We start from the raw sequence: 1153433 nt of genomic DNA on the forward strand, positions 1-1153433 counted from the left end.
TTTTGTTTTCATGGACTATTTATTTTCTTGGTTTCCCCAGCAGAGGAAAGCCTTAGACTGAGCTGGGGGGAAGTTGCCCTCTCTAGAAAGTGGCCTAGAGACAGCAGCCTTGGTTGTCAGGCTACCCTGGGTCAGAGCCTAGTGGAGTGGGAGGGCCTGCACTCCCCTAACAACAATCACCTGCCCCTGGTCATGGGGGTTGCGGCCCTGACTGTTTGGCCATGCTTCCTGACCAACCGCTGAGTGAGGATGAAGAAAAGGAGTACTTGTGGCACCTTAGAGACTAACCAATTTATTTGAGCATAATCTTTTGTGAGCTACAGCTCACTTCATCAGATGCATGTAGTAGAAAATATAGTAAGATTTTACATATTCAGAGAATATGAAACAATGGGTGTTACCATACACACTATAATGAGTGGTCAGTTAAGGTGAGCTATTACCAGCAGGAGAGAAAAAACACCTTTTGTAGTGATAATCAAGATGGCCCATTTCCAGCAGTTGACAAGAATGTGTGAGGAACAGTAGTGGGGTGGGCGGGGGGGGAATAAACATGGGGAAATAGTTTTACTTTGTGTAATGACACATCCACTCCTAGTCTTTATTCAAGCCTAATTTAATGGTGTCCAGTTTGCAAATTAATTCCAATTCAGCAGTCTCTTGTGGGAGTCTGTTTTTGAAGTTTTTTTTTGTTGTAATATTGCGACTTTTAGGTCTGTAAGCGAGTGATCAGAGAGATTGAAGTGTTTATTCCCCCTCCCCTCCCCCCCGACTGTTCATCACAGGTTGTCAACTGCTGGAAATGGCCCATCTTGATTATCACTACAAAAGGTGTTCGTGGTTGGTTTTTTTTTTTTTTTTTTTTCTCTCTCCTGCTGGTAATAGCTCACCTTACCATACACACTATAACAAGAGTGATAAGTTAACACCCATTGTTTCATGTTCTCTGTGTAGATACAATCTTCCCACTATATTTTCCACTGCATGCATTCAGTGAAGTGGGCTGTAGCCCATGAAAGCTTATGCTCTAATAAATTTGTTAGTCGCGAAGGTGCCACAAGTACTCCTGTTCTTTTTTGTGGATACAGACTAACACGGCTGCTACTCTGAAACCTGTCCTTATCTAAAGGATCTTTTCCATTTCTAAATTTGTCAATTAGTTGCCATAGAAAATTCTTTGTGAAATTAAGGAAAACAATTTCAGTAGGAAAGGAACACTATCATTCTGCATCATTTCAGACAACATATTGCTATAGCTGCTCTGGTTAGTTCCTACTATTAGCAAAATATTCTTGTTTAAGAACAAATCTAATATATTATTCTGTAATAACCGGAAAGCACTGACTCCAAATATTTTTAAAAGCACAGTATTTTGCTATTATCTTGTTTCAGTGACAGTAGCAATATATATATATTTCCCTACAAACTGTTTTTCCTGTCCATGTGCTTCCTTTGCGCTTCAATTAGGAAAGAATCTAAACGCACCCTAGGGAAACAAGTTGAAAGAGAACCCTTTTCACAGTCTGTTTGTGAAATAAAACACTCCAGAAGAGGGGCAACTGTTGGTAATATTAACTGGACTAGCTTGGGTACCTGCCCAGTGTGGACCAAACGACCAGGGAAAATGCCAGAATTATTTGGCCTAGTCACTGCATTGAGATGGGGGGGGAGGGAAGGTGACTAGAAAAACAGTGGGTCCCCTTTGGTCCTCATCTCTTGCTGGTTCATGATTCCCTCTTCTCGGCCGTGACCCCCCCCCCCCCCCCCCCAAAAAAAAAAAAAAAAAAGGCACAGGCAAAGCAGTGACTACTTGAGTTCACATTTTGTTCTGGGGTTCAGCTTTCTCCCCCATACAGTCTGCAAAGCAGCAACACCGTCCCCCACAGCCCCTCTCTGCCCTCCACGGCACTGACTCCGGCATGTGTCACTATCTACCTGCCCCAATGCAAAGCAGTTTCCCCTCCCCCTCAGCTCTCCTCTGCCCCAATGCAATGCTCCCCTCCCCCTCGGTCCCTCTCCGCCGCCGTACAGCCTCCCCGAATACAAAGCCGTGGTCCCCCGGCCCTGGCCGCTCCCAGCACAGGCAGCCTCGCGCCCTCCCGGGTTCTCAGATCCAGCAGGCGCCTGCCCAGGCTTCGCTCAGGCCGTTGTCACTGCGCATGCCTAGTGACAGCAAGGGAGGAGGCTCCAGGCTCCCTAGCGGCTGGGCTGCTCGGCGTGCGCGCCCCGCCCGCCCTGGCTCGTGCGGGCCGCCGGGGGAGCAGCATGGAGGCCGCGCTGAAGCGGGAGCTGGGCACCTCGGTGCTGCGGCCCACGGGCCACTCGGGCGGCGGCTGTATCAGCCAGGGCCAGAGCTACGACACCGACGGGGGCCGGGTCTATGTGAAGAGCAACTCCAAGGCGGGGGTTAGCGGCGGGCCCGGGGCTCCCCTGGGGGACGGGGGGCTGGGTTAGCGGCGGGCCCGGGGCTCCCCTGGGGGGGCGGGGGGCTGGGTTAGCGGCGGGCCCGGGGCTCCCCTGGGGGCTGGGTTAGCGGCGAGCAATTGGGCAGAGTGGCAGGGGGTTTCACTCGGGGGCTTGCCTCCTCACTGGAGGGGGACTAATTGGAGGGCTGTTCGTGCTAAAAATGAGCTGGCTTCACCTCTCAGGATTGGATGGGGAGAGCATTGCATAGGCTCGGGTGTAAGAGTGAGTAGTTGTAGAGCTGTCTGTACCATCTAGGGCTGAGTGTAGGTAGGGGGTTGCTTAGGGTCAGCAAAATGCCTAGTAACTCCTGTTTGTAGAAATATTTCATCTGGAAGCCAATTACTGTAGATCTGAGACATTCCTCTTGATGGCAACGCTTTGCTTATACTGCATTTGGCTAGAGTTTGTCTGGGTACTTCTATAATAACACGTATGTATGTGTCTTATAAGAAAGGCAAATAAATTCACTTATAAATGTAAAAAAACCTTCCTGTTTGAAGGACCATGCTGGGTGGATGTTTGCTAACCTAACTAAGAGCTGGTTTGGGGCATAGTTAGTTTTATGCCACATGCTTGGAGATACAGACTCCATCTTCTGGGTGGGATGGAATTAAGTATTTATCTTCATTGATCGCTAGGGTGGGTGACAAGGTCTGGTGGTCCTTGGGGTGAGCAGCTATATTTGCATCAGGCACCTCGCAATATCAGCTAGCCACAGACTGCAGCACAATGGTATATTTAATGTCCTACAGGATAACATGGCAATGCTCGCTACAGATATTATTGTGCCCCATCACCTTACTACAAAGATTTGAAATAGACTGTTTTATCCTTTCTAATGTATTGGGGATGTAATAATAGAATTATAGAATGGGAAGGGACCTCAAGAGGTCATCTAGTCCAGTCCCCTGCACTCAAGGCAGGACTAAGTATTATCTAGACCATCCCTGACAGGTGTTTGTCCAACCTGCTCTTAAAAATCCCCAGTGATGGAGATTCCACAACCTCCCTAGGCAATTTATTCCACTGCTGAACCAGGAAGTTTTTCCTAATGTTCCTAATGTCCAACCTAAACCGCACTTGCTGCAATTTAAGCCCATCGCTTCTTGTCCTATCCTCAGAGGTTAAGAAGAACGTTTTTTCTCCCTCTTCCTTGTAACAACCTTTTATGTACTTGAAAATATGTCCCCTCTCAGCCTTCTCTTTTCCAGACTAAACAATCCCAATTTTTTCAGTCTTCCCTCATAGGTCATGTTTTCTAGACCTTTAATCATTTTTGTTGCTCTTCTCTGGACTTTCTCCAGTTTGTCCACAACTTTCCTGAAATGTGGCGCCCAGAACTGGACACAATACTCCAGTTGAGGCTTAATCAGCACGGAGTAGAGTGGAAGAATTACTTCTCGTGACTTGCTTACAATAATCCTGGGTCCTGTACTATTCAGTATTTTTGGATAATGGAGCAAGAGTATGCTTATAACATTTGCAGATGACACCGAGCTGGGAGGGGTTGCAGGCACTTTTGAGGACAGGATTAGAATTAAAAACAACCATGACAAATTAGAGAACTGTTCTGAAATCAACAAGATGAAATTCAGTACTTCACTTAGGAAGTAAAAATCAAATGCACAACGACAAAATGGGGAATAATTGGCTAGTACTGATGAAAAGGATCTGGGGGTTATAGTGGATCTCAAATTGAATAAGAGTCAACAATGATGCATTTGCAAAAAAGTCTAATATTCTTCTGGGCTGTATTAACAGGAGTGTCCTATGTAAGACAGCTGCACTTGGCATTGGTGAGACCTAAGCTGGAGTATCATTTCCAGTTCTGGGTGCCACACTTTAGGGAAGATGTGGACAATTTGGACAGAGTCCAGGGGAGAACAAAAAAATTATAAAACCTTTAGAAAACCTGATGTATGAGGAAAGGTTTAACAAAAAACAACCCACTTAGTCTTGAGAAAAGGCCGAGGGGAACCTGATAACAATCTTCAAATATGTTAATGGCTGTTATTAAGCAGATAGATGGTGATTGATTGTTCTCCATGTCTGTTGAAGGTTGGACAAGGAGTAATCAGCTTAATCTGCAGCAAAGGAGATTTAGGTTCAATATGAGGAAAAACTTTCTAACTTCAAGGATAGTTTAGCTCTGGAATAGGCTTCCAAGGGAGGTTGTGGAATCCCAGTCTTTGGAAGCTTTTAAGAACAGGCTAAACACCTGTCATGGATGGTTTGGTCCTGCCTCAGCGCAAGGGGCTGGACTCGATGACTTTTCTAGATCCCTTCCAGTCCTACATTTCTATGTTTCTGTGATTCTTTAGGATGTAAGTCAGTCTGCAACTGCCTGGACTTAGGAAGAAACTTCCCTTATGGAGCAGAGTTTTCCATAATTGTGTTTGATGGGGTTTCTTGCGTACTCCTTTTCAGTATCTGGTACAAGCCATTGTGTGAGACAGGATAGTGCATTAGATGGAACATTGGTCTTATACAGAATGGTAGTTCTGTGTTTCTGCTGGAAGTGAGGAAAATTATAACAGGAAGATATTCTAAGGGTACATTTCATTTAGGACCTAGGTGGAAGGAGAACAGTGGACACATGCAAGAAAGCAAGAAAGAACTATCTACCTGTAGTACAACAGCTTTAGGGGGAAAATTTGAAAGAAAGTTTCCACTATGTCTGTTCCCAGTCTTCCTACCCTTTCCTGCTTGGTGGTATGAGCAGCAGGGTAACAATGTCATTCATAAAAAGAAAAGGAGTACTTGTGGCACCTTAGAGACTAACCAATTTATTTGAGCATGCTTATGCTCAAATAAATTGGTTAGTCTCTAAGGTGCCACAAGTACTCCTTTTCTTTTTGCGAATACAGACTAACACAGCTGTTACTCTGAAATGTCACTCATGTTGAGGTCCGAGGTGGAAAGGTGATGAAAGGGCTTGTTGTCTAGTTGTAGACTTAGAGCACCTAGTTGTGATGGCAACCTAGTACTTCCACTTGGGCCTCAGTTAATACATACAACACTCTGGCAATAATTTTTTCAGCACATTTGGGAGTGCTTGAAAGAACTAGGAGCAGGATGGTGCTGAGTAATAAAGGAGAGATGTTGCTTTAAACAAAAAAGTCAGAAGACCTGGATTAATTTGCTATTCAGTCGGCCACTGTTTTCTATGCTTTTGCATGTCTATAAATGCCGAGTGCTGATGAAAGCAAACGTCACCTGACTGTATTATAATGCTGTGCTGTGTATGCAGCAATGCACTATATCAGCAGTTCTATTATCAAGGTTTGTTTTTAGTTATTTACGCTATCAAAATTTGCAACTGGCTTAAGCCTGGCATAGTGTTTCAGGCAGAGATACAATTTTATTTAACCAATTTAGGCATTTGTAAGTCATAAAGTATCAAACTCCTTAATAGATAATTCAAGAATTCTTGCTTGCCTCCAGTCTGGGGAGTTTGTACTCTATGCCCACTGCAGTTTGTCCTGTGACTTTAATTCCTGTATCTGGCCCCAAACTGTTCTGTTGCTATTTTATTCACTAGGCAGTTATATTTTATTAGTTTCATTAATGCTTATAGCATAGACTGCAGCTTCGCTGATGTCTACACTACGAAATTAGGTCGATTTTATAGAAGTCGATTTTTAGAAATCGATTTTATACAGTTGATTGCATATGTCCACACTAAGCGCATTAAGTCAGCGGCGTGCGTCCTCACTACTGTGGCTAGCATCGACTTATGGAGCGGTGCACTGTGGGTAGCTATCCCGCAGTCTCTGCCGCCCATTGGAATTCTGGGTTAAGCTCCCAGTGCCTGATGGGGCCAAAATATTGTCGAGAGTGATTTTGGGTACATGTCGTCAGTCGCCCCTCCCTCCGTGAAAGCAACAGCAGACAATCGTTTCGCGCCTTTTTTCCGTGCAGACGCCATCCCACAGCAAGCATTGAGTCCGCTCAGCTCAGCTCACCGTCACTGCGGCTGTTGTGTCCTGGGTGCTGCTGTCAGCAGACGTTGCAGTAGGTCTGGTAACTGTCGTCATCCACCGCTTCCACTGCAACTCTGCTCTCCTGCAGCTCGGGGGATCTGTTCTGGTCCACCTGGGTGCTGCTAACTGTCGTCATCCACCGCTTCTGCTGTAACTCTGCGCTCCTGCAGACGCCATACCACGGCAAGCATGGAGCCTGCTCAGCTTACAGTCACAGCTGCTGTTGTGAGCATTGTAAACACCTTGTGCATTATGCTGGAGTATATGCAGAACCCGGCTAAGAGACACCAGCACAAGGAGGATTTTGATGAGGACATGGACACAGATGTTCCTGAAAGCACGGGCTGTGGAAATTGGGACATCATGGAGGCAGTGGGACTGGTTGATACAGTGGAATGCCGATTCTGGGCCAGGCAAACAAGCACAGACTGGTGGGACCGCATAGTGTTGCAGGTCTGGGATGATTCACAGTGGCTGCGAAACTTTTGCATGCGTAAGGCCACTTTCCTGGAACTCTGTGAGTTGCTTTCCCCCACCCTGAAGCGGAGGAATACCAAGATGAGAGCTGCCCTGACAGGTGAGAAGCGAGTGGCGATAGCCCTGTGGAAGCTGGCAATACCTGAATGCTACTGGTCAGTCAGGAATCAATTTGGAGTGGGCAAGTCTACTGTGGGGGCTGCTGTGATCCAAGTAGCCAATGCAATCACTGAGCTGCTGCTATCAAGGGTAGTGACTCTGGGAAATGTGCAGGTCATAGTGGATGGCTTCGCTGCAATGGGGTTCCCTAACTGTGGTGGGGCGACAGACGGAACGCATATCCCCATCTTGGCACCAGACCACCTTGCCAACCAGTACGTAAACCGCAAGGGGTACTTTTCAATGTTGCTGCAAGCACTGGTGGATCACAAGGGACGTTTCACCAACATCAACGTGGGATGGCCGGGAAAGGTACATGACGCTCGCATATTTAGGAACTCTGGGCTGTTCGAGCAGCTGCAAGAAGGGACTTACTTCCCAGACGACAAAATTACTGTTGGGGATGTTGAAATGCCAATAGTTATCCTTGGGGACCCAGCCTACTCCTTGCTTCCATGGCTCATGAAGCCTTACACAGACAGCCTGGACAGTAGTAAGGAGCAGTTCAACTATAGGCTGAGCAAGTGCAGAATTGTGGAAGAATGTACTGTTTGACATTTAAAAGCTCGCTGGCGCTGTTTGCTGTCTAGGTCAGACCTCAGCACAACCAACATTCCCATTGTTATTGCTGCTTGCTGTGTGCTCCATAATATCTGTGAGAGTAAGGGGGAGACATTTATGGCGGGGTGGGAGGTTGAGACAAATCGCCTGGCATCCGATTTTGAGCAGCCATACATTCTTCTGTGATTAGAAGAGCACAGCTACGTGCACTGCGCATCAGAGAGGCTTTGAAAACCAGTTTCCTGACTGGCCAGGCTACGGTGTGACCATTGTGTGTGTTTCTCTTTGCTTCAAACCCACTCCCCTTGGTTGATTTTAATTTCCTGTAACCAAACCACCCTTCCTCCCCTCTTCGAAATAAAGTAACTATTGTTTTGAAACCATGCATTCATTCTTTATTAATTTTTTTTAAAAAGTGAGTTAACTGACAAGGTAGCCCAGGTGGGGTTGGGGAGGAGGGAAGGACAAGGCTACATTGCTTTTTGTAGCCACACTACAAATCAGACTGTTTGAATGACAGCCTTCTGTTGCTTGGGCCATCCTCTGGAGTGCAGTGGCTGGGTGCCTGGAGCCTCCCCCCCAGCATTCTTGGGCGTCTGGGTGAGGAGGATATGGAACTTGGGGAGGAGGTCAGGTGGTTATACAATGGATGCAGCGGGGATCTGTGCTTCTGTGGGCTTTCCTGCAGCTCCACCAGATGCTTCATCATGTTCGTTTTCTCCCCCATTAGCTTCCGCTCTTCGCGCTCCTGCCTCCGCTCTTCACGCTAACTTAATGCTTTCCTGGCCTCTAACACTGAATGCCTCCATGCATTAAGCTGTGCCCTATCACTGCGGGAGGACTGCATGAGCTCGGAAAACATGTCATCGCGAGTGTGGTTTTTTTCACCTTCTAATCTGCGATAACCTCAGGGATGGAGATGATCAGGGGAGCGTAGAAACATTTGCACCTGGGGGGGAGATAAAAAGGGAGAATAAAATTTAAGATGATACATGTCTGAGAACGAAAGGGATACTCTTTCACAGTGAATCAAGCAGTTCACAGCAGACAGAACATGTGTTTTTTAGGTACAAGGTTGCATTTTGCCTTTTATATTGAGTGCCTGCTGGTATGGTGACACATCACACGCTACTGGGCAACAGAATTCGGTTTCCAGGCAGCCATGGTAAGGCACAGGGTACGTGGGGTTGGCTTCTTACACATAACATGTGAGAATGGTTTCAAACTGCAGCACCATCCTTTCCCATAGCAAGCAATGGGTTGGGTTTCATATTTAAAAGGAGGGGCTGCGGTTTTTGGGTAGATATGCAGCACCCACCTCCCCTCACCGCGTGGCTGTTCTCTGGGTTGATCCCTTTACCCCTCTCCCCACCACGTGGCTATTCTCCAGGATGATCCCTTTTAGCCAAGCGAAAACAGACCAGTATGAACGGGCTGTTCCCTTACAAAAATTTACTGTTTTACTGTTCCCTTACAAAAATTCCCCTATTTCAACCAGGTGACCATGAATGATATCCCTCTTCTGAGGCTAACACAGAAAGATATAGACCGAATGTTGCTTGAATGCAACCAAAACCCAGGACCATTCGCTGCCATGCTTTGTGCTGCATTGATTCCAGAATACTTGCTACTGGCTTGCCGTGGTAAAGTGTTCTACTGTGGAGGACGAAATAAGGCAGTCCTCCCCAGAAATCTTCTGCAAAGGCTTTCAGAGTACCTCCAGGAGAGCTTCATGGAGATGTCCCTGGAGGATTCCCACTCCATCCTCAGACATGTGAACAGACTTTTCCAGTAGCTGTACTGGCTGCAAATGCATCCCAGTTCTTCAGGGCAAATCAAACATTAAACGCTATTGCTTTTAAACCCTGTACTGTAGTTACAAATATTCACTCACCAGAGCTGCCTTCTCTGGCTTCAGGGTCGGGGATCCCGCCTTTGGAGGGTATTGGGTCCAGGGTGATGAAAAGGTCCTGGCTGCCGGGGAGAATGGATTCACTGCTTGTCTGCTGCGCATTCTTCTCCTCCTCCTCCTCATCCACAAAATCCTTCTCCCTGTTGCGTGAGACTCCCCCTTTGCAGGTGTCCACAGACAGTGGTGGGGTAGTGGTAGGGTCCCCCCCAGAATGCCATGCAGCTGATCATAGAAGCGGCATGTATGGGGGTCTGACCCGGAGTGCCTCCTTTGTCTTTTGGTAGGCTTGCCTGAGCTCCTTAACTTTCACGCGGCACTGCTGTGTGTCCCTGTTGTAGCCTCTCTCCATCATGCCCTGTGAGATTTTGGCAAATATATTCGCATTTCTTCTTTTTGCTCGGAGTTCTTCCTGCACAGATGCTTCTCCCCATACAGCAATCAGATCCAGTGTCTCCCTTTCAGTCCATGCTGGAACTCGTTTGCGATCCTGGGGGGACTGCATGTCACTTGTGCTGCTGAGCTCGCCACGCTGACCAAACAGGAAATGAAATTCAAAAGTTCCCGGAGTTTTTCCTGTGTACCTGGCTAGTGCATCGGAGTTCAAAGTGCTGTCCAGAACGGTCACATTGGAGCACTCTGGGATAGCTCCCGGAGGCCAATACCATCGATTTGCGTCCGCACTACCCCAAATTTGACCCCACAAGGTCAATTTTAGCACTACTCCCCTTGCCAGGGAGGAGTACAGAAGTTGATTTTAAGAGCCCTTTAAGTCGACGGAACAGGATTGGTTGTGTGGACGCATCCATTTTAAAATCGACCTAATACGGCTAAATTCGACGTAACCCGTAGTGTAGAACAGGGCTAAGAGACCTTTTGTCCAATCCTTTCTCTCCTTGATAGTATTTACTTATGTGATTAGTCCCATTGAAATCAGTGGAGAGTAAGTACTACTCAACATGTATGGCATTGGAAGAATCAGGCCCTAAAGTTGTAACTTGAATAGATTCTCATTTGAAAGAACATCACAGCTGCAGGTTAGCCACAAAGTCATTCATTATATTTTGCTGAGAACATAAACTTAAGGGATGGCAGCAGTTATTTTGATATTTGTAGCTAGACTTTTAGGTAGACTATTGATTTTATGCAAAACTACACAGAATACCAACATGTAACACTGTCCTTTTAATGTATCTATTGATGATGTTTGTATCCATTTTTCTACTCAGATGCTGCACATCACGTTAATACAGTATTTTTGTCAGCAGTATGCATGTGAACTCTGTTCCATGAATGGAGATGGAGCCTGTTACCCAGGCCTTGATTGTTGAGTTATCTGCCTGACCCTACAAAATGCTAGAAGCTACGCTGCTTCTATAGGGGCAGGTTTATGGATAGGAACTTCTGTAATTCTGAAATTTATTGTCAGGTCTATAGGTCAGACTTAGCAGTGTAGGTATCACAACTCTGGACCACTGGTATCTTGTACCCGCTCTAGCAAAAAACACGCTACTGTCTGTTTAAAATGTTTACTTGGGGAAAGACCTTCATTTAGCCATAAGAGCATTCAAGGGGAGTGACTTTTTCCTTTGTATTTGACAGGCCAGAAGAATGTTTGAGGGAGAAATGGAAAGTTTATCAGCCATCCTGGAAACACAGACAGTAAAGGTGCCCAAACCCATCAAAGTTATAGACGTGCCAGGAGGCAGCACTCTATTTGTGATGGAGCATTTGGAAATGAGGAGTCTTAACAGGTAAATTCTAATTGTGTCATTGCTTCTTGCTGTGACCAGAAATTTAGATTTAAGGGAAACCATTTAAATTACTTGTTTTGGGGATGAAAATTCATTTTGATATGTTGGGTTTTTTTTGCTAGATCTGGAAAGGAGGGGAAGCTGCACGCTGTATACGGTGCCCTTTAGTATCTCCCAATACTTTTAAACCATGAATCAATCATAAACTGAAGAGAAGCTCCAGTTATTGGGAAGAGACAGATGATAGTTACGAGAGGTTCAACTATTAGAAACATAGGTAGCTGGGTTTGCGAGAGAAACATATGGTGACTTGCCTGCCTTGTGCAAAGGTTACGGATCTCTCAAGACATCTAGATAGACTTATGTGTAGGGCTGGGGAGAAGCCGGTGGTCGTGGTTCATGTAGGTACCAGTGATATAGGGAAAGATAGGAGAGAGGTCCTGGAGGCCAAATTTAGGCTGCTAAGTAAGAGATTGAAGTCCAGGACCTCCAAGGTAGCATTCTCTGAAATGCTTCCAGTTCCACGTGCAGGGCCAGTTAGACAGGCAGAACTGCAGGGTCTCAATGTGTGGATGAGACGATGGTGTAGGGAGGAGGGGTTTAGATTTATTAGGACCTGGGGAAACTTTTGGGAAAGGGGGAGCCTATACAGAAAGAAAGGGTTCCACCTTAACCAAAATGGAACCAGATTGCTGGCACTTATAATTAAAAAGGTCATAGAGCATTTTTAAAACTAAGGGGTGGGGGAAAGCCGACAGATGCGGAAGAGCACATGGTTCGGACAGATACATCCCTTAGGGGAGGATCTATTAATGGAAATTCTCTACCTCCTAGTAAGGAGGAGAGGATGGAAGATGATAAAATTCGGGTAGGATCTGATGAGAAACAGTCTAACGAAAAAGAGTCCCATTCAATTACATCATGTAATGGCAGACAGCTAAAAAGTGGCAAGTTTTTTAAATGCATATATGCAAATGCTAGAAGTCTAAATAATAAGATGGGTGAACTAGAGTGCCTCATATTAAATGAGAATATTGATATAATAGGCATCACAGAAACTTGGTGGAATGAGGATAATCAATGGGATACAGTAATACCAGGGTACAAAATATATCGGAAGGACAGAACAGGTTGTGCTGGTGGGGGAGTGGCACTATATGTGAAAGAAAGCGTAGAATCAAATGAAGTAAAAATCTTAAGTGAACTAAACTGTACCATAGAATCTCTATGGATAGTAATTCCATGTTCTAATAATAAGAATTTAGCAGTAGGGATATATTACTGACCACCTGACCAGGATGGTGATAGTGACTGTGAAATGCTCAGGGAGATTAGAGAGGCTATAAAAATAAAAAAAAAAAAAAATAATGGGGGATTTCAACTATCCCCATATTGACTGGGTACATGTCACCTCAGGATGGGATGCAGAGATAAAGTTTCTTGACACCTTAATTGACTGCTTCTTGGAGCAGCTAGTCCTGGAACCCACAAGAGGAGAGGCAATTCTTGATTTAGTCCTAAATGCAGCAGAGGATCTTGTCCAAGAGTTTTAAATAGCTGGACCGCTTGGTAATAGTAACCATAATATAATTAAATTTAATATCCCTGTGGCAGGGAAAACACTATAATGGCCCAACACTGTAGCATTTAATTTCAGAAAGGTGACTACACAAGGAAGTTATGAAACAGAAATTAAAAGGTACTGTGCCAAAAGTGAAATCCCTGCAAGCTGCATGGAAACTTTTTAAAGACTCCATAATAGAGGCTCAACTTAAATGTATACCCCAAATTAAAAAACATAGTAAGAGAACCAAAAAAGTGCCACCCCATGGCTAAACAACAAAGTAAAAGAAGCAGTGAGAGACAAAAAGGCATCCTTTAAAAAGTAGAAGTTAAATTCCTAGTGAGGAAAAGAGAAAGGAGCATAAACTCTGGCAAATGAAGTGTAAAAATATAATTAGGAAGGCCAAAAAAGAATTTGAAGAACAACTAGCCAAAGACTCAAAAAGTAATAGCAAATTTTTTTTTAAGTACATCAGAAGCAGGAAGTCTGCTTAACAATCAGTGGGGCCACTGGACGATTGAGTGGCTAAAGGAGAACTCAAGGAAGATAAGGCCACTGTGGAGAAAGTAATTGAATTCTTTACATCACTCTTTGTGGCTGAGGATATGAGGGCGATTCCCAAACCTGAGCCATTCTTTTTAGGGGACAAATCTGAGGAAATGTCCCAGATTGAGGTGTCATTAGAGGAGGCTTTGGAACAAATTGATAAACTAAAAATAAATCACCAGGATTAGATTGTATTCACCCAAGAGTTCTGAAGGAACTCAAATGTGAAATTGCAGAACTACTAACAGTAGTTTGTAACCTATCATTTAAATCAGCTTCTATACCAAATGACTGGAGGATAGGTAATGTGACTCCAATTTTTAAAAAGGGCTCCAGAGGTGATCCTGGCAATTACAGACCAGTAAGCCTGACTTCAGTACTGGGCAAACTGGTTGAAACTATAGTAAAGAACAAAATTGTCAGACATATAGATGAACATAATTTGTTGGGGGAAAGTCAACATGGTTTTTGTAGAGGAAAATCATGGCTCAGCAATCTACTAGAATTTGAGGGGGTCAAGAAGCATGTGGACACGGGGGATCCAGTGGATATAGTGTACTTAGATTTTCAGAAAGTCTTTGACAAGGTCCCTCACCAAAGGCTCTTAAGCAAAGAAAGCGATCATGGGATAAGAGGAAAGGTCCTCTCATGGATTGGTAGGTGGTTAAAAGATAGGAAACAAAGGGTAGGAATAAATGGTCAGTTTTCAGAATGGAGAGAGGTAAATAGTGGTGTCTTCCAGGGGTCTGTACTGGGACCAGGCCTATTCAACGTATTCATAAATGATGTGGAAAAAGGGGTGAACAGTGAGGTGGCAAAATTTGAAGATGATACAAAACTACTCAATATAGTTAGGTCCCAAGCAGACTGCAAAGAGCTACAAAAGGATCTCACAAAACTGGGTGACTGGGCAATTAAAATGGCAGATGAATGCAAAGTAGTGCACATTGGAAAACATAATCCCCACTATACATATAAAATGATGGGGTCTAAACTAGCTGTTTCCACTTACAAAAGAGATCTTGGTGTCATTGTGGATAGTTCTCTGAAAACATCCACTCAATGTGCAGCAGCAGTAAAAAAAAAACGAACAGAATGTTGGGAATCATTAGGAAAGGGATTGATAATAAGACAGAAAATATCATATTGCCTCTATATAAATCCATGGTATGCCCACATCTTGAATATTGCGTGCAGATGTGGTCGCCCTATCTCAAAAAAATATATATTGGAATTGGAAAAGGTTCAGAAAAGGGCAACAAAAATTATTAGATGTATGGAACGGTTGCCATAGGAGGAGAGATTAATAAGACTGGGACTTTTCAGCTTGGAAAAGAGACGACTAAGGGGGGATATGATTGAGGTCTATAAAATCATGACTGGTTTGGAGAAAGTAAATAAGGAAGTGTTATTTACTCCTTCTCATAACAGAAGAACTAGGGGTCACCCAGTGAAATTAATAGGCAGCAGGTTTAAAACTAACAGGAAGCATTTCTTCACACAATACACAGTCAACCTGTGGAACTCTTTGCCGGAGGATGTTGTGAAGGCAAGGACTATAACAGAGTTAAAAAAAGAACTAGATAAGTTCATGGAGGATAGGTCCATCAGGGGCTATTAGCCAGGATGGGCAGGGATGGTGTCCCTAGCCTATGTTTGGCAGAAGCTGGGAATGGGCAATAGAGAGTAGATCACTTGATGATTACCTGTTCTGTTCATTCCCTCTGGGGCACCTGGCATTGGCCACTGTCGGAAGACGGGATACTGAGCTAGATGGACCTTTGGCCTGACCCAGTATGGCTGTTCTTATGAAGACTTCGCAGTAAGAATTGTGGGAGTTAGGGAAAAAAACTCCGAGATCATCTTACCACGTGATGCTTACCTTTGTGGGAAATGAAGCTCTATTTATTGTTTCTTATATAGCACAGGAGTGGTGTACATTGCACTTCCAAATAGATAAAGATGAAGTTTGTGTCCTGAATATTGATAGCTTAAAATCTGAGGGCCTGATTGTCCCCTTTCCTGGAAGAAAACCCACTATGGAGGTTGTTCCTCAGTTGTTCCATCAGGGAGCTGAGTTGCCCCCTCCTCACCTCTCTGGGCTTCTGCAGCTGGCTTAGAGAGCCTATCAAGTAGCAGGGCTGCAGAAATATAATCGTGTTTGATTGCGCTACGGGTCCTCCTTGATCTGTGCTGGGCTCAGGAGATAGACATGCATGTCTGCTCAGTTTGCTCACTCCTCCTCTTGCCCCCTCCTATCTTGCGGATGCTCAGATTGATGAGGAGCCCACCGTGAGGTCCAGGGAATAAAAGGGATCCTGCTGCAAAGGTGGCTGAACTCCCTTTCTGTGAAAGTTGGGCAGAGATGAGCATGAATATGACCTTGATGTACTAATTTCAGAGGTGTGATCACGCCCCATGTTAGAATAGGAACAACAGGAAGAGATGACAGTGCACTGAATTCAGGGAGATGTTGTGGCAGGTGAAGACTAAGAGTGAGCATAAGGTAATGTGGGAGGCTAGTATCTTGAGTATTACATGGTAGGCTTCTATCTTGTGGGAGGAGTTGCAAAATTTTCAGGAGAATAAGAGCTTGTACTTGGAAAAAGTCTAAGCATGGAGGGTTAGAATGAGAGGGCAGAGGAGACGGATATGAGCTCAGAAGTCAAGAGGAGCAAATTCACATGGAGTTTTAAGTGGAGGGATAACTTCTAATTCTGATTGGAGATGGATAGGAAGCTAGTGATGGTGCTACAGGAGTTTTGGTCTTGTTTCCTTGAGGGTGAGAGCAGCCTAGCTTTTGCGTTCTGGTCTCTGACTTTGAGAGAGTAGAGGTCTCAGAGAGCCATAAAATTGCAATAGATGAGGTATGAAATGATTAAAAGAATAGACACTTTAGCAGAGGTAGAGCCCAGGAAAGGGTGAATCCAACTTATCCTCTGCCTCTAGAATGTAGCTGGAGGTGCAAAAACTAATAGGCTGTATGATGCATGATCTTCTCAGGCTGATTATTAAATGTACAGGCCTCATGTAGAGCTAATACATAGCAGAAATGTTGTATTGCAGTAATTACTTTGTATTAGGGTTTCTCTCACTTTCATTTCAATGTCACATTGTAAGAAATAGCCATTGTGTCCTAATAAATGCAATTTTCAGAACATTTTGCTCTTAAGCTTTTTTTCCCTCCTCAAAAAGATGTCTTTGTAGAGCAGGGGTCTCAAACACATGGCCCGCCAGGTTATTTTCTGCAGCCCGCGAGCTCCCCATGGCACCCCCACCCCTCCCAGCATTTACCTAGAGCGGCTCCAGCCTGGGGCGCACTGGGGGCAGGGCGGGCTCCCTGCCTGCCTGCCCTGCCCCCGCGCGGCTCCGGGAAGCAGCTGGGACCTGAGAGAGGGGGGAAACAAGGGTCTGTGTGTTGCCCTGGCCGCTCCTCCAGGTACCTCCCCTGAAGCTCCCATTGGCTGCGGTTCCCCATTCCTGGCCAATGGGAGCTTCGGGGGAGGTACCTGGAGGAGCGGCCAGGGCAACACACAGACCCCTGTTCCCCCTTCCCCCAGGTCCCAGCCACTTCCCAGAGTGGCACGGGGCAGGGCAGGCAGGCTGGGAGCCCGCCCTGCCTTCAGTGCGCACCGGGCCGGACCCGTGCCCCGAATCCTTCCTGCAGCCGAACCCTCTGCCCTGAGCCCCCTGCTGCACCCCACACCCCTCCTGCACCCCGACCCCCTGCCCTGAGCCGTCTGCCCCATCCTGCACCCCGACCCCCTGCACCTGAGCCCCCTGACGCACCCTGCACCGCTCCTACATCCCCTGGGGGCAAGAAGGGGGCGGAGTTGGTGTGGGGATTTCAGGGAAGGGGTTGGAATGGGGGAAGGGGCAGGGTGAGAAGAGGTGGGGGAGGGGTGGGGCCTCACAGAAGGGGTGGAGTGGGGGTGGAAGTGGGGCAGCCCTTGGACTAAGGTACTAGTCCTCATGGGGCCCTCGTGGTCATTTGAGTTTGAGACCCCTGTCGTAAAGCATGTGGAAAAGTTCTCAGCAAAGTACGTGAGTAAGTCCCTGCATATCAGGATGAGAATTCACTGCTTACTATATGCTTCAGTGATGCTAAAAGAACTTATTTTGGTTTCTTAGGCATTCAGCAAAGCTTGGGACACAGTTGGCTGATCTCCACCTTCACAACCAGAAACTTGGAGAGAAGTTGAAGAAAGAGGGGAATACTGTTGGTACAGTACATAGTTGTCTGTAAATTTAATGACCTTAAGCTAGTTAACAGATAACCTGTAAAACAGGCAGTTGCTAAAATGATTTTGTTATTTCAGGAACATCTATTTGGCTCCAATAACACTGTCATGCAAATAAACTTGGAACAAATTTTTTTTAGTATTTGAAACAAGATTCAAAAATAGCAAAAAGCTCTTTATCTCTTTCGTGGGCAAAATATTTCTTAGACTTGCTGTCCCCACTATTTATTCCAGATCGTTACCTACAAAAGCTTTGTTTCAAAGGAGAGATATCATCAGATGATGTAATTAAGATTAAAATTTAAACATTTTCAATCATGTCCTAAAGTTAACTGAAGGCAGTTTAATAAAGATACCGCAGTGTAAGCTGTCTGCTACCAGCAAACTACTGTATCTCCATCTGATCTAAAGCCTACGTACACTGAACATGCTTACAATCTTTGTAATCAATCTTTTTATTTTTTTTGGTTTGCAAGGTAAAAGTGAGGGGCAAACAGACATCCAGTTTGTGGATCGATTTGGCTTCCATACAGTCACCTGTTGTGGCTATCTCCCACAAGTAGGTTCTGCTTAAGTCTTGGAACTTATTTAACCTATTGACGCTTCTGTTGTTTTACGTTCTTAGGAATTTAAATGTAACACTTTAAGACTTTGCTGCACGTTTTTCTAATTGTGGAAGAGCAAATGCTTCGATTGTAGGAGATGAGTTTTTGCTTTGGTTTGGAAAACATAAAGGGCCAAGATTATTTTGGATGTAGCTCCATTGATTTCAGTGGAGTTACAGGAGGAATTAATATGTTCTAGATAGCTTGAAAAGCAACAGCCCAAGACAGGGTTTGGAGCTACATTGGGTAACTGTGACCTCTCTGCTGTTGCTTTTATTCAGTGAAATGAGATTTTAAAGAAGACTTGAACCTTTCCTGAACACTGGCTAAAATAGACAACTGAAATAGTAACACCTTGCACTAGACAGACATCAAGACACAAATTGTTTTATTTCCTAAAAGACTATATTTAAAAAATGCTGCCCTGTGTTATGCTATGTGTCCAATGCCTAACCTCTGATCCTGCTTTTCCAGGTGAATGACTGGCAGAATGACTGGGTGAGTTTCTATGCCAGGCAGCGAATCCAGCCCCAGATGGATATGATTGAAAAGAATTCAGGAGACAGGGAGGCAAGAGAACTTTGGGCACAGCTTCAGGTAGAAGAGCTCCCTGTGACTCTTAATTTATTGATAGCTAGGTGGGGTTAGTTGGTTTTTCTTTTAATAAAGAAATTAGGTCCAACCTTGTGTTGGCATGTTCTAGGATTTTGTGAGAAAGGAACATATATACCCAAAGACTCTACAACACCCTTTATGTGGAGGTAGAATGGCTTCATGCAGTGCTCCCCAATGCTATACTCTAAAGCAAATCCTTATAGGCTAGTCCTTTGGGTAGTGCTTTGCATTGCCAGTCCAGAGATCTTAGTTCAAGTTCATATCTCCTGTTCTCTGGAATGGGAGTGGTACATGCTCACTACCTGAAACACATGTAGGGGAATGCCATGGGTTACTCAACAGCATCACCATTTCAGATATGGGTTGCATTCATCTTTTTGAGTGGATGTTCTTTTAGTTATTTTCTCACTATTTTGTGGAACATGACATAAGAACAGCCATACTGGGTCAGTTCAAAGGTCCATCTAATCCAGTATCCCGTCTTCCGACAGTAGGCAATGCCAGGTGCCCCAGAGGGAATGAACAGAAAAGGGAATCGTCAAGTGATCCATCCCCTGTCACCCATTCCCAGCTTCTGGCAAACAGAGGGTAGGGACACCATCCTCTACTCATGGATAATAGGTTTCTTACCCCTTCTTCCAGTGGAACAGTATCTTTGAATTTGTTTGCAAATGGCTAAATTTGGAGTACTAAGTGAATGTTTAACTTTGGACTTTTTATAACACTGAAAAGTGATTACGACACATACTGAAGTTAGGAAGAAGTGACAAAAATGCAAGATGAAATCTCTAACAGAGACATTCCCCTGTATTGCAGGCTTGGGGATGGGATATACGATTGGATGACTATGGTCTTCAACCACTAATATCTATGATTCAGTAAAAGTAGAATCCATGTTGATCCCCCTCTGAAGTTTTTTATTTTAAATGTCAAAAGGTGCCAGTCTGTTTTGACTGGCAGTTAACCAGCTAATTTTTAAGAATGTTGAATTCATATTTCATAACCTTTATGTGTGTGCATGCTACTCTGATGATTTCAACATCTGCTGTCTGAAGTAACACTCACCCTAGCATTCCTCATCTTGAGGCATCTCACTGGTAACTCTTGCTTTCTTTTCCCTCCCCAGCTGAAGATACCCAGTTTGTTCTGTGACATGGAGATCGTTCCTGCTCTCCTTCATGGGGATCTGTGGGGAGGAAATGTAGCTGAGGATGACTCTGGCCCCATTATTTTTGACCCTGCTTCCTTCTATGGTCATTCAGAATATGAACTTGCGATAGCTGGGATGTTTGGTGGCTTCAGCAACTCTTTTTACTCTGCTTACCACAGTAAAATTCCCAAAGCTCCAGGGTTTGAGAAACGACTCAAACTCTACCAGCTTTTCCACTATATGAACCACTGGAACCATTTTGGATCAGGGTACAGAGGGTCTTCTCTAAACATCATGAGAAACCTGGTAAAATGACTTCACCCTCAAGCAGAGTATCTCCCCCCCCCACTTAGGAAAACTTCTTGGTGAGGCAACTACAATAATATTAAAACAGATATTTGACCCTCTCCCTCTTTGCACGCTAAAGATATAGAATCGGAGAGTCCTGCTGAATCCCAACTGTGGCATTTTCCATCCCTTTAAGATATAATCACTTGTTGCAGGAATAATTTGTTAGTTTGCTATCCAAGGAGATGCTAATTCCAGAGTTACATGAAAGAACTTGCAGGGTCAGGGTAGTGTTGAACAATTCTGTTTTGGTAGATTGAATCAGAGAAGAAAACTTGAGTGTAAATGACTTGGAAGAGGTCCTCTGATAGAGACCAACTGTGCCACATATTGCTAAATGTTTGCACTTGAACATTGACTCAAAAATCAACACAAAAAGCTTGGTGAAATGGAAGGATGGCCTTTCCTTACATACCAATGCAAATGGCTGAAGGAGTTGCTCATTGGGACTTTTCCTTCTGGTTGCTTGTTCGGCCAAATTCTTTTCAGCCATGCATTTCTAGGTACAGGTACTAAAGCAATAGCATGTTAACATGAAATCCTGAAAGGAATAAAAAATGATCAGAACAATTTTAATATGGTTCAAATGGGTGGAGTCCTCTGCCCATCCTGTTACATAGCACTGTGTCCAGACTTCTCAAATGTTTCATGTTTTGTGTGACACCATGTGTTTGGGCTTTGTTGGCACATTCCCAGGCAGTCCCGTATCTGCTAGTCAACCAGCTTCTGGCTAGAGCCTATTCAGAGCTGATACCTTCCTGCTTTTTGAATGGAGCTGTTGTCTGATAGGGTTTCCTTTCCTGCTGGATGTCTTCAGGCAGGGCTGGCTGCATGTACACTTCCTCGGGGGAGATACTGCTGACTGGCACACACAACTGACGATCATTTTTGTGGTTGCCACATAATTTGGCCATTAGTTCAGTACCATCAGATCAGTGGGTGGTTTCCACATAAGTTGTCCAGAATTCACACTGCAGGAGCCAGGATGTGTCTTTTTGTATTTCCGGGAGCCCCACAAGCTGCACTACTTAGCTGTTGGCATTAGGCATTCAAGACCAAAGGAAGTCAAAATTGGACTGTGTATGCATGTAAGAGCACCTCACCACTTAATACCTGTGTCACTAAAATTTCTTCAAAGAATTAATGCACGAAAACATTAGGTTGCAGGATAGTAAAACTGTTCCCTGTGTGCTTGCAGGACAGTAAAACTAAAACAATAGCTCTGCTGTCTAGCTGTGGGCTTCTAGTGATGTTTCGACAAAAGGACACCAGGTAGGTGAGAGAGATGCATGATTCCGTACATGCATGTTAAGCATATGGGAGTGATTTTTATTTAACTAAAATGTTTTTCACTGGATTTAAGTTGGTACTCTGATCTGCTGAATTTCTCTGACCGCTGGTTTTGCAGTGAGTACTGATATGAATTTTGGTGACTACTATTAGAATATTTCGCCTCCGCCTAATCCTAGTAGTAGTTTCACTGGCTATTAATTGTTGGCTGAAAAAAAACGCCAAACCTTGCTTGGCAGCAAAGGTTTTTCCTCATCTCCTGCTGTTTAAATAAAATATTAGTTTCCTAATTGATTATTGTTGTCTGTCTCTTGTCTGTATGAATAGCTTTCGGCTTACTTTCACAACTTGGAAGCTGCTCTAAACTGCTGGAGAATAGGAAGGTCCTATATCCTTCCCAATAAAAACCTGGTGTGACGGTTCTTGGGGCACCCAGGACAGTGACTTATCGTGTTACCTCCTTCCACCAGCATTGAGGTAGTCTTGCATTTGCCAAGGTGGGTGTCAGCTTCCTAACACCACCAGCTCTATCATTCAGGCCCTTTCCTGTGGGCCTTGCGTTGCAGGCTGGCACACCCCAGTCTCTGAGTTTCTTTGAAGTGTTCCCCTGTGCTATGCAGTCCCTGACACTGGTTACTCACAAAATTCACAGATCCCATGCTCCCAAAGGTGCAGTGTACCCCAGCTTTACCTTATACACTGTTCCTGTATAGCGCATCACACTTGTAATGACACAGAAAGAGGTTTATTTACGATAGAGATTCTGCTAGAAACAAGAGGGAATGATGGAAACACATTGTTACAATACAAAACAAAAGAATAAAACATGAACCTGGGTCTATACTTACTAACTATTAAACCCCCTATCCTATCGAATAAAGTAGATTCTGTCCCCCTACTCCCAGTTCAGTCTGTTACAGAACTGACTGGCTTCATGGCAGCCAGGATCCAATTTTTCACATGAACATCCCTGCTTCTCAAGATGTGTCTCCTCAATAAAAGGATCAAGAGTGCCCCCCCCCCCCCATGTACTGAAAGAGGCTTTTGTCTTTATTCATAGGCAGGGTGATTGTTGGTTATAATTTTTCTTTTTTTACCCCCAAGTAGTTTTGATTGTTTGCGGTTGTCTCTGAGGGTTTTCCATTTAAAATCTTGGGATGGAGCAAAGCTAGAAAGTTGGTTCTGGCTACCCAGGGTAGGGTGACAACTCCTTCCTGCTTGAATGGGCCATCACAGAGACATTATTCCCTGGTGACTAACCTTTATTTCAAGTCCATAAAGCATACTTTCAGTATATTATTACTCCATTATTACCTGTACATAGATTTCACAACGATTATGAATCTTGACACGCTGTGAGCTTTCTGTAGATATCTTACACATTACTCTTTGTGGATAAATATCCTGCAAGATGTGGTTGGTGTAGTGAGTTTGTCAGGTCTGAGGTGGTATTTTCACAGAATGGGACCCTTTGCCAAGGATTCTGTGTCACACCCAGATCCTGCTTTCTTACTCAAGGACAAAACTCCCATTGACTTCAGTTGGAGCTGAAGTAAGCTCAAAGACAGCATATTTGTGGAGTCTGTCACTGAATAAATTAACCTAGATACAGTGTAGCTGCGGGAGTGCCTGTCCATGTTGCCAGACGGTGCAAGTGACATTGCCCGGTTTGTTTCTAAGGGGGTAATGTTGTCAATCTATTACTCCAGCTGGCTTACAACATCCACGCAAACTTAATGGTTGCTTCCTGGGTAGTGGTGGGGGCAGTAATGATGATTGTTAGGCAGTGGCCAATGTGGCTGGAGCCCTCACTGTTCACTTCCAGACTCATGTTGAGGGTCATATTATTTCTGGGTGTTGTCTGGACTCCACTGCAATGCATGTCTAACCTGAGCACTCTTTAACTGTTCATTTTGTTTACAAATCTCTTCAGTAAATTGGAACTTTAAAAAAAAAAAAGTGTCTCAAACTGATAGCCTGCAACCAGAAGGTCAACTCTGATCTGAAAACAATGACAGATTTTGGATCAGTCACTTTCCAGAGCAATAAATCTCTCCAGAGATGGTAGCCCTCCCACACGCAGCAGAATTTTAGAAAAAATGATTATACTGTGTGCGGGCACTGAACAAAGATTGCAAATATAAATGGAGATTGAGCAAATAGGAATAACCATGTTGAAAGCAATAACAATTTCCTAGCATTTGGTTAATTTTTTTAATCTACATTCTGCTATAATTAAGGACCACAGTCTGTTATACAAGAATATATATGACATGCAAAGTGGCATCAGGCTCTGCTGTACCACCAATCTTTGGGTGCAGTGCTTTCTTCACCCAATAAGTGACCGCAGAGTCTCAAAGGGTGGCTAGGGTCTCTTCTGGAGAGGGGCAGCCAGTGAATTTTCTTAGGAATTGCTATATCCTATAAGGTGAAAAAATGTTAAGCGTTATCAGATATTTTCTTCCCCAATGTGTAATTCTACATTACTGTTTTATGACTGTCCTCTCTCTTGCCCTCTCTTACTACCCCACCCCCTGTGTGCCTAAGTTCTCCTATCTCCCTCCCACATGCCTGATCAATGTCCTGCTCCCTGTATGCTCCACCCATGTTTCCCTCAGCCTTTCTGTACTCTGACACTTGGGAGCCTGGCTCATTTTGCCTGTACCCTCACTCTGGTAAAGGCAAAATGGTTCTACACCCCGACTTCTGGGGCTCCTGTTTCTAATCAGTTCCCTTGCCTACTTTGCTGAGCAGCTGGAGGCAGAAAATCAGTTGAGATGTATGAGTGTTGCTCTTTATACTGGTACACTTTAAAATAACTCTTATCTTTTTGCATCCACTCTGCATCATTTTTATTTATTTATTTATTTTTAAAGTAGAAGTCGCTTCTTAGCAAGGTCACCACCCCCACAGAATCAGCATTTCTAGGACAAGTCATCTTGGAAATTCAATAAGAAAAGTTTTTATTTTTTTAAAAAGAACTCCAAGTAAATTTTCAAAAAAACAAAATTTAAAATGAACTTTTTGAATTAAACTTCCTAGAACAATTCCACCCTGGGGTGAGATGCAATCTGCACAATTGCAGAAAGATTAGCTTCTCTAGGAGGAAATTATGGTGGAGGAATGAAGACTGGGCTTATAAAGGGGAGCTGGTTTCAACCATTAATGTGAACCAGTTATTGAACCTTCATAGTAAGACCAAGAGCCTGAATATCAAGTAAAACATTTCCTGTCTGGAAACAAATTTCAAAGAAGGGTGTGTTAGGCAGGAACAGACTGAAAAAATGAATAATGAGGGGTTTTATTATTTATTTATAATGGGGTAACATGTAAGACCCCCAGTCAAGAACAGGACCCCAGTTTGCTAGATGCTGTACAAAGACACAAAACAAATCCCCCAAAGAGTTTATAATGTAAGTACATGATGAGACACCAGATGGATACAGATAAACTGATGGTGGAGTGCAAGAAATAAATGAGATGCTAATTTAAAAAGTTATCATGAATCTGTGGTTAATGCATTGTCTGACTGCTTTTAATGCTGTTTAATACCCAATTCCCATGTGCATAATGATTAGTGTAGCAAAAAGTATACAGCTGCTGTAAATGAGCATGCACCCTATCTTCAGTTTAACATAGTTACTAAAAAAAGAGAAAACACTTCCAGGACCTGCCAAGTCTGCCTAACAAACAATCATCTGGGCCTCCAGGATTACATGCTCCTCAGGTTACAGACTGCTATCCCTTCGTGTTAATAACTGCAAAAAGGGTGAAATGTGTTCTGCGGACTACAGCTGTGATGGTGGAGTATATATATATCTATACATAAGGTGTCTTAAAAATAGGCCTATGGTTTTGAATGTCAGGCTGAGATGCCCCATTACTGACGTGTCCACGTTGTGGAGTCATGCAGGGACCCTGGCAAACAGGTGCATGAAAAGCTTGTGGGCAGTGGGATGGCTTTTAACTGTATATATTAGTGACAGAATCATAGAAATATAAGGCTAGAAGAGACTTCAAGAGGTGATCAAGTCCAGCCTCTGTGCTGAGGTAGGATCAAGTAAACCTAGACCATCCCTGACAGGTGTTTTTTTCCAACCTACTCTTAAAAACTTCCAATGATGGGGATTTCACAGCCTCCTTGGGAAGTCTATTCCAGAATATAACTACCGTTAGAGTTAGAATGTTTTTTATAGTTTCTGTTTTAGGGTGGGATTTTCAAGAACAGCATTGGCCTCACTCTATTCCAATCAAAGTCAAAAGTAGAGAAAAGTCAGTGTTGAGTGTGTTTGAAAGTCCTGCCTACAATATCATGACTCCCTAAGTCCAGGACTACACCTCTCTTGGTCACTGACCTGTGGACTCATCTTTATCCCTGGTTTTCAGTTTGATCTTTTCACTCATACAGACCTCACCCACCATCACAGTTGCAAAATCTGCCTGGGGAGGTAGATTTTTGCAGTTCCATGCTACTTTTCTTCATGTCCTTCATCTCTACTATTCTGGTTTCAGAATGGATCTCAGTGATCTTGTTGGACACTGGTTGTTCTCACAGAAATAAGCAAGACTGGTTAAATCCAATCTTCATGAGCTGGTCTGCCAGATGCTTTTCATGAGAGGAGGTAAAAAAACCCTTTTCTTCATGACACCAGTCTGCCTGTATCCTGCCACCAGAATAACTTCTCTTTATTCTTTTACAAAGCAAAAATATAGTCTCTTACACTCAAGAGAGTTACCATGTTCTTGGTTTAAATCTTCCATCTCTGAGCAGGTCCCAAATTATATGCTGAGCTGTAGCCTGCACATCATCAGTGAAGTCCAGGGGGTTTACAGGATTAAAGGAGTGCTGATTTATTTGGCCCCTGAAAACTTAGATGAATAATTGTAAAGGCTTTCCAGGACGAGCCTGGATTTTATAATGAGAAATTGTTGTCCCATGGCTCACACTGTTCTTAGTAGTGTGTTGATGGCTAGTCCGCTTTCTTGTGGTTCTAGAGATCTTTGTTATTCCCAGGAAGAAAAATGCATCCCTCTCAAATAGAAAGTAGAGGGGCCTCTGCATTCTTTCGGAGTGGCCTTGAGACTTCTGTGAAGATAAAATCTTTTTGCAAACATTTCTAGAGCTGTCATTGCAATTAGAGCTGGCTAGTGGACAACAGTTCTGTTTTGTGACTACTTGCAAGGCTTTGAAATTTGTTGTTGTTTTGCATTGCAATGCAAATAAAACCTTTCAACAGTTTTTGCAAAACAATTGTTGAAAGATCAAAAAGTTCAGGTTTTTTATTTGGGTCTCTCTGTGGAGTCAGAGCGCCCTGGACCTCAAAAACTGTCCCATCAAAATTTATATTTCTCCATGAAAATTTCAGCTTTGATGAAATTACATATTTTGATGAAAACCTGTTTAGTTGGAAATTTTCTGTCCAGCCCTAATTGTAACTAAGTAGAGGTTGCTAGAGGTCAAAACCAGATTTCTAAATATGCTCTCACACACCTACCCAATCTTCTGCTCCTTGATAGGGCAAAAATGTCTTCAAATCAAACTGGCAGGTTTTTTATTTACTTCAACTAGGCAAATGTTGCAATGAAAATGGCTCTGCTGGATGCAGATGAAAATAATGAACATGAAAGACAGCTGGAAGAGTTTATTTTGGGCCTGTCATTTGAGCTTTGTTTTGGGAATAGAGCAAATTAGACAAACCCTGGATACCACAGTGAAAAAGGATCTGTGCAAACTCCAGCTGGTGGGGAGAGTATCAGTTCTTGAAACATATCAACTTGTAGCAGTACTTTGCACATAGAAGTGGCTGAAAATAGAGAACAAAATATGCTTTCCTCCATGCCACACATTCTTGCATAAAATCTATTCTCCATTCCCAGAGACACCAAATCATCAGAGGAAAGTATCTGTTGCTCATCCTGCTGAAATACATTACTTGGTAGTGTGACATTTAATTTCTTGCAATTCAAACAGTAGCCATTCCTCTCCAGTCAAGTGATTAATTTTCTTTTATTGTCCTAGTTTATGCAGGTGACTGGAAGATACTGTAGACTTGAAGACTGGGTTGTTTTCCTGGCTTCTCTGACCTACAAAGCAAATGGAAATCAGAAACCCTTTCTTGGCACGGGCTCCTTTTTAAATATAAACACAGACTATACATCCAGAGCAGTAGAGGTTTCAAGTTTTGATGGCCTAGAATTTTTTTTTTTTTTAATGACAAGCATGGAGGATTTGGGGCAAATCTATTTATATTACAACTACCCCTGATCAGAGACCTGGCTACAATACAAGTTCATAATGATAGGGCATATCAGACCTGAAATGTGTTTTGTAAGTGGTTTAATGACTTGGATGTGTCCTGAGTTTCCTCTTACTCTTGCATCTACAGACTTGAATGGAATTACACCTGACTTTCACTGGTGTGAGATCAGAATCAGGCCCTATATCACTACCCATCACAACCATGATAATATTCTTTATTTGTTTCTTACAGTGGATTGTGTTCTGCCACCCTTACACTGAGTAGTGCCTTACTCCCCAGTGGGATTGCCTGACAATTAAAGTATTACTCAACCTGAGTAAGGGCAGCAGAATTTGGCCCTGAATTTGCTGCTTATTAGTGATAAATTAGTGTAGTAATTTTCCTTACCAGAGAGGAGAAATAACATGGTGAAAATCTACAGTATATATATCTAAATGCAAAGCAACACTTATGAGTTTCAAAAGCAGCCTTTAAGGAAAATATACTTTCTATATAAACAAGTTATATTTTATGTTTTAAAGGGTCATTCAGCAAACTTCAAATCATTATTAATATTCAGTGCAGCCATTTGCTTGCTAACATTAAGTGATAGCCACTAGAGGGTGTTACTACAGTTGCTGTTTGCTGTTTTGTCGAGAGGTGGCCTATTCTGCTCTCATTTATTCCGGTGCAACTCCATTTGCAGCAGCTTCAGCTGGGCCCAGAGTTTGCAGTTTGATCTTGAGAAGTGCTGTGCCTCTGTTTTATCTCATAATTGTAATTATATTTTAATTAATTAATCAGACATCTTAATAAAAGAAAAAAAGTCACCCGTGCATTTAGAGGTATAAGTGAACAATATGGTATTCATCTATAATGTACAGTGCAGAAAATACTTCCCACATCCACTCAGCAACCTTAAGAATATATCTCATGTATATCTTAGCTATACGTAAAATAAAATCGCCTTGTTCTGTGACCTTGTAAGCCATATCAAAATCACCCTAACCCGCAAGGTTACTTTGTGTTTGTTTTTCCAGCAACTCTGAGGAGACACTATATATCACAGTATATGAGATTATGACATATGAAAAATTAATTACATTGACCTGGTTTAGCTCTTTGGAAAATGTATTTTCATATTTCTACTGAGCTTTTATTCCATTGCAACATTGCTGCTGTTACAGGCACTTACTCCTTGTTGTCAGAATTAATCCATTGGCAGAAATGGTCACCAGCACAAACCAATATTTCTCTCAATATGATAAGAAACGTAGTTCAGTGAAATCATCCCCAAGAGTGCTGATTCAGCTTCAGCTTGAATGGTTGTAGCCAATACCACTGAAAATAAGTGTACTTTTGGACAGCAGCCCATGTCCCTGGGCTTTGCAGTCACTGAAACTGCTCCCTTTTGTGAGGGGTCTTTGCCCCTTTGCCAAAGCATGCCAATTTTGGCTTTATGCATCTAGCCATATGCCTCGTTCCTCTAACCTGATTACCATATGCTTATGAGGCATAATACTTACTTGTAAGCTTCAAAATGTTTGTTTGAGGGTGGGGGGGGGGAACTAAACTACTTAAGTTGAAGGCATTACATCTGAGCTGAGCCAAATACAAGAGACAAAGCGTTTTAAGTTCTATTCAAGTTCTTATATTGCCCTCACTACCACACTCAGCACATATATATACCACATGCCTATATAGCAAATTAAAACCTACAGCACTGTGGCCTCTCCAGATCTCAAACAAGCTAGTGTGTTTGAGTCTGTCATTGTATGTGTATACTATACAATAATAACCCCTCTTACCTGGCCTTTGTTTATAAATGCCAAGCAAAATGAAAATGTAAATACATGTTGGGAGGGAGGGGTGGTTTGCTTGCTTGCTTGCTTGGGTTTTTTGAAGTAAAAGGGGTCTGTATCACTGTAATGAATGTCATTCTTACGGTAGAAAGGCCTTTTTAAAGAGGAAGGTTCTGGAGTGTTTTCCTAAAGCTGGTCTGACTCTGGATTCACATAATCTCTTCAGGGAGTTTGTTCCATAGCCAGATCCTCTGAGTGAGACTGCCTTTCCCCAGGTCTCATGCACTTAGTCCTGGACTTTGTGAACTGCTGATGCTTTGCTATTTCAGTGTCTCTAACTTCCAGGTACATGAACAAGGTGCATCCTGGTGCAGCCACTGGAATGTCCCTTCTACATCCCTGTTGAACTCCCAATATGTCGAAGAATATTGCCATGTTCCACTGTACTACAAACAACAATAAAGGGGTTAAAGGAATGTGCTGTAATATACCTTGAGACTTTTCCCCTTCTCCACATTGTCTGTCTCAGTTCTTTGTCCTGGAATAATGAACAGCTGGTATACATAGCTCCTGGCTGCTCTGACTGATGGATGCATGGCCCTTCTGGATCACTTCTCAGGGAATTGCTGGCAAGCCTTTTTCCTCCGCTTGCTCAATACAAGCAGGTTGCTTGGTGATTGATCATGAAGCATCATACTTTGCAGAGCAATCTTTAGATTTCTGTCTCTCTCAGGTAAGCTGAATGATATGATGTAACATCACATGTGTGTATCATAAACTGACCTTCAAGCTACTGAATAGAGCCAAGGCTCACCACCCTCCTTACTGCTCAGTTTTCTGTTCACTGCCAGTTAGAACATCATAGGTAACAGCAATAGGAGACAAACAGAACTACAGAACTTGCAGGGGGAAAAAACAGCTTGTACCTACCTGCAGCTAACTCCACTCCAATCTATGGTAGCATAATCCAGAGGATAGACTCTGAGCGTGGGAGTCTATAAATGCTCCAATAAATAACCCCTTCTCCCAGCTCCTCACTGCTCTCCTTTAATTCCCCCCTCATATTTCATTGTTTATATTTTAGCCTTTGTGATCTGACCATGGTGCTGAACTGCTGATGGGACAGGGCTGGGTTTACTCCAAGGTGGTTATTTTCAGGCACTTTTGTTATTAAAAACCCATCTGGGACATTTCTGAGTTGGTTTGTTTCCAGTGTATTAAATCAGGATGATTTAAACATGTTGATTTAAAAAAACAACACAACTTGATAATAGGTTGTGAAGCCTTTTACCTCTAGGTCATCCATTCAATTCCAGCCCAGGTCAATAGTAAATACCATCTCAGGGATGTTCTATAACCTATGTGAAATAATTGGATTATCTCAGTCAAGTTCTGAGTGGATAGAGGTCCACAGCACAAAAAGACACCACAATTGGCAGCAATTGGCAACCTTGTTAGAAATCTCACCAAAGAAGCCAAGGACTATTTGGACTGTGGAAATGGAAAGTGAAGTCCAGGGCAGGATTCAGGAACGGTCATTGCAGTGTGGGTGAAATGTGCCCTGCTGCATCCTTTGCTATGTCTGTTCAGTGGGTAGAGGGAGGATTTAAGTCTCCAGGCTTGACAATCTGGCACTTTTCACTGGCACCGTTCGACCAGTGTCCTCAACTGGTTCCCTTATTTTCCCCTATAACCACTCCTATTCCTGCCATTTTTTTAGTGATCCCAAAATACTCACTTGGTTTCCATATCATTGTGGTCCCTCTCCTCTTGTAAGGGAAAGGCCATAGTTGTTCCAGTGGTGGAGCCTTCTTCAGGGTCTCCACACACTCCTGGTAGTCAAATAGACTGGCCCTCCACTAGCCACACATCACAGCCATGTGATTTTTTAAATGCCCAAAAGGAACAGTCCAGGATCCAGGGGAATGGAAAACAAACTGTTAAATTTTATTGGTCTGAAAGTACCAACATCTTTTAGAATAAAACTACTGATGTGATCTCAGTACTAGCATCCTGCACTGAACAATTTCATTCTAGTAAACAGGAATTGTTGACCCTGTTGGATGTTGGTCAGCATCATAAAACCACTCCATAATTTGGAACAATTAATTTCTACTGTCCGTTTCTGCTCAGGTGAGGCCCAGTACTGAAATATCAGGGATTGCTGTCCCTCAAGATGGAAATGTGTTGTCAGAGCTTTGTGGGGACCCAGGATCTGGAATAGCTACAGAGGTTGCAACTTTTAACATTGAGATTCATTAGCAGAGCTATGTTGAGGTCCAGCACTGGCATAGCAGAGGATAACATCTCTCACTCAGTATTGAAAGTTCAATTCTCACCTTGATGCCAACCTCCATCACCCCCTTGTTACATTTTCAAAAGAACCTTTGCGTTTTCTCCCATGGTGCCCCTCGTGATTGGGAGGAGCTCCCTGTAAACGTCCATAAAGTTACCTCATTATCCTCCTTCAAATCACTCCTTAACATTCTCCTTTGCTGTAATGCTTAAAAAAACCAACTAGCAATGGTTAGGCTCCTGGTATGCTGAGACCACTGCTTATCATACTATCCAATATTGTCTTATTGTTCACATGTACTGTCCTGTCAACCTGTCTGTATCCATCTTTTGTCTCTTGTCTTATACTTAGATTGTAAGCTTTTTTGGGGTAGGGACTTTTTGTTCTTTCTTTGTACAACACATACCACAATAGGCCATGGGCCATGACTTGGGGCTCCTAGGTGCTATGATAATACTAATTAAATACATAAAATAATAATACCAATAATAAAAAATAATAAATGATGCAGGTCAGAATTTAGGTGATCTAGGGACACAGAGGGGAGCAACAGCCCTTGCCTAGTACCTCCCTGAACCATTCTGGCTTAACTCAGTATTTTCAGATCCTCACTTTAATGGGTACCAGCTTTATCTCATTTAAACAATTATAGAAAAAGAAAAGAACTTGTGGCAGGTGTGTGTATGAGAGAGAGAGAGACAGTAAGTGCCATTGCGCTTTTCTGTGCTTTTTGTAGATGAAGATTCTGTACATAGTCCATGACATGGAAAGCATTCCAGCTCATCTTCCTGGCAGTTTACAGGGAGGAACCATTGAAAGGGACAAATCTTGCTCTATTCTGTTGACTAAGCTGCTTTCTATGGCTATACAGAAAAGAGCTCACAAAAGGTGGAAAGCTTGAGCTTATCACAGTTCTTTATTCTCGACCTACCACAGGAAACTGCTCAAGATCTCAGAGCTTGAGCAATAATAATAAATTAATAATAAATTGTTAATACCCAGCTCTTATATGGTGCTTTTCATTATTTGAACTATGTCCACTTTTCCATTCCTTGGAGAACTAGAACCATTTTGGGACAGAGGTCAAAGGGGTTAACTCTGAACATAAAAAGTAGTCTACATTGATGAAATCAGTGTTTTTCTAGTAGAGCTAATCATTCCTTAACCTTTAGTGATTCATACAAGCTGCTTATTATTATCCATGTAAACAAACAAAGTTGTAAAGAAAGATAAACTCATGATAACAGAACCAGGTGCTGAGGATGAGGGGAGTGGCATCAGAATCCAGAGAATCATTAGCAGGATGGATGGCAGCACACATCTACTCCACGTGGAGACAATAGTTAGGGCCTTTTGTATAGATTGTAACATTACAGAATCCAGTCCTAACTCATATGACTGGTCCTGTTGACCCCAGTGGGGCTTACCATTTGGATCAAGGCTGTGGGATCAGGGCTATGATAATACTTCACACTTTCTATCTGAGGATGCCAATGAACTTTACAAGTGAAAATTAATTAAAACTCACAACACCCCTATGAAGTAAGTAATTTGTGACACCCCCCTCCCATGTTATAGATGGAGGAGTGAGATACAGATAGGTAAAGTGACTTACTCAGAGTCATATGCTAAATCGGTGAGGGATCCAGAAATAGGATCCAGATCTCCTGAATTTATGTGCTTGTGACTACAACACAATCCTTCTGTAATCAAGCCTGATCCTGAGCATTTCCTGAAAAATGCTCAGTTCCATCAACCTCCATTGTCTATAAAAGGCTTTGGTGGCACTTGGCTCCTACTGAGGGCAATGGGAATCTTTCCATTGACTTTAATGGGAGCAGGGCCAGGCCCTGAAGAAGGCATGTGGTCTAATGTGTCAATGGAGACACAATGGTTCCTAGTCTATACAAAGCAGGTATGAACAGGAAAGATCATTGCTTTTCCCATATCCCAATTTGCTGATTTGTGGTTATATTGAGGCCTTTGAGTTGCCTGATCTTAAACATTTACAATAGGATGACCAGACAGCAAGTGTGAAAAATTGGGATGGGGGGGAATAGGTGGCTGTATAAGACAAAGCCCCAAATATCAGGACTGTCCCTATAAAATTGGGACATCTGGTCACCCTAATTTAGAACACCACCACCACAAAACTCTGCCTCTTGCACAGTCTTCCATAAAATACAACCAGTTTATGTTATTGTGTATAGTTTTCATTGCTGAGCTCCCTCTGGTGGTTGATGATTTAAACTTTATCTCTTTGGTACTCATGTGAGCAGTGCTGTAGAGGGGTGGGGGAAGGTGAACAAGAGGACAGTCCATACTGATTACCCAGTGAGAGGAACTACAAATACCAGAAGCTCTCAGGACAGCCATCGAAGGACCCCAGGAGATTCCAACAAATTCAATATTTCCTAAATATCTATTTTTTTAAAAAAAGTAAAGCTCTAATTTCCAGAAATAAATATTTCTGGGAATTATTGACTGATTTGATTTTTCTCTCAGCTGTTATTTTTCTCTTTGGTGTGTGTCAATTTCTACCTCATAGCAAAGACACAGCAAAAAAGGAAGGACCCAGACCTTTAATCCTGTTTTGCAGTGGATTTACGAAGAAACAATTGCAACAGGGGAACCAATGGAAAAACTCCTGAAAACTGAATTGAAGACCTCCATTCTGAAGGCGTTTGGGAGCTCAGGAGGAGGGTATATTAGCCGAGGGCAGAGCTATGAAACTGACAGCGGGCAAGTGTTTGTGAAAATCAATCACAAGCCTCAGGTTAATGCTGATAATATTGCTGCATGTTCACTGCAATGTGCTTAATTGTCTGGAGATGTTTGTTGATGATTGTAAATTGTGTGTTTTCAAGCTTAATGTATTTTTCTCCTTTTAAGAACTGAAATCTTTTTAAAGCACATTTTAGACAGTAGGCTCAGTTAATGTTTATTTGTAATGCTGTTGTAAAGCAACTTGACGTTCCTTTGCAATACTAGGTGCAAAATAATTTACATTGCTGCATAAAAAAGCATAGAGCAGAGCAATTGCCCTCATGCTTAGAATTTGTTATTGGGCCAAATACTATCCCTGAAATGGCTATTCCCACACAGGTCTAGGGAACAGCATGACCTTCCAAAGCAGAGTACATTCTTTTATTGGGGAAAGGGTTTTGGTCCACAAAACCCAGGATCTCTTGAGATCAGCAGAAGCATTGAGCATCTGCAGTGCTTCCTGGCACGATGGCAACATAACTCCTACAGGAGATATGCTCCCATCAGCTTCCGTATTCATCCTTGCTCCTCAATCCTCCTTAAGAAAATGGTTTCACTTGATGCAGTGGAAACTGAAATATGTTAATACTGACAGTATCAGGAATCCTTGAATGGTTGTGGGAGAAGGAGGGATTACTTCCGAAACCCCACTTCCACCTATCCTGATCGTACCCTAAGTGTCTGTTCCCCATGGCATAGGGAGGAGGAAGGGAGTGTGCTGTGGTGCTGGTGAGCCACCATCCTGGATCTTCTCATTTTTCCTACCCTCTGTTCACAGAAGCAAGGGAGCATGTGGGCCACTGTTATGTTGTATTATTATTTAAATTGTGTGATACGAAAGGAGAGAAGGTTAGCACTCACCTTGATAAGGGTGGGAGAGTTGTAGTGGCCTTTTCAACACACATATGGTTAAGGCATTGCCACTTACTCACGGCACCTAATCACTTTTGGGAAGGATGCCTAGAGCCCTGCGTATGTACCCCTTCTTATGTTTTGTACAATTCTAAAATAATAAATAATTGGTTAGTATTAAGGCAAAACTAGAAAAAATACTTGAACTAAACCATCAGCTCCAAGCACCCTATTACTTTGGGAATATTGGCATTCAAATGTGATGTTTGTGGATTGGGACATTCTCTAGTCAGAACAAGGCTATCAGTCAATTTACAGTTGAGAAATAGGAGTTTAGGAGGAAACGTGTGGCTTGGTGGAATCCAGATGCACAGAGGAACTGAGGGAGATCCAGCCTAGGGGCAACTGCTTGACCACTGTCTGATTTTTAACACAGAGTTGCCATCGACTCCCCTGGGACCCGCTTTCAGGTAAGTGGTATTGGTGCCACATTTGTGGAATCTGCCTTAGAAAAATAGAAAGACTGACTCAGCCGGGAGAAGAGAAAGAAATCAGTTTAAATGTGCATGTTGAGATTTTTGTTTCTATCGCATTTAGGAGCTTTTTAAGTGGTTGGTAACATTTTGCTGAGTTAGAATGTTTTAGCCAGCAGTCTGAGAGGGCTAAGTCATCAGATCCCCATTGTTTACGTTTACCGGATGGTTCTGTGTGTGCATGCAATAATTAAATTAGCTATCAGTTGATTGTTGTAAAAACCTTGATTAACACAGTACAACCAAGTAAGAGTTTAAAAATTATTTAAAAGATCATTGAAATATAATTGGAAAAAAGTCTCCAGGCTATCTATAAACTTGTTTTATTCTTCCTCTTCCTTTTTAGGTAAAGATTAATCTTTCTGCAACCCAAGGAATTTATGCAGAGATTGCATGTGCAATATAATTTTGGATTTCTTGTTTTTCTTACTAATACCTGTACCTGCAGCTTGTTGCATGTAAATGGGTTCCTCCTTCTGTGTGGAGCCCCACTGACCTCAATAAGGCAATCACAATAAGTAGTAGGATTGGGGGCTAAAGGCCTGATCCTGTCGATAATCCTTACTGAAGCAAAGTGTCCATTGACCCTAATGGGGTTTATCTGTGCGAGGAGTGTAAGGTTGGGCACATAGTCAGTCTCTTCCTTATTGTAAAAAGCCTTTCTCTGCTGTTATTAAGGATAGTCCAGTGCCTCAGGAACTAGTTTAGGGTTTATGGGACTTGGGTTCAAGTTTCTATTTTGCTACAGACTTCTTGTATAACCATAGGCAAGTCACTTAATCTTTCAGTTCCTATCTGTAAAATGGGGATAACAGCACATCCTTACCTCCCAGGAGTGTTGTGTGGATAAAGATTGGGAAGTGTTTAGCTACTATGATAATAAGAGACATGTGAGCACCTAAGATAGACAAACCTTTCCTTATCCTCCTAAGAGAGAATAAAATAACATAAAAGTACTCAAATTTCTATTGCTGAACCCAGAAATCAGGTATGCAAGAAGCATCTAGCAGAAAGGTAACATTTCCTTACAAAAGAAAATGTGGGAGCTGCAGTCTTCGCTCAGTGGGAAGTTGGAAAGAAAAGGCTTTAATTTTCCAGGAAATACTCTTAGCTATTCTGTTACTAAATAAAGGCAGAACAAAAAATTCAGCCATAAATTTGTAGTTCAGTACATGGGAAACTGATAAGTCTGGGTTATTTCATTCTAAAACATACAATTAAAAATGGGCAGAAGGAGTAATACTGTCACTTAGAAGGTCAAACGGTTCAGCAGTACACTGGCTTAATTAATGTGATCAATCTCCCACTTGGGACCTGCTGCTTAGTCACAGTCTAAGGATTTACTCCTTTATTTCAAGTGGCAGGTTTTTATGCTTTTCTTGTTGAAAGGTTTGGGTTCTAGCCCCACTGGTAACCCTGCTGTACCTAGATTTGAGGCCAGAGATTAACTACACATAGATGTTTTGAGTATTTACACTGGTAAGTTGTGTAATGTGTTGTACTGTGCTGAACTTGCAAGAAAAGCAATAACAATACTATCAAACCAATCTATCCTGGCTGGGACAGAAGCCTTGCTAATTTGCTGCTACATTTTATTATGAAGGATTAATAGATTCACAGATTTATAAACAACAAAAATTTTCCAGTACACCTAGTGCAGAAATCACATCATTTAGCCCAAGGATATTTGCCCCAGTGAAATTCTTGTTTCTGAATAGGCTAGAAAAATGTTTGAAGGTGAAATGGCAAGTTTAGAGGCTATCCAGAAAACCAACACCCTGAGAGTGCCCCAGCCCATTAAAGTGATTGACCTTCCAGGAGAGGGTGCAATGTTTGTCATGGAGTACCTGAAGATGAAAAATCTCAACAAGTATGTCTGAACTTCATACTTTCTTTGTTACTATGATTTTGAGAGTCTCTGCTTATAATTCTGTTGTGTTGGTGGGAATCTCTGAAAGAGTCTATTCGCTATCTTCGGCAAATGATATCACTCGTGTGTCTGATAACTGTAAAAATAAAAAGTAAAAGTGAAATTCAAATCAACAATCAAGCTTCTAGGCCAAATTCTCTCCTGAATTTGGCCCTTTATCTCTTTCAGGAATATGTGGTCTATACCTGACTGTTCACATTTGTCAGAGCAGCTTTACTCACAGGTAGCAGCCATGTGATATATCTGTACATTTCTCAGACAATTAATGTGTCTTTCTGAGGTTCTGTTTAGCTTCTGTTGAGTTAAAATATTCCATTGCTTTCTCTTTCTCCTGATTTTTAAATTGCCTCCTGCTTTACAGAGTTGCTCCCTGCTTTCTCTGGTCTTTAATTCTCTCTTGTTTAATAAATGGTGTTTAAAGGCATATTTTAAATGAACAGATAAAGAATGTATGGTTTTGTTTCTCTGATCTTACAGACACTCTGCAAAGCTTGGAGAGCAGATAGCAGATCTTCACCTTCACAACCAGAAACTTGGAGAGAAATTAAAGAAGGAGGGAAACACTGTTGGTAGAGTATAGATTTAAAGTACTAGTGCAATACTGCGATAATCACTTCTGGATATGACACAGTATTTAATACATGTAGCATTATAATCCTTATGAATGGAGAAAACCAATTTAAAGGGCCCCTGTCTGCTAAAATACCAAATATATATACAAAGTATCTTTTGATCCATAGAACACTAAACTTAAATAATTTGAAATGTTTACTTTGCCTTTACTAAATAAAAAAAAACTGCTAACAATAAAAAGATTTCTATTGGTTTTAGTTTTTGTGATTTTTTAAAAACAAAAAATTTGGGTCAGATTTACCTTTCAGTATCCCTGTAAGCCTTTCATCATCATGTACTATCAAGATAATCCCCTGAAGGTTTTTGAACCAACCAAGTAAAAAACAACAACTATTAAACATGTCTATAGGTCAGGTACAGTTAACTTGTTATTATAACATGTAATACCATTTAATACAAAATATACAGAAATTCACATTTACTTACACTAGAAATATTTTACAACTCACACTTGCAGTAAAATACATAGCACTTTCTATTAAAATAATAAAGGAATGTATCTTTAGGTTAATAAAAAGACAAGTTAGTTCTACTGAGTATAACTGTTCATCTTGAAGGCAAAGTTAATTCAGTAGGGTTCTGATCCAGTTTCCACTTAAGTCAATGGGAGTCTTTTCAGTGACTTTTTCTACAGCTTGATCCAACTCCCACTGAACAGCACATGAAGCACAGCAAGATCATTTGCTATGTCAGGGTTAGTAGTGTTCAAATCTAATGCCCAGATTTTGCACCTAGTTGTGTATGCATGGTTCCCACTGATTTCTGGGGGGGACAGAATGTGCTCTATAGTGGTATGCCTATTACCAAGTAATTACATTATTTGTGAGTGAGGTGGAAGATTGCTGATCTGTCTGAAATAATGTACAGTATGAGACACACAGTTAAAAGTTTTGGTTAGGAGGCAGCAGGGTAAAGTGCTTAGAAAAGGGTGAGTGCAAATCAGGAGACCTGGGTTCTGTTCCTGATTCTGCCACTGACTTGCTCTGTGCCCTTCAGCAAGTCAATGAACCTAACTGTACCTCAGTTTTCCTTGCTGAAAAACAGCCCAGGTTTTTTACTTCCATCTTTAATAGGTCTGTGATTCTCCAAAGGAAAAAAGCTACATATACATGCACAGAATTATTACTGGCACCTTAGAGACTGACTAATTTATTTGAGCATAAGCTTTCGTGAGCTACAACTCACTTCATGCTTATGCTCAAATAAATTGGTTAGTCTCTAAGGTGCCACAAGTACTCCTTTTCTTTTTGCGAATACAGACTAACACGGCTGTTACTCTGAAACCTAGAATTATTACTCTTTGTGTTTTAAAGTATTTAGTTGACCTATTGTTTAATTACCTATTTTCCCCAATTTTTTTTCTGCCTAGTCATATCAGAACTGGATTCATAAACCTATTGCTCTTGCAAAGTTGAGGATTGGAGAAAAAAAAGCTGGTTTGCCCTTTGGACATGATCAGTCTTTTTGTTTGCTAGGTAAAGGTGCAGGACATTCTGAACCTCAGTATGTGGATAAATATGGATTCCATACAGTCACATGCTGTGGCTTTATACAGCAGGTAAGTCCCAGCTCTGTGAAAGTTATTATTACATGTTAAAATCAAACACTAATTCTATATTCAATGGCTTGTTTTAACCACCAGTTTGTTCTCGCTGTTTCATTTTCATCTTAAAAGTTTTTAAAGTATAAACAAAACGTAAATTTTACCTCCAACTTGGGAAAAGATGGGGTTTGTTTTCCTGCACAGGACTGCTACTTTCTTGGACTGATAAGGTTTTGTTCCTAATTCAAAACTGTAAGAGTTCTGATAGACAAAAACCTTATTAACTACATAACCCTGTCTCATTCACTGAGCAGTGCCTATTTTGTGCAATGAAAAAATAGGTATATAATTTTTTACATGATCCTAATGCACACGCATGAGGAAGAAGAATTAAAGTTTTGTTTGAGCTTCCTAATATTTTTCAGTGCTTAATTTTGCAACTGTAATAATACTCTTTTAATGTAGTTTATTTGTGTCTGTATAAAAAAAACTGGAATAATTTAACCACTCCTGAGATACAGCCACTTCTGAGGTGAAACCTGGCAGCACACAGCAAGCCTACACAGCAGTTTTGGACAGGAAATGAAGACTACTCAGTGATTCTCCAATGTTCAGACCTCTTGCTAAGAAAAGGATCCCCTCACAAATTACTTCCATCCTCTCCCAAAACTCACTTACATAGTTCTCAAAAGGTGAAATTCCCCCCCGTCCGAAGGACCGGTGGCAAAGTCTATGCAACACTTAAATTCAACTTAAAACCCTCAGAGCAGGCTTCATATGGTGCATGGGCCTTCTGCTGGCTCTCTGCCCAGGGGTGAATTTCAACCAAAATATTTAACTGTGCAGACCATTGAGAAGGATTTTGCAGACTACTAGTTGTCCCTGAACCACAAATTGAGAACCATTATCTAATTGAAATGTCAGGGGGAATTTTCGCTATCCAGAGCTAATAAAAGGTTAAGCAATGTTTAATATCTGCAAGTGCCCAGAGCCTTAGGTTTATTTCTCATATGAAAGATAGCCCCTCCTTAACATGGACTCAAAAGGAAGAATAGCCTTAAATGAATGATCAACAAAACATTTAACAGCATCCTAAATTTTTCTTGGTGGTCACCCATCCCAGAACTGAGTAGGCCTTGACCGTGTTTAGTTTACAAGCACCCTGGTAGTAAGGCAACAGGCCATAGTATCAGTAATATACAGTTTAATTTTACAGATATATCAGCAGAAAATCTTTACAGTGCTGTTTCCTCTTCAACTGATCATGATTACTTGAATCTTGATATCTTATTTTCCAGGTGAATGAATGGCAACGTGATTGGCCTACTTTCTTTATATGTCACCGACTCCAAGCTCAAATGGATTTGATTGAGAAAGATTATGGAGACAGAGAAGCAAGAGAACTGTGGTCACAGCTTAAGGTTGGTAAATAAATACATGAATGTGTCTCATAGAGATAAAAGGTCCATTGTACTTATAAAAAATATACAAGATGAATACTTCAGTGGAATTTTACACAATTTTTATGGCAAACTTTATATGGCTTTTAGTAAACAGGTCTAATTTTACTTAAGGTCCAGATGCCAGAGTTAAGAAAAAAGGGTGCATGTTACTGTAGTAGCCTTTTAAAATGGGTGCAGAAGTTAGCATTGCATCCTGGCATTGAAATGTACATCTTAGAGCCCCCACCTACTATTGACCAGACTCTACATTATTGCTAAAAAGCCAGAGCATCTGTGAATAAATATAAGTTACTTTTAATAGATCAGCTACACTTTTATTCCCGGAACTTATTGTAGGATTAGATTGCTGTCTAATGGTTGTAAGCAAGACACAAGAAGTAATTCTTCTGCTCTACTGTGTGCTGATTAGGCCTCAACTGGAGTATTGTGTCTAGTTCTGGGTGCCACATTTCAGGAAATTTGTGGACAAATTGGAGAAAGTCCAGAGAAGAGCAACAAAAATGATTAAAGGTCTAGAAAACATGACCTATGAGGGAAGACTGAAAAAATTGGGATTGTTTAGTCTGGAAAAGAGAAGGCTGAGAGGGGACATGATAACAGTTTTCAAGTACATAAAAGGTTGTTACAAGGAGGAGGGAGAAAAATTGTTCTTAACTGCTGAGGATAGGACAAGAAGCAATGGACTTAAATTGTAGCAAGGGTGGTTTAGATTGGACATTAGGAAAAACTTCCTAACTGTCAGGGTGGTTAAGCAGTGGAATAAATTGCCTAGGGAGGTTGTGGAATCTCCATCACTGAGGATTTTTAAGAGCAGATTAGTCAAACATCTGTCTAGGGTTGCCAATTTTCTACTTGCACAAGACTGAACAACCTTGCCCTGCCCTGCCCCTCCTCTGAGGCCCCGCCCCCACTAACTCCATCACCCTGCTATCTCATTCTGTTGCTTGCTCTCCCCACCCTCACTCGCTCACTCCGGTTGTGGGTGCGGGCTCCAAGGTGGGGCCAGAAATGAGGAGTTCAGGTGCAGAAGGGGGCTCTGGGCTGAGGCAGTGGGTTGGGATGCAGGAGTGGTTGAGGGCTCTGGCTGGGGGTGCAGGCTCTGGGGTGGGGCCAGAAATAAGGAGTTCAGGGTGCGGGAGGGGGCTCTGGACTGGGGGGTGTGTGGAACCAAGGGGTTTGGAATATGGGAGGGGACTCTGGGCTGAGGTAGGGGGTTGGGGTGTGGGAGAGGAGTCTAGGCTCTGGTCTGGAGGTGCAGGCTCTGGGGTGGGGCCAGGGATGAGGGATTTGGGGTGTAGGAGGGGCTCTGGGCTGAGGCTGAGAGGTTCGGAGTGTGGGATGGGACTCTGGGCTGGAGCATGGGGTTGGGGTTCAGGGGGGGTGGGGTTGGGCTCTGGCGATAGGTGCCAACTCCCTGGGTGGTCTGGGGCTGGAGCACCCACAGGGAAAAATTAGTGGGTGCTCCTCACCCACCAGCAGCCAAGCTCCCCCCTCACCTTCTTCTCCCCCCCCGCAGTGCGCCGCGTCCCTCTCCCTCCCAGCACTTCCCGCCACCTAACAGCTCTGTGGCGGCACTTAGGACTTTCCAGGAAGGACGAGGAGGAGCGGGAACACAGCGTGCTCAGAGGAGGAAGCGGAGAAGAGGCGGGGCAGCGACGGGGACTTGGGGGAAGGGGGTGGAATGGGGGTGGGCCTGGGGTGGGGAAAGACGGGGTGGGGCAGGGACTTTGGGGAAGGAGTGGAATGGAGATGGGGCGAGAGCGGTGCAGAGGCAGGGCCAGGGGTGTCGAGCACCCACTGGGCAGAGGGGAAGTCGGTGCCTATGGCTCCAGCTGGGGGTGCGGGTTCCAGGGTGGGACCAGAAATGAGGGGTTCATGGTGTGAGAGGGGGCTCCAGCCTGGGGCAGGGGATTGGGGTGTGGGGAGGTAAGGGCTCCAGCTGGGGGTGCAGGCTCTGGTGTGGAGCCATGGATGAGGGATTTGGGGGGCAGAAGGGGGCTCTGGGCTGGGGCTGAGGGGTTCGAAGTATGGGAGGAGGATCAGGGCTGGGACAGAGGGTTGGGGCATGGGGGCTCTGGCTGGTGGTGCAGGCTCTGGGGTGGGGCTGGGGATGAGGGGTTTGGGTGTAGGAGGGGGCTCCGGGCTGAAGTAGGAGGTGGGGAGAGGGTACAGGCTCTCGGCTGTGGGTGTGGGTTCTGGAGTGGGACCAGAAATAAGGGGTTCAGGGTGCAGGAGGGGCTCCAGGTTGGGGCTGAGGGGTTCGGAAGGTGGGAGGGGGATCAGGGCTGGGGCAGAGGGTTGGGGCCCAGGGTGGGTTCCAGCTGGGGTGGGGCTGCGGATGAGGGGTTTGGGGTGCAGGAGGATGCTCTGGGCTGGGACTGAGGGGTTCGGAGGGTTGGAGGGGGATCAGGGCTGGGGCAGGAGGTTGGGACATGGGAGGGAGTCAGAGATGCAGACTCTGGGTGGCACTTACCTCAAGCAGCTCCCGGAAGCAGCTCCTATATGGAGGCCCTCATCCCCAGCACCATTCCAGAGCCCGGACCCCAGCTCAGAGCCCATACTCCCTCCTTCACCTCAACCCTCTGCTCCAGCCCTGAGCCCCCTCTTGCACTCCAAACCACTCATCCCTGGGCTCACCCCAGAACCTGCACCCCAAGCTCAGAGCCCGTACTCCCTCCTTCACCCCAACCTTCTGCCCCAGCCCTAAGCCCCCTCCTGCACCCCAAACCCCTCATCTCTGGCCTCACCCCAGAGCCTGCACCCCCAGCCCAGAGCCCTCACCCCCCCTACACCCCAACCCCTGCCCCAGCCCAGAGCCCCCTCCCACACCCTGAACAACTCATGCCCAGCCTCACCCCACCCCAGAGCCCTCACCCCCTCCTGCACCCCAACCCCCTGCCTCAACCCACAGTCCCCTCCCACACTCCAAATCCCTCTGCCCCACCCCCCAGCCTGAAGCCCCCTCGTGCACCCCAAGCCCCTCATCCCCAGAGCCCACACCCTCAGCTAGAGCCCACAACCCAGCCCAGTGAGGGAGAGTGAGCCACTGATGGAGGGGGAATGTAGTGAGCAGGGGTGGGACCTCAGGAAAGGGGTGGAACAGGGGATGGAGCCTAGGGGAAGGGGCAGGGCTAGAGTGTTCAGTTTGGTGCAATTAGAAAGTTGCCAACCCTAGCTTCCGGGAGCTGCGTGGAGCCATGGCAGGCAGGGAGCCTGCCTTAGCCCCACTGCGCCGCTGATCGGACACCTGGCAACCCTACACCTGTCAGGGATGTCTAGATAATACTTAGTCCTGCCATGAGTGCAGGGGACTGGACTCGATGACCTCTTGAGGTCCCTTCCCATTCTATGATGGTTAGAATAGGGTCAAGAGAAGGTCAGGATTCCTGTGTTCTAGTCCCATCTTTGCCACTGTCACTACATGACCTTTGCCAAGATACTTAACCCCTCTCTTATTTTCCCCATCTATGCAATTGGTATTATGAAGTTTAATTAATGAGTATTTGTAAAGAGCTTTGGGATCTAGGGATGAAAGGTGTAACAGAAGAGCTTCTCATTATAATAAAAGAAGCATTCCATAATATGTCCTGTGAATCCTGTGCTTCCATGGTTTTACAGTGCTATAGGTAGGGATATAATTCCCCAGGTTCAGAGGAGTTAAACATTTTGTGGCTTTAGCACAATGGATAATTCCAAGTGTGAATTGTTAAATGAGTCTAAAATGCTCTGAAACTATCTGCGGAACCCTGCACTCAATGAATACAACTGAACAGTATAAACAGGCTCAAAATAATATTGTACAGAGAATCAGTTGTATGGAGGACTTACTTTGATGGCGCACAATAAGAGGAAATGTTGCCTCTTCCTATGCTTTGCTCCTTGATAGGATTCAGTAGCTCAGGAAGGGAAAGCAAGAGAGAAAGTGAGTGTAATCAAGTGGCTGCTTGCTTGGTTTTCAGAATTACTGTTCTGTTCTGACACTAAAGCACCAAGTTTATAGCTCTTTGTTCCATAATGGCACTTCAGTGAGCACAGGAGACTCAGGATTTTGGTGCTAAAAGTTGTTTACTTCTTAGAACTGTTCCAATGAAAGGAAGCTGTTCTTTATTTATGGTGATAACCTGTATTGTCCATGCCTGTAAGCATTATGACAATAGTGAATGTGAGTACTAGTGAATGATACATTAAACTCTGCCTGAAATGAATCAGAATTATTCTTGTTGATTAACACTTTTGACCTGTTTCTGCATCCATTGACTGTAGTTTGAATAAGGCTTCATAATGACTGAAAAGAGACAGTGACTTTTATTTATTCTGTTATTTGTATTGTATTGCCTTTTAGTTTTTTCCTTGGTCAAATTATAGTTTTTCTTGATTGTTCATGCTTTTTCCAGCTGAAGATTCCTGACATGTTCTGCGACATGGAGATTGTTCCCGCTCTTCTTCATGGGGATTTGTGGGCAGGAAATGTGGCAGAGGACAATTTTGGCCCAATTGTCTTTGATCCTGCTTCCTTCTATGGCCATTCTGAATTTGACTTAGCGATTGCTGGGATGTTTGGTGGTTTTAGCAGCTCTTTCTTCTCTGTCTACCACAGTAAAATCCCCAAAGCTCCAGGTTTTGAAAAACGAAACAAGTTGTACAAGCTCTTTAATTATATAAACCACTGGAACCATTTTGGGACAGAGTACAGAGGATCTACTCTAAATATAATGAGAGAGCTCTTAAAATAACCATTTAGAGGGTGTTTCTCAAAGAGAATCTATCTATCACAGCCTCTTACTAATTCACATTGCCTACTTGTTGATAGCAACACAAGCTAGAAAGAGTGACACATTGATGAGAAACCCACATGGCAGATGTAAAAGATGAGGGATCCTTTGTACGCATTTAAACCCAATAAATGCTTGCGGTGGTTGTATAATTTCTGCATCATGTTCTCGTTTACTAGCACATATCCACACTGGTGAGTTAGGAGATTGTGTACAGTCTGTTATCCAGTTGGTAAAACTACATGTTTGAAAAGCAGTCTGTTTGACAGCCTCATCTCATTCTCCATAGGATAACCCAGTTTTCCCCACTCTGTCATCACTCTTTGCCCTTCCTGACCTATAAGGATCTTATTGTGGGATTGGAAATAATCACTACATTTATCACTTCCTCCTCCTCCTCCACTTTTCCATTTGACTTTTCTCCTCTGTTCCCCTCTACTTACCTCCTAAAGGATCAACTCCAACATCTGTTGAAGTCAGTGGGAGACTTTTTCGGCTTTGAGGGTAGTTGAACTGTGTCCTAATTCAGTTGCATAGTGCAGTCTATGAGTTAGTATTTCTTACATTTATTTTAAATTAAAAATTTTGTTCTAAACATTTTTATGACTCTCCTTTCTAAAGGAAAAATGCAGTTCAACGGATATCCCCTAAGAGTAGGTCTCCGCGCCTACTGGAGAATTAAATATATAGGCAGAAAATGGATTGTCTACATAAGACGTAGATAAAAATATATTTTATTTAAAACAGCCTTTTGAAAAACATACTAAAAAACTCCCTGCAATGTAACAGACTTAGCTGTTTGAGAAGAAGAAATCAGCAATTCCAGATACTATATTGATTGGTACTCACTCAATACATATAAGTTATACAGAATTAATCTTAATAGAGAATTGGGGAAACTAACCTATTCCATCATTGCTGATTTACTAAAGTAAAGGCACGCTGTCAAAATGGTGAGGTCCAAAATTTAATTGTTTTATGCCTGTTTTCAGAGTCCCTGTAATTGTTTATGACAGGGCTGCATTCTCCACCACAAACAGGCTGGCTGCTTTTCAGATTTATAAGCCCCAGAGTGTTATTTATTAAGTCCCCTCCAACAGTTCATCAGTATATGCTTGTGCCGTCAACGTACATGTGAACATAAACTTCCCCCTTAGCCTGCTTTCCAGGGAGGAAGGGGGAAAGACCTCTTAATTCTGTATCCTGTCCCTACCTGTCTCCTCCCCTTGTACTTCCTTCCTCTTCTTCCGCTATTCTCTGATGATGGGTTGATTGTTCTCAGTAGCTCAGCAGCCTCCTGCCTAATTAACAACTGTCTCCCAATTAAATCCACTCCAGGGGGAATAGCTAGCACCATAGTGACGGGTTAGCGCTAGGTTCCTAGCACTCTTTCAAGTTGTTGAGTAGCTTTTCTTTTGAAACATATTCTGCTTGCTCTCTTTATCTTTAAAAAAACAAAATAGATGTGTAATATTAGCAGCACAGAATTGTGAGCAACCGTACAATAACAAACCTAATTACCCTTTAATGGAAGAAAAGAAGTGGTAAGTAAACAAAATAGTTATAATTAAAATCCCACAAACACATACATGAATAGGAATATGTATATGGGAGGGATAATGCCTGTAATTGTAGGGCTTCCAAAGATTTATAATGACCAATGAGTAAACCAGAGTTAAAATGATTAAATATGCTTTGCCACTTTTCTTTTAGTGTTAGCACTGCTATTATGAATCACAACTTGAAAAACACCATCCTTCCAATGAAGTAAATCACAGCAGCTATTGAAACAATGTAGATTATTTTATCTATTTTTGTTTGTTTTTCATTTTGTTTAATGTATATAGTCTCATTTTAAACTCTCAGAAACTTTGGACAGTAATCAAGTGGATTTTCTTTCATTGTTCAAATATATAATGGCAGAATCAGAGGGTTAGATTGAAAACCATACTGCTTCTGAATTCAGTTAAAATTAGTCCAAATTATCACAAGTAATTAAAGTGATTATGCTTCTGTGATTGAAATGGAAAGGTGGAATAATCTTGTTTATAACTAAATTGATAGTGTAGTTATTAGGTGGAGAATCCAGGTCTGAGCTAACAAAGTCCATGAGAGCTAATATGTATTACCTAAAATGTGAACTAAAATACATGTACTGCTTTGTAAAATGTGAAATTAAGATATGTGCACATCAAATAAAATCTAGATACTTGCACTGCAGTAACAAGATCCTGATGTTTCTATGTCTTGTGATTACAGCTTTTCTGTGTTAGTGAAATTGAAACTAAAGATGGGACTGTTATTTGGGAGGGGGTGGAATTGTTGGGTAATGGAACTCTCAACACCAGGAAGCATGACAGGAAGGAGCAAGTGGAAGATTGGATGCTGGGGTCTAGGAGAGAACACAGCAGTGGATAGGAATAAGGTCCTGGAATAGAGCTGAAATGTGGCTAGAGGGTGAGCTGTTGAGCTGGAATTAACTGAGGTGGAGAGTTTCTGGGGATAGGTAATAGCCAGTAGGAAGGAAATGTTCCTAATGTAAGTGATCACTGTCATGTGGTAGCAGCAGTTTTTAGTATCAGCACAATGACATTTCTTCCCCCCAAGCATGACTGTATGAAAACGGTTCATTTTATTTCCAGAACTGAATATGATTTGGCTCAGGATTGGGCATTGTCTTATTCTGTGCTAAAATATATAATGCATGTTTCTGTATGGACTAAACATCTATGTAGATAACACACAACTGCTCATGAAATAGGATCATAAATGGAGCGATCTGATTGTCTGCTAGCCATTCTGCTTACAACCTATGCAGAGTGACTTCTGAGACAAATTCTGTGCAGCTCTTACTGGCATGAGCAGGGTTCTGCATTTGCTGAGCTGGACAAAGCTGCTATCTTGGGACCACAGACATCCTAGTGTGAATTTTGGATAGTCTAATAATGCATAGCAAACAGGTCACATGCATCCAGAGCAAATCCAAGGCTTGATAGGGAAGTTCTACAAGTAGGTTGTCTACCAGCTGACTACTAGGCTGGCAGACACCACACTCTTTTAATTGGAGTGTAACAGTATTAGTTATAACTGATTAGCTCAATCACCTCATATAGCATGTGTACCCGTTTCCAAAGGCTGTCAAAGAAGGGTTCTGACTGATGGGTCTGCTTTCTAACACCTGGCATAACTGCTAAACTAGAGGCGGATGTCCCCCAGAGCTAGGGGCCAGGAACACCTGAATTTTAATGCCTGCTTTGACAATTTCAGAGTTGCAGCTGTATTAGTCTGTATCCGCAAAAAGAAAAGGAGTACTTGTGGCACCTTAGAGACGAACAAATTTATTTGAGCATAAGCTTTGGTGAGCTACAGCTCACTTCATCAGATGCATCCAATGAAGTGAGCTGAGCTTATGCTCAAATAAATTTGTTCGTCTCTAAGGTGCTACAAGTACTCCTTTTCTTTTTGCTTTGACAAAGTGATATGGCAAGTGATATGGGCCAACATTTTCATAAGGGTCAGTGAGTGTTGGTGCCTCAGTTGTGGAGCACCCAGCTTTGAAATACGTAGGTCCTGATTTTCTGAGGTGCTCAGCGCTGGCCGCTCCCACTGACTTCAAATGGAGTTGGGGATGCGTGGTGTTTCTGAGAACAGGGCCCAAGGCATCTCAAACCGGGCATCTAGAACTATCAAATGCTGGATGAAGGGGCCTGACCTTGCATGGGCGGAGGGGGGAGAACACCTGCCTGGCACACAGAGCCAGTGTGAGGATTACATAGCTAAGGGGGGACAGTGGAGTGGCTGCTAGCTCCCCCAAAGTCACCAACGTTTCAGGCTCTGGAACTGTGATACAAAGGAAAGTTCACAGCGTGAGGAGACATCTAATGCCTCCCCACACTGCTTTTGTCTGGCAAGCCCCAGTTGGTTTGAGACAGGCTGTTCCCACAACTCCACCCCCTCCATGCTTGTGAGTGGAGCTCATGGAGCTGGGTCTCTGCAAGGCCCGCCTACTCCCCGCCCTCTCAGCTGCCGCAGCACGGAGAGGAGTGGCCGCGTTCAGGAACTGAGCCGTGGCTGCGTTCTTCTGTTCCGCGCGGCTCCCCGTAGCCGGGAGGCAGGTCGGCCAGGGCTGAGCACGGGACAGGAGGGCTCTGTCCGCTGAGAGGCCCCCGGTAGCGGAGCAGCGGTTGCCAGGGTAACGCGGCAGCTCCTGGGCCCCTGGCTCTGGACTGCCCCAGCCAATGGGGACGGGAAGCCCCGCCCGTGGCTCCGGGGGCAGCAGCTCCGCGTATGGAGGGCGTGAGGGGTCCCCGGGGAATGGGGTAGCGGGAGATGGAGCTCCCGCTCCGGTAGTGATTCCCAGCCCTGGGGGGCGAGCCGTGGGAGTTCGGGACACGGCGGGATGGGGTAGGGCAGCGGAGCAGCCGCATCCCGCGTGTTGGGGCTGCGGGGGCAGGAGGAGCCCACGAGAGAGTGACCTGCAGCGTGGGCGTGGCTCCTGGTGTAAGATGGAGCGGGAGTCAGCTAGGGGAAGAACGGCCCCCGGGGAGGACGGCGGCTCTTTCAAACCTCCTTCCCCAGCTGTGGGATGCTGGTCTCGGGGTGCTGCCACACCCCTGGCTTGAAGTACATTCCGTTATATCCAGTGTTTACAATTTGGTTCAGTGGTTCTCTGCACCAGATTGTTCCAGCACCCCTGAGTGGTGGCTCTTCTTTCAGTCCCACGCACCCCTTGGCATGGGATGTTGGGTCTCAGGGGATGTTGACTCCTCTTTCAGTCCTGCCCACTCCCCCCTGTGGGATGTTGGGTCTGACGTGGTGGCAGCCCCTCTTTTATCTCACCCTGCCTGATGTGAGTTTAATTAAATTGTAAATGATTGTTTGCTCTTATGTTACCAGGGAAGAATTGGCTGCTCTCTTTGGAAATGGCTTTGAGTGAGATGAACGGGGATGGCTCTGAACAAGAGGAAGGTGGATGCCAGGAGCCAGATGTCATTGCCAGGGGAAATATATTGGAGAGTTTCGCAGAGAGTCAGGAAATCAGAGGGTTAATTAACAGCCTGAAAGGAATATATGGGGACCTGGGAACACGAGAGGTGACAATTGAAAAATTCATAGGTAAGTTTTCTTGGTTTGAAGATGTACAACCTATAGGGAGTATATTTTCATGTTGGTTGAAATAACCTCATAGGACAGTGTAAACAAATGTTTTTACACCAATTCTTGCTCTTACAATTATTCAGAGGAAGATTAGTTTTATTATTTATTCACTTTACCTTCCAGATAGATGTACCAAGCTTATTAGTCATGATAATGGGAGTCAGTGCTCTCTTGGCTGTCTGAACAGTCATATAGCACAAGATCCTCTCAGTGTATCAAGGAAAGCATTCCAGAATGAACAAGCAGATATATATTTTTAGATATATATTTTTAATAATTGACTTTAATGGTGAATTATCTATCCTTGGATTTGGTCCTAGTCCCACTGAAGTCAACGCAAGCAGGAAGGGGACCTTTTTAGTTAGTTCCTCTCCTTGTAATACTGCTGTTTGATTATTGGTTTCATGAAATGAAGCGTTGCCATCTAGCTGTTAAAGCACAGGTCTTGGAGTTGGAAGATATGAGTTCTGATCCCAGTTTAGCCACTTGTCTGACTGAGTTGTATCATGATTGGATTATTCTTGTTTCCAAGTACTGACAGCATGCTTGTGACTGTACAAGACAATTGACAACCTGTGCTATGAAAAGCTTAGTCTACGAGGGGCGTAGAAAGTAGATAGTGTGAGGCCCTGAGGAAGGAGTTGGTTAGATAACTTTCCTCAAACTTTAAATTCTGTTCATTTGTTTTGGGGTCTGATTCCTAACAAAAGTAGGTCTCTTGGAGGGATTTGAGGAAAGGGTTGCCCTGGTATCAGGGGTGTGGGAGGGAATTCAGTGCATAGAGGATATAAAGATGGATAAAACGATGAGCAAGGAATAGAACATCAGGGTGGAAAGAACATGGAAGTAAGAGTTCATCGTTGTGTTAAGCAGAAGGAAAAATATGCTTTAGAAAAGAGCCTTTAGAAATATCATATTGCCTCTATATAAATCCATGGTACTCCCAAATCTTGAATACTGCGTGCAGATGTGATCACGCCATCTCAAAAAAGATATATTGGAGTTGGAAAAGGTTTAGAAAAGGGGAACAAAAATGATTAGGGATATGGAATGGCTTCCATATGAGGAGAGATTAATAAGACTGGAACTTTTCAGCTTGGAAAAGAGATGACTAAGGGAGGATATGATTGAGGTCTATAAAGTCATGAAAGATGTGGAGAAAGTAAATAAGAGTTGCTGATCATTTGCAACTTCCATTGAAGTTAACAGGAATTGTAGGTGCTCAGCAATTCTGAAAATAAGAACTGTGTCTCAAATTGGACACCCCAGAATTAGTGGATGCTTTCTGAAAACTTGGGCCTTAGGTCTTCTGTGTGTATTTCCCTGTGTGTAAAATATGACTAATATTTAAGTATGTCACAAGGTATTGTGAAAATTAAATCACTGTTATATGTGAGATGGTTTGAGATCCTTGTATAGAAGGTCATGTAGGTGTATACAGTATATTAGGCAGCTACTGTGATGAAATTAAGAGAAGTATCACAGAGAAGTGACAGTTACTAAAGGTGATACCTGCAGTAAAGATACGTGAGGGAGATATCAATTGGTTGGGCCAGATTGTCATGACACACATTCAGCTCTGTACAAATATTGAAATAGTGAAGAAGTGACTTATTTTCTCCAGCAATTATTTAGATAATGTCAAGAAAACATTATATTTTTGGCTTTTTAAAATATTATTCCAGAGGTTATATGTTGTCAGGGCCGTCCTTAGGATTTATGGGGTCCTATGCAGTATTATTAAACTGGTGCCCCCATGCCCGATGGCAGCCCAGGCTCACAGCGTGAGGGGGTGCGGGGAGGGATGAAGCAGCAAAGGATAGCAAGATGCCCGTCCCGCCTCACGGTGGCGGTGAGTCACAGTTCCCCACAGAGACCCCCGTACCCTCTCCGTCACGCAGAATGGACATGCAGAAGATACCTAATTAAAAGCACTAAACTTGGGAATAAAAAATCAGTCACAGGTTTTTTGATATGCCCTGAAGTTTGTCAGTTTTATTTGCAAAAACTTTGTAGTAAGGGTGAGTCAGCTGTCTTGCTGAATACAACATTAAATATTATGGAATACATGATGCAGCTCTTCTCTGTTTTACATTTTCTGAATCAGTATTTCTAAGCTGATTTTATATTTTAAATGTACTCTTAAGTCTTTATAAAGTAATCATTCCAGATTTCTACATATTTAACTCACTGAAACAAAGACGTTATTTTAAATCAGTCACAGAAGTTTAGTGTGTTCATAACAATGTTCATTGCTTTTAGAAAAAGGGAGCACTAAATTAGTTTGTGTGATCTCCATAACAATAGACATGTTTATGAAATTTCACCAACTTTAAAAAATGTTTCCAAAGATTTTAGGCATAACAAAGGATTTTATATCTTACTAAGGTACTGATTTTGCTGGAGGGTTCTCTTAAAACTAGTTCATCAGATAGTCAGAAGTAAAGAAAGGGAAACTCTTTGTCCAGCTATCTGGAAGGAAAGGGGTGTTTTCCCTTTAAGAAGAAAAGGAGTACCTGTGGCATCTTAGAGACTAACCAATTTATTTGAGCATAAGCTTTCGAGAGCTACAGCTCACTTCATCGGGTGCATACTGTGGAAACTGCAGAAGACATTATATACACAGAGACCATGAAGGGCTCTCTTCAGTGGGGGGTGGAGGGAGAGGGGGTGAAGGGAGAAAGGGATGGACAGGAAGACTTTAGAAGCAAGTTTTTTTTTTTTTTTTTTTTTTTTTTTTTTAACTATAGTAATTAAACTGTGTATTTTAGATAAGGGTGGTCTTTTGAAGGATTTATTTAAAAAACGATATGTCTGAAGATTCAAGCATTTAAGGCTGAAGATGATTGTGCATCTAAAAATCTATGCAAGGATTTTTTAGATATGTGATTTTATAATCTTCACCAACTCACTAATGAAATATTTTTAAAGCAAATTTTAAACTAAGGTCCTGTAGACTAACAGGTTCTGAGTAAATGTTACAGTAATGCCCAACTGTTTTTGTCAGAAACTGACAGTGTATATACCTGGGGTTTGGCAAGTGCCTGGTAAATGGCTTCATTACCCTTTGAGTGGCTCTTTAACAGTTTCAATGTTGTGCTAATAGGTCTGGCAGGCTGGAAGGCTTTTTCACTTTTAACTTCTAGATCCCCTCCGGAGGAAGACTCACCAAGCTGCAGCAGCCAGCTGTGGGAGCCTGCAGGAAGGGTCAGAACAGGGATAGGAAAGCCGAGAGGGTGGACACTAAGACCCAGTGATACCCCAAATTTTCAGGTGCCCTATGCAGCTGCGTATGTTGCATATGCCTGAGGGCCCTATATGTTGTTTTGACATAATTACTATTGAACATAAGGTTTCAGAGTAGCAGCCGTGTTAGTCTGTATTCGCAAAAAGAAAAGGAGTACTTGTGGCACCTTAGAGACTAACCAATTTATTTGAGCATAAGCTTTCGTGAACTACAGTTCACTTCATCGGATGCATTCAGTGGAAAATACAGTGGGGAGATTTATATACACAGAGAACATGAAACAATCGGTGTTATCATATACACTGTAAGGAGAGTGATCACTTAAGATGAGCTAATACCAGCGGGGGGGGGGGGAGAACCTTTTGTAGTGATAATCAAGGTGGGCCATTTCCAGCAGGTGACAAGAACATCTGAGGAACAGTGGTGGGGGGGAATAAACATGGGGAAATAGTTTTACTTTGTGTAATGACCCATCCACTCCTAGTCTCTATTCAAGCCTAAGTTAATTGTATCCAGTTTGCAAATTAATTCCAATTCAGCAGTCTCTCGTTGGAGTCTGTTTTTGAAGTCTTTTTGTTGTAATATTGCGACTTTTAGGTCTGTAATCGAGTGACCAGAGAGATTGAAGTGTTCTCCGACTGGTTTATGAATGTTATAATTCTTGACATCTGATTTTGTGTCCATTTATTCTTTTACTTAGAGACTGTCCAGTTTGACCAATGTACATGGCAGAGGGGCATTGCTGGCACATAATGGCATATATCACATTGGTAGATGTGCAGGTGAACGAGCCTCTGATAGTGTGGCTGATGTGATTAGGCCCTATGATGGTGTCCCCTGAATAGATATGTGGACACAGTTGGCAACGGGCTTTGTTGCAAGGATAGGTTCCTGGGTTAGTGGTTCTGTTGTGTGGTGTGTGGTTGCTGGTGAGTATTTGCTTCAGGTTGGGGTGCTGTCTGTAAGCAAGGACTGGCCTGTCTCCCAAGATCTGTGGGAGTGATGGGTCGTCCTTCAGGATAGGTTGTAGATCCTTGATGATGTGCTGGAGAGGTTTTAGTTGGGGGCTGAAGGTGATGGCTAGTGGCGTTCTGTTATTTTCTTCGTTGGGCCTGTCCTGTAGTAGGTGACTTCTGGGTACTCTTCTGGCTCTGTCAATCTGTTTCTTCACTTCAGCAGGTGGGTATTGTAGTTGTTAAGAATGCTTGATAGAGATCTTGTAGGTGTTTGTCTCTGTCTGAGGGGTTGGAGCAAATGCGGTTGTATCGTAGAGCTTGGCTGTAGACAGTGGATCGTGTGGTGTGGTCAGGGTGAAAGCTGGAGGCATGTAGGTAGGAATAGCAGTCAGTAGGTTTCTGGTATAGGCTGGTGTTTATATGACGGTCGCTTATTAGCACCGTAGTGTCTGGTTTGAAGGTATACGTTGTCCCCAAATGTGAAATAGTTATGGGTGAGGACAAAGTCACAAAGTTCAGCCACCAGGTTTGCTGTGACATTATTGGGGATACTGTTCCTGACGGCTTGTAGTCCATCTTTGTGTGGAATGTTGGTGTAGATGGCTTCTACATCCATAGTGGCCAGGATGGTGTTTTCAGGAAGATTACCGATGGATTGTAGTTTCCTCAGGAAGTCAGTGGTGTCTCGAAGATAGCTGGGAGTGCTGGTAATGTAGGGCCTGAGGAGGGAGTCTACATAGCCAGACAATCCTGCTGTCAGGGTGCCAGTGCCTGAGACGATGGAGCATCCAGGATTTCCAGGTTTATGGATCTTGGGTAACAGATAGAATACCCCAGGTCGGGGTTCCAGGGGTGTGTCTGTGCGGATTTGTTCTTGTGCTTTTTCAGGGAGATTCTTGAGCAAATGGTGTAGTTTCTTTTGGTAACCCTCCCTGGGATCAGAGGGTAATGGCTTGTAGAAAGTGGTGTTGGAGAGCTGCCTAGCAGCCTCTTGTTCATATTCCGACCTATTTATGATGACGACAGCACCTCCTTTGTCAGCCTTTTTGATTATGATGTCAGAGTTGTTTCTGAGGCAGTGGATGGCATTGTGTTCTGCGTGGCTGAGGTTATGGGGCAAGTGATGCTGCTTTTCCACAATTTCAGGCCGTGCACGTCGGTGGAAGCATTCTATGTAGAAGTCCAGTCTGTTGTCCTTGAGTCCAGTCTGTTGTTTCGACCTTCAGGAGTAGTCCACCCAGAATCCTTCTTTTTGTAGCGTTGGTAGGAAGGTCTCTGTGGATTAGTATGTTGTTCAGAGGTGTGTTGGAAATATTCCTTGAGTCAGAGACGTCGAAAATAGGATTCTAGGTCACTGGAGTCTGGATTTGAAGTCAATCTCTCTGGTCACGCGATTACAGACATGAAAGTTGCGATATTACAACAGAAAAACTTCAAATCCAGACTCCAGCGAGAGACTGCTGAATTGGAATTCATTTGTAAATTGGATACATTAACTTAGGCTTGAATAGAGACTGGGAGTGGCTAAGTCATTATGCAAGGTAACCTATTTCCCCTTGTTTTCCTAACCCCCCCCCCCCCCCCAAGACGTTCTTGTTAAACCCTGGATTTGTGCTGGAAATGGCCCACCTTGATTATCATACACATTGTACGGAGAGTGATCACTTTAGATAAGCTATTACCAACAGGAGAGTGGGTTTTTTTTGGGAGGGTGTGTGTGTGTGGTGGGGGAGAAAACCTGGATTTGTGCTGGAAATGGCCCACCTTGATTATCATACGCATTGTAAGGAGAGTGATCGCTTTACATAAGGTATTACCAGCAGGAGAGTGGGGTGGGGGGAGAGAGAACTTTTTGTAGTGATAAACACCCATTTTTTCATGATTTGTGTGTATAAAAACAAACATCTTCTGTATTTTCCACAGTATGCATCCGATGAAGTGAGCTGTAGCTCACGAAAGCTTATGTTCAAATAAATTGGTTAGTCTCTAAAGTGCCACAAGTACTACTCCTTTTCTTTTATTGAAATATTACTTAGCTGTGTATTTCAAGAGTTTACAAAAAGTCTACCATGCGTGTTTAATTTGTGATATTCAAAGACTGATAACTATATCAAACTAAAGCCAGTTTTTCATCCATTAAAAGGGATAAAGTAACACTAAACTTTAGAAAGGGAGACTTCAGTAAAATGCAGACTAGTCAAAAAGGCCCTGAAGTTAAAAGTAAAAGAAGTAAAATCTTTGAGATGACATGGATGCTACTTAAAAAAACAAAACAAAACCAAGAAGAGCCTCAGAAGGTATGCATACTGCTGAACAAAACAGGAACCAGGCAGGCAAGTAGTAAATCAGTGTGGCTAAATGGCAAGGTCTGAGAAGCTATTCAAGCCAAACAAATCCTTTAAAACTTGGAAATCTGATCCAGGTGAAGCCCACAAGTAGGAACATACAGTACAGCATGCGGTATATGAAGGAAATTAAAGGACCAAAATGGATTTTGAAGAGCCAATAGCTAAAGCTGTAAAAAAACCCAGAAGATTCCCGAAGTATTTCAGAAGCAGGAAGCCTGCAAAAGAATCGGTGGGTCTACTTGATAAAATTCAGCACTGACAAATAAAAGGTAATGCACTTTGGAAGGAATTACTAGAACAACTCATGGATGCTTGCTGGGTTCTAAATTAACTGTAGCTGCTCAGGAAAAAGACTTGGTCATCATTGTGTACAGCACACTGAAAATCTCTCTTCAGTGTCCTTTGGCAGTCAGAAAACATACCACAAGAACAAGTGGTTGTCCTGTGAATCTGAAAGGTAACACATGTAAGACTGATAAAAGGAAATATCTTTTTTACACAATGCATAACCTGTGGAACTTCCTGTCAAAAGGTATCGCTGAATCCAAGAATTCAGCAGGTTTAAAAAACTGATTAGACACCTTGTGTGTAAAATGAGAATTTTCTGCAGTTACATTAGGTAGGAAGAACATTATGCGGGATCTAAACCTTCGTGCTTCGGGGCATAAACCAACCAATAACTGCCTAATGATAGGAAGAAACTTAATCTGTGGGCAGAATATTCCATAATTGTCCATTATAGGGCTTTTTGACACTGTCCTCAACAGCAGGGGCTCTCAACCTTTCCAGACTACTGTACCCCTTTCAGGAATCTGGTTTGTCTTGCATACCCGCAAGTTTCACCTCACTTAAAAAGTACTTGCTTACAAAATCAGGCATAAAAATACAAAAGTGTCATAGCATACTATTGCTGAAAAATTGCTTATTTCCTCATTTTTACCATAACTATAAAATAAATTAATTGAAGTATTAATTTTGTACTTAAATTTCAGTGTATAGTATATTGAGCAGTATAAACAAGTCATTGTCTGTATGATGTTTTAGTTTGTACTGACTTCACTAGTGGTTTTTATGTAGCCTGTAGTCAGACTAGGCAAATATCTAGATTAGTTGATGTAGCCCCTGGAAGACCTCTTTGTACACCCAGAAGTACGTGTGCCCCTGGTTGAGAACCACTGCTCTAAAGTATCTGGTATTGGGCATTGTCAGAAGCGGGGTACTGGACTGCATGGGCTACTAGTCTAATCTGGTGTGGGAATTCCTATGAAGATCTATCCAGTGGTACCAGTTTAATTTGTTGAACACTAAAGTGTGAAATTATAGCATGGAAAAAAACTATTTTTCCAGTTCACTCTTTCTAACATTATGATTTTAGGGCTTGTTTCAAGTTGCTGGATAGCATCATGGGCATGCAATTTGTCAGGGTACTGAGACTATGTACACGCTACCACTGTCTATAGTATAACTTATGTTGCTCATGGGTGTGAATAAGTCGTGTCTCCCCCCACCCCTCCAAGCGATGCAAGTTACGCTGACCTAAGTGCTGGTGTGGACTGTGCTATGTCGGCAGGAGAGCTTCTCCCATTGACATAGCGACTGCTGCTCATGGAGGCTGGAGTAATTAAGTTGACGGGAGATCTCAAGCTACCTTTGACTTCAATAGGATATTGGCCTTTGTAAGAACTGCAGAATTGTGATTGTTGCTAATAGATAAGCATTGTGTTATCATATCACTGGAGTTATAGGTGTGAAAATAACAATATTAGTGGATTGGTTTAAGTTGGTTCCACAGTGCCATCTAGTGGTATTTTTAGTACAATGTTGTTAAACTTGCATTGCATCTAGGTCCTAACAATTGGTATGGTGAAGAGAGGAGAAAACACAAGGGGAGGAGCAAATGAATAAAGAGCAGAATGGTTTGCAGAAAAAAGGAGGGGTTAGAAGGATGTTATTTTGGTTTTAAAGGACAAAAGAGTACATTTTTCCTAAGAGAGATAGAAGAATAACCCTATGGGGTGAGAAGGAAACAGCCAAAAGAAGAAACGATATGTTAGAGTGTAGTGAGGGGGGAAAAACAACATCATTTAGGCCAGTGCTACTCAAAGTGGTGGTCTGCAGACCGGTGCCGGTCTGAGTCATCGGCTGCCGGTCTGCGCTCACATTGGGGGAAAAAGAAATTGCTGGTCCCACATATCAGATAGCTTGAGCAGCACTGATTTAGGCTATAACTTGATTTCCCTGGCAGCCATGTCCTATAGCAATATGTATATGTTACACATCTCCGTCTCAGCATGGTTCATTATTGCTGAGATGATCCAGTGTTGCTTGGACTTGCTTTTCTGGGACTTTCTGTTGTTTAATTGATTTTCTTGTCATTTTGGGCCAAGACCATTACTACTACTTCTTGATTTTTTTGGTCCTTTGTTGATAGGACATTTTCCTACTTGAGCAAATTTCTAAAATGACGCAGGTTATTGTTGATGCAACACTTTTTTGCTGCATGATCTTTTCTGAAATCTAATTCTTATTGCTCTAAATTCTTTAGATTGGCTTTGACTTTAAATTAAAGGTGCTTTATTTGTAGAGGTTGTGACGGGTTGCATTCCTGGCATTACAAATACTAAAGTGCATAGTACAGGTTGTTTGGAGTCAGAATTTCCCTGGATAAAAAATACATTGCTGTGACCATGATATAGCAGGTGACGTGGAAATCTCTTGCAGGTGTACAGTATTTTACTGTAGAAAGGAGTTCTTTAGAGGTTTTTTACACTGGCTTCAGTTTGTAGCTGTTCAGGCAGGGCATGAGAAATCCACTTGCCAACAGTGAGTAGGAAACTTCCCTGGCAAGTCGGGGTAGGGGCTTTACCTACCTGTAAAAAAGTTACACTTTTGTTTTATCAAAAAAAAAAATGCTAGCCCTTATACTGGTGAAGAATACCTTCCAAATGTGAAACAATGCAGTATTGTCTTCTGAAGTCTGCCGTCAGGCAGGCAGCTTGAAATAGTAGAGATGTGAACTGCACAAAGCCCACATCCTGGCTTGAACACATAGCCAGAGTAGCTGAGCTGTATGCTGAAGGGTTTCTCCAGCCTGGAGAGAAGAAATGATGGAGCTGCTCCATGGCTGCTTTCCTGTGTCCACTTCCCCAACACTGGAGTAGCCTCTCGTATGTGATCCATTGGTTGCTGTTGGATCTGCATGATAGTGGCTCCAGCAGCCTTTTTCCTACCCTGCTTGGACTCTAGAAGTCTGTGTATGAGGATTTTCAGCTGGAATCAGCAGCTGTTGATGGTGAAGGACCGAGTAGAATGCAATAGCCTTGAAGATAAGTGGGAAAAGGAGTATGTCAAGGGGACAAGCAATGGGAGGGGTGAAAGGGGAATAAGTCTGAGCTATTGGGGTGCAGGATAGGGCTGGTCTACTTGCAGCAGCTACAGTCCACACTCAGTATAATGGTGTCCTTCATTTGCAGTGGTCTATTAGAAATATATGGCTGACTGCTTGATCTTGGGAATGGAGAACTATAGTGAGATCAGCAAGTTGAGGACAGCCCCACACGGGGGGGGGAGGTATAATAGTGACCTCACTCACATCTCTTCATCTCTATGCTTATAGGTTTTTCCTTTAGCAATGTGGAAGAGGCCTAGAGGGAACTGCATGGGTCTGTGGGTGTCTTTACTACGAACCTCATACTACATTAATGGACAGGATGCATGATACTGGTAACCTCTCTGAGAATTTTGTACTCTTTGGTACTCTGATATGCAGTAGAGGGCAGTGTCAGCATTTAGCCATTAAGGTGGAAACACTTTAGTATAAAGTTTTGTAGCAGGGAGTATATTTAAATAAAATTAACACTTTCTGCACTCTAAAGATATGTCTACACTACAAGCTAAGGATATGACTCCCAGCTCACATACACATAGTAGCACAGGCAGGCGCTGAGTACGTATCCCAGGGGTTCAGCCTGGTTTGTGCTCTGCACAACTAAGCTGTGCCTCCACTATCCATGCTATTGCGGCTACATTGGTATTTATATCGGTGTTTTCGTGAGGTGGACATCACACCCCTACCTCATAGTGTAGATTTAGCCTAATTAAGGACATCTCACTTGAATAATTTAAATCTCTTTTTTTCAGTTATAATGGACAAGTACCAGGAACAACCTCACTTGTTGGATTCACACCTAGGTAGGAACATCATCTCTATGTTTTTTTGTGAATATTTTTTGACACAAGCTGCTAAACTGAAATGATCCATGTTTGCCTTGTAAGCCTGCTGTGGCTGGTGTTAAACAGTGTGCAAAGTACTGTTATACACCCACTGCCTAACTTTTCGTGATTAGAAACATGTAAGCTAATTCGAATGCTTCCTGTGTTTTGTTTTCTCCCCCACCCTTCCTTCTTCTCTAGAGTGGATGATGCATTTATTGCTGGATGTGGTGCGGGATAACAAGTCTCCTTCTCCACTAGTACATCTGGCTTTTAAATTTCTTTACATCATTACAAAGGTATAAATGAGTTTTTTTTAATAATGTAGAAACTTTCATCAACTTATTTGTTGGTTAAGAATTACTTACTTTCTTAGAATATTTGGAGGGACTTTATATTTCAAAATATTGCAATTGAGTTTTGAATGAAAAATAACACAATGTAGTTTTGACTTACACTGTTGTATTTTAGAACATGTTAAAATAGATTTTAAAAGATCGTAAAAGGTATTCACCCATATATATATATATATATTTGCTCATGCTTTTTGCTGCATTCCCCTCCTCTTCTTTCTCTGCATATGTTTCTCTGCTTCTTGGGGCCCTTCTCTCACAGACATTCTAGTCACATTGGTGGCTCTGATCCCAGCATGTGAACTTTGTTTCCTCTCTTCCTCCTCTTACATAGCTGTGGTCCCTAGTGCAGGGAAGTAAGTAGACTCTTCCTTCCCATTTCCTGCTGCTTTGCCTGTTTTTACAGGCCCTTCTTTGCACTGATGACGCTGGACAACTGTAGAAGCAGTTGGAAACAACAAGTTGGTACCATGTGACCTATCACCTCTCAGTGTTGAACCATTGCAGTACAAGATCTTAAAATCAGAGAAGACAAAATATAAAACCTTTGTGCAGCAAAAGTGTTAGTTGCTCATGAGGCTCAAAGTAGTAATTCATATGATTTTCCCACTAGTAGGGTTGCATACTAAGTTAATGCTGAAGTAGTCGGGGCCAAATCCTGGTCATTTGGAGTTCACCTTTGACTTCAGTGGGGCTAGAATTTGGAGACTCTAGAATGGTGTCCATTTTGTATGGTAGTGGCATGTCTCTCCATTACTTGAATTTAAGAGCGACCTTGAGACACCCACTCAGTGGATGGTGTCATGTAGGTAGTGTTCTGACTGCTCATCTCTTTGGTTTGCTTGCTGTCTTATTAGCAGAGGGGCGGTAATGGTATGGCCATAGTTCTGGTTGGGAGGGGTGGGGTGGAGAAGAAATTTTGCCATAAAAGTCGAGCAAAAGAAGGGATGATGGAAAAATGTCGTGGATCTCACAATTACATGGTTTTGTTAAATTCTGCCACTGACTAAGTTACTTGGTGATAAATCAAAAGACAAGATATCCCAACTTGTCACCCAGTAACAGCTTTAGTTAGTAGAGTTTGTGATATGTAGTATTTTAAGATATTACCAGTTTATTTGAAAGTTAATTCATATCACTACTGTACCTACTGAACATCATATGTAAGATGCTTCCAAAAGTCGTCTTTGTATTATTTTCCTTGGACATGTTTTATTAAGTTGTTTCTTTGGTAGGTACGAGGGTATAAAATTTTCCTCCGACTGTTTCCTCATGAAGTAGCTGATCTACAGCCTGTCTTGGATATGTTTGCAGATCAGAATCCTAAGGACTATGAGGTGAGATTCCCCCCACCCCCCCTTTTGTTTGTTTTAAAAGAAAAAAAGCCAAAGAAGGTATTGTGCAGAAATGAAAATGGAGCAACCTAGCTTGATGCAATTATTCTTTCTCAAACTGGATATAAAAGTATATATTTATATGTCACTATGTATCATGAAACACTTAGAAATGTCAAACTGGATAGCTAGATTTAACATTCTGAAGTATCCTTTTCAGAGGAAAAATGTGGTCTTACTAAAAGATGCTCTGTTGGATTTTTCCATTTTTATTTTTGGGAGTAGGGAGGTGTGTAGGGAGTTTTGAGTGTTAGTAAAATTGGTGTAAACACCAACAAAAGAAGATGCAAGGGCTAAAATAAACTATAATGGACAAGGGTTAAACTAAATTTAAAGGGAAAATAGGAAAGGGTTAAATACTGAAAAAAAATTAAGTAGGGGGCAGAGAGAAAATAGGGAAGGGATTAAGGAACAATTAAAAAAAAATTTCTATCCCGGATAAAGGGGGTTTATAGTTATAGTTTGTTACATCGAAATGATGGAAAATTGTGAAAATAAAATCACAGAAGACAGGATAGTTCAGTCCTGTCAGATTGTAAGCTCTTAATTCCTGTCCAGACAACTCGGCATCAACTGAGTATGTTTTAAGCCCTGTGCAGATACAAAATGTATATCCGCGGATATAAAGTGGATATCCACAGAGCTGCAGGGCTCTACCTGGAACTGCAGCGGCGAAAGCAGCAGCATGTCGGAGGCCGCTGCTGCTTGTAGGAGCCAGTGTCTCGGGCAGGCAGCTCTTCCGGTGTGGCTGTACTGCCCCCAACCCCACCCCTGTAGTGGGCACCAGGCTCACCGGCAGCTGTCCCTGTTTGCATGTGTGTGCAAGTGGCTTGCATGCTCTTGGACAGGAGATGCAGACTTCTCTGTGGAAAGGACTCTTGTCCGGGAGTGTGTGAGCCCCCCCGGCAGAAAACAAATGATATTTTGGGGACATTGAGGAAAATCATAATGTATCTGGGCGAAACAGATCAGTTACATTTTTTGACTATTGAGTGCCCAGTCCTGGAAAAAACCCAAAACGTTAAACTATTTATTTGCTGGCATCTTTTGTCTTGTCACAGAGGAGTAAATCCAGGAGACTGAGTTCTGAAACTGTGTTATGAAAAGGCAAAAAATGATTTTGCCGTGTAGCCAGCTGATGCTATGTTTGAGATTGCTGAGAATGTTCTAGGCAGGAGAGTCTGTTTGCTTATTTTTTTTTTCTTTCTGTCCAACAAAATGACATGGTATGAACTGTAGTTCTTGAATTCCTGTCAAAGGTGGTGATTGAGTTCAGATTTGTGCTGTTTGACCTATAAATGAGGAAAACTATACAAATGTCTTATTGAGATTGAATTTTTTTAAAAAATACTTCCTTTATACTGCTCAAGCAACAAGGCTCATCAGTATGAAACAGTGAATTGGATTGCATTGGTGCTCAAAATTTATATGAGCGAGTTGCTAATTATTAATACCATTTATTGTTCCTGCCTGTGCTATAATATGGTATGCCATTGTTGTTGTTGACCAACACACACATGGTAAAACGGTCAAACATAGATGTGGGATTTTTATTATATCAATGTTTTGTTTAAAATACAAGAAAATATTTTCTCTCAAAATTGGCAATTTCTACTAAATTATTCAAAGATACTTCTTAACACTTTAATCTGTGAATAAGTATCTTTCCAGATCATAGAAATACGTATATAAAGGATGAATTTGGTTGCACAGTAAAACCTTGATTTCTCAAGTAATTATATTGGGGAAGCAGAGACATGAGAAGTTATGAAAAGGTTGCAGATGTTTTCTCTTCTTGTTACTCATTTTCAGTTATGTAGGAATTGCCGTTCTGTGTTTAAAGAGACATACCAATTTAAACCACACTCTTGTCTGAAAATGTTTTGTCTACTGTTCTTACAAGTAACATCTAAAAATACTGTAAGAGATTAAAGTAGAACACATTTCTCTTCAGTTTTGTGGCACATGACAATGTCTACATTAAATTTCATTTTTACTCCTGTTTAATCAGTTCCCCTACTGTTTGTGTTGATCTTTCACACAACAAGAATAGAGAGAGATGATTTTTTAAAAAGACCCAAACAAACAGGAAAATGGCGATAGCTAATTCATGTGATTTTTACAGGGACACTCAAGACAGGTGTGGTACCTGACACTACTTTTAAACTAATTTTTACAAATTTGCTAGATTTCAACTTGATAACAGCTGTGACAGGGATCCCAGAGGGGCCACCCTGAGATTGCTTAATCAGGGCAAACTGCAAAGAATGGGGCAGATGATCCCGAAAACTGGTGGTTATTCTAATACTTAGATTCACCAAACCAGCAACAAAACAGCTTCTACAATACCTTACTAGTTACTGAGAAGCTAGAAATACAGTTCCGTTAAAGCAATCCAGTCTTGGCTCCCACCCAGACAGCCAAGTCAAATATGAGGATTACTGACAATCTTATTCATCATATGAAAAGTTCTGTCAGTCCCAAAGGATCAGATACTTTACCCACCACGTTAATGAATATTTCAGATCTTACCCAAATACACGCTTACAGCCAATTCGTATTAATGAAACTACAATTAAAAAAGAAAAGAGAGCGTATAGGTTAAAAGATCATTATACATACAGACATGAATAAAATTCTTAGGTCAGTTTCATTCTGAGGTCAAAGCTTAGGTGAGCTTTAGAGTTGCGAAGAGTTCTTTCAGAATTAGTCCCATAGGTTGTAGTCCAGTATCAGGGTGATCCAGACTGGAGCCGGAGACCTCAGTCTTGTGACTGAAACTTCCCTTGATAATGCTTAAGCAGATTTGAGATAACAGGATCAGGGCCCTAGAGTTTGTTTTATAGTTCTCTGGCAGCCTCTTGATAGCCGGTATTCCTTGGGTGAAGCATTGTGGCTTTGAAGTAAGACTTCCTATTTCCTCTTCACTGGTAATTAGCTGCATTGATTAGCATACGACAACTGCCCGTCTCCAGCCATTTACAGGTAGTTTACTACAGACTTCAAAGAGAAATAAAGACAATGATAATGTTACACCCAAACTTCATCAAAATGTTAATATTCCCTTTTGATTTTTTAATCAATAGAACATAGTGACAGACAGAAACTGTCTGGTTACGTTGTCAACATCTAACAATATGTATGTAAACACACACAAAATTATAATCATTATCTACTAATATGACAGGTTTCAGAGTAGCAGCCGTGTTAGTCTGTATTCGCAAAAAGAAAAGGAGTACTTGTGGCACCTTAGAGACTAAATAAATTGGTTAGTCTCTAAGGTGCCACAAGTATTCCTTTTCTATCTACTAATATGTCTCTAAAGGTTGAATTTGGGTCATTTTATCCTGTTAGTTGCTTAACCCCTTCTGGCTCAGTGTCACAGTAGCTCTTAGAATTGGGGTGCTGCCACACTCCTCTCTCCTTCGGTATTCTAGGGCATCTCACGTCTGAATGGCTTTCCCTGTATACTTAGGTTGCACGCTCCTGAGAGCATGGGTTGTGTCTTTGCTCCAACAGCGTACTTGGAGCAAACAAATGAAGTTTGTTTTATTATATTTTTTTCCTAGACATGGGAGACTCGCTACATGCTCTTGTTGTGGCTCTCCATGACGTGTCTGATACCTTTTGATTTGGCTCGTCTTGATGGAAATATCCTTTCTGAAGAAGGACACCCTCGAATGCCAATAATGGATCGCATACTCAAAGTAGCAAAAGTAAGTGCTGCTTGGTTTTGTACACAAAGATGTCACTGTATTTTATTATATATGATACATTTTGACCTCTTAATTTTGAGGCCTCATTTTGCTTATGTAATACGAAAGGGTTTAGCCCACAGTTGCAAATCCTGCATACAGTTTTTTCCATTCTTTAATGTAAGAAGGAAATTAAGTTTTTCATTCTTCTAAACTGGTAGACAATTTAATTTTAAGACTATGTAGTATAAATGCATATTTTGTTAGATTAGTTGATTTCAGAAGTAAATGGCTAGTGTTTTCATGCTATAAACCCAGGTTAGTCAATTTACAGTCCCAAGGGAAATGAGTTTATGACTAGAGCAAACAATGATATATGAAATAGACGTGAAAAAGTGCTCAACAGGCTGCAGCCAGCTTGATTGAAAAGTAGCATCTGTGTAGATAAACTTTCACACAAAGTTTAACCTGATGTAAATTGAAATGGTTAAGTTACAAATCCCTTCAGGATGGTTTTATAATAGCATCAAAAAATGAATAGCTGATGTTATTGACATTAGTCTGTATTGCTTTAATGCAACAGTACAGAAAAGATGATCCCACTTTCAAAGACATTGACATGGAAACTTTGATTTCTGGCATGTGGCTTGCTAAATGGAAAGTTGTTTAAACTTCTTTCTTTCATTGGCTCAGTCTAATGTTCATAAGAGTAAACATTAAGAAATACGTATTTTCAAACCTGTTGTGTAGTTTTATTACTAACTCTGTCTCTGCAAACTCTTTGACAATTAATTTTCTTTTTACCTTCAGTCTTACCTGGTTGTCAGTGATAAGGCTCGAGATGCAGCTGCTGTACTGGTTTCCAGGTGAGTCTTGTGCTGATCTTGGCAAAATGGAAAGTGTTTTAATTTCTTAGCTTGAAAAGATTTCTATTGGCAGTACTGGGTGGACTTACAGTATTGGTAGTAGTACATGGAATACTTGTATGAATGTAGCCACAATATATGGTGACGAAAAGTCATTGCCATAAGGCAGCTGTTTGGCCTATCTGAAATAAGCATATTCCTTTCTGTTTGAGAGGAGAGGTGTCTATCACAGTTGATGCTTTTAGCAGTCTTCATCAGTACTGCCAACAAAATGAAATTTGAATTACATTCTCTTGCCTGTAAGGAGTGGTCTTTAGTATAGGATTCGGAAAGGGTGGAAAATCATTCCCTACGGCTGCTGGTTACATAGTATATTATGTGGATTATGAGACGATTTCTCTCTTCTGTTCTTTTAATCTGGCACCTTCTTGGAACACTAAATTCATGCAGATGGACTAGTAACATTAAATTTTGTTCTGTGTAACAGTACTTTTCTCATCTTTCTTCTCCCCTCCCCCAAAAAGTAGTGCTGCTGTTTTCTTTGTTTTTTTTTTTTTTTTTACTGTCAAAGAAGCCTTAAGGTGAATTAGACATAGGATGTTGGAACATCCTAACCACTTATCCTACATAACACGTGTTCAAGCACCAAATAAGCCGGCCTGTAAGGAAGGTACGATAATTCTCTGTCACAGAGCTATAAGATCGAAAGTTTGTCTCTCTCATCAACAGAAGTTGGTCCAATAAAAGATATTACCTCACCTACCTTGTCTTTCTAATAGGCCAGTGGATGTATATTGGCTACTGACAGTAGCCTGTCATGTTTTCTTGTTCTAGTCCAGGGATTGGCAACCTTTCAGTGAAGAAGAGCCATTTTTTTGTTTTTGTCTTTGACCAAAATATTTCGAGAGCCGTATCACACGCAAAGCTACTTGTAGAGTTAGAATTTATCAACTAATTATAATTAAACAAATTAAAGTTATTACTACTCACCAATACTTGTAATGCGACTTCTGCCATTTGAATTTGAATATAAACAGGAGGGGGCTGGAGTGCAGGAGGGGGTGCGGGCTCTGGGAGGGAGTTTGGGTGCAGGAAGGGGTTCTCACCTGGGACAGGGGGTTGGGGTGTAGGTGAGGGTGTGGGTGAGGGTGCGGGGTGCAGGCTCTGGCCGGGAGGCATTTGCCACAGACGGCTCTCCGTCGGCAGCACAGCAAGGCTCTGGCCTCACGCCGCTCCTGGAAACGGCTGGCTGCTGGCACGTCTCTGCATGATGTGTGGGGGAGGTGGCTCCGCGCGTTGCCCTCAACACCATCCTCACAGCTCCCATTGGCCAGGAATTGGCCAATAGGAGCTGTGTGGGCAGTGCTTGCGGGTGCGGGCAGCGCACGGAGACCTGCTGCCCCCCCCCCCCCCGCACCCCTTCCCCCCCCCGAAGGGGCGCGCAGAGATGTGCCAGCAGTCAGCCGCTTCTGGGAGCAGCATGGGGCCAGAGCCTTGCTGTGCCGCCGACTGGGAGCTGCCTGTGGTAAGCGCCTTCCGGCCAGAGCCTGCACCTTGTACCCCCTCAGAAAACGGCTGCCCACCAGGGGGCAGCCAAAGATCCGCATCTGGCTCCGGAGCCACAGGTTGCCGACTCCTGTTCTAGTCAGTTTTGAATGTGCACTCCCACCCTGCCACTTCCCAAAAAAACAAACCTAGCTCTTCAAAAGAGCTAATCTGCATCTTTTTTAATCCCCCCTCCCATTTTTTTTTTAAATTCCATCCACCCCTTTGGACTATAAGGCATTCATAAAGATGAGTTATTCATGAAAAGAGAGTAGTTTAATAGTTGGACTGAATCTAATGTCCAATATGACTTGCCAGTAATACAGTACATTAATGTAAGTTTCAAGCACCTGCTAACAGGATGACACCACAAAGAAGCCCTGTGTTTCTGTGTAGGGTTCTATTCTGCCCCCTTGTTGTCAGTCCCACACCACCTTTTCAGTTAAAACCTAATTTGCATATGGGTATGCACTCATAACAAATACCAGATAATTGAACTGGAGAACATTCTGAATATATTTTGATACACAGTTGGATCTATTGATTCTTAATGTAAGGTTGTATCATTAGCAAAATTATCCTTTGGAGATAAATTCCAGTGACTCTTTGCCTTACATTTTACTTGGGAGGGAATTTGATCACATGGTTAGTGTACAGATCAGGGAACCAGGACCCCTGGAATCCATCTGTCTGTGGGACTGTGGATACTTTGCTTTGTGGCCTTAGGGAAGTTGTTGTGACTTTTCTGAGTCTGTCTGTTTCTCTGTAAAATGGGTATATTACTATATCTCTCAGGATGTGGTGAGGATTAAATCATAAAAGGTTTTTTAGATGCTCAAATAAAGGTGCTACAAATACAGATATATTGCTTGCAATATCTAAGACTAACATGACTAAACTGCTGGTGATTAACACTGAGAATTCTAACATCTTAGAATTTTTGATCAAATTCTTCAAATTTGCAGAGGTTGATCATTTTGTTTTGTTTGAGTGCAGTGGCTTCCCATAAAATTGAAACGAAAAATAATGGAAAGCATCTTTTTGGGGATTCCTGAAAAATCTAACAATTTGTAGTTCCCGACAGTTAAATTGATACATTTCTTAATTTCAGTTACAGGACGGTACATTGAAATGAAATACTATAGGTTAGGACTTCATTTGGAAATGGTAGGGTTAAACATCTGACATTTAGAATGTTCATACCAAAAATGTCTTGGAAAATGTCCATTTGACTGTTGCCTTTAGGAACTGAAATCAGTTTGGGTAGCAAGGAAAAATAGTTACTAATTGGATTGCTCTGAATGGGTAACTTGCAGTGTGTTTTTCTGTGACAGGTTTATTACCCGCCCTGATGTCAAACAAAAAAGAATGGCAGACTTCCTGGACTGGGCCCTTTCAACATTATCTAAGTCCTCCTTCCAGACCATGGAGGGGACTATTGTAATGGATGGCATGCTTCAGGCCCTGGTAAACACTGTTGATACTATAAAAGATCGTCCGAGTAAATTAATGCATTTATAGTGTTTTGTTCCACAATGTGCTATTGCTGGTACTAAAATACATTCCTGTTAAATTTTTAAGACTTCCAGAATTTTGTTTGTATATGTCATTTGGGTTTCTATTAGAACACTTCTAAATACATGACTTCCTTAGTGCAGGTTCTATCATTGGGGAATTACTTTTTTTTTTTTTTGCCATTGGCAGATAAAATAGAATATAAAAGTTGGTACCCATCCTAATTTTTAAAATATGCATTTGAATACAAAGTGGTCATTTCCTAATTCACCATTTATTTCTGGTTTGGTACAAAAAGCTAAAAAAGTGGCGTAATAGTGATATTAACTGACAATGTCCAAAACGGAAAGGCCAGGATTTTCAAAAGTCTGTGTCCCCTGTAAGATCATTCAGATTGGATATCTAAAATTGCTAGTGATTTGTGACAGTCTTTGCCCAATGTTCTGTTGAACTGGAATAATGATCTAACTATTTTTAACAGGCTATTTTATTTAGACTGTCTTTGAATAATCCAAAAAAGAAAACACATGTTATGTAGTATTTTTGCATTAGCCTGTTTTTCAGCTGTTGCTTCCTCCAGTGACATTGCTTGCATTAAATAGTATTTACAGAGCCCATAAATTGAAGGGGTTTATTCCAAGATTGATATTAAAGACTAAAATATTTTTTTCTCCTATGAATCGTATATTAATTTCATATCGTGTCTAACTGTAACCACGCTCTTTGTCAATGATCTTTTGGGTGATTGCACACTCCTTTCATATGTACAAATGTCCAAGATGTCCTATGTAAATAAGATCGTGTTTGTGGTTTATCCTTATTACATATAGATAACTTTAAGGGTGACATACATGCTCGATGCAACATTTTACAATATACAATGTATTGTGTCTGGAGTTTTTGATGCCCAAATATATTGGAGTGTGTTTTTTGTTTTGGGTGGCTGTTTTTCGTCAGAGCTGAAGTAACATAAGTGCCATTAAATAAAGTGTGGTGTTGCATAGTCTTCTTGGATTCAGGATTTGCTAACATGCAGTGAGACTTTACATAACTTGCATAAATTTGCCACTCCCAAATAACAGCGCTGTATGTTTGTTGTGGTGCATTACTAAATATTGAAGCAAGTTTGTGGGGCTGTAGTTGACTTTTTTTGGTCTTCGCTTGCATCCCCAATTCAGAAAAAATGACCCTGAGCTACATTTAGAATAATTTGTGTTAAGCCTTGTTGTTCAAGAAAGGGGAAGTATTGCTCCGTATGCATTGCAGTGCTTTTTCAAAAGAGTTAGAGAACAGTGTTTCATCATCTCCTTGTCAGACCTGGAAAAGCAGACTGTAGACTGTTCTGAGGTGCATGATGAAACTTGCAGGGTGTATATTACATTAGTGTTTTGTCATTCCTTTGAGTTTGGGTTTGGCTTTGGCTTTATCCACCTGTTCATTAATGCGTGTTAAGCGAAACAGGTGAACACTTAACAAGTAGAATCGAAACCAGAGTATGATTTAATCCCTGGAAGCAACAGGTTTGATATGATTTATTTTCTTCCCCTTCTGGGAAGGGAGCAAGTGTTTGGCAAATTTATGTCGTGTGTGTTCTACTGTTGGTAATTTACATTCAAATCATTATTGGCATTAATTGTTTAAAATGCCCTTAAACCCTTCAGGATTGAAGGCAAGAAAAGGTTTAATATCAATTATAGAAATGAGAAACAAACGGACTCAAAAGGAAGAGAGGTTTTGTGAAAAAATATTAATATCTTAAAAGTAGAGTAGAATATGAGTAAATGAGTATTTCTTTCAGGAAATTCATTTTAGGAAGCTTTACTTTGTTTATACTGCACACCTGTGAAAGTAAAATCATGAGTCAAAATATAGGTTTTCCTTCTCCCTTGGAGAGGCTATATAGATTTCTTCGTACTATTCACCCTAGTTAGAATTTTGTATAACTGATATTCAATAAATCATTACTGGGTGGCGTGGAACAAAATGTAGCCTTGGCATGTGAGCACTGAGATTGCTTAATAATCTCCAGAAATCTTTATGCTATCCTTTTTGACTCTTATTTTGTGATGATAGCCCCACCTGCACAGTTTCTCTTGACTGTGAGTCTGTCCCATCCCAAATAAATGAGCAAAGACCACTCCCCAGTCATGCTGAATTAGCATGATAGTAATTGATTCTGGTAAGGGATGGTCAGAAATTTATTACCCTTCTGGAGCAAGGGTGAGAGAAGGACAATTCCTTCCCTGGGCTGCTTCTGGGGTAGGGCAGCTGTGTGGTGTCCCAAACATAGAGCGTGTGTGTGTGTGTGTGTGTGTATATGTATGTATATATAGAGAGAGAGAGAGAGAGAGACACACACAAACTAGTCTTAAATATTTCTTCTACATAGAAGTCATAGGTTTTTGCATATTCTCTGGAGAAGAGTAATCTAGCATTACATCTAGGCTCTTGTTGTCAAGTGAGACAAACTACCCTCCTGGTTTATGATATCACTGGGAAGATGATGAAAATGCTTTTGGAGGTTGGTATTCAAAGAATGTACTTTGGAACATGCTTTTAGTGGGCTTGGATATGGCAAGACTGTTTTGAATTAGAATGAAACTCACAAGTTGTTTCAGTGCATTGCAGTGTGCAAGTTTCAATTCTAGTTATAGTGAATCCTCCACCTACTGCAAAAACTTTCTCTTTGTGTGTGGGAAAACTTTGGCTATAAGAATATTCCACTGATCACACACAAATGGGGGAGTTTTACATTGCTTCTGTTTAGTCTGCCTCTTCATGGGTTTAAATTTCGGTGACTGGTTATGTTACTGTTTAATCTAACTCAGCATTTTAAATGGAGCAGGTACTATTGTGTCATGATTCTTGTTGAAACATGCACTCTGCATTACACATCTAAATTCCATTGAGGGGCTTGGTTTTTTTTACACCTGCTGACAGTAATACATCATTTCACAACAGGTGTGCCCTAGCAGGAAGCACTGCTTGCAGTATGTCACACTTAGTTTTTAAAAACGTTTTTTAAATTTTCCTGTAGATTAAAATGTACTGTGTATGTATATATGATTTTCTATTTATATAGAATAGGCAAGGTCACAAAAGCTGAATTATGAGGAAATGATTTTTAAAATCTTAATTTATGGAAACATCTAACGTATTTCAAGGTTCTGCATTCTAGATTATCTTGGTCTGAAAGTTTTGCTTTTAAACCTGCCATTATATCAAGTAGCCTTTTAGTTATTGCTGCAGGGTGTAGCACTCCCAGTTCTTGCGTGACAAAGATGACATAATGTTAAGTAGCTTAGGGCATTGAAACTTATTAAACCTTATTTAATTTGATTTATCAGTGACTCAAGATGCAAACGTGAATAATAATTAAAAATAAAACACCCTACACAGTGATTTGATGAAACTTGGGAACCTTAAGAACTACATTTATTTGTATCTAAGAACAGGGCATTTCCCTGAGCTGCCTCTAGTGTAAGGATTGCTTGGTAATAGTTTCACACGTATATGAATTATGCCTCAGGGAAGAGACAGCTCTGCTACACTGTCCTTTCTGACCCAGAGGCACAAAAATAAATATTTGGTGTAAACATTGCCCAAGTCTTTTTATATTTTTGTTTCAGAGTTTTGGTGTTAAGAGATAATTAGTGATTTTGGGACTGTCTATTGCTCTTAGGGATTTTATCTTTTAAAATAAAATTGCTTAGTTCAGGGCTATAAAAAAAAAAAAAAAGCTGCACAAGTATAAGGAGAATGAAGTGGGGGGGGAAGAGAGAAGGGCATATCTTTCCAAACCCTGTAGATAGGGAGGCCACTGGCCTCTTCACTGCAGTAATATCCCTGTCCCCTTCTTGATGGGGTTAAGTGTTCCAGTTTCCCATTGTGTCACCTTTGCAACTTTTCCCCTTTCTCTTTCTCAAATAAACAACTTGTTTAATTAATGGCAGTTTTCAGAGTGATTAGTTTGAAGTTCAAAATTTTAAGTATTGGATGCCTGCTTCGTTTCTTGCCAAGCCTTTATGCTGCCTTGGGGTGCTGATACTAAAGTTGTAGTCGTTAAAATCTGTATGTGCTCATTTACTCTCATCCCTTGACCTCTGTCGTTAACATGGACATGAGTTAGGCAGATAAATTCCCTCTGCCCCCAATGGTTTTAAAACGTTGCTTGTACCTTCAAACTTCTTGTAGGGGACAGCACACTATAACTTCTGCTTTTCCCTGGATCTGTTTCCTGTGTTCCTATTAATGTATGAAAAGCAGGTCATTGCACACTTTATTGTTACCCTTTGAATTAGTTGTTGTGCAGAGTTTCACACAAGAATAATTTGAATGCCATGTCGAGTGTGGTGTAGAGCCAGACTGTAGCAATTCCTGGTGGTAAAGTTTTGCTATTAAAATATTCTTATACTTCAAACCAAGAACTTTTAATATAATATATTGCATGAGGACATGATTTTAAGGATTGTCTATTGCAAAAGGTTCAATTATTCTCTTGCTTTACTGTCTGATTATAGTTATGCTATTCGGAGGTAATGAGACCGCTCTAGTTCTTTCTTATGTACTTACGGAGTCTTTGTACAGGGCCACTGAACTCAAAGATTTTAAAAATCACCAAGTCTGAAGTTTGAAAGTAGATGAATACAAACTTAGCTTTCAGTTGATCAAAATTTAGAGAACTTGTAAAATCTGTACTGTTTCCATCACTCTGCATAAAATTGCTACATATTGAAGTTTGCATGACAATGTACTAAACAGCAAGTTCAAATGTGCTACATATAGCTATATAGAGGTAAATGTGAATGCTCTACTGAAGGAACACATTTCTGAAATATGCTAGTTTCCCATCTGATGGAAACAGAGATTATATGAGGAATAAAATAAGGGTCATAATTGAGTTACTTTACCATAAATTACAAGTATAGTACATTAAATAATCTTTTCGTTTTGGTGAGGACCATTATTCTGACTGTTTTTCATCTTAATGTTTTGTCTACGTTACTGTACCTAGCCCAGAGGCTGACATAGCTGATAGTTTTCTGGATATTATTCGTTTGACCTCTAGGGGTTGCTCCAGAGTGATAGAATATGCTGTTTTCTCACCTCCCTCTGAACGTTGGGATTATCCTTGTTCATCTTGGTTTATTAGAGCTGGAGGATAGCTTCAAACTTGTGTCTCCTGTTTGACAGCAGGACGTGCTTGTTGCCAAGCAGTCAGGCCACCCTTAATAGTGATGATTTGTATAGCTTGGGGTGTATGTCCCAGAGGTAGTACTGATTCATAATCTCATAAAGGCCAGGCCTAAATGGGATATGTAGACAATTGGAAGGTGAGGTGCGTTTGTGTATGGTGGTTTTTTTTCCCCCCCTTCATGATTACTAAAACTAGTTTTTGTTTGTACCATACACCATGTTGTTTCTAAAATAACAAAACCAGACTTGACAGTCAGATCATTAGTTATATGGCAGTGCTTTTCTCTAATTTGTAGGTGGCATAATTACTTAAGGGAGAGGGAGTTACATACCTTTCAACAAGTTGGTTAAGTTGGCATATATTTTATGTTCTTATTAAAGTGGAAGGAACATGGCGTAACTTTATGATTACCTGGTGCATCCAATAGGCAGCTTCCTTACGTTCAATATTATTTGTTGCTGACCTTAAAATTTTCTAAATAGAAGGAAAACGAAGCATATTAATTGTTTCCTTTGTATCATATTTTTCTAAGAATGATGTGCCGTGATGTTTTTCCTGCTTAAAGGCAAGAAAACTGAATCTAAATAATCTTATTTGCTCTCTGTTTACTCTCTGACTTTTCTCCTTCTCTTTTCTTTTCCATTCTCCTTTCATTGGAGTGAAATTTAATTTTTCACTTTTAATCTTTTTTTAATTTTTAAAACCATCCAATGTGTGCTCTAGGATTTCAGAGTTGTTCTGAGTCCATCACTTTACCTTATACATATAAACAACCGATGCTATATGCCAGGAGAAAATATGCATGCTACTTTTTTGAGACCACCATGCAATTAAAATGCCTTTTATTTTCCCTGGAAAATAAATCTTGTACATTTTAAGTTATTTAATGGTGATACAAAAAGGATTTCTTTAAAAATTGGGCCTGTGCTTGGTTTTTGTTTTTGTTTATGATGTATAAAGAAAGCTGGAAAGTTTTTCTTTTCTTGTTTTGTTTTTTATGTCAGAAATATCTGGAATATCAAGTCAGGTTTTCCCTAGCTCTGCTGGAAGATCTCTTGGGCATCTAAGAACACGTTTATTTGGACTACCTGGCATCTTAAAGCATAATTTGCTGGGAGAAAGTGATATGGGTGTTTGTTTATTTTGAGGAGAAAAATGTATCTAGAACATCTTTTACGGGAGCATAATAATTTAGTGGAAGGTTTTATTGGTCCCTGTATTGTATTTTTTGTTTGTGCAAAAGAAATCTTTTGATCTTTCTGACTTACTGCATCTCTACAACCATGACCATTTTATCTCCTGCTGAAAACATGCTAGCTGTTAAGTTGCGGTTTCTTTAGGTGGACAGAGATTTTAAAAATGAATTGTCTGGTTGAACATTAACATTTATATAACACCTGCTCTAGTGTTAACTAGTTGTCTTGTAGTTATATTAAAAACAACAAATGTTTGTCAGCCTTGTGTCACTGCTGCCTACCTGTGTTGGTGCAGTTAAGGGATGGGAAGGAAGCCTTTCCTTGTGTCCAGAGCTTGCTAAACTCGGAGCTGCTGTGGACCTCAAGGAAAGCTGATTCTCTAGGTACAGCACCCAATTTGAGTGCCCTACCACTGGTCCTAAAGACTTCAGGAACTGATAGCAGTAGTGATCTAGCCAGTATCAATAAATGAAACAAGATATGGAGAGATAATCTCATCTATAACTGGTCCCAGACCATTAGGTCTTCAAAGACAATACCTAGTTCCTTTTAGACTGTTCCGTGAAGTGAGTGGGTCACCAATGCAAAGCATGGAGCTTGGTGTTATGTGCTCAGAGCCTCCAACCCTATTAAGCAGGTGAGTCACTGCATTATGTACCAGCAGGAACTTTTGGATGCTTTTCAAAAGGAGCTCTAAGTACAGCACATAATTATGTGCAGTGTATATTGGAATATACATCTATATTAGAACATAGAAAGATCCATTCATAGGAGTAGACAAGAAAAATATGTTCTTTATGTAGCGCATCGTGCTGTAGACCCACTACAATGACTATTTCATTCTATTAATTGCTGGTAATTATAGTGAATTAACCTCCTATTACTGAATAATCCAATAACTCAAGACTTAAAGTAGATGCAGGGTTATTCTTTTGAACATTCACAGTAATATTTGTGTAAGGGTATGTCTACACTGCAAATAAAAACCAGCGGCTGGCCCGTGCCAGCTGACTCGGGCTTGTGGGGCTTGGGCTAAGGGGTTGTTTAATTATGGTGTAGCTTGAGCCTTGGGACCCTGCAAGGTGGGAAGGTCCCAGAGCTCAGGCTCCAGCCTGAGCCTGAACGCCTGCACCGCAGTTAAACAGCCCCTTAGCCCAAGCCCCATGAGCCCAAATCAGCTGGCATGGGCCAGCTACAGGTGTCTAATTGCAGTGTAGACCTACCTTTAGTGTAATTTGCCTTTTGAAAAGAGACAGCAGCCATCAGGTTTTCTAGTATAACTTACAGCAGAGCTGTCTCAATGATTTTATTAACACTTGCATATATACTGTAAGTGGTAGCCTTCCTTCACTGTTGCAACTAGTGCTGGAGTGATTCTCTACTGGAAAGTAGGGAATAAAGTAGTTCAGCACTTATTTATTTAGCAAAATCTTTGTAGGAAAATTGGTGCATGTTTTATTCCACTGTTCACCTTTCAGAGAATGTGACATGAAGGAAAGCATTACAGAGAAACTGTCAACTTGAATTTTTTAAATTGGCTATAGGAAAATAAAAGTTTCCTTTAAATGGTATGTGCTGAACAGTTTTAAAAAATCCTCTAAAATATTTTGAGTTTCCCTGCTCTCCTTTCTATGTCTAGAAGGGTCTCTCTCTCTTTCTCTCTCTCTCTCTTTCGGCTCTGAGAGCAATATCCCCCAATATTATATAACTTAAAATTGCTCACCTATTAATTACTTGCTGCTGCTTGTGTATATATAAGGGGAGGTACCTTCTAGTTGCATTTCCTGAGGGGACAGGATAAAACTTTCACAGTGGCCATTGAGGATGTGAAACTTAAAGGCTGGTTCACTTTCTCTCATGGAGAAGCCTGTGGTGTGAGGCCAGAATGGAGGGACTACAAAATCCAAGTTTCATCTCAAGGACTTTTCAGAAAATTGTTCTAAATTGGAGGATTTAGGGGTGCTGTGGAGAAGATGAGGGTGAAAGTAGACCTCCAAAATCCAGACATCAAGGAAATCCATGGAAAAGGGCAACCGCAGAGTTTCATGAACAGCTATCCATCTGTACTCCTGCAGGAATTGTACTGCCCTTGGCTTGAGTCCCCTTTGCCCATTATAACTCTGCAGGAGTTTGTTGCTTGAAACAGCATTTGCTCTTGCCTGTATTTCTGCACAGAAATAATGTATTTCTCTTATGGTAGTGTCCAGAAGCTGTAATCAGAATATAATTACATTGTGCTAAGATCATACAAAGATGGAAGCGTTGAGTATTTTGATGAGTAGAAGATGGTGCTGTGGCTAATGGTTGGGTCTAGTAATCTGCCCCAAATTCTGCAGAATGGCTTCCTCATGGTCTTGGGGACTTGGTGGTAGATGGCAGATGATGTAGCAGAAGTGTCCACGCAGCCGGGGTTGTGATGAAATGGGCCTAAGTAGCTTGCTGCAATGATCTTTCTTTAGTAAACATAGAGACAATCTAGACTAGTTTGTCGTGATAGCCGTTTGAGCAGAACTGGGTATATTTGAAAATTAATGATTTTTTTATACAGATTTAGTACCTTTATAAAATGATGTTTATGATGGTAACTATATTGCTACTGACTACCTTTTTGAGGTCCAGAGTTGACTCTGTAGTGTTTGCACTTCATAAGTTATTTAGGGCTCAATCATGTGCTTGAAAATTTCCCTACTACTAATGTAAGCTGTCTGGGACAGGATACTGGGCAAGATGGACCACACTCTGACTCAGTATGGCAGCTCTTCTGTTCAAATATGAAATAAACTGATATAAATCTTCAAAGCCCACTGTGTAGCTTGTAATACAGTGATCAGAAATACTAATTTAGGATCCTGAAATGCAATTTAATAACAAACTAAAAACAGGTGCATAGCCTCAGGGTATTTTTGTTGCTTTTAAACTATACTTGAAATGACATAGGCATGTAAATAGTTGGTGCGTGTGGGGAAATATTTCTAGGGTAGGGCTGTGTTCCTATTACTTTAACTCCTGGCCACATTTACCTTGGAGATTTCTTTCCTTGTGAATAACAAAGCAAAAAGGAAAAATAAAGTTCTCGATACAGTAGCTTTGTTGCGTATTTAGAGAATGTTTACAGATTGTGCAGAGAGAGTCTTTGGGTACCTTTGGTCATTTTTGTTTGGCTTAAGTAGTTTTCTCTTGATTGTAATGCTAAGTGAAGCCTAATCCTGTTGAGATTTTTAACAGTAGCTCTAAATATGCCTCAGCAAATTCTGTTTCCAGAATAGATTTCATTTTTATGTGGGTCAGTATTGTGTTCTGATTTTCAAAAAGGTTTATTTACATTATTGACTGGGTGGGCAAAAGGATAAGATAGGAAAGTAAATTATATATATTTGTGAGGTGACACAAGTTTTTGGTTACTCCATCGTTTTCTGTTTTCTAGAATTGACATCTATATAAGAGTTATAGATTATTAAAACCTTAACTAAATCCTTAATTTATGGGAAATGCTATTTTCCTTCATTTTGGGTCCTTGATTATTGTTATGTAGTGTTTCTGTAAGCTGCTAATAGCTGCTTCATATCACTGTAGATCAGAGGTGGGCAAACTACGGCCTGCAGGCCACATTTGGCCTGCAGGATCGTCCTGCCCAGCCCCTGAGCTCCTGGCCTGGGAGGCTAGCCCCCAGCCGCTCCCCGGCTGTTCCCCCTCCCCTGCAGTCATGCCGCAGTGTGGCTGCCAGTCCTGCCACTCTGAGTGGCATGGTAAGGGAGTGAGGGGGTTGGATAAGGGGCAGGGGGTTCTGCGGGGCAGTCAGGGGACATGGAGCGGGGGGGTTGGATGGGGCGGAGGTTCTCGGGGGCAGTCGGGGATGGGGAACGGGGTGGGTTGGATGGGGCAGAGGTTCTGGGGATGGGGAACGGGGGAGTTGGATAGACGTGGGAGTCCCGGGGGCCTGTCGGCGGGTGGGGGGCGGTGGATAGGGGTCGGGGACATGGAGCTGGGGGGTTGGATGGGGGTGGTGTCCTGGGGGGGGCAGTTACGGGCGGGGACAGGTAGCAGGGAGTGTTAGCTGGGTTGGGGGTTCTGAGCGGTGCAGTCGGGGTGGGAAGTGGGAGGGGACGGATAGGGGGCAGGGGCCAGACTGTTTGGGGAGGCACAGCCTTCCCTACCCAGCCCTCCATACAATTTCAGAACCACGATGTGGCCCTCTGGCCAAAAAGTTTGCCCACCACTGCTCGAGATGTACAGTAGCTGCATTTCAGTAGTGGGTAGAATGTTTCCTATAACTTGTTACATTATAGAGGCTCGCAAAATAAAGCAATGAAGCTGAATAAATACAAGGTTGTTATATTCTTTTTTTTTTTTCTGTGCTACTATCCTAAAGGCCCCGGGACACAGCCGCAGTTCTTGTAGCTGAAGCTGTGTGTGTGTGTGTGTGTGTAATATATATTTTCTTGTAGCTGTATATTGCACAACACCATGGGTGTAGCTACACATTTGAAATTTGTGTGTGTACTGGCCAGCTTTTCAGTTGTAATTTTCTCAAGCAGGTCTGCTGTTCATCCAAAATGATCTGTAACACAGTGGAGGTTGTTACATAGAGATGCCTGTTGCATGTGATAAATGGCTTAAACAGCCCCCTTCCCCCCCAGCCACCCACAACTCTTGCCATTCACTAGAAAATAATCTTCCCCATAGAAATTGAAACTGAAACAAAGCATGTAGCATTTATTGTGTGAGAGACTCATGAATTTCAGTTGCTGAGCTTTAATATAGCAACAGTTTAAAACAGTAAGTGAAGGAAACTGTAGCCAATTGAAACTAGTGGGGTGCTGTTCTCCTGCGTTAGTTTTGATTTCTGACAAAAAATTATCTCCTGATTTAAAAAAAAAAAAAAAAAAAGGTTGGAGAGGTTCAGTATTCTGACAAAAAAAATACTGTAGTTTGAATATACATGTGGCTTTTGTTGTCCGAATAAATTTGTTATGAATTTAGATACTAAAGCTGGACATACTGAAATCATATAGAATTGATTAATATTGGTTTTAGTGAAAGTGTAAACGGAACACATTGTAATAACTTACTTTTTTACTAGGAAAAGAAGATGAAGAGCAAGAATGTTTTTTAAAAAAATGAGTGATGTAGGAGTTTGTGCTGGTATCTCTTCGTAAGCTATTAAATGTACAACGTTGAGAAATGTAATTAGGCAATGACCTTATGCCCTCCAGACACGTAGACTTTGCTCATTATTTGACATAGCACCTTGTTTTGAGAGGACTTTATTCTACTTGCCAGACCATAAGTGAGCATCCCGTGCCAAATTCTGCCTTCTGATACCCATAACTTTAATGGGAGCCCCACATGCATATCAGATGGCATAATGTGGATTGCAATATATTTTTATGGTGTCTTGGCTTATAACAGATTTTGTTTTCCTTTGTAGATTGTCCTCTGCCCCCAGCTCACATTTCACCATTTCAGCTCATAGTATATGTCCAGGGAAAGAAGGTTCTATGATTGTCAAATTAAGTCTTGAAAAAATGCATTTTGAGTGTGTGGGGATATATAGGCTGTGTTGCCTTTTATGCAGAAAGATAAAGTATTTTTATAAACTACTTCAATAATGTATAATGTGCTTTGAATATATAGATGATGTGCTGCCAGAACTAGATGGCAGTCTACATGGAACTTTTAATCTCCTAGGCATTCAGTATTACTGATATCTTTCTTTTTGTTGATGCTAGGAAAGGGATCGTGATTGAAATCCTTGCCCTGGCTCTGGCCCATTTATGCTGGGGAAAAGGGCCAGAGCGGTGTAAAGGGGCTCTAAAAACCTTGGTTATGGTTGGAGAAAAATTCCTCTGATGCAGGCAGTGTGAAAGCTAGTTGTAAGATTGCTTGTGAGAAAGTGCCTTCAAGTCCTGACATAGGGGCTGGTAAGGGAAGGCTTGGAGTGGGGCTGTAATACACAGACAGACATAGATTCACTCCAGCACTGTGTCACATTGAGTGACCTGGGGTGACTGGTGTCATTTAGACAGGCCCCCAGGGCTGTCTAGGGGTATGTCTGCACTGCAATAAAATACCTGCAGTTGGCCTGTCAACTCAGTTGGATGTGCGGGGCTCTAAAATTGCAGTGTAGATGCGGCCCATGCCTGAATATTCAAATATATTCATTTGATTACAAGATTGTCTAGTTTAAATGTTCAGTTAGATATCCTGCATCTGTGTTACTTAATACAGTAGGTTTTTTGTTTGTTGCACTCTGAATAACTTCTTGTCAGTGCCTGGAGTTAATGTGTTCCATATTTAACTTAGCAATTATATAGCAAATTTCAGTGTAAATTAAAGTCCTGTGACATGCCCTTTTTTTTGTTACATATAGTATAAGCATAAACATATTCATATACAGTGGAGAACTTTTCTAACATGTTCCAAAGATGGAAATGTAGTGACCTCATCACTAAGGTTGATTTAGTTCAGTGTACTATAAAAGTTGTGCCCAATACTGCAATTTTATAGCCCCTCAGCCTGAGCCCCATGAGTCTGAGTCCGCTCCGATGGGCCAGCCACAGGTGTTTTACTGCAGTGTAGACATACCCTAAGTTAGGTCATGGGCCTCTCCAGCCCCCGTACTAGCCCAGTGTCAGAAGTGCACAGATGTGGCTTAAAGCTACATTGAGACTCCCCCGTGTCTGCAAGATGTGTGCTTTGCCTCTTAGGGTACATCTACACTGCAATCTGGGTGTGTGATTACAGCACATATAGCAGTGAAGCCATGGCATCACTGGCTTCAGTATGGGCTATACAAAGCCCATCTGGGACTTTGGTTATATACTTAGGAAGCTAGCCCACTCTGAAGTCTGTGCTGCTGCAGCTTCACTACTATTTGTATCCAAGATGGTTAAATTAAAACTAAGTCAGGTATGTCTATATGTGCTGCAGTCACACCTCCGATTGCAGTATAGAGATACCCTTTGAGGTGCATCACAGTATCTCATATTGTATGTTTATATATTATGGTGAGAATTATGTATTACTGCAGGAACACTGAAGAATGCTTTAGATCTTTGGGTTTGGTAAATTGTGCTTTATAAGTTGTAATTACCATGTTTCACAAACATTTTTCTTTTTTTCCCCTTAGGCGCAGTTATTTAAACATGGCAAGAGAGACGACTGTTTACCATATGGTAAGAATCATAGAATATCAGGGTTGGAAGGGACCTCAGGAGGTCATCTGGTCCAACCGCCTGCTCAAAGCAGGACTAATCCCCAACTAAATCATCCCAGCCAGGGCATTGTGAAGGCTTACCTTAAAAACCTCTAAGGATGGAGATGCCACCACCTCCCTAGGTAATGCATTCCAGTGCTTCACCACCCTCCTAGTGAAAAAGTTTTTCCTAATATCCAACCTAAACCTCCCCCACTGCAACTTGAGACCATTACTCCTTGTTCTGTCATCTGCTACCACTGAGAACAGTCTAGAGCCATCCTCTTTGGAACCCCCTTTCAGGTAGTTTAAAGCAGCTATCAAATCCCCCCTCATTCTTCTCTTCTGCAGACTAAACAATGCCAGTTCCCTCAGCCTCTCCTCATAAGTCATGTGTTCCAGTCCCCTAATCATTTTTGTTGCCCTCTGCTGTACGCTGTCCAATTTTTCCACATCCTTCTTGTAATGTGGGGCCCAAAACTGGGCACAGTACTCCAGATGAGGCTTCACCAATGTCAAGGCTCATATGCTCTGTGATATTTATTCTTAAGGGGAACTATTATCAGTTCATATAGTTAAGAGAACTTGTTTTAAAAAAAGAAATATGTTATATAGTCCACTTTCAGTGCTTTTTAGTGTGACACCTTGAATCTGCTTTTGGGCTCCTGTATTATGCAGGCCTACAGCAGCCTGGCTAAGAGACGTTCCTCTTAATTCAATATTAAACACTCTTCTTTTTGATCACTAATCCTGGACCAGTGGTTGGGAAAATTTTCCTGGTCTTGAAAACATTTGTGTCGGGCTACTAAAGACTTGGCAGCTTCATCCTTAAAATTGTCATTATGAATTTCCCAACTTGAATTTTGACATGACTTCAGTATTCTCTCTCTAGAACTGTTAGAGATGAATTGTTAATGCAGTAGTAAAGCTGGAATGGTCCCAGGCTTTCAGAAGGCATAAAGCATTAATTTGTATAACTTGAAACAGTAACCACTAAAACCATAACAGAATTAAAGAGAGTGATCGGAAAGATGTGTTTTTTAAGACAAACTATTTTGAAATTTGCCAGGGCTAGAAAGAGATGCTTTATATCATTTGAAAGTTAGGAACTTGTAGATGGCTTGCAAATTGGATTTTGAAACTGTTACTGTTAGGTCAAGGGATTATTTTTTTTGAAGATACTAATTAATCACTTTTATACAGGACTAGTATAACAAGTTGCAGAACACTTAGGCCAGTGTAATGTTTAAATCTTTACACTTGTAGCACATTCTGTAAGAATTAGGGCTGTCAATTAATCACAGTTAATGCAAGCGATTAACTCTAAACTAATTAACATGTTGTTTTTTTAGCAAGCGTTAATTGCACACCAGGGCGTCATGCTCGGGGGGGACATCTGTGTGCCTCTGGTTCAGGAGTGCCCCTCTTCCTGCTGCCTTGCTCCACTGCTGCACCCACCACCCCCACATGGAGCTGCCCCGGTCAAGCTGTTCTGGACTGGGAGTCTGTCTGCTGTGCAGAGTGGGGTGGGGGGCAGGATGTCAAGGTGTCCTCCTCCCCCGTCCATGGTCGCTGCTCTGCTGGGGTCCGGGAGCAGGGAAAGCCTGTCTGTTGTTGCTGTTGGCTCAGGAGTGAGTGCTGCCCAGCTCAAAAATGTTCAGACTCCTGAGTGTTCTGCTTAAGGAGAGAGCTCACCCCCAACACCCAAAATATTTCAGTAAATGGCATTCTATTATTAACTGTGTGATTAATCACGACTATTTTTTTAATCTCGTGATTTTTTTAATCGTTTGACAGCCCTGCTAAGAATGATAGCTACATGACAGAGAGTTACTTGTCCATATTAATTGCTTCTTAGGGTCATACATCAAAGCATTCAGGAATCATTTTAGGTTGCAAATATAAAAGGCTTTGTTTTTATTTGTAATCAAAAACGAAGTATCCATCTTGAGTACCTTTAACACTACAACTTTATACTGAGAGAGTTTGGAGTTACTCATTTATGGCAAGAGCCTCCCTCAGCTCTCACTTTCCACCAGATTTTGAAACTTGTGATGCATGAATGTACTGTATGTCAGTGATTAAAGATAAACCTTGTAACAATACTTTAGGTCAGTTATATATATATAATAGCACTTTTCATGTTCAAAGTGCTTTACAAACATTAATCCCCACAAAACTCTCTTGGAGGAGAGGTAGGGAGGTATTATCTCCAATTTATATATGGGGAAAATAGATGACTTGCTCAAGGACACAGAGGAAGGCTGTGTTGGAGCCAGGATTAGAATTCCTGCCTCTGTCCTGTTCTCAGAACACTCATAATAATATTTAGCGCTTTTCATGTTCAAGGCTCTTAACATACATTTTTCTAATGAATCCTTCATGACATCCCTGTGAGGTATGTAAGTAACGTTACCCCCATTTTATCAATGGGGAAACTGTTGCAGTGTGGTTAAATAGTAATAATAAGTTATTTGCACTTAAATAACACTGTAAGATGAGGACCTCAAAGCACAAATATTAATGAATTTTGCTACCTAACTCTCCTGGGAGGTGAGCGTTATCCTTTTCTTTTGCAAATGAGGAACCTGAGCCACAGAGAGGTTAAGTGACCTGCTTAAAGTCAAATAGGAAATCGGTGGTGCAGCCAGGCATATAACCTAGATCTTGTAAGTGCAGTCCTGGCCCTTAACCAAAATTTTTTTTCCTCCTCTAAATCCAAAGTGAGTTAGTGATGGAACCAGGTTTTAGAACTTGGAGTGCCTGGTTCACAGTCTGTTGCTCAAACCGTTAGACCACCTTCTCTTAATTATAATTATGCTTATGTATTAAACATTTGTTGTTTCATGATATTGATGGGCAGCAAGAAGCATTTTTGTTCAGCACATTTCCTTTCTCTTTTACAGCTTCTACTGTACTTGAATGCCTTGATAATTGCAAGCTGTCAGAAAGTAACCAGACACTTCTTCGTAAACTAGGGGTGAAACTTGTTCAACGACTTGGATTGACATTTCTAAAACCAAAGGTGGCAAAGTGGAGGTTAGTTTAAAAGAAATAGAGCAAACTTACATGCATTAGTCCTTTAAACAACAGTATTGGATTTTGAAATTCAGATTTACTTATACAGTGGATGAGTAATAAAACTGGTACATATTCATTTGGTTACAAGATTGTCTAGTTTAAATGTTCAGTTAGATATCCTTCATCTATGTTACTTGAATACAGGAGGTTTTTTTTCTTTGTTGCACTCTGAATAACTTCTTGTCAGTGCCTGGAGTTAGTGTTCCATATTTAACTTAGCAATTGTGTAGCAGATTTCAGTGTAAATTAAAGTTCTGTGACATGCCCTTTTTTTGTTACATGTAGTCGGGGTGAAAGTAAGTCGAGTGACTTACCGGTATGCTAGGGCCAGCTCTGGCACCCAGAAGGGGCGGGGCCTAGGGCAGAAGAGGTGGGGCTGAGGGGATCAGAGTCATCCCCAGCCCACCCTGTAAGGTAAATGCCCCCCCACTCCTTCTCCTCCCCTCCCCCACCGGGGTAGTAGCAGCAGCCTGGGGCTACGGGGGCTATTTAAAGGTCCCAGGGCTCCCCTGCTTCTACCGCCCCGGTCCTTTAAATAGCCCCCGGAGCCCTGGAGTAGTGGCGGCGGGGCTCCGGCGGCTATTTAAAGGGCCGGGGCGGTAGAAGTAGGGGAGCCCTGGGCCCTTTAAATAGCCGACAGAGCCCTGCAGCTGCTACCCCAGGGCTCCAGCATCAGGGCTCTGGAGGCAATTTAAAGGGCTTGGGGCTCCAGCCACTGCTGGGAGCCCCGGATGCTTTAAATTGCCCCCTGGGGAAGCCGGGCTGCCCTGGTACGGTGCACTGGCTTACTTTCACCTCTGCATATAGTAAGTACAAGCATAAACATATTCATATACAGTGGAAAACTTTTCTAACGTTGCAAAGTTGGAAATGTAGTGACCTCATCACCAAGGTATTTAGTTCAGTGTACTATAAAAGTTACACCCAATACTGTATTACAGAATTCTTACTCCCTGATCAAACGTAATGCCCATTTGGGAAAAAAACCTATTCATAAACCTAGATTATTTAGTTTAGTCAAATTCTATTGTCACCTTTCCTCTGCTGCCTGGTTTTATTTATTGCCACAGGGCATACCCTTTTTCAGATTTCTCGCACTGATATTTTAAAATTGCAGGCTCCCTTGTCAGCTATTTTTATCATTTGGATTGTATCTTTCACCTTTGAGAAAGTCCCTAGGCTTAGGAAATTCTTTCTAGTTGTAGAATGTTCCCCTCCTGACTGCCAGAAACATCTACTTGTTTAGCAAGCTGAATACTTTCACTTTATTGCATATTGTGTTTTCTCTAAGTTGCACAAATGGTGATGGTAGTGGCTTTGAGTAAATTGTCTTTTATTAAAGTATTTTTAGAATTGAACCTTTTCAGTTTCAGGAGTAGTGGAAAACTGTTTATATTTTCAGCTTTATTTTAATCTCTAATCTATTTTTTTAATCTTTCAGTTAATCAAATTCCCTTTCTTATGTCTTTCCCTTTTACCATCTTAAGAGTTTGCTTTCAGTGGTAAGGGTCAAAAATTGTCTGCTCACCACACCCTTTGAGGTTGATGGGAGCAGGGAATTTTCATGTAAGTGCAGAATTTATCCCTAATTTTTTTCATTTTAAACATGGACATGTCAGATGTTGTAGCATTATTTGCTTCATTTTGTGTACATAAATGACAAACTTAGCTCTCATGTGAAGAATGATGATATCTGTAATTGTTGTGTATGTCTGAGTGTACAAAAAGTTAAATTATCAGTCATGTAGTGTATGTAATCATATTGGCCTTTGATAACTTCATTATTTAATATTACAGTTTAGCTCTTACCATGGCTAATTTCTATCTAATTAACCTCTAATGGTAATAAAATGTAGTGACTGAAATGGAAAAGTTCTAATATACATTTCCACAGTTCTGTACCTTTTTCTCACATTTGGCATGATTTTCAAGCACCATGGAATACAAAACGAGCCAAGTTTTGAAGCTTCAGTTATCTGAGATATTGGAGTATAAAATTTCTGATTTTAAAAAAAAAATAAGAAAAGGGTGTGTAAATGCTTGAATAAGTGAAGTTGCATTACAGCGAAGACCAAGCATGGAAAATTACTGCTCAAAAGAAACCTGTTTCAGAGCGTTGTGAGCAACTGACAGAAGATTAGAATTGAATTTGGAATTCAACTTTATACTGAGTCTCTCTAGGTCTTTTATAATAATGATTTGCATTTGTTGAGTGGCTTTCTTACCAAAGAAACTTGGATCACTTAATAAATGTAAACTGATGGACAAAACTCATATAGGAATCAATTCACTTGCCGCTGAGTTAGACCTATCTCTGAGGTAGAATCTGGCAGTTTTTTTACAGTGCACAGCAATTTAGTGTGGGAAGTGCTGATAAACACTATGTCCACGTGAAATTGAGATGGGGAATTTGAGGCAGAAAGTAGTCATTCAGCTTATAATTTTTCCAGGACGCTGGAGTTAACTAACTGTCCTGCTCCTGCTATAGGTGACTTGGGATCTTAATCTTAATTATTGTTTGTTCTCTCTGTGTCTCAATTATCCTACACTATGGGTGTACAAAGTAGTTTACAGGCAACAAAAAATATATGGTCCGTTTTCTCCAAGAGACTCGTCGTCTAGTTGAGATAAATATCTGAGTTAAAAGGTAAATGGAGGGGAAAAGGAGAGAAATTATAAGCTCTCAAATTCTCTAGTTTTTGCATGTTCAATTTAAAAAAAAAATATCTAAGTTGGCATGGAAGTGGAAAGAGGTGAAGGAGGTTGTATAGCATATAGTTTCATTTTGGGGATTTGGAGAAGTATAGAGAGGTTGGCTGATGACAGTTGTGAAGGAAAGGAGGCCTGGAGGAGTACAGGGTCCAAATGGGCAATAGTATATGCTGAGAGAGAAGCAGGGACTTGAGGAGTAGTTAAAATTTGAAGATGGAAAATAATTACCACATTTAACCTGATACTTACATCGTGTCCAAAAGATGATGCCTTCAGTTGCACAGTGCTTCCTGGTACTGTGCTGGAATATTGACTTCTTGTTGTCTTAGGTTATGTCTACGCTTTGAGCTAGCGGTGTGATTCCCAGGTAGCATACATGTACTTAAGCTATTGTTGGTATAAATAGTAGTATAGCTGTGGTAGCATGGGCAGCAGCGACATGGCTTAGCTGTGCTGAATACAAACCCTTCCCAACCTGTGGATATGTACTCAGCAATCGGCATTGCTAAGCTTTTCTGCTACCGCCTATGGTACTGTGGCTACGCTGCTATTTATACTGGTGCTAGCTCTCACTGGGCTATCGCAAGTACATGTAAGCAAATTGGGAATCATACTCCAAGCTCATAGTGAATACATAGCCATAGAAGGAAGGATGCTACCTACTGAATCTCCAGCATATTTTCTGAGGCAATTAGGTGTTTAAGGAGGTGTTTCAAAGTGCATCTCTTTTGCTTGTGAAATTTGATAGCTCACAGCATAAGGTGCTGTGAGAACACAAGTGCTATTGTATGAACATATATATGGTGTTCTTTGAGTACTAGAAAAGTGTTTTTCTACAGTAGATTAAAAAATACTACCGTGAAAATGTACTACACTGAGAGAAGGTTTTGAGGATGGCATATGGTGTGTTCCAGGATCAACTTGGTAGGCACAAACTTAAACAAAAAATTGCAAATAAACTTTGTTTTCTGTACAGGTATCAACGTGGTTGCAGATCTTTGGCTGCCAATCTGCAGTTTTCTGCCCAGGTTCCAGTTGCACAGAACGTAGTAATTGCTGCTGTTGATGCTGCTGATGATGAAGAGGAATATGACATTCCAGGAGAGGTTGAGAATGTTATAGGTGTGTTGGATCCAAATAGAAATATTTTGTTTAGCCAGCAGGCATTACGACTGGCAACAACCTGGGATGGGCTTAAGAAAGAATTATGGTTACACAAACTGCTGGTAAAGTAATGGAGAAAATTATAATATGATGTATCTGTATATAATTGGACAGGGTTTACCATATTTTGTAAAACTATGCCATGGTTTTCAGCATGTCACTTTTCCCACAAACAAAAATGAATAACTCCCATGGGGGGGAACTATTTTACTTTGAAACACATTTGCCCAATCTTATCCAGTAACATGATTCAGATCTTTCTGCTTTTGGAGTGGGGCAGGATGAATTATATTATGATTTTAAAAAAGGTCCAGATTGTGTTCAAATAAAGTTTAAAGGCCTGCGGTAGGTCTGATTGAAATTTTAAGCTGTGGTAGAATCAATGGGACAGCTTTTTGTACCTAGGAATCCTAACATATAGTGTATGGTCATAAACGTAGTGCTCAGCTAGTTCATTGATTGGTATGTTATAAATATGTAGGCATTAACAGCAATAGAGGGCTCACAGCACTGGGCAATGTAACAAGCCACTCAAAATACCAAATTTTGTGTAAAAATGTATTTTGTTTAAAAAATACCAGTACTGCTGCTTTGAGTATGTGTCAGGGTAGATCTGATTTGAGGTGCTTATAAGCCTCACACACACACAATTGGAGTCTTTCGAATAGCCATGTCTGAGCTTGTGCATGCTCTTGTATCACCTTGTGCTCCTGTACAAGGGCGTAAAAGGTGGGACAAGGCAGCTCAACCACTCCTGGTGGACTCAAAGCCTTGAGGCTTCAAACCTTGCGCTTCCTCCGATGGGCTAATCCTGCAAACATGAGCATAGCACATGCCTGTTCTGCTTGGGTGAGACTCGTATACCAGAAAGATGCCTAGGATGCTGATCGTTTTCTTCTAGGACCTGAAAGTCACAGAATGCCCAGCTGAAGCTCCACTTATTGGAGCAGTCAGTGAAGGTTTCTTTGGACTGAAGGAGTCTGGTACTGGAGAAAACAATGTCTGGAAACCTTTCCCCCTCCCCCCTAGCAGATGAATGACACCCAAGGCCAGCACAGAGAAAATCCTGGAAATGAAAAAAGACCTGGTGCCAGTACTGAAGTCCAACATGGAGAGAAATCTCTCTGAGCATAAGGACAGAAACTCTAGGTGGAACTCAGTGCCTTCCAATAGAGACAGGTTTCAGAGTAAGAGCCGTGTTAGTCTGTATTCGCAAAAAGAAAAGGAGTACTTATGGCACCTTAGAGACTAACCAATTTATTTGAGCATAAGCTTTCGTGAGCTACAGCTCACTTCATCGGATGCATACTGTGACATCATCATCATCTGGACCCATGGAAAAGAAGCCCTTGAGGAATTCCACCATGATTTCAACAATTTCCATCCCACCATCAACCTCAGCCTGGTCCAGTCCACACAAGAGATCCACTTCCTGGACACTACAGTGCTAATAAACGATGGTCACATAAACACCACCCTATACCGGAAACCTGCTGACTGCTATTACTACCTACATGTCTCCAGCTTTCACCCTGACCACACCACACGATCCATCGTCAACAGCCAAGCTCTGCGATACAACCGCATTTGCTCCAACCCCTCAGACAGAGACAAACACCTACAAGATCTCTATCAAGCATTCTTACAACTACAATACCCACCTGTGGAAGTGAAGAAACAGATTGATAGAGCCAGAAGAGTTCCGAGAAGTCACTTACTACTGGACAGGCCTAACAAAGAAAATAACAGAACGCCACTAGCCGTCACCTTCAGCCCCCAACTAAAACCCCTCCAACACATTATTAAGGATCTACAACCTATCCTGAAGGACGACCCAACACTCTCACAAATCTTGGGAGACAGGCCAGTCCTTGCCTACAGACAGCCCCCCAACCTGAAGCAAATACTCACCAGCAACCACATACCACACAACAGAACCACTAACCCAGGAACCTATCCTTGCAACAAAGCCCGTTGCCAACTGTGCCCACATATCTATTCAGGGGACACCATCACAGGGCCTAATAACATCAGCCAGACTATCAGAGGCTCGTTCACCTGCACATCCACCAATGTGATATATGCCATCATGTGCCAGCAATGCCCCTCTGCCATGTACATTGGTCAAACTGGACAGTCTCTACATAAAAGAATAAATGGGCACAAATCAGATGTCAAGAATTATAACATTCATAAACCAGTCGGAGAACACTTCAATCTCTCTGGTCACGCGATTACAGACATGAAGGTTGCGATATTACAACAAAAAAACTTCAAATCCAGACTCCAGCGAGAGACTGCTGAATTGGAATTCATTTGCAAATTGGATACTATTAATTTGGGCTTGAATAGAGACTGGGAGTGGCTAAGTCATTATGCAAGGTAGCCTGTCTCCCCTTGTTTTTTTCCTGCAAAACCCCCCCCCAAGACGTTCTGGTTAAACTTGGATTATTGCTGTGCACATTGTAAGATGAGCTGTTGCCAGCAGGAGAATGAGTTTGTGTGTGTGGTTTTTGGAAGGGGGGGGTGTTTGGGCGGGGGGGTGAGAAAACCTGGATTAGTGCTGGAGGTGACCCACCTTGATTATCATGCGCATTATAAAGAGGGGTTTCAAAGGGGGATGGGCTGTTGCCAGATCACTTTAGATAAGCTGTTGCCAGCGGGGGAGTGGGGTGGGAGGAAGTTTTGTTTCATGGTCTCTGTGTGTATATAATGTCTTCTGCAGTTTCCACGATATGCTATGCATCCGATGAAGTGAGCTGTAGCTCACGAAAGCTCATGCTCAAATAAACTGGTTAGTCTCTAAGGTGCCACAAGTACTCCTTTTCTTTTTACGAATACAGACTAACACGGCTGTTACTCTGAAACCTGTCAAAATGGAAAAGGTTCTCTATATGGGCAGTCCAACATGATCTAGATGCAACAGAGCCTGAATACTGAAAATAATTGACTGCTTGCTGCTATTGAAGCTTTTAGGAGTCCTCAGCAACTACGGTCTTTGAATTGCAAGGCAACTGAGAGGGTTGCAGCCAGCCCGCCCTTTTTGCTTTCACTGGGAGCACAGGAATATTGCGTGTGTGATCCAGAGGTCCCAGCTATTAAAATGTTTCTGAACTTGCATGATTGAGGTGCATGTGTGCCTATAGTGGGGTCCATGTTGACTACAACATCATCTCAGAGAACCACAGTTACTGTAGGATAAGTAACAGTTCTGTAAACATTGCCCCAACCTTGTCCCCTGCATCCCAGGGACAATTAATTGCGTAAGAAAACAGGTGGCAGTACCGCTGATTTCCCCGCTTTGGGAGTTTGCACAGTGGGAGCTGCTTTAATAGTGCAGACAGTATAGGCAAGAGAGATGTGCGGATTCATTGTATTCCCTGACTCATTTGGCCATATTCTTCTCTGGCTAGTGCTGGAGACTGTCTGTCCGTGTGTCCCTCCCTCCCTCCCTCCCTCTGTCCTGTGCTGGCTGTTTTGTAGGCTCTCTAGCAGGACAGTGTAGCCTTCTATCTGAGTGCCTGTTACCCCTCTCTTTCACCTTTGCCTCAGGGCCTCAGCTAAGATATGCAAAAGCAGACATAGGGTTATGTGTGCACTGCAAGCAGAGGTCTGGCTGAAGCACCTGTAGACATTTCCCAAGCTATCTTTGAACTATCTAGCTTGGGTAGCAATACCAGTGAAACTGTGGTATCATGGGCTAGCTGTTTGGGCTATACCAGCCTTCCTGGGACCCCTTCCTGGGTATGTACTCAAGAGGCTAGCCTTTGCTGCTCTGGTTTCACTGGTATTGTTAGCTTTGATCTAGATAGCTTGGATATCTCGGGTTGGCTACGCATGCTGCAGTCACAACTTTGAGTGCAGTGTAGATGTATCCTTAATCTCCGTTCTAAATTACAGAGCTACCATCTATTCAGAAAGCACTAATACCCCTTGTTTGCTTTTGTGGCTTCAAATTTCATTTTTGTTACAATCACAACAAGTATGGGTACAAATGTTTTTGTTTAAATTAAGAGCTGGTTGTGATAATAAGGAAATGAGTTTTGAACATTTGTGGAGAATTGCTCTAAAGAACTTGGAGTAATCTGCTTTGCTTAAAATAATATTCTCTACAGAACAATTGCTGATTGGATTGAAAGACAAAGACACCATTGTGAGATGGTCTGCTGCAAAAGGGTAGGTTTCTTTTATTTAATTTAAAACTAATAGATTAGCATAACAGCTGAATGTTTCCCAGGGCTAAATAACTGCATGTTTTTTTCTCAGTGTTATCGGTTATTTATGATGGTTGCAACACAAGTGATGACATGGAGCCCGTGTCTGCTAGTGTTCTTGGATGGAGGTAGAAGTGGTGGGGCATCGAACTAGGAAATTTTAACTAGGGTTGAGATTGGAATGATGTGTGAGGATTTTACTTGGGGCTTTTTTGCAATAGTGTTTCTTCCCCAGTTGGCTGGTCCACGTTTTCGTCTTTTCCATTTGAAAATCTTATTTCTTTGTTAGGCACGTTATTTTGTAGCTTTTTAGCTTGTAGTCTGACATTTGTGTCCTAGTGTGACACTGTTGAAATAATGCATTGTGTCGTCTGTAGTTTGAATCCTGTTATCTTAGTGTAAACTTTTATCTTAAATTACTGTAATTATACAGCAAATCACTTTTCTTCTCTTTTTTGCAGGATTGGTAGAATAACTGGAAGGCTTCCAAAAGAGTTAGCTGATGATGTGGTTGGATCTCTGTTGGACTGCTTTAGGTAATACTATTTTGTATTTAAGCAATAGCTTGCATCCTTGGATCTCAAAATGCTCCTATGCTGTGTACATAATTTCACAGCTGCCATGTGGCCATTTCTGGAGTGGGAGGGCAACATTCAGGCAGGCAACTGGCCCATAGCACATATAAAACAATAAGGAGAATTGGAATTTTGGCCAAGAGCATGGGGCAAACACCTACAGGTGTGAAAAGTACTACTGGAACTTTAATGTCCATGCAAGTTTGGACCTCATTGTTAGGGTCTCATTGAAAGAATAAAACAGAATTTTGTGGTGGTAGGAGGTGGTTTGGATTAGTGCACTAACTTTTTCATGACAGATCTGTGTTCAAGTTCTGATATGCTCTATGTGAAATTGAACTTGATGGTTTTTCCTATCCTAGTATCCAGTGAATATTTCTTCACGCAGCAAATTATGTAGGCATAATTTGCTATGACTTGAATGTGGCATTTTTCAGGTCAGGGGTGAGGTGCATTGGCAGAGCAGTGTGGGAAAGTTTGAACAGTGTCCTCCTACACTGTTTGTGACTCTGGCTAGTACTGATGTATTATGTTCATGAACACCGCAAAATTGATTCAGAAGTATAAAAAGAAAGAGGGAATGTTTTCTTGTACATGTAAGAGCAGAATTGTTGCATATGTGAAAACTAAATTGCTATGAAACCCTTTTCTTCCCATCCAAAGTTGCCTATTGTGTTTAGAATCAGCAGAAAAGCTGAGGAGTACGTGTACGTTTGGTTTACAGGTTACTTGTCCTAGCGTTAAACATTCATAAGTAATGCTTGGCTTCCTGAGGTGGAAGTGTATGGTCATGGTTGTCTTGCTAAAAACTATATCAGCTTATTGCATTCAGGATCCATAAGTACCTTTTGTTACTCAGCGTAGGCAACTTTGCAAGCATCCAGTCTGTATTAAATGTTCCTCCTTAGATGTGTTTTTTTTCTTTTCTGTAGCCTCTAGCATGCCCAGGGACAATTTAAGGAGTGTAGTAACTGTGTCTGATATCAGGGGGTAGCCGTGTTAGTCTGTATCCACAAAAACAACAAGGAGTCCAGTGGCACCTTAAAGACTAACAGATTTATTTGAGCATAAGCTTTCGTGGGTAAAAACCCCACTTCTTCAGATGCATGGAGTCATGCTTATGCCCAAATAAATCTGGTAGTCTTTAAGATGCCACTGGACTCCTTGCTGTTTTTGTGTGTCAGATGTTGGCTTGCAGATTACCATTTGCAAACTAAATAAAACATGGTAAGAATTTCCTATAATGGGAATATTCAAATAAAGAAGTGTCTAAGAATGAAACAGCAGTAGGACAAAGGACACTATGGAACTTTTAGCACATGATCGGAGGGTATACCCAGCCAATTATTCTGCAACAGGCTAGAGCATTGTAGAGTTACACCCCAGTTTGCTGCATACTAACTCACCAAATAGACATGCCCTCTATGTAGCAGGAAACTCAGTCTTATCTGGTTTGTTTTTTGAATATTGGAGTAGATTTGGAAATACTTTATACTCAGATAATCTCACTCTGGGGACAAAGTACTAGATATACCTTTTAAAATCTCTGAGGATACTCAGAAACTGTTAGCAATAATGGTCTATTATGGTCTAAACAGAATGTCAATCAAAATATGTAGAAAATGTATTTTTGTCTGGGTCAAGAAGAGGGAAACCATATTATATATTACACTTCAGACCAGAGAGTAAGTGAGTAAGAAGAATAATAAAAAACACGAGGAATTAATTAATACATATGATGTTGCTTTTTGCTATGGGAGTCACAAATTCTGTGATTCTTCCTCCCCCCCCCCCCCCTACAATTTTTTTTTAAACCACCATGATAGTTGATATTCTGTGGGGCTTATTTTTATTTTTATTTTTTTTTTGGCCTGTGGATTAATGATATACTATGCATGTGAATGAGTTTCGCTTAGAATCTTGAGCTGCCTAATAAAAAATTGTCCAGCTTAGGTGGCTAAGCAACCACACTGTGTCAACAAAAAGAACCAGACCAGTGAGATGTTTCATTGCTCCAGGGTTAGAAAGCTTCACTTTCTCTCAAAGTTTTTTTTTTTTTTTTTTTTTTTTTTTAAGATACAAAACCCAACCTCAAAACATTTCAGAAATCAAATTCAGAGAGAGATGGGCTTGGGTAGTATAGCTATATAGCTGCCCGCTATTAACACAATATGAGCATGGCTAGTTAATTGTACTTAAGTATTCACAACACTTGACTTTTTTTTAGTTACTGATTTGCACTTTACTTAGACTTTTTTCACAATTATTCTCCCATGGCTTCTCCCAAAATACTAGAATAAAAATGCCTTATTTAGGGTGGTTGACACAATGCTGGAATATCGACTTCAGTCAGCAATGGCAATAATTCTAGCATTCCTTGGCATATCTCATCTGAGATTGGTGTAGAACGGACACATGGCAAACATTTCCTCTGTTTTGTATTGTAGCAAGGAAATTGCAATGGAGAAGCGTCCGGTAGGTACATATCCATTTTGTGCTGGAAGATATAACTAGACCTTATGCAGAGAGGCCAGGACTTGTAAATCAGCACTAAGTGTGGCAAACTGGTTAGCAAGTAGACCCAATAGAAAATTCTTCAGGCTTGTGTCCAACTTCAGGCTTGGTATGTATAAGTTACTATTTCAGCATAGCCTGTTTGTATGTTTTAGATGTCTGGATGAATTCTAATTAACAACTAGATTTCATAAAACTATCCAAGGTAATAAGTAGCTTCAGTTGCTTCCTTGGATTCTCCTTCACAGGATTGCCATCTTGGATTTTGTGATGAGCTGGCAATGGTGAATAAATTAAATTGGAGAAACATTTACTTGAATTGAAGAGTAAAGATGAGATACTCTAGTTTATGTACATAAAGAGAAGTGAGAATGGAACTGATCTACTTGAACAAGAGTCACTTGAGTCAATATGAAGAATTTCCATGACAAATGTGCAAATGTACAGATTCAAATGTGTATATTTGAGAGTCTCGCTATTTAATAGTTTAATAAACAACAAAATCCAAGTCAAAAACTGATTTCAAGATGTATGCTTAGCTGGAAAACAGATCAGAGAGATTATACTAGTGGTGCTGGTCTGGACTGAACTGGACTGCAGTCTGCCTTGGCATGGGCTAATGAGGAAGCATCATATCAACTGCAGTTCCAGACCTGGTACGGAGTACAGAGAAATTTTTGAATTGCCACTGGTGTGCTGTTCCATCTCGTGTTTCCAGTTGTCTTTGCTGGGATGCCACATGGTCCTGGACAAAGAGAAGCTTGCAGTGCTGTTGTGGGAATGAAGATGATGAACCTGGTGGCCAGGATTACTGTGAGATAGGACTGTGTAGAAGGGTGCTATGTAGAGACTGGACAGGCAGAGGGGACAGGTTTTGTAAGAGCTGCTCTTGAAAGGGACTGAAGCAAGACAGCCTGTTTAAAGACTTCTGCTGAAATCCTGGCCACTTTGTTCTCTAGTCTTTCATCAGCCTGAATGGAATTTCTGTGGAATCACTGAGTAGAAGCAAAAGCTCATACCAAGAGGATGGAGGGGGGAAGATTTAGTGACCAATTGCAGTGACCTGTCTGTGGCACAGGGTGGTATTGGAAGCAGTACCAGATGCTAATATGGTATTCCTCCCCCTCCCCAGGTTGTTCTGCAGGGAATGTCAAGTTACATACACTGGTTGTATTCTTGGCACTTGATCACCCTTCTGCTATATCTTATTAGTAAGGTTATGATTTTGGTGTGGAAACTTTCACATCAGAGGGACAGGAAAACAATAAGTCACAGGTTACTAAATAATGTAGTTTTTGCTTCATTAACATACACAAAAGTATAGTGTGCCTGCTGAAAGGTGCAGCCTGGTCGAGGGGTTGGAGAGTGAGCTCACTGTGCAGCGGTGGCTCCTGTGCCGCGGGGCTGGGGCTGCTCTTGTCCAGGTGTTGCAAACTGGATCATGTGGTCACAGCACCGCTCAGGTTTGGCCCATCCACCTCTCTGTAGGAGATGAAGCCCCTCAAACACCAGGTCCCAATGCCACTCTATAAATTATACTCGGCGCTTCACAGACCAGTAGTTAGTTGCTGTATTTTCATTTTTTTTTAAAAGATATGTTTTTCAAATCTGGGTGATTAATAATCTAATTAGTAAATAGGTGACTTCCTTTTTCTCAGACACTAATAAGATGTACTGTAGGCAAGGAAATCTGCTGTGAATTTTGCACAAAATTTCTCCTAAAAAAAACTGAATACCAATGGGGATTTTCATTTTGTATTTTGGTTGGCCCTACTCTTGTTTATAATTTAATGCCAGTTATTGCTGGATATAAGATGGGTCATTCTGAAATATGTTAATTTAATTATGTGAATAATAAGGAAAAAATAAACAAAACTAGGTCAAAATAAATGGTTAGATAATCTGTAGATATTTTCTGAAACTGCACAGATATATGATAAAATATATTTCAACACATGACTTTTGAAAGGGGCCTACCTTATAGTTTTACAGACATGTTTGTGATGAGTGATGGTGGGATTTTTGATAGGGATCCATAATCCACATTATTTATGCCTAATTTAAATATTTAAGTTGTTACTGATTAAAGATACTTTTAATGACTACTTTTATATCTATGTGAAAGCACTGAGTAATGCAGATTATTATTGTTGTTAATTAATATTATCTAATAGGAACTAACATTTAACTTGCTTAGATTGGCATCTAATTTTAGTTCAGCAACTTTGGTAATGATTTTCAATAATAAACTGAATATTTTGGCTTCATGTGTGGAAGCTAGTAAACCATTATAAGATGGGGAGGATTGCTTCTTTAGGGCTATTGTTTCTATCTGTGTGGTTGCAGAGCAAAAAAAAAAAAAAAAAGTTTGAGTATGAAGATTGCCTTCACAATAATGAGGGAGAAAAATCTCTTTCTCTTTAATATGAGATCTGAAGTCCAGCAGAACTTGATGGAATTAACCTAAGTTAATGATTTTTTTTTTTGCACTTAGATATCTGTTGTACTTTTGTCTCAGGAAGCTCAATTAATTCACCAAAGTATTTATTTTTCACCAGTTTAAAGCTCTTAGAAAATATTTTTATAAGGAAATGCTAGAAGAAAATTATTTCCTTCATACTCACTGCATAATGTACCTAGCGGCATAGACAGAAAACTATTCTCATTGAAAACTCTGATTAGACTTTAGTATGTGGTATTTACTTTGAATGACTTAGAAAGTGTGTGATACCTTAGCAAGTGAAGCAGCACAAACATATTTTTTTTAATATGCAAGCTTTTGGACTACAAAGGTTTGCAAACTTTTTTGCACATGTTGGTTGGTGTCCAAGATAAGAAAATATTCTGTTACTTTTTTCAGTTACTAATTTGTCTATTGTGGTTTTAATGTGCGGGATTTTCTATGTCTATATGTGCTTATATCACCACAGTATATGGGTTCCTCCAAAGTATTTACAAATTAAAATAATCATTTCTCCTCTTCTTGCCCAGCCTTTTAGAGAAACATCTTGGCTAGTTTATAGGAGTTATTTTATTTTGTTGTTTTGTTAGAATTTTTTTATTTTATTTTTGGTATGGGTTTTGCTATTGAAAGGTAAAAATCTAATGTGTTGTGTTTTGTATTTTAGAATGAACTAGATTTACCTGTACTGAGGTGCTGGGATTTGCAAAGGAGACCAAGGTGCCCAACTCCCTGGGTCACCTTTGACAATCCCAGCAAGAATGCATATTCTAATCGTGACTGTAACTATGCATTTTTCTGTTTTAAAAAATTAGATTTATGCTCTGATTAGTGTAGTTCAAAGAAACTACACTTTGTAAATATCGTGCTATTACTAAATATTAAAAGTGAATGTATTGAGGATCCTTGAGGATCTTAAATTTGTAGGATTTCCAGTGAAAATTTTAGAATTCTTACTGGTATCGTATTGTTTTTAGGTTTTCTTTCTTATTATTAACTTAATACAAAATAAAATGTTCATGTGAATATGATGTTGCATTCTGCAAGTCCCCCCCCCCCCCCCCCCTCATTTGTTTCTGCCATCTCTGCAAAAGTGTCTAAATCTTGAATTACTTTTGGTATTCTTGCTCTAGATCTTAATTATCAGCCACTGCAGGTCACGCCAGTTTGTTTGTTTGGTTTTTGTATTGTGGATAAAAATCCACTATGGCTTAGTGTGAAGTCTACTCTCTCTCATATTTTACTTCTGATGTAGACAAGCGCGTGTTTGTTCCGGAGATAGAATGCCATTATATTAATACACTGTACCACCTACCCATTTTATACTCCTGGTTTTTGTCATGCACCAGGTTACTGAAAATATTTTTTCTTTTTGATAATGAGATTTGATAATAATTGGCATACGAGTATCTGAAGTTGAACTTTTTATTTGTATTTGAGGGTGAGTATGTTTATATCAATAAATGGTTTAAGCACAGTGTTATTTATTCAGTCGAACAATTGCACCATTAACATGGTAGTTAAAGTAGGAAAGAACAAACATTTAAAAAAAATATTTATGCAGTGGTTCCTGTATTTAAAAAAAAAAAAAGTCTACTCTAATACTGTGAATACAAACTGCAGTAGACAAATAGTGATTTGGATTACACATGATAAAACCCAGAAAGCTCAAGTTAAACTTAACAGTGTTTCTGTGTTCTAAAATTAGTTTCCAGGAAACAGACAATTCTTGGCATGGAGGATGTCTGGCTCTGGCTGAATTAGGCAGGAGAGGATTGTTACTCCCTTCCCGAATCGCAGATGGTAAGTTTCTTGAACCTCAATAATATATACAGTAATATGATATAACCTGTGGACACTGTGACTGGCTCCCCCCCCGGATGCAGCCTGGGACTGTGCCCCCTGAACTCTCCCCAGCCTGGGCTGTCTCTCACAAAGACTTGTAGCAACCCCTCCAGGAGCTGTGATCATTCAGCACAACTGCATGTGGATTCCCACACCCAGCTAGATTGCATGAATGCTCCCAGAGCCACGCATGAATCACACAGAGAAAGGCACCAGCCAAATCCCCCCGGTTCCCAGCAGTGTACCCCAGGAATATACCATCTTGCACTGCTCAAGATGGGCAGTGCAAATTTATTAATTAGTTCACCACTTCAGCAATGGAAAGTGGACATACACCAGCCTTTGCGAAGCTGAGCAGATTTGCCCCACATTTCATACAAGCTCACTGGTAAAGATAACCAATTAAACAAATTTATTGACTATAAACGGTAGATTTTAAGTGATAGGCAGAAAGTCAGAGTGGTTACCGAAAGAAAAGAAAATATAAGCACGCAGTCTAAACTCTCAATTCTATTAGACTGGGCAACATCTAGATTAAGCAGTTTTTCTCACCGCACTGGATATTGCAGTCCTTAATATACAGGTTTGTTCCTTAAACCTGGGCCAATCTCCTCTGTTGGAGTCTTGTCTTCTTCTCCGTGTCTTAATTGCTTGCAGAGAAGGTGAGGGCAGGAGAAGGGCCTGGTATGTGTCCACTCTGTTTTATATCCTCAGTCCATGTGCTTGGGGAGCACAAGTCCAGGGATGTCTGGGGGGCATTGCTGAGTCTCTCCAAGCAAGGTTGAGCAATTCCCCTGGTGTGGCCTCATGCAGGTGAGTCATTGCATTGTAGCTCCCTTGCTGGACAATGGTTGTTTGACACCCCGCCCGGGCGTTGGTTATTTTCCTTGCTGTTGCCTCTGGGGAGCTAATATCTGGCTGATTCTCCAACTTATAGCATGTTTTAGTGACCACCATACAACACAATTCTCGTAATTTCATGTGCATTAATGATACACATATATGGATAGAGAAGTGACTTTCAGCAGTTCATAACCTTTCCTCTGATACCTTACAAGGCATGCTTTATATGTAAGATCATGATTATATGAAAATGAGGAATATGGGGGTTACAGTAGAATGTATCACACTGTCTTTTTGTTATGTGTATTTTAACTACTAAAAAGTGCCACATTTTTCTAATCTACCAAGTGGTGTTGTAAAGAACTTTGGCAGAGTTTATATATTGTAAAATACAAATTGAAACAAACTGCCGCCCCCACCCAACAACTGAACAAACGAAAATGATCACATAAGTCCCTTAATTTAAGATTATCAGATGTTGTTGAAGTGCTTGTACTGGAAGAAGATAAGGCTGGATAGAAAGGCTTGCCTAATTTTCTACGTTAACCAATTTTTGTGCACCAGACTTTGGTTTTAGGTGCCTAGAGAAGGGCACTGGCTTGAAATAATTGTCTTGCCTCACTACTAAAGTAATTTGCCATATTGTTGAAATGATTGAGACAGAGTGGACAAAGTGTTAATTTTCAAAGCCGTACATAGTATATGTATAGAAAAGCTCCAGGATCACATCAGTGAAAGCTTCATGGCCTCAAGCTTTTGTCCTGTTTTTGAAAATCTATTGATTCTTTATATTCTCTTTGTTTCAGTACTGCTCCTCTTCATTCTCTGTCTCCATAAAATGACAAAAGCCAAAACTGTATAGGTCAGGAATACAGGATGTCTTTTATCATTGCTTAAAATGGTTCACTTATAATTTGGCAGAGCCTCTTTTTTTTATTTCTGTATAATTTTAGAGGTTTTCCTCCTACACAGAAAATCTTGGTACCATGCAAATATCTTTCTGCTTATACCACTATCTAATTACTTCGGCCCCAGTCCTGCAAATTTATATATAATGGTTAACATTAAGTTGAATAGTGCCATTGAACTCAAAAAGTTAAGCATGTGTGTAAGTCCTTATAGAATTGGAGGCTTAGACCTTTATACCTGGAATCTGATAGCCTGATAATGCAACATTTTTCAGTAATAATATGGAGAATGTCAACTGTAAATTAAGGGGTGTCAGGAAGTTTGGAATCAAATGTGGCTGGTTGGAATCCTGGCTCTGCCAGTAATTTGCTGTATGCCACTGAGCCACATCACTTTACCTCTTAGCCTCAGCTTTCAACATGTATGAAGTGAGGATGACAGTGATACCTCCCCTTCCTCCCTCACGTAGATGTTAACAGTACAAACATCGGTAAATCTTATCTGAATATGCATGGGCTATATATGTAGTAATCTGTGGGTTTTTGACCATCAAATCGTTTCATGGACGTTCTGAGGGGTAAAGAAAGATGGAAATAAAAAAATTATGCTTTGCAGCAGCCTGTTTACTTTGATTGCACATCTACATTTTGTGATCTGAGGATGTAATGACTTTCCTGCAGGATTCCTGCTTATGATGTAATTGTCTTTATATCTTTGGCTACGATACTTTCATTTAAACAATTGAACACCTATATCCTCAAAATGAACCTTGATAAAATAATATAGGGGTAATCTTTAACAGGGCCCTGTAACAGGTTCACAACAACACCAATCCCCCTTTTTCCTCTCCTCCTTTTCATTTAGGGCTTTGTAGATCAAAACCCACATTTTCAAACTCCACCCTGAAGGCAGCCAGTGCTGGATATGAGCACAGAAGTCATGGTTTCTCACAAAAAAATCCTGCTTTATAAGTGGGCTGCTCTGTCTTGCCACTTTGATGTAAGGTGTATCCCCATATAAAAGTGCATTACAGTAATCCAGTCTTGAGGTGACAGAAGCATGGTTTATGGTAGCAAGGTCTACATCTGAAAGAAATGGTCATAATCTCTAGGTAGACACAGATTAGAGAAGAAAATATTCCTGCACTGCTGCTATTTGATCATCTAACAGCAACTAGGACCCCAGTCCTACCCTCTGCAAACATAAGTCACAAATGGAGGGTATGTATTCTCAATTAAAGGAGATGTTATCATTTCCATATCTTCCAGTTGCTCCTCCCAACTAATCAGTGTCACAATCTCAGTTTTTTCTGGATTAAGCTTCAGGCAGCTAGATCTCCTTGATGCCCCACTTTCCCTCAGACGTTGGGCCAGGAACTCAATAGCACTGGATGTTTATCAGCATACTGAAAATATCAGATTCCGTATCTCTTCAGTAACCCTGTAAGCAGCTCCCTGTGTGCACACTGCATGGGCAAGGGAGACAAGGTGAACTGTATGCAGTTCACCTTAGGAGGAAGAAGCATCTGTCCTTTCCCACCTTCTGTGAATACTCATTGAGTAAAGAATGGAATTCCCCAAGAGTATCATCATCCACTCCTACTGTGATCTGCTTGTGCAACCATACTTCGGAACCAACTCCTGAGTGACTCAGACTAAGTGCATGTGTACACGAGCACTTATTACATGGGATATAAATCTACATTGCTTCAGTGTGCTATGCAGTAACTCTCCGTATGGACTGTTCTGCTGCCATATAAAAAGTTCTCTAGTGTGCATTGACCTGCTGCAGTTTCAAACAGCAGGGTGCAAAGCACATTTCAGAGGTGGTTGAAATTTTTCCCATGAAAAATCACCAAGTGCGTTGTTTATATAAGGCCGAAGCACTTCATTTAGACTTTTTGTTTCGATATACTGTAAATGAAAAACTTTGATCTTGTCAAAACAGCTTTGTGGGAAATGTCAAAATTTTGACTTTTTATTCTGATTTAGGATGAAAGAAAACTTCAAAATGTCAGAATTTCCCCTGGACTGGAAATCTTGAATTTCAACCAGCTCTAGTCAAGAGTAACCTCTCTTTTTTTAGGGCCCAGAACAAACTGTTCCAAGAAGCAATTGCTGATAGTATGGAGACGTAACTTCTCTAAACCATGTCCTGATGTGACATTCAACAAGTTTGTACCAGTAATTGAATTGCCTGTTGTTATTGTTTAGTAGGTTGTTGTCTCTTTCTCAACATCCTGCAGTCACCATCACTTATCTGATACAGAGGTTAGTAGCATGCATAAAATGTTCCTGTTTCTCACCCCCTGTGTTTTATGCTACACCAGGCTGCCTTTAAAGAGGACTCCTTACAGGGACTGAAGATGAGGCACTATCTAGGGGGGTGGATATTAAAGATGTAGAATAACTTGAGAAAATAAATTACACCACTGTGAGCTGGAGGGCATTTCATACAAGAGTTTTAATGTTCTACAGAGCGCAGTATCTGTTCTACTTACAAAAAACATGTACCTTATTAGAAAAGAACGAATTTTCAGGAAGGCAGGTCAACATTGTACCTATCTATTGTTAACAAAAGGGTTCAGGGTGATTTGGGAAATTGTAGGTTGCTAAATCTTGCTTTAAATAACGGAAAAAATTAGAAAAGTCTAGCTAGCTAGTTGTAAAGCATCAGTCTGAATATAGTGGGCAAACTAGCATTTAACCTCTAAGTATGAACTATGCCTCTTTTAACTGTGTTAGAACACTATTGAAAATTGAAACAAGTAAAGGAGAACTGGTGGGTGTAGTTTAATATAGAGTTTAAAATGGCCTTTGATGAAGTTCCTCATAGAAGGCCATTGAGCAAAATGAGTAATAGGTGGGTGGAAGATGAAGCCCTGCAAAGGATTTTTTTTAAAAAAAGGCTTGGGATAAGGTATACAGAGTAAGAATAGACTGTTTTCAGTGTGGAAGGAGATCCTGAGAAGGGCAAAAGGAATTTTGGAGGCATGGTGGTAGGAGAACATATGGTAAAGAGGCATGAGAACATGGTTTTTATAAACTAAGATGATGAAGTTTGCCTATGAAAATATAAGAGAGTCAGTAATGAATGGGATGGAGGAGATCAGCCAGTTGCTCAGGTCTATGCTTTTCAATAGGTGAACATGTGAAGAAAGCTACAAGCAAGCTTGCACAAGCATGAAAATGGATACAAGGAATCTTAAAAAGTATCTATGGGTATGTCCACAGAGCAGTGTAAGCTGAAGGTTAGTGGGACTTGAGTCAGCTGGCCTATGTCAGGGAACAATGGGCTTGATTGTCTACATTGCATTTGAACCCTAGGTCTAGGGCTCTGGTGTCCACAGTGCAGTACACAGACCTGAGTCAAAGTAGTCCTATCCCAGAGTGCCTAGCAGCCACGCCCACACCCCCCATGGTGTCGACATTCTAGTCCTACGAATGTGTTGCACTGCGGGAAAACACTACTGCTGTTGATGGGACTCAGGTGCCCATAAGGAGCACATGAGTACATAAACTGCATAATTATCTTCTTTGGTGGCTGTCGCAGTAGAATGACTGCAGTTTGAGAACTCTTTAAACTGAACTCCCACGTAATCTGAGAATTGGCTCTCCACCTTTAGGTTGAGTAACGTTGGCAGTGCTGCTCCTCTTCCGCTGGGAACTCTGGGATACATCTGGAGAACTTCCAGGACCTGAGTCTAGCCGGGGCCACATGCACACAGGAAAGCAATAGGGCTCAGGACCCTAGGTCCCAGCTTAACATGGGCTTGGATCCTCAAGCCATGCATGGCCCCAGGACTCTAGGTCCAATCTCTAGATTAGCACAATTGGTGTGTGGATGGAAGGGTGGTTAGGCTTTAGTCTGAGCTCAAACCCGGGCTTGCATTGCTGTGTAGACATACCCAACGTGTAGCTAATCTATGGAACTCACTGCCTTGGTATATTATTGATGCAGTTGGCTTAGTCCTGCTCAAAAAAAAAAAAATAAAAAAAAATAAAAAAATTGGACTCTAGTAACAACTATATGTACAGTACTAAGGATAAAGTAACCCTTGTAATTTATAATCATACTTCAAGGCATTGAACTGAATACCAGCTAGGGTCAGGGAGAAATTCTTCCTACTCTCTCTGTCGCTTGGTATTATACAGTTGGTTGCTAATTTATATAATGTACCTAAGTTATTAGCGTTGGTTGTTAGAATTATCAAACATCTAATTCGTATAGTCTGCAGTTAATATTATATCTAGCAGAATCTTGCCTAGTCAAATCCATCTTATCCCAAGATACCATATTATTTGGAAATTAGATTATGCCCCCAAAGTGCATCAGTTGCATTGAAAAGCATCCGTTCTTTTTAAAATTCATTTTATGGCCATTGTTGTCTTTTGTATAAATGGGGCTCTCCTGTATCTGAGTAATTAGTTGATATGAAAGGTGTATATATGGTTTAAATTGGTTTATGATCTTCCTTTGTTTTACTCAAACTGATTGGGCAGTTTCAATTTTTTAATACCAGTTACATTAGCAGCTGCTGTACAAGTCTAAACATGATTACTTATGAATCATAAGTAGTACAGTTTTTTGTTAAACCTTTGGCAAAGCTTGTCTGGATAACATCTTTGTGGGATTTTCGGGAGTGCCTGTAGTTTCCCAAATGGCTGGGATGTACAGTATGCAGATTCATTCACCTGTAGCTTTCCAGTGAAGGAAACTCATCTTAATATCATAAGATAGGTGGCTGATATGCTAGGCCATGATTTACTTCAGTTGCTAGCTCTAAAGCAAATATTGGTGTAACCTGCTATTGATTATTTTTTGTGCAAAACACACTTTACCAACAATAACAACATAGACAATTTATTTGTTCCTTAATCATTAAAATATATGGAATTAATAAAGTAGAGTTCTTAGCTTTATTTGAAAAATGAGAAGTTCTTATACACAATTATAGAATTAGAAAATAGTTTGTCTGCAAAAGCACATTAAGTTCCAGAATTAGTGATACATATTTACTGAAATTGCAACCTTCACCAGCCGTGCTTTCCTCAAGTGAAATAAATTATTGGCATAGCTATCCTTTTAGGCTGGGATTTCCAAAGGAGCCTAGGAGTGGTGGGTGCCCAAATCCTGTTGAACTTCAATGGAATTTGGACACCTAACTCTTTGGAAAATCCCAGCCTTAGGACTTGTCTGCACACAGAGTTGTACTGGTTTAATTCAAGCTATAAATTTAAACTGATTCAGTTAAACTGGTGCAAACCCTGTGTGAGCATGAGCACTATTATTTCAACTTGAGAAGCTTATTTTGGTTTAAATTTAAACCTGTTCTTAGCTGACTGAGTTGGTTTGTGGGCCTTTGCTATGTCCGTGTTCTTCTGCAGGACTGATTTTATGAAGAACAGATTTAATTTAAACCAAAGTAAGCCTCTCAAGCTGGAATAAAAGTGCTTATGCAGGGATTTGCACTATTTTAACTGAATTGGTTTAATTAAACTGGTGCAAGCTTGTGTGTACCCAAGATCTTAAATTTAGCAGTGTTTCTTCAGTACAACCATTGCGGTGTATTCACATTCAAAACACAGTTTTTAAACTAAGGTCTAAATAACAAATTTAAATTTAAGCTGAATTTAAACTACTGCAGAATTAAAGAAAAATTATTTGCTAGGGAAAAAAATTAGATTCATTAAACGAAATTAAGTTAAATATGATATGAGAGCGCATGATGAACAGTATATTGTTTCTAAAGTTTATAAATCTTGTAATAAAAGCAGATGTAAAAGGTATTTTACCATATTGCAATTCCCAAAAACATTAAACATCCATCTCATGTACTTCGATTGGCTTAAGTTATGAATGCAAAAGGTTACTCATGAAAATCTGAGTTTACACATAGGAAATTTCAATTACTTAAAAATATTAGTACAAAATTATAAACACATTCTATTTACATGATAGTTTGTACATAGCTTCTTGTGGCCCAAACAAAAAAGTCAGCCGAAAAAATAAGTCAGTACAGAGAAACTGTGTAATCTAGCAGATAAGTTTAACAGTTGCTCCATGATGTAAAAAGATATACATTAGCAAGTGAAATAATATTATGCTACTCGTGTTCTCTTTCTTAGAGTAAACACTCTGCTGCAGTCATTGGGTCTTACTCTTTTAGACCCTTGCTGTGATTTTGCTGAATCTTTTTGATTTGTCCTTTTTTGTCCTTTTGCTTTGTGATTGCGGTGATTATCCTGAGTATCTGAAGAACTGAGGATGGGCTCTGTACATGGAATACTACAGTCTTGAGAACTTTGCTCTTCCTTGTCCATTCTTACTTTACTAGGACTATATGCAGCTAGCTGACAAAGAGCAACCGCTGCTGTTTGTTTTTGTTCATCAGAATTGTCAATTACTCTTAAATCTTGGACTTCAGTACTCTGTGCTGTGAAAGAAGGCTTGTCACAGGCACTGTCAGGGTTCATTGTGTTGTATGCATCTTCAGAATTTTCATTTTCATTGTTTGGAGTGGTGGCAGTCCCAGCATCATATGATGAACGCTGAAATGAAGTTTTCAGGCTGATGATGTTATAGGAATCTTTCACTGAGAGATTCAGAGGCATGTCTTGCAATTCAGTTAAAGTCTGAATTTCCATTTTGGAAGCATTTTTGTACAGGTGTTCATGAACAACTCCTGTGTGTGTGTCAGGCTTCTTTGAAAGATTAAGTGGAGTTATCCCTGTGTCGTCCTCTGTGTTGGATAGAGAGGCCTCATTCTTTGCTTGACTTTCAGACTGAATATGTGTATCTTCCCCAGTGATGTGAACACTGAAAGAAATGGAAACAAAAAATATAATTCATTAAGTTTTTTTATTTTCTAATGGGGAGGGGGAAGGAGAATTGTTTGACCAGAACTCTAACTACATTGGGCACCCTTTAAACGTGAAAATCACTGTAGCTAATATCAGATTTTGTAGTGTTCGGGATATTTCTTTAGAGTAGGTAGAGGGAAATGTGGATACTAATGGAACAATTGAGTTAAGTTATATATTTATGGACAGCTGGCAAGCTCTATTAAGTGACCACTGTACTTACAGGTTTTATGGGAACTGGTATTATACTTTGCATAGATATACATATACTTTTTAAAATTTTTTTTAAACATCTCAACGTTGTTGATAGTATTTCATATACTAGACATTTAAAATATGAATAGAGTTGTCTTTGTTTCCCCTAATAAATCTTGAAAAACAATTTGTCGAGGGTTTGTTTTTTTATTACCTGGTAGATGAATCTCTATATTGTTGGTTCTGCACATTCTGAAGTAGAGTTGATTGATCTGTGCTTTTCCTTGCAAGTCTGAAGGCTGAGAAATTTTCTTCCTGTTGGTCATACTTCCCAGTTACAGTGGAAGGTGATTTGCTAGAGAGGTCAAACAGGCCTTCACAGACATGGCTTGTCTGAGTGAAGTTAGTTGGGCTGGGTCTACCAGGTGAGCCTGTTGCTGCACTCCCTGCACGGGGGCTCATTTTGGCATTCTCTCTTTCATTTGGGTCTTCTTTTGAATGGTTTTTGGCATGCAGAAGTGGAATTTCTTTTTCATAATCAGTCTGCTTTTTATGGGAGCTTAATGAGTATTGTTGAGATGGACTTGAAGAAGTTGGATACAATAAGGTAGTTTCCTCCATTAGATGAGAACTTGGATCTCTGCTAATACCAGCTACATGTGGAAATCTATAAAATGGAGGATCTGTTGGTCTGCAAAATCCATATGGCACTGGGGGACTGGAATGATATTGTGGAAGTAATCGGTAGTGCTCATATGATGATGGATTTATTGGCTTTGGGAGTGGCCCAGGGTGGGGAAGAAAATGTCTTTGATCTTGGGTCCCATAGACAGACAGCACAGAGTTTTCACACTCTGGTGAGTTACTCGGAAGCAAGTAAGGTGCATAGATTGCCAGTCCATGCTCATAAAAAGGGGGTGAATACTCTGGAATCATTGGATGCATGTAAGGTGAAATGGGACCAAAACCTTTTGTGGGAGGAATTTTATGTGGAAACTCTGGTGGGATAAAAGTAGAACCTGTTTTCCATGGATGGTTTGGAGCATGAAATGCAGACTTTGCATGAAAAGGCAAGCTTTTGTTCGAATTAGACAGGGATATCATTTCAGCAACCTCATTAGTTTCTGGGCCTTTACTATGTCTGTGCTCTCCTACAGGAACAAAAGCTGAGGGCCTTACAATGCCATCCAAACCAGGCTGCATGTTGATTACACTTTCTGCTGTAGTACTGGCAGGAGTTAATTCCTTCTGTATTACAGACTTTTGTCCTTGAGCTGATTTATTTGTTGTCTGATTTTGTAATTCTACATTTTCCTTGGCATCATCTTTTGCAAAAGCATATTGAGACTTAGAATCAAGATTTGATAGACCGTTTGTGATAGATTTAGAAGAAGTTGGTTTAGCTGTAGGCTCTATCTGATTGAGCTGTTTGGGCTCCAAGGAACTGGACTTTGGGCACTTGATAACTCGATCCTGCTCTGATACTAAAGTAATTGAGTTTTTGCAGAGACCATACTTCATATGGTTAAAAAGGTGGGATTTCTCATTGCAGGTAAAGGGGCACTGAAAACACTTATATTTAAATGGTTTTCCTGGAGGCCTTGGGATATAATGAGGTTTCTTTGGTTTACGCTCTTTGAGGAGACTCATTTTTCTGCTTTAAAGCTTATATTTAATGTTCCTTTATAAAATAATTTTTTTGCAGATCTCTTCAGTTTCAAACTGTTGATGTTTTCAGTTTTTCAGGTTTCAAGAATCTCTTCTCCACATTAGAAAGGAAAATTTGATTTGAAGCCAGCTCTTCTGTTGCAAGATGTTAGGGAAAAAGCAACTCTCCAGTAATTTATAGTACAGGAACTGTAACAGAAAAATTTAAATCAAATATGCTGGCACACAATAATTAAATAAAAAATGAATGCATTCTTTTGACCATATCTGTCTGAAGTTTTTTTCCTTGTTGAAATGTGTCAAGCACATGTATTACCCATATGTAATATCAGGTGGGCGCATAGAAAGCTGAAGTGAACGTTTTCAGACTTGGATGCCCAAAGTTAGGTATCCATGTGCATATTTAGGCACCTAAAGAAGTGACTTTTTTTTGAGAGAGAGAGACACTCCGAAAAAAGGTCTTCTGAAAGCTGAGGGAACATTAATTCAGAAGGTTAATGGGACAAAAAAAAAGAGTATAGGTAGGTGGAGCTGTAGGGAGGGATGAAAGAAGAGGGGGAAGAAGGCAAGGGGTAGGTTCTGGCAGCAGCAGGTGGTATGGCGCAAGCCTGCCAGGCCAGCTGGAATCCCTCCTCCTCTTTCCCCTGGCTGAGATGTTAGGGTGGAGAGTGGGATTGGCTCCACTCTTGAGAGCTGACCCAGTCTTTCCAGAGACCAACCAGCACTCCCTCCTGCCTGGCATAGCATCTCTTGGCAGTCTAAGAAATGTCTGAAAGCTGGTCAGTCTGAATGGGTGTGTTAGGACTGGCTAGTGCAGGGGTGGGCAAACTTTTTGGCCCGAGGGCCACATATGGGTATGGAAATTGTATGGTGGGCCATGAATGCTCATGAAATTGGGGGTTGGGGTGCAGGATGGGGTGAGGGCTCCGGCTGGGGGTGCAGGCTCTGGGGTGGGGGTGGGGCTGGGGATGAGGAGTTGGGGGTGCAGGAGGGTGCTCTAGGCTGGAACCAAGGGGTCTGGAGGGCAGGAGGGGGACCAGGGCTGGGGCATGGGTTTGGGGCATGGAAGGGGGGCAGGGGTGCAGGCTCTAGGCAGTGCTTACCTCAAGCAGCTCCTGGAAGCAGCTGCATGTCCACCCTCTGGCTCCTATGCGGAGGCGTGGCCAGGCGGCTCTGTGCCCTGTCCCATCTGCTGGCATTGTCCTTGCAGCTCCCATTGGCCTTGGTTCCCAGCCAATGGGAGCTGCAGGGGCAGTATGCGGAGCCCCTTAGCTGCCCCTGTGTGTAGGAGCCAGCGTGGGGGTCATGCTGCTGCTTCCAGGAGCCATGCAGAGCCATAGCACACGTGGAGTGGGGCAAGCCCCGGACCCCACTCCCCGGTGAGAGCTTGAGGGCTGGATTAAAATGTCTGAAGGGCCAGATGCAGCCCCTGGGCCGTAGTTTGCCCACCCCTGGGCTAGTGTCTCGGTCTTAAAAGCAACTCCCATTTTGGGTCGGTCTTAAAAGCAACTCCCATTTTGGGTCGGTCTTAAAAGCAACTCCCATTTTGGGTCGGTCTTAAAAGCAACTCCCATTTTGGGTCGGTCTTAATTCAATTAAAAGACATGGGCATTAGAATAGGCTTAGAATCTCAAGCTAATAGATTCTAATGCCTTTTCTAATGCCCATGTCTTTTAATTGAATTAAGTAAGACCCAAAATGGGAGTTGGTTTTATCCCCAAGACACTAGCCCAGGGGTGGGCAAACTACGCCCCAGGGGCTGTATCTGGCCCTTCAGACATTTTAATCCAGCCCTCAAGCTCTCGCTGGGGAGTGGGGTCTGGGGCTTGCCCTGCTGCAGTCAGGGAGCGGGGTTGGGGGCTTGCCCCGCTGCACGCGTGCTATGCACAGCTCCTGGAAGCAGCAGCATGTCCCCCACGCTGGCTCCTACCTCCAAGGTTCCCTACACAGATGAAGAATGTTCAATGTTAGTCATCTGTGTAGTGGACCTTGGAGGTAAGGGGGTGGATTGAGTGTGTGTGTGTGTGTGTGTGTGTACACAATATGTAATATTCAGGTAGAAACGTGTCAGACAGCCACTGATTTATAGGGGTATGATCCACTTGCCTTTTTTCAGAAAACTAAAGAAGTGGATACTTTATATAGCCTGATGATTTTCGGGTAGATAAGTCAGGAGGGCTTGTATCAGCTTGTTCCAGTATGTTCACTGATTCTGAAGGCGTGAGAACCTCTCAGAGTCAAGTTCTCATGATTTTATAGGATGTGTTATGGCAGAGATCTAAAAACTGATGATTTCATCATGAACTATAAGCATCATTATCAAAATGATGACTGTTGCAAAACCACGTACTGTATCTATTGTGTTACCCGAAACTTCAGGAATACTAATTGTGAGTGACTAGTGTAGTTTGATATTTTTCTAAAAGCTTTACTTACATAAAAGTTTGAATTAGAAGTATTAAAATATTAAATTTAGGAAAATAACTACTGGTAACTACATGCTGTTGAGATTTTATTTAACGTATCAAGATGTCTTGCATTTCTCAAATCAGTCACTTTATTAATAGAAAATTATGTGCAAGACATTAATATTGAAACCTGAAGGCAAAGCTAGAAAATTGCTGCTTATTTGAACAGGTATAGTAATTTGAGAAAAATGTTCTTGTATTCAATATATTTTGTGTTTCTGCTATCATAGACATTTAAGTATTTACTGTTTTTAGTAGAATTGTAAACTTAAAGGCAGCTTGAATAAATTCAGCAGCACTTTATGGGGGAAAAAAAAAGCTTCATTTAGATTTGCCTATAAGAATGGTTTTGGTTCTTACAAACATTTAGTTAAGTATGTGATTTAAATATATAGATTTACAACAATTTAAATAACTAGAAACAAATAACTGCATGGTAATATTTAATGTATTTCTCTACATCAGGAAAAAAATTTAAAGCTCTTTGTTTTTTTTGTTAGACCTAGATCCTAGTTATCTCAGCATGATGTTAGTAAAATACATGCCAGCATGTTAAAATTTTGTCAGTATCAGTCACTTGTTAGAATTATGATTCAGTACACAGAAAATAAATTGCCAGACAAATGAAATTTAGCTAGAATCTCTCTGAAATATGTAAGCATTGCTCTTGCTAAAATAAGAAATGGAAAAAAAAGTTGGGTGATTTGCCATTGTTTTGACTGAAATAAAGTTTGCTGCATTTTTGACTAATGTATAACTAAAGTGGAGAGCTTATAATAACTTGGTCAACTCAGTTTGGACATGTTAGTCTTTGTGCTTTCTTGAAAGTACCAGAAATAATTATGCTTGAAGATAGTGTTGTCAAAACAAACTACTCTGGGCATGCATACTTGAGCAGTTTACATCAACAGTTTGAGTTTGTATTTGAATTTCAGATGACAATATTTATTATAAAGAGAATGTTAATTAGTTTTTCGTGTTTAATAATTAGTTTCTCCTTGATTAATAATGTAAATTCTCATACTTTCCTCCTTGTGTATGGTTTTTTCCCCTGTTGAACAGGAATAATTTGAATAATATTTTAACTATCCTTTCTTAACCATGTAAATGGATTGCTGTACCTTGCCAACTCCTACAGTATGAATTTTTAGTTTTGAAATGTCTTTGCAATGTGTGTATAAAAGGGCGAGAACTATAAAAGCTTTACGTGTGTGTGTGTGTGTGTGTGTATATATATATATATATATTTTAAAGTTTATTTTACTCTAGTGTGATTCTTACCTACCCAGCGTGATGCCAGCAGTGCTTATAGAGGAAGTTGCCCTGACACCTCAGACAACGAATAAGTACACTGAGGGTTATTTTGAGGTTTTCACCTCTCTTAATTTTAGGCCAGTGTCTGCCTGTTGTATCTATCCTCTCCTCCTTATTTGCAGTGCTTCCCTGAGGAGCACTAGCTAAAACTCTTCTGGTTGAAAATGCCAAGAATAAAATACTTCTGGTTCCAACAAAGACTGAGAAATCAAGTTCCATTCTCTAAGTAAAACCCAACAATATTTGCAGGGGAATATATTTCATAATTTAAAATAATTATTCACAAAATAATACAGCTAGGAAAAATATTAGATGGTCCAAAATAGCTGTACATGTTTAAAGTTGCTGTATGCACAGTACATAAAAAAAATGACCTCATAGATGTACTGTATGTAATTTGTGTGCTGAGGAAATTAAAAGTTAAACTGTTAATATTAGAATAGCATTGTCAATGTTTTCATGAGGAAAAAAATTAGTTCTTTCTTAGAATCTGAATAACACAAATATAATATCTAAAATTTATCATGATCTTCAGTAACAGTCATAATTTTAAAGTAACACTTTATTTCATTATTATTGTGGCTATCTGATTTTTAAAATTCACATTGGATAATTATGGAATTATTATAACAAAGCTCCTATCCCTAGTTTCCAACCTCGCTGGTATTTTTAATGGAAAATACATTCGGTTACTGCTTGGTGAAACTATAACAGAAGGGTTCATTGGCCTTTTATGAATTGCTTGTCTATGGTAGGTCTTTTAATGTAGACTGGGGTAATCAATTATTTTTTGTCATGGTCCAAATTTCTTGGTCAGGATCCAGACTCCAGAGAAACATTTTTCATACCACAATAACTAAGTAAATAAAAAGGTTTCGAGGTCTGTTCAAAAGTGTCTGGCGGTTCTGATTTGGCCCATGGTCTGCCTGTTGAATATCCCTGTACTAGACTGTGCTTTTGCATAACAGCCCCTCACTCCTACTCCTCAGCCTAGATGTGTGTCATTTTGGTTGGCCACAAGTTTTTTGTCCTGGTTTTTAAAGAGACAAAACTGTTACCAGCCTCTTATTTTCATACTATGCTAGCAAATCCTACAAGAAAGAATATTGTGATTTTGTCACTATACATATAAATAGTTGGTATGGAGGTTTTAAGTGGTAAAAGTTATTTAAAAAGTCTAATCTACCAAAGGGGTAGTTCCAGAATTGCTTTTATTGCAAACAGTGGTGGTAATTATAATCTTTCTTTGTAGGACATTGCTATGACAGGTTGCGTTACAGTTTGTCATACACATTAATATATGTGCTCAATTGTTGTTGCAGTATTCCTTTTGCTGATGTTACTGACCAGGAGTACTCATTGGGGTGGAACATTTTGAAGGGCATGCTATAATTAAAATATTGTGATGTGGCATTATTGCATAACTCAAGGACATGCCATTGTCACCTAACTTGTGTGTTGCAAGAACAAGATTTGTGAGTTTTATTCCAGTTGAGATTTTCCAGTGATTAACTGCCACTCCCTCCTACACTTTCAGTTCTTTTTCAACTGGAAAATAAATGTTAGCACAACTATTAGTTGATGGGGAGGAAACATAGGGAAGAGGGGTCGTTTCGTGGGTAAATAGGATGGTTGGGGAGAGAAGAGTTTAAGGCTGCATGAATAGCTCAGCTAGGAAGCACAAGATAGTACCCCAAATCTGTGGTGTAAATACAAGGTTAATAGCGTCAAACCTCAGTTAATCAAAGACAAAGCAAATTGAGTGCAGTCATTTTTTTAAAATCAGTGATGCACATTTAAATAATTTAAAACTGAAGTTGTTACATTGTATGTGCTTAATCATGATACATTTTAATTAACCAAAGAGACAGATGATTGTGACTAATAAAACAGCTGTATTTTCTCATACTGTGTAGAATATACCTCCTAGAAGCTTAAAAAAAGTTGAAACAAGTGCTCAAGATCTTATTTTGCACAAATTTATAGATTGGTCAAAATATTAATATTTTATAGTTAGAGAATAATCAAAAGAATATCTGGTAACTAAAATATTTTTGTTATAATTATACCACAGTTTAAATTGTTGTTAACGTGGTTGGTAAACAGGTGCTTAAAATATTTTTTTTGGAAAAATGTTGTAATTAATGTAAAAAGTCAATGGGAGCTAAAGTGAAAAAAAAATCCTTTCTCACAAAATAAAAGAACTATTTCACTTAAGTCATGTTAAAGTTTTATCAGAAGCTTCTATGCAATAAGTGCACCTGCTAGAAGAGGAGTTATTTTGCTTACAGAGGCAGTGAAATATAAATGCTAAAAGAATAAGGGAATACATTTTGATCCTTTCGTATTGGGTGTCAGTCTGATTACCATTACTCTTTAATTGATTTTACGTTTAAAAAAGTACTCACCAGATACGTAGATGGCTGAAGTGTTCAAGGTGATCACTGTTGCTAAGCTGTAGCTGTCAGTGCGGAGAGAGAAGTACCTGTTCTGTGCTTGATGGCTAAGTGAAACTGAAGGAGGCTGTTTCAGTGGGAGGGATTTAAAAAGTGTAGGAGTTGAGCCCTCAGGGTGTAGAGATGCACCTGATATTACTCCAGCCTGAAGCTACGATTCATGTATTTGTATCCACTGCTTTCGTTCAGCATTAGCTCAGCGTCTGAGCTATCAAACAAAACTCTTGTCACTTTTGTGCCCTCCAACAAGCACATTTCTCTGTTCCCACAGTCATGTTTGTGCCACTGCATAATGATCTACTGTAAGTGAGGTGAAACATGGTGTAGATATGTGCTTAGCTTATGATCTTTTAAATCCGTTTAGGTGGGACACAGATCATAATGATTAAGTGTTGGTAAACTGTAGAAAAAATTGCATGTAAAACACAGCAAGCTGCAACAAACAATATTTGGTTTTAGTTCTATAGAAACCATAGTTTTGTATGAATGCCTTTGTATGTTTGGCTTTTTAACACATTTGCTTATTATCTTTTTTTCTTTCCTTTTATTGAAATTGCTTTGTCCTTCATGAGTCTCTTCTCTGGTGAAGGCGGGACTCAGCTAACCCCAAGCTTGCTTGCCACAGGAACCTGCCAAAGCTTGCTTATAATTGACAGCCAAATGCACAGATACTGTAAATGGAAAGGAGACTCCTCAGTAGGAAATTGATTATCACATCCACGCATTCACTCCTTTTGCAGTTTAACTTTATGGCTGTTGAGCAAACCAAATTATAACCCTTGGTTAGCATTGACACTTGCTTTTAGTTAGATTTATAACTATGACAAATTTATTACTGCGTTCACCAGAACTAAATTAGATATCTAAAAGTTACCTTTGCAAAGCTATTAAATGAGAGAACATAGCTCATGTATTCTATCCCTTTAAAAATCTTTATGATGCTTCATACTTTCTCTGAAATAAATTCCTTAGTTTTTGAAAGTCAAAACTGGATGTAGGCAGAGTCAAAGTTCATGTAAAAGAGGGCTATGAAACTGCTCTCCACATTTAGTTTAACAAATTCCTTCATTTATTTCCCCTGTGAATTCATAGTGAATTCAGGCAGTCAGCTTCAGACTGGGCACAAATTATTTTGTCTGATTTTTTTTTTTTTTTCCCCAGCGTGAGAATCAGTTGTGGAATTTCGAAAGAGTTTCTGCTGATGTGAAAGGGAAGGGTGGGTTTTTCTCGCTGGGTGTGTTACTTCAAGAAAGGAAAAACCAGAGGGAATGTTTCTGAATGAACATGAGTTTGGTAATTTGCTATTGAGAGAGCTTTTTTGACAAGAGTGTTGTGTCAGACCTCTACAACAGGAATATGGAGACCGACAGAGAATTAGTTATGTAAATGCTGTTTCCTAGTGTGTAGACCATGTTCACTGCTGGTATAGACAGGCATGATTCTGGGAGTTCTCTGTGTACACCAACAGTGATTTTTGCCTTCCATAGTTGTTTAAAATCTGTGTGCTGAATCCTGTTATCCGTCTGCACTAATGTCTCCTGTGGACTAAAATTGGAATTGTGCATGTGCAACTTAATTTCATATTAGGCAGTAAGGTGTTTTGGTTCAGGTATGGTCTGTCTTTCTGTTTGCACAGCATTTCACGTGATAGGGTGCTGAGTCTCACTGAGGCACTCGGGTGCTACTGCAAAATAGATAAATAATAAATTTTAAGGCCCAGCAGACAATGTTACGTTTGTATTACAAACATCATACAAAGCTATACTTGTCTAAAAAGGTATGATTCCCTTGTGCAATTATTGCTAAGAAAATAAATGTTTTGGCTCGACATGGGATGTAGGACCTTGTCCGCAAAGTAAAGGTAATTAAAAAAAAAAAAAAAATTTAAAGCAGAAGCTTTCCAACTTTTTTTTTTATAGTGGAACCCAAAGTTTAATAGATGGATTGACTTGTGGACATCCCTGGTTCTATCCACAGTTGCACAGATCACGTCCCTTCCTTTTTTCAATTGCACAGCATCTCTGTGGCAGTTACAGTGGAGGAGTAACATTAGGAAGTGTATTTTTAGGTTCTTTTAATGCAATTTAGCAGTTTGAAAAGGAGTACCAGCATTGTGTTACCATCAAGCTCTGCCTGCACCATTTGTCTGTAAGGACTGTTACATCCCTTCTCTTCCCCCTTAGTTAGGAAGGAGAGGTCTTAGAAGATAGTCTATTTGTACTCTTAAGAAAAATTTTTCCCCAGGGGAGTTTGCCATGTTTGCTTATGTTTAGTACTTCTCTGAAAACACTGTTCCTGAAAGGAGAGGTCCTTTGTTTCCTCAAATATCTGGGAGGTTTTCCTTTAATATTCCTTTTCCCACTGTAGGAAGCCTTTCTCTTGTGCTTGTGAGACTGAAATGGAACATGAACGATATACTTAACTGTCTCCTTGTGTCTTCTCTAAAACTTGCAGCATGTATTTGTTTTTCCATTCCTTTTCCATGGAGTGAGAGGATACATTTTTTGTCTTTCTTTCATTCCCTTAAGAGTGATGGATTTGTTTGACTCTTGGGAAACTGTGGTATGTTTTCCTGGATAGATTCTGAGAAAATATTTTTAAGTACCTGAGAGAACTTTTCAGCTTCCGAAAGTTAAAGGAAAGTTAAAGGACAGAGAGGCAGTTAAGTTTTAGAAACTGTTGATTTGTTTTGTTTTTCTGGTCCTGCTCTGGCAAGTGTGAGGGAGGCAGTGAAGTGCTGTCCTGCTCCTGCCTTCATCCAGATATATCATGGAGCTATTAAACACTTAGCCACTCCCTAGAAATGGCTGTTGTTTGGCAGGCCAGCCCAACTCAGCTGTGGCTGAAGTACAGCTGCAGCAGGGAACAGCTAAAGAAATTGGAGGTACTATGTGTACGTTAAAAGGGTATAAAAGACATGAAATCCAAAGCCTTAGGAAAATTCCAAGTGGTAGAACCTAAGTGATAGGATAGCTGCTGTATAACCTCTGCTAGGAATAATAAATTCTGGTAACACAAAGACCTAGTAAAAGCTGATAACCAATATTTATTTTATTGTTTTTTGTTAATTCATTGCACTTGCAGCTTCTATCATTATTAGATAAACCTAACCATTCACCTGATGGGTGACACTGTTTAAATGAGGATGAGCACAACAGTCATATTAGATGGTATAAACTCCAGGACTGATGTAACACACTGGTGTTTATTACTGAGCTGTCCTTTTGTCATTGTTTTAAATGGCCTTTTATTTCTGCAGAGGTCTGTATCTATAGTTTAAGTCCTGCCCCCTCTGTAGGCTAGGAAATGATTCTTATGAATCTTAAATGGAATTTAGACCAGCCTTCCTGACAATCAAATAAGTGTTACCCAGTGGCCATAGTTGGTTTCTGCTGACAATTGTACTGTAGCAAATATCCTTTCTTTAGTATTTAAGCATCTTAAAGTATTGGTGCTCTCTATATAGTAAGGAAGGTAGCTGAAGATCTATGTTGTTTAATTTATCCCTTTATTTCGGAGACTCAAAAGTGTAGTTGACTTGGTCAGAGGAAAGCTGTAGGGAATTTTTGTAACAGCTTATGATCCCTCCTCCCCCCCCCCTTAGGTAAGGAATCTTTGGTCTGTCTTTTCTGTAAAGAGCTATTTTTAATACAGCAAATTGTTCACCTACATTTAATTTCCCTCACAAATTTTCTTATTTTATAATGCCACCATCCAGTTATTTTATAACTCCACAGACCTTCGAGGTCTGTGTAACAATAGCCACTACCCCACTGATAGTTATTTTTTTCCACAGTCATTCTACCTTTGCCATTGTTGGGGCTCCTCTGAAAGCAGGAATCTGAGTTCCCACCTCAGATGAAGCAGAGTCAAAAAGGGTGTAAATAGCTTAGGCATCTTGTCCAGGGTAAAGGGAGTTGTAAATTCCCTCGCCAAGCAGAGCTGCAAAAGAGATGGCAATCTCCAGTATTACATTTCTACATCCTACTAAAATTGTCTTAGAAGTATAAATATATTGAGCAGCTACTACAGATAATGCAGAGAATCATAAAAGATAACCTTAAGGTAACTCATCTGGTTGGATACTACGATGCTTTCATTTAAGAATGGAAATATTACCTAAAAACATAATCACATGTCCAGGAAGTCCCCTAGCTTTCTACTGCAGAACCTGTAGATGTAGTGAAGTGTTGACAGATCCAGTAAGAATTAGCATGTCTTGGATTACATTACCCTAGCCAATTCCAAAATAGCACAATCTTCTTTGAATCTATTTGGTATGACTCCAGTGTTATGGCTTCTGCTGTGCCTCAAAACATGCATGGATTTTACACAATATCTTCTTTAAGTATCCTCTTCCAGTTCTATATGGATAGTTATTAGTTTTAATGATTCTCCAGTAACACCTTTTGAAACATATCTTTATTCTTCCTAAAGACTTTGAGTTCCTGATTTTGGAGATATGTCTGGGCATGTTAGCTTGGCAATCTTTTTTAAGCCATTTGTCCAAGCTCACCAGTTCAACTTATTCGTACAGAAAATACATAAAAATTCAGAAGTTTAATACCAGATTACAAATGATATTTTCAGGTGTTTGTTGTGGCCTGTATTGTAACTGCCTTTTTGGCATTGGAAACTAAGATGATTCTTGTGCTGGCTCCTAACATCTCCCTGGGGTAGTGAACCAGCACAGGGGAAGCAGGTTACTTTGGAAGTAGATGCTCAGGGCAGTGTTATAGACTGTTTATAATAAGGGGTTTTAGTAGTCATTGTTGTCTTTGCATACCACTCCAGCAGAGAACCAAAATATGCCTTGCTTCTGTTTGTGGTTGGCACTTGTGTTTTTTATTTTGCTCCAATCTCCATGTTTGCTTAGGATTTCTGGCACAAATCCATTTGCTGATATACTATCTAGTGTTTCATTTAGAATTAATTTGTACGTACCTTAATTGTTTCATGTTCAGTCTAAACTTGAGGGGCTAGTTTTATTAGTTATATGTGATATATTCCAAGTACGATTCGGGGTATAACTTATTTTGGTTTTTTTTCCCCTCCTAGAAATTTGACTCCTGCTTCCTTGAAAGATGTCAATAGGTTAAAAATTTAGATAGAATTTTTAAAGACTTTCCACTGGACAGAGGAAATATCCCTTTATGGTGTATTTTCTTGTCTGCCTCAGAAATCTGTAATAATAAAGTGCATAAATCAGCAGCTTAAACATATTTAGTTGAATAAGATATTTGTCCTACTTCTGAAAAAGATTTTAAGAGTGAAATTCTATTTAAGAGTACTGTTTCTTACTAATTGATTATATCATGTTATCTATTCTAAATATTTAGGTATAGGTAAATGTTGCATGTTAGCAATTAGCCACATGACTTCCATTAACTTACTGTAGTTGTGAGGTTAAATTCTTGTACACTGAAAATGTACTCCTTCAAGCAAAATTACTAGAAGTCATTTAGACAGATGAGGTGGTTGAGGCAATGTCTTTTATTGGACCAACTTCTGTTGGTGAAAGAGACAAGCTTTTGAGCTCACACAGAGCTATTCAGGTCTGGGAAAGGTAATCAGAGTGGCACAGCTAAATAGAAGGTGGAACAGATTAAGACTTAACTTGTTATAAGAAACCATTTGAGGAGAAGTGGGCAGTTAAGACCTCTGCAGTCATAGGATGAAGGAGGGTTAGTGGTTTACAGATTGTTGTAATGAGCCATAAATCCAGTGTCTTTATTGAGTCTATGGTTTTTAATATTTAGCAAAATTATGAATTTAAGCTCCCTGGCTTGTCTTTTGAAGGTGTTATGCAGGTTTTCTTTGAGGATGAGGTCCGATAGGTCATATATGGTGTGATCATTTTGTGAAAAGTGTTGACCCAGAGATACTATGGTGTTTTTTGTCTTTTATCATTATCCTCTGAGAGTTCACTTGAGAGAACAGTGATTGTCTGGTTTCACTCACATAGTTGTTATTGGGGCAGTTAGTGCACTGGATGAGGTACACCCCATGTTGTGATAGGCACATGTAGAACCCATGGATCTGGAAAGGTGTGTTGTGGGAGGTATTGATCATCATAACAGTTGGATGTATGTCTGCAGGTTTTGCGTCTGTTCTGACAGGATTTGGTGTATCTGGTCTGTGGGGAGCTTGCTTCTGATGAGTGTAGTGAGATTGGGGGTTGTTTGAAGGCTAAAAGAGGGGGTTTAGGAATGGTTTCTTTCAGGATGTCATTTAAAATGTTAATACCAGGAAACACTATAGGAGAACTAGAGTGGACTACTACACTGAGGATTGTAGCTCTCTTAAATGAAAGGCTCCTTACCTTACAGCATTTGTAGGTGATGAAATCTTAATATGTGCACTTGGTTGCTGTATGATTTCACATCTCTTTGGTCTTGCTGCTGTATTTGTGGTTTTGTAGCCTTCAGCCTTTGTTTTGTTTTGTTAATTGGGTGGGGATAAATACTAAACCAACAAGAGAATCCTTGTTTACTTGAATTTCCGGTTTGCTTGTGAAAGGACCTTATTAAAATTTCTCTTGATGACATTACAGTATAAACTTTTTAATTAATAAGATGGAATATATAGGAACTTTAAAATGCCAAGGGTTTCCTAATATGCCAGCGGTGAGATTAAAAGTGTGCTTATACTGAAGTCTCCACAGCTTCTTGACCACTGCAAATAGTCACAGCTATATATAATTAGCAGCTGTAAAATTAGGGGGCTGATCTTGCTCCTATTAAAGTCAATGTTAGTTTTGTCAGTGATTTCAGTGGGAGCCTGATCAAGCCATGGATATTTCAGGTAACTTAATTTTTGCATAGTGCACTGTATGGTCCAGCACAGTCCTACTGTTTTTTTATTTAAACATACTAATTGTTAAAGTAAGATTGGAAGCAGTTGCTTCGTGGAGGTTAGAGGAAGGGAAGCAGAGGGGCGGTGAGAGGCGCAGCAGAATGATTTTGCATGGTTGAACATGAAACTGGATTGGTGTTAATTTGGCAGGATTCCAGTAAGGAAAACACTTTTGTTGTCAACTAGCCTACACATTCATACTTACTTATTCATTCACAGAGGATGAATTTCATCTCTCTTCCTGTACTGTGTCTAACAATGAAAGCTACTTTTTATACAGCATTTCATATGGAAAGCAGTCACTTTGATTATATACATAAAGAGTTGACTATGTAGTTGGCTCAGAGGCTACTGACTCAGTGTAGGTGATCCAAGTTCTAAACTTGGTTTCTCACTCCCACACTAATGGGATCTGGGAACATTATGGATGCACTAGAATCGGTTTCTGATGTAGAAGGTGGAAGAAAATGCTTTGCATACTACTTTAGCACTCAGTGCATGGTAGGAGGAGGGAAATAACTTACAAACTGAAGTAACTATTTTCTGGGGAGGGAGGGAGGGAGAGAAGAGGAGGTGGGGAGAAGGGATAGAGGCTAGAAGGAAGGAGGAGTGGAACATGGAGGTCTGAGAGGAGAGTCACTATGAGAGGTGGGGGTGGGAAGGAATCAGAATAAACAGATAGCACGTAAAAGATAAGTCCAGGGACTGAGAAGGACATTCAGCTGCTTCTGGGGAATGGCTTTACCTCCGACGGCTTGCTCTGCCCCTGGGAGTGCCTGCCTTTACCTTTTTGTAATTCCATGTAGCTAGGATCAGGGCTTGATGTCTCTCTTGATCTCATATAGGGGGACCTTGGCTGGCCTCATTTCTTGCCCTTGCTGTGGCTCAGGTTGCTGTTTGGAAGGATTCTCTATAGCTTTTAGGGCTTGCTCTATCCCTGGGGCTCCTTGCTTTACTGCCTCCAAACAAGAGTGTGGAATCTAATGCTGTCAGTACAGAAAAGACCAGTGTGCTGATTTAGTGGAATAAACTGACTGTGTACTGTTCCAGTGAATGACAATCATGGTGTATTGTTTCTGTAAGAGGCATAAAGGTATATACTATCTAGAAGTACACTAATAAATATTTCTGTAAGATATTGAAAAGAATGGTCCAGGTCCTCCGCCAGTATCAGTTGGCATAGCACCATTAATTACACCAATTTACGCCAACTGAAGATCTAGGGTAGAATTATCAAAAGCACCCAAGAGACTTAGCCTGAGTCCCATTTTCAAAACATTTGGACGCCTCAGTCTCACTGAAAGGCAATGGGACTTGTGCTTCTAAATTTCTTAGGTAGTCTTGAAAATTTTACCCTGGACCAATATTTCAGCAAAGATTTATGTAATTAAGCAGCTTTTCAGTCCTTGCAGCCACGTTTCAGTTGTCATTTCTATTCTATTCCTGAAATGTATGCATCCATCACCAATTAAATAGATATATGAAATGAGAGCTTTTATATGATTGTATAATTGTATAATAATGTATAATAATAATATATGATTGTATGATTCTACAGACTAGGGACCGAATGGCTAGGTAGCAGTTCTGCGGAAAAGGACCTAGGGGTGACAGTGGACGAGAAGCTGGATATGAGTCAGCAGTGTGCCCTTGTTGCCAAGAAGGCCAATGGCATTTTGGGATGTATAAGTAGGGGCATAGCGAGCAGATCGAGGGACGTGATCGTTCCCCTCTATTCGACACTGGTGAGGCCTCATCTGGAGTACTGTGTCCAGTTTTGGGCCCCACACTACAAGAAGGATGTGGATAAATTGGAGAGAGTCCAGCGAAGGGCAACAAAAATGATTAGGGGTCTAGAGCACATGACTTATGAGGAGAGGCTGAGGGAGCTGGGATTGTTTAGTCTGCAGAAGAGAAGAACGAGGGGGGATTTGATAGCTGCTTTCAACTACCTGAAAGGGGGTTCCAAAGAGGATGGCTCTAGACTGTCAATGGTAGCAGATGACAGAACGAGGAGTAATGGTCTCAAGTTGCAATGGGGGAGGTTTAGATTGGATATTAGGAAAAACTTTTTCACTAAGAGGGTGGTGAAACACTGGAATGCGTTACCTAGGGAGGTGGTAGAATCTCCTTCCTTAGAGGTTTTTAAGGTCAGGCTTGACAAAGCCCTGGCTGGGATGATTTAACTGGGAATTGGTCCTGCTTTGAGCAGGGGTTGGACTAGATGACCTTCTGGGGTCCCTTCCAACCCTGATATTCTATGATTCTATGATATGCTGCCATCATTGCTCTGCTGAAGTTTCACTAATCTCAATGGCAGACATTCTGGCTTTAAAGAAACAACCACCTATGTGTAACATGCTGTGTTTATATTATACAAAAGTTCCCAGCCACTGTGAAAGGTATTATTAATTTGATTAAAGTGGAAATGTCCTTTGTGACCTGTGATAACAGCAGAATCTTTGTTAGCATTCTTTGAGGCACAGAGAGAGATACCAGCATACTTGTTGATGTTTGTAACGTAACAAACCTCCATGTGTTTTGATCTGGTAGTATGCAGAATGGTGACCCTTGATGTTAGAAGCAAGCTTGATTCAGCAGTTGGTGTCAAGGTGTGCGTGTATATTTATGCAAGGTCACTATCAGACTTTGTAGCCTAGGAGAACAGGAGCCAAGAGTAAAATAATCCAAGAGAATTATAGTTTCTGTTGATAATGATATACTTGTCTTTATAGGTAATTGAGTTGAATTGATTTTCATGTCAGCCATGTTCTTTCTAAAGTAGGTAACAGGAAAATCTAGCTTCCATGTGGGTGCTCAAATCTTTGATGGTATTTTAAAGGATTGGTGACACCTTTATATTTGAAAGTTGTTAGCCACTTCTTGCTTATGAGGAAGAAGAATGTAAACTCAAAAGAACTTACTTTAAATCTTCAATTTAATATAGCTGCTTACTACAATAGACTTCAGATTTCAAAACAGTCCGTTTTGGGAACTAAAAATATTGTTTAGCTATCAGAATTACACAAAATAAATCCAAGATGTAATCAGTTGTAAAAGAGTGTATCTGAAGTGAAGCTAAAAAAGTAGAAATCTCTGTCAGAAGGAAATTTCCTTTAAAGGTGACTTGCAAAGGATTTTATAGAACTTGGGCTTTTTATTTTTTTTCTTTTTTCTGATGTATAAAAAAGAGCCTGACAACCTCACTATGTGTGAACATTGAAAAGAGAGGCTCCTTTTCCTGCCTCCTCTTTATAGGTCACTTTAAAGAATTTTGAAGCGCTGGCTTGTGGTTGTTTTGTATGAAAGATGCAATCTGTTGAATGATGTCTGCCTTTGTGAGAGAGCTCCATTTTCTTACATTATAGCTTCCCAAACTTCTGTTGTCAGGAGTATTTTGGAAAGAGCTTCAAGGACCTTTAGCGGTTTTCGTACTTAAAGTCAATACTTCAAAAAAAATTGTGGCTAATTTACAGTTGCTAGAAATGTGTGTAGGATTGAACATATATTGTCAGCAGAGTTGGTAATGCCCACTATAGTCAAGGTTGCCTAACACAGATGCTATTTTCAGCTGTTTAAAATTTTGCTAAATGTTGTTTGTTTAGGCTAAAGTTTTTCATGCTGGGTGGATGCCCCACGCTGAACTTTTTGGCAAGTTTCAGTGAAATTGGTTGAGGTGTTTCAGAAAATGGGATAAGGGAAAAATACGTTGTTTTGCCCATGTTAAAAAAAAAATTCTTAAAACTGTTTAATTGAGAAGGTCTGGCACCTCCATGCTTTGGAGCAAGATCTTGAAAACTTGGCAGGGGGATTGCCTTTGTGTCAAGAATGTGCCTTTTGTTGGTCCTATGTAAAAACTGCCAGAATTTGGCCAAGTTAGAAGTCTTAGAAAAATCAGTTTGCACATTCTCAGTAGAGGCTTGTTAGAGTTTGGCAGCTAAATTCCTCAAAGATTCCATCTATACTGAGCATGTTCCATCCTGAGTCTGCAGGGCTTGAGGAAGACTTTGCCTACCCGTGTTCCTCTAGGCAGCCAGGGGCAATGTGGTTCAGGATGCCAGAATTAAGAACAGAGTAGTGTCTCTGGTGCTCTCCATACTGCCCCCTGCTGGTGTCCATGCAGTGTGGAGGAAGAAACTAGCTGGGGAGTTCACTGGGACAAGGAACCTGGAGAGGTGGGTAGACTGGGACACAGTTAGCGGAAGTGGGTAAGTGCAGGAAGATCGATTCGACAAAGAGGTAGTGTGGAAATTGAGACTGGCAGGGCAGAGAGACTGGAACAAAGAGGCTGGGGAAAGGGAGGAAGACGACAGGGACTCAAGTGAGGATTGTGGAGTGGGAAATTGCTAGTGGTTTGGCAAGAAAACTAGAACTGGGAATGGGAAGCCAGGAGTGCTCGTGGTGTTATGGACTGGTATTCTGTTCTTATGGAAATTGATGATAGTTTCTATGTATGTCATTTTTACTCCATATATATCCTGATTCCTTTCTCTTTTCAGCCTCTAGAGCAGGTTGCTTATTAAAAGGGCCTTGGGTTTTTTGGAAAGAGAACCCATCAGGAAGTCAGGCTACTGAAGTGTATTATTTTGCTTTGTGGTGTTAGTTCATTGTGAGGCTTTTGGCAGGTATCCAGGTACTTTTAATCTTTTTCATCATTAGCAGGGTGGTGAAGCACTGGAATGGGTTACCTAGGGAGGTGGTGGAATCTCCATCCTTAGAGGTTTTTAAAGCCCGGCTTGGCAAAGCCCTGGCTGGGATAGTTTAGTTGGGATTGGTCCTGCTTTGAGCAGTGGGTTGGACTAGATGACCTCCTGAGGTCTCCTCTTCCAACCCTAATCTTCTATGATTCTATGATAAAAGAAGAAATGGAAGATAATTATTTTAATTATGTCCTTTAATTCTTGGAAGTATTTTAAAAATGATATAAGGTTTTAAAAATAATATATTGAGGAAAAGTTGTTGGGCATTGTGATGGGATGTACAAATCTCGCCCTGGAGAACAAGGGTTAAGGAACAGCTCTGGGTTTAGGTGGCCCTGCCCAGCCACACCTGCAAAGCCTGCATATGCTGGAGGCAGTGCTTTAAAAGGGAGCAGAGGAGCTCGCAGGCAGGCAGGCAGTGGAACAGAGCAGATGGCTGCTCTGAGCTCTTAGAAGAAAGTACTACCCAGGAGCTCATTGTGTGAGACCTGACAACACAGACCTGTACAAACCTGCAAAGGAAAGACAGGTGACTGAGGGCTTGTCTACACTACCACATGGGGTTGATCTAAGATACGCAATTTCAGCTATGTGAATAGCGTAGCTGAAGTCGATGTACTTAGATCTACTTACCGTGGTGTCTTCACTGTGTTAAGTCGACAGCTGATGCTCTCCCGTCGATACCACTTGTGCTTCTCATTCTGGTGGAGTACCGGAGTCAATGGGAGAGCTCTCAGCGGTCGATTTACTGCATCTACGATAAATGGACCCCTGCTGGATTGATTGCTGCCCGCTGATCCGGGGGGTAGTGTAGACAAGCCCTAAGTGTACAGGTCAGAGACTTCATTCGGTTTCTGTGATTTACTCTCTGATGGTAAAGGAGACTGGGGTAGGAAGTGGTCTGGGAGGGCTGCTGCTTTCATATCTGTAGTATTTTTAACCCTCTACCCCCAAGCCCTGTTTCAGGGCAGCACTTAAGCACATTCTTAAATGCTGTCCTGAGTAAGATGCTTTCCTAAATCTGGGCCTAAAACCCAAATATTCAAAAGTAACCACAGCACATAAATATTAAATGCATTCTTTTGCTGGAGACTAAAGTGAAAACTTCAAACCTCAGTCACTGAAATGAATATAAGTGGCCTGATTTTTACAGATGCTGACCATCCACAAATTCCGTCAAAGTCACTGAGAGCTGCATGCTCAGCACCTTTGAAAATCAGGCCTCTTACATTTAAATGTGTAAATATGTATTTAGGAGCCTAATTTTAGGTACCTAGGTTTCAAAATTTTGGTCTTAATCCTGAAACTGCTTGTGATTGCAAAATTAAAATTGCTTATGATCTAAAATGAGAGACTTTCTTTGATATTTGAGTAATGATGATGGATATGCTATGTAAAATGTGGCATGTTGACTTGCTGCACAGAGTGCATGATCTTTTCACTCCTCATTATTGTCTTAGGCTCTTTAACAAGTTAAACCCACCTAAGGATAAATCCACAATATGTTTGTTTTAGGGAGTAGTATTTTTGTGCTTCAAATGTATGAATTTAGTATGTTTCTTGAACAAAATTAATTCTACCTACCTATGTTTACAGCTTTGTTTTTATACTTTGTGATTCATTAATAATCCTGACAGTGGGTGGGTGAGATTCTGTGGTCTGCGTTGTGCAGGAGGTCAGACTAGATGATCATAATGGTCCCTTCTGACCTTGGTATCTATGAATCTATCTATGCTTAGTCTTTTAAAAAGTACGTTTTACAAAGTACTTTACTTGTAGTAGCCACCTACTTTTTGTTGGAAATAATTATATATCCGTTTAGTATTTCCGTCTTCTTTATGATCCTAAAATAGTAGGAACTTTGCTTATTATTCTTACACTAATTTAGGTTATCTGAATTACATAATCCCAAGTAAAGTAAGAGAAAAAGACCTGCCTAAGAAAGTTGCACCAGCTGAATTCAAATTTGTTTTTTAGAGAGTGGTTTATTTTAGGTTAGCTGAAACCAGTTCCTAACTGATTTAAGATAAACTGAAATAAACATGGTTTAAACCAAAATAGTGTCTGTCAACACAGGGGTTTGCAAGAGTTTATAATCAGTTAAACCTGTACAAGTTTATCATGTAGACAAGCCCTAAGGCTAAGGGAGATTTTTTTTAAAAAAAAAAATTGCCTTATCGATGTATCTTATATAATAAACATTGGAACGAATGGAAAGCACAGCAATGTGTGATAGTGAGGTCCTAAGTGCATTTGTGATTCTTGATGACACTTGCTATATTCCAGCTGCATGCAGAACACTTTTGGAAAAATCAGACTGAAGCTAGAGAGATTTTTGTTTATTTAGATTGAAATGTCTGACTTGACTAATATTGCTTGTTAGTTTCATTAATAGTAAAATGCTTTAAGATTTTCTGTGCAAGTTGTTATAAGGTGGTATTTGTCTAAAACCTGTGTTAAAAAGCAAAATATTTTTTATATTCTTGTTTCCCTCCAGTCTTTGAGAGAATCTTCTAATCTCTGTAAAGATGGGAGGACAGAAGTTGTTACTTTGTTTTTTCACAGGACCTGAACAAAATGCGGTGTTGCAACCTGCAGTTATGTTGTTAGGTTAGGTAGGGTGGAGTGTAACAGGTGCTTATTAATACCTCTAGGCTATAGCTAAAGGTGACTGTATTTTCTTGAATGTTCAGAGCTCAGCAGGTGGATACTATTTTAATAACTGGGTCGAGAATGGATTCTGTTTCCTATCTGAATAAGAAGATGTACATCCAGTACATAGCAATTTTACAAATTCAAAACTTGTTCGTTTCAACCACGTTTGTTTAGTTACTCAAAATAAATTATCCTGTTCCCAGTTTTCTCAAAGTATGATGAAACACACTAGCTCCTGCATTTCTAGTCCCTTTTTGTTTTTTTTTCTCTTGGAAGTTGATTTTAGCTACAGGTTAACGAAATTCTTTTGAATTTGTGAAAATTGGAAGTAATGTAGACATACATACACACAGCGATGTGAAAATAGAGAATATTTGACAGTTGGCTGCATAACGAATTAAAATGACATCACTGATCAAATACAAAAGCTGATTGTAAAGCACTAGAGTCTTTTACTGCTCAACATGCCAAACAAAGCTGTAGGAGAGAATGAACCTAATCTGTTTACTCTTAGAAAAAGCTTTGGCAAGATTTAATTAATTTAAAAAAGTGTGTGCGTGTGAGGAAGTGTGAATAATCTCTACGTAATCACATGATAAGCTGCACAATATCAAGAATTTTGGGGAACAGTATTATGAACAAAGGGCCAGATGCTGCAAATATTCTGCCCACACTACTCTCTGTTAACTTCATATGGAATCTCATGTATGTAGCATCTACGGCACCAGTCTTTGGTTTCTGTATTGCTAGAACCCTGGGTTAAAAGTACATCAGTATACTAGGAGTAGTTTTGGTGTGTTTTTATATTTATGGTACTTGAATACCAAGATAAAACACTCTTAATGGAAGCTTTAAAATTTATTCTAAAGTTTGATTGTGAACATGCAAATGCTTAAGGACCTGAATAATCCTGTTGAACTAAATCAGGTGGCATAGAACGTTACACACACAAATAGAAGAATTTGTAGCATTGGGTCCTAAGCACTTAAACTATCTAGTAATGTAATCCTGTGGGTATTTTTATGTTACGTTTCATTGTCAAAATTATACAATGTCAAAACTAGTACAACAAAAACATATTAAGCAGATGTAAAAGTATGGGGGTTTAAGAATATTTTAAAATGTTTACATTGCGTTTCCTACATGGTGAAAATATGCATTCTGTTCAAAAGCTGTTCTTTTTTCCATTATAATAAAGAATTAGCCTGATATCTTTTGCTCTTAATGTAAAATATGTTATCAGTACTTGGAAAAATACTGGAACAAATTATTAAACAATCAGTTTGCGAGAACCTATAGGATAATAGGGTGCTAAGTAATAGCCAGCATAGATTTGTCAAGAACAAATCATGCCAAACCAACCTAATTTCCTCCTTTAACAGAGTTACTGGCCTAGTGGATGGGGGAAGCACTAGATATGATATATCTTGATTTTCAGTGGGGCTTTTGACATCATCCTGCAAGACATTCTCATAAGCACACTAGGGAAACTTGGTGTAGATGAAATTACCATACTATCAGGTAGGTGCACAACTGGTGAAAAACTGTACTCAGAGCATAGTTATCAGTGGTTTGCTGTCTTTCTGGGAGAATGTATGTAGTGGGGTCCTGCGAGGGGTCATCCTGGGTCTGGAACTAGTCAATATTTTCATTAAGTACTTGGATAATGGAGTGAAGAGTATACTTATAAAATTTGTGGATGACCTCAAGCTTGGAGGGGTTACTAGCACTTCAGAGGACAAGGTTAGAATTCAAAATGACCTTGATAAATTGGAGTATTGGTCTGAAATCAACAAAATGAAATTCAATCAAGACAAGTGCAAAGTACTTCACAGCTACAAAATGGGGAATAACTGATAGTACTGATGCAAAGGATCTGGGGGTTATGGTGGATCACAAACTGAATACAAGTCAACAGTGTGATGCAGTTGCAAATAGATTAATATTCTGGGGTGTATTAATAGGGATGTTGTACATAAGACATGGGAGGTAATTTTTCTTTTCTACTTGGCACTGGTGATGCCTCAGCTGGAGTATTATGTTAGGGTTTGGGTGCCATGCTTTAGGAAAGATATCACTAAATTAGAGAGGGTCCAGAGGGAGCAACAAAAATGCAGGGCTGGATTAACTCTTTGTGGGCCTGGCGCCAAACATATTTGTGGACCCCCATGGGGAATGATTGTAAGAGATTATAAAATGAAAGGGTTGGGTGGGCAGAAGGCTCAGGGCTGGCAGGGCTGTGGCGGGAGTGAGGGGCACTGGCTGAGCGTGTGGGGAAGTCCAGGGCTTGGCCTGGCTGCAGGAGGCTGCCCGGGTCGGTCCCCGAAGCGAAGCAGAGGCCGGGGGTAGGAGCACAGCGGGGCATGGTGGGGAGGATTGGTCCCTGGCCAGAGCGAGGCAGGAGCTGGAGGCAAGCATAGGTGCTGGAACTAAGGGTGCTGCAGCACCTCCTGGCTTGAAATGGTTGAGACTAAATGTGGTTTCTTCTGTAACCGGACTTTTAGTTTCTGGTCAGCACTGCTAACCGGAGACTGCCAGGTCCCCTTTTCTACCGGAGCGGAGTTTCCAGTCAAAAACTGGATACCTGGCAACGGGCGCCAGAACAGCCTTTTAAAAGTGGGAAGGCTAAGCTTAAGGACAAGCAGAAAGGGAGTGGAGCAAGCAGTGGGAGAGGGGAGGAGTTGAGGGCGGAGAGAAGCCCTAGGTAGGCTGCCCAGAAGGAGCAAGTCATGGGATGGAGTCGGGGGTGGGTGGGTGGGGGGGAGCTAGCGGGCAGGGCCATGTCTGTGCTGCCCAGGTAGGTTGGAGACTGTGGGGATCAGCTGACAGACAGTGTGTCCCAGCCCACGTGGCAGCACAGAGCAGGGATCCCCGTTCCCAGCACATTGTTGCGCTTGGGGACCCCTGAAATCGGTACCCCTCACGACTTCACACCTGACCCACAAGTGCGAGTGGGTCGGGAAAGTTTGGGTGCACAGAGTGGCCCTGGACCCGCTGCCCCATTACTTCCCACCACGGCCACTGCCCGTGGCGGAGAAGGTGCTTCAAGGAAGAGCCCGGGGGTAAGGGGCCCTGCCTGCCCACCACTGTTCCGCTGCAGAGCTGAGTGGCAGGCAGGGGCTCCGCTCCGGGACGCCAGTGACGGTCCGTGGCTTTCGGGCTCCGCGGGGGAACCTGAAGCGGCAGACCATCTGTCACTGGCGGCCCAGAGGAGTGTCAGCTCCCTCCACACAGTCCCTCCACACAGCTCCCTCCACACAGTCACTGGCAGGCAGCCTGCGGCTGCTGTCTGCCAGTGACGAAGGGTAGAGAGAGGAGCCGTCAGCTGGCTGGCTGAGAGGAGCGAGTGGTTGGAGGGGGAGAGAAGCGCGGGGCTGGAGAGGAGAGGAGCCAGTGCTGTGGCCGCTGGGCTGCAGTGCAAGTGAAGTAGAGCGCCGGGCTGGGCTGGCAGGGCCCCTGCTGAGTGTGGGCCCGGTGCCATGGCACGGTACTGCAAAAATTATAAAAAGTTTAGAAAACTGCCCTATGAGAAAAAGTTAAAAAAAAAAAAAGGGGGGGGGGAAGACTGGGTGGGGAGAAACTGATAGTTTTCAAATATGTAAAAGATTGTTATAAAGAGGATAATGATCAGTTACTTTCCATGTCCACTGACGGTAGGACAGGAAATAATCAGCTTAATCTGCAGCAAGGGAAATTTATGTTAGATATTAGGAAAAACTTTCTAACTATGAGGATAGTAATGCACTGGAATAGGTTACCGAGGGAAGTTGTGGAATCCATGTATTTGGGGATGTTTACGAATGGGTTAGACAAACACCTGTCAGGGATGGACGAGGTTTACTTGGTCTTGTCTAGGCGCAGGGAGCTGGAGTTGATGACCTCTCGAGGGCTTTTTCAGTCCTACTTTTTTATTATTCTATAATCCTAATAACTAGGTACCACAGTGAATAGGTGTCTTAGAGACAGAATGTTGTGTATGGTGCATAAAAAGTCGCATTGAATTTTGAAGTTATCAGAATTTGCAGATATCGACATCTTGAATGATTAAGTACAAACTGTTGTGAACTAAATACTGTTTACAGAATAAAATAGATTAAAATTTGCTGTATTTTATACTTTCAACAAGTATAGGCCTGGGAATAATTAATTTTGTTAAAAATTATAGGGTTTTATCTAATAATGGAATTATGTTATGACTTTATTCCAGAATAATTACTTTCAAAAAGCCATGGTATATCTAGATGCTTTGAACAGAGGACAGAACCACTGTAGGCCCTCATACACGAGAATGTAGTACTTGGTTCATCTGCTTTGGAAAGATAACTGGCTGAATTCACCCTGCCAGGAATAGAAATAGTAACTGGTTTGTTTGATTTTAGAATAGCGACAAATGTGTCCTTAGCTGGCTTTAGGGAGTTTACATGATAATATCAGAAGATGACTCTCATTTTCTTTTAATATACTTGAGATGTATCTTTTATGTCTTTGTCTGCCAGGTTAAAGAGCTCCCTACTATTAGAAATGTTTTCTTCATGGAGATGCTTCTAGACTTGATCAGATCACCTTGTAACATTCCTTTTGACAAGTTTAAATAACGTTCCCTTTGATAAGTCACAATTCTTTTATTGTAAGGTGGGTTTTCCAGACCTCTGATCATTCATGTACCTCTTTTCTAAACACTTTCATGTTTTTCAGCATTCTTTTTGAATTGTAAACGCCAGAACTGAACACACTATTCCAGTGAAGGTTTCACCAGTGCATTATACAAAGATAATACCACCTCCTTATTCCTACTCAGTGTTTTCCTGCTTACTCATCCTAGGAATGCATTAGCCCTTTTAATCACAGCATGGCACTGGGAGCTCATGTTCAGATGGTTATCCGCCATGACTCCTAAATCCTTTTTTGAATCACTGCTTTCTAGGATATAGTCCCCCTGTAATTGGGACATGCGTTCTTGGTTCCTAGATATTTGACCTTGCCTTTGGCTGTATTAAAACACATGTTTGACTGAGATCCAGATAGCTTGTATAAATGAATTGTCATTATTTATCACTCCACCAATCTTTGTTTCATCTGCAGACTTACTCGGGATCTGGAAAAAGTTATAACATCATTGCTGGTAAATTTGAATGGCATTGAGCCAAGAACGGATCTTTGTAGGACCTCACTAGAAACATCCCCATTTGATGATGACTTATTTGATGAGACTTTCATCAGTCTAACTTACTGATATCTATCAGTTAGCAAGCTTGTAATATGTACTACATTGATTTTGTATGAGCTAATTTTTAACTGGAATGTCAAAGTATCAGCATAAGTCATCAGCCCCCTTCCTCATGTCCTGTCACTCAGCCTTTCTGTGGCTTTCAGTCCATTAGCACTGATAACTTTTACTCACCCCTTTACTCCCTGCCATCTCTTCCCTTTCTTTCATTGATATGACTGTTGAGTCTCTTCATGCTTCTCTCTATTCCACACTTGATCTCTTTGCTCCTCTCTCTCATCACAAGGTTTGCTCTGCCAACCCGCAGCCATGGTGCACCCTGAACACCTGCTTCCTCCATTCCTGCACTCTCACTGTGGAGCATCTCTGGCAGAAATCTCTTGACCAGGATGACTTCCTCCACTATAAATTCATTCTCTCCTCCTTCAATTCTTCCATCTTCCTTGCTAAACAACTCTGTTTCTTCAAAACAGTTGAATCCCACATATGAAATACCGGGGTGTCCTTTTTGCTACCTTTAACTCACTCTCCACACCCTTCCTCCACCTGCCTCCACTTCTCTTTGCACAAGAACTCACCAATTTCTTCCAAGAGAAAATTGACAAAATACTATGGGATCTTCTCCCTCACCTTGGCTTGCCTTCCCTTCTCCACCTGCAACTTTTTCTTTTCCTTCTCCACTGTCATAAGTGCAAAATTTCTTGCCTCTTCATTTGCCACATGGACCCATGCAATCTTCTAATCTCCTTCATGCTCACTCTCATCCCCTCCCTTACTCATATCCTTAACCTCTTCTCCTCTGGCTCTTTCCCTTCACAATATAAGCATGTTTTAGTCTCTCCCATCTTATTCACCCTTGACTCCAGTTGTCTTTTCAACTACCACTCCATTTCTTTTCTCCCTTTAATCCATAAGATCATTGCACATGCTTTTACAATCACTGTTTGGAATTCTTCTCTTCCAAGTCTATTCTAGCTCCTCATTAGTCTATTTTCTGTCCCTCGCACTCCAGGGAAACCACTCTCACCAGTGTCTCTAATGACCTCTTCCTAGCCAAATCTTAGAACCATACTCAATCCTCATCTTCCTTGATCTGTCAGCTGCCTTCGACACTGCTGACCATGTTGTTGTTCTTGAAATCTTAGCTTCCCTTGGCCTCTGTGGCTCCATCGTCTTCTGATTCTCCTCCTACCTCTCTAATCGCTTCTTCAACATATCCTTTGGGGGGATCATCCCCCCTCCAACTTTTGGTGCGGATTCTTCAAGGCTCTGTCCTTGGCCCTCTTCTTTTCTCTCTACACCTCATTTCTGGGTAGTGTCATCCGTGAACACAAGTTCAGCTACCATCTCTGTACTTATGACTTACAGACCTACCACAACATCAGGCCTGTCTCCTGTCCAACCTAAAATCTCAGCCTGTCTCTCTTTCTCCTTGTGGATGTCGAACCATCAGTTCAAGCTCAACATGGCTGAAACACAGCTCTTAATCTTTTCTCCCCAAAGCCTTCTATGATACCTTCATTCTCGATCAGTATGGACAGTGGCACCATCCTGTCTGTCACTCAGATGCTTAAGCTGGTCACCATCTTTTCATTCGGACCTTTCTCTAGGTCCTCATATCCATTTTGGCCAGGGATGATGTCAGGCTAACAGGCCTAGTTATCCTGGTTATTTTGTTTAGTCTTTTAAAATATTGGCACAATGTTAGCTTTTTTTCTAGTTCCATAGGACTTCTCCAGTATTCACAGAGCCATTAAAAATCAATATCAGTGGTTCAGAGAGCTTCTCTAAAACTCTGCATGGATACACTCCACCCCACCGCAGCTGCAATGGCTCTAACGCATGCAGCGCTTGGCTCACTGCAGAGGAGCTCACAGTTGCACTTCCTTCTGGGAGTTGTAGTTTTGTGTCCTACATCTGAGCAAGCTGGGGACTACAACACCCAGAATGCCCAGCGGGCTATTGCTACAAATTGCAGCCTGCTGCTGTGTGATTCAGAGAACTGAGCTGGAGTTTGAGTGCTGAGTGACAACTGGTCCATTTGGGTTAGTGCAGTGGTCCACAAACTGTGGGATGCGCCCCTCTAGGAGGCCGTGGAGGAATGTTCCGGGGGGAGGCTGCGGCGGGACCCAACGGCCAGACCCCATTGGGGGCGGGGAGGGAGCGCTGTCCTGCCCCACCCCCAGCTCTGCTCTTGGCTCCAGCTCCATCCCCAGCCTCAGCCCCCGGCCAGATCTCCGCTTCCGGCCCCATCCCTACCCCCAATCTTGGCCCGTGGCTGCGGCTTCGTTACTGGCTCCATCCCCACTTCTGGCCCGGCCAGGCAATATTCTTAGATTCCCAATTATCTTTCTCCTTTTTCTATTAAAATTATTCCTTCCAGTCAGAGTTGCTCATGATTGTTTTCAGCTTTGGGAAATTGGCCCCACGTATGTGTATTACTAGTTGCAATTGTATTGTTTTTGCACATAATTAATGTAAACAAGTCATAACTTGTACCTAGGCAAACACTGATTTTTAGGTTTCAGAGTAGCAGCCGTGTTAGTCTGTATTAGCAAAAAGAAAAGGAGTAAGTCTCTAAGGTGCCACAAGTACTCCTTTTCTTTTTACTGATTTTTTAGTTCAATGTCAATTCATATTTATCCATCAGAATGAGGTCTGATTATAGAATTTTCCCAAACTGGGGACACTTTTTGTGTTAGGAAGCAGTTTTGTATTAGAAAATTCTCATCTCTAATCTGTAGAAGCACTAGAAATGCTACTGGCATCATAAGATCTCCAGTATGTGTTCCCGATTTTGAAATTGCCCAGTTTTTCTTTCTACATATTCTAGATAGATGATTAAGGAGCCACTTGTTCCTTTCTCTAGTCTTGTTCAGTTAAAGGGGGAGGACAGGACAGCCATAAATGTTCAAAGTAGGGGGCCTAATCAGTCTTTGTTGAAGGAAATTTATAGTAATTTTGTAAAAGTGCCTTTGGGAGCTGTTTCAGCGTTCTTGTAGAACCAGCTAATTCCATTTTTCCATCAGTTAATACAGCATTTTTCAAATCGAGTTGGACTGCATTTTTGAAGATGGTGGTATTGCTGTTTATTTCAGAAATGGAAAAGAATACCAAAATATCAACTTTGCTGTTCCATTTTCCTTTGAAGAGGAGTTGTATGCCCTGTATTTCTTTTATGTAATATTTGTCATCCTATTGGACCTTGAATACTTTTCAGATTATTATTCTATTTTATTTATCAGGCTAAAATCCATTTTAAAAGTTGTTTTGAATACATCCCTTCCCATTTGTTCTGGCATTAGTGTTTTCCAACAGTTAGTGACTGAAGTAAAGGTCATAAACTGACCTTATGTATATTGACATTAAATTAATTACTATTCTATTTTTTTCTTCTTGTGATCAAGGGTAATTCACTAAGGGCAAGTCTACAGTACGAAATTAAGTCGACCTAGGTTACACTGACGTACAGTCACCACAGCAATCGGTTTTACATGTCCACACTATGCTCCTTGTGTTGGCAACAACAGTCAATGTAAACAATGCAGTGTTTACACTGACGCTGCATTGACCTAATGACATCAACTTCAGTGCTACGCGTCTCGCGAAGGTGGAGTTAAGTCGGAGTAGTGGGCGAGTTACATTCGTGGGAGTTACATTTTAGTATAGACACTTACAGAGTTAGGTCCATAAGGACCTTTGGACCCATGTATTATGAGAAACAATGTAGTCTGCAAATCTGATATCGAAAAGAGAGGATTAGGAATTAAATTACTTCTGTTTCCCCACAGGTTGTTGTTTCTGCAGGCGTTATTAGTTTATTAAATTACATGCTATCTAGAGAGAAATGTATTTAAACTATATTACTGGACTCACTGACAAAAGGAAGCCCTCCAGGAAACTTAGTAGATGTGACAAACTTTGACAGTATATTACAGGAACTATGAAAAACACTTAATTCAAAGGTATTCTGAAGCTTCCTCATTCTTGAAAGAGTGAAATTAGGACCTGAGAGCTGTAAATTTATTTTTAAAAACAGTTTTTTCCCCATTCATAATATAAAGGCAGTAAGGTTTAGGAAAAAGGATGCATCATCTCTTCCAGTTTTGTTTGTGACGGGGACCCCTACAGACATCGGAACTGAGGTTTTCACTTGCCCATTGTCTCAACCATATTCTCACCACTTGACTGCTGGTGACTGTAGGATCATTTGACCAGTCTAGTTAGGTTCTGGGGTTTTCATTTGACTTTCCCTTTGGTGATTTCTGTTTTACTCTGACTCAGTTGTTACCACTTTTCCCATGTGACTAAGAAAGCAAAGCACTTTTCCGTGGCTGTTAAGCATGAAGTATATGATTTGTTTTATTCAGACTGGGAATCAAGAATAGAAGCCAAAACACTTCAGCTACTTTATAGTAAGCTGACACTTCACTGTTCATAGTTTGTTTTATTTATTTTATATTTATAAAACAGACAAAAAGAGCACATATTATAAAATCTGGGTGAATATAACAATTATCTAAAGTCACAAATAACCATGAAGATAAGACCAGCAGCAGTTTTTACTATATCCAGGAATAGCTGATACAACCTAACAACAATATGCGTCTTCCTCAAAATTATGCCTTACGCAACATCCCCATTCACAAAGTCCTGCAAGAAGATGAACTTTTTAGTGTACCCTGAAGGTCAACAAATTCAGGCTGTCTTGGACCAAATGCTTTGGCTGTTGGGTGTGGGTAGGGTGGTGATCTGCAAAGCTTAGTTTGAGGGGGCTTATGGAGAATACTCTGGCTGTAGTGTCCCCATTTTTATATTGAGTGAGCTCTAGCTTGTGTGCCTTTGCAATATGGCAGAGTGGGAGAGGTGGTATAATAAATAGTCAGGTCCTAGGCCTTTTAAGGCTTTGTAGGTCAAAACAAATACTTTCTGTTCAACCTGAAAACTCACAGACAGCAGTAAAGCAGGAAGCCTTGGTTTAAATTCACAGTGAGCTGCTCCAGTTAACAAGCCCCTACAGGCAACCCCATCCCAATCTGCCCCCAGAGGTAAGCAAATAATGTTCTGCAGAATACTTTTGGACCATAAATAGCTTTCTGAACCCAGGTTACCTCCCTCCACCTCCAGAACACAACTCATGCTGTCAGGAATCCTGTTATTTCACAGAAACCATTGCCTGAAACAAGCATGGCCTTATAAATGAGACGAACAAGCTGAGAGCAGGAACAGAAACACAACAGGATCCTTTCAAGAATTTTGCCCAAAAACCAGTTGCAGAAACATTGATGGCAATAGGAGCCACTTACCTGTAACCCTGCCCTTCTTGGGTAGTAAAAGAAAGAAGAAAACACTTTGTACGCCTCCTTTGATGAGGGGACTGTACCATTCACTCTCTAAAGTGTGCGGTAGTATGACCATACTAAGAAAACAAAAACCCCATTGCTGAAACTCAGAGACTTTGCTAAATAATGCCTTGTGTCTAAATTCCATTTTCTAAGAAAGCCAACTGAGAAGTAGCAAAAGAATCTCCAAAAATGACAGTTAGCTGCTGGTGTCCTAAATTTCTCTGCCAGGCTTTATGCCTGAGGTCCTCCCTATGTGTTAGGATATAGAGGTAGTTGTGGATAACTACACTCCACCTCCACAAGACTTAATCTTCAATATTGAAGATTTCCGTGAAGCCATTCTTGGAGCTGGGGGGACAGGGACCAAAGTACTAACAATGACAGGCAACACCTGGCTCCACATTTTTATTATGTGAAACATAAACAGGATTGTCTTTCATCTTTCTCAGTATCTGGCTGAAATGAATATTTGGATGAAAAATAGGTATTTAAAGACTAAATGAGGCAAGATTGCTGTCAGGAAGAGAAAAATGCATTGAAGAATTTATCTCCTTTGTAACCTCTCTCTCTCTATCAAGGCCCCTGTCCTCACATTGTTACAGTGCAGCTTTGGGTGTTTTGTTAGATTCTGTAGTGCTCTTGGAAGCCCAAATAGCTATGGTAGCAAAAAAACCCACCTGCTTCTATCTGCATTCTATCCTGTCAGACATATTCTGGTCATGGTTTAGTCCAGGTGATCTGTGCTTTCATGACAATGCTGTTTGTTGCATCTTCTTATATCTTGGAATGAAGTCACACAATGAAAAAGCTCCAAATGGTACAAAATGCAACTACTCACCAGGCTTCTGTTGTATGCAGAGGCTATCCACTCAATACAGTGAGGGAGGATGAGAAGAGAGGGAAGGAGAAAATGCTAACTATGCTTCTTATCTAAAGTGCGATGAGAGAACTTGTGTGGGTAGATAGAGAATTTTATTTCTGTTTGGCAAATTAAATCCCAGAGTTAGTCGTAAAATTGTGTTTTGAACAACATGTCTGTCTGTGTCTTTGCTAATATTGTGTATTTTGTTTGAATGTTCATGGTACTGGCAGCTGAAGAAACAACTTAGGTGGATCTCAGTATGCGCCTGCTCAGTAGTCTCTCTCTCTCTCTCTCACTCATATCTGGCAGCTGCATAAATAACTTGGATGAAGATCTGTCAATTTCACGTCTGCTGTTGCCACAGAGAAATGTTATACAGGAATTACTTGCAGTGTTAATGTGTTCACTTGTGGAATGTTTAATACATAATTCCCATAACAAATGGTATCATGGTAATTATTGGTTAAAAAGATCTCATTAACCCACCCTGAAATTGTACGATGTAGTCCTCCAACAAAGGGTACGTGAGAGACACTTGACCTTGGCTAAAAGGCCAAAAAGCAGAGAGAAACTGATCCTTAGTTGCTGAATGGAACTCTCCATTACCCAGAGTTGTCATGCAAACTGTTCAGAATGTATTCTGTGGTTTTCCGTGGTATTGCACAATTTGTGGCGTTTGTGGGCAAACTAATTTTTCAGTGAATCTCCTTCCTCATTGTTGTAAGCTAGTCAGGGTTATTTAGAGAGATTTGGATCATCTTCAATAATTCTAAAAGTTTAGGGGAATTTGGGACAATTTTATACATATGGGTCTAACTTCATTTGGAAGGCATCTTGGAAATTGGGTGTTAATAGGCAGATGTATTTTTAAAACATCAACTCTTAAGTGTCACTCATCTCATAAAGATTACTTTGCACTTTACTAAACTCAGTGGTAAATTAGAGACACAAGGTGGGTGAAGTAATAGCTTTTGAGCTTACCCTGAGTTCTTCAGTGTTAAAAGTCAAGTCAATATTCTATGTACAATTTAGAGCACACTGTCAAATATGAAATGGCCAAAAAATATACCTACAAAACTATGAAAATAGTTCCATTTTAGGCACCTGAAGGCAAAATTTTAGACATGCCATTTTCACCACAGGCAGTGCCAGTTGTAGTTCACAGGTGGTGGTGGAATAGGTGCAGTTACATGACGTATAGTGCAACTCTGTCAAAGTGGAGCATGCATATTATTTTGTATTCCATAAGTAAATCTTTTACCTTTCACCACACCTGTCTTTACACTATGTTGTGTGTAGGTTGGGGGAAAAATGTACACATGGTACTTTGAATCTTCAAAGGAAAGTCTAGGAACTAAAGGTTATTGCCAAAACCATACAATGTATCAATTTTAGGCCTGAGTGTCCATTTTAATTAATAAAACAAATCTGTAAAAGTTTTATCAACTTTGTCTTTCAGCAGTGTAAAAAGACTAGAGAGTCAAGCTTTTTATCATTTGAAGCAGCTTTCTGCTGTACTTCCTTATTTTGTTATCCCCTTTCTAACAAGATACTTAGAACAGTGCAAGATATTCCTTATGTGGACTCATTAGTATTTTACCCATGTACCATCTTGTAAATCTTTGCTAATCTAGGGTGTTGCCTTCTATGTACTTTTGAGTATGAGAACAATGAAATACACTTGAAGGGGATGAGAAAAGAAACAGAGGTTATTAGTCAAGAAACAAAATGCCATGTAAAGTCAAAATCCTGCTTTTTTAAATTTAGTCCTAAAACCACAGCCTCTATCCCCTGAGAACAGCATTCAGTTTGTTCTAATGAACGCAGGCAAATATGTACCTTTCCTTATGTCTTTTCATTTAAAACTTATTTTATATTGAATGGCCTTGTGTTTTTGTTATTTACTGTATGTTCATATTCCTAACCGTTGTGAATTTCTTCACTCCACAGTTGTTCCTGTTATTTTAAAAGCATTGACATATGACGAGAAGCGGGGAGCCTGCAGTGTGGGTTCCAACGTAAGAGATGCAGCATGCTATGTTTGCTGGGCCTTTGCTCGTGCCTATGATCCCTTAGAAGTGAAGCCATTTGTTAATCAAATTTCAAGGTGGGTTGCTACAGTGAGAAACTGAGAGAATTCATTTTTTTTTCTTTAGGCTATTTACAGTACAGAGAATGGAAGACCGCTAAAAGAGATTTCAGAGACTTAAAACATAGGTTAATGTTACAGTTACTGCGCATCTAAAACTTTAAGACAATCATTTAAAAATGAAGTAAGGATAAATAATTTGTTAATGTTGTTCAAGAGGAAAACATCTGGTCAGGGGAAGTATTCTCTCCATTAAAAAATTGCTTTGTTGTCACAGGTGATGTCAAGGAGATTAGATGAGCTGTGAAAATTCTCACTTTTTTATCTTTGTATTCGGTGGAACAGATTTGTGGCTGTCCAGAATTTTTTTAAAAAAAAGGCATAAAAATTATTTGCTCTTGGTGGTAATAACAATTATACCAGACATCTTAATCAAGGTACAACAGCAGTGTAATGTTTTCCTTAGTTCTGGGAGGCCCTCCCTCCCTTTTTCCTTCAGATTTTCAGAGTTTAAGGATCATCATTGAAATCTAAATTTTATTTGATTTTTTTTCAAAGAACACTGTTAAATCAATTTTTAAGAGGCCGAAATATTTTCTTATTGTGTGTGGTGACTCATTTTCTTGTATTTCCCTGTCGCTACAAAACAAAGGTCAAGAAATCCACAAGCAAAAATTACTGAGGGACTGATGCTGCTTGGTGTGGAGGCTCCTTCCATCTCTCCTGCTTTTCTGCCCAGTCTTCAGCTCTAGGGCAGCGCCACTCCAAGGGACTGTGAAACCAGTACTGCTTCCTCTGCCTCAGATTAAAGTGAAGGAGAGGTGGAACTGATATTCTGTTCTAGAGTTGGGTTGCAGGTTTGCAGAGTGGTATGGGGTGGAAACAGTAGCAAGGGGAAAGGCTAAGGCGCAGAGCTGCTTTTTCCCCTTATTTTCTCAGACACTCACTAAATTCTAATGATGCAAGAATTTTTTGCTGCTTAGATGATGAGGTGCAACCCACTAAGCACTCCATCACAATCAACTTCTAGCTTGCAGCCTGCAGGTGGAGCAGCACTGGTCTAGAAGACCTGGACTCCCGCTCTTAGTCTAGTGAGCCATTTTTAGATCCTTTTGGCTTTTATATACCCATATTTCTTTTGATTCTCCTTTGACCGATCCAGTTAAAAAATTCCTGTGAAGAATAGCTGATGCAGGCTTCTTAAGTAGCCTTTGTGGGACAATTTTTTGCTTTAGATACTAGATGTGGCTTACTTTGGAAAAACTTATACTGGAAGATATTGTCAAAGTATCTGATTGAATTACATAATACGCTCCAGCAATATTTCACTCTTGTTTAATTGAAACTGGAGAAATGACAGTCTAGCCATAGTAAAAATATTTCTTTTGCAGAATATCCTGTAGAGTTTTCCTACTTGTAACAGGAAGCTTTATCATAAATAATTGAAACTAAATCAAAATTAACAAATAATGGGTCAAAGTATGTTGTGCCTTCCAGTTCTTTTGTTTTCATGGAATAGTCCTCTGCCAGTCCAGAGTCACTATAGGAGTGAACTCTGCTCTCTAAGGTTTGGATGGAGAAATGTGCCACCTCCTGTTCCTTTGGGAGGCTCACTCTTAGCTGCAGCACAGATATACCCTAAGTGTGGTGATAGACATGCCAGTGGGGCTTGAGCTGGCATGCTAAAAATAACTTCATGGAGATTGCAGCTCTGGCAGAGACTAGAACTAGTCAGCTGAGCTCAAGCCCACCCAGTCCCCTACGCTTGAGCTCAGGAGGCTAGTCTGAGTCTCTGCTGGAGCTGCAATAGCCACACAGATATTTTTAGCATCCTAGCTCCAAACCCTGCTAGTGTGAGTCTGTCTTTCTGGGCTGAGAGGCTCGCTCCCAGATGTAGTGTAGATGTATCCATAAAGACCCAGCCCTTGGTGCATAAAATAGACTAGAAACTTCCAGCAGTAGACTAGACACTAATGCAGCTTTCTTCTTCCACTGCTGGGATTGCTTTTCTGCTACAACTCTTACCCTTCCTTCTTTTGCTTTTATCTTCTTTCTGCCTGACTTGTGAGATTCTCTCCTCCGAGATACAGGTTTTTTCTCGCTGCTGCCCCCGACTGGCGGTTTAGGAGTTCTTTAATGGCTACTCTGAATCATAAGCTTGTAGCAGTAGCTCCTCTTGGCTTGTTGGCAAGTTTCCAGTGCTCCTCATCTATAGCAACAGCTCAAGTAGCTTTTTTTCTTGTCTCCACTGAAGTAACTTTTGACCAGCTGGCACTGGTCTCCAAAAGTACTGTCTGCTTCTTTAATTCTAGGCTTCCCTTCTTGGCCCTGGCCTGCTACTACTTGCCAGTCACATTAGTCCTTAGGGTTCTGAAGCAGTGGTGCCCAGTTGGGTTTCAGCTTGCCTTCCAGGATCCCGGTGGTTGCTATACTAATGTCCAGCTGAAATGAACTTTAGTTGTCATCTCCTCAAATTTATTTCCTTTGCTGAAACACAAGGCAAAGAAAAAAAGTACGTGAAAATTCAGAGATCATAGGGGTCACTGCCTTGTGGATAAGGAAGTTTCACCTTGTTCTGATCTTCTGCTCCTTTAATTTGTAGGATGCTTTTGATGAGGGAAGAGTCTTTGATGAGAGGAGTGCCTATGGGGAAGCCTGATAGTCCAGTTCTCATAGATGTTTTTCGGGAAGTGGTGAATAAAACAGTCATCTCCAGAAGGCACTCTTTCAAGCTAAGGAAATCTACAGAGGAGCTGGTCTTTCCCATACCAGGCTTCCAGAGGGAAACCTTGAGTCCAAGGGGGTCATATGCAGACCTATGAGGTCCAACTGGACCTGTCATAAATGGTATGTGGTCTAGAAAGACCAGTATGCCAAATTTGCCTCTTAATCTCAAGGCTAACTAAAAAGATGAGGATCCTGGTCAAAGGTGCTGCCTTCCTCAAAAATCTGGTCGTAAATCTTTTTTTAAATTTTTATTGTTTTTTATTCTGAGGCCTCTGTTTCCACCCCATGGCCTGGGTGATCACATCTAGGATCTCTCTTGAGTCCAACAAACTCATCCCTTGTCAAATCTAAAATCAGTTACAGCAAAATGTCTGAGCACTCCTCAGTCTTCCTTTTTATCATACTTTTCTTTTGTCTGGGATGTGACATGTACTTATGCCATTTTCTCCTTTGCTTTATCATGGAACAACAATATCTGGGTCTATATATGGGATGCAGATTCTCCATTAAGATTTTATCTAATTAATGCACTGTTTGATGGCATGAAACTGTTTGGCATGACCTTGGGTTGAGTAAGCTCTAGTTGACTAGACTGGGAAAAAAAAAATCTTTTTTGGCTTTCAGGTCTCTGGGAACAGTTTCAGAAGGGATTTAAAGGTATCCCTTTTAATAAAAGGCCAGACCCAAATAAGCCATCTTTTATGCCTACAATACTAACACCAAGTCACAATGCAATTATGCTAGCCCAGGCTAACCTCAGCTGAGTGGGAGGAAGCTGAGGAAATTCCAGAGGGTCTGGACTGGTTTGAATAGTGGTAGATTGCACACAAATAGCTATAGACAGAGTTTGCTAGCATAGCTGACAAGTATACTTTAGCTAGTGCTAGTTTCATAATAACGTTGTGATGAAAGGTTCTTGTAGTTAGATTTGTTAGTGTCTTTTCTGAATATAATAACTTAGTTTGAGCTCTCTTAGAAGTAAAGTTACCACTCTGAGTAGAAACAGGTAATAAAAAATATTCAAGTACAGCATGACACACAGTTTCACCGTGACACACAGTCAGCACACTTTGGTTAGGGGCCAATGCAATGATCACACACATTTTTTTCTTTTGTTGTTTTAAATCTAGCCTTAGGTGTGTCGCTGTTTCACTTTAAGAAGAGTCATACTTTTAGCCAGAAGCAAATTGTTGGCTAACTTGAAAATGTGAAACTCAGCATCTCAGAACAAAGAACTTGATGTTCATTATGGGTTCAGTTACACAGCAAAAACACATTCTTTCTCTGTCTCTAAAAATAAGTAGGTAAATTGTTACAGAAAAAGAACACTGACTTTTTTTTTTTAAAGCACACACTTTAAAATGCTGCACTTGAGTCTTTTCAAACATATGAGCCCTGCATCACAAATACTATCGTTCTGGGTAACAAAGGTTGAAAGGTTTCAGAGTAGCAGCCGTGTTAGGCTGTATCCGCAAAAAGAAAAGGAGTACTTGTGGCACCTTAGAGACTAACAAATGTATTTGAACATAAGCTTTCGTGAGCTACAGCTTACTTCATTGGATGCATGCCGTGGAAAATGCAGTGGGGAGATTTATATACACAGAGAACATGAAACAATGGGTGTTACCATACACACTGTAATGAGAGTGATCAGGTAAGGTGAGCTATTACCAGCAGGAGAGGAAAAAAAACCTTTTGTAGTGATAATCAAGGTGGGCCATTTCCAGCAGTTGACAAGAACGTGGGAGGAACAGTGCGGGGGGGTGGGGGAATAAACACTGGGCAATAGTTTTACTTTGTGTAATGACACATCCACTTCCAGTCTTTATTCAAGCCTAAGTTAATGGTGTCCAGTTTGCAAATTAATTCCAATTCAGCAGTCTCTCATTGGAGTCTGTTTTTGAAGTTTTGTTGTTGAAGAATTGCTACTTTTAGGTCTGTAATCGAGTGATCAGAGCGATTGAAGTGTTCTCCGACTGGTTTTTGAATGTTAGAATTCTTGATGTCTGATTTGTGTCCATTTATTCTTTTACGTAGAGGCTGCCCGGTTTGGCCAATGTACATGGTAGAGGGGCATTGCTGGCACAAGATGGCATATATCTCATTGGTAGATGTGCAGGTGAACAAGCCTCTGATAGTGTGGCTGATGTGATTATGCCCTATGACGTTGTCCCCTGAATAGATATGTGGACACAGTTGGCAACGGGCTTTGTTGCAAGGAGAGGTTCCTGGGTTAGTGGTTCTGTTGTGTGGTGTGTGGTTGCTGGTGAGTATTTGCTTCAGGTTGGGGTGCTGTCTGTAAGCAAGGACTGGCCTGTCTCCCAAGATCTGTGAGAGTGATGATCAGGATAGGTTGTAGATCCTTGATGATGCGCTGGAGAGGTTTTAGTTGGGGCTGAAGGTGATGGCTAATGGTGTTCTGTTATTTTCTTTTTTGGGCCTGTCCTCTAGTAGGTAACTTCTGGGTACTCTTCTGGCTCTGTCAGTCTGTTTCTTCACTTCAGCAGGTGGGTATTGTAATTGTAAGAATGCTTGATAGAGATCTTGTAGGTGTTTGTCTCTGTCTGAGGGGTTGGCGCAAATGCGGTTGTATTGTAGAGCTTGGCTGTAGACAACGGATCATGAGATGTGGTCTGGATGAAAGCTGGAGGCATGTAGGTAAGTCTAGTGGTCAGTAGGTTTGTGGTATAGGGTGGTGTTTATGTGACCATCGCTTATTAGCACTGTAGTGTCCAGGAAGTGGATCGGTCCAGGCTGAGGTTGATGGTGGGATGGAAATTGTTGAAATCATGGTGGAATTCCTCAAGGGCTTCTTTTCCATGGGTCCAGATGATGATGATGATGTCATCAATGTAGTGCAAGTAGAGTAGGGGGATTAGGGGATGAGAGCTGAGAAAGTATTGTTCTAAGTCAGCCATAAAAATGTTGGCATACTGTAGGGCCATGCAGGTACCCATAGCAGTGCTGCTGATTTGAAGGTATACATTGTCCCCAAATGTGAAATAGTTATGGTGAGGACAAAGTCACAAAGTTCAGCCACCAGGTTTGCCATGACATTATCGGGGATACTGTTCCTGACGGCTTGTAATCCATCTTTGTGTGGAATGTTGGTGTAGAGGGCTTCTACATCCATAGTGGCTAGGATGGTGTTTCCAGGAAGATCACCGATGGATTGTAGTTTCCTCAGGAAGTCAGTGGTCTCTCAAAGATAGCTGGGAGTGCTGGTAGTGTAGGGCCTGAGGAGAGAGTCTACTTAGCCAGACAATCCTGCTGTCAGGGTGCCAATGCCTGAGATGTTGGGGCGTCCAGGATTTCCAGGTTTGTGGATCTTGGGTAGCAGATAGAATACCCCTGCTCGTGGTTCTAGGATGTGTAGGGAGGAGTGTAGCAACATAGGTAGGTATCAGCCTTGAAGGACAAGGGGGTAATCATAGAGTAAGTGCATTGAAAGGTTGGTAATAACCAAAAGTTGGTACTGCTTGATGGATGTTGATTGGATATGTAAATTAAGTGATGATCCATTTCATGTCTACTTCAATTTTGATGTAAATTGATGTTCTTGTTGGGAGTCTCAGGAGAGAAGCAGCATGTGAACTGAACTACATTTTTGCCCCGTTACCAGTTCAGCTTGTGGTATTGAGATTACAGACCAAAAGTGTGGGGTTTTTGACCCTTCACTGAAACCTAAAGCGTTACTGGTGTGAACAAGCATTCCCTTTACTGCTAATGAAGAGCATTGATAGAACTGATAACATCTTACCAATTGACAAAAAGGGAAAACTTTTCAATTGAGCCACTCTACATTTGTGGGGGAAGCTTGCTCTGTCACTTCCAGTGCTGAACCTGGTCTGTAGTTAAATAGGGGACTTAGGTTTATCACCTTCCACAAGTGTTAATGTTTTAAACAAAAATATATAATAATCTTCTTTTATAACGAAGTATTCTGCTATACAGGAAAAATCCTTTGATTCACAAAATGGTGACTCGCCTCTGCCTTTTTGTGGGCATAAGTGCTGTGTTGTTAACAAGCGTTGTTCAGCATACTGATGTGACAAACTTGTTAAGGTGCCAGTAGGACCTAGACTATTTACTCCTACTCTGAGCTCAGTACTCTTCCTCCTAACTAATCAAATTGTAGATGAACAAAGTATTTGCCTCAGAATTATAGTACTTTTATCTGGATACTTATCTTGACTATTTTTATTTCTGTCCTTATTTTGGTATCTGAACCAACACAAATGCCCTTTTGGAGTGTTTATTTTTTTTAAGTCCGGTTCAACTGGTTTCTAAAGGAACAGTAGTTCTAACCCTTCCCTGCACTATCCAAACTACAAGCCCACATGCAATACAAAAAGAAAATTGTTGGGAGCATGGATAATTAAAAATTAAGTAACCTGCTGAATTAATTGCAGGACTGCCTTACCTTCTTCTGGAGTATTTGCATGTACCAAAAGTATCCTATTGGGAGTATTTTTTAGGGAATTTACCATTTGTTTATAATGCTTGATTCCCCCTCCCCCCACTGTTTTACTTAAAATGAGTGAATGTTTCTTCTGTACTAGGAGAGTGCAAATAATGTGTAGTTTAAGCACTGTGAGGCATTTGAAAATAATTCTATTCTCATTCCCCCCCAGAAAAAATCCAAAGAAATGCATTCTATACTAAGCAGCAGCTTTGCACTACGAAGTAGAGTTGTTCTGCCAGTTTGTCTAAAGCCATTTGTATAGAATTTTTTGAGTAACTTCTAAATTGTGCTTCAGTTGTAACCTTCTCGATTTATTTAATTACATTGAGCTGTTGGAATGCATTTTCATGTCCCTAAATAAAATGACACAATTGATCAATAAATTAATTGTTCTTAGCATTTGTACCTCTTTTATTAAGTTATAATTACTGACTACTCTTTCCCCCTCCTCCAATTCAGCATAGCACTGTACTATACAAATAGTGCATGCAGTGTAGGAGTGTAAGAAGTTTAGTCTTCCCTGCGGTAGAGCGTTGTTTGTGGTAAGAAGAAAAAGAGGGTGTGGCTATCGGATAAACTGAGGTAGCTTGCTCCAGGGCAAGATTGTCCTGTAGAATCAGGAAGTTTGAAGCATTGCTCTGAGCTACATCTTGTGCCCGGATGAAACAATGAGAATAATTTCCATGTAGAAAAATGTATTTGTTGATTGAATACTGTCTTCAGAAGAGGGCTGTTGGATAGAATTTGCAACGTTGATGGTTGGTCTTGCTTTTCTGTAGTGTAGAGCTGTTTGCTAAAAGTTAATCTTGAATTTAAATGCTGTTGTCTTTTTTATTCATTTAGTGTGTTGTGTTTAAGTCCCAGTGTTACAATCTCTACTAATAGTATTCTTTCAAAAGATTTATTTACTGAAATACACACAGTTTTCACACAATATAGCTGGCATTGCTATGGCCTCTTGAAATTTTTATTTAAGAAGTGATACATATCTCTTTACTTTTAATATTGAGGTATCTTTTAAAAGTTAGACATTACTAAATTCTGATTTCTAGTATGCTGCCACAACTGCTTGGGACTAAAGTATCATTAAAGATTCCAACACACTTCTTTCTAATAGTCAAATTAAGTTAAGCTGAAGATAGTATTGTAACAAAAAATTAAATATACTTGGAACTACAAAAGGTGTCTCCTGGAGACTCAAATGAGTGAGCCATTCTTTGCTCTACCTGTTAAAAATCAGGTGCGGTAAGTTCCAAACAAGTCAAGACAAGTTTCTTTACCTGCCTTAAAAAAAAAATCCCATTTTATTTGACATGAACTGTTTCTTTACATTGTTTACTTGTGGCACCTTAGAGACTAACCAATTTATTTGAGCATAAGCTTTCGTGAGCTACAGCTCACTTCATCGGATGAAACTTTACATTGTTTGTATCGCATAAACTCCCACAATGAAAGCAAACAGGAGAAGACGCCTTAAACATGTTTAATCTTAGAAAGACTGTTCTCATTGCTAGTTGTATTGCATATCACAGCAGTGTGTGTGCATGCACTTATTTGAAATATGAAATGAACTTGAACAATTCATTAACACAGTTTGATGGGTTTTAAATGTTCTTAGTAAAAGGATTAACACACAACTATGATCATAGAGAAAAGGCTTGATTTGTGAATGCAACAGTGAAGAAGGGGCAGTAAGCTCTGTTGTACTGTTGCTCAGTGTTCACTTCTATGCATGTAAAATAGTGTACAGTCTGCTTCATGGTTTCTCTTGTGTGGTCAGTAGGTCAATTTCCCCTTTTGTTTATGTGGGTCTTTCATACACTAACAGAGGAGAGGAAAAACGTGTAAGAAATGTGATTGGCAAAACTAAAAAAATTGGCTACAGGGCTTCTGTTAGGTTTAGTAATGTGAAATTATTTTGAATTCAATTTTTGGAATTGATTAGATTTCAAGTTTACATTTTCCCTTTTAATTACAAAGCAAAAAGAACAGGACTTGCACTTCAGCTGATAGCTGAAAACTTGTAATGTTTGATTCTAACCTTTAAGATCAGCATGTTAATTATGAAGTTATTGGGAGAGAATAAAATGACATCATATTTTTAATAGAAGCTGCTTTTTGCACCTTAATCTCACTAAAGGTACCATTGTTACAAGAGAAACTGAGGATAGTGTAGATAACTAAAAGCTAAAACTGATACTCGGTCTGTAACTGTTGTTTTAGCAAAACTATCTCACAGTTGAGTTCAGGACAGCATACATAATGCTGAACTGCGTGGCTTGGATGGTTCATGTCACAAAAAGACACTGTCAAAATGTTTCATAATTTACAATTCATGTTTTGACCTTATGATGGGTCACATTTAACCCTTTGGAAACTTGAAACAGAAATCTGCTTTTTTCTTTACCAGCATAATTTTTTCCTAATATTGTGCATACCCACTTTTGTGTTTTAAAGGGTTGCTGCACCAAAAAACACACATCCCTAAAATTCCCTTCCTTGTCCCCCAAATGGGGAAATGTTTATCTATTCCAGGAATTTTCACACTGTTTTGTAGTGACTTGTAGATTTGTAGACTACATTTTAATAGAGAGTATATTGTAGTCAACTAGTCTTCCACTCATTATTATACACATCATCACCCCTCCTAGTTTATAATCACATAAATCCTTGTGGGGATAGCAGTTGTGCACATGGAAAAGTAATATTAGGAAAGTATTTAATAGATTTCTTTAGCTGTTTTCAGTGCAATAAGAGTTATATCCTCTTTGAAGAAAAGATTAACTATGTATATTTTTGCAGATGAGTACTCTAAATACAGGGTGATTTGATGGCATCGTGTAATTAATACCTTTATGCTGAAGCAAAGCCATTGTGAATTTACCTTTCAGCTAATATTTATTTCCTGTATTGCCTAGAGTCAATAAATAACGTAATGAAGAATTTCAGAGTCAGAAAGGAATAATTTTCTGCTTAAATGATTCTGCTGAAATGGCTATTACTTGCCAAAGCAGTTGAATGCTGGAGGTAGGTTTATAGAGATGTAGACCTGATCTTCTGGGATATACTTTACACCTCTCTTGTTATATGGCACATTTAAACACCAGCTTCTGTTAACGTGAATGGGTACTGAACTGTGCAAAATCATGATGCGTTTTGCATAAAGATTCCTCTTTTGTTTTGTCAGTTAGTGCCATTGTAAATACTCTTCTTCGAGTGCTTGCTCATGTCCATTCCATATTAGGTGTGTGTGCTTGCCACGTGCACCGGTGCCGGAAGTTTTTCCCTCAGTAGTATCTGTAGGGGACCAGCTCTGGCGCCCCCAGGAAGGGCGCGCACATACTGCGGTACAAGGGGTGCCGCTGGTTCCCCTACCCTCAGTTCCTTCTTGCCACCAGTGATGGTGCTGAAATGTCTGCTGCTTTGGTTAGCATTGTGTTTGGTTCAGTGTTTCTTCCAAACGTTTACTGTAAAATAATTGTAAAATAGTTGACAGCTAATAGTTCCCTTAGTGTTCGTTCTAATATAGTCAGTCCTGGACGAGACTCAGCCTAGGGACGGAGCATACCCCAGGACCCAGGCTTTATGCCCTGTGATCGTTTTAAGTGGCCTATGCCCATCAGCAACCTGCACGCTAGAAGTTTTTGAGGTGTCTAGGCGAAGGACACATAAGCGACAAGTGTCGCAACTGTAAATCCTTCAAACCCCAAACGAAAAAGGAGAGAGAGATCGATATCAGGGCACTCCTGATGGAGTCGGAGCAGAGGTCTGACATGGCCCTGAGCACTGCAGCATTGGTGTAGAGCACCCCGCCGGCGCCATCTTCGCGTCGGCACTGATTCCACCTCCCTGGCTCTGCCCAAGAAGCCAAAGAGAACTATGAGGGGATGATCCCCCACTTCCCGTAAGGGAAAAGAACAGGGCTGGAGGAGAGCCAAGACCTGTGCCGGGTGGCTCAACGCCTCCATCAGGGAGTCAGATCCCAGCTCAAGTTGAGCAGTTCAGCCCATCTTGTAGAATGCCTGCAACCCTGGACAGTGATGTCCTGTTGACACAGGAGGCCTTGCAGGCAGTGCAGGAGATCCTGATGCTACTGGTGCCGCCCACACTGGCTCCAGTGGTACCCTGGTCTAAGGGTAAACCAGCCTTGGGACCTTACCGTGTGTCCCCACCTCAGCGGCACCACTCCCCTTCTCAGGGGACGGCCCGCCAGGGCTCACCCGTTCGGAGTCGTCACGCCTCAGAAGCAGGGAGGCAGGCTCAACGAAGCCCTCTTCGGTCTCCGGACCCTGGGCACTGAGAGCAGGATTCGCTGTGTGGCTTGCCGGCAACCTGGCGCAGACCTACTGAGGCCTACCTGGCAAAAACATTGAGACTGGCCTTTTGTGTCTCCAACGCCTCGGCACCAGTCATGTGAACCATTGTTTGAATGCGGCTACCAGTTACTGACCCACCGACACCCGTCACAGAGACCTCCTGACGACCGGCCCGCTTCAGCTCCCAGTCCTGTTCCAGGTACTGGTCAAGCAGCATAAGGCATAGATCGCCGGTTTACTGACACTGATCCGCCAAGCGCTGATAGTTCCCCAGGTTCCTGCATGAGGGACTCGTCTAGGTCGGTGAGGTCGATGTCGAGGTATTGCGGTTGGCACCGCATGGAGAAGGAACACCGGTCCGCTTGATCATGGTCGCCTGGCAGTGACCACTCCGGCTCCGGAACTGAGTAGGAGTCCTTGATGGCAGGACAAGCCCTGGCACCCGCAGTACCATCCACATCATCGACACCACAACCCACCCTGTTGCCCAAAGCCAGTGGCTGCTGGCGGCCTGGTACCCCTGGAATGTGTGGGGGTTTCCCCAGCCCTCGCAGACAGTCCACTCGTTGGTGGGGGCCTCAGGCCATCAGGCTCAGCATCCCGCCCTCCACCAGAGGCAGAGGCCCCTGAAGGCAGGACCCCCCAGGTCCATGAGCAGTCAAGGGAACAACCTGCTGGACCACCAGGGGACATGGTGGCTCTCCCACAGCAACGGCTTCGTCCTCATCGTCGCTGGACGAAGACATCACGGGTCCCCCTCAACCAGTTCCACAAGATGGTGCTAAGACTCATCAGGAACTATTTGAAGAGGGTTGCCTCCAACCTGGGGCTCCAGGCGGAGAAGCTAGAGGAGCCATTGGACTTCTTATTTGAAGTCCTCTGCTCCACGGCACCTGCTAGGGTGGCTTTGCCCCTACACAAAGGGGTATAGAAAATTATTAATGCACTGTGGCAAACCCCTCCTCCCTGTCCCCCATTTCAAAAAGGGCTGAACGTAAATACTTTGTGCCAGCTAAAGGCCACGAGCATTTCTACAGCCACCCAGCCCCAAACTTTATTGTAGTTGAGGCTGTTAATCAAAGGGAGAGGTAGGGGGAACCCAGGCCCATGCCCAAAAATAAAGACTCGAAGAGACTGGATCTATTTGGGCGAAAAATTTATTCGTCTTCTAGCCTTCAATTGAGAGGCCAACCACCAAGCCTTCCTCGGCCGCTACGATTACAACACGTGGCAGGCCATGGCCAGGTTCAAGGCTTCGCTTCCTGAAGGGCTCTGGAAGGAATTCCAGGTGATCCTCGAGGAGGGCACTGCTGTGGCCAGGGTGGCCCTCCAGACAGCTTCAGACGCGGCGAATTCCATGGCTTGCACCATGGCCTCGGCCATCTCCATGCAGCGGGTATCCTGGCTGCTCCTCTCTGGCCTGTCGACAGAGGCTCAGCAGTCAATGCAGGACCTTCCCTTTGATGGCCAGGCCCTGTTTGCAGAACAGATGGACTGTAAGATGCATGCACTCAAGGACTCCTGCGTTACCCTGAAAACTCTAGGCTGTATGTCCTTGGTCCAGCCTGTAAGTGGTTCAAACCGCAGCCAGCTCAGGGCCAAGGGAGGCAACCCCGGCAGGAGCTGCCCCACAAAAAGAGCAGGGGCTATAAACGCTGCCCAAACCACCTACCTTCTCCTTCCATCCAACTGGGCTTGACCTGCAATAAGCAGGGGAGCAAGCAGGAATTTGAGGGTGTGCCTGAGGGCAACCTACCAGACTATACCCCAGACTTTTCTTTCTTGCCTTTCTCCAAGCACCTTTCTTTTTTCCTGCCAGGATGGACCATCATAACTTTGGACCGCTGGGTCCTCCATACAATGGTGCAGGGCTATACTCTCCAGCTTATGTCTGCCCCCACCCCCCTCAGTCCCTATCCCTCTTCAGGGGCCCCTCTTATGAGAATCTTCTCGCGCAGGAGGTAGAAGGTTGCTGCAGCTGGGTGCGGTGAAAGAGGTTCCTCAGGAGTACAGGAACAAGGGGTTCTATTCCCGGTATTTCTTAATCCCAAAGGCCAAGGGCAGTCTACGGCCCATCCTGGGCCTACGAGACCTCAACAAATACATAAAGAAGTTGAAGTTCCGCATGGTCTCCCTGGCCTCCGTCATCCCCTCCCTGGATCCGGGAGACTGGTATGCCACCCATGACTTGAAGGATGCGTACTTTCATCTTCCAAGGACACAGGTGCTTCCTATGCTTCATGGTGGGATCTGACCACCACCAGTTTGCGGTCCTCCCTTTCAGCCTAGTGGCAGCACCGAGGGTATTTACCAAGGGCATATCAGTAGTAGCGGCTTAACTCAGGCATCAGGGTATCTAGATCTGCATGTATCTCTACGACTGGCTGGTCAAAGGTCGATCCAGGTCCCAAGTCAAAAGGGGTCACATGCTGATCCCTGGGCCTGCTGGTAAACGACAAAAAGTCTGTTAGTTCCTGTGCAGAGGATAGAGTTCATTGGAGTGCTGCTTGACTCCACCTACTATGGAATGGACATGAGTAACACCTCTTGAAGAACACCAGTTACGGAAAAGGTAACTGTCTTTTCAGATATTAAAAATTTGGTTTGCAGTTAATCCTTAGGAAGCATGGTTTACTCATGCTTTTTGTAGCAAAGTGTTTACATTGTATTGTGGTTCTGTAACTCCTTCTAAGCTTCAAGGTGTAGTGTATGTTATTGGAATATCTTGTATGGTTCTCATTACTTTGGTTTGTTTTAGATATATCTTACATAATACATTTGACATGCGGTGTTGACGTGTGGGGTAGTTTGTAACCTATTACTTTTTAATATTAGTTTAAAAAGCTGCTATGTTGATTCCAAACCCAGAAAAGTTTGGCAATTTTGTGCAAGCCTAATGTCCTGCTAAGTTAAAAAACCAAAAACTTGTCAGAGAATCAGGGCATAATTGTAAGTGTTTGCCATTGACAGCTTAATACATAGATTTACTTTTGTTTTAAATACAACACTTTATAAAAAGGTATATATTCATAGACTATTAATCAAATATTGTGATACAGTGTGACTTTATTCATTTGCATTGAGTGGGAGATCTATTGCATAATAGGGGAGTCAGTGAACCTGCACCCGGATAATGTAACAAAAGTTGTATTTTTGTCAACTGTAGTTCAGTTTTCAGTATTTGATACTACTAAATGGTATACTAGTAAGTGTATTGGCTCATACAGTACTTCATTTAAAAAAGTCAGCTTTAGTGACATGAGACGTCAGAGAGTTGTCTTCTATGAAATCACTACTGAAAGATGGGGAATAATCACCAATTGCTGAGCTCTATAATCTAAAAGATAGCATAGTAGAGCAGAGAGTAATTATTTTATGTTCCAGACTTGTAATCTTGCCTATCACCATGTCTCAGTAGAGATACTATACAGAGAATGGTATCTGATTCTTTGTTCTAGAGTTGATTGAGACACTATTGAACTGACACCAATGACAAGTAGAGCTTTGATTTTAATTGAATTTAAAAGTTAGTCTTCTTAAAATGTCTTGAAAATAAAACTAAATTAGGATTTCATGTATGTCTAAAACATTTTTGGCATACATATATTTAAAGACATATGTTTATATAATGTGAAGGTTATACATTAAAATACTGAAAAGTTTGGTATTGAAAAAGCAATGGGATAATATTAACAATGTTACAGTGCCGCTTGGTTGCTAGTCCATCATCCTTAAGCTACTCAATGGACGATGTCTAGTGTGGATGAGCATTAATCAGAATTGCCAGTGCAGGCCAGTTGCTGGGATTTTCAATTTGTGTTCCCCTTAACTTCCTGCTGTCGGTTGGCCAAGGTGGGAAGAGAACTTGATTATTTTTGAACTGTGAAATATTATATCCTATGCTGCATAGAGTTAAACTATGCCTAATCATGTCTCTGGATTGTTTTCCCCCCTAATGAGCTGTTTTAAAAAAAATCACTTGTGCATTTGTTCATATTCAGTGTATCAAAAGGGGCAAGGAAGTTTGCTCTTTAAAATATAGTCATGTCCATGTGTAACTTCCATTCATCTGAGAATCTCAAGACTCTGTTTGTTAATGAAGCCTCATGAAACTCCAGAGATTACACGCTGCCATCTGTCTAAAGTGTGTCTTTAATGCTCTAATCTTCTGGCTGTTGGTATGCAAATAGAAACAACTCCGTACTGTGAATTGACTAGCTATGCTATTGCCTTTAAGGTTTTCTGTTTATCAGATATTATTTTATGAATGTTTCCATTCTAGAAATAATAACAAAAGTTTGCAAGAGCGGTTTAATAATGTGTCCATATTGTGGATTGTCCCAGTACTCTCTTTTGCCAACCCACTACAAAGTAATGTGAACCGGGCTTGCTGCTTGCACATTTCCTTAATTTCCGAAGAGGTGGGAAACAATTCTATGAATACAGGGAAATATTTGGTTAGCAAGCCAGATCTGATTAAACTATAACTCTGATTTGCATTAAGAAATTGTAACTTCTTTCCAGGGAATACTGAGTATTCAAATGGAAGGTTAAACGTTGGTATGCTGTTTGTAAATTGTTAATTTTAATATTTTATTACTTATACACTGTATTTTTCTTTTTCAGTGCATTGGTAATAGCTGCGGTGTTTGACCGTGATATTAACTGCAGAAGAGCTGCCTCAGTAAGTTATTGGTTTTGTTTATGCCTTTCTTTTTTTAAAAATTCTTTTATAGTTTGCTTGCAATACAAGCTAATTATGTAGAGCTAGAGTATTTGAACAAAATATTGTATGTCATGAACAGTAAGTATTTTGTTAAACCTCTATAGTGCATATTAAAAATTCAAAAAACATGTCTTTACACTTCATATAATGGATCCATAGTTAAAATCTGAGCTATTGTTACCACAGTTCCATAGTGCAATATATTTCTCAGAAAGAGCTATTTAGTAATATACTGTGACTATGTAATAATACATAATGGTCACTGCTAACATATAAAACTCTACTGAATCTTAACTATACTATGTGGCATCTAGTGTGAAGTTGTTCTGTTCTCATTGTGTGTCCATTGTCATTTTCTAACTGCAGTAAATAAATTAAAAAAAAAATCATTTCTGTAGAAGGAAAGAGGTTGACTTGTAAAGATGAAGCTCTTTCTGTAGAGCTAGGACATTTAAGTTAGTCACCTATGTAAGTATCTAGGATAGGATAAGAAAGAAGGGCCAGGAACACCAAAGTGTGTCCTATAGAAACTCTATGCAGGACACTGTGATGGTGTCAAAAAGGTGAGAAGAAAGCTTGACTGTCGAGGAGGAGGAAGTGTATGGAGGGGAAGTTATGTTCAAGTGGGGTGGGAGGAAGGGTAGGAGAGGAGAAGCTTGTTATTTCTGGGGATGTAATTCCATATGATGTAATGTATATGTAACTTGATTAGATTGGATTTTTTTACTTCCTCATAAAGATCCTAGCCCTGAAGAAGGAGTCTCAACCTTACAACAACTAGAACAAACAATATCTCATCGAAAAATTAAAAACCTATAACATACTTAATGAATAGTCCATATAAATAATACAAAAGACATAAAAATATCCATCAACAAATCCACGTGTCCCTATCAAATTAACCATCTTTCCAAATGCCCAGAAGGAATGGTGGGCTCTGTATTGTACCCAGAAAGTTAAGAAATCTAGTCTCTTAATGGGTCTAATGTATTCCAAAGCCAAGAAAGATTCCTCACAGAAAATGCCCTAGTAACATCTCTGTGTCTTACAGTCCACCTCTGTTTAAAAGCTCAAACTGCTGGCTGAAGCTGCCACATTACCACTTGGAGAGGGAGTCAGTTGTCTGTGTGACCAGATCCCAAACCATTTGTAGCTTTATAGGTTAAAACCAAAACCTGTGTGTGGTAACTTCACCTAGAAGTTAATAGGAACAAGAGCAGAACATAGAGTACTGGTATAATATGATCCCTGCGTAATATGTCTCTCAACAAATGGGTGGCAGCTACGCTCACTGCCCTAGTTTCAGCTTCTGTATAATCAGAACATGTTGCCCCACGTAGAGTGCATTGTACTAGACTAATTTCAAAATCACAAATTATTACAGTAAGGTCTGTGTATGAAACTAAAGATTTACACCCTCTCTATTCCAGGCATAGATGAAGAAAAAGCACTTAGAATGAAATTGTCTAGAAACTAATTAGTTAATTTTCATTTTTCAAACTGAGAAATATAGGAAAAAAAACCTAGTAGTATAAATGGTGAAAAATCAATTAAATTTTAAAAATGTTGTTTTAATAATCCAAAGAATTAGTTGTTACATATGTAAAAAAAAATAATTTTCAATCTGACTGCCTCTTTGAGTGCACTGCTAAAAAGAATTTTGTATGAATGCTCCGTACTCATACTTTATTCATTGATGCCACTAATTAATTAATTTCAAGAACAAAGTGATTCTCAGCATTCTTTTCTGAAAGAACATTTTGTGCTGACTGATTGTAGATTGATTCCCAGAGCCATTTCTACATCTGAACTGGTCCACGTAAGCCTTGGGTAAAGTGAAGCTGTTTAAATAATTTTTTTCCAGAGTATGTACCCCGTCCTTGCAGATTATTTGCTTGGTACTCCAATGGGATTTTTTTTTGTCTCTTAAATTTTATGATTCTGTGTCTAAATAGTAAAACTGATACTTCGACTGTGAATTAAGGTGCCAAAATTAATACTGACTAGAACAATACTTACTAATTAGGCTCAGTGTGGATTACCTTTCTGTATTTCAAATGGATACAAATTAAAATACAATGATTTGGTTGTTTCTGCTATTACTGTACTTGTATACCTAGCAGACAGCTTGAAAACGTGATTTTAATGTGGTTCATCACTAAAAAGTTAGTGTATTATATAAGGCTTTGGCTAATAACATTTTTATTGTGTGCTGTTTATCTCCTTCCTTGGGTTAGGTGTGGTTTTTGTAGGTGGGTATGGAAAGCAGTGCTACTGTCTACTCATGGTAAAGTGTACCTTCTGTGAGCTGTGCTTTGGCTAGTTTCTGGATGGAAGATTACACTATTTGAAGGAATCAAAGGCTTTGGTAATTTAATCATACTGATCCTTCCCAGTTCAGATTGTGCTGTAATCATAGCTGCAGGGTAACGTTGCATACAGTATGTCTGTTAAGTCCCACCCTAACTGCACTCCTCATTGCACCAAAGAATTGCTTCTCATAGAGAACTGAAACTATTTTAAGAGGAAGTCTGTAGAAAATTTACCAGTGTGGTAAATGTCCTTATGAATATGCTCTAGTTGATATCAAGTAGATTCTTGAAGCTCTTGCATTTTTAAGCTTTTACAAAAAACAAACCAACAACAAAACAAATACATAAATAGAATTTGAATTTCTTTAATAAACTGAGTGCAGAACCACAGTTGCAATGGATTTGTTTAATATCTAAATCAGTGGGTTTAAGAAAGTATCCACATGTATCATTTTGAATGTGTATATAAGGTGGATTGTTTTGATTTGTATGTTACTAGTGTCAATTCAAATTGGAAACCCTATAAAGAATGTGGAAATATGGTGAAGCATATATCTCTCTCAAAACAAATTAAATTGTGTTCTGTAAATGTATTTCAATTTAAAAAATGGTATCTACTGAAAGTCATTAAGAATATTGTGTTGCGTTTATCATATGTGCTGAATTAATTTTTTTTAAAGTATGACCAATTCATAGCTTGTATATTTCCACTTCTGTTATTTTCTTGCCAATTTTAACTTGGTGTAATTAAAAGGCCATTTCTTTTGCTTAACTTGGTGGCTTGATAATACCACCTGGCGTCATGTTTTTTAAATTAGTCTCTCCTCCTCCTCTTGTATCAGTGGTTGGTTTAAGGGAGGACTGGTACCACTGATTTCACTGTTTGGATTGCTCTATTGCTTGAACTGGAAATGTATCGTTGTTATAGCTTTTTAGTATACTGTAGTTAGATGTTTGTTAGCATTTTCTGCTTTAAATTTGGAAGCAGGGCTGAGAAATATTTTCTTGAGACACAAGGTGGGTGAGGGTAATACCTTTTTATTAGATTAACTTCTGTTTGTGAGAAAGGTGTTTGGTGTATGTCAAAAAGTGAGGTCAACCAAGCTACGTTACTCAGGGGTGTGAAAAATCCACATCTCTGAGCGATGTAGTTAAGCTGACCTAACCCCCAACGTAGACCAGGCTAGATTGAAGGAAGAATTCTTCAGTTAGTGTAGCTATTGCCTCTCTACCCCCCACCCCACACAATGATTCTGGTGTCTCTGGATCCCTTGCCATGAGCTGGGCTGTGGCGGGGGTGCCCCCCTGTCCCCAGCTCAGTGACCTATTCTTCCAGTTTTTTTTCTAATAACTTCATGTCCATCCTTTAGAAGCACTTCAAAATTTAGATGTTTGAAGATACCTCTGTTTTTTATTTGAAGGATACCAAAGCCCTTAATTCATCCCCTTTTGTCTCCCTTGACATCAACACATTAAATCAAACTGTGTTCAAGAAGATTATGTGTGGAATGGTTGGCTGACTGTGTTGCCCACTGTTATTTCTTAGTGGAACCATTTCAAGGCCATGTTAAGGCTCATCATGCAGTTAGATTCATGACAACAATCCTTGCCAGCCTAAGGTCAGTACCTATGGAGAGTGGTCACTTGGAGCATTTAACTGTTGCTTAGAATCACTGTTGCATAAGAAATCCAATTTTTGTCTTAAATTGCTCTTCCCTCCCCCTCACCTTAGGAGGAGGATGCAACAGGAGCTGTTTTGAACTTAGAGGAGGTGGCCATATGGAGTCTGCTGCCTTCTAGGTTGACCTAAAGATTTCCCCACTGGATATTAGACATTTAGAGCTTTAAAGCATCTGTGTGGTTGATGGCAACTGGATTTCTTTTTCCCATTGTAGGGGGATAAGAAAGTTGGAGGGGAAGAGATGGTAAAGATACCCAAGTTAGTTATTGGGAATGGCTCAGCCGGAAATGGAAGAGTAGGTGAAAAAGCAAATGATAGATGAGTTATATTTAAAAGGAAACAAACAATAATTAGGTATGGAGACTGGGATAGTTTTAAAAAAATGAGGAACTGGATAACGTGTGTCCATTACCTTGATTATTTTACTTATATGTATCTCTGTGTACCCATACTATGTGTGTTTATCTCTTTTTAAGCCCTAGTCCTGCATGCTGATAAACATGTGTGGATCCTTGCTATAAGAATTCCATTGAGCAGTGGGAAGGTGTGATTGAGTTAGAACATAAAAAAGCATCTAAGAGAATCTGATTTTTTGAACCCCTTAATTTTAATATTGAGTAAAAACAAATGAAAAAATAATTCCCAAGGGAGTTGATTTATACCAAGTTTTAATTTTTAAGCCCAAATTTTGTAGAACTCCAGAAATAGGGCTATCTAATGGAAGTGCTGACACAATTTGACCTGAGTGATGTGAAAAATAAAGCTCATTTTATGAGATACATGCATTAATGTGTGTAGTAGCCAGGTGGTTTCTGAATATAAAGTTGAAATAAACTTCTGGAGACTATCGTTGTTTAACATGCCTTTCTTTCTTTTGGCTTTTTGTTTGAATTCTGTTGACAGTATTTTTCTCATTAAAATGAGTCACATTTCCCCAAGACTTAACAAAAGATAGTAGGCATGAACGTATCCATTGGCTTTTTTGGATACTTAACAACAGTTCAAGCTAAGACAGGTTCAACTTGACACAAATACAAAAATAATAAAAATAAAAATTAATCCTAAATAACCACTCCCTGCAAATGAAATTGGCTGTCATAGTTTTAACCAAATTTAGCTTAGAGTTATGGAAAGTTTCAAAGAGCTGTTGAATTGTGTGTGGCAAATAAAGCAAACATTCAGATATTTTACAAATTGTAATCTTTATAGAGTCTAATGCTTGTACAATATACTGAAACATACATTTTTCAAAGGCTGTTGGACTGAAATGTTAGATTGTTTCATTGTCCAATGAAGCAAATACTTAATGCCAACATCTAGACTAAGAAACATGAAAAGAAAACTTTTTGAAGTCAGTGGGAATTGTGCATGTTTACCTGAAGGCAGAACTCGTCCTTAGTAAGTCATTTATGAAGTTTACTAGTCTCTTGCTAAATTATCTTTTGTTGGGTGCTTTTCTTTTCAGTTTACCTAATTAATATATTTAATGAAACCAATTTATTCATTAGAGAAGGCATGCTTTACTTTGTTAGAGGAATGATGTTTCCACCATGTTTAATTTAGCGAATTCTGTTTAGATTTTCATCTGCATGATGTTTTTTAAATTGACATAGAAAATGCAAAAGGAAAACAATAGCAGAATGTAAAAACGTACAGTACATTAAGAATGGTTATTCTGCAAAGTCTTCACTTATAATAACTATCTGGCTAACATGTTATATTCAGTGTAAAATTCCTCTTTCCATTAATGACTAGTTTATGGTTATACTACAGTATATTACACTGAATGGAGACTTATTCAGTCAGGTGCAAGTGGTGTTCTCTGTGGTGAAGAGTGGTGTCCATCCTCCCTGTGGAAGGAAAGGGCCCAGGTAGAGACCGTCGAATTGTGGAAGTAAACGAATGGCTATGCAGGTGGTGTCGGACAGAAGGCTTTGGATTCTTTGACCATGGGATGGTGTTCCAAGAAGAAGGATGGCTAGGCAGAGATGGGCTCCACCTAACGAAGAGAGGGAAGAGCATCTTTGCAAGCAGGCTGGCTAACCTAGTGAGGAGGGCTTTAAATTAGGTTCACCAGGGGAAGGAGACCAAAGCCCTGAGGTAAGTGGGGAAGTGGGATAACAGGAGGAAGCATGATCAGCAGAGCGCAAGACGGGAGGACTCCTGCCTCATACTGAGAAAGCAGGACAATCAGCGATTTTTCTTAAGTGCCTTTACACAAATGCAAGAAGCCTGGGAAACAAGGAGGGAGAACTGGAAGTCCTGGCACAGTCAAGGAATTATGATGTGATTGGAATAACAGAGACTTGGTGGGATAACTCACATGACTGGAGTACTGTCATGGATGGATATAAACTGTTCAGGAAGGACAGGCAGGGCAGAAAAGCTGGGGGAGTTGCATTGTATGTAAGAGAGCAGTATGATTGCTCAGAGCTCTGGTATGAAACTGCAGAAAAACCAGAGAGTCTCTGGATTAAGTTTAGAAGTGTGAACAACAAGGGTGATATCGTGGTGGGAGTCTGCTCTAGACCACCAGCCCAGGGGGATGAGGTGGACGAGGCTTTCGTCCGGCAACTAACAGAAGTTACTAGATCGCAGGCCCTGGTTCTCATGGGGGACTTCAATCAATCCGATATCTGCTGGGAGAGCAATACAGCGGTGCACAGACAATCCAGGAAGTTTTTGGAAAGTGTAGGGGACAATTTCCTGGTGGAAGTGCTGGAGGAACCAACTAGGGTCAGAGCTCTTCTTGACCTGCTGCTCACAAACAGGGAAGAATTAGTAGGGGAAGCAAAAGTGGATAGGAACCTGGGAGGCAGTGACCATGAGATGGTTGAGTTCAGGATCCTGACACAAGGAAGAAAGGAGAGCAGCAGAATACGGACCCTGGACTTCGAAAAGCAGACTTTACCAACCTCCGGGAACTGATGGGTGGGATCCCCTGGGAGAATAACATGAAGGGAAAAGGAGTCCAGGAGAGCTGGCTGTATTTTAAAGGATCCTTTTTGAGGTTGCAGGAACAAACCATCCCGATGTGTAGAAAGAATAGTAAATATGGCAGGCGACCAGCTTGGCTTAACAGTGAAATCCTAGCGGATCTTAAACATAAAAAAGAAGCTTACAAGAAGTGGGAGATTGGACAAATGACCAGGGAAGAGTATAAAAATATTGCTCAGGCATGCAGGGGTGAAATCAAGAAGGCCAAATCACACTTGGAGTTGCAGCTAGCATGGGATGTTAAGAGTAACAAGAAGGGTTTCTTCAGGTATGTTAGTAACAAGAAGGTGGTCAAGGAAATTGTGGGCCCCTTACTGAAAGAGAGAGGCAACCTAGTGACAGAGGATGTGGAAAAAGCTAATGTACTCAATGCTTTTTTTTTTTGCCTGTGTCTTCACGAACAAGGTCAGCTCCCAGACTACTGCACTGGGCAGCACAGCATGGGGAGGAGGTGACCAGCCCTCTGTGGAGAAAGAAGTGGTTCAGGACTACTTAGAAAAGCTGGACGAGCACAAGTCCATGGGGCCAGATGCGCTGCATCTGAGGGTGCTAAAGGAGTTGGCTGATGTGATTGCAGAGCCATTGGCCATTATCTTTGAAAACTCATGGCGATCGAGGGAGGTCCCGGATGCCTGGAAAAAGGCTAATGTAGTGCCCATCTTTAAAAAAGGAAAGAAGGAGGATCCTGGGAACTACAGGCCAGTCAGCCTCACCTCAGTGCCTGGAAAAATCATCCCCTTAGTTGGGGATTGGCCCTGGTTTGAGGAGGGGGTTGGACTAGATGACCTCCTGATGTTCCTTCCAACCCTGATATTCTATGATTCTATGAATTGCAGATATTTTATAAATCAAAAAAATTTCAGGTAGTCTGAAGTCAATACTGTCGAGCTTAAAAATACAGGTGTCCCACTCAGCTGTTGTTGAATTTGGGCCTGTATTTTTATGAATAATCCGGCCACTTACTCAATTGAAACATTTCCTAAGGTAATCATAATGCAGTTGGTCAGTGATTGGATTGCTTAGTCACTTAGGGGTGTAGGCATTAAGGGTGAGAGCCATATCTCTGTTGCAGCCCCTTTATGCCAGGGAAAAGGGCCTGAGCAGTGTGTAAAGGAGCCCTATAAAAGCCCTTTATCTGACCAGGAAGAATTACCCTGATTTAGGCACTGAGAAAGGCCTCTGTATGTTGTCTTCTGAGGACCTCCTTGCAGGTCATGGCAAAAGGGTATGCTAGAGGATAGGGATGTAAAATGGTAAACGGTTTACAGGTTAACTGGTAAGAATTAGTCTTGCCAGTTAACCACCCTAACTGTTAACTCCAGCTGCGCCAGCTGGCGGCCAGCTGGTCAGAGGGATCCCAGCCCCGGGCTGACTGGAGCAGCCCCAGCCCCAGTGGTTAAATGCTTAAATGATAAATTTTAATAATTTAAACGGTTAACTTTTTAAAACAATATTTATTCCCTACTGGAGGAGAGGCTGAAGGTGGAAGAAGCTTGTCAGTATTAGGGCTACAACATGCAGTTGTGCAAAGATGTCAGGCAGCACTACAGCCCATGTTCCTGCCCTGAAAAGTCGCTGTAACCTAGACATGCTCTCAGGACTTTATAAGAAGCTACACTGGGGGCCTTTCCAGTACACTTAGATTGCTACCGCATCCCTGTGCTATGAGTTCTCACCTGTTGTATGGCTTACATTGATTCCTTGGAACCATAGTTTATTCCAGAGGGAATTCTGCACCACTGCACAGTGCAGAATTTGCACAGAATTAATGTTCTGTGCAGAATTTCATTTTTTTCCTGAAGAATTGGTGCTGAGGAGCTGCTGGTTGCCAGTAGGGGCCACTGGACCGGGCAGAGCCTGGCTTCCCAGTGCACAAATAAAGGACACTGGTGGGGGGGAGAGAGGGGTAGCTGGAGGGTTCCTGGCAGGTGTGGTTCCCTGCATGCCCTGAAGGAAGGAGCTGATGTGTGGGCTGTGGCCCCACAGTGAGCGGAGCACCCGGCCCAGCGGGAATGGAGTCCCTGCCCAGCATCAGCCCTGCACAGTCCAATACTGAAATCACCACAGGAAACTCCATACAAGCGTGGTTTGACCAGCATCAGGATATTTCTGCCTCTGGATCTCTGGGGGGAGGGGATGCAGGTATCTGGCCTTATGGCTGGGCTCTGCAGGGGTGTGCAGGGGTCTGGGCTGGGGGGGGCTTGCAGCTGGGTTTGGGGGGAGGTATGGGTGTCTGGGCTGAGGGGCTCTGTGCAGCCGCCTCCAGCACCCCCTTCAACACTCCCAATACCTCCTGAATACCCTATGCCAATACACACAGACCCCTTCAGGACCCCCCAACTGTACCCACCTCCAGCTCCCGCTCCCCCCCTGGCAGTGTCCTGTATTTGGGAACCTCTTGGTAACCTTATGGGGGCAGGGTAAAAAAATGAGAATGAACTAAAAGACCAGAGAGGCAGAATTTTCCCCCAAGATGCGCCCGGCTGGCATGTGTGACACACGCAGACGGAGGCACCCAACAAAAGCATAACAGAGAAACAGAAATTGCATTGTTGTGTGGGGTTCCTTTAACTTTCTGCTCCTGGGGGAATCTTTTTTTGTTCCAGAAATACTTGCTGCAAGATATTTTGAAGTAGATTACCAAAATAATTAAAACTGGCATGATTCTATTGCATTATTTTCACAAATTATATATGGAGATTTTTGCAGAATTTTAAAACATTGTGTGCATTTTAAAATTTTTTGACCCAGAATTCCCCCAGGAGTAACAGGTTCAAATCCAAGCAAGCGAACTCAAACTTTCATCTTTCCAGACTTCAGTATTTACTTTGTTTTTCTTTTGGAAGGAGTCTTACAAATAAGTGATGTCTGTCTATGTGGCAATCCAAAGATCCCATGGTATTTTTGATAAGAACAGGATTTTTGCCCCAGCGTTCTTGGCCAAAATTTCCCACTGTGTTGGACATCAGCTGTCAGCTGGCTGCTGCTGTCTTTTCCCAGAAATTGTTTGTAAACATAGTGTCATTACATAAATGAGTGAATAGTTATTAGTATCCAGATAATAGTGATACTTATTTTTTTGAACAATTTAGAAAACCTCTGCCAGTATTTGTACTTCTTGCTTTTAAAAAAAAATTGCCCCTTTAAAAAAAGAAATTTTAAAATTTGTATGTAGTATATATCAGGGACAGTTCTACTCCAGACTAGCTGGGTGCGGAGTGGGGGAAGATACTGGAAAAAGTAAATACTGTGTGGGGAACTACATTGATGCAGATTGATCAATGCATTGATGCAGATATATATGTAATGCTCTAATTACATATATTCTATTTTCTTTGTGATCTGTTTATTGCCAGACATAAGAAGTGTACGTCAATTAAGATGCCTTCAAGTTTTGCAAGCTCAGAGACTGATATTTTAACATGCTTTCACACCTGAATGTTTCAAATATCAGTGTTCAGTACTCAAGAATAAACAGCTAAAGCAGTACAGTCCCAATCACGCTGCTCTCAAGAGCCTCTAAGTATTGTATTTAACTAGGCTTGGCAGAATTAAATTTTTATTTTTTATAATTTTGATGGATAATATTGATGTTTATTTTTAAGCATTTTTTTGTGTGTGTATCTAGTTAAATGTTCACAATTGTGAAAAATTATGGGGTGTGTGTCAAGCAATGAGGGGGTAAGACAATTATTTAATGACAGTTGATGTTGTAGTTAAAAGAATTAAACCTTTATAACTGTTAAAACACAAATTGTCAAGATCACATGTAAAAATATGCAAAGTAAATATCCTTAAATCAAATTCTAAGTTTTCAAGCATCATTTTTCTTTTACTTTGTCGATCTGTAAAATTCAGTTATTATGGATGGAAATTTTTGTTGGTTTGTGTGTGTTTGGTGAAACTGATGTTTACCAATATATACTGATAAAAATGAATCCTTCCAAGCCTATACATCACATAAACAAGGCATTATAACCATGATATTTCTAAGGCTATGTCTACACGAGCGCTTTGTTGGTAAAACTGTTGTCAGTCAAGAATGTGGGAAAAACAAAAAAAAAACCCCACCTCCCTGACCAACATAAGTTTTACAGACAAAAAAGTTGGTGCGGACAGTGCTATGTTGGCAGGAGATGCTCTACCGCCGACATAGCTACGGCTGCTCGTTGGGGGTGGTCTAATTATGCCAACGAGAGAGCTCTCTACCATTGGCATAGAGGTGTGCCGCTGCAAGGTCTGTAGTGTAGACATAGCCTAAGAGTCTTTATGGAAGATATCTGAAACTTTCCCAAAGCAGATAAACAAGACAGAGCTGTCCTGATTCCTTTTGTCGCAGGCTACTGACTTTTGATTGTACTGTGAAGCCTTGTCTTAAGAATCAAAGACTACTCTTATGGGTGTGATTATTTTAGTCAACTTGCATTCTTAAACTGTTGTCATGCAACAGACAGATTTGAAAGCGCATTAGAACATAAAGCATCAGTGACCTTCCCTCCTCCCCCCCCCAAAAAAAAACCAAAAACCAAAAACAACCCTTGAGGGCCTATTCAACTAACAAAGCTGACTTTATTTTAAAAAGTAAAGCCATGGGTCATTTATATTGCTGCGTGTTTGTTTTGAATTCATCCTCTGGTGTTTATCAAAAAGAAAACTGACTCATTTTTGTATGTTTGTTCTCTCTGTTCTGTAGGCTGCCTTCCAGGAGAATGTTGGAAGACAGGTATAGTAACTTTTCTGATTCTTCATTAGACTTCTTGTAGATACATTGTAACATGTAACTCCTAAAACCAAATGAGTAAAAGAACAATCAAATTTGGGGAACACTGTTTTGAAACAATCATGTAACATATTTTCATCATTTGAACCACAGGTTCTTGTGTACTTTTTTCCCCTTTAAACTTAATTGAGAGTTTTTAGGACATTAGTTCCAGAAGCCTTTTACCAAGTTGCTTCTAAAAAGCAAAACCTTGATGTAAAGTCGCACAATATGCCTTAACTTGCATTAAGGTAAGTTAAGTGAACTACACAAGGCCTCACAGCAATTTGATCGCATAGCTAGCACTAGAACTCAGGAGTCCTCACTTCTGGTCCTGTGCTTTGTCCAGTAGGTCATGCAGTTTCTCAAACCATAATCTGAATTTTCCAAGAAATTTGTTAGTTTTGAAGTACGAGTTGTTCAAGTAGAAAAGTCCGCTTTATTTCCATGTCACTTGGCAGGCAGATATTTCATGGCATAAAAGACTTAGAACAGTGGTTTTCAACCTTTTCTCATTTGCGGACCACTAAAAAAGTTTGAATGGACAGACCCCGTTGGAAATCTTCGACCTAGTCTGTGGACCCCCCAGGGCTAAGTTCCCTCTAAACTGCGTGGCTGGGTGGCCGCCTAGCAGGCTGTCAAGTGCCGTGCACTTCAGGTGTCCCTCCCCCAACTGCCATGCTGCTTCTGCCCTCTGCCTTGGAGCTGCTCCTGGGAGCCTCCTGCTTGCTGTGCAGAGTGGGGATGTGGAAGGGGGCACTGATGTCAGGGTGTCCCCCTTCCCCCCTGTCCCTGTACCCCATCTCCACAGAGCGGGGTGGGGGACACAACAGGGCTCAGGACAGAGGGAGCTTGCTGGCAGTTGCTGCTGTGTCTGAACATGCTGATCTACTTAATAGGGCAGCGTGCTTAAAGTGGGGGCAGCATGCTTAAAGGGGCTATGCGTGTGTCTGTCTTTTTCACACACACTCACTCTGTCTTTCACAGTCACCTCCCAACATATACTTGTATTATTATTGTTGTTACTTCTTGATACTTGTTGCAAAGTGTGGTTTTTTTTAGTTGTTTGACTGGTCTGTGCATTTCATTATGCTTAAATTTAATTCTTTGAGTAGTGAGTTCTAAAATGCCCAACTTGTCCTGGCTGGAGTAATTATCCCTGTAGTAACTTCTTAAAAGTATATATTATATCTAGGTTTTTGGTTTCTACTGGTGGCGCACATCCACACATTATCTCGATATGGTGCACATAACAAAATTCATTCCACACATGAATGAAAAAAATTAGAGGGAACACTGCTCCAGGAGTCCATGGACCCCAGGTTGAAAACCACTAACTAAAAACCTCTTCATCTGTGTGCTGAATACATTAACTGCTAAGGTTTCTGCCTGAAGTCTAGAAGAAAGAGAAAAAATTAGCCATGCAATTATTTCCCATTTATAATGCTAAAATAGTGTAAATACATTAACAAAATCTTTGAGATTGCAAATCGTGTCTCACGTATAAAAGAAAAAACAAGCACATTTAAGGTGATCTGAGAAGCTTCTTATCTGCAGGAATCTGTGTTCAGGCCCTCATGATGTTTTTTTCCTCCTCTAAGAGCTGACATCACTGACATATACAGCAGAGCAGGGAGCTGTGTTCCATACACTAATATAGGTGTTAGTGATGTCATGTAGGTAAAGAAGCGCAGAAGCTTAAAAACCTGATTTTAAACTATTTTGTAGTGCCAATATACTCCTGGCACTATGCATTCTCACCATAGCACATTTCCAGTATCTTGTTAAAAGGTTGTCTGGGGTTGTTCATTGGTATGGTATTTCCTCATTGCATGGTGTTATCTTGATTCTCATTTTTACTAAGATTCTTTTATGCCACTTCGGCAGTGTAAAAAGGCCTTATAGTGTGTGTAAATGTGATACTGTACTGGGTATGTGTTAGCTGCTGTATTAAGGTCAAAGCAACATGGAGCTAATGATGGTCTCACTTGCCTTCATTGGATTTAATCAGAAGCAGGGATGAGGGGCAGGGGGCCATGGGCCCAGGACTTTTAAAAGTGGGAGGGGGCAAACAGTAATGTGATAAAGTTTGCAGGCGGTACAGAATTATTCAAAATAGTTAAGTCCAAAGCTGACTGCAAAAGGTTGCAAAAGGATCTTAAAATTCTGGGTGACTGGACAATGAAGTGGTAGATGCAATTCAGTGTTGATAAATACTAAGTAATGCACATTGGAAAACATAATCCCAACTCTACATAAAAAATGATAGATTCTAAAATTACTGCTACCACTCAAGAAAGAGATCTTGGAGTCATTTTAGATAGTTCCCTGAAAAGACTGGTCATTGTGCAGCGGTAATTAAAAAAAAACGGTGATGTTAGGAACCATTAGGAAAGGGATAGATGATAAGACAGAAAATGCCATAATGCCACTGCATAAAACCATATTACACCTATTCTACTGTGTGCAGTTCTGGTCACCCTATTTCAAAAAAGTTATATTAGAATTGAAAAAAGTAGAGAGTGGAGCAACAAAATAATTAGGGGTATGGAGCAGCTTCCATATGAGGAAAGATTTAAAAAGACTGAGACTGTTCAGCTTAGAAAAGAGATAATTAAAGGGGGATATGATAGAAGTCTGTAAAATCATGAATGGTGTGGAGAAAGTGAATAAGGAAGTCTTATTTCTCCTTCACATAACACAAGAACCAGGAGTCACCCAATTAAATTAATAGGCAGCAGCAGGTTTAAAACAAACATAAGGAAGTACTTCTTCACACAACTCATAGTCAACCTGTGGAACTCGTTGCCAAGGGATGTTGTGATATAAATATGTGTGTGTATAACTAGGTTCAATAAAGAAATAAATAATTTCATAAGTGATCTCTCTCCTGCCATCCATCTCCACCCTCTGACAAACAGCGGCTAGGGACACCATTCCTTACCCATCCTGGCTAATAGCCATTAATGGACTTAACCTCCATGCATTTATCTAGTTCTCTTTTAAACCCTGTTATAGTCCTGGCCTTCACACCCTCCTCAGACAAGGAGTTCCACAGGTTGACTGTGTGCTGTGTGAAGAAGAACCTCACATGGAGGATAGGTTCATCAGTGACTATTAGCCAAGATGGTCAGGGCTGCAAACCCATCTGACACGGGCTACTGTTATAGGACAGGATACTGGGCTAGATCAATTGCTGATCTAACCTAGTATGGCCATTCTTATGTTCTTATTCAAAAGGCCCCTATTCTAAGGTCAGTTTTCAGTGTTAAGGCTTTCTGTACTCCAGCTGCCCCAAATTCTCTGTCACACGAGCTGAGTGTTCACTCCCCTAGTGATGGGAGGTGGGCAATAAGGAATGTGTCCAGAACTGATGTGTGTTTCAAGATGAAGTTAGGATAATAGTGGAGGAAAGCTTCAAGGGAGGGCTTCTTCTGTGATGGTGGCCTAACTAGGGCTGAGGTAAAGAGGACATCATGATTTCCTTGATTCTCCAGAGTGTCTAGTCATTGCAGAGCAGTTCACACTGCCTCCACGTCATGTGGTACTGGATAAAGCAATAAAACACCTCCCCATGATTTCAGCTTATATCAGGTGGGATGCTGCCCAATGATGCGATAGTTTTTAAGCCAGCCCTGCTGAAAAGTACTGGATATACATTAATAGGTCAGATTTGTTTAAATGACTTCTCAAAAGTGTCGAGGCAATTCCAGTGAACTTTGGATGACTATGCAGCTTTAAAAAAAAAAAAAAAAAAAGCGTATGAACTGTCAACACCTGAAGCTAAGAAAATACTTGTCTTGGTGAGGAGATAGTTTTGATTATGCATACTTATTTGATAATGGAAGTGATTGTATAAATGGCTAAAATTATTTTTGTCTTATCCATAATATCAAGATTTCAGGATATTCTCTCTCAGATCTAGATGTTTTCAACACATTATAACAGACTTAGGCTGAACAGATAGAACCAGACATCCACGCAATTTGTTGTAGAATGGCCTGTGGGTTAAATATTCATTTATGCTCCTTTTTGAAAATTTTGACTTTATTCCACCCTTTTACTAGGGAAGTCAAGACAACTACACACAAGCTTACGCTATCTGACACTTTCATGTCCCCAGTACTAAATTTACTAAACCAGTTTCAATTTTCACTGTGAGAGTTTATGCATCTTACATGTATGCCACATCCAGAAAATAAGTTCCCGTTGCATCTTAGCATTGTTTCTTTGGTTTTTAAAGATGTGAGCAAATTCAATGAATATTTGGCTACACCTTTTCATTCAGTGATAGATTTGTAGAGTTGTTTATAGATCAGTCAAAAAGGTTCAATCCCAAATTAATCTACTGCCAAAAAATTTCATTGCCAGGCATATGTTGATACATATGGTCTGCATTTGAACTCATTACAGATTTAGCTAATGCACAGATAGACAACAGATACTGGATATGTTCTGGCATTTTCTGGAGGGATCTACGATGAAATAGTAAATTAGCAGGGCACAGAACCTGACAGTGGAATGGAACAATATCCATGACTCACCTTGTTCCTGTGGGAGGAGTAGTGAACCATTTCTTGCTGCCTAGGAGAATGACTACTTCAAACCATTAGATACACCCATTATATCTCTTTATAATATGATGCAACAGACATCCTTTTTCTGAGTAGATGGGAAGTAAAGTACTTTTTCTCCATCCAAAGCACTAATACTTTTAGTAATTAGATGAGGAGAAAAAAAAGTGCAGTTTTGTTGCTTTCTTGTTCCTGACTTCTTCAGCTCTGTAATGTGTCCTATCCTGGAGGTAAGAGAAGTGTATGTGTGTGTGCCACAGCAAATATGTTGCTGTTCACTGTTAGGGTGGATTTAAAGATTCCATGTAGGTGAAAGGTTTTTTTCTTTAAAAAGTCCCAGAATATATCTAAGAATAAATCAAAGTAGAGGCACTTTTTTAACAAAATTAATTTTAATATTGAAGTGCACTTTTAAAAAATCCTTTGACACAATGGACACTTTCTAGATTATTTTGCATTCCTGTAGCCCCAATGGAGAAGGGATGTAAAGCAAAGAAATTGTCCAGATTTCCCAGAACCTCTACTCCTGCACAGCACTCATTGTTTACATATCATGTGACCTATCCCTTTTGTAACTGGGTGTAGTGTGTTTGGTTATTGGCTAGTTTACGTTTGCCCTTAATTATAGGTTGAGTAGGCCATGCTGTCTCCTCCATCAGGAAATATAACTTTGTATCATACCATTATACTAAATGAAATCCCGGTCAGCCAATCAAAATTCTGAAAATCTGAGCTATGTATGAGTTATTAGACATGACTGGCAGTGAATTTACAGCTGATGACTGCATGCATAATCATATGTTATGAGTGTCTTCTGAAAAAAGCAATAATACATTTGCATAGCACAATCAGAAGTGTGATTGCTGCTATGGAATTAAATTTGTTGAAAAATTGCTGGGTTTTATGAAAACTTTCTTTAGTTAATGGATAAACACATCATGAAATATATATATAAATGGAGACTAGTAAATAACTTACTTTTTTTTTTTTATATGTGGTGATTTTCTTTCTACCTGTCCTCTCCTACACAGTCTCTACTGGGTGGTGTTCCTTTCATATGACCTGAAAACCTGATTCTGCTTATATGTCTGTATATACAAGATTTATACAACATTATTTTCTGTAATAGTCACAAAATTGCTAGTGTGGAACAAGTAATTGAAGGAAAAGCTCTTGTTTATAATGAAATTTGTCTTAAATGTAAATATCTACTCCCTCTAATAATGCTCACTGCCTCTGTGACCACTTCATTACAATGGAAAGTATAGTTAATTAGCTTTGTGGATTTAGGCATGACTCTGATAAGCAGTTCCCTCAATTCCAATTGATGACACAGGAATTGAGGGTGTTTAATTTGTTGTCAAGGCAATCAGTGCCTCTTAGCATTGAGCTCATTGTTCCTAATTTCTAATACCACCTTTGATTTTTTAAAAATAAATCCTTTTACAGAGATGAAGGTGTTTAAGAGACTTCCTGTGTTATTGGATATTCCAATCCTACTGTTTTTCTAAAAATAATTTCAGCACAAACACATTCTGATATGAATGTATTTACTGTGCACCCTGATTGATATAGATTATATTTAGTAAAACTATGGCATTTTCGGTTTGATAGAAATCCTAAGAAGTTATGCATTCATCTGTGTGATATCACTGCTCTGTGTCACTGTATGATATTTTCTCCACTGTGTTATCTTAGCCATGAGACCTAGATCACATCTCAAGTTAATAAATTTGCTGTAATAGAATCATTTTGGGTGGTATCTTAAGAATGATGTGTTGTCTTGTAAAAAGTTTATCACATTCTTGACACATGAAGTTTATACAATATGAAGATAGAGGGACTTTATTTCTTATAGCAGTGTTAATAGGTAGGTCCACAATAAGTAATGCTGTTAGCTTTTCCACTATAATTTACTATTTAAGACGTTTACTGTATCCTGAAAACAGAAACGGTCTCTGATGGACAGAAATAATCTGAAGAGGCTACCATGAGAGCAAATCATAATGAATGCAGGTGGCAAAGGTAGTGACTTTTGGGGCAAGGAAACTCCTCCAAGACCAAATGGAAGTGGTGTCTGAAATATTTGGTTGGTCAGTGATGGATAAATTGGATGCATTACAGGCCAAGATTAAGATGATAAACCTATTTCAGGGAAAGTAGATAAATGTGAGATATACGGTGTTGTTTAGGGGAGAAATTTTAAATTATAAAGTGGTGGGCATCTTGGTACAGTGTCTATATCGTTCTGAGTGTAGCTAGAGGTATAGGTCTAGATAGATACACATGGTGTGAAAAAGATGAGTAACAAAACAAAGAAAACAAACATTAAGAATCCAAATACTCATGCCGCCCCTTCACCTTCAAAGTGAATCTACAAACAATTAAGGCTCTATTCTGACTTCGGATACACACATGGCTTCCATTGAAATTGGCCACGTATCCTTAGTTGTATTATGGCACTTTTAAGGAACATGGCAATGAACTAGAAAAATGCAATTATGAAGCATCCAAACTTGAGGACCCACACCAAAATATATTTTAAAAACATTTTAAATTAATCATTTCAAATGATACTTTAATATTACTAAATTTACTGCCTGCTATTGTTTATTCTGTCTCTTGGCCATCCTCTTTTAAGTGGAGTCAACTGTTCAACACATCAGATATCTCTCTTGTGTAGATATACTTTCCACAAAATCAGGAGTTAGTGTGTATAGGTGGTGCCTGTTAGTATAGGTGATATTTTCAACTGTTGTTGACCATTAATACAAAATTTGATCAGTCGTCATTTTTTCTCTTCTCTTAATATTGATAGGGGACTTTTCCACATGGCATTGACATTTTGACTGCAGCTGATTATTTTGCTGTTGGTAACAGAGTTAATTGTTTCCTTAATATAAGGTAAGTTCCCATGCATTAGTTTCCCTACACTTAACAGAGCTTTATTACCTTATATTATGTTATATTACCTTATAATATTATCTTTTTTAATAAACAGGAAACTTATTATTATTGAAAATCTTAACTCAATGTGCAGCAGTAGTTGAAAAAGCAAACAAAATGTTGTAGAGTAGGCTGTTTAAAGAATTGGACGGCAAATAATATTTAAATAATTAGGAGCCCGGTGGCACCTTAAAGACTAACAAAGTTATTTGGGCATCAACTTTTGTGGGTAAAAAACCCAGCTCTTCAGATGCGTGGAGAGATATTTTTTACCCATGAAAGCCTATGTCCAAATAAATTTGTTCATCTTTAAGGTGCCACCGGACTCCTCATTGTTTTTGTGGATACAGGCTAACACGGCTATCCCGCTGATATTTAAATAATTAAAATGCTGTTGTAAATCAATGGTGTGGCTTTAGCTGAAATACTACGTTCAATTCTTTTAACCCATGTAAAAAACTGCTAGCATGGAAATAGAGAGGTTTCAAAGTCAGGTGATAAAAATGACTGGTACAACAGAGACTTCCTTGTGAAGTGAGATTGAAAGACCAGGACTGTTTAGTTTAGAGAGGAGATGGATTAGAGAGGGTCTCCTATTACTGTTCTAATACAAGAGTAAGGGAACATTCAGTGAAACAGAAAACACATTTAAAACTGATACAAGGAAATATTAATTTCCCAATACAAAGTTAATTTGTGGAACTCACTGCCAGAAGGTATCAAGACCAAGAGCTTAGCAAGATTCAGGGTATGTCTACACTGCAGTGTAAGGCCAGGGTTAGTGGACTTGAGTCAGCTGACTCATGTTAGGGAGCCCTGGGCTTGTGCGTCTACATTGTATTTTAACCCTACATTAAGACTTTTCTAACCTGTACTTGAACCTAGGGCTCTGGCGTCCATGCTGCAATACACAGACCTGAGTTATAGTAACCATATGCCAGATTCGCTAGCGCCTCATCCCCTTTTCCCCCAGTCCCCAAATCTGGCAGCTCTAGTCCTAGGACCGTGGTGCACTGTGGGAAAACTTTGCTGCCCATCCTGATGTTACAGGAAATTTGAAGCAACTTGCTTAGCAAAAGATTTGGTCAGTTCGCTCTCCATTTCAAACCCAGGAGGCTCTATGATAGTGTGCTTGTGGATTGGTGATCAGAAGAGAATGGGTTAATGCTGACCGGAGCTGCTGCCATTCGCAAAGTGAGCGTGTCTTTCATTTTCAGAAGAGTGGACAGCAGATTGTTGGGATAGAGAGGACTAAGGAACTTGTCCCATGGAATTGTGGGATTTTTCTGGCTGACTTCCGGGACTCGAGTCAAGTGGGGCTGCATCTACACTGCAAAGCAGTATGGCTTGGACCCTACATCCTGGCTTAACTCAAGTTTGGACCTTCTAGCCCTGCAAGGTCCTGGGACCCTGGGTCCAAGCCCTGGGTTAGTGCAGTTGCAGTGTAGATGCAAGGGGGACTGTGCTGGAGCCTGGGCTCAAGCACAGTCTTACGTTGCAGTGTAGACGATTAACTTCTTTATATTGAGCTTTTTTTTTTTTTTTGAGTTTGCTTCAGGATGTGGTGTTCTGCTATGTGCTCTATATCTTGACTTGAATCTACTTAGCTAGCAGTATAATGATTTAAATATTCCCTTATCTCTGTGACTACACTTCTCTTTACTGTTGCACTATGTGGAGTGCCATCTTAAAATCAGAAGCATGTTGCAGTTTTGGCCATCGTGTATTTCCCCCCTCTCTGTTTCAGTCTCCTGTTCCATCTCAGTAAGGAGAGGTGAAAAAGAATGGCTGTTGCACACATCATACAAGGAATTATGCATTTTAAAATATAACAGATATAACAATGTGGGGCGTTGTGCCCACTCAGACAGTATAGAGGTACAGACCAAATGCCAGGACAACAAATGGGGAAATGGCGAACACTGTACACATACCTGCTTTTTAATTCCCACAAAGCAGAACAACAGGTTTAATGTTTTCTAGTTATCTTATTATGATCCTGTTCCCTTTGCTTGAGCTATATAGTGTTTTGTTTTGTTTTCATTTAACTGATCCTTCTTTGTATTTGTCCATAATTCCCACCTTATCCCTTCTCTTTCCTTTCCCTACTCCACATCCTTTTTTTACACATAGGCTAGTTGGGGGATATAAGCAATCTTCAACCAAACCAAACTAGGGAAATGCAATTGGTCATATTCTCTGAAGTCTGTTTAACTGCGCCAATTTGCACCTGCAGAGCATATGGCCTACTACTTTAAAAATGTACACAGCCTTAAAAGAAGTAGTAGATTTTTCTGTCTTAGGGGTAGTGAGAAGTTTGTTTCTCTTCACTTTTTGCATTATTTTGTTGATGCCTGTGCTGTTGTCTTTTCTTCCGTGCTCTCTGGTTCAGCTCTCTTTTTCATTGTAACTTTCAGTGTGGTGTTAAGCATACATGATAAAAATGTTTCTTTTGCTTTAAGGGCAAAAATATTCTAAATTAAAAAGTCCTGCTTTATTTTGCCTGGTTACAAAGCTGATAACAAAGTATTTCCCAGCTCACTCTAGATCCTATGGCTGCTCTTTTCTTTCCTTAATTTCTGCTTCACTGATCACTTTAAGAGGAATTTCACCTAGTTACTAAAGTGTGATTCCTTGAAACCATATTCACTATTCTTAATCGAGATTTTGTTCCTGAAGCGTATGTGTCATCCTGAAGTGTGTGTGCCATCTGAGCTGTAATTAATTGGGTCAATACTTCATTACTTCCTTAATTCTTTGTGTGAATGGCATCAAAGCACAAGGGGATAGGTATATATTTAATTGTCTATACAGAAAATATGCACCATTACATTATGGATGGAAGAATGGACCTCTCTGACAGGGCCTCTCTCCTTGATTGCTTAGGTATAATTTCTTAGGTAGTTTTAAAAAGCAGTAACATGGTGTACAGAGTCCATAGTTCTGATTTAGAATCTCAGCCCTTCAGAGGTCTGTCACATGACTCTTATGCCTGCATAAATTCCCATTAACTATAAAGGGACTGTGTGTAGATGTAAAAGTCTGTACATTGCTTCCTTTGAGCAATCATAGCATTAATAAAGTTCTGACTCTGGATGTTTATTGTTCTATACCTTTGAACTGATAGAAATAATTTTCTGCATTTGACTATTTTCATTAATGAAGGCATATTTCAGAGGTACAATATTATATATAAAAAGTTGTATGGCTATTGCCACATTATTATGAGATGGACTGGTAGCCCTGCATATTATTAAAGTTGCCCAACACTTCCAATAAAGACCCAGTTTTCAGTTTCTTATAACTTTGCTAAACTTAACTATTTGGGCTAAAATTTTCTTTGCTGAATGTCTACCTCAGGCTGACTTTTTTCTTTCTTTCTTTCTTTCTTTTTTTTTTTAAATTTCAGTAGTAATGCTTCAGCCATTTCTGAGAACAATGAAAAACAGTGTTTTGTCCATATAAAAAAAATCTGGTGACCTTGTCTTTAAGAAGCTCTGATGTACCTATGTTTTAGAGCAGGCACTTAAAATTTGGCTGGGGGTGGGGTGGGGCGGGGCTTTGTATCAGAGATGTACCTTTTGCCATTCCAGTGAAAATCTGCCCAAATGTGGCCAAGTTAATAAGCCTTTACAAAATCACAGCTCATATGTACTCAGTAGATTTTAGCAGCTAATTCCCCAAACATTCTGTCAGCATTGGGTGTGTTCCAGCCCAGGAGTGAGCAATTGCAGCTGTGAAGTGCAGGTCATGCCGGATCTGGGTATCTGAACTGGGAGTTGGGATAGATGGGAGTCTGAGACTGGCTAGGCAAGGAGACTGAGATTTCCTAAACAAGGAGATGGGGCCTGGCTGGTCAGGGAGAGTGGGACTGGGCAATAGGAGGTTGGGAATGGCTGGGCCAGGAGACTGGTAGCCAGGTAGGGGAATAGGGATTGGAGAATGGGAGTCCGTAGGTAGGGTGGGGGGACTGAGATCAATCAGACGAGGAGCTTGGGGAACTGGAATTGACTGGGCAAAGGACTGGAACTGAAACCAGTGGAATGGGAATGTGGAGGTGGACAGACCTGAAGAGGTGTGGAGGTATGTGGATGTCAACATGATGCCACATGATGGAGTTCGTGTTTTCAGTTTGCTTTTTTAACACCTATGTGGATCAGCAGTAGAGTTAGGACCTTTATATCCACTGCACAGATCTGTCACTTGAGCTAATGGAGTAACTCATAGTAATAATAGTAATAGACTGTCCTCCATGTACACCAGCACTAGAGGGGGATGATGCACACACTGTGCCAATATAGTATAATAATACTGTACTTCAAAAAAAAAAAAAAGCACTTTTCCCCAATCTAATCTTGAAAATAATTATAAATGTAGAATGTATTAATCATTGGATTTAAACAGTAAAATCTATAAGCAGTTTATTTTTACTAGTATTTATTGATCATATAATTCTTTATATGTGTATACAATGGTTTTCACTCATCTCAAAATAGTTAACAAAAATATTGTAAATATTAACATAATGAATGTTACATAATATGGAATATAATGTTTTTATGTACCCCTTTTAATAGACAAACGAGTAGTACATTTTTGAAGGTTTTTTTGTTATTACATTAAAAGCAATGGGGGCAAAATCTTCAAAGCAGTACAGTAGAACCTCAGAGTTACGAACACCAGAGTTACCAACTGACCAGTCAACCACACACCTCATTTGGAACTGGAAATACGCCATGAGGTAGCACCAGTACCATACAGCACTGTGCTAAAAAAAATAAAAAGAATGTTTGTTTGTTTTTTTAATTGGCAAGGTGAGGAAACTGTTTCTGTGCTTGTTTAATTTAAATGAAGATGGTTAAAAGCAGCATTTAAGTCAATGTTCAAATTGTAAACTTCTGAAAGAACAACCATAGCATTTTGTTCAGTTATGAATATTTGAGTTACGAACAACCTCCATTCCTGAGGTGTTCATAACTCTGAGGTTCTACTGTATGTGCCAAAATTCAAACTGATATACATTCTGTACTCTTTTATATATATGGATGTACTTATTTCTTTTTCAGTGTGTACATTGCTAGTTTTCCTGAATATACACAATCAATGATTGACCACCTGGTTAACATGAAGATCAACCATTGGGATGGGTATGTTTCAAACATGTAACTTATGTTATTTGGAAGTCAAATATTCTGTAAATTTTACTTTTCGGAACTCTTCAGTTATCTTTCTTTAAAGGGAGAGGGTGGTAGTTGTCTATTTGTTCTTATCTGTACGATGATAGGAACTAGAAGCCTCGATCAGGATCAGATTCCATTGTGCTGGGGCTTACAAATGCTAGTTATATTTTCCTGAATCAGGGACTAAGGGACTGAATCATATTCCTTAGAACGTCTAAAAATCATATTATGGTAATTATTTTTTTAATAAAACAGGCCCCTTTGAAAACCGTTTTTAAAAGTATTAACAGATTTGTGCTCCTTTTTAATCTTGGAAATTTGTAATAACTTTTTTCCATGAATGATAACATTTAAAAAAAGAAATGTTAACATTTTAGAATTGCTAATGTATTTGATTGGGCAGGCAATGGCTTACATCAGTGGTTCTCAATGTGGGGAGGGGCCTCAAAACTTTCTAGCGTGGCATGAAGAGCACTCGCACTCACTCATGGAGTCACAACAGCACTGAAATTTGGCCCCTCTGTAATGACATCATGGATTGCATGGACATAATGAAATTATTCCAACACTTTTGATTTTTTTTCAATAGCAGAGAGGTGGATGTGGGTACCTCCCCACTGTTGGAAAGCTTCACTTAAAACATGTTTTTAGTTTTCGTGACATTTAAACCTAGTTTTAGGAGGTGAATAAAACATATCATTATTTAATACATTACGTAGTATATCTGAGTGTAAACATCATCGCCATATAATTATTGTTAATTAAGTAGACTTAATATGTGAAGATAAATGTAGTTATATTCGCTGTTGCATGAAGATTGAAATGTGTATGTATAACACAGATGTGATGAAACACTACTATAAACTATTTTTATTGCTCATGATGATGTTCCTGGCAGATATGGGATGAGCCCTGAGGTGCTACCATCCATATTTGTTTTGCTTTTCCTCTCCCTTTGTCTCTTTCAGCAGTAAGTTTTTATTCATGTAGCCAAGAGCTAACTGCAGGCTGCCTGGTTTGGGCCACTAGTGTTTGGGAAATGCCATATTCCATAACATTGAGTGGTGTCTTTATTTGTGGTGTGGAAATACAGTCATACACTGTAGCCGTGCTTTTTTACATGACAACTCTCAACTGGATTGGATATTTGAATTAACTATCAAAACATTTTTTAATGGTAATTTACCTTCAGGAATTCTAAACAGGGTTCTCCTTAAAATCTCTCATTTTGGCATGGAGAAATGAAGGGGAAAAACAAAGCACCCATTCATCTCTTTGTGAGACTTATTGTCTTAGTCACGGTTTTGTTTAAGTTCACATTGTTTAAATGTTCATACATGTGTCTGTGTAGGACTCTCAGAATTCAGAAGTTTGTCCTTTCTGTTGTAATTTCACTATGTTGTAAGTGTTGCAGAATCAAGAAATGTTAGAAGTAGACTAATAAGAAACTTCTGTTAGATAATTGTGAGGATGTATTTTAAGGCTTGAACTTTCAGAAAAACCTAAGGATTTTCAATTGGAGTTGGGCACGTTACTCTTCTTGGCTCCTTTTGAAATCCCAGTGTAAATCAATTCTGAGGAGTAAACTAATTGATTAATTTCCATGTAAAGTAATATTTTTAAAAGTAGGTTGCACAAAATATGTTGACTGTTATGGAACCTTTGATCTTGGAACCAATGGATGATTTTTTTAGTTAAGATTTCTGATATTTGACCTATTATGTTTAAAAAAAACAAACGTAGGTATTCATTCTTCTAGAATGATTGCACAAAATAGTCTGCTAAATGTTATTTTGCAAATAGAATGACACGCATAAGTGAAGCCATAATAGTTTGTACATGTCTGGTGTATGTTGGATTTCTTTTGACTTAAAGAAACTTCCCCCTTAGCATTCATCAACTTGTAATAATTATTGGTATTGCTCGATGTGGTGAAAATGTATATTTGATAATATACATGTTACACAGAGCTTTTGTGATTAATCTTATTGAGTTTGTGAGCTCTTAGATATATGTATTTTAAAATGAGTCTAAGCTTATTTACTAGGTTTTTCAGTATTCTTTCTTTTTTAAAAAAGAAATAAAAACCAACACCACTTGAAGTAAGAATGAGGTACCTGTAAACTTAAATTTAAAAAGCTGTAACTAAGGTCTAGCTGCTCTGGGACCACAATTATCTGTTTCTTTTGCTAGACCATGACAAAAAGCATCTGCAGCAACAAATTTTTTTCCTTTTTTCTTTCTGATTTCCTTACACTTAAGAAAAAAATAATTTAGCCAGTATTCTTTATAAAAGGTGGTTTGACTCTCCCTGAATTAAGAGTAGTAATCAGCAAGGGAGAATCACAATGTTAAAAATAAAAGGAGTACTTGTGGCACCTTAGAGACTAACCAGTTTATTTGAGCATGAGCTTTCGTGAGCTACAGCTCACTTCATCGGATGCATAGCATATCGTGGAATGTTAAAAATGAAGGTAAAACATTTCTCATTATCTGTGTAAGGCACCTGTGGATTTCCTTAACATGGTTTCTCAGAGCATGTTTGTGTCTTACATAATTGTGTAGCTTATAGTTTAGTCAACTTTTCTATCCTTTTGTGCCCTCTGAGGGTCTTTTAATGTGTGTGGGCTATCATGGGATACAGTATTTACTGAAGAGAGTCCTAATATATATAATTCAAACAATATATATGAAGCTGATTAATTTTTCATTCCTCCATTTAATAACAGAAATACATTTCTTCACTGGAAAAATGTTAAATGCTCTCACACACAAAAAGACAGAGGAAGCTTGAGGTACTGAAATAGCCCTGAAACAAGGGTGTACTACTAGGCCTGTATGGAGCCTGTTGAATTCAGCAGGATTCTGTGCTGTGCAGGGGTTGGTCTGTGCAGATATGATTGCAGGACAGGGTCATAATATGTAACTGCTTTTGTTATGGAGAGCAGCAGTCAATAACTGATACTACAGTGATTTATGGAAGCTGAACAAAAACTTTCTTTAATCTCCACAGTGTTATTCGAGAACTGTCAACCAAGGCTCTGCATAACCTCACTCCACAGGTCCCTGAGTATATGACAAATGTGGGTGAGTAGCAATAAATCTGTGTTTTAGGTAGCACCCCATATCAAGTGTTTCTGGGCACCTAGCAAAAACATACCAACAAACAAGACTTAAACAAAATACAAGTTAATATGGCTTAATAAGAGATTAAGCAAGATTTTTCCCACAGTGGTGCTGTAACTTTGATGGCGTTAAAACTTTCTTTTTATGAATTGCAGTGAGATTTGTGAATTTGGGGAGGGGAAAAGGCAGCAGAATTATCAAGTTCAGCTTTAAGCCACTCCAAAATGTAAAGTGACTAATGTTTTTAAAACAACATTCTAAAGCAACTGAAGAACCACTTTATGCATAAACTAAAAAAATCAAGAAATGTCTGAGAGCATCTTGAAACCCAAAGATATCTCGACTAGCACATGTAACAGCTAGCAAGCTACAGATTTGTGTAAATCTTTCCAACATGTGTGGTTAGGGTAGATAAAATGAAATACAATGCATTTAATATGTGGCTAATAGAGAACTAAAGGAAGTATTTGCTCATAGTGTGTCTTTGGGTGGGGAACCATTTTTGTTACACCAAACTGAAAAATCTAACTGTGGAAATGGAAATTCTTGGTATATTTTGATAACACAGGCAAATCTTATTCCCATTTTTAAAAATGATTTTCAGATTTAGGGATCTAAAAATGATTTTCAGATTTAGGGATTTGAAAATGTTCTTGCTCTGTATTTCTCTAAGATGACTTCTAGAAATGATTTTTCCACATTAATTTCTAGACAGAAGTGTTTACATGTAGTAATATAATATGTAATTGTTATTTTTTATTTCATTTCTTGCAGTTTTGCCAAGACTGCTACCATTAGCAGTGGGCACAGATTTACACACTCGGCATGGGGCCATTCTTGCCTGTGCTGAGATCACCCACGCACTGTACAAACTAGCAGCAGAGAATAATAGGTATAAAGACAACATTATCTAAACTATCATGTTTCTTTCTCATGTATAATCTTTCAGAAACCTCTCCAGTATAATTATGAAAATCTCCATCTTCGAGAACTTCTCTTCTGTTGTGATTTTTGTTTGTTTTCATCAGTGCTGCCAAGCCTTCATGCTTTACTTGGTGAGGTTATATACCTCCGATCTAAATCCACGAGTAATCATAAAAGTGAGACCACCTGTTGTCATTCTCAAGCAAGAATAGAGAAAAAAGAAAAGGAGTACTTGTGGCACCTTAGAGACTAACCAATTTATTTGAGCATAAGCTTTCGTGAGCTACAGCTCACTTCATTGGATGCATACTGTGGAAAGTGTAGAAGATCTTTTTATACACACAAAGCATGAAAAAATACCTCCCCCCACCCCACTCTCCTGCTGGTAATAGCTTATCTAAAGTGATCACTCTCCTTACAATGTGTATGATAATCAAGTTGGGCCATTTCCAGCACAAATCCAGGTTTTCTCCCCCTTACAATCTCCTTTAGATAAGCTGTTACCAGCAGGAGAGTGGGTTTGTGTGTGTGTGTGTGTGTGGGGAAACCTGGATTTGTGCTGGAAATGGCCCAACTTGATTATCATACACATTGTAAGGAGAGTGATCACTTTAGATAAGCTATTACCAGCAGGAGAGTGGGGTGGGGGGAGGTATTTTTTCATGCTTTGTGTGTATAAAAAGATCTTCTACACTTTCCACAGTATGCATCCAATGAAGTGAGCTGTAGCTCACGAAAGCTTATGCTCAAATAAATTGGTTAGTCTCTAAGGTGCCACAAGTACTCTTTTTCTTTTTGCGAATACAGACTAACACGGCTGTTACTCTGAAAAGAATAGAGAAGACATTGTCACAAGTGTGGGTTAACCACAACAGTTTGCTAGACTACTACTGAGTGAAGCATCTTTCCTTCTTTGCTGTGAGACAATCCCTCACATTGCTATTTGGGTTGGACTGATGTAATTTTTCACTTACTTAATTTTGGCCCAGAAATGCAGTTTATAGATATTAAATTTAGCATATGTATCCAGCATGATTGCCATAAATTAGTTGGTGGAGTTACTGACTCTCTCTTCAACCTTCACTGGAATGGGTGTTGTGTACACCTGTGCAAAATGATTGTAAAACACTACCAAATTGTAATTTGCCACTCACTCACACTAGTAGTAGCATTTTAAATTTACTCTGTTCTGATAGGTATAAATAATTATACAGGATTCAAGGTAGTGGATAGTGCAGCCTTTGAATATAAATCTGAATAAAAGTAAAGAAACAAAATTCTGTAAAATTCTTCAGATGTTTATTAATCAAATGCATTTACAGAATTTTGTTTAGTTTTAGTCTCATTTCTTCCAAAGCTCTGACATCCAACCTAACTCTTGTATCCCAGGGGAGCTGAACTTAGGCAGGGGAACAAGAGGTAAGTAGGTAGTAAATAGGTCTGCTTTTTTGACTCCTGAAGTTGTTCAGATGCACTGTTACGAAAAGTACTTGTGCATGTCAGCAGTATAACAATGACACTTAATGTAATTATTTTATTAAAGTAATGATTGTACATAGAAGCTAAGTATGTTTTGTAAAAAAAAAAATATTGGAAAAGTAGAAAATTGGAAACTTTTTGAGTTTTGGAAATTTGGAATTTTGGAAAAGTGTTAGAATTATGTCATTACGTATAGCCATATTCTGTTACAAAAATGTTATTGTATAATTCTGCAGAAATAATATATCTGAGTGCTTGTCAGAAAATAGGCTGTTTGTATGTTTCCTAAACCCGTTTAATGAATGTTACACATTTGTTCCGAGAATCACTTAGTCATAAACTTTTAAGTTTTTTCTGTCACTTTAAAAGTGCAACATATATCTGTTGATGCAGGGCTGTTTCTGAATGTAAATTCAAGAAATTGCCATGTTTGGACTTAAAATCTTTTTGTAACATTGCAGATCAGTTACGAATTATTTCAATGAAAAATCGTTGGAGGGACTTAAGCAGATCCATTGGGAGGTTTGTGCCAAGTATAAATAGCTGTTGGAATCTTAAATGTGTTGTTTCATTTTTATACAAAGGATGTTGAAAGGTGTTTTTTTCCTTTTTAAAAAATTCCCCCAAATCCTGCAAATGTTTGGCGTCCTCCCGACATCCTTTTCTTCCGCCTTTGCTCTCTCACTGCTGAGTGTGTCTGGTGGGAATCCTGTGATCATGCTGACTGACTTCACTACAAATTTTGTTCTCTCCACTTTGACATCTGCCGTCTTCCTAGTTAAGCAACTCTACTTCTTTACCCTAATTGAATCCCTTGAAATCTCAGTGGCCATTTCACCACGTTTGATTCCCTCCTTGCACCCTGGTGCCCTCCTGCCTCCACTTCTCTCTCTGCACAGATTCTCACTTCTTCAAGAAAAATATCTGCAAAATACCACATGAACTTCTCCCTTCCCTCTCACCTCTTGCCCTTCCTCTCCAACTCTTCTTCTTCTCTCTTGTTTCTCATTTGCTCTCCTCCTCAACCTCCTCCATTTACTCCAGTGATCCTATCCAATCTCCTCACCTCCCTTGCAAACCACTCTCATCCCCTTTCTTGCCCTTCTCTTTAATCTCTCACTCTCTAGTCATTCTTTTCCCTCACAACACAAGCATGCTTTAGTCTCTCCCATCTTATGGACAACCCACCTGTGACCCCATTTGACTCTGCAACTATTGCCCCATCTTCCTTTTTCCTTAAGTTCACTGAATGAGTTCTTTTCCTCCACTTCCTTCCTAGACCCTCTCCAAATCTGGTTTCTGTCCCTTGCATTTAATTAAAATGGCTATTACCAAAGTCTCTAATGACTTATTCTTCTTTAACCTGTCAGCTGCTTTGACATAATCAACCATGCTCTTCTTCTTGAAATCTTGTCCTTCCTTGCTTCTGGGACTCACTTTTTTCCTGGTTCTTCTCTTACCTCTCTAATTACTCCTCCAGCATCATCTTCAGAGGATCCTCCTCATCTTCTCTCCAACTTTCTGTGAGAGTTCCACAGGGCAGTGCCCTGTGGTCTATTTCTCTTCTCTTGCTACACCTTGTCTTTGGGTTATCTCCTTCGCAAATACATTATACAAATACAGCTATCATCCACAGGACAACTCACAGTTCTACATCTATTCTGGACCTGTCTTTCTATTTCAGACTAAAATCTTGGCCTGACTTTTTGACATCTCATGGATGTCCAGCCACTAGCTCAAGCTAAGCGTGGCTAAAACAGATCTCCTAATCTTCCCTGCAAGCTCTCCCCCGCCCTCCTTTTTTGATCTTCATCATAGGCCTCTCTCTAGATCCTCACATCCAAGCTGTGTCTAAATCTTGTAGATTCTTTCTGCGTAACATCTCTAGGATATGGCCTTTCCTGTCCATCCACACAGCTTTAATGTAATCCAGGCTCTCATCATTTTACAACATTCTCTTCCCTGGCCTTGACAAATGTAATTTGTCGCACTCATATCCATTCGAAATGCTCCTGCAAAAATCACTTTCCTAGATCATCGCTTTCACCCTCTCTTTTCATCACTCCTCTTGCTATCCTTTCTCCATTGCATCAAATGTAAGATGCTTGTTTTTACTTTAAGGACATTTCACAGCCTAATTACATGCTATTTATCATCTCTCATATGCTTTGAGGTGTCAACTCCTACCTCCGATCAGCTAATGCGACCAGCCTTCATTGACTGCATATTAAATTTTCAAACAAACACCTTTGTACTTCCTTGCATGCTGCCCCTCATGCATAGGAATTACTGCCCATAAACATCCATGAAGCCACCTCATTGTCCTCCTGATCCCTCCTTAAAACTCTCCTTTGCTGTGATGCCTACAAAAAACTTGGCAGTGGTTATGAGTGTGATGAGACCACAGCCTGTCATGCTGTTTAGTATTGTTTTCTTGTGCACTCCTGTCTGTTTCCACTTGTCCCTTGTAAGCTCTTTGGAGCAGAGTTTTTTTTTCTGTGTTCTTTCAAACTCTGCACTGTGAAGTCTTTATTTAAAAGGACCAAATTTTTGAAAGCAAATGTTTAAAAAAAGTGCACCTACCTGCCAGTATAAATGCAGAAGCAAACAGATTGTGGAATGATGGTAATAATGAACTATATTTGTTTGCCTTGAGTATGAATTCTGATGGGATTTTTAAAGTTTATATTTTTTTGAAAATTAGTTCTGTGAAAGAAGAATATTGTTTTTTTTTTTCCAAATGATGCCTTTGAATTCCCAAGTCCTAAAGAAACACTTTTGTTACATAATACGTATTACACAAGAATCACATTAGGCTGGGGGGAAAAGGCTTAATTTATAAATCAAATATTTTCATCTGTTTTATTACAGCTTTGCAGTCGTCAGTTGTACAGGTAAGAAATTTGAAACCAAAACCATTGTTTTCCATTGTGGCAATTAATATTGTTTAGACCCAATAAATATTTGAAATTCAGGTTTTTAAAGTTGGTTACATCTAATATACCTTAGAACCTCAATTCACTGGAGGGAAAACTCAAATTCTTTTTGACTCTGCCTGTACCTAGGACTTTGTTCTAAAACAGTGTTGTTGAACTGGAATTGGGATTGTTGATGCATGTTATGTGGTCAATCCTAATTAAAAGGTGGTGAGAACTGCATTTGATGCTATATTGTAGATAGGATTGGGGCAGACAGAGCCAAAGAGAGAGGGGAAAACACTGCAAATAAAGCAGCATATTTGCTAGTCCACAACTTCAGTAATTTGTAGTTTTCTTCCTCATTACTATGCCTGAGCTCTGCATTCCTGAACTTAGTCGAGAGAAGTGATTTGTAATCTCTCCTTATCCTACAAAGTGCTAAAATGGCCAGAAGGTTGCCTTGTAGTCAAAGGTATATTTTTACTTTCTGCATCCTTTTGTAATTGATTGTCAGCAGTGCTACAAGCAGTTTAATTCTGTTTTTCAATTCTTGGGCCAGATGGAGGCTTTTTTGATTTTTCTTCCTTTTCATTCACTTCTTATTCAGTAAAGCCTCTAGTAAGTAAAGGGTAATTTGCGTGAGAATTTGGGTAAAAAGTGAGTTAACACTGAAATCAGACTTCAAGTTTTGGCCCTTTGATCTAAGGGAATCAAGATCCAAATAAACAACCTGTGTTTCGTAAAACTGCAGTGTATGTTCTTGATATTTATCTAGTTGAGCTCTTTGGACATGGAGTATCTGACTTTGAGGTCTGGTCTACACTGTGGGGGGCGGGGGGGGGAATCAATCTCAGTTACGCAATTTCAGCTACATGAATAACGTAGCTGAAGTCTACGTACTTAGATGTCTGACGCTATCCCGTTGACTCCGCCTGCGCCTCTTGCCCTGGTGGAGTACCAGAGTCCACAGGAGAGCGCTCGGCGGTTGCGATAAATCAACACCCGCTGGATCAGTAGCTGCCCGTCGATCCAGCGGGTAAAGTAGACAAGCTCTGAGATGCTGTATTGTCTTTGTTGGTGCATTTGTAGCATAAAATTGAATGTCTATGACAGTAACATTACTTAAAATGTTTCCCATTCCATGAAAATGCATTAGGATTTGTCAAAGTTTCAAGATACTAAAATTTGCTTTTTAAAGGTTGTATTTGTTGATTTGAGCTAGCTTCTACTAGTTCATGGCTTAATGTGCCTTAGTTTATAACACTGATGCTACGTGTTAGCAGTGACTTTGTGGGTGGCTGTTTTGGCTGTTATAAATTCTTTAATGCCAGGGTGGAGCTGGGGTATAATTTTGTTTTTGTCACAAAGTGCACATCTTGCACTTACTGGTGTTATAAGATGCCTACTAGTGTTTTCATCACAGATAGGCTTCTAAAATTGATTCTCTGTCAAGTAGCATACTTGATTAACCATAATTTGCCCTAAGCAATAGTTGTATAAAAGACAAAAATGCATAATTTAAAGCACATTTTAAAAATATTATTGTTACGGGTAACAAAATTCTTTAAAATTGCCTAAGAAAAATAAACCTTTGGTTCAGGTTCCAGAAGCAAACCTGCAATTTGACTTAGGTATTACTAGGCAAGCACTTGGTGGAACAAGTTTAACTTGTTTGATGATGAGTAATTACTGCACATAATGCTTTCCATTTGAGAAATAACTCCCTGGAATCTTCAGGGTATAACAAGACCCAGTAAGAATATTGAAAATTAAATTGCTTCACCTGAGTGAATTTTATTTCCATCTTTCTGGTTCTTAAATTAAACTACCTCAAAAGATTTTTTTTAATGTATTCAGGAATGTCATAAATGTATATTTAATACTGGCCAAAAGTGAAACTATAATAAAGTGTTTAGTTTTTCTGATGCTGATGAATTTTAACATGTCGAATAAGCTAGTTTCACAATACAACTGCAAAGGCCTGACAGAAAATGAAGTTGAGGTAAAGTGTAAAGAGTTGCATGTTTAAAAAGTGGTAATTAACAAGTTTTAATAGCTGTAAAGTATATTATAAGAGGCTATGAGCTTACTAGTCAGCTATATCTCACGGTCTTTTCATACACCTAATATCTCCTATCTAGGATTTAGTAAAAGTCCCAATGCTGTAAATGGGGCATTGGTTTACCTAGTATTACATGTAAATTAGCCTTTTATTAATTTATTTGAGCATAAGCTTTCGTGAGCTACAGCTCACTTCATCGGATGCATACTGTGGAAAGTATAGAAGATCTTTTTATACATACAAAGCATGAAAAAATTGGTGTTTACCACTACAAAAGGTTTTCTCTCCCCCCACCCCACTCTCCTGCTGGTAATAGCTTATCTAAAGTGATCACTCTCCTTACAGTGTGTATGATAATCAAGTTGGGCCATTTCCAGCACAAATCCAGGTGTCCCCCCCCCCCCCCCCCCGACCCTTCCCCCCACACAAACCCACTCTCCTGTTGGTAAGTCTCTAAGGTGCCACAAGTACTCCTTTTCTTTTTGCGAATACAGACTAACACAGCTGTTATTCTGAAACCTTTTATTAATGATTACCATTAGTAAGACTGACCTAATTATGAACTGTGGACTTAGGTTATGCCTGAAAAAATTATAGGGCAGATCATGTTTTTTTTAATATGCAAACAAGATTTTGCATTGTCTCAGAAATTGAGATATTATGTAATACATTTGCTGTAATCAGATCTTTGTTTTTATATGCTGTTAAGCCAAATCTCCCTGCCCTCAGTTTCATTAATCATTTTTTTCATACGTTAGTTCCTCCCTTACCTCCTACTTAAATGCTTTTGTAGGTTTACATGAAAAAGTTAAAGTAAGTCTACACAAATTCAGTATTTGCCTACATTCTGCTTTCCTTTAGACATGGTATTGATTAATTCTGTCCAAAAGCTTTCTTAAGAATGCTGGTTGGCTGAAGAATTTTCATGTATGTTTTTAGTTAAGCATATGATACGGTGAGCTTGGTTTTGATTTCAATCTAATGTAAATCAGGAGTAATTCGAGGGAAAGCTAATGAAGTTACATCAGTGTGAGCTGATCATCAGGTCCAGTATACCTTTTTTGTGTGTGTATGATAATTTGTAGTTTTGGAAAAATTGACATACCCATACCTACTTTAAGCATTACCTAGTGCAAACAAAAGCTTCCAGCTTGACACATGTGGAGAGTTATGTCTTAAGATATCTCATGTGGGAAAAGAGGCCAATATCCCAGCCTAATTATATTTGAAGCATTTTAAATCCAATCTGTATGGTGTTCACCATGAAACAAGTATGGGTGATATCTTTTCTTGTTAGCTGGGACATTATCGTAATGCACTTGAGGCATTGTAGTAGCATTCATTATCAAAGAAGCTTTGAATAAAGTTACATTTTCAAAAGTGATCCTTTTCTTTAAATGGTGGCGTCTTACATATGATTGTTGAGACTCTTGAGGCGATATCAGGTTGAGGAGCGATTCTGAACATTATCTCATTTCTTGACTCCAGTTCTGAAGTTGATATAGGTCTTGCCATAAATACTGGGGTAACATGGTCATTTAGAGATGAGTAGAGCATTGATACAAGCTGAAATGCTGTGCCTCTTCCAGATACTTGTCTCTGGCTTTTATACTACTAACTGTGGATTTATTAGGCCTTCAGGGTTTCAGTCAGTGCTGAATATGCCATGATGCATAGTGTTAATCATAGAATTATAGAAATGTAGGGCTGGAAGGGACCTTGAGAGGTTACCATGTCCAGCCCCCTGCACTTAGGCAGGACCAAGTAAACGTAGACCATCTCTGACAGGTGTTTGTCCAACCTGTTCTTAAAAACCTCCAATGGTGGGGATTCCACAAGCTCCCTTGGAAGGGAGAATTTAACTACCTTTAGAGTTAAAAAGATTTTCCTAATAGCTAACCTAAATTTCCCATGCTGAAAATTAAGCCCATTACTATTTGTCCTACCTTCGGTGGACATATTTGAAGACTGTTACCAGGTTCTTCCTCAGTCTTTTTTTTCCAAGACTAGACATGCCCAGTTTTTTAATCTTTTCTCCTAGGTCAGGTTTTCTAAACCTTTCATAATTTTTGTTGTTCTCCTCTGGACTCTCTCCAGTTTGTCCACATCTTTCCTAAAGTGTGGCACCCAGAATTGTATATGGTACTCCAATGGAGACTTCATCAGTGCCGAATAGAACAGAAAAATTACTTCCCAGGCCTTACATATGACATTCTTGTTAATGCAGTCCAGAATACTAGCTTTTTTGCAACTGCATCATATTGTTGACACACATTCAGTATTTCATCCACTATAACCGCCAGATCCTTTTCAACAGTACTACCATCTAGCCAGTTATTCCCCATTTTGTATTTGTGCATTTGATTTTCCCTTCCTAAATTAAGTACTTTGCACTTATCGTTATTTAATTTCGTCTTGTTGATTTCAGACCAATTGTTTGATAGTCAAGGCCGTTTTGAATTCTAATCCTGTCCTCCAGAGTACTTGCAACTGCTCTCAGCTTGGTGTCCATATGTATATTTTACCAGCATATTCACCACTACATTATTCAAGTAATTGGGACCCCACTAGATATGGTCTCCCAGTTTGACAGCAAACCATTGATAATTATTCTTCAAGTACAGTCTTTCAACCACTTGTGCACCCACCTTATAGTAATTTCATCTAACACACATTTCCTTAGTTTTCTTATGAGAATGTCACATGGGTTGTGTCAAAAGTCTTACAGAAATCAAGATATATCATGTCTACTGCTTCCCCGTTTCTGCTAGGCCAGTATCTCTGTCAAAGAAGGAAATTAGGTTCGTTTGGCATGATTTGTTCTTGAGAAATCCATGTTGGTTATTCCTTACAACCCTGTTATCCTTTAGGGGCTTACAGATTCATTGTTGAATAATTTGTTCCAGTATCTTTCCGGGTATTGAAGTTAGGCCCACTGGTCTATAATTCTCTGGGTCCTCTTTGTTCCCTTTTTTAAAAGATAGGTACTATGTTTGACTTTTCTCCAGTCCTTTGGAGCCTTACCTGTCCTCCATAAGTTCTTGAAGATAATTGATAATGGTTCTGAGATTGCCTCAACTAGTTCCTTAAGTACCCTAGGATGAATTTCATCAGGCCTGTCTACTTGAATACATCTAACTTATCTATATATAATTTAACCTGTTCTTTCCCTATTTTGACTTTCATTTCTTCCCCCTTGTTTATATTAATTGTGTTGAGTATCTGGCCACCCTTAACCATTTTTGGTGAAGAGCAACTCCCAGATCCATGAGTCATTTGTTGCCACATACTGCATATTGTTTTGCTTTGATCTCATTGCTTTGAATTCAGAGACTGTCTGTGTGTTGTAGATGGCTATACACATAAGAAGGTATTCACATTTGTAATATGGTAATCGTGGAACTTTGAGTTTAGACTGTCGTGTTCTGTGTTGGGATTGTTCCTTATGTGTTAACTAATGTGTTCAGCTGCTGTTGCAGCATCCTTATGCAACAAAATGTGATGACTTGCCTAACTTTTAAGAACTGGCTGATCAAGCACAGCTGTTTTGCAATGAGTTGAAATATAAGTATGTATCATGGCCCTGATTACTGGTGTGACAAAATTTCCAAATAAAGTATTCCAAATCCCACCCTTTTTTCCCCTAACAAACCTCCTAGACATGGCTCAAGTGTTGGAAAAGCTTTGTGCTTGCAATGAAAAGTCTAGGATATTTCAACCTTTTTGAGAGGGTAAGACAGCCTGCAGGTATCAGCAAGTACCAGGCGAAGGATAATAGGCTTGCCTCATTGTTAACAGCCTCAAAGGTCTTTGAAATCTCAGTAGTTTCAGGGCAAGCATGTCTCTTGGCATGCATCCCAGTGAAAGACTCTGAGGCATATAAACTTAGTGGGAGACAAATTCCAGTCTTGTGAAAAGATTGCTCTTTCAATTCCCACAAATCCAAATAATTTTCAAATAATTTTACACCCAGCAACACTGGTTCTTCCAGGAATTCATGTTAACAACAGTATCTTGGGGAGGACATTCATAATACTGTGGTAACCTTTAGAAATTTGGTGTCCTACAATTGCCTTTTGTTTAAACTGATATTCAGATGGCGGTGATGTATTTTATATCAACAAGCAAAGTATTTTATATCAGCCTTCAAGTTTTGAAATAGGGTAATGTCTAATGAGACTTCAGTGGTTGCTAGAAGGAAGACTGATTGTAAATAGTTTTAGTAGCTATGAAAGATAAGTCCCCCTACTAGCATGTAGATCAGCTTGTGCTCAGCTTCTTTGTGTTCAGGGAACCTATTTTTTTGTCAGATGTCTGAAAAGGAGGCAAAAAGTGAGGACTCTACATCATTTTCAAAATTACCATTGACTTCAGTAGGGTCAGGATTTCACCCATAGCCTTGTGTCTACAGAAAAAAAAAAAGTTTTTTCTGTGATCCAAATTTAGGTCTATGATTTTGTGACCTTTGGTTGGTTCCATGTTGGTTGGTTGAAATTTAGTTTCCACATCACTTGAGGATGAGCATAACAAATCCCATCAGATTCTCAGCTATTCCATCTCTGACCACTGAAAACTATTTCCCTCCACCTCAGTTTGGAATCTTTTATACAGATGACATGATCACTGAAATATTATTGATCACACGGCTTTGTATTTCTGCAGCCCTATAATGTATAAACTAAACCTTAAAATATTCCTGTAATTCTATTTTGAGTGGACAAAGTCCCTTAAGAAGCTGAATGGATCTAATTTATTTTTGTGATGAACCTATGTTTTAAGGGATTCATATCAAAATAGTTACTGTCTGCATTTCTAATTGTCAGATTTGTTCTGCCTATTCTATAAATTACACTTCACAGCTAAAATGTCCAAACTTGATTCCAGTCTTAATCTGGCTTGATAAGTCTCTTAACGTTTTTCAGTATATAAAACATTTATGTTTATACTTGTATTTTTTAGGTAAGGGTGACCATCATATATATTGGTAGTGTTTTTCTACCACTTGAGGAATTTGTGCACGTGAGAATGCTACTAATATTTTAATTCTTATTATTTAAGTATGTTTAATTATCCTCAGTTGGCACTCTAGGTCTGTTAGCAAATAGGTGAGCTGTAAAATTCTCTGAAGAAATTCTAATATATGTAACATATGGGAAGAAAAGATTGTAAATTCTTTTCCACATAGAGGTTCGTTAACTATGTCGCCTAAAGTTAAAACAAAATCAACAAATAATATGAATATCAGTGAGCACTTGCTTTATATAACGAAAGTATGAAATGTTTTGGTATTGTGTATATGTGTACGTAAAGTTGGAAATCAGATAGCAGTTTTTTAAATTTTGGGAAGGGGGAAGCATTCTCGTTGGGATTCTTGTGTTGTGAAAGCACGGCAGGACATGTTTAATAGTTTCCATTAAACAAAGACCATGTACATCACCATTAATCCAAGACTAATGCTAATATGGAATAATGTATGTCAGCAGAGGTTCTTAGCTTTTTGGATAACTTCCAGATTTAATGTATTCAGACACCTGAATAATACTTACTGCTAATGATGCCATAGAAGCTGTTCAGTTCTAAAATACTCTTTGTAACGTTATCCTTGTAATTTGAAAAGGAGATTCCTAACTTCTTCCAAAATTGACTTTAAAAACAATTCTGTGAAAGTAATTTGAATTTGCATGTAAATTAAAAACAAAGTACTGTTGCTTGATTCTAATTGGGGTCTAAATAAAGTGGAAGTAAACATTCATGTTCAAATAAGATATTAGATCTGCGATCTGGGAGCTTTACCATTCCATCTCTGCTGCAAGGAATTTCCTACCCCAATGTGTGAATTTCACTGAATTACACTGAGCTCCTATTAAAAAGTCACTTTCTGTAGAACTGCGTTAGCATTTTAAGGCTCCAGAATTGTATGGAAAACAGTTGGTTAATGGAAACTGGTACTGCAGTAGTCAGTTTAAGGACTGAATTTGATCTATAAACCTTGAAGGAAGCACATTCAGGTAGGTCATGACATTTGGAGATAGTGTGTAGGTTTGGGTTTGGGGGGGGAAATAGGAAGTGCCAACACTACAGTAACACTTAGAATAAAAGTGGACTGATATCTTGTGTCAGTTTAGTGAAATGCTGAATAATGAATTGATTGCCCTTCCTTAGGAGGCAGGGTTTATAAGGAACAGCAGCCAAACACAGCAGATTTCCCTATAGAACGGTCTGCAAATCCATAACTTATGAGGAAAACCTGTAAGGTTGGCAGGTCTGCATTGCCTGGACCACCAGTGTAATTTTGCTGAGTGGTATATTGTAGGAGAGCTCTTCCAAAAATCCATGCTGTATAGAAGGCATGCATCTGTATTCTCAAGCTTTAAACTTTGTTTTTCTGTTACCAAATAATACTAAGCAAAGAGGATTTGAAGCTTTATGCTCTGATATAAAAGAATAAACTAGAGAATAAGTTCTAATATCTTTTGAAAAGATTTTCAAACAATTGCTTCTCAAGTGGAAAGACTCTAGGATGGTGACAGATTTTGTGACTGAAAAATCCTGTGGTAAATTCCACAGGGCCATAGTATTTCTAAAGTGAGGCTATGAGAAAAAAGCATGAACCTGAGTGCCTTTTATTTTTCAAATAGGATTAGAGAAATTAGGTCTTTGTTCTTTGGAAAAGAAAAGATGGAGTGTACAATAAAGTTTTGTATGGAGCATTTTGTAGTGAATTAAGGCACTAGATGGTACAGTGCTGTTTGAAAGTTGGTCAAATGTAAGATTGGAGGGTTTACAAGCTTAATCTTGGGAAGACTTGAGTGTTACTTGTTGTATTTCTGTGGCTACTTTTCATTTGAAAACTTATTGTGCTTTAGTAAGCAGCTTACCTAATTGTATGCAGTAATCGATCATCTGAAAATATTGCATTTTTGTTTCTATTTTCCAGGGGTTTAGGTGGAGAACTAATGAGACCAGCTGGTAGGTGTCCCTCTGCATGTTAGCTGGCTGGTGCTATTTTTGTTGAATTAAAATAGCAAATATATGTTAGTTAATTTACTCTATTTACGTCAACTTTTGCATCTCTTGGCATTTCACTGTTTTCTTGCAATATCAACACTGTATATATAAGATCTCTCTCTCTTTCTTTCTCTGTCTCTCTTGCTTGCACATCCCACCCACCCACCTACACAACCTACATTAAAAGAACAGTAAAGTTGCAAAGTCAAGTATTCAGAAGTTAAGAAATGCCAGTATTCAGGTTGTCGATGCAATCTTAAATTTGGCCCCGGTATCATATGCATTATGACAATGTCTAATTACATGATCACATACTATTTTTTTGCACAGGAACCCTTCTTCCTCATTCAGTGCACAGGATAGAACCGCTCTGGAGATGAATCAGGGTAGTGTAGTGAAGGAGACATCATTGGTATTGGGGTGGCGTCTGGCACCAGAGCTGGATCTGAGGCATTATCCTATGGCACTGCTATTCAAAGAGCTCCCAAACCACCTGGAACTGAGCTTATGCACTATGGCCAGATGCTTCATCCAGACTTGCAGTCACTGCATTTGAAGATGTGGCTGTTGGGTGTTTAGTACCATGGACCAGGACTGTTCCCTACAGATCCAGGAAATCTTGATACAGAGCTGGAAAACTTATTCTTTTAAATGAAAGAGGTTCTTGATATGGGAAGTCCAGCATGGTCTGGACTCTCTGTAGTCTGTTCTTTGACTACTGATTGCACTTATAGCAGGCTGGCCTTTTGTTCAACATGGATTAAAATCCATGTCACAGCAATTTCAGCTTAGCATGCACCTGTGCAATTATGTTTGGTCTTCTCTCACTCACTGTTACCAAATTTTTAGCCACCAGTCTGAGAACCCACCCCTGTCTGGGACCTCAGTAGTCCTCTAGAATTTAATGGAGCCTCAATTTGAACTTCTATCAGAATGCCCCTTGCATCACCTCGTTCTGAAAGATGATCTTCCTTGTGGCTATTACTTCAGTCAGAAGAGTGAGTGAGTGCCTTCAGGCACTTATGGCTGAACCTTGCTATATGACATTACATAGGGACAAGGTGTTGCTGAGACCTCACCTGAAGCTCATTCCTAAGGCCTGGGCTACACTGGGGGGGATTTGAACTAGACAAGACGTGATAAATCGATCCCCAATAGATTGATCACTACCCGGATCGGTGGGTAGTGAAGATGTACCCTAAGGTTATCTCGGAAGTTTACCTAAACTAGTTAATCAACCTACCTGTCTTCTTCTTGAACCTATGTTTGGCAATGCGGGGAAAAGAAATTACACACATTAGATTACACTGACAGGATAAAACCGTTCAGATTGTTTCCCTATCTACTTTTAGCCCTAGTCAGGTGTTCTAGAGATCTAGCCATCTCATCACAAAAGCTATGGAAATGGATAACACAGTACGTCTTGCCATGATATTAGCTGGCATGTGCTATCAGAAATCTACAAGATGGCTATGTAGAGTAATTCCCCTGGCCTTTGTCAAATATTGCTCCTTGGTTTTAGTGGATAGGTTGGATGCCAGTTTTGGGAGAGCAGTACTACAATCACTATTTGACTGGTACAAGTGAAACTCCTCATTCATTCCCACTGTCCCATAGGGATACTACTTGCCAGTCACCTACAATGAAGTCCACACTGACACATACTCGAAGAAGAAAGAATGGTTACTTACCCTACAATAACTGTACTTCTCTGAGATATTGTAGCCAGCATAGATCCCATTACCCATCCTCCACTCCCCACATTTTGGAGTCTTCAACCAAGATGGGCTTTGAGTTGTGAGGGAACTATGGGAGGTTCCTGGCCACTCCACCCTTTATATCTTCGCATGGGAACATGAGGAGGCACAGGGTGCATTTACGGCCTCAACAGACACAGCTATTAAAAACAAAATCTGATTTCACATGACTTACAGTGGGACTACCACATCTGGAAAGACCCCAGTTACTGTAGTGTAAGTTCTTTTCTGATGTTGGAACCACAAGCATAATTCCATTTCAGTTTCCTTGTTGCATGTTTATTTTTGAGCTATAATGTTAGAATATTTCTATTTGCAACATTTTCTGCTCTTCTGTTTTAAGTACACTCTTTTATAACCGTATATATTACATCAGTACTGGTATGACTGCATTTTGTCAACATTATTGCAAGTTACTATTTTCAGAAATGATATAATTGCCTTTTTTTCTCCCCCCCTCCCAGTCTGCACTTTAATTGAAAAGTTGTCACTTTCAAAAATGCCATTTAGAGAGGATCCCATAATCGGTATGTAATACTACTTTCAATGGTCTTATATTATGGCATCATTCTAATTATATTCTCTAAGTTACATAGTACTAGTCAGTGATGTTATTCAAGGAAACTAAGTTTTGATAACCTAGCCTAACTCACTAACATCTTGTTAACAAATCTCAAAAAGGTACACAAATCTGTGGTTGAAGATATTGCATATAGCAGTGTATGAAGAAAATTTTTGTTTGTGTCACCTCCAAGCAAGCCTCTTTCTCTTAAAGTTGTCAAAAAGTCTCTGAAAATCATATTTAGCAGTGGGAAGATAAGACTCTCCTTTTGAGCATTTCTGCTTGATTAAGGGTTGGTTAGTAACATTTATTATTTTTTCAACAAATAGAGGGTTCCTGTTGGAATGCCCTTTTTTGTACTCCCCACCTATGAAATCCTGCATCATGGTGACTATTTTTGACTGAGGGCTAGTCTACACTAGAAGTGCTTCATTGGCACAGCTGCTTTGATGTAGCATGTCTGATGAAGACACTCTATGCAAATGGGAGAGCGCGCTCTTGTCAGCATAATAAATCTACCTCTGCGAGAGGTGGTAGCTATTTTGGTGGGAGAAGCTCTCCTATCGACATAGTACTGTCCAGACCAGTGCTTAGGTGGTATAACTTATGCTGCTTGGGGGAAGGGGGGGCACTTATTCATACCCCTGAATGACCTAAGTTATACAAAAGTAAATTGTAGTGTAGACCTGGCCTGGACCTTTAGCAGCATCTGTCCTGAATAAGTTGTTACAAATTGTTTCTTCCTATCTGTTCATCACATTACAGGCTCAGGAGAAGAGCACTGAGCCCTATGGCTTGTGTATTTCATAGATGACACTTCATAGAATATCAGGGTTGGAAGGGACCTCAGAAGGTCATCTAGTCCAACCCCCTGCTCAAAGCAGGACCAATCCCCAATTTTTGGCCCAGATTCCAAATGGCCTGCTCAAGGACTGAACTCACAAACTCTGGGATTAGCAGGCCAATGCTCAAACCACTGAGCTATCCCTCCCCCCTTCAGTGAATGGAAACAAGATAACTACATTCATTGTAATTCACACCTTCAGTTATTTTAGAAAGAGCAAGAAAAAATAAGTAGTTTTAATTAATTGCTGATCGCTATAAATAGATGTCAATATACCTAAGACTATGTCATTAAAATTATACTGAATATCTTTTCTGCCACTCCAGATGGCTGGCAATGGTTGATAAATGACAGTTTAAGAAGTCTGCCTCTTGTTTCAAGCGCTGCAAGACAGCAAATAAAGGTACAGTAATTCTATCCTCTTTGGCTTTATTAAACAAATACCATGAAGGCAAACATTCCTGATGATATATTTTCCTTGTTGCTCTCAGCAGCATTATAGCCTTTGTTATACTAGAAGTTCTCGCTTCCTGGTGTGGGATAGGAAAACTAATGGTTTTAAAAAAACAGAAATTAACAGTGGAGCTGAAAGGACTAGTAAGACGAATGGTTTTGTCCTTTTTGGAATTCTGTCTCCTGCTGTTGTGGAATGGTGTAACCTGAGTGTGGAATTTATCAGAAATGCTTTCTCAAGTTTAAAACCAAGCGGTATCATCTTTGCTTTCGAAAAATTTCCCCCTTCATGATGATTTATTCTGTGGTTCTCCAGTCTCCTTTTCTCTTAATACCCTGTGTCTTGTATTTGTTTGCATGCTCACTTAAACAGACAACTCTTTTGTAGGCTCTTGAGTGGTCTGTGTGTTTTGCCTTGTGAAAGTTTCATTTTCTTTTCCCGAGGGATACGAGAGATTCCTGAATGTTCATCTCTTAAGTTGGCTAAAGGAGTTCCTTTCTTGTAACAATCCAGTCTCCAAAATTCCAAAAATCATCTTTTGAGTGTTACTTTCCACCTTCGACAGTTGATATTGTAAAGGCAGTTACTGACAGTAATGCTTCAAGCTGACGTCTTCTACCTGTCTGCCATTTGATGATAACTTCAAAGGCAATCTTGCTTTGCTGATTTTATTTTGTTTAAGGCTTCACTTTGGCTTTCCTGTTTTATTTTGTAGGTCTCAATTTTCATGATGGTAGTGACAGTATAATGCAATGTTGTTATGCATACAGATATAAATAGTATGAGTTGAACTTTCTGCCCTGCTTTCCCAATGTTTGGAGAAAGGATGACATTTCACTAGACTTGTCTTTCCCTCTTAGTACCAGGAGACTCTGGTTTGAGATTGCTTTATCTGTGCTATGTATAGTATAAAGTATGCTGACTGGGGAATTATGGGGATGGAAGGAGGGTACTCAGAGAATTCCTGTAAATGCTGCCACAATTATCCTCTCCTGATGACTTTTGCAAATCAGATTTAATGTGACTGTCCAATTTACCAGGACTACAGACTCAGAGGTGTAAAAATCCAGCTGTAGTCCTTCTACCTCTAACATCATTCTGACAATGTTACTGATGTGTGAAGCAGAATAGTATCCAGCTTGCTGGAACATAGTTTTGTTGACTCCATAGTGCTAACCTGAATTAAAAAAAAGTTTTTGTTGGTAAAGCAAGCAAATATAACTCAAAACACACAAGTTTCACTGAGTAGAAGGTAGCATTTTCACACGACTACTTTTCTCACAATAGACAAGCTTAAGAAAATTCCCTTCTATAGCCCCTTTTAATTACAAAAATGCATGAGTACTGGTGGCCCAGTTTTTTAAATACATACAAAGTCAGGAGAGGAGGAGAAGGCAGGAAGGTATCCAAATCATTGGAGAAGAATCTAAAATCAGAAATTTTGGAGTTCTTGATTTACCCATGAAAACTGTAGAGATGTAGCCAAGAAGTTTGACAGGTGATTTATTGTAGGAAATTGACACTGAGCTCATAGACAATTGATCATAGACTTAAGTCAAGAGAATTTGGACCAAAACTCTTGATTTTCAAGCTAACCTTAGTTGGATGTTGCCTACTGGGTGAGAATCCTTCCCCTGATTTAAAAAAAAAAATGTTTCAAGGACAGAGAGTTAATCTTTTTTCCTGGCATGGGAACATCTACTTTACTTATATAATGCAGTTTCATGCAAATAAACAGTGAATAGTGAAGGTTTTTACATCCAGGTATTTTATGTGAAGTTAAGATATGGCTCCACATTAGTGAGAAGATAATTTTTCATGTTTCTGGGTACCTGCCTAATACAGAGTTTTAGAGTAATCAGCAATATTAAAATAAATAAGATTTTTTCTTCAAAATCTCTGGCTCAGCATGGAGATAAAATCTGATGAATATTTTTGAGGTGTTTGTAGTGTTACAGCTGTTTTGGGTCTAGGATACTTGAAAAAGTGGAGGTGAGGTCATATCTTTTATTGGGCAAACTTCTATTGGTGGAAGGTACACACTTTCAGGATACATAGAGCTCTTCTTGACCTGAAGGTACAAGCTTTCAAGCTCAAAAGCTTGTACCTTCCACCAACAGAAGTTAGTCCAATTAAAAGATATTACCTGATCTGCTTCATCTCTTAAATATTTTTTGGGGTAGAATTGTGAGATGACAGAGAAAACTCTTGTTTTACCAGTCCTTCAGAGTAACAGCCGTGTTAGTCTGTATTCACAAAAAGAACAGGAGTACTTGTGGCACCTTAGAGACTAACCAATTTATTTGAGCATAAGCTTTCGAGAGCTACAGCTCACTTCATCGGATGCATTCAGTGGAAAATACATCTTTTATACCCCTCAGCATTTCTTAGATGTTGTTTCTGAGTTCATTTTACATTTTTTGAGGAAATACAATTGTTACATATGAATTTGGAAATAATGTAGATTGTAGAATAGAGAAAAAGATTTCTGTATCGTACACTTCTAGGTACAGCAGGAAAACTCTACGAAAGCTTATGCTCAAATAAATTGGTTAGTCTCTAAGGTGCCACCAAGTACTCCTTTTCTTTTTACCAGTCCTTATTATTCACAGTTGAGAACACCTATGTTATTATGAAAGTATCATTATTATTAATACGGAATGAAGAGTACATGTTTCTTTTCTTTTTATATGCTCTCAACTTTATTACTACATTGGTCATCACTGTTTTATTGCCTGAAAAATGTAGCTCTACTGTGAATTTCTCAAGCAATGTCTGTGATAGAATTGTTTGCTGCACCTGTCACAGAGATCAGTCATCTAAAGATATGGAAGTCCATGTGTACAGTGCTGCTCCCCATCCCCATTCTAAACTGAAATTATGTAACCATGTTGAGGGACTGTCAGACAAAAGCTGTGCTGTATATTCGGTTTCTATGATTTTAAGTTTCAGAGTAGCAGCCGTGTTAGTCTGTATTTGCAAAAAGAAAAGGAGTACTTGTGGCACCTTAGAGACTAACCAATTTATTTGAGCATAAGCTTTCGTGAGCTACAGCTCACTTCATCCAGTGCATTCAGTGGAAAATACATCTTTTATACCCCTCAGCATTTCTTAGATGTTGTTTGAGTTCATTTTACATTTTTTGAGGAAATATAATTGTTACGTATGAATTTGGAAATAATGTAGATTATAGAATAGAGAAAAAGATTTCTGTATCGTACACTTCTAGGTACAGCACGAAAACTCTAAAATGAACTGAGAATATGGTACACAGAAGTCAGTAATAATTTCTTAGATTTTAATCAGTATAATCTATTAGTACAGAATATATATAATCAGTATAATTCATAATGTCGTCTTAAGAAAACATGACAATTGTAAGGATACACTGGTTTAAAGATACTCCTAGAGGATAATGTATAAGAGGTTTAATCAAAATAAAAAAGTTGATTTCAGTAATTTTGGGGAATAGTATAAAGAATAATTATAAGTAGGATTAATATAAAGAATTCAGTTCTATTTTCTTATCCATTATCCTATCTCTGGACACAGTTATATTAGAGTAGACATTTTATTATTTTATTAAAGCTCACAATTTTATTTCAGGAAGCTGCAGTCTCTGCACTTGCTGTATTGTGTAATGAATATTACATCAATGAACAGAGAGAAGCCAATCCAGCTCTTCAGGGTAATGATGCATATTTATTGTGTATGTTTTCATTAACGAATGTCTTTTAATTATTCATGTTGGTTATGCAGGTAGAAGAGATTCAAAGGAGGCTAAATAGGTTGTTTAAAAAGCATCACAGTGGATTAGCAAATTCTGAAGGCCCAGCCCAGTTCTGTACCATTTTAAAGTACATTTAATTGGGTGTACACATTTATATAATTAATATACACCATCCTTATGTTCCATATGGAAAAATGCCTTGGAGGGATGAAAGAAAAAGATTGCATGTGTATAGGACAATGTTATTTATAATGTCTTGGGTATTTACTTTTTGAATTGCTGCTCTCAGTATACAAGCTCATTATTTGTGTGCACTCCTGAAAATACCCTTTCTTCTTTTTAATTCCATGTAGTTTGAACATTTTACCTTTAATAACCAAACCAAGGTGCTTAGAAATACCAATAATTTACAGATCAGGGAGAGATACATAGATACCCAAGAACTAGTTTACATCTCTTTTTTTTTTTTTTTTTTGGTCATAATCTTTCTAAAAAGAAATGATGGAATGTGACTATTTTTGATTCAAGGGACTTCAAAGGGGTTCAGAGAAGAGCAATGAAAGTGATTAAGGGCTTTGAAAAACTCCCTCATGAAGAGAGATTGAAAAGAGCGGAAATGTTTATTTTAGAAAGGAGGTGAATACAGGGGAACATAAATGTACAAAATAATGACTGGAACAGAGAAGGCAAATAGCTTTTGTTCTCTCTGTTGTAGACCTCAAGAATAAGGGGACATTCTGTGAAACTGAAAGGTGGCAAATTCAAAACTAATAAAAAGAAATATTTTTTCACATAATATTTAATTAGTCTTTTTGGAACTCATATTTCCACAAGATGTTGAGGCCAAAAATGTAGCAAGATTCAAAGACGGAATGGCGATTTGCAAGTTTATCAAGGTTAACCAGAGTTGTTATAGTTAATGCTTAATTTGTTTAATATAAAACCTCATTCTTTTAAGGTTTAAACCAATCACTTATTATCAGGGGTTTGGGTGAGACATTCATTGGGGGGCAAAGTATCCTGTACTTGCCTAATGTGAGGTTTCGTGCACCATCCTCTGAGGCATCTGGTGTTGACCATCATCAAAGACCGGCTGTTGGACTAGATCAGAGGTGGGCAAACTACAGCCCGCGGGCCACATCCAGCCTGCGAGATCCTCCTGCCCAGCCCCTGAGCTCCTGGCCCGGGAGGCTAGCCCCTGACCTCTCCCCTGCTGTTCCCCCTCCTCCGCAGCCTCAGCTCACTGTGCTGTTGGCGCAATGCTCTGGGCGGCAGGGCTGCGAGCTCTTGCCGGGCAGAGCAGGTGCAGAGTCGCAGCCTGACCTTGTGCTCTCTGCTCTGTGTGATGGCGTGGTTGACTCCAGCCGGGTGGCACGACTGCCTGTCCTGATGCTCTGTAGTGCCACCAGCCACTGGTGCTCCAGGCAGCACGGTAAGGGGGCAGTGAGCCGGGGGGGGGGGGGGGGGGGTTGGATAGAGGGCAGGGGAGTTTGGGGTGGGGAACAGGGGGGTTGGATGGTGCAGGGGGCAGTCAGGAATGAGAGGAGGGGTTGGATGGGGCGGTGTGGGGGCAGTCAGGGGTGGGAGGTCCAGTGGCGGACAGGGAGGGGTGGATGGGGCAGGAGTCCCAGGGGGGCCGTCAGGGGGCGAGAAGCAGGGAGGGTTGGATAGGGGGCAGGGGCCAGGCCACACCTGGCTTTTTGGGGAGGCACAGCCTCCCCTAACCGTCCCTCCATACAAGGAGAACTAATAGGTCAGACTGGACATAAACGTTGTTGTTGAAGTCTTGGTAGATGAGGGTAGGGGACTGTGTGCAGAAGAAGATAGGAAGGTGTCAAAATCAGAAAGGAGAGTGGACATGGTAAAGTAAGAGGGCAGCAGATGACTTAAGCCTGGTCTACCCTGAAAAGTTATATTGACTTAGTTGCATTGGTCAGGGATGTGAAAAAAACACCCCAGCCAACATAGTCAGGCCGACATAGCTGCATCTACACTGGGGTTTAGTCAGCAGAAGACTGCTTCCATAGATGTAGGTAACGTCATTTGGGGAAGAGGTGTTCCTACACTGGCTATGTCTACACTAACACTTTTATCAGTATAACTCTCCTGCTGACATAGCTACTGCTGCTCGTTATGGTCTAATTATGCTGACAGGAGAGCTCTCTCCCGTTGGCATAGAGTGGCTACATGGGAGATCTCACATCGGCACAGCTGCATCGGAATACCTGTAGTCTACCAAGGTTTTCTGGACATCCATACACATGGTGATAAAAATTACACCAAGAATGTAAACAATTTTAAAAAATAAATGTCAGTATGCCTAGTTTTGTATATTTCTGTGGAAATTATCATTTTCTCTGTACTACCCATAACATGTACATACTATATATCTATAATCTATTTCTAGGAACTTCCCTAGAATTCCTGAAAAAGTTATGTGGGCAGAGACTATATCATACTCCACTGATCAGCATAGGTACCATGATGATAGATATTCCTATTAGGGCAGGTCCAAGCAGCAGTGGAGGGGTTAAGCAAATGGGATTTTGGTAATATTGCACCAGTGTTACATGACTGCATGGTAGCTAAATAATACCATAAACTTTAGTGGATCAGAATCTGAATTTTTTCACAGCAAGCAAGTCCCAACTAGCCTGCAATGTTACTATCACATCACTTCTTTCATTTCTCTTTATTTTCTACTTTCTTTCCTTTGCACTCTCACTTCTCATCTGCTGTATCTATTTTCTTTCGTCTGCTTTTTTATTTTCACTGTTTCTCTTGTATGCCTGCAGCTCACTTTTGAAATTTTTCCCTTCTGATCTCCTCTCAGTAGCTGCAGGTCACGTTTAATGAAAATTGTAGAAACTTCACGGCCTGTGCTATTTTACCAAGCACACATCAGTAGGGGGCATGTAATGTCACATTGCTGGAGGTAGAATAATTACTACTGCTTAGCAGTTATCAGTTGCAGTTATCAGTAAATAGCTGCTGGTTTGCTTTCTGTCACTTCTGAATTTTCTGTGATTCGACTAAGACTGTCAGTTTGAAATTAACATCAATCATAGCAATGCTACTGCAACGCCATCATCTGAGATGTTGTCACTGAGTGCCTATGCAAGCATGGTATCTGCATATGGCCTCAGGGCTCTCTATTATGGGCCTGTGGTTAGGAAGGTTTTAAAATAATAAATATGTCTATATGAAAATGTGTTAGCTCTTGAATAGGTAGCTAGTTTCCTGTTTCCTGATGAGATACAGTAATTAAGACCTGCTGACTGTATGGGGATTTAAAAAAAACCAAACCAGAATGGAGTCATGAGTTGTGATTAAATGCATTGCCTTATGGCAAACTGTCTTCCCCTGGCAAATATTGCCTAATCATTTAACCCTTAGATGACAGGTAGCAACTTCACTGTTTCGATCTTCATAGCCATTCTGATTTCTATGTCCCTTGCAAACACTAAAAAGAAAGTACCTATCTAGTAAAGCTACTTATTTTTGAGACTTAACTCTTTTTTTTAAAGAGATTATGTAAATTGCAGCTCTCAGTCAGAAGTATTTTAGTTCTGCATAGTTACAAATTACACAGGTTTTACTTGATCATATATTTTGCTCTTCGTTTAAGAAAAAGTTTGGTACAGTAGCTGAAATCTGGTCAGTCAAGAACATCTCATTTGGTCCATGTCTACAGTAAGAAATACATTTCCTACACATACAGTTTATTGTGGCAGTAGGCTGTGTGCAGTACATTGTATTCTTTATGCATGGACAACATGCAATAAAAATACAGAGATGGAAGGTTCCACATACTTCTCTTCCCTATCTCTATTTTCTTCTCTCTCTCTCTCTCTTTTTTTTTTTTATTTTTATTTTTATTTTATATCCTCATTTTCAACTACATGTCACTTCCCCCTCTGGTTGGATCCTGTTTTTCTCCAAATCAGTTTTTTCTCTCCCTTTCCTAGAATCTAACCAGTTCCTTTTCTCAGTTTGCGGGTGCATCTTCTCATTCCTCTACCCTCACTAGGGCCACTTTCCCTGCCACTACAGACTGCAGTATAGAAATCCTGAGTTCTGGAGGATGAGGATTTCCATCCTGAATGTACTCTGTGCCTCAAGGAAGCCCTATGGATTTTTAAAGATTTGTGGATAGACAGTTATCATGATCAGAGCAGCAGTGGCAGAATCATGGAGAGGATTCAAAGAAGAGCCATGAAAATGAATAAAGGGTTAGGAAACTTGCCTTATAATGATAGGCTCAAGGAGCTTGATCTGTTTAGCTTAACAAAGGAAAGATTAAGGGGAGACCTGATTACAGTCTATAAATACCTACATGGGAAACAAATATTTGATAATGTGCTCTTCAGTCTACCAGAGAAAGGTATCATACAGTCCAGCAGCTGGAAGTTGAAGCTGGATAAATTCAAACTGGAAATTAGGCGTACATTTTTAAAAGTACGAGTCATTAAGCATTGGAACAACTTACCAAGGGTTGTGGTGGATTCTCCATCACTGGCAATTTGTAAATCAAGATTAGATGTTTTTTCTAAAAGATATGTTCTAGGAATTATTTTAGGGAAGTCCTTTGGCCTATATTGTATAGCAGGGGGTCTCAAACTCAAATGACCAAGAGGTTAAAAATCAGTCTAAACTGACTTTGTTACATGAATAGTATTCAGAGAACTATAACTGACGATTCTTAAAATTTTTATTAAATTAATATTCTGTTTTCTCAGAAAAAGTGTCTTCCATTTTAGGGTTATTGAATTGAAGAGAATCTTCATCTAGCCTCCCTGTTCTTCTACTGGTAGGCTAGCTAATGTAGTGATGCAGTAGCTGGGTTCCACTTTACAATTGTATTTTTCTAGGTGAACTGTTGCAGCAATATATTTCAGAACTTCAGAACACAGAGGAAATGATTCGTTGTGGGTTTTCGCTAGCCCTGGGGGCCCTTCCAAGATTTCTGTTAAAAGGCAAGCTCCAGCAGGTGAGATAAAGTGTGGCCCTTACCACAAAAAAGAAAAGAAAAAACATGGGGGGGGGGTACAAGTTTTAACTGAGTCAGGAAATAGTTTGAATGAAGTCTGAGTGCTTAATCAAATACATGATAGAAGATCATTGCCATGGGTGTTGATGTGGAGGGGTTAGTTTATAATACAGTAACCCAGTCAATCGTAATGACTTTGGCTTAACATATATTCAGATAATTAAAATCGAGACCTTTCTTCACATTCTTAGTGTAGAAGCGAAAGACTGACTGGACATGGAGAATGAGCTATGTCTTTGCTAAAGCCCTTTGTTTTCATTTTTTTAAACAATTGTCCATGCAAAATTCCTGGCTTAAAGAAAAAAAAAAGCCATTGTTCTTCAAGTGCTTATTCATGTCCATTCCATATTAGGGGTGTGTGCTCACCACATGCACTGGTGCCGGAAGTTTTTCCCTCAGCAATATCTGTAGGGGACTGGCTCTGGCATGGCACCCGCATGGTGCGGTATAAGGGGTGCTGCCGGCTCCACCCACCCTCAGTTGTTTCTTACTTCTTACTACCAGGGACGGTGCAGGAACATCTGCTGCTTCAGCTAGCATTGATCCCTTCTCTGTTCTTGCAACCTTTGAAATCCTGTAAAATAGTTACACATAGTTAGTAGTTTTCTTAGTTACCCTTAGTACTAGTTCTCAAACTCTCTGTTAGTCCCGAACGGGACCCAGCTGGGGGTCAGGGCATGCCCCAGTCCCCAGGCTTTAAGCCCTGTGATCACTGCGAACAGCCTATGCCCGTCAGCAATCCCCATACCAGCTGCCTAAGGTGCTTAGACGAAAGGGACATAAGTGACAAATGCCATATCTGCAAGTCCTTCAAACCTAGGACAAAGAAGGAGCGTGATATCCATCTAAGAGCGCTCCTAATGGAGTCGGCACTCACTCTGGCACTGGAGCAGCGGTCCAACTCTGCCTCGAGCACTGTCGCCTCTGTGTACAGTGCTGCCTCGGCGCTGCCATGAGCCGGCACTGATCTCCCTCCACGGCTCTGGGGAAGAAGCTGAAAAAGACTGTGAGGGCCCAGTACCAATCCCAGGACTGATCGGGCACCAGAGACCACCGATCTCTGGGCTGTCATTGTCCATCTCCAAAAGGAAGGTCACCCTACTCAGGATGATCCTCCCGGCAATCGGCTCTTGGTAGCCCCCGGTCCCGTTCAACATCCTGGTACCGGTCGAGTAGCGCAAGGCACGGATCACCGGGTATCTGACGCAGATCTGCTGAACGCCATCAGTCCCCGAGAGCCTGCCCAAGACAGTCTCGCTTGGACAGGTCAGTTTCGGGACACAGCAACCGGCACCGGTCAGACAAGAGCCACTGCTTAGCCCGATCCTGGTTGCCCTAGACCGACCGCTCCCCTGGTAGCTCCAGCTTGGAGCAAGATTCCCTGACTGCGGGACAAGCCCCGGTACTGATGGTGCCGATTACATCATCAGCACTGAAATCTGTCCCATGGCCTCAAGTGCAGTGGCTGGTGCCATGGCACCTGTGGAATACTTGGGGGTTCATGCAGCTTTCCTAGGTTGGCCGATTGGTGTTGGGAGCCTCGGGGAGGCTAGTGGCCTCGGTATCCTGTCCTCCTCCAGTGCTGGAAACTTCATGGGGTAAGACCCCGCAGGTCAAGGAGGACCCAGGGGAGCAACCTGCTGGACCACCAATGGACGTGGAGGTTCCCACAGCACTACTTTAGCCTCGTCTGGTGACAACAAGGACATCACGGGTCCCCCTCACCCAGTTCCTCAGGATGACACCAAGGCACGCCAGGAACTTTTGAAGAGGGTCGCTTCTAACCTGGGGCTTCAGGCAGAGGAATTGGAAGTGTCCTCGGACTCTGTTTGATGTCCTCTGCTACTCGGCTCCTGCCAGGGTGGCTCTACCACTTCATGAAGGGGTTTCTAAGATCACTAATGCCCTGTGGCAGACTTCCTCTTCCCGGCCCCTATGTCTAAAAGGGCCGAATGCAAGTGGCCCCAACCAAAGGGCACAATTACTTATACTGCCACCCAGCCCCCAATTCCCTTGTGGTCAAGGCAGTTAACCACAAGGAGAGGCGGGGACAACCCGGGGCCACCCCCAAAAAATAAAGACTCGAGGAGGCTGGATCTTTGCGGACGTAAGGGTTATTTGTCTTCCAGTCTTCAGCTGAGAAGTGGCCAACCACCCAAGCCCTCCTTAGCTGATATGACATCAATATGTGGCAAGCCATGACCAAGTTCGAAAGGTCATTCCTCGAGGCTTCCAAGAAGGAGTTCTGAGCGATCCTCGATGAGGGCACATCCACGGCCAAGGTGGCCCTCCAGGTGGCGTCAGATGCTGCTGCCCGCACCATGGCTTCTGCTATCTCCATGTGGTGAGCCTCCTGGCTGCTCCTCCCTGGGTTGTCCACCGAGGCTCAGCAGTCAATGCAGGACCTGCCCTTCGACGGCCAGGTCCTATTTGCGGAACAAACAGACAACGAATTGCATGGCCTCAAGGACTCCCACAGCACCCTAAAAACCCTGGGTGTCTACGTCCCAGTCCCTGTGCGTAAGCAGTTCAAACCTCACCAGCCGCAGGGCCAGGGGAGTCAGCCTTGGCAGGACCAGCCCCATAAATGAGCCAGGGGCTACAAGTGCCGCCAAGCCACCCGCCTCCACTCTCTGCCCCTTTGGGGTCAACCCGTAATAAGCAGGGGGCCAAACAGTTATTTTGAGGGTGCGACCGAGGGCGACCTACCGGACTATTCCCTGGATCCATCCTTCCCTGTGTTCTCTAACCACTTTCCCCTCTTCCTCCCTGCCTGGATGGCTATAACCTCGGACTGCTGGGTCCTCAGCACAGTGGAATGGGGTTATACCGTTCAATTCCTTTCTACCCCCCTGTCCCACTCGCCTTCCCCATCCCTGTTTCAGGGACCCCTCTCATGAGAGTCTCCTCGTGCAGGAGATAAAGGGGTTACTACAGCTGGGTGCGGTGGAAGAAGTTCCTCTCGGGTACAGGAACAAGGGGTTCTATTCCCAATACTTTTTAATCCAAAAGGCTAAGGGCAGCCTACGGCCCGTCGTGGACCATAGACCTCAACAAGTACCTAAAGAAGTTAAATCTCTGCATGGTTTCCTTGGCTTCTATTATCCCTTCCCTGGATCCCGGAGACTGGTATGCCTCCCTCGACTTGAAGGACGCATACTTCCACATAGCGATCTTTCAAGGACGCAGACGCTTTACGGTGGGGCCCCACCACTACCAGTTTGCAGTCCTTCCGTTCGGCCTGGCGACAGCACTGAGAATGTTTACCAAGTGCATGTCGGTGGTGGCGGGGACTTACCTCAGGTGCTGGGGTATTCAGATCTGCCCATACCTCAATGACTGGCTTGTCAAGGGCAGCTCCAGGTCTCAAGTCCGAAGGGATGTCGCGGTGTTTCAGGCCATGTTCTGCTCTCTGGGCCTATTGGTAAACAACAAAAAGTTGACCGCTCCGATGAACTCTATCCTCTGCACCAGCACGAACGTCATCGACTCGACCTGCGCCAGGGTGTCCCACACATTGATGAACCTCATCGCAGAAGTCTCAGTGTTTCTTCTGATTACAGCCAGGGTCTGTCTGCGCCTCCAGGGTTACATGGCAGCATGCACTTGCGTGGTCCACCTGGCCAGGCTCTGAATGTGGCCCCTGCGACAATGACTGGGGACAGTCTATTCCTGGTCCAGAGACCTCTTGGAAAAGATCATTACCATTCCCCAGGCGATACTTATCTCACTGCAATGCTGACAGGACAATTGACTGCAGGACAATTCTGGGGGAGGTTTGGTTCGACAATCCCCCTCACTCAAACGAGTTGGTGTCGGCACCTCGAACCTCAGCTGGGGTGTGCATCTCAACGACCTCCCAACACAGGTGATGTGGTCCCCGGAGGAGGCGAAGTTGCACATAAACGTCAAAGAGCTCCGAGTAGTCCAGCAGTCCATCTGGCATGCAGAGTCTTCCTGCCCCACCTGTCGGGCAAGGTGGTCCGAGTCCTGACACAGCCTCGATGTTCTACATCAACAGGCAAGGGGGAGCGTGCTCGTCGACTCTCTGTCAAGAGACGCTCCATCTATAGGACTTCTGCATCAGCCATGAAATCTACCTGGAAGCTTGTCACCTTCTCGGTGTCAAGAGTATGCTGGTGAACCAGCTCAGGAGGAATTTCTCCTCTCACCACGAGTAGTTGCTCCATTCAGAGGTAGCCTGCATGATCTTCCAAAGGTGGGGAACTCCCCAAGTGGACCTGTTCGCTACCAGACAGAACAGGAAATGCCGCTGGTTTTGCTCTCGGCAAGGTTTGAGCAGGGGCTCCCTCTCCGATGATTTCCTCCTGTTGTGGTCAGGGAACCTGATGTACGTGTTCCCTTCGATTCCACTCATCAGCAGGGTCCTGACAAACATCAAGAGAGACAAATCTCAGGTTGTCGTGATCGTCCTGGCATGGCCTGGTCAACATTGCTTCGCCACGCTCATGAGCTTGTCAGCGGCCCCTGCCTGGCCCCTGCACAACTTCCCGGACCTGCTATCACAGGACCACAGCTGGCTTCCACACCTGAACATCGAATCCCTCCTCCTCTCGGCGTGGATGCCCCGTGGCTGAACCCAGAAGAATGGACCTATTCGGAGGGAGTCCAACAGGTCCTCCTGGGGAGTAGGAAGCCCGCAACTAGACTGACTTATCATAGAATATCAGGGTTGGAAGGGACCTCAGGAGGTCATCTAGTCCAACCCCCTGCTCAAAGCCGGACCAATCCCCAATTTTTGCCCCACATCCCTAAATGGCCCCCTCAAGGATTGAGCTCACAACCTTGGGTTTAGCAGGCCAATGCTCAAACCACTGAGCTATCCCTCCCCACCGGCCAAGTGGATGAGGTTTTCCCGCTAGGTGTCTGAGCATGGCATCTCTCCCTCACGTTCTTCCATAGAGGCTGTCCTGGACTACTTGCTCCATTTGAGGAGCCAGGGCCTGGTACAGTCTTCCATTAGAGTGCATCTATTGGCCATCTCCGCTTTTCACCCACCGATCCATGGACACACAGTGTTTTCCTATGACATGATGGTCAGTTTCTTGAGAGGGCTCGAGAGACACTTTCCACAGGTATGGACCTCTGTCCTGCAGTGGGATCTTAACTTGGTTCTCTCTAGGCTCCCTGGCCCACCCTTTGAGCTGCTGGGTTCCTCTTCCTTTCCCACCTGTCACGGAAGGTCGCGTTTCTGGTGGAGGTGACGTTGGCAAGACGGGTCTCTGAAATTAAAGCTTTGACCTCAGAACCTCTGTACACGGTCTTCTACAAAGATAAGTTTCAGTTGCGGCCCCACCCGGCCTTCCTGCCAAAGGTTGTCTCCACCTTCCATATGAACCAGGACATCTTCCTCCCGGTTTTTCTGTCCCAAATTGCAACAAGACCAGTGAGGAGAGGCATCTGCACGTCCTGGATGTCTGGAGGGCCTTGGCTTTGTACTTAGAATGTACCAAGCCTTTCCGAAAATCGACTCAACTCTTCATCGCTACAGCTGATAGGATGAAAGGTCACCCGGTGTCCTCTCAAAGGATTTCTAATTGGATTACCTCGTGCATAAGGACCTGTTACTACCTGGCAGGGGTTCCGCTGCCGCTGATTGTCAGAGCCCTCTCGACGAGAGCACAGGCGTCTTCGGTGGCCTTTCTGGTGAACATCCCTATGCAGAACATCTGTAGAGCCGCAACGTGGTCCTCTGTTCGCACATTTACCGCACATTATGCCATCACTCAGCAGGCCAGAGATGATGCTGGGTTCGGCAGAGCTGTGTTGTAATCTACATGTCCGTGAACTGCTACCCAACTCCAGGGGTAGTGTTTTGGAGTCAGCTAATATTGCATGGACATGAGCAAGCACTCAAAGAAGAAAAGACAGTTACTTTTTCCGTAACTGGTGTTCTTCGAGATGTGTTGCTCATGTCCATTCCATAACCCGCCCTCCTTCCCCACTGTTGGAGTTTCCAGCAAGAAGGAATTGAGGGTGGGGGGAGCCGGCGGCACCCATTATACCGCATCATGCAGGCGCCACTCCACATGTCGCCAGAGCTGGTCCCCTACGGATACTGCTGAGGGAAAAACTTCCAGTACCAGTGCGCACACACCTGATGTGGAATGGACATAAGCAACACATCTTTAAGAATGCCAGTTATGGAAAAGGAACTGTCTTTTTGGTTTTATCGATTTCTTCCCCCTCACCGTCCTCCCAACACATCCAAAATTCGGGGGACGGGGGGAACTCCCTGGACTCCGTTCCTCCGGAAGGAGAGATGGTGGCTTGATCCCCCCTTGCAGAGTTCCCACTGAATGGTACAGTCCACCTGTGCAGAGTAGGGTAGCTACTGGTTGATGGCTGCTGTTCTGCAGTGTGGGGAGAGAGATGGGCAGGGAGCTGGGTCCTGGCAGCCAAGACTATCTGACTGCTGCTGTGACAGGCCTTCAGGAAGTGGAAGGCTTCTTCAACTACTACATCATGGTGAATACTGGGTACACCCCATCCTCAGCCTGCTGCACCCTTCCCCTCCCTATCTGCTGCACTCCATCAGTACTGGCCTCTGTGAATAGCCCTTGTGAGTAGCTTCACCTTCAGCTCAGTCCTGGGGACGTGTCACCACCCAGAGAGGAGCACCAGGGAACAGAGCCTTGTCAACTTCCCCTTCCGGAGAGTGCTCCCTCCTATTCCTGGCTCTTCTGCCCCAGGGCTGGGAACTGGGCACTAATCCTCCTGCAACTCAGGGGAATGGAGCTGAGGAGCAATGATGTCCCCCCTGTTGCTGGTGGGTCTGTGTGTCAGCGTGACTGGGATCTGCGGGAGCAATGCTGGGTGTCAGTGGCAGGATTATTTCCTGTCCATTTGTCCCCCTCCCAGTCACGGCTCCCAACCTCCTGCTCTTCCTCTCCCCTCTGCCCCATTTTCCCCTGCTCTTTCCTGGCTCCCACTCCTGCATCCCAGCTCTGTGACAGGCTAGATGGTGACTTGGGGAGAGGGGTTCTGTTCAAGTAATATTTCTTGTCACCAACAGTAAATGGTTTTAAAAAGATACTTTATTTTGTAATTGGGATTAGAGATAACGGCTTCACAAACCCTTACTTTTCTCTACTCGGTGCTTTATTCCCCCCCATCCTACCATCCCACAATATTAACTCCAATATTTACCTGGAAAACTGAAGCTAATCTTTTGCACTGATTTGCATGCAAATTTTAATTTATGTAATAAACACATAAATTCCTGGAAATGTTTTTTAAAAAAATGGAAATGAAGGGCTTTGGGCAAAGGGTAAAGAAGTTGTCTGTCCATGTGGGAGTAAAGTGCATTGAGGGGGTAACATGTAGAAGCTTGTGCTGCCTGCTGCTTGTGCAGCACTTGTCATATGGTTAACTTCATTCTCCAGCTTTTTTAAATCTAGTGTCCATCGTGAGCATGTATTTGTCTTTTTTCAGGTTTTGGAAGGTTTGAAAAAAGTTATCTGCATTTCCCACAAAGATGTGAGCTTTGCAGAATCAAGAAGAGATGGCCTGAAAGCAACTGCAAAGTATGTTTTGTCAGCTTTATTTTTATCTGACTTTAAATAACTCTACGTAAGATTTTCAGCGTTCATGTCATTTTCTATTCTAACCTGGTGATGGGTTAAATTCACTCCCAGAAGGGTGATTATACATTCTTGATGCGATCATATGGATCCCCACTATTTGTCTTACTTAAATCCATCCTTGATGCCACATGTCATCCTATTCTTCAGACTGAGAAGCAGTGTGTGGAACTATTTTTGGAGGTTGTCAGCATAGTTTCTTAATCAGCCAAATGCATGCCGGTTGCATGTTGGGAAGCTCTCTCTTTTCATGAACTGGAAGTTAGTGAGCTCAGTGGTACGAACCTGGGCTACTAGAAACTGGAATGAATTTGAGTTTCTTCATTTTACTTTCAATAACATACAAAGCCCCAAATAATACAAATATCCTGCATTTTCTTTCTTTCACAGGATATTTTCAAGATTGATGAGTCCAAAATGTTACCGGTTTTAAAAGTATCATTCACATATACAATTCAGATAACTCTATTACATCTTTCATCAGTATAAATTAGGTGTGCAGTGCATATAAAAACCAAGTTAGCTATTAATATCTATTACGTGGCCAGGGATTTCTTTGTGATCATGTGTACAGACATCACATTGGTCCTCTGCTCTTCCTGTTTGGTCCATTATAGTGAGTAGGATGATGAGATGTAAAATAATCCTGCTTCTTTTTGCATTTATCCTACAAATAAAAAACAATGTGTTAGTCGAGGTCTACGCTAGAAATTTACATCAGTATAACTGTGTCACTCAGGGGTGTTAAAAATCCACGCCCCTGAGAGCTGCAGTTATACCGACCTAACCCCCAGCGTAGACAACACTATGTCGATGGGAGAAGCTCTCCCGCTGACATAGCTACAGCCTCTTACGGTGGTGGATTAAGTATACCAACTGGAGAACCTTTCCCATTGGTGTAGTAGCATCTTCACTAAAGCACTACATCAGCACAGTTGCACCACTGCAGCACCATATGTGTGGACAAGCCCTTAGTTTTAGACCTACAAGCCTTGATACCATGTCACTTTAAGTCTTCCAAATATATTGTTTATGTAACTATTCCAGTGTTGAATCAGAAATTATAAAATCAGAATGCAACAGCCACACACAGAGGATCATGCTTGATGCTGTCTTTGTCCTTCTGTGATAGGTATTTTAGACATTTTCTGAATGTATATGGCAAGAAAGTTTGTATGCCCAAAATACTAGAACATAAGAATGGCTCTACTGGGTCACACGAAAGGTCCATCTAGCTCAGTATCCTGTCTTCCGACAGTGGCCAGTGCCAAGTGCCCCAGAGGAAATGCACAGAACAGGGAATCATCAAGTGATCCATCCCCTGTCGCTCATCCTCAGCTTCTGGCAAACAGAGGCTAGTGACACCATTCCTGCCCATCCTGGCTCATAGCCATTGATGGATCTATCCTCCATGAATTTATCTAGTTCTTTTTTGAACCCTGTTATGATCTTGGCCTTCACAACATCCTCTGGCAAGGAGTTCCACAGGTTGACAGCGCATTGTGTGAAGAAATACTTCCTTTTATTTTTTTAAACCTGCAGCCTATTAATTTCATTTGGTGACCCCTAGTTTTTGTGTTATGAGAAGTAGTAAACAACATTTCCTTATCTACTTTCTCTACACCAGTCATTATTTTATAGATCTCAATCATATCTCCCCTTAGCCGTATCTTTTCCAAGCTGAAAAGTCCCAGTCTTATTAATCTCTCCTCAGACAGAAGCCATTCCATACCCCTAATAATTTTTGTTGCCTTTTCTGAACCTTTTCCAATTCCAAAATATATTTTTTGAGATGGGGCAACCACATCTGCACACAGTATTCAAGAAGTGGGCATACCATGGATTTATACAGAGGCAACATGATATTTTCTGTCCTATTATCTATCCCTTTCTTAATTATTCCCAGCATTCTGTTCGCTTTTTTGACTGCTGCTGCACATTGAGCGGATGTTTTCAGTGAACAATCCACAATGACTCCAAGATCTCTTTCTTGAGTGGTAACAGCTAATTTAGACCCCCATCATTTTATATGTATAGTTAGGATTATGCTTTCCAACGTGCATTACTTTGCATTTATCAACATTAAATTTCATGTGCCATTTTGTTGCCCAGTCACCCAGTTTTGAGAGATCCTTTTGTAGCTCTTCGCATTCTGCCTGGGTCTTAACTATCTTTAGTAATTTTGTATCATCTGCAAATTTTGCCACCGCACTATTTACCCCTTTTTCTAGATCATTTATGAAGATGTTGAATAGGACTGGTCCCAGAACAGACCCCTGGGGGACACCGCTATTTGCCTCTTTCTGTTCTGAAAACTGGCCATTTATTCCTACCCTTTGTTTCCTGTCTTTTAACCAGTTACCAATACATGAGAGCACCTTCACTTTGCGTAAGAGCCTTTGGTGAGGGACCTTGTCAAAGGCTTTCTGAAAATCTAAATACACTATATCCACTGGATATCCTTGGTCCACATGCTTGTTGACCCCCTCAAAGAATTCTAGTGGATTGGTGAGGCATGATTTCCCTTTACTAAAACCATGTTGACTCTTTCTCAACAAATTATGTTTATCTATATGTCTGACAATATTGTTCTTTATTATAGTTTCAACCAGTTTGCCTGGTACTGAAGTCAGGCTTACAGGCCTGTAATTGCTGGGATCACCTCTGGAACCTTTTTGAAAAAGAGTGTGAAGAAAATAAAGCCTGGCATGATTTTGTCCTTTTTCTTTAGAATTTCTTCTGTATTTCTCTGTTACAGAGTTTGTCAGACAGTTGGTGTGAAGAAAGAAGGACCACAGGATGAATTTGTCTGCAAAGATAATGTTATTCAGATCTATATGATGTTACTTAATGGTATGAGTGACTATACCACAGACAGCCGAGGAGATGTTGGAGCATGGTAAGGCATCTCACATTTTGAGACAAGGAAATGAAGTTTCTTTCTGTTGGTTCTTGTTACCACTGATGTGGTCTACTCTAAGTCTGTAATTAGAAGTCATTCAGACTCAGTGGTTTTCCAAAAGCTATGAAGGGAAAAATTGGATATAGCTAGACACATGGAGATTCTAGTAAGGCTAGAAATAAATATTGTGTAGCAAATGAGGGCAGTAATTATTTCTCCTTTACCTCAGAAAAAAACTAACCCACACTGGGTCCTTCTCTAGCTTATACTGTCCTCTGTTTCCAGGTGATGAAATAAAGCATCAAGGTAAATGAGAATCACTTGTGAGGGTGTTTTACTCGGATGCAGGAACAAATAAAGTCATGACATCTATCCAGTGTTCATGTTATGCTTATAGTTAGTTTAAAATATCATATATGCTCTTAATCATGCCTCTGACTAAAAGAGTAGCCGAACAGGAACTCTTCCTATCACAGCTTCATATGTGGCCCACTGGCCAGAAGAGGGAGCCATTGTATAATTTGTTAGGTGCTCCTATTTCATTATTGAGTTTAAAACACCCGTTTTAAAAAAAATTAAATAGTATATTTCTTAAAGGCATAGTAGTCTTTTCTGGCTATACTGACTTTAGGTTTCAGTGGCTTCAGCTTTTGCATCTAAAAATAACTTTAAATGTATGTTTTGTGTTGATTGGGTGCTTTAGTCATCAAATCATATGTACAGAGTAACAACATGGTGAGAAATCATACGTACAGAGTAACATGGTGAGAAATTGTTCGGTACGTATATTTACATTAGTGAAAAGAGAAGATTTGGTGCTATTCCCTCAGTGAGATGGGACAGAAAGTGTGTTTTTTAAATTGACAAAAGCCAAAGACATTGTAAAAAGCTTTCTCCTTAATTGAACTTGAACTTAGACACTAAAGTGTACATAGAATTTGGGATATGAGATCAGTCACTGGTTGGAGATTCCTGCATTCCTTGAGTGCAATGGGCAATAAAAAGGGGTAGGGACTGCATGTTGTTTTCCTTCATATTGTGAAATCCAGAAGGAAGTATTGGGGGGAAAAACATGTAAAATGTGAGCCTTAAGGGATAGATACCCAATAAAGAAACAAGCAAGTCATCTTGCTAGGCCATGTATATGTAAGTCTGCAGGACCCAAAATAATTCTAATTTTTCAGGAATTAAACAGCTGTCCTCTGAATTGGGGGAAAAAATAGTATCTGCCAGTGCAAATTTACATGACTGCTTCTGCTTGCAGGGGGACCTGTCCCTTTGAATATGTGTCAGGATGGATCCCACTGTAAGTGTGCATGGTTCTCATGAGTAAGGCTGCGAGTCTGTCATGGAGGTCGTGGAAGTCACAGATTCTGTGACTTTCCGTGACCACCATAACATCCACAGCTGCAGAGGCTAGTGCAGCTGACCCCAGGGCCAGCCACACCGTCTGCTGCTGGGGCAGTCCCTGGGGTCAGTCGCTTGAGTGGGCCCTAGGGCCATGCGCATTGGCCACTGCTGTGGTGGCCCTGGAGCCAGTCACTCGGGCGCAGGGCCCAGCCGCACTGGCCGCTGCTGGGGCGGGCCCAAGGTGCGGTTGCGGGGACCGTCAGAGCAGTGGCCCCAGGGGTGGCCAGAGGCACTTAGCTCATGCCGCCAGAGCAGGGGCCAGCTGTTGGCCCCAGGGCCCCCTAGAACAAGGGCGTAACGGGGGCCCTGCAGCGGCACCCTAGGAGCAGCTAAGCTTAGTCAGGAGTATTTATAGTACAAGTCATGGACAGGTCAAGGGGTTGTGAAATTTTGTCTGTGACCTGTCCCTGACTTTTACTAAAAATACGTGTGACTAAATCTTAGCCTTTCTTATGGGAAGGGGTAAATGAACTTTCCTATTCACTTTTTACACATCATTCATGATTTTGTTGACCTTAGTTGTTGACCTTTGTCGTCCCTTAGTCACCTCTTTTTCAAGCTGAATAGTCCCAGTCTTTCATCTCTCTATATGGAAGCTGTTCCATACCCCAATCATTTTTGTTGCTCTTCTCTGTACCTTTTCCCACTCATATATCTTTTTTTGATGGGGTGACCAGAATTGCATGCAGTATTCAAAGTGTGGGCATACCATGGATTTATATAGTGGCAATATATTTTCTGTCTTACTATCTATCCCTTTCCTAATCATTCATAACATTGGGTTCAGCTATACTCCTCTCTTGAACCAGATCCTGTGCACTACATAGGACTAAATCAAGAATGGTCTCTCCTCTTGTGGGTTCCAGGACTAGGTGCTCCAAGAAGCAGTCATTTATGGTGTCTAGACATTTTATCACTGCACCCCTTCCTGAGGTTACATTTTCCCAGTCACCCCCATTATTATTGTTTTTTCTGTTTTTGTAGCCTCTCTAATCTCCCTGAGCATTTCACAATCATGTCACCGTCTTGGTCAGGTGATTGATAGTATATTCCTGCTGCTACACTCTTATTATTCACACATGGAATTTCTGTCCATAGAGATTCTGTGGTAGAATTTGATTCATTTAAGATTTTTACTATGCTTTCTTTCACATACAGAGCCATTTCCCCACCAACAACTTGAGCTAAAATAACACAAAATGCTTCAATTCAACCTATTCCTTTTTTTTTTTTTAACGTGAGCCAGCTATAAAACAGGACATTATAATTCTGAAATGCTTTTTCTTTTGCATTTTTGCATTTTATATACCTTCTGAAAAACAAAAAAGTACTTCAAAGGTTGTTTGAAAGCCCTACTTCTGACTGAGTGGGTGAGTGGCTCCCCCAAGACTGATCCTTGGATTTCTGCAACAACACTGATGATTGAGTTCTTGAAGACTAAGACGTCTGTGATGTAGTTGGTTTCTGCTGACCTTTAGCCCAGCAATGCCAGCCAATTTCTGAACTCAGTATTCATGTTGTTCAGTATTTGTGTAAACCTTTTCTAGCTGCAAGTTTAAAAGAGGGGAGAAGAAAACTTCTGTTGCTTTTCTGCTATAAAAGCTTATTTCCTTTCTGTTTAAGTAACAACGTTTTTATTAATAGGTTTCTTTGTGGTGTAGTAAAGTTTTATGCATGTCTGAAATAGTATGATACATTTATGGAAGAGTCTCCTGGCTTATTTTGAGTTGGAGGTATTTTTTAACACTGTTAATGCTGTATGCAGTGAGTTGTATTTTCACTGTGGGTCTTTCTAATACATTTTGGCTTATATGGATTCTTTATTATACACTCAAATTATGCATATCTAAATCAGGATTGTTAATGTAATTGTCTGCTGGAGTTCAGTTATACATGTCACTTCTTAAGCCATCTCTCCAGCTATTGCATCAAGGCGCCACTACTGTCTACCTAAATGTAACTAAAATAACCGAATTCTGTAGACAGGTAAGTGCTAAGCACTATCCTCAGAGGTCTGACAAGCTGTCTACAGAGTTCTGTTTCTTTGTTATTATTCAGATTTGAAATTTAGTGTCATTCTGGTCCTGAGCTTTTTCAGGGATCACCTTCCATTATCCCCACCTTTAAAAGGTCTTGGGTAAGGCTAACCTGCACTTCTAGCCAGGGAGCTGGGTGAGCTAGGGTAGGTTGTATGAAATATTATAAGTTGCTCACTCCTATTATGGATTGTTCATGATGCCTCCACAGTATTCAGTTCCAGGTAGGGTATTTCTTTCTATGTTGGCAATTTTCAGTTTATTCAGTTATGGATACATTCCATATACACAGAGTTAACTCACCCTAAATCTCCCTGTTAATTTAGTGAGTGTGGGTGGCAAGACTCTATATAGTCTGTGTCGAGATGCACCCAAATAAAGCGTCAAGAGATGATTATAGGGCCTGAGTGGCTCCAGGGAGAATGTTGTGACCATTAAACCTGAACCCCACCCAGGTAACGAGAGTTCCAATCCATCCCTGTGCAGAAATCTGAAATAAAAAAGGAGGCATGTTGCTCCAATCTGCTGTTTCATTGAGTGGGTATATTTCTAGTGGTGTTCTGCAGGGATATATTCCTGGCCCTATGCTAGTTAACAATTTTATCAATGACCTGGAAGAGAACACAGAATAATCACTGACAGAGTTTACAGATGACACAAAGCTTTGGGGAGTGTAAGTAATTAAGAGGCCATGTCACTGGTACTGACCTGAATCACGTGGTAAGCTAGATGCAAGCAAACAAATATGTATTTTAATGCAGCTTTATGTAAATCTGTACATCTAGGAACACAGAATGTAGGCCATATTTACAAAATAGGGGACTCTGACCCTGGAAGCAGTGACTCTGAAAAAGATTTAGCAGTCATGGTGGATAATCCGCTAACATGAGTTCCCAGAGCAATGCCATGGCCAAAAGGGCTAATGTGATCCTGGGATGCATAAACAAGGGCATCTCAAATAGGTGTAGAAATACTTTTGTATTTGGCACTGGTGTGATTGCTGTTGGAATAGTATGTCCAGGTGTGGTGTCCACAGTTCAAGGAGGACATTGATTATATTGGAGAGGGCTCAGAGAAGAGCTACAAGAATGATTAATTGATTAGTGCCTTATAGTGCTAGGCAATATTGATAATTAGATGTAAAAGTTAAGTGTTAATACTTCATTGAGATGATTGGGGCACTTCACATTTTCCTTTAAGTTACTGTTTTAGGCAGGTTACATTCTCACATAAATATCACTACATTAGTTACAATTAGTTCCCTTTGGAAAAGTTTTCTTATCAACCATGGGGGCTAGACACTTACATTTTTCAAATAGAAGCCTAGATTCTGGAGAACATTGCTTCAGTCAAGGTAGATTCTACAGCAAATTCTACAGCTGCAAAAACACGGAGTATACAGAATGCTGGTAAAAATGCATTGTTAAGAATGCATGTTCAGCATGCTTTCAAAAATATGCCAAAATTATGTAAATGTATATTGGCAATGATTAGGAATGGGGTGAAAGTACTTTGAACATTTCAAACTGTCTTTTTTTTCTCATCCATACTTCGCAACCTACAGTACTACATTATCTAAATAAACATTAGTCTGTCTCCCATACTTTGTCAAGCAGCCAAGAATCTGTTGTGATTTAATAAAAATCAAATTCATCCTTAAGAGCCTTAAACGTATTAGCTTGAACACAAAGGCAGATGCCTGAAGCTAAATATGTAATTGCCATCATGAATGGTAAAACAGTCTATAACCAACCACATAATCTAGATATGGAGAATTACAATCACATTTTATTTGTAAGATTATATATTATTATGATAGTGCTTTTCATCCCAGCAGATCACTATACAGTTTAAAACAAGAACAAACCCACTCTTTTCCTCCTTCCCCTGCCATATACAAGTAGTGTACGGGGATCATCCAATTTACCACTGAGATCTAGCCATCTCTGGGATGAACCTGTAGCAATTATTTAATAGTGTCCAATAACACTACACCTCTGTTTAGGACAAGAAGTGAAGAATATGTCATCTAGCCTAAACTACAAGTGGAATTTTAGACAGAATATTTCCTTGAGAGCCATGATAATATGGAATCAGTACGCTTCATTGTTAATTGACAGATCTGATTCTACAGGATGCTCTGTCACAATGCTTAGTAATGCCTTGGAAAAGCATACAGGGATAAAACAATCTGCAACAATCCCCCTTGTTGAAGTTCAGTTTTGTTTCCTTGTGTTTGTCAATACATGCTCTGAGGTGAGAGTGCCCAGCTCTCCTATATTCACTTTCAAAACTGTTGTAAAAGCTTACCATTGCAGGCACAGCATGTGCTCCTTATGATGATGGAAAGGAGAAGGAAAATAACTTGTGACCATCAAAAAAAAAAAAAAAAAAAAAAGTTAAAGGGCAAGTAGACAGTTGTAAGGCTGCCCTATATATGGTAAGGTTTGTAAATATTTTAGTTGTGATATTTCTGTGTCACAGTTAGAGACCTATGCTGGCCTATCGATAACCTGCATTTGATAGTTTTTCCTTGTGGCTGGTGGTCACTTTACTGTAGTGACCATCCCTAGAGCTTTTTAGTAATAACAGGTCTACACACTCCCATCCACCTTCCTGGCAAAGGTGGTGATGCATATTTGAACCTTTGGAGCAGAAAAGGAACTAACATACAGTAGAACCTCAGAATTATGAACACCTCGAGCATGGAGGTTGTTCGTAACTCTGAACAAAATGTTCTGGTTCTTTCAAAAGTTTACAAGTGAACATTGAGTTAATACAGCTTTGAAACGTCACTATGCAGAAGAAAAATGCTGCTTTCCCATTATTTTTTTTAGTAGTTTATGTTTAGCACAGTACTCCACTGTATTTACCTTTTTTTTTTTTTTTTTGGGGTCTCTGCTGCTGCCTGATTGCGTACTTCTGGTTCCAAATGAGGTGTGTGGTTGACTGGTCAGTTCTGCTGCATGCTGGTGATTATTACACTTTCTCACAGAGGTGAAATGTAGCACCTCCTGAGGGTATGGCATGATGCCTTTAGAACTCTCTCCGCTTCCTGCTACTTATGTGATGGGAGGTGATCCCAGAAACATGCATTTGCTAATGTTTCTTTTCTGAAGGCTTAAGAGTAAATACTTTTCTCATACACAATCCTCCCTTTTTCAGCATCTACCATTCAGCTGTTGATATGCTAGCCTTATGGCAAAAGTATTTGACATGCCTCCTAATGTGCTGAAATTTTCAGAAGCCATTTTAAGTACATTCAATAATAAATGCAGCTGCACAGACATTTTAATAGGAGTTTGACCAAACATTTAATTCAATGCCATAAGTTTAGGACATGAGTTCTCTCACCCAGAATGGAATACCTCTTCATAGCGATTGTCTTGTGAACCAGTTTATTTCTCATTCACAATCACATAACATCTGTGTGGCAACTACATTAATTGCTTATGTGGAAAAATTAATATTAGGGAATTATTTGATGATGATTTGTGCTGCATTAAGTAGGATACAGCAACTGGAAACAAACAAGAATCCTCCTTCCTACACCTCCTGAAGACTCACCATTGCTGTGATGTTACAAATCCCTGACTGGTAATCATACTTAGGTTGGTGGTAATCTGGGCCTGTCCCTTTTCCCTCCTACTTCCTCACTGTTAGGGCTTGTCTACATGGGGCAATTACTGGAATGGCTATTTCAGAATAAACTATTCCAGAATAGCTCTTTGTGTGTGCAGCCTCTTATTCCGGGATAAGAGTGGCCGTGTGGAGTAGCGTATTCTGCAGTAGCTGTTCTGGTCAATTAACCCATGTAGACTCGCCCTGATTAACTTTCCCATTCCTCTCATTCCTCCCTCTACTTTTGTCATTAATTAAAAATAAAAACTTCAATAGAGCCTGGGATTTTTCAAAGGATCCTAAGGGATGTAGCTGTCATTGAAATTCAAGTGAGATTTGGGTGCTAACCTCCCATAAAGCTCCTTTGACAATGCCAGCCAAAATCAACAATAACATGTAACTAAAGAAAGCAGTTCTCACTGGGGACTGTTAAAAGCTGTATACTTTTGAAAAACTGGCCCCTAAAGTGTGAATATTTCCAGTTTAGTTTCTTTCAAACAAATAGATTTAGGTGGAAGAACTGTAGAAAAAAAAATCTCAATTTCTGCGTGAAAGAGACCTTTTCTTTAGTGCGTGTTTTTTTTCTTAGAAGGATTTGTGGGAAAGTTAATCAACTTTACTTTTCATATGAGAACTTAACATTCCTTATGACAGATTGGACAAGTCCCAGCAAACAATCTGTCTACAGATGTTAAAAAAGAATATCTAATAGTAAGTTACTGTATGAACAAGAGAAAATACTCCGTGATGAAAGATTGCCAAGCTGTTATATTGAGTTTCATCATTTGTTTTCTAAGTAGTATAACTTTCTTACTAACACTTTATAAGTGGATCACCCATTTTTAGACTTCATACACAATCACCTTGTATTGCCCTTGGAAATTCTACAGAAGCACAAGGGTATGTTTTCTTCACAATATATAGGTGCAGTTCTCATAAAGTTTGAGGAATTATGATGAGTTTGTATTGAAAAGGGAGGATGCTGCCAGGAGGGTTGATGTGGCAAATTTGATGGGGCAGGTGGTCCTTGAGTGCTTTTAAAATTTATACCAGCTGAGGATCTACCCCTGTATTTCCCATATGCTGGAAAGAAGTTAACTTTCAGTACCTGTGAGTTTATAAGATGATATGACTTTTAGAGATGGGGACATTTTGTTCTTTAAAATGGTTACTTTATTCACCTTGTAGCCTTTATATTGAAATGATCATATTTAATCATTATGAAGGCAGAAAACTTTTGCACCATATTCAATATACTTAAGATATAGAAAAGATAAATATTACAAGCACCTCATAGTGTTATGTACATAATAATCTGTACAATTATTTTCTGGTATTTATAATTAAGCCACAAAACTACAGAACTGTGCTTATATGCAGTTAACATGTTTTGAATTATAGAATTTTTTTCTGGTTGAGAAGATTAAACTTAGAACTTTACACAAATATGACACTTCTTAGAATCCTTTAAATACAAATGATAGCCCTAAGTTTTGAAATGAGAATTGCATGTTAGTCTGTTTGCAGGAAGACGGTGAATTGAAACATCCAAAATATTTAGGTTTAAAACAATTTACTAGGCATATATACTCACTAATTTCCATGAAGGTTACACTGAGTATTAGGGATGTATAATACACAGTAAATGATAGTGCAGACAATATACTATATTTTAGTACTGATACACAAACTCCAGCTAAATCTTTAAATTCTTGCATGATAAATGGAATCACAGAGGCTCACTTCCCTTTGCCTATTAGCCAGGACTTCAATAAAACATACACGGTTAAGACAACCACCACAGAAAGATGATAAAAGGAAATGATGTTTCAAAAATCACTTTACATTTCCTTGAACTTTTTTTAAAAGAAAGATTCTAAACAATTAATAGTCAAGTTTAAAGCACTTTCCCCCCTTCCTTCTGAAGATGGGAAAGGTTTTATTTATAAATATTCCACAATACCTAGGCACTGTGTGTATGTCAAATACTTACCAAATAGTTTAAGACAATTAAGTGCTACTCATAGAAGTGACATAAACATATATGAAGCTTACTGTTATCAAACTAAACATTATAAATGGCCACAGTCTTTGACATTGGGTGCCTAAAGCTAGGTATTTAAATCCATATTTTGGCAGAAGTCAATGGGAGAGCTCATCCTTTTGAATTGAGGGGTACTCAGCCATTTTGAATATCATACCATTTTTTTAGGTGCCTACTTTCAGCAACCAAGCTTGAACTTTTTGCCAACATATCTGTTTGATTAGATCAGGGGTTGGCAACCTTTCAGAAGTGGTGTGCCGAGTCTTCATTTATTCACTCTAATTTAAGGTTTCGCGTGCCAGTAATACATTTTAATGCTTTTTAGAAGGTCTCTCTCTCTATAAGTCTATATATTATATAACTAAACTATTGCCGTATGTAAAGTAAACAAGGTTTTCAAAATGTTTAAGAAGCTTCATTTAAAATTTAATTAAAATGCTGATCTTATGCTGCCGTCCTGCTCAGCCTGCTGCTAGCCCGGGGTTCCGTTCACCTGGGCCGGCAGCAGGCTGAGCGGGGCCGGCGGCCGAGACCGCGGCTGGCAAGGGGCTGGCAACCACAACCACAGACCAGCAGTGGGCTGAGTGGGGCCGGCTGCCAGGACCCCGGGCCGGCGGCCAGGACCCCAGACCGGCAGTGGGCTGAGCGGCTCAGCCTGCTGCCGGTCTGGGATTCTGTCCGTCGGCCCCTCTCAGCCCGCTCCCGGTCTGAGATCCCGGCCCTGCCCACATAGAGTGGGTATCTACCTTCTCCCTGGTTCTAGCCCATTCTCGTCCTCTCTCTGCACTGAGCTGAGAGTGGGAGTGCACTGAGCACAGGGCTGGGGGTGAAGGTGCAGGCTGGGGGATGGGATGTACGGTCTGGCCAGGAGCTAGAATGAGGGAGGGGGGCTCAGGGTTGGGGCAGGAGGTTTGGGTGTGGAGTGCTTACCGGGCAGCTCCCATTTGGTGTGAGGGGTGCAGATGGGAATGTGGTGGTGGGGGTGCAGGAGCTCTCGTTTGGTGCTCAGGGTGGGGTGGGAATGTGGGGGGTGCAAGAGTCAGGGCATGGGGTGTGGGGGGGCCTGGGGGTGTGCAAGGAGGGTGCAGGAGTCAGGGCAGAGGGCTAGGGGCATGTGAGGGGAGTGCAGGAGTCAGGGAATGGGGTGTGGGGGGGTGCTGGAGTCAGGGCTGGGGTCGGGGGGGTGCAGGGGTCAGAGCAGGAGGCTGGGGTGTGTGTGAGGGGGGTGCAGGGGTCAGGGCAGAGGGCTGGGGGTGTGGGCTAGGGTCATGGGGGGTGCTCCCAGCCCCCTGCCCAGAGTGGCTCACGGCAGGGGGCTGGAGGGGATATGCCCTGATTCCACCTTCCTTCCCCACAGCCCCGTCCCCACCTCTTCTCCGCCTCCTCCCCGGAGCAGTGAGTGCGCTGCAACTCCGCTTTTCCCCCTCCTCTCAAGGGCCATCAGCTGATCGGTGGCAGGGAGGGAGAGGAGGAGGGGCAGGCACCCAGCATGCTGGGGGAAGAGGCTGGGGAGGGGGACCTTGCCTGCCCTGCAGCAGCTGCCAGGACCAAGCTTCTTCACCCTGCCCCCGTGGGGATGGGGGGTGGAGAAGAGCGGGCCGGGGCGGGCAGGATTTTTAATGGCACGCTGCTGCCTGCCGGTGTCCCAGCCTGGGTTCGGCAGCGGGCTGAGTGGGGCCGGCAGCCGGGACCTGGCAGGCAGCAGTGTGCCATTAAAAATCAGCTCTCGTGCCGTCTTTGGCATGCGTGCCATAGGTTGCCGAGCCCTGGATTAGATGAATTGTATCTGTGCATTTATTTTAAAATTGTTGTACTTCATTTCCACAGGGTACGAGAAGCTGCTATGACAAGTTTAATGGAGGTGACACTTTTTTTGGTACAGAATGAACCAGAGTTGCTGGATGCTAACATGTAAGTAGCTTGTACTTTTTGTATACTGTTCTGTGATTTCATGTTTAGTAATTTCCAGTCCCTGTAAGAGAGTATGTGACCATACGTATAATATTGCCTGCATACTGTATGTAATACCTCTTACCAAGTATTACAAAGCTTTTCACAAAAATCACAGCTAGGGTGACCAGGTATCCAGTTTTTGACCGAAACACCCGGTCCAAAAGGGTGGCTCCGGTGGCTGTTGATGGCTCCGGTCAGCACTGCTGACCAGGCTGTTGAAAGTCGATCGGTGGTGCTGCGGAGCTACGGCAGGCTAGTCCCTTCCTGTCCTGGCTCTGTGTTGCACCCCAAAAGTGGCTAGCAGCTCCAGCTCCTAGGCAGGGGGGCCACGGAGTTCCGTGCACTGCTCAAGCACCAGCTCTGCACTCCCACTCGCCAGGAACCGCAGCTAATGGGAGCTGTGGGGGCAGTGCCTGCAGGCAAGAACAGTGCATGGAGCCTCCTGGCCCCCCTGCTTAGGAGCCAGACCAGCTGCTGGCTGCTTCCGGGGCGCACTGCAGTCCGCGGTGCCAGGACAGACAGGAAGTCTGCCTTAGCCCCCCCTACTGTGCCACTGACTGGGAGCTGCCGGAGGTAAGCCTGCACCCCGAGCCCCAACTCCCTGCCCCAGCCCTGAGCCACCCCCAAACCCGGAATCCTATCCTGCATCCCAAACCTCTCATTGTCAGCCCACATTCCCAGATGGAGTCCTCCCCTCCCCTGCACCCCAACTCACTGCCTCAACCCGCAGCCTCTCCCACACCCTAAATCCCTCATCCCCAGCCCCACCCCAGAGCCCGCATCCCCAGCTGGAGCCCTCACCCCCTCTCGCACTCCAACCACCTGCCCCAGCCCGGAGTCCCCTCCCGCACCCGAATCCGTCATTTCTGGCCTCACCCAGGAGCCCTCACCCCCTCCTGCACCTAACTCCCTGCCCCAGCCCAGTGAAAGTGAGTGAGGGAGCTGGAGAGCAAGCCATCGAGGGAGGGAAAATGTAGTGAGCAGGGTACATGGCCTCGGGAATACTGGTCCCCCAATATTTCTTTGCAGAACCTTTCTGTTCCTGTCCCTAGCTCTCTTTTCCTCAGAGAGACTCTTACCCTTTTATATTTCTGGTTTGATGGCAATAAAACTCACCTGGTCTGACACTGGGATGAGTCAGAAGAACAGATTTGGATATCTGTGTAGGGTCTTGGAACTAACTTGGTAGAAAGTTGTTAGAAGAGTATTGCATCTCTAATCAGGGTCCTAGAACTTGACAGAGAGCATAGCTGACTTCGTATTGGCCTAATTCTTTTTTAATATAATGAAAAAGGAAACACAAGCCAGAAACACAATTTCTCCATATTTTGATTTATTTTGTGTTGTATTCTTAATAACCCACAGAATCCAGACATTAGAGCTGATATAGGTTCACCTGCAGCAGAACCTACATAAGAACTTTAGAAATCAATATGGGTCTACAGAATAGAGTGGATAAACCAGTCAGCTAACTATGTGCATGTCATAAATATAAAGGGAAGGGTAACCATCTTTCTGCATACAGTGCTATAAAATCCCTCCTGGCCAGAGGCAAAGTCCTTTTACCTGTAAAGGGTTAAGAAGTTAAGATAACCTCGCTGGCACCTGACCAAAATGACCAATGAGGAGACAAGATACTTTAAAATCTGGAGTGGGGGGAAACAAAGGGTCTGTCTGTTTGTGTGATGCTTTTGCTGGGAACAGAAAAGGAATGGAGTCTTAGAACTTAGTAAGTAATCTAGCTAGATATGCGTTAGATTTCTGTTTTGTTTAAATGGCTGGTAAATAAGTTGTGCTGAATGGGAAGTGTATTCCTGTTTTTGTGTCTTTTTGTAACTTAAAGTTTTGCCTAGAGGGATTCTCTATATTTTGAATCTAATTACCCTGTAAGGTATTCACCATCCTGATTACAGAGGTGATTCTTTTATCTTTTCTTTAATTAAAATTCTTCTGTTAAGAACCTGGTTGCTTTTTCATTGTTCTTAAGATTCATGGGTTTGGGTCTGTGTTCACCTATACAAATTGGTGAGGATTTTTTATGAAGCCTTCCCCAGGAAAGGGGGTGTAGGGCTTGGGGGGATATTATGGGGGGGAAGACGTTTCCAAGTGGGCTCTTTCCCTGTTCTTTGTGTAACACTTTGGTGGTGGCAGCACAAGGTCCAAGGACAAATGGTAAAAGTTTGTACATTGGGGAAGTTTTAACCTAAGCTGGTAAAAATAAGCTTAGGGGGTCTTTCATGCAGGTCCCCACATCTGTACCCTAGAGTTCAGAGTGGGGAAGGAACCTTGACAGTGCACCTTTTCCTTTTATTATGATTATTAGTTATTTATTGAGAGACCTGTACTGAAAATTCTTGGTGCTGTAGTAAGTGAACTCTTTGAAACGGTACTTATCCTATGCCTCAACTGATTCTGTGCAATAGTTCGTTGTCCCAGAAGTTAAATTTTAGATGATACTTAAAATAGTAAGCCTGATGGCTTGACAGAAGATGAAAAATCTTGTCATATTTGCTAAAATAGGTGCGTTAGCCCGGGTGTCCTGATTAAACTATAATGCGAGTAATTCTAGTTATATTTACTACTACTATTTGCAGTGGTGTTATACCCATATTGATCCTAGGATATGGGAAAGACAAGGTGGATGAGGGTAATATCTTCAATTGGACCAACTTCTTTTGGTGGAAGAGACAAGGTTTGAAGCTTCACAGAGCTCTTCTTCAGGTCTGGAAAAGGTAACCAGAGTGTCACAGCTATATACAGGGTGGGACAGATTGTTAAACATAAGGGGCTAACACATGTGGCAGGAGACCACTTAAAATGAAGTGAGCAATTAATACCTCTGCAGTCAGTGTCTTTTTTTGAGGTCATGATTTGCAGTGTTTAACGGAGTGATTCATTTATGTTCCGAGGCTCGTCTTTTGAAGGGGTTGTCCAGCTTTGCTTTGAGCATGAAAACTGAGAGGGCAGATATGTAGTGATTGCTTTATGAAAAGTGTTCACTAATGGGTGATGAGGTGTTTTTGTCTTTTATCATTTTTCTGTGTGAGTTCGTTAGAGAGTGGAATGATTGTCTGATTTCACCCACATAGTAGTTGTTGGGGCATTTGATGCCTTGGATGAGTTGTGCCACATGTTGTGATAGGCATTAGTAGGACCCATGGATCTTGAAAGGTCTTGTGGGGGATATTGATTAGGGTAGCAGTGGAGAAATGTCCACACATTTTGCATCTGTTGTTCTGGTAGGGTCTGGTGCTGCTTTGAGTGGTGTGTCCTGGTCTGTGGGGAGCTTGCTTCTGATGATGAGCATAGTGAGGTTGGGGGGTTGTTTGAAAGCTAACAGAGGTGGTTCATGAAAGATTTCTTTCAGGACCTGGTCCATATCAAGTATGGGCTTTAATTTTTTGTTAATACCCCATATGGGTTCCAGTGTGGGATGGCAGGGGACAACTAGGGTTGTGCAGTTGGTTGGGTTTTTTCCCAAGTTCTCTTGAAGCAGGTTCTCTCGGGGCATTTGGGTGGTCTATTCCATGAAGAAATCTACTTCTCTGGTGGAGTGTCCTTTTATGATGAAAGTGGTTTTAAGAGTGTTAAGCTGTTTATCCCAGGCTTTTTCCTGGGAGCATATTCTGTGACATCCGAGTGCCTGGCTGTAGATAACAGATTTCTTGGTGTGACAGGGGTTGTTACTGGATCTGTGGAGGTAAGTATAGTGATCCATGGGTTTCTTGTATGTAGTTGTCTGTAGGGTTCCACTGTTGAAGCTCATAGTGGCAGCCAGGAAGTCAGTGGTGGTGTGTGACTGTTCTAGAGAGAATTTGATGGATGGGTCAGTGGTGGTTGAAGTTGTGGTGGAAATCTGAGGGAGTTTAGGTCACCTGTCCAGAAAATGGAAATATCTTCAGTGTATCTCAGACATATAGTTGGTTTTGTGTGTATTTTTCAAGAAATTCTTCCTCGAGGTGGTCCATGAAGAGGTTGGCATATTGGAGAGCCACCCTAGTGTACCCATGGCTGTTCCCATAGTTTGGACAAAGTTTGTTATTTAAATGTAAAATTGTTGTAGGTGGGGATGAAATGGAAGTATGTGGTGATGTGTTTGGGATGGATATATAAGTGTTGTCTATTGCCTTGTAAATATTTGAGGCAATGCTGTCATGGTGAGGGATGGTGGTATATAGGGAGGTGACATCCATGGTGGCAAGGATGGTGTTCTGCGGGAGATGGTTAATGTTGTGGAGTTTCTGGAGATAGTAAGTTGTGTCATGGAGGAAACTGGCCCTTTGTGTGCTGAGTGGTTTGAGGATGGTTTCTGAGAGTCCTAATATTACTTCAGAAAGAGTGCCATGGACAGACATGAGCGGTTTGCCTGGGTTCTCTTGTTTGTGTATCTTGGGAAGCATGCAGAAGGTCCCTGGGTTGGGTTTTTGGGGGATGAGGTTGTAGAGTTTCTCTTGAAGTTTTGGGAAGGATTTGATATCCTCAAATTCCTGGGTGAATTGTGGTATGAGGTGGAGTTCTTTATAGTACGTGGTATCTGACAGTTGTCAGTTGACCTCACTGATGTCATAATTGAAGACTACGATGGGTTCCCCCCTTTTGTGTGCTGTTTGATCATTAGCTGATGTCTGGATTTCAGGGACTGTATTGCTGTCCCGTCTGCAGTGGAGAGATTGTGGTGGATGTGATGTTCTGTTAAGGATTTCACAGTCGATTTTCCCCCCCCAAGCAATTGATATAATGATCAGCTGTGTAGTTTTGTCCAGCAGGGGTGTCCAATGAGATTATTCATTCTTTCTTATGATTGTTGGTGGGCATTAGTTGTAATAGTTGTGGGTGGTGGTATCTTTGTTGTGGAAGAATTCTTCTAATTCTCCACATTCGTTATGGTATCGGGTTCTGTGGCTCATTACAGCAATTTGTAACCCACTAACGCTCCTTTGTCCTATGACTGCAGTGGTGTCAATTGCCCACTTTATTTGAAGTGGTCTCTTGCAACATGTTTTAACCCCTTGTGCTTAACAGTCTGACCCATCTTGTATTTAGCTGTAACACACTGGTTACTATTTCCAGATCTGAAGAAGAGCTCTGTAAAGCTTGAAAGCTTGTCTCTTCCACCAAACGAATCCGACCCAATAAAGGATATTACCCTCACCTGTCTTGTTTCTCTCATTTACTACTATTGTAATTTGTGCCATGCCCAAAGGTATGGTGGAGCCTCATAGAAGGGAGAGTTCTCTTTCCTGAAGGACTTACAATCTAGATACATGAGTTAGGGGAAGAAAAACAGGTTGGGTTGGACAGACACATTAAAAAGGTGAAGTAATGACTCAATTAAACAGTTACATCAGAGTTTTTGCTACATTCCAAACTTAATGGTGGCTGAATTTCACTGGTGATCCATATACAACATCCAGTCCATAAAAAGCATCTTGGTATCTTTCTGGATGGAAGGTGCTACGTGAGTGCAAGGTATAGTTAATATTACTATCATCTAGTTGTTTGGATCTGGAGGTGTTTTACAAATTAACTTGTGGCTGTTCTTAAAGATTCTTTACCGCAGTAGGTAATGTCATGCATTATCTAAATGTTCACTATAAAAAGTCAAATAGAATAAAACAGCAATCCCATTCCACAGTTCAATATTTTAGATAGTGCAATGGGTGCAAGAAATTATTTTTAACCATTTCAAGCAATTTCTGTTTAAAGTATGTACATTTATTTGTTTATTGTGATGTGATGGATTGAATTACTTTTTTGTCTCTTAATTTGTAGCTGTAAACAGCTTATGTGCTGTGTGGCCCAGCAATCGGCTGAAAAAATAGATAGATTTCGTGCTCATGCAGGATCTGTGTTCCTCACTCTTCTGTACTTTGACAACCCTCCGATTTCATACATACCCCACCGGGAAGAATTGGAGAGGATATTTCCAAGGTAATCTAGATCTTTATCACCTTCTAATTTATTAAGGAGGGCTTGTGGGTTGGAACCTGTCTGTGAAAATCCTTCCTGGTCTACGTCAATGTAATGAATAAATTAGTGTGTAAAAACGCCCAAGCAAACTAGGATTTCTTTCTACGGGCAATTCCATTGGAGGAGGTGCTCTATGCCAATGGAAATTTAAAATGTATATAGCAAAACTTACTTAATTTAGCTACTGTATGCAAATGCACAATGAGATTTTATAGAGTATTTAAGGAGGAGTTGGAAATTGCGGCATGTGGCTGAATATATGGTAAGGATTGAAAGAATGTATAAAAATTATGAAATATAGACAAAATAAAATAAAATGGGCATTTAACTCAAAAAGTGTTAGTTTTGTCATATGATGTAATTCGTTGCACCCTTAATGATATTGCAGTGATTGAAGTTCTTCTTTTAGTGCTGGTCCCAATGGGCATTCACTGTGGATGTGCATGAAGCCAGAAAATGTTTTTCTGTAGTAATGTCCATTGGTCTGTGTCTGCACCCTCTGCCTTCCTTATGCTTTGAAGTGAGGGCATCAGGGGAGACAAAGACTCTCCAGTTCCTTTCTACTGCTCATGGTTTGACACCGAACCCTCCAGTGTCCCAGGCTTCTGCTAGCTTTTCTACCTGAATTTCATCTATGTAATTTTTTTTTCTTAGTTAGCTGTTGGTGTTAGGTAGTTTTCTTTATTGGTGGGCGGAGGGGGATTCCACCCTTCTGTTACCCTCAGTACCAAATGAGACTTCACACCCAGGTACAGGTATGTCTAGAGCTCACGGAGAACATGTGCCAGCACTGACCATACCAAGAGCGGTGAACACTCCAAAACCATCTACACAAGGGGCAGGACCATTCCTTGCACCATCTAAGGACAGAAGGAACTGTTCAGCTTCTGTAGCAGCAGTACTGCATTGCAAGAAGACTGCCGGACCCAAGCCTGCAACAGCAGATCCACCTACATTACAAGCCCCTCTCACCCTCCGCCTGTTAAGTCTTGATATTCCCTGCTTGAGGACTTGGCAATCTACATGGATCCAGAATTGTTGAGCCTTTCAGATCCAGTTTTGTCCAGGGATACCTGTACACTGATGTCACGTCACTCACCAGCCCCAAGTTGTGGAGTAGAGGTGCTGACATTGGTATGCCACTTGCCAGTTCCTTCCTCTAGTCCAAGTGTTATAAGATGAGTAGTACCACTGGCTCCATTAGTAGACTCAGATGATTCTTATTCCTCCAATGATCACAATCGGCAATACCAGGAGCTCCCCTGTCAGGGCTTTCAGAGCCTTCCAGGTCCCATCTGATCCCCGTGGAGCACATTAGCCTAGGGACCAATGGTACCCCATGGGTCTGTCCGCCATACCCATACAATCCTACCCACTGGCCATATGGAATCTCTGGGACCCTTACAGTAGGCCCCTTGATGATGAGGACCCTGGACAATAAAATGGATAGAGGTCCCCTACCAGGGAGGAGCCTAAGCGAATCTCCTCATGCAGAGTACCTCAAGGAATCATAGACTTTGTCAGAAGGGACCATTATGATCGTCTAGTCTGACCTCCTGCACAATGCAGGCCACAGAATCTCACCCACCCACTCCTGTAACAAACCCCTGACCTATGTCTGAGCTATTGAAGTCCTCAAATCGTGGTTTAAAGACTTCAAGGTGCAGAGAATCCTCCAGCAAGTGACCCGTGCCCACGCTGCAGAGGAAGGCGAAAAACCCTCAGGGCCTCTGCCAGTCTGCCCTGGGGGAAAATTCCTTCCCAACTCCAAATATGGTGATCAGCTAAACCCTGAGCATGTAGGCAAGACTCACCAGCCAGACATCCAGGAAAGAATTCTCTGTAGTAACTCAGATCCCACCCTGTCTAGCGTCCCATCACAGGCCATTGGGCATATTTACTGCTAATAGTCAAAGATCAATGAATTGCCAGAATTAGGCTATCCCATCATACCATCCCCTCCATAAACATATCAAGCTTAGTCTTGAAGCCAGATATGTCTTTTTGCCTCCATTGCTCCCCTTGGAAGGCTATTCCAGAACTTCACTCCTCTGATGGTTAGAAACCTTTGTCTAATTTCAAGTCTAAACTTCCTGATGGCCAGTTTATATCCATTTGTTCTTGTGTCCCCATTGGTACTGAGCTTAAATAATTCCTCTCCCTCCCTGGTATTTAGCCCTCTGATATATTTATAGAGAGCAATCAGATCTCCCCTCAGTCTTCTTTTGATTAGGCTAAACAAGCCAAGCTCTTTGAGTCTTCTTTCATAAGACAGGCTTTCCATTCCTCGGATCATCCTAGTAGCCCTTCTCTGTACCTGTTCCAGTTTGAATTCATCCTTCTTAAACATGGGAGACCAGAACAGCACACAATATTCCAGATGAGGTCTCACCGGTGCCTTGTATAACGGTACTAACACCTCCTTATCTCTACTGGAAATACCTCTCCTAATGCATCCCAGGACCACATTAGCTTTTTTCATGGCCATATCACATTGGCGGCTCATAGTCGTCCTGTGATCAACCAATACTCCAAGGTCCTTCTCCTCCTCTGTTACTTCCAAGTGATATGTCCCCAGTTTATAACAAAAATTCTTGTTACTAATCCCTAAATGCATGACCTTCCACTTTTCACTATTAAATTTCATCCTATTACTATTACTCCAATTTACAAGGTCATCCAGATCGTCCTGTATGATATCCCGGTCCTTCTCTGTATTGGCAATACCTCCCAGCTTCGTGTATTCCGCAAACTTTATTAGCACATTCCCACTTTTTGTGCCACGGTCAGTAATAAAAAGATTGGTCCCAAAACCAATCCCTGAGGAACTCCACTAGTAACATCCTTCCAGCCTGAGAGTTCACCTTTCAGTATGACCTGTTGTAGTCTCCCCTTTAACCATTTCCTTATCCACCTTTCAATTTTCATATTGATCCCCATCTTTTCCAATTTAGCGAATAATTCCCTATGTGGAACCGTATCAAATGCCCTTACTGAAATCTAGGTAAATTAAATCCACTGCATTTCGTTTATTTAAAAAATCTGTTACCTTCTCAAAGAAGGAGATAAGGTTGGCTTTGGTACGATCTACCTTTTGTAAAACCATGTTGTATTTTGGGTTAGGGTTAGGAAGTAGAACAGCCAGTCCACCAGCAGCTCTTTCTTCCTTCTCTCTAGACGAGCAAATGACACTGGCCTCATCCTCACCACCAGATGATTATAGGCACTATTTGGACCTCTTAAGGTTTGCACACCCTAGCTACATTTGACCTCATCCTGAAAATGGGAGAAAAGTATTTTGTTCCATCCAACGGTGGGGAATATTAATTTTCCCATTGTAATCTGAACTCTCTCATGGCCCAGGTTGTCACAGAACGTAACAGATTATGCCATCTAGCTCCACTTTTTTGGACAAGGATACCAAGAGGCTAGATCTCTTTGGCAGAAAGAACTTCCTGTCTGCCAGCCTCCTTTTCCGTGTAGTGAATTACTAGGTATTAATGTCCAAGTATGACTTTAGTAATTACAATAAATTGTCATAATTCGCTAACAAACTGCCACAGGAGTTTAGACCCCAGGCCATCCTTGATTAAAGGAAACTAGTTGCCAAAGCGTCACTCAGTGCAGTGGATACAGCTCATGCTCCATGATGATTTTGGTTATCATGAGCAGACTTCCTGGCTGCAATCCTCAGGGTCCCCCAGAGAGGTCTAGGCAACAGTGGAAAATCTCCCCTTCAAGGGTAAAAATCTGTTTAGTTAGAGAACTGGTGAATTACTCCATTGCCTTAAGGACTGTCCATGGCATGCTCAGCTCTTTGGGAATATATCCCCCTGCATCCCAGAGGAAATATTCTAGGCCATATTCTCATAGAAACTATTCTGCCTCTCAGCACTTCTATCATCAAAGGGTCTTTGAACCACGTAAGACATTCCAAAGGATGCCGCGCAGAGGCAGAATTACTCCACCACCATCCTCCTTTCATTCCCAACCTCCCACCAAGAAGTCAACCTTTCTCAACTCAACCACTCAGTGCACCCTTCGGTGGCCATCTGGGGTGTTTCCTTCTGATGTGGCAGCATAACACATTGGCAAATAGGATCTGGAGACCATCTTGGCAGAGTACACTGTAGAATTCCTTTCTGCCGTTCTACAAAACCCCTCTTCAGGCACCCTTTTCACAAGACATTTCTCAAACAAGAGGGGGACTCCCTAATTCACCTGAGGGGATACAGACTATATCACCCTTAACACTGGGACAAGAGCTTTTACTCCAGATATTTCCTGGTTCCCAAAAAGAAGGACTGGAAACCTATCCTGGACCTCAGATGGCTGAATGTCTTCATATGTCATTCAAGATTCAGGATAACCATCTTGGCCTCAGTCATCTCCCTAAATGAAGGCAACTGCTTTTCAGCCCTTGATTTGAAGGATGCCTACTTCCATATAGACATTAAATTAGCACACTGGTGATTCCTGTGCTTTATGGTGGGCCTGGAACACTTTCATTACAGGGGTCTTCCTTTTGGCCTCCTGACAGCATTTACAAAGGTACTTTCTCCTGTAGCATCCAGTGTTCATCAGCAAGGTAGTCTGATATTCCCCTGCCTCAACTATTGGCTGCTCTGATTGAGAAATGATTGAAAAATTGGTTCAGGCTTCATCCTTGGATGTGTCCTTTGGTTTAGTGATCCTGTGATTGGTGGTGCAGCATATATTCTCACACCCTCCTTAATGAGTATTGCTTGGGGTTCACCCACAGTGAATGTCTATATAGGAACCAGCACTTGAAGAAATGAAGGTTACTTACCTTACAGTAATGAGTTCTTGAGATGTGTAGTCCTTATGGGTATTCCACAACCCACGCTCCTTCCTCTCTGCTCAGATCATGCTTGATTTGTGGTAGGGCGGGAACTGGAGAGTCCCTTGGGCTGGTGGTGTAGGGCGCAGGCTTGGACCAGTGAACACTGCTCCTGAAAAATCTTCTGGTCTCAGGCACATGGAGTGGACGTGCACCCACAGTGAATACCTATAGGGATCACACATCTCAAAGAACATCAATTACTATAAGGTAAGTACTCTTCATTTTTCATTGCACTTTTCCCATATCCTGAAATAACAATGATTAAGGTGATTTATACACTTCTGAGTGTATTTCTTCCATTACATATGCTTTCTCACAGTGGGGATGCATTCCAGGATTCTATGCAGAGAGATATTAAGATACAAACACATGATAATTTTCTTTTCTCTGGACAGGTCAGAGGCTGTAACTTTAAACTGGAATGCCCCCTCACAAGCCTTCCCTCGAATCACACAGCTTTTGGGTTTGCCAACATATCAGTATTATGTACTGCTGGGTCTCACGGTGTCTGTCGGTGGATTAACAGAGACAACGGTAAGATATCAGGGCACAGGCTGTTTATTGGCTAGAGGTTGTTTATATCCCCTATAACTACATGCTGATTAAAATCCATACTTTGTTTCAGTGAACACTGTAGAACTTTTATTGGTGAATTCCAATCACAAGCTTTTAAAAGTTGTCTGGGAAGCATATTCACTTTATTCATAAATATGTTCTTGGTCCATTGAGCGTGCAGGAGACAAGGAGTGAGGACACCTGTGACTCGCTCCTTCGGCTCGCAGAAACTAGGAATGTCACACAGGTAGGTAGTGCAGTCAGACCTAAAGGAGATTACTCAGTATTGTCCATCTCTGTCTGACCAACGGCATTGAAGAGCACTGAAGGAAGTCCTCTTCTGCTCTTTGTGGCTGGGATGATATACTCCATTGAAATCAATGCTAAAACTGCCATTGACTTCAAAGGGGCCGAGATTCACCCTTAATGACACTGAGATGACAGTATGGTTGGTGTCTTTGATGGATGTCTCTCAAAAGCAGAAACAATCTCTGGGATTTCTTTAAAAAAGCATATTCTAGATACAATGACCAGGAAAAAAACGTTCTATCTAGTCTGACCCTCTTTTTTGCATTCCCTACATTATTCACATAGACAGTAAATTTATCTTTGCTTTTGGTAGTCTATTCCTCTGCCACTATCGTTCTGTTAACAATATTATTCTATCCTAAATTTACTATTAGGCCATTACTACTTGCCTTATCTTCCAAATTCTTAATTAAAAGGCATAGGTGTGGTTGAAATGTGTATTTTTTTAGGGCATGTGTAATTATGGTTTTATTATTTTCCAATTTTATTTTAGCACAGCTTGTGCTTTCGAGGGGTTCTCCATGTCATGTTATGGGGTGCAACCCAGACCAGTGAGAGGATGTCACTGCTTGTCCTGTAACCCTGAGAGCCTTAAAATGCTCTGCTTCTGTAGCTCTCTGTCTGGACACTCCCAGCCATCATACAAGCATGCACTGAGACTGTATGTGTTAGGCAGCCCTGGTTCAGCTGGTCTGACTCCAGCAGCCTGCTTGTTACACCAGAGCCACATAGTCTGGTCACCACCAGCCTTGGTTACTCCTGGCCATGGTGACTCCAGTGCTTTCCCCAGTATCCTGAAATGTCTGCCCTGAAATGTCCAGACCTTTCCTGGAACATCCAGAGAAGTAATAAAGCCTATTGCTCCTTTAAAGAGATAAAAGCACAGCTGCTTGTTGCTTAGCTGGAGTTAACCATCACTCCAGTTCAAACACAACACTGGGTTGGTTTAGATTAATAGTAAAACAAATGTATTGACAAACAGAGGTTTTAACTGAGTTCAAGTATAAGGGATACAATCAAAAATGGTTACAAACAAATAAAAATGAAAACATACACAAAATTAATCTAGCAAGATGTTCAAGATGTTTTTTCTCTCACCCACCAGCTTTTTACTGGCTGGCTTGACTAGGACCTGTTCACAGAGGTCAAATCGCTTGGTTTCTTTTGTCTCCTTAAGGTGAAGGATAATTTAGGTGTTTGTTCCCCCTCTCTTTATAGTTCAATGAACCTTTGAGATGTATTCTCTGAAGGGTACCTCTATATAAAGTGAATTACTTTCTGCTTAGTAAAGGAGCCATGAGGTCTGGAAGATAAGGCTCCATGCTGGTTTGTCCTCTGATGGTGGTTGCTACTCTGAAAATTATCTCTTCCTACTTCAACCTCCGATATGAATGAATAGCCAATTGAATTTGGGGGACACCTTGTTTGAGGTGTCAGCATCTTTCCATTGTCTGAAGAAAACCTACTTATCAAATCCCCCTGACATATCTGGTTGAAACACTTTTTTGTCACAGACTTTAAAGCATAATTTTATCCATAATTTTACACACAGCATTGTTATGTATATTTTATAATGATGTTATTGACCAGTGTGGTGTTTGTCAAATGATACCTCACAAGGCATATTTTATACAAAAATCATTGCAATATTGTATAGGGTATGACAGGAGGGGTGCCTAGGGTCATGCTCCATGCTTCCTTTTCACCTGCTCAGAGCCTAGCCTCCAGTTGATCTCTTTATCTGAAGCCTTTCCTATGGGATTATGTCCAAGAGCCCAGGCTTCAAACTCTGTCAGACCTGTCACAAGACCTTCCCTCTCAGCAATGGGCATTGTAGCTGCTCTAGAGAGACTCACGCCCTCTTCAAGTGCCAGGTTTGCCCCAGATTCAAAAGCACACCCAGAAAACTGAGAGGACACACTGAAACTACTGCTTTATTGAGTGCTTTCTGAGATCTCCCTACCCCCGCCCCATTATATCAGCCTCAGGCATGCAGTCTGCTCCAGTGCTCTGGTAAGCAAAGACCCTGGGACTCTACAAAATCTTCAAGACTAAAAAGAAAAGAGACTTCATTCTCCTGAAAGAGAGACCAAAAGAAGGGGAAAGTCACCTTCTTGACTTTGGAACAAGGACACCTTGCACCCCGATATGCGTACCACTGAGGCTTGGTACCTCTTGTACCACCTAAAAAGACCTCTAGCATATCGCATATGAGAAACCTCAGAGCAAGCAATCTCAAGCAGCATCAGTGGTGGTAATGGAATTGGTACCTTCTAAGCACAAGGATTTCTCGAAGATCAAAGTAATGATCCTCATACCGTCCCTCTCAGGCTATGGTAAAGAGAGCATGGACTGCCCTTCTGTCTTTCCCTGGTACCTCCCAACATGTAGACTCCTGAGGAACACTATCCAGATTCCCCAGTACTGTCCAGGTTCCTCTCTCAGGGATCTCCAAATCCTGAAAGAGCCCGAATCCCCTTCACTAAGTGGTACCGAGAGAAGTTTCCCACTGGTACTGACTTAACTTCAGAGCAAGCTTACCCTCTGGTTCTTCTACATTCTTGCACAAATGCTTGACCACCACTGATACCTCACTAACCTCTGGGCATTGACACTTCTTGCTCCTCCTCTGGATGTAGGTGAAGATGCTTCTTCTGACTCAGATGTGTTGGTACAGGATTCCACCACCTTTCCCTTCCAGCTTCTCTCTCTTGAGGTGCATCCCAAAGAAAATCCCCCCCAACTGATGCCTGTCAGCCCGGCAAGAGCAGCCTTGGGGTCTTGCCCCCTTTCTTATGTCTCACCACAGTGGGTGTTTTGGAAACTTTGGGTCCCTTATGGTGAACAGTTCTACAGGGTGTCCTCACATAAGAGGTCCCAGCAAGAACACCAGCACTGGCTCCCTTTCTGCAGAAGAATCCCCAAAGAGTAGGAGCAGGTTGCAGAAGAGGAGACACCACCTCACAAAACCGCCTTCTCTCCAGATGAGGCTCTTATGCCACCCCAGCCCTACATGAATGATTTCAAGGCCTTTCAAGACCTCATGAAAAGGATCAGAGAGGCCTTACAGGTCCCCGATGGAGGGGATACAGGAATCTCAACATTCTTTGCTGGACATTCTACACACTTTCCCCAGGGCAAAATTGTTTTGCCTATCAATGATGCTTTGTTGTTGCCAGGCCATACGGTGTGGCAAACACCACCTGTAAGTCGGCTGATTAAAAACAACTATATCCTGGCCAGGGCTTTGGACTTTCTTTTCTCCCATCCTACTCCTAATTCGGTCATTCATACTGTCAGTGAAAGAAATAGACAGTATTGGTCTAGATCAGCACCTTCTGATGAGGAGCTTAAACACCTGGTCCTTCTCAGCCACAAAAGCTACTCCCTAGTTAGTCACTTTACAATTCTGAATGGCCAAGTATCAGGTATTGATGGCAAAATATGACTAAACAAATTATGCAGGTTTTCTCATTTTATTGAACATGTGCCACAAGATCAGAGGGAACAGTTTCAGGTTCTCATTGGAAAATGCCAGACGATTGCCAAGGCTTCCCATAAGGCCTCACTGGATGTGACTGACATAGCTTCATCCTCTACGGCTATGTCGCTGTTCTGTTCAAAGGGATGTCATGGTCACAACTCATTGGGAGACACCCTCCTTGCCACTTGGCCTCATGCCCTACTGTATGCTTACCTCTCAATGCTGCTGCTTCTCAAGATCATGAACAAATTGAAACAGGCGAGATTGGTGGCCATCCTCATGGCTCCATCTTGGCCAAGATAGGTACAGTTCCCAGATGTGGTCTGCCTCTCTTTGTGATCGTCTCTTCACCTCCCTCTAACAATAGACCACCTGCTCCAAGATCCACCTGAACCTCTTGTTGCAACACCTCAAGACCAGGCTCCTCGATGGCATGCTGGCATAGAATGGGATTGCTCTGCAGAGGTACTTTAAAATGCTGTTGAATCACAAAGACAATTTACCTGCAGAAGTGGAAGTGTTTCAAATCATAGTGTTCCCAACAATTCATATCTTCTCTTGAGTCTCCTCAAAGAAAATAACAGAACGCCACTAGCCGTCACCTTCAGCCCCCAACTAAAACCCCTCCAACGCATTATTAAGGATCTACAACCTATCCTGAAGGATGACCCAACACTCTCACAAATCTTGGGAGAAAGGCCAGTCCTTGCCTACAGACAGCCCCCCAACCTGAAGCGAATACTCACCAACAACCACATACCACACAACAGAACCACTAACCCAGGAACCTATCCTTGCAACAAAGCCCGTTGCCAACTGTGCCCACATATCTATTCAGGGGACACCATCACAGGGCCTAACAACATCAGCCACACTATCAGAGGCTCGTTCACCTGCACATCCACCAATGTGATATATGCCATCATGTGCCAGCAATGCCCCTCTGCCATGTACATTGGTCCAACTGGACAGTCTCTACGTAAAAGAATAAATGGACACAAATCAGATGTCAAGAATTATAACATTCATAAACCAGTCGGAGAACACTTCAATCTCTCCGGTCACGCAATCACAGACATGAGGGTCGCTATCTTAAAGCAAAAAAACTTCAAATCCAGACTCCAGCGAGAAACTGCTGAATTGGAATTCATTTGCAAATTGGATACTATTAATTTGGGCTTGAATAGAGACTGGGAGTGGCTAAGTCATTATGCAAGGTAGCCTATCTCCCCTTGTTTTTTTCCTACAAACCCCCCCCCCCAAGACGTTCTGGTTAAACTTGGATTATTGCTGTGCACATTGTAAGATGAGCTATTGCCAGCAGGAGAGTGAGTTTGTGTGTGTGGTTTTTGGAGGGGGGTGTGGGGGGGGGTGAGAAAACCTGGATTAGTGCTGGAAATGACCCACCTTGATTATCATGCGCATTATAAAGAGAGGTTTCAAAGAGGGATGGGCTATTACCAGCAGGAGAGTGAGTTTGTATGTGTGTGTGTTGGGGGGGGGGGGAAGGGTGAGAAAACCTGGATTAGTGCTGGAAATGACCCACCTTGATTATCATGCGCATTATAAAGAGAGGTTTCAAAGAGGGATGGGCTATTACCAGCAGGAGAGTGAGTTTGTATGTGTGTGTGTTGGGGGCGGGGGGAAGGGTGAGAAAACCTGGATTTGTGCTGGAAATGGCTCTACTTGATGATCACTTTAGATAAGCTGTTACCAGCAGGAGAGTGGGGTGGGAGGAAGTTTTGTTTCATGGTCTCTGTGTGTATATAATGTCTTCTGCAGTTTCCACGATATGCTATGCATCCGATGAAGTGAGCTGTAGCTCACGAAAGCTCATGCTCAAATAAACTGGTTAGTCTCTTAGGTGCCACAAGTACTCCTTTTCTTTTTACGAATACAGACTAACACGGCTGTTACTCTGAAACCTCTCATACACTTTCTCGATTACCTGCTACATTTAAAAAACATGGGTTTATCTCTGAACTCAGTTAAGGTTCACCTGGCTGCCATTACAACCTTTCAAAGGTTTTCAGTCTTCACTCACTCCACCACTGAGAGATTAATTAAGGATATGTTTAATCTTTTTCCTCCCATCAAAGAACTATTCCACCATGGGACCTCCACTTAGTCCTCAATGCCCTTGAAAACACCTCATTCAAACAATGGGAAATTGTTCCTTCTTCATTTGTCCTTTAAGACCTTGTTGCTCATAGTCATCACTTTAGCCAAAAGAGTAGTGGAACTAGGAGCTCTTATGGTTGACCCACGGTATATGGTGTTCTGTTGCAATAAGATGACATTGTGTCCCCATCCTTGCTTTCTACGTGAAGTTTTATCAACATTTCATATTAATCAAGACGTTCACCTACTGGTGTTTTACTCCACGCCTCACTCCTTGAGAAAGGCAGCTAATCTCCATACTGAATGTAAGAAGAGATCTTGCCTTTTACTTTGATATGACTGAGTCCGGCAGAGCTTCTCCCAGAATCTTTATATCCATTGTGGAAAGAACGAAAGGTCAACTCGTTTCCACCAAAAGACTGTCAAAATGGGTTTCAGGATGCATCTTAACCTGATATGATGTCTTGGGATATGCATCCTCCACCTAGGGCGATTGCCTGTTCCACCAGGTCTCAATCTACCTCTTTGCCTTACTGAGGAACGTTATTCATCTCAGACATTTGTAAGGCTGCCACCTGGTCTTAGGTGCACGTTTTCCCAAGACTGTGTTGTTGTGTGTGCTTGTCGAACAGACATGGCCTTTGGTGAGACTGTTCTATGATCGATTCTGAATCTGCCTCCTCAGCATCCTCCTCCATATTGAGGTACTGCTCAGGAATCTCCTGACGTGGAACAGTCACAGGGACAATAACTTGGAGGAGGAGGAGACATTATTTACCTGTACAATAACTGGAGTAAGATGTTTTGTCCCTATGGGTGCTGCAATATCTGCCATCATTCTCTCTGGACTTGGTGACTAAGAAGGAACTGAGGCAGTGGTGGGTCTGTCCCTCCCTATGTACTCTCATACTGGATCACAAAGTGCTGGGTGTGCAGGTGCAGACTCATGGACACTGCTGACAAAGTCCTGACTCAAGAGGGCATGGGCACACACGTTGGATGTGGAGCACCGACACGGACACAACATCTAGAAAAACTCCAGTTACTGTACAAAGTAGGTAATCTTTCTTTCATCTGTATAGGTTTCTGGTAGTACAGTAAAGGAGGATCATAGAACCATAGGGTTAGAAGGGACTGCAAGGGTCATCTGGTCTAACCCCCTGCTAAATGCAGGATTTTTTGTGTCTAAACCATCCAAGACAGGTGGCTATCCAGCCTCTTTTGAAAACCTCCGGTGAAGGTGCTTCCACAACCTCCCTAGGCTGTACTAAAGGAGGAATGCCTACCAAGCAGAGACAGAGATGATGAGTGTAATAGTAACATAACTGAGCAAATAATGAGTTCATGAATGATTGCTAGAAAATATTGGGAATAGGTGATTGGTTACATGAATGAAGCCGCTGCAGTAAGGTAACTGACTATAACCCAAATCTATGCTTTTCATAAGGATGATTGGATGTTCAGTGAAGTATATACAAGGTTTTAGACAACCAGCAGCTACTTTTATATGAGTGAGCCAGTTATCTCAATGCTTAGTATACCTTTCTGGGTGGCTTCCATACTTGTGAAGGTGGACAGCACTGTTTTATGTAGTTTTTGTGTGTGTTCACTCCATCTTTAAATGTAGTGGCAAGTACATGTGCTTGCATTAGCTTTAGAGATTGAGGGGAGAGGAGCTGAGCCTGAGTCTCCTTAGCACTGTTGTTATAAAGACCAGGCAGCCACATTAAGAGATGTTGCTCAGCAGTGGATAGGTTTGACAGGGAGCAGGTAATAAGACAGAGAGGGCTTTCTAGGTAGAATGGCATATTACCAAGAAGGCTGAAGTTCTGGGATGACAAGGGGAAGAGGAAAAGAAATAACTTGGGTTTCTTCTTGAGTTTGGGTGTAAGGCAAACTAGGGAAAACTGAGAGGTAGGAGAAAGTTTGTCAGGCTGGAGGACCTTGATAGCAAATTTTGATCCTATGGGAAGTTTTTTTTAAAAAATTGAACCCTGGTGTAATATGGTATCCACGGTTCCTTTTGGTTAGTCAGATGAAAATGCTTAGGGAAGGTAACACTTCAGAAAAACAGGTTTCAGAGTAGCAGCCATGTTAGTCTGTATCCGCAAAAAGAAGAGGAGGACATGTGGCACCTTAGAGACTAACCAATTTATTTGAGCATAAGCTTTCGTGAGCTACAGCTCACTTCATCGGATGCATTCAGTGGAAAATACAGTGGGGAGATTTATATACATAGGGAACATGAAACAATGGGTGTTACCATACACACTGTAACAAGAGTGATCAGGTAAGGTGAGCTATTACCAGCAGGAGAGCGGGAGGGTGGGGGGGGGGGAAGCCTTTTGTAGTGATAATCCAGGTGGGCCATTTCCAGCAGTTGACAAGAACATCTGAGGAACAGCGGGGGGAATAAACATGGGGAAATAGTTTTACTTTGTGTAATGACCCATCCACTCCCAGTCTTTATTCAAGCCTAAGTTAATTGTATCCAGTTTGCAAATTAATTCCAATTCAGCAGTCTCTCGTTGGAGTCTGTTTTTGAAGTTTTTTGTTGAAGAATTGCCACTTTTAGGTCTGTAATCGAGTGACCAAAGAGACTGAAGTGTTCTCCAACTGGTTTTTGAATGTTATAATTCCTGACGTCTGATTTGTGTCCATTTATTCTTTTACGTAGAGACTGTCCGGTTTGGCCAATGTACATGGCAGAGGGGCATTGCTGGCACATGATGGCATATATCACATTGGTAGATGTGCAGGTGAACGAGCCTCTGATAGTGTGGCTGATGTGATTAGGCCCTATGGTGGTGTGCCCTGAATAGATATGTGGACACAGTTGGCAATGGGCTTTGTTGCAAGGATAGGTTCCTGGGTTAGTGGTTCTGGTGTGTGGTTGCTGGTGAGTATTTGCTTCAGGTTGGGGGGCTTTCTGTAAGCAAGGACTGGCCTGTCTCCCAGGATCTGTGAGAGTGATGGGTCGTCCTTCAGGATAGGTTGTAGATCCCTGATGATGCGTTGGAGAGGTTTTAGTTGGAGGCTGAAGGTGATGGCTAGTGGCGTTCTGTTATTTTCTTTGTTGGGTCTGTCCTGTAGTAGGTAACTTCTGGCTCTGTCAAACTTCAGGAAAAAAAACATGGTTTACAACCATATGTAATTTGCCTTAAATGATTCTAAGAACGTCAAAATAATCAGCCTGGTTTAAAGCAGAATGATGCCGTGCACGTGTTAACACAGTGTAATGTTTACTTTCATTGCAGTTGAACAGCAGCAATTGCAGCAGCAGCAAATGCTTTAATTTGTCCTACTTATCAGGTCACTATCCAGGATTGAAATGGAACAGTTTTTTTCAACTCAGGATGTATTTCAAAGAATAAGATACAGGCATGGTCTTGTTTATAGGTACAAAGATGCTATAAACGTAGTTCAAAACACTTTGCATCTTGAATACGTAAAGGTCCAGTCAATGTTTAAAAACAGGCAAAAATAATATATTTAGCCTTCATGTATGCTTTATGGAAATGATAAAAAACTCTAGGGAAATGTACTCGGAAGGCTTTCCCCTTCCCTCCTATTACTGAATTAATCTTTTCCACTGAGTCATAGTGTTTCTTTTAAATGCAAAAGAAGGTCAATATTTAGCTTTGGATCCTACAGAAGATTATTACCCTTGACCCAGTCTAAGATTATATAGGGTCAATACCTTATTAGTCCAGTTATGTGAAACAGTTTTAAATATTTTTCAATTTCAGGAATCCTTCATTGCAATTATGGGGCTACTTTTTTCTATGAATAACTGTGTGTTTCAGTCTGTGTGTGTGTCTTTTGCAGTTATGTGTGGTTGTCAAACTGCTTTGTGACTGCAAGTTGTGCCTAAATAACTTGTATGAGCTTGAAGTTTTAGTCCATGAGATTTTTTGAGATGAGAGATCAGTCAGTGAAAATTTAGTTAATTCAGCGTATACACTGTATAGAGGAGAGTTCAGTCTTCCCAGAAATTGTTGCTATAAATACAGTTCCTGGTAGAATCATGAAACACCTGGAAACTCCCACTGTAAAACATTCAAACAAGTGCACAGCTCATCATCAGAGCTATTATATATTCAGCCGGTGTAATGTTGCATGTTCCACTTTTCCCTATGTTTCAAGGGTCCAAGTGTAATAACTTCAGTATGCTGTGAATGAAAGTCACATTTCTAATGAGGGGGTTCTGGCTTCATAATACCATATTTGAAAGGGTAAGAACATGCTTAATTTATCAGTAAGCTATATTTGACAATGAAAAATATCCACAGGTAGGCTCAGCTCATCCATGAGTTCTTTACACAAAGTTTTTAAGATTTCTTATTAAGGTAGTGATTTCCAACCTGTGGGGTAGGTCTCTGGGGTGAGACCACTCGAGGAGGGCATATTAGTTCCATAGTTCCAACTACTTACGCTACTCTGCCTGTAGCTCCAGAGATGAAAAAACTAAGCAAAGGAGAGTTCCAAGAAGCTCCTACCTCCTGTGTCTAAATAACCTCTCTGTGATGTGGAGGAGATGGGCAATGAGCAAAGCAGCAGGGAGATGAGAAGAGTGGTAGGGTGAAGTTGAGGAAACTACTGTAATCCTGTGTTCTTGGTAAAAGTGTGGTTGGTAACTATGGGAGTGTGCTACTTTTTAGCTTCCGCCCTAGTTAGGAACGAAGGTGGCAGCTCTTTAGAAGCCACCTGTTTGGCTCTTCTTGGTGCTTTTGTATTCCAGTACAGAAAGGTCATTGGCAGGGGTGCTTCTGAAGCAGCCATTCACCTGGACTGGTGCTTCTCTGTTCTCAAGAGTAAACAGGTAGATAACGAATTTCTCCCACTAACTCAAATGGCTCCTCCCAAGACACACACAGACACACACTGTGTGTGTGCACGTGCGCCCGTGTGTGTGCTGTGTTCATATGTAGGTAGGGGTAGCAAAACTTCACTTTAACTTCCATCAGTTATTTGTGAGCACAAGTTGAGGAGACTCTTGATGGGAAAGGAAATCGGGACTCTGTTTCTTATGTGTAATAGCTTTATAGAGAGTGAAGATGGGGATGTTTTGAGACTTTTGATATTTTTGCTTGATTTCCAAAAGGGAGTTTCTCTAAGACTGAAAAATGTTTGTTCTCTCTTTGTCAGTAGCAGAAATGAGCACAACAAAATATGGCATTAGCATGTAACATTCGTCATATAGAGCAGACAGGGTACAGTTTCATTTTTTGAAAAGTAAAGAAGTCGGCTTAGAGGAACTGTGTGGAATATGTCTCACTCAGAAGCATTTTGATAGCAGATGTTTTCTTTTGAAATAATTTTAGTCCAAGTATTTCAAGTAAGCTGAAAAAGTAGTTGTCATTTGGGGTTTGAGTTTTGGCATTCTGGAGCATTCTTTTGTTTCAAAGGATATTTTTTAGAAAAGAATCTTCTAATAGTATAACTGGCTTATGATAATGCATAGTTCTTATGGCTACGTAACAGAAAACTTCCTGATGTTCTCAAGACCCCATACATCAGGAAGTTTTCTGTTACGTAGCCATAAGAACTATGCATTATCATAAGCCAGTTATACTATTAGAAGATTCAAACTGTAATTTCAAGCATGTTGCATGATCAGTGCTTCTGAGACATATTGCATGATGATGTTACATGATTATTATATTGTATTATATCAGTCTACACTAAATCACAGAATGTCCTCCTGGGATTTGTTCAGTACAAATAAAAAAATACAGTGTGAAATGTTATAGATGTTTAATAAGTAAAGACATGATATGTTCAAGAAGATACTATTTTGTAAGACAGTCTCATTGGAGGACTGCAGGTTTTTGCCTGGCTACAAATATAAAACAATTCTAGAGAGCTGTGCTGAAGTACAGCAATAAGATTTATACCAGCCATTGCCGGATCTGTCTAGCTATTAAGTGAGTTAATGAGTCAAATGACAAAACATAAAAATTGTAACCACACCAGATTTATGTAAGTGTTCTGTATGCACAGAATCTATCGTGTGTGTGAGCATTAATCTTTCTCAAAAGTAAAGTTCTGAAATAGACTCAGAGCTTGCCAAACACTGTAGTGACTTCTTGTGCTGCTTTGGAAAAACTGCTGCTTCTTTGAACAGTTTTGTCTTAGTTGCCTTACTAAATTAAAATGCAAGGACATATTTAGATGGTTTGAAATTTGAGAAAATAAATGTGGTTCTACAATATCCAATTTTGCTGCCTTACACTGCAACCCATAATCAGAAGAGAATCCTTTACACTGGCAAGTAGTCCACTGGTTTAGAAAAGTTTGCAGGAGTGGGTCCATGGGTCTATATTCTGAATTTGCAAGTTTGTTATCAAGCAGAATACATTTAAGACTGATTTCAGACACCTTTTAAAAGAAAGTATTGTGAATTGTTTATTAGTTTACATTAAATGTCACTGACATAGAACTTCAGAAGGGTTATTTGCCTTTGAAGATTGGGAGTATTAAAAGAAGTATTGTGAGCAGGACCATGCAGACATGGGCTCACTTGTGCTAACTACTAGACTTTATTATTTTTTAGTTCTAAGGAAAACACCCTGCTGCCACTTAAGTATAGTAAATATGTCAGGATTTGAAATGAGCCAGGAACAGTGCTATTTATTGAGCATAACATACCCTAATGTACATTTCGTCTCCTTCCTGCACATGTGCAGGAATGTTCTGATTCTGTGAATAGGTCTTTATCTGTACAATGAAATGTATATATATCAGTGATATGAAAATTGTAACTTGGAGCAACTCTGATAAAACTGTAAAATGCTCATTTATTTTTAGATTCTTTTGGTATGTATGTGTACCTTTACCACTTTTACCACTTTTGATGAAGACAGTCTTTTTTAGTAGCCATTACATCAGCTCGAAGGATAGGGGAGACTCAGGCTCTCGTGGTGAGTCTCTCTTACGCAGTTTCATAAGGGACAGAGTCACTCTCAGGCCTTATCCCAAATTTCTGCCCAGCGTTGTCTGAGTTCCATGTGAACCATCACTTCCCAGTTTTCTTTTCATTGTTTAAAGGGGACTCCTCCTACCCACCTCCAAGCAAACACTTTACTGCTTGTTAGTTACCAAGAATGGAATCTATGAGGACAATTACTGAAAGAAGAAAGAACAGGAGGACTTGTGGCACCTTAGAGACTAACAAATTTATTAGCGCATAAGCTTTTGTGGGCTACAGCCCACTTCATCCGATGCACAGAATGAAACATATTGTAAGAAGATATATATTTACATACAGAGAAGGTGGAAGTTGTGGAAGTTCTCTGTATTTGTGTGTGTGTGTGTGTGTATATATATATATATATATATATATATATATCTTCTTACTATATGTTCCATTCTATGCATCCGATGAAGTGTGCTGTAGGCCACGAAAGCTTATGCTCAAATAAATTTGTTAGTCTCTAAGGTGCCACAAGTACTCCTGTTCTTTTTGCGGATACAGACTAACGCGGCTGCTACTCTGTCAGAGAAGAATGAATGGTACTTATCCTATAGCAGTGGTTCTCAAACTTCTGTATTGGTGACCCCTTTCACGTAGCAAGCCTCTGAGTGCGACCCTCCCCCCCCCCCATAAATTAAAAACACTTTTTAATATAGTTAACACCATTATAAATGCTGAAGGCAAAGTGGGGTTTGGGGTGGAGGTTGACCGCTTGTGATCCCCTCCCCCTCCCATGTAGTAATCTTGTGACCCCCTGAGGGGTCCCGACCGCCAGTTTGAGAACCCCTGTCCTATAGTAACTGTAAATTTTTGAGATGTGGTGTTCATGTGGATTTCATAATCTGCCCTCCCCCATTTTTATGGAGTCCTATTCCATGCATTTCTCTGTTTTGTTAGCTTATTCTACATGCTTATATTGACTCTGCTCACTGTTGTCTTTTAATGACATTTCTGTGGAACTGCATTGTTAATTTTTTGAGACTTTCAGGGAAAAACATCTGGGGACTTGGCTCTCTTCAAAATTATGGTGGTAATCTGAGACAGCTGGAAATTAGTCAGTATGAAATATAAATTAGGAATGTGGCAAAAAAATGTATGGTTAGACACATGCTTTCTGAAATATTTCCATGAGACTTTACAGATTTCTTCATGTCAACCCTCTGCAATATTTGGATAGGGAAAGTGCTTGATTTATTAAAGAAAGGAGAACTGTTTGCAATTGTGTATCATTTCTTTCCTTTGCAAAAAGTCAGTGGAAATATTTTTTTTATAATGTAGTATAAAATAATTCATTAGGCATTGAATTTTTCAGTAAATGTCTTGTACCTTAAATCTTTTTATATACTCTGAAGACCTTAAACATAAATATGCAGCATAATTTCAGCATGTGAAGAAACTCCTTTAAATTACTTTTGATGTATGAAAGTACAATATTTACTCAATTTAGTTCAAATTTTCTTTGAGAACAATTGGCTTTTACAAACATCTACACCTAGGTGCCATCAAAGCTTGATTATGGGTTTTGAAATTCAGCATACCTCAGTAATGATGTACTTTTTTGAATGACATCTATATGTAGGTAGTCCAACTACTGCTAGTTTGGGGGAACTGTGGTATGCTATTTATATAGTGTGTTGTATACTACTGTTAAAACTTATTAAAATACATTATAGAAAAGTGTTATTTACATATTGGTTGAAGTATTTGAAAACTAATTCCGTCTGATAAATGTTTAAAACACTATAGTCCTGATGCTCCAATGCACATGCATATCTGCCATTGATTTCTGTGCAGGTTAGCAGTGCACAAGGGCTGTGCACAAGTTTGAAGTATAGAAGCACAATGGGTTTTCTAGGTTATTTTGGTCTACATGTGAACCCTTTACTGAATCTTTTTTTTTCCCTTTTAGTTCAAACTCCTACAGTGGCAAAACTTTAACTTGAAAAAACAATATTGTTTAAATGGAAAGTGAAATAGCTGTCTTCCTGTCAAATCCTGGCAGTGAATTTGTACACTCAATCACTCTTGGATATGATGTAAAGGAGTATCTAATCATGGTAAACATGTGCAGCTCACATGATCAGGGATGAACATATTCATGTCCAGTTCATGGATGTTTAAATCTTTCTAATTTATTTCAGCCACAGCCAGGTGTGTTTTGCACACTGCTTCACTTGAAATATTTCTCTTTTATAGGTCAGGTACTCTGCACAGAGCTTGTTTGACTATATGAAGAAAATCCAAAACGATCTAGGCGCCATGAATAACTTTTGTGAGACATTGCTACAGGTCTTTGAGGATAACCTGCTGAATGACAGGTAATCTTTCTCTCATAAAGGAGTTAGCTGAAACAATGTGCACTGAGCAGATCTTTCAAAGTATGAACAGTTGTCTAAAGTTGTACCATGTAAATGTTTTAAGATATTGGGGAAGAAAGAAAATACCTTCAACAAAACCCCCAGAAAAGACAGAGTTATGGTATGGTGTAGTATATAAAGAAGGAAACATCTACCTTATTGCAATGCTGAACGTATTGTGATAAGCTGTAATATTTTAATGTAATGCAGTATTTGGGGGGAGTTGATATTCACCTTGATCGATTGGTCCATCAGCCCACAGAGAGAGCGCTGATCACAACACATCAGTCGTGTTGTTTTAGCCAGTCCTTCAGCCACCTGCTGGCCAGGCTGTCAGTGTCACCGGACATCCGATCAGCATAGTGCACCGCCGCCCAGAACCCCTGAGTGATCCACCAGCCTCAGCCTCCCAAGTAGCTGGGATTATAGGCGCGCGCCACCATGCCCGATGGAGCTGATATTGATGTGATAAAATATATGTGCAATTTGTAGCACAATCCGCCATGTATTTATTTAGGAAGGGTTTCTTTAGGAATGTGCAGATTGTAACTGTAACATAAAACAGGCCAGTTGAAAGACCACATTTTTTACATAGCAAGATTTATTCACCTAAACCCCACTACTAAACATGTTTGCCAGTTAGTTTATTTTCCTGGGGAATTTTTTCTGTTCATGAAATTTTGCAGAATTTTCAGTCTCCGTTTTGGAGTTAACTCAGCAGTGGTAGCTGGGAATACACGTGTAGCTGTTTTGGCTGCCATGACACGTGCTCTAATCCATTCAATAACTAGGCTAAATGAAAAGTTTTTGCAACTTTTAATAAACTCAGTGAAGTACATTGTTCAGATTCATAAAAATTATTGTACAGGTTTTAGTTGGGTTTCCAGGCCCCTACAGACTTACACCCACACTAGCTGTTGACCTGCCTCTTCCCTTTGGCTGCAACAGAATGCAGCCATCTCAGCCAACTAGAATGATTTAGCCAACTCACAGAAGTTACCTAGCAACCTTCCCCTAGGGTGGAGTGGAATTCTAATTTAAATAGATGTATGTAGATGAGAGGTATTTTTATAGGAAGCAAGAGTGGGGGGCAGGGGGGGAAGAGTATAAATGAAATCTGTGCCAAGAAATGTCTTTACAGTGTGTACTTTTTTTTTACATTAGGGTGTCTGTACCCTTGCTAAAGATGCTAGATCAAATGCTGGCCAATGGTTGCTTTGATGTCTTCACCACTGAAGAGAAGTAAGTGCTAATTATTCTGCTTTGAAATTGCTATTTTATATCGGAGGACACTGAAGGGGATAGCTGCTGCTGTGGCTAATTTACATGTTTGTGTTGTGTTACTAGTGAGAATGTTGTTACCAGTTGAATGTCAATGTTCTTAAAACCAAAATCTGATCATCTGTACCTTGACAGTGGTCCTTTCTCAGAAGATCTTTTCTTCTGTTGAAAAATGCATCAAAAACCCTGATAATTGTAATTGCTGGGGTACTTTTGGTTTCACAATATGCTATGTGCTTTTTTAAATCTTGCAACAAACTCATGGACATATAGTGGTAGTGCCAATGAACAGCTGCCTTAGACTGAGGTGCATGCTACACTGTATATTAGGCAACTTAATCATTTTGTTTAAATTTCCCTGAAGTTGCAATAATCCATTGAGCGACTATCAAGAAAGGTCAAATCCAAAGGTCAAATACTGGGGCTAAGAGCCTTGGCAATATCCCTTTAACCCATTTTAGCTCTCTCTTTATCACTGTTTTATGACCAGCAAATGAACTAGATTCAATCTGCATATTTTCATCTGGAGAAGGTGTGGCAGTGACAGATTCATACAATTGCTGAGAATTGCTGTACAGCCATAATTAGCTGTACATATTATTGGGAATAAATATATTGTTCACCATGCCATGTACATTTCACTGGCAGTGTTTCCCAGTGTGACATGCTGAGGCAAAATGCCTCTGCTGGCCTATCATTTTTAAAAATTCATTGTTCTGTGAGTTGCAGGGTGCAAGGCCCAAAGTTTCCAGTCAAGTTAAATATTCTGGAAGGTGATATCTTGGGACTGAATAAATGTGAATAAGCATTCCAGTTTGAAGTCTGACAAGTAGTATGTCTGCACATCTGCAGATACCTGGCAGAGCTGTACAGCACTCAAGGCGTTATATGCAATTTTATACTGGATTTGGCATCTATTTTAAAAAGTTTCTCTTTATTTTAATGTTAAAATCACTCACAGTGGATGCACTTTAAAAGTTTCTACTGGTCTGAAAGTTTTAACTAATTATACGAATGTTTCCAATTATATGTATAGGATATATTTCTTAAACTAGTAACATATTTCTAAATGGTAGAAATTGGAATATTAAGAATTAATAAAGCATCACCACCCTCAGGCAAAATAAAACCATAAATTAATCTGATGAATTTCTCTCCCTTCCTTATTTAGAGGATAAAGACTCCAAGAAGTTCACTTAGCAATCTTGCAATACAGATCTAATTTATCTGGGAAGAGCTTAGAGGCTGCTATAGAAAACTCTAAGCTAACTGGAAAGAGTTCCAGAGTGCCGCCCTATGTTTGCAGTAATTATAGTTTGTTCTGGGAAAATCTTTCTGGGATGGTTAAAAGATAGTTAAATACCGGGCCTGGCTCACCGATGCCTGCTGCACTGCAGTGTAGGAAGTCACTGCTTTTTGTGTGAAAGAATATGGGAGTGTGTGACTGCTGGAGCGGATTCCTCGAGCAGAACCACTTGTATGCCCCCTCAGCCAAAGAAATGTGCCAAAAAGGATGCAAAAATACAATGCAGAATGAGTCGGACTGAATTGCAGACACACTGCCCTATAACATACAGCATACAATTTTAGAGCTAGAATGTATACAAAAAGTGCTGGGGGTTAGGAGGTGAATGCTTTCTCTCATTTTTAATGTCAATATGTGTATGCCACAAAACATCAGCTAAGAATTATAGTGCTGGTTGATTTTTTTTTTTTTAACATGAAAAATGTCCTGTTATACAGTACATTACATTTGATCTATAGAGTATGCAACTCTTGCTCAAAAGCCTGGAACATGGAACAAAATTATTTGTTGGGGTTTTTTCTTAATCTAGGCAACTACGTCTTGGCAAGTTCGTCTTGGATTTAGATGCTCCAACACCTATAATTATGATGCCAATGCCTGCTTAGCCTTCAGCTGACTATTGTTAAATTTCGTTATAAAAAATGAGTATTTGCAAATGCAAATTTCTATCCTGTTACAGTAAAAAGGAGGTTTGTATACACTATATCAGACCTCCTTTTTTCCAACAGCAGTTGCAAAAAATATTAGCTGTCCAGAGCAGGTAAATAATATCCAAATTGTTGCTGAATTCTATATTTAAGTTATAGCTATTGGATTAATGGTTTGATACCCCTTGGGACATAAATACTTTGCATTAGCCTGAATTGCCACTGGATGTCATTCTTGCTTCACAGGAACACAGATTGGAGTGCGTGTTCTTGTCTATTCAGAAGATGCCCCCCTAAAGCTGGGTTTGGAAAAGACAGCGGAAAGCATTCTCATTGCTCTGTCTAACCGGCTTTTAGTGCTCATGAAATGTGCTGGGCTGACAATGCTAGGTTTCTTTAGTATATACTGGACAAATACATCACTTGACAGTTTCCCCAGAACTGTCCTGTCAGTGTGCTTCAACCCTGACTAGATTGATAACCTATAAGGTTGAGAGCGGAGCTGAATCTTCGTAATCCATTCAGTCCTTTGCACCTCTGCTGAGGCTGCCAACAAGGAGGCCAGTTACAGAATGGACACCTGCTTAATAGGAAATGGCATGAACCAACTATTTTCCTAGGTGACCAAATGGCTGCCAGTAACAACTTTCATTCGCTCTTGCCCTTGGCCAGGTTTGAATCTGTGCTATTGAGGTGAAAAGTCTGTTTGCCATTTCTCATTCACCATCTAGTCTCCTTTTTTCCTCACTAATAGCTGCAGTACTTTTCCACTGAAGTGTAATGGTTCCTTTCTACAGACACACACTGTTGCATAAAACTCTGAATTTTAACCTAATACAATTGTGAATTTTTATGGAATTCATATTCACCCATATGGCCTCTTCACCATTCCTCTTCATTTTAAAGAGTAATGTAATTCTGGCTGACTGTTAGTTGGTCAGGAATGGTGGCAAAGGCCTAGGCTAGCACATTTGAACAGTGGTTTTAAAGTCCATTATAGTCTAGGCCCTGTGTGGCAGGATTTCCAGAATGCTTGCTGAAGGCTGATCCTGCAAGATGCTTAGTGATTGATGTGAGTGGGAGATGGGGGCATTTGGCATCTTGCAGGACTGGGCTGTAATACAACAGGCCCAGATTGTGAATCTCTTATCCTCAGGAGTAGTTTCACTGAAGAAATATCTAATTCCTGGAGCTAAAAATACCTAGACATATTCTAGCATACAGTACCTACAAAGTTTGAACAGAATAGTCTCTAAATCATCATTCTATTGGTATAGTGTGCACTTGGCAACTTCACATAAGTACTGTCTGTATATGTTCAGCTATTAGGGCCTCTCATTTCTAAAACTGTCAATATAACAATTTGCAGAAGGTTTTATAAAGGGCCATAAGATGGCATGTGTCATTACTGATGTGGCTCTTAGATTTTAATACTACTGGCGATTCCTTTAAGTAGTGGTAATTCCATTCCTTAATAGAGCCTAAGCTGAAAGGGGCACAGCATGGCTCTCCGCTGATTTCAAGACCACCCCAAGTAATGTCATGACTGATCTAATTGAAATGCAGCTCACCTTAAAACAAAAATTCTTTTTGCAGGAACACGTGTGCCCAATTTACATAATGTAAAGACTTCAGACTGATCTCTTTTCCCCAGATACTGATTCTGTTTCTGCTGGAACCATGCCCACACAGAAGAAGGAATTTTCTCAATTTCCTTTAAAGGGGCCAAGCTATTTGAGTCATCTGAGATCACACATAGGTTAGGTTTAGTTATTACAAATGTGAAATTGGCAGATGACAGAAAGGAAAGTGGGTCTGTTTTAAACACCAAATGCTGCACATAAGGTTACGTGAACTAAATTTTTTCCAGATGCTCTGTTCCAATTGGCCTCTTTGTTGCTGTGCTTTTCAGCAATGTCTATATTGTTGAAACAGTTTAAAATCTCACCTAATTCACCATATTGCTGTTATCCTGTGCTGAAAGGCAGGCACACACTGCAGATACTGTAGTTAAACTCCTGTAACCTTCAGCCAGTCTGGAAAATAGCCTTGTGTAATTTGCCAGCCCAGGAAAAGATACCCAGCCTTTATTATTCAACGACACACACAGTTCACCCCATGCAAACTGCCATACACATGTAGCTGGGGATTAATACACACACCTACTTACCTTCCTATCTACCTACCTAAACATACACCCTTGGACATGGATACACATGAACTCTCAAATTCATGCATGCATGTACACCATCCCCCTCAAATGTCTCACACGTGCACACTTCTCACCAATCTCAATCTCTTTGCAGGGTTGGAGCAGAGCTGATGCGAAATGTGGCTGTGGTGGTAGCACAGAACTTACCACTGCATGCCTCTGAGTTAGAGATCTTCGCCAATTCAACATAACTACACCAGTACTTTTGCTGAAATTACCTTTTAAAATAATGTAAAGCACACTGAAGCCTATTGTATGAAAATTATAACTTATCATTGCTATCACTTTTGTATTGTTGCAAAATAGATACGTTAAATTATATTGTACACTTTAATCTTATTTTTAGATCCACAGTTTAACTCAACATAACTGAGATAAATGTCTGGATTTTGCTTTATGCTTTTCATACATAGTACAGTGGAGGTTTCCTAAATGCACAATCTAGGAATAAAACAAAAGTATTTCTTTGCCAGTGTTGTTTTTTACTAAACAAATATGAAATGGTGTCATGCTACATTTATGACACAGCAAATTATTCTGCTGTTTTTTTATCGGATGCCTAAGAGTATTGAGCAGAAGATTAAACAAGTTATGCTGCAACTATAAGGATATATTCTAAGAGCCCATGAAATATGAACAAACAGAATATTAAACAACACTGTTTGTGTAAGCATCTGGGAAAGAACTGTGAGAACCACGTTTCCCATATGGTGTGTGGAAAAAACACACTTGCTAAATATATTTCAAGATGGTGTCAAACTGTACTGCATTTAGCAGTAAAGCTTTGGAGAACTGCAATCCCAGGAATCACTAAGAGATCATGACAGTACAATAGTTTAAAGTGCATTGATCCTCACTTGATACAAAAAAAAGTTTGAGGAATTTTAAAACAGCAGGGAATGATTAAGGGCTAGTTAACATAGCAATGCATAACATAAATAGATTTTTATGTGGATATAGAATGTTTTCTCTCTTCCTGTACCATTTCTGATCCAACACAGGTTGGTAGTAATAACAAGACATGGCATCTAATTGTTTGGTGGCATATGTGGAATGAATTTGGTTATAGTTCACTCCCCCAGTGGACAGGTAATCGCAGCACAAAACAATTAGTATTTATTTCTCCCTTGTCAATATAGAGGTCAGTGACTGAGTAAGCATTGAGGCTGAAGTAAATCCTCACCATTAAAAAGGAGGTCCTTCAAGAAAGGGGTGAATCAGATTGGTAGAGCATTGTTGGGGAAGCTTCCTATACTGCTGTTTGTTCTACGAATGATACTATTTATCTGGCACCCTCCATGACAACTATATTCATTTAGAAATGGAAACCTAAAAGAGTTCTGTTTGCCTTTTAAAATGAATAACTAAAATGAACTTTTAAAAATTTCAGCCATCCGTTTTCTCTGAAGCTACTTACTCTTTGCAAAGAAGAGATCAAGAAATCCAAAGACATTCAAAAACTTCGCTCCAGCATTGCAGTGTGAGTTGGTATAAAAATCTTCCCATTTTAACTCAAGGAAAGGAGAAAGATTCAACTTCTGAACATAGAGCAGTGAGGTGGGATGGGGTGATTGGAGAATTGTTCTCCTTTGTCTATTTGGCATGAAATTTATCTGAAAAAACACATGTGAATTAATGTAACTGAAAGTTTCCATGATCTTTATAAGTGTGTTTTAAGAAAAACACGCACAAAGAATCAGTAAAGATTTGATTCCAGGTGTCCCCAACCCAAATGATTAAACTGCTGGTGCCCTATGGGTGTGTTAAATTATTAGCTTTTTACTTCTGGAGAGCTTGATTCAAATGCTGGCTAGATAACAAACATAATTAAGTAAATCACCCTGAATCCTATTTGTGAGCTAGAACACAAAACCAGTTTGGATGTTTCTGCTCCAGAGAAAACCACGTCTGGAGTAGCAGGGAGAAGTTGCAAGTCAGGACTGAGGTGCATCAGCAGCGTTGTAGGTGGGTGGGTGAGATCATGGCCCTGGAAACAGTGATGTTAGTCTGAACTGATGTTCCTTGGCAGAAGCTGGTATGACCCTGTCAGTTGTAACTCTGCTGAAAGCACGGGATACAGCTAGGATATTCTTGACTGAATGTGTCAATGCTCTTAGTCTACCACTAGTTCACTTTTTCTACTCCAGTATTTGAAAGCATTCTAGAAAGATTAAAATGAGCAATAAGCCACATATCCAAACTATCCTTTACTCCTAACCAAATCATGCATTAGCTTACACTGTGTCTTTGTTTCCCTGTGTGAGAGCTTATTTCTCTTTGTGGTGATTTTCACACACATTCTTTGGTGCTGCCTGTCAGTAGTTTTAAAACCATATTTGTATTTGGCATACCTGTGTGGCACCCCAGACATTGTTTACTAACCCTTAATGATTTTTACTATACTTTCCTTTAGTTTGCTTTCCCACGGTGGCTGGAAAATAAAGTGAGACTTTTTGAGGGAAGCAAAACTTTTATTTTATTTATACATGTTTATACATCTTAATTATTAACCTCAACAATAAAATGTACCTTTGTGACTAACTAGTGAAAGGAAACCACTCAAGTTCTATACATTCTTATTTTTCTAGGTTTTGTGGCATGATTCAGTTTCAAGGTGACATGAGAAAGAAAGTTTTATTTCAGCTGTTTCTTCTTCTTTGCCATCCATTTCCTGTGGTAAGTATTGGAGGTGTTGCCATCCATTTCCTGTGGTAAATATTGGAGGTGTTGCCATAAGGCTTTTGGAGAAAAGAATATAATCTTTTTTACCAAGAAATAATGTTGTTAAATACTACTTCAAGTGAAAAGGGATTGAAAGTACATATGACATACAGTGTTCACATTTTTTCACAGATATTTAAAAAAAATATATTTTTGGGTAGGTTTTTCTCTGGATGTTACTCATCTGAAATCTTAGTGTCTGCCAATTCTTTACCTTATTGATTTGCTTGTATGTTGTGTCCATATTCTTTCCCCTTTGTCTGAGTCTCTACCACAAAGCATTTACGATCCAGAAATTGCTGCTATTCTGTTTGTACAGCCCAATGAGGCTCCAATCTCCATTTTGGTGCCACCCATAATAAATTCTTCCTTGAGTTACTGGCCCTACTGGTGCTCTGTGTGAGGGGGTGTGTGTGTGTGTGTCTGTGCTTTTGATTGGAGATTTTTGTTAGCAGTGCCTTTTGATCTGCGCCAGCACCCTATGCCTTCTTGTGCTGTGGTATTAGGGAATATAGGGAAGGGCGGACCCACCGCTGCTCCGGTTACTTCACCACCTGTGGTTTAAGATGGAGTATAATAGTTTCCACTTGCTAGTTGATACAGACTTTTTTATCCTTTTATTTTATCTATTTTATTTTGTATTTCTTTATTTTTTTATTATATAGCACAGGCTTCAGGGGGAGAGGGGGTTACCCCTTTCCCTTTTATTTCATGGTCCTCCAGCCTTGCAGCTTCTCCTAGTGGGTTATACCAAAAAACCACAGGATTCAAGCCCTGCCGAACCTGTCATCATTTTTTTTCCCTCAGTGATGGGCATTCCAGCTGTCTCTGCTGCCTCGGAGAGTCCCATGTCCTGTCCATGTGTAAGGTCTGCTCCAACTTCAAGGACAGATCAACAATACTGAGGAAAGATAGACTGAAACTGTTCCTTATGGAGCATCCTTGAGAGATCTGCGGGGTCCAACATCCTCCTCTCTCTTGATAAATATGCCTCACCAGCTCAGAGCACTCCAGTAATTTCCTTGGCTCCAGCTTCATTAAGCAGAGACCATGAGCAACTTCAGGCTCTTCAAAGCCTTCTAAATGGAAAAGACCCACCTCCCCCGAGAGAGAGCTCAAGAGGGAAAAGTCATCCTAAGACAAAGGAGTCAGGAGACTTCACATCCTTGTGTGGGTCCTGTTGAGGCTCCTACCTCTCCCAGTACTGAGATACTAGGATGACTTTGGAGCTTTTCAAAACCTAATGAAACACATAGTGCAGAAGCTTTACAGGTCCCTTTGGAGGAAGTACATGAACCTCGGCATTCTTTGGTGGACATATTGCATACCTCCTCTCAAAGTAACATAGGTTTACATATCAATGAGGCCTTACTATCACCAGCCTATATGGTATGGCAGACACCAGCAACCATCCCTCCCATATGCAAAAAGGTTGATAAGTACTGTGTGCAGGCCAAGAGTTTGGAGTATGTATTCTCCCACCCTTCCCCTAACTCTTTGGTGGTTGTTGCTGTCAGTAAAAGAAATAGACTATTAATTCAGATCAACACACTCTGATAAAGAACTTAAGTGCCTGAATCTTCTTGGCTGCTCCTCAGGGTTGCCAACTATCAGGCCTTGATGGCAAAATATTACACTACAAATGGCAGCAACTTTTCACGTTTTATTAATCATTCACATCAAGGGAAGAAGGAGCAACTTCAAGCTCTCATTATGGAAGGACAGATGATCACAAAGGCTTCCCTACAGGCTTTTTTTAACATGTTCTGTGACAACTGCTGTCGTCATGCATCAAGTCTCCTGGCTGCAATCCTTTGACCTTCCCAACAAGGTACACAGTACTGTGGAGAACCTCCCTTTTGAGGGGCCTAAGCTCTTCAGTGATGTCATAGATCTCTCCACTTGCTCAATACCAATTTCTTGGCATCTATATGCCTTCGAAAAGGAGAACATACAGCAAGGCACAGACAGTACAGCACTCTCGACTAGTCCGCTACCCAAACGTCCTAGGACGAGCTAAACTCCCAGAATATGGTGCAGGTTCCACAAGAATGGGCAGTCGTCTACAATGACCTCTCAGTCGGCGACCTCTTCCAAATAACCATTTTGACTGACTGGTCGAGGGTCATGAACCACTCCTTATACTGGATCTTCTGCTGCAGCAACCCATCCTCCATCCACCCTATGGAGATCACCTCCCATTTTCACCTCAGACAGATGGAGTGAAAGGGTGGTATCAGTGGGCTATTCCATCCAGTTCAGCTCTATCCCTCCTTCCCATTACTATTCAGGGACTCTTCTCACAAGGGTCTCTCAAAGCAAGAGATGCATCTCTCATGCTTTTGGGGGTGATTGAATCCCTTCCCCTGGTCTTCATCATGAAGGGTTTCTGCTTTAGGTATTTCCTAATTCTCAAGAAAAAAGGAAGATGGAGACAAATCCTGGATCTTAGGACTCTGAACACTTTTATCCTTAAACAGTGATTCTGGATGATCAAGCAGTGAGAATTCTATCTTTACATCCTGGGGACTGGTTCATCATCCTCAACTTCCAGGATGCCTATTTTCATATAGCCATGCAGCCATTGCATGAGCACTTCCTAAGATTCATTGTTTGCAAGAACTACCAGTACTGTGCTCTACCATTTGGCTTATCAACAAATGCCTTCTCAGTCTTTGTGGTCCACCTTTGTTGCATGGGAAATCTTCCATATCTGGCTGACTGGCTCCTCAAGGTACTGTCAGCTACCAAAAAGGCCCTGGGCCTCTTGCACTCTCTGGCCCTTTGTCTCAACATGGAAAAGTCTACTTTGATACCTATGCAGCCACTCTAGATTCCACAACAGCCAGAACGTACCTACCCACAGACAGGTTTGTCACAATGTCCAGCCTCATTTCCACTCTACAACACAGCCCACAAAACACTGCAAGTTCAATTTTTGGGCCACTTGGTGGACTGTACGTTTGTAACATTCCATGCAAGACTACACTCCTGACGTCTTTGAGCCTGGCTCAGGTACATCAAAAGGGAGGTTCTCCACAGTACTGCCAGAGAGAGTATGGCATCACCAACAAAAACAAACTTTCCAAGTAGGTGTCTGCACCATAGAGAGTCCTCGATCCGTCAGCTGGTGGAAGGATCCCCCGAAAGGTCTGGGTAGAAGTTCAATTCTTGCGTCTACCCCCTGCAAACATCATCACCACAGATGCCTCCCTGCTAGGTTAGGGTGCCCATCTCCAGGACTCTACAGATGAAGGCAAATGGACTTCCCAGGAGGCTTCTCTCCATATTAACATTCTTACTCCGGGCAGTCATGGCACTTACCATAATTTCCTGCCCAATATCAGGGTCCACTCAGAGTAATGATGGAAAACCAAGCAGCCATGTATTATATAAATTGCCAAGGAGGAACAAGATCCCAGTCCTTATGTTCAGAGTCAGTAAACATATGGAATTGTTGCATATCCCATCAAATATACAGCTAAGTGGTTTACCTGCTGGACTCGCTGAGCAGGCATTCCATCAGGACCACAAGTGAAAGCTGAATGACTACGTTTTTCAGGAGATTTGACTCACCTTGTGTTCTCTGGCCATAGATCTTTGTGATGCTGTCCAGCATGAAGTGCCATTGCTTCAACTCAGTGGGAGAGAACACTCACAGCTTATTGGGAGACTTCTTCTTTCCCCTGGCTTCTCTTTCTGCTGTTTCCTTATCCTCAAACGCTGCCGCTACTCAAAGTTCTGAAAAGGTGGTTCAAGAGAGAGCAGTGATCATTTTCATAGTGTTGTCATGGCCCATGTAGGTTTTGGTCCCAGACCTGATTTGCCTACCTGTGTCCACGTCTTTTCCTTCCTCTGACAGCGGACCTTCTGACTGAGGAATTGAGCTCCATAATCCACCCCAACCTCTCATCACTGCATTTCCAGGTGTGATTCGTCTCAATGGCTCTTGGGTATAAAACAAGATTGTTCTCCTGATATCCAGAGAGTACTGACAAGTAGTAGAAAGCCCACCACAAGGAATACTTACCGACAGAAGTGTAAGAGTTTCCAACCCTGGTGTGTCCAATAGTCTGTATCTCCTTCCGAGTGTCTTATCCTGAACATACTCAATTACCAGCTGAATCTGTGGACTCTGGGTTTGTCACTGAGTTCTGTTAAGGTTCACCCAACCACTAAGTCAGCTTTTCACTCACAAGTTGAAGGCTTCTCGTGTTTTCACACATCCTACAACCACGAGATTCCTTAATGGTCTGTCTAACCTAATTCCTCCTGTAAAAGAGCCTACATCCACCATGTTAGAACCTTAATTCAATTCTTAATGCCTTGTCTTAGGAAAAACTCCACATAAGCCCATGGGGACCTGTTTGTTTCTTCATCTGCCCTTCAAAACAGCATTCCTCATAGCTGTCACCTTGGCCAGAAGGATAGGAGACCTTAGAAGTGCTTATGGCTGATTCAACACAGACGGTGTACTACCACAATAAGGTGACATTATGCCCCCATTCTTGTTTCCTACTTAAAGTCTCGTGTTTCTATATCAATCAAGGTATTCAGTTACCAGTGATTTACCCCAATCCTCACTCTTTGAAAAAGGAAGCCAGTCTTCATACTCTGGATGTGATAAATGCTCTTGCCTTCTACCTAGATAGGACCAAACCCTTCAGAGTTTCTCCCAGACTCTTGGTTACTGTCACTAAGAGAATGAGGGGGACAGCCAGCCTCCTCCACCCAAAAATTGTCAAAATGGGTTTTAGGTTGCTCAATCCACTTCTATAGCCCTACCGAAAAACATACCCTGCATCAACATTTGTATAAGGCCTCGAGCTTGGTGTTTGTACACACATTTCCACAACACTGTTCTACAATGTATGCTTCCAGAGAGGATGCATCCTTTAGCAAAGCTGTTCTTCAATCTGTACCATACCTGCTCCTCAGCTCCCTCCTCTGTAACTGAGGCAGTGCTCGGGAATCTCCTTACTAGCACCCATAGGGACAATAACTCCAAGAAGGAGAGGTTATTCAGTTGGTACAATAACTGTGCTGCTTTGAGATTTTTTTGTCTCTGTGGCGCTCCACTACCCTCCCTCCTCCTCTGCTTTGGAATCTTGCTAGGCTTTGAGGTTGAGAAGGAACTGTAGTGGTGGTGTCTCTGCCTGTCACCTATATGCCCTCGTACTGGAGCACAAGAGGCACAGGGCGCAGACACCGACCCATGGGCACCGTGGATAAAAAATTCTGATCAGAAGTGCATGGGCGTGCACACGTCCTCATGTGGAGGACCCATAGGGACAAAACATCTCTAAGAACTCCAGTTAATATACAGTGTGACAGGGTCAGGCCAGATGGCTACAGGAGAGTAATAGAAGGCAGATCTATTAGTCCCAGGTTAATCACGTTCCTTTTCCCTGGGTAAGGTAACAAGGCAGTTCCAGAACAATCAGGAAGATGCTGGAACCAATTAAGGCAGACAGGCTAATTAGGACACCTGGAGCAAATTAAGAAGCTGCTAGAATCAATTAAGGCAGGCTAATCAGGGCACCTGGTTTAAAAAGGACCTCACTTCAGTCAGTGAGGGGTGCGCAAGGAGCTGAGAGTGAGAGGGTGTGCTGCTGGTGGACTGAGGAGTACAGACGCTATCTGGCATCAGGAGGAAGGTCTTGTGGTGAGGATACAGAAGGTGTTGGGAGGAGGCCATGGGGAAGTAGCCCAGGGAGTTGTAGCTGTCACACAGGTGTTACACGAAACACTATAGACAGCTGTGATCCACAGGGCCCTGGGCTGGAACCCCCCAACTCTCTATTGGATACAGGAGGAGTTGACCTGGACTGTGGGTCCCACCAGAGGGGAAGGTCCCTGGCATGTTCCCCGACCCACTAGGTGGACCAGCAGAGATTGTGGGGATTGTTCTCCTTCCTTTTCCCCATGCTGGCCAGTAATGAGGTTAGCTGAGTGAACGGCAGGTTTGAGCCACTAGCAAAAGGGCCAAACTGAGGGCTGCCATGAAGTTAATAGGTGGCTCCTTGCATAGGTGCTGACTCTGGGGCTGGAGCTATAGGTGCCAACTTTCCACTGCTCAACCCCAGGCCCTGTCACCACTCCACACCTTACCCCAAGGCCTGCTCCCCTGAGCCTGCTGCACCCTTGCTCCTCCCCCCTCCCTCCCAGAGCCTCCTGTATGCTGCGAAACAGCTGATCGCAAGGGGCAGTAGGCACTGGGAGGGAGGGGGAGGTGCTGATCAGCAGGGCTGCCAGCAGGCAGGAGGTGCTGGGGGTGGGGGTGGGGGGGCTGCTGATGTATTACTGTGGCGCTTTGGCAATGTACATTGGTAAATTTTGGCTCCTTCTCTGGCTCAGGTTGGCCACCCCTGCACTGCAGAGTCAGTGAAGGAATACTAAGGGGCTAGAAAGTGAATATTCTAAAAATGCACTTTTGAATTCCAGAGCTACAAATTAATTACTATTCAGTCATTTCCAGTGCTTTTTTCATTACATAGTAGAAACTCCTAACAGACATCCTTTTAGATTCTATATAATTATTTAATTCTGTAAAGATAATTTTCAAAATGTGTTGGAGAATCCAAGGTCTCCACCTCAATCTAGCATTTAGATATGGATCTGGACCCCACCCTCTGTCTGGGATATGTGTGTTGCACCTCCCTTCCCATATATCTTCATGAAGGCTTCAGATCTTTGGCATGCTGTAGGCAGTCCCTCTCCAAATTCTTTGTCTTTGATCATCTTCACAGAGTGGGGCCCAGCTCTCCTTCCTATCCTTTTTATTTCCCAGTTGCTAAAGCCAATTTGGTGCAAGAATGAGCAGTCTTCCTCCCTCCCCCGCCCTTCTCTGGAGGCAAAACTGGGATCTTTCCCAGACCAGAACTGCCCACCATGCTGCTTTCCTCTCTGTGGTCCCTCCTCACCCCAGCAAGGAAGAGCATACAGAAGATGAGCAGTCCCTCCAGGAGCCTCAGAAAGAGAACTTGGCCACAATTGCTCCCAGCCTGTGGGACAGTTGCTCGGCTAGGGAAAAGGGACTCAGCGTCTGCTGGGTTGTTGGGGCCTTTGCATCCCCCACACCACCTGAGGCTCCCCTGGAACCTCTCTGCAAGAGCAGACAGGGCTATCTTCCTGGGTGGATTTGATTTAAATCAAATGGATTTAAATCACTAGTCAGGAAGACTCAATTTAATCATGGTTTTCTGCATAAAAGTGCATTCTTGTTGGTTGTTATAACCTTAATACATATTCTTCACAACTCAGAGGTAGATGTAGGTTTCATTTTTATGGTAAACACTATACATTTTTAAAGTTATTTATTTTGAAAACTTTTCAGATTAGTTTTACAGCTATATCAAAAAATGAATGATTGTTTGGTTATTTCATTTACCAAAGATGATTGAAGCAGATATTTATGAAGTAATTGGGAGGTGAACTATCTCCAATTCAACAGGTTAATCATTAATATTTGGAGGATTTTCTTGCCATGCTGTTTTAGGAGGAGAACATCACCAAAGAGACATTTCAATTGTTTTATTTAACTAAAACAACAACGTTATATATTCTGGATTTTTTTCTTCCAAAGCGAACATATAATATTTTAACAAAACAAGCATATGAATTTTTGAATTTAATTAAATATTCAAGTTTTTTAAAATCGTTTGTTTTTGTTAAAATTGTTTAACTAAAATAGTTAAATGAAATATTTAAAAAAAAAACTTAAATAGACTGTCAGCCAAGTCAACATGAGAAACTTAAAATGTTGGCTTCTGCAGCTAACTCAGTCGTCTTCACCTTCATGTTCCTGTTTGTTCATAATCTGGAAAAGAAAAACAAGCTTTCCTACTTTTTCAGGTCCCAAACGATTTCTCAATTTGGAATGAATTAGTCCAAAGGAAGAAAATATTCTTTCTACACCGTCAGCAGAAGCTACTGCTGTTAAAAGTGAGATTATCACTTCAACAGTCTCTGAATCCAAGTGCTTAAGTGACTTCTACCAGTTCGCTGGTGTGACTTTCTTTAAAACATCATCAGCAAACATATATTTCTTGAATGGTTCTTATTCCCAAACTGGGTCTCTTTTTACAGCCTGTTGCCATTATAGGTTTTCCCTTCTAGTGAGAGAATGGTATGGTAGGTGTCAAATCAATGAAGACGACACGCGGAAGGACCTCAAGATTTCCGGAATATGCTGCTCAAAAAGTTCCACTTTTGTTTCTACTGCCAGTCTCCCCCTTCTCACATTTATCTCCAGACGACTACTTCTTGTCCAGATCTATTCCGCCCGCAACAATCTTGTATTCATTGAACTTTTTGAAACTTTGCACTTTTAGAGAGAGGTAAGGGATTGACTCTGTGTACACAAATTTGCAGAGGGACAATAGGGTTGAGGTCTATTATTTCTCACCTCCATATATATTTATTTAATTAAAAACATTTTTGCTGTTAACAAGCATGTTATCTTTGGAGACACAAATCCACAGTTTGAGAAATGCAAAACTAAGCATCTCTGATGGTATATGCTAGACTGAGCATTGAGTCCCATTGGGTAGATCGAAAGATTAACCTAAATAATCTATACAGAAGCCCCTGGAACCCCATAAAATTGGGTCCCTAATCCATGAACTATTGGAGCTCACTTACAAAACTTTTCTTAAACATTACATGAATACATTGTCTCATATTATAGAATTAAAATTTATAATTCCTATTCCATGATGAGATATCTTTGAGCTATAATGTATCTTAATTAAAACTATCTTTAGATAGGTGTTTTCCTCAAAAAGCATTTTACCAAAAAAATCCAATTTAAATTAAAAAAATTGGATTTTTTTTATTTACTTTTTTTAAAATCAGGGTTGGAAGGGACCTCAGGAGGTCATCTAGTCCAAATCCTTCTCAAAGCAGGACCAATCCCCAACTAAATCATCCTAGCCAGGGCTTTGTCAAGCCTGACCTTGAAAACCGCTAAGGAAGGAGATTCCACCACCTCCCTAGGTAACCCATTCCAGTGCTTCACCACCCTCCTAGTGAAAAAGTTTTTCCTAACATCGAACCTAAACCTCCCCCAGTGCAACTTGAGACCGTTACTCCTTGTTCTGTCAATAGGTCCCCCTATATTTCCTCCACTTTGGACAGTTTGTGCTCAGAAACCCTCTGTGGGTTAAGACTCAAAGGGCAGCACTGTCCTCAGAAAAAGGGACCAACATCCTGATTTAAAAAAAACTGAGAGAGAGAGGTGCAACCCCAATATCTCCAAGAGGGGAGAGGTCACTCCTAGAAAGGAAATGATCAGGCTGCCAACCTTCTACTCAGGTTAATCGTCACATCTGTCATGATCTTCGTAATAAAAATAAGTAGACATAATTTTAATTTACCTCCTGAAAGTAAATTCATATGGCAACATTTCAAAATTTTAATTGCAGATCTGCAACTATACAATAAAGACACTCATCCAAGGACCTTTGGTGTAACTTTAAAATCCAAACAGTCCATACTAAATCTAAGAATCCAAACCAACTCCAGTTAATTATGTATGTTAAATACAGTATAGGATGGGGATTTCAAAAGAACACACCTTTGGCCTAAGTCTGCTGCCATTGAAGATGATGGTCAAATTCTCATTGACTTCAATGGGAGCAGAATTAGACCAACAATGAGAACTTCTGAAACTTGCTCACACAGCTTGTATGTCAGTATGTTCATTATAATCCCATATTTTTAAATACCATATTAACGTATTATCAGTATCATCAGTAACTACCAAGGTTTCACCCATCTTACCTATTATCAGTTACCTATTTATCTCTCTGCAGATTTAGGTCCCCATTCAATATGGTACATGCCAAATTTTAAGCATATGAATAGTCCCATTGGCATCGAGTAGAACAACTCATGTGCTTAAAGTTAAGTACCCGCTTAGGTACTTTTCAGGTGCTATCTATGTATCTTCCTATAAAAACAAACTCCTTTTGAAACATAATGTTTAAAAACAACAACCCCAAAACAATACTTAGCAGTAAAAGTTGAATATAGGCTGAAATTTGGCTTACAAAATCTTAAGCCCAGGGTGATCTAAAAAAAAAAAAATCAGTTTAGACTGTTTTAAACTGATGAGGTTAATAATATTCAAGTGTAATCTTGTGTCTCATAACTCCAAAGTGACTTAGATTTTGAAAAACAAATTTTACTACTTTTGCTATTTTCAAAAATACAGTCATCCGAATCATTTAACATAAGAAGTTTCATACTGTGTTTGCACAGGAAGTAGTTTTCATAAGTAATATTACTACATATGGTTAATGTACCTTACAAAATCTATATTTATAGTACATGGTATATGGTGATATAACAGTTGTAAAGTGGCCATTATAATCTGTTGTGTAAATAATATATGATTTTAAAATGTTTTAAACAGGTATTTACATGGTAACCCAAACTACCATATTGCAATAACACTGTCATATTCCCATGAGAGAGTATTTTGTGGCCTCTAGTTAATCAATATTTAAATAAGCAAATAAGCGCAGAAATCCCTCTGCTTAAACACTGAGGTTGTTACAGAAGTCAAAAGTGAAGAAATCCAAATTTCTTTCAAATTGCATCCTTCCGTTTTTGTTCTCTGCCCTGAGAGGTGCCAGAGTAGATGGATGAGGAACCAGGCTGGCATAAAGGGAGTCATTTGGACCTTACGCATACCAGGAGATAGGGACTGGCTGTTGCAGGGATCTCCAGGTGCCTTGATCAATGCTTGGATTTCATTGATGAAGCAAGGCAGTGTGTGTTGAATAGATACTGGATGGAGCAGATTGGGAAGCATCACCTATTGCAATAATTACTTCCAAACAAGCTGGGAGGCTCCCTGTCTTCTGTAGTAGAAAATAAGGGATTTATGGTTCTGAACAGTTAGATTATCTAAAAATGTATTGTCTTTCTAGACTGTTTGCTGTGTATTTGGCTAATTTGTCCACAACTAAGTATATACCAGCACAGAATAGAAGGCAAATAATATGAACCTTTCTTTGGGTGCCCTAAAAGTAAGTGTATCTGTCTGTACAGTAGTGCCCTACAACACTGCATGAAAATTGCATGCTAGAGAAGAACATGATATATTCTACAATGAATAAGTGAATATGCATCTATAGAATATAACGCTCAGAATTTTAAGCCACATTTTGGGGAACCACAGGGAACATAATCTTAAGAAAATCCAAAGTATATTGTTTGTTCTGCCAAAAAATGCCTGTATGACTCATCTTTCTCTACCTTAGCATTCCTGTTTGTAAAATCAGGGATGTACTTTTCTGCCTCATATAGTTGTTGTGAGGGTACTATTTGTAAAGCACATTGCAATTCTTTAGCATCTTCCATCTGAGGAGCTCAAAGTATTAAAGTAGAACATAAATGATCAAATAGCCATCTCTGAATAAGTGATTTCATCTTAGGCGCGCCACACATTTAATAAACATTACACTCACAACACTTCTTTGAGATACAGAAGAAATGCTATAATATCCATTTTACAGATGTTCAAACTGCAGCATGGAGGTGAAGTCACTTTCCCCAGGTTCCACAGCATATCACTGGCAGACTTAGGAATATCACTCCCAGTTCTGCATTCTGAACATTATACCACTTCTTCCACTAAAGTATTCTGAAAGTATTGTGCATAACAACTGTAAATAACATGTAGCTCTTATGTAGCAGTCTGGATAATTTCACTGTTTTCAGCAACTGTAAATTCTCTCTCTGCCTCCTCTCTAGATAAGGAAAACAACAGCCAGTCAAGCGTATGAAATGTTGATAACCTACAGTGATATTGTTGATCCTGATATTCTGGATGAGGTCATGACAGTACTTAGTGATACCAACTGGTAAGTGAATTCATTGTCCGAGAAATGTTTAAAAATAAGGCCAATTTTAATAATTCTCATATCTATGAAATTTTTGTTCATGAGGAAAAGAGGAAAAGGAACTATAAATGACGTGACATCTTTAGCAAGATCCACTTATCGCTTTATACAAGTTTTTAGGCCAAAAAGGGTATTGCTGAAAGGGATCTTTCTGCGTTGCAAGCTTGTATATCATATATTGGTGGTAAATAAAGGTGCTATGGTTTTATTTTTACTTGTCCAATGGTGTTTACTAAAATACCCATAATTTCTAATAAAGAAAAAGGGGAGGAAGTCCTGGAAGTTCTTTGTGATTCCACAATGCATTTCTTTTGAGTAACAGACAAACCTCAATTGCAGACACATTTTCTTGGCATTCTTGAGCACTTCCAGTATTCTGAGAAAGGGTGGTGTGTGGGCAAAGAGTTGAAAAGTGTCATAATGAGAAGAATTACTCCTATTTTCCTATGAAATATAGGTTTCAGAAATGTTGAAACCTCCTTCAAACAAATATTTTGAAATAGAGTAGTCTGACATTCCCCAGTGGAACTTTCATATTGTAGTATTAATTAAATAATACAATTTAAACTACCTTCTGTTGTCTTTGTCATTAAACCTCTTCTGGAAAGAAGGCCGGGCATGCAATTGTGAATTAATATAACTGAATGTACCGCAACTACTTGCCAGAATTTTGAGTAATTTCTATTACTCTTTTCGAAGAACTCTTTTATCAAATGCTCTGCTGTAATGGCAACATTGTCTTGTCCATGCCAGGTGCAGTGGGTTATCACTGACCCAAAGGTAGTAAAATGTCAGTCAGAGGTAGTGTGGGCTCAGTTTCTGGTTGTAGTCTTTCACTTGAAATTCACCTAGTGGTGAAAAAAAGGACTTCTAGCAGTCTTCTTACACACAATAAAATAACAGAACAGAAACACGACTATAGGAAAACTGAATGCTATAAGAACTGCTGATTATATTTATGCCTAAATGTTCATTTTTTCACAGCTTTACTTAGTGTTGCATTATAATGAGCCTGAAATATGAATCATTAGGCGAGAGAGACTCTGATTATATAGTTCTAGATCCACAGAGGGTGCAGCATAGGTGTTTTAAAGGTCTCACTGCTTAAAAGATAAATTAGTTCATTTGTTTTGACTACCCTTTTTGATGCCCTTTTCCTTACCAGTATTTTCTAAGTTCTGTGAATGCAACAAGTTATGTTCTAATCACTGTATTACAATAGATGTGTTCATGACTTAAACATTTCCAAACTTTCCCATTTTAGTGAATTTTGTTGTCTTCAAGGAACAAGCAGACTTAGGACATGCTTTCACAGTTTCTCTGAAGCCATGTAAAAACACATTGGCGTTAGTCACTGATTTTGGATAATTGTTCTGCATGAACTTAAGTGGAATTTCCATTTGCACAGCTTGTTTTTGGCAAGCTAAACAGTGCTGGATCTGAAACTCTGGGGAATTATTTTATGCCACAGTTTAATCTCATTCTGCTCTGAAATTCCTGACTGGTGATAGATTTTAAAGTAAAGGATGTGTCAGTGTTTGTTTAAAGGCTGTCAGTATAATGACTGGCTGCTACTACTTTTCTTAATCTTTCAGTACAGAATTAGAACAGCTATATGAGCTTTTCTCAGATTTGCAGAATCTATTTCTTTTCAGTCTTATGTCTTACATTACCACATGAACTCTACAGTTAAAATAATTTGTTTCCACAAACTTTTGAAATTGCTCCTCTTGTGTTAATATCTTTCAGTGCTCACTCAGAAAGTTAAAGGTTGTTTAGCTATTTTGGCATTAAATCCCTCTTTCATCTCCATAAATTGTGAAGAAGGGAGGGAGCAGTGGCTGTTGCTATGTCATATACAGAACAAGTTCAGAAATAATGCTGAGACAAGCAACTGGTTTGAGAACAGTGTTGTTTGTATTGTAGATTCCCCTTTATTAATTTGTCACTGAAGTAATCAAATGAAAAGAGGAATATTTAAATCAAAATCACTATGGAAAATATGGTGGTTACAGGCCTGGTCTTAAATTAGTCAGCCATCAGAACCCTGCCCTGTACTCACTAAAATTATGCGGCTGCCTGCCTGTTCTATTCTCTGTTGGTCCAGTGCTTAGTATACACCCCAAATTCAAATATGAAGTCTAATACTTTGAGATTTAAGATAGAGTTCTAGATCACTTGAAATGTGATTGTTTCACCTGGGGAGACTTGGTAGATAAAGCAGTTGATGAATGTAATGTTTATTAAAGAAGACTTATGACACCTTGCATGGGATCATCCAAGAGTATGTTAAAATTCTCAGACGCTCTGGGCACTACAGGAAGGGCTTTATACTTCTGAATTAAAATAAATCTGTGTTGACATCAGGAAGCTGAACCAGCCTCAAATATTTTGGTAAAAAAGACCATAACCAGGATATGCATATTTGAAATATTCTCCCTGTTAGAACTACCGTGGGTTTAGGGTAAAATTGTTGAATTTATAATATAACAAAATGTGCCTTTTGTTTTGGCTCAAAGCAAATTTGGAACTTGCTAAAGTTGTCAAGTATCTTTCAAAAAGGCCAGAGGTATTCAACATTTAGATTGTATATACCCTTTTCTGTAGTACTGGAATCAGTGTGGTCCTCCCCAGAGAATTAATTGGGTATGGGACTCTATATACCATGGTTACCTTTACAAAATCAAAATTATGTACATGGTTGTGTCAGAGGTACCAAAGGTTTCCCTTTATTTTAGACGCGGAAATACCTGCAGTATCAAATAATCAGTTGGGGACAATGACACTTCTAACAGACATACTGTAAAGAGTCCTCTGGTTTAATGTAGTGCAGTAAAAATGTTATACTTTTTTTGTATCAATCAAATAAGAATTTATTAAGAGTAAATATGTTTCACTATACTTTGATAATACTATTTAATGTTTAACTGTACTCTTAATACAGTATCCTTTCAAACTGTTCATTAAGCTGTTCTTTTCATTGCATGTTACAAATTTAGTCATGAAAATTATTTTCTTTCTGGATGGACTGAAAGCATGAACATTAAAAGGAATTCTCTTGTCTTGGTTATAGGGATGCTGAATTACCACTAGTGAGAGAGAAGCGCAACTATCTCTGTGACCTAATGAAAGTGCCGAAACCGCAACTAGTGTCCAAGGTAGAGTGTGGGGTTTTTGCTATAGAATTTTCCTGAAGAAACAAAAAAAAGCATCAGTTATTTTACTAAATATCCTGTACTTGTTAATGACATCTAGAAATCCAAGACCCATGGGATTGTGCTAGAGATAAGTACAGAATGTATGGAGTTGTCTAAAACAGTTTTTATAAAACCCTCCAATCCCATTCCTTGAAAACATTCCAGACTTCTGGTGCAAAGCTCAACTTACTGAGACAATGCAAGCATGAAATAATGTAGCACAGATGCCTGTGTGTACAGTGTGTGTGTCTGTGTTTTGTGGAAAAGAATGGTAAGAATTTCCCCTTCAAATTTAATAGCAAAACTAAAATTCCATGACTTATGTGACTTCCTATATATTGATTCTGCATTTAGGATAAAAATGGTATTGAAAGATTCAGGAAAGTTACATTCTAAACCCTAATAATAAATAAAGTACTCCTGAGAAGTGACAACATGTAACCTTAGGAAAGAATTTCCTTACTCAGTTTAATATACACATGGTGGGCCAGATTTGCAGAAGTATGCAGCATGAAGCCAGCGCAGTTTTGAGTACAGCTTATCCTCCACAGGAGGAGAACTCTGTTTTGATCACTGTGCCTCTAAGCCAGAGAAGCATGAGAGAGGTTCTTTTCCTCCAGATATGTGAGACAATGAGGAGGAAGATGTTGGCCACCAGGATAAGCAGGCTAAATAATACCAAGGACAAATATTAAATACACTTGTCCTCCCTCTTCATTCTTTCTTTATGCAAATTGTTAGGAAGGCATGGAAAATGGTTCAGGTGGCAGGTCCTGAAATTCTACACAGTCACCCAAAGCCAAACTCTTCACTGTCTAAACTTGATGCAACAGGTAATTCCTGCAGAGGGAGTTTTCTTACTAAAGGACCCTGCAGGCACAAAGAGAGATGCCATTCTTAGAACAGATTTAACAGCCTCTTCAGCAGCCCTACTGTCACTGTAGCATTAGCAAGCATGTGCTTGCTAGTGTCCTGCTGTGATGAACTAAAAACCTCTACCTTCAGAACCAAGAACTCAGACTGATAACTAAAGAAATACCAGTAGCTGCTGCATTCATAAAAAGATGATGCATGGACTCTCAGTTGTCCTGGCCCTAACTCTGACTTAAGCCCTGACAAGTGTAAAATTTATCTGTATCTCAAAAGTCTTAGTTGGAATCCCATTCATGGAGATGCTTGATAAGATGGTAACCGATTGTATGAACAAAGTATTAACTTTCTACTCCTGTGGGATCAGACACAGACAGGGGGCAGAATCTCATTTCAGCCCTACTCACAGCAAAAGTACCAGAGAAGAGATACTTCCTGTTCCAGGAGAAACACCTGGGCTCAGAGTTCCATAAAATCCAAACCTTTCTTCCAGTTTGAACAGAGTGACTGAGATAGGGCCTGCTTCCCTTCAAAAATAGGACCCAGGTTAGGACATCCTGTGTTGCAGGCATCAGATTTCAGTCCAGTTCACAGAGGTGATAAAGGAGATAGTTTAAGATGAATATTATCTGGAGCTCCAGGCTCTGCAGCTTCAAGAGATGAGGAACAAACCACACCAAAAGCACTAGAGTTTGTCCCTTAATGCACCTCCAGGGCTCTCTTCCATCATCACTGAAGAAAGGTATCGGCAAGAGTATGAACAGCCTGATGAAGAAAACAAATTTCAGGACTATTGTAGTCTTTCTGGAAGGTCTAGCAGAAATTTATCTGCATATTCCAGTGAGATTCTCAAATAGGGTGGAATACCCATTGGGACATATACTTGGAGAAGTATAGGTAATGGTTCTGAACAAAAGTAATCCAGCCAAAATGTAAAGGTGAGGTTCTTCATCAGAAGGGAGGGATAGCTCAGTGGTTTGAGCATTGGCCTGCTAAACCCAGGATTGTGAGTTCAATCCTTGAGGGGGCCATTTAGGGATCTGGGACAAAAATTGAGGATTGGTCCTGCCTTGAGCAGGGGGTTGGACTAGATGACCTCCTGAGGTCCCTTCCAACCCTGATATTGTATGATTCTGTGATCAGGGAAGCGGACCAAAATTGTTGGGACTAGACTCTAGCTCACAGATGGTCAAATCTCTCCTCTCCCACCTTCAACTATTGAGAAGATCAGGGGACACCAAGAATGCTGGGATACCCAGACCTAGTTGAGCTTCCAGAGAGGTCTCCACTTTTTCCCAATTGGCAGGATTTCCTACACCAGAGCTGTCTGCTGCATCTCATTGCAGACAGCTAGGTTTTTAAGACTTGCAGGTTCTCCACCTCTTTTGCCTGTGTGAGACTTGAGACAAAATTCTGTCACTTCAGTATTGCAAGGTCAGAGCAGCGAGCAGGCTCTCTGTCTTTCCCGACTACCATACCCCTTTCAGGAATCTGATTTGTCTTGCGTACTTAAACTATTTGTTTACAAAATCACCCCAGTATACCATTACTGAAAAATTGCTTACTTTCTCATTTTTACCATATAATTATAAAATAAATCAATTGGAATACAAATATCATACTTACATTTCAGTGTATAGTATATAGAGCAGTGTAAACAAGTCATTGTCTCTATGAAATTTTAGTTTGCACTGACTTCACTAGTGCTTTTTATGTAGCCTGTTGTAAAACTAGACAAGTTGATGTACCTATCCCCTGGAGCAGTGCTTCTCACGCTATCTGATGTGGGGGACTGGCAATTTTTTTTTCCAATGTGAGCGCAGACCGGCACCGGTCCACGGACCACCACTTTGAGTAGCACTGCCCTAGATGACCTCTGCCTACCCCTAGGGATATGCGCACCCCTGATTGAGAACCACTCTCTTAGAGGATGGCCTAGACTTGGCCTGCAACCTCTTTCTATTGCATTTCTGCAATCACTTTGCATTCAACACACTAACTCATCTATATTTCTAGGTATATCACCAAATTAACCAGCAGTCAAACCTTTTCCCTAGCGAGAATCTGTCTACAATCTCACAATCAAACTTATGGCATTTTATTCCTTTTCCATAAAGATATGCTTCTTAATTGCAACCACGTGAGCTAGAAGAGTTTTCAAAATCTTCACTCTCAGATACTACCCATAATGCATCTTCTGTGAGGACATGGCTGGTCTTAATCTTGAGTACAGATGGCTCTAGGGTAATTCTTCTTTTGTTTTTCCCAAAGTCTAACACCAAAAGAAAAAGCCCTGCATGTGGCAGATGTGAGAAGAGCAGTTCAAGTATTCCTTAGTAGAACATCATTTTTATTCTTCTCCCTATAAGTTCCATGCATGTGCTTGAAAGTATCTAAAATCATCCATTCTTAGGTAGATTCAATAGTGTTGCTGAAGCACATTCATCAGCAGAAGAGGCTGGCGCCTACTCAACGCTTCCATGATCAGCAGCCAGAACAAAAATCTGTAAAATGGCTACCTGGTCATCCATCATCACCTCACATACTTGACTCTTCTTCAGAAGAAAAATGTCAGCAGGAGGATGCTCTCAGCTATGGATTTAAAATAGATTAACACTACTTGGGAAAGGGTAACATTCTTTTGTCCCATTTGTCATTCCATCCCTACGTCCCAGACTGGGGGAAAGATTGTGATACAGAAATGTGCTAAAATGGGGCAAACTGTGGGAAGTAAGGATTTGCTGTTAATTTATACTTAATCTTTTACTTAAAATGCAGCATTTCCCCCACAGTTTTGGAGGTATTCATACTGGTAGAAGAGTTGTGGCCAGCCCCTAGAACATCAGATAAGATTTAACTGCCTCTGGTGTTTGTAAGTAGAGATACAACCCAAGTGTGTTGTGCTGTAAGAAGCCAGGTTCCGAAAGGAAATTATCATGTAACACATTAAGTCACAAAACCAGTTATTTGTTTTGTTCTGAAAACATTGATAGTAAAAGGGCCAAGAAAACCAGCTGCTGAAGTGATTCTTACTCCCCTGATATACATTTAGTTAATCTGTACAGCAACCAGAACAGATAAAGAAAAATTCTCAACGTTCTCATCTGGTAAATCACTCTTGTTTAAAGTGAAAGCTAAACTTGTGAGTGCTGATGTTTTAATGAATTGGGAGATTAAGAATCTTGTTTTTCTATCAGTGTTGACTGCTCTTTGCTTCATCAATGTTATGATTAAGCATTTCAAAATGTAGAGGGTATAAGATAATTGGTAAGAAAATTGTCTTGAGAGCCAGGTGAGTTTTAAACACTTGGAGACTCATATGAAAGATTGGAAAGAAAAGTGAACCCTCCCCTTTGATAATATGAGGCACCTAATGTGTACATGTGTTTGGGGAAAAATTATTGCAAATACTGTAATGCGAATCTTTCCTTTAGTATCCCATCAAAGTCAGTAAAGTTACAGGGCAGAATTTGGTGCTTTACTACTTCCTCCTTCTCCTTATGTTTTCTAGCAATGCTAATTAAACACTTGCAGAAATAAAAATAGCCTTGCAGTTTACTTGAAAACTTCTATTTGTTCTAGCTGGTATTAAAGAATGACAATCCCACTTGCAAACCTACTGTGTATTACTAGTGGAGGAGTTTCTCAGCAGTTAAATCCAGTGACACAAACATTTTTCCGTAGGGATGCGGGGTGTATGAGAGAAAATACACAGCACACTCTACCTTTCTCTGAGAGCTTGCCTCATAAAAGTAGAGGAAAAATACAAACGTGATTAGATAAAACCAGGCATAACATTTGAATACAAGCCACTTGAACTTTATTTATCTTTTTGAAAAACATGTATCAGTTGAATCAACATTTAAAATATTATTCATCTGTTTTTTCTTTTAAATCTAGCAGTTGTGATATTTACCATCTGTTAAAATGCAATTTACTTTTAAAACAAAGTTCTATTTTCCTTTAATTGATAACATGCATTCAGTTATTAGTTGGATGAAAAGTAGCTGAGTACCCTACCTAAAAGGAATTTCATAAGTTCTTTTTTTGTTTCCTGTATGTAGAGTGCAGCATAGTAAAGCAGTCAGTGTTCTCTGTTGCTTTGAAAACTGAAGCTCTCTGGCACTTGCGTCATGAAGGAGGAAGTGATCTGTGCTGTGGCATCTTGATAAAGTGGAGTCTCAGACTGAGCTACAAAATATGATTAACAACATTAATGTAAAGAGTGAAAAAGCAGCCTGTTTATCTGTCAGTATCTCTGACCACAATATAAAGGCAACAAAGGTCCATTATGTTTTCATTTCTTAAATTTGTTATCTGTAGCCACAAGATGGCAGTTTGTCCTCATGATCTTTGTCATAATTGAGGTGCTTTTGAATGCCAGTGTCTTGCATTCCTCTTATAAAACCTGAATTAGTGTGTCTCCTCTAAAATCATTGAGCTTGTCCTTGTGTATTAACCATTTACAGTTGTGGCTAATGCTTGTGGTCAAGACAAATATTTAAGATAACGTAACAATTCAGAGTGGCAATACTTAATGGTAATTAAATCTTTCATTGTTACCTTCAGGTAATACCTCTCTCAATAAACTGTTCTTTTATTGCCTTCAGCCCTGACTTACGGTCTGCAAGCAAAAGCAGACAATCTTCGTTCTGGGTAAGGTCAAAGCCTAAAATAAACAGAGACTGTTGAATAGTGTAAATGAGTGGTGACTTTGTGTTATAAGCTAGAGTTCCAGAGACATCAAGCAGAACCTCACTTTTCTAACTGAGGAGTACAGAGGTGATAGGTCAGTGCTTCAGCCAATGCCCTTACTGTTAGCAATTTTTAAAAATCAATCATCCGTTATCAGCTAGTCACATTTCCCCTCAGCAGCCCCCTGGGCCTCTAAAATAGATCAGTGATTGCAGGCTACATTGAGAGTTGACAGGATAGTACAGGTAAACCTTTTTATTTGTTGTTTCATGTAAACTCCACCCCCTTCATGTATGTATTACAACAATTTATAGTAGATTATGCCAATTTATGAGCATGAAGAGCCAAATTCAGAGATGCCATGGTTATCAGGTAGACTAACCACATTTATTGTTCACTTTGTGAATATCAGAAATGGTTCTTTTTGAACATTTGTTCAATTTTAAAAAACTCTCGTTTGTTGTGACAAGCTGCAGTTCTCCAATTAACTTAACATCCACATAAGTGCTCACACATCCAAGAACCTGGCCAGCTCTTGTGAATTATGAAAAACTAACACCTGCTTGCTTTTAACTTAATGTTCAAAAATTAATTCCACAAAACAAGCATTACAAAATACTAAAATAAACTCTCAGTATTGGTGCAAACCAACTGTTTATCTCCGGTATACGTGCAGCACAATCAGTGTTTTAAAAAATTAACTGTATAGCTGTGTCTGCACAGGTAATTAAAATAAGAACTGAGGTCTCACCAAGCCATGATTCTAGTGTTGGTAACATAGTGACCTGAAAGTGGATGAGAAAGGACCACTGTTAAATGATGATACCACTAGCAATTTGCAACGGGTGTGACAGCGCTTGAAAATAGACAGCCCCATTGTTCTTCTGAGTGCAAGCACAGGACACTGAAAGTGATGAACTACATTAGTCTCTGTACAGAGTGAATCGATTCATTCCGCATTTTCAAAACCAAAATTGCAACCAGTCATTCTCCATAAAGAGGCACCTAATAAGAAATGATACGACAGCTGATTTTTTTTCCTACAGAAAGGCCAACTATAAAAACCTATAACTTAACTGCATTTGACATTGAGGAAACCTACCTCTACTGTATAGTGAAGTAAGAGTGAGTGACAGGATAAGCACTTGTAGGATGCTTTGCTCCAACAGAGGCGGTGTGGAAACTGATTTTTAAGCTTATCTGACATACAACAGGATAGCACAGGCTCTTTTAGTATGCTATATAAACCTATTCAATCCTTTCTCTAGAGTCACAAGGGAAGTTCATTATATGAATGATTTTCAACAAGTGTATTAAATAGTTTTCTTCCTGAAGCAGAAGGGAAGGAGAAATATCCAAAAGCTAAGGTGGCAAGATTTTCAATTTTGCACAAGTGAACAAGCCCAGAAAATAGCTTTTGTTAATATTCATACCAAAATGACTTAGGGCTAGATCTCAAGTACATACACGCTGCAAAGAAATGGCCCACTACCCTTGAGGACCTATCTTCACAGGTGTAGGAATGGCTCACACCTCAAATGCCACTCCTTATAGAAGGTGGCTGTGTAGCTTGTAGAACAGAGATTTTCAAACAGTGGGGTGAATCCCCAGAGGACCGTTCCAGGGGGTGAGCAGCCATGATACATAGCTTGGGCTTCAGCGAAGCATAGCAGGGCTCGAGGAGGAACTAGAACCTCCATCTCCTGACTCACCTCTTTTTGTCTGGATTGGGGGTTCGGGGGGCCGTAACACAAAATTTTAATTCCAGGGGGGCAACTCAAAAAGTTTGGAAACTGCTGTTATGTTGTATAATCACTGTTTGAATTGTACCAGCTGAAGATGATGATTGACTGTAAGAATAACTTTGTGGCCCAGTTTGGCAGGTGGCTGTATAAACCTGACATGGTTCTCACAATTGTTAGCTTTGCTGAGATTATCAAGTCTGGTCCCAATGGAAATTCAATGAATAGACACCAATCTGCTGCAGCACAATAGTTAGGGATGCTGCTAACTGGAGTGAGATCAAAACAAAGCCACTACTAAAGCAGGCTGGATTTAAAATGGCCACTTAGAGCCAGATTTTCAAAAGAGCTCAGTAGCCAATATGGTTTTAAATAATATGCAGGTACGGAGATCTTTTGCGCAGTCACCTATATATCAGTGGGATGAGTATAAAAATTGAGCCATTTCACCTCTCTATGAGAAACTGACAATGCAAAATTCTAGTGACGGGATCACCATCTCTTTAAAATCTAGGCCTGAGGGGTTTGGTTACCAATCCCCCGGTCTGAGAGGCCAACACCACCGGTTTATGCGCTATTCTAGAAAGCTGCAGCCACTTTTTTCATATAAATATTACATTCTGAGCAGCGAAGGATAAACACTGTGAATTTATAACAGCCTTTTCCTCCGCTTCTAGCTGGTTGGCAAAAGCTGCAATTTCAGGCTCTTTTACATGTAACTGGGAAATCAGAAATATTTACCAGAAGCACAGAACATGATCAGCAACTGGGGAGGGCAATGAAATGGTGGTCTCAGTATTGATAATCTATACATGGAATGGGGTCCTGGGAACAAGAGTGAAGTGATGCACGTGATTAATCAATTCAAAACAGGGTATGCATGCAAGTAGCAGGGAAATGGAGACGCAGGCTCAAAGTTACAGGCCTCTTTTCTGAAAGGAGTCATTATTAACCAGGGGTTTTTGAGGTGGGGAGGCACTCTTCTCCACACAGATTTTATAATTTAATTCTGCACAGCTGGTCAAGGAAGCAAAGGCAGCAGTACCCTTTTACTAAACAGAGTGACAGCACTTGCTGGAATTCTTTAGAATTTGAACTTAGTATATTTTTGTAATAAATTTGAGTATATTGATGGTATAACATACAGCTTGATAGGGAATGGCTCTGGATGCTGTGAGCCATTTCACCAGCTCAGAGCAACTACCATTCAAGTACGCAACACTTGTTGTCCAGCCTAGTATCATGCAGACAGAGAAAAAAAGTCAAAAGATAGTATATACTGTATGGCCCTTCAATGCTATGCCATTCTCAGGCTATCAAAATCACCCAACAAACAAGAAAGATGAACACAAAAGATAAAGATACTGATAAAGGAACAACAGTAACTAAGACAACTCTTTATTCTGTGGTTAAATAAGTAGCGTAACTAGCAACCAAAATATCTGTTACTTAACCAGAGTAGAGATTTTCCAAAATAATTAGTGATTTTAGGTGGCCTACTTTATAAAGCTTAGACCCCTTTAAGGTTTTTTAAGTGCTACGCAATTAGAATCAGACCTGTCTACTGTGTCAAGCTGGGCCCCCAGAATTACTAGGTAAGGTAAATTACCTCTTCATTATGTTAATTCACATCTAATAAACCACTAAGTGGCATCTTTCACTTGAGGGACAGTCTAAAGCAGAAGCTGATCTGAGGTTTAGTTCGTTCTTGAGCAAAGTTATAACTTGAGGTCCTCAGTGCAAGAAAAACATTACTTCTATGTTAGCAAAAATCTACCTATTTTTAAGCATACACAATAGGAGGCTGAGTGAAAGCTCTGAGCATCTATATACATTACTCTCTGGCTTCCATATCAGTTCCCATATACGCTATACTCCTAACACGCCTGAATCACAGGGATGCCATAATTTAGGGGCTCTTTAATCCCTCAGCACTAGCAGTTCACATAGATACAAAGCAGTAATGCAAAGATTTTACCTCAGGAAACAACAGCTGCTGTTGTCAGTAGCAGGAGATTAACCAACTCCAGGGAATGGCTTGGGGCCCCTGACCACTCTGGACAGAACCTGAGTCACCAAGGTCTCTAAACACTTTCATTGTTGTGAACATTTAAACTGATGTGTACATTTTGTTTGATATGGCTGCAATGTTTCCTTATGGTAGCAGCTTGCTCTGTAATCTAATGGATAGTACTGGATGGGCTACTTACACCAAGAATATAAGCAGCAGTAACAAATTTTGTATACTTAAAATTAGCAACAAATATAGCACATTTCACTATTGTTTTTGTGATAATAAGCAGGAAGAATCATAATTATAAACTGACTACTAAGCCAGTAATGTGCCATATTAACAACTGGTAAATACAGATATCAAAAGTATAATTTTATCCTGCCTTTAGAAAAGAATACATGATCAGAAGAGATACACTGGGTGAAGTTCAAATTACTAACTATAAAACCTAACCCTCTCTGGACACAGTTTTGTTTTTAACATACACATCGCTCATGATATATAAAGCACCAATTTCACTGCTGTACCTCAGTGTTCAGTTGAAATGATGATAATCCAGTCCCTCTTTCAAATCTAGTGTGTTCAAGTTTTCTTCAAATGCTCCACCTGTCAGATCCTGTGGGATGAGAGACAGCATTAGTTCATTCAGGTGAAATGAAGAAAAGCCCAGTTGTTGATCTAAAAATTAATAAAAGAAGAGTTGAGAAATCTCTCTATCTGTGCATACATCCCCCCACCCTTCTAAAATTATTGCATTAGTTTAGAAACTCATGAGCCTAGACAGCTTATTTCCAGAGAATAGAGAAAGCTTTAAAAAAAAAAAGTTTTACTTGTATCTCTGAGTTCAGAGTCTGGTTTGTTCTTTCCTTCCCGAACTGGTCATGTTCTGGATCAACCCCCAAGGCACCCCCCCACCAACCCCTGGAAACAAAAACCTTGTAGCTCCAGAGAGAAATACTGGCAGCTTTCAGACTCTCTTTTCATCCTCAGCTCATGGGGTGAAAGCCGGCATGTTCAAGAACTTTTCCAAGCTAGCCCAGGGGGGATGGTCACCAGTTCAGACTGGTGGCAAACAGCTCATTCTAACTGCTAAGCACAGAATAGGTTTGCACTGAAATCAGCTCTGCAGAGGACTATGTGTGAGTGCTTTTTTTAAGTACATGCATTTTAAGAGACTGGAACGAGGATGCTATTTAACAAAATAGTAATAATTGTGGATTTTGCATAATGATGTGCTTGTCTCATGAAATGCACCTTTCAACAAGCAACTGGCATATTAACCATAGTTACAGGTGTTTCCTTCAAATCCTTTTTACTGTCTGGACAGAAACTGTATATTTTTGTTCCACGCACAAAATTGCAAGGCAGTGATACAGACTCAAGTGAAATAGTGATGTCATTAGGTAAACATGCCAACCTCAGCATTTCTGATGTGATACTTTGCCCTCCTATAGTCTTTAATTTCACAAATCTTTAAGCTCTTCATAAATAATTTATTAATCATGACAATACCCTATGATGTAGGTAAGGAATAAACCAGGATTGCTGCAGCCTCCCTTTGAGTGAAACACAGCAGCTGTATTAAGGGCTTTAACAACACACACCACCACTACGAAATCGTACAGGAAAGAAGTAAAGCATAATACGTACAATGAAACAGCTGGAAGAATTCCGGGAGGCAGAATGTTCAACTGTCCTGGTCAAAATCTGATGAAAAAAATTGCTGCGGGATCTTTAATGACCACAAACTATCAGAACCTCAGCTTTACTTCTCACGCAGCTGAGGGCATCTCCTGCTTCCCATATCACTGAGGGGCAGTCAAGGAAGAGTGACATTAACAGAATCTCTTACAAACATGACTTCTCATAGCATATAAGTGTTCCCTGGAGATCTCCCATTCAAGCAGTGAACTGCCCTATTCCTGCTTTAGCACATGAGATGTGAGAATGCTAACAAAAGTATCCAAGTAGTGCTAATGTCATGTCTACAACCTGGATCATTGCTGCCTTTGGGGAAATAAATGTTGGATTCTGTGAGTATCAATAAAGCGGTGTTACTCCTCCTTCCATGCTCCTCCACTTCTCAGAGGGTCAGGTTTGTGGTTCTGACTTTTTAAAGAACAACTCTTCATTCCTTCTCCTGCTTGAACTGACAGATGAAAGGAAACATCTGCAGGCACATTGCTTCAGACCTCAAACCCACTCCAGCGAACTGTGCCTCAAAATCATATGGCTCTAATTACCTTTTTTCATTCTTCCACTTTAGCCTGCACGGCAAAAAGTATCGAGAAAGCTGCTGCAGCGCCATTTCAGCAACATGGTAACCACAAGCCCTAGTGCTAGTGTTTATTGAACTCTGATGCTTTCTGTGCCTGAGAGTGATATAGTGGTAACTAATACATAATTTACATAGCACCTTTCATCCCCAAAGAGTCTAAAGCAATTTACAAAGTGCTCAACAAAATACCTAAGTAGGGTTTAGGCCACTCACCACCCAAACACTGCTAGCTCTGGGGCAGAATGTGGCAGCTGGACACAGCAACACTAAACCATTTAGGACAGGTAGTACAGACTATCACACCCAGCTGGAAATGTGAAATAAAATGAAATGTGGCTACTTACACATGGACACTAAACACAGAATCTGCAGACTTCAGAAGTGAGAAGCTTTTTTTCAAGGAAGTCCTTCCTTTACAAAAACAACGCCCAATTGCTCAAAACTGTTTGACAAGTTCATTATGTTTCTTTAGAGACTGTTGTGAAAGGCCCTTTTTGTGTGCGCGCTAACCATCTCCCATTCCCTTGGCGAGACACCCCTCCCCCCAACTACAGGGACTGCTGGTGTGCCTGTCCCTGGCACAAGGAGCCCAAGATATGGGGGAAGCTGTGTCCTCTTCTCCCTGGCACACCTAGGTAAGGGCCAGGCACAGGATACAGTTAACTCCTGTGCCACCTCCCCCTGGTATCCAGTCATTGCCACAGCATCTCTCCTCCCACTCAGGAGACAAGGTAGACCGCATATCAACAGTGTGCGCTTTATAAACAGAGCAGACTCTTCCCCTTCTCCACAAAATCCCACTCTTTTTTAGAAGACCAGTAGCTTCAGGGCCCTGACTCTCTCATTTGCTCAGCACCCGCTTCACCTATTGCAATCAGTGGTAGTTGAGGGCACTTAGCAGTTTGATGGACTGGGCCCTAGTTTTGCGATTCACTTGAGACCACATATGTCAGTGGTCTATGTGCAAGACTCCCTGCTCAAGTTAATGGGGAATTCTACATAAGAATGTATGGCTAAGTTATGACCCATGGTCTTCACCTTTCCCAAGCCAGGACAGAAGGAGCTGGATGAGCCTCCCACTGCGTTGTCAGAGTTCTGGATATAGGTTTATTTTCAAGTTCTGTTTTGTTTTTTAAAACTCAGATGTTAAATTAAGCAGGGTGGTTAAAAGGAATCCCATCATTCCCTGAGCAGCAGGTTGGGGAGCTGAAACGCGGCATGGCTTTACACAGCTGAACTAAAGCAGGAAGCTGCCAGGAAAACCTACTGTATTTCACACACTGTAGCTTTTGGCTTCTTAATAGAGATTTGAAAGTAGAAAAGCCCTTTTCACTTCAAGCACTTGGAATCCAACCTGAGCCACAACACTCGGTGAAATAGAACTGGAGCAAGAAAGGGCATGCTCCTCTCTCCTACTTTGGGCAAAGTAAGAAAAAAAAGAACGCAAAGCTGTAGGTGAAGCAGGTTTTCAGGTTTTGGAATAGAATTTGGACCATCAAGAGCAAAGATTTTATTCTCACAATGAGCAAAACACGTCAGTTCTCACACACCCATTTTCTACCTCCACAGAATTGCAGCTGTAGCTCTTTGGCCTAAATGTGCTGAAAGCTTTTTACAAATGGAGCAGGGACTGCATAGTGTAGCTTTTCCTTTCAAGAACTAATCTTAAACGTTAATGACAAATAATACCAGCATAAGCCAGAAAGGTGCTGCCTGCAAAATCCAGTGAGCAAGCAAGCACTATACTGAGTAAATGGCAGTCATGGAATTTCTACATCAACAATCAATTTATTAAAATTATTTAATCTTCTCAAGTGAGCAGGCACAAACTAGGCATGTTTTGCAACAGCTAAAATCTACACTGGAACGGAAAACAAGCTCTTCTTGTTCTGGGTCGCAAAAGAAAGGAAAACAAGCCTATGGAATGTATTCTTGTACAATATTTTAAACAACAGGACAAGTCTTCAGGAGAAATGCCATCTCATTCCAGAGCACAGGATATTGGAGCCCAGCATGCAAAGACCTTGTCATGATCAACTCTCTCTCCAGAAAAATCTATCAAACCTCTATGGTACTTGATGCACCTGGAGACAAAGGCACCTCAAAAATGTTATCCTCCATTTTTAAATCAATGAGGCCTTAACATGGCTGAAATTATGGAGAGAAGAAGGGGCCTGCATACTAAAATTATGTGAGACAGAGTATTCTTCTCCAGATGTTAGGACAGGCTCTAGGAAAAGGGTGAATGCCAGCTCTTGAGTAAAGGTGAACCTGGCCCTGTTCCAGGATACTGACTTGTGCATTGTGGCAGCAACAGTTAAAGGATAGAAAGAAAGCTGAGAGTGAGAGATAGCCCAACATAGAAAGGATTAATCTTGCAAATAAAATAAACAGAGGAATATAGAGGCTCTCCACACAAAAAGTAGAAATTTGTGCAGATTAAAGGATATATAGTACTGAGGGCCTACGGCAGCAGGAGAAAGAGGCAAAGGAAAGCAGCATCAATGTAGAGATGCTTTGGAAGGGCTGCTACATGCTACTAAGGCCTCACTTCAGGATTTAAAGGGAAATCGGAGTCAGGCCTCAGACTATATAACATTGTACTGTACAGTCCTACCTTATTGTGCACATTTCATTTATTTAGTTTCATAGTATGTATACATGAAATTTTCCTTTATATTATTATTGACTAGTCCATCTTATGTTAGTAAACATAACTTACTCCATATCCCTGAAAAGATGCCAAGAACTTACTACTACTCTGAAAATGGTACTGTGGGCTTCCATTGCTTACTGGATCTCTCTGACTATAATTCATGAGCACTGTTTACAAGTACAGTAAAAGGAGACTCCTGACAGCTCTGCAAATTCAGACTGGAATGTGACAGCCAAGCTGGGGTTTTTCCTGCTCATTTATCAGGAGATTCTGAAACCCAATTATACAATTGTGCAATCACACTGTTTTCATTAGCCTTCAAGGTTTGTATGTAACAGATACCACTTTTTCACAGTCATTCGTCAGAACAAAACTGCTCTTTAATTAGTGTGAGACCTTTCTTCTAGGAGCTACTGAAGGAATCATAGATAGGTAACATGCTTAGCTTCACAATGCTAAACAAGTAAGATGAATGGGTGATTAGTCCTGCCAAGTTTTTGATGTAGGGATAATTGTTTCATATTTGGTTATGTAATTTATATTATGCCCACCCTGTACAGCAATATAGGGGGGAGAAACCTGTCTGTCAATGGGGATGTATGGGTGCAACAGCCCAGGATGTTGAGAAGCCTGTTAATGACTTCTATTTAAGAAAAACTTGTCTAAGAGCTGAGAGGATGTGCTGCTAATTCTGCCTTCCAGAAATCTCTGACAATTGCAGGTAACAAGTTCAGCAGGGAATATCTGGCTAGGTCATACTTGTTGCAAGAGCACATATTCAGATTTGAGAACTGTTACTCTTAAGCATTTCAGAATAGGGTATGTAAGGTTGTTTTATTTGTCTGCGTGACCTGAAACACACGCCTGGGCAAAATGATTTGCCCAAATGGTTTGAAAATTTCTCTAAAACACGCATTTTGTTTCCATATGGCACACGCAAGAAAGATGTTCTTTTAGAGGGGAATTTCATGTCTCAAATATAGTAAAATTAAAGAATCTCCTGCTTACATCGTAGTGTGACTCATTAAATCAGTACTTTTTTTGCATTGTTCCCACTGATTAATTTGTGTCAAAAGCACTACAATGCCAAAGATATCCATGACTATGGAAAAGGCTTCTCATATAATCAGCCTTAATATTAGTTTGTGTTAATTCCCTTCCCATTCCATCACTGATTATATCACTGTTTTTCTGGCTATTGCACCTAGTTTACTCTGTTTTTGATGAGCTGCATAACTGTGTCTACAGGCTGCTCTGCTACCTCCAACTCCTTTGTGATCGTCAGCAGAGATGGGATTGTGAAAGCTCAGATCTGACAGCACATTCTGGGGGGAGGTGAATTAAATAAATAGCAGTGAGGTAGGTCTGTTGTTCAGCTCATTTTTCAGACATGGGCTGCACAGAAAACAAAGCAAGTTCAAACAGTCTAAAAATATAATAAAGACCGAATCCTCAGCTTTATACTTAAGTCTGCACAATATCATCACAGATCAATGAAAGTTCAACATCTCTGCAGATTTCAATCAGTTTAGAAACCATTTCCTGTAGTGGTCAGGTCTAAAGTATGAGGACTTCTCCACACAGGAGACCTAAATCTTTTAAACCACAGTGTGTTACACGCTTGTTTTGTTTTTGGTGTAGGGCTGCTTTCCAGAGCAGATTAAAAATGACTACCGAAAGGTGTGGTCATTCCAGTCCAGCCACAATAGCACAGCCAGTAAGAATTAGATTTCAATTTAAATCAAGCTCATGCAGCCTCTGCGAGAAGGTGTCATACTAACATAAGTTACACTATGTGTATTGTTGGCAGAAAGAGGGACTGATGGAAGAACACTACATAAAGGTGACCTGCAAAGGCAAAAGGGGAGAGAGAAAAAAAGAGAGGCAGACTGGTCCAGTGGACAAGGCCCTGGAGTGGGACTCAGGAAACCACTGAACTTGCTGGGTGACTTTGGGCAAGCCATTTCACCTCTCTGGCTCTGTTTCTCCCCTCCCACCCCATCTTTTGTCTTGTCTGAGAAGATTGCAAGCTCTTTGGAGACCAACCTGTGCTATACATTTGAACAGTTCCTAGCACCAACGAGCCCTGATCTTAGTCAAGGCCCCTGGGCACTATTATACAACAAATAAATAATAATAATAAATAATAATAAACAGGGCTTAAGATCAGGTTTCAATTCCTGGATCTGCCACAGACCTCCTCTGTATCCTTGGACAGTCATTTAAGCTCTCAGTGCCCCATCGTTAATGTGTACAAATCGATTTGAGATCCTTAGAAGAAAGAAATCTCAAAAGAAGCCCTTTCTCTTTTCAATTTAGTCCTTGTCCACTTGGCCGCTATTGTATTCTCTTATGGTTTTAATATTGCTCAAGGCCTGTGCAGTGGCCTCTTTCTCTGCTACCTCACTAGCAGAATTTATGATCTCAGCTCCAGTAACATCAGTTTTCAGAGTAGCAGCCATGTTAGTCTGTATTCACAAAAAGAAAAGGAGTACTTGTGGCACCTTAGAGACTAACAGATTTATTTGAGCATAAGCTTTTGTGAGCTACAGCTCACTTCATCGGACGCATTCAGTGGAAAATACAGTGGGGAGATTTATATACATAGGGAACATGAAACAATGGGTGTTACCATACACACTGTAACAAGAGTGATCACTTAAGGTGAGCTATTACCAGCAGGAGAGCGGGGGCGGGAGAGAAAAAAACCTTTTGTAGTGATAATCCAGGTGAGCCATTTCCAGCAGTTGACAAGAACGTCTGAGGAACAGTGGGGGGTGGGGTGGGGGGAATAAACAAGGGGAAATAGTTTTACTTTGTGTAATGACCCATCCACTCCCAGTCTCTATTCAAGCCTAAGTTAATTGTATCCAGTTTGCAAATTAATTCCAATTCAGCAGTCTCTCGTTGGAGTCTGTTTTTGAATCCTTGTGTTAAAATATTGCCACTTTTAGGCCTGTAATCGAGTGACCAAAGAGACTGAAGTGTTCTCCGACTGAATGTTATAATTCTTGGCGTCTGATTTGTGTCCATTTATTCTTTTACGTAGAGACTGTCCAGTTTGACCAATGTACATGGCAGAGGGGCATTGCTGGCACATGATGGCATATATCACATTGGTAGATGTGCAGGTGAACGAGCCTCTGATAGTGTGGCTGATGTGATTGGGCCCTATGATGGTGTCCCCTGAATAGATATGTTGACACAGCTGGCAACGGGCTTTGTTGCAAGGATAGGTTCCTGGGTTAGTGGTTCTGTTGTGTGGTTGCTGGTGAGTATTTGCTTCAGGGTGGGGGGCTGTCGGTAAGCAAGGACTGGCCTGTCACCCAAGATCTGTGAGAGTGATGGGTCGTTCTTCAGGATAGGTTGTAAATCCTTGATGATGCGTTGGAGAGGTTTTAGTTGGGGGCTAAAGGTGATGGTTAGTGGCATTCTGTTATTTAATCTGTTGGGCCTGTCCTCTAGTAGGTGACTTCTGGGTATTCTTCTGGCTCTGTCAATCTGTTTCTTCACTTCAGCAGGTGGGTATTGATATTGCTTGATAGAGGTCTTGTAGATGTTTGTTTCTGTCTGAGGGGTTGGAGCAAATGCGGTTGCATCGTAGAGCTTGGCTGTGGACAATGGATCGTGTGGTGTAGTCTGGATGAAAGCTGGAGGCATGTAGGTAGGAATAGCGGTCAGTAGGTTTCCAGTATAGGGTGGTGTTTATGTGACCACCACTTATTAGCAACATAGTGTCCAGGAAGTGAATCTCTTGTGTGGACTGGTCCAGGCTGAGGTTGATGGTGGGATGGAAATTGTTGAAATCGTGGTGGAATTCCTCAAGGGCTTCGTTTCCATGGGTCCAGATGATGAAGATGTCATCAATGTAGTGCAAGTAGAGTAGAGGCATTAGGGGACGAGAGCTGAGGAAGCGTTGTTCTAAGTCAGCCATAAAAATGTTGGCATACTGTGGGGCCATGCGGGTACCCATAGCAGTGCTGCTGATTTGAAGGTATACATTGTCCCCAAATGTGAAATAGTTATGGGTGAGGACAAAGTCACAAAGTTCAGCCACCAGGTTTGCCGTGACATTATCAGGGATACTGTTCCTGACGGCTTGTAGTCCATCTTTGTGTGGAATGCTGGTGTAGAGGGCTTCTACATCCATAGTGGCCAGGATGGTGTTTTCAGGAAGATCACCGATGGATTGTAGTTTCTTCAGGAAGTAACATCAGTGTTACCATTAGCCAACAAGACAGCTCAGACAGTAGGGTGCAAAAGTGTAAATGAGGATGTTACCTGGCCACGGTCTCTGGGTATTTGACACCAAAATTGTGACTATTTTCATTCTTAATTTCACATCAACAGAAAGGTGATTAAAATATATTGAGATTCCAGAGGCCATTTCACAAAGACTCCATCTAAGTAGACCAAATTGTGGCTCCAAAAACAGTGTCTTTAAAGGTGCTATGCAGTATAGTGTAGTCTGCACACAGAATACAGTCACTGATAGAGAAAAGTACTGTAAAATTACAGTTGAAATCATGGACCAGAGTTTTCAGAGCAGACAAGATATTGTATAGCAGCTTCCTTGTCAGGGCTTCAGAAATTAGATGCACTGTATAATAGGTTACACAGCTGTTTTGTCCTCAGTCTTCCACCCACCATTATGTTTCATATGAAAAATTAAATTAGTTGCAATATTACTGGCCAATGTCAGGCTTAGTATCAACCTGTCTACAGGATAATGCCCTGGGGTACTTGCAGTCTGGTTTTACAACTGTGAAATACTTTGATCTCTGTACTGACCCTAACCTTGGGGGCGCTAAGGTCAAAAGGGATTGTAGGGGATGAGTTTCAGCTAAATAATCATACAAACGGAATAGGTTTTAAATGTCTTTGTTTATATGAAGGAAACCTGCCAATATAGTATTTAAATATGTAGCATTAGTTGCAAGTTTCAGTAACTTTTAGTGTTCACAGTGAGAATGTATTTGCTATCATGCCTTTCAGCATCTGATCTGATGCTTTTGTGTTGTTCCTTATTTGGGTTGTGCTATGTTGTTATTTTAATGTAATAGCAGAATATCTGCTGCTCATCTTTTAGTAATTCAGGAGTCAATCGAATGAGTGAAAGAGAAAGCAGTTGCAGTCTTTGACTCTCAGCAGTACTCAGACGCAAAAGAGGCTTAAGGATGGGCATGTTGCACACGATGACTTAAGGGCCTGATTTATAAAACAAAGTCTCTGTTTCCGCACCCACAGTTTGTGTGCCTGAACACAGTTACGGTTGCAACATTTTCGGTATAAACAAGGGCAAGTGACCAACCATGTCTGCAACATGCAACCACATTTGTGCCCACAAAACTGTACGTCAAAAAGGGAGACCAGATTAAGGACCCTTTAAAGATATCCTTGCTTTTATTACTCTTAATATTACTCCAACATTTCCATTCCCTCCCTGCAATAATCTCTAAAAACAATTTCACAAAATTGGCCTCTACATCTTCGGATGAGTTTTGACTAAAAACTAGGGCTGTCGATTAATCGCAATTAACTCACGCAATGAACTAAAAAAAAATTAATCGCGATTAATCACACAGTTAAATAATAGAATACCAATTGAAATTTATTAAATATTATTGGATGCTTTTCTATATTTTCAAATATATTGATTTCAGTTACAACACAGAATACAAAAAGTGTACGGAGCTCACTTTATGTTATTTTTTATTACAAATATTTGCACTATAAAAATGATAAACAAAGAAATAGTGTTTTTCAATTCACCTCATACAAGTACCATAATGCAATCTCTTTATCACGAAAGTGCAACTTACAAATGTAGATTTTTTTTTTTTAATCGCTTGACAGCCCAACTAAAAACACTTCTATAAACCACTGGAAAATGTGTTTTATAATAAAAACAAAAGCACATCCTTAATTAGGGTAACGCTTGCAGATACAGGTGTGGTTCATTTAGCTTATGTCAAAAACTGTACTCACCAACTTTACACAGATAACGAAAGGTGGGGTCGCGTCTCTGAAATGTTGTATGGGAATTTTGGGTTTTGGTCTCTCCTGCAAACAATGAAATTTGGTTAGAAGACATAAAGGGTTATTTTTAGCTCAATAATGGGGGTTGCTTGGCATTAAAGAGTGAAATTGTATTCAAAGATCATGTATTAGAATGGCTCAAGTGGTTATATACTTATGCTCATTATTTTGCCTTTCAAATACAAATGTAGTTTCTGGGTCACCATAAACTACTACTTTCTGTAACACCCAATAACTAATTTCATCTGACCACTACTCTTTCATACAATCAGCTTTCTTAACTCCAACCTACAGAATGTTGTTTCTGGTGCACTTTTTTATATGACCACTGATTTGAGATGTATACATGCCTTAGACAGATACACACATGATTTCAGGCCAGAGCTTATTACACAAATATTTCAACTGGATCGTCAAGAATGAAGGCCCTGGATATTACAAAGTTACTAAATACCTCAATTCCCATTTCCTTCAGCACGAGCTGACGGCATACATCAGCTTCTCAGAGTACTGAGCTCCAAGGGTCTGACTGCCCAGTGAAATCAAGAGCACTGAATCTGGCCTTATGCTTACAGTAGATTCTTGTGAGTGGAGCTAAATTGTTTTATTACCATAAAAATCGATATTGCACCAGGACTGTGACACTTTCATTTTAGATGGTTCATTTACTGCCATTTAAATATCTTCTTCCTTTATCTTGAGTGGCACAAAAACCTGCTGCCTGCATTTTGTCCAGGTGATTCCCAGCTGGGCTAGTGAGAGAGATGTCACCTAGGGAGCATGTTACAATCTATCCTTTGGATTCTTCTTCAAAGAGAAATACTGTGCTAGGTTGAATATGGGTCTATAAATAACCATAAACTTTTCTTTCTTTCTCTCTTTCACCATAGATTTTAGCTTTTATGCATCATGAACCAAATCCTGCTCCCACTAAAGTCAGTAGCAAAACTCACTTCAACAGGAGTTTGGCCCCATACACAGAATACATTAAAAAGATATTTGTTTTTCTTCCCCTCTAAACTGACCACATTTTCAGTGACTGCAGTGTGCTCCTGGCTACCCCTCAACTACAGTACAAAGAACTTCCCTTACCTTAGACCTAGAAACTGACCTCTCTCCCACACAGACTTGCTGTGATCATGCTTTTTATTGGTATAATTTATTGACACAGGAGATGCTAAGTCATGAAATCCCACATCATTCCATTTCCCTTCTCCTACTAAAGAGCAGTTCAATCTTCGTGGAAAACAGTCTTCAGGGAAATAATTCTGCTTCTATAAATCTTCCCTCCCCATCCAAACCACGTAATTCCCTTTCTTATTCTGCATTTCTAGAGATATCTACATGAAAACAGGATCCTTGTTCCTGAAGAGTCTCTGTTCCTGCCTGCTTATTCCCCACCTGTAGCGATAGCTATTGGTGAGGAGACGGGAGGGTGCAGGATTGCTAACATAAGAGGGGCCAATGGTTTCATTCTAGCATGGGTTGGAACTGACCAAAACTTGTTACCATCTGTTCTATACACTATGTGAAATGAGTTGCTGCTCTCATTCAGTTCTCATATTACAAAAAAACACCATCTCAATTGGTGCTAAATGTCACTCTGGCTCCCTACTGTACAGGAAGAAAAATTCCACACATTCCATTACCCATCCCCAGCACCTAGACCCCTAATTAAATAAATATAGTATGGACTGCATACTATAATTCTTCACTATATTTAAAATTAGTGACACTCTTTTTGTTGTTTGTCCAATGAGCTTAGAATGTCACTTCTCACAAGACAATTCCAGCTGACAGTAATGGAAATGACAGTAGTTGTTACTAACCTTGGATTCTTGGTAAGTGTAGAAACCTTTTGCTATTTTATTTTCATCAACATCACAAAATGCAGCTACCTGGTGAAAACAGAAAAAGGAGACAAAGGATTTAATAAAGCTCAGTACTACCAGCAAACGTCTCACTTGCTATCATTTCCCCCACTAAACTTGCCCCTCTATTCCCTTTCTCAACTTCACAAAGCCCTCAAAAGGAATCTGATCTTCAGCTTCTCACGAGCCATTCTGAAAAGAGTGCAGGATGGTGGTTTTCAAACTGTCTATGAATCACCATGGACCACACAGTGACTGCTGGTACTTGGAGGAGTGTGGGCTGGTTACATGGGCCTTTATCCTGCAAATGCTTATTCTTATGAGTAAAGCTGAGCACATGTGTGAGTGAGTGCAAGATTGGGGCGATGGTTCTGGCTCTCCTCCTTGCTTGGAGCTGCTGAATCACATTAAAGACAGCTTTCCCTATTCTATTCTTGAGGCAGAAAATTACTGTAGTTTGCCATAGAGGTGTTATGCACCTGGGAATGGGAAAGCAGGTGCTCTGTGTGATTGCCAGTAGGAGGGAAGGTGTTCATGAGACATGCACTCTACTTACATTATGAGTAGGGCTGATCAAAATATTTCTGTCTGAAACTTTTCTCCAGTGGAAAGCAGGATTTTCTACTGAATGAAAAACCATCCCATTATGAAAAAGTTTGAGAACCCCTGACATAAGCATTGTCAAGTTATAACAGGTTGTCCTTTCTAAAGTTCTAGAATAACCCCCTATGTAGGCACGTGGTGAAAAAAAACTTCAATGTCCCCTGAAAGATGTCAGTTAACAAGAAGCATGTTAAACCTCACTGACAACAAATCCATCATTTTATCCCATTCCTTGAAAAAATGTTTAAAGATTAAAGATTAATTAAAGACTATTAAAGATAACTTTAAGGTGATTTAGTAGTTCACTGTACACACACATTTTCTGGGACAGATTTCAAACATTTTGCTCATACACACAAAAAAGCTACAGAAAATCTTTGACATACATTTGAATTAAAAAAAAAATCCAGCCTAAGAGACTTCCTGCTGCCAAACACACGCATTCAGAGCCACAAGACAACTAACAATATTAACAGCAGCATCAAGTAAGCACATCACAACCTTACGGCTTAGAATAGGAAAGCTTGTTTCTAAAATGAGGCTCAACAATAGACCAGAAATACAGAACACAGAACAGACCATAGTTTGGATTGGACAATTTCAATTCTAGGTGGCAAGTGGCATGCTTTATAGTCACTTGTAATGTACAAGGAACAAAAGCAAAACAAGAGGACCTTGAGCTCAAATTACACTATAACACCGCTAGACAAATGTACCTCTCATTTACTTTCTGGATAACCAATACCTGCACATTTGCCTGAGTATAACAATTCTGAACTAAATATCCATTAACCTACATATGTTAAAACACTACAGAAACTACCTGTGGAGCTAATAGATTTCACCAGATACCTGTGTACAACATGACTGCAATAATACCTGAGAACATTTCTGTAACAGTACAATAAATTCTTAACCACAGCGTACCAAAATTTGGGGAGCCTGTATTCTGACCTCTATTTTATATTACATCTAAATTCTACATTGTGTTTTGTACATACACACCTATGTACTTGTAAACCGCCTTAGAAAATGCAAACAGATTTTTTAAAAACGGCCAAGTTAAACAGATTTAAGGAGCATTGTAAATTACCACAGAAATACTTCGGTTTCTCTTATTGTACGCTGTAATGAAGCATTATTTCTGGATGCAAACGTGCCAAATATTTCAAATGTTTCCTTATTTGCATTCCTCACAAATATGCCTGTGATCCCAGTTATATGGTGGCTCCAAAATAAAGCATGGGTTGCCAATAACATTTTCCAGAGAATTTTACAAATGCAGCCTGTGTTCCTTTGGTTTCCATTGCCCCGTTCATGTTACCCTCTCAGGCCTGTCAGAATGAAGCAGAGCATTTGTTTGTAGATATTTAGTTAAGGTCTCATAGAAATCAATTATTCTGTGGAGGGATGGGCGGCATTTTTCTACCCTTTTTATTTTTGCATTAAAAATTGATTAACAAGACTTAAAAACTAGAAAGCTTGAAAATCAGACAGCTGGGTTTTTATTTCTTAAAGTCACATAATGTTGCAGAAGGCTGGATTCTTTTCATAGCAGCAGCCACCTCATTTTCTTCCTACGATTAAGATAATCATTTCCCTTAACCTAGTGATCCCCACTCCCTCTGAAGACAATGCAAGTCTTTTCATTAATTTCAGTGGGAGTTACATCAGTCCCATCGGCTATGGCTACACTAGAGAGCTTACAGAGGCACAGCTACACTGATACAGCTGCGCCACTGTAATCACTCTAGTGTAGCCACTCTAAGCTGAAAGGAGAGAACTCTCTCGTTGGCTTAATTACTCCAGCTCCTGCAAGTGTCAGCAGCTATGTCAGGGGGAGAAACTCTCCTCCTGACATAGCGCTGTCCACACCAGCACTTAAATCAGCATAAGTTATGTCACTCAGCAGGGTGGCTAATTCACACCTGAATGACATAATTTACATAGAGTAAATCAGTCAGTCTCCCATTGTTACTCTACTCTTGGTCTGAAGGTGAAAAGCGATAGGGAATTGCCAGCCCTCTGCCCTTCCAAGCCAGGGCAAAATTCCTTGGCAACAGAATTAGGCCCTCAGTGCCTTCAGGCAATTCTCAGACTGAACTTTTTTTCAGTTACAAAATAAAGACTGTCTCGTGCAGAAAGTCTTTGGGGTGGAGGCCAAGTACTATCAGTTGGGGCTCTTTTCAAGCCCTAGGTATAATCACCATTGTATCAGCCCTTCTATTATAAGCCAATCCGTGAACAACAGAGAAAAAGGATAAATAATAAAGGAACACAGAGTGACTAGAAACATGAGCAGAACATAACAAAATGAGACTCAATGGGGAAAAATACAGCTATTAAAATCTGGAGGAAACTAATCAAACACTCCATGGGAGGCAGATGTTTCTGCTTGGAAAGCAGGACTGCTGGAAGAGCGTGAGGGTGACAATGGACTGCTAATTAGATGAGAATGGAAAAACAAACTAATGGAGTTTCCGTCTGCAAGTACAGAGGCATCACATCACAGACCAACAAGAGGAGAGTCCCCCACCAATGTCGGTTGTAAGATCACACTGAGAATATTGCAGCCAGTGCTGGGCACCTCAGTACAAGAGAAAGATCAACCAACTGGATGGAACCCAAGAGTAAAGCAGAAGTGATTAAGGAGCTAGTGGGATTGATGTCTGCAAAAAGAATTTACACAGTGATTGATGGGGGTGGGTAGGACATTGGCATGTGATAACCATGATCAATTACTTGAAGCCAAAACACTTAAGGTCCAGATTCTAGCTCTTTGAGTTACTCTCTCAAATGCACAAATTAACATAATTTTCATTCCTGTGAGCTCTGCCCCAAACACTCCTCCATATTTCAACATGTAAAGAGCCTGTGGCGTGTCAATTACACATGTTATAGGAGAGCCAGGATTGGGCATGGTAGTGGCACCCTAAACTTTCCCTCTGTACTTCTCTTCTGTGCGGACAAGCCATGGGATGGGAGCCATCTGATTGTGCAATAATCTTCTAAGGTTCCCCATTACATGAGTAATTTAAAATGGAAGTGTACAAACCAATGGAGAATACTTGTAGGGAACAATTATGTGTTTCCCATCTCAGTTTGTGTGGCAACAGGCTAATGTTTCCTTGCCAAATTTAGGATGCACATTTTTTGTATTGATACTTTGCATGCTGCATTTACCTGCTTTCAAACTCTTCACTTCCCTGCAAGAGTTAAGTTCCCCCCCACCAAACTTTTTTGCACTACCAATGGCAATAATGAATGGTATAATAGTTGTCATAAATATAAAGGGAATGGTAAACCCCTTTAAATTCCCTCCTGGCCAGAGGAAAACTCCTCTCACCTGTAAAGGGTTAAGAAGCTAAAGGTAACCTCGCTGGCACCTGACCAAAATGACCAATGAGGAGACAAGATACTTTTAAAAGCTGGGAGGAGGGAGAGAAACAAAGGGTCTGTGTGTCTGTCTATATGCTGCCTTTGTCGGGGATAGAACAGGAATGGAGTCTTAGAACTTTTAGTAAGTAATCTAGCTAGGTATGCGTTAGATTATGATTTCTTTAAATGGCTGAGAAAAGAATTGTGCTGAATACATTAACTATTTCTGTCTGTGTATCTTTTTTGTAACTTAAGGTTTTGCCTAGAGGGGTTCTCTGTGTTTTGAATCTAATTACCCTGTAAGGTATCTACCATCCTGATTTTACAGAGGTGATTTCTTTACTTCTATTTACTTCTATTTCTATTAAAAGTCTTCTTGTAAGAAAACTGAATGCTTTTTCATTGTTCTCAGATCCAAGGGTTTGGGTCTGTAGTCACCTATGCAAATTGGTGAGGCTTTTTATCCAACATTTCCCTGGAAAGGGGGGGTGCAAGTGTTGGGAGGATTGTTCATTGTTCTTAAGATCCAAGGGTCTGGGTCTGTAGTCACCTAGGCAAATTGGTGAGGCTTTTTACCAAACCTTGTCCAGGAAGTGGGGTGCAAGGTTTTGGGAAGTATTTTGGGGGGAAAGACGTTTCCAAACAGCTCTTCCCCAATAACCAGTATTTGTTTGGTGGTGGTAGCGGCCAATCCAAGGACAAAGGGTGGAATATTTTGTACCTTGGGGAAGTTTTGACCTAAGCTGGTAAAGATAAGCTTAGGAGGTTTTTCATGCAGGTCCCCACATCTGTACCCTAGCGTTCAGAGTGGGGGAGGAACCTTGACAATAGTAAAACAACATTTAACAAATATAAAAGACGTCCCATTACTAGCAGCAGATCATATTTGTTAAACTTTGCTTTACTATTATCTCATTATTGTTCCCACTCCTATTGCAAAAAAGTTATTGGTGGAGGAACTTAATTCTTGCAGGAAATATAAAACAATACCCTGGATTTCTGTTCCAAGGACCTGAGCTATCTTTTTTGCAATATCAATGCTGTTATGGATAATTTATTTAATTATTTTTCCAACTTTGTGATCAAAGAATAAACTGTTCACCTTTCAGCTAAGATAAAAGGGAAAGCATTATCCAGGATTAATTCCCAAGGAATAAAGTTGAAAATTCAACTCCAGGCCCTGAGATGAAGAGCATTATTGTGCTAAGCATCAGCAGGATTTTGTTCTTAAATAACTACAAAAAAGTCTTGATCTGTCCATGGACTGTATTTATAGCCACTCAGTGTTGTGTACCCAACAACCTTTCCTGTATGACTAGGGTCCTTGACCAGCATATTACCTCCCCCATGTACCAACTATGGCCACTACCTGCTGCAAAGTATAAACACCATGTGTTGGCCACACTACACATCCAATCCTGAGGTCATCTGACATATGAAACTCCCAGTAAAGGCAATAAAAGAAAGCATGAAAGAATCAAGCTAATACAATATATGATTTTACATAGCAGGTAAGTATATGAGACAAATTTCCCTTGGAAGATGGGTTGATTCAACCCGAATTAAAGTTTTCTTTCAGAAAGATGAATGCCTAATACAGAGGTATCTTTATATGTAACTTCCAATGGTTTTAGGCAGTTTAAACCTGATAACTATAGTACTGTAAAACACATTAGCCTTGAATAGGTAATTCTTCCACTGGGTTATACACCATGTGGGTGGTCCAAGAGACAGTTGATTATTTTTCTGCCACTACTATTTATTTTTTAATTTAAAAAAAATGTGTGTCCGGAAACTGGATACAGAACTTGCACCCAACTGTTTATGCAATAAGCAGAACTCAGAGCATCAGGCTTACATGACCTGTTTACTTTAGACTAATAGGCTTAACACAGTCTCTCATTTATTTTCCTCCACCAATTAATTCCAATCTTGTGTCTTTTATGAAGACCATCCGTGTCTGCAGTACTGTATCCTGGGGAGAAACCTATGAATTATAAAATAATGTAATGACTGAAAAATACTCTCAAGCTGGATCATAAGTAAATGAGTTAGTTACTCTAAGGCTTATTTACTGCTTTCAGTTGGCTCAAAAGCCAAAACAACCATTATTAGGAAACAACAGAATGCAATATTGCAATGGCTTCTGAGTATCTGTGATTGATTTATCAGATCACTCTTTGGTTGTAAGAAAATGAGAAAGTGGCAAAATATTTTTGTTTTGATAGTCTGTGTTTTACTCAAATCTTCACAATTCCAAAAGAAAAAAAAAAGATTGCTACTTTTCCAAGCTAAAATATAGCAAGGGAAAGCACAATTCCAGCAGCTACACATAAGTCATCAGTTATACAGTTATTATGAGAAACAGTGCTTTATTGGCATGGTTCACATCATATGTAAACAAATGTAGCATTAAAACCAAACCAAAACACAACACTCTTTCACAACAAAAAATCTATCTGGACTAAATTCCAAAATCCTAACTCTGACAAATCTCCCACTGGGGGAGATATTCCACATTTGGGGAAGAAGGAAACATTTTTCTGGCAGGTTGTTTTTAACAAAAATGGCAGTTGTTTGAAGGCGGTTAGAGACTAGAAATGTTAGATAGTGCTGCGCACCCACCTTCTGAAAATCAAGCCTCTTTAAAGTCTCTCGAATTGGGGACCCCAAAATTGAGGAACCCCAAATCACTAGCTGCTTTTGAAAATCCATCTAGGGTGGGAGTTTCTAGTGAAGACAATGCTTAACTCTGCTGCCAATGAAGCCAATACTAATATACACTACAGGAAATCAAGAGGATTCGCCTTGGAATATATTCATTATTATTATTTTTGCAAAACTAGTTTTTTGGAAGTGTCTAATAGTTGTAACAAGATGAACAGTAGCTCATTTCATACTTGATGTGCCTTCTGATTTCTTGTTCACTACAGGAAATGGCTTTTTACACTTTCTCCTCTGCTCATCATTGTATTCAAATTTCCAGTGGTAAGGCCTATGCAGAGTTTAGCAACCTAAGAACACTACTTTTGTTAGCAGGGTCTTCTTCACAGTATTTTCTTTCCTCAAAATTATATTTCACCTTGATAATGAGCTTGATATCAGTTGCAATGTGCTTTACATGTAGGCTGATGATTTCCAGCATGCTGTGGAACCTGATTATAGCAAACTGGGACGGTGAACTCTACAATGAAGTACAATGACTTTGCTACTTGATTTTCTCTACCACCTCCCTAAACACTGTGATGCACAAAAAATACAATGCTGGCTATAATGAACCTCTATTGCTTTACTGTAAGCTAGTCCCATGTGAATAAGCCTTAGAAAACTGTACAAAACACTTACCAAGTCCTCTCTAGCACATTTTCCCTAGATCATATATTGCAGAATTATGATAGGGGATTTTATTGCCTGGGCTCATGCATCTTTCATATATTTTAAATCTCTAATGAGCTTCACGATCTTTCTCTTTGTTACAACTTCTTACACTGATAGTTGCTTGAAGGCCTAGGGATTATTTTAATATACGTTTCTGCAAAAGTAAAATCTATTCTTTTCACGCACCTCAGAAGAAAATAACTCAGAGTGTAAGCACCATAGTATAATAAAAGAAAGTGAAGTTAATCTCAAACAAAAAGAGACACCATGCCAGATGTACAGGCCTTCCAGTCTGTCTCAACTGGAACCACAAAGCTAATAAGCATGACCATTCTTACACAAGATCCAAAGATCATAATCAGCATTGAAGTGCCAATCTCATTCCACCTGTTCATCGTTACTGCTGAACCACAGGAAGGGGGTGTGCCTTTTAATTCCAAGCATGTGCTTCATTTATCAGATCTGAGACACTGCTCAGTTAGAGACAGCATTACTTTCCCTCAATACATATAAATATAACAATATCCCTCATCAGAAGGCTGCAAAACCACTTGACTGCCAGAATCCAGTGCCTACGTTGCAGCCAACATACAATGTAAACACCTCTAAGCATAAACACAATCCCTTATTACATGCAACAAATAGCTCCATTCACAGAAAACAGCTTGGGACCCACTGGTAAGTTTCTATTCTCCAGAAACGGAGGACGGCCTTTGGTTATTTCTTTAGCAGCCAATTCCTATTAAAAATATTGAGACTGCTTCTTGTGCCTCTGTCTGTCATCTCCTCTAGTTTGTTTTAACTGATTCAATAGCTTGAAAACCCAAGCCTGACATGCGATGGCCAAAATCATTAAAATGCTTTGAAACAGATGTAATACCTTCTCTAAAATTACACTCTTTTGGTCTGGTCTTAATCACTGGGCTACACAGGCATGTTACCCTATACAGGAAGGGTCTGTCCAACATAAAAGTTGTACCAGTATAGTACAGTTAAAGTGGTAAAACTCCCCTAGTGTGAGCGCAGTTATACAGGCATAAAAGTGCTTATTCCCGTAAGGGACAGAAAATAAGCTACACGAGGTATCTTTCTACAATTATAGATAACAAGGGGCTTGTACAAGTATAACTAGTTCAGTAAAAGAATCAGATCCCAAAAGAAGAGTTATGACAGTAATATTTTCAATTGCAGACTAGGCGTAAACTGCAGTCACTGTGCTGCAGAATCTGTACCGTAAGTGCTTCAGATACTGAGCATCATAATAGTTTTCAAAGAGATTTCCTTGCTATCTTTAATTCACAAGTCATATTTCTGTTAAGTTAATAACGTGGATGTTGGAGGCAGGGAGTCTCCATTTCCAGGCTCTCCATACCTGGGTTTTACTGAAACTTGTACTTCTTCCCCATTCTTATTTCCTTGTTGCCATCTCTCTTTAAGCTCTCCTGTAAAACAGGTTCGTAACAGTGCGATTTGTTGCTTCACTAAAAGCAGGGGTGTAAGTTTGGTTTCCTCTACTTATATCTCTAGAGTCTCAGTTCTCCCATCTTCACTCTCTGAGGCCCTTCATATATTTTAAATATTTTGAAACCACTGCAAAAGTTAGAAGTTTTCTGAACTTGTAGTACAGGTACAGGACTGTAGTCGCAGCACAGACAGATGACCCCCCTGTTACTGATAAACCATAGCACCTTGCAGATAAAAAAGGTCAGTATCAGACTCAAACATTTGATTTAAAACATTAAGTGGATAGATAACATGCTACAAAGAGGGGGTTCACAAGATACTTTCCTGATATGCTATTGATGGAAAGGGTTGTCATAAGAGGCTTTATGGGGTTGGGTTAGCCATGGTATTATGGGCGCACTTCTAAAGATGCTCTCCCCTAGTAGCTTAATTAGCGTAACTAGAGCAAGAGCTTACTCATTGCTTCTCTCACTGTTTTTCAGTTAGCTGCTTATGTGCTGTTCTCTTTGGAGCACTATTTCCAGCTGTGGCTTTAGGGGAATAGTACAGAAACAGTGCAAAAGTATTCCTTTTAGCTGAGGTTTGACAAACAACAATAGAATAGACAAGACAGCACCAAAAAATCCCTCTAGGCATACATAGCATCCCAGAAACATTTGGTTTCCATCTTCAACTGCACATTACAGACAAAACGGATGTGTTTTAAACAAAAAAAGGTCTGTTCAGTTTCACTCATGCAGAAATGCTAACACTACCCCACTGTCAACTGTTTGAATCAAGAAGGGTAAAGTCAGGAAGCAGCATTTCCTTAAGGATACTGAGATACTGGCAATCAATTCATTAAAAAAATACTAGTTAAACAAGTGTTGTTCCTGCTAGGTTACTATCAGGCTAGCATAAACACTGAGCTCTGAATTCATGCCTGGACTCTTTGGAGACAAAATATTATTTCTTTTAATCACCATCACATTCTTAGGGAGGAGAGGAGGATATTAGCTAGGTGTCCTTTTTCTTTAGGACATTACCACAATGCCATTTCAGACTATTTTCAAAACACACTTGGATAACATTTTGCAAGTATCTCTGAACAAAGGAAGACTGATGCTTCCAGAAAATGCCAAGTTCTGTTTCTGCTATTAAGTACACAATTAGTATACTTTTCAAATACTTCATATACATCTAATAAACATAGGATATCCCACTCCTAAGTATACCAGACACATCCACTGCTTCGAAAGCTCAGGAGTGGCCACATTATGCTTTCCACTGGACAGCCCAAACCGATTAATCCCCATAATGAAAAGTCAGACATATTTAGATTTTTGCATTCCTCCAACCAGAATCTAATCTATAAATAAAATATTCACAAGTGCCTACATGACTAAGAAGTCTAAGTCCCATTTTCAAAATTGAATTATGCACTACAGAGTCTAATTTTTAATGAGGCGATAATACTTTAATAGTAACAGGATACAGCAGTAATAAAGTTGAATATGGGTACAATTTTCAAAAGCATCTAAGTGACTTAGGCCCTAAGCATATATGTCTAAAAGTCATTAGCATACAGGTGATGTACCAGATTCTACATCTATTTATGCGAACACAACTTCATTGAAGAAAATGGTGTTGCACTGGTCTAGTACAACAGATTTTGTTGTTAATGTTCTATACTAAAGTAGGCTATTTTAAATAGGTGACACATTTTCATTTGGGTCCTTGGACCTTCACTTAGTATTACGATTCAGTACCTGACTATTTGGAGATTCAAGAACATGGAATACCACTTTCATGTCTATAATCTAAACCATACTAAATCTTTCGGATTACCCTGTAAAGATAATTTCCCTATATCACCCTGAAAAGATCATTTTATGATTTTAGGCTGTAAAAGGTGAAGTAAGAATTATTTACAACCTCTGAGCTTGTGGAATTTTGTTGTTTAAAGTCTTTGACAGATTTTTGAGGAAAAGTAAAGATCAGATACTTTGGGTATTTTTCTCTGTTGATTTAGACAGAATTTGATCTGCTTTGAGTCAGATATAGCAAACTATAGTAACTTGTTTTTTTAAAGGCAGGCAGCATGAACTCAGGAATATTGCTTGGTATTGGGAGTCAGGAGACTTTGGCTTTGTTCCAAAGCTTTGCCATTGACTTGCTGTGTGATCCTGAGCAAGTCACTTCGACCCAAAGTTTGAAAAGCATCCACTGATTTTGGGTACCCAGTCTGAGACACCTAAGCATGTTTAAAAATCAAGCCCGAGAATCTACAACAGCAACTGAAACCAACTGAGATAGCTACAGATACTTTGTTTTAATTGCTAGTTGACACTCCCTCTTAAAAACTGCCATGACATGCCTACATTTTACCAGAATTTTTCTGCAGAACACCACTGAAATGAATCAGACAGTAGTGTGCATTTGGCATGTACACCTGCAACAGGCAAGTGTGTTTCCTAGATGTAGCAGGTATAGCATTTAGTAACGAATGGGTTAATGGCTAAAGCCATGTTTCAGTACCCAGGGACAGCATACTGAAATATGCTTAATTACAACCTTGACAGAAGCAAAATAATATCATGGTCTGAAGCACTGCCAAAGCAAACATGATACAAAGGTCAGATGGAAAGAACGTCAGGATCCCGGTTAATTAGAAGCACATCAACAGTCCTAGAGTATTGCTGAAGCAGGGCTGCTCCATACTGCTCAAGGGATAAGTCTTAGCTTCTCAGCAGCAAAACAACTCAAACAATACCATGACAATTTTCTTGCCCTTTTCATCTACTTTGTGATGGCATCCTCAAGTTATCACTGTTTCCTACAGCACAGGATATTAACTTCTATAGAAGTAGGTGTCACTTGCATCACAGAATTAGAGAATCATTCTATCTTAAATCCAGCTGCATATTAAATTGGTTATATATACATATATAACAAAGCTAAGGAGGAGATGGGTTGCAACACAGACACCACAGACTGTTTTCTGGTTTTCATTTCAAAAGTTCTTGCTTTTGTGTAGTGTCACCAAACGCCCTCCCATCTCTTACCTATGAAATTATTTCCTAATTCATACAGGGCCATCAGCTGGAAAGTGTGGTGAACTTGAGAGAGTTAGGGGAATTCACACAGCACTTTGCAAAACACTGACGATATACAGAGTGCCTTTTTATAGAAACCTCACAGACTCATGCACACTGCATCGAGGAGCCAAGATGACTCAACACTTTGAAGCAAATTGTTCTGTCCTTTTTACTGAAGTAATTTTTCTTATGTGCCCAGCATTAAACTTCTCATTACTTGCAAGTTACTTTACCAACTGCCTCATTCACAGATAAAGAAGAATGGCACTGGAAGCACATTCAAGAGATCACGGTTCAATACCTGCTACCACAGACTCCTTATGTGACTGTCTCCCATTTCCACCCAATGAATTCAACTGTGGGTGTACTCATTTGTTTTACTTTCTTACTGGATGTGTGTGGTCTGAGGACCACTGGATTAATCAGGTTCTCATGTTTTCATTCTCTTGTCTTCCTCCCATATTTTTCATTAAAATTGATGTTTCAAGACCATTTATAGGAAACAGACATATGACATTAACCCTGGAGCCTTTATCTCACAAAGTTATAAGATAAGAAGAAAATGATATGAGAGCAAGGTATTTTAATTCCCATACAAATCTCTCCTGAGCAAAATTCTTTCATTGCCAGTTCTAAGTAACTACTATGTTCGGAAAGAAATGCATTATAAATTAAATCCTATATTCATATACAACATTTTCTCCTCTATGTTTAACAGTCATGATTTCTACTGGGGGATATAAGGTGTCTATTCCACATAACACAAACCAGATTATTTAGCACGTCATGAGGCCCTTGTCCAGTATTCACTGCAGGACAGAGATGAATGTTATGCACACATGAAACATTTCAAGCCAAGATATTTTAGTACTGTCCCATCCAGAAAGGCTTTTTTCCTTTAGTTCACCTGGAACTGCTAGGTGGTGTGAAGCTTATACAGCAGCAAGGCCATGAGCTGTGACATACGGTCTGATCATTTATTACATGCAGTCACCAACAGGCAAACACAATATAACAGTACATCAGTTGGAAGAGAGATGAATACCATGATTTAAAAAAAGATAGCAGCACAGCTGACACACAGACTGGGAAACTAATTACATTTTTTAAAAATGCTAGGGGGACACATTATGCTACAACAGTGGTTCCCAAACTTTAACAGCCCGCGAACCCCTTTCATTAAATTGTGAAATCTCATGAACCCCCTCCTAAAAATGAATATTTCAAGGGATTTAAGTTTAAATTTCCTCCCACTCCATGAGGCTTCTGCTGCTGGACCCCGTTGACTGCCCCGGTCAACTGAGCTCGGGCTGCAGGTCCCGCTGACCGCTGGAGCTTGGGCTGCCAGCCCCAACTGCCTGGCGCCGCTCTCCCTGGGGCTCGGGTTGCCAGCCCCGTGCAGAGCACTGGGGTTCAGGTGGCCAGCTCCCCCGCTGATGGGGGCAGGGCTCGGGCTGCCAGCCCCAACTGCCCTGCTCCGCTCTCCCTGGGGCTCGGGTTGTCTGCCCTGCAACTGCGTCCCACCTGCTGCCTCCAGTGCCCGGGGTCGTCTGGCTGCCATGAGTGAAATTTGTCTGGAGAACCTCCTGTAACGTTCGGCGAACCCCCAGGTGTTCGCGAACCCGTTTGTGAACCACTGTGCTACAACACCCTTAACTATCAAGGAGCTAGTAGGAAGGAGAGAAGAAACTGCGCTTTTTACAGCTTTTACCCACACTTGATTTTCTTGACATCTCACCTTTTTCTGATTAGCTGGTGATAAGCTTCTGTAGAGCTTCCTGCCCTGTTTGCCAGCATTCCAAATGGTGAAAGATGTCCAGTGCTTGAGGGCTCTGTCTTCCAGAAACCTGACTCGGTGATTCCAGATGGTTCCCCTGGGGAATTGGAAAAGATGTGAGTCTGGCCCCTAAATGGATTAACAATGTAAGAAATAGCACTGTCAACACAGACTCACTTTTGATGCAAAAAGCACACTGAAAGATCACACTAGCAACAATTCCAGTGGACATTAATTCTGTGGCTGGAAAAAAAAATCTCTTGTTTAAACATTAAACTTCTTGTCTCTGCCTCTGGGGGTGGGAGACTATGTTCTATTTACAGTATTCAGTTCATATGACATGCTCTTTCAATTCACACTGAAAGATTTTGAACACACTAGAGTCACAACCTACATTTCTTCTAAAGCCTAAAATATATTCATGAGATACACAGTAACTTCTCACTTAATGTTTTAGTTATGTTCTTGAAAAATGCGACTTTAAGAGAAACGATGTTAAGCGAATCAAATTTCCCATAACGATTAATGTAAATGGGGTGGAGGGGGAAATTTTTTTCATCAGACAGAAGACATTATATGCATATACAGTATAAATTTTAAACAATTTAAAACAAACAATGTAATGCAGGTATAAGTTTCAAACAATTTTAAACAAATAATTTAATACTGTACTCAGCAGTGATGATTGTGAAGCTTGGCTGAAGTGGTGGAGTCAGAGGTTGAAAGAGGGTGGATCATCCGGCTGCTCCTCTTGCTGTTCTTTCCAAAGTGCCAAGGGGTGCTCAACCCAAGCTCTGCTCCCACTCCACTCCTTCCCCCAAGGCCCCACCTCCACCCCCGCCCCACCTCTTCCCACCCCTGCTCCACCCCCTCTCCCTGAGCATGCCGCATCCTCAAAGGATGTATATTTATGTTACTAGAGAGAGTGTGCATGTGCACACATGTGTATATACACCCACCCACACATTTTTATCTGGATGGTACACACATATAAAGTTGTTATTGACAGGTTTTGACTACCATGATCTCAAACTTCTGCAATAATGTCATTCTTACCCCCTTGTTCTTAGGCCTGTACAGCCTCCCTATTTGCTCCACACCCCAACCCTTTTTTGGCAATTTCCTTCAATAACTGAGGGTGGAACATGCAGTCTCTGCCCTGAAAGATATTGTTAATTGGTCTTCCAAAAATGGCTCCCACTTCTCCCAAGAAACTAACTCAGGGCCCAAACCTGTGAGGTTCTGAGCACCTTCAACTACACTTGAGAGAGCTCAGCGCCTCATGGCAATGGACAGTAAAATGAGACAGGTCTACAATGGTCCAAAGCTTTTTGAACTGGGTCTCAAAATATCCAGTAGTGGACCCTACTGCCATTATATGCTCATTCTATACAGCATGAATGTTACTATTTTAGGATTCAGAGTAGCAGCCCTGTTAGTCTGTATCCGCAAAAAGAAAAGGAGTACTTGTGGCACCTTAGAAACTAATAAATTTATTTGAGCATAAGCTTTCGTGAGCTACAGCTCACTTCATCGGATGCATGCAGTGGACTTTAGGATTTTAGGAGTAATAACAAGAGACTTTGACTTGAGGTAATTCTTTTATAAGATGATTTTTTTAAGATAGCACACAAAGATGTTAGTATTTTTTAAAAAACATACTATTACAATTAGGAATACTTAAGTTTGAAAACCATACTGCTGAGCTGAATCCAGAGGTGAAAGTGGGCCGGTGTGGCATACTGGTAAGAAATGGCCACCGGTACGGGCCTGTACATAGCTGACGTTAAAGCCCCTTTTGCCCCCCAAGGGCCGGTGGGGTGGGCAAAAGGGGCAGCTGCCACGGGGCCTGCCAATTTATAAGGGCCTGGGGCTCCCTGCTGCTGCTGCCATGGCAGGTGCCCTAGGCCCTTTAAATTGCTGCCGGAGCCCCAGGCAGCGCAGGCCGGGCAGTGCTGAAGGGCTGGCTGGGGGAGGCTGACCCCCCCCCCCACAGCCCCGCCCCTTATAGGGGCCCAGAGCCTGGCTCCTGTACCGGTAAGACTTTTAAGTTACTTTCACCCCTGGCTGAATCAAAATAATTGAAAAGACATCTGGATAGTGAAAAGCTATATTTAGAAAACTGAAATATTGATAGTTCTCCTGAATATTACGGTATATAAAATTCCTTCTAAATAATAAACTCCTACATTTCCCTTGACTAGTTTCTAAAACCCTAAAGTGTTCTAATTGAAAACATGACTCAGATATCAAATGTTCTGCTTATATTTAGGTTTTCCACCTAACTATAATTTCTTTCCATGTTACTTAAATATAAAACCACTCCTTAGCCTTTACCATAACCTTGGTATTTTTTTTTTTTTTTTTTTTACATATAAGAACCTCAACTTTGCCTTTCAAGATGTTGTGCCTCTTAGCAGTGCTAAAATATAGCAGAACTAGTTGCACCATATAAATACACCATTTTTCCACGTACTAATTTCCCACAAGTTAACACCGTGGACATTTTCTAGGGCTTTTAATGGATTGATATTTTAGAGTTTTAGATATTTTAGCCTTAAGAAGTCCAAAAATATCTCAAAGTGCAGAACTGAAGGATAAAGGAGCTTTTAGTGCTTCTACTCTGCTCTTTATTTGAAAAGGTGGACTTAGCCCTGCCATTCCCAACAGTTACAATGTTATTCTTTAAATGCAAGTGAGTGAGGCTACAGGAAGGGAGGGAGAGGGGTGGGGGTTGGGGGGGTGAGAGAGTGAGAGAGAGATCAGGGCAGAGTTATTTTCTTCCTGAGCAGGATTTCTCTTTCTAAATGATACTCCCAACAGAACATGTTCGGTGTCATAAAATACAGCTCCCTGTTACTAGACTGTTTCAATGAGTGAGTTACAGTGGTATAGTATTAAATATCTTGAGAGTCACAGTAACTTCTTGCATTAAAATGGTTTCTTTAAAATTATCTACAATGAAGAGTTGAGCTATACCATAATCCTTCCTGAGTTTGACTCACTTTCTCTTTTAAGTGCAATTTTGAACCACACCCAACTTTGCCAAAACCAAATTGACTGACCAAATTTCTCAGGCCTAAGGAGAGTGGGTTGTTGTTTGCTGAGGGAAGATGAATTTTGATGTTTACTGGAGAAGGAATTTGTGACTTGTTCTTTTTGGCAGGGGAGACAATGAGGGACGGGACCAACATAGCTTAAAATGGTCTGGTCTAGAAACTGCAGATGTGATTTGTTCATTTATTCTCAGTGAGATTCGTGCCCTGGAGGGTTTTTGTTTTTTTTTTTGGTAGGCTGGGTGATTAATTCTCAAATTGTTCATTTTAGGATTTTGTGCACATCTGGGAACTCTGAATTCTCTACAGACTCTGCCAGGCATATGCTTAACTTGAAGTGCTCTGATAAACCTGCAGGATCAGCCTGACAATGATTTGTTAAAATCTAAAGCCAAACCTGCCAGGTTGCAGGATGTGAAGTTCAGCTTGAACCAAGCTTTGAGGAAAAAATGGTTACTTACCTTCTCATAACTGTTGTTTCTTGAGCTGTGTTGCATATGTCCATTACACTGTAGTTGTGTGCGCCTCTTGTGCACTGGTACCAGAGAGTTTTCCCTTGCAATACTGGTAAGGGGGGGTCCTCCACACACCACCAAGCTCCTTGTGTCTCAAAGTGAGGGAAATAAAAGGTGGTGTTGCCCTGCTCTTCCTTCAGCTTCTTCACACTGGGAACCAATGATAGCCTCTGTGATGTTCAGGAAGGAGAATGGGTGTGTAATGGACATATGCAACACATTTTGAAGAACAGCAATAGCAAGAAGGTAAGTAACCATTTTTTTCTTTGAGTGCTAGCATGTATCTATTACTCTGTAGGTGACTCCAGGCAGTGGGTCTCAGAGTCACATCAGAAGAGGGACTGTAGGACTACCCTGCCAACACTGGCATCTTCCCTAGTTGCAGCAGACAATGTGTAATGTCTGGTGAATGCATGAATTGAAGGCCATGACACTGCTCTACAAATGTTCATAATTGGGATGTTTGCCACAAATGCTTCCAAGGTCGAATGTGCTCTGGCTGAGCGTGCCATAAACTTGCCAAAAGGCATTATTCCTTTGGCAGCATAACACACTGTAATGCAGCTGGTGATCCATTTTGAGAGTCCCCAAGTTGTGACTGGATGACCTCTCATGTTCTGCGTAAGAAACAAAGAGCTGGAAAGAAACCCCAAAAGGCTTTGTCCTATTTAGGTATCAAGCCCATGCTCAACGAGTATGTGGAGTCTTCACTCGCCCTTGTACATATGTGGCTTCAAGAAGAAAACTGGGAGGCAGATGGACTGATTCAGGTAGAAATCAGAGACCAAGAGAAATTTAGGATACGGTCTAAGCTGAAACTTGTCCTTGAACAAAACTGTATCTAGTGGATGCACAGTCAATCTAAACCTTTCAGGAACCTGGCCATGATTGGGTGAGTGAAAACATTTCTCCCCTCTATGCAAGGGTGCCGCCAGATGCAAAATGATAGTCCAGAATTCTCAATTAGACTGAGTCGGGAAGACACTGAGAGAGCCCATCCAGATGGCAAAATGTCTCCACTAGGGTAAGTAGCCTTTGTTGAAGGTTTTCTGCTATTAAGGAGAAAATTCTGGACTGCCACCAAGCAGTGTGCCTCTTTTGCATTCAGTCACTAATGAATCATACCATGAGGTGCAGCACTTGTATTTGGGTGCAGCACCCAACCCTGGTTCTGTATTTGGAGGTCTCTGGTTATTGGTAACAGCATTCTTCAGCAGACAGTTTGTGGACATCTGAATACCACATTTGTCTCAGTCAGGTGGGAGCTATAAGGATCATTCTGCCATGATCTTGCTTGAGCTTGATAATAACCCTGGGAATCAGGGGAACTGGTGGGTATGCACAGAGGAGGTCCTTGTTTCATGGAAACAGGAAAGTGTTTGATAAAGATCAGGGGCTGTGACGCTCTGGTACAGGACCGGGAACGCTTCCTGTTCTGCCAAGTGACAGACACATGTATTTATGGATAATCTCCTATGCAGAATATCCAAACTAAGATATTCCTGTTGAGGGATCAGTCATAGGCAGTGCGTGACTTTTACATTTGGGGAAGCTGGGTGCGAGCGCCGGAAGCTCCCTAGAAGTGGGAAGAGCTGCTGGTGCCTGGACTGGGGCTAAGCCCCTGCTTGGCTTCCTCAAGGAGAGGCCCAGCCCATGCTTCACTCTGGGGCCCCGCTCCACCTCTTCCCCTGAGGCCTTCCTGCCTGCTGCTTACTCCTCTCCGCCCCCTCCCCCTCCACTGTGCTTAGTACCCATTTGTCCAGGGTGATGGATTGCCCTGCATGTGGGAAATGGGATAACCCATCCCAGAACGGTGGGGAATGGGCAGTGAGATCCAAGTTGGGTAGCGAGCTATTCTTTCCATAAGAAGAAATCTGCTGCTTTGAGTCCTGGGGATGCCTTGAGACCGAGGAGGTACTGGCCTTCTCCTCTGTGACCTTTGCTTCCTCTTCAAATGGTAAGCCTTATGGAAGAGTTAGTATTATTCTCTAGGCTAGTACTGAGGATAATATTTTGTCCTCTTCATCACTGTGGTGTAGAGGCTCCAGGACTTCAGAACCTCCTTAAAGCTAGGGGAAGATTCATCTGTTCTGGCTGAAAGCAAGGCACATCCTTCAAAAGGGAGGTCCTTGGTAGCCTGTTATACCTCCACAGGAATCCCAGAGGCCTACAACCAGGAGGAACAGCTTTCACCATGGCCCTGGCCACAGAATCTGCTGGGTCCAGAGAAGCCTGCAGAGCTGAATGAGACACAACGTGTGCCTCAGCAAAAAGGGACAGCTTGCTCGGAAACTGGGATACTGCTTCCCAATGAGCAAAGTCGTATCTTGATAGCAGGTCATGGTGATTGGCAATATGGAGTTGTATCTTGCCATTGAAATAAAGTTTCCTACAGAAATGTCAATTTTTTTGACATCTTTGTCCATGGCTTTTTTCTTTCACACAGACCACACCCAATGAGCCGAGGTGGGATGCTCAAACCCCTGGTATAGAACCTGGTATTTCCATTTCATTTGTTGGGCCATAGGTGGGATAGAGGCAGGGGTTTGCCAGATTGTTTTGGCTGGTTGTATAACTGCCTCAATTATAGGCAGGGCTATCTTTCCTGCCACTATGGGATGAAGATGTCTGTGAGCTTGTGGGTATTCTCCTCCGCTAGCTCTACTTGAATGCCCCCAGCCTGGCATTCTCCTGAGGTGCTCCTGATGCATTTTAAAGACGTCCAGTAAGGGGAAGGATGTCTCTGGTATCAGAGTCTCATCAAGTGAGGAAGAGGAGTTATCGGGGCCTCATCAAGGGCTGAAGCGGAGGTAAAGCAGATAGCTCTCAAGGCTGGTCTTGCTGGACTGGGAGTGGTTGCTGCTGTAGAGTTGGCTGAGGTAAGTCAAATACCTAAAGGCTGATCAATATTGACTCTCACTGGACTGATAAGAGAGGGTTCCCTCTTGGGGGATCTGTTTGCATGAGGCATTGGTGAAGTAACCTGGATGCTGGTGGTATCCTCCAAGGCATCCAATAGATAGGGCCACCAAGGGGGCTGCTATGGTACTGGACCCCAAGAACGTCTGGCCCAAACTTCCCAATCTCTGGCCAAATCTTTCTTGAAGCCATGGAGAACGGTCCTGGGAGGGCACTGGAACCAATGGCTCAGGTCTCTCATACTGAGCCGTTACTGATGAGTGGGAAGCCAACAGGCGCACTGTACCGTCAGTACTGCAACACCCCTCTGTAGAAGTGTCTTGGACCCGAGATTTTGAAGAACTGGATGCCAATTTCTGCTTATGCTTCAGAGACCAAGATTATTCTGATATCTTGGGCCTTGGAGAAGATGGTGCTGGTGCCGGGGATCTCCTACGGCCTCTTTCTGCCGAAATGGCTGAGGAAGCATGCCAAGAGGGAGTCTTCAAAGAGCTTCCCTTAGATGATCAAGGGGCTCTGATGACAGTTTAAGGACGGTCTCCATCAAAATACATCAGAAGCTCCTCCCTCAGTTTTTTCGTCCTGTTCATGAAGTCATGACAAATGGAGCACCTGTAACCTTTCCCAATCACTTGAGACAGTGGCAGTGAGGGTCACTAACAGGCACATGTTTTTTACAGCCCATGCAAAGTTTAAAATCTCAGGACTTTGGCATAGGCTCTCTGCTTAACAGGTGCAGTCTGGAGACCTGCTGGACTGGAAAGATCAAGTGGAGAGTAACGTTTTTCAAATCAAAACAAGAAAATAAAGAAATAAAAAGGGAACAAAGAAATGACTCACAATTTGAGTACCACTGGGAAGCACTAACCAGTTTTGTTCCCAGGAAACACCAACGTTCAGACCACAGACAGTAAGAAGGAACTGAAGGAGGAGCAGGCACAAGGAGCTCAGTTGTACGGGGGACACCTGTAAGGGCACTGCTAGGGAAAACTCTCTGGCACTAGTGCACAAGATGCTCACGCACTTACAGTGTAATGGATATATGCATGCACTCGAAGACAAAACTCTGCTACAATTCCAGCATGCAGAAGAACAAGTTTAACTAATTAGCACAGTTAACCTATCTGATGTATATTATTGAGAATAAGTAGATTTAAATAGCAGGGATGCTACTCTGCTACTTTCTTTTGACACATGAATTAAAAACACTAATGATATTCCCAGAAAAAAGTTAATTAAGTCAGAATTAAGGTTATATTTAAAAATCATTTATTTAAGAAAAGCCTGATTAGAAAATTGCAGTTATAAAAACAAAGAAAAGATTCAAAATCATGAAATTCTGAATCAATGCCAGCACTCTACATAGCCATCAACAACTCATTCACACCCAATCACACAATAACATAATACTGGACCACAGACTCACAGCTCAAATACTGTAAATACATAATTGCAAACTGCCTCCCACCCATTACATATGGGCCACCAACTCTAAGACAAATCCTCCCTCCTTCCAACTTCATCTGCTCATACATCCAAATACTGACAACCAAACATGCTTTTAACTCTTTATAGCCTTCCCTCAGCCCTTTCCTCCTCAACCTACACAATTATTTCCATGTCTATTTTCCCATTAAATTACAAAACCATATCCATTTACAACGCAACAAACCAGTGACCCAAGAATGGTCAGTTTGCATCTCGGTGCTCATGCACTTGCCTACAACAACAAACCAAGTATGCAAAGCTTAGAACCTATGAGCAGCCCTGCAACAAAAAATAGTCTGCCATGACAAACAGTCACAAGTAACCCTATAACCACAAATCGGTATGTGTAACCCAACATTCATGATCAATCATACAATAACAAACCAGTGTGTGTGTGCACTCACACCAGAAAAAAGGAAATTGATCCAGAAAGTGACAATTTTGAAACTTCCTATGGATTATTTAAGAGTAATACCAAGAATTCAACTGTTTTCTCTCTCTTTTTTGTTGGTTTTTGGTTGGGGGGTTTTTTGTGTGTTTGTTTTTTCTGAAGGAAACATTTATAATAAATAACATTTCTAAAAGAAAAAGAGCAGTGGAAGAAATCATTGGGAAAAACAATTCTTTCAAATAAAGTTGTAAGGCTGACAAAATGACTAAAAAATGTGCTCTAAAATAAAGTCAGCAAGCTAGCAGAAGTCTGTGTGCATTTCTGTGTCTGCACATTTGAAATAAATTCCACAATGTAATTTATACAAATCAGACAATGTAAACAAATATTAGACTGATACTAAATGTTGAGTCCACATGGCTGTGGGACCGTAACAAGGAAACATCTGTAAATGCTGAGGATTGGGTGGGATTATCAATTTCAGCAAGTTCAAAGGGTATTCTCAACAAGAGAAGGCAATCCAAGGCAGGCGTTTTGTTCTTGATCCCTTCATCCCGATTTGGCTGAATCACTTCTGCTTCATGCTTGCAAGAATTTCTTTTATTTTTTTCATTTGTGCTCATTTCCTACTGTTTTCAATCATTTTACTTAGGTTTTTCAAATAACTATTCCCACTGTATAGCGTAATATTAAAAATTGTATCATTTACAGTGGTTTAAAGAAAATGTATTGTAGCTGAAAACATTTGTTTAGGTTCAGGATTCTTTTAGTATTTAAACTAGGATTCCACTTCACATTTAAAAATAACTAGTCTACTAGGTACAATAAATTGATTTCTAGTGAATTTATGTCTCAAGTATAAAGGCAGTTGAAAACTGGCACATTAAAGCTTGCACTACTTTAATGCTACTCACACTATTGAAAAAAAACACCCCATGTTTCCTAAGAGGCCTTATCCAAAGACCACTGAACACAACGGAAAGACTCCCACTGATTTCAGTGGGCTCTGGATCAGGTCTTCGGGTAACATTTTCTGGAGCACCGTAAGCATACAATGTCTGTACATGGTGTTGTGTTCATACACAGCAGCCCTGCCAGGAATTTTACAAGCATTAGTGATTCAGATTGGTTGCAACACCTGAACATGGTCTTTAGTTGAGGACTGACTGACCTGATATGGGATACAATGACTTTCTCCCCAGTGTGGATGGGGAGTTACAAGCACTGTAGTCTCAGCAGTTCAGCTGGTTCTCTTAACTCCATTCTACAGTGCAGCACACAGCATTTGGGAATTTACAATAGTTCTCTGCTCCCAGTAGCAGTGCTTGGTACTCGGGGGTAGGTGCTTTAAGAGTCCCAGAATACAGTGTTACAAACATGCTTGTAAGGTGCACAGCATGTGGGTGTGCCAGAATAGTTCTGTCAGAAACACTGTTGCTGTGTGCAAGTGGTAAAGCACTGCATTTAACAAGCAAAACCACCATCCACTTTGTACAATTTGCAATGGCCCCCCTCTCAATTTTGAGATACACTTAGGAGTAAACTGGGCAAATTCTGTTAGGGCTCAAACCTGCATTTCTAACACTTAAAAATCCCATTTATCTGAGAGTTTTGCCTGAGTTAGGACTGTATTTCTGCCAGGGAGAGACTAAGAGTGCTGTCTAGAACCAGGAATAGCATGGAACAAGGATGAGCGAGCTACCCACACACAGTACTGGCAAAGTGCTTTGATCAGGAGTAGTAGACACATCTTAGCGATCACATCCTAGCTAAATTTGGGCCTCTTGTGACCAGAGACTGTTGATTATGCCAAATTATTTGGTGTTTTAATTATGTGGGCAAATAGGAAATGAGGTGAGAACAACCAATTGCTTTTTCTTTTCTTTCCTTTTTCTCACCTAAATCAAGATTTGTCGTGAGGTCTCCAGAGATGAAAGACCAGTCACTAACTTCCTATGCACAGAGCTCTCTCATCTACACCTTATGAAAAAACATATTTGGAGCTGAAAATCCAAAATCATTGGCAATTAAGTGCTGTGTGGTACTTATTTTAATGTCACATCTGAAAGAAACCCCCATGCCCTTTAGATTTCATATTAGCTTCAGCAGAACAGAAAGTCATACAGTTAATAACAACTTGTCCTTAATCTCCCAAATTCTTAAAATGCTAAATTTATATAAAAGTGAGAGTAAATGATTTTACCAGCACACACTGCAGATTTAACACTGAAAAAAGCCAAAATAACTATTTTTTCACATCACAATTAGCCAGACTGAACACCAGCAGAAATGCACACCTCTGTCCAGTTACACAGACCTGACAAATCAACATGTTACACAGGCAATGCTTCTATCTGCCAGAGTTTTGGATTAATGTTTATACTGATTCACACACACAAGGCAAATTATATGTAGGGAATACATGCTGGGGATTGTATCCCAGAGATCGGAAGTGTTTTAAACAAATGTGTGGGAAAACATTCGTGCATAAATACACAGTTAACTGTAAAAAAAAAAAAAAAAAAAAAAACCTAAAAAGGAATATTACCATAATTTTTACTATATATTTAAGAGAAATCCAGATTGTTCTAATTTACAGTATTTGTAATACACTCATCATCAGATTATACATGTATGAAATGTCAGATCTTTCTCTGGAAATGTAGTTAAGATTTAGTTATGGTACAACTAGTAATTTGCTCACCATATTCCCAAGCTGCCTGTTGTTTTCCATGCATTCCCAATGGAATCTTGGGAAGATCTTGCTTTTCCTCGCAAGAAATAGTCCTTACCTCTCATCTGTGAAACCTCATATTTTCAACCATCTTTCTGACCCTGTTCACTTGGTGTGTAATTTATATGCCAAAGATCTGGAAGATGATATACATTTCTCATCCTACTTTAACTTAGATTTTTTTTATTCCTTATTCTGCTTCTTGGTGTGTGTTATAGCAATTCAGACTTACTTATAAATCTGAAAATGGTGTCAGTAGGTCTACATGAATAAGTGTGGGGATACAACTTTAACCTCATTCCTGAATTCGGCATAATGTTGTGAGCTGTGGGTTGTTCCAAATTATTTTCATAAAGTGGGTAATGTTAAACTATGTGCAAAAAAAAATCATCAAAAATTGAACGTACAGAACCTACACTGAACCTACTATTTCCCTTAATCTGGTCCTGGCATTTTTTTTATAAACTTTTCTGAACTTTAATACTAGGGAAATCTGTATTTTTATTAGAGTCTTGTTCATGTACCAGCCCTGTGATCTGAGAAACTTAAAACAGGAAGTAATACATGTAGCACTGAGGAGTGAGGATTTCTGCTGGGGATTATTAGTTGGCTTCAGAGAGCTCAGTTAACATTAGCATCTATGAGTTTTTGAGCACAGGCAATCCCATATATGGCTACTTAGCACTTCATCACTGGTGGTGGTGTCATAACTTGGAAACATTTCATACCCATAAATAAATGAACCCACTAGGAATAGCCATTCCATATGAATTTCAGCAATGTCTTGAAGGCAAAGGGGTATACTCCCGACAGCCACGCCAGCTAATGAAAAGAACCTTGGATTTGGCACAAAGTATCTTTTAATGCAATCATAAAGGCACATTCCTGACACAGGGCTTTAGCTACTGCTGTCATCCTTTGACATTTGCCTTTTTCGTATTCTTCATAGCATGCTATATTCCCAGAAGGAAAGCTAATGGAGAGAAATATGAAGGTTAAGTATTTTTCCAGAATTAGATGTTAGTGGAAATTCTAGACTTTTGCTAGTTTCTCAAAAAGAGAGGTTAAGTGAAAAGTTTTTTTTTAAAAAAAAAAAGATTCTACACTGAAAAGTGACTGTGTAAAAAGGCCCCTTCTTAACACATCAGATCTGTTCTCTGTAAGCATTCAGAATCAGATCTCACTTTTAGTGACATAGACACATTTTTACTCCTGTCAGAACTGAAGAATCAACACAGCTAAAGAGAACACAAGCCAGAGTCAATGCTGTTTTACACAGCGCCAACAGAATTGTTAATTATCTTCCAACTGTAGGGTCAAATCCTGCCCCCTTTTGCATCACTGCAACTCCACTGAAGATGCAGCAGTTATACGGCTGCTGTGACGGCAGAATATGCTGCAGAATCATTACTACAAGAGCCAGGTCCAGAAAGAATCCAGCATGACTCTCAGAACTGAGGTAGTATGCATGGCTGGCAGTTTGGGAAAAAACCCTCAAAAACATCAATTTGATTTAACTGCCAGTTTCTGCTAAAAAGAGCCCTAAGCACTGCAATATCAGTAGGTGATACAGGTCAAGACTGAAAGGCAGTCACTTGCACTGTGGAGAAGTCACTTTAGTGATACCCAATACTCTAATTTGTTAGAATTTGCTCTGTAGAAGACACCCTGAAACATAAAAATGCTAAGAGCTAAAATGATAGTAATGGTTTCTTTAGTAACAAGAATTAAAACTAACCATATCCTAGTATATTTTCTGTCCATGTACCACATTGCCAGGCTATTCTGAACGCACAAAAACCCCATTACTGTGATTCAGTGTTATTAACTATGCACAGTAACATGTAATTTGTGGGATAAAACATCGCAGGACTGTCAAAGTAGAATACCAATTTTGTTTTTGTGTTTTAAATTCTTCATAGTAAAATAAAAAGAGTGACGTTATGATCTGGCAAGCAGATACATGGCTTATTTCTCCACAATTGATATAAAACAGAATTTATACACTATATAAAAAGCAAAAAGTCAGCAAAGATCATAAAGGAACAGTGCATATATCTATATACAAACACTGCTTTCCGAAGTTTTGTAGCTGTGTTGGTCCCAGAATATTGGACAGACAAGGTGGGAGAGGTACTATCTTTTACTGGATGAACTTCTCGAAACTTTGTCTCTTTCACCAATAGAAGTTGGTCACATAAAATATATTACCTCACTTTGTTTCTCTACCTAGAAACACAGCATATACATATTATACATACAAACAATACATTAAAAGAATGCTATTTAGGTGATGGCAGGCAGGGGGAATATAGGAGTTTTGGATGGGGACAGGATTTGTAGGGGCAACAGATAGCATGGAGAGGAATGGATGAGAGAGGAGCTGTGACTGGAAATATGGGATGACAAGGGGTTGTGGAATGAGGGAAACAGGAGAGGCAAGGAAGGCAGCAGGAAATTTTGGTGGTATGTGGGAAAGTAGTAGAATTAGGCAGGGAATATAAGGAGTCAGGATGGGAAAGAAGAGGAGCAGAGACAGGAGCATGAGGAAACAAGTAAATCAGTAGCTCAAGGAAGCACCACTCTCTATTGGGCATCCATATTTGGTGGGGATTTCCCTGCACAGAGAAACCACTCCCAACAGTATGCTCAGTCTGCACTGGTTGTCCCAATGCCCCACCAGTGAGGGAAAAGCAAATGACCCTGTTCCCAAAGACTCTGATGACTGTCATGGTATATTGCTTCGGCTCATTTAATGACCATTCCGAAAAACAGAAGATTGGAGTGGTCTCAGTGGACAGCCTCAGAAGACTTGGGAGGGGACGGGGAACACCCACCAGGTTGCATCTCTCAAAAGACAACTCCAGGGATGTCCCTTTTTTTAAATTTCATGCTGGCTATGAACTGCCCTACATCAGTGTTGTGTTCAGGATTGACAAGTGTAGAAAGTTCAAAGTATGTGACTAGCACCATTCCTAAATCAAGTAGATGCCAAAATGCATTAGATTCCCAACTAATTGGATCATTGTCCTGGACACAAGAAAATTGATAACGAGCTTCAGTGATATCTCAATAAGATGTTTTCTCTAATGCATATTTTAGGCTATATAAATAAGGTGAATAAATATAAAAACTATAATCCTCTTTGTCTGCATCATAGTTTATGGGAGATCACTTTTATGGCATCTTTTGAAGATTCATTACCAAAGAACAACTACTGTGGGCAGATCCACTGATCCTCAAAAGACAAGGCAAACAGGTAAATGTTTGCATGGCATCACCATATCCTACATGCCCATTTGTAGAAAATTTAAGATAAGGCAGAGAGTTTGCATTGTGTGGTGTAACCTTGAGATTCCTTTAACAGTTTCAGGCTGCATCATATGAACGAACACTAAGTGAATGTGGGACTGAAGGGGAGAAAAGTGCGACTGACTTCTAATCAATATGATAATTAAAGACTTAGTCTGTGTGAACCAGCAATGAACACCATAATGTAGCTCACCTATTTCAGCAAAACGTAGTTTAAGGAGTGTCAAAAGAGATAATTTCAGTTATCACCCTTAGGTTTCTGGTTCACCTAGGTTGCCCCTTATGTTGGGATGTTCCCAGAACAAGTAGCTGGGATTCCTGCCTTGGGGGATAAGGGAATGCCATTTTCCCAGACTTCAAGAGCCAGTGCAGGTGCAGTAGAAGGGAACTGTAGCAACTTGCAAACAGCAATTAAAGGAAGTGCCTGAAACGAATGACACTAAAAGCAATTATTTTAGCTATACAAACCACCTCCCAGAAAAGATTCTCACACAGTTATTTTCAGTCTTTGCATTACTACATGTTCATAGCCATCAGCAACAACTACAAGGTATGATTATGCTCAGTTACTGCCAAATTGTGGTTCCCGTGATGGAAAGGATTAAGCTGCACTAGCAAAATAGCTACTGCTTTCCCAGTGGCATTGAGTTGCATTTCCTACCTTTTGTTCAATTTGTGAAAGATGGGCTTGAACAGAAAGGCTGGATCCAAATATCCCTGAATGTGAAGAAGTTCAGATCTGGATTCTTACTTGCCATCTTGGGCCAAATTCTTGAACTAGATTTTATTTCTGTTTCTTTCATTTTCTGGTGACTTTCTTGTACTGAAAATCTGTTGATAGTATATATTTTTCCATTTGGAAAATTATTCCTAAGTCTTTCATAATTTTCCCAAGATCTTTCTTGCTATGCCTCCCATGGAGCCATCAGTCATTAGGGATGGACAGAAGTACAGGAGCCAAAATTTTGCAGGAGCGAAGTGGGGGCATTCAAGCATAGTGGTAATGTAGCTATGTAAAATGTTCCTCTGCTTCTGAACAGCTATAACTATCCCATCCACACCAATAATGCAACAATGGAGCTCTGTGTTAAAATGCGCAGTGACCGGCTGGGTGAATGCAGGAATCAAGAACATCTGCTCTATGCAGCATATTTCTAGTCTGAAATGGCAGATAGAGTGACAATAAAAGCCATATGATTTAAGTTTTCTATGAGCAGTATTAACTTCTCCTCCATGTTCTTTGACTCCGCCCACCCCTTGGATGGGGTTACATAAGTGAATCAACAGAGCAATACCACCAGATGCACAGACATAAGTCCCACATTTGGCCTGAGATTCTACCCATGGATGCCTGGCTTTTTATGCAGAAGAGAATCATAGAGGCTTATAACAGAGATGAATCCAAAAGTGTAAAGAATTCAATGAGAGTTGGAGAGAGACCTTTTCAAATGTAAGGTTTTGAAAGAAAAAAATAACACCTTTCAATCTAAACTACAGATGGACTATCTCAGACTCAGGATCCAAGCACCCCAGAATTTGCAGTAAGTTCAGAACCTGATCTGAACCTTGCAGATAAGGCCCATTTCTCAGTTGACTCTTATGTCTGTACTGGTGGATGAACTGATTTGTTTTTGTTTATTTGTTCTGTTGAACTTCACGTGAACTTCATTTAATTGCTGGATTCTAATGTCCCACTGAGTTACTACATTTATACTGTTAAAAGGTTCTATTACTGTCTGAGTTCATCATCAGGTCATGGGTCATTGATTGAGACAGAGTTTGTACTGCGGCCTCTTTTTCATTAAAGACTTATTAAGCAAAGACATAGACCATGAAATGTTAGTATCATCTACTTTTCAAGCCACTAATGAGGTCATTAGTTCCTATGGTATTTCAAATGCCAAATGCAGAAGTGGAAGCGAAAGTTAAAAACGTAACTAACCTCAACTTTGTTTCAGTTCTAGAAAAATATGTTACGCTATTCTTTTTGTATGTTTATTTTAGGATGAATATAGCATTGTAGGAAATGAGGTAACTACTCCTATGATCATCACTTAAATGAGGTCACTTCCTCAGAAAACCATTAAAACTTCCCAATCATGTCTGTTTGGTATTGAATATTCTCTTTTCCTTTGCTTGGATAGCACTGCAAGTCTTTGGGATCTGAATCCACGTGGCTTCTGTGAGCTGTTATTTGTTTATACCTATTTCTTTTCAAGGGTTCAGAATCAGGATCTATAAAACTAATTTCATTTTCAACATACAATGTATTATGAAAATTCTTGGATATTACTGTAAACCATTTGCTTTGGTCTGTCTCATTGTTTCTGGATAAAAATCCTGACTTGTCATTTTTCGGTGCAAAAAAGGCGTGCACTGGTAGTGAAATTTCTCTTGATCAAAATTTGCGGACTGGTAAAAAACAATAACACCTTACATATAAATATCAGTCTTCATGTGTAATCCTGCAGAAAAGGAAAATTGTAAAGCTTTACTACTGCTCTCTTTTACTAATTAATTCCACAATTAATTCAATAGTTTAAGGTATAGCTCACTTTTCTCTCCTTTGGCATGCTAAAAATCTATGCTTTTTACAAACTGCCTTAACTGCCCTACTAGAATACATCCCATTAATAAACTACCTCTGATATTCCATCAGATTGGAGAATCCAGGCTCTGTAGCACAAAGCATACATAACCAAATAATATATATCAATAAGAGATAAAACTGTTTGGATCCCAGAGATGCAGTTTGTGGGATTTTAATAAATTTTATGTATTAAACTTTGCAGAAACAATTTTGTGAAACTTGTGCTGCTTGTTCCTACAAATAGCATGTGTTTGCCGTATCTTTTATTTGATAGTATGATGAGAACATTTATAACAATGTTACTATTTTTGTATGAAATGGAATAACAGATTTTAAGTGCACTTCACTCAGACTCTATCCTCACACAAAGAAACAGTTACTTACTGTAACTGTGGTTCTTTGAGATATGATGCAGATGTGTATTCCACTTAGCTGTATGCATGCCCAGCGCACCAGAGCTGAAGACATTTGCCTAACAGTACCCATAGAGCAGCATTCATATCTCATGGTCATAGCCCCTCCCCTGACTATATGAGGCAGCACTGCCCTGACCCCTCTCAGTTCCTTCACATTGAATGCCCAGAAACTTGGCTCTGACGCAGAAGGGATGGAGGGTGGGTTGTGGTATACACATCTGCATCACATCTCGAAGAACCACAGTTACAATAAGTAACTGTGTATTCCACTTAGACTCCAAGTCCTGCCTTCTGGGGTGGGTACTGTATGTGAGTGACCTATTTAAACTAGGATTGCATGACCACCCTACCAAAACCTGTATCTGCTCTGGAAGATGTGGTAATGGTATAATAGTTCATAAATATATGTACGGACAACCATGTAGTCGCCCTGCAAATGTCCAATATTGAGATGTCACCAAACACCGCAATTGATGTTACTTGCATTCATAGGCACTGACTTTATGAGTGCTCCGGGGCTGGAGCACCCATCGGCAGCCCACCTATCAGCTCCCCCTTACGCCTTCCACCCGCCGGCGGGCTCTGTGGATCAGCACCTCCCTCTCCCTCGCTGCTGTTCTGTGGTGTGCGGGAGGCTGGGAGGGTGGGGGAGGAGTGAGGATGAGGCATGCTCGGAGGAGTGGAACTGGGCAGGAAGAGGTGGGGTGGGGGTGGGGCAGAAAGAGGCAGGGCAGTGGTGGAGTGGGGACAGGAAGAGGAGGGAGGGGGTCGGGCCTTGGGGGAAGGGGTGGGGAGGCGGCGGGGCCTGGATCAGAGCTGGGGGTTGAGCACCCCCTGGCCGTTTGGAAAGTCGGTGCCTCTGCTTGCATTCACATAGAATGAGCTCACACCAACTGAGGAGGCGTAGCCAAAGCTATTTCATATGCAGTCTCGATATAGGATGGTATCCATTTAGAGATAGTCTGTGAAAAGACCGCTTGACCCTTCATACGATTGGCATATGACACAAACAGGTGAGGCAAAGCACAACATGGTTCAGTCCTGTCCAGGTAGAAGGCTAGACATCCCTTGACATCTAATGTATGCAGACGCTGCTCCTCCAGAGATGAATGCAGCTTAGGAAAGAACACAGGTAAATATACCACCTGGTTCAAATGAAACTGAGAAACCACTTTAGATAGATATTTTGGGTGTGACTGTAAAGTAACTTTGTCCTTGGAGAATTGTTTATAAGGACGCTCTGCCATCAGCGCCTGAAACTCACACACTCTTCTCATGGATGTTATTGCCACCAGGAACACAGCCTTCTGACACAAAAGTGGAAAGGGACAAGAGGCCAAGGGCTCAAACAGAGGTCCCATTAAAGCCACTAGAACTGTGTTAAGGTCCTACAGAGGAACTGCAAGGAAGAGGACATGTAAATCTTCCTGCTCATCAGCTCCATTAGTTTAGAGTCCTTATCCTTGGGAGTGGACTTAAACCTGCCCTGCCAGGCTCTATCATTCACTGCAGTTATAACCAGGGAATTTGGGGCTGGATTGGAGTAAAAACCCTCAGATCCCTGCACCGGAATGAAGTAGCACTTCTCCACGTGTTTCGCTGCAAGTGGTCCTGAAGTCAGCATGCTCCAGAGGATCTTAGCAGGCTCAATAAGTGCATCATTAATGGGGCGGGGGACTCTCCTGGGGCAGATGGCTGCAGGATATCCACTAACTCGTGGGTGTTGTTCTGCAGGAACTCTGCTTAAATACCTAGAGAAGCAGCCACATGCCACAAAAGGTCCTGGTATGCCTTATAACCATCCAATACTGAAAGGGAGAAAGAGCCAGGGACCGTGGAATCATCCAGGGATGAAAATGAAGCAGTCAACTGTGCTAGACCTGGATGTTGGTGCTGACAGGGCACTGGTGGTCAGTAGGCATCGGGCTAGGGGCCCTGTCCTGACCATGAGATGGTTGCCAATCCTGGTGCCCATAACGCTCCATGAACGATCCCCAATGTGGGTCAGGTGATGGAGAATGAGAGGAGGAAGATGGGTTTCAGGGGATAAAAGTGGAGCCAGCCGGTCTGACTTGTCCACAACCCAGAATGACAAGGGAGCTGGCACCAACACTGCAAATAATACTGGTGGTGCTGAGTATGCCTCCCTCATTTCTTGATGCTGGAAGCTGTGTCAACTTCAAAGTTGGCAGCGGTACCGAGGTAACTGATGCTGCCGAAGTGGAGGGTAACATCAGTGGCACCGGTGACAAGGGTGCTGAAGACACTCCTGATGCTAGGGAGGTCTCTTGCGCTGAGCCTGGCACCAGCCCCACTTCCACAGACTGCAAAAAAGAAACACTGGGGTATGCTGAAGACAGAGTCACAGGTTCAGCAGCTCACCCAGCCAATGGGGCTATAAAAGACACAGCCCTGGCAAAGTCCTGGACCGAGGGCAAAGTTGGGACAGAAAGACAAAGGAGGTCTGTTGCTGCCTAATATGCTGCTGGCGCAGAAACACCTGGTGCCGACATGACCCTCAATGGACACCGCAGGGCCGGAATCAGAGTGTGATGAGTTGGACCCCCATTCTGGGATGCCACCTGATGTACTGGGATTTCATTGAGTCTGCCTGCTCCACTAGCCTGGAGCCTCCACTCCCTCTCGCTGTTTTGCTGAATTAGGGTCTCCGGCCTCTGGCAGCATGCTCACACAGGTAGGGACCAGCTGTAGAATAACAGAGTCTGCAAACAGCTCTCTATGAGAAGACTCAGCCAGGAAATCTCCCAGCACGCAAGTGCAGCTCCCCTCTGGAAAGTACACCCAAAATAATATTGTCTTGCCCTATAGAGTAATCTATACAAGGTAAGCTCATAAATTCATCCTCTCCCTCAATGTGGAGGAAGATATGCACAACTTCTTGCCGCCCCCCACCCCCAGTTAGAAATTGCACAAACTGGGTTTAATAATAAACAAAACACATTTATTAACAATAGAAGGCAAATTTTAAGCAATTATAAGGGATAGCAAACAGAATAAAGCAGACTACCAAGCAAATAAAACAAAACACGCATACTTAAAGAGACTGGTTTCAAGAAGTAATTGCTCATCTTGTTTTAGGCAATTTGCGGAGTTTCTTGTAGCTTAGAGTTCCAGTTATTTCTCTTTACAGACTAGACTCCTATCTTAGTCTGGATCCAGCCCTTGCCTTTCCCACCACTCAGTTCCTTTGTCTCTTCGGGTACTTTCAGCAGTCTTTCTTCTTGGGCAGGAAGGCAAGAGAGAAGAGACCTGTTTGCCTTACTCCCCAGCCTTAAATAAGATTTACATAAGGCAGGAATCTTTTGTTTTCCAGTCTTGACCTCCCTGTCCTTTTAGTGGAAAATTACTGGAAGTCCAAGATGGTGTTTAGTACCAGGTGACAGGACCTCTGACCTAGTAATGTCACAGCTATATTCCAGGATGCCTCTCAGTAAGGAGAGAGATTAGTATCTTCGAAATCTTATTGTTTCTTCCTAATGGCCCACCCAGGCTGATGGCCTGTTGTCTGGTGGGTGTCTCCCAACTACACACAGAGTTGTAATAGTTACATAGTCAATATTCCTACCTTTAGATATAGAAATGATACATGCACACAAATTGGATAATCACATTCCGTAAATTATAACCTTTCCAATGATACCTTACATGACCCATCTTGCATAAAATATATCTCAGTTATGCCATATCCATATCATAAGCATATTTCCAAAAAGAATATGGGGTATAACATCACACAGAGTCAATGGTACAGGATCTCTGACCTCCTTGTGTGGTATGGGGGAGTGGTTAAAGGGACCTGCTCCATCCCGTGCACCAGCAGTCCTCTCACAACCTGGAATGGCCTCGGTCAGTCTTATGCAACCTTTTCCTCTGTGCACTTGATGGGGAATGACTCCTCTGTCTCTTCAGAGAGGCACCAGCTCCAGCAGGTGAAGTGGCAACTCCCTCAGAACCCCAGGGCAACCTCGTATCTGACGAGGGACTTGGTGCCTAAGCAGGCTGCATGGCCTGTTCGACCAAGTGCTGTTTCAGATGAAGTTCCCTTGCTTCCCGGGTCCATTAGATGAACGATCTGCAAATCAAACACTGCTCCTTGATGTGGGCTTTGCCTACACATAGCAAGTACCACGTGTAGGCATTGTTGTTAGGGATTGCTCCCCCACACGACAGACAATGTTTAAACCCTGGTGAGGGCATGTGACGGGTTGGATCACAGAAACCCTCTGGGATTGCCACCTGATGTGCCAAGACTATTTCTGCTCCTGCTTTCCTGCCTTGTCGGCCTAGGACTTCAGTGGCCTACCTGGTTTGAGCCAGGCCCGCTAGCCTCCTGCAAACCCAGACCCAGGTCTGAACCACATCCTCTAACAGCTGTAGGCTTAACTGAAAGCAGCTTACAGAAGTGTGCCTGTCTTTAACACTCAGATGCCCAGCTCCCAATGGGGTCCAAACCCTAAATAAATCTGTTTTACCCTGTATAAAGCTTATAGAGCATAAACTCATAAATTGTTCACCCTCTATAACACTGATAGAGAGATATGCACAGCTGTCCCCCCCCCACAAGTATTAATACATACTCTGGGTTAATTAATGAGTAAAAAGTGATTTTATTAAGTACAGAAAGTAGGATTTAAGTGGTTCCAAGTAGTAACAGACAGAACAAAGTGAATTACCAAACAAAATAAAATAAAACACGCCAGTCTAAGTCTAGCACAGTAATAAAAACTGAATACAGATAAAATCTCACCCTTAGAGATGTTTCAATAAGTTTCTTTCACAGACTGGAGCTGGACACCTTCCTAGTCTGGGCACAATCCTTTCCCCTGGTATAGCCCTTGTTCCAGCTCAGGTGGTAGCTAGGGGATTCCTCATGATGGCTGCCCTCCTTAATCATAGCTCATAGAATATCAGGGTTGAAAGGGACCTCAGGAGGTCATCTAGTCCCAAAGCAGGACCAATCCCCAATTTTTGCCCCAGATCCCTAAATGGCCCCCTCAAGGATTGAGCTCACAACCCTGGGTTTAGCAGGCTAATGCTCAAACCACTGAGCTATCCCTCCTCCTTGTTCTGTTCCACCCACTTATATATCTTTTGCATAAGGCGGGAATACCTTGTCCCTCTGGATTCCCACCCCTCCTTCTCAGTGGAAAAGCACCAGGTTAAAGATGGATTCCAGTTCAGGTGACATGATCACATGTCCTGTGAGACCCCAAGCCTTCATTCCTCTCAGCCTGACTCACAGGAAGGCCTGCCTGCAAACAGAGCCATCCGCAGTCAATTGTCCTGGTTGATGGGAGCCATCAAGATTCCAAACCGCCATTAATGGCCCACACTTTGCATAACTACAATAGGACCTCAGAGTTATATTTCATATTTCTAGTTTCAGATACAAGAGTGATACATTTATACAGATAGGATGACCACACTCAGTAGATTATAAGCTTTGTAATGATATCTTACAAGAGACCTTTTGCATGAAGCATATTTTAGTTATATTATATTCACACTCATACTTTTATAAAATACTTTTATAAAATCATATAGAGTGGTCACAGGGCATCACCAGGGAAACACTTAAACTACAGCTAACTAACTCTATACAACTAAAAAAGTCACTAAAAGAGAGGGATTGTGAGGTGAAACCCACACAGAGCTCCAACTCGAGCCACAGGTGGTAAAAAGAAACTGAGGGGGGTCGGGGCGGCACCACCTCATATCGCCACGGAAGAGGTTGTGGCCAGAAGGTGCAAGTGCCATCCCCTATGGGTACTGCCAGGCAAAATTCTCCAGCTCTGATGTGCTGGGCACATGCACACCAAAGTGGAATACATGGCTGCCTCTACTCAGAGAAGAACCAAAACATCTAATAATGTAGTCTGATGCCCCAGTATAGAAGAGGTAAGAGTTTTTTTCCAACTTTGCAGCTATTTCCACCCTCTAGTCATCTGGACTATAAAGTATATTAATAATTGAAAGTGACAAAAGATCATTAATGCCTACAGTTAAACATAATCAAATGTTTGGCTGACTGCCATTGGCCAGTTGCTTTTTTTTTCTTTCTGTGTAACCAGTTGGGAGCTGCAAAAGTCGGCAAATCTTGTTGGTTTTTTTTTCCCCCTGAAGGGTAAAAAGGGGCCTCACACACGCTGTGATCAGCCCCACGGATGATTCAGAATGCCTGCTACCTTTGTTGAAAGATTGGATGACACGCATTTACATAAACAAACCATATTCTTCATCTTACTGAAGATTTATTTCTTCTTCTTGAAGTCTGGGACTAAGTTACAAGCACTAACAAAAAAATCAACTCTTATAAACAACTTTTTGCTCTCAGACAAAAAAATATTCTTGTTTTGTGGCTTACTGCTTCAAAATTCATGCCAACCCAGATAATCCATAGACAATTTCTGCAAGCCAATTTTAAAATTTGAATCAACTGGTTACTTTGCTCATAATTTAATTGTACACATTTATTTCTTTGGAATTTGAAAACCACTAAAAGAATGGAAGGATGGATAGTATTATGGAGAACCTGGGAAATCTCTGTATTAATGTTATGTATAATTCAATTTCCACACTCACTTATGTCTTGCTATCCACTGTGTATAAAGTGGTTAATTTCTTTCCAGAAACAGAGGAACAAGTGATGAATTGACTGCATGTCGGTCACACAGACATGTCAGGTTTGGTGTGAATGGACTATCCAGAACTGTGTGACATGTGAATGGAGATACCTTGGAGACACAATGGAGACCAATGACCAGAATATTAACTTTAAGTGACTCCAGCCAAGGGGACTTTTTGGATGTGGATGGGCAAATAACCTGTTTGACCACAAACCCTCCCCTACCTGAATGCATGGGGAGGGCAGTACATGTGAAAACAGCATGGCTGGAACTTGGGACAAAGGACTGAGGTGTTAGGAGAGGGGGATAAGAATCCTGCTCTCCCAGGGGATGACACAATTCAATCAGGGATGATTGGGCAAGGCCAGGGAAGTTGGATGCAAGGGAAGTCCTGCCTACTTAAACAAGGAAAAGCTGGAGAGTTAGGCAAGACACATTTGTTCAGGCTTTGCTTTATTATTTTAACCCTAAATAGTGTGTGTGACAGATATTGCAACCCCTTAATATATTTAAGTTTACAAATGGTTTCTATATCACAGTGGGCCTGGGATTGTATGCAGTTCTGGGCGGGTGTGCGGGATGGTTGCCACAACTCCTCTAAGAACCAAAAACTGTGGGTGGGTGGGGTGATAAAGGTGAATCACTTAAGTTGTAAACACCTCCAGAGAGGTAGCTACACCCCAGAGAGGCTTAAATATGCTGGTTTAAACTAGGTTATTCAGAGACCAACAGACAAAGAAAGGGCTTTTGATATAAAAAGGGTAGGTTTAAACTTTAAATTGACTCAGGGCCTTATTTCTGATCCAGAGGACCTTCTGGCCAAAGGGGGCCCCAAACCTTGCGGAAGGGTTGGAATGGCTACAGCCTGCTAAGGCCTGAGTAGACTGATGGGTGTCTCCAGGTATGTTTAGTGTGTGTTTAAATCTGTTTATTGTTTTTATGATGTTTTGTCTGTAATGCTTTTACCTTAACAATAAATGAGCTTGTCTAGAAGGAGCTGTGTAGTTACTTGTAACTGCTGGCATTACACTGTTCATAACCCTAGAAGAGAAAGCAATGCACTGATACTGGCTGTATCTCCAGCAAGCCAGTATCCCAGTCACAGTGTAAGGCAGGGAGCTGTGCAGCTTTAAAACCCTGGGTCAGAAAGGAATGGGACAAGGGTCGCTGCCCAGAGACAGGTGATGGCTGGAGACTTCAGACCTGACTGGGGCACTCCTGGAGTGGACCGTGGGGGATACAAGTGCAGTCAACCTGAAACTGTGTCACTGTGTTCCAGCTGACTAACAAATAAAGTCTTGTTTTGAAAAGGCTGTCCTCTGTCTCTGAAAACATCTGCTGGTTGCAGAGCTTCTAAGAGGGTGAATCTCAACAGGAGTCTAAGCTTATCTGGACCTGCTGAAGGAGCCACAGTGAGAAAGAGCCAAAGACCCAGTCTGGGTGTAACATAACCAAGAGGATCCCCTTTAGCAAAGTGGAGGCCCAGGGCTGTCATTAAGAAGGGTACACTCCCAGAAAGACAGTACATAGGATGGAGGCATAGCACACCCTATGGATCTAGAAAACTACTGAGACAGAACATGGAGGGATGAGCTTCTAGAAGAGGTGGAGGATACTGTAAGGCAACTTATGAAGACCTGATGTTACTAATAAGGTTAGGCTCTTGCACAGGTGACAATGAACTTCTATTTTTCACTGTTTCTGCAACAACACACCTTGAGGTCATCCACATCAAGTGGTTCCCAAAGTTATTTACAACTTTGGCACAGCACAGTGTAGGCATCCAAGAAAAAAGATTACACAACTTCATGTTAAGAAAAAATCACATAAAATAATACTAACAGTAACAATAATAATGGGGTGGGGAAGCCAACAGGAAAAATAGCAAGACAGAAAAATGAGACAGAGAAGATGCCAATTTGGATGCCTAAAAATGCACATCTGAAACAGTTTATAGAAGTTCCACATTCTCAGTAAATGTTGTAATCCAGGATGCTTATGCCACACAACCTTGCACATTTGAATAAGCAATAGCTTGCAATAAACTCAGAACATGCTCATTTCCAAAAATAAGATGCTTTCCCACAGAAACAAGCAACAATCTTCCAAGAAGATTTAGCATCCTGTGGCGCATGGCTGAGACGTCTGTAACTAGCTGCCAAATTGGACATACATATGAACAGAAAGAAAAACCCTTATATTTAAATAATAGTAAAAGGGAAGTCATTCACCTTATATTTATTTGAAAAATTAACATTTTTTTCTACCTGATTTAAACAAATACTTCAGAGTTTATTATCTATATTAAAAAAATAGCATATAGTTGCACCCTACTACTTACCATCAGCAACTCTTTAAGAACTAACCAATGTACAGAGACAAAACCAGGTTTTTAGTTTTACTAATTAACTCTGTAGAGCCCATACAGCTAAGACTGAGGTTATGTTTAGACTGACACAAACAAAGAAACAAAAACCCCTTGGGTTAGCTACCTGAATTAGCTAATTCAGGTTAAAATCATAGTGAAGACATGCAACTCAGTTTTTAACTTTGGTTCGTAGCTTGAGTTAAAGCTTATAGGAGACCCTGGGGGCTGAATTCAAGTTGCTAACTCTAGTTAAAAGCTGAATTGCTATGTCTTCACTCCTATTTTAACCCAAGTTAGCTAAGGTGGGTTAGCTAACCCAAGTTAGGAACATACTTTTCCCTCCAATATAGACATATCCAAAGTGAGTGAAAATCCTATTCTATTTCATGCATCTATAACAAAATGATTTAGTGTACTGCTGCAACTGCAATGAAGGAACAGGTCTCTCTGAAGAAATAACTTGGTTCACAGAGCACTTTATTAGTAGGTATGTATATGATGTACAAGAAGGAAACAGCCCAGTTTGCTTCTCAGATCCCAGGCTGAGCTTACACGACTGCCAGTTAGGAAGATCATCTTTTGATGGGTAAAATGATATAGGGAATCACCAATACCATTTTACAGAATTTCTTTTCAGGGTACAATAGCACTGTAAATGCAGTGACTTGTGAGAAAGGTCTTGAAATAATTACTCTGCAACATCATGTGTTTTTCAAACTTCAGAAACTGAATCAGTTTTTTAAGTTGTTTAAGGGAGGGAAAGAAAATAGACCAGTAACAATAAAATTATCAGATGAGAAGTTCACTGCCAGCTCAATTTTTTACTTTTTTAAATCAACTATTTTGTTAACATGTGACAAAACTCAATACTAAGTATGGTAGTTCTTTTTTAAATTAAAATTTCAATTACTTCTTATTCGCTTCCTATTTCAGGAATCATGTACCAACTTTTTATCTGAAGCAAATTAAAGAAGATTAGTCATAAAGGCCTAATACTACCTGGCAATTACAGAGCATCTTTTGTTAGAGGATCTCAAAACCACGTTACAATGATTAAGTAATTAAGTATAATTTCCTATTGTTAGGTATAATTATCCCCCTTTTACAAATTGGTAAACTGAGGCACAGAGAGATTAAATGATTTGGCCAAAGTTACGCAGTGAATGAGTGACAGCATTAGAATCCAAGAAGTCCTAAGAGTTCGAACACCAAGATCCCACTACTTCTCTCAAACTGGGATTATAGTGAGAAAAGAAAAGGTAAGCAGCCTGCCACTGTCAGAAGATGCCATTACTGGTATACTACATTATGCTCTCCATATCATTGCAAGATTGAGGCATAGTTAAAGCTAATTATCTTGTCACTAAGCCCCCCTATAAAAGTGCGAAACGGAACAAGTATCTTGATCATCTACACTTGGGAAAGTGATTAACCACCTCACTTCCACTGCCAACAACCCATGAAACAAGCAAGTTTTATCTATTACAAAAATACAACTTACTCTAGAACAGAATGAGTTGCTGCCTGTGGATGGTAGCGATACTGGAGGAGGCACTGGTCAACTCGAAAGACTCCACCACCCTTTCGGATATGTTCATAAAAGAACAGCAAGTCTTCCGGAACACCCTGTAGAGAAACAGCTCATTCAATACAAAAGCCGCTGGCATTCCTCATTAAAATATTACAAGTCACAGAGTGCATCTTTAATTGTTTTGCCAAATAAATATGTGACGCGTTGGATCACAGAAACCTCCTGGGATTTGCCACCTGATGTGCCAAGACTACTTCTGCTCCTGCTTTCCTGCCTTGTCAGCTTAGGACTTCAGTGCCCTGCCTGGTTTGAGCCAGGCCCGCTAGCCTGCTGCAAACCCAGACCCAGGTCTGAACCACATCCCCTAACAGCAGTAGGCTCAATTGAAAGCAGCTTACAGAAGTGTGCCTGTCTTTACACTCAGATGTCCAACTCCCAATGGAGTCCAAACTCCAAATAAATCTGTTTTACCCTGTATAAAGCTTATACAGGGTAAACTCATAAATTGTTTGCCCTCTATAACACTGATAGAGAGATATGCACAGCTGTTCCCCCCCCCCAAAGTATTAATACATACTCTGGGTTAATTAATAAGTAAAAAGTGATTTTATTAAGTACAGAAAGTAGGATTTAAGTGGTTCCAAGTAGTAACAGACAGAACAAAGTGAATTACCAAGCAAAATAAAATAAAACATGCCAGTCTAAGTCTAGCACAGTAATAAAAACTGAATACAGATAAAATCTCACCCTTAGAGATGTTTCAATAAGTTTCTTTCATAGACTGGAGCTGGACACCTTCCTAGTCTGGGCACAATCCTTTCCCCTGGTATAGCCCTTGTTCCAGCTCAGGTGGTAGCTAGGGGATTCCTCATGATGGCTGCCATCCTTGTTCTGATCCACCCACTTATATATCTTTTGCATGAGGCAGGAATCCTTTGTCCCTCTGGGTTCCCAACCCTCCTTCTAGTGGAAAAAACCAGGTCAAAGATGGATTCCAGTTCAGGTGACATGATCACATGTCCTGTGAGACCCCAAGCCTTCATTCCTCTCAGCCTGACTCACAGGAAGGCCTGCCTGCAAACAGAGCTATCCACAGTCAATTGTCCTGGTTGATGGGAGCCATCAAGATTCCAAACCGCCATTAATGGCCCACACTTTGCATAACTACAATAGGCCCTTGGAGTTATATTTCATATTTCTAGTTTCAGATACAAGAGTGATACATTTATACAAATAGGATGACCACACTCAGTAGATTATAAGCTTTGTAATGATATCTTACAAGAGACCTTTTGCATGAAGCATATTTTAGTTACATTATATTCACACTGTATATATAGAGTGCGTCACAACATAGTTTTAAAATTTGTCTCCTGAATCTCTTTTTGTGTAGACCCAAAAGTTGTCTAATGGGTCTTTAAAGAAATTTACCCAAATATAAGATAATGCTCGTTGAAAACCAGTCAACACTGCTTGAAACTGAAGCCCTGTGAGCCAATGCTGACCATGGAGACAAGAATAGCAAAAGAAAGGTCTTTTCATTTTGATGAGGCTTGTAAAGCTTTATGCATGATAGCCCCAAAAGAGGCAAACTGAACTGCTTAAAAGTTCATGAAACCTAAAATGTTAAGTAAGCAAATAATTTATTTAATGGAATCTGTGACTTTATAATAGTGTTATTTACAGAGTTACAGTTCTTTCGTTGGCTCCCATTCAAAGTTTCATATTGGTCCCCACTAGGGACAGGTTAACCAGGTCCAATAAAATGAGAGCCAAACCTTTACTCAAACCTTAGACTGATTTAAGGTTTGAAAAAGTTCAGTGTTGTTTTCTTTCCTTTTAATTTTCATGAACTGGTCTCTGCTTCTGACTAGGACTGGAAGCAGCAGTGCTGAAGCAATGCAAGAAAAGTTGTTCTCCCAGAATTCCTGAACCAACACCATCTAAGAAGTATTAGAAATCTTATGAATAAGGCTATGATTATGTCACAGAAGTCATGGAATCCGTGACTTCTATTGACCTCCATGATATTTTCTGCCCCCAGGCTGGAGCTCCCAGCCAGCTCCCCCTCCCCCCAGCTCCCAGCCCCCTCACTGGTGGAGACACCTTGCAGCTGTCCAGCCAGGGGCAACGGGGACTCCCCGCAGCTGCCCAGATGCAGCGGGCAGTCCCCACAACTGCCCAGCCATGGTGGGCGGGAAGGGGACCCCCCGGAGCTGACCAGCCGCGGCGGGCAGCTGGGGGACTCTGCAGCTCCCAGCCGTGGTCGCTGGCGGGGGACCCCCATCATGACTGCCCAGCCGCCCCGGGAGCAAGGGAACCCTGCAGCAGCCCAGCCCCACAGGCAGGATGACCCCGCAGCTTCCACTCCCCACGGTGGTGGGGGACCCAAGAACTCCCACTGACCGCAGTGGTGTGGGACCCGGGAGCCCCAGCAGCAGTGGGTGCTGAACCCACCTCCGCATTTTGTTAGGGACATTTTTAGTGAAAGTCAGGGACAAGTCACGGGCTGCTGTGAATTTTTGTTTATTGCCCATGACCTGTCCATGAGTTTTACTAAAATATCTGTGACAAAAACTTAGCTTTACTTATGAATAGCTGCAATATTTCTAACCTGCTTTGTAGAGCAATGAATTTGGGATAAGCAGTCCAACCATACTCCAGTGATTGAGTTAGGACCTCAAACATGATCAATGAGACAACCTTGCATCAGACTTCAAAAAAAAAAAAAAAAAAGGTCATGCCATAGACAAAGCGTAAAAGGGGCAGTGATATGGCCAGTGGTACTCTATTACATGTCAGCCATACCTCAGATTATAAAAGCACCTTGAAAAGCATGGCCCTATTCTATATGTCATTATAAAGGATGGAAAGTATGTGTTTGTACTTAGCAATGGTGCAACCATTTGAAAAAATTAAAGTAAAACATGGTTTAAAACGTATAATTATCACACACATTTTCACACACTGTTTTTCTCTCCTCCCACTCATTGTTTCTGAGAGATCACATGACTACCATGCAAATAAACATACAATACAAGGAGTATTCATTCAGTATTTGAGTGTGGCACCTAGTAAAAGCTGAAGAGGCAATATAACAAAGACAAACACAAAGAAGAGAAAGAGAGAAAAAATTACATTCACTATCTCAGGACATCAGGTAGGCAGAAACAGACTAAAGCTTATGTATTTATTGTATTTAAAGCTTAGGTATTTTATTTCTACAGAAAAAATAATAAATACACTAATTAATTAAAATGATTAAAATATTCTGGCTATTGCCATAGCTTGTGTGCTCCTCACAGCATTAAGAAAATACAATTAAAATAAATAATTTCTACGAACTTGGACCCTGCCCCTCATTCAAGTTCACATTATTGGTAGTATGTGGGGAAAGAGAGTTGTAAATTTATGATTAGAGATGGAACTGTAGCGTCTGTTTTAGCAGAGAAGAGACAATTTGTTGCAATGATTAAAAAAGGGGTTCCTGGTGGAGGCTGCTGGACACAGACTCACTCTGTGGTCCTCAGCCATGGGCAGAACACCTTACTGCAGTAGAGGCTTTCTAACTTTTCAAAGTGACTAACACAGTTTAATGTGTTGTTAATGTCATCACATTTAGAGTATACCTAAGAACTGGCTTGGACTAAACAGCCATGGAGGAACAGTTTAGTACACTAAAGGATGACTCCAGGACACACAATGCAACCCCCTCTGCATTCTGGGAGAGCTCAGAACTAGAACTAGTTCTAAATTTTGCAACTCAGGTCTCTCTCTATAATTGGTTGAGCTGGAACACTGAATCTGATCCCACTCCCAAACTCTGGGGAAGTGTGGATTCAAATCCAATTGCTGGGTGACAATGGCCCATCTCTAATTGGTATGTTTATATTATGAGACACTTGCCCAGTTTTCTCATCCTAGTGCTCAGATGCTGGAGCAAGCTTTCACAGAGCTTTGTGCAGTTTGCAATTTACATGGATATCTAATGCTTCAGAGGTCACTAAAGGAATCTGGGTGAGGGTGCAGGAAGAGAAAGCAGCTGTTCCCATCAGAAAGAAAATAAAATACCATTTAGACTGAAATTCTTTGTTCCCTAAATCACACACTAAGTTGAGTCAGGCTGAGTGCATGGTTTTATTAAATATCAGTCTACTGCACTTGTCAAATTCTGGTTTGGAAATATCATTACACCACTTGCAAATATTGGTAAATCATTTTCATGTGGAGTCTCATTTTCATGCTTAAAACTGCTATGGCCGAAACATTTAGCAACATATTTCAGCATAAACTGATTAAAAACAGTTATTGTCAAAACAAAATGATCCCTCTAAAACTGGGATTTGATTCTTGGACCCTATTTTCTATTTCTTCTGCTGAAAGGGGCATTTCAGAGCAATGTGCCCAGTTCCCAGGGATGAGCAGATGCCTTGCATTGCTCAGCAGTGACCTCTCAGCTAATGAAGGAGCAGCATTGCCAAAGGAAATGCATATATTTTGCAAGGGATGGAAAGATGTTGACTATGCCATGGGTCCTGCAGGGATAGGACTACTTAGGGTTCTGGGATACGTACGGGTGCTTGCACTACAGCAGTTTCTTCCATTTTGAGATATTATCAGTTCCAGCTGTATTTCCTGTTTTAATCACTAGAAATCCATCTCACACTCGTACCACCTTTCAAAGTAGAAGGATCTGCAACCACTCTAGGGATATTTTTTAACGCTTTTTGAAAACTGATGGCTTTAGATAAAAGTACAGAATAACAAGATATACAGTAATGCAGCTAAAATGTATCCTGCAAATAATTTTCACACTCCACGAAGACAGTTGAATAGCACAGTATCACAAGTCAGTGAAATAAGTAACAGCAACCCAGAAAATAAGCAAAAAATAACTCCAGATGCTCTCTAGAACAGTTTGTTACTACTAACATTCCACCTGGACTTATAAACACCATGGCCCTTTCCACTTCTACTAGGGTTTTGTTTTGTTATAATTCTACTACTGCTACTCAAAATTGTTCAAGACTCCAGATCACTACAGAAAAGCCATAAATTCTATAAAAAACTAGTGCAGAATTCTCTCCTTTGCCTCAGAAACTGCAGCTGGAGGGCCCTGGCTAAGATAGATATAATGTATTACCCTAGGATTTTCGTTTCAATAGCATGCTTCACAAAGTTCACTCATAATGGATCATCAGCAAGGAAACTTCACATGCTTTATAAAAGGTCTTCAGTGTATATTTTTTAGTTACACAAAAGACAAAATAAAAACACCTTTTTCATGTATTAAATAAGCCAACAACTAGTTCAAAAGGGGTTTCCAAGTGACAGAATCATGTAGCAAAGACGACTTAGCAGCATCTCACATCTCTTTTGAAAGGTTGGTTTATCCCTTTCCTGAAGAAGAGCTTTGTGCAGCTCAAAAGCTTGTCTCTTTCACCAACAGAAGTTGGGCTAGTAAAAGATGTTACCTCGCCCAGTTTACCGCTATCCTGGTATTTAACAGCAGGAAGAGCATTTGGGGGCAATTTTCCAACAGCAAATAGAAAACAAACCCTCTATAGATAACAATCTAGACCCTTGCAGAATTTTAACTACTCAAAATAAACCTAAACAAAAAACAAACAGAATTTTGGCTGCAGAACTCATGGTACCTATATCCTGTCTGAATACCAGTTACTGTACTGAATGTTCCTTTGTTTTTCTGTGCAGTTGCTCAGAACAGATTATCCAAATGTACTATTATTCCATACAAAACCAAAACTACATTAAAAAACCATTAAGGTTGCAAAGTGAGGCTCTCAAAAGTTAGGTAATGTCAGAATTATAGTAGAAACTTTAATTCTGCCTCTATGTGTACGCATTATGATACAATCTTTACTTACATAATCACAAGAGAGTTTTTTCTCAAAGGACCTCAGATTCATTAAATGAGGCATCTATTCCATATTTCTTATTATTCTCATCGTTTGCTGTATGACCCTATCTGTTAAGTTACTAGAACACAGGGATTGCCAGACTGAATCAGACCCATGGTCCATCTAAGTCTAGTATCCTGTCTCCAACAATGGCCAGCAGCAGAGGCTTCAGATAGGTTTCAGAGTAGCAGCCGTGTTAGTCTGTATCCGTAAAAAGAAAAGGAGTACTTGTGGCACCTTAGAGACTAACAAATGTATTTATTTATGCTTTAATACATTTGTTAGTCTCTAAGGTGCCACAACTACTCCTTTTCTTTTTCGGCTTCAGATAGTACATCAAATCCTAAAGTAGGTAAATGTATTGCCATAATGCACACCATCTTAAACATGAACTGAATAAATAATATTTTTATTTCTTCAGAGGTTTCTCGATTGCATTCATCACAATGGTATCTCAAGTGTCTCAGAAACATTAATGAATTTATCTTTCCCAACACCTGTGAGACGTATTCATATATGCATTTTACAGATGGGGAACTGAGGCAGAGAGAGTAAGAACAATATTTTCAATAGCGTCAACCAATTTTGAAAGTCCCAATTTCCAGATCCCCAACTTGAGATACCTGGGGCCTGATTTTTCACATATAAAGCACCTATTCCTAGACCTATGTCACAAGACATACCAATGGTTCAGGATGGAACACCTCATACCACTGAGCAATATACTTTGGGGGATAAGCTATTTATTTGAAGGGGAGCAGAAGGGAGTATTCTTCTGGCAGGTTGTTTTTGTTTAAAATGGTTGGCGTTCAGATGCTTGAGTGTTCCAGGCTCTACTGTGGACAATGGATCAGTGGATATAGGGGTGGTGAGGCAGACAAAGTTGCATGAAGAAGGCAATAAATCACTTAATTCTATAATTTATCACATATCTCTACATATGTACCATAGGCACACCACACATACACTGGTTAATATTTTCAAAGTCAACTAGGGGAGTTAGCCACACAACTCCCATTAAAATTAATGGAAGTTATGTAACTAAATTTCCTAGTTGGCTCTGAAAATCTCAACCACACTTCGCATTTTCTGCTCTTCCATTTGCATAAAATGGAGAAATAAAAATTGAGACCTTTCCCTAAGAATGATGGTGCTTGCCATTAAAAAGAAGCTTGCATTACCACAGTATTCAGTATTCCCTTTACTTGAGAGCAAATGAAACAAAAAGTAGAGGGTAATACTGAGTATAGGTCTGACACTCTCCTAAATGCTTTTAAGAGAACTACCTATCTTGCATTATGGGCTCAATTCTCCATTGTTCCTGAGCTAAACATAGGTATAATGAATGGCAGGGAGGGGTGCTACTGACAATTACTCCCTAATTCTTAGCTGTTTGGCTCCAGTATAAGCTAAAGCTGGCAAGAAGTCTGCTTTAAGTTAGGTGCTGGTGGAAGATCTTCTGCCAGATGAGAATCATGCCCACATGTTCCCTCCTCCTCTGATGCATCCACACCCCACTTTGACATATCCCACTGCTTCCTCTATGTCCTCTTCCTTTCCTCGTTACACCTAGCAGTACAGTTCCAGTGTAGGAGGTGGTGGTGGGAAAGCTGGTGTGGGAGGCAGTGGAGCTGCGTCTGTTAGCCTTGTGCGGATGGAAATTTGCCCTATATTGAGAAATCTCCAGCTGGCAAAATGGGGAATCCAGTCCTATAGATTTTATAATTAGGTTTCACATGCCTTGTTTAAAAAAACAGGACAAGAAAGGCAAATCTACCATTTCAACTACGCTATTAATATATTAGGAAAATCTGAATTGTGTGGAAGGTGAGCTAGCCAAGTCTCTTGATCAGAACCCTCAAGAGAAATCAGGCTGTAATTGGGAACACTTTTTTTTCTTACCGATAAGTGTATGACGGAAAAGGCTGGAACCAGAGGGAGCCAAATTTATCTCAGTCCTCAGAGGAATCTCAAAGTGCTGAGAGAGAGTGAGTGGAAGACGAAATAACTTTTGTCTCCATACTTACCTGATTAATGAAGTATTTTAGCAGGATTCTGCTGCCAAAGTTTTAAAGCCTATTCATTCCATACCTTGTACCGTAGGCCATGCATTTAAAAAAAACAACCCCAAAACACTGTAGTAGTAATATTACATTGGAGTTGCACTAAAAGCCATTCAACTGATTAAATGGAAATAACATAGTACAAAACAGTTATAGAATGAACTTCCAAATTCTTATTGATCAAAATACTTATTCCTAGAAAGACCCAAGAGCTAAATTTTAAAATTACAGCAGCATGTGCTGTGGTGTTAGCAGCATGTTGCTGGATATACATCTGGCACAAGAGACATCCTGTCTCAAAGAAAGTTCACTCACTTCAGGCCAACACACTGTACTGAAGGGGACTTTTTAAGGCTCATCTCAGCAACAGGAACATGCTTGCTAAAACTGCTGTCTTCTAGAGCAGTGCCTCGCAACCTTTCCAGACTACTGTACCTCTGTCAGGAGTCTGATTGGTCTTGTGTACCCTCTACACCTCACTTAAAAACTACTTGCTTACAAAATCAGACATAAAAATACAAAAATGTCACAGCACAGTATTACTGGAAAATTGCTTATTTTCTCATTTTACTATATAATTATAAGGTAAATCAACTGGAATATAAATATCGTACTTACATTTCAGTGTATAATATATAAAGCAGTATAAACAAGTTGTCTGTATGAAATTTTAGTTTGTACTGACTTCGCTAGTGCTTTTTATGTAGCCTGTTTTAAAACTGTGCAAATATCTAGATGAGTTGCTGTACCCCCTGGAAGACCTCTGCGTATTCCCAGGAGTACGCATACCCCTGGTTGAGAACCACTGCCCTAGAGTTTACTGCTGATGAGAGCACATGTGCTTGTGAACTGCTGTCCAATCGCTGGAAGTTGAAGCTAGATAAAAAATTGCACCTTGCCTAAATGTAGCTGTTAGGGTAATTAATAATTGGAACAATTTACCAAGGGATGTGATGGATTCCCCATCACTTGAAGTCTTCAAATCAAGATTGCCTGTCTTTCTAAAATATAAGATCTAGCTCAACCACTAAATACGGCCTTGAGGCAGAATTTATTCAGTGACAGTCTATGATCTGGGGTATACAGCAGGTCAGTCTAGATAATCACACGGATCCTTTCTGGCTTTAGAATCTATGGAATTATGTCCCATTTGTAGCTAACCATGGATCTACAGTGACACTGAATACCACAATATGACTGGTGGGCCTAGCAGCTGGCACCACATGCACTGTGGCAGACTGCCATCTGTTATTCCCAGGCCATCTGGGGTAATTCCATCTTGCACACCTTGGTGTAGCTTCTTATGGTATGTCTACACTGCAAAGTGAAGGTGTGATTGTAACATGGGTAGGCAGATCCATTTTAGCTTAATCTAGCTAGCACAGGTAACACAATAGACACAACAGCATTGTAGATGTGGTATCATGGGATTCAGTATGGGCTACACCAGTCTGGTTGCTAGCCTGTGCTGAAGCCCATGCCACCATGTCTACACTAAAGCTAACACAAGTACGCCTACCTATGATGTAATCGCATCTTAACTTTACAGGGTAGACATAGCCTTAGATGTTTCAAGCAAGCTAGATTTGTGGGTATGCACTGAATTTTTTTTCCAATGCTGAGCATTGACTGACAGAACATAATCCAAAATCTCCAGGATCTTATAGGCTTGGTACTCTATCTTTGCATATGTTACATGAAATTTTTCTGTTTTAAGAAAATCTTGTTAACTTTATTTCATGAAACTGTTATTAGTTTGACTTCCATTAGGACAGTCACCAGAAATAGGCTGGAGGACCCATTAGAAGTCACTCTTAAATTATGACAGGTTTCAGAGTAGCAGCTGTGTGAATCTGTATTCGCAAAAAGAAAAGGAGTACTTGTGGCACCTTAGAGTACTTGTGGCACCTAACCAATTTATTTGAGCATAAGCTTTCGTGAGCTACAGCTCACTTCATCGGATGCATACTGTGGAAAGTATGGAAAGTACACAAGATCTTTTTATACACACAAAGCATGAAAAAATGGGTGTTTACCACTACAAAAGGTTTTCTCTCCCCCCACCCCACTCTCCTGCTGGTAATAGCTTATCTAAAGTGATCACTCTCCTTACAATGTGTATGATAATCAAGTTGGGCCATTTCTAGCACAAATCCAGGGTTTCACAAGAACGTCTGAGGGGGACCCTCCCCCCCCCCCACGTTCTTGTTAAACCCTGGATTTGTGCTGGATATGGCCCGCCTTGATTATCATACACATTGTAAGGAGAGTGATCACTTTAGATAAGCTATTACCAACAGGAGAGTGGGTTTGTGTGTGTGTGTGTGGGGGGGGGAACCTGGATTTGTGCTGGAAATGGCCCAACTTGATTATCATACACATTGTAAGGAGAGTGATCACTTTAGATAAGCTATTACCAGCAGGAGAGTGGGGTGGGGGGAGAGAAAACCTTTTGTAGTGGTAAACACCCATTTTTTCATGCTTTGTGTGTATAAAAAGATCTTGTGTACTTTCCACAGTATGCATCCGATGAAGTGAGCTGTAGCTCACGAAAGCTTATGCTCAAATAAATTGGTTAGTCTCTAAGGTGCCACAAGTACTCCTTTTCTCTTAAATTACTGCACTGAGTAATATTTGAATTGGCTTCTCTTCAGAATTATCCAAAACACCCTTAAGCCTCTTAATCTTTCTTTAGATCTGTGACTCTGTCCCTTTGCTCATACCCTGATAAGGCCTTTAAATCATTTTGCCCTGATTATAAAACAGGAAATCTGTGACAATGTTATATTTGCTTCAGTGTTTGCGAAATAAAGTTAAAGGGTTACTAGAGATTCTGCACATTTTCTTTCTTCTAAAAGAGAAACATTTCTGCTCTACTGGCAAATAGCAATTAAATTAAACAAGGAAAAGGTGAAAGCCAAAGGGTCAGGGCGGGGTGAATTCTAAAGTGCGCTTAATAATACACTAGCAAGAAATGTCTTCAGAAGTGGGGGGAGGAGGTGGGTTTTCAAATACTCTGTAAGTATAATTTATCATTGGCTCCAGCACTTTCTTTTCTTCCTGGATACTACTCAAATACTGATCTCTGTTCAGCTTTAACCGTACCATGCCAAGAATATCAGAGCCTGTGTTTTGTCCTCATTTTTCCCCCAGAGCACCTTGACAGGTCATTTGACAGTCTGACAATATTCTAATTCATGTTCCAAAACCCCACAAATTTCTCCTTAACCTTTCAGCTTCCAGGGCTTATTATAAATGCTTGGTTTCTTGAGGGAATTCTGACAGCTCTCTTCTGGCCCAGAGAAATGGAGAAAGGTACTAGCGAGCCCCTCAAAGGCTATACAGCTCCTTTAGACATTTGGAGTATTCACTGCATTCTCCTGTGCACCAAGATGTATTTCAACCCCACCTCAGTTCCTCCTTTCCATGACCCTTTATCACAGGGACAGATCAGAGCTGAGAGCGAGCCATTGCATTCTGAACTGCAGTTTGTATTCAGAAATGCTAGCTGCTCATGCTACATGATTACACCTGGGGCTCATTAAAAATAATTTCCCTCTGTTTGCACTTTTAGATAAGTTTTAAAAAGGGGCAAGATTTACGTAAAATTCTAGTCTGGATACACTTAAAAAGGAATGTTAAAGTTGGGGGTGGGGTTAGGGGGGCAGGATAGAGAATTTAGTTAGAGAAGAAAATATTTTACACTGATCTGCCCTGGGTATCAGGGATAAAATAATTGTGGTATTTCTCACTCTAATCTCATGGTGAAGTTTGTCCATATAAAAGCACAATTATGCAAACTGCCATTTTTGATTCTCCTTTGTTCAGCAGAAGTTTGAAGAAGAGGAGTTTGCTGGTTAGGCAGGCCAGAAAAGATTTTGGGGTTACCTATGTCTTATGTGCTTTAAGTTTCTCAAAAGTATTTACCAAGCAGTAAGTTAGGGTATCGTAGTGTAGTAATTGTGGAGCAATTACACACTTACAAATAGTTCACACAAGACATTAGAATTAAGAAAATGTTGGCCAGGATGCAGGTTATTTGTCTTTTCCAAAAGCACCATGGGATCTTTAACTTTTACTTGGATGTCCGCAAGAGACAGGGCAAAGCTCTGTAGTCTAATGACTGAAGGAGGGAGGATATGTTTAGGCAGAGCTATGTGCAGACCCATAACTAGAATAGCAAAAGATGTTGTTGGCCAAAGGTTGAGGTGCTCTGATAAAGATATGTAGTGGAAACTTCACAGAGCACCAGCCTCCACTATATCTGTTCCTGGCCAAGGTTATCAGTCCCCGACTCTCATGGGCAATCAAGTTTTGAAATGTACCAGTCATTTAATGATACAAGGAAACTGTACATAAGGCTGGAACCCTTCATTCTCTTTGTGACACATATGTGAAGCCAGTGATGGCTTTTTAATAACATTTCTATGTGTTGGAATAAATTTACAAGCAAGGTGCCACACACTTGATCAAATAAATTAGATGGCGTCACACACACAAGTTTCCCAAAGAGAAAACTTTCACATACTAAGCTCAAAAATTGTAAATAAAATCTTGCCACTCGTTCCAATAACAGAGGTCACTAAATTTAATTTGTGTGGGATGGATGCACTCCAGGAAGTCTCTCTCTTCAGTTTTCTGATAAAGTTCCTCAAAAATACATTCATTATACCACCATCCTCCTACCTCTGGATGTACTGTAGAGAGGACACTATCCTAAATAAAGTGGTTGTCATTAAAATCTTTATATTCTTGCCTAGATTTCAGTGGTATTCCATATTACTCAGCATACCATGAACACGTATTAAAATCAGTTACTTGCAAGGCAATTATATGAAAGTTAGTAGAGTCAGTCAGTCAGCTTTACTGGATAACTTGCTTTCTCTACTTCAAAATATTTCAACCCTGACTCTTATGATTAAATAACTAAATATTCTCCTCACTTACATATAATGGAACTGAACAAACATAATTAAATACATATAACAGTGATAGCCATTCCACTCTCCTTATTTACATTGTGTAATAGGATTTTTATCATTGTACTTGGATAGCGCACAAAGTATATTTGCAATTCTGCCCTTTGATGTACAGTCAAGATTTTTAGTCACAAGTAGACAAGCCCCATTTCAGAAGAAGTCATTTATAATTCTGTTTGGATATTGCAATAATGCTAATGCAGAGAAAATATGTCTTTGTAGTGAATGAACGTCTTGAAGGAGAGAAAGTTTGTTAATAAAATGGAGTCTTTGTAAGCAAATGCTTTAAATCTCCCATGAAGCATTGGGAAAATTAGATATACTTTACTAATAAGAAGGATTTAGGCATTGGTTAACATTTGATTATTCCATGTGCTTTGTTTACTTAGTTCTTCAAATCACAACCTCTCCAACATTTGACATATGAAGAACAGGTGTTCAGATTTAATTCCAAGTGAGAAATGCAGCTTTTTGGTATGGAAACAGTTTTGCAAATGGAAAGACTAGAATCTAGCGATTTCTTGATCTATTTCTCTGTTTACTGGCAGCAACCTGACACCTGTAGATTGCATAATTAATACTAACTCAAGAAGGTGGAGAGATGTGATTAACAAGTCAGATGATGAGTCAAGTCAGCATATACACAAACAAAGACAACCCAGTGTTGACCAGTAACTCTGTTCCCATTGTTGTGTATGGCAAATCTCCCATTTATTCCAAAGGGAAGAGCTAGGCCAACGCTGTGCACTTCTGAAAATCCCACCTCAATGGTTAAGGATGAGATGACTTGGGAAATTGCTGCTTTCCTCCCTTGTCACAATCCTGCAGTTGTGGGCAGTGGAAGCATTTGAACAAGAGACTCCTGGGTTTAGAGATGAGGGGGCTATTAGCAGGGCATTTTCTTTGAAGGTCCCTGGTCTCCAGAACTCAATCCCATCTGTCTGCCAGAGCCTGGATTTGTTCACCTCCTGGACACCCCAACAAAGCTACTCTTGTCCCACCAGGTGTTCGGGGAGGGAGTAGACTGTGGGAAATGAGGCTAAATTTACGGATTTTTTTTTATTATTATTGACTGGCAGGTAACTATTATGTGTGCATTACCTATATCATAAATCCAAAAACCCTTAGACTTGGCATTGCGGCCATTTAAGCTGATCACTTTTACTCACAGGAGGCGCGTATGCTGTAAAATAAAATTAAAAAAGTAGGAAGGCAAAAAACCCAAACCATATCAGCATGGTTACAGGGCAAGGCTCAAGAGGTGATTTAAGTCAAATGGGTATTCTTCAGATAATGGAAAGTCAACCCCAGGGTAAAGCGAGAGAGAGAGAGAGAGAAAGAGAGAGAGAGAGAGAGAAAAGTCATATGGTCTGTCTACTGGATAGGGCATTGGATTGACTCAGGAGACCTGGATCCTGTTCCAAGCTCTGCCACTGACCTGCTGTGTGATCTTAGGCAAAACATTTCACCACTTGGACTTTGTTTCCCCTCCTACCCTTCTCCATCTTTTCTATTTGGACTGTAATCTCTTTGGGATAGCGATTCTCTCTCACCATATATTTTTACAGTGCCTAGCACAACGGGGCCTCACTGTCAGCTGGGGTCAGTAGGTGGTACTGTAAATCTAATAACAGCAATGATAATAATTTAGTATTGTAATAAGTAGTACATAAATTAGAGTAGGAATTACCTTCAGCAGTACTGCAATGCTATGTCTGGCAGTATTACATACAAGTATTCAGAAACAAAGTAGAATATAAGTGTGCTTGCTAATTATCAGAATGTCCTTCCATCACACAGGATATGTCTACATAGCAGCTAGGAGGTGAGACTCCCAGCTCAGTTATACGTACATTGCAAGCTCTGTTTGAGCTAACACATAAAACTACCAGTGAGTTCGCAGTGGCACAGGCAGCAGCTCAGGTTAACTGCCCAAGTTGTACCAAGGAGGTTGGGCAGGATTATACTCAGGTGGCTAGCCTGAGCTGCTCTCTGTGCCACTGTGGCCACACTATTTTTAGGCCCTACTTCAAGCACAGTTAGTGCATGTATGTCTATCCGAGCTGGGAATCACACCCCATAGCTGATGCATAGACGTAACCAATGTTGTTTCAGTGCTGTGCGCTAAAGCCTTAACTCTAGAAACATACCAAAAAGCTGGAGGAGTGTGTGTTGATGAACTGAAGTCTTTTCTGAAATTTGCAAGCCAGAAGAGGAAATGCTTTTCCTCAGTTTTATCCCCTGTAGTATTTGAGTTTAGTTATCCACACATGAACTAACATTCTGTGGCCCATTTAATAGCAATAGGAAAAGACCTCTTGAGAGCATAACACTACCAATTGTCCTGCTAACACACAATTCTTAACAAAATGGAATCAAGAATGGAGTATCAATTTTGTTTTTATCAGTAGCACTTACCTTCCCACCCTCATTAAATTTGCCCACGTGACAAAACCATTCTCGGGAGCAGAACCAGGTAGGCATGATCACAGTGGGTCCATGGGAGGTAAACACCTAGGGAAAAAAGTGAAACCTTAGTGAAAAGGAAGAATAGTCCTAACAGATATACTCTTTGATAATAAAGTTTATTTTCATTTATTAACTTATGCCCTTGTCCTGCAAAGACTTAGGCTTATCTTGGACTTAAAACACATCAGAAGCCCCATTAAATTCACTGAGACTACTCATGTACTTAAAGTTCAGCACCTGCACAAGTCTTTGCAGAATCATGGCCTAAGAAATTAAATCTAGTATTTCCTACTTCATATACTGTAGCACTGTGACTGTTCCTATTGGTAATAGCAAGTTTTACAACAAATCCAAAAATCTTGAAACTATAATTCAAGTTTTGAGAGATCCACCACAACTGAAATTCTACTAGTTTTACTAAAAATACTAACCTTAATAATGAAAGTACATATATAATGGAAAGTCTGTGTCCAGTGTGCTTTCAGAAAGCACAAAATTACAAACTTTGATCTATCTTCTATGATTTTCTGTGGAAAATTGGGGAAAGTGAAGTACAGCTTGATTTTAAACCAGAACAATATGTATACAGTACTTAATGCTACCTGGTTAAACTAAAAGTCTTGGAAAGAAACGTATGATTTGATAGACAACATGAATATAGTTATTAATTTTAAATTTTTGAATGCTCACAGCTTCAATGACTAGCACCAACACAGCAAGGAACTGTACATAGTCAACCTTTGCTGCCTTAAACAAACATGCCATAAACCCAACTATGAAATAAACCAGAATATCCGGATTATGTCAGATAAACAAATTATCACTTTTATTACAAGGAAAAATATCTAGCAAACCAGGAGACTGAACCTGTCAAACAGAAATCTGACGTTAAAAAGGCATATTGTGTCCAGCTCCAAAGAAAGTTATTTGTACAAGCAGGTTTATGGAAACAGAAAAATAAACAAATTTAATGCCAGTTTCAATCACTAATGAAAATATATTCGTTTCCAGAAGATCATTTCAAAGTATACTATAGATGCAATAATTAATATTACTCTACAGCTAAAATTCTCCAACTTGGTTGCATAAATTTAGCCTTCTGAATCCACAGTTAGATACCTGTCGCTCTCATTAATTACAATATGAGCTGGGGTTGCTCAGTTCCTCGGGCCACTTTTCTTTTTAGATGGATAAATAGGGATTTAGGATCTTAACTTTAGGCCCACAGATTCAAATCTTTTAAATTTAATTCCATATTGAGGCACCTAGGGATGGTATTTTCAAAAACATCTAAGTGACTTTGTAACACAAGTCCCACTATAAGGGCTTGTCTTCACTACTGGGGTAAGTTGACCTAAGTTACACTACTCCAGCTATGTGAATAACGTAGCTGGAGTCAACCTAGCTTAGCTTGACTTACCCAGGTGTCTTCACTGCGCTGCGTCGACGGGAGACACTCTCCGGTCAACTTCCCTTTCTTCTCAGAGAGGTGAAATACTGGGGTCGACCGCAGAGTGCTCTGCCATCGATTTAGTGGGTTTTCACTAGACCTGCTAAATCGACCCCTGCTGCATCAATTGCAGCAGCATCCATCTCCCTGTAGTGAAGACCAGTCCTAAGTCAATAGTCCTGTGCTGAGACTTGTGCTGCTAAGTCACTGAAGCATATTTGAATATCCCATCACTAAACAGAAATGGCCTGCCTTTTAGAGGGGCTAAGTATCAGACACTCCCAGTGAAGACATCGGGAGCTGAAGGGCACTCAGCACCTCTGAAAAATCAGACCACTTTTATTTAGGTGCTTAAATATGGATTTAGGCACCTAAGTTGGAAAATCATGGCTTATATATATAAAAGCGTAATATGCTGCCAGTATTTTCCTGTGAAACAACCTGTTGGCAGATGTTGATTCTGATGGGAGATGCTGAGCCTGGCAACGAATTAGCAGGTGTTGATCAGCTGACTCACTATTGCAAGTACCTATTAGCTCCACCATAGATACCAAGGAAGTGGGAGTGCCCAAGGTGGAACCGTAGGATGAAAAAAGCTTAGGAAGAAACGTTGGACTGCAACTGAGTGGAAACTTCTTTATCATTAAAGCAAAATTCCAGAAGGGGGACAAGTCCTAAGCCTGTTTGGGGTATGCTAAATGTATTTGAAGGTGAAGGAGACTGGAAAAGCCACTTGCTCACTAAGGCACTGATTCAACAGAGCACTTAAGCATGTGCTTAACTTTAAGCAACGCAAATAGTCTAATTAACTCCAATGAGACTAATCAGATACTTAAATGCTCTGTAAAGAGAACATTCTCCTAAGGGTCAATGCTGATATTTTGGACAACCTTTATTTCATCACAACATATAGAACACCTAATGAGACTGGTTATAAGTAAGGCTATGTTTTAGTCATGGGTATTTTTAGTAAAGGTAATCGACAGGTCACGGGCAGTAAACAAAAATTCACAGCCCATGACTTATCCTATATAGCCCGATTAAATCTTGGGTGCTCTGGGGCAGGGGCGGTCCAGAGGCACTGCGGGTGCTCTGGAGGGGGGTGGCCTGGGGGTGCTCTGTGGGGGGACCCCTGCTTCTGCGGGGGGTGGGGGGAGTTGCTGCTGACAGGTTTCCTACCTGGTTCCACGGGGCTCCCCAGAAACAGCAATATTTCCCTTGGATCCTAGGTGGAGGTGCGGCCAGGGGGCACTGCACACTCTCCACGCCCCAAGTGCCGGCTCCGCAGCACCCATTGGCCAGGAACCATGGCCAATGGGAGCTATGGGACTGGCGCCTGCAGGCGGAGGCACTGCGCAGAGCTGCCTAACCGCACCTTCATTTGGGGGCCGAGGCACATGTTGCTGCTTCCGGGGAGCCCCCCGAGGTTAGCGCCACCCAGAGCCCTCACCCCCTCCTGTGCCACAACTCCCTGCCCCAGCTCTGAGCTCCCTTCCACGTCCAAACTCCTGCTGCTGCTGGGGGAGGGAGGCATGGAGGCTTGAGACTGCCCCAGCAGCAGCCAGTGTGGCTGGCCCCGGGCCGCGCCAGCTCCTCAGGTGGCTGCTGCAGAAGTCCTGGAAGGTCATGGAATTTGTGATTTCTGTGACCTCCGTGACAGACTCTCAGCCTTATTTATAAGCCAAAACAAATCATTTATGTGTATGGACAGAGCATGAAAATGTTCTTTGCATCTCTTATAAAGATTTGTTCTCACATATGCACAGTAATGCAGATGTTTTTATGCAATTTATATACACTGACCTGTAAAAGTACAGTACTGTCAGTTTACATGGGTATTCAAGCAACATTTTAAGGATAAACCAATGTTCTGTATATTTCTTTGGAGATGCAAATAATTTTTACATGGTTAGGTTGAGAACAAGGCTAAAATTAATCTAATGATAGATGTATTAACTTTAGCAACACCTGGTCATGCCAGTAAAGTTATTCATGGTGAAAACAATGGGGAGTGAGTTGGATGATGACTATGGAAAAGGAGACAAAGAACTTTATTATTTATTATCCTGAAGGAAATTGTCCCGGACAATCACTGCAAGGAAGCTGTACAGTTACTGATGAATAACTATTTTTTGTTCTTAGTTTTTTAATTCTCTGCATCGTTGCTCCATAAGAATGGCCATAGTGGGTCAGACCAAAGGTCCAGCTAGCCCAGTATCCTGTCTTCTGAGAGTGGCCAATGCCAGGTGCCCCAGAGGGAATGAGCAGAACAGGTGATCTATCCCTTTTCACCCATTCCCAGCTTCTGTCAAACAGAGGCTAGTGATACCATCCCTGCCCATCCTGGCTAATAGCCATTGATGGACCTATTTTCCATGAACTTATTTAGTTCTTTTTTGAACGATGTTATAGTCTTGGTCTTCACAACGTCCTCTGGCAAAGAGTTCCACAGATTGACTGTGTGTTGTGCGAAGAAATACTTCCTTTTGTTTGTTTTAAACCTGCTGCCTATTAATTTCATTAGGTGACCCCTAGTTCTTCTGTTATGAGGAGTAAATAACACTTCCTTATTTACTTTCTCCACACCAGTCATGATTTTATAGACCTCTATCATATCCCTCTTTAGTCGTTTATTTTCTAAGCTGAAAATTCCCAGTCTTATTAATCTCTCCTCATATGGCAACTATTCCATATTCCTAATTATTTCTGTTGCCCTTTTCTGTAACTTATCCAACTCCAGTGTATCTTTTTTGAGATGGAGCGATCACATCTGCATGCAGTATTCAAGATGTGGGAGTACCATGAATTTATACAGAGGCAATATTATATTTTCTATCTTATTATCTATCCCTTTCTTAATGATGCCCATTATTCTCTTAGCTTTTTGGACTGCTGCTACTCATTGGGTGGATGTTTTCAGAGAACTATCGACAATGACGCCAAGATCTCTTTCTTGAGTGGTAACAGCTAATTTAGGCTCCATCATTTTATATGTATAGTTGGGATTATGTTTTTGCAATGTGCATTACTTTGCATTTATCAACATTGAATTTCATCTGCCATTTGATTGCCCGCTCACCCAGTTTTGTGAGGTCCCTTTGTAACTCTTCGCATTCTGCTTTGCACTTAACTATCTTGAGTAGTTTTGTATCATCTGCAAATTTTGCCACCTCACCGTTTACCCCTTTTCCCAGATCATTTATGAATACGTTGAACAGTACTGGTCCAAGTACAGAACTCTGAGGGACACCACTATTTACCTCTCACCATTCTGAAAACTGACCATTTGTTCCTACCCTTTGTTTTCTATCTTTTAACCAGTTACTGATCCACAAGAGAACCTTCCCTCTTATCTCAAGACACCTATTTTGCTTAAGAGCCTTTGGTGAGGAACCCTCTCAAAGGCTTTTTGAAAATCTTAAGTACACTATATCCATTGGATCACCCTTGTGCACATGCTTGTTGACCTTCTCAAAGAATTCTAGTGGATTGGTGAGGCATGATTTCCCTTTACAAAACCCATGTTGTCTCTTCCCCAACAAATGATGTTCATCTATGTGTCTGATTATTCTGTTCTTTAATATAGTTTCAACCAATTTGCCCTGTACTGAAGTTAGGCCTACCGGCCTGTAGTCGCCAGGATCACCTCTGGAGCCTTTTTTTTTTAAGTGGCATCACATCCAGTCATCTTGTACAGAAGCTGATTAAAATGATAGGTTACAGACCACAGTTAGTAGCTCCATGTAGTAGAATAGATTTTGACAGATATATAATCAGCTTGATGAAATTAGAGTTAGTTTAACTGCTAAAAGTTATAGATACAAATGATATAAACAAACAAACAAAAACATTAACACAATATGAAGCAATAAAAGTCTCCCACAACCCAAAACATTCTGTTCCAGTGCTTTTAAAAGCTAGAAGCTGAATACCTGTCATCAAACCAAACAGACTGAAATATTTTGTTTCTCAAACTCCTAAAATTATAGTGTAGCAATTTCAAACAAAAGACATGATATGCAACAGAATGGATGTATTGTAATTTACAACATGTTATTACCAGGATCACATCACTTCTGATTGACACTTTTAAAAAGAAATCCAAAACTAACAAAATCAAATCACTCACTGAAATCAGACAAGGCCACTTTTGGTCCCATATGGTGCCATTTAGGAAAGTCTAGCTCTATGATGGAACAAATGTCTAGCAAGTTGAAGGGCACACATTTCAATGCAATGTTTTGAGAACATACTATTGCCATATATAAGAAAAATATGAAAACTATTCAGATGCTTGCCTGTCCCACACAGGAACTTTATCAGGATGATATATAACAAATGGAAAGAACAGTGACAAAAAATGACCTTGGTAGTTCTAGATCAAAATTTTACATAGGTAAGGTAAACCCCTCCACTCATGGATGTGTACTTGTTAATTAAAGAATACTCAGTACCTTGCAAGATCAGAATCTATGATTCTCTGTGTGAGCCAGCTGCATTAGCTAGGGATAGTATGCACAACCCTCATAGGTAAGGGAAGCACCATCGTCTAGTGAATAGGGCACTGGAGTGAGACTCAAGAGATCTGGGTTCAATTCCCAACTCTGCCACTGGGTGACCTTGGCCAAAGTCACTTCCCTCCCTGTGCCTCAGTTTATCGATCTGTAAAATGGAGATAACAACACATCTCCTTTGTAAAGTACTTTCAGATCTTTGGGTGTATAGTACTATGTAAGAGCTAAATATTATTAGGTCCAGATGATATATTACAGCACACAAAGGTTAGAGTGGCTGCAAAGCATCCTACTTTGAATCAGAGACATGTAGCTATGGAATCAATTATAAAACCAGGGCTTGCAGATGCACATTTTTAATGATACACCTGTAAAGAAGGGAAGATATAGGAAGCTACTGTCTCCTTGGAGGGCAACTGAAAGTAGGTCGGGTACTTTATCTTGGAATTTCCATATTTTCAAATGTTGGGCGTTTCAAGTTTAATCCTGATTTTTTAAGATGTTTTTTGAAAACAATATTTTTGCTTTCCCTGCCGTGACCCCATAAACCAATTCCACACGGTAAAGTCCTTCCCAAACTAAGCAATGCTCTAGAATTAGAGTTGGTCAGGAATTTTGCCAGTTACTCAGACTCAGAGGAAGTAATAAGACTGTGACATCTGACTTCAGGCTAAGGATTTCCTTCAAGAAGAGGACCATGGGAGAGAAAGGGACATTGGCTGGAAATCATAGAAGATTAGGGTTGGAAGAAACCTCAGGAGGTCATCTAGTCCAACCCCTTACTCACAGCAGGACCAACCTCAACTAAATCATCCCAGCCAGGGCTTTGTCAAGCCGGGCCTCTACAATCTCTAAGGATGAAGATTCCACCACCTCCCTAGGTAACCCATTCCAGTGCTTCACCACATCAAGGAAGAGGAGAAGGGATGAGACAGCTCTTTAAGTAGCAGTGACAGAACATTCAGACTGCAAGTACTGGCAATCATGGGAAGGAGAGTTGGGTGGGAAAAAAGCCTTTTAAAGCACAGTAGCACTTATTATTATTACAGTAGCCCCTGCAAGCCCTAGTTATGGACCAGGCCCCCACTGACCATTGCAATGGTTCTGGCAGTGTTTCCCAAAGTTTTGAAAGCTGAGCTTGCTTCAGGAAATAAAATCTATCACGAAATCCCACCATGTGCAGTTAAAGACCTACCCATTCACATATACATCTTCTGCAGCATTGGAACACTGGGTTATGATTTTGTTCAGACGGATGCGAGAGCCTTTGTTTGGCCTGCTCTGGATTTTTTCCAAACTATTTTTCATATCCCCCGTCACTGTACATATTTGCTGAAACACTGCAAAGTTGGTAGAATGGGTTAATAGGGTCTGCAATAAAAACATTCTGTAAGTTACCTGGTCCAGGTTTTATTGCTGAATTGTTGTTGGGGTTTTTTTTTAGACTGCAATGGTTGCAACCAGAGAAACAAACAAGACAGTCTCACCATACCCAGAATGTTAACCAATAAGAAATCTCCACAGTCTGCATTACAGCCATACTAACCAACACATTATACAATTAATGTCAGAGAGATTTGTGACCTCCCCTTGATTCCGAACCAAGGCTGCCGCATTGCACCCTCTCCAGGAGCTGTCTCCTACTTGGCTCTGTTCCCCCACTCCTTACACACCCGCCACCTAACAGGTCTCATGCCCCTTGCTACTGTGCCTCCTTCCGGGGTGCCTCTCCTGACTGTTTCCCCTGGGCACCACATGCTGAGCAGCAGCCACAGCCTGGCATCCCTCCCCACTGCTTCTTGCAGTGGAGAAAACACAGGTAGAGTCTCCTGTGGGACTGATTGCTCGCAAAGACCCTGATGGCAGGGAGAATTTACTCAGCACTGACTGTCCAGGGTTACTGTGCTTCTGCCACTCCTGTGGTATCAGGAATGCAGGTACTAGCATCAGAGGCCCAGAAGCGCCGCGCACACCAAGTGCCAGTGCTGCCGTCAAACACAATGATAATACAGGAGCACCTGTGTGTAGGGAAGAAAGGGACAGGGCTCAAGGGAAAAGGGACTGGATGGGTTGACAGGGGGTTGGGACTCGTGAGAGACAGGGGATTTGGTGCTACCTCTGCCAGTAAATAACAATTACAAACACAGGAGGTGAGAGTTTTTTGGTTGTAGACAGGAGTCTCCCTGGTATACTGGGAGACTTGGTCAGTCTGGTTACAGCACAGCTATATTATAACTAGGTTTGGTTTTCTCAGAGACCTGCCTACTTCTGCTTACCAAACAGCTGTTTTATAATTTCCTGTATTCTCTCAGTTCCCAGTCCTGCCTCCCTAATGGACCCTGCACATCTGGGTGAGGTCTACATAAGGAGTTAATTCCCTGCTTACAGGAAAGCAAGCAGGGCCTTTGTGTTCTATCACAAACATTGTCAAAAGTCTTGTCATGTTTATACTCTGTGTCAGCTAAAGTTGCTGTTATTTAGAATGTATTATGAGCTCTGAGAATTAGCTAATTATAAACAACAGGCCAAAAGAAAACAATAATTTGTTAAAAACAATAGTACAGGTTAACTATCAGTGAAGGTATAGATCTTAACCAGATTTTAGAATTCCTAAACAATATCATCAAGATTCTGCATGCACCATTGTCGTAATCAAATTGTAATCCACTTACATAAAGTTCCAAACAGAAAATGACATAACTGTACAGCAATCTTCATAATTTAATGAAGTAATCTGTTAAACCATCTACACCTAACAATCTTGTATTGTCAACAGGTTTTGTTCTTGGCGGTAAGTCTCTGGGTTTAGTTTAATCAGATCTGTGCTCACTAATTATTCTTAGTGGAATCACTCTAAATTCCAAAAGAAAATGTTAGGAACAAGGGCTGAAAATATAATAAATTGTTTTACTCCTCAAAACCAGATTGAGGATGTAGGTCATATAATATTTTTTAATTACATTAACATTGCGAATAAAATCACATGTGATTTTAGGCCCACAGAGGCATGTGCTTCAGGTGATGTCAGCATCTGACGAGAAACAAATTCATGTACTCTGAGTGATGTTCATCTGTTTACAGTGGTCTTCAAGGAAAGGATTATCTGCTTACCCAGTGGATCAGAATCCAACACATAGGTGTCAAATGGATAAATGCAGCTGGTGGGATACTTTATCATATTCTCTCATGCAGGAGCAAAACAGGAGGATAGTTCACAAGTTCACATGAGTAAGATATTGAGTCAGCAACTCTACCTGCTATCCAGCATTTGTGAAAAATAAATAGGTTTAGACAAAATAAAGTATCAGAGAAGATCACTTTAAGAGGTTAAGGCACTACTCCAGCTTGTGAGTGTACTAGCCTTTCACTTCTGGTGTTCGTGTTAGGAATCAGACCCGCATGTGTGTATATTTGGCATCATCATCCTGCCCTGAAGTAAGGAGGAGAACAAAGATTTATCAAACAAAACCACAACACAGTTCACTGAAGCTTTAAAAACCTAAAAATTGATTCCAGTTTGATTTGGCTTGTGCAGAATAAGGCCTGAGTTGGTTCTTATGGTATCTGAACTGATTTTGCCCATTCCTATTCCCTTACAGACATTTGTCAGTATCACCAAACCAACCCTTGCTTCATCTTGACTGTTAAGCCCTGTTCCAGAAAAGCCCCAGACTGGAACAGCAGGGGGTGAAGCTCAGAAACAAGGCCTGCTGAAATGTATATGGAAAGCTGTTGCTTGTACTGCATATAACAACTGCCTGATACAGGTTTGATTCAAGTCAGCACTACTAATCCTTCAGTCTCAAGACTATGTGCACCGGAAAACAATTTTGAGGGGAAAATTCTTTCTTTTAGACACTAGAAAATTAAGTGATTTATCACGAGATAGTGAAAGATAAATAAGATAGATCTATTACAGGCAAAGTCAGCAAAATTAATACAAAAATTCAAGAGAAGACAGCAAAAAGATGGTTCCTGTCCTGAGAGACACAGAAGCCAGTGAAAGTTAAAAGCACTCCCCACCTTCCAGAAACCAATTTGGGCCAGATCCTGAAGACTGACCACTCACACTGACTTCTTCACCAACTGTGGACTGACTTAATCAGGAGTTGATGGTTCTCAGTACCCCAACAAAGGCATTTAGTATCTTGCCGGCAGTGCCCAACTTTAGCAGTAGATTTATTGTGCACTGTGTTGTCAAGGTGATAACTTGAAAAGTTTTTTGTGTGGTTTCATACAAGATATAACTTGCTTTTAGTTTTGTTTATTAAAACAAGCTTTTGAAAATCACTTGCCAGTCATCAGTTTTACCTTCAGTAAAACCAGTGTTTTAATTTATCATTGTATAAAGCTTATTATCTTGAACACTCCAGTATAGTCACCATGCCAAGACCTGTAGTATTTCTTACTCAACAGCAAATGCACAGATCCAGTTTTCACTCAGCATACAGGTGTGCCAGTCCTTTTCGCCAATATAAGCAAATAAGCAACTTATCATAGACTTTAATAGCTAGTTCTTGTTGAACATTTCCCGTTCACATGCTGTGTGTGAATACTCCCAAGTTCCAGGTATTTCAATTAAATCAAAGCAAACGATTATCAATTCGTAAGCAACTCCCCCTACCCTCCTGCAACTCAGAGACAGAGGCCAGCCATAATAGCAGTCCCCATCCTCTCCCAAGGCAGGCATTACTCCCTGATGCACTAGCCACTCCAGAGAGGCCAGAAGAGGAGAGTGGGATCATAGCTGCCCAAGTACAAGCCTGCCTGAACTCCTGGGTCCATACAGCCCTTGCTGCCATCCTTGCCACAATGTCGACACTGTTATTTTTAGTGCACTAGCACAAGCGGAGTTAACATGTGCCTATCTACCCAGGCTGAGAGGCATGCTCCCAACTGCAGTATAGGCACACCCTTTGTGAATCAAGCCCCTTCTCCATGGAGAGCACTGAAACCAATTTGAAGAGGGCGAGTCAGACTGAGAGACCCTAGATACAGGAAGATCTGGGCTTGCTAGAAGAATTTAAGTTGGTTTCTTTTCTGTTCCTGCAACTTAAGAAGAAAGCGCGTCTAACTTAGCTTGTAGTGAAGCACAAGATAAGATAAGATTAAATGTGCAAGTAGGATGTTTGTTTTAAAATCTCCTTTTTTCTAATGCTTACTTCCAACTCCTAAATAAAAATCCTTTGTTTTAAGGAGGCTGATGGCCAATATCACTGGTCACAGCTTCCTGAACCCCAGTCAGAATTGCAGTTTGATAAGCACTGAGTACAGAATAGCATACCTGGGTCCTAGTCTAAGAGTGGAAGAATTGAGATTCCAGTCTGAAACAGGTAAGAACAAGAGGCCAAACACCTGAGATGGGAAACCAGACAGGGGACAAAGATGCAGTTAGCCCCATAACCAAGACACTTATCAGTCCTAAGTAAGCTGCTTTCTTTTTCCTTGCTGAAGTAGTGTTTTTCTACCTTAAGTGAAGATGAATGACTTCACATGACAACAACCACCCAGCCAATAATATATTTCTATTTCTACAGCCAAACGCTGGATCGGTGGGAACTCTCTTTGTTTGGTGATCATGGGATGAGAAGAGGATCATATATACATATTAATGCCAAGATTTGCAGTTTACTGGACAAACTGGTAAAACCTCATCATGAAATGGTTCAAAAATTAAGCTGTAAGTGCAGATCTGGCTTCTCAGATGAGATAATGAATTTATTCTTCATTTTCTGGCTTGCCTTAGGGAAGCTTAAGTCATACTTTTAGCAATCTGTGGCTTTTGAGTCAGTCACATCAGCTTGATTTCCAAAAGCTGTGGAGAGAAAATGCCAACTGACAGGGTGTTTCAGAGCATTTTTAACTAAATGGATAAATTGCCTCGTGTCTCTAAAAGACTTGCGTGGGTGTCTTTATTCAGTGACACTGTGCAGTATGCATCAGTCTATTGAGTAAGTTCACATTGCTATGCAAAAATGTTTATGGAACAAAGCTCCTTCTGTCACTACTCACTGATGCCTCTTCAGTTCATTTGATTCGGTTGCTTCAAGTTACTGATGTTGAGAACGAGATAGCATCATGTTTTTTATGCTGAATTTCTCAGAAACTGAGCACTCCTCCTTTATGGGCAGCTTTCTTTGGTAGCATCTAGAATAGGGTTCCCAACTCTGACTGAAGCTATTCCAGGAGATATTTTTTTCCCCAACGTGACATAATGTCATTTTCTTAAAATATCCTATTAAAATCTCCAGAATTTCTTTCAGTAGTCACCAGCAGATTGATGCTGATTCTGGGAGACTCCAGGCCAATCCTGGAGGGTTGGCAACCCTACTTCTGAACAGAAAACCAGTAAGGTTGTGAAGGCTTCTGCTATATTAGGAACAACACTGTGACACCGTAGCCTCAGCCTGATGCTGAGACTGCAGTCTTCCCCCTAGTTAGTGTAACACTATTCTAATGTTTTCCCAGATGATTCTCTACATAAGCTTTGGCATATGCAGAAAGGTGCAGCCAAATTCCTTATCCTTACTAAGATCATATGTGAATCCCATGTTTCAGGTAATAGTTTGGATGCTGTTTAACCTGAGTTGCACAAAATTTACCACGACCCAGGATATTTTTCATAAGCCCATTTTGATTTTCTAGTGACACAAATTTCTTTTCTCCACCATGTCATGTCATGTCATGCAGTTTAAAGATGCAGCATGCTCATGTGCGCCTCCTGTTTTTGTCTTTATTACTTTTGCTACTAAATGGAAAAGTGAGTCAAGGCAACCTATACCTGTACCATCCTGTGACCCTAGTAATAGGGCTTATTGCCAGTGCTTGGCATAGATAGAGGGGTGTCCTCCTGCTGGCCGTCGTTGGTGTTTGTCCAGATTAAAGTTAAAAGATCTCATAGCACTGTGTCAGTGATAAGTGATGTTCTAGACCAGGAGTTCTCAAACTTCATTGCACCACGACCCTTTTCTAACAACAAAAATTACTACATGACCCCAAGAGGTGGGAATGAAGTCTGAGCCTGCCCGAGCCCCACTGCCCTGGCAGGGGGGCCAAAGCCAAAACCTAAGGGCTTCAGCCCCAGGTGGGGGGGCTGTTACCTGAGCAGGTGACTCAATTAAAATGGGGTCATAACTCACAGTTTGAGAACCGTTGTTCTAGACAATTTTCCCCTTGTCAGTAAAATAGGTTTGAATGTCCAAAGCTGTATGTGAGCTATAGCTGAGAATTTTACAGCTGATGTTTTTGCCTACAAAGTCACTGTATTTTGGCATTTCTTTGTAAAGTACTTGGGGATAGGTATAAAAGGTATTCTATAAAACAAAACTTTAATGATTCACAGGTTCAGCCATATATCACTGCATTGGACAAAATATCATCGTCATCACTGATTATTTACAGAGTGCCATAGATGTCCATGAATAAACAAAAGACAGGGTCGCTGCCTCAAGTTGGTTACAATCCCAGTTAGATACTATTTACAACAGCACATAGGAATTTGCAAGCAGTGGTGAATTTATTACATTTCATGCACGGACTTCTTCTGCAAGCATATATAGTAACTTTGGTTAATCTTAGCAGTAAATATAGTGACATAAAAAGCTGATCTTTGGTTTTTATTTTATCTTGATGTGCAGATTAAACTATCAGTTTAAAAAGAAAAATTATCACTAATTTTTTAAAGTACATTTTTAACACTCTTAAGTATATCTAACCCAACTGCCTTGAGGGACATGTTGCATGAATCATTCACATAAATCCCTGCCTCTCTCCACCCCCACCGTCCCCACACTTCCCATTGTAAGTGACTGGAGGAATTGGTAGGAGGGTAAAGGAGAGAGAGATTTGCTTGTATCAGTTGGTGTAACAAACTCTCTTGTCCCTCACTGTTTATTACCTGCCAACCAAGGACACCAATTTTAAGGACAGCAAACACTGCGGTCCTTTGTATGATGATTCTTAAATATGAAATATTACATAAATAGAAGTTTCCATCCAGTATAAAAGTTGGATATCAAACCCCAAAATTTGGGTCACGGTGTGTGGAATGGTATGACTAATTTAGGGAAATAAATTATCCAAATAATTAGTTGCATGTTCCTAGTATGACCTAACAGCAGATGCCTTTCCTTCCCCCTCCTCTTTCCCTAATAAAGCCAGCTTCTAATGATGATAACATATTAACCTTCTGCTTAGTGCTGAAATTAAGAGAATCTCAGCTAGCAAAAGGAATTGTGTATATAGTTTCAGGAAGTTATCACAGGTCTGGCACCCTGTTATTTTCCTGAATAAACTGTTAAAAAGTCATCTTTTAGCATTCGTGCCTCAACAAGCTTCTCCAATGCTTGGAAAGGTTCCAGTGCTTAACAAGTCAAGTGTTTATAAAACAGGAATTATTCCATCCAGTAAAATGAAATACTCAGTACCTAAAGGTTATCTACACAACTTCTAGAAGTTTTGCGGTTTATGCTGGACTTGTGCCTCAGAAGGGAAAGGAAAGAACCTGTTTAAAGTCATATTAACAAACTGTAAAGGAGAACAAAATCTTTGTGTCAAGACATCACAAAGACCAATGTTTATGTAATAAATCTTTAAGAATGGGCTTAATATTTGACTTGCTTTCATTTTATGCAACAGAGCCACATAGTTATTTACAACCTTAGCATGATGAAAGATAGACAGACAGAATCCTTTTCATAACTGAAATAGCAAGTAATCTCAAGCTATTGTAGATCACAGAGTTAGATTTACTCAAGGATGCACCTCTGATGAAAGGTTGTGTAAAAATGGCAATTGGACAGGCAACTGACTTTCACATACTTAGTTTCTCAACAGGTGGTGCTAAGGAGTGCCACAGTGCAGGGCAACCGCACCTGTATTTCCCCTCAAAGGTCCAGCAAGGCCACTCACTCTCAGGCTTCCAGCTCTCCTGCCATTGCCTTTCTGAGCGAGACCCACATCTCTCTCCCTTCTGAATGGGATTTTTCCAGGCGGCACAGTTCCCTGCCTTCATTGTGTCATTCCCAGCAGAGGCAGGCTGCCCAAGCACACCTGCTTGCTTTCTCTTCAGAGACTGATAACAGAGTGATTGTCAACAGTTATAAATTACCGCACAGCTCTTTTTATGGAAGCCTATTTTATTCTTAAGGTAAAAGCACTACAGATAAAATATATTAAAATCAATACAAGAACCTAGATGCATGCTAATAAGCTTACCAGAATTAACCCCAAATTAACATGGGCTCTGGCAGGAGCAGTCCTTCAAACCCCCCACCCAAGAGGGATTCTTTGTGGTTACAAGTTCATCACAGCTTCAGCTCAGAACAAGCACTTAATCTTATGGGACATCAGTAAACATGGACTGGCTCCTGTCCATTTGCTGGAGAAGGAAAAAGACAACAAGCCAATTTAAAACCAGGCTATTTATCCAAAAATCTTTTCTTTGTCTGCTGGTCCATGGAGAATCCAGTTTGGACTAGTACAGCGGTTCTCAAACTGTGAGTCGGGACCCCAAAGTGGGGTGTTAGACTTGCTGGGTCCCCGGGCCAAAGCCGAAGCCCGAGCCACACCATGCGGAGCCAAACCCCAAGGGCTTCAGCTCTGGGGAGTGGGGCTCAGGCTTCGGCTTGAGCCCAGGGTGGCGGGGCTCAGGTTACAGGCCTCCAGTCCTTAGGCTTGGCTTGGCTTGGCTTTGCCCCCTCACACCCAGGGCGGTGGGGCTTGGGCTTTGTCCCCCTCCCCCGGTGTCTAGGGTGGCAGGGTTCCTGTGGGCTCAGGCTTTGGTCCCCGCTCCTGGGGTCATATAGTAATTTTATTGTCAGAAGGTGGTCGCAGTGCAATGAAGTTTGGGAACCCTTGGACTAGTATTTGTGCACCTCTCCAGGCGATGGCTTCACAGGATTGAGAACTAGAGGAATTAAAGTAGCATTTACCCCCTCCTCCTAACTAGAGAAACCCCCTTAATCTTAAAAGTTCACATTGTTTCAAAAGGTCCTTTGAAGATCCTTGCAATCCCACAACAGTATATAACCAGTTGCATTTTTAATACAATGAACTCCAAAGATGTTAAACTTAATTCAATAAGGTTTAATTGAATTCACTGAAATTTGTCCAGGATATTGTCCATCTTGTGGGCTTAAATAAGCCATGGGGGGAAGGATAGCATCCAGTAGTTAAAAGGGAAGTTTGTTTTGCACTGCAACGGAGTAAGATGCCAGCCTACATGTGCTAATGTAGTTGATACATTTCTACATATAACTAGGATATATTTAAAGGAACGGTATAAGTCTTTGAATGCTGCTGCCTTGAAACCACATTATTGAGCAATGTATTTTATTTTTAAGTAACTTTTAAAATGCTTTTTCAATTTATTTTGCATTAAATTTTTCGTGTTAAAATACTAGCTCCCCCATATCCCTACACAGGCCAACAGGGACAAACAAAAAGTAACACAAAGTATAAAAACAACCAGTAAAAGAAAATAAATATGCATAGGTCAAACCTAGCAGTTATATTTAATGCATCATATTCCTGTCTGATCAAGTAATAAACAGTTAGCATATTCCTGTCATTTATATTCTGATTTTTAGAGAAATAATCAAATTGCAACTAAACTTTGGAGTCCGAGAACATATGAACCCCGCCTATCTCTTATTTGTTTATGGTATATATTGAATGACAGGAAAGAAGGAATTTCTAAACAAAGGGTTGTTTTGTTAAGCCCTTCAGAGCCAATGACATATTAACTGTTCTCTGTTTTACATGTGATTTCTTCAAAGGCCAGGCCTCTCAAGAACACAATTTTGCAAGGAGCTCAACCTTTCATGTATAGATAGCATAGTTGCAGTGACAATGTTAGATAACTTCCAAGAGCTGAGGCCATTCAAATGGCTTGGAAGAGACAATACATTTCTTTCACCTGCAACAGCCTATACAGAAAAAATATCGTGATTTATTTGCAGTACATCAAAGAGGAAAGAAAGAAAAGTCACTCAAATTTTTAAAAATAAGCTATTTAAAAGTAAATTATAGCAAATTCTGAAGGAGTTCAGTCACAGCTTTGCTATCACTTCCACATATATTTGCTTGCACTCCTAAATCATTGTAATCCCTTCCTATATGTCTCAATAAAAGAAGCAAAACTATATATTGATGTATCAGAAATTTGAATATCCACCACTATTAAGTGTAATACACAAGGCTGAAGGGAATTTTATGTAATGAAGGGATTTTCAAAGACCTTGCAGATCCAGTATGTGGCCAGGTTCATATTTTCATCTGAACTGAACAATACATAACTAGTTAACAGACTACTTCAGTGTCCCAAGATATAAGCCAGAGACCGAGGAACTTCAGGAAACAAAGGGATTCATCTCCCACTCTGAGATTCAAGTTAAAATAACTCATTTTACATTGGAAAGTTAGTATTTTTAAAAACTGTTTCATGAAAAGGAAAATGCTTAAATTTCTCCAGCCCACCTCAAATCAACACACTTTTCACTGGAATAAGTGTCAACGTAGATTATTTGGTAGCACTTTCATCTCTGGGCCAAATTGTCTCAGGATCTTCTATTATAATAATTCATTGAAGTGTTGTCTTTCAAAGATATCTTAAACCAAGATTCCTCCTTTTCCATCTTTGGTGACTGTTTACATTAAAGTTAAAGATCCTTTGATATCTTGTCTAGAAAGAATAAGAGAGAACTCAGGATTCCTGGTACACAATCCTTCTGTCTGTAAAAGAGATTCTAATGTTCAAGGCTGTGCACAATGATAAATATCTATATTAGTTATCCTGCAATAACCTAAAAAAAGACAACGTTTTAGTGTAGCAAAACTGCGATATAATTCAAAATAAACTGCCATCACTGATGCAGGGCTAAGCATATGCAGGGCTAAGCATAACAACTGGCAATTTCAGATTGGCAAATGATGATTTTTCGGTGGCAACCTAAGCATAACCTAATAAATTGGGTAACCTGCATTTATACTGATCAAAAGTATTTTTATTGGCTGGTTATGCCAGGAAAAGGTTTCATAACATTCAAGTATACAGAAAACAGATAGTGAAGAAAAATCACTGATTTTTAAGTCACCATTTCTCTCCATATTTTAATTTTCTGAGAGTTCTGAGTAACCACCCAACATATAAGGGTACATTTGAAAGATCAGAATTAAGATGCTCATTGAACACTGCTAAACAAGTAGAAACTGAGAGGAGGTGATATCTAGAAAAAAGCAATTATCACACACGATCTGAGAGACTGTATCTGAGGAAAAAACAGTATTTTATACTTTGGTCTTAATCAGTGTTTCCAGTTACTGATGTTAATCTGTAAAAGCATGAGGAACCCTTTATACATGAAACTCATAATATATTTCTTGAGCATTTATTTGCAAGGCAAGCAAAGCAATATTTGCCAACTTTGGTCATTCTGCTTTAATTTATATAATTTGTATTCAGAAGTTTTTTATAGTCTTAGTGTGACTGCAGTACTATTTGCATTTAATGCATCATGAATACTAAAAAAAAAAATCACATATATTTTGCTGAATTTTTACACTTAAGAATTATGTAACCGTAATACCTTTAAAAAACAAAATGATAGTGACCAACCAAAACTGAGACTGAAGGTCACTGTAGGTAGCTTTTTACTGACTCTCTAGTCCTGGTCAATCCAAGATAAAGTTAGAGACAGTACTGCAAAAACAGAGACAGAAATAAAAAGTATGAAAAACAAATACAAAACCTCTATACTTCCACCAGGAGCAAGTCTCTGGCAGGTTCAACCTTGATAGCATGGTTGGCTGGGGACTAGAATTGGTTGTCTATCTTTCTCCTCTCTCCTTTTGCCAAATTACATCGGCCTTTCAGCTAGACTCTACACACCCTGAGGAGAGTTGCACCAAGGGGACTCAAAATATCCTCAGATGGAATAACATTGCTGATAAGGATGGATAACAATAGACTTCAGATCAATTATTGTATAGCTTCATTTTTATTCTCTATGTTCATGGATAAATCTTATTCCAGTCTTTTCACAAAAAGTAACTGACCTCTTGTGAAAGGAAGCTATGACTCCTTGAATAGTTCAAATGCCAGCAAAATAAAAAATGAGAAAAACAGCCAACTGGTACAAAATAAATTTCCTGTCCGCACATGATTAGAAAGCTCAGTCTGTTTTTTATTTACCCTAAAATAAGTCCTATTCTTTGCAAGAACACCCACTTTTATGACATCACATGCAACACATTAAGTAGCTTTCAGACCGCAAAGCTGTATAACAACATATAGTAACTTTCCCTTTATGGAGCCCACAACAAAACAAATCTCTGTTAGAATTTACAGAATCTGTAGATTTTATTAGCATAGTTCAAAGCTTATGATTCCCCTGCTGACAGAACCTTCATGGGAATAACAATAGCAAGATCTTGCTAGGTCTGAGTTTCATATATTGAGTCTGCAATATTTTTGAAATCTGCCACAATAGGTTCATAATAACTCATGAGCTGCTTCGGTTGTCTGTCCTATCTGAAGTGGTCAATTTGGCTAGCAGCATACAACAATAAAATAGACACTGTCACTGCTTCAGTTCTTGCTCAAACAATGACCCCCTGTTTACTGACCTCTATAAACTTAGGCTGACTAAAGAGCAACTGTAACAACCTCTTCTTGTAGAAAAATGGTAGCTACAACACAGGACAGAAGGAAGGTCTCTAAAGTTAGTGAAACTCAAGGGAGAGTGGAAAATGCTTTAGGGTGTGATAAAAATGCTGAGAAAACCAGAAGGTAGAAAAGGAAAGGTAAAGATGATCTTCTGAAAATGATGTCCCAGGTGTATAGGTGTATACACATAAATGGCAGGCAACAATGTTTTCTAATGTGAGACTTCTTGAGGACAAGTCATTCACAGTTTAAGATAATCCTTCTGACACTGATCAGGAGAAAGTAAGTGAAGCTGAAAGGAGAGCTTGTTGCTATATTGTATTTTACATTTACATAGTATCGTTCATTCTGAAGAGCTTTACAAAAAACCCAAAACCAACAAAGAACAAAACCCCAGCCCGTCAACAACACAGAAGCACTAGAACAAAACTCAACTCCTATCAAAAGACTGATGGGGTCTTTAATGTTTATACCAGGCAGGTAAGGATTAATTTTTAAGGAGGTGTCAATGATTAAGCTGTTTCATTTTGTGACTTAAAAGCTTTTGAATTATTTTCCCCCCAGGTAGTATATCTCTGAAGAGGACACTTGTTTTGAAACATCAGCTATATTTGTTACTTGGTAGGTATTCATTTTATTTATTAAATATTTAATAAAGTTTTACATATTTTGAATTTAAATACTTATGAGTATTTCCTCATTTCGGATTTGTCAGCCAGAGCCTGGCTTTTGGTAATTTATTCAATATAAAAGATTCTCATAAAACCCCATCCTCCTGTATTCCACATGGAACTTAATTTATTTACTGTATAGGATTGAAAGGCTTGGATTTGAACCTTTGTCCCAGTTTGTCACGTTCTGTGTTTGCATAACACCCAGCACAATGAAGTTGGTCCATTAATGGAGCTTCGAGGCATTACCTCAATACAAATAATGATGATAATATGAAGGTTTGAAAAATCCATAATACATGTTTCTCCTAACTGAAACGTAGCAGGGGTTCAAAAACTGTGCAAACAAAAAAGCCATCTATTACCAATAGGTTTTTAACAGATCAACATGATGTGATTTGAATAGTAAAAAAGGAACAACATATAAAGTAATCTTTCTCAAATCAGTCAGAATTTAATGAATATATGTTAAGCTTAATCTCCATGCTCAGAACACTACAGGCTTTCTCCCCAGTGACTGAGTCACAATACACATATTTTCTCTACCATCTGGAACTACCAACAGCATTTACAAGAGGTATTTCACCCTTTGAGAGTCACTTAGTCTGACACTCATCTGTTATTCCTCCTTTGGAATGTGTAACTAACAGTCATCACTGAAGACTCTGGTCCTCCCATCAATACCATATGTACTACTGAGTCTGATTCATTGACTGAAGTCTACCAAATTTGACAGAAGTGTCTCATTTCCCTATACAGCAATCTGCCAAATACATGTGAAGTTGTGGAGGGGCTGATAATGAGAAATTCTAATACAGAGGGGGGCTCTTTTCCTGGCTGACTCACAGGTTCACTTCTGCCATTCATCTAGCTTTGGAAATGTGCTTCTACTAATGCTAGGACTAGTGTGAACTTTTATTTAAAAGCTAGGCTTGGGGAAGAAAAAAATAAACAGTTCAGCCAGAAGGGGGAAAACCACCTTCTGTGGTGTACTGTTAAAATTACAAGTTATCACTTTAAGAATAAGGGGTTTACTGGGAGGAGGATCTGTAGGAAGTATGAAATCATCTGAGTCACTCTGCAAATCAGCAAGGTGGGCTGAGTTGTGTATCGCTGCCTTAGGGAGCAGACTGCTTTCTCTCTCTCTGTATTTGGTTCTTGCCTATTAGGGTTCTGGATTCTAAGAAACAATGTAGTGAACCTTCCAAAAAGCGTATTTTATGTCTTTGTCTAAATTTTCTGTGTGGATGCTGTGAACATAACACTATCCACCTCTGGCAAGGTAAAAAGATATTTTATCAACACTGGTTTTATGAGCTGGGAGCATTTTAAAAATGAGAAGCCTCTCAGACACCCAAAAAATTAAAGTGTGCAGTTACAGAAGGACAAAAACTTTTAATCAATCAGATGCTGTGGGCTACAGAAATCAGATGATTCATGCACAAGTTGACCACCTTGGGGACCGTTCTATGATTGCCACTTCAAGAAATTGCTTTGTTTTTAAACAGAGCTCTAAAACATATTCAAAAATGAAATTTCAATACAAACATTCCCATTTCACCTATCTTAACCTATTTACCATGGGCCTGAAATACTGGGAAGCATGTTCTCCAATTGTGAGATTTAGTCATCGCCTCTTGAAGTTACAAAAGAGAAGTCAAAATCAAAGGCAAATATTTACACATTTACAATTTAATTTCACTTAAATGCTGTGCCTGTGCTAGAAGTATGTAATTAACTTTGTTTAAATTTGTTTTGTGCTTCTTCATAGAGAACTCCACAGTCAAATGCAAGTTTCATGAGGAACTGTAAAGACAAATACATCCAAGTTCTGAAATCACACACTTGACTTCAAACAGCTCCAAGTTAAGCCAAGATGCATTAAGTTAAATCTGTGCTGGCCCATTCCATTTCTTTTGAGTGTTTCTACATGTTCTAGATTTAGAACTGAAGATTCATTGTAGCAATCCATGAATTTATATTCTTCAGCACAATGTGATTCAGAAGGCCCATTCCTTCCACAAAGGCACCTATACTGCACCTTGACAATTCTGTATTTTATTGGCATCAACACATTCCTGATTGAAATTTAAATGTATCTCACTGGAAAACAAAATGTTTTCCATCTCTTATGGTTGACATTTTTGGAGTTCTTCAGTAAATTATCCATCCCTACTTCCTGTATGCCAGACCTTTAACATGTGTCAAAGACATAGCTCAAACACAATCACAGGAATTTCACAATCATTTTTTAAAATCTTCAAATGAAGGTGAAGACAAGAAAAATCTCATACTGTCACCTAAAATATAATGCACTGATATAAAACATATAGTTTCACTAAGGGAAGTTAAAGGTAGTTCTCAGAACAAAATTCTCCTATATAATTTATGTGATGGAACACATTGTCTGATGGGACAATGGGGAAAAAAATACATCCTTTGGATTGCTGAACAAAATCAATAGTATGTGGTAGCACTGAGGTCTGGATATGAACCTTGGCAATAGCCTTATGTTTTATTATATATGGAACATAAAAAATCTGATGGGACTTAAAAATATCCATCCCTTGATGGAGAAGTCAGCATGGTAAGCAGTGAACTCTGGATAGGTGCCATACCAGCTATGTTATTGCAACATATTATTGCAATATATTGCAGCCAGAAGAAACTAATATTTTCATATTCAGTTGAACTACATTGTAGCACCTACAGGCTAACAAAATGCGGTATTGCTTTTGTCCTTTTCCTGCAGTGGCCTCCAAAGTGGGGTGCGTGCACCCCAGGGGGTGCGCCAGAGGATCACACGGGATGCGCGGTAGGAGGAGCGCCGCCGGACTGCACTCCGAGGTTTTTTTCTTCCGCGGCAGCTCTGCACGCTTGCGGCACGTCTTCCTGTCTTCTTTCTTCGGCGGCCCACCTGCGGCAAGTCTTCCACTCTCCTTTCTTCGGCAGTACTGTGGGGGGTGCGCGATCAAAAAACTCTGGAGACCACTGGATTAGAGCATAGGCATTAACTCCTCAGAAATGCTCCAAAATTCTTGATTCTCTGAGACCACAAAAGCACCCCCCCGACACACACACCAACAATTCTTCCTTAATGCACTGCTTTTTAAAGATTTTTTTAAGCATTGTGCTTCTTTCCTAGAAAGAGGGAAATGCACAGTTAACATAACTCATTATATTGAAGGACATATTATTGTTTATTATTTATATTGCAGTAAGACCTAGAACCCCAAGCAGAAATCAGTGCCCCATTGTCCCAGTTACTGCACACACATATAATGAAAAGACATTCCATGTCTCAAAGTGCTTATACTTTATCTTCCCTGCATCACATTATGAAGTAGTCTACAAGAAAGATAAGTGGGGGTAAGATAACATATTTTATTGGACCACTTCTGTTAGTGAGAGACAAACTTTCGAACTACACAGACAGAGCTCTTCTTCAGGTCTGTGAAACTTACTCAGAGTCTCACAGTTGTATTTAGCTGTGACATTGTAAGTTTCCCAGACCTGAAGAAGAGCTCCATGAAGGGTTGAAAGCTTCTCTCTCACCAACAGAAGTTGATCCAATAAAAGATGTTACCTCACCCACCTTGTCTAACATCCTGGGACCGACATGGCTGCACCACCACTACATACTACAAGATATCAGATGAAAGTCCCATCTCAAGCCACGAACACCAATCTTAGTGTAGATGAAAGAAAGACATGATCCAAAGAATTGTCAGTGCCGCAGGGATTTAAAAATAACATTATTAACCTTGACTCTTTGCATATAACCAGATAAGATTTTTCTATAGATAATCTTTTCTCCACAATCCATGTCTTTCCACATACACAGCAGCTGACCTAGCTTGGCCTAGACGAGTGACATTTGTATCCATACTGGAACAAAATCTGCCTATAAGAACAAGATAAACTAAATTTTCTTCGTTAATGGATAGATTTATATGTTGTTTTTTCAGTCATGTTTTATATGCTATTGGACCTAACTGCTGTAGGATGTAGCACTTCGGTTGACCTTTACAATTTACAGATGCCTTAACTTAGTCACTCTTATTTTGAGGTTACAGCCATATGTTTTTCTTTAAACTACTGTTATGCTTGAAGCTGTGCTAAATTATAAAAAAAACCCAACCCCACAGCTTCATACTTATCCTGTTACATACAGACTAGTACATGCATGCTATCCCCTTTCATAGCATACAAGCTCTGGTGTTCCTAGAGTGAATCGTGCTGTCAGATATTTATTATTTATGTAATAGTGTACTATTGTAAGGCCAGTCCTGTACAAAACACTGGGGCGGAAAAGCACAGTCCCTCTCAAGGAGCATACAATTCGTATCAGACACACGGTATGTCTACATTGCTATCAGAGATTGCCGCTTTGATCCACCTACCTCGCGTAACAATAGTAGTGAAGCTGTAGCAGCACGAGCTGTCCAACCCTGCCTAGGATCCTGGGTACGTACTTGACCAGCTATCCTGTGTTGCCACGGCCTCACTGCTATTGTTACTCAAGCTAGCTAAATCAAAGCAAACTTGGGTATCTCTACACATGCTGCAATCACACCACAGATGCCAGAGTCCAAATAAAACTCTGTATAGACATTTTAAAAGGGACTATATCAATCTTAAAGTCAGTCATTTAAAGGTACCATACCTCTCCTTCAGTTCATCCTGTTAATTTCTGGGTTGTATAATCACAGTATCCAATTTCTTAAAAATCTCTCTCTCTCTCCTGCTGCTGTGTGAAAGACCCACACAATCAGCAGTGGAAACTGAATGACTGTGGGGAGAAACAATGAAACTAACAAGTTAAAGTGCTGTCACATTAACTGAGTAAAATGGAAGAACAGAGAAAAATACTTTTTCATTTATCTTTGGTGTTGACTGTAACTATAATAAGTAAAACATTTTCAAACAGAAGTGTAATTTTTTAACTTAATAGCTTGCTCCCCTTTCAACAGTCTTACATAAAGCACACATGATGCAGAAGATAAAATGTGGAACGCCATGATTCAGAACTAGGTGGGAAACCACTGAAAGGCCTCATGGAAGAAGGTGTTTTAAGGAAAGATTTGAATGTGGACAGGGAGACTGTCTGGTGAGCAAAAAAAGGGAGCACATTCCAAGAGGAGGGTGATGTTATAGAAGATGGCAAGAGGCAGTAGGAAACAAAAGGAATGGTAGTACGGTTTTGTATGACACAGTCCCTGCTCTAGAATAACTGATAGTTACTGCTAACTGCACAAAGTGTCATCAGTGTACTTATACTAGTGTATGTGTTTGTATACTGCAAAGCCAATGGGTTCCTGATCTCAGCTGAGTCCTGTTGGCAGTAAGCACTGACATAATACCAATAAGAACAACAGCACATCTATCAAGAGGGGAGCAGGAGGAATTAAAAGCAGATATATAGGCAGAAGCAGTTACATACTGCCTTGAAGTTGAGGACAAGAAGCTTGAATTTGATGTGATGGAGAGTGGAAGCAAGTGATGGGCTTTAAAGAGGGAAGGGGACACAGTCAGAGTGCCAGGAGTGGAATATAAGTTTAGCTGCAGTTTTTACCAAGACTGGAGAAGAGCAAATCAAAAAGCAGGAAGACAAAGGAGGAAGTCACAGTACTAACGGCATGAGATAATCAGTGCAGAAATATATAGATAAGAAAGGACTGATTTTCGTGCTATTTTAGAGGGATAATTGACAGGATTAGGTGACACTCTGAAGGGGTAGTGAGGGACAAAGTTGAAAACAATTGCCTTAAATGACTGCTTATTGGAACAGCTAGTTCTACAGTACACAAGAAAAGAGAATATACTCAACTTAGTCCTAGCTAACACACAAGAGTTGGTTCAAGAAGTAACTTCAGTTGCACCACCTGTAAGTGATCACAATATAATTAAACTCAACATCCTTGGGGAAGGAAAAGTACCAGAAACTAGCATGATAACACTAAGCTATAGAAAAGGAGATTTTTTTTTGAGTGAGGTGGTGGTGGGGAAGTTGAGAGACAGAGAGAGAGAGAAAGGAAGCTAGTTAAAAAGGCCCTAATATATAAAGCAAAGAAATAAAAATCCTTAGCTGCGGCATGGATACTGCTTAAGAAAACAGTAACCTTCTCAGAAGTAATGCATACTTCTCAACACAAAGGGAAGCAGGTAGGCAAGAAGTAAACTAACTTGCAAGGTTCAAAAATTTACTCAAGCCACAAAAGAGACCCTTCAGAAAATGGAAATCCAACCCTAAAATAAGCCCAAGCTACAGAAGGCAACATATATGAAGGAATTTAGGAGGGCTAAGATGGAATTTGGAGAACAAATAGCTAAGGGTATAAAAATAAATAAGAAAGCCTTTAACTATATGAAAAACAAAGACTGAGATAAATGGTGGGTTTGCTGAATCACCAGGGGGCACAGGGAGCAATTAAGGAAGAGAAAGACATGACTGAGAAGCTAAACAATTACTCTGCATCTGTCATCACCACAGAGGATGGTGAAGAGATATCTACCTTAGGGCTTTTATTTTCTAGTGATATAAATGAGGAACAAAGTAATTGATGTGACAAAAGTGTCAAGGAAAGAGGGGCTGGAACTAATTAAAAATAACAGTGAATTGGCAACACAATGGCGGATGAAATTCATTGCTGACAAGTGCAAACTAATGTACATTGGAGAGAATAACCTGAATTACTCATACACTGGGTTCTAAACTAAGGCCATCTCTACTCTACAAAATTATGTTGACTTAAGTTATGTTGGCATACAGCCACCACAGTTATTATATCACCTGTGCATGTGAACACTTGGCTCCTTGTGTTGGCGATGCACATCCTCACTAGAAGCACTCGTATTGATGCAGAGTGCAGTGCATTGTGGATTAGTATCCCACTGTGAAACTCATCACCATCCAGTGCAGGGTGTTTTGGGAAGTTTTTGCAATGCCTAATGCGGCCAAAACAAGTTGCGCAGGAGCAACTGGGAGCATAGGGTCAACTTCCCATAATGCAGTGTTCCTCATCCATAATTTCATATACATCCAATAATATTTTGCGCCTTCTTTCAAAATCCCCATAAATCTACACATCCCTCCTCACTGTCTGCCATCTTTGACAGAAGCATGGAGCTTGCACAGCTCTTCACTATTGTCATGAGTGTTGAAAGCACAAGGCACGTGATCATTAAGTATATGTAGAGCCACAAGAGGAGCCACAGGGAACATGACGATTCTTTGGAGGCTAGATTGCTGTGGTACAGAGAAAGAAACAATTTAAGGTTGTTGTTGGCATTCATGGAGCAGCTGGAGATGGTGGAATGCGAGTACTTGGCCCCAGAAACAAGCACTGGCTGGTAGGATTGCACTGTTGTGAAGGTTTGGGATGATGAGCAGTGGCTGCAGAACTTTCAGATGAGGAATGTGTAATGGACCAGGGCATAGGTGCTCTTGCCAGCGGTCACAGCTGGGCTGAAGTTTACCCACCAGGGATGGGAGCTGCTTGGTTGGAGTTAGAGAAACCGCAAGAGTCAGGCCAGGGTCGGAGACTGGAGATCAGAGGCAGTACCAGGTGAAAATTGAGAGGCAGAAATCGGGGACAAAGTCAGGCTGGAGTCAGAGACCAGAGATCAGGAATTGAGGTGAAGTCTGGCATCGCAGCAGGCCAAGGTCTATGTAGTAGCCCAGATAACTTCCTGGGGCTACCCCTGGGGTTTACTAGGGGCACTTAGCCAATCAGAGGGCCACAAGATACTGTCACTCAGGGTCTTGTGGGTGGTACTTCCTGCGGTGCCTACTCTGCACAGTGCTCCCTGGGTGTGCCACTGTATAGCCTCCTGGTGGCAGTGTAGAAATATCAGCTGCCCCAGGTTCTGCAGACCTGGGTTCTAGTCTCTGGGCCTTTACACAAGGCCACATTTCTGGATTCTGTGTGCCAAACTCACCCTAGGCCTCCAGTGCAGGGACACCAAAATGAGATCTGTACTGACAGTTAAGAAGCAAATGGCAATTACACTGTAGAAACTTGCAGTGCCAGATTGATTCCTGACTGACCAGCAGTGATTTGGAGTAAGGAAATCCTCAGCAGGGACTGTTGTTATGAAAGTCTGCAAGGCCATTAATCGCATCCTGCATAGCAGGATGCAACTCTGGCCAAAGTGCAGGACATAGTGGATGATTCTGCAGCAATGGGGTTCTCAAACTTCAGTGGCACGACAGATGGCATGAATATTGCTATTTTAGCATCAGACCATGTTGCCACAGAGTACATCAACAGAAGGGGCTACTTTTCTATGGTAATGCAAGAGTTGGTGGATCGCCAGGGACGCTTTACTGACATCAGTGTGGGCTGATCAGGAAATATGCATGACACCTGACCGGTCAGAAAGCTGCAAGGAGGGACTTACTTTCACAATCTGCACACTACCACTGGGAATATTGAAATGCCAAGAGTAATGCTCGGAGACCCAGCCTATCCCCTACTCCCACAGATCACGAAGCCATACCCTGGCCAGCTCGACAGCACAAATGAGCACTTCAACTGCAGGCTCAGCAGATGCAGAATGACAGTTGAATGTGCATTTGGTCATTTGAAGGGTTGCTGGCATGGCTAACTTACCAAATTGGATCTGAGAAAAATATCCCAGTGGTTATAGCTGTCTGCTGTGTCCTACAGAATATCTGTGAAGCAAAGAGGGAAAAGTTTCTGCTGGGGTGAGGGTGGAGTTGGAATGGCTGTCCACTGAATTTAAACAGCCAGATACAAAGGCTATTAGAAGAGTTCAACGTGGAGCTATCCAGCTCAGGAAGGCTTTGAAAAACCATTTTAATGGTGAGCCAGAGTAGTGTGTGTTCCGATACTGTGATCTACTTGGCCTTGCTCTTTTGCATGAATCTTTTGAATGAATCTTGTAGTGATTGCTGTGTAGGTAGGAATATAACATTCTCAATGCACCTATTAATATTGTCTGTGAATGATATTATGGATTCTGTGATGAACTGAAGTGACAGAACAGTAACAGGGCGTCAGACCTGGTCAGCATTAGACAGCATATGTTTTGAACTAATAAATTTTGTTCCAAAAAATAGAATTTTATTCTGTAACATGAACCAGGCAATTTAAAAAAAACATTTAAAACTTTTATAAATTAAGGGAACTGCTCTTATGGAGGAGAAAGAACATTCATTTCCATTTCAGGTATACAGACACCAACTGTGGCTTTCACAGGTCAGTCATGTGAAGCTGTGATTGTCTTTAATGTCTCCCCACCCCCCCCACTGGAGCGGTAAGGATAGTGCACCGACCCCTGATGCCACTTAGAATGTTGAGGGGGCGGTATAAGGAGGTCCCGATATTGAGTTCTTTATGAGCTGCAGAGGTAGGTAAGCATAAGATCGTTGAATCTGCAGGCTCTACCAGAGTCTGCAGTATGTCTGTTTGCTGTCTGAGAAGTGCAAGCATTTCCTGCTACATGTTCCTCTCCTTGTCCTGCGTCTGTCTCCTCTTCGCTCTATCCTTCTCCATGTTCTCTATAAGGGTGGTCCTCCAAGCCCTGTGCTCGTTCTCTGATGCAGCACTGGCTTGCAGGAACTCCTGGAACGTGTCCTCCCGAGTCCTTTTCTTTCTCCTCCTTATCTGGCTGAGGCATTCCACTTGTGTGGAGGGGGAGACCCTGAAGGTCACAATAGCAGCAGCTTCAGATACAACACACAGAAGTACCACTGTCAGTGTATTCATGATGGAAATTGAAACTTAAGATATTGAACTCACTCCCCTTACTCCCCAAAAGTTGTAAGCATTACATTCTCACTTCTTCTTGGGATTGATAGAGCACGGTGCCAGTCACAGCACCAGCCGTGGTGAGTATGGCCCTCTCGGGGGTTGGGGAAATGAGAGGGGGGAATAGCTCGCTGGCATGATTATAGGCGTATATGGCAATGGAACTGAATACAGGCAGAGTTTTCCACAGGCAATGGTGACTGTAGCTGATATCTCACTCCGGAGGGTAACAGAGGCAGAGAGCACAACTGCTGCTGGTGTCCAGGTGCTGCCTGTGCCCATATGCTGCTAGCCTGTGTACTGCAATGGTGCCAGCCAAAGTAACTGCTGGGTGGTGTGGGAAAATGTCCTACTTCAGAGTAAGAAATAAGGCAGCTCTCCTCAGAAAGCTTCAGCAGAGTATTGCAGAGTACCTCCATGAAAGTTTCATCAGCATCTCTACAGATGGGACATCCTGGTGCATATGAACAAGCGGCTCTGCGTGGCCCCCTTTGCCTAACTCTAGATGGGAATGAAAAGCAGATAGCAACTCTACCTCTCTTGGTTGTTCCACTACCTCTGCTAGCACAGGTAAAAAAGAGTAACTAAAATACATGCGTCCTGCTACTTGGGGGTTCCATCCCTGTAATTTCAAAGCAAACTACATACTTACCAGAGGTTCCTTCCCCTGCATCAGGCTGCCTGTGCTTGACTGTTGGGACTGGCTGGACTGCGGTGGAATCAGAAACATGTCCTGGCTCACTACGCAGCTGGATTCCCTGGTCGCCTGTCCCCCTTACTACTCCTCCTTGCTGTTCACGGCAGGGGCCTGTGACTCAAGCTCCACAGAAATACCTATGGTGCTCTTGGGGGTGGTGGTGAGGTCTCCGCCGAAGATGGCTTGCAGCTCTTTATAAAAGTGGCAGGTCTGTGGCTTGGCAGCAGATCGATTGTTGGCCTCCCTGGCCTTTTGCCCATTGCAGTTCCTTGTCTTTCATGCAGCACTGCTAGTGGTCCCTGTTGTGGCTCTTCTCCTACATCCCCTGAACAATCCGCTGGTAGATGTCTACATTTCTACAGCTGGATTGGAACTGTGCCTGCACAATCTCTTCTTCCCACAGGCAAAGGAGATCCAATACGTCCTGTGTACTCCAGGCAGGAGCACGTCGGCCACGTGTAGCTGGCACAGTCAGCTGGGCCGTTCTATTCAACAATGGAGAGCTGCTAGGTGTGCTCGCCAAGCTGTGCAACTAGGAAAAGGAATTTCAAAAATTTGAGGGATTTTAAAGGGGAGGGATGGCTTCCTGTCTACCTGACCCCTGGGCAATGGAGTTCACAATATTGATCAGAGCAGTAAGTGTGGGGCAGTGTGGAGCAGACAGCTCCTGGAGGTCAGTAACAGTCGATGTAAGTTATGCAGTGTCTACATTATTACTGTGTCAACCTAAACACATTGACCATGACTCTACACCGCTTGGGGAGGTGGTGTTATTAATTTGGCATAGTGGGGCACTTACATCCGTGGGAGCCAAATTTAAGTAAAGACACATCCACAGCTAGCTTGAAGTAAGCTGCCTTGCATCTGTATAACCATTTAGCGTAGACCAGGCCTAACTGTATCAACAGAAAAAAGTTCTGGGCATCCATGGAGACAGCTCAATGAAGACCTCTGCTAAGTGTGCATAAGTGGTTAAAAAGGAAAGGAAATGTAAAGATGTACAGGAAAGAATGGCGAATAATATGGAAAATGTTGTATTATCCTTATTAGAGAGTGTCTCTAATACCCTGGGACCAACACGACTACAACAGCACTGCAAACAACATATTACCCTTATATACATCAAAAGCATAACATCAAAATATTGCATTCAGTTCTGGTAACTCCACTTCAAAAAGGATTTAGCAGAAACAGAGGATTCAGAGACAGGCAACCAGAATTACAGGCATGAAAAAACTTTTATATGAAGATAGTCTGAAAGACTGGGACTTTTTACCCTAGAGAGGAGATGAATAAAATTTACCAAATTAGAAATTAATCAAAGTTAGAAATAAGGCGCAAGTTTTTAACAGTTGTGGGTGACTAACCATTGGAACAAAATATCAAGGAAAGTGGTGGATTCTCCATCTCTTGATGTCTTCAAATCAAGACTTGAAGTCCTTCTGGAAGATATGCTTTAGTCAAATACAAGTTATCAGGCTCAGTACAGGGATAACTGGATGAAATTTAATGCCCTCTGATATACATGAGTTCAGATTAGATGATCTAATGGTCCCTTCAGGCTTAAATGCTATGGATCTATAACATGATGAAAGTTTCAAAATAATGAATGATATATAAAGATGGCAAGTAGGGTGAGTAGAAGTTCTCAGTCTCATAATACACAAACTGTGGGACATTCAATGACACCGGAAGGTGACAAAATTCAGCACTGATAAAAAGAAATACTTTTTCACATAATCCACAATTGGTCTGTGGAACTCACTGCTATGAGATATGATTGAGGTCAAGAGCTTAGTAAGATTCAGAAAAGGCTTAAATATCTACATCAATAATAAAAATACCCAGAGTTATTACAGTATTCTTTCTACAGTAAGTGTTTTGGAAAGGATATAACCCCCTTCATGCATAAAGGCATATGCCAACCTTTAACTAGAGGGGTACAAGATTAAAAATGTCCTTGGGGACTGGTTCTCCCCTAACTGCTTATTGCAGGTTTTTCTTGTATTGTCCTCTAAAGCAGCCAGTACCACCCACTATTGCGACAAGATCCTGGATTAACTGGACCATTGGCCTGATCCAGCAAAGTAATTCCTATGTTACTGTGTGAGGTTTAGAGCTTCTGTGATGAGACGGAGTGGGGAATCTTCAATGAAGATGGATAAAGAAGGGAAAGGAGTAGAATTTAGCAAACAAGAAACCTACTTGGTCATGTGGGACATCTTTGGCTAGTGCAGGGTCATTCCCAACTGTTTCAGAGTAGCAGCCATGTTAGTCTGTATCTGTAAAAAGAAAAGGAGTACTTGTGGCACCTTAGAGACTAACAAATTTATTTAAGCATAAGCTTTCGTGAGCTACAGCTCACGTCATAAGCTTTCGTGAGCTACAGCTCACTTCATCGGTATCTGATGAAGTGAGCTATAGCTCACGAAAGCTTATGCTCAAATACATTTGTTAGTCTCTAAGGTGCCACAAGTACTCCTTTTCTATTCCCAACTGTGTATTTCCTATTATTGTTAACTATTCGTATTATCACAGCACATAAGAGCCCTAGTCATGGACCACATCCCCATTGTGCTAGGTGATGTATAACAGAGCATAAAAAGACTGTCCCTGCCCCCAAAGAAAGCACTACTTAAATTGTAAGTTATCTTACTGCTGAAAGGAGTAGATAGAAAAAGATTAAGATAATTAAAACAAGAGTAAACGATGACAACTATTTGGTACTTTAGATTAATGTTAAGGGCTAATAAGCTTGACAATTAAGAAAGGAGCTCAGTGGTTTTAATGGTAAGGGGAAGCTTTCTTTTATAGGAGTTTGCTTACCTTCTTTCTTGGATTTCCCTTTATTATTCCTTTCATATCTGTCACTCTATATAAATATATACACACATTATAAAAAAAAGTCCTTCCCACAGTGCAGCTTCCATAATCAGGCCTAGATCAAAAACTTATGAAAATCTTTCCTCATTTATTCTGGTCTCCCCTCAACTCCCTTCTGAAGCCTGTTTATGCCACATGAAAATTAAGCGCATGTTGCCAACTTCTGCATGTGTTCATTTTTGTGGTCAGGCTGTCCTGTTATTTTAAAGGTGTAGTCATGCAACAAAAACAAAGAAAATCTCTGCCTTAGTCTCCTATTCCTTTCTAGCATTTGCCATCTGGCCACAGAAAAAAAAAAAAAGACAGTAATTTAAAGTATTTAATAATAAATATTACATTGTTTTCCCCCTCAGCCATATTTAGCTTGCAGCCCAGAGTAAAGACTCTAGAGAACAATTTGCTGCCATTAGCTGAGGACTTTATTAATCAGAGTACTATGTGCTATCAAGGGTGATTGTTTTCCCACCCTTCTGCACCCTTCAGCTCACACAATTTCATCGCTCTAGAAGGAATAAAGCCATGAACTGGGATCACTATGATGTTAAAAGTGGATGCCACCATTTATGTATTTCATGGAGTACTCAACTGTACCATGTTCCAAAACCTGCCTGTTACAATGAAAACCCACCAGACAGAATACAAGTTGCTTTCCATGTGAAATAAAATAAATAACACCCCAACATAAAAATAGACCTGGGGCATATTCTGGTCTTTATTACATTACTGTAGGTCTGAGATTCGCTCTATTTAGACCAAAGTATGAGAGATCAGAATCTGGCCAAATTATTATTTTCCAGAGTACACAGCTAATTTTGACCATTTTGAAATAACTATCATTTTATGAGACCATTAATTGTGCTGCTCAGTAAAGCCATTTAATCACACATAATAAAGATAGTAATAAGATGTTGACCAAACACAAATGGCTATTTTAAAGCTAACAAATACAGGTTTTGAATAAGTTTTGTTAAAACTAGTATGGGAAGTTCATGAATTTTAATACTGATAAAATAGTTATAAAGGTCAACAAAAATATCATAATAATATTAACCCTAACTGTCCCTCATTTGGCAAATACATAACCTCTTGAATATATCTGGCAGTACACTGTGGAAATTAACACAAAAGAACTTAAGAATGCCCATACTGAGTCAGACCAATATCCTGTCTTCTGACAGTGGCCAATTCCAGGTTCTTCAGAGAGAATGACCAAAACAGGGCAATTAGCGAGTGATCCATTCCCTGTCATCCAGTTCCAGCATCTGGCAATCAAAGGTTTACGGACATCCAGAGAGTGGGGTTATGTCCCTGACCACCTTGGCGAAAAGACATTGATGGACCTATCTTCCATGAACTTTTCTAATTCGTTTTTTAATCCATCTGTACTTCTGGCCTTCTCAACATCCCATGGCAATGAGTTCCAGGGGTTGATTGTGTGTTGCGTGAACATGTACATCCTCATGTTTGTTTTAAACATGCTGCCTATTAATTTCATTGGGCGACCCCTTGTTCTTGTGTTATGTGAAATAACACTTCCTTACTCACTTTCTCCACACCATGCATGATTTTACAGACCACTATCATATCCCCCTATAGCTCTCTCTTTTCTGAGCTGAACAGTTCCAGTCTTTTTAATCTCTCCTCATATGGAAGTTGTTCCATACCCCTAATCCCTCCTCTGTACCTTTTCCATTTCCAGTATTTTTTTTTCAAATGGGGCAATCACAACTGCAGGCAGTATTCAAAGTGTGAGTGTATCATGGCTATGTATAGTAGTACTATGATATTTACTGTTTTATTATGTATCCCATTTCTAATAGGCCCTAACATTGTTAGCTTTTTTGATTGCTACTGCACATTAAACAGATGTTTTCAGAGAACTCTCCACAATGACTCCAAGATCTTTTTCTTGATTGGGAACAGCCAATTTAGATTTCATCATTTTGTATATATAGTTGGGATGTTTTCCAGTGCGCATTACTTTTCTATTATAAACACTAAATTTCACTCTGTTGCCCAGTCACCCAGTTTTCTAACATCCCTTTGTAACTCTTTGTAATCTGTTTTAAACTTAACTATCTTGAATAATTTTATATTATCCGCAAATTTTGCCACCTCACTCTTTACCTCTTTTCCAGATCATTTATGAATACACTGAACAGCACTGGTCCCAGTAGAGATCTTGGGGGACCCTGCTATTTATCTCTCTCCAATATTAAAACTGAACATTTATTCCTACCCTTTGTTTCCTGTCTTTTAACCAGGTCCTGATCCATGAGAGGTCCTTCCGCTTAGCCCATGACTGCATATTTTGCTTAAGAGCCTTTGGTGATGGACCTTGTCAAAGGCTTTCTTACATTCCAAATACACTATATCAACTGAATCACCTTTGTCCAAATGCTTGTTGACCATTCCAGAGAATTCTAATAGATTGGTGAGGCATGATTTTCCTTCACAAAAGCTATGTTGACTCTTCCCCAACATATTGTGTCTGATAATTCTGTTCTCTACTATAGTTTCAACCAATTTGCCTGATACTGCTGTTTGGCTTACTGGCCTGAAATTGTCAGGATAACCTCTGGAGCTTTTTAAAAAAATAGGTGTTACATTTGCTACCTTCCAGTCATGATTTAAGCGATAGCTTATATACCACAGCTAGTAGTTCTGCCATTTCATATTTGAGTTCCTTCAGAACTTTTGGGTGAATAACGTTTGCACTTTGGCTGGGATGATTTAGTTGGTGTTGGTCCTGCTTTGAGCAGGGGATTGGACTAGATGACCTCCTGAGGTCTCTTTCAACCCTAATATTCTATGATTCTATGGTCCCGGTGACTTATTACTGTTTAATTTATCGATTTATTCCAAAACCTCCTCTACCGACAACTGAATCTGGGACAGTCCCACATAGACTGTTCCTGACACAGATATTCATACAAATAGGATGAGATATTAAAAGCAACATAGGGGACTTAGACATACATATTCCTCTAAAATGAATGATCAACTGACGTATACCTAAATCCCCTGCACTGCTTGGGAAAATATCAGACTTTGTTAACTTCTGTAGATTATAAAGTCAACAGACTGTATTTTAACTAGGCTGTGGAGTCAGGTTAATAGTTTACATCATAAGTAATGTGTTTAATTGGTTCTGAATTTTAAATTATTTTTGGTGTTGTTACATCAGTTGCAATATAGAAACAGGGGAGAGAGAGGAAGTACTAGAGTGATTCATGGAGGGTAACGGGAAATGTTAAAGGGAAGTGATTTAATTTTTTTTTTAAATTGATGCTAATAGAAACAAACTATAATGCAAGGTAACACAAACTGAACAGCTGCTAGCCACACTCAAGGTACATACAGGCTTTATATGTCCCAGAATTCCCGTTTCCTTGAATTTAGCTCTAAAGGATTCTTTTATTATTTCTAGCTCATTGTAAGGGAACTTTCAAAGTCTTCAGATAGAGCTATAAATGCATATTACCTATCCTGAACAAGAACAAAATTAACAGAACAGTGAACTGTTCTTTAGGGGATGAAGACAAGAAAAGTAAATACCACTAAACAATGTTTTCATTTTCTAGTGTTAAGGGAAAAGGTTTGGTTTTCTGCAAATAAATATTTTCACGTCTCAGGCCTAATTCAGTTTAAAGAAAAAGATCACAATGTGGCATCTGTAAATGCTTTGGGGGCTATGGAAAATTGGCTTTTTGCACCACTGAAGCCCATGCCAGGCTATAAGAGCCAAGTTAAACCATATAATTTTAAAAAACTGACCTGGGCTTGAATGCTTATATTTCAGACAAATATACAACTAGAACTCTGGACATATTCACTTGTGAAATTGAATTGGCCAACTAAACAGTACTTGCAAATTTCATGCAAAAGATCCACAGCAGAATCATTAAACATTCATGTAACCTGGCTGAATTTATTTTAATATATATGGCATTACATTTCATTTTCTCTCAAAGGCCTTTAGGATTTACAGAAGATAAATAAATTAGGATCAGATCTGAGACTCTAGATTCTGAGTATTTGACTAGTAACCTCACCAGTAGAATGTTTTCTTTAGGAAATCAAAGTAACCTTTAACTCTAATCTTTCCCTGATGTCTTCCTATTACATCACAAGTCTTTGGGGGATGCCAGAGTACTGTGTGCATTACAGTGTCCTGAGGGAGTTCAATTTACATTCTATGATCACTTCAAAATCATAACTGCAAGAACAAAGAAAAGATGGAAAATAAAAACAAAAGTCACTTAAATTTTTTTAAATGACATAGTTGGCTCACAATAATAAAAAGCAGCAGGTTTCACGTAAAAGACAAATACTCCCCCCCCACCCCCAACAACAGACACTATAATTTTATGTAACTGGGAAAAGCTCAATACTTCTACTTAAAATTGTTTTCCCTGAAATATACATAAAATGATTATTAAAAAGTTGGGAAACGAGACATCAGCGCCTTAAGAAAGGTAGGGATGTGTGTCTGCGTGATATATAACATGCCAAGAACGCTCTGATGTCTTACAGTAATTTGTTCTGCAACCGAGCAGAAGTTGTTTTCCAAGTCCTCAACCAATACTGTGAATGTACAGGAAATAAAAATAGTGTCCATTAAATTGTAAAGTTCTGCAAAAACACAGGGCTGAGAGGAATTAAAAGGTTTTTCTCTCCTATTAACACTTGCCTGCATTAGCTTCCCAAGTAACAGGTTGATAGGTTTACACATAAGATTAAACTTTGCAGCTTCATTCACTAATATTTGCCCAGCACCCTGGTTATGAATCCTGCTATTTACATTTGTTTACTCCACCACAAAAATCCTCATAGCATCAGGACAGAAGTTGGAAGACACCACCTCCTCCAATAAAATCAGCTCTTGAGTCTACATACTATGACCAGTCTTTGTTCCTGCTTTAATCCTGTTTGCACTTGGTGCTCCCTATAACTGCTTGATTGATTTGCCATCCACCCATCAATTGAGTGTGTTAAAAAACATTTCAGAAGTCTTAAGATCCTGAGATAGGAAGGAAGATATCCATACTTTGAGATCATCAAAAGGATGCTCATAACCATTAGTTTTAGGGTCCTCCTACTCCAATTTGATCAAACAGGCCATTAAAATTCAATCATTAGAATTTAACAACATGAAGAAAGGGTTAAATGTCATTTGTCTAAACTTTATGGATATCTGTGGACTACAATGTCTGCAAGTGTGGATTTATCAAATGAGATTCTTTACAGTGTGCTTGCACTCTAGGGGCTGATAAAACTACTCGCCCAGTGGTGAGTAGGGAGCTTTGCTTAGTGAGCCCATCAGTCCCTGCAGAATGTAAGATTTAATTTTAAAAAAATGTGCCCCTCCAAATGTGAACTACTGTTGCAATGCATTCCTGAGTCTGCTTGTAGTTTTCGGGAGCAGCTGCAGACTCTAAATCAGTATCCTGTGCAAAACAGTGAAACAAGAAGAAGAAGATAGATGTGGTTGCTTGGGAAAGCCTTGAACAGCAGAGGCAGGTGGCATTGGAGTTTTTCTCGAGGAGGATACACAAGCATATAGTTTTGGCAGGTTCTTTGTATGAAGCGACATGGCTAAGACTTGGGCTGTCATATTAAAGGCTTAGATTCTATTCCCAGTTTAAACATAAATAACCTTGTACAACATCTGCAGTTACTCCTTCTGTAAAATAGAGAGACTGGATGCTTGCCTCCACTGTAGGATACTGATTATTGAGCTGTGCCTCATATCATTAAGTGAAGTACACAGAATTATTAACTTCAGTCAACAAAGAAGTGAGACTTGAATTGGTCCTCTGGTTCTCAGTCTACTGCATCTTCCCACAGGCCAAGCATATTTTAACGGGGAAAAGCAGCAAATGTTATTTTGTCTGTGTCCTGCCCAGAAGTTCTGGTCCATGCGGCTGCTTCAGTAGGCTCTATGGAGCATGACAGCAAGTGCAGTCAGATGGAACATCCAGAGAACTGGAGAACAAGTTTCTAAGACATTATACTGTGCATGTGCAAATCATACGTGTTTTCCTATTGGACCACTACCTCACTCTGTCATAGATGATATATATGGTCAACATGATGCAGTTAACTACCACTACACTGACACCATGCTAATATCATCAGTGATGATGTTGCACAAACATGGAAGTAAGCAAAAAGAGCAGTAATAATAATTCCAAATCCTTCAGAAACGCAAATGAAAAAGCTTCAGTAGATGTCAAATGGAAGATAATTGAGTTAAAAGGGAAAATGTTATTTTTTCAATTTCCCTTAAAAAGCTGAAGGAGAATAGGGAAAATATACGGTAGACCTGTATTTAATTTTAATACTAGAAAAAAACAGCAGTTTGGGTTGCATTCAAACTCAACTACACTCAGAGCAACAGCTGGCAAGGATCTGCTAAGCAGTCCTTCTGATTTACAGCTTCAGAACTTTCATGGGTCATTCAACACAAACACCTTTGTTTGTCACACATAACCTACTTAAAAAAAAAATGATTACCATTTAAATGAGGCTTTAAATCTCTAAATGACATGTTCTGAAAGCTATGACATTGTTGGTACTTCTCCCTCTCTTAAAAGTAAAAACACAAACTTTTATGCAAACTTTATTATCAATATTTTTGGAAAGAAATAACAATTTAAGCTATTCCATTACAATCTGGGGCAATTATGACTTACCTTGTTACATTTAGCTAGAAACTAAGCTTTACTTTCAACCCACTGAATCTCATTTGGTGAAATGAGGAAAATAACGTGAATTTTGATAGGATCTTCCCATAGATTATCTGGAAAAATAAAACTAGAAACTCATATATAAGATAATTATGTATATATATAAAGTAATTATTATTTGTTTCTAGAAGCACCTGCAATATTCTTGGGGCTGTTCAAATACAAAAAGGCATGTAAATGACTATTTAAACTATAATCTCTTTAAACAGTTATTATATTGAATGCATATCTCCCACCCTGAGCTGACTCCACTGAGATACCAAACTAGTTCATTATTTTTATTTAAGAACATAAGAATGGCCATATTGTGTCAGACCAATAGTCTATCTAGCCCATCTTCCAACAGTGGCCAATGCCAGATGCTTCAGAGAGAATGAACACAACAGGGCAATTAGCAAGTGATCCATCCCTCATCATCCAGTCCCAGCTTCTGGCAGTCAGAGGTTTAGGGACACCCAGAACATAAGGCTGTATCCCTGATCATCTTAGCTAATAGCCATTGATGGATCTATCCTACATGAATTTATCAAATTCTTTCTTGAGTCCAGTTATAATTTTGGCCTTCACAACATCTCATGGCAATGAGTACCACAGGTTGATTGTCCGTTACGAGAAGCAGTAGATCTTTATATTTCTTTTAAACTTGCTGCCGATTGATTTCATTTGGCGACCCTTGTTTCTTGTGTTATGAGAAGGGGTGAATAACACTTCCTTATTCACTTTGTCCACACCATGCATGATTTTAGAGACCTCTATCATATCCCCTTTTAGCCCTCTCTTTTCTGAGCTGAACAGTCCCAGTCTTTTTAATCTCTCTTCATATGGAAGCTGTTCAATGCCTCTAGTCATTTTTGTTGCCCTTCTCCATACTTTTTCCAATTCTACAATATCTTTTTTCAGATGGGGTGACCAGAACTGCATGCAGTGTCCAAGGTGTCGGCATACCATGGATTTATACAATGTCATTATGATATTTTCTGACTTATTTTCTATGGCTATATAATTTCTCAATGGTTTCTAACATTGTTAGCTTTTTTGATTGCAGCTGCACACTGAACAGTTGTTTTCAAAGAACTGTCCACGATGACGCCAAGATCTCTTTCTTGAGTGGTAACAGCTAATTTAGACCCCATCATTTTGTATATACAGTTGGGATTATGTTCTCCATTGTGCATTACTTCGCATTACATTGAATATCATCTGTCATTTTGTTGCCCAGCCACCCAGTTTTGTAACATCTCTTAGTAACTTTTCCAGTCAGCTTTCAACTATCTTCAACTTTTTAACTATCTTGAGTAATTTTATATTGTCTGCAAACTTCGCTACCTCACTGTTTACCTCTTTTCCAGATCATTTATGAATATGTTGAACAGCACTGGTCCCAGTACAGATGCTTGGGGGACCCTGCTATTTACCTCTCTCCATTACGAAAGCTGACCATATACAGTAACTCCTCGCTTAACGTTGTAGTTATGTTCCCGAAAAATGCGACTTTAAGTGAAACAGTGTTAAGCAAATCCAATTTCCCCATAAGAATTAATGTAAATGGGGGGTTAGGATCCAGGGAAAAAATTTTCACCAGACAAAAGACTATATTTTATATATATACACAGAGAGAGAGATACATATATACACACACTGTATAAGTTTTAAACAAACAATTTAATACTGTACACAGCAGTGATTATTGTGAAGCTTAGTTGAGGTGGTGAAGTCAGAGGGTGGAAGACGGTGGGATATTTACCAGGGAATGCCTTAATGCTAAATGATGAACTAGCACTTGACTGAGCCCTGAAGGGTTAACATATTGTTGTTAATGTAGCCTCATACTCTACAAGGCAGCAGGAATGGAGGGAGGGCAGACAGCATGCCAGAGAGAGACAGACACACACACCCTGTGTGTGAGAGAGAGAGAGAGATGTGCATTGTCCCTTTAAGTACGCTGACCCCACTCTAAGTACATTGCTTTTTTAAGTAGATCAGCAAATTGAGACAGCAACTGCTGCCAGCAAGCTCCCTCCATCCTGAGCCCTGTCATGTGTCCCGCTCCCCCACCCCCGCGCTCTATGGAGATGGGGTAAGCAGGGGAAAGGGAGACACCCTGACATTAGCACCCCTCTTCCCCCGCTCCCTGCAAAGCAAGCAGGAGGCTCCCAGGAGCAGCACCAAGGCAGAGGCAGGAGCAGCACGTGGCAGTGGGGGAGGGACAGCTGAACAGCAATTGATAGCCTGCTGGATGGCAGCTGCACAGGGAACTTAGGGGAGCGGGGAGCTGATGGGGGGCTGCCAGTCCACCCTGGTTCCAAGCCCCCCCAGTTCGCTCCAATGGGCTGCTCTTCCTGCAAGCAGTGGACAAAGCAGGTGGTGGCCAAACAACATTATAAGGGAGCATTGCGCAACTTTAAACCAACATGTTCTCTAATTGATCAGCAATGTAACAATGAAACAACGTTAACCAGGATGACTTTAAGTGAGGAGTTACTGTATTCCTACCCTTTGTTTCCTGTCTTTTAACCAGGTACTGATCCATGAGAGGTCCTTCTCTCTCATCCCATGACTGCTTATTTTGCTTAAGAGCCTTTGTTGAGGGACCTTATCAAAGGCTTTCTTACATTCCAAGTACACTATATCAGCTGAATCACCCTAGTCCACATGCTTGTTGACCAGCTCAAAGAATTTTAATACATTGGTGAGACATGATTTCCCTTTACAAAAGTCATGTTGACTCTACCCCATATACTGTGTTTATCTGCGTGTCTGATAATTTTGTTCTTTACTATAGTTTCAATCAATTTGCCTGGTAGTGAAGTTTGGCTTTCTGGCCTGTAATTGCCAGGATCACCTCTGGAGTCTTTTTTAAAAATAGGCATTACATTTCCTAACCTCCAGTTATGTGGCACGGAGGCTGATTTAAGCGATAGGTTATATACCACAGTTAGTAGTTCTGCCATTTCATATTTGAGTCCCTTCAGAAGTCTTGGGTGAATACCATCTGATCCTTGTGATTTAGTACTGTTTAATTTATCGATTTGATCTAATATCTCCTCTACTGACACCTCAGTCTGGGTGTTGGAAAAACGTTAGTAGATTTTACTTTCATGGTAGTTGTAGCATACTGTACAATGAATATTAATTTAGATTTAACAACATACAATAAAGTCCATGAGTCAGGTAAATGCTACTTTTCTTTTAACATGTGATTGGCTTGAGTTTAGGCAGACAGCTAATGTGAATCTGAAGTAACAAGTGTTAGGTGATTTGTATGTTCTTGAAATCATTACAGTTAAGAATGCATTAAAAACACATCTAGGCATGAGTGAAGGCATACATTGCTGATAGAAGGCTTGTTTTTCGGATCACAATTCTAACCTGACACTTTTCTACTAGTTTGACATTATAAAAACAAATGAGAGTTTCCCCTTGCATCGCTCATCAGTAATGTCACTATAGTCTCAAATGCAAAGTCCTGGAAACTGTAATACTCACAGCGACTCAGGGCAACTGTAATAATAAATTCAGTGCTAATGAAGGTCAGACTGTCAACAACAAAGAGAAAATCTTTCTCTATACATACTTTTAAGCTTCCTGTTTCCGGAAGTAAAAAAACAACAACCAGTACTGTTCTGTGTGCAATATGTTCTGTATAGAGACACACAATCCCCCACAGAGGCATAACATCCAATACATTGCTTTCTTTCTGTTATCTACATCTATATAGTCTAATACATATTTCCTCCAAAATTCCTATTTTATTACAAAAAAATTGGAAGACAATATTTTTCCAACGGGGAGACAATATTTACTTTAAACATCTTGCTATATTTAAAACAGAATCTCATTAGAATTAAATATTGTCATCAAAAATGGCCTTCTTGTTGCTAGATAAATGCTGAAGGAAAGTCAAAAAAGAGGAAGGATTGTTTTGTGGCTGGGGTGCTAACCTGAGACTCAGGAGACCCAGATCCAATTTTCTGCTCTGCCACAGACTACATGTGGAACCTTGGGGAAATCATTTAGTGTCTCTCTGTGCCTTACTTCTCCATCTGTAAAACAGGAATAATAGTACTTCTCTATCTTACAAGGGTATGCTGAAGATAAATACACTAAAGACTGTGAAGTGCTCCAATACCACAGTAACAGGGGCCGTACCATAGATAAATGAGATACAATAGATTAATATAACAGAAGGCCAATGGATAATCTCTTTGGCACTGATTCAGGAAGTCATCCTTATATAGCAGAGCACTTAAGCACTTGAATAGGGATAGACTTAAGCATATGTTGAGTATTTAGGTGAATTGGAACATCTATGAACAGTTGTAACCTGCCACAGGAAGTCCTGTCCTGCACCAACAAAATCCTCCTGAGATTTCAAATTCAAGAGGTTGGAAGGATACAGGACAGGATTAGAAAGGCAGTGGGATCAACAAAAGTAGCTTTTTAAAAATAAGGTGATTGATCTATAAAAGCTACATTTGTGTTATGATGTTTACTTGGGTCTTCTCTGTTGACTACAGGTCGCCGTTGTTAATCTGAATGTGGAGGAACAGCAATTTGTAACCTTTCAAAAGCAGCTGAAAAATTTTAGTCATGCACAGAGTTCCATAATAACAAACATGTTCTTCCCCCTCAAAAACTTCAAATACTGCCCAAAAGGCTGTAAAACTAATGAGGTATAATGCCTTTAGGACTTGTTATTCTGGCACACTTCACCCAACACCCTATGAAAAAATGACAGCCATGCTGGACCAGTGAAATATAACCTACTCTGGCTCAAAACTGCTGCTGAAATATCAGTCAAGGAAGAAAGGAATGTCATGCAGCAATTTTCTGGATTCAAAATTTCAAACTAAGCAATGTTTTTCTATTTGCAAATATACAAAATTACAGGGTGGCAAAGCTTTCCAGCCTGCCAGTAACAATGGTTAGAAGGAATTTGTTCTTTAAAGGTCACACTGGAAAAGGGAAATGATCCTGTTTAATCTTTTGAACTAGGTTCCACTTTTCTCTACTTTATGTCAGAAATTTTAATTTTGGTGAGAAGTGAAGAATGTGGTAATGTACCTCCTTACTGCTATTTGTACTGTACATTTGCCTTTTAGGACAAAGTAGGAAAACACCCACTTGGCTGAGGAAAAGCTCCATTTAATGTAAGTACTGGAGGCACTCAGTGAAATGTACTTATTTTAAATCCACATACATGCTCCAGCTGCTTCCCTGTCCCTGGTGTGTCAGCTTTATAATGTTGAAGCAAGTGCGGCCTTTCCGGCACTTTAATTTCAATTTTGTTGCTTCTAATACCCTTTATTTCCAAGGAGAACTTCTCACATATTTCATTCCATATGATTATTCCGTGATTATTCCATCTGCCCCTTCAAAGAGTCATGAGCCAGATTTACGTACAGTATCTGCAAAATGTAAAGTTAAAAAATTTCATCAAGATGTTGTACAAGTATGCCTCTCTTTTTAAAGTTAAAAGGAGGATGTGTCTGTTTTTATTTAGACCAATGAAAATGCAGACTAACTCCATAGACTTCAGTAGAGTTATTCTGGTGCATGTGAGAGCTGTTCAGTATTTGTATTTCCTGATCTAAGTGCATTTAGTTAAAAAAATACTGTAGAAGGACTCATAAAATGATCTACCCTACTGACATTGGCATCAAAAAGATCTTGCATGAAAGACTTCAAGCTTCTATATTATTCTGAATCTTTGTTGCAACAGGAAATTTAAATATACACACACAGCACGCGAATTTTCATGCCATTCGCTGTAACAAACCAAGACAGATGAGTTACAGTATGACAAGAAACTGAACGCATCCCAGGTTTGTGTTTTGAGTAATAAAAAGTTAATTATAGGGCTTTCCTGCTACAACAAAAGATTAGGTAAGAGACTTCCTGCCTTCCATGACACTCAGACAACATTCACACAAGGCAAAGATGACAAATTTTAGACCTAACAATGTTAATTTAATCACCACCAAAAAAACGATGTAGGTAATCTTCTTCCTAATTATCCTTGTGATCTTTGTATGTCAGCCTGAAGATCTGGCCTCAATTCCCAATCAAAGTAAAATTAAGCCATCAAGCCACTCAATTACTGTTACAATCCAGGGCAACTGTACCAGTATTTACCCTCAGTGGGCCAGCAAGGGCACCCACTCTCAGACTTCCAGCTCCCCTGGCCGTCACCTCTTGTGGGTGAAGACACATGCCTCTCTCCCTTCTGACTGCGGTATCTCCAAGCTGAACAATTCCTTGCCTTCACTATATTATTCCCAGCAGAGACAGGCCACCCAAGCAGACCTGCTTGCTTTCTCTTCAGACCGTTAATAGTGCAACTGCCCATGGGCACAGACACAATGCAGCTCTTTTTATGCAAGCCTATTTTATTCTTAAGGTAAAAGCACTCCAGAGAAAAGAACTTATTTAACACTAAGAGAACCTACATGCATTCTAATAAGCTTACCAGAGATCACTCCAACCCTAACATGGGGTCTGACAGGAGCAGTCCTTCAGCACACCACCTAAGGAGTTTCCTTGTGGTTTCAAAGTTCAATACAGCTTCAGTTCAGAACAAGCAGTATTGGGACTCAGGCCTAGTCCTTCCAAACGTTCCCTAAAGATTGGGGCCCTCTGTGGACCAGGGATCCTGTCCATTTGCTGAATCAGGAAGAAGGCCCTGAACCTGTTTAAAACCAGTCTACTTATCAAAAAATCCTTTCCTTCTCTGTTGGCCTTTGGAGAATCCAGTTTGAACTAGTATAGGCAACCTTTTGAGGGGGTGGCTTCAAAGGGCTGATAACCAGAGGAATTACATTAGCATCTCCCTCCTCACACATACAATTCCACAATCATGCATACACAATTGCATATTTAATTCAATGGACCCCAAAGGAGTTAAACCTAATTCAATAAAGTTTAATTTAATTCCATAAATTTTCATCTCAGTTCCATAAGGTTTGTCCATGATATTGCCACTCTTGCCACAATTACTATTTACCTTTCAAAACAATAGACAGACTTGCACTGATACCATGCTTTTCTGGATTTCCTTGGGAAAGTGTTTTTACACATGATTTTCTATCTACAATACCACTGTACATTTGCATTCTCACTTCTATCAGATGGGATACACTGGACTAAGCTGAAAGCAAAATCTGACTTTCTTCTAACTACCTTCAACTTTATATTGAAATGGTGTGATGGGTGCCTTTCATTTTCTTCCACCTACAAGAAGTCATTACTTAGGTTGGAAAGGCCTACCCTTGTAGATGGAACGTTTAGTTAGAATCACAAAAATACAAAAGTAGAAAATGTTGTATCCCCCTCTTAAAAATGTGCTAGCAGTTATCCTAGACATTACAAATCAATAAGACCTGCGTTAGTATCCCAAACTGGTTGAAATGTTAATATAAAGCAATTTAAAAACGCATATTCATCAGAAATGCGCACGATATCCTTCATCTGTAGTGGAATGCAAAGATGGTCAGGTCCGGGTGCTCCCCAAGTGCATGAACACTTAATCTGACTCAGACCTGTTCCTTTTTCCCATGTGACCCTCTGACCACTGAAAATTATGAAGGAGAAAGGTATATGCGGAGAGGTTGTAAGATTCAGCCTTTATCAGTATCCTGCTCCTATATATCCATTGGCTCTCTTCAGAGCAACACGTACCCTCAGGTCCATTCACACACGATTGCTCTTACAATTACCCAGCACCAGGATTACTGCTTCAGTGCCAGCAGATAATATTTTGCCTTTCATACCTGCAACTGAGAATGCCTGCAACTCAGAATAAAAAAAAAGGAAAAATATGGCTCTCGGCTTTGTTTTTTGGGGACACAAAATAAACAAGTAAAAGAAAAGAATAAGAATTTACAGATAAAAAGAGAAAACATGAAACTTCTCAAACTGCCCAGCTGTCATCACAGCTCTAGTTCTGGTGCTTGCATTCTGTTTGAATATTTTTATTCACTTGTTTACATACAGTCACACAGTTCCAAACAACATAATGCATATGCTCTAAAACAACTATAGTCATTGCTCCACGGCAGCAAAGTAAACCTGCCGAAACCTGTCATTCAAACAAAATGAATTAAATAATAAATAATAATAATAATTTACAGTTAAAAGGAATACTGTCTTTCTGACCAGTTCCTTGACACATGATTCAGATCTCACCCCTCTTCTTGCCAAATTTCAGAAAGCTAATTGTTTCTTTTGATTGCAAAATGTTTGTTGTAGCTCAAGGAAAATATTGTACTTATGATCTAACATATTTGGCAGAAGGATGCTTGTACACATTGCAACAGTATGATGCCAGTACACATTACAATAAATGTGTATGTTTTAAATAAAACAATACTATTATTCTGGGGGATTATTTATATTTATTCAGCTAGAAACAAAACATCATGTAGATAGCTACCAGGGACTTAGACTGTAGTGCATTTATATGAAAGACCACAAGTTTCAAAATACCATCCCCTCCTCTCTTTCCACAAACCCACACCCATATTTACCAAAAATGACACTCTAAATAAAAACTGGAATTAGTTTATCATTACCATTAGTGGTTCACTAAAGAGAAGGTAAGCCAAAGTTTGTCATGATGTACTGACAAACTCTATCATAAATCAAAAGCGTTATGAAACGAGAATGGACACCAAAAACATCACACAGCTGATATTTTCATGAGTTCTTAACATTCTGAATGTTGAGTTATGCTTATTAGTGAATTCAATTCACACAAAGTAAATTTTAAGTAAATTCTTTATGTTCCTAATAAAATGGTTCGCTGTTCCCTGTTTTTAAATCAAACTGTACAGAGCATTAACAAGACCTTACAGTTTAACTAACTTTTCCAAGCATACCATCTGTTGACACTAGACACATTTGTAAATGTTTCTAGACACAATTTGGGTTTTTTTAGCTTAGCAAGAATCATCCATACTTGTTTTAAGATAAACAGCTAGCCCCCTACATTTAAACATCATTTCTCCCCTGCCAGCTGTAGTGAGAAAACACTCTCAGTGCTGCAGCTGCTTACCAAAACTAACAAAGATTTTAGCTGGAAATATTTAAAGGGACAATTGAAGTTTACATCCAAAATTTGACCTACATTAAAATCATCATCCGCTGAGCAACATCCTCTGGGCTCTGTATATATATATATATATATATATATATATATATATATATATATATATATATATATATATATTTGTTTAAAAGAAATTAATCTGTCAGCAAAAATGTAAAAAATAACCATTGCTTTTGTAAGACCTATGAAATTTTGTGTCTTGCATTTGCAAAACACAGAGGGAGCATAAATCAACTAACAAATGCTAACAGAAATTTACTGCTAGGCCACCCAAGAAAGTAAACAGAAATGCCATGTTGATTTCAAGTTCCAGCAAAAACAAAGGAGATAAGTGTATAAGATGAGAAAATAAAAAGTGTCATAGGCCTGATTTTCTGCTGCCTGGCACCCTCTCATCATTTATATCTTTGCAAAAATGGTGTAGAACTCTGCTAGCAACAAAGGAAGTTTACGATTTGGTAATGTTTCATACTCGTTTTATACTAATTCTGCACAATTATAAATGAAGACAAAATGTTTAAGACATGGTAGAATCAGGACCTTAATTTTCAAACTTCCTTGAGGAGACAATGGATACATTAAAAAAATATTTTAATAGTGATAGACAGTATCCCATTACACACTGCATAGAATGTATGGTATAATGTTAGGTATTGCTACTATTAGGGCCCCATGTATCATATGCACAGTGATTGATGTGGCTGCTTAAATTGACACACTTGTTCTTCAGAATCCAAGCTTTCATTTAAAAAAAATTAAGCTGTAGGCTTTTGTTTGCGAACATAACCATCAAAATAAAAATGATGAGATGATATCTGAGTATGCCAAATGCTCAGGGAAGAGTGAATCGACCTGTTCTCAATGTGATGTTAGCAATGAATTATAATAAAAATACTTTAAATGTTAAGTATTCCACTGCTTATGACTTTATATGTAAAGTACTTATCCATCATTGTTGGACAAAGTGGCATTTATTAGAATTCAGTGCAGTGGGGCGGCTAGCTGAGATTGAGATTATGCTGGAGTGGAGAAATAAGTAATTCAACCATCTCCCAAAATTTAAAGTCATCTGCAGGCCTGCCCAAAAGAGAAAGGGAAAGGGAAGGTGCATTCCTTTCCCAGAGCCAAAAGTATCGATGTATTGTATCTTCAATAAAAAACCTTGCAGCACAATGAAAATTGAGAATTTGGAGGCAATGTCAAATAAATTGAATTTAATATCAAAATAAACAAGGGACAAAGTGCTGACTGTGAGACTGAATTTGAGGTATAAAGTGACATGGAGAAGGGCTAGGGAGGGTAATGATTCATAATTCTGGGGCTCCTGCTACATAGCTCAGGGGTCCCTAGACTCATAATATGCAGCAATATGTAACACTGGGCAGAAAACCTTGGCAATTTTCAATTCTCTCTTTTGCATACAACATAGATTGGGTCCTTCACAATGCCTCAGTAACTAGAATTTGGGGAAAGTTTTACTTTCCCATGCAATGTCACACATGTAGAATATTTCCATTTTATTCTCCTACCTTTAATAAATACATGGCACCTTGATACTATGGCCACCCAAGAAATATCCAATATAGATAAATTTGTTTTATCTTTCAAATTTTCATCTTTACAGACATTTAAAGAAGTGAAATCTATTGTCACGTTGCTTAAACCAAATCCTGCAGTCCTTATTTTCTGCAAAATTTCCATTGAAGTTTATGTACCTAAGGAATCAGAATTCGGTCTTTAATTTGTAAGAGTTAAGAGTTAAAGTATCAGAAATCCCTTCTAAGTTCAGTGGAAGTGTGGAAAAGATTTGATGTCAGTTGGAAACAGAGTTATGAATAGCAAACAATAGCATTTTTCAGGGGGGAAAAAATCCTATGTTTTTCTCGGCCACTTGACTATCTTAGGATGGAAAACATCCCTGTAAAGGGGCATCCATATGTAAGTATGTTATACATACTGTCATTCTAATGCTGTTCATTTGGAACTGACATCATAACCCTGGAAAGACATGCATCTAGAGGTACACAGAGCTTTGGTGTGCCAGGTGTACACTACTCTACATTTCTATTCCTGTTATGCAACTATACTTAATTGGGATGTTTTCTGAATTTTAGCTACAAAATTATTTTAGCCTACTGCATCTTCATTAGTCAGTGTTTCAAGAACTACATCTCTGTAAGCAACCACTTAATATTTAAAAAAAATTGAAAAGCAACTACCTAAGGACACAAAAATTAACAGAAAAAAAAAAAGTATATCAGAACCAGAAAGCCTGCCAAAGAGTCAGTGGAGTCACTGGATGACCAACGTGCTAAAGTAGCATTCAAGAAAGACAAGAACATAGTAGAGAAGCTAAATTAACTCTTTGCATTGGTCTTCACCGCAGAGGATATGGGGGAGATCCCCACATCAGAGCCAATTTTTTTGGTGACAGATCTGAGGAACTGTTCCAGAATGAGGTGTCAATAAGGGAGGTTTAGGACAAATTGGTAAATTAAAACAGTAATAAAGTCACCAAATGGTATTCACCAAAGACTTCTGAAGGAACTCACACATGAAATTGCAGAACCTATTGCTTGAATCAACCTCTGTACCACATGAATGGAGGATGGCAAATGTAACATCTGTTTTTAAAAAGGCTCTGGAAGTGTTCCTGGCAATTACAGGCCAGTAAGCCTACCTTCATTACCAGGTAAACTGATTGAAACTATAGTATAGAACAAAATGATCACATGTAAATTAACAAGATATACTGAGGAAGAGTCAATATGGCTTTTGTAGAGGGAAATCATGCCTCACTGATCTACTAGAACATTTTGGGGAAGTCAACAAGCCTGTGGACAAGGGTGATCTAGCTGATATAGTGTACTTCCACTTTCAGAAAACCTTTGACAAGGTCCCTCAACAAAGGACTCTTAAGCAAAGTCTTCACTAGATCTGCTAAATTGATCCCTGTTGAATCGACTGCAGCAGTGTCGATCTCCCCATAGTGAAGACAAGCCCACCATCTGGAATACTGTGTGCAATTCTGGTCTTCCATGTTTAAGAAAGATTAATTGAAACTGGAATAGGTGCAGAGAAAGGCTACTAGGATGATCAGAGGAATGAAGAACGTGAGAGGAGACTTAAGGAGCTTGGCTTGTTTAGCCTGACAAAATGAAGGCTATGGGGAGATATGATTGCTCTTTATAATTACATTAGAGAGATAAACACCAGAAAGAGAGAGGCATGATTTAAGTTAAGAGCCAATGATGGCACAAGAACAAATGGATATAAACTGGCCATCAAGGAGTTTAGGCTTGAAATTACATGAAAGTTCCTAGGCAACAGAGGAGTGAAGTTCTGGAACAGCCTTTCTAGGGGAATAGTCAGGGCAAAACCACCTAACTTGTTTTAGGACTGAGCCTGATAAGTTTATGGCAGTGATGGTATGATGAGATTGCCTATAATGGCATATGGCCCATTCCTGTTTGCTATTAGCAAATATCTCCAATGGCTGGAGATGAGAGGTGCCTGGCTGGTGGGTCTCACCTACATGCTAAGAGCCTGACTGCCATATTTGGAGTTGGAAAGGAATTTTCCCCTAGGTCAGATTGGCAGAGACTCTAGGGTTTTTTTTGCCTTCTTCTGCAGTGTGGGGCATGGATCACTTGTTGGTTTGGACTAGAGTAAATGGTGGATTCTCTGTAACTTTTAGACTTTAAATCAAGATTTGAGGACTTCAGTAATTCAGCCAAAGGTTATGGCACTATTGCAGGAGTATGAGGGTGAGGTTCTGTGATCTGCAATATGCAGGAAGTCAGACTAGATGACCATGATGGTCTCTTCTAGCCTTAAATCTATGAAACAAAGGGTAGGAATAAATGGTCAGCTTTCACAATGGAGAGAGGTAAGTAGTGTGGTCCCCCAAGAATCTGTATGAGACCAGTGCTGTTCAACATATCCATAAATGATCTGGAAAAAGGGATAAACAATGAGGTGGCAACATTTGCAGATGATACAAAATTATTCAAGACAGTTTTGTACTTAACTAACTATGAAGAATTACGAAGGGACCTCACTAAACTAGGTGACTTGGCAACAAAATGGCAGATGAAATTCAAGGTTGATAAATGCCAAGTCATGCACATTGGACAACATAATCTCAACTATACATATAAAACGATGGTATCTAAATTAGCTGTTAGCACCCAAGGAAGAGATCTTGGAGTCATCGTGGATAGTTCTCTGAAAACATCTGCTCAATATGCAGCAGCAGTCCAACAAGCTAACAGAATTTTAGGAACCATTAGGTAAGGGGCAGATAATAAAACAGGAAATATCATAATGCCATTATATAAATCCATGGTATGCCAATACCTTGAATACTGCATGCAGTTCTGGTCACCTCATCTTCAAAAAGATATATATTAGAATTGGAAACAGCAAAGAGAAGGGCAATAAAAATAGTTAGGGGTCTGGAACAGCTTCCATATGAGGAGCGATTAAAAAGACTGAGGACTGTTCATCTTACAAAAGAGACAATTAAGGGTGGGGGTTATGACAGAGGTCTATAAAATAATGATTGGTGTGGAGAATGTGAATAGGAAAGAGTTATTACTCCTTCACATAACATAAGAACTAGCGGTCACCTGATGAAATTATTAGGCAGGTTTAAAACAAACAAAAGAAAGTATTTCTTCACACAATGCATTGTCAACCTGTGGAACTTGTTGCCATGTGATTCTCTGAAGGCCAAAGGTATAACAGTTTAAAAAAAGATTTAGATAAGTTCATGGAGGATTGATTGTGCTTCCTTCTTCTTCATCATGTTATGGAGTTTCCATTTCAGACCAACAAAAGATATTACCTCACCCACCTTGTCTAATACTCTGGGACCGACACAGCTACAACAACACTGTACAGGTGGAGGATAGGTCCATCAATGGCTATTTGTCAAGATGGTCAGGGATGCAACCCTAAACTCCGGGTGTCGCTTAGTCTCCAACTGCCAGAAGCTGGGACTAGATGACAGGGGATAGGTCACTCAATAAATTCCCCTGTTCTGTTCATTCCCTCTGAAGCATCTGGCTCTGGTTACTGTCATAGACATGATACTGGGCTAGATGGACCATTGGTCTGACCCAGTATGGCTGTTTTTATGTTATGTTCTTATGAGAAGGATCCTTCATGCTTCTGCCAAGACTTATCTAATTGATGATTAAGGCTAAGAGTTGGTCATGGATTCCATGATTTTTCGTAACCTCTGCAACTTCAGCTGCGGGTGGCAAGGCTTGGGCAGTCAGTTCAGAAATACAGAATTCCTTTCGGTTAAAATCACTGCTTTTTGACTGCATATATGAACAAAACCTAGGAACGTCGTCTCAAAGCACTTTTTCTGAATGCAGTGCATGCAACATGCATGGCACATCTTCTCAACTTGGTGGGTGATAATTGGAGAAAAACATTTGAAAAAGTAAATTAACTTGTCAATGCCATAAAACACGCATTCACTGTCTGCCCTGCCCGCAAAGCATGGTTCAGTCAATCGGTGCAGGAAAATGGGAAAGTGCCTGCAATTCCATCTTCCCTGGTAATCACGTGGTGGAACAGCTGGCTTGAATGTGTCCATTTTCATACCAGCCACTTGCAGGATTATGTGGATTTGTTTGACGAGGAGTGGGAGTGAAGCTGGAGTTCATCTGTTGAAGATGCGGTCACGTTGCAGCAATTGAAGCGTTTGTACCAAGAATAATGGCAATTTTCACTGCTTACAAAAAACCAGAAATCAGATCGCATAAGGTGGCAAATGATTTGGTCGTTCATGCCAGATGGGCAAAGTCATTCAGTGGCATGACTGACAACCTGTTAGCTAACAAAGCCCTTCCCAAAAAGAGCGATAAAATCAAAGTCTACACGACAGGTTCTGAATGGTTTTGTCAACCAGTTTTTTTAAAAGCCTGCCAAGTGTTTGATCCCAATCAGGCCAAACTTCATGACCTTGCATCATTAAATGTATTTGGGTCTATTCCCATGTTTGAAGACAATGAATTGGAAAAAGCCGAGTTTTGTATCTACAGCAGTGCAGTTTCTAAAATGAAGTGCCTTGACATTGTGGAATTTTGATGCAACTTAAAAGATCACTTTCCAAGACTGGTGTGACAGCTCTGAGGTGTTTACTGGTGCTGGTTAACAGTGCAGACTGTGAGAGCTCATTTTTGTCTTACAAATATATCTTGCAAGATGACAAATGCTCTATCAAAGATGACAACCTGGCGATGTACAACATGCTGTTTCAGAATCATGGAAAGCTCTAACTGTTAGTAAATGACTATTTTATGCTCTAACCATTAACCTTGTTAGTAGTCAAAATCATATAAGGTTTAATAGGCAATTTAAAAGCTTCTGTACTGATGTAGTGAAAACTGCATTACTGTATCACATTTCCATGATTTTACTGTTTATTGCCCATGTCCTGTCCGTGACTTTTAATAAAAAAATACCCATGACAAAATCTGAGCCTTAATGATGACGTATATTTAAAGACATAATTTGTCCTTTCTGGCAAAGGACCACTGGGTCAGTTGCTTCAAGGCTAAAAGATGACAAGAATAATGTGACTGGGTGCAGGGACACTGAAAAGTTCTAGACGAAGAACGGATTGACTTCAGTTTGTTGAACCACATCCTGTGTACAGGTATTCAGGGGTAGATTAACAAGGAGTGGCTGTTTGAGGAGACCGAACGATAAAACACCCCGTTTTAGGAAAGTTTGGCTCCACACCAGATGTTATAGGACTGGCTCTGAACTCCACACTGGAGAGTTTTTCTACTTACATTCTAGTAACGTTAACTTATTTTACTTTATCATAAACATTAACTCTTGAGCAAAGACCTTGCTAATTACAATTGATTTTTTTTTCTTGTTGAGTTATTCCACTATCTCACGCAACGCCACGCAGGTAGGTCATCAAAAACAGGGCCTAATGGCACCTGCAGAGTTTTCGGAAGTGTTGCTTTCATTATTGATGATATTGTTAAGTGTAATTGGAATCCAGTTATCTATTGTGAGTTTTCATTTATAGATTAAAAACTCATTATTTACCAAACATTACCAGTGATATCTGAAATATTACTTCTTCAGTAGCCACTGCACAGTAACAATTAATGAATACTGACTTTTTAGTAGAGTCTGTATACTTTTGCCACATTAATCAAGAGATTATGTCTCATCCTGCCAGAACATTAGGCTGCAATTAAGGCAGTTATACTTCTATGTTCAGCTTGCATACTACTCCGCTATTTACTGCCTCTCCATCGCACCTCCCAAAGTGCAGTATATTACTGTAGACACAGACACACACAAAACTGGGCCAACTCTTAGTTACCATTTGAAGTTACTCATTAGAAGGACAGCACATCAAGTTACATATAAATCCTAAAGAAATCTGGAAAAACCCTGTTAATGGCAGTGAAAGAGAAATTTAATTCTGTAAAACACTAGTTAGAACTGAGAAAAATATGCAAGTATTCACTGCTTGAAAACATGCCCCAAAATGAATGAAATAGCAAAGAGATTCATGAAACTTCACACAGAGTTTTAACTCCCAAATCTTAGAGGATTGATCATCCAAGCCCTTGAACTTGCTGTCGTGTGTCAGAAAAGATATCCATAATTAAAAATATTGGTCTTCCCTTGCTAATAGGATAAATATATTTCACTTAAGCTTATTATAGATACACCCTCCATGTATCTCTATACAATATATGTGCATTTGTACAAACATGCACATATAAAATCCTCCGAAACAACTTTGTAAACTTGGTGTTTAGACTGTGCATGTTTTTTTCCCCTCCTTTTAATATGAACACTAAAAATCTATGAAACCACCAGTTAAGGCATCACAAGCAACCAGACAAACCTTAATTCCTGGGCCTTGCCACCCAAGTGCTCTTACCCACTCCTCTCTCCACAACAAATTCCCTTACTTCTCCATCAACCACTCAAAATGGAGCAGAGTGGGTACTATGTACAAGGGCAATGGTAGTGTTGAGCATGGCAGCACAGAGCTAGTAGGGGGTGTGACGGGTTCACCCCAGGGTGCCACCTGGAACTGGGGTACCACTGAGCACCCTGACCCACCAGCCTGGGCTTCCTCTCACACTGTACTGCTGTGACAAGCTACAAAGCCCTCTAGCCTGCACTTTCACCAGCATACATACAGGTGGGGACACACCCAGCTGCAGTTACAAGCAGGCTCTCTGACCAGCCCCTGCATGGGAAGGCAACTCCCAGCTCCTCAGGCACGCACCTTGAGTATAAACCCAAAATTATACCGTCTTGTGCTGCACAGGGAACTACACAGTATAAGCCTATAAAATGTTCCCCCTCCTTCAATGTGGAGAAGAATACGCAACAGCCTTTTGTCCCTGAGTTATGATTTCCACACTGTTCACTCCAGCTCACTGGTTTAGATAAAGCAAAAACAAGTTTATTAACCACAAAAGATAGATTTTAAGTGATTATAAGTGATAGCAAACAGATCAAAACAGATTACCTAGCAAATAAAACAAAAAATGCAAACTAAGCTTAATATACTAAACAGATTGGATATGAATAGCAGATTCTCACCATAAGAAATGATACAAGCAGGCTGCAGATTCTTAAGGGGCAAGCTGCACTTGCTTTGCAGCTTGGAATCCCCAGGTGTTTCATTCACAGGCTAAAATCCCTTTAGCCTGGGTCCAGCACTTCCCCAGTTCAGTCTTTGCTCCTCAGGTGTTTCCAGGAGTCTTCTTGTGTGGGAAGCAAAGAACGCCAGATGATGTCACTCCCTGCCTTATATAGCTTTTGCATATGTCAGGAACACTTTGTTCCCAAAGCTTGGTTCCCAGACTGGTCTGTGGAAAAATACTGACTTCCCAAGATGGAGTCTAGAGACATGTGGCCTCATCACATGTCCTTGTAGAGTCATAACAGCATTCACTCACAGGCTGTTTGGAGCGTTCACAGGAAGGCTCACCCGGTGGGAGATAAGCTTCTCCTAAGGCCTATTGTTTTTTTCCTAATGGCCCATTGCTCTGAATAGGCCCTTCCCCACCCGCTATCTAGACTGAAAGCATCTCATCTACTGGGTGTTACTCAGGTGTAACTACATTTGAAACACAGTTACACAGTCAACATTCATAACTTCAGACACAAAAATGATACAGGCATACAAATAGGATAATCATATGCAGCAAATCACAACTTTTCCAATGACATCTCACATGACCAATCTTACATAAAATACAATTATAATTATGTCCTAATCATATAATAATAATATCACTGTGAAGAATATGGGGTGCAGACTCACAGGGGGCACAAGAGGTTGTTGGGGAGACAACAGGGCATATGAAAACAGGGATAAGGGAAGACAGCAATCATGGATATTTGGCAGGGATATTGGAAGCCTCATCTCTCTGTGGGTAGGGTTTCCCTGTGCCGAGGGAACAGACTCCTTCTTGAAGGAGGTGAAAAAATAGGAACATCACATCAAAACAGAACAGTAACCAGTACTTCCATTTTGAGATCTGAGAAGCCATATGAAGAAAAACATCAATAGCATAATAAACAAAATGTACAGCAACTGTAGACAAAGCTGCCATTGGGGATTTCAGGGCTCCTAGTAAGAATCCTTAAGATGGGCTCAAAGACAGAAAAGTTTTAGCAGGGATTTTCACAGACAAGCTTTAGGATCTCATCTCACTTTTGTGTATAGTCAGATAGTTTATGATTTTTTAAATAATGATTACTACTATAACTGTCGATGCACCTTTTCCAGGCCACAAGTGCATGAGCAAACTACAGAATTGCAGAGTATTATTCCTGTAAATTAAGATCTGTTCCCAATGGATTTAAATCAGTCACATTCAGCGGTGGTGCAAGAGGGCCCAACACTGTGATTCTAGGATTGAACTTGTGTCTTACGAGAAAATTCCATGCACTTAATGTAATATCTGGCATTCTCTTCTAAGCGTGTTCATATGACAGAAAGTAATGGGCCTAATCCACAGCAAGGGAGATTTTTGTTAGATATTAGGAAAAACTTTCTAACTATAAGAGTAGTTCAACTCTGGAATAAGCTTCCAGGGGAGGCTGTGGAATCCCCGTCATTGGAGGTTTTAAAGAACAATTTAGACAAACACCCATTAAGAATAGACTAGACTTAGTTGGTCCTGCCTCAGTGCAGTGGACTGGTCTTGATGACTTCTTAAGGTCCCTTCCATCCTTATATGTCTATGATTCTATGACATTACTAATGTGCAAGCACTGTAAGACAGGAAGCAAAAGACTCTGCCTCCATCTGGTTTAAAATATACAAAAGAGACAGATCCAAATTTAACCCTCAGAGAGAAAACAGATCCCATTGAGTACATTTAGGAGCAGAATTTGGTGCTTAAATCTCTAATAAGTAACACGCCATCATCTACTGCTTATCGATTTCCCACAAGTGCCAATCCCCAAAAGAGAAAATCACAACTAACATTGTTTGCAATAAAGAGTAGCCTTTTACATCATTATATAGGTAATTTTCTTAATGAAAGAAGAGAACTGTTAGCACAATCACCTAATGAAAGGTATTAAGACTATATCTATACTACAAGCTCTATAGTGACACAGCTGCAGCACTGCAGCTACGCTACTGTGTTGCCATACTATAGACACTCACTACACCAATGGAAGGAGTTTTTCTCATCACTGTAGTAAAGAGGTGGTAGCTAGAGTGGCCAGAATTCTTCACACCCCTGAGCGATATAGCTAGGTCAACCTAAATTTTCGGTGCAGACCAGGCCTAAATCATCTTCAAGCAGAATCCAAATTTTACCTCTTCCATTGAAAAGAAAGATAAAACATCAGTATCTTTTGAACGTATCAGACTAGTCTGAATTATAAATTAAAAGACTGGTGGATGAAGGAGGATTAAAATGTAACATAATTGATAGACACCCTCTGACAGCTCCCCATGCACATACTATACATTATACAGTACACATGCACAGATATAAATATGTTTATGCATGTGTAGAGCTAATACCCTTCAACATGTTCCAACACATCTCATTATTCTACCGTTGAGTCTAATTCACATGAAGTCATCTTAAAGAACAACAAAAGTAACAGGATATGCTGATGTCATTTATAGTTGTCTGTTTTTACAGACTAAAACATATGGATTTAATTTTAATCTACACATTTTTATTGTTGGGTTTACTTTTTCCACCCAAAATCACTCTTCATCACATAGATAAACATAACCAGATTTTCCTAAGGTTTCTCACTCTTTTGCTTATCTGCAATAAATACTGAAGATGATCATAAAATCCCTTTTATAGATTTTCTATTATACATGCCGCATGGATGGGATCATTTTAACCTTATCCTTCTCCAAAAATTAATCCCTTGTCATTAGTAAAGGTTTTATTCTTTTTTTCCTGACAGTTTACGAGTTTGAAAAAATTTTCAAGAGCTAATGAGCAAGGTACAGAACCACACTGAACAAAAGGAATGACTAGAGAAAGCTCCAAGAGAGAAACTTTTCAAAAAAGACGACTCATTGCTTGCTTTGCACAAAAAATCTTTGTCTCCCAATTCAACACCCCTTTGTGATTTTAGTTGCATAAAACATTTACTCTTTTGAGATATTTGAAAATATAATCCCCATCCTTTCTGAAATCTACACTAAAGTCTGCATTGTGAAAAACACAAATGCTAACTAAACCACCCTCAAACTGTTACTTTTCCATGTTCGCTATCAACAAGAGAACTAAGAAAAACAAGATGGTTTTAAAAGTTTTCTTCCTCAAAATAAGGATAGGCATTATTTTAATCACACCATACTTATTATGCACAATGCATTGTTTCCATATTATATTTGCTGTTCTACAGCACTGAAGACAAAGGACTGTTCTATAGTGCTTCTGTGGCAAGTATTCACAACAAAATGTCACAGGCATGTTACTCTATCACTCAATTGTCCCAACACCGAAGGTCCAAGTTTATCTCCCTTCTATGCAAATATAATTTAATCTCCCATTTTTATTATAAATTATTTAAATCATTAAAACAAGATTACAGAAAAAGACACTTTAAAAATATTCCAGAATAGTTCCTCGCATCTTCTGACACTATTATTGTTGAGTTCCTTGTTTCACACTGATCCCATAAGTTTGGGCCTCGACAGGCTGAAGGCCATATATATGAAAATGTATGAGTTGTGCCAGAAAGGCTTGCTTTAGGAACAGTTTACATTCTGGCCCTTTAAAATTCTTCCTCCTCCTTGGGCTTAATTACCCCTCCTTTCCGCTGCTCAGCTACTGTTTTCTGTTCCTTTTTCCCGTTATGCTCCTCCACCTGAGCCAAATCTTTTCTCTCAGTTCCTAATCCTTCTCATATAATCCACTCATCCCTCCCACAGTTGTCCTGTTGACTTACTTATTGTTGCTTTCCTTTATAATCTCACTTTTTTCATTTATTCACTATTTCTACCTTTAGGCTCTCTAGTCCCCAAAATTTACCCTTTTCCTCTAACCTAACCTTACTCATCCATCAACCTCACTTCCTTCATCCATCTCACTGACCTCAACAACTTTACATCTACCCCTTTCCTGCTACCTGTGTCCTCTCCCTCATCCAATTCTCACCCCCATAACTATCTCATAATACTCCTATCATCATCCATCTTTCACTTTGTGCCTTTCACTCTATATACTTATTTCTCTCACATCCTTCCTCTTTATTTCCATGCTGCCCCTCAAAGTTTCTTCTTTCTTTCCATTAGAAAAATCATTTCAGCCTGTGATATGTGAGCCCAAATACACAGGCAGCAACACACAATGGACAGTCAGTCACATGGTATCACTGCAATAGCAAGAACAGTGGCAGAGTTAATCTATTTCAGATAGTGTGAAAAAGGAATACAATCCAAAACCATGTCTACAGTGAAACGTGCATTCAAAGGATCAGAAATAAAATTTAAACTTTACAGAATATTTGTTGTTTCTCAGAGTCTCTTCTCTACAACTCCTATCTCCTCTTAAAGCTGCCAGGAGTTTCCCTGTTACTCACTTCTTAGGTAGCACATGATCACCATTGTGTAATGACAGGACACATCACAATGATGCAATATTACCAAAGAGATATCTCAGTAATTACATCAGCAGTGGATTCACTCCTATGTGTAGTATTAGTAAGACTATATTTCACTTAATAGAGGAAGCAATAGTGAAGCGGTTTCATTAACTGGTTCTTCTACAAGTGCAACATAATAACAGGACCATAGTACTACACATCACATGAAATCCTGATATGGCAGCAGCTCTCCCTTAAGGAAACCCCTAAGCATCTCCTACCTTTCTCCATCTTTATACCACCCATCCACCAACTTTGCAAGCTTAGGCTGAACATGACTCCCTTCAAAATCCATCAAATCTGCTTACTAACTGAGCAGAAGTGATGGTGTTGCTATTGAGACACGGAAGTATCACCTCCTGCCCACACTTGTGAGTATGCTGCCTCCATTCCACTCCTAATTCCTGATTAAGGGTTGCTGCTGGTCCTGTTTTATCCAGAAATATCCTGATTATGAGATGGAGATGCTTTATCCTGCAAGCCCAACTTTGCATTATGTTGGAACTTGATACAACTTAATCACACAAAACCATATTGCCAATAGTGCATGAATTAGTCCCATTCAACACAATCATGCAACACACAACACATTATAACCTGGTCCTGCTGGCCTGAGAAACACGATTGAAAAATTGATCACAGGTTTCCTCCATAGCAATGAAAAACAAACTTCACTGTCCTGTTATTTTAGATATCTACAGCACAGTACTACTAGTATTATAGAGAGGATCTAGGATCCTTAGAATTAGAGATGGGAACACCTGTTAAGTCTACCAACTTGATACAAACGGATGTATCAAATATTAAACTTCTACTACATTTATTCGTCATACACAAGAGTAGATACATAGGAAGCAGGAAACTGAGTTAAAGGTTTAATTAAAAAATCATACAGAACTGGTTGTCTCTTCATGAATGCAACCAATGGATAGAATTATTCTGAAGCTCAAGGCTCAGACCCTTAGAATTAGAGATGGGAAAACCTGTTAAGTCTACCAACTTGATACAAACGGATGTATCAAATATTAAACTTCTACTACATTTATTCGTCATACACAAGAGTAGATACATAGGAAGCAGGAAACTGAGTTAAAGGTTTAATTAAAAAATCATACAGAACTGGTTGTCTCTTCATGAATGCAACCAATGGATAGAATTATTCTGAAGCTCAAGGCTCAGACCCTTTATGGCATACTCCTGCTAAGGAGGAGGGATACTACACTAACCAACAGGCCATTGGTCTGACTCAGAAGCCTGCATTAGCAACCTACCAAGAGGGCTACACATATGCATATATTACCAAAATAAATGCACACAACCATACTGTCTGCTCACAATTGTACCTTGTTTCATAAATTAATATAAGTGGAATCTCCTTCCTTAGATATTTTTAAGGTCAGGCTTGACAAAGCCCTGGCTGGGATGATTTAGTTGGGGATTGGCCCTGCTTTGAGCAGGGGGTTGGACTAGATGACCTCCTGAGGTCCCTTCCAACCCTGATATTCTATGATTCTATCATAAGTAGATGTTTGAGTTCGCCAACTTTGTCCTAACTCTGCATCTGCAATGACAAGATAATGTAACAATCGGACTTGAAAACTATCAACTATTTCACATAGCATGGATTGCACATGAGAACTCATGGTTTTCAATTGAGAAAGAGTCCAGTAACTTCTGCTCTCAAACTCAGAGCTAAAGAAGAATCTCTTCTGGCCTGTACCCTCTGTCAGAAAGCCGCAAGCTGCTGACATGATCACACTTGCTCAAGTCAACATTCCATTCAATGGGAGGAAGTGGTGCACATACGGTTACAGACTACAGAGGCCACAAGCTTCATATCATAACTCTGTAGGCCACAGCTGAATGTCAAGCATCCCTGTTTTAAATTAGCATTTCTTTACCAGAGAATTTTCATTCAACATATTTTACCATGGAAAGGAACTTACAAAAACATCCCATTTGCATGTTGGCCTCCTAGTATGTGATTTTATTGTTGCCAACCAAGTTATACTTCAACGGACAGACCTGTGTGGAGGAAACAGCCTGCCGAATCTAGAATTACGGTTTAAAAAAACAGACAACACCAAAACGAACAGGACAGGATTCATAAATCTCAGGTACCATCAAACTAAAGAAGGTTTATTATTCCTTTTGATCTCAGTCTTCAGAGCAGCCAGACCTTTCCGTCTATCGGTACCTGACACACTGAGAGAAGACATACAGAGAAGTGGTCACTTTTGTAATTTATTTCCAGTACTTACACTTCTTTATTGGTCTTTCTAGGAACTGATATTTAGAAGCAACTGCAGAGGCATTTAGAGGAGTTGAAAAGTTAATCCACAAGGACCCCAAAGAAACTGATTGTTCTTTACCCTTACATTAATGCAAGAAAATAATATTTACAAATGCAAACTGATTTACAATAGTGGCAGTAAAAAGCTGTATTTATTAAGAAATGTTTTAATCCACTCTTCTAACCTGAGAAAAGCAAGAAACAAGTCAATTGTGTCCTAGTGTTTTGGCAACAATCTTTGTGTAGGATAATGTTTAGTTCTGAAGCAAGTACCATAACATCATTTGCACTGGTTTCCATTTCACCTTAAGAAATAAAATAATAAATAAAGCAAGAATAGTTGTAAAACGAGCTTTAAAAATAACTCAAGGAAAACTTTTACATCTAAACTTCTTCTGAGGACTCATTTACATGCTTGGTGGTCTTGCCCTCAGGTCAAAGTTTTTGGAAACAGTTTGAATAAATTTCCTATCTATCTCAAACTCCAGTGGAACTTCATCACAGGTTGTTCCTATTAAGATAGCAAGCTAGTTAGGATCGTAGCAGTCCAGTTTGATCAACAACTGGCAGGCACCATTGGGGTCAGTAGCGTTGATATGTTCCATTAGGGACAGTTATACATGAATTACTGAAATTCTGTTTGAAGCAGATGAGGGTCTGATTCTCCAGGGGTGAATATAAAATGCTACCATTCTGATTTGGGAGTACTTTACATATACTTGGTGTAAACAGCAATACAAGGTGTTAGGCATTTTCATTCTTGCCAATTTCTCAGCTGAGAAAGTCACCAACAACCAACCCAAGAAAATGAGTTTTAACAGATTCCTGTCAGTGTCAATACCCCACATGCTGAAAAGAACTGTGAAAGAAAATGAAAAAAACAGCATGACAACATATCCTAATGTTTATGAGTAGGTCACTGGAATGAGGAACTGGGATTTTAACAATGTTGCAGTGCTCCCTTTGGTTAACATACTGAAAAATAGTTTATGAGGATGCATTTCAAAATGAAATTTTTGGAAGTTAAATTTTGGGTTTATTTATTTTGATTTAATAAAAAAATCCATCCATCCAGTGCCTTAGGCATACATTCAGTATTTATTAACAAAAAAAAAAGAAAAGAAACACCACATCCATATCAGAAAGGCCCAATGACCAAAAACTAGGTTTGACGCCTGAGATTGCATGCCTATAAGCTGTTTAAATATATTTTTACAATTTCTCTTTTTAATATCATGTAAAAGTAGTGATTGGGATGGAGGAACAATATTCACTATCACTACATTTGCAAACATACAGTATGTGAAAATACTCAGATGGACCTTACTATATAAAAATACAGCATCTATGGCAAAGACTCCTATTTCGTGTAAATTTCATTTATTTCATGGTTCAGAGTAGCAGCCATGTTAGCCTGTATTCGCAAAAAGAAAAGGAGTACTTGTGGCACCTTAGAGACTAACAACTTTATTTGAGCATAAGCTTTCGTGAGCTACAGTTAGTCTCTAAGGTGCCACAAGTATTCATTTATTTCATGGAGAGCCCTGGGAAATGTGCATTTTTATGATAAGGAATGAAATCCCATAGAATTCCTGCTTGAGAGAGAAAATAATATGACCAAACAGTTCTAAAATGTTTGTGTCATTTTACTGGTTTTGCAGAGTTAATTTCAACATAATAATTGAAATTTTGTCAATTAAATAAAAGATCCTACCCATGGATATACAGAAAACAAGAAACCTAAACATTATACAGTAATTTAAATCTGTATTAGAAACTAGAGACAGTGTTTTAAAAAGCAGTATAGTGTTTCTGTTGTTCTAAGTATTCTTTGTGTAAAGTAGAAAAATCACATCCAGACGTTCCATTTTGGCTATAATCTAGCTGCCTTTGCCTATTTGCTAATTACCTAGAGGAAAAGTGCCATTTTTGAATTTTCGGAAACAATTAATATGAGCCAATTTACAAAACTGTTTATCCTTTGGGGTTTTGTTTTGTTTTCAAAAAAACTGTGAGTCAATGTCATGCTTATGAAAATGAGAGGCATGGGGCCAGCTCCAGCTCCTACTGAGGTCAATGGGAGCTTTGCCATGGACTCCAACAGGAGTAAGAACAGGCCCATAATGGGGATAGATTCTATGCGAATTTCATAGGTCGTAGCTTGAGCCATCAAAAATGCTGATTGTGGAGAGTGCAACAGCACCAGTGATTGACAAGAGTGATTAACATGCCATTTGGTAATCTGCCCTCCCTTAACTTTCTCTCTCACTTTATCTGTTCCTATCTCCTGTTTCCCCTGGCCCCTTTATGTCTCCCTGACAATTACACTTCTAGTTTTTCTGTGGAGACATTGCTTAGATAAAGTTACTCAAAAATCACTATTTTTAAGAGCAATTAAATAACAAATTTTTCATTTTAAAATGCATATTATTTCTCACTGTTTAAGATGTTTCTAGACTAGGAAGCCCCCTTGTGAGATTGCATTACAGCAACTGGACACACATCCTTCAGTTTGGTTAAAACACAGTGCAAATCCAAATAGTCATCTATGCTGAATTGCCCTGGCAATTATTCTAACACGAAAAAGTAACCGTTCCAGAATCTAGCTCAAAATTAGTGACAATGCTTATAAATGAGGATAATTAGTTGTCTAGTGCAGGCTCCCCACATTTAAATCCTGTGGATATCAGCTCATAATTGAATTGTAATTGTTTTATGATGTCTCAGTGGATCAGTAGTGGAAAACAGGTAAGGTGATCAAATGTTCATGATAAAATGTAGCACTCACATGGATATCTATTCCATACATGTGGGGTGCATATAAACACACCTGCACACTTTCCCCAGGATTATCAATCAACATTTTTCAAGTAAGAACAAGGCCAAGGGAGTCTTACTATCATTTTTATGAAAAGGAGACAGCATATTTTAAAACAGCTAATAGTTCTTTGGCTTAAATTCAGCTTGAAATACATGCTTTACCTTGAAAAGGCAATTTCACTTCAAAAAATTAGATACATGATTTATTGTTTACCACAAAGCACACAAGTTGAATAGTTCATACACAACTGTGCCCAGGTCAACTCAAAAGTATGGCTTCCCTTCATAACCAATCCAATGTTGTGATTACAGACTGTAGACTTTGGCAGCTTCTCTATGTCACACTGTTGCAAGCACGATTTGAAAGCACTGCATATAGCTCAGTACTGAGACAGGAAAAGAGATTAGAAATGAAAATCTTGTTCAAAGTTGTTACTTATGCCAGACCTACCAAGTTGCCTAGAGAAAGCATTATGCAGAGAGTTAAAGCCCCTTTGTTATGCAGCTTTGGCCATATTTTGTTGAGCTGTGGGAACTCTCCCCCACTCCATGAGTACTTTTATGAACGAGAAGCCAATTCCAAATGCCTGAAAGCTTACAAGAATGTTGAGTTGTCTGCAATACAATATTTAATTTATATGACTTCATTTTGTAAAGTAAATTTCCCCATGCTACAGCAATCTGGACCTCCTACACAATGAAAATGATTAGTTTTGGTGTAATTAATTGATCCCAGACAAAAAGTTCACTCACTGAAAGCAAACATTGCTACAGTAAGTAATCTAACACTTATACAAAAGTGCTACAGAACCTAATGTATTATACATGCACACACACCCAACTGGTGATGTAGAACGTCATAATTTTGCCTTATAGGTCAGAATGAAGGTCATTATTTGAATGTGAAAGTTAAAATTTCATATCTGTGAATTTATAAACTGTAAGGATAACAGACTATTAATATAAATGATTTTGACTGGTCACCTTCTTATTTTTAATATTTAGGAAAAACAATGAAACCTATATAAGTTTGATTATTTACTGCGGCAGCTAACTTTCAGTGAATTAAGTTTCAGTCTGGGATCTTCTTATTTTTATGAGAAATATTATACAGCATTGTTGCCCCTTCTTCTGACACCAGTGTCCTGATTTGACACCAGAGAAACAGAAGATTCAAGGCCTTGTAGTTAATTTCTGAGCAGAGGAGCAATCAGTAACAGAGTGTGGATACATTCTAAGAGTAATTTGTTTTATTTACACATGTCCACCAGTCCTGGAACAGAGGTGGTCAAACAGGATGCAGGCAATCCATTCTCTCAGGAATATCTGCCCAAAACCGGTGACCAGTTCCCAAAGAATAACTCTGCCTCAAGAATGAACTACAGTCAGAAGAACGAAAATCCTCCTGCTCCTTGCCCAATTCCCCCTCCAAGGACCACTAATTCCTACACAGAACCTTGTATAATGAAAATTAACCCCACCATAGCATGTTTTCCTAAAACTATATATTATCACTCTACAAAAAAATAACTGGAAGGACTACGAATAACAATGCTACCTGGTGACACTGCCATAACTGTAGATTGAGTATAATTATGCTACATTAGAAATATTTTGGGATATAAGAGTTTATGCCTTGGAAACCAACTTCAGAGCATTGAGTGTTATGCGCACAATTCTTTACATTCTGGCAGAAAAGTTCATACAGAAGCATTATGTGCTGAATGCATGGCCTTTTCAACAGTGTCACCTAGGAGTTTGTACAGAGGAGCATCCTTCATATACACTTTAGGAAGCAAACAGGACAGCTCCCATCCTGTGGAGGCCCTAGAACCTACTATAATTAAACTGTCAATATATGAAGGTGTTTTTCATTGTTTTAAAAATCATGGTCTTACTAACTATAAAAACGTATAACATGTTCTTAAAATCCTGCAACTGCACAGGCAGACCCCTGCACCCACATGGAGACTGTAGTTCCATCAGCTAAGCCTCTGAGGTACCACATGACCAAACAGAGGAAGAGGTCGAGAAACAGTTCGGCCCCATTTATGGTGTCATACCTCGTGTGTCACAGCTTTCCGACCCCAGCAGAACTCCTACACTTGCAGGACCGGGATCAGCTTCAACCTCCACTCCCAGATCTAGGAAGATGGACTTAATTGCATCAGAACTAGTGTCACTGGTGCTGATTGTCACAGCACCAAAAAGAGGCATAAGGACAAAACAGCCACTGTTAGCAATGCTGGTTCCTAGGCAACAGAACTGCCTGATCCTTTTGATTCAGACAAGGGTCCTGTGGCCCCAAAACTAAGACTAGTTCTGCACTTAGCATCAATAGTGAGGGAGATGGACTTGAGTGTGGCATAAGATATGACAATGTCTCAGTCTTTGGATCCACTGCCATTTCTTGTTTTGGCTTCCATGTTGGTTCTGACCCCTTCCTCAGTTCCAGAGATTTCTATCACCATGGCAGTTCTATCACCTCTCAGTGCCACTGTGTCTATCAGAGCTGAGTGTGAAGTCATCCTCTCTGAATGATTCATAATGGTTTTGTTTCTGGGGCTGTTTTCCACATTGTTTCTTAGCACTTAAGCTTTTACAAAAACTCAGTAACTTCAGTGTTTAAAATGAATTTATGTAAAAAGCCCCAAATCAATATTGGTTCAAACCAATCTCCTCACACAAAAAATGTACTTGTTTGTCAGTTTTACCACATTATTTTTCCTTTGTTGGTAAATTGCTCTCAACTTTCAACCTCCCTTCCCTTTCTTCTATAAAGGCAGATGGGAATGCAGAACCCTCTAAATCAATCTTTATCCTTCCTTTCTTTCATCTTCTTTAGCTAAAAGTTATGCATGTTCCAAGTTCACTTTTCACCACAAACCCAAGTTTAGTGTATTTTTAGGGCTTGCCTTAATACCTATTATGCAAAAAGAAGAGCTGATAAAACACAGGTATATAACATATTCTTTTTAGACTGCAGTCTCTCACACTGCTAATTTCTTGAAATTACTTAGATATAATTCTAAGTTTTCTTTTCCCCAGATACTTACACACAGCTCTCAATGGAAGATTTCATGGCAGAAACCCACGAGAGTACAACAATTAGAATGAAACACAACCACCACCAACCATAAGACAGTTACAGTCTAAAAATGATCACATGGGAATTATGGCAGAGGATAGGTATTTTCAAACATTTAGAAATGCTGTCAGATTTCATTTATTGCAATAATGAATGTACAGCAAAAGCTGAAACTACAGTATAATTAAACTTTTTTCCAACACAAAATATTTCTTGGCAAAAGAGCTAAAATAATTCTCCAGTGTAATCATAGTGAAAGCATCTGGATTTTTGGGCCGGTCATTTGTGCTTTCAATTATCTTTATTGCAGATGTTTAACTGTAATGGTTTTATACATGTATTTATTTCTTTTTTATACAAACGATTAATTATATTTCATTTGTTATAGATTTGCCCTTCCTTTCCCTCCACAGCAAAACTATTTTTTAATCAGACATATTTTATTTTATTCAGGCAAGGTCAAGTATTAAACTAGACATAACAAACTTTTAACTCAGTACTATACAAGCTTTATTGTATCTCATATTTAGTTCAAAATACAGAATATCCTAGTAAGGGTAATTAGAGTAATTTCTTACTTGTTTTATTCTGTGCATTAGATGCAGCAATCCCTATGGATGAAAGTAAACTTTGAGCAAAAGTAAATTATTACATATATGTAATTTGTATTCTGGTGGTGATAGAAACCTTAAAACCAGCTTGTGCCACAAATGGTTTCCAATCTAAAGAGACAAGACACACTGTGTGAGGAAGGACATCAACTGTCATCCAAACTGAGTAATCAGAATGATGGATAGCAAGCACCATATGAGTTCTACTTCCACTAAAGAAGAAAGGGCAGAAAGTTTAGGTCTCCTAGCTGGCACACAGACACAAGCTATATTCTGAAAGGGAAGAATCTTCTATCCTCTTTTTCTGATTTTCCCTCCACTGCTTCCTACTTCTACAAGAAGGACTTAAGAGCCAGAAAATGAGCTGCTTTGTACAGTCCCATTTATACAGTTCAGTAGAGCTAACTTTGCCCTTGCCAGAGCCAAGGTCCTGTGCCACCTCCTTATGTGAGCCAGGGCTTCTCAGATCAGATGCACAATCGTCAGGTGCTGCCAACACAGGTTTTTAAATTTTTTGTGTGGTCTGTGGCCGTGCTGTGTCAAGCACACTGGGAAAAGGCTCATCAAAACGGCGGCCACCGAGGATGTCTTCCTCCTTGGTTAGAAGCAGGACGCAAACTGGGGAAGAGAAGAGGGTCTCCCTGCTTAGCATGAAAAACCTTTAAATTCAATCAATCAGCATCCATCTTGCAACACAAGAAGGATTCTTTTGCACAGGTTGTTACAGAACAATCCACAGAAACAACATTTTCACATAAACAATTACCCCTCCTGTACATTAAAATCACTAATGCTGAATTCAAATCAGTGAGCAACACTAGGCGTAACATTTGGGTGGAAAACAACACAAGGCTTGATCACAAACACCAGCACCGCCAGGGACCAAAAGTCACACTTGACACGGTCCCAAGCAAAATAAAATAAAGCTTGGTCCCGTTCAAACACAACCAACGATTTCAGATTAATACAGCTAGGATAATAAAAGATGGAACTTGGCTATTTGCTGAGACAAGGATTCAGAAGATGGGCATTCCATTTTCTTTTGAACGATAATTTCTGACCTGTTACAGACTTTACAGCTTGTATTTCACAGATACAAACAATAGAGCTTCAGTACACCACCACAACTTGCAAATAGCTTGAAAAACAAAGGATTACTGATAGATTTCATTCAATGAGGATGACATTAACTGTCAACAAATTGAAGACTAAGAATGAAATGGGATTCCTTTACTAGATTAAAAGCCCCTAATTACACAATTACTGCTTGTTAGGACAAGTCCTCTGTACAGTCCTTCTGTCAACAACAGATAATCTGCTTCACCCACCTGAAAATTATGATGCCCTATCTGAAAAAAGGAGGGCGACTCACGAGTCTGCTCTTTGTCTTCAACCAACACAACACTGCTAAGATATGTGAAAAGTATGGATCAGTTTGGCTAGTTCTGAGTGGGAGTACTCCCTCACAGATTGCTCAATTATGGCTTCACGAGTCTGAGATGTTTTGGGTGGGCCCCCAGGGCACCGGCCCAGCAACACTGGAGCTGTCGGAACACTAGTAGCATAATTACTTCTGTAGAACAAGTGTAGCATGTACTTCCTCAGAGAAGCCTTAAAGCAAATAGCCACAGTGGGATGGGGCCATGGCCAGTGCTGAATTAAGCCTAACTGGAGTCCAGTTCCAATACAACAAAGGGATCCCAACAAATCAAAGTGTCCATGGTACTCCTGGACCCTTATCTTGCCACGGCCATTTCCTTCTCCCCAGCCTTCAGGTAGTTTCCAACAATTTCTGGTGGCAGATCCTGCTGGCCCTGCATTCTTGGATAGTCTGTATAGTCTTACTCATTGGATACAATGGTGGGTGCAGTTCAGATGGTGGAACCTTATCATAACAGCACTCGTTAGATAAAAGACAGTTACCTTTTCCGTAACTGATGTTCTTCGAGGTGTGTTGCTCATGTCCATTCCATATTAGGTGTGTGTGCTCGCCATGGACTATGGACCCAATCTTATGGGGTTCTAGGGGCTTTTGTATAAACTATTTAGGTTAATCTTTCTATCTACCAAATAGGACTCAGTGCTCAGTCTAGAAGATAGCATCAGATGCTTAGTTTTGCAGTTCTCAAACTGTGGATTTGTGTCTCCAGAGATAACATGCTTGTTAACAGCAAAAATGTTTTTAAATAAATAAATAAATTCTAATATATAGAGGTTAGAAATAACAGACCTCAACCTATTGTCCCTCTGCAAATTTGTGTACACAGAGTCAATCCCTTACCTCTCTCTAAAAGTGCAAAGTTTCAAAAATTTCAATGATCAGAAGATTGGTAGGGGGCAGAATAGATCTGGACAAGGAGAAGAAGTCTGGAGATAAATGTGAGAAGGCAGAGACAGGCAGTAGAAACAAAAGTGAAACTGTTTGAGCAGCACTTATACAGAAATCCATGATTAAGTCGAGTCTTCCTGACTAGTGATTTAAATCAAATCCACCCTGTGCTCAACATCATACAGAACCAAAATATAAAGACTGTTCCTGCTCCAAATGACTATAAAAGACTCAGAAAACAAGATTTACACTCAAATCCCAAAAATAGGATGACAACAGTGGTTCTTAAAATATTTACCATTGTGGGCTGCACATGCAGCTCTCTGTGTGTTATGTGGGCCACATTCACACAATATATATACTACCTGAATGACCCTCAGGATGTCACATGGGCCGCAGCCATGTACTGATTGAGCCACAAGTGGTCCACCAGTTGAGAATTACTGGATTACAGTTATCATGGAATTGTTTTATGAAGGTCTCCAATCCAACCTGTTGTCAAGGTTATTTAAACAAATGTGACTCAAATGATCCTGCCATCTTTTATACAATAGCATTAACAACATTTAGTATTCATTGTATATAGCACTTCATGTCTTCCAAATGCTTAACAAACATTGATTAATTCACACCACCTTGGAACTATTTTTGCACTTTTAACACATGGAGAAACAGACAGAGAATAAGTGAGTTGCCCGAGGTCACAGAGTGAGTTTGTCGCAGCGTTAGGCATTAGAACTTTGGAGGTTGTCCCAGTTCCTTGATCAGTCCACTAGACCCTCCTCCAATACCCATAGTTTTATGCGAGGGATAGAAAAAAGAGCAAATAAATTTTAAAAAAATCCATTAAGAAATGAGTGGATTTTTTTCAGTTAACTAGCCAGCCTTGTCTCATACAATGTCAATGTCTACAGTGCTCATTGCAGGCCAATGGCATTTGGGGATGTATAAGTAGGGGCATTGCCAGTACATCGAGGGACGTGATCGTTCCCCTCTATTCGACATTGGTGAGGCCTCATCTGGAGTACTGTGTCCAGTTTTGGGCCCCACACTACAAGAAGGATGTGGAAAAATTGGAAAGTGTCCAGCGGAGGGCAACAAAAATGATTAGGGGACTGGAACACATGACTTATGAGGAGAGGCTGAGGGAACTGGGATTGTTTAGTCTGCAGTAAAGAAGAATGAGGGGGGATTTGATAGCTGCTTTCAACTACCTGAAAGGGGGTTCCAAAGAGGATGGATCTAGACTGTTCTCAGTGGCAGCAGATGACAGAATGAGGAGTAATGGTCTCAAGTTGCAGTGAGGGAGGTTTAGGTTGGATATTAGGAAAAACTTTTTCACTAGAAGGATGCTGAAGCACTGGAATGTGTTACCTAGGTAGGTGGTGGAATCTCCTTCCTTAGAAGTTTTTAAGGTCAGGCTTGACAAAGCCCCTAGCTGGGATAATTTAGTTGGGGATCGGTCCTGCTTTGAGCAGGGGGTTGGACTAGATGACCCCCTGACGTCCCTTCCAACCCTGATATTCTATGATTCTATGAAAAAGGCATTAATTGAAATTTGTTTATCTTACCAAAATGTGAAGTCAGGTCTTTGCACAACTACATCACTGTCTGTGCTGCGAGCAACAACATTTTATCAAACTTTCTGTTGTGTTTTTTCTCTAAGCTATTCAGTGTCTTATCCAAATCAGATTTTTATGAATATTAATTTTCCTAGGACTATTTATAAAAGATATATGCATTCTGGGACTCCAGAGCAAGAAATATAATGCAAGATTTCAGCCACACAACAAATATTCTGAAAAAAAAACCAAGTCTGCAGGTGTAAAATTATACCTGCTGTGGATTATTTTTATTATTAAACATCAGCAATGCTGAGCTGTATAGACCACTATTTTATGATTATTGATTATTTTTATTATGATAGTGGCTAGGAGCCCCAGTCATGGACCAAGGCCCCATGGTGCCAGGCCCTTTACAAACATAGAGCAAAAAGACAGTCCCTCCCCAAAGAGCACACACTCTAATAATAAAACAAGAGATAATAGATGGATACAGACAGATGGGGGAGTACAAGGAAAACAGTAAGACAATATCAGTCAGCATGATACGCAGTGGTTTCAGCACAGCAGAAATCTAACCTATCATGCAGAGAGATAATCCATGCCTTGAGGAATTTAGGCTGTGATTCCAAAGGCGCCTGAGAGTTAGGGACCCAAATCTCATAGAATTTCAATGGGATTTGAGTACCTAACTCCTTTAAGCACCTTTCAGAGGTAATTTGTATTTGTTTTATTTTCTTGATTTCATTCTCCTCTTACCTAAAGTAACACTGGGGTGAAGAAAGGTCAGTGTTTGCAAGTGTCACAGGAAAAGTATGCCATTGAGATTGGTGTAACTGGTGGAGTGTAAGGATAAAGGGGACATGATAAGAGATCAGGGATAACATTTTTAAAACTGCCTAAGTGAATTAGAAGTAGAGCTGGGTGAAATTTTTTTTGGCTAAAACATGCAGATTTGGGTTGACAAACATTTTGTGAATTCAAGTCATTTCAGCAAATTCTTTTGGTTGAACTTTTTCTTTTTTTTAAAATGACTGTTTTGCTGGTATAAGATGTGGGGCTTGCTGGTATAGTTCTACCAGAATATATATACTGACAAACTCTTTTAAGAGAACACAAGGCCAGAAGCTCTTAGGAGCCAAAGTCTCACTGAAAATAATGGGGCCTCCTGCTGCAAAGACATTTTAAAAACATATTTACTTCCCTTACATTTTTATATATTCTCCGTATAAATCTGCATAATACAAGCACTTGTAATAAAATAATTAAGAACACTTCATATGAATGCAAACAGTAGTGTTTCTGCTACTTTCTGCCCTCTCTCAAAGTGTAACTTTTCCTCCTTTATTTTCTAAATACAGCCTTTTCTACGGTAAGTTGTTTTCCTGCCCTTGACTTTAAACAGAATTTTATGATATCTACTGCACAAAATAAATTAACTAAAAATAATTCATAGCACATGGGGACCTTGGGGTAAGCTTTTGCAATACTTTTAAAGTTATTTAAATTAACTTTTGCTTTTTATCTAATGGCTTGGCTATTTGAAATGACAAAAGTATTTTATTCACAGATATGTATCACAGAGTACTGTAACATACTTGCTAATTCTATAAACTCTTTGTTTCAATCACTTCACATTTTGGCAAGCAACAACAACAATGGTTTAGTTTAAATATTGAATCATGATTGTACAAAGTGAAATCTTGAAGCTTGCTAAAACCGACAACATTTTGTTTCTGATTGACACACTGTAATGTAGGCAAGCCAATCCAGTAGCTTAGCCACAGGATTAAAAGTGGCAGTCAGCTATTTAATAAAGGCTGGTTATAGTCAGCAGCCTCTTGGAAGTGACCCAGTGTGCAGCATGAATAAGGGCCTGAGCCCTTCAAAATCCCACCTTCTGTATGTACTTCATAAATTATTCACAAATCATACCTGATGTCTAGAGGCCCCTCAAATTCCTGTTGTTCCGTTGTGGCCTAGGAGAACTTTTAATGTTTAAGGCTGCATCTTAAGGTGGGAGTCCAGGGTTGGGGCTGCTGCGGGACCGGCCTTTATTCCCCTTTTTACAGATTAGATTTCTGACAAAGGAAACTGCCTGCTGTTTCTTTATACTGTGTTCAGGGACATTGAACTTTGTGACATTTTTGGTAAATAAACAATATTACACCGAGAACATACCTGACCCATATTATCAATTTCCCTTCCTAACATAAACAACCCTGCAAGGTCCCAAATACGGAATAACTGTTCAAGCCAGAGGGACAACATTATTTTCAACAGCCTGGACCTGTGAGGCAGAACTACAGACTGCTAGGAAATACTGGGGACTCAAGTAACTTCTGGACACCAGGGAGGCCTTATGATTTGCAAGGCCCACCACCATGTTGAAAGACATTCTAAGAGGCCTATCACTCACTGCCATTTCATAATACATTCCATCAGGATTTGATTCATATACAAATTTCTGGGAAATGGCTGGAATCCCCAGGCTTCTTCCTTTTTGGTCCAAACATCAATCTAATCTCTAATGTGCAAGAAATCATATTCTGGAGGAGGGTTGGTTTTTTGTTTTTTTGTGGGGAGAGAGGGATTACTTACTTGTAAGATACTCAATTTTACTAACAGAAAGAATTCTTCTCATGGCAAGCATAGCATATTTCATTACAGCTCAAGTCACAAAAATGACCTTTCCAGGTATTTTCAATGGAAATGAGCTATAGAGAAAATAAAATAAATAAAAACCAAACAGGCCAAGAATAAGGATAAACTGTATTATAAAGTAATCATAGATTCATAGATACTAAGGTCAGAAGGGACCATTATGATCATCTAGTCCGACCTCCTGCACAACGCAGACCACAGAATCTCACCCACCCACTCCTGCGAAAAACCTCTCACCTATGTCTGAGCTATTGAAGTCCTCAAATTGTGGTTTAAAGACTTCAACGAGCAGAGAATCCTCCAGCAAGTGACCCGTGCCCCATGCTACAGAGGAAGGCAAAAAACCTCCAGGGCCTCTTCCAATCTGCCCTGGAGGAAAATTCCTTCCCGACCCCAAATATGGTGATCAGCTAAACCCTGAGCATATGGGCAAGATTCACCAGCCAGATACCCAGGAAAGAATTTTCTGTAGTAACCCAGATCCCACCCCATCTAACATCCCATCACAGGCCATTAGGCCTATTTACCATGAATATTTAAAGATCAGTTAATTACCAAAATCATGTTATCCCATCATACCATCTCCTCCATAAACTTATTGAGTTTAATCTTAAAGCCAGATAGATCTTTTGCCCCCACTGCTTCCCTTCATGGGCTTTAAAATACTGCAGCACTAATTCCAACATTTAGAGAGCTAAATGAAGTAAGAATGACAGCAAATAAAACATTACACAATGCAAAGAAAGACGGATTAAGAAGATTCAACTCCCTTTTACATCTAAATAGTGCTTAAAATGAAGTTATAAAAATGAAACAAGCAGCATTTTGCTTTCTGTTCTGCTGACACTCCAGGCTCGTGAGAATACTCTGTAAACCGGGGCTAACATCACAAATAATGGCTCTTTTTACACAGTCATGTGGAATTGGATTTAGCCTCTGAGAATACATTTTCCAAAGGACTGACTCACAGTTACTAAGGAATTTCCCTCTTAATTTTTCTAAATGTATATTTCAAACTAAATTATACAAGTTCCCTAAGAGAAGTTTCTTAAAAGAGTGGGCTTTTGTTATTATCAAGGGATACCATATTGAATGGAAGCCAAATCTAATGTATATTGTTCTATCTTCCAGAACTTTAGCTCCCATTCGTAATTTATTGCCCTTCTAGGAAAAAATCAAAGCAATTGTCTGTATTGTCCAGATTTTACTATTTTGTTCCCCAGTAACTGGCAGTCAGAGTCCTTCTGTGTCAGATTAGTATGAGGGTTGTTTAAATGCTGCAAAACAATAAAAGACCCGCAGCATGGCCGCGTCTGGCCCACAGCAGCTGACTGGGGCTCTGGGGCTAAAAATTGCAAGGTAGACGTTCGGGCTTGGGCTGCAGCTCAGGCTCTGAGACCCTGAAAGGGGGTGGGGAATGAGAAGAGTAGTACATAGCTTGACAATTTTGATAAAAAATGCAGCAGAATAATATCTGAGCAAACTAGTCTGACGGCTTGGTTCACGGTGACCTTAAGATTCTTGCTCTTCATGCTGGCAGGAACTTGGTGCAACGTGAAAGTGATATGTTCATGTTCTACAGGGGTGCTCATATCCTCCATATCAGCAACAACCTCTGCTGCCAATTAGTGGAGCAGAATGTCTCTGATTTCACAAGACAGCAGCAGCCTTGCGTTTTCTAATCAAGGATGAACAGAATCAGCAACTACACTTGGAAGAAACTGTCTGAGTTTCCTAAAAGATAGGAACTGAGCTCAAAATAAAAATAATGTAAAAACAAACAAACAAAAAAAGGAAGCCATTTGGATTAGTTTGGATTTTTCCCTTGAATTCTTGCATCAGGTAGATGGAAATCTACATTGTAGACAAGGTCTATGAATTACCCAAGAGAAAAATAGTTCATCTTAAAAAGATCTCAGCACTGGCTGCTGCTCTTAATGCAGATGTAAAGCCCAACTATCAGCAGGACAGCTAAATTTATATTTAGTCAGCATTAATCATACGTGCATGTATTATTCCCATGTGTTTCCCTGGGATATAGAGACAGTTCCCAGTAGATTTTTTTCCTTTCTGATTCCTTTAATTTATCATGTAAACTGCCATTAGTAGCACCATTCCCACTAGCAATATTACTTCTTTCAATGAAACTTCTTTTCGCATTGTCATGCTGTCTTTCTGAACAGGAAAACTCCTGTACCTTATATTGCAAGATCTCAAGTCTGCTAATTTCTACATGTACCTATACAGAATTTAGAGCACATCTGATTAGAACACCCGGACAATGTATAGAACATAGCATTTTACATGCTTTCTCTGAGTACCCAAAACAGACCCAAGTATCAGGCATTCTCCAAATTTTCAGATCATATAGAAAATTTATGTTTGATTAAAATTAGTTTTTAATATAATAAGACAGGGATTCCCAAGAAACACCACTGTTAGTTGCTGCGATATTAATTTGAAATACTATGTATTTTTAAAATAGTTTTTACTTAACACTTTGTCGAACTTTAAAGCATCCAATATTGCAGACCCCAAGGACTGAATTTTTCAGAGAGGTTCACAGTATTCTGAAGAGACCTCCTAAACCTTTGAGCAGGTCTACAAGCAAAGGCAGAATGACTGAGTGATATTAAAATTTGAATGTAGCATGCATAGCTGTCTACAGAATCTGCTAAATGGAGCTCTCTCCATTTTCCCATATTGGCTTTAGAAGAGGGCGTTTTAGCTTTCATGGCATGTATTCTATCAGTAATGAGCACCCCCGACAAAATTCTTGCCCAAACTTTTACATAATGTTCTTCTTTAAATCTTACTCTGGTGAGCACAACCTAAGGCATGTAGTCCCATGGGACCTCTTGCACGAGTAAAGTTGTACATCCAAGTTTTAACAGAGTTTTACTTTATCGATTACAGCAATCTAAGTAAAAATCCATTCCACTGAGAAAAGTGCAATCCCCTCGTAGCCTGTTAAGTCTGGATTTCTGTTTCACCAGTTTCAATATTTTTGCATTGTTTTGACTTACTACTGTGTGTGCTATCTGCAATAAGCAGATTGTCTCATCTTCATTAATATAACCTCTTTCACGCTGACCTCCCAGACTGTATTGTACTCAAACTCTACAGCCTCACCTGCAAGACTCTACCATAAATCCTGCCCTCACTTATACATTCTTCTCTTACTTCCTCTATACTCCTAGTGATTATGCCCCTTGCCATGCTTCCTCATATTCTTGGCTTTGCATCTTTTCTCATGCTAACCTATATGCCTGCTCAGTATTCAAGCACTCTCTTCTATCTTCTTTGTCCTCATAAATAATCCTACATGCTCCCTCTCATGAACTCCTTGTGCTTTGTCCTACTTAGATTGCAAACTCTTTGGGGCAGAGAACATACAAAGCTTTGTAAAGCACTGGGTAAATTTATGGGATTATGTTGTTATGTTCAAAGATAATATAGTATTACTTACCATATCAAACAATGCTGAACAATTTTTGCCCATATTAAAAATATGTGGAACTTTTATGGAGAAGGGGTCTGTCAACTGTAAAAAGCATTTGCTGAAAAGCAATTAGACTATTTGTGCATTGATCCATAATTCCAGACTGAAGCCCCTTCACCATAAATCATTTTCACCAGTGTGACCTCACTGATTTTTATCTGGAGACTCTGACATGTTGTCAACAAAGCTCTCTGTGGAGTTTCCTATCATCTCTTTCTACCTGACAAAAGTAAAGCCTTCGTGTTTAAACAATATAATTTAGTATCTTGAATACGTGCATTATATAATTATTGTATAATAATTAATTTCTTATTTCTATCTTTAAAAAGCATTTGCCATGCTAATTTGATACATAGCAACTCTACGGAACCACAGTTCAATCAACTTTACCCATGCCCTCCCTCTCTCAACCCCTCCAATCGTTGTTTACACTAGCTTGTTGTCTCTATGCTAAACTAGTTATAATCTCTTTGGTGCAGGAACTGTCTCCTATGAGTTTGTAAAGTGCTTAATACAATAGGGGACCCATTCTGTAATAATAATAGTAACTGTTATAATAATTAGGTGTTTTCTACAAAATAAATCCTATAGTGATGAGGGCTTTGTAAATTATCTAGCTAGCTACAGAGCTACTCGAAAATATGGTATAATAAAAACCAACTGATACAGAACAATATTTTCAACAAAATAGGTCTGTTTTGCACATGTGAAAAAAAATTACAACTCTAAATAGGAATTCAATTATACCAGTTTTACAGTTTTCAGTAGATGGCACTTAATAGGGCATATTAAAGAGAAAAGAAACAATAGAACAGGCCTGACAGTATAGTAACTGTCTAATCGTACAATTGCTTTTTCAAAGCAGTCACCTAAATGTTGATGTGCAATTAGTCAATGCATTTGCAAACACTTTATATTTGCTTTGTTCTCCATTCCTTCCAAAGCAATGAAAGAAGTATTTCATTTTGAAGTTTGTTTAAATATTCTTTGGATTAATCTTTACCGAGAAGAAAGACAATCATTGGAAAATACTGTCAACAAGATAAAGAAAAGAAAATACAAACTAAGGGGAAAATGACAAATAGATTACTAAAGAACACTTTTCAGAGTAGCAGCCGTGTTAGTCTGTATTCACAAAAAGAAAAGGAGTACTTGTGGCACCTTAGAGACTAACAAATTTATTTGAGCATAAGCTTTTGTGAGCTACAGCTCACTTCATCGGATGCATTATGAACCAATATAAACACATATTTTCAAATAGTGAGACACTAACAACAAATATTTATTAATTTTTCCACCTACAGATGAATTACCATTCTTGTGATGCCTTTGGTGTATCTGTGAGGAATCAGATGTACAGACAAGTGCCATCACTGTATCGTTGGCTTTGGAACCTGTAATGTCTCTCCACTGCTCCAAATGGTTTCATGCAAAAATTGAGTGGGACCCAATGGCATGACTGGAGCCATTGTAACGCTGTGCCATCGATTCCTGCTATGTCATTTAAGTGGGTCAGTATCACCTTCAGGATGACTGTTAAAAGCCACATAGTAGTAGTATGAGCATTGAGATGTATTGGAACTGGTCAACATATTTTCAGCTAAACTTTTTCCTTCAAAAATGCTCTTATTCATTGAAACCATGAGGAAAGAGAGCACAGTTGATCTGGAGTCATCGAGAGACAACAGACATGGAGCACAACCATGTCTTTTTTATAAAGTTAATTTTTGGAGTGGAACTGTACTTTAAAAGGACATGGGTAGGTCCAAAATTAGATAGCTCTTGAACAGTCTGCTCTTCACTCTCTGCCAGCTCCATTCATGTGATTTGCTACATATTCCTACTTTGGGAGTTTTGTGCTAGAGCAAAGGATTCTTGTAGCTTTTGTTGTGATGCCACCTTACAAGAATGGAAGTAACAGACAGAAGCTTGGTGTGATGTGAACAGTATTTATGATTTGTATAATACCCACAAACCAAAACAAATCTGGTTTTCATATACACCTCTAACTGCCATTATCCTTTAATTAAGTGTTTTTTAAAGTATATTCACAGGCTGGCATTATCAAAATTGTTCAAGTAATTTTATTTGCAAAAATGAACTGAACAAAGTTAGCCCTTCCGTATCGTAGCTCAGCCAAGTCCTTGCATGGCAAGATATATATTCTAAGGTTATCTCCTTTGAAACTGGTGGCAGAGCAGGATTTGGAGACTGTGGAAAAAATAAACATATGCCGTGAGGATGTGGGTCAGTCTTTTCAGGTATTATAGAGCTCGGCATGATCTCCTATAATTGAAGTTGATGCTTTACTTGTTAAACGTTAAAGTTTTATTTTAAAAGTTAAAAATCTTGAAATTGGCTAGGTTTGGACTTGCTGTAAATATAGCATTTTGTTCTGTAACTGAAACTACCTCAGATATGCAGAGATTACTCTTCACCCTAGCTACCCGCCCACACATATCAATATACCAAAGATAAGGCAAGAAGAAAAGCAGAACTTTCCATACAATTGTAAGACAATGAGTCAAAATCTATATTTAAATGTATTACTCATTTTTGGCACAAGGGTCATATAGACAATATCAAATACAAAACAGGAAAGTCAAAATGCAATCATCAGGCCAACCCCAGTTTATCGATCCTATCTTGATGTCCATTTAGGAAAGGCAGATTCTTTCTAAACTGGGGTGGGAAGGAGAGGGAGAAGTTGGAGAAACCATCAAAAAGGAAAGCAACCTGTTGAGGCAGATGGAATGGCACTCCGACAGTTCAGCCCATCATCTGGGAAAAGAGGGGTTTGCACAAACTTGGATAACTAAAATGGGGTGTGTCAGATTGTCTGGACACCTCTGATCTGTCTTCAGTGCAGGCTTAAAAGCAACAATTAACTATTTAAAGCAACAGACTCTAGATTTCGCTGAAGTCAGCTGCAAATGTATATTCGCTGCAAGACACTAACATGCTGAATGATGCTTCTTAAAAATAAAAACTTGTTCCTGGTTTGAGTAATAGAAGGCAAATACCAAAAAGACAACAGTCCCACCCACAATATTCACACTTACTCAACTGTGAAGATTGGAATATTTTCTGCGTGTGTTTCAATATTACCATTTACTGGAAATCTTCTGAGCATCCTCCCCCGTTTCTTTCACTTTGTTGTTAAAACAGGTAAAGAAGCAGCACACATCTATAGGGATCTAAAACACAGGCAAGGTATACTGGAGCAATAATGCTAATTATCTTCTGGGTAGCAGATGCACAGATGACAGCCATTAGCTTTTCTGAAGACATTAAATGTCATAGTTTTTGTACACCATGACTTATCAGTTGACAACAGCTAGAGATAGTTTCCATAGTTACAGGTTTCAGAGTGGTAGCGGTGTTAGTCTGTAACTTGTACTCCTCGTTGTTTTTCCATAGTTAGTGAAAGTTCCCAATAGTCCACAATGATACTACCCAATAACATGCAGAAATATCATATTTCACTGCTGTATATTGGCCAAGTTGTAAAGAACAAAGGACTCAGTGATCATGATTTCAATTTCCAATGTACAGATGTTACTTAAGAACAGTGGTGACTGTGCTCAAACTATGAGGCAGGGTGAGGCTGGCAAGTAGATAATACACAAAATCATTTCTGACCTTCTACTCAAGGCTTGTCTTCTTGCAGCCAGACTTTGGTCAGTCTCCCTGAGCCCAGCCACTGGGAGGTTGGTCCTGGAGCAAGCTGTCTCTAGCTCTTGGCTGAAACCAGGCTTCCCAGACTGAGCTGGGCCTTCTCCTCTTAACTTCCCCCTCCATACCAGATATCTGTTGCAGGTGTAACAGGGTGGGGCTAACTGGGTCCAGAAGCCCTCATTAGACCCCTCCTTGCCAGCCTGGGACTTGTATGCCCTATTTCAGGGATAGTTGTAAGAATATTATTTTAATCACAGGCAAAACAATGTATTTTTTTTCCCTAGCCTTGTTCTCAGAAATGCCTGAACAATTTTTCCTGAAACTTACCTGGCATGGAAAATTTAACCTAAATGGTTAAAGTTTGGTAAAGTTATAAGCAACTGAAAACAGGGTATTATAATGGGACATGTCAGACAACCTTAAGTAGGCATTGCTACCTCCGCCACTTATAATACATTAAACTCTCTCTCTCTCTCTTTTTTTATGTTGGATAACAATGTAAAGGGAACACAATAGTGCATCTGAGCAATCCTTCATTATTCAGCCTTTGGTGTACACTACAAAACAAGGGCTAACTTGTATGATCTACATTTGGCTCTATAGTGATGTCACTGGCACTCATCCCATACTATGTAAGTACAGTAGTTGGTTACAGTAGCAAAGAAAATAAAAAAACAAATTTAGTGATACTATGGACAAAATATAATGGATAAATGGTACTTTAAAGAACAAGTTTGCATTCATAGCCAAAGCCACTTTCTCTTAACGGAACCAGAATGAATTGCATCAAATTCATTCTGAAGGCAAGGTTTTTGCTCTAGTGTTACACTTAGTTGAACATATTTCAGAAACTGCAGGTACTTTTCATGCTTTTCTGATATTCACTTTGTGTGTCTCAAAAAACCCCTCCATTCTGAAGTCAAATTCGGAGCCATTTCCTGAAGACAAAACTTTATCCTTAATTTTAAGCAAATATCAGCCAACAGACCACAAGTAACTCCACTGTGCCTTCAGCAACGCTCAATGTACACCAAGAACAGTTGCTTGCGAAGGGCAATGTTTACAGCTACAAAACAATTTCATTGTGAGAATTCACATTAATTCCAATATTAATTGCATACCATCCCAGTACTTCTGCACACTTTCAAACAAGGTAACCTGCTTTCTGTAGTGTATAATATCAATACAGTGATTGGTGCTATACAAATAGCAAAGATAAATACTTAGGCAGTTAGAGCACAGAGACAATCAATTTGCTTTTCAATAGAATAAATGATGGATACTTGTCTCTCCTGGAATTTCATGAGTAAAGAGTTACCTTTACGGTATCTTCTGTTTCTTTTCCACTGTAGAAGTGGTTCCATCAACACAACTTTGCCAGAGAATTACTTTTAAAGTGAAATAAACTTATTCTACCCTAGTTCTTTATTCTACTTTTCAATATCAAATGCCTCATTTTTACTTACTTTTTATTCTTTTTGGGAAATTTAAACTATAGTTTGAAGAGTGTAAGTATCTTGAACATTTAGGACAAAATGGCTAAAAGAAAAACCTTCATGGTTTAACACATTGAGTAAGGATTGTAGTATTGGGGCCAAACAAAATTTATTCTTGACTGTAAGTAATGGGATGAAATTCTGGCTTCCCTAAAGTCAATGTGAGTTTTACCACTAACTTCAATCCTATGCTATCAAAGAGCAGAGCAAAACAAAAAAAGAGAAAACTAATGCATTTCCAGGTTAGAAACAATCTCTTTTGAATGACCAGATCTACCAATGCTGATTGAAGAGAGCCTTCCAGCAGTGAGGCACCTAATAAAGAGCAGCAGCAACAACAGATGGGGAAGTAAGCTTAGAGGCTACTTCTGGCACCTAAAAGCCAGATTTGTGGAGAAGAAATGATTCAAGGCTTCAGATAGTGACCCAACAAATCACTTATATGTTGCTGACTCTCTTTCAACTTGGGAGGTCAAAAAAGTCTATGTTGTAAGTGATCTTAAGAGGACAAGATTATTACCAAACTAGACTGTGAAATCTTTCCTTAAGGGAGAAACAGACAGAAGTCACAGAGTTACAATTACTGAGTTCTGTGTAAGTAGGTAAATTGCCTTATCCATTCTCACCTTCACACGTATATGTATTAGCGACTGAATCACAAGGCCTAATGGTTATATTTGTTCCTATTCAGTATACCTGAATTCAGGTTAAAAACATTTTATGATTTAGTGCAGTCTCACTCAGTGGATAGTTGCCTTTGTTTCACTCTTTAGACATCACTGAAATATGGCTCGTTATCACAATAGTCTCTTTTTTAAATAAGATTATTAAAAATCATTGCATCAAGTTTGAGAATATTATTCTATAAAGATGGTCAAGTCTTCTAAACAGTCTGCTCCAATTTCTTGTGAGAGATATATATAAATTAAGTGGCCCATTAGTAAACAGAAATATGCATCTGCCTTGAAGTAACTTTTCACTACATTTTAGAGAACATTAAACATGTATAACATGATGGGATTAATAACTATACCTGAATATGGGAATTGCTGCTTTGTAATAAGCTTCTGAGCATATTTTCCATATTTCTATGGGCAAAATTCAGTTCTATCTCAAGCAAGCTCTCCAATGAAGTCTATGTTGACAATGACAGTTTCTTTGTAGAAACGGAGTAAAAATTTAACAAAGACCTCTAGATTTATTCTTATATGAACAAACTGTACTTCTTGCATTTAACTGGCTTCCAAGGTTTGACTAACAAGAGGACCATTGCCTCCTTCAAAGATATGGATTGTGAGTTGTTAAAATGAACAAAATAATGCAATGATTCTGTATACGATGTTGAAAGTGGATAACTAAAGAGAATGATCACCTAATGTCAGCACCTGTTGGGTTGTATAATTAAACTTGATTCAGAAGAAGTTGATTTTGCTAGATAACACAAGGTGAAGTCTGTCTCCTTGGATATGTGGTGGGCTTTAGTAGAATAAGATTAAAAAAATGGTTACCCACCTTTTTGTAACTTGTTCTTCGAGATGTGCTGCTCATGTCCATTCCATTTTAGGTATGTGCATGCCCATGTGCGCGATCGGAGACTTTTGCCTTAAAGGTATCCATAAGGCCAGCTGTGGCGCCTCTGGAGTGCCACGCTCATGCCATGATATATCAGGCACTGCCGGCCCTGTGCCCCCTCGGTTCCTTCTTTCTAACAACTCCGACAGCAGGGCAAGAGGGCAGGCAATGGAATGGACATGAGCAACACATCTCGAAGAACAGTTATGAAAAGGTGGGTAACTGTTCTTTCTTCTTCGAGTGCTTGCTCATGTCGATTCCATTCTAGGTGACTCATAAGAAGTACCCTCAGAGGCGAGCTCAAGAGTTCATGGTCTTGCAGCTTGCACTACTGCTCTGCCAAAGGCAGCGTGATCCCGCGTTTGCTGGCTAAGCGCGTAGTAATGAGATGCAAAAGTGTGGACTGAGGACCAGGTAGCAGTCAGACAGATCTCTTGGATCAGCACCTGCTCCAGGAAGGCTGCCGATGACGCCTGTGCCCTCGTTGAGAGGGCTGTCATGATCGCTGGCGGGGGGGAACCTTCAACAGTTTGTAACATTAACGGATGCAGGCCGTGATCCAAAACAAAATTCTCTGGGCAGACAAAAGGCAACCCTTCATCCTGTCTGCAACATCAACAAACAATTGTGTTGACTTATGGAATGGCCTCGTCCTATCTATGTAGAAGGCCAGTGCCAGTCTGACATCCAGGGTATATCCCCTGCATTCTTCATCCGTCGCATGAGGTTTGAGACAGAAGACTGGTAAGTATATGTCTTGACCCATATAAAACTGGGAGACGACTTTGGGCAGAAAGGTTGGGTGCGGATGTAACTGGACCTTGTCCTTGCAGAAGACCATACAGGGCGGCTCCGAGGTGAGTCCCCTGATCTCCGACACCCTGCAGGCCGAACTTATAGCGACCAAGGAAGCAACCTTCCAAGAGAAAAGCAGGAGGGAGTATGACGCTAAGGGCTCAGAGGGTGGACCCATGAGCCGTACCAGCACAAGATTCAGGTCCCAAGGGGGAACTGGGTCCCGGACATGCAGGTAATGGTGCTTCAGACCTTTTAAGAACCGCGCCGTCATAGGATGATGAAGATCGACTTGCCTTGAAATGGAGGGTGAAATGCCGAAAATGGCCACCAGGTGAAGTTTTACCGAAGAGAATGACAGGCCCTAGAGCTTGAGGTGCAGCAAATAGACCAGGACGTTTGGTTTGAAGCGTGTCAGAGACTCCCCTTGGGATAACAAGCCTGGTACATATCAATTTCTTTGTTAAATTGACGAACTCATAAGCTTGCAGCGTCCAGCGGGCATAACTGGACACTGCAAGGTGGAGGTTCCTAGTATTGTGTCTGGGACCAGAGATATTGGCTAGTGTCGTTCAGTTGCACAATCCAAGAAGCAGCTTATATGCTTACATAGATTCATAGATATTAAGGTCAGAAGAGACCATTATGATCATCTAGTCTGACCTCCTGCACAACGCAGGCCACAGAATCTCACCCACCCACTCCTGCGAAAAACCTCTCATCTATATCTGAGCTACTGAAGTCCTCAAATCGTGGTTTAAAGACTGCAACGAGCAGAGAATCCTCCAGCAAGTGACCCGTGCCCCATGCTACAGAGGAAGGCAAAAAACCTCCAGGGCCTCTTCCAATCTGCCCTGGAGGAAAATTCCTTCCCGACCCCAAATATGGTGATCAGCTAAACCCTGAGCATATGGGCAAGATTCACCAGCCAGATACCCAGGAAAGAATTTTCTGTAGTAACTTAGATCCCACCCCATCTAACATCCTATCACAGGCCATTGGGCCTATTTACCATGAATATGTAAAGATCAGTTAATTACCAAAATCATGTTATCCCATCATACCATCTCCTCCATAAACTTATCGAGTTTAATCTTAAAGCCAGATAGGTCTTTTGCCCCCACTGCTTCCCTTGGAAGGCTATTCCAAAACTTCACTCCTCTGCTGGTTAGAAACCTTCATCTAATTTCAAGTCTAAACTTCCCAATGGTACTGATCTTAAATAATTCCTCTCCCTCTCCGGTATTTATCCCTCTGATATATTTATTTACATGCCAGAGGCTGTGCATGAACAGCCCAGGAGTGGGGGTTCTCATAGCAGAGCAGGGTAAGGCTGGCTCCCAGAGTCAAGGATTGACATGACCTAGCAGATCACCGGTCCGGATAACAGCAGAGGGGAACATCAAATGGGATTTTGCCACCAATTCAGGGATGAAAGGACGTGGTCCGGCACCCTGACCACCCGGTCCAGGGTGTGCCTGCTGGGGACATAGATTGCAGCCAGCCACTCCCAAAGGGGTCGCAGGTGGATCCAAATGTGGCTGACCACATAGGTGCATGTGGCCATGTGACCCACCAGGTGCAGGCAGATGTGGGCTGTAGTGAGCAGATGGTTCCATAAATGTGTGATCAAGTCCGACATGGCCCGAAAACGCGCTTCTGGAAGGAAGGCTCTGGCTCGTGTGGAGTCTAGAACGGCTCTGATTAACTCTATGAACTAGACTGGCGATAATGTGTACTTTTCCATGTTTATTAACAGGCCCACGTCTTAGCATGCGAAACGCACTTGGTCGAGACTGCTGCGCACCTGGTCAGGAGACCTGCCCTTGATGAGCCAGTCATCAAGGTATGGAAACAGGTGGACCCTGTGATGCCTCAGGTAAGCCACCACTGGTGTCATGCACTTGGTGAACCCTTGGGGCCGAAGAGAGGCCAAAAGGTGGCACTGGAAGTAGCGCCTGGCCACTATGAAATGCAGGAAACACCTGTGACCCGGGAATATGGAGACATGAAAATAAGTGTCCTTCAAGTTGAGAGTGGTGTACCAGTCTCCCAGATCCAGGGAAGGGATTATGGAGGCCAGGGAGACCATGTGGAACTTCAACTTCTTGAGAGACCTGTTGAGGTAACACAGATCCAGGATGGGCCTTAGGCCCCCCTTGGCCTTTGGGATTAGGAAATAACGGGAGTAGAATCCTCTTCCTTGCATGTCCTGAGGAACCTCCTCCACCACCCCCAGCTGCAGGAACTTTTCTATCTCCTGAACGAGGAGTTGCTCTTGAGAAGGGTCCCTGAAGAGGGACAGGAAAGAGAGGGGGTGGAAGGGAGGGGTGGCCGCAAATTGCAGCATATAGCCCTGGGATATTATATGCAGGACCTGGCAGTCCGAGATTACCATGAAACAAGCCAAATGGAAGGAGAGGAGACAGTCCAGGAACAGGCGGGAAGGATCCAGGGAACTAACTGGGACGTCGCTCCCGAGTGCACCCTCAAAATGAGCGCTTCTGGACTTCTAAGTGTTTGGCTGGCCCAGGTTGCGCAGGCAAGTGGGATGATGATGGGCAGCGTTGGCTGAAGCTAGTGTCCCTTCTTCTTGCAGAGCCCTGGCAAGGCTGCCAAGACCTTGGCCATAGGGCAGCTGGAAGGGCTTCCCAACAGACTGCGATGTATGTATGCCCAATGAGTGAAGGGTGGCCTTGGTATCCTTCACTCCATGCAGTCTGGCATCCGTCTACTCAGAGAGAAGACCCACCCCGTCAAAAGGGAGGTCTTGGATTGAAGTTTGTATCTCTTTCGAGAGGCCTGCGGTCTGGAGCCATGACCACCAAAGATTCGACTACCCAAGCCACAGAGTCCGCCACATTCCAGGCCATTTGCAGGGAGCACCTGGCTGCCGAGGTGCCCTCCTCCACCAGGGTGCCAAAATCCTGAGCCAATCCCTGTCGGAGGGACTCCTAGATCTTGTTGTGGGTATCCCACAAGTTTAAACAGTACCTGCCCAGGAGGGCCTGGTGGTTTGCCAACTGGAATTGCAGTCTGTCGGTCGAATAAATCTTTCTCCCGAAGAGATCCAGTCTCTTAGCCTCTTTATTCTTGGGAGCTGAGGAAGAGTGAATTTGCTTGTCTTTTTCATTGACTGCACAGATGACCAGTGAGCCCAGAGGTGGGTGGAGTGACCGGAGCCGGATGAGCGGTGTCAGTACTGGGGCAAATGGTAGCAGGGCCTGGGAGACCAGAGCCTGGACGGGGAATGTTCCCATGTGCCACTTAATGGGGAACATCGATAAGAGGCAGACCAGCAGGAGGGTGAGCGGTGCCAGGAATATGGAGACCGATGTTGATGTTTAGGCGAATCGTGCCTGGGTGGCAGTGACCGTGATTGTGGTGCCAGCGACTGGGGGTGAGTGAGCCCCAAAGGACCTGGGCTGCAGCCATGGGGATTTGTGGTGCTCCGGTGGGGAGCGCTGTCTTGTCTCAGAGGATTGTGGGCTCTCCGCTAATCCCTGAGAAGTCGTGGTGGCTGGCTTGCCATCTTGGGGATCCTTTCCCACATCCGGCTGCCCCTGCTGCGTCGACGGTGCTGATGAAGGCCTTTGCTCTCTCTGCGCTGGGGAGGCCTGGGCGGGTGCCAGTTGGGGTTTGGGTCCTATACCACTCCCGAGTCGGTGATGGACCTTGCGAGGGGCTCAGAGCCCTAACTGGAGAGGCGCGCACTCATGGCTCCAGAGTGGCTGGGTGGGCCGAACTAGGTCCCTTGCCAGAAGACCCTTGGGCCTTTTTGCCTGCTGCCAGGGAGCCGTGCTTCCACCTCTTCTTCTTAGGCACCAGAGATGTTGAGTAGTGCCGGGCAGAGCCCGGTGCTGGGAGTACACTACATACTGATGCCAAGGTGCTTGCTGATTCTTGGCGGGAGGGTTCAGTCACTGGACGAAGGGCCAATTCCATTAGGAGAGCTCAGAGATGGATATCCCGCTCCTTCTGAGTTCGTGGCCAAAACTTCTTACAAATGCAGCACTTCTCCTTGACATGCAAGTCGCCCAAGCATTTGAGACAGCTGCTACATGTAGGGACTGCTAACAGGCATAGGCCTGTTACAATATGTGCAGAACTTTAACCCGGGGGACCAGGGCATGCCCTGCCTGGGGCAAAGTCCCACGGGGACTCTAACTAACTATCTACAACTATAACTAACTATTAAGAACAATTAAAACTATTTACAAAGCCCTAAGGCTGAATGGCTCTTAATGAGGCAAGAAAAAACACTAACCACTTGGGAAGCAAGGGAGAGAGGTGCTGAGACTAACCACCATGGGCCAGCAAGAAGGAACTGAGAGGGCACAGGGCCAGCGGCGCCTGATATACCTCAGCATGAGCGTGGCACTCCCGAGGACGCCACAGCTGGCCCCACAGATACCACTAAGGCAAAAGTCCGTGACGACTGCACATGTGGGCGCGCACACACCTAGAATGGAATCCACATGAGCAAGCACTCAAAGAACTACACATCCTCCATAACAACAGAGAAAATCCCTCTTTACTGCTTTAAAGAAATGAGGGATGGTCTTGTAGCACAGAGAAGCAGAAGAATCCACCCTGGTCAAACCAGTGCCCTGATGACCTAGCCAAGGTGTGATGGACTCCATCCCTTGCTCCCTCTCTCTAATCCTTGTATAGCGGTGGTGCTGAGAGTCACTGAACCAAACTGTAAACCCTGCCTATGATGGAAACCTCTTCAAGTCAGGGGGTGCGGCAGCACTCCCAGTGGCCCTAGTTCCAGTACCTATGCTCCCTTACCTGTCTTCCCAGGGTTTTCTGCTGTTAGGTGTTGATTGTTTAGTCATTGGGCATCACTTTGCCTTGCTGGATGCTCCCTTGATTTGGGTAGGTTCTGCCAGTTGTTTAACGGCTCTATTCACTCCACCCAAACAGCCAGGTGACACCTATACCACATGCTCCAGCTCTGGTTTTGCAGGAGACAAACATTTTTTTAAAAAAAGAAAAGGAGTACTTGTGGCACCTTAGAGACTAACAAATTACAAGTACTCCTTTTCTTTTTGCAGATACAGACTAACACGGCTGCTACTCTGAACACTTTTTTTTTTTTTTTTTTTTTTTTAACAATTCAAAGTGTAGAGGGACACTAAGGCACACTTTGGATTCATAACTATATTACAGAAAATTCCTACTTCACCACAAGATACTATAATATCAAAGTGTAATATCAGGTGCCTCAAAATTTCTGATGTGTTTTGCATCACGACACCCCTGTGAGGTTGGGAAGTACTTTTATCTCCATTTTACAGATGGGGAACTGAGGTACAGAGAAACTAAGAGACTTCTCCAAGGTCACACAGGAGGTCTGTGGCAGAGCAGGCAACTGAACCCAGGTCTCCTGAGTGTCAGGCTACCACTCTCTCCCTCCAGGCTAGCATACTTCCTCTCTTTAAAAAAAAACATACCTAAAACACTGCCTTATTTTATCCCGATTGTACGTGAAGGTACAGACCGAATTGATCTTGATTCACTATTCACTAATTGACCACATAAGTTGCTTAGCCAGTAAAATGTCCAGTAGATGGTCTTGATAATGCCCTGACAAGTAGCACCTGAATGACCTTAATATAAAAATCATTAGTACATGATCCCTGAGTGAGTACATTGCAGGAAATCACAATAAAAAGAATTACAAAAGTTTTAACAAAATATGTACCAAACAAGAGACCCCAAACACTGAGCTAAAAGCTTCTTTTTTCTCTTCCTAATTATAGATACAAGTATTTTACCCACAAACCAATGCCCACTGTTGTCTGTTTCCTCTGGAAGCAACAGAAGTGTAACAGCAGCTCCCTAGGTGTGAAAAGCCAAAACATTTAGAAGTTCATTATATTTGTCATTCCACCTGAAATCTCCTTATAGTTATTGTCTGTGCTATAAAAGTATGATCTCAATCATTTTTCAACTGCAGTCACTGGAAAAAAATATACCACAAATCACATTTTCTTTCTGTCAGATAAAGCAAAGGATGGAAGAACTCCAAATGAAATTCTTGCATACTTTTCAGTTTTCATTACATAGTGTACAGTAACTGGCTTGGTGCCACTGCCAGAAACAAATCAGTCAACCTACTTCATAATTAGTATTGTGCCTGAATGTGGCTAAAGCTTACTTTTGAACTCCATGTTAATACAAGCTACACTATTTTACCCCTTTTCTGAACTAACTACTGGTAGGAGAGGAATGAAGCAGGATACCCAACATTTATCAGAAAACCTGATCCCAAGATAGAACAAACCCACTGTAGTCTTAAAATTCATTGTATCTTTAATTTGGCTTTGAATTCTATGCAGCTGGCAGAATTAAGAATAAACATGACTACTTGTAGAACACTGACACCGAAATACTAAACATTGAGCAGCTGATCTTATGTGCATGCATAATAGTGCATTCCCTGATGCAGTTTTCAACTTGGAAAACCCTGAGAGTCTTTTATTTTAGATTCCCTTTAACAGTTAACTACTGAAGGCCTTATTCATGAGGGAAATTTATCTTGGGAAATGCCCTGAAAGCACAGACTGTACTCTTCCTATGTACAATAGTTACTATTTTCCGCAGATTTATCACACATTTCCCCAAACAGATTACCTCTTGATTGATACATGATAGGTATCTCCGGAACAGAGAATAAACCCAGGTAAGGGAGGGCACAAATGGAAGAATAAAACACAAAATGGACAATAAATATAATTGTATATCCTTTTTTTCTACTTCAATATTATTTCCAAAATTTAAGGTAAGAATATTTTATCCACTGCTTTAGTTAAAGATACTCACTTTTTCAATTAACCTTTTTCTTTGGACAGATTTACCTGGCTACATTTACCATTTCATTAAAGGATTTATGGTAAATTATTTTATATTTCTCTTTGTTGTCTTGCTTTTTATTTATTGCCACAGCAGTAGCTGAAAAGAAACTTTTGGAAAAATCCCATAAGGTATAAAATTCCTGTTGACTTTGGGACTATACATGTCCAGTCAACCTCTCCATAATCACACAATGACTAGTGAACTATGGTGAGCCATTTTTAATTTATTACAACATTTTTTTTCTTGGCAACATTAGATCTCTACTCAGAGAATCATGTCCAAAGGCTAGATGGCACTGGATTCTGGTTTAAAGTTCATTCTTTACTTTCGCTAAGATGAAAACAAACAAATAAATAAAGTGGCCATACAATGGAGTACAGTTGTTGTCTACAAAGATTTCTCCGATACTGAGAAGGCAAGGATCTGATGGAAGAAAGTCAAACCGGAAAAATGAAAGGATACATACTGAATATTTGTAAGAGAATTACATTTTATGTACTATTCTTCCCTTTTGCTGCGAAGGAGGCAAGCTACAGCTAGACATCTCCTGAGAAGACCATCCTGTTTATGAATGGATCCAAAAGTAACAAATTACAATTACCTCTGTGGCAAACCTGGTGACAGCTCATCCCAAGGCCTATAGGCCTTGCTGAAAACTGAAAAATGCATAGCTGGAAACCAATCTAACTCACCTGTGTGTTAGTTTTGTAAAAATAGATATTAGAGTTATAAGAATGTGTTTAGACTTTATTAAATGCTTTTAAGTTACTGTATGCGTTAATATCATTTACGGCTTGTCTACACTGGCACTTTACAACGCTGCAACTTTCTCGCTCAAGGGTCAAAAAACACCCCCGAGCGCTGCAAGTTTCAGGGCTGTAACATGCCAGTATAGACAGTGCACCAGCCAGTGCTAGTAGCTACGCCCCTCGCAGAGGTGGGTTTTTTAGAGCGCTGGAAGAGCTCTCTCCCAGCGCTGTGCCACGACTACACAAGCCATGTAGCCAGTGAAGACGTGCCCTTATAATATCTGTATCCTACCTGATAGGTAATATTTAAGTATTTGCTCTGTAAGTAGAAAAGTGTTGGCTATGAAACTGAAAACCCGCAGTCAGGAGAGAAGCATTACTGAGGGCTTGTCTACACTGACAATTAACAGCGCTGCAACTTTCTTGCTCAGGGGGTGTGAAAAAACACTCTCCTGAGCACAGCAAATTGCAGCGCTGTAAAGGGCCAGTGTAAACAGTGCACCAGAGCTGGGAGCCACGTTGAGGTGGTTTTTTAGAGCACGCCATGACTACACAAGGCAGTGTAGACTAGCCCTAAGTGTGAAATACTAGTTTACCACAAGAAGTGTCATCTCCTCACAACAAAAGAAGGTCTACAAACATCAGATAAGCCGTTGTGTAACACCAGAGAACAAAAGACGTTGTTGATTGCTCCCCCCACGCTTATGAAGAGGATACGTGTACAAATGCTGGGCCCATCAGTTTGAACTGTGAGGGAAGGGAATAAAAATCTCTCACCGGAAAGAACTTTATCTTTATACTGTTTGGGCTCTAGGTTTAGGAATCTTTGCCCCTTAATCAAAGAACCCAGTTGCTTAGCTTGGGTTAGCCCTGAAGGACATAAAAGTGTGCTTATATTATAGAAGCTTTTATTACCTTCTGAAATTAAGATTGTATCTTATTGGAGTGTGTATGTTTACCTGCTTTAATCTTGTAAATGACTCATTTATTTTTCCTAGTTAATAAACCTTTAGTTAGTTTATTATAGGATTGGCTACAAGCATTGTCTTAGGTTTGAGATCTGAGGTGCAATTAAACTGGGGTAAGTGATTGGTACTTTGGGACTCTGAGCAACCTGAATATTGTTGTGATTTGTGGTGTAAGGGACCATCTATCACAAAGGCAGGCTTGCCTGGGTGACAAGATAGACCTGAGTGCCCAAGGGGACTGTCTGTGGCTCCATGTTAAGGCTGTTATAGTGCTTGAGGAGTTCACACTTGTTACTTGGTTGGTGAAATCTAAGTATAGAACACACAACCAATTTGGGGTTTGTAACAATCTGCTCTGATGTTGGCACCCATGTCTGTGAGCACTCCACACAGCTTGACAGTTGTATGGAACAATGAAGGTAAGAAAGTTGGGAACTTCTCAACATCACTTACTGGTTTTAAGAAAAGGAGTACTTGTGGCACCTTAGAGACTAACAAATACCACAAGTACTCCTTTTCTTTTTGCGGATACAGACTAACACGGCTGCTACTCTGAAACCTGTCATTATTACTGGTTTTAGTGCATGAGTTAAAATACTTGTAGATAAGAACATTATTTGCTTTAGGATTTGACACATTTTCTAATAGATGGGTAAGGAAACATTTTAAGTACACCAACCTCTACAAAGTACCTTTTGTTAGCTAGATCCTTCAGAATTAATTAACCCCACATGCAAATCACAGCACCATCAATCCTGTGTGGCTTCCTGCCCAGCAGTGACAATAGACAGTTTAAAACTGAGGGCTTGTCTACACTGGCAATTAACAGTGCTGCAAATTTCTTGCTCAGGGGTGTGAAAAAACACCCCCGAGTGAAGCAAGTTGTAGCGCTGTAAAGTGCCAGTGTAAACAGTGCCCCAGCCCTGGGAGCTGCGCTGCCACAGCAGCGCTTTAGTGTTACCAGTGTAGACTAGCCCTAATTCTCTCTCACTCTCTGCCTCCCCACCCCACTCTCCCATCCTGTGAAAAAAACTTGCAAAGGAATTTAATAGGATGCCAACAACCTTTACCAACAGCTAGCCAGAGAGGCATTCATTCACTATTGTATGAGATTAAATTTAAACGCAGCCTTTTCTTCTTAAAGTTCTCCAAAGTCCAACCCCACCACATATCAGCAGCTCCCACTTGAATTGCACTATGCTGGCAATGTCACATCAACCATGTAACCCACTGAACCAGTGTTGGCTTGCTGTTATTTTATGTTGTATTTGGCCAGATCTGAGAAGTTGCTTTTCTGTTTCCATTTAATTTAGCCCTAAAATAATGACACCTTTCCAAAGCCAAATATACTCAAAGTAACTTTTAGCAGATTTAGATATCCCAGACCTGACCTCGTTTTGTGATCACTTCAATCTATACTTCACACAAATGTCCAATTTTGAGGCAAAGATTAATCTTTAAAATGTTCTTCCTACTTATATGTTTATATTTTATTCTATCTTTATGCACTTTTAACAGGTGCCCTGATTAAACCTTATGCTGAGGCCCCCTTTTACACCACTCCAGCCACTTAAGAGGACCATAATGGGGTGTAGATTGACCTACTATATGGGGTTTTCTATCTAGTGTAGTAGCTGTATGCCAATAACTCCAAAGTAGGGGACATACTGGGGACAGGCTGGAACACGCTGTACTGAAGCTATTTTGTGCTAGTGTAATAGCCCACAGTAAGCCATTGCAAACTGGTGCTACTCGGCGCAGCCTTGGAGCTGCTCCAAGTTGTGCAGGGTCCAGGCAAGTGCCTGGTCTCGACCACAGTGAAGAAGGTTGCAAGATGGCTTAAAGTAGGGGTGGGTAAACTTTTTGGCTCAAGGGCCACATCTGGGTATGGAAATTGTATGGCAGGCCATGAATCCTCACGAAATTGGGGGTTGGGTGTGGGAGGGGGTGAGGGCTCTGGCTTGGGGTGTGGGCTCTGGGGTGGGCCAGAAATGAGGATTTCAGGGTGTGGGAGGGGCTCTGGGCTGAAGCAGAGGGTTGGAGTTGGGGGGGGGGGGCTCCAGATGGGGGTGTGGGCTCTGGGCTGGGGCTGGGGGTGCAGGAGGTTGCTCTGGGCTGGGGTGGAGGGGTTCGGAGGGAGATCAGGGCTGGGCAAGGGGTTTGAGGTGAGGGAGGGGGTCAGGGGTGCAGGCTCCAGGCGACACTTACCTCAAGCAGCTCCCAGAAGCAGCGGCATGTCCCCTCCTCTGGCTCCTACGCGGAGGCGCAGCCAGGAGACTCCGCACAATGCCCTGTCACAGGCACCGTCCCTGCAGCTCCCATTGGCTGCAGTTTCTGGCCAATGGGAGCTGCAGGGGCAGCACTTGAGGCAGAGGAAGCGTGTGGAGCCCCCTGACTGCCCCATGTATAGGAGCTGGAGTGGGGACATGCCGCTGCTTCCAAGAGCTGCGCAGAGTGGGGCAAGCCCCCAATCCCACTCCCCAGCTCAAGTGCCAGAGTGGGGCAAGCCCTGGATCCCGCTGCCCGGCAGGAGCTCGAGGGCCGGATTAAAACACCTGGAGGGCCGGATGCATCCCCCGGGCCGTAGTTTGGCCACCCCTGGCTTAAAGTCACCTGTGCCTGCAAGAAAGGAGTAATGGAGAATCTAGCTCTTAGTGAGAATTTTAATTACTGATTTAAGATATTCTTATTAACAATATTTTTTGCTAACTGTAACACGTTTCTAATCTTTGATACGCATGTGCATTGCAAAGTGCACATGTTCAGGCCTTTGACTGTTTGATACCAAGAATGCTGGGATGGTGGAGCATATGATCAGAGAAGATCATGTGGCTAGGAGACCATGTGACTGTATAGAACTACGGAATGTTCTAACTTTAGTCTCTAGGAGCCCAAAGTCAAAGCAAGACCACATATGGGTGCTCCTTAGCGTACGTCTACACTGCAGTTAGACACCTGTGGCTGGCCCATGCCAGATGGCTCAGGCTAAGGGGCTGTTTAACTGCAGTGTAGACATTTGGATCAGGCTTCATCTGGAGCTCTGGGACCTTCCAACCTCCCAGGGTCCTAGAGCTCAGACTCTAGCCCGAGCCCAAATGTTCACACTCCAATTAAACAGCCCGATAGCCCAAGTCAGCTGGCATGGGCCAGATGCAGATTTTTAATTGCAGTAGACATACCCTTAGTGACCAGGAAGGAGGTGAATGAAATGGGCAGAAAATAGCCCAAGGAAAGAAGATAACTGCCAGGGTGTCAGGCAGATAGCCACTGCATGTTAAGGGTCTTTAGGCTGGAACCTACAATAGACAAAGGGCCTGGGTCTGCCTCCCCCCCCCCCCCCTCAGTGTCACTCAAAGGTTCCTCAGTGATCCCTGAAACAGGGACTAGAGTGATAGAATCCAGAGAAGGGTGGAAGAGTGTGCTAGAACCCAGAGAGGGGCCTAAAAGACTGGAGGGCTGGATCCAGAAGCAGGCTGGGAGAAAGACTGGTTCTGTTGAATTTTTATTACATCAGAAAGGGACAGATTCTGTTAAGATTAGCTGCTAAGGCCTACTTGATGGACATTTCTTTTATCACATCCAGATCTGCTAACTTGGGCACATTCATTTTGCAGAGATTTACAATAAAGTACCTGCAGAGGATTCCTCTGATCACCAGTACAACCAGCTGTTAACCACACTGTAGCATTCTGTGGGTGAAGTCCTGTTTTCTTTTTAAACAAACATTTGAAAGGAAAAGGTTTCCTTTGGAAATAATTTGATATAACCTTTGACACACAGTTTGTTTAAAGCATGGAGATTATTCTATCTGGCCTCCATCAACTCCAAATGGGAAAACATGCCCTTTGCCAATTATAGATATTTCCAACTAAGCATTTTTTGGGGGGGCGGGGGGGGGGGAGTAGGAGAGGGAGGAGGATTAAAAGAAAACTGATTCATACTGAGAAAGTAGGGCAATCGGCTAGTTATCTTAGGTGCCTGTACATGAACGCAAGCCTGGGAAACAAGCAGAAAGAATTGGAAGTCCAGGCACAGTCAAGGAACTATGATGCAATTGGAACAACAGAGACTTAGCGGAGAACTCACATGACTGGAGCACAGTCATGGATGGGTATAAACTGTTCAGGAAGGACAGGCGGGGGAGAAAAGGTGGAGGAGTTGCACTGTATGTAAGAGAGCAGTACGACTGCTCAGAGCTCCAGTATGAAACTGGAGAAAAGCCTGCTGAGAGTCTTTGGGTTAAGTTTAGAGGTGAGGGCAACAAGGGTGATGTCATGGTGGGCACCTGCTATAGACCACTAGACCAGGAGGATGAGGTAGACGAGGCTTTCTTTGGAATACGAACAGAAGTTTCCAGATCACAGACCCTGGTTCTCATGCGGGACTTCCATCACCTTGACATCTGCTGGGAGAGCAATACAGCAGTGCACAGACAATCCAGGAAGTTTTTGGAGAGTGTTGGGGACAACTTCCTGGTGCAAGTGCTGAAGGAACCAACTGGGGGCCGTGCTCCTCTTGACCTGCTGCTCACAAACAGGGAAGAATTGGTAGGGGAAGTAGAAGTGGGTGGCAACCTGGACAGCAGCGACCATGAGATGGTCGAGTTCAGGATCCTGACAAAAGAAAGAAAGGAGAGCAGTAGAATACGGACCCTGGACTTCGGAAAAGCAGACTTTGACTCCCTCAGGGAACTAATGGGCAGGATCCCCGGAAGGCTAATATGAGGGGGAAAGGAGTCCAGGAGAGCTGGCTGTATTTTAAAGAAGCCTGTTTGAGGGCACAGGAACAAACCATCCCAATGTGCAGAAAGGATAGCAAATATGGCAGGTGACCAGCTTGGCTTAACAGAGAAATCTTCAGTGAGCTTAAACACAAAAAGGAAGCTTACAAGAAGTGGAAATTTGGACAGATAACTAGGGAGGGGTATAAAAATACTGCTCAAGCATGCAAGGGTGTAATCAGGAAGGCCAAAGCACAACTGGAGTTGTAACTAGCAAGGGATGTGAAGGGTAACAAGTAGGGTTTCTACCGGTATATTAGCAACAAGAAGGTGGCCAGGGAAAGGTGGGACTCTTACTGAACGGGGGAGGCAACCTAGTGACAGATGATATGGGAAAAGCTGAAGTACTCAATGCTTTTTTTGCCTCAGTCTTCACAGACAATGCCAGCTCCCAGACTGCTGCACTGGGAAGCACAGTATGGGGAGGAGGCGAGGAGCCCTCAGTGGTGAAAGAACAGGATATGGACTACTTAGAAAAGCTGGACATGCACAAGTCCATGGGCCAGGATCTAATGCATCCGATGGTGCTGAGGGAGTTGGTTGATGTGATTGCAGAGCCACTAGCCATTATCTTTGAAAACTTGTGGCAATTGGGGAAGGTCTCGGACGATTGGAAAAAGGCAAATATAGTGCCTACCTTTAAAAAAGAAAAGAAGGAGAATCTGAGGAACTACAGACCAGTCAGCCTCACCTCAGTCCCTGGAAAAATCCTGGAGCAGGTCCTCAAGGAATCCATTTTGAAGCACTTGGAGGAGAGGAAGGTGATCAGGAACAGTCAACATGGATTCACCAAGGGCAAGACATGCCTGACCAACCTGATTGCCTTCTAGGATGAGATAACTGGCTCTGTAGATATGGGGAAAGCAGTGGATGTGATATATCTTGACTTTAGCAAAGCTTTTGATATGATCTCCCACAGTATTCTTGCCAGCAAGTTAAAAAAGTATGGATTGGATGAATGGACTATAGGGTTGATAGAAAGCTGGCTAGATAGTTGGGCTCAACAGGTAGTGATCAACAGCTTGATCTCTAGTTGGGAGCTGGTATCAAGCGGAGTTCTCCAGGGGTCGGTCCTGGGGCCAGTTTTGTTCAACATCTTCATTAATGATCTGGTTGAAGGGATGGATTGCACCCTCAGCAAGTTCGCATATAACACTAAGCTGGGGGGAAAGATAGATATGCTGGAGGGCAGGGATAGGGTCCAGAGTGACCTAGACAAATTGGAGGATTGGGCCAAAAGAAATCTGATGAGGTTCAACAAGGACAAGTGAAGAGTCCTGCACTTAGGACGGAAGAATCCCATGCACTGCTACAGGTTGGGGACCGACTGACTAAGCGGCAGTTCTGCAGAAAAGGACTTGGGGAATACAGTGCATGAGAAGCTGAATATGAGTCAACAGTGTATCCTTGTTGCCAAGAAGGCTAATGGCATATTGGGCTGCATTAGTAGGACCATTGCCAGCAGATCGAGGGAAGTGATTATTCCCCTCTACTCAGCACTGATGAGGCCACATCAGGAGTATTGTGTTCAGTTTTGGACCCCCCATTACAGAAAGGATGTGGACAAATTGGAAAAAATCCAGCAGAGGGCAATGAAAATGATTAGGGGCCGGGGCACATGACTTATGAGGAGAGGCTGAGGGAACTGGGCTTATTTAGTCTGAAGAAGAGAAGAGCGAGGGGGGATTTGATAGCAGCCTTCAACTACCTGAAGGAGGGATGGAGCTAGGCTGTTTTCAATGGAGGCTGATGACAGAACAAGAAGCAATGGTCTCACATTGCAGTGGGGGAGGTCTAGGTTGGATATTACAAAAACTATTTCAGTAGGAGAGTGGTGAAGCACTGGAATGGGTTACCTCAGGAGGTGGTGGAATCTCCATCCTTAGAGGTTTTTAAGGCCCGGCTTGACAAACCTCTGGCTGGCATGATTTAGTTGGGGTTGGTCCTGCTTTGAGCAGGGAGTTGGACTGATGACCTCTGGAGGTTTCTTCCAATCCTAATCTTCTATGATTCCATGAAAACCAGTTGTAGGAATCTGTGGTTTCAGCTATAATTCTATAACTTGTCTACAAAGTTACACTAGAGCATTCTAACACCATACAGTGAAAATAGAAGCTTATGAAAGGCCGAATGGAACTAATTCATTAAGTTCACTGAAATCTCACATTGCTCATGTTTTCTTGTTCTCATACTATCAGATCAAATTGCAAGCAGCATAGTCTAATAATAAAAGTAAGCGCATCAGTAGCATTAGTGAAGCAGGAGTACTGGACATGTCTATAGCCCAGAAGAGGTATTTTTAAAAAATGTGTCCCAGGGCAAGGTTTTTTGAAAGAAAATATATAAGGTGTAGAGAGCAGAGTACTTAAAACAGTCCTATGAGTATTAACTCATTTCAGAAATGAGTAAATGGAGCCACAAAGTGTCTTGCTCAAGGTCACATAGTCAACAATAGCAGACCCAGCAGTCCTGACTACCATGATAATCCCATATTCCAGCCACTAGACCATATTACTGTACTATTCTAGTCTAGCATGTAGACTAGAATATTGTATCATTTGCCTTATTTTTACCATTGCCTTACTCATACCATTAAGAACAAAAAACGTAAGAATGGCTATAATACTAGGTCAGACCAATGGCCCATCTCACCCAGTATCCTGTCTTCCGACAGTGGCCGGTACCAGATGCTTCTGAGGGAATGAACAGAACAGGGCAATTTATCCAGTGATCTATTCCCTGTCATCTAGTCCCAGCTGCTAGCAGTTAGAGATTTAGGGACACCAGAGCATGGACCACTGAGGTTTGGCTTTGCAGTATGGCTACTCACAGCAAAGCTAGCTAACCCAGGGTTCTGATCTCCCAGGTTAACTCTGCAGTGAAGACATGCCTTCAAAAAAGAAAGATACAGAGACTCCATACAACATACTGTACCAGCAGCCCCTGACTAGGAGATTCAGTTACATGAGTTAATTTAGCCTGTCAAAAGCATCTTTGTATATACAGAAACTCATTAAACTATAGAAGGTATCCATAAATTCAATCTCACTACACTGAAATGGGTAAGTGTAGATCTTGTTTTCTGTTCAAACAAATATAGTTGGATTGTTTAAAACCCCAAAGGTTTGGCCTCTCTTCTTTTTCCTGTTTAACGGTCCCTGGCTAATATCACTGACTGTTTAACAAAGATATATAACAAAGCAAAAATACTATATTTATATACACATACAGAGAGAGAGAGAGAGCGATCACGCGCACACATATCATACATTGAAGGTAAACAAAAATACAGAAGGAACCTATTGTCATGTTTTATATAAAGGAAATAACATTTTTAGGTAAACTTTATTCAAACCAGGTTGATGTATGTTAATTCTAATGTTCATCCTTAATGAGAAAGATACAGATAAGCATGAATTTAAAACAATACGACTTTTATCCTGTTCCGTTGTTTCTCCTTCCTGTCCCCAAATCCTTCATCAGCATATATTTAGTTCCCCTTTATAAAGGGATAGTGTCATATAAAATAAGCCCAAAATTTGGCACACTGCACCTTCAAAAGTCACCACAGTTTTTTTCCAAATACACAGATGCTGAAAATTCCTATTTAAATAAAATATAAAATAAAATAAAATAAAATAAAATCAATAAATAACACCCCAGTAGTGAGAGAATGAGAGTTTCAAAGCCAACTATATAGTAAAAATAAACAGACTTGGAACTGTAGGGATTCAGCCCTACAATAACAAAACAATGTACAAAAACAACAAAGAGTCCGGTGGCACCTTAAAGACTAACAGATTTATTTGGGCATAAGCTTTCAATGTACAGTGAATGCAGACAGATACTGTATACATGACATCAACTAGGATATGTCCATGTCCTGCCATGATGATATTTTTGTGCAGTCTGTAATATGAAATATATCTAAGATCATGATTCCTCCGAGCATTTCAGAAAACAAAAGCATTCTAATTTTCTCTTTGCTGCCTATAGATAAGAATGTGGCAGAGAAGCACAATAGAGAAAACAAGTGATCAACCACACTATACATTTGGCAAACCAGCATCAATAATGTTCCTCTAAAGAACAGTAGTTTTCCCTGGGAGAACAGAACATACACGGTTCAAAGTCTCTGCCAGAATTACGTTACCATATCTTCCACGCACTGCCTCATTTGGATTCTTCTGTAAATATACATAATGGGTTTTTTTTGTTTGTTTGTTTTTATAAACATCACTTTCACATCCATTTTGAGGAGCTGTCTCCTGGGTTAAGATGTTTACTTAGAAGAAACTGTAGTTCTCTATGTTGCCTCTGTATAAAAGCTCTTGCCTCCCTTCCAACTGTCAGCTTCTCATTCCCTCCTAAACAATGTTCAAAGACTCAGAAGAAGGGAGCCAAAGGGAGGGTCAATGTAAAAGCAACAGAGAAGTCCAGCTAGTGACAGTGGAAGAATGGTCCTGCGGTTAAGCAGAATGGACAAAAATCATGATTTAAAAACTTTTAAATTGATTTATATGTAAATTATTTTAAATATATATATTTTTTCATTTACTTTTTGCTAGTACTTTATTTTCTTCCCTAAATTGATGATGTAGATATTTTGAACTTGTTTCTTTAATTGGTTTCTTAATTGTAACTAGCATTTCAGATTTTACACAGATTCTTTTAGATTAACAAGTTTCATATTTAAAATGCCCATCCTATGCTGAAAAAGACATATTCAGGGCTTCATTAACACCACAAACTCCTACAAAAAACAGACCACACTATCATTGCAACCAAAACCACCTTCCAATATACTGAACCTCCACAAGTCAAAAAAAATTTAAATGTTTCAGCCAAGCTATACTTCATCATCAGGGTTTGTAGGATGGAGTCAATGGGACATGTGCTCCCCAGTCCCTTAGGTGCTTACAAAAATCCCACTCTAAGGTGCCTAAATATGGGTTTGGGAGGCTAACTTTAGGCTCCTGTTTTTGAAAATTGTATCTCGTGCATATAAAACGTTCACAGTACCTTTGTTAAGGCTTTTCACTGTTAACATGGAAACAATTTTGTTTTGAAGTGACAAAGATTTTATGTCACTAAGAGAAAAGTTTTTATTAAAAATATTTTAGCCCATGATGCTGCCCCATTTGCCGTGCCTTCCCTAGGAATAAAGGTGCATTCTTAATTTGAGTTAGCTAACTTCTGTGAAAACTACAAACTGTCTTGGCTTACACTAGGATTTTACCTTGAGTTAGTTAATTCAAGTTAAGAACACACCTTTTTTTCCTAGTGAAGACAAGGCCATTGAAGAGATGTTCAATTCAAGGCCATTCAATTCCTAGCTCTGTCACTTCCTATATGACATTGGTTCAGCAAGTCACTTAATCTATGCCGCAATTGTCCATCTTCCATATGGATTAATAATACTTCCTTTCTCCAACTTTTTGTCTGTCTTGTCTATTCAGAACGTAAGCTCTTTGGGGTGGAAGGGTTTCTTATTATGTGTTCGTACAATGCTAGCAGAATGGAGCCCTGATCTTATTTGGGGCCTCTAGGCATGACTGTGATAAAAATTAACAACAAAATTACTTTCTCCTTCATTAAATTACTTTTCGACATCCCCAATGTGGGAGACTAGCAAATGGCAGCAATCCCTGGTAGGTGGTCAGGAGCCACGTGAAGAGAAACTGAAGCACTAGATCAAACATCCAATCTGGTGCTGGAGATCACAGAGTATTAGTGTGAATTAAGCTCCCAGTGGTAGCTGTACAAATTTCAAGGATCTAAATGTTTCGGGGACAAACAGCAGAGACTGCTGCAACCCAGTAGAGTGAACTCCAAGCCTTTCTGGGAGTGCACATTTAGCTAGATCATAACAGGTTTGAACGTACATTTTAATCCATGCAGATGAACTCTGAACTGAAATAACCTGGGTTTTGTGTTATTCTCCATAAACCACAAATTATCAGAAGAATGTATGGAATATCTTGCTTCTAACCAGGTAACAAGTAAGATCCTTTTTACAAACATAACCTGGCCTCTCCTGACAGGTCATGAAATCTATGATTAGAAAGACTGGGGATGACATCTGGGCCTCACTGAAATCAATGGGAGTTTTGCCACTGACTTCAACAGAGACAGGATTTCATTCAAGGACTGTTAAAGATTGGTTCAAATGAAATTCTTAAAATTCATCAAAATCTGGAAAAAAATCTGAAAAAACTTTCCAAAGACACTGGAAAGGTGAGTGGACCATCCACCAAAGATTCCAGGAGGGTGTAGCAGAACACTAGTCCTTCTCCACAAAACACGACCACCAGGCACAGGTGTGGAGAAGAATTCTGTGGAGTCAGTGGGCCACATGGCCAGGTTGGCATCCCCATATTATGTAATATATTTAACTCTCATGGTTCTCCAATCACATTTTGGCTATACTGAGGCTAGTTTACAGCATATTTTTATGTGCAGTGTAGCTTAACTGAGGCTGGTTTAAAGTGTGTTTTTACACATAGTTTGACAATAATTCTGGGGTTTCCAATCTGAGGTTTTTTATTTTAGTCTTCTTGTCCTCACATTATACAAGTCACAAAATCAGTGAAGAGTGGGCTCCCAGTAGAAAGCAGGCAGTTTTAGCTGCTACCATACCACCAAGTTTTCCCCCAGTTGTGGAATTTCTTCTTTAAAATTACTTAATCTAGTGCAAATAAAACCTTTATACCATATGCTAAAGGGTCTACTCTACTTGCAGTATGAGAATGGATTTAAAAGCATGCACTCTTATATCTTTTAATGGTTTGTTTTTAAAAACATTTCAGCATCTTTAAATAAAAATAAATAGCAAGCAAATAATTAAACTTTCCCTATAGTACGTCTTTAACATGCAACATACATACATTAATCTTACATAGCATAAAAAGATAAAATAGACTTAACTAAACTTGGCATGTGCAATATAATACCATGCTAGACTCCTGGAACGCATTATAATTATTACTAAATGTTATTTTATGAGATGACAATTTTTGAAATGTATTAGAATTTTTCTAGAATTAGAACATTCTTAGTACTCACATAACAAGGACAATGTATAAAATCAAAATTAAAAACTACTGGCTTCAACAAACTAAGCAAGAAAATATAAATATTTCTCTTTAAATACCTCATAAGAAATTAAGTAAATGCAATGCCTAATAAAAAATCCATGTTTCTACAGTCAAAAGTAGCTATTCAGTTTTTTCCCTGCTGATCTCAATCATACAGGCTGGTCTATAAAGAGCAGTTTTGCCAAAGGAGTGGACACCAGTTTGCAAATTATAGGATTAAAAAACTCAGGAGTAGATAAAACACGCAACAGCTGTGCATATTTGTTTTTATAAGGGCTCAAATTCATGGAAAAAACCTAAAACTCAACCAGCTTTACTAAAAAAATTATTCAGCTTAGATTTTTGGCCTGAACAAATGAAAAAATCACAATATTGTATATGCAGAATTCTGAAATGAAGGCCACTACTTATGGTCTCCATCCACAAACCAGTGTATTTCACCATAAGTCAATGACTGCAATAATCTCTCTTTCAAGCACAAGTCCTCTGATCCAAATCCTCAAGAAATTCATGAGGGACAAAATCACAGAGACTGGAAATTTAAATGCATCCTCACCAAGTGAGACCAAAGATATAATCCAGGCTTCTGATACAGTCTCCCACAGTATTCTTGCCAGCAAGTTAAAGAAGTATGGATTGGATTAATTGACTATAAGGTGGATAGAAAGCTGGCTAGATTGTCGGGCTCAATGGATAGTGACGAATGGCTTGATGTCTATTTGGCAGCCGGGTTCAAGCGGAGTGCCCCTTGGATCGATCCTGCGGCTGGTTTTGTTCAACATCTTCTTTAATGATCTGGTTGATGGGATGGATTGCACCCTCAGCAAGTTCGCATATAACACTAAGCTGGGGGGAGAGGTAGATACCCTGGAGGGTAGGGATAGGGTCCAGAGTGACCTAGACAAATTGGAGGATTGGGCCAAAAGAAATCTGATGAGGTTCAACAAGGACAAGTGAAGAGTCCTGCACTTAGGACGGAAGAATCCCATGCACTGCTACAGGTTGGGGACCGACTGACTAAGCGGCAGTTCTGCAGAAAAGGACTTGGGGATTACAGTGGATGAGAAGCTGGATTTGAGTCAACAGTGTATCCCTGTTGCCAAGAAGACTAATGGCATATTGGGCTGCATTAGTAGGAGCACTGCCAGCAGATCGAGGGAAGTGATTATTCCCCTCTATTCGGCACTGATGAGGCCACATCAGGAGCATTGCGTCCAGTTTTGGACCCCCCATTACAGAAAGGATGTGGACAAATTGGAGAGAGTCCAGTGGAGGGCAAAAAAATGATTAGGGGCCTGGGGCACATGATTTATGAGGAGAGGATGAGGGAACTGGGCTTATTTAGTCTGCAGAAGAAAAGAGTGAGAGGGGATTTGACAGCAGCCTTCAACTACCTGAAAGGGGGTTCCAAAGAGAATGGAGCTAGGCTGTTCTCAGTGGTTCCAGATGACAGAACAAGGAGCAATGGTCTCAAGTTGCAGTGGGGAAGGTCTAGGTTGGATATTAGGAAAATCTATTTCACTAGGAGGGTGGTGAAGCACTGGAATGGGTTACCTCGGGAGGTGGTGGAATCTCCATCCTTAGAGGTTTTTAAATCCCGGCTTGACAAAGCCCTGGCTGGAATGATTTAGTTGGTGTTGGTACTGCTGTGAGCAGGGGGTTGGACTAGATGACCTCCTAAGGTCTCTTCAAACCCTAATCTTCTATGATTCTATGAAACACAGTCCTATAGTTTTTTTCTTGATTGGAGGCAACCGACATTCTTTAGCTACAGTCCAATGCGCTTTCCCATTTATTATACATATTCTTTGAGTAGTAACATGGCTGTAATGCCATTTTAACAAGCCCTTGTAAGTCACAGTAGACAAACCTTAATAGGGGTGGAAAAGCTCTGACGATTTCAAAGATTAAACTAAACTATCTAGTACACTGGGAGATCTTTCCCCTTCATCCTGGTGCATTCATATTCCCTTTTTTGATCCTTCTTTCTTTCCTCCCTCCCAAAATGATTCTTACCTTCCAGAACTCCCAACAGGACATGCAAACCTGTGCAAATTCCTCAACAGGCTCCCCCAACCCTTTCCCTTTGTCGGACGCTCCCAATATACACACTTTTTTTATCCTAGTCTTGCACCTGGCAGTTTCTCTGCTGTCTGATGGACATAGGAAACTGTTCCATTCAAATCTGACATGCTTTGAGGATTCCACTATAAGTATCTGAGCATGTCTGTGTGCCTATGGTGGGTCTAATGCAGGGGATTTGAAAAAGCATGCTGAGCCCAGCAGAGAGACTGCTAGACCTTGCAATTGCATCAACTAAGCTAGGGGGTGAGGGAAGGAAGCCTGTTAATGCTTGCAGAGAAAGATGAAAATATTTAGCCTTAAAAATGTTATGTTTTAATTCCAACACTGAAAGACTGAGGTTCGGCCACTCCATTGCCTAACTGTAACCCAAATTCTATAGAAAAGAATCTACTGATCATAAAGTATTTTAAAGTTATCAGTCCTGTGCCTTACTACATCTTGTTGAAATGCTTAACTTGTCACCCCTGTGGAAAAGACTGCTGAAACGCTGACATGTAAACTCTTCTGCCATTACTTATGGAGGACAAGAATCAGCCAGCAAAGGGGGAAATTGGATGCACAACAAGGAGAGAGAGAGAGGTCAGTAGTAAGGACAGGAAAGGTGACAGGCAGGAAGGACTGTGAATCATATGGAAAAGAAGCAACAGGAATGGCCTGGGTATTGGGATGAAAATAGGAGTCAGAACTGGGAAGCACTAGGCATCAAGAAAGAGAAGCATCAGGGCAGAGGGAACAAACCTATCTGCTATTACCACTAATTCAAGAGAAGAACAAAGGAAAGGAAAGAGAAGGTGCAAAGGAACTCCTGCAGGAGCACAGCTTTTTGGGGGTTAAAGAGCTACTGATACCAATGATACTACATATGCAAGGCTGGAGTATGTCATCTAAGCTGCTCTTTCTGGTAGGCGTAAAGGTCAGCTGCTTGTGTGAACTCAGTGCCAGGTCTCTATTTAAGTCACAAGTTACACTTTGTTTTCAATGATTTGCAACAAAGCATCATCTGCAGGATTCTCTGAGGCACTCTAAGGTTAAACAGGTAGTTATTAATCCACTGCTGACTGGCTAAACAACTGGAATTAGAAATGCAGGAAAAGGCTGAATAAGAAATCCATTTTTCTTTAAGAAAAAAACATCTTTCTTCACTTGAGACCTAGAGGTTCTCAGTCCTTCCACTACAGCTTCCAGATGATCCACAGCTGTTTGGCATCTGTTGCAATATTCACCAGTATACTCATTCTCTTATTGGCATTATACAGCTACTCCAACATGCTCATTGGAGTCCCATCATTGTCAATGTTATCCATAGTGTTCTTTTTATAGCCAGAGCATTGCAGCTCACGGTTCTGTATGGGTACAACAGAGCAGAAAGCTGGAACCAGAGATCTACAGGTGTGCTAAATGAACTATTTTGCTTCCTAAAAGAAAAGTGTGTGTTGGATTATAGAGCAAAATATCTGTTTAACAGAGCCCTAGAACAGACATTTTCACATTTTCATTTTGTACCATATCTAGCATTGAGAGAATATAAATATATTATCTTTTAAAATAAACCAAACATGCTTGTAGTACTTGCCTTTTTTCCATAATCAATGAACCTGCATGCAATTAAAAAGGCAGCAGCGTAGCAGTTCTTTCAATTTATGATTAGATAAGCATCTTGTTTACACTGTGATTCAGAGAATACATTTGTGACTCAGCTCGGTTATTTTGCACGCACAGGATAAGCCAAACATTTGGTTGCTTTGTTTTTAAATGAAAAAGTCTTTCAGCATCTGAAACTGATTATATGTTCTCAATTAATTTTAACGGGCTAGAGAAATAAAAAACGTTTTAAAGATTACTTCTGGCATCAGTTTGTTACATAGGACTGTATGGGCAACAGATCTCACTTGAAACAGCTGTGTAAAGTTACTCAAGTTAGCTTGCTTTTTCTCTCTTTGATAAGTGTCTAGCCTGCATGGGAATTCCAATTTATTCCAAATCTCATTCTGGTAGAGTTTATTTGCCAACCCTTTCCCCTTCACAGGCAGAAACTCTCTCATTTTCAAGCAGCTGCTGACATGTGAACTTCTATAAATTCCACCCACACAGACATATAAGCCACCTCAACATTCTGATACTCTTAGAAAACTAGACCCGAAAACTTTTAATTCATGAAAACAGAAAGGGGGGTGGGGTGAGTAGTACAGGTTGCATTTAATTAAATGAATTGCAAAAAGACAGCAAAACAGCTACATTTATTTCAGTGATCATAGACCTCACTGAGGGAAAAGGAGCTGTGACAAAGTTTTTGAGATAGAACATCTATCAAGATTTCCTCTGATATCTGTACACTTAATGTGTGTCAGATCTGTAATGGAGCCTAATAGCATCATAAAGATGTATTTATGTTAACCATGATGTCATAAAATAAACAATATGAACACTAACCTCACGGTGAAAAAAGGAACACAAAAATAGGATAGACATGATAATATAGCTGTAAGAACAATATGTAAGATTGTGTGGGTGGACCCAGTACTATGTGCATCTGTAAATAAAATAACCTTGAGCTCTCATCACTCGTAAATCCCTGCCATAGACAATCTCTAAAGTAGGGAATAGCAAATGCTGAATTCCATATAGTAGACCTATGCAATCTGTCCAGTGGGTACGGATTAAGGGAATTCTGAGCTCTACACACTCTGCAACTGGAGCACATATGGCCCCTCCCTCAAATAGCAGTAGAGGTGCCTGCCTTTCATCTTGGGTGGGTGGTGTTGGCAGGGCACACCACACTAGTAAGCTCCCCATTAAAATTAATGGGGTAGTACACACCTTTCAGAGCTACAGTTTCACGTTTTCTGCAAACTCAGGCAGACATCACAGCAGTACTTACACCTGGGTAACATTTTCAAGTTTTTCTTCACAACCTTTTAAAATGGAAGCTTCGATTCTGATAGAATCATATGATTCTAGGACTGAAAGCCCTAAGCACTCACCTATAACTACTATGCCTTTTTCAATCAATATCCTTTTGTTATCAATATCCTGACCTTTCGTAGGCACTGACAATTATGGTTTCTACTAGCAGACCCAATGGTACAACTCACGGATAACAGTATTTACAAGTTAAGGCAGGCGGAAAGAAAACACATTTTAAGAGACAGTCCTGGAAAGCATGTTTCATTGGCAGTGACTCAACATGCGTGATACTCAAACTTTTGTGGAAAGCCTGTCTGTGAGTAGTTCTCAAAAGGGCAAACAGCACAGCAAGTTGACATGGTACAGTGTTCATGTCCCATTCCCCGTCAGTACATAGCCTAAGCCAGGGAACTAATGATCCAACCAGTGGACCAAATTTGGTGATGAATCCTGGTCACATGCCCCCTGAAGCATGTTGCGCCTATGCTAAGAAGATGATGGTACAGAAGGTAGTAAATTACACAGTGTCACTAAAAATAAAATAGTATTATTCCATAAGCATTCTTTCATCATTTCTAGAGGTACCCTTCATTTTAAATTCACATGCTATAGACTTATCAAAAAAAGCAGCTAAAATTACCACCTATTTTAAAGAAAACTGCCCTGTAGTTCATTATGCAATTTCATTATAAAGAAATGAAAAAGTGCAACAGGGAGTCAGAAACATGATTTTTAATTAATTTAACAAATGTCAAAAATGTAATATATAGAGCTTGATCAATATAGCCCTGAAGGACAAATACATGACATCTGGCCTACTGTTCTCAGAGGCCAAAAATTTAAATGTGTAATTCACAGCAGGTTGATGCTGGAGCAGAATCTAAATTGAGAAACACAGGTCTGCATTACCATTGCTTACTGTATTGGTGCAGCTTTCAGCTGATCCCTACATGTCAGAAGGAAGAACAGAGGACTGGGAATCAAGTAACTTGAGCTCTGTTCCAGCTCTGCCACTGATTGGCTTTATGACCTTGGGGTAAGCCTCTGTTAGCTTTTACAGATGAGGGAAATAAGGTATCACGCCATCCAGACACAACCTTCCCACTATTATTGACTGTCCATACTGGACACATAACATGTTTTTAAATTTAACTGTACTTAACATCTGGGGTTGAGGGGGATCTGGCTTTTATATTTGTTTGGGGCATACAATCGGGGAGTTGTGGATTGCTTTATCATTTATGATTATTGAGAAATTACTGTACTGCCTTTATACAAATGAGAATGCTGGTACAAGGAACTGCATAACTAAGAAAAAGAGTGTACAGCTATGATCAGAAACCCTATCGTATACTGTTGACTGGTGGAGATAATTTCATTTCAGTTTAGTATACTAAATGGGATAATTTAGAAATTAAAGATAGGCTACGCAGACAAAAAATATTTCAGCCTCACTGTGTATAACACTGAAGTATCAGCTACCACTTTAAAATGGTCAACCAGAACGCAGGTAAAGAAACTACATTTTCCAGAAAAATGTTTTGGCTAAGTGCTGTCTTCACTGTTACACTCATCAGAATATTTATCCACAAGTTTATATCTTTTGTTTTAGTCAGATATAACATACAGCAATATGGTCTAATATTTAGCTCTGCATATACCTACACATTTGGAATGACGACACTTTTCAGCAGGCTTATAAGTAAGCATTTCAGTGTTAGCTGTTCCAACTTTGCACTCCAGCACATGCATCTGCGTATTTACACTGAAGTTACATTAACATTTCCTGTCCTTTGTTCCTGTCAGATTAGTACAAACCTTGTAACAACAATGGCAATTTGCCATAATGGCTGTAGCCATTCAATCATTTCGACTTTTAAGTTCATTTGTGCCCCTATCTAATGCCCTAAACCTAATACAAAATGAGTCTTTCTTCTACATTGCATCTTTCACAGGTTAAACCATTTGAATGTAGAACCTGAAGCTCAGGAGTTGAGGGAAGTGAGACAAATACATTATACCCAGGATGGGTAAGGAATGGTGTCCCTAGCCTCTGTTTGTCAGAGGGTGGAAATGTATGGCAGGAGAGAGATCACTTGATCATTACCTGTTAGGTTCACTTCCTCTGGGGCACCTGGTATTGGCCACTGTCGGTAGACAGGATATTGGGCTGGATGGGCCTTTGGTCTGACCCAGTATGGCTGTTCTTATGTTCTTATACCTGCCACTGAATATGTAATTTTTTTGCCTTCTGTTCTATTACATAGCTCCCAAAATGATTCACACTTATTAACCAAAGCATAAAATCCCAAACACAGTAGGATTTAAGAGATATATCTAGCACCTGGTGGATGCCACCAGAATACTGGGAGGCTGTCCATACTATTGCAACACCATCATACACGGGCACTATATATCCTACCAGTTATTTAAAATAACAAGAAATCTTTTTACATTTCACTAGATTTTATCAGTACTGTTTCCTGCCCTATATGATACCTTATTCTGCACAACTGTAAAGATGCAGAGCCTAATATAATTATTAGACAGAAGTTAATTGTCTCACATACCATGGTTATAGGTTTGGTGCAAAAACCTAGGTAGATTGGTGAAAATGTTCCATTTCAGAACAAAATATCAACATTTCCTGCAGAGCTCAAATTCCAATTTTTTTTGTTTTGAACAAGTCATTTAGCTCTTTTCTAAAATGTTTCCAAGGCTCCCTGAGTTGCCCAGAGCCCCAGTAGACCCACCAGTCTCTGGGAGCCCTGCCTCTGGGGCAAACCACCTGGCAGGATGCCAAGGAGCCCAGAGGCTGGAATCACTGGGAGCCATGACTCTGATGTGGTCTGCCTTGCCTTCTGCCCTGGAGCAGGGGAGCCTGGAGTCAGGGCTGGTGAAGAGTAGTGGAGCCAGAGAACTGGAAATGGTTTTTCCAATGGAAAAAAAAAATCAGAATTTTCCAGCAAAACTGAAATTTTGTAGAAATTCAATTTTCCATCTGAATGGTTTTCCAGTGGGAAATTCCCAATCAGTTCTAGAGAACATACTTTCTGAACCTGAATATCTCCCGACCCAGGAACTCTTTTCTTTTAGGGGTACGACTTTTTAAAAGAAACAAAAAACTTTTGGGACAGAGGGGGGAAACTGCCAAAGTTAACCAAGCATATCACTAAAAATCAGTACCCTGGCTGGTGGTCACAGCACAAAGAACAGGCCAAGAAGACTTAATTATCCTCTCCTTCCCCTCCACTGAACTAACCTATTCCCGCTCTACTCTTCTGCATGTGAAGGCCATGGAAGGGGTGTGGTGTGTGAGGGAAGCTTCCTCCATCACTACTTGTACTTGTTGTTAAAGGACTTCAAACTCTAAAGCTCTGTCTACACTAGTAATTATCATAACATCTCCCACCATTATACCACCAGCCATGCAGCACTACCAAGGGCAGAAACCAAAGTAGGAATTCAAGTGTAGACAATGCACTGACATTTCTAAACACCAGGCCATCTAACTCAGCTTTCAACACTACATGGCGGTTAAAGTGCCTGCAGCAATTGAGGGTAGTGGTGGGGAGGTGTTGCCTACACTAGCACCCCACCTTTCCTGCTAGCAGTGGAGCTGTACTAGTTATGTGCAATAGTGGGAATTTTTAAGAAAACTGATAATATAGACAAGGCCAAAAGGCCATGTCAATCACCTTCAATCAGCACTAAGTTCACAAAAAATAATCACTGTTTGAGCTATTGCTTAAAAACATGTTTTTTCCCCATTTTACATTGTTCTCTGAATATGGATTAAATCAAACCAATTTAAGAGCAGTATCGTGCTGCTAAAAGTCACGTAGCGTAGCCGTCTGCTCTCCTGCTGACAAAAAACTTCTACCCTCAATGAGCAGCGTTTGCATTGTCACCGACAACGCGCTGTTCACACTGGCACTTGTCACAGCAAAACTTTTGTTTTTGGGGGGAGGGAGGGGGGGTTAACACCTCTGAAAGACAAAAGTTTTATCGTTCAATTGCCAGTGTAGACATAGCCTAAGAAAGAAGGGAATTTCCCTCACCATGAATCACCACAGTCTGAACGAAAGGACAAAACCCCTCCAAACTCTATTAAAAGGAAAGGCTATCCAGAAGTGAAGGCTAACCAGAAACTGAAGGGCAGTATCTAGGCGAGATGCTATCTGTGAAACACTGGATCCACTCTATGACAGAGGGCACACTGGGAAACTGAGCAAAGGCAATAGGTACCATATATTAGATAAAAATCCCTTTTCTAATATAAGTGTAAAATCTGAGGTTGCATTTTTGTTTATTTTCTGCACAGTTTGTGTGTGTTTGCTTCCCCTTAGCCATTTCATTTTGAATCTGTGGCTTTTCTGTTAAATAAACCTTTTTCTGTTAAATAAACTCCAAACAGGTCTCTGTTATACAAACTGTGTGGTGCATGTGTCCCAAAGTGAACTGATAACTGGTGAACAGATTTCACTCCTTTGGGGGTGATGATCGGTGTGGGAGGGTGGAGGGGAATGTCCGAGCACCTGGTAGTTCAGAACTTGGGCTAGACCAATTTGGGGAGACATGGGACCAGAAGGGCTATTGGTTTCACTCTGCAAAGAGTAACTACACTGGTGAAAGCCAGGGGTGAGACTGTTTGTAGACTGGTTTATGTTTGTAGACTGGCTACTGGTGTCAAGACTCTGAACCATAGCAGCATGCCATTAAGGCCCCCAAAGTTATAAGGCTAACCATGAGAGAACCCCTTACTGGTCTGGGTAATCCCCAAAAGTAACTTATTCTTGAAAATGGAACTTAAGTTCGTAAGCAACTTAAGCACGTTTGAAAAATTTACCCTTTGTAATTAACCTTCTTTGACAACAGCTCCATTCCCTAATTTTTGCTGTTGTGCTAAGTGTGGGACAATAGACCTGCACTGACTTCACTTTGCCCTCCATATCAAATTTAAATTTCTCACCCTTAACCTTAAGGGCCTAACATAAATGTGCTTTGGCACACTCCTTGAATCTTGTCCCTCATTTTTCCCACTCTAGTATCATTTGCTCAGCCAATGACAGCAGTCTCAGTGCGTATTTCATTTCCTCCTTTCATAAAGCTCTCTTAAGCATGGAATGAATTTGTGATTTCAGTGCAACAGAATCCCCATACTTCCATCCACATCTCTGCTAATGACTCACTTCTTCTGGGAGGACCACAAATGTAAATAATGAAATTGATCAGATTTGATTATTTAAATTTTATAATCTTAGAGTGTCTCAACCATACTTGAAATCAGAGAAACAGTATAGTTCCCAAGTGATAACTCTGGCAATGAGTTTTCCAGTTTATTATTTCTTGTAACCTAAAGTAGAGTCACCATCCCGATGCTAGATGCCGGCCAGCTGCAGTTCTACATGCTCGCCCTTCAAGAGTAAGATGTTTATGAGTTCAGCACTGCTTCAGCTGAGCATGGATCAACTGCAGTAATCCGTGGAACTGCAGCCAGTGGCTTCTGCTACCATGGAGCCCCACTACAAATGGGTTGCCCCCGGCACTTACAGTGTTTGAAAATGGTGATTACAGCCACTGCCAACATTTATCTGATTACAGCCACTGCCAACATTTATCCAGCCACCTGATTTTAAAAGCTAGCAGCCAACAAAGCGGCTTGTCCCACCATGAATTCCATTTTTATGGTGTTTTTAAAAGAATGTAAATCCTAACCTGTGAACATACCGGGATCTCTTTTAAAGTCTGCCTCATATTACACGTGTGTAAAAAAGCTTTGGAGTCAGTAGGAGAGAATTTTTTTTGTCATAAAATTATTCGTAGATCTGCACAGCAGATGTTCACAATGTAAAGGGAACAGAGGCCGGTCTGTGGTCAGCCAGCAAGCTCTGTTTCAAGTGGGTAGATCAAGGCTCAAGGCAGCAACTATTTCCTGTCAGCACACTGGGTGACGGCAATAGCAGCTTTCGTGGGTTATACCCCAGTTAACTTGTACAAAGTCACTTTTGTGAGGGTCTGGTTCTGTTTCATAGCTGACAGGATAATAATGCTTAAAGGTTCAGTATCCCCTTTTAAAAGGTGTATGCCAACTGGTGCATAAAGTATTATTGCTTTCCTCTTACTGTGTACATTTTTGTGTTTCTTTGCGAGATGACTGCAGTATGCCTTCAGAAAGAGGGAGCATACCTATACTTTCATTACTATGCTAATTTAAATTTAGAGTCAAAGCCCGTTGTAGTGCAGTCCAGCCAGAGCATCCCCTTTTGGTTGGACGTGGTGCGGCTGGTGAAGCCTGCCCCAAGTTCCCTCCACCAGAGTATAAACAAGTCAAGACCAGCTTCAGGTAATAAATACCACCCTCCCTAGATGGTCTGCTTTATTGAACAGGAAATGTTTAACAGAAAACATCACACAGGCATACAGGACAGCTTTCTATCTTGACTTCCTGGCCGACGGACTCAGTCACTCAGTCTATCGGTCATCTGTATTGAGTTCAGTATTCGTCTCCATTGAGGCTCTCTGTCTGGTTGCTCTCACCTCAGGTCTCCTAATGCCATCTGGGTAGAGGCTTCCTCTGATGTTGGGGTCCACTGTGGTCTCTCAAGGGCTTCTCCAAATACTAGGCAAGCCCTGAGGGCTGTCTGTTGACAGTGACTCCCCTTCTCTGAAGCATTTCTTCCAGGTTCTGTGGTATGGTAGGCTCCCCAGAGAGCTCTCTCTTTCCAGGATCCTCCTTTAGGCTCTCTGACCTAGGAGATTGTGTTCTGCTTAACCCAGGAGTCCTGCCCTAAGAGCTCAGCTTCTGCTGGACTCAGGCTCCCTGCGTCAGGAGCACAGATTCTGCCTAGCTCATTCTCCCTCCCTTGGGAGTACAGCTTCATCAAATTCAGGCTCTACATCCTAGGAGCATGGCTTTTGCCTGTTTCAGGCTCCCTGGGAGCTCCCCTCCTCTGGAGCTTCCTTTCTTTTAACGGGTCTCCCTCTAACTAAGGTCCTTAGCCTTTTATCATGCCCAAGTGACTCCGTGCCTAACTTTTAGGTACTGCTATGATAGCTGCTGACTATCATCTAAACTCACTTCCTGCGATAACACAGGCCATAGCACTTTCTTGAATTAATTCCCGCTTCAATTGGAGCATATCTTTTAGAAAAAACATCCAATCTTGATTTTAAAATTTCCAGTGATGGAGAATCCACCACAACTCTCGGTGAGTGGGTCCAATGATTAATTACCTTCACTGTTAAAATATTTGCAACCTTATTCCTAATGAAATTTGTCTACCTTCAATTTCCAGCCATTGGATCTCATTATACCTTTATAGATTGAAGTGCAATCAAATTTCTGTTCCTTATTTAGGTAATTATAGACTGTGATCAAGTCATACTTTAACCCTCTCTTTACTGAGTTAAGGAGTTCCTGGAGTTTCTTACCATAAGGCATGTTTCCCAATCTTCCATCAACTTGTAGCTCTTCTCTGAACCCTCTCCATTTTTTCAGCATCCTTCTTGAATTGTATACACCACACTTGGACACTGTATTCCAGCAGGTGACATAGTGCCAATTACAGAGGTAAACGAGTTAGAGGATGCTATCTAATACTATAATAAGAGAAAGAGAGAGACAAGCAGAAAGAGAGAGAAGGGAAAATATAGGACAGCTGAGATGCACAGTGGCACTGACTGGCTACCTAGATGTGGGGTTTGTGTTAGCAGCTCTGCACAGCAATAGCACTAGAAAACAGAGAGAAAATGAATGAAAGAACAGATCAAGACTGGGAGTGGTAATGTCAGAGAAAATTTTGTTTGGAATTTTTCCAAGACTGGAACATAAAGCGGTATGAAACTTGGCTGAGGGGGTTTTCCTCACCCAGCCCTAACCACAGCACAGGTGGAATATTATCTTTTGTATTTGCTGCATAGTAGACAGTTATCAACCTCTGTTTAACCATAAAGCCTAGGAAATTAACTAGCCTCACTGTTATTTCTCTCTTCACCATCTTTTCTGATTAAAAATTTAGTTGTTTAAATTTAAGAATTTCCCAGGATATTCCAGCAGCTAATTCTCAAGCAGTTAGCCGTTGCTCCTCCCTGGCTTCGGACCAGAATTCAGAGCACAGTTGCCAGGAAAATATTTGCCCTAATAAGCCCATTATCAATGGAAGACTGAAATAGCACAGATATTAATCTTTTACCCTGAGTGCATTCTATATAAAGGGAATCAAAACCCACCTTTAGTACACCAGAATGACTTTTGCTCCTAGCACATTTTAGAAAGGCATTTGTCCTCAGCAGGAAAGCCCTCTGCAATCTGGTTACCTGCCACCTGATGACCAATTTACCACTGGTGATTTTGGTGTCTCCCAAAATATTAAGGAGACATCTCAAGAATCCCAACCATCATGATACAGAGGCAGAGAGCTGCATGGATACAAAATATTCAGGAGAAAAGAATTAAATCTGAAAGAATTAAATCCCAGCGCTGGTAGCTATGCCCCTTGTGGAGATGGGTTTTTTAGAGCGCTGGGAGAGCTGTCTCCCAGCGCTCTACCGCGACCATGCAAGCCATGTTAAAGAGCTACCACAGCAGCGCTTTAGCGTTGCCAGGGTAGACTAGCCCTCAGAGAAGGCACCTATGCCATGGGAGTGGACCAACCCACGTCACTGCAAGGATCTTTCTAGCAGCTAGAAGAAGGTATAAAAAGAGTGAATTACCTCATCACTTGGCTTCTTTCCCCCACCCACATCTCAACACCTAGAAGAATGAATGGAAGACAAAGACTTTGAACTGGGGAAGATTGGTCACAGGCTGGAAAGGGGTCCAGTCTGTGTATTGAGGAACTGTAAGCTGACTGTACTATCCTGTTAGGGTGAGAAACTGTTTGATTCAAATCTTGCTTAGTCAAAATTAGAATTTAGACTACAAATTTATTTTTGTTTTTTAGGTAACCAACTTTGATATCTATGCCTGCTACTTATAATCACCTAAAATCTCTGTCTGTGGTTAATAAATCTCTTTTATATTTTACCTAAAACAGAGTGGTTTTGGTTGAACTGCTTGGGAAATCTCAGCTCAGATTACAAAGGCTAGTGTAATTAATTAATGAACTTACACTGCCCAAGGAAGCATTGAGCAGCGTAAGATGGCACAGTTCTGAGGTGTAGGGCTGGAGCTGGGGGGAACTGGCTGGAGCCCCTCTATTGGATGGTTCATGAGTGGCTAGGAGATCATTCATGTAACTCAGTTGCGTGTATCCTTGCCTGTGAATGGCTGAGTAAGTACAGTGCCTGTCAGAGGTTTGTAACTTGACAGTAGCATCACAGTGTGAAAGACAACTCAGGCTGATGGGTTTGGAAGGCTCAGAAGTCCCATAGTCCAAGTTGCATGCCAGGGACCCCATCACAGACACACAATCCTGTGAGGGAACAGAGGTGAAACCTAAAAGGAAAGGGGGGAGTGAAATCTGATAACTGTTGTATTAATCCTAACAAATGGCATAAAAGACCACTGTGGAATACACTGACAATGATCCAACACCACAAAGGAGAACAAAAAGTACAAAACCTGAGGCCAAACTGTTGAAAAATAAATAAATAAAATGAAAAAAAAAAAGCATAATAATCATACAGATGGTTAGGCAGAAGCGTCTCCTGCAGATGAAAGAGTTCAGTTTTGTGGTTTGGCATGTTTTACTTTTTAAAGTAAATTTCAATTAAGCTGTGAGCAAGTAGGTTTAACCAAGACGTTTCTCACTGTTCATCTGGTGAGTGAAGGTGTGAAAAAGTAGCAGTGGATGTGATGCAAATTTTCCAGTCATTGGCTCAGAGTTGTACCTAACTGGTGCTTAAAAAAAACAAAGCAATTCCTTTGGGAAATAACATAAATATCCTATTCTGAGCCAGAGTACAGGTTGGGAACTGAGATAGGGAACTAGGACCTAGATTTCAGTGCATCACCTTTCAATATTTCTAATTCTGACATAAACCTGAATCCTCTAATCATTTCACCAAGCATGCAACACCTCTGCTCAGTAAACATTTATCACATCTTCTGAATCTCCCTTGCAACTGGACTGTTGTTGCTTAGTATCCAAGCGGATGAACAAAGCCAGGCCACATTTCTGCAAAGAAAATTAGTCCCTGCTTGAAGAGAGTCATAGATTGAGTTCTGCAAAACACCAAGTTGAGTATATCTTCTGAACCGTGGTTGATATTTCCAAAGGGACCTAAGGGAATTAAGTGCCCAACTCTCACTGGCTTTCAATGGCAGCTAGGCACTTAACTCCCTTAGGCCCCTTTGAAAATTCCAGCCCCTCTGCCTTCCTCCAGCTGAAGGTTCAGAAAGGTTTCTATTTTGTCATCCTTGAGTCTCTGGGATTCACGGTGTTGGAAACTCTTTCATGGAAAAGGAATCAGCATTGAATCTGCAGATCTAGCAACCTCAGTAGCTAGATTCCCGAGTTAGATTTGTGGTGCATAGTTCTGGCTGACCAACAACTGATTTTCTAGTCCCATGGGCCATTCCTGATGCCCCTTCATTTTTGACCAAATACTACAGGTCAACTGTCACTGTAGACAGAGTATCCCATGAAAACAGTCCCTTAGTTAATTACTCAAGTAAAAGATAAAAGGATTGATGCCACATTTCCTCATTGTATGGAGACACCTTGAAATGTTAAATGTCCACTAGTAGTGGTACTCACCAATGCCAATAACAGGTGGAGCAAAACAAAAGGCAGCTTGGACCCACCTCATTAATTTTAAGTGTCAATCTATTTGGTGTTGCACAGTACACAAAAAAAGGCAAGAAACTGTCCCAAAGAGTTTATAATTAACAAATATCTCCAGGCTTTCAGAAATGGAGACAAAACATGACAAAAGGGAATGGGGTGGAAGTTCTATATGGAATGCCATTATACGGGTGCTCAAATCTCAGCATCATAGCCCTTCTTTGTAAAGTTGTAGAAAAATTGTGTTCCACAATATTAGCATTCATTGTTTTAAAACTGATGGGCCATTGGCTATAGCTACAGTTTGAGCTGGGAGTGCAATTCCCAGCTCGAGATGACATACTAACACTAGCTCTCATTGAGCTAGCACACTATAAATAGAACATAGCCATGGCAGCGAGAGTGGCAGGAGAGACTAGCTGCCTCGAGTGCATGCCCATCCAAGACCAGAAGCTCGCACTGGGAATGGCTAGCTCCTCCCTCCATAGTGCTGCCACGGCTAGAATCTATTTTAGCATGCTAGCTCAATGAGAGCTAACACAAGTACGTCTCATCAAGCTGTGAATCACAATCCCTGCTCCAAGTGTAGATGTACCCTGTGTCTCAGTTATACCACTCTGGCAATGTAAAGAGGCCAGCTGGGTATAACTGGCTGAGTCATGCAAAGGGGCCTTGTTATAACTGACAGGTTTCAGAGTAGCAGCCGTGTTAGTCTGTATTTGCAAAAAGAAAAGGAGTACTAGTGGCACCTTAGAGACTAACCAATTTATTTGAGCATAAGCTTTCGTGAGCTACAGCATCCGATGCATCCGATGAAGTGAGCTGTAGCTCACGAAAGCTTATGCTCAAATAAATCAGCTAATCTCTAAGGTGCCACAAGTACTCCTTTTCTTGTTATAACTGAGAAACCCATTCCCATAGCTTCTTGTGTCCCAAAAGCGCCAGCTGTCCCCTGCCCGGCTGCTATAACCTCCAACTTTCTCATCTCTCCAACATCTTCTACAATGCATTTATGCATTTTCAATGCAAAACGTTGTGACACACTAAAAATTGATATTTTGGAACCAATAAAATATGAATGGAATTTAATATCAAAATAAATAACACAATGGAGACTGCACTGATTGCATTTGCTATTTGTTTTCAAATTTCACTTCCTAAAAACACTTTTTCTACTCATACATGTTATAAAAAAATCACACCCCTAACTCAAATAGTTATACTAGGAAAGCTTTTAAGAATAGATCAGGCCCAAGTCACAGAGAACAAACTTGAAGTAAAAATTTTAATATTAATCAGTACTCAAACACTAGGATTCCTGTTTTGTTTTGTTTTGTTTATTTGTTTTACTGGTCTAAGAAACCTAACAACCATTCCATTCTGAAAATGACCACTACTATAAATTTTAATATTGTAACATCACATTTTAAGGCCTTTAGGTGGTTAATGAATAATGAAGAGTAAAGAAAATCCTGTGGGCAAACAGGGGTGTACACACCACTAGAAGAAATAATACTTTGCACTCGTACAAAGCCTTCCATAGGCTCTTGCAAATATTCATTCTTTATGTTAACAGGTGCACTTTATGGCCAGTCCAGTAAGCTGAACAGGTCCTAGAGCCATAAAGCATGGGAAATTATTTTAAACACTTAAAATCTGTCAATTAAAAAGCAAATCCTCAGCATTTTGCAGAGTTTCTATTTCACTAGATCTTTAACAAAATAAAACAAAAAACAACTGCAGCTAGCAGCAGCGACTAACATGTGATACTTCATTTAGCATAGTCAAAAAATTAGCCATTTTGGTAACATATCATTTTTTAAAATAAGTTCATGAAACATGCCGGTTGTACACTTCTCTCCCCACTTCCTTTTTTTAACTTTGTAGGCGGCAGGCATTGAAAGTGATGTAAAGGTTAAATCCACCCACATCATAGCCAGCGAGGTGGCAAAGGACCAAGAATTAGACTAGCAGCCAGATGCAAGACCATTTCCTTCCTCGTTATACACCCCATGCACTGCAACTGCTCAGATTTCCGTTTGGGCTATGGCTTGGCTATCCTCCTGCTAACCACATGCCTGCCCCACCTTCTCTGACATCCTTGTTCTCAAAATGTGATCTGCATATACAGGCTGTACTTTAGATGAACTAACTGTATGCTAATCATCTTTAAGATCATGCTATCTACATATTTTAACACACAAATATCTACTACCTTGGAAAAAGGACACAGCATTCACAGCTGCATTTAACCAGTGCAAACCCCTTAGAAATTTAACTATTAATCTTGATCCAAGCCCTGCATGGTACTAATCACATTCACATTGAAAGAAATTAGGATTGCTGAAAAAACACCCCACAGGACCAGGCTCTTGTGCCCAAAAATTTTAAGACTGGGTTAGAACTTGTTTTCTTTACCACATGCAAAAAAAAACTACATTTTTTAAAAACTGCATTAATATCGTACATACTTTTAGTACTGATGAAAGGAACAGGCTGATGTAACTGTGCCTTAAAAGAAAGCAACCCTGACTACCCAAGCAATTAAAACAGTGTGAACGACAAAGACAGGTATTAAACATGCTAAATTGACGCTTCTTTAAAGATTTGAGTATGAAACTAAAATACTGTTTGCTACAAATCAAGTCAACAACTTCAGGTGTCCCTGCTTTTTTGACCTACTGTCCAATTTGGCAAGAAATGCTCCCTGCTCTCAGATATTATAGTGATCGGCACCACAGTTTAAGCTAGATAGCTATGAAGATACAAGCTGAGACACAGGTCTCCATATACCAAATTTGTTTTCACCAGGAAGTAGTTTGGTGATTCTAATTTAATGTAGAACAGTGAGCTTTGCTGAAAGCACTGTGCAGCAACATAGCAGGAGCTGATAAAATCACCAGAACAGTTTTTCAACTGTACTCAGTGGCTCCAATGAAAAATACAGGAAGTACCAGGTACTGAGCTCTTTTGAAAATCTGGTCCACTGATTTTTACCCAACAGAAGCTGAAATGTAGACTAAACAAACATGGCAAATGAGTTATCTTCCACTAAGGAGTAAACCATCACTAAACAATTCTTAAGTGTCTGGGCTCCTGAAATGCAGAAGCCTTGGGGGAAAAAAAAAAAAAAGCTTTGAAACTAGACCAATTTTTTGGCTGAAATTTTTCTTAAAAGCGAATTATTTTAAGTATTCATGCATATTATTCAATGTGAGAATATGCACTATACTGTGCTTGGTTGCAACAGGTAGAATGAAGTATTTTTCCTCTTAGTCAAATTAAAATAGAGAGCTTCAATAAAATTAAAAATAGTGAACTCATGGCTGAAGCTAGCATTTTTCATTAAAATTAACTGCAAGGATGTTTCTGTTATCTGTGGAATCAGCATTTTGACTTTCAAACTCATGAATAAAGAAAATTACAGGAAGTTTAGGGTGTATCTGTACTGGGCTCTCATAAAAGAACTGACTGAAAACCAAACAGCATCTGATTATTTGGCAACTTTTGGATTTACAGTAGTTTATCTTTTGAAGATAAAAATGTTAAGATCACTTTATTATTCCAGCTACCATTTGAAGACAAAAACTTATTTTTAAGTCATTCCTTATCTGCTAGGCAAAATCAGTCTCCTCAAGGTACAGAGGCAATGGGATAAGAGCCCAAAAATAAGATTCAAGTCTGTTCATTTGTATGTAGGCCTGTCAGTTAATTGCAGTTAACTCATGCGATTAACTCAAAAAAATTCATCGCGATTAATCTCAGTTTTAATTGCATTGTTAAACAATAGAATACCAATTGAAATTTATTAAATATTTTGAATGTTTTTCTACATTTTCATATATATTGTAGTCTGTGTTGTAATTGAAATCAAGTGTATATTATTTTATTACAAATATTTGCACTAAAATGATAAAAGAAACAGTATTTTTCAATTCACTTCATTCAAGTACTGTAATGCAATCTTGTCATGAAAGCACAATTTACAAATGTATTTTTTTTGTTATATAACTGCACTAAAAAACAAAACAATATAAAACTTCAGAGCCTATAAGTCCTCTGGAATGGTAGCTGAAGCATGAAGGGGCATACAAATGTTTCGTATATCTGGCATGTAAATACCTTACAATGCCAGCTACAAAAGTGCCATGCAAATACCTGTTCTCACTTTCTGGTGACATTGTAAATAAGAAGAGGGAAGCATTATCTCTTGTAAATGTAAACAAACTTGTTTGTCTTTGTGATTGGCTGAACAAGAAGTAGGCCTGAGTGGACTTGCAGGCTCTACTATTTTATATTATTTTATTTTTTAATGCGTTTTTTTTTGGTTACATAATTCTACATTTGTAAGTTCAACTTTCAAGATAAAGAGATTGCATTACAGTACTTGTATTAGGTGAATTGTAAAATACTATTTATTTTGTTTTTCTACAGTGCAAATACTTGTAATCAAAAATAAATGTAAAGTGAGCACTGTACACTTTGTATTCTGTGTTGTAACTGAAATCAATATATTTGAAAATGTAGAAAACATCCAAAAATATTTAAATAAATGTTATTCTATTATTGTTTAACAGTGCGATTAATCGCGATTAATTTTTTTTAATTGCTTGACAGCCCTATTTGTAAGGTAACATATCAACAAGCTAACTATAAAAGATCAAACAACCATAAATGAACACTCAGTAACATTTAACGTTTCAAAAGCTGTAAGTTTTTTAGTTCAGTTCACAAAATGTCCGAGGTGTAATGCATTCCTAGATCTAAACCAATTAGAAGGTGGTGTTCAGAGTAGTTTAGCTTGTTGAGGTTTTTGAAACATTTATAGTTACATTTTCAAAAGCACGTAAGTGAATTAGGAGCTTAAATTCCATTTCCTAAAAGAACTTAGGCACTTAGGCTCCCAAGTCCCACTGTCTTCCAATGAGACTGAGGCTAAGCACCCACATCATTTAGGCAAATGGGATGTAGATACTTTTGAAAAGTTTACAATTGGTCTGTTTCTCCTTACTTTTAGCATCTACTGCCCCAGAACACATCTCTCAAAGATTCACCAAGATATTTTGGAAAAAAAAACCGAACACCTACAAAATGTAAACCTATTTGGTTCTATACTGTGTAAGATTAACATCTGAAGATACCAGAGCAGAGACTCAGCTGGTATAAACTGATCCATAGACTCCAAGCATTTCAGCGTCGATCAGGTTCATTTCATAATTCTTTGAAACTTCACATCATGCATCACGCCAATATGTCACAGCTACCAAGAACCTTTTGGAACAAGGAGCCAATCCAAAGGGAGTATTTTGAGTTGTTTTCATAGTATATTGCAATGTTTCTATTATAAACATTTAAGTATTAAATTATGAATCAAATTCAAAGCTGGTATAAGAACTGATAGCTAACTGAAGTTAATGGATCTGCAAATGCTTGTACCAGGTCTGAAACTGACTTGATTTCTTTTCAACAATAAACGAAGAAACCATACAAAGTCAAAAGATTTTGCAATATCCATATTTTTTCCTGTAGAACATCTTTAGGTCCAAACAAAAATGTTGAAATAATAAGTGAAAATTTAAATAATTTTGAGCTATTGCAGATCTCTTTCTAAAAGTTCAAGAATATTTAACCCAGAGATGCCTTTATACAGTGCCTCATTAAGAAGCTCCAATTATGCTTTCAGTCCACAGATGTGGGTAAGTACTTCTCATTAGGTGCTCTGCACTCCCTAGGACTCCTAAGAGCCCCTTGGACGTATAGTTTCTGAAGTAAATATAAAACCACTGACAATCCTGTGCGTTTTTTTTCATGCTGCTCTGCAGGCGAGAAGAAAAATGAAGCTGCTAAATAATTTTCTTTTATTGTACATGTTTACTTAGGCCCAGACAGTTTAATGCAATGCATTCTAACCATACAGTTTGTAACTTCAGCTGCATTTGCCCAGGCCAAAACTCATAGGACTTCACTATAAACTTAGTTTTTGGACACATCAGAGAATGGAGAGGGCAGAGGGGAACAAAATAAAAACAAACAAAACCTTAGCTGACCAAACATAATAGTTGTCTTAAAGCAAATGTTGAATGTTTCAAAAAAAAAAAATCTGGCTTTTCTGCTTCACGTATACCTTCTCCTGAGAAAGTCCATAGGGGTCTAATTTTCAACAACAGTACCATTGTTAATCTACAATCAGAAAGTCTCTTTCTCAGCCCCACTTCAGTCTTTACTAGCAATGATGAGCAACACCATTGTGAATGGCTATTTGCTTCAATTCTTGCTCTAAAGACATACTTGAAATCATTCCTCAGCATTAATAAAGCCACTATTTGGACTCCAGAACATATTTAAGACAGATGCAATGGCTTAAATAAATAAAGGCACCATGTTTTAATTCAACCCAATACCAAAGTCAATTACAAATATGTCACACTATGACTTTTATTCAAGAGTAATTCAGAACCCCCTAAGATCTTTAGCTGGATGCACAAAAAGCTTCTTGAATCAGATTGGCAGCTTTAGCAATCTGTTGGGTGAATCCAGCAGCTGGCTCTAATGGAATAGAAAGTTGCATGTTAAGGAATCCCAACGTGCTATATCCTTCCCCTCTGTCAGATGATCCAGAGAGATCAGAAAACTACTAAATTGTACCCTCAGGTGTGGTATGAATATACAGTTAAAAGTTACAATCCAACAGTCATTTCTGAAAAGATTCTAAATCCAGTCAACTCAGAAAGAATTTTCTAAGATAAGCAGCCATATGCATTATGTTTCAGGGAGCAATATTGAGCTGTTAGGGTCCATGTAGAGATAGAGCCATTATAGCTTGTTCTGTCAAAGATCTAACTGGGCAATCGTTGAACAGGCTTGGATCTGAGTTAAACTATATTGCTCAGAGTCAAAAACAACATTTTAAAAAGTACTTACTAAAAATACTATTTGCATAATTTAAACTAACATTAAAAACCACTCAGATAAGTGTTTTAACTTATAAGGTTCAGTAAAGTTTTCAGTTTATATATCTCCAGATCAGACTGCAACAAAATTTCATAAATGGATCTGATTTAGAGGTCCTGTAGTTAATCTGCAATTTTTTCCAGTTTCCAAAGCAGCATATTAAAACAACTAAGTCCTTTAATATTAATTTATGTGTTTCGTCCTGTGGCTGTTAGTGTAATTCAATTACATATATGGCCATAAGAGCCTAAAAACTTGGCATCTATTGGGTCAGACGGAAACATTAAAAAAACCCTCTATAAATGTTTATAATCCATGTAATAATGTATCTGAAAATGCATATCTACAGTATACAGAGTATACTATTTAATCCCTTAATTACCATCTCCACACTTAAATTACAATAAAAATAGTGTACAAATATCTTTTAAACAGAAGTAAATGCTGATCTACAAAAAAAGAAATGAAAACTAAATTAATCCCAGATTTCTGTGATGATTACCCCCACTAAAGAGGTGGTGGGGGCAATTAGCAAAGAAATAAATATTAACGAACCTTTCAAAAGGTGTTTTTCACCATCGATTGTGCTCTCTTGGTACTCTCCAGTTCCCTGAAAGTAGCCCAGAACATATATTCTGTGACATTATAAATACCATGAAGCATATTGGGATTCAATTACATTTATGGTATTTGGAATGTCACAAAATGATGCACTGTGGGATGTATTTAGTGAACCAGGAGTACATCACAAAGGGGAAAATAAAAATTAAAATGAAAAAGCATTTTTGTACTGAATGCCTCCACCAGACTGAGAAGAGAGGGCACTCAACCCAGAAATCTGGGATTAACTCACATGACACAAAATGGAAACAGCTGACACTCATGCACAAGAGAGAGGTGAAGTTTGAATTTCAGCTTGCATCCTGAATTCCTTGGCTTTTGTCAGTTTAAAAATCAGACTTTTAACATAAACATATGAATTTAGAATGCTATTTCATTCATTTCTTTAATGGGCAAAGTTTGCATGGCTCAGAAACGTATTTCAGAATTCCCATCACAAAACGAATCTATTAAAATTGCAACTCTCTCATCATGAGCATTGCTGGAGAAACCATTTATCTGAACCACCCAGGTCAGATTCTCCTAAAAAATACATCTACAAACTATTTGCAACTGGACTCAGATCATTGTGGAGCACTGGAGTAGATAAAGCAATTGCTTTAAAAGAGGAAGGGGTTTTTTTTCTTCAAAATCATGAATGCTATACAGACAACTACATGGTAGTGACAGCATGTTAGAGGGCCTCCACTTTGCAGTTCAGTGGTTTAATTTCCCAATATATGGCACAATTAGTTCATCTCTATAAAATACAGTAGTGTAGCAGAAACAGCTGAAAAGTGCTGAGCACTGAGCGCAGACACAGATGAAAAGAGCCCCTCAGTACAGGAAATGGCTGGAAACGATATACTGTAAATTAAAGCCAATTTTCCTGCATTTCCTGAAGGATTGCTCATCTCAGAGATTCAACAAATCTCTTGTTAAAGGCCCAGAAGTGAAACTATAATTTTCTTGAAGTTTATTTACTTTTTCAAAGAAAATAAAAACAAAAGACAGACAAGGCATTCATAACAAACTAAATCCCATAATAAATAACAGAATCATCCCGTGAATATTAGAAAAGAGCTGGCTTGGTTTTCCCATTTCTTTTTCCAACTTTCAACTCATGCAAAAACAATATGAAGAGAGAAAATGTTAAGGCCCTAATTCTACTCTAATTGAAATCAATGGCAAAAATTTCAGTCATGTCAATGGTGTGATATCAGGGCCTGAGATAAAAGGAAATTTGACACAATTTTCAATCATCATCATTTAGTTATAGAATCTATCAGCACCATCAGACCTTGAAAAAAATGATGGTACTGTATACAGCCCTTAGGGTTGCAGTGGGCTTAACTTTTTTACCAGTTCATTAACGACTCAATCCAAAATTCATTTGAAGTCAATGGAAATATTTCAATGGGTGTGGGATCAGTCCTTAAGCCCTGGGCCTTTTTCCCCATCACTTCCAACTATGTGTTGTGATCATGCATCCCACGGCTGAACTGTCAGAGGCATACGGTATTTCTCAACTCATAAGCCTCTTCTACTGCCAAACCTAACGTCAACACCAAATATTCCATTGGTAACTGTTTTTCTTTTACCATTTTTACTTGATTAACAATCTGAGACTAATGTTTTATTATTGCAGGGCAGGACCACCAAACATGTATGAATGACCCCTATAACCACATCCTTTCCAAAACAGAGTTGAGCAATCCCCCATGCAACTTTTTTTCAGACACGCTGATGTACGACACCATTGGCACTTTACTTTGTAGTTCTATATAATAAAATTATTGTCCTTTAGAACAAAATACTCTGTTTCATATTTCAAACCTATGATTATCTGTTATTGTGCATTTCAACGGTTTCCACTGCAGATCTTAAAGGAGCTCTATGGATTCCTCTCTGTGTTATGCTTACCACTCCAGAGGCTGTATGTCTGTCTTTAGGGTTATGGCAGTGGGGAATGCAATTGAGTTTACAATATGAAATCTAACAAACAAGAGTGTATTCATCTCTTGAGCCACTTAAACCTAGTAAAATTAAAAACAAATGTCTTCCTGCTATAACACCACAAAAACCAAGCCCAAAATATGTGCTTTTTAATGCACGCTAGGGCAGTCTTTCGCTAACCACCCATTAGACGTCTTATAATACTTAGCACACACATTCTTCTACAAACTGGACTGATTTCTTCCACAGTTTAACTTGTTTTTGCCAAAGACACTTTTAGTTCAGAGTTGGCCACCCGCCTAATGAAACAATCTCTTTTAAAGCCTAGTCTGCTGTCTTTAGTTGCACAAGATGCGTCGTACTTAAAAACAAGGATAATGCAACCTGTGTTTAAGCCTTCAAAAAATACTATTTTAAAAATATCACCAGCAAAAGTTAACTAAATATATACATACATATATATATACACACACATTATTTATATTATCAGGATGTAATGTTACAACTAAAATCTCCTTAGGATAGAGGATTTTTTTCTCTTATTTAAATATGTATGCTAAAAGAAAAAGTGAAATAGCTTCAACCTTCTCAAGAGTAAGGTCATCACTATGCAATAACCATACACTCCAAAGGCATTTTTTCCAATTACAGGCACTATTATTATACTTTTAATCGGTATATTAAAACAAAAGATTTAATAATATATTTCTATAATTTCTATTCAGTCAAATATCTGTTGGAGTTTTTAAAAGTATTTTTGCCTTTAGTTTCTCAAAGGACAACTCTGATCAGCACCAAGTATCATTAGTGAATGGGAAAACACAACTAAACAAGCCTCTCTGTCTACTGCGTTAGCATCACAGATTGAATCACAACTGAAACAAGAATACCTGTGTAAGAAGTTGTCCAGGTGTCAGATTATTGATCCAACGAGTATATCGTTCAGTAGAATCCAATGGCTCTCTCCTGACTTGGCAACCTATAATCTAAAACATAATAAAAATCACAAACTGTCAAACCTTAGACATTCAAGCATCAGTAAAAGCATCTGAAGTTAAATAATTACACACAAAAATCCCTCCATTACACATTTTTAAGGTTGCAAGGTCAGGCACTCAGAAGTTAGGAAATGCGAAAATTACAGTTACCTTGCAACCTAAATTCACCCCCCATGTGTGTATGCATTATGATACAGTCTTTAATTTACATTAACACATACTATTTTTCTCAGTTTCAGTTCCAGCTTCCACCCCCTCTCCTTCCCAGGCTACTTGTCCCAATCTATTCTTCACCCGCCCATGTCCGGCTCTTGTCCCCTCTGCATTCGACTCACACAGCTTCTTCCTCCAGGCTGCCTGAGCTTGGCGGGCGACGGGAAGGGAGGACATCATGGAGAGCACAGGACAGGCAGTCTCCATGTTCCCAGTCCAGGTGCCCAGACCAAGCATGGCCTGCAGCAGCCCAAAACTGCAATTGCAAGGAAAGCCCTGCACCATATGGACAGAACCTTTGGGGAATACAACTGTTAAAATCTAAGATGTCTTTACTGAGCATGTGCACACTGTGATTTTTCAAAGACTGATAAGTAGGGCCTACCAAATTCACAGCCATGAAAAAAGGTGTCACGGACCATGAAATCTGGTCTCTCCCTGTTAAATCTGGACTCTTGTGTGCTTTTATCCTATACTATACAGATTTCACAGGGGAGACCAGCATTTCTCAAATTGGGGGTCCTGACCAAAAGAGAGCTGTGGGGGGGGGGAGGGTCACAAGGTTATTTTGGGGGGACGGGGGGTCGCAGTATTGTCACCATTACTTTTGTGCTGTCTTCAGATCTGGGCAGCTGGAGAGTGGCGGCTATTAGCTGGGCATTCAGCTCTGAAGGCAGTGCTTCGCCAGTAGCAGTGCAGAAGGAAGGGTGGCAATACCATACCATGCCATCCTTGCTTCTGTGCTGCTGCTTGCGGTGGCTCTGACTTCAGAACTGGGCTCCTGGCCAGCAGCCACCGCTCTCCAGCTGCCCAGCTCTGAAGGCGGCAGCACCACCACCACCAGCAGCGCAGATAAGGATAGCAGTACTGTAACCACCCCTACAATAACCTTGCAACCCCCACCCCAACTCCTTTATGGGTCAGGACCCCTAAAATTACAACACCATGAAACTGCAGATTTAAATAGCTGAAATCATGAAATTTACTATTTTTAAAATCCTATGAATGTGAAATTGACTAAAAACCTATGACCTGTCAATTTGGCAGGGCCCTACTTATATCTTGACCAAATAGAGGTGGATTTTCACAGGGATGGCAAAAGACATAGCTCTTCCACAAAGGTCACCCCCCTGCTACATTTCAGCTTCCTGCTCCAATGCATGGGGGTACCTGAGCTTTTCAAAGAAAAAGTCACCAGAATTTTTTTTAACTTGTGCAAAACAATGTAGTATTCCCTAGCCTCATTCTTGTAAGTGTCTTAATAATTTTGGCTGAATTTTTTCAAAGAAAACTCTGCCAGATGCAAGCATCTGGCATGTAAAATTTCAGCCCAAACAGTTACAGTCTTACAAAGTTATAAGCAACTGAAAAGAGAGTCTTATAATGGAGAGTATTGGGCAACCTTAATAAAAGGTTGTGCTATTAGCCCTGCCTATATACTGTAATATAGAGTGGTTTATATCAAATGAAGAACTATTCTCTCTGAATTTAACAGGATAAATCAAAACATCAATATAGTAAAAAATCTAAATACTGTATTTTAATAAATTATAACTGTTCATTCAAGCAAGTATAATATTCCCATATCATTAGAACAAGATTCTCTTCTCTGATTCCCACTATGTAGCTCTACTGCATACAAAGAGTTTGTTAAGTATGCAGAACTCTTTGAGATCAAGAAAATTTTTGATTTGAGTGCACAGGTAGAGGGCAGAATTTTACAGGCACTTTTTAGTTTTTATTATCTGCACATGCATTAATATGTATCCCATGGAATTTTATGTGATCATTTAATTGTTTGCTTTAGAAATCCTTGTTCAAATAAAAACAGTGGGAGAACCTGACAAAATCAACTGGGTTGGAGAAGTAGAGAGACAGACAGCCCTCTCATTTTACTAAACTGTGTAGGTCTCTGAGCCACCAAAAATGTTCTCATTACTCCACTAATTAATTATGTATCCAACAATATTGCTGACATTCCACACCTGCTGCACCATTCCTTTTCCAGATTTTGACATACTTGTCACTGTGGATGTGATCATTATTTGCACCAGAAATTAATACCAACATTGCAGTATTAGGAATTCTGAGCATTGAGTTGGGATGATAGGATTTTGTTTGTTTGAGGCTGGGAATACTTTTAAACCACTTCTCTTTTTATATGTCCAGAAGGAAATATAACTGCACATATTGAGGACTGCTGCCCTATTAAATACTTTGAACTCTTCTATTCATGTAAATGTCTTTAAATTCACACATGCAAGTGGCTGGGTTGGAATTGCTTGTGTGCACAGCCAGAACAGAAATAATACCATGTGATTTATCTGGCCAATCTTAACTAATCAACACTGTTTGATCACAGAAAACTTTCAGAGGGCTGTTAGCGATCAACCAACAGTTAATAAAATTCACAGAAGAATGTGATGAATAATTTTTTTTAAAAATAACAAAATCATGATTTATGTACCCCACAGAAAGAGGAGCCAGAAGCTCAGATAAACTATTTGAATTATTTGTTCAACTCTACTTTTGACTTAGCACAATAAAGCTTAAAACCTCCTGTCAGCTCTCCCTGAATCAGGATCAAATAAAGAGTCCTAAGGGCCAAAGTTACAATTTCTAGATATTTTAATAATGCTAATCCCAATTTTTTAAAATTAATATTGAATGGAAGTTTTCTAACTTCCAATTTTTTTGGAATTCAACATTCCATATTTTTAAATGTTTCACAAAAGTTTTGATTAGAAGTACATTCACACTATCTTTCTATAGAGGGGGTTATTTTTAAGCAAACTATTTTAAAGCTAATGATTTACAGAGGCTTTTGCTAGTATATATAAAGGCAAGATAGACTATCTTTCTTGCATTGTAAGAACTGTGTGTGGAAGTTCAGAAGAAAGCTGACAAAATGCAAAGTGCTGTGCTAACACAATCCTGCCTTTCTGAAAGGTATTCCATAACAGAAAGATAAGGAAGCTTAGCTTATATACACAAATACCCTGACCCTAAGCTCTACAAATACAAGTTAATGAACAGCTGTCATGAGGTGAGAGATTAGTATGGGAGCCCAAACTTGTTTTCTAAAAGATTGGTTTCCAATTAGAGAAAAATTGGTCATCTCCCCCATCCAGCCTGAAACCTCAGAGAGGAGCAGGCCAGGTTTTTTGTTTTTATTATTTCCACTTTGGACTGCTTCCAGCTCAACCGGACCATTACCAGCAGCACTCAAATGTGCCGTCTGTTTAAGACTGCTTCTTAAATCTGGAGCACTGTTAGGTACAAGCTCTCAGATAAAGGTGAGAGGTTAACATGTAAACCCCTAAGCTAAACAGAACTACTGGCTCAACTCTCAGCAGGACTGTGTCCGCCCTTTATTCTTCCAAGACAGATAAAATGAGTTCCATGAACTTTACTCTCTGTGTGTGTGAGATGGAGGAGTGGGGGAGGTATCATAGATTGAAACCTTTAAAAATGAGGTTCCACTTGCTCTTCTCTTGAATGTAAGTATGTCATTTTTCATAAAAGTGAAGTTTGGCTCTGTGTCCCTGGCCAAAATTTCCCCTTCTTTCCATGCTGCTATACAGGGTGCTGTACAATTGTTGGTTGCTGCTGTCCCTCCCACCCGAATGCTGGTTGCATTTCAGTGGTACATACTGTATACAGTCTGTAAAATGTTTTGGATCCTTTTGGATGAAAAGGATCATATTAGCATAGAATATTTTTTATCCCCAACAAACAGAACAAGATTTCAAGAATTGCTCACTATTTCTTACTGTAACAAAGCAAAGATAGCTGCCAAAGCAAATTACTTCATTCCTGGTGGGCAAGAGAGGTGTACTTAACAGAACATTTTGAACTTTCATTTGAAAATAGTTTGGTTCAGGTATGGTTCTAGGGATTGGCAAAGTCTGGCTGAGGAATCTAGGACAAGGCAGGCTTCTGAACCCTTTTAACCTATCCCACCTACATACCAGGATGGGTGGTACCAGGACCCTCCCCAGAATATGAAATTCATCCTCTACCTCATGTTCTGCTAACTCCTTGCTTAACATTGTAGTTATGTTCCTGAAAAATGCGACTTTAAGCGAAATGATGTTAAGTGAATCCAATTTCCCCATAAGAATTAATGTAACGGGGGAGGGGGAGGTTAAGTTCCAGGGAAAAAAATTTCACCAGACAATTTAATATTATACATAGCAATGATGATTGTGAAGCTTGGTTGAGGTGGTGAAGTCAGAGGGTGGAAGAGGGTAGGATATTTCCCAAGAAATGTCTTACTCCTAAATGATGAACTAGCACTCGGCTGAGCCCTCAAGGGTTAACACATTGTTTTTAATGTAGCCTCACACTCTACAAGGCAGCATGAATGGAGGGAGGGGAGACAGCATGGCAGAGAGAGACAGACACACACTGTGTGTGTGTGTGTGTGTGTGTGTGTGTGTGTGTGTGTGTGTGTGTGTGTGTGTGTGTGTGTGTGTGTGTGTGTGTGTGTGTGTGTGTGTGTGTGTGTGTGTGTGTGTGACGCGCATTGCCCCTTTAAGTACGCTGACCCCACTCTAAGTTCACTGCCTTTTTAAGCAGATCAGCAAGTTGAGACAGCAGCTCCTGCCAGCAAGCTCCCTCTGTCCAGAGCCCTGTTGTGTCTCCCCCTGCTCTACGGAGATGGGGTAAAGGAGCGGGGGGCAGGAGCATGGGGGAGGGGGACACCCTGATATTAGCACCCCTCTTTTCCCCCCCATTGTCCCCCGCACAGCAAGCAGGAGGCTCCCAGGAGCAACTCCAAGTCAGAGGACAGGAGCACCACACGGCAGTGGGGGTGGGACAGCTGAACTGCCCAGCAATTGATAGCCTGCTGGGCGGCTGCCGCACAGGGAACTTAGGGGAGCGCGGAGCTGATGGGGGGCTGCCAGCCCACCCTGGTTCCAAGCCCCCACCAGCTCACTCCAACAGGCTGCTCTTCCTGCAAGCAGTGGACAAAGCAGGCTGCTGCCAAACAATGTTATAAGGGAGCATTGCACAACTTTAAACGAGCATGTTCTCTAATTGATCAGCAACGTAACAAAAATGTTAACCGGGATGACTTTAAGTGAGGAGTTACTGTAATTGCAAGAGATGGAGGAATGGGAATAGTTCAGAGTCTTACATACAAAAAACAAAGAGAAGAGAAAACTATTGCTCCAGGTAGTCATTAAACCTTATCCATGGCAAAGCACTACACCTAACAAAATGGCTGTAAAAACAGGGCATGCATTATGCTGTCTCAATATGTTTATGTTAATCCAAAAGAAAATGTAAACTAACAAATATAAACCAGATAGTGTAGCGGGTCCTGTGTGTACGTTTAAGATTTAGATGTGGTGATAACTCAGTATTTCAACAACCAATTCTCATCGTTAACCCAACCCCAATTAAAAAAAAAAACAAAACGCCAAAAAACCCCAAAAAACAATAGCCTCTCTCCAGCCTGACATAGACCCCTGAAACCTTAATAGTTCTCTTACTGATAGAGATTCATGGTACTGGAATCTATGTGTTTTTTCAGGAAGTTGGGAAGAAGGGTTAGAACAAAAAAACTACGCATTTCCGAAGCAGAAGGAAGGTTTTGCCACCCCACTTCCATAAATACAGAGGAAAAGGTTAATGACGCTTCAGCTCCCTGAACTTTCAAACCAAGCGCTTGAAAAACATTAATATTTTGTGTTCATTAATGGATGTAATTTGCTTATCTCTGCCCAATCTTTCACCTTCTGGCTCAGTTTGAGTTACCACCCCTTCCCATCCACCATGTACCAGGAATATATCCCATACGCAATGCAATATCTATATCTGAAATTAGCAACTTGGCATATATTTGATGGAATACTATCATTCCAAGATTTTTCATCCAGAATTATGTAAAAACAGAAACTTAATACTGAACTTTACTTCCCTCAGAGTAAGGCATTTAGTTATTTCATCTTAATAATAATATTTTAAAATATTTATAAACTACCATATGCTTAAAGAAATCTAACACATCACAAATGTTATAAAATCAAAAGAACAGTCAACAGTTTGACATTTTACAGAAACATGGACATCGATTTTCAAAAATGACTAGTAGATTAGAGTGCTTCAACTTTTGGTGACAATCTTCTCAAAGGCCTTGATTTCAGAAAGCGCTGATCACTCATCCTCTGAAAAATCACTGTCACATGAAAGTTTTGGCCCATATTTTTAGCAGGAACCTGCCCATGCCACAGTTTGGGAACTAAATATTTGTACTTTGCAATGCTGAAGTGGAACAAGAGACAGGAATCAGTTTTTGCAGCTTTAGCCAAGTAAAGGAGAGGTGACAGTTTGCAGCTATCAGTCTTTTCCAGTATAAATCACTTAATTTCTCCATTTCACACATTTGTTTCAACTTAAAAAGAAAAGGAGTACTTGTGGCACCTTAGAGACTAACCAATTTATTTGAGCATAAGCTTTCGTGAGCTACAGCTCACTTCATCGGATGCATACTGTGGAAAGTGTAGATGATCTTTTTATATACACACAAAGCATGAAAAAATACCTCCTCCCACCCCACTCTCCTGCTGGTAATAGCTTATCTAAAGTGATCACTCTCCTTACAATGTGTATGATAATCAAGTTGGGCTATTTCCAGCACAAATCCAGGTTTTCTCACACACACCCCCACACATACAAACCCACTCTCATGCTTTGTGTATATATAAAAAGATCTTCTACACTTTCCACAGTATGCATCCGATGAAGTGAGCTGTAGTTCACAAAAGCTTATGCTCAAATAAATTGGTTAGTCTCTAAGGTGCCACAAGTACTCCTTTTCTTTTTGCGAATACAGACTAACATGGCTGTTACTCTGAAACCTGTCATTTGTTTCAACTTGTGTTTCTTCTTTGCATCCATTGTGCCCATGGAGAAAAATCTGAAACTATTAAACCACAAGGAGAATACATCGCCTCAGAGTTCAGATAAATTCAGTTTTTAAAAATGTTTTGTTTCAAAATCAAATACACATACAAAATAGTATCAGAATTTTTAAAAGTCCAACATACTAAAGAGAGTTTACTACTCTGATCATTTAGACAAAACAGACCCTCAGATACTGTATCTGTGACGGACTCGCTTGTCTTACAGCCTTTTCACTGTCATATATGCCCACAATTTATACCTTCCAAGTCAGAAGTCTTGTCTCCACAAACAAATAGACCACTGCAAATCTACCCTGTATTAGCCTGCTGTGGTTTAACTGTTCGGATGGACTCTGCTGTTGCCCGTTAACACTTCATTAAGTCACTTTGATCTAGTCCTCTTTGAAAGGCAACTAGCTCAAAGTGCTCTAACAAACTATTAATATGTATCAGCTGGATGCACATGGACAGTTAGACCCAGGCAGGGGAAGACTCACACCCCCCACTTGCCCCAGCAGACTAGCCCAGAGTCTCTCTAGAATCTCCTAGGAGATGGCTCCCTTGGTACACATCCTACTATAAAATCAATAACCTTCCACTTAGCAGGCTCAATCTGGCACCATGTAAGTGAACAGCAGTGAGAAGTTGTAGTATCTCTTGGAGATGAGCAGATAATCAAAATAAACTCTATCTAGCAGTCTCTGTTAATCTTACAAAAATCAATATAAATTTAATTTCCAGCAATTAAGTTCATATAGGAAAAGCATAGAGAAACAAAAGAAAACTAGGTGACTGAGCAACAAAATGGCAGATGAAATTCAATGTTGATAAATGCAAAGTAATGCACATTGGAAAACATAATCCCAACTATACATATAAAATTATGAGGTCTAAATTAGCTGTTACCACTCAAGAAAGACATCTTGGAGTCACTGTAGATAGTTCACTGAAAATATCCACTCAATGTTCAGTGGCAATCAAAAAAGTGAACAGAATGTTGGGCATCATTAAGAAAGGGATAGATAATAAGACAGAAAATATCATATTGCCACTATATAAATCCATGGTACATCCATACATTGAATGCTGTGTGTAGTTCTAGTGAGACCATCTCAAAAAAGTTGTATTAGAATTGGAAAAGGTACAGAAAAGGGCAACAAAAATTATTAGGGGTATGGAACAGCTTCCATGTGAGGAGAAATTAATAAGACTGGGACTTTTCAGCTTAGAAAAGAGACGACAAAGGGGGGATATGATAGAGGTCTATAAAATCATGACAGGTGTGGAGAAAGTAAATAAGGAAGTGTTATTTACTCCTCATAACACAATAACTAGGGGTCACCAAATGAGATTAATTGGCAGCAGGTTTTAAACAAGCAAAAGGAAGTATTTCTTCACACAACCCACAGTCAACTTGTGGAACTCTTTGCCAGAAGATGTTGTGAAGGCCAAGACTATAACAGGGTTCAAAAAAGAACTAGATAAACTCATGGAGGATAGGTCCATTAATGACTTCTAGCGAGGATGGGCAGGGATGCAACACCATGCTCTGAGTGTCCCTAGCCTCTGCCTGCCAGAAGCTGGGAATGGGCGACAGGGGATGGATCACTTGATGATTCCTGTTCTGTTCATTCTCTCTGAAACACCTAGCATTGGCCACTGTTGGAAGACAGGATACTGGGCTAGATGGACCACTGGTCTGATCCAGTATGGTTGTTCTTATATTCTAAAACTAGAATTTAAACACAATGCATAAGCAAGCGAGCAAAAATCTTGATTTCAGAGATGAATGAAATTATACTAGAAATCATCTCACATGGTATTTGCTGGGGAGAAAAATCTCTACTCCCTTCTCTAGCATGGGCTGGAGTGAGATCATCACTAAATACAGATTTATATTATTAATATGAGATGGATCAATGTTATGCCAACATTATTAATGACGGCAGAGAGCGGTCAGGGACTAGTGAAATTAACCTCCAAGCAAATTCAGACTAGTTCACCCTTTTTGATGAATCAGTAGAGAAACCAAAGATTACATAGATGTGGGCCAGTAGGACTCTGCTACCAGAACTATGAAGGGTTTCAGAGTAACAGCCATGTTAGTCTGTATTCGCAAAAAGAAAAGGAGTACTTGTGGCACCTTAGAGACTAACCAATTTATTTGAGCATAAGGACCCACTATCAAAAGTGCTAGAACTAGAGGTGCTGCCATACCCCTAGCTTGAAGTGGTTTCCATCATATACAGGATTTATAGTTTGGTTCAATGGCCCTCGGCACCCCCACTGTACAAATTGTTCGAGCAACCCTACCCGCAATTGTCTAGTTGAACCTCCTCTGATGAAATATACTGGGGCTCCGCAGTTGCCTGGAGACTGCACTAGCTGCAGAGATGGTCTCCCTAGATGATGAATAAAGCACACTGACAGAGCACCGTGGGAAAGTTTGTAGAGCCCCGAGCAGGGGTATTCTATCTGCTACCCAAGATCCATAAACCTGGGAATCCTAGACGCCCCATCATCTCAGGCATTGGCACCCTGACAGAAGGATTGTCTGGCTATGTGGACTCTCTCCTCAGGCTCTACACTCCCAGCACTCCCAGCTATCTGCGAGACACCACAGACTTCCTGAGGAAACTACAATCCATTCATGATCTTCCAGAAAACACCATCCTAGCCACTATGGATGTAGAAGCCCTCTACACCAACATTCCACACAAAGATGGACTACAAGCCGTCAGGAACGGTATCCCCGATAATGTCATGGCAAACCTGGTGGCTGAACTTTGTGACTTTATCCTCACCCATAACTATTTCAGATTTGGGGACAATTTATACCTTCAAGTCAGTGGCACTGCTATGGGAACCCGCGTGGCCCCACAGTATGCCAACATTTTTATGGCTGACTTAGAACAACGCTTCCTCAGCTCTCGTTCCCTAATGCCCCTACTCTATTTGCGCTACATTGATGACATCTTCATCATATGGACCCATGGGAAGGAGGCCCTTGAAGAATTCCACCTGGATTTCAACAACTTCCACCCCACCATCAACCTCAGCCTGGACCAGTCCACACAAGAGATCCACTTCCTGGACACTACAGTACAAATAAGCGATGGTCACATAAACTTCCCCCTATACTGGAAACCTACTGACCACTATACTTACCTACATGCCTCCCGCTTTCATCCAGGACACATCACGTGATCCATTGTCTACAGCCAAGCTCTAAGATACAATCGCATTTGCCCCAATCCCTCAGACAGAGACAAATACCTGCAGGATCTCTCTCAAGCATTCTTAAAACTAAAATACCCACCTGTTGAAGTGAAGAAACAGACTGACAGAGCCAGAAAGGTACCCAGAAGTCACCTACTACAGGACAGGCCCAACAAAGAAAGTAACAGAATGCCACTAGCCATCATATACAGCCCCCAACTAAAACCTCTCCAGCGTATCATCAAGGATCTATCCTGAAGGACGATCCTTCAGTCTCACAGACCTTGGGAAACACGCCAGTCCTCACTTACAGACAGCTTCCCTACCTGAAGTACATACTCACCAGCAACTACACACCACACAACAAAAACACTAACCCAGGAACCAATCCCTGCAACAAAGCCCGTTGCCAACTCTGTCCACATATCTATTCAAGGGACACCATCACAGGACCTAACCACATCAGCCATACAATGAGGGGCTTGTTCACCTGCACATCTACCAATGTGATATATGCCATCATGTGCTAGCAATGCCTCTCTGTCATGTACATTGGCCAAACTGGACAGTCTCTACGCAAAAGAATAAATGGACAAAAATCAAGACATCAGGAATTGTAACATTCAAAAACCAGTAGGAGAGCACTTCAATCTCCCTGGACACTCAATAACAGACTTAAACGTGGCAATTCTTCAGCAAAAAAAACTTGAAAAACAGACTTCAATGGAAACTGCAGAACTGGAATTAATTTGCAAACTGGACACCATCAAATTAGGCCTGAATAAAGACTGGGAGTGGATCGGTCACTACAAAAAGTAATTTTCCCTCTGCTGATACTCATATCTTCTTGTCAACTGTTGGAAATGGGCAACGTCAACCTTGATTGCATTGGCCTCGTTAGCACTACAAAAGTAATTTTCCCTCTTTTGATATTCACCCCTTCTTGTCAACTGTTGAGAATAGGCCACTTCCACCTTAATTGAATTGGCCTCCTTAGCACTGACCCCTCACTTGGTAAGGCAACTCCCATCTTTTATGTGCTGTGATATATATACTGCTTACTGTATTTTTCACTCCATGCATCTGATGAAATGGGTTTTAGCCCACGAAAGCTTACGTCCAAATACATTTGTTAGTCTCTAAGGTGTCACAAGGACTCCTCGTTGTTTTTGCTGATATAGACTAACATGGCTACCACCCTGAAACCTGGCCACACACTGTACATTCTGCAGATAAAGGACTTGTTTGCATGATTGCTCATATGACAACTTTTCCAAAAGCTAAATTTACTTTAATGACTAAAAATAACTACTTTAATAACTAAAATAGTTAAAATGTTATTTGTGGATCTATTACAAAGACTTAGAACAAAATGCTTTCTTATCATCATTCCAATGCAAAGGAAATTATATGGGGGAATTCCTATTAACACTTCACTTAATAGCAGAGTAGGTGTGTCTAGTTTTGTGTGTGCTTGTGCGTTTTGTTTTTTAACAGGGGACAGGCAACCAACAACTCTGATTAAACAGCTTTTCAAAGCTGGATTCTGCTGGTCATTGTTATCTAAAGTCTTAATAAGTGTTTGTATGTGTCTGTATTTTCTTCCTGCTCTCTTTGTGATTATGAGTGCTACTTAGTCAATCCCTATTTCTAGTAATGTAATATGGGTCAACATAGCAGAATGTTTCCTTGGAGACCAGAACGTAGGGATACAAAAGCTATGACAGAAATGAAGTTAAATTTAGTATCCTTTCCCAGATTTCCTAAAAACACCAACATACACACACACAGAAAAGACACATTGGAGATCATTCCAATGCACACATTAATTCTGAAATGTGGTTCAAATTCACCATGGCATTTTGACAAAAAAGGGCTCAGAAAAAAGGTGAGACACTGGTCCCGACCCTGTAAAACAGAAAATTATGATGCAGCCTTAACAGTGGTATCACTAGTGCAAGACCATAATAAACTAACATAATAAATACTTACCAAACCTTTATTTATATTGACTTATCTGATTTTTTTAATATGTAAGTAGAATGCACTACCCTATAAAGTGGTGCCTTTTAGACTGTTACTTAAATTGTTTAAATTTTGAAAGTTAATTTAAAAAATTTAATTTTACCACATATCTGAGAATTCCTGTGATACTTGGGGAGGTAACAACAGATGTGCCCAGGGTGTTTTTCCTTCCTGGTGGATACTCTAATTGCCTCTAAGACCCGCCCTCCCATGGAATTTCTTTAATTGCAGCCTCTGTCCTTCTGGAAGAAGATGACATGACTCCTTTCTGAGCCAATGAGTGCCACTCCTTCACTGAACAAAGGAGTCTCAGCTATCATTTCATTACCTTTACAGTTACCTACCAGACCAGCTGAAGACTGTGTTTTAAATGTGAAGTGTTACAGGTTTAATGATGGTCTTCAAATGATAAATGAAACTATCATGATGAGTTTATGTATTTTACCAACAAATGTACACTCATGTTGTTGAGTATGGCCTCTTTGTTCACAGATGTCTTGCAATCACTGTTCCCTCTAAGCTGTGCGCGTGTGCACATGCACACAGATCCGAAACCCCACGCACACGGCAAAACACCATGTGCAGAAAAATTTGCACAGAAGCACAACAATTTGCACAGAAGAAATTTTTTGTGCACACAGCCTGTCAAAAATAAGAGGGAACATTGCTTGCAATACACAATAGAATGGAAAAGGAGTACTAGTGGCACCTTAGAGACTAACCAATTTATTTGAGCATAAGTTTTCGTGAGCTACAGAAGTGAGAAGTGAGCTGTAGCTCACGAAAACTTATGCTCAGATAAACTGGTTAGTCTCTAAGGTGCCACTAGTACTCCTTTTCTTTTTGCGAATACAAACTAACACGGCTGCTACTCTGAAACCTGACAATAGAATGGAAATGTTCAGAAGAATTATGATTACAACCAATTCATAACAATGTTAATATTTTGTAAGAAGTGGAATGTTCACGCTTCCCTCTGCACTGACATGACAGCAATGCTTTGCACACACAACTTCCTGCTTTCTTCTCATTTTCAGAACCAGCTCCACTCAAGATATATTTTAGCAACATCTTACAAAAAGCATTTCCCACACATGTGTTTTGGAGTGTTAATTTGACTGTTCAGCTCTAAAATGTATGTCTGGGCCTTGAGTCTGCTACCTGAATCCCCCTCATTTGTCATTTCCCTATCATACCTGTCAGGATCCTCAAAGGGCCTGGGGCTGTCATTTACACTAAGGCTTCTTTATATCACACTCTGGCTGTGTAAAGGGACCTTAATGTGGGTGTAATGTAATTTACACTGCCAGAAAGAGAATCAGGTAGAAAAATCTCTCTTACCTAAAACACAAATTGTTCAACATCACATGTCAAAATACATGAAGTAAATATCCTGAAAGCAACAAATCACACCCGCTTTTATTATTCCTTCACTAGTCAATTTGTAACAAGCCTAATTCACAAGTCTGAAACACTGGATTTTGACTCTAAATAAAGTTCTAAAGCAGCATTTTTCTTACTTTACCTATCTGTAAATTTTGATCATTACAGATTAATATATGTTTTCATCGGTTTGTGTGTGTGTATGGTTAAATGGACATTTACTGATAAAAAAAACTAATTCTTTCAAGCTTAATTATGTTCTGCACATCAGACTCTAAGAACTCTATTATCTGAAGATTAAGATGAACACCTCAAACTGTGAGAGTCGTTCAGCATATTTATTTGTTTTTAAAGTTATCTTGTACTTTCAGGTTCCTTGAAGTTTAGTATCTCTGGTGCCAGCTGAAAATGACCCCCTGGAATATTCTGTCATCACCACCTACTACAATACCAGGCTCATGACCAAAACCAACCTATAGGGAGGAGGAATTGTTATGTATTTGCCATTCATCCCTCACCCATCTCAACTTTGTAATATGCACTGAATTTATCTCAACTCCATCCCAGCTCCATGTTCCACCAAGTTTCCTTCGTGGGGGTGAACTCATCAGCAGAGTATGGTACAGCCCTTAGCACTTTAGAGCCTTCTACACTGATTTTGGTAAAGGTAAAATGAATCCACATGTCCTCACTGCTTCTTCATGCTTTTTTTCATTAAAAGCGAGAGGCAATCAATTTTGTCTGATGAATAACAGTAACTTTTTGATCGAAGGTAATAAACGTGGATCAAAATGAAATTGTCTCACTTTTACAGTTAATACTCGCAGCTACATATCAAACTAAGCCACAGAATACGATGAAATGTGTGGGGGGAAAACAACAACAACCATAAATCTAAAACAAATGGCTGTCAGACAAGGAACCATGTCTAGTTTATTGTGGAGTTAGGAAATTTATACCAGCTTCCATTCAGTTTTCCCTCTGCTAGAGTGTAAATAAACCTTCACAAACAAAAATCTTTACATAAAATTAACACACACAACTCAGATTTGTTTCCCACAGGCTGCAACCATGGTACTGCAAGCCACAACGACTTTTTATTGGTGTTGCTCAGTGATCACAGCAGTTAGTTTTGCAGATATAAAGTTGACGGCCTGATTTGAAAATGGGACTTAGGTAGTTTTGAAAATCTGATCCCTGAGCTGCAACACTGTTATTGTGAATTCAAAAAGCAAAGGAAAAAGAGGGGAAACAACTATTAAATTTGTTTTATCACCTCTCCCCTTTTGCTCTAAGAGAGAATTGATAAAAAAACTTCTTTCAAAATAAGACATGATATACTTCTGTGGAATATGAATGATACTGTAAGTTTAACAATGAATTTTCATGTTGCATTTTTTCTGCTTATGAACTTAAAGTCAACCAAAATGTGAGTCACATTTTTAAATATGACATAGGGTCACTTAATTTCTAACTTAATGAAATATTGCTGCCAGCATAAATCTCCTACATAAATTCAATCTCTGCAAGTACTCAAAAATCAATATTTTGTTTCCTGCTTAAAAAATGAAACAAGCACTGTGAGGAAGTTTAAGAAAATACACAAAGTAGCCTCCTCAGAAGTAATTCAGGAAAAGCCTACACATAACAGCAAATTTCAATATATTTTGCCTTTCCATCGCCAGAAAATTTGCAAACCCAATATCTGAAGTTACTATGATAAATTTATCTCTGATTTTACTGATTGCTTTTTTTCCCTACTTAATGTTTTCTTGGTGTAATAAGAAAAACTTAACTGAAATACTGCTGATTCATAAGGAGATGGAAATGGCAAGTGAACCATTAAAAGCTAGGCTATGAAACATCCTACCTGACCATTTGGGACAATGAGAATTCCAGTCAGGGCAGACTAGATGTACTTACTTAACCCACAGACAGTCTGCTGTCCTCCATTTAAAAATCCTGGATAGGCTGACTGACCAAGAAGTCAAGTCTGAGGCTAAAAATTAAATGAAAATTTGCCTCCCAACTCATTCTCTTTGTAAGTACTACAAAGTTGATTTGCTTTGTATCTGATACTTCACTGGTTAAGCAGAGGCAGTCGAAGAAATTAGGGGAGTCCCTTATTGTACATTGGGAAGAGTGCATATTCATAATTGTTTACAGCTTAAAATAATAGGACAACCATTTCTAGACAAACAGAACTTAAATTCTCGCAAAAATCACCTTTCAATAATTTTTCCAAGCTTGCAGGTTACAGCTCAGTAATCCACAGGGCCACCAAAAAAACACCATTATTTTGAGTTTGTCTGGATATTTATTTAATAAAGGGATTTTCAAGTAAAGAATACTTCTCTAGATTTCTTTTAATAATTCATGATTTCCAGTTGGTAGATTTGTGGATTTTAAAGCCTTATAAAGGGAAGTCACAGCTTAGTTTTATAACATTCTGGCCTAGCAATATGTTTTCATCTGGACACATCAATACAACTACTGACCAGAAGACTAAATACAGAGACCTGGAAGCTGAGAGAGTTTAAAAAGAAAACTTCACTTGAAACTTGGTCACCTCAGTAGCACAACACACATGCACTGAAGGATTGCAGGTTTGTGGCAGGACTTCTCTCCCAGAGTCAGCATGTCATATTATTTATATAGTGCCACCAGTGTCCACATGCTCTACAATAAATGGTTTATGCCAGACAAATAACTGGTTCCACATAAGCATTTCGGGGCAGGACACTTCTTATTATCTGGCATAGCCCTCCTTTTGTACAGCCAAGGTGAGCAGTGTGTACTGCCTGTCAGTAACATGCACAGAGTATTATTATACAAAAGAATCCATTCAAGTAGAGAACCTTAGAATGTTTTCATGGTTAGTAATTTTTTCTCTCTGACAAAGCATCTATTATTTTACTTTTAATTCATAAAGATTCTATTTTCTATTGCCATTATTGGCAGTAGGAGATCGCAATGACAGTGTGCCACTGCACTGTCTACCCCAGCCATTAGTTCTAGGCAGACAAAATATGATGTGACCTTCACCCCTCCTCCAATTCTATCCTCCTCTTCCCATTTCTTGTTTGTTCTCCTCCTCTAATCCCTCCACTTGCCCAATCCCATTTCATTTCCTGATCTCTCTCTCTCTCTCTCTCACACACACACACACACATCCCCTCCTTTACTCTTCTTAATCTTTCATTCTCCTCTGGCTCCTTCCCCACACAATACAAACATGACTTAGTCTCTCCCATCTTTAAAAAAACAAAAACAAAAAACACTTGACCTCTATTTGCCTCTCCAACTACTGCCACATTTCCCTTTTCCTTTTAATCTCTAAGCTTATTGAATATGCTGTTTACAATGTCTGTCTGGAGCTCCTCTGCTCCAATCCAATCCTAAATCCTCTCCAATCTGTGTTCTGTCCCTTGCACTCCACTGAAACCATGCTTCCAAAGTCTCTTATGATCTTTTCCTTGCCAAAGCTCAGAACGAGTACTCCATCCTCCTCATCCTTGAACTATCAGCCGCCTTTGACACCATCAGCCAAGCTCTTCTTCTTGAAATCTTGTCCTCCCTTGGCTTCTATGACTCTGTCCTCTTCTCATTCTCCTCTTACCTCTCCAATCACTCCTCTGGTGTATCTTTTGGAAGATCCTCCTCATCTGCCGTCCAACTTTCTGTGGGGTTCGACAGGGCTCTGCCCTTGATTCCCTTCTCTTTCTACATTCTCACATCCAGGCTATACCTAAATCATGCTGATTCTTTCTGCATAATATCTATAATATAAGACCTTTCCTATTCATCCACACAGCTAAAACTCTCATCCAGCTCACATTTCAATTACTGCAACATCCTTCTCTTTGGCCTTGACAAATACAGTCTTGCCCTGCTCCTATCCATTCAGAAAGCTCCCCAAAGATCATTTTCCTATCCCATCGCTTTAACCATGTCACCCTTCTTTTTGCATCTCTCCACAAGCTCCCCCTTCTCTATCACATCAAACGTAAGCTACTTGTCTTCACTTTCAAGGCCCTTCGTTGCCTATCTCCACCCTGCCTACAATCTATCATTCAGTGTCAAAAAATTGACTCCTGTCTCCGATCAGCCTGTGAAACCAGCCTCCATTGCCAATGGTTAAATATTCAAACATGCACTTTCTCCCATGCTGCCGCTCATGCTTCAGAGGAGCACTCCGTGAACATCTACAAAGCTATATCATTATCTTCCTTCAAAGCCCTCCTTAAAACTCTCCTTTTCCATGCCAAGAAAAAATTTCACAATGATAAGGCCAGGGGTATGCTGAGACAGCCTACCATACTGACCAATACTGTTTCATTATGCTCCTTCGTTTGTCTGAATCCATCTGTTGTTTCTTGTTTTATAATTAGACTAAGTTCTTTGGAGGAGGGACTGTCTTTTTGTTCTGTGTTTGTACAGCATCTAGCACAATGGGGTCCTTGTCCATAGTTTGGGCTTCTAGGTGCTATGACAAACACAAATAATAAATAAAATAATATAAACCGTGAATTAAATAATACTGATAAGGAAAAACCAACCCTGCCATTCTATCTTGCCTGCTAAAAAGTGTGGCCCATTTAATCATTTTCTCTCACTCAATCAAAATGAGCTAATTTAAAGAAAAATATAAGTTGTTCCTTTTACATCCTCATTGTATTGCACAGCATCAAATACAAGTATTTTGTGGTTGATATTCTCCACCTCCACCCCCGGCATTCCCCAGGGTTCTTCTACTTTCACTTCCCTGAATATTTACTCAGAGTTTGTTAAATTCAAGTCAAATGGTGCCTCATTACAGCTTCTTTCACTACTTTGTGTTAAAAAGGCACCTTCCATTAAAACCTTACTATCCCCTTGTTTGCCTCCAGCTAGATTCCCAGCAAGTACGAGACATAACTCATTATTACAAACAGTCTCAGTACTTAAAGTCCCAATTCCAGTAAGTATTGTCAGAGCACATACAGTACTTCATTCCCTTCCTGCTTGAAATGGTTTGATTCATATGAGAGTTTCAACAACCTAAACTTTTAAATACAAACTTTAATCCAACTGACTAAGCATTTTATTTGTTTAGTTATTTACCATTTCAATGGTAACTTTATGTTCCAGTGGCTTGCCAGCGAAGTGGAGAATGAATTAGACATAGCAGATGCAATGTACTACAGATCCTGGGTGGAAACTTACTAGACTGCACAAATTATTTGACTTCCCAAAGAGGTAGTAATGTTGGCTGCAAAAGGAACAAATCATTTATCTGGCTGGCTGACATTAAAAGGCTATGGAAATTCATGGGGAAAAGGAATTGAAGAGAGAAGATACTTTGGGCAGGGTAGGAAAACACAGGAATATTTTCTGTTGCTGTACAGTCCAGATCCATCATTTTATGGCAGAAACAGTTGCAACTATGTTTTACTTTAACTCCTAAACATCAAAGTGGCAGATTCCAGCTCAGAAAGACACCAAAGATAATTTATAATTTAAAGCAACAGGAGAAACTGATGGGTGAGAAATGTTAAATACACAAAATATTTATTCAGTTCTATCTGACACTTTGCAGATGACACTAAACTGGGAGGAGTGGTAGATACGCTGGAGGGTAGACATAGGATACAGAGGGACCTAGACAAATTAGAGGATTGGGCCAAAAGAAATCTGATGAGGTTCGACAAGGACAAGTGCAGGAGGGAAGAATCCCATGCCCTGCTACAGACTAGGGACCGAGTGGCTAGGCAGCAGTTCTGCAGAAAAGGGCCTAGGAGTTACAGTGGACGAGAAGCTGGATATGAGTCAACAGTGAGCCCTTGTTGCCAAGAAGGCTAACGGCATTTTGGGCTGTATAAGTAGGAGCATTGTCAGCAGATCGAGGGACATGACCATTCCCCTCTATTCAGCACTGGTGAGGCCTCATCTGGAGTACTGTGTCCCGTTTTGGGCCCCACACTACAAGTAGGATGTGGAAAAACTGGAAAGAGTCCAGCGGAGGGCAACAAATGATTAGGGGGCTGGAGCACATGACTTATTAGGAGAGGCTGAGGGAACTGGGATTATTTAGTCTGCAGAAGAGAAGAATGAGGGGGGATTTGATAGCTACTTTCAACTACCTGAAAGGAGGTTCCAAAGAGGATGGATCTAGACTGTTCTCAGAATGAGGAGTAATGGTCTCAAGTTGCAGTGGGGAAGTTTAGGTTGGATATTAGGAAAAAAATTTTCACTAGGAGGATGGAGAAGCATTGGAATGGGTTTCCTAGGGAGGTGGTGGGATCTCCTTCCTTAGAGGTTTTTAAGGTCAGGCTTGACAAAGCCCTGGCTGGGATGATTTAGTTGGGGATTGGTCCTGCTTTAAGCAGGGGGTTGGACTAGATGACCTCCTGAGGTCCCTTCCAACCCAGATATTCTATGATCTTAAATTCCAATTCATGCTACAAAAACACAACAGCAACATATTTTGCGGAAAAGACACTAGCATACTGATTACATGCTCTGTCATAATCCTGCATTTCAGGGTAACAGAGTGGAGTCTGGCCAAGTGTTTTAATTGAGACAATAAGAATTTAAGTCACAGATCTGATTCTCCATTGCATTACTCCTAGTTTTATGGCACTGCAACTCCATTGACTTCAGTGGTGTTAAAGCAGACATAATGGAGTAGAGAATCAGATGTATCATGTATTAACGTTCTAAAATGGTCACAGTACATTGTTCTAAAGACACAGCAATGAATTATATATCTAACTATGGCTTAGTAAACACAATCCATGTATTATAAATTCATAACTTGCTGCTAACACACATCAGTTCAAGATAGCACCCACACTAACTCAAAACCAGTGGTTAAAGTGACCTGCCTCCACTAACTCAGTGACCTCCACTTTAAATAAAAATGAGTTAAAACGGGGAAGGAAGAGCTGTTGCCTATGTAAGGTTGCTTAAAAACAAAATGCACAGCACACAGTATAAGCTGAAAATGTATTCTACTGAAACACAGAGGTATATCTACATCACTTCCTCACATATTTGGTTTGCATAAAGATGAATGTGCCATTTCAGCAGGACAGCTGAAGCCTGATGTGCCATAACCTTTTTCAATTGTTCACTAAGAATTTTTTTAAATATGATACACAGTAGGAGTAACTTCTGATTTTCATCGTATCAGCTCTTATCATTTTCCCTTGCACATTCAAGTGGAAAAAACCGAGGGTGGAAGGAAACAAAGATTAAATCATTTGATAACTTTTGAGCAATTAAAAACGACACAGAAATTATGTCAATGTGGCATTTCTTACTTCTCTACTTCTCTTTAGCACAAACATGTTTCTCTCTCTCTCTCTCTTTCATGAATCAACTTATAGGCCAAATCCTCCCTTCATACAAAAAACCCCACAGACCAAAAAAATCAGCCTGTCTTAGGTACTTAGTCATTACTGTAGCATCTGGGCACCTCACAATCTTTAATGTATTTATTCTCAAAACACAACTGTGAGGCAGGGCAACTCTATCATCCACATTTTATAGAGAGGGAACTGAGGTTCAGAAATATTAAGTGATCTACTGAAGGTAACACAGCAAGTCTGTGGTGGAGCAGGGACTTGAACCCAGGTCTACCAAGTCCTAGGTTGTTTACTCCTGAGGGTATTCTGCGCCAAAAAATTAAAAATTCTGTGCCAAAAATTAAAAATTCTGCAAGTTTTATTTGTCAATAAATAAATGCAGAGACTCCAGCACGGCAGTGGGGAGTACAGGACACTGGCTGCACGAAGGTGGGAGATCATCCTCCAGCTTCCCCACATCCCTCCCCAAGGACACAGACTTAGTGGTGAGGCTGCACCCGACCCTAACACAGCACAAGGCCTGGGCTGCCCCAGAAACACCCTGGGGCCCTGCCACTCTGTGCCAGGCACACCAGGTGTGGGGCAGGCAGGCTCAACCAGGAAGGATCCAAGTGTGGAGAGGTTCAGTGTGGGGTGAGAGGAATCTGTGTGGGACGAGAGGAATCTGTGTGGGACAATCTGGCTGAAGGTAGCTCAGTGGGGGGGGGCCTAGTGTGGGGGATCTGGATGCACAGAGGATCGTTTAGGGGGTTCCAGGTGCAGGAGCAATGGGACTCTGCAGGGGCTTCCAGGTGAAAGTAGCTGGGGCTCAGCAGGGGGGTCTGGGTACTAGGGGAGTGGGGCAGTGGTCTGGGTGAAGCTAATTGAGGGTCAGTGTCATAGCAGTCTGGATGTGAGGGCTCAGCATGGTGCAGGGGGGTGGGGTTCATCAGGGCTGGGGTTTGAGTGCAGGGAGCTCAGTGGGGGGTGATCTGGGTGCAGGGGTGGGGGACCAAAGGCAGGGCGTCTGGGTGCATGGGGCTCCAGATGCACGGGCTGAGGCTCAATGAGGTGGGATTCGGGTATGGAGAGTTATGGGGGTTCTGGGTGAGGTTTGGTGGGGTGTCTGGGTATGGGAGGTATGGATGCATGGGGCTTGGGTGGATGGGGGAGCAGCTCCCTGTGCAGTGACCCCTCCCCCCGCAGCTGAGGAGCTATGGGGGAAGAAAGCAGGGGAGAATGCTGAGCTTCCTGCAGCTGGGAGAGGTTTCTGAGGGTGGGTCTGACACAGACCCAGCCACTCCTTGCAGGGGAAGAGGAAGTCCCATCCTCTCCTGCCTCCAGCCCATCCAGGACCAGCATCTGATCCTGGCTTAGGGCCGAAGCCACTGGCTGGGGTGTCCCCAGCCCTGCAGTGATTTGCCTCTCCACTGGCTGCCTGAAATGATGTACCTGCGCAGCTAGGGAGTGGTGTGTGACTGTTCTTGCAGTTTTCCTTTGCTTCCCTGTCAGAAAGTCATTTTCCTGCAGGTAAGCAAATAAACCTGTGGGGGACATGAATTCTGCGCATGCACAGTGGCACTGAATTTTCCCTGAAGTAGCTAATGCACAAACTATGAGGCCATCCTTCCTCACTCAGGAACCATGGCCTTCAAATCCCAGAACCCAAAATTCCTAGGAAATCAGTTTCTAAATCCTACTCCCCAGGATCTCCCCACGATGCACCCAAATCCCTCCACTGCCTCTGGAAGCCAGGCTCTCTTAGGAGCCATTCTGCCATTGTATAACTCTCCTGAAGATTTGCACTAAGATAGCTATGCTTTATATTTCAAAAGCATTTACATGCCCTTGTAGAAGTCTATCAGGTTGACATGGGAGCATGCTGTGTACTGCAAGGGTCCTTCAAGCTCTCCCCTTACCTCATCATACTTCATAACCCAAAGCCTGTGATGCCCCAGATGAATGATGGTCACTGGAAGGGGCTTTTTGCAGATTCACAGCAAAAGTGAGGAAAGTTGCGATTGGCTGTCATTTCCCCTTCATGAGCTCTGGGATCTTTGGGCTTGTGTTCCAGTTCTGAAGCAGACAGGAGCACCTGGCTCTATTCAATAGGCACTTAGAAATAACTGTAGCCACACTACTCTGCCACAGACTTCCTGTGTGACCACTTAGCGTTTCTGGGCCTCAGTTCTCCATCTGTAAAATGGGGATAATAGTACTTCACAGGGGTGTTGTGAGAATAAATACTTTAAAGATTGTGAGGCACTCAGATACTAGAGTGATAGGGGTCAGATAAGTACCATAGAGATAGACACACAGACTACGTCAGCTCTGTCAAACTATTTGTACTTTATTGCTTATGGTCATGTCATATGACAGCATTCTCTACCCAACCACCTGTCAGCTGCAGTGGGATTTCTATGCATGGAACAGCAGCAGCATCAGGGTCATGGGACCAGATTGTCAAGAGATAAGGTCAGACTTTCAAGTGTTGAGCACTCACAACTGGGGTCAGATTGCAAAAAGGCTCAGTTCCCAACTTGCTGAACTTTTTGAAAGTCTGGCCACTTATTTTGGTGCTTAAGTGGGAGCTGAGCCCTTTGAAAAATCTGAACCTGATTTAGGGTGCTGAGCTCTTTTGCAAATCTGGCCCTTAGCGTCCAACTAATTCATAAAATAGCTGCAAAGATGAAAAGCGGGGCAGCTCTATAGTGTTCTTGTTTGCGACAGAAATAAACAAACTTGCATCTTTCCATTTGTTCCCAGAGCTTGAAAAGGCTGTGAGAAACAGATATGAATTTTGGATAATATGCAGACTACTATACAAAAATTCCTATTTTGTTTATAGCATTTCTATATCCAGTGTTGCCACAACACCTAGCTTTTAAGGTGACATGAAAAAAAGCAAAGAATCCAAAAAAATCTAAAGTTTGCATCTTTTACCATTTTTGAAAAAACATGAAGATTTTTTAAAAAGAAAAAAAAATTAAAAACCTATTCTTTCCCTTACTAGAAAACTAAATCTTTGGTTTACCTAAATAGTGAGGTCACATGAGGCAACAGCCTGAGCTGCAGTTCTCCCTCCTTCCTACATAGGGAAGAAGGAATTCCATTTTGTGGACTGTAAGAAGCAGGAAGGAAAAGGAGCTGCTCATGTAACTAAGTATTTAGGTCTGCCAGTAAGTCAAAATAAGCAAGACAGTAAGCATCAAAAGTGAAACAGTAAAGGGACAAACCAAAACTGAGTCATATCAGCTTTAAATCAGAATTGTGTGCTTTGTAAGCATTAATAGTGGAAGTCTCTCTCCATTTGGAACCATTGTGCCTTTAAGAACATAAGAACGGCCATACTGGGTCTGACCAAAGGTCCATCTAGCCCAGTATCCTGTCTTCCAACAGTGGCCAATGCCAGGTGCCCCAGAGGGAATGAACAGAACAGGGGGGAGGGATAGCTCAGTGGTTTGAGCATTGGCCTGCTAAACCCAGAGTTGTAAATTCAATCCTTGAGGGGGCCATTTAGGAATCTGGGGCAAAAACTGGGGACTAGGTGACCTGCTGAGGTCCCTTCCAACCCTGATATTCTATGATGATTCTAATCATCAAGAGATTTATCCCGTCGCCCATTCCCAGCTTCTGGCAAACAGAGGCTAGGGACACCATCCCTGCCCATCTTGGCTAATAGCAAATAATGGACCTATCCTCCAAGAATTTAACTAGTTCTTTTTTGAACCTTGTTGTAGTCTTGGCCTTTATAACATCCTCTGGCAAGGAGGATTTGTAAGTAAACCATACCTAAATAATAACTATTCCAACCCACATTTGTGTGTTATGTAGATGAACTCCAACAGGGTGAAAAATGCAGACAGCTCAGGAAAACCCTCCTCTAGTTTCAAGAGCCATGGGTCATGACCTTATTGGACACTGAAATTCCAGAAGCAAAGTGGGATATATGTTGCGCATCCAAGTAGCAGAATACCTTTACTGTTCACATCTATTTCACTGGGGCACTGGAATCAGAGCTCTGGGAAGAAACCTGAAAAACTAGATGTAATGTGCACTGAGCTCTTCTGCAGTGTCTGATTCTCCCTCCCAAGCCACCATGGTCTCTTCATTCAACATCCTTCTAAAAACTCACTTCTTCCACAAGGCCCACAGGAAATGAATGTATAGCTTCACTTAATTTAAAAACCAAGATGCAGATGCACAGTTATCCCTCCACCTCTGCATTCCCTGCTGTCGTGTCTCTTGTGTTTCTACCCTTTAGACTGTTAGTGCTGTGAGATGGGCACTGTATTTTGGGGTAGTACACAGTGCCAAGCAGAGTGCTGGCGCTACCCAAATAACATTTTAAAGTATTTATATTTAAAAATGTAAGTTGGAAATGCATACCTTTATCTGATAAGAGGTTCTTTTACTTATGAGACACTACAGTCAATAAAGAGAAGTGGACACGATGTTCTTCTTGAACTTGAGGTCTGAATCCTACAAGAACACCGTAATACATTTACACTACATGTGTGGCTTTAAAAGACGTTCTCTAAGCACTCCTTTCACTAGAGGACAGCATGCAGTTGAGTTGCTGGCCACGTTCGGTGCTTTGGCGAGTAAAAACTTTCTGAGCAGCTCCTCTGCCAGAGTTTACCTGTGATTAAGGGCTAGTCTACACTGGCAACGTTAAATCGCTGCCGCAGCAGCGTTTTAACCTGGCTTGTGTAGCCGCGGCAGAGCGCTGGGAGAGAGCTCTCCCAGAGCTGTAAAAAACCACCTCCATGAGGGGCGTGGCTCCCAGCGCTGCTGCACTGTCTACAATGGCGCTTTACAGCGTTGAAACGTGCTGCGCTCAAGGGGGTGTTTTTTCACACCCCGGAGCGAGAAAGTTGCAGCGCTGTAAAGTGCCAGTGTAGACAAGCCCTAAGAGAAGTAAAAGCATGTACGTAGTTGGGCTGCCAACTTTAATTTGGACCAAAGGTTACCTATTGGAGCCCCACCCCTTTCCATTTGGACACAACCTTTTTCCACTTCAGTAGCATAGGAACTGTCAAATTACAAGGTTCCAGTGAGTTAAAATATAGCTGGGAGGAGTGGGGGGAGGGACAGGACTACTAGAAGTAAATTATTAAATTATTGTCACATATAATAAAACAAGCTAAATTAAGAGATACTGAAAACCTACACCACTGCTAGGCTTTCAGGAAATAGATTTATTTATTCCATTCATTAAACTTGGCATTGTCCATTCATGATGAAAGAGAAACAAACAAAACAAAAAATAAATAAAACACCTATTACACAAAACAGCAACTTATACTTATATAGTCACTCCAAAGTCCACCGAAACTGGGAATGGATTCACAGACTAAGATACCTTTTGTGTTGTTCATACACATATGCGCACCTAATACTTGTGTGCTACTGAGTGAAACACAATATGTTTTTCTGGCATGATCACACTAGTCTGGCAACTTGTGTTTTTTGGCTGACTTTATTTTTTAAATAAGCAGATCATGAGAGATAAAAGAGTGAAATCAATTATTCTCTCAAATAGCTCTTGATGTCCCCCTTTTCTGTATTTTTTTTTTTAATTGATACTAAGAGCAGGGGGGAGGGGGAAGAAAATTTACTCCTAATTTAAAAAAAAAAAAAAAAAGCTTACAACTCCTGTACAAAACAGAATGCTTACACTAATCTACACTGTTAAGTGATCTGCAAAATTAGAAACTAGGGCTTTTATATAAGAGCAAAGCTTCCCACAGTGTACGTGCCAAGCTTGTAGCGTAATTAACTGAAAAATGTGTACTGGTGTGTTGAGCCTGAAAATAGGCAAAAGAATGGAAATTTGTGCACATTTACGACAAGGGTATATGATTGACTCTCTTAATCATACGCCAGGTAGGTGCATGTAGCATTTAATGAACACAATCATGAGGCCTGATCCCAGGTTATTGAGTGTCTTATAGTGGGTAAGACTAGGCAAATGTAAACACACATTAAGTAGATAATGTAGAAGAATACTTCTGTGTTACTCTGCAGATCGTTTCTGATGCATGTTTGTTCATACAAGATATCTTCTCATTTCATGTTCTAATACAAACAGGCAGCAGGGAATTTTCAAGGTTAGAAAGGCCACAGGCCACATTGGTTACATGTTCAAATTCAAGATTGACTAGTTCTGGCTAAAACTTGGTGTATGAGGGAGAAAAATAAAACCTGGCAGGCTGATGGGTCATCTCTGTGCTGTCTTCAAACCCTATTTCTATTATTTTCGGTGTAGTTTAAGTGTTCTGAACTTCTTTTATTGATGTGCAGTTGCCAGTTATGGTACAGGATTTTGGAATTTAGTGAAGCAAAAAGCAAAAATAATATGAACAAAAATAAAAAATTATTTTCTCTCTCCCCACAATTTATACCCATAGCATATTTTAAGTACTACAGATGTTTTGTTCCAAGGATTTCCTATAGTTATTTTCTTTTATGTTAGTGGGTGGGGAACCCCTGTCATATCTTTTTCCTTCCTTATTTTCTTATCTTATTCATTCTGAATTACTACTTGAGTCTTTGTTTACTTACACAAATATCATCTGCATTTTCCCACCCCCACCTCAAACAATGTTTTTAAATCAAAAGAATCAAGAAAAAAATTAATTGCTCACTAATAAATGTGTTGCAGATAGTGTTTTTTTAACTGTATATGATGCAATGGTTTTTCAGCATTCATTTGGAAAAACATAAGATGGAAGTGAAGGAGCTGGAGAGGATACTTGAATAGTAGAATAACTCTTCCTGGGCATTTTTAGTAGCAATCTCAATCTATACATGATAATCTTGTCCACTAAGAAAGAGGTGAAGATCAGGTGTATACTGAACTAAAGCAGCTGGACAGGTGGAGATGCATGAGGATAATGTTCAGGCTTCAAGTAAGCAATGAGAATCTGCATGATGGTGCAACAATTCCACTGAGCAGACTGGAAGCTCAAGACAGAAGACTACGATTCAGGACCAGCAGCGTCCCAATGTGTTTTATTGTGATTATAAAGTATATCCATGTCATTATAAAAGGAAATACAGACAGCCAAATGGAATTTTTGATGGATGATAAACTCTTTTCAGATAAGTTTATGATATAAAACTTGTTCAATTACCTTACTATAATGGCACAGCTGTGACTCAGTATAAACTAGTCAGATCACTCAATTTTCATATGAAACATTATAATTACCTCTAAGTCTTCTGCAGGCCTTTACATGTCCATTTATAATTTAACCAGAAAATGGTTAAAACTTAATTATGTTAATTAGCATGATTACAGAACTATGATGCTGTCATTTATGATATCTTTGTATTGGGCCATATTCCTTGATGACGTAAATCAGCACTTCTTCACTGGTCCATTTCTGTGTTTTATTAAAGCTGCACAATGATCAGAACCAACTTTACTACACATAAGATTTGGCTTCAGTTGATTAAGAAAAAAATCACGAAAGGATAAGAGGGAGTTATTTGTTCAAATATGTTGCAGAATTAAAACAGCCTGATGCATTGAGTACAAGTCTGAGAGGAAGGAACTCGTGAGTCGTGTTTCCAGCTCTGTTACTGATTCTGCATGTTTTTGGGCAAGCCTTGGCGGCTAAGTTCCCACTTTCATAAAACAGAGATATTACTTAATGGCCTTCTTCACAGATGTGCAATGGGATGTAAGGGAATTAATTGTTTGCAAAACACTAACTATTAAATAAATAAAATTGAGTGAATAATCATCTTTTGTTTATGCATAATCTAATTCTGTATCATTTAAGTAATTTACATTATGTATAACGTAATGGAAACATTAACAACCATTTACATTACTTTTTTTAATTCAGAAACATTAACTCTAAAATGAAAAATTTGTGAAATACAGATGTTGCCAGCAGGAAACAAAAACTACAGATACTCAGAACTCAATGAAGAGAGAGAGACCTACGTAAGGCAGAATATGTGGAGCACTGGGACTTTTGCACTGACACACTATGAGCATTCACTAGGCACGAACTCAGATTGTAAGTTACAAACATATTTAAAATCTAGTTATACAATCAATGGAGGTCACAGATCACCTCCATATTGGTGCACATAACAAAATTCATTCCACACACGTGTGGGGAAAATTAGAGGGAACACTGCTACTGAACATCACTTAATGCAATTTAAATAAAAAAAGATGAATGGAAGGAATAAATTAAAAAAAACAAGTTCGCAATCTTCCCCAACAGATTGCTTTGGTGGTAAGGGAGGACTGCCTGCAGTTCCTCTTCTTTCCACTTCAATAGGAGAACAAGTAGTCACTGGAAAACACCACATGAACTCAAGCATTTCACACCTAACAAAAGCATGTAGTCTCCAGTTCAACCCTTCACTATTTAGCAATAATAAGTGTATCATATTTTACACACACACACACGCAAAAGTGGACATTTTCTGATAATATATTTGCTGTGAATATTTGAAGATAGTTTCAAATTCATAAGAAAATGTTGCAGCAGAGACCTCTAAGAAGGTTTTCAAGACCAATCAGTGCCCAGCTCTGCAGATTTTTTTCAACTTGGGGTAATCCTTGCTTTAATTAAAAGAAGTCTCTGTTAAAAATTCAGTTGACAGTAGAACTAATAATAAGCCATTAGAGGATTTTGTATCTTCAGTAAATAAAAAGGAAACAAAAAATGAAAAACTAAGAAACACTGAATTGCGTGCTCTAATTTGATGAAACCTTGTAAAAACATGTAAAACCATAAAATTGTAACTCAAAAGTGCACAGTGGGGCATTTGGCCATCAAGTGTGTCTAAAAAACAGAATGTTGCACTCCAAAAAAAAAATGAATCAGGAACACCACATACTTAGTGGAACCATGAGGCAATACAATGAGTCTCAATGGGGAAGTATGAAATTGCAAGCTGCGTTAGATTATCATGGAAATCAAATTAAATGAGTTTCAGAAATACTGCTTGAAGATAAAACAAAAGAAAAACTAAAGGAAGCTCTAAAATTTCCACATACTAGCTGCCCTTCCGAGATCAGTTTGAATAACGCTTTGTGTTCATGATTGTAGAGCTGGGACTGAACCAAAACCACATATTATGAATATCCCAAACTCTGGGGAGGTTTGGATGTAGATCCACACTTTATAGCTGTCACTGAAAGCACCTCTGTATTCACACCTACACACTACTGTAATAATCTTTGTGCCAAATATGCTTTGTGAGGTATCACTGAAAAAACTAGTAACACACTGATCAATATGCTCGTGTATATACAAAATGCATATTAAGAGTTATGAGCATAAGCCTAAATTATGACTACAATGCGCTTATCAGACAAGTCTGGGGATGGAGTAAACTGGTTTCTCAAGCACAAAGTACAAGCTAATGCCTCTAGCCAGGTGCCATCAAAGTTGATTGGCAATCACCTGTCAAGTGGCCATTCTTTGGCAATGAAGGTGAGGCAGGAACAGATCAATCTGCATTTTAGCAAAAAACAAACAATCATGAGACTCCATGTCTCCTTCCTCACAGCTGGAATGAACTTTATCTAGGAGCAACACTCAGGAAAATGCATTTCAAAAGGTGACTGGACTATAAAAGTGAGGGGCAAAAACACCACAGATTCTCTCTCTCTTTCTCACTCTCTCTCTTTCACCTAAGACGACAAAGGAACCAGCTCTTTGACTCCGGGGGGAGATCCTGACCTGAGAATTTGGTCAGTCCTGTTGCTGGGAATAGGTGGTAAAGATTTTACCTTGAACCAAGTCTAACTTGTTAAGTTTTAGCTACTAGAAAGTGTTTATCTATTTCTCTTGTAACCATTTCTGACTTTAATATCTTGTACTTGTACTCACTTAAAACCTCTCTTTGTAGTTGAACAAATTTGTTTTATTTTTAATCTAAACTAATCCAGTTTTAGGGTTTGAACTGAACTGTTTGGTAACTCCAATTAAAGTAGTAAACTTTTGAACATTGACCCTTTACAGGGGCAACAGACCTCTAATATCTGAACTGTCCAGGAAAGGGCTGGACAGGGCAGAACACATATTTTGGGGAAAATTCAGGACTGGGAGTGTGGTGGAGTCACCTTGCAAGTTGTAACCAAGGCTGGTGGAAGCCAGAGCGTGACTGGAATGTTGCTGACAGGCTGCTGGAGTCAGAGTAGCTGGACCAGGGCTATAGCTATACACAGACACTCAGGGTGGACTTGCACATTGGCTGTTTGTGAGTAGCCCAAGTTCGGACCTCGAACAGAAAAACATTGTGAGGCACCCCAGGTTGTGGGGCAGGTGGTGAGACAACCTCTCGCTGGTCTGGATTGCCCAGAATGTGACAATAGCTCAATCCCTACTTGTGAATATGGTTATTTCAGCATCTCTGTTTGTTGCAGTTAGGAATTTGATCTAACAACTGCTTTAAATAAATGTGGATAAATCCTCTTCTCTTTGCATATGATTACTCAAACATATTTGTATAGCTCATGATATAGGGCTTGCTTCACATCTTTCTGAGTGGTAAGAGCATAATTACTCCCAATGGTTTTCACTATATACCTGAACTGACTTAAATGTTATTGTATTCAGCCCTTTTTACATTAGAAGTTAAGTAGATATGAACTGGAGGAAGGCAGGGCATGAGAACCAGCCTTGGAAAGCCCATGGCTCCACAGGAATTTACAGAACTCCTCAGATGCTTTCAGTTAACCCTAAGAAATTTTTAACATACCCAGTTTTGCGCACACACTTGCAATTATGCATCACCACAGGTGCTCTCAATATGATTCTTCCCTATACAAGTACTAGAGAAGCATGCTAAAGCCTGAATTCTGTAGAAAAAAAGATGAACCAAGAATAAAAGCTAAGCTGCCAGTTCTTCATAGCAGGCACTAACCTCATTCTCCCTTGCTGTAATCACTGGCAGATCAACACAGAACTGAAGAGACAATGTATCCCAAATTTCCAAGTGGGCAGCTCAATTACCTTAACTCCTTTCTGCTCTGGAAATACATTATTGCGGGGTTAGGTTTCCATTTTTCAGTAAATGTGAACTTTCAATAACCTTTTTGATGGGGGGGGGGGAATTAATGAGAAACTCTGAAGACAAAAAATGGTTCAATTTCAGATCGTGCTAAATGAAATTAAAGTTGAAATTTCTCAGGGGACTAGTTTTTCATTTTTCAGTCATCTCTAGTCCAAAATATTCTGCAGTCAGTAACAGATACATTTCTAAATAAGTTTTTCTTTTGGGGGGGCTACTATTTATCACAGTTTCTGCTCTAAATCCTTGGCTAAAAACAATAGGCATATGGATTTAACTATACCAGTATAGAAAGGGGAATCAGCTAGACTGGCACTGCATCCACAATAGGCGGGTTGTACTGGTAGAACTACTTCAATAACAAAAATCATACCCCTAACCAAAAAAAGTATATCAGTACAAGATCTGTGTGTAGACCAGGCCTAATACATAGAGTAAGAGTTGCCAGTATGGAACAGAAGCTTCAGCTGCCAATCTCTCTCTCTCCATTAGATTTCCTTACTCAGTAACATTTCAAAATTTTCAAAATTCTTGCAGCTACATCCTCTGCTACTCAGCTATTCATTGTTTTCCAGCAGTGGAGGATTGAAAGAGGTTTATTTTGCAACCTTACACATAGCCAAAGAAAATGCACTCAGAAGAGCCTTAAATCAGAAACCATAAGAATCTCACACACCGTAATAATCTAACCAGGATCTTTAAACAGATTTGATCCCTCATACATTAAGGGTAATTGAACAAACCACTGCTCAAGATGAAACTTGTCCCAAATACTTCCTTTACTTATCCCCTCTCCATTTCAATTTAATGTAGGGCCTTTAGCCTTTAATCCTTTTGGGGAAAGTTGCCTGCCCCCAAAGTGCACGTATGATTGACTCAAATTCAATGTTAAATACACATGCAGAAATTAAGGCCTCCCTGTTGCCTCCTCATACAGAACCACCCTCACTATGGGGCTGGGGATCTGCCATTCTCTCCAACCCTTCCTTACCATTAACCTGGTTAATTACCTTTCCCATCTCCCTCCCTACCCTACCCAACTCAGTCTCCCCCCCAACACTTTTATTCTCCCTTGATACTCTCCCACAGCCTCCTGTTCCCACCCCACTGCTTACAACCACCTGCTCACACTTTTCTCCTCATTCACAGTTGTCTACAGCTCACAAATATCCTCTGCCACTTTCTGTTCCACTGAAACCACTCACTACCTTCCTGAGCCTTTTCAATCTTCCACTTTCTCCCAACCACTGCACTCCCTGTCTCCGGATGTACCTCTTCAGCCTCAACATTCCCTATCCAGTTTCTAACTATGGACAGGCAGCCTGGATTCTGCCCAATTAAAGAACAGTGGGTGATGGCAGCCATCTTTACTAGGGACAGCCTCAAGCTTCATTCAAATACTGTATGGAAATCGTGGCCATCTCAACTGAGGGCAGGTTTGCTTCAGCTCAGCTGAAGATTATTCCTGAATAAAGGAAAAATTGTGATTTTGAAGCCAGGAATCATGAGACCATGTGAAACTTTAAAAATAACAAACCAAATATTAATATTGCAAGATTTTTAGTAAAATCTCAAAAGCTGGCATCATGTATGACATCTTACACATTTCAGCAAATGGATGAATCTTTCACACATAAAGGTTGCAGAGACTTTAGATCCCAAAATGTGATTCTCTAACTTGACCAGAGAAGCCTTCATTCAGAACAAGATAGACTGTGGCATGCTGGGACCAGCGGTATCTAAAGGCTATACTTATATGTTAAAAATAAGGACAAATGCCATCTCAATTTTATGCAAATGGTATGTGGTTTTGGATTTCCTGGCAAAATACCAATATACCCCTCAGTTGCACAAAGTATGGGGCAAGACAATTAATTATTAAAAATATGTATTGACGTTTCTCCTCTCTTGCGCGCTTGTGTGTGTGTGTGTGTGTGTATACTAAACACACACATTGTTTCAGCAAAAGATATCACATTACCTACACTATTCATGTCTAATTGTCTGGCATATGAGAAAGAGAAACTGATTTTCAAATATTTAACACTGACTGCTGTTATTATGCATAAACTATAAAATATGATTAAAGTCTATATAACAATCATACCGTGGATCCATAAATATCACGTTAGATGTGGTTATTGACATGTGGAGGCCATACTGAATATACATTTACTTACAAAGCTGTATAAGTAGGGATGTTTTTCATTTGTGATGTTTGATTAAATGTAGAACAGACTTAAGCTAACACCATAGCTTCAAAAATCTACCCTTTTACACCAGTATAACTATATCAGTTAGGGGTGTGAATTTTTTAGGCAGTAATTATGCCAATGCAAATGCTGCAGTTATACCAGTACTGCTTATTTCACTTACTGAACCAGAATAAGATATATTCTATAATGATATAACTACAGCCTGGGCTATACTTAAGTTTTTCTGGCATAGTTGTGTGGGTTAGGAGTGTGCAGAAAAACCACACCCCTACCCAACATAGCTGTGCCAGCAAAAGCCCCAGTTTACATGCAGTTATAGTGCCAAAAGTTATTTTGCTGGAATAGCTTATTTCATTTGGAGAATTGTATAAACTGGCAAAGAAACTCTCTTCCTGGTAAACTGGGTCTCCACTAGGAAGGTTTTCCTGGCTATCTATACAGTACTGGCAAACTCTTCCTAGTATAGAGAAGGCCTGCATCCAGACTAGGTTTTAGAGGTGGTACTAGCCCACTGGGGCCCTAAGCAGGAATATTTGGAGGGCCCTCCTTACCCCTGACCCACTCCAATAGGGGTCGAGGCAGTCAGGGAGCAGGTGGGGTTGGATAGGGGATGGGGTTCCGGGGGGCGGGGAGGGGCAGTTAGGGGCAGGGTGTCCCAGGAAGGGGCAGTCAGGGGACAAGGAGTGGGGGGGGGGGTTGTATGGGTTGGAGGTTCTGAGGGGGGCAGTCAGGGGCAGGAAGTGGGAGGGGGTGAACAGGGTTAGGGTTTGGGGATGCACAGCCTTCCCTACCCGGCCCTCCATACAGTTTTGGAACCCCGATGTGGCCCTCAAGCCAAAAAGTTTGCCCACCCCTGCTTTAGCCAATCTGCTTCTCCCTCTCTCTCCCCTGCCTCTTGAACTGGTAGCTGCGTCACTGCTCCACCCCTCCTGCAACAGCACACTGACTCCTGCCATTCTGCTACTTTCTTCTCATCAGAGAAGAAGCCAGTGGCTTCTCAGGTCCACTTTGTCCATTCACTTGGACAAAGTTTCTGCTCACCCTGGTTAAGCAGATAAGTGGGTTTTTTCAAGCCCTTTTATTATCTAGCTCATTTCTATTCAAAATCTATTATATTAATAAGTCTTAATTTTTAGTATGTTACTTTACATCAGTGCCTGCCAGGACATGTCCAAATAACAAGTTCAGGTCTGTCTCAAACATGCTGAGGAGGGGAAACAAAAGGGCACCTGACAGAGTAATTCAAATGGAAACAAAGATTACCTCATGGTTTAGCCCATGAAAATTTATAATTGTGTTTGTTTCTAAACAGCGTTTGCAAAAAGAAAATCTGCTGATGTGTATGCACTGACTAAAGGATGACATAATATTAAGTGCCATTTGGGCTTCAATTAAAAAAAACAGGAGTTACAAATGAGGGAAGTTTACTCAGAGCCAAACATTTTGTGGCACAGAAAAGAGAGAGACAAGTTTAGGAGGTAGGAGATTAAAGATTTTTCTACCATGCTCAAAATGCAGATCATATTTCAGTACTCCATAACTATGCTTAATGGAACTCTAGCAATGCTTTCCATAGTATTTGCATCGACTTAATTATTTCTATCTATCTTCCATTTTTAATTTCTGTGAAGTTATTCATAAGATACTTCACTCTTTCATTCAGGCCAAACAAAAGAGATATCTGTCTTATCTAGGGCACAGAAAAGTGAGTAACTGCTTGGGAATAAGGAAATCATGCTTGGAGGAAACTGATGTCTCATTACTTATATAATGAGGAGTCTTTAAGGTGCCACCGGACTCCTTGTTGTTTTTGTGGACACAGACTAGCATGGCTACCCCTCTGATACATTACTTACATAATGACAAGTGAGGAATGGCAAAGGCCATTTGAGAGATGGCAAGAATCAGATGGTATACAGGATACCGTTTGTTACAGGTGTATTGTCAGTTACAAAATATTGAGAAGTTCATCTATTATTTTCCAAAATAAAAGGCTGAAACAAACCTTTGATCCTGCAGTATTTGAAAATTTTTCTTTTACATGATTCTAAAAAGTCAACCACGTTACAATATAGTCATGGTAGGTATCCGATAAACACATTACTGTAGAACCTCAAATATACGAAAACCAGAGTTACGGACTGACTGGTCACCCGGACACCATGTGAAAACAGAAATAACCCATCTGGCAGCAGCAGAGAGCCGCCCCCCCCCCCCCAAACGAATACTGTACTATGCATCTTAAAGGTAGGCACATCTGGGCTGCCTGTCCCCACCCCCATGCATGAGGCAACCACTTACAGAAAGACGCTGAGGCTGCCAGCCCAAGGCAGCCGGAGCGAGCCAGCACAGCAGGAGCAGCGCTGGGGTCTGCACCGCTTTCACCCCTCCTCCCCCCTTTCCCCCGGGCTGAGAGGGGGATGCTGTTTTTACCCCCCACCTGCAGGACAGGGGACACGCTGTTTTCACACACACCCCTGCGAGGAGGGGGACAAGCTTGCAAACTCATGCCAGGGCTGAGTAGGAAGCTCAGGGGCTGCTGAGGCCTGACATGGAATGTCAGCTGCTAGATCTGGAGCCCAAACTGCACTTTGTTCAGAATTACGAACATTTCAGAGTTACGGACAACCTCCATTACCAAGATGTCCATAACTATGAGATTCTACTGTAATTTGTCCAGAGTAAGCATCAACTATATCTTGTATATCAATTTGCATGCAGCCTGTGGTGTTTCTCCTTTTCAAGGTATGGCAATTATGTCTTGGCAACCAAAATTAGATAACTACCCTGATATTCAATGGAAGTTGCATATGCAGTTGGGTATTAGCATAACTCTTGTTTTAGCACCTATGCGGCACATCTCATCCATAGATCTCAAAACAGTCTTCAAATGGGGATAATTATATTTATCCTCATTTTACAGATAAGCCAACTGAGTCACAAAATGATGAAATGATTCACCTAAGGTAATTGCAGTGTTGTTGTAGCCTGACAAAGAGCACTGTGTAGCCTGAAAACGTCTCTCTTTCACCAATCAAAGTTGGTCCAATAAAAGATTACCTCATCCACCTTGCCACCTAAGCATACACAGAAGATCTGTCACAGAGCTGGGAACAGAACCTACATCTACTGATTCCTAGTCTAGGTTCCTATCCACTGGACCATGCTACCTCCAATAAATCAGAACTGGTCTAAGCTTTTAAGCCATTTCATACAATATAGAGACACAAGTGGTGCTCCTATTTTAGGCCATACTGTAATCCAAGCATGTTGAACAGAAGTTCATCAAAATGTTTAGATTTCAAACTATTCACATATTTTAGTAAGTTTTACTTAAGTCTTGTAACTCCAATAAAACACTGGAACATCTAATAAACTGCCATTTTATATGCTTTCCAGTAAGAAGAAGTGTGACTTCAATTTTCAAGTGAGTCTCCAGCTGTGTGGAACGTCATATGGTCACATGTTCTAAAGCTGTTCTTTCTTCCAACTCAGTATTAAGAACAAACAGGAGAAGGATATTTTTAAAAACAGAACTTATCTATGGTAGACAAATTCTCAATTTTGCCAGCTCTAACCACACTGCAACAAAGCTACCTTATTCAGAAAACTGTTAGAGCATATCCATGTCTAAGAGTGATGTAATTACCAGACTACGTAATAACTGCCTCAGCTCCCAAGACAAAGTATATGGATGAGGTGTAATGTGTGGTTTGAAGGGCAGACAGAAGAGTCTTAATTGGCAATCTGTATTTACTGCCCTACTCTAGCGGTAGACTAGTAATAATATGATACAGCAAACAAAAGCCTTTCAGACATACACTGGGGTGACCAAACTGTTGGCATGTGGAATGCAATCATTAAAAATTGAAGTTCTTGGCTGCAAATGCCCCAAGATTATTACTATTTGCTGTCAGCACAGCAGGTGTCCTGACTTTCTGCTTGTCTACCCATTTTTCATCTCACACTCCATTTCACCATGAAGCTGTCTGCCTGGCCCAAGGCAGATAAAATAATCTCCTGACTCCATTCCAATTAATTTGCAACAACAACAGAAGTAAATGGAAGCAGGTTACACCACATTCATCTGATACAATGTGGCACAGCTGCTGAGCAGAAGGCTTCACTGAGAAAGTTTCTGTGGTACTGCTCAGTATTCTACTGTGTGATTGTAGCATTAGGATAATATCAAGACAGTTTCCAAATACTTGGAATTTTGTCCATCTCAGATTAAATGGATGTAGCAGTAAGACAAATGCAGCTCTCCTGCTGCTTATTTCACGTCTCTCTAGCAGTGCAAAAGAAGTGCAGTCTTCTTGCCCATTCAATCTTTAGTCCATGAGATCAGTCTGTCAACAAGGCTGCTAATTTTTTTAATACAGATCTTCAGCTGGATGAAGAGCAACTGGCTGAAGATGAATCTGAATGAGAATGAATTGCTGGTGGGAAGAGGGAAATGGTTTGATGAATTCTTCTCCTCCATAACAATCACTTTTATCAAAGATTTTCTCTGTAATATTGGTCACAGCCTGGGCTTCCCCCTAGACTCAGCATGGTACTAGGATAGCCAGGTAGTTACAGCAGCAAGACACTAACAACCCATCTGTGACTGACCAGAAAATGGTGCCTTATGAATGCAGACCTTGCCACAGTGATTCACACATTTGTAACATCTGGACTGAACTAATGCAATTCTTGATATCATGGATCTCAGCCTGGGAATTGCAAAGTCCCTCCTTTTCTTTATGTGGCTAGTGGGAACAGGGTCTTGAAACACTGTCAGGGAGGTAGTGGAACTTTTTTCTAATGTACCATGCAGTCATACTAAAGAAAAGGCCTCATTCCCTTTCTTTACATGCCTATTGGGAACAGGGTCTTGAAACTACGGCAGGGAGATACTGAAATTTTTTTCTATTGTAACACACAGTCACAGTAAAGCAAAGGTTGAGAACCACTGCTCTATATCTGGAAAGCGAACTACATGCCCTGGGGCAGTTCCAGCTTGTTCAGAATGCAGCAGCTTGACTATTCAGCAGGAACACATGACCCCAACAAACCATTCTCTGGAATGGCTCCCCACTGTACACAGTTCAAAGTCACTGTTCTGATTTTCAAAACCTTGCACAGAACTGATCCTGGCTATCTGAGAGCACATCCCTCTACCCATGACCATGATCCCCTACAACAGCTGAGTTTCACTAGAATGATGATATTGCCAACCAAACGGAATAGGTTTGTGTTTGCAGAAGACAGAATCTGCACAAGAGCTGCATCAGGAATATGGAACTCACTGCCAGATGAAATAAGAATGACCCTTAATATTGCTGCATTCAGGACAAAATGTAAATCCCACCTGTTCGCCCAGTATTTCGCACAATAGTATCCTCATTCTCATAAATTCATTCATTACAAAATAAAATATAAAAACCCTAATCCTACTTCTAGAGGCATGGAAAGGAGGAAGAAAACTCCATCATATTTTAAGCAATTAGATAAGATCAGATCCTACAGCGATGAGCGCCATATAAATACAGTGGAACCCCCATTATCTGATCTAATTGGGATCAGGGTCAGATCGGATAACCAAAAATCTGGATAAAGCGAAAAATGGGCGGTTGGTTTCCCGTTGTCAGCCCCGAGCAGCGGGAGCCCCCGCTGCTGTCAGCCCCGGGAGGCTGGTGGTTGAGTAAATATGGAGAGCTGGATAATGGAGGCTCAATTAAACAAAGTTCTACTGTATCCAGATTGAAAGTTGGGCTTTTAAATTCTATCTTACGTTAATATCTACTTGGCACATCACTAAGTTGGCTCTAATATTAATGATCTCCAAAGAAGCAGCATTCAGTTAGCTTCTTATACTCTTTCCTTCCTGCCTCCATTCATTCACCCTCAGTTCTCACTTGAAATCTCAGGTGTGGGGTCAAATTAATGATATGGATACTTGTGAGGGGTGAGTACCCCACACAGGCCCTGAATGGGTTAATGTGGGCCTGAGAGGCCAATTATGTTACCGGCTGCACTTGGAGTCAGAGCCAGGCTTAACTGACCATGAAGATCAGCTGGGCAGGAGCAGGCTGGTTAGTATAAAGAGACAAAGTTTGTAGCAGAAGAGGGGCTGCAGGGGAGTGTCTGCAGTGACTCGCTGGGAACAGAGAGGTTGTGAGGAGGAAACCCAAGGGGAAGAATAAGTCCTGGAACCCTACCCTGACTGGAGAAGGCTGGCAAACAGCCACGGAAACATAAAGCAGCTACCGGGGTGCAGCAGGCCTCGTGGTGAGCCCTGAAAGAAGGGAATAATTTGGACTGCCAGAGACAGAGAGACCTGGAAGATGTTCTGTGGAGGAACAGAGTAAAGGGAACTTAAGAAGTTTGAAAGGGCAAGCCTGAGAAAGATTGGGTAAGAAGGAGCCAAGGGAAATAGCAGCAAGGAGAAGGACTGCACGGACCTTGGCTGCTCGTTATAGGTTCCCTGGGCTGAAATCTGGTGTAGTGTATGGGCCCAGGTTCCCCTACCAAACACTGGGAAGGTAGCCTGAGCCTTTAATTTGGACCAAAGGTTACCTATTGGAGCCCCACCCCTTTCCATTTGGACACAACCTTTTTCCACTTCAGTAGCATAGGAACTGTCAAATTACAAGGTTCCAGTGAGTTAAAATATAGCTGGGAGGAGTGGGGGGAGGGACAGGACTACTAGAAGTAAATTATTAAATTATTGTCACATATAATAAAACAAGCTAAATTAAGAGATACTGAAAACCTACACCACTGCTAGGCTTTCAGGAAATAGATTTATTTATTCCATTCATTAAACTTGGCATTGTCCATTCATGATGAAAGAGAAACAAACAAAACAAAAAATAAATAAAACACCTATTACACAAAACAGCAACTTATACTTATATAGTCACTCCAAAGTCCACCGAAACTGGGAATGGATTCACAGACTAAGATACCTTTTGTGTTGTTCATACACATATGCGCACCTAATACTTGTGTGCTACTGAGTGAAACACAATATGTTTTTCTGGCATGATCACACTAGTCTGGCAACTTGTGTTTTTTGGCTGACTTTATTTTTTAAATAAGCAGATCATGAGAGATAAAAGAGTGAAATCAATTATTCTCTCAAATAGCTCTTGATGTCCCCCTTTTCTGTATTTTTTTTTTTAATTGATACTAAGAGCAGGGGGGAGGGGGAAGAAAATTTACTCCTAATTTAAAAAAAAAAAAGCTTACAACTCCTGTACAAAACAGAATGCTTACACTAATCTACACTGTTAAGTGATCTGCAAAATTAGAAACTAGGGCTTTTATATAAGAGCAAAGCTTCCCACAGTGTACGTGCCAAGCTTGTAGCGTAATTAACTGAAAAATGTGTACTGGTGTGTTGAGCCTGAAAATAGGCAAAAGAATGGAAATTTGTGCACATTTACGACAAGGGTATATGATTGACTCTCTTAATCATACGCCAGGTAGGTGCATGTAGCATTTAATGAACACAATCATGAGGCCTGATCCCAGGTTATTGAGTGTCTTATAGTGGGTAAGACTAGGCAAATGTAAACACACATTAAGTAGATAATGTAGAAGAATACTTCTGTGTTACTCTGCAGATCGTTTCTGATGCATGTTTGTTCATACAAGATATCTTCTCATTTCATGTTCTAATACAAACAGGCAGCAGGGAATTTTCAAGGTTAGAAAGGCCACAGGCCACATTGGTTACATGTTCAAATTCAAGATTGACTAGTTCTGGCTAAAACTTGGTGTATGAGGGAGAAAAATAAAACCTGGCAGGCTGATGGGTCATCTCTGTGCTGTCTTCAAACCCTATTTCTATTATTTTCGGTGTAGTTTAAGTGTTCTGAACTTCTTTTATTGATGTGCAGTTGCCAGTTATGGTACAGGATTTTGGAATTTAGTGAAGCAAAAAGCAAAAATAATATGAACAAAAATAAAAAATTATTTTCTCTCTCCCCACAATTTATACCCATAGCATATTTTAAGTACTACAGATGTTTTGTTCCAAGGATTTCCTATAGTTATTTTCTTTTATGTTAGTGGGTGGGGAACCCACTGTCATATCTTTTTCCTTCCTTATTTTCTTATCTTATTCATTCTGAATTACTACTTGAGTCTTTGTTTACTTACACAAATATCATCTGCATTTTCCCACCCCCACCTCAAACAATGTTTTTAAATCAAAAGAATCAAGAAAAAAATTAATTGCCCACTAATAAATGTGTTGCAGATAGTGTTTTTTTAACTGTATATGATGCAATGGTTTTTCAGCATTCATTTGGAAAAACATAAGATGGAAGTGAAGGAGCTGGAGAGGATACTTGAATAGTAGAATAACTCTTCCTGGGCATTTTTAGTAGCAATCTCAATCTATACATGATAATCTTGTCCACTAAGAAAGAGGTGAAGATCAGGTGTATACTGAACTAAAGCAGCTGGACAGGTGGAGATGCATGAGGATAATGTTCAGGCTTCAAGTAAGCAATGAGAATCTGCATGATGGTGCAACAATTCCACTGAGCAGACTGGAAGCTCAAGACAGAAGACTACGATTCAGGACCAGCAACGTCCCAATGTGTTTTATTGTGATTATAAAGTATATCCATGTCATTATAAAAGAAAATACAGACAGCCAAATGGAATTTTTGATAGATGATAAACTCTTTTCAGATAAGTTTATGATATAAAACTTGTTCAATTACCTTACTATAATAGCATAGCTGTGACTCAGTATAAACTAGTCAGGTCACTCAATTTTCATATGAAACATTATAATTACCTCTAAGTCTTCTGCAGGCCTTTACATGTCCATTTATAATTTAACCAGAAAATGGTTAAAACTTAATTATGTTAATTAGCATGATTACAGAACTATGATGCTGTCATTTATGATATCTTTGTATTGGGCCATATTCCTTGATGACGTAAATCAGCACTTCTTCACTGGTCCATTTCTGTGTTTTATTAAAGCTGCACAATGATCAGAACCAACTTTACTACACATAAGATTTGGCTTCAGTTGATTAAGAAAAAAATCACGAAAGGATAAGAGGGAGTTATTTGTTCAAATATGTTGCAGAATTAAAACAGCCTGATGCATTGAGTACAAGTCTGAGAGGAAGGAACTCGTGAGTCGTGTTTCCAGCTCTGTTACTGATTCTGCATGTTTTTGGGCAAGCCTTGGCGGCTAAGTTCCCACTTTCATAAAACAGAGATATTACTTAATGGCCTTCTTCACAGATGTGCAATGGGATGTAAGGGAATTAATTGTTTGCAAAACACTAACTATTAAATAAATAAAATTGAGTGAATAATCATCTTTTGTTTATGCATAATCTAATTCTGTATCATTTAAGTAATTTACATTATGTATAACGTAATGGAAACATTAACAACCATTTACATTACTTTTTTTAATTCAGAAACATTAACTCTAAAATGAAAAATTTGTGAAATACAGATGTTGCCAGCAGGAAACAAAAACTACAGATACTCAGAACTCAATGAAGAGAGAGAGACCTACGTAAGGCAGAATATGTGGAGCACTGGGACTTTTGCACTGACACACTATGAGCATTCACTAGGCACGAACTCAGATTGTAAGTTACAAACATATTTAAAATCTAGTTATACAATCAATGGAGGTCACAGATCACCTCCATATTGGTGCACATAACAAAATTCATTCCACACACGTGTGGGGAAAATTAGAGGGAACACTGCTACTGAACATCACTTAATGCAATTTAAATAAAAAAAGATGAATGGAAGGAATAAATTAAAAAAAACAAGTTCACAATCTTCCCCAACAGATTGCTTTGGTGGTAAGGGAGGACTGCCTGCAGTTCCTCTTCTTTCCACTTCAATAGGAGAACAAGTAGTCACTGGAAAACACCACATGAACTCAAGCATTTCACACCTAACAAAAGCATGTAGTCTCCAGTTCAACCCTTCACTATTTAGCAATAATAAGTGTATCATATTTTACACACACACACACACGCAAAAGTGGACATTTTCTGATAATATATTTGCTGTGAATATTTGAAGATAGTTTCAAATTCATAAGAAAATGTTGCAGCAGAGACCTCTAAGAAGGTTTTCAAGACCAATCAGTGCCCAGCTCTGCAGATTTTTTTCAACTTGGGGTAATCCTTGCTTTAATTAAAAGAAGTCTCTGTTAAAAATTCAGTTGACAGTAGAAATAATAATAAGCCATTAGAGGATTTTGTATCTTCAGTAAATAAAAAGGAAACAAAAAATGAAAAACTAAGAAACACTGAATTGCGTGCTCTAATTTGATGAAACCTTGTAAAAACATGTAAAACCATAAAATTGTAACTCAAAAGTGCACAGTGGGGCATTTGGCCATCAAGTGTGTCTAAAAAACAGAATGTTGCACTCCAAAAAAAAAATGAATCAGGAACACCACATACTTAGTGGAACCATGAGGCAATACAATGAGTCTCAATGGGGAAGTATGAAATTGCAAGCTGCGTTAGATTATCATGGAAATCAAATTAAATGAGTTTCAGAAATACTGCTTGAAGATAAAACAAAAGAAAAACTAAAGGAAGCTCTAAAATTTCCACATACTAGCTGCCCTTCCGAGATCAGTTTGAATAACGCTTTGTGTTCATGATTGTAGAGCTGGGACTGAACCAAAACCACATATTATGAATATCCCAAACTCTGGGGAGGTTTGGATGTAGATCCACACTTTATAGCTGTCACTGAAAGCACCTCTGTATTCACACCTACACACTACTGTAATAATCTTTGTGCCAAATATGCTTTGTGAGGTATCACTGAAAAAACTAGTAACACACTGATCAATATGCTCGTGTATATACAAAATGCATATTAAGAGTTATGAGCATAAGCCTAAATTATGACTACAATGCGCTTATCAGACAAGTCTGGGGATGGAGTAAACTGGTTTCTCAAGCACAAAGTACAAGCTAATGCCTCTAGCCAGGTGCCATCAAAGTTGATTGGCAATCACCTGTCAAGTGGCCATTCTTTGGCAATGAAGGTGAGGCAGGAACAGATCAATCTGCATTTTAGCAAAAAACAAACAATCATGAGACTCCATGTCTCCTTCCTCACAGCTGGAATGAACTTTATCTAGGAGCAACACTCAGGAAAATGCATTTCAAAAGGTGACTGGACTATAAAAGTGAGGGGCAAAAACACCACAGATTCTCTCTCTCTTTCTCACTCTCTCTCTTTCACCTAAGACGACAAAGGAACCAGCTCTTTGACTCCGGGGGGAGATCCTGACCTGAGAATTTGGTCAGTCCTGTTGCTGGGAATAGGTGGTAAAGATTTTACCTTGAACCAAGTCTAACTTGTTAAGTTTTAGCTACTAGAAAGTGTTTATCTATTTCTCTTGTAACCATTTCTGACTTTAATATCTTGTACTTGTACTCACTTAAAACCTCTCTTTGTAGTTGAACAAATTTGTTTTATTTTTAATCTAAACTAATCCAGTTTTAGGGTTTGAACTGAACTGTTTGGTAACTCCAATTAAAGTAGTAAACTTTTGAACATTGACCCTTTACAGGGGCAACAGACCTCTAATATCTGAACTGTCCAGGAAAGGGCTGGACAGGGCAGAACACATATTTTGGGGAAAATTCAGGACTGGGAGTGTGGTGGAGTCACCTTGCAAGTTGTAACCAAGGCTGGTGGAAGCCAGAGCGTGACTGGAATGTTGCTGACAGGCTGCTGGAGTCAGAGTAGCTGGACCAGGGCTATAGCTATACACAGACACTCAGGGTGGACTTGCACATTGGCTGTTTGTGAGTAGCCCAAGTTCGGACCTCGAACAGAAAAACATTGTGAGGCACCCCAGGTTGTGGGGCAGGTGGTGAGACAACCTCTCGCTGGTCTGGATTGCCCAGAATGTGACAATAGCTCAATCCCTACTTGTGAATATGGTTATTTCAGCATCTCTGTTTGTTGCAGTTAGGAATTTGATCTAACAACTGCTTTAAATAAATGTGGATAAATCCTCTTCTCTTTGCATATGATTACTCAAACATATTTGTATAGCTCATGATATAGGGCTTGCTTCACATCTTTCTGAGTGGTAAGAGCATAATTACTCCCAATGGTTTTCACTATATACCTGAACTGACTTAAATGTTATTGTATTCAGCCCTTTTTACATTAGAAGTTAAGTAGATATGAACTGGAGGAAGGCAGGGCATGAGAACCAGCCTTGGAAAGCCCATGGCTCCACAGGAATTTACAGAACTCCTCAGATGCTTTCAGTTAACCCTAAGAAATTTTTAACATACCCAGTTTTGCGCACACACTTGCAATTATGCATCACCACAGGTGCTCTCAATATGATTCTTCCCTATACAAGTACTAGAGAAGCATGCTAAAGCCTGAATTCTGTAGAAAAAAAGATGAACCAAGAATAAAAGCTAAGCTGCCAGTTCTTCATAGCAGGCACTAACCTCATTCTCCCTTGCTGTAATCACTGGCAGATCAACACAGAACTGAAGAGACAATGTATCCCAAATTTCCAAGTGGGCAGCTCAATTACCTTAACTCCTTTCTGCTCTGGAAATACATTATTGCGGGGTTAGGTTTCCATTTTTCAGTAAATGTGAACTTTCAATAACCTTTTTGATGGGGGGGGGGGAATTAATGAGAAACTCTGAAGACAAAAAATGGTTCAATTTCAGATCGTGCTAAATGAAATTAAAGTTGAAATTTCTCAGGGGACTAGTTTTTCATTTTTCAGTCATCTCTAGTCCAAAATATTCTGCAGTCAGTAACAGATACATTTCTAAATAAGTTTTTCTTTTGGGGGGGCTACTATTTATCACAGTTTCTGCTCTAAATCCTTGGCTAAAAACAATAGGCATATGGATTTAACTATACCAGTATAGAAAGGGGAATCAGCTAGACTGGCACTGCATCCACAATAGGCGGGTTGTACTGGTAGAACTACTTCAATAACAAAAATCATACCCCTAACCAAAAAAAGTATATCAGTACAAGATCTGTGTGTAGACCAGGCCTAATACATAGAGTAAGAGTTGCCAGTATGGAACAGAAGCTTCAGCTGCCAATCTCTCTCTCTCCATTAGATTTCCTTACTCAGTAACATTTCAAAATTTTCAAAATTCTTGCAGCTACATCCTCTGCTACTCAGCTATTCATTGTTTTCCAGCAGTGGAGGATTGAAAGAGGTTTATTTTGCAACCTTACACATAGCCAAAGAAAATGCACTCAGAAGAGCCTTAAATCAGAAACCATAAGAATCTCACACACCGTAATAATCTAACCAGGATCTTTAAACAGATTTGATCCCTCATACATTAAGGGTAATTGAACAAACCACTGCTCAAGATGAAACTTGTCCCAAATACTTCCTTTACTTATCCCCTCTCCATTTCAATTTAATGTAGGGCCTTTAGCCTTTAATCCTTTTGGGGAAAGTTGCCTGCCCCCAAAGTGCACGTATGATTGACTCAAATTCAATGTTAAATACACATGCAGAAATTAAGGCCTCCCTGTTGCCTCCTCATACAGAACCACCCTCACTATGGGGCTGGGGATCTGCCATTCTCTCCAACCCTTCCTTACCATTAACCTGGTTAATTACCTTTCCCATCTCCCTCCCTACCCTACCCAACTCAGTCTCCCCCCCCAACACTTTTATTCTCCCTTGATACTCTCCCACAGCCTCCTGTTCCCACCCCACTGCTTACAACCACCTGCTCACACTTTTCTCCTCATTCACAGTTGTCTACAGCTCACAAATATCCTCTGCCACTTTCTGTTCCACTGAAACCACTCACTACCTTCCTGAGCCTTTTCAATCTTCCACTTTCTCCCAACCACTGCACTCCCTGTCTCCGGATGTACCTCTTCAGCCTCAACATTCCCTATCCAGTTTCTAACTATGGACAGGCAGCCTGGATTCTGCCCAATTAAAGAACAGTGGGTGATGGCAGCCATCTTTACTAGGGACAGCCTCAAGCTTCATTCAAATACTGTATGGAAATCGTGGCCATCTCAACTGAGGGCAGGTTTGCTTCAGCTCAGCTGAAGATTATTCCTGAATAAAGGAAAAATTGTGATTTTGAAGCCAGGAATCATGAGACCATGTGAAACTTTAAAAATAACAAACCAAATATTAATATTGCAAGATTTTTAGTAAAATCTCAAAAGCTGGCATCATGTATGACATCTTACACATTTCAGCAAATGGATGAATCTTTCACACATAAAGGTTGCAGAGACTTTAGATCCCAAATGTGATTCTCTAACTTGACCAGAGAAGCCTTCATTCAGAACAAGATAGACTGTGGCATGCTGGGACCAGCGGTATCTAAAGGCTATACTTATATGTTAAAAATAAGGACAAATGCCATCTCAATTTTATGCAAATGGTATGTGGTTTTGGATTTCCTGGCAAAATACCAATATACCCCTCAGTTGCACAAAGTATGGGGCAAGACAATTAATTATTAAAAATATGTATTGACGTTTCTCCTCTCTTGCGCGCTTGTGTGTGTGTGTGTGTGTATACTAAACACACACATTGTTTCAGCAAAAGATATCACATTACCTACACTATTCATGTCTAATTGTCTGGCATATGAGAAAGAGAAACTGATTTTCAAATATTTAACACTGACTGCTGTTATTATGCATAAACTATAAAATATGATTAAAGTCTATATAACAATCATACCGTGGATCCATAAATATCACGTTAGATGTGGTTATTGACATGTGGAGGCCATACTGAATATACATTTACTTACAAAGCTGTATAAGTAGGGATGTTTTTCATTTGTGATGTTTGATTAAATGTAGAACAGACTTAAGCTAACACCATAGCTTCAAAAATCTACCCTTTTACACCAGTATAACTATATCAGTTAGGGGTGTGAATTTTTTAGGCAGTAATTATGCCAATGCAAATGCTGCAGTTATACCAGTACTGCTTATTTCACTTACTGAACCAGAATAAGATATATTCTATAATGATATAACTACAGCCTGGGCTATACTTAAGTTTTTCTGGCATAGTTGTGTGGGTTAGGAGTGTGCAGAAAAACCACACCCCTACCCAACATAGCTGTGCCAGCAAAAGCCCCAGTTTACATGCAGTTATAGTGCCAAAAGTTATTTTGCTGGAATAGCTTATTTCATTTGGAGAATTGTATAAACTGGCAAAGAAACTCTCTTCCTGGTAAACTGGGTCTCCACTAGGAAGGTTTTCCTGGCTATCTATACAGTACTGGCAAACTCTTCCTAGTATAGAGAAGGCCTGCATCCAGACTAGGTTTTAGAGGTGGTACTAGCCCACTGGGGCCCTAAGCAGGAATATTTGGAGGGCCCTCCTTACCCCTGACCCACTCCAATAGGGGTCGAGGCAGTCAGGGAGCAGGTGGGGTTGGATAGGGGATGGGGTTCCGGGGGGCGGGGAGGGGCAGTTAGGGGCAGGGTGTCCCAGGAAGGGGCAGTCAGGGGACAAGGAGTGGGGGGGGGGGGTTGTATGGGTTGGAGGTTCTGAGGGGGGCAGTCAGGGGCAGGAAGTGGGAGGGGGTGAACAGGGTTAGGGTTTGGGGATGCACAGCCTTCCCTACCCGGCCCTCCATACAGTTTTGGAACCCCGATGTGGCCCTCAAGCCAAAAAGTTTGCCCACCCCTGCTTTAGCCAATCTGCTTCTCCCTCTCTCTCCCCTGCCTCTTGAACTGGTAGCTGCGTCACTGCTCCACCCCTCCTGCAACAGCACACTGACTCCTGCCATTCTGCTACTTTCTTCTCATCAGAGAAGAAGCCAGTGGCTTCTCAGGTCCACTTTGTCCATTCACTTGGACAAAGTTTCTGCTCACCCTGGTTAAGCAGATAAAAGGGCTTGAAAAAACCCACTTATTATCTAGCTCATTTCTATTCAAAATCTATTATATTAATAAGTCTTAATTTTTAGTATGTTACTTTACATCAGTGCCTGCCAGGACATGTCCAAATAACAAGTTCAGGTCTGTCTCAAACATGCTGAGGAGGGGAAACAAAAGGGCACCTGACAGAGTAATTCAAATGGAAACAAAGATTACCTCATGGTTTAGCCCATGAAAATTTATAATTGTGTTTGTTTCTAAACAGCGTTTGCAAAAAGAAAATCTGCTGATGTGTATGCACTGACTAAAGGATGACATAATATTAAGTGCCATTTGGGCTTCAATTAAAAAAAACAGGAGTTACAAATGAGGGAAGTTTACTCAGAGCCAAACATTTTGTGGCACAGAAAAGAGAGAGACAAGTTTAGGAGGTAGGAGATTAAAGATTTTTCTACCATGCTCAAAATGCAGATCATATTTCAGTACTCCATAACTATGCTTAATGGAACTCTAGCAATGCTTTCCATAGTATTTGCATCAACTTAATTATTTCTATCTATCTTCCATTTTTAATTTCTGTGAAGTTATTCATAAGATACTTCACTCTTTCATTCAGGCCAAACAAAAGAGATATCTGTCTTATCTAGGGCACAGAAAAGTGAGTAACTGCTTGGGAATAAGGAAATCATGCTTGGAGGAAACTGATGTCTCATTACTTATATAATGAGGAGTCTTTAAGGTGCCACCGGACTCCTTGTTGTTTTTGTGGACACAGACTAGCATGGCTACCCCTCTGATACATTACTTACATAATGACAAGTGAGGAATGGCAAAGGCCATTTGAGAGATGGCAAGAATCAGATGGTATACAGGATACCGTTTGTTACAGGTGTATTGTCAGTTACAAAATATTGAGAAGTTCATCTATTATTTTCCAAAATAAAAGGCTGAAACAAACCTTTGATCCTGCAGTATTTGAAAATTTTTCTTTTACATGATTCTAAAAAGTCAACCACGTTACAATATAGTCATGGTAGGTATCCGATAAACACATTACTGTAGAACCTCAAATATACGAAAACCAGAGTTACGGACTGACTGGTCACCCGGACACCATGTGAAAACAGAAATAACCCATCTGGCAGCAGCAGAGAGCCGCCCCCCCCCCCCCAAACGAATACTGTACTATGCATCTTAAAGGTAGGCACATCTGGGCTGCCTGTCCCCACCCCCATGCATGAGGCAACCACTTACAGAAAGACGCTGAGGCTGCCAGCCCAAGGCAGCCGGAGCGAGCCAGCACAGCAGGAGCAGCGCTGGGGTCTGCACCGCTTTCACCCCTCCTCCCCGCTTTCCCCCGGGCTGAGAGGGGGATGCTGTTTTTACCCCCCACCTGCAGGACAGGGGACACGCTGTTTTCACACACACCCCTGCGAGGAGGGGGACAAGCTTGCAAACTCATGCCAGGGCTGAGTAGGAAGCTCAGGGGCTGCTGAGGCCTGACATGGAATGTCAGCTGCTAGATCTGGAGCCCAAACTGCACTTTGTTCAGAATTACGAACATTTCAGAGTTACGGACAACCTCCATTACCAAGATGTCCATAACTATGAGGTTCTACTGTAATTTGTCCAGAGTAAGCATCAACTATATCTTGTATATCAATTTGCATGCAGCCTGTGGTGTTTCTCCTTTTCAAGGTATGGCAATTATGTCTTGGCAACCAAAATTAGATAACTACCCTGATATTCAATGGAAGTTGCATATGCAGTTGGGTATTAGCATAACTCTTGTTTTAGCACCTATGCGGCACATCTCATCCATAGATCTCAAAACAGTCTTCAAATGGGGATAATTATATTTATCCTCATTTTACAGATAAGCCAACTGAGTCACAAAATGATGAAATGATTCACCTAAGGTAATTGCAGTGTTGTTGTAGCCTGACAAAGAGCACTGTGTAGCCTGAAAACGTCTCTCTTTCACCAATCAAAGTTGGTCCAATAAAAGATTACCTCATCCACCTTGCCACCTAAGCATACACAGAAGATCTGTCACAGAGCTGGGAACAGAACCTACATCTACTGATTCCTAGTCTAGGTTCCTATCCACTGGACCATGCTACCTCCAATAAATCAGAACTGGTCTAAGCTTTTAAGCCATTTCATACAATATAGAGACACAAGTGGTGCTCCTATTTTAGGCCATACTGTAATCCAAGCATGTTGAACAGAAGTTCATCAAAATGTTTAGATTTCAAACTATTCACATATTTTAGTAAGTTTTACTTAAGTCTTGTAACTCCAATAAAACACTGGAACATCTAATAAACTGCCATTTTATATGCTTTCCAGTAAGAAGAAGTGTGACTTCAATTTTCAAGTGAGTCTCCAGCTGTGTGGAACGTCATATGGTCACATGTTCTAAAGCTGTTCTTTCTTCCAACTCAGTATTAAGAACAAACAGGAGAAGGATATTTTTAAAAACAGAACTTATCTATGGTAGACAAATTCTCAATTTTGCCAGCTCTAACCACACTGCAACAAAGCTACCTTATTCAGAAAACTGTTAGAGCATATCCATGTCTAAGAGTGATGTAATTACCAGACTACGTAATAACTGCCTCAGCTCCCAAGACAAAGTATATGGATGAGGTGTAATGTGTGGTTTGAAGGGCAGACAGAAGAGTCTTAATTGGCAATCTGTATTTACTGCCCTACTCTAGCGGTAGACTAGTAATAATATGATACAGCAAACAAAAGCCTTTCAGACATACACTGGGGTGACCAAACTGTTGGCATGTGGAATGCAATCATTAAAAATTGAAGTTCTTGGCTGCAAATGCCCCAAGATTATTACTATTTGCTGTCAGCACAGCAGGTGTCCTGACTTTCTGCTTGTCTACCCATTTTTCATCTCACACTCCATTTCACCATGAAGCTGTCTGCCTGGCCCAAGGCAGATAAAATAATCTCCTGACTCCATTCCAATTAATTTGCAACAACAACAGAAGTAAATGGAAGCAGGTTACACCACATTCATCTGATACAATGTGGCACAGCTGCTGAGCAGAAGGCTTCACTGAGAAAGTTTCTGTGGTACTGCTCAGTATTCTACTGTGTGATTGTAGCATTAGGATAATATCAAGACAGTTTCCAAATACTTGGAATTTTGTCCATCTCAGATTAAATGGATGTAGCAGTAAGACAAATGCAGCTCTCCTGCTGCTTATTTCACGTCTCTCTAGCAGTGCAAAAGAAGTGCAGTCTTCTTGCCCATTCAATCTTTAGTCCATGAGATCAGTCTGTCAACAAGGCTGCTAATTTTTTTAATACAGATCTTCAGCTGGATGAAGAGCAACTGGCTGAAGATGAATCTGAATGAGAATGAATTGCTGGTGGGAAGAGGGAAATGGTTTGATGAATTCTTCTCCTCCATAACAATCACTTTTATCAAAGATTTTCTCTGTAATATTGGTCACAGCCTGGGCTTCCCCCTAGACTCAGCATGGTACTAGGATAGCCAGGTAGTTACAGCAGCAAGACACTAACAACCCATCTGTGACTGACCAGAAAATGGTGCCTTATGAATGCAGACCTTGCCACAGTGATTCACACATTTGTAACATCTGGACTGAACTAATGCAATTCTTGATATCATGGATCTCAGCCTGGGAATTGCAAAGTCCCTCCTTTTCTTTATGTGGCTAGTGGGAACAGGGTCTTGAAACACTGTCAGGGAGGTAGTGGAACTTTTTTCTAATGTACCATGCAGTCATACTAAAGAAAAGGCCTCATTCCCTTTCTTTACATGCCTATTGGGAACAGGGTCTTGAAACTACGGCAGGGAGATACTGAAATTTTTTTCTATTGTAACACACAGTCACAGTAAAGCAAAGGTTGAGAACCACTGCTCTATATCTGGAAAGCGAACTACATGCCCTGGGGCAGTTCCAGCTTGTTCAGAATGCAGCAGCTTGACTATTCAGCAGGAACACATGACCCCAACAAACCATTCTCTGGAATGGCTCCCCACTGTACACAGTTCAAAGTCACTGTTCTGATTTTCAAAACCTTGCACAGAACTGATCCTGGCTATCTGAGAGCACATCCCTCTACCCATGACCATGATCCCCTACAACAGCTGAGTTTCACTAGAATGATGATATTGCCAACCAAACGGAATAGGTTTGTGTTTGCAGAAGACAGAATCTGCACAAGAGCTGCATCAGGAATATGGAACTCACTGCCAGATGAAATAAGAATGACCCTTAATATTGCTGCATTCAGGACAAAATGTAAATCCCACCTGTTCGCCCAGTATTTCGCACAATAGTATCCTCATTCTCATAAATTCATTCATTACAAAATAAAATATAAAAACCCTAATCCTACTTCTAGAGGCATGGAAAGGAGGAAGAAAACTCCATCATATTTTAAGCAATTAGATAAGATCAGATCCTACAGCGATGAGCGCCATATAAATACAGTGGAACCCCCATTATCTGATCTAATTGGGATCAGGGTCAGATCGGATAACCAAAAATCTGGATAAAGCGAAAAATGGGCGGTTGGTTTCCCGTTGTCAGCCCCGAGCAGCGGGAGCCCCCGCTGCTGTCAGCCCCGGGAGGCTGGTGGTTGAGTAAATATGGAGAGCTGGATAATGGAGGCTCAATTAAACAAAGTTCTACTGTATCCAGATTGAAAGTTGGGCTTTTAAATTCTATCTTACGTTAATATCTACTTGGCACATCACTAAGTTGGCTCTAATATTAATGATCTCCAAAGAAGCAGCATTCAGTTAGCTTCTTATACTCTTTCCTTCCTGCCTCCATTCATTCACCCTCAGTTCTCACTTGAAATCTCAGGTGTGGGGTCAAATTAATGATATGGATACTTGTGAGGGGTGAGTACCCCACACAGGCCCTGAATGGGTTAATGTGGGCCTGAGAGGCCAATTATGTTACCGGCTGCACTTGGAGTCAGAGCCAGGCTTAACTGACCATGAAGATCAGCTGGGCAGGAGCAGGCTGGTTAGTATAAAGAGACAAAGTTTGTAGCAGAAGAGGGGCTGCAGGGGAGTGTCTGCAGTGACTCGCTGGGAACAGAGAGGTTGTGAGGAGGAAACCCAAGGGGAAGAATAAGTCCTGGAACCCTACCCTGACTGGAGAAGGCTGGCAAACAGCCACGGAAACATAAAGCAGCTACCGGGGTGCAGCAGGCCTCGTGGTGAGCCCTGAAAGAAGGGAATAATTTGGACTGCCAGAGACAGAGAGACCTGGAAGATGTTCTGTGGAGGAACAGAGTAAAGGGAACTTAAGAAGTTTGAAAGGGCAAGCCTGAGAAAGATTGGGTAAGAAGGAGCCAAGGGAAATAGCAGCAAGGAGAAGGACTGCACGGACCTTGGCTGCTCGTTATAGGTTCCCTGGGCTGAAATCTGGTGTAGTGTATGGGCCCAGGTTCCCCTACCAAACACTGGGAAGGTAGCCTGAGTCCAGAGAATGGGACTAGAATATTGGAACGCCCTAAGGCAAGGGTGTGAAGACCAGGGGCCTGGAGATGGGGAGGCTCAAGAAATCAGACTGTTTTATGTTGGGTTTCTGTTATCTTGAAAGGGGCAACTAAATCATGACCTGGTCAGAAGGCCAAATTACAGGGAGAAACATCACTGGAGCAACGGAGCAAGCATCAGCATATGGTGCCATGCAGGGGAGAGAGATGCTATGCCACAACTAGCCAGATGGAGGTTCTTCTGCTGCGTGAACTTCCTTTGCAATGCTCAACCAATCAATATCAGCAGCAATGGAATCCAGTAATTCTACCCACAGGTAAGGAATGAAAAAAATTGCTGCAGTAGGCGAGAGAGAAGTTTTAAGTCAGCCATGGATTATTCAAACTACATGCACACTTCTGACTAAGGAGTAGGTGAGGACCACGTCCAAGGTCATGAAAAAAATCTTTCCTTTGTGCCAATCCCATCCTTACTGACATATATCACTATTACACAACAAGTCCAGACAAGCAAAATTAGACAGAGCAAAACACGAACACACATTTATCTACTGCACAATATATTTTCTATTAGGAAGAAATGTATGCATTGAAATTTGCCCACACTGAATAAAAAATAATTCACTTTTGAGCTCAGTTGTTCGTTGGCCTCTTTTGAACAAAGACGCTTTGCCAAATTGCGCATGGTAATGTTGCAGGGTGGAGTTATGCCTGAAGGAATTAAACTCAGACAACTCTGTTCAGTTCATCTGATGCTTAAACAATATTTGTTTACAGTTTTTCCAGCGGTAAATGAACAGGACTATGAACTAATGCATTATTCTAATTCACCCAATCCACTAGCTACTTGAAGGTTTCATCAAAGATCCATATAACCAACCTCGCCGGAGTTCACTCACATTCATATAGTGAGATAATATTGTGTAAAAATGGCTTTAGGCATTACAACTTTTGATCTAAATCCAAACTACAGCATTAGGCAAATTTTTGCTTTTAAAGCTAGAAAATACTTTCCAAATCTTGCTGTGGAAGTAAAAATGATAATATATTCAGTTTTGCCACCTGATAAGTAATGTCAAGTATACTATACGCACATTTGAGAAAAGGCAAGTAACTGTGCTACAAAGACAGGTTATGACTGACATTGGCATATATTAACAGCCCTTGCTCGGCCATGGAAACACTGGGGAGCAAAGCCCTTTTACTCCCCTGTCCAGATTGTACTCCAGCCTTGGGGGAGGGAAAGCAGAGTCTAGTTGCTAGATACTAATCCCCGAGAGCAAGTGGGTGGGGAGTGGAAAGGACCACAAATGAGAAAAGCCCTGTCTCTTCTGTCCCAACTCATTTTTGAGAACTGTTGCACCTCCCTACTGTAGAGACTCTGATGCTTTCAGACACTGATTTTTCTTGATGTGAATAGTTTTCCTAATTTGTGTTGTGATTATAAAAACAGTTAGGTTACAAACCACTATTTAGCAGTAATCATGCTAATAAAGATCAACATCTAAGCACGCATAAGTCTATTCAGTATAGCATGAGGACAGTTTTCATAAGTCTTTGCCCGAACAAATTTACAGGTGCCACATATCTTTCAATTTCTGGTATCTTAATATCCAATTATATTCATTTATACATATCAGAACACAAATCCCCCCACACAACTTTCCACTTATCTCTATTCAAGTATGCTTGTAGTACAAACTACTATTCAATAGCAGTCCCACCAATCCCATAAATTATATAGAAAGGAATATCATATTTCACAAGAAAGCTAACAGCATGAAGCTTTGGAACACACAGGTGTGGAGAAGAGCAGGTGCACATCCCAGCACTGAACAACAGGTTGTTTAGCAGACATTCCTTAGCTGAAAGAACCACAATGCTCTCTATTCTGGACTAAGTGTGTTTGGGAGGGAAAGTTCAAAGGTGATTAACTCTCAGAGTGGTAATTTTAAGAGTGTCTATTTTGTTCCCAGACCTCCTATAGTAAATACCTTTTTGACAGATAAAGTCAATTGACCTTTGCTTTACAGAAATCCCTTGAACACTGCCTTCAAAGCTTTAACATTTTCTCTTGGGAGGTTTATTTCACTGCGAAATCTGTTTTTACCAAATATATTTGACAGAGATACAACTAGTTTTTAGAGGCAGAATTCTTCATGTCAACCACATATGGACAAATAAAATTGATATTACACATCAACATGTTCATCAAGTTTACCATCTCCGGGAAGGTAAGTGGAACTTATATAAGAACTTCAAATGGCCCTCTACTGCTGGTTCTAGCCATTGAAATACACTTAAAACTGTGCTTCTAACAACCACACTGTTCATAAAACCCTAATTTCACTGAATAAACACATTTATATCACAGGAATAAAGAACAATTGTTCTACAGATGACTACTTTATTTTAGAGCCAGTATTGGGGAAAAAACAAATGTCAATTTAACTATAGGTTTGTGCAACCATTTATATAATAAACCATACATTCCGATTGTTTGAGGACATGTAAACATTAACCACAGTTGTTTAAATCATTGTTGTAAATTCTCCTTTGTAGTTTTTCATATTACATAGCGTGCTACACTAAAAAGTGTTCTAGTTTAAATGACATTCTATTCTAATACTGGTTTGGAGAAACCTTTCTAACCTATCTGAAACTAGTATATTACTGTCAAAAGGTTTGGTTTGCCTAACAGCAAACAAGCATAAGAAAAAAATTCAAAGTAACTATTACATACAAGGCTCTAGCTAAAGGAAAACTGTATGTTGAGAATGCTTAGCCACCACCAGCTCAGTGAAATTTTCCCATCCTTTTAAAGAAATGTATCCGGCCACACAGTTTTATGGTTTGGGGTGGTTTTTTTTGTTTTTTTTAAATGAAAGTATTACTCACACTATTTGGGTGCTGAATGGCAGCTTCATACTGCAGTCTCACCCTCTGTGGCATCATCACATCATCCTGTAATAAACAGCACACTGTTACTGAACAGAAAAAGGGTCACAGTACAGTACTCAACACACACTAGAATATGTTGTTAGGTTAATAATCATTTCACCGGCCTGCAAACAAAACCTTTTTAAAAATACAAAGGCACCAAATATTAAAACCACTTTGACCATTGTTTGGTTTCCTTTAAAATGGACTATAACAGAGATAAAAGGTATTTTAAAAGGAACCTAGTTAAATTTTGCAGAATTAAAAATTAGATGTTAGGCATTATCCCTCTCTTGGGGGTCTCTAGGAACACGCTTGAGTGAAGATCCTCCATCTACCACCCCCTCCTGAGCATTTAGACCATTCAGCCCACTAACCAGCCCCTCCAAACAGTGCTGAGCTCTCAGACTCCAGCCACAGCTTAAACACACCATTACCCAGAACACTACCTGAAGGTGTCTGTCTTCTGGTTTATCTCTTCAAGGGGCACATGGTAGGTAAAATGCATTAAATGCACAGACACTTTGCATAGGATTCTAGCACACTGTTGCTCTTTACTTAAGCATGAGAAATACAAAGAGTACAGATGGTATAGGGAAAAAAAACCAAATATCCTAAATGCAATGCCCCTCACTCAAGTCTAGCTCATCCATCCATTGGGAATCCTTGGTGGAAGTAATCTGTGTTCAGGTATGCAGATATTCTCTCCTGCCTCATCAGGCTCTGGCAGCAATTTGGAGATCATGGTGTTAATGGGGCAGGCTCATGCCTTGGAACACTGATTCTGGGCTCAGGAAACAAGCACAGACTGGTGGGACTGCACAGTGTTGCAGGTCTGGGATGATTCCCAGGGGTTTCGAAACTTTCACATGCATAAGGGCACTTTCATGGAACTTTGACTTGCTTTCCCCTGCCCTGAAGCGCAAGAATACCAAGATGAGAGCAGCCCTCACAGTTCACAAGCGAATGGCAAAAAATAGAAGCTTGCAATGCCGAACAGCTACTGGTCAGTCGATAATCAATTTGGAGTGGGCAAATCTACTGTGGGGGTTGCTGTGATGCAAGTAGCCAACGCAATCATTGAGCTGCTGCTATCAAAGGTAGTGACTCTGGGAAATGTGCAGGTCATAGTGGATGGCTTTGCTGCAATGGGATTCCCTAACTGTGGTGGGGCTATAGACGGAACGCATATCCCCATCTTGGGACCGGACCACCAGGGCAGCCAGTACATAAACTGCAAGGGGTACTTTTCAATGGTGCTGCAAGCACTGGTGGATCACAAGGGATGTTTCACCAACATCAACGTCGGATGGCCGGGAAAGGTTCATGACGCTCGCGTCTTCAGGAACTCTGGTCTATTTAAATGGCTGCAGGAAGGGATTTACTTCCCAGACCAGAAAATAACTGTTGGGGATGTTGAAATGCCTATAGTTATCCTTGGGGACCCAACCTACCCCTTAATGCTCTGGCTCATGAAGCCATACACAGGCACCCTGGACAGTAGTCAGGAGCTGTTCAACTATAGGCTAAGCAAGTGCAGAATGGTGGTAGAATGTGCATTTGGACATTTAAAAGCGCGCTGGCGCAGTTTACTGACTCGCTCAGACCTCAACGAAACCAATATTCCCATTGTTATTGCTGCTTGTTGTGTGCGCCACAATCTCTGTGAGAGAAAGCGGGAGGCACTTATGGCGGGGTAGGAGGTTGATGCAAATCGCCTGGCCGCTGAATACGCGCAGCCAGACACCAGGACAGTTAGAAGAGCACAGCAGGAAGTGGTACGCATCAGAGAAGCTTTGAAAACTGGTTTCATGACTGGCCAGGGTACTGTGTGACACTTCTGTTTGTCTCTCCTTGATGAAAACCCACCCCTTTGGTTGACTAATTCCCTGTAAGCCACCTGCCCTCCCACCTTCGATCACAGCTTGCTTGCAAAAGAAATAAAGTCACTATCATTTAAAAAACATGTATTCTTTATTAATTGATTATAAAAATAGGGAGATAACTCACAAGGTAGCCCGGGTGGGGTGTGGGAGGAGGGTAGAAGGGAAGGAAAAGGCCACTTTAAAACTTGTTGAATGCCAGCCTTCTGTTGCTTGGGCTGTCCACTGGGGTAGAGTGGTTGGGTGCCCGGAGCCTCCCACCCCACGTTCTTGGGCGTCTGGGTGAGGAGGCGATGGAACTTGGGGAGGAGGGAGGGCAGTTAAACAGGGGCTGCTGCAGCAGTCTGTGATCCTGCTGCCGTTCATGAACCTCCACCAGATGCCGGAGCATGTCCATTTGATCCCGCAGTAGCCCCAGCATTTCCTCATGCCTCCTCTGATCTTCCTGCCGCCACCTCTCCTCACGTTCATCGGTCACCGTCCTGTGCTCTGCTATTGTGTCCCTCCACACAGTTCTGTCAGTGCCAGATGACTGCATGAGCTCAGAGAACATTTCATAGCACGTGCGTTTTTTTTGCCGCCTTATCTGAGATAGCCTTTGGGATGGAGGAGGGGGGTTTGAAACATCTGCAGCTGCTGGAGGAAAAAAGGAGCTAAGTTTTTAAAAAGATACATTTTACAGAACAATGGCTATACTCTTTCACGGTGAACAACACTATTCACATTACATAGCACATGTGATTTTGGTACAAGGTCGCATTTTGCATCTTATGTTGAGTGCCTGTGGCTTTGGTGTTAGAGATCACACACGCAGGACCGGGCAACAGAATTCAGCTTGCAGGCAGCCATAGTAAGCCACAGTCTTTCGGCTTCTGCAACCTTCATAACAGCAGCCCCATCCTTTCCCATACCAAGCAAAGCCCGTTGAGTTAGCCATTTAGTGCTGCAGTTTTCCTGTTAATGTGCAGCAGCAGAAACCAAACTAACCCCCTCCCTGCATCCAGTTCTCTGGGATGATCGCTTTTCCCTTCCCCCCACCGCCTGGCTGGTATCAGGGAAGAGCCCTGCTAGCCAAACGCAAACAGCTCAGTGCCAATGGCCCCCCCTCTGACTGCGTGGCTAACTGTGGGGAGGATTTCTTTTCAGCCCCAGGCAAACAGCCCAGTAGGAATGGGCACCTCTGAATGTCCCCTTAATCAAATTCCCCTATTTCAATCAGGTTACCATGAACGATATCACTCTCCTGAGGATAACACAGAGAGATAAAGAATGGATGTGGCTTGAATGCCAGCAAACACCGGGACCATACGCTGCCAGGCCTTGTCATGCAATGATACCAGATTACTTGCTACTAGCATGGCGCGGTAAAGTGTCCTACCATGGAGGATGGAATAAGGCTGCTCTACCCAGAAACCTTCTGCAAAAGGTTTTTAGAGTACCTCCAGGAGAGCTTCATGGAGATGTCCCTGGAGGATTTCCGCTCCATCCCCAGACACGTTAACAGACTTTTCTAGTAGCAGTACTGGCCACAAATGCATCCCAAGTCCTCAGGGCTACTTAATAATTAAAAAACACTTGCTTTTATAACATGTATAATATTTTAAAAGGTACACTCACCAGAGGTCCCTTCTCTGGCTTTGTTGGGTTGGGAGGGTATTTCAGTCAAGGTGATAAAAAGATTGTGGCTGTTGGGGAGAACGGTGTGCTGTGTGCTCTCCTCAAGCTCGTCGTCCTCACCATCATCTTCCCCATCTGCAAAATCCTCAGCCATGGCGGAGAGTACCCCATCATCGGAGTCCACGGACAGGGGTAGGGTAGTGGTGGCGGCCCCCCCTAGAATTGCATGCAGCTTAGCATAGAAGCAGCATGTCTGGGGCTCTGTCTCGGAGCATCCGTTTGATTCTTTCGTTTTCTGGTACGCTTGCCTGACCTCCTTAAGTTTCACATGACACTGTGTTGCGTCCCTGATGTAGCCTCTGTCCCTCATGGCCTCAGATTTTTTGAAATGTTTTGGCATTTCACCTTTTGGAACGTAGTTCTGATAGCACGGATTCCTCTCCCCATATAGCAATCAGATCCAGTACCTCCCGTTCAGTCCATGCTAGAGCTCTTTTTCGATTCTGGGACTGCATGGTCACCTGTGCTGATGAGCTCGTCTGGCCAAACAGGAAATTAGATTCAAAAGTTCCTGGGGCTTTTCCTGTACACCTGGCCAGTGCATCCAAGTTCAGAGTGCTATCCAGAGTGGTCACAATGGTGCACTGTGGCATAGCTCCCGGAGGCCAATACCTTCAAATTGCATCCACACTAACCCTAATTCGAAACGGCGATGTAGATTTCAGTGCTAATCCCCTTGCTGGGGAGGAGTAGAGAAATTGGTTTTAAGAGCCCTTTATGTCAAAAAAAATGGCTTCGTTGTACGGACGGGTGCAGGGTTAATTCGGATTTAACGCTGCTAAATCCGACATAAACTCGTAATGTAGACCAGGCCTGAGAATGACCTAACCTCTCAACCTAAAAGGCTCTCACTCCAAGTCAGAATTAAGAAATGCTGACAGCACGAGGAAGTGTTCTTTACTTGTTTTGTTGCTAAGTAAAAGACTTCAGTCTTCAGGCTTGTCATGCAGTATCTTTCATGACCACAAAAAACTCATGTTTGTAAAAAGAAAGATTGAAGAAAACTAAAAAGAAACCCAAACAGAGTCTGTAAAACATCAAACATTCCATATACTCTACCATTATTTTACAAAAAATATTACTCCTGGCCGGACTTTTAAAACAGAATGCATCAGCAATTAGACGGTACTTAAAACATACTCCATAAATTTAGATTTTGAATTCATTCTTCTTTCCACTCTAGCATAAAGAAACAGTGTTTTCTTAAACAAGATAGGCAGTCTTGTAAAACTGGGGTAATTCCGTTCCTGCTCTGAACAGAGTACAAACACCTCTTACATAGTCCAAACTTACCCCTCTGCCTGGGGTATGGTATTAATGTTTTTAAAATATTAATAAAATCAAACTTTAGCCCAAGCTTTCCCTCCAAGATAAGCTGTCTGATAGGTTTCCACTGTTCCAGCCCCTTGTTCCCTTCACTTCATAGAAACATTCCAACTTTTCTCATATCTTGGTTGGAGCTAAGAGATCACTCACTTGTCACCCTGATGAGCAGTATCTACTTCACTTGTCTATGTGAAGTTCTAGCAACTGAGCTAAGTGAATCCACAGAGGAGCCCTGAATCCCTATTCTGTGTCCTAGAAGTTGCCATTACAGCTGGTTGGAAATTTTCTGATTGAGTTTTGTCGGAAATACTGGTTTGTCAAACCAGAAGTGTCTCCTGAAAGCAAGCCTCCTCAAATTGCAGGCAGGCTTCAGCAGTGAAACTGACAAAAATGTCAGTTTCAGTCAGCAGCTGCCTGTCTCAGGTGGCATATTTTGTTTCCCAAACACCATGTGTCAGTCAGTCTGTTTCCTAAGCTCAGTTTGGGTGGGGGGTTTCCAGTTTGTGAGAAATTATTAAAAGTTTGATTTGGGGCTGTTTCAGACCTACACAACTGAAATATTGAAATATCATGCAAACATAAATTTGTAATCTCAAGTTTTGGCCAGCTCTAATTGCCATCCTCTTGCATTTCTATACAGCAATGTCATTTTTCACAGCTCTCTACTAAGAGCAAGTAACAAATATTCAACCAAACTTTCTTCCTTTCTCATTAAAAGTTTAAGTCAGACCAATGCCAGTAGGAGTGATCTAAGTAACACCCAAGCAGTTGAATAACCTTGATATAAGGGTGACGCCATAATTCATCAAAAATCAAAACAAGAATTGAAAAATTCCTGGAAGTGGATCCAACTAATTAATGCACTTCAAGGTTAAAGATAAACTAATGAAATAATCACAGAAGCTGTTTCTTATCACATGAACACAAGTTTCCAAAAAATATAAGATATATAGTCACAAGTATTTCTTGTATCTAGTCATTAGGCAACATTTTACAATAACGTAGGAAACATGACTGATTTGCAAAGACACTGGGGGAAAAGGTCTTACTCATCAAGTGCAGTCCAAGTGGTACAAAATATACTCCCGAGGGCATTCTGCACCTAAAAAAATAAAAATTCTGCACGCAATATTTTAAAATTCTGCCAAATTCTGCAAATTTTATTTGTCAAATAAATGTGGAGGCTGCAGTGTGGCACTGGGTAGCACAGGTCACTGGCTGCACGGAGGTGGGAGATCACTGTGCAGATTTCCCCCGGGACACGGACTCAGTGGTGAGGCTGCACCCAACCGTGACATAGCACAAGGACCAGGCCTGCCCCAAAACACCCCAGGGCCCTGGCCCTCTATGCCAGATGCATCAGGTGTGCGCAGGCAGGCTCATCAAGGCAGGATCCAAGTGTGGATGTGTCATAAATATAAAGGAAAGGGTAACAACCTTTCTGTATACAGTGCTATAAAATCCCTCCTGGCCAGAGGCAAAATCCTTTCCCCTGTAAAGGGTTAAGAAGCTAAGGTAACCCCACTGGCACCTGACCCAAAATGGCCAATGAGGGGACAAGATTCTTTCAAATCTGGAGGGGGGGGAACAAAGGGTTTGGGCTGTCTGTGCGATGCTTTTGCCAGTAACAGATCAGGAATGCAAGCCTTACAACTCCTGTAAAGTTAGTAAGTAATTTAGCTAGCAAATGTGTTAAATTTTCCTTTGTTTAATGGCTTGTAAAATAAGCTGTGCTGGAGGAAATGTATATTCCGGTTTTTGTGTCTTTTTTAACTTAAGGTTTTGCCTAGAAGGATTCTGTAGGTTTTGAATCTGATTACCCTGTAAGGTATTTACCATCCTGATTTTAGAGAGGTGATTCTTTTACCTTTTCTTTAATTAAAATTCTTCTTTTAAGAACCTGATTGATTTTTCATTGTTCTTAAAATCCAAGTGCTTGGGTCTGTGTTCACCTGTACCAACTGGTCAGGAGATTATCGTCAAGCCTTCCCCAGGAAAGGGGGTGTAGGGCTTGGGGGGACATTTTGGGGGAAGACGTCTCGAAGTGGTCTCTTTCCCTGTTCTTTGTTTAAAACGCTTGGTGGTGGCAGCATACTGTTCAAGGACAAGGCAAAGTTTGTACCTTGGGGAAGTTTTTAACCTAAGCTGGTAAGAATAAGCTTAGGGGGTCTTTCATGCAGGTCCCCATATCTGTACCCTAGAGTTCAGACTGGGGAAGGAACCTTGACAGGAGGGGCTTAGTGTGGGGGGATCCAGCTGTGGGTTGAGAGGGTTCTGTGTTGGGCAATCTGGGTACAGGTGGCTCAGTAGGGGATCTGGGTGCAGGGATACAGAGGGGCTTGTTGAGGGGTTCTAGGTGCAACAGTAATGGGACTCTGAAGGGGGGGGTCCAAGTGATGGTGGTTGGGGCTCAGCAGGGAGGGGTCTGCGGGTGGGGGGATAGAGCTCAGCAGGGGGGTCTGGGTGTGGGGAGTTCAGTGGGGGGTCCAGATGCTGGGGGTGTGGGGCTCAGTGGGTGGGGATCCAGATACAGCTGGTTGGGGCTCAGTAGGGTGGGGATCCGGATGCATATGGCTCATTGGGATGGTGCAGGGGGAGTAGGGGCTCACCAGGTGTGGTTCTGGAAGCAGGAGCAGTGAGGCTCAGAGGGAGGGTCTGGGTGTGAGGAGGTCTGGATGCATGGGGGTTGGGTGGATGGGGGAGCAGCTTCCCATACAGTGATCTGTCCCGCTGCAGCTGAGGAGCAATGGGTGCAGGAAGCACAGGGAGGGAGGGGAAGGGCAGTTTCCAGAGCTTCCTACAGCCAGGGGAGAAATCTGAGGGTGGGTCTGACACGGCCCCGGATGCCGTCCAGGGGAAGAGGAAGTCCTGTCCTCCCCAGCCCAGCTGGGACTAGCAACTGATCCCGGTGCAGGGTAGTAGCCACCAACCAGGTCTTCCCCAGTCCTGCCCCATGCCCCACAGTGATTTACCTCTGTGCCCTTGACACCCAAAACTGCTGGGGAGGGTCGCATGACCACTCTTGTGGCTCTCCTTTGCTTCCCCATCAGAAAGTCATTTTTCTGTGGGGAAGCAAAGAAATCTGCAGGGGACATAAATTCTGCGCAAGCGCATTGGCACAGAATTCCTCCAGGAGTAAAAAAAGGGAAGACTAGAAACTCCATAGATCATAAATACTTCAAAAGTATGACAGCTCTTTTTACCACCTAGTCCACAGTTATTAATATAGCATGGTCCCAGCGAATCCGGGTACACTATTGCACAAGTGATCCAGTAAAATTTTACTCTACTGTCCTGACGAAAAAGATATAAATTGGGGAGGAGAGGAAGGGAAACAGGCACATTAACAAATGTAGGCTCAAGCCTGAAACAAAGCTTGGTAAATCACAAGGCAAACTATCTGGATGACAGAACAGGATTCACTCTTCAGTTAGATTGTTCATTTCATCTGCTAAAGAACCATCACCTTAATTCTTTATGCCAAGAAGAGAGATGGGTCTTAATATAAAATATTACTTTATAGAGGCTTCAGAAGACATTTTTAAAATAGTAATCTTTAAATCTACCACTTATTGGAATTATATAGGGCTTATTAACTGAGTACTTGTTAAACACAAAAGAAAACAAGAGTGGTAAGAGACAAACCCACTAAAAAGCAAGGAATGTTAGTGCTGTCTTTCTCTCTCACAGCCCTTCCACATATACTCTTGTTCTAAACAATTTCAGTGCTTGTGACTCCTTATATATGGATCCTGCACAATTAATATTCAGGGAGCATAATGAACAGAAATTGATTGATTTATGTTCAAATTACAAAGAAAAAATGGGCTTCCTGAATAAAATAAACACGATCAAACCAAAGGACAAAACCATTCAGATAAACATTGCATGGCCTTGCGCACATATATCAACTATGACTAGATTTAACTTTTTATAACCAGACTGATAACTTGACAGCTAAGGTCTACATAGTGAGATTTGGTTTCAATACCAAAAACATTTTGGATTCTAAATGCAGGTATGAAATTAGTTCAACTGCCAAGTGCGTTTACATGAATAATCTGGTTATATTCAGCAGGGAGGGACCAATAAATAATTCAGCTATTATTACTTTTGAAACTAACACTATTACTGCAGGGACACATCAGTCTAAATTGCTAACTGCACTGAATTAATGTCAATTTCATGGCAGAAATGCAGTAAGTGGAAAGGTAATAAGCTGCAACTTTATTAGCACTGTTGACATGACAATACTCTCTCTCTCTCTCTCACACACACACACAGAGTTTATATAAAGAGCCAGCTTAGTTTTTGTTGGGCTAATGCCTCACTTGATTCCCTCATGTCCTCTATTTTCCGCTAAAGCAACAATCATCAATTATGCCATTAAACAGTCTCCAGTCAAGCCACACAGGCCATTCTGTCAGTGAAATATTCTCACTGTGTCCCCCCCATGCTTATTTCCATGCTAGAATTGGACCACTCAACCCACACACAGAAGTGTCTGCAGGGGAATTCTATCTCATCAGTTGTATGAAGTGGGTGTACATCATGTCTGTATCCTAACTGTATTCTCCACTATTCCTTGTGGTAGCAATAATTATTCATTAACATTGCAACAATGCACAATTACAGATACAGAGCTGGATTTTCAAAATAACAACAGTGGCCTACCACTGCTCCGGTTGAAGTCCATAATAAAATACCTATTGACTTCAAAAGGAGCAGAGTTAGGCCAACACTGAGTGCTTTTGAAAACCCCATCCAAAGTACCCAAATGTTACATGCTATGAGCTAAATTTCAACCATATGAATGTAGTAACAGTCTGAGCATTTGTATCTGTACCAACGAGAGTATTACCCAAGAGACAAATAAAATGAAAATCCATACCTCTACCTGACCTGATATATTCCTTTCGGTTTCGATATTTGAAAAATAAATACATGGTTTGCATAAAAAGAATGGGTCCATCCCAACTAATCACTTCAAACCCAACAGAAATATATGGTATTAGCATGGTTTAACAAGTGGCAGAACAAGAAATTACTGGTTCCACACCCAATAGGCTGTGTCATTCAGGTGCCTCTCCCCCCACTGGCAGAGGAACCAGGTTGCAGATTTTGTCTTATGCCTCCACAGAGGTCAGCAACATTCTTAATTAAAGTGCCTATGTTAGCTTGTTTTAAAAGGGGCAGTACTACCCAGGGAGACAAATTCAAACTGTAACCCAATTTTAAAATTCTCCTCCCACTTTTTTTCAAACTTCCCTCCTGATGCTGAAAATGAGGGTTAAAATACAAACTTTTCTGCTAAGTGACCCTGGCAATAACTCCAATGGAAGAGGGTTTTTTGTTTTGTTTTGTTTTTTGCTATCACAGACATGGGGATGTATGATGCACTTTAATTCAGTTCTCCCCCACCTGCTCTGTTCTTGTGAAAAGGAGATAGGTACAGAAAAGTAGTATTACACCACAAAACAACGAGACCAAGAGGCTTTTATGTGTCATTACCTTGCCTGTTCAAAAGAATGGAGCAGGTAAAGCAAAAGAACAACATGACATACATCTATTTGTAACCACAAACCAAACCCCAAACCAGAACCATCAGTATCTCTGTATATTCACCTCTTCTGACTGTATTTGGCCAGACAGAGAAGGAAACCAACCCAGCTGCTCATCTTCAGCACTTAGGCATTTACTGTGTACAATCTTTTGTCTGTAAAACATGCAGTGAGAAGTACAAAATAAAACCGTATAAGAACGCCTTTGGATAATTTTGGTAGCCTTGTGCTTTGGTTGGTCGGTGCCAATCTTTTTATTTTTTTTTAAACAAGTTAGTGTCCAAATAATACTTAAAGTACTACAAACATGAGATTTCTCTTACTATTCCACAGTTCATGTGCATTCAAGTTTTCTCCACTATCCAGTCAAACAACAGAAATCATTCACTGTGTACCACACACTATAATAGTGAAACTAAACTAAGGTTCTGAGAATTTTCAGCAACTTTGGAAATTCTAGTTATCTAATACTAATGATTATCTTTATGCAAAAATAGTTATTGTACATTTACAGAATTGTTATGGGGCAATCCTATAAAAATATAGTAATTAAGATAATGAATATAACAGATGTACTGTTTAAGATTGGTTTCTATAACTACAGACACGAGATTTGATTTGATTTTTGGTTTAAAATTTGGAACAAAAAGGCAGTGACTGGACAAACATATTTTAAAGAAAATATTCCTCTTATGTTAGGCGCATTTTGTTTAAAAATCACAAATTTAAATCACGTCACAAAGTAGGTAGGCCTTAATTTTTTCATATTTCAGGGGGCATTTTATAAGTGACATTGAGAAATATAATTTTAAATGTAATTTGGAAATAATGTTTTATTTTAAGAAATAATTCATATTATTCAATCCATATTACTAAACAGATTTCAATTAAAAACAAAAAGAGTGCATCCAGACTAATTTTTCAGAAAAAAGTAAACCATTTTTTTCTGATTTAATCCATAGACCAAGTTCAACTGAAAATTTAATGTAGCTTAGTTTCACTAGACTACGATATCTATGTGATTCTCAGAAGTGCAACTAAAGTAGCCAAGAGCTTGTGATCATGTCCAAATTTGCTTTCAAAGGCTCAGAAAGTAGAGATGGGAAAGACCCGTCAGTGCATCTTGTAAATCCATCAACCACTGCAAAATTGTTTTCTACAGTACATTTCAGTTTGTCCAGTGTAGATTTAAATGACTTAAGTGATAGGGCTTCAACTGCTCCCTTAAGAGATTACTCCACAGTCTGAGACCTCATTTTCAGAAATATTTTCTTTACAGCCAATTTAACATTTCCTTTGCTCAGTTTTATCCCATTACTCCTAGTTATATCCCTAGATCACTCCAAACAATTCCTCTTCCTCCTTACTGTTTTCAAACTTCAAATACTGGTTTTCATGTCCTTCCAATCACATTACTGTGTCCATCATTTATCATTTTTTCTTTTCTAACTCAATCCTGTAGCCCAGGGATGAGCAAAGTATGGCCCACAGGCTGGATCTGGCCCATCAGGGCTTTGGATCCGGCCCCCGGGATTGGCACCCCCGTGGTGCTATGGGGTTAAGGCTGGCTCCCTGCCTGCTCTGGCCCTGTGCCGCTCCCAGAAGTGGCCAGCACCACGTCCCTGTGGCCCCTGGGGGATAGGGGGGACAGAGGGCTCCACGTGCTACCCTCGCCTGCAGGCACTGCCATCCGCAGATTCCATAGGCCAGGAATGGGGAACCACAGCCAATGGAAGCTTCAGGGGAGGTAACCACATGCAAGGGCAGTGCACAGAGCCATCTGCCCCCCTTCTCCCCTCCCCCCCCCAGGGCCACAAGGACATGATGCCAGGCACCTCCGGGAGCGGAGCAGTGCTGGACCAGGGCAGGCCAGGGAGCCTGCCTTAACCCTGCTGCACACCGCTGCCATCCCAGAGCCGCTCAAGGTAAGTGGCGCCGGGCTGGAGCCCACACCCCGAACTCCTCCTGCACCCCAACCCCCTGCCCTGAGCCCCTCTCACTCTGCACCCCTCCCTGCACCCCAACCCCTTGCTCTGAGCCCCTTCCTGCACACCACACTCCCTCCCACATCCCGCACTCCCTCCTGCACCCCAACCCCCTGCCCCAGCCCTGCATGGAATTTCCCCACCCAGATGGGGCCCTCAGGCCAAAAAGTTTGCCCACCCGTGCTGTAGCCCCTTCAATTGCATATTTCTCTGAATTCCCTCCAATTTGTTGACATTTTTCAGTTCTGAGGTACCCTGAATTATATGCAATATTCTAAGTGATTCAGTTCTAATCGTTGACAGGATAACTAGTTTCAAGGCTACCCCTCTGGAGCTGGTACTGAATACTGTTTTTCAACAACAGTTTTAACCTAGGTTATATGATTATGCCAGAAGATTTTAAATTGACGTGTGCACATCAAACTAATTCAACAGTGGACAAGAAGCACCTTCATCCTCTCCAGGACAATAGTTTGCTACAAGTTTCACTGCACTTTCCAAATATGTGTTTACATTCCATACTCACGTCACTGCATTCCTCTCACCTGCTCTCCACTGATACTGGCCCAGATTGTGGCCCTTCCTGTGCAGGAGTGCAAGGGAGTTGAGAGGCTATAAAAGCACCCCTTTACTTCCTTGCACCAGCGCATTGTACCACCACCTCCTGAGTGCAGCATGAAGCAGACTATGCAGTTGCACATGCCTCCCTTGTGCAGATGGGCAGAAGGAGGCAAGGAATGCGTGGAGTGGGGCCTTAACCCTACCTCCCCACTGCGCCTGGCAGTGTAGTAAAGCCAGCATGTCAAAGAGTCGTGGGGAGTCTTGGAGACAGATTGTGACTCTCCATACAGCTCTAGGAGCACTGCAAAATTCTCCTCATTGCTATGGACTGGATCATAGACTGATACACAGATCACAGTAAACAATTAAATTAGTCTTTTGTGGAACATGTTACGGATTCAAAACAGTAAGGGCTCACAAGAAGTAGATTAACTATGAGAAAAATCTCACAGCAAATATCACAGTCATACTTTACTTCAGCAAAGCGAAATGTGATGCTCATTGTGATCAATCAAATCCATCGATTTCACCGGTGGCTATTAAGCATCTCAAGCCATTTTTTTCCAAAATGGAACTAGTGTCATAGTCAAAGTTAGTATTAAGATTCTACCCATTTAAATTTTCCCTGCACTTTCAACCAGATTGGAATTCCTGACTTCCTGTCCTAAAAGCTCTTATGTGCTGTTAACCAACTGCCCCATTTTACTTGAATGTGTCTGCATTTCAGTTAAATGACTCCAATTTGCACGCACCATGGAATCTTTTGGGATGAAATGTATATTACTAATGTAAGCTATTAGTCATAACATTCTAATAGTGCTTTTCATACCCTTTAGAAAAAAGTTCACAAATTAATTTTCCCTGCTAAAAGGAAAGTATTTATACAATGCTTCTTAACAAATAAAATTGAAACAATAGAAAAAGGATAGTTTCCAGCCCTGAGGGACATTGCAGTTTCAATTATTATGTCAACAGTGTACACCTCGATTTATTACATATTCACAAAATGGTTGCTACAAGTTAATAAAAATCTCACATAAATATCTGAAATTATTATTAAAAATAATCACATATAACAAACTTACTGACAAATTCAATGAAAAGATGTCAGATAATATGTGGTTTATTGTAAATGTAAATATATATAGGTATATAAAATGTAAATGCTGTCAAATAACTATTTAAAGTAGCAATAAGCAAGGCACCAAACCAAAAATAGAATCCTTTGATAGGTGCTCAAAATAACCCAGAATTTATACAAATGTTGTTGATTACAAACATGCTTTCTGTTCTCCATAATCCATTTTAAGCAGAGAAGCAATTTGCTGAAAGATGGGGGAATGAAAAGGTCTTTATTCCACATGAAGAGCCAACGGGGATTTCTAAACAAGCCCAGATGTGTTTCTGCCTTTGGGGGGCCGTGAGCTCCATCACCTTTCAGACAGACAGGCACTCTGCCTGCTCATGCTCATATCAGCTATATCCCTTCCACAGAGGGTTGGCTTGCTTCAGTCAAGTTCCACAAGTTCTTACACTTGGAAGAATTGCAGATGCTGCTAAATATCCAAAGCCAGTTATAGCAGATAACTGTTTTCCTTACAGCAAGACACTGCACTTAAAAACAAAACAAACATTGCTAACTGAGCGAATTATTTGTTTTGATTTCACTGGTTGGTGGGGAAAAAAAACCTTCAGAACAAAAAATCTGAACTTCAGGACATTATTTAAAGTTGTCTCTGTTTAAGTATTTGTTTCTTAAATCAGTCTGGACAAATTCAAAATGACAAGCATTTCTTAGCCACATCTATACATAATCTGCCTGGACTACACTAAACTACAGAGTGCTAACCTGCTGAAGAATTTGCCTGAAAATTTAATTTTTCTCCATGTTTTGACTGAACATAGCAATTCAACATGTAAAATATATTCTTCATTAAGACTGACCTTGTATTACAAAACAGAAGGAACAATTCCATTTTAAGTGCTAAATTAAGAATGAAACCAAAGGTTAATGCTAAAATAGTCACCTACAAATTCCACTACTTTCACTTGTTTAATTAATGTATTTTATGTTTTGCCTCCTACATTTATTTTAGTATTTAGGGATAAGGTTTGAATTTGCCTAATTAGCATATAGGAAAATCAATTAAACCCTCCTCATAGTATGTACTTAAAAATAAACTGAACTTCATATAGGCACTGAAAAACATCTATAAACCTACGAGTTATTAGAAAGTATTTTAAATACTTGAACTAAATGTTTGCTTTTTTTATTATTTTAAATTATATGCTAAACCTCTTACATACTAAATGAAAGTATTCAAATTTTAAAAACATTTGAAAAGTTTTAGTAAAAATTTTATTCTTTTATAGATCATTGAACGCATAATGTGCCCTCAACTGACCTTTCCGTCTTTCTTTTTTAATGCTTATGAGTAGTGGCAACAATGTACAGCTCACTCTATATCGCTGCACAGGTAACGGGGATTAAAATTGTTTCCACCTTGTCTTCTATTTTGAAATGTAGCTTGCCTTAGCACATGTCAAAGATTTTTTTTTTTTTTGGGTGGATAGAGAGTAAATAGATTACAAAACCCCACAAAATAAATGAATCTACAATAGAAAGTCTGATCATTGCTTCTTTACCTAAGCTTTAGAGTACTGATTTGACAGAGCAAAAATACTTACTACTGGGGGAATTCTGCACCAAAAATGTAAAAATTCTGCACACAATATTTTAAAATTCTGCAAAATTCTGCATATTTTATTTGTCAAAACAACACAATATAATCATACTGGTTTTAAAAAATTACCAAAATAATTGAAATTACAATACAGTGGATGGAGAATGGGAATGGAGAGCTTTGGAGGAAATCCCCAAACACACTCTGTCTAATAGTTCTGTAGCTAGTATTGACCCTTTATTTCTAGTTAGTCAACAAACATATGCAGCCATATGCTCAGTTTTACATCATAGGCAACTGAAGAGGAAAAGATCAGCAGCCACCAATTCAAATAAAGGAACATTAATTCCTGAGCTTTCTCCTCACGTACGGTAAATAAACTTAACCTCCTTTCCTGATAATATCACTTTGAATTGTTAGTGAGCAGCAGCATTCTGGCAGTAAACGCAATATTGTCTTTGAATTGGTCAAGAAACAAGCATACATAAAACAAAAATCATGTACCACAACGTAGCTGGCATAAAGCTTTTCAATGGTGTTTAAAATAAGTCTGATAGTATAGTATATGTTACAGAGTATGAGGGGTTGAGTAATCAGTAACTGTAGTTCATAACTGAACACACTCATTCCTTCTGGAGTCCCGTCATCATGGCGCTGCACAGAGGGCCCTGCTGAACCACCAACTCTTCAGTTCCTTCTTGCCAGCTGGCTCTGACAGAGGGGTAGGTGGGTGGGTCTTGGAACGGACATGAGCAATACATCTCAAAGAACAACAGTTACGAAAAGGTAGGTAATCATTTTTTCTTTTTCAAGTGCTTGCTCATGTCAATTCCAAGTAGGTGACTTCCTAGCATTTCCTAGGAGGAGGGGTCGGAGTTCATTGATTCGCAGATTATAATACCGCTCTGCCAAACGCAGCATCCTTGGCCTGTTGTATGATGGTGTAGTGTGAGGTGAAGGTGTGGACTGACGACCATGTTGCGGCCTGCAGAACTCCTGTGTTGGGACCTGGGCCAGGAATGCCACTGAGGACGCTTGCGCCCTTGCGTAGTGCGCTGTCAGTGCAGGGGCTGACAGCTTTGCTAGGTCATAGCATGTTCGAACGCAGGAAGCAATCCACCAGGAGATTCTTTGAGAAGACACTAGGAGGCCCTTCATCCTATCTGCTACTGCAACAAAAAACTGGCTAAATTTTCGAAAAGCCTTCATCTGTTCAATACCAAAAGCCAATGATTGCCAAACATCCAGAGCACGGAGCTTTTGTTCCCAGCTGTTAGCGTGTGGCTTAGGGTAAAAAACTGGGAGAAAAAGGTCATGATTGGCATGAGACTGAGAGGCAACCTTTGGAAAGAAAGACTGGGTGAGGTCAAAGCTGAACCTTGTCCATAGAGAAGATAGTGTATAGAGGTTTGGATGTTAGGGCCTTAAGCTTGGACCCTGTCCTAGATGAGGTTATCGCCACCAAGAATGCTACTTTCCACAACAGGCAGAGTAGCGAATATGTTGCTAGGTTCTCGAAAGGGAGGCCCCCATCAGTCTTGAAAACACCAAGTTAAGGTCCCATGCAGGGATTGGTTGTTGAATTTGAGGATATGCTCTGTCCAGTCCTTTAAAAAGCGGCCAATCATTGGGTTAAGGAAGGCTGATCAGCCTGCAACCCCTGGCTGAAAAGCAGAACTGGCAGCCAGTTGAACCTTTATTGATGACACTGACAGACACTGTTGCTTCAGGTTCAACAGATAGTCCAAGATAAAGGGTACTGATGACTGCATGGGAGAAATACTCCACTTAGCCAAGTAGGCGGTCCTAGTGCATTGTCAGGGAACGGCGAACCGCGTGGCAGGGGCTAGGGCTTAAAATGCCTTCGTTGCAATGCCAGGGTATGCATGCCAAGGGACTTGAGGGTGGCCCTTGAGTCCTTAAGGTGATGTAGCCGTGAGTCTGTCTTTTCAGAAAAAAGAGGGAGGAGCCTTCGAATGGGAGATCCTGAGTGGACTGCTGGACCTCATTTGGGAGTCCTGAGGCCTGCAGACAAGAGCTCCTTCTCATGGCCACGGCCGAAGACATGGTCTAAACAGCTGAAAGGGCAACGTCCAGGGCTGCCTGCAGTGTGGCCCGTGCCACTAGCTTCCCCTCCTCCACCAAGGTGGAGAATTCTGCCCTAGATTCTGATGGCAGTAGCTCAATAAACTTTGATATATCTCCCCACGAATTGAAGCTATATCTGCTGAGGATTCCCTGGTGGTTTGAAATCCATTGTTTTATTTTTGAATGCAGGGGTTTTTTGTATATAATTCTACATTTGTAAGTTCAACTTTCATGATAAAGAGATTGTACTACTGTACTTGTATTAGGTGAATTGAAAAATACTATTTCTTTTGTTTTTTACAGTGCTAATATTTGTAATAAAAAATATAAAGCGAGCACTGTACACTTCGTATTTTGTGTTGTAAATGAAATCAATATATTTGAAAATATAGAAAACATCCAAAAATATTTAAATAAATGGTGTTCTATTATTGTTTAACAGTGCGATTAATCACATGATTTGCGATTAATTTTTTTAATTGCTTGACAGCTCTAATTCAAACCCTTTAGAGGGGACAAAATATTTCCTCTCAGTCCTCTTTGCCGTCAGGGGCAGCAAGGCAGGGGTCTGCCTGTGAGACTTTGTGGTGTCCTGAATCATTGAGTTAGTGGCAGAGCAATACAGGACAAGCCCAGTGAAGTCAGGATGTCCACCATGTGGTCCGAGGACTCGGTGACTTCTTCGACCTGGAGTACCAGGTTCTGGGCCACTCTCCTCAAAAGCAATTGGTGAACACTACTCTCCTCGAATGCGGGGGCTGGAGAGATCCTGCTACAGCTTCATCTGGTGACGAGGATGAGGAGGCCGGTACGGGAACAGGTTCTTGCTCCTGACCTTCCGCACCAAGTGGGTCTCGCGGTGCTGGCTCCTCTGGTACGGTGGCTAGTTCAGTGCCGTGCGGTTGGTTCTACACCAAGGGAAGCAGAGGAGGTGCACGGCTCTCAGAGATCACTGACTGAGACCTCCTGGAATGAGACCCTGGGGCTTGATGGAATGTCCATGGAGTCCAAAAAGGCCACTGCACCAGTAACTGCCACTGCGCAGGCCAGGGCACATTATGGAATTGCTGACCCAGGTCCATTCTTGTGTGCCTCTACTCCGATCTGTGTCCGCTCCTTCTGGACACGTAAGTGCGGTGCCTGAGTGGCCCTGCACGAGTCACAATGCACTCAGGGCCTTTCGCCCCGACGTTGGCATGGACAAGTGCTCCCTCTCCAACTTCTTCTGTTTCTTATGGGGTACTGGAGACTGGGAGCGGTGCCTGACTGAGCCGTGGGTGGAGCCCCTCTGTATCAGAGAATCCTGTTGGTACCGAGAGTCTCTGGAGCTAGAGTCCCTTCTCAGCGCCGAGGTCTCCCTCATAGATGCTGGTGCATGCCACATTGATGTTGATACGCTGGGTGCACTAAGACTAAATAAGAAACTAACTATTTTAACTATTTACAGGTAACTACAAGAAAACCACTAGGGAAACCCTTGCAGAAGCAAGAGAGAAATGAAGTTCTGGCTAACTGTCACAGGCAGTAAGAAGGAACTGAAGAGGCAGGGGGTTAGCAACACTACATACGTGGCGCCATGACGGCATGACTCCAGGGTGCACCTGGACCAACTGGACAGATACCGCTAGGGGAAAAACCTTCTGGAAACTGCCCGCAGTGCGCACACACCTACTTGGAATCGACATGAGCAAGCACTCGAAGAAGAACAATGGTTATAGCAGAAAACAAAAACATACTAGCTTTTAGTCAAACCACCAGCACTTAACACAAGAATGGGCTGATCAAATTCTGAAAATTTTGAGCCTTGTATCCTCTTTTGTCTGCCTTCTTCCCAATTCACTGTCATCACAAAGCTACTCGTGCTTTGAGATATAAGCAGCTTGACTCCAGCTGAGATAGCAAGTAAACAGTTCTCTCTGGAGTCAATACTTCCTCAAAGATACACAAGCAAGAAGTCCTAAAAAGCAACACATTCTCTCCTCACATATACCAAATGCATAATGAATTATGTAACCTGCTCTGTAGTAACCCAGAACTTGCAACTATGAATGCAAATCTTAAAATCAATTTCTTGGCAATAATGCAGCACATTCCACATGCCTGATATCAACATTCTTTTCTAAATAACTTGATACTGGACTGGTGAACTGAACCTAAGAAGTGAGGGGGCATATGGAAGCAGACACAGACAGCTCAGTCACACAGCTGGAAACATCTGTGTTTGGGTTATTACCACATAGTATCTAGTAGCTACTGTCAGACAGAATACTGATGAATTCCTAGTTTTGTAGCAGTTTCTGCAATTATTTTATCCCCTCTATGTTAATGTTTTTTAGCCAACAACAGCAGCCACAAAGAAAAATAGCAGAACATTATCTTTAATAACACATAATAATCTTTGATATATAACTTCTAGTATACAGGGACTTGAGTTTTGCTAGCTCAGAATGATTTCACCTTTGAAACATCTAGTTGTTGGTGTGAATATGTAGAAATTAAACAGAGAACCAATATTCTCTACCTATTTTCAATTATTTTTCAAGCTTGGACAATAAAAGTTTTGTTTGGAACCACTTCCAATGGTCCTAAATGTATACAGCACACATTCATTTCAAAATTAATCTTCCACCAAATCCGAACCATCCATTAGAACATCTGGGAGAAAAAATTATTATTCAGCCTTAATATTTGTGAATGATTGCTACAGATTACTTTACCCTCTAGAGCTAACTAGTGAAGGGAAATTATGCAGCAGTGTAAAGGTACATGACATATACATGTAAATAAGAATTCAAACATTTAAAAGAGATTTACACACACAGTTTCTCTCCTCTTCAATGTCAAATAAAAAATATAAGTAATGCTCTGATTTATAATCGCCTGATTTAAAACTAAATTTGTCTGTACTGGAAGGGACAGAATAATCCCCTCTGATATTTACCACAATGAATCACATATATATATGTATTTTGCAGAGATGTGACATTGCGCTACATGGTGCAACAGACTTTTTACTTCTGGAGACATGGGATTTTGCTGGCTAAGCTCACAAGAAAAATTGGTGCGGTGGTTTCATCCTAAATCCCCAGCATTTAACCACGCTACACAATGTGGAGCAATTGTCTAAGGCTGGGATACCTAGGGGTTTGCAAATAACAACTGACTGTGGGTCACATCTTGCTTGCTTTACTCATGCAAGTAGTGCCATTGAACCCCAAAAGTCAATAGGACTCAAATTCATGGAACTACTCACAGGAGTTAAGATGGGTAAGATTTGGTTATGCCTGGGGCAGTTTGCATTGAACCTGCCCACATTCATACAAATGGAGCCTGATCATAAGCCCACTAAAATCAATTGGAAAACGCCCATTGACTGCAATCATGCAGGATGAAGGCCTTAGTCACTCACTTCATAGGCACAATTTACATGAAACATCTATAACCTGCTTAAAACACAATGTTGTTTAGTAAGCGAACAAAATCTAGAACACTGAACTTATCTCCTCAGACTTACTTTTTTAACATTTGCTTCCGAATGAAACCGTTAGGAAACTAACACTGAGACCTGGTAAACACACTTTTGCACTGTACTTGGGTGCAAGCTACTGAAATGAATAACTTTCTGCTATGTGAATGAAGTGAGATCTGCAAACACCCAAGGATTCATATAAAATCTATAACTCTGAATGCTCAAACTGTCACCTCTGGACTGTATGTGTGGTATTTGACATGCACATTCTGAAAAGTCACTTTCCACAACCTTCCTCGAGTACCAAACTCCTTTAAAAAAAAATCTATTTAGGTAGGAAATTAGAAAAACCTTAATATAATGAAATTAAATTAAAAAGGCAACATGTAACTATGTCACCAAATACAGCACTAAATGGCATTAGCAATATTTCAACTAGTCAAGCAGGAAACTGCCAGCAAAACATATTCCACACTTAGTTCTTGAATGGGAAGGCAGAGACAAGAAATCACTGGCAGACTCCTTGGACCATGAACAAATGTAAAACATATCAGCTGTTTAATAATGTTTAGCATCAAGAGATCAATATAGGACATTTTTAAAAAATACTGCATCCAATTGATATTGCAAGAGGAATTTATAGAATCAGAATGTGATTACTTGAGTTAAAAATCTAGCCAGGACTCTAGCATTAACATCTCCATTCTTAAAAGATCTCATGACACTTTTTATAAAGACCACAAGCAATCAGGACTTTGATTTTACACTGTATCCAAAAAACTGGACTTCCAGCAGCAGCATAGTGCCCCATCACTACACAAAGGCCTGGTTCAGTTCCAACTCAAATTCAGTCTTACTGAATCATCAATACCATCTCTCCTGCAGAATGCCTAAATATTGAGCTGACTCAGCCTTTTTTACAGCAGCTTGTGAGATCAAATGGGATCAGAGCAGAAGGTAAAAAAGTCTGCAGCTATATACAAGGTTGAAAGATTAATACAAAGTTGAGTACTTAACATGTGTGAAACACATTTAAACAACTTGACTTAAGAAAAATCAACCACCATATTAAAAACAATCTAAGTGTTTTGTTGACAAAACTAAATAAAATGTAAAGAGTTAACTTACAGAATCCAGAAAGCAGAGGTAGGTCCCTGAACTCTGTATTACTGCTTGGTTTTTAGCAAAGCCAACTAAAGAGAAAGTAAAGAGATAATGTTTCACATAACTTTAGAATTATTTTCATCGCAACATTTTTTAACTTATACTGTAGTCAAGATTAAATGAGACACACAAGTGGAGATCTATGTTATCATGAAAAATGTTTGTTTTACATGCCTTAAACAGGAATCTTTGAAGTATTGTGGCTACCTGGTCCAGTCCTGCTCTCAACAACACCAGTCTGTTGTGATGTGATCCAAACACTGCATCTCACATGCTGCTAAGATCTCTGGGTCTGGGAAGTGATTGATCACTGTTCCTGGCTCTGGGTCCTTCAGGTGCACTCCTCAGAGGCACACTCCTCAGGCACAGGCCCCATGTCTGAAATCATTCTTGAGCAGTGGGATCCTGCAGTCTGGTCACCTAGACACTGGAAGCCTGGGCTCAGCTCTCAGCCCACCCAAGCCCCCAATTGCTTGAATGCATTCCCCTGAGACCACCTGGCAGTGAGTGCTCAGGTTTCTAGTTAATCCCTCTAAGGGCATAAAGGGAGGAGACAAAAAGCAAAGCAAAGGAATTTCTTAAACACACACAACTTTACTCTTTAAAAGCACAAAACATCTATGAAAAACAAACTCCTGAATGCAATCCCCCTCATTTTGATCTCTCCACCTTTAATGAGCCCATGGTTTCGTCCAAGTCCTTCATGCCTACACTCCTCCTTCTGGGCCTTCTATTTCTGGAATGGCTTCCTTTGCTTAGAGAAGCATTCCATTTTAAAGTAGATTTCGTCCCTCGTTAGTCTGATGGAAAAGACTGCAGCTCTACTAGTGCTAACAATACAGCTCCATAATTACAAGCCACGGGCACTCAGGTAGTAACAGTGGGGCAATCTTTTTTTCCCACCTGTAAATTATATATTTTATAGTGTTTAGATGACCAAATGGTCGACCGTCAACCAATGTGTGTAAAAATATATTTCTCCAGGATAGGGAAACTAAAGGAAGAAAAATATTTGACACTCCACTCTTTGCCTTTATGGGTGTAAGTGACTTCCTCAAGATTTGGTGAGGATATTCTGTACAGTAATTTGCAGTTCTGAATAGCAAATGGACAACCAGGAATCTGACTCTTTGAGGGGTTTGAATTTTCTGGGGGGTATGGGGTTGTTATTCAAGTTGAAAACCAAGAGGACTGCAGAGAAACATTTGTTTTTAATGAAAAGCTTCGGATGCAAACTTGACTACATATTTTACATGGGTGCTTCCTTTTTGCCTATGTACACTCTGCTCTAGAGAAGGGGATTTCAACCTTTTTCTTTCTGAGGTCCCCCCACCCCTAACATGCTATAAAAATTCCATGGCCCACTAGTGCCATAACAACTGTTTTTCAGTAGATTAACAGCCAGGACCAGTGTTAGGGGTAGCAAGCAGAGCAATTGTCCAGGGCCTCACATCACAGGAAGCCTCGCAAAGCTAAGTTGCTCGGGTTTGGGCTTTGTGCCCTGGGCCCCAGTGAGTCTAACGCTGGACCTGCTCTCTGGTTTATTTTGGTGGAACCCCTGAAACCTGCTCACAGTCCCCCCACACCCCCAGGGGGTCCCAGATCCCTGGTTAAGAACCTCTGCTCTAGAGGTCTTTACCCTAAAACAATAAAAATTGACAGACTGGAAAAGATTATTAATCTGTCTAGGCCAGTAATCTTCCTCCAACAACAGCCAATGGCAGATGCTTAAGAAGAAGGCATATACAGTAGCATATCATGAGGAACATTTCTTACTGACTCCAACTGGTGATCATCTTATGCTCTGAAGAAAAAGATAACACTTATTTTTTCCTAACTAGTGTAAATGTTGGTGCTCTTCTCTTTAGATTCTTCAGTAAAGGGTTAAAAAAATGCTCAGGGATTTTTTTTAACTTAAACTACAGTTGTATTCACTAGAAATTAAAAAATTCAATAGCCACAGTTTTCATAATCTTCCTTGTCTTAAGTAGGATTGAGCATGGATAGTGTACTCTCTTCCTATGGGGACTGTAATGGACTTTCACCATACTAGTTTAAAACACTGGTCAATCTACAATACTGGTTCAAACCCAGAAGCAAATTAATAATGAGTACAAATCATCACCACTTTATGGCTCATATAACCACCATTTTATGCCAGCCTACATGAAATAGGTTGGTAGGCTCAGTCCAGGCCTTAGTGAACAGATGTACACACCACCCTTATTTAGCAATTTCACCAGTTGATCACAACTAGGCAAATGCTGAGCTACGTCAAGTGTACACTGTATTCACATCTAGTCTATGCTAAAACACTCTAGTATTACTGTTACATTGTCCTCCCTCCCCCATTCCCACCTATTGTTTCATCTGCCTTTTGTCATTAACCAATACTGCAAGTTCTTTAGACCATGGACTGACTTTTACTGCATTTGTACAAACCTTCACACAACAGGGCCTCAATCCTCATCTTGGCCCTCTAGATGCTATTCTAATGTAAATCATAGACAAAAAAATCAAAAGGGCAAGAATTTGCAGACCAGCCAATCTTTTTGGCCTGTGGTGTAGGCCCTTTAGAGGACTGCAGCAAGGCATAAGAGAAAAAAGCCTGCAGAGTACTACTCTGCCTGTTCTGTAATAAATAGAAAATTTTCCAGTGCTGCAGAGACTATTTTAGACAGACTGCCCCTCTCTTTCAACAGGAAATAATATAATATTGGTTATTCTCTTTATCTAGAGCTACATGGAGTGCTGAGGGGAGCAAATCAAAAGGCATACAGTTACAATGAGCATAAATATGGAATGCTTACATGGAAACCTCTCCATGGGAACACAGACACACACAAAAGTGTCGTCAAATTATAATGCTGATATCATGGATCCATTGTGCCCACCTTAACAGTGCAGCTCTAAGAGAGGAGACCCAGGCTGTTTCTAAAAGCGTACAATGATTTTTACTAAGGCCTTGTCAACACAAAAACTTTCAGCAGTTTAGTTAATCCACTGAAAACCTGTGTGGATACTCCTATTTCTGTTTATGAGTGTCTTATTTCAGTTTAGCTTAAATCTATTCCTAATGGAATGAAATTAAAGCAAAATAAGCCTGTTTAAAACTGAATTAAAAGTGTTCACCCAGCCTATTGCACCGGATTAACTAAATCTATTTAAAAGTCACTTGTACATGAAGACAAGTCCTACTAATAAGCAAAACTATTTAAAAAAAGAGGTGAAGCCAAGAAGCAGCTATGCCAAACAGCTGGTGAAGTCATCCTTAACCCCCCTCCACAAATTCTACCATCCCCTAGAAAAGAAAAGGCAGAAGAAAAAAGGACAGCATGGCTTTTCAGTGCATTCTCTCTTAAGTGGAAGACAAAGGACGAGGAACAGCACAGGAGTGCTTAACATGCATGCCCTGAAAGATACAAGAATAGCACTGATCTTCCATACATCATTAGAGTCCATAGGGTTTCAAAGTTGCATGCCCTTCTCTGAGCATTTACAAACCCTTTCCCCAAAGGGCTAAATGTGGTGACAACTCCAGGAGTTAACATCTAAGATGTTGTCTACATGAGAAAGCTGCACTGGTTAACTTAAAGAGTGATTTTAACCAATTCAATTAAACTGGTGTGACTTTCCAGTGTAGATAAGGCCTAAGTTAACTGCCTGGTACCTGTACTTTTCCTCCTTCTACAGATTGTTCTGCAGGAGGCAAGCACAAGGGCACCTAATTTAATCTGAAAAACCTTACAAGTCCTATTTAATACTATACCTGTAATTTAGGCCCCGACTATGCCACAAGTGCAGCTAAGTCAGGAACCTTGTTACAGGATGGTTGTCACCTGACCAGGTTACTAGATTATTCCACTGTATAGTCTAGAAGATATGTGTAGTATATCTTTAAATCTACAGCAGGTAGACAGTAATGGCAAGGGTGGGGAAGCTTTAAAGTGAAGCACAGATACAGAGTATCTTTAAGGATAATACCTCATCTAATTCTAATAAAGATCCTTGATCCGTATTTACAGAAATTACTTTCTATGGGACCTTAAGCATGTTCCCTAACCAGGCTAGAGCTCTGAACTAGTAATACAGACAGATTCATACTGAAAGTAAATCAAGGAACAACTGTTGTACTCTGACTGTACTGTACTATAACATCTGTACTGTACTGTAACTGACTTCCGTAAGTCAGTTATAGTACAGTACAGATAGGTCCTTCATCATTCTTCCTGAGAATTCAAAGCAAAGAGATCATTTCCTGTCTGCATTTTCCACTACCTCCTGGGAGCACTTTGGCCCAACCACCAACAGCACAGTAGCACTCAAGGTTACACCTAAACGAGTTGTTTTTAATATCTTTTATATGTAATAGTAACTCATACGACAAAACCAGTTGGTAAATTCAACAGTTCTCACAAGACTAGAGTTGAATTTCTGGCATCCACAGCTTCAGTAAGAAACAGCTAAAGCAAATTAGCAAGTCTGGACATGCCAAACAGGAGAATCCATAGTTTTGAATAGTTGCCTCCTAAGGGAAAGGGAAAAAGAGTAGGATGGAGTTGACCTTGCACTCGTAATCCCTGCACTGGATCAATACCTATTCTACCAGGATCAGCTGTAACTAAGCCTATATACATATTTCACTCACTATTAACATGATATTTCAACAGTCATCACTGTAAAATGAGTGAAGTCCAAGGAAGCAGTGATCAAGAAAAAAAAAGGCAAGGTGACTCAACTTCAAGATGAAAGTTAAAAGATTCATAGATAAGGAACTTTCCAAAATCTTTAAGATACTGCTTTTAAATCGAATGTTTTGGGGGGGGTGGGAATTTGAAGTATAAAATGTTATGTCAAAAAAGGTATAAAATATTTTTTCTAGATTAAAACACATGTCTGGAATTTTATTAAACAGTTACTTATAACAACAGTGTCTTAAGAATAACAAAGGTATGTTAATTTTGTGATTTAAGAAGAGATTTAACTCCCTGGGGAAACTAGATATTGAAAATTGGTTTCTCACAATGAATCCTGTGTTTGGCATAAGCAAAGAATTTGCTTCAATATTACTGTACTGAAGAAAATCAAATGTTTGTGCCAGAACTCTCTTTTGTAAGGCCTGCTTACTTAGTGAAAAGAGCCTGTTACTATGGTCACAACAGTAAAAACTTAAGCCTCAGTGAGATATTAACATTCCTTGCTCTTGGAAAGAAAAAGGATTTTTTTTAAAGCCAGTGACCCTTTCTTTTTTAGTCCCCCCCCCCTTTCTTTTACATGATCGAAAAGAATCAGAAATGAATTTTAATCCCATATAAATAGTCCATAGACTTGAATACCGACTGCCACATTGTTTCTGTGTTGGGGCTTCTTTCACAGGAAATATTCCTTCCAATTGTAATTACTCATAAACATACCAAAATAAATCACTGAAGACAAAAGCATAATAAAGATTTCAAACTACCCTGGCTCCCCAAATGTAACAGCCTCTAAAACAAGAGAGGTCCTTATATGAAGAGTGATCTCACATTGACTCCTACATAATAATCTGTTTTTTAAAACCAAGTGTATTTTGTTTTATTATTATTTAATGGGATGTACATGAACATACCTTTTGATTACGTTTTGTTTGCTAAAACTAGAGGAGCTTTTGTCATTCACGGATTAATTCAGTGCACAAACAAAATTTTATTTATTTCCATATACTGACACCAAAATTGTTTGGAAATGTTTGTGAAGAGGAAATTAAAAATTACCTGAAATAAAATTAGGCCTTTCTTGAATGGGCCTGTATCACCTAGAATGAGTACAGGTTTCTTTTGGGCTGCAAACAGGTTGCTTCATCAAAGAAAGTAGAAACTGACCCAGAGTATTGTTTCAAGATGTTCCAAAATTATGCCTCTCAAATTACTGGTATATTGCAGGACATTTGTTTAAGGCCAATTTTCTGTCCCCTATCCCTATCCACGGGTGTTGCCTATACAGCTCCTACAGAGACTATCAGCACACCATCCTCCTCTCTGCTCTTCTGACCAGTCTTCCACTTTGTTCTCTGCTCAGACTGAAGAAGAGATCAGAAAGAGAAGTGAACTGCCAGTGCGAGAACAGCATGAGCACAGTTATACATGGAGCTGGGTGGAGCAAAGTTATACATAGCTGGGTGGAGCACAGAAGAGGGAATAGACAGAGAAAGGTGAGAGGGGAAGACAAGAAGAGTAACAATGATGTGAGCTGCATTGCAGGGATCAATGTCTCATTCTACAATGATGGAAGGGCTGAGTGATTCATCTGCAGGTGATGTGATTAAGGTTTACATTTAAATACAGCATAATTAGATAGGATTACTTTGCTTCTTTCTTAAGCACTATCTGGATCTCTTCAAACAGAACACACAAATTGCAAAGCTAATAGAGTATACAAATGCAATGAAATAGGGATGTTTTAAAAACTCTAGTTTGTTTTGTCACCAAGTATCTTTGGAGAGTAGTGTGGCTAACTCATCGCACATGAGAATGGAAAGGGAAGAAAACCCAATCAAGAATTATATTAATGGGGGAGGAAGGCATTACTGTTTACCATGCAAATAACCAATGGCAATTTTTAACAACTCAACAAAGTTGGTAAAAATTGCCTAGAAGGCTGCCCACATACAAAAGGAATGAATTATATATCTACTGAATACTTCACTACTGGGGTAAATGCTCTATTAAAAACACTGTACAACATCAGTCTGTGGTAAATAAAGCTACAATCTTTTAATTTCCAACTGTGATGTATCCTGGGAGCATATGGGTAACAGGGAAGGGGGTGGATACCGATGTTAGGATTTTAACACCACAAACTAAGCAGTGCAGAACTTCTTCAGCAAATGTGAAAATTAGAGATGTATCTTGAAAATATTATCAATGAACTGGAATCCTGAGGAGGATTTTATTCTTAACTTTATTTAAAATTATTAGTCAGAAATTTTAAAAACTGTATTTGATAAGCTAAGCAAACTGATTTTACTGTACACCAAAAGCCTCACACAGCAACATACTTTTTGTTGTAGTCTTATATTTTGAGCAAGACTGTCTGCAAAAAATGAACTGTGAAAAAACAGTATGAGTAAAAGAAAAACAAACTACTAGGAGACTGCTTCCCCACCTATTCAATATGTACATTTAATTCATGTTAAGAATGATGACAGATAAACAAGAAGATCAATCGGAGAACACACGGTACCCTTATAAAGGTTTACACTACAGGCTATAGACCAGAGGTGGGCAAACTACGGCCCACGGGACCGTCCTACCCAGCCCCTGAGCTCCCGGCCAGGGAGGCTAGCCCCCGGCTCCTCCCCTGCTGTCCCTCCTCCCTTGCAGCCGTGCAGGCATCACGGCTTCCACCAGCCCACATCCCAGGCTTTCCAATAAGCCTGTCCTGACGCTCTGAGCAGCATAGTAAGGGGGCAGGGGGAGGGGGGGTTGGATAAGGGGCAAGAGGTCCCGGGGGATAGTCAGGGGGCGGTTGGATGGGGTGGAAGTTCGGGTGGCGTGGTCAGGAGACAAGAAGCGGCGGGAGGAGGGGACTGGATACGGGGTGGGGTCCCAGGGGCTCCCGGGAGGAGGGGACAGGAACTGGGGGGGGGCGTGGATGGGGAGGGTCCTGGGGGGGCAGTTAGGGATGGGGGTCTTGGGGGTCCTGGTCAGGGGACAAGGAGTGGGGTGTTGGATGGGTCGGGGGGCCTGTCGAGGGGCGGGGGTGTGGACAGGGGTCAGGGCAGTCAGGGGACAGGGAGCAAGGGGGGTTGGATGGAGGTGAGGTCCCAGGGGGCGGTTGGGGTGGGGGGTTCCAGGAGGGGGCAGTCAGGGGACAAGGAACGGGGGGGTTGGGATGGGTCAGGGGCTCTGAGGGGGGCAGTCAAGGGGCAGGAAGTGGGAGGGGGCAGATATGGGGCAGGGGCCAGGCTGTTTGCAGAGGTACAGCCTTCCCTACCCCGCCCTCCATTCCGTTTCGCAACCCCGACGTGGCTCTCGGGCCAAAAAGTTTGCTCACCCCTGCTATAGTCGTACGGTTAGTGAAATTAGATGGAATTCCTACCTAACAAGTTAAAACTTTCTTAATAAACAAATCAACAGATAAATTTTAGAAGACATTTATTAAAAGGTATTTTGTTCTGTTCCTCCTCAGGCCTCTGCCCCTTCTCATGAAAGCAACTACTCTGCCTTTTCTTCCACATCATAGAAAAAGAAAGCTAGGTTGAAAACTCATCTCACAAGCTTTACAATTCATACCCTACTAAGCCTATCTTCATTCCGTAGTAGTTGTCCTGGGTAATACAACTTGAATCTGTCGTTTACCAGCCAATTATGACTATTTCAGAGCAACTTTTTTATTTCTGACTTGGATCTAAATGTAACCATATTTAGAGTCATTCAAGTACTGGAACTAACACACAAAACAGGCCTAGCATCTTCATACTCTGCAATTAAGGCTGTGGAAAAGGAAAAACCCCACCCATAACAAAGCCTTTAAATTAAATTAAATTACATTATACATGAAAATAGACTTTGTTCCCAAGAACACATACTGAAAAAATAAATTAGTTCAACTGATTAACTAGAAGAACTATATTACTGCCCAGCATTAAAAGATCCAATGCATCTGACTAAATGTATACAGTACTGCAAACCCCAAGTGTTTAAAAATCATGAGTCTGGCTGCAAAACAACATGAGATAGGTTTAAAATTCATGATATTTTAAAAACTAATAAATTTGCAGTTCTTTTTACCTTTGCCTTCTGGTTTCTAAACCTTTTGGGTACACTCAGTTCAGATATTCAGGGTTTTCTCTGCAATTCTGCAGCCTAGAAACTTACTCTTTTTTTTTTATGAAAGCTGAGATACTCATGTAATCATTTGTATCCAGGACCAAGGGTGTTAAGAACACCACCAAGTATCACCAGATTTATAATAAAATTGCAAGAGTTGGCAACATTGTTAATACATTATAAACAAAAAACTTTTGCTGAGTAAAGCATAAATATTAAGCCATATTCCGCCTTCCTGCATGTATAGACAACTTCCATTAAAATCAAAAAGTAGGGCCAAATTCTGTCTTTATTTGGGCTGTGCCTCTGAATGTGGTTCTCCAGAAAATGATTTTCTATAGCAATTCCATCTTACTGCAGAGACCATTCTTAAACTAACAATAAACTGTGCCTGCCGAACCAAATTATTTAGCCATTCTTTAAAATCACTATTAAACAACATACCTCCTTGGGGTTGAGGTGAATCATGACCATCAATGACAACCCGAATACCCACATCTTCTAACTTGAGCTTCCATTTTTCAATTATATTAATTGAATTGTCCTGAGAAAGTGATGACATAGAGGCAACAATTTTAACTTATAGGGTAAGCTGAAGTAAATAAAAATTCTTACAAGAATTAGGTTAGATAATATTTTAAAACTAAATATAAAATATACATACCTTACTAGCATCATTAAACACAGATAGCTCCATGGTACCTTCAAAATCTTGCTCCACAATTGACTTCAAGCATTCATCCAACCAACATTCAGTATTGCGAACAGGCAGAATAACAGACTACAATGAACAGAGAACACACAAACATTATAAAACATGAAAGCATCCATTCTCCTTGTTTATTTGCTGTTTATCCAAAGAATACTCATTTAAAAAAGGAAAGTGCCTGATCCTTTCATACTCTTTCATCAAATATGTACATTGGCCATAAAAAAGAAAACTGCTCTTTCCTTCACAAGTAAATGGTATTTCTTCTCCACCAAGCTTTATTTTTTTTACTCTGCAAAACCCACTATGTGTTAGTTTCTGTGGTTTTATTTCTTTGAAAATTCTTTGAACAAAAAGCAAACAAAATGTATACACCACCAGTTATTTACTTGCAGCACTACTAATTATTGTCTCCAGTCTCTTAACTTATCCTCAGCTTCACCATTTTACCTCCATCTTCTCTCAGTTCAGTGGGGACCTCTATTCTTTTCTACCCCAGCTACCCAGTTTGAACTTTTATCTGTAAAGTAGGCAACTTACATATCTCATCTCAGAAATCCTTTTTGATATTTACTTAGAAGCAGCCTCTCTCAACAGTACATAGGCCAAGTATTACAGAGACTTCTTTGCTCCATCCAATAAAAAAAAAACTGCCTCTCTAATTGCAACAACTATTCTATGTGTGGGACATATATGTATAAAATGTAGAACTTATTTAATTTTTTTTTAAATTATCTGTAAATTACAAATGATAAGACACTAAACAGCAAAACCCATTAATGTTTTCAATGATGTTTCACAAACAAAATATCTGTATTTCAAACTAAAGAGCTCACTCAGTTCACAGTGTGACAGCATTAATATAGCTTACTCTGTTGTTATCATGGTAACACATTTAGAACGGAATTACATTATTATAGGCATAACTGAAACCACCACCTATTATTAATGTTGCCTAATACTTCTCATGAAAAAAACCCTCTTTCCAGTTGCTTATAACTTTCCATACTTTAACTAATTTTCTATATAGGATATCTGTCTCTGATTGAATTTTTTTTTGGAAAATTTCTGCAAAAACAAATCAGAGAACCAAGGCTAGTGAAAAACAATGTTGTTTTGTCAATGTTGAAAAATTATGGAGACCGTTTCTCTGAAATGCTTTAGTTCCTCCACACTTTGAAGCAAGGACTTAAAATTTGCCAGTGGGGTGGCCTTTGTGTCAAAGATGTGCCTTTTGCTATCCATACAAAAATCTGCCCAACTTTGAACAAGTTATAAACCATCAAAAAAATCTGTTTGCACATGATCAGTAGAGGCTTATTAGAGCTTGGCAGCTAAAAACTCCAAAAGATTATGTTTGCACTAAGCATCCTCCAACCCTGGGCTGAGCAGAAACTTCACTGCAATTTCAGCTCTCGCCTGTTGCAGGCTGTAGCCAAATACTGGAAATGAAAGCAGGAAGACTATCTTGCCAATGCTCTCAATGTCTCCTGGAGGGGCTCAGGCAGCATGGAGAGGGAAGATGGTTTCTTCAAATGCTGAGGGAACAAGAGCTAGATGAGAGTGAAGGGAACAGGAAACAGATTGGGACAAAGACCTGGAGTGGAGAACACAAAACTGGGACTAGTAACTTATAGCGGGGGAGAACAGAGAGAAACGGGGACTGTCATGGTAAGAAAACTGGGATTGGGAGAGTGGGACTGGGTGGGCAAGGAGACTATGAGCTGGGTGAGATGGCAGATTCCTAGATCTTAATGCCAGGAGAGACCATTAGATTATCTAGTCTGACTGGAAAGAAGACTGGGACTGGAAGCTATGAACAGGAGGAGGATGGAGGGGGACTGGAGTCAGTGCATGGGTTGAGGGAGAATGGGACTAACCAACCAATTATACTGATTCTGGAAACTAATGGGGGAGGCTGGTGTTGGGGGAATAAGTTGGAGGAGACAGGGCAGAAGGGGTCGAACTTATATGCATTCTGTACATAAGAAACCGTTTTCTGTAGGATCCTTCCCTCATTTGTTGCCGAAGTGGGAAGGTGTATAATGATGAGGCAGAGGACTGCAGGAAGAGAAAGGAGATAAAGGTAGCTGAATGCTGCCCTGGAGAACAGGATTCTATTCCTGCCTTTACCACAGAGTTCCTGCGTGATGCTAGGCAAGCCACTTAGACCAATCCTTTCACATGTGGTCCCTAATTCTGTGTTCCTCATTTTCTAGGTGCCTGACATGAGACCCTGGGATCTGGTGTGCAGAAGTGCTGACCACAACTGCAACCACAACTGCAACTGAAGTCAATGGGAGCTGTGCTTTTAACATATAAAGTCCTATATGTAGGACCCTACCAAATTCTTGGCCATGAAAAATGCATCTGTGAAATCTGGTCTCCCCCTGTGAGATATGGTCTTTTGTGTTCTTTTACCCAGTACAACACAGATTTCAGGGGGGGGACCAGCATTTCTCAAACTGGGGGTCCTGCCCAAAAGGGAGTTTCGGCGGGGTCAGAAGGTTATTTTAGGGAGGTTGCAGTATTGCCACCCTTACTTCTGCACTGCCTTCAGAGCTCAGCAACCGGAGAGCGGCAACTGCTGGCCGGGCACCCAGCTCTGAAGGCAGTGCCCAGCCAGGAGCAGCACAGAAGTAAGGGTGGCAATAGAATACCATGCCACCCTTACGCCTGCGCTGCTGCCTTCAGAGTTCAGCGGCCGGAGAGCAGCAACTGTTGGCCAGGCACCCAGCTCTGAAGGCAGCAGCATTGAAGTAATGGTGGCAATACCATACCATGCCATCCTTACTTCGATGCTGCTGCTGGTGGCAGCTCTGCCTTCAGAGCTTGGCTCCCAGCCAGCAGCTGCCACTCTCCAGCTACCCAGCTCTGAAGGCAGTGCTGCCGCCAGCAGCAGCGCAGAAGTAAGGATAGCAGTACCACAACCCTCCCTAAAATAATCTTGTGAGCCCCCCCACAACTCCTTTTTGGGTCAGCACCCCTACAATTACAACACCCTGAAATTTCAGATGTAAATAGCTGAAATAATGAAATTTACCATTTTTAAAATCCCATGACTGTGAAATTGACCACAATGGATCATGAATTTGGTAGGACCCTCGCTATATGCTAAGCACTCTGAAAAATTAGGTCCTAGGTGTCTCAAAGTGGGCACTTTTGATCTTATTTTCTCTGTGCCTCAGTTCCCCACCTGTAAAATGGGATAATACCACCCCCTTATCTCACAGGAGCTTTGTGAATATTAAGGTTTCTGAAGCATTCAGCTACTACAGTGATATCATAGAAAATTCTGTGAGGAAATTAATAATTCTGTCTTCAAAGTATGGTTTGAATAGTGTGCAGTAAATAAGATCTGGGACCATACTTCCAACATTTGAACAAATTACTGAATAGCTACTCATTAAGTGACTACCATTCACTCTGTGCACTGAATGAGACAGGGGTCCTATGGAAAAAAATGGTATGTGATCATGTAATTAAAGACTGTATTGTAATGCAATACACATGAGAGGACTGAACAAACTCTGGCATTTCCTAACTTCTGAGTAGTTTTTTGTGTAATGTAATATATGCCTAGAAAACAATCATGTGAATTATAACTTCGCACTTCACTCGCACATTCCCTCCACAGACCTAACAAAAATTACTGAACTTTACCACACGTGAATTAATCCTCTCATCGCTCCTGGGAAATAAGTATCGTCACAATTTTATCATTCTATAGATGGGGAAACTGAAACAAAGAGGTTGAATGACTTGTCCAAGGTCCCACATGAAGTCTGTGGAAGAATCCAGAAACAGAATCCAGATCTCCAGATTCCCATGATTTAACTGCAAGACCATGTTTCTTTCAAAGATTAATTCATGTCATCACTATATTAGAATTAAGAAGAAAGCAAAAACATTAGAAAAATGTTAAAATGAAATTAGCAATGGTCTGCGTTGTGTGTGTGTGGGGGGAGGTGTTTATCTATACACACATCTCTATACACACAAAATGCATCTACTTTAGGCTTGATGAAGCATATGGCCTGATATTATGATTGGCAAATATCAAGTTGTCCAGTATTTCACAGCAAAATACAAAGTGATATTCATTTCAGACTTTATATTCTAAACCTAATTCTATATTCCAAGGTGCCAGGGAATCAAGCTCTATGAATGAACTCACCTCCTAGTTTTCAACAGGGTGTTTTACTAAGGAATAGTGGTATTTCAAACAAGTGGGAGGGCCGTGTTTGCACAATAATGCCTTCTCTGCTTTTCTTAAATTTTCAGAAAAATAAGTTTGGTCCTCTGCTTTGATAAAATTATTAATATCACATAGAAGACAAAGAATTATATGGCATGCAAATTAAGAAATGAAGTTTTGAGATTAAAGAGCTTTGCTTCACATTAGTACTTTGAGACTGCCAAGCACATAAGCAGAAACCTGAGATTGTTCCAAAAGCAACTGCTAATGCTACACTACACAGTCTGACTCAGTCAATACATTCAATTCACTAAGGATTTTAGTACTCCCAAGATGGCAATTAGAATAAGACTTCATATTTTGAACCACATTAACCCAATGTTATTATATTTTTAAAAAAGGAAAAGTACTCTCCCCAAGTCTTCTGATAGGCTTAGTGGTAGCATTAACTAGCCACAATACATCCATGCAAATCAGTGGTTCTCAAACCTTTTCTAACCAACTAACCTCAATGCAAAATTTGTTTGGCTGACTACTCTATCACCACTAATTTGAGTATTTAAAAAAATACACATAAAATGCATTAGCTGAATCTGTCTATATTTTTCTTGGATTTTATCTTTAAACAAAAGTAGAAAGGCAAGGTGTTATATTACCCAAACACACTTACATTCAATATGAATAGTCAAAAATTGCAAAAGCAGCACTTTCATGGTGCAGCCTGTATTACAAAATTTGTAAACAACCACCAGCACCATCAAGGTGCTTGGAGCTCTGCACGATAATTTATAATGTTTTTAAAATATTTTTAAAAAAACACTGTGATCAAGTTTCCTCTCCTCAGAGCCACCACAGCAAAAGTGAGATAGATGCCTGTCACACTAAGTGCAGTCGTGGAATCCCTGAGGATGCCTCTGAGCAAAAGTCTCAAGAAAGAAGTATTAAATGTATATAACAGTACATACATGATTATGAACCAGTTCAGAGTGACTGATGACTTTGGGGTTTTGTGCCATTGCTTCAGGTCCTATCATCCCTACTCAGTTTGCTGGTTTTCTGTGGTTGCCAGGACCCACTCAAGTCCAGAGACAGAGGTTACAAATATCAAAATCCAAACCTTTAATTTTTCCTGCAGTTCATTTCTCTCCGTTTTTAACTTGGTTTACAAGTTACATTTGGCAAGGACCCCATACTACAAATGCTAAAGCAGGTGTTCCAGTTAAAGTGCTTCAGTTAAAGTGAGAAAATAACCATGCAAAGTAGCAAATTTCATTCAGAGGCTCTAACATGCCTCACTACAGGAATACATTACATGCACTTTTAAAATAATTATGTGGTAACATCTCTCCAGGGGCACAGACAAGAGTCTTGCAAATAGCTTATACATTTATTGTCATCTCACAAATTCAGTTCACAAGTGTTTAAGTTGTAATTAGCCATATCATCATTAGCTGGCATTAATTTGTAGCAGAATCCAACAAAAGAGTATTTTAAGGACCCGTAAGCTTGCAGAAACTTCACACCAAGTCCCAAGGATATGACACAAGACTGGGAGTTCAAAAGACATGAGTTTCACACCCAACTCTGCCACTTATACAACGTGGAACTTATCCAGAGCCTTTTAAGACAATAGGAGTTTTTCCATTGATTTAATAAGCTTTGGAAAAGAACCTGTGTGGTTTTGGGTTCTAACTGTTATAAACCTCAGTTTCCCATCCTTGAAATGAGAATAATGAAATTTAACCCCTTGTAAAATGCATTTTGATCTATGGATGAAAAACACTAAACTACTACTAAATGATTATTATATGATAAGTCTCCACTATTTCTACAAATGTCACTAAACCAGTCATTTTTTCATGAATTAGAGTACTGAAAACACCACACACTTTTAAAATGGCACTCTGTTCAAGTGATTCTGCACTAAAAAGCCTTCATTTCCAGTCCCTATCCTCTTTAAAAGTTGAGATTTAAAAACAGAGAGTAATAGTTCAAAAGTGCCTACTGACTTAGGAGCCAAAGTCCCATTGACTTTCAATTACACTTAGGCACCTTAGTCACTTTTAAACATGGCACTTAGGCACTTTTGAAAATTTTACCCATCAGAAACAAATGTCAATTTTTGAAAACCAGCATGGGTTTTCTTTAACATATTCTTTATTCCAAGCCATTTCCGTCCTTTACTTCTGGCAAGATTGCATTAGTTGTGGCAACTGTCTTCCACAGGATGGCCATTTATTTCAAATTAAGTTAATAAGGTTTTTAGGCCCCAACATTTGATCTGACTTTATATTGTTAGAAACAGTGGAGAGAAGAGCTTTTAGATGTCTAAAGATCTTTGTTTTTATTTTTTTCCTAGTGCGCTGTTTTGTTTCAGTAGAGCAAAACACAAACTACTGTTATTTTTGAATTGAAACAGCTATGTCAATAGAAGAAAATACTTCCCCCCCCCCTTCAAAACAAACAAAAGAAACACCTTACAAAGAGTACAGAATACAAAATAAACAATTGCTATAAGAAACTTTGGGCAATGTGCTTTCATATTGAGTGATGAGACAGGGCTATGTCCAGCCATAACAGAGCAACTCCTTTTCTCTGTAAGTACAAATGTTGTAAAAAGAGAGGGCCACAATCCTGCTTGCTTTCCCTAAGTGAGTAATCTCCCCTTCAAAGAGACAACTGGTGTAAGCATGCAAAGAAGGATTTGGCCAGAAAGGGAATAATTCTTTACAAATTCTGAGACTGACCACCAAGTATAGAAGACTCAAGAGTGTAAGTGTAACAATGAGAAACATACCACTTGAATTCTACATCCTTGCCCAATTATGGAGTCCAATGATGCTCTGGACTGCAGCTGGGGATTGTCTGGTACAGGAGGTGATAGAGTTGCTGGACATTTACACTTGGCAGGTACAGAATCACAAGCACACAGTCCTTTCTGCAGAAAGGGGACTTGACCTCCAGCTGCTGAGGAGGGGCTCCTAGGAGCCCCAACTTCTTCTGACATTTCTATCTTTCTCACCCTTTGGACACACACAAGGCAAGCTCTGGGGAGAGGAGTGAAGTATACCACCAAGGGGGTACAGCAGGTTCACTATAAAAGAGGTCCTCACATGGCAACAGAGCATGAGGACAACACTTTCATTCCTGCTTCCTTGGAGTGGCTCCTGAGAAGTGAGAGCAGAGGGAACTCAAGTCCAGTTCTAGCCTATGTTCCAGAGGGGGTGGAAGGCCCCATTCCAGGCAGCTGCCAACGTGAGAAAACCACAGAGTTTACTGCTAAATGCCCCTGAACCAGTCAAAATGTCCAGGTCTCAGACTGAAAGTACCAGGGGTTGGGTGGGTCCAGGCCATGCATAGTGTTAACCCACGCAACACTCCCATAAAATGCATAATCACTGCCACTTAGGGGGTTGCTCGCCCTCTTCCCCCCTCCGGGTGCTGTTTTCCCCTCCCCGCCCTGGGGCGTCCTGCTTCCCTCCACACACACTCTCCCTCAAGCTGCTGCTGCTGCTGCTCCTCTCCCCCTCTGCGAAGTGCTGCTCTCCTGCCCCAACGGGTGCTTCAGCTGCCTGCTCTCTTCGCCCCCGTTCGGCTCACCCCCCACGTGCTGCTTGGACCCCGCGCGCGGCCCCCCCAGCTGTTGGCGGCGGGCCCGACACGCCCCCAACGCTCTCCGCCGCGCGACAGGAATCCCCAACTCCCTGCCCCGGCGAGCCAGCCAGGGAGAGGAGTGGAGACAGCGGCTAGAGGGGCCGGAAGTGAAGCTGAAGAGGCGGGAAGGTGACAGTCTAGGGAGTGGGGGGGGAACCATAGAGCAGGAGGATTTGGTGGTTTTTTTGAGGGGAGGGAAGTGTGATTCTGCGGTGGTGGGAGGTTCGGGAGCTATGGCAGACTGGAGGGCAAGGCTGGAATGATGGAGGTGTGGGGGCCTGGGGTGGTTGAGGATGGGGGCATAGGTGCTGGAACTGGGGGACCTGCTGCACCCTGGCTTGGGTTCCATCACATACAGTCTTCAGAGTAGCAGCCGTGTTAGTCTGTATTCGCAAAAAGAAAAGGAGTCCTTGTGGCACCTTAGAGACTAACCAATTTATTTGAGCATAAGCTTTCCTGAGCTACAGCATCAGATGAAGTGTCTGCAGGGTTTGCAGTTTGGTTCAATGGCTCTCAGCAAACACACACACACATACACACGCACACCGCCCCCATACAAATTGTTCCAGTGCCCCTGGATGTTTGTAGACCTAGGGTGAGGGAGGGGGTGGAGGAACTGTGGTTCACTGGTTATTGGCAGCAGAGGTGGGTCTTGGATTTAGGGGCGGAGGGGGGGATGGGTGGTGTTTGCGGTTCTGCCAGAGGGGATGTAAAGGGTGATCATCTCAAGCCTGATTTTCAAGTTGCCTTGGTATCTGGCAGGGGACTTGTTTGTTTGCGTAAGGAAAGCTGTTTCCACTGTAAACTGCTTTAATTTCATGGAAACTTTCTCTTGTTTTCATTAGCCCCAGGCTTTGTTAAACACTGTTTTTACAATATCTAAATTTTCGACCCTATTTCACCTGATGATGCACCTTTAAATATTACCAGTCATGTTATTTTCCATGTTGTAATGAAGTTTAGATGGCTGTGCATGTAAATGTTGTTTGTTTTAATAGTAACATATGTTCCTGTAGTTACTTATCCTACAGCTTATCTAGTTGTCACACTTTTAAACTTCCGATTTTTTTTATTTTTCAATTAAAAAATACTCCCTGTGACTCTTTCGTCTATTATTGTGTCTCATTAAGGACTGGTATTGCAAATGCAACCAGTATCACATTTTTAAAAGCAATTAAACTGGCTTTAAAAACAACCCAACAACTGTATTTTCTTAATGATATCATCAGTAAAGATAACATTGATTAAAGCAATGATCCTGGTAACATTTATGCAGTAGGATTGCTCACAGTTATAAGTGATTGCAAGGTTGGGACCTATATGGCAAGCTGTTTAGAATATAAAATATTTATACAAAGTAGGGATGTAAGTAACGTTTTAAAAACAATAATGTGTAACTGATTAAAATTGTATTGGTTACACAGTTAAACATTTAGCTGGGGAACTAAGGGGATACCCCTTTAAGGCAGAATCCCCACTGCCGGCCCTGCACCTGGGGAGCCCCGCTGCCAGCCCTGCACTTGGCATCTCGATGCTCCCAGGGTCCCGGCTGCCAGCCCCGTGCCCAGGAATCCCCGCTGCCAGCCCCATCCCTGGCATGCCCAGGGTCCCTGCTGTCAGTCCCTGGGCTCCCGGCTGCTGGCCCAAGCCTGGGACTCTGCTGCCCACACCAGGGTCCCAGCTGATGGCCCCGCCCCACAGGTCCTGGATGCTGGCCCGGTCCCCAGGGCTCTGCGTGGGGCGGCAGCTGGGACCCCAGGCGTCCCAGGATGCCGGGCGCAGGCAGCAGCAGAGCCGCAGGCATGGCAGCAGCCGGGACCCCAGGCATGGGGCTGGCAGCCAGGTCTCCGAGCATGCAGGCCGGCAGCCGGGACTCTGGGCAGAGTTTAATCGTTAATAGAAACCACTAAGCATCAAGCTTATCGGTTAGCTGGTTAAACTTTTACATCCCTAATACAAAATCATCTTTGGCAACCTAAATCTTCCAATTGTCCCTGGATTATTTAAAGACTCTATTAAACAGTCAGTTCAACAAGCATAGAGATCAAAGTTATCTTAAAATGTTTGTTGGCATGCAAATATGGAGGGGTGAAGGATGTGGGGAAGACAGCCAAACAATCATAATTCATCATTGGAATTCATTTAAAATTATCTGTCTAGCTTCCCTCCCTCCCCCCACTCTATGGGCAATGTTGGGAAATGTAATATTTTTCCCCTCTGATAACATAGACTAACTTTGTACTTCCTTATTGCCTTCATGACTTTTTTTTATCCAAAATAGATGTAGAAGTTTATTTATCTGTATTGCAGTAGTACCTAGGAGTCCCGATCATGGACCAGGACACCATTGTGCTAGGTGCTGTACAAACATGGACCAGATTGTTTCTCCCGCAAAGAGCTTACAATCTAATGGCTTATGCTCACTATAGAGGCACATCTATGGCCCTGCAGTAGTGCCACTGTAGCACTGTGGTGTAGACATTTGCTACAACTATGAAGAGTTTTTTCCCATCACTGTAGTTAATCCACCCCTCCAAGAGGGAACAGCTAGGCTGGTGGAAGAATTCTTCCATTGCCCTAGTGGTGTCTACACTGGGGCTTAGTTCAGATTTACTACCCATCTCAGGTGTCTGAATTTTTTCACACCACCGAGTGAGGTAGCTAGATCAATGTAAATTTTAGGTATACACCAGGCCTAAGTAACTGAAGACCCAAACAAGGCAACTGGAGATGCATTTTGAGTTATATTCCACAGGTAGCTACAGAGGGCAGCTAAACTAACTTCCTTTCTAAATATATAATAAAAGCTTTTATTTTATTAAATTATTATAAGTACTATTGGAAGATTGGGCCAGATTTGTAAAGGTATTTAGGTACCTAAAGACGCAGGGAGAGGCTGAATCTTTAGACACCTAACTACCTTTACAAATCTAGCCTTTTGTTACATAGTTTTAAACTCTATCCTTGATTTATTTTTTTATTTTAATGTATCACAGTGGAGAGAGGTATAATAATGAACTGTATCAAGTTCTTCTTTCAAGAACATAGTGTGCCCAGCTTTAAAGCAATTGATAGAGAAGGAACTGTCTTACTTTAAACACTGTTTCAGAAAACCGTGGGAGCAGTAACATTGTACTGAAGCAGTGTTGCACATAACAACAATTACAGTTTCTTAGAGGAGTCATGTCATGTTGGTATAACACTTACTTTGTATTATATTAATAGTTATATCTTTTGAATATCTGTATGATGTACTCTCATTTTGTAATTTGCTAATTCTAAATGTTTTAGCTATCAAACCCTCTTGACCTAAACAATCAGGAAATGCAGGTTATGCCACTTCTAATTAGAAAGACATTTTGCTGTAGGATTACACTAAAATCTTACAGGTCACAAATTACATCAATTACCATATGGACAGTTTTAGGCCTCAATCCTGTAATCTGATCTGTGAGGGCTTGTGAGGAACCCAATTGACTTGATAGGGAGATCCTTATGAAGCACCCCATGATATTCAGGTTCTGTATGGATGTAGTGTTTTAGCCACATGGGTGAGAGTACAATATTGACCCCTTGCTGTGGGAGCTTCTGAAAGGTTACTCCTACAAATGGAAATACTTGTTTATATTGTACAGTATATTAATATTCTGGTTTATTTCTATATTTGCTGGAAAGAGTTACAGTATTTCAGACAAGTGTTGTCTAATCCTCCGTACGTATTATGTGGACATAGAATAAGTGAGCATAAAAATATCCTGGATAACACATTTAACTTTGAATTTCCACATTTTTGTATCACTGTTTTTAAATAAATACTAAATGATCCAACTAACAATGCAGGAGAGGCATTCAGTATGTAACTAGTTTTAAATCAACTTTATACAATAAGTATTAATTTTTAAATACATTTTCATGACCGCACCATGATTTTTAAAAAGCAAAATATTCAAGTAGCAAGAAGTGGTAGTTTTGGCATCCATGACTTTGGTGAATATAATAATGTTCTACTGCTTTTTATTCCTTCAAGTCAAGCAGGGCCAAAATGGCCAAGAGTGTGTGAGCTGTGTTGTCTTCTTTGTGCATCAACAACAAAATTGTGTACTAATTTATGATTGGTTATGCCTGTGTACATCTGTTAAGGCAAGGGTGTCACTGATGACATACTTTGGCCTGTAGAGCCAAATTACTGTTGATGGTACTCAGTATGGAAAAACCCAGTCAATTTCCCCATGTAGACAAGCCCCCAGATCCCAGGCTGAATTTGCAAGGCTGGCAGGTAAAAATAAATAATATTTTTACTTGTAATGTGAGCACATTTAATTTGGATGAAATCACTCAAAGACAGTGTCACCTTTTAGAGTAGAACCACACTTTAATTGTTTATAATTTTATTTAATATGTTACACTGTCATAATAGAGTACATCACATTACATGTTTTTGTTTTTTTTAAATGACTCAATCCTGAAAAGATTGTGGTTGCTTTTATGAGCTAATAAAAGTTACGAATGTGCTGCTATCAGCAGTGCTGACCTTAGGCCCCTGTGTGGGTGGAGAGGACCCCACTCATTCCAGTACCTGTATGCAGGCTCTTCTTGACACACGAACTACCATCCCACTAATAGTACTCTTTCATTTCTTGTTGTCCTTCTCTGAATATATGTCGCACCACTATCATTTTAGGTGGTTCTCCTTTGTTGCACTTCAGCTGTTGTCTTATCTGGTTGTTGTTTAAGATGTTGAATATATTTCCTTGCTGTTGTCTTTTCCCTTTATAACGTTTTAGATGTATCCACGTAGGAGTTGGTTCAAAGCCTTACAAGCAGATGAAGGGAGTTATCTCCTCACCAAGGCCATGGCATCAGAGGCAGGCAAAGAACTGGGATTTAAAAATTTTATTAAGATATATTGAGGGAGTTACACTGGGGCACCACAAGTCTTTCTTTGTATAGGGTCCTCCATAGCTGAGGGAGTGTTATGCATAGTCAAATGATCAGACTGTACTAATACTTAATTGATCTCTTCCAGATGGAAGGTACATGCCTTCACAATAATTTAGTTAATTTTTTTTAAAAGAAAAACTTTGACATTAAGGAGACATTTTTTTATTGGAGAATTTTGTGCAGTTTATTGATAGCACTTTATGGGATATCCATCTGGGGTTGTGCAGTATGGTTTTGTTCTTAAGTAATTAGTCCTGAGTCCACTAAAGTAAAAATAGTGTTTCCCCAATTTACCAAAAATTACTGGTTGAATTATGTGGAAAGATGTTATTTACAAAAGGCTGCAACATTCAGCTGGTGGAGACAGCTGAAAGTTAGCCTTTAAATCCCATTTCCCTATTCTCAACAAGTATCCCGTGTGCCACAAGTGGTAACCCTTGAGAATCAAAGCTGCTCCTTGAGTAAGAATAAATCTTTAGAAAATTCAGTTTGTGTTCTTTGTTTTTCAAAGTCATGCATCCTTTTGATCTTCTTAATGACCTTAGTGCAAAGCACTCATAAAATAGAGTTATGCTGGAGAGCTGAGGAGAGTGGGTGAAGTTGAATACCTTCCAAAAAGTCACTGGTAAATGTGTAGTGTATACAGTTAGAATTTTGCTGAACTTCAGTACCTTTGGGAAGTTAAACATTTTTGCGTATAAGTGCAGGAAACATCTGACATTTTAAGATGGGAGAGTGCTTAAAGAAATAAATCATATCCTTACAAAGGAATGCAGATGTAACAAGAACTGGAACATCTATAATATACAATGATCCACAAAACAATGTATTTGATGCCATATCTTTTTATGACACGTGAACAGGAAGGAAAATGAATAACATTTTGAGTTATAGGTTAGTCATAGGCCTCTACATAAGAGACTTCAAAAACTCTCTGACCCCAGAGACCAATACAACCTTCTCTTGATCCATCTTCCTTGGAAAGGAACACAGTAAGATGTTTAAATATTTCCCCTTCAGTATTTATAGCTTATCTATTATATTATTAAAGTATGGTTCTGCCCTAAAAAGGGACTTTAAACAGTGGCATAATTGATGCTTGTGTCTGACTCCATATCAGATCTGCCCAGTCTTAAAGATTTTGTTCCTCAAACTCATCCTGGGATCTGACAGTCAAATCCTCTTCTTTCAGGTTCATGGATAATCAGTAATAAAGATTTTGCAGCTAAACCTAAGTTTAACAATTCTGTTGATAATACATGAGCCAGAATAAAATTTAGCTCATTCTCTTGTAGCTGTATTGGCTCTGCATTGTTAACAGGAGTAAAGAGTAGTAAGTTATTTTTTGCCACAAAAGTAAGCAGATATGAGCACAACAGAGACAGGAAACTGTTCTGTTTCAGTAAAAAGATGCCATTCCCACTTTTACATATTTTCCTTTCTAGCCATAACTGATCTTAAAGAAGCTCTTTGAGCACTCTGACAATTGCAGTGGCATCTAATGTATGGCCATCTAAAGTGCTGTTCTAATCCCTGAGTCTCCAGATCCATAAGAAAATAAGCAAACAAGCTGAGTAAATGGGTATTTGGTCCTAACTGGGTAAATGATATGTACTATTACTTCACACAACACACAGTCAACCTGTGGAACTCGCTGCTGGGGGATGTTGTGAAGACCTAAACTATAAGTAGTTTCAAAAAAGAATTAGATAAGTTCATGGAGAGTAGTTTCATCAATGGTTTTAGCCAAGATGGTCAGGGATGCAACCCCATGCTCTGTTTGTGGCTAAGCCCCTGACTGCCTGATGCTAGACCTGGATGATAGGGAGATGGATCACTTCATAACTGCCCTGTTCTATACATTCCTTTTGAAGCTTCTTGCATTAGCCACTGTCGGAAGACAGGATACTGGACTAAATGGATCATTGGTGTGACCCAGTATGGCTGGTCTTATATTCTTAATATATCTTAACTATTTCGAAGAACAGTTGAACGTTGGTACACATCAGTTTGCAATAGCTGTATTATTTTTTTAATATATATTTCACAATATGACATGAAGAAACAATGGCAAAATTGCTTTAATGCAAGCTTTATATGACACTATTAAGGGCCCCTTTTAGGCTAGTACTAAGTGAAATTTAGTTAGCAAAACTATTTCAATGCAGGTCCATGGAGAATACAGTAAAATGATTTAATTATGTAGATACTCTATGGTTATATAGTCCTGAAACCTTTAGGATCTGAGACAATTATGGTAAAACAAGATATGCATGAGGCTTTTCTGCTCCCTCACAGCTCCTACTTAGATGAGCCCCTGCCTGAGACAAACTATATACTCATCTACTCCCACTGTGATTGTCTAATCCTTCCATAATCAATCCAGCTACTCTACTTCCACTGAGACACTTTTCTCTCAAGCAATCTCTCCAATAAGGTTTTTCTTATTTTCTGCTACAAGAGATATATTTAATTTCACCATCTAAGGGGCTGGAAGCCTCATTTTGACTTCAAGTGAAATAAACTATAAATAATATATAGCTTAGATCAGGGGTTCTCAACCACAGGTACGTGTACCCCTGGGTGTATGCAGAGGTCTTCCAGGGGGTACATCACCTCATCTAGATGTTTGCCTAGTTTTAAAACAGGCTATATGAAAAGTACTAGAGAGATCAGTGCAAACAAAAATTTCATACACACAAAGATTTGTTTATACTGCTCTATATACTATACACTGAAATCTAAGTACAATATTTATATTCCAATTGATTTATTTTATAATTATGTGCTAAAAATGAGAAAGTAAGCAATCTTTCAGTAAGAGTGTGCTGTGATATTTTTGTATTTTTATGTCTGATTTTGTAAGGACGTAGTTTTTAAGTGAGGTGAAACTTGAAGTACACAAGACAAATCAGACCCCTGACAGGTACAGTAGTCTGGAAAGGTTGAGAGCCACTGGCTTAGACTGCAAGTCCCTTGACTTCCTGTGTTTTGTCCAATGACCAGCTCTTTGAGACAGATTTTCAGCTGGTGTAAGGGGACATGACTCCACTGACTTCAGTGGAGCTGTACCTCATTACAGCAGCTGAGGATTTGGCCCATAGGGGTCAATAATTATGATTAATGGAGATTTATTCTGTTTTAGCATTCACTTTGTTGGATAATAGACACTCAACTAGGCTTTGATCCTGCAAACATTTGCACCCATGAGTAACTGTATATGCATATGAATAATCCCATTGAATTAAATATGACTCCATATGTGTAAAGTTACATTTGTAGGTGTTTCCAGCGCTGGGGCCTAGCTGAGTTATAGGTATAATCAATAATCCATGTGCCAGTTGTGGTTATTCTGCATATTAAATTGAACTTGGACAATTCAGACTGTTTGAGAGCATTGATGTGTGCATTCTTGTACCTTTCCACCTCCTCAGCCATGATTTATGTGTTGTTCTTATTGCTTAGTAATTGTGAGACGATTGAATTACATCTGGTTTGGCCAAAGAAAGGAATGGAGTGAGGAATTTAACTGAAAACTCCAACTCACTAAACACTACCTGCCACTGTCTAGGCTTTGCTTAGGAAACCTGAACTCAGGTGAAATGTGCAAAGTAAACAAACTGTCTTTCCCCAGTTGACCAACTTGAAAAACTAAAAGTAGTACTGACTGACCTCTTCAGAGCATGAGTATTAAGTTGGTGGATGGCACGTGCAGGTTGGTTCACTAGAAAAAGCATTTCATTGTGCAGCCAGATAAATCAGTGTTGTAATAGGGATTATTATTACGTTTGGACTTCATGTATATATATGTCATTTATTTAGGACTGTATCTTTCTAGATATGATGGAAGAGGAATACCAACAGAAGAAGCAGTCCTTGTGCTGCTTCAGTATTGTGACTTGCAGCCTGTCTGAAGGCATAACAAAGGCCTAATTGTGTGACTGCCCAGCTGAGCCAACAAGCAATGAATAAGCGAGTGATGGTCAACAGTGCAAGTACTGGATATCACAGAGGGCAATTCAAAGGGTGTATAACTGTGAAATGAGTGAGGAAGGTGTAAAGCAAAACAGAACTAGAGAAGCACTTGTAGCAAGATATAAAGGTAGTGTCTCTTTTATTGAAATGGCTAGTTTTTCATGGGGAACAGAAAGAAATTACAAAGAGATTGATAACTTGGTGGAGAGGTAGGGATACCCCTGACAAAGCACTTCTTCAAACATGTGGAGCTACAGGAAAACAGTTATTCTCTGCAGTCTGAGAGGAGGGAGATGTAAAACTAGTGTCTGATCTAAGTGAGGAGTGAGAGGTGCTCTCTGTGCTAATCAGGTCATCTAGTCCAGTGTCCTGCACTGAGGCAGGACTCTATGTTATCTAGACCAGTGGTTCTCAACAAGGGGTACTCATACCCCTGGGGGTATGCAGAGGTGTTCTGGGGTACATCAACTCATCTAGATATTTGCCTAGTTTTACAACAGGCTACATAAAAAGCACTAGTGAAGTCAGTACAAACTAAAATTTCATACAGATGACTTGTTTATACTGCTCTATATGCTATACACTTAAATGTAAGCACAATATGTATATTCCAGTTGACTTATTTTATAATTATATGGTAAAAATGAGAAAGTAAGAGATTTTTCAGTAGTAGTGTGCTGTGACACTTTTGCATTTCTATGTCTGATTTTGTAAAGCAAGTAGTTTTGAAGTGAGGTGAAACTTGGGGGCAGGCAAGACAAATCAAACTCCTGAAAGGGGTACTGTAGTCTGGACAGACAAGTGTTTGTCTAACCTGTTCTTAAAAACCTTCTGCAACAGAGATTCCACAACCTCCTTAGCAAAAACAATAAGGAGTCCTTGTGGCACCTTAGAGACTAACAAATTTATTTGGGCATAAGCTTTCATGGGCTATAACCCACTTCATCAGATGCATGGAGTGAAAAATACAGTAGGCAGGTATAAATATACAGCACATGAAAAGATGGGAGTTGCCTTACCCAGTGAGGGGTCAGTGCTAACGAGGCCAATTCAATCAGGGTGGATGTGGCCCATTCCCAACAGTTGACAAGAAGGTGTGAGTAATATATTAACAGAGGGAAAATTACTTTTTGTAGTGACCCAGCCACTCCCTGTTTTTATTCAGGCCTAATTTGATGGTGTCAAGTTTGCAAATTAATTCCAGCTCTGCAATTTCTCATTGAAATCTGTTTCTGAAGTTTTTTTGTTGAAGAATGGCCACTTTTAAGTCTGTTATTAAGTGTCCAGGGAGATTGAAGTGCTCTCCTACTGGTTTTGAATGTTACAAGGGTCTTGATGTAATTTGTTCCAGTGCTTAAGTACTTTTACAGTAAGGAAGGTTTTCCTAATGTCTAGTCTAAATCACCTTTGCTGCAATTTAAGCCCGTTACTTCTTGTCCTTGTCCTCAGTGATTAAGCAAAACACTTTATCACCCTCATTTCTATAAAAACCTTTTATGTTCTTGAAGACTGTTATCATGTCCCTCCTTAGTCTTCTCTTCTCCAGTCTAAACATACCCATTTTTTTCAATATTTTCTCACAGGTCATGTTTTCTAGATCTTTAATAATTTGTGTTGCTCTCCTCTGGACTTTCTCCAATTTGTGCATGTCTTTCCCGAAGTGTGGTGCCCAGAACTGGACATAGTATTCCACCTGTGTCCTTATCAGTCCTGAGTAGAGTGGAAGAATTACTTCTTGTGTCTTGCTTACAACACTCCTGCTAATACATGCCAGAATGATGTTTACTTTTTTTGCAACAGTATTACATGGTTGACTCATATTTAGTTTGTGATCCATTATAACGTCCAGAGCCTTTTCTACAGTACTCCTTCTTAGGCAGTCATTTCCCATTTTGTACTTGTGCATCTGATTATTCATTTCTAAGTGTAGTATTTTGCATTTGTCCTTATTGAATTTCATCCTATTTATTTCAGACTACTTCTCTAGTTTGTCAAGATCATTTTGAATTCTAATCCTGTTCTCCAAAGCACTTGTAACCCCTCCTAGCTTGGTGTCATCTGCAAATTTTATAAGTGTCCTCTCTATGTCATTATCCAAATCATTTATGAAGACATTGAATAGACTGAGAAGTGGGACAGATCCCTGTGGGATCCCACTTGATATGCTCTTCCAGCTTAACTGTGAACCACTGATAACTACTCTCTGAGTATGTTTTTTCAACCAGTTGTGCATCCGTCTTATTGTAGGTTAGTTTAGATTATACTTGTCATAAACTAACTAGGGAAACTCATGTGAGAGAGTGTCAAAAGTCTTACTAACACATAAAACTTTTCATCCATATACAGCACTCTTAACAATGGTGGCAATCATCTCATTTTAAAGTTAGGAAGCAGAGATACCATTATAATTCAGTATAAAAGAAGGAACTTGAAGATATTTTTCTTTTTTTAAAAAAATCCCTCAATAATAAGCAATTATATATAATTTTTCTTGTTGTTGGACCGTAGTATTCTAAAGGGATCTGAGTCAATCTCTGTAAGCACCTGAGGAAAGCTGAAGACAGAAAAACTTTGAGACAGATTAAAAAAAGTCTTATGTATTTTATAGGGCTGTCAATTAATTGCAGTTAACTCACATATTTAACTCAAAAAACTTAATTGCGATTAAAAAAATTAATCGTGATTAATCGCACTTATAACAATAAAATGGCCATTTAAATTTATTAAATATTTTTGGATGTTTTTCTACATTTTCAATATTGATTTGAATTAGAACACAGAATACAAAGTGCACAGTGCTCACTATATATTATTATTTTTGATCACAAATATATGCACTGTAAAAATGATAAACAAAAAAAATAGTATTTTTCAATTCACCTCATTCAAGTACTGAAGTGCAATCTCTTTATCGTGAAATTGTAACTTACAAATGCAGAGTTTTTTTGGTTAAATAACTGCTCTCAAAGACAAAACTAAAACTTTAGAGCCTACAAGTGCACTCAGTCCTACCTCTTATTCTGATAATCGCTAAGACAAACAAGTTTGTTTACACTGATGGGAGATACTGCTGCCTGCTTATTTACAATGTCACCTGAAAGTGAGAACAGGCGTTCGCATGGCACTTTGGTAGCTGGCATTGCAAAGTATTTACATGCCAGATTTGCTAAACATTCGTATGCCCCTTCCATGCTTCGGCTACCATTCCAGAGGACATGTTTCCATGCTGAGGATGCTCGTTAAAAAAAGAATGCATCAATTAAATTTGTGACTGTACTTCTTGGGAGAGAATTGTATGTCTCCTGCTCTGTTTTACACACATTCTGCATATATTTCATGTTATAGCAGTCTTGGATGATGACCCAGCACATGTTCGTTTTAAGAACACTTTCACAGCAGATTTGACAAAACGCAAAGAAGGCAACATTGTGAGATTTCTAAAAATAATCACAGCACTCAACCCAAAATCTGAGAGGGACGAAGTGTGGAGCATGCTTTTAGAAGTCTTAAAAGAGCAACACTCTGGTGAGGAAACTACAGAACCCAAACCACCAAAAAAAAAAAAAAAAATCAGCCTTCTGCTGGTGGCATCTGACTCAGATGATAAAAATTAACATGTGTCAGTCCGCACTGCTTTGGATTGTTATCAAGCAGAACCCATCATCATCATGGACGCATGTCCTCTAGAATGGTGGTTGAAGCATGAAGGGACATATGAATATTTAGCGCATCTGGCATGTAAATATCTTGCAACGCCAGTTACAACAGTGCTATGCGAACGCCTGTTCTCACTTTCAGGTGACACTGTAAACTAGAAGCAGGTAGCGTTACCTCCTGCAAATTGAAACCAACCTTGTTTGTCTGAGTGATTGGCTGACCAAGAACAAGGACTGAGTGGACTTGTAGGTTCTAAAATTTTACATTGTTTTATTTTTGAATGCAGGGTTTTTTTGTATATAATTCTATATTTGTAAGTTCAACGTTCATGATAAAGAGATTGCACTACAGTATGATGTGAATTGAAAAATACAATTTTTTTGTTTTTTTGCAGTGCAAATATTTGTAATCAAAAATAAATATATAGTGAGCAATGTACACTTCGTATTCTGTGTTATAATTTAAATTAATATATTGGAAAATGTAGTAAACATCCAAAATATTTAAAATAAATGGTATTCTATTGTTGTTTAACAACGTGATTAATTGCAATTAATTTTTTTAATTGCTTGACAGCCCTAGTATTGTAATCAGCCTTCTAAATTTCTTTTTCTCTTCTCTTTATTCAGAGTCTCTTTTTTAATGAACCTTTTGCTTAAGTGTTTTAGTAACATGTCTCTTTTTGATCAGAGTCCTTGTTAACCTACTCGTAATCAGAGGGCTCTCTATGCAAGTATTAAAGGAATGCAGATAGAAGTGTGCAGAGGGAGTGAGAAATGGGAAATGAGGATGACTTCTTGGTTTTGAAAACAGAAGTCTAAGGATACTGGGATCTGAGGCTCACCAATGCTTTTTCCTGTCTAAGTCAGCATCAGGAACGTCTTGATTGTTCATGTCACTGTGGGTTTCTAACTGGAACCCCAGCATTGTTTTTCCCTCTCCCTGCCCTTTTTCACATGCCAGCTTCAGTGTGGACACATCTATTTTGGCTGCCAGTTCTTTAGTCATTTGGAGCATTAAGAACCTCAAGGTGAGGCTTGGAATCCAGTGGGAATTGAACTGAAAAAAAAAAAAAAGGATATTGTGTGTTTGATGCATGCCAGGAAAGGTTCTCCATTTTTTTGCCGGAACCCAGAATGTACTATTGCCATCAACAAGGTGCAATAGTATGAAGTAACATGATTTGTCCTTTTCTTCATGAGCTAGCCTGGTCAGACTTTCATCCAGAATCCAAGCTAGCTCACGGAGGAAGAATGGTAAGAATGCCTTTCCTCTCTCTTTAGGTACTTCCAGAATGCCTGTTGACCTGGTATCTAAGCACTGCCCCAGAGACTATTTATTGATTTAGTTATAGATCTCGGGGACCTCATTATCATTTCAACTAACACTCTTTTAGCCTCAGCAAGGCCTGATATAATATATCCAGGCTTCCATGTTGCCTTGTCTTTACCACTGTTCTCACAATATACTGGCAAGTCACCATAATGTTGCACCACTCTTTTCTAGACAAGAATTTTGAAATTTCTTTTATCAGCCAGATTCAACATCATAATACGAACAATAAGTTACTTGCCCAAGTTTACATAATGAGTTGGCGGAAGAGATGGGCATAGTGCCCTGGTCAGCTGATTCTCAGTCCCATGCTTAATCATTGGACCACTATCTGCAGTGGGAGTTGCAGCTATGTAACTAAGAGCTTAATTTGGCCTAATAAAGATATTGTAGGTGAGACAAGGTTTAAAACAAATAAAAATGATTGAAAGTCACATTCATTTCCCAGAAGATGTACTGCTTATAGCCAGGCAGGAGGAAAATATGTATCCTCTAGTTTTGGCCCCCACTCTCTTTCTCACCAGACATGAGGTTCCAGACAGGGTCCCTCTGCAAGGTCTGAGGGAAGGGGGTAGATTGCCACAAACATGACCCACGTATTCTTACTTACATGGACAGGTGTGGAGGGGCCTCTTCATGCACAGATCTCAGGCACATTGTTACGTGATCTGGACCATTGCTTTTCTACAAATTTTTCCATAAATATACAACAGGCTTAGGACACGTGGAAAAATCCATAAAAGAATTGGCTGGTCATAGACAGTTCCTAAACCTGCCTTAACCGTAATTGATTGCATTCATCCCAAAACTTCCCTTGAGATGAACGTTATCACATCCCCTAGAGATTGGATTGTAGATGTAAAATGTATTTATGAATCTTTAATCTCTCACTCTGTGTTAATGGTATGTTGTTTGTTAATAGGTCACCAGTAAAAGCACCACTACCCTCCACCCACAAGCCTACACTTAGTAAATGGATTTTAAATGAGTCTCTGAGATTAATAAGAAATGAAAATCCAAGTACAATTGATAACATTCTAGAAAGAGCTGGCCAAACCCTGCTGTTCTTACTCAAGCATAACTTCCACAGAACTCAATGGGAGTTTTGCCAAACAAAGACTGTGTAAAGATTTCAGGACCAGGTTCACTGTGTTTACACACTGCAGCAGAATCCTTGGAGGACAAAGACAGAGGAGAGAGGCCATTTGTATATTAGCTGTATGGAGGTGCTGGCCCTGACTCCATAATTAAGGTTGAGTTCTATTTTGCACTGAAGACAGGGAGCCAACGTTATATATAAAGGAGTACAGCATGTCCAGTACATCCTCCACATGTAGTGACACTATACATGGGGGGAATGTGAAAAACAATCTGACTTTTAAAATCAATTTAATCTATTCTGGGACCACAGGCACTAATATGCCTTAATTCTGATCCTAAGATTTTTGTATGGTGTCACTACAGGACAACGTTAAGGTTATTTGGTGCCTTAACAGTGCATTTCTGTACTTTAACATGTTTGGATTTCTTTTAAGTGTAACCTTAACTGAATGTCCCAGGTTTGCAATTCTTGGTTTTAGAACAATTACAATATTCTGTTAATACATTTACCCATAAATTACTGAGGTACTCTCAACTTTAAGTCGATCTTAACATAAGAATCACCAATAGACTTGATATTTTTGAACATGAAAAATAAGAATCTGATTAAGACTCCTTGGAACTGAATCTATAGTAAAGTACTGAGGTGAAATGGCACCTTGTAAAGAAAGAGGATGTTGAGAGTAAGATTTTATATTGAAGTCCCAGTGAGAGAATAAGGGCTGGTCTACACCTACAGTTGCACCAGTTTAATTAAGGCATAATAGTAAACCAGTTTAGTTAAGCAGGTGCAGCTTTTAAATTAGTTTGAGTGTCTGTGCTGGGGGGGGAGCTCCAATTTAACCAAATCCGTTTATAAATTGTGTATAGACAAGCCCGTATAAAGAAGCTCAGAGAAAAGTTGCACAGTAAAATGACAGCACTGAACTCCCCTTATACTACTGCTCAATGGAATGAAAATAAACAAGAGTTGACAATATTTGAAAAGCAGAAACCAAAAAAGTTTCCTGTTACTATAAACACATTTTAACACTTGGGTCACTTTGTACACAAACACACCTTGTACTATAAAGGTCATGTTTTCCTCATCTTGGTGATCATCATACTACACTATTTTAAAATATCTTAAAAATACGGATACTTCCTGAAAGCTACATATCTGTGAGCTCTCCAGTTGCCTATAAAGAATGAGATTCTCATCTGAGTAACGCTGCTGTCCATCTGAGTTCTCTGTTGACTTCAGTTGAATTACTCTTGAAATACCCCAGTATTACTGAGATCAGAATCTCACCCTAGCTCTCAGAAAGACTTGCTGTTGAAAATTACATGTGAAATTTGCAAACTATTGAGCTAATTTATTTACCTTGTTAGCTCATCATGTCTGCAAAAAATACCTTCTTCCCTCCCAGTAACCTAGCAACGAATACACAGTACAAGATTATTTTTTCACAATTTATAGTAAAGATGCATTAAAATGCATTGCCTGGCCTTAATTCCATGACAAGCATGTAGCAAACAACACTGCAGTTATTTGTTTATACTGGCCAGGGTTGCATTTGTTCAGTGTAGTGTGGTATTTATTTTGTCTAAATATTGAAGCAGAAAAGAAAATAATAGATTCTTATTTTCAGAGAACTGTTATAAATATTGTGCTTAGCTTTGGTTTTATGTGAAGTGACTATGGATGGCTTTGGACCTGTCTTTTGCTGTCACATGCTCATGCTGTGTATTAGAAACCTTTGAATAATATTTGAAGTATTGCTGTTTCCACATGCTGAGTCCCCACAGGTTGCAATATGCATGTAGGCTGGAAGAACAGGAGAAAATGAAAAAGTAAGCCAGCCAAGAGGATGTACATGCAGATAAATATCAGCTTTACCAGTGGCATAAGTTTTCTAAAACAGGAAATTAATGTTTTAGATGGTAGAAATAAACAAGTGTTCCTCTTCAGAAGTTTCACATTAAATAGAATTTTTCCTGAAAGCTGTGTTTCTGAGAACTTTTTGGCAAATGTATTAAAGACCTAGGTTATTGTGAAATGAAAGGAAACACTAAAAGTCATGGATGAAATGCATAGAACTACCCCCCAAATAACAATATACTGAGATCTGTTCTCAAAAATTCCTTTTCTGCTTTAATGGTACAAAGTCGCAGACATCTGAGCATGGTTTCATTCGTGCAACCCCTGGAGGCTTAGGCACCAAGTCTTCTGCCTGGGCCCACATTTCCCTGTGGCAGTGTCATTGTGTGGGAGGGGAGGTGCTCTAGGTTTTTCACCCATCCTTTGAACTTTGGGTCACTTTTTTGATCCATTCAGTAGAAGCTGCAATCAACTGTGAGCATATAGGTCCAACCACCACTATCTTTCCTGTTCCTTAATGCTGTGTGTGATTGGGGAATGCAAGTTCTGTGCTCGCCTGTACCTCTGATGCTGCAGAGAAGCTCAGCAGCCTAATGTGTGAGGGGAACAGGGGAGCAGAACAGTAGGGTTTCATGACCCCAAGCCTGGCTTCTCAGATTTGGCTGGAGATAGGGTCTGTCCCATGTTGCCATTTTAATCACTTTTTAACTATCACTCCCCCTTCACTCCAATACCATAGTGATGGAGGCCATTCTCTGAGATCTGGAAGGATGGATGGTCCAGTGGTTAGGGCCCTAAAATGGAACTAGGGAGATCTGGTTTCAATTCCCTTCTCCTCCACAGACTTCTGTTATCACCTAGGCCAAGTAACAAAACCTCTCTGTGCCACAGCTCTCCATTTTAAAATGGGGATAATATCATAAGAATGGCCATACAAACCAATGGTCCATCTAGCCCAGTATGTGTCTTCTGACAGTGGCTGGTGCCAGATGCTTCAGAGGAAAGTAACCAAACAGGGCAATTATAGAGTGATCCATCCTCTCATCCAGTCCCAGCTTTTGGCAGTCAGAGGTTTAGGGACAACCAGAGTACAGGGTTGCATCCCTGACCATCTTGGCTAATAGTCAATATCCTTCATGAATTTAGCCATTTTTTTTATCCAGTTATGTTTTTGGCCATTACAACATCCCATGGCAACAGGTTCTACCGGTTGCGTCTCTCTTCTAAGATGAACAGTCCCAGTCTAATTAATCTCTCCTCTAATGGAAGTTGTTCCATATCCCTACTCATTTTTCTTATCCTTCTCTGTACCTTTTCCAGTTCTAATATAACTTTTTTGAGCTGGTATGAATACAGCATTCAATGTATGGATGTACCATGGATTTATATAGTATCGTTATGATATTTTCTGTTTTATTTTCTATCCCTTTCCTAATGGTTCCTAACATTCTGTTTGCTTTCGTGACTGTCGCTGCACATTGAGCAGATGTGTTCAGAGAACTATTCACAATGATGGCAAGATTTTTTTCTTGAGTGGTAACAGCTAATTTAGACCCAATCATTCTCTATGTATAGTTGATATGATTTTTTCCAGGGTGCATTATTTTGCACTTATCAACATTGAATTTCATCTGTCATTTTGTTGCCCAGTCACCCAGTTTTGTGAGATCCTTTTGTAACTCTTTGAAGTCAGCTTTGGACTTACTATGTTGAATAACTTTGTATTGTCTGCAAATGCTGCCACCCACCCTTTACCCCCTTTTCCAGATCACTTATGAATATGTTAAACAGCACAGGTGCCAATACAGATCCTTGGGGGAGCCTGCTATTTACCACTTTCCATTGTGAAAACTGACTATTTATTCCTCCCTTTTGTTACCTTTCTTTTAACCAGTTACTGATCCATTGAGATGACTACGATTGTGAGCTGCTCAAATACTATGGAAATGGTGGTAATAGGTCGTATAAATGCCAGTATCTAGATAGGCAGATGATAAAGGATATTTGTCTCTATAAACAACAAATGGTTTGTCTTATCTGCCTTTATAAATTCAGAGTAAACTGATTTTATTTCATTCAGATGTAGTGCAACTCTTCACATTTGGCTTGTATGCTTGGTAGCTGATGTATGTTTTAAGATACATCTGGTTTTATTACATCCCAAGTCTGGGTGTCTCCATTGTTTTTGGTGTGTTACCTGTCATAACTTGCTTGGCCAAACATTGAAATTTCAGGGGGTTCCTGTTTGTTGGAGAACTGGATTTTATAAATCAAGCCTCACTCTTGTGTCCTCAGCAAAATCCGTTGATTCTAGAGGTAGCTGATTGTGATCCTAATTCAAACATCCAGAGACGGAAGTTCAATTGTGCTTGTAGCATGAGCTGCCAGTTCAGCGGGTACTTGTTTGTTTATCTAAGAATGCTGCCTGTGTGTTCTGGGGGACAAGGCAGCAGAGCTCAAAGCAGTTTCTCCTTTGGCCTCAACACTTAGTGAATACCATCTTACTCTTGTTAAACAGCAGAGTCCGAACTGACTGCCTTGCACCAAAAATCGTGATGCCTGTAACTGGAGTTCAGTATAAACTCAGACACTCAGTCGAGATATCCTCCCCTGGGAAAGTTTGGGGTTTTTTTGTTTGGTTATTTTTTATTTTGATTTTTTTAAATACAAGGCCTGTCATCTGCTGCAGGCTGGTACATTCCAAAGGCAAAAAGTTTGCTCTAAAAAACACCTTTGAGCCAAGGTAAAAGTCAGCCATGAGCAGTGATGGCTTAGGAGTGACCAGATCTTTACTCAGATCCCCGGTGATGGGATCTTCTAATAGACATGGACAGATAAAAGTAATCCAAGAGATGTGATTCTGGCTGAGTTCATTCCCACCACTCAGATTAACTCTTTCAGAGGCAAGGACATTCTCTGCCCCAAATCCCTCAGTTCAAACACTGAACCTCCCACCTACTCCATTATTCTCAGACCCTCTCCTGTCTTCAGACATGTCAAGTCTCATTCACTGGGTGTGAGAGTTACTCATTAGCATGCTATCTCACTCTCTCACATACATTCCTAAGCTTATCTCCCTAGTTTTGAGTAAATATATATAGATATAAAATATTTTTACTCAGGCACTACAAGAGACAACAATAGATCTGAGGCCTGAGGTATGGGACTTAAGAGCCTGGAAAGTTGCTTTCCAAGCTTATGTGCTGTCTGGCTCTGTGGTAACCATGGAGCTACAGACCAGCATTCTATATGCTTGCGAGAGGACGCTGTGCAGGGGTTGAGATGAATATTTGAAGGTCAACAAAATATGAGTTTGCCCAAAAAACAAGCAGGACCTGATTGAAAGTTTTCAGGTTCTGCAAATACAGTTCAAAATTTAAGCCACACTGGACAAATTCACGTTCTCAGGGATCTCCAATCATCCAGGTTTTTGTTCCAACCAGCAAATAATTGTTTTTATTAAAATCCACTGGTTTGCATTGCATATATAATTCTCACATGCCCTAGGCTTTAGTATGAATTAAGACATTTAAGTGTTTCATTTCAAAACAAGCTGTTAAATTCTGATTGGATTAAAACTGGACTACTGGATGTTGCCAAGGTCCAAAGATGAGAGTCCCTGTCTTAAGCAATGACCTAACACACCACCTGGAAAGTCTTTGGCCTTAATTTCACCCTTTGGGGCTATAAATCTCACTCTTAAGGACAGACAACCCTTGGCATCTCAGAGTCTGCCCATCGGTGCACTGTATGTATCGTCTCCAAGTCCTACTTGTTTAATATTTATCTCCTTTTGTTTCTATCCTCTGTCCTCCTTCTAGCTTTTATCTCATTTCTTCTTCTTATGTTATCTGCACCTTCCTCTCTTGCTTTCTCTCCATGCCATTATGTGCTGGCCTTGACCCTCCATAAAATGTTCTTTCCTCTTTCCTTGAAAAATATGCCCCCTTTATGTCACCCCTTCAGGTCTCCTCCTCTGTCATACCAATGTAGGACTGAAGATCATCCATCAGTGGCGAGAGAGCATCTTGCAGGTTAGCGCAAGGGTCCCCCTGAAAGGGGGAGGCCGAATTTACCTCCTCCAATGAGAATAGCATGCCTTGTCTGAGATTAAAACAAATCAGCAGAGCAAGATCTGGTTGTGGGGGTTGCGAAACACATGGTCACATGCCCCGAGGAGCCCATTGGTTATGTAATCAGTAGCATGGCTCTCAAGGATTTTCCTACATAGGTATTTCCTTCAGAATAACAGTGTTGAATGAGGCCTTTCAATGCATTCACTCTGTCACACTGTTTATACCAGTTTTGTATGTTCAGCTGAGACGCACTTAAACCAAAATCCTGGATCTGAATGTGCCCTTATTATAGTTTCTATTTGCTAGTGCACAGACATCCTTTGGAGAAAGTTTAAAGCCAGATCTGAGTGTGAGCCCATCACCAATAATCAGTAGATTTTTTTTTAGTATTTTTTTTAGTATTGAAACAAATTGCTTATCTTCCTCCCAGAGAATCCCCCTTTCTACAGCTTCATATTCTCTGAATCTTTTAAAAATATAATCCTTTTTTGGCATGGACACATAACTGTGAACATTCAAGCAAGTTCATGTAAATGAATATGTAGTAGCATCCAGTCAGTAACTAGGCCTCAATCCTTCTACTTGCTCTGCATACATGGACCTCCAGTGGAAGGCAATAGAGTTTATATTGGCTCAAGTGTCTGACTGCATGGAGTAATATGCCGTACTGGAGACTATGGTTCTGTATTACAGAAATGTCACTTATTAACTTCTGTTTTCAGGGTTTTATGAATCAGTCCCAAAAATAAAATGGCTCCTGCTGAAAACTTGGTATGCTGTGCATAGGAATTATTTTATATCTATAGCTCACTATTATATTGTATAATGTATCTTATTTATAAAAAAATATCCCCTGGGAATTTTTTTTTTTTTTTTGCTGTTTCTGAATAATAAGTGCAAAAATTAGTGTTCAGAATGTTTTCTCTTGAAACAATATTTGCTTTTCACAGCTCAAACAAAAAAGCTCAGAGCATCCAAAAACTGCCTCACCCATTGAGTGTGTTCCCAGATCTCAGCCAACAGCACTACTATGGACTAGCTGTGAGTAGCCGGAAGAGCATTCTGGGTATTGATATGCAAATGAACACACCAAGCATCCCACTTTGTTACAGAATTTCTATATCTAGTACTGACAGTCATTTTTGAACTGAGAAAAGCCATCTTAACTTAGGCATGGCTTGTAATAGGGGATCCTTGGTTTGCCCATTTTTATGTCCATCAGCATGCAGTAGTGCTTTGGTCTGGTGGAGGTGAAGTTGATAATAGGGTACGACACAAACACCATAGAGACATGGAGGTTAGAAGTGGCTTTCGGCCTCCATGTCTTTATTGTGTGATTGGGTCTGTAGAACTAATTGCCACTGGAATTTTTGAAGTAAGCAAAGACAGAAAGGCAGAGCTAATGGTCATTTTCAAAATAGCCCTCATTACTCCAGGTTCTTATGTGACAGGCTACATGATCTTATTTATTTTTTCCTCAACTCACTGGGTTGAAATGAATGTATTACAAAGGCATTCATGCATTATAGTGATGCGACTATGTAAGGAGGTACACAGAGGGACAAATTTAAGACTAAAAGAATACAATGCTGTTTTTGTATGCTTTCCAGCACTATTTGCAATCAAAATGTCCTTACAAACAAAACCTTCTTAGGAAGAAAGAATTGAGGTTCTGAACTTTAAAGTTTGTGCTACTGCACATGCTCAGTAGAATAAAGAATTTTGCATTATGGCATGTTTTATTACATTGCTCGATGTTGTCCTGGCATGTAAATTACATATTTACATGCATTGCATCATTTGATGTAATTACAATAACTATGTTAATACTTTATAATCAACAATAAATACCCCTAATTTACAAAACAAAAACTACATGGAATGGAAATGGAAGGGAATGCACTGTTAAAGATTCTACCTTTCATACATAGGCAGAATGGAAGCACCACCTCAAAACTATAATATATTGGTTTGTGTATGATGTCCCCTTACACAGCACCCCGACACTTGTGAAGGGTGACCTATAAAGCAATAGCAATAATGGTATACTACATTGCAAATAAGATTTGAACGTTTAATGCTTATCTGTGAACTGCTGCCTAGAAAAAGTGGTGTAGTCCCATTAACAAAATCTGTGTGACTGATAATTTAAAGGACACAGTACACCAAGAAGCTCAATGATCTGGAAATATTTTAACCCCTTTTCTATCTATAGAAGTACCTTATAATTCTGCCACTCCACTGCTATTTCATTCAAGAGAAATGCAGTGCCTCAAGAATGAAAGAGTGGTTTGTGTGGCTGTGCATCCCACTGCTGCTAGACCCAGACTTCTCCCCTCAACCATTGGCATTCATTTCTCCTCTTGTCTCAGTTGTTTTTTTCTCAGGCCTGGTTCTTCTCTTGCCATCCTGTTCAAAGTCTTGAATGTATTTCCCTGCTGCTGGCTTCTTTCTCAGTCACTTGCCAAATATCAACTGGGTATCTATCAGAAAGGGTTTACAATCTAAAATCACCACAGGTAGGGACATTACAAACAAGACAAGAAGGTATCTAGAGTGTGGTCTGCTCATTAGAGTTTGAAAGTTTTACAAATGAGGCGGGATTTGAGTACTTCCTTGAAAGTGGAGACAAAGGGAACCCTTCTGCAGAAAGATAGGGCCTATTTCTATTAAGGAAACTTGCCCTGGCCCAAATAAATCCCTAATGTAAACCATGTGAGTTACTCTAATAAGTTACCACAGTAAGTTGCACTGGGACAAACCCCATTTTGCCCCCATAGAAGGCTTGTGTAACCCACACACCTCCTGGGTGTGGTGTTCTGTCCCATCTAGTGGCACCGAGACCACTTAGAGAGATAAAATGAGTCTGCTCTACAGCCTTAGCTAATAGCCAGTTGGCTTTTAGCTCATGCAATAGAGGCTCATACCCTAAGCTCCAGAGTATAGGCACCGACTTCCACTGTTCCCAGTGGGTGCTCAACACCAATGCTTTTGTTTAAATCAAGCTGGTTTTACCACTGCTGCTGCTCCCAGATTATGAATGAGACCCCCACTTTTTTCAGACCACTTCAAGCATTGAATACCAGTTGATATGTGTGGCATAAGGATTTAAGTAGAGTAAAGGCTCCTATTAATGGGGTGGTGATGCCAGGTGTGGGGGAATGGGTAATATGAAAGCAAGGACAGAGATGGGAATGGGCCAAACATAAAAAGGGGTAATGAGGCTTATGCTGGTGGGTGCCAGTGGAGATGAGGGAAGAGATCAGCAGGGGCAGAAGTAGGGAGTGCTCTGAAGGCGATGCTTTACATTTTTTGTATTACTTTTCGGTACCTTTGAAGTGGCTGCTCTTTGTCCTGTGGTTTTTCAACAGGAGGGCAAGTGTGATACTGAAGGAGGGCATGTGTCCTGCTAGGGGAAGGGAACAAACCTGTAGCACTGTAGGGGGCCACACCACACGATGAGGACGAGACCAGTTCATGTGCGGCAAGGCCTCGAATTGTGCCAGGAGTGCGAAAGGGAAGCAATCCGGTGCCGGGTTTTGCTCGCTCTTGACTGCTGGCCCCGTTCGGGAGGAGCCGAGTTTTGTGGGTGGCTCCGGGAGGCAAGGCAGCTCCCCGCCCCTCAGCTGGGAGTCTGGAGAGCTGGGGGAAGGAAACTTCAGAGTGGAGCCGAGTGGCTGAGCGAGGAGCAGCGCGCCGGGATGGGCACGGGGTAGCAACTCTGCCGGCATCTGCGCTTCCTTTCCCAGGGGCAGGCTGTCCGTGCAATCCCCCCCTCTGGCCCCACCATGTAGGGAAGCCTCCTTGCACGCCGCGGATTCCTCCCCTCCACCCCTCCCACTGCATCGCGCCGTGTCTCGCTGGGGTTCGCACCAGAGCGGAGGGGCTGCTGCGAGGGACCATGCTGAGCGCTCCAGCGCCCGGGCTGCTGCCGCTGCTCCTGGCGCTGGCGCTGCTGTGCCGGGGGGCCGCCGGGCAGTACTCCAGCGACCTGTGCAACTGGAAGGGGAGGTAAGGACTGAGCCATCCCCCACCCTCCCCCCCCCCAGCCCGCCAGCCGTTTGGGGGGAGGAGGAGGAGCCCCAGCGGGGCATGTTCCGAGCCCCAGCGGGGCATGTCCCGAGCTCCGAGGGAAGGAGACAGTCAGCGCTGCGTGTTTCCCCCGGATTTGGATTAAATTCTTAAAGCGCTTTCGTTAAGTTTCTCCGTTCCGGGGGCAGCTCAGTGTCCAGCCGAGCCATGCAATGTGCGGCTCTTCTTTAACATTCCGCAACCCGGGGGAGGGAGCGGAGGCTCTTTGCGGGATGTCTGCCCCGCTTTTTAAATCTGGTTGGAATCGTCACAAGTTGGCAGACCCCAGACCATAGCCGATTTAAGCCCCCGGATGGGATCTGTTCCATCTGTGGCAGGATTTCACCCTTTCGCCCTTTCCGCCCCCTGTGGCTGAAGGAGAAATGGGACAACTTGATTTTGAACAGTGTCTTTCCTTTTAAAGATATCCCCCTCGGCTCCCCCTCCAAATAATTTTTCAGTCCTGCTGCGTCGATAGAATGCCTTTGCAGTTGTTTGAGAGCTGCGGGGCCACGGGCTACCTTTTCGGGCTTGAGTCTCCTCTCCTCAGTTTTGCCCCCGTGTCACTTTCTGATTTCAGTGGACCGATTCCTGATTTACACTATTTCTTTGGTGGTTCTCCTCTCGGACCCTCCCCCCCCCCCCCGTCTCTCTACCATTCAAAATCGGTGTTTTTTTGTCAGCAGTTTAATATTGAAACTGAAAGGCACGAAGGTCTTGATCAGATATGGTAAGGTGGATCAATAATGGGGTTTACATGTCCCCAGCGCCTCTCTACATAGGCTTGTGTGAAATTTTAATGAATAGAGGCCCCGATCCTTCTTCCATTGACGTCAATGAGAGTTTTGTCCCTGATAGAGGGCGAAGGAAGAAGTTGGCCCAGATATGTGTGTGTATGTGGAATTTGGATTTGGTTGTAGCAAAAATCTTTCCCTTTTGGTCTGATTTTTGAGGCGGGATATAGAGAAGGGGGTTGATTAACATTCCAGGAGTAACTATCAGCATTACCAAAGACATGTGCCATGGGGAGATGAGGGGGAGGTAGCCTTAGCAGGCATAGGAAGGGTATTTTTACTGATCCACAACAGCTTCCACATCTGTGCAACCTAACACCGAAATAACCTGTTTTGTAACTCATGTCTGGTAACCTCCTACACTTGGCATTAACTTTGTTGTAATGCAGTACACCTGCAAGTCCTTTTTGTGGTGAAAGTTGACTGTGTGTGTGTGTATATATATATATATGTGCACCATACACACACACACAGAGGTAATTAAGGAATTGTCTGGCTCAGGTATTTTATTTTAATTGTTGGTTCCTTGTTTATTTTTCATGTTTATTTCAAAGCACCTTGATAGTTTGTAATAGGGTAAAGATTTTAGGCCCAATTCTCCACTTACTTTGGTGGAAATGAGGAATAACTCTGCTAAAGTCAATGGAGTTACACTGGTGTAAGTAAGAGGAGAATCAGGCTCTTTGTGTATTCCCATTAACAGTTGACCTAGCTTCATTCCGATTTCACCCTTATTGAACTCACTGCTTTACCACACTGATATATAAAGCTATTGGGCCAGATTCTGCTCTTAATTATACTGGTGGAGTAACTTCAATGCAGTAGCTCTGGATTACACCAGAGTCATTTAGGGCAAATTCTAGGCCATTGTTCTTTGGCTGCCATTACTATTCTAATCACCCTAGTTGTGAAACTTCTTTGAATGCTCAAAGTGTTTGGCTCCTAAACTTTAATCTTTTGTAATAACTTTAGTGTGTCTTCATGGTTTTGCAACCTCTTCTACTGTTTATAATCTAAAAACTCTTATTTATATTCACAGTCAAAATTGTTGCTAAATGAAGTACTCATGTAGCATATATTTGGTTTTCTGTTTGGCTAAACCTGTTTTTAATGGGGTACCAATGTAATACAGTTAATGTAATAAATTCATGCGTTTAATCTCAATTGATTAAAATAAGAGTTTAGTTTAACTTGGAATGGAAGGATGTTTTGGAGAGAGTTCAAAGCAATAAAGTCTGAAAGATGCATACAGTTGGCAACTATTTATGAACTTCTAATGACTCTTGGCAATTGGTAAAATGTTGAACTATAAATCCAGTTTGGGGGTGGGGGGTGTTTGCAATGTACAACTGATATGGGACAAAGCCTACAGTTCCTTGTCAATTTCAGTAGCAAATTCCTAACAATCTGGCTTTTCATACAGAGCTCTGTGGTCCTATAGTTTGGGGGCAGAGGATTTCAACTTTGCATAAACAAGGCCTAGAGCATGGATGGCACTGTCATGTACACACACAGAAAAGTCCAATTTTTCTTTTCTTTTTTTTTTTTAGGGCTTTTGCCCTCCTCCTCCTATCTGAGCTGGTGACCCTCCCACTGACCAGGCAGGGCTGGACATGGCTCTGTCCTGAGCCACTCAGTTTTTTGACTGCCAGCCAAAGGGGATAGTTGAGAGAAATGTGAGTCATTCTTTGCTACAGAGAATTTGGAGCTGAATTGGTGACCCAGGCTTGGAATTTCCCATTGTCACCGGTCAGCCCCATTTTTGCTTATTAAGGAAATGACACATCCTTGGTGATCCTTTCAGTTGCACAAGAGCATAAGGGCTGACTTCTTAAAAATAGGTGGAACTGCCCATATTGAGCAGCATATGTGTCACTACTATATCCAGAATGCAAATGAATTTGAAGCTCAGGGTGAGACAAAGGCAATTGCATGTAGATTTAAGCTGACCTCTAGACTTTCTGAAAAGAGGTAGTGACCCTAGGACTGATACCCTTCAATTATCATCTAATTGTCACTTTATGGGTACTATTTGTGTGTCATCCACTCTATCCATAAATATGTTTTTGCTTCTTGAGAATAAATAGATACTGTAACTAACTTTTTTTAGACAGGGCAATCAAATCTTATGCTTAAAGGCACAAGCTGTTTGCTCCCTGGGGTCAGGAAGGAATTCTTTGTTTAAAGTATAGCATTTTGCAATCAATTAGTTGTCTTTATAGCTGTCTGTCTACGTTAGCTATTTATAAGGTGCCTATCATCTTGGTGTCTAAATGCCATTGGAGCTTCAGTCTTCTTCTTACAGTCTAGTTCCAGGATATTGCCAGATGTAGGTAAGCAGAACTGATAAGTCAGGGCATTTTTGCAGTTGGTGAGATTATACACTTAACGTTTTGGACACCCATTTTCCATTAATGAAAATTGCCTGGTCCATATATCTTAGGCATCTTTGAAAATATCAGCTATGATTTCTTTCAGTGTCTCAGATTTCCCAGGAAACGTTTGCCATAATGTACAATCTGATTACTTACACTGCAGTTGTCTTTAGCAAGATCTTGCACTGTCTTAAAAGGCCTAATGGAGACCCCCAAGCCCCTGAGGAAATTAGAAACCACACCATGGTGTGGTCCAATCAGAATTCATAATTATTTTGTTTATTCTAAAGATGTCCCATTTTCTTTGAGTGAAAAGTGCTGCTTTGACCCCACTGAAACCTAACCAGTGTAGCCTTTAACTCAGACTGTGGGCTTGTCTACATGAACAGTTCGTTTGTGACAAGCTGGGTGTAAATCTACCCCACACTAACCTGCTGTGCTCTAAGTGTCTGCATGAAGCCTGCAGCCGCACACTAACAGTTCCCTAGCGTGCTTTGATCTACTCCCATTTCAAAGCAGGGTATTTCAAAGTGCACTAGGGAACAATTAGTGTGCTGCAGCATGCTTTGCAGAGACAACGTATGGCAGGCTTGTGTGAGGTCGATTTTTACACCTTGGCTTGCCACTAAATAAATGTTTGTTTAGACACACCCTAGGAGTAAAGACATCTCAGGCCTCTTCCCAGTTCTTCCATGGACTGGCTTTGTGACCTTGGGCAATTCACATTGCCTCTCTGGGCATCTGTTTACCCATCTGTAAAATGGGGACATTGCTTTCTCCCATTTTTAAAAGTGCTTTGAGAGCTACCGATGAAGATCGCTGCATAAGAGCTAAGTGCTCCTATTACGGCCATCTTTCCCATTGCTATGGTGGACACATTCTCATCTTACAAACATCGCCTGTTGCATTATCATATATAATAATTGGTTTCACAAATGGCAGTAATGGATCTTCCAAGACATGCAGTTCTGTGGCCCTTTGAGACTTCAGGAAGGCTAACCATCAGGCAGACAAGTGCAGTGGCTCAACATATGTCTCTTGGGATCTGTAGGAGGAAATATTGTTTGTTAGAACCTATTCCTAGAACAAACAGTACAACTTGTGGGAGGGGCGGGGAGATGCTTCATTCATCAACACAGCCATAAAACAACTGACCTCTTGCTATGTCATATATTTAAAAAATAAAAACCTCAAGTTAATTTAAAAATAGCTTTTATGACCTCTGCATTATGTGCATGTAGGACAGTTTATTACTGGGTACTGAGAAGTAAAAATGAAATTGAACAAACTTCCAATATGGTGATAGATGGCAGTATTATAAAAGTTCCATTTCATTTGGACTAGGTCTTTAATATTCTGCAGGTTTACCTCAAGTTTTGAAATCTGCTCAATTTGAGTCCTCCGTTATAATAGAGCTTGATGTATACAGCAGATACCTGTACATAAGAACGGCCATACTGGGTCAGACCAATGGTCCATCTAGCCCAGCATCCTGTCTTCCGACAGTGGCCAGTGCCAGGTGCTTTAGGGCAGACAGCCCTATTCCCTGTACTCACTGTATCTGTCTAACAGCATCATTTTGTTGCCTGTGGGATATAATTGGCTTCATGTAAGAATTTTGGAATCCATCTTCTTTCATTTGAACAACAGCATGAATGTGTATATATTTTTTGCCATGCAAAAATTCATTGTCTCAATATTGGGATCACCAGCAGCAGCATTTTTATTGTGTTTGAGCTCCCTATTCTGCCCCTCACCTTTCCCCATATGTTTTAACAGTATCCTTCTTGGGTGAAATTTACCCCTGTACAGAGGACCAGCACAAGTCCTATGCATCACCTTAGTCTTAGTTTGAGGGTTTATTTGAGATCTCTGTGATGCATAAGTCTTCTGCCCAGGGGTGAATTTCACTCCTACCCCCCAAGCATTACTTTGGGACACTTTATTCACTGACTGCAAAGAAATAAAAGACCAACTTCTTCATTTCTGGTTTTGGCTGAGTGTCACGCACAAAACCAGTATTGAAAAATTGATTTTTGTGGACAAGATGTAAACAGGCAGTCAATATGAGATATCCCATTGAAACTTCTCTTTCTTGAATATGTCAAGTACTACCGTGTGTCTGAGGGCAAGAGAATAAAGGTCAGGGACTGGTCGCTCTCCCCCATCCTTTGTGCTCTTGATGTGGCTTTCAAGATTGTTCAAAAGCACATGTTTGCAGACAGTATTATTAAAATTGAGTTTTTCTGAGCTTCCTCATGTAACCTCTATCAAGTGGGTTACACTGACACTAACAATAATGAGTCACATCAACAGTAAATGCAAACCATATGTTGGTTTGTTTTTTTTCTTTTTTACACATGGCTTCTCGTAACTTGTCTAAATGCTGACTGAGTTTAAATCCAGCACCATTTGTTCTGTACCTAAATATGCTGAAGAAGTGGGGAAGAGGGAGATGTGTGTTGGAGATATGTGTTGAGAGATCAGAATATCATGTTCATGATTTATGCCATGTTAAAATGGGTTCTGTGTCTGACTCTGCTACAGACTTCCAGTGTGATCTTGGACAAGTCTTTGTGCCTCAGTTTACACATCTATAAAATGAAGATGTTGTGAGACTTAATTACTTAATATTTGTAAAGTACTCTTGAGATTCTCTCATGGAATGTGCTGCAGAAATTGACTGTTTTTAAGGCTTCCAAGGAGGGGAAACTACAGGGAAGCTGAAGCTCTTAAACTTTATTTTTCAATACCAGATTTCCACTATAACATTTCATGATCTTCCATCTTCAGAATCATTCGCTGTATTTTTCTGCCCACACAGTACTGCCTTAGAATAAACATTATTAAACACAGGTGTGGGTTTTTGTTCTTAAACCTCATTGCCAAACTTTTAATTATTTCTGTTAGGGGAGAGCCTCAGCTGAGATCAGGGGCCCACTGTGCTTATAGGCTATTTAGCACAGAGAGAGAAGCAGTTTCTGAGCATGGGAGGGGAAACACCGACATAGAGTCGAAGTGACTTGTCTATATCTGCATGGCAAGTTAGTGGCAGGGCTGGGCCTAGAACCCACATTTTCTGATTACAAGTCCAGTGTTTTACCCACTAGACCACACTTCCTTCGTAACCATTTTGAATGCTGAAAAATTTGGAGATGTACTGCATATTGTGGGCCATATCTTGCAAACCCTTTAGTTAGTCACATGTGTACAGGTTTTCAGGATTGTTCACTAAATCCAGTAATACAAAGTGACTATACATTAGTAACATAGGGTAGATATCTTTTAGGGCTGTCCCTAGTTTAGGCCTCATTCAGGCAGTGGAGGCTCCTCAGATCAGGCAGTTTAGGCTTTGCCTAGTCACAAGCAAGTGAGATACAGGTCTGTTCTTTACCTTTCACTGGAAATTAACTCTAGGTTCTCCTTGTAGTGTCACTTTTGCCTACCCTCTTTCCGATGTCACTAGATTCTGCTGCAGTTCTTCTTGTGGGGTGTTTTGCATAGGCAATGGAAAAAGTTAAGGTTTAATTCTGAATTCATTTTGAATTGTGGTTTAACTTCTTATGGATTTGTCTGGAGCTGTTTTAAAGCCCATCCCAAAATATCAACACATTTCACGGTCTTAATCTTGCAAGACGATCTCTGTCAACCACCACAATGGATCTGGCCCCTAGTGCTTAGTAGTGCTGTAAAGAGTTTTGCTGACTTGCCTGTTTTCTGAGATTATGAACAATGTTTAAATAGTTCTGCTACTCATCTAATTTCCCTATTCTCTCTATCCCTAGTGGCTTAACTCATGAGTCTCATAAGAAGGATGTTGAACAGGTCTACCTCCGCTGTTCTGAAGGATCAATAAAATGGATGTATCCCACAGGAGCACTCATAGTCAATCTGCGACCCAATACATTATCTGCCTCTTACAAACACTTGACTGTTTGCATAAAGCCTTTCAAGGACTCCGCAGGAGCAAATATTTATTTGGAAAAAACTGGAGAACTGAAACTGTTGGTCCGAGATGGAGATCACAGCCCCAATAAAGTGTATTGCTTTGGCTATGATCAGGGGGGCTTGTTTATTGAGGCCACCCCTCAACAGGACATTAGCCGGAAAATTACAGGATTCCAATATGAATTGATAAACAAGGGGACGGCATCTGATTTGCACACAGTTTCTGGTGAGTTTTGAGCAGTTGGCTGCATTTTCATATACTATATTGGATATCTAACAGATGGTAAAGTTAATAAATGGGAACACATCAAGGTCTGAATTTCATCCACTTTTAGGTCATGCTAATAAATTCTTCTTTATGTAGAAGAATAGTTTTGTGTGAAAACTAGTAACGTGGACTGAATTCCAAAGAACTGACCCAGAACAGCACAGAGTCACTGATTCTCCCCTCACATACCGTCTACACTATGGGTGCTGCAGTGGGATAGCTGTGGTGCTGCCACTGTAGCTGTAGTGTAGATGCTTCCTACAATGACGGAAGGGGTTTTTCCATCCCTGTAGTTAGCCCATCTATCTGACAGGCAGTGGTAGCTGGGTTGATAGAAGAATTCTGACCTAGCCACCTCTAAACCAGGGAGGGGGGTTAGGTCAGTTTAACTATGGTGCTTGGGGTATGTGAATTTTTCACACCCTAAGTGACATAACAAGGTTGCTCTAAATTTTAAATGTAGCCCAGGCCATAGTGGTAAACAAACTCGGTGAAGTTACACCCATTTAAAGCCAGTGTGAGTCAGAATCAGGCTCCAGAATTCCTGCTTAACACTATTTCCCATTTTTATTGTTTTAAAAGACCCCCAGAGCTGTGTGTTTTCAATAGTAAACATTTTAACAAGGAGCAATGCCTCCTTTTTGTGTTTTCTCTCTGCAGATACTCCTGCTCTGCTGACCTAATTACTCTTTACAGAGACAGAAAGTGGATGAGGTAATATCTTTTATTGGACCGACTTCTGTTGGTGAAAGAGACAAATTTTCAAGCTTACACAGAGCACTTGAAGCTTGTCTCGTTCACCGACAGAAGTTGGTCTACTCAATAAAAGATATTACCTCACCCATCTTGTCTCTTTAATATCCTAGGATCAACTGGGCTACAACAACAGTACAAACAACTAATTACTCTTTGTTTTAACAAGGGGAGTGGTACTCCTTCCTCAGCTGGAGCTGTACCTATTGTCTTTGTATTTGCAGGGAGTCAATCAGAGTGAGATGGTGGGGCACTTTAACACCTTTATAATGCTGTTACAGCATAGAACTAGGAATCAGTCCTGTAATTCTTGTCCACTGAGAGTACCCATTGCAGCTCCCTGTCCTTCTAAAACCTAGGAGATGAGATTTGCAGTGTACCCTGGTGGACAGCAGATATAGGTTATTTTGTACCAAATGAGGGAGTAAGTTCCAAAGTTAAGACCCCTGCCGGTAGTCCCCTCTCTTTTAAACTGATCTCTACTGTGGCAGTATCACAGGAACAAAGTGGTGTCTCCTAAGTAGTCAGGTTTCAAGTCATTTAGGACTTTACAAGTTAAAACTCGCATCTTAAACTTACTCAACCCTGAGAGCAATAGGCAGTCTGTACAGATTCTGAGGCACTGGTGACATGTGCTCCCAGTGAAGGACACCACTTAACAAGTGGTGGCATAGCTGATGATCTTCCATTTTTTTATTCTCCATATTTCTTAGATTGCATATATAATTTATTTCTGCAGTCATTTCATGCCAAATAAATTTAAAAAAACCAAAACCCCTCCAAGAAAAGACTTCTACTTTCCTTTTGTGTGTAAATACTTTCTATACTGTCAAGTAATTCTAGTATTTGTATGTCAATTCACATACTGCATTTCTGAATACAGCTGTTAGTTTATGACTGTATTCATGATGTAGTGAATTGTTAGCTTAGTGATATAGTAAGCTTATAACTCATGCAACACCCATAATAACTGATAGGTGGCGCATTTGCCATTAAAACCAAAAAGTTAACGCAATTTTATTAATGATGCTTTTATTTCATTATGCTACTTGTGCAATTTTATAGCTGGATGTCTAGGATTCATTGTGTCTACAGAGAATTATCTAGTGAGCCTTGATTGCTAAAAGTGATACAAATGGAGTCACTTAAATATACACAGAGGAGCTGTTTCCATTAAGATCACTTCTGCAAAGACTGATATACTGAAAACAGCATATGTTAACTGCACAGTAAAATCCCCCTGTGGAAAACATTAACTCTAAATACTCTTTAAATCTGGTGTTTGAAAACTACTGAATCTGAGAATTTTTCTGTCTTTCTTGGGGGTGTGGGAAATATAATCAAAATTCTAACAAACCATTCCATACATTTTATGCTTTTAAGAGCTTTTTTTTTTTTTTTAAGCTAATTTGTCATGTAGGCAAAGTTAGAACATGAAAAATAATTGCCCTGTTCCTGCCGTTTACAGTTCACTAGCAGACTGATGAATCTGTGTGAAGTTGGGCTTCCTGTGAGCGTAGCAGTTAACCCAAATATCGTAAACTGCAGAATCAGGACCAAATATACTAAATGCATAAACTTATACATTTTTGGAGAATTAGCTATGCTAGTGCTATTAGTTGCTAATAAAAATATATTGTTTGTTAAAATCTTGGAGATGTTTTGGAATTCGGAGTTGATCTTATCTTGAGCTTTCCAGAAGCCAAACTGGTGACTGTATGTGATCATATTCTTTTCCTTTGATAAGGATATTAACAGTCACTTTTTCTAAGACTACTGCATCTTTAATTGTTATAGCCACTGTTCTGGAAAACAGCACTGGAATTCAACCAATCTGATACATATGTGTTTTAGGCCATGTCTACACTTACAAGCTTACAGTGGAACAGCTGTACGATCGCCCGTGTAGTTGTGTTATTCTGATGGAAGAGAGCTCTTCCATCAACTTAATAAAACCAGCTCAGCAAATGGCAGTAGCTATGTCGGCGGGAGAGCTTCTCCTGCCGACATAGCGCTGTGCACACGAGCACTTATGCTGGTAAAAGTAATGTCGCTTGGGGAGGGGGGATGTTTTTCACACTCCTGAGTGACAAAAGTTTTACTGACATAAGTGCTAGTGTAGACATGGCCTATGTGCATACATGCATCAAATGGGCCATCAGGTGTCTGTGTGATTTGGAAGAACTTTTTTCCCTTGGTGCTAATCCCACGACAAAGTCTTCAGATAAAACTCAAGGGATCTTCAAGGTGTATTTTAAATTATTGTTGTCTGGTTTTGGAACCCCCTAGACTCTGGAGGCATCCTACTCATATGTGTTCACCCTGTTTGGTTCCTGCCAACAGTCAAACGAACCTGATTTAAATTCTGTGAATACCTATATGTCTGGTGGAGCTGCCAAATAAGTAGCTGCCTACACCTCTAATAGATCAATATATCTTGGGCATCTTGACAGATCCTGGACCAGCCATTCTTCTGTAGCTGATTTCTATAAAATCATTGATTGAATGCTTGCTCACTTGATTGGTTATTAGGTTTCTGTTTGTCTGGAAGATAAATTTGCAATCAGTTGATTTCTCAACCACTGTTTCTTCAACAGAGAAAAAAGGCCCAACCAGAGCAAACCTTTACCTTCCTTGAATTGAAAGCCTGATCTGAGGGGCCTGTTTTTAGCTGAAGGGACTGTTTGTTACTTTGACACATGCTTGGATTCTGATTGTGTGACTGTTGCAAATGGAAAAGTGAATCTGATCTTCTGCTAGTCACAGTCTGGTAGAGTTCAACATAGTTGGAAAGCATCTACTTGAAGAGATGCCTGTGACTAGAGGTGCTGTTGCAGATCAAGGCTGAGATGCACTGGCAAAACTGCACAGGGAAGCTTTCCCTTTTCCTGGATCCAGCCAGTGCACTTTCAGGTGCTCTAAACTAAGCAATGTATTTTGAAAGATTAAGAACAATAACAAAATAAAACAAAAAAAGACTTAAATGACAAATACCCAGGTGCAGTTATCCTGCTCCTTCCATTCCTCAAGCTAGAATATTTAATGAAATCAGGTAGTCTAAAATTTCTGTGCACTGTTTCCCTACATAGTGTTGTTGTTTACTGGTGATGTTATTGTACTCTGCCCTTGAATTTATTCTCTCTTCCTAACCTGGCATCCCAGCACTGATTAAAGAGCACAAGTCATCTGTTTAATATTTTAGTGACCTATTGTGCCCCCAGAATCCTGACATTGCAGGGTGCATCAATAAATCAGCAGTGATTGGCAGGGTGCCAGTGATTTAATTAGAAGATCCAGAGTTTTATTAGTTTACTGTCATTCTTTCTCATTTAATTGGAATTTAGCAAATAATACAGTGAAAAATGTAGATTCTGAACAGTCTTCTTAATGTGCTTAGAGCAGTCAAAAAACACTGTGCTTGAAGATTTCCTAAGTCTCTGAGTTCAGCCCTTTCCTTGGCTGTAAATCTGCGATAGCTTCATTGATCATATTTTCTAAGGCTGCTCTGGAGAGCTGTAGAGAGTCCATGTTGTACAGAGACATGTTGTAATCCAGATTACAGTAATTCAATACTGGATGATTTATAGCATGGTGTTTATTGTTTTAGTGATTTTTATCATGTGACCACTTGTAAAAATACCGTAGTGCTTTTAACTAATGGGGAAAAAAGTAGCAGACAAGAGGCCAAATGCATCCATGGTGTAAATCCACCTGACTTGAGTGCATTTATGACGGGGATGAATTTGGGCCCACATTTCTAGTGAGGAAAACAGGTTTCCAAGATTGGCCACCCCAAGTTTCTAATTTAGCATTGAATAAAAGTGTGGCCTATATTATGAAACAATGCATCCCACAAGCATCTGTCATATGTGGACGCAGTCTACATAAACTACAGGTCGCACAGTGCTATGTTCCAGTTTGCGTTGAGAGGCCATAGTTAGATCAGGCTGGACGGATCATTACACACTGGGACCTGTAGGCTCTGCAGGTTGTACCTAATATTAAAGAGGAGGCTAGCTACAACAAGTGGGTCCGTCTGATGCAAATTAGCTATGCCCAAGAAGGGTTACATTGGCCTTTATGACAGGTTTCAGAGTAGCAGCCGTGTTAGTCTGTATCTGCAAAAAGAAAAGGAGTACTTGTGGCACCTTAGAGACCATAAGCTTTCGTGAGCTACAGCTCCGATGGAGTGAGCTGTAGCTCACGAAAGCTTATGCTCAAATAAATTTGTTCGTCTCTAAGGTGCCACAAGTACTCCTTTTCTTTTTATTGGCCTTTATGTAATTTGTTAAAGTTTGGCGACCTTCATTTCATACATTCTCCTCTAGATACATAAAGTAGTAGCTGAGTGTATTGCTGATTCTCCTAGTCTAAAGGGGCAGATGTATTATGCATTTTTGCTCACTAGCAGTTGGCAATGAAGCAGCATTGCTGCCTTGAGCCCTTAGATACACAGTTTGGACTCTGAATTTTCATCCATTTTAGACTGGGATCATTGAGTCTGATCCAAAGCTCAGTTAAGTCAATAGGAGTCCTTCCATTAACTTTAATGGACTTTGGATCAGGTCCTGTGTTCTTAGAAGGTTGTTTGCTCACCTGCAGAGTTGATGCACTGTGAAATTCTGACCAATGGCCTTAGAGAAGCAGGAGAAATCTTATTTGTTTGGGTTGTTAAATGGGATTCTTTTAATATTTACACTTATCCCGATAAATACTAGAATTACTTGACGGTATAGAAAGTATTTACACACAAAAGTAGAAGTCTTTTCTTGGAGGTGTTTTGTTTTTTTTTTAATTGAGTTGGCACCTGTGTCGATAGCCCTACAATAGATACCTTGACTACATTAGAAAGGATTTTCCAGTATAGCTATACTGACAAAGCTTCCTAATGGAGACACAGCCTATACCAGCAAAAGGATTTCTGTGAGTCTTATAACTACCTCTGCATTAGGGCTTTTGCTGGCACAATGGTGTCAGTTAGGCATAGGACGTTTCCCCCCCCACACGCACTTCTAACTGACATTGCTATGCTTGCCAATGTTTTTAGACCAAAACTAAATTTTCTACCATAACAACATAATACATTCAGTTTGTAAAAGCATGGAGGTGTATTTAGGACATTTTACTCCTCAGGACTCTGATTTTTAGTAAATAAGCCAAAGTAAGAAATTACAGTGATAAAATGTATAGAACTTTCTTATCCTGAATCTTTTTTTGGGTTTGGGGTGGGATGGGGTGGGGGAGAATTGAGGTAATTTCAGCTGGAAAAAGGTTGCTATTACAGCTGTCGAGTAAGGACCAGGTTTGGATTCACTTATTCATGTTGAGAAGCACCTCACTTAAGCTATTGGTATCTAGCCCAATGTCAGCTGTGTAGTCAAACTTGAATAAGGAAGTGTTTACTACTTCACATAACACAAGAACCAGGAGGGGTTACCCAATAAAATTAGTGGGCAGCAGGTTTAAACCAAACAAAAGGAAGTACTTCTTCACACAACACACAGTCAGCCTGTGAAACACATTGCCATAGGATGTTGTGATGGCCAGAAATATAACTGGGTTGAAAAAAGAATTAGTTAAGTTCATGGAGGATCGCTCCGTCAGTGGCTATTAGCCAAAATAGACAGGGACGCAACCCCATGCTCTGTGTTTCCTAAGCCTCTGGCTGCCAGATGCCGGGACTGGAAAACAGGGGATGGGTCACTTGATAATTGCCCTGTTCTGTTCATTCTTTCTGAAGCATCTGGCATTGGCCACTGTTGGAAGACAGGATACTTGGCTAAATGGATGATTGGTTTGATCCAGTATGATCACTGCTTGTTTGTATGTTATGTTCTTGTAACTTGATTGCTGGAGTTCACTGAAAATATTCATGTGACTGTGAGTTGTTCTGTGCTAGCAAAGTCAAACTTTAACAGAAATGTTCTTTATCTTGATGACATCTATCCATTATAATTCAGGTTCTGCTACCCATTTTACGAGTTTCCTTTATTAATGCCCAGTAACTAGCTGAGACTGTTTATAGCTAACTGAGGTGCAACACTCAAATGTTTAAAAAAAAAAAATTGGATAAATCCAGTTTTCTAATTGAGAACAATATCCAGCTACTTCCTGTAAGCTGTTAATTCACTGGCTCGGGCTGGTAGAAAGTGTTGGTACAATGCAAATATTTAGAAGCTTTCTTAACTCCCAATCAGCTATTTCCTGTGCCTCTCTTGAGCACTATAAGGGGTACAACAAGCACTAGAAGTGGGTCACCCTTCCACCCCAGCATTATGAAAATGCTAATAGCCTTCAGTTACTGCAGTGCCCTAGGGCACGTCTTCATTGGCCAACTCCATGGGGGGCATAGCTCCCAGCACTGGTGCACTGTCTATACTGGCAGGTTACAGCGCTGTAACTTGCAGTGCTCAAGGGGGTGTTTTTTCACACCCCTGAGCAAGAAAGTTGCGGCACTGTAAAGTGCCAGTGTAGACAAGCCCCTACTCTGGTCTAAATTTGGGAGCAATTGCGCTTTCTGCCTCTTGGACTAGTGGTGTTGCTGATTCTCATTGTCTAAAAGGGCAGGTGCATTTTGCATTGTTCACTGCCTAGCAGTTGCTCTGCTGGGCATTAATCCTGCAAACACTTAGGGATGTGAGTAACTTTAGGCTGGATTTCTCATGTGCATAAGAATTTGTGGGATCAGAGTATTGGTGTTGGATTACTTTCCCATCCACCGTGTGTGTGCTTATTGGCTATACTGGCAAAGAGGTGGTGGAAATGAGCACGGCCTCCTAGAGCATTTTAACTAAAAGCTCAGTGATCTGTGCGTTTTACAGGACCTGCCTTCTGAATCAGTGTCATGGGTGAGAACCATTGGTGAGGAGGATTATGAGAACTGCTCCTTAATTTCCAGTAGGGCTGTCGATCAGTCGCAGTTAACTCACGATTAACTCAAAAAAATTAATTGTGATTAATTGCACTGTTAAACAGTAGAATACCAATTGAAATTTATTAAATAGTTTTGGATGTTTTTCTATATTTTCAAATATATTGATTTCTATTATAACACAGAATACAAAGTGTACAGTGCTCACTTTATATTATTATTTTTTATTACAAATATTTTCACTGTAAAAATGATGAAAAAAATAGCATTTTTCAATTCACCTCATACAAGTACTATAGTGCAATCACTTTATGTGAAAGTGTAATTTACAAATGTAGATTTTTGTTGTTGTTATATAACTGCACTCAGAAACAAAACAATGTAAAACTTTAGCGTCTACAGGTCCACTCAGTCCTACTTCTTGTTCAACCAATCGCTAAGACAAACAAGTTTGTTTACGTTTATGGGACATAACGCTGCCTGCTTCTTATTTACAACGTCACCTGAAAGTGAGAACAGGTGTTCGCATGGCACTTTTGTAGCTGGCGTTGCAAGGTATTTACCTGCCAGATATGCTAAACATGCGTATGACCCCTTCATGCTTCGGCCACCATTCCAGAAGACATGCTTCCATGTTGATGATGCTCGTTAAAAAAATAGTGCGTTAATTAAATTTTTGACTGAACTCCTTGGGGGAGAATTGTATATCTTCTGTTCTGTTTTACCCGCATTCTGCCATATATTTCATGTTATAGCAGTCTCGGATGATGACCCAGCACATGTTGTTCATTTTAAGAACACTTTCACAGCAGATTTGACCAAATGCAAAGAAGGTATCAATGTGAGATTTCTAAAAATAGCTACAGCACTCAACTCCAGATTTAAGAATCTGAAGTGCCTTCCAAAATCTGATCGGGATGGGGTTTGGTGCATGCTTTCAGAAGTCTTAAAAGAGCAACACTCCGATGCGGAAACTACAGAACCTGACACACCAAAAAAAAGAAAAAAGAAAATCAACCTTCTGATGGCATTTGACTCGGATGACAAAAATGAACGTACGTCAGTCCGCTCTGCTTTGGAAGGTTGTTGAGCAAAACCCGTCATCAGCATGGATGCATGTCGTCTGGAATGGTGGTTAAAGCATGATGGGACATATGAATCTTTAGCGCATCTGGCACATAAATATCTTGTGATGCCAGCTACAACAGTGCCTTGCAAATGCCTGTTCTCACTTTCAGGTGACACTGTAAACAAGAAGTGGGCAACATTATCTCCTGCAAATTATAACCAAACTTCTTTGTCTGAGCGATTGGCTGAAGTAGGAATGAGTGGACTTGTAGGCTCTAAAGTTTTACATTGTTTTATTTTTGAATGCAGGTTTTTTTTGTACATAATTCTACATTTGTAAGTTCAACTTTCATGATAAAGAGATTGCACTACAGTACTTGTATTAGGTGAATTGAAAAATACTATTTCTTTTGTTTTTTACAGTGCTAATAATTGTAATAAAAAATAATAATATAAAGTGAGCACTGTTCCCTTTGTATTCTGTGTTGTAATTGAAATCAATATATTTGAAAATGTAGAAAACATCCACAAATATTTAAATAAATGGTATTCTATTATTGCTTAAGAGCGCGATTAATCGCAATTCATTTTTTTAATCGCTTGACAGCCCTAATTTCCAGTGAACATCAGATGCTTATGAAGCTACCATAATAGCTTCAATAGAAATATGTTCTGGAATTCAGTATGTTAACAAATCCTTTGGTGGTATTTCCCAGCTCTCTGTGCAGGATTAATTCCAGGGAGGAATCATTCAAATTTCAAAGCATTCACCACTGTAAATCAATCATTTCTTTTCTTTTTATTATTTCTTCTTTCCTAGAATCATCTGTTTGTCAGATTTGTTAATTTTTACTAAATAACCCTCAGAATAGAAGCATTAAAAACAATTCTCTGACTCTTTGGGATTAAGGCCATGTCTACGCTAGCAAGTTTGTAGCAGCACAGCTGCACTGATGCAGTGGCGCCATAAGATCGCTCGTGTAGCCGCTCTATGCCGACATAGCGCTGTGCACGCTACCCCAGTGAAACTTATGTCGTTCAGGGTGGTTCCACCCCCAACAATCTCTGAGCAACATAAGTAGTAGTGTAGACATGGCCTCAGTTTTGCCAAGAAAAAAGAACCACTTGCTGTGGTCCATTTGTGTCCACACAAAGCAGTGGAATATGTTTCATAGCACTTCATCAGCCAGTATTCATTTGTTGATTGCATAATTGGCTTCAAACAAATAAAGCTGCATTTCAAGCCAAACCAAGGCTACACCCAGAAACAATTGCTTGTGAGTGAGCTGCCTCCAGCTGTGAGGCTTTTGAGGCAGATTTTCAGATAAGGGTAATAGGTTATTAAGAAAACAAAATTGTGCTTTCTTCCCTTTGCTCATCCTCTTCGCGGACATGCTCTTAAAGCTATTTTTTGTTACCTGTGCCCAAAAGATGATGAGATCCACCAGCCAGATGCAAATGAATGGCTAAAGAATGAAGCAAAATCCAGTGCCACATACTTTTTTTTTAAAAAGTGAAACAAAAGTTGAAAGGTGGAGGATTTAGTGTGAGCTGCAGTGAAGCTGTTGTTATTGGCAAGCATCTAGTTTGGTTGGTCATTTGTAAAGTACATGCTCATCTAAGCAGGGAAGCTACAATAGGATTAGATTTGAGAACCCAGAAACTTGTTTGAACCATTTATGTGACTCTGGAAATTTGGGACAAATTTGCAGTAGTTGGCAGAGATGGTGAGATTGAATGCACAAGAACCCTTTGCTGAGAACTGAGCTCCCCCAAAGTAGTGGTAACATATACAATCTTAAACTATTTAAACTGGGAGGTGGGGAGGAAGGCTTGCATTGCAGGGCCTGAGTGAAAGGTAGAAAATGGAATGTTGCTTGCATCAACACCTTTAAAACTTTGGAGGGAGAGACCCAGGGTTTCGAAAAGGACTTGTGTGTAACATTTTTTATTAATAAAGTCCCATAGAATACGTCACTCCATTACCTGTTTTCATGTTTCCTGAGTAATATAGAGGGAATTTGATACTGGATCCCCTTTCTTCTTTACTCCCTGTACTCCAAGTGTAGTATACAGCTGTGGCTGTCCTTTGATGTTGCCAGCACAATACAGTCTGCTTCTTCAGTGAGCGGAGGAGGTGACAATAGAGTTGTAATGATAAATACACAGGGAGAGGGTAGAAGAAAGTAGCTTATTTTTGCTGGACTCCCCATGAATGCACTTAGCTTATTTCTCAACTCAGTGGGCAGTCAAAACCAATAAGCAATCAGGTATGTTATCCAGGCAGCTGGGGTTCTGTTTGCTTTGACCCTTATGTATAGCAGAAGATAGCCCCACCAGCAGAGTTGCTTGGCAGTGTCTAATAATGCTCCTTGCTTGCTCTGCAAAACTGTTCAGTTTGCTAATTCCTGAGGGCTGTAGTAAAAGAAAGGACTGGTGATGGGTGGAGGGGAGGGGGGATTGCATCTCCCCTCCCTTCCCCCTCCCACCTCCCCCCCCCATCTGGAAGGAACTCTGTTACTACTGAGATGTGGGCCAGGTTTTCACATGTGGGGACCTGGGTTTAATAAATTGCAGTGTAGAAAACCTCTTGATCTTTAATCTGCTACATTATTTACAGTAAACACAAAATATATAATGTAATACAACACAAATACTTGGAGTTTGTTTAGGGCCTGACTTTCACTGCCTTGAACCTTTCAGAGTTTCTTGTGCAGTTAATGGTAGCAGTTTATACCCATTTTGCCCAGGTGTAAATGCCTATAAGAGGTGCAGGGTAGTGTGGAAAGTCTAGCCCATCTGGCACAGAAGCATGATCTTATTACACAGAAGAATCCTGTGTTGTGTTCCAGTATATGAATCTGTCGAGCCCTGCAATCAGAAATGAGCATGTAACTTTGAAGGGGAAAATAAATGTGTCCATCAAGAGCAGTGATGTTTCAGAAAATGTCTTAAAAATTAGTGGATTTTTATTTTTTATTTTTATTCCATACACAGACCCCAGAGTTCTCCCTCCCATAGAGGAATTCCACTGGTAAAACAGGACTTAAAAAGGACTCTTATGTCTTTAATGGCTCACTTAACCTTTGATCTTTCACTACGTCACTTTCAGGTTTAACTTTAACCAGCTTCTTGTCAATTAATTTCATTCCACTCAGATCCATACTACATATGGGGGGCAGGAGGGTGGTTGAAAAATTCCTGGCAAGCATCCAAATTGTGTTAATCGGCACCAGCTCTCTATTTTTTATTATACTGATACCAGAGAGCAATGGGGAAATTCTGAAACTAGAGCAGAGCATCTGATTTACTATATAGTTTCATCAACACAGGAGCATGAATGGGTGACCTATTGGAGAATGTCTACCCTACAGACCCTATACTAGCTTAGCTATGATGGCATAGGTCCTAGTGTAGATACAGCCTATCCTGACAAATGGAGTTTTTCGGTTGATGTAGGAATACCCCCTCCTGGAACGGTGTTAGCTGTGTTGACAAAAGCCCTCTTCCATAGACATACCTGCATTTACACTGAGGGTATTGTTGTCATAGGTGTTTCAGTCAGAGCTGTGGTTTTTTCACAGCCCTGACCAATGTAGCTATGCCAATATATCTTGGAAGTGTAGACCAACCTTTAGTAATATCCTGTCAATTTTAGATTGACATCCTATATGAGGATTTCTTTCTTTCTAACTGAAACAGCTTTTTTAAAAAAATATTTTATGCATAATTTCATGTTCCCCATAGCCTGTAGCTAGCACATCATTCAGGGAAACTGAAACTTATTGCTACTACCAAGATGTTCCAACACCTCATCAGGGGAGGGAAGTGGCTGAGTCATCAATTTCTGCTGAATTTAATCTTGTTTTAAAATAAGTTTTCCAGTCCTCCTGATGATAAAGATAACTTTGTGAGCTGTCTTCCTGAGTCTGCAGTCACACTGCTCCAATGCCACTGATACTGCTCATGGCTATTTTATGCAGCAAGGAAGAGCGAAGTTAATACTCTGGTCAGTTTCACTATTACTGTTCAGAAATCTGTAGAACAGACAAGATTCATGTCCATATCACACTGCTGCTGCTCAGGGAAGGCAAGAGTAGTAGTGGTGGAGCTTGTTATAGGAAAGCAGGAAGGAAAACTGGATGCTATGCTCTGGGCAGAATATTCCTTTTCCCTTCCAGCAGCTAAAAGATGGGGGAGCGTCAAACGTCTGAGAGTTTTACTAGCCAGAGGCTGATATAAAAGATGGAATTGCTCATTTGGGTCCAAGAGTAACACTCTGTAGAAGTCCCAGCACCCTTCTGTTTTCCAGCAGCTGGGAGATTAGCTGGGCTACTCAGCAGGGCACACTGCCCGTGGACCTCAGTGGTAGTGGGAGCACCCCCTCTTCAGTTTTTATAGACCTCAGGCTAGTACTGCCTTTTGACTGGTAAAAGCTACACGCTCTGTCCATTCAACTGGTAGATGCCTGGACTGTTCTAGGTCACTTGTGTGGAGATGATGATTGTGCAAGAGGGCAGCTGCTATGCACAGTGAAGCAGAGAGGCATGAACTGTGGGATAAATAAACACATGGTTGTTGTTTTTTTTTTTTTATGGCTTCATATCAGTGTTTTGTGTACATACAGACACAACAATTCCCACCAGCTCAGTTCACTTTTTAATTGAGTTGTGGGGAAGAGAAGCAGAGAAATAGCTGTTGAAGATTCGCCTCTACAGCAAAATGAAACAAAATAGTATCAGTTCTGTGGAAAAAAACTTCTGCCAAGTCCTGCCCTCTGGGGTAGGAACAATGCAAGGGGTTTAGCTAAAAATTCAGTCTGCACAAGTAATTTTAAGCACAGAAGAATATTTATTATGTGCAGCCAACTCTGCTCCAAAGGGCTAATTGCAGGCAGGTTTAATAGGAGTTACAGGAATGGGGGTGGTGCAACGGCTGAGGCGCAAGAGTGTTGATCCGAATTCGTGCCCCTCTTGTAATCAGCCTGGCTGAGGCAGGAAAGTCCCGCCCCTGCTTGGCTGAGTCAGGCCTGCCTGGGTCTGAGGCTGGCGCAGAGCCTCTTCGAAGGCTTCCCCTGGGAATAGGTGGGCAGAGAGGAACAGGGAATGAGTCAAGTTTCGTCTCTGCCCTCCTTCCCGTGTGCGTGCGCGCGCGTGTGTGCAACCCCTTGGTGTGGGTGTGTACAAGCCCTTGCTCAGGGCTGAGCCCAAAGGTGCAATTTAGCACTGTGTGTAAAGCTGCTTGAATAAAAGAGCTGTTCTGCATTTTCTAAATAAATGCATGTTTGTGCATCTAGCTGGCCTTTGATCTGTTTTAAGTTGTTGGATCTGCTGGAGTGTGTGCTGTGACTGTGAACAGCAGAATATGAGGTTAGCTTGCCAATTTTAAAAATAAATAGGACTGAAGATCCATCGTTGCTTCTGCCAAGTGAAGTTTCATTTTGAAAATGACGTTTAAAAACCAGGCTCATCTAAATCCCTTCATCAGGAACTGCTGATGTAAACCTGCTTCTTCACTTAGAACTTTAATGCTGTTTTGGAAGAAGTTTCTGTTAAAAGTTAAATTCTGATTTAGGCGCTCGCATGGATTTTATATTTCTCAGAGTGCAGAGGTCATTGTGTCTCCAACAATAAGGTTTAGATTGTGCTTCCCCAACCCCTTCTCTCCGGGAAGGAAGTGAAATGAACTCATGCCTCTGGGCACAATCCATGACACAGCATCTTAAAGTCTGAATTTCATTAAACTTATTTGCAGGTTAAATTACTCTTGGAAAATTAAATACCATAGTTCCAGTCCCTGCCTAAGGCTTGTAGATTTGTGTATGTTGAACTGAACGCTGAAAGCAAGTTAAGCCAGAGAATCAGAGCTGATTTTTTTAACCTTGTCTTGCTGTACTTTTATTGTTATAGAAGATAAGTGCCCTCACTTTCATTCTGTTAATGCAAGGCTAGATATTGTCTTATTTTGCTTTTTTGGCAGCGATCCCTTTGTGTAGACACCGTTCTGGATCCATAACACCCAAGTTTCAGCAAAAGGCTCATTTGTAAACTCTTTATGCATGCTTTAGTGCAGGGGTGGGCAAACTACAGCCCAGGGGCCACATCCGGCCCTTCAGACATTTTAATTTGGCCCTCGAGCTCCTGCTGGGAGTGGGGTCCGGGGCTTGCCCCGCTCCATGTGTGCCGGGGCGCCGCACAACTCACAGAAGCAACAGCATGTCCCCCTTCCAGCTCCTATATGTAGGGGCAGCGAAGAGGCTCCGCACACTGCCCCTGCCCCAAGTGCCGCCCCCGCAGCTCCCATTGGCTGGCAACCACAGCCAGTGGGAGCTGTAGGGGCAGCTCTTGCAGATTGGGCACTGCGCAGAGCTCCCTGGCCACGCCTCTGCGTAGGAGCCGGAGAGGGGACATGCTGCTTCTTCCGGGAGCTGCTTGAGGTAAGTGCCTCCTGGAGCCTGTACCCCAACCCCCTCCAGCACCCCAACTCCCTGCCCCAGCCCTGATCCCCCTCCTGCCCTTCGAACCCCTCGGTCCCACCCTCCTGCACCCCACAGCCTGAACCCCCGGCAGGAACCCTCACCCCCCACCCACACCCCAACCCCCTGCCCTAGCCCGGAGCCTCCTCCTGCACCCTGAACTCCTCATTTCTGGCCCCACCCCAGAGCCCGCACCCCCAGCCAGACCCCTCACCCCCTCGTGCACCCCAACCCCCAATTTCGTGAGCGTTCATGGCCCGCCATACAATTTCCATATCCAGATGTGGCCCTCGGGCCAAGAAGTTTGCCCACCCCTGCTTTAGTGTCATGATTGACAAGATTCAGGCCCCAACCATTGGTTCATTGACCTACTATGTGTGCCAACTGTTAGATTATCACGGGCCAGCTGTAGAAGGGAGGCATAGTGTTTAGTATCATGACCTTTGTTCTGGGGTGCCATTTATATCTCACTCTGAGGTTAGCTGCTCTGTTCAGCTTAGCCCTGCTTAATGACATAATAACTCCCAACAAAGACTGTGAGCTGAATTTATCCCACATGTGACTCCATCAACTGCAGTAGAATTCTGTACACAGGAGTTTTTCCCAGTATGTCAAGTGAGTGACTCTCCTCTTCTGCTGGTGAAAGAAGCAAAGTCATTCTCAAACCTGCATCCTGATGTTATTTAGCTGAGCACATGTTCTGCTGCAGTATGTTTGTTATACAGTTTGGAACTTTCATAGTAAAACATTAGTATAGGAAAGTTGCAGTGTTTGCAGAGTTTCATGTAATACTATCCAAATAAGAGACAGGAAAATGCCATAAAGCAAGGGAGTGAGGAGATGGCTCCTTTGTGTCATGTGGTCAGGAGTCATTAACTTCTGCCACAGCTGTGGAGAAGCTCTCTACGTTAGACCTCCACATTTTCTCCATCATGTGATTGAAATGTGATTTTTGTGGCTGGAGGTATTGTCCACGGTGCAGGTGGCTTGGATTTAGTTCTGTTGACGTGAGATCTGTTTGCGTCAGATTTAAGATGACTGCCCTTTCACAATTCAGGTCCAGGTGCATTGACGCCATTTCAGACCGCATTTTGGGGTGGGGTCAGGCAGGTCTTAGAATCCAGATCCAGAACACTGATGGGAGGAGAAGAGTTGAAGGCTTATCTAGAGCAGCACTTCAGACTTCTGTGATAAGTGATGCAGATTCCCCCTCCTTGTGTGTTCCTCCTCCACCACCCCTCAAGCTACATGGTGGGTTAGAGCTCCCCAAACCGAATGAGAGGTAGATGGTGTACTGGTTGATCCAGGCACAGTCATAGTCTGGTAAACGGAACACTTGTCCCGAAACCTCAGCTACCACTAGTGCAGAATAGTGGCTTTTTGGACTGAAGTTCATTTCCTGGGAAGATGTTGAACTCTTCCAAAAGGAGCCTAAGAAGGCCTTGGGAAAATTAACTTAAGAGCCTGCTCTGACTCGAGCCAACAGGAGTGGGATTGGGCCATGGAATAGGAATATTTTGTTTCTCAAATACTCCACCACCAGCAGAATCATTGGGACAAAACTCATTTTGCTGAGTCTTAAGTAGAAATGACTCCGTGAGGAATGCATATTAATCAGTGGCCACATCTGTGCATTTTAAAATTAAGTTTAGATCACAGGAATCACTGATGTATTTTGAAGCAGTTTGTTCCATGTGGATTTGGTGCTGACATTCCCTGGAGACTGAAGTCCTCTGGTGGGGCCCCAAAATAAGCACAGTGCATATTGCTGCTGTGCAGAATTGCCTGCACTCCACTAACCCTATCTGGAAGGAACACCTCTAGGAGTATAAGGGACAGTTCAGTCTCCCAGGGCCCCCTTCAGTCCTTGCTCTGTCTGCTGAGACTGCCAACAAGGGGGGCAGTTGTGACAGTGGTTTTCCTGGGCTGAGCTTGACTAGTAGGCATTATTATTAGGAATCATGTTTATGTGATAGCGCCTAAGGACCAACAAAGAATGGGACCCCATTGTGCTAGGCACTTCACAAACAAAGAGCAGAGAAGTCCCTACCCTGAAGAGTTTGTGATCTAAATAGACCAGACAGACACAAGATGGGGAAACAGGCTGTTAACACACAAGCAGAATGATGATCAAAGTAATGGCAGCAAATGTTAGGTTAGTTCCATAGTTTTTGGGGGTCTGTGTTTAGTTAAGAGGGATAAGAGCTTCAACAAGGCTTGGGTTCTCCCAATGGGTTTTAAAGTTAAAGCTAGTGTTCATCTGATTTATAAATAATCCTTTGAAGGGTTGTTATGTGAGAGAATGCCATCTTCTGTGGGAATGGGAAGTACAAACAAACCACTGTTGCCCTCCCACTGCACCGCAGGCACGCACTCCTACTTCTTGAAACCAAAGGATATGCCTCCGTAGAGTGGTTTTCTGCAAACACTTTGCATTAAGCCTTTCCATTTCTGCCTAAAGGGGAACCCTGTCTGCTTGCTGTCTACCAGCAAGGTTCTTGTAAATTTCAACATGCAGGCTGCTGATGTAATAGGGCAGGGGGTGGCACGAGGTGGGCTCAGTAACCAGACATCCTGGGCTTGTTGAAGGGATGTCTCATGAGAAGCTGGAATTTTTCACTACTGGACACCTGGCCTAGGCAAGATGTTTAACGATGAATGGTTGGACAAAAATACAAGTGTGGCTGAAGATTCTGCTTAGTCATGGTGGTTTGGAAATTCCTGTCATTGGACTGATTGTCCTCTGCTTTGCCTCTTGTGCAGTTATTTGCCTCTATATTGAAGGGGTATGAAACAGACATTCTGATCTGGTAGCATTTGACACCTACTTTGCCCAGGTGTAAACACTGAGTTATGGAACAAGGCATGGGAGAGTCGAGATGGCTGAGGATAGTTATTTATAAAACTTATGGTACATTATTGTAGGTAACATGGGTTGTATGTGTTCTGAAGGGCCAGTGTGAGGATTCTGGAGGGAAGCAGATTATTAGGGATTTCATCTCAAAATGTAATCTCTTCTGAACCATCACCTCCCTCAATTTCAGGTAGTAGCAGCAGCTCACATATGGCCATATGCATTTTGGAACTGCTACACATCAGGGGAAGAGGGGCGGCTGCAGCTGTAGATTTGGCAGATCCCAAAAGCTGGTTTTGGGACTCAACTAGGTTGTTCCCCAGCACCTGCCCTTGACTCTTTGGCTCCCTAAATGGTGGGAACACCAGTTCTTTATCACAAGATGCTGTATTAAAATCACACTTGAATCTAGTCTCTGTGTCGAATGATATCTCTTCCAAACCCATTCATCTTTACTTCCTTTCCAGCACGTGCTGTTGGGAAGCCCTTTGAGCTTAGAAACACCAAGCAGTGATCACCTGCATTTGCAGTTTATCAGCAGTCTCTCTCTCTCTCCCCATGGGAAGGACAGAGAGACAGGTTCAACAAGTCTGCTGGCCAACAAGTGCAGTCTATTGTTAGTATCACCATGTCCTCCTCAGTAACATCAGGTTCAGAGGGCAAATCGCTCAAAGCAGCTGGGACATGACTGTTAGCTTGTGGGGAATGATGTAATTACATCCCCCCTCTGCAGTGAATTGAATAGAGAGGCCTTCAGAGGCACAGGCTTGGGGGGGCTACCTCAGGTTACTTCAGGTCAGGATACTGTCAAAATCCATCAGAGGAATTCCCAATAGATTTGGCAGCCGACATGCACAATGCAGGCATTATGCCACGAGCGCTATAGTTGAGTTACAGGCATCTGGGCTTCGGAGGGAACTAATAAAATGTTGCTTCTTTCTTCTGCTGCTGCATGAATTAAGGCTTGTTGAATTAATGAATTTTAAAAAATCAAATTGGTTGAAGTTTGGGGTTTCTTTTGTCTCTAGTTCCGATAGCTCAGTGTTGAAAGTGAAAGAACCTAGTAAGCCACAAAACTAAGTCAGTAAGCAGGGGATGCAATGTGGAGTGTGGGTAGAATATCGTCCTGCTATGATTTTGATGCTCTTCTCTAATAACTGTGCAGGTTTCTTCATAAAAGAACTTCAATCAGATCCTAATTCTCCTGGGACAAAATAAGTGTTTTGCATTTTTGATGTAAATAAATACGCTGTCCAATTGTAGGATGGGGCCAGGGTGTGCATGGCATTCTGGCCTTGGATGGAGAAAACGTGGCCAGCCAACAGCCTGTATCAGATGTTAAGTATGATATGTGTAAGTCAGCACTAATTTAACACATCATACGTGTTATACCAGGGCCACATCCCGAGGGCCACATCTGGGTATAGAAATTGTATGGCAGGCCATGAATGCTCATGAAATTGGGGTTGCGGTACAGGAGGGGGTGAGGGTTCTGGCTGGGGTAGTGGGCTCCGGAGTGGGGCCAGAAATGATGAGTTCAGGATGCGGGAGGGGGCTCTGGGCTGGGGCAGGGGGATCTGTCTAGGGGTGCAGGCTCTGGGGTGGGGATGGGAGTGAGGGGTTTGGGGTGCAGGAAGGTGCTGTGGGCTGGGATCGAGGGGTTTGTAGGGCGGGAGGGGGATCAGGGCTAGGGCAGGGCGTTGGGCACCGGGGGGGTGGCTCGGGGGTGCAGGCTTCTGGGGGTGCTTACCTCAAGCAGCTCCCGGAAGCAGCGGTATGTCCATCCTCTGGCTCCTATGTGGAGGTGCGGCCAGGCGGCTCTGCTGTGCGCTGCCCCGTCCGCAGGTGTCGCCCCTGCAGCTTCTATTGGCTGCAGTTCCCAGCCAATGGGAGCTGTGGGGGCAGTGCGCGGAGCTTCCTGGCTGCCCCTATGCATAGGAGCCGGAGGGGGGACATGCTACTACTTCTGGGGGCCGCACAGAGTGGCCCCCAACCCTGCTCCCCAGCTGGAGTGCCAGAACAGGGCAAGCCCTAGACCCCGCTCCCCAGCTGGAGCTCGAGGGCCAGATTAAAATGGCTGGTGGATTTGGCCTGCCGGCCATAGTTTGCCCACCCCTGTGTTATACCCTAATAAAGCACATGTTTTTAAAAAATCCACAGACATTGACTCCTCCCTGTGATTTCTTGCTCTTCATGAGACTATATGAAATTGAACTTTCCATTTTAATGACTTTGAATGTATTCTGCCTTTTATGGTCAGTTGGCCTCAGCAAGGATCGGTGTCTATCTCTCCCCCGGACCCCCACCCCAGTCACGCACACTCATTGCACATTATACCTGGTGGTCTGAATGCAAGTGACAAAAAGGTGGTAGGGATGCTGTGGGGGGAGGTGTTCTAGAATATGCTTTGTGTTGTCACCATGGGTGGTGCTATAAGTAGTTCTGAATGTGCTTCCTCACCACTAAACTACTGTGAGTCAGCTTGGAACGGGAAAGGAGTTCTGAGTAATGGGTTAGTGGAAGGTGTACAAAGCACCCCATTTTGACCTAGAATCAGAGGCGGATTAGGGGTTTATGGGGCCCCTGGGCCAGAGCAAGTGGGGTCCCCTCCCCATCCCTTCCATATGCAGTCCCCCTGTGTCCGTCCCCCCCCCCCCCCCGTGTTCCTGCCAGGAAATGGGGTCGGGGCATGGGGGCTTGCTTGGTGCTCCTGCTGGGGAGTGGGGTCGGGGTGCCCATTTTGCCAGGGGCCCCGCAGTTGGCCTAGTGGCTAATCTGCCGCTGCCTAGAATTTGAAAGGAAAAAGTTAATATGGTGCTCTCTCCCTCTAGTGTTCATTCTTCTGAGAACCCACTGTTATCAGGACCTGGTTCCATATTTCAAATATACCAACAAATGTCCTTATCTGTACTACTACCATTAGACTATTAAAATGAAAAGAACCTTTAATGTATCATTTTCTTTTCAGATCTAATGCTCTTATTTGGATTGCACTCTGTTTTGAGAACTAAAATAGGCTGGTTGTTCTCATGTGCAGATATTTTGTTTGGGTTTGTAAGAGCTACAGAGAGATAACTGGATCTAAACACACAACTGTTTTCACCTACATTTGACAAATCATCACAGCTTTTCCATTATCAGGTTTTGTAAAACCTAATACAATAAAATATTTTTTTGGTCTGGACTTCCTAACTTTGTCACATGCACTGAATTGGGGCCATAGCAGACTGTGTAATACTTAAGCGTGTGCTTAAGTTCCATTAAAATTAATGGCATTAAAGTACGCGCATAAGTGCTTTGCTAAAGAGGAAGACCAAGGACAGAGTAGGCCTGTTGCTCAATGAGAGGAGGAAAGACAATAACAGAAAATGTGGAAATGGCAGAGGTGCTTAATGACTTCTTTGTTTCGGTTTTCACCAAGAAGGTTGTGGCGAGTGGATGTCTAACATAGTGAATGCCAGTGAAAATGAGGTAGGATCAGAGTCTAAAATAGGGAAAGAACAAGTCAAAAATTACTTAGACAAGTTAGATATCTTCAAATCACCGGGGTCTGATTAACTGCATCCTAGAATACTCAAGGAGCTGACTGAGGAGATATCTGAGCCGTTAGCAATTATCTTTGAAAAGTCATGGAAGATGGGAGACATTTCAGAAGACTGGAAAATGGCACTGTATTTGCCCATCTATAAAAAGGGAAATAAGGACAACCCGGGGATTTACAGACCTATCAGCTTAACTTCTGTACCCGGAAAGATAATGGAGCAAATAATTAAAAACAATCAATTTGCAAACACCTAGAAGATAATAAGGTGATAAATAACAGTCAGCACAGATTTTTCAAGAACAAGTCATGTCAAACCAACCTGATAGCTTTCTTTGTCAGCGTAACAAGCCTGGTGGATGGGGGAAGCAGTAGATGTGGTATATCTTGATTTTAGTAAGGCTGTTGATACTGTCTCACATGACCGTCTCATAAACAAAGTAGGGAAATACAACCTAGATGGAGCTACTATAAGGTGGGTGCATAACGGGCTGGAAAATTTTTCCCAGAGAGTAGTTGTCAGTGGTTCACAGTGATGCTGGAAGGGCATAACTAGTGGGGTCCCGCAGGGATTGGTTCTGGGTCCAGTTCTGTTCAATATCTTCATCAATGATTTAGATAATGGCCTAGAGAGTACACTTATAAAGTTTCAGAGTAGCAGCCCTGTTAGTCTGTATTCGCAAAAAGAAAAGGAGTACTTGTGGCACCTTAGAGACTAACAAATTTATTTGAGCATAGCTCACTAAAGCTTATGCTCAAATAAATTTGTTCGTCTCTAAGGTGCCACGAGTACTCCTGTTCTTTTTACTTATAAAGTTTGTGGACGATACCAAGTTGGGAGGGGTTGCAAGTGCTTTAGAGGATAGGATTAAAATTCAAAATTATCTGGACAAACTGGAGAAACAGTCTGAAGTAAATAGGATGAAATTCAATAAGGACAAATGCAAAGTACGCCACTTAGGAAAGAACAATCAGTTGCATATGACTGCCCAGGAAGGAGTACTGTGGAAAGGGATCTGGGGGTCATAGTGGATCACAAGCTAAATATGAATCAACAGTGTCATGTTGTTGCAAAAAAAGCAAACATCATTCTGGGACGTATTAGCAGGAGTATTGTAAGCAAGACACGAGAAGTAATTCTTCCACTCTGCTCCACGCTGATTAGGCCTCAACTGGAGAATTGTGTCCAGTTCTGGGCACCACATTTCAGGAAAGATGTGGACAAATTAGAGAAAGTTCAGAGAAGAGCAACAAAAATGATTAAATGCCTAGAAAACATGACCTAGGAGGGAAGATTGAAAAAATTGGGTTTGTTTAGTCTGGAGAAGAGAAGACTGAGAGGGGACATGAGAACAGTTTTCAAGTACATAAAAGGTTGTTACAAGGAGGAGGGAGAAAAATTGTTGTTCTTAACCTCTGAGGATAGGACAAGAAGCAATGGACTTAAATTGCAGCAAGGGCAGTTTAGGTTGGACATTAGGAAAATCTTCCTAACTGTCAGAGTGGTTAAACACTGGAATAAATTGCCTAGGGAGGTTGTGGAATCTCTGTCATTGGGGATTTTTAAGAGCAGGTTGGACAAACACCTGTCAGAGATGGTCTAGATAATACTTAGGGCTAGTCTACACTGACAACGCTAAAGTGCTGCCATGGCAGCACTTTCATGTGGCTTGTGTGATCACAGCAGAGCGCTGGGAGAGAGGTCTCCCAGTGCTCTAAAAAAGCCACCTCAGTGAGAGGCGCGGCTCCCAGCGCTGGTGCACTGTTTACACTGGCGCTTTACAGAGCTGAAACTTGCTGCGCTCAAGGGGGTGTTTTTTCACCCCCCGAGTGAGAAAGTTGCAGCTCTGTAAATTGCCAGTGTAGACAAACCCTTAGTCCTGCCTTGAGTGCAGGGGACTGGACTAGATGACCTCTTGAGGTCCCTTCCAGTTCTGTGATTCTATAAATCAGCCTATGTTAGTTTTGCTAGCTATCAGAAGGTTTGGAGGTTTGGTCTGGATACCAATCAAAAGAAATTGTGCTAGAAATCTCCCATTCAAGCTTTCTTGTAAGACTTCAACTATTTCTTGCCTTTGGCTGGGTTGGGTACAGTGCTTTCAAACTTGACTGAAAAGTGGAATGCTATAAAATAGCACAAAAATGCTGAGTATGGGAAAGCGTGTTTCGGTTTGGTTGTTTTAATTGTAATCCTCAGAAGTTCTGTTTAGTTCATGTCTTTGGATAAAGGTTCAGGTCAGGACCATTTTATCAAAACCACTTTGCCTGTTTTCTTAGTCTGTAGCTCTCAAGAATTTCACAGCCTGCTTTGAGTTATTCTCTCAAATCTCTCCTGCCCAGAAATGTGCATTTTGTGTTCCAGTTAATCCTATTAAGCAGTGTATTACATGATGTATTAATCATTCGACTGGTAGTAGTAATTATTCTCTTTGGATCACTGCTTTGATGGGACCTTGGAAAACAAGACAGATTTGCTGTGTTTTACATTGAAGAACGGTTCTGCTGTCTAAAATAAGAAGTATAAAAGTTAAGCATTGAGGAAATAGCTAAGCCAGGGAGCCTTGTTCATATTTGTCTAAATGTACCTCTGAGTGCAATGGATGAATTTGCTATCAGGGTTGAAAGTTGGCAAATCTGCTTATTAAATGTTTCAGATGATGATTTTGGGTGACTTTTAATTTGTCGTAATCTCGGATTGTCTGACCAAGTAAACTTTGCTTTTTAACACTTAGACTTGTCACCATTGTGTGATCTCCATTTAGCTGTCTTAGCAGTTGTAATAATCCAGAGAGAATAGTACAGTTGATATTTTTTCATTTTTCTTCCTGATATTGAAGTGCAACCTTAAGATCACAGCAAGCAACAAGAACATGCTCTGATTCACAAGCATTCAACAAACAGACTTAATTAGATTGCTAGATAGTATAGACCCTGATAGTAAGCAAATTCCTTCACTCAATAGGGTATTATAGAAACATCTGTACTGGGACTACAGTACCTTCTCTTCAGAAGTAGCTGGCTGAGTACAAAGAGGAGCCACATTCTTGCATTGATTAGATTAGTGTAGATACTCAGATATTTCTAGCAGTACAGGAAATGGTCTTTGTACTACTTGAGTTTTAACAGATATGGGCTTGAGTTTCCATTCTGTCTTGATGTCTTCAAACACATGCTCCCCCCCTCCCCCCCCCCCCGGGGCAACGTACTGGATCTTTGATCTGTTGTTAGGCTAAATGGCTTGAGAAGTAACTCAACTACACTCATACAAATTATAGAAAGGAAGTTTTGCCCTAATACTTTAAATCCAATGTGATCTTCAAAGCTTTTACAAGGGCTTTGAATTCTACAATGGATCATACTATAGACATACCCATAATACATTGCATCTGCACATATATATGTATTGTATAAACCCTCTTAAAGTGTATAGATATATAGATATCTATATATATTTATAATATGTGTGTGTGTCTATACACTTTAAAAGGGTTTATACAGTACATATAACACATGCACAGTATAATCACTATATAGTGAATCTCTTAAAAATTCCTCCTGGAATATACATTAATCTTAAAGGTCTGATCCTGCAAGGTGCTGAGCAGTGAACACATTCAGTTCCCACCGGCTTCAGTTGGGTTGTTGAGCATTCTCAGCCACTTGGGTGACTGGACCCTGCATGTTTACTCATTTGAATGTAAGCCACTTGTTTACTAACACAAACAGTCCCGCAACTTGTATTCCAGTCTCTCACTATCTCTGCCTCCTTTCTTTCTAGCTCCCTGCCGTCCCTGCAGTGATACAGAAGTCCTCTTGGCTGTCTGCACTAGTGATTTCGGTGAGTTGTTTTTTTCTTCTCTGCTGCTGCTCCCCCATTCACTCCCCCTTACTATGGTGGTTGCTGGATTTGGCTACAGAAACTGCTGCAAACAATGATTAAATTTAAACACCAAATTGCAACAAACAGGGAACTTTCACCGGTTTCTGTAAACAAACTGTGGGCAAAGGGACACACAAAGAACCAAGAGAGAACATTTTTATGGGAGGAGACATGAAGGGCCTCAATTAAAGCCATTGTACTTGGCTAGCTCTTTCTATAGAGGACAAAGAGAGACCTAGCAACAATAATAGAGGTAGAAGTTCAAAGGTTTCTTGGGGGCATGCAATAGGATTTTCCCCTTGATGTCCTAAAGTGGGCCACTAACAAAAGACCAAAGCTGTGTTCTTTTCAGATTTCTGAAGGGGGAAGTTAATGTTCAGCTAATAGTTGTAACGGCAGCAACAACAAGCAAAATGTATTGACCGAGAGAAACATGAATATTCTGAACATGCTTTTTACTGTGGTGTAACTTTTTTCTTATAATTATTATGTTACTATTTTTAACGCAACTTTCTCATGCTTGAATTTAAAGTAATAGAAGCAAGTGGGCCTGTGTAGTCCAGGAGATGGGCTGCAAGGATTATAAATATCCCTCTTAGTCATTTGAACTTACTAGGTCACATTCAGAGGTGATGTAAGTGGATGCTTATATTGGCGCTGAACTTGGATCCAAGCCTCCCAAAGCAGTTTCATGTAACCCTCCCTTTATTTTGTTTGTGTCCTAGTTGTCAGGGGTTCCATCCGAGATGTAACAAATGAGGCAGAGCAGCAAGAATCTGTAATAGATATCAGTGCAAACAAACTCTACAGGCAGAAGAGCAAAGTCTTTCAGCCCACAGAGGAAAATGGGAGCTGGCGGGGACAAATAAAGACCCCACTGGAATGTGGGGTGAGACCAGGAGATGGAGACTTCCTCTTCACGGGACGCATGCAATTTGGGGAGGCCAGGTTAGGCTGTGCCCCTCGTTTTAAAGACTTCCAAAGGATGTACAAAGAGGCAAAGGACAAAGGGCTAAACCCATGTGAAATTGGCCCAGACTGACGCCCCCTATTTGGCTGAAGATTGCTCTTAGCGCTTGGCCGGAACTAATTCCTGGCCCTGGTAAACGCTCTGAACAAAACGGTAATTAACTGAAAGCATGGAGAAATCTGGTGTGCAGAGTGAGAGCCACGCGGAATGTGTCCATGGAAGCAACAGAGGTACGAGCTCAGAAGGCTGCCAAGCAACCAAGGCTGGATTTTTAACCCATCTGGTCCCTATGAACTAAGTTATTATATTTTTTTAGCAACTTCCTTAGGAAAACAAGCAAACAGAAAACTCCAATGTCTTTAAAAAACCCAATGAAAACCAACCTGCCTTTGTATCTTTTTAATACTAATGTTTAAAATGTCTTAAGCTGATGTAGCATTTGGTATGGTGTATTCTGTATAAATGGTCGAGAATGTGATAGAACATGGTAAAATCATCTTAACATTGATGCTTTGTAAAAAGCTTGGTGTACAATTCGAAGATGTTTCTTATGACAGAAATTTATGGAGCCAAATTCCTCTTTTTTATTTGAAAGAATGTACAATCACCGCCTGCAATTTTTCGTTCAGGCTGGCGAATAGTTTCCATTCCAGAGAAATAAAGGTCCCTGGATTTGACCTACATTGTTTCGACTTTTATTCTCCTTCTCCATAATTGTAGCCTCCACAAGTCCAGATGTGGATGTGGATCAAGCGTCCATATGCTATAGATTACTGCTTGCATATTTGTGTGGCTGCTGAAGCCCAAGTGCCTATGTGGGGTTGGGAACTGCAGTGGTTTTCAAAGGGGGAGTGGGATCTATTTTTGGAGATTTCTTAAAGAAACATATCCCAGGCAAGAAGCTTTGAATGACTCTTGCTTTCACCCATGGTAGGTTACTTGGGAAACCAGTCCAAAACAAGTATTTCCTCCACCTGGGGCATGTTCTAGCTATAGGCAAACTGGGCAGCTGCCTAGATCAGCGGATTCTGCCTAGAGTGGTAGAGGCAGTGAGGCCAAACCTGGGTGGTGCTTGACCCACTCATGATAGAGGAGGAAGCCATGAGGCCAAACCTGAGTGGTGCTTGACTCACTCATGATAGAGGGGGCAGCTGGGCCAAATCTGAGGGAGTGGCGCTACAACCTGGCGCTTCCCCCATCCCGCCACCCCTTCTATCATAACCTCTGAACCATCAGAAGGCTCACCGCATTCCTCCCGAAACCCCTCCATTCTAGGGGATAGCAGGGGGGCAGCATACTGAAGCTTTGACTAGGGCAGCAGATTGTCTTGAGTGGCCTATGCCCCCTCCCCACTCTTCCCATTCTCTAGGAGCCTCAACTGGTCTGTGGTAGCTCTCTCTGACGGGGGCACTTTCACCTGAAGATGTGTCACCAAGGTAGGTTCATCCCCTCCTATTCAATTTCACCTGGAAAATAAAACCCTTTCAAAATGAACAAGAGGTTGGTTCCTTTGCAGTGTGGTGGTGTCCGAATGACAATACGGTAGCTCTCTCTGAAGCAGCCATGACATTCCACGTAACCTGTTGCTACATATCTGCGTCAACTCTTTTCTAATGCTACCACTTTGGGGCTGCATAGCTATTGTTTTTGTTCCAACCCCAATATTTCCCATCAACACCATCTCTCTTCCACTAATGCTTCCATGAATAAACCTTCCATTAAGGGATAATCCTTCCTCTCACCCTGTCTTGCTAATCTCCTTTACCTCCATTTTAACTAAGGGAACTATTCCCTAAGGTTTAGCTTTGCCCCTTTGCATGTAAATTGGGTTAGCTGCCAAGATTGGACATGTCTACAGTGGGCAACAGTGATCTCCCCGCTTGAGGTTCTAAAATGGGCCATTGTTATGGAAAAGTCCTGTAGGGTTTAATAGGAATGAAGTCATTGGGGTTCTGTTGAAATTATTGGCCAGGGTATGGAGGGGGTTCTGGGAAAGGAAATCCCCACTAGGATCCTCTTGCAGAGATCTCTCCATGTCACAGGCTTTGTCTCCTTTTACTTGTTGAAAAAGCCATGGGGCCCAACCCACACTTGGAAGACCCTGGCAAGAGATCCTCTGGAGGCTGTGGCTAATCACATTAAGGCCCTGTACCTCTTCACAGGCTCTGGCTCTAGACAGTCTTACCTGCTTGGCTGTATGAGACTTGCACTGATCCTTGCGTGGGGGGGTCCCAGGCAGTGAAGAAGAAAAAAATAGCCCTGTACTGTTACCTTTTTCTGACATATCTGTGAGCTTGGCGGGGCAGGGGATGATGTGCTGATCAGCCTAACCTGTCTCTTCCCCCTCCTCCAGTACAGATGCTGGACTACGTGGATGAGTTTCTACGCAGTGCCTGAAGGTGGAACAGTGTTGAAAAGGGCAGCTGAGGCTCACCGCGTTCCACATATGGGTGGGGGTTCCTCTCCAGGTACAGACTGATGGAGATCTGATCTAATCCACAGAATATATGGAATTATATCCTTTCTATAGTTCTTAACCTATAACATTCGACTGTGGGATAATCATTCTCTACTAAATCCTGCAGGATGTTTCACAAACTGTGTAGAAAGGTGATCCCTTTCTATTCATTTCTGTGGGGTTTTCCCAGAAAGGTAACAAAAAGTCAATGGATCAAATGAATGTTTTTTTATGGCAGCTTGTTAGAGAAAATTGGATTGAATGTTCAGCCAGCATTTGTAATAACAGCAACAATAAATAAACTTTATACCAAGGCAAGGCAACTTTATTATTCGAAACATGGCTTTGGCTGTGGTTTAATTTCAGTGACCAATCCCCTGCACTTCCCTCTTCCTCCCACTATCAATGCTTGGATTTAAGCCCAGGTTGTTCCCTTTCTCTACCCTTGCACTGCATTCCTCAAGCTGGGAGCATAGGGGGCAGAGTGCGTCACCTCCTTATATTGCAGCTCTGCAATAGGCTGAGTTAAAACATCTTAGTGCATTCTCCTGAAAGCTCCTTGCACCTTCTGCTATTGACAGGTGTCAGGGAGATCACAGTGCTCCCTGCCCCTGCTGCTGTGCTGTGCCTCACCTCTCCTGCAAACTGCTGACACACTTTGTTAGAAAAAGCCTTTTGAGTTGCCACATGCCTATCACACTACTGGGAGTTGCTTAACTAAAATTACAAGGGAGTGCAGGGAGTGGTTGAATGAGCAATAACTCAGTACAAAGCCCAGCTCTCTGGGAGTAACACCTTTCTATGCAATGTTTCTGTCTTCAACCCAGGTTAGATGGCCAGTCATGCTGCAGCATACCATGTGTAATTGCAGCCTGCTCCACCTGCAGGTTGGCCTGCTGCCACTTACATAGGTATATAGGTGTGTGTAATATGCACGGATTCTCTTCAGTGAAAGCTGAGTAAAGGTTTTTTCGGGAGGAGTCCACTCAAACTGAAATTACAGTTCTAATGTTCTTACCATTTAGGTTCTGAATCTGCTGTGAGTTAACCCCAAATAGGCCAAGTTGTAAGGTAGAGAGGTACATTTGTTGCCACCTAATGGGGACGATTTGGACGAAGACGATCCAGGTTACTAGATCAACACGGACAAATTAGGTAGTTGCAAAGTATTTTTTTCCAACCAGTATATTTTGGTGGAGAAGACACAGGCCCCGTATTACCTAGACCTAGTACAGTACAAATCAATTGTGCATGGTGATGCAGTAAAGTGGTCATCATGGGATTAAATGGGTTACCCAGAGTGCTTGGGGATGGAGCCAGGCTCCACCTCTCCTCTACTTCCTGTTTTATCAGGGGGAGTTTTCCCACCAGCTCAGTTTGTTGTGGGGCAGTTGAATAGAACAGTGAGTTCCCCAGCCTCAGTCCTGTGAGTAAAGGGTTATTTTTGTTGCACTGAGTGGGCCTCTTACAAAAGTCCATTGCTGCTGTAAGAAGTGAAGCATGGGGGGGAGGGAGGAGCAGGCCGGGTCACTGTGCCCCCAAGATTTGCTGCTTGGCTTGTACTGAGTATGCTCAGAGACACTGCTGAACCTGGTTGCCCTCACTATGCCCCCTTCCCTTCCCCCGCACTATTGGCCGGCCCAGGTCATCCCAGGCTGCTTTCCCAGTAAAAAATGAATGGTGAATGCGAGTTTCTTTGCTAAGAGCCTTCTAGCTTGATGGCACCCAATATATAAGACTAGTGGTGTGTGGGTTTGTGCATTTGCCTCTCAACTCTGGGACCTAAATGTAAATCATGGTTCACGTTGCAAGTGAAAATTAAGTCAATGGCTTCCCTCACAGTCCCTGATTTTTACCCTCAAAGGGGTGTGGTGAGGAGGTGTGATTCTCCCCTAGGCAATCAGGGTTGTGAGGCACCTCATTACCACCTGCTCCTAGTGGGGAGCAGCTTTGTCTATGCCCGCTGCAGATCAGCTCCCTGAAATCACAAGCACTGGCTTCCAGGCCTCGCTCTCTCTTTGCAAAACCCCTGAATCCTCAGAGCATGCCCTGTTGTGTCCAGCCCATTATCCACCGAACACTCACAGAACTACTAGGCCTGCTGTTCCAAAGGAACAATACACACCAGCTTGTAAGATCCAGCTCAGGACCAGCCCTTTGCTTAACACTACAGCACCGAGATATATGTCTAGTGAAAACAAGAATATGTTTATTATCAAAGATACAAGATGCAAGCAATAGTGAGTAAGAATATTGGAACCAAATGGTTACATATAAAACAAAATTGTAACATGCTCTCTAGAGACTAAACTAACAGTTTTATTTTACCCAAAGTTCTCCTCAGTGTTTTCAACCAAGCCTGGCTGAGACCACTTTTTCATGAGGTAAAAGCCCTCTCCTTTTATTCCCTCAGTTGTGGGAGGGCTGGATGCCTTCTCTCCCCTAGATATAGTCCAGCAAACCTTTGAAGTGTTCCCTACAGAGAAGGTTATTCCCTCCACTTGTTTCTTCCTGTTACATTTTTTTTCTCTGTAGTCCTCTGCAATCCTTCATCTTCATTCAGCTCAGATTGATGATAAGCAACCCATTGTGAATGAGACAATGCTCCGTTTACATGTGAACAAACAACTGAAGAAACATCTCATATGACAGAAAACCTGTTTTTCATTTTGGCAAGGGACTAGTACCTACAGACTCTGAGAACATGTTTTCTGTATATACACATAGCTCCTTACATAGTATTTGTACATAAATTGTACAATGATTATAGTGACCAGAGTGACACCGGCTTTTACTTAAGATGTCACATGACATTGGTGAACAAGAATGTACGCACCAGACCCATAAGAGACTGTAACCCCTCTGCACCCCTTTGCCAGGTGTCACTAAGGTTCTGGGGGTCACAGGAGCCCATTACCCAATATATTAAAACGCTAGACAGGAGACATGAGGAGTTTATTGCAGTAGGTGGGCTGGCAGATTTGTGTGGGTGCCCTTAACTGGAGTATTATCTACGTAGCAGAACATATGGGCTTGCAGGAAAGTTTGCACTGCACCAGCCTGCTATAGACCAGGCAATTGTTCTCTACTTTAAGTAGTAAACACTTTGGAAGGTGAAGGAATGCTATTGTGACTGGTGTGCCTGCAAACAGTGTGATTGAAATGCCTGTTGAGCCTAGCTAGATACTGACAAGAAAACTCCAACAGCTTTCATCTAAGTAACATTTACATTTTGTCTCTCAGTTCTTGGCCTATGCTAGACTAAGGCCTGGTGTACACTGGAAAGTTGTACAGATACAACTATTTCAGTGAGGGGATAGGGTTTCTTACCAATATACCAGTACAAGCGCTACTGTGGAGGCAATTATACTGATATAAAGGTGCCTTATTCCCTGTCCTATATGGAAATGAGTATAGTGCTATAAAGCACCTTTATACCAATATAACTACATCCACACTAGAAGGGTTGTACTGATATAACTATACCAGTATAGTCAAAGTGATACAACTTGTGTAGACAAGGCCTTGTTTCCTAGAACGACACCCTGTTGCTACTTCCCATGCAGCTCCCCTTGTAGCAGTGACAGCAGCAGTACTAGTGTAGACAGGCGGCTGGTGTTTTCAGCAGTGTCCGCAATTTCCCATTGGAAGCATAAACTTGCTCAAACCCACTCTCATGGGCGGAGGCGAAAGGATTAAAAAGTAAGACTCATTGATCAGAGCCAACATGTGATGCTTTCTTCCATGCAGCTCCTATGACTGCTTATGGAAGTTACCCCTGCAATGTGAAAGGTCCCCCAGGAATTGCTACATTCTGGTGTGTGGCCTTCTCTTGCTGCTAGTAGCCTTTTAAATTTACCATTCAGTTGCTGAGAATTGTAAAAATCAAAACACTGACCAACCGTGTTGCCGTGACACCCTCTAAAATAATGTGGGAGTTCCTCTCCCTGCCCATGATGTACTTCATGAGAACAAACGCGTTCCTAGAGCTGGGAACTTTTCTTGAGGACTTTTGTCAGTGATGCAGGTTGAACAAAGTAGTAAACAAAAGGCAGCGGCTGGCTCCAGCTGCTGAGGTAGAAATCAAACTAAAGCCACAGTGTTTGTCAAATAGAGAATGACAAAAATCAGCAGGAAAGGCACTTTTGAGCTTCTAAGAGGGGAGATGGTAACAACAGAGAGCCAAAATAAACATAGAAAAAGCTGACAGCTGTGACTGGCAAGCTGGGGGTGGGGGTGGGTGAGGTAGTAAGAGGTGGTGGAAATTTTCATCTCTAGCTCACTGGTCAGAAGCCAGCACAGGTTGGCAGCAACTGGAAGTTATCTCCATTGCCAGTCCACCAGCTGAGCATCTGGCCCATTGTGTTTTTCCAGGTAAGATACAATGTGCTGAGTAGCGGCTGAGGTCTGTACTATGATAGACGGGGTGCTGGAGCAAAGGTGGCTCTGTAAACCCTCCTTTACCCTTCCTACAAGGAAAAAGTCTTTAAATCCCAGCTTCACTGGAAGATCTCAAGGTGGAGTGCCTGTGGGGGACAACAACGCCCCAATCCCAAGAGTTGGCTGGATATGGAATGGTGATGAAAACGAAACAGCCTTGTGAAAAACGTTTTGCTTTTTCGCATCCACCTGTCTGCCAGGGACCCATCTGCCTTGATCGAAAACCGAGCGGCATTCAGGAACCTTTGCTAAAGGGGCTGCAGAATGGTGGAAAATTAAATGAGGCTGCTCATAAATAGCTCCTCAGGCTCCTACATAGCTTTTTTTCCCTGTGCTGCCCAACATGGTAGTGTTTTGTGTGGGTGAGGCTGAGGCCGAAACGCCCAGCACCTCCTGATCTGTGTGTCAGGCAGCAAAACATGGAGGTAGGTACAGGTTGGGCAGAGTGTTCTCCTGCATTTTACTGGCAGGGCTGTGGAATTTGTCCCCAGGCTTGCTTGTTTTGTAATGTTGACAATGCCTCAGTAATTCTATTGAGACCAATCAGTGATTTTTAAAGAGAAGGCTCTTCTCAGCCACATCGGGTGTGGAACATGGCCCCCCACCCATGCTCATGGGATGCTGATCATGGGGTAATTTTAAGAACCACACCTATTCTTCAATTGGTTAAAAGATATCTCTCCTGTTTTTGTTTTTTTTCCAGTGGGAGAGATACATGGCCTTTATCTAGGTAATAATCTGGCAAACAGTCTTGGTATATGTGGGGATTTGCAAACCTCTAGAGGAGAGCACAACTATCATGATAAGAAAAGGAGGACTTGTGGCACCTTAGAGACTAACAAATTTATTTGAGCATAAGCTTTCGTGAGCTACAGCTCACTTCATCGGATGCGAATACAGACTAACACGGCTGCTACTCTGAATACTATCATGATGTTATAGAGAGGCAGCTCCTATGCAGGCAGGCCCCTGCCCATTGATGTGCTTGAACTTGAAGATCAGAGATATGCACTCATATGCACTCATTGTGGATGAGGTACTGGATGGCAAGCCAGTGTAGCATACTGAGTGATATGTTCTCTTTGAATAATATAACCAAGCAGCAGGTTTGCTGTGGGTTGAATTAGTGGGAGGCTCTTTGTGGTATTCCCTTCCTTCCCCCATAAAAATGTGTTGCAGCAGATATTAAAGGGGATATATCTGCTGTGTATAAGTAAGGTCACACTCAGTTAAGAACATAAGAATGGCCATACTGGGTCAGACATTATCTAGCCCACTCCCAGTATCCTGTCTTCCAATAGTGGCCAATGCCAGGTGCCCCAGAGGGAATGAACAGAACAGGTAATCAAGTGACTCATCCCCTGTCGCCCATTCCCAGCTGTTGGCAAACAGAGGCTAGGAACACCATCCCTGTCCATCCTGGCTAATAGCCATTGGGGATGGATCTATCCTCCATGAATTTATCTAGTTCTTTTTTGAACCCTGTAATAGTCTTGGCCTTCACAACATCCTCTGGCAAGGAGTTCCACAAGTTGACTGTGTGTGAAGAAATCCTTTTGTTTGTTTTAAACCTGCTGCCTATTAATTTCATCTGGTGACCCCTAGTTCTTGTGTTATGAGGAGTAAATAACACTTCCTTAGTTACTTTCTCCACACCAGGCATGTGGAGTCAGGGAGGAGGCTGCCTGCAAGTGCTCAAAAGGGAGAAAGCGAGGAAGAGGAACAGCAGCCTGCACTCCCGTGGCAGCTGACTAAACGTTTTTTCCTGCTGTTGCCAAGCACTGACTCAGGCGTTCTGCCGGTTACTAGCTCCTTCTAAAGAAACAAGAAAAACCTGCAATCAGCATCAGATTCAGAGGCCACGGAGCTGCAGTAGGGATGAGCGAACGATCCTTCCCTGGCTGGCTGGCTGGCTGGCTGCCTCCTGCATGGCTCAAGGGAGCGGGTAAGAAATAAAATGAAGGTCTCAGGGCTGCTTTTTTATGCAGATGTTACAATCTGGTTGTGGAACACACGCCGTCCGCCCGGGTGTAATTACTGGGGCAGGCCAGGTGTTACAGCAAGACATCCTATGTAATAACCTCCCCCAGCAAATGGGTGAATCAGTGCGTTAGGTTCTCCCTCTGATTTACAATACATCTCTGACCCAACGAGAGAGTTTCCAGTATAACTAGTCATGCACGTGTTATAGCAAAACTACAGGGTCGGAGGAATACCTGAGTCTGAGTCACTGAGCATGTTGTGAGATGACTGGCCTAGGAATAAACACACTCCTGGGCCTTGTCTCTTACTGGGGATGGATCCAAGCCACAACACTGAGATCCGGTTCTACATTATAAAGCTCAGGGGTGCTGATCATTGCAAAGATCTCAGATTTTGGTTCTTCCTGTTATAAAAATAGGGGCCATTTGAGATTAGGAGCTTGGTTTGGATTTAGAAACACTCCTTGCACAAAGTTTCAGGGTGTTCAGATCAAGGGGTCAGTCAGTTGGTCTACCTGGCCAATCTATCTGGCCACTCTCCCTGTGGTATCTGAGCATGGGGTTTTGGTTGAGGCTTTCTGCCAGGGTTCTTCTCAGACAACATCAAACTTCCCAGGTCCTCACAATGCAATACTAATGGGCTGCTCTGTTTTCCGTTGCAAATACCAATCTATCTTTTATACCAATGAATCGCAGGCTTGGTGCAATTTGTAACATGAGTCTGGAAAGTGTTGGATGCCTGAGCGATGGAAGGGGTGGGGAGAGGAGGGCGAGCAGCCTCTCAGAAACCTCTCATAGCTGCTGTATCTCAAGTAAGAGAAAGTGGCTCCCAAAATGATCTGCTTCAGGAAGGAAGGGATTTCTTAGCCTGGAGCCCAGGACAATGTCAGAACCAAGCGAAAGTCCTTAGATAAATCAGTGGGGCATGCCAGGCAATATTCCCAGTTGACTGGAGAGTGTCAGACAGATGATCTTCCCTTGGAGGAGGAGGTGGGAGAAGAGGAGTGGACACAGCTTGTGACAGTGAACACAAGAACGGCCATGCTGGGTCAGACCAATGGTCCATCTAGCCCAGTATCCTGTCTTCTGACAATTGCCAGTGACAGGTGCTTCAAAGGGAGTGAACAGAACAGGGCAATTTCAAGTGATCCATCCCGTGTTCTTCAGTCCCAGCTTCTGGCAGTTGCAGGTTTAGGGAACAGTAAGTGAAGATTTGGCAAAATGTTCAGAATCCTGCACAAACAATAATCACAAACATCCAGCATGTAGAGCTTATTGCCTCAAATATAATTGGAATCAAGCTGGCCTAGCCTGTGCTGCTCTTTTGGATTCAATGGGAAACAGGCACAGGTTTCATATTTCCACATGTGTAGCACAGTACATTTTATTTTGCTGTAGCATCCTCAATATGTGGTGGTACAAAATCGGTGGAGGCAGGGGATAGCTGACAGGCAAAATGGAAGCGTGTTCCTGAGCCATCTTACAGCACCAGAGGCAGCCCATCCTCCGTGTAATGATGAACACGGCAGGCAGTGACCAGCCTGTCTCCTGTGAGCCTCCTTTGCACAAAAGGCCAAATCCCAGTCCCTCTGATGGCAATGGCAGCTTTGCAATGAAGGGAGAGGAAGAGGAGGCTTTCTCTTACCCTTTGCCTTGTCTATTTAGATTGTAAGCTGTTTGTGGAAGGGAATGTCTATGGCTTTCTGTACAATGCCTGGCACAAAGGGTCCCTGATCTCGACTGGTCCCTAGGCACTACCACAATAAACATGATGCATAATAATAAGTTAAGAGAAAGGGAAGGTTTTAGTACAAGACCGAAAGAGGGAGAGGGACTGTGCAGCTCGGAGGAAAGGGGTGACTTGGCCACTTTGCCTCAGATGAAACCTTCCTTTTCTCTTTCGCTTATTGAACAGCAGGCGGAAGATCTCCAGCCAGATGTGGCAATGACCCCACCCAAGGGGAGGGACAGGAGAGCAGGCCAGGATTGTGGAGGGGTTGGAACAAGTGTGTGAGGGTGGAGGCAGATATGAGGTCAGAGAGGAAGGGTGGCGAGAGTCCCTGCTGACATTGGGGATTGCTAAAGAGTTCAGAATAGCCACCGTCCCTGTCACAATAGGACTCACGCCTCCACACTAAACACAGCCAAGGAGCAAGGCTGGGAATAAGGGGAGTGTTGTTGGGCAGGTCATGTGCCCATCATTTTCCCTGTGTGGTCATGTCTGTTGAGAATGGTCTATAATCGATGTGTGTTTGTGTGTGGAGGGGGAGGAGAGGGGCATGGTGAATGGTCACAGACTCACCAACCACTTTCTCTGGTTAATTAGGGAAGAATTGAATGAAATCAAAGTCCAGCTGGTTTGTACCCAGGCTCTATTTGCATGGAAAGGAAAAGAAAAAGTCAGATCAAGTTCCTCGCCCTGGAGTAGTGATTGAGAAGTGTTTTCCATTTGGGAATGGATTTAGAGCTCACTCGAGTCAGAGTCCGGCAGCTCTGGCACTCTGCACATGGGCACTGTGTAATCGCTCCTCTGCCAGTGCCCCTCAGTCCATTCCTGCCCTTCCTTTGCTCAAAAGGCCAAATCCTGGTCCCACTGATGTCATTGGGATCTTTGCCACGAACTTGCATCCCTATAGCAGCCCCCACTGATAGCCCACATTATTCTTGTCCTATCCTTTCCTTTAGCAGATATTAATTACTGGTATATTGTGGTTTGAAGCAGAGGACAAATACTCAGATTAGATGCAAACAAACTTATTTTTTAATTATGGTCTAAGCTAACGATTTTCCTAGAAACTTGTCAGAGCTTTGCACGGAGGCTATCGGACAGACAACAGAAAGCCGGTGCTGCATTCTGTGTGTGCATTGTCTGTTCTGCAGCCCACACAGGGAGACATAATTCTGGCACAAACAAGCCATAGTACCAGCATTAGGCACCTGTGCACTTGCCCTAGCACAGGGATGAATATAGGTGTGATTTCCAAGATCACATGGAAAGTGCAAAGTCCCCTGTAGCAAGGATCTTGGGGCAGCTCTGCCTAGATGAGGGAATGTTTTTCTTTTTGACTATGAAGTGTTATTGGTTTTCCGTGGCATTTTTTCCCTCAGGACTCATCCTGAATCAGTCAATATGCAGTTCAATTCTAATGTTGCTGAGTCTTAAATTCAAAAATCCCAGCAAAAGAACAAGCCATCAGCCTATCTAATGAAAATTGTCCTGTCGAAGTCCAGTCCATGCGCACCTTTCCTGAAACTGTTTTTCCCCACCCAACAGGTGGATGCTTCACTCTGTGACTCCGTTTCACCATGAAGGGCATCTTGAACCATTGTTGGTACTGTGCCATGTTTTGACTCTGCAAATAGGTGTGTCTTGTAGACTCTCCTCCTGTACATGTTGGGTGATAGATGACAGATATTGGAGTATTGGGTGGGAGAGCTGGAAAGGCAGGAAAGAATAACAGTAAGGAGAACAGTGAAGCAACCTGACACCACTGAGCTATTCAAACACAGAGAGAGCCAAACTCAACCCCAATGTAAGTGGATGTGTATGCGGCTGCTGTGTTTGCCTGAAATACATACTCTGTGAGAAGGTGTTGATCCTACTCGGAAACAGTTAAGTGGGTTCTGCTGATGCACCAAGGCAGATGTCTTATTTCCCCACCTGGATATAAGAGAGGTGGGCGTTTTTCTCCCGGGAGAGGATCTAGGGTGTGGGCTGAGCAGGCCTGACAGAGGAACCCTGGGAGTACCTAAACTTCTGGAGAAAGCTTGATCTTTATTTTATTTTGTTGTTTTGTTTATTAAATCCAAAACCTAGCGAAAGGGAGAGTTTGGACACTACAGAGCAGATTAGAAAAGGTACCTACTTAGAGAGTGCATTTCTACAGAGGTCAGCTGAGCTTTCCCCCTCCTCTCATCGGGGCTGAAGTTGGCTCTAGCTGCTGAATCTTAACATGAAGACATATTATGAGCAGGGAAGGGAAGCTGATGTTAAGCAATGCTTGTGTAACTAGCCCATTTTGGGGAAGTTACTGCAGAAGTAGTAGAAGTAAACTAAGGAGAAAAGCTGCTCTTTATATTGCACTTCAAAGAACAAAACAGTCATGAGATGAGTTTTCAAAATTAAGCCTTCACTTGCCTCACCTTCCACGCAGCTATAGTCTTTTGAGAGGTGAGGGCGTTGCATTTAGCAAAGCAGGACAAGCTGAGGTATCCATCTCTTAAAATATTGCAAAATCTGCAGAATGTGTGATGATTATGAAGATTTGTGATTGAGGCTGACAGGGCCGACAAAGAATTCAAACTGACACAACATTATTCGCTGAGTAGAGAGATATATCCATGGAAGCCTGGGAACAAGGAGAGTAAAACCCTTGTCAGTTTGGGCCTCATGACCGCCCTATATGGGGTTGATATATATGTACACAATATGTATGTGTTGTACATGTCTGTACATGTCTAGCTTTGCACATAGAAAGTGATAGCAACTGGTGGGCAATACTGCCCCAGACTAGCAGCACTCACGCACACGGCAGAAAGATCTCACCCACTCTGTACTCTCTGCTCTCTACTCTCAGTGGTGCTTCTTTGTACATACTTCTTTTCCTTACATAAGAGACAGTTTCCCTTGAAATGTCATGGCTCAGCCATGCCTCCTGGAAACACTAGAGAAAGCTCCTGGAATCCAGAGGGAGTGTTAAAAAACAACCCCCCTGACCCATTCCCTTGTGTAACTAAGGATGTAAACGCAGCATCAAGATAAATGGACACCATTGGTGTCAGCTCACTGCATCCCTGCAGGGAGAACTCAGGTTGATCAGCTGTAAAGGGGGAGGCTGCCCCTAGGTGTGAGCTGAAGGAGCAGCAGCTCCAGCAGAAATAAATGATATGTATTTACAAGCAGGACTACCATATATTACCCCATAGAGAGGTAGCAACCTTTAGATTTTCAGGCCAATCTGTAACAAAGTCATCTGCTTATTCACAAAACAGGATCTGTACAGCCCTCAGGAGCGGCCCAGCACTGCCCCTGAGCCAGAGAGATCTGTCCCTCCTGTACCCGTGGAAAATCTCTCTTGGAGTAAATTGTGCGTATTGCAAACACTTGCTGTTATTTAGATGGATGTGAGATAGCTCACCCTGGACCCGAGTTCAGCTACTTAACTCTGTAAACTCAGTGTACACAAATGCTGCAGAAGAGTTGATGGAAAACAGAGAGGGGGAGGAAAATAAAGAAAGACCCTTCAAGGTCTGAGCTGCACGGAGTAATATTTGGGTTTGGTGACTCCCTGTATCGTAGTGATGGGAATGCAGAAAAGCTTTTAGAGTCCAGAATATACATGGAAGCTGACAAGACCATGGGCTAATATCAACAAACCTGTTGGAAGAGCAGATCCTGTCCACTCCCACAAAGCCACAGTGTTATTTTTCTTTCAACAAACGTATTGAGACAATAATAATGCTGTGCAGCTTGGCCATCCAGGACAACCTGATTTATTAGGAATCAGAAACAATTGCAGCTGCTGAAAAATATAAGCCTTGGACACAGAAGGTTTTTTTTTTATTTTTTGAAATCCTCAATCTTCCTGCATGAACTAAAAAAAAAAAAAGAAAAGACCCCTTTGCCTGGTCCCTGAGGAGGTTCTCCCTCACCCAGCTCACGATTCATGGGGGGCTACCAGGCACAGCTGGGCTTTCTGTTTGCTTTTTAAATACTTTAATAATTGTTGGAGGAAGAAAAGAAGCAGGGAGGGAATGGAAAGAGGGGGCTACACAAACAGCTGGTTAACATTCATAACTGGAGAGGCAGAGGGTGGGGGAGAATTCCTCTGCCACAGGTACTGAGTACGGCTCCTGTCAGTGGCCACTCTAGGCCCCCACGACAGCCCAGAACTGGAAGGTGCAAGGTGGCTCAGAACCTTTCCACCTGGTATGTCTTCTGTACTGTGTCTTCGGGGGTTCCCAGGCTCGATAACAGGATGCGCTGTTTCACTGGGAAGTTTAACTGGGAAGCATACTGTTTATATCAAGACATTATCACTGTTCCACTCACTCTGTGAAAACTGGAGGTTTCTTCTACAGGTAAAGGGGCAGAAGGCCTCCTTGACGCCACCGGGTTTTGCTGTTATTAAATCAGAACTTTATGGGAATCTTTTATGTAGGGCTGTCGATTATTCGCAGTTAACTCACGCGATTATCTCAAAAAAAAGTAATCATGATTAAAAAAATTAATCGTGATTAATCACAGTTTTAATTGCACTGTTAAACAATAGAATAGCAATTGAAATTTGTTAAATATTTTTTGATTTTTTTTTACATTTCAAATATAATGATTTTTATTGCAACATAGAATACAAAGTACACAGTGCTCACTTTATATTATTTTTGATTACAAATATTTGCACTGTAAAAATGATAAACAAAAGAAATAGTATTTTTCAATTCACCACATACAAGTACTGTTGTGTGATCTCTTTATCATGAAAGTGCAACTTACAAACGTAGATTTTTTTGTTACATAATTGCACTCAAAAACAAAACAATGTAAAACTTTAGAGCCAACAACATGCTATAACATGAAAATATATGGCAGAATGCGGGTAAAACAGAGCAGGAGACATACAATTCTCCCCCAAGGAGTTCAGTCACAAATTATTTAATACATTTTTTTTTTAACGCGTGTCATCAGCATGGAAGCATGACCTCTGAAATGTTGGCCAAAGCATGAAGGAGCATATGAATGTTTAGCATATCTGGCATGTAAATACCTTGCAATGCTGGGTACAAAAGTGCCATGCAAGTGCCTGTTCTGACTTTCAGGTGACATTGTAAATAAGAAGCGGGCAGCATATCTCCCGTAAATGTCAATGAATTCGTTTTTCCAATTGGCTGAACAAGAAGTAGGACTGAGTGGACTTATAGGCTCTAAAGTTTTACATTGTTTTGTTTATGAATGCAGTTATTTTTTGTACATAATTCTACATTTGTAAGTTTAACTTTCATGACGAAGAGATTGCACTACAGTACTTGTATTAGGTGAATTGAAAAACACTATTTCTTTTGTTTTTTACAGTGTAAATATTTGTAATCAAAAATACATATAAAGTGAGCACTGTACACTTTGTATTCTGTGTTGTAATTGAAATCAATATATTTGAAAATGTAGAAAACATCAAAAAAATTTAAATAAATGGTATTATATTATTATTTAACAGTGTGATTAATCGAGTTTAATTTTTTAATCACGTGATTAATTGCAATTAATCTTTTTAATAGTTTGACAGCCCTATTTTTATGATTCATTCTCCAGATGAAACATGAGTGTGTTGTATTTGCCTGTAATGATGGAGCTGTTCTAATTCCTGCTCTTTTGGCTGGATTCTTCCTCAAATGGTGCTGGGTTTTTTCTCCGCCTGAAGAACATGATCATGTGGGGTGATGTTTTTCCCCTTGCTTTCATTACATTTCTATTCTGTTAGAATGAAAAGGCTGCAATGAATCAGGCCAAATTAGCTACATTCAATTACTGCAACAGGGGCTATGCAAGGTCTATGGAATTGCTGTATTCAGTTCCTTTCCTCCTGGGTTTCACTGACATTTCAGATAGTAAATGAACAGTTCCTTCTCTCCACAGATGTTTTCTGTTGGTCATAGTTGGGAAGAGTCCTTAGAATCGAAGTCCATGTGCTTTATTTGTGGTTTCCTTGGCTTGTCAGAATCTGACTAATGTACAGAATAAGTTCAGTATTGGCTGCTTTTGCAAAATAGGCAGTTGAACAGTGGGACTCAAAAAAAGAAAGGGAACAGATCCTCTCCAGTCCAGGAGCCTCTGGTGTTTAAGGCTATCTGGTGCACTGTCTTCATATTATCTTCCTGTCCTTGAAAAGGAACAATGAGAGAAAAAGTGACTAACAATGGCCACACCTCTACGGGGTTTTAAAAATGTCTCCTGCCTGGAAGATACCAGGTTTTTTCCTTCCTAAGCCTGTGCCAAAGCTGCTAAAATACAGACCAGTTGGAACAACACAGTAGGTTCAAGCCACAGCGAGGTCACAGGAGGAATGAGTTGGATCCTGTTGTAACTGCTCCACTTGCTTTCATCATAAACCACTTTCTGTCAGCATTGGAAAACTGCAGGCGTTGGGCCATGTAATTAAGATGAAAACGAAAACGTTCACAGGTGCAAACGGCCCTCCTCTAGCCTGCAGAGGAGACAGAGGCACCCCTGGGCTTTATTTGGAGTTAAGAACTTGAACCTGAAATGGAACAGGCTGTTTTGCCAGAGCACTGTGGGTATTTTTACTTTGATTGCAAGTGTGGAATTTGCATGTCTTCCACTGCGGCTTTGTGCGTCACGTTCCCTTCTGAAATGGTAGACTGGAATATTAGATTAGTGATTGTCCCAAGCCTTGAAAGGGCTGGGAATCTGGATCTGATTATTCTGGCTCTGGCTCATCTCTATGTGTACACACACACACACACACGCATACACATACAGACGCATGCGAGCACATTCACACAATCAACAATCAACGTCAGTTTTAAGTAAGGTACTTTTCTTTTCCAGTTTGCATTCTTTCAGGGGTAGGCATGTGTGACTTACTGTGATGGTTCTCTGAGCTCCCAGAACTGTGAGTCACCTTGTTACCCTCTGCCTCCAGCATGAGGGAGTCTTGCTTGTGGTATCTGAGGGTTAGCTCCCAAACACCAGCAGTCTTTCAGCCACTCTCCTCCAGGCGGTGCCAGCCCTGTGTGCCTTGCAGGTTAACAATAGGTTCTCCACAGTACCTGATCCACTCAGATCATTCCCCTATGATATCCAGCCCCTGGCCCTGGTAATTACAGAAATCCCAGATCCTCTGCCCCCACTGGTGCAGTGTATCCTGGTTTAGCAGGTTTACCTTAAACCACTGCTCCTGTATAACACACCACACTGAGGTCCCTTCCAACTCTGATAGTCTATGAGCCTATGAGTCTAATGACACAAAAGAAGGCTTATTTAAGAAAGAACAGAGGTTTCACTGAAAACAAGAGAGAGTGATGGAAACAGCTTATTACAGTGCAAGACAAAATCATAAAACGTGAACTAGGGCCTACATTTACTGATAGTCACCTTTCCTATCCACTAAAGTAGGTTCTCCTCCCCACCCCCCAAGTTCAGCGTGTTGCAGATCTGGCTGGCTTCCCAGGAAACAGGATGGATCCAATCTTTCTTGCAAAACACCTGGCTCACAAGACATCTTCTCAGTGAATGGATGCAGAGGATCTTTCTCTGCCTTCTCATACACTGAATCAGTCTTTTGTCTATTCCCAGGCAGGGCAATCCCCAGTCTGTTACACTGTTCCTTTTTACCTCCAAGGTGTTTTGGTTGTTCCCAGTTGTCTTTGATGGTTTTCTATGAATTGTTCTGTGATGGGGCAATGATAGACAATTGAGCCTGGTATTACCTTGGTACTGATTGGGGCGTTGGGTGGGGAAGCATGGCAAAGCCCTCCTGAATGAATAGACCGTCATCAAGTAGTATTACTCCCTGGTGACTCCAGGGTCATAATCTTCAATATAGTTACATTATTCCTTAAGTATCACTCGTATACATGTCATGCCAGGATTATGAACAGCGACAAGTTGCAAGCTTTAGGTAGAGACCTTACACGTTGGTCTTTATGGACAAATGTCTTGTAAGCAATGTATTTGATATAGTGAGTTTGTCAGGTCTGAGATGAGAGATGTTTGCAAAGAACAGGGGACTTTTTGCCAAGGGGCCTTTGTGTCATACTTGCTCTTCTGAGCTCATTCTGTTGCACTCTATGTGATTCTAAGGCCTTTAAAGTTAAATTACAAGGTGTCTTACGAGGGCCCCATATGCTGGATACCAGTCAGGGGAGACAGTGCTCAGTCTCTTTGGTGGATGGATCAGGAATCAGGCATCTTAGGGTTCAATTCTAAATACCTCCAGAGCTGGTTGGAGACTGGAATTCCCATTCCACAGGAAATTGTGAAATTAAAAAAACATCATTCTGAAATAGAAAAAACCCTCCAACATTCCTGTGACATGGGAATTCGCAATTTTCACACAGAAAAATTTCTGAGGCTCCCTGAGCTTCCCAGGGCCTCAGTAGCCTGCCAGGTGGGGAGCCGGACAGCTCATGGCACTTGAGAGCTGGGCTGTCAAGGAGCCAGGGAGGCAAGCTGGCAGAAAACCTGCCTTGTTTCCACTAGAATTTTGTCAAAATTGACACAGTCCTGCGAAACATTCTGATTTTGATGAACTGGCAGTTTCTGACAGAAAAAAATTCTGCCTGAAAATTTCTGATCAGCTCTACCTATTACAGTTTAATAAAAAAGAATGTGATCTAAGTTCAGAGTCTGGTGTTAAAGAATCGTAGTCTAACCACGAACTGGGAGGTTTTGCTTTAGGGATGGGTGGGAGAAGGAAGTTATTAGACTGGGGATGATGAAAGTAAAAAGAAAACTGACGTATCTTCATGCCTGCAGAAGCCACGCAATTGCAGTATATTACATGTGTAGTTTTCTGTCTTGCAGTAACAGAGTCCCAGCTTCCCAGTATGACTCAACTTAACAGTGCTGTGATTGGCTGAACTATCTCTATCATCTGACACATGAAAAATCCTGGCCTGTGATTGGCTGATGTGTGTGTGTGTGCGTGCATGATGTGCAATTTTTAGGCCTTGAACAAAGTTAACCAGAAGCAGAAGTGAACCAAGGCAGACTCTCTGATTAAGCTTTGGCTTTTTGTTTACAGGCGTGACATAGCTCATGGAATTTTAACCCCTCCTCTGAGGTGTGGCTCAACCCTACGCCCTGGGGCTTCTACTTGCAGTGGGTTCTGCCCTTTCTGCAGGGTTGGGGTCTGCGTTCTTTTGGGGGATGCTTGGTGCCTCCACCCAAGGTGACTCCTCACTGTGCCCAAGACATACGGGGGTGCTGTCCCTTGGGAAAATGAATAATGCTACCACTGCTGGCAAGGAGTATATAGCCCCGTACACAAGAAACAATAAAGTACATCAGCACAAACCCCAGCCAAGAAATGACACACTCAGAAATGACAAGGGCAGTACTTATTGGGAGTAGAATAGGATCTGGGGAAGGAAAGGGTTAGCATTAACTAAGAGGTACTAGCACCATCGACAAATCAACCAATTCTCCGCTTCCCACCACTCACAACTCTTTCCAATCCCCAGCTCCCTCCCTGGCACCTTCCCAGGCAGATGGTACCCCAAGGATGAGTCCAGAGATAAGTAGTGCAGAGCTGTGAACGCTGACTTTCTTGCACAAACAAACAAACAAACAAACAAAAAGGGTCATCTTACAGTGTCACTTCTCTGGGTGGGGCAGGGTCCTCTCCTGGCTCCCTGGCCTGGAGTTTTGTGCAGGTCTTGGCTGGCTCTCAGTGGCCAATGCTGGGTCAGAGCTCTGGTCTCTGCAGGGCTGGAACTGCCTGACCCATGCACTAGATCCCACAGCAGTGCAAAGACTCCCTTTGTGGAGAGGGGGAGTTAATTAGCGTCTCCTTGAGCTGTGCTCAGATCCCAAGCCAAACTCAAAGCTCAAAACTGAAACTAAAATGAGTCTCTTTGCCTCCGAGTCAGGCTGTCCCCTCCCACGGAGGGGCTGAGCAGCACCAGCTCATCATTGGCCTAACAAACCGGCAGTCCACTTTACACCACGCAGAATCCTCCCTACTGGCTTCAGCAGGAGTTTCTAATCCATTCTGTCCCCACGTCTGACTCCAAACCTGCTGGGAAATGTTTTCAGGGGGCTCTGGTAGCCATTATTGTTAGAGGCTCAGTTCAGAGGTTTCATGAGTTGGCAAACTCCAAGTGGCGGTTATAGGAGCATAATTCAGTTCTGTGCCATCTCAATTTCTGACAGTGGAAGCTCCTCTCCAAAAACTCAAGCTTGTTGTAAAGCATCATGAAATGTTTGTGCCTTCAGGCTTCCATGTTGATTCTTGAACTGCAATGCTCCATCTTTAGAAGACTGAGATTGGGGAATGCTCCATACAGATTGGCTCTGTAGAGATCTTTGGATCGCAAGAAAAGCCCCTAGCACCCTATGGGCACTGCCAGGAATAAATAATAAATAATTATATCAGGTGCAGAGGGGTTAGCACAGTCCTAAGCACCACTTACATCCTACTTATCTCCTCAAAATAGGGTTTAACTGGAACTTAAGTTGGAATAGGCCTTGCCATTCATCTGATTTTAAACCAGACAGTCCTCTTCTTGGGTGTTTTGTCCCCCATCCGGTACTGAGACAAAACCAGATATAGGGGCACTCTTTTGAAGAGTGCACCACTCCATCCTTGCTGGGGTGTGAAGTCACACTGGCAGGGGGCAGAGTTGCTCTTCAAAATGGCATCCTCTGTATGGTGTGACATCACATGCATGATGCGTGCAAGGTCATGCTGGTGGGGGTTGGGTCACTCTGGTAGGGTGGGCCCATGCCCTTCCTGGAAGTACCAGAATGTCTGGTATTCTGGGAATGTGTCAGTGGCCACCCTATGCAGGGCCATCCTTACCCATACGCAAAGTACGCAGCTGCATAGGGCACCAGTAAATGTTTTTTCCTGGTGCCCTGCGCAGCTGCGTGCTGCTCCAGCCCCTGCCCTGCCTCTTCTCATAGGGCCCCAGAATAGCTAGGGATGGCCCTGACCCTAGGCCTTGCCTTGGCTCTCTACACTGTGGTGAATTTCACCCATTGTGAGCCTCATATGGGGGTGAGGACTGCAAAGGTATCAAGGGAGCCACAGGTCAGAAGCTGCATGGTCTGAATGGCTTCAATGTACCCAAAGCAGTTTAACAGAGGAAAGAAGGACTAGGATAGCATAGAAATCCAGAGGATCTAGAAGTGTGGTAACAACAACAATAATAATAAAGTTGTTATTTGTATTGTACTACAGTAGCTCATGGCCCAGGGCCCCATTGTGGTAGGTGCTGTACAAACACAGAACAAAAAGATGGTCCTTACCCCAAAGAACTTACAATCTAAGTAAAAATACATAAATAAGTGTGACATTACCTAGGGTACAATCTGGACTGCTGAACAGCTGTGCCCCTTCAGTTCTTCTGTCTGGGATGCCTTTTACACTGCTTTGCTTTGAGAGCAACCACTCCTGGTCCTGCTCACACAGCCTCTAGCATGGAAAATCACTCCCAGCTGAATTATAGGAATACTTCTAGCAAGCCACTCCTGAATTACACTGCAGAGCGACACCAGCCAACTCCCAGTCCCAGATTTATCCCCAGAAATGTGCGCTTTATACTGCCCAGCTCTCTCCTTCTGAACAATACAAGTTCATAGAAAGTCTGTCATTTCATCAAAGAAAAATGATATGCACAAACACCGTCATCTCAAGTGGTTGTTCCAAAACATTTCAATCCAAACACCTACTGGTTTAGATAAAATAATAAAACAAGTTTATTAACTAGAAAATATAGATTTTAAGGGACTGCAATTAATGAGGCATAAAAGTCAGAATTGGTTACAAAGAAAATAGAAAGATAAAACACAAGATAATACCTAACTTAACAAGTTAAGTGAATTTAAAAGCAAAAAGGGTTTTCTCACCATAAGCTTACATCAGTCTGTCAGGATTGCTTCAGCTAGGACCTCCAGTTAAATGATGTTTCCTTTTTCTTTCAAGCGTTGTAGCTGCTGTGAGTAGAGATTAGAGGAGAGAGGTGATTTGGGAGCCTCTTTTTCTCACTCTTATACCCTTCTCCTCTCTTTGAGGATTATCTCCAGCTGGGGTTCAGGCAAGAGCCAGTCTGTTTATACGGAAACCCCCAGTTGTTCAATTGTCCATATGTAAAATTCTCTCTCACAACCTTTCCCCAAAGAATGGCTGCTTAACTAGATGATAGTCCCTAATAGTCCATTTGATTATGCTGGTACCTGGGGTGGGTGTCAGTATGTCTTTTGTCTCTGAAGAACTGGTTTGGACCTGCTTTTCTAACTCTGGAACATGTTACAGCAATGTTATACAGTAGAGCCTTATAACTTTACATACAATGTTGCCACACATATTTTACCAGGACAATAATGTTCAGCAGATTATGAGTTTTAAATGATCTCTCACAAGGCATACACAATTTATCATAGTCTTGTAAAAAGGGTGAACATAATGGTGCAGACTGTCACAATAAGTAAATAAATAAAACATGGAATTCATTAACCCAGTTTTATGGACCAAGTTCACCTTTGTTCAAGACCAGTACAAAGTGAATGCAAAGTGGCGGTAAAATGCTACCATTCTGATTGGGTGAATCAGCCCCCAAGTTTCTGAATGTTACCTGGTCAGTAAGTTCAAACATATTATTATTAATATTTTTATTTGGATTCCAGTAGCACACAGAGGTCCCAACCAGGATCAGGGACCCAGTGTGCTGAGTACTACATGTCTTTAAGACCCCCTCAGCTAGATCTGTGGGAGCTTAAACAGAAAACCAGACCATGCAGAGATGACAAGACTTTCCAGCTACTTCAGTCCATCCAGAGGACAAGTAAGACATGGATTAGGGTTATGAACTTGTCATTCTCTGCGAGAATGTTGCTTTTACAATTAAAACCCACACAACCCCCTGGCTCTGGCTGTAGCTTGTTTCAGAGTAGCAGCCTTGTTAGTCTGTATTCGCAAAAAGAAAAGGAGTACTTGTGGCACCTTAGAGACTAACAAATTTATTTGAGCATAAGCTTTCGTGAGCTACAGCTCACTTCATGCATCTGATGAAGCTCACGAAAGCTTATGCTCAAATAAAGTTGTTAGTCTCTAAGGTGCCACAAGTCCTCCTTTTCTTCTTGCTGTAGCTTGTGTTACCCCAACAAGAAATCTGACATTTGACACAGAATGGGAAGTCAAAGAATGCAAGGAATTTGGTGACTCAACATAGGATTTATTATACCAGTCCTGCCGCTTAAGCCCATGTAATGTAAGATTGTTTTACTGCATGTGGTGCAGTTCTGTGGAGCTAATTTATAAGAAAACAATAATTATTCAAATGGGAATTTTTTCTGAGCCTACATAAACTTGTTATCTGCTTGGCAGCGGGAGATGCTGTGGAGAAATGCACATTTACATTTTTTTGCATTGATGAGATTTACATTTTCAGGAGCAAGCCAAAGTGCCTGCGTACTATGATGCTTGCCATTGAATTTGACTGGGCACCAAATGTTAAGAGAAAATGAGGCTTTTGTGAAATGATGCCAGTATATTAGGTAACACTATTGGTCTAACACTAGTTAAGAATTCACTCAAATAGATGGGGTCTTCTGCTGAAATGTAATGATGTTTATTAAAACCTGGGGTTGCAAATTGGCACATGGGCTGAAAATTATTTGTCAAGAGACCATGGGGACAGGACTGTGCAAGGGAAGGATGTCAGGCAAAGTGGATTTTCTGTACAGCAACGGCCGCATTAGGGTGGCCTGTGAGTTGTTTGCAAAACTCTCCAGCAAATATGACAGGACAGAGAGATCCTTGCACTGAGGCAAAGTCACATACACTGCAGAAACAATCACCAGCACTCGAGCGCATGTCTGTCTTGATCCTCAGTCCAAGAAATCCAACCAACAGAACAGAGCAGATGGCAGCAACACCAGTTTTGCCGGAAGGTGCAGCTCAGGATTCATCAACATTCCTGTAGCTCAGTTTAAGCCATTAGCCAGGGTTTATGTGTTTCTGAGAATGTCCATCTGCTCTCCACAGGGACGGAGATGCCTGGTGTTGTCAACATGGTGGTCATGAACAGGTGTCAGAGGGTTGTGACCACATTGTGCTCCCCATATTATTAAACGGAGGAATGTCCCAGCTAGATCCTGTCTAGGAGGGAAGGGGTCCTGAGGTGGTCCTTTTATGAAAAGGGTGTGTGGGGGGGTCATTGTTATGCTGGCAGACCAGGTGCCAGCTGTTACCAAGGCTTTAGGTCTCTGCCAGGCACTGACAAATTCACTGCTGGAAAACAGTTTGTTTCACCTGTGTGTAAGAATGGTTAAGCTGGGTATTGATGTTATAATAATGTGTTTGACTTTATGAAATGCTTGTAAATTGCTGCGTGTATTAATCCCACTTATAATATCTTTGTCATATGCTGTCACTAAGTCCAGCTTGCCTGGGTGGCAAGATAGACAGGAATGCACAAGGGGAGTGTCTGTGACTGCATGGCGAGACTATTGTAATGCTTTAGGAGTTCACATTTGTTACTGGGTTTGTGAAATCTAATTATAGAACATATAGGCAGTTTGGGGTCTCTGCCCTGCTTCAGGACAGTGTGCCCTGAGGTTGGCACTCACAGTTGTGAGCCACTCCAGACAGCATGACAGTCATAATATGGAAATGGTTAAGAATCCCTGCTCTTGCTCTGCTTGTTCATAGATAACCTTCACTCTCTGGCTTCTTGAATTCTTTGTTGCCTGGCCTCTGCCTGGACACATTTTATATCTCATCAACTGAGTGAGGAATTCTGAAACTGACATGCAGATCTTCAATTAAAAGAGAATTTTCTTATGCTCTGCATTCTGAAGACCTTGGAGAACAAGACCTTTTTGTGGTCTTGAAATTCTTCCAGGTGCCTTAAATATATTTATGTAGGAATTCCATATAACAAACATTTCTGCTGGACTGCTGAAGTCAGATTCACCTCTCCATTGACTTTGGGGGTATTACAGCAGGATGAATTTGGCTCATTTTGTTAAGCAACCCTCAGAGAGAATGGCTTGGTAGCATTCTTAAATTTAGGCCAGAAGGCTGAGGGATTCAAATCAACCACCAGAATTTACACTCAAGCCCAATGCTGATAGATCAGTGAAGTTCCAGTAGTGGTGATGGTGGTGAGGTAGTTCAGAATGGGATGTTAAACTGATGATGGATATCCAACAGAAGTTAAAGATCCCATGTGGTACTTTTCAAAAAATAAAGGCATAAACCCAGTGGCCTGGTCAACATTTCTTTTTTAACTATTTTTATTGAGAGCTTTTATGCAAAGCTGGGCATGTGCCATTACTGAGTGATCAAAGTCAGACTGAGGGTCCTAGAGAATTCAATCTTTTATTTATCTACAGAACAGTTAGCATCATCTGCCCTGATACTTTGATACTCAGGGCATCCCCAAGCACTGTATGAAAGCTAGATTTAAACCCACATTCTATTATTCCAGGGCTTTTTTTTACATCTAATGTCAAATTGATTCTTTTATATTTTAAAAAGCTTGTTTTCCTTTAAATGAATTGTAATCCATACTGAAGACCTCTAGGTGTGATTGCAGGGGAGCAGTGTGACCTAATGGTTAGGGCACTTGACTGGCACTCAGGAAATACGTGTTTTAATCCCATTTCTATCACTGACTAGTTGTATGAAATTGGGCAAGTCACTTAAGCTTTCTTTTCCGCAGTTTTCCCATCTGTAAAATGTGGGTAAAGAGACTTTGTGATCTGCCCGTGAACAGTGTTAAACATTGTTATTTGTGTTAGTTTACTCCTTTGAAATCCTGTGTCTATGGTTGGAAGAAGTATCTGAGCTAATCCCTTGCCTATTCTGATCCCCTCCTGCCATCTGTACCAAGAGCTTCCTTGTAAATGTTATTGTAAAGACAAAAAAATAACCTTTTCTCTTCCTTTTCTCCAAAAACAGTGAGGCTGCCTGCCTTCATGTCTTTTCAGACCTGTCCCCCCTCCTCCCCAAACATAACTGGTGTAACAACTGGTTCGGTTAAACCAATTTTAAAAGCAGTTGGAGACTTAGTGTAGACCAGGCTTGAGCAACCTGAACTATTTGTACTGCAACAGTTTCAGTTACAGCTCAGCAAAAATAGTTTGGGACACCCAAGCGTGTTCTATGTTACGACTCCAATCAGTTTTCAGACCATTTTAGCTGAACCAGTTTTAAAACCAGTTAGAACTTTGGGGGCGGGGGAGGAATTCCTCACGTAAAGACAGACCTCGTGCGTCTGGGTTTGGCCTCTTTTGACAGTGTCTCCACTGGTTCCACCACCACCTGGGAGGGAAGTCCGGTCCCCATGTCCATTCATTTGCTGGTCTATCAAGCTGAGCCTTCCACTCAGGTGGAACTTGCCCTTCCGAAGACAGTTTTAGGTTTATACCAAATGAAGTCTAGGCAGAATACCTCCAGGCAGACAAACCAAAAGGACCCAAAGTGATCAGGATATTTCCGTAAAAACATAAGAGTTCCAACTGTTTTTTGATCAGTGTCCCTATACCAGATACAGGAAGTCACAGAAAACTTTACTGAGCTGCAGTCAAGCTTCTGGCCAGTTCAGTGGCCATTGAGACCACTGACCTGTCTAATTTAAGGCCCATCCTACTAGCTTAACTGGGTAATATGTTAGATACTCCATGCTGCAGCCACTGGCTTTTCGATTTGGAGCTTGGATCAAGTGATGGAGAAGGCAGTTCTGAGTCCCGCCCTGTATCTGAAGGATTTAATATATTTCACTGCCAAAAGAAACAACATAAATCATCCTTATGAGCCCAAAACTGTCTAGCTGCCTTGGAGGAAAAGTGCAGAGTCAGGGTGGGGCATGAGGACACAAGGGTGAATATTGTTTTTAATTGGTGGTGTATAAAAATCCCTCTCAAGCTGTCTTAAATGCAGTACAAACTTGGGAGGTGGATGGCTCTCTCTGGTCGTATCTGTCACAGATGTGCCAACCCATTTCTCAGAAATGCAGAAGTCCAGGGACCAGTGCTGGGGTGCGGGCTGCATGTCCTTTCAGGGAGACCTGTGTGTGTCTTTATAAAATCCATTGCACTGGGTGACGTCATGGCATGATGAGACACCAGGTCATAAATTTCAGGAGGAGAAAAGACACGACTGTGAGTCAGATGATGGCAGTAAATTCAGATAACAGCTCATTAGTGAATCTTCCCAAGGAGTTTTTGATTCTTAAATGGGAGAATAGCTGGTGAAATGCAGCTGTTTTTCATCTGTTTTCCATTTGCATGAGCCGACATATCTGATCAGATAGCACTGCCTCACCTCTCCTAGACACGGCTGAGGATTCTCCCAACCCCTTGGCTCTTTCTCTCTGTCTCGGGTGTCAATACATTCAGGGTTTGTCTGTGCTTTGTTTCGTGAGCTGACATTATTATCTTCAGATGCTCTGAATGGATGGCACCCAGAACTCCTTCATTATTGTCTACGTAGCGCAAAGGGTCCCATCTGGCTCCCTCCTCTGAGTTCATGTGGAGGGCCCCAGACAGTGCAAAACTGATGTGGCTTCACTCTGGAGTCTGGGGGTTGGCAGGATCCGGGTTGCTGTGCACACTCTTGTACTGCTGGAGGCCGCCTCTGCAGGGTTGGGGGCAATGAGAGTTGGGGCAGAGATCCTTCAGGCCTATTCCCTGCAGAACAAGGGAGCAGGAGCCCCATGAGTTGTCATGGCCTAGGACCCTGGGGCTCTGCAGCCAGGGAGGAGGATTCCTTCTGCGTTCGATTCCCGGCTCTACCAAACGCTGCCTGCGCAATCTTCTTGGGGAAGTCACTGACTTGTTTTTTGCCTCAGTTCCCGCTCTGTAAAATGGGGCTAATAACACTTCCCTACCTCACACGGTGTCATGAGGATACACACATTACAGATTTTGAGGTGCTACAGTAATGGAGGGAGTCATATAAGTACCTAAGATATGTAGTCTGCCAGATGCTTAGCAAATATGTCATTGAGAAAACTCCCACTGACATCAATGGGCTTTGGATCAAGCCCTTACAGTGCAAACCTACAGTGTTCTGACTGGCTCCTTTACATAGTGATATTAATGGAGGGATTCTCACGTTCAGGGCATTCAGAAGGCAGATGTCTTCTTTCAGGAAACAGGGACAAACACTGTGTTCAGGGCAAGCAGACCCCTCTGGTCCAGTCTCTCTCATTCCTTCCCATTGATATACGCGTGGGCCACAAGATTCATGTGTCTCATCCTTCTTTTTCCCTCCTGCTACCGCAGCCAATTGGTCACCAGATGCTTAGAGCAGACTTAACCCATTAGCAGTGTTGGCTGGCCAGTGAATGGACAAGGCTCATGCTGAAACTAGGCTCTCATGGTCAGCAGCTCTACCAAGTGAACTGTACAAGCCTGTCTGATCAAGCCGATAGGAACTGTACAGCTAAGCTTGTCTCAGCCAGAGAACATTTTTGGGCATATCCTCCACATCCAGGAAAAGGGGGGGGAGGGGGAGGGGAGTTTCCATTACAAAACAGTTTCCTCAGGGTAGGCTCATTGTAGAGGACTAGATGACTCCAGGACTTGCTAACAGATTACATCACCTTTCACCATTAGCCTTCTGGCTTGAATCCAACCCTGACTGGTAGCCACCAGAAATCACCATCTGAGCAGCTGTTCAGTGGCCTGTGTGAAATGATTTGTAGTGGACGGATATCCCCGTTGCAGTTGGCATCCTTTATTGCTGTCTCAGTGAAAAAAATTAGTTCCCTTCTCACTCTTACAGTTGGTCCCTCCAAGTCAGGAGTGAGACATATGGACGTGGTTGGATAGAGGAGGTTTGCACGGCTGTTGCCCATAGTGTGCTATTTTGGGTTAACCCTAAAGACTTCACTTCTCTATCTGGTACATTTTGCAAGCACGAAATGAATGATCAACATTAAAAAACAAAAAACAAAAGCTTCCAACATTTTGGCTACTTTGGTGTCTGATTGCAGATGGTGAACAATAAATGTGTTCCCTCGTTTGATGAATGTCTTCCGAGTAGGAGGTGTGGGGCTTTTTACGCAGTGGATTGCTATGCACTTGTCTGGTCTAGCCATGACTAGACTGTCCCCCACAATCATGCAGTACAAGGCTAGTTGCAGATCATGTGACTTTTAGTAGACTAGTGTGGATGTCATGTGACTTTCACTTATTTTCTCAGGTTAGTTTCTGGGCACCAGGGGGGATTGTTTGCTATGGGGCAAGGGGAGCAGTTGCCCCTGACTTTTCATAGGTCTATATGCTCCATTATGTCTCCAACTCCCTCCTCAATCCTCCTACCCCACAACTCTGCAGGATGTAATATAATCACATATAATATTCTACATACTGACACCACTTTGCTCTCCCCAGAATTTTTCTGAAATGATGCCCAGATCCATTAAAGAACCTGTTGTCAGGAGTCAGGGCCTGCAGCAGAGCCAGTCTCCAGGCAACCTAATGAGCGTGGCTGGCCTGTAGCAGGCTGCCAGATTGGCTGCACATCTGATTGGTTGGAAGAGTCAGCAGATCAGCTCTTAAACCCAGCAGCAGTTCAGGAATCAGCCCAAAGCATTTACCTTCAAGCGTGACAGTCCTGCACCTGCTTAGTCCCTGCCTTTCCCACTTTGTCCCAGCCCCTCTCCTGCCTTGCCTTACTCATAGAATCATAGAAGATTAGGGTTGGAAGAGACCTCAGGAGGTCATCTAGTCCACCCCCCTGCTCAAAGCAGGACCAACCCCAACTAAATCATCCCAGCCAGGGCTTTGTCAAGTCGAGCCTTCAAAACCTCTAAGGATGGAGATTCTACCACCTCCCATTCCAGTGCTTCACCACCCTCCTAGTGAAATAGTTTTTCCTAATATCTAACCTAGACCTCCCCCACTGCAACTTGAGACCACTGCTCCTTGTTCTGTCACCTGCCACCACTGAGAACAGCTGAGCTCCATCCTCTTTGGAACCCCCCCTGCAGGTAGTTGAAGGCTGCTATCAAATCCCCCCTCACTCTTCTCTTCTGCAGACTAAATAAACCCAGTTCCCCCAGCCTCTCCTCATAAGTCATGTGCCCCAGGTCCCCAATCATTTTCGTTGCCCTCCGCTGGACTCTCTCCAATTTGTCCACATCCTTTCTGTAGTGGGGACCCCAAAACTGGATGCAGTACTCCAGATGTGGCCTTACCAGTGCCGAATAGAGGGGAATAATCACTTCCCTCGATCTGCTGGCAATGCTTCTACTAATGCAGCCCAATATGCTGTTAGCTTTCTTAGCAGCAAGGGCACACTGTTGACTCATATCCAGCTTCTCGTGCACTGTAATCCCCAGGTCCTTTTCTGCAGAACTGCCTCTTAGCCAGTCGGTCCCCAGCCTGTAACGGTGCATGGGATTCTTTCGTCCTAAGTGCAGGACTCTGCACTTGTCCCTGTTGAGCCTCAGATTTCTTTTGGCCCAATCCTCCAATTTGTCTAGGTCACGCTGGACCCTATCCCTACCCTCCAGTGTATCTACCTCTCCCCGCCAGCTTAGCTGGTTCTGACCCTGGGCTCTGATTCCTGACTTCTAACTTCAGATCTGAGCCTTGGTTCTGGCATCTGGTGTCTGACTCCGGTCTGACCCTCGATGCTGCCTCCTGGCTTCTGACTCCAGCTCTGTCCTTTTGTTCTGACCCTGGCCTCTGACTCCTGACTAGGGTTGCCAGGCATCTGGTTTTCCGGTCGAAAAAGGACCCTGGAGGCTCCGGTAGGCACAGCTGACCTGGTCGTTAAAAGTCCAATTGGCGCCGCAGCAGGGCTAAGGCAGGTGCCTAGAAGTGGGACATGCCGGCCACTTCCAGGAGCCATCTAAGGTGAGCGTCGCCCAGAGCCCACACCCCGAACCCCCTTCTGCACCTCAACCCCCTGCCCAAGATTGGAACCCCCTCTCATACCCTTGCTCCCTCCCAGAGCCCACACCTCTCACCCCCTCCTGCACCCACCCAGCTGCCCCAGTCCTGAGTCCCCTCCTGCACCCAAACACCCTCCCAGAGCCTGCACCCCATGCCCCCTCCCACCCCCAACCCCCTGTCCCAGGCCTGAGCCCCCTCCCACACCCAAACTCTCTCTCAGAGCTTGCACCCCCTCCCGCACTCTGAACCCCTCAGCCCCAGCCCCACAGCAGAGCTCGCACCCCAAGCCAGAGCCCTCCCCCCCTCCCCCACATTCCTGCCCCAGCCCAGAGTCCCCCGCACACCCTGAATCCCTCATTTCTGGCCCCAGCCCAGAGCCCGCACCCCCAAACCAGAGCCCGTATCCCCTCCCACTCCCTATCCCCCTGCCCCAGCCAAGAGCCCCCTCCCACACTCCGACCCCCTAATTTCTGGCCACACCCTGGAGCTCTCACCCCCTCCTGCACCCCAACCCCCTGCCCAGCCCGGTGAAAATGAGCGAGGGTGGGGGAAAGCGAGCGACAGAGGGAGGGGGGATAGAGTGAGCGGGGGCGAAGCCTCAGAGAAGGGCCGTGGCAGGGGCAGGGCCTTGGGAAGGGGTGGGGCAGGAGGCGGGGCAGGGGTGTTCAGTTTTCTGCAATCGGAAAGTTGGCAACCCTACTTTTGACTCTGGCTGTGACCATTGGTTCTGGCACTTGGCCGCTGACTTCCCCTTTGACCATGGACCTAGCCTCTGACCCCAGCTCTGACTCTGGCTCTGGCTGTGACTCTTGGCTCTGACCCTGATTCCTTGCTCCAACCACTAGGCATTTATCACCCATGTCCTGGTCTTGTGACACTTGTCACCTACGTGAATCAGAGATCACAGTACAGGACACTACTCCTTGGAGAAGAGAGAGAGCAGGATGCAAACCTCCTATACCTCAAAGGCAAACATGGAAAATAACATGGGGAAAATATGTGCACTTTTCTCAGAAACAATCTTTCTTTGGGTCAGTTCAAGTTTTTGTCAAAAGTTCAGCTTAGATTTTATCCCACCTGGTTTATCCATCCTGATTGAATGCTAAACAAAATGGGTGAAATTAACCCTTGTGCAGAAGGATTTAATAATTTTATTAAGATGATGTTACAATAAAAGAAACGGTACAGTGTTTAAGCGTAGAAGTTTCTGATTATCAGGGAATAAGGTACAGATTATCAAGGGGTGCAAAGTTCAGTTTAGGATCGGATGGCATAAGGAATACATAATCTGCAATATCCCCAATTGGGGGTAAAAGGTTAACGGGTCAAAGTACAGAAATTGAGATATGAGGATATGTTGTCCATATAATGGCTATGTTCAGGTGTGGAGTATAATGAATGGATACGATGATGAGGATGGATTTACCCTCATTTGGTGAGATTTAATGTTCAGTTAGTTTATGGTTCCAGTTCATATGGTCCGATGGAAAAAGTCTCTCAGTCCCTTTCTCACAGCTGATGCACAGTGTCGTTCCGGCTCACACCTCCTGGTACTGTCGGTGGCCGGTGATGTGTTCGATGTAGATGTCCCTGGACCATTGGATGGCGTCCGAGACCATGAGGCGCTGCATGAGCCATGCGTAGCGTCGACTGATCCCACAGGTCCGCAGCACATGCTTGTTGCAGGGGTCCCAGGCACCCAGGGCTCCGACGATCAGGGCGTCCATCTGCACCTCGTAGCCCTTCGTCGGCCAGGGGGGCGTATTTTTCCAGCTTATGAGCTCGGGCTTCGCGGAAGGCTGGGGTCCTGTTCTCAAAGGAGACCGTGACGTCAACGAGGATGATCTTTTTCTGGGCCTCATCGGTGACTACCACGTCAGGTTGCAACTTGCTGTCAGAACCCTTGTGCAGAAGAACAGTACAATGTATATGTGCCACTTAAATCCAATTTAAGCTCTGTGGATTTCAGTGGGTCTTGTGTGATGGAGAGGCCATGAGCCGGACGTTTGTACCGGGGTGGATTTCAGCCTGCATCAATGGATAAGAATGAGGAGTGAATCACTGGCCCCTTGTGCAGCTTGTATAGACTGCAGTGTGCTGTGTCAATGCAAAATCCATTTGAATCTACAGCAACAAGTTTGGATTTGAGAACGAGGATAATTTGTCTTGTTTTACCAAAGCTTTGTAAAAAGATAGACGTTACCAGATGGGATCTGCAGCTCTCAGGTTCATGTATCAGTTGCATAATTTCCTGTGTTATTCCACCACTGTAATCTTTTTTTTTTTTCAAGTCATCTTCTTTGCATACTAGGTAAGGCTTATATAAGCATATGTTGGGGATATACATAAAAAAAAGTATGTATTTTCCTTGGCACCTGATTCCTGGCACATGAATCAGCACTCAGAGCCATCAACTGTAGCTGTGATACAGATGTGCAGTGCCTATATAATCTTTCATTCCCGTATCAAATAATTACATCAAGCCAATTTCTTTATCTCAAGCACCTTGTTGTGGGAACAGAGATTGGAATGCATGAACTGCTGAGTTCCCTTACAGTTTTTACAACAGATGTTTAAAAAAAAGAAATCAACAGGGTTCCTAAATGAAAAACAAACATGCAGAATGCTTTAGATAAATAAGGAGAACCACTTGCACATAGTCAAAAATCGAAAGAGATACATTGGAGGAAAGCCAATAGCATAAAGTCATACTGGGACTAAACAAAACCAGGTGAGCCTCCTGCTGTTGTAGAATGTAAAATGTGATTTCCTTTGAGATGCATGTGGTATTTGCTTCATGATCATCCAGAGATTTTCAGTCTTGCTTTATGTATTTTTGTTGGCTTGGCAAAAGGTGACAGAACAATGTTGTCTCTGAGTGACTAAAGGGGACACTGCAGCAACAATGACATTCACAATCTGAGAGCAATAACTCTATCAGATCTGTGGGGATGATCTCTCTCTCCGAGGAGGACTTTGCCCTATGGAAAGTGAAGGTTACAGTATTGTATCAAATTAAAAAACAAACATAAAATGGGAGTGTCTCACTTGAGAAAATAATTTGATGGGGCCTAATGCTACAAATAATTATTCCATGCAAAAATAATCTGTATTATTCCCCAAATACCATTCAGGCATGGGGCCCTGTCCTCAACATGCCCCTGCAGCACTAAGGATGGGACCCAGCTCTGGCTGCTTTATATTTCTGAAGCTGTGAAAAGTAGTGGTAAAGCTGCTTTAAAAGGGCAGGCAAGGATTCTCCCTATCTCAAGGGAATCGTTGGGTGGCACAAAGCTGGTATAGATGGCTATAATGTCACTCACCCCTTCCTTGCACCAAGTGGCATGCCAGAGGCAGGAGGGAGCATTGCAGAGCATAGGATGCTCTTGCAGACATTCAGCTGCTCCAGTTGCTGGTTTCAAATGGTATAATTTAGAGCAGTCTTGGAGCTGCTCTAAGCTGTGCCAGTGTCCATTTCATCTCCTGGCCGGGCCAAGACTGGGGCATCAGAAACTTTGTGTATCTGAGGATGGAGCCTAGACTGTCTTTGCTCCCAGTAAATTATGCTCCCAGAGAAATCAGTGAGAAGATTTCCACTGATTTCAACTGGTCTGTTTGTCGGGTAAGGGCTAAGTGAGTAAATAACTAGAGTACAGGCAATGTGGGATGAGGCCCTTTATGGAGGTTTTAAGTACACTGAGAGGCATTTTAAGCAACTACTCAAGGGACTACTCTTAGCAAGATTCAAAAAGAGGCTGGACATTTATATGGATAAAAAGAATATCAAGAGGGATGGTAGTTCATGCTAGCAAATATTTGGAAGGGATATTAAATCTCCTGCTTTAGGGCTTCGGCCGGTCTCTAACTATTAGAGAATAGGATGAGACCCAATGTAGAATACAGACTGCTACTGCGGCATTCTTACATCTTCCTTTGGAATGTCTGCTATTGGCCCGTGTGGAAAACAAGATACTGGACTCTATGGAGCTCAGGTCTGATCCAGTCTGGCATTTCCTGTGTTTCTATGGATGGACTCAAACTGGTTGAACAGAGATGCTCTACTAGTAAAGGTGGAACATAATTGTAACTCGTATGTTGAGGATACTTCGGGGAGGTCTCTTAAGCCAGGAGGTTGGTAGTAAGCATGGTCTCTAGTCCCATGTCCATTGTAATTGAGAAGCTACTTTGGAACAGGCATATGTTGATAGCTCCCTTTCCTGATGCATGAAGCATTGCTTATGTTAGAAAGAGGTAAGTCGCTAAAGTCTCTTTTCAACATCCATTGACTTAAAAAAGGGGGCGCTCCTGAGAAGAGTGTAAAATCCTATGGAATCCTCCCAAATTACCATCATTTGTTTTCTTGCCATGGAGCAAGCAACAGCCACTAATAAATAATCTGATAGGGGAGTGCACCTGTCGCCTATAACAGTAGTAAAATGGGTTGGTGGAAAGGAGGACTCTGCCTGGCCTATAAAGGCGCTAGCACATGCAGGTGTCTATTAGAGCCACATAGCTCTGTAGCCATCTCATTCCCCAGCCGTGTTTGTAATCACACCAATAAAAATGCATCCCAGGAGGCAAGGTGACTTGGGAACACTTGCCATTCTTGGGTAGATGGGTCATTCTTGGCCATTCTTGGGTCTTTTGTCCTTTGAGCTCGTGCCTCACTACACACTAAAGGCACGTGAGCTAAAACTGGACACATTCCCCTCTGTTATTACTTACACGTAAGCTTTTATGACTTGGTCAATTTGTGCCATAAGGCACAGCCCCACGGCATGCGAGGTGCGGAGGTGCACAACTTTGTGCTGCCTCTGGCACGCTTTTATAGGGTACAGCAAGTGCTCCTGGTGCGTGGGGACAATACTCACAGTGGTGCAGAAGGGGACAAGTCCATGGCTCTGCCCTTAGCATACCCCTGAAGCACTAAGGATGAGCAGGGATGAATGTTGTCATGCCATTCTCTCTACTGGATACACAGATTCTCTGTCTGTTATGACCAACGTCAATGCACGTAATGATAACCCTGACGCTGCTGCATGCTGGACAGTTTCTTTTGCTTTGGGCTTACTATGAAAGAAATTGCCTTCTGTGCTAAGGACCAAATTCTTCCCTGGCTGCAGAACAATGGAGTCCTTGATCCAGAGGTGCCAGTGTGGGCCCACTGAAGAATGGCAGGATTGGTGAATCCTGCTAAGGGTTCCTCGCCTCCTGGTGGGAGATGCAGCTCTGCTTTGCTGGGGCTCCCAGTGCCACAGCATGTTGCTGAGGGTGAGGATAGGATAGGGGCATCAGCCAGTGAGGAGCAGGGCCAATGAAGCTGCATTATGTGTGTCAAACAAGCATCCCCCCATGGAGGGAAGATCACCAGCTACTGGGGCTAGTGCAGCACTGTAGCCCATTCTTTAGCTACCTTGTCTCTATCCATTGGCATTTGGAGTCACTGCATCAGCCATTCTGGCTGCCTGCTGGTCCCAGGATTAAGAGATTTGTAAAGATCCAACGTGTAGCTGTCAGGGCCTGGCTTCCCCCCGTCTCTTTTGAAGTGATTTAATTGCTTCTGGAACGTCGAGTCTGAACTCAGGCATCTGAGAGATTCTGCTGGAGCATCTGTAACAGAGAGAAGTTATTCACTCCACAGAAATTCTCCCAGACTGATTGTCGAGGGCAGGTTCACCAGTATGCAATTGTTGGTTGTGTTTGATAAGCAACTGCCTCTTTTTCCTCTCGTTTGGTAGACCACTTTATTCAGTTTCATGGATTTTATTTACATGATTCTTCTGGCAGCCTGCTTCTTGCTGGATAGAAAAACCAAAAAACAGTCTGCTTCTTCTACTGGGTTCACCATTGCTTCATAGACGTGACCTCATTTATTGCTCAATCGCTTTGTACATTTGTTAAGCTTTTCCCCAGTTTCTCATACGGCTTTGTTGTTGTTAAGACATATTAAGACTGACCTGTTTGTATATTTTGTCCAAAAGGATCATTTAGTGTTCTCTGCCTTCTGAAATGTGGTTCTGATTTTTTGTTTTGTTTTTAAGAAAAGGAATAAAGGCAGCTGCCCCTCCATGTCTGGAATAGTTTGGTGGCTCCTCTGCCATCTTTATTCTTTAAATTTGGGGGGCAAAATTCATCTCAGATGAGAAGTAGAGCTACACCATTGGTGAATATAAGCCTTTGTGCAATAGTAGTGCAAAGACTCCCCCAGAACAAAACAACACCTAAACTAAACAAACCCAACGAAAGCTGAACCAAGAGACTCTGCTGGCAAAAGACCATTGTGTCCTACCTTTATTACATCCCTCCCGAACCCCACCACCTCCACTATTTGTGCCCTATTGGCAGAGAAGTGATTGATTACATGGACAGGAAGAATAGACGCCTTTCCCAGTCCTAAACATGGTCCCTCCAGGACACGGTCAAGGCTCAGTGGTGGGGCCATATAGGATCTGTCTTGCTACTGCTGATGTGTCTGTTCCAGGGCTAAATAGAAGACTTCAGTCTCTGGAGCTGGTAACTGGCTCCTTTATGAGCACTGATTCACACACATTTTAGTTTTGGAAAAAAGCCCTTTCAGCTGGTTATTCGATAGGAGACTGAGTTATGGGATGCTTGAATCCTGATTGGCTGAACTTGCATAGCTGTGAAACTTAACCAGGTGTAGCTTGGTATGAACATCTGGTTCACCTCAAGTTGTGGACACAAGAGCATTGGCACACTTGGTCTTTGCCATTGCAATCTCCTTTAATGCATCTTTCACAGGACATTTTGGATAAAATGTAAGGGGTTTCATTAACTACATGCAATTCAAAATGAGAATATTTGAAAACAAACTTCCTGGAGCTCTCTATTTCCCTGTGCAAGTGCCTTGTCAATGGCAATCAGGGTTACTCAAGTCATTTGGCAACATGACGCCAAGCCGCTGAAGCCCAGTGTTTTCTTTGATCTTTCATATCAGGTGTAGACATAAATTGGTGAGGGCAACTGAACAAAGGCAAACTTTGTTCCACAGCCACATGCAGAACAAACAAGAGGGCACAAATCATTTTAGAAAAGTGAGCAATTTGCAAGGATGAAAGGGAGGGGCAAAAGGCGGAAGGGGAGACTTTAATGATCTGATGGTGGAATGAGGAAGGGCCATATTTTTAAAGATATGTAACAATGCAGAGAGGCACCTACTGGGATTTTCAAAAGCATGTAGATGAGCAAGACACCTAAATCTCACTGACTTCCAATGGGAGCTAAACACCTTACTCGCTTAGATGCTTTTTAAAATTCCACCCCAGCTGCCTAATTCACTTTTCAAAATGGGATTTTACATTAAGGTTCCATTGATAAACGGTTTACAAAGGGCTAATAAATTATCAACAGATGTGATAAGCATGCCATTGACATCAGTAGAATGCATTGTGGATGGTTAAAGACACTTGGATAGAAGGTGTTAGAGATGGTTATAAGCCATGGTTATACGCAAATCACTGACCTGCCGGACTCTATAACAATTGATTAACCATTTATTTAAACATATAGTAATCATTTATTAATCCTTAACCATTTAGAAGTGGGATCTTAACATAAAGTGTGATTGAAGAGTCACTATGCAAAAATGACACCTTAATCAATATCCACAATCAAACTTGTGGATATTCAGCATCAGTCCTGCTGACTTCACTGGCTAAAATAAGTTTTAGTAAGTAGCTCAGAGCCAATACATCCCTAGGAGAGGGGGCTAGATTCCACTTCAGCTTGAGCATCATCAGTAGAATATTTAAATAAGCAGCAACCAAATCTTTATTGCTGGTGACGTGTGAGCCAGAAGGAATGCTGCTTGCTTTTCAGATTCCAGGAGGAGTTTGCAGGGCAGGAGATTAGAATCACTCTCTTTTTACTTTTAAGATGAACAGCTTTGCTCTGGAGTAAGGGAGGGACCATAAATATGGATCCTTAAGGTGCCATTTCTACAAAGTCACTTTTCAGAGCAGAACAGTATGAAGTGTGAAATGCATCTCAGTGCCGAGGTCCAGCAGAAAGGCTTATCACGGGCAAACCTCTTCACCCCTCTCTGCCTCTGTTCCTCCCACTTTGTCTTGCCTATGTAGATAGTCCTTGCTGTGAACATCTTACAGTCTCTCACTATGTGTTTGTACAGCACCCAGCACAATGAGGCCACATTCTCATTTAGGGCTTCTAGAAACTCCTGTAATGCTAATAATAAATTGTCGATAATTACACTGTTCCCTTATAGAAGCCAATCAGACCACAGCTTAGTAGACTGCGTGTGATGAGAAAGATCCTGTTGTGGTAGAGGTGTGTGGGAAATGGTTTTCTTGTCCCACAAGAGTTTTGGAATTTGTTCCCAGCCCAAACTGAGTTGAAAAGTCAAAATCTTGAAAAAGTTTCACAAACCAATCATCATAATGAAAGAAAACAAACAAACAAACAAAAATAAATCGATTGGGTCAATCAAAACATTTTGTCTCAATAATTTTGAAATGTTTTGTTTTGATTTTGACATCTGTTTTTTTAATCTTTCGTATGAATTAACTAACAATTTTAAACAAAAAGTCATTGTGAACAAACCCCCAAAACTTTTCTTTCTGAAAATGTCAAAACATCCCATTTCTGCAATTTCAAACCTAAGAAAAATAATTTTTAGAATCAGGAGGTTTGTTGAAACCAAACCATCCCAGAAACAGTATCTGTTTAGATTAACCCACATTTTCTGATTTAAAACAAACAAACAAACAAACAAACAAAAAACTGTTGGAATAGTCCCACCTAACTCTATTTTTCAGTTCTGCTGAGATTGGTCCTGCTGGTAGTTCATTTGTCATGAATGGCTAAATCTCAAAGAAGTAATTTATTCTGCTATATCAGGAAAGCCACTGGATATGCAGTTCTCACATAAAGTGATTTGGAGCCTATTATATAACCCACAGTATACCATCTAGGCGTAGGATTTTCTGGTTGTGCACGTATGCATTCTTTGTTAATAAAAGCAAATGTCTATAAAGGATGTGGCACTTTAAACATAACTGTTATAACCTGCAAAGAGTTGAGAGTGGAAATAATCTGTTGATGTTCAAGATGTTTTATACCCCCAAGTCTGGGGTAAATAGCCAACTCATCCACTGAGACTATTCCAAAAAAGTCCCTTCTGAGTCACAAGAAAAGATCAACTTTTAATTCACAGAGACCAAAGCAAGACACAGCACTCACAATACATGTTGTTCAAATACCCAGATTCTTAAAGGCTTCCTCAGTTCACCTTACAGTCTTGCTGTCTCCGTACCTTGAATCTTCCAGCTCTCCAATTCCTCCACTTCTTGGATCATGCAGGCCTCAAGTCCCTGTATTTAGAGCTTCTCAGTCCAAACCTTGGATGCTTTACAGTCTCTAGGCATGACTCCTTGTCATGCTATAACCTGGCACAAAGGGCCCCATGGAACCGGTGGATCCAGCTGCAGTGGAAGTCCCCTGATGAAGTGGGAGCCTTTGCTTGATATAGAACTTGTGTAACATCTCTGTAGAATGTCCCCTGAATTGCAGCATGGCCTAGAAAATGGGGCATGGAGCTCTGCGGTGCTGCGGCTCTCCCAGCTGCCACCATGTCCCCATTGGGGCCATAGGCAGTTGTGCCTAAGTCATGAGGCACAACAGGAGAGCTGCAGAGGTGGCATAAAGTGACTTTTGCTCTCTCCTGCTCCCATCTTGTGCTGGCCATGTGTGAGACTTAGGCCCTCTGTATGAAACAGAAGGGGAAGGATACCCAGTCAGGGCTTCAGACAGTACACTGAACTGCTTTTCTTGTAATCGTCTTCTCTGTTCATGCCATGCTTCTTTTACCCTCCAAAGACACAGAAAATTCCAATTTAATGTAGCGAGGTATAAAACTGTAAACCAAGTGTGCCGGGGTGTCTATCCCACCCAGGCGGTGGAAGGGTTAATGTAGGCACAAGAGGCCAGTTAACCCACCTGGTTGCACCTGGATGGTGGGCCAGGCCTAATTAGAGATGAAGCCCAGCTAGGGAGGAGCTGTGTGATGCTGTAAAGAGAGGAAGTTGGTAGCAGAAGCTGGCTGCAGGGGGAGAGGTAAGAACTTCGCAGTTACTCTCTTGGTACTAAAGAATGGAGAGAATTGTGGGGAACAGAATGGCTCCTGCCAGGCAAGGAGGAAGCCAGGGCTGTGGGGGAAGAATACCTGGAACACACAAGAGTGGAGCAAGCTCTTGTGGCTGACCCTGACACAGGGGTAGGAACTGAACCTCTGGGGAGAAGCCCTGTGTATTGTTGCTTGTTACAAAGCACCAGGAAGAGGTTGGGGAAAAGGCCCGAAGAAAGACTAATGGTAGGAAGGAGTCCAGGTAAGCAGGGGCAAGGTTACTGATGGAGCAGATGGTGGCTGTTCATCATAGGGTACTGGACTGGAAGGGGCTTTTGTGGATCTCAGTGGAACATATAAAAACTGGGCTTAGTACCTTTGTGGATCCATGCCTCAGATGCCATGAAGATGAGGACCATATAAGTGCCCTGATTGATAACTGGATAAATAGAATATACTTTCTCTCTGATTAGATGCCCAGTATCCCCTCTATCTTTATGATCGTCTCCTTGTGCTGTCCTGCATGCTGTATATGAACTGAGATTACTGGGGCAGATTCTTAAGCTGTCTACATCGCCATAGTTCTTTTGACTTCAATAGAGCGTTTGCTGATGTATACAGTTGAGGATCTGGCCTGTTATTTATAGAGGAAAAACATGAATAAAATTGTAAGTGGAGAAAAGTGAGAAAACTAAGCATTTCTTAGGACTTTTGTCATTAAAAGAAATCATGTTGTTCTGATGTGATTAGTAGAATGGAAAAGTGAAAAGATGATAGACATCACCAGGTTTGAACCAACAGAAAAGCGGTTATGTTTTAGGGGAATCAAAATAAGCTCATTTCTTGCAATAATAAGATAAATTACGATAAAACACTCAGTCTCTGAGCCTGTGCATCACAGGCTGGCCTGGTAAGCACTTATCGGCAGGGAAGCAGCCAACACACGCCAAATGGCTGGGCTGAATGTTATTTTGGTTTGGCTAAAGCAAATTGCAGTTTCCCTTCTCCATGCAATTTTTAAAACACAGGTTATCATCTTAAGGAAATAGTATATGCAGTTGATGAATGGTTGTTAAAATAACTTATTTGCCAGAAATATTTATGGACTCTGCAATTTAGTTGCAAATTACAGGAAACCAAATCTGGATCCTGGATTTGGGATCAAAACTAACTAACCTTCCTTTGCTATTCTTGATACTATAATGGGAGTTAGTGTCTGTCTGTCTGTCAATTTTGGGTCCCAACTTGAGTCATCTCAAAGGGAGATTTTCAGAAAATGCTGAGCACTCATTCTCTGAAAATTAGGGGCCATATCCTCAACTTGTGTAAATTGTTGTACACCAGTAAGTCAGTGAAGCTACGACAATTTACATCAGCTGAGGATTTGGCACCAGGCCCTCTTCAAGGTGTTTCAAGATGGGCAAGAATGGAGTCACTCAAAATCGCTAGTCACTTTTGCAAACCTTGGCTATAGTGCTGGATGATGCTGAAGTAGGCATAGCGACAGGAAAAGAATGTTCCTTGTAAAAAGATAATCATGCTTTTTTGAGAACATGGAACAGTGAAGTTTGTTAAAGCAATCAGTAAGTGTCATAATGTTTATTTAACCGAGAGCAAGGACGATGGAAAAGCATTGCAGCTGGGGAGAAGCCCAAGAGTGCTAAGGAGTGGAAGGGAGTTTAGATTTAGTAGCTGTCTCCCCTTGAAAAGAAAAACAAGACATTATAGAGTTGGGGAGGACACAAAGTAGCAGTTGACTGCTGGCTCTTATAAAGGAGCAAGGTTAGGGTTGTATTATCTGAAGTTCAGCTCCAGGTTAACAGCTTGGAAGATGTGGTTGCAACCATAAAGGGAACAAAATTTAACTCTTTTCTAAACATACACTAATTTCGTTTGAAGGCAGATAATCTTTTTTGGCTGTGTTTTTACCAGCGGTGGATGCCTTATTGCAGCAGATGAGCAAGGTCTGAATTCTTTCAACAAATGAAAGGAGAGAATTTAACACCACACAGATAGTATGGGGCCAAATTCTGTTCTATCTGGCATCTTGGGGAGTCCCACTGAAGTGATGTTATGGGGACAACTTGACTTCTTTGTGGGAGGCCAAGACAAGGAAGGAACAGAGCATATTGTAATGATATGAAATCAGATATACGGACCTGACTCTGACAGTGCAATCTGATTGGCTCCCAAGGGAAGTGATTAGAATTGGTCAGAAAATGTTCTTTTTCTCCAGAAAATTTTGCTGAAAATGATTTTTATTTGTTTTTGTTAAAACTTTCGGTGGAAAATTTCAACTGTGCTGAAAGACAAAAAACCCCCAAACCTCAAATATATGGCTAAATACAGGTCATTTTTGACCAGAACCAGAAAAACTTTTGGCTGAAAACAAATGTTTTTGGTTTCTGGATGAAAAAATGGAAATTTTTGAGGCAAGCAGACACTTTCTATGAAAATATTCATTTGATTGAAAATCCAATTTTCCATCAACAAAACTTCAGACAGAATATTTCCAACTGGCCCTAGTTGGGATATTTAAAACTAGCTAGGCACTAGAAAAATGTGGAATAAAAAACTGGTCTGCATTGGCTGCAATCAGCTGTATGAGGTAATTGGTCTTTCCCTATTTCTGATTTCTGTATTTCTGCTTTATGAATGAATCTGAGCAAACCACTTAATGTTACAGAATCAGGAAAGCAGTTACTGCCTTGTCCATTCACTCCTTCTCTGAAAATGTACAGACCCTCTTAAATCTTACCTGCAAAGCTATAGAAATCCTACTTCAATGGCCTAAAAGGAGGCAGTAGGTTTTCTATAAGAGACCTGCCACCAGTTTCAGAGCTGCTCTACTGTCTGTTTCGCTGCCTTCTCGACTGGTATCTTTGCAACAGACTCCAGGCATCCCAGTCCCTCTGCAAATATTTCAAACCCCATAAAGCCTATTTCAGAGACCTAATTGCCCATAATTTACATGCCTCTCCTCACTTTGAAACACAAGAAGATTGATGATAACATCTCGAGTGACAGATGTGGTATCTGTTGCTAATTACAAGCTGACATTATGGTCAAGCAAAGCCATGGGGACCATAAAAAGCTTATTCAAGGTCTTCTACCATTTCAAACACAGGCTGGACACAATGCCATACATTTTCTGTCTTTCCAAGGCGTGCGCCTTCTGAATTATGCCAGCAGTTCATTCTTTAAGAGGAGATGATTTAAGAAACTGAAGAAGCTGCAACAGTGTGTTTTTGTTTGTGGGAAACTGTGAAAGTGTAGTAAAGAAGTTTCTGTACCTTTCACTGAATAATAATTTGCCCTTCTATAACAGCATTCACCCAAGAATCTCTGAACACTTTCCAAACACTTATTGACTCAGAACACTCCTGTGAGACAGGTAAGAATGATTATAGACATTGTACTGACTGGTAAACCAAGTAACAGAGAGTTTCAAGTGGCTTGCCCAAGGTCGCACAAGATCAGGGAATGGAACCCAGGAGTCAGTTTCCTTACTCTGACCGTGAGGTAGGAATAGGGCTCAAAACCTGGAGGCTCTTGTTTCTTGTTCTAGCCAGGAGACACAACTCCTACTACCATGCTCAGGTTGGGGAAAACAACAGCCTTTCCTCTTGTGTTTTTCAGGTGTTACTATCTCCTGTGCAATTGCTGCTCTCCATGCGGTACCTGGCCTGTTGCTACATACAGACCTTCTGTTTCCAATGCTGTCAACTTCTATGAGCACAGACCTTTTTGTAAAAATGCATTCCCCACAAGAAGTCATTGGGAGTTAGAAACAGAAACCTCCAGGAAACGACCCCAGAAGAACACCAAATAGCGTAACTTTCCTTCTACAAAACTCCAGTGAAGAAGGTCCCAAATGCATTGATCCTTCTTTAGGGTGAAATTCACCCCTTTGCAGAGGGCCTGCATGAGGCCTACGTACTTCCTACGGCCTGGTCTATGCACAGAACTGCACCAGTATAACTAAAGAGATGACTTTAAACTGATTTAGTTTAACTGGTGCAACTTTGTGAGTGGACTGTAATGACAGTTTAAACACATCTTATATTGGTTTAGGGCAGGGGTGGCCAACCTGTGGCTCTGGAGCCACACGTGGCTCTTCAGAAGTTAACACGCGGCTCCTTGTATAGGCACCGACTCCAGGGCTGGAGCTACAGGCGCCAACGTTCCAAGGTGCCGGGGGGTGCTCACTGCTCAACCCCTGGCTCTGCCACAGGCCCTGCCCCCACTCCATCCCTTCCCGCCCCCTCCCCTGAGCCTGCCGTGTCCTTATTTCTCCCCCTCACAGCCTCCTGCACACCACAAAACAGCTGATCGGCAGGTGCGGGGAGGGAGGGGGAGGCGCTGATCGGCGGGGCTGCCGGTGGGTGGGAGGTCCTGGGAGCAGTGGTGGGCGAGCGGATGGGGGCTGCTGACGTAGTCCTTTGGCTCTTTGGCAATGTACATTTGTAGATTCTGGCTCTTTCTCAGGCTCAGGTTGGCCACCCCTGGTTTAGGCTACGTCTACACTTCAGCCTATGTCAGCAAAACGTGTGTCGCTCAGGGATGTGAATATTCCACTCCTCTGAGCGACATAAGTTACCTCAACATAAGCGTTTGCGTGCACAGCGCTGTCGGCGGCTGAGTTCTCCTGCCAACGTAGCTTATGCTGCTCCTGTCAGCCCAGAGCATCTTCGCCAGATATGCTGCAGTGGCACAATTTCACCAGTGCTGCACCACGCCTGCTGAAACACCCAGAGAGTGATCTAGGGTGGGAGCAGACCAGGGGTGGGAAGAGGTGTGACTAGTGAGGTCCTGTTGTCCGGCAACTCCCTGCTGCTGCAAACCTGATACAAACTGTGTCAGTAAGGGCACAAGTTAGGACAGAATTACCCTAGCCTGTGCCAAGGGCTGATCCAGCCACTGGGAGACTCTGAATAGAGCATGTTCCAGCAGCTTGCCTGCTGCCCTGTGTTGATGCTAGTATCAACACAGGAGCAAGCTCTGCTGGTAGATGGGTGGTAAATGGGTCATCGGCCCCATGCTGATCCTCTGCACCCGGCTGAACCCAGCCTTGGGGTTGCCAGGTCTGCCCACTTGTTTGCCTATGGCCTCCATCTATCCCCGTCAGTCCCTGCTGCCGTGTTCCCTTAGATGGAAGGGGGCCATGGTCTGCTCTCGGTTACACAGATGCTACTGTGCTGAGGTCAATTGTCAGACAAACAGACTGGCCAATGCGTGGATGAAGAATTACGATTGGTGGGGTCACCTGCATAACATCAAGAGCAGAACTGGGCACATGGCCTTTTCTAAAGCCACAGTGATGCAAACTGAATGAGAGAAGGATGTAGATCAACTTTCTTTTCCCTCCACAGTTCCCCATGCCCAAGGAATGGACAGTCGCCACCCAGGTCTCCCAGTTATCACCCTTCACTCACACTGGTGAGCCTCCCAATACATCCCAATTTAAGACTCCCATTGACTACTGTGGGCTTTGGATCTGGCCATAAGTGAGCTTCTTCTTTTGTCCTTTCAGGCAACAGAAATACTGTGGTCCCAAATTGCTCAGTGGATCTTACACCTCCAGTGTAAACGTCTATTTCATTCCACAATCTTTGGGCTCCTTGGAATTCTGCAACCTCGGCAGGAAATTTGATCCCAAGCACATTTACATGGATGAAGGTGGCGTTATGTGGAGCTTCAAAGAGGCAGGCAGGTGGGCTTAGCAGACGCGATAGCTGATGAGGAAGCCATAGGCTAAGTCTGGTTTATGTAACAAATAAAATGTTTTCAACAAAAACTCATGAATTTTACACATACAAAATGGTGGGAAATCTCTGTATCTTATGCAAAGAGCTTTAATTCCATTTCTGCACCCCGCTATGTGGAAGGTTAATCAGACTGTTATACAAGGCTGCTGGCCCAAATTTTAATGCATTCATTGTGTTTCAGAGACTTGGAATGGCTAATTATGGATAACAAGCTCCTGGATTATAATAGTCATCCCAGCCCACAAGCATGCATTTGAGTTAGCATTGGGAAGAGGATAATTCTACAGAAATAGCTCATTTTCTTTCAGTGGTTTGAGCAGTTTTGGCTGCAATTAAGACTACAGTAACCTATAGAGGGCATTCAGATCTTTTGCATCTCCTCTTCAGATGCATGCAATACAAATAGTCTTGGCAGAATTCAATTTTTTAAAATAATTTTGACAGCTAATATCAATGTTTATTTTTAGCAGTTTTTTCAAATTTTATAGATTTTAAATTTTCACAGTTGCAGGAAATTATGGGAGGAGGAATCAGACAATTATTTAATTACAGTAGACATGAGATTCAAAAAGTTAGAGCTTTGCAAAGCATTAAAACACAAATTGCCAACATCACATGTCAAAATATCCAGAGCAAATATCCTTAAATCAATACATCATACCAGTCTTTACTATTTGTTCGCTAGCCCATTTGTTACAAGCCTAATTTAAAAGTAAAAATCCCTGGATTTTTATTCTTAAATTCTCAAACAGCATTTTTCTCACTTTGCCTAACTATAAATTTTGATCATTATCAATGGAAAGATTTTTTTGGTGGTTGATGTGTGTATGATGAAATCACTGTTTACTGACATTTACCAATAATCAAATCATTCCAAGCCTAAATACAGGCTTGGGAGAAAGATATTGTGCTGGGAAAGATGAAAGAAGCCATTGCAAAGCCCAGCAAATGTCCTGCTAGGCCTTGCCACTAATTTTCAAATGTAAGGGTTTGGAAAATCTGGGGGACCTTGGTAATTGTGGAGAAGAGGCTTGCACAAGAATTAACAGGACTTGAACACAGGTCAAGAGAGCCATCAGGTAATAGACACCACCATACCACGAGCTGTAACCCAGCTGCTTCCTATGATCTGCACACCACAGCAGATGTACACTGAAGTCCCATCTGAGAGACCTGATTGTCTGCTGCCCTGAAGGTTCCCAGTTGACCACTTGATCCCATATAAGCCAACTGGACATAGCAGGAAGTGTTCAGGCAACAATGTGGATCCCCAGCGAACTGCCATGACTGATTCCGCTCCTGAGCTCACAGCATTGACTTTGGCTTTGACTTGGATTCTTCTGACTTTTGCTCCATACCCAGAACCCTGACACAAATTCAGACCTTGAGCTGTTTGAGCTTTGCCATAGCACACTGACTGCTTGTCAGGGAGCTGCGTGGGGAGGGGCTAATTCCACAGGTTCAAATCAGCATCCAAACCAGACAATGAAACTGTGATTGCCTTTCATGATAGGGAAGAGAATAATGCAAGTGGCTCTATCTCACAATGGCAGAACCACTCAGGAGGCCTTCTCCAGTTCTAACACAGGCAACCTTAGAAGCATTTAGGAGGAATGCTCTACAGCTCTGAACTTTGTTTGTTTTACATAATTAATTGCCAATAACTGTTTGAATTACCAGGAAAGGACTGACAGGTACCAAATAGGAATAAGTAGCCTGAGCCTGCTGCTTTGGATTTGGCTGCCATGATAATACTAGTTCAAAATGATCTTCTAGCACTCACATATGAGAAGGTGATGACGTGGGCCAGGGTCTACACTTAGAGACTTTTGACAGTATAGTAATGTTGGTTAGGAGCGTGACTTGTGGGGGTGGGGGTTGACATTTCTAGATCAGCAAAAGTGCTAGTCTAGATGCAATAAAAGTGTTTTTGCCAGGATAGCTTATTTTCCTCCGTGAACCACGATAAACTGCATCTAAACTTGGGGGTACACCTGGTTTAAGTCTATCAAAGTCACTATATAATGATAGCATCACTAGAGCTGAACAAATAATTGATTGGCCTCCTCCCTGCTCCCTTCCTCCCCGCAGGTTTGCTGGCTGAACTGAAAAAAAATTGTTGTTTTTTTTTCTTCCTGAAATGAAAACCAGAAGAAAATTCTTTCAGGTTGATCTGAAATGTCGATTTGAATCAATGTTCTCTAAATGGGTCATTTAGATTTTTCCCCCCTCAAAACAAACTGTTTTGACATTTCCAAATTTTTTATGTTCTTTTTTTCCCCCAGCCAAATCCACTAATAATTTTGGTGCCTCCCAAAATGCATTTTTTTGGGGCAAAATTACTATTTGTTGAAAAAATATCACCCATCTCCCAGTGTCACTACATAGGGTAATAGATCCCACAAATGGAGGGGATAGAGAGTCAGTGAATTCCTACTGGAGAGTGTGGAAGACGGGAAGAGTGCTGTCCCCATAGCACAGACCTTCTCTATCTTCCTTTGACACCCCCAAAGTCTTTTCTGTGAGGTTCGAAACCTGCTCAGATGAAGGGAGAAGGCTGGGATGGTGTCTTGGGGTGCGGGGTGGGATGGCTGCTGTCTGCAGCCTTATATCTCCTGGAAACCTTCTGGACTCGAGTAGGTAAATTAAACCTGAACCTGTCTGCAATAACTTCCCTGCTTTCTGCGTACTCTCCTCCTGAGGGGAAAGGGATATTTCAAGTGAGTACAGGAGAGCCCCTGGCAGCAGTGGCTGGAGGCACTGGGATAGCAGAGGGGGCCAAGAGGCAGGGTGGAAGCCCAAAGCCTTTGGGGATCCATTGGTTTTTGGGTGCAATGTCTAATACTCAGCCACTTCCAGGAGAGGAAGAAGGGGATCAAATCCTGAGAGGAGAATTTGTAGAGAATTCTGCAAGTGGAAATTCTCAATGTTTCCCCTCCTTTGTGGGACAGCAGCCCTTGCAGAGGTTGCTAGGACCTGTGGGTATTAAATGTTCTTTGCAAAATAAAGTGAGGAGACTGATGGTAGTGTGAAAGGACTCATCACAATTACTTAGCTTGAGAGTGTGCCGAGGCCTGGGGTAGGGGGGGAGTCTTGGGGCTGCTTCCTTGGCGCGTATTTTATTTCCAAAGAGAGTGGTTAATATATGTTAGATCTGGCTGAAAAGATGCCAACTCAGGCCTTGCCTCTCTCTGCCACGGGCCAAGGAATTGGAGAAGAGCCAGAGGTGGAGTCACACTGTTGTTTGCCTTTGTGTCCAGAGTTATATCTTTATCCCAGTCTGTTTTGGATAAAAATGAAATCCAGACGGTCTAATTGGCAGTGATGGCTTCCCTCTGAATTTTTGTTTATTGCTTTAATTTGTGGTGCGTCAAATGCTGCAAAACCCTAGGAGGTTTATGAATAGAATGGTTTCATAAAGCGAGGCGGACACGAGCAGCCCACATCAGTACAGCTCACATCAGTACCTCTGTGCTAATGGGATAACTCAAGGGCAGCAGGGTTAAGGCCCTTGGTTTGTGCTCTATTAATGACTCACATGATACCAACATTGGACTCCTATCGAGCAATATGGCTTTTGTCAGAAAATGCCCTTGCTTTCCCTGTGCAACTCCCAGCCAATGAGTGGGAGTCTGAGAGACACAAGGTACAGACAAGAGAAAGGCTGAGGGAGCAAATCCTCCTCCGTCAGGGCTGCTAAAAGCCCCAAGTGTGGGGGGTATCTGTACTCCTGGGGGAACACAGAGGTCTTCTAGGGAGACTCAACTCATCTAGATCAGTGTTTCTCAACCTGGAGGTTGTGACTTCCAGGGAGGTCATGGAATGAGTTTGGGGGGGGGGGGTCACAAGTGAAGGGCCAGCATTAGGGGGTGGCAAGCAGGGCAATTACCTGGGTTCTCATGCCACAGGGAGCCCCACGAAGGTAAATTACAAGCTTCAGCCCATGCGATAGGACTCAGGCTTCAGTCTTGGCTCACAAGTGAAAATCAGGCTCAAGTATCACACTGAAATGTAAGCACAATATTAATATTCCAATTGATTTGTTTTATGATTATATGGTCAAAATGAGAAAGTAAGCAACTTTTCCAGGAATAGTGTGGCTGTGACACTTTTGTATCTTTGTGTCTGATTTTGTAAGCAAGTAGTTTTTAAGGGAGGTGAAACTTGGGGTACGCAAGACAAATCAGACTCCTGAAAGGGGTACATTAGTCTGGAAAGATTGAGAACCACTGCCCAAGTGCAGCAGAAATGGCCCACACCGGGCCCACTCCTGTGCAAATAGGGTATAGGCAGGGGAGGTGCAGGCCAGCGGTTGAGTGTGGATCCAGTGCTCCGTAGATCAGCTGGCCATTGCCCTCTAAGGGTATGTCTACACTGGCAGAGTTACAGTGCTGCTCAGAGAGCGCTGAAGGGAAACCGCTGTTGTGTGTTCATACTGTCAGCTGCTCACACAATAGCGTGTTCACCCTTGTGGTGCTTGCAGCGGTATTCGGAGCAGTACACTCTAAGAAGCTATCTCACAGAACATTTTAATTTGTGGTGGCAAAAGACCTATCTGGCTTTAAGACTGAACTCGATAAGTTTATGGAGGAGATGGTATAACATGATTTTGGCAACTAATTGATCTTTAAATATTCATGGTAAATAGGCCCAATGGCCTGTGATGGGATGTTAGATGGGGTGGGATCTGAGTTACTACAGAGAATTCTTTCCTGGATATCTGGCTGGTGAATCTTGCCCATATGCTCAGGGTTTAGCTGATTGCCATATTTGGGGTCGGGAAGGAATTTTCCTCCAGGGCAGATTGGAAGAGGGCCTGGAGGTTTTTCGTCTTCCTCTGTAGCATGGGGCATGGGTCACTTGCTGGAGGATTCTCTGCTCCTTGAAGTCTTTAAACCATGATTTGAGGACTTCAATAGCTCAGACATAGGTGAGAGGTTTATCGCAGGAGTGGGTGGGTGAGATTCTGTGGCCTGCGTTGTGCAGGAGGTCGGACTAGATGATCATAAAGGTTCCTTCTGACCTTAGTATCTATGAATCTGTGGAACATCTCTTCCTCTTCTGCCACTAAGAGTTGTGGCAAGGTGGAGGGGGTCGCTGGTCATCCTTGGGTCCTGTCCCAATGCCCCGTGATGCAGTGCTTCGCATCTCAGTAATCCCTGTGCTTCTGTCTGCATTTGGTGCCATCTTTCAATGGTTAGTGTACTGTGCGGTCTGTCTCTTCGGGCTGCAGGAATGGATCCCGCACTGCTGACCAGTATGCTGCTCGCTCTGACTAACACGTCACGAGTGGCAGTGGAGTTATTCCTTAAACTACAAAGGCAAGAGGAGTGCGACATTAATCTCATCACACATAGTAGCTACGACAAGAGATTGCTTGTGGCATTCATGGAGGTGCTGATCACAGTGGAACGCCGCTTTTGGGCTCGGAAAACAAGCACTGAGTGGTGGGATCACATCGTCATGCACGTTTGGGATGATGAGCAGTGGCTGCAGAACTTTCAGATGAGGGAAGCCACATTCATGGGACTGTGTGAGGAGCTCGCCCCAGCCCTGCGGCGCAAGGACACGAGAATGAGAACTGGCCTGTTATTGGAGAAGCACGTGGCAATTGCACTGTGGAAGCTGGCTACTCCAGACTACTACTGGTTGGTTGCTAAACCGTTCAGAGTGGAAAAATCAACCTTTGGACTCTTGTTGATGGAAGTGTGCAGGGCCATTAATCATCGAATCCTGCTCCAAAAGACTGTGACTCTGGGCAACGTGCATGAGATTGTGGATTGCTTTGCACAAATGGGCTTCCCTTACTGTGGAGGGGCGATAAATGGCACGCATATTCCAATTCTGGCACCAGATAACTTAGCCACCGAGTACATTAATTGGAAGGGATATTTCTCAGTGGTTCTCCAGGTGCTTGTGGATCACCATGGATGTTTCACAGACATTAACACAGGCTGTTCTGGAAAGGTGCATGACGCACGCATCTTTCGGGACACTGGCCTATTCAGGAAGCTGCAAGCAGGGACTTTCTTCCTGGACCAGAAGATCACCATAGGGGAAATGCCCATTGTGATCCTGGGAGACCCTGCCTAACCCTTAATGCTGTGGCTTATGAAGCCATACACGGGGCACCCTGACAGCAGCAAGGACCAGTTCAACAACAGGCTGAACAAGTGCAGAGTGACTGTTGAGTGTCCTTTTGGCTGTTTAAAGGTCAGCTGGCACTGCTCCTATAGGAAGCCGGACCTGGCTGATGACAATATTCCTATGCTTATAGCTGTGTGCTGTACACTTCATAATATTTGTGAAGGGAAGGGTGAAAGCTTTACTCAGGGCTAGACTGCTGAGGCTCAGTGCCTGGAGGCTGAATTTGAACAGCCAGAGACCAGGGCAATTAGAGAGGCGCAGTGCGGGGCCATAAGGATCAGGGATGCCTTGAGGCAGCAATTTGAAGCTGAAAGCCACTGATATTTGTTGCTATGCTCGGGAGTGCAGTGCTTGTAATGCTAGGAGGTGATTGCGATTGGTGCAGACGATGCACTATGAAGGTGTAAGAAAATTGTCTGTTGCTTTGCAGGGCTCTGTTTGCTTTCAGTTAATGGAATAAAGATTGTTTTCAAACCAAAACAATTCTTTCATTAGAAAAAAACAACCAGAGGAGAGAGACAAACAAAAAAACACATCAGCACTGAGTGGGATGGGGGAAGGGAGGGTCCCAGGAGGAGGTGGGGTCCCGGGATGGTTAAAGATTTGCTTATGTCCAGGTATAATATCCAACCTTCTCCTTTGGAGTACAGTGCAGCGGGTAATGTACTTCTGCAGTGCTAAACTGCAGAGGGACGGGTGTTGAGTGCAGTGGGTACTGGGAATGCGCAGGGCTGGACTGATGGGGGCAGGAGTGGAATGCAGCGGGTACAGACTGGAGCCAGGAGGTTGATAAGAGTGTGTTGGCAGTGTCTGGGGGGTGCATGGGAAAGAGTTTTGCGACAGTGGCTGCAGGGGAGGGCGGGTGCAGAGCCTCTCAGTTTGTAGTGCTAGTATTGCCTGGAGCGTGTCCGCTTGGCGCTCCATAATGTTTAAGAGCCGCACCACATTCTCCTTTCGGTCCCTCTTCTCGCTGTCCCACCACTCCTTCAATTCTTGGTTTTCGGTCGTGGCGTGCATCATGACATCACGCAGAAAGTCCTCTTTAGTTCTTCATGGCTGCTTTCTAATTCTACACAACTGTTCAGCCAGCGATAACAAAGAGGGAGGCTGGGTTCCCAAGGTTAGATCTGTGAAGCCAAAATGCAACATTTTACAGAAGCAGTACTGTTTGCAACTGTCAAGATTCCTTCCCCACTCTGAACTCTAGGGTACAGATGTGGGGACCTGCATGAAAAACCCCCTAAGCTTATTTTTACCAGTTTAGGTTAAAACTTCCCCAAAGTACAAACTATTTTACCTTTTGTCCCTGGACTTTATTGCTGCCACCACCAAGCGTCTAACAAATATAACCAGGAAAGAGCCCACTTGAAAACGTCTTTATCCCCAAAATCCCCCCAAGCCCTATACCCCCTTTTCTGGGGAAGGCTTGATAAAAATCCTCACCAATTTGCATAGGTGAACACAGACCCAAACCCTTGGATCTTAAGAACAAGGAAAAAGCAATCAGGTTCTTAAAAGAAGAATTTTAATTGAAGAAAAAGTAAAAGAATCACCTCTGTAAAATCAGGACGGTAAATACGTTACAGGGTAATCAGATTCAACACATAGAGAATCTCTCTAGGCAAAACCTTAAGTTACAAAAAGACACAAAAACAGGAATATGCATTCCATTCAGCACAGCTTATTTTATCAGCCATTTAAACAAAACAGAATCTAACGCATATCTGACTAGATTGCTTATTAACCCTTTACAGGAGTTCTGACCCTGCATTCCTGCTCTGGTCCCGGCAAAAGCCACACACAGAGAGAACCCTTTGTTTTCCCCCCCTCCAGCTTTGAAAGTATCTTGTCTCTCATTGGTCATTTTGGTCAGGTGACAGTGAGATTATCTTCGCTTCTTAACCCTTTACAGGTGAAAGGGTTTTTTCTCTGGCCAGGAGGGATTTAAAGGTGGTTAGCCTTCCCTTTATATTTATGACAGCAACACACGGACCACTGATTCAGTGATTTAAAACACTGCCACTATTCACATACCTGTCACTAACTGGCTGACCCCAGGCAAGCACACATGAGCCACAAGACCCCCAAAATGGTGAGTAGCCGCAGGGGCAGGGGAAATCAGTGTTCCAGGACTGTATTGTACACCTGGCATGTGGCTCTTGGGCAGAGCCAGCACTGTAGGGAGCATTGCATTATAATCATTACTGTCCCCACATTTTCCCCAGGCTGTGTTTATTATGGAAGATATCTCGCTGCTAAGGATGAGCAGGGATTCAATGGAGGGTCTTTTCCAAGATTGCGGTTTCCGCCCTGGCCCTTATGTGGCTCGCCTGTGTGCAGCAACGGTCCTACCCAGTGATGGCAGATGGCGCGGGAAAGTTACCTTTAATGGGGCAAAAAACAAAGCAGCTCTGCCAAAGAACCTGCAGCAGTGGATTGCCTAGTATCTCCCTGAAAATTTCCTGGAGATCCCTGAGGCAGATTCCCGTGAAGTGAGGAAGTCAATCAACACCCTGTTCCGCCGCTCAGACTAGACACGTGGAGGTATGTGCATCATACAGACACAAGCCTGCTTTCTGCAACCCTTCTTCCTCCAACAACTCACTTCAGCAATTCCCAAAATCAAAGCCACTTACCAGAGGCCTCCTCTCCTGTTTGCGCTTCGCCAAGCTCCGATAGCTGTGACTGGGTAGCCTTCTCCGGGGTAGAGAAGCGCTCCTGGCTGCATGCACCTCTGACCTCCGAGTTGTCCTCTGCCTCTGGGTCCCTCACCCCCTCCACATCCTCATCCAAGATTTCCTCCTCCTGGCTTGGTCCACTGTTGACTGGCATGCGAGCCACCGAAGTATCCAAAATTGCCTTTGCAGTGGAGGTGGGGTTTCCACCGAGTATCGCGTCCAGCTCTTTGTAGAACTGGCAGCTCATGGGTGCAGCACCAGAGCGGCGGTTTGCCTCCCACGCCTTGCGGTAGGCATTCTGCAGCTTCTTCAATTTGACCCTGCACTGCAGTGTGTCCCAGTCATTGCCCCTTTCTGTCATGCATTGTGAAATCTGTCTGTAGGTATCATAATTCCTACGGCTGGAGCGCAGCTGGGACTGGACAGCCTCCTCTCCCCAAATGCTGATGAGGTCCAGCAGCTCGGCACTGCTCCAAACGGGGGATCGTCTGGTGCATGGAGCAGGCATGGCCACCTGGAAAGACGCGCTGACACCACTGCATGTATCACCGAGCAAACAGGAAGGGGACTTTCAAAATTCCCAGGGAATTTATGGGGTAGGGATGACTGTTGGTCACCTGAGGGCAGGGCAGTAGAGTTCAAACCGATGACCAGAGAGGCGAGAACAGGCATTGTGGGACACCTCCCGGAGGCCAATCGCAGTGCTGTAATCAACCAGGGTATCTACACTGGCACCACGGCACTGCACTCCCGGCGCAGAAAGCTCTACGCCTCTCGTCGGGGTGGTGTTTTTACAGTGCTGTAACGGCGCAGTTTCTGCACACTAAGTGGCGTGGCAGGGTGTGCACCTTGGGAGTTACAGCCCAGAAAGCTGCTTTACTGCGCACAAACTTGCCAGTGTAGACAAGGCTTGAGATGGAGAGTGCAGGAGCACCAGGGGTTCCCTAAGGCTGCAGTAGCAATTGCTCAGTAGCCTGGAGGAAGGGCAGTGAATTCCTTCCCTCCAGTCCCTGAGTTTCTCAGGCATGTCCCAGGGGACAAGGTGTAGTTCTTACCCTCTAATTTATCTGGCTCCCTTGAATTAGCTGCACAGAAACATCCAGATGCATGTTCAGAGGCTGAGAAGCCTCGCAAGGCCTCAGGCTGCTACTCCCCATTCACAACCAGCACAGAATAGCATCTGTTAATGGAGCTGCTCCCCCAGTCATATCAAATGATACTATATATGCATGACTGAGCTCTTCACATTACGTCTCTGCAGGCTAGGGCTGTGAAGCCATGGTCTTTGGAATAATGGGACTACATTGTATGGTTCAGGGAGAGACAGGCACCTTCCTGGATCAGATACCGTGGGTCAAACCAGTGCCGGGTACGGAGAACACCAACACTCAGCTGTGTGCTGATGTTCAGTTCCAACGACCCACGTTCAGCATGTTGCATACAGTCAGTGCTGCCACAGTGCAAGGAGATTTAACATCCTTTTCAAGAAGGCAACAAGAGAGGTGTTGAACTGTGAATGCTTTACTGAAGGCTTGCAGGAAGAGCTGGTTACCAGTTTGCATACATCTGCATTTGGTCCTCTGTTCCCCGAGGCAGCCACTTCAGTCTGGTAGGGAACTGGGAGTCAGAAGACTTATTACCAGCTCTGATACTGACTTACTGGGTGACCTTGAGTAGGACTCTTAACTTACCTAGACCTCAGTTTTCCACATTAGTAAAACAGGGAAAATTACACCAACCCATTGGTTAAAGCACTTTGAGATCTTTGGATCAAAGGCGCCATGGGAGTGTGAAGGGTATTGTTCTAATCAAACTCTGGAGTGTATTATGTAGTTCATTGGGCTAGTGCAGAGGAGGGCAAACTGCGGCCCGTGGGTCACATCTGGCCCGTGGGACTGTCCTGCCCAGCCCTTGAGCTCCTGGCTGGGGAGGCTAGTGCCGGCCCCTCCCCTGCCGTTCCCCGTCCCCTGCAGCCTCAGCTCACCATGAGGCCAGTCCTGGTGTGCTAGACTGCACGGCAGTGTGGCTGGCTCCGGCCAGGTGGCATGACTGCCAGTCCTGCTGCTCTGAGCGGCGTGGTAAGGGGGCGGGGAGTGGGGGCTGGGGTGTTGCATGAGGGGCAGAGGGTCTTGGAGGGCAGTCAGGAGACAGGGAGCAGGGGGGTTTGGATGGGTTGGAGGTTCTGAGGGAGGCAGTCAGGGGGTGGAAAGTGGGAGGGGGCAGATAGGGGGCGGGGGCCAGGCTGTTTGAGGAGGCACAGCCTTCCCTACCTGGCCCTCCATACAGTTTTGGAACCCCGATGTGGCCCTCAGGCCAAAAAGTTTGCCCACCCCTGGGCTAGTGTTGCTGTTACAGGAGTTGGTCCAGGAGAGCTGCCTTCCAGCTCAGATGATTCTACAATTAGGGTGGCTTTGGGGTTTTTTTCGTGGGTGGTGATGGTGGTTTAAAACATTTCCTTAACCTTGGTTTCAGCTTTCTCTGCTTTAACCCCACACAGCTCATTAGGGTGGGGATTTAACTCCTGGTATGCTGTGACCCCGAGTACTGTGAAAGTGTATTAAGTGCTGAGATATCAGACTGACCCTTGGTGCCTCTTCTTTCTTCTCCAGGAAGGCCGCGGTGTGTCTCATGGTAAAGGCAACGGAAAGCAAATTCCTGCTGCAGTTAAAAAAAGACTATTGGACTTAATAACAAATGTATAGCAGCCTGTGCACACTTTCGTGCGGTGTTCAGCTGTAAATATGACCCAAGTTTATAACAACATTCTGCTCAAAAGCATGAAAGACCATCTACCTCCATTTACTTTTTTTTTTAGCTGCTTAAGAAATATATACACACGTCTAATATGTTTACATTAGCAGGAAGCAGGCAAATAGTTTTAGAGATAATGTTTCAGCCCATTGTGAGTTACATGCTCTGCAAAGATTGTTTCTTTTTACAACGCGGGAGGGCAGGAGAAGCTGAAAAAAAATCTCTCCAACCCCCTAGGAATGATCCACAGGAATTTCCATTATCCTCCCCTCCCCCAAAGAAACTTGAGATTGTTTGTAAAGGGAAAAGGAGATGAAACACTCCTGATCCTTTCCATATATTATGGGGATTAATTCTTTTAATCTTCTTGCAGTCATCACTCAATTATGGTAGGCTGAACCTATGTAGCTTATTTCTACCAATTGTGGGGAGAACTGTGGGGTGATGAGAGGCTGAAAGTCCAAGGAAGGAAGGGCTCAGTTTAGAGGAGAAAACTTTTTAAGTTAACGAAAAATACTATTCCTGGTTTAGGGCCCAAATGAAAAGCTGGATCTGTACTGGCCTTTTCCCCCCCTAAAATTTCCCATCATCCATGGAACCAGTGCAGTTCCTTCATTGTCATCAGTGGGAGCAGGACTAGACTAGAGCAGTCACTGTTGTTTTGATCACTGTGTCAGAGCAGGTCTAGATGACCTGGTATTTGAAATGTCAGCAGCCACCACTGCCTTGTCTACACTAGCCTCCTCCTCTTGCTACTCATTGGGGCTGCACAGTGAGAGCTACTAAAAAGGCTAGTATACACCAATTATTTCATACAGGCCAACAAACAGGAACCCAATGGTAATGACTTCCAGTTGCTGTCAACCTGGTCTGGAATTGAACTGGTGAGCAAATGGGATGCCATATTCCTCTTATTTTAATTTAATACAAACCTTTATTTGTTAACATAACGCTTTAGTATTGAGCTCTGCAGGCTCAGTATTTATCTTATCCCTGTTCATCCGAGGTTGTGACCGATCACTCTAGAGAGTAAGGTCTCCAGGGCTATGGTTTCAGAATAACAGCCGTGTTAGTCTGTATTCGCAAAAAGAAAAGGAGGACTTGTGGCACCTTAGAGACTAACCAATTTATTTGAGCATGAGCTTTCGTGAGCTACAGCTCACTTCATCGGATGCTGTAGCTCACGAAAGCTTATGCTCAAATAAATTGGTTAGTCTCTAAGGTGCCACAAGTCCTCCTTTTCTTTTTTCAGGGCTATGGTGAGCTTCTTAGCAGGAATGAATATAGCTTCCTTTGCCAGTAAGGTAGCTATATTTAAACTATGTATCCATAATGCTTACGCACTGGGAGTGGCCATCTCATGCTTTAATGTGTACCCCTTTCCACTATTTCAAGTACATAAAAAGTTACAAGGAGGAGGGAAAGAAATTGTTCTTCTTAACCTCTGAGGATAGGACAAGGAGCAGTGGACTTAAATTGCAGCAAGGGAGGTTTAGGTTGGACATTAGGAAAAACTTCCTAACTGTTAGGGTGGTTAAGCACTGGAATAAATTACCCTGGGAGGTTGTGGAATCTCCATCCTTGGAAATTTTTAAGAGCAGGTTGGACAAACACCTGTCAGGGATGGTCTAGATAACATTTAGTCCTGCCATGAGTGCAGGGGACTGGACTAGATGACCTCTCGAGGTCCCTTCCAGTCCTATGATTCAAAACAACACAAAAAACAGCAATTATCTTGGACCTCCAAAACCCACCTCTAACCAGCCATACATTAACAACTCACTCCCACCCCCTGATCCTGCCTTCATCCATTCCCACCTCAAATACTTGGATACAAAGGAAAGTCTGGAAGGTGAACAAATCTGAGCAACGAGGAACCCTGGGGAAGTATATTCCAGACGATGCCCTGCCAGACGCTCCCTCCTCTCTATATTGAGACAATTCCTCAGATTGCTGCTGTGGTAGTATGGAGCGAGGAGAGAGGCTGTCTTGCAGGTGATGGGGTTACAAACCATTTAGAACTTTAAAGGTCAGAACCAACACCTGGAATTCCACCCATAAGCCCATTTGCCACTATTACACCTCACAGAGCCCCATGAAAAGTTCAGCTTCTTAAACAGGCTGCTGCATTCTGGACACTTTAGCTTCTGAATGGTCCCACGGTGCAGCCCATTACATTACTCTAATGCATGGTAACTTCACAGACTACAGGAGCCAGGCTTGCACTGCCAGGAGACAGGGTTGTTAAATTCATGGTCTAGTTGGCAGGGCTGAAGGAAGCCCCTTTAGGCCAAATTCTTCCCTTGGCCACACCTGAGCAACTCTAGTGAATTCATTAAGTCTTCAGCAGGGTTGGTCAGGACAGAATTATTCAGCTCTTTGTCCATAGCCAAGTGTTGGCACAGCAAAGCACTGGGAAGAAAGAATCCTTCAGTCCCACTGGTTCTGCTAGCTCATCTGTGTCCGTTAGACTCTGAAAATACAGGGAATAAAGGCAAACTGTTTAACTTCTAAGATGATTAGATGGGATACAAATAGCCTGGCGGGTGTGTATTCTTCACACTAGTGCATATCTTAACCACTGCCATGGGAACCAGTAATGACCACTGTCTCCGTGGAAACTGCTTCTCATGATGTCATTCCCCCCGTTAGTGCAAGCAAAGCCATGGAGGGCTGTTGCAGTGGTCAGAGTCCACAGTGAGGGTAAAATGAGAAGCTTAAGACTCCTGGTGTCAGAAGTAAATTAAACTGGATAAAGAATGAGGATATGATTGTGGTCTTCCCAGCCTGGTATCCTTCCCTGAATCAATGGGGACTCTCAAAGCCTCAGGAACAGGTTTGAGGGGAATCTGAAATCTGACAGTCAGCTCCTTGATGGGCAAATAAAAGGCAAGGATGCATAAGGAAATAACAGATAAGCCCAGTCAAACTAGAACAGGGGATTGTTGGCCAAAAAGTGAAAAGAGCTCTGTCTAAGAAAAGGCATAGAAAAGCAAACAGAATGAACTCTGACCCTGCTGCAGCAAGAATGAGAGAGAGATCCAGTTCTGCTGCCTTACTTGGGTCTGTTAGGCTGGGAAAGCCAAAGAGAACGGTGGGTTTAAGAGCCAGGTTAATGCTGCAATATGAGACTAAGATAGAACTGAATGATTCCTCAACTTGCACTTTCCTAGCTCTGCTCTACTTTGAGACCCCAATTCAGCAAAGCAATAAAGCATCAGCTAAAATCCATCTCTATTCAGCAAAACTATTAAGCATGTTCTCATGTCAATGGGACTTTAGCATGGCAATTAGATATGCTTAAGAGCCTTGCTGTATGGAGGGACTGCTGAACTGGGCCCTGAGAGCTTATCTCTCTCTCTCTCTCTTTCTTATTATCCTTAACTTTCTGAATGTTTCCTGTGGGTAATAACAGGTGAGGACTCCAAATTACTAAAACTAAACTGGCTCTTTATTAAGAGAACTATTGACAGAGATGCTGCAGCTAGCATTCTGGCCATGTGCACACAAGCTGACTTCCTGACGCTTTCTCCAAACTCTTCCCTCCTGCAACCTGTGCTCATCCTTCCAAGTTCCATGCAGATCACTACAGTTAAGGCTTCTAAAACAGAGACATGCATCTGAGGCCCTTTGGGACAGATCCTGTTTTTGCACGCATGACTCCTGTAGACTTCTCTGAAAGCAGTACGTTTCTGTCTGGGAGCAGGATTTTTGCTTTCTGATTGTGAATGGAATAAAGGTCACTTGAGAGCCTGATTTGCTACCGAGTTCCTCCTATTTTACATCAGTCTATGTAAACTCTTTGAGATCAATCAAATTACACTGGTGTAAAACTGGAGGTACGCAGTGGTGAAGCTGGTCCTTTCTTAAATGAACAGCAGGGAAAGAAGCTGAAAAGGAACTGTTCAGCTTCTTTCCCTGCTGTTCATTTCGTTTTTTGGTTCCACTTCTGATGATGCTACACTGCCTCTCTACCACTAATAATGTCTATGTATCCCAGAACTGACTTGGTCACGGGGTGTCATTTCATGAAGTTTCAATGGATGGTGCCTGTTTCCTCTCTGGGACCCCTGTGAGGTAGGGCAGTGCTTTATCTCCATTTTGCAGGTGGGGCACAGAGAGGCTAAATGACTTGCCCAAGATCACACAGGCAAGTCTATGGTGGAATAAGGAATTGAACGTGGGTTGCCTACAGCCTTGCCCAACGCCGTAACCTCCAGGCCAACCTTCCTCGCACTAATAGTCATAATAAAGACAGAAAGGGACTGTGCACCCTCAATAGTCTTAACACTTAAAATGAGAACATAACAAAGGCTTGTCCAGTTATGATAATAAGTCATTGCTGGGTCCTAGTGGAAAGGGGGCCACAGCACAAAAGCCATGATCAGAACTGGCCTCCTTGTTGGCAGATGCAGCGGTGAGGCCAAGGAATGAATGGGATCTGGAGGCTGTACTCCCCTCTCACCCATGGGATGGTTGCAAAGCTATTTGGATTAGTCTGGCCATTGAAGCCATTTGTGTCAGGGATGGTTCAGAGAAAGCAAGAACCCCTCCCCACTCTCCTCACCCAACATTGATCCAAAACTCAAATGTAACCCAAATAGAATATGTGGTGGGGTTCGAGAACGTTTGGTTAACTATTTTTTCATTTGGTTTTTGGTTTAGCTGCTGAGCTCTCTCACTCTTGGGTTCCAATGTGCCAAAAAGGCTTCTCTCCTGCTGTTTCTGGCACTGCTAGACACCAGGCACACTGCATGTGACTGTTCCCATGGGATTTCCAGCCTGTTTCTGCACATTTGGAGAGTCCAGCTAAACCTTGGTGGATTGACATACAACCTTTGAGTGATGATAAGAACCAAGCTCAAACACTGAATATTTCCTGGGTCATCTCTCACCAGTTTGTCTTACTGAAAGTCAGGGCTGCAGGGCATAATGGAGACACAGCAGAGCACTCTATACTGATCTCAGATCCTAACGTTCTTACATCCTGAGCTTTGTCACTTCCAAACATCAACCAGGTTTGGAAAACAGGGTTTTATCTGGACCAGATCTGTGCTGTTGTTTCAGGTGTAAAGACATCAGGCCTGATTCTGATCTCATTTTCTCTGATGCAAATGTAGAAGTCATTGGAGTTACACCAGTGTAAAACTGATTTAAGTGACATCAGAGTGAGTCCCTTACTGTGTAAAAGTAATTGCAGGGTTTGTGCAGAAATTATGGGCTCAATATCTCAATTTGCTACTGATGTGGGAGTGAACCATGAGCAACAAAGGAAGCGTCCTGATTCAAGTTTTCCTTTAAACACTGACCTTCCAGAGAGGGGTTTGGAGCCAAGTAACTGACACTGGGTACAACAACTGTGAAAGTGTTCTCATTAGGGCTGGTTGTTTCTTGCAGTGAACTGTGTGTCACGTTGAAAACTGATATGGTGAAAGAAAATAGTCCCCTTCCTCCCTGTGCCCTCCTCCTCCGGAAATCCATGAGGTAGTGTGTATTTACTTCGAAAGATATATGATCAAACACATGAAATACCAAAGGAGCAATTAAAAAAACAAATGAATAATAAAATAAAAAATCCCATGATTCTCTTTTTCTGTTTTAGCTGAAAGCTCAGATATAAACCAAATGGTTAAGGACATCAACTCTCCCTGTGCCATATAATATGCAGTTCTAGGTTCCTGGAGGTACTCATAGCTGAGTTATAAGGTGCCACGTAACATTCTGGCTGGCATGTATGAAACCACAATGTGAAGCCAAGCCATAGCTCTTAGTGGCTGGAAGGCGAACAAGTCACCTAATCATTCAGTTGTTAGTCATTGACAATGTTATAATCCCACTGAAATCTGCAATGAGTGAACCTAAATATGTGGAGGTGCAGTTTGGATAAGCACCCAGAATCTCTGGTCCTTATGGAATTGGAGTCTGCAAAATCTGAAGCCTTGCAAGAAACAGGGCCTCAAAAGATTTCTGGAACTTTCTGCTTCTGCTCAGATCACAGTTAGACAAGTGCAGAGGTCACCAAAATGAAAACTGCTGGGGGGAGAAAATGTGACCCAAACATCCTCCAGTCTCAGAAATAATTTGGTTTGAGTTTTGGGCAAAGGATTTTATGTACCGAGACCAATTTCTCCATCTGTATTTAAAATATATTCCAATGGTCCCAGGACAAGTCCTGTCCCTTATCAAAAAATAATTGCTACAATAATAGCTTATTGCAAACTGTAATGTTTGGTGCTATTGAGCTAGGATTTTTCAAAGGTGTCAAAGGGAATTAGTTGTCCAACTCCTAGTGAAATTCACCCAATGCAGTATTATTTGTGTATATAAACAGTAATAATTATTATTTGTACTCCCATTGATTGTATGGAGCTCTGATTATGGTTGGGTTTCCTTGTGGTAGGCACTGTACAAATATAGAGTAAGACAGTCTCTGCTCCAAAGAGCTTGTGCTTTAAACTGACAAAACAGAAGAAGGGTTGGGGAGACGTGTGTGTGTATTCATACAGGTTTCTAGTTCTGCTTCACAGCCAAATTTTCCTTTCACGCCTGTGGAACCTTATTGAAATCAATGGAGTTGCACAGCTGTAAGTGAGAACACAATTTGGCCTTCAGTCATTATTCAGGCAAAACTGCTATTGGGTCAGCACTCAGTTACACTGAAGTCAATTAAGTTACTCTGGTTGACACCAGCATGACTGAGCAGAATCTGGCCCAGGGACTGCAACGGGAGTTCAGAGTGAGTAATGATTTGCCCTGCACTGCGTTTGCTTTTAAGACTTGTTTTTTTTAATACAGACCCTCATTCTTGTTCAATTCTTCCCCTTCCCCAGCCCCAGCCTTTTCTCCTTTCTCTGACGGTTGAGTCTGTCAGTCTTTGCCTGAGGCGTCTCATATTCTGTTTTAGAAGAGGTGGACTTAGCTGGTCTAGGGCTGTGATGAATTAGCTTGTGTTTGTTCAGCACAAAGCACTATATAATTGCTTAGCATTATTATTATTGGCCGAATGTTTCTTGCTGCTTTCTAATGCTAACCTAACCCAGTGGTTACAAGACTAATCCAATGGTCTCTTTGTGGAAAGGTCTGCACACAGGACAGAAATACTGGTTTAAGGCCTTGGCTCCCCTCTGGTTTTGCAAAGTGCCCTTTTTCACTTTTAAAGGATAGGTTCCTTACCATGGAGAGGACATTGATTACTTGCATTACAAGATGTGGGTGCTCACAGAGCAAGAATAGCTTTGTGGTTAAGCACTGGAGTGGGCGTCAAAAGAGATCCCAGATTGTATTCCTGGCTCTGCCAATGCCTGACATCCTGTGTGACCTTGGGAAAGTCTCTTCCGTCTCTTGTGTCTACATTTTGACTCTGGAAAATGGGGATGAAAATTCCTACCTATTGCAGAGGGATATTTCGAGACTAAGAGAATTACATGTTTAGCAATTGTGCTGAGATCCTCTGACGGGGGTTGCCGTATAGGAGCAACGCATGGACTGTTAATATGAGATCCCTGCTGAAATAGGGAAAGTGTGCTCCAGTTTGTTCCTGACCTCAGTTTTGCAAAGATATCAGTGGTGGGGGGGTAGGCATCTGCTTTTCACCTGCACTGGGAAGGAGGAGAGAAGAGGGCAGATGGTTGAGTTTAAGTGTTCTCTTGATGCAGAGCAGTTGCCATCGATGGCCTAAGGGGACTTGGTGCCAGATCTTGCATTTCTTGAGCCCCCAAAACTTCCTGCAATTTCAAAGGGAGTCGGTACCCTTGAGGAGGAGGAAGCAATGATGTAGGATTATGCCAATAGACAGCAGAAGAAAAGCTCAAATACTTTATTGACCCATGGTCCAAATCCTGGTACCTGGGCAGAGCCCAAGTGAATGGACTATGATGTAATCCATGGTGAATGAGGGGTAGGAGTTTCCCTCCGTGATCACAGAGCCTTACACTAATCATGGCTAAAATGGAGCCTCTCCCCTTTCCCCACTTTGTTTTGCACCAATCCTGTGCACTGGGGTTAAGCCCTCCAAGCAGAGGTTTGGGAACCCCCATGCACTGGGAACACAAGAGCCACTGCAGTTGAATCTTCCTGCTGCAGCACTTTGGTCTGAGGATTCTGCCCTCACCATTGGTCTCGAGTGGAGATTAAAGTTCCCTTATATGAATTCTTTCATAGGCGTCGTGTAGTACGTATTGTGTTTTCTCCCTGCCTTAAAACCAGAAGGAAAAGATGACTTTTTGGCTTTACAGCAATCTTCAAAGCTCTTATATATTACATTTAAAAAGCACATTAAACTTGGCTTCTGCAGCTCTTAAAACACAAACTATAAATCCACGCCTCAACGTGGAATCAATAATCTAGTCATGTCAGCTGGATTTTAAACATAGTTCTAAGCCTAATAAAGGAACAAGATTATAGTAAAAATGTGCTGCCCTCAGCAGGAAGCACCTGCCAGGCTGTGGGCTGCTTACGCCAGTATTTAGCAGCAGTAAATCTTTGCATATGGAGAGGCTCAAGCAATGAAAACTATTTGATTTCTTGCACTCACCATCTGAAATGGCACTTGATACAGTTTTCCTACTGGCCTCTAACAGCTGCAGGAGTGAGTGCCTAAGTGTGAAGAACATCAGGAGTGAGAGATTTCTACTTGGGATAGGCCAAGGAAAATAAACCTCTAAGAATCAGAAAGGGAAGGCAAGAAAGAAAGTGGTGATTGTACTCTCCTTGTGGCTGCCCAAGGGGAACTGCCAGTTCTGTGTTAAGAAGTGACTCAGGAGTCTGGTTGTTAAAACTGTGGCTTTTCCATGGAAACCCTGTTGCCATAGAGGGTCCACGCACAGTTCATTTATTTAAATCATTTGACAGCATTTTGAGTTTTCTTTAACAGTTGCACAGATGAGGTTGGATAAATGCTCCTCCAGGTGATGTAGTGTGACATAATGAGTTTTGCCCAAATCAAAGAAATCAGCATTTAGATCTGTATGGGCCAGTTTTGCAAAATAGCTCTGCTCCATTTAGACACCAAAATAAGGATGGCCAGCTTTTCAAAGTAGCTCAAATGTTGGATGCTAAACAATTTTGTGGATGAAAATCATATTTTGCTTCCACTGAGAAATGGGACAGGAGGTTTTTGGGTTTTTTTCATTTTGACCTTTTTACTGCAAAGAACTCCCATATTCCATTTTTGAAACTTGACTGTCCCCTATAGCATTGTATGAAGCTCTTGTCTTTAACCAGTAATTGCTGATACCTTCTTACCTCATGGCATTTGCAAGTCTAAAACAAACAGCACCCTCTCTCTAGGAGGTTCCTTAAGGGGTGGGTTTACATGTAGGATTTTATGTGTAAATTGCAATCCGGAGTCATGGTTTGTCAGAGTGAAAGAGAAATGATTCAGGAAATGCAAAAGTGTGATAGTGTCCAATACAAATGTGATTTATCTGGTGAGGAATAGCATCTAGATGTGAAGGGTCAAATTCTGCCCTATCAGGCTAAATTCATTGTGGGGGTAACTCTTGGTGACAATGGAGTTAACTCTGGATTTACACCAGGAAGATGAATTTGATCCTTTGATTTCATTTGGGGTGTAAATCAGAGCAGACTTTAAAGCTAAACACATAGGACCAGATTCTTGCTGGGTGTGAATCAGCAGAGCTCCACCCACTCAGTGAAGCTATACCAGTTTGCATTAGCTCAGGATCCAGCCCATATAAGCTGGTTTTAAACACTATTTATCCAGCACTAAGCAGTTTTGGAAAAGACGAAATCATTTAAAAAAAAATGTTTATGTAGAACCTACATAAACCAGAGATGTTTCTTTCTTAGGGTTCTGCAGGAGTAATTAATTGCCTGACCCTATTTCCACAGCTGTGTTGTCATCATTGCTGACGCACATATAAGGACATAAACAAGAAGCCATGTTCATTTCAAACTCCATTAACAAACCAGAAAAAGACCAATGCTTGGCAAGTGGAATAGGGTGAAATCAGTACAGAAATATTTTACGTTCTAGCTTCTAAGAGCATGTCCCAAGCAAAGGTGAGCAAAATGAAAATATGAAAACTATTTTCTAATTCAAATCTGTATTAGTGGTGATTGTTTGTGGGGTTCACCCAGTTCTGTTGTTCATGATCAAATCCACAGATAAATAAGCCCTTAAAAAAAACAAACAAACCCACCTCCCCCCCCCCCCCCCCCCAACCCCAAACAACCCCAACCCCAAACAAACAGGTGAATCACTGTGAATGCTGAATTTTTGGATTTACTCCATCTGTTCATGGACTTTCTGTGAGAAAAAGAAAAAAGAACTAAATTGGGGTATACTGCTTACTGCAAATTATTCACTCATTTCTAATATGGGAGGTTTCATAGAGATTTTTTTTAATGGCCAGAAGGGATTATTAAATCATCTAGCCGACCATTTGTATAACACAGGCTGGAGAATTTCATTCAGAGGATGTCCTGTATTGAACCCAAAAACTTGTGTTTGACAAAAGCACCCCTTCCAGAAAGGCATCCAGTCTTGATTTAAAGAATCCACCTCTTTCCTTGTGAGTTTGTTCCAATGGTTGATTGTCCCCATTGTTCACATTTTGTGCCTAACTCTAATCTGAATTGGTCTGATTTTAACTTCTAGTCACTGGTTCTTGTTCTCACTTTCTCCACTAGATTAAAGAGCCTTTTAGTAGCTGGTATTTTTTCCCCCATTTAAGATACTTATCCACTGCGAGCAACGCACCTCTTGATCTCCTTTTTGATAAGATAAACAGGTGTGCTTTAGTGCAGGTTTCTGTATATTCTCACCACCATCTGGCAAGGAGCATCACTTTGTGACTAAGGATGCTGATAAACTCACAACCCTCTGCAGTGAGAATGAAATATGCAAGAATGCTAGTGGGAGGGTGGCCAAGTTGATGGAGTGCAAGCTCCACCTTTTACCAGCACGTAATGGACGTGCTCCATGCATCGCTTCAGTCCACATAATCGTAGTGGCAATTTTAACTGCTGTGCCTATTTATCATCATAACTGATTGATTAGTTGACAGACATAGCCAGCAGGAAGTGCAGAAGCAGGTCTATACACAACATAGGGGGGAGGGATAGCTCAGTGGTTTGAGCTTTGGCCTGCTAAACCCAGAGTTGTGAGTTCAATCCTTGAGGGGGCCATTTAGGGATCTGGGGCAAAAATTGGGGATTGGTCCTGCTTTGAGCAGGGGGTTGGACTAGATGACTCCTGAGGTCCCTTCCAACCCTGATAGTCTATGATTCTATGAACTCTGCTAGGCCACGCCTAACTCTTTTAAATTTGTTTGAAAATTCTAGTGGAATGTGGTTCTGAGGTGTTTCTTCATCTTTCTCATGCAGGCTTGTCTACCTCGGAAGTTTAGGGGAAGAGCCTCATCTGGTGCAGATTATCATAGGTCCACTGGCACTGTCCAGCTCAGGATCTGCAAAAAATGTCTTTACTGTCCCTTGGGCAGCTCCCCTGCTGGCAGCAGCAACACTGGGACCGCTAGAAAAGACAAGGCTCTGGCAGTTGCTAGGGTTTTTCAACGCTGTCATTAAGACTTGGTCTATACTAGAAAGCCAGGGTCTCTCTTTCAAAGAGCTTGGTGTCTATAGCTCATGACATCATGCTACTAGAGCCATAACCAAAAGGTTTATCATTATAAATCCTGGGTTTGGGTGTTTATTTTTCAGGCATTTAAAAATTCTGGGGCCTGAAGGTTAAGAAGTAGTGTAGTCAGGCTAGGTGGAATGTCTGAAGAGTGAATTGAGAAAGGTGTCACATTGATAGGCCTTAAGGCCACTGTTCACAGCAGATGCAGTTCAAGCATCTCCAGACTGCTGGGGACCAGAACACTTCAATCCTGGCCTGCAGGAACCATTGCTAAGGTCCACAGGGTGGTCCAGGCTCTGTGCTCTTAAGAAGTGGTTCAAATTCTCTGCCAGGCTGCCAGTTATGCTGTATGACTCCTATATACTAGGATCTGTGCTAAAACCACTAATTCATTTCAGGAAGGTCCCCAAGCATCTGTCAGATGGTGATAACTTTCAGTCACTCCCAATCCAGGTTTTGATTTGAACCAGTGACAATAGGGTCATAGCTCCATATTGTATTGCAAGTTCTCTGAGCCAGCCTAACTCTGGATGGATTTTTTTTTCATGTTTAAATAGGGAAGTCAAATTTTCTATTTTTTGGTGACACAATTTTTTCTTGATTCATATGCACATTAAAAAAACATGTAAAGTAAATGGACTGGGATGCCATACTGAATATAAAGCTGAATTCCCGTGAAGGCCTGGGGTCTATGCAGTTAGGAGGCTGGTCTGCTGATCCCCTCTCTCTCATGGCACAATGTCAGTGATTATCTGTGGCTCTAAAAGCCACAGATATGGGGAAGGGGGAAGCATAAGGCAACATATTTTTGTACAGAAGGAGTTCTTTAGATTCTTCTTGCATATAAACAAAGCTACACACAGCATCACTTGTTTGTTTCTTTGTTGACACCGAAGCTGGCAACGCCTAGGAAGAAGGAGAACAATACTGCAACAAAGGCCTGTGATTAATGATGCCATATTCTTTTTGTCCCAATTTCAAATATAAGGACAGTCTTGCCCAACAATCTGTAAGAAGCCCATGAGTCAAGGCATGCTAATCTCAAATGATTCCACAGGAAACAGACAGAGGGTTTGTTCCTATGCAACAGAGGTGTGGAGCATTGTGCATAAAGGCAAAAGTGCCAACGAGGACAGGGAGTGTGGAGGAACTTGATCCTGAGTCAAGAGGGATGCTGAACAGCTGGAAAGTTAATCCTACTAGCAGGCAGGAATAAAACGGGAGTGCCTAGCTAAGCACCTAATTGGCATGCTAAACTCATTTCTCCTGGGACCTGCCCATTCTCCATGCACACCCCACAGCTCTTTAACTCTGCACTTCTGAGAATAAGCTTGCAATATACTAGCATTCAGTGCAGAGTATACCTGGTACTTTATTGTGTGCTTTGCCATTGCTGACAAAAGAGCTACGATACTGGATTTTAAATGCAGGTCCTGAAAACTCATAGCTGTCAATTTTTGCAACACTTTCTAACCTGATAAAGACTCACCCTAATGAACCTTGTCTCTGGCAGTTGTACCAAAATCCAGTTGTCTCAACCAGACACAGTGCAGGGATGCTGTACTGTTATTGACCTAGAACTGGGCATTCAGGGCCAGATTCACTGCCCATTGAAATCAACGCAAAGATTCCCATTGACTTCAAAGGAGATTGCATAAATGAGAATGGAAGACCCCATCCAATCTGCTACGCCCTGATTGACTGACTGATGGGATAGATGATTGTTGCCCTTTGTCACTGTTCCTCTGTTAATGGCTTATCCTGTCATCCAACAGCTGAAGTATTTAATTATTCCTTTCATGACTGAGATATCAGTAAGTATCAGCCGTACAGATTTAATCCATTTAGGTAGCCTGTCCTGATCTTTGTGGTATTTGGATCTTCTGTATCATATTTTGTACAATCCAATCATTTTGTCACCCTTCCAACATTTGTCTATTTCTCTTATTCCCTCTCTGGTATCACTAACCATTAAATATCCAGTTCCCATGGTGTTCAGATACCATGGTGATGGGTGCCTAGTACAGAACTGAATACACTTGCTGAGTATTGCTACCTATTGACCTGGACCTTTAAGAAGAGGTGAAACTAAAAAGTGGGATTTTCTTCTCCCGCAAAGTACAAGGATTTGAGGCTATTGAGCAGGAAAACGTCCAAGCCTGTGTCAGGTTAATATACTTCTGCGTTGTTGCTTAATTAGCCACATGCAACGTTCCAGTGTGTTTGGTTTTTCTTTTCTACATCTCCCTGCGCTATCCTTACATCATGTTCTATTCTGGCAAACTTGTCTTTAGGGGATAGACAGGCATAGTCATGCTTAGCCTCATGACCTCACCGAAACCAGACACCACCTGATTACTAAGCAGTATTATGGTGCTCAGAGTCAAAAGCCACAAACCAGTTCTACAGTCTTTGCCATGAGGAGTTAATATCCTTCCCTCTCAACAAGGGAACTGACATTCAACTTTCCATCTAGTTTAAACCTATAAGGCCCCATTCTGCTCTCAGTATAACTTCATTGTAGTTACTCCAGGTTTATGCTGGTATATAGTAGGAGAATTTGGGTCACTATTTTTGGAAAGATACTTGATTGGCCTATTGCCCTTGTCAGTACTAGTGATGAATAAAGCTTCAAAGGTTCAGGCTGATATTTTCAAAGGATCATAAAGGTGTGATGTCCCCAACTCCCACTGAAGTTCATGGGCACCTAACTCCTTTTGGCTCCTTTGAAAGTCCCAGGATCCACCTTTTGCTTCCAGTTTACTGAGGCACTTGAAGGTTCGAAGGGTTATCTAGAGTTTATCCAAACTCATCAGAAGCTCTTACTACGAAAAGAGATCTGGAAATGTCACAGAATTAGATTCCTCTCGTGTCAGATTTCCCCTACTCCTTTGGTTTGGCCACAGTGGAACTATGATGAGAACCGCTTCTCTTCTGGTTTTACTACTTCAGGTACTGGCCAAAACCAAAGAAATTCAGAGACGTGCAAAAATGTTGAAATAAAACAAGGCCAGAAATGTTCACTTGATGTTTTCAAACCTCAGAAAAGTGTTGGGTTGAGCCTGGTTCAACTTTGGACAGGTTATTTCATCTGATCTAGCCAAAACCAGATGCTTTTGTCCATACCGGGAACCGAACATTGTTTGCAAAGCGTGAGTGGCATTAGCAATAGCATTGGTTTGCTGAGCTGCTGTCAGAATCGTCTGTTCCTCTCCACATGGGTGTAATGGGAAATTGCTTGAATTCTATCCAAATCATAAAACAAAGCCAAACATGGGGATTCATTTGGTATTTGTGCTTCCAATCTTCTATCAAAATGATGGTGTTTGGAACCTGAGCTCTGGATTATTTCACAGAGCACAAAAAGTATTTGCATTGGCTCATCAATGTGAGTTATACGCACTCACCACACTATCTATTTCATATATTTTAATCCACTGGTTTGGATCTGCAAAAGCGGTGCGCCGGGGCACCAGGCAACATTCGTTGTGCCCAAATAGGATGGATATTTGAGTTACCTCAGAGTTTCCCTCTTCATTTCCAAACGCCTCAGCTGTTTCTGTAACTGTGCGAGGAATGTGCACGCTGATAATTTGATCTAATTATCACCCTTTAGCCTATGGCTGTCACGTCAAGAGCTCTGCTTACTTGACCAATTCCCCACATGCTTGGAGTGACTGCAAGACAAGTTGCAGTGGAAAGGTGAACACAAGAGAACTTTCTCTGGGACAATTAAGCTCTGGAATCTATGGCAGGCTGAAGACTAATTTGGGTTCTTTATCCCAATCTAACAATGTCAGAGGAAGCTTTGTTAACCCATCAGCTGTTAGCTTACATTGATAACTCTAAAATAATCATCCCTTCCTCCTCCCCAAGATATGATAAAGTCATTTGGAGTTAACCCTTTACAACTGAGAGGACACCATTTGCTGGAGATGGGGACAGAAGAGTCATTCTCTTTGTTGACTTGATGTTATTTTTAACAGTGCAATGCAATTTGAGTCTCTTACCTATGGGAGGGCAGTGTTGGGGGTTATGTAACTATAACTGGTTTCATTCAGTTTCTTCTCTGGTTACTGTAAATCTATTTGATTCCAGTTTGGAACGGTCAGGGGTTTGACCCAGGGCAAATACCGCAGGACTGGGTGATCCAGGGAAAGGAGTATCAGAATGGACCAGCCATCTGCTGGCATTGATGGGGACACAGAGGAAATGTAGCCATTAATACAGGATATCACATTTCCCTGCCTCCTACCATCCAAGGCTCTCACAGGATTTTACCAAACATTAATCAGTCCTGTGAGTTAGGTAAATATTGTTGTCTGTTTCAGAGATGGGGAAACTGAGGCAAAGATGGGTGAAGCATAAGGCTTGCTCAAGGCTACATAGTGAATGAATAGCAGGGCTGAGAATGGAACCCAAGAGTCCTCTGAGATGAAGGGCAAAAGACTATGGTACAGGAATCACCAGGAAGTGGGGGGGGAAAAACCGAGGAGTACTTGTGGCACCTTAGAGACTAACAAATTTATTTGGGCGTAAGCATCCGATGAAGTGGGTTTTAGCCCACGAAAGCATGGAGTGAAAAATACAGTAGGAAGATATATATATATATATATACAGAGAACATGAAAAAATGGGTGTTGCCTTACCAACTGTAATGAGACCAATCAATTAAGGTGGGCTATTATCAGCAGGAGAAAAAAAACAGGAAGTGGGAGAAAGCATCAGGGAATGGAAACCTAATTTTAAAAAGCATAACAGCATAATAATGGGTGTGCAATCTTTAGGAAGGCCAAGTACCTATTAAAGTCAATGGGAGTTTTGCTTGAGTAAAGGACTGCCAAATCTGTCCCAGTAAATGTTGATATTTTAGGTTTTGTGGTTTTTTCACCATGAGCCCTTTTAAAATAAAATCTCTTTTAAACCTCCCTCTAAAACCAAACCAAACCAAAACCAAAAAACACCCAAACCCACAATCCCCAGCCCCCTTTCGCTGCCTCATCTTTTCAGTTTCAGTGAATAGTTTCCAGGCTTCATTTCCCTTTCTTCCGAACTGCTGTATAGCATGAATCCTCCATCAGCAGCACATTGTTCTCACTGACGTTTATTACTTTGTGGGCTAAATGACTGTGTACTTTGATCTCATGTTGAATCCCTTCTTCAGAAAGGGGAGAAATCAACTTCTTTTGTTTGTTCCTCATTTTGGCAGAAAAGTCACAGTATGAGGGGGCGGAAATGGTAAGGAAAGGCTGAGAAAAGGAGGTGTGTGAGCACCCTGGTGGAGAGAGAGGCCAGCCAGCCCAGGTCTGCAAAGGACTGTACAACCAAAGTAAGGTGAAGTCTCAGGGAAAGAGCCGACTTATTTTTTTCCTGCCAAAAACTTAGATAAACATAGATTTTCTTCAAAATCTTCCAGTTTTTCAATCAAAACTCAACAGTTTGGGGTGAAATTTGCCATTTAGCAAATAGGTCAGTTTTTCTTGAAAAAAAATTTTGGACTAAAAATTTTCAGCCAGCTCTACTCAGGGCTTGATACAGATCAACAGAGCCCCCAAGCAAATCTCACTGACTTCTTGCCTGTGCTAAAAGGGGCTTGCAGAACTTACAGCTCTACAGATGTCACAGTTCATCCTCTTGATGCTTTTCAAGGAGGGATTTCACTTTTAAAATTCCTCTCCCTGAAGGATTCCATTGAACTGAAGCACAGCAGTGGCTCTTCTGTTGTCTGCCTACAAATCATCAGCTACTCTACCAATTGAGAGAATGGGAAGAGACCAAATCTTTTACTTCTTTCATCTGCTTTCTAAAGTCACACAATTTTTTCTCTCTCTCTTTTCAGTCTTCAGTGCAAGTCTAAAAACACCCAAACAAACCCAAAGACCATGGCAGCAGCCAAATCTCTTGAACAGCCCTACAATAACGAACCACCGTGAACAGCCCAGAAGCAACCCTACAATAACAAACCAGTGTGAAAATCCCACCGTTCAGGATCGGGTTGCCAGGACTTTTTTTTTTTTTTTTTAAGTGCTCTAGGTGTTGCAGATATAGGTTCTGTTTGCAGATCTGATGATTTCTGGAAGAACTGAAGCTCGTTAAAAATCTAAAGCTTCTAGCCCGTCTGGTTGGGAAGAGAACTATAACTGTGCGTAGCACAAATTGATTGTTGTCCTGTTTGCCCTACATCCAGGCAAATGGAACCAGTGACTTTATTCACAGCGGGCCTGGCTTCTCAGAGTGAAGCTTCAACAAATGGAGAGAGGGAACCCAGAAGCAGGACCTTGGATTTAATGCCAAGATTCCAACACCCAGTAAAGTCCGCTACAAAGCTGACCATGGTTTGACTGTTTTCCCCATTCATCTCAGTTGGAAAAAAATATATCACCCTAGTGCTGGAGATGGAAGAGGGACTTTCACACTTACCAAACCCACAAGTCATGGCCAGGTGCCTGTTCCCTGAATGCAAAATCTCTTACCTTTAACCTTGTGGCTTAACCTTGTTGTCTTGTAACTTTGTGGCATCTCAACTATTGACAGCACTTTGAATTTTTATACCATGGTGTACTTAGAAATCATTCTTTCTGCCTCTCTTAACTTACCCCGGGTGGATAATCCCTTACTTTCCTCCAAGAGCCTGAATAACTGTCCTGATGAAGGAAGAAATCCATAAGTTGTTTTGATCTCGTCTTGCAATAGCATCAGGATCACAGCCCCATAAGGCTAGGCACTGTACAGATGTCAGAAGATACAGTCCCTGCCATGAACACCTAGGGTCCTGATTCAGCAAAGCACTTAAACACATGCATTCGTAAATCCCATTGAAGTGGGATTTACAAATAAACCTAACTTTAAGTAAGTGCTCTGCTGAACAGCAAGGTAAGCAACTAACAGCTCTTGTAAAAAAATAGAAATGTATACCCACTTTCCTGTGGTTTAAGTTGCTCTGTTACTCCAGTGAAATCCCATTGCAGTCAATGGGATTGCATTGATGAAAGTGAAAATATTTTAGCTCTCTCTATATATAGGGTCCATGATCCCTTTTTATATCTCTGAGCAGTTTTCTGGTTGCTATTTCTGTCTGGTGAGGGAATCAAAGTATAATGTAATCCCAAATCCTGCATTTAAGTTCATGAAACTCTAGTGGAAACCTTTTTCTGCATTTCATGGGTATCTCCTCAATTTATTTTCCTGTTTTGACTTTGATCTTATTCTTTTCCTGGATGAACTCTGCTCAATGGACTCTCAGTGCTGTGTGGTTGGAGCAGATGGCGAAGGAAGTAACACTGATGTTATTCTTAACCTCTAATAATATAAAAATAGCCATGGTGAAATGCTGCCCATGTCAGTAACACTTGTCCCAGCTTAGTTCACCCTAATTGCTGGGATAAGAAATTTACTAACAATAACAAAAATAAATAAAAATGTTTTTCTAGACTTTGAGAACTTTTTGCTTAAGAAAAGAATGTTCCATTTGTAACAGCAGGGTTGTATATTTTTAAAAGCCCAAAGATACACACGTGTGGCAAGGAATCAGAGATGCTCTGCAATTCAATCCAAGTTCTTTTTTTGACCTCCATTGGATTTGTGGAGATATAATTTACAACATGACCCCCGGCCTCAAATGTTGCTTATATTTTTACAGATTTCAGAAATGACCTCGTTAGAGAGTTTAAGGTGATGGATATATGGAAAAAGAAATCCATCAACCTCAGCTTTTTTTTTTTTTTTTTTGCAACACAGAATTTATGCACAGAACCATAGAGAATGTAGAATTGTTTGGCTCACGGCTAGTTCAGAAAGCTACAAAAGGAATGAGGAGTATGCTATGGACCTTGGAATATAAGTATTGACATTGGACCAATGTACAGCTAAGTTAGAACTATGCATAAAGGCCCCATTTCAGCAAAGCATTCAGCACATGCGTAGTGTAAGCACATGGTTATGTGTTTTCATAAATAAGGCTGAAAATTACCATTATAATAATATAATTCTACCTCCTGCATAACACAAGCCCTAGAACCTCGCTTAATAATTTATGCATTTTCTGCTTGAGCTATAGCATATATTTTACAATCATATCTAAATCCAGGAAGTTTTTGGAGAGTGTTGGGGACAACTTCCTGGTGCAAGTGCTGGAGGAACCAACTAAGGGCCGTGCTCCTCTTGATCTGCTGCTCACAAACAGGGAAGAATTGGTAGGGGAAGTAGGAATGGGTGGCAACCTGGGCAGCAGTGATCATGAGATGGTCAAGTTCAGGACCCTGACAAAAGGAAGAAAGGAGAGCAGCAGAATACGGACCCTGGACTTCAGAAAAGCAGACTGTGACTCCCTCAGGGAACTAATGGGCAGGATCCCCTGGAAGGCAAATATGAGGGGGAAAGGAGTCCAGGAGAGTTGGCTGTATTTTAAAGAAGCCTTTTTGAGGGCACAGGAACAAACCATCCCAATGTGCAGAAAGAATAGCAAATATGGCAGGCGATCAGCTGGGTTTAACAGAAATCTTCGGTGAGCTTAAACACAAAAAGTAAGCTTACAAGAAGTGAAAACTTGGACAGATGAGTAGGGAGGAGTATAAAGATATTGCTCAAGCATGCAGGGATGTAATCAGGAAGGCCAAAGCAGCTAGCAAGGGACGTGAAGGGTAACAAGAAGGGTTTCTACAGGTATGTTCACAACAAGAGGGAGGTCAGGAAAAGTGTGGGTCCCTTACTGAACGGGGGATGCAACCTAGTGACAGATGATGTGGAAAAAGCTGAAGTACTCAATGCTTTTTTGTCTTGGTCTTCACAGACAAGGCCAGCTCCCAGACTGCTGCACAGCATGGGGAGGAGGTGAGCAGCCCTCAGTGGTGAAAGAACAGGTTAAGGACTATTTAGAAAATCTGTGTGATGGGTTTGGGCCCTTTGGGGTGACCACTGATGTGCTGGGATGCCACTGAGTCAGCCTATTCTACCAGCCTGGGTCCCCTTTACCTGGCCTTGCTGGGTTAGGCTCACAAGCCTCTTCCAGCCAAGCACACAGGCAGGGCCACACCCAGTTGCACAGAGACAGAGATCCACTCTGGAAAGATTCAGCCTTAGGGGCTTGCCCCAACACTCTGGTGCCCACTCCCTTTAAGGGGTACAAACCCAAATGTTTTATGAAATTTGCACCCTCCCTCAATGTGGAGGGAGATATGCACAACTTCTTGCCTCTCCCCCCCACCCCCCAGTAAGAAATTACATAAACTGGGTTATATTATAAACAATAAATAACTTTATTAACTACAAAAGGTGAATTTTAAGTGAATATAAGAGAAAACAGACAGAACAAAGCAGATTACTGACCAAAAAAAAAAAAAAAAGCCGCAAGCTAAGCTCAATATACTTATGAAACAGGTTACAAAATCAAGCATCAGAGGGGTAGCCGTGTTAGTCTGGATCTGTAAAAGCAGCAAAGAGTCCTGTGGCACCTTATAGACTAACAGACATATTGGAGCATAAGCTTTCGTAGGTGAATACCCCACTTTGTTGGATGCAAAATGTAATTTCTTACCTTAAATGTTGTTTTAGGCAGTTTGCAAAATTTCTGTGGTTCAGAGTTTCAGTAATATTTCTTTTCAGACTGGACCCCTGGCTCAGTCTGGACACCCCCCTTGCCTTCCCTTCAGGTGGCTTTAGCAGTCTTTCTTCTTGGGCAGACAAGGCAATGGAAAGGAGGAGTCCCATTTGCCTTCCGCCTCAACCTTAAATAGGATTTACATAAGGCGGGAATCCCTTTGTTTCCCAAATTTGACCCTCCCACCCCTTCCCTTCCAGTGGAAAGTTACAAGAAGTTCCAGGTAATGTTTAGTATCAGTGACAAGACCACCCGAATCTGTAGTATCAGTGTCCATGAGTCAGTGGCAGTATGGAGAGTCTGCAGGAAGGCCAAGCCTTTTTACAGTGCATTGTCCTTGCTGATGGGCCATAAGCCCCGTTTGGCTTTTCCATTGTTGTACCTGAAGTGTTAGCAGTGGGCATCACCCAAAGTAGCATAGTTGAAATACAGATACATAGCCAATATTCCTAACTTCTGATCTAGAAATGATACAGGCATACAAATTGGATAATCACATTCAGTAAATTATAATCTTTCCAATGATATCTTACAAGACCCATCTTGCATAAAGTACATCTGTTATGTCAGATTCATATCATGAATATATTTTCATAAAGAATATGGACTGAAACGTCAGAAGCTGGACATGCACAAGTCCATGGGCTGGATGCAATGCATCCAAGGGTGCTGAGGGAGTTGGCTGATGTGATTGCTGAACCATTGGCCATTATCTTTGAAAACTTGTGGCAATCGGGGGAGGTGCTTGATGATTGGAAAAAGGCAAATATCGTGCCCATCTTTAAAAAAGGGAAGAAGGAGAATCGGGGGAACTATAGACCAGTCAGCCTCACTCCAAACCCCGGAAAAATCATGGAGCAGGTCCTCAAGGAATCCATATTGAAGAACTTGGAGGAGAGGAAGGTGATCAGGAACAGTTAACATGGATTCACCAAGGGCAAGTCATGCCTGACCAACCTGATTGCCTTCTAGGATGAGATAACTGGCTCTGTAGATATGGGGAAAGTGGTGGATGTGATATATCTTGACTTTAGCAAAGCTTTTGATATGATCTCCCACAGTATTCTTGCCAGCAAGTTAAAAAAGTATGGATTGGATGAATGGACTATAGGGTTGATAGAAAGCTGGCTAGATAGTTGGGCTCAACAGGTAGTGATCAACAGCTTGATCTCTAGTTGGCAGCTGGTATCAAGCGGAGTTCTCCAGGGGTCGGTCCTGGGGCTGGTTTTGTTCAACATCTTCATTAATTATCTGGATGATGGGATCAATTGCACCCTCAGTAAGTCTGTGGATGACTCTAAGCTGCAGGGAGAGGTAGATATGCTGAAGGGTAGGGATAGGGTCCAGAGTAACCTAGACAAATTGGAGGATTGGGCCAAAAGAAATCTGATGAGGTTCAACAAGGACAAATGCAGAGTCCTGCACTTAGGACGAAAGAATCACATGCACTGCTACAGGCTGTGAACCGACTGGCTAAGCGGCAGTTCTGCAGAAAAGGACCTGGGGATTACAGTGGATGAGATGCTGGATATGAGTCAACAGTGTGCCCTTGTTGCCAAGAAGGCTAATGGCCTATTGGGCTCCATTATAGAAGCATTGCCAGCAGATTGAGGGACGTGATTATTCCCCTCTATTCAGCATTGATGAGGCCACATCAGGAGCATTGCGTCCAGTTTTGGGCCCCCCACTACAGAAAGGATGTGGACAAATTGGAGAGAGTCCAGCGGAGGGCAATGAAAATGATTAGGGGGCTGGGGCACATGACTTATGAGGAGAGGCTGAGGGAACTGGGTTTATTTAGTCTGCAGAAGAGAAGAGTGAGGGGGGATTTGATAGCAGCCTTCAACTACCTGAAGGGGGGTTCCAAAGAGGATGGAGCTAGGCTGTTCTCAGTGGTGGCAGATGACAGAACAAGGAGCAACGATCTCAAGTTGCAGTGAGGGAGGTCTAGTTTGGATATTAGGAAACATTATTTCACTAGGAAGCACTGGAATGGGTTACTTCAGGAGGTGGTAGAATCTCCATCCTTAGAGGTTTTTAAGTCCCAGCTTGACAGAGCCCTGGCTGGGATGGTTTAGTTGGGATTGGTCCTGCTTTGAGCAGGGGGTTGGGACTAGATGACCTCCTGAGGTCTCTTCCAACTCTAAGATTCTATGATATCCAGTTTTGCTGAATAAGGATGGGATTATTGACAGGAGTAGTGTTTTGCCACATCAGGACCATGTGCCCTTAAAAAAATGATTACCCTTTTCTGTGAGGGGGGGGAAAAGATCCTGCCCAGCTTTTGTTCCATAATTTGAATTATTCTGTGGTGCAGGGAAAATGCTGATTATCTCCTGACTTCTCCTTTCAGCTGCTTTCTGCTCTTCTGTTCACTGGTAGTCTGCTCTAGGTAGCCAGGTTGAGAACAAACTCTCAGGAGTGCTGGTGAAGAGCACTGCTTGATTTCTCTGGGGGCTGTGTTATTCTAGTTTTTCACTAACACAACGAGATGATATTGACCAGTCAGTATATTACACTACTGTATGTAGCAAAAACACCAGGATGTGTCCTAGCAGAAGAACTGTATCAAATATGTGTGTGGGGGGGAGGGAAGGATTTGCATCAGACATTCATGGTAATAAAAATCGTGAATTCACTTGGATGGTATTATGGCAAACATTTGTAGGAGACAAGTTTTGTTCCTTCACATCTTCTCAGGAAATAAATGTTGGGTCTACAGGTGACAGTTGTGATCTAAATTAATAAATAATATATCTCTGTGGACATTCCAGTCTGTAATTTTTCCTATCACCGCCTGCAAGAATATATACATTTTGAATCCTCCTGTTGAAAGGGTGAATTTTTCCCACCTCCAGAAAGCCACTGCGAAGCATATGCACCACTTAAAACCCTATAATGCCTCAAATTAGGATTTGGCTGGGAATTAAATGGTTCACAGGCCTTGTACTGATGCTCTATACAGTCAGGAGTTTAATCCAAAATGAGTAGAAGAATAAAATTGAGTTAATCTGTATCATGTTTTTATCCTGAGATTGTACACGTGCCTTTTAGAGTAAGACAGCCAAAGCATCATGGGAGAGCATGCATTCCAAACAGGAGAACCTAAACTTTATAAACGGAAGCCAAAGTGCAAAACAATTTCCAAGTATGTTATCTCTACTGATTATCTCACTAATCTATGCCACCTGACTCACTGCCAGCATTTACTTCCGTCTCTTACTAAACAAGCCCCTTTCCCCACACATTGGGAATAAAATGTGTTGATATAACTTGCAAACTGGGCCTTTAGGACAGCTCCTGAAACCTAGGCAGTAAATCGCCCTTGATCAATGCAGATGGCCTTTGACTGCTGTGGAATTAGTTTAAAATTTTTAAAAAGGCCACTTCATAAAGCAAGAAATTAACGGTTTTATGTCTGCCACGCAGTGCAGAGACAAAAGGTAGCTGTTTCCTATTCCTTTCCCGTATGCACTAGCCCTAATCTGTCTCAGAAACTAACATTAACCCATAATACAAATATCAGTTTGTGTAATTTGACCACACATTGAGGGATAAGATGGCCTTGTGGTTAAAGCATTGGACTATGATTCTGGAGATCTGGGTTTAATTTCCAGCTTTGCCACAGACTCCCTTGTGACGATAGGCAAGTCACTTTGTCTCTCTGTGCCTCAGTTCCCCATCTATAAGATGAAGCTAATAATCTGTGACAGACTGTCTCTCATTACGTGTATGTACATTAGGGTATGTATCTAGCACATTAGAGTCCCAGTCTTGGTTGGCACCTCTAGGTGCCACTGTAATGCAAATAAGTCAAATTTTGAAACATTTGGGAAATTTTGAAACTTTTTTTGTTTTTAAAAACGCTGTATAAAAAGCATGATTTTTTTGGTGAACCACCTATGTCTCTCCTACATAGGTGGTGGAAGAGCTAATGAAGCCCAGCTGGGAAGGAGCTGGGTGGTGTTACAAAGAGAGGAAGTGGGGAGCAGAAAGGAGTTGCAGTGAGAGAGAGGGAAGAACTCTGCAGCCATTCTCTGGGTTATAGAGATACCTATGTGGAGTAGAAAGGCCCCTGCAGGGCAATGAAGAAGTCCAGAGGGTGGTTAGGGAAGAGACCTGGAAGACGCAGGCTTGGAACAAGCATCCTGTGACTGACCCTGACACAAAGGGAAGAACCAGATATTTGGGGAGGAGCTAGAGGAGGTGCTGATCCTTATAAAGAGCCCAGGAAGAGGCTGGGGGACAGGCCTGTGGTACTGGAAGGAGAGTAGGGAGGCAGCAGCAAGGGATCTAATGAAGAGGACCTTGGCTGCTCTTCATAGGGTCTCTGGCTTTGAACTGAGTGGAGAAGGACAGGCTAGGTTCCCCCACAGGATACCGGGAAAAGTGGTATGGAAATACTATTGCACAAGGGAGAGAAAAGGACTATTGAGTGTGGAGCCAGGCCTTCATGGAGAAAGCCTGGGGAGGCATTGCCCTGCACAAGAGCAGAAGGAAAACCCCACAGCGCTCAGGAAAGAGTGAAGAATCAGCAGAGGAGTGAGCCCATGTGGGAGCAAGGAGCTATGCTCATTTGAGTTTAGGTCACTGGACCCTTTCTTTACCCCACAAGGCGAAAGACTTTAAAGTGACCTGGCTGGAGGGCTGAGTCACAAGACGAGGCATACCACTTGCAGGACTGGAACAACTGTCAGCCGGGGACACTAGAGACCAAAGCACTGTTAAGTCATACCTGACCATGAGGAAGCACCATGGTGGTGAGTCCAACCTCTATGCCCACTCCCCAAAATGTTGGAAAATGGAATACTTGTGAAAGTTTTGAAGGGGGAAAAAAGTTTTAAACAAAAAGTTCAGCCAGCTCTAGAAACTGTTAGGAGCAGAGAGACAGTCATTGGGCTAGTGGACAGACAGTGTTAGGTGAAGGCATGTGACTGGATGAGATCACTCGGAGACCGGCTGTAAGAGGAGGGGGTCCAAACACAGGAGCTTAGCAGTGCATGTTTTGCAGCACACAACCATCAGGCACTTCCCCCTAGTATGATGGTTAGAACAGCATTTGGTTCACAATTGCATATTCAAGTTTTCCCATTGTGCTTTACAAAGCTATTTTATTCCAAATAAGTTTTCATACTAGCCTCATCACTGTAGTAACTGTGTGCCTTTGCAGTAGTGCATGAAGTGACTAAAGGTATTATTCATTCTTTCCTCCACTCTTGCGGAGATGTGTGTGTGCACGTGTGCGCAGTGGAGTATTTTGCCTTGTGGGATTATTCTTATTTTGTTTTGGTTTTGAAAAGCACAAATTTATATCTATGAGTTAGATCCTGGCTTTGCAGTGACTGTAGGCAAACAGAATAGCCATAGTGCGCTCAGAAATAGCTCCCACACAGCTTGGCTCCTGAGACTAGCTTTATTGACAGAAGGAATGTTGGCCAGGATGCCCCATTCTTAAAACCAAAATGTAATGTTATGGCTTTTTGACTTGCCACCTGGACAGCAAAGAGATGGGCAGATAGAATCTAAATTTAACAACTCCTATGACTGTAGAACACACAGCTCCTCTCTAGCAGTGCATTGGCTATTAGCCCAAATGCTGGTGAAGCACACTAGCATTCATGACCTCTACCCCGAGAAGGGAGGTGCCTGAAACCAACAGAGTTCTACTAATGCATCAGGAATTCTGTGCAGCATCATGCCTTTGTTAGTCTGTGTGTGCTAGTCAGGTCTCAGGGGGAGGGTAAATGGGGAATGTGTAGAAAGAAAGGCATGTTGCTAAAATGAATAAGGGCCATGATCATACTGAACAGAACTAAAGTCTACAGCTAAAAACCAAACCTATATCATGATTACATGTATAAAGCTAAAAGCTTGTCTTCCCCAGGCCCTTTTCTAGTTACAAGACCCACAGGTCTCCATACCCCAAGCCCAGTTATACAAAATCCTGCCTTTTTGTACATTCTCCTAGCAGCATTTAGCACCCCTGCTGAATGCCATGGAGGAGTAAATGACTAACCCCAGAAAGGGAAACCCTGGCAATTGTCCTTCCCCCATAATGACCATCTGCATCACTCTGCTTCCCCAGAGGTATCAGCCTTTTGCAGAGAGTAGGTGCCTTCAAATTTAAAGGTGCACTACACAGAGAGCAATCTCAGAACATTTGCAGCAAAAAGACATGATCCATCTCCAGTCCAAGTTATGGGCTCAATGCAGGAATCACAGGGTGAATTCTCTGGCCTGTGTTATGCAGGAAGTCAGACTAGATCATAATGGTCCCTTCTGACCAATTTCTCACTATGAACCACAGCCACATATGCTACAGGAAGCAGCTCTAAGTGCTAATGTTGCTGTATGAAAATTTTCGTAAATCAAACCTGAGATCTGACAGTTTTAATCACACATCCAAAACTCGTGCCAGGTCTCTGAACCTTTCAGCAAAACTGAGGTGGTGGCAGAGTGAGGCGGAGGCTGATGGATAGTGTCAGGAGGAAAACAGGCAGAACTTGCCAGTTTTGACTTCAAATCAAGGAAAATATGGTGGCTTTGGCTAAAGTGGACTTTGTGGTTTTTGTGAATCAGAAGCTGTGTGTGTGTGTGTGCGTGCGCACATGTGTGAACCAATATGGAATCAAACAAACATTTTTCTGCCACATTTCTCATTGCTCTGACTGAAAGATTGTAAGGTAGAGAAGAGGTCGTTTATCTCAGTGTTATGTCCCTTTGCTACTGAAGAGCTTGGAAAGAGACACACGCACGTAGAGGAACTGGCTCATTCTTTCTGGTCATTCTTTTACTGGCTTTCCTCGCCCAAACTCCCACACTACCAATGCTCTTTGCTAAAAGAAAGTGACTCATTTAGCTGTTGGTATCAAGGGTGGATAAGTCAGGATCTGTGTGACCCCTGCTAGCATTGGAGTGTGTGAATGATGTTGTAATGAAATGGAAAAGCAGGGAATATGGGCAGTGTTGTGTGCAGGCACCAACTGTTGGCTCTCAGGCCTCGTGTGGAACCCCGGAGAAGGCTTGTGACCATATTCTGAGAGAAGTCATCTGGTGGTATATGCGAATGAAACAGATACCTGAAGATTTATATCAGACTCATCTAGGCACAGGCACTGACTTTCTCATTTCCCCGGGGGTGCTTGACCCCTTGCTCTGCCCCAGGCCCCACCTCTGCCCCGCCTCTTTCCTCCCTGTTCTGCCTCCTCCCCTGAGCCTGCCCCGCTCTCACTCCACCTCTTCCTGCCCCCGCTCCTCACCCTCCCCTCCCAGCACCACCTGCCCACCACTGAACAGCTGATCAACGGTGGGTGGGAGGTGCTGAGGGGGAGGGGGCAGAGCTGATCAGCGGGACCCTCTGGTAGGTGCTGAGCACCCACTATTTTTTTTTCCCTGGGTGCTCCAGCCCTGGAGCACCCCTGGAGTCGGTGTCTGTGCATCCAGGACATGTTCAAGGGTTCTGTTACCACAGTTAGAAGGCTATGTGGGAAAAATGAACAGTATCTAGAAATAGCTGGAGTATGTCCAGGCTCTGGACTTAGCCCTTCTTGTTCATGCTGGTGCTCAATGAACTCCTAGGAAAACATGCAGAGGGTAGCACCCCTCAGGTCAATGTTCCCTCTAATTTTTGACAGGCCACGTGCGCAAAAAATTTCTTCTGTGCAAATTGTTGTGCTTCTGTGCGAATTTTTGTGCGTGCAGTGTTTCGCCATGGGCGTGGGGTTTAGGATCTGTGTGCACGTGCACACGTGCACAGCTTAAAGGGAACAGTGCTCAGGTGAATGCTTTTTGCAGATCGAGAGCTTGTGGTAGAAAGCAAAGAGGAAGTGGAACAAGGTTTAGAGCAATAGAGGCATGTACTTGAAAGAAATGGCATGAAAATCAGTAGATCTAGAACAGTATATTGTCTTTAGATTCAGTGGTACCTTGAAGGAAGACAATGACATTTGTAAGTCTGGGAGGCCAGCCACTATCAAGATATGGAAGTTCAAGTGTCCAGGTTTGATAGTACAGGATAATGGTGAACTCAATGATGAACTTATAAGCAGAAGAGGAAAGGCATGAGCTAAATGGAGATAAGTGAGTGGAGCACTCCCATCAAACTGAAAAGTAAGATCTACAAGATGGCAATTAGGCCTGCCCTTTTGAATGGCTCCGAATGCTGGGCACTGAGGAAGAAACGAGAGAAGATTTTCACTACAGTGGAAATTAAAATGTTAAGATGCTTGAAGTTACAAAGATGGACCCTGTTCAGAATGAATGAATGAGGGTAAGTGTGAAGGTGGCACCAATTATAGAAAAGCGGAGGGGAATTCAGGCTTAGATGGTTTGGGCATGTGAAACGGAGATCGGAAGAACATGTAGGAAATAGGGTATTAACCTCCACTTCAGAGTTTGAGAAGGGCTGGAAGAAGATGGATGGATGTCGTACAAAAGGAGTTGATTTGCTGTGGAGCTTCCGAAGAACTGCTTCAAGTCAGGCTAGAAGAATACAATTATTATAAAAATAAAGACATGAGCAAATGTGCACAAAAATATAAGTCAACTGGGATACAAATTGGGGCTCAGGTCTGAGGAGGAACTCCTCTTTTGAGGACAATGGCATGACTGAGTCATCCAAATTGCTGTTTTTTGTTTTTTAATCCTGTTTGTTTCCTGATTAGATACAGAAGTCGGATAAGGAGGCATCCTGCTCTCTGAACTTGTGTAGGGAGCCAGCTATGATCAGAGACTAGAATTCAAATTCTGTCCTCAGTCACACCAGTACCAATCTGTTGTAACCCCACTGATTCCAATGGAATTACACCAGATTAGCACCAGGGTGATTAAAGGCAGAATTAGGCCTGCTGACGCCAAGAAGGCTGACATCCTGGCATGATGAATCTTTCCAAGTCAAACATTCCTTGCGGGCCAGCAAACAAGTCTTTGATCAGTGCTGAGGAAGAGATCAGGCAGAAGGGAGGAGATTTCAACACTTCGGGTTAGACTCTTTGGATATGTCTACACTGCAATTAAAAAACCGTGGCTGGCCCGTGCCATCTGACTCGAGTTTGCGGGCTTCAGGCTAAGGGGCTGTTTAATTTACAGTGTAGACACCCGGGCTTGGGCGGGAACCTGGATTTTAGGACCCTGTGCATAAGGGCTGTCAGAGAAAATGAGACAGATCTCAGATAATTATCCAACACCTCAAGTGAAATTATTACAGACATAGGCAAGGGCTAATGGATTTATATTTCCAGGAAGAGATGTGTGTGTCTGAGAGCCTTCCCCAGCATGAACATCCTTTTTCAATAATGAGCTGACACTGAACACAGAACAACCCCTACATGGCAACACCCATGTAGGCCCCTGGAAACTCTGCGAGGTTCCCCTTTGCATTCACCTCTTTGGGATGTAGCCTCCATGGGCAAACCCTGTGACCCAGAGTGGTGCAGAGCAGCCAGAGCGGACCCAAGACTTGGAATATTAGCATCAAAAATAAGATCAAGCTCCAGAATTTGAATGCAGGCCCAAATTGTGAATGCCCCGAAAGTGCTGGGTGTTTGTTTGGCTGGGCCCCTTTTCATGGTTAGTATAAGGGTGGAAAATATGTATACTAACAGATTGTGAGCAGCTGTTTTAATGAAGCATTCATGGTTTACGCAAACTTTAAATCACACCAAATGGGATACATATGTTTTATAACTAACCAATATGAAGAATCAGAAAGTACAGTATTCTGGATCCAGAAAGCTAATCTTCTTGTATGATTCAATTTAATAATGAGTTTATATGCTGGAAAGCAACAATGATGCAAACAACAGAGTGGGGCTTTCCAGAAAGTAATCACATTTTAAAACTGAAAAATTGGGAGAATTACCCTCCTGGATCTAAAATATCTTCCTTCCCAGTTCTGCTTATCACAATATAACCTCCTTTGTGTGTGTGTGATTAAAATGTGGAATGCTTAGCCTATAAAGGTCACTTTGGAGACAATTTTGCTGTGGATCAGAATCCATCACAGTAGCTTCAGAACCTGAGGGTTTTAACACTCATATTCATTTCATTACTTTCATCCTAGGTGATTATAAATTATGGGCCTGACTCCCCATAATGGAATGTCAAACCAGGCCTTATATGCCAAACCCACAATGCTTCTCCCAGGCAGAACTCCCCACTGAGCGATTTCAGTCACAGTTTGCCCGAGTAAGGGATCTGGCCTCCTGTCTCAGTGTAACTTGGTGCTTACATGTTGGTCCTACCTCTGGATTGAACTCCAAATGCCATTTTTAAAACATTCTCCCCTTCTCCACACCTGAAGAAAATTTTTTCATTCATAAAAATAGTGACAGGAGTGGAGGTAAAATGTCTGGGAACACAGACAGAGCCATTTCTGCCAATTAAAGCCTGAGGCCCTGCCCAAAACTTGTTGAGAATTAAACTTTGCTTACTTATTCAAACAACATGTTGTGGGCCTGCTGATCTCGGACGGTTGTCATGGTGATTCTGCACTAGCTGATGTCATCCCTCTTTTGTAGAAGCAAGGGCTTTTCAGCTGACCAGCTCTGGGAAGAGCTGCTTAAAATGCTAAGGCATCCCGGGAAACTCACTAGGGCCTCTGCATCAGAGAATACATAAAAGACGTGAATGAGATGGCACCACTAAAGTTGCACAGGAATTGATGGGAACCGAGCATGGACATGCCTGTATGGGGCAGACACCAAAGGTATTGTGGGTAAACAATGGTGGCACTGATAGGAGCAACAGAGATTGGAATCAGTGAAGAAACTAATTGAGGCTGTTGAATAGATGGAAAGAGAGAGGCAGTCAAAAATGTACAAAAGCATGGAAAAATGAACCAATAAGTTGTTTGCATTGGGCTTTAGGAATTTAAAACCATGATAAGGGTGCTGAGTGATAAATGTCTTCAGGATGTTGGGTGTCAGATCTAAGGGTCTATGGCTGGCATCTTTATGGCCAGTGTTTAAGCCATGCATGAATAATGGCATTTTGCTAATAAGGTGCATTTCTATATTCAGGGCCAGATTCTGACACAGTTATTCACATTAGGTAGAACCTTATTCCTAGAATAGTCCCATTGAATCAACTGAGTTGCTCAACGAGTCAGATAGTACTCCCCATGAGTCAGGGTATCTGAATCTGGCACCTCCTAATTCTTTCTTTGAAAAGTTAATATGAGGTGTGGTGTTTGGGTTTTTTTTGGGGGGTGGGTGGTGGGGGAGCTTACCCTGTAGCGGTGAGTTCCATGAGTTGTGTATCACTGACGCCAACAGTTTATAGCAGGGTTCAAAAACTGATACAGACTTTTATATGGATAATAAGAAAAACAAAGCTCTATGAGAGGATAAAAAGTACAGGAGATACAACTCCTATGCTTCAGGTTGTTGCCCCATAATTGGTGAATGAATACCTCATAATGTATGTTCTCTGAAGCAGCTGTTACTGGCTATGCTTTGGACAGGATAAAGGTCTAGATGGACCAAGGCGGTGACCTGGTCAGGCAATTCCTGTGTTTCTATGTAGATTGATTTATTTTACTTGCTCTGTGTGTGTGTGTGGCCGCTCCCCCTTCGCCCCCCACTTCGTTTCCAATTTATACTTTGGTTATCTTTTTCCCCAAAGAATAAGCAATTTTATTAAGGTTCCATTTATGAAGGGTTGATAAAAGATTAATATGTTATAGACATGAGCGGGGGTGTTATAGGTGGTTATAAACACTTCAATAGGAAGTATTATAAGGTTATAAGCAACTTATCGGACTCCATAACAATAAGTAAGTTGATTAAACCACTTATTAAAAAAATCTATTAATTGTTTATTAACCCTTTAAAAACTATTTATAAATGGACCCTGAACATAAAGTGAGATTTATCCTGCTGAGGACCCAAAGGATTAGATTTCTGTTCTCATTTACCCCACTGTAAATCTAGACCTCAAAGGAATTGCTCCAGATTTATACTAGCATAAATGACAGGAGAATCTGCAATGTTTTTCCTTTCCATCAGAAATGGAGACCTATGTGTAAACTTGCTCCTTCAGGCTGGGAGGTAGGAGATTTTCTCTGGCTGGTACAGAAACTAACCCTGACCCCTAGAGGAAACCCAATCACTCAAAAGAGTCTGACCTGCTCATGTGCACATGTATCCACACATGCACGCTCTCCACTCTTAAGTTATAGAAACAATGTCTGCCAGCAGGGGCCCAGTTCACTATTATTAAAACCTATGGCAGAGATGATTTTTCTCTTTTCCCTCCCTGGAGTCCCAAAATCCCAGACTTCAGACAATACCTTCAGGAATTGCTCCTTGGGTGTGTTCTTAAATGATATTAGGATTCTTATGATCATGATGGGGTTGCACAAATGTAACTGCAAGCAGAAAATGGCCACAAAGGTCTGATGTTCAGGCCCAGATCACATACTCTTTACAATGAAAGTCTAATCTGCAGCCTGTTACATTATCATATCTCTCTGCTGCCTCTTGAAAGGAAGGAGAAGCATCTTTTCAGCCGTTGGGTCAATCATCATTGAGGAAAATTTATCACATTGGGTCAACCATTTAGGAAGGAACAATCAGTTGCACACATACAAAATGGGAAATGACTGCCTAGGAAGGAGTACTGCAGAAAGGGATCTAGGGGTCATAGTGGATCACAAGCTAAATATGAGTCAACAGTGTAACGCTGTTGCAAAAAAAGCAAACGTCATTCTGGGATGTATTGGCAGGAGTACTGTAAGTAAGACACGAGAAGTAATTCTTCCGCTCTACTCTGTGCTGATTAGGCCTCAACTGGAGTATTGTGTCCAGTTCTGGGCACCACATTTCAGGAAAGATGTGGACAAACTGGAAAAAGTCCAGAGAAGAGCAACAAAAATGATTAAAGGTCTAGGAAACAGGACATATGAGGGAAGATTGAAAAAAATTGGGTTTTTTTAGTCTGAAGAAGAGAAGACTGAGAGGGGACATGAGAACAGTTTTCAAGTACATAAAAGGTTGTTACAAGGAGGAGGGAGAAAAATTGTTGTTCTTAACCTCTGAGGATAGGACAAGAAGCAATGGACTTAAATTGCAGCAAGGGCGGTTTAGGTTGGACATTAGGAAAATCTTCCTAACTGTCAGAGTGGTTAAACACTGGAATAAATTGCCTAGGCAGGTTGTGGAATCTCCATCATTGGGGATTTTTAAGAGCAGGTTGGACAAACACCTGTCAGGGACGGTCTAGATCGGGGTGGGCAAACTTTTTGGGCCAAGGGCCACATCTGGGTGGGGAAATTGTATGCAGGGCTGGTGCAGGGGATTGGGGTGTGGGAGGGGGTGCGGTGTGCAGGAACAGGCTCAGAGCAAGGGATTGGGGCAGAGGAGGGGTGCGGGGTGTATGAGGGGGCTCAGGGAGGGGGTTGGGGTGCAGGAGGGGTGTGGAGTAGAGGACAGGGCTCAGGGCAGGGGTGCAGGAGGGATGTGGACTGCGACAGAGGGCTCAGGGCAGGGAGTTGGGGTGCACGAGGGGTGTGAGGTGCAGGCAGGGGGCTTAGGGCAGGGATTTGGGGGGCAGGTGGCAGGATGCAGCAGGGGGCTCAGGGCAGGGAGTTGAGGTGCAGCGTGCAGCAGGGGGCTTAGGGCAAGGAGTTGGGGGATGGGGGTGCAGGAGGGGTTCGGGCTCTGGCCTGGCACCACTTACCTAAAGCGGCTCTGAGGTGGCAGCGGCGCACACCAGGGCCAGGGCAGGCTCCCTGCCTGCCTGTCCTGGCCCCACGCCGCACCGCTCCGCTCTGGGAAGCAGCCGGAACCACGTCCCTGCGCGGCCCCTGTGGGGGGGGGGGGGGGAGGGAGCGCACAGGACTCTGCGCACTGCTCTTGCCACGCCTCCAGGTACCTCCCCTAAAGCTCCCATTGGCCGTGCCTCCAGGTACCTCCCCCAAAGCTCCCATTCCCGGCCAATGGGAGCTCCGGGGGGGCGGTGTCTGGAGGCCAGAGCAAGGCATGGAGCCCTCTGCCCCCCCGGGGCTTCAGGGACATGGTGCCAGCCGCTTCTGAGAGCGATGTGTGGCCTGCGGCACTACGGGGGGCAATCCCGTGGGCCGGATCCAAAGCCCTGAGGGGCCCGATCCAGCCCACGGGCCGTAGTTTGCCCACCACTGGTCTAGATAATACTTAGTCCTGCCTTGAGTGCCGGGGACTGGACTAGATGACCTCTCGGGGTCCCTTCCAGTTCTATGATTCTATAAAGCCTGAGCAGAGCTGAGCCCCCACAACTCATTGATTTTAGCGGGGTTTAGGATTTCTCAGGATCTCTCAAGGTTTTGCTTTTTCTCAGTAAAGTTCTGTTCCTCTCCCAAAAGGAGTCTTGCAATTCACTTCAATTCCACACCACACCTCAAAGTTCTTAGAATTCTTACAGGGGACACATGGACTTTATGCTGTAGATTGAAAATTTGCCCCCTAACATTTTAAAACCAGCCTCCATGTGCTGGTATGCAGTTGGATCCATCCAGTGTTGCTAAAGCCACACAGCTTCATAAGCAATCATATGGGCTGGGTAACTGTGTGTCTAATGACCTGATTTGAATGTGCCTGCCCAAAGAGGATTCTTGCATACACAAATAGGTGCATTAGTGGAGGCCAGTTGACCCTCGCTATAATACCTATCACTTATCATCTATGGATCTGAAATTGTTCTACAAAAGAGGTCAGTGTCCGTGACTGAGTCATGGCTGGTCTGGCCTAATGGTTGGAGCAATAGCCCAGCCTACCAGTTAGAGATGAATCCAGTCAGGGCAGGTCCTGGAGTGAAGGCAAAGATCAGAGCCAGGAGTCTGAAGCCAAAGGGTTAACCTGGGTCACAGTCAGGAGATGTAGCTGAGGATCTGAGCCGGGAGTCAGAATGGAGCTGGATGCTGGGGCAGGAGCAGATACAGGCTGGGACTAGAGCAGGATTAGAGATAGCAGAGGCAGGGACAAGACCATGAACAGTTGCAGGCAAGAAGCATATTGAGCTGTTGCAGAACTGCTGCTTAAATATCAGCTTGCTGTTTCCTGCAGCCAGTTAGGTGGTGTAGTCAGACAGCTTCTATCATAGAATATTAGGGTTGGAAGAGACCTCAGGAGGTCATCTAGTCGAATCCCCTGCTCAAAGCAGGACCAACACCAACTAAATAATCCAGGGTCAGCTGCACTCATTAGGTTGCCAGGAGAATGGTTCTGCTACAAGCTGGCCCCTGATGGTCAATATTATTATTATTTCCATTTTCAGGTGGGGAAACTGAGGTACAGAGAGGGGAAGTGACTTGCCCAAGGTCACCCATCAGGACAGAGATGGGACTGGGTCTCATGAGTCCCAGTCCAGTGCTCTATCTACTAAGCAACTCAGTGGTTTTCCCCTTTGATTTTCCTCTTCTATGGGAAAAATAAAAATGAAATCAGAACAAAGGATCTGCATATGAAGGGAGTGGATTTCATTTTGCTAGATATCTTTCAGCCATGTCTTCACTGAGATTCGCTCAAAGAGTACTGAAACTCCCATCAAGAAACATCAACAAGGACTTGGTCCTGTAGTTAATCTCAGGCAAAATTGCCAATGACTTTAACAGCTCAAGCTTTCTCTTGACCATAGGAAAGATTCCTAGGTGGTAGGGTGGAATGTAGGAGCCTTATATGGCTCCCAGCTATATTAATCTCCATGTTAATTTTCCTCATGGTAAAAAGCAATAACACATGTATTGCCTTTATTCTGCCAAGATACCACCTTGGGGCAAGATGGCCCCTCCCCCCCCCCCAAAAAAAAAAAAAAGTTAAATGATTGAGACAATGCTGCCCAGTGTGGACACTAGCATTAAAGGACTTCAGCTACCACTTGGGGCAGTAAGGGATGAGAATAAACAGATTAGAGCAGGGGTGGCCAACCTGTGGCTCCGGAGCCACATGTGTCTCTTCAGAAATTAACATGTGGCTCCTTGTGTAGCCACCGACTCCGGGGCTGGAGCTACAGGCGCCAACTTTCCAGTGTGCCAGGGGGTGTTCACTGCTCAACCCCTGGCTCTGCCACAAGCCCTCCCCACACTCCGCCCCTTCCTGCCCCCTCCCCAGAGCCTGCAGAGCCCTCGTTCCTTGCTCCTCCCCCTTCACCCCCAGAGCCTGCTACATGCCACGAAACAGCTGATCGGGAGGTGCTGGGCGGGAGGGGGAGGCGCTGATCGGCAGGGCTGCCAGTGGGTGGGAGGTGCTGGGAGCGGGGGGGAGCTGGCAGGACTATGCTGACGTAGTCCTGTGGCTCTTTGGCAATGTGCACTGGTAAATTCTGGCTCTTTCTCAGACTCAGGTTGGCCACCCCTGGATTAGAGAGACAATTTGGATTTAGAGGACCAGATCCTCAGCTGGTGTAAACCTGCACAGTTCCATTGCAATCATAGAGTCATAGAAGTGTACAGCTGGAAGGGACCTCAAAGACATCCAGTCCAGCCTCCGGTCCTGAGGCAGCACCAAGAGAACCTAGACCATTCCTGATAGGTGTTTGTGTAACCTGTTCTTTAAAACCTCCAATGATGGGGATTCCACAACCTCACTTGGGAGCTATCAATCAATATGGAGCTACCCTGGCTCTCACAGCTGAGGGTCTGATGTGGGTTTTGTAAGTTAAGAACCCCACTCTGGAATTGAAATGTGTATGTGAGTTGAGTTACAGTTCCATCAAATCTGAACTGAGTCCCTGCAGATTATGCTGGTAAGACTCTCGGTGACAGTAGAAGCAGCAGCACCCCATACTCTGGGAGTATAAAAACAATCAGGTGTGTTTGTCCTGAATTTCTACTTTACATTGGGTTGCGTCCAAGAGGCTGACAGAATTATCTCTGCCACTATGACTCTCTCGCTTGTACCTCAAAATAGAACATTTGTGGTTGGTTGTTTTTGTTTGCATGCAGGATGCTCCTTGCACCTTTACTTTGTTTGCGTTGATTTGTATTAATATCTTGCTCTTAATCCTAGAATAGCCTTAGTATTTGTATATCTTTGCAGAGCTAGAGGGTCTTATTTCAGGAATGCAATCGTGAATGCTAAAATGCTATATATCATAACATAGAGCTGGAGCCCAGATGGCCTTTGCAGAAGTTCAGCATAACTATTGAGTGGCATAACATTGTTTGTTTTCTTTTAATTTCCCACCTTACCAAGATGCCTTAGAAAAATGCCCATGAGTCATTCCTGGGTCCTGCTTTGTGCTCATGGACCATGTGTGGTTGCAAAAGTAACACTCCTGGAGTTCTATTTGCTTTGGAAAACTCAACAGAAAATACAGCAAGTCATTAGAGTCAAGCTATTCTTGATCCTGCTTTCATCCTTGTTCTCAAGTCACTTTCCCACTTATTTTCCTGCATGACACACCAAGAGGGACTCAACAAAAGGAATCCCCACAGCACATCATTACACAATGGCTTTTGGGCTGTGGCTTAGCCAGGGGTATGCTTAAATAAATTTGGTGCTCTGTCTCCAGAACAGGTATCGGATGGAAGCTATGCCCACACCATCTGTGCAAACCTTCTGAGGAAATCTAGGCCCAGTTTGGAGTGAACCTCTGGGACTCACTTTTGTGTAGAAACCAGGTTCAATGCTGAGCTGTTGATGGAATTTTCCAGTGAGTTTTGAGTTCCAGCCTAAACCAGCCAGAACTGAAGAAAAGATTAATCCAAGCCGTTGTGAGCTCAACACCTTGATCCCAGCCACGTCTATCCTGTTGTGGCTTCTGTCAACAAAACTTCCCTTGAAATACTTGTTTGTATGGTGTAGGCACCTGTCCACTAGGAACTGGGCTGGGATCACCAAGTTTCAGTCCCTATTAACTTGGGCCTGGTGACCTAGAAGCACAAGGCTCTGTGTTATGTGCAGTCCCCTGAACAGTCTAGTTCCCAAGGTCTGTGTTGGCTTTTGTAGCTCAAACCCCAGGCCTAATTTGTATTACATCTGGCCTTTGGTTTGAAAAGCTCCTGCTTTTGGCTGCCTTTCATTTGCTACCTCTTCAGACAAAATATGGGAATTTTTTTGTCTGATAACTTTACACTCTGAAACTCCCAATAGGATTTTTCTTTCATTTGCCTAAAATATTCCAATTAGATACAATCAGTTCCTTGGCACAACACCACTTTCTTGAAACTGTAATCCCTCCATTTAGGCTAAATCCTCTCACTGGGTTACCTAATTGGTGCAACGCCCCCTCCCCCCCTTGCCCTGCAGCTTGTGTCAAAGTGCCTTTTCTATACATTGTTCTGTAGTGTCCCTGGAACTTTGTTAAATTACTGAGCTATGTGGACTGTGTTCAAGGCCCCTGGGTCTCCCTTGAACTTGCCAAAGCATCTCCTGTTTCTGGGAGATCAAATATATGTTCTCCTGATCTACTGCCTTGTTAATTCGAGGCGCCTTCAACCTTGTGATAAATGTTTCTGATGTATGTTTCTCAATTCTTGTTCTGCCCTCTGAATAAATTCAGTCTATGATGTAGGGCAATCTTCCCCATTCCTCCTTTGTGCACGCATATACAGTACCACTGGGTATTTCGGTCATTCTCTGGATATGCAGGTTGCCACTGAGTGTTCATGCTCTCTTAATGACTGTAGAGTTTTTTCTCCCCTTTAAACTCCTCCTTGATGGCCTAGAATGCAATGGTGTACCTACTTTGAGTTAAATTGCTTTGGTTTTTATTATTTTTGTAATCGTAGTGTAAATTTAGTGCTTGTGAAAGCAAAGGACTAGTAGCACTGCAGATAAAGGAGCAGGGCTGGAGGATACAGCCCCTGGTTTCTATTTCTGGCTCTGCCACTGACCAGTTGTGTAACTTTCAACAAGTCATGTCAACCCTCTGTTTCCCCTCACGTTTCTTTACAGAGCTATTTAGATTGTAAGATCTTTGGGGCAGGGATTGTCTCTTACCATGCGTTTCTACAGTGTCTAGCACAACTGGGCCCTGATTTTGATTGTAGTCTGTATGCTTTCCACATACAGCTCTGGCAATGCTCCTCATTCTAGCCTTGCAGCACATCCCTTCTATTCAATGCTTGTGCTCCAGAGCTCCAGCAAATTACCGCACTCTTTATCTATAGCAACCACTACTGTTTCAGCTCTGGCTCTTCTCTGGACAGAGACTTTCCCTGTCTGGAGACTTTGTTTTGCAACATTATGAGGCATATGAGGAAACCACCAGGACCCTCCATTTTAATTGCGATTTGTCATTAATTTAGTTTCCATATAAGAATATCCTCTCAGTTTGACTTATGTTATGATGTTCTCTAGGATTTTGAGCTGATGGGCTCCTTCCTTCTGAGTTCCACAGGACTACTCACACAATTACTCACTGGCATGTTTGTTTGCAGGATTTTGTCTCAGATCAGTAATGACCCAAACTCGTCACCATCTGGGATCTGTTTGATAGCCTTTATAAAACAAATCTGGTGAGATTCAGTGCAGTTGCCAGTACAGAAGTGTCCATATTCCCACAATTAGCATTAAGTGCCTTCTTGGCAGGCTATGCAGAAGACCCAAGGATTGAATTATCCATGGAAATTAGTGTTCAACCTCTCTCCTAAAAGTACTCTGGCTGGATCAAAGCAGTAGCACATGGGAAGAGCGGGACAGCAGTCTCATCCATGGGTAAACTGCCTCATTCCCCTGAGTCGTCAGGCCAGCCCCATATAAATTCAGTGTTTAAAAAAAAAAAAAAAAAAAGGGGTGGGGGGCAGATTTAAAGTGACATAGCTGGTGTAAAGTGATGTAGCTCTCTTGAAGTATAAAATAAGACTCCATTGACTTCAATGGAGCTATGCTGTTTTACACCAGCTGAGAATCTGGCCCTATGTATTTTTAAAGCATATAGACTCTGATCCTGGAGGATATTTTCCACCAGATGAGCATTTAAAATATAGGCAGTTGTCAGTCTCTGACTACGCTCCATGACCGTGTCATTTTCTGTAGACTTTACATCCCCTAATTTATTCATATATATTTCTGTTATGAAGTTTCAATCTATTCCCTGGTACTAGAAGCAGCATTTCCTAGCTGGATAAAATGTCAATATGCCTTGCTTGCATGCTGGGTATTGTACATAGCTCTATCCCCAGACACCCTTAAATGTCTAAGCAAAATTTCAGACACTGATGGCTAGGGCCTCTAGACACTACTGTAATACCAGTAAACACATATTTATTGTGAATATCACTATTGTTATCCCCATAGCACCTAGGAGCCCTCATTATGTGGTCCATAAATAATAACTGGTAAGCATATTGTACTGTTGTAGAGCAATACTTGCCATTTATTTGCACCTGTTGTCAAGGGGAGCAAAAATAAGAGTTCATGATTTTAACTTGTCTTACCCTAGGTACACAGTGGATCAGAATAAGGGCCCATCTAGTCCATCTATTTCTCACAGTGGCCAGATGCTTCAGAGGAAGGTGGAAGAAACCCCATCTGGCAACTGTGGAATATTCTTCCATTTGGGGAAGGTTCTTCCTAATCCCAGATACTTAGAGGCTGGTTTATGCCTTGAAGCCAGGAGGGTTTACAACCCTCATAAATTTGGATCCTATCGAATGTTACCCTAGATGTTCTTATTATCCATATAAATTCCTTTCTGAATCCTGATAAGCATTAGTCTCAACAAAATCATGTAGCAGTGAGTACCATTATATGTGGTGTAAAAATGCTCTGCCTGCTAATTAAATGGAGCATGGGTTTCAGCAAGGAAGATTCTGCATAGATGTTAGCTGGCATTTAGAACTTTGTTTGTTGATGGAGATTAGGATCACAAGGTAGGCTGCTATTACAGTAGCACATGGCACAGGGATTGTTTATACAAATATATCAGAGGCCCACTGACACAACATATGGATTTACAGATTGCAGGGCTTGTAGGCTACTTGGGAGGTCAGCTGTGACTCTGGTCACAATCCTCCATTGTAGCAGGTAGCCCAGTGACACTGCAACATTATTGTTCCGGTGAGCTCTTTGGGGCAGGGACTGGCTTAATATGTTTGTACAGCACCTAGCACAGCGGAGGCCTGGTCTTGGTTGGGGGTTAGGGTTAGTTAAGTGCCAACAGCCTTGGAGCAGAGGCCAGAGTGACAGGCTAAACTCGCCTCACTGGTGACTAAGTAATTTGAAGATAAAAGACCTAAGTCATAAGCACAATTACTATTAATGTTTTTCCAGCTATGCCAAATTCTCAAAGCAGTCCATGCATCTCCTTCTGCACAGGCTGTGCCTTTAGCAGACCCCAATCCCTTCAGCACACTCGGCACCGTACCCTGCCCTCGGTCTGGCTGCAGAGCGTCCACTGGTGCCAGTGGAAGTTGCAAGCATGGTTCAAGAGCAGCGTGTGGTGACACAGCCCTCAGGGGGCGCAGCTCAAAAAAACCTCACTGAGAAATTGACTGAGGGAAAAACCTGGAAGTCAAGAGCTCCTGCTTCTAACACTGACTCTGCCAGTGCCTCCCTCTATGACCAAGGGCTGTCAGCTCGTGTCTTTAAATCACCACGTTGCTGGAGGGAAGAAGGGGTTGGGCTGCAGTGGGAATCCCAGAAGGTATTTGGGAGGGAACTCCTCCTTGAGGCTCCAGAGGAGAACAAGCAGCAGTGTCAGCTCTGGCACCCTAGCAGAGAGCTCAGCCTATGCTCCCCTCCCTTCTGCCTTGGGGGGAGGGGTGTGTGGCCCTGGCCCTGCCTTTGGAGACCTTAGCACTCCTGGAGAGTGTTTACCAAGAGCAGTGCCATATTATGCCTGGCCTCTGGGCAGGCATGGCAGGGGGTAGGAAATCAATGCCTTTGACCCTCTCTCCATGCAACAGGGTAAAACATATCTCATTTGCTGTTCGGGGTACTGATTCTCTTGGGGTGTCTACACTGCAATTAAACACCCATGGCTGGCCTGGGTCAGCGGACTCAGGCTCGCGGGACTTGGGCTGCAGGCCTATAAAATTGCGGTGTAGATTCTCAGGCTGAAGCCTAAGCTCTGAGACCCTGCAAGAGGGGAGGGTCCCAGAGCCTGGGCTCCCACCCGAATGTCTACACCACAGTTTTACAGCCCTGCTGTCTGTCCAAGCCCCATGAGCCTGAGTCAGCTGACCCAGGCCTGCCGTGGGTGTTTCATTGCAGAGTAGACGTACCCTCACAGACGGTTGTGGAAAGACAAACAGGGAAGCACAGAGATTATCATTAGCTTCATCTCCAGCTGCATCTAACTCCACAATGTTTTTCCACTGTTGCTGGCGGCAAGAGGCTAACAGGACAAAGGCAGTACACTAGAGAATGGGGCATCAAAAGACAGGCACAATAATAGAGGGGGAGTGGGAGTGATGAATGGAGATTTCCTACACATGTTTACAAGGGCAGACACTGATACCCGCCCTCCTGGGTGACTCCAGGGTCACTGACACCGAGGTATTAGATAAAAGAGGGACTGTGATGCTAACCAAGCTCTGGGACAGAAGGAATTTCCACTAGGGGGACCTCAGAACAAGGGACTTGCAAACGCTTACAAAAGATATCAGCGCTTGCTAACTAGCAAAGTCCCATAGACCCCAACAGCATCCCACCGCCCATGGCAGTGGGGGAGTCTCTGGGAGTCTGATGGAGCTGGAGACAAAGCTAAAGTGCCTGCCTTCTCACTGCTTTCTGTAAGGCGGACAGTGCTGTAAGCAATGAATGAAAGAAACTGGAGGTTGTTACAGTGGGACAATCCCTAAAAATGGCAGTGAGTGTAAAACAAGAAACAGGTGCTGTGATTCTGTATTTGCTTTTTGACTCCAAAATCAGCACCTATCCCATGAAACCCTTGAGTACCCAGGAGATGAGACTTCAATGGAACTCCTCATGGGACAGAGCACTCTGCTGGGTATTAAGCATTTTCAGGCTCTGGCTGTAAGACAGTGATTCTCAAACTTTTGTACTGGTGACCCCTTTCATATAGCAAGCCTCTGAGTGCGACCCTCCTTATAAATTAAAAACATTTTTTTATATATCTACCACCACTATATATGCTGGAGGCAAAGTGGGTTTGTGGTGGAGGCTGACAGCTCATGACCCCCCATGTAATAACCTTGTGACCCCCTGAGGGGTCCTGACCCCCAGTTTGAGAACGTAAGACAATGCCAAGTAGAGTGCTCAATAAAAACAAGGGACCAATTATGGCCCCTCATAGGCACTTATATGCTGTCCAGTGACATTGGTGGGCTGTAAATGAGCTGCAAACAAGGCAGGATTTACGGGCAGGTGAGCCAGCCAACCACCTGAGGTGCTGGGCACCAGGCTGGGGGTGCTGTTTTCATTGTTAGGGACAAAAGGGAAAATAGAATGTTTGAAGTAATGTGTTTCAGGTATTTCATATGTAGATTCATTTTTCACTAACCTCCTAGAATGTTCTGGACCTTTGTAGAATCTCGTGAAACCTTCCAGGCTTTCTGAGATCTACATTTTTCTCAAACCTCAGCCATGTTGTCAGCCATGCCCTCGTGGGTATATAAGGGGCGGGGTGTCACCCGTCATTCAGTGAGATATAAGAACAAAGTGAAGTGAGAGCCCAGCTGCGATATTGTGAACCTTGTTTTATTGTGTAAATTGTGAAAGTGTATTTGTGTTTTAAGACTTGCAGAGTCTAAGGCAACTAATAAAGGACATATTTAAGGAGACACCAGAAATATCTATCGAACATCTATCCATGCAACAATTTAAAAGAAATACTGTTACTTCTTTTGTCATGCTTGACACATAATGTTTGATGACTTTCTAAGACTGTGGAACATAGCTTTTGTTCTCCCTAATACTGTCTGTTTTCCCGCATAGAAAATAAGATGCCCCTGAAGAAGCCTTCAGGAGCTCAGTATAGGAAGTGAAAAGCTCAATTGCAATCTAGTCTGCAGCAAGGGGCAATTTGGTGGGAAACAAATGGACGGGGGGTGCCATTTAGTCTAGGGCCAGCCCTGGCTGCAAAACCCTGAGGGAGAACGGCCCTTGTTTAGGAGCAATAGAGGGCCAACATAAGTGGCTCCATGCTGCCCTCTTGCAAGCCTGGGTATAGAGGACCAGGTGGAGGTGGAGCTACAGAAGGGAAGTAGCCATAGTGCTTGGAGCGATGGAGACTCTAGGCCTCAGCCCCTAGGCAACCTAGGATAGACTGCTGTAAGTTGGAGAAGCCCTTCTGCCTTCCCTGCACTATGTGATTTAGGAGATGCAGTGCAGAATCTGGCCCATGGTCCCTTAAGCCTAGTGTCAATGTTGCGAGTGATGCATACAACTAACAGCATTTAGGGCTTATCCTCTTTGTAAACCTTGATTGATTTTTTTCGCCACCACCCAGCCAGGTAGGTATTATTACTCCCAGTCCACAAAGGAGAAACTGAGGCAGCAAATCCTGTCCACTGGGCTAAGCCTGTTTGTGCTGTGGCACTGCCATTGGTGCCCACATGCAGACCGAATGGAGCAAACAAATGGACCTGCAAGCACTTGGCTTCAGCTCTATGAGAAACCCAGCAAGAAAATGGTCAGGCTCCCTGCTAACTGTAAAGGGCCAAAAAGAGGAGGCAGAAAACTTTCAAGCTTTTATAATTTGTATGACAGCAGCATCCAGCGTCGTGCTAAGCAATGTAGGCCCGCATCCTCCAAGGTATTTAGGCACCAAAGTCCTATTGATTTCAATAGAAATTAGGTGCCTAAATACCTTGGGGGACATGGTCCTGTACAAACACACAGTAAGAGGCAGTCCCTGTCCCAAAGAGCTTACAGTCTAAAGAGACAAGACAGACCAAGGAAGTGGCATTATCCCCATTTTATGGGGAGCTGAGGTCCAGAGAGATTAAGTGACTCATCCAAGGTCACATGGGGAGTCTGTGGCAGAGAGAGGAATTGAAACCAGGTCTCTAGAGGTACACCTACACAGCAGTTAAATACCTGTGGCTGGCCTGTGCCAGCTGACTTGGGCTTGCAGGCCTCTGGCTGTGGGGTAGTAACATTGCTGTGTAGACATTTGGGCTTGAGTTAGAGCCTGAGTTCTCGGACTCTGCAAGGGGGGAGGGTCCCAGAGCTCTGGCTGTAGCCTGAGCCCAAACATTTACATTGCAGGTTTTAAGCCCGACAAGCCCAATTCAGCTCACCCGGGACAGCCATAGTTGTGCTGCAGGTCTTTTATTCCAGTATAGTTGTACCCCCAGTGCGCTGTTCATTCCCCAGAAGCAGAAGTGATTTAGCATGGGCATTTGAAACAACCTTTCACTGATTACCTTATCCCCGACCCTGAGGGATTAATCCATAGAAATAAGAGAGTAGATTGGGCTTCTCTATTATGGCTGCACAAAACTTTAGTTTACAAAATCCAAAGCCCAGATAGCTTAGCCTGATTTCAGCTCATGGTATGAACTTTAAACTCAGCCAAGGTGCTATGAAAGCATCGCTGGGCTTTGTCAACCCTTTGGAGAACCTGGGTCCAGTTTATGGCTGAACCTTCTCTACTAACTGATGGCTTTGCGCAGAAACTGGAGGGGAGATCCTCACCTAGTATAAATTGTCATTGATTTCAATGGAGCAGCAGCAGATCCCCCCTTAGTTTCTTGTGAGCAAAACTGGGCCCAAATCCAATCAGTGAAAGGCAAACAATAAACATTGATGGGGGTGAAAACAAATAGCCATGCAAATTGGTTACATTTTTGGTAATATTTTAAAATATTTCCCTTCCCTTTCTGTTATAGTGTAACTCCTTAGATAGTGCTTAGCTTGATCAGGGTCATGTTAGGTCTTTGGCTCCAGGATGCAGAAGAAAGAGAATTTTTGGCTTAAAGCAATTGGTTACATGGCTGATTAACAGCTTTCTATAACTTGCAGTGCAAATGTATTTGCTTTGGCTGCTGTGCAATCTAAACACTTCTCTGTGAGCCTCAGCTCTGCAGCTCATTGTGGCTTTATCTCCATTTGTTTCAAAGGTATTTCAGAGTAAGGGCCAGCAGCTCCTGGGGCATAGTCTCATCTCTGTCTGTACTAATGGGGAGTGATATTCATCTGAGAACAGAGGGCTGGTTAAGCCCGTGGGTCCTGAGCCTGCGAAGACTTACACTCACACTTCACTAGCTATGTATAGGGACACTGGCTTCATTGGGAGTAGCAGCAAGTCCTAAGGCCAAATTTGGATCTGATCTAAATAGGCCAGCTTCATTGAAGCCACCTGGCTAAATGCACTCCTGAGGAGTTCAGGGCTCCCAGCAATGGTATAACTGCTGGGGAGGGGTAGGGGCCAGAACTGAAGCTCCATGAGGGAGGGGAAAGGAACTATAACAGGTGGCCAGAACTCCTGAGTATGCTTCTACTTCCCTCTTCTCCTGCAACCCTCCTTAAGAGTGGTGCTAGAAATGCCACTTGTCCTGCTCTTGGGACAAGCATATGGAGTCATATTACTTTTCCATATACCCGTATTATGTCTATTCCTGTAGGATCTGCGGCCTAGATTCTCAAAAGTATTTAGGCACCCAACTCCCATTGAATCTGTCCCGAAATATCTAAGTGTCTGATACAAAGTACACATCCCTGCAGCAGTGGCAGGTGACTCCAGGCCCATGGAGTCCCACCTACTTACACCAGGTCTGAATTTGCCCCCAAGCATGTAAACATCCCCCGAAGAAATCCCAGCTGGCCCAAACTGTGCTGGAAGAGCTAAGCAGGCTTCTGACTATTTTTATTCCTTGAATTTCATGTATTTCTTCCTTTTAAAAATCACATCTCTAGTGAATCCTTAATTTTTTATTCCTAGACCTGGATAAATATGGAGTCTGTTCCAGCGGCATGAAACTTTCAAAGCCACGGCCAGCCAGTCTGTGCCTTTTAGCCTGCCTTCGAGGGTAAGAAAGACCATATCTGTCGCGCAGTGGTTGCTTCTGGGCCCAAGATCAGTCAGTTCCTTTCCAATTGCTGTTTAGGGTAAGAAAGTCCATCTCTGTAGAGCGGAGATGGCTGCTGGGCCCATTAGCAGTGTTCCAAGACAAACACAGGCACACCTCCCTCGCTTGCCCTTCTCCCCCCAGAATTCACAGCGCATGACTCAGAGCAAGGAAGCAGACAGTACAAAATGCCAAACTCCTTATTTCACTTTGTCAGCCTGGTAAAAACACTGTTATTTTGGGAGGAGGCCATGGTTTCTTAAAGAAAAGCTTTGAGAAAACAAACAGAAAAATCCCCCTCCCCAGCACCCTGACCTTGCTCCACTTCAGGACTGTTGCATCATCAAATACACAGGTGCAGTTAGAACCCTCCCACCTACAGCCCACAGAGTTTTGCTGAAGTTAGGTTTTACTCCTTCATCTTCGACTGGGTTAGAATTAGGAGCACTCCCCGGTTCAATGCCTGGCTTTTCACCACAAATAGGACTTCAGGCCAGATCCTCTACTTGTGTAAATTGATGCAGCTCCATTGACTTCACCAGAACTGACTCTTTTTGTTGTCTGTTCTTTCTCTGTACCAAAGGAAGTGACATTTTAGAAGTTCCCTATCTGTTAGCTAGTCTACTAGATCTTGTCAGCATTTGTACATTTCCTGCCTTCCTTTATAAACATCAGGGGAAAGCAAAATACTTCAGTGCTGGATTGTTTCTAGGTTTTGTTCCCTATCTGCGTTGATATCCATTGTCTGCCTTGCTTCTCTCACACACAAAGCTAACACAGTGAGGTCAACTCTCAAGATTATATCACGAACCTTGCAATAGTTGGTGGTTTTCTTAAAGCCTAGCTTCTAAAGGCATGTGATTAGTTGACAGGTTTCAGAGTAGCAGCGGTGTTGCTCTGTATTCGCAAAAAGAAAAGGAGTACTTGTGACACTTTAGAGACTAACAAATTTATTTGAGCATAAGCTTTCGTGAGTTTCTTTTTGTGATTAGTTGAGAATCTGAACTTAAAAAAGAAAAGAAAAGTGTTTCTTGCCCTCACGGCTGTGGAGGAAAGCTTGAAAATGTGACCCAAGGGCACCCTAAATACTCAAATACCAGAAGACAAATAAAAAGGACTGCAAATGTATTTTTTTTTTAAATCTCATAATGTTGTGACAAATAATGCTTCAAATGCAAACAACTCCCACTCAAGTCAATGAGACAGATTCTGATCTCATTTGCACCAAAATAAACCTGGAGTAACTCCGCTGGAGTTAACAGGGGTAAGTGAGATCACAATATGGCTTGAATTCTGCCTGTTACATGATTATAAATATGGCATAGTACCACTCACTGGAGCATATAGCAGCAGGGCAGAGTTTGGCTTGATGTGTAATTTACAACACTGTTTAAGCCACATCTGAAGTTGGCCAAGAGAATTTAACGGAAGCTTCACTACGTCCACCAGGAGTTGTACCTATGTATCTGAGGATACATCTTCACAGGAGCTGGAGATGTAGTTGATTGAGTGAGTGTGCTAAAAATAGAAGTGTAGCCACTGACGTGGCATAGCCTAGCCACTAAGACTACTCACCTGGAGTTTCAGATGGGATTGTACTCATGGAGGCTGTTACACTGTTGTTTTTAGTGTGCTAGCCGGATTGCAGCTAGTGTGGGAAATTACACCTCCCACTCCAGTGTAGATAGTGTATTTCAGTCTTAAATTAGCACTACATCCATTTGTGTGAGCTGCCACTAAGAGCAAAACAGTTCCAGTGAGGAGCATCAGCTTTTCTTCGTAATTACCAAGGAATTTCAGGGATTGAAAGATTTACAATCCCATTCTGGAATTCAGGGTGGGCCTACCTTATTGGGGCAAGTGCTTCAATGGAGGGTTTACTCACATAGTAAGATGCTACTCTGTGTGAGTAAGGGCAGCAGAACTGAGCCATGTAGTGACAGCTTCTGTCCAGGAGCTCAGTTAACTGGCTTCTGTTTGATGCTTGCCTTAACCCCTTAACAAAATGATCTCCCACAATGGGAGAGAACTATCCAAAACTCCAAGTGGTGATCAGCTGCTGTGTGGAGAAAGAACTAGGTCAATCAATTCACTGCCTTGTTCTGCAAGAAACAAGGATGGGGTACCAAGCTAGAGACTGGTTTCTGTATTCTGTGAAGTGTCAGGAAGCTATGAAGCCAGCTTCTGACCTGACTTGCAGCATTGTAAATCAGAAGTAACACCACTGAATCAATGGAGCTAAACTACAGTAAAACTGGTTTACATGAACAGAGAATAAGGGGTCTGGCTTTATTTTAAATATGTTCCGGACCCACGCCCATCCTTATTAAATCATAGTGCTACAACCAGGTGTCTTATAAAAGAAAAATGAGTTGTGAGGGGGAGGGGAATAAGCAATTTCAGGCTGACTTTCTTGATGTAAAATGGCAAATGAACTGCCAACAACATCACCAATAAAGCAGGTCATTAAATCAAGTTTAATGGGGATCTGGATACAATTTTGAAGGAAGAAGAAATCTGGAGGTCCAGCTGTGAGCTAGATTTTTTTTCTTAGTTTAGAGATGAGGTAATATGGTCAAAAATGTAGTTATACAAAATGATCTTCATTATTTATTCTCTTCAAGAGCTTTTGTCTCACATTTCCTCACGTTAAAGATTTTTTTTTATAGCAACAAAGCCAACCTTGCATAAGCCAACCAGCCGTTTTCCTTCTGCTGAGTACCTCATCGTTACCAAGAGTAATGAAACTGATAGACCTGCAATACAACTGCAGGGCCCGTTGATCAATGACATTCCCACCGCTCCAGAGGAAGTTGTGATTGCAAATTGTCTCATACATTGGTATGTGCCCTTTATCAGGCAGTTTAGCTGAGAATGCATGAAACAGCCTAAAATGCAGCAGGGTTGATTCTGCAGTGCTTGGTTTTATCAGTAAACTAAGCTGCCAAGGATGGGAAAACACACAGGGCTACACTGTGCTTATTAGCTGCAGTCCCACATTGGGGGATGGAAACAGAGGGTGTTAGGGATGGACTGTACCTGAGAGATGCACAGACCCTACCTGACCATCCTGGCAAGCAGTCTGCACTATCTTTTAGGATTCTTCTTCCCCAGTGCAGCCAGCTTTCTCTGCAGGCCAGTGGAGACAAGGGTTCGGACACAGTCCCTATTTTCTCCTCACCCTCTTTTAAGGTGGCGTGAGTCCCTGCAGTGCATGGAAGGAGCTGTCTGAGCCCTCTCCCAAGTGCAATGGCTGCAATAATTCCTGGCTAGCCATGGGATGTGGAGTGGGGGTGGAGAAAGGCTCTTTGCATCCCAGCCCCCCATGCAAGGAGGTAACGGACAGTCTGACCCATAGCGAGCAAATGTGTGTGGCAACTCTCGGCTATTTTCAGTCACTTTTCTGACCCCACCTGTGTTGGAAGATGGTGATATGAACAGCAGGTAGCTTTGTAGTTGTCTAGGCAGGTAACAGCCAGGTCTTGCTGGGTGGACAGTACTGATCCGGACGAATTCTTCACCCACCATCACAGGCTGTGTGATTACGTATCTTCTAAATGTTGAATTTTGGGAGACTGGAATGTTTTCCACACGGAAGCATGTGAAAAATAACTTTGGATTGAAAGTAAGAGAGAGTTGGGAACCCAGGCTCACTTCAAGCTTTGGGCAAGTCCATTTGGGCCCAAGCCTTCAAAAGTGTCCACTAATTTTAAGCACCTATGTTTTTGGATGACATATAAGTCAAGTACACCTGTGCAAAACAGGTTAAAATGTTACCACATCACAGTGGCTGCATTTTATACCTACCTTGCACTCACTTTGTAGAGGAGTAAATGATGACCCAAGGGGCATGACAATGGAGAATTACCCCACTTGGGTCCGATCTTAAGTTTGCATGTTAGAAAATCAGGGACAGAAAACCAAAATGCATTCCTAGTCATTTTTTTTTCTGCAAAAGAATTTGCTTTGTGATATCAGGGAACAAGCTAAAAAATTGCCAAATTAGCCCTTAAAATCTGTTATAGCAAATTTCAAACTTGAATAGCGTGAAAGGAGAAATCTAAGTATAGACTTAAAAAAAAAAAAGAGAGAGAGCGAGAGAAAGAGAAATACTTGCCTGGAATTCTATTTTGTGAAAGACTCAGGGATATTTGGATTTGAGTAATGTGAATTAGAAGAGAAGTCAAATAAACAGAAGAGGTCTTTGAAACATTTTAGTGCAAGGGCTATTTCTTGACACACACAAATCACGCTGATTTCCTCTGAAATTTACCCCACACCGAGCCTCAAGTCCAGAGTTAGAAAAACCAGCAGAGTGCTCAAGTTTCTTAGCTGTTGGCTTGTCTGGCCTGGAATCATTGCTGGTTCTGGAGTCACATCAAAGTCATAAGAACGGCCATACTGGGTCAGACCAATGGTCCATCTAGCCCAGTATCCTGTCTTCTCACAGTGGCCAGTGCCAAGTGCCCCAGAGGGAATGAACAGAACAGGAAATCATCAAGTGATCCATCCCCTGTCGCCCATTCACAGCTTCTGGCAAACAAGCTAGGGACACCATCCCTGCCCATTCTGGCTAATCGCCATTGATGGACCTATGAATTTATCTAGTTCTTTTTTGAACTGTTATAGTCTTGGCCTTCACAACATCCTCTGGCAAGGAGTTCCACAGGTTGACTGTGCGTTGTGTGAAGAAATACTTCCTTTTGTTTGTTTTAAACCTGCTGCCTATTAACTCAGCTCCCTCTTCCCAATACTTCTGATGTCCTTGCTGTCAGGAACAGCCTCCTCCCACCTGCTCCCTGCTTAAACTGACTGATATGTGCATTGGCTGACCTGATGGACCCCACAGTTGGGCCCATAAACCCAACCCCATCTCCCATCTTTGCTGGACCCTTGGTGGTGAAGTCTTCTCCATAAAAGGTCCCCAGCAGAGGAGGCTTCACCCTGCCCAGCAGCTTCCTGCTCCATTCATGGATCCTTTCCACTGGTACATTCACCAGCCAGTCTCCCTTCCCACTGCCTGCCTGCTGGGACATGGAATCCCCCACCATCTTCCTGGATTTTTAGGGTTGCATGAGTGGGTGATTTCCTTCACTATAATAAATGCCCTGCATGGCAGCTTGGAAAATGAAACAGAAATTATTTAGGAAACATTTGAATTTTTTTCTTTCTCTTTTAAACTGCCCCTAACAAGAACCTAGATGGATACAAGTTGACAGACAGACCAATGCAGTGACTAAGAAGGAAATTTTTTTTTAAAGGATTTACTGTAAAACCCACCACCTGTTCAGACAAGGCCTTGATTGTGGTGGACAGAGGGGGAGGAATAAGTATCTGTGTTCTCCTCCATAAGCCACAATTCCCTAGCTCCTGGGATTATTTTTAGCAGTTTTGCACTCCCCTGTTTATTTTCTTTACACCAGTGCACATACTTCATTCCCTGTAACTTCCTTATTAACACAACGGCAGATGGAGAGCTCAAAGAAGGAAATTTCAGTGACTGAATGGCGCTTGCAGAAAGGAAAGTTTAGCCCTCAGTTCTAATAAAGTGCAATATATACAGCATATAAATCCCAGTTCCTATTGCGAATTGTCCTCTCTCCCAGATTCCACATCATGCTGCCTTTCACATGCCTTTCTGAATGTATTTGATGCTCTGGCAGGCTGTAGCTTCATCTGCTTTTCATTTCCTCGGATGCTCTCGGCATCAGATTCTTTTTTTTTTTTTTTTTTATGGTGAGCCTGTTGCAACACTCAGTCTCTGTGACTAGGGAGGTGTTTAGTCTGTTGCAGGTTTTTCCCCCCTGTGGCTAAAAGAGAAGGAGGGTGATAAAAATTGAGGTCATGGGAGTGTAAGTGGAAGGGACTTTACTGATGCAGAGAATCTGTCCAAACTGAAGGCATCTCATTAGATATGGGGAATCCTTCAAAGTAATCAAATCAACAGTGTAACACAAAATGTCCATGAACTTTCACATCCTTCTCATATCTTAGGTACTTATGTGGTCCCCATGACTGCAGTAGCTGAGCGCCTCACAGTCTTTAATATATTTATCTTCACAACACCTCTGTGAGATAGAGAAGTGCTATTATCCCCATTTTTCAGATGGAAAACTTGGGCCCAGAGAGGCTAAAGGGGAGATTCACATAGCTCTTTAGGTGCTAACTCCCATTGATTTCAATGGGAGTTAAGTGCCTAAATGACTTGTCTAAGGTCACAAAGGAAGTCTGTGCCAAGGCAGTGAACCCAGGTTTACTGAAGTCCTAGGGTAGTGCTTTAACCACCAGACAATCTTTCTTTCTTAGTTCCTACCTTCTGATGCTCTCTGTGGAGCTACTGTTGATTTTGTTCATTGGTTCTTTTCTTCATCTCTGTGTTTTCCAACATCAATTACTCATTTGCTCAGAAAGACGGGCTGTTTGATAGTTTATAATTTTGTTTCCCTCCATTGTGCGTTCTCCTTCTATACTGGCATTAAGTCTTGAACTAATGCATTTTCAGTCTGAGTCCCCGTATTCCTTACTCTTAGTGTCTGGTTCTCTGATCATTACAGCAAGGTCACTTGGGAAGCCTTAGTGGCCTGAGCATCAGCTTTGAAATATTAGATTCCCTAGCACCACAACAAACTGGACCAGCCCTTTCAGTCTTTAATGGAGCCTGATTCTGCTCTGATTTATCCTGGCACTTTATAAGGGCTTACTCCTGAACGCTGTAGCTCACGAAAGCTTATGCTCAAATAAATTTGTTAGTCTCTAAGGTGCCACAAGTCCTCCTTTTCTTTTTGCGAATACAGACTAACACGGCTGCTACTCTGAATACTGAAACTAATGTGAGTTTTGTCATTGGCATCAGTGGTTAGGATTGTGCTGTAAATCCATATTAACTCCACCGGAATCAGTGGGGTCACCCCAGATTTACACTGTAAGAATCTGGTCCATTGGTCTTTTTGGAGGAGATCTTAGAAACTGAGGCTCTGTCTTCTCTGAATGACATTAAAGACTCTGGTGCTTTTCATATGCTTTTGCCCCAGTGTCTTGGGCTGAAATGTCCTCTCTCCTTCACAGTTGTACCATGGTATCAACCGGTATGTCTACCGGATGGGACCTACAACTTCAGTGGTTATATGGTTCAAGTGCTTTGGGATGAAAGGTACTATATAAAGATCTATATGTTAAAAATAATAATCATGATGCTGCAAATGTCTGTGGCTTGCATCACTTTGTCCTGCTTCCAGAAGGGAACTATGCCACCTAGAACTTGCAGTGTCCTGGAAACGTAGTAGGAAGTTATATTAATAAATTCCACATACTGCTTTAATATTGTTGGGCCATGAAACAATTTTCAGTCTAACCAGTTTGCATTATGTTAAACAAACACAGAGGCTCCTAGTCCGAAGCGAGAGCAGCGTGTATTAATCACATTGTTTATAATGTGCTTATTTGCTGTTTTGGAGGTGAAGCGTGTTTGACATTCCCAGTGCTCACTTAGCAGTGAACTTTGCTTTATGCTGGACACATCTCTCTTTTTCTGCAAACCGCAGTTACGTTTTCCAGAGAAATGTTTACTGCTTGGGGGTCGCTGACATAATTTTAAACATCTGCCTGAGCTCAGGAAAGGGAACGATTTTAATTGTTTTCCTCGTGGCCTTTTAAAGCTCTGGTTACTCTTTTTACATTCTGAGCCATGTCACACTTTTACTTACTTCAAGCATCTTGAAATGCACAAAAAAGCAGTTATTTCAGACTCAGTGAACGTAAACAGTGCAGCCCTCACATGCTGTCACTTTGCTTTTACAACAGACATTGGAAATTGATTTGAGTGCTCATGAAAAGCTGACTGCCCTCGAAATGGAAATCTTGTAGAAGTACAGTCAAGGCAGTGACAGAACAAACTTTGCACACAGCATCTCAACCACCCACCAAAATGCCTCATACCTGGGAGGTGAGTGGGGCTTTCTCTTTTGGAGGAGATTTCCCACTGTTTCACCAGCAACGGAACTACTGGTCAGTGGCTGGAGACCGAGTATAGTCGGAGCACTGGCAAACACTTGTCATCTATGCATGCTCTGAGCATATGCACATGGAACTTGAGGATCCAGGTTTCACGCTTGGCTCTGCAGGAGTGTAGTTCATTTGGTAGCTGTTGAAGGCTGATTTTGTTTTCTTTTGTGACCCTAGGAATTGCCAACTACAACAGTGTTCTGAAAATTTTGATTAGCTTGAATAAACTAAAGGGCTTGTCTTTGAAATGCTTGCAAAGGGTCTAACTTGGCTTCATGTCCCTCTGTTTGCTAAAAGGAACTAGCTTACACCACGAAACCTGAAAGTGAGATAGATTTTGATGTTGTCTCATGAAAGAGGCTGTGGGATGGGGTAGATGCACCCTACACTAGGCAGGAAGGGGTTAATGAGAGCCTGTGGCTCAATTAGCCCTGCCCTTCTCCAAATTACAAGCTTGAAGGGAGGGGTTAAAAAGGGAAAAACCCAGCTCACTCGGGGGCTGGCTGGGAGGAGAGAAGGTCTTCTTATGCCAGGTATATCCCAGGACTGCCTGAAGGAATGCCTCACTGGAGCTGGAGGTTGTCTAGATCCTGGAGCCTCCCTAGGGACAGACAAGCCTGGCATGAGGCTCCTAAATACACTTTGTTCCCTGGGACTACGTGGGCTTTCCTTTTGGAATCTGTGGAGGAGTGTGCCCAGGAAGGGGCTGGTAAAAGGCCTAGCGACAGGCTGTGGTAGGAAGCAGTGGTGCAGCACTTAACTGCTTATTACAGGGTTGCTGGGCTGGAACCCAGAGCAGAGGGAGGACCTGGGTTTCCCTACAGGTCCCCTGACAAAGGTTTAGGCTGTGGAAATAAAGTCTGGAAAGGACTTAAGTCTGTAGTTTAGCTGAAGGCCCCACGTGAAGCTGCTGGGTAATAGACATACAAGACATACATATGGCCACCCTGGAATGGGGCGGCCATAGATGCCTGGCCAGAGGAGTCAGCCATGAGGAGAAGCAGATCACCACTGAACTGGAGCGGCTGTTCGTGGGTGGTGCCAAAGGAGAAGCACCAGGCTATGCCACACCCAACCACGAGAGCGTGCACCAGTGGTGAGTCTGCTCTTCAACAGGCTGATTTCAATGGCAGGGATAGTGATTTGTTTAAAAAAATTGCAGCTATTTGAAAACTAGACCTGATTCTGTATCTGTAACGCCATCAAGCAGATGAGGCAAGAGACGGGAATATTTTCATTGTCAACCTTTGAAACAACCTGGGCAGCTCTTCAAAAGTGAAAAGGAACTCCTGCTCTTGCATTCCTTACCGAAATGCCCCTTTAGCCCCCTTGGGGAATGTATACAGGTTCTGAGCTCTAGGTCCACCTCTTCTAGAGAAGAGCCTGAATAAATCTCTCTGTGGGTAGGTCTACACTGCAATAAAAAACCCACAGCAATGAGTCTCAGAGCCCAGGTCAACTGACTCATGTGTGGGCTACAGGGCTAAAAATCGCAGTGTCAATGCTCGGGCTGGAGCCCAGCCTCTGAAACACCATCATGGGGTAGGGTCTCCAATCCAGGGCTCTAGCTTGAGCGTGAACCTGAACTGCTACACTGCAATTTTATAGCCCTGTGACCCAAGTCTCCTGACCCAAGCTAGCCATGGCCTTGCCATGGATCTTTTATCACAGATTAGATGTACCCTGTTTCACAATCCTTATTTAATGAGAGCCTCTACCACGCACAAAGGGAAGGAGCAAAATCGCTACGCTCATTTTTCAAATGGTCTGATTGAGTAACATAGGGTCAATTTTTCAAAAGAGCTCAGGAGGGCCGAGCTTTCAAGTACTGAGAAACCACAATTCAAGCCAGACTTTCAAAAGAGCCTAGCTCCCATTTAGGCCCCTAAATAGGGGCTAGATTTGCAAAAGGGCTCAGAAGTGCATGTTGGGTGCTGGCCCGAGTTGTGGGTGCTGCTGACCTCTGTTTAAATTCTGGCCATAAAATCTAGAAAGTCACATAGGAAGGTCACATACCTGGCTTAAGATCACATAGGAAGCTGGCAGCAGAGCTGTGAATATACCCCCATCTTGTCCATAAGGCTTATAGTTTGTCATCATAAAAAAAAAAAAAAAGGAAAAGATGCATTTTAATCATAGCAAACATTCACGGGTTCAAAAATTTAATGTCTTTTAAAGAATGAGAAGCCATTGGACATAATGTATCATTACTGTAATCTTGTTTGTCCTCGGAAATCATGAGAAGTCAAATGAATACTCTTTTACAGCAAAAATTGTTTACAACCATTTCAAGCCTATACTCTACTTTGCCGGGTATATAGAGAGCCCAGTTAACAAAAAAAACCCCATGGAGGCATGTTGATTAGGGTGCTGGGTTGGGCGAGGAAGGCTGTGGCTTTGTATGACTACAAGATTCTAAAAAAGATTGCCTGTTTCTATGGAGATCAGGAGCTGTCATAATTAACTACAACAAATTCTGGAAGGGATATTAAACCTTGTGCTTCAGAGCTTTAGCCGATCTCTGATGATTAGAAGCCAGGCTGACACCTAAGTAGGGGCCAGATCCCTGCATAGGACTATTATGGTGCTCTGACGCTTTTTTCTAAAGTGTCTAGTGCTGGCCACTGTCAGAGACAAGACACAGGGCTGGACAGACCTCGGGTCTGATGCAGTCTGGCAAGTCCTGTGTTCCTATGAAAAAAGCAGTAGAAGCCATGATTTCTGTCCCAGTGCTGACAAACTCAGAGTTACAGTGGCTATGCTGTGATGACTTTTCAGAAGTGCTCAGTTTTGGGCCAGTTCTGCTCCCAGTGAAATCAGCTGGAATTTTACCTGACTCCAATGGGAGCCAGAGATAGGCCAAGCACTCGGTCCTTTCGAAAATCCTACCCCATGAGAATCATCTGCTTCTGTTGATTATGTGGGCAGTGTAAGATTTTTTGGCATACTCAGTTATTTATTTCCTTGTTTTTTATGTGCTGGTGTTTTGTAAATGATGGGATTACTAAATGCATTGTTGTCCTAGGTAACCTTAGCTGGTTCTTGAAATGGAGATTTTGGTTTTTGGAGTTACGATCTAAGTACAGTTTTCTCCTGACATATTAGCAGAACACAGGAGCAACCTCTAATTTTCCTGTTTGTCATGTCCACATTTATAACTATTTGTACTTTTACGGGTGCTCTGAATGTCTCTAACATATTTTCACTGTTTCTATTTTTTCTGACTGTTAAATGCAGTTTATGAAACCTGGAAAAAATATCCAGCTATGCTGGCTGATTGCAACTAATAATTCCCTTTCTTGGTTGGAGCTGGGGAGGTGATGGAAAGATTGACAGTTCACACCTGTTTTTGTCATAAAAGATGCCTTTAACTTCAGACAGGCTCAGTAATACTTCTGCTGAAATCTTCAGTTGTTACAAATTCCCTTTCGCTTTGCTACGTGGAATCATTTATTTTATGGTGTAGACTACTTTGTATAGTCAGGACATCATCAAATCCAATATTTTACTTGGCAGTGGCTCTCGGTCACAAGCTCAGCCGCTCAGAATTTCTCATCGCTAGCAATCAGCAAAACCCAGGCAGGCTCTTACCATCTGCTAATGGACTTATGTGGAGAAGAGGAGGATTAACAAAGAGGTGATCTCAGCCACTCATGCTTTGCATGATGTGTGCATGGTAATGTAACAATCATAATTTCAAGAGCTGCATGCTGATAATCAGAAATCCTAATCAGTGGTTACAGCTATAGATTGCTAGCTCAGGGTTCTATAGAAGCTTGATCCTGAAGGCCATTAGCGACTTGAAATGAAAACCTATTCCTTATCTAAATTATTTTCCATCCAATGGGTGTGAATGAACACACACACATGTTTGTTATTTCAGGGGTTTAGGGGGAGGGAATGCTTGTGGGTGTTGGGCTGTGCACATTAGTTTGATACTATGAGGTTCCTCATTCCTTTATTAGGAAGTACTATAGTGTTGGTCTAGACACTACGGCCTAGATTCTCCAGCTAGCCAGAGGAGTGCTCATCAGGTCTGGAGAGGTGGATCCAGGAGGACCCTGACTAATGGGGCAGTTGCCCTGTGTAAAATAGAGCAACCTGAAGGCTACACTGATCTATGCTGGGTGCCAGTGATACCCAGGAACCATTCTGGCAGCTGAGCACTAGCTGGATGCAGGGATATCTTGCCCAGGCCTTCGTTTCATTGGCCATGCCCTCTGGTCACATGATGATGTAGGAGTTGCCATCATGACTCAGAGCATCCTGGGAATTCCCCTATCCTGGAGCATCCTGTTGTGGCTGGCCCCACTCACTTTAGGGAAGCTTTTCCTCCAGGAGCTGTGCAAAGCAGCCACAGAGCACTGGCAAATAGAGTGGGTCTTACAGAAGCTATACGGCAGTGTCTAGTCAATTACTGTAGCAAACCTTTTCTCAGGGATCTGAAGGCTGGGCTGCTGACATTGAAGGGCTTAATATAAAGAAGGCCCACAGAGAGTTGGATGGACTTTGCAAAGAGTAGGGTGACCAGATGTCCCAATTTCATAGGGACTGTCCCGATTTGTGGGTCTTTTTCTTATATAGGCTCTTATTACCCCCCACCCTCTGTCCCGATTTTTCACATTTGTTGTCTGGTCACCCTAGCAAAGAGCAATGTGGAATCTGTCACATTTTTGCCTTCCCAACTGTTTTGGTACCTGGTGACCCACTGTTCCATCCAAGAACTACTCCTCAAAGCCCTGCATTATGGTGACCCAGCTTCAGCCAGAAGTAGCCTAACTGTGGCTCCCCTCCTCCCAGAGAATTTCTCCAAGTTGATGTCACTCTATCACATTCACACTTGGTCTCTATTTTTTTTTTTTTTTGAAAGGGCAATAAGAATTGATGGAGAGATTGAACATAGGGGGATGATATATACGGAATGGGATGACTCATGAATTTATTAATGGGCTATGGAACCTTTGGCTACTAGGTCATTGGTTCCAATAAAGCCAAGATCAGTACTGAACATCATCTTTTGATGGACAGTCAACGGCCTAGGTGGAATGGGTTCGTTGTTTTAATAAGACTCCTAGTCAGCAGGTATCTACAGAAGGGAGAACCTCACTAATTTGGCCCCATTGCTGGCTGTCTGGGCAAAAAAGCCAGTGACCGAAGATGGTCCCTTGAATCTAAATTCCCCTATTGCCTCAACTGGTTGTCCCATCAGAGATCAAGCACAATGGGCCTGATTCTCTACTGCTTTGTACCTTGTGTCGTCATTTAGACCTGTCCAACATGCTACCAAATCAGAATGGAGGCCTTGCACTCATTTGGGACAGGTGTGAATGACAACACAAATACCAGGTAGTAGGGAATCCAGCTGATTGGTGAGGCAGCATGAGGAGGCTTGCATTGCCATGGTTCTTCTATGAAGCTACACTGTGAACTTTGCAGGGGCATAAGTGTGGTACCTTTCAGAAGCACTTGGTTCCCTTAAACCCATGAAAACCCACATCCTTTCAGTAAAATGCTGCATTGTCGTGTTCTCCCAACAGCTCTCCTATTTATCAGGAACTCAGCCAATCAACCCGTCTCTGGACTATCAACTTCCTTTCACCATCTCTGCCTTTTTCAGCCGTTTTTAAAGGGCACCATCCACTGCTGCTTTTGCTGCACCGGGTTGATAATCGTGCTAACAGAACGAACACAACATCAGGGTGATTATGCTGGAAGAAGCTGTGTCCAGCATTTTTCCATGGTGCCTTTAGTACCCTGCCCAGTAGGGAGTCTTGCAAATTAAAAACACTGCACAGATGGGCTACCTCTGGGAAGTTGAGTGGGGTTAGCCTGCAGACCTAAGTTTTAAGAGGCTTGTGGCTTAGAGACTAAACCAACCAGATCAGCCCTAATTACCTTGGAATGATTCATTGCTGATCACCGTTTTTTCTGGGGAAAAGCAAAGACCTATAACGGAGTTGCTGTAGCAGGAAGACTGGACTGTGTCTTATCTCTAGAGAGTACTATGGGGTATTTTGGCAGAACGCAATGGAAAAAACATGGACTATGACTGTCTTTGCAGCTCTTGGCCATGTAGATAACTTAGTTTGTTTCCAGCCCTGCCAGACCCCTTTGCCTTAATTAGCACAAACAGCCCAGAGAAAAGAAAAGAAATGTCTCCCTCTGGCTTCTCCCTGTTCCATAGTCCACACAGATCTGAGCATCCAGCAGATTCTGGCATTCGTGAACTAGAAGGAGATGGTGCAAATTACAACTCCTGTCATCTCTGGCTTGGCGTTTCAGAGCTCTGGAGTCAGCTTTGAATTATCCCTGCAGGATTGACTTTTTGTTTTATATGTTAAGTGGCTTGGCTCACAACTGTCTGATTTTTCCAAATGGCATAAATCTATAGATGTTTGCCTTTGGCTCAGAAAGTTCCCCAATTGGAAGTCAAGACAAATGAGTTTCCCAGAGCCAAGGTCAGCATCTGGAGTCAAATAATGAGATAAAGGCCCGCCCCCGCCCTCCCAGAACCCCCCCAATCAAACAAAAAACCACTTTAGTTATTTTTCACATGCCTTGAAATTGCTGTTATCCATCCCGTGCCCCCAACCACATTCCAGCCCGGTCCTGTGAACCTAGGCACAGGAAGAGCTGGCACCATTCTCCACTAAGTCTGCCATTGCCACTGAAGATGAAAACCTCCTGTAGAGCTATACATGTAACACCCTGGAAGGATTCCCCTACCTTCCCTTCCAGCTTCCTGAGCTAGGCTTTGGACCAACCTAAGCTGTTAGCCCTTGGATAAACCAGTGTCCTGAGAGCAGGCTGGGAGTCCTCCGTCAGTGCTGTCCAGACCTCCAGTCAGGATGGATGTAGTTGTAAAGAACTAGCAAGCATTATCCTCTATTCCCAGCAACCAGGGGTGCACCTAGTGATGGGGCATGCTGGGTGAGGGGTTAGGATGAAAGGGGGCTTGACCAGAACACTTTGGGCTCTGCCTATTATTCTGGGCCATGGCCAGCAACCTGGGCTGTTCCAAGGGATAAAATAAAAAGGGTAGGGAGGTGGGATGGGGTGAACACAGCTTTTCCACATCTGCTATAGTCCGAGTTAGAACTGCCCCTCCCAGCTGGTGCGGTGAGAGCTCCTTCTCCTGTTCAATCTGTTTAACCATCAGGTTGATCTCATTTACATTGGGTGCCATGTTGATCCCTCAGAGCAGCTCAGAGCTGCAACCCTTCCTCTTGTGAGGTGAAGCATGGAGTTGAGCCCCCTGTACCTCATTCTGTGTGTGGAGGTTCCTTGGGTTGGGTGTGGGGAGAGGGAAAGTTCCCCTGTTTCTGGCTGGGTAGCTGACTAGTTGCCGATTAGCATGGAAAACAAACCTGCCTCCCTCCCAGAATAGGATCCTCCTGGGGCCTGCCAGCTTATCACACCAATAGAACTCAAAACCCAGTAGGAAACACTTGACTGACATTCTGCTGCCAAAAATATTAAAGGTTAAAATAATTCCTGGCAGGACAGCTCTCCCCGGCTGCTCCCAGGTGGAGGATACAGTGACTCCAGCTCTGCCTTTGTTTCCTGTGCCTCTTTTAAATTAGTGAGTGAATTTAGCGCACAAGAAAGTGAGGGCCAAATAGCCCTGGCTAGAGCCAGACATGATGTGGCGGGTGGTGTGCAAACTTCCTTCTCAATGCACCTCTGTCAGCACGCTCTAGTCTGATTAGAATTCATTATAACAATTTATCTGTATTATCATAGCACCTAGAAGCCCCAGTCATGGCCCAGGACCCCATTGTGTTAGGCGCTGTACAAACACAGAACCATAAGATGGTCCCTGCCCTGAAGAGTTTCCAATCTAAATAATAGTTTTGACTTGAAACATTTCCTAGTAGTCCTAGTCTTGGGCCTTTCTTGAATTGAAATTGCCAGATGTTTGGGGCTATAGTGGGATAGAGCTGAGCTCAAATTTGGGTGAAACAGATGGTTCGTCTGTGACATTCTAGGTGGGGGAGTAATTCACACAAAGGCCAGGGAGTTGCAGATTGAGGTAAACAGGGTGAGGTAAAATATCCAGCAAATAATATACTGCAAACCACAGAAAAGTAGAGAAGGGAGCAGGGAGAATTGCCTTTCGATTGTAGCCACATTTTTGAGTTTTGGGCTGACGCACCTTTTCTTTTTCACTTTGTGTAAGTCAATATTGAAGCTGTCTTTTGTAATCTTTAATTTGATTAATGTATTTCTCCCTCCAACTGCCTGGGTGCTGAGTTACATTTCATGGATAAACAAGGGGCCCCATTCTGCTCTCATCTAGTCTGTTTAAAAATCAGTCAGAGAAGTTACCACCATGTAAAATCAGCGTGTGTGTGAGCGAGAGAAAGTGATTAGGATGCTAGTTTGGGAGACCCCTGCTCTACCACAGACTCTGTGACTTTGGGCAAGTTACGTAGTTTCACTCAGCCTCAGTAAAATACGAATAATAGTTTCCACCTCACAGGGTTCTGGGGAGTGCTCAGATAACGGTAACTGGGGGCCATATAAGTACCTTAGCAAGACCGAGTAACAGGCCCAATTTTTTGGACACTGCCATGTCTTCAGCTGGTGTACATAGGTGTAGTTCCATTGAAATCCATGGATTGATACTGCTCTTTGACACCAGCTGGAGACCTGGCCCCACAGTGTTTATTTTGCATTTTGATGTTTATATGCTCAGTTATGTAGCATATTAATATAGTGCTAGATACATAGCTTAAGCCTCTTGGGTCTTCTCACCAAGAAGTCTTGCGCATCATGTTTCAATTTAACACATAATAAAACTTTTCCTCTTCAAAGCACTGTAAGCACTGGCTGATAAATCCTCAAAGTAACTCCCTGAGAAGCAGGCAAGACTGATTATCCACATTCTACTTAACCTCTTTCATTGGGTTCCCAGTAAGGCCAAACTTCTCAAGAGCAGTCTCTAATTCTGTGTGCCTCTGTTTTTGAGTCTCATTTTTCTGGCGGGCTGAGCACCTGCCACTTGAGTTGAAGTCAGTAAGATCTGGCACCTTTGAATATCAGGCCCCAAATATGTTGAGCTGGGCGCCCAAAACCCGAGGCCACCAGAATCACAGGCCACAGCTGAATATTTTGACCTGACTATTCGTATCTGTTGAGGAGAGGCCCAAGAATGGGAGAACAAGGTCTGGATTAAGACAGATGGATTGGCAGAACAGTAAGGGGCAAGCTGGTAGATCAGTGGTCAGGTGGGTCAACCACGGTCCAGCTTAGTTTCAGTCAGCAATGTCAATTGTCCATGCCCAAGAGTACCCAGCTCTCCTCAGGTCAATTTTAAAACACACTAACTGAGGAATGTTAACTAAAAATTGCACCAGATAACCTGAGCAGCCTCCTTTGGATCCAATGTCAAACTTCCAAACATCAGATTGTTTTCCTTAATGCCATAGTGCCCTACTGAAAACTAGCCTGAGAGGCAGGGAGCCTGGTATCCTTGGCACCTTGTACGGTCACTTATGCCAATGCCACTGAGTGCAAGATGCTTCCCTTCTGATCAGGAGGCCTTTCACTCTCTCTTCGTGCTGGTATAAATGTTGACAGAAGGTACAGGGCAATGGAGGATCAGGCCCAGGAAGTTTACAGCATCTTGAATAGCTTGAATCATCAACTAGGGTTGCCAATTTTGGTTGGACATACTCCTGGAGGTTTCATCACATGATATAATCTTTAATTAAAGATTAATCTTTAATTCCCGGAGACTCCAGGACAATTCTGGAGGGTTGGCAACCCTGTCATCAACACATACTTTGAACCCATGGATCATCCCCTACCTGCATATCCCTGGAGAATTTGTTTGTTTTGTGCAGCTAATGTAATAGAGTCATGCACTAATGACGCTGGTAAATACTTCGCCAAAGAGAAGCTCTATTGTTCTTTTTCTTAAAGGCTTATGACAAACAGATTTGCTTAAGAGGGTGGGATATATACATCTTTTCTAAATATTAAGTTAGGAGCTCACAAGGTTTGCTTACTTCAGTCTGCCTAAGGTGTGCTTATTTACAGACAACGTGACTCCACAAGGAGCAGGTTATTGGAGCCAATGTGTTTCAGATCTCAAACACAGAGAGTATTTTGCAAACTGTGGAGAGCACTACCTTACTTTTACCCTCTCAAGAAATCCTACAAAACTCAGATTTAATCTCTTGGCAAAATTTGGCTACCTTTTGATTTCTTTTCAGGGTTTACACACATTTTGTACTATAAATAGTAAAAAGAGAGAGAGCTATAAATTCACAATCGTCCATAGCTTCAATAAATCTGAAATTCACCCCATCCAGAGGTCTATCCAAGACTTAGTTCCCACTTAAACTGTCCTTTGGAGACCTAAGTGGTGCATAACGCTTATGTTGGCTTTCAGCGCAGGGATACATTTTACTCAAGGTGCATTGAGTTGTGCACGGGACTCACAACTGGAATAGCATGCAGCACAGCATGTGAACCAACAAAGTAGTGATGGAGCCTGGGGCTATTGTAACAGAAGTCACTTCAGGTCAGGATTCATTGACAAAGTAGGAGCCTAGTTCTCGGCAGAGGGTATTATGGATTAGGAATGAGACTCATTGGCAGAGGTCTGCTGGGCCCAAGAATAGACTCGCAGGTGACAAGTGATGTGAATTGGCAAAGCTATAGGTCAGGAGTGTAAAGTTGGAATAGCAGGGATGCTTTGGGTCATGGTTGAGGAGCATTGGCACCACCAGGATCTCAAGTTTGCACTCTGCCTTGTTCTAGTCGGTGCTATCTGCCCAATACATTCATAGAGGCACCAAGTTCATGCAAGTCAAATTAGCATGAAAGAATAATTCTCTACAAATAGTCTAGCATGCACTCAGTATTGGATCTGAAATAACTGTTGCTCTTTTAACTGAGTTCAGGTATTCTCCATCATGTAAAGGACTGTGACTGTGTGCATTCATCTCTCGTGAGCACCTCCTGTCGGGTGTGTGTGAACCTGCACTCTCTATTTCTCTGCTCGCAGTGTCCACTGTTGGCAGTTACCCTCGTCAGGTGGTTCTTCAGTGGCTCAGCCCTCTGGCCAAGTCACACAGAGTCTCATCACATGAAGGAACCGCCTCTGGGGTAACAAAAGTCCAACAGGACCTATCACTGTGCCCTTGTTGGCATCTTTAGCCCTGTCTTTGGCCTCAGTTCTCATGCCCTTCTGGGCTAGCTTGAAGTCTATGTCTGTCCAGGTATAGAGGACCGCCCCCAGTGCTTTCTCCCTGGAGACTAAGTCCCGCCCTTAATTTGGGCTTCTAAACAAGCCTTATTCCCTTCTCAGAGCTTAGGCCACCCTGCTACTCCTCTGAGTCCCAACTCAGGGACCCTACAAAAAGCAGTGAATACTGCTGCAGCTTCTCCTGCTATTCCCTGTGCCACTTCCCACATAGCCCCTTCCTCTTCACCCCGACCTCAGGGCTGAATTTCTTCCTCATGGAATGCCAATGTCACCAGAACCCATCTTTTGGTTCTCCCTTGGGCTCCAGCAAGGAGCATCTTCCTTGTTCCTCTGGTTCCTGCCAGCAACTGACTAGCTCAGGCCCTGCAGCTCTTCTTATCTGAGCCTGCTGAACTCTGATTGGCTGCTTCCCTGCAGCCTTTATAGGCAGGTCTGGAGGACCTACCTTAACTGCTTTTCGGGGCAGAGTGTGGTAGAACCATGAGGCCTCTAGCAGGTGCCTCAAAGAGCCTGGTACACCCCACCACAAGGACATAGCAAAGTTGGAGGGCCTTCTGAATCATACTACATGCCTCTTATCTGTCCATTAAAGGATGGATCCTAAGCTTAGATGCATAGTGCCCAGCACTGCTTATCTCAAAACACCTGACGTCCACTAACAGGACTCTAGGACTCGGCCCCTGCTAACGTGCCATGTCAGATTCTTTCAGGGCACCTGTGGTTAGATTCTACCTCTAAAAGCCGTTACACTCACTTCCTGTTGTTTTTGTCTGTAGTGTCCTCTCTCGGTTTTTTGTCCAACATAAGATCCTGAATATTACCTAGTCTCTAGAGTCACAATGCAACCTGAGAACCATAATCAGAAATACTAGCAAGAAGGTAGAAAGAATTATACTTTTTTTCAGGAAATCTGTCTTCTCTGCCATGGTAAATACTCAAAGACACTTGTTTCATGCAAAAGAGGCCAAAGCAGCACATATGTGGTCCATAGGCTGAAAGGATATGCGAAGTCAGTCCTTCCTAGAAATTGAGCTGGCAGAGGGGTTCACTTTTTGGGTGAAATCCTGGCCCCTCTGAAGTCAATGGCAAAATTTCCATTGACTTCAATAGGGCCAAGATGGACCCTGAATCAATATCTCTACCATGGATCATCACCCTCTACTTTCCACAGGGCACAAATACTCTTTTCCAGGCTTTAGGGCCAGTCCAATGGTGGGGTTGTTTATGGTAGTCCAACTGAAGTCAATTGCAAAAGTCCCATTGACTTCAGAGGGTTCAAAATTTGGCCCTAACAAAATTTGGCCCTATGTCTTTTGGGCAAGATCAAGCCTAGAATAAATCTAAAGTCTGATTAATCATTTTCTTTGGGCAGTATTTTCTACCCTTGCAGGAGGATGTATTTGACAATCTAATAGACTCTTCTGCCTCTGACTACTATGATACTATCCATTGTTGTATGTAGTGTTATTGTAGCCATTTTGGCCTCAGGATATTAGGAAGACAAGGAGGGTGAGGTAATATCTTTTATTGGACCAACTTGTGTTGGTGAGAGAAACAAGCTTTCAAAGTACACAGAGGTACATATCCCAGACTTGAGGAAGAGCTCTGTATAAACTTGAAATCTTGTCTATGTCACCAACAGAAGAGATTACTTAACTCACCTTGTCTCTCTACTATGATATCCATCTAAGCCTGGCAGCAAAGCTCAGAAAGGTGCTCTAAACTGTCATGCCAGGAGTGGCACTGCTATGTAAAAATAGCTGTATGCAGAAATGTTATTTTATTGCAGCGGTTGCTATAGTTTCTCTTCTGGCAGGGATTCCCTTCCAATAAGCTCTGGTTTTTGAGGGGGTGTTAGAAGTCAGCTGTTTCAATTCACATCAGGCTGAACCTTGGCATGAAGACATGCATATGTAAAACTCATCCCCCTTAGTGTTCTCAGATCATTCTTGATGCACACGCTGCTGTTGCACAAGAGTTATGGGCTCAGATACAAAGTTCATCTTAAATCGCAATTTGAGTTTCCAGTACAATGGGACATTATTACAATGCAGAGGCAGCGAAAGGAAAAGCCAAGCACAGTAACGATTCAGCCACCCAGGTACAATAAAATGAGCTCCAGTATGAATGCAAAGCTTGTATCTCATATTGTTCCTTATTTTTTTCATACTATGCTTTATTCTTTCCAAGGACTGGACAGAAAATGAGAAACATCTTGTGGGCTCATCTACCACAGTGCAACTTACATTTGCTCTGAGCAGCAAGTGCTGAATGAACTGGAATGCAAAGTTAGCAATTTAACAGGCTCTTACCCTGTGACACTCCTCCTTGACGTACAGTTTGGATGGCTGGTGTTATAACACTGCACAGAGGTTGCACAACAAATTGAAAAGCAGCTTGACATGGGAAATTCACCCTTGTACAGCGAGCCAGCCCCAAGTGTTATGCCTCACTTTCATCCCACTTAAGCCACCAGGGTTGCAGTTGTGCATAGGCCTTGTGTCTGCACAGGGGTGAATATCCCCTGTGGGGCTTACACATCAGTAGAGCTGGCTGAGAAACTGAAAAAGAAAATTCCCCAAAATGTCGGCACTTCTTGAAGTTATTTTCATGCTCCAGATTTTGAAAATGAATATTTTGTTATTTGTTTGAATGTTTTCACAAAAACTCCTATAGACATTTAATTTTTTTTGGCTTTTTGGGGTTTTCCTTCCCCCCCCTTTTTTTTTCCTTTTTCCATTCTACCACTGAAAAGGGGTGTGTGTGAAAACGAGAGGACAAACCCATTAGTTGTAGAGTTTTTTTTTTTTTTTAAGGAAACCCCCCGGGTTTGACGGTCTTAGATTGGTATAAAAGATAATTGTCCTTTTTGGGGAAAAGAGAAGCAAGTTGAAATGGGTGGGAGCTATCATCGTTGTTAAAGTCTAATCCTGTTTCATCCCAAGTGGTGGTTGGGATTTGGCTGGAGCCGGTGAAGGTGGCAATGCCCTGTCTGATCAGGACATATCTCAGGATCATGGTGACAAAGGCTCTGGGCCCTAGGAGATGAGTGAAGTTTGCTCCAGTAGCCAATTTTTCTCCCAAAGTTTCTTTCTTTAAGGACCCCAAAAGGCAGAATAGCCCATCCCATTATTAGTTTGTCCACCAATTTTGACACACCAATTTTGATTAATTGATTCTGGTCCTCTGCTCCTTTTTGTTTATTGGGCATGATTTTAATACAGTCCTTGAGTTACATCAATAGGCCTTTTTGTTTGGACTAATTTAGTCCTTTTGTCTCACTTGTGCACCTTTTCCTATTAACGTATTATAGGTTAATGTGACATCTTATGAACTTACATTTACTCTTTACAGTTGAGCTCACAATTAGGGTAAACTTGGAGGCCTAATTATTACAACTCCTTTCCTACATGCAGCCTGCAGTGTTCCTGAAGCTCCTTCTGTCCTCAGTATAAAAACAGCCTGTGCAGGCTTTCTGGCATCCCTGTGGAAAGTTGTCAGTGACATATGAGATGAAAAATCCCCTCTCAGGGGACATGGAATCTGTAGACAGTTCTTTGAAATCCCCAGCTAAGATAGTCTCAGAGCAGCTCATCATGCCAAAGCCTCAGATAAGGGAAAGGACAGGGATCTATTTAAAAAATAAGTGTTTTTCCCTCCCTCAGTCCTGCCTTTCTTGTACCCTCTCTGTTCCTCCCCCATAGGAGCCTTTGTTGGGGTGCACCCGGCCAGGAACTTTTCAACTTTCCCTGTACATGCATTCCCATTCAGACCGTCACAGTGCCAAGTACTGGCCCTTTTAAATAACACTGTTTTAGGCTGGACAAGAGGGGAGCTGAGACATCGTCTTTCATGCTGTTTTATTATCTCAGCCTCACACCCATTTGCCTCTCGTCCATTTGCTTCCTCCTGTCTGATACCTAGATTGTGAACTCTCTGGAGTGGGGGCCCTCTTTGTTACTTGACCATACCTAGCTCAGTGGGGTTCTGATCTTTGACTGGAGCTCCTAGGGGCGACTGTTACAGACGTAGCATAGAATACCAGGGTTGGAAGAGACCTCAGGAGGTCATCTAGTCCAACCCCCTGCTCAAAGCAATACCAATCCGCAATTTTTGCCCCAGATCCCAAATGGCCCCCTCAAGGATTGAGCTCACAACCCTGGGTTTAGCAGGCCAATGCTCAAACCACTGTGCTATCCCTCCCCCAAAGGTGAGTGGCAGAGGCTTCGGGAGCTGAGAATTTGCCTCGGACCTCAGGGACACAGCGTGAGGCACCATCCCAGGCATCTCTATTCAAGCAGCAGAACAGGGTTTACTTGGGGTGGGGAGTGTATTGAGAGCATCTCAGGGGTCTGTAGAGATGTATTGCCCTGGTTAGCAAGTATGGCCTTGCTGTGAGTAGGATTTGAACCTGTGCAGGGAAACCCTATTGGATTTCTAGTCCAACACCTTAACCACTTGGCCATCACAGCTGTGAGCCCCATCAAAATTTGTGCTATATTTTTCAAGTAATTTTGCTGCCTTAAACAAGGGCCAGAGTGAAATGATGTTCTGTCCTTATATTAAAAAAAGAGTTACCAATCAGAATCCAAACTGCAGTCAAGCACCATTTTCCAGAACAGCAAAGCAGTTAGTTCTTTACGTTACATTGTAAATACACTTCTACTGGAGACTCAGTTACAGCAGTCATTCCTGACGCAGGTAAAGCATGGCTTAATTTTGTCATGTAGACAGGACCTTAACCATGTCCCTGAACCACAATAGAGCCTTTGATTCTCCAAGGCTTTAGGATGGGTCAGGGACATAGTCAAGATCCCATGTACACTGCAAAGATGGTGCCACATTTGGCCCGTGTCTGGGGACAACCATGTTGTAAAGGGGTCACAAACATGCTTTTATTTGTAGTTTTAAGCGGGGCTTGAGTGTATTAATGCTTGGCTCCCTGCGACAACTACACACCGGTTGTCTCGTACCCAGCTGCATTTCTACCCAAACCATGTATTCCTGTTCGAGCTTGTCAGCTGATACCAGTCACTGGCCAACTCATGCCATGATTCAGTTGTACAGAAGGAGACAACTCAAGAACCCTGAGGCTCTGTTCCTGCCCACTTGCTGTTCCCGTAGAAGGTTTGATGCCCCTAATGAAGCACCAAAGCCAAGCTGGGTCCACACTTGTACTGCTGCTATTTCAGGACATCATCCGGGGGGAGCCATCACAGTCTGAGCCTGAGAATAACCATGCGGCTTATGCCTCCAGTGTTTGAGTCGTTCGGAAAGGATGAGTGGACAAGATAGTTATTGTGAGAAATCTGGAATTGCTCGGGGCGATAATAACCTGCTGCTTGCTCCTTCAGGATCCAAGGTAGTGAGTGGGGAGAATAGGTGGCTCTCTTCCTCCTAGGCCATTGTTTGTTTATGAAAAATGAATTACCAGCTCCGATTCCTGCCACTGACTCCACTCCTTCTGGGTTTCTCTGCTTTGCGGTCACATTTTGCAGACATCTGGATTCAATAACCCAGTTGATACAGCCCATAAAATTAGAAGAAACTGAACACTCCAGAAGGCAGAGGTCAGTGAGTGATTCATCCCCATGTAATGTGTTGGGGCTGAAGTGCTCTGTGATTAGCTAACAGACTGCGTGGGGTTCTGGAGGGTGTTGTGGTGCTGAGGAGGCGCTAGCCCGGCCCATGTCTCTGAGCTCAGTGAGGAGAAATGGGAAAGGAGGGGGAGGCCATCATCTCTTTAAGAGTTTCCCTGACCTCGGAGAGTAGCAATAGGGACCAGCATAGTTATAATTATAACTCTCGGCACTTCTATAGTATTCTTTATCCAAAGATCTCTATATAAGCTTGCTGGAGGAATGAAGGTCCAGTGGTTAAGGTGCTAGCCTGGGACACAGGAAACCTGGGTTTGCTTCCTCTGCCATAGTCTACTTGTGTGACCTTGGGCAAAACACTTAGGGTGGGATCCACAAAGGGACTTAGCTGTTGCAACATTGAGTGTCCTAGCGCCTAGAAGATCACAGGGACAACCGCACAATCCACAAAGCTGAGTTAGGCCCCTAAGTGCCGTATACAATGGGCAGGGGGGAGAGAGGCGCTTAAGAATGTGATCCACCCAAGCCAGCATGCGAGGCGGGGAGTCACCTCAGCTAGCCAATGGGATATGCTAATGACAGATGTGTGTGCTAACCCCGGCCCCTATCTCAGAGACAGGCACCAAAGTCCAGGCTGCAGAGAGGCAGCCATCTGTACTTAGCGATCCATGAATGGGAACCTGGAGCAAGGCAGCTTAGGCACCTAAGCCACTTCTGGAGGGAATGAGTTTGGCACCAACCACATTCCACACATAAGAGCAGCAGGAGGAAGTGGTGGTGCTGCTGCCATCTACCTTGTAACTTTTAGCCTAGTGGTTAGAGCCTTTGCCTGGGATGTGGGAGACTCAGGTTCAGTTCCCCCGCCCGTTTCTGCCAGAGTGGGAGAAAGGATTTGAACAGGGTTCTCTCACCTCTCAGGAGAGAGCGCTCACCACAGACTATGGGATAGTCTGATGTGGGGGTCCCTCAACCTCTCCTATGAAGCTGTCCCACTGTGGATAAATAATGGAAGAGTGATTGGAGCAGGGGGACTGGACCCTGGATCTCCCATGTTGGTGCCCTAACCGCTGGACTGCGGAGTCATTCTCACTTGCTCTCTGGCATGGCAAGTGAGTTTAGGTGCCTATAGGGTTTGTTGGCAGTTTTGTGGATCATAGTGCCTAAGACTCCTTGTGGATCTGGGCCTTAGTTTCTCTGTGCCTCAGTTGCCCACCTCCAAAATGGGGATAATAGCACTGCTCAGATAATGTTAATGGTGGCCTGCCACAGGGTAGCTGGTCTCTGTGGATTGACTGAACTCAGTGCCCCTGGACTGGAGCAGGTGAGCCCAGTTCAGCTAATTCAAGAGGGCTGGGCAACATCTGGGCCTATAAAGGGCTGCTGGAAGGAGGAAAGACTGAGACAGGCTGAGTCCTGGGGAGAAAGCCACAGTGGAGTACAGCTAACTCCTGTGGTGGGTCCCTGGAACAAGGGGCTCTGTGGCTGCTGCTCCAGGAGGGGAACAGAGCTGATGGAAGCTGCCAGGGGCTGTAGGGGTTGCCAACTTTCTAATCGCACAAAACCAAATACCCTAGTCCCACCTCTTCCCTGAGGCCCCGCCCCCCCATTCACTACATTCCCCCTCCCTCAGTGGCTCACTCTCCCCCACCGTCACTCACCATGACTGGGCTGGGGCAGGAGGTTGGGGTGCGGGAGGGGCTGAGGGCTCCAGATAGGGGTGCGGGCTCTGGGGTGGGGCTGGGGATGAGGGGTTTGGGGTACAGGACGTGGCTCCAGGCTGGGGGGTGGGGCTGAGGGATTCGGAGTGCAAGAATGATTTGGAGTAATTTAGTTGGGGTTGGTTTTCCTTTGAGCAGGGGGTTGGGCTAAATGACCTCCTGAGGTCTCTTCCAACCCTAATCTTCTATGATTCTATAAGAGGGCTGTGGGTTGAGGCAGGGGGTTGGGGTCTGGGAGGGCGTATGGGTTCTGGGCTGGGGGTATGGGGTCTGGGCTGGGGCTAGGGATGAGGGGTTTGGAGCGCAGGAGGGGGCTTCAGGTTGGGGGTGTGGCGCCAAGGGATTTGAACTGTGGGAGGGGGCTGCGGGTTGAGCCAGGGAGTTGGGGTGCAGGAGGCAGTACAGGCTCTGGGCTGGGGGTGTGGGCTCTGGGGTGGGGCCAGGGATGAGGGGTTCAAGGTGTGGGAGGGTGCTGTAGGCTGGGGCAAAGGGTTGGGGTGCAGGACGGGGTATGGGCTCTGGGCTGGGGGTGCAGGCTGTGGGCTGGGGCGGGGGATGAGGGGTTTGGAATGCAGCAGGGGGCTCCGAGTTTGGGGGGGGGCTCGGGGTTGCAGCACGGGCTTACCTTGGGTGGCTCCTGGTCTGTGAAACTCGGGGGGGTGTGTGTGTGTGTGTAAACCTGAACAAGCAGAAATTAAACAAAATTCACCCAAGCCTTTGTTCTTGGAAGCTACCAAGCTTCGCATGGCTTTAACTGATGAAGTCAAACCCAGCCGCAATACTGCTAATGACAAGTGTTCAAAAAGCATCAGTCGCCCTTCCCCTCCCCCCAATCCTGGATATTTGGCTTAAAAAATCATGAGATTTAAAACATGGTTCTTTTTAATTACCTTCTGTTTATTGAGCCTTTAGGGTTTATTGAGACTCTCTTGGGTCCCATTTTTAAGCTTTTTCTCTGCAACCAAGAGGGCTGATGGGAGTTGTAGTCTCCCGTGTTGCAGATCTGTCACAATTTTGCAACTGTCTGCAGTATGTTTGGGGGAACATATTGTATGAAGTTTACATATCACTGTGGGCTTGTATGTATTATTGTGTTTTACCGATGTGGGAGGGTAACCACAGCTCTGTCAGGAGTTAAAACAGTGGGGAGTGATTATGTCAATCACTCGCATTGTAAACACCTCCGGAGAAGTACCATTCTCTGGGGAAGTTTGCATATTCTGGTTCAAACTGGATTTCCAGTGACTATGGAGACCAAGAAAGGGCTTTTGGCATTAGAAGGCTGCATTTAAACTGACTCAGGACCTTTTTTCGGATCCAGCAAATGGACAGGAGCCGCTGTCCAAGGGCCCCAACCCTTGCAGAAGTGCTGGAAAGTCTTTCACCTGGTAGGGCCCCATCAAACTGATGGGTGACTTCTAGTAAGTTTTAGCATGCATATAGGAATGTCTATTGATTTTTTTTTTTAACATGTTTTCTCTATAAAGCTTTCACCTTAGGAATAAATGTGCTTGCTTAAAAAAAGCTGGCTGGTAGCTTGTAGCTGCTGGCCTAGGCTGTTGGTAGCCCTCTGAGAGAAAGCAAAGAGCAGGTGCTGGGAATATCACAGTGTAAGGCAGTGTACAGCCTCTGTGGATGAGGGGAAAGCAGTGGACGTGTTGTTCCTTGACTTTAGCAAAGCTTTTGACACAGTCTCCCACAGTATTCTTGCCAGCAAGTTAAAGAAGTATGGGCTGGATGAATGGACTATAAGGTGGATAGAAAGCTGGCTAGATTGTCGGGCTCAACAGGTAGTGATCAATGGCTCCATGTCAAGTTGGCAGCCGGTATCAAGTGGAGTGCCCCAAGGGTCGGTCCTCGGGCTGGTTTTGTTCAGTATCTTCATAAATGATCTGGAGGATGGTGTGGATTGCACCCTCAGCAAATTTGCAGATGACATTAAACTGGGAGGAGAGGCAGATACAGAGGGCCCTAGACAAATTAGACGATTGGGCCAAAAGAAATCCGATGAGGTTCAACAAGGACAAGTGCAGAGTCCTTGCACCCATGCACCGTTACAGACTAGGGACCGAATGGCTAGGCAGCAGTTCTGCAGAAAAGGACCTAGGGGTTACAGTGGACGAGAAGCTGGATACGAGTGTGCCGTTGTTGCCAAGAAGGCCAATGGCATTTTGGGATGTATAAGTAGGGGCATTGCCAGCAGATCGAGAGACGTGATCGTTCCCTTCTATTCAACATTGGTGAGGCCTCATCTGGAGTACTGTGTCCAGTTTTGGGCTCCACACTACAAGAAGGATGTGGAAAAATTGGAAAGAGTCCAGCGGAGGGCAACAAAAATGATTAGGGGACTGGAACACATGACTTATGAGGAGAGGCTGAGGGAACTGGGATTGTTTAGTCTGCGGAAGAGAAGAATGAGGGGGGATTTGATAGCGGCTTTCAACTACCTGAAAGGGGGTTCCAAAGAGGATGGATGTAGACTGTTCTCAGTGGTAGCAGATGACAGAACGAGGAGTAATGGTCTCAAGTTGCAGTGGGGGAGGTTTAGGTTGGCTATTAGGAAAAACTTTTTCACTAGGAGGGTGGTGAAACACTGGAATGCGTTACCTAGGGAGGTGGTGGAATCTCCTTCCTTAGAAGTTTTTAAGGTCAGGCTTGACAAAGCCCTGGCTGGGATGATTTAGTTGGGGATTGGTCCTGCTTTGAGCAGGGGGTTGGACTAGATGACCTCCTGAAGTCCCTTCCAACCCTGATATTCTATGATTCTATGAAAGCCCCCAGTTAAGAGTAAGAGAGATGTGCATCTCCACCGCAGCCTTAAGTAGGTGTCCTCAAGGGCCCATGGAGGGGGAGTATGGTGCAGTTACTCTGAAACTGTGACAACAAAAGGAGGGCAAACTAAATTGATGCACATGGCCCACTGTGAAGGACCAGGGCAGGACCCCCCGTTCCAGCATAGCCAAAGGTGAACTCAAACACAGCACTGTGATCATGGCAAATCCCAAAGGGACACAGCCTCCTTGCAGATTGAGTGCCACCCAGATAAATCTCTAGGTCTGGAAGATGTTATAAGTGCAAACAAATATAAAAGGAGAGCTGGCTGAGAGTTGAGAGCAATGGGAATATGATTGTTTGTACATGTATAACTCTTTGAGGCCCCAGTTGAGATCGGGTTTCACCCTGAGAGATGTTATCCGTTCACATTGGAGGAGACTGCTTCTGTCCCAAAGAGTGTATAGCCTAAATGGACAGTGGGGAGGAGGAAGGAAGTATTATTCCCATTTTGTAGATGGGAACTGACGCACGCAGAGAGACAGGGCACGTCTACACAGCACTTAGGAGGTGCGATTGCAGCGTGGGTAGACGTACTAACTAACTCGCTAACAATAGCTGCATATAGCAGCACAGGCTAGCCACTCGGTGGCCGTCCTGCTTAGGGCCCTCAGTGACTTGTCTTGGCTACACGGCTATTTTAAAGTGAGTGAACTTGAGCAAGCCTATCTGTGCTGTACCGAGTGCAGTGTCGTCAGACCCTCAGTGGCTTGCCCCAGGTCACACAGAAAGTCAGTGTCTGAGCCAGGAATTGAACCCAGCCCTCCTGAGTCCCAGTGCAGTCAGTGCCTTAACCCCAGAGCAAAGGCTACTCCACCCACTTATTTGTTGGGCATGTCTGGAGGGCAGTACCAGTTACGATGCCCTGGAATGCCTTAGTTTTCTGCACCAAATGCCTGCCCTGGTCACTGATGCTAATTAAATCGGCTATGTACAGGACAGTCCAGCCCACCTACCCAGCTGTATGGGCTTTACCGCAACACAGTCACCTGACCAGAAATTCATTACGAAGCCCCTGGGAGCTGAGCTGATGCAGGAGCATAGGCATCTAATGCAACAGACTAGAAATAATGACCCTTTGAACTGGGTCTTTCTGCCTGAATGAATTTGGCCTCTCGGTGGACGAGTCCTTGCCCCATCCTTTCATCTTTCATCGCATTATCAAATGGAAATAATTGACCTGGGCCAGAGATCGCTGGGGTGAGTGAAAGGGGACTGACCAAGGTGCTTTAAGTCAGTGGCTCTCAACCTTTCCAGACTACTGTATCCCTTTCAGGAATCTGATTTGTCTTGCGTATCCCCAAGTTTCACCTCACTTAAAAATTATACAGAATCAGACATAAAAATATAAAAAGTGTCTCAGCACGCTATTTCTGACAAATTGCTTAAGTTCTCATTTTTACCATATAATTATAAAATAAATCAACTAAAATATAAATTTTGTACTTACATTTCAGTGTATAGTATATTGAACAGTATAAACAAGTCATTGTCTGTATGAAATTTTAGTTTGTACTGACTTCACTAGTGCTTTTTATGTAGCCTGTTGTAAAACTAGGCAAATATCTAGATGATTTGATGTACCCCCTGGAAGACCGCTGTGTACCCCCAGGGATACATGTACCCCTGGTTGAGAACCACTGCTCCAAGTTGCTTCCTGCTCATTGTGTTCAACATGGCTCTCTACTCTGTGCCTGGCAAACCCCTCCCTCTTCACAGTGCCTCCAGCACAGTGAATCTACAGCCACTGATGCCGCCACCTGACTAGTGCAATGAAAAGGGGTGTTTAGCTTCTGTGTGGCTGGCCTGCAATGAAGGCACTCATGTTGCAAACATGCAGCTGCCTTGCCTTTGCTTTCAGTGCCCTGCCTGGCTTCCTGTTACATTTAGAATAGCAGGTATTGGGTAGGAAAGGGAGGCCATCAAAGCTGGGTCTGATGAAATGTACGGCTGCTGTTAAAGCAGTTAGCAAGGGAAAACAGGCTTAAAAGTATGACACTGCAGCTTAGGCATGGGTTTCCCCTTGCAGTTTGTCACTGAGTCATTCCTCTGGGTCATTGTCATGAGAAGGTTACTGGAAAGGAGTGAGATTTGAAAGGTGTTCTGGTCCACTTGATTCCTGGAAGGAGTCCTGGATCCTTCTGCCAAGAATGTCAACGCCCCATCCCACACCTGCAAGTTTCTCCATGGTCACTGGCAGAACCATACAGCCCCTGATGAATGCAGCTTTTGGGGTGGGTGATGGGGAGAGAGAGAGCCTGGACTCTGAGCTAGCAAGGCCCCAGCCCTCTGAGGTGTCTGAAGGCAAACACCAGACAATTGGGGTGCATACGTTTAAAAGCAAAGGGTTGGCTGGGCAGCCTCGAAGCTCTGTGCCCTGACCAAATAGGAGAGCCATGCTTGGAATCTCAGACCTTGCTTTGAGTTCTCTGAGCTGCTACGGGTTGGGAATTCTGCAGCAGTGGCAATTTCTGTTCCTCTTGCTCAGTGATGATGCCTCTTACCTGCTGGGAAAGGGGAATCAATGCAACCCTTCCAGCGGAGGGACAGTCCTGGTGACAGTGATTGTTAGAGGTGGGCAAAAAATATCCGGTGAATAGTAAGCTTGCCAGAAATGCATTTCTCAGGACACCAAAACTGTTTGTGAATTCGGGTTGAAGTCAGTGAATAGTTTCAGCCAAAAATTTTTTTTGTTTCGGAAATGTCAAAATGTTTCATTTGACCCAAATGAAATGTTTTCACTTTTTCATTTTGATGAGAAAATATGAAAAGTAAAATCAATTTTTTTGGTTCAGCCACCAAACTGAAAAATCAACAATTCGTTCAGCTCTAATGATGATATTTTAAATCTTTACTTCATAAAGCCTCTTCCATGTTTATTTCCCCACCAAGCATGCTACATGCAATATTAAACAACTGAATTCTTTGCTGATGCAGTAATGTTTTTCTGTTGCCCCGTGTCTGAGATAAGGATCCCTACAGCCAGGCCAAGACTTCCTGGGTGAGTTGTTTTATGGATAATAGTATGTGGTTCCCTAGTGAATGTAGCTATTTATAGCTCTTACAACAAGGAGTGAGGGAACGCTGCTGTTAGAAACAGGCATCTAGTCATGCTCACCAAGCCCTAATAAATCAGAAACCTTTCCTCCCCTCAAATCTCTAGCCTAGGTGAAGTTGTTAATCTCATGGCCTGTGACACACTCTTTCACACCCACCCGGCCAAATCCCTTGCTTTGCTGCCAGGCAGTTTGCTGACAGCTTGCAGTGTTTACACTGGAACACCTGAGAGCTGTAAACAGCACTGGCTCCAGTTCTCCCACAGGAATCTAGCCTCATTGGCTGTGTCCACACTGAGCTCATTGTGAAAATCTTCCCCCACCATTGCACCAGTGCAGCTAGGCCGGGGCTGCATGTGTCATCTAGATAGCAGGCTGGTGGGTGTACTATGCTAGCACTCCCTGTGTTGCTGGAATTAGTGAGATGGCCCTTGTGCTACAACAATGGTGGGAGACTTTCACGAAACACGAAGTGTAGACAGGGCCCTAGAGAGTTGGAACCAATGGAAAGAGAGTCTTTTGCAGCGAGTGTTGCAAAGAGGACCCTCCCAATTGTAATTTGATGGAAGGTGTTGGGGGGATGGTTCTATAATCTGAAAATCTGATCATGATTTTTAGCGCTGGTGCATGCTGTTGGGCTGAGCACTCTTGAACCAGTAATCTTCTACATGCAGAACACTGCTAGTGCAGACAGGTGCTGCCTTGGCAAGGAACCCCTCAGTCTGGGCCTGGAGGTGCCCCATTGTGCTGGGGGCTGTACAAATAAGAGTGAGAGGCAGGCCTTGCCCCATTGTTTTTATGATCTAAATACACAAGATGGACAAAGAGTGAGAGCGGAAACAGAAGATCACACAGTAGGTGAGTGGGGATGGAATGGAACCCAGCTCTGAGTCCCAGTTCTCTGCGAAATCCACTGACTTGTGCTGCCTCTGAGCAGCTTGGTTTCCTAATTCAGCCCTCGGCCGGCTAAGAAGGGTTGTCTACTCCTGGTGATGGTTTTTGTGATGTGGGACCCTCCTCCCCTGGGAACAGCGCTCAGGCCTGGTTATCTAGCTGCCAGCAGATGGGAACAGCTTTTGGTTATTACTGACCAGGGCTGGATTGAAACTGGTGCCTGCCATTTGTTTGTGAGGATGAAATGTTGGCTTTCCATAAAGCTGATAAAAACAACGTGCCTGGAATGTTTCCCCTACTGCATCACCACCCTGTAACACCATTCAAATCCTGAGGACATACCAGTGGGTCCTGTTCAGTGCATATATAGAGGGATGTTAGTCTCTCTGTAGTTTGCTTCTCTTTGTAAAATGGATTTTGATCCCCTCCAACGTTGCCAAAAGCAAACTGACAAGTGTGATCAAAGCCAAGGCTAGATATTTTCTGGAAGGTTTGGTGTGAACTGGACTGGGCATTTAGGAGGCCTGTGAGGCCCAGTCATTGAGCTGGGTTTCATTTCTGCGATACCTTTTGTTTGGCTCATCAAGTCTCCCAAGTAACTTCACTTTGCAACTCCAAACTCTTAATATGTTAGATTTGATGAGTTCTTGTGCTTGTAACTAGTTTAGAGAGGCTTGTTTTGTTATTAATACCATTATACATATTCAAAGTCTGCATCGGGGCCATGAATGACCTGTGAAGCATGCACGTGGGCAATGAGTGCATGCATCTGCCATGCAAACTTAAATATGGCTGCATACAGAGGCGTTTTAGGAGCTCCACAGGGAGAAGAAACAGCCTGGGGAGCTCCTAAGAAGTACATGGTTCTGATATAGTGGTTGGGGGGGTCTCTACTAAAATACTTCCTACTCTTATTCTCCTCTCCTGGCCTATAGCAATGAGCACTAGAAACCAGGAAGGTCTGGAGTTCTGTTTGCTCCTTTTTCACTGCCCTGCAAATGGTATTTAGTTAGGCCTCTTAATACCTCTTGAGGTGATCAGATATCCTGATCCTCATTTCACTGGTGAGAAAAATGATGCACAGGAATGTTAAGTGACTTGTCCAGGGCTCCATATTGAGTTAGGCCCAGATCCTCAAAGATATTTTGGTGCCTAACTCCCATTCATTTCAATGGAAGTTAGGAGACTAAATACCTTTGAGGATCTGGGCCTAAATGTCTAAATCAGCACTGCAACCCAGGTCTCCTGCCTGCTAGCCATGTGCTTCATGCACTAAACCAAAGTGCTCCCCAAGCAAGTCACTCAGACCCAAATTGTAAAATGCAGCTGCGATTTTGGATACATACCCTGAGATAACTTGGGCCTGCCTGCCTTTTTGGAGCCGCTGCATACCTGCAGCTCCCACTGACTACTGCTGGCGTCAGGGGTGTTTAGAGCTGATGAAGAACCAGGCCCAAAGGGTCTCATGCTGGGCACCCCAAATCAATGGCTGACAATGAAAATGTTGGCCTTCTGTTCTTTTGACTCAGTTTCCCCATCTGTAGAGTCTGGCAAGTTGCAAATACTTTAGAGGATGAACAATAGCAGTAGGAATAAAAGCAACCATGCTGAGTGAGGCACAAAAAGGAGACACACCCACTCACGTAGGGGGAGGGAAAGTAAATCAGATGGAAAACAAAACCCTTTCAGTTTCCATAATTAATAGTGTTAAAAGTAAAACACAACAACAGACAAACACCCACAAAGCTCACAGAGGGGCAAGAGTTCAATTTGGCCGTTCTCTCAGTTCCCCATATGCTGGGTTTTATCCGCCCTGATCTCAATGGAGGGGCAAAGATCTGTGTTTTTAATACCCATTTGTCCTGTAGGGAATTGGGGCAGATAAACTGACCCACCTTTCTGCAAAGGGACACTGTGCCGCTCTTGCACAAGAGAAGATGGCCACTCAAACAGACCGTTCTGTGGCAAACTTAGTAAATCAGAGGAGCCTTTTGTGTCTTGGGTCGTGGAGGAAGTCAGCCCTGGGGGGAAGGAGAAATTAATTAGACTGAATAAATCACATAGCAGGGCTTGCTGGTAACTAGCTCAAACAGAGAGCAGCAGCTGTGTGATGCTATACTCCACAGAACTCCAAAAGATGCCTTCCTCTGGTTCCCAGTGGAAAGGTTAGAGGTGATGTTGCCCTGAAACGCTATTTGGAAGATAGTGCTGGTGCGCTCTGACTTAGCACTGATGACCCTTTAAACAGAGTGCAGGGGTGGGATGGCCTTTGCATTCAGGGGGTTTGAATTATTTCTTTGCCCAGTCAGGGCCAGGGGACTCCCAGCAGATGCCAGTCTACCGAGGGGAGACTAACCAGACTGGTACGAAACGGACCAAGGGAGGACTAAAGGGAAACTGAGGCTGCAAAGATTAGCAATATCTTAAAGGAACATGAGCAGTGTAGTTTTAAGGATGGCTCCCTGAGGGTTTAGCTACAGCATCATGTGCCAGGCAAATGTCACTTAACCTTGGTCTCAGTCCTGAGCTTTCAGGAAGTGCTCAGCGTCTAGAAGGATCGGGCCCTTGGTTCTCAAATATTTTGTTTGCATCTGCATTCATCCCCATGCGACCCCCATTCACTACCAGTGTGATTAGTGCCATGGGGGAGGCTGGCCTCTGACACCTGAGCGGGAGCCATGCGTGGCCCTTTAATTGTGCAAGGGGGGAGAGACGCATCAATGTGCTTTTGAGAGTCCTCCCCATTGTGTGCAAAGGCCAGTGCTTTCTGCACAGGCTGAGTCACTAGGACATCATGCCTGTGGGCCAGCTCCCCGACAGAGACACATGGGAGATGTGGTTTTGTGCCCTGGGTCTGATCCAAGGGCTCTGGCCCAATTTTAGCTTCTGAGCTCCTAGGGTGTGGTGCAGAGAAAGAGGCTGTCAGCTTCTGAATCACACTTTGGCTTTGTGCAGCTGAACCACAATGCACCCCAGAGCTGTGCAGCTGGCATTTGCAGCAGAATTAAAAATATATATATTCACTATCTCTCCTCCCCCACCCCACCCCGAGCTCTGAAAGCAAAGGGGAGATCAAGAGTTTCACACAGGATCCGGTTTCAAGCAAATGTTTTCTGCAAAGCTAACTTAAAATACTGCCTCTTACTGTGTCCACTCAAATGAATGTTCTAGAAGTCAGGGCTATTGTGACACACCGGAAAATCACTGACATTAGAGCGGCAGGAGGCATCCATCTGTCTATCAAGTAATCAGAGTCTACAGCATAGGTGATGGACCTCATCGTGCGGGGGGTACTACTGCATTCCCTGGCTTGAAGTGGTTTCCATCATAGACAGGGTTTACAGTTTGGTTCAATGGCTCTCAGTATCCCCACTATAAACATTGTTCCAGCACCCTGGGTCTACAGAGAGAGTCCATGGAAGCCCAGTGGTTACAGCAAGAGCCTGGGGATCTTGTCAGGACTCTTGAAGAGCTGAGTGAACTTTTTTTCAACCAAAACTTTTTTTGGTGAAAAATGCAGATTCAGCAACACCAAAATGACTTTTCCTTTAGAAAATTCCTTCACATTTTTTTAAATTTTGTTAATAATGCTCAAAATCTAAATAAAACCTTTTGTTTGACCCAAAACAAATTCCTTCTGACTTTTCAGTTCACCAAAATTTTTGAAAAATGTTTGATTCAACCTAAAGCAATTTTTTTTTTTAATTTAATTTTTTGGAACTGCTGGCAAACTGAAACATCTGTTGTTTGTACAGCTCTGCTCTTGGATTCTTTTCCCAACTCTTCTACAAACTCCCTGTGACGTTGTGCAAATTGCTTAAACCTGTCAGAATGTTGGTCCCTGGCCCAAAGAACTTACAATCTAAAAGTTGTTTTCTGCTTTTCAGAGGCCCGTGTGCTTTGAGGGGTCCCAGTGCAGCATCCACAAACAACCACTAGAACTGCTTGGGAACTTTTTTCCCTCTGGGAAAAAACTGAGTTTTTTTAAAAAATTGTTCGTCAACATTTTTCTTTGAAATTTTTTTCAAACACAAAACCACCAAATCTCAAATGTTTGATTTGAAAACCAAAACTATTCTGGTTGAAATTTGGGTAGAGACCGACTTACTATGTTTGTAAGTGCCTGGCACAGTGGGTTCCAATCTGGTCGTGGCCTTTAGAAGCGACTGCAATACAAATATTAATAACCATTTTTGCTAATGAAGGAGCTAGTCTGGACTTGAACTGATGGGATGGAGGAGGGAGATTCTACAGGCCCACTGGCAAGCCTCCCAGCCAGCCAGCAGCCAGCCCTCCCATGCTGTTATAAGATTAGAACCTTTTGGCTGCGGCCTTCACTAGTTTTGTTGCTCTCAAGTTGCGAATATGTTGAGAATGTGGTGAGCAGTGAAAGTTCCAGGGAACATTCCTTCTCTGAACTGTTCCATTTGTGTCTAGGGACATGGAGGTTTCATCTTGCATATTAAATCCCAAAGCAGAGCGTATGAGAGGGCGATGCACCACAGCCGTTTTCAGAGCTCTTCATATTTCAGGCCTTGTTGGAGCTTTTTAAACGTTCAGTGTCTGAATGGACACAAACCCGTAAATCACGGGGTATTGTTTCTGTTTCCTGTTTGGATGAGTGTTCGCTCTAGTTCGAGGCCATGTCTACATCAGAGTTTTCTGCACTGGTGTAACTACAGCGGTATAGCTGAACCAGTGCAAGGCAAACTACGCTGTTGTGAAAAGTGGCGTGCACACGGTGCACTTGTTGAGTTCAGCTTGATTTCAAACTGGGGTGAGTTGCACCCAGGGCAAGTCACTTTTTACCCACGTGCAGTGTGTCTAACACCAAGGTTTGAACTTTGCACAAGTGCAGCTATGTCACTGTAGTCCTGCTGGTGCAGACAAGGCCTAGGAGTCAGGCTTCTGGTGTGAATTCTCATGCTAGTGCTGTGTGTATTTGTTACTGTACTTTTGTTTTCATGAGAGCTTTACGGTCCAGTATAATGAGGATTCCTGACATTGCAAAGCTCAGGGACAGAGTAAAGTCCCTTGGTCATTTGGAAAGTCTCATGGCCTAGCCATTTTTATCCTCTGATTCACGGTAATTATCCAAGTAAGAACATCAGGTGAGAAATTTGTCACAGCAAATCATCCATGGCAGAGAAGCCCTCAGTTCAGGAGAGATGTTTGACGCTGCAGAAGTTGTCACTGTAGCCTCAGATGTGCCAGGTCTGAATCTCTTTCCTTCTGGGCTAAATTATGTCCGCGCCATTTTGGGCCTTCTCCCAATGAGACTGGTGCGGATAGACGTGGTAGAGACCACCTTTGGGAAGTCTGCATTACTACAAAGCCCTGTTCCACTGGCAATCCATGCACCCCAGTGGTACAAGGGAGATTGGGGGGCAGGCAGGGGTGAGCTGGGGGATCTGTGACTAGCTGGATCCATTGGCCATTCTCCCCAGCAGGGGAGAACACACTGGTCATGGGAGACACAGCAGCAGCAGCTCTCAACTGGTCTGCAGCGAGAGGACTGCTCCCCCAGTGATCCCCAACACACAGGCCACGCAAGCTGCAGACTGGTTCCAGGATTTAACTTTTTGAGTCTCATCAGTCCTGGATTGGCAGGAGGATTGAGAAATGGACCACAGGATAACCTGATAAAACTAGTTCAGAGTCTACCACCTATGATTCAGTGCCCTAAGGACGGAGACCTGAGGCCCAGGGGCACAATCCCTGTTGTCTCTAAGCCATGCCCAGGCTCTTGGATAGTCAGATGATACGTAGGCAGCCAGAGAAACAGGATTATATCGTATTAACTCCTGAAAGGTCTGATCCATTGTGTGGGAGACCAGAGGAGAGCCAGATTGTACCGAGACAATCTCTGCTTGATCAAGTACTTGGGCTGTTCTTTCATCCCCACCTACTGGCTGGTCTGGGGAAATGTCCTACAGCTAGCTTTGCAAACAGGCATCTTGGGAACAGCTCAGTAACATGAGCTCAAATACAGTCCTTCCTGGATTTAGGAGATGGAATCCAGTCTGTGTCTTGCAGTGGTGGTGGAAAATGCTGATAGACTAGCTAGGGGGAGGTTTCCAGACTCTTACAAATCCCCCTGCACAGGGGCGCTGGAACAATTTGTGTAGCAGGGGTGCTGAGAGCCATTGAACCAAACTGTAAACGCTGCATATGATGGAAACCACTTCAAGCCAACACCCCTAGTTCCAGCACCTATGCCCTTGCTGTCTGTATGTTAAAGGAAGGGGGGGAAAAAATCACTGTGCTCAATGAGCATTGAGCTGATTTGGCAATCTCACTTTGACGTCAGGTCTTTATCAACGTGTTGAATCCAGTCCAGTGCTGCTTACTGGTACATCACAGAAGGGAGAACAGGCAGCCTAATGCTGCTGCTGTAGTTAGGACTGCTGGGTTTTCTTCCTGGCTCTCTCTGTGGGGCCTGGGGCAGATCACAAGCTATCTGTGCTCTCAATGTATTCCTGTGTAGAACAGGTGCTATGGAGCTGTGCCTGCCCCAGAGGTGTTGTGAGGCTTAATTGCTGGTAAAGCAGGTTGTACTGGATTCTCCTGCATGTGTCATCACTGGCACCTGTTCAGAGTGGGTGTAAAATGCTAGCCAATCAGAATGGTTGTATTTTACACCTAGCTTTTCCACTGACGTAAATGACACCACAAGTTGCCGGGGCTGTGGAGAATTGGGCACTATGGGCTGGTCTAATGCACAGGTTTTGTATTACTGCAGTGAAACTGGCTTAGCAACTGACTCAGGGCATGTCTTCACTAGCCATGTTAAAGCACTGGCAGTGCTGTAGTCGCGGCACCAGCGCTGGGAGAGAGCTCTCCCAGCTCTATAAAAAAACCCACCTCCACGAGGGGAGTAGCTCCCAGCGCTGGTGCACTGTCTACGCTGTCACTTTACAGTGCTGAAATTTGCTGTGCGCGGGGGTGGTTTTTCACACCCCTGAGTGAGAAAGTTGCAGTGCTGTAAAGTGTCTGTGTAGATAAGCCCTCAATTAAAGCAATACATCCCCCTTAATGTGGATGCAGTGCAGTTATTACTGGAATAAAGGTGCTTATAGCTTATTCCCAGAACTAGGAAGTAAGTAGAGATAATGGTACAAAAATTACATGTAGACTAGACCATGGAGCTCTGTGGCTAAAGGTTCTCTCCCATACCTACAGGGTAAGGGTTGTTCCTGCCGGGTGCCTGAACTGGCTCAGACTGTTCCAGGAAGTGGGTTGTACACAAGGGAAGGGTGTCTATCCTAGGGCTGACAGCCATGCCAGAGCTTAATGAACAGGAGGCTGCTGAGGAATGTGACTTGTAAATTCTTAGGTGAGTCACAAACTTCAGTTATTTACGTTCCTGACTGAAAGGGGACCTGACTGACTGAAAAACCTACATACCCTGTCCTCTGGAGGGTCTCAGGTCCCTAGCTGTGGCTCTGGGAGCAGCTCAGACCAACCCGTCTCCATTTTTAAAGCATCCACTTTTGCAATTCGTTTTTTCACTCTTTTCTTTTTTTTTTTTTTTTCTCTCTCCTCACCATTTGAACGTAGAAAGCCAAAACCAACAAATGCCCTGCACCAGAGAGGAGAATTTTTGGAAGTAAAATAAGCCCCCCAAATAATGAACCCAAAAGGAAGCTTGAATCTGTTTTGTAGGCAGCATTAGAGCCCCGTTGCCTGATTATCCTGCAGTGTTTGTTGTAGTAAACAAATTGTCCCATGATTCAAATGGGTAATTGCCTCTGTCATAGCTGGGTGACGCCTACCCACTCATCTCCTGCTGAAGAGGCAAGTGTTTTGTTTTCAGTGCTGCAGTTTCCAAGTTGTTCCTCTTAATACTCTCAAGCAGCTAGTTCCAGGGTCCCAGTTTTCACCCCGTGTGCTGTGCTCTTTAAAAATCTGGCCCTCACTGTCACAGTCAGAGCTGCAGGACTGAAATCACCTGAAAATCTGGCCCATAATTAGATCCTAAATGGAGGCTGAACTCTTTGAAAATTTGGCCTTGATGGTTCAGCCATTTGGCCAGATTCTCTACCGCCCCATTGCGCTGCTCAGTTGATGTAAGGAGGCTTTAATCTGGCTGAAAATGCTCAATAGAATTCCCATGGCCCAGGGGAACTCACTTTTGGGGAACACTGTGCCACTGGTGGGTCTCTGTGTCTGCCCCCATCTTGACATCCTGGCATAGGGGGCATGTTGAGGACAGGAGGAGGCAATGTCTAGAGCCAGAGGGTGTCTGCTGTGCTAAAGCAGTCGTCCTCTGGTCCAGGTTCAAGGACCCTGCAACAGCAGCACAGTTTAGAGCAGCCAGGCAACAGCTTTTCAGCTGCTGGGACCAGGACGGGCTCTCAGAATTGGCCCCTTGATGCCTTGCCTCTCTTCTGCACCGAGCAGGAGAGAATTTTACGCATTGTGCAGCTATATTAGCTTCCCTGTGAAGGAAAGTACTGGAGAAAAAACAACATGAGGGAAGAACCATGGGGGAATGAGAGTCAACGTTCCTTGGCTTTCTTCTTTCTTGATTAGCTGTGTGAAACTGGGCAAGTCTGGTAGGCCTAAATTTTCAAGTGTCCACTGGCTCCGAACATCCAATTTGAGACATTGTGGGTCTGATTTTCAGAACATCTGCATCATCCATTGAGTTCAACTGGAGGTGGGGGAGCTCAGTCCATGCTCAAGTCCGGCCCAACTTTGGCTGGCCAAAAGTGTTCCACCAAAAATCTTTTTAGCTGGAAAATTTGGTTTTCGACTAAACAAACTTTTTCATGAAAAGTGTTTGCTTTCTGCAGCAAGCTTGGACTTTTCGATGACAAGCTGAACATCTGAAAAATGAAAAGTGTCAATTTGGAAATGCCATCCCAATGCCCCTGGGGAGCTGAAGGAGGCTTGAGGCATGCAAACATTCTGCTCTGTGAGCAAGGTTCCTCATCTGGACTGCATCTCCCCTGGCACACTGTGGACAAGGGCTCGCGTGATGCACCACAGCAGTTCAGCGAGAGGAGAACAGAGTTACCCTGGTTTACTCCAGCTGAGGCTCTGGCCCAGAGACAAGCACTGAAGAACGAGGTCAGGTTCTCCTCTTGTTTCTACCACTGTAATTTACTGATTTCAAAGGCATTCTGCCTGACTTACACCTGGGTCACTGAGAGGAGAGTATATCCCATGAAGGAAGAGATTTCAACCCCTCACAAACTGAACTATGTGATCATTGTCATTGTGATTTGTTTTAATACTAAGAAATTGTATATTTATCTACCCAAAAATATGCTACTGTTTCTGGCACAAAACTCCTGTACATTAAAAATAATCCCAGCTGCTTCAGTCATTTCTGCTTCAGACCAAATACTAATATTGCCCTTGGCTGTTGCCGAGGAAAATCACTAATGTGATTGGAACTAGGGCTAACACGCTCTTTGGTGAGTTAGTCGCTTGCTGCATTAGCATCATATGGCTGAGCAGCTGGAGCCAGAGATGTCCCTGGGGTCCCTACTATATAGCCTTAATCTTATGATTCCTTTAGTCCAGCCTGGCATTCACATCCTCTCACAGACACAGCTCTGAAAAGAGACAAGAGATCTCTGCGGTATTATAGAATCGAACCCTGTATAGTTCTTCCCCCCCATGACTCTCCTGATGTGCAAGGCCGAGTGCCACGGTGTCCAAGAGTTAGCAAACATGTGTGTCCACACACTGCATATCCACACACACTCTCACTAGCTTAGTTACTGGAATCATCACAACAAGCTGAGAGCAACCATGATTAATTGCACGGTATTATTTCATCACCCTTCTACTATTTCCCGTCCCATTGGTTTCATCCCATCTGTGTGTCTGCCATTGCGCAAAGTGTCTTGTCTAAAGCCTGGCCTGTAAATTCTGTGTCTGTGTGGTTTTGTGCTTGAGTAACTAGCAACAACGAAAACAATAGCCTTATAAAACCCCTATACTAATTCTTAAGTTACCTTGCACCTGACTTTTCAGCCACCCGTCACCTCCTCCAGGCCTGGGCTGTCCAGGGGCCAGGCTGGTCCCAAGGTTAACAAGAATAGCCAATGAGCTGATCCAGCAGCTGCAGGTGTTGGGGGTCCCTGGCCGTGCCCGCTTGTGTCTAGTTATGCCCCCTCTGCTAATGATCAAGAGAGGATCATATAGAAGCTGCTGTTGTGGCCCAATGGCACTGGAGGATTCCTCTTCACAGGGGAAATCCCCCCCAGAGGAGTGAAGCTGGGTTCACAGCAGCTTTATGCTTTTTTGGATTGCTTAGTAACCTAAGTCTCAGGTTTGAAATGTTTGGACACTTGGGAACCATAGGTTCAGATTACAGTGGGGTTGACAGATAAACTGAGTTTCATGCAGCTCTATGCAGGACATGTAGATGAATGCTTAGAAACCAAGATTTCCTCCACTACACGTGTGTGGACATTCAATATCCTACAGCATTTTCTGTAAGAGCACATTTTTGCCCCACTGCACTTGGTGAAAATTTCCCCTTTCCTTTTTCCCATGGCCTTGCAGTGTGCTGTGTGCCAGGTGTCTGCCTGGCTTCTACTTTCCACCTGAGAAATGGCTGCATTTTTGTGGTGCTGAATGTAGATATAAAACACAGGGATCTTGCAGGATGGTAGGTGGTAGATGTCTGTCTGTCTGTCTGTCTGTCTGTCTGTCTGTTTTGTCACAGTGAAATAATCATCTGAACAGAGATGTTTCAGAGTAGCAGCCGGGTTAGTCTCTATCCGCAAAAAGAAAAGGAGTACTTGTGGCACCTTAGAGACTAACCAATTTATTTGAGCGTAAGCTTTCGTGAAGTGAGCTGTAGCTCACGAAAGCTTACGCTCAAATAAATTAGGTAGTCTCTAAGGTGCCACAAGTACTCCTTTTCTTTGAACAGAGATGGAATCAGGGACTGGTTGGGAGGCAGTTGGGAGGGATTTAAAATAAATATAAGGGGGAGAGAAGAAGGATTTTTGCATGGCTGGCTTCTGCTCCTTATTCCCACTAAGATGCGCCATTGTAATGGGCAAGATGAAGCATTAACAGCTTGCATAGGTCAAATATGACCCTGAGAAGCAATCTAGTTACTTTCTAGCCTGGGCGGTAACTTGGATTCCCAATTGCTGCTTTACTTAGCAGTCTTGTCATTCGTTTCTTGAGGGGCAGTGAAGATGTCCTGGTACTCGTAACAGTCACTCCCTTGAGGCCTGATCCTGCTTCTGCTCAATAACAGCAAAACTCCCATTGACCTCAGTTGGAGCAGTGTTGGCTCCTTGGAGCACTTCACATATGCATGATGCACATGATATGTAGCTGACCAGAATCACTAATAGGGATAGACAAATCATTTCACAACATATATTCCCCCCCCCCCCCCCCCCCCGCTTCCCCGATACCAATTTCTCTTCCTGCTGAAACTTCTTTCATTCCTAGAGCCAAACTCAAGCCTAAACGTGAAGGCTCTGATTTGTATAGGTATGGATCTTGGTCTCCAATATTGGGTGTATTTGTACTTCTGGGTAGGACCACAGAACTGGTGATGATGTGAGAGAGGCTATTCCCAAGTGAAAGTGAACCTGTGCCTGTGAGGTTTCCAGAAGTTTGCAGCCCCAAGAGGTCAGATAATCAGGTTTAACATTTATATAGCATTTCTCATCAGACAGGAAATGAGTCACAGAGTGATTAAATGACATGGCCAAGGTCACACACAGTGCCAGTGACAGGGCCAGAATCTGGGTCTGATTCCTAGGCTCATATCCCAGTCATTGCACCACACCTTCCCTTGGACAGGTGGAATAAGAACCTCAGCAGATAGTGAGGAAAAACGTCTCCATAATTGGTTATTTCTTTGAGAAAGCAGTCTGTGATATGCTACTTTTCAGATTCAGGAGTCCTTTATTGAAGGATCCTGGGTAGCAGTGTGCCAGACGAAGAAGGTGTTTCAGTAACAGAAAGGAACTTTAATTAAACACTGCTTAGACCATTCATCCTGCTCTCCAAACTCGCTAAGTGGCAGACTTTCCTGAACTAGAACTTTAATTCTCTCTCTCCCCCAGCCCCCCACCCTGTCTTCATATATGGAGAGCTCATCTGCTGAGGTGAATGGCATCACATCATCAAAATGCCATTGTTACCTTATTTCATTAGACTGAAATATGACCTCAGTAAACCGTTTGATTGCACAGCTTTAAAACGCTGCCCCCTCTAACTGCTAATCCCATTTCGGTTTCTAAATTTTTGATCTTTAAGAAAAAAAGGAAAACCCTTCTAACACCATAGCCAGACCAGGGATGATATAGTCCTTGGGCATTTTGGCAGTGAGAGTATTGACTGGGAAATCTTTGCAGATTCACTAATTATCCTTAAAGGATTACATGCAGTTGCAGATGGGTTACTAATTGGTTGCTTCAGTGCCAGGTATTTGCTATCACCGGGAAAGTTAATCAGAAAGTAAGTTGTGTGGGTACCCATACAGCATTCTTCAAACCTCAGGTGGGCAGCTGAGCTTAGATTTTGTTCCAACAGATTGTTATTGTTTGCTAAAGAATACTGTACTCTAAAGCGCAAACTCCAGCAAAATAGATGTACAGGAAGAAACACAGCAGGCACTGGGACTCCGACTGAGCAAAGCATGTGAGCACATATTCAAGCCCATCTCTGTTCAGCAGAGCATTTTAAGAACGTGTTTGAAGTTAAGTGCTTTGCTAAATATGGATGGATTGCTGAATTGCACCTGGATTCTGATCCCTTTACAGTTTGCATCACCATTAATCTCAAAGACACTTGCTATGGTGCTTGTGGTGGAATAGTGGCGTTATGGGGTAGATCATCAGCTGGGGTAAATTAGTGGAGCACCATTCACGCCAGTGCCTCAGTTTACACCATTTGAGAATCTGTCCTGGGAGAATAAAACCATTGCTGCCAGTGACTCCTATGCAAGGTTGATCAGCTAATCTGGCCAAATGGCTTTAGTCTAAATGTCTAAACATGTCTTGACTCTTCTTGTAGCATCACTGTGAGATGTTCTATCCTAGAAACCCACCTCAGTTAATAAATATTGTACCATAATAACCCCCACTACCATACCATCACATCTCTAGACTGTCGACCCTTGGGTCAACTTTGTGGAACTCTGCAGCATTTATTTTTGTAAGGGTAGGGTCCACATGTAGGCAAAAATGTCTTTGACTTCAATGAGTTCAAAGCAATGTTTCCTCATTTTCAAGGCAACTTCTGGAAAGCATAACCCACTAAGAAGTTTACCATGGTACCAAATACCAGTGAGCTCAGCTTAACTGAGCATTGCAGAGAGCGTGAAGATAAATATATTGATTATTCTAGATAACCTGGAAACTTCAATATGGAGATCTTACCGTCACACCAGCTTCAAGAAAAGCGAGAAAGGGGAATGAAGGAAAACAAGGAGCAGTGCAACACTTTGCTGTGAAGTGTGTCTGAGCAGAAAGCGAGTGGACAGTCCAGATCTTAGCTCTTTATGACTAAGTAACAGCACTCATGAAGAAGGAAGCATCCATAATCTACTCTACTAGGGTGGAAACATGATCATCCTTCAAAGACAAGATCTAAACTCTATATGTAATTGTAACAGGGGGTCAGGTTTGCATGAAGACTAGCTTCTTGTCCAGCACCCATCATGTCTTAGTGCCTCACAAAATGATGTGTACTGTCCACATAATGATAGAGTTCACTCTTTCTCTCCCCTCTACTCTCCAGGGACTGGAATTTTTGTTGTCATTATTGTGGAAAGGGCAAGTCAAGAAAGTGGGTTTGCATTTTGCTCTGCTGGTGCTGAGGTCCATGCTCAGCCTAGGAACACCGGCAATGCCAGACTAGATCTGATAAGTCCATCTAGTCCAGTATCTTCTCTCCCACAGTGGTCAGTATCTGCTGCTTCAGAGGAAGTTGCCAGAAATCCTTCAGTAAAGAGTAAGTAAGTCCTTCAGCCCCATTTACTGAAGGATCCTTCAGTAAATCCTTCACCCCCATTGCTTTGAGGAATCTGATTTCTTCTGGCAGCAAGTTCTGTATTCATGAGCCAGTTGCTGAGAAAATTCTGTCCTCCATGCATGAGTCCAGCTTTTCTGGCTGACCGTTCCAGTGGAATATAGCTGCTGTGGAAGGTCAACTTCAAAGACCTTCATGGGACTGGCTCGAACTGACCTCCTCACCTTGCATGAGCATGAAGACTGAAATCTTCAGTGTCCCGATACCATGCCAGGTCTCAGGTTGCAGGTTCTTGATCCTCCCTGTGTTTTTTGTCCTTGTCCCATGTTATCAGACAGCACATTGCATTACCACTGCCTTGGCATTTTGGTTCCTGGTGACCTTCCAGAGTTTAGCTCACCTCACTCAACTGAAGGATCTTTTTATTGACAGATCTTAATATTCTGTTCCTCCAGAGGTGGTTTGTTGTATTTTTGGCAGAGTGGGGTCATCCCCCATTACTCAGCTGCTGGATAATTCCAGGGCTCTTATCCTTCAGGGGCCTATTTCTTTGAGTTCCAAGATTATGTAGTGTGTGGCAAGCTACTAAACTGGCATGGATTTCCCACTGTCTATCTGCAGAGCATCTCCTTGTATAGCATCTACTTGGAAACCTCTTCTTAAGGATGGCAAATGTTATTTCAGTAACAGAGTGTGGAGATTTATGGGCTTTGTCAGATTATATTTCAAGCAGGTGTTGAGAGGTTAATAAAAGGTGTCATTTAATATGGCCTTAAAGGATATTTACTATCATTCATGTGCCAACAGAAATAAATATAATCAGAGCCATCTGCAGATCTGCCGTGCTGGAATTATGCATGCAACAGAATCTAGTGACTGACTCACTAGCTAAGCAACCTTGTATAGGAGTCAATGGCTGTAATAGCCTTAAATTCTGCCATAGGTAGGATCAATTTAGTGTGTGAATTTGGGTCCCGGGCGTGTGTTCATATGGTTAACATGCCAGTACCCTGCATTCTGTAATGCAGTTGACACACACCGCTGAGGTACCTACCTATCTTGCATGTGAGACAGCCATCAAAATGAAGCTGAGTTATACGAGATACATGGGTCCAGTGAGAAGACACGTCACGACAGGCATTCTGAAGGGATCTATTGGTTACCGTTAATTTGGTTACTATTATTCATTTTTTGTACATCAAGAGGGATTTTCACATGCGCTCAGGATTGGCCTACTCTACCCCCACTCCACTATGACCATTCACTTCATTGGGGGCAGAGTTACGCCAATGCTGAGCACTTTTAAAAGTCCCACTCATGCTCTTTATTTGTCAGAGTAGACACTCTGCTGGGAGGTACTGTCCTAGTGGATCGTTATGTCCAGCATCTCCTTGGCCAATCAGGGACCCCGTCAGGTGGAAAGCTGCAGGAGGAGAGCTCTGAAAGGAGGACAAGGGTGTGTCTGAATGCTGGTAGTGGTGGTGTTACCCCTCCGACCTGAGTGATCACCCCAAGTGAAATCCAGGGTGTTACGGGTTGTTCCAGTTAGGAGGAAAACTTGATGATAGTCAGGTATGTTCTGTAGTGCAATCTTGTGTGTTTACAAAGAATGTACGTGCAGTCCTGTTTCCCTGCATACAGGAGGAACCAAAGAACAGGAGAAAGTTTCTTGGCTTACATCCCCATGCCTCTTTAGCCAGCACCAGACGCAGAAGCCCCGTCTCTGGCTTCTCCCAGGGTCACACACCATGCTTGTCTAGATTGTCTGTTTCAGGGTATGTCTACATGGCAATAAAAAACCCCACGGCACTGAGTCTCAGAACCAGGGTCAGCTGATTCAGGCTCGGGCTGTGGAGCTAAAAATAGCAATGTGAATGCTTGGGCTGGAGCCTGGGCTCTAGGATCCTCCCTGCTTGCAGGGTCCCAGAGATCAGGCTCCAGCCGAGCCTGAATGTCTACACTACAATTTTATAGCCCCACAGCCTGCGCCCCACAAGTCCGAGTCAGCTGAGCAGGGCCAGCCATGGCCATGCCCCAGGACTTGTATCACAGTGTAAACATGCCATCTGTGTTCTGGCTTCTGCTTCTCTTACACAGTCCCTCCTGCCAGTAATTCACTACCCAGCAAACTCTCCCCCTAGACAGCTTGCATTTCTGGGCAGCCTTGCATTTGTCTTTGTTTTGGGCAGGGACATGTGCCTGTGTTTTGGGTGTGGAGACTATTATTTCAGTCACTTCTTTACATTCGTCCTGACTGAAAGGTGGAATTTACATCCAACTTTAAAGAACAAGCTTTAACCCAAGCCCCAACTTAATTTGTTATTTGCACTGGGACCGTGCCCCCAAAGCATGGGAGAATTCTGGATGTCAGCTGCCCAGTGAGGAGATCGTGGTTCATAATAAACTGTTTCTGTCTCTGCCTAGACCTCTTCCTAGCCCACACAGGGGATTATCTGCCAATTTTACAAAATGGCCTATCTGTTCAGTTATCCATGATCCCTGGCGGTAGAAGAAGTTTAATCGGTGTTTCCTGACTTCTTTTCGCATTAATTATCATCAGGGATGTATTTTCTATGATTCTCTTAGGACTATAGTCATGGGAAAGGGAAACAATAGCTCGGTATTTCTCTGTGGCTTGCAGACAAGGGGGATGGCACATGTCGTAGGTGTGTGGCATCACTTTGCCTCAGGGCTATGTGACTTTAAGGACTGTGCAAAGGACTGTTGCATGGATACACAGCAGATCGGTCATGCAGTTCTAACATGGTTCTGTTTTTAGCAAATAACATCAGTGGGGGCATTGCTCATTCACATGCTTATATTCTGCTCCTCAGGATGACTTCTCCCCTTTAGCATGGCCAGTGGAATCAGGAAAACCAGCTGTCCACACCTCGTGATTACTTTCCGTGCTTCTTTTATCCACAAGGTGATGGGGCTAATGTATTCCTTAGAGTTACACTGAAAATTAAAACTTGTACTTTGGACCAATTGCTTCCAAAAATGAATTCCGTTCCAGACAGGATACTTGGGTTCAAACATCAGTTGCAGCCTATGATTACTGAGGACAAAGTGATGGGCTGGGAGTGCCGTAGAAATGGAGCGCCCAGCCCTCGGCACCCTGTTGCACACCTGGACAATGAAGGAGGAGTGCAGGGATTACAGAGGGTTGCCTTTTCATCCAGTCCTCCAATAGCAAGAGGCAGGATATCCAGCATGGAAGTGTAACCATGTGGGGGCCCTAGGTCTCAGTAGGAAGCATGAGCCAGCAGTCAGGGTGCTAGCCTCAGATCCAGGAAATGTAGGGTCAGTTCCTTGCTCTGTCACAGTCTACCTGTGGGACCTTGGGCAAAGTCGCTTAGACGCTCTGTGCCTCAGTTTCCCTGTTGCACAATGGGAATAATAGCCCTGCCCTGCCTCACAGGAGTGGTGTGAAGATAAATACACTAAAGGCTGTGAGATGCTATGGTAATGGGGGCATATATGGGGGAAATGGGGTTGAGGCATGGGCAGAGTGGGAGAGGGGGAAGGCCTTAGGCCTGGTCTACACTAGAGTTAGGTCGATTGTAAGCTGCCTTGCATCGACCTAACTATGGGAGTATCCACGCTTACATTTCTCTCCCGCCAATGTAACTGCCCTACTACACAGATTTAGCTCCTCCATCCCATAATGGAATTAATGTTGTTGCATCGAGGGCAAGAGTCTTAATGATTTTCATTGTCCCTTAACCTCGTGTCGGAAGCGGTATGGACCTTCTGTGTTTCCTGTTAATGTGCTGTTTTGCTGGCAGCCTGACGAGCTGGAGCTGCAGCAGAGCCAGGGGGGTTCCTGCATGTGCTCCTTTTAGATGGAATTTAAATCCATCGTACAGGGGCAGATTAGCTCATCCCCTGCTCAGTCCCTGCAAACGTGATGAAATCCAGCAGCAGATATCCCAGAGCAGGTGATACTTGGGTTAAAGGTATTTCTGACCAGAAATAAAGGAGTAAGTCCAGACCCTTCCTCTGAGGGTGAGGAGACTTCCCAGGATGTAGCACTGCCATGGTTCTGCATAATGGGAATGCTGCACCGGGGGTGTGTGTGTGTGTGAGGATGCATGTTTGTGGTGTGAAACTCTCTTGGGGGCAGAGCACAGCTTGGTGTGGAGGGAGAAGGAATGGGCTGTGTGTGTGTGTGGGGGGGGGGGAGTGGGGTTGAGGCATGGGCAGAGTGGGAGAGGGGGAAGGCTCAGAGAATCAGCTGCTCCATGTATCTTCCTGCTGTAGCCTGCAGGAGGGCTGGCTGCATAAGGCTCATGGAGGTTATCCCAGTCATTGGGCTGAAGTAGCCTCCCTAGCTCTCTGTGCTCAGGATGGATTCCTTATCTCCTGGGCATCTGCCCAGTCCTGCTGCTCAGGCTTGTGTCCTGCTCTGGATCTGAGACAAGGATCAGGAAGTTTAATAATCAGCCCGAGAAGTGATGGCGGTGGATATCCCAAATGTGGATGACTGCTTCCCAGTTTTCTTCTCTGCGAATTAAATGTGACATTCAGCAACATGCTACCGATACCAAATTTAAACTGTGCAGGCAATGCAGCATGAGTGCTACTCAGCACCGGGTGCCTAGCACTAGCAGGGATTCTGCATGTGCAAACACCGTGGGCAAAATGGGAAAACGAGACACTGTGGCGAGCAGCAAAGCAAGATGAGGAGGAATCTTCAGAGCAGCAGCAGAACAATCCTCCAGGGGACCTTGTTCCCTCAGCTGCCGCCAGTTTGGAACCTGATGCTGCTACCTGCCCAAACATCGGCAGAGAGTCACTTCCATGGCTCTCATCAGCCTAATATTTACATGATAACCATGTTTGTTTGATCAGTGGACCTTTCTCAGAGGCGTGTTTTTATTACCTCCGTGTGACATGCTGCTGTATCGCTTGATTTCACTCTCACAACCTCTACGTGCCCTGCAGCGAGAAGGACAAACAATTCTGCACTTTTCTTCCATGGAACATCAGGGAAATGTTGACATGGAAATTAACTCTTAGCATGGAGATTAGTGTGGAAATATGTTTCTGTGATTGTTACAGCACCGATCTGCCAGCGTGGGGAGAATAAACTGAGGCTCCCTAAAGACTTGGACAAGTGGAGGTTATGCCCTAATTATTCTTACTAGAGATGGGCAAGCTCCAAGAGACTTGGAATTTATCAGAATTAATCCAAACCATAAGAGGCAGCATGGTCCAAGGAAGAGGATAAGTCCTTAGACTGTAGACTCCTTGGAGAGGGCATTGCTTTGACTGCTACTGCTAATATACAAGGCTGGCTTCCCCATAACTCTTCCAGCAATACGTTTTTCAGTCCTCAGTATTGTGGAGCGATAGGAGATGTTTGCTGGTTTTGCAGAAGGAATCAATGATCTACAAGGGTCCCTACATGTTCCAGTACAATTGTGTTGCCATGGATTTAAATAGACCTTTGAAAGCATGGCTGGTGAAGGGTTTACTGGCTCTTCAGGTTCTGCTGTGCCAGCAGTATTTTGCCTTTTGAACACTTTCCTTCCCTCAGGGGAGTCACTAGCCATTCCACGCCTGCCCTCTCCCTTCATTTCACCTGCTGGGAAGGATGTTTAAGGGGCATAGAACTGGCTGGAAAAGAGTTTTCTCTCCTCTGCTCTCCACCTGTGAAAAATTGACAAAAACAAAAAAATTGTGATTCTTTTAAAGATTTGGGATTTAAATGAAAAACTAGCTGAACATTTTGACTTTTGGTTGCTAGCCCTCCCCTTCCCCTTTTTATTTTAGCTTTTTTTTCCAGTGTAAAGCAGAAAAAAAATAAACAAAACTGGAAACTTTTCTTGAATATTACCATTTGATCAAAAAGCTTTTTCTGGCCAAAATGAAGAGAACTCCCTGCTACTGTCCTGGCCCAGATACCTGGCTGGCTTCACCTTGTGCCTCCCTCCCCGCCCGCCTGGTAATGTTATTGTCCCTATCCTCCGTGGGTACATCCCAGAGCTTGAACACCAGTGCTCTAGCATGTGGGTTACACCATCTTGACTCTTAGCCCACTTGAGACTCACAGTCCAACCGTTTCTGCAGTTCAGTCAAGCAAGTTACCTACAATGTGCCATGCAAGAGCCAACGCGCTATGAGATAAACCGGCATTTATTCTTGCTATTGAAATACAAGTACGTCCTCCAAGCAGAAATACTACCATGTTCTAATGAAAACCAAGGCATTGTCCTTAGAGCTGGTCAGTGACTGGAAAATCAACACACGAATAGTGGCCTGAGCCTTTCAAAGGAGTTCTGCTACCTTTCCCCCTCCCCCTCCCTTCCCCTAAATACATAAAACATGCTCCCAGAACTCTCGCTCTCACCAGGCTGGTAGCAGGTGAGCAGTGCTGAGGGGCTGGCGAATACAAACACCTTGGGAGCAACTGTGGGTTACAAATGTGTAGCATAGGGCATGTTTACAATATTTGCCATTCTGGGCTCTTCAGTAGCTGTAATAAAGCGACTCTGTTAATCTTTAACCCCCGGCACAGTGGGGTGTTGAGAATAGATCATGTAAAGGGTATTTTTACAAAGCCTTCCAACTGAACACCAGGCCCATTTAGTAGGGTTTCAATAAACGGCCTTTAAAAACCCTTAAAAACCTCTCTCCGTCTCTGCAATAATAATCCACAGCTGCCCTCCTCATACAGCAGCTGGGAGTGACAGGTTACCCTGTAAACCAGCTGAGGTTTGGCTCAGATAAGAGCCCAGAGGCTCAGATTAGGCATGGGTCCGTGTGAACACCAGATTCAGTATCTCTTCCCCCCCCCCCATCTGACATGGGGGGCTTTGAATCCAGCAAAACCAGGTCCCTTCCCTGTAAAACCAGGTCTTGAATGTGTATGTCCTGGGACTGGCTAGCCCCTCCTGCTGCTCACCCTGCTGCAGCTATGCTCTATTTTTAGTGCGCTGACTTGATCATTGCCAGTGTGGGAATGTTTGCTCGAGCTGGAATTGACACCTCCAGTGCAAAGTGCAGATAGCCTTAGTCTGGCAGGCTAATACCATGAAAACAGCCTTTCCTGGCTCCTTTAGCAGATCTAGATTAAGTACTAATGGGGCTCCCATTCCTGTAGTAGCTGAGCACCTCACACTTTAATGTATTTATCCTCACAACACCCTTTGTGAGGTAGGACAGTGCTGTTATCTGCATTGTACAGGTGGGGAACTGAGGCACAGACAGCAAGTGTCTTGCCTGGGGTCACACGGGAAGTCTGTGGCAGAACAAGGAAATCAGCTAGGGCCCTTCCAGGTCTCAAGGTAATGCCTCCCCCTAGCCACAGTGAAACGGATGAATGGATTTTGTCTAAAGACTTCAGCACTACGTTTTGGTTTCAGTTCTTGTTTAGGGTGGAGACTGAGTTTAATCCCACTGAGATGACCAGTTCGGTACCTGAGCTGCTTGACTGCAGACCATGATGAGAACCAGGAGATAGGTGTGTTTACTTTACTGTTAATGCCCCATCTTTTTTTTTTTTAATTTAATTTCATTTTATTGCATTCAAGATAAACAAAATGAGGACACGTTCCCATGGGAATCAGAAACTAGCCATTGCTAATGTCACTTTATGACCGACAGAACAGCACAGCCAGCTAGTGAATCCCTTCTTGGCACTCGTCTGCTAGAAGGAGGCCGCATAGTGGTAAAGGCCATGGTGTTGTCTTGCTGTGCCCTGCAGAGGAAGGCTGAGTCTGCACCAGTGGGGCTGGCCTCATGTTGGGGTGTGTTGAGGAGGAAGCAGAGGGGGTCCCCACTTTTTTGAGCATGTGGGGTGACAGCTGTAGACAAGCTGTGCACCTTTGTGGGTTCACTCCTAAGTGGATGACATGAGGAGGTGTGGGCATGACCAGAAAGCTGGACTCGAGCATAGGAGCACAAGGTGTGGGGAGAAAACACTAGGGTGGTATGCCAGAGTGCCAAGGCTGAGCATTGAAGCACTCAAGGTGCATGCCAGTGCACCAAAGAAAAAGTGCACCCCTGCACTGAGGCAAGGGCCTCACACTCTGAGCACCCACAGAGCCATTTAACAGAGTGAGGACACAGAAAGGAGAAGTGGGGAAGAGATGCTAGGGCTAAAGTAATGGGAGATCTGGACTTTTGCCCCCCGCAGCCAAGAAGGAGCCGACTAGAACATTGAGAGGGTGGAATTTGTACCTGGTAGACAGGTAGGGTGCGGCATGCACAAGCCTCCGCAGTAAGGAGCCTAACATGCACCCTACTCCACACTACATCTGCCCTCAGGAGTTAAAATCTTAGCACTCAGGGAGTTTCCCTGTTGTGGGCTTGGAAGCTAAGAACCAAGAGTGAGAATCCTGCCAGACGAGGTCGTTAGAGAAAATCTTTTCTGTGGTTTAGTGTGTGGGGAGCCAAAAATTAGTACTTGGATTGAGGCTCTTCAAAGGCACTTCTTGAACCATTCTGCTCAGCAGCTGTGCTGGTCACGTGCCCTGCAGAGCGCCCATCTCTAATTAGCATGAGCTCGGTCCTTGTGGCTAAGACTGAAGATGCCTGGTGTAAATGATATGCTGCCCAGCAGGGTGGGATCTCGGGCTGAGTGTATTAGGGAGGGACCTGAGCTGGTCTTTAGATGTCAGGCAGAGCAGTAGAGTTAAGTGAGTTCAAGGAGACTGGTTGGGATTCAGAGGTGGTGGTGGTGGGGTAACTACTGTGTTTTCCTTTTCAAAAGGTGAGTGGGTGGGGCAGGTACTAGGAGACAGTTCATCCCCTCTAGGTCTCAGCTCCACGGGTTGGCTGCGGCTGGCAGCAAGTGGGGGTTGTTACCATGTTCCGTGACACAGTCAGAGGAGCCGGTGGTCTGAGTCCCCCTTTAATTAATAGGGCGATGTGAGGGCAGGAGGGACGCCTGCCCTTACTGTCCCTGTTCTGAGGGATAAACAGGGGCTCCAGATCCATCACGCTGGTACCAGCACAAAAATCACGGTGAAGGGCCTGGCTACACTTGCAGTTGTAGAGCGCTTTGGGTTAAACCAGCCTTCGTAGAGCGCAGTAGGGAAAGCGCTGCAGTCTGTCCACACTGACAGCTTCAAGCGCACTGGTGTGGCCACATTTGCGGCACTTGCAGTGGCATTGGGAGCGGTGCATTATGGGCAGCTATCCCAGCATGCAAGTGGCTGCAACGTGCTTTTCAAATGGGGTGGAGTGTGACAGGGAGTGTGCTGTGTGTATGTGCAGGGAGAGAGAGTGGGTTTTTGGGGGGCTGAGAGCATGTCAGCATGCTGTGTTGTAAATTCAGACAGCAGCAGACCCCCCTCGCCCACCCCGCCTCTCTCTCTCACACACAGCATTCCACACTAAGGGTTGCTTTGTCTCGGAGCAGATAAGCAGTCGCTGTCAGAAATGGAACTTTCAAAGGGCATTTCCGCATTCCTACAGCTGATTCCAAACAATGACAAGAGTGGCCACTTGACTTAAGGGGATTATGGGACGTTTCCGGAGGCTGACCAGAGCACAGTAAAGCAACACCTCATTCGCACTGGCGCCATGGCGCTCCAGCGAGGGCGCAGCAAACATTATTCCACTCACCGAGGTGGAGTACCAGCAGCGCTGTAGCTGCGGAGTCAGAGTGCTCTACGTTTCTTGCCAGTGTGGATGGGTAGTGAGCTAGCGCACCCTTTATTGCGCTGTAACTCGCAAGTGTAGCCAAGCCCTGAGCCGTAAAGCTGGGAGCTGAGCTATTTGGGACGCCCTCAATGAGTCCCTAGGAATGGCTTGGTATGGTCAGTGCCACTCCCCTCACAGCTTCCCTCACACCCAATTGCAGCAGTTCAACCACTTGTCACGTAGTTATTGCAAAATCCAAATGAGTGTAAACACCAGCTCCCCTCCCCCTGTGTTCCTTCTACAGGTGTTTGGGGAAGACACTGCCCCACACATTCTAGCAAGTCAATGCCTCAGGGAGATACACAGGGCAGCCCCAACCTGTTCAGTGTGAAATACAATCTCCTTTCATCTGGGGATAACTTGCTCTCCCACCTCTTGGCCTGAGGCCTGGGTGGGGCTGCAGGAGGTTAATAGACTGTTACTGCTGACAGTAATGAAGAGATGACAGAGATGTCTGGAATCATCGTTCTCCTGGGTGGTGACAGACCTGGTTTGGGGGCGGGCGGGGTGGGGGAATAGAAACAGGTTTCCAAATCAAAGCACAGACACAATCTGTTGGGAGAAGAAACATGGGGCTGTTCTCACTGTCCTACTCCAGTTTATCTCCATATGCCCTGTACTAGTGAATTACCTTACCTGCTTTGCTGCCATTGAGGCTGTCTGATACAGCTCCTTCTGCTGCCATTGGTGGGGTAGTTTGGAACAGCATGTCCACAGTGCAACTGGTGGGTGCAGCTCAGTGTCCCTTCTAGGTAATATTATTAGTAATGAACAGTATTGGAGACATATATGGAGCTTTCCAGTACTACAGGGACCCACGTCACAGGTCACCTGGCATCCCAGCTAGGTGCTGCAGTGCTCAGCCTTGGCATTCAGGACTCTCTGGCACACAGTCCTGGCATTTCCTCCAGCCCTTTCTCAGTGCTCCTCTGCTTGCATCCAGCTTTCTGGGGTTTTGGCACCCAGGTTTGGCTCTTGGCTGCGGCTCAGAATCCAGTTCTTCAGTACACCTAGCCCCATCACCTGCTTGAACCAGCGGCTCTCTCCTCTACCCACAGGAGAGAGCTGGCAGCAGGGCATTCCTCTCGCCCCCCTCCCCAAAGTCTGCCATAGCGTGGCTGTTTGAATGTGCTGGACTGCTTTTCCTGGGGCATGCTGGGTGGTGGCTGAGAGGAAAGCTGAGGTGACTGCTCGAGTGTGGGGTGCTCAGGGAGGCAGGCTATCAGATGGGAAAGATGGTGAAATTGGGTAGGGCTTTGAGGAGCGATACCAAGGACAGGCATGCTGCCCAAAGCAGAAGAGGGGGCATAGAATAGGCCTGGGTTCAGCAGTGGGGGAGGGGCATAATAGGATCCATGTGGAGAAGGACTTGGGCAGAGCTCAGGAAGTACCAGCTAAGTTCCAATCTTCCATTCTTGCCCCCATAGGATTTCAGTAGCACACAGCAGCCCAAACAGAAGGTTAGAGACCATCTAAGGGAGTGTCCTCTTGCAGTGTCCTCTTTGCAGGTCCAGTGAGCTCCATTGCCCATCCTCCTCTCAAGGATTCCAGCATCCTCGATAGATATTCTACACTCCTTCCTTAAACCTCACATTGGTCTAGCTGCAGATGGTCTGCTCTCAAGTCTGCTGGAGGGGGCCTCAGGCCCATCACCTACAAGATGAGGCCTCTACTGCCACAGCACTCTGAAGGAACAACGAACTAGGGATCCTGAATCCAGAGTCGTCCCCCCGCCCCCACCCACAACCCAAGTAGGGTTGCCAACTTTGGTTGGCTGAATGCCTGGAGATTTCATCACATGACATAATCTTTAATTAAAGATTAATCTTTAATTCCTGCAGGGTTGGCAACCATACCCCAGAGACCATCAGGTTAGATCCCCTCGTGACAGGCCATTTAAAATGGGGATGCTCTCATAGTTCCAGTGCTCACTCAGCACTTGGCCTGGGAGTGTGCCAGTGTAGCAATGTAGGCCTCTGGCTTGTATATCTTGCTTTACAGAGCGGGCTTGGTCCAAGGAACAATGCTGGGGGCCTTTATAGGTGAAGCTGAGTGTGACAGGGCTGCTTGCTTTCCTAAGCATTGATGTACCGGCTGGTCTGAGTCATTATATCCTGGCCCTAAATCCCAGGAGATATTTCTGTTTCACACCCTGAATCCCCTGCTGTTTGCTTGCTGTTACCTTGGCCCTCAGCAATGCTGCTCATGATTCCCTGTGTCTCCCTGGCTCACAGCCGGTCTGTGTAGCCGGCCTAAGACATGCTGTGTTGTTCCCATTGAGCCTAAAGGGGAACATAAATGTTTTTGCCTCAGTATGTCTCAATTAAAATATATAGAGATAGGGTGAGTGAAGTAATCTGTTTTTGTGGACCAACTTCTGGTGGTGAGAGAGACAAGCTTTTGAGCTACACAGAGCTCTTCTTCAGGTCTCAAAAGCTAGTCTCTTTCACCAACAGAAGTGGGTCCAGCAAAAGATATTACCTCACCCACCTTGTTTCTCTTATAGCATGGGACCAACACAGCTGCAACAATACTGAAATCAATTGAAACATGGAATTTGCCTTTCGATAGCTCCTTTCTCCCAGGGAGAGGGATGGTGCCCTCTAACCTAGCCTGGCAGTGATTTACCATTGGATGCAGGGATGTAAGCTGGTCTCAGTCTCCAGAATAACAGAAAAGGGTTGTTTGCCATGGAGGCCACACCTGAACATCTCAGAGGCTTTCCTTCCTCTCTTCCCTTCCCAGGGCCCCTCAGCAGCTGCAGCAGCCAGCACACAGGGCCTGTAAATTGCTGGTGAGGTGAATACCTTCTTTGACACCAAGAACTAGACCGAAACTATGTCAACGGAGGGAGAGCTGGGGCAGCTTTTCCTGCTTATCCTGTTTTGAGGCTTTGAACTGCATCCTGGAGGGTCAGTGTGTAGAGGAGACACCTTGGATTGGATAGAAAGGGAGCCTGAAATCCAAGAGCCTGGGAAAGAAGAAACCCTTTGCCTGGGAGAAGTATCGGTTATGATGCACTTCAGAAACCATCACTCTCAAGGGGATTAGTCAGGAGGGAAGAGGAGTTTTTGGTCACTCGTTCCAGAGTGGGGGTGATTTGGAGTGCGAGGGGAGAGGCTGGGGGGCAGAGATGGAGGAGACGTTCTGGTGACCCATCTCTGAAATGGTGGCTGGTACCTCGTAGTGTGCACAAGTGTTTGTTAGGCCTCTGACTGAAAGGAACATCTGCCACAGTGACAGATCTTTACTTTCTCCAGCGCCAGAGATCTCAAAGCATTCATCAGACTGTGCAAACTGACACACAGGGCCCAGAGCAGCCACCTTTGGATTTCGAAACACAGCTGCTGTTTAACAGTGATACTATGCCCAATGGGCCAGATCCTCCACTGGTGCAAATTGGTGTAACTTTATTGATTTCAATGGAGCTCTGTCAGTTACACCAGCAGAGGATCTCGCCCTACAGAGATCCGATTGAAACTGCAGGGTAGGAGCAGTTTTAGGGAGGCAGAATTGGAATTTTCCCAGGACATCATGATGCCCACTCCTGCTCTGGTAGAAAGGGGCCTTCAGAGAGCAGGAGGGCCTTGGCTGTACATCTGAAAGGTGGAGGTGCGGGCCAGGTAACACCTTGACACAGGAGCACACCCCTTTGAAGTCTTAGGCCTGCTCTGTGCTCAGTGTCTGTATCACTATAACTATGTGGGTTAGGAGTGTAATTTTTTTACCAATATTAGTTATACTGGAACAGCCCCTAATGTGGGCACAATTATACCGGTATAAAAATGCTTTATGCTGGGAGAGTTTATGCCTTTTCCTGTACATGAATAAGCTATCCTGCTATCAGCACCTTTCTGTGGTATCGCTGTGCCCCCAGGAGGGGGGTTGTACTGCTTTAGCTCTATTGGTATAGTTAAAACAGCACAACTTTTGTGTACACACAAGGCATCTGCAATGCTACACAGAGAAACTTTGCTTCGTGTTTCCTCCATGTGGTTTCCTGCTGCCCTCTGCTGTCTAATGTGCTTGGTGCAACTGCAAATGGATCAGCACCAGAAACTGCCAGGTCAAACTTGCCCAAAAGTTTTTCCTTTCTGCCCCTTTCTTTTCCTTTTAGTGGCATCTAGTGATCGCTGGCACCCAACACATCACTCCGAGCTGTTAAAGAAGACACTAAGGGTGTGTCTACACTACAGCTGGGGGCGAGCCTCCCAGCCTGGGTAGACAGACTTGCAGTAGCAGGGCTCAAGCTAGCACTTTGGTAGCTGGGTGGATGCTGTGGCTCTGGCAGAGGTTCAGGCTAGAAACCCGAACTCAGACCCAGGGGGTTGGGTGGGCTTGAGAGCCCAAGCTGCCACAGCCACACTGCTATTTTTATTAGTGCACGAGCTGGAGCCTTGCTAATGTGAGGCTGTCTACCTGGCCTGGAGGATTGCTCCCAGTTGCTGTGCAGATATACCCCAGGGCTTATCTACACAGGGATCCTCAGGAAAGTTAATGCAAGTTAACTCTTAAAGTAGATTAGTTAAATAGCATTAATCCTCTGTGTGAATGCTCTCAGTTGGAATTCAAGTGGCCTTAATTTGATTTCGCTTAATTCACTCTGGCTGGCCCTAGTAGGCTCTTATCCTTTCATGTGATGTAGTCACTAGAAGGGACAATGACTCACGGCTTCCTAATGCAGGTCTAATAGGCAGGGGGTTAGCTGTATTTTCACACGTGGAAAAGCACGTTTTGAAGCATTTGTTCAGAAACCTGAAAATGCTAGAGACATTGCATCTCCCCGCTCTGCTGGCTGCATCTAAGCCCTTTTCACTTCCAGCAGCATGGCAGGTGACACTAGATGCTTCAGAGTAACAGCCGTGTTAGTCTGTATTCGCAAAAAGAAAAGGAGTACTTGTGGCACCTTAGAGACTAACCAATTTATTTGAGCATAAGCTTTCGTGAGCTACAGCTCACTTCATCGGATGCATACTGTGGAAACTGCAGAAGACATTATATACACAGAGACCATGAAACAATACCTCCTCCCACCCCACTCTCCTGCTGGTAATAGCTTATCTAAAGTGATCACTCTCCTTACAATGTGTATGATAATCAAGTTGGGCCATTTCCAGCACAAACCCAGGGTTTTCTCACCCTCCGCCCCCCCCGCCCCCACAAACTCACTCTCCTGCTGGTAATAGCCCATCCATCTGTGTATATAATGTCTTCTGCAGTTTCCACAGTATGCATCCGATGAAGTGAGCTGTAGCTCACGAAAGCTTATGCTCAAATAAATTGGTTAGTCTCTAAGGTGCCACAAGTACTCCTTTTCTTTTTACTAGATGCTTCAATTTTGTTAGCTCCCCATGTAGGTGACACTTGTAAGATCAGGTCAGCACGAGGATGGTGGCACTGCCAAGGCAGTGGGAGAACAGGGCCAGATTTGGGGTCTCGTGAGACCTTCAGCGGAGACAGGACAAGCTCCACCCAAGGAGAAGTGCCTCTTCGAGCAATGAAACCAGCGTAGCTAGTACAGGGCATTGTAATGGGAGGGGCTCCATCATCAGTTCCCAGTCTGATGAAGATTAATGAAGATTAAAAGCTCACTCCACCCATTGCCTTATTTCAAATACAGTGCAGCCTCCTCAGACCCCTATGGGAGCTGAGAAAGGAACAGACTGGTTTATATTGTCAGTGGGATGTGATTTTTGGGCAGGGTGGGGTGGCCACTTTGAAGACAAACATGTCCTAAGAGCATGGTGGAGAAGTGTGTGTGTGTTAATGTGAGAGGTTAATGCCAGGGCTGTGGAAACATTGCAGGGTTTGGTTGGCAGTGGCTATTGTGAATTAATTGCAGTGCAGTTGGCTTCCAATGGATCAGAAGTGACCTAATTTTTGCAAACCAGTTTCACAAACGTCTCTCCCCTCTCCACTGTAGCAAGCTCTGGCCTCCTTCCTGAAGGGATGTGAGATATAGGAGAGCACATGAGGCCTAGGAGAGCGGCTGGCTGGAGGGAGCGCTGTTTGAAGATGTGGCTGTGTGACCTGGTCTGGGCACATACTAAATCTCAAGCCTCGGCTTAATCTGATGCAAATATTGTGCCCATTGCTGGCTGCAACCCCCTAGCTCCGCCAGTGGTGAGTTAAAACATGAGCCTTTCAAAGGAATGCCTTGTAAAGGAGTTGACCTGGGAAAAGGTCTTGCGATCTTGGCTCCATGAGGATCTCAAAACTCAAGTTACAGAACATTCCGACACAGACTGGGCCAGAGCCTCAGCTGGTGCTAATGGGCATAGAGCCATTGCTTTCATGGGAGCTGCGCTGAGGATCTGGCTGATGAGAAGCAGTGGGGCCTATTGGCTAAAGCAGAAAGGGGTTCCCTTCCTGACAGCTACCGATTGCTACGTGTCACTTTCCCTGTTTCCCCATCCCTAAAACCATCTCCCCTCATGTAAAGCACATGGAGATCACTGGATAAACAGAGCCCTAGGAGTGGGTCTCCCATCATCCAGCACAGGGCTGAGTGCTTGAGTTTAGTTCAGTTTTCCATACACCCTCCAAAGATCTCCACCTCCTCTGGGGCTGTGCCGTCACAGAGGTGACACCTGGAGGCTATCAGGCATGGACGTACAACATATGCATGCATGGCACTATGTTAGTGTACAGTGGGAGGAGGGGAAACTACAATGGCATCCTCCCTGTGACTGTCACTTACCACAGGTAGGAGACAGGAAACTTCCACCTCCAAACTTTGTATGGCAGGCAATACAGTACTACATAATGCCAAATGTGTTGCTATGCTGACACCTAGTGGTATGAAGGAAGAAGAGGAATAAAGGTATCCTCACAAGGCTGCAAGAATGAAGGATTTTCGTAATTATAAAAAGAACAGGAGTACTTGTGGCACCTTAGAGACTAACAAATTTATTTGAGCATAAGCTTTCGTGAGCTACAGCTCACTTCATTGGATGCATTCAGTGGAAAATACAGTGGGGAGATCTATATACACAGAGAACATGAAACAATGGGTGTTGTCATACACACTGTAAGGAGAGTGATCACTTAAGGTGAGCTAATACCAGCAGGAGAGCGGGGGGGGGGGGGGGGGGGGGGGGGGGAGAAAACCTTTTGTAGTGATAATCAAGGTGGGCCATTTCCAGCAATTGACAAGAATGTCTGAGGAACGGGGCGGGGGAATAAACAGGGGGAAATAGTTTTACTTTGTGTAATGACCCATCCACTCCCAGTCTCTATTCAAGCCTAAGTTAATTGTATCCAGTTTGCAAATTAATTCCAATTCAGCAGTCTCTCATTGGATATATGCCATTATGTGCCAGCAATGCCCCTCTGCCATGTACATTGGTCAAACTGGACAGTCTCTACGTAAAAGAATAAATGCGAATACAGACTAACACGGCTGCTACTCTGAAACCTTTCATAATTATGTTGACCAACTACTCCTGAACCTGTTCTTTTGCTCTGGCACCTGAACCAAAAGATATGAAAACTACATAGGGGAAAAAGTAAACCAATATGGTGTTTTAAAAAGAGAGTTGCTTGTGAGTGCTGGGCTATATTCACTGGTTGAAGGGAAGAAGCATGATCTAATAGTTAGAGCTGGCAACTGGGATTCCAAGCTTCTATTCCTGGATCTGCCACTGACTTGTATTCTCTCAAGCAAGTCACTTGCCTTCTGTACCTCAACTTACCCATCAGTAACAACGGGGTAGCTATACTCATCTACCTCGCAGGGGAGTTACAAGGGTTAATTAGAACAGGAGTACTTGTGGCACCTTAGAGACTAACAAATTTATTAAAGCATAAGCTTTCGTGGGCTACAGCCCACTTCATCGGATACATAGAATAGAACATAGAGTAAGAAGATATATATATCTGTATATATATATATATATATATATATATATATACAGATAAGTTGGAAGTTGCCGTACAAACTGTGAGATGTTAATTAGTTAAGATGAGCTATTATCAGCAGGAGAAAAAAACTTTTGTAGTGATAATCAAGATGGCCCATTTAGACAGGGTTAATTAATCCAGGTTTGTAAAGTACTCTCTGTGGGCTATTTGAGAGCCTGAGTTTCCAGTGGAAATAATAGGAAGTTGCGGACAGTTGCAAGGCTTAGGGATGAGTGTGGAGCATGCTGCAATGCTCATTCCAGTTTTCACACCGCACCTGCTGTTAGGTAAGAACTATAAATGAAATCCCAAGTAGAAGCTAAATCAGAATTAAAATCCCCTTGAAAGCTATCTATAAAGAGGGGTAGGACACTTAGGAGGGCCTGGGTGCTGGGCATGTCCTCCCCTTTCCCAAATGGATGCGTGGACTGGGCAACATGGTGTGGAGGAGCTGACAAAGGATATGGCTTTCTCATTTGCAAACAAGGGGTAACATATTCTGAAATGAAGCACAAGCAGGAGGTCTGTGTACAGATTTCCCACTTGTGTTCTACAGATCCCATCCCTCTCCCATCGCCTTCCCCGCCTGGACACTGTACCTGCCTAATGGAGAGTTGTGAAACTGAATGGGCAGGTGCCCTGGAATCTTCTGTTGATTGTCTGGAGAAACTCAGGCTGCATATTCTAGAAGCACTCTTTAGCTCTTTGCCATACTCCCAATAAAGTTAATAGCAAAACTCCCATGGGGTCCCTACAGTTAAGATCACTGACCTAGTTCAGATTGTTGGATAGACGAGAATCAGGGGGACTAGATGTTAAGAGAGTACATATGTAATGAAAATTTTAGAAAGAGTCATTTCACAGAGAGGAGAGTAGACAGAATGAACTCCCAGATGAGATGGTGGAGTCAACTACAGGATGAGCCAAACCTGGATGACCTTCTGCTATGTACTAAATGAATGGGGTATTAGTCCATTTTGTGCTTGGGGAATATCAGACCATGTGTAAAGGAAGTTTTCATTGATAGTACCCTTTGCACCATTTGGTCTGCTTTGCATGGGAAAGTTTTCCTTTTCCCTAACACAAGATATTTGTAGATGTAGAGCATGGAGTTGGCAGAGTTTCCATCCAAACATTTCAGGTATGAAGGTTGTGTAGCCTGCCTGTGGACCTTCAGCACTATCCATCTTAGTGACAAATGCCATCTGCATATGGCTAGTGTTCATGTATCTTTTTATGGTGTTCTTATCACACTTCTGGCTGGGTCATCAGGAGACTGAACTCATGATCTTTGGAGCTAAAACATGAACCTCCCCTACCTGAGCCGAAGAACAGAGCTGGTCAGAAACAGTTTCTTTAGGAAAATGCTGATTGGATGAAATTGAAACATTTCACAGGAACATACTAATTTCATCAATATTTTCAATGAAAAATTATTGAAACATTTCATTTTGATACAGTCGAAGCACTTTGGTTTGACATTGTATATTATATTTATTATATTATAAGCATGTCATATAAAAGTCAAAGTGCTAAAATCAAAACAAAGTGCTTTGGCCTCACTGAAACGAAACATTTTGCTAAAGTCATTCAGCTATTTCTGAAATTCTCTTGGTTTGGAAATCGCATTCAGCAGGAAATGTTGATTTTTTTTTTTGTTCCAGTTTGGTGCAAATAGAAATTTCAAAATGTCAAGATTTCCTGTGGAAGTGAAATTCTGCATGTCGCCCAGCTCTACTAAAGAATCAGATCCCTTAGCTTAAAGGCAGGAACAGACACATTAACTATCCCCATGGCCCAGGCACTGGAGCTGAACAAGGACACACTTGTCCAGTGTGTTATACTGATATTATTGATTCCTTCTTGCATTCCACCTGTAGATATTGGCTGATAGCAATTGCCGGGCCTAGTGAGCCAGAACAAATAATAATTGTGAGAGCAGCCAGCAGCCCTTTATGGGGCAGCAGGGATAGTGCAAAGGAGAAAGAGCGTGCTGGTTTCTTTAGGAGGGATTCAGAACTTCTGTCATTGTGCTTGATCCAGGAACAAATAATCACAGAAATGTTTCTTCTTGTCTTTATCAAATGGCTCATGGGCATCTGTAGCACATGGGCCAGAGACTCTCCACTGGTGAAGCCAATGCAGCTCCAGCAATTTATACTGGTAGAAAGGATCTGTCTCTATGTATCTACAACAGGTGAGGAGAGTGAGATCATACCTGAGCTTCCGCAAACATTCCCACTCTGTTTGTACTTAGCTTCTGCTCTATCCTGGGTAAAGGTCATGGAGTATACAGGCAAACCCTCCAGCTGGAGCCTCTGGGGAACCACCCTAAGACAGAACTGCCTGTGTTATTCAGGGCTACTTTTTTTCCTAATTAAGCAACCATGTATCTGGCAGGCACTAAAGCTAACACAGCTGGCAAGAAATTGAAATTCCTTCCAGCACAAGCCTTAGCCAAATATCTCTATCATCTGCCTTGATGGATGAGAGTGGGTGGGGACTGCGCAATCCCCTGGGAATGGTTCAGATCTGAAGATAGAAATCCTGGCTGCCCCCTCTTCAACTCCCAGTGCTGAACTGAATGCACGAGCTGGAATAGCAGTGGAATAGGCTAGTCACTGGAGGTTTGGGGTGATGCTCTGGAGGTCTCTGGAGGTGAAAAATGAGTCATTCACCTATTGGCAACTGACCTCAGCTTTTTCCAGCATTATATTTTCCCTTTGGTTGCTCGTACTTGCTCTTCTGATTGCGGTTCTCATGGACTGTAATAATCATAATCATGGTTTTGAAACCCTCAGACCCAGAGGATTCTGAGTGCCATACAATAAGTAATCTGAAACGTAGGCAGTTAGGAAAAAACGATGCCTCTTTGTCTCCTGTGTACTGCATCCTTCAAATTACTGTGTGCAGAGTTCAGCAGCCATCTTGTTCTCAGTGCTCATGGTGCTTTGTTTCAGAGGAGACACACACCCCACGTGCTTTCATGGAGACTTTGCTTTTGTGCTTTCACATTGTTTCCCTCAATCTAGAAGAGACTTCATGGCAGATGTGGGTACGTGCCTTCCTCTTTTTGTAGGGAGTGAGGACATAGACCATGCATCGCATTTTCTTGCTGTGGCACTGGTCCCTGAAACCAAATCCTCGCTCTTGTGTATGTTGCTTGTAGAATCTTTGAGGGCTCTTCCTTCCATTGCTCTGCAGCCAGCTGCAGAATTGCAAAGAATTGGTGAGGTAATTTACAGGACCTTCGGCTACACGGAAGAGGGAGTGAGCTGCCTTCCTGTCTCTGATTCTAGCCTCAGGATGGTGGCTCTGAGACCTCTGAAAGGGGCCAGCAGGGCCAAGGAGTCCAGTGCCACTGTTGCCAAACAGGTCCATGGGCCTGAGTTGTTCATATAGCCATTCAGCTCAATGCAGCAGGGACCCAATAATGGTCCCATTTCTGCTCAATGACTTAGGGTGCGTCTACACAGCAGACAAAGACCCATGGCAGCTAATCTCAGAGCCCGGGTCAACTGACGTGGGCTCGTGCTGCAGGGCTAAAAATAGCAGTGTAGTCATTTGGGTCTGGCTGGAGCCTGGGCTCTGAAACCGGGCGAGGGGAAGGATCTTGGAGCCCAAGTGCCTATACTGCTATTTCTAACCCTGCAGGGTGAGTCCTGTGAGCCGTCAGTTGACCCGGGCTCTGAGACTCGCTGCCATGGGGTTTTTTTGCTGTGTGGACATACCCAGAGCTTTTTCAAGAGAGCTGAGCCTATTCCTGGGCCCAAACTACCTCTAGCAATGGCCTGTCTCTCGGTGGAGTCCCACAGCTTCTCCCAGCATTTCACTGGGTCCCTCCCCTGAAGCAGGAGCCTGGGCTTTGAGTCTGAGCAACACTCAGCAGAAGAGAGTCCATGTTAGAGCCGGCAGCTCCTAGGGTGAAAAGGAGGCAGGGTCACTCTCCCCACAGCCTGGAGCTTCTGCTTGTGCAAAGGGGGTTTGTGTCTCACTCCCTCCTGGGCCAAATGGAAGAAGAAGGGGAGCTCTTGCTCTCCCTCAGCTGGGAGCCCCCCGTAGTGCCTCTTTAGTGAACATCTGTAAAGAAAAGAGTCACTGATGCCAAGAAAAGTCACAGCCTTGCCCCAGCATCACAGTGTATGATGAGCTGCACAACTTATCCTGAACCCACAATTTTCAGAGTAGCAGCCGTGTTAGTCTGTATTCGCAAAAAGAAAAGGAGGACTTGTGGCACCTTAGAGACTAATGGCTTTCCTCACCTCTGCTCCCATCCATAACCACCCCCCACCTAATTAGGTGCAGTGGACAGAAGGGCCGGGGGAAATCCATAGCTGTGCCCATATAAGGGTAGGTGGGAGGTCCCCATTAAGGGCACAGCTATGCCTGGTTTTCATACTCTCCTAAGGCCCCTCTGTTTCTAATCTAACCTATCCCTTGAGGAGTTTAGCCATCAGTAGGTATTGCATATTTGGACACACTTTGGCAGGACCGGGCCCCAGCCCCATGGCACATTTTTACAGGAGTAGAAATGTTGTTAACCCCAGTATCTCAGCCAGATTCCAGCTCTGGTAGCTACATTCTTCCTTCCTGGAATGCCCAGGGAAGTTTCCATAGGATTCAATATTCTTCATCCCTTCCTGTCTTAGCCTGCAGCTGTTCAACAGCTGCTGTGCTTCACCCAAGAGCATAGGCGCCGACTCCCTGGGTGCTCCGGGGTTCGAGCACCCACGGGGAAAATTTAGTGGGTGCTCTGCACCCACCGGCAGTCAAGCTCCCTGCTCCCCTGCCCCACCTCATCTCCGCCTCCTCCCCTGAGTGCGCCGAGTCCCCGCTCCTCCGCCTACCTCCCAGCGCTTGCCGCCGCCAAACAGCTGTAGCAAGCTGGGGGCGGGGGAGGAGCAGGAACATGGCGCGCTCAGGGGAGGAGGCAGGGAAGAGGTGGGGCCGGGGCGGGGATATGGGGAAAGGGTTGGAATGGGGGCAGGAGGGGAGGGAGTTGGGGCAGGGACTTTGGGGAAGGGGTTGGAATGTCAGCGCCTATGCCCAAGAGGTGGCTGCATGTTGATGGTGGATGAATGATCCCTGTGTATAAGTTTAATATAAAATATTTACAAGCCACTACGAGAGGCATCATATTATATCTTAGCACTGTTTACAAATTGGCAGTTGCCAGATGCACAATGGCCCTCCTGGCCCTGTGCTACCAGCATGCCCCTTCCCCTTGGGGGTGGGCCCATGCTGTGCCACACAGCCCCCTGCCTAACACTGGAACACCCCTCCGCCCCCAATTCCCTATGGCCAAAGCCCCCCTGGACCCGCTATGCCCAGTACCCCCCCCAGACCCTGCCACAAATGCACAGTATCCTGCACACCACAACTGCCCAGCACCCCACACAGAACCCCCACTACTTAGTGCCCCAACACACAGAGATCTTCCCCGCCCTCTCACAGCCTAGCACCCACCCCCCAAGGCCCTCCAGAGACCCCCTCCCCCATGCCCTGCCTCCCAGATGCACTCACCAGCCCTGCTGGGAGGCTACTGTGTTTGCCAGGTTAAGCTGACAATGCAGCCAGGGCTCCATCAGGACCTACTTGCCTGGAGGGGCCCAGCCAAGCCCCCCTCCCCCCACTGCCCTCCCCCAACTGGGAAAGACTGGCCAGGCTTCTGCATCAGTCCCAGGCAGCTCAGCTCCGGGGAGACAGGTGGGGCCCCACAGGTGGTGGGAAGCAGAGACTGCCTGGAGCCGGAGGTGCACTGGGGTCCAGCCAGGAGGCAGAGAGGAGCTGGCGGGTGGGTCAAGGGGGTGGAGAGGAGCCCTTGGCCGGCCGGCGGGCAGACCAAGAGGAGCAAATGGTGGGTGGCTGGGTGGGGAGCCAGCAGGCTGGCAGGGTCTTGGGGCACAGTGCAAGCAGAGCAGGCCGGGGCCACTTCTGAGCATGGGCCTGGCTCCATGGTGCCACTGGCACCATTGTAAACCCGGCACTGGTGAGGTGCTGTGGCCTGCAATATGCAGGTCAAACGAGATGATCATGATGGTCTCTTCTGACCTTAAAGTCTACGAGTCTTTTACAATAGCAAAGGGTAACCTCCCCAATCCCCTAAATAATTTTGCCTCAGATATAGAGGCATGATGCAAACTATCCTGGAGTCACCAAAGATGCCTATCACCGTCTTCTTACTCGATGCCAAAAAAGGGATGGCACCTGAGTGGAAGTTCTCTTATTTCACAACTCCACCATCCACTGGAAGAACCAGTTTCACTTTTTTCAGCCTTGCCTTTCTGAACAGAGGAAGGGGAACGCAGGAGAAAAGCTGCATTTAGTGCAGCAAATTCCTTCAGTGCTCACATGATAAAACTGGGAACTTAAACTGTAACGGCTGTGTTTCCCATGAGCAAAGGAGGGGCTAAAAGCCAAAATGAAGAACATGAGCTAATATTTTGTGCAGAGTGTTTCCAAAGGGCATGTGGATTTAAATAATCTCTGCCCCATAACTCAGCCTCTCAGAGAGAACTAGCTCAGTGGTTGTTGCAAGATGAAAAGCGTGCCTACCTACAAGTATTAAATATAATTAATGGGCCAAGTCCTGGCAGTCTCACTCAGATTGTAGTCAGTCCTGGCTCAGTCACAATTCCATTTGAATAAAAAACTCATCAGGGCCTCAAGGTTTAGACCGTTCAACAGGTGTGCCGTGGAAGAACATGAGGGTTTGGCTCATTATTAATAGTACATTTCGTCAGGCTAAAGGGAGGGCAGGTTGAAAATTTTTCATCAAAACTTTTTTTCATTGGGAATCTGGGTATGTGACAAAAATGAAAAATTCTGCAGAAAGGGTTTCCTTTCCTTGACAATTTTTGATTTTTTGTTGGAAACCCCAAAACCAATTTTTTGTTTATTTTCAATAGTTTTCAGCTGAATTTTTCTTGGTTCCTGATGAAAATTTGAAATTTTCCGTTTGGGAGGAAAAAAACAACTTTCCAGCCAACTGTAGCTGGAAGTACAGAGGACAGCAAGTCCGGGTGGAAGGTTGTAGATTTGAGACAGAGGGACAGTGACAAGATTGACAGCTTTTATGGAGCAGCGTTTATCTACTGCTCACACAACCTGTCATTCACAGAACAAACTCACTCGCGGTTTGCTTCTTGGCTCTGGTTGCACTCCTACTTCCTGAAAGGGGCTGGAAAGAGTTAACAGCTGCAGGCAGTTGGGTGAGTTCAGGTGTGTCACTTTCTTTCATTCCCCCTTTGCTGTGCAGTTACAGTGTGCATACCTTGGAAGGCAGAGGAACTCAGAAATGGCTGACTGTGGCCCCGCTGCTCCAGACGGGCTGCCCCAGGAATTGGTACTAGGTGACCCTGTCCCTAAGGCAAAAGGGCACCAGGTCTGTGAGGGCAATGGCTTCCCAGGTGAGAAAACTGAGGGTGAAGAGTTGAATGGCCATGAAAGCCCAGAAGCCACTAACCCAGGACCTGACCTGCAGGGCAGTTTGATTGTACATGGCTCTGAGATGGCAACGGGCCAGCCTGGCCTTCTGGAGCAGGGGAACGGTCTGGAGGATGGGCAAGAGATCCTGTGTGACTTCTGCATGGCCCAGAAGGTCCTGGCAGTGAAGTCCTGCTTGACCTGCATGGTAAATTACTGCGAGGACCACCTCCGGCCTCACCTGGAGAACAGCAAGCTGCAGAGCCACAAGCTGATGGACCCCGCGAAGGACATTGACCTGCAGACCTGTGAGACTCACAAAGGCCACTTGGGGTGGTTCTGCCAGACCGACCTGGTGTGTGTCTGTGAGGAGTGCCTGGCCGAAGAGCACAAGGGGCACAACTTGCTCACCTGTGAGGCAGCCAGGAAGGACAATGAGGTGTGTCACTGCCTGGTATTTGTTGGTGTTCATTGGGGTAAGAGTGATCCAGGATGCAGAGGGGCATAGAGGCAGAGTGGGGCCCAGGGCCTTCTCACTCACAACCGTTATACACTCGTCTTACTCTTACACTAGGATTTGGCATGAGTGGGTTTGCTCCTGATTGAAGCTGTGATAAGGGAGAGGAGCCCTGGGTCTTGTCTGATTTGTAGCCTGTGTAGGGCTCTTGGTTTCATTAATGAGTTACTTGTACTTTATATCAAAGAGGGATTTGTTGTCCCTGGCTGTGGGCCAAATCCTCAAGTCTTTACTCAGGTTCTACCCTGTCAAAACCACCACTCACATTGGTGTAAAGCAGGAGTAACCTCATTAATACCAATGGGCCTGATTCCCCAGGGCCTGAGACTGTGTGTCACTACTTCCCCCTGTGCCAAGAGCATATGAATCACTACTGTTCTGATTCTGAGCTCAGAATTGGGCTCAACAGAATCACAAAGGAGTAAAACCCAGGGGGTGAGTCGAGCCCACTGTCTTTGTAAGGACTGAGTAAAGGCTCCAGGATTTGACCCTAGAGTGCACCACTGTGTAGTGTGTAGCAGTGAAAGACTGGTTTGGGGAGTATATAGGTGCATTTCTTCTTCCTCTACTGAGTGAGATACAAATCTGTGTCCTTTGCAGCTTGTGTTTACCTTCCCTTCCACTCCCAGCTGGGGGTGGAAACGGGCTCCATTCCAGGAGCAGGTAGCTGTTGCCAGTACCTGCTCGAGAAGGTTTGTTTAAAAATGCTGTTGATTTATCTGTGAATGGACTAAAGATTTCCTGGTTTAAAATGAGCCAACAGTGTCTCTCAATGCTGTATGCTTTATAATGGGAATTCCAGTTGTGCCTATAACCTGTCCCCTCCCCGCCCCCCAACAACCCGGCTTTGGCATGGTATGTGAGAATCAAACGGGCCATTTCATGTTAATACTCTGGTCTTTTTGTCATGGGTAAAATTTTCTAAAGCACCTATGGGATTCAGGAGCCCAAGTCCAATTTTCAAAAGTGACTTAGGGCCCAATTTTAAAAGGTATCTAGGGGCCTAAAGATGCAGATAGCTGTTTGGGGAGATTTCAGTGGGAATTTGGTGCCTGGGTGCTTTTGAAAATTCCACTAAACCTACCTGCCCCTTTAGGTTTCTCAATATCTTTCAAAACCTGACCATGAGTCACTTTTGAAACTGGGACCTCGGGCTCCAAGTCACATAGGCACCCTATGGAGTTAATGGAGTTAAACAAGTGTGAAAACCAGTATAAATGAGAACAGACTCAGACCCTAGAAGTGAGAGGGAAACTTTTTTCAGAACCTTGAAAATTTTTGCTTCAAATTTGGGTCTAGAAATGTTCCAAGATTTCGGTGGGCTGGAGGGATTGGTTTTACATTTGTTAACCATTCCATCTGTTCCTAGTCTTTGTATGAAAGATCAAGGCAAAACCCAGACCCTGTCCTCTTGTATTTTCCCCACTCATTGATCTGGATTCTGACATTTCCTTTCCACTGCTCTGGATGACTGACCTTCTTAGGGCTTATTTACTGCAGCCATGTGTGACCAAGGATGTTTTATTTGCTGTTTCTGTTGCTGTCATAGGCTTTCTCAGGCGCTAAAGGTAGCAGGAGCTGCAGAGACAGAATTTTCTAATTTATTGTGTTGCTGGAAAAAATGACACACTCCCCAGATCAGACAGAAGCTAATAAAAATGTCCAGAGTGTTGTGAGTCTGTGGACTGCTCTTGTCTGTGGGAAGTGGAGCAGGTTCCAGCTGGCTGCTTTGGGTAACCAAAAATCAGTTATGGAGTTTCATAAAACCCCCTCTCTCTGCTATCCTGTTTGGTCACTGAGAGAGTGGATTGTTAACACCTGCTTCATCCATTCACAGAGAGAACTTCTGCAGACCCAAGCAGAGTACGACTGGAAACTGAAGTCCACTGAAAACGCAATTGTCAAGCTGCAGAATAATACACAGTCTATAGTGGTAAGGACAGAACTTGGGTTATTTCTCCTCCTCAGATTAAACTGAACCGATAATAATGGAATGAAAATGGTTGTATGATATTTAACGGGAGCCTGGATAATGGTCTTACACTCCTTTATGTGTGAAGTGTATACAACCTCCATGTTTCTGTCATCCGCAGACATCTCTATGCCTGTTCCATGCCGCTGGCATGCTCTCCCCTCTCTGGTCACAAGCCGCTACTCACATTCTATTAAAAACCCTGAGAAGCAAGACAATAACATGCCAATGGGGCAGGTTAGATGGAAGGGTGGGTACGACACTAACCCGAGACTCAATTCCCTGCTCTGCCCCAGTCTTCCTGTGTGACCATGGGCAAATCACTTAGTCTCCCTCTGGCTCCATTTCCCACCTTTACAATAGGGAGAATAGCACTGCCCTGCCTCTTGGGTGTTGTGAGGAGCAATATGTTAAAAATTGTGAGGTGCTCAGACATGATGGTAATGGGGACCAGATAAATACCTCAGAAAGAGAGATTTACACCACTGAGAATCGAGCCCACTAACTATTACATAAAAAACAGCTTGACACCAAAGATTGAATTGGGAGCTCAGAGAGCTGCAACAGCTCAACTAAAGCTTCCTACATGGGGCTGTAACTAACTCTTTTCCTCTGCGGATTGCGCACAGAACGGGACCTGTAGCAAACATTCACTTAGGGGTTACACTGAGATACTGAATCCCAAATTCTTTGGACAATCTCAGATAACATCTCAACTTCACAGCTCAAACTCCCCTCCAGCCTTGAAGTGCAATACTGCCTTGAAAAGTGACTATAAAAAGACAATGGGGTCCTAGCCTGGGTAGAATCACAACGTCCAGAGTCCACGTGACAATTAAAATGCACGACTGTCAAAAGCTGAAAAACTCCACCAAATTTCAGGCTTGTTTTGAATTGCGGGGGAGATTTTTGGGCTGTTTTGCCTTTAATCCAAGTGGCTTTGTTCATCTCATGAGGGAACACTTGCAAATGCCAAAAGATTTAGTATTCCAGGGCAGGGTCAGCTTTGTGCCGGCTTCTGTTGTGGAGAATCCACCCAGAACTGTTGTTTGATGATATCATCCAGCTGCCTGTGTGAAGCATCTTTGGTGAGTCACATCTCCACAGGGCTTCCAAAGAGCAGTGTCACGTTTCAACAGTTAGAAAAGCGGACTAATCATATTAATTGTTACCCTCTTGAAATTGTCCTGTGTTGGGGCCATAATACTCATGTAAACCCGCAGACTTCACTCCATGATACAGCCTCCGCAGCTGCTTCCTCGGATAGCACTGTTTTGATGTTACTTTTCTGCATGGCAATTCATGGTAATTCCAGAACCAACCCTCAGGACATGACTAATGAGAGATGAAGCCCTTCATTTCTAGGTGGCTGCTTCAAATCTAGGGGAAAGTCGTTACCTCCTGGTAGCCTCTGTGAGATAATTTGCTGGTCTGAGTCCAGTTTCTATTTCTGGATGAATTCTCAGATCAACAGCCACTGGCTCTGACTCACCTCTTTGTAGGCAGTCTGAGCAGAAATGGGAGTTAGGGGCTTAAATGCCTTTGAGGAGCCGGTTCTCAACTCTGATAATCTGGGAGAATGAGGGTTTTTGTTTGATTTACAAGGAGGTATGGAGAGGATCCAAGTCAGCCTGGTTGTAGCCATCCTGCTGGAGAGATCCTGTAACCTCTCCATGAGGCCACATGGTATTTTCCCCCCAGGGACTGTTGAGTAGAAATCAGGGTGGAATTTTACCCTGTGATTCATTGAAGTTATGCCTTATTTCCATTTCCAGCAGCAGGGCTCCAGCCCCAGTGCAGGCGGGGCTGCATCCTCTGTGCCATACAATACCTGTCCTACTTCAATAATGAGAAGGGATCCTGTTTGTTTTCTCATTGTGTTCATAGGCCCCAACTTCTACTCGACCCCCCTCTGCCCCCAGCCCCGCCCCCATTCCAACCCCTACCCCAAAGCCCGCACCCCAACTCCACCCCCTCCCTGCCCCTATTCCAACCCCTTCCCCAAATCCCAGCCCTGCCTCTTCCCCGCCTCCTCCCCTGAGCGCGCCACGTTCCCGCTCCTCCCCCGTCCCTCCCACCACCAAACAGCACCCATGGAGCACCCACAGAGTCGGTGCCTATGACTGTGTTACCTTCTCAATTATCCACTGGAAGTGCCTCCATGTCCGTTTCTGTGTGTGCTGTGCTTTGTCGCATGGGAAGCTCATTGTGGGAACAGAGGTGTTCCTCCTGTGGATTTTCTCCCCTCTCTGTTGGTACTTTGAGAGCCCCCCGCCCCCCCCCCCGCAACTGCCCAATTCTCCACAGTAAGTCTCAGTGCTTTGGCCACCAGCCTTATAAATAGGCTTGGCAGAATTTTACTTTCATTTTATAATTTCAGCTGACTGTGTTCATATTTATTTTTAAGCATTTTTATTTTTTATTCATTTAAATGTTTACAGTTGTGGGAAGTTATGGGGGTGTCCATCAGTGGGGAGGGTCAAACAATAATTGTTTCATGACAGTGGATGTTGAGATTCAAAAAATGAAAGCTTGATAACCATTACAACACAAATTGTCAGCATCACATCTCAAAATAGCCAAAGTCAATATCCTCAAATCAAACTCTGCCACGTGCTCAGGCAGAATGTTTCTTCCTGTGCCTGTCTGTGAATTTTGATTACTGTTGATGGAAATATTTTCTTGCCAGTTTGCGTGCGTACGGCAAAATCAATCTTTACTGACACCTACCAATAAAAATCGAATCCTTCCATGCCGACTTATAAATAAATGATGGGGATTAACTGGGGTATCAGTACTGTGCATTCAGAAGGCTTGCTGTTGGGTTGTTGGTGTCAAATCCCTCCATAGCCAGGAGCTGAGATAGCTGGTCTTCTTATGTATGGGCAATGCATAACTGGTTCAGGCCTATGGTTCACGGTGATCTAACCCCATAACACAATGAAAGGGAAGACACAGTGCTACATGGGCATGCTTTCCTTCATCCTTCCAATTCTCTGTTCTGAAAAGAAATGCCATCCCCTTCCTGGGTCAACTCGCCACCTCCTACAACTTTGATTGGGATTACAGGTTGCCCTTTTAACAGCATCCAGCAGTTCCACAGGTCCAATTAACTTAACCTTTCTGTCACAGAAAGGTATTTCCCTGGCTATGATCCTTAGTCAGTCAAAACCTAAGAGCCCTAAACTGCTCTCAGGTTGTGTGTATGTACGTGTGTTGGGGCATAGGGGAAGAGACCAGGATCTGCTGGAAACAGGGCCATGGGTTCCAGTTCCTTGGTTTGGATTTACTGATTAGCTGTTGCTGTCACTGCCTTTGTACTGTGCAGGCATCTCCACAGTGATTAGAAAATACTGTTTGCACATCCTGATGCATTTGCCAGGAAGGTGCAATGGCGACACGGCGAGGCTGGTTGGAAAAGGTAACAGTGGTGGCTTTTGTCCCTGTAGAGTTCTATTTCCGAAGTGAAGAACCTGGTGTCCGGGCAGTTTGGGGAGCTCTTGGAAGCTGTCAAGATGGCCCACTCGGATGTACTGGCATTTCTAGAGGAGAAGGAGCACGTGGCAGTGAATCAAGCCAACGGGATAAAGATTCATCTGGAGCACAAGCATGCTGCCATGGAAGAGAATAAACTCAGGCTGGAGAAGATGGCCCTCCACACCAGTGACATCCTGTTCCTTAAGGTAGCATGATGGACAAGGCCTTTCCACAGGGGTGAAAGTAACTTAAAGGACTTACTGGTACTCTGGAGTCCTGAGCAGGGGGGCGTGGCCTCAACCGGAAGAGGCGGGGCCTTTAAATACCCAGGCCCTTTAAATCAAGATTTAAAAGCCCGGGGGCTCCCAGCTGCAGTTGGAGCCCTGGGGCCTTTAAATCACCCCGGGACCTACCAGCTGCAGAGGCAGCTGGGAGCCCCAGCGCTCAGGGGCGATTTAAAGGGCCCCAGGCTCCAGCCACCGCTACCGCAGCGGAGCTCCCGGCCCTTTAAATCACCGCCGGAGCCCTGCTGCCGCTACCCTGGGGCTCCGGCAGCAGGGCTCGGGCGGCTCTTTAAAGGGCTTGGGTCTCCTGCCATTGCGGGGAGCCCGGGGCCCTTTAAAGCACCAGCCTGGGGAAGTCGGTCCAGTCCGGCACGGCATACTGGCTCTTGCCGGTACGCCGTACTGGACCGTACCGGCTTACTTTCACCTCTGCCTTTCCATTATAAAGACCTCGGGGATGGTGTTTCTGTAGATAAGTGTCTGGTTTGTGGCGTTCAGGTCAAGTGTGCAGTATGATCAGACTGCATTTCGCTATTTTATAATTGAAAAATGGTGCCAGGCCTTCTAAGAACATTAGAACCGGCCTGCATCTCCTGTAACCTGAAATGAAGATTCTGACTCCAAATTCAGAACTGATTGACCCTCCCTGAGTTGTGGAGTGTAAGACTGGGATTGTCAAAGTGCCTCTCAGCCCTAAAGTGCTCTGAAATCTAAGAGGAGAGAGAGGGTGAGATTTTTTCACCTTTGTTTTTAAAGAAGGAAAATGTTTCAGATCTCTAAAGGCCACATTGTTTGAGCCTAAACTGTGCAAAGCTCTGGATGAAGATGATAGAACTTTGCCCTACGCCTTTATCTCTAGAAGTTGCTAAGACTTCTCTTCATTCTCCCTGGAACTGACTGAGATGCATTATTAGCCTACAGCCAACAACACTGTAATTTCATTATAAATGCTGGGTGTGTTGTTTCCTTCATTATTTTATGACCCTGGTCTTCTTTTTCTAATGCCCTCAGAGTACAGGGAAGCTTGTAGTGAGGTCCAGAGATTGCTGTTCCTTGGCTTTAGCTTTACAATCATAAAGTTTATCTGGTGAACTTCATTTTCAGCCTGATCTTAAGGATCTCCCATAATATAGGTTCCTGAATCAGATGAGTTTAAGTTCTTCAGGGCTTCAATGGAATGGAAAGGGTCAGAGTCTGCTCCCACTAAAGTCAATTTGGATTTTGCTAGTAACTTCATGGTGAGATGGATCTGGTACAAAATCAGCCAAATATATGAGGAAATGAGCAAAAATAGAACTGTTTTTTTTTTGGCAGGAATATTGTGAGCTCAAGAAGAACACAGGGGATGACGTGCTTCCCAGTGTTTATATTGGACTCAAAGATAAACTGTCAAGGATCAGAAGGGTCATCTCAGAGTCAACAGAACTCTTGCTACAGCTTGTACAAACCACCTATAAGGAAAAGCTCCAGGAGTTTGCAAAGGAAGGTGAGTCTCATCCTCTGCCTTGCAGCTGTTTAAATGTATGTTTACAGAGCTCTCTCTCTCTCTCTTTTTCCCTCTCTCTCTCTGTGAACACTTTAGTGCTGTCACCAGATGGCAAAAGTGAGGTCCTGATAAAATGCCTGCTGCCCAAAACCCACTACCTGAAGCACATACGGGGAGGTGTCTAGTCTAAGGAGGTGGGTGGTGGTGGTCGGGGACTCTCTCCTTAGGGGGACTGAGTCATCTATCTGCTGCCCCGACCGGGAAAACCGAGAAGTCTGCTGCTTGTCAGGAGCTAGGATTCACGATGTGACGGAGAGACTGCCGAGACTCATCAAGCCCTTGGATCGCTACCCCTTCCTGCTTCTCCACGTGGGCACCAATGATACTGCCAAGAATGACCTTGAGCGAATCACTGCGGACTACGTGGCTCTGGGAAGAAGGATAAAGGAGTTTGAGGCGCAAGTGGTCTTCTCGTCCATCCTCCCCATGGAAGGAAAAGGCCTGGGTAGAGACCGTCGAATCGTGGAAGTCAACGAATGGCTACGCAGGTAGTGTCGGAGAGAAGGCTTTGGATTCTTTGACCATGGGATGGTGTTCCAAGAAGGAGGAGTGCTAGGCAGAGACGGGCTCCACCTAACGAAGAGAGGGAAGAGCATCTTCGCAAGCAGGCTGGCTAACCTAGTGAGGAGGGCTTTAAACTAGGTTCACCGGGGGAAGGAGACCAAAGCCCTAAGGTAAGTGGGGAAGTGGGATACCGGGAGGAAGCAGGAACGCGCGAGAGGGCAGGGCTCCTGCCTCATACTGAGAAAGAGGGACGATCAGCGAGTTATCTCAAGTGCCTATACACAAATGCAAGAAGCCTAGAAAACAAGTAGGGAGAACTGGAAGTCCTGGCACAGTCAAGGAATTATGATGTGATTGGAATAACAGAGACTTGGTGGGATAACTCACGTGACTGGAGTACTGTCATGGATGGATATAAACTGTTCAGGAAGGACAGGCAGGGCAGAAAAGGTGGGGAGTTGCACTATATGTAAGGAAGCAGTATGACTGCTCAGAGCTCAAGTATGAAACTGCAGAAAAACCTGAGTGTCTCTGGATTAAGTTTAGAAGTGTGAGCAACAAGGGTGATGTCGTGGTGGAAGTCTGCTATAGACCACCGGACCAGGGGTATGAGGTGGACGAGGCTTTCTTCCGGCAACTAACAGAAGTTACTAGATCGCAGGCCCTGGTTCTCATGGGAGACTTCAATCACCCTGATATCTGCTGGGAGAGCAATACAGCGGTGCACAGACAATCCAAGAAGTTTTTGGAAAGGGTTGGACAATTTCCTGGTGGAAGTGCTGGAGGAACCAACTAGGGTCAGAGCTCTTCTTGACCTGCTGCTCACAAACCGGGAAGAATTAGTAGGGGAAGCTAAAGTGGATAGAAACCTGGGAGGCAGTGACCATGAGATGGTTGAGTTCAGGATCCTGACACAGGGAAGAAAGGAGAGCAGCAGAATACGGACCCTGGACTTCAGAAAAGCAGACTTTGACTCCCTCAGGGAACTGATGGGCAGGATCCCCTGGGAGAATAACATGAGGGGGAAAGGAGTCCAGGAGAGCTGGCTATATTTTAAAGAATCTTTATTGAGGATACAGGGACAAACCATCCCGATGTGTAGAAAGAACAGTAAATATGGCAGGCGACCAGCTTGGCTTAACAGTGAAATCCTTGTTGATCTTGAACACACAAAAAAAAGCTTACAAGAAGTGGAAGATTGGACAAATGACCAGGGAAGAGTATAAAAATATTGCTCGGGGATGCAGGAGTGAAATCAGGAAGGCCAAATCACACCTGGAGTTGCAGCTAGCAAGAGATGTTAAGAGTAACAAGAAGGGTTTCTTCAGGTATGTTAGCAACAAGAAGAAAATCAAGGAAAGTGTGGGCCCCTTACTGAATGATGGAGGCAACCTCGTGACAGAGGATGTGGAAAAAGCTAATGTACTCAATGCTTTTTTGCCTCTGTCTTCACGAACAAGGTCAGCTCCCAGACTACTGCACTGGGCAGCACAGCATGTGGAGGAGGTGACAAGCCCTCTGTGAAGGAAGAAGTGGTTCGGGACTATTTAGAAAAGCTGGACGAGCACAAGTCCATGGGGCCGGATGCACTGCATCCAAGAGTGCTAAAGGAATTGGCGGATGTGATTGCAGAGCCATTGGCCATTATCTTTGAAAACTCATGGCGATCCGGGGAAGTCCCGGATGACTGGAAAAAGGCTAATGTAGTGCCCATCTTTAAAAAAGGGAAGAAGGAGGATCAGTCAGTCAGCCTCACCTCAGTCCCTGGAAAAATCATGGAGCAGGTCCTCAAGGAATCAATTCTGAAGCACTTAGAGGAGAGGAAAGTGATCAGGAACAGTCAGCATGGATTCACCAAGGGCAAGTCATGCTTGACTAATTGCCTTCTGTGACGAGATAACTGGCTCTGTGGATGAGGGGAAAGCGGTGGACGTGTTGTTCCTTGACTTTAGCAAAGCTTTTGACACGGTCTCCCACAGTATTCTTGCCAGCAAGTTAAAGAAGTATGGGCTGGATGAATGGACTATAAGGTGGATAGAAAGTTGGCTAGATGGTCGGGCTCAACGGGTAGTGATCAATGGCTCCATGTCTAGTTGGCAGCCAGTATCAAGTGGAATGCCCCAAGGGTCAGTCCTCGGGCTGGTTTTGTTCAACATCTTCCTAAATGATCTGGAGGATGGTGTGGATTGCACCCTCAGCAAGTTTGCAGATGACACTAAACTGGGAGGAGAGGTAGATACGCTGGAGGGTAGGGATAGGATACAGAGGGACCTAGACAAATTAGAGGATTGGGCCAAAAGAAATCTGATGAGGTTCAACAAGGACAAGTGCAGAGTCCTTGCACCCATGCACCGTTACAGACTAGGGACTGAATGGCTAGGCAGCAGTTCTGCAGAAAAGGACCTAGGGGTTACAGTGGACGAGAAGCTGGATATGAGTCAACAGTGTGCCCTTGTTGCCAAGAAGGCCAATGGCATTTTGGGATGTATAAGTAGGGGCATTGCCAGCAGATCGAGGGACGTGATCGTTCCCCTCTATTCAACATTGGTGAGGCCTCATCTGGAGTACTGTGTCCAGTTTTGGGCCCCACACTACAAGAAGGATGTGGAAAAATTGGAAAACGTCCAGCGGAGGGCAACAAAAATGATTAGGGGACTGGAACACATGACTTATGAGGAAAGGCTGAGGGAACTAGGATTGTTTAGTCTGCGGAAGAGAAGAATGAGGGGGGATTTGATAGCTGCTTTCAACTACCTGAAAGGGGGTTCCAAAGAGGATGGCTCTAGACTGTTCTCAGTGGTAGCTGATGACAGAACAAGGAGTAATGGTCTCAAGTTGCAGTGGGGGAGGTTTATGTTGGCTATTAGAAAAAACTTTTTCACTAGGAGGGTGGTGAAACACTGGAATGCGTTACCTAGGGAGGTGGTGGAATCTCCTTCCTTAGAAGTTTTTAAGGTCAAGCTTGACAAAGCCCTGGCTGGGATGATTTAGTTGGGGATTGGTCCTGCTTTGAGCAGGGGGTTGGACTAGATGACTTCCTGAGGTCCCTTCCAACCCTGATATTCTATGATTCTATGATGCTTCTCTGTGCCATGCGTGGACTGTCCTCCTAAGCCGGCCCTGGGCTCTGAAGGGCCAAATGTCTTTGGACCATCTTTGGCAGACTCTTCTATTTTGTATACACCATACAGTGCATTTGAGTAGCTCTCGGTGTTGTACTTCAGTCCTATTTTACACTAATCCCTCATCCCCTGTTACTGTCTGATGCGCTGTACAGATTCTCTGCAATATTTAATCTCTACCTTCATACTGTTCCATTAGACTCCCTGCAAAATAAGGAAGCTCTGTTCTAATCCTTGCTTGTGGGTGTATGTTCCTGTCCTGGCATCCTGGTTGTGTTTTCTTGAACTTTTGCTTTGTCTCCAAGCCATGATGTTCAGCGACTCCTGCTCCAGGGGGTTTTGGATTCTCCCTCTGGTTAAGGTGTACAGCACACCCATCAGCATTTTGTACACAGACTCACCAAGGCAGTTTCTGTTCTGTCTGCACTCAGAGCCTTGCCCTATTTCACCAGTGCTTTGCAAGGAACTGTGCTCTGCTACTGTCAGAAATGCCCTCTGCTGTGCTTCCACCTTGGACCTGACCTGTGATAGTGTCTTCTTATCCTCTTTCAATAAAGTAAGGCCTTGTAAAATAAAAAAAAATGCAGGCTTCCCGGGCCCCCAGGAACTGACAATCCCAAGGGCACAGTGGCAGAGTCAGGAATAGAAACCCACCAGACAATCCTTCCTGTGTGCAATGAGATCATCATGCTGGATTTGCAACATCACACACTGATTCCTATGGTAACAGATTGGGATGTAGAGATTGTGATTTTACTGGATGTCCAAGCATGCGGGAAAAGTGGGATGATTAAGGGGTGTGTGTGTTGGGGGTGATGTTTCTATTTAAGCACAATACTGTGATTAGAAAAGAGAGCAAGCAGAATGTAGAAACATTCCAGGTATTGCCCCCTCCCCTCACTATTTAACTTTGTCCCACTCTTTCTTTCAAATGATCAATCTACTTCAATCAGCAGTTAATGATTTACTGTGTGAAAAGGCCTGGATATTACCTAGGTTGCTATCCAAATGCCTTTTTAGTCCACAATAGAAATCTGATAAGCAATATGAGTCTGACACAATCCAGCTGAATTCCTCACCCTCCCATGCATTAACATTATCAGCTGAGTCAATTCCACTTGTTTATATGTAGTCACTCCTGGTTTCCCCAGTAAAGCAAAGGCTATTTGCTGTTAGGTGCTAGTGTGATCTCTGCCTGCTTAGAGCATGTATGGAGACCACAGCATCAATCCTGCCTTGCTGGCAGTCTTGACACAAAGTCAGGTATGAGCTGGAGGTGACAACAAGGAAACCAGGCTCTTTCCTGATGTGAATCAACTCAGCCACCTCAGGACTGAAGTTATTTCCTTGAGAAACATATGGACAGAGGAGGGAGCTGTGGAATCCATCGTGATTTAGCTGGTTTTAACTCCATACAAGTTGTAGCATTTACAGCAAATCTGTTTTTTTTCTGGAATAAATGAGTACTGCAATTTAATAATAATACTTTGTCCTTCTCTACTGCTCTCCATCCAGGGATCTCCAAATGCTCTATAAACATTGCCCACAATTATCCTCCATGATCTATCTATCTCTGGCAGTGCAAAGCAGCCAGAAAGCCAGCTTAACTAGTCACATGGAGATTCCTTTCATACTAGTAATAGCGTAGAGCTGGTGACACACCCATCCTAGCTCATGCATAGAAATTTACCTCTGTCATCTCAAGCTATTGCTTCTCCCATTCCCCCGTGATTTCAGTCCTGCCCTTTAGTAGGTACAATGTGATAGCTGTTGCTGATTTCTTATAGTCTCGCCTCTCCTGTTTTCTATCTTGCTGTTTATTGGCTCTCCCTGAATGAAGGACTTTACTTTTATTGGCACTGACCTGCAGCCCTGACTGCTCTCATCTCCACCGTTGCTTTGCAGTTTGATTCTGTTCTTCTCTGGGTTTGTTCTCCCTCCCATTTCTGCACGCTTGAGTAAGATTGGGTTTATGCCAGCGAAACACCTGGCAAGGTAGGACAGGAAACAGCTGCCTAGGGTACAGAGTGGGTCGTGTGTTTTGAGTTTAGCTGATCAGAGAAGCATCACAAAGCCCTAAAAATGACCTGGACTGTGCCACGCCAGCCAAGAGTGCCCTTCCTAGGGTGGTGTGCAGCAGGAACTGCGAGGCTGTTGCACTCTGCTGTGCATGCGCCTGCACAAATACAGTCAAGCACCAGGCATTGTCCATTGCACTGAATAAATCTCAGCTTCACCTCACCCCTACTCCCTGACACTTGAATGCAAGAGGCAAGGCAGGCACCAAGACTAGGCATGTCTGAGGAGATGTGGGGTTAAGCGCAGCCCTTTTCGTGCGTTTGAGGCACTAAGATACCCAGTCCGCTCTTCAGCCCTTCTACTGCTTTTAGGCTGGAGTAACTTACCAGATGTATTCCCTAGCCATAGTTGAGACAGATGTAGCTCTGCAAGCCACCTAGAAGGGCTCCACAGGTGACATTTTGTGCTTGACTTCTCTACACCATGTTTCCCCTCACTGCTTACACAAAGTCCCAGGAGGCCAGGATTCAGTGGGCCTCATCCTGATTCTCATCCACGCCAGCTTCACACTGACATTATTGATTGTCATTTGTGTTACAGCAGTGCAGTGGGTTTCAGCCCGTGGCCCGCGGACCCCTGGGTGGGTTGCAGAGTGTGTCTAAGGGATCCATGAAAGTTTGTTGTTACCATAGAACAGCAGTTTTCAACCTGTGGTCCGTGGGAATAGTAACTGTCTTTTTGTTGTTGAAGAGGACTGTGGGATCAAAACGATGGTGTCTGCACTTGTACCATCCAGGCACCGCATCTCAGCTCCAGATCCAGAGACTAGGAGTGACTTTCTCAAGTGTAAGTATTGGAATTAATGACTCTAAAGCAGATGAGGCTCGTGGGGGAGAGGGGAATGGGAGTTTGGAAGAGGTTTCTAGAGAGCGACCTGGTTATGTAGTTTATCTTGGATTATCTGTCTCTCCGTTGTCTTAATTGTTATTGGCTGAAACATGAGCATGGCCACAGCTTCTTTCAATCCCGGTGACAATCGCCTGGGCTATACAAAGGTATTCAGTTGCCCAGTGATGCTCAGCTAATGGAGTATGTATAGTAGTGGAGTAGGATCCATAGCTCATATCTTGGGCTAAACAACATGGAGAGTGTTCACTGGAGAGGCCATGTTAGCCATTTCAGTAACAATTTTCTTTTCTATTTAGACACTTGCCCGTTAACGTTTGACCCAGTCACAGCCCACAGATATCTCAGGCTCTTGGAGGACAACCACAAAGTGACTAATACCACGCCTTGGGAACACTCCTACCCAGATCACCCTGAAAGATTTGAGCACTGGCGCCAGGTGCTGTCAGACAACAGCTTGTACATGGGTCGCTACTACTTTGAGGCTGAAATAAGCGGAGCCGGCGTTTACATTGGTATGACATACAAAAGCATTGACCGGAAGGGGTCAGAAAGCAACAGCTGCATCTCGGGGAATAACTTCTCCTGGAGCATCCAGTGGCATGGCAAGGGGTTCTCTGCGTGGCACAGTGATGTGGAGACGCCACTGAAAACAGACACGTTCAACAGGATAGGGGTCTATCTGGACTACCCCAAGGGCACTTTGTCCTTCTATGGTGTCACCTTGGACACCATGACTCTGATACACAAGTTTGAGTGTGAATTTGCTGAGCCGCTCTACCCTGCTTTCTGGCTTTCGAAGAAAGAAAACTCCATCAGAATAATCAAAGCAGGGGATGCTGATGAGAAGACTCCTGCCTCTTCTGACTCCTCAGAGGAAGCTGCTCCTTCCAACACACATTCAGTGTCTGAGGTGGAAGCATTGGCCAGTACTTAAGTTGTGGATCAATATTAGTATTGTGGCAGCAGGGGCAGCAAGGAGATACATGCTACTGGGGTTTTAATAAGAGGGTCCATTGTTGGATCATATTAAAGAAGTTCTTTATTAAAATCACAAATGAGTTTGATTCCCCATAGTTTAAATTCCAGGGTATTACTAATTAAGAGGTCTCTTGGTTTGTGGTACTGTTTCTCTCCCTCTATGTGTGAAACTTGCAAGCTGCTAATTGCGTTAGTACATTCTAAGACAGAGTCTGTTCTCAAAGCAATTCACACAGAGAGAGACTCAAAGCAATACTCTGTAACAACAGAAACAGCACCCAGAGGCTCCCCGCCCTTTTGTTGTATTAACAATTGTGATTAAAATAGAGATAGAGGATGTATGTGGATGGATGCTTGGTGTGGATAATAACTGAATGATCAGGGAGGTGCCAGCCTAAGAATCCAGTGTCCATCGGCTGAAGAAGGCGTCAAGTGGAAATAACCAGAGGACCCCCGGAGGGCAGACTGGAATCCACCCAACAGCCTCAAGAATGGGAGAACCAAAGAACAAGATAACATCTAGCAGCACGGAGCCGTCAGGAATGTGCCATCTGCTGACTGATTCAGCAACAGCATGATGAAGCAATTCCCATAGACCTGGCATAGGAAGAAATTCCTATAAAAATAGACTCTAGAAAGTGAGAACTTTGGGGGTCTGATTCTGCAAACCAACTTCCAGGAGCATCAGATGAGCATCTGACAAGGCCCTGCTCCCTCCTCATGTCCAGGGCACCTGGCCAGTGGCTTGTCATAAGCAACTCCAAGGCTGGTAACTATGATAACAATCTTGCAGAACCTGTGTGTGTGTATGAATGAATGTGTGAATAAATATGAAATTGAATGGAATGTTATAGCTATAATTAACTGCTTACTAGGATCCTTTCTGTATTCACAATAAATGTGGCATTTTGCCTTTTCCCCTTTAATAAGATCCTGCTGGTTTTTATTTTATTGGTATAACACCATAAACGAAGCTGGTTCTCAGCTTCCTATGGCTTGAAGATGGAAAAGTCCTTTTAGGTCATGTAGTCCAACTCTCAGGGGTCAGTGCAGATTGTTCCCTACTATATATTCTTGAATGCTTTGTTCAGTAGGATTTTACCTTATTTCAGCATGATGGGTATTCTACCAGTTCCCTTGGGAAACTTTTCCAGCTTCAAGGGACCTGATTCTGTGCTCATTTACAGCGGCATAAATCAGGTGTAACTGTATGGAAGTTAACCTTGGGCCAAATCTGCAGTTAGTGTAGCTCTGCCTAGCTCTGTTGAACTCGATGGAGCTATGGTGATTTATACCAGCTGGAGATCTGGAGTGGAGTTACACTGGTGTACAACCTGTGTGAGAGGAAGATCAGGCACTAATAGGTCAAGATCTCACTATATGGAAAATATTCCTAATGTTTAGTCTACATTTCTTCTGCTCAGTTTCATTCTGTTACACCTGGTCTCATTGGAGGCAGAATAGGTCAGTGGACAGGCAGGCTGGTCCGGCGGCTAGGGTGCTATCATTGGTGTGGGGGGACCAGTGTTCGCTTGCCTACACCAGCACAGTCGCCTTGCGTGATGCTGGGCAAGTTGCTCAGTCTCTCTGTGTCTCAGTTCCCCGCCTATACAATGTGGATGATAGCCTTGCCCTACCTCTCAGGGGTCTTGTGAGGATAAATGTTGGATCATATTAAAGAAGTTCTGTATTAAAATCACAAATGGGTTTGATTCCCCATAGTTTAAATTCCAGGGTATTACTAATTAAGAGGTCTCTTGGTTTTTGGTACTGTTTCTCTCCCTCTATGTGTGAAACTTGCAAGCTGCTAATTGTGTTAGTACATTCTAAGACAGAGTCTGTTCTCAAAGCAATTCTTTGTAACAACAACTACTCACACAGAGAGAGACTCAAAGCAATACTCTGTAACAACAGAAACAGCACCCAGAGACTCCCTGCCCTTTTGTTGTATTCATCTTGCTTTGTTAACAATTGTGATTAAAATAGAGATCGAGGATGTGTGTGGATAATAACTGAATGATCAGGGAGGTGCCAGCCTAAGAATCCAGTGTCCATCGGCTGAAGAAGGCGTCAAGTGGAAATAACCAGAGGACCCCCGGAGGGCAGACTGGAATCCACCCAACAGCCTCAAGAATGGGAGAACCAAAGAACAAGATAACATCTGGCAGCAGGGAGCCATCAGGAATGTGCCATCTGCTGATTGATTCAGCAGTAGCATGGTGAAGCAATTCCCATAGACTGGCATAGGAAGAAATTCCTATATAAATGGACTCTAGAAAGTGAGAACTTTGGGGGTCTGATTCTGCAAACCAACTTCCAGGAGCATCAGATGAGCATCTGACAAGGCCCTGCTCCCTCATGTCCAGGCCACCTGGCCAGTGGCTTGGCATGAGCAACTCTAAGGCTGGTAACTATGATAACAACCTTGCAGAACCTGTGTGTGTATGAATAAATATGTGAATAAATATCAAATTGAATGGAATGTTATAGCTATAACTAATTGCTTACTATGATTCTTTCTGTATTCACAATAAATGTGGCATTTTGCCTTTTCCCCTTTAATAAGATCCTGCTGGTTTTTATTTTATTGGTATAACATAAACACACAAAAGATGGTGAGATGCTCAGAGACTATAGCAATGAGTGCTTAAGCACCCTAGGTAGAACACTGGACTGGCAGGGAGTTCTGTTCCTGAGTTGATGGGTGACCTTGGGCACCTTCATTTTTGTGCCTCAGTTAATTGATCTGTAAAATGGGGATAAAGATGCTTGCCCACCATTGTAAAAGGGGGGCAGTGCTACATTGCTATATAACTAAATATTATTATTCTTTTCCTCTCTGTCCCTCAAGTCTTCCCTACTTAATCTAGCCTTCTATTGAAACCACCATTCTCTTTTTACGCTTCAGCCCATCACCTCAGGCCTGCCCCAGAACATGTGTGCTGCCTTCCTATTTCATACTGCATCTAATCCAAGCTCTGTCTTTGCCTTCATGCCTTTAAATAATCCTATTCCTGTCTAAAACTCTGAATTTCGACTCCCCTTCCACCTCCTCTGTTCCCTATCCTGTCTTCTCCTTGCTCCTTTTCTCTCTGTCCCATTGCCAGTTTTGTACCTTCAGTCATGCTCTCTTCTACATTTGGATCAAATCTCCACTTCCTGTCCCCCAAATACCTCCTTCCAACAATACTTAAAACCCTCCTTAAACCCTCTTCTTCCTGAAACATGCCTACCTTGTTGTCCTCATTAAAAATCTCTCTGCCTGAACTGTTGTCCTGTGTCTTCGTTCTATTGGTGAGGGGAAGCACCCTGGGGAAGGCATTGTATCTTACCCTACATTTGCAGGGTGCCATGCAAATGTATGGTGCGTTATACACAATAATTCCAGAACTCCCTTAGAATGTCACTACTTCAATAAGGCTGTACCAGTATACAGGCCAACACCATGAGGTGTTTTGCTCCGTGAACCTGGTACTTTATGAAGCACTGTGTGAGGGGAGGTGTACCCCACACAGGTAAGAAAAGGATTAACAGGAGCCTGAGCCCAATTAGGTGGCATCAGAATGGGTGGTAGGCCTAGTTGGTGAGCAAGCCCAGCTGGCAGGGAGCTGGGTCTTCATAAAGGAAGGAGCTCAGGGTAGTGGGAAAGAAACTAGGGAGGAGACTCAGCAGAGGGGTAGCTGGGTGTTTAGCCCAAGAGAGGAAAGGCAGAAAGAGGCTTGGGGCTAGAATTAGAGAGCTCTGAGTCAGGAGGAAGCCTGGGTATCTGGGGCAGGTTGTTCTGAGCCAGAAGGAAGCTGGAGGCAGTGAAGGCTAAGGGGTGTCTGGGACTGGAGTGCAAAGGGCTTGCAGGGGATGAGGGAAGAATTCACCAGCCACTCTCTTGGCCCTAGAGAGGGGAGAGTGCTGTGGGGAACAGGGAGGCTTGCAGGGCAAGGAGGAAGCTCAAGGAGGGAAGATACCTAGAAGACAGAGGAGTGGGGCAAGCTCATGCGGTTGACCCTGACACAAGGGCAAGAACCAGGCCTCTAGGAGGAAGCCCTGGGAGGTTGTTGCTTGTTACAGAGAGCCCAGGAAGGGACTGGTGAAAAAGGCCTAAAGAAAAGCTAATGGTAGGAGGGAGTCCTGAGAGACAGCAGCAAGTGTCTGATGGAGCAGACCTTGGCTGCTTGTCCTAGGTTCCCTGGACTGGAACCCAGCATGGGGCTGGATTCCCCGACCAGCTAGTGGGAGGGTGGGGTGATTTCCCTCTGATGTAGGGGGATAAGGACAGGTCAGACTTTGGAGAGAGGTGTGTTCAAACCACTGGGCCCAGAGTCAGGAGCCAGAGACGTGACAAGGAATTGTTTGTTGGACTCTGTTAGCCCAGAAGAGGTGAGACTAACCGTGACCACGCTGCAGTGCTGAGTTATGAGAAGAGGCAGACCATTGATGGGTCACTACAGAGCTGCTCTCCCATGCCTGGCTGCGAGGGGCAGCCCCAGCGGTGAGTCCACTGTTGCACACACGCTGATATAGACAAAGCCATTTTACAAGACACACCCTCCCTCCACTAATGCTAGTGAACCCAAGGCACAGTGCTGCCCCCCCCCGCCCCCCATACACCATGTTACCATCTGAGTTGGCCTTCCGGCAGCAAGCTGTAAAACTGCCTTTGATCCTCCTTCCTGTCCTGCCCCTATTCCAGACAGAGGGGTAGGGGCAGAGGTCAGGTTGATACAGGGACATTGGGGTGTAACTGTAAATTAGGGGAAATGTGGGGTTTCCTCATTCTGCCAACTACAAACCTTCAAAAATCATGAGTCTGGCTTAAAAAAATCATGTTTTTAAAATAATAAATGTTGGGTTCTTTTCTTTTACCTCCTGGTTCCTGAATGCTCAGGGCACACTTGCTTCACATTTTCAAGCTTTGCTCTCCTAACTGCAGGGCTAGATGCTTCTTTATTTGTATATGAAAGCTGAGGCTTTCGTGCAAATCATGCTTCCAGTGATGGGGCTTTAAGAGAAACACTAAAAATCACAAGAGTCACAATGAAATCATGAGAGCCTGTGACATGCCCCAGCCAGGACCATGGCAAAGAGGAAGCCACCTTGATTTCTCTAGGGGACCTTGCGCTCAGCACAAAGTAACTCGCCCACGTAGCATAGGGACATGAGTGGTAAAAACCACTACCTGTCTCTGGTGGGGTGAGCACCCATAACCCCACAATCCCCTGCCAATAAAGCACTGACTGCATGGTCTGAGGAACAAACGGCCTGCATATAAAAACCAAGGAAGGAGCTCTGGAAATAAAGAGACAGATAGAGGTTGGTTCTTGGGATAAACACCACTGAACAGAGAAAGAGTTTCAAAGATGACTCACATCCTGGGTGTGAGATTTATTTCTTAATCCCCTCCTGTTGAGGGCCTGGAATCCATAACCTTCCTCTCCTAGGCTGCCAGCCTGAATCTAGTGACTACTTGGTGGTCTGTGGGGGGAGATGAGTGTCTGGGTCTCTGTACTATCCCTATGGGCAAGTGTCCATTTCACAAAGCCAACACTAAATCCTAGTTGACAGGCCAGGGCTGAATGAAACTGGAGTCCTGAACTACCTGCTTTCACAGCTCAAGCAGTGGTCCTTGCAGCTGTAGCTGCGGGCAGAGAGAGAGGCAGTGTAGATGAGACGTGTACTAAATGTTCTCTGCTGCACCTGTTCTTTAGATAGAGGTCTCGGGACCCCCAGACCAAGGGGATCAATCCAGTGCTTGGATTCTTGGTGCAGAAAGGCTGCCCCCCACCTCTCAAACTCCTGTACCAACTGCAGCTCAGCAGAAGCAAGGCTTGGGGCTGATGGGGTGATGATGGTGCAAAGGTGGGGAGAATCCTGAAGCAGCACAAAGAAGTGAATCTGATGTGCAGCGGGAATTGGAGAGGTTAAAAAGCAGAGGGGAGAGGGTTTGGGGTGAGCGGAGTGGGTGGGAGGAAACTGGGAGCAGAGGAAATAAAAGAGAAAATGAAATTGGAACAGAGTGAAAATGTGGGGAAGGAAATACAAGAGAATTTCAAAGGGAAAAGGATCCAAGTGATAAAATCACGACCCGGTGTATATATAGATCATGGAATGCAGTATAAATAAATGATAAAAGCAAGGTGATAGAAAAGCCTGGCGAGGGAAAAGGAAATCCTACCCCATGCCCCAGGGAAATGACTCGCAGGAGCATGGAATACAAAGGAGATCCTGACTAATAGGGAAAGAGGGGAGAGTGGAAAAGAGGAATTAGAAGGAAGGTGGTGCCACAAGAGGGCACTCTTCTCCCACAACAAAGCTACCATTGCTGCTGTGGGAGCAAGTAAGTTACTGTGTGGATTAAAAATAGATAAATAAATCCACCTGAAAGCCTGTCACTGTGGAAGGAATTTGTGTGGAGGTGCTCCCTGGTACTGGGTCAGTGTGTTTGCCTGTGCGGGACAAGGTTCCTATCTGGGTCACATTCCCACATGAAAAGCAGGCCTCCTGCGAGTTATGGGGTATCACAGCACAGCAGGGAAAAAAGGCAGTAAACTTTGATACCACTGGGGATTCCTGCTCACTAGAGGAACAGGGCCTAGAGAGGAAGTGAAGTACTGTAGGAGCAGCCGCAGAGCTGTGTGGAAGCTCAGGGCTAGTGTGTCAGGAGGCGGGGCGTGTCCCGAGTGAGGCGCTTCAGCAGAGCTGTGCGGGGCCCCAGAATGGGACTAGCAGGAGTGCTGCAGGTCAGGACGGAGGAGCACTGGCGGAGCGGCAGAGGGAAGCCCAGAAAAGGAATAGTTTTAATTGTACGCTGTTCCCATTGAACAAAATACGTTAATGTCCCACCAGGAGGTTGCTGCACAATCAGACCAGTGATGGTAATGCTGTACATTTGCAATACTGAAGGGCTTGATGCTGCCATGTAGTCCTTGGAGTCCCTGCAAGACCCCCTGGGGCCAAATGCATCCGTGGAGTCAGTGGAGTCATGCCAAGGCTGAATGTGGCTGATATTGACTGCTGTGATGGCTACCTCAGCAGGAAGCTTAGGTGCTGTCTCCAGTAATGGAATAAGACAATCAGCTCAAAGTGCCACATGAAAACCAAACTGTTTATCATTTGCTTTGTGCCTCCCTCTCTCTTCAAAGCGTCTAGTTCTTGCTGGCATTTTCTCTGTTTCTGTCAGATTTTTCATTAGCAAAAGAGCTTCATTTTAGCAAAAATAGATTGGGGGTGGGGAGAAATCGCGGCACTTCTAATGAGGCCCCCCACCTCATCATGCAGCTCCACAGCAAAGCAACAGCTGGGTTGTTCTGCTGTGACTTTACTTCACTCCCTGCCCAGGGAATGCAGAGGCATTTGAGAACTAGGGGTGTGAAAGGTGGAGAGGAAAGAAGGAGGAAGGACGAACAAAGAGAATAAAAGGAGGAGGCAGGGGCAAGAAAAGCAGGAAGAAATGAAGGCTAGATTCTTCTCTTTTGTGTTGGTTGCACAGGGGCTGTCATTGCTGTCAGAGAGAACTGAGGGCATATTCATTAAATGAAACTGTCTCCAGGGCATATTCAGCACCACCTCAGTGACCAGGCAATGTTGCTGCCATGCAGAGGGTCAGAGGCTGGATACCAACTCTCTGGGGTAGCAGGTATGTGGAGTTAACATGCTTCCTCCTTCAGCAATTGAGCATTTTTTGTCACACCCCAGCAGTCCTCTCTGGCTGAACTAGCAGAGTTAGTGGGCACAGAAGGGATCAGCTCTACACGATCTGGGAGAGTGGACTGGGAATTGCATGGAAACCTTCCTCCCACAGCAACAGAAAAAGGTCTTGAAATGCTCCTGGGAAGGGAAAACCCTTCACAGAAATATGGAGAGAAAACAGCCTACTAATGTGACTTGATAAAGGCAGCAAGGCTGGGAGCTAGAAGGGAGTGCTTCAAAGTCAGTGATGGAGATAAGCAGGTCTCAGATTTCTGGGGATAACCCAGTTGCCTCTCTTGATGTAGGGGAACATAGTCTATGCATTGCCCAATTTGTCGGGGGATATCATGAAGGCCACTCCTGAAGACCTGATACCAGACTAGATAGACCAATATAAATCTTCATGCTTCAGGTCATAAGCAAACCATTAACTCCCTGGGGTCAGGAAGAAAATTTCCCTGGGCTCGGGTTATTTCATCACTGCCTTAGGCAGGGTTCTTACATCTTCCTCTGAAGAAGCAGGTAGCGGGTACCGTTGGAGACAGAATACTGAACTAGATGGGCCATTGATCCAGTTGGGCAATTCCTATGCAGCTGTCTGACGCAGTGAGGGGAAATCCTACAGTATCTTCGCACATATTCCACAGCAGGGCTTCCCACAGGGCAACAGAGTCCCTCACTGCATATCTGACAATGGCTCAACACAAAGGCCAGCTGAGCATGAAGGCCATCAGCTGGGGGAGAACAGGCACACTGAGACACTGGGAATGTCCCCTGGCTGCCTTCTAATGCCCCCAGAGGCCTTCTGAGCAGCTGCCAGTTCTCTAAACCCCAAGCCCTCAGTACCATGATACAATCACTTTAAAGTGTGCTACGACAGGATGCTCCTTTCCCAGCAGGTTTCTTCCTATCTTCTCCCTGCCCTCATATTCAGCCTCTTTAGAACCAAGGGGGAGTGCTACCAGAAACCTCCCAGGGGAAAAAGACATCAGCTCCTAATTGTACAGCAAGCCTGGCACCTCCCCTCCCTCTGTGACTAATTGAACCTGTTCTCCTGACAGGCTGCCTGGCTGAGGCACACTGGCCCTCCCACCTAGCAGGAGGCCCTATGCTAATTAGCAGCCGGGCTGACAGCTTTCTCCAGTTCAGTGATATCTTTCAACCTGCCACCTGTCACCCAGCCTCCCCCCCACTTCCCTTTGCCTTAAGGAATCATTACTGAGCGCAGCTTTCAGAGCATAGATATAAGAAGCCATATGGGGCAGGTGTGTGTGGGGAGGACCCCTGCAAAGACGGCCTTTTCCAGGAGCAGCTGTGTGCTAATTTGGCCTTGTCTTTTGTAAAGGGAGCCTGGCAAAGGCCCTCGTTTCTGTGGCCAACACCATTTGCTAATGGTTGGGAAGGGCAGTGAGAGTCCGTCCCCCGCCTGCTTTTCAGAATGGATGGACCCGATCCATAGCTGGAGTAAATCTTTGGAGCCCCATTGACATCAGTGCTGACAGATTTACCACACCTGAGGACGTGGCCTGAGAAGCAGAGCAGGAATACCTAGCTGTTATCTAATGCTTTTCATCCCTTGATCTCAAAGGATGTCAGTATCATCTCCATTTTACAGATGGGGAAATCGAGGCACAGAAAAGGGAAGTGACTTGCCCAATGGCATCCAGCAGGCAAGGGGCAGAGCCAAAAATAGAACTCAGGGCTTCTGAGTCCCAGTCCAGTGCCTTATCCTCTAGGTCACACTACCTAAAAGAAGGAAGAGTTCTGCTCCTCTTTGGACTGAAAACATCCAGCCTGGGAGCTGACCTGCTAAGTCACCTCACTGAGTAAGATGAGTGTCAAAACCTAAGGTGGAAAGGCAAGGAAAAGAATGGAAAGCTAGCTGGCTGGGGGAGGGAGGTAGTTGAACACAGACTCCAAGGAATTGCCATGGAGAAAAGACCCTGACTTCAGATTCTTTTTACAACAGGGCAGGTGAAAAAACCAGCATTTAATTTTTATGCAAATTTTTGAACCCTCCCCACCAAAACCCTTATTTTTTTATTTGTCAGAATGTTTCATGCTTTAAAAAAAAAGAGAGAGAGAGAGAAATGGATGGAAACACAAAATGTTTTGTTTCATTTTGAAGTTAATTTTCTTTTCTTTTTTTAGAAAAAGGCATAATGAGATCCAGAGGCTGGAAGCGAGATAAATTCAGAGTAGAAATAAGATGCATGTTTTTAACACTGAGGTTAATTAACAATTGGAACAACTTATAAGTGACATGGAAGATTCTCCAACTCTTGAAATCTGTCTCTGTAAAAAAAAAGATGGTCTAGCTCAGGTAAGGTCGCTTGGCCTGTGTGATGCAGGAAGTTGGCCTGGGTGATTGTCAAAAGCATGAGTAGCAACCGCAGGGCAGACTGTTAAGAAGCAGGGCACAGACCGGAATTGGCCGCGTGTTCTATACTTAGATTTCACCCACCAAGTAACAAGGGTGAATTCAGCAAGCATTATAACAGCTTTACCATGGAGTCACAGACAGTCCCCTTGGTTACTCCCATCTATCTTGGCACCCAGGCAAGCCGGCCTTTGTGATAGATGGTCCCTTACACCACAAATCACAATATTTGGCTTACTCCCAGTCCCAAAGGACCAGTCACTCACCCCAGTCAATTGCTCCTTAGATCTCACACCAAAGACAATGCTTGTAGCTGTAAGCAGTGTCAGGATGAGCTCCACCCTGACATCTGGTGGTGAGGTGTGGCAAGTTGTGAAAAAAAAACTTCAGGGGCCGATCTCATTTGCATAGGCACACCCACCCCGCCTAGACTGAGGCCATAGCTGCCCAAATGGTCACTTTGGCTGCTGTGGGATCCCCAGTGTCTCTGTTATTGGGGCAGGAAGAATAAATTGTTATTACCCTGATTATGGGAACTGTGCTTGGAACTGTACTTGGCCTTTTGCTATGATGGAGGGACTCACCATCAACTAAGTAGCACTCGCTAGGCAAGGGTCATGGGTTCCAAAACTGTGTGAATGGAGAGAGACTTAAGACAGGTATTAGTACCTGGTGGTGTGGGCCCCTTTGTGAGGGCATGAAGCACCAATTGTACCTCTGTCTCTCTCCACTGTGGAATGTCAGAGATAATTTTGGGTCTATTAAGAGTCTTGCTGCAGGTACTGTGCTGCATTCACTTTGGCCTTATGGTGCACCAGCACTAAGGCCCCCACTACTATGAGCTGAAATCACTGAGCACTCTGTCAAGTAGTGGGGAGCCGGAAGATCTAGAGTGCAGTGGTGCTGTTTGTGAGACGGCGAGCTGTGCAGAGTGGAGCCGTTCGTGAGACAGCGAGCTGAGCAGAGCAGAGCCAGTCGTGGTGGAGCGGAGCCGTTCGTGAGACGGCGAGCTGAGCAGAGCTGTTCGTGAGACGGCGAGCTGAGCAGAGCTGTTCGTGAGACGGCGAGCTGTGCAGAGTGGAGCCGGTCGTGGTGGAGCGGAGCCGTTCCTGAGACAGCGGCGTGTTCGTGAGACGGCGAGCTGAGCAGAGCTGTTCGTGAGACGGCGAGCTGTGCAGAGCGGAGCCGGTCGTGGTGGAGCGGAGCCGTTCCTGAGACAGCGGTGTGTTCGTGAGACGGCGAGCTGAGCAGAGCTGTTCGTGAGACGGCGAGCTGTGCAGAGCGGAGCTGGTCGTGGTGGAGCAGAGCCCTGTGGGGCAGTCAGCTTCAGGACATGTAAGGTGCCCCTTACCCCTTTCCCCCCACACACAGGCACATTTTAGCCAGACTGGGGAGTAACACTATGCAGATGAACTTTTGAACTCAGGGGCTGGACTTTTTGGACTTTGGGTGATTTGTGGATTGCTGGACTCAAGAGACGTTTGGGTGCTGGGACTCAAGAACCTGAGGGAAAGGGGCATGCCCCAATTTGCTTGGGGTGGTTTTTTTTTTGCTCATGGGTTGTGTTATGAATCCTGTTGGTGGTGTTCCCCAACATAATGCCACATTGTTTCTCTCTGTTATTAAAAGGCTTTTGCTACACTCAGACTATGTGCTTGCGAGAGGGGAAGTATTGCCTCTTGGAGGCGCCCAGCGGGGGTGGTATATATTTGTCCCAGGTCACTGGGTGGGGGCTCGAGCCGGTTTGTATTGTGTTATTGGAATGGATCCCCTAGATATTGAACCCGGCCCTTGCTGCTGCCAACTCTGATGGGCAGAAGGGTTACATAGCCAATCCTACAATAAACTAACTAAATATGTTTCAACTTGGAAAAGGATATAAGAGAGTTAGTTACAACGTTAAAGCAGATAAACATACCCACACCAATGAGTTACAGTCTTAAGTTTCAAAAGGTCATAGAAACTTCTATAGTAAGCAAGCTCTATATGTCCTTTAGGGCTAACCCAGGCTAAGCACTGGGGATCGCTGGTTTAATAATTCTTGTCCCTCAGAGTCCAAGCAGTATAAAAGATACAGATTCTCCTTCTGCTTCAAGTTGCAAGTTCAGCTCTTGGGAGGAATTCAGTTGCACATCTCCTCTTCGGGGTGGGGGGCACAATCTACAAACCCCTTCATCTTCTGAAGTTCCACAGTGGTTCATCTGGTGTTGCTGTGATTTATAGTTACAGAAGCAAACACTTAAATATTACCTTATAACACGGGATACAGGTATTATAAGTGAGATTAATGGAGGCAGCAACTTACAAGCATTTCATGAAGTCTAAACACAAAACACATTTTTCTAACTCTAATGCCTGTTTTAAGAATACTAACACACAGGTGAGCCAGACTGGTTCCAGCTCTGTATTTGTCAGTGTCTAGTTGACACCTAGGGGTTTTGGTGAGAGCTGGCACCTGGTTTGTCAGCATCACAATCATAATTGTCCCTTCTGACCTTAAAATCTATGAATCCTCAGGATTTGATTAACTGACTGATATTTCTGTGGTGTTCATCACGATAGTATCTCAGAACTATTCACTCCTAGCATAGCTATTGCAAAGGGCCTGCAAATTCCATCCAGGGATTGACCCCAGCACAGGATTCCCAGTTCAGGGCGCAGTCCAGCATAGGAGAGGGCATGGTCAAAGCATTTCAATACCACAGCTGTTCCTCGAGTGCCATAAAACCTACAGGAGCCACGGAAGGGCAAAACCAGCACTGGGGATTGAACTGGTCTCCCATAACTTTAGAATTAGGAAGTTGCAAACTGCCTCCTCCCTGGCCCTGGATGAACATAATTAGTTTTAACCCTGTTTGGGCTCAGCCTCTCCATCAGAGAAATGGAATTTCATTTAGTTGATGATGGAATGAAGGTTCCACTCAGATACTGAGAAAAAGGTGTGATAACTGAGGTGGAGCAAACCCTTCCCTACTACTTCAGTGGAAAGTGCTATTGCAGGGAGAGGCCCAAGTGCAGTTAGGCCAGAACTTGGGTTCAAGCCTAGACCTGAACCTAGGATTTATGGGCTCGGTCATGTCCCCACTTTATCCCAGGGTGCAGTCCCACTGAGCTCAATGGAGCTGTGTTTCTATAATGGAATCTTGACTCTGAACATCTCTGACTTTGTGGAGTCAAATCACACCCTAGACTGGATCTGAATGTCTTGGCTGGGGGCTCATCTCTAATTTCTGCTCAGCTGCCTGTGCATAGAAATCTCTTTATTCCCAGAATGCAAGGGCAGTGTATCCCTGCTATGTGTTCACAAAAAGCATTCTGGGTATCGCCATGCAACTGAGCCTATCACTGTGGCAGATTGTAATTGTTTAAAGTTAAATTATAAAACAAACCACCTCAGTTTCACTGCACATCCCCTGTAAATACCACACTACTGAACTGAGAGGGGAAGCATTTTCAGCTAAACTCCTAAGGCCTGGAGAGAATACCAGGGAATTCAGCTTGTGCAGTGATTTCAGCCACCTAAACAAGTTTTGTAGGTAATATAAAACTATTTGGACCTTGCATTTTTAATTAAGTCTTTTAATTATCCCAGTGTATTTTATTAGCTTTTATGAAGACAGCTGCTTTTTAATGCTGTATAAGCCAAATCTCTGCTCTGAAGCACAACTTGGCCAAATCAGGATTTTGGTCCCCAACAGCCTTCATCAGTGGTTCACTCGGTAATTTAATTTAAACTGTAATTTACCATCCCAGCTTGATTGAAACACCCTTGGCTGGAGTGTTTGTGCTATTATATGATGGACTGGGGCAATGTTCCAGTTACAGGATGATGAGCTTGTTGCTGAAGGTAGGGACAAACACCAGGCAGTCCTTGACAGGCCAGCAACGGCCCCCCTCCCTGCTCCTCCTCTTCCCCCTTTTTTCTTTTATTGTTTTGCATTTGTTCTCTAGCGTTGGGTCTAACCCACACTCCTGGGTGTAAAGTCCCTTGAACCTTGCGTGAATCTGAACCCACATACAAATCCAAATGTCACAGCTGCTGCATCTCTCTGTAGTGGGAATTATACCCCTCTCCAATGCCGGAATTACTGGGTGGAATGCTATGCGCTCTATTAGGCAGGAGGTCCAAGCAGATTCTGTGCTGTACAGGTTCTTGTACCATCCTTGTTACTGTAATATCTGAACAATGTGGTGACAATGGTCCCAGTCAGCTTTAAAATCTGGGTCTTGTGTTTCTATGCTCCGTTAACCACAGTACCTGATCACTTCACACGCTTTAGTGTATTTATCCACACCACACCCCAGTGAGGTAGGGCATGGGAAACCCAGGCTCCAAGACCCAGATCCACAAAGGTATTTAGGAAATCAATGGAAGTTAGGAACCTAAGTCCCTTTGTGGATCTGGGCCAGAGACTTTGGGCATGTCTACTCTGCAATTAAAAGCCTGTGGCTGGCCCGTGCCCATTGACTTAGGCTTGCAGGGCTCAGGCTAAGGGGCTGTTCAATTGCCCGAGCTGCAGACTGAGCCCTGGGACCCTCCCACCTCACAGGGTCCTATGCACTACTAAATGCAAGGTGGAGCAGATTGTTTAGCATCAGTAGGTTCTGAAGGTCTTGTGCAGATTTCTTTTGAGGATGAGGGCTGAGAGGTCAGATGTGGAATGATTGCTTTGTGAAAAGTGTTCGCCCACAGGTGGCAGGGTGTTTTGACCTTTGATCATATTTCTGTGCAAGTTCATTTGAGAGTGTAGCGATTGTCTGGTTTCACCCCCATAGTTGTTGTTGGGGCATTTAGTGACTGGATAAGGTACACCCCATGTAGTGATAGGTGTGTGTAGGACCTGTGGATCTTGAAAGGTGTGGTGTGGGGGGTGTTGATCATTGTAGTATTGGAGATATGTCTGCAGGTTTTGCATCTGTTGTTCTGGCAGGGTCTGGTGCCTCTTTGAGTTGGTGTGTCCTGGTTCGGGGGGCACTTGCTTCTGATGATGAGCTTGGTGAGGTTGGGGGGTTGTTTGAAGGCCGGAAGAGGGGGGTCAGGAAAGATTTCTTTCAGGATGTGGTCCCCTTTGAGAATGGGTTGTAATTATTTGATTCCCCATGTGGGTTCCAGTGTGGGGTGACCGGTGACAACTAGGGCTGTGTGGTTAGAGGGGTCCTGCCCCCGACCCTTATTGAAGCAGGCTCTTTTGTGGTTTTGAGGTCACACAGGTAGGCTGTGGTGGAGTGTTAAGTTGAAATGAGATCTCCTAAGTCTCAGACTAGTTCACTAACTACCAGCCTGTCCTTTCAAACAGGCTAAACTGAATCCCTGGATTTGCACACCGCCGAATGCCTTTGAGGGGGTCATAATTCCACTCTAGGGCTAGAATCAAACTTGGCTGCTTTAGGCCTATGATGGGTTGTGCCCCACATCAGCCCTGAGAGGTTTAACAAGGACCTGGGAGGCCAGTTATGTCACCTTGCATCACCTGAGAGAAGGCGGGCCAAGGTTAATTGAGAATTAAGTCCAGCTGGGAGTGGGTTGGGACAGCTCTATAAAACCAGGAAGCTGCAAGCAGAAAGGAGCTGCAGGGGAAGGAGTCTGCTGTTATTTCCTGGGAAGATTATCAAAGGCATGGAATACAAGCCATATGAGCAAAGACTGAAGGAACCGGGTATGTTTAGTTAGGAAAAGAGGAGATTAAGGGAGGACATGATAGCAGTCTTCAAATACTTGAAAGGCTGCCATAAAAAAATGGAGAAAAGTTGTTCTCTCTTGCCACAGAGGGCAGGACAAGAGGAAATGGGCTCAAATTAGAGCAAAGCTGATGTAGATTAAATCTCAGGGAAAAACTTCCTAAGTGAAAGAACAGTAGGACAATGGAACAGACTACCTCGGGAGGCTGTGGAAGCTCCTTCTGTGACATTCCCCTCTGTTATCTGGACTGGTGATCTAGGCCACTCCAATCCTTGACTCTGGGAGCCAACCTTACCCTGCTCTGCTGTGAGAACCCCCACTCCTGGGCTGTTCACGCACAGCCTCTAGCATGTAAGCTGCTCTTTGGATTGTGCAACCAAATGACACTAGCCAATATCTCTGGTCCCAGACACAACACTAGGAACCTCCGTCTTGCAGTGTTCAGTTATGCCTGCTAAACTGCAAGCTTATATGAGTTTGTCAATTTAACAAAGAAATGGATATGCACCAGGCTTGTTATCCCAAGGGGAGTCTCTGACATGCTTCAAACCAGACACATTGCATCAGGTAGAATAAACACACAGATTTATTAACTACTAAGATAGATTTGACATGATATTCAGTGATAGACAAAAAGTCAGAGTGCTTATCAAAATAAAATAAAATATAAGCATGCAGACTAAACTCTCAACCCTATTAGACCAGGCAACATCTAGATTAAGCAGTTTTTCTCACCCCACTAGATAGTGCAGTCTTTAATATACAGGTTTGTTCCTTAAACCTGGGCCAATCTCCTCTGTTGGAGTCTTGTCTTCTTCTCACTGTCTTAGTTGCTTGCAGCGAAGGTGAGGGCAGGAGAAGGGCCTGGTATGTGTCCACTCTGTCTGTTTTATACCCTAAGTCCATGTGCTTGGGGAGCACAAGTCCAGACATGTTTGGGGGGCATTGCTGAGTCTCTCCAAGCAAGGTTGAGCAATTCCTCTGGTGTGACCTCATGCAGGTGAGTCATTGAATCGTAGCTCCCTTGCTGGACAATGGCTGTTGATGGGTTGTTTGACACCCCGCCTAGGTGTTGGTTACTTTCCTTGCTATTGCCTCTAATATCTGGCTGATTTTCCAATTTACAGCATGTTTTAGTTACCACCATACAACACAATTCTCGTAAGTTCATATGCAGTACGCTCCCCCAAGATATAGAATGTCACACCTTCACTGGAGGTTTACAAAAGGAGGCTGCATAGCCATCTATCTCAGATAGTTTAGACCCAACAAATCCTGCATCTTGGCAGGGGGTTAGACTAGATGATCCTTGTGGTCCCTTCTAACCCTACAATTCTATGAAAACTAAACACCACCCCTGGTGCCTCCAAGAGGCATTACTTCCCCTTTCGCAAGCACTGAGCCTGTGTATAACAAAGTAAAACTTTTATTAAAAGGGAGAGGAAACTCGGCATTAATTTGGGAAAACACGGCAGCAATAATTCAAAAGTATGCAAACCACAAGTAAGTATTTACCCCACAGCATCTTGGGCAGTAGTCCTTTGTCTCAGTCTCCCTCCTTTTGGTGTGAAAATCTGATGGACAAATGTCCCTTTAACACATCACTCCCTTTTTCCTGTGCTACATCCCCCTCCCTGTTGGCTGTCCAAGGCCAGCAAAGTCCCATAATTCAGGGATGTGTTCATATGGGCTCACTTCCCACCCCTCTTAAGCAAAGCTTCTGAAGCTGCTGTTGCTGCTGCTGCTCATGGCTATCACGGTTGTCTCTGCCTATGCTAGCCACTCACTGACACCTCTGCCTCTAGCTGCAATGCTGTGTTCTGAGGCTCCACAACTTAGCCCAGTTCTTAGTGGTTATAGCTCTTAGTGGTTTCACTGGGTAGCGTGGAACCTCACTGCTACTGCATCCTCTGGGTTTTCTTTCACCTCAACGCTGTCCTCACACCAGGTCTAAGGTTCAGCCCCCTGGACCTGCTCATCACTGATTTCAGCTCTAGTGATCACTGAGTGGAAACAAGGACTCTCAACTGAGTCTGATCAGTTCTTTGAACACTGGAGGGGGAGGCTGAAATGGTACACAGGATGCTTTAAGCAGATGTTCATAGGTGTGGATGCTACCTCCACCCCCTCTGACTTTCACTTGGATTTGGCATTATTACTCCTGCTTAGTGAGGTTATATTTAGGCTTCCCCCCCAATTAGGGCATACCAAGTACAGTTCTGCTGCCCATTAGTCATTAACCTTGTGTTTCAGAGTGAATTTAAAGTGAATTTAGCCTCAAACAATCAAAATAGGGTTACTGGCCAAGTGGATAGAGGGAAGCAGTAGATGTGATATCTTGATTTTTAGCAAGGCTTTTGGCAGTCCTGCATGACACTCTCATAAGCAAACTAGGGAAATGAGATCTAGATGAAATTGCTCTAAGGTGGGTTGGAAGATTGTACTCAAAGAGTTCTCAATGGTTTGTTGTCAAACTGGGATGATGAATGTAGTGCGATTCCACAGGGGTCAGTCCTGGCTCCAGTACAGTTCAATATTTTCATTAATGATTTGGATAAGGGACACAATATGCTTATGAAATTTGTGGATGACACCAAGGTGTGAGGGGTTGCAAGCACATCGGAGGACGGGATTAGAATTCAAAACAACCTTGATTGGAGAATTGGTCTGAAATCAGCAAGATGAAATTCAATAAAGGCAAGTGCTAAGTTACTTAACTTCGGAAGGAAAAATCAAACACACAGCTACAAAATGGGGAATAGCTGGCTAGGCGGTAGTACTGCTGAAAAGGATTTGGGGGTTATAGTGGATCGCAATTGGAATGTGTCAATAATGTGATGCAGTTGTGAAAAAGGCTATTATTAATCTTGCATGTAGTAACAGGAGTGTTGCATGTAACACATGGGAGACAATTGTCCTGGTCTACTCAGCACTGGTGAGGCCTCAGCTGGAGTACTGCATCCCGTTCTGGGCACCATGCTGCAGGAAAGATGTGGACAAACTGGAGAGAGTCCAGAGGAGAGTAACACAAATGATAAAAGGTTTAGAAAACCTGCCTTATGGGGAAGATAAAAACACCTGGGCTTGGTTAGTCTTGAGAAAAGAAGATTGAGCTGGGATCTGATAACAATCTTCAGATATGTTAAGGGCTGTTATAAAGAGGACAGTGATCAATCGTTCTCCATGTCTAATGAAGGTAAGACAAAAAGTAATGGGCTTAATCTGCAGCAAGGAAGATTTCAGTTAGATGTTAGGAAAAACTTTCTAACTCTAAGGGTAGTTAAGCTCTCAAATAGACTTCCATGGTTTCTATGATTCTACAAAGATTGATCCCTTTGGCAAAGCAGATCTATCTGCAGACTACTTAGGCAAAGTAGGGGTGTCTATGCAAATACAGTCTGCTCCTGAGGTCTTTTCCCCCAGTTCATCAGTGGATGGCAGGGGAGAGCTTATTCAGACCCTGGTTCACAGTGAAATGAATTGAATGCCTTCAGTGGGATTAAAGAGACAAGGTGGGTGAGGTACTATCTCTTATTGGACCAACTTGTGCTGGTGGGAGAGACAAGGGGCATTACTCCAGGTTTATGCTGCGGTGGGTGGCCGCACCATTTTTCTCCAGGTGACATGCTGATTTCACGAACAGAAGGATTCAAGTGCTCTGCTGCTCACCCAGAGTGCACTGAAAACCAGTGAGCATGAAGCCTGTTTCTTGCACTTCCTAGAGGGAGGAGTTTTACCTAGCTCTGAAATAGCCATCTGCACTCACAAGTGCTGGGAAATGGAGTTTTCCTATGCATAGACCCACCACAAGCAGGTTACAAGGTACTTCATCCTACAACAAATGGCAAGGTATGTGGGGAGCACAGGACCATTCCTTTTCATGTGAAGACAGAGCAGAGGGGACTCCTTTGGCCAGTGAATATCGCATTAAGCTCTTTTGCTTTTATGCCTCCATCCTCGAGTCCAGTTTTCTCTCCCTTAACATAGACACAGTCCGATGGTCTCATTTCAGCCCCTAAGGCTGTCGGCCTCATCAGGAAAGCACAATACATGATTTGGTTTGATTTCATTCCACCTGCCTAGGCCAGGCCTCATGCTAACCCAGAGACTCAATCGTCCCCGGGGATGCTGATCCTTCTGGGTCAGGGCTGAGGGGCACTGGTGTACTGAGCGCTCAGCCAGGCCCACTCTTGACCTGGCAGGTGATAAATGGGGGGCTGTGGGTTCTAGTCGCTGCTGGTCTGTCCACCTGACGCTGTGTGATTGTGAGAGGGAGGAAGTGATTGAAGGGAAAAATGAGAAAACGAATGAACCTGAAAACACATCTGAGGAGAAGATCGAAGCGGGGCTGGAAGGGAGCAGGACAGTCGTCACTTCATAAACAGCAGACAGCGCGAGCCTCTTGCATCACAGGTTGAAATTTTAGAGTAGAACAAGCAATGGAGACATGCGCCTACCAAAACCCCCTGAAGGGCCAAGGCAGCCAGACGAGACAGAGTGACTTTCACAAGAGGGTTTTCAGAAGGTTACAAAACCTAAAGGGCAGATTCTTACCTGGCACCGTGACACCCGCTGACTTCAGTGGAACTAGGCAGTGTTATGCTGGTGGAGGAGCTGGCTTAAAATCCATCTCCTCCCTTCCCCCATCGTTAAAGTAAAAGTCCCTTCAGAATTACCTGGTGGTCAGTGTACTATTCTCAAGATGCTTCACCTGAAGAAGATAGGTTTTCTTCTTCTCTTTACAGTCAAGGTGGCATTGAGGGATCCAGAGGTACTGGCTAACCAGTCCCTTTTAAAATCACAAGCCAAGTGTTCTTCTTACAATAGTGAAAATCTGTGTAATAGTGCTGGCTTTGTTGGAGTTGCTCCTGGCTTATGCCAGGGAGAACTAGAGGAGAATCAGGCCACATGGTATAATGAGGCTTAAACATTGCTTAAAAAGCTGTCTATGGCCCTGATCCTCTCCTGCACTGAGATCTGCTCAGCGCAGGAAAGGGGAGGGCACTGGGACATGGTTACAGCTCTTTCATTCTTTGCTCAGCCCCACTGCAATTTAGAGCAGCCCAGGGCTGCTTTAACTAGGGTGACCAGATATCCCGATTTTATAGGGACGTCCCGATATTTGGAGCTTTGTCTTTGTCGCCAATTACACACCCACCCCTGTCCCGATTTGTCACACTTGCTATTTGGTCACCCTACCTTTAACCTGTGCCAGCCCGAAATTGCCCTGCCTCTGGGTCCTCCTCCTTGCACCCAGTGTGCCCCCTGCAATGCAGGGAAGGGAGTGTAGGAGCCAGCTATGCCTGCTCAGGACTGCCAGCTTTCAGTTTCCTTTGACTAGGTGCTAACACCATTTTTTGATGTGCCAATGGGGCACCAAACCATGTCTGTGCACTGTTTGACTAGGATGCCTTCCTACTTGCTCTCTGTAGATTAGGATGCCCTGAGTGCGTTGCATGCCCCCTGTGCGCACTCTACCCCGCTGAAGCACTATGGGAAAACTGTCCAAATTTTCCTAGAATGCACTGCTGCAATCATGGTTAGGCCATGCAATAGGTGCAGACAAACAGATACAGTTGACAAAGGATTGTGTTGTGCAGAAAAAAGAACGCTGTGTTTGCTGCAGCTGGCCAGGCTAGCATTTGCTGCAGTTTCACAAGGGAAATGAAAATGACAGGATCTATCCTAATGATTCAAGGCATAAGATGATCACCAGTAGCAGTCAGGAAGGAATCTCCTCCAGGCTAATATAGAATAATGTACCTAGGTGCCTTGGCAGGGGGGTTATATCTTACTTTGCATCTTATAGAGATGGCCAAAGTTGCAATCCCAGACCAGATGGAACATTGATTCATTTTAAGGAGGGATTTGTGGCTTGTCAGTGTTGAGAAGAAGAATGGTCTTGTAGCCACAGCCCTTAGGAGAGGTGGGATCAATTCCTGGCTCTGTCACCGGTTTCTCATGTAACCTTGGGCAAATCACTTCAACCCTTTCTGGCTCAGTTCCCCATCTGTAAAATGGGGATGACCCTTCCTTTCTTTGTTCAGACTGTAAACTCTTTGGGACAAGCACTGTCTCTTACAATGTGTATGCACACACACCAAACACGATGGGGCTTTGATCTCCCTTGGGGCCTGTAGATACAGCTAATTAATAATAATCTTATAGACAGAGAGCCAGAGGTTTGGAGCAGTGTGTGGCAGTGATTTTTTTTTTTTTTGTCCATCTGGATTAGACAATGGGGTACAACTTTGTCTCTGTTTTACAGAACTAGGGAGGTATCACATAAGCCACGCTGATTCTTCTAAGGAAATGATTGTGCTGTATTCTGCAGACACTGCTGTTAGTGTCTGATAGAAACAGAAGGGTGAAAACACATGCCACCCCATATGTGGGCATCTTAAAAGCAGCCAGTGTTGTGCTTGAGAGGGAAACATGCTTTGAATAGCGCACTGCAGCAGATAAATAGTAACCAGGATTTACCCTGCCATCCAGGTTTCTAGTGAGCAATGCAAGACAGGCAGACTGAGCACTTACTATACGTCAGGCTGAAAAATGGAGACGAGAAGGAACAACATTAGATATACGGCTTGGGTGGGGTGGAGGAGGTGGAAACTGGTGACTTAATTCCTGCACAGCATCAGCAGTTTAGGACAGACAGCTCTGCCTCCGCATCTCAGAGCCCCTTATGTCCACATGCCTGTTGGGTTTAAGGCCCCAAGGAACCATGATGATCTTGACCAAAGCTGTGACAATCCTTGAAGGAACAGGACTGTGTTAAGCACTGTACAGAATGGACAGAAGAATACTGTCAGTTCAGTCCGGGTGGCACTGGGGCTTAGTGAGCCTAAGGAGCTGGTTCTTAGTGCAGTGGGCTGGGACTCAGAAGATGGGGGTTCTATTCCCAGCTCTGCCACTAGCTTATTGAGTGACCTTGGGCAAGTCACTGCCCTACTCTGTGCCTCAGTTCCCCATCTGTAAAACAGGGGTTTTAATTATCCTGACCTCCTTTGTAAAGTGCTTTGAGATGTACCGATGAAAAATGGTATACATGGATGAGGTATTAATATTTACAGCAAAAAATGCCCAAATTCTTTTTCCAGCTCCCCTTGAAATCTTCAGGTTCCCACTGTAGTCAGCAGAGGTGCTCCTGCTTTATCCTGGTGTAATGAGGATGGAATTTGGGCCCATCAGCAATAGGTGTACTGAGGGGGAACAGCTAGCCCAAGAGGTATGTACATCTGGTCGAGCCATGAAGGTGAGCTGTGAAGTGAACTCTTAGTGGGGTAACCTCATAAACCTTGCAGCGAGTTCCCCACTAAACCAGGCAGTTACACATTTAGTAATGAGGAGAGAGAGGCTGAAAACCATCCGATAGGTCTGATCCAGGGTCACTGGGGTTCTCCCGTTGACTGCAATACAGGCTGTCAGTAGACAGAAGAAGCCCACGACTTTCCTGGGGTCCTATGGGTGTTATGGGCTACAGCAGAATTTCCCAGTGGCTGTGATGTCCCAGAACGATACCCCAACAAACCCAGCACAGGGCAACAATCATTGGGGGCGGGGGGGGGGGGGGAGTGAGGAGGTGGGGAAAAGGGGAGTCTGGACTTCTTTATGTGCTCCACAGCCTGAGAGGAAGAAGTCAGTGCAGAGCGCCATGGCTCACTGCATTTCCAGGCTTGCTATCATGAACTGACCTTCACTGAATATGGACCCTATTGTTCCCCACAGGCTCATGTGCAGAGGAGACCCCCTATACACTGATCTCCCTCTGCCTGGCTGTAAGTGGGGAACAGCTGCCTCCCCAAAACATGCCTCATCCTCCCAATGACCCTACAGAGAGTACTCATGAAAATTCAGACTGTGGGCAGCTGCAGAGGTCCCTGTGTGCAGGGAAACCACCCTTAAGGGGCGGTTCCTTCCCAAGCATGGCGGCAAGTCCCAGGCAGCACACCTGCTATGATGCTGCACTGGGCTGGGAGCACAGCTGGTGCAGAGCATGAGCCCTTTAAGCAATCCTCCCCTGGGAGGGGAGTAAATTTTATTATTCAGATGAGGAAGTGGAGGTAGAGAGAGGTTACTGCCATAGACAGAGTCGGCACCCACACTAGGATTAGAACTCATCAGTTGCTGGTGCTGCAGCTTGTGCTTGGACCACTAGACCACACTGTTCTGCCAAGCTCGATAATACAGGGAGTAATGTATGGTACAAATTGCTGTCAGGGGATGTGGCATTGGGAGGTGGGGGAAGTCTGTGCCTTTAAGGGATGAGCTTCCCAGATCTCAGACAGAGTCTAGGTGGGGCTATGAAGGTCTTGCTATTATGCACAGTCATTTGGAATCAGACACAGAATAAAGCCGCTCTCTTGCAAGCACTGACTGATTCCTAAACACCACAGAAGACCTAACCAGGCTTCAGTTACAGAGTTTTAGGGAACTAGAGGTCAGGTAGGTGGGTACTGTACTACATGTGTTAAGGCTGGCCACAGAAACAAATAGCCACTTAAGATTTTTCAGAGCCAAGTTCAGCTAAGCACACACAGCAATACAAATATCAGACACAGAAACTATAGTTAGCTTTAGAGCTAATTTAAAAAACAAAAACCAAAAAAGTTGCCAAAAAAGTCAACATTTTGAATGTTTTCACATGGCACTGATCCATTTCACAGTTTCTCACCAACTTTATTTTGGATTTTTTTTTTTCCAGTGGAAAATGTTATTGAAGTAGCAAATCAATATTTTTGGACAAGTATGTCAATAACACTTTCCATAATATCTTCAATAAAAATGTAAACAACAAATTTTTAAAAGCACCAAATTTTTCATGAAAAATGAAGCATTTTGACAAAGTCCACAATATTTTGGGGGAAAAATTCTTTTACCTTTTTTTGACACACACAAAACAACCCCCCAAAAAACCTTTATATTCAAGCAATTTTGACCTGTTCTCATTTGGACACTAAAGTTAGGTGAAGAAAAAGCACCAGAAGGATATGAACTCTTAAACTGCAGTAATCCTCTGTCCAGGCAGAAGAAGTCTTTGGCCAGGAAGAAAGTCACAGAACAAAATCCCTTCTGAAGAGAACGAATGTGTCTCCGAGATTTCTGCAGTGCATCAGCAGCTCTTTAAAGTGATACTAGATGTTCTTGTTGGGTTACATACGGAAGAGGCAGAGCCTTTAATTTGTAGGAAACTCACTCTAACCATGCCAAGATTTTGGTTTAAAACTTGAGCATCAATTTGCCACTCTGCTGTGAATAGCACAACATAGCTATTTGCTGTCAGCACAGCTGCAGCCAAACTGGTGTCACCAGACCAGAGTTCACTTAGTGATGATTAATTACTAGTTAAAGGACACATGTTGCAAACCCAGGGGCTACAGATCCCTCCTCCCCAATGCCCCAGTCTCCAAAGGTTAAAGAAACTGTGTAACTTGAAATTGGGCTGGGCATTTAGTCATGTCAGCCATCCCCACTTGACTGCTACTGGTGCTCAGACTCGTTGCCCAGTTGGAAGTTACATGGAATGGCCAGTTTGTGGAAAAGTGAGGCCATCAGGCTCTGCCCTGTCTCATCGCAACAGTGAGCAGCCTCTAGAGGAAGTCACAGGACTTCAGCCCCTGGCTGTTCTGGTTAGCAAACACATGGGACTTAGATTGATTGCTGCCCATGGAAGGGAAAGTCATGTCCCTTTGGCTCCTGCTCGTTTTTGTTTTGATTTACCTTGCAATCTATAGTGGGAGATTCCCAGAACAGGTGCTGTAGTCCATGTCCGTATCTGGGGCTCCTGGCTGGAGCTGATGGCTTTTAACACTGAGGACTTAGTGCAAATCAAATGGAATTTTCCTCTTAGCAGAAAAGTGTTCACATTATTTGCCTGTTAAATAGAAGGGAAAACCTGTAATTTCCCCTCCTCCCACCTCCTCTGCACTGCTACATAAAATGTGATTGCAGAAGACTTTTATTCAGACGTTTATCAGCCTTTGGGATGGAAAACTCACCATTTACATATAAAAATATATTGCTTTTAATTACACACAGCCAGCTTCAGTTTTACTCATCAGCTGGCTCCGCTGCCCTGCCAAGTCATACAGCTGTGAGCTGGCTGGAATATTTTTTTGTGGAATGACACACTGGATAAGGAAAAAAATCTGCACATAGCTTAAGAGGCTTTTGTTTTGCTATGTTGGAGGTAACGAGAGTGGATGAGGAAGAAGAGCTAAACAAGGAGAGAGAGAGAGAGGGTGGTGGTGGTGGTGGTAACAGACCTAGGGTGGATTCGTAACAACATTACAGATCACATGTCATCAACTGCAAACCAGGATCTTGGGGGGAGTCAGGAACTGTTGCGTAAGCCAAGATGACCCAGAATATAAACAGGCCTCAATCAACCAGTGCTGCTGTTCTTAGTTGCCCTGACCAGGCAGGCGAACAGACTTTATTATTCATGGAAGGTGGATTGTTTTAATACAAGGCTATGTAACACTAGAGCTGGTTGGGAATTTTTTGAAAAACATTTTTTTCATTGGAAAATGCAGATTCATCTAAACCAACACTTTTTGGGATTTGAAAAAAGTTGGAAATAAAAGTGTCATAAACCATTTCATCTTGATTGACATTTTCAAAACAAAATTCTGGTTTTCTGCTTTGAAATGACTTTTCTTTTGAAGCGTAAGCTAACTGTAGTAAAATATTTTTTTTTAAATTAAAATGATTGTAATCAAAATGAAATATTTAAAAATTATTGAAATGAAACCTTTCAATTGGCCCGAACTGGGTTTTTTCCCCCTGTATTTTGGTTCATGAAAAATCTTTGAGATTTTGACCCTTTTGTCCCTATTTGGGAGAGGAACGTTTTCGAAATCTTGAAAATTTTCACGGTATGAGAAAACTGTTTCCGGCTCAGCTCTACATAACACAAACCTGTAGGTCAAGGGCTTCTGCTGCCTTGTGTGGTGCTATAATACACAACGAGATGGTACTTAGGGATAGATGCTGATATCACAAATTGGAAGATATCCCAGGCTGTTAGTAATAGAAATTTTGGGACAAAGCAAGAATATGTGACTGTGATGGAGTTACGCCATCAGTGAAGGTACACTGCACTGAAGTGGGCCCTGGGCAGGGGCTCTGGAACAATTTGTATAGTAGGGGTGCTGAAAGCCATTGAACCAAACTGTAAGCCATGTATATAATGGAATCCCCTTCAGCCACGGGGTGCGGCCGCACCCCTGCCTCCAGCACCTATTGTCCTGGGTTGTTGCAGAAGATGCTCCTGAGCCTAGAACTCTATGTGCTTGATACAGGAAGTCTTGATTATGAATGAGATGCATTTTTAACACCATTTTTAAGCTAAAGTGAGCCTGGCCAGCGACAGCTGATCTTCCAGAGAGGTTTGGAGCTTCAGCTCCAATCAGCAGTTTTTATGGCCTGTCACTTTAGGAGCCAGCTCCTGCTGTCATTGAAGTTAATGACAAAAGCCCTCTTGACCACAATGGAAGCTGGGCTGGGACCATCAGAGAGAGGGGTCCTGGAGTTTTGAAGTCGGGGGGGGGGGCAACCCCTCTCCCAGTGTTGTTCTGATCTGGCAAGTAGCTCTTGCACTTGAAAAAAGAAGAAAAAGAAAAAAAAAAAACTAACCAAGAGCATTAAAACTTGGATCTAGGCCAATGGCTGGATTCAAAACACCTCGAATTCTGAGTTGTTGGGCTCTGGACCTCTCTCTAGCTAATGCATGCACCCTCAGCACACTCTCCATTAACAGTGCAATGGTCGAACAGCACCCGATCAGTTGTCAAAGCACCCCTGTGGGTCAGGGAAGGGTTATTATCCATCTTTTAAGATGGGAGTGGTTTAGTGACATACACAAACTCACCTACAGCCTCAGTAGCAGAGGCAGGATTAGAACTCAGGAGTGCCTTGCTCTGTGCTCAGCCCACTAGGTGACACTGCTGCTGTTCAGTACAGCAGGATATTAGAGGGCTGCCTGGTGTGCAAATGATTGGTGACTGATTAAAAACTATATGAGTAGGGCCCTATCAAATTCACAGTCCATTTTGGTCAATTTCGTGGTCATAGGATTTTAAAAATCCTAAATTTCACAATTTCAGATATTTAAATCTGAATGTTCATGGTGTAACCATGGGGGATCCTGACCCAAAAGGAGGCTGTAGAGGGCATTGCAAGACTATTGTAGGGGAGTCACAGTATTACCACCCTTAGTTCTTCACTGCTGCTGGCGGTGACACTGCTTTCAGAGCAGGGCTCCCACCCAGCAGCTGCGGAGCTACCTGCAGCTGGGGGAGGTTCCCGGAGATGGGTCTAGGAACAGCCCCTGCGGGGGAAGAGGAAGTCCTGTCCCTCCCCAGCCCAGCTGGGATGAGCATCTGGAGACCAGCTCACGGTAAGAGCCCCAGCCCTGCCCCTCCCCGCCACTAGCCAGATTTCACAGGGGAGAGTGGATTTCATGGTCTGTGACATGATTTTGATTGCCATGAATTTGGTAGGCCCTATATATGAGATTTTTAAAAAAGGTTCAGCTAGCGGCCCTGCTGTAAGCTTTAAAGGGGCAAGTGATCTATATGAGAGAGAACATGGAATCCCGCCCAAGGCCTGTTTTAGGTTATTTAATCTGACCCCCTTCTTCGCACATTTCCCTACATCCTTCCCACTAATGCTCATCTCCTCTTCAAATACCTGCACCGATAAGGCCTTACCTGCTCCAGTGCCTAATCTCCCTTATTGATAAAATACTTGTTCTTAATGTCTTGTCTGTAATTTTCTATTCATAGCTTCAGGCCACAGTGCTCCTTGTTTTACCACTTACAGATCATGTGAATCATCCCAATTCCTCCTTTGATGGGATTTCCTTTAAGGTCTTTATAAAGTTATCAGGCAGCCCACTTAATCTTCTCTTTTTCCAGGCAGTATAAATTAAGCCCTTCTCCTGTGCCTGCCATGCCCTACGAGCTTGGTGTCTTTCGAGTGGCTTGCTTTTTTGTGATTTTTGTTGTTTTGATGATTTTTGTGATCCTTATAGGAGGGAAAATGAAATGCCGGGCTCTGCTCCCAAGGCAATTAAATCAGGCCTATGCAAAGCAGAAGTGTTACGAGAACTGCTTGAAGATAACAGACCCACATGTGCATGGAGGTTTGGGGATTCATTTCATGCCCCAGAGTCAGGACAGGTTCACTGCAAGGTCCATAGGCTGTTCAGTGATCTTGGGCTGGGTTTGGTGTTGTGGGAGATCACACATCCATCTGACTCCCCCAGTGTGGACTTGAACTAGGAGGGAATTTAGCTTTGAGCTTTTGGGTTTGTCTAAACTAGTGGTTCTCAACCTCTGGCCTGTGAGCCACTTGCGGCTCAATCAGCACACAGCTGCAGCCCATGTGACCTCCTCAGGGCCATACAGATAGTATATGTATATATATTGTGTGGATGCGGCGCACATAACACACAGAGAGCTGCATATGTGTCCCACAATGGTAAATAGGTTGAGAACCACTGAGCTAAACCCAAAAGCTAGCTGGTGTGAACCCACCTGAGCTGAAACCTATTAAATTCTTGCAAACAGAAACCTCAAAGTCTGGCACAGAACTAATGATGATAGCACCTAGAAGCCCCAAATGAAGTCAGAGTCCCATTGCTTTAGGGACTGTAAATTAAGAGAGTCCCTGTTCCAAAATTCTTGCACCCTAGACATTGTCACCCTTTTATTTGTACCCATTTACAGGTAACACCTAGCTCTTCAACAGAAGATCTCAACACACTTTACAACAGAGCTAAGTAATTAGTATAATCTCCATTTAATGGGTGGGGAAACTGAGGCACAAGTATAGTGACTTGCTCAACGTCACCCAGGAGGCTAAAGGACAGAGGAGGGACTAGAACTGAGGTTTCCTGAAGTCCCAGTGCAGGGGTGTGTCCACCAGGCCACATTGCTTCTTGGCCTCAGGTGGGGAACTCTAACATAGTGAGAGGAAGTTGTGACAGGTTGGGTCACAGAAACCCCCCTGGGACTGTCACCTGATGTGCTGAGAATACCTCTGAGCCTGTTTTTCCTGCCAGCTTGGGATTTCAGTACCCTGTCTTGTTGAGCCAGACATGCTAGCCTGCTGCAAACACTGAACCACGTCCCCCAAAAGCTGCAGACTTAACTGAAAACAGCTTAAGAAGTGTTCCTGTCTCTAGCACCCAGACACTCAGCTCCCAGTGGGATCTAAATCCCAAATAAATCCGTTTTACTCTTTATAAAGCTTATACAGGGTAAACTCATAAATTGTCCGCCCTCTATAACACTGATAGAGAGATATGCACAGCTGTTTGCTCCCCCAGATATTAGTCACTAACTCTGGGTTCAATGAGAAGCAAAAGTGTTTTTATTAAGTATAAAAAGTAGGATTTAAGTGGTTCCAAGTACTAACAGACAGAACAAAGTAAGCTATTAAGCAAAATGAAACAAAAACATGCAAGTCTAAGCTAATACATTAATGACAGGTTTCAGAGTAGCAGCCGTGTTAGTCTGTACTCGCAAAAAGAAAAGGAGTACTTGTGGCACCTTAGAGACTAACAAATTTATTTGAGCATAAGCTTTCGTGAGCTACAGCTCACTTCATCGGATGCATTAAGAAACTGATTACAGATAAATCTCACCCTCAGAGATGTTCCAATAAGCTTCTTTCACAGACTAGACTCCTTTCTAGTCTGGGCCCAATCCTTTCCCCTGGAACAGTCCTTGTTCCAGCTCAGGTGCTAGCTAGGAGATTTCTCATGACTGCAGCCACTTTGTTTTGTTCCACCCCCTTATATAACTTTGGCACAAAGTGGGAATCTTTTGTCTCTCTGGGTCCCCATCCCTCCTTCTAAATGGAAAAGCACCAGGTTTAAGATGGTTTCCAGTACCAGGTGACATGGTCACATGTCCTGTGAGACCTCAAACCTTCATTCTTCCTGGCCTGACTCACAGGAAGGCTTGCAAGGTAATAGAGCCATTTACAACCAATTGTCCTAGTTGATGGGAGCCATCAAGATTCCAAGCCACCATTAAAGGCCCGCACTTTGCATAATTACAGTAGGACCTCAGAGTTATATTTCATATTTCTAGTTTCAGATACAAGAATGATACATTTATATAAATTGGATGACTACACTCAGTAGATTATAAGCTTTGTAATGATACCTTACAAGAGACCTTTTGCATGAAGCATATTCCAGTTACTTTATATTCACACTTATTAGCATATTTTCATAGCATATTATATTCATATAGCATATTATATATATACACATAGTATATTCTATTCTATTATCATATATTATTATATATTCTATTATATTTATATTCATATAGCATATTATATATATATTCATAGCATATTATATTAATACTTATTAGCATATTTTCACAGAGACTACAATTCCCAGCATGCACTGCTCCAGTTTTAGGAGGGAGCATGGCCCCTTGTAGCACATGAAACTACATTTCTTGGTAATATTGCATTTGCTTGTGTCATCAACAGAAAACGACTTTAACAAATCCCCTGACCTCCTACTCATTACCAGTAGACTGTACCTCATGACCTCTTTTGAAACTATAAGGTATAAGGCAAATGGGGATAGAAATCAGACCCTCCTGGCCCTAAAAACACAGGCCCTTACTCTTGATCAAAAGGTAAATCATCATTAGCTAGTAGTCCTTCACGTAGAGCTGAGCAGTTTCTAGTCAATCCAGCAAAGAGCAGTGGTTGCATATACACCCATCTACCCCAACATATTACAATAGTATCCATATTTGTACCCAAGGTGTGCATGTGGTTAGATGTTTACCAAGAGAGATTCCTGTGATGTGTAATTTACCAGGCTATTGTAATACTTAACACACTGAAAGCTTATGCTCCGATACATCTGTTAGTCTATAAGGTGCCACAGGACTCTTTACCGCTTTTGCATCTTCAAAGTGCTTTACAAATAATAATGAATATTTAGGGTCTGACTTTTAGGTTGACCTTATCTGAACCTCCCTTTATACATCTGAAAAGTTTTGTATGCAGTTTTTTGCCTGCAATTATTTTCACCCACAGTTCAGGCCATTTAGATGCCCACGTACCTAACTTGAGGATTCAATTGAGGGATTCTATATGGTGATATATGGATATAATTATACTGGTATCCCATATGGACACTCTTATTCCAGAATAAAAATGTCAACACTGGGGAGTTATACTCGTATAACTTCAGAGGTATAACTACACCCACTTTTTAACCTAGCAGAGAAAGGCATAACAAGAACCAGAGGCGGGAGGCGGAAATCAAACACATTCAAATTAGAAATAAAACACACATTTGTAACTGGGAGGATGATTAACCATTGGAACAAACTACCGAGGGAAATGGTGGAGTCTTCATCTTTTGAAATCAGAAATCAAGACTGGATGGAAGGTGTGGGCCTTTGTGGAAGGTATTCTTTAGTCAGACACAAGTTATTGGGCCCAGTGCAGGGTAAGTGGGTAGAATTCTGCAGCCTGTGGTAGACAGGAGGTCACACCAGATGATCTAATCAGTCTTCATGTCTATCACCTAAACTCAATCTTTCCCTGGCCTACAAAAAGCAAGCCTCCCAGTCTGGGTCCTCAGATTTGTGTTAACAGGGCTTGCGCTAGCATGCTAAAAATAGCTGTGTGGGTGTTGCTTTGATGTTGTGGCTCAGGCTGGAGACTAGGCTCTCAAGCAGACAATCTTCAACCCTCATATCTGACTTTTCCCTGTTTATTTTTTGTTCATTGAGGCCTCGGTACTGCACCATTTAATCCAATGGTAGGTTTGGCCATTGACTTCAATGACAGCAGGATCAGGTCATTAAAGAGCTACCGAGGAGTCTCCAAAGGTGTTCATAAGAATGTTGGAAATAGGGCTAGTGGAAAATTTTCTGTCAAAACTCTTTTCCAATGGAAAATTGGGCTTCCAGTTCAATGAAAGGGTTAACAGGAAATGTCTGCTTCCCTCAGAAATTTTCTGTTTTTCTTCAGAAAACCAAATCCCCCTCGGATTTTGGAGTTTTTGACAAAAAAGTCAAAAATTTCCAGTGGAAATGAAAAATGGTGTGTTTTTGTAGGAAGTTACCATAAAGAACCACACCTGTTCTCACTTTCTGACCAGCTTTAGTTACAAACTCCCCATTCAAGCTGGGCTGCTGAAGACTGCCCCTATAGTCAGCTTCTGCACTGGATGACTGAGGCTTTACCTCCTGCAATGCCAACTGCAAAGATGTCGTATTCTTTTGGTCTGCTTGTGACTGACATAATATCTAAAGAAGCTGTCTGAAGCAAATGGGAAATAGCAGAGGGTAGGACTTTAAGCATACCTAATTGCTTAGCAGTTTTGTGAAGTTATTATTTTTTAAGATCTAGGCAGAAAGCAGGGCAGGGTTATTGGAGCTTTCTGTGGACGAGGCCTGCATCCAGATAGGATTGTAATCCACATGACGCACAACATTATTGGGGGAGGGGAAGCCCCTCTATAACATTTGTGTTTAATCAGTAACTTTGAAAACATGGCATCATCATACTGCCTGACGGGAGGAAAACTGGACTGGGGGTTGCAGCTAAAAGAATGCAGTCTGCACATGGTCACGTCTTCAAGAAAGTGATGAAGCTGCAGGCTCAGTACCAGTGAATGAGTGACTTCTAGCCCAGAGAAGCTTAGCATGCCCCTTACTTGGCCTGGTTAGAACGACCACTTCAATACCGGGAGGGGTCTTATTTGACTTTTGGTTGTGGCTATGTGAGCAAGTCATAATCTGATGTCCATCTATGGGATCTATCAGTCTACTGTGGGTACTTAGGGATGGTGGATTCCCCTCACAGGGGCCTGATCCAAAGCCCACTGAAGTTAAGTGGAACCAGCTGCCTACCATGCTTGCAAAGGCTGTTTAAGTGCATAGATCCAGAAGTCCTCTGCTGCCCTCCGGATTGGACTAAAGGAGCAATTCACTGCTATCTCTGGAGATGCAGTGTAAGAGTCATGATGAGTGTGGCAAGCTTGCTGTGTATGTGACCGCCCCATCTAATGCAGCCATTGATAGACTTAAACAACCCGACTCCAAACTCCACCATGGAGCCTCTTGTTTCTAAAGGGGCTTATGATTCTGATTCTCTACAGGACTCTTAGTTCAAATAACATGAGCCTATGGGGTGGGGTGAGGGCTATAATTTCCATAAGGGGCTTTTGTTTCCCCTTTCCCAGTTTTATAGGGTGTTTCTGTTTCTGTATTTCCAAATCTCTGGCTGCTTCCGATTCTAGTTTCCTGGTTCCACAATGAGGCTTGGAGCTTTGGTTTTCATTCTCCTGCGTCTATGGGGTACATCTTGTTTCTTTTGATGCAAATCTGTGCCAAATATGGCGTATTGTCACCAGAACGGTTACGTGTCCCCATAATGTAGAATGAATATTAGTTTAAACTTCATCTCCTCCTCCCGGGCAACGTCCCCGTTCACAAAAATTGGGCTGTCTACAGTTCTGCATCCAAGTTGTAAGCTTTTTTCGGTTCCTGTTTAAGAGAGAAAGAAAGGCACATGAATAAACCACTGAAGGAGGGGGGAGGTTTTCTCAGAATAATCCAGGCTTGAAAATTATAGGGAAGGTAAGTGTGTGGGTTTGAATATCAGGAGCCCTTCAGAGATCAGATCATAGCCCGCTTGTGGCTCCCGAAGCTGAGCCTCAGAGAGAAGTTGCCTGGTTCTGCCAGTAGATGTCTCTCTTACTCTCACCTAGATTTTCATCAGTAGGCAAAGCTGATGTCTGCCCCATCATTAATGATAATAGCAGAGAGTGGACAGCCCTGCCCTGTGATGGAGGTGTATGTGCGCAGAGCGGGAGCTCAGAAAGCACGGCCACTTCTTTCTGGTTCATAGCACCCAACACCTCATGTCACCCAGCAATCTGTAATTAATGAGCCAGGTTCATAGTAGCATCATTGTTTGGCATGTGTGGGATATTTAAAGAGCTGCCCTCCCTTCTGCAGTTACCTCATTGACAAGAAAGCAAGTGACACTCAGAGCGAAATGAGGCTTCAGTCAAAACTTGGGGCATTTGACTGAGCAGTAAATAATGATCTAGTGACCTAGACCTGCAAATATTTACATTCCCTTGGCTTTGCTGATAGCAGGGGCTTGTTTTACCACCTCTCACCTAATCAGCAGAAGGCTGCAAGTAATCCAGGGAAAGACTCTTTGGCGCTTTTTTCACTTCATTTGTAATGCGTGCCTCTCTGCTGACATGTCTTTGTGGCAGTGGTACAGGGCAGCAATAACACATGGCAAGGTGTGTGATTATACCAGGTGGACCAGATTCAAAAGCATCAGGAGCTAGGAGGCCAAAGTCCAGGTCCCTACAACCACCCAAGAAGAGGGTTATTTTATTCCTCTCGTATGTCCATTGTTGAACATACTAGAGTGCTGCTGGACATGTAAAATTCAGAGTGGATTGTGCACACTTCAAAGTTATTGTTTACATGACTAGTGCTTAAAGGTCCCAGTCAAAATCAGGGCTCCATTGTGCTAGAGACTGTGCAAACACATAGGAAAAGACAGTGCCGTGGCCAAAGAGTTTCCAACTTAAATAGGCAGGATAGGATGAAGGTGGAACAAGCTCAGAGAGGTGAAGTGACATGCCCAAGGTCACAGAGGAGGTTAGTGGCAGAGTCAGGACGAAAGCCCAGGTCTCTTGACTTAAGAGCTGATCAAATATTTTGTATAAATCATATTTTAAGACAGAAAAATGCCTTTTCCACCAAAATTAAATTTTCACAAAAAATTGTTTTGGTCAATTTTTTTTAATGAAAATTTTCAATTTGATTTTCAAAGTTTCCTTTTGGTGGAGGAAAAAATCTACTTTCTCTAACTTTTTTTTAAAAATTTTGTCCACTTTGATCCTGTAACAAAAGACTGTATCATAATGTACACACACAGTGGGGCAGAATTGAGGTTGCAGAAGCGATCCTAATTCTGGCATTTCCTAACTTCTGAGTGCTTAACTTTGCAACCTTAACATTCTTATAACATAGTTTTTTGTGTGTAACTCTCTCTCTCTCTCTCTCTCTCTCTCTCTCAGGTCAACTGTTCTATACCATATCCCAACAGCAGAGTGAGTAGTAAAAGATGTTGTGAAGGCCAAGACTAGAACAGGGTTAAAAAAAAAAAACTAGATAAGTTCTTGGAGGATAGGTCCAACAATGGCTGTTAGCCAGGATGGGCAGGGATGGTGTCCCCAGCCTCTGTTTGCCAAAAGCTGAAAATGGGAAACGGGATGGATCACTTGATGACTGCCTGTTCTGTTCATTCCCTCTGGGGCACCTGGCACTGGCCACTGTGGGAAGACAGGACACTGGGCTAGATGGCCCTTTGGTCTGACCTGTGCTTATGGCCGTTCTTATGGTAAGCCCATTTGTATGGTTCATCAGAGACTGATCAGCTGTAGTGTGGGATCTGTTGAAACTCCACATGTAGGACGTTGTCTGTCTGTGGCCCCTTGTTGATAGACTAGAACTCTAGCTGCCTCTCCTCCCATATGTCTTTCAAAGAACAAAGATGTCTGCATGACTGGTGCTGGCTATACATATCCCACAAACAGACTGATCTTTGTTCATCTCTAAAGCTCGCCAACCCTTGGATTCCGCGCTTCAGAGGGTGTTGAACACTGGGGCTGCTTGCTGTCTGCAGTGGAATTCAGTTGTCTAGCTGCCATTTTTTGAACTGCTCATGTTGTTAAAATCCCTTGGTCTCTGCTAGCAAAGCACAGTTTCTGTTCCCTGCCTGCCAGCATCTTAGCCAAATACATCCTGCTTGGAGGGCTGTAGGACATTTGGCCTTGTTGCAGGACAATTACGTGCTGCAAAATGCAAAGGGGTTCCCTGGAGCCCATCAGATTATGATTTTAGGTGCTCTAAGAAGTAGCATGAGCAATTTTCTGGATGTTTAAATATCACCTTAATAAATTACTGCTTGGGGCAGTTTTTCCTGAGGGTCACATGGCTGGGGCTCAGAAAGCATCACTGTCCTGGTGATGGGGAGCAGGTGACAACTCTGCTTTTTGTTACCCTTTCACATACTCCTTCCATCCTTGAACAGCTTGTGCCACCTAATGGACAGTTTCCCATGTGCTGTCCTGTACCAGCCTTGTTACTAACACTGTGTGATGGCAGGGAGAGGACAACTAAGAGTGTGTCTACACTGCAATTAGACACCCACTGACTTGGCTTTCTGGGGCTCGGGCTCAGGGGCTTTTTAACTGCAGTGTAGAAATTTGGGCTCAGGCTGAAGCCTGGTCTCTGGGACCTGCCCACCTTGCAGGGTCCTAGAGCTCGAGCTGGAGGGTCCTAGAACCTGGGCTCCAGCTGGAGCCTGAATGTCTGTATTGCAATTAAACAGCCCCTTAACCCGAGCTCAAGTCAGCTGGCACAGGCTCGCCAGGGGGTTTTAATTGCAATACTCAGTGCCATAAGATAATGGTCACCCATTCGCCTTCCCAGTATCTTTCCAATGTCCTTCCTCCCCTCCTCTACTGCACCCACATTCTTCCAGTCCCCATTAAACTGATGTTTCACTCCTACGTGGGCATGGGTAGCTCCTTAATTGTATCTTTGGAGTGAATGCTTCCAACGTGCAGCTCCTCCTTCCCTGCACAGAGCCTTTGCCAAGCAACTGGGCTCCATACAGGTGAGTGTGGACGGAGGGCCACTGGGGAGGTCTGGGACCCTGGGAACGCTTAGATATTTTATTAATGTCTTCCTTTAATTTAAAAGCCATCTATCAAGGGCTCTAAGCACTTTACAAACCCTAAGATGCTCATTTAAATATAAAAGCCACCTACGAAGGGCTCTAAGCACTTTACAAACCCTCAGATGCTCATTGTCATAACGCTCAGTATGAAGACAGCCCCAAATAACATCTCACAGCCTCTGTCTTTTAAATAAACATTAAGGGTTTGTCTGCACTGGCACTTGGTCAGTAAAACTTTTGTTGTTCAGGGGTGTTAAAAAAATACACATGCCCTGAATGAAAAAAGCACCAGTGTGAACAGCGCTTTGTCGGCAGGAGCTCTCTCCTGCCTTCAAAGCCCCTTTTGCTCGTGGGGAAGGAATTTTTTTGTCAGCAGGAGAGCGCTCTCCTGCTGACAAACAGCCCCTATACTGTGCGCCTCTTAGTGGCACAGCTGTAGCGGCCCAGCTGTGTCGCTAAAAACCTCGTAGCGTAGCCATAGCCTAAATGTGCCCATTCCTCCTCCAACAACCATGGAACTCCTGTCATCTTAATCCATCTGTGTCACTTCTCCTCCACCAACAATGCCTGAGGAAAAACAAGGGGCACAGGCAGTGTCTATGCACAAATGCTCACACATACGCAGACATATATTAACATGCACACACCCACCCACATGTGTACACTCACACACTACTCTTTTTTCCCCCTTTTCTTAATTTCTGGACTCTATGTATTTTATTTTAGCCTCTTCTCTATATCCCCTCTCCCAAAGTCTCTCACATGAAACAAATGTTTTTCACAGCTAATTGGATCTGAGCTCAGGGACATAATACACAAGGAGGGAACTTGGAGACACACAGATGGGCAATTTTCACCTATTTGCAGCAAATCGTCTGTGGTGCTTTTCTTCTGATTTGTCTCCTGACATCTGTGTGACCTTCTGCTCCCTCCCATGGCGCCCCCTATTGGGATATGAAGTGCCCCTGAGGATCATGTGGACAACACTCAGTGTGAGACTATAGGGATGCAATGAGCTGTGTGTCAAATCTGACCTCCAGCTGCCCCTTCATTGATGATGTTCTTGTTACAACCCCAGTTGTCCTTATGCTCATGGAAAGGCAAAGAACCATTTTCTTTCCAATGGGTAAACTAATAAAAATAAAATTCATTTTAACTGTGACACGAACAGCACAATGACCTGGGCTGAAACAAGGATCATGTCCACCTGGCACTGGACATGGCTGATGTTATGGCAGGTGCTGGAGATTTCCCCCAATCTTTAACTAGACTCTGAGCCCTGACCTTTCAGGGACCCTGTGATGGGGCATATACCCCACACTGGCACTAAAAGGGTTAACTGGAGCTCAGTTAAGGCACCTGGATGCACCTGAAGGGTAGGCCAGGCCCAACTGAAGATGAATCCCAGCTGGGGGAGGAGCTGGGTGGTGAGTATAAAGGGAGGAAACCCAGAGGGGAAGGGGCTGCAGGTAGAAGATGTCTGTAGACCCTCTCTGGTTGTTGGAGAGGAAAGGCCTAGAGAGAGGCAGGCATATTGTAAGCCCGGGAAGGGCCTGAAGGAAGGCCCTGAAGGAAGGCCAACATAGGGAGAAGTGCACGGAGACAGTGAGGCGCCTGAGGAGAAGATCTGAGATGCTCACTATAGGGTTGCTGGACTGGAGCTCACGGGAGTGGGAGGGCTCTGGGTTCCTCCACTGGAAAATGTGGAGAGGAAACCCCCTGAAACAAGGGGAAGAAGGACTGTTGAGTTTAGAGCCAGGTGTCCCGGGAGAAAGCCCTGAGAGGTGTTGCCCTGTATGACAGCAGGAGGATAACCCTGCAGAGCACAGGTAGGGGTGATGAGTTATGTTTGATTGAGTTTAGTTTATTGGACTCTCTGTTACTCTGGGAGGGGTGGGACTAAATGTGACCTGGCTGCAGGACTGAGCTATGAGACAAAGCAGACCGCTGCAGGGCCAGATCAGCTGTCGGGGGCCCTAGACAAGGAGAGCCTGCTATGCCATGCGCAGCCACAAAGTACGCACCAGCTGGTGTCTTCTTTTACAAGTCTGCTGACATGATTGGGAAGGTTCCCATTGCTTTGGATCCGATTGCTGGGGAGCAGCTGTCCTGGACTGGGGAGGGAGTGCACTCTGAAGTGTCACCTGTGAAAGTTTGGTTTGCTTTTTTTAAATGGGAGTTTGGTCCCGCCAAAAGTGCCGGATGGAGAGCTCCAGAGAGCGTCCTCTGCTGAGCCACGGGAAGCAACATTTGTGAACACATCACATGATGATTCACCTGGCCTAGAAGTACCACCTCCTGCAGCAAGGGGGCGAGTTTCCTTGCCCTCTGTACTGATGATGATACCAGTTGGCGGCTATAGGAGAGGGCGTGAGGGTGGTGATGTCCCCTGGTAACTGGGCTGAAACCAACAACTCCTCTCAAGAGCCATCAGATGGTAACAATGGGCATGATCCTGCAAGGTGCTGAGCACCTTCATCTCCCCTTGCCTTTAGATGGTCCCTTCAGGGCAGGGTCAAGAATGCTACAATGCCCCTCCCACCCCAGTGTAAAGTCGTGACCCTGCAATGAACTCTGTATAGATGCCCCACATGGAGTCTCATTGACGTCAGTGAGGTTGTTGGAGTCCTCCCATTGTGGAACTGGGGTCCAAGGCCCAAGTAATTGACTTCAGTGGATGCTGGACTAGGTTTGCACAGTGTGTGCTCATATTTACCCCTTCACTGGCTAAGCAGGCTTTTATTCTGCAGGGGTGGGGGAAATGGGGGAGTTGATCTGGCACTTTTATGAGCACAAATTAATATTTAAATTAAAACAAAAGTCAGGAATGCAAGGCTGGCTCTGCAAAGTGCCCATGGCATTCAGAACAACTCTGCTGGAAAAGGGTGTCCTTACTGTACTTCCTGTAACTCCCAGCATGCAATACAGCAACTCCCCCTTTGAGTTACATTATTACACTGGTGGTGATAAGAACGTCATGTCCAATTTGCCAGCGTTCTGCTAAACTGTCATGTACATGATTTATCTGTAGGAAGGAATAAAGAAGGGGGCACAATTACAACCCTGACCCTCCATAAATTAAAAAAGAAAAGTTGTTTGTGCTGGCGGAGATTGAGTTACCAGAACAATGTGCTGTATTTAGAAGTGTTGACCAATGGGAAAGTGAGCAGCATGGATTTAAAGGGGCAGGTCAGATCTTAAAGATGCAGTCGCAGGAGCTCAAATAATGGATCGTGGAGAGAGAAATGCAGGGTAATGTACTGCACAGTTATAAACCAGCCGCACCTCTACCTAACTAGAGCTGGTAGCAAATGTCCATTTGCATAACAAAAAAATCAAATCTTTTTCTTACTAAATTGCTAAGCAAAATTTGATGTGGGGGTGGGGGTGGGGAGTTTTTTGTAGCGAAAACTGTCATGTTCTGACCAGCTCTCTAAACACGCAGGCCCAGCTGAATTAGCAATGCCCTGATTTCTTTAGCTTGGGGAGGGAAAGGGCTTACTATAATGTGGAGAGAAGGAGAAATAATAACTCAGAGGGCCAGAGTATGTGACTGACCTGGCTCATGCATGTGATGTGGTAGAGAATTGGGCCACCCCAGGGGGAGTTCTGGAGGGGATTATTATGGGAAGTGCTACCCACTCTCCCTGTGCACTGGGAGGTGCATGTTGCATTGTCCCTTAGGAAGCCAGACCATTGGAGTGAGAGCTAGAAACCCCTGAGTTCTAATCCTGGCTCTGACTCTCTCTCTGGAGCCAGTCACATGGAGCAAAGTTTGATGGCACCGAACGGCCTTCCACAGGAACTGGAGATGCTCTGCATTTCTGGAAAGAAACAGTCAACATATAGGTGCTGTTATATAGATGCAGGTGCCTCACACTAGGCATCCCAGTTTGGAAATGTTGGCCTTCCTCTTTCTGGGATAACGCTACTCACCTTCTTCATCCTCGCTGGCTCAGAGGCCAGTAGATTGGTATAGCTGAACTTAAGGCTCTGCAACCCATTTATTTTCTGCATCTGGTCGATGCTGGGAGTGGCAGGAAGCGCCGCTCTCCACTCCGCTCAGTGCTCCCCAGCAGTGGTGGCTCTACCAATTTTGCTGCCCCAAGCAGTCGCCGCCGAATTGCCACCGCTGCAACAGCTGCTGCCCAAAAGCCGCTGTGGCGGGAAGAGCGGCGGAGCTGCCGCCGCGGGGCACAGACTGCCGCCCCATTCTGAATGCCGCCCCAAGCACCTGCTTGGAAAGCTGGAGCCGGCCCTGCTCCCCAGCAATCTCTCCTACACCAAAATGACATGACCTGAAGGTTATCATGCTTAACAGGGGCTGCAGCAGCACCAGGGCAATTCCAGGGGCTTCCCGTTGTTCAAAAGTCCTCTCCTCGCTCAAATCTAGGCTTCAGTTTCCAGTCAGTTTCGCGCTGCGTTCCTGCTGTAATTGAACCATTTGCCTCCCCATCCAGATTTTAGTCAAGGCTTCTGCCTCTCCAATAAAAAACTGAGTTCCATTTCCCAGTATTTTCATATGCAGCGCCCTAATGTGCACTGTATCCGATTAGCAATGAAAGCAGATGTAACCATCCTGGTAAATTGCTTTATTAGGGTTTGTGCTCTTTAGGTCTACGAGGTTCCGTGCTTGGAACTTTTGCTCATGCAGCAGCTACAAGTGATAGTGTGCAAAACCAGAGGAGGGAAGCTATTAACCAGGCACACTTATGCTCATCTTTATTTATGGTCTTTCCCCCACTTCCTGTGAGAGTGTGTAGTCACCCTTTCCCTACCATATTTGCCACTGGGGTGAAAGATGTGCTGCTTTACTAATAGTTCCCACTGTACACAACAGAGAGACACTAGGAGCGCTCTGCTAGATGCCTGCTTAGCCCATGGGGCTAACAGGGAGATGGAGGTCCTTGTGTTGCCCGGAAGAAACCCTTGCATCTGAGTAATTGCATTGGCAAATCCCCAAAGATGTCTTGGTCAGTCCTCATGTAGCACTGCCTATGTGCCTCGCTTCCTCATCCCTACCAAAAAAAAAAAAAAAAAAAAGGCAGGGTAGCTGTATTGCTGGGCCTTGGTTAGGAGACGGGTGTGTAGTGGGAGGAATGGGGCATTCTTGTAGTGGTCTAATAAGGCCATGCAGGACCTCCTTGTGGGGAGGGGGGAAGGAATATTTCTGGAATAAATGGAATGCTGGTGTGATGGGTTCTCCCTCGGGGTGCCACCTGGAACTGGGGTACCACTGAGCCCCCCATGACCCACCAGCCTGGGCTCCCTCTCACACTGTACTGCTGTGAGAAGCTGCAAAGCCCTCTCTAGTCTGCACTTTCACCAGCATTCACACAGGTAGGGACACATGCAGCTTCAGTTATATGTAGGCAGGCTCTCTGACCAGCCCCTGCATGGGAAGGACTTCATCCAGCTCCTCAGACAAGCACCCCCTCTGGAGTGTAAACCAAAATTATACCATCTTGCGCTGCACAGGGAACTGTACAGCATAAGCTCATAAAATTCACCCTCTTCCTCAATGTGGAGAGGAATATGCAATAGCTTTCTGCCCCAGAGCTAAGATTCTCACACTGGTTTAGATAAAGCAAAAATAAATGTATTAACTACAAAAGATGGATTTTAAGTGACTGTAAGGGATAGCAAACAGATCAAAGCAGATTATCTAGCAAATAAAAAAACCCCACAAACTAAGCTTACTAAATAGATTGGATATGAATAGCAGATTCTCTCCCTAAGTGATGATACAAACAGGCTGCAGATTCTTAAGGGGCAAGCTGCACTTGCTTACCTCTTGGAATACCCAGGTGTTCCATTCACAGGCTAAAAATCCTTTTAGCCTGGGTCCAGCACTTTCCCCAGTTCAGTCTTTGTTCGTCAGGTTTTTCCAGGAATCTTATTGTGTGGGGTGTCAGTGAAGAACCCAGATGATGTCACTCCCCTCCCTTATATAGCTTTTGCATATGGCGAGAATCCTTTGTTTCAAAGCTTGGTTCCCATACCAGTCTGTTGAAAAATACTGACATCCTGAAGCACCAGGTGACCTGGTCACGTGTCCCTGTAGAGTCACAGCAGCCATCCCCCCACGGGCTGTTTGGAGCATTCACAGGAAGGCTCACCAGATTGGAGCCATGCTTCTCATAAGGCCTATTGTTTCTTCCTAATGGCTCGTTATCCTGAATGGGCCCTTCCCAGCCAGCCATCTAGACTGAGAGCATTTTGCCTAGTGGGTGTTGCCCAGGAATAGCTACGTGTGAAATAGATACACAGTCAATATTCATAACTTTGGAAACAAAAATTATACATGCATACAAATAGGATAATCATATTCAGCAAACTGTAACCTTTCCAATGACATCTCACATGCCTTATTTTGCATGAGATACATCATAACTATGATATAATTATATTATACTAATCTCACTATGAAGAATATGGGGTGCAGTGTCACAGCTGGATTTTGCCCATGTAGTGTCCTGTGATCCTCTATATGAAGACTTTGGCTAGATTTCTCTGCATTTAACACAGAAATTGAGTGCTAAATTAATCATTGGTGTAAATGGAGGCAGTTCACCTGAAATCTGCCTAGTAACAGCTGCTTACTATGGCAATGAATTGGGCCTTGGTGCACTGGTTGGCACTGGACATAGCAACGTATATATTTACTTGACTGCAGATGTCGTTAGTCTCAAGAACTGGGAAGATCCCAGCCTGAGGTAGCTAACTTGGCAACAGGACTGGCATGAAATAAGCCAGTGGTTCACTCCTCCCTTGCCAATGGCCTATCTTTTAATTCCCTTACGCTCGTCGCTGCATTGCCTGTTAGTACTGGTTGGTTTTGTGGGTCCCAGTAAGGGCTCCATGGCACACAGGTGGTCAATGGACCATGACTAAGAAACACTGTGCTGAACATTTTGTAAATTGCCATCAAAACTCACATTGTCCAGTCTTTGAAGAAAGCTGCAATTAATTTACCCTATTGACCTACATGCTTCTTTCACCCCATTGATGCTTGGGCAGCTTAATTTAGAAGCTGACTGCTGACAAGGAAGTGCATGGCTTAGAAACTCAGGAAGGCTGTATGGGCAAGGGAGAACCCTGGAGGAGCTACAAGCCTAACTGTGGACAATCAAAGGGCCCTCTGTATGAATGCTAGCAGTCTCAGGAGACTAGTGGCAGCAAAGGAACACACAAGGATGCACAGAAAAATAGCAGGTACTGGGAGGATACGTGGAGCAGGGAGACTCAAAGCTGGAGATGATTTAGCTTTGCCTACATCGAGCTTGGGAATGTGACTGAATGTGAATGCTGCTCTTTCCTTCATGAATTGGCCTGTTGGAGCTTGTCCCTCCAGTGTGATTGGTTTCTCCTCCACAAAACATAGTGTCTGATTTTCTGTTGATGAGGCAGGTAGATTTTATGCTTTTGGAGATGTTTGGTGACACTAACCCATGCATCTCCAGTAATGCTCCTCAAACGTGACCTGGAGGGCTCTTAGCTGTTGCAGGCTTGGACCTCACAAAGATGCACTAATGTTCCTCAATCCTAACCTCCAGTGCTTCTCGCTTTTCCATGCTTGGGTCCTCACACCATTCTGACAATGCACCTCAGTTCTCATGGCTGGCTGTGAAGCAACCGTACAGGAGGCTCCTGTCCCCTAATATGGTATGTTCAGAGCATGCAGCTCATGTGTAGCCAGGGAGATGCAGACAGGCAATTCTAGCAGGACAGCAGCAATAGGTGACTGAGAGCAATCAGGTAAATAAAAGTCCATAATGACCCTAATGATCCCCCCTTTACCATGTTGACTTGGGCACATGTTCTGGTTGCAGGTGGCTGAGGTCACAGAGACCTTATGTTCAGATGCCTAGTGCTCCTCTGTCTTAACAACCCAAAATCAGAGTTGGTGGAACCGGAATTCTTCTGCTTCTAATCCAGATTTGTTTGGCTCCAACAGCTTTAGTCCAACCAAAAAGCAAGGCAGCATCAGGCCCATCAGAATCCTCATTGAAAATAAAATGCGTCTTTTTTCCTCAATTTGCAAGTCTGGTTTTATGTCTTTTAATAGTGAGTAAATTAGGCTGGGAGGTAGGACTTGTTGGATCAGTGATAGATGATGTGCCCAGAGACCCTTTACAGGCCATTGTGGGGTACTTTATTTGATGCCATTTTGAAGCAGCCAAGTGATTTCTTATTTATGTTCAGTATTTATTTTTTATTGATTCCCTCCCACATTCCCCCAACAACATGAATTTACAAAAGAACAAACAAAGCCAGTGCCAGGTGAATGGGAGACGGGATAGCTCAAGGGAGAGTGATTTAGGACTAGCATTTCACCCCCAGGTCACTGGTTCACATCTAGTAGTGGCTGAAAGTCATTACTGGCAGGTGGCTGTTTGGTGACCTGTGTGAAATGAGTTGGTGTTCCAGGTCCAGTCCCTACCAGACAAGTATCCACATTGCATAAACCATCAACCCGCTGGGAGCCTCAGCAGAGAGGCCAAGAATTGGATGAACATCTCTGGAGAATGAGGAGTTCAAACACGGTCACAAGTGAAAATAAATGTGGCAGTTTCAAAGCTGGTCCCCATTAGTCCATGTCACCAAAGGGCCTGTAATTGCAGGAGCAAAGGGTGCTGGGAATCAGCAGAGCGGTATGGGAGAAGCTTGACTGACAAGTCTCTGCAGTATACGTAGTTTAAGACAATGCTCACAGCCTTGTGTTTTCATGGGCAATGGGAGGTGTTGCACATTTAAAGAAATGTTGAAATAGGTCTAAAAATCCTCTGATTTCTCAAAAGAAAAAGGTTCCCAAACTAGTCAGACCTGACCACCGGGGGCAGGAAATTGTTCTAAGCCTAAAATTGGCTTCTCATTCTGTCCCCATGAAAATCAATGACACTTGTGCTCCCGAATCCTGCAGGTGCTTTGAAAATCTCCCTAAAACAAAAAACACCCAATGACAGGGCTCCTTCCTACTGCCACTGGCTCCCAAACTGCAGGGAATGCATTTGTCAAAGAGACACAGGGCTCTGAATCCGCAGGCAGGTTCCAGGGGAAATTTGCCATTGCCCGAAGCGGTGCTGGCGGCTGAGTGCCACTCACAGCTGTATTTCTTTGTGACTGTCTATGAAGGGCAGATCAGTTTGGGTCAAATGAGCACTGACCCAAACCCCACTCCTGCCAGTACCACCTGGGACAGATCCTCCCACCCATCCCTTTGGATGGATACTTGGCTGTTTGTTGCTCCTGCTCATCCTCGGCCTGTCTCCCCCATCTGACAAATCCAAGCCCATCCTATGAGGCTGCCTGCAGCTATCAGCTGTGTGGCATGCTGCAGCCTGTGTGCCCCTGTAACAGCTGTCACCTTTGGCTGGCACACCAGGAACTAAACCAGGGACCGCCGGAGCTTAAATAAATAAATAAATTTTAAAAAGCACAAACTGCTACAGCTGGAGCGACCAAGCCCAGCTCTCTCGCTGAGGCTGTAACAGACTCATACCCTCAGTACATCAGGCACAGGGCCACTGGTTGGTGTATGAGACCTCTGCATCATTCCGGTTGCAGGGCCCAAGAGAAAGGCCTGGGGACCAGTGCTTCTGCTCCAGCGTGATACTCTTTGGATTGGCTGCCACAGCCGATCTGCTTGTGACTAGTAAGCTCCTAAATCCCTTTGTGTGGGCATGGTTTTGTCTCCTGAGATTGTGTTTTTCAATGGAACAGCAAGCTTGAAATGAAAGCATGGCAGACACAAGAGGCAGTTTTCAGGGATTGTGTGGAAGTGAGTGTGTATCCGTGTGACACGCGCCAACAGGGCTCTTGCTGCTGACGCCTCGCCAGATGCCACCCCCAGTGCCACCTTTTTAGATAATTAATGGGAGGGCACACAAAGAATCGTGGCAATTAACCTCCATTTCATTGACTAATCAGCTGGCAGGGGCTCCAAACACAGCTCCTTTTGAGTCAGGCGAATGAAGTGGGAGAAGAAAGCGGGCACTTGAGAATGCTATAAGTGCCCCCTCTCTGCCCTCCCCCTACTAGGGATACACTTGTATTGGAGGGCTTGGGCTTTTTAATTTTTCTAAACCACTTTGAAGTTGAAAACCAAATTGTGTTTCTTCTCTTCTCCCCCCTCCCGCCCGGAGCCCACCTAGTTTTAATTGGTTCCATCTGATGTTCAGAGGTTTCTGAGGAACAAATGTATTTTTTTAAACAAGTTTTTTTTAAAAAAAAAGCAGTCGCGAAGCACAAGGAGCTCTTTCATCAGCGTGCTGGGCTGATGATAAGGAGTGTAGAGGGAATGAAGTGGTCTGCTTGCAGACATCCGTGCCCAGTCTAAGTGAGGATTTCCCCTACCTGCTTTGCTGCCGAAAACATCCTCAGTACAAGATTATTCCAGTTGGAAACTCCTGTACGTTGAATTTTAGAGTCACCCCCTTTCTCCGCCCTTTGTGTCATGTGACAATGGTCAAGAATCACAAAAAGGTTGCTTTCTTCTAATGCTGAGCAAGGAGATTTTTTACTACGTTGAGAACAGCCAGTGTTTGCCCTACAAACTACTCTGTCTCTCCCTGCTTCACTGTGCAGCTTCTTCCCAGCTCCCTTCAGTCTAGCTTTTTGTTAGATTTAAAGAAACATTACACATATCCTCACACTAATCACACACATTTCGCCTCCTGCATAAACGATGCATAGGAAGAGCCAATGCTTAACAACATCACCAACAAAAACTTGCAAAACGTGGGTTGCCTACATTCAGATAAGGATCTAATTCAAAGGAAATCACGGTCTACCCACAGACGTTGGACAGGAAAGAGGTTACATTCTGCTAGCAAACGATTCACTGCAGCTTATCTGCCCATCTTCAATTATAAAATTCCTGGCATCCATGGCTTGGCAAACTTAAATTTTATGCCCTGCACCCTCAGATTTCCCTGCTGCCCTCCCCACCCCAATTAAATTGCAACTGGGCCCTTCAGAGAACGTAATTCTCCAAAACTGGTGCCTATTTTCATAGATTGCATGAGTCAATTAAAGACAGGGAATAGATGGCTTCAGGGCTTGGTCCAAAGCCCACTGGAGTTGATGGGACTGTTTCCATCTTTGGAGCAGGTTTTAATAACACAAAATAAACATTAGTGCTTTTGAAGAGGGAGCAAGGCTGTCCCAGTGGTTAGGGCAACTAGGATCCAAGAGACCTGGATTCAGTTCCCTGCTCTGACACAGGCTTCTTGTGCGTTCTTGGGCAAATCACTTCATCTCTCTGTGCCCTAGCTCCCTACGAGGATAACAGCATTAACCTACTAGGTAGGGGTATTGCGAGGATAAATGAATTAAAGATTGTGAGATGCTCAGTTACGAGGGTAACAGGGGCCAGATAAATACCTTAGATGAACATCCCATCAATGCCATGGGAAGCTGAGTTTCTTCATGAAAAGCAGGGTGTGCATGGTATGTTTTTTCTTAATCTGGCACAGAGATCTCATGTGACCTTCCTTCTTTCGCCTGTTAAAGTTTCATTTCTCCTTTGAATGCAGCCTTCAGAACTGGGAGCCACAGAAAAGTTGAATTCCTACAAAGGGTTACACTTCAGCTCTGCTTTCATTGTCTCTCCAGGCAAGCATTGCCAGTAATCTCAATGGCATTTGCTCTCTCAAATCAGGGAATGGTGAGTTACCGCACAGCCTTTCCTCGAAGCCATGTTCTCTCATCTTCACCATGCATTTGCTCTCTTCTGCCGTAGCTGTCACGGTGTTGCATCCTGGCTTGGCTACAGCCATCACAATACGGATTAGGCAAATGTTCTAATTTCTACCTCACCTTCCTATCCCTTTTGTTCTTGAACAAATTGCTGTGCTGTGCTCTTGGTGGGAGAAGTGGAGTCTGTTTTCATGGAGGCCAACACTTCAAATCATCATAACTCAATATTTAGGCAGATTCTTTTTTCTGATGTCCTTGGAATAGTTTAAAATAAGCATATAAGTAGAGGTGTATGCAGGTATATACATAATCCTGGACCCTAACGTAAGCCATAGAACCATATTTTGCAGATACCCACATTTTGATATGATAGTCTATATTCATAGATTCTTAGGCCTGAAAGAACCATTATGGTCATCTAGTCTGACCTCCTGTATAACACAAACCAGAGAATGTCCCCAAAATAATTCCTAGAGCAGATCTTTTAGAAAAACATCCAGTCTTGATTTAAAATTGTCAGTGATGGAGAGTCCACCACAACCCTTGGTAAAATTGTTCCAGTGGTTAATTACTCTCCCTGTTAAAAATGTACGCCTTATTTCCAGTCTGAATTTGTTTAGCTTCAACTTCCAGCCATTGGATTGTATTAGACCTTTCTCTGCTAGATTGAAGAGCCCATTATTAAATGTATGTTCCCCATGTACGTATTTATATAACAACTTTACATAATGGTTGACACCGAGAAGGACATCTCCAAGTACTCCCCAAATCTCCGTAAATTCAGACATAGATCTAAACTTTGCAGCTGAGGTCACCTCTGTTAGGGAAGACAGCCCCTCGAAGAGAGGAATACCAAAACTGGAGTCTGAGATCCAAATGCAGAGTCCCTAAAATGCAGCCCACTGGTGCATGCTCTCCCTGTAAGTGAAGAATGAGGATATAATTGTCAAAATCACATTTTTATTATTGTTCGTAAACTCCAACAACAAGCAATTTCTATTCAAGGAAGAAGCAAATACAAGTAAAGAGGTTGGTTACATGCCTTTTCTTTGTTAGGGAATTATTTATGTAAATTATATGCAAGTTGTACATTTCCCTCAGGCTCCTGGGAAGTTGCCATTGCAGCCCTGATGCCGCAAAGTCTGGGCCTAGGCCTGCTCTGAGATCAGTGTTTCTATTTTAGCGGCTCTTGCACATGAGCTGGTCTCATTCTAACACATAAACAATGGACAAAATGGAGTCCCATGGAGCTTCACCCATTTACATAAGCTGCACATTTGTTCTTTTAATGTCTGGGCTTCCAGGACTCTCCAGTCTTTTAAAGGGTCTTCCCATCATGTTCATTCATTTAGCTGGGTGAAAGAGTTTGCTTTCAGTTCTCAACAGTAGCTCACCAAATAAAAGCATACCAAGAGGAAGAAGCTCAGTGAATGCTAGAAATTGGGAAGCGCAGAGCCCCACTCAATTAGGGCACATCTCCCAAAATGATTTCCTTCTCCAAAGAATACTTCTGATATCAACTATGATTATGCAGAGTCACATTAGCGAAGCTTTGCAGCTGTGTCTCCAGCTGTTCTTCCCTGGCCAGTGTCCTTGCTGCGCATGATAAAAATTCAAGGGATTACAAAGCACCAAGCAGATTTGATTATTTGGTCCAGGCTCCATCTGTAGACCACAGACCTGAGGTGAGACCTTTAAGGGAGCAGGTGTTTGTGGGTATGTTTCAGAGGTGTGGAAGGAAGATGTATGAATGGGTTAACTGGGCTGCTGGGCTTAGCATACAGCTTGCCTGAGTTCCTGTCTCTGCTTATTTTCAGTTTAATAGTCCATGGAGCGGTAACTTTCCTGACTGAGATCTGACTGAGGTATCCGTGGAAAAGCCTTTACAGTCCCCACAGGGAGGTGGGATGGTACTGCCACTTCTGTTTTAAAAAACCTCAAATAAAGACGTTTAACTGAAACTGGATCAGAGACACACCACAAACTTCTTTCAAACTGCCCTTTGTGACAGACTGGCAACATCCTGTAATATACTGAACAAATGTGAGGGAAGTAAGGTAAACTTTACTGACTTAAGTTAAACCCTGTTGAATTAGGGTTAATACCTTTGGGGGTACATTGTATTAAAATGTGTATTGTGGAATTGTATGTTATCTTTTCTAGTGGACAGGGGATGTTAATGAACTTCCTCCATTATTAGCCTTTGAAGCTCCCTGGAACGATACACAAACATTAGTTCAAACTGGAGTCTCCAGATACCGGCAGACAAAGAAAATACTTTTGCATAAAAGTCTGGGGTTGAACCTGCCTGAGGGCCTTCTTTCTGGTGCAGCGAATGGACAGGTCTCCTGTCCCACGGAGGGTCCCAGAACTTGGCCTACTGGGGCCTCATCAGACTTGGGGCTTGTTCTGAGCTGAAGTTTTGATGAACTTGTAACCATAAGGATGCCCCAAGGGTAGGGTATTAAAAGACTGCTCCTGCCGGAGCCCATGGGAGAATTGGGATGAACTCTGATAAGTTTATTAGCATGCGTGTAGGTTCTTTTATTGTTTTTAATGTTTTCTCTGTGATGCTTAGGAATAAAGTTGGCTTGCTTAGAAAGAGTTGTATGGTAACTTCTGTCTGTAGCAATTACACTGTAATCTGACTCTGAAGAGGCAGCAAGCAGGTGTCCTAGGGCAACCTGGATATGCTGGGCATGACACAATGAAGGAAAGACTGCTGTCCAGCCTGGGAATACCCTAGTCAGAAGGAAGAGAGACGTGTTTGAAAGGCAACATCTGGGCAGCTGGAAACTGAGTGTGGGTCTTTTGGCTGAGTGTGTGGGTCCTCCCTGGAGTGAGGGGAAATACAGATGCAGTTGCCCTGAACTATGACACCCTTACCCAGTGATGCATTAACCCATGGATAAAACAGGCCAAGGCCATGAAAAGAGTAAACCAGAGACTGCACCTGTCATTTACAAAGGAAGAGAAACATCCCTTTCAGACGGGGGGAAATTGATGCCCAATGCTGAAGTGATCTGTCAGGAGCCACACAATATATTGGGGACAGAGCTGGGAATAGACCCAAGGACTCCTGATGCTCTATCAAGTGCCCTCTCTCTTGGAAAACACTACTGCTGAGAGCCATGCTTTATGAACTCCAGACTATTGCAATACATTCTACATGGAGCTACACTTGAAGACCTACACAGAAGCTCCAGCTGGGGCAGGTTTCAGCTGCCCTGCCTGTTAGGTGGTTTAGCCACTGGAGTTATGCTTGGACAGTGCCTAGAAAAGTTGGACAGGAATATAATGTAAATAATATGATAAGTATGATGCATTAATCTCAGGGAACAAATTACACCAGTTCTTTAGTGAATGCACATGTTTCCTTTTCACTTCCCGGTGTGACTCAAGATGTTGACTTTGATCTATGAAGTCCTGGATGGTTTGGGACCAGGCTGTCCGAGAACTTGGAGTCAAGGTCAGCTGGGGTATAGAATCATAGAATATCAGGGTTGGAAGAGACCTCAGGAAGTCATCTAGTCCAACCCCTTGCTCAAAGCAGGACCAATCCCCAACTAAATCATCCCAGCCAGGGCTTTGTGTGAGATTTTTCTTACAAGTTTTTCCGTTGGCTGGTGTGGGTTGTCATGGGGACATTTCAATTGGCCCAGGGCAATCAAATGGTTAATCTATCACTGCCTATGTCAGGGGTCAATAATACGATCTCCTAGCATGCCAGAGAAGTAGCTGCTTCTCTCCTTTGTTGTTGGGTTTTTTTTTATCACCCCAGCACTTTGATGTCATGAAGAAGTTATTGTTTCTTGCCATTCTCACTCTGAGCTCTTCTCTTGGATCCAGGAGTGGGCAGCAGTGCCATGGTGAAACGAGGCACAACACGTCCTTGGATCTCTGTGTTTCCTCAGAATGCTGCTTCCCCCCCTCTTTGCTTTTTTCCTTTTTTTAAATTACTAGCTCAGTTAAGCGAGCAAGTCAAACTAATCCCTGGTGCAACTCCGATGGAATCACCGTGCCACAGGTAGGGCCCAACTGACTGGCTTAGGAACCTAAGTCCTATTGTCAAAAGAAACCGTAGGCTTTCAGGACCGTGGGTTCCCTTGGAAGTCCATGGGACTTAAGCTCCTAAGCCAAGCAGATGCTTTTAAAAATGTTACCCTCTGTCTTCGGAGGAGTTAGACCAGGGGGGACGGGAGCCCAGTGCATTTTCCTCCTGCTTTTCCCATTCCCAAATTGTTGTTATTATTACCAATATGTATTGCAGTTAGCATCTAGAGGCCTCACTGAGGGTAGGGTCCTATTGTGTTAGGTGCTCTACAGACACATCATAAAAGACTATTCCTGCCCCTAAGAGTCTATCGTCTAAACAGAGAAGGGGATGTAGAGGTGAAATTACCTACCTAGTGTCACACAACTGATCAGTGGCAGAGGGAAGAACAGAACCCAGGTCTTAAGTGTCTGCATAGTACTGCTATTAAGTTGCAGCTACCCACCTTTCCATATGTTAATCCCCTATAGCTGCCCATTTCCCCCCCTTGAGACATCTGGTTGGTTTCCAAGTCTCATCTTGTTCCATTTGCTTGTTTTCATTGCTACATACCATCTTTCTGCAACCAGAAGCTGCAGCTCCTTCTGCTTAGAATGGAGCAAGCTCTGTGATTTTCATGAGACATTCCCTTCATATATCAGAGCTTTGGTCACCTGTGCAGACTCTTGTCTTCATCTGAGAAAGTATTTCCTTGTAAACAAGGCCATTCAGTGCTTTGTAAAATCGTAGGTCTCACTCAACCAAAGAGGGAGCGTGGAGACGTGGCTAGAGCACAGTAAGCGGTATCAGCTCTCCTTGGTTCTGTTCCCAGTTCTGCTAGTGACTTGCTGTCTCAGGTACGTCACTTACCTTTTTGTGCTTCAATTCCCCCCGTCTCTAGAATGAGGGTAATACTGCCCTATCTAACAGGTGTATTGCAAAGAGCTTTGCAGTCCTCATATGAAAAGCATAAACGGCCATTGCTCCGCTGCCCTGGGGAACAAGGGACAAGAAGACCTTCCCTGCTTAGATTGTGTCTCTGGTTGTGTTGGCCAGAGCAGAGACTACCTCCTGCTATAAGCAAGTGTGTGGGGAGTGTATGGAGTGGGAGGAGCCCTGGCTTTAGTAGGGAGCACAGCAGGGCTTATGATACAGGCATATCTCAGTCTGCACCCTGGGCAGTGCAGCTCCATGCTGTCCTTGCTCAGGGCAGATTGCAAAGATACAAACTAGCTGTACAAGGGCCAAGTATTTTTATTTATGCAGCTTGTGCCTGGAGCAAGGCATCTTTGATTCTTGTCTCAGTGGCATGAACCTTATTGTGCCCCATGATGGGATAGAAGCTGATTGATTGATATCCATGGGTCTGGCCGTAAGGCGGAAGCTGAGTCTAGTTGGGGATACTATTGCTCAGAAATACTTTGTTCCATTTGTGGCCACTGAGGAAGTCTCCAAGCTCCAGGTCAGTGCATGAGGAAAACGAAGCCACCGCCCAAAGCAATGTAAAGGCAAAGATGAAGAAGAGCCTAATTTTCTGCTGCTGTGGAAGACAGACTTCAACGGAGTTATGCAAGCAGAGAGTTGAGCCTCAGGTCTGGCGGGATCATCGTTTTGCAGAGTGCCCCCCAGTGAGAGAATCTCCTGGACGTAGAGAGCGGATAACACCACCACAGGGAAGAGCAGCATTTCCGAAGAGAACAGTGAAACATATTGTTGATGGGTTTTGAATGACTGAGCTCAACGGAGGCCTTTGTGTAGATTGGACAGGGCCTGCCTGCTTTTGGATGCTAACAAAGTTTACCAGCAGCGTGATTTCTCTCTCGAATTCTCTTTATGTCTTTCTGGCTGGCTGAACTATCCACATGTTCCCAGCTCCTGCAACTATTTTAGCAGATTAGTCTTGAAGTACCGGTGAGGGCAAAATGCTAATCAGCTGAAAGGTGCCATGCTCCAAATGCAACCAAAAAAGGTTCAAGTTTGCTTTAACTGCTTCACTCCTGCCGGTGCATGCAACAAATGGAGACCTGCCCGCTGTGACCTGTCATCCCACTGACGTCTGTGGAAATACTAACACAGATGTATAATGTGGGGGAAGGTGGACAAAAGGCCCAGGAGCAAAGGGGTAAATACTGTGGCCGGGGTGCAGAGAGGATATGGATAATTCTGTGCACTTCTATAGTGCGTTCTGTCCACGGAACTCCAAGGGCTTGCCTTCACCAGTGAATTACCATGTCTTATAGCCATTAACTTGAACCCATCCCCACACAAAACCCCCTTACTCATGTGTGGTGGTAGTAAGGAGAGTTGGCCAGCATGAAGGGGGATAGCAGCTCACCTTGTCAGCAGCTAACAGGACCATTCTGTGGTGTGGATGCGGGCTAGTGCCAAGACACAACAATTGAGGGCTGGTAGTCTGCATCGCAAGGGAAGTGATTTGAGTGTGGATCACTTGAGTTGATTCTGCAGTGAAAATGTACCTGAACAGCTTCACAAACAATGAATAAACCCAGAGTCACAACTCCCCTAGGAGATAGGAGTTATTATATTCATTTTAAAAAGAAAAGGAGTACTTGTGGCACCTTAGAGACTAAACAATTTATTTGAGCATAAGCTTTCGTGAGCTACAGCTCGCTTCATCGGAAAGCTTATGCTCAAATAAATTGGTTAGTTTCTAAGGTGCCACAAGTACTCCTTTTCTTTTTGCGAATACAGACTAACATGGCTGTTACTCTGAAACCTATATTCATTTTACCATACTGCAAAACTGAGGCAGAGAGAGAGAGAGATTGAGAGCTGAACCAAGGAGTCAAGGCTGCTACTCACTGCTCTAACCATTTGACCACGCTACTGATTGGGTGCACACTGGATTAGATTTCTGTGATGGGGTGTATACACTATCCTGCCTGTGAAAGAGCTAACTGGAGTGTGAGAGGTCAATTATCTCACCTGGTTGCACCTGGAGGATGAGCCATGCCCAGTTAAGGAGTAAACCCAGCTGGGTGGTTGCTATAAAGAGAAGTATTTGGCAGCAGAAGGGGGCTGCTGAGAGAGAGGGAAGAACTTTGCAGTTCCTGTCTTGGCAAAGGGGAACTGAGAGGCTTGAAACATCAAGGAAGAAGTCCAGAGGGAGAGTTGGCCCCGGGGTCCTCTCCTGAGGAGAGGAATCTGGCAGAAGGCCAGGAGAGACGAGGAGCATCCAGTGAGGTGAAGTAAGCACAGATGCTAATCCCTGATAGAAGGGCAGCATCTAAACTTCCAGGGGGGGAGCCCTGAGAGGCATTCAGTGGAGGAACAAAGCTGGATGAAAGGGCAGAAGTTGGATTCAATTTGTACTGTGAATCAGGGATTTTGACAGGGGATCCCAGGGACAGCCCTGTGAGTCCTGGCCCTGAGAGAAGGGTGAACTTTAAGAGGCTGTGGGAGAAGCCTGCTGACCAGTTATGGTTGGAAGTAGTTCGGGGAGGCAGCAGCAAGGAGTCTGGTGGAGCAGCCCTTGGCTGGTGGTTTTAGGATCCCTGGAGCACATTGTAGTGGGTGGGCTGGGTTCTCCTACCGGCCACTGGGGAGGGTGGTGTGAGGCCCTGAGAAGGGGATAAAGGTGACTGAAAATCCTGAGAGAAGGGTATGAAGACCATGGGACCCAGAGTTACAAAAGGACACTGGACTTTGGTTGTGTGGGACTTTGTTACTCTGCAGCTGCCCAACCTCTGCAGGTGGTGTGGGGACCCCGCAGCTGAGCTCCCCATTTTGTCAGAGATATTTTCAGTAAAAGTCAGGGACAGGTCCTGGCTTCCGTGAATTTTTCATTATTGCCTGTGACCTGTACGTGACTTTTACTAAAAATATCAGTGATAAATTGTTAGCCTTAACTATGAGCTTCTGGCCACCATGCTTTGCTGTTGGGGTAATTCTTTAAAAAATACTTAACTAAAATCTCTTATACCAGTGCAAATCAGGAGTCTCTTCACCGATGTCAATAGAGTTACACCAGCTTAAGTGTTAGGAGAACCAAGCTCGTTGTATCTTTGAAACCATATTCCCTGTGCAAACAATTGGTTTGGTCAGGGATATCAGGCTCATGTTTCCCAATGTCTTGGGAACCATCTAGCAGCTTTCTCTTCCACGTGGATGGCCTCGTGTACCCATTGGCTTTGGGGGTCAACTTCACACGCTGACTCAATCGGTGTGTTTGCTGTGTCATTCTATCTACACTACACATTTTCCTCTCTTTCCCAATGGACTCCAGTTAGCTCTCTCTCTGTCCCAGTCTCTGGTTGTGTCCTGGCATGTCGGGCCCCATAACTATATACCTATTGCTACATTGCATTTGAGACAGTTTAGCTGTTTGGACTGTATTCATGCTGGGCCTAATCCTGCCAGGTGCTGAGTGCACCTATGAAGTGCCATGGAGCCTCAGTTCTCATGAACTTCAGTGGTGCTCAGCACCTCACAGGATCATGCCCATTGTGATTTCTGTAACTATTAAAAGAATAAATGTGTGTGATACTAGGCAACCTGCAGAGCTTCTACTCTTGCTCTGCCTGTGATCTGTCCCAGCCTGAGACACTGATTAAGTGAGCTGGATCTAGGCATGTGGCCTCAATGGGCTTTTCTTTGACCTTTTGTTCCTGCTGGTATTTGTCTTGGTCCCTTTTTCTTCTAAGCTCCCCAGCCTGTCCCTTCTTCCATCACCCTTGCCCAGCAGTCTTCCTCTCTCACCTCTCTGCTCAGTAAACACACTTGCTAAGATGTGTGATCGCAAACTGCTCAGTGGGATTTTGGGGGGTGTTTTCATTAGAGCTGATAGAAATTTTTCCAGTGGGACAGTGTTTTTGAAAATGCTGATTCTGCCAAATCAAAACGTTTCAGGGGAACATATCGATTGTTTAAATTTTCTATGAGAAATCATTGTAGTTTTGACTTTGTTGTTCTGAATGTACTGAAAATAATATGACATAACAAAAATTGAAATGATAAAGTCAAATTGAGACATTTCAATAGGGTCAAAATGAAATATTTTGGGATATTTGCAAAAAATTCTGAGATTTTGACTTTCCAAATTGGAATGAAACCAACATTTAAAATCTTGGATTTACCATGAGACAAACCTTCCATTTTTTGACCAGGCTTAGTTTTGATAGAGTTCAGGCCAAACAGCTCACTTCGCTGATGGTAGCAGGAATCTGGTGCCTTCGCACACAATTCATAGAATCAATGAAGATTAGAGTTGGAAGAGAACTCAGTAGGTCATCTAGTCCAACCCCCTGATCAAAGCAGGACCAACCCCAACTAAATCAGCTCAGCCAGGGCTTTGTCAAGCCGGGCCTTAAAAACCTCTAAGGATGGAGATTCCACCACCTCCTGACGTAACCCATTCCAGTGCTTTACCACCCTCCTAGTGAAATAGTGCTTCCTAATATCCAACCTAGACCTCCCCCACTGTAACTTGAGACCATGGCTCCTTGTTCTGTCATCTGCCACCACTGAGAACAGCCTAGTTCCATCCTCTTTGGAACCCTCCTTCAGGTAGTTGAAGGCTGCTATCAAATCCCCCCTCACTCTTCTCTTCTGAAGACTAAATAAGCCCAGTTCCCTCAGCCTCTCCTCATAAGTCATGTGGCCCAACCCCCTAACCATTTTTCTTGCCCTCGGCTGGACTCTCTCCAATTTGTCCACATCCTTTCTGTAGTGAGGGGCCCAAAACTGGACGCAGTACTCCAGATGTGGCCTCATGAATGCCGAATAGAGGGGAATTGTCACATCTACCTGAAGTTTGCAAAAACAGATTCAGAATCCTTTTTTAAAATAAGTTAATTTAAAGACACACCATCATTTTGAAATCTAGTCAATTAAATGACAAAATGAGTTTAAAGTTATTTCAGGTCATATGTCTGCCCCTGAGTCCGCATTGCCAATTCTTATGCTTTTACAATCACATTTTCCTGTTTTAAAAAACATTTTTCTCTCCCTGTTTGTCCTGTGGCACATGCATACAAGCTGACTATCTAGTCAGGGAAACCACAACTTGATTATTCCTAAAGCACTCTCAAACGTCCAAAAGAAACACTAAAAATAAAGAAAAAAAATCTTTTTCAATCTCATTTCTTTAAGCGATAATACTCTTTAAGTGTTGCCTTTAACAATAGTGGGCAACCATTTTTAGACACGGATGAGATTTCTGAGGTGGATGATCCCCTTTAATGCTGAAGAAGGCTTTTCAGACTCTGATGCTTTGGCTTTCATGGCATGGAAGGTTTCCACCAAATTTTTGCATCTATGATTTAAAAACCAACCCACCCTTGTGAAATCTGTTATGTATCCTGGAACAAACTGATCAATACATCTATGATACAGCAACATATGTGAGACTGTAAACCACAGCAGCAGTGCAATGCTATGAAAAGAGCAGCCTGCACAGCATTCTCTCTTTGTGGCCCAATCCAGCAAAGCCCTGAAGAATGTGCTTAACTTTAAGCCTAGAGCCTGCTCATTGATTTCAGTGGGAGTATTGCTTAAAGTTAAGCAAGTGCTTACGTGCTTTGCTTTGCTTGTAATATTCCCCGAGATCTAAAGCTACTGCATTCCATGGTCCAGCTCCACAGAAGTCCAGGTTAAGGCCTGTAGTAGTATATGCACTTTGCTATATCATGCATGTCGCTGGGCTTCCATCAACAGCCTTATGGAGAGCCTTGTAACTATACAGTTGAGCAGAGAGATGCTGAATAAGCGGCATGGTAAGGTTCAACTTAATCTTACATTTTGCTTTTCCAGGTCACATGTCTATATGAAACCTCCACACTGCTTGGAAATTAAGGCACTAAGGAAGGGGATGTGAGGGACTGAAATGGTCTTCTCAAAGGGCGATGCCTTGTGCTGCCTCAACACAACTCCATGTTTTCCTGTTTCTAGAAGTGATTATAAAAAACTTTTCTCACATATTTTTGTAAGTTGGGTTGGGAGATCCGAAAGCCTTTTTTTCTTTTTTCTTTTCATGAAGAGAAATTGACCAGAGGGAGCAGAAGGTAACCAGTTAGCTTTGCAGCTCAGCTGGTAGACCATCTGGAAGTTAATCAAGGGGCCTGGGTTCAATCCTCTGATAAGTCATCAATTTCTTTCTCACCAAAAACATCTGGTTTTGGATGCTGAGTTATGAGCTAATATTAAATACAAAAGTTTATAGCATCACATATATAATATTGTTGATTAGAAGCATCAAGTAAAGTAATTGACCAGAGGGGACTTGGTGTGAGCAGCTGGTAGAACATCTGGAGGAGAGCCAAGGGGCCTGGGTTTAATTCCCAGGTCATCTATTTTTCTCACCAAAAACATCTGGATTTGGATGCTGCAAAGCTATGGACTATTGTCTTTTGCAAACATTTCTGGGATCACACATTTTCATATTGATCTACATGGAAATATGCGATCCCAGGAATGTTTCTGTCCAGTGTTTACACACAGAGAATCCCTGAAGAACAACCATAAAGAGAAACCCAGACAGAGAGGATGAAATCCTGACCCCATGAAAGTCAGTGAAGAAACTCTCATTGACTTCTGTGGAGCCAGGATTTCATGCAGAGTATAGAGTAAAAGCTCTGCCCGAACACTTTGAGTATCTTGAAATGTGCATCTAACATCTTATGATGACCCAGGAATGTTTCTACGTTTGAGACACAAACCCATGACAGCAAAGACACTCCTTGCTAATGAATCCACACCCATCTCATTTGGAGATTCTCATTTGGAGGCACGGGAGAAGGGTCTAGCATACTTGAAATCAGACTCAATTATCCTATGCGTTGTGACCATGAGGTGTCAGCAGAGATTCACATTTACATCAGAAAAAGCTATGTGGCCTGTGGCAGCTGCTCTGCTCCTCCACAGAGAGGGCAGCCATCATCCAAATGGATTGCAGATGACTACGCTCCTCCGTTTAATATGGGCACGGTGGGAGAGGGGTAGTTATCAGTGTGGGGCTTTATTCTCAATGGCTTTCACAGGAGATGCATTTTCCAGCCTTCCGGAAAATACCTTTGTAGATGCTATAATGCTTGATAAATGGGAAGGGAGCAAACTTTTAGTGCACAGCTCTGTGTACTGTGCGGATTGAGTTTCACCGATTCCCTCACCTCCGTGGGCCTTCCCCCTTCCTGTTAAAGGCAGGGTGACCACCTGCATCTCAAAGAAAGAAAGGGCAAATCCATGAAAAATGAGGGAGCGAGCTGATTTCCAACAACACTTGACCCGTGCTACCAAATCCCGCCTTTGTTCTGCAGCACGCGATCCTGTGCAGTGTTACTGTAAAGCCCGGGGCCAGATCCTCAGCAGGTGTAAATTGATTTTGCTCTGTGGACTTGAATAGAATGACACCAATTTACATCAGCGTAGGATCTGGCCCTCCACTTTTTCCGATTCAGTGCATGTTAATAGTTCCTTACCGGGTATGAACCACAAGCTACCAAACACTGCACAAAGGACAAACCTTAAAAGGCAGGATAAGTGGTACCACACTCAGAACCCAGAAGACCCCCTCTTTGGACACTCAGCTCTCTGCCTTTGCAGTTGCTATCTTATGGACCTAGGAGATCTGTACATGGTTCCCTTTGGAACCTGTTAGTGCCTCTGATCATTGATCCAGCAGAAGGGTCACTACTGACCAGCCCATTCTTTCCAGTGATTGAGGGTCTTTGTCCAGCTCATTCCCTTACTGTGGGCCAGATCATCAGCTGGTGTAAATCAGTTGAGCTATATGCCCTGTACATTTAGGGATGCTAAACTAAGGATACACCAAAGGCTCCCATTGAAGTGAGTTGAAGTTTTGCCTTTGATTACAATGGGAAGAGGATCAATTAACCCAGGTTGCCTTTTTTTTCCCCCCAATTTGTTCACAAAAATCTAAGTTCTGGCTACAAAAATAAAATAAATAAGCAAAGTGAAAAATAAAATATTAGCCCCAACTCAGGTTGCCATCTGAGATGATTATCTCATTAGGAGGCCACATTTTTTTCCATGAAGCAAAATAGAAAATTTCAGAGTAATGTTACATTTCATAGGCATGTATTTTAATAGCCAGTATCAACAAAGCAACGCATTGCACAGTGCTAGAAACCAATCAGTACAACCTTGCAGAAAGAAACAGAATTCCCACTCACTTGATCACTTCTTGGAATGCTAATTTGAAAAATTCCAAGACCCAAAGGATAATTTATTGGACTATAGGAATTCCCAGTCTGTATCAGACCAGATGTCCATATAGGCTTGCATCCTGTCTGTGACAATGACCTGAACCAGCTGGATTATTCTTTTCCCTTGACTTACCATTCGTTGTAATTATCTCACTTTGCCCACCCAGAGGCTGTGTATGATCTCTGTGTTATTATGTTTAGCAATTCCCCACCATGGTCAGGGACTCTGCTGCCCTGCATATGCCATGGCCAGCCATGAACTCTATGGGAGGACTTGAGTAAAGTTATGCATACTATTTTAAATGCTTGCAGGACCTAAAGTTAAGATTTTCAGAAGCAATTAGTGATCTTGGGCACCTCTGTTTTGGGATGCCTCCTTTTACATATCTTAAAAGGGATTATTGATCAGAAAGTGCTCAGCACAACCCTCTGAAAATCAGGTCCCCTCAGGTTAAGCATCCAAAAATTGAGAAACACAAAATTACTAGCCACTTGGAAAATCTTGGCATAGTATTTTGGGGAAAGGGCTTGTTACATTATGTCTATAGATTCCTTAGTACATGCTATGTGCTATGTAAATTGTGATATACATACCCCCTCTCCCCCCGAAAATCCACTCAGACTGGGTTACTAGCAAGACAGTCCTCCAGAGGCCTAGAAGGGTCAGGAGAAAATATTGACCAATCAGGACCCCGCAGGCCTGTTAAGAAGGCTTCCGTGCTTCTTCTTAGGGCAGCATGGGATGAGAGTGGGACGGAGGGAGAGTGCCTCAGTGATAGCCCAGAACCCCAGGGCCATGATTTGAGGACTTCAGTAACTCAGCCAGAAGTTAGGGGTCTATTTCAGGAGTGGGTGAGGTTCTGTGGCCTGCAATGTGCAGGAGGTCAGACTAGATAATCGCAATGGTCCCTTCTGATCTTAAAGTCTGAGTCTGAGGCCCTCAAGCACTGCAGGTAGGCATTTGCCTTGGAGGTTTTGTTTATGTATTTAAAGGAACTGGCTACCAAAATTTGAGTTTGTTATAATCACTGAGCTGAGTATAGACTGACGTCAAGCTTACCTACAACTGATGCACTGAGGCAGGGAGCACCTACAGTACTACGCTTGGCCCCACAGCGGGTGCTATGGAGCGGCCCCACCTGCCAGAGTCCATATATATGCATCACATACATTTCCACAGGAACCTGCCTCATTTAGTGCATAGGATGGTGTCTTTGCCTTTTATTTATAGCAGTATTTATTCAATTTTTTGCATCCTTGGACTGTAAAACTATATTTATATATGTTACATATTTATGTATTTTTAAAAGCCCTTGGATGCAAAAAATTGAATGAGTTAGAACAGATTCAATACCTGTCAACTTATGATGCAAAAGCACCACCTAATTCATCCTTGCAAAATTCTGCTCACTCATTTGTCTGGAGTGTGTATATTGTTTTGACAGGTAAGTGAAAATATATTTCTTTTCACTGTCATCAAGGTAAAGGGCAGATGAATTAATGTGTATCTAGGCAGGTAAATTTTCATGATAATGTTGCAAGGCTCAGCTGAGTTTGTGGTATGGACTGGGAGTGAGAATGTGAATCTAAGATAGGGGCATTCTTGCCCTGACTGTATGGATTTAGCACTCAAGTCTGCCATCTTTAAAACAGGCAAGTCTTCTGTCGTCCTCAAAAATTGGGAGTCCCAATGAGAACTGCATGAGGTTGGATGAAGGCATTCTTTGTTTCAGTGGTCAATATAAAAATTAGAGATGGGACTGAACTGCAAAACTTGGTTCTAGAGCTCCGAGAACCCAAAGTTTGAGTGGGCTTGGTGCAATGAGCACCATCATGGTTGTAAAGGGGAACTGAACTGGGAAGATGTAGAGTTGAAAGCATAAGTCACTACAGAGCTTGAGCTAAGGGAGAAAGTCTTGTGGCAGGCACTTGTAAGAGACTCATATCCTCTGTGGATTGGGGGGTGGGGGGAGAGACCAGTAATATGCAATGACCCGTGGGTTCCATTTGGATCCAAAGCTAGCTTGGGCTGATAATGCAACACCTGTTACGTTCCACCAATGGTGAAACTTGGCTTGACTCCCGTCTGCCCTTCTCCTTAAGGCAGCTTTAATTAAAAAGTAAATACTCTGAGCAATCTAACGTCTCTGGAAAATAGAAGGGCCTTTGGTTCAGAGTTGGCTTTCCCATTAATGCCCAACAGGCGTGTTATAAAGTATGTATAAGTGCTGTTATTTTGCACTTTCACACGTAGTTGACAGATTTATGTAGGAAATTAAACTGACATAGTCTGTTGGAGAGATTTTGAAGGCGGCTGCAAGATGAATGCCGAAAAAATAAAACAACAACAAGTGAGGGGTATATGTGACCTGCTGGGGAAGGGTACGGAGAGGACTGGAAGATGTGCTGGCTTGTAGATTGAATAGGCTGCCTATTAAGAGCATGGATCTTCTTTACAGAGGAGCGGAGCTTTGTAATGTTGGCGGTTATTGGGGATTGCAGGAATCACCAGAAACATGGAGTTGGAAGGAGGGAGGGTAGAAAGGCACAACAGGGATATTAAAGGAGGATCGGGGAAAGGGCTAGAGCAAAGGAGGTGGTAAGGATTGGAAAGGAATAGTGAAAAGAGTGGGAGGAGTAGAAAGGAGGGGGGGTGCATGGGTGTTTATGTGTAAAGGATGGGCATACGAGTAAAGGGGATAGTGCATGAATATACATGGAGAAAGCAACGCTTCATGGTGAGGCTGTTCTCTCTCCTCTTTAGCAATTTAGCAAAGTACTTCAGCACATGCTTAAAACTAAGCATATGCTTAAATGCTTTGGTAAATAAAGGTCCCGGGTAGTGCTTGCTGTGTCAGGTTTCTGTGGATTAGCTGGTGTGGCTCTGCAGCCATAGAAAATATGTGGAACCCCACCAATGTCATGTGGAGGTGGCCCCAAACCAGAAACTCGGACCCAAATCCTCCTGGATTGAGCTGGTTGAAATTTTTCAAATGAAAAGGGTTTTTTATGTTGGAAAAAGGCCTTTAAAAATGTCACCAATTTTACGTTTTTACATGTAAAATGTACCTTTTAAAATAATGCTTCACAATTTAAAAAATAAAAATAAAATAAACAGTATCAAAATGGTTATTGAAATTTCACAGTTTTGGGAAAACACGGTTCAGTCCTTTCAAAATTTGCAATAATTTTCTCTTTGATAAAATTCTAAAAATATTTAAAATAAAACTGATTTTTTTTAAAATGGTCCATTTCAAAAACTTTAATGAAAACAATTTTGAACCCCCCCACCTCCTCCCCTGCAAAAAATGATTTTCATTTTTGACCAGCTCTACTCCCTGATTTAAAAAAGTTCTGAATTTGATCTAGGGCTCTTTGCAGGTTGTGCCCGTTACTATCACTTATTGCTGTGTTGTCAGGCCTGGTCCTTGTCCCCCATTGTAACTGCCTTTAAAACTCCACTGGCTTCAATAGTTACTCCTGATTTATCCTGATGTAAGTGGTAGGAGAAGCAGGCTCATAGGCTTGGAAGGATTAGATTTTTATTGGTAAAAGTTGGCAAACATTGATTTCACCATATATGCACAAACCCACAAAAATATTTCCATTAATAATAATTGAAATTTATAAATAGACAACATAAGAAAAATGATGCTTGAGAACTTACTAGAATTGATTTAAGGATATTTACTTTGTGTAATTTGACAAGTGATGTTAACGACTTGTGGTGTTATGCTTATAAAGCTGTAATTTTTGAATCTCAGTGTCTACGGTCATTAAATAATTATTCTCTGACCCGACATTGATTGATTCCCCTTTTCCCCCCCCATAATTTCCTGCACTGGGAAAATTTAAATTGATAATTTAAAAAAAGTTTAAAAAGAAACGTAGATATTATCTGGTGAAATTATATATATAAAAAAATAAGAATTTTTCCAAGCCTACCTATAGAATACATGGTATTTCCTGAAACACAGAACTGATCCATAGGATATACTGTACATTTTATTTTTAACAAGGATCATATGAAAACGTGTTTTCTTCCTTGCTGGGATACCCTGTTTGACCATCTGTTTTATGTTTGCTTTACTCCTGCTGACGAGGAGAGGAACATTTTGAAAGGAGGGGGGGGAAAAAAAACAATTTTAGCTGGCAGTGTCTTGAGTCCAGACTCTCTTGTAAATTGAGCCCAATCAGTAACAAGCCAGGGGACCTGGAAGCACTTCCTGTTAACCCTGCTTGGCCTCTATTAGCAGAAGCAACATGGCATCCAAAGTGGGGAGGACTGCAGCGGCAACAGAGCTGCCGCGACAGAACATCTGTTGATAGCATGGTCTGTGTCATAACGACTAGCACTTTAATAACATAATGAAAGCCACATTCCTATAATTGTATAATATATGGGCTCAGCATTGTAACATCACTTGTCTAAATGTGATACAAATTGGTTGCAGAAGCTTAGCTGCTTTGGCAACAGCTTATTCAAGGATTATTATTTTCATATATATGTTTCAGTTGACTTCAGCCTCATTTGATGCCAGCAAGTATTATATTTACCGTGTCATGTACTCAGAATTAACCCTTTAAAGCGCTGTTAGTCCGCGCTGTAAGTGGCACTCTGGCGTTTGGTGTATAATTAATAAGGCTGAACGGTAATATGAACCACAGCTTAACATGATCCACATCTGGATGGATCATAAGGATATCCACAGTTAAATTAGATAGGATAAAGCTCTATCACCTTCTTCTGAAGTGTCTAGTGTTAGCCAAGAAAGAACAAAAGCTAAGTCTCACTGAGAAAGCACAGTGTGTGTGTGTCTTCTCTCGTAACAGTCTGCGGCAACTCTGTGGCAGATTCCTAGCTGCTGTCGGTGGATCTGCCCCTGCTGTGCACTAGGAATTTAAAGGCGCAGTACATGAAAACCCAAAAGGCAGCAACCTCATCTTTCCCCAGAGCCCAGACAACATCAGCCATGATAAGAAAAGCCCCTTTAAAGTTAACATGCGACAGAAGGACTATTACTTCCGTCCCCTCCATACAATTCAGGTGAATATCTCAAGTCCTTATATGGCCCATGACCATGGTGTCTGTGTGGTTCACAATGACCCTGTGAACTAGCAAAGTGCTAGCCTCCCCATTTTACAGATGAGCCCCAGAGAAGCATGGCAGACCAGGGAATCGACCCCATGCCGCTCATGTCTCTGACCACTGAACAATCCTTCCTCTCAAAAAAACCCAATCAACCAACTAGCCTTGCAAGAAAACCAAACAAAAATTATGCCCGTTTCCTTTTCAAAGTGATTTATAAATGAGCTAATTCATCATAGAACAAAAACGGAACAGAAAATGGTTCAGTACAATGGCAAATACTTGGGGCTTTGGAGCTGTGAGGTAGAATCTGTTTGAAGCTGGTTCTTCCACTAGTAAATTTTTCCATTGGGTGGCAGGTTTGGCTTTTAAACTGATTTTGCCTCCTCTGAATGCCCTATAAGAAGCTTTTCTTGTTGTAGGGGCCCAACATAACTGGAGCTGGGCACATCCATTGGCACTGGGAGTGCTCCCAGTATAACATGAGTCAGTTTGGCAGTGGGACTTTCCTGCTGTGGCAAGCTTGTAAAGAAGGGGAACATTCTGTTCAAACAAGAATCAATTTCCTTTGCTTCTAATCCTGGGTATTGCTTTCCAGATCCGTGCTTACGGGATAATTGGGGATTTTCCCACCTGAAGCTAGAGCAGGTTGAAAACCAGGGAACTTTTTTTTTTTTTTTTTTTTGGTCTCACGTAGCGTTAGTTCAGTCTTTTCACGGCGTTGTTGCGAGTGGTTGCTCACCTGCTCTCCGAATCTCACTTTGCTCTGAGATGTGATGAAATGGCTGTTTTTACACTGGACTTCGAAGCCACCTCTTGGGTTGGGCCCATATTGGAACTGTGCTGAATTTGAGGTGGAACCGTTCCATTTTCCACTTTGCAATAAAATGAGAAAAAGCTTGATGCTGCAGATTGTGCTGCCAATCTTTTGCCCGTCGCTGCTGCTAATGATACTTAGGGAATGTTTTTCCTCCATAGGAAACACTTTACAAGGACTGGCGAGCCTCACTGTCTCCATCTTACAGACAGGGAACTGAGGCACAGAGCGTGTAAGTTATCTGTCTAAGATCACAAGGTCGAACAGTAAGTCACGATGTGTCCTCATTCCCAGCCAGAGCCCTGTCCATTAGGTCACATGGCTCAGATCTTAGCTGTTCCTCCTGCTCGAGAGCCTACTGGTGAAGTGAGAGGGCATGATTCTGCTCTCACTTATGCCAGTGTAACTCAGAGATAAATCCACTGAAGTCACTTGCGCTGTACTGGTGTGAAGCAGGCCTAAGTGAGAGACGAATCAGGTCCTCAGAGGCCAAACTCAGTCATCACAGTCTGTTGTCCTGAGCATGCTTGGTGTATTGCAAAGTCAGCCCTGAAGGCCTAATCATGTGCAGTGTTAGGCCTGGTCTACACAGGGGGTGGTGACCGAGCTAAGTCGGTCTAAGTTACGCAACTTCAGCTACGAAAATAGTGTAGCTAAAGTCGACATACTTAGAGCTACTAACTGCAGTGTCTTCCCTGCGGTAGGTCAACTGCTGACGCTCCCCCGTCGACTCTGCCTACACTGCTCATTCTGGTGGAGTACCGGAGTCGACGTGAGAGTGCTCAGCGGTCGATTTATCGTGTCTTCGCTAGACGCGATAAATTGACCCCCACTGGATTGATCGCTCCGGAGGTAAGTGTAGACATGCCCTTAGAGGCCTACTGTGAGATGAGGAATGCTGGTTTCATTCAGATGACATGTAAACATCTCTAAATGATCTGGTCTAAATTATCTGACTCTTCAGGGAGGGGGAGACGGTGTGGTCTAGTGGATAGCGCGCTGGGCCTTGGCAGACCTGTGATCTACTTGTGGTTCAGCCACTGGCCTTGTGGGTGACCTTGGGCAAGCCATTTCCCCTCTTGGTGCCTCAATTTCCACTTCTGTGCAATGGGGATAATGATACTGACTGCCTTTGTAAAACTGCAGTTGAAAAGTGCTATGTAAGAGCTAGGTATTACTGAGTCTCCATGTTGATTTTGGGGTCTTCTGCTTCTGGGCCTAGCCATCAGTATCATTGCTTGTCCTGACTGGTAAAATAAAGACGATTATCCTGCCATTTCAGAGCCTTAAAACAAAGTCTGGGTTCCGACTGCCTTCTAGCAGTAGGTGAGGGAGCAAGCTTTGCCTTCCTTACTGTAGATAAAGGAGAAGCGGGGGGGAGCATGAGAGGGGGTAGTGAGGGGAAATCCCTTGTTTCAACCCAAATATGACTGATGATCAGGGTAAATGTCAAAGAAACTTAAACCAAAATAAAAGGATGCCCAAAGTACATGATTTTTGTTTGTTAAAATTCAGAGTTTTCCCTTGCAGGAACACCTCCCTTTTGAAGGTTTTGTGCCCTTAAGTGCTTAAGTGTGTCATTTCCAGGGAAGACTGGGATGTCTGAATGGGAGTAGCAAAGAGCGATGCGTAAAGGTGCCGCTCAGAACCAGCTTACAGCAGCGGGTAGAAAGCACCTTGTATCTGACTCACATAGGGGAGGCTACACAATGACTTTGCGTGTGCGCACATTTGTGTGTGTGTATGTGTGCAAGCATGCATGTGCCTGTACACACACGCACATGCACTCGATTGTGGGTTTGCTCAGTAGGTATGTGTGCATGGGGGTGTGGGACATGTCTGTGCCTGTGAACGTGTATGTATGTGTATGCATATCTGTCTGCGTGTGTTCATAGATACATGTATGCATGCCTTTATGTATACAGACATGTGTGTGCATGTGGTGGGGAGGGGGAGGATGTGTGTATTGTTGCTTCCCAAATTAGATGCAAGAGTTGAGATGCAATTCCCGCCCTTCGCAGTGAAAGCCTTGGGTGGACAGGAACCAGGAATATTCCAACTGCAGAGCTTTTGGAAGTCAGCTGCCTGGCTGGCTTGCAAACTTTTGGATCCGCTGCCTGTCTCATGTGGGATACTCCACTGAAGTCTGGAGAGAAGACACTGCAAACCAGACTCCTTTCACACTGGAATCCCTCCAACACACCAAGTGGGTGGCATTTGTCGGGCGCCCGAGATGATGGCAGTATTTGCCAAGAGGCAGCGGCCTGTTTGCTGAGGGGGCTAAGTGACACTAGACACCCTTGAAATGCAGGCAAGTTGGTTGTGTCTGCCAGCTGGGCAACAGATGCTTCTGTTGCACTGCAGGCATCCTCAATTAGCCAAGCCTCCCATCCACTGGGCAGCCTGGCTGCATGCTCACCCCACACATCAGTGCAGCTGAGACCCAAGCTAGGAGCCCACAGCCTGTGGGAGGCAGCTGTACTGGCTGAGCCAGGAGGAGCTGTGCTGAGTCACTGTCAGCTGGAAGTCCCACTTGGCATGTCTTGCAGCTAACGGACCCTTAGCTGCATCAGCCCGGCCAATTTCAAATATAAATAGATTCTCCTCTTTGTAATCGTGTCAGTTAACAGGGTAGCCCCGCCAGTGCTGCACAGCGTCTCCAGCAAGAGTGCCCGTCTGATCTCCCTGAGGTCCCAGTGTGGGATTTGCTGACATTCAAAGACACACAAGATACCTGCTGGGGCCTGTGCAGATTCACACCTGCTCCCCATCAAGGGCACAGCAGACCAGGGATAATATCCTTTTATCCTGAATGAATGTAAAGGAGCTTAGGCTGGATGGGGACTGCTTTTAGAGATTCCTCTGGGTGCACTACCTGCCGACAGCTGGGTCCATGTCTGCTGCAGGATCAGTGCCAGGTGGAGGGGTGTGTGTTAGACGAGACGGATTGTCCCCTTCCCTTCTGAACTGACAGCATGTTGCCAGGTCTGTCGAGGGCGGGTGGCATAGGTGGCAGATCCTCCCTCCCCCATTGTTTCTCTCTCTGAGGTTTTGATACAGATGGCAATTACAGGTCAATCAAGCAACAGGCCCACCAACCAGTTGAACAGTGGCTCAGCTGGTCCACAGCAAGAGGACTGTCATTGGCACAGTCTCATTATTACAGCTCAGCAGCCCATGTGCAATGAGGTTGGTGGTCTGTTCTTAGACTATGTTAATCACCCTAGTATCTGAGCACCTTTCAGTCGCACATTAAGCGACATGACTAACACCTGTCATGTGGTGTTTGTTCTCTCATCTTCTCCCTGGGGGAAAACTAGGCCCAGTGGTGTCTTTAGTTATGGTAGGGTTTACTTTATTTTATAAAATATACACGTTGCTATGTGTGTACGTTAAAGGAGGCAAGGGAAAAGAAAAGTCCCTGGCACTTGGAGTGGAAGGTGCTGGTAATTGGGATGGTCCTTAGCTCCTGGGGGAATTCACTCCACAGTGTCAGCAATCAGGCCTGCAGCAGAGCCACTCTTCGGGCAACCTAACAAGTGCAGCTGGTTCACAGAGGGCTGCCTGCTTGGCCACAGAGCCTGACTGGTTGGAAGAGTCAGCAGACTGGCTCTTAAGATGAGCAGCAGCAGCAGTTTGACAGCTGCTTGTATTGTTCACCCATGGTTGCTATAGCTTTTGCCTTGCCCCCACGCCCCCGCCCCCGGCCTTATCCCTGCCTTATCCCATGTCAAGTAATCTGGTCCTGAACCTCGGCTCCGATCCCTGACTTGGCTCTAACCCTTGGCTCTGGCACCTGGCCTCTGCCCCCGGGTTCCAATTCCTGGCTACCGACTCCTGTTCCAGCCACTAGGTACGACCCCGCCCCCCCCCAACGCATCCCGGTCACTGGCACGCACACTCAGACAAATCCCTGAGAAAGTTCTGCCTGCTGCACAGATGAGCTCTGCCCTTACTGGCAGATGCCCACATCACTGGAAGTGCCCACACAATGGACGCTAATTGGCAACTCAGCCGACTGGACTCTTCTCTGGCCTTTACGGGTGGTCCCTCTGGGCTTCTTGTGAAGCATGGTGGTGGTGTTCCTGTGCTGCCATTTCCTATGCTGCCCTGTGGCTATGCAGAGGATTTGGGTCTCCAAATTCACAAACCTTTCGTTCACATGAACCCACTCTGCCCTCAAAGTGCACCAGTGTGGATCTGCTCTGGCATCATCTAGCTAACACCCAGGATAACTCATGTCACTACAACTTTCTAGCATCAGTTCAGCGAGACAGAAATTCGTCCTCTCACTGGATCCTGCCAAGTGCTGAGAACTCTGCTGTGAGGCATGGAACATCTCAGCTCCCATGGGCTTCAGGAGGAGTCGAGGGCTCTCAGCACAGTCCAAGGGGTGCTGAGCACGTTGTAGGATCAGGCCCATTATTTGTTCTGATCATTAGAAGAGAGACAGGGTGGCATCCTTCCCTAACCATGCCAGTTCAAAACGAAGGTCATCTGCCTTGCCCAGGGTAATACATGTAGATTTTTGCTGAATTTCCCAGCATTCTCTGGGTAATTTTTCAACTGTCCTTCTTGAAACATAGGGGCAACATGCATGAATTTGTCAGAGCATGGGGTATCCTACATAACTGGGGAGGCCAGTTCATCCTTCAGTATAAGACCGCATCGTAGTAGGGGTGATGCAGTATAGGTCCTCTCACCTGCATCACCTACAAGGTGGGCCTTTTATAAGAAGTGCCCTGCATGGCATGTACCGTTTTATAAGTGTTCAATGTCCACAGCATGGGCATGGCTGCTTGCATATGATCCTGTTACAGTGAATGCAAATTACTTGCTTTCCTCTATATACAGTAGTCTACTGTATGTGGCTGGGGGAAGGGGGGGAGGGGGACACCAAGGTGGAGATTTTTGAAGCTCCCTAGATCGTGTGTAAGAGGTACTGTGGTCTGGAGGATAAGGCACAGGACTCTGGCGGCATAGGCTTTATTCCCAGCTCTTCCGCTGACCTGCTATGTGTTCATTTCCTCTTGCTGAGCCTCTCCTTCTCGCCTGCCCTTTGTCTATTTTGAATGGAAGCCTTTTGGGGCAGGGAGGGCCTCTTTCTTTGTTTATGCAACATCGTGCACAACCATTTTCGTGTTACTGCAATGCAAATCATCATTACTATTTGGCTGCCCAGTGTTCATCCAAATTTATGGGAGCTAGGCGCCCAAAAGTTTTGAGCTGCTTTGAAAAAATTAGCCCCAAAATTTGGCAAGTTTCCCCCACCCCAAGGCTGGTGAAAGTGTTTGTATTCCAGTCCATGGACAAAGGGAAGTGCGGGTTTCGCAAACGTTTGAGAAGAAAGAGACAACATGGGTTTAAATTCGAATGTGGGGATTTGGCTGCAGAGTGCCAGAGTGAATACAATCCAATTAGTTTCATTAAGGTTACACCTCATTCTGTTAATTAACTTCTTGTTCTTGTCCTTGGCGAAGTAGTAATTATTTTTTAATCAGCCCAACACTGTGTATTGAGGAGTAAGCCAACCTTAGCCTCATCTCGCAGAGAGGTGTCATAAGAATTAACTTAATTAGCTTGTCACTGTCTGTGTAAAATATGGCTCTCTTTGGCAAAAAGACCCTTCTTTGCTGTTCCAAGGTTAATTAAAAAACACAGTGCAGGAGAGGGTCAAGCCTGGAGTGAGGCAGATCCTGGGATCTGGCCAGTGCCACGATCAGCATTGTGCGTGGACTCGGAGGCAGAGAACATGTGTACTAATGGCATAATGCAACAGTTCTGAGGGGCTCCGTGTTTCAGGACTTGGGGCCTGACAAAACACTGCAGTTGGACTGCATGGATTGTGCATGTGAGCCACTTCGTGTAGGTCAGCCGTGCTGGCTGTTGGTGTGCAGAGTTCTTGTCACGTAATGTGGATGGATTAAATAGCTAACGCAAAGTTAGCATCAGGCTGAATAGGGAAGCAAAGTCCTCCCCTTCTTATAGCCATGCTGGAGGCGCTCACAGTGGAGAGCCAGGACATAAAGTTAAAGGGGCAGTGCAAGATCGGTAGGGCTGATGTTTAACCAACTTACTGCTGTTTTTGCCAACACTGTGGAACAGATAGAGAGTGCCCCAGGAGCATAAGGGATGCGGACAACATGTGAGGCCCCTGGGACTGGAGTTAAAAGGAGCCTGATTTAACTTGGGGGCCAATAATAATATTTGCAGGTATGCCAAAGGGTAATCGAATCTATGCTTTGGAGAGTGAGCTTTTTGGCAAGGGTTCTGGGAAGGATTTTCCTCCAAGCATAGCACCATATGACAGGCAAGAAGTGTCTAGCAGCCCCATCTTCAAAAAGATATATTGGAATTGGAAAAGGTACCGAGATGGGTAATGAAAATGATTAGGGGGATGGAACAGCTTCCATACGAGGACAGAATAAAACTGGGAGTGTCCAACTTAGACAAGAGATGACGAAGGGGGTCTATAAAGTTGTGAATGGTGTGGAGAAAGTGAATAGGAAAGTGTTGTTTGCCCCTTCACATAACACACGAGTGCATTACCGTGTCCTGTAGACAAACCCTCTGTCTTCACTCCACATTAGGCTGGGGGGAGTAGAGTCAGAAGTGGTACTGGCTAGGGCTGCGTCTGTCCCTCTTCATTCTGGTCAGTGTCAGGGACTGGTGTGCCCATCTGAGAGGCATAGCTGGTGGGTTTCCCCTGCAGCCAGGCCAGCTCTTTTGCTGATTTTTCACCACAATGGAAGAGTTTTCCCCTCGGTGCCTGGCTTTGAGCTCACTGTGGGAATAACAAGCAGCAGATCCCACTGGGGAACCATGCACATGATGTGGCAAAAATCCTGTGGGATGGGTGAGATAAGTGCTGAGTAGAAGCATGTGCCAGCTGATCCTATAACTCACAAGGCTGGGTCTATTGGGGCATGTCTTAGTCCTCCGCCTGCTTCCAAGGTTATGTCTACACTGCAGTAAAACACCTGCGGCTGGCCTGTGTCAGCTGGCTAGGGCTGGGGCTGTGGGGCTACACTGCGATTGTATAAACCTGCAGCCTGAGCCAGCTGACATGGTCCAGTTGGGGGTGATTTATTGCAGTGTAGACATGGAAGCAGGAGAGGACTAAGAAAGGGACCAGTCCTGGTCCCATTTAGATCAAAGTGGCAAAGCTTCCACTGACAGCAACAGGAACAGGATTGGTCCCTGTCTTAGCAAATCCCCAGCTCGATTTGATTTGCGGTTTTTGCTTTTTGCTTGCCCATTAGACACAGGAACTGCTATAAAACATAAACATTCCAGTGCTACATAGGGCTCAACTTAACAGTAGCAGAGGCAGTGACAGCAAATAGAACCAGGAAAGGAAACAAATAGCTCCTGGTCCCCTCTTGTTCTGGGGCTGAGTTATCTGACAGAATTCCTGGAACGTGGGACCCAGGGGGAAACCTTCTTTCCCAGAGTGCCTGATGCACACAAACGGCGTTGCCAACTCTTGCAATTTTATTATGACTCTTGAGATATTTGGCATTTTTCTTAAAGCCCCACCTCCTGGAGTCATGTGATTATGTGGGAATTCCAGCTCTCTTTTAAAAAATAATAATAAAGGTTTCTAGCCCTCCTGATTACGGAGAAAAGCTTGAACATAAGAACACTAACGCTCAAAAGCCAGAAGGCAACTGCAAAGAACCCAGCATTTATTATTTTGAAGCCAATCTCATAACTTTTGGGGGGGCCTGACTCAGGATTTTTGAAAGCTTGGGGGGGCGGCTTTACTGGAGAGCTTTGCAAAACATACACCCAGCTTCGAGAGAGCTTGAAATCATACGAACCCAAAGGTAGGAGCTCAGCTGAGCCTGAGTGTTTCTGGGTTCCCACTGATGACAGCAGGAGTTGGGGGGTACTTAGTGCCCAGAGGGGATGGGCAGGGATGGATTAACTTTTTGTGGGCCCGGCGCCAAACATATTTGTGGGCCCCATGGGGCAAGGTGCAGGGGGGCGGGATGGTCAGTCTCCAGAGTGAAGGGTGGGCTGGGGGCAATGAGGCACAGTGCAGAGGGAGCAGCCCCGCTCTGTGCAGCCCAGCAGGAGGGCACTGTTTACGAACCTGCAGACGCACACTGGCCTGCCCAGCCCTGTGCTGCCAGCATGCCCCTTCCTCTTGAGGGCAGGCCCACACCACACCGCCCCCCTGAATAGTGCCCCATCCTTATGCCCAGCGCCCCCTCGCCCAGAGACCTCCACCACAGATCTCTATGCCCCACCCCCACCCCTCCCAGAGACCTCCCCCGCTGGCCTCCCACCACAACTGCACAGCACCCTTCACACCACACTGCTCACCCAGCACCTCACGCCCATAGACCTCCCCACTGCCCACTACCTTCCTCCCAGTCCCACCATTACAGCTGCATAGCACCCCATATTCCTGAGGGGATTCTGCACCAAAAAATTAAAAATTCTGTACATAATATTTTAAAATTATGCAAATTTTATTTGTCAATAAATAAATGTGGAGGCTCTAACATGGCAATGGGGAGCACAGGCCACTGGTTGCATGGAGGTGGGAGATTACCCTGCAGCCTCCCGCCAACCCACCCCGGGACAGGGACTCGGCAGTGAGGCTGCACCTGACACAGTGCAAGGGCCAGGCCTGCCCCAGAAACACCTTGGGGTGCTGCCCCCCCCGTGCCAGGCACACCAAGTGTGGGTGAACAGGCTCAGCCCGGCAGCAGGACCCAAGTGCAGAGGGACTTAGTGTGGGGGGATCCAGGTGGGGATAAGAGAGTTCTCTGTGGGGCAATCTGGATGTGGGTGGCTCAGTGGGAGATCTGGATGCACAGAAGCTCATTGGCAGGTTCCAGGTGCAGGGGCAATGGGACAGGATCCGGGTGAAGTGTTTGGGGTTCATTTGGGTGGGGGTCCAGGTGGTTGGGGCTCAGTGAGGAGGGTGTCTGGGGGGCTCATCGGGGTGATACAGATGCAGGGGAGGTGGGGCTTGTCAGGATGAGGGTTTGATGGGCCTGCTTAACAGGGGAGTGGGGGCTGGAGCAGAGCAGGGGTGGGGGCAGCTTTCCTGGCCGGCTCAGCCAGCCAGGGGATCAGACTGGCCAGGGCCCCTTCTGACTCTGGGCCCAGTGCCATGGCGCCGCTGGCACCATGGTAAACCTGGTACCGCTGCTGGGCTCGTGCGGGTACAGCAACACAAGTGGTGTATGTTTGTAGCAGAGGGTAGGCATACCCCCTCTAGCTTTATCTAGCTAGAAGGAGTAGTAATAGCAGTGTAGAGGTGGCGGTACAGGCTAGCAATCTGAATACATACCCAGGATTCCCAGCAAGCTTGTATGGGGCATGTCAAGTTTCCTTCCCCACTCTGAACTCTAGGGTACAGATGTGGGGACCTGCATGAAAAACCCCCTAAGCTTATTTTTACCAGCTTAGGTTAAAACTTCCCCAAGGTACAAACTATTTTACCTTTTGTCCCTGGACTTGATTGCTGCCACCACCAAGCGTCTAACAAATAACCGGGAAAGGGCCCACTTGGAAACGTCTTTCTCCCCCCAAAATCCCCCCAAGCCCTACACCCCCTTTCCTGGGGAAGGCGTGATAAAAATCCTCACCAATTTGCATAGGTGAACACAGACCCAAACCCTTGGATCTTAAGAACAAGGAAAAAGCAATCAGGTTCTTAAAAGAAGAATTTTAATTGAAGAAAAAGTAAAAGAATCACCTCTGTAAAATCAGGATGGTAAATACCTTACAGGGTAATCAGATTCAAAACATAGAGAATCCCTCTAGGCAAAACCTTAAGTTACAAAAAGACACAAAAACAGGAATATACATTCCATACAGCACAACTTATTTTATTAGCCATTTAAACAAAACAGAATCTAACGCATATCTAACTAGATTGCTTATTAACCCTTTAGAGGAGTTCTGACCTGCATTCCTGCTCTGGTCCCGGCAAAAGCCACACACAGAAAGAGAGAACCCTTTGTTTTCCCCCCCTCCAGCTTTGAAAGTATCTTGTCTCCTCATTGGTCATTTTGGTTAGGTGCCAGCGAGGTTATCTTTAGCTTCTTAACCCTTTACAGGTGAAAGGGTTTTTCCTCTTGCCAGGAGGGATTTAAAGGTGGTTAGCCTTCCCTTTATATTTATGACAGGGCAGTTGGCCCCTTCTGGAGAGAATCTGGCCCACTGATGATGAGGGTTGCCAATTTTGATTGGACATGTTCCTGGAGGATTCATTACCTGATGTAATCTTTAATTAGAGATTGATCTTTAATTTCCTTGAGACTCCAGGACAATCCCAAAGGTTTGGCAACTCTATGATGATCACAGCCCCTTGTGGAGCAGTCCCTCCCTATTATACACACAGGGAAACTGATTGTAAGACAGGCCTGAACCAGCCACTCGTTGTTGGGATTGTGGTATAAGTCAGCTCAGCCAGTTGGCATAGAGACTACTTAACTGTCTGGGTAACTTTTTACCAACAGGGTAAAATAAATAAATAAAATAGAGAACATCTGCTCTAAGTAGCTCTGAGCTATTCTTGTACTCACTTAAGTAAATGCTGGAGGTGGAAGGAGGGACTAGTGGTTAAAGCATAGGCCTTGGCACCATAAGGTGTGGGTTCTATTCCAAGATCTGCAGTTGCCTCACTGGGCAAGTCATTTCACCTTGCTGTTGCCTCAGTTTCCCCATTTCACTGGCTGGCAGTGGGACGTTTGCTACCTCACAAAAAATATGGGGTTTCTGTGGTAGGATCTCTCATAGTGCGCTGCTGGCAGCTTCTAAAATGAATGGGCCATTTGCCGGTCTCGCTGACATCAGCGGAGTTACTTGTGGTTCACACCAGCGTAAATGAGACCAGAATTTGACCCAATTTAGCATCCTGATTTAATCACTAGGCTCTTATGTATGATCAGAGGGGAGAGAAGCCAAAAGATCCCTCTAGGAATTCTCCGAGGGGGTACTGAAAGTTTCCGTGGGACTTTGAAAATAATGGTTCATTTCACTGATTTTTTTTTCAAACACCAAAAAAATGCTCATCTTTTATAACAGTGGAGACTGAAGTAAAATAATAATCCAATATCCTAAACGAGAGAGGATGCAAGGTAAATTTTGGGAAACGTATGGTCTGTTTGTGTAGGATTGTGAGAAAAAAAAATAGTGACCAGGGAGAGAGCTGAGAACACTAAAAGAGAAGTGGTGGGTTAGCTGTTTATGTGTGTCTGTAATGGCCCCTGAATGCTCACAAACTTGCCCTCATTATTCTGAAGTTCCTCTGAACTGGTTTTCATAGCAGGCAAGCAGTGTCAGAGACACAATCCATTCCTTTTCTGTTGGCAGAGCCCCTGCTTTGCAGTGTCTGCCAATCTCAGCCTTCTATCACTCTGCTAACGGCCATCCACAAACCCTTTTCCTTCCGTGCCTTCAAGAGCGCAGCGGAGCTCCAGCCAAACAGGTGCAAAGCTCCACATCCAACCTGTTTCCTCTAACGCTTTCTCCTGACCCGGTGCGGGCTTCGTACAAGAGCAGAGGGACTCTCTATTTGTCCTGCAGCAGCTCAGACATTTCTTAGCCCTCAGCCGGGGCAAATCGCCAGCGCTCTGGTCTGGCTTGGAAACGGCCCGTGCGTTTGTCTTTTTTGGGGGGTGGGGGAAGGAATCTAATGAGGAGAAGACTGCAGAAGGTTGTAGATGGAAGATGTGGCTTGGAGGGAGGAGGTCTGCACAGGTGGAAGTGTGTCCCTAGCAGCATGTGTTTATAGCACAGCCACAGTTCTGGCCTCTGGTCCACCTGGTCTATCCCTGGACGTGATCTGTGCATTTTGCCATGCTCAGAACTGTATGTTCAGCAGCAGCTGTTGCCATTGCAGCTGGGCGAATTTTCAGGCCCTGTGGAAGAAGGAGAAGGACTATCAGAATTACCATTGCAGATCAGACCAGTGGACCATCTAGTCTGGTATCCGGTTTCCAACAGTCAGTTCTAGACGCTTCAGGGGAAGGTAGAAGAAACCTCACAATGGACACATATGGAATAATCTGCCCATGTCAAAAGGCTGGCATCCAGGAGGGTTTAATTTCAGTATGAGATGGGCACCTAAACTGAGATCTTCAAAGATCTTCCACTGTGGAAGTTAGGAGCCTAAATATTTTTGAAGATCTGGGCTCTAACTCCCCTAGATGCCTTGGAAAATCCCAACCCAGATCCATTTGTTTAATTTGTTCGGCTCATCGGTTGGTTCTTGTTTACTGTGGCTCTGCTTAAAATGCAGCAATGGCTAAAAAAGTGGCTTTAAAAACAGCATTATTTTATCCAACATCTCCATGCCCTGTGTGTCTTCAAAACCTGTCTGTTATCTTGCTGACAAAACTACCTTTCAACCCTGCCATCCCCGCAGAACCAATGCAGCTATGGGAGGCGTAGCTGGGTTCTCTCATGTCTCATGCCTCATCCGCCAAATTGCCAGCTAACTCTGTGACACATTAGTGGTGAGACATAAGAGACAGCAGGAGTGCAGCTGGATTGGTATGTCCCTGGTGGATTTTGCTGCGCTGGCTGTTAATGATGTAGGTTAACATTCACAGTGTGCAGAGGGGTCAGCACAATGCCTGTCCATCAAACTTTAGCTCTGTTTGGACCAATTTAAAACTGATAACAGAAAATATTTTTTACACAATTAATAATTTGCTTGTGGAACTCATTGACACAAAATATCACGGAGTCCGAGAACTTAACAGGATCCAAAATAGTAGACCATTGTGTGGCTAGGAGCATCCACAGTTACCTTTGAAAGGATATTAAATATTTAAGTCCTCTTTCTTCAGTCCAGGTGGGGTTTGGAAGAAACTTCCCCATTGTCCATTTTGGGGAATCTTGCACTGTTCTCTGCAATAGAGCTGGGTGGAAAATGGAGGCTTTTTCTGTAGAAAATTTTGATGCATATTAAAAAAAATTAGTTTTCATTGACATTTTCTGTGAGAAGTTTTGACTTTTCACACAAAAAAAAGAAAACAAATTTATATTTGTATTAAAACTGAATGTTTTTGACTGAAAACTTTTCAGTTTGGGGACTTTTGTTTTTTCCCAATGAAAAGTCAAAATTTCCTGTGGAAAGCAGACACCTTTTGCAAAAATGTTCTTTTAATCAAAAATCCAATTTTCTGTCACAAAAACAGTTTTGACAGAACATTTATGACAGGTCCTATTAGAAAGCACCTGGCTGCTGTCTGAGACAGGATACCAAATTAGATGGACTATGGCTCTGATATGGGATGGCAATTCTCGTATTCCTATGTTAACTATTTGCGGCTCAACAACCTGTCAGAGATGGCCAGCTGTTCGTGATTGCTGTGTTCCTAATTGTGCAGATACGGTTCTTCAGAAGAAAGACAAGGGGAAAAAGGAAAACCAACAACCGCAGCAGCCTCCTTCAGCAAATAAAGATATTAACTTGGGCTTTAATAAAACCGTAGTGTTAACTAATCTACTGTGAAGAGCCTCAGCTGCAAACCACAGCAATTTACCAGGGAAAAATTGGAGTGGGACTGAGAATTCGAAAGAACTTACAGTCATTATCTGAAGATTAAATATGAATTAAATTACATGTGATTGAGTTGATCCATCCATTGCAAGGATTGAGCCTTTTAAACATTTCTGGGGGGAAAAGATTGCAGGCTGGTTTGATATTTTAGTGTGGTGAAGATAAGAATTAGGGATGTATGCAGATCACTCGACCAATGTAACAATCTACAGGTATCCCCAAAATACTCACCAGGTACATTTCAGCCAACGCTGCTGTTTTCTTTGGTATAGAATCATAGAAGATTAGGGTTGGAAGAGACCTCAGGAGATCATCTAGTCCAACCCCCTGCTCAAAGCAGGACCGACCCACAACTAAACCATCCCAGCCAGGGCTTTAGCAAGCTGGGCCTTAAAAACCTCTAAGGATGGAGATTTCACCACTGCCCGAGGTAACCCATTCAAGTGCTTCACCACTCTCCTACTGAAAAGGTTTTTTGTGATATCCAACCTAGACCTCCCCCACTGCAATGTGAGACCATTGCTTCTTGTTCTGTCATCTGCCACCATTGAGAACAGCCTAGCTCCATCCTCTTCGGAATCCCCCTTCAGGTAGTTGAAGGCTGCTATCAAATCTCCCCTCCCTGTTCTCTTCTGCAGACTAAACAAACCCAGTTCCTTTAGCTTCTCCTCATAACTTATGTGCCCCAGCCTCCTAATCATTTTCGTTGCCCTCTGTGGGACTCTCTCCAATTTGTCCATATTCTTTCTTTAGTGGGGGGCCCAAAACTGGATGCAGTATTCCAGATGTTGCCTCACCAGTGCTGAATAGAGGGGAATAATCACTTCCCTCGATCTGCTGGCAACGCTCCTACTAATGCAGCCTGATATGCCGTTAGCCTTATTGGCAACAAGGGAACACTGTTGACTCATATCCAGCTTCTTGTGCCCTGTAATCCCCAGGTCCTTTTCTGCAGAACTGCCGCTTAGCCAGTTGGTCCCCAGCCTGTAGCGGTGCATGGGATTCTTCCGTCCTAAGTGCAGGACTCTGCACTTGTCCTGTTGAACCCGGTATCACCCTTAGAAACACTGCCTGGAGGAATGACATCACTGTACCAGGCTACCAGTATATTCACCGCATCCGTGTGTCTCCTGGATGCGCTGCCATTGGGAGCGTGGGGAGTGTTTCCAGTGAAATGTAACAAAACTGGTCCCCAGTGCTATGCCAAGAATCTATTTCAGTAAAACAGCAGGAGTGAGACAATGATCAGTTAATGCTGGGATCATGCCTAGTTAAGAAGACTTTGGAGAATTTAATGTCTGATCCTTGCATGTCTGCATCTGGCATGCATGCCATCTTGCTGTTTTGCTGGTATGGGATAGTTTGAGTAACACACACATCCTTGTGACCTGTGAGCAGGCGGATTGCTTCATTTTTCTTGAGGCTCCTCTCAGGTAATAACCACCACAACGGCTCCCTGAACAGCTGCATTTATTTGGCATCTTATAAAAGTAAATGCATGTCTTTGTTGTAATTGGATATAATTAATCAGTTCATAAGGGCTCTGCTGCAAGGCAGCTAAATGCCGTAGCGAAATCACAAGACTTCATTGGAGAGATAAGACCCTGGATTCAAATTCTTTTGGATGTTGATGACATGTGCATTTGGACTTTGGTGTGTTTGTGTGTGGGGAAGGAGGGACTGTACCAGTATCTCTATAATGGGCCCAATGAAATTCCTAAATTGGAAATTTTTTCCTCCTCTGAACTCTGGGGAAGTTTAGATCCAGATCCAGTCCTGCTTTCTCCTGTGCACCCAGATCTAAGCCCAGCTAGCCCATTCAGGGTTTAAATGTAGTCGTTCTTTCCCCATGTGGATGTGCAGTTGCAGACACAATCTAGCCCTAAACAAAGAATGCAAAAAATGTCAGTTACCAGTAAACATTCAAGGGACCATCTCAAATTATGCAAACAATAAGTGAAATGTAAAATCCTAATTGCATGGCATGTGGCTCATCCCTAAAGGCCTGCACTTTCAAAGAAGTTGGGGAGGGGGGGAAGTGTGCATAATAACTATTCAAACAAAGTGGAGAACATGTTGAGGCAATGCCTGCCTGTTATCAAACCTCATTGCAAGAATCACATAATCCCCTTTAATCTCATTCCTCACATTCCAAGTAGCTGTAAGGCAGGGGTGTCAGCAAAACTGATTTTCTAGTTGATGAGTCGAATTGTAAAGGAGCTCAGAAGATATTCATGAGGCATAACGAGGGCACAACATGATCACTGCAGTGCCTGCTTTGGAGTCACTGACGTGCAAAGAACTGTGCTGGGGCTGGGGAACAGAGCTGATTTTGCTTGAGCAGGATGCTGATGGCTAGTTTCAGGCTGTTTAAAGAATTGAATTTCAAGCTGCAAAGGGAACAGAAGTCTCACATCTCTCTGGGATGAGACAAAGGCTGTACAGATAGCTTTATGGCATGTCACAATGTGAGACAGTGCTGAATGTGTTGCATTACTGTAAGACAGGTGACCCTCTCTCATCAGCTAAACAGAACACAGAATTTACTAAAGTCCTCAGGCACTCTTATCTTACTAAGAGAGTTGTCTCCTGCAGCCTTCAGAGCACTGGGCAGTGTGACTGTCCGGTGAGGGGGCTAGATCTGTTATATAGACTGTTGTTATTATTAAGTTGTGGCGGAGTGTATACAACCCACACCACACAGGTTAACAGGAACCTGAGCTCAATTAGGTCATTGGGGGCATCTGGAGGGGTGTTAGGCATAATTAGTGACCAAACCGAGCTGGGGAGGAGCTGAGTCTAAGAAGCTCAGGGCAGTGGAAAGGGACAAGACCCAGGTGAGAGGTAGCTGGGTGTGTCCTCTTTTGGATTAAAGCTGAGAAAGGCTTGCGAAGCCTGAAGTTGGAGCACTCCTGAATCAGGAGGAAGCCTGGGTGCAATGATCCCGAGCGCTAAAGGCAGGTTGTCCTGAGCCAGGAGAAAGCTGAGGCAGTGAAGCCCAAGAAGCAATGAGGGTAAAGCCTAAGGGGTGTTTGGTACTGGAGTCTGAGGGGTGTAGGCGGAGAGGGAAGAGCTCTGCAGCCGCTTTCTGGGCAGTAGAAAGTGGGGATGCTGGGAGACCCAGGACTGGAGCATGGTCCTGTGGCTGACCTTGACACACAAGCAGGAGCCCTGTTTCATTCACAAAGAGCGAAGATGAATATGCAGGTTAAGTGAAACTTTATTAAGCCCTGTGCACTGCTCCGTCTGTCCAGATGAGTTGCTTCAAGCCTAACTCGCCACGTTGCCTGTTCCACTCATGTCGGGGCAGTAACAGTCCCTCTAGGGAACATGGGCCCTCTGACTCCATTTCCACTGAGCATGATGCAAACTGGGCATCTGGGGAGAACTCTGGGTGATCATCACAAAGAGCCCAGGAAGGGGGTGGGGGAAAAGGCCTGTGGTGGGAAGGAGTCCAGGGAGGCAGTGGCAAGGAGTCTGATGGAGCAGACCTTGGTTGCTCATCTTAGGGTCGCTGGACTGGAAACCAGTGTAGAGGGTGGGCCTGGGTTCCCCTCCCAGTCACTGGGAGTGTGGCATGAAGCCCCCCAATGGCTGTGCCAGTCTGACTTCAAACACAAGGATTTCACTGTCTTCTTCAGCTTTCACATCCTCCTCTTCTATTGCTCAGGAAACAATTTCTGATGCTATCCATGGGATTACATTGTAATACCACTTATTATGGTAATACATGGGCAACTAGAGGCTCCGCTGTGCTAGGTGCTGTACATACACATAGGGAGAGATGGCTCCTACCTCCAGGAGTTTAGAGTTTAATTAATAATCCCTAACTATTGTATACCATGTTTCATCTCTAGATCTCAAAGCGCTTTACTAAGAAGTTCAGTATCTTTATCCCCACTTTAGAGGTAGGAAAACTGAGGCACAGAGAGGCTGAAGGTCACCCAGCAGGCTGCTGGCTAAACCAGAAATAGAACCCACATCTCCTAGGTCACAGTCCAGTGCTCTACCCATTATGAAACACTGCCTCCAACGAAGTATGGGATGGAAACAGTGGTGACATGACTTGTCCAGGTCCATACAAGAGGTCAGAGACAAAACTGGAACTAAACCACAGGTTTCTTGAACCCCATGTGGGTGCTCTATCCATTAGACTACACTACCTCTTCAAGTTATACTATCCTTGACAACTGTCAATAACTGGCACACCCCAACTCCTGAATGACAATCTGGAGAAGATGCGTGCCACTCTTTATTTCTCCATTCATAAAATCTTCAGTGGGTGTACGGATAAGAGTCAGCCCTTTGTGCGCCAGTCCTTCTGGGATAATGGGATCCCTATGCATTACTTCAAGGGCAGAGTTAGGCTACCTGAGTCCAGTTCAGACACTAAACATAATGGAGCATAATGTCCCGTGTGATCCACCGAATAACAACTATACACTAGAGCTGTTGGAGAAAAATGGAATCCTCCTTTCATGGCAAATCTCAAAATTGTCTTCCATTCTGAATCAGAACAAAATGTCGACAGACAATTTTTCCAAAATGGAAAATTCCAAAATGTTTTGAATTAAAAATGTCAAAATGGAAAATTGCAATGTTTTCAATAAAAAAACAACCAACCAAACTAGTTGAACTTGTCAAAGTGACATTTCATTTCAATTTACCTGATCAGAATATTGAAAATTTTGGTTGAAACCACATTTTCCAAAGGGAAAAAATTGTCCTGTTACAAATTACCACCCTCTCAACTCTGCACGTATACTAGTTGCATATAGCAGCACGGGTCCCACATCTCTAAGGTTACCTACTCTGGAGCCATATGACTAGTGAGGTGGCAGCTTATTCGTCAAGTTATGCTGAACTTACTTTAGTAGGACTTACTCATGAGTAATTGGAGCTGCTTACATAAGTAAAGCGATCTGGATTTGATCCTATAGTTCTCCCCCACCCTTTTTAGGGGAAAATACTATTTGTTGTAGCATATGGTATAAAATAAGAGAGATCTAGGTGGGTACAGAGGAGAAATGTTTCAAATACTGAGATTTACTGCTATTAAACAAGGTCCCGGTGCAGTTTATCACATAAGAATGATACCCACAATGCAAAGCAAACCTATAGTCACAGTGATCAAAACCAGCCACTAGAAGGCACTTTATTTAAAACATTCTAAGGGTATGTCTACACTATGAAATTAGGTCGAATTTATAGAAGTCGGTTTTTTAGACATCGGTTTTATATATTCGAGTGTGTGTCCCCCCACAGAAAATGCTCTAAGTGCATTCAGTGTATTAACTCGGCGGAGTGCTTCCACAGTACCGAGGCAAGCGCCGACTTCCGGAGTGTTACACTGTGGGTAGCTATCCCACAGTTCCCGCAGTCTCCGGAAATGAGATTCAAAAGTTCGCGGTTCTTTTCCTGTCTACCTGGCCAGTGCATCTGAGTTGAGAGTGCTGTCCAGAGCGCTCTGGGATAGCTCCTGGAGGCCAATACCGTCGAATTGTGTCCACAGTACCCCAAATTCGACCCGGCAAGGCCGATTTAAGCGCTAATCCACTTGTCAGGGGTGGAGTAAGGAAATCGATTTTAAGAGCCCTTTAAATCGAAAAAAAGGGCTTCATCATGTGGACGGGTGCAGGTTTACGTCGATTTAACGCTGCTAAATTCGACCTAAAGTCCAAGTGTAGACCAGGGCTAACGTTGCAATAAAGTGACACACATTCTGATGCCTCTGTTGTCATGCCCTAGCCTTGCAAAATGTGTGAGGGAACTGCGAAGGGTTTGTCTCTCTGCATTCTTCTAAGAGCTGATCGGAAGCAAGCAGGATTTTTATTACAGCTTTGATAGTTATCAGTTCGCTAGTCCGTGGGATTTGAAACTGTCTGTCTGGGTTGCTCCCAATGAGGCAGTATTGGGGCTGTATTCTCTTCTCAGTTAAACCTGTATATACCCAGAGTAACTGCATCAGCTTCAGTGGAGCCATTTCAAATTTACACCAGTGTAACTGCTATCTGAATCAGGCCCTAGCTTTTCAAGAAACCTTTTGAGGCCAAAGCAGTATCAAGCCCCAGACAGGCAATAATTCACCCACGCAGCATTGGGCCTCCTGCATACAGGCCCTTAGTTCAGCAAAGCATTTCAGAACATGCTTAACTTTAAGCACATACTGTAGAACAGTGGTTCTCAAAACCAGTCTGCTGCTTGTTCAGGGAAAGCCCCTGGTGTGCCGGACCGCTTTGTTTACCTGCCGCATCCGCAGGTTCAGCCGATCACAGCTCCCGCTGGCCGCGGTTCGCCGCTCCAGGCCAATGGGGGCTGAGGGAAGGGCGACCATCACGTCCCTTGGCTTGCGCCACTTCCCACAGCCCCCATTGACCTGGAGCGGTGAACCACGGCCAGTGGGAGTCACGATCAGCCGAACCTGCGGACGCGGCAGGTAAACAAACCGGTCCGGTGCGCCAGGGGCTTTCTCTGAACAAGCCGCAGACCGGCTTTGAGAACCACTGCTGTAGGATGCCCTGTTGAATAGGGACGAGTTTCTGAACTAGGGTCACATTTAATAAAGCACTTGGAGGTTTACCCCAAAGAAACACCTGGTATGAGTTAACTGAATGGGTTTTCTTGTGTGTTTTCTATCTGGTTAGCAGTATCAGAGATGGAGTAAAAGTACCCCCCGAAAGGGGGACCTGCTGGGCTTGGGAGAACTGGCTTTCTAATAGAAAGAACGGAGCTCTGTTGCATGTTGGAATGTGCTGTCTCCTTTCTCTGCTCTCAAGACGTGCAGTTTCCCCACTCAGCCTTTGTGTCTGCTGCAGGCTCCAAGTCCCTTTAAAAGACAGGGCCCTCTGTTTCCAGCTGTAGCGGAAAGATTTTTCCTTCCAACACCTGTGCAGCAAACTGCAAACAGAACCACAGGACAGTCACACTGAGCCAGGCAGTGACCGCAGTGCAGTGAGGTGAACATCACCTCCAGGACAACAGTCTCCTGCCTTACACAAGTGAGAACAGATCCGCAGCTGGCATAAACCGGCATAACTCCCTTGATTTCAACTGAGGATCTGGTCCATTGAGTTTTACTCCTTTTAGAGAGAGTCTGACCTGGGAGACATAAATCACAAACACATAATATTTTATTAGTAAATCCCCTGCTCTATTTTCATAGGAGGATGTGGGGAGGGCTTTTTTTTGTTTATAAAATATTCCAGCAGATGTCATTGACAAGCTTAGATGGCAAGAACAAAATGAAGATAATGACACTTCTCTCTCCTCCCCTCCCTCCCTTTCTTTCTTCTCTTCCCCCTTTGTCTCATGTTTCTGAGTTAAGAGGATTTTTAAAGAACAGTAACGAGCTCTTGCTTTGAACTCAGAATATGTATGCTGCAAAAAAGCCCCTGGACCATCCTTGCTTAATATGCCCAAATATGATTAGTGTCAGACTGTGAAATATCACTTCCTTATCTCTGGGAGCCAGCAGACAGGAACATTTCTAGGGATCAGGGTCTTTTTATTTGGTTGGCAAAATGCAGACTTTGAGAACAAGATGGTTTGTGTATGGTCCTTTCGCTAATGTTTCTTTCTTAAGCCTTCGGAGAATCTCTCTCTCTCTCTTTCTCGCTCATTCTTCACTCCATCATCTGGCCTGACATTAATTCATGATCAAGAGACATCATTTTCAAAAATGGCAGATGACTTAAAGTCAGGTTTCGTTCTCAGCCATGTCACTGTCTTTCCTCCCTCTCATAACCAACCATCCTCTCTTTTCCTGAGCTAAACTTGAGCTAAACAAAGGATGCCACAGCTGAGGAACCTAATTATTTGGGCCATTGCATAAACGACATTGTTGCTGTTTATCTGCCAAGAAATGCTGTTTTGGCATAAAAAAAATACTCACCCTGATTTATTTACTTATTAAGGGTCTTGCATGTCAACAACTGCAAACTGTGGATAAAGGATTTGCATCTCCTGTGATTTCATGGATCTGTGCAATGGTTCTGTCAAAGCAGAAAGGAGATGGGGGGAGGGAAAACTATTATTAAAATATGCTTCCATACCACTTCCTTAATTTGGTGTGCAAAAAAAGGGAGAAATGGAGAAACTCATTGCTAATTTATTATTTCAGCTCCTTGGAATGCTTTGTGTACAGTGTAGTTTGATCTGTAGATTGCCATTGATGTAAAATTCAGACCTGGATCCAGACCTCCAATCTAGATCAGGGGTAGTCAGATGTGGAGTTCTGCCTTAGCCCATTACAGCTAAAGGTGATAATTGTGAAATTGAAATCTGGGTTTTGAGCCCATTAAAGTTCAGGGGTGACTGAATCTCAGGGTTTGGTTGAGAACCATTTGCACTTCGAAGCCTTGGAATGTTTAGAATGTTTAAAATACAGTGAATTGGATGTCTAGTATGTATGTGCTCCAGTGCCTCCTTCTACTGGAGGAGAACAGAACTGCTCACCGTGGATCCCATACTGCTAACAGTCTTCAGTTAGCTGAAACTGTAGAGGTCAGTGCTTTTGGAGGATGTGTCTTTGATCTCCACAGTCGCCACGAAGTTCTGAGTAGGCACCATGTGTGACATAGCGACAACTAAGGCGCCTTGTGAGGCTGTGGATATGTTACAATTATTACATGAACTAGAGATGGGTGTAATAGTTCAGTTGTAATAAGAACTGATCCGACATTTTACACGACATTCTTAATGGACCCATACTCTGGTGCTTTGAAAAAGTTCCATCAACTTGACATCTCTTTGTTCCTTGGTTTTGACCAGGACTGGGAGAGGAAAGACTGAGGTACAGGGAGAATGGCTGTATATAAAGTTCAGCCAAAAAATCAAGCTGTGCTGTGGCTCTCGTAAGCGCCTGATATCAAGAGTCCGCGGACTGGCCTTCAGAAAAGCATCTACACGTTCAGATGCCTGTCCAAACAAGGATCAACATCCAGGGCTCCCAGTGGCTAATCAGAAGTGTTTTTTTTTTCTAATAGTGTCACACACCAACTGGCTAGAATAGCTCAGTGCATTCAGAACAAACGAGCACAGTCTCAAAGGAGCAATTTTGCACATTGTTTGCCATTGCACTGCAACTTTTCCTGTTTTTCTTTAGGGATTATTTACCCTACTTCCTAGTTTTTGGCTGATCTCTTGTTTGCCGTGTGCATTGATAATGAAAATGCTATTATCCTTGATTTTAAAATGCCTCGTTTGTGGCTGGGATCTTCAGACATAGTCATCACTGGCCCTTCTCTTTTCCCATTGAAGTCAATGTCAGGACTCCCATGCAGCATGTTTGAAAATCCCACTCAGACTATCCTGTGGCACTGAGAACAGCAGAATCCGGTCCGTTAACCTGGCGACTAAGGGTGCTCCAAAATTTGTCATAAAAGCTAATGTATTAAACTGAGGCCTTACCAAGAAACCTGAGTGGCAAAGTTAGCTGCACTTTTGTTACCTTTCTCTGAGTGCACCCTTCAAATGTCAGGCCTTGAGCTTCTACCTAACCTAGAATGTATCAGTTCTCTCACACTCAGGCTGGGCATTGGTCTACAGTACACAGTGTATTAATCAGTTGTACTCCATAGGTCTGTCTGAGTCTGGGCACCTGCTCTTATTCCTTTGGGTGTCTGTGACCAGAGGTATTTGGTAACCAAGTCATTTTTTAAAAACCAAGGTGCTGTTTATTTTAGGAACAAAGCTTTTAGAGGAAAAAGATTAAAAACCAAAAGTCTGCCTACATATCTGTTCTACCAGTGATGGCGACATACGCAGGCCTAGACATTTCCAGTGGGTCCCTGTGTCTCTGTCTGGTTCACTGCTTCTTTCATGAGGGAGTGTGTCTCTTTGAACCCTGCTATAGTTCTTTTTTCTTCAGCATTCTTGGACCTTTTCCTTTTCTGGTCCAAATCCCCTCTTGTAGGTTGGCTGGTGACATAGGTAAGACCAGCAAAGCTAATAGCTCTGGCATTGTACCTTTACAACTCATAAGTGTTTGCCAAGAGATGGATATTTTGAGCTATTCTTTTCCCTCCTTGCTTCTTTTTCCAGATACTCTCCTGCTGAGCTAAACTAACATTCAAACATTAAACATCCCCAAACCAGGCCAAAATATAGTTTTCATAAATTATCACAGGGCAGCTCCAATTCCATCACAGCAGACACCCCGAATCAGAAAGGGAGTCATGATTACATACCATGGCAGCTTATACTAGTTGAAGATGTACTTATACTAAGGCCACGTCTATGCTTTCTGGGGATTGATGCTGTGGCGATCGATGCAACGGGGCTTGATTTAATGGGTCTAGTGAAGACCTGCTAAATCGACGTGAAAAAAGACCTGAAAAAAAAGACCTGCTCTCCCATCGATCTCTGGTACTCCACCAGAATGTGAGAAGCGTAAGGTAAGTTGATGGGAGAGCAATATGAATGGAGGGATTTACAGCAGTTAGACTAAATCCAAAGTAAAGGGTAACTTACACCTACAAAATTTGCACCTGGATTTTTGCACCTGCAGTAGAATTTCCAGTGGACATCGAAAATCCTGGCATCTCTGACTCTGATTTATATCCACAAAGAGCTAGCTAGAAGCTCAAGTACTCAGATTTGTGGTTGCAATTCATTTTCTCATGCAAAAGTGTAGGTTCAAATTTTGAGTGTAAGTCACACCCATAATATATGTCCTGACTCAAAATATAGCCCTAAACACCAGGACATGCCAGACTGTATGCAGTTTCTGTAATTCCCCACTTGCATTTCAATTCAACAATGATGCCTAGATATTTCAACTTTGCCAGTGCCAGCACACTCTAGCAAAATAATACTAGGTAATAGCTGTCGAATACCAGTTCTTGCAGTTCTAAGCTGTTGGGCAGATTCTGAATTCATTGGTTCTTAGCCACCTCCTATGGTGGAGTATATAAACCATGTCCCAGTCTGGAAAAGGTTAACTTGCTGCCACAGGCTCAATTAGCACCTACCTGGCTCCAGCTGCATTGGCTGTTAGGCCAGGGTGTAAGATTTAAAAAGGAGGATGCCCAGTAGTTGAAAGGAGGAAGGGGAGCAGGGCAGACATGACTATCCAGGCCTCAGCTGGGGAAGCCTGACTGTAGACAGGGGACCTGTGGAGTTGTAGCGAGCCTAAACCCCTGAGTAAGGGGAGGCGTGTGCCAGCTCCTGAGCCGGGGGATTGATTGAGGCATGGGAGCCTCTGGCTAGACAGGAGGACAGTCTAGGATGCCTGCAATGAGGTGGCAGCCAGTAGAACCCAGCCAGGCTGAAGGTTTGATTGTCTTAATGTTATTGTTGGATTTGGGTAAGAGTGCAGCCCCTTCTGGGACGTCAGAGTCTGTAAAGTGGTTGGAGCAGGATGAAGGACAGCAGGGGAAATTGAGGCAGAGGGGCAGCATCACTACATCCAGCCACAAGCTAGCATGCTGGAGCAGAAACTTTACTACAGCTCCCAAAATGAATTTTGCATGGTTTCGTTAAAGTTTTGCCCAGTTCTAGGTAGGAGCTCTGGATGCTATTCTGGGCTCCAGCCCAGACTTCCTGTGCAGCTTTTGGCAAGCCACTTAACCCCTCTGGGTCTGCTTGTAAAATGGGGACAATAACACTTTACCTTCCTTACCTGGCTTGTGAGGCTTAATTGGTTGGGATGAGATTTTCAGCAGCAAACCCCATTGTTCTCAATGGGAGCTGCTGGATACTAAGTATTTTTGAAAATCTGTCCCTTATTTAGGTGCCTGAATTGGGGAGGGGCAGGGCTGAGCTCTTCTTAAAATCTGGCTGTTCTTGTTTGTCATTTAGATTTATACAAAAATATACAGAAGTGCCTATCCAAGGCCATAAGTGCTCCTGCCATGAATTACAAAAATAATTGTGCAGCATTTTGCAAATATAAAGTGCCATGTAGGTGCTAAGTGAATGTGCTTATGTGCTGATTAAAATTGCTTTAGAAGTGCAAGGTATTCCAGTGTAAACGAGAGAGCTGGTGACTGAGGAGTTTAGCAACCATTTTATTTAATGCAACTTTATGTGAGGAATGAATTCTTAATAGGAACAAAAGGAAAAAAAATGCCAAAGTTAAACAGTCCCATGCTGGCAGGTGGGAGGGGACATGAATTTATGGCCATTGATTTTGAAATCCAATATGGACCCTGGAAACATTGCTGTTTGCCAATGGACAGTCCAGTGGATGATCCAACCACATAGCTGACCGTCAGGATTTTATGTGCGGGACATATTATGAGCTACTGGGCTTGGGTTGCTTTCTGATGACAGAAACAATTTAAAACTGCCACATACATTCCATCTCCAGCTGTCCCTTTGCACTAACTGCTCCCTCCTCATCCTTGTAAATGCGTCCCTTTGGCTTCGAGTGAATTTGCAAAATGTATCCAGAGGAACAAAAGGGGAAGAGAAATGGAGAGAATCGTGGATAGAAGCACAGGCCAAAATTATTTACACACAAGGCAAATGCCAGGAAAAAGGAGGCTTCTTCCAAGGGAGCTTTTAGCCCCTTGAAAACAAGGAAGAAAAGAATTGGGCCCAGAAGTTCACAAGTACAGAGCTCCTGTATATGTGAGTGCGGTTAAGAAACTGCTGCGTCTTATGGAAGGCACACACAGGACCAAATTTATTCTTGGTGCAATTGCAGAGGAGTTACACCCTGGTTGAATTTGGCTTGTATTGTACCAAGCAAATCCCGTTTTCCGTCTAGCTCTGTGGTGACGCAAGGTATGTACGCAGTTATTGGGAAGTGTCCTCGTGGTGGTTAGATGAGTTATTGCCTAGTTTTACCCATTATTTCCAATAGAATTACCATGTTGTTAACACATGGTTTGTGTGAAATTCCATGTGGTATTCTGCAGTAGCCGTGTAAATAACTCTTGTTGCTGGCATAAGAACACTTCTCTTGGGAAGTAACTATAAATATGTTGCTATGACACAGCGGTAGGGCTTAGTGCTGGAATCACGGTCCTTCTGAACACCCTCCTTCACTGTGCTGTGTGTGCTGATCAGTCGCTTCCATGGAACCAGGCAGCCACGTCCAAAGGAGCAAGGAATTTGATCCCCACAAGCTTTAAGTGTCTGTTTGGTTGGCTTTGGCATTTTTCTAAATGTCCTGGGTTTTTATAGAAAAACCATTAAAAACATAAAGAGGCTTTAAAAAAGTTCAGTGATAGACACAGGCTTAATCTTCTGTTGCCCCTCAGCCAGGCTCTGTTATATAGGCTCAACAGCATGGTGCAGCCATGATCTTCAGGTGGTGCAAATCAGTGCACTTCTATTGGCTTCAATGGAGAAATGCCAATTTACATCGACTGAAGACTTGGCATCCATGTTTATCCTGGGCAGGTTATCCAGGGTCTGACACAAGTAGCCAGCTCTTTCTCTCTCCCTGGCCTAGCCAAGTTGAATCTCTTGGAGACCTGCCAGCACCACTTACAGATTCGTCGGCTCGCTACAGCAGTGTTTAGATTCTGGGTCACGGTATGTTGGAAGCATGGTCAGTGTATGTTGGCATGGTCTTGTTGGCAGGGTAATAGGTTAACCCTTCATACATATAGCGGCACCCAACTCACCGTGTGGCTACAAGTGGACAACTACAGGACCAGTTGGAAATGGTGTTATTGCTGAAGGTATGCAACAAAGCTTGTTTGAAGGGTCACAGAAGATTTATCACTTGCTGTTTCTAATGTGTTCAGTTTTTCAGCCTGTTAGACTGACATTTTTGAATTAAGTCCCCTTTATAGCCTTAGGGCAGGTGGCTAGCTAAATCCAAATAGTTACTTTTAATGAATAGGACTCTTTCGCTTCTTTGGACAGGTGGTTAACATTGGAACCTACAGCCTTACTTTGAGGCCAAGAATGCACTCTAGCCATATGTCAAATCAACAACCGCTTTATACCAAAGGAATCTGAATTCACCATTCAGGCATTTTGGTAGGTGTCCTCTCTCCTGGGGGAGATAAACAGAACAGTGAAAGGCTTGGTCGTGAAAAGTGGCTGGCGTTTAATGAGGTGTGTTTGGGGTCTAGAATTTGTGTCTCAAACACTTGCTTTTATTTGTATTTGTGGGTTCAGGTTTTTCCAACGTTCTCATGGACTTTTAAAATTCCTCAGGGTGTAAATCAGTCATGTTGTATATTTAAAAAAAAATCACTAAAAGCCATTCAGGTCCCCAGGTGGCATCTTTGCTTTCAGAGGAACCTATAAAACTCAGAGATTCTAGGTTCCAGAATGCTGTGATTGTGGGGTGTTATCTGCATTCCAACACAATCCTGATGCTTAAGAAATGACTTAGTTAATCACTGCTATTTTGCCAGGCCTCTCTGTCTCAAAGATAAATTATTATCAGAACTGAGGACTTCATATTACAGCACTGGCCAGCGTGGGTTGTTCAGATTACAAATAATGAGGTCCCATTATATCTATATCCCATTATATCTGTGTTAAGAATGAAGCCAGAGCATCTGCCATGGCAGGCATGCCACTGGGCAGCTGGAGGGACACGTTAAAGGGGCCTCCTGAAAGAATCATTCTGTCAAACTGTACTTAGACTTAACAACATTGAGGACATGTGAAGAATGGCCCAGGATAGACAGGGTGGTGGAGTCTTGTTTGTGCCCTAAGTGATGTTTGATAGCATGGGAAGAATTCAGATTCAGATTATATATTCTTTTTGAAATTCTTCTATCTGCTTGTGTCTTTCAATCCCCAAATAATGACCCAAAATGAGGCAACAAGGAAGATAATAGGAAGGACATGGACATGAAACTCAGTGGAGGAAGTTTGAAGTATTGATGGATTCATTTCTCCAGTATGGATAGTCTAAAGCTTGACTCCAGTTCATGATTTTGCATGTCTCATATAAACTATGGCCAAATAAGCAGAGAGAGAGAGAGAGAGAGCGCCAGCTTCACTGGGGACAGAGGGAAATTTGGGTCTAAAATGAACCTAGCACATTTGCGAGGTGCCATATGATATTTCCTTCACTTCCCTATGGGATAACTGAACTACTAGGATCTAACTCATTACTGTGAAGGTCTTTGAGCTACATCTGGTGATATATTACTGTTTGAAATGGTGGAGCTGATCCAAAGAAAGGACTTGATCTTTCTCTTATTGAAATCCACAGCCACGCTTGTGCTAGGCCCAGAGTAAGAACTGACATGAAAATACACTAAGCTCTTGAACTGAACCTGAACTCCACCTTGCATGAGGCTTGAAAAAGTTCAGTTAACTTTTCTCCTTCATTGCCTTTAGACTTCCTAGTTTTGGCCATACTGCAAGCTGCAGTGCCAAGTTACTATAATAAAAAATCTTGTGATATTTTCAGATCAGGAAGTCCCAGAATCTCATGAGAACAGGCTCTCTTTGCAGATTGCTCGCCCCATTTTGCAGAAGCAAGGAGCTTGGAGGAGGTTCAGAGAAGCAGCCAACCTCTTGGGCACATATTCAGACTGAACCTTTGGAGGGTCCCCCACTCTTCATGACTGGTTTTGGGCACATATTCATGACTGTACCTCATCAGCTGCTCAGCGTGTTTTCCTCACAGTGAGCATGACTCAGCCTTCCCCCTCCATCCATTGCTGCCTTTTCCCATTTTCCCTTTTAAAAATTGCCTCTGTAGAAAAGTTACTTGCTGACACAGAATTTTTTCTCGGAATGATGTTACAGTTTCTTAAATCAAGGCTGGGTCAGCAGTATCACAGGGATAAGACACTCTTTCCCCCTCATGTGATACCGTTTTAGTAGAAGATTAAGCTTTTAACCTTGAAATAAAAGCAGCTTTCTCTCTCTCCTCCCTCCACTATCTTTTAGATACAACATCAATTCCTTTCTGCTTGTCTGGGGAGCAATCCATCCTGAGACTTGATCCTGTGACTTAATCATCTTCAATTAAGTGTGAAATTGAAGGAACATTCAGAACCAGAAATGAAGGGGAGGTTGGGAGGCAGATACTTTATAAGTTGCTAAGAAGTGCAGGTGGATATATTCTCCAAGATGCCAAGAAGTTATTGACTGTTATTGCTGGATGCGCTGAGGATGGGCGATAGATAGATAGGAAGGACCATATGGGGCTAGATATTTTGGTGGGAGTACCCTGGGTTCATTAAGTGGTTCCCAAATACTAAGCCTTTTGCCAGAGAGAACACTGCTTGCTTCCCACTAGGCCTGAACCTCTTGCTTCCTTCCACAACCCTTGAGGAGGCAGGAATTAACCCCAGAAACCAATGGTGCAATCAGCTATAAACCAACCCTTTTATCTGAGGAGAGACAAACCCTTGATTAGTGCAGGGGACTGATCCCTGTGGGGAGTCATCCATATCTCCCACCCTGGCAATAGTACAGCTCATTGAGTGCCCAGAGTCTGTGTATGCAGAGAATGCCCTCTTGCCCAATTAAGAGTATTATCTCCAATGGCTAGGGATCGGACACTAGATGCGGAGGGCTCTGAGCTACTACAGAGAATTCATTCCCAGGTATCTGACTGGTGGGTCTCAACCACATGTTCAGGCTCTAACTCGTTGCTGTATTTGGGGGTCAGGAAGGAACTTTCTCCCAAGTCAGATTGGCAGAGACCCTGGAGTTTTTTGCCTTCCTCTTCAGCATGGGGCACAGGTTTAAACTAGTGTAAATGGTAGATTCTCTGTAACTTGAAGTCTTTAAACCATGATTTGAGGACTTCAGTAACTCAGCCAGAGATTAGGGGTCTATTACAGGAGTGGGTGGGTGAGATTCTGTGGCCTGCGATGTGCAGGAGGTCAGACTAGATGATCATGATGGTCCCTTCTGGCCTTAAAGTCTGAGTCAAAACTACCCCCAGACCCAATCTCTTAGTCCCAGACAGGAACATCCTGCCCCTGTGGTGTGAGCTCAGCGTCGAAGTGGTGCGGCTTGGTCTCTGCTGACTTGCCTGGTGCACAGTCCAGTGGTCGCCGTGCTGGTCAAGGCTCCTCTGCTGCATGTGGGCTGCTCTCCCAGCCTACTCCTTAGGCCAGTTCCCTAGGCCCAGGTCCAGGATGTGTTTGGGCCCATTCCTCCCAGTGGTAACACCTGTAACATATGCTCTCACCTAGGAGCCAGATGGCTTCTCTCCAGCCCTGCTCCTGTGCAGGCCAATTGGCCCAGGGCCAACCAGGTGGCCTCCATCTAATCCCCTGCCCCCACTTCGTCAGGGCAGAGCTCTGGAGAGGCATTCCTCTTCTCCAGGGAGAGGTAGGCTGGGAGCAGAGAGTCAGGGCTGGCATTTCCTGCCAGTCCTCTAGCCAGCGAGGGCTCTGCGGCCAGCTCTCTGCCAGCCCCACTAATCAATATAAGGCTATAAGGGTAGCAGCGGCCATTTCACACAATGGCCATGAAGCAGGGAAGGGGGGCTCAACAGATAAGAATAGATCTCCCAACTGACCAACTATGAGCAGATGGCAGCTCCCAACCTGCCCCTACTTTCAGAGGGAAACCAAAGAACACAGGTTGCTGGGATGGAGCTCTGCTCACACTCAAAGATGCAGAAGAGGAGTTCACTCTATGGCAGCGCAGAATCCTGCAGTCCATAGACCTGGCCCAGCTTTCATCTTTATAACATCCCATCTCCAGCCTTGGCCCATTGGCACTTTGCTTATGCTCCTTTGTTGCTGAGTGGGCACAGTCATGGGTTTTGCTCTGCAGTCTGGAAGGAAGGCCAGGGGCCACTCAGAAATGAGATGACCAATTTGGCCCTCCACTGCAGTAGTAAAAGAACTACTACTGAATTAAATCCCTCCCCCTACCATAATTGATTTTGGATGGTAAGATGGGTCCACCCCCCAATCTATTATCTTAGCAACAGACAGGGTAAGACAAAATAGGTTGCAATTACTTATATGCCCCTACCCTGTCACCTATTAAATTTGCAACTCTAATGCCATGTCTCTTGAGAGTTCACAAACTCATGATTCGGTTGCTGCTGGTGGCGAACTGCTGTTTTAAGCTCCCTGGATCATTAGATCTTCCTTCCGAGATAACAACACCTAGCTCTTATCTGGTACTTTTCCTTGGTAGCTCTCAAAGCACTTTACAGAGGAGGTCGGTATCATCATCTCCACTGGGGAAACTGAGGCACAGACCGGTTAAAGTGACTAGCCTAAGGGCACCCAGCAGGCCAGTAGCAGAGCCAGAAATGGAATCCAGCTCTCCTGAGTCCCATTCCACAGCTCTATCCAAAAGGACACACTTCGTCTCAAATAAAAACAGTTCCAACCCAGGAGGCTGCAAGTGCACCTAACAAGCAACAGCATCTACTCTCTGGTCATACTTTCTCTAGAGCTGTCCCACCTCCTGGAGTCTTCAGTATCCATTCCCACTTGTTCACTTTGTCCCACACTAAAGACCCTGTGATCCCACACCATTAACACACACTGAGTATTTATTCCTTCCCTCTATTCCTCCTTCATCACTACCACTAAAGAGCTTATTTCTACCATGTAAAGCTTCTCTTCTACCTGCCAGGGTGGCAATTCCCCTCCTGCTTTCAGAGCTGATGGCTCATTTGGCAAGGGGCGGGTTAAGCACCAGGAGGGCGTCCAACGTTTCCGCCCGGCAGGGGTGCCACTCAGACACGCTTAGCTGAGAGCCTGCAACTTAATCACGTCAAGGCAGGCTCTCTCCTCCCTCGCTGTGACCTCTAGGGCACACAGGCAGGGCATTAGTGCTTCCAGCCCATTGGAATCAAGGAGGCCTCCCAAAAGGTTACCTCCCTTCATCAAACTTACCCCGCACCACCCCTGAGAGTGGAGCCGCCATTATTGGCAGTTGCTCCAAAGGGGCTTGTGTAATATGCTGTAATCAAACACCCCTTAAGATAATACTGTGTTCAAAGGCAGCCATTTCCCATAGAGAGAGCATCCATCCCTGGTGACCTTTCTTTTCACTTGCTTTCCTCTCCCCACTAGCCCATTCTGGAAGCCACAGGGCAGGCTTGCAGACCTGGAAGGTGTCAAACTGCTGCATGGATCCCCAGGTGGCCAGCAAAACAAAGGCTGGGGGAGACCAGCCTTTAGATTATGCGTGGTGACGGTGGTGGGACCTGGGTTTTGCCGAGGGCTGTTTGGAAGGTGCATTTTGCCTGAGAGAGCGGCACTGGGAAAGGTTCTCCTCCCAGCAGGGCATCTTCCTATTCTCCCCCCACCCCGTGTCCCGTTCCACCCACCCCCGCTGAACAACAGGCAGCCAAATGAAAAAGAGAAAGTGAAAATAAACAAATGAATAACTGAGCCTGCCTGGTGAAGCCAGCAGGGTCACGGAGCCAGGAGTTTAATCTTGAATGGAGGCCAAGGTTAATATTTGACTGAGATGCTCAGTCGAGTGTGGAAGGCAAAGTGATAATAGCAGTGAATCAGCGGGTCCCCACTGATCTTAGCGAAACGCAATCAGCCTCCGTCTGTTTCACCAAGTGCAGGCTCTGGAGGAGCCGAAAGCTCAGTAAAACCTGTCAAAGTTTTTTGAGGATGGAGAGTTACAGCCCGGCTAAGGCCTAGACAAAGCTCTGCGTTGGCCTTTAGAAAGCCATGAGCTGTCCAATGCTCTGCATTGAGTCTGGGCCATTCTCAAAAGTTGCCTCACTTTCTGAAACCCTCTTAATTGCTTGTTAAGGAGAAAATCTCAGGGCACAGGCTGTCAGGTTGATGCAGATCAATTTCATGATAGCTTGGGGCACAATAGCAAGGCCATGGTGTATATGGCGTGTATGGACTTCAGTAAACTACAGAATGCTGAACTGTGAAATCATATTTATTTCTGTTGACTTGGGCAAAAGCACTTTCACATGAATTGAAAACTGGCTGAAGAGCAATAAAAACAGTGCAATCAAAGGAGCTATGGTGAGTTACACCAGCTGAGGATCTGGCCCAGGGTATCGATAGGTGTCAATGTGCAGAGTTGGGGGAAGGGGTCTGGTGGGGTGACACAGAGATCTGTATTAAGACTCAATTTTATGCCCTATTTATGTACAGTAGAAGCTTGCAAAGCCTCATCTGCACTCCTTATAATCGGTATAAAAATGTGGTGATCTTTCCACACTTCTCGGAAAAGATTTAGTAGCAGATGTTGTAGCTAGGTCTCACATTAGGAAGATTTCATTAGTTTTCCATTATATTCTCCCATATATTTCTTAGTATACCATAAAGCATGTTTAGAAATAGTTAAAATGAAACTACAGTTGCAAGGGTGGCGCCAGCCTCTTCCCGGTGTAGGGGAGAGGGGCTGAGGTGGGCTAGATAGAAAATTGGGGGGGAGGGGCTGTGCAATACATATAACCCCCCCACACATAGCCAGCCCAAGGGCCCTTTAACCCCCAAGTGCTGGGCCCCAACCCACTCCTTACCCAGGGCACCATTTTCCCTAAGACCAGCCCTGGACATCATCAACATTCAGAGCTGGGTGGCCGGAGAGTGGCAACTGCTGGCCTGGCACCCAGCTCTGAAGGCAGCGCCGCCAGCAGCAGCAGTGCAGAATTGCAGAAGTACGGGTGGCATGGTATGGCAATGCTATCCTTACTTCTGCGCTGCTGCTGACGATAGCATTGCCTTCAGAGCCGGGTGCCCAGCTAGCAGCCACCGTTGTCTCCACTCTGCCTTCAGAGCTGGGTGTCTAGACAGCAGCAGCTGCTGGCCAGGCACCCAGTTCTGAAGGCAGCTCTGCCGCCAGCAACAGCGCAGAAGTAAGGGTGGCGATGCCATACCAAACCACCCTTACTTTTGCTCAGCGTTTGACCTTTGCGCTGGGAGGGGTGGCTATGGGGGCGGGGGCGGCTAAGGCAAATTTTGGGGTGGCTGTAGCCCCCGCAGTCTTCCCCTAGTACCGACCTTGTACACTTGCAAATCAAATAAACTCCACAGTGATAGTGCATCACAACATGGATTTTACTCACTGTGATTGTTCACTCACTCGCTAATCTGCAATATTCAACGTTGTTTCCTGGTCCTTAGTGTGAATTAGTGAGTTCCTGCTTTATGTATTTACTTAGGGCTAAATTCCAGTACTCTTACTCACAGTAAGTAGTGCCTTACTCCCATTGGCACCACTTTTAGAGTAAGACACCCTTACACAGAATAGTATCATAAACCAGCCTTTATTGTTTTATATAGTGACTATGACAAAAGTATGTAGACTTTTCTATTCTATTCTATAGGTATTCTATTTTGAATCTTCCCTAATGTTTTGTAAGGGGGGGTAAACAGCATGTTAATTTCATTTGTAGATGATACTAAACTGGGAGATCTTGCAAATAATAGGATGGAGAGAGAAATGTATATACTATACATTTGATAATTATCCACTGTGGAGTTTCTTGCATCTTCCTCTGAAGCATCCGTCACTTACCACTGATAGAGACAGAATACTGGGCTAGATGGACCACTGGTCTGATCCAGTCTGGAATTTCCTTTGCTCCTATGTAAAATGTACTAGTGGATCTGAAAGGGGGTTGGGAACATACACTGGAAATAACAAAATAAGATGGAAACTGGAAAAATGGAGCTAACACATCTGGGGAAAAATAATCCACAACACCAATGTGGGAGAGAGATGTAGGAGGTGATGGAAGAAATTTGCAGTGTAATATACAGCTTTGTTTTGTTTTTAAGACAATGCTTTTTTGGACTGCCTATGCAGACAGAATATCACAGACTGAGCAGGTGACAGCTTCTTTCTATGCAGCAAGCATGAGGCTGCACTTAGAATACTGCATTCTTGTCTTCTGGGTACCTTGACAGCAGAAATGTGAACAAATTGGAGGGAAACTGGAAAAGAGCAACCACAATAAGATGATTAAGGGCCTGAAGGGGCTGAGTCATGCAGATAGGGAAAAATAACTACTACTAACTTGTTCTAATAACTAAGCCCTTGATCCTGTAATCTGATCCCCCAGGCACACCCTGCGCCTGTGTGGAGTACCACTGAGTATTGCGAGTTAACTTGCATGCTACCACATTCCCTCTACATGGACAGGGTTAGAGGGAATGGGGTAGCATTCACCCATCTAGATATAGCTGAAGTGTAATCTTGAAAAAGGGAGGAGTGGTCAAGTGGGGTTAAAATTTGGGAGTAACAGAATGAAATTAAGAAGAGGAAAGTTTAGGATGAATACTAGGCCAAGTTCCCTACCAGTGGGTTCAGTTAGAGGAGCAATGTGCATGATGGAAGTGGAGCAATCATATATCATCTGAGGCATTTATACCTGTGCTAGGCGAAGGTGCAGGACATACTATCCTGTCCTGGCCACGGGGGTGGACTAGGTGACCTGTTCCAGCTCCTATTGAAGTCAATAGAGATTTTGCCATTAAGTTGAGTAGAGGCAGCACTGGGCTCCCAACATCTCTTTTCCATCTGTGATTTCTTCACCTCAGAACTTAAAATAAAACCCTCAAACTTTTCAAAGATTTGATAAAGTTCATTCAACCACTGGGCTTCGTAGAAAGCTTCTGAACTTCTTCCAATCACATAAGCAGAGGCACAGGAATTCTACCACAATGGAAACGGTTGTTCTAATAGCATTCGCAACGATGCCAAACTCAGTACATACTGGGGTTCTTGAGGGGAAAGTCGGCTTTCCAGCGATTTCCAGAGCCAGAGTTTCATATACTTTCAAATACACATCTAGATTATTGGGAGTTATTCGAGCTGAAGCTTAGGGTCGTTTCAGTTGAACCTACTCCTAGCCTCTGGCCTGGTTTCCCCACCACCTGCCATCTTGTGTAGTCATTGGCCCCAGTCAGAATGCTTTGTGCTCGCTTTGCAGTGATGTCAATGACTGACTGCACAAGCTGCTGGGCAGTGTTGAATCAGGCCTTAAGGGTCTAATCCTCCTCTCACTTATGCTGGGGTGAATCATGAATAACTCTGTTGACATAAATGGCCTAAGTTTTTACACTGATGAAAATTCAGAGCAAGTCCATTGAAGTCAGCAGGATTAAGCTGGTGTAAAACTGGGCATGAAAAGAGAATCAGACCCTGTGGTGTTAGAATCTTTCCCCTCTCCCCCGATACAATAGCGATAGATCCTCTGCACTTCATCATTGTTTCTTTTTCAATTCAGTGGGTTTTGATCAAACATATTTAACATGCACAAATATTTGCCAAGCTAAGAAAAAGGACCAGTTCTACCAAGGTGTGATAATGACAACACCAGCCAAGGCTGCAAAGGGTTCCCTGTTCAAATAGCCAAGTTAAACAAGACACAATTAGGGCTAGCATACCCCCTGCAGCTCCCAAATGTGGGATAATGGATCCTGAGAGGGTCAGCGTTGGACCTAGCCGTGTCTTGTTTAACTTGGCCACATACACAGCTAACCCTTTTCCCTCTCACTTGGTGTTCTCTGCACATCACACACCTGCAGGAGACTTTAGGACTGAAGTTTTGTGTTTTTTTTCTCTCTCCATCTATGTTACTTAGTTTTGATAAACAGCAGTATATTCCTGATTTCATTATGCTGACATTTCAATGAAAGGAGGAATCGGAGGGACTGATGAAGACTCCGAGTTTCTGGTGTAACCTCACAGGTTGCAACACTGCCAATTATTGTGTAACGAGAACTTTCTGAAAGCAGTCTTTTTTGTGGGGTGGTCCCTACTGGGTTTTAGCTGGTTTCTGCTTTTAACTCAGTCTCTTAGCCCCAGCTTTAGAAACCCATAGAGACAAACAGATACATTCTTGCATAAGTGGCTTCTATGGGGGCTTTTCTAGCTTTCTTTGAAGCATCTCGTTGTGGCCACTACTGGAAATGGGACACTGGGCTACTCTCAAAGGATTAACAATGAATGCTGCAGGCTGGGATTGAGGTGCATTGGTAGAGTTGTGGTGGATATGATGGGGGATCAGGAATAGAAGGGGTGCACTCAAAGGGTGATCCAGCAGTTAGGGTGCTAATTTAGGGCTGCGGAGTCCTAGATTCCGTTCTCTGCTCTGCTACTGATTCTTGTGTGACCTTAGTCTTACTCTCTCTGTTCTTCAATTCCCCATCATTACAATGGGAGTAACGGAATTTTCCTACCTCACATGGGGTGTTGTGAGGTGCTCAGATACTATGGTAATAGGGCCAGATAAGCACCTAAGAGACAATAGAGGTGCATCTGTAGGGTTAGATGAGGGCTTAGAACTGAATTAGCTGAGATTCTACAAGTTAGCACCGATGTGCGGGGAGGAGATCCTTGCATGTAGTGGCTGTCAACGTTCTGTGTAAGCTATGTTGTCCGTCCCTGAGACGATCATTAAACTCACCCGCAAATTTAAAAAGAACCAGAAAGAGAAACGTTTAATGGCCCATCATTTATAGCTACCAGAGGCAAAAGGACCTTTTTGTTTTTTTATAGTTTTCATGTGCTCTACTGTCCCCCGGGAATGCACTGGGTGCCTTGTTCATTTCAAAGAAACATACAGGGAACTTTTAAAGAGACGTTGTTGCATATTAAAACCTCAGTGGGGACATTAGTGTTTTTCGCAGACATTCCCAAGTTTTCCTGGAGACTCAAACGTAAGGACAATATCTGCAAATTACAAAAATGTTCCCCATTGTACATTGGCTCCGCCACCGGGGTCAGAGTGAGCAGCCCTCCTGCCCCTTGGCCCCATGCTTGCCAACGGAAGGCTCCGAGGCGTGAACAGAAAGTTGTTATTAGCCCTTGGAGATTAGCCGACGGAGAGCACAGGTTGGGTTGGCTCCTGCGAATGAATGAATTCATTGTGTCTTCGCTGTGTTCGATAAAAGTTGTGAATCTTAATTAAAAGCTTGATCGTTTGCATTTATGGAGACATTGTTGGGGCTGTTTCTTTAGCTGTTAACAGGTTGTAAAACATTTTAAGAGTCTTTTTTTTGGGTTGCATTCATATTTGGCTCATTTAAAAAGAGGCAGTTTTTACAAAAAATTTGAGAGCCGCTTAGATGATCATGAAAGCAAAGGAATAGTACTAACCTAAAATGGGCACAGACTTCTTTTCTGGGGCTTTGCATTTTCTTTTGTCCAAACATTTTTTTGTCATGTTTTGATTAAACTGAACTTGGCAAAATTGTATCTTTTTTGATGAAATTTTGTTTTGGAAAATTTTTTGGGAAAAAAGCATTTCAAAATTGTCAGAATGTCCTGTTTCTATATTTTAGGAATGGAGGGTTTTGATTTTTGTTGTTATTTCAAAATGACTTTGCATTTTGAAATATATTTTACTTTATATTTAAAATGGTCAAAATTGAAACAAAACATTTCAGATTACCCAAAGCATTACTTTTTAAAAATTTGTTTTGTAAAAATGAAAGTGGAATTTTGGCTTCTCATCCTGATTTGCAGTGGGGAAAATATCAAAAATTTGTAGTGGAGTGGAAAATCTATTTTCCCATCAGTTCGTATAACAAACCTCTGATTCTGGCCAGTGGCAGCCTTGTTATTCCAGAGAAGAAATGTTCACATAGGTCTACAACTACGATGCTTTCTAGATCAACTGCATTCCCTGCTAATATGTCCCAACTTTGCCACATGCAGTCTATTCCTGCCCTGTATTCAAGTCCCCACGCAGCTCTGCCAATGCACCTCATGTCTGAACTATGCCTAAATTCATGGAGGATAGGTCCATCAATGGCTGTTAGCATGCTCTGAGTGTCCCTAAATCTCTGACTGCCAAAAGCTGGGACTGGACAACAGGGGATGGATCACTTGACTAATTGCCTTGTCCTGTTCATTCCCTCTGAAACATCTGGCACTGGCTACTGTTGGAAGACAGGATACTGGGCTAAATGGACATTGGTCTGACCCAGTACAGGCATTCTTATGCTCTTAACTGCAGTACCATCTGCTATTCCAGGCTTGGGCATATCTTGAGAAGAGGATGCCATTCATGCCCAGTTGTTCCAAACTGTGTGGTAGTTCAACGGGCTAGGATGGGACACCATTCTCTCTCTCAAGTTCTCCATGAGACTCACCTGAAAAATAGATGACTCCAATCCCCAGGGCAATGAAAATAGAAAACACAGCGAAACTCTAAATTCGCTTAAAACCAAAGCACTGTTTTGGGTTCAGCCTGGTTCTTATTTCCCCTGACACTGGTTATCCCATGTCTGATTGCTTCCTTCACTGTCTGGGAAAGGTGGGTTTGATTTTCATTCATTGTGCTTCAGGGTCTCATTTCCAAATCTGGGCAGTCTGGGGGGAAGTCCGCACAGAGCAAGTTCCATAGCTGGGATCAAATGCTACTTGGTTATGTGCGTGCAGCTCTCCTGAGCATCATTCAAAATTGCAGCCCCATAAGCGATAGCAAACTGTGGTTCTTCGGAGTCCTTAATCACTGGAGGGAGGCCTGGAGTTCTGAGTCATGGTGTAGCATTTTGGACAGAGCTATTTTTGCAGGATACACAGAAATTAGTAGAGCTGGTTGGGAAATTATTTTTCCCTGCTTAAACAAATCAGCAACAATGAAAATGTTGCTTTCATTTTTCTCAAAGTGTTTATGTGAAATTGGAACTTTTTTTTTGGCCAAGCCTGCTCCCACCTAATGTTTCAGTTTTCAAATTTTTAGTTACTAATCATTTTTTTGGCTTGTTTTCCAATAAAAAGCTAAAAAATGTGGACATTTTTTCACAAAAATTCCCCTTTGGTGAAAAGCCTTTTTCTGCTTGAAAAAAACATGTTGATGGAACATTTGGGACCAGCTCTAGTAATTAGCCATTATTAACAAAATCACAGGGCTGTGTGCAGGTTTCTGAGTGGAGTGACCTTTGCTCAAAGCTGCAGCCCCAATGTGTTACTCTGAAGCAGCATAACAGTATGATCTTATAACAACTGAATGTTCACTCAGGGTGAAATTTCATGACAGGTGATATTTCCTCCATAACAATACCATCTGCAATTATTTCCCTACATCTCATGTCAGGGAAAGGTCTGTCCCAGGGAAAGTCTCAGTGGTCTGTTTTCACTTTCGACACTCAGCCTTTCACTTGGAGGTGAAAGTTCACTGGAACCACGTCTTGGTGAACTGTCATAATATCCAATTCCATGGCAGCTTCAGAGAGTGTTTCATAACATTTTTGAACCAGACGTCAGCCTGATCTAAGAGAGAAAACGGGGCATCTTTAGTGTGTCACCGTACTTTATCTTAGAACAAATAAATCTTCTAATTCTGAAAGGGGAGGCAAAGGAACCCAAACCCCTTGTTTGAACGTTCCACTGACATCAGTCTTCCAAGGAAGTCAAAACATCTGCAGCCAAATCCTGAAGCCCTTACTCAGGCAAAACTCCCACTGACCCTAACAAGAGTTTTGCTGGAATAAGTACTAACAATCAACTAAGGACATGAGGATTTGGCCTCAGTATTTTATCAGCAAGCCATTCTCGGAAGGATAGAGTGGTAACTAAAATAACACTTTTTTGCTTGTAAGATGCATGTGCAGCTGCTTGCATAACAGCTTGGGAGGGGGCTGCAGATACTGTGTCGAAGCAACGCTCCCATTGGGGTCAGTGGTCTGTTCTTGGAGAATTAATGTGGTTGTAGTGTATGCACCTATGAAACAATAATGCCTCCCCCCCACACACACATTTACTGCCACTCTAAGGACACTGCTGTTTACAGAGTTGGACAGCCATTTTGTGTTCGGCTGCGTGCAGACTGTTACTGAGAAGCTACACTCTCTGCTCTCAGTTTACTTTTGTTCTTTCTTGTTTTGTTCTCTTTATCTAAAGAAAAGGTCATTCAAATTAAAATGATCTCTGTGCCCTAACTTGTGGCACAACATAAAGAGAGGGCATGTTAATTTTGCAAATCACTTATAGATCTCTGAGTTATGCCCTGGTTTATGCATGGTCTGATCCCATGCCAGACTGGGTAACTTGTGGCTTCTCTTTACTTGATTCTCTATCAGTCCAACACCAAGTGGTGATCTGGGGCACGTAACCTCTGCCTGGTGCTATGCAAAAGCATTCTATGACCACACTCTGTTACATTGTGAGGGCCAAAGCTGTGTAGAAGTGAATATAGCCTGCACCCTGCCAAATTTCATGCAAGCAGACCTACCACCACTGTCCTTTCTAAGCTGTGCGCGTGTGCGCGCGCACACAGATCCTAAACTCCGCGCACATGGCAAAATACCGCGCGCACAAACATTTGCACAGAAGCACAACAATTTGCACAGAAGAAATTTTTTGCACACATGGCCTGTCAAAAATTAGAGGGAACATTGCCTACCATGGTCTTACCAACAAGCATATATCCTCCTTTCTTTTCCCTTGAAGCTTACTATACATACAGAGTACAAACAAACATTGCCTAACCTGGCACTCATGTTGTGGTGTGTTTATTGCTACTCTAAGGAAAAGGTAGCTAGCGTGGCCAGCCAGGGGTGAAAGTAACTGAGGCCACTTACCGGTACCGGGCGGGGCGGCTCCGGTCCCCGGAACGGGCGGGGCCTTGGGTGGAAGGGGTGGGGCTGGTGGGTCAGTGTCCCCCAGCCAGCCCTTCCAGTCCAGCTGGCCTGCACCGCCCAGGGCTCCCGTGTTGATTTAAAGGGCCCCAGGGCTCCGGACGCCGCTGCTGCCATAGCGGCAGCGGCGTCCGGAGCCCCGGGCCCTTTTAAATTGCCGGCCCCAGGGCAGCTGCTCCCTTTGCCCCTCCCGCCCGTCAGCGGCCGGGGGGGCCAAAAGGGGCAGGAACGTTAAAGTGCTGCAGGGTTCTTTGCTGCGGCAGCGCTTTTAAGGACAGTCCTTTGCTGCGGCAGCGCTCTTCCCCCCCCCCCCCCCCCAGTTGGTGGCCCGGCCGGTACGGACTCTACCAGCAGAGCCGCCGACGGGGGAGGCAAAAGGGGCAGGGACATCTGGGGGCATCAGTTTGGGGCGTGTCCAATTTCAGACACTTGGGGTCTAGTTTTCAGCGGGGCAAAAAGCAGCCACAATTTCAACCAAAGCCAGTGGGGCTGCAGGTGGTCAGCTCTATGGTATCTGAAGCTGGGCACCCAAAATTAGTCTATAGTTTTGAAAATATTGGCCTTAACTGCCCTTTGTCTCAGTTTTCCCATCTGCAAAATGGGGACAATAGTGTTTCCTTGTTTTTTTATACTAGGCAAATGTTCAGGATGATCGATCTCCTAAGCTCCTTTTACTGTAGGCACTGGATATATAAATAAGGAGCACAAATCTTACCCCACAGCACCAGACTCTCTATCTTAAGTCAGGAGCAGTGGAAGCTTCCTAAAAAGGGGGCTCCACCGGTGCCCAAACTGTGACCCCACCCCCTGCACTGCCTCTTCCCCCCCAAGATCTTGCCCCTTCCTTGCTCCTCTTTGCCCCTTCCCCCCCCAATTACTTTCCCATACGGCCAGTAAAAAGTGATGGGGCCCTGGGCCCCTGGTCTCCCCTGTTCTGGCACCCCTGTCTTAGGTACTTAAGTGCCACATTACAGTAGCTGAGCATCTCACAGTCTTTAATACCTTTATCTTCACAACACTCTCTGAGGTGGGCAATGCTCGGTTCCCCATTTTACAGATTGGCAACTGAGGCATAGAGAGCCTGATTTTAAAGGTATTTAGGCACTTGAAGCAGATTTGAAAATCCCACTTAGGTACCTATATACCTTTAAAGTCTAGAGAGACTAAGTGATTTGCGCCAGGTCACACAGGAATGACTTTGAACCCAGGTCAACCAAGTTCTAGGCTAATGCCCTGCCTACAGGAGCAGCCCATAGCTAGCATTGCTAGCTTTTTAGCTAGCCCCCAGCACTCCTTTTCTTTTTGCGAATACAGACTAACATGGCTGCTACTTTGAAACCCCCCAGCACAGTTGCTCTAGGACTGGTGGATGAGCCAGCGTCTCCACCGCCATTCACCCTCTCCTGTGCTGAGACTCTCTTGGGCCCATCTCATCCATGCTTTGGGCATCATCCTTGGACAAGTCTCCTCTGCCCTTTTTGAAAGAGAGGGTTCTTTCCTCTCCCCGTACTGGGATTTGCAGGGGCGATTAAACCTGATGCAGAAATCTGCAGTCACCTCATCCGTGATTAAGAGAATAAAAGGGCTGGCTGGAATAACTCAAATTCTTAACACTTGGGCCTGAGGCAGGGCTAGCTGGGAAGCCCGGCCTCACATCTGTAGAGAGATGACGGGAGCCTTTGCTTCTAAATGTCAGTTTAGAGCAATTTATCCTAATCCGATTACTGGCTAATTCAGTGCCAGTCTGTATTACGGAGGCCGGGCTTAATGGAGGCTAAAGAGGCCATGTTTACCCTTCAAGTGTGGAGGATTATCCTCTCAAGGGGACCAGCTTGAGGAATCCGCCTGCTTTTGGCAGGGTGGAATAATGCCAGTTCAAAGAACTCGAGCAGTGAGGCTGGAGGCTCCAGGGCTGAGCTGCCACCAAGCCCTTTGTTCCTCTGGGGCTTTGTCTGAGCTGTCAGCTCTGTCTTTGCTGCAGAGAGAACTCTTAGAAGGGCTTCGTTCTTCCCGGGAACTGGGGGTGGGGGTGGGAAACAGTCAGTGCTGAGCGAGCTGCTTGTTCCATTTTGATGTTCCCCTTTGGAGTCATTATACGTGAAACAAGTTTGCTGCCCTCCGTTTAACCCCCTGGTTAAGACCTATCCTCCTCTTTAAAGTGCCCTTTGGGATTTAGCATGTAGGGGAAGGGCAGGGGCGAAGCTAGGTGGTACAGAGGTTTAATTCACTTACCCTTTGTCTCCAGAGACTCATGTTTCAGTTCTGGCTTTGGCTACAAGTTAGTGTGACTTCTAGTGGTTTCAGTCCCCGTTTGTTCACACCATTAACCCTGCCACCCCCCATGGCTATTGGTAGTTGCTGCTCGGCACAGGCCCAGGATTATATTGCAGGGGTATTATCGGTCAGGGCTGATGGATGTGTAACGGCAGAGCAGTGTGTCTGTGGGAAGCTCGTGTAGTCTCTGGTTTAGGCAAATGCTCTTTGATGCCTCCTTTTCATGGCACCTAGCAGGCTGTGGGCACTAAAGAAAAAATGAATAAGTGCAGCGTGGTTGGGACGCTGACTGAGGAGAGCTGGGTTCTCCTTACAGTTCTGTCAGTGACCTAAGGGCAAGTATCTGCACCTCTGTTTCCCCACCTGTGTCTTGTCTATTTAGCTCTCTGTCTCAGCTGGAAAAAGGGGGGTTTTCAAATGGGATAGTCAGGGCCGGCTCTAGGTTTTTTGCTGCCCCAAGCTCTGAGAGTGCAACTGCCCAAGCAAAAAAAAAGAAAACAAAAGGAATGCCGCCCCTGGCATTGTGCCGTCCCAAGCACGTGCTTGCTTTGCTGGTGCCTAGAGCCGGTCCTGGGGATAGCTAACTCATTTCCAACCCTCCTGCGGATGGGGAGAGCTGTAGCTTTAACACCTGCTAGCCGGTCAGAATGAACCCCTAGATGTCACAGTATGGTTCACCTCAACCAGCTAACAGCTGTTAAAACTACAACTTGCCCTGGCTACACCAGCATGTTCAGACGTGTTCGCTATCACATTTGAAAAATACCCCTTTTTTCCTAGTGCGTGTTAGCTGTTGCATTAAAAAACCAAAATCAAAACCACACCTTTGTTCCTAATCTAAACAGGCTAAGTGTTGAAGCAGGCAGCACAATGGCTTCTAGCATGGAGTTTATATGTTCTGATCTTGGACCCGATCCTGCATCCCTTTCTGGCAAGTCATCCCACTGAAGTTACTTGTTGGTGAGCAAAGAGTATTTGCATAACAGGTACAGGGCTGGGCTCCTAACTGATAAGCAGCTGGGACATTGTGAGACATGTCGCTGGAGAATTATGATTTATGGACCAGATTCACTCCTCACTTACACTGATGTAAATTAGGAATAACTCCACTGAAGCCAGTGGAGTTCCACTGATATAAGATCAATATAAATGAAATCAGGCCCCATAGCTTGACACACATTATGCAGTATTCTAAGGGGCCCTCAACTATTGGTACTTATAGGTTTTTATGACTACATCTCTGCAGCTTTTTCAGTAAATCCGGTGATTAAAACAAAATGAACAAAAAGCCCGTAGAAATTTTGTCATGTCCGTTTTTCTTAATAATTCAGTAAATATTACATTAATTTTTAAAGATGTTATCAGCTAGAGGAGGAGGAAAGAATCATATTGAGCAGCTTAACTCAGTTAAAATGATGACCTTTAGATGTCAGTATAATCAAAGAATAACACGAAACTCAGTGCTGACTCACAGATTCTTCAGAGTGATGGCATAGGGGTGAATCTATTTACTGGGTGTAGCTAATTCATCTGGACTTGGCTGCTTCCTCTCCGCTCTCATTTCTGTACTTTCTCCTCCTCAGTGGGTGCTCCCAACACACAGCTTGGCATTTTGCATATCAAAGTGACATGGGAATTTCCTGAGTGCTCCTTGATGGCAGGTTGACACTGAGCACCTCAGCTGTGCTCCCACCTCGAACAGATCAATACCTAGGATCAGTCATTGAGGGCGGGAGCTTCAATGTTCCCCCTCTTTTACTCCCTGCCAAGTACTTGGGAAAGAAAATGGATCCATCCAAATAAGATTTTCAGAAAGGATCATATTAAATGTTTACAGGGAAACTGACGACAGTTTTCCCTATCTGTGAAGCCTTCCTCCACTATCACTGTTTTGGTATGATTCCTTGGAAGCCTGAAAATTAAACTAAATTCCTTAGCCAATTTTCCCCTGCTAGCCAACTGGTTTGTTGTTACAGGTTTGGTGGCGTGCTGCACATATTAAAAAGTTGTTTATGAATGTTGAATTGTACACACACACGTATGCGCACACACACACATTTGCTATTGGAGAGTTATTCAGCTGGGTTACACACTGTGGCTTGTTATTGTTGGAGTGCTCATGAGTCTGAATTGCCCAAGCTAGTTTGTTATTGTAGGGTTGTTCTTGAGTACCAGATAGCACAGAATGTTTTGTTATTTAAGGGTTGTTCGTGGGACAGGGTGTCTGGGAATTAGTTATTTTGGTTTTGCTTTATTTTACTTAGAGAAAAGGATACGAAAAAAAATTATGTGGATTTTGCAAAGAGAAAAACCTTGCACTTAGATCATTTCTGGTGGACTTCATCCTTGACAGTGCCCATCTACAATAGTTCCAAATTATTTATTATTTGAGAGACATTATTTCAAGGGGTTGACAGGATCACGTCAAGTCAACTTTGGTCTCCAAATTATATTTTGTGTGGTTTTTTAAAAAAATACAACCAAAAACGCCCTTCCCCCCAAATACTTCTACAAAACTGAAGACTAATAGCAAATTCCCTTTTAAAAAATTCCAGTGAAAACAGCTTTAAAAAATCAAATATATGCTCCCTGCTCTGTTTCCCTTCAGATTTTGCAGGTTGCACTGTGCATAAGGACCCGAAAGTGAAATGGACTTGAAACAGACTTGAAATTGACATTAACAATAGGAAAGTCAACAAAGGAAAAGCAGGTTGAGCCAGAAAATTTAGATCTGGAGGTGGGTCTAGATTTTGAAAAAAAACATGCTCCACGTTTAGGATTGGGATTAGATCAAGGATTCTAGTTTGAGCCTGAACTGAAACATAAATCATGATGAATTAATGAGATTTCAAAGATTCACTATTAATATTCTAAGGTGTAACTAGTAACAGAGCTAAGGAATATTTACTGCGGCTCCATCCTGACAGTGTCCCCAGAAATTCATAATCCCCTTCCTTCCTCCTTAGCCACATTTACAACATTTTTGGTGAACTCTGATGCGCAGTGACTACTTCAGGATTTCTCCTCTGTCTCGTTTCAAATGTCCTCTTTTTAAGAAGAGAAGCCACTGACCCTTTGACTCCACCAGTGATATCACAGGCTAAAGTCAGGAAATGGCCTTATCCAAATGGATTTTAATTCATGTCAAGGTTTGGGGTTAAATGAAGAGCGTCTTCCGTAGGATGTCATACTTTCTGCTCCAGTGTGGTGTCCGGAAGCAAAGAGATTGATACGAAAGGCTGGTTGTTATATCAATAAGAAGGTCTTTGCTGAGGGAATGGGGGTGGGGAACCCCTCCCTTTAGTTATAAGATTTAACTGCTTCACTGCTGATGGGCAGGATGGGCGTGCCCCCTCTGTGCTATTGCACCTCGCATCTATGCTGCCATGTGCTTTCTGTGCCACTGAACGTTCCCTGCATGCCAGGTGGGCAAAATACGGGCAATTCTGACAGCCCCGTCTCTCTGCAGCCACCTGCTGGCCTTGGGAATGAGCAGCCGCTGAAGAGCACAGACCCAGAAGCGACCTACGTGCAAGTGCGTGGTGGCTGCTGCCATGGTGCCTTCACAGAGTGCGCAGGCACAATGGCTTCCAGCACCTGCTGTATCCATCTGGTGCCTTTTCTTCCCTGTGCCCTCCCAGGTACCTGGCAGGCAGTATCTCAACGTCCTTGGCTGCCCCATGAGGGGATGGCAACAGCCAACTTCGGTAAGATCCAGATAGTGAGCTACGTGGAGGTCAAGCACAGCAATGGTGAGGGAGAGGCTGAGTAGCCACAGCTTCTGGCCCCGGCTCTGCCTCCTCCTCTGTATGGGGTGGGAGACTGCGCATAGGGCCAGGATAGGGGCCAGGCCTGCAATGTTGCCAGCCTCAGGGATTTTGGAGTTACTTTACACATGTGATTGGCGAAAACCGGAGCCTTTAGGTTGGCAACACCACTGCTGCTTAAAGCCTGGCTCTTTGTGTCAATGTCCTCATACTCTGGGGTGTCGGAAGTGAGGGAATCCCTCTGACGGAAGAAGGAATGAGGGAAAGAAGAGAGATCCCTAAAGTGATGAACACGTGGAGAAAATGGTGAATCAGAGAGGAGACCTGTTAATGCTGCAGCAGGAAGGAGGCGCAGCAATGGAGTCCATAGTGCAAGTGGCTCTGCTAGAGAAGTTTGATTCCGGCAATTCAGGCAGCTGGCCTTGCTGGATCTTCTTTCAACACTGAACACACAGCAGGGAAAGCACGCATAGCAGGCACTCTGTCTAGAGCCCCAGTTAAGCAGCCACCGACGGGAAGGCTTTAAAGAAAGATGTCAAAGTCTTAATTGGCCTTGTTCTGGCAGCAATTCCAGCATCTGCCAACCAACTTCAGCAAATTAGAGATGTACAACTAAAGGACGAGACTTGCCAGAAACTTACTGCACTCTGCCAAAGAGGGTGTGGTCGAAGGAGTCAACTTCCAACAGAACTACTACCACACTGGCAGGACCCAAATCAGCGTCACATGGCTGATAGATGGTGCATTCTTATCCCTATGGTACTTCTGAAAGAGATGCTCTCCAAAATCCATGCGGGACACCAATGCAGGGTACAAGCACCACAATCCCTGTGGGGTGGCCCAGTCTGAGTAGGCAAATTCAGATTTTAGTCGAGAGCTGCAGTTATGTAACAATGGAAAAAACAAAACAGAAAATATTCACCAGAACCGTTCCTCTCTACAGAAATGGCTGACAGACCTTGGCAGCAGGTAGCCACAGATTTGTTTTTCTGGAAAGGACACACATAAATTATGGTAGTCGATTACTTCTGCAGGTATATCAACTTGAGTATACTTCCACAGTCATCATCAGCACAGGTCAGTCAGAAACTGAAGTCAATATTTGCAAGACATGGAGTTCCTGATGTCCTTGTATCAGACAATGGGCCTCAATTTACCTCTAAAATATTGTATTTGCCCAGGACTTTGATTTTGAACATTGTAGTTCATGTTTCCCCCTGAGCAATGGGGAGGTGGAGAGAGCAGTGCAGACTTTAAAAAGACTTCTACAATATCAGTGGACCTGTATAAAGCACTCCTGGCATATCAAACAACGCCGCTTGCATTTGGACTATCTCCAGCAGAACTTCGGATGAGAAGATGACTAAGGATGCCTTTACCTGTGGCACCAATACAGTTTCAACCTAAGTGGCCCAACTTGAAAGAACTTAGAAAACAGGAAGCTGAAATAACAATTTAGCAGCAACATAACTTCAGTGTTGGGCACAGAACGAAAGCACTACCCAAACTGAGACCAGGGAACAGAGTTTGGCTCTAAAGATCCCAGATGTTTGGAACTGTTCGGAACCAGGCAGAAACTCCCAGGCCCTAACTAGTGGAGTCTCCAAGAGGACTTCTCCAGACTCCAGAAGAATTGGGTTCATCTTCAGTATTTCCCAACACAACAAGAGAGGATCTGAGACCTGCAGATACTCTGTCAGGAAGTGAGACTCCTCCACAGGGAACTTCACATGCAAACTCCAAAGAAGTGAGAACACGCTCTGGAGCACGGATCAGACCCCCTCAAAGGCTTGATTTTACAAATACTGCTCAGAACTGTTTAAATGGAATTGACACGGAGACACAGAAGCGTAATCAGTTTTAAGGAATTTGAAAGAACTGTTGATAGATACATTGGTTTATAATTTGTTTTACTCTTTTATTATAAAGAAAGAGAGATGCAGAGTGGTTATAGAGTTCCTGTTATCCGACAGGATCAGGAGGTGTTGCATCAGGGAGCTTGACAACTGTGGAAACTTCCTGATGAGGGAGTTCTCTAGGTGATGCTTTTAAAGCCTGGCTATTTGTGCGTATGTCCTCACACTATGAAGAGGGTTAGCTCCATATCTGAGCTCAGGGTATTGGGAGCATTTGGGCCTTGGTTACACTAGCCTTTTTCTCAAAGTCTCTCCCCTCTCCAGCCAGCTGTACTGCTCCACTAGTACAACTCCACCAGTGCAGCTCCACCAGCGTTAGAAACTGTGGGAGCTTCAGTATAAACAGGCTGCTGGTGTTATAGAGGGAGGTTCTCAAAGGAATGAATGGGAGCATGGGGCCCGACTCCCAGTGACTTTCAATGAGAGTTGGGTGCCCAAGTCCCATTTGACCTTTGAACATCTCTCCCTAACCACCAAGTAGCAGCAGAATCCAGCTCTAAATAGGAGGGTAATGCCCAATTGTGTGATTTACAATTTTTCCAGACTTAAAAGGTGACCCGATTAGTTTAATTCATTATTTACTTCCAAATATAGAATTTTTCTCTCTCCTAATCTTAAACTTTATTTAAATGCCTAGTTCTGCCCTTCATTTTTCTAGCATAGATTTGTTCTTCCTTCTGCGATTTTTCTCTGCTTTCCTTGCAGTTTCAGCTTCTCACCAGTAGCCCCAACAGAGGCCAAAGGTAGGTGAGGCATTTGATCAAAGGTAAATGATACCTTGCAGATCCATGTGCTACATTTGATTTTATAACATAATTCTACAATGTATCACATGACTGTCACTACCATGTAGATGGTATCTCTCTCCCTTCTGTCATGTGTATGTGGCAAGGGACCTGTAACTAACTGAAGCATTTAGCAGAGCTGCCCCTGTAACTCTAAGCAGAGACATGTTTGAAGTGAGCTGACAAATATGAAGCCTATATGACCTTGGTTAATTGAAAATTACCATCCTATCTCTTACAGTGCTCTTCTGCTTTAGGGCTGCCTTGTGCCACCTTTGCTCCCTCCGAGTCAGTGGTAACTTCCCTGCATGTAGTAGGAAGCACGGGCTTGTAGTTAAGGCACTGGATTTGACTCCTGGAAATCTGGGTTAAATTGCTGCCACAGACTTCCTCTGTGGCTCCTGGGATTTTAACTCTGGCCTCAGTTCCCCATATGTAAAATAGGGATAATAATTCTCCCTGTTTTTCTCTTGTTGATTTAAATTTTCTCTTACTACTTGTATGTACAGAGCCTGGCACAATGGGGCCCTGAGCCTGGTTAGGTCAGTACACTAATGCAAAGAAATGATCATGGCAGTAAGGGTGGCAAAATTCTTCCCTTAAAGATGGAGGTGCTTTGGCCACAGAAGTTTTTATTGCCTCTGCTCTGTGCTTTACTTGTTCTGTGGTCAGAAGATTTCAGTTCCCAGGGCTGTTAGCCTTGTATCTTGCACGCCCATGGAGTTCAGCATAGTTTGTCTCTACTATGTGATATCAAGTATTTAATTGACTTGGAATCATTAAATTCTTCCATATGCTTACATATCTGCTTAGATCTTAAGCTCTTTGGGGGGCAAGGCTATCTTTTGGTTAGAGGTATGTACAGCACCAAGCACAGTGAGGACCTAATCCCTGATTGGGACATCTACTGCAATGCAAATAAGAAACAATGGTAACAAAATTAATGATGATACTGGGTGAAGTGTTATGGAGTGTCTTTTGTCAGATGGGCATGGGTAATGTGACAGAGTACCCAGGACAGTAACACCAGCCACGCCAGCTAAAAAATGAAGAGGTACCAGGCAACCTCTGCCCCAAACATCAATACAATGATTCTTCTTACAGCTCAGTAACAGAAAGGATTTCCCAAGGGCTAGAGAACTGGGTTCAAGTCCATGCTGTGCCACAAACTTCCTGGGTGACCTCATGCTAATCGTATAGCCTGTGTATGCCTCAGCTCCCCCTCTGTACAATAGGGATAACGGCACTGCCCTACCTCACTTTGGGTATTGTAAGGATAAATAGATAATATAGATACAATATAGATCTATAATAGATATATAATATATATTAGTATTATTATTAAGTACGATAACTAATATAATAATAACATTGTAGTTATAATGATAATAATATAATTATTATTAATATATCTATAATATCTAGATAATAGATGTATAATAGATAATATAAATAGATCAGTAGTCCCTTGAGTTTTCCTTTCCTTGAGGAGTGCTGAAACCCCTTGCGATTTACCATCCTGTGATGAGCAGATAGCGCATGTTGCCTTGAGGCAGCAAGGACGTTCTAACTTGTAATAACAACATCCCTTAGCTGTATCCCTGAGAATATATCTCTGAGATGTATATGTTGTCTGATGGATGCAGAATTTCCAATAGAATAAGAACATCTTTCTCTCCATGCAGAGTCTTCCACAAACCTTTGGAAGGCCCCTTCCCTCAAAAAGAGTTTAGAAAATTCCTCCCAGTTATTTTTCTTCTGGAATTCTGGGTTCCAGTCAGGACCAGAAGCACAATAACCATCAAAATCTGCAAACAGCATTAGAAAAGATGCTCTTGTGTTATTTCTGATTTGCCCAGAAGCAGGAAATTCCAGAAATTTCCTATGAAAGCCTTTTCCCATGAGATTTTCAGCCTGTTTTGGCAACCGCGTGGGGTTTGGATCAACTTTTTATTTAAAAATAATTACACTTCTAGCCTTTGCTCTAGCAATAATGTAACCCAGTGCACAGCTGTCCTGTTAATCCAGCCTCGGAGGAAACTCTCTACAGCTAGTGTTGGGAAGTCTATAATGAGAGGAGACCGCATGGTGTAGTGTATAGGGCAATGGCCTGGAGTCTAAAGAGCTATTGTGTGACCTTGGCCAAGTCACTTGAACTCTGTGTGCTTGTTTCCCCCTCTTGCCCATTTAGATTGAAAGCTACTGGGAGCAGGGACTATCTCTTCTTATGTGTTTGTACTGTGTGATGGAGCCCTGATCTCAGAGGGGAACTCTAGGTCCTACTCTGATATAAATAATAATAATGACAAACCAATGTACTTATGGTGGCTCCAGAAAAACAAACCATGTGTGTTGACCAGTGATAATAAATGCCTTGAGAACAAACCAATGTGTGTAGCCTAGGGCTTATGAGTAATCCTACAGTAACAGTCCAGTGCGTGCGCACAACATTAAGAAAAAGGGCAGAATGAGAAAACATTAAAAAAAAATTACAAACTCTACTTTATTGGATGCATCCAATGAAGTGAGCTGTAGCTCACGAAAGCTTATGCTCAAATAAATTTGTTAGTCTCTAAGGTGCCACAAGTCCTCCTTTTCTTTTTACGGATACAGACTAACACGGCTGCTACTCTGAAACTCTACTTTGATTCTGTCCTTTTAATTAACATGTGGCTTTTAGTCCTCTTCAAATCTCCTTTCAAGTGTTAACAGTCATTGTGAGTGAAAATGATCGTAGTCTCAAAATTTGTCCACAATTTTTGTGCCCACCCGCCTTGACAGCATCCCTTTAAAATTTAAAACCCACTCCCTGTACGAGCTTTTATCTCTGTGGGGCCTCACTGGCAGAGGTGGTTCACATGCTTAGCATTTAGCAACAAAAGCCTCAAACTGAAAGCATGACTCAAGCAGTAATTTCCAGCAATTCCAATAGCGACTGTACTGTATTTTTCCAATTTACAGTAACCTCCTTTCTCTAATCAAAGGGTTGTTTCCACTCAGAACATTGCTCGCTGATGTGATCCCTGCCCTCTGAAAATCATTTCCTTATTTAAGAAAAGGGGATTGAATCAAACCACGTGTATTAGATCCAAACCCAAGAGTTTTAAGCATACCAAATACAAGCTATTGCAGGCAGAGTCGCTTCTAGATGAAACCAACTCAGCATGGCTTCTGGATCAACTAGAGTTCTGCTTATCCATCCATCTCTCAATTCATCCTCACACAGTCTCCTCTATTCACCTATCTATTCATCCCTATACACAGCTATTGATCTATCTTAGGTTTTCTATAACTCTCATAACCATAGTGGCAAGGGCTGGGATTTTCAAAGGAGCCTGCCAATTCAATGGGGTTTGGGCTCCTAAATGTTTAAACACTTTAGTTTCCCTTTTGGCTTGTATAGAAAGGCTGCAGTAAATTTGGCTACAAGATAGATTATGTCTGTGCTAATGTCTAGCCATCAACTGCTAGACACATCCCAATCTTTGTCAGTCAGGCCAACCATCTGTACTGCCTAGGGACAGAATACGGGCTGTTTCTTCATAAAAATCTATATTGAAGCAGGGACGAATTTGGGCTTGTAAATACATGGGTGTATCTATGTGAGAGTGCTGTGGGTGTGGGCATTACACAATGGATGTGTGCAAGTGGGGGAATGTGGTGTATACGTTGTGTGGTTTATGGGAAAGAAGGGGGAGGATATTTTTGTTGTTTTAACATTTTAATTTTTCCCCTGGAAGAATCCTGGGGAATGTTGGCACCTGTACTAATAATCATACTAGTTTCAATTCATTCGATAACTTGTTGAAGTAAGATAAGGATTTGGCCCATGCCAGTGTAAATCCAGTGCATGTGAGAGGAGAATCAGGCCCTGAATCTCTACTAAATCCATTACAGATGAGCTCGATCCTAAACTATGTCAATAGGCATAGCTCCACTGGAGTCAATGGAGCGACACTGATTTACGCCACCTGAATGTCTGACCCTGTGTTTTCAGTCTGTTGCTAAAATTTGGAAGAGTTAAAGGCTAGCTGACCGATGGAATTACTTTAGCATACTGTAGATTAATTTAGTTACTCTGGTGTTTAAAGCAAAAAGTGCCTTTTTTGTTGTGATACAGGCTAATTGTATCTAAATACTTTGTCCACTAATAAAGGACTCCTATTACAGTGGCATTAGCGAAGATCTGTCCACAAGGCCATACATGTTTTCCTAAACATAGAAGGAAATTGTTTTAAGTAGAGCTGTAGCAAATAGGTCTATTCAACTGGCTGGCATAGGGGATTCTGTACAGCTGGGAGTATCTTGGTTTTGGGGTTGCTACTAACTAGTTTTAGACGTGCCACAAGGCTAACTGAAGGAAATTGTGTGTTTAAGGTATATTCTCCTGGGATTTATTAGTGAGTGGGGGAAAATATGTTCCCAGATGTTCTAGGGCTGTTGACGCTTTTGCTGAAATCTCTGAATTATCAGCACAATGACAAGCAGCCACATATGAAATGGATGAGACATGATCGGAGTCCTCTATGTATTACAGGGATTTGGTATAACGCTGCTTATTTTAAGGGCATTATGCAAATCTGGTGCTTATTCAAATCTTGACACGCTCATCTGGAGCAGGTGCATTAGAAACTCAGTTTCCACTGAGGTTAATATGTCAAATGTTGACTGCTGGTTTCATCTCCAGTGACGCTTGCATGAGTTACAGTCCAGCTTCTGGCTGTTTTCCCACCAGCTCTTGGGACATTTTTGAGCCACGCTTCCAATTGTTAAGTGCGCACAGAGAGATGTGGATGCAGCTTTTCCCAGCGTGAAAGCAGCTAGAGGGGAACCTTTCCCAAGGATGCAACAGTGGGAGACTTCAGGAGGGCACAAGCATAGCCTAAGTGCTGTTAGCTCAGCCAGAGGAAAGCTCACCTTGTGTAGAGCATCTGTCTGACACACCAGAAGGGCACAGTTTGGAGTTGCAGCTGCAGGGTACGCAAGGCTCATATCGTGCAAGACTGGTTAACAGGCCTCAGACAACAGTTAATTCTGCTCTAGAGTATAGCCCCCAATTGGCAGGAGGGAGACATTTTTGTGGTGATCTGGTTGGCCATTCACCTGGCCGCTCTGTATCCCGCACTCCCTATGCACTTGTTACGCAGACAAAACTTCCATTGCCTTCTATTGGATCTGCTAGTGTGTTAACAAGATAATGTTGGTGAATGTTAGTCTCCCCTTTCCCATTGGAACCTGTCTTCAATTCCAAACACCCATTTAATCTGATCATGTCTCTGCCTTCTTATTATTTGTGAGCATTTATGTAAATAGCTTCTCCTGTTTAGGCATGTTTCAGGAACAGCTGTTCTTGTACCAATACCCATATTCATGCACAAACAAGGCTACTTATGCATGACCCAAGAGCATCAATGTTCTGCGATTATCCCATTAAAAATGCTTCTGTTATCCAATGAGGGAGTAAAAATGATACCATGTGACTTTGGTACCAGCCACACACCATGGATGACAAGTAACAAACAGCTGAAATGAACAATCCATAGCATGAAAACTGCCCATTCCAGCTCTTGCATGAGTAGCTCTGAATAATGAAATCCGTGATCAGTTCACAAATGCAGAAGACTAAATTCACTATGAACATTATCTGCAGTTAGTCATTTGACTAAGTCTATGTAGTATATTGCGTAATGACAACAAGGTTTATTTTGCCCAGTTTCCCCGGTGTTCGTGAGAAGAAGGAGAGAAACCGATTTAATTCAACTGTTCTCCAAACAGCCCGCTTAACAAAATGTACCTTCAGATATTTTTATCAGCTAGGTTGGGCTGGTTGCAGATTTCCCATTCCAACTGTTTTTCGGCAGAAAATTGGGTTTTTGAGTAAATGAAGGCTTTCCCCTTACTAACGATATCCATTTTGCTTCAGAGGCTGGTGAGACTTATCCGTCAACATATTAATACTATCTACTCTGCTGCTGGCTCTCCACACCTGCAACTGTGCTCAGATGTTCAGATTCCCTTTATCTTAGACCCATAGAATCACAGAAGTGTAGGACTGGAAGGATCTCGAGAGGTCACCTAGTCCAGTCCCCTGTACTCACATCAGGACTAAGTAATAACTATACAATTCCCGACTGGTATTTGTCTAATCTGTTCTTAGTAGCCTCCAGTGACAGAGATTCCCTAGGCAACTTGTTCCAGTCCTTAACTGCCTTGACAGTTAGGAAGTTTTTCCTAATGTCCAATCTAAACCACCCTTGCTGCGATTTAAGCCCATTGCTTGTCCTATCCTCAGAGGTTAATAAAAACAGTTTTCTCCCTCCGCCTTGTAACAACCTTCCAACATTCCACATCAATTGCATTAGAACTTTGTGATGTTCCCTGGCACGTGGGGCTTCAGTGGGTCTGTATTCTTTTACATGATGTACCTGGAATGGTTAGGTTTTTAGCAATGCCGTTAAACTAATCCACAACTAGATTCCATTTGTATTAGAAATGCCCTGGAGATCACCGGTATTGCTTCCTTAGCCTAGGATTGATATCTTCCTCTAGGTGTTCTTGTTAGAATGGGATAGGAAATCATTTTCCTCTTTCATTTAAAAAAAAAAAAAAAAAAAGGTTTTCCAAAAATATCCTTTTCCACACTGGGATGAAACAGAGACCTTTTGAAATTTTCCATGATACACAAAGAGAGAGAGTGAGAGCACGAGTACTTCTCACCCCTACCTCCACAGATAGAATGGTTTGGGCATTCCCTTGCTACGTGGGAAACCCATGTTCAAGCCCCCTGAATCTGGCAGTGCAGGAACTTGAATGCAAGTCTTCCAGATGAGAGCCGTAACCATTGGGGGTGCAGGTTGGTGTGTGTGTGTCTTCCTTTCTGGTTTTGACCAGAATCCTGGATCTTCCTGCTGCAAGTTTGTCAAAACAGAGACATTTCCATGAAAACTTCAGTTTTAACAAATAGGTATTTTCCAATGAAAACATTATTTGTGGAAAATTCCTGACCAGATCTACCCCCTAATACTTCACAGCCAGCTGAGCAGAGAACTTGTCATTTTATTTTGGCAGTGAGTTCCATAGAATATGATATTCTGCAGAAGTCTTGAACAGCTGCTTAAGATTCATTCACTTCTCCATGCAGGAGGCAAGGAGGAAAGGCTGCAGAACCATGGAGACTGCAGTTACTTTGCTACCATCTCTGTGACATGAAGGTGTGCCCCACACCATACTGTAGAGACATTTCCCAAAGCAGCATCTTCTCAGGAAGCATTAGATCCTGGTATGCTAACAAAAGTCATTCTGGAAGTGACGTGGGCTAGCTTAAACTGTACATGAGGGGTACAAAGCATAGTATATGTGACCACCATGTCCTGCGGGAGGCAGAATGTTTATCTAGCTTGCTTATTTCATTTTCACGCCTTTAGTCAGCAAAGCACTTCAGCATGTGCTTAATTTTAGCCTTTGAGTAGTCTTCTAGTGACTTTGAATGGACTCACTCATGTTTAAAATTAAGCCCACATTTAAGTGCTTTGCTGAATCAGCATCTGCCATGGGCGTTCACTCCACACCTCACCTGAAAGGGTTAAGGTAGCTTGGAAGGGGCTAATTAACCTAGTACCTGGGGGAGAATAAGGCTGGATAGACAAACCCTAATGGAAGGTGGAGCTCAGCTGAGCAAATGCAGGCTGGGCTGGTACAAAGCTAGGAAACGAAGAACAGAAGGGGTTGTAGGGGAAGCAGACTGCAGTCGCTCCCTGGGAGTTGGGACTGTGAGTTGGACCCCATGGTGGGGCAGAATACTGAGAAAGAGAAGGGAAGTAGAAAGGAACGCAGGGAAATAGCAACAGTGTCTGGGAGTAAGCAAACCATGGCTGTTGGATAGAGGGTTCCTGTGCTGGAATCCAGAGTAGTGGGTTTCAGCACAGGAAAAGTGGCATAGTTTTGATTTAAAGGATGGTCTGGAAAGGCAACCAGACAGTCAATTCAAGGAGACTTTGATACCCCCAGAAGGGGAAAAAACATCAGGTGACCTGGCTGGAGGGCCAATCACAAAGCAGTAGTGCGTTGAGTCCCAGACAGTCAGAGGGGCCGTGGCGAGAGCAAATGACGGAAGGGAGCATCCCCTGAGCAGCCAGGAGGAGGCACCGTGGTGGTGAGTGAACCCTGTTACAGGATCTTATTTTTTCTCTAAGGGCTTGTTTACATGCATGAAGTTTGATTTGTGTGCATTAAAATGACTTATGTACACTGAATGCAATTCTTAAAGAATACTAACTTGCCAGTTAATTCATCATCTATAATCCACTTTTGAAAATGTATTAAGTTCACTGTGTATTGTTAGTGTGGACTAATGTCTGTGTGCACACACAGCTCATTTGCACTAGTCTGGCAATCCTCCGACTGCTATCCCATGCTGCTTTGCATGATGCCAGGACTGACCTCTCTGTTTACCCATGCGCCTTCCACTGCTCTGGGGTCATTTCACAACAGCCTTTCAACTGACTCTATTCTAAAACTAACCCAATTCAACAGTCCTTATAGAACCACCAATATGGCAATACACAGCCCCTCAATAAATAATGCAATAATAAAACAGCAACTACAGCTGCTCCAAATCAAGTGAGTTTTACCCCAGTCTATCTCCCCAAGAATGCCCAGGGATAAAAGATGAGTGTTGCAGCATGCTGAGAAGGTTAACAAATCTAAGCTCTGGAGGATCAAGTTGGATGGAAATTCTAAAGCTGAGGATTCTCTCCACAGAACGCCTTGCAGGGAGCCCCCTTTGGCAGGTTACACCATAGAGTTAAAAAATATAAGATAATTCAGAAAAGACAACAGTGTTACAGTTAGATGTGGGAACCTTAATTATTCTGGCCAACCTACTACCGGTTAGTAGGTTATCTGCTAGCTAATAGTAAATCATAATGTCCTTGTACTAATAGATTCCCCTCTGACGTACTAGCTAATAGTAAAGCATACCATTATAATGCTCATAGATTCCCCCCCGCCCCTAGTATATTGTAGTTCTAGCCAATCTACTAGCCACTATCAACTCCCCTTTGTTTGTGCTTTATGGAAATGAGATGGACTTGATTAGAGAGAGGACATGGTTCTATGAAATACTCTTAACCCCCAAACATTGCAGCATTGTGTTGTTGACACACTTTCAGCTGCTCGTTTTGGAGGTATTTCCTTTTCTAAATCTAAACTAGACCCTAGCGCACAAAGCCCTTCAGACCCACTGCATTCCCAGCTGTTATCAGCCACTAAACCACCGTGGTGCAGGTCCTAGTCCTGCCAGATCCATCACCTCTAACAGTGAGTGCAGCTGAGTCAACAAACTAAGATGGAAGGGAAAATTGACTAAGAGGGACTTTGAAAAAATCCAAACAAAGCAGCCGGCAAGATGGGCTGCTATCTGGTATGTGTGTTATTTTTCCAAACAGGCGAGCCAAAGTGTGAAATCCCCCTACGTTCCCTGAGCACGAGCCTATTAGAGGAAGCGCTTTAGAGAAATGCAGTTAAGACGGTGCGGTTCACCATTGTTCCACCTCAAAGAATAATTCTTATTAGAGGAAGTGAGCTCTGGTGAGCCGAGAGAATATCAAACAGTGCAATAGCGGGGAAGGGAGGCGAATAGTTTTTAAGCAGACCATATGGCGTGCTGGTGCATTTTGTTACATCATATGGGAAGATTGATGGGCCCGGAATACTCTGGGTAGGTTCCAAGCAAACCAGAGACCTGCTTGCCTCCTGTCTCCTAATAAAGGCTTTGCTGTGTGAGAATGGCTATTCCTCCCTCTCTTCCTCTCCTAATGAATCACTCCTTTGTAGTCTTATGTGGCTCTTGTACTTAATGTGAACCAAGAGGCTAGTGCAGGAAGAAGGAGGAATGCACTCTCTTTCCATCTGACATGGATATACAGAGCCTGATCCAAAGTCCAGAGAAGCCAAAAGGAGCCTTCCCATTAATTTCAATGGCTTTTGGATTAGGCCTAGACCTGGCCAGAGGAAGGCAACATGTCCTGTTTTCCACTGCACCAAAAACCTAGCACCTTCCCCCACAGTTCTCTACTTGGTTCTGGGCTGGGGTAAACTGGCACTGGTGTCAGTGAAGCTATGCTGATGTACACCCGCCAAGGCTCTGACCTTTGGTCTTTGGAACAGACAGACTTCTTTGGTTATAATTGGCCGTGTCTGCATTTTTTTTCACCGGAGGATGTTATAAAATCTCTGAAGTTGAAAAGAGGTTCAAGAACCCTGCAATAGCAGATGTGGAGTAAAATGCCCCCTGCATAGGTCTCATCCTGATCTCTAATAGTTAGAGATTGGCTTATACCCAGAAGTGCAAGGTTTAATAGCCCTTCCAAATTTTTTGTTGTCATATGACACCTACTACTATGAAAAATTCACTAGGAATTTACCGTGTGACCAGATAGTCTTAGTAGCCATATAAATGTCCAATCCCTTTTTGAGTCTTGCTAAATTCTTAGCTTCAGCCAATTCCTGTGGCATTGAGTTCCATGGTCTAATCCCTGGTAGTATAAAAAAAACATTTCCTTGTATTCTTTTGAATTTCCCACCTTTTAATTTTATTGAATGTTACCTCTGAGAATTGATTGGAAGGGGAAGGTAACAGTTCCATTTGATAGAGTGCATACATCCTTTGATAAATACATCATTTTATGACTGTTCACTTTGTCCTTTCTCTCCCTGGAAGTTTTGTAAATTTGTCCCAGAAGCATCTTGTTCGGAGGCTTTGGCATGATACATCATGGGAGAGGCAGTCCAGCCAGGGAGCCTGGCTTAGAAAGGAGAATGGGGAGATGAGGCACTGAACTACAGCTCCCATGAGGCACCAGGGCAGTATTTACAAATTGAAATATTTTAGCCAAAAACCTAAGTATTTCAGTTTCTGGATTTATTTATTTTACCCAAAAAATCAATTTTTTCCCACCAGAAGCAGACACTTTTTGTAAAAAATTGAGTTTAGTCAAAAAACCCCCCCAACAATTATTTTTCATGGAAAAAAACATTTTTGATGAAAAATTTTCAACCAGCTCTAATAGCAATGTTGGTGCAGAAGAGCATTGGCAGCAAAACTCCATGGGAAAACTGGCACAGTGCCTCTCCCTCCTATTCCTGGCTTGTGTGACCGAATCCTGCACTTGCATGGACATTAAAATCAGTTTGAGAGTGAGAAACGAGGTAGCTTCATATTCAATATGATTCAGTATCTAATAAGCAGTATAGCCAGCAGCAAGGCATAAAATGTTATGTAAGGCTTAGGGAAGTGACATTTCTTGCCCTGGCATTCTATGGTTAAGATGATACAGTTACTGAACTTGTATCTAATGCTGATTTTTGAAGCGGCATTCACCACAAGCCTTTGCATCCTTGAGATTTTAAAGAACTCCACAAAACTGGGACTTCCTGGTTGACTTTTCAGCCTAATGAACCCCCCTCCCCAAGCTTTTCCTATGAGTTAAAAGTTAAGAGGTCAATTTCATATCCAGAATTTATTTACCCAAGAGAGCTGGGTGATTTCATAGATCATAAAACCAAAACTTCAAAAGTCATATTTTATTTCACAGCGGAGGTCTTTGCAGCGAGGTAAGGTCAGGTCAGGAATTCCAGGCCTGGGGGAGAGACATCAGTCCTTAAAGAACTGATTTGAGGTCTGCATTGGAACACTGCAGTGTTTCTGAATTCTCCCCATGTGGCAGCAGAAACAGTAATAGCAGAGTCTGAAAAACTAGCAGTCTGAAACCCTGGACAGAGAGCCTTCCTGGCATAAGGTGCAGCCACAGGGAAAAGCCAAAGCTGAGGCTGGAAGCAAGATGTAGGTTTCATTCTAGGAACCCCCTGAATTGTACCTGTGGGAAGGGAGGGATTCTCCCCTCTCCTGCAGCCCTCTGGCAGCGGCGAAGTACCCCTGGGAGGTCTCCTATGCTAGATCAGCCTAGATCACACAGGTGCTACAGGAAGCAGAGGAGAAGTGATGGGACAGTAGCACATACCTGCCAAGCTTGGAGAGTTATAGGGACGCTGCATGGAAAAAGAATGGACTAGAATTGCCCTCTGGAGGGATTCAGTGGGCAAATGGTAACTCTTTTGCTAAAAAAATATAGGGCCTGTCAGTGGGGAGAGTGGACAGGTTTAATATGGGGGACAAGCTCCAAAGGACTTGCTAAGCTGTGCTATGATAGTTCAGTAGCCCAAAAGGCATATTGGCCAAATCCTGCTTTCTGAGTTGATGTCAATGTGATGTCCAGGTGTCAATGAGCGCAGCGTTTGCATTAGGATAAATTCAGTGTGGCTCAAGAAATGGGAGGTGCAACTCTGGTGGAGTCATCACTTGTTCCTATTGTGAGAGCACTGGTGGTGCTGCTCACTCAGTGCAATAGCAGGCTTTGGTAAACCACAAGCATCTGGGTCCTGGAGCAAATGTTTGCGGAGTGTCTGGACTGACGTTTATATTCATGTTGGCTCCAGTTAGCTGGCAGTCAGTGATAATGAATGATACCAGGAGCACTTTACAAGTTTCTTCATGTAAGCGGGGGAATAGTCCCGCTATTGTGGGGAACTTTCCTGGCTTCTGCACTACCCCGGTGAAGTGGGTTAGCGAAAGGATCTGGGTCCTCGCTCCCACTTCCTTTACCCAGTGTCCTCCCTGCCCTTGAGGACTCCCCTTCCACTCTCCTGGCTGGCAGAGTCCTCGTAACCCCAACAAGGCTGGGCCCAGAATTCCTGGGGGGCTCGACGCCCAACTCTGCTGTGGTCACCTAGGACAGGGGCTAGGGTGTCCCCACTCTGGGGTACTCTCTCTGCACTGGGCACTTCTTTGACCCACTGACATACAAGTTAAAGCAAATGCAAGTTATTTAATCAACAATTAATTTTAAAAAGAATAAGGAAAAATGGGAAAGGTTAAAGGAAATACATCAACCCGCTCCGTGGCAGGGAACATCACAAACAGTGTCTCTGGAATGTCCGGGCAGTTCACAGTTTCTTCCTGGTAAGTCCTAGGCCTTCTTCTCAGGCCCTGGCTGTGCAGAGGGATGCTGTGGGTTGGACGCTTGCTCTGGTGGTGGCCACACGCTCTCAGGCTCTAAGTGGTAGGACCCTTCTTCCCAGTGTTGCGCCCGCCCTGTCGGGGTTATGATCCAAGCCTGGCCTGCAGAGCCTTTTGGCTGAGGCATCTCCCTGTGCTGGGCCCGCTGCCCAGGGTCCCCCTTGGTCTCCCCAGCTGCTCACTGAACCCAGCTCCGGATTTCTCCAGCCCCAGTTGCATCACTCTGTCTCAGCACTGCTGCTGCTCTGCCTCCAGCTCCCTGGGCTGCTTCTTTGGCCCCTCTCCCTCTGGTTGCAGCAGCTCTGCTCTCAGGACAGGGTCTGCTCTCTCTGGGCTGCTTTTCTGGTCCCTCTGGATCTGGCCCAGGTCTGCTCCCCAGCTTAGCTTGGGCCCCTGCTTTCTCCTTAGCTCGGCCCCACTCTGTCTGACCCAGGCAAATCCAGCTCTCACTGAGGACGGGACCTCCCTGGCCTCCTGACTCTCTGATTAGCCTCCCCGCCCTGTCATTCAGGCTGACCTGGAGCATTGGCCTCTCCCCATTGTTCCTGGGGACTATCAGTCTCAGAGTCCTGGTTTCCCATGGACCCTTCCCCTTTTACTACTGGGAGCTAGCCAACCAAAGCACCCCCACTGAATGTTAATAAGGGGCAAAAGCCCCCTTACATTCAGGTGTAGATCTGGTTTTTCCTCTCGTACAGCCACCCCTGCTATTCCCGTCCTGGGGCCTAACACAGCTCTTCTACCATACATCAGTCCTGACCTATTGTAGCTCCCGCTGGTGCAGCCCTGAACTTAGCACAGCTCTACCAAGGAACCTCAGTTCTAACCTGCAAAAGCCTCCCCTATTGCATTCCTAATGCATCTCTCTCATTACCAATAAAGCAGATTGAACCATGTAAAGGAGCTCTCAACAGGGGGCTGTGGGGCTGCACTGCTTACCCAAGCCAGGAAGAGGAGAGGGAACTCTATCTTTGCTCTCTAGCAGGGGAGGGGAGCTGTACTGCATGGTTCCCCTCCCCTCTATTAACCCCTGCTCATTACCTGCAGGGCCCTTCCTCTTCTAGCGCTAGGTTGCTGTTGAGCTGTACAGTGCATTTGTGACACTTGTATATGGGGCTAGGATGAGCTCGCCAAACTCAGTGTTGATTGTCACCTAAGCTTCCTCACCTCTTTTACGACCAGAATAAGTGTTTCTAGACTTGTGATTTACTCTTCTACTCCTGCTTATGTAGCCAGGTCACCGTCCAGAGAAGAAATCCTTCCCCAAGTCTTGCAGCTGAGCTCCATTGCATTGCTCCTCTGCATTTTCCCTTTGGTATATATCTGCTCTTGAAAACTAAGGCGCTGTCTGCCTTAAACTAAAATATCTTATTTATACCTGGGCCACATGCAACAGCAACTCGGGGTGTCCTTAGGGTTGAGGTCTCCACACTAACTAGGAAAAAACAATCCATGGGCTTTGCAGAGTCCTTTCAGCTCCATGTGGGGTCCCTTGGGCAGATTGGTGAAGGCTAGATGAAGATGAACCTAAAAAAGGAATGATTGTTCCAACTGGGTTCTTTAAACAAAGGAAGTGGGAGGTAATGGTTAATTAACTTAGCAGCCAGCACTGTTGCTGCCCCATGAAAATAATTATAATGAACCCCTGCAGCATTGGCTTTGGCCTAGTATTGAGAAGAAACTCATTGTAAATGAGAAGGCAAACGAGAAGAAAATCACACTGTGAGAAAAAGCTGCAAAAAGAACAGGTAGTGGTGGCTGGTGTATATCACTGGAAGTCCAAAGGCCTCATTATCCATTGCCCTGCACCTTGTGCTGTGATTTACACCAGTCAAAACAAGAGCTAAGTGAGTGTAAACTGCTTCCATTCTGTCTGGGACTGTTCCTACAGTTATTTTGCACAGGTGTAATTGATAGAGCCGGCTGGGGAAATGGGGGGGGGGGGGGAATTGTAATGGAATCTCTTGCATTCTTAAAACTTTTGAAAAATTTGCCCCTCTGTATCAGAAAACAGGTGTGTGGTTGTGGGGGGGGGAGAATTGTGAAAATGTTATGAACACTTTATTCAGTTTATGAAATTTCATTGAAAAGTTGACATTTGAAAAATGTCCCAGCAGCTCTCATAACCGAGTACACAATTGGGCAAAAAGGAGGAGAGACTCAGGCCCCAGGTGCAGGGCAGGTGAGTCAGGTTCCGGTTTTCTACTTCTGCATTCACATCTATCGAGTGGGTGTAAAACAGGATACGTTCAGGATGGTAGCATTTCACACCCACCTTGCACAGGTGTGAGTGGCTGAGCAAGGTACACAAACAGTGGAGAATCAGAGCCCCGAGTCTGTGCTCAGACTAATACATAAATGACAAATGCTAGTTCACAATAGTAAGTGGAGCTGGTCAGGAATTTTTCAATGAAGCATTTTTTTTGGTCAGAAAATGCTGATTCCACAAAACTGTTTGTGGGAAAGGGTCAGTTTCCAAATAGTTCCCATCTCCAATTTCAACAACTTTCGGGGTGGGGGTGGGGAGTTTAGAAATTGTCCCATTTCCACATTTTCAAAATGAAGAAATTCCATTTTTTGTTTCACATTTTCAGAGTTAATTAAATAAAAGGGTAAAAAGGTAGTGCAGACAAGACCTTCAGGTCTCTTTGCCTTGCATTCATCGCAAGAGTGAAATGTTGTGCTGTTTTTAGAGTTGCAGTAGAAACAGCATCACACACCTCATCTTAAATATCCCAAGTCCACACTCCCTTTAAAGCATCTGATCCTGAAAAGCGGATGGTATATTTTGTTCTTCACATTTGCCAAAAAATGTTCTCCAAAGCCAAGCCAAGGTTTATGTGCCAAGTTTCGGCATGAAGGGAACTTTTATCGCCATTATAAACCCTGAAAATATGTTTTTTATAAAGCAAGTGCCAACATAACCTTAAATATGGCCTGGCAAATGTAAGATTTCAGTAACGGTCCTACCTGATTTCCAGTGCACATCTAATGAGAAGTTCCCAAACAGGGAAGGGAAAACAACTAAGAATTTACAGTGTAAAGCCAGCCTGGTAATTGTATTAACAGTCTCTTATAAGCAGAATCAGGCTCCCAGCTGTAGCTGAAACCTATAAAAAGCACGCCATTAATTTTATTAAGAGAAGTAGCCATTTTAGTCGTCTGAAAGCTCTGGAGTCTGTAAAGATAAGGTGATGGACTTTTCTCACAGCTGAAATAGCTACATCTGGAAAACAGGTCTACCATTATACATTGAATCTTCAGGAAGCCCAGCAGAAATGTATTCCAGCTAAATATATTAACCACAACTGCAGCCCTTGGCCATAAACCTACCTGTATTAGCATATGCACTTGGCATGGGAAGGACTGCATAGTTTCTCATCGGTATCAAAATTTTCCCCAGGTTCATCAGAAAGATCAAAACGATGGTCACTTTGTGGGTTGAGTCAGTGCAGGTAAATCTCTACATTGCATTCACATTGCCAATGAAGAGTTTAAAAAAAAACGAAACACAACAACCTCCAATACCTCCCAATGTAACTTAGTTATTATCCAGCCTTGAGTTTTGGCTTTCCCGGCTGGCTAAGTGGCCATATATTTCATAAGCCCTGCTAATTTGCTGTTAAATTTGCTATTTATATGATCCTAGACGATTTGTTAGGCTTTATTGAATAGAATATATAATATAAATTTTTTTACTAGGAGCAAGTTCTTTAAAAGAGATGGTTTTTCACACCATCAAGGCCATTTTCTCAACTTATTGACAGCTTTATGAGCACTGCTGGAACAGGACCAGCTCACTTTCTTCCACAGCACTCCAGCTTTCCCTAGAACGAAAAAGCAGTTTTTAAATTAGGGCCTGGGAGCCTTCATTTCACTCCAGCATTCCCCAGGTACAAAGCAACACACTGTCCTTTCTATAGTTAATCACTTTTCCAGACTTCAGCCCACTAAAATTAGGTGGGCTTTTAGGTCAAATGTTTATTGGCCCACGGCCATCTCAGGAGTTTTATTTACGTCTACACATCTGTATTCGGCATGCATCTGCATTCTGGTTTTGCTCTGGAATTAACCAGGGTTGTTTAGAGTATTGAAAAAAACAAACAAGCTTATCCTTTTTATACAAAAAGGTCCTTTTTTCAACCTAATTCCTGTATTTAAAAAATAAAGTGGAAAGCTTCCATTTATTCCCCTTCCCCCAGTTTATAGACGTATCTTTATTATTACTTTGTACTGGGGTAGCTCATATTCTCAGCAGCCTCCAGCTCACTTTCAGATCTGTTTATGGGAGTTTTAAAGTTTTGAATTTTTGTGGTTACATTTAAACTCCTCCTTGTCGTTATGGCATAGGAAGCCAATTCCTTCCTCTTTAAAGGGACGGTGGCTGCTTTATTCCTTTTAACATAAAAAGCAAAGGTATTCCAGTGGTGTCATGGGTTTGGCTGTCGTTCTGCATGGTGGAGTTGCCTTGTCTTTTTCTTTTGCTCTTTTAATTGTACTTTGCTAGTGAACTAAAACTGGGATTTTTAGAGCCTTGGGGAGTTAGGTGCTCATATTCCACTAAAATCCTGCAGGAGTTGGGTGAAAAGCGCTGCATACAAGTTGCCTGCCCACAGGCCAGATACACAGCCCACGCTCCCACACGCCTTGATGGAGTGCTGACCTGGAGGGTCAGCCTCTGAGAGTGAGAGGGAAGATCAGTCTCCATAGACCATTCTGATCTTGGCCTTTCTGCTGATGCTGCCAATGAAGGGGCCGATTACAGTGGGTGGGGCTCGTCATGCAGATGATTTTCATGGGGATGTAGGAATTGCCAGACTGGAGCAGACCTGGAACCCATCTACTCCTGTTTCTAACAATGGCCGGAGTCAGCTGCTTCAGAGCAGGGAACAAGAAAGAAGATACAAGGAGGATGTGGGATAATCTACCCCCAAAGGAATCTTTTCCTAATCCCTCATGGGTAGATATTGGGGGTAAGCCCTGGAGCATGAGGTTTTAGCTACCTTCCGAAACCCTTCTTTTACAGCATTTATATTATAATTCTGGAATTGGACTGAGACCTGCCAGAGTGATGGACAGTCTGAGAACTTGCACAGAACTCATTTCACAGGGAGGTCACTGCACAGTGATCGGATGGTAAGGCACTCTGATGACTGCTGTGGACCTGGGCGGGCCACCCTTAACCCAGTCACCTTGCTTGTGGTAAAGCCTAGATGTGAGTGCCAGTTCAGTGCTTTAACCACAAGCTCATCCATGGTCCAGGAGCATCTTCGCCTTTGCCTCTTTCCTCTGCCAGTCTCCACAAATGGGCTGACAGTCCCTTCTGGTGTGCTGTAGGCATGATGGAAAATGGTTCTGAGAAAGGAGGAGAGGTGAGCGGGGGTACAAAAGAAAAGATGCCCGTAGAGGGAATTGGAAGGAAGGTGTACGGGCATCTTAGTTGCATTGATTTTTTACCAAAATAATTCAAGTATTCACCCTTGCAATCTTTTCAGATCTCTGGCTGTGCAATTCATTTGCTTAAAAGTTGCTGATGACATTCTCCACCCACCCAGATAATGAGCAGACCCCCTTTATAGTGTGTCTGGGCCATGAAGTGATCACTCCTCATCTCTTTGATGCATACAACTTGAGTGCGATGGACACAGTTCGGTAATTGAAGCAAGCTGTCAGTGACCCCAAATTATTTGTTTTAGGGATTAGAGCAAAAGTCCCACTATCTTCCAGTAGGTGGCAAGCATATTTTTTCTTTCTTTGGTGCTTTATACCTGGTATGCTAGAGTCAAATGAGCAAGCCATCAGCTGCACTCCAGCCTCCCCAGGGAAATGCACTCTGTTGCTTTATTTTTGTTTGAAATCAATAGCATAGTACAATGGAGTTTTGATAGCCACACTTTCAGTCTCCTTGTTGCTGACACTGTCTGTCTGTCTCTCTCTTTTCCCACCACTACAGGACCAGACCCGTTGCTCTTCATTGAGCCTCTGGCTACCTGTTTTGTTTTATTTTTTTGCTTCTGAACAAACCCCCATCATTCCCTCCCTTCAGCCTTTAGCATTTCGAGGATGCCTTGGAATGGACTATACTGAAAACCTCCATAGCTCCTTCCTGTCACAGGGCAACTGCGCCTTTAAGAGGGAGCGGGGTCCAGTGGACCTGTGGCTCGCCAGCTCCCTCTCAATGGGGCTTAAGAGAAGGCATCTGGGCTATAAAGGAGAGCTGCCTGGGAACAAATTGAAGGGGTCAGGAAGAGAGTTGCCCGAGAACAGACGAGGAGTTGGGAAGGGGCAGGCAGAGAGCGCAGGTGTGAGGCTCTCCCTGGGAGAGAACACTGGTTAGAGTGGAAGACTGGTGCCTAGCAGATCTCCCGGAAGAAAGGGAAGAGTTTAAGTTTGTGTTGCTTCATGCTTGTTTTGGACTTGGAGTGCCTGGCAGGGGTAGGACTGTAAGTGACCTCGCCAGAGGGCTAAGTTGGGCAGAGCAATGGAAGAACAGCTAGGAAATTGAGGCACTGAGTGGTTGCTGCATGGCACAATGCTGCCAGGAAGCGCTTTGGTAAGGACAGGCTATAACAATTCCCTACAAGAATGGACTTATTCTGGGGGCAGCTCTGACCATTGCTGTTAGCTGGAGGGGAAGTACACTTGCCACCAATGACTGAGGCAGCTTCTTTGCTGAAAAGCCCAGCCTGGTTTCTGGATAGAGGCAATTCTTGTCTCCTAGATCCACTTGAAATATATTGACCTTGAGGGAAACGCTTTTGCCCTTTGCCTCCCTCTCTCAAAAGAGTGAGCTCCCAGCCTGCCCAGAGCTGTGGGGCAAATTCTTCCTTACTGTGGCAGCTCACAGCAGACAGAGGTCACCGTTTTATGGGAGCTAGGAGACGCTGTCCGGTAAAGCATGTATCGCTCTGGTCTGAAATGTGCAGGTGGAGAAACCAGAAGGAAATATTTCCCTCTCTGAGAGTTGTCTAGACACAAAGGGCAGTATTAGTCAGGCAACATGACCTGGTCAGCCCATAGGTTTATGGGCCAATGTGGAGGGTGAGTTGGCCAGTCCATGGGTGGGGGCAAAGGTATGCCTGAGTTTTGTCCTGATCTGGGACATTTTTTTCCCCCAAAATCTCAAAATAGTTGTGAGATGGAAAAATCTATTTTTTGACCGGTCTTGTAGCAAGACCCTACTTACACACCCCAGTTCATCCATGGTGTAATGGCTAGCACTCTGGACTCTGAATCCAGTGATCCGACTTCAAAGCTCGGTGCAACCTAAAAGTATAACTGGGTTCAAAAAAGAATTGAATAAGTTCATGGAGGATAGGTCCATCAATGGCTATTGGCCAAGACAGTCAGGGATCACGCTCTAAGTGTTCCTAAGCCTCTGACTGCCAGAAGCTGGAAATGGATAAAAGGAGATGGATTGCAGACTAATTGCCCTGTTCTGTTCATTTCCCCCGAAGCATCTGGCCCCAGCAACTGTCAGAAGCAGGATGCTGGGCTAGATGGACCATTGGCCTGACCCAGGATGGCCGTTCTTGTCCACATTCATGCTCTTTGCATTGTGGTGTGGATGCAGCTGGGAGAGGGGGAAATGCTCCTGATAGGCCCCCTGCTCCTCCCACCAATCTGGTATGCTGGGATGGTGCAGAGATAGGTGAGGAAGTGGGTAGGGGAGGTAAGGTGGAGCTTAGCTGGTGTGAGGAGAGAAGTAAGATGAACCCTCTTTGGGCTGTACTAAATTACTTTCTCTTGCGGCTGGGACTTCCTGAGTCACAATTCCTTCCCAGTGTCCCTTCTGGGGCAGGGTGGCTATGCCTTGGTCCATTCACAGGGCTAGGAGTTATCTCCATCACGACCCGAATGGCTTGTAACTCAGAAACCATTCAACAATTGTTTTTCAGACTTTGCAGAAGCATCCTCCTTTGCCAGCAGAGTAAATTTGGAAATCTACAGGACAAAACAATTCTCCAAGCCACCAAAGATGCAACCTTAATATGGAGAGGCTACTTTCTCTTCAAAATAATAGGCTAACAACCCGAACTCCTGGATCCAAACACTTTCGATTCTGGAGAGGTTCAAATCCCGATCTAATGTGGATCTAACTTCTATCTCACAGAAATACAAAAGCAGACATTTGTGACCAATCCTGGTAAAGCTTCCTATTCCGAATGGGAGTTAATTAGATTCAGTTTCAAAATGCTGGGCTGTAATTGTTGCGTGCAGAAAAGAGAGGCATCTCATTTTACTCCCAGCATAATATTAACGCAAAAGGGGTTTTCTGTTGTTTTTTGTTTCACTGCCACCACTAATGAATGTGTAAACACCTCCTGGCATAGATTTTCCAGTTTACTGGGGTCAGAGTTGACATCAGTAACACGTGTCCCTGAATGAAGCGCTCCTTTCGTTAACCTTGTGCATCCACTAATTAGCAGGTCACTTGCAGGTCAGAGGTGTGCTTATGCTCTGCTTCTTGGATGTCTGTTGTGTTATTACAACAACTGTAAATGCCACATGTAGCAGACTTGTCGAGTGTGTTTGGAAGGCTGTCCGTATAATTAGGGTACATTATCCCAAGGCGGAGCATGCCAGCTGACATTCAAGAGGCAATAATAACTAATAATTTTTTTTTCCCACCCTGAAACAAATTGATCGTCAAGGAGAAAGTGTAGGATCGCCCTGCATTTTGCAACTATCTGGGTAGACGTCTGTTCCAGGGCAGGCAGTCCAGCAGCACAAATAAATAACCCTCCCCACCATGCAAGCTGGCCGCAATTGCTCAGTGCATGGAGTCGAATCTTCCTCAGTTATGGTATTGCCGACTGCATGTGTTCAACAGGCATGAGTCAGACCCTCCCCGCCCCCTCAAAACCATTAGATTAGTGTAGCAATCATGAGGTTTTTTTTAAGATACCTGTTGGATTCTCTGGTCTTTGGGCATTTAGGGTTCCTGTTTTCAAGTTTTTCTCAACAGCCATGAGGAGGAGAGTTTTTTGGCTTTTTTTTTTTTTTTTAAAGAAAGCTGAGATTCTTACATTCTCGCATGACTCCAGGAGCTGGGACTTTAAGAAAATCACTAACCATTGTAAGTGGTGTGTCTTTGCTCCCTACATAATGTTACATAGCTTGCAAACCCCCTGCGGGCAGGGACTGTCTTTTTGTTCTGTGTTTATACAATGCCTAGCGCAACAGGGTCCTGGTCTGTGACAAGGAATTGTAGCTGCTGTGGTAGTGCAAAGAATAAATTAAGAATATGAGGAAGCCACATGGATACAGCTGAGTTCCCATTAACCGTATTTACTAGCTATATACAAACATACAAAGCGTAGCTACATATGTGTGCACAGCTGCTCTGGCAGGGTTCTGGTGGCTTCTGCAATAGAAGACAACTTCTAACAATCTATTTAAAGGGATATTAATCAATTCTTATCCACTATAGCGAAATGAAGGACAAATTTACAAGATTTGACAACACTGCAATTGAGTGATCTTCTTGGGCCTGGTTTTCCTTGTATCCATATTTACCCCACTGCAAACCATTAACATTTTGATGGGGCAAAAGCATTTTACAGTCCCGCAAATGGCTGGACAATGGAGAATTGAGCCCTTTTGCGTTTCATCTGCAGCAGCTACTGTGCTTGTAAATGGGGTGGGGGAAAGCCAGGAACAGAAGAGAGTGGGAATTCAAATTTTGTGGAGGAAAAATGCATAACATGCAGACAGACAGGAGGCTGAAATGTGAATATTTGAAGCTCCCTAAGGTAGCAAAGCCGTGGATCCTGTTTGGCTTGTGAAATGAATGAGAAAAGGAAAGAGGTTTATATTCTGTGCTCTCCCACAGGATCCCACTATTAATAAAATACATTTAAAAACAAAAACAAAAAAACCCCCGGAGGAACCAAAACTCCCCACTCAAGCCTGGCCAGAGGCCTCAACCCAGAGCCATCCAAACCGTGCAGGGCATGTTACTGGAGAGCTGGCCTGTGCAGAGGGAAAGGGATAGCCCATTGTGAATCCCAAAGGGGAGAACTTGTCTCCTGTGCATCCAGGAGCTGTGGAGCAGCTCGAACCGGCTGGGAAGTGAGAGGGAAGTGAACAGCTCAGAGAGCGGGGAGATTTGCTCCGTTATTTTCATTTCCGTTTTGCGTAGCCAGCCAGGACCTGGAGCCAATGCGGCGAAATGACGTGTTTTCCCGGCAAGCAGAAAGTGTTGGAAATCCTATGAGAAAGCTTGCTTGTTAATGATTTCCAGCCCGGATTGTACGAAAGCATTGTCGGTATTGCAGATGAGCATCCAAACTTGGGGATGCTTTTGCATGCTGGTTGCGAATCTCTCTCTCAAGCTGTGCTGTGGAAAGCAGTAAAGAGTTCACACACTTTCTTACACCCAAGAAAGGTTTATTAAATAGAGGACACAGATCTGTTCTCCCCCGGGGAAGCCCAAACCTCTGTAGATCTTTCTAATGAAATGGGAGTTCTGTACTTCTAGCTGGAGAAGCAGCATGATCCAGTGATTAGGGAGCAGGCCTAGGAGGCAGAGATATGGATTCACCCTTCCCTAGTCTGCCGCAGACATCCTGAGTGACAAAGCAAGTCACTTAGTCTCTCTGTGTCCAATTTCCTCACCTATATAATGGAGATAGCAGCAGATGTATTGTGAGGATAAATTCATTCAAGACTGAAGTGCTGGGATACTAAGCATATGGAGGCTACACAAGAAACCTTAGCTAACTGCACTTGATTGCACACATCCGGTGAAGTGAGCTGTAGCTCATGAAAGCTTATGCTCAGATAAATTTGTTAGTCTCTAAGGTGCCACAAGTACTCCTGTTCTTTTTTTGCGGATACAGACTAACACGGCTGCTACTCTGAAACCTGCACTTGATTGGTAGCTCTTGCAGCCAGTCAGTTCTTAAAGGTGCAGTACTAACATATCTCAGGTGTTACCTAGAACATTACACTCCCCATACTGGGGAAACACACGGACAGGTCGCTTACCCAGTATATTTACCTGTGTCTTCATGCAAGCATTCATTATTAGACATGTACCTGTCAGCTTGCTAATCAGGTACAGGTTTGTTTGGCTTCCATTTGGATTTCACTAGCATTCACATCTCCCATTTCCCCAGGGGTATTTTTGACTTTTAGCACATTTCATCCAGCTGATGTGTCAGCTTTTTTTAAGCTGTGAATTCAGAACTGCGTAAGCCAAAGTAGTTAACAGGGAAGTGGTTGTACCACAAATAAGTGTTTTGTACATGGTCCTGTAGCACCAGTGAGTCAGATGATGTAACACCCTCCACAGAGCAGCAAGGTGTTCGTTTTTTTTCAAAGTGGAGTGTGACTCCACTGATGGGGTCACCAAATAGGTGAAACTGTTTGAGGTTCATGGTTTTGAGTTGCACAAGGTACTGGAGCTGAACTTTTCCGAAGTCTGGAGAAAGATCTGGGGCCATGGTTTTTGTTCTGCTAGGGAACAGCTGCCAAATCCAGATCAGGATCAGGATTCAGATCCTTTCTTACCCAAACAGAATCAGGAAGGTTTGATCTGTTGGAGGGCCGAGAGGTGGGGTGGAGAGATGAGGTTCGGGGGCCTGTTTCTGCCCATCATTTTCCTAGATCGATTGTGTTGAATATCTCCTCTCACCCATGCCTCTGAGCAATGTTGATCTTCAAAATAGGGCAGAGTTTCCCATTCAGAGCAATTCACTGAGAAAAATAAAGGAGAACATCTGGAAGGAAGGAAATGGACAGCACATTCCCGAGGAGTAGTCAGGCAGTCATCCCAAGCTGTTACTGTATCTGTGTTTTATGTGTGGATTTCTAGCCCAATTCCATATGAATATAAGGTATATGATATATATGGTATATGATATATATGACTGCCTCTTGTATGCTCTCTCGTATAGCCTGTTTCATGCGTTCAGCACCTGTCTGAGCACCATGGAGGCACATCAGCCCACATTAGCTTTTCCACATGATAAAATTTGTCAGCCAAAACCAAATATTCAAATGTGGGTCCCAAAGAGATAAAAGGAAGCTACATTGCATCTCCAGCTGTCCTAGTAGTGATCACAGCAAATGCCTAGATGGAAGTATAGGGCTAGAAGCATCCTTCATTTTTCTAGAAGTGAACTGCGGATGCCAGCCCATGGCTTATTGTTTTTAGCAACCAGGTAAGGGTGAGACCCTGGCAAGGGTTTGTTCTTCAAGTCACTGCAGTTCATTCCCCCTCCCAAAAGACATGTTAACTTCAATTCAGATCTAAGGCACATATTTTTCTGGTGTCTAGGCTCTGATCGGGGTCCAGGAGAACCCTCTATTTTAACAACTGCACATTGCGCAAACCATTAGATCCTGGAGCCTTCTCACCCAAACCTAGTGGATCTGAATCGAAGGCCCCAATTCAGCAAAGTAGTTAAGCACGTCAGCTGCTATAAATCCTCCCATGGCTTGGATCTTCTGAGAGGCAGAGGGGGCAAGTTGGGAGCACACTAAACTGTGGCAATCTTTGCTGCCATAATGATACTTTAGGGGCTCCTGAGGCTGCCTTAACTTGTGCTACAGGCTAGTTTGGGCCCAGGCTACCCCCAGCATTGGGGATGATGGAAAGTTGATTCAGAGCCCACTGGGCCCATTTTATCTAACCTTCCAAGGTATGACAGAAAATAGAAATATGTTACAATGTAGTGGAAAGTCAATGTCCTTTTAAATAAATCTCCCCCTAAGAACATAACTCGAGCCATCCTTGCTAGGGCGAGTTCAAACAATCCCAAACTTCAGATCTTTGGTCCTTTCTGTGGCTCAGATGCCACATCTCCAGACAGTTGAACAGCCTCATCAGCATCTCAGTAGGGTGTCTTCACAGCTGGAGAAGGTCAGATGTCCTAATGTTAATTGACTGTAAAATCAAAGTAAAAACTGCCTTTGACTCTTGCGAGGCATGCAAATTTGAATGGCAACTGGCCGGGGAATGCAGCAGGAGAAGGACCCCCTTCCCCCCTGAGAAGCATCTTGCTCATGAGGGCTCAAGAAACAACTAAAACAAACCTCTGTGCACAGAAGTTTTTATGCTCCATATTTGAATGCCTTAGCCCTCTCTCTGCAGCTCCCCCCATCTACTGCTCTCTGCAGTACGCCATCTACTGGAGTTCGACACGCATCCCAGGCTTGGGCAGGAAACTTTTGAGGACAGATCCTTAGCTGGTGTAAATTAGCTTAGTTGCACTGAAGCCAATGGAGCCGAGCCAAGTTATGCCAGCTAAGGAGCTAGCCCTCAGCCTCTGAGTTAATATTTCTGTCTAATTACACAGGTGTGCGCACACACACAAACTGTTACTGCACCCTAGCAAAGTGCACGAGCACTCATGTCAGTAGACATGACCGGGAAGGTTGATCTTGCAACTTTAACTCAGCCCCTTGTGCATACATTATTATTCTATTCTGTGTAATGATAGAATCGCATTGTGGGTTTCAAATCATGCAGTGCAGTATGTGAAAGTCAAGGACGCAGGCCTGCAGGGTGTTGAGCATAGGCGCTGAAATTTAGTTTTCCTGGGGGGGTGCTCCACCCACGCTGCGTCCGAGGCCCCGCCCCCACTCTATCCCTTCCACGAGGCCCCACCCTTGTTCCGCCTCTTCCTGCCTGTGTTCCACCCCCTCCCCCAAGGCCCCACTCTCGCTCTGCCTTTTCCCAACCCCGCTCAACCCCTCTCCCAATGTCCCTGCCCGCCCACTCGCTGCTCTCTGCCCTCCCGCAAGTGCCTCCCCCAGCCACCAGACAGATGACTGGCAGCACCTCTGAACAGCTTTGTCTGGTGGGTGCTGAGCAACCACTATTTTTTTGCCTTGGCTGCTTGAGCCTTGGAGCACCCACAGAGTTGGCGCCTACGGTGTTGAGTGGCTTCAGCTCTCATTGACTTCCTACAAGCATCACACACGTGCACAATGCACCTGCCTTTTGGCATGTTAAAGGACTATTTGAAATTCTTTGTCCTAGAAACAGCTCAAATTATATAATGTGTGTGTGGTTTGTAAACCATCACACCTTCAGCCTGGCTCTGAACAAGGGCTAAATTTTCACAGAATTATAAAAATGTGGAAGTTAAGTCCAGCCCTCTGCACTGTGGCAGGACCAAGTAAACCTCACTGGCTGGTGTTTTTGTCCAACCCGTTTTTAAAAGCCTGCAATGACGGGGATTCCACAACCTCCTTTGGAAGCCTATTCCAGAGCTTTACTACCCTTAGAGTTAGAAAGAATTTCTTAATATCTAACCTAACTCTCCCTTGCAGCAGATTAAACCCATTACTTCTTGTCCTACCTTTGGTGTCTTATACCAATAAAATAAAAACCAGCAGGATCTGATTAAAGGGGAAAAGGCAAAATACCACATTTATTGTGAATACAGAAAGAATCATAGTAAGCAGTTAGTTATAGCTATAACATTCCATTCAATCTCATATTTATTCACACATTCATTCATACAAACACACACACACACAGGTTCTGCAAGGTTGTTATCATAGTTACCAGCCTTAGAGTTGCTCATGCCAAGCCACTGGCCAGGTGGCCTGGACATGAGGAGGGAGCAGGGCCTTGTCAGATGCTCATCTGATGCTCCTGGAAGTTGGTTTGCAGAATCAGACCCCAAAGTTCTCACTTTCTAGAGTCCACTTTTATAGGAATGTCTACCTATGCCAGTCTATGGGAATTGCTTCATCGTGCTGTTGCTGAATCAGTCAGCAGATGGCACATTCCTGACGGCTCCGTGCTGCTAGATGTTATCTTGTTCTTTGGTTCTCCCATTCTTGAGGCTGTTGGGTGGATTCCAGTCTGCCCTCCGGGGGTCCTCTGGTTATTTCCACTTGACGCCTTCTTCAGCCGATGGACACTGGATTCTTAGGCTGGCACCTCCCTGATCATTCAGTTATTATCCACACCAAGCATCCATCCACATACATCCTCTATCTCTATTTTAATCACAATTGTTAATACAACAAAAGGGCGGGGAGTCTCTGGGTGCTGTTTCTGTTGTTACAGAGTATTGCTTTGAGTCTCTCTCTGTGTGAATTGCTTTGAGAACAGACTCTGTCTTAGAATGTACTAACGCAATTAGCAGCTTGCAAGTTTCACACATAGAGGGAGAGAAACCGTACCAAAAACCAAGAGACCTCTTAATTAGTAATACCCTGGAATTTAAACTATGGGGAATCAAACTCATTTGTGATTTTAATACAGAACTTCTTTAATATGATCCAACAGGTGGACATGGAGAAGTGACCACGAGCCTCTTTGTAGCAGACCTTAACTTATTTGACTGTTATCAGTTTCCCCCCTCAGCCTTCTTTTCTCAAGGCTAAACAGACCCAGATTTTTTTTAACTTTTCCTCCTATCATTTTTATTACTCTCTCCAGTTTGTCCACATCCTTCCTAAGTGCACAGAATTAGACACCGAACTCCAGCCTCACCAGTGCTGAGTAGAGTGGGACAATTGTTTCCCTTGTCCTGTATATGATATTCCTGTTCATACACCACCCACCCCCCAAATGGTATTTAGACTTTTTTCTATCTGCACAGCGTTGTAGCCTCTTTCAGTTTGTGATCCGCTGCCATCCCCAGGTCCCTTGCAGCAGCACTGCCACCGAGCCAGTTACTCCCCGTGTTGGAGTTGTGCATCTGATTTTTTTTTCCCCTTCCTCAGTGAAATACTTTGCACTTGTCTTCATTGTATTTCATCTTGTTGACTTCAGACCAGTTCTCCAATTTGTCACGGTCGTTTTGAAATCTAATCCTGTCCTCCAAAATGCTTGCAACACCGCCCAGCTTGGTGTCGTCTGCAAATTTTATAAACACACTCCCCTCTCCATTATCTAAGTCATTCATCAAAATATTGAGTAGTACCAGACCCAGGACTGTCCCCTGTGGAACCCCACTAGATATGTCTTCCCAGTTGGACAGTGAACCATTGAGAACTACTCTTTGAATAATGACAGGTTTCAGAGTAACAGCCATGTTAGTCTGTATTCGCAAAAAGAAAAGGAGTACTTGTGGCACCTTAGAGAAGTGACTCCGATGAAGTGAGCTGTAGCTCACGAAAGCTCATGCTCAAATAAATTGGTTAGTCTCTAAGGTGCCACAAGTACTCCTTTTCTTTTTACTCTTTGAATGTGGTCTTTCAAACAGTTGTGCCCCCACCTTATGGTAATTTCATCGAGACCACATTTCCCTAGTTTGCTTATGAGAATGTCCATGTTTGACCGTGTCAAAAGCTTTATTAAAATCAAGAGACAGTATATCTATTGCTTTCTTATCAACTAGGCCAGTAAACCTGTCAAAGAAGGAAATTAGATTGGTTTGGTATGAGTTGTTCTTGACAAATCCGTGCTGACTTTTCCTTATAATCCTATTATCTGCCAGATGCTTACAAATTGATTGTTTAACAATCTGTTCCAGTATCTGTCCAGGTATCCAAGTTTGGCTGGCTGGTCTATAATTCCATGGGTCCTCTTCTCCCCCCGCCCCCGTACTGTTAAAGATCGGCACTATGTTTGCTCTTCTCCAGTCTTCTGGGTCCTCACCTGTCCTCTAGGAGTTCTTGAAGATAATTGCTAATCCTTCCAAGATTACTTCAGATAGTTCCTTAAGTACCCTAGGATGAATTTCATCAGGTCCTGCTGATTTGAATACATCTAAATATTCTTTAACCTCTTTTCCTATTTAGGCTTGTGTTCCTTCCCCCTTGTTATTAACACTGATTGTGTTGAGTATCTGGTAACCATTAACCTTTTTATTATAGTCTGAAGGAAAATAGGCATTAAACACTTCGGCTTGCTTGATGTCATTAGCTGTTAGCTCTCCTTCCCTGCTAAGTAGAGGACCTACACTTTCCTTCATTCGTTTCTTTGCTTCCTCTGCTGCCCTCTTGGCCCTTTACATGTTGTGGAAGCAAATGGGAAGGTGCAGAGCCATGTGATAAATTGCTCTTTCACCACTTCACTGGCCATCTGCCCACTAAGCCCTTTCTACCAGGATCACTTATAACAGCCAAACCACGCAGCAGCTTCAAACAGCCACCATTTTGAAAACAAAACCTGCCAGGGAAGCCTGCTTCCATTATGGCCCCAATGTGAAATTTCTTCCCAGTGTTACAGTGATCTGAGCCACAAGCAAAATCTAGCCCTTATTCAGTGCTAGACTAGCGGTCTGATACTTTAAAAAATACAGATATCTAGATATGGGAGCTGCTTATAGCACCAAACATTTCAAATAGCCCTTTAACATAATAATACTTCCCTTGGCAGTTACATTGGCAGCAGGTTTCCCAGCCCTATGGAATTATGGAAACAGAGCTTCCAAACAGTTTCTGCCTCCTCTCCCCCCATGGCTGGTTTTCCACTATGGACAGTTAAATTGCAAAACATCCTGGATCCTTGTTGCATGAAAGGATGAAATCCGGTCTTCCTCCGCCCCCACTCCCCAAATATGACAGAAGTCATTTGTAGCAGAAATGGAAACTGCTTAAAGAAAATGTGAAATGTACTAAATATCTCTTTGCCAGATCACTGGCCACAGGATGACTAACTGTACTGCAGCAATTCCAAATGAGAAGAGAGCAACCGCTCAAGCGCACGTTGGAAATCTCTCATTTGTAGGTTCCTGGCTTCTTTTACAAGGGCCAGGACATTAGATGCAATTGGCAGATTCACAGCTTTTAAGTGTGAAATATCATTTCTGTGTGGAGATGTCATTACAGCTGTGGGACCACCTGGCTGACCTTTCACTAGACAATATGTCACTCTGACACCCGCTGATTGAGATGGGACTGAGATGACAGCCCAGCCAATGAGCTGCATTGTTCAGAAGTTAACAGATGTGGTTGGGGGCAATACATACTGTAACAACTCTGGGCAGCAAACTCCTGGGATGGAGAAGGGGATGATGGGAGGAATGTGTCAGCTTTAACATGGTGGCTTATAAATAGGGGTGGCTACTGATGCATCCCCAGAGTCCAGGACATCCCCTTGGTTACATGAACTTCTGGAATGGTGTGGACCCTCCCTGACCTGCGTGGCCCTACCCCCTGGCGTGACCTTGCGTGCACAATGCGTGCAAGGTCACACCATATGCAGGACACCATTTTGCAGAGTGCCCATGTGAGTCCATGGCACTTTGCAAAATGGCATTCTCTGTGGATCCACAACGATACCAGACAAAACCATGTCCAATTTTTATCAGTACTGGACAGGGACAAACCTTAAAAAAGCAGGACAATCTGGCTTAAAACTGGACGACCGGCCTGCCTACTTATGACTCGAGGCCCTGGGTGGCATCTATAGGGAATTGCTCAGTAAAGAGAGGGATTTTCTAGGCACAATTAACTAATAGCCTTATTCAAGTGAATTCCACTGAGTGAAATTGGGTGAGGCCTAACTGGCTATTTGCTATGATCAATACTAGGACAGTTGGAAATAAAGGGGAAAATCCACATGCTAGTGCTCAAGCCTGCTAAGAGACCTGAGTGATGGAGAGGCCTGCAAAGGTGAGGAATTCTCCTATCAGCACTGTGGAGTGGTTTGCAGAGTTGTTCCATAGAGGCTTATCTGGCCTAATGCCTACAGTGAAGCTTCTCTGACCCTAATGTATCCCCTCTGCAGGGGAAAAAGACCAGGGAATCCTCATAGCAGTAGCCCCTTCAATCCTGCCTTCCCCAAGTTTGCCTTAACAGTGGCTCTCCTGCAGGCAGTTATCTCAGAGCTGGGCTTCATGTTGAGTGTGTACATAGTTAGCACACTTCTGAAATCCTCGGGGAACAGAACTTCACACTAGTTTCCCTTGGGGAGGCTCTCTGCTCTGATAGAAATAAGCGCAGGATTTCCTCCAGACTGCACCTTGGTTTATATCTACATTGCACCACAGTGGGAAATATTTCATTCTTTTCCATGCAAAGTAGCTTATGAAAACAGAGGCCCAAACTCTCTTTAATTAGCATGATCAGGTGACATGGAAAGGGGCTCAGGAGAACCATCCCCCACACGGGAAATCCACCTTTTCCCTTTCAATAAGTAAGATCGAAGATTGAACAGTTCCGGCACAACAAGTGAGAACAAAGAAATACCTATTGGACTGCCATCCTGTCAGCACAACCCTCTCCCCGAACTTCGCTCTTCATTCTCCCTTAATTTATTATTTGACGTTAACTTAATTTGTGTTGAGCCACCCCAAAGAAAAAGCCGTAAGACTCTGTGAAAAATAATCTATTTTTAATTATTTGTGATGTAGATTGCTAGCCCATAAATATTCCACTAGTACCTGGTGGGTTTTGCTATCGGAACTGTCCTGCTGGAATCAATAAACAGTTGATTAAAAACCTTGTTGTTTAATATATTCAGTAACCCTAATTTATTCATTAGAAACTTAATCACTTTCATGTCACCAGCTGCTGTGATGGAGAAAAGAGCTGTAGCTAATTATTAGCCATTTTATAAAGCTAATATTGAATTTCTAATGTGTCCCTGGTGGCCTTTACTCCAAGCAGTTTGTGTATCCCATAAACGTGTTCTGGCACTAGGTAGGGCCAGGCATCCCGAACTCACAGCCTTCTGGGTAAACTTGAAACTTTAGTTATATTTGCAAAAGAAACACGTGCATACGGAGCTGGCTCCCAGCCAGCTTCACCAATGAAACTTCTTGATATTCAACAATTGCTGGCTAATGGACAACCAATCACATCTCTCCATTCCACCTGCTGTTCTGATCAAGATGGCAGGCTCCCAGCTGCTGAGAAAGAATGTGATCTAGCGAGAGGAGAGTTGTGTCCTTTGCAGGAGAACAGATTCAAAGCTTATGCAATAAAGTAATGCTGATGCACTGGAGATGGGACAAAGCACACAGGGGAAAAGGTTCAGTGTGACTGGACTTCAAGGGTTAGGACACCAGGGTCTCTATGGTATTTTTCTGCCCAGGTGGCACTTTTGCCCTCTACTGGTGGGACTGTTGGTCCTAAGTGAGTTATAAGCTTTGCCTCGGAAGGCATTCTCTCTGAGCTAAAGTCTGCAGTCCTTAAAGAAACACCATTAGCTTCAAAGCCACCTTTTCCTGCTGATTTTTGTAATAGTAAGTCTACAAGTATTAGTATTACTTATTTGTATGACGGGAGAGCCTATAGGCCAAGACCCCGTTGTGCTAAGTGTTATACAAACTTATAACAAAGAGACAACGCCTGTCCTGAAGATCTTACAGCCTAAGTACAATGGATGGATACAACAGGGGGGAGCACAGGGAAGCAATGAAATTATACGGGTCAGTGTGAAAAGCAGGGATCACAGCACACCAGCTGCCTAGCCGTTGTTGAATTTTTGCAAGCGTCATGGCACAGAAGAGTTTTATCATTTCTAAGTGTGTTTGAATAATACCTGAGACCCTGTTCCTTCAACATGAGTAACTTTTTGAGTGTGAGTGGTGCCATTAAACTCAAGACTGCATGCAGGCATGATGTCACCCCTTTCCATAAGTGTGGCCACTTCCCAATTTAGACTCAGTTGATATAAGTAGGCTTGGCAGAATTCAATGTTTATTTTTTGCTAATTTCAATGGATAATATTAATGTTTGTTTTTAAGCAGTTTTCTGATTTTTATTGATTTAAATTTTCCCAGTTGCTGAAATTTTGGGATTGGGATCAGACAATTATTTAATGACAGTTGACATTGAGATTCAAAAAGTTTAACTTTGCAACTGTTAAAATACAAGTTGTCAACATCTCATATCAAAACATACAAATAGCTGTAAATCAGACTCTAATAATTTCTCAAGCAGCATTTTTATTACTTTGCCTTTCTGTAAATTTCAATTATTATCAATGGAAATATTTTTTGTTGGTTTGTGTGTGTATGGTGAAATAGACGTTTATTGACATTGACCGATAAAAATCTTATCCTTCCAAGCCTGTAAGCCAGGTGTACACCTGTTGAAATGTGTCTATGTGAATGGTTGGCAAAAGTTTAACTACATTAATGTATAAAATGTTTTTCCTTAATCTGGTGCAACTTTTATGTATAAATAAAGTCTAAGAACCGTATAAATGAGCTAAGGAAATAATTGGTTTGGACATTTATAAGAACATCATCCAGATTCCAGAGCTATATAGTAAATTCTAGAAGCAAGAGTCTGGGAAGGCTTAGCAAATCTCATGCTTGAGAGGGTTTAAACCAATCTCTGACTACTAGGGATTAGGAAGAGACTTCCATGGGGGACAGATTATCCTACATCTACCTACTGTGAAGTTTCTTGCACCTTATAGAATCATAGAAATGTAGGGCTGGAAGGGCCCTCAAGAGGTCATCATGTCCAGCCCCCTGCACAAAGGCAGGACCAAGTAAACCTAGACCATCCCTTGTCTAACCTGTTCTTAAAAACCTCCAAAGATGGCAAATCCAAAATCTTTTTTGGAAGCATATTACAGAGTTTAACTACCCTTCAAGTTAAATTTTCCCTAATCTCTAATTTAAATCTTTGCTGCAGATTAATTGGATTACTTCTTGTCCTACCTTGAATAGACATGGAGAATAACTGATCACTCTCCTGTTTGTAACAGCTCTTAACGTATTTGAATACTGTTATCAGATCCCTCCTCAGTCTTCTTGTCTCAAGACTAAACATGCCCAGTTATTTTAACCTTTCCTCACAAATTAGGTTTTCGGAACCTTTGATCGCTTTTGTTTCCCTCCTCTGGACTCTCTCCAGTTTGTCCACATCTTTTCTGAAGTGCGGTCCCATGAATTGGACACAGTACTCCATCTGACGCCACACCAGTGCGGAGTAGAGCGGAACAATTACCTCCTGTATCTTACATACAATGCTCCTGTTAACATGCCCCAGGATGACATTAGCCTTTTTTGTAACTGCATCACATGGTTGACTCATATTCAATACGTGATCCACTATAACCCCCAGATGCTATTCGGCAGTACTACCGCCCAGCCAGTTATTCCCCATTTTGTAGTTGTGCATTTGATTTTTCCTTTCAAAATGAGGTACTTTGCACTTATCTGCTTTTGAAGCAGTTGGTGCCGGGCCGCTCTTGAAGCCTGGATGCTGACTAGATGGGCCACGGGACTCATCTAGTCAGGCAGTTCCAATGTAAAATATTTCCCTTTATTATTGTCCAGCTTGTTTGCTCTGTGCCTTTCATAGCACTTGGTGACTCATTTACACCTGTGCCTGCAAACACTCACACAGTTAGTCTCTCTCCCCTCATGAGTCAGTGCATTGAAGTCAGTGGAACAACTCACGGGGTAAAGCTGCTTATGTGCCTAAGTTTTGGTAGGATTGGAGCCTTTGGCGCTTCCCTTATTTGTGTAGGGTTTTCACACAGCAATGGAGTGGGAGAGAAACATTTTAAACCATAGGACAAGGGGATTTTAAAGTCACTAAAATTTCTGGAGGGACTCAGAAGCAGCTGTACACCGCTTTTAACTTATTTAAATTGACCAAATTTCAAGGTGACCGTGTGTCTTTAAATCAGGCAAAATGCCCATTTCCTATTGAAGTCAGTGGGAGTTTTGCTTGATTAAGGATGGTAGAATCTAGCCCTCTATTATATGATCCACCTTTAAAGTCTTCGGGGCTAGAGCCAGCTGCCCTATATGCTTTGTCCCCAGCTGATCAGACAGAACCTTGTTTTCATGGACATGCTGTGAAAAACAACAACCTGCAATCCCAGTATCTTCTTCAGTTAGAAAGCATTTACATTGTATTCTGGAAAATGGAGGGTGAAGGGCTGGTTTGTTTCCAGAGAGTGGCATGGCGGAGGAAGGCAAAACTGGAGTTGGGTGAATGAAAAGGCTTTCTCCTATAGGCTCCAGCTCTCTGACTGTCTGAAAGGGAGGCTGCCAGATGGCAAGGAACAAATCCTTAGATATTAAAAAACCAAACAGCCCCTCAAAAAAAAAAAAAAACAAACCAAAAACCACCCAAACTCTTAGAAAATAGACTCATCTGCTCATTTTCAAAAATATGTTATTGAACTTGTTTTATGGGCTTGGCAAACTTCTGGCGGCATCTGGCTCAGCTGAATATTATACCTAATAGCCCAGGACAGCAGCGATTGCCCAGAGTGCTGTCTGCATTTATGCTGTGTGTGCTGTATTGGAGGGTTTTCATTTCATGCTGTGTGTCTACAAATTTGCTGCAGTAATTCCACCAAAATTAGCATAGAACCTTCACAAAAAATGCCAGGGAGAATAAAGAGAAGTCTCTCTCTAATATGTCTGCCTATACCCACATCTATCTATCTATCTTTTTTTTTGCTTTCCCCTCAAGATGCTGAAGACCCTCTTACAGTTACTGGCCACTACCAGAGGCAGTGTGCTAGTTAAGCTGGACAAATGGCCTTATCTGATTTATCCTCTGTTCTCCTTGAACTTGAGTTTCATTACACTGCCATATCACATTGAAGTCAATGGAGTTATATGGATGTAAAACTCATGTAATGGAGAATGACGGCCAATGTTTCTAGATGATATTGGGACAGATCCTCCACTGGTGTAAACTGCCATATCTTCATCGACTTCAGTGGCTCTGAGGATCTGGTCCACTTTGTACAGGTGTAAATGGCAACTGTCAGGGTTCCCTCCCCACTCTGAACTCTAGGGTACAGATGTGGGGACCCAAATGAAAGACCCCATAAGCTTATTCTTACCAGTTTAGGTTAAAAACTTCCCCAAGGTACAAACTTTGCCTTGTCCTTGAACAGTATGCTGCTACCACCAAACGTTTTAAACAAAAAACAGGGAAAGAGACCACTCGGAGACATGTTCCCCCCAAAATATCCCCCCAAGCCCTACACACCCGCTTTCCTGGGGAGGCTTGAGAATAATATCCTCACCATTTGGTTCTAAAATCATCAAAGACCCAAACCCGTAGATCTTGGAACAATGGAAAAATCAGTCAGGTTCTTAAAAGAAGGATTTTATTTTTTTAAAAAAAGAGAGGTAAAAATCATCTCTGTAAAATCAGGATGGAAAATACTTTACAGGGTATTCAGATTCAAAACACAGAGGATCCCCCTCTGGGCAAAACCTTAAAGTTACAGAAAACAGGAATAAACCTCCCTCTTAACACAGGGAAAATTCACATAAAACAAAAGATAAACTAATCCGCCTTGCCTGACTTACCTATACTGGTTGCAATACTGGAGACTTGGATTAGGATGGGTTGGAGAAGATGGATTTCTGTCTGGCCTCTCTCAGTCCCAAGAGAGAACAGCCAGGTAAACAAGAGCGCAAAACAAAAGCTTTCCTTCCCCCAAGATTTAAAAGTATCTTGTCCCCTTATTGGTCCTTTGGGTCAGGTGCCAGCCAGGTTAGCTGAGCTTCTTAACCCTTTACAGGTAACAGGATGTTGCCTCTGGCCAGGAGGGATTTTATAGCACTGTATACAGAAAGGTGGTTACCCTTCCCTTTATATTTATGACAGCAACCAAGGTGTGGGGCAGTTGAGAATTAGACACTTGCAGTGTGCCCTACAGCAGGTGGTTTGGGGCCGTGAGAAGAGGTACATGCAGGGACCCCTTTTCTTATGCTGTAATCCATGTTTAGAAATAGTGGGCCAGATCCATCCCTATGTTACTCTAATTTTAGGCTGGTGTGACTTCACTGAAACTGGCAAAGTCACACCCTCATAAAACTGGAGTGACCCAATAGATGGTCTAACTCAGTGCAAGACTTTCATAAGCGAGAACCAGATTGTGCTCTGCCCTGTACAGATGTTCAAGGGAGTATAAGGGCACTTTGAGACATAACCTGGCTTCTTGTTTCACTGGCTCCTGCTGCCATGGCAGCACAGAGCAGATGGACAGCCATCTTAACCCGTTAGAGTGGGATTTGCCAGCGTGGGAGAATCCTATGGTGTCATACAGCTGGCAAAACTGGCTCCACCCGTACTCAGGTGACCCCCCTGGTGTAGGGAGTATGTCCGTGGTATTGCTAAGGGGAAGGGTGCTACTGTGCACCAACAATCCCCAGCTGGGGAAATGGCCTCTTGCAGGCTGTTACCACCTGGTGCAATTTACAGCAGCCCCAAGACTGCTCTAAGTTGTGCTGGAGGCCAAACCAGACCTCAGCCAGCCCCAGATTGGGGAGGAGGGACCTAACCAATGGAGTTACACTGGCATGAAACCATGCTCAATATTTCTTTGAACACTCCTGACCATATCATCAGCTGGGGGAAATAGGCCTAGTTCCATGGAGCTCTCACGAAGTTCTGCCTAGTTACCCCACCTGAGGATCTGGCTCATCTCCTATTATTGATTTATGCTGGATTAGCTGTTTTTCTTTTTTTTAACAGAAAGCACATCTCCCTGTAAATGTGATTAGCGTGCGCCCTGCATGTGTGCCGACTCTCGTTCCCAAGAATTTAACACACTTCAGAGATTGATTTCTTAAAGGGGGGAGGCTCCTCTTTTGTTTGTCAGATCATCGGAACATTAAATTAAGTGAGTGTGGAAGTTCCCAGTGTCGCTGCTCTACACCATGGGCTGGCACTGGCATTAGATTATCCATAATCCCCCCTGACAGCCTTTCCAGTGCAATGCACTAAGAAAATGAGCTACTTACTTTCTTTACCCTGTGTATCTTTCCCTGTCTCCCGACCAAGCTGCCACTGTGGATTAAAAATCCCAGTTAGCAGCCCTGTTCATCTCATTATCTTTAGTAGCACTAATTGCTCAGCCTGGGACATGTTACTTAGAGACAGCGTCCGCCTGAGGAGCTCAGACGCTCCCCTGCGTCGTTGCTTCATGATCTAATACTACTGAGTAGTGTGAGACGGAGTCCGTGAAATGCTGAGCACTTCCAGTAACAGGCTGAGTGTGCAGAGCACCCACAAAGAGAGCCCCCTCGTCAATGGACCAGCTGCTGGGTACTGCTGTGGCTGATCTGCATTGCTGTAGCAACACAAAGCAGCCACAGTGCAGGCTAGCTGGCTGTCCGGTCATAAAGGGAAGCCTCAGTTGGGAGAGGGACAGTGTTTTTGGCTCTGCACCAGCCTCCTCCCAGACCTCAGTGCAGCAGCGCTCCCTAGATAAAGGAGACATGGATGGGTTGCCTTTACACCCAGGGATCCCAGATGCTGGAAAAGCCCTTTGGCGCTGTGGGCAGCTAGCTGGGCATAGTTTAGATTCCATTAATAGGCCCATGTGTTGTTTAGTCCCTTTCCTTTAGTTGTGTCTGAGCTAACCATGAATAAGGACTCTGGGATCTGGCCTTCTGAATGGAGCTAGTCTGCAGTCTATGACACTGGGCTCCCATACCTTGTGAACCCACTGAAACCAATGGGAGTTTTGGGGGGTAAGGACTGAGGAAAAGGTGAGTAAGGTTTATGGTAGGTGGCCATGGGGCTATGATACGTATTGCACCTTTAAATATCTAAGCCCCTCACCATGCACAGAGATCAGCAGCCATCTTATTCTCTGAGCTCAGTGCAGGCTGTTCCTGAGGAGACACCCAACATGTACTCTCTCTTGTGGTAATTTTCTACCCTGGTTCTTTTTGCTTTTCATACATTAATAGATTGTGAGGCCATGGAGAGATGGGCCACAGTCCACATGTTATACACCCAATTTGTCTCCGGAGGTGGAGGAAATGAATTGGGTCATGTGAATAAAACCAGGCCTCTAGGGGTTAGCAGAAGAGAGGCTTGTCAGTCAGGCTGAAGCAGAGAACAGATGCTTTGGAAAGATGGTACAGAGAGTGGCAAGGTTCCTGCAGGGGCCCTGAGTAACCAGGGGAGGGAAGTGGTGGGAGCAGCAGAGAGAGATGGTCCGCTGACCTCTCGGAGCCACAGAGAGTTGGACAAGGTGGGCAGAGGCCTGTGGAAGGACTGCAGGTAGGAGAGGCCTAGGAATGATCACTTGGATTAGTTTGGGACTTTGAGGAAAGTTTGAATTATTTTGAGCTCTATGTTAATAAACCAGACCCAAAAAGGGCTGTTATTGGGAAACAGAAGGGGAGACTGAGGCAGGGTGCAGCAGAGCCACCCCTGGCAATGAGGGAAGCAGCCACCCTGTTACAGGCCAGAAAGGACCATTGTGATTCTCTAGTCTGGCCTCCTGTATAACACAGGCCATAGGACTTCCCTAAATTAATTCCTTGTTGAAGTAGAGTTGTTGTTCTTGTAATCTACAAGAAACGCCATTCTCGGTCACATAACCCTTTTCTCTTTGTGCTTGGGGGGAACATAACTAAAGACTTTGGCCCAGATTTACAAAGGCATTTTGAGTGGCTTGAAATGCAGCTAGGTGCCAAGTGTGAATGATAAAAGCCCCTACATGAGTTAGGCACCTGAGTCAGGCGCCTTACCTGCTCAGGTGTCTTTCTCATTCCCAGCAGGCACATATCTACATCTTTAGGTGCCTAAATACCTTTGTAAATCAGGGCCTTCAGCATTTTTTCCCATATAAGGAAACAAAGAGCATAAACAGAGCAAAGTTCAGCTGATCCAGTATTAAACCACAATAGAACTGATCTCACTGTCTTCCCAAATGATATCACTCCTCAGCCAGAGGCTGTCACCAGGAGCAGAATGAGATATGCCAGTTGTAATGAACGAACGGTGGGCCAGATCCTCATCTGATGTAAACTGGAGTTGCTCCTTTGAAGATAAGAGATCTATACCAACATATGCCAGATGAGGATCTGGTGCTTTATCTTCAGTTACATTTTTATGGCTGATCCAGAATGAGAGGAGAGTATCCACTGTCAGATCATTGAGTTGCTGGGTGAAACTGAGGCAGCTGCCTTGTAATATGTGGGTTGGCCTCAGTAGATTATACTGCAACTCAAAGCATGTGACTGATAAGGTGATAGCGCTCGTTAATAACGAGCTGCTCATGGGTGGTGGGTAGCATAGGCAAGGGAAGGCTGTGCCTCCCCAAACAGCCTGGCGTAGCCCTGCCCATGCTCTGCCCCCTGTCCTCCTCCTGCCTGCTTCCAATTCCCTTCCTGCTGTTCTGTGGCCAAGAGGTTGGGGCAGGCAGGCTGGGGCTGGTGCACACGAGGCCCAGGGCTGGGGGCTCTGGGACTGTGCTGCACGCCCAGCGCTCTGGGGCCGGGGGCGCTCTGGCTGCACCGCCCACCCAGCGCACTGGGGCAGGGGGCACTCCGGGCTGGGGGCGTTCTGGCTGCACCGGCCACTCAGCGCACTGGGGCAGGGGGCGCTCTGGGCTGGGGGCGCTCTGGCTGCACTGCCCACCCAGCGCACTGGGGCTGGGGGTGCTCCAGTCGTGCCACCCGCTTGCCCAGCACACTGGGGCTGGGGGCACTCCAGCTGTGCTGCCCGCCCACCCAGTGCTGGGGCTGGGGGCACTCTGGCCGTGCTGGCACTCCGCCTGTCCAGTACTAGGGCTGGAGGCATGCTCTGGCTGGTGGCCACGGAGGGGTGTGTGTGCTCTGGGCTCAGGTAGAGGAGGGGGGCATGGAAGGGGAGGGGTGGGGCCTCAGGCAGAGGGGGAGGGGACAGGAGCTAGCCTCCCCCAACAGCATGTTCACCCACCGCCCATGGAGCTGCTAAACTGGATGCAATTGCTGTGGCTCATCATTTGGTATAGAAATATTATGCTTTTATAGGTACATTACGCTGCTGTATTTTACTAGGCTGTTAAAATTGCGCACTTTCCCTTGCAGTAAATGTCAGTAAGGTTACAATAAAATTTAATGCAATATTATGAAAGTTGAAGTGCATCAGTGTGGAATGATCATGTACATACACTAAAAATTCTTTACGATTGCGTCCTTAACCTTCTTTAGGAACTGCTTGTTTTAAAATACAGCCATTAAAAGGATCAAAGCGTAGAGGTCACCGTGCCTGCCTAGAGGTTCATTAGTATTTTCAGTTTAGATGGGAATTCTGTGACCCATTAGTTCAAGTAAATTAAACATTAACATTTCAACTTTGCCAGGGAAATTTCAATACAGCTGTGTATTATAATACAGGTGGTGAGGTCTCCTTGCGTTCACCTTAGCTTTCACAGAGCGGAACTGATTAGCAGATTGCTGGCCTCCTAAAAACAAGGCGTGCCCCATAGGGGTGCAGTTAGCATCAAGGGGTGGTGCACCTCACAACAAGCCCCAGTCCTTTCAGGGGTCTACTATTAACATGACAATCCCAATCTCACTTCCCTTGAAAGCAAATCAATAGGCCCTGGCTCTTTCAGAACAATTTCCTTGACCTCCCAAGGTCACACATAACAAGGTCAAGCAGCAAAGATCAAAGGCCCAGCTGAAAGATGCGTCCCCTTGCTGAGCTGGTTGCAGGGAGAGAAATCAGTCTTACCTTGAATTATTTCCCGAATTTAAGAAACTACCATTATTTACACATGCTCCAGTCACAGCTAAATCAAAATTAATCCTAAGAAAAGTTGAGTCATCGTGTTCCACATCATTCAATTCTGTAAGATGTTTGGGGGTGGGGGGGCAGTTTTCATGGAAAACTCAATACAAAACAGAGCTGTGTCTAAAAGGCAAATAGATTTCGGTTAGACATTCTTCAAAATCAAAGCTGTTTGGATCCAGGCACTGGATTAGGTCAAAAGAAAGTGGTATCCTATTTAGTGGTTTTTGTTGTATGCATTTTTTTTCTGGCCCTGTTGGTGCCGCAATATTAGAGAGACAAGGTGAGTGAGGTAATATCTTTTATTGGACCAACTTCTGTTGGTGAGAGACAAGCTTTTGAGTTTAGGCAGAGCTCTGTTTCAGGCCTGGGGTTATTTTCCCAGGTGCACTCAAAACTAGCATCAAGTATTTGGAAGTAACAGAATCACAGTTTACCAGTTTATCATGAGTTTCCCAGCTCAGTTCTGCAGAAGGTTTGCAGAGCCAGATCTGATGGAAATAGTCAACAAATTCAGTCCTATTTCTGATCCGGAACTTCTTGTGAACAGATCATGACTTTTTCCGGTTCTTAAGTCATTTGTGAACTATTCATAATGAAAACTGAGGTGACTATATGGTATTAGGAATGTAAACTCTGACTAGTCATTTCAGTCAATAGGTATTTTTTCCTTTTTTCTGCTTGACCATCTCAGTGTTATAAACAACTTCTGATTTTATTTCATCTTGGAATTAATTTTGATTTGTGATAAATCAAATCTGCTAGGAGCCTGCAAATTAATGTTCACAAACATTTGTATGGACAGAAATTGACCATCCAATGTTTTGTGAACAGCAAATAACAAAGGGGGGGGGGGTGGATAAGCCAAATCACAAGCTAGATTCTGATTTGGCAATCTGTTCCTGAACAGGTTTTAATGCTCTTTGACCAGCTCTATGCAGTTCAGATCAGCATCCCAATGCTTGGGCTTGTATCTGAAAATAGCCTTTTAAGGTGGGTGTCCATTACTAGTATCAGAGTAACAGCCGTGTTAGTCTGTATTCGCAAAAAGAAAAGAAGTACTTGTGGCACCTTAGAGACTAACCAATTTATTTGAGCATAAGCTTTCGTGAGCTACAGCTCACTTCATCGGATGCATACTGTTTTTCCACAGTATGCATCCGATGAAGTGAGCTGCAGCTCACGAAAGCTTATGCTCAAATAAATTGGTTAGTCTCAAAGGTGCCAAAAGTACTCCTTTTCTCATTACTAGTATATTAACCTTATAAAAATATACCACTGTATTGTGCAGTAAAGACCCAATACATGGAGTATCAATACTCTATGTTGTTTTCTTGGGAGTGTTTCTGCACAATACAGTAGTTTTTTTTTTTAGGGTATCGTGTGAGTTAGTGTGAGCACAGACACACACACAGTATCAGTGTCCTGAAAGACACACATCTCTCACACCTTGTACTTGTGTTGTCATAAACCAGGTTCAGTATTTCCATTGGGTGTTTGCAGTGACGTGGCCTACTGTAAGATCTGTCAAGAAGTATGGAATTCAGGCATTTCTCATTCTGCTGAAAGCCCCAGCTGTGCTCTCTGTTTGAGGGGTGGGAGGGCACTGGACCTTCTCAGCCATTCTGCCTGCAGGAGTGATATGGGACAGAACTCCTCAGGCTCACGTGGGGAGCACACCAAGGAGTAGTAACTGTGACACGGGCCAGAACCAGCTTCCCTCGCAGCACTGGCCCTAGTCCTGCACCTTGCATGGAAAGGGCAGGGTATGGCCACGTTCTCCCCCTGCCCTTTTTGACATGGCTGTTTCATTTACTGTGTGCTGGATGGTAAGAGAGGACTCCATGTTTCTAAAAACTAACCTGGCTCTTTGTTAAAAGAACTATTTACAGACATGCTGCTTCTGCTAGCATTCCAGCTATGTACACACACACTGACTTCCCAGTGCCTCCTCCAGATTCTTCCCTCCTGCAATCTGTGGTTCTCCAACCAACTTCCACACAGGTTGCTACAATGGCTCGCTCTGCTAGCCATGCTAATTCTCCCTCAGTGCTTATGCTCACAGAGTTCAGGCAACAGGAGGCGGACTGCTCCCTGTGCGAGTGTGCAGGGTGGGCTGGGAAAAATGTCCCGGCATCTACTCACCCCACACCCTTGCACATCCATAGAGCATAAGCTACAATCTTTTGCTACATATAGCAACCGTTTAACAACAGGTACCAAGTGCTTTCTATGGCAGCTTTTGTGTAACGAGAATAGTCTGTGAGTGCCGACTTAGACTATTCATGCCTCTTGTTCATTACAGATGCACTGACAATGTGCTCAGCACCATACTAAAAATGAAGGGAGGCACAGCCCTTGATTTGGGGGTGAGGGAGGGGCAGTGACGGACTTCCCCGGGCTGCAACCTGGAACTGGGGTACAGCTGAGCCCTCTGGCATACCAACCTGGGCTCCCTCTCATACTGTGAGGCTGTGACAAGCAGCAGACTGCACCTGGTCCTGCACTCACACAAACTTTTACACAAGCAGGGACACACCCAGCTGCAGTTGCATGAAGGCTTGACCTCAGCCACTCATGAATGAACAATAGAAAGGCTTCAGCCAGATCCCCCCTAGCTCCCTTGCTTAGGACCCCAGAGCTGTACTGTCCTGCCCTAGTCAAAAGCCTGACCAGTATGAATTTATTACCCAGTCCGCACCTCCCTTAATGTGGAGAGGGCATGCACCAGTTTTTGTTCACTGAGTAGATTTCTCATATACTTCAAACAGCACACTGTATTAAGTAAGAAATATAAAACATTATTAGCTACAGAAAGATAGATTTTAAGTGATCAAAGTAATAACATACAGATCAAAGTTGGTTACCTAAAAAATAAACAAAATCGCAATCTAAATTCTATAAACTAGATATGGTTTGAATTAAGCAGCATCTCACCCTGCTAATAAAAACCGTTCACCAATCTTTCATATACAGGCAGGGCTTTCTTCTTTCCTGCCTGGGTCCCCCTTCCCCAGTTCAGACTTGGTTCCTAAGATGTTTCCAGGTGAGTTGTAAGGGGAGTGAGGCACCGTGGTGATGTCACTTCCCCCTTTTATAACTTCTTCCATGTGGAGGGAACTTCATTATCCCAAACAAAGTTGCCAGCACTTTTTGTGGAAACATACAGGCACAAGATGGAGTTCAGGATCACGTCATCTGGTCAACTGCCCTTGCATGCTTCAATGAGTCATAGCAGCCATTACCCATATATTGGCTGAAGTGTCCACAGGAAAGCTAATCAGATGAGGCTAAGCTTTTCCTGTGGCCCATTGTTTTCACTGATGAGCCATTACCTTGGATAGTTACTTTACAATGTGCCGGCTAGACTGGATGTAAACTAACTTGTGGGAGTTACCCAGGAGCAAGCACATTTGAAATACAGGTGCATAGTCAATATTCATAACTCCAGATACAAAAAAGTTGCACCCGATGAAGTGAGCTTATGCTCAAATAAATTTGTTAGTCTCTAAGGTGCCACAAGTCCTTTTTTTCTTTTTAAAAACGATACATGCACACATGGAGGATAATTATATTCAGCAAACCCTAACTTTTCTATTGACACCTCACATGACATCTTTTGTACAAGATGCATCATAATTATATCACAATCATATCCTAATCATATCACTATGGTGAATGTGGGGTGCAGAGTGTCACAGGGGCTTTCGGTTGGGCCTTTTTGCTCTAAGGTCTCTGTGTAACGTGGTGGCTTTGGAGCCAAGAATGACTAGTGACCTTGGGTACCCAACTTGAGACATCTCAAAGGGGTCTGCTTTCCCAAGAGCAGGGGATCAGTATTTTCAGAGAAACAGGCCCCTTGAAGATGTCTCTGGTTGGGCCCCAAAATTGCTGTTCATTGTTGAAATCTTGGTTTAGGATGATGGATTCTTCCCTTTTTTCCCCAAGCACAAGTCAGTCTCAAACTGCTGTGAATGGTAGTTTGCTTGGATGAATTAGGTTCTCGTTTCTGTCATTTCTGCTTTTGGCTGTGCTTCTAAATCACAGTTTAAGAGCCTGTGTCAAGGATTTCATCTCTGGTAATTTACGAAGGGCTGCTGCATTTTCTGTGGCATGATATTACAGATAGACAGAGTTTAAAGTATCTGTTCCCCTGTCCAGCCACTTAGTGCAGTGATGGGGGCTGCCTTTGTTTCCAGAAAGCCAGACAATGGGGCTAGGAACAGCAGCCCTACGAAATGGAAGAAAGGGGGAAAGGTTCAAAGGAAGGTGAAGGGATATAGGATTCCACTGGGGTGCACTGAAACTACAGCAGATAGAAGGGGAGGCTGGTGGAAGGGAAAACAGATGGCAATGAGGCCATTTCATTGTGCATTTCACACCTGTGGCATTCCAAGCAGAGCATCTCGTATGCACACACACAGAAACACACGTGTGTTCATACACACACACACATGCTCATGTGTGCATGCAGACCCATGAACATACAAATGTATGCCTACACGTGCCCACACAGAAACATACATGTCTGAGTGCACATGCGTTTGTGCTCAGAAACATACATGTATGCATGCACACGGAGAAAAACACACACACACAAAATGACATCTGCTTTGCATTCTTCTCCAAAGGAAATGGCTGTTTAAATACCTGCAAAGCCTGATCTCAAACAGAAATGAATGATAAAGTATGAGATGTCCTGTAGATGTTACTCCCAATAGAAATTAAATGTCATTGAAAGGCCTTGTTGTGTTTGTCCTTTTCAGCCCATGTTTTCTGTTGTTTTTGAGGCTGCAAGGCTTGAGACAGTGCAGGGTAGTGTGGTACGTTAACAGCAGTGCTGTATCTCACATCACTAGGGCTATTGCTCCTGTGATTTCCACCTTGCAAAGCACCAGGAAGGGTGTAGGTATGAGGGAGCCTCAAAAAGGCCAATGGCAAATTTGGATCAGATAAGCACCGTAATATTCATGTGTTGAACCTTGAAGTCCTTACTTTAAATGGCTAAAGGTGAGTAAGAACTTCAGGATATGGCCACAGATACGTAGAAAATTTATCCAAACCTCTTGGCTGAGATTTTCAGAGTCCTAAGGTATTTAGGAGCTAAATTCCTATTCATTCATGTGATGGGATGTTAGATGGGGTGGGATCTGAGTTACTACAGAGAATTCTTTCCTGGGTATCTGGCTGGTGAATCTTGCCCATATGCTCAGGGTTTAGCTGATCACCATATTTGGGGTCGAGAAGGAATTTTCCTCCAGGGCAGATTGGAAGAGGCCCTGGAGGTTTTTCGCCTTCGTCTGTAGCATGGGGCAAAGGTCACTTGCTGGAGGATTCTCTGCTCCTTGAAGTCTTTAAACCACGATTTGAGGACTTCAATAGCTCAGACATAGGTGAGAGGTATATCACAGGAGTGGGTGGGTGAGATTCTGTGGCCTGCGTTGTGCAGGAGGTCTGACTAGATGATCATAATGGTCCCTTCTGACCTTAGTATCTATGAATCCAAATACCTTGGATACTTGGATGTCTCAGCACTCGTGTCTGTGAAACTGTTCTGTCTCATGGGGAAAGGCCAGCTCTGGCATTTGCTGCTACTTCTTGCTATTGGCTGGACTTGAGAACAGGTCCTGCTTTCTATTTAAATAATAAAAAGACTCTAAAAGAAAAGGAGTACTAGTGGCACCTTAGAGATTAAATAATTTATTTGAGCATAAGCTTTCGTGAGCTACAGCTCACTTCATCGGATGTCGCATCCGATGAAGTGAGCTGTAGCTCACGAAAGCTTATGCTCAAATAAATCGGTTAGTCTTTAAGGTGCGACAAGTACTCCTTTTCTTTTTGCGAATATAGACTAACACGGCTGCTACTCTGAAAAAACACTCTAGGCACTCAGCCAGCTACCTACAAGAACCTCATTTCCACTACTGCATCATTGTGGGAAGCATACTCTTAGCTCTCTCCACAACCACTCTCAAACCCATTTGCAATGTGCCTGGAAAGTCACCGAATTTGGGATGTTTTGGACCATCAGGGAAGCAAGTTCCAGAGCCCTCAGAGAGACCTCACCACCTCTTTTACAATGAGAGGGATCCAGCCTGAGAGCGGCTGCTGACCACAGTTGTGACACGGGGAGAGCAACAAGCCAGTCCCAAGCAGTACTTCTGCTCCTGGCCCCATCTGGAACCCAGGAGTGCAGAGGGAACAAGAAATTATGAGAGGAACAGGTGATTCCGTTGAGCTTTGGTTGGAGGTTGGGGTTTTTCTCATCTTACCTGCCCCAGGTTCCCTCTCCCCATTCAACTGTCCCTTTCTGTAAATCATAGGCATTTTCTCCATCTGTGTCTTTGATTTGGCCTGGTCCACCCTAGAAAATAGAACCTCTCCAGCCACCTGCATTGGAGGCCAGCACAGGAAGTGGAGTAGGAGCTGCTACAGAGGCTCTATTCCACTTGGGGATTCCCATAGGCACTGGCACTCCTCCATTGGCTGGCAGAGCCAACTGTATGGCTGCTCTGTGCCATTGGCCAAAGAGGAACCAGGATCTGGCTCACTGGCTTAAGTGGAGTCACGGCTCATTACTGCTGCTGAGAGGTGGCTGGAGTTTTCTGAATTATCACAGAATCATAGACTTTAAGGTCAGAAGGGACCATTATGATCATCTATTCTGACCACCTGCACAATGCAGGCCACGGAATCTCACCCACCAACTCCTGTAACAAACTCCTAACTTATGTCTGAGCTATTGAAGTCCTCAAATCGTGGTTTAGAGACTTCAAGGTGCAGAGAATCCTCCAGCAAGTGACCTGTGCCCCACACTGCAGAGAAAGGCGAAAAACCCCCAGAGCCTCTGTCAGTCTGCCCTGGGGGAAAATTCCTTCCCGATCCCAAATATAGCAATCAGCTAAACCCTGAGAATGTGGGCAAGACTCACCAGCTAGACACCCAGGAAAGAATTCTCTGTAGTAACTCAGATCCCACCCCATCTAACATCTCATCACAGACCATTGGGCATATCTACCACTAGTAGTCAAAGATCAATTAATTGCCAAAATTAGGCTATCCCATCATATCATCTTCTCCATAAGCTTATCAAGCTTTGTCTAGAAGCCAGATATGTCATTTGCCCCCACTGCTTCCCTTGGATTTGAGTTGGCAATGCATTTTTTTTCATCAAAGATTCAATTTTTGAACAAAGCAAAACCCCCTGAAAAATCAGTGGAAACGTTTGTTGATGAAGAATTGGAGTTTTGACCAGCTAATAGATCTGGCTGAAATGTTTTGATTGAAAGATGTCTCCAACATTTTGGAAAAAAACAAAATGTTAAAAAAAAAATCTAGCTAAATGTTGTTCTGGTGTTTTCCACCCGCTCTAATACCAGTGCAAGTGGGAGGAGGGTCAGGCCCCTCTTTCCTATAAGGGGACTCAAACTCAACACCTCTAAACTGTGGAAGAGTTTGGATCCAGAACCATTTGCAAAGTCTGTAACTCACACTTGTCTCTAGTTGTCCCATGAGTGTGTTGGGGAAGAGCAAAGCCACAAACTGTTGTCTTTGGAAACCCTTCATGTTTCTCTGCATGAGGAGTGCATTAAGTCCTTCTTTTCCTTCCCCCCCAACCACCAGCATGTTTACTTTTGAGACTTCTCTCTGCTCTCAGAGAGATCATAGTACTCTTGTTCCCCACGCCCTCACTCAGCCCTGTGGGGAATGTTTGCTATGTGAGTGTTAGCCAGCACTGCACAACAGTGTAAGGTGAGAGCTTTGGAACAAGGCACAGATGTCTTCTGTTACCAATGCTAATGGCTTGAAAGTGATTACACACAGGTCCCCATGTGAAGCCCAGAGGTAACATCTGACAGAAGCAGATGAAGGTGCATATGGCCTGTTCAGATGCTTTTCTGACACAGTAAATTCAACCACAGCCTTTCAGTACTGATAAGGATTCTGCTTATCGTAGAAAAGCCATGGTGGACACAAGGCTAGCGTCCGTTCCTCTGCCTTTGCTCGTCCTGTGACCTGATGGCATGTTACAAAGCTACAGGCACAACAGAGCTGGCCAACATTTTCTGGATTTCAAAACTTTGATTTTTATTTTTTTTACCAACATTTCAGATTTTGCTGGGGAAAAAAGGTGACTTCTTTGCATCTAGGCACAACCAAGATCAGTGATTTTCAGTGCCTCTGTTTTAGGTTTGCCAACCTGATTGATCTGAAGGGGGCCTAGGTTTCAGAGGGTGCTGAACAGCTGTGCTCTGACAACCAGGGTTCTCATCAATGTCTGAAGTAAGTTCCAAAATCGCTAATCACTTTTTAAAATCCTGGCCTTCTACTGTTCATCATTCAAATAGGCTTCTGCGAGGAATATTCACCTCAATAAAGAGTACTATAATTGTGGAAGAAACATGCTGTCCTTTATTCCAGGAATATAACTGCTGGATAAATAAAGAGTGAGAGCAAGTTTTAAGTGGTTACCCCATAAAAGTTAAAAGGGCCACTTGCATTTGTGAAACTTACAATGACTGTTGTCCTCTTTACAGCCAACAGATGGAAATCATTTCAGCTATGGTGGATGTGAACTGGAATTGGCCTAAAGTAACAACTCATTAATGCCGGGGGGCCAGGGAACCCTTTTCCTAAACTGCTTTCATTGGGCATGTATAAGATGCTAAGGTTAGGAGACAGAGCCATTGGCTATAAATGTTTCAATCGATATGACAAATCCATAATTACACAGAGACCTGTGAAGTGAGAACATTGACTGTGCAAAACAATAACAACAACAAAAAACAAAACCCCAAACTACTGCAAGGGTCAAAGATTTATTTATATAAAATTAGGATTTGTATTCATTTTGCATATTCTATATATGTGTGTTTCTATAGAATGACCAATCCATCTGCCTAATTCATAAATCATAAACTTCCAGACAGCAGTTGCAATAAAACTAGGTGATCATTAAAGTGGTGTGCACTGGATATATTTTCCTCTTCCTGTTTTGGTCTGAGAGCTCATTAAAAGTCCACTTGCTTCTTGACGTGTCTTGACACGAAAGGTGATGATGAATACAATGACAAAGGTTGCTAATAATTTCAAACACTCTGTCAGAATGAGATGGTGACAGTTTAGGAACTTGTTAGAATGTAGTTATCTGTATTTATCGTATTCAGTTACTCCATAATGGACTTCGAGTGGAAACAGAGCATTAAGCTGAGCAAGTATTTATTTTCTTTTTGGAAGTACATTTTAATTAAAAATGAGCTCTTTAAAAAATAAAGGTCTGGGCAGCTGAAAATTGCTCATTTGGCACCTCATGGCGCCCGTTCAGCAAAGCATGCTTAATTTTAATCACATGCTTGTGTCTCCTTTACTTCACATGCATTGTGCTTTGCTGAATAGGGATGGAATTACTTATATGCTCAAAGTCAAGCACATTCTTAAGTGCAATACTAACTCAGGGCCTTCAAGACTGGAGGCTTCTCTCTGTCTGTAGCACTGGGCAGGGGCAAGGTGAGCTTCCTTCTCTCACCCTGCTGCACTACCAGGTCTCAACCTTGACTTAGAAGGACCCTTTCTTCTGTGGAGATGTTCATTCACTCTCCATGGCCCATACAATCTCTACTGACACTGCCAATGCAAGGCCAAATTAGTGCTGGCTGCATGGGATTACTTGCCCTCTAGCGTGAACCCCACCAGCTAAGGGTGGAATTTCAAAAGCCCCAATATGAACTAGGGGTGAAACTTTCAAAAGCGCCTAAGTCCCATTTGCAATGATTTAGGCATTGACAATCAATGGGATTAAGGCCCCCTAAATCCCTTTTGAAAACAGATTTAGGCTTCTAAATCAGGTAGGTGTTGCAAAACAGCACAGCAATGCCTAAATGCTTTTAAAAATCTGGACCTAGGTGCCTAATTCTCATTTGCTTTTACTTACTGTAGGTTGGATACCTAATTTCCATAGGCTTCTTTGAAAATCACAGCCTGGATCTATAGTGGTCACCAAATGCTCCCCAGACCTAAATTAGATCTGAAACAGAGCCCTAGAGAGGAGAGGATTTCCAATCCCTTAAACCACCTCCCCACCACAACTGGTGTTTCCCTTTAAGAGCTGCAATACTCTTTCATTAGCCTTGCATCTTGTCGGAGCAAGAATGCTGCTGCCTTCCTGAAATGCATTACTCATGCCATGAGAGCTCTTCATTTTCTTTCATTCGCTCGATGCTCTCGGATATAAAGTTACTATAAATCATGTTTTAAAATACGTTAGTGTAATGTTTCTAGAGCTGATACTAAGTGGGCTTTTGGGATCACATTGGCTCCTAAATCTTTTCTGAATTTCCCCATCCCTGAAGAATTTAAAGTATATTTCATCATAACACACATTTCTATCCCAAGATCCCAACCTCCCCTCTTTTTTTTTGTTCTATTGTTCATCTGTTTTTTTAGTGGGTGATTGACGGCTTCTGATGAACATTTGATGTCTGTGCAAGATTGCTCTTCTCTTTTACCACCTAACTCTGTAAAGGGAGCAGAAAGGAATAGAAAGGAAATGTGTTACATAAAGAAGTAGAAAGTGACAGCTGATCCCAGATCTAATAATAGGCTGCAGCATCTCCTCTGGCGTTTGATCCGTAAAATACCTTTATTGCCGGAGGGGTGGGGGGGCAAGATGACTGAGTTGGTGCATCATTCGGGAAAGGAGCTGGGCGCTTTTGTTTAATACCATGCACTAAAACAAGAATTTAACAGTGCTTTTTCTCCCTGGTTTACTCCCTGGTGGAGTGACACAATTGCAGGTCACAGAGAGCTCAGCGGTCAGTATATGCTCATAAAGAGAGAGGGGATATTTCTCCTCTGTTTCTATCAAATTTGATAGAAACAATTTGTTTCCATGCATAATGGTCTCAGTCCTTCCCGGTGATGGGCACTCTGGCCTGATCCAGCCAAGCACATAGACCCGGGCTACGTAAAGATTTTGTACATGTATAACTATGTTGGTTAGGGGTCTGATATGAAATAGTTCTAATGGTATAACCTCTGCCGTGAATGCAGTTATACCAGTAGAAAGGTGCCTTCTGCTGGCATTGTTTATTCCCCTTCCCATATGATGATACGGGTATAAGCACTTTTACACCAATGTAACTGTCCACATTAGTGGGGTGTACAGGTTTAACTATGCTGGTATCATTAAAGTGATACAACTTTTGTGTGTAGTCAAGGCCTTAAGCTTGTGCTGAACTTGAAGATGACTTTGTGATGGGTTTGACCACCCCTCTTTTGGGGTGCTACCTGATGTGCTGGGGTCCCACTGAGCCTGTCCTTTCCACCAGCCTGGGTTTCCTCACCCTGTTCTTGCTCTGCTAGGCTCCCAAGCCTTCTCTAGCACACATACAGGTAAGGCCACCCCCAGCTGCAGACACAGACTTCAGCTCTGTGTGGGAGGATTTAACTAGGGGATTTACCCGGTACTCACGTGCACACCACATTTGGGGTGTAAACCCAAAATAATATTGTCTTGTGCTGTATAGAGAGCTATATAGCGTAAACTCATGAAAATCGCCCTCTCCCTCAATGTGGAGAGAGATATGCACAGCTTTTTGCGCCCTCCCCCCCCCCGATATGAATTGCACAAACTGGGTTTTGAAATAAACAAGAAATAAGTTTATTAACTACAAAAGGTAAATGTTAAGTGATTATAAGGGATAGCAAACAGAACAAAGCAGATTACTGACCAAATAAAACAAAATACACAAACTAAGCCTAATACACTAAAGAAACAGGTTACACAGAGTAATTTCTCACCCCAAATGTTGTTTTAGGCAGATTGTAGAGTTTGTGCTGCTCAGAGTTCCAGTTACATCTCTTTATAGGCTAGACCCCTGTTCTCAGCCTGGACTTAGCCCTTGCCTTCCCCTAGCTTAGTTCCTGGGTTTTGTTTAGGAGCTTTCGGTAGTCTTCCTTCTTGGTCAGGAGGCAATGGAGAGCCCAGATTGCCTTGCTTTCCAGCCTTAAATAGAATTTACATAAGGCGGGAAGCCTTTGTTTCCAGTGGAAAAGTACCAGCAGTGTCCAAGGTGGTATTTTGTATGGGGTGACATTATCACCTGACCTTGCAGTGTCAAAGCAACCATAAAACGAGGTTTATTTGCAATGTCCACAGGAAGAAATTCCAGGAAGATGGGAGATCCATATCTTCGAAGACTCATTGTCTTTTCCTAATGGCCTATCAAGGCTGATTGCTTACTGTCTGGTGGGCGTTTCCCAAGTACATCCACAGTTGTAATTGTTACATAGACAATATTCCTAATTTCAGATACAGAAATTATACATGCATACAAATTGGATAAACACATTCAGTAAATCATAACCTTTCCAATGATACCTCACATGACCTATCTTGCATAAAGCATATCTTAGTTATGCCATATTCCTATCACAATAATGTTTCCATGAAGAATATGGGGGTAACGTCACAGACTTCAATGGGACTAGTCACATGTTTGAAATGTCATAGATCTGAAGGCAATATTATGACCATCTAACCTGACCTCCTGCGTGGCAGTGATTCCTGCATAGCCTGGGATTGAACTAGAGTGTATCTTTCCAGCCCTGATTTGAAGACTTCAGATGATGGAGAACCTACCACCTCTCTTGGTACATTGCTCCAGTGGTTACTGACCCTCCAAATTCAGTGTGTGCTACAGGATATTGCTGGATTGGGCCAATGTGCTCAACACCTGCCAGGACTGAGCCCTTTCTGTATTAGCCAGCTCTGAACTCTTACCCCCACTTGAAGATTTCTGACCTTGACTCACCTAGGGACTCTGGCAGAACACTGATTATACCCTGCCCTCCTTCCCGCCTACCTCCCTGCCCCTTACCTGGGATTGCTCTCTGCCTCTGAGCCCTGTCTGTTGTGTTCGCAGCAAACACTCAGAGACGTTAGAGGAAAACATAAATACTCTTGCTGGAAGATTGCAATGTAGCACAGTTTTATTTCCTAGATTTCAGAACAATTATACACAAAAACCAAAAACAGAGGTACAGCTCTCTCCCCGCCTTGCTTTAAGCTGGCTCTTTCCAGACCCGCTGTGTGCTATGCTGGTTGACTGTGGCCCAGATCACGTGGCTTCCCTCAGAGTCCTCTAGTCTGCAGGCAGGACCAGGAAATCCCTCACACTTAAAGCCGTAGCTTGCCATTATTAACCAGTTTCTAATACACTGAACTTTGTCTCCTTGTCTGCACACTCTTGTGTCTCATCCTGAACAATATTTCCCTCACCACCACTTGCCTTTTCAACCATTGTCCTCTCTGCTCCGGCGCTTGTCTCTCAAATCCTTGTGCACACAGCCTAGTCCTCCTGCCTCTGTTTCCCCTCATTCATTGCTCCCTTTGCTGTTCACTAGTCCAGTTTCCACCCTCTCTGCTCCACTGAATCATCTCTCCCCAACATCTCCATTGCAGTCACTTCCTTGTAGCAAATTCCAAGGTGCACCTTGCTTCCCCTCTCTTCTTATCCTACTGGAGCTCTTGGCTGCTTCTGACACTGTCGATCACTCCCTCTTCCTCTGCTTTCTCTGGGCTCCTACGACTGTTCCCATCCTGGTTCTCATCCTGCTTCCCTGGTGGCTCCTCTTTGGTGTGATTAGACCCTCCCATTTCCCACTCTCTTCAGCAGCCGTTTGAGCAGTGACCCAGGGTCCAAGGTAGGTGGGGCAAGCCCGTGTTGCCACAGCTTCATGACTGTTGTTACTCAAGCTATCTTGGATTTAGAGACATTAAAGCTATCTAGGGTATGTCTACACGCGCTGCACACAGTGGTGTAGTAGCTGTGTCTGTCCCAGGATATTAGAGAGATAAGGTGGGGGAGGCAGCTTCTCTCTCTCACCAACAGAAGTTGGTCCAATAAAAGATATTACCTCACCTGCCTTGTCTCTTTATACAAGTGCTGCAGTCACTCTTCCTGCGTGCATTGAAGGCATCCCCTGTGATGGATGATTATTGGATAAGAGTTTGATGATTGAGTGTTCCAACGGGGGGCCCAGCTTGAGACATCTTAAAGGGGACGCAGCTTCAGAGGGTGGGTGCTCAGCCCTTTTTGAAAATCAGGCCCCTTTAAGGTATCACAAGTTGAGGCAGCAAAAATCACTGGTTACTTTTGAAAATCTTGGCCAGTAATAACGTATCAGATGAACTTGGCCTCTTCTTGGGGTTTCCCGTGTGCTCTTGAAGACGGCAACGTTTGTCATCAGTTCGAGTTTTCGCGTGAATGAGAAACCATCTGGAGGTGGACTTTGTCGCTGGGTGATTTACGGATGAGATGACTGTGAACTAGCCTTCTGTTTCCCCACAGTAAGTTTGGTTCAGCAGAGCTAAGGGCTGCAGGTTCAAGGTGAACTAACAAAAGTTGTTATATGTCGAGACAGTCAACTCTTAACAAGATCCGATGTGTACCTGTCATCCTGCCCCACTCCTGCCCTGTGCAATTTGAAATCTCTTAGAAGTGTATCAAAAAATCTCACATTCTTTCAAATTGGTCCCACAGGTTTCCCATGAGAACCCATGTCAGCTGAAGAGGCTGCATGATGGTAGAGAGCTGATACAGCCATTGAGTTCACTTCTGGGAGCTGAGAGGGGACCCCAAACCCCTTGGTTTTACTTGGCCTCCCTTGAAAATGATTGGCTTTGAGTGAGCAAGTGCTGCAATCTTTGCAATTTGATCCCAGAGCCTGCGATGGAAGTTTATGCAATATATAGAGTAAGCTGAGATAGGGATAACTCATAACCTCTGTCTGACCCTAGCTGTCCATCTCAAGTGAACAGGAGCTCTTTGTTTAAGGTTGGTGGAGCTATAGGAGGTGTATTTAGCTTCCAGTCATGAGCTGACGTTAAACATATGTGCCTGGAAGGATGCTCCTTCATTTATCTGCAAGTAAGTATTGATTAAGAGAAGAGTAAATCTGTGCAAGTATTGACCTGCTCTGTTGAACTGGTACCAAAACATCAAAGGTATTTTTTTTTTAAATAAATCCCTTATTTGGAGGGGGGGGACTTCAGATATTGTATATATAAGAAGTAAAGGGAACAAATCACAATCCACGAAAGAACCACCCAGCTGAAGGTGAGTTTGTTTTAGGGGTATGTTGCAAAATTTCAAACTGTTGCGCTGATGAGGCGGAAGGAAGGTGATAGAAGGGAGACAGTTTTGGTGAGTATGCAGTGTGTTTAAATAAAGCCAAACTGTGGTAGAAAAACAAGCGTTCATCCATGGAGCTATGTGGTATCAGCACATTAGAACACCAGCCACATTAGAAAAGGGTTACCACTTACTGCAAGCGGTGGTCCCACTGTGCCACACTGAATCTGCTGGCCCCTAGCCTAGGATGCAATACACAGTAGCCTTCTCTCTACTGGGAAAATGCCTTGTGTTAGAAAACACGTTAACTAGCACGTTTTACCTAGGATAATGTTAAATGTGATTTTGCTCTTTGAGTACATCTGCTGCTGTAATCAGAGATGTGACTGCAACACGTGTAGATGTGACCGAGCGAGCTTTGAGCTAGCTGGCTTGAATAACAATAGCAGGGAGGCTGTGGTAGCTGTTCTACCCCAGAGCAGCCTATGCCTAGTGGCTAGGAGGGTGAGACCTATGTTCAAATCTCTGTTCCAGAGTGGGGATTTGAATCTGCATGTCCCACATCTCAGCGCCCTAAGCGCTGGGCTCAAGGTTATAAGGGTACCTCTTTCTCTGGCCATTTTGTGAATGGCTCCGAAGTCGCCTTGTGAATCTAGCCTGAAAAAAAATCATTTTTGACTGAAACTTTTTGGCGAACTTGTGTCAAATGCACAAATAGTTTCAGGTTGAACCAAAAACTGCATTTTTTTGGTGAATAAATGATTCGTCTAAAAAATGTCACCAAGCTCTAATGCGCACATGCACACACACTCACACAGGCCCCACCATTTCTTACATACTAGGGATATTCCCCAGCAAGCTAGCAAGTGAGGGGAATGTTCCCAAATTCAACCAGACAGAAAGAGAAACTTAGCAACTGGCTCCATTTTCAGACACATTTTATGGCACAGTCAGTTCACGTCTCATAATTTGTGTCCGGTTTAGAGCTCCCAGACTGGAGGCCTGATGAGGAAGGTTGCAGGGTAAAAAGGGGATTATTGAGGGTGTGTCTGCATGATTTCCACGTGCTGGTACTTTTAATCCTTTGCATCAGCCAACAGCCTTAAAAAAGGGGGGAAAGAATGTACATGGGTAAACACTGCAACTATATCCCATCCTATTATATTAAAGTAGCTCTGGGGAATCCGAACATTTTCTATAAAAGGCAAGGTGCCTGGCACTAAAAATCCTTGTAAATGACTACCTTGCAACAGCCTCCAGCAGCTGTCCTAGCTGCCCAGATCATGGTTAGCATTTGTGAATTAAAAAAGAACCAGACACGCTATTTGAAGCCAAACCACAGAATGAATCCCATGTTGTCAGAAGTGTTTGCCTTCCTTCTGATGGGTGAGGGGTGCTGTCGACTCCCTTGCAATTGACCAACAAGCTCACAGCAGCGAAAGATTGGTAAATCAGCTTTAGCTTGTTCATTCTGCAGTGCCTAGAGGGTGTTTGTATTCACCCCTCTGGGCTCCAGCGGGGGAGCAGAAGGGGTGGGGCCTCAAGCAGAGAGGGAGGGGCCGGGGCCTAGCCTCCCCCAAGGGCGTGTTCACCCGCTGCCCATGTTCAAGCCTCTGGAACTAGGATCCCACCTGTTAGGACCCAACGTGACGGCTGGGGAGCGACTAGAGGTGGACTCACTGTGCCGCCATGCCCAGACACCAGGGGGAGTCTAGGTAGTGACGGGTCTGCACTAAACAATCTCTTTGATCCTGACGTAAAGCTGTCTAGCTTTTTTTTCCATCGGAAGGATTTTTACAATTTATTTCTCCAGACCACCAGTGGCACTGGAAGCTGTCCTTTTCCGAAAGTGAGCTGTCTCGCATCTGGCTGCTAGCAGAAACTGAGCTCTCAATGGCTGCTTCCCCAAGTCTGCAGCCTTTTTTAGACTGTGACATGGTAAAATCATTCTGGGTAAAATGTGTGTTGGTGCTTGACCCAAACAGCCAGTTTCAATCTGTTGATTGGTTTTTGTCCATTGGAACGGCTGGAGAAAATGGCCATGTATTTATCACATGACTCGTGTCTAATATCACATATGAACTGCATTTCATTAATACCTGTCAGGCTTGAAGGAACCCCACACAGTAGAGGAAGTGGTAGTGGGAGATAAGGGTGGGGCAATACCAAACGATACAAGAGCAAAGGGGCAGAGTTAAGGGCTTAAAAAGTAAGGAGAAGCTTGGATTTGAGGCGGTGGAGGCTAGGGAGCTAGTGGAGGAAGCCAATGAGGGGGAGGGGGTTTAAGTTCTTGCCAAATAGCATGAAATGTAAAATGTTACTTTTAATGAAAGGACCCAAAGGGCCAGATTCTCAACTGGTGTAAATCAGTGTCTCGTGACTGAAGTCGATGGAGCTACATGATTTACACCACCTGAGGATCTGGCCCAAATCCTGGTCATGCATATGTGCATCCAGCCACGAAAGGGGTAACCACTCTAACACGTCAACTCCTGCCATTCCTCTCCCATTAGAAGGGTTGCCTGTAAAGTTCTTTTCAGATTCCTTCAGTGGGTGGCTTTCACAGGTAGCCCAGCAGCCAGACGCTGTTGGGCAGTTCAGAGCGCACTCCTCTCAGGTTACAGCATGTAATTAGGGGATAATCATGCCAAAATCACAGACTCCACAGAGTCTTTATCACGCGTGCTGACATCAATAAGCTCAGTCAGAGTAAGTTGGGGGTTGTTGGTTAAATATGTTGGGTGTCCCTGCTTGTTTATGAGCTCATGTTCCTGCATTTCCCAGGAGGAGCCATGTATGAGAGAAATCAGACCTCAGTACTTGTCCCTTAGCAGCCACTGGAGTCTGAGGCATGGTCAGATTAACACGGAGCATTTCCTTGCATAAAGAATTTTTTTTTTTATTGTGCCTTGGTCACTGCTGGTAATATTTCTGATAATTACTTGTGACTCTATATGAAATCTATGGCCAGCATTTTGGCCTTGATTCAGCAAAGCACATAAGCATATGCTTAAATCTATCCCCATTGAGCAAACATTTAAGCATGTATGTAACCTTACAGCATGTGATTACATCCCATTGACTTCGATGGACTTAAGCATGTGCTGAAGTGCTTTGCTGAATCAGGCCCTATGTAATTTCTTTAATTTTCTTTAGCAAATGGTAAATATACCAGCAATTGGCTCGACAAGGGCTGTCTGCCCATCTCTTTCTGGTGTGATAATGTAAAAATATCTAGTAATAGAAATACTTAGCCCTTCTCTAGTGTCTTTCATCTAAGGATCTCAAGACACTGTACAAACTCTTAGAGTAAGCCTGAAAATCCCCCTCTGAGGTATAATAAAGATGAGATGGGTAGATAGAATTATCCCCCATGTTACTGATGGGGAAACTGAGGCACAAAGGGCAAGTGTCAGAATGAGGATTAGGATTTTTAGGGGTCGCTTATGGCAATAGCATGTATGATACAGGGCAGATTAGCATACCCCGTTTCACAGGGGCGATATGCAATTTGTGAAGCGTTTCATATTTTGTAGATCGGACAAATGCAGGAAAATAAACCATTGGGGAGCATTTTACTTTGGCTTGGGGGGAATGGAGAGGGTGGCCTAACTGAGCTTTTTCATCTTCTCCATTTCATGGTATCCCTGTTTATTGCATCATTACCCCCAACATCATCCAGGGAAATGCTTCAAAGCTCAGAAGGAAAAGACGCCCCTTCTTCATCTCAGCGAGATTTTGGAACTGGCTTATTTATGATAATAGAATCTGATATCGGGAGCAAGGATCAAACTCCCATTTGGTGAGGACTGGAAAGCTTTTACTGCATAGAATAAACCTTTGTGATTTGGTTTCATTTTCTGAACACTTAGCAGAGCTGAAAGGGTCTTTATCTGAATGTGATAGACCTTGAAGATTTGCTGCTATACACATCAAAGGCTAAGTAGCTCTTGGCTCCAAGATATCCTGTACAATCTCACCTGTGAGTCTATATCCTTGTGTTTATAATTTGTGCTTTCTGGCTCATAGGAAAAGCAATGGGGGAAGTGATGGTTTAAGCTGAAGCTTTGATAACCCAAAGTGACTTCTTGGTGATATGCCGCAACAAAATATTTGCCTAGGAGATATACTTCCCCTTAGTTGGTTCCTTTTTGTTCCTAATCGGAACAGAGGCTGCATATGTATAGAAAATATGCCTTGTAAAAACAAGCTAAAATCACTAGGCTCTGAGTGTATTTAAGTGCTGAGAGATTTAGTAGTAGTTTGTCTGCCTGTCGTATGGCAAATTAGTTCAATGGCTGCATATAGCACTATTAACTAGAGCAGGCAAGCACCATTCAGAGGAAGCATAATTCATCCTAACAGTTGGCTAGTGTGCAGGTGTCATATCAGCAATAAATTAATATCTTGCATTATGGAATGATGGCAGTCACTTCACAGAGGAGATTGCAAATGAGGCTCCATTACAGCCTGCTGATTTCTCCAGATACTCCTCTAAAACCCACAAAAAAGCACTCACTGGGGTGCTCCACTCCTGCAGACCTCAGGAGGTCCATGGGAATGCACCTCTTGCCTTCTCTCCTCCCAGACCTCAATATTGCCCAGTCCCCATGCTCTGCAGTCCTCTGCGGGTCCAAATAGAGGGAGGCCTATGTGTGTATGTGGGTGGGGCAGGTGGGGAGTGATGGCTGATCACTATCAGGAGATTGTGCTGGTTGAAATTTTCCAAATTTTTAGATTTTGATCCCCCAAATTTGGTTTTGTTGGGGGGACAAACAACTCTGAAATTTTCAACAAAAAGTTTAATTGAAAATGTATTTCTCTAGAGCTGTGTGGAGGATTCCATTGCACAGAGGATTTCTGTATTTCAAAACTTGGTTTTGTTCCAATTTGGAACAACCCCCCAATTTTTGAAATTCCCCCAGATGGGGATTGAGCCGTCCGCCTAGGAGGCTGCACGAGCACCGCAGACCCTGGAAACCCAAGGCCGTTAGCCCAAAATCCATCCACATGGTGGGTTGTTCTGGAGCTGCAGACCCAGGAAGCTCTGGGGTCACTAACTCCAAGGCAGTCTGTGGGTGGCTGATGAGCCTGGCAGGTGAGCTGGCAGGAAATCAGTCAGGTTCCTGATGAACCTGGCAGGCAGGGTTCCACTGGAACTCTGTGGAAATCGAACCATCCCCATGCAACTTTTCAATTTCAATGAATCAACAAAGTCCGATGAAACAATGTTTCATCAGAATTTTTCTGACCAGCTCTACTTATTGTTTAGCTTTCTCCGGCAATATTTATTATTGAAAAGTAACTATACTCACTCCTTTGTTTGGGACCCAAGTCAGATCTGAAGACAGACAATGCCAATTTTTTTGTCTGGTGCTGGCTTAGATCTTGTCAAAATCTTGGGAGAATCAGCTCCAGTACCAGCCAATGGACACCACATCTGATATTTAAGGATTCTTCAACGATCACACAAAGGCATTACAAGAGCCAGTAGCTACAATCCAAAGCTAGAAACATTGAAATTGGAAATAAAGTGCAAATTTGTAACCGTGTTGGGATATCAACCGCTGGAACAATTTACCAAGGAATGGGGTGGATTCCCCATGAATTGAATCAAGAAAGGACTTCTTCCTGACAGATATGCTCAGCTCAGCCACAAGTTAGGGGGCTTCATTGCAGAATTTTTATACTGAAATTCGATTACCTGTCTTATGCCAGAGGCCAGCCTAGATCAGTGGTTCTTAACTAGGGGTACATGTACCGCTGAGGGTATGCGGAGATCTTCCAGGGGGTACATCAACACATCCAGATATTTGCCTACTTTTACAAGTGACATAAAACACCCTAGCGAAGTCAGTACAAACTAAAATTTTATACAATGACTTGTTTATACTGCTCTATATACTATACACTGAAATGCAAGTACAATAGTTATATTCAGATTGATTTATTTTATAATTTATGTGATAAAAATGAGAAAGTAAGCAATTTTTCAATAATAGTGTGCTGTGACACCTTTGTATTTTTGTTTGATTTTGTAACCAAGTAGTTTTTAAGTGAGGTGAAACTTTGGGGTACGCAAGACAAGTCAGACTCCTGAAAGGGGTACAGTAGTCTGGGAAGGTTAAAAACCACTGGCCTAGATAAACAGTCCTGTGATGGGATATACAAACCCCACACTGGCCAGGAAAGGGTTAATGAGCTGCTGTGGGCTCAGTCAGCCCCAACCCACAGCACCTGCCACAGGTATCTGACCTGGAGGGAGGGGTTAAAAGGGAAGTGCCCAGCTCAGCTGGGGGCTGGTTGGATCTCCAACCCTTGCTCTGTTGGAGAAATTGACTAGAGACTGCTGCCTGCCAGAGCACCCCGGAGGGAAGGTTGGTCTGATGCAGGGCTGTTGCCTTGGAGTTACTGCCGGTGACTTGCCTGTCATTGCTGAGCCAGCCTGCTGCAGGTGGACCCCACTTGAAGGGGGTGACAGGCAGATTAACCTCCCCCCCCTAACCTTTTGTCTTTCCCACCTGAGTGGGGACACAGAAGTGGTTTATTGTGAGCCCATGAGTCACCTGAGCCCAAGTCACTTCTGAAAATCTGTAAGTCTGAACCCAAACCTGAGCCCTGCTCTAGTCTGGAACCCAAACCTAATCCAGACCCCAACACCAGTTCTTCACCCAATGTGTACTAAAATCAACAGGGGAGAACTGACCAGTTTGTTTCATAAGCGGTAATTCTGACTTACACACAGTCCTCACAGATTCAGTATGGTTCTTAATTCTAGTCCCCATAAAGTTCTGAGGTTCTTACTTTTAGATTCCATAGTTCTATGTTATCCTAGACCCCACAGAGATCTTTTCTCTGTGGTCCTTCAACCTAGACCCCTAGATAGCTCTTAAAGGTGATCTATTCTGTATCCCACAGAGCCCTTTCGAAGGTTATACGTCAGTGACCTGATTTTCAGCGGTGCTGAGCAGTCAGGCCTTTGGAGTCAATGAGTTCTCTCCTCTTCATTTTTCATGGACACAAAAAAATATGGCTCTTCAGTGTTTCTAATTACAGGATTTCACTCCTCTTTAGCTCTAAATTTATCACTGTACCTCACAGGCCTGGTGCTTAGGAGTGTTAATTACTGGCGTCGGGAATGCTGACTCATGAGACAGATCATTAAGAATGTCGCACAGGTTAAAAGAATAAGCCCTGCAATATTTCAAGCTTCTCCTTTTGCTATTGTTGCATTTGCTATTTCCCTGATTGGGGACTTTTATGGCACCAGCCAACGTCATACCTATGGAGTCTTCGGGAGATGGAAAGCTGTAGCCAAGACAAAAGGTGGAAGAGGTACATTCTTAGGCTCCAAATACCATTTTCACTAGAGACTTTTTTAATATAGGAAAAACCGTTCACTGCAGGGGCAATGCAAATCTGCAGAGCAAATGCATTTTCCAAGTCTGAAGATGATTACAGACGGTGGTAATAATACAGTATGAATACTGGGGGTTTGCTTGCTTTTAAGGGACACTTGAGGAATTCCTTTACATTCTCTTTATTAGAAAGACTAAAACAGTTTCTTGTGGCACATAGATTCCTAGATTTCAAGGCGAGATGGGACCATTGTGATCATCTAGTCTGATCTCCTGTGTAACAGAGGCCCCGGAACTTCCCCAGAGTAATTCCTTTTCAGCTAGAACAGATTTTTTTTTTTGTAAATCAATCTTGTTCTGAAAAAGGGCGGAGAATCCACCATGACCCTTGGTAAATTGTTCCAATGGTTAATTGCACTCCTCTTTTTTTTAAAAAAAACATGCCTTATTTCCATTTGACTTTATGTAGTTTCAGCTTCTAGCCAAATTTTAAAGGTGCAGGAATAATCCCAACCTTTGCAACTGCTCCTTTGGGATTTGAACCTGGGCCGTCTTGCACTAGAAGTGAGAATCATATCCCTAGACTACTTTCAATGCTTTTTCATACTGAATATGGATTATTCACAAGAATTCTTTAGTTGGGGAAGCAAGGTTGGGGGAGATGGGAAAGGAATGAAATTTAACTGTCAGGACCTTACCCCGAAAAAAGTTAGCACACCTAGGGGAAGAATTCTGCTGGTGTCCTAGAGTTCCTCTTTCCTCTTCATCGGTAAGGATGTGTGCAGAAAACACTGGACCTTCATCCTGCTGTGTGTCCCAAGAGAGCGCACCATGCAGGTTGGAGAGGGGAGTATGTACAGGAGGACCTTTGCACCCAATCCTGGACTGGATTCTTGCATAAATTAGAGCAGCCTGAAGGTTGCTTTGGTTTGCAATGGCTGCCTGCAGCCCCCATAGATCTTTATGTCAGACAGGGAAAGGCATCATGGGATGAGTGTGGGGCAGGCTCACTCTGCAGCCCCACTAGGATATCAGAAGAATTCTTTTGGAAGGGTAGGGGGCCTCAGTTTCAGATTTTGCCCAGGGTCCCCCAAAACCTCTGTGTAGCTCTGGTACTATGTTTCTCAATCCTGACTCCATAGGAAAAGCACCACTCCAGGACTCAAGCAAAAGCCCCATTAGCTTCACTGGTGGATTTGCCTGAGTAAGGACCATGTCAAGCTGCAGAACTGGGGTATAAAGGACAATTTTGGGACTCCTCTGAAAAGACAGCGCTAAATAGTGATTTTGTGTGTGCACCTGGGGAAGTATTTGTTGAGGTCTCCTTTCTCTAATGCGAGTATCTAGGCCCTGATTCAGCAAAGCACTTAAGGACCCTGGTTGTGGGGGCTGGGAGGGCTGGGCATTTTCAAAAGCACCTGGGTGACCTAGGAGCACAAGCCCTGTTGAAAGTCAATAGGAATTGTACCCCTAAATCATTTAGGGGCTTTTGAAAATCCATAATGTTAAGGACCTGATCCAAAGCTTGTGAAAGTTGATGGTAGTGTACTCATTGACTTCTGTGGGCTTTGAATCAGGAACTCACGCTATTTATTATAGACATTTCCTGGAGTTTTATCGTTGTATGGCAGTGATAAATGGGACACCACTTCAGTGTATTTTGTCTTGTAGTTTGTCGACTGACTGCACATGTGCTCTTTGTTGGAAACATGATTGACTTCCCCTAAGCTGAAGGCTTGTGCATGGACTCTAGAAATCTATCCTCCCACGCCCTTTTTTTATCCTAGTGATTTAATGCTCCTTTCTTCAATCTGGAGAGATTTCAGGTGCATTAAACACTTTCTGGTATGAAAATCCCTACATTCTGTCTTTCAGAGGGGTATAGACTAGCATAGCTTTCATGGAGACAGGCGGATTGCAGATCTGGCCTAGTATGCGTTATAAATCCACCATGACTCATTTTAGAAGGCTTGAGATTCTTTTTTTCTAGTTGAATTGCAGCCCATATTCAAATGTAACCAACATAAGCAGTTACACCATCCTGGGCTAAAACTGAGCGGGACAGTCTTTTTTGCAAATCTTTTTCTGAAGACAAAATATTCCTAATGCTTCCCAAGCCCCTTCCCTCCCTCTAAACCCGCTGAGGCATGAGTGTTATATTTAATTTAATAAAATATCTGATTTCCTTCCACCCCCCCTCCCCCGCCCCGGCAGGCCTCAGCACCCTCTTCTTTCTGTTATATCCAATTGCTCCAGCACAGGAAATGGAGCAGTCAGGAAACTATTAGAGATCCCTCCGTAGGAACAGATGCCAGAGGCATTGACAGAAAACACCATGGATCCTCCATGTAAATCATCACAGAGTCCAAACTGTAGATTGTATCTAGCCAGAATTAAGTGTTTCATTGTGATATTTGCCATCCTTGGGGGAAATCCAATCTTGAGTTGCATGGGTGTAACGGAAGTGAAGTAAGTGGGGGTTGTGTGGGAATGACACATGGTGGAATTTGGCCCTTTATACCTTGAGGATGGATTTTGCCCTATTTTCTTTTACTTTAGAAATTTATTTCTAAAATAGTTTTAGATCACCCAGCCCTTAGCTAGGTGAATTTCTTAATCAGTCCCACTTCTTTCAAGACACCTGTGCAATGGTGCTAGAATGTGTATTGAAATTTGCACCAAAGCCCCCTATGGAACAGAATATTAGACCTGCTCCAGGGTTTGTGAATCTGTCCCTCTCTAAAGGCTGTCCTAAAGAAGCTCCACTAATAATTCATCGAAGCGAGATTATCCTGAACTGGACAAGGCTTGTATTTTTGGAGAAGATCCTGCGGTTCTAGATCTGTTTACTGGTCGTGTGTGTGTGTGTGAGAGCACAAACTTGCTATCACTTCAACACATACTCTATCTAGGGTAATAGGTGAACCTCCAATGGATTGAAGGTTTGGGCCAAAATTTTCACAGCTGGGTAGCTAAAGTTAGGCTCCTAAATCCATATTTAGGTATCTAATTAAAAGTGGCCTGATCTTCCAAGGGGCTGCATGTCACAGTGCAGGGCAACTGCACCTTTATTTCCCTTTGTGGGCTAGCAAGGGCTTCCAACTCTCCAGCCCTTCAGGATGGAGACCCGTGTCTCTCTCCCTTCTGACCAGGGTATTTCCAGGCTGCGCAGTTCCCCACCTTCACTGTTTTATTCCAAGCCCAGACAGGTTGCCGATTACACCTGCTTGCTTTCTCTTCATAGGTTAATATGTATAATTGCTACAGTTATAAGGTAGCACACAGCACTTCCTAGGTAAGCCTATTTTATTCTGAAGGTAAAAAAGCATTACCAAGAAAACATATTAAAACAATAAAAGAACCTCCACACATGCTGATAAGCTTACCAGAGATCATACAACCCTGACATGGGCTCTGGCAGGGGCAGTCCTTCAGCACCCCGCCCAAGGGGATTCCTTGTGGTTACAAGCTCGTCACAACTTCAGCTCAGAACAAGTGCCCTGCCTTATGGGCCTCAATGGGCCAAGTCTTTGCAACCCTCCCCTAAGGATTGGGGTCCTCCGTGGACCAGGGGTTCTGTCCATTTGCTGGATCAGAAGGGAGGGTCTGTTTAAAACCAGGCTAGTTATTCAAAAATCCTTTCTTTGTCTGTTGGTCTCTGGAGAATCCAGTTTGACCTAGTATAGGTGCACCTCTTTGGGGGGGGGGTCTTCAAAAGGATGCCAGAGGCACTCCACTAGCATCCCCCCTCCCTACTAGAGAAGGTAAAAAAAATGCCACAATAACACAATTGCACTTTTTAATTCAATGTATCCCAAAGGTATTACCCCTAATTCAAAAAGATTTACCTTAATTCTGTAAGTGTATATGAATTGCGTAAGGTTTGTTCAGGATATTGCCAGTTTCCCACACTGAAAATCTGCATCTTCTTTTAACTGCAATGAAAGCTGCTGGGTGCACAGGGCTGAGGTACCCAACTGTGGATTTAGGAGCCTAATTTTATTATTCTACTTCTGATGACCTGTGGCTATGGTTTTATGGTAAGAAAGAATGAGGGTGGATGAATGTATATGTTTGATTTGTGTAGATCAGTGGGGGTGGCAAATGAGGGTGGTGTGCAGCTGTGAGGGGCTATGTGTGTTTGGGATTATTGGGTGTGCTGGTTGGGTTGTTGTGTGGGACGTTTTGAAGAAATATGGCTGTTGGGGCACGTAATCCACTGTCTGTGCAGTCTCCCTCGTACAACCAAAGAAATTGTTGCATGAGAATTAGCTGTAGAGTAAGTGTGGTGATTGGTTGAGCTACTTCTGACATTGTAAAGGTCCAAGACTCTTGGCATGGCATAGATACGTGCTTTACTGTAGAAATTGGAAGTAACAGAATTTGAACCCTAGTGATAATTCAACTGGGTGATGTTCTAAACAAAGAGAGCTCTCAGCCATGCCTGTAGCTGTTTCCAACACTTCCCTTTGGCTCAACAGACATTCTAGGCTGCAGAATGTCACTCTGTGTCAATCCCGGAATATTATTATGTCGATTTTTGAATGTCCAGGTGCTCATTCTGCCCAAACTACTTTGCTCTGGAATCTTGGATTTAAATCTTGCAAGATGAGGCTATTGTGGTTTCTGGTTCCTGGTTCTAACTGGGTTGGAAATGTGGAGGAAGAGCCCGCTCCTCCTCCAAGCCATAACCCGGAAGGCTATGGAAATCAAACACAAACAACCAAAAAATGGACCAAACTTTCCTTATATTATACAGAGCTTCTAGGTCAGTTCAAGTTATGGATAAGGGTTATTTTACCTAACTTGTTTTTCAAGACATAACATACATGTAGATAATATGAATTAGGTTGTCATAATTCAAATTAGAATTCTGGCATTAAAGGGCCTAACTCTCTCATTTACACTAAGGCAACTTTACATGCTAGAGCAGTGTAAATGGGCCTTAAATGGGAATAAATAATATTGAGACCCACTTTAAGGTACCTTGCAGTGGTAGAATGGCATAAAGTGGTCTTAGTGTAAATGAAAATTAGTCCCCTTACATGCATAGGTGCCGACTTACTCAGATCCCGGGAGGTGATCGACCTCTGCTCCACCCCAGGCCCCACCCCCACTCCACCGCTTCCTCCAAGTCCCTGCCCTGCTCCCACTCCACCCCACCCCTTCCTTCAAGCCCCCACCCCGCCCTCCCTTTTCCCGCCTCTTTCTGCCCATGCTCCTGCTCCTCCTCCCAGCATCTCCTGCACCCTGCTGAACAGCTGATCATGGCAGGCAGGAGGCACTGGGAAGGAGGGGGAGGAGCCGATTGGCAGGGCCGATGGCAGGTGGGAGGTGCTGGGGTAGGGGAGGAGGGGGTGCTGATCTGCAGGGCTGCTAGTGGGTGCTGAGCATCCATTATTTTTTTTTTGGTGGGTGCTCTGGGACTGGAGCACCCACAGATTTGGTGCCTATGCTCACATGTACATTATGATGATATCATTATTTCTGTTGAAACCATGGAAGGACACTTGAAGGGTCCAAACTGCTAGGTAAATTTTATCTGTACTGATATTGTGGGTAGAGTTGGGAAAATATTTCCAGCGGGACATTTTTCTGTCATAAAATGGTGTTTTGTCAAAATCAACACTTTCCGTGGGGACCTGTTAATTTAGACATTTAAAAAAAAAATTTGAAAAACCTTTTGATTAGGTCAAAGTGTTCAATTTCAGCCTTTCCAGAAAAGAATGTTTTAATTTTTTGTTTCCAAATAAATTTCCAGTTAGAAATGTTATATTATAAATTATATAAAATTGTCTATAGAAATAATATAATATAAATTATAATATCACATAACAATTGAAAAAGTCAAAATCAGAATGAAATTTTTGATTTTTTTGAAACATAACACTTCAATTGACCAGAAATGATTTTTTTTTAAAGTTCATTTTGTGGGAAATTTCTAATTTTGGTGTGGGTTTTTTTTCTGATTTAAAACAAAAACAAATGTAGAAATGTCAAAATTGTCCAGGAAACAGAAATGCAGTGTTTCAACCAGCTGTCTTTGGAGTTCTGTAGTAACGAAGTGCCTTTGGATATGTGTAGCATTTTGACCTAAGCAAAGCAATCAACAGGATTAAACTACATTCTTTACTGAAGTCAACTCACAAAATACACGAGTTCCATTATCTGGCTTTGTATTTACCCCTCCTTCTCCAACACCCCCCTCCCCCTTTCTTCACCTAAGCTCCCTCTAGTGCTCTCAAATATGTATTGCCTAGGGCTGGTTGAAAAATCTCTCCATAGAAACTTTTTTTTGGACAGAAGATAGGGTTTTCAGTTAACACAATTTTTTATAGAAAGTGTTCGTTCTTCTAAAACATTTGATTTTTCATCAGAAAATCAAAGACCCAAAACCAAGAGTTTTCAACCAAAAACCAGTTTTGGTTTTGTAAGTTTTCAGCTGAGAGTTTTTGGTATTGTTAGTCACATTTTTCAGTTTTCATTTTTTCAATGAGAAGTGCAAATTTTCCACAGGAAAAAAAATAACATTTTTCAACCAGCTCTTGTACTGCACTTTCTCATTTCTGCTGTTTGGCTCAGTATCGCCTCTAACTGCATGGACACAATTTTGAAGGACTGTGGGAAAGGCAGAGAAGCTGTATGGTGCCCATTCACAAACCAAAGGCATTAGAACAGTCAATATTTCAGTCTCAAGCTGGAAAAAGACATGTCTCTCCTCTGTTTCAAACAATCTGAGTGATGGTACAAATCTGATTTCCTGGAATGTTCAGCTAATGAAGTCACTCTGTTCTCTAGACTTTCCAAAACTTTTCTTTTATGCAAAGATGCTGTCACATGCAGCCTAATGGACCATTTCAATGTGATAGCTGATGGAAGAACCTTACTGTTTTAATTTGGGAGGTAAGGGAATGTCAGACATCTGTGGTGTTTGAATATGTCCCAGTTTCCCAGGAATGCTGCAAATTTGGTTCCCAGTGTAGGCAAAAAACAGTGTCCCAGCATTCATGATCTCATCCAGAGGGTTCATATAAGTGTATCCAAATAGGAAAAGAGATGCTGTGAGGCCCAGAGTATCATGGCATAGGAGATGGTGTCAGATGTGCACACTGAGATGAAGTCAGAGGAGGCTAGCAAGAGGCTGAATGTGACTCCTCAGCCTACAAGTGTTGCGGAGGAGTGGCAGTTGGAATGCTTTGGTTCAAGGCTGCAGGAGGCTGAGCGGAAAACAGAGAGATATGATGATTAATGGGCCCAATGTGATTCCATCTGAGCGGTAGTAAAGACTTCAATTCATAGGGAAACTGAATGGATGACCCGCAGAATGAGCTCAGATTGCCAAGTGTGAGGTTAGGGGGAGGGGAGCTCCCATAAGCGAGGAAGTGAATTCTCCTTCACAATGGGTGATGACATTTAGAGCAATGGACAACTTTGAACTCCTTTGACCTGCTGCCACATCCTGTCTCAGGGAAGACTGAAATCTTGGCATTAGAAACAGTGTTTTGAACATGAGGACTTGATCCTGATTAGTGTTGTTCATATGGCAGTGAGACCTAGAAACTCAGCCAGGGTCAGGGTCCCATTGTGCTAGGTGCTGTACAGACACATGGTAAGAGAAAGTGCGTGCCCTGAAGCACTTACAATCAAAATAAGCCTGACAGACAAAAGGAGTATCGTCTCCATTTTAGAGATGCTACAAAGAGATTACTTGAGTTGCCCAAGTGCACAGAGGAAGCTTGCGTCCGACAAGAATTAAACTGAGAATGGAACCTAGCTCTTCTGGGTTCTAGTTCAGTTTCTTAATCACAAGACCATCCTTCTTGTCTGACTACAACACTCTGTGGGATCTTAGGTATATTGTTGTAGCAATGTAGCAGCCCCATGCAGAGGGCCTAATTAGTGACTTTGTAGGGAACAATTCCAGAATACTTAAAAGTAGAAATCTGAAGATACATTATTCAATCTCACACACTCCTTGTGTAACTGTCTTGTTGACCCTTGAAGAACCAAGAAACCATAACTGGACAACACCCTCACCTCTCTGACGTGCACAGTGATCATCGTGAAACGTGCATTTCACTGCAAGTGCCTCAGTTTCTGTGCTTGTGCGAGCTGGCGGAGTAGTCAAACCTATGCCCATGTATCAGTGATAAACATTATGCCTGTAGAGAGACAAGGTGGGTGAGGTAATACCTTTGATTGGGCCCACTTGGTTGGTGAAAGAGACCAGCTTTCACGCTTCTTCAGGCCTGGGCACCAACACATTTACAACAATTATGCTTGTAGCTCTCATAACATGTATGTAACTTTCATAGCATAGTTCCACCTGGGATTAAAATCATGCACTGGATACCCATGGAAAGCTCCATTTGCTCACTTGCAAAGCAAATATCAGGAGTGGTGTATAACCATTACATAACATCCCCCAGTGCCCACCTAGACCTTGGGGCTCTGAGTCTAGGGGGCAGATAATGTTCTGGATGGATTTTTGTGCATGTTGAGATGCCTCAATACAAGGTAGTGAAACATGCGACTCCATCACATGGCCTGTCACTGTCTCAGATGCGCTTTGTCTTGTATACAGGATGAACTCTCTTTCCAGTCTGATCTCCTGGTGATAATGGCATTCCATATGGCAGGTACACACAGTTTTTAATGCTGTCTGGCCAACAGCTGTAAAGGAATGGTGGAGGTAGGGTTGTCACCCAACTCCCATAGGAATGAGCAGAGAAAGGAGGAGCTGTGGGAAGATCTGCATTGTGTTGGTCATGCCAGGGGATTAGGATGGGCAGTTTGGATGGCTGTGAGTGGCGGGGGGGACAATGTGAACCCATGCTCCAGGGCCACCCACAGTCTCAAACATGACTTGTGGCAATGTGATTGAGGTGGAGCCCTATGAAAACTTTCCTTGCCTCCCGCAGAGGTGAACTTTCTCTCTCAAGTGCCTTAAACTGAGAGAATGGGTCAGATTCAGAGGCTGTGTAAGGTGGCTTCAAGAAGTCTACAAGCTGGTGTCACATACGCCTCATCCCAGCCCCTCAGCCAGCAACCCACGCCAACTTCCCACGTCCTTACATTACGGCCATTTCACACCACTCAGACATTGCAAAGTGGCCTTAAAGTGGGTTGCATCTATTCTAAGGCCGCTTTATGCTGCCAGAAGGGCCTTGTCTACATAGATTATAGGTTATAAACAACATTCCCAAGATGTGAATTTTAACCAACATAGTGATGCTAGTATACCCCCCAGTGGCTGCTCCCCTTCCCATATAAGAGGGACCTTCTGTAGTTTATCTTAGGCTGCTTGGCAAGAAGTTTAAGCTAAACTGCAAAAAGCCAGCTTTATACCAGAATAAAAGTGTCTCCATGGCGGGGAGGGGGGTGATATTGGTATAACTAGACCCATCTGACTGGTAACACTTTCCTGTGTACAGTCCTCATTTTCATGTATAGCCTTGTCTCATGGGAAAGTGTTACAAGTGGATTATGTGGGTCTGGTTATAATGGATTTTGCCCCCCACCCCAAACTGGCCACTTTTATTCTGGTATAAGGGTGGCTTATCTTCAGCTTAACTTAAACCCTTTGCCAAGCAATATAAGCTAAATTGAAAAAGACAGTCTTGTATCACAGTAGAAGTGTCCAGTGGGGAGTGTGTGTGTGTGTGAGGTTAATATTAGTATAAGAGTCGCTTTTTTTTGGCTTAGCTTAAGCCCCTTGCCAAGCAATGTAAGCTACACCAAAAATAAAAAGCCACTCTCATACCAGAACAAGAGTATCCACACGTGTGTGTGTTAATAACATTATAACCCCACCAGTTTAAATTCACACCTTAGCTTACACCCCAAAAATCTTTGTGCCTGAGGCTTTGTCTACATGAGAATCAGGTTAGACTCCCTTATATGCACCAAGAGCCAATTTCACACCTGTAACTGACACCCGTAAGATATTGCCTCTGGATCCAGCCCAGTGTATGTTACCTGTGCTCACTACCATTATACAGATGGACATCTCTGCTTTTCCCACCCCACTGGGTGCCTGGGGGACTTGGATATTTTTAAAGTTGTATATATATAATTAGGCTTGGAAGGATGAGATTTTTATCGGTAAATGTTGATTTTACCGTACATGTATGAAGTGACGAAAAATATTTCCATCAATAATCATCAAAATTTACAGATAGGCAAGGTTAGGAAAGTACTGCTTGAGAACTTAATAGAGTTTGATTTAAGGATATTTACTTATTATTTTGACATGTGATATTGACAATTTCTGTTTTAATGGTTATAAAGCTTTAGCTTCTTGAATCTCAACATTTACAGTCTATAAATAATTATTGTCTGACCCTCCCCTCATAATTTCCCACAACTGTGAAAATTTAAATTGATTAAAAAATGCTGAAAGATAAGCATCAATATTCTGTCAAAATTGTAAAAAAATAGAAACCAAATTCTGCCAAGCCTATAGATAGCAGAATGATTTTCCTATTGATTTTTCTCTCTGGATGTTCTCTCCAATATTTCAGCCACTTTAAGCTCAACCTCCTCTTTGCATGAGAACGAAAGGCTTTCTCAGGCCTGCCCAATGAGAGTGAGTTTGCTTTGAGCTGTGTAATTTCTTCTGGGGCTGGGTGAGGAATGGTGGCTAGAGCTGCTGTTACAGTCAGAGGGGAAAAATAAACAGCAGAAGTTAATATTTGTGCCGTGCATCTGTCTGATAATAAAGTTAGCTGGAGACAGCATAGTGTGGCTTCTTTGCATGCATAATTTGGCACTCCTTTGCCCAGGAAGCACAAGGCTCCATTCTCCTTCTTTCCATACAGGTTCTCCGAGGGTTAGTAGTGTTTTGTTTGGTTTTATGGCTGATGAGCTGAAACCCCCATTGGATTTTAAAAAAAAGTGTTTGATTATGGCTCCTGGATCCTCTGACCTTCCAAAGAAGGTGTGTGAATCATTGCTCAAGGAATTCTATCTTGTCTTAGCTCAAACAGACCTCATCAGCATGTGACAGTGATTTATGGACCGGGCTTTGATTTCCTCTAGTCCTCCTTATAGAAGAATTGTGGCAGATCTGCAAGTGGCGTAAACTGGTATCGTCCCTGAAAGGAATGGAGCTATGTTGATTTACACCAACTGGGAATCTTGCCCTACTGTGGACGACATGTCCTTCATCTTTCTCTGCTCTTCTTGCATATGATTCAAACGCAGGTTTCCTAGTAGATCCCAAATTGCACTTGCCCTGGGCTGCCAATGATCCTGAGGCCTACATCAGGTTGGGGAGGCCCCTCAAAGTCCATGGTTCAGCTGTGAAAGTAGCCTCCAAGCCCTGCAAAGCGAAGGATGTTCTCCATGCAGCCAGGACTTTTCCTCCTTCACAGCCTGAAACATGTTGTGTGAAGCAACTTACACAATGGTTTTGCCAGCTGGCAGCAGCTGAGGACGGAAACCCTCTCGGTCAGGCTGCTTCCTCTCAAACTTACAAATATATTCTCACCACAGCTCAAGTATTTGAATCAAAACATTCATCGCTTGCTCATTCATCACAGCTTCCACCATCCATGGCTCAGCCCACAGCCAGCCTCCTGCTGATTAAACACATGCCAGGGCTAACACGGCTCTTTACCTGGAAATTCAGCTGCAGAGCTGCCCTTTCCTAAATGCTTTCAAACCCCCCAGCTGTCATCACAGGAGAAATGTTACTTATTGTACAGTGAGGCTCTCAAAGCTGCCTAAGGGATTTAATTATCCAGTTAGTTTTTAATGGGAATTAAGCATCCCAGTCCTTTAAATGGCTCAGAAAATCTGTCTAAGGGCCGAGCCCTGTTCTGTGATGCCTAGGTGGTATAGGAGGGTTAAGCCGGAAATAAGAGTGGTACAGGGTGTCTCTTTCCCATCCCACAATTGTGCATCTGGAAGGATGTCTGGATAATCCACCTACTGGCTCTTCATGGCCCCAAGTGGGCATGGCCTACTGGCTTGGGATGATAGTCAACTTCTAGCTGTTGTAGTCTGAAGTACTTGTCATATCTATCCTTTGCTCATCACTATGGTATCTGAGGCCTAGATATGCAAAGGTATTTAGGAACCTAACGCCCTTTGAAGGCATGAGTCAGGAGGCCTGTATTTTGATCTTCATCGAGATCCAAACTTTGCCAGTGTTTGGGTGGGCAGTTGGAGCTGGTATTTCAGTTCAGGCCCATCGCTGCTGCTGAGGGACAATATTTGGTCCAACTCCAGTACTTCTTAGCCATATTCAAATACAAGATGGCTGAATTTTTCTGATAAATTAAAGAAATAGCCTTCTCAACTCTCTTAACTTCTTCACTCGCCCAAAACCCGCCTCATCCCCTTAACCAGCTTTCATCCTAAACATGATCCAAATCCAAAATGAACCTTTTAGAAAGACTTAAATGTCTCCATTAACATTTCCCCAGGTATTTTTCATTGCCATGAGCCTCTGCAATGGTCTAGCTAGGAGTGGAAGTGCTGAAATATCTTGAGAGAGGATATTCTTATGGTATCTTCAACATGCCCAGAAGAAGGACATATGGGATATTTCCCAAGAGCCTGACTTTGTGATATTTTCCATCCAGTTTTTCAGACTCAAAAATTTCAGAGAAGTTACCAAATTTTTGATGCTGAGCTGAACTGCTGGATCTTCTGGGTTTCTCCCATCACTAATGGTAGGTTTAGGCAACAAGACCTTGATTGCTTTCTTTTTATGCTTGAAAGATTGGCTCATGTACTTCTCTGTGAGTGTTAACTGGTGAACCACAGAGATACTTGGTTAAACTAGATAGTTTCTAAAGGTGGGATTTTCAGACATACTCAGCATTGACCTAACTCTGCTCTCATTTAAGTCAAAGGACTGATGTCAATGGGAGTGGAGCTACATTACCACAGAGTTGAAAATCCCATTTGTTAATGTCTCAGTCAGGGCTAGCTGTATATTTTCCATCAAAACTTTTTGGGGGAGGTGGAGAGGAGTGGGGTGGAAAACTGGATTTTCAACTAAACTAAAATTTTCATGGAAAGTGTCTGCCATTTTTGAAAACTTTCAGATGAAACTTCTCACGTTTTGGGCAGTTTTGGACTAAAAAATTTTGGTTCAGATGAAAATTTTCAGTTTCTGTATTTTCAGTTTTTCTTTGAAAAGCAAACATTTTCCACGGGGGAGTAATGTTTTCCAACCAACTCTAGCCATGACAGCAAACTTGCTTCTCAGAGTCAGGGTCTTTTCTCTTGTGAATTTCTCTTGTGAAATTTGTTAGTCTCTAAGGTGCCACAAGTACTCCTCGTTCTTTTTGCTGTTACAGACTAACACGGCTACCACTCTGAAACTGGTCTTTTCTCAATCACTCTTTTCTACATTCAGGCCTTATCCTTCTCTGTTCCTCTGAGTTCCTCATTTTGCCTGCTGATACCTTTTCCCTTCATTTGCTTAGCAATATTTGCAAATCAATTATGAGAAGTGGGACATTGCATTCCATGGTTTTGAGCCTGGCTCTATATTTTGGACTTGATAAACCAGCTTCTGATTTTGCATTTGTGGCTGATTGAAATGACGAAAATGTGGGCACCAAATTAGAAGCCCGTTTTAAAAATAATACCCTTCCTTTGCTATATGCTAGCACTTCATCTGAAGAGCCCATCTTCAGCTGAGCAATAAGGCATGACACAGTATGCATGCCTGGGTGATTACAGTGCGGTTTGGATGTTACAATACCCTGACAGCAGGATTGTCTGGCTATGTAGACTCCCTCCTCAGGCCCTATGCTACCAGCACTCCCAGCTATCTTCGAGACACCACTGACTTCCTGAGGAAACTACAATCCATCGGTGATCTTCCTGAAAACACTATCCTGGCCACTATGGATATAGAAGCCCTCTACACCAACATTCCACACAAAGATGGACTACAAGCCATCAGGAACACTATCCCCGATAATTTCATGGCAAACCTGGTGGCTGGACTTTGTCCTCACCCATAACTATTTCACGTTTGGGGACAATGTATACCTTCAAATCAGCGGCACTGCTATGGGTACCCGCATGGCCCCACAGTATGCCAACATTTTTATGGCTGACTTAGAACAACGCTTCCTCAGCTCTCGTCCCCTAATGCCCCTACTCTACTTGCGCTATATTGATGACATCTTCATCATCTGGACCCATGGAAAAGAAGCCCTTGAGGAATTCCACCATGATTTCAACAATTTCCATCCCACCATCAACCTCAGCCTGGACCAGTACACACAAGAGATCCACTTCCTGGACACAATGGTGCTAATAAGCGATGGTCACATAAACACCACCCTATACCGGAGACCTACTGACCGCTATTCCTACCTACATGCCTCCAGCTTTCATCCAGACCACACCACATGATCCATTGTCTACAGCCAAGCTCTACGATACAACCGCTTTTGCTCCAACCCCTCAGACTGAGACAAACGCCTACAAGATCTCTATCAAGCATTCTTACAACTACAATACCCACCTGCTGAAGTGAAGAAACAGATTGACAGAGCCAGAAGAGTACCCAGAAGCCACCTACTACAGGACAGGCCCAACAAAGAAAATAACAGAACGCCACTAGCTGTCACTTTCAGCCCCCAACTAAAACCTCTCCAACGCATCATCAAGGATCTACAACATATCCTGAAGGACGACCCATCACTCTCACAGATCTTGGGAGACAGGCCAATCCTTGCTTACAGACAGCCCCCCAGCCTGAAGCAAATACTCACCAGCAACCACACACCACACAACAGAACCACTAACCCAGTAACCTATCCTTGCAACAAAGCCCGTTGCCAACTGTGTCCACATATCAGGGGACACCATCATAGGGCCTAATCATATCAGCCACACTATCAGAGGCTCGTTCACCTGCACATCTACCAATGTGATATATGCCATCATATGCCAGCAATGCCCCTCTGCCATGTACATTGGCCAAACCGGGCAGTCTCTATGTAAAAGAATAAATGGACACAAATCAGATGTCAAGAATTTTAACATTCATAAACCAGTCGGAGAACACTTCAATCTCTCTGGTCACTCGATTTCTGACCTAAAAGTGGCTATTCTTCAACAAAAAAACTTCGAAAACAGACTCCAGCGAGAGACTGCTGAATTGGAATTAATTTGCAAATTGGATACAATTAACATAGGCTTGAATAGAGACTGGGAGTGGTTGAGTCATTACACAAAGTAAAACTATTTCCCCTTCTTCATTCCAACCCCCCCCCCCCCCCCCCCCCCCCCCGTTCCTCAGACGTTCTTGTTAACTGCTGGAAATGACCCACCTTGATTATCACTACAAAAGGTTTTCTTCCCCCACCCCGCCCCCCACTCTCCTGCTGGTAATAGCTCATCTTAAGTGATCACTCTCCTTACAGTGTGCATGATAAACACCCATTTTTTCATGTTGTGTGTGTATATAAATCTCCTCACTGTATTTTCCACTGAATGCGTCCGATGAAGTGAGCTGTAGCTCACGAAAGCTTATGCTCAGATAAATTGGTTAGTCTCTAAGGTGCCACAAGTCCTCCTTTTCTTTTTGCGAATACAGACTAACACGGCTGCTACTTTGAATACAAGACATGAGGCCAAAGGCCTAGTGGCTTTAACCATCTGACAAGTGCAATGATTAACTTGAAATGCTCGGCATGGGGCATCTGGCTGCTATTATGAAATGGAATTTATACATAAAAATAAGGCTTACAGCCATGGGCATTTGCTGGACATTATAGACATGATGTCATTAGCAACCAGTCAGAAAGTTCCAATTACATGCAGGTTTCTAAAGCCGTAAATAAAGAGTAACAGCTGACAGGGTGATAAATAGCCCACACCTCCTCATGCATGGTAAGATGCCTCCAGCACCCGAGGAAGTGTGACTATCCATTCCCTAAAGCTGAGACTTCACTGACAACATGGATTACTCTCCAAAAATCTTTCGTTTTCTTGTAACACAATGCTGCCATATTCATAACTTTCCTCTCTTTACACACCCAGAACACATTCTTGTACGGCTTGTGGATTTTCCTTCCTGATCTGCTTATTTGAAGCCTCTGGAAACTTTTTGCAAAATCTGTGACAGCAGTCAAAATAGTGAAACATGCCCCAAGGTATAAAATTCAGAACTAGATTTCAAACGTTGCCAAGTTTGAAGGTATTTGGATTCAGGGGTTGGGTTTGAACCATTATAGTCATTGTGCTCAAATGTGACTTTCCAAGCTGGATCCAGATTTGGACTCCAGATGCTTCCAAAGTTCAAGGTGATTTGGATATTGGCCCATCTCTAAAAGTCTAGAAAAAGTCACAGACTTTCTGATGGTAAATGTAAGTAGCCCTGAACCATGTAGTTATTCACCTCATAATCCTATTGACTGGAACAATTATTAGACAGTCAGATTGTTCCCTCTTTTTTTTTATTAGATAGACAACCTTAAATCTGGCATTTCCTAACTCTTGAGTGCTTAACTTTGCAACCTTGATATTCTTTTGATACACTTTATTTTGTTTGTTTGTATAAATACATATGTAATTGCTTATGCAACCTGCAGTTAATGCTCAGAAAAGGAAAAGATTTGGGGCTTTTTTATTTAGTGGTGGAAGTTTAACTAGTTAATAATAACACCATATTCATGACCGTTTGCTTTTATTAACTGAAACACCCCAGGAAAAATTTCAAGTTATAACCTCAAAGGTAACATTTATTATATAACAGGAAATATTAACTATTTTAAAACAAAATCCTTACAAACCTGAGGTTTATTGAGTTAATTTCCCTTAAAATTGGCAGACAAAAAGGCCAATATAAACACAAGAGTCAGATAGGATGGAAAAATGCTTCTTTACTTCTAGGTAAGTGGACCTTTCCTGTTAAGTGTATGGACTGGTTGGTTGTGGAAGCTATTATTTCAGACAGGAAATGTATCTTTCATCAGCAGAATGGAAGCCCACGGCTTCAGCTCAAGATGGTTTTAAAATGGAGTAAAGTATTCAACTTTGTCCCATTTCCCCTCCCCACTAAGTTGAGAACTTCAGAAATTTCCACTCTCTCCCACTCTCCTTGTCCTGCCTGAGCACAGTCTGCAAGGCAGGTATAGAACAGCAAGACTGGACAAACTCGAATGGAGTTCCTCCATCTTCTAGTGGAGGAGCAGTGAAGGTGGCGAGCTGGGTGACTAAAAGTGGTAGCCCAGTCGAATTGGTGGATCCAGGAAACACCAAAGTCAGAAGCCAAGAAGGCCGTAAATGCCTGATTAAATCAATTACACAGAGCAGAACATAGAAGGGAAGCAAAAACTAAGATCTCTAAGGCCAACTAGGTGATTTAGAGACTCATTAAAATTAATGGATACCAGGCATCTAAATCCCTTAGGCAGCTTTGGCAATCTCAGCCATTGTGTGTGTTTGTTTTTTTTGAAAATCACACTCGCAGCCACTTGGGTCTTAAAATAATTTTCAGTCAATACACAGAAAAACCCAGGCTTCTGAATGGTTAGGACTGGTCCAAAATTTGTGGAAAAGGACATTTACTGAGGTAAAGTATAGATCAGGCGAAGTGTGATAATAATTAACCTGTACTGATTTAAACAAATACCTCTTGTTCCTTCTGGCCTGACTCAAACATCTTTCAGCTTTGTTTTTTTAAACAGAGTAATAGACAGGGTTCTTTATGCAGCTTTCTCACTAATTTTGTTAGAAGCTGCAGTCAGTGCCTCTATGTGACAGGAAAGGAGTATGTTTTAAAGAGCAATATTAATAATAATAGCAACATTAAAGTATAGGGAAGGATTACCAAGGTAATTGTGAGATCTTGCTCACTAATGCAGGCTATTAGCAAAAGATAATCACCTCTAAGTCAGTCGCCTTTAGCCCTAAAGTACTGTGGAGGAGAAATTATTCCATTCAGTACAAAGGTAATTTAGATAGTGATGGATGATCCTCAGAAGGTCACTGTTCCTATTCGAGGAAGCCTCCGGATATCCAGGGGACAAATCCTCGAGCTGATTAAAATTCATCATAAATTAGACAATCTGAAATCCAAATACAATAAAAATAGTAGTGTTATGTTGGAATTTTGGTTCTCAGCTCAGGCCCTGTGGGAAAGAACAACAAGCCCTCTCCCCATACATTAGAGTGGTAGACTGAACGCATCACATTCTTAGCTCAGTTAAACCAGGAACCTCCCCACCAGCCAGCCAGGGGGCAGGAGGCCTGAGTGTTGTTTTTGCAGTGTCTCCTGCCCCCTGACTTGTCTTGATTGCAGAGTGAGTGAGAAGCCCTTCCGCATGAAAAGCCTGGACACGACATGTCCATCAAAGGGCCCAGTCATAATCAGTAGCTCAACAGAGGGTGGTCTCCAAAGGTCAAAAACCTTATACTGGGAATAGCATGGGACGATTTAAAGTAGTTGCTTATACCTGGGAGGTAGATTGAGATATTTGAGGTAGCCCCAAGTGCAGAGATCACTACGCTGATTTATGTATGAGATGAGCATGGAGTTTAAAATTGTCCCCATAGGCCCAGGATCCTATTACATGTAGGTCCTGGTGGCACTTTTGAGAGCACGGAGGAGACCCAGACCCAACCTGCATCTATCTGCCTGTTACACCCTGCAAGTAACATAGTGCTCTATGCTATCAGCATCCTGTTTTGACATTCCTCAATCCCACACAAGTGCTTCATTTACCATTTGGAATATAAAAAAGGAAAGGGAGAAACAAGGCCAGAAGCCGGCTCTTCATAACCCTTCCTGAGTAGCGTTTGGAGCCTCCTATATTCAGGACTGCCATTAAAAAGTCAACGTACTTGCACTTAGGGAAAATGTGGATTTTGACTAAGGAATCCATTCCCTCTATATGGTATACCTGTTCCTGTAATTTCATGTAAGTTAGTAAAGGGCAGCATGAATCATGTGGAACAGGCTTCATATGAAAAAGTGACCACCACATCTACCGGAAGAGGGATCAGAGGCAAAGGAAACTGTTAATAATGTGACTGAGGGCATGGCCAGGAGGCTATTTATGTGCATAAGAAGCTTGAAACAGAAATCTATCTTTCTTTCTTTTCTCCCTCCCATCAGGCACACACCTTGGTTTATTACTGTTAAGTGGCTCATGGTTGCTAGAGTGCACATACAGATTTGTTATTGTAGGGTCGCTTGTTGGTGCTAGGCTGCTATTTTGTTTTTAAAAGGGTCATTGAAGTTTTATGTGGGGGAATAATAACAATTCCTAGCTCTTATTTAGTGTTTTTCGGCAGCAGCTGTCACAGTGCTTTACAAAGGAGGTCCGTATCATTATCGCCATGTTAGAGATGGGGAAATTGAGGCACAGAAAAGGGAAGTGACTTGCCCAAGATCACCCAGGAGGCTAGTAGCAGAGCCAGGAATAGAACCCATGTTTTCCAGGTCCCAGTCCAGCACTTTATGCACTAGGAATGATCTGAACTTTGGAAACAAGCACCAGGAAAAAAAAAACACACAGACAAGCGCCAACCCTGCCCCCAAAGTTAAAAGAATGTTACAGGTGCAAAGTCAACCATTCAGAGGCTAAGAAATGCCAGAGTCACGTTGCCTGTGTAACCTTAATTTGTCCCCCTGCGGGGGTTTAGGCTTAGTCTGATCCTGCATCCAGTGCTCTCTGACAATTCCCATTGACTTCGGTTCAAGGAATGCTGGCAATAATCGCTGCACCTGATGCATCCAAACGTTCATCAGTTGTCCTTGAGTCACTTCCATTCACAACAATGGGATTTACACACATGGAGCAAGGGGAGAAAAGGGTCCCGGAGCCTTGATACACATGCTTGTCTGTGACCCTTGCCGCGGAATAACAGAACATTCTGCAAAGGTTAATGGTTCTAGGACATCACAGCAGAATAAATATTTGGAAGCAAAACTGAGAGTCACCATGAGACAGTGTTAGTGCCTGTTAATCCCCAACACAGGGAAAAGAGACTCTATGGTTCAGTCCAGTACATAGCTGAATAAATTCTGTGGCTCTGTTTTATGACCCGTTTCTGTCTGCGAGGGGCCTCACCTGCTCATTCTTGCACTATTCCCATGCGGCTTGCTTTGGCTTTACAGATAGGATGATAGAAGATCAGAGGGTGACTTACTCTGAGATATTATCCAGGGTTGGCTCCCCAAGGAAGCTCCAGTTACCTGTTCTCCAACCCAGGGGTAGGGATGAGGGACCAACTTCAGACCTGATGTCAGTGGATGCAACTCCACTGACTTTAATGGATTGAGCTGAGTAATTGAATTGAACCCTGCACCTTTAAGGGTTGGTTTTGGCAGCATTCTTTCTAGGGGTAGCCACGTCTCCTGGCCCTGAGGATGGGACTCTGAGAACTGATATCATAGGAATATTGATTTTCAATTGGACTTGTGCTCCCTGTGGCTCTTTTGAGAATCTCCCACACTGATTCTTCCATACTAGGAGCTGCCCTAGCAATCAGAGTGGGAAAGACGTCTCACTACAATGGGTTAGCATAGGGTAGAGGGGTAAGGTTAGCATTATCTATTGGACTTAGGAAAGACCTCACATTGTGATCATTTAGCACAGGGGGTGATAGGATAAGCATTAAGGTTAACATGATCTATCAGAGAGAAGATCTTACATTGCAGTGGGTTAGTGGGGTAAGGGGAGGGGAAAGGAATTCAAGTTAGCATTAGCTATCAGTGACCTCATATGGGGGTGGTGATGGTGTGGGGGCTTAGGGGTCCACTCAGGCCTAATTTTATAGCTCAACCTGGACTCAAACATGATCCAAGCACAGCTGACCAGAACCTGACTCGAGAGTGTCAAGTCATTTACAGATCTGGCCTGACACTTCCCCCCCGCAACAAACCTGTGTCAGTACCACCGCCTCATCCTTGAGGCTTGGCCTGGTGGGGGCTTCCTGCTCTCCATGTCCGCCATCTGTCTCCAGCAGCCTCCTGCCCCTGGGGTTGCTGCAGCAGCTGTGCACCCCACTCTTGCTGGCTGTCACCTTGCTGCGCTTGTGTGGGCTGTGGAGTGAGAGGTGATGCAATTCACGGGCATGCTCACTGCGTTGTGCACACAGGGCAGCAAGGTGGTGGTGGCTGGCAGGAGCGGGCATGCAACCGTTGCTGCGCCAACTCCAGGGGCAAGAGAAGGTGATCAGAGACAACCCAGTCTCAGCCCGAGAAGGTCAGATTTTTTTCAGACCCAACCTGAACCCGACACTTGTAGTTGGATCCCGTCAGGTTAAGGTTGGGTTGCAAGGCTCTAGCGGGGCTGATGCTGCCTATCGGTGGCAGTACATCTGGGACAGACCTCACGTGAGAGTGGATTAGCCTGAGGTGATGGAGAGAGCAGCAAGGGAGGGAGCTGTACAGTTTTCTCTGTGCATTGTACAATTCTGTACATCAGAGAGTGGCTCTGTTTCAGTCCGGGTTCTGCCCAAAGAGTCTGGAAATTCTCCACCTGTCCATCAACATGTGCATCATAAGGGAATCTGAACCACAAGTTTCCAAATATGAGACGTAAATATTTAGGATCCACACTGGATTGACAATAACCAGAGCAGAAACCTTTCCATCCCCTTGCAGGTCAAGCCTGGTTTACGCATTTCAGCGCATCAGTCGGCTTTCTCCCAAGGGTTGTTAGAGAGCTGCTGCAGGATCACAGCATGTCACTTAGCCCCGTAAAATGTTGCTCTCCCCACCCCCACCTTCATATGTGCAAGACCCTCTTGAAGAGAAAAACCATTAACGATACTAAACGGAAAGCACCTTTAGTACAGAAAACTGCACCGAACCGCTGGAGTGCTACCCTCCAGGGCAAGCTCTGTGCCTAGCATGTCGCCAGGCAGGTCCATGGAGCGTTTCAGGCTAGAAGGTGCTGTTGGGCCCAAGAGGTGCTATCTAAACTGCACAACCCCATGAGGCGCTGTGCCTCAGAGACCCGTTTACTCACACTTCCTCACCTTCTTCCTCCTTGCTCTGGGGACTAGAGCAATTTGCTGCTGACCTGTATAAGCAACAAATTCCAGCATCACCACACTGGCTCCGCTGTGCTGAGTAATGAATGAGTGCGTGGCGCCAAGGGCCAGCCACTCCCTGTCCAAGTCCTCTCTGGTAGGGGTGGAGTAAAAAGCTGTGTAGCCCTTATTTACCCAGACCTAAGGTCTGACCAGCCTGCGTAGGAGGTTCCTCCCTTACTACCTTGTGTAGGCATGTAGTTCACGTCATAGTTTAGCCCTTAGAATTTACCCCCTACTCAGTGTCTCTAAGGAAGATGCGTTACTTGAGAACATGGTTGACTATTATGGGGCAGAACCTCGGCTGGTGAAAGACCATAGACTTCAGGAGATTTACACCAGCTGTGGCTGTGACCCAGTCTGTTCAAAGGGCATTGAAGGAGTTAGAAGGAACCTGGCATGTAGCATCAGCCCAACGTTTTGCATTTTGTTAAACGAGAGTTAACCAATGGAACAAGAATGGAGATGTTGTCACTGCTGTTTGAAAAATTTCTTTTTTCCTGAGTTGACATTATTATAAAAGTTGACAATTGTAGCTGAAAATCACTGCTGCTGTGGGGATCTATTCCGAAGAGGCAGGCTGACTCCTCCCGGCCCAGGCAGCCAACAAATACACCAAGTCAATAAACTCTAGCCCTTTGGGCAGGGCAGAGTAGGGGCAGGCTTTAGCCTGAGTCAGCCTCTTTGAGGGTCTACGAGCTAGAGACTATGCCGGGTGCTGCCCTGCCCAGGGGCCAAGAAGCCCAGACTGTTGTCTGCTTGCCTCTGTCAGACAGGCCCAGAGCTCTAGACTGCTTATGGCTCAGGCCCTCCGATGCGACCCGAGCCTGAGGACTGAACCCGAACACAACGAAGCAGAGTGGCCTCCTTCCCCACTGGAGAACGAGGGAGCACTACAGCGCTGTACATACATATAGTGACAGACAGTTCCTCAGGGCAGGGACATAGTCCTGGAGAGAGACCAGGTGGGTGAGGTAATATCTTTTATGGGACCAACTGGTAACCACTCAGGTTTCTAACTGATTCAGGGTCAAATCCCTACTGTCTGTGCAAAACCTCTGTGCACCAGGGCTTGGTACAGGGGTTCTGCAGATGCACCAACAGGAGGCAGTGTAGTTAGTAGCTAGAGCACTGGTCTGGGAGTCAGGAGACTGTTCACTTATAGTCCAGATTTTGTCATGCTGCTCTAATACTGGAAAAGGCAGATACCACCCATTAAACTCTGGTGCCACCGTACTAGAACCACTGCATTCTCTGGGCCTAATCCATCCATTCTGATCAGCCGATCTCCACTGGACCCAATGGGAGTCCTAGGCCCTTTGGAAAACACGGCTGTGATATTTTTCTCAATCAAGAATGGGTTGGGCCTGGAGAGGAAAGTGTTCACCTGTCCCTTTTTATTATTCTTGCCCTTGGTATGTCACTGGCTGCCTTCCATCTTCTGTCTGGCAGCAGTTGATTCTAGCAGCAGGCAAGTTCAAAAGTCTTTGTCTCTGTGTGAGTGCTGACAAATTCCAGTGAGCTGCCACACAAATATAAACATCAAAGGGCTGGCATGTGTGTTTTCTGAAGCAGCTTTCTAGGTTTTACTGGGCTATAAAATACAGCAAGGAGGATATAAAAACAAAGCTGTGATGGACTTAGCAGAGAGCCAAAGCAAGCAGGGAGAGAAATGATGAAAAAGAGAAAACGGGTAATGTGCAAGGAAGGATGTCTCGGCTCTGTGTCAGGAGGAACAGATTTCTGAATAACTGTGAAAAGCATAAAACTGGTTTAGCCATTTTAAAAAACCCTGATAAAATGAATAAAAGGGGAACTTCAAAGCATAAATTTCCTGAGTGTCTGACACTGATGTCTTGAACAGTTGTTTTGTGAGAGATAGCGGCAGCGATTTTAATGAACTTTAAAGAGTGGTATAAATAGGCACAAACAATGAAAGGCGATTGTATTAAAGCAGGGCTGTGTGGAGAACTAATTGCGAGAACAGGATTTAAATGACAGATTATTGGTTTTTTTATTTATATGCATAAAATCATTTGCATAAAAAAAAAGACGAAAGTGCATCAATCCGGATTTTCCGGTGCACCCATCACGCTGTATTCCAAGGAAGCTCTTAGGAAAATACATGGAATGCTGAGCTGAAAGGCAGCGAGGTGGCTAAGGCAGAAAAGCAGGGAGGTGTTTTGTTGAACCATAAGTAAAAAAGAGTATATTCTACTTTAATGCACAATCCCACTTTGATGTCTCAAATGAATTTCACAGTGTGGCAGTTGGGGGAATCAGAGGATCAAAACAATCAGAAATGGGAAGGACCCCTAAGATAGGTCACCCTGTCCTTCACCCTGGCCCAGGACAGGATTGTTCCTTATACTTCGGGTTCCCAGGCTTGAATGTTTAATTTTCACTGACTTTTGGCAGGTGTTAAACTGGCATTGCTCCAATGAAGTCAGTGGAGGTGTGTCAGTGAGGGTGTGGTCCAAGGGTTCCATCCCCTTGAGACATGTGCAGAACCCTGCACAATGCCCTTCTATCCTGAGGCGTTGCATGGAGACTAGGGATTTCGCTCTGAATTAGTGGTCGAGGCCATCAGAGAATCCCAAACTACTGAATTCCAGTCGGCCACTCTGAATGGCACCTACTTTCTGTAGGCCAAATCCAAGGACTGTTGAAAGCTCTCTCTAGGCCAATGACTACACAATTTTATATATAATTATTATAATATAAACTCGAAAGCACTGAGACATCCATAGGAAACACAAGAAGCGAATGTAAACCTTTTCATTCCTTATTGCATTTCCCCAGTGTATTTGTACACTTCCGATATCAGATAAATAGTCCCCTTTCTTCTTACAATAGAAGGAAAGCCATGGGGCTTGGAGGCCACTTTGCTCCAGCAACTTTCCTCTCATTATTTATATTTCAGTCACACCTAGAGCCCGCCACAGAGACTGGGTGCATTTTGCTAGGGGTTGTGCATACGCATCGTAAGAAATAGTTCTTATCCTGAGAAGTTTACAATCTAAATAGCCAAGAGGTGGGAGAAAAAAAGAATTATTATTGCCACTTTACAGATGGGGAATGGAGGCGCAGAGATGTGGAGTGACTTGCTGAGGGCCACATGACAATAAGTCATTGCTAGAGCTAGGAGTAGAAGCCAGTAGTCCCCATCCACTGCGTATGCACTGGATCATACTGTGTCTCGACTCTAATCCCTTATTCCAAGTGACCAAACTTTGTCAGGTAAGGAAGTCCACTGCCTATTTGTCTGACGATACCATTGGCCAACTATAACCTAATCTGAGCTACATTCCAGATTATTCCCTTTCTGGATTTGTGTGCTCACCTAAAAGAGATTCTGCTCTCACCTGATTAGTTTGAAGGTTTTCAAGCACCAAGGTTGCTGCCAAACCTATCTCATGTACTACACGCTATGTGGACTAGAAGCCACCAGCACTCTGTGTGGTGGAACTGGCCCAGAGTGTTTGGAATGATGAAAACATCCTGGCCTATATGATAAATGGCATATCTGGTCTGAGAGACTGGTGGCCATTTGAATTCATGATCTCTCAGGAACCACCTGGAAACTAGTTCTGCACATCACTGGAAAGCCAGCAACCCTACCTCCCAATGGCACAGACCAATTTTTCCTAACTCTAGACCAGGAACAGCTTTAGAGGGGGGGTTCATGGGTCCAGCCACACAAATCATGAAACTGAGGGTGCAAAAATACCCTATGAAGGGGTGGGGAGAGGCGGGGAGCTGCAATTGTTCCTTTGCATGAGAAACTATGTCCAGTTCCATGGGCCAGGCTAAGCAGGCCATTTATCCGGTTTTAAATTGGACAGTCCTGCTCATCTCAAGTTTGTCTCCCATCTGGTACTGAGACAAAACTGGACATGGCTTTGTCTGATATAGAACAGGGAACGCCATTTTACAGAGTGCACCATGCTGGCGGGGTGGGCCCACACCGTTCCCAGAAGAACCGGAATGTGTGAGTGGCCACCCCAGCCCGGGCCCCATATCATGGTGGTGCCAACTCCCGGCTACGTCACTGCGATGATATCAGAGTTGTGTGCGGCTGTAGAGGCCCAAAGGGCAAAATCTGCCACAGGGAATGCTGTGGGGGGGAGGGAAAGGGGAGGATGCCCCGGCGTGTTCTGCTCACCAGGCAGCAGCAACACAGGGGTGAGTGCTGGGCTCATGTCCTTGCTCTGAACAGCCTCCCACACCACATGGGGTATCTCCATGCGGGACTCGCCCCAGGCACCCACATGGAGCAGAGAAGGCCTGGCACTGAGGCTAGACTCTCTTCCCCGCCCCAAGTGATGCTCTTATTGTATCTCGCTCTCATATTTATTTTGTTATATTGTTTTACACTGTGATTACACTAGAGTTTAATATAGTGCACCCACCACAGTTCTAGACATTCACAAGACATTGGACCTTATAATCACATCATTCTGATTCCCATCCTGCCTTTCTTCACCTCACTGACTGGATTAAGTGACATTTAACCCATCAACTCTCCCCGAGTCTCAACAGCAGCACCCATACGACCAGCACATTAGGTGGGTTCTGGCTGTCGAGAGGAGGAGGCATGTGAGTTGTGGCTGGTGCTTGCAGCATGACATTCCAGCCTATAATCCATTCAGTCCACATCTTGGTGTGTTACTCCTTGGGGGTGCATGTGTAACACTGCATACAGTACTGTAACCTGATGCCTTTAGCTCTACAGATTATTTGGCCTCACAGAGTGATGCAAAAGAACGTCATTGGTTGAACAACTGCAGCCAATTATTGGAGGGGAATCAGGAGTCTAGCATGTAATGTAACTCATATTTCAGGCCAGAACAGTAGAATCTGGAGAAAATCCAAACTGTTTCATTCAGCTGTTTTAATCACCTCCCATCATCGTCACCTTCATCAATCATATCAGTGAAAGTTTGGGTCATTATAAATGGAGAGAGACAAAAAAAAACACCCTCCAAAAAAACCAACCTTCGTGTTCATTTCAGTGAAAAATAATAGTAATCATGAACTTGACACCATATTTGTTTTAAATTAAAATGCTGCTTGAAACCATGTGCTTTTCATGTACTTGTATATTTATTCTTCCTTGTGAGAAGAGGGACAGGTTAGAGACAAAGACAAAGCGTCTCAGATGACCACAAATTAGAATGACTTCAGTTATCAACATTGTGATCAAGATCTTTGTGTTGAAGGAAGGAGGGAGAGATGAAAGGACAAGGAGAGAGGCTCAGAGAAAGAAAACATTTCAGTTCCTTAACAAGCAACCTAGAAGAAGCCCTACCAAATTCATGGTCCATTTTGGGCAATTTCATGGTCATAGGATTTTTAAAATACTAAATTTCATGATTTCACCTATTTAAATCTGAAATTTCATGGTGTTGTAATTGTAGGGTTCTGACCCAAAAAGGAGTTGTGGAGCGGGTGGTGGGGCTCGCAAGGTTATTGTAGGGGGGGTTGCAGTACTGTTACCCTTACTTCTGGCAGTGGTGATTCCTTCAGAGTTGGGCAGCTGGAGAGCAGCCATTGCTGGCCGGGAGCCCAGCTCTGAAGGCAGAGCCATCGCCAGCAGCAGCTCAGAAGTAAGGATGGCATGGTATGGTATTGCCACCCTTCCTTCTGCACTGCTGCCTGCAGAGCTGGGCCCTCAGTCAACAGCTGCCACTCTCCATTCTCCCAGCTCTGCATTTGGTAGAGCCCTACGTATTAGCTACCATCACCTGCCCTTTTTTCCCTCAAGACAAAGTCTAAAATTCCATGAGAAGCCTTTAATGTATATTTTTGTCTCCAAAGGAGAGGCACAATTTTTAAAGACAAGCTTGTTCAGAGGAAAAAGAAGGCCCAAAAATGTTGCCCATTTTTAGAAACCAACTCTGGAATGAATTTTGAGATTCTGAAAGGTTTAAATAACATGAGACGGGACTAGTAGCCCTGGCTGTGGGGAATTTCATGAGACAGCTTGTTATCTCTGGAGATGTCAAAAATGCCCAACTCAGACTTTGTTCTCTCTGCTGAGTCTGAAAACAAGGGTGTTAGCTGGTGTTAATGACATGGGTATTTGTGATATAGGAGGATTAAGACCACTTACTCATTTTATACAAGCCACTGAACAGTGAACAAATAGTAATGACTTACGGTTTCTCCCTAGTATGGCCACACCTGAGGTAGTGACCTACAACAGAAAGGCTCTATGGATAATTAGCCGTCACCCCAGTCCTACAGTGTGCACAGGTACTCGTCACTTGGAAATGATGGCCTTTTTCTAGTAAGGGGGAGAGCAATATAAACATAGCCACCTTATTACTAGAGAGCCCAAAAAGTTTGGGACAATGAAAGATTCAATGGTTCTTTTAGTCAGTGTTCACCCTACACCGGCAGAGTTAACTGGAGCCAGAGAGCAATTAGTGCACCCAGTTGCACCTGGAGGCTGAGCCAGGCCCAATTTAGGATTAGGCCCAGCTGGGGAGGAGCCAAATGACTAATGAAGGGAGGTAGTCTGGGTAGTAGAAGGGAAGATTAGAGTAGGTGTTAATATCCTCTCTCTAGCAGGGAGTGCTGGTAAAGGGAGGGGAGAGAGACACTGGGAAGCTAGATGATAGAGTGAGCTCTGGTGGTGAGTCTGGAGTAAAGGACTAGACCTATGGAGGCAGCCCAAGGGCCAAGTTACAGGAGGAAACAAAGAGAGCCCTGGGAGAGGTAGAGAGGAAGAAAGCCCTGGGAGGTGTTACTTGGTACAGGTGTTGGAAAGAACTTTACAGAGCCTAGGAAGGGGTGGAGTGTCAGAGGGGAGTGAGCTCAGAAAGGGGCTGGGGAAAAGGGCTGAGAGATAAGCTGTGGTAGGAAGTGGTCCAGGGAGGCAGTAAGGAGTCTGAGGAAGCAGACTGTAGCTGTTCGTTAGAGGGTTCCTGGACTGGAACTGAGTAGAGAGAGAGCCTGGGTTCCCCTACTGGCCACTGAGGATGGTGGCTTAAAAGCCCTCTGATATAAGGGGTGTAGTGACCATTGAGTCCTGAGCTGGGCTGAAGACCAGGTGTAAGGTCACTGAGCTACTGTTCCGTTGGACTCTGCCTTATCCCAGAAGGCATGTAACTGAATGTGACCTGGCTGGAGGGCCACGTCATGAGAAGAAGTGGCCTGCTGCAGGGCTGGAGCAGCTGTTGGCAGGGGGCACCTGAGGAGAAGAGCCAGCTATGTGATGCCCAGCCATGAGGGGGAGCACCAGCGGGTGAGTCACTCTTTTCTACAGGTTCATAATAGTAAAAGCTTGCCAGCCCTAGTGACTACATGTCTAGGAGACTGATAATGTGAAGAACACTTAGGTCTGTGGTTCTAAACCAGGCTGGTAGAGACTGAAAGTCAAACCCTGGGAAGGCTGTTTAGTTTGCAGAGAATGTTAAGTAATGTGTTGCGTTAATGTTGTTTTACATATGGGGTTGTGGGCAGTAAAACCTATGGCTGGACATGAGGCAGGGATTTGACATTGGAGGGCTCTGTAAAGACCCATTTGGTTAGTAGGAGCCACCAGGGAATATCTGTTCAAATGCCAGCAGTTGGCTGAGGACTGTTGGAGGGGAGAGTTGAGGCTGGCTGGCTGGAGGTGGGTTGTTCTGGGATGCTGCAGAAGGTGCTAGGACGGGATCTAAATTAGTCCCTACATGGTTAACAAACTTTTACTTTATGACTTGCAAGTCTGGAGTGGAGCTGTGGTGAGTGGGTTTTCCCACCGAGGCCTTGAAGAGCACCTATGGTATCTATCAGGGAGCTCTCTGCTCCTGGGGATGGCCCGTGTAATAAGGGAGCCCAGGGAGGGTGCGATGATGAGGTAAAATTTCCAAGTGTAAAGCCTGGTGGTGGAGCAGTTTCCTGAGCCCTGGGGCATAGGAAACCTGGGATAGTGTCAGGGAGCTCAGTGTAAGTCTCCTTGAAAGGAGGAAGAAGGATGACCTTGTGGCAAATAGACAAGAAAGACACTCCAGAGACTTGGCTGCTACTCTTGGCACTGCTACAGACCTCCTGTGTGGACTGGGATGAGTGAGCTAGATTTGTCTGCAGAGGTGCCCAGTATCTGCAGTTCCCATTGACCAACTGGGAGTTGTGGGTACTCAATGCTTCCCTAAATCAAGCCCTAGGCCTCCCCTTGCCTCAGTTCTCATCTAGGTAAAATAGCAATAATGCTTCCTTGCCTCATGAGTGGGGAGCATCAATGTCACAGTGAAGGGTGCCATACTTATTCTCCCAGGAGTAAGTTGGGAAGCAGAGGAGGAACTGAGACTCTCTAAATCAGTGGTTCTCAACCTTCCCAGACTACTGTACCCCTTTCAGGAGTTGGATTTTTCTTATGTACCCCCAAGTTTCACCTCTCTTAAATACTTCCTTACAAAGACATAAAAAGACGAAAGTTACTGAAAAATTGCGTGCTTTCTCGTTTTGTCTGTACGAATTTTTTGTAACTTCCATAGGACCCCACTTCATTGAGAGCACTGAAGAACAGCCTGACGAAGGCCACCTGCCACATTTCAAGTCCCTGCTCCGAAGCATGGGAGCGCTAGAGCTTCTCCAAGAAAAGGTCTCTAGAAATGTTTTAACATGGGCAAAACAACCTAGTTTTTCCTCTACCCTCGTTCTCAGAAATGGCTGAACTGTTTTGACTGAAATCTTCCAACAAAAAAAAAGCCTCCTAAGGCAGACATCCAGCATGTAAAACTTCAGCCCAAAGGATGAAAATCTGACAGTTAGCAGCAGCTGAGAACAGGGTTTTATTGTGGGAAGTGTTGAGCAACCTTAACAGTAGGCGGTGCTACCACCCCCACCTATAATTACATTAACAAAAAAACAACCTACCAAAAGACTACGAAGGCTGCTAGGCAAATACTGAAAAGTATGGAAATGTTAGGATTAAGGTTTCCTGTGCAACTTTAATTCAACCCTGATGTGTGTAGGCATTATGATCCAGCCTTTAATTACATTATCACGTACTACTTTTCCCACAAAAGCCCAGTTGCAGTATATTCTTGGGCTCTAAAGGGTTAAAACAAGAGCAGCCTGGCCAAAGGATGTGCTGGTGGATGTATATACTGCTCCTGAGAAACACTCCATAGATCACTGACAAGAATTTGTCTTGGGACACTTTATCAGAAATGAAGCAAGCTCCATGTATAGCAAAACTCAAAACATATTTGATCTGCACCTCCAAGATGTGCATTCCCACCATTCATTGTCAAGACAAATCTGTCCCCAGAACTGACCTGAAGAATTTTCTTAGTTGTTTTTGGAAAAATCCTGGGTATAGATCTCAGAAGCAGTTTTACGATTTTAAATGAAAGATGTAAAGATCCTAATCAAAACAAAGGTATCTGAAAGTCAAGATGATGACACCCCCTCCCCCCCCCCCAATATTTCTTTGGTTCTATCTGTTTTGCAGTGATCGCATTCCATTTTGTCCCATAAAGTGGGGTAGGTGGCAATCTCCCAAGGGTTAAAAACACACGCCAAGTTGAGAGAGAGCCAGCCAGCCAATGAGTTTTTTCAGTGAATTACTGCTAGGTAAATTAAAATGGCATTACAAATAAGACATCATAATAAGAGTGCTGAGCACCCGTAATCATCTTTTCAAAATCCCTTGCAGCTATGTTTGTTAATAAGGAAATATGGTAGGTCAATGTTACGGTATTTTTTATTATAGTCCACAGCCTTTGGACCTGATCTTAAGCTAGTGTAAATTGCCTTTGTTGACTTACGTTTGCTGTGTATCTGGCTTCTTTTTATTTATTTATTTATTTAAATCTTTACCATCCCCAAACTCTTCCATCAGGAAAGGAAAGCAGATTTCAAGAATGCTGGTTCATTTCAATTAAACCCTGTGCATTAATCATACATTTGGCACTATAAATGTTTCTAATTAACATCTTGCTTAAAACCACATGTGCTTTAGATTACTTTCAAAAGATCTATCTGTACAGGTAACCTCAGGAAAACCATTAACAGATGGCTGGACACATCTAAAATCGGGATTGACATGAGGCATTTGCCAATTATAAGCCTGAGACAGCAAAGCAGAAGTCGGGTTATTAACATTTATAATTTAAGGCACCTGTAAGGGTTGTGTCACTGAAAGCTGGAATGGAACTCTTCCTCATATAGATAGAATGGCTGAATTTGTTGCTGAGACACAGGCCTGGGACTCTGGGTTCAGCCTCACAGATTTCTTTTGTGACCTTGGGTAAGTCACTTAATTGCTCACTGCTTCAGTTCCCTATTCATACAATGGTGATAATATCTCCTTTCTCCAATCCATTCTCTGGCTTGTGTAATTAGATTGTAAGCTCCTTGTGGGAGATTCTGTATGTGGATGCAGCTATCCCCACTCTTCCCTTTTCTTTCCCCAAGAGTTAGGGAGTAAAATATGGCCTCACTTTTTGCTGGAAAGCCTTTTGTTAACAGCTGTGAGGAAGTCACTTCCATAATCTCTGGTGTCTTGCAGAAGGGAGCAGAAAATGTTTCTAGTTTTCTATATCTCCTCTGTTGCCTTAGCACAATCATTCACCTCTGGGTTTCCATGGTGGTTTGTCTCCATTTTCTTTTACCAGACTGTGATCACTGATTCTAGGTACTGTATGGTTCTACTTTTTCCAAATCTCACTGTTAGCAGGGGTTCTGGTAACAAGAAGGTTTGATTAAGGACCTGTAGTGATCTGGTGGGCCTTCACTGCTGAGTCTATTTCCTGGGGGTTAGTTTCTTCTTTTATACACAGGTGCCAACTTTCATTTTTCTGGGTGGGTGCTCTGCTCCCTCTCCCAAACTCGCTCCGCCTCTTCCCCCAGCGCCTCCTGCCTGCCTCCAAACAGCTGATTGGCGAGTGGCTGGTGGATGCTGAGCACCCCCCCCCCCCCATGGGTGCTCCAGCGCCTATGCTTTTATGCCTGTTTAGTATATTCTGTCCTGAGGGAGGTTGTTTGCTCTGTAATTTTGGAGGTCAAAGGTGTTAAGATCTGGGAGTTCTGTGTTGTCATATCCTAGCAGTCCTCTCTGAGCCAATCATTCCCTGTCTCTGGATGGATCCCATTACTAGGTCCCTGGAACTCAACAGTGGGATGAATGTTCATAGCTTTGCTGACTTAAGAATTTCCCTAACCTAGTTCTCCTGTTTATGTACCAACAGAAACCTTTGTCCTTTGCTGAGTATCTCATGTCAGTTACGTATCAATTATTGCCTATCAGCCTGGGAATGGGCACTTGCTGTACCTGTCCATAGGTTCTTGTCTGGATTCTTCTCCTTTTCTGTCCAGGCTGCCTCTTGAAACTCTCTTGATTCCTTTCTTTTTGTGTCCTCTTTCACTTCCCTCTATGGGCCCAATTGGCCATGAACTGTACCCAGCTGCTCTGCTCCTAATGTGACCACTGAAGACTAGGACGGTGCTAGGGCTTGTTCTCCCATGCAGCTCAGCATTGACCTCACAGTGCTGGGCTCTGTGCTGAGAGGGGGACATCGCAGGGCAGGGCTGAGATGCTCCTCCTGCTGCCTCTGGTTTGTCTCAGATTTAGGTGATAGTGTACAGAGCAAGTATAGGTATCAACTTAATGTTCTCTGAGGGTCCCATTGCTGCCTGGTTTGAGCAGGTATTCCCTGTACCTGGAATGGGAATATTATTGGTACTGGCAATAGTTTACTAGTAAAAAGGGTTAACCCCTGAACTTTTAGAATATACCCTATGCGATTTGCTAGGGATAGTGTGGTATTCTAGTTGTGACACTGAAGAGTTAACTCATGCAACAGGCTTGGATGCTTTCAATATTCTTTCACTTTCACTGCTGTAAGTCATAAGTGACTCTGGAAGTACATGTGATGATACTGATGTAAAATTAATGTGATCAATGGCTCCATGTCTAGTTGGCAGCCGGTGTCAAGTGGAGTGCCCCAGGGGTCGGTCCTGGGGCCGGTTTTGTTCAATATCTTCATAAATGATCTGGAGGATGGTGTGGATTGCACTCTCGGCAAATTTGCAGATGATACTAAACTGGGAGGAGTGGTAGATACGCTGGAGGGCAGGGATAGGATACAGAGGGACCTAGACAAATTGGAGGATTGGGCCAAAAGAAACCTGATGCGGTTCAACAAGGATAAGTGCAGGGTCCTGCACTTAGGACGGAAGAACCCAATGCACCGCTACAGACTAGGGACCGAATGGCTAGGCAGCAGTTCTGCGGAAAAGGACCTAGGGGTTACAGTGGATGAGAAGCTGGATATGAGTCAGCAGTGTGCCCTTGTTGCCAAGAAGGCCAATGGCATTTTGGGATGTATAAGTAGGGGCATAGCGAGCAGATCGAGGGACGTGATCGTTCCCCTCTATTCGACATTGGTGAGGCCTCATCTGGAGTACTGTGTCCAGTTTTGGGCCCCACACTACAAGAAGGACGTGGATAAATTGGAGAGAGTCCAGCGAAGGGCAACAAAAATGATTAGGGGTCTGGAACACATGACTTATGAGGAGAGGCTGAGGGAACTGGGATTGTTTAGTCTGCGGAAGAGAAGAATGAGGGGGGATTTGATAGCTGCTTTCAACTACCTGAGAGGTGGTTCCAGAGAGGATGGTTCTAGACTATTCTCAGTGGTAGAAGAGGACAGGACAAGGAGTAATGGTCTCAAGTTGCAGTGCGGGAGGTTTAGGTTGGATATTAGGAAAAACTTTTTCACTAAGAGGGTGGTGAAACACTGGAATGTGTTACCTAGGGAGGTGGTAGAATCTCCTTCCTTGGAAGTTTTTAAGGTCAGGCTTGACAAAGCCTTGGCTGGGATGATTTGATTGGGGATTGGTCCTGCTTTGAGCAGGGGGTTGGACTAGATGACCTCCTGAGGTCCCTTCCAACCCTGATATTCTATGATTCTATGATTCTATGAATGTGAAGGAATATTCAAGTTCATAATGTTCCTAATTAAGGGTGGCATTTTGTGGTCACTGATTGATTACAAAATCAAACACGTAGCATAAGAGCATTTTGGTTGCCCTTCTGCACATAGCTTTGGTAGAAACAAGATAACCTCTTCCGCAGATACCGATGAAGTTGATTCATATGTTTTGTGAGCCCAAATATTCAGAAAGGACATGAGTATCTATTGCTCTTAGTGAAATAAGGGGGTTTAATTTCTAAACAATCCACATGTGGGAATGAACAACCTTACCTCTTTCCTGTACTGATATCCTGCAATACCTTCATGATTATGATTAAGGCATTTTATTGTTTGTGGTTCCAGATAAATTTTAACTTTTTTTTTAAGGTACATATTTTTTTTCACCCCTCATGGTGTCACTACAGGGCAGAGTTAAGATTGAGTGTTTTTAATTATACATATGCATACTTCCATTATTAGATAGAAATGGTAGCATTATCAATAATGCAGAAAAGACAGAATGTTCAATGAATATTCTGTATTTGGAGGGGAGGGGAAAGATGTAGTTGTGTCGTATATAACTCTGTCCATTCCATTAGTATCTTAGGAGAATGTTAAACAGCAGCTCCTAAAATTAGACATTCTTAAATCAGCAGGTCCAGATAACTTGAATCCAAGAGTTTTAAAAGAGCTAGCTGAGGAAATTGCTGAACCATTAGTGTTGATTTTCAATAAATCTTGGAACAACTGGGGAAGTTCTAGAAAGCTAGTGTTGTGCCAATATTTAAAGGATAAATTGGATGATACAGAATGATCTGATCACTGGAAGCTGGGTGCAAGCAAACAATATGCATTTTAATATGGCTAAAACAAAACGTAGGCCATGCTTATAGGTTGGTGAGGAAACAATGATTCTGAAAAAGACTCGGGAGTCATGGTGGCCAATCAGCTGAACATGTGCTCCCATTGTGATGCTGTGGCAAAAAGGGATAATGCAATCCTTGGATGCATAAACAGGAGAATCTGAAGTAGGAGCAGAGAGGTTATTTTACCTCTGTATTTGGCACTGGTGTGACTGCTGGAATACTGTGTCTAGTTCTGGTGTGAACAACTCAAGAAGGATATTGATAAATTGGAGAGGTTCATAGAAGAGCCATGAGAATGATTAAAGGATTAAAAAAAATGCCTTCTAGTGATAGACTGAGCTCCTTGAGTCTAAGGGGTGACTTGATTAGTCTACGAGTACCTACATGAAACAAATATTTGATAAAGGACTCTTCAATCTAGCAGAGACTAGTATAACATGATCCAGTGGCTCAAAGTTGATGCTAGAAAAATTCAGACTGGCAATAAGTGGTACATTTTTAATGGTGAGAGTAATTAACCATTGGAACAATTTGCCAAGGGTTGTGTGGATTCTCCAGCACTGGGAATTTTTAAATCAAAATTGGATCACTTTCAAAAAGATCTGCTCTACGAAATATTTTGGAGTTGTCTGGCTTGTGTTATACAAGAGGTCAGACTACAGGCACACAATGGTCCATTCTGGCCTTGGAATCTATGAAGCCAATGCAATAGACAAGGAGTCTGTCAAGCATTGACGTTCAATCTAGCCTGTCATCATGGAACCTTTACAGAGCAGTGATGGTAGTGCCAAGTAATCTGCCAAATGAGTGTTCTTCACACATGTCCAATCTTGCTCATACAGTCAATAGAATTATTGTATGGAAACTAGCTGTAGAGAGAGGCTGCTGTTTGGTTGTTACCTCTTAAGTTATTTGAACCGTTGACCAGACCTGCTTTGTAGCTTATATAATTGTAATTAAATATATTACAACAACCACTGAGCTAACTTATTAATTGCACCCTAATTTCTTTAAATATAGCCTGTGCTTAAAATTCCAATTAATTTTTAATTATATGGAAAGTTTGAAGAGTCTGTCATTTAATTTTTAAGATCATTTAGGACAAAGCAAAAACTGACAGAGATGCTATATTCCTTAAAGGACCCAGTTTTTAGTTTAGTTTAACTCAAACTAATGGCTTCCTTATAAGTTCTCAGAAAATCCAGTCTGTACTTAGGCTGTAAGTTTGTGGAGGCCGTGCTGGCTTTACAATGGCACCAGTGGCTCCATGGAGCCGGGCCCATGCTCAGAAGGGGCCCCAGCCTGCTCCGCTTGCACTGCACCCTGAGACCCCACTCCCCTCCTCCCCCCGCCCACCGATTGCTCCTCTTGGCCTGCCTGCCAGCTGGCTAAGGGCTCCTCTCTGCCCCCTGGCCCCACTCCCCTGCTCCTCTCTGCCCCTTGGCCTGACCCCAGTGCACATCTAGCTCCAGGAAGTCTCTGCTTCCCACCAGTTGTGGGGCCCCACCTGTCTGAGTCGCCTAGGTCTGGTGCAGAAGCCTGGCCAGTCTCAGCCAGTGGCGAGGGGTGGCTTAGCTGGGTCCCTCCAGGCAAGTGGATCGTGAGGGAGCCCAGCCAAGGCAGGCTCTGGTCTGGCTGATTGCATCACAGTCACCAGGAGGCAGGGCGTGGGGGAGTGGGTCTCCTGGGAGGTTTATGGGGCGGGGGAGGGTGGGGTGCTGGTCTGTGAGGGGGCAGGGAAGATGTGAGTGTGTTGGGAGACTAGGGCGTGGGGTTTCTGTGTGGGGTGCCGGGCAGTTGTAATGGGGCTGTGGGCAGGGGGCCGCTGGGCAGGGGTGGTGTTGTGCAGGGTGCTGTGCATTTGTGTGGCGGGGCTTGGGGGGGTGCTGGGCATAGTGGGTCATGGGGGGGTTCTGGTCATAGGGAGTTGAGGGCATGTTGGGCGGGGGGGGGGTCTGCGTGGCCCGAGCTGTGTGCTGCCAGCATGCCCCAAGGGGAAGGGGCATGCTGGTAGCACAGGGCCGGGTGGGCCACTGTGTCTCTGGTAACTGCCAGTTTATAAATAGTGCCCTCGCACTGGGCTGGGTGGAGTGGGGCCGCCCCTGCCATGCCATGCCATGCCCCATTGCCCCTGGCTGGTTCCTCACTCTGGGGACTGACCTCCCCGTGCCAGGCTCCATTGCCTCCATGGGGGCCCACAAATATGTTTGGTGCCGGGCCCACAAAAGGTTAATCTGGCCCTGTGTGGAGGATACTTTCACACATGAAGAATTTGAATCCCTACTTCACATGCCAAAGGAAAGTCGGCCTTAACTGTTGAGTTCCAACTGACCCCTCTAAATATATGTACGTGAAAGTTGGAGGTCGGATTTAGTAGCACATAGTGGGCCTGATTTTTTTCCTTTCACTGATGCTGGTACAAATAAGTGTCCCTACTGGAGTCCATGCAGCTACCCGGGTGTAAAACTGGTATGACTGAGATCCGCATCAAGCCCCTAGTCTAGTGTCCAAGGATACAGAGTTTTTATAAATATGCAGGAATAACAGCTCTGGGCCAGATTCTTGGTACCCCTGTTCACATTAATTAGTACACTATTCCGCAAATTGTCCCACTGAAATCAACTGAACTACTTTTAAAATGCTACTCAGTGTGAACAGGGATGGGAGAACTTGAGTATATGAACCACATTGCGCTTATATTTGTTAACAGATAAGGACACACTGATCCTAGCTTGGAGTAGAGACTTGCACCGATGTGTCCGATGCCCTACTCAGTGGGCTTTTGACTCTTGTGGGGTGGCCTCTGGGAAATTCCATTCTGGAGCTGAGAAACCTTCCTGATGGAAACCTCATTGAACCAGGCATGTCCATGAAACCTTTTGGTTCAAATGAAACCGTGCTTTCCTACTGAAGTTTCACTCAGTTTTTTTGACCAGCTCTCCCCATTTGGAAATAAGGAAGCGTTTAAAAATGATTGACATTTTTACACACTATTATTTTAATGAATCTCCATTAAAAGTGAATTTGACAATCTTGAAAGATGGTGTTGCACAAAAGTGCTTCCGTTCATTCACTCCACAGCCACTTCCAGCAGCTGCCAAAGATCTTACTGTGTCAGGAATAGGTAAATCTCTCCCATGTGCTAAATTGTCAGGTCTTGTCTTGTGGAACATGTCAGAAACATGCACCTGCTTAGTTGAGAAATTGCATCAGCAACTCCCATGCAAGTCAATGGGCATTTTATGTATGCAAGGAATGCAGGATTTGACCCTTAAAAGGAACATTTCAGGGTTGGCCCACAATTTTCCCTGCCTTTTTTTTTTCCTTTTCAGAAATCCATATTACATTTTGGATTCTTTTCGCCCAAACAAATAGTCTCTTAAGAGAGAATCAGACAATTGTTGGTCTTCCAGGACTAATGGGCACTTCTGAACATCCTTCCAATAACAAATCAGTATGTACACCCCAGCATGCCTGAGCAACTCTACAGTAACAAATTGGTGTGCATATGCCAAGAAGAGAGGAATTCTGGTCAGCAAACTGATTTTTGTTTTCAACTGCTGAGGTGTTACTAGCTGGCTGGCATGATTTACCACTGTGACAACTAACCCTATTGGATGTACTGGTTATTAGGTGAGGGCAGTAGCCTCACATTACTGGATGGTGTCAAAACTGACTCACTTGTCATAGGCCCTATACATTTTGTAGATGGCAATAGTTCTCCTTTAGTGCTAGGGTTGCCAACTTTCTATTTGCAGAAAACCGAACACCCTTGCCCCACCCCTTTTCTGAGCCATGTTCCCTGCTCATTCCATCCCCCTCCCTCTGTTGCTCGCTCACCTCCACCCTCACTCATTCTCTCATTTTCACCGGGCTGGGGCAGGGGGTTGGGATGCTGTGGGGAGTAGCAGTGAGGGCTTCGTCTGCAGGTACAGGCTCTGGGGTGGGGCCAGGGATGAGCAGTTTGGGGTGCAGGAGGGGGCTCTGGGCTGGGGCAGGGGGTTGTGGTACAGGAGGGGGTGTGGGCTCTGGGTGGCGCTTACCTCAGGCAGCTCCCAGGGGCCTGCTGGCATCTCCCTCCAGCTTCTAAGTGGAGGCTGAACCGTGTGGCTCTCCACGCTTCCTGTGCCTGCAGGCACCGCCACGGTTCTAGGCCAATGGGAGCAGCTGAGCTGTGGGGAGGGGCAGTGTGCAGAGCTACCATGGCCATCCCTCCGCCTAGGAGCCAGAGGGAGATGCCAGCAGCTTCCTGGGAGTTGCGCAGAGCTGGGCAGGGAGTCTTCCTGTGCTGCTGACTGGACTTCTAACAGCCCGGTCAGCAGTGCTGACCGGAGCCGCCAAGGTCCCTTTTCGGCTGGGCATTCCAGTCGAAAACCGGACACCTGGCAACACTATTTAGCGCAAGTGGTCAGAACCTTTGCCTTTGGAGCAGGAGCAGCTGAGTTCTAACTCTGCTGCTCTTGTGAGGGCCTGAGTAACCATGGTATGCATTTAAAGTTAAAAAAAAAACTGGTTTTTTAGTGGTTATTACATGGTGATGCAGTAGGATCTTTCCAGCATCTTCCTGGCACCAACAGGAAGACAATCCTAAGAATTAACAGCGAGCCTCATGGTCACTTTCACTGTCTCTCTTGTCCTCTTTGTGGATGAGCCTAGTTTGGGCAAAGCCACTTATGGGTTTGAGTGCATCTGTGCTGTTGCCATGTGATGGTATTGTTAGAAGAGGATCCCAAACCAGCTAGCAAGACACACTGGAAAGACTGTACCTCAGCTGATATCCAATGAGCTGATTATTGCAAAGGGAATTGGAAATCAGGGTTATCTTTCACCTTATGTGCCCACATAAATATTCAACACCCATTTAATAAGACTGTTTTATGAATTATTTAATTCTAAACTGATGGATAAAAGAGACCTTACGCTACTGATCCTGAGGACTGAAAGGCATGGGCAAAAAATCTAGTGAGCAAGACATTAAAGGAGATTTTGTATCGCACTCATTTTATTGGATTATTATTTATACAATAACTGTGAAAGGTATGTTAAAGGGACATTCGTTTCCACAGGTCCGTTAATTGTTTTAAGAGATCAGCTGAGAAAAAAGGGTGAAATCCCAGGCCTTCTGAAATTAATGGCAAAACTCCCATTTAATTGAATAGGGCCGGGGATTGACCCATAATATTTTGCCCACATGCAGCCTTTTCCAAATGAAGTCATCCCTTGTGCTATAGGGCCAGAATCTGTTCTTTGAACTGTCAAGGTTTTCTTCCTCTCTTGCTTACACTAATGCAAATCAGGAGGAACTCAACAGAAATTGATTCGCTTATGCTGCTGTACAACTGATGTGAGAGGAGACCCAGGCTTAGAGTCTGCAGTGGGAATACTTTATTGCATGGAGTCTTAGAGACTGAGCCAAATATTTATCTTAACTATCCTGGTCCAGGGGGATGTTTTATGATAAATCTCCCTGGCCACTCAATTTTCAGCTAGTTTTGCCAACACTTGTGAAAAGCTATTTGCCAAGTCATTCCCTATAGTAGGAATTAAGCACATTTGAGGCTGGAATGTTTGAAAGGACTCAGCACCCTCAACTGGGTTCTGATTTTTTTTTTCTTTCAGAAGATCTCTGCTCCCATTTAGGCATTTTAAATTAATGCCCATATTTTGAAAAGAGCTCAGCACATTGAGCTCTGAAGAATTGCCCTAAGGCCATGATCCATAGTCTACTGGTGGAAAGACTCTCTTTGACCTCAGAGCTTTGGCTCATCCCTTGTGGATGCAGTGAATATGTTCTTAGAATGAGTTGCTAAAATCTGCTTCAGAATCCCTGATCTTTCTTTAAACTCCTTAATGGTCTGACTTAGCTTCTGCAAAGGCCACGTCTTCATGTACGAGCTACCAAGGCATTTGCATGAACTGGGCCTCTTGAGATTCAACGAACCTAGGGTGAGACATCTGGGTGTAAGTGCAGAGTCCTCGGCAGAGAATCTTCAGCTATGGAACTCCTAACCAACAATGATCAGGATCAGCATGAGTCTGACACAGCGTATTGCAATATCCATCACTTTGTGCAAGCCTTCCCCAGTCTTGATGACTGACCAATGATAACCCAGCATCATGGATATTAAATAAGGTTGCCACCTGTCCAGGTTTTCCCAGGATCATTCCTTTTTTGAGGTAGTTGTCCTGGGAAATCTGTCAAGGTGCTCAGTACACATTGCAACTGTCCAGTTTTATGAGCTCAAGAGCATTCCAGATGTCGCCCCCCCTGCTTTTTTAATCCCAGCAGGCAACCCTGAGATTAAAATGAATAACAATACCTCTCAAAGTCAAGGTTGGCTGTGTCTTGGTTGGGTGGAAAGCAGGGCTCTTTGGAACTAAAACAATGTGATTCTCAAGTTTGTACTATGGTGGTGGGTGCTTTACACATGTGAAAGGTAGGTGGCCATACAGATGTGGAAGAGTCTCCTTACCCATGTATTTTTTTAGCCTCTGAGACTACCAACAAGAATGGCAGCCCATAATAGCAATAAAAGTTGATTTTTTTTTTTAAGTGAACAAACGCCTAGCTGGAATTCGATCAATTTCCCAAATTCATTTCACACACAGTTGCCCCAGAAGCCGTCAGTCAGTAACAATTTCCAGTTGGTATTGATTGGTGTAACTTGGCAGTTTAGAACAAGAAACCAATCCCTGGAGCCATTTAGACATTAATCTTCCATTCCTCCAATAAGGGACTGCTTTTACTTGCTTGTAGCTGCCATGAAAATAAGTGGTTTATTATTTATCACCACAGATTAGGTTCTGTTGAAATTAGTTTTGGGGTAAAATTTTCAAAGGTGCCTAAGTTCCATGGAAAATCAGTGGGATTTGCATCGGATGAAGTGAGCTGTAGCTCACGAAAGCTATGCTCAAATAAATTGGTTAGTCTCTAAGGTGCCACAGGTACTCCTTTTCTTTTTTCAAATCACTTAGTGTTTCTGAAATGTTTGGGATTCAGTAAAACTAAAGTACAATCTTGTTCAATTCACTGTCTGCTTGATCCTGCAAGGTGCTGAGCACCAGGGAACGATACTCACTTGCTCAAGTGCTTTACTGCGTCAGGGCTCCAGTGCTCAGCACCTTGAAAGGTTTGAGCCCAAGAGTAGTGGAGTTCCAATAAACAACCAACAAGTTACAGTCATCTATGCTGACTCTTCAGAAAATAAAAGAAATAAGAATGCAAGTACCCTTCCTATTTCAGTATTGAGTAAATAGGCTGAATGTACAACATTCTTCTAAAATTTTATAGAACTCTCTGAAGTAGATCACCCTGACACCCCTAAACATTGGGTAGTTGGAAATCCAAACCTAGATCTGAAACTCAAGTTCGCAGTGGCCCCTTATGTTCATAATATAGCCTGGATCCACGTGCCCCCAAGCCCTGGAATGCTTGAAATCTAGATCCAGATTCTGCAGCTTGGTCCCATCACTACAAAAATACAGGACTTGACTCTAATCTCAGGATAGTTTTACACCAATTTAATCTCAACGGTTGCAATGGAATTCCTCTCTGTTTACACTAGAACAAGGCAATCGAGAGTGGAATCAGAACCACAGACTTGGGAGATATCAACTTATTAATTAAATAAGCCAGCAGCCTCTGAAACAAAAGCTGAAGGATTGAAAACAGGAAACCTGGATTTTCTCTGTCCAGTTTTTTCCCAGTAGCTGTCCCATTCTCACCCAGGGCAATCCTGGGGAGAAAGGATTAGCTGTAGTTTTCAATTTCACAGCAAGCTTCCCAAGCTCCATAGCAGCTCTGTGCAGGTTCTATTTCCCGCACCCCCCAACACTCAGTGGTATTCCAAATATTATTTTATAGAGTTCTTTTTTTCCAAAGTGCTAAAATAAAAATAGTTTCTTTTTCCTGCTGCACTAAACTGATGCGAGCTCCGTTTTCAGTATGGTTGGGTAACAAACCTATTAATCTATTTGGGTTTATTGGTCTTTTGTCTTACAAAATCTTTTCGTCCAAAAAAATCAGTCTTATTAAAAGACAGTCACTCCAAGGGCACTCTTTTTTTTGTTTAGTATTTGGAAGTAAAATGTAAAGTTTAGTTTTTAAAGGGACACAGACCAAAAAAAAATCAAAGTTCAGGTATCTAATTTACTTGCTTTTTATGACATTTCTTTACCATCTTCATTCAACAGCCAGTGAAACTAGATTGCTCAGTTTCATTTTCTGTGGATAGTCAGTTTCACTTTAATTTCTACTCAGTATGTGGATTTCCATTGCTTCTGGAGAAAGCTAAATTGCCTCTCAAAGAGAGAATCACTGCTTGTAACAGAAATATAAATAATCATCAGACATTTTCATTCATATTAAGTTTTGTAAAATCATTTAGCTAAACCTGTATTTTGAGGCTAATCTTCTTGATGGTCTCTTTAACCTAATACACACTGAAGCTATTATGAAACACATCCAATAACCTCAAACACATGAAAAACCACAAAGAGCTAATTTTTTTTTCCAAAGGCTGATTGAAAACTTTCATCCACGCTTTTTTTTTCCTTTTGGGAACTTTGGTTTTTGACTCAACATCATATTTCCATGGAAAACTTTTTATTTTTTTGTCTCTTCCCTCCCTCCTCTTCTCCCCCCCACCCCAAAAAAAACCCCACTCCAAAACTGAAATATTTCAACTTGACCCCTTCCTCCCGGCTTCCCCTGCATGACATGTGTGTCCCACAGCACATTGCAAAAATTCCCCAGAAGGCATTGCAGCATAGGCTGGTGCATGGCACACTGGAATACCTACCTACTCATGGTGCACTGCGCTCTGCATTGACACAAGCATTCCTGGTCAGTACATGCAGCGCTGATGCAAGCAGCCAAGCATGCACGCGCACAAGTGATATTCTAACTGCAGTTTCTTTACTCTGACCTAACTTGTGACAACCAAAGTTTGTGGTGTAGGCATGGCCTCACTCCCATGATTGGTGCTATTCAGGTACTATGCCATACAGTAGTAAATGTTTTTGTACCATATACTGCGGACACTGGAAAACACCATTGCTGATCAATGAAATGAGTATTGGTTGCATGCAGATTAACCTCTTCATTCAGATTTTGTTGATGAACTAGTAGATACGCTCTTTCCCCTGAGCCAATGGCCCAGTGAGGTGTTATGGGCTACCATGCTTGTGTGGGGGTGAAAACAAAGTTTTATGGATTATTAAAGAGCCCATGGTGATTCTAAGAGTAAGGGGTGTGTGTGTGACTCCTGGCATTCTGGCCATGTTCCAACTGGGGCAATTCAATCCCATCCATTGAAATCCCCTCTGCAGTTTCTGTTGGGTAACGCATTCTCTCTCCCTTTGTGCTCAGGTGTCGCTTGCCGTTCAGCAAGGGGTGAACTGAATCTTGTATCTTTTAAAAGAGGAGGAGATTCTTTGCGTTGAAGAGTGATTTGTAAATGAGAGCTATATTATTTTTGCTGCATTTTGTATATTCATACTTCTGAATTTGGTGCGTATGTATCCCCCTCTGCCAAGTGGTGTTGAACCCAGCCCTTGTTGCTCCCAACACTTAGAGGTTCTGCGTAACATTACAGAACAGAACTTCCTTTAGTCACACAGTGAGGATAACACTTCATAACCTCTGTATGTCCAAGACCAAAGTGAATTTTAACCCAAATCAGCCATAACTGATCACTTTGGCAAAGCAGGTCTGCCAATCGCTTAGGTAAAGTAGGTGTGTCTGTGCAAATATGGTCTGCTCCTGAGGACTCTTCTCCCAGATGGCAGGGGAGAACTCATTCTGACCCTGGCTTACACTTGTACAGAAAGGAGAATTAATAACATCTGCATTTTCTCTTAGTATGCTAAATTGAGTCAGTGCCGTGTAATTAATGTGACCCAGCTTCCATCAGAGGACAGCAGTAAGAGGCACTGCCAGTTACCTTGCGTTAGTCAGGGATGTGTTACGAAGCCAGAGAGATCATTGTCAAGAGAACAGTACAGGAAAACGCTGATTCATGTGAGCTGAACAGTAGATTCTGTTGTGCCAACTGCATTGTTGTGGTCAGTTGAGTTAGTCTACCATTGCTTGTGCTAAACATGGGGACCCATGGAGCTATCACAGCTCAAGAAACCTCCATTCAGTCATTTCAACATCTCTGGCACCAGGCAAAGACTCAATATCTGTCAAAGCAGTGTTGCCATTTCTTGCAAGTCTCATGAAATTGTGCAATTTTCTTAAAGCCCTAGCTCCTGGGATCTGGTGGAGCCCATGCCTGGAATAGCAGGGAGGGCTGCAGATCAGGAATGAGATGCACCGTTAAAATGGTGAGGGAAACCAGAACTGATAAAGCACCTCAGCAGTGAGCTGCTATGGCAGAGCTGTGTGACTATCTATTCTATATTGTCTGCCTGCACTGGGGCTGGCTGCTGTGTTGTTAATCCCTTGATAACATGAGCCCTAAATTCACTCTCAGAAATATTCATTGTGTGTTTTAGGCTCCTTGTTTATCTGAATCCTTGGGATCTTTATTTGTGGTTGCTGCTGGGGAGCAGAGCCCAGTCTCTGAAACATGCAGAGCTCTGGGAGACAGCCAGCCACCATATGCCAAGATGTGCTTTACACAGGGCTGCCATGTGAGCAGGAAGATAAATTTGCCTCCATCTAGACTGAATAAACGTAAGGTGGAGGAACAGCCCGTTTTGTGCTGCGGTGGCTGTGCATTAGCAAAAACAGCGCCCGGCCCTGAAGGAAGTGGGTAATATTTTACTCAGAAAACCTGGGTGTTAGTGCTGTGACAGTAGGCTGACTTTTGAACAACATTGGATCACCCATCTCTGTTAGACCTTATTTTTCAGGGCTTGTAACTTCTAAGAGTATTGCCTTGAATGTATTTTCTTTGGACTCTGTCTGATTGCAAAGGGACGTCATCTCAAAGGAGAGAGAATGACATTCCTTGGACTTTCCACTCAGCACGTCTTTATTGAGAGGCTTTGACTGCCAATGTGGCCCAGAGAGGGCTTCATTGGTGCAGTCACTCTTTGGCCCTCTCCTAAGGGAGCAGGAGAATAAGCCATTTGTTTAGTGAAGTGTCTTCCATTGGATGGACTCTCGCAATGATGAACAAAATGATCTAAATCAGCATGCCCGATGCTCATGGACATCCCGCAGAAACGAGACAGAGAACAGACTCCCTAGTTTTCAGAGCAGATGGAAGGAGCCAAATATTCCCAAGTTGATAGACAGCTGGCCTCCAGAAATGTGGACAGTTGGCTGCTCGTGAAAACCTTCAAGGTACTTTGGAGCATATGCTTCCTTTCTCCTGACATGTCACATCTCTTACACTTAGATTTTTTCTGCTGGCCTCATTGCAGCATACTGTGTAGGTTGGCTAAGTATACAGGCCTGATGTTTATGACATGACAAATGAGGCAATGATTGAAGCTATGTACACTTTTGTTTCTTGGATATGTGCTAAGGCATATCTGAGCTGTAATGAGGCAGGTCAAGGCCTGGAAAAAAAGGCCCTAGCATGGCCGACTTAAGGAGCTCAATGCATTTAGCTTATTGAAGAGGAGGTTCCAAAGCAACTTCATCGTGGTCTGTAAGTCCCTATGCTGGGAGAAGATTTCTGACATTTAGCAAAAGTGGAACAAGAGCCAATGGCTGGAAGTTAAAATTAGAAACATTTTAAAATGGAAATAAGACACAACTCCCTTACAGTGGAGAAAATTAACCATCAAATCAGCTTACCAAAGGAAGGCATAAATTCATCATCGCTCTGAATCTTTAAATTGAGACTTGGCTGTCTTTCTAAAAGATGTGCTTTAGTTCAACCACAAGTAATTGGGCTGGGTAGTGCCATGCATCAGCGCACAAATAAGACTAGCAAGTAGTGCCCTGGAGCTTTTCCCAGGCTGGCCAGCCTAACCCAGAGGAGCAATGTGTCTAGACCTTACCACTTAAGAGGTTCATCTGTCCCATGTTTGGTCCTACAACAAAAGATATTAGTCACTCTGATGTACTGTGGGGTTCTATTGATTAGAGCTGGTTGGAAAATGGGCTTTTTCCCCCATAGAAAATTTAGACTTTGTCAAAAAAAAAATTGAAAACGTAACTATTTTTGGCTGAAGAACTAAGTACATATATTGATTAGAAAATGCTATGATGGTGCCCCCTCATAGTAGTCGTTCATGTGCCTCATTTTCCTCTGTAAGCTGGCTCCAAATTTGGATAACATCGCCCATGAAGCCCTGTTGTCCCCCGGGACATTTATGGGAGGTGGTAGCATCATGGGAGCGCCTGGCTACAGTGCATCATGAAAGGATGTAGTTCAGCTGGGGAGCCTGGCCCATTAAAAGAGAATGGGTACGTGAGGAAACCTTACTACAAGTCCTGTGGGGCACCTTGGCAGACTATCCAAATCAAAATATTACTGTTTTTTGGCTGAAACATTTCAGTGTTGGGTTATTTAGTTTTTTTATGAAAAATCAAAACATTCTATGGAAAGCCAGCACGTCTTTAAAAATATTAGTTTAGCTGGAAAACCAGTTTTCCATAGGAAAAAATGAACATTATTGATCTATTATATTTATAGAGTGCCAACCACCATAGTGCCTACGGGCTGCAGCTCCATTCAAGATATTTGACCAGGACATTGGAACATCAAAAAAGAGACTTACCTCAGAATACATCCCATGTGTTATAGTGCGCACAGCTCAGGTCACAAGACAGTTCACAAGACTTTGGAAATTTAGTCAGTGCGGTGTGGATACCTGCTTTCTACAGACATGAGCAATAAATCCAGCAGTTATGTACCTCACCACTGCCTCAATCCAAAGAGCTCCTCATCAGCGGGGCCATAACTGTCAATCCTTTGCTATCGTGTCAGAGCCCTACAAAACTGCACAGCAGTTTGTCCTTCAAGCAGGGATCTGCAACTGTTTCAATACAAGACCATTTTACGGTGTGCAGTATTTTTCTTCTGAAAGGCTTTGCAGAGTTAATGCAAGGTAGGCTATTGCATAAATCATCAACAAACAGCTAAAGGAAGGCTGCTGTTTTTTCCCCTCTTTCCCTGAGACATTGCTCTCAGTTCATCAGTTTTATAGCCGCGCCTTGGAATAGCTGAATACCTGACTCTACTTAAAAGTTTTGGATGCTCCATTAAATCTGGGCAGCTGCTGAGTCTGTCTGTCCCCTGTCTTGGCTGCAAGTCAGCATAAGGGATTTGGATAGTGTCATTTCATCTGAAGGGCTGTCTTGTTGTTCTGTTATACTGGACAACTTCTGGAAGCAGTTTTCCTGGGCTATCAAAAAGTTTGTAATAAATCTTAATAAGGCATCCATGCTATGATGAATTATCTGATTCTGTACTAGGATCTTGGCTTCTGTTCCCAGCAGAGAGAGGCGCAACCTCAAAACCCTGCTCCAGAACTGTTTAAACTGTTACTTCACTGTTTTATGATCTATCCAGAAGAAAGGCCATTACATTTACAGGCTGAGAGCTCCGGAGGGTTGGTCAGCTACTTGCGCAAGTCAGTTCCTAAGGCAAACTTCTGTTCTTAGATTAGAGGTTTCGCGTCAGTCCAAATCTAAGAGTTCTAGGGAGCATTACTCCCTGAAAAGGAAAGTGGATGTAAGCTGGGAAGCACAACAAGGTCAGGAGAAAATGTGCCCCATACATCCAAGCTGAATTATAATGCTTTGCGGTTTGGAAGAGCTGCTCTATTATTTCTATTTCAGTAGCACGTAAGGGCTTCCACTGAGATCAGGGTCCCATTGTGCTGGTGTAACCCCCACACCTTCTGGGTGTGGTGTTGTGTCCCATCTGGTGGCGCTGAGACCACTTAAAGAGAGAGAGAGATAAAACGAGTCTGGCTTTAGCTAACAGTCAGTTGGCTTTTAGTTCATGTGGTAGAGGCTCATGCACTAAGATCCAGAGGTCCCAAGTTCGATCCCTCCTGACAATGACCAGGGTCTGTCGGTGTTAAACTGGCCCTGTACAAACACATAATAGGAAACAGTCCTGGACATGAGCTGCTCACGCTTTAAACAATGAAAGTTGTATAACTACCATTTTATGATGGGGAACTGAGGCACAGAGATTAGGGGTACATCTACACTGCAATAAAAGACCCGCAGCAAGTCTTAGAGCTGGGGTAAATTGACTCAGGCTGGGGTTGCAGGGCTAAAAGTAGCAGTGTAGGCATTCAGGCTGCAGCCCTGGCTCTGAAAACCAGCCATGGTCTCAGTGGCTGGGCTCCGGCCTGCGCCTGACCATCTGCGCTATTTTTAGCCCTGCACAGCATGAGCCCATGAACCCAAGTCAGTTGACATGGGCTCTGAGACTTTCTGCTGCAGCTTTTTCTTTGCAGTGTAGACGCACTCAAATTGTCTTGCCCTAGGTCCCATAGGAAGTCTGTGGTGGAGTTGGGAGCTGTACCCAGATTTCCTGAGGCCCAGTCCAGTGCCTTAGTCACACAACCATCTTTCCTTTCTGCACTACGTTTTCTCAGCATTATTGTGATGCCTCTTTTTTTGCTGTCTGCTTCCAGCTGTGAGCAGACACGCTGATATATGCTCTTCTGGGGAGATTTCTAGTTGGAGAAGAAGCATAAAGTGCTAGAAATCCAGGAATTTACCAGAATACTCTGGTTCATTGAACTAATACTATTGTTGGTAGGGCTGACTGGAAAACAAGAATTCTTTCTCATGAAAACTCACAAGGTTTCATATTGGGATGACATTTGGCCCATCTGAAACTGTTCAGGAAAAAAGCAAGTGAGACTTCTGCTAGAATAGTCCAGTGGTTTGGGGCACTCAGCTGGAATGTGGGAGATCCAGGTTCAAATCCCTGCTCTGAGTCAGGCAGTGCACCCTACACTGGTGGCTCTTCTTGGGCTGGTCTCTCACGCTCTCCGGTTTTGGCTGGAGATTCCATCCTGGACCGGGACCTAAGAAACTGACACAAGTGTCATCAGAACAGATACGTTTCTGTGAAAAGTTTTGGTTTCAACAAATCAGCATTTATTGTTGGCAAAAATCATTTCACTAAAAATTTCCCAACCAACTCCTTCTGTTGTTTCTCAATTTGGTGATTCGTCTGTGATATGGATGCCTCTGGAAGAGGAAATGCCAAAATACCATGGGAACGGCTAGTTTTGTAGCATGTTGGACCTTATCCAGAGTGTTAGTACTTTTGTGTTTCAGTGCTGTGCTTTAGTGTTTTGGATTTGGTCCTTCCTGGAAGCGCTATGTGAGCAGAGGGGGAGGAACATGCAGTTGCAACATACAGTAGCAATTTAGGTGGGAAAGTAGCCTGGCAACTTAGCTGGCAGGGGAGATACTATGATCACAAAGGCAGTTTTCCCAGAGTGAAGTGCATCCATTGCACTGCGGGTGCGCTGACCCCCGCGATTTCCGCAAATGCGAGAAACTCGACTGCATAATTTGTGGTAGTGGGGGACTGCATTCGCGCTTTCCCCTGGCTAAAATAAAAAAAAAAAACCCCTAGTATCACTGCACTGCTGGAGTGTCTCCTGTTCGTGGCAGTTAGCATTCCTCATCCCTGGGCCATCAGTGGGTGAGATTGTGGGTAGCCCCAAGTGGGCATTGGGGAGTGCTTCCCGTTGCTCTCTAGTGACTCCTTCTGGCCAATGCAAGAAGCATTGGTGAGCCCCAGAAGGTGCTGCCATCAGCCCTGCTACACCAAAAGCTGGGTGTTGTGATGATGGAGAGGGAGGCACAAAATATAGTGCAGGCTGGAGGCCAACTCTGCTCCAGTCAGAGAACATCAGCAGTTACAGCACTGTCCCTCAAAGCACAACGCTTGCAACGTGGGAGGTACAGGACCCTCACCAACCACTGTAACCCACGTGGATTTTCACAGCTTGCTGATCACACCTCCAAACTTGGTGGGTCAGCTGAACATTTTAATTTTCCCTGTCACTCCAACTCAGGGTAGGGGGCAGGTGGGCTTAGTCATTGCACAGGTTCTGAGCTACCTGCCAAATGTTAAAAGTACTGGATACGCCATAAAAGCTAAAGGCCTTGCAAGTCCCTCCTGTTGGTTTGGAGGGGGGAGGGGATATCATCCGGCAGCATTCTACAAAAGCAAGACCCTCTCCTCTGACATTTGATGCGGTTTCGCTCAGTGCCCCTCAGCACTTCCCCATGAAACAAGCTGGCTGCTTTACGGCTTTTAACAGAGACAGGATCAGACAGCCTGGAGCGGCTGTATCATTAACACACGTGCATTGCCTTGTTGCAAAGGAGGAGTCCCCAGAGAACGATCCTCCACTGCAGGATCCTTTCACCAGATGGTGAATAAAGAGGGACTTTAGTTGGCTCCAGCTATGCCTGATTTACTGTCTCCCTCTAAAGAGTCCAGGATTGGGGATAAGCAGGCACACTTCATCCTATTGGAATGCACTTACTAAAGCCCCAGTTAAATGGAAAAGGTGAAGGCCCAAGCCAAAATGTTTCAGCAACTTCAATGTGGCTTGAAACTGGTATATGTGAAAAGGCTGTTGTGGTTGGAAGCTTTTTTTTATAATGGTTTTAAGAACACTTTGAAGTGAGCGGTTATGTCTGGTGATGGAGTCCCAGTGAGGTTGTCACAGAGATCCAGAGTCCTTTGGCAGTGACGGCTCTATCACTGGGGAACTTGGTGTAATTGTAGCCACTTGAGGCAGTAGATCCTGCCACTATGTGTATGGATTCTCCAGGATTTCCAGGTACAGGGGATTTGCAGGATTGGCCCCTAAGGGTCCCTACTGGTATGGCTGCTCTAGCCCCGTACTTATGTAGGGCATATTCCACTAAGGGACCCCAAAGCAGCAGCAGTACCAGGCGTACCTGGACTTTATCTGCTGGAGGATTTGGGGCAAACCTGCTTCAACTAGTTTTTTGGCCGGATACTCAGGCTTTTGTGGGATTTTTTTTTTCCAGGCCTCCCACCAAAATCTCAGGATGGTCAATGTAGCATGTAGGCCCTTATCTCTTCCAGCAGCAGCCCCAATGTGATATGTGACAGAGACCCAAAATAAGGGACACACAAAGATCATTCAAACAGGAAACTTTGAAAGGCTGTGGGAGGCCTCCCTTTCATGTAAATAGCTCTGTCATCTCAATTTCATAATCCTTTATTTCTGAAGTAATGAACAGTGTGAGGAGAGAAATAAGGAACAGCAGAAAGTTATTTTTCAAGCTCAGAAAAATACTTTTTAAATTAAGAGGCTGGAGCTTGCAATCCCTTACTCACAGGAGTGTTCCCATCAACTTCAGTGAAGCTGCTGCTTGAGTAGCACCTTGCTCACATCACTAAGGATTTGTAGGATCAGGGTCCTAGATAAGATTTAAAAAAAAACTACATCAGAAAAGCAGAGTGGGACAGACCCTCAGCTGGGGTAAATTCTCCTAGTTCTGTTGACTTCAGTGGACATTTACACCAGCTGAGGTGCCACAAAGTGGATCCTCAGAACTCTAGAGTGAAAGCCTGACCCCACTGAAGTGAATGGCAATAATCCATTGCCTTCAGTGGAGCCAGGATTTCACCCCTAAACTCCCTTATTTCTAATGTGGAACTGTTTCTTTCTCACTGATCCCCCTCAAGACTCCTAGCTCTCATAAAGGAAGTACGTGGGAATGATATTAAGAAATAGCTATAGAGTAGCACGCAGAAAAGCCAGCTGACCCATTAGAGGAGGTGGAGAGAGAGATTAGTGAATTGCATAGCTGTCAAGGGGCCTCCGTTCTATCCAGGACACCTTCTTCCTGCTTCTGGCGTGACTTAATTGGCAGCCCCGGGCAAGATTCTCTGCCTTTCAGTGTTTTCCCTGATGGAGAAAATCTGTCTCATTACATCAGTAGCCAGGTATTGCCAAGACTGGGCTTTGTTAGAAACAATTGGAGGGGCACTTCTTTTTATTATTATGAGTTCAAAATGTAGCATGCAAAATGCAGACCCCCTATCTTTCAAGGCACACAGCAGATTAACCCTCTAATAAGAAATAGCTTTAATTTCCTTCTCTGAAATGCTACATCTGTAACATATAGCCTGGGATCCACATACAGGAAAAGAGAGTGGTGATGGATATCAGCAACAGGAGCATGTGGGTTAATACTACAGGCAAGCAGCCGCCCAGTGCATCTCTGTGGTACTTTAATGTCCCATGTGTCATGCCACTTTCTTGCTGAGATCAGGCTGCCCTGTGAATATTTGGTTTAGGCATGAAGCAGCTCTTGTTATGTCTTGGTACTGGCTCGACTGCCTTGGGTTATGGCTACGCTACAAAAAAAGACCCCTAGCAGTGAGTCTCAGAACCTAGGTCAACTGACTTGGGCTCAGTGCCTTAGCCATAAGGCCATCGTCCATCTTGGTTAGTTCGGAGTGCCAGAGTTACTTACAGCCTGAAGGATTGTGAGGTTATGTGAATAGCAGTGGAAATGGCTGCTGGATCCCATTTGGAAATCTTCTCCCTCAGAGCCCTTAAAAGAATTAAATAATGAAACCTTTATGGAGAAGAAGAGGGAGGTTCAGGAAGAGATGGGGGATTTCTAAACCTGGCACACAGAAGAGACTCCGTTATGAACTTAACTGTGGACATTGTGTTCCCCAAGTCTTCCAGAAGACAGAGAGCTCACCTCAGTGCTATCACGCCACCCTTCACTCACATCTGATTCATGGGCTATTTTTAGCCCCATAGCTCGAGCCTGAACAGTGGGCCAAGGCTCTGAGACTTGCTGTCATGGGGTGTTTTGGGCACTGCAGATGTAGTCTGAAGTCCTCTGCTGTCCCGAGGACAGTTATAGCATGAGCAGAAGCTGTGCAAATTTGCCTCGGGCTGCCCTTGACTAAGTCTCAGCTCTGACTTAGATGAGTCACCTCAGTGGCTGAGAAGTTAGATCATTCTCTGTTCAGATCCTTGGCTTCTTTACTGAAATCTCCAAGAAGGATACTAACTGTGCTTGGCTTTTCCCTAGTTACTAGCTTGAGACAAGTTCATTTCATGTTGGCTGCCGCCAGCCATCAGACAGTAACTTTTGGTAAATAGCAACCTGCTCTGCATTAAAACCTATGACCTGGAAGTGAAAAGTGACCGATTCCATTGCTCTGAGACCGCTAGACTCTGGCGCTGTTCATATTATTATTATCTATTATTTATATTATGCTAGTGGCTAGAGGCAACAACTGAGACAGAAGCCTCATTATACTAGACTCTGTACAAACACAAGGTGAAATCCATAAAGATCTCATTGGCTTCTACGGCACCCAGATATCTCCTATAGTGCTAGTTCCTGCCCTGAAGAACATACAACTTAAACAGAGGTGACAAAGGAAGTAGTAATATTGCCACGGTACAGATGGGGAACTGAGGCAGAGAGAGAATTTAAGGGTGGGGCTTTCAGAAGTGAAGCCAATGGGATCAGAGTTAGGGCTATTGCTGAACTGCTTCGCAGATCCAGCTGTAGTGGCTGTTCCATGGTCACACCGGGAGTGTGTGGCAGAGTCAAGAACTGGGCTAACGGTTCCTGATTCTTGGTCCAGTGCCTTAATCATAAGGCCATCATCCCTCTCGGTGAATTTGGAGTGCCAGAGTTACCCACAGCCCGAAGGATTGTGAGGTTATGTGAATAGCAGTGGAAATGGCTGCTGGATCCCATTTGGAGACCTTCTCCCTCAGAGCCCTTAAAAGAAGCATGCCGGTAATTGAATAATGAAACCTTTTATGGAGGAGAGCAGAGAAGTTCAGGAAGATATGGGGGATTCCTAAACCTGGCATGCGGAAGAGACCCCGTTATAAACTTTAACTGTTGACATTGCGCTCCCCAAGTCTTCCAGAAGATGGAGAGCTCACCTCAGTGCCATCACGCCACCCTTCACTCACATCTGATTCATGGGCTTCCTTCTCAAGCATCACACTTCCTAGCAGCTCAGCAGCCTGGCCCTCAAATGCACAGACTGATGCATTCAGTGCGCTCTACCCAGCATCCTGCCTCCAGGGGCGCTGGAACAATTGGTATGATGGGGGTGCTGAGAGCTGCTGAGCCCAACTGTAAACCCTACATGTGATGGAAACCATTTCCAGCAAGGGGAGTGCAGCAGCAGCACCATCAGCATGCCTAGTTCCAGCACCTACGCCTGCCTCACTCACTCATACAGAGCAGGCTAAGGGCACTGAGCACAGGATCAGGCCTCCATCTGCAGCCCATTCTCTTCCTCAGGTCTCTGGACACTGGAGGAAATGGGGAAAGGGTGAGAGAAACTTCTTCCTATGGAATCAGAGCTACTTTGTTTGGCTAATTTACTGGAATAAGAAGCTGGGGCCAGATCCTCAGTGGGTATAAGTCAGCACAGGTCCATTGAATCGATTTACGCCAGCTGAAGATTTCAATTTAATTTCTGTTCAGATTATTTTTTAGGCATTGTGAGATCCAGCCTATTTTATTCTCCCTGTTTATTTTATTGATTAGTGTCATTTCTGGTTGGTATATCACAGACCAGGTTGTTCTTGCTTTTCCCAGCTAATATCCTCTCCCCATAAATGGTCCCCAGTTCTAGAAATAGTTTTCTAATTGAAATCACGCTTCAGCCATGAAAACTGGTTCTGACTCTCCTTGCAACCCGGTCCAACTCTGCTGTGAGTGACACCTGTATAACTCCACAATAACTGCATATGTAGTCAGTGGAATCACTCCAGATTCACACAGTGGCAACCCAGGATAGAATTTGGACCAGTGTTTGTTCACATTTTTCACTGTACAGCACAGAAATCTTGTGGTCAAGGCACTAAATTGGGACTCCAGGAGAATCTGGGTCAGTTTCCAGTGTGACCTCAGACAAGTCACTTGGATAAAATTTTCAGCAGTGCTTAAGTGACTTAAGAACCTCAGTCTCATTCAAAATTTTACCGTAGCACTTTGCCTCATTTCCCATATGTCAAATGAGGATATTTCCTTTCTCCCCACTTTGTCTGACTTCTACCTCTGAAGGCTCAGATTTTTAGTGTGGCCTAAGGGGTTTGCATAGGCCCTGGAATTGAGCATCCATATTAACTAGCCTGCTTTGAAAAATCTCAGCCTTAGATTGCAAATTCTTTGGGGGTAGAGACTGGATGATTTATTTATTCTTTACTATGTATTTGTGCAGCTCCTAGCACAGTGAAGCACTGATCTCAGCTGGGGGCTCTAGGGGCTAATGTAATAATGCTAATGATTAATATGCTAATGTGCAAATAATATGTTGCATAGGATTTAAAAGACTGTGATGCATTTTAAAAGCACAGTGTATGTTTGTGTCCTAGCTGAAAGAAAATCCTCCCTCCTTCGCCGTAAACATCTGAGATAAGTGAGGGATGTACAAAGAGCCCTTCCCCTATGGCAGAAATGCAGCCACCTCTGGGGTGAAACACAGTAGAGAGCACAGCAACATTGCACAGTGCGTTAAGACAAGAAATGAAGACAACTATTCAATTGAAGCAGCTGGGGATACTTAAGGATTAAAGAACAGGAGTACTTGTGGCACCTTAGAGACTAACCAATTTATTTGAGCAGAAGCTTTCGTGAGCTTTCATCGGATGAAGTGAGCTGTAGCTCACGAAAGCTTCTGCTCAAATAAATTGGTTAGTCTCTAAGGTGCCACAAGTACTCCTGTTCTTTTTGCGAATACAGACTAACACGGCTGCTTCTCTGAAACCTGTCATTAAGGATTAAAGAGTCAGAATGCAGGTACCTGAGCTGGAATTGGGCCAGTACACTGGAACTGAGCAAAAAGTACTCACAACTTTTTTTTTCCTGAATCTCTTAGAGAACTATCGTTTCTCCAAACTATGGTCTATAATAGTGTCAAGCACCTCTTGATGGCGGCAATGCAGGGACTGCACACCAAATTAATAATGGCTTGCAAAGTCCAAATTCCTGCAAAAAGTGACATTTTTAGGGAGATCTGATGATAAAACTGCTCTGGAGGCAGAGTTAGGATTTCCCAGTTCCATGTTTAATTAACTGAGTCTGACTTTTATAGGACTGTGTGTTCTGTGTTTTCCTGTTCAGTAAACAAATAGCAGAAAATTAAACCAGGGCAACTGCCAATGAATAATAAATTGAATTGGAAAATAACAAATTGCCCGGGGGTGCTACAGGGTTTTGCAAAGATAAAGTTATTTATTCTGGAAAGCTTCCACTTGCATTTCTCAAAGCTTGAGAGATAAAAGAAACGATGGGAAAGAAATATGGGGCTAGATTCGGAAGGGCTAAACTAAAGCCTAATTCATCGTGCAGAGTTACGCATGGGGACTTTGAGTCTGGTGGAGGGAGGAGCTGATTTCCAGCACTTAGTGACAACTTTGCTCAGGAAAATTAGTGTGGCAAGAAAAGAAGATGAGTGGCTAGAATTTGTGAGGTCCAGATGAGCAGGAAGGAAAATCCTGTTAGCATCACAGGAGCTAAGCCCAGGTTGCAAGATCTCACGTCTCACTGGCATTTTGTATATAGGGGGGGGGTAGGGGGGAGGATAAGACTAGTGTTGAATGTTAGCAGAGGTGTCGAGGAAACAGTGTCTGGAAAAGAGAGGAGAGTGCTTGTGTTTAAGGGACAGCACCCTGTTGTTTTAATCTTAGTACAAAATAATACATTTGTGCTGCTGCTTTTGATCCTTTGCAAGATTGTTGCTTGAGCATAGACCTTTGATCTGACTGACTGCTCCTCGAGATAGTGAACAGTGATAGTGAACTGAAGGCCTGGAGCTCCAGCAAGTGCTCACTCACCCCTTTGTAGATCCAGAGTCACTCGGCTTTACACTGGAGTAATTGGAAGCAGCCCATTGTCTTGTGTCTGCAAGATCCCACATTGTCCCAAACACCCTCTTACTCACCCTCAGAAAATAACCAACCTTCTGTTTTTTTAATTTAATCCCCCCCATTTCATTGATTGCAAAGGTGCGTGCAACGCTTCCCAGGAGTACCCAGTGATGAGAAGCACCTCACTACTCTTGTCTGTACCTGCCAGGGGTCAGCTCCCTGACTTCCCCCAGCCCCTGGCCACACAAGCACTACCTGCCAGGCCACCGCAGGCCCCGCTCGCTCTGTACAGGTTAGCAATAGGCACACACACCAGCCCCCGAGAGCATCTCTCTGGAGCGCCCAGTCCCTGTTTCCCCGGACAGTCACAGAACTCTCAGATGTGTTAGTCCCAAAAGAATCATATATGCCAGTTTACAGCACTCATCTCACTGCTCTGCTTAACATCCAGCACTTAAAGATTCATGAGAGTAAGTAAGAATATTGGAAATAAATTGCTACTTATAAAACAAAATTGTGACATGCTTGCTAGGTGATCAAACACACGCTACACAGCGGTCCACCAGGGGGATAAGTGTCTCCCACCCCCTTTCTGAAGAGGTTTATCTCAAGGCATGCTATCTTGAAGGGTACTGCTACCCCGGAATAAAAGACCAGCAGGGGGGCCACTGCTGGCCTGAGCCAGTTGGCTAAAAATTGCTGTGTAAACGTTCAGGTTTGGGCTGGATGGGCTCTGGGATCCTCCCCCTGAACATCTACGCCACAATTTTACAGCCCTGCAGCCTGAGTCAGCTGAGCTGGGGCAGCTGTGGGTATTTACCTGCTGTATAGACATCCCCTGAGTGATATGCCTTTAACTACACGGCCTAAAAATGATAAACAGTGTGATGCAGGCTTTCATTAGAGACCTTACATGACATTCTTTTGCTGAACTCAGGGCATCCTTCTGCCAGCTGACCTCAAGAGGTCTTTGGGTCACAGAGGGAAAGATGCTGCTACTTTTTTGCAACATCTGGGGTTTTTTGGGTTTGTTTTTTTTTAAGCTCATCATTTCACAAAGATTCCCATAACGGGACTGCAAATACCTTATTCACAGGCTTCCAGTATGGAGGGCTGGACACATTCTGAATTTGGCTGACTTTTTGAGAGCTCCTGCTTTTCATTTCAGTCTATTCTTATTTTATTTTTAGCATTTATAAATTGACACATGTTTCCATCTTTTAGATAATGAGATGCTTTCCACTCAGCTCAGTCTCTAGTTAATTTGATCCTCTATTTAATTCGATCCAAATGTCTGGAACCAAAACCTTATATAGTATATATACATAGAGAGAGAGAGCGCGCAAGCAACCTTTACTCTGATCATTTTTGATTACTCTAAACAGGAATTATAATTCAATCTCAGACTCTAGAAACTTGCCATTTAATTATTAAGAAAGGCCCAAACCCAAGTCAAACGGGGGGGCCCAAGGAAGAGTCTTCATAATACAAGAGGACTAACTACAGCTAAAAGCTGCATCATGTAGATACTGATATTGACTAGAAGCATTTCTACATGCTAACAAAAATATACTGTCACAGTGAGGGTTAGATGGAAAATAAAGGTGACTTCTTTCAGTCAGAGGGTTAGGAATAGACTGGATTGGAAGGGCCATCATAATGCCCCTTCTGCTAACAAAGATACAGGACCCAGTTTAATAAAAATTAACAGAAACTTTGTTTAGCCCTGGTCTACACTAGGACTTGAGATCGAATTTAGCAGCGTTAAATGGATTTAACCCTGCACCCGTCCACATGATGAAGCCCTTTTTTTCGACTGCAAGGGCTCTTAAAATTGATTTCCTTACTCTACCCCCGACAAGGGGATTAGCGCTGAAATCGGCCTTGCCAGGTCGAATTTGGGGTACGGTGGATACAATTAGACAGTATTGGCCTCTGGGAGTTATCCCAGAGTGCTCCATTGTGACCGCTCTGGACAGCACTCTCAACTCAGATGCTCTGGCCAGGTAGACAGGAAAAGGCCCGCGAACTTTTGAATTTAATTTCCTGTTTGGCCAGCGTGGCAAGCTGCAGGTGAGTGTAGAGCTCATCATCAGCAGAGGTGACCATGATGGAGTCCTGGAATTGCAAAAGAGCTCCAGCATGAACCGAACGGGAGGTACGGGATCTGATCGCTGTATGGGGAGAGGAATCTGTGCTATCAGAACTTTGTTCCAGGTTTCAAAATGCCAAAACATTTGTCAAAATCTCCAAGGGCATGAAGGACAGAGGCCATAACAGGGACCCGAAGCAGTGCCGTGTGAAACGTAAGGAGATGAGGCAAGCCTACCAGAAAACCAGAGAGGCAAATGGCTGCTCCGGGTCAGAGCCCCAAACATGCTGCTTCTGTGATGAGCTGCATTCCATTTTAGGGGTTCAGCCACCACTACCCCAACCGTATTTGACTCCTTTAATGGAGATTGAGGCAACACGGAAGCAGGTTTTGGGGACGAGGAAGATGATGATGACTGCTGATGAGGAGGTTGTAGATAGCTCACAGCAAGCAAGTGGAGAAACCGGTTTTCCTGGCAGCCAGGAACTGTTTCTCACCCTGGACCTGGAACCAGTACCCCCGAAACCACCCAAGGCTGCCTCCCGGACCCGCCAGGTGGAGAAGGGACCTCTGGTGAGTGTATCTTTTTAAATAGTATACCTGGTTTAAAAGCAAGCGTGTTTAATGATTGATTTGCCCTGGCATTCGTGGCCAGTAGAGCTACTGGAAAAGTCTGTTAATGTGTCTGGGGATGGAGTGGAAATCCTCCAGGGACGACATCTTAAAGCTCTCCTGGATGTACTCCCAAAGCCTTTGCAAAAGGTTTCTGGGGAGGGCAGCCTTATTCCGTCCACCATGGTAGGACACTTTACCATGCCAGGCCAGTAGCACATAGTCGGGAATCATTGCAGAACAAAGCATTGCAGTGTATGTTTGTTGACATTCAAACAACATCCGTTCTTTATCTCTCTGTGTTATCCTCAGGAGAGTGATATCATTCATGGTCACCTGGGTGAAATAGGGTGCTTTTCTTAAGGGGACATTCAGAGGTGCTGTTCCTGCTGGGCTGTTTGCCTGTGGCAGAACAGAAATGTTCCCCACTGTTAGCCACAGGGAGGGGAGAGAGGTTAGCCACGTGGTGGGGGGAGGCAAAATGCAACCTTGTAACGAAAGCGCATGTGCTATGTATGTAATGTTAACAGCAAGGTTTACCGTGAAAGAGTGTACCCATTGTTCTATAAAATGTCTTTTTAAATACCACTGTCCCTCTTTTTTTTTTCGTCTTCATCAGCTGCATGTGTTTCAAGGATCACAGGATCTTCTTCTTCCCAGAGGCTAGTGAAGATTAGAAGGCAAAAAAACCACACTTGCGATTAAATGTTCTCTGAGCTCATGCTGTCCTCCCACACTGACAGAGCACAGATGAATGCGTGGAGGCAGACAGTGTCAGAGTGCAGGAAAGCACAAAATGACCGAGAGGAGAGGTGGCGGGCTGAGGAGAGGGCTGAAGCTGAAAGGTGGCAGCAGCGTGATGAGAGGAGGCAGGATTCAATGCTGAGGCTGCTGGAGGATCAAACTAATATACTCCAGCATATGGGTTGAGCTGCAGGAAAGGCAGCAGGAGCACAGACCGCCGCTACAGCCCATGTGTAACCAACCGCCCTCCTCCACAAGTTCCATAGCCTCCTCACCCAGATGCCCAAGAACATGGTGGAGGGGGCCTCCGGCCACCCAGCCACTCCACTCCAGAGGATTGCCCAAGCAACAGAATGCTGGCATTCAATAAGTTTTAAAGTTTTAAACTTTTAAAGTGCTGTGTGGCCTTATCCTTCCCTCCTCCACCACCCCTCCCGGGCTACCTTGGCATTATCCCCCTATTTGTGTGATGAATTAATAAAGAATGCATGAATGTGAAGCAACAATGACTTTATTGCCTCTGCAAGCAGTGATCGAAGAGAGGAGAGGAGGGTGGTTAGCTTACAGGAAAGTAGAGTGAACCAAGTGGGGGGAGTTCATCAAGGAGAAACAAACAGAACTTTCACCGTAGCCTGGCCAGTCATGAAACTGGTTTTCAAAGCTTCTCTGATGCGCACCATGCCCTCCTGTGCTCTTCTAACTGCCCTGGTGTCTGGCTGCGTGTAACCAGCAGCCAGGTGATTTTTGCCTCAACCTCCCACCCCGCCATAAACGTCTCCCCCTTACTCTCACAGATATTGTGGAGCACACAGCAAGCAGTAATAACAGTGGGAATATTGGTTTCGCTGAGGTCTAACCGAGTCAGTAAACTGCGCCAGCACACTTTTAAACGTCCAAATGCACATTCTACCACCATTCTGCACTTGCTCAGCCTGTAGTTGAACACCTCCTGACTACTGTCCAGGCTGCCTTCATGAGCCTTGGCATTAAGGGTAGTCTGGGTCCCCGAGGATAACTGTAGGCATTTCAACATCCCCAATGGTTATTTTCTGGTCTGGGAATAAAGTCCCTTCCTGCAGCTCTTGAAACAGACCAGAGTTCCTGAAGATGCGAGTGTCATGTACCTTTCCCGGCCATCCCACGTTGATGCTGGTGAAATGTCCCTTGTGATCCACCAGTGCTTGCAGCACTATTGAAAAGTATCCCTTGCAGTTTATGTACTCACCGGCTTGGTGCTCCGGTGCCAAGATAGGGATATGGGTTCCATCTATGGCCCCACCACAGTTAGGGAATCCCGCAGCAAAGCCATCCACTATGACCTGCACATTTCCCAGGGTCACTACCCTTGATATCAGCAGATCTTTGAATGCATTGGCTACTTGCATCACAGCAGCCCCCACAGTAGATTTGCCCGCTCCAAATTGATTCTCAACTGACAGGTAGCTGTCTGGCGTTGGAAGCTTCCACAGGGCTATTGCCACTCACTTCTCAACTGTGAGGGCTGCTCTCATCTTGGTATTCTTGCGCCTCAGGGCGGGGGAAAACAAGTTACAAAGTTCCATGAAAGTGCCCTTACACATGCAAAAGTTTTGCAGCCACTAGGAATTGTCCCAGACCCGCAACAGTATGCGGTCCCACCAGTCTGTGCTTGTTTCCTGGGCCCAGAATCGGCTTTCCACCGCATGAACCTACCCCATTAGCACCATGATGCCCACATTGCCAGGGCCTGTGCTTTGAGAGAAGTCTGTGTCCGTGTCCTCATCACTCTCGTCACCGCGCTAACATCGCCTACTCAACCGGTTTTGCTTTGCCAGGTTCTGGTGATGCATATACTGCTTGGTAATGCACGTGGTATTTAATGTGCTCCTAACTGCCAAAATGATCTGAGCGGGTTCCATGCTTGCTGTGGTATGGCGTCTGCACAGAAAAAAGGCACAGAATGATTGTCTGCCATTGCTCTGATGGAGGGAGGGGCAACTGATGACATGGCTTACAGGGTTGGCTTACAGTTTACAGGGAATTAAAATCAACAAAGGGGGTGGCTTTACATCAAGGAGAAACAAAAACAACTGTCACACAGAATGACCCCCTCAAGGATTGAACTCAAAATCCTGGGTTTAGCAGGCCAATGCTCAACCCACTGAGCTATCCCTCCCCCTGGTATATCAGGCAGGACTGAATCTCCACTAGACTTTTCAAGGTGCCCCTGACAGACCTCACTGAAATGATTGTCAGCCGTTGATTTCACAGAGGGAGGGAGGGGGGAGCAAATGAATACAAAACAAATCTGGTGTATTTCTTGTTTTGATCCACTCCATCTATCTTTTTACATCTTTGGCTGGCAGCAGTCGGTGCAGTAGGACTGCTAGGCATCCTCATCTCCTGCCTGCTCGCCGGAAGACAGTACAATAGGACTCCCGGCAGGACTAAAGAGAATGACCTGGTCGAGTCACTCCTATTGTAGTCCCTCCACCCATGTCTGCCCAGGCGCTCCTGACCGACCTTACTGAGGCAGCCAGGAGCACCTCAGACATGATGACAATTGTTATCAGGCCTATTACACCGTCTGCTGCCACAAGGCAATGGGTTGCTACTGTGTAGCAATGCAGTACCGTGTCTGCCAGCACCCAGGAGATGTATGGTGACAGTGAGCTGAGTGGGCTCCATGCTTGCCATGGTATGGCGTCTGCACAGGTAACTCAGGAAAAAAGGCACGAAACGATTGTCTGCCGTTGCTTTCGCGGAGGGAGGGAGGGCCTGATGACATGTAACCAGAACCACCTGTGAGAATGTTTTTGCCCCAATGGGCAGTGGAGACTGTGGGATAGCTACCCACAGTGCAACGCTCTGGAAGTCGATGCTAGCCTCGGTACTGTGGAAACACTCCGCCGAGTTAATGCACTTAGAGCATTTTATGTGGGGACACACACAATCGACTATATAAAAATGATTTCTAAAAAACCGACTTCTATAAATTCGACCTAATTTTGTAGTGTAGACATACCCTCAGTGACAGCAAGGGTTATATCCCATGCCAGCCACCCAAAACCTTCACAGCATGGAAATAAGATGGTTAGGGGAAAAGTGTCCTGAAATTCTTGCTGACTCTATCTTGCCGACAGTGCTGTCAGTAACACGCTCCACCCCTCCACAGGTCTTTTCACTTTCATCTCCAACAGATGCCAAAAAACAATACACACCCTAGCTTCTTCAAACTGGCATCTCAATACAAACTCTGGTGATTCGATATCTTTTTGGCACATCTGATTGTCACATATCCAACTATTTGGGAACTTCGTCTGTTTTAAAATTGCTGAGATTGCCATTAAGTTGTGCACACAGCGTGAGTGGACTGGCCTTCCCCCTAGCTAAAAATTCCTCTAGCCTGGGGAGTTCTCAGTGGTTGTACAGCCAATTTAAACAGCTCCTACACTACTCTCCCAATAGCTCCTAGGGCAGGAGACATGTCGAGTGGTGTGTAGGGACAGGGAGGAGGAGAAGCACAATGCACATCAGCTAGGTTCAGCTGCCGTATAGTCTCTTGTGGATCATTGGCAGCTGGTGCAAGTTAATGCAGCCCCCAGGCTGCTCTCACCTGTGCAAGGGTCAAGCAGCGAATCAAGGAGCTGTGACCGTTTCCCTTACGAACTGCCCTGCTTTTCCTGCTTACTGCATTGTAAGTGCAATCTTGACAAACTACAGAACCTAGCCGAAGGTCCCTTCTCATGTTGTCCCCTTCCCCTCAGCCTCCTCTGCTAGTGATGCTAGACTCATAGACTTATTTGTCAGCTTCTCACACCAACATGCCCACAAATAAAATTGGAATTTCTGTCCTGCAGGAAATGCCAATGTTTTGGCACCTGTTTTTGTCCCAAATTGGGACCATAATGCTCTGCAGTCATGTGACTCCCATGATGCACTATGGGGCTCAGCCAGAGGGGAGACCACAGTGCATCATGGGAGACGTAATCCAACCAAGGAGCCCAGCTCATAGAGTGAACGGGGGCATGAAGCATCCAAACTACAGCTCCCATAAGGTACCACAGGGCCTTAGAGAGAGACAGCTTAATGTCAGACTGACTCAGAACAAAATGCCTTGGTTCAGTTCAACAAACAAAAATGTTTTGATTTAGGTCAAACCTATCCAAAATAAAATATCTCCAGTGGAAATTTCAGTTTTTTCCTCAACTGCATTTTTGAAGGAAAACTCCAACCAGCTCTACTGAATAAAAAGGCTAATAACAAGTCTACTAGAGATAGACAGGACCCTGTAGTCCTCTCTGGCTGTCTAGCTCCCTATGTTGTTGTACAGCATTCATCATAACCTTATCAGAGTGAGTAATTAAACACAGCCTACGCTGCTTAGTGGATTTCTGTAAGTCCTGGACTGGACGAGGTAGCCATGGAAAGGACTGCTGACTTCCCTACAAAAACAAAGTCATCTTATATTGACAGCTCTGGGGAAATAAATAAATGTTATGGTCCCAACACTGGAGTCCAGAAGGGAGAATGCTGAAGGGAGAATGGATCTGCCAGAGTACAGGGGGAGCAGAATTCCAATGAATGAATTCTCCAAATTTAGGAAGTTTCTAAATAAATCTACAAGAAGTTAAAGTACATTCATGGCAATTGCAGCTTTTGCTTTTTGGACACCCAGAGTGCATATCTGGATGTGATCCATACCTGTGGATTCCTTTCAATGTCTCTTTGCTGAATGCAGCTGAAGAATGCCACTCCTCGTAATGCACGTGAATTAATTTTGGAAGGGATGCCCATGTGAGAGAGATTAAATTTTGGCAAAGACAGGGAGTTTCACTCACTTTCCATTAGGAAAAGAAAAACTGTCTGGGCCAAGTGGAGCCAGATGGAAACTACTTCAGTGAGCAATTCTGCAAGTGCCAAAGGCAGCCCTGTTTCCACTGGAGCTGCAGCTCAAAGATACAGCCTACATTGCTGTTTACAGGAGAAAGTTGCACCAGTTTAACTTTAAAGGGTGATTTTAAACCAGTTTTGTTAAACTGGTGCAAAAGGTTACGTGGACACTTTTGGCCTAATCTGCATTAGAAAAGGTTTGCTGATGTAGCTACCCCGGCAAACCATCCCAGTGTAGACACAGCTTATAGCAGCAAAAGCACTTTGCTTATATATAAAAGAGCTTTTGCTGGCACAGTTTATACCGGTTTGCAAAATGAAACAATCTATACCGACGAGCACTTCTATGCTGATATAACTGTGTCTATACTAGGGCTTTTGCTGGTATAGGAGTATAAATGGCAATTTGTGTTCCCTTGGAAGAGGAAAAAGCCTCTTTCCTGTGTTAGTTTGTGTGGTTTGTTTTCACAGCACATACTTCAGCATTGCATATCTGTGGTTATCCTTAGGTTTACAGGCTCAGCTGCTATTATTATGATTAATAACTTAGACAGTGCTAAAGATGGTGTCCATGCTCCAGATGATTTACAATCGACTAGCCCGATCCTGCAGGCACTTACTGACAGCCCAAAGCCTACTAGGATGAGTGAGCTCACTGACATGCGTTTGACCGATCATGGTCAGAATCGCTATGCTTGGCAGCAAGCACTTGCTGGGTCAGGCCCTATGGTAAGATGAAAAGAGCAGGAGGTGTCAGCATGAGCAAAGACAACATGATCATAAACTCACTGGAAGTGAATGCACATCTCTTGAGGAGTGTAAGGGTTTTCAGAGGCAGCGTAGTCTAGTGGATAGGGCACTGGCTTGGGGCACAGGAAACCTGGATACCTCTTTTTGCTCTTCTACTCACCTGTTGTTGTGCAAATGTGGGCAACACACCTCCCCTCTGTGTGCCACTGTTTACACTCCCACCCTTTGTCTCCTTAGCCTGTAAGCTCTTTGCAACAGGGATTGTCTCTCACTATCTCTTTGTGCAGTGCCCAGCACGGTGAGGGGCTGATTTGAGTTAGGGCCTCCAGGCGCTACTGTCAGACAAATAACAGTGTATGTTTTATTGTGTGCGTATGTGACTTTGAGTTAACTTATACCTTGCGGGTCAGGGAAGTATCAGAGGAGCGGGACCACCTTCAGCGTCTGAGTGCAGCAGAGGGAATCATTCTGACAAACATGTGCAACTGCAAAAGTTTTCAAGCATTTACAGTATTAAGTTTTCCTCAAAAATGGGCCAATTTGCACTGAAACTAGTCAGTTTTCCTAAAAAAGAAATAAAAAAAAAATTATTTGGGGATTTGCTAAAAATGCTCAGCTTTCAAGCAGTTCAGACTCCATTGCGGGTATTTCTAGCACCTCTCTCTCCGAACATTTTGGTTGCATGAAATTTGAGGGACTGGAGGTTCCATTGTGGTCACAGGCCCTGACCTGCCACCGCCGAAGTGAGTGTGAACGTTGCCGCTCATTTAATTGAGCAGAGGATCAGACCCTGAATGAACAATATGCATATGCCAGTGCTAAAGGGCAAGGCTTCTATTCCCATCTCGCCTGTCTTCTAGAGACGTGGCAGTCACCTAAATGTAAACCTTCTTCCTGTTCATGCCACTGATGAAAAGTAATCTGAATAGAAGGAGCAATGCTAATGATCATAGCCCCTCTACTATTTTATTTCCAATTGGCACCTCAGGCAAGCAGCTCCATTTTCTGTTCTAATAGGAAAGTTTATGATGTACCAAATTACACTTTAATAGTCCTATTCAAGCTGCCCTGTGAAAAGTAAATGATTTTGATTTTTTTTTACGATCATCATTAGCTTTATATTTTGTCTATTCCATAGGAAAAAAGCTACGTTAAAAGATCCCTTAGGTTGCAAACTGGAGCACTCAGAAATGAGGAAAAGCCAAAGTTAGGATTACTCAAGCAGTTGAAACCCTGCCTCCTTGTGCGTACGCATCACAATGGGGTCTTTTTATGACCACATGCTATTGTTTCTGCAGGAGGACTCCCTCATTTGGAGTCTGGCTTTTGGATCAGACCCTAAGTTTATATCAGTCTTAATCAATCCCCAGTGTCAAATGCTTCAAGTACAGTGAGAAATACTAGGGCTGGGTAAAAAATGGTTTTCTTGGTTCATTGTCAATTTTGAAATATCAAAAAAAAGAGTAGGTCTGGCTTGGACTGAAACAGATTTTTAAACATTTTTTAGTGAATCAAGAATTTGGGTAAATAAATTGTTTCGGGTTAAATGAAATGTTTCAGTTAGGCAAAAACTGAAACATCTCATTTTGATTCTGAGCTTTCCAAAAACTTTTTAAAGTAAAATGAAAGGAAATTTTGAAATGATTTCAAACCAAAAATTCTGAATATTTTTGTTTGGAAAATGACAACCTTGCCCAATTCAAAGTTTTTGGAATTCAAAAAAACATTTTTAGAGAAACAAATTTGTGAAATCGACCCTAATTTGTGAAAGGTTTCAGTGTTGTCGAATCTGCATTTTTTGCAGAATAAAAATTTTGTGCGAAAAGTTTTGTTCAGCTCTACTGAACTCAAGAAACCATTTGAAATGCATAGGAGCAGGGTTTATTGGGCCTACAAAACCAGGAATTACGCTACATATTCTTGAGCGCCATCTACCAGAATCTTTCCTGTTAACTAACTCTAAATATGTATCAGTATCTCTCATTTATAAAACACTCCTGTAACACCCACCTCCAGTCAATGGAGTGAAGGAGTTAGGGATCCTGTGAAAGCTGCAGTCCCTTTCTTCAGGCTTTTGCCCCAGTCAAGAATGATTTGCTTGAGGAAGACAGGTGGCAGTATGGTTATTTATGGGGTTTTTTAATATCTTTTATTGAAGCAAAACCTTTATTGTGGTGATCGAATAAATCTTATTTCTTGATATTGTATTAATTTTAATGATTTAATTACATAATTTTTATGCTGCTTTTCACTGTAATATCTGAGATTCCCACATACATCAATGAATTTATGTTCACAACACCCTGTGAGATAGAGGGAGGTATTTTCATCCCTGTTTTGCAGATGGGAAACTGAAGCAAAGAAGCCTGATCCAGAGCCTGTGGCAACCAATAGAAAGCTTCTAGTTGAAATCAATGCGCGTTTGGTGTCTAAATATCTTTGAGGATCTATAACTGACTTCTAAAGGTCATACACATCTCCATGGTATCTGATCACATTTGTCAAAATCTGTGAATTTATTTTTGTACATGTACCTACACTTTTTAAATTAGGTGGTGCTAGTGATAAGTGGAAAATAAGGAAATTATGTGAGTTATTTTGAAACTTTCAGTTTTTCAGGGTTCAAAATGGACCCATTTTGGTTTTTGCTACATTTTCTACTATACTTTTTGCGGCAAACTTTACTAAAATTTTCAAAGCTTTTTGTTTATCAATAACTCTGTTCAGGAAGAAAATGCCATTGTCAGTAAATGGAAAAAAATCATTAATGATTTTGAAAACAGGAATGGTGGATATGTCAATAAAAAGGTTGGTAAAAAATGTGATACACCAGAAAATGTCACGAGAAACAGGAAACTGACCATGTGAACAATTTTATGCAAAAAAGTTTTGGTTTTGAAAAAAAGGCCCTTTTTATATTAAAAAAAATGCATGTGAAAAATGTCAACGAGGTCTATTAATAATAAATGATTATAGTTGTTTTACACGGTAGCGTAACTACAAGACAGGAGTCAGACAAAAGGAGACAGCTGCCACATCAGTTGCTTAATTTCGTGACCCCATGTGTGGGGGACCTCAAGGACAAGTCCCAGCTCATTTAGTTGAGGGAGAGTTTAGGAAGCAGTGTGTAACACACTGCATGTTACATATAAAGAGACTCTGCACCTGCCCTAAGACATAGTGGCAGCTTAGCTGGAATGCCAGGGACCCAGATTCCAGTCTCTGACTTCCTCCTAGAAATGAATGGTTTCAGAGTAGCAGCCATGTTTGTCTGTATTCGCAAAAAGAAAAGGAGTACTTGTGGCACCTTACAGACTAACAAATTTATTTGAGCATAAGCTTTCGTGAGCTACAGCTCACTCATGAAAGCTTATGCTCAAATAAATTTGTTAGTCTGTAAGGTGCCACAAGTACTCCTTTTCTTTCTAGAAATGAATGCATTCATTGGCTTGCAGGCTTGTTTATTTAATGAATTACAGTATCTGGTAGCCTCTAGTGGTGCTTGTATGCATGTGAGAATGCCCAGCGTATTATACATTCTGAGTGGTAATAGCTGGCAAGCACCTGCTAAGGATACACTAAGCTTAAATTCCAGACCTTGTCCCCTAACTGCAGGGGATGGCCTTTATTGGAATAGGAAATCATTTCCCCCATTTTCCTATATTCTCATTTTGAATATATTTCTTATTTCTGGCATTGGCCACTGCCAGACAGGATACAGGGCTAGATGGGCCATTGTTTTGAGCCAGTATGACCATTCTTACATTCCGAAAGTTTGTATTTCATGTGGAGAACCTTGCTCATTAAACATCCCTGAGCTTCTGTGGGAAATGAATACACCTGTCTGTCTGTCTGTCTAGGCTGAAATTTCAAAAGGGGCCCAGTTCCAAATGAAAATTAACAGGACTTGGGCATCTAACTCCCCTAGGCAGTTTTGAAAATCTCAGCCCTAGCATTTATGCTTTGCTCATCATCTGAGTGCATAGCCAGTTGATCTCCATAACACTGAAAAGTGTTATGTTGACTAATCTGGTGCCCTCCCTTCTTCCTTCAAGTGAGCTAGGGGTTTGTTTTTAGTACCTATTTTGCTCCTTTCTCCTCCACCTGCCTCTCACCATCCATCGGTTCCCACGGTCTTGTCTGCCTGCTGATGATACCCCAACAACACCGTGGCATTCTGAGTTGGCACCAAGAACTGGCTGTTGGCAGAACGTGACAAAAAGAATCAATGGCAGGTACATTAGCAGAGGCACCCAGAGGCGGAGGTTGTACAACACTGGGTGCCCAAGGCTAGACTTCTGAGCAGTTTAATGTGTTGAAATTTAGACCCAGATTCAGAGAGGAGTCAAAACTGGTGAATCTGATCCCTCCTTACGGCTCATTGGCATGTAAGTTACACAATCTTAAACTTCCTGACAGTCCTTAGACTCTCCAATCACTGATGTCTCCTTACAACCCCGTAACTGACTTCTTGAATACTGCATACAGATGTGGTCTCCTCATCTCAAAAAAGATATACTGGCATTAGAAAAGGTTCAGAGAAGGGCAACTAAAATGATTAGGGGTTTGGAATGGGTCCCATATGAGGAGAGATTAAAGAGGCTAGGACTTTTCAGCTTGGAAAAGAGGAGACTAAGGGGGGATATGATAGAGGTATATAAAATCATGAGTGGTGTGGAGAAAGTGAATAAGGAAAAGCTATTTACTTGTTCCCATAACATAAGAACTAGGGGCCACCAAATGAAATTAACTAGGGGCAGCAGATTTAAAACAAATAAAAGGAAGTTCTTCTTCACACAGCGCACAGTCAACCTGTGGAACTACTTGCCTGAGGAGGTTGTGAAGGCTAGGACTATAACAGGGTTTAAAAGAAAACTAGATACATTCATGGAGGTTAAGTCCATTAATGGCTATTAGCCAGGATGGGTAAGGAATGGTGTCCCTAGCCTCCGTTTGTCAGAGGGTGGAGATGGATGGCAGGAGAGAGATCACTTGATCATTACCTGTTAGGTTCACTCCCTCTGGGGCACCTGGCATTGGCCACTGTCAGCAGAGAGGATACTGGGCTGGATGGACCTTTGGTCTGACCCAGTATGGCCGTTCTTATGTTCTTAACCTTATACACCTCACCTTGTCCCTTGGAATCAGTTCGGATTGACTCCTTTGTTGTTGCTCTGTGGAAAAGGAGGGCCAAGAGTTTCCTTCCCATTTACCTATTATCCTCTCCATTCTCCTCAATGTTCACAGTCACCCACATCAAATCACTTGTACTGATCAGCTCACGGCAAAAAGAGCATAACATTAACTCAGTGTGTAAATGTCACATTTGATCACTTACCTGTGGGGAGAAGTTTAGCAGCAAAAGTCACTTCCCTCATTAAATGTCTCCCATTCAAGCCCTGATGTGCAGGCTGCTTCACTCTCTCCAAACTGTTGGAGGAAGGAGAAGCAGAGACTAGAGGAGGGAAACCACTGGTCAGTGTTACATTAACATAGACTCTGATATAGTGCAAGCACTTAACATTACACAGGTAAGTAATTCCAGTGAGGGAAGGATGGTCCAGCAGTCCTGGTGCTGGTCTGAACCTTACAGTGAGACCTGGGTTCATTTCCCAGCTACATCATGGACCTTCTGTGTAACCTTGGCCAAGTGCCTCAGTTCCCCATCTATAAAATGCAGGTAACTGTACTTGTTGCAAAGATAAATGCATTAAAGGTTTTGAGTTGCTCAGACACCACGGAAAGGGATGCCATCTAAGCGCCTTGGTGAGATAGGGCTCCTCATGTGAACAGAGGTAAGCATGTGTCTAAGAGCATGTGAGATAGGGGAGATCTTAGCAAATGAAAGAAATTGGTTAGGCAGCTGGTGCGCTCTTCCCATTGTTCTAAATCACCTCCCTGTTACCATGTTCTCAGAGTGTTTGTTATATCCACTCATTGGCTGTCATCTTAACATGAGAGTTTTGCCCTAGACTTCAGTGTGGCCAGGATTGTGGCCTTGGTTGGAAGAGTTTTGGGGCAGGAACCATCTTTTTATGATATCTTTGTACAGACTCTAGCACAGTGAAGCCCTGATCCCAGACCGAGGCCCCTCAGCACTACCACCTCAATATGGTGCAATTATTATTATTATTTATGCGGTGGCGATGGTGACGATGAAAAAGGGACAGCTATTCTTCTGCTCCTTCAGATTCACTTTCTGTCAGAGATTCTGAGAGAAGTTTACTTGATCTTTCCCTGTAGTCAGTGGTGAAACTAATATCCCTGCCCCCACAAGTGGCCTTTAGGTGGATGTGTGATGCCTTTTCGGGACTGGAAGGTGAGCCCGCTTTGCACTCACCCAGCAGCGGTGCCTGCTGTCCTGCAGGGCTGGGCCCAGCCCCCCACTCCCAGAGTTGTGACATGGCACGTGGGGTTGCATGGCACTGGGACCCCATATTGCAATGTCATTTGCTCAAATTCAGCCCAGCTGCCCCTTGGTCATGCCAGAGGGGCTGGTTGGCCAAAGCTGAGCGGTGCTCTGACCCCATGTGCCAGATTGCAATGCCTGGAGTGGGGAGTTGGGCCCAGCCCCACAGGACAGGAGCCACTACTGCTAGATGAGTGTAGGGCAGGCTTGCTCTCTGTCTCACAACCAATGGACTCATTGCCCCCACCCCCCATTGTGAAACCTGGCGCTGCCACTGCCTGTAGAGGGGGATTTAAATACAATTTGTGCCAATCAACAGTTTGTGTAAAGGATCAACACCCCCCGGGATGCTGGTGTGATGAGAACAGGTGAGCTAGATTCTTCTCACAGCCATATTAGGACACTTTCTGCTGTAGCTTTTGCTCTGTATGAAGACCGCCATGCTCAGTGGTAGATGGCGGAGCAGCCTGGGAGCAGAGCTACCCATGTTCAGGAGCCAATAGGAAGAATTTGGCCTGCTTTTAACATTTCTTTCTCCCTAGAGCTGTCCCAGCCACCGACCAACACTCTGCTCTGCTATTTTAGATACTGCTCTAATGACTCTGTGTGGGTAAATCCAGGTCACGCTGTACTGCCTACACCCAGGCCAGGTAGGGTGTATTTCCTTACCAGGCCCTCTTAGAAAATTTGTGTTAGCTGGGCAGGGAAGAGCCGTCAGATGTAGTGACAATGGAACTTGTTGCTCTTGACATTTTTATGGTTTCATGCATTTTATAGCATCACCCATCAGGCTCTGGCAATCATGGTGTCACCTGTATTGGAATGCATGAGCCTTAACAAAAGAAGACAGGCTTAAGGGAGTTCTTCAATCATCAGTGCAGGTTTCCTACCTCTTGTTCTCCATGGGAGGTGGCTTGGCGTCGTAGTGGATGCCAATGGGCAAATAGACAGAAGCCCTGAGTTCTAGTCCTGCTCTGATCTGCTGTGCGACCGTGGGGAAGTCACTTCACCTCTCTGTGCATCTACTTCCCCTTTTGCCTTGTTGATGTAGCTGTGAGCACATCAGGGCATGGGCTGTCTTTTACTATGTGTTTGTCCAGAGCAATGGAGCCCTGGTCTTGGCTGGGACCTCTAGGCACTATTGTGATCTCAATAATAATCTTCTTTTTTTTACAAATCCAAGAATAAAGGCCTGGGTTTCCAAGCATTTCTAAAAGAATTCTCATTCATGAATGGATAAGGAAGCAGCTCTGTGAATGCAGAGAGGATGTGAATCTCAGGGATTGTCAGTCTGGTACACATCATGGACACTGAACTCAAATATTCAGAGCAGGCAGTAAAGAAGGAAAAATAGTCAGAAGGAAGGAATCTTGTTCAAAAGTCCAATTATCTTGGCAAGATCATGCTAAGCAAAGACAGAACCAGCATCCTTTTCCTCTTACCCAATGTGGCCCTTTCAGACTGGTAGGGTCAGATCCACAGCTGGTGCAAATCAGCGCAGCATCGTTGATTTCAATAGACCTACATTGCTTTATGCCGGCGGACGATCTGGACAAAGTCCTTTTAGCGAAAATAATAATTGAAGACACATTCCAGTTCCAGACCCAACAGAGAACTCTTTGGTTACTTTTCCCTATCCTCCCAATTTGCACTACATCTTGTGTTCATTTCCTCTCCCTAGGTGAAGGATTTTCCATTTACCAGCCCTCAATCTCCTTTTGTTGCTGTGGCCTGCACTGATCTAAACAGGCCAGTTTGCAGTTTGGTTCTGTCCTCCTGGGTGGTACTTGGTTTTCATCCAGTTTTAGTGTCATTGCAGTTGTGATCACAGTCAATTTGCAACAACAATCCTGACAAGGAAAGACGCCCCATGGGATGGAGAGAGGCTTTTTGAATGTAGTTGGTCAAATGGCCCCTGGAAACCCTAAGAGAAGCCTGAACTGTGTTGCTACGAGCAGGAGATGTCACTGTTTGAATATCAGTGGCTGAAGTAGTTCCACATATGGATGTGTCCCCCAAATGATTCATGGACTATAGTTCAAACCCACTGGAACAGCCCATCAAAGAAAGATGGAAGGAGTTAGGTGATTGGTCAGTTAGGGAGCCATATTGTTGTCATGATTTGGGAGCAGGAAATTGGGTGTATTTTTTTCTGGTCTTTGATTGGTTGTTACAGTCATTTCCCCATGTATTATACCTTAATTCACTATCAAATGAGTATTAAGATGACATTTCTTGGGGCTCAGCAACAATATCTGAAGTCAGGCAGATCTACTGCAGCGCTATAAATATGGATTAAGAACATACTGACTGGGTTTTAAGACCTGTGTAACTGATACACATGGTATCATTAAGTCTCAGTAAATGTGTTTCTAATAATCACTATTTACTGAGGTTTAGCAGCTGTGCCAGAGGTAAGTATCTATTACTTTGTGGCCCAACCTCAATATATGTATTTTTAATAATCAATTGGTAGTTCAATAATGTACAATTATTTTATTAATATGAATTCGGATGCATTTCACATGCCATCCATTTTTAGGGCTATGAAGGAGAATATTATTGGTCATCTTAAAAGGACCCAATCAATATTCATATGTCCCAGATTAGTCTTTCTTTGATTTCACTATTTGTATGCAATACCATTATATTCCTTTATTTGTGTTTAAATCTCAAAACAAATATTTCAGTGCTTTCCTCCTATCCTAACCATAAGGAGCCTGGCACTCATGAGCAACCCTACAATGGCAATTGGTGTCCACCTGTAATGACCAGTCTCATGGCTCATCAACAGGTTTGAACTGGGGACTTTCAGATCTAAAAGCACAGGTCCCTCTCCCAGGAACTAAAAGAATAATTCTACAAGCTGACAGCAGTAGTGGGCTGTGATTCTCTACATACACCAGCCACAAGAGGGGGCTTGCATCCTGCACTTCACAGTGATGTTACACGCACAATGGAAGAAAATAGTCACAGGAGAATACTGGTATCTTCCATTGCCCTTGAGAAGGTGTTGAGGGTTGATGACCTATATAAATGAAATGATGGATCTCATCCCAGCTCCTCAGGGCCAGGTGTCCACACCAGAAACCATCATTGCGTGTTCTGGCACTGACTGGCATCCTTTTGGCACTTTTAGCAGTGGGGGCCAATGATGCAATGGGTCAAGGGAAGTGAACTCTCTTTTCATCCTTAGAGATGGGTCACACCAGATCAGGCTACGGCTTACTGGTGGGGAGCCTGTGCCTGCCCCCTGCCTATGTTGTAATGTTCTACAGATAGAGGGGACTTCAGTCTTCAGGGCTGATAATGTCTGCTTCTTCGTGGTCACTGTCTCGCTGTGGTTTCAGAAGGGAAAGTTTCTTCCTAGGGCTGGGCATGTGGTTCTGGTGGAAACTGAAACCCTCTCAAGCCAACTGCATGAGAGTCTGCTGAATTCAGCCTGAACATTGTGATTTGGGATCTGAAATGTTCTCGGGACAGCAAGAAGGAAAAGCACATATTCCAGAGGCCCATTCCTGAGTGCAGTGGGGAGGACAAGGCTGGCTGAATTGGAAGCATCTCTTAAGGATTCCAGGAGCCTGTCTTTGGAAAGTGAGTCAGAGCATGTGCAGGTCACACCGTTGGCAGTATTTAGGATTCAGGAGCCCATCCTTGGAAAGAGAGTGGGAAGTTGAGGCCAGCACTTCCCTAGAGCAGGCCAGAAAGATCCTGTGCTCTGGGACCTCATTCCTGGAACACAGATGACAGAGTGAGAGGCGAGCCATAAACCAGCAGAATCCACCTCCTTTCCATTCTCTGGGACCGTATCCCTGGAGCACAGGCAGAAGGTGGCTAGGGGCAGTCAGTGGTAGAACCTGCATCCAAAATCCTCTGGAGTTCATCTGTGCCTCAATGCTCCCTGATGTTAGATTATTTCAAAACCCTTTCCATACCATTAAGCTACTTAGACAGACTGTTCTCCAGAGGATCAGGAGCTAATTGTCCTTGCTGTGCAGGAACCTGTGACCTGGAGGCAATGCTGAAGCTAAAGGCTAAGACCCAGGATCAGCTCATTCGGTTCCTTCTGCTTTAATACCCCTCGAGGAAAGGTTTTAATGCCAATCTTAGCCTGTGAAGCAGCTTTGAAACCTTCCCTTTCGATTGACCTTTCGTGTTGAGCTGTGCCACCCCTCTGCTCAATGAGGCCTTCTGCAGAATGTCTGGCCTGCCAGAACCCTAAGTGAATGTGAGCACAGGTATGTAACTAACCACCACTTCACCGCTCCAGATCGACCCAGCAGGATAAATGGAGGAAGCATGCTGCAGATGGTGTATCTCCACAAATGCCAAAGCCCCTTGAAATGAGAACCATCTGTGCACGGGTGTGTGACCGGGCTTCTTGCGTATGCCGGATGTCACGTTGTATTAAGGCACTTCAAGGAATAACTGCTGCAGAGTTCAATGCCTTTAATTAGGCCAGTCGATGTCAGGAATTCCCTTCTGCAGGGTGAGTTTGGCTAGGGAATCAGGCTGATGGGTAGCCTTTGCTTGGATCATCAAGCCTGGGGTTTTCCACCTCATTTTAAGTCACTGTCAATTTTCAGTTCGCTGCTGACAGTGTTGTGGGGCCTCTTTTCATTCCAGAGGTGCAGGGGTCAAACCATTGCAGGTAGCTGTGCTTTTAGGAAGTGTCCGATGGTCACACACTCCCCCTTGGACTCACTGTGTGGTGGACTTTGGGATGACTTTCCAAATCTAACAGAAACACAACAGATTGCCCTGAGCCTGCCCGCCAAGGATGCCAATTAGTTCCCACAGTGATGGTGGTTTTGGTCCCTAGATAGCTGCTCACTCTGAACTGGACTGCAACCAGCTGTTCTAGAATAGCAGAAGTCATATTAATAAATATTACAAAGAAATAAGAGGAACATAAATCCTCTTGTTGCAGGGCATAAGCCAAACACTAGCTAATTGGGGTTGGGAAGATATGGCCCCTGGGGTCAGGTCATTCGTTCGCTGCCCTACGGCAGGGTTTCTTGCTTCTTCCTCTAAAGCAGCTGGTACCAGCCACTACTGGAGAAGGATAATGGGCTAGACAGACCCCTGGTCTGACCAAATATGACAATTCCTCTGATCCTATTCAAAATCTTGGCCCAGCATATCTTTCTGGTTTGCTTTTCTCTTCTGATTATTAATCCTTAGGGGTTTTATGCTGCTGCCAATCACCATTGTATCTGAGCACCTTCCACGTAAATGGACTAATTTAATTGACTTCCCTTTTCTCTTTTCTTCTTATCCATTTGCAATGGCCTTGTCATTTAAATGGGTTTTCCCCTTCAAATTAAATGCTGTTCTTTTCTTCCCCTGAAACATAAACAGTCCTGTACTCACAAGCAACTCTACAATAACACACTACCCTACACATAAAATGGAAGAAGATGATAATTATTACATAGAACCAACAAGGAATCCTAGATCTGCCTGGGAGTCAGAGAATGGTGATGAGTTATTAGTTTGCACTATAAATAATTTGGAAACCTTTGGGTGTTTGAGCTGTTTGCGTAGATGTCCCATTCACTATACTTGGAAGGTGAAAGGCTGAGTTATTAGACTTGGTGTAGGAATTACTGGGTGAAATTCTGTGGCCTGTATTAAGGAACAGGTCAGAGTGGATGAGCATATTGGTCCCTTCTAGGCTTAAAATCTATGTAACTCTTGCAATTTTAGGGACAAATCAATTGATGTAAATCAGCGTGGCTCCAGTGAGGTGAATGGAGCCACATTGATTTACACCAGCTGAGGATCTGGCCTTTCAAATTAATGCTGGTGAGGTATGTGGCAGATGCTGCTTTTAGTTGTGATTGAAGGGCAACATGCCCTGGAATATTTTTGTGACTGAAGAAGTGCTTTGTCTTACCATTATTTATTATCTTCCCCACTTTCATTTTCTGGTGATTCTCATGTTGTGGACCTCGAGTTGGCATTTGGCTATGAGAGCATGCTAGCCCCACTGCACGGCAGAGTGGTGGAGCTAGACACAACAGTGCACTTCCTGTCTGCAAATTCTGCTCCATCTGCAATAGTCGTGATGAAAGATTTCAGGGCAGGCAGGCTGAATTGTTTTCTGAGCATGGCAGGTTTCCAAGTCACCTCCATCTTGGATATTATCCTTCACAAAGAATATTCTGCTATGCTGAGTCCTTCAGTCGGAACAGTATTTTCCTAGCAAATTACTCCAGGGTGCACCTGGGAAGGATTCGGTGATTTATGAGACAGATTTGCATAGAGGATATATGCCTGCATATATAAGGTGAAACCACACTAGAACTGTTTTCCTTCTCCCTTGTGTGCTGGGAATGACTCCTCCCCACTCCACTGGCTGCAGAATTGGGGGTAGACACTAATAGGCAAAAACTCTGCTATAACCATCCATCCATGGATGATGTGTTTCAGTGTTTAGTCAGGTGCAGCTCATCCCCCTGCCCCCAACATCTCATGTTATCTTACCTTAAATAAAACATTATTGGTATATGTCAGGAAAAAATGTCCCTGTCTCATCTACCATGGAAGGGAAGTTTATTTAAGTAATTACCAGTGAGGCACTGGGCACTTCCTGAGGATTAATGGCTGGCTGAGGGCTGATGGCTTGAGGGGTATGGCCTGTGAGTAATCCTCAGGAAATATCCTGTACCAAGGTCCTTACTGCTAAACTGAAAGAACAAACCCATGTATATGGATGGTTTTTACGGGTGACACAGGCTCAATGGAGATCATCAGAGCAGCTCTAGGAAATCAGACCAGGGATGTCAAAAGAGCCTCTGGGAGTTAGATGCCTGCAACATTTTCTCACCGTGTCCAGAACCATAGATCACAGTGTTGCTCCTTTGCCTCAGTGCAAGAGAGATTTGCTGATGCTAAGCAGTGTGTCAGTTCCCTGCCATTTCCGGTCAGTCAGCCACCCAACAAACTAATCAGAACTCTGCCTGCCCTTACTTTGCCTTGCAGGTTGATACGTGCTGCACCCCAGTCTGCAAACTCCCCCTGTAGTGTCCAGCCCCTGTCACTGGACACTCTCAGTAATTGCCAGGTAAGCTGTTCCCAAAGAGACAGTGTACACGCAGCAGGAAGGTTACCACTCGGGCTCAGATCCTTTAGAACCCCACAGCACTGTAATCTGCTTATAGTGGAAACAAATCTAAGTTAATTAACAGAGAGCAGAGATTCAGAGTATTGAGTAAGGATAACGGAAATGGTTACAAGTAAAACAGAAGTATAACCTGCTTTCTAGAGACTAAAACTTAACTTAATAGACTGCAGCCCAGGTCTAAAGCAGTTTCTCACCCTCCAAGTCTTTCTGCCAAGCTTGCTGGATTTCGGTCAATCTAGGATCCGTTCCTTCACGAATCCCCGTCTCTGCCAAGGGTGTTCCTCAGTGAAATGGATCATGGAATGTCCTTTTGCTGCTTATGTTTCCTAAAGGTCATTGACTTTGTTGTCAGAGTCAGGATGACTCCTGCAGTTCAGACTCCAGCGTGCTCTGCCCTGTTGGTCTTACATCCCCAATCAACTTGTTTTTCCTGTTGACTTAATATGCAAATGGGGCTTCCTTTGTGTTGGTTTCACAATGCATAATTTACTTTAGAGACAGGGATAGGTGAATAGACGTGCTTCTGTCTGGCAGAAGCACTGTTTGTCCACTCTGCCTTGTTCCAGTCTTGAAAACATAATTTTGGTATATATGCACGATTCCTTATACAGTGTCAGCACAGACATTTTGCCGTGCTATGAATGACCAGTGTCTCATTGCCTTTCATTTGATGCTTTACAGGACACTCTTTGGATAAAAGTACTATGACAGCAATGTGTTAGGTGTAGTGAGTTTGTTTGGCCTGATAGGAGTTGCTGACACAGAGTAATGAACCACGAACTGGCCTCTGTGTCACAGCGCCCAATGCTTATTGAATTTCAGTGAGATTTGGGTGTCTAATTCCCTTAAGTTCCTTTGAAAACTCCAGCCTTATTGCCCTATGTATACTGGCCACTGAGAGGGCTGAAATGCCCTCAGCATCCCACCAAGGGCCAGATCCTCAGCTGGTGCCAATCAGTGTGGCTGCTGTAAGTGTTTGTTTGGATACTCCTGTACTCCTTGTCTGGAGTTTTCTCCAAGCTGGTTTGACACTCTTCCCTGTCCAGTTTTCAGCTGCAGAAGCAGAACTGGGTCAGGCAGAACCACTGAGTTCCCCAAGGCAATAAAACGGTCCAGGCTTTGTAAATGTTTTATCTGCTGCCTCCTCCTTTGCCAAGTGCCTGCCTTCAGGGCCCTCATGAGCCTAGCTTTACCCAGGCTGTCCCAGCTCTCCGGGAAGGGGAGATAAGGTTCATGAGGCATTGCTGGCCAGGCAAGAGAGGAAATGGTGCATGTTCTGGGATGGGGAAGCGGGGATCCAACCTGGTCAGATGATAGACCCTGGTCTCCCCTTTGCACCTACAGCAGGGCCCAAACAGGGTGGGAGTAACATGGGTCAGAGCCTGCTCCACAGGAAAGCTCCTTTGTGCAGCTCCAGTGGTACAAAGGGACAATAAAGCTGCCTCGAGGGGGACTCTAAGGTCTCACCTGGTGTGGAGATATGGTTTGTCATTGGCATGCTGGCAGGAGGGGGTAAAGACCCAGGGGTCCATTACCAGCCATTGCAGTCTGGGTGCTGGGGCCTGAACTGGCCCCTGGTTGCTCCCAATTTTGGAGGGATGAAAAGGTAGCAGAAAGCTGTCTCTCTTCTCAGGTGCATCTGAGAACACAACCTCCTGTCGCCACTCTGCAGGGGAGTGCAGACTAAAGGTATGGGGGACCCAGATGGGCCCGGGGCAAGAAAAGCATGGGGTTCTGCAGGTCAGCTCAGGTGGAGGTGTGTTGGTAGTGCTGTTTTAGAGCCTGCGGATGGCTCAGTAGGGAACCTGCAGTACAAAATGGAGAAGTAGTAGCAGATCAGTGGCAGACAGTGCTGTGATAGCAGGGGGTTCTGTAGATCAGAATATTTTTTAAGAGTTGCCACCTTCCTGGGGAACCAACTTATGCATCACAAGGTGGTGATGTGTGTGGTGCTGACAGTTATATGGGGCTCTTTCCAAGGCCAGTGTGTGCCATAGAGCTCTCCCCCTCACCTACTGCAAACTCTCCATTGCCGAAGGGGAAATGTAGCCTCACTTTGAGCAAGGCAGGAGCTGGCACGGCATCATTTAAAGGATCTGGGGAAGGGAAGGGAAGAGTGTGCGGCCAGCCACTGAACTGACTCCCATTCAACTCTCCGCACACAAGCAATGACTATTCCAGGCACTCCTCTGTAAACTCCCCTTTACACAAGCTATAAAACTGGCCTTAGAAAAAAGTCTCTTCTGCCTCCCTCTAGTCCAGAGAAACTGCAAACAGCAAGTTATTGTGGGCTTTTCAGGCTATCAGAAGATATCTCCTGGTCCTTGTTGGCTGAATTAACCTGACCTGAAGAAGAGCTCTGGGTGACACGAAAGCTTGTCTCTCTCACCAACAGAAGTTGGTCCACGGTCCCCCACCTTATCTCCCTTTACTGTTCAGTGTCTTTGTTTTGCATCATGCCAATGGCCTGTGTACTGGTGTCCATTATATTTGAGGGCTTATGGTAGGCTAGGGTACCCTACATATCAACAGCAGATGCAAATTAAGTTCAGGTTCCTGTTCGTTTGAAATGCCCGTTCTGTTTGCTGGCAGGCAGCCAGCATTATAAATTCATTTGGACTCTTTTTAAGAAGGGCTTTTAACATTTTTGAATGGTTCCTAGCTCATGCCATAGAAATAAATCATACAGCTCCAAATCCAGAGGTACAGAATAGTTAGGGCCTTACTGAATACCTAGATACAAGAGACTGGGAGGAACTGGACGATACCTATATACAAGATACTTGCAGGATTGCTTACATGACTCAAATGCTAGGATTCTTTCTATTAGGCGAGTCCTATTCAGCAGCATTTTGGGTCACGGTGAGTGCTGGAGGCAGTGAGGGATGTGCCACTTGGGAGCCCCTCTTTGTTGTGGGGTGCTGGGGCTTTTGTTTGCAGAAAAGGGCAATGAGCTAAGAGAGCTGGACTCTTATTGTTCCCTGAGTTTCTCTCTCCCCCAACACATTGTGCAGTGCTAGGTTGCTGGACACGAGGACATCCACCTCCATGAATGGCTTATTCTCCAGGGGTGATTCCATAGGTCACTCATCCTCGGCTCGACATGAACTTGTTAATGGACGCTGTTGCTGCTGGTCTCTGTTTTCTCGAGATACAAACTGCAGCCGTTAGGCTGAGGTTGGGGTGGAGCCAGGGATTGCTGCCTGCTCTCCCCTTTGATTGGAATTGCTGCAGCAATCAGTCAGGTGGAAATGCAATGCTCACCAACACCCAGCAAAGGCCAGAGCTGTAGATTCAAGGCCTTCTATAAGGTCAGTGGGTTGCGGAGGTGCAGGCTCAGGTTCTTGAACCAGAATGGCACGGGGTACCCACATTGGCTTCAGTGGAATATGGGGCGCTCAACACCTCTCATGATGGACCCCTCAGAGAACAAGAGGCTGTGCGGCCAGCCAACCGTGCCCCATCACTGAACCCTCTGCTATTTGACATCCCCTCACTTTCATGCTTTAAAGCAGTGAGGTTCCAACCGCTGCTCGTGCACTGGTAGCAGCCCTGGTACTTCTGGCTCTTGGGGCCGGTATTCCCCTTTCTACCCTAGTGATGAGACCTTGGCTGCTGTTCCCCACCTCCCAGTCACCTGTTCACACTGCAACTCATCGCAGAGTGGGGACTGCTCCGAACTTCATTCTCTTGATCTTGGAATGAGATCATGGGGAGTTAAATCATGGACAACTGACTAGGAGGCTGCGCAGGTGAGATCATAGCCTGGTCAGCAGCTATCGAGTACAGACCAAGAGCCAACTCCTTAGCTGGTGCATCTCAGCATGACTCTATTGAAGTCAATAGAGCTTCGTCAATTTACACCAGCTGAGGCTGTGGCCTCAGAAATCCTTTGTTTGCTCCGTTCTTCCCACTTTTCCTCTCCTTGGATTAAAGCCGAAGTCTATAAAGCTACTATGGTCTCTGCAGCCACGTAACTTCCATAGATGGTTTGCTTTAAGAGGCTGAAAGCCCTATAAAGAGCTTTACATTCTCTAATAATAGAGTGCAGATGCAGAGGAGGAGGATTTGATGGTCAATTAATGTAGAAACTATCCAGTGCTTTGCATAGATCCTACTCCTTGCCTTTGAAATACGATGCCCTATTAAAATGCTACCCAAAATTATACTGAGATTAAAACAAAACACAAAAATCTGAAGTGGGCCATGTTGCATGCTGCTCTTTTCAGAGGTGCCTGTACACCGTTGCTCATAAACTCTTGGATTAGGCTTGCCTGGACCTTTCAAACTGTGACTGCTCCTTGACAAAAGCAGCATTCAGCTGGCAGGCGCTGAGGAGAGGATTGTTTTATGGAGCTGAAAGGGAAAAAGTTCTGGCACCCCCTTGCGCATTCCTCTTAAAGAGACAGAGAATGTTAGTCAGTTAATGGAGGCGAAATGTCCCCAGGTCTGGCCCTGACTCCCCTGCTCCCCTGGGACTGAGACTAACTCTGCAGAGAGAGAAAGAAACCCTGGCATCATGGATGTACATTCAGGGTATGAACCAGCTGAAATGAGCTCAGAAAGAGTATAAAAATCGATGTCCAGGTGACACAGGGTTATTCTGAGGCTGGGATGACATGCAAGGCTGGATCATAGACAAGGAAACGGCTCCAAGCTACAGAGTGCTGGGACAGCTTTGGGGTTAACTCAAAAGAAAGGATCCTGTCACAGGGACCCGAATCCACAAAGGTATTTAGGTTCCTAGGCCTGAATCCACAAAAGGGCCTGAGATGATGTGATGCTCTGCACCATGACGCCTAAGTTTAGGTGCCTAGAAGCTCACAGGAACAACGTCGCAATCCACAAGACAATGAACGGTGCCTAAGAATGGGATCCCCCAGACCAGCATGCTAGGCAGGGAGCTGCCAAAGCTAGCCGATGGGAGACGGCAACAACAGGGGTGGGTGCTAAATCCCACCCTTATCTTGGAGTTTAGCGCCTAAGTCCAGGCTTCGGGGAGGTGCTTCTCTCTGCTTGTGATTCATGAACAGGGAAAGACAGGCATTCGGCTGCCTATGTCCCGTTGGGGGTCCAGTCAGTGGGTGTGCTCCGAGGCCACCTAACTCCACACAAAATGGCTGCTGGGTGGGAGGATGACCCCTGCCTTCTAGCTCTGAGCTCAGTGGTTAAGGCACTCACCCAGGAAGTGTGGAAACCCTGGCGCAAGTCTGCCTTCTGCCTGAGGAGCAGTGATTTGAGCAAGGCTCTAGTATCTTTCAGGTGAGGGCCCTCCCCACTGAGCTATGGAATAGTCTGGGGGGGGGGGGTGCACTCACTGTCTCCCGCTGAAGTTGTTCCACTTTCATTAAACAATTGAATAACTAAATTTTAATTGGCCAGTCGCCAGGGCACCCATCTGAGAGGTGGGAGAGCCCTGTCTCAGCTCCTTCACCTCATCAGGCAGAGGGGGACTCACATCCAGGGTGAGTACCCTAACCTCTGGGCTAAAAGGGAGGGCCTCCGCCCCCACCCAGCTGTTTTGTGTGATGGACCCAATCCTGTAGAGGCCTCCGAGCACGCTTACTGGATCATGCCCTGTACGTGAGTTAGGCAGCTGAACGCTTTAAGAGGAAGCAGGGTCTAGTGCACCTGTAACTTATCAGCTGCCTCCCAACTGGGCTAAAGAGAAGACACCTGGGCCATGTAAAAAGGAGACAGGCGCAGTTGAGGAGAGCTGGAGCAGAGAGCTATTAGGAAGACCAAAAGGGGCAGAAAGTTGTTGGTGAGAGCTGGCCAGGGCGGGTGGGATCTCATTCTGAGTTACAGGAGAGCTTGTGTAGAGGTCCCTAGGGGAAGATCCAGCCTGGTTAGGGGAAGCCAAGCTTGATGCTGGAGGGTGGATACCAAGGGCGGGGTGGGACTCATAAGCAGGGAGTGAGTGCAGCCCTGCAAGGAGTTCTCTCCCAGGGGGATCTGACTTGGTGCTTCTGGGGAAGTGTTGTGGGAGAGAAGCGACTCTGGGAGCTTCTGGGGGGAGGGCTGGGAGAGTGGAGCCCTTGGGTGAGGGCAAAACAAGACTGGGAACACACTGGAGATGGACTCTCAGGAGGGTGAGCTGGAAATGATGCCCTGGGAGGGGGCCTGGAAAACTGCTGGGGTTCTGTTGTACTTAAGGTTGTGGCGAAGAATGGCTTCTCATAATGGCTTCTCATGCAGAACATTTATCGTGTACATGAATAAGTTATGCCCAAAGGTGGGACTCTAAATGGACACTGACAGAGGCTGTTCCTTTTTAATGGGGGAATGAAGGGAAACTGAGGCAGGCATGCTGGTTGTGTTATGATCTGCTGTGGGGGCAGGGCACTCAAGGTGTAGGTTGCCCTGTGATGGTGTGATTTGTTGCCTAGATTGTGCCCTTTCCTTACTTGGATGAGTAAGGGAGTAATAGGTCATATTCTATTGAGCAAGGGCATAAAGTGGGTCCTTACTCTATCAGGCTTTGGGGTGGAGTACTTAAATACTGACCTTAAGTACTTAAATAGTCAGTGGGCTAGAAAGAATGACTCCATAGCCCAGTGGTTAGGGCATCCACGTGGGAGACTCTAGGTCCAGTCCCCCTACTCCAATCACACTTCCGTTATTTATCCACAGTGGACCAGCTTCAACAGGACAGCCTGGGGGCGCCACATACCGCACTATCCCATAGCTCAGCGGCTAGCGCACTCTCCTGAGAGGCAGGAGACCACTGTTCAAATCTTTTCTCTCCCTCTGGTGGAGAGGAGGGAATTGAACCTGGGTCTCTCACATCCCGGGTGAGGGATGGAAAGATGCTGTGCTCATGAGGATTTCTGTGGCTGGTGATTGACCAGATATTGCTGTTGAATGCTTCCCTCCACCTCCCTACTGTGAAGCCCAAGCAAAGGCTGGACACATCCTCCGCTTTCTACAGTGATACGGGATGGGGATGCTACTATGCAGCCCTGTTTACCCTCTGCACCGTCTTCTGTGGCCCATCTGCTCCCCTCCCAATACAGCCAGTTCCAAATCCACTCTGCATGGAACCAGCCCCTCTAGTTAATATATCATGTTGTGACAAGTCATCAAACATCAGTCAAGAAACCTCATTGGTGCAACATCTTTCCACCATCCCCCCCACAACCTCACCCTCTGCACACACCTCTGAGATGTGGGCAGACTCGCTTGCGCTAAGAAAAGCTGCGCTAAATGCCTGCAGGCTTGGCTGGTGATTTGCTGCCTTTAGTTTCCCCAGGTTCTGGTGAAGACTAGAAAGGGTGCAGGTCATCCATGTGCCACGTCCAGCTGTGAGACGTAAGAACCCTGATAATAGGCACCCTGTGCAATCTGGCTACCAGCTCTCCCTCTCATCCCCTGTCCTTCTATGATCCCTAAAGAAGAATGATCTTTGTCAGGTTAACGATCTCAGAAACTAATAAATAGCTAACAGATGGCCAAGCACACCTGGGGAATTGGGAAGGCTACATCTGGGACTCAGACTCCCCATCGGACCTTTCTCTACAATCACTTTTTATTCCTCAGCTTCTGTAATGAGCTCCTCCGCTGTGTTTCACCTGCTCCCGTTTATCTACAGCGACTAGTAAAACCAGTGCCTCAGCTGGGAGCTGACATGCCCAGAGACCCCTTGGGCTGAGTGGATTCTGATCACAGACCTGTCCCTCACGCTGTTGCCATTACAGTCCTATTTCCTTTCAGCAGACTTTGCGCTATGTGTCTCTGGCAGAGCGACAGTGGAGACTGACAGCTTCCTGGAAAGGAGGCCAGGCAAGCACGTCGCTAGACATGTCTGGCATGATCCAAAGCCTGTTGAACTCAGCTGGAGTGTTTCCACTGATGTCATTGGCTATTGGATCAGGCACACACAGCGTGGCCTCTGTAATCCACCTAGTCAGGTCATGACAGAGGGCTAATCAAGTGTGCTGATCAATAACCAATCATTCAGGGTGAAGTGAGTGGAGGGGTGATGACGTTGTACCAGGCTGCAAGGGCCCGAATCTTTGCTGTGATCTCCAGTATGCCAGATAGAGAGAACGGATCACGTGTCTGTATCAGCTGTGTCCTGTGCCTTTGTGTCCTTTAGAACTGAGTTTGAACCAACAAGGCATAGAAGTGAGAGTCTGCAAAGTTAGGATATGAGCACCTGAAGTCAATATAGAACATTCCATTGTGCATTGTTCATATATATCGTAGGGCACAAGGGCTATGGGGGTGAAGCCAATGAGAGGGACACAAGAAGCAACAGATGAGGTACTAAGGAGTAGATCCTCATCTGGCATACCACCACTGACTAATGGAGCAATGCTGATTTACACTAGCTGAATATCTGGCCCAAGAGGTTCAGAGGTTTGGTTTAGAAGGAGCCCCGAGTTCAGATGCTTTTCTGAGCCACATCCAAAACAATCCAAACTTCTTGGGTCACAAAACTGGGCTGGAAGTCTCATGAGAGCAACCTTTCTTCTGGTCCTGGCCATGAGCAGACAGACTGAAATGGAAAAATATAGACTAAATTCAAACCTTTTTGAACTGAACAGTGCTTTTGGTCTTGGTCAAAGGTTTGGAACAATTTCTATTTGAGTCGAATGGACTGCTCCTTTTCCTGAGCACAGTGCTGAGAACCAGCTGCAGACAGCTAAATGTGCAATGCTGAGGCCATTGGAATGATATGGGTTTGGAACACAGTGAGTGGAGTATGGTGTTAAAGAATTATGGACATGATTCTCTGTTACACTAAGGCCCCTTTACACTGTTCTGGCTGTGTAATGGGTAATTTACATTCCCCATGCAGTGTAAAGGTCTGATTCTTCTTTACTGTAAATGTAATATACAGCAAGTCTAAGACCCTCTATATTGCCAAAGTGATGTAAAGAGGCTTTAGTGTGAATGAGAATCAGACCCTTACTGTAAATAAGAATCAGGCTCAATGTGTTCACACTTTCAGTTTCAGGGCCATGAATGTAGCCACTGCAGAAGCAGGAAAGATGCCAGATGTATTTACTTTGGCCAGATGGGCTGTTTCTTCAGTTTTCTGTCTGCAGAGGAAATTGAATGTGCGCAGTTGCATGTTTGCATCTACCTTACACTGTAGCTACTTTATTTACCTGTGACTTCACCCTACCAACGCAATGAGAGATGACTTTGAAGTGTTTGCATATCGGAGTGTTTGGGGTTCGCGCCTGCACAGGACCAGTGGGGACATAAAATTTTGAATGGGACCTTTATGAAAAGGGCACCAAGAATCTCTCTTCTCACCCAGTAAGCGGCTTCCAAGCACTTTGCAGTAACCTTACACCAACCAGAAAACAGGGATGCTCAAGCTGACAAACCCTGTTTGTGTCAACTAAAGGCAAGCAGCTCTCTGCTTACTGCCGGAAATGGACTCCAGACCTTCTCCCAAGGAGGAAGACATTGACTAACTGTTCAAAGATGTGAGGAGTTTCCTAACCGGGATGATGATGTCAATTACAGACTGATATGGGCTCAGCATCTGCATCTTCTAACTGGTCAGTTTTTCTACCCAGTCAGTAAATCTACAGAGAGTCCAGGAGAGCTTTACTGTTCCCTGAGAATGTTCAATGAGACTGATTTATCATGGGGAAAGGGGACAGAAGGCTGATAATCCACAGAAAATGGATAACACGGGCCATCTGGGCACAGATTTTGAGGCAACCTCTCTTCATCCCTTTCTTTTTGCATGGAACATGAGCAGCGCAAATCTAAAGGGCCATGTACATTTAAATGTGACTGAAATGTCTGTGTCAATGTGGTATGGAATGAGTTTGTGCTAATTTGCACCACTCGGTGCTCTCAACTTTAATTCTGTGTTCTGAAATGCCAGCCAGGCTGGCTGCTATAGGTGTGTCCCTCCTTGACTTTGTTTCCCAGGGGCAATGAAGAATCTCTGAAGAATCTCACTTCAGTTGTGGTTTATTCCATATGAGTACCCCCTGCCTTAATGAACTGGTGCCTGTCTGTCTCCATACATGTAATGATGGTGCTAGCTGGGTCATCTGTGGGGATAGAACCCAGGATTGGCTGGATGTAAAAGAACAAGCCTGTACTGATTGATCCAAAGAGCCAGTGTCTTAGCAGACCCATGAACCCCCTTGCATGGTCCCCCCACTAGAGGGGGACAAAGAGCTGTCATGCAGGCTGCCTCGGAGTTGGGGAGCTCAGGATTTGGAGGGTCCATGGTACTAGAGCAGCACCAGCAGGCAAACTGCCTTGCGGGCCACACCTCCATTCTCTCTTGTGAAAAAGCAAACTTCAGAACAACAAAATCTTCCACAAAACAGAGCTACCTTTCTCCCGCACAGCTCTGCTAAACACAGCAAAGGTTACAGGATGCTCAGATACTGCAGTAATGGGGACTACACAAGTACCTAAGATGTGTACGTGCTTCAGATACTGGTGGATTGTTATCTCATCGCTCCTTTGCCTCATTTGGACAAGAGACACATGGACGTCTTCTTGTTTTTCCATATAAGCCACTCCTTCCAGCCCCCGGGTTCTTTGTGTTGTCCTTGGTTGAACTCACTCTTCTTTATCAATATCTTTGGTGACCAGAATGGAACGAAGCATTCCAGGTGTGGGTACCCCAGAGCCTTAGCTAGGGTAACATTTTTCAAAGGCAGCTCACTTAGGAATCTAAGTTCCATTGACTGTCAGTGGGAATTAGGCTCTTTTGAAAATGTTACCAAGAGCCTTTTGCCTCCCTGCTCCAGACCGGGTGCAGTCCAAATCAGCACATGCAACAGGTAACCCAGCTGCTGTGAGAATAGTCAATCTGGATAAATCTGTGATTAGCACCTACTGTGTGCCTAGACTCTCAGGTTTATGAGAGCCCAAAATACGGACCCTAAGGGCTGAATTCTGTTCTCAGTGACACAGGTGTAAATCTGGAGTAACTTTGCTGGATTTGCCCTATGTAGTTACTCTGGATTTACACCCAAGAATGGAGTTCATCTCCAAATGACAGTTTCTGCCTTCTGACTACATTCTGACGCAGCATCAGCATCAAACTAGCCATTTCATGGCTGTCCAAAGCCCACTGAAGTCAATAGACAGACTTCCTTTGACTTCAGTGAGCTGTGGATCACAGGGCCCGTGCTTGCCCACTGGGACCCTAAGCAGGAATAGTCTCCTGCCCCCCACCCAACACATATGAATAATTAGTAAGGGGCCCCTTGAAAGACTTGGGGTCCTAAGCAGTTGCTTAGCGTGCTCATGCCTCATGCTGGCTCTGCTGGATCAGGCCCATATTGAGTATACCTTGCTCAGCTACGTGTCTGCATTGAACTAACTTGCACCCCCCTTCCTCCCCCTGCCCTCCCAGTTCTGACTGCAATGAGCACTGGCCTTTGTGTTAAAGCTGGTATGACTGTTCCAGAGGGCACAGAAGAGCTTTTTCTCTACTTGGATTGCTCCAAACTGTGGTCTGGATTGCAGAGGGAGGTTTCCTGGACACTATGATCCAGAAGGGTTCCACCATAATAGCAAAGGCAGGCACTGTTTTCACCACCACCTGCCCTTGCGGGAGGGAGTCATGCTGGGGGAAGAGCTGTTTTAGCATCCTCCAGGCGTGCTAGAGGAAGCTGTTGGGGATCTGCTGGATCAGCACACCCGGGCCACTCTACCACATCCCATCCTGGCCAGAACCTCCTGCTTTCTAGGTGGTGCAAGACTAGCCCCATAGGGGAGAGTTACCCACTTACGCCTCCTGCTGCTGGGGCCATTCACCACGGTCCATGCCCTGGGTAGCAGTGTAAAACCAGCGGTCAGTCCAGCACTCCAGTTTTTCTAATGTGACTTGCCCTTCCTGTTTACTTTTGTTCCTTGCTCTTAATGCCAGTGAAATAAACTTCCCCATTGTCCCATAATGGGAGCATCTGAACCTGGGTACTTCATGTTCATTGCTTTTCACGGGTGACTGGCAGCTCAGCAGTTCCCCTATAATGGGTTCCACACAGCGTCAGGCTGGCAGATCAACGTTTCCCCCTGTACTGCTCCTACCAAACAGGTTTATTTTTGTTTTTGCTGCAAAACTCTATTTCCTGCCTGCTAGAAATGTGGTGAGAACATAATCCCGGGCCCTCAGCGCCTTTACCTTGGCTCATCTTGCTGTCCACTGCCCACCTGTATGCAAGAGATGGAATGTCCCTTGGCAAGAGAAGGGAAGGGGGAAATGCATGTGGTCAGCACCCGTAGCCCTAGTCAGGAAACTCTAGCTCATATTTATAAGCACTAGGATTATACTACTGAGGACGTTGTACAAACGCTCTCCATTTTTGGGAAGAGGGATTGATGGTCTGGAGATGACAGAGGACAAATGGTCTTACAGTAAAGGCATAGGATAGGGATTCAGCAGACCTGGGATCAACTCCTAGGTCTGCCACAGACTCGCTCTGTGACTTTGGTCATGTCTCCCTGTGCCTCACTTCCCCATTTCTTAAATGCGGGTAACAATACTTCCTTTGTCTTGTTTATTGCAGCCATTGTGATCCTCTAATCTGACTTCCTGCACTTACATGCCAGAGAACTTCACTCGGTAACTACTGCATCAAACGCAATAACATGACTGAACTAGAGCATCTCTTAGAAAAATATTGCATCTTGATTTAAAGATTAAAATGATGGTGAATCCACCACATCCCTTGGTGAGTTGTTCCAAAGGTTCATTGCCCTTCCAGTTAAGACCGTGTTCCCTATTGCCAGTTTGAATGTGTCTAGCTTTGGCTTCCAACCTTTGCATCTTGTTATGCCTTAGAGGAAAGCTCTTTAATCTAGCAAGCAGATATCTTCTCCCCATGTAGGTAGTTATCAACTGTTATCAAGTCACCTTCTTCTTGATTAAACTCAATAGATTAAGCTCTAAGTTCTTAAACTCAGTAGCCAAGCCTCTCATTGCTTCGAGGACTGGGAAACCTTCCTTACATTTCTGTGGCTCTCCTCTGAACCCACTCTGATTTTTCAAAATCTTTTTTGAAGTGGTGGACTCCAGAAGGGGCTGTGAGACCACTGCTGGAATACCCCTAGTGCAGTACACAGAGGTAACGCCACCTCTCAGCTCCTACTTGATATCCCCAGCTTATATATCCAAGGATCGTATTAGCCCTCTTGGCCACAGCATTGCACAGTGAGCTTGTGTTCAGTTGGTTATGCACCAGGACCCTTAAGTCCTCCCACTGCTTTCCAGGGTACAACCCCCCCAGCCTGCAGGTACTAGCTAGCCATAAGTGTTAGAGCAGCGACTGTCTCTTATCACGTGTACGCACAGCACCTACCACAGTGGAGCCTCAGTCTCAGTTGGGCCCTGTAACACAATGCTACTGTAACACAAACAGTAACTCATTAATGCTCAATGGAAGTCAAGCCATTTGGTAATTTTCAGTGTACCACTGAGTGATCTCCAGGGCTTTAGCTAAATGTATTTCAACTGATACAACAACAGACAGAGGATTTCTAACAGGAGACACATGGGAAGCCCACAGACAATGTCTGGCTCAGGTAGCTCAGATGATGCAGTCCTTTAAGTAATCTACTGGGGGAGAGTTTAGAGAGCCGAGTCACGTGGCTTCCCATTGAGCCGCTGAACAGAATCCAGGAGGCTGCGGTGAAGCATTTGCTCTTGAAAACCGTCTTGCAGAAATACCCTGAATAGCAACGATGTGCTGAGACACCCGCCTGGGACTGGGCTGTATAATGGAACATTAACTTAAGTACAGCAGCTGAGTTCTGTAACGAGGGCGGCCGAATGGGCTGTTTGATAGTTTCACTCTGATGAAACTCAGTCCACCTGGAGGAGGCATTTCCATAGCTGCAAAACACACATTGCAGCCTGTGAAAAGTGCAACCTGCTTGAGTCCAGGGTGCCTTGATCCATCTTTCCCATGAGAAATTGGGGTCAGAGGAGGCTAGGCACACCCCTACACAGAACCCCATTCCTCCATCTTATCAGCCCCCATCACAGGCAAGCAGAGAGGAGGAAGAGCTGCCTGTTTCAGCAGGCTTATCTCTGAGCTCCTGCCTTCCCTGCCACCTGAAGAACAGCAGCCGGGGTCTGCTGCCCACCCTTGGCTGTGGTTGTCTGGGTTTCTTTGTGCTCAGCCCAGGTGGGGTGCGACTGGAGTCCAGATCTGGTGTAGCGATGAAGGGGCGGCTGGGCAGAGCAGTCGTGCACCCAAAGCTGCCAAGGAAGGCGGGACAGCAACTATCCCTTCTCCCCCTCTTGTGGAGCAGATGGCCTGCTCCTTGTGCCTTCCAGGCTCTGTGTGGTTGTGTCACATAACCCTTAAACTCAGGGCCTCAGATGCAGCCTTTATGAGACCAGTGCTCCCCCCCACTAGGCTGGTGGTGCTGTGGTAACAGTGGGAGCCCTAGTACCCAAAGCAGCCTGTGTTCGTGAGGGAAGCAGGCTATGTTTTTAGTCTTGGCACATCTTGCTGTGGGCACCGGGCCATTCATGCCCTCAGCAGAGGCTGATTCTTACATCTGAGGAATTCAGTCTGCTAGTCTCTCATTATTTATGGCATGAGTTTCAAAAACAACACTGGCTGTCAAGGCCAAACTTCCCGTATTTTGTTGGTACAAAGTTCTGTGCTTGACAACTCCACTAAGTAAATCCACTAGCACAGGATTGCTGTGCAAGCCAGATTATGTGGCTGTCTTGTTAAAGCTACTGATTGACCATTGACTTTTCAAAACAGGTCAAGAACCGATGGCAGGGCCTGTCCCTCTCTCCCCTGGAGAGGAGCTGCCTCTGGAAGGCAACTTGTGGACCCAAATTGTGCTCTCCTTTGTTTGGCTGTGACAACCAACTCCTCCCAAGCTGGCTTGCAAGCAAACCTTTGCAAAGGGGAACTTGCAACGTAGAAAAGCAGCCCAAGGAAACCATAACTTCTGGGGTCAAAAGAATTCTTAGGGAGGGACTATCACACTCCAAAGCAGCTGATGTGAGGAGGATTCTTGTGCTAATTCAGGTGCCCACGACACTGTGGAAGCTTCAGAGCCTGCTACAAGTAGGTTCAAATGGTTCAGTGACTTACAACCCTGTGCAAATCCAATGACTTGAGCAGGGAACCTTCCAGGATGTTACAGGCTGGATTTGCCCTGATTCTAATGGCTTGGCATGACAGAATGAAGAATGTGGCTCTGTATATAGAGAGTTGGAAACTACCCTATTCAATGAGTTAAACAGCACATTCAAATTCCTTTAGCAATGTCCTTGTCCTTGCTCTGGCATGTGCTGGTCCAGCCCCAAAATGTAAAGATTTATTACATAAAAGGTTGTGGGAGAAGGGAACTTAAAAGTGTGGTCTTTCCTGGAGAGGTAGTACAGCCTCGTGTATAGAACACTGGACAGGGGACCTGGGTTCTAATCCCAACTCTGCCATTGGCCTTCTTGATGACCTTGGGCGTTTCCCCTCTCTGCCTCCCTTTCCACATCCGTAAAATGGGGATAATGATCCACACCTCCCTTGTAGAGCACTTTGAGATCATGATGGAAAGAGCTAGTCATTACATTGTAAGATTACTTCTATCAAGCATCACCCTTTTCTGGAAGCCAGTTTGACCGGAATTGGTTTTTATACCCAAACAAAGATAACTGGACTCCAAGAGCGCAGGCATTCACTCTCTTTGCTTGATGAGCCTAATGGCATACGGTCCTCATGCTCAGCCTGTGCTCTTAGATGGTTTCCTGTCCATGCAACTCAGCTGTTATAGAGACACAGTTCCATTGAGGGCCTGCAGAACATCACAGTCACTTCCAGTTCCTGGATCACTGCAGCTGTGAGGTCCCAGCCACTGGTAATGTTCAAGTTGCAGTGGGGGAGGTTTAGGTTGGATATTAGGAAAAACTTTTTCACTAGGAGGGTGGTGAAACACTGGAATACGTTACCTAGGGAGGTGGTGGAATCTCCTTCCTTAGATATTTTTAAGGTCAGGCTTGACAAAGCCCTGGCTGGGATGATTTAGTTGGGGATTGGTCCTGCTTTGAGCAGGGGGTTGGACTAGATGACCTCCTAAGGTCCCTTCCAACCCTGATATTCTATGATTCTATGAAAGCAGGGAACAGCCTGGTGATCTGAGTCCCTTTACTTGAGTCACTTTGCCACGAGGAGTTTTCCAGGAGTTTTTAATGGATGAAGTTCCTCAAATTTGCACCAGACTGGTATCCTTCACAGTGGCAGGGAAATCACTGCAGCACCTTATCTAGCTGGCTTCCAGCTGGTCTTGTACCTTTCTGTTTTGGAGGGAAGCATCATGCTATGACTTGTCTTAGACCCATGTCTTTCTTGGCTGGGAGAGATTGATGGTGATTATCAGAGACACTCTTTGCAGGTATCATCTCTCAAATGAGCAACTGTTAAATTGATGCTCAAGAAGCAACTTTGGGTCATGACCTGTGCATCTTAGAGATGGTCTCTGTCCGCATCTGGTGGTGGCAGGAGATTGTAAGAGGGGACTCCTCATCTATGGAATGGACTTTCCTTTTCCTGATGGAGCCTGGCTATTAACTTTCAGGGCATGTGGCAAAATCTGTCTATTTACTTAGATGTTTTCTGAGGGAGTGGGTTGAGTGGCGATGGACCTCCGTTTTAGCGAAGGGTTGCTGTTAACATTGTGCTGGCTTTGGTTGGTGTAACTTGTGTGTGTATGTATATATATATATAGAACTGGAAAAAGTACAGAGAAAGACAACACAAATGATTAGGGGTATGGAGCAGTTCTGTATGAGGCGAGATTAAAAAGATTAGGACTAGTCAGTTTTGACGAGATGACAAAGGGGGAATATTCTAAAGGTCTATAAAATCATGAATGGTGTAGAGAAAGTGAATAAGGAAGTGTTATTTACCCCTTCACATAACACAAGAACCAGAGGACACCCAATGAAATTAATAGGTAGCAGGTTTAAACCAAACATAAGGAAATACTACTTCATGTAACACAGAGTCAGCCTGTGGAACTTGTTGCCCGGGGATGTTGTGAAGGCCAAAGTATAACTGGGTTAAAAAAAGTAGGTCCATCAATGACTATTGGCCAAGGTGGTCAGGGATTCAGCCACATGTTCTGCGTGTTCCTTGCCTCTGACTGCCAGAAGCTGGGGCTATAGGACAGAGGATGGATCATTCAATAATTGTCCTGTTCTGTTCATTCCCTCTGAAGTGGCTGGTGCTAGATGCTGTCAGAAGACAGAATACTGGGCTAGATGGACCAGTGGTCTGACCCAGTATGGCCATTCTTCTGTTCTAATGTGCCTGTAACCCCTAGCTTCACAAACGCAAGCTCAAGCTCTGTGGTGGCCTATTAGAGCATGCACAACTGAATGGGATGTAGGCAAAGTGCACAGACTCTTCACTAAGAGAAAGAAGGGAGCCTAGAATAGCAGTATGAGAAGTACCAGCACTAATATGCAGTACTAATGGTTTAAAGCTATTGCTATAAATAACATGCTGATGGAAACCAGGCCTTCTGTGTATGCTCTACATTTCTACTCCAAAGTAAGCAACTTGTTTGCAGTCAAACACCTGGACACAGCAGAACTCTGAGCTACTCTTTCCCTCAAGGCACACGCAGAACCTCTGGATAGTTTTAAAAGAAGTTCTGGGTGTGGAGCAGGAGCTGAAAGTGCAGAGCTAGAGAAGGATTTTCCTAGTGACCACTAACAGCAGATTGGTGGCTTTTAGGAGAATATGTATACGTACGTGGCTGAGGACATGATTTGGCTGTAAATAAATAATAACCCTTTTATCCACAACTAATCCTTAGAACTCTGGCATCTTCAAACAGCTAGTCAAATGAGTATAGAGGAGGACACAGATTGCCAATTTTATGACCACGGTGCTCTCAATCAAGCCATGGGAGATTGATTGACTTTGTTTCTCCTCTCACTTGCACTAGTATAAATCGCACTGAAGCCGGTGGAGTTACATGGCAATAAACTAGTGTGAGGGGGAAAAAAGCCAGATCATTGGCTTCAGTGGGGAACAAATAGAGGCAAAACCTGGCTCGCAGTCTTCAACAGGTTAAAGTGAACAAAACAGGGCAAATCGAGACCCACTTGGAACAACTCTGGCCCCACATCTCATTCTGGCACTCGCTTTATTCATGATTCATTTCCAAGTATTGCACTATAGTCAGCTTTAGCTAATAAAGGCCCCGCATTGTACATTCTAATCTCATTAGGCCGAGGTATGTTTTGGTAGCAGGAGCAGGAAGGCAAAGAGGGGAGTTAAATGTGTTTTGCAATTCCAGCTTGAGTCATTAGTCAGACTTTAGAAAAAAATTCCCCATAGTTTGTTTCCTTCACCCCTTCAGAATAGTGGATGGCGTTGCTGGCATGGAACGGCTGTGCTTCTCCCCAGTGATAGCTGCATTTCAAGCTGGGTGATTGATCCCTAGATATACTGGGCCAAGTTCACCGCAAGTGATTTCCATTGGTCTTAGTGGCCTTATATCAGGGATGAATTTGGTTCAGTGCCAGTCTGTAAAGCGATTTTGGGATCCTCAGATGAAAGATGTATACATTTTGGTTAGCCAGGCCCAAATTCTGCCACCCTTCTTAAATTTGTAGTATCTTACTCAAGGCTAATCATACTGAACCTGATCACGTCCTCAACGTTAAGCAGAAACCCACCTTGAAGTCAACGAGGTACTTGGTTTAAAACCTTGGTTTAAAATCATCTCTCAAATGAGCACCTGTTGTATTGATGCTCAAGAAGCAACTTTGGGTCATGACCTGTGCATCTTAGAGACTGTCTCTGTCTGCATCTGGTGGTGGCAGGAGATTGTCCGAGGGGAGTCCTCATCTATGGAATGGACTTTCCTTTTGTGTCTGATGGAGCCTGGCTATTAACTTTACAGAGCATGATGTAGCCCACCGCCTTCAGTGGGATTACTCATGGATTTATCAGAAAGCTGACAGTTTTCACTCACACTCAGTGCAGTTAATGGGCTTTTCCCCCGTATGAAATCTGATTAAGAATCATGAATTAGAATATTATTAATAAATGGCCAAACTGTGCTTCAGTGAACAGCACTTACTCTGCAAGCAGGCCTATTGCGTAAATTGCTACTCGCTGTGAGTAAGGGTAGCATAATCTGGTTCACTGTAATGCCCAGAGGAAAATGAGGTGCACTAAGTATGGGGAATTAACTGGTTAAGGCAGTATCATCACAACTTGGTTTCTTACCATATATGGTTCATTATTTCCCTTCCATCTGGTCACGTAACATGAAGGACACCATCATGTGTTGCAGAAACCTTCCTTGCTCTAATCCAGTCACTTATCACAGGCAATTTCAGATCTTGGACTAATCATTCTTTTTTTTTTTTATTGCAGCCCTTGCTGCTCTGAAGAGCCATTTATTTCCCTTTATCACAGTCCAATTATTTCAGTAAGGAAAATTTTCTAATATGTCTTAGCCACTGTGACAAGGACCTTCACGGAGGCCAAAGCAACCCAAGCTCCTGATAAGGGCAAGCTTCTCAATGTGGGAGATGAAAGCTTCACAGGAAGCCGACCCACTCTATAGAACTCTCTCCCACAAGGGTCAGAATGGCAGCGGGCTCTGGTGTGTTCAGAACGAAATGCAAAGCTCACTTCTTTGACTTAGCTTTGCCTTAGCATGTTCAGCATAGACAATAGCACGTGCACACACCTCATTTCCCCTCCCCTCCTCCCACACTGATGTGTGCAACCCCACCCACCCACCCACTCACGTCAACCAAATATCCCTCTATAACCTAAGCAAGCTATTCTTCCTGCAGGCTGGGAAAGAACAGAGACATGGGAAAAGAATGTTATTGTAATTTTTATTTTTAATTAGGCAGTGCTTTGTCGTCATAATATGGAGGAGAGATCATAATCATTTCAGTGTTAAAAGAACCCAAGGTAAATTCCCAGAAAGCAGGGGATACCTCCAGTGGTTTGGCCTGTATTCTCTCCTGATTAAAAACAGAAGCAAAGGCTTGATCCAATGCCTATTCAACTCAGTGGAAGACTCCTATTGACTTCAGTGGACTGTGGATTTTGCCCTTAATGCCCAAGGCTGTGAATGAACCATTAATGAAGGCAGAGTGGCTGCCTCTACAGGCTTTGTACAGCACTTTGGAATTACCTAGAGCATGGAAGGTGCTCTATAAAGCCAGACTCCATTCCCGCTCTATCTTGTAGCCATTCTGCTTTGGAACAGCTGAAAGCAGCAATAAATTGTGCTCGGATCGTAATGGCTGCCTGTACCACTTTAGAAACTCACTTTTAAAGACAGGTTCTAAAATACTGTTGGTTTATTAAGCATATCATACGTATAAATTGCCCATAAACGTATTGCATGCAGAAGATGTAATGAGTATTATAATAACCTTTTCCACCATTTCATTTTGAAGCCCCATTTACCTGAAATGAGCTGCTTCCAATAAATATTTTGCAACATATTTCCCCTTCACAGTTGCGCTCACAACAAACAGGAATGTTTTAATTCTGACAAAATGGGTATCTTTCATGTACCGGCCTTTATTCGGTGCATGGTCTTGTGGCTAAATGCCTTGCTGATTATCTTGTCCCAGGGTGTTACTTTAACTGAAGTGATAAGAAATGTCATTAAAAAGTAATGTTCCACTGCTTTGACAATCATATTAGTAAACATTGGCGACTCCGTAGGTTATATGCCAGGCAGGCTGACGCTAATGGGTTTATTAACATATACAGTAACACTTTGTCAAACCTTCTTGTTAATCTAAATTCGCAGATGACAAAAAGGAACCATGGGGGGGGTGGGGGCGGATTGGCATTTAAATACGGTTTGAGTTGGGATGTGAACTGACAAAACCCAGGGAGTTCAGAGTGAGGGCTGTCATAGGGTCTGATGACTTTGGACAGTCACTTGCACCGGTGCAAAGTGCTCATATTCTGAACTGCGAGGTTTTAAGTTTGCTGTGCGCTGCTGGTTGACCTCACAAAGTGCCAGGCAGTGGAGAATTGGGGACATCGCCCTAAATTTGTGCCTCTTTGAAGGGAAGGAAGAGGGATCTAGGTGGACTTAGTTTAAAGCCAGCGATACTCAGCCAGAGCCTCAGTGGCTCTAAACTGGCAGGAATCCTGTTGTTGATATTACAGTTGTGACTAGACTCCACAGCCTGTCCCAGATGGCAGAAAACTTAGCAAGAGACAGTCTAAATAGGCAAAATATGGTAGGTGGAAACAGAGGCACAGAGTGAGAGAATAAGAGAGATTAAATGAAAGCATACAGCAGATCAATGGCAGGGCCTGGGTCTACAGCCCAGGGTTCCCGAGTCCCTGTCCATTGCTCAGGGCCAGCGACAGCACTGGGACGCTGCTGAGTTACACCAGATAAGGATCTGGCCCTTACAGCCCACTCCTTTCTCACATCTATTTCTGACTTTAGGAAAGCTCTTTTGGATTTGCACTGAGAGCAGAATCAGACCCTAGGTGCTGGAGTTCCTGGCACATGCTAGTTGGGGCCAGTTCTTCTCACGGTTTGAAGCAAGGGGGAAGTTTGGGGTTTAATTCCCTTTATTTCCTGTTTTAATCTGTTACAAAGGGTGGTAAGCCACAGATTCTGCTCTCCCTTCCTTCTGTAGCGGCTGCATAGAGGCAACTGACTTTGGCCCACAGAGTGTTATTTACCCAATAGAGCCAAATGCCTCCCCTTGGGATATTAACTAAATACATATTTCGAGTTGTGTTCAAATGAGACCATCTGCTTAATAGACTAGAAACTGTTCCAGCATGTATCAGATCAAAATGTATGGAGGCACATTTGAAGGCATGTCTGTAATGTCCCAGAATAATGGCTCTGAAAGGGCTGCTTTGAACTATCCTGAGGGGACTTTCGCAGAAAGCATATTTTACGTATTAAAATTGAATTGCGCTCCCGAGCTTGCTCCTGGGACCACATCCACGAGCAAGCTTGCAGTTCCGCTGCAGCAGCCCGGCCCCAGCAAACCAGTGTGGGCCGAGCAAAACAGTGAGATGCGCAACAAATCCAGGGGTCTGCTGCCACTCCCTCAAACAACCCTACAATCGTCAGCGAGTGGGAACAGCAGAGTGCTCACAAATAACCCTACAATAACAAGCCCACGTGCGTAGCAGAGCGCTTGTAAAGACCCTGCAACAAAACAGTGGGCATCTTGCAGCACTCATCAACCTACACTAGCAAACCGGGGGGAAGGGGGGCGTTGTGCAACCCACTAGCCGCTCACACGCAGCTCTGCAATAATAAATTTCCAGCTGCTGTGCTCACAAGCAACCCTCCCCAAGGAGTGCAAGAGAAATCAGGCCTCAAAACCACATGGCTATATATGTATTTTTCAAAATGGAGTTAGGGAACATTGCTAACGCCCTCCAGGCTGCTCAGCCTCTGCTCATGTCACTCTAATGGAGATGACCCAGAGCAAAATTCCCCCCTACACCAGAAGGCCTTCAGAGCTTGTCACCTTGCAATGTTAGCTGGAGTCATAAACTGCGTGTTGCCTCTCACCATGACTCCCATGCACCTACACCCAGATTTCTAGCTTGAGGTAAACTGTGCTTTAAGTTGGCCCATGATGCTGAAATGGAGTGGGGGACTCCGCAGCTTTGTGAGGCTAAGCCAGTTGCTCTGTGCAGCTCCAGTGTTTGTTTTGTGGTGAGACTGCTCTCATTGGAGCTAGGCTAACACCGCAGTAAAGACAAGCATTGTACACGGTGAGGTCGGGCTCTGTGATTGGGGAGGGGTTCAGACCAGACAGATAGAGGCTCTAAGGAGCATCATCCCCACTCTATGGTGGGGAGAATTTGCAGCTTCAAATAATCTCACTCCTCTCAATGTTATTTTAGGCCAGTTCCCCATAGAAGGCCAGGCTCATCCCTGTGAGGGAAGGTTAGGATTTTGGCAGGGTTGCCAGGTGTCCGGTTTTTGATGGAACACCCAGTCGAAAAGGGACTGTGATGGCTCTGGTCAGCACCGCTGACCGGGTTGTTAAAAGTCCAGTTGGCAGTGCAGCAGGGCTAAGGCAGGCTCCCTGCCTGCTGTGGCTCTGTGGGGCTCCCAGAAGCAGTGGCATGTCCCCCCTCCATCTCCCTTGTGTAGGAGCAGCAAGGGGGCTCTGCACACTGCCCCCTCCCCAAGCGCTGGCTCCGCAGCTCCCATTGGCTGGGAACCACATCCAATGGGAGCTGTGGGGGTGGCATTGTGGATGGGGTTGTGCGCAGAGCCACCTGGCTGTGCCTCCATGTAGGAGCTGGGGGGAGGACATGCTGCTGCTTCCAGGAGCTGCTTGAGGTAAGCGCCACCTGGAGCCTGCACCCCTTCCCCAGCCCTGATACCCCTCCCGCCCTTCGAACCCCTCGGTCCCAGCCTGGAGCACCCTCCTGCACTCCAAAACCCTCATCTCCAACCCCACCCCAGAGCCCTCACCCCCAGACAGAGCCTTCACCCCCCACTCCTGCACCCCAACCCCCTGCCGCAGCCCTGATCCCCTCCCATAAAGTGTTTAGGTGTCTAAAGTTAATCTCATAAATCCATATTTAGGTACCTAAATAATTATACAGATTTTCAAAAACACTGAGCATATAACAGTTCCTGCTGAAGTCCTAGCTTTGCTCACCTGTATCCTGTGCTACTTATTCTGGCCACATGGATGGGGTTGACATAAAAGTGAGCAGGCCTGCTGACGGGAGGGGAGGCAAAAGGAGCAATTGCCCAGGGGCCCGGGTGATTTAAAAGGGCCTGTAGGCCCCTGGCCACCGCCGCCAGCACGCTGAGGCAGGCTTCCTGCCAGCCCTCACTCCACTCTGCTCCCAGAAGCAGCCAGCATGTCCCTGTGGCCCCTGGCGGGGGGTGTCTCCGCACACTGCCCCTACCCCAAGAGCCAACTCCGCAGCTCCCATTGGCCAGGAACTGCAGCCAATGAGATCTGCGGGGGTGTTGCCTGCGGGTAGCAGTGCACGGAGACTCCCTGGGCCCCCCCCGCCTAGGAGCTGCCAGGGCAGTGTGCGGGTCACTTTCGGGACCCACCCAAGGTAAGCGCCAATCCCCTGGCCCCCTTCTGCACCCCAACCCTGCCTCGGCCTAGAGCCTGAGCCCCACACCCCCTCCCACACCCAGACTCCCTACCTGAGCCTGACCCTCAGCCCCTCCTGCACTCAAACTCCCTCCCGGAACCCACAACCCTGCACCCCCTCCCGCACCCAAACTCCCTCCCAAACCCTGCACCCCCTACTGCACGTGAACTCCCTCCCAGAGTCCGACTCCAAATCAAAACTCCCTCCCAGAACTGCACCCCCTCCTGCACCCGAACTCCCTCCCAGAGCCTGCACCCCACATCCCAACCCCCTGCCCCAGCCTGGTGAAAGTGAGCGAGTGATTGAGATTGGGGAGAGCGAGCAACAGAGGGAGGGGGATGGAGTGAGTGGCACTGTTCCCCCTAAGCTGTGCACGAGTACGAAACACCACACACAAAAAATGAAATACTACATCAGAGCCAGGCCGAAATATCATTTACGGGCGACTTTTGACATTGTTTTCCCGCCATCTATCAACACAGCCAGATTCTACTAGCTGGCAAGGGGGGGAAAGGGAAAGGAGGTTAAATTTCCTTTTTGTAAGTATTTAAAAATGACATTTATAAAATAACATGATGTAAAACTATTATTTTCACAAATTGCAAATTAAAACTATTTAAATGTATAAGCATTTTATTCGCTTGGGCGCATTTGCCTCATGGTGCACAAATTTGAACTCTGCTTCAAAAATTTGCACAGAAGAAATTGTTTTTCGCGCACGGCCTGTCAAAAATTAGAGTGAACACTGGTGAGTGGGGATGGGTCCTCGGAGGAGGGGTGGGGCAGGAGGCAAGGGAAGGGTGTTCGGTTTAGTGCGAGTAGAAAGTTGGCAACACAAGGTGGTGGTCAGCTGGGATCCCTTGGGAAGATGACCACAGGGGAGATGGGTTGCTCTGGGACGGGAGGCTGGTCAAAGAAGCAGCATGGTAATCCATGCCAATCCCTCTGTGTTTTGATTGTGAGCCAAGAGTTATAGCATTGCCTGTGTTGCCAACTCTTGTGATTTTTACCACTAGTCCAGCTGTTTTTGGAGTGGGTTTTGGCCAACTTGTTTGTTTTCCCTCATTCAAAATGGCCACTATCTCCCATTACTGTCCATTGGACTGAAGCCAGCAAGATGGCAACCATTTCCCCACCCGTGCAAGGGAGGCTGCCCCTTCTAAAGATGCTGGCCATCTTCCCACACACTGCTGTTAATGAGACCAAAGCCATGCCCGCAGGGAAAATGACTGCCACTCTATGGTTTGGGGAGCTAGACGGGACACTATTAGGACACAGGAACTATGAGGAGCAGTGGAGGCCCTAAAAAGATGTGTGCAGAGTGTGAGAGGAAAGCAGTAGGTGGTTTAACAGACACAGAGGAATGAGGGGCAGGGAGCTGTGGGGACAGGAGGCAGAAAGGGGGTGCAGAAGGACATGGGGGCTGGAGGAGGCTAAGGGTAAGGGGTACTGTGAGGGGCTGGAAGGACACTGAGTGGGATGGGGAGGACACTGAGGGGGGTTGGAGAGGGAGGTGATGGGGTGGCAGCTCTCCCATGCTGGGTGCAGTGGAGAAGAAGGGGAGCCCTCTGAGCAGCCAAGGGGCAGGACACATATTGGCATGTGTGTTTATGGCTGGGTTTTGACTCTTAAAACTCAGACACTTTGGGGGCAGGCCGCTTCCCCCTACAGCTTCAAAAACTAAGAAGGAAAATGGATTATTTCAAAAAAACTCATGCTTTTCAGCCAATCTCATGATTTGTGGGGGGCTGACTCAGGGGTTTTTGAACACATGGGCTAGCAATGCTGCATTTCCCCATGGAGGGGTAGGAGCCCAGCTTGTTTCAGGGGTAAGCAGGGCAAGCCCTGGTGTGACCTGATGAAAGCTCCATGACTTTCTGCTCTCAAAGCATGCTGGGCCTTGGCACTTTTCCCTCACGTTCGGGATGACATGGCTTTTTCTCTGCTAAATTTCTCAGTGAACGTTTGTAAACACACTATAAATCCCTGACCCGCGCTGAAAAATAGCAAGGCCTTTCAGCCACTCTAGTGGTACCAAAGCAGTGTGTTAATGCACAGCTTTGCTCTCTGTGTTTTAAAGAGATAACAGCTAATGAGCTGGGGCTTTTCCTAGAGGAGCCTGCTCTCTTTGCTTAGTCCAGGGAGAGAAGAACCAGGGACTGGGTTGCAATTTTTATTTTCAGCGCTGAGATGTGCAAGTACAGGGGGACCAATTCTTGTCCAAATGACTAAGTCTCAAGCAGCCCAGAACCCTTCATCTTAGAAAACAGATGGTGTTTGGCAGAAAAGGATGCAATTTACTCTTGTGAAAGGTCCTTTCTTTCTGGAGCAGTGACTTAAAGGTACAATGGTTCATCTTTATCAGGACCTTACGGTACTGTACATTCAGCCACCGGTCTGGGAATGACACAGCCAGGATTTGCTAAATAAGGGGGCGATTTATATGCCCCATCAGATGAATTCTGGCCAGTAGACGGAAGGAGCTAGATGCTCAGCTCGTGTAAATCAGCGTTACTCTATTGAAGTCAGCTAAGGACCTGTCCCAAAATGTTTTCACATCCTTCCCTAGAAAAGGAGGCTCAATGTTATAATGGCCTAATTCCGGCAGGTTCTGACCCAGCTTGCAGCTTCAGATCTTTAATTTCTTTTTCTCAAAACTAAGTATCTGTTTTGCTTCCCCAGTTGGAATGCATGGACTAGAAGCAAGGACTGGGTCAAATGCTTACCAGGAAGTACTCCAAGTAGCCAAACCCAGGCACTGTCCCTTACGATCTCTGTTCTGTTAGTAGAAATCTGCTTCTGTGCTCATTATGGTTCTGGGCCAACATTTGATTCCCGGGTTTAGGGTCAAATTCAATCCAGGACTGGTGAGTTCATAGAGATGTAGCCTTCCCTCTGTGTACGTGACCCTGGAACAATGGGACACCCTCTTTTGAAATACTGTGCTCAATCTTGCTACCTCACTTTGGGCTAGACCGTCCCCTCCCCCAGAAACGCTGCAGGAGGTGTAGTTGGGGAGAGGAGGGACTTTTCAAGGCTCCTTCACAGAGCTTTCCTGGAGTTCTTGCCATCCCTGCGAGAGGTCGTGGGCACTGTGTATTCTGGAGGCCGATCCTGATCCTGTGGATCTCCTAGTTCCATGGGGTAGGGAATCTCACTGGGTGCAAGTTTGACAGCCACTATCTCAGCCAGCACATCAGGGATTGAACCAGGGACCTACAAAGCTAAAACTATAAACTGCTACAGTTTGAGCTAAGGAGTCAGTTGGCTCTTGCTGGGCCTGCAGCAGACCCTGTCCTCTGCAGATCGAGTACACGGGGGAGGGGAACCTGTAACACCCAGCACCCACCAGTGGGATACAGAGACAGGAGCTGTCCTGCAGGGATGACTGCAAATCCACGTCTCTCCCCTCTTTTCTAGGCAGCACTGCTCCTGAAGCAATGCTGCCACTGAGAGCCCCTTGTGGCAGCTCAGTACCAGCGAAAAAGGGACCTAGGAGGAGCTAATACAGCTCTTAGCTTCGCTTCCTGACTTTGTGCCTAGAAATTCAGGAGCAGGGCAAGGAATGATGCCACACAGAGCGGCCCCTCTCCTGCTCCGCCCTTTCCCACCTACAACCCTCCTTACTCCTGAGCCCTCCAGTGGAGGAGCAGCTGCACAGAGCAAGGAAGGGGGCAAGTGGTGCCAGGGAGGCCGCAATCATCTCCTTTCTCCCTGCGGAGAGATCCACGTGCACAGGGCCTCTCCACATGTAAATCCACCTGAGGCAATCAGGCACCTTCAGAAGGAAGATCTAGCCGAGACTGAAAGGGTCCAGAGAACCGTTGCTCCTTCAGCGTCCGCCTCTAGAAAGCTCACTCCAGCCATTTGGCCATGGTGCAGCCTCTTTCGCTCTCCCCCTGACCCTCGATTAGCCAGCTTCCCTAGACAGACTGACTCCACCAGAGTGTGATACAGATCTTATGCTCCCTCTCTGTGAGCCTGAGTCCAAAAATGGAGCTGCATTTAATTCCTTTCTGAGTCAAAGCCCCACTAAGCCCCGATGCCGACTCGCTATGCTGCAGCTATATTTGCAGGGGGGTGTAACTATGACAATATGCATCAGAGTATGTATAGAAACCGCAGGAGTGGATCCCACCTAGTCTGTCAGTCTCATTCTTTCTACTTCACTGGCAGATAATTACAGCACAGAACGAAAATATATTTGCTGCCTCTGAACGTAAAACAGAAAACTTAAAGGAAGACGTAATGGGTGCTTTGTCAGGGGGGCATTAGAACATAGCTATCCAGTCACAGCTGGGAACAGCAGCAGCATGGTGTTTGTTTTAAACCAGTTGATTAGGAAGACGGAGATTAATCGGATAACATGAGAAGGGGGGGAGACAACTTTGTGGATTTTTCACTATAACTGGGAATAAATGGTTTAGACAGGCCCAGCCCAGCCCATAGCAGCTGATTCACCGTAGCTGGGGATTGCTGTATGCACTGAAGTTTGAGAGTCTGTTGATCCATCGTTTCCAAGTTCTGCTTAGACTTTAGCCCTTTTTTTTTCATACACAGAACGTGGGTGGCAATTTGGGTGCTAACGGAGTCGTTTTCTAGATGAATTAGGCCTGAAAAAGTCACACCACGAGAGACACAGTTAATACAACTTTAGCCTCAGTGTAGACACCACTAGGTCAATGGAAGAATTCTTCTGTCAACCTAGCTACCGCCTCTCGGAGGGGTGGATTAACTACACTGATTGAAAAAACTCCTTCCATCGCTGTAGCAAGTGTCTACACTATAGTGGCACTTGTAGTGTAGACATGGCCTTAGTAACTGTTGATCCTCTAGGTCAGTGGTTCTCAACCTGTGGATCACTGGGGGTCCTCAGACCACGCGTAAGGGGTCTGCAAAAGGTTGTTGTTACCATAGAATAGTGGTAACTGGGGGTCCACAGACTATGTCTCAGATTTCCAAAGGGGTTTGCACCACCATTTGAAATTTTTTAGGGGGCCCTCAAATGAAATAAGGTTGAGAACCACTGCTCTAGGTCACACCGTGGTAAAATTCTTATCAGGGCTGGGTGCCTCAAATTGAGATCTTGGCTTCTTTTGTCAGCTGATATCAGACACCATTCCTCCATCCCCGCAACCCCCCAATTCCTTAACTTTTTTGGTTTGTGGAGAGTGGAGTGGGAGTGAGATTAGTGGGCTTTCATCTCTAGGTCTCCAGATCAAGTTAGTAGTGACTGGAAGCTGAAGTTTGGCCTGTATGTGTAAAGTTCTGAGGCCTGTTCCTGTATCACTTGTTGGCCATTTCAGGAGAGAGATCAGGAACAAAAAGGGCAGTGGAGATGGAATTCCTTTCTTATCCCATAGTTGACTCTTTCAGAAGTACTTGTCATGAAGACTCCTTGAAACTACTTGGTAATTAACATGGATTTAAATCTTCAGCAGTTATTATAAAAACAGTGTGTACTATGCTGTCAGCATGTTAGTCAGAGCTGTGCTGTAAGTACGTTTCAGGAAAAATTTTGAAAAATATTTTAAAGTGCTGATCAAATTAATTACATCAAATTAATTAAATTAATTAGTTTAATTTACATAAATAATCAACAAAATTGATTAATTCAATTAATTAGATTTTAGTTAAATTAATTACATTAATTAAATTCCCCAATTAACAACAGAAAATGGAAATTTTTTATTTATTCAGTTTCTGACATTTCCCCCCATTTCTCTCCCTCTTTCCCCTTTTTTCACTGGTTAAATGAAAAAGGGGGAAAGTAGGGGGATGAGGGGTTAAAAAACAAACACTGAAATGTTTGGGGTTGTTTTCAAAAACTAATTTTTTTCTGATATTTTGATTTTTTTTTCTGATTTTTTTTTTTAGCAAAGTGCCAAAAAGTTTGTTTTTGAAAAATACCCATTTTTCATATATATAAAAAAGAGAGGGTTGGAAGAAAAATTTCCAACCACCTCTAGTATTAGTGCTCAGGACTTTATAACCTTGTTACATTGCTTTGCCTCAGCCTTTAGCACTCCAAAGCCATTCCAGCTCCCCAGCCAATGTGTGTTTCTTGCCCTTCTCAAGAAAGCCCAATATAATAAAACCTTTCGGGTAGCTGGAAGAAAGACAGAGAGTCACTGTGCAACTTGAAGAGAAGGGAACTTCTGCACTCTGCTCTGAGTTAGTGTTGCAGGATGAGAGCTTACAGTGAGGTAACTCCCATAAACTCTCTTTAAAACAGTTAATAAACTAAAGGATGTGGGCAAAGAGAGATTCTATATTTATAACGTCTTTGGCAGCGTTTGGAATAGCCCAGAGAGGTGATGGCCAGAGATGATTTGAGGAATAGCCCAGAGATGATTTGATTGGCTTCCACTGGGGTCATGTTTTTAAATTATCTTTCACTCAATCACTTAAAATCTCACCAGCTCTCAAGTATGATGCCACTATTACAAAGGCAAATAATTTTCTATTCAGTGATGTACTGTATGTCAAAGGCACCAGCTGTCTCCTTCTGTTACTGGCTCAGTTGCAAACAACAGAATGGGAAACATATGCAACGTATATAAAACATTTTAAAACTCAAATAGAGGAGTTCCATTTGCAAAGAGTATGTAATTAACAATAATAATGTCAGTTGTGATGGAAATACTTGCCTTTGCTTACACACAGACTTCCTCACTGGCACATTCATGGTGTCCAAAGACCTTCTTTGCTAATGCCCTTCCTCCACTCCTAAGATTTCAGGAGGCCTTTCTAGTTTATGAAACTTCCATGACCTTTGGGTCT

At 42.8% G+C, this 1153433-nt stretch overlaps 7 protein-coding genes, 1 long non-coding RNA gene and 3 other non-coding genes across 25 annotated transcripts; 8 read left to right on the forward strand and 3 right to left on the reverse strand.

Moving 5' to 3' along the window:
- The first annotated feature begins 1972 nt into the window (after window positions 1–1972).
- LOC102934304 (fructosamine 3 kinase related protein) lies at window positions 1973–21962 on the forward strand. Of its 2 annotated transcripts, none has more exons than XM_043528367.1 (6): window positions 1973–2103; window positions 11158–11309; window positions 17551–17642; window positions 18137–18219; window positions 18740–18862; window positions 20007–21962. In XM_043528367.1, exons 1-6 carry the CDS (start codon window positions 1987–1989, stop codon window positions 20343–20345), a joined length of 906 nt encoding a protein of 301 aa, XP_043384302.1. In that variant the 5' UTR covers window positions 1973–1986; the 3' UTR covers window positions 20346–21962. The 2 variants fall into 2 exon arrangements, with proteins under 2 accessions (XP_043384302.1, XP_037770131.1); XM_037914203.2 differs by having other exon boundaries at window positions 2059–2406.
- An 11663-nt stretch (window positions 21963–33625) lies between these two features.
- On the forward strand, window positions 33626–48724 carry LOC102934080 (fructosamine-3-kinase). Of its 2 annotated transcripts, none has more exons than XM_043528666.1 (7): window positions 33626–33920; window positions 34554–34781; window positions 37875–38026; window positions 38564–38655; window positions 40195–40277; window positions 41561–41683; window positions 46120–48724. In XM_043528666.1, exons 1-7 carry the CDS (start codon window positions 33813–33815, stop codon window positions 46456–46458), a joined length of 1125 nt encoding a protein of 374 aa, XP_043384601.1. In that variant the 5' UTR covers window positions 33626–33812; the 3' UTR covers window positions 46459–48724. The 2 variants fall into 2 exon arrangements, with proteins under 2 accessions (XP_043384601.1, XP_007072567.2); XM_007072505.4 differs by having other exon boundaries at window positions 33626–33864.
- LOC114022571 lies at window positions 35599–35721 on the forward strand. Its single transcript, XR_003566633.1, has one exon. It is a non-coding gene; the product is annotated as a U6atac minor spliceosomal RNA (small nuclear RNA).
- On the forward strand, window positions 41563–296039 carry TBCD (tubulin folding cofactor D). 8 transcript variants are annotated; one of them, XM_043528663.1, is made up of 40 exons: window positions 41563–41683; window positions 51394–51612; window positions 62346–62396; window positions 62619–62716; window positions 64006–64107; window positions 67734–67880; window positions 68670–68725; window positions 71605–71737; window positions 85308–85353; window positions 88280–88412; window positions 92143–92288; window positions 96446–96506; window positions 97006–97080; window positions 103803–103897; window positions 148250–148406; window positions 164523–164580; window positions 176306–176335; window positions 183764–183849; window positions 188958–189038; window positions 192085–192158; window positions 192972–193089; window positions 195062–195122; window positions 197472–197494; window positions 206518–206549; window positions 208810–208872; window positions 210078–210154; window positions 213812–213893; window positions 218807–218925; window positions 226441–226532; window positions 229348–229488; window positions 240430–240513; window positions 246328–246486; window positions 251785–251923; window positions 267031–267152; window positions 268356–268433; window positions 274028–274117; window positions 275226–275313; window positions 287122–287231; window positions 290344–290428; window positions 295402–296039. In XM_043528663.1, the coding sequence occupies exons 2-40, from the start codon at window positions 51420–51422 to the stop codon at window positions 295411–295413; spliced, it is 3597 nt and encodes a 1198-aa protein (XP_043384598.1). In that variant the 5' UTR covers window positions 41563–41683; window positions 51394–51419; the 3' UTR covers window positions 295414–296039. The 8 variants fall into 8 exon arrangements, 7 of the variants coding, with proteins under 7 accessions (XP_043384598.1, XP_043384594.1, XP_043384599.1 ...); XM_043528659.1 differs by lacking the exon at window positions 41563–41683 and adding an exon at window positions 47910–48041; XM_043528664.1 differs by lacking the exon at window positions 41563–41683 and adding an exon at window positions 50511–50608.
- Window positions 110536–120812, reverse strand: ZNF750 (zinc finger protein 750). The gene is made up of 3 exons (XM_007072504.4): window positions 120608–120812; window positions 112964–114606; window positions 110536–112510 (listed from the first exon to the last, which is right to left on the reverse strand). The coding sequence occupies exons 2-3, from the start codon at window positions 114397–114399 to the stop codon at window positions 111793–111795; spliced, it is 2154 nt and encodes a 717-aa protein (XP_007072566.1). The 5' UTR covers window positions 114400–114606; window positions 120608–120812; the 3' UTR covers window positions 110536–111792.
- Window positions 295141–604043, reverse strand: B3GNTL1 (UDP-GlcNAc:betaGal beta-1,3-N-acetylglucosaminyltransferase like 1). 3 transcript variants are annotated; one of them, XM_007072584.4, is made up of 13 exons: window positions 603078–604043; window positions 596038–596154; window positions 595818–595917; window positions 586528–586592; window positions 564124–564189; window positions 505360–505455; window positions 369658–369753; window positions 354247–354371; window positions 326271–326406; window positions 312591–312659; window positions 310711–310785; window positions 300316–300404; window positions 295141–295528 (listed from the first exon to the last, which is right to left on the reverse strand). In XM_007072584.4, the coding sequence occupies exons 1-12, from the start codon at window positions 603285–603287 to the stop codon at window positions 300324–300326; spliced, it is 1236 nt and encodes a 411-aa protein (XP_007072646.2). In that variant the 5' UTR covers window positions 603288–604043; the 3' UTR covers window positions 295141–295528; window positions 300316–300323. The 3 variants fall into 3 exon arrangements, with proteins under 3 accessions (XP_007072646.2, XP_043384600.1, XP_037769960.1); XM_043528665.1 differs by lacking the exon at window positions 564124–564189 and having other exon boundaries at window positions 603078–603966; XM_037914032.2 differs by lacking the exons at window positions 595818–595917; window positions 596038–596154; window positions 603078–604043 and adding an exon at window positions 586771–587011.
- A 24436-nt stretch (window positions 604044–628479) lies between these two features.
- Window positions 628480–663422, forward strand: METRNL (meteorin like, glial cell differentiation regulator). Its single transcript, XM_037914309.2, has 4 exons — window positions 628480–628888; window positions 635903–636291; window positions 661674–661733; window positions 662501–663422. The coding sequence occupies exons 1-4, from the start codon at window positions 628779–628781 to the stop codon at window positions 662815–662817; spliced, it is 876 nt and encodes a 291-aa protein (XP_037770237.1). The 5' UTR covers window positions 628480–628778; the 3' UTR covers window positions 662818–663422.
- Window positions 663423–704217: 40795 nt separating this feature from the next.
- LOC114022560 lies at window positions 704218–710563 on the forward strand. Of its 2 annotated transcripts, none has more exons than XR_006285818.1 (4): window positions 704218–704314; window positions 707964–708157; window positions 709697–709763; window positions 709858–710563. It is a non-coding gene; the product is annotated as an uncharacterized LOC114022560 (long non-coding RNA). The 2 variants fall into 2 exon arrangements; XR_003566617.3 differs by lacking the exon at window positions 704218–704314 and adding an exon at window positions 704325–704586.
- Window positions 710564–753430: 42867 nt separating this feature from the next.
- Window positions 753431–857491, forward strand: TRIM16 (tripartite motif containing 16). Of its 3 annotated transcripts, none has more exons than XM_027834765.3 (6): window positions 753431–753573; window positions 844378–844473; window positions 847962–848195; window positions 849588–849759; window positions 856215–856310; window positions 856670–857491. In XM_027834765.3, exons 1-6 carry the CDS (start codon window positions 753529–753531, stop codon window positions 857305–857307), a joined length of 1281 nt encoding a protein of 426 aa, XP_027690566.2. In that variant the 5' UTR covers window positions 753431–753528; the 3' UTR covers window positions 857308–857491. The 3 variants fall into 3 exon arrangements, with proteins under 3 accessions (XP_027690566.2, XP_037770503.1, XP_007072564.2); XM_007072502.4 differs by lacking the exon at window positions 753431–753573 and adding an exon at window positions 841886–842462; XM_037914575.2 differs by lacking the exon at window positions 844378–844473.
- TRNAS-AGA lies at window positions 793371–793452 on the reverse strand. Its single transcript has one exon. It is a non-coding gene; the product is annotated as a tRNA-Ser (tRNA).
- A 234992-nt stretch (window positions 857492–1092483) lies between the features above and the next one.
- LOC114022566 lies at window positions 1092484–1092647 on the forward strand. Its single transcript, XR_003566628.1, has one exon. It is a non-coding gene; the product is annotated as a U1 spliceosomal RNA (small nuclear RNA).
- The last annotated feature ends 60786 nt before the right edge of the window (window positions 1092648–1153433 follow it).

The sequence above is a fragment of the Chelonia mydas genome, chromosome 14, assembly GCF_015237465.2.
Source record: "Chelonia mydas isolate rCheMyd1 chromosome 14, rCheMyd1.pri.v2, whole genome shotgun sequence".
NCBI lineage: Eukaryota > Metazoa > Chordata > Testudines > Cheloniidae > Chelonia > Chelonia mydas.

Coding starts and splice junctions, on each gene's coding strand:
- TBCD (XM_043528663.1), top strand. CDS start 51,420: ATGGCTTTGAGTGAGATGAACGGGGATGGCTCTGAACAAGAGGAAGGT. Junction 267,153..268,355: donor GATAACCTGCTGAATGACAG/GTAATCTTTCTC, acceptor TTTTTACATTAG/GGTGTCTGTACCCTTGCTAA. Junction 274,118..275,225: donor CTTCGCTCCAGCATTGCAGT/GTGAGTTGGTAT, acceptor TTATTTTTCTAG/GTTTTGTGGCATGATTCAGT.
- ZNF750 (XM_007072504.4), bottom strand. CDS start 114,399: ATGAGTCTCCTCAAAGAGCGTAAACCAAAGAAACCTCATTATATCCCA. Junction 112,511..112,963: donor TATAGAGATTCATCTACCAG/GTAATAAAAAAA, acceptor CATTTCTTTCAG/TGTTCACATCACTGGGGAAG.
- B3GNTL1 (XM_007072584.4), bottom strand. CDS start 603,287: ATGTCAGAAGAAGTTGGGGCTCCTAGGAGCCCCTCCTCAGCAGCTGGA. Junction 595,918..596,037: donor TGTTTAATGATGCTAGTAAG/GTATGTATATTT, acceptor TCACTTTCTCAG/GACAATTCAATTAATATAAT. Junction 354,372..369,657: donor AATTTAATGAGGGTGGGAAG/GTAAGTGCTACT, acceptor GTTTCTCTACAG/GGTGTTCCGGAAGACTTGCT.
- LOC102934080 (XM_043528666.1), top strand. CDS start 33,813: ATGGGAATCTTTCCATTGACTTTAATGGGAGCAGGGCCAGGCCCTGAA. Junction 40,278..41,560: donor GCTGTGGCTTTATACAGCAG/GTAAGTCCCAGC, acceptor CTTATTTTCCAG/GTGAATGAATGGCAACGTGA. Junction 41,684..46,119: donor AACTGTGGTCACAGCTTAAG/GTTGGTAAATAA, acceptor TGCTTTTTCCAG/CTGAAGATTCCTGACATGTT.
- LOC102934304 (XM_037914203.2), top strand. CDS start 2,266: ATGGAGGCCGCGCTGAAGCGGGAGCTGGGCACCTCGGTGCTGCGGCCC. Junction 18,220..18,739: donor GTTGTGGCTATCTCCCACAA/GTAGGTTCTGCT, acceptor CTGCTTTTCCAG/GTGAATGACTGGCAGAATGA. Junction 18,863..20,006: donor AACTTTGGGCACAGCTTCAG/GTAGAAGAGCTC, acceptor TTCCCTCCCCAG/CTGAAGATACCCAGTTTGTT.
- METRNL (XM_037914309.2), top strand. CDS start 628,779: ATGCTGAGCGCTCCAGCGCCCGGGCTGCTGCCGCTGCTCCTGGCGCTG. Junction 628,889..635,902: donor CTGTGCAACTGGAAGGGGAG/GTAAGGACTGAG, acceptor CTCTATCCCTAG/TGGCTTAACTCATGAGTCTC. Junction 661,734..662,500: donor TGTCTGCACTAGTGATTTCG/GTGAGTTGTTTT, acceptor TTTGTGTCCTAG/TTGTCAGGGGTTCCATCCGA.
- TRIM16 (XM_007072502.4), top strand. CDS start 841,896: ATGGCTGACTGTGGCCCCGCTGCTCCAGACGGGCTGCCCCAGGAATTG. Junction 844,474..847,961: donor ATAATACACAGTCTATAGTG/GTAAGGACAGAA, acceptor TTGTCCCTGTAG/AGTTCTATTTCCGAAGTGAA. Junction 856,311..856,669: donor TAGGAGTGACTTTCTCAAGT/GTAAGTATTGGA, acceptor TTTTCTATTTAG/ACACTTGCCCGTTAACGTTT.